The sequence below is a fragment of the Lissotriton helveticus genome, chromosome 3_1, assembly GCF_964261635.1.
Source record: "Lissotriton helveticus chromosome 3_1, aLisHel1.1, whole genome shotgun sequence".
NCBI lineage: Eukaryota > Metazoa > Chordata > Amphibia > Caudata > Salamandridae > Lissotriton > Lissotriton helveticus.
In genome coordinates this window covers 681728354-682881786 of record NC_136061.1, presented here as the reverse complement: position 1 = coordinate 682881786, position 1153433 = coordinate 681728354, and the positions used below count along the sequence as shown (strand labels likewise).

The 1153433-nt window shown below is 45.7% G+C and overlaps 1 long non-coding RNA gene across 1 annotated transcript; it reads right to left on the bottom strand.

Annotated features, from left to right (window-relative positions):
• Positions 1-210574: 210574 nt before the first annotated feature.
• LOC144824713 (uncharacterized) lies at positions 210575-853853 on the bottom strand. Its single transcript, XR_013609075.1, has 4 exons — positions 853716-853853; positions 754754-754833; positions 210793-210840; positions 210575-210683 (listed from the first exon to the last, which is right to left on the bottom strand). It is a non-coding gene; the product is annotated as an uncharacterized LOC144824713 (long non-coding RNA).
• Positions 853854-1153433: the final 299580 nt, after the last annotated feature.

Here is a 1153433-nt window from a genome sequence, read left to right as displayed (position 1 = left end):
TTTAAGAAAAAACTCAACGGACCGTAATTTGGGGGTTGAGGATTATCGATTTGCTAAGGAGACATATGTGAATAGTTCAAAACAAAGAGCAACACACAGTGAAGCTCTTCTGCACACGTGCATGGAGGAGAGACAACTGGTAAAATCAGGGCTTACATGGGATGTAGTAGGTTCGTACCTCATGGATCCTACCGGTGTGTTGATCTGTAGTCACACACTAGATTGGGATTAGAGGAACTAGCATCAGGGAAAGTTACGCATACAAGGTTTACCTCGTGGTTGTTGTCCATCAGAGATATACTCACTACACCAAGACCAAACATCCGCTTCTGGCACCTGGTATGCTCCAGGTCCAGGACCCCGTGGATAGCTGTATCCCATGCTGGATGCATTTAAAAGGCAGTCACAGAGCTAAATGGCGTCCGCGTCCCCGCGTCTATCGTGGTGATGCGATAATGCGGTTACATGGAGACGTCGGCGATCACCACGTGATGCGCGGTGACGTCCGTGTGTCTCCTAGGCAACCCAGTAAACTTACTCACCCAATGTCGGTGTGTATGCAAGCTTTATTGAGAGCGCCGGAACACAACAACTTGTGACCAACGTCCACAAATAAACAGGGGCAGTTTAATTGTTTTAGACAGAGTGTGACCTTTAGAGTTGGTATTTGGATCCCTGTATAGTCGGTCAGGCCACCTGTGATTGTTTTGAATAACTCATGTAAGATATGCTGAATGGTTTTCGAAGGTGTACCGATGGAAAAAGGGTGTGCACCCTCGCAACCTTTAAGAGTACATGTCAGTGGTGTTACAGTATATGTGCCCTTACTTATTCACCGTAGTGGGTCTACTCGCGTGTTTTATTTGAACTGACCTGTTTAACATATCTTACTTGCGTTTAATGGAATTCCAAGGGATGTTGTCGTTCAACTCTTGCTTGTGAGTTGAAAGTCTCTATATCCAGCGTTGATCTTTTTCAAAGAGTAGCTTCTGTGTGTTTGCACTGGGTATGATCTGTTCCACAATCGTCCTCCGCGTAATTCTAGCCCCTTTATTGGACCAGAGGAAGCTAGTTATGTCACTTTGTATATCCTTTAATGCTTTCAAGCTAAATAATAAAGGAATTGCATCAAAAATAAAGGTGAATTTTGGCAAAATTGACATTTTAACCAGGTTGGAACGACCAAAAATTGACAGTGGGAGACTATCCCATGATCTTAATAAGGTTCCTTTCTTTTTCCTTTTTAACTCAAGGTTAACCTGGGCCAATCTGTTAATGTCATGTGTGATTTGTATACCTAGGTATCTTATTTGCTGTTTAAGTAATGGGATACTAGATTGCCACTATCAAGACATAATTTACGTTTTTTGTGAGTTAATTGAATACGCGGAGATCTTCCAAAAATCCATCAAAGCTACTCCAACTTTGGCAGGATGGTTGGACTTTCCCCTGTAAAAATCATCAAATCATCAGCATAGGGGGCAAGTTTTTTCACCCATCCCTCATATTTGAACGGAGCGAAGATTTCACTAGCCCTAATGTTGCAGGCCAATGGTTCAATGTAAAGATTGAAAAGTAGTGGGGAAAGAGGACATCCCTGTCTAGTTCCTCACTCCAGCCTGACTAAAGTAGTTACATTTCCATTAACTACTATCCTTGCTGTGGGGGTTTAATAGATGTTACTAATGGCCTTTAGAAATGTGTCTCCTAGCCCGAAAGAGTGAGATATGGGGCGTAGACAGGGCCAGATCACCCTATCAAAGGCTTTGGCCGCATCAAATGCAAAGATAGTAAGAGGAATCTTGTTGCCTGAAGCGATCTGAACTTCAGTGTATGCAAACTTTAGTGAGAGCGCTGAAACACATCAACTTGTGACCAACGTCCACAAATAAATCGGGGCAGTTTGATTGTTTTAGACAGAGTGTGACCCTTAGAGTTGGTATTTGGATCCCTGTATAGTCGGTCAGGCAACCTGTGATTTTTTTTTAATAACTCATGTAAGATATGGTGAATGGTTTTCGAAAGTGTGTCGATGGAAAAAGGGTGTGCACTCTGGCAACCTTTAGGAGTACATGTCAGTGGTGTTACAGTCTAGTCTAACCCTTGCTGTCAATGCTGATCACCTGTCCTGAGGTGCCTAGAATCAACTATTCTACCTGTTGAGAGGGGGAGTCAGCCTACCAACCCTGCAGGAGGAATGACTGTCCATGAAGAGCAATGTGCAGCATGAGCTTGGTGTGATGGGTCTGCATAAGTAGAGGACTACAGAGAGCCATCGGAGCGGGCTCCAGCCTGTCCTCTTTCATTCAGACCCAAAATAATGAAGATGCATTGGAATGACCAATGCCGGATGGCCTGAACCACTAAGCCAGAAGTAGCCAACTGTGGCGTGGCCTGAGCTTGTGCATCCAAGCTGTAACAACATAGCATCACCTGAGCTGCTGTACCTGAAGTACACAACTTCAGGGTGACCTCCGCCGCTATGCTCAAAGTTACCTACCTAAGACCATGACGTGACCTAAGCAATGGTTTCCCACCCTGTAGGTGACGCCCACCCACTGATCTTGACCTGCATTGCCCCAGGAGGGCTGCACCTCACCTGTCTTGACCAGTGGAGACCCTGTGCCCTCCTGAGTCATGTGAATGGCCTGAAGCAGCAGACATGATTGTGGAGGAGGCCCAACAAGGACTACTAGCATGCAGAAGCAGGTGAGCTGCACAGTAATAAAGAAGCGGGACAGTTGCTTGCACATCAGCTCAATCTACCGACTCGTATACACATTGTGTGAGAGCCAGTGACAGAAATTAACAGACTATGCAATGTTCAAAGAGGGCTGGGGTAAAACTGTGCTTGTGCCAATTCTTGCTACATATTGCCCATAGAGGACATCCACCAGAGCTAACGGAAAGGAACTGGGGGCTCTAGCAGGGAGGGGAAGCCAACATATGCTAGCAACAGAACTTTTTTTTAGAGTTTGGAGGACAGGATGCTCAGTTAAAACATAGTGGCTATCTTGCCGGGTGTATTTGAAAGGCTGTAGGCTATTATACACTTGCAATACTGCAGAAGGGATTAACGCCAACATTGGGATTAGTATCCCATCTGCCAAACTCTAACTAAGTCAGTCTCTATGTTGCATTATGTATGCATCTGGATGGGATGTTTGACATTACAACGCATGCTTTTACATCGCATGCCTTTACAACGCAAGTATTACAACGCAGTCCATTACAACACATAGTGCTTTGGGGTGCTGGATAGTGAATAGTTTAATTTACTATTCCAACTCCAATCCCCGTGGACACTAGGGAAGGTTATTGGATAGTACGGTCCTAGGTGATCTGAACTTCCATCTGGAAGACAAGAGCCAGAGCGACACTCTTGCCTTGCTTTCGGACATGGATCTATTGGGGCTCAGACAACTGGTGGCCTCACCCACACATGTGGCAGGACACACATTAGATGGTATATTCTCTAATGTTAAGGGCCTTCAGGTCTCCGATATTTTGCCAATGACTTGGACTGATCACTATGCCATCTTCATTATTATGAGAGTCTCTGCCACGGAGTATAAAAAATGTAAAACTCATGCCCATATCCCCTCAAAGCCTGGAAGAATATTAATCAGTTAAAGCTGATAAATCAGCTAGACAGAACGCGACCAGTGATTTCACCCGATCCAAACATGGCAATATCACAGTTTCACGACTGGGTTGGCCATGCTACCAGTCTTTTGGTTCCCACAAAGTCTATATCTAAAAACCGAGCCAGGCCTACAGCATTGTGGTACACAGAAGAATTAAAAAAGCAAAAACAACACAGTAGGAACTATGAAAGGCAGTGGAGAAAAACATATGACGCTGCAAGTAGAAAGCGATATAAAGACTCACTCGCCGTTTATAAAGGAATGATAGCAACAGCTAAAAAGTCTTTTTATTCTGCCCAGATTGAGCAAGCTCAACATTCCAGTAAAAAACTATACGAAATAACTAAGATATTGTCAGGCAACCTCCCCGACCTCATCCCACCCCCATCTCAAACAATGTGCGATGAGCTTGCTAGCTTCTTTTTCTCCAAAGTAGATGACATTTATCAGACTTTTACGTCCAAGTCCACCATAACTAACCTCACACTTTCCAATAAACATACCACCCTTTTTGACAGCTTCAATCCTTTAACCGACGACCAAGTAAAAACCATTGTTACCTCAATTAAAACAGGATCTGCATTAGATCCCTGCCCTTTATCTGTGCTTCTTCCTGTTGTGGATGTCTTAATACCAATAATTACTCATGTATCCAACTCCATCTTAAGTTCAGGAACTTATCCCACTGTTTTAAAAAAGACACTCCTGAAACCCCTCTTAAAGAAACCTGGCCTTGAAAAAAGCGAATTGAAGAATTACAGGCCCATAGCCAGTCTCCCCTTCATAGCAAAAGTGGTTGAAAAGGCTATGAATTCACAACTGTCGGAGTACATCGAGAATCACAGACTGCTTGATGACACACAGTTCAGATTCCAAAAATATCATGGGACCGAAACCGCCTTAATTAAATCGGCAGACGATGTGCGAGCAATTCGAGACCAGGGTGGGACAGCACTCCTGGTATTGCTGGATTTGTCCGCGGCCTTCGACACGGTCGATCATAAGATCCTGATCGACCGTGCCGGTAAAATGGGCATTGGACAAACGGCAATAAAATTGCTTGCCTCATTCCTCAAGGACAGAACCCAGGCTGTCGCCTTGGGGACATACCAATCTGCTCAGCTGTCTCTGCCGTGTGGAGTTCCTCAAGGCTCATCCCTAAGTCCGACACTATTTAATATCTATGTGTCGGACCTTGCTAGTGTCATCAAAAGCCATGGGATGAGCCTAACTTCATATGCAGATGACACGCAATTGGTATTAGCCATTAAAGGCGATGGTCTGGAGGTGGCCCAACGCTTTCAAGATGGAATGCTGGCCATAGAAGAGTGGATGGCGATAAACAGCCTAAAACTCAACTCGGAAAAAACCGAGGTGGTCATTTTCGGACCACTCCAACCACCTTGGTCCTCAGTCTGGTGGCCATCTACTCTCGGAGCACCCCCGACACCAGTAGCTAAGGTCAGAAATTTAGGAGTCACTTTTGACGATGGTCTCATTTTTATGGACCATGCGAATAAAGTGGCATCAACAGCTCACTACAAGCTACGCATGATCAGGAAAATAAGTCTGTTTCTACCAGCAGCCACCACTAAAACTCTGGTTAGCTCCCTGGTCCTTTCGGCACTTGATTACTGCAATGGTTTATTTTTAAACACTCAGGTCAGGGTTCTAAAAAAGCTGCAGTCGATACAAAATGCTGCAGCACGTCTACTTTCGGGACTTCCAAAATTTACAGCCATATCAGGAACAATAAAAGAACTACATTGGTTGACCATCCAGAATAGGATTAAATTCAAATCCTTATGTTTAGTGTATAAGTCCTTAAACAATAAAGGTCCCCAATTTTTAAAGGACCAGTTGGTTCGATATCTCCCCCCTAGACAGCTCCGGTCCTCTAATCTCAAAAAACTAACGATCCCTCGGTCCAAAACAGTATCTTGGGGCGACCGTCGTTTTTTGACAGCTGCACCTAAACTATGGAACACCTTGCCGCAAGATATTAGACTAAGCCCGTCCCTCCTGCAGTTTCGCAAGAAACTAAAGACCTGGTTGTTTAACCAATAGTTGTTCCTCTAAATTACTTTGGACACCGCAAGCCGTACTGAACAACAATCATGCAAATATTCCAGCGCCAAGACGCCCGCGGGTATAAGATGCGCTTTACAAATGCCAAACATAAACATAAACATAAACATTAACCTATTCCCTATCCTAGAGCGCCCCCCAGAGCAATGCGCTGTAATAGTTTGCGTTGTAATGGTTGCGTTGTAAAGGCTCTGCGATGTAAAAGTTGCGTTTTAAAGGTTGTTTACCATCTGGATGTAGTATTTTGTTCTATTGTGCATTAAAGTACATTTCTTCTTGAAATTCAGGCACCTGGTTGAGCAATCCTTAATTATCCAAATGTGTATTTGTTGAGTGCTGAGTTCAAACACCTCACAGTACTACCGGAGAAGCATGTAACTGCTTACTATTGCTTCCACTAAGAGTCAATTGCTGAAGGGTGTATAATTGTCTCAGTTTCTAACCCGCAAGGAATTAAATTGTACTCTCTTAAAAAAGAATCTGCTGCGCCGTGAAGCTGTAATATAGTCACTGTTGTTGCTGAAGTATAATGCCGTGGACTGAAGTTTGAAAAAAAAACTCGAGGTCCCCGCCTTTCAGCAGCTTGACCTAATGCATCCACCCCACAAACCTGTGTTTGACCTCATGGCCTCAGGGTACTATCCTGTCAAGTCCACTCAGTTTCTAATCCTTCTGAGGTCAATAAATTGTGTACCACTGAGTTGGATAAGAATGAACACCTGTTTTTTTTTAGAGCAAAGGTGTCCAAAGAGTTATACATGCTCTTTGCCCTGATGTACAGTTTTCCCTCTGCGGCCGTCAGGAAGACCTCATCATTCTATTCAGAAAAAAAGACCCCCAGTCCATGTAGATAACTCCCAGGGTATCAAGGATATTAGTGTTTTGTTTCTTAAGGACAAAATTACGCTTTGGGAGTATATTGTTGAGAAACAAAAAAGTTTCCTGAGCTGCCACTTGATGTATGGCTGCCTCTCTACAAAGTTACGGTACAAAAGGGGGTGGTGATGGACGGAGCATCCGAACCAATCAAACACTCACACCCTGTCAAAAGATCTAGGTTTAATCCATCACCGTACTTTAGCCCACTCTGCCACCCCAGTTCAGACATGGCTATATGCAAATCAGTCTGACCCTGTGCCTCATGGGACCAGTCCAGCCCGAACTGCCAAGCCATGCCTTCCCTGGACCGGAAACAAGCTACCGAGGACTGGTTTCTGGCATTACAGCCGTCTTCAGCCCGGCTTGCTTGAATCCAGTGGCAAAGTGAGCAAGGGACTCACGTCTGAGCATACCCTGCCACAGTTATGGCGGCCAAAAGCGGTACAAAAGGGGGTGGTGATGGACGGAGCTTCCGAACCAATCAAACACTCACACCCAGTCAAAAGATCTGGGTTTAATCCATAACCGTTCTTTAGCCCACTCTGCCACCCCAGTTCAGACATGGCTATATGCAAATCAGTGTGACCCTGTGCCTCATGGGAACAGTCCAGCCCAAACTTCCAAGCCAAGCCTTCCCTGGACCGGAAAAAGCTACAGAGGACCGGTTTCTGGCATTACAGCCGTCTTCAGCCCGGCTTGCTTGAATCCAGTGGCAATGTAAACAAGGGACTCACGTCTGAGCATACCCTGCCACACTTATGGCGGCCAAAAGCAATACAAAGGGGGTGGTGATGGACGGAGCATCCGAACCAATCAAACACTCACACCCAGTCAAAAGATCTGGGTTTAATCCATCACCGTTCTTTAGCCCACTCTGCCACCCCAGTTCAGACATGGCTATATGCAAATCAGTCTGACCCTGTGCCTCATGGGAACAGTCCAGCCCGAACTGCCAAGCCATGCCTTCCCTGGACCGGAAACAAGCTACCGAGGATTGGTTTCTGGCATTACAGCCGTCTTCAGCCCCGCTTGCTTGAATCCAGTGGCAAAGTGAGTAAGGGACTCACGTCTGAGCATACCCTGCCACACTTAAGCGGTACAAAAGGGGGTGGTGATGGACAAAGTTACAGCGCCTTCAGAGGAGCTGCTTGGTGCAGCTCCTTTGAAGGTGCAGGGATCCCTGCCAGGGGACCCCACTTCCTCCGGCCCCCTTCTGCATTTACCATCATCAAAATTGGAATAAAAACCTGGGGCCTCATTTATGAGGCTATGTGTCACTTTTATGCCGCCGGTGCGTCACTTTTTGTGATGCACCAGTGGCCTAAAAAATGCGCCTTGTTGCGCCATATTTTCAAAGTGACGCATCTAGGTAGATACGTCACTTTGTAAACCCCTGTGCCACATTATACCTGCGCCAGGTATAATATATGCAAGGGGGGTGTTTTGACGCAAGAAAGGGTCATGGAAGTGACCCAGTGAAATCTATAAGATTTCACTGCGCCATTTCTTGGCCGCTAATGAGTCAAAATCTTAAGCCTGCTTCATGGCAGGCATAAGACTGACACAGGCACTAACAACATGGGACTTACCCATGTGAAAGTACACATTGCAGGAGTTGCGTCACTTTTGTGATACACTCCAACAATGCGTCACTTTTGAGCCTACAGATACGTCAGAAATACTGACATATCTGTAACTCCTTGTGTCATGACGCATCATAATATAAATATGACGCATCAATCACGACACAAGGAGTGTGCACTGAGAAGTGACACATCTTTGCTTTCACGCAGGGATGTGTCATTTCTCATAAATGAGGCCCCTGGTTTCTGACACTCACCTGCACCATCCTTTCTCCAGTTCCTCCGCCTCCCCAGCCAAAATATTTTTAAAAAAATGCTTGGCCTCTTGCCACCCATCCTCTGTACCCTCTGCATCTATCCTACCTCTGCACACCACCAAAATTGAAAAAAGAAGCCTGAGAAGCAGAGTGACCAAATGTGAAATGTTGTTATCTGAGACATCAGGAATTGAAACAGCAAGCAATGGGTACTGTCTTCGGCCCAAATGTTATATTGTATTGTATTTGGTATTTTTGAAGTCCTACAGGATGACTATCTGGGCCCAGATTTCCTGTGAGTTTGCGTCGTGGTTGGTTGTGTCACATTTGTGGCTCAGCGCCGATGCAAAATCCATGCCTAAGCTGAAGATGTAGACAAACTGTATTGAGGGGACTTTTATGGTGTGGGGAAGGGAGTGAGAGGGTTGAGTCTGGTGTATTGTTAAAAGCTGTCCCTAAAGAAAGCTGTGTGAGTATTGGACATGATTCACATGTTTGCATTAAAAATAATCAGATTTTCCAGCACAGCAGGAGAGTGAAGCTTTGTTTAAGCAAAGCAGGTAAACATTTTAATGGGATCATTGCCAGCTGCAGAAATGCTTCTGGATTGTGAAAAAGACCAATCCTGCTGCTCACATGGCATCGCATATTAACAATTTGCATGTTTTTTTGTTGCCACCCTCCACTGCAGATGGATATTTGTAATCATTACTGTGGATTTGCAGCATTGGAATAAGCTGCCCACTCGACAGTGAAAATACTTTTACTTGCCTTTTTCACCTGTTAGATGCATTCCATTGCTTTATCTAGTTGGGAAAAAAAGCTGTGAAACCCGATTTTCCGCTTAAGAGTATTCGAAATGAGTGATTTCTTTCGGCTTTTCTATTCTCCGTCTTCCTCTTTTTCTGCCTCTCACCATGGGCTGAAGTGACAAGCTGTGGCTGGGACAAGTGAGAAGACAGGAGCTGTGCTTTCAGTTTCTGTCCTTGCAATAAAATAACGCTTGTGAATGCGTTGCTGTCGCAAGCCCAACTTTCACAATGCATTCTAATTTGCAGACATGAAAAGAATCTTTCAATAAACTTTTCCCCTGTTGCTTCTTGTTTCAAGTTTACAAAGGGAATGGCACGAAACATATATAAAACTTTAGGAAACATTGTCATCTTCAGGACATTGGACCTTCCTACTATTGACAGATGCAATGAATCCATTCTTTTAAGCTCAACCCCCATCGAATTCAGCACTGGAGTAAAATTATCTCTAATAATAAGCTCGGGTGAGGCATTGATCCTTATTCCTAGATAAATTGCCGAGCTAACATAACTGGAATTGGATTCAGCCAAGTTATCCTGGGAACAGATCACTTGAGTTTTACCCTCATTTAGCTTATATCCTGAAAACCTCCCATATATTTGGTAATTCCAACCAATGCCTGTAAGGCTGATTGAGCTTCCACCGTGGTAACTGCCAAGTCATCCGCATAAGCGAGAATTTTGGTTTCAAATCCATGACTGGCTTTATCGCTATATCACCAAGTATCCGCTGTATCAATGGATCAATACACAATGCGAACAAGATGGGTGAGCAGGGGCAACCCTGTCGTGTCCCCCTTGTTATATGTATTTTTTCTAAGCTTTCACCCATCAATTGTATTTTGGCAACATGGTCAGAATACATTGCTTTTATAGCAGTCTGGAATCTTGCCCCGAACCCTCCTTGCTTCCAGCATCCCCCACAGATATTCCCACCTGACACGATCAAATGCTTTCTCTGCGTCGAGGAGGATCATTGCCATCCCTCCCTCCCCAGCAGCATGGACATCAAACAGAGATATTACACGTCTGATATGATCAGTAGTCCTCCGGCACGGGACAAAGCCATGCTGCCAGGGTGAGACCAGACCCCCAATGATCCTCCCCAGACGTTTTGCCAGGATTTTTGCGTAGATCTTATTATCCGCATTTATAAGGGAAATGGGTCTGTAGGAGCCAGGGTTTTCTTTCGGTTTCCCCTTTTTATGAAAGACCACTATGTTTGTCTCTGTCCATGTTTCCGGTATTTTACCCATATTGATTATCCCATTAAATAAATCTAGAAGCCTTGGAGCTATCTCCTCCAACACACACTTATATACTTCTAACGGGAGTCCGTGAGGCCCTGATGCTTTCCAAGGAGCCACTTCATGTAGTGCTTCTAAAATTTCAGCCATAGATATATCTTTTTCCAGAATTTCCCTCTCCTCTTGATCTAATTGAATACCTTCCTCCCCCAACACTTCCCGTGGTATTTCTAGGACTACATCTTCCTGATATAGGTTTTGATAATAGTTTTTAAAAACCTTCAGGATATCCTGGGGCTCGTCATAAACCCGGCCCTGTTCTTGAACACTAGATATTACATTTCTAGCAGTGGCCTGTCTAATGTGTAATGCAAGTTCCCTTCCAGCCTGCTCCCCCGTCTCATATAATCGGCTTCTGTTTACTTGATATTCAGAGGCAGCCTTTTTAGCCTTTTGATTATGAATTTCTGCTTTTATGGAATTTACTTTTAACAGGTTTTCTTTCCCCTTCTTTACCCTGCATGATATCCTTCCCGTGTTGTTTCTTTGCTTCTATCAATTGGCGTAGGAGCAGCTGCCTCTCTGAGGAGTTTATTTTCCTTGAATGAGCAACAAAACTAATAACCTCCCCCCGAAATGCCACCTTGTAGGCGTCCCACACAGAATTTCTTGATGCACTGAATCGATTTGCATCAAAGTACCTCTGCGTCCATTTTTTGATGTGTTCAACAAAGATACTATCTACTATTAGCTTTCTTTCGAAAGTCCAGGTCCTATATCTCCTATCTGGCATTATGCATTCATGGGTTAGAATCAACGGGTTATGGTCCGACAAAATTTTTGGCAGTTTTCGTATCTTCACCTTACTTAATTCTGTGCTTGATATCATAAAATAGTCCAATTTAGTGTATTTTTGAAATGGACAAGAGTAATAAGTGAATCCGGGATTGTCGGGCTCCTTATTTCCCCACACATCTATTAACCCCAAAGATTGCATCAATGAGGAAAGGGCTCGAAATACCCTAGGCTTCCTACCTGAATATACATTCCTATTTACAAAATCTGCTGAAATATTCAAGTCCCCGCATAACACTATTGGGGCGGACCAGCCAACCAGTTCTTTTTCTAGAAATTCAAAAACCTCAGGGTCATCCTGATTAGACCCATATACCCCACAAATGGTAATACCTATACCCATTTCGATCACTACCCATCTCCCTAATGTATCGGCCCTGAAGCGCTTTATTCCCCCTAATCCTCCCTTTCCTAAGATAGCCACCCCCCTTACTGTGGAAGTCTGCGATGTACACAAAAAATCTCATACCCCCTATTATTCAACAGGTGCTTTTTACCCCATGGCAGATGCGTTTCCTGCAAACACAGGACATCTATCTGCTCTGTCTTAACAAATACGGCCAACCTGCCCCTCTTTTTCCAATCGTTTAACCCCCTAATATTCAGAGAGCATATACTAAGTTTTGTCATTTTTCTGTGTGTATATTTCCTTCTTTTTTAACCGATAAGAGTGGATATCACAACCAGGTTCCATTCTTAAAAAACAATACACAACCGTAAATAGAATTGTTTTATGCCATAGAGTCTCTTTTTTGCATTTTCTCCCCCCCCACCATACCCCCTCTATCCTTCCCCTGACCTTTGAAGATCCCCGCCACCCCGCCACCCCTCTGCCCGTCCCCCACTCTTCCCCCTTTCCCTGACCCCTGCACCCTTCTTCGTGAGGCACTCAGACCTTGGTCTGTGCATATGACGCGTGCAGTAGTCGCAGTGAGGACATCCCACAAACTCCTATTGATACCTCCGGACCCCCCTTAACACATTACATCGAACAAGACCCCTAAATCAGTGACTAAACACAAAAACAAGAAAAACCAAAAATAAGATAAGAAAGAGAAACCAAAGGAACAAAAAAAGGAGAAACAGAGAGAGAATCAGTACGTAGATCTAATCAGACTCTTCTCCCCCTTCCTAGGGTAGAGAAAAAAACAAACATCTGTAGTAATTGACTCCAGGCTGGTTGAGGTATTTCATGAAGATTTATTGTAAGATGTTAAGTATCCTGGAATAAGCCCCACTAGGAGCAGCCAGCAGGCAGCTCAGCCCCATCATAACTGTGGCTTATCTTCAATCAGCACCCAACATTCCATGGTGCATCACAGTACAGAGGCATTCCACTAGAAGGCATGAAGTAGATAAAGGCATGCATAGGAATATGCAATAGGTAGAATACAACATACCTCCTTTTCTTCCAAAACAAAACAATGAACAAAGGAGTATAGAAACTAAAAGAAGGAGAAAGCGTACCGATCAATACCCGCTGACACATCCACTGGTCAGACAGATGTGGCAGAAGGCACCGCACAGTATGAGACGTAGAAAATACAAAAACAAAAAAAAACAATGAATAAAGATTAGAAACATTCTTTTTCTAGAAATACTTACAATGAAGAATACATAGAGTGAGGTAATAAGACTACATACTACCCTGAAGACATAGTAATTAAAAATATAATGTAAACACTTTGAATAACGGGCAAATACAATTCAGCAAGAAATGTAGTGAGTAATTAATAATGAAACACTCATATTAACACGACCTCGTGAAAGGTCACATATTGAAAACTTGAGGAGTGTAACTTTACAAATTAGTGAAGATTACCAATGCCAAATTTAGTGGTAATACCTTTGAAAAATTTAGAGGGATAAACCCCATATCGAAAATTTAAAAGGTTAACATTGAAAATATTGAAATTGATGAGAGGCGGTAAAAACATTTTACAACCTCAAGAAGGTCACATTTTGAAAAACCTAGAAAAATTTAGAAAATTGAACGATTGAAACTGACCATTTGAAAATACGTGAGTACGTCGATAAGTAGAACACGATTACTCAATAGGTAGAATACAACATAATCCCATCCTCGTCGCCATCAAAATGTAGTAATTGACTCCAGGCTGGTTGAGGTATTTCATGAAGATTTATTGTAAGATGTTAAGTATCCTGGAATAAGCCCCACTAGGAGCAGCCAGCAGGCAGCTCAGCCCCATCATAACTGTGGCTTATCTTCAATCAGCACCCAACATTCCATGGTGCATCACAGTACAGAGGCATTCCACTATAAGGCATGAAGTAGATAAAGGCATGCATAGGAATATGCAATAGGTAGAATACAACATATTCTTATCTACCCAGAGTGTCCAGGTATTCTTGCGCTTTCACTTCCGAGGAAAAGTACAGTGTCCGCCCTTCGTTTATTATCTTGAGTTGCGCTGGGTTTATGAGATATACTTGGACTTTTTTAGCCTGAAAAGGTTGAATCAGCTGTCTCAATCTCCAGCGCCTCTCCACTGTCGTATGGCAATAGTCGGGCGGACAAAGAACGTAAACCCATCACTCGACCTTTTTGCATCCGGTCTTGCTTTTTCCGCTATAGCTTGTCGCAAGATAAAATTCCCCAGAAAAATCAAGATTGCCCTGGGTTTGTCACCTTCCCTTGTATTGTTGTGTGCTTTAAACAGCGGTCTGTGCGCCCTCTGGACTTCTCCCGCCCAGTTCCAGCCTGTAAATTCCGGGAAGGCAGATTCAAGTAACTTGATCATAAAGGCTCTGGCGTCCCCCCCCCCTCTGCTCCCTCGGGGACTCCAGGCACCCTTAAATTGTTCCTTCTAAGCCTGTTTTCCATGTCCTCCAGTTACCACTGGATATCAGTGACCTGGGCACTTTGAGACTCCACTTTACTGATCGCCGCCGCCGCCTCTGACTCTGTTGCAACAATTCTCTCCTCGAGGTTCGAGACCCTGTCCCCCACATTAGTACAGGCTTTGGATAATTTCAGCACAACACCCTGCATTTTTCTCATTGCCGCCTGTGATTTGCGGCTATCCTGGTGAGTCTCCTCCCTGTGGGCTAATATCGCCTGATGGATTACTTCCAGGAGCGGGGGTTGGTTTATTGAGGTTTCCACGTTAGGGATGCCCTGGAGTGGCATTGCGGAGGAGTGATCCCAGCTTAGATCTTGTTGAGACTGCCCCTTCTTTTATGATGATATTTTGTGTCTTATGGCTGTCCCCGGGGGTGCTTGTTCAGGATCGCTCTCCGTCTCCCAATTACTGTCTCCCGATAATGAGCTTCTCTCCTCATCTTCGGACTAATCTGCTCCATCAGAGACGGAGAAAAAGCATTCACTGGGGTCTTTGTCCAGAGTCTCCCCACTGCTCAGACCATCCAGGTTTCCCTCATCAGTCGTAGGGGCCATAGCTAACCCTTCCCTGCTAAGTGAAGCTCCGTCTCCCAAGCTTACTCCATTAGTTGTTGCTGCCGCTGACTCTGCTGTCGGGGGGGGGTGTAGAGATGGCATTCGCCTGGGTATGATGCTGGGTATGGGTTGCGCTCTGATCAGGTCTTATTTCAGCTCGCATTTCACTTCCTGGTAGGGAGCCCTGTGACACTCCTACACTTAGTTCCGGCCCCAGCTCCAATATCTCATCGGGCGTCCCCCCCACTTCAGTCTCAGCCTCCACCCTTAGCCTGGCTCCCCTCTCCTTACCGGTTCGGGTTAGGAGGTCAGCAATTGACGTTGTTGCCTTTCGGGTCCTTACAGCGTTTTGCTTCAGCTTCGGCTCTGATGGAGGTGGAGGTGTCCGTACCTTTCGCGTAGTCACCACCTTGCCTGATTCCGCATCCTCCATCTCTGCTTTCTTCCGGGCTGCCGCTTTCACCCCAGTCAGCGTTTTCGGCGCCATAGCTTCCCTACTCCGCTCCGCCAGCACACACTGCCTGAAGCCGAGACTCCGCCTCCGCCTCCAGCCTCAAGCCGCGCTCGTCACTCTGGACAGGGCAGCTCCGACCACTATTCTCCACCGCAGACCGGACTTTGCTGAGTACGGCGTCTTCACACAGATCAGCACACAGGTACACGAAATTGACATCAATACTGGTTGTAGTCCGACCTTTCTCTTACCTGAAAAAATCAGATTTTCGGTCATTGCATCAGTTTGGGAAGGTGGCGAAAATCCCTGCCCTCACTGCTAGTGCTGCATCGACCGCCACTACGCGGCCGCCATCTTGCCCCATCACGTTTAGTGTAACCTTGTGAGCACACATTGTTTTGTCATTGTTTTGTTTATGTATTGGACTTTGTAGCATGTTGTCTGTCTTGCAAAGAATAATTTAAATAACAAAAAACGTTTTTATTTTTGAAAGAATTTTTGTGTGGGTACCTTGCTTTTTGTCTTTTGACTGCACATCTTTGACATTTAGAAAGAGGATATGCCGTTTCCTTTACAATTTTATCCCTGAACCATTGTGGTTGGTATACAATGTAAGGTGAAAGCCCTCATGGGCCATTAGCTCATGTGTCCATATAAAGGAATACCATAATTTACTGATGAGATATGGGCCACCCCTTTGACAGAACTTTAATAATGAGATTGTGCAAACTGGGAATATCTGCGTACTTTGATTGAGACAACAGGAATTGATGGCAGAATGGGCCAACTACAATTTCCATAAGTGTCACCGTGTCGCTGGAAGCATCTGGTCTCTCTCTGAGCAACATGGCTTGCAGCCTGGCCCACTGAGCAGGTCCATGATATTAACAGCAGCAACCTGGGCTATTTCAGCAGGATTAAGGGATGTATGTAAATTGGCAGTACTCCCTTAAAGGACTCCAGCAGAGTGTCCTGTGCTATCAGTCAATAGGACAGTTGAATCTCTAGTCTAAGACTGTTTATGGGTTCTTCACAGGAGAACTAATCTGTGTTATAGTTCCTGCACCAGTATTAAAACACTGTTATAACCTTTGGCACTGTATTTATAGCAGCCTTTTCACAGATAAGTCACAATTTATCATTTAAGCACTCTTTCACCTGTGCTTCAACTAACTATCTAGTGTGCACCTAGTGCTTCGTCAGCACTTCGTGATCACAAACGCATCCTTGTTTGTCAATGCACCAGATTATCGGTGTAGACCTTACAGTTAAAAGTGTTTCAAGAACTTTTATGCTGTACTTCCTCTAAGAACTGATGTTTTTTAACCAATGTATTTGGAAATAGATGGTCTGAAATTAGTATGAAATGCAGCAAATAACTTTTACATTATTGGAGCTACGACAGGTTCATACCCGCACAGCTACTGCACACTGCTAGTAGATGCGGGTCTAGACCGACTCTGACATCTTATTGTTTTTTTACTTATGTTCATGCTGTGCTCTTTTTACTGTTTTTATAAAGTTTTTACATGTGTGGGTTGATGTTTGTGTGGTAGTGAGAGTCAAGGGTGAGCATCCGTGGTGCTGCAACAAGCCCATCAAAAGACACTTAAGTTTGTGCCCTTATCTATTCAGTTCTGTTCAGGCTTGGGAATCATGTTGGTCTTTTGTGCTTTAAATATCAATTCAACGCTGTTCATTAATGACTGGCTAAATGTGATTGTTGTCTTTAGAACTAAGTTTTCCCAAGTTTTCAAGAATGGTATGGGCTTCACATTTAGGAAGGGAGTTACCTGGTAAAATTAAAAGGACGTTCTGGCCAAATATCTTCATCTGGCAGATCTAGATATGAAGCTCCTTTATGCAAAGGATAATCAAAGTCACTTAAACGTATAAGTCTCCTGTCTGTTACGCTGAAGTTCATAAGCGTGACATATGTTAATTCCATCTCTAGTTTGTTTTAATGCTGTTTGACACACCTTGTAAATAGAGCAAAATGTCTTACCTAACAAACTCTCGGTTGATTAGGAGAACAGTACTTGCTTACTTGGATAAAGGCATCCTCCAGCCTCTAGACATTCTGAGCAGTCAATCTTTCAGGTCTCACCCTCAAATATAACTCGGACATCACTATGAGATGGTCAGGAATAAGATTATCTAATAGGAGGCGATAGACCCATGACCCTAATCACTAAAAATGGCTGCTCAAAAATAAATTTGAACAAATCAATGCACAGTGCATCCTGCTCATAAACATGAGATTCATGACACTATTGTTAACAATCCCCTAGCTGTCCTTATGTTGATAGAAACTTAATGGTTGACACTTCCAGACCAGGTATTCTTTTTGCTACACCAGCGTTCCCACATTATTAAAAGAGCAATCAAACCAGGGATCAAGGCAGTAATTTATCTCTAGAATCAATCAGGTGACTACTTAGTATTACTATAGTATTAAATTATTGAAGTATTATTTTTTCACTCACCAAAGGTCACAAACACATTTCGAAAGGTGGGTAATAGAAGTATGCTCACCCCTGACAGCACCTAACTCTAAAGTGCTAGGTTGATAGGTTGAAGAAGGTGGGGAGGGTATTGGGTTCCGTGTTAAAGTGGATACAGTCCTTTACATCAGACCAGAGAACTAGAGTTGTCTAATGACAGAATAGCAAACACAGTCTTTGTACATTGCGCTTTGGCTCTTGTCTGTCTTCACCTCCTTTAACGGATATGTTAAACAAATAACTGTTAGAAGACATGCTGATGGATGAATAAAAATTGGCTGAGATTAACTCCTGCAAAAATAGATTTTTTTTATCATGGGGTGGAGCACTAGACACAGAGTTACTTGTGTCAAAAGATCCAATTTTTTATTTGGATTTTCAAGTTAAGTAGTGTCTGGGAATCCAGAGGGCTCTATTTTATTAATGAGTATCCATGGATGCTGAAGGGAATAACATCATCAGATCCTCCAACCAGCATCTAAAGATGCTCCTAAAGATCAGGTATTTAACATTGCAACAAGATAGATCCACTGCTGCTGGTGCAGTGATTGAATCAAACATTGATTACAATGTTCACATTGTTAAGTTGCAAGTGCTGCAAAATGCTTCACTATGGGCTGTCTTTGATTTAATAAAGCAACCGCACATCTCTTCTGGGGGCCCAGCAGCAGCGGCCAGTGCAGGTAAGCATGGTGGGGTGGGGCGGGGGGATGTTGACAGATGATGGAATAGGCAAATAAAAAAAATATTTACATTCTATTTTGACGTCTGTCGATATCCCCCTCGCCCCGCCTACCCGCTGAGCTTATCTACACTGGCCACTGCTGGAGTCCTGAAATGTGCCTCGCTGCTGTTAGTGGCCATAATTCAGGTTAAGGTTTACCGCACAAGGACATTTGAAGCTGAGCTTTAATCTATATTGCCCCTTTAGGTCACTGAGATCAGAGGGCAAAAAGTGGTCTTTCCCTCAAACTTGTTAGAAGAAAAGTGGGAGGTAAATTATTTCCACGCAAACCAAGAAACTAATAGAATGCACTGCCTGAGCAACTAAAATGGCAATAGGAGCTACTACAATGCCAGAAAGGATTCAATTCAAAACTCTTTAGAGAAGTATATGTTTTTATTTTATTTCACAAACGTGATGCACGTGAGACATATGAGCTATACATACATTTATAGATGATCACAATTACTCCTTGTTTTCTGCTTTTCAAAGAACTGTACTTGCCGTATACCTCATGTCTTAGAGCTCATGAATGCATTTGGGATCAATTGGACTTTGATGTTCATCCCTGCATGGATTCAAAATGGGTAAGTAAGGTTAGTGCTAAGTTCAAGAGTCTCCTGGTAATAAACAAAAGGATACTTGAAAGGACCTCGTGGACCTTTTCCCTTCTTAACTTTTTCATAGGAAGCAAACCTATGGAGCACTTTTTTTTCTAAGGTGACACTATTATTGCAGGATGGTGCCACATTTCCAAAAAGTAGCACCATGCGAGTGTTTTACAGCGATAACAGTCATTTCGTGCAGCAGGCTCATTATACTTGAACTTGGTAGATATACACTTTGGGGGGGGCTCGGCTTGCACCCAGCGACAATGGCGGCTCCTCCGTGACTCCCCTGTGACGGCGGGACCTGGAACGGAACGGGCAGCGCCTTACCGCCTTCACGGAGCCTCTAGTGTGCGGGCAGTGATGTGGGAAACTGCATAGCCTTTGAGGACACCAATTTCAAGAGGTTCCTTTGCCTGCAAGCAGTTTTTGCAGCTGTTGTTCACTGCGGCGTAGCTCCGGTGAGTGGCTGCCGCCATTTTGCGCATTTGTGCCGCTGACGCAGTCATTCTCCTAGCGACTTTCATAATGCCATAAAGTGCCCCCAAACACAAAGAAAGCTGACAAACAGAGTATTCTCATCTCTGCAGAGACTTTGCTATGAGGTAGATACTGCCTATTGAGACACTACTCAGGAGAACTTATTCTCCACACTATAGCCGCCATTTTGTGACCTGCTGTTCACTCACCTTCTGCATTCATGGTGATTTTTATTCCAGCACTCTACCTCATATCTGCTGCTTATCCACATCAGCTGGATGGTCTTATTCACACAATTGGGTGTTCTCTGTGATGTTCTACTGGATTACATTTCGTCGCAACTAATTCCCTGATGCTCTGCATTCTCTGCTTGACTTCTTTTTTTTTTTGGACCATTCTCACGTTACCTGGGGATCTCAAATGATGAGAGCCTGTATGTTGATATTTTGTTGAATATTTTACATATTATATTATACTGTATGTGACTGCCATTTATTGACTCTATCTGCTTATGATTTAGTTTCATAGTACTTTGTTGTGCCATATCCTATTTTTCTGTATTGCTGTTCTATTCCTCTTAGAATTCAGGGTTGTTTATCTAACAGCAAGGTTCCATAGTCGATATATTTCCAAGCGTTCATATTTTTCCTGAAAGGATATTTGAAATAGTATTATATTAATGTATTAACATATCTGATTGTCTAATGTTTGAATTGGTAACCTTCTGAACCATATTTTTGCTAATGCATATGCGTTCTGCTTTTGCGTATGCCCCTCGTACTATTTTGCTCACATGATTGTTCTCCATTTCCTTTTATCGCTTCACGATACTTGGTGTACTATATTGCTATGATACATTGTTCAAGCTTATGGGAAAGTTGTCCAAACTCTCTTCCTTGCCTCAACCTCCACTTCGTAGATTTTTGATTCGCACTAGCTTTCGCTTTGACTGCTTATCCATGGAGACTTCGGACTCTTCACCTAAGGGTGCCACATCGCCTCCTACTTCTTATAGTTCAGTTGTCACCAAGGCTTCTACGAAACGCTTGAAAAAGGACCCTCCTTCTCCACCTAAACAGACATCCTCAGTTACAATGGACTTACTACTTGATGAGATTAGAGCATTGAAACCATTCATTGAGGAAACTAAATCTACGCTTCAGATGCTCTCGCATAAATGGTCCACTATAGATCAACGTGTCACTGTATTGGAAAGAAATGTTGATTCTATCTCTTCTTCCACCTTCAAAGTGGAGTCTATTTCCTCACAAGTTTCTGTACTTCACAAACAGATTGACAATTTGGAAAATAGAAATAGACGAAACAACCTTCGCATTTATGGCCTTCCTGAGAACACGGAGGGGTGAGATCCGCCCACATTCTTCAAATCATTTCTTCCAACTCTTCTTAAACTACCTGAGGGCACTACTTTAAACATCCAGAGAGCGCATCGCCTAGGACCTCCGTCACGTTCAACGTCATCCTCTTCCTCTACTAACAAACCGAGAGGAGTGATTTTGTACTTCCTTGAGTATACTGATTTATTGATGGTTCTCTCAGCTGCCAGAGCGATGAATCGCATAATATGGTCAGGCAAATCTCTATTTTTCTCTCAGGATTACGCTAAGGCAACTGCTGACCGAGGCAAAGAGTTCCTGTCCTTGAGGCCGCAGCTACCCTCCATCAATGCAAAATATGGCCTTTTCCACCCATGCTTATTCACGGTGACTATCAACAATAGAACCACAACTTACGAAGATCCAATCTAATTAAAGAGTTTTCTCTATTCCTTTCATGCTGATACCATGGACCCTGCTTCAGCGGGAAACTCCCTTTAGACAGTAGAATCTATGAACTGAGAGTTCTTTTTTCATGTGGCTTTGCTTTGTTGATGAAGCTTTTCTTCTATCTGGTTTATATTCTGCAGTTAATATTTTAAGGTTCAATAGTCTATGCTGTTACTCTTCTTCACTATGATTCTTAACTTGCATTTTTTTTTCACAGGTTGTATTTCGTGCTCCCTTCATCCCTCCATTTTTGAAGTTTGCTCGTTCATTCCGTCCTCCTTCCTGCCTTCCCCTGTGGGTCCTGGACGTGTCATTGTTCAGTGTGGCCTTCCATCCCTCCATTCCTTGCATGTTATGGAGTTTATGTAAGTTCCCTTTATCTTTTCTCCACTTTTTACTTAATACTATTTTTCATCTTCTTTTCTTCTTTCATTTTCTACTTGATGTCTTTGCTCATTCATCCATCTCTCTTTGCTTCCTCACTTCTTGTCGTAATACGTCTCTCCATCTATCTTTCTTCATTCCTTGTTCTTCTCTCCTCCTTTCTCTTTCTTGTTTCATATTCAGTTGGTTGGATGTTCAATATAACTCATTTATTTTTAAAATGTTGCATATGTTGGAATGTATTCTTTTGTTATAAATATCTCCTATGCCCTTAAAAGTTATTTCATGGAATTTCAGAGGTTTACATTCGCCTATTAAACGCCAGAGAGTTTTGACACATTTGGCTAAATTAGACGCAGACATTGCATGCATACAAGAAACTCACTTAACAGATGAGGAATCTGCTAAACTGAAGAGAGGATGTGTGGGAGAGGTTTTGTTCTCTTCAGGGGATGGTAAACGCAATGGAATCGCTATTCTTATTCGTAAATCCCTGTCTGTTAAGATTCTCTCTCACAGTCAAGATCAGTTAGGAAGATGGGTATTTGTTAACTTTATGGTGGATAATGTACCAGTTTCCTTATTGAATGTCTATGCTCCTACAGTTGGCGACCCTTCTTTCTGGACTTCTCTCTCTAAACAAATCACACAATGCTACGATGACAATTTCATTCTTGCTGATGACTGCAATGACGTCTTTGACCCCTTTTTGGATCGCAACTCAACGACCCCATTTTCACCTCATAGATCCCAAAGATCCTTTGTACACACCATAAAACAACACAAATTTGTTGATGCATGGAGACTTTGCAACCCTTTGAAATTTCCTTGTATTCACTAACACATCATACTCAATCCCGCATCGATTATATTTTTGTTTCTCATAATATCTCTCAATCATTGACCCGATCGGATATTGGCGCCATTTTGAATTCAGATCATGCACCTGTTACTATAACCCTTGATGTTCTTCATACGCCTACCTCCCATCGTAAATGGCGTTTCAACAATGCTCTCCTTCTAGACCCTGCCTTCTGTTCCTCTTTTACTTCCTTTTTTACAGAATACTTCATTCTTAATCAGTCAGAAGAATTGTCATATCATACAATTTGGGATGCTTTTAATGCCTCAGCTAGAGACTTTATTATTCGCTTTGTCTCTAATAAACGTAAAGTAGCGCGCCAAAAAACCAATGATCCTCTTACTAAAATGTAACATTTAGAGCATTCCTATCATTCCTCTAAATCAAAGGACTGCTTATCAGAACTTCTAAAAATCAAATTTCAATTTAATCAGAACACCACCAATAACGCATCTATTTACTAAAATCGAGTGCAAAATGTTATGGTGCCCAAAATAAAGCTGGCAAATTACTCGCTAATTACCTAAAAACCAAACAAAATCAGCTTCTTATAGAATCTAAATATTGCTCTGATAATTCATTAAAATTTAAAGACGATGATATCTTGAACAAATTCCTTCACTTCTATAAAACACTTTATACTTCTGAATCTTCGCCGTCCGAGCATTCTATCTCTCAATGCTTTTTTAACATTCACTTCCCTTCCGAATCTCCTCCAGATCTGTCCTCTCAAGAACTAGATATTACTCAGAAAGAACTCCATACAGCTCTTAACTTTCTTAAAAAGGATAAAGCACCAGGACCAGATGGTTCACGGTTGCATTTTTTAATCATTTTGCTTCTTTGGTGCTCCCCAGATTACATACCCTTGTTCTTTCCTTTTTGAAATCTGAGGGCTCCACTGGTTCCTTTTCAGATGCCCTTATTTGCTTGATCCCCAAGGAAGGCAAGGATACCCAACATTGGAAGAATTATAGACCCATTTCTCTAGTTAATGTGGATTTCCAAAGCTCTGGCACTGCACTTGGAAGTTCAACTACCAGAACTGTTAGGGTTTGAACAGTCTGGCTTTGTAAAGGGAAGGCTTATTAGCGATAACACTCGTCTATTCTTTGATATCCTCTCCAAAACTCCTCGCCTGTCTCAACCTGTAGCCGCCATTGCCTTGGATGCAGAAAAGGCATTTGACAGGGTCGAATGACCTTATCTGTTTAGTGCACTTAGATGGTTCGGTTTTGGCCCCAAAATTATTTCTTTGATTTCTATCCTATATTCTCACCCAAAAGCCGCTGTCACTGCTAATGGGGGTAAGTCCTCCTACTTTCATCTTGCACGAGGACTTAGGCAGGGATGCCCTCTTTCCCCTTTCCTTTTCAATATTGCCCTGGAACCTTTCTTACTTAGGATCCGCCAAAACACAGACATCCATGGCTTTTCTTTCCAAGATTCCACCATTAAAATGTTCTTCTATTCTTATCAAATCCCCAAATTTCCTTACCAGCTTTTCTAACTGAGGTTGACTCTTTTGCCTCGGTATCTGGTTACAAATTAAATAAAGATAAGTGTGAGATCCTCTCTTTGACAAAGTATACGTTTAGTGCTGATTTCACTATATCTGGTTTTTCCTGGAGTCCCCAATCCATTAAATATTTAGGATTACATTTTTCCTCCTCTATTAAGGAAACAGTGTCAAGATGTATGGATAAATGTATTGATCGGTTATCTTCCTTGACGGCAAAATGGCACCCTTTGTATCTCTCCTGATGTGGTCATTTAGATACAATTAAAATGATGCTCTCTCCCATTGTTTTATACACACTTTCTAATATTCCAGTACCGATCCCCCTCAATTTAAAAAAAAAAATTAACTCTATGCTATAAGCTTTTCTTTGGGGTAACAAAAATCTTGCATGCCTCTTCGTTGACTGATTCGCCCTAAAATGGAGGGTGGGACGAACTTCCCAGACTTTCCTCTTTATCACAAATCTTTTTTGTTGGTCCAATATTCACGCTGGCTTTTGGATTCACGTACCAATGGCCCTCTTTGGGCTAAACTTGAGCATTCTTTTCTTTCCCCCTTTTCCTTCCATGAATATTTATCTTTTACTCGTAAGCCACAATCTGTCTCCACCCCTATCCTTAAATATACATCGACACTTATCCCTGCTCCTTCCTTCGTGTCCTTTTTTGAACTTCCTATTTGGCATATTTTAATTAATAACAAACCCTTTTTTTGGAAATCCTGGTATTCCCGAGGACTTATCTGGGTTCATCAACTATATTGTCAAAATTCACTTATGCCCTTTGTACAAGCAAGCGCTGCTTTTGGTCTTCCCTTTTCATTTCATGTCAAATACTCAACCTTGATACAGGCCATTCAATCTGCTCACACACAATATATATTGCCCCACCCAGACACACTTTCTGTTCTCCCGCACGTTGACACTTTACGCACCCTATTACTTTGTGGCTCTAAGGCTTCTCCTATTTATAAGTGGTTGCACTCCCCATCCCTTTCACGAGAAAAAACTAAAATAGAATTATCCTGGGAGAAGGATCTGGATATCTAATCGACTGTTGATTTTTGGAATCAAATATGGCTTAGAATTAGGAAATCTTCTAGGGCTGCTAATACAATGCAAACTCTCTTCTTCATATATAATAGACTCCTACTCACTCCTTCCAGTCTGCATGCATATTATTCCACAGTTGCACACACTTGCTGGTCTTGCTCACTCTCCAATGCTGACCTTCTTCACTTGTTGTTTACATGCAAATTGATTCACCATTTTTGGGAAGAGGTTTGGACACAAATTAACTCTATTTTTCAATTCAAGCATCCCTTTTCTATTTTACATATTTTTTAAGGTAGCTTATCCACAATTTGGGAACATGCTCCCATGAATGTAAAGATTATTGATTTACTGTTGGAAGTGGCTTTCCAACAAATCACCACAAATTGGAAAGATTTCACTAAGCTGTCATATCAGGCTTGGTGGTATGCTATCTGCTATAATCATAGATTAGATACTACTTTTGTATATCCACAGCATTTAGCACCCAAACGATTAGATCTATGGGAACCGGTTATATTTTTCATTGATGCTAGTGCCAGGCGATCTTCCTCATCTACACCTCTACAAAAAGAAGTACCTAAACCTCCATGACTTCCTTGTATGTTTTTTATCTATTTCTTTTTGTACTTTTTATTGCAATATAATGTTTTCTTTGCTTTGTAACATTCTCTTTTTCATATTTTGGTATGATTCATGATGCAATTGTTCTACCTCTTTTAGTTACTGTTAGAATACTTTTTTACTCATTTCATGCATTCCTCTCTAACTGATATATTATATACGTTTTTAATATTTTTCTTGTTTTTATACTATTGTATACCAATGTGTTATTTCATCTTAATAAATATTTTTCTGAACTAATGATATACACTTTGGGGCCAATTATGATGTCGTTCGGAAACTGTTCTGACCGAATCAGTCTCAGAATCATTTCCAAGTGAATCAGGTTCTGTGAGTCCGAACGACCGATTATGATGCTTCCCAACATCGTTCGGTTGGACTTGCATTGACTTCAATGGGAGCCTGTGTGCCGAACGAGAACAAAGGCTCCCATTGAAAAAAGGGGGGATTGGACGAAACCTTGCACCCTGTGGCTGGTACCCCATGGTGCCTGCCACATTGTGCATGGTTGGATAGAGGGATCCCTTGGATACCCCTATGGGCCCCAACCGGATGTCCCAGGGTGAAGGGGACCTGCAACGGGCTCCCAAAGACAGATTCTGACAGCCGTTTCATGTCAGGCAGACCAATCGGAACGGCTGTCCGAATCGGTCATCATAATCGCTTGCTCGGAAACCGTGTCCATAAAGCTGTATGATTTGGCTTCGAAAGACTCGGCCTGTCCGAATGCCTTTCGGAACCAATTCGGACAGCCCAAACGGTTTCCAGGAATATTAATCGGTTGGTTGGAAATGTGTACGATTCAATCGTAAATACGGGTTCCAAATCGGATTTTGAGATACTGAGTCGCATTCAGAGCCTTTCCCAACGACATCGTAATCAGCCCCTTAGTTGTTATATTGATTGTGACGTTTTACAGGTGCATACAATTTCTGTGGCTATGATTTGTCTAAAATGTATTAATGCCAGCTCATTGGTTTCTTATGGTTGCATTACTTGTTTGCTTCCGCTAGGTTGTCAAATAGCTACATTTTCACCTCTGCAAAACTGTAGTGATTCTGGCACATTTGTTTAGCTTTGGTTAGAATACATGTAGTACTTTGGACTACCGACCATAAAATCACTTGATGGGCAAATATAGGGGCAGATTTATTAATGTTTTTCTAAATGCAGCACACCAACCAATGTTGATGTGCTGCACTGTTCAAGAGGAAGCACAAGAGGAAGAAAGTAGCATAGAGACATATTGATTACAAACTTAGGGCCTCATTTACAAAGCCAATACGAATCTTGTGCTTCACTTTTTTTGACGCACTGTCAGTGTAGTGTGCCTACCCATATTTACAAGGCCGCCTGCTTGACTTTTTATGGCCTTGTAAATAAGGACCCCTTTCACGCATTACTCTGTGTGAAAGGGACATTTCATGGGTGTTGCTGTGGGTGTTTCCACTCAACAACTAAGGAACCTGCACGTTCCCAAATTTACAAAGTTTTGTAAACCGGGGAAATGCGTCAGAATTGAGGCGTAGGAGTGGCATAACAAGAAGAAATACTTTTATTTCTCCTAAATTTTTCCTCTTTCTATGCATGCTGCAGCAGCACAGTAGAAAGAGGAAAATGCCATCAATGATTGTTTTTGTGCAGGAAGGTGTCCCTTCTTGTAAAAAAACAATCATCCCCACCACACACGCACCCTTGCAACATGAAACCACGGTGCCTGCTCTGGCACATGGCAGCCAATTGTGCACCAGTGAAGGAGAAAGCACACGGATGTGTCATATTATTGTTAAAACAATGCATTCCTGTGCATTTAAAATGATGCAGTATGGCGCAGCAAAATGGCTTGCGGCACCATCGTTATTTTGTTTGTAGATGAGGTCCATAGTATATACCCCTGGAAAGAATGAAGCAGTTACTTTTACGTGGCATTGATTTGTACAAATCATACATTTATTGCAATGTTTCATACATCATTTTTGCCTGTCTAAGCCCTGTAAATATAAGGTTTTATTATTACCAAACTCCATGGTGTTTAGTTTCCAATCTCAGAAGAATGGGAAGTTAAGTTGACTTTGCCGATTTTCGAACCTATAACCAACACGTCATAACAGAAGCCTACAGCAAGCGCTCAACTGGCAGAACTATCTTTTTGGCGGATTTCGAAATCATAGAAGACTGAAAAGTCTTGTTTGAAGAAAGTTGAAACATAAATGAACTGAAAAGTAAAGATTCAAGAATGTCAATATTCCTGGGGTTTGGGAGTGCACAGCATACAGATAGTCCTACCTGGCTTCCCTGACCAAACGTACTGTGAATGTGATTAGCTGCTGGGAATAAAAAAAAACAGACCATGAGTCTAGATTTGACAGTTTTGACTTTTCCTAGGAAAAAGTACATGCTCAGAATGGCTCTTGGCTGCTAAAGAGATGCTTACAGAAAAAGACAGCTTCTCAGTCCTCTGCTCATGAGAGGAGCGCTCCTGCAGACTGCAAAGCACAGAGATGAGGGAAGGCAAGTCCATACATTTCGAAGCTGAAGTCATGCACACACATCCGCCCTCACATGAAGGAGAGGATATTTTTACTTGGACTGATTCTGAGAATGGTTTGTGTTGCATCTGATGAGACAGCAAAGAATATTCACAGAGCTCTTAGTTCAGACATGCCACATATGCAATGTGTAATGTACAAGTGTGTATTTTATTATAATTGTCGTATATGCCATTGTGAATCGTGTATTGGAATGCATGCCCTAAAATCTGAAAGATATATGAAATTCATAAATAGTGGTCAGGTAAGCGTTTGTTCCTAAGCTATCATGCGGGTAGTTTAAGCAATTATCAAGTACTGGATACTAAAAAGGTCTGTAGAGTCTCCTTCTTAATTGACTACATAAAGGACTACCCCCACCAACCTCCTTAGCCATGGTGCCACCCTGCACAGAAAGTACATGAAAGGTTTCAAGTGTATCCTTGGAAGGATGCCACTTCGAGAAAAAAACACAAAGGAACACCCTCCATGGCAGTCAAGTAGCTCTTGATAGGAGAAGATTAATAGTGAAATGATTAGCAAAACCCCAAACCCCTGCTATGACATCCCAGGGGGAGAAAGATATAAGACTGAGAAGGCAGATCCCTGTATGTGTTCCAACTGCTAGAAGCAAGAATGGAGGGACAAAAACTGAACAAAGAGTCAAAGAATGCAAACAGCAGCGGTCCCTGCAGGTAAGCTTGGTGGGGCGGGGGGGTATATTGACAGACGACGGAATAGGATTTATTTATTTATTTAATTTTCTCTATTCTGTCATCTGTCGACTTCCCCCTGTCACTCGCACCGCCCCACCCCACCCCACGGCCCAACTGCGCTTACCTGCACGGACCACCGCTGAATACAAAATAAGTCAGGGATCTAATGTGGTGTGACACATTTCCCTCTCTTGATTGTCTCCTTCATATAGGATTCAAACAGCCCCTGAAATCACAGGAAAAGACGCGACTTCATTTTGAATTCAGAACCTTGGATAATATCCTTTTGACAGATCCTCTTCATGGAAAGGGCTGACTATAAGGTTTCTACGTGCCCCTTTTCTAGAAACCATGGGGTTGATTTAGAAAGAAAGAAGAAGCCCACGTTTGACATTCTTTATGCTGAGTTCTGCAATCCTGCTAACTGCCCATTATGGTTGGCTTTGGAAGTAGCTTGTCAGATACCATGATGGGTGACATCCAACAAAGTCTTGTCAGGCAGCATGCTGCTAGCTCTTTCCTCTTCTGAACATATGAGTCTCTGTTAAGCTCTCGGTACTGATCTCAGCATTGCGCTCAGCACAGATGCAACATGAATATGTTGTGAATTGCAGATTTAGGACACATGCTGAGTATACTGTTTCTTTCAAAGCACCATTCATGTCTTCTGGGGAGAAAAATACATTAATACAAATGACACCCCTTCCTAGCTATAGCCTAAGAAATGGTAATGGATGGTGCATTTTCCACACTTTTTAAATTACATTTCTTGACAAAACTATTTGCTTACTAGTTAACTGTCAAGGGTTGTGTATGAAGTGCATTGCTAGCCTACTTTTTTAATTTGATGTCAGAAAGAAATACTAATAATGAATACATAGTCAGGCAGAATCCGGATATTTTGACCATCTTGTGGTACCACAATGCTTTTTGACTGTATTCATATTTCGGTAAGATGCAGCAAGACTTCTGGGCTACCTCAATCTGATGATTTCCTGTTTCAGATTGTCTCATAAGCAGGACATTCTGGACAGGAAATCATGGAGTGAGAATGAGATTGGTGCTGTAATGGGTATTTCCTTGCTACCCTTAGAAGGCCTGCAGGACCACCTGGATGAAGCTACAGCTGCTGGTCACCACTTCGACACAGGTGCACCCGGAAGACTTTGGGAATCTGAGGAACTAACCATTTTAAGGGACCCCAGTTATGCCTAAGATTATGCTTCCCGGGGTATTAGAGATTACTCAGATGTCCCAAAATTAAAGGGTGATGGGACACAAATTCTTCTCCTGGGGGTGTCACACAGTTCATGAGATTTTCTCATCAGCCTGCACCATGTGTGGCAGGGTAGAGGAACCCTGTGTCTCACCTTCAGCTATTGAGAAGAGGACAGCTGCTGCCACCATCTTTGCGCCAGTGGGCTACATCACCAACCTTCCTCACTGCCTGCTTATGCTGACATCTGGCCAGTGACTAAAGAAGAAAAGGAGAGATGTAAAAAAGAATAGTTCTTTTTTCTCTGCTGCCAATTTTTCAGACAATGTCCAAGTCTTTTGAGAAATACAAAAGCCCAGGGTGAACCCGGGCCATCGCTAAACCCATGGTAGGTACAATTTATCGAAAAACAGTTTACTGCTGATAAGGGACATTTCTCATTTATAGGGATCTAGCTATTCCGACAGGACCACTACAATCCATGGTTTTGGTTGACAGTGGCACTACTAGGTGCTTCATGGATCAGAGGCTCCACAGCAAGAACCGCATTCTTGTACAGAGAAAAGAATGGCTGGAAGCAATTGAATACAAGGATAGGACATCATTAACATCTGCTGATGTACCGTGCACGACGTTGGAAGTGATTATGCCAACTGAAAAGGGTCATGCATAATCGGACATTTATGACTGATTGATGTTCCTGCATTTACCATGATATTAAGCCTGACATAACTAAGTTTTATGGTCCTCAAATCTACTGGACGAATACACCCATTTCCTTTGCATCTGAACATCCAACAAAGTCTCTTGATTATTTATTCCTTGTTTTGGACTCCACGCCACACAACCCTTAAGGTGTTTTGATAAGTCAAAGCAAAATTCAAAGAATTAGAGACCGGAAGCCTACTACCAATCTTCCATTGATATGTTCACTAAAAAAGTGATCAATGGACTACTTTTGCACTGGACATATGATTCCACAATTGATCTCATCCCTAAAACTGTGATTTCTCAAGGTAAGAAATACCCCCTCATGATGAAGAAAGAACAAGCTCTGAAAGAGTATTTGGAAGAAAACCTAAAGAGGGATTTATAAGACATTTAGGCCTCGTCATCACAGGCTCCTAACTTTTTCATCTACAATCATGTTGAAACATAAAAACCCTGCATCAACTATAGAGAATTGAAGCTTGTTACCATTAGGAACTATGATCGGTTCAGTGACTAAGGGCCTGATTTCGATGCGGTTAGGAAAGCATTCCCACCTAGGGCCTGATTCTGATGCGGTTAGGAAGTCCTCCTAATGGCATTTGCTCCTTCCAAATCAGATCGGGACCTTGTCTTGCCGACCCAGGGCCCACTTATGATGCGGTTTGGAACATTTGCTCCCTTTGAAGTCAATGACTCTCCCGATCCGAGTGGGTCGGAAACCATTTCCAAACCGATTCGGTCGGGAAGCTTTCCAACCGGCATCAGAATCAAGCCCTAAATATCGAGGGACATAATATAGAATGCCCAAAATAACGACTCTAAAATATCGAAGTACGGAATATAGAATCCCTATCTACAAACAGGTAAGTACTAAAATATCAAATCCAAAATATAGGATGCTAAAATATAGTTAACTAAAATATCACATTTTTTAAATGTATTAAAAATAATATAAAAGTAATTAAATATTAAAAACAATTAAATAAAACATACTTAAAATAATGTAAAACAGCTTAAAATGTAAAAATAATAAACGTAATATAAAAAAAGTAGAGATTTTGTTGTATAGTGAGAGCGTAAAAATTACTATTCTCACTCCAGTGAGTGCAACAGTAGGGAAAACGTTAGATAGCGTAGAGGTAAAAATTACTATTTCCACTCCAAAGAGTGCAACAGTAGGGAAAGCATTAGATAGCGGGAGGGTAAAAATTACTATTCCCACTCCAGTCAGTGCAACAGTAGGGAAAGCGTTGGATAGCGTATGGGTAAAAATTACAATTCCCACTCGAGTGAGTGCAACAGTAGGGAAAGCGTTGGATAGCGTAGGGGTAAACATTACTAAGCAAAACCAAAGGTGGTGATGGACAGAGCGTTGACAATCCAAGCACTCACCCCCAGTCAACTGATCTGGGTTTAATCCATCACCGTTCTTTAACCCACTCTGCCACCCCAGTTCAGACATGGCCATATGCAAATCAGTCTGGCTCTGTGCCTCATGGGAACAGTCCAGCACGAACTGCCAAGCCATGCCTTCCCTGGACCAGAAACAAGCTTCCGAGGACCAGTTTCTGGCATTGCAGCCGTCTTCAGCCCGGCTTGCTTGAATCCAGGGGCAAAGTGAGCAAGGGACTCACGTCTGAGCATACCCTGCCAACTTATGGCGAACAAAGCAAAACCAAAGGTGGTGATGGACGGAGCGTTGACAATACAAGCACTCACCCCCAGTTAACTGATCTGGGTTTAATCCATCACCGTTCTTTAGCCCACTCTGCCACCCCAGTTCAGACAGGGCCATATGCAAATCAGTCTGACCCTGTGCCTCATGGGAGCAGTCCAGCCCGAACTGCCAAGCCATGCCTTCCCTGGACCGGAAACAAGCTTCCCAGGACCGGTTTCTGGCATTGCAGCCGTCTTCAGCCCGGCTTGCTTGAATCCAGTGGCAAAGTGAGCAAGGGACTCACGCCTGAGCATACCCTGCCAACTTATGGCGAACAAAGCAAAACCAAAGGTGGTGATGGACGGAGCGTTGACAATACAAGCATTCACCCCCAGGCAACTGATCTGGGTTTAATCCATCACCGTTCTTTAGCCCACTCTGCCACCCCAGTTCAGACATGGCAATATGCAAATCAGTCTGACCCGGTGCCTCATGGGAACAGTCCAGCCCGAACTGCCAAGCCATGCCTTCCCTGGACCGGAAACAAGCTTCCGAGGACCGGTTTCTGGCATTGCAGCCGTCTTCAGCCCGGCTTGCTTGTAAAAATTACTATTCCCACTCCAGTGAGTGCAACAGTAGGGAAAACGTTGGATAGCGTAGGGGTTAAAATTACTATTCCCACTCCAAAGAGTGCAACAGTAGGGAAAGCGTTGGATAGCGGGAGGGTAAAAATTACTATTCCTACTCCAGAGAGTGCAACAGTAGGGAAAGCATTGGATAGCGGGAGGGTAAAAATTACTATTACCACTCCAGTGAGTGCAACAGTAGGGAAAACATTGGATAGCGTAGGGGTAAAAATTACTATTCCCACTCCTGAGAGTGCAACAGTAGGGAAAGTATTGATTTAATATTAGAAGAAGATTAAATTATTTATCAATACCAATAAAAAAAGTATTAAATATAATCACCAATTAATAAAAATGAATTACCAATTAAAAAAATTACTTACCAATTAATAAAAATTAATTACCAATTAATAATTAATTATGAATTAATTATCAATACATATAAATAAAAATAAAAATGTACTTTATTACAATTACATTATTTCCCACCCTCTTCCCCTATAAACCCACAACCCGCTCCAAGTAACAAGTAATACAATTAACATGATTATCAATTAATAAAAAAACGTATTTTCTAACTACTAAAATTAATTGCCAATTAATAAAAAATATTTACCAATTAATAAAAATTAATTACCAATTAATAATTAATTATCAATCAATTAATCATCAATACATAGAAATAAAAATAAATATTAACTTTAATACAATTAGTTTACTTCCCACCCAAATTCCCTATAAACCCACAACCTGCTCCAAATAAATAATACAATTAACATAATTATCAATTAATAAATTAATACAAATTAATTACCAATTAATAACAATTAATTAATAATTAATTATCCATCAATTAATTATCAATATATATAAATAAAAATGTATATTTAATTTACTATAATTAAATTACTTCCCACCCTATTCCCCTATAAACCCACAACCCGCCACGGAATTAAATTACGCAAAAATGAAATTACATAACATTCATTACTTTAAAAAAATTAAACATACATTACAAAATTAATACATAATTTTAACACATATACAACCATACATAACATTAAAAACAATCGATGATATGGAAATCGATATTTTAAATTTGATATTATGGAAATCGATATTTCCTACCCCAAATTCGATATTCTGACTAACCATATTTTGGTAATTCGATATTCTGTCCTATCTATATTTTGGAGTCGATATTCTGTCCTGTTTATATTTTGGATTCTATATTTTGGTCATTCACCACTGTGATCCACAACCATTAATATCAGTTTTGCTGGATCAATTTACGACAGCAAAAGTTTTCACCATGCTCAATTTAAGCAGAGCTATAATCTGGTCTTTATCAAAGAGGGAGTTGAGAGGAGTACAGTGTTCAACTCTACATATGACTAATGAGGGGGGGGGATGCACTGCCTAATAATCTAATTGTTCTCTCTAATTTATTAATCAATGGTTTGTAACGAAGGATGCGTACCCACTGCCTGGCGTGACCCTGCAGGCTATAATCAATATTATTATGACAGGAAAAAATCACTGCTTGTGGGTAGCACTGTTCCTGTGGCAACAATGCCAAAAGTATTATAACAAATCTTCAATTCAATCTAAAGCACTTTATAACATTATTTTGACCAACAAATGTTTTTTACTTCTATCCGTGTTCACTTCACATCATTAGAAATTATGTTCATACATGGAATTATAATGCAAACCGTGTGTAAACATTGTACTTTAGTGGATTACAACCCCACCCATTTTTTTCAGAAAACCATTTACAATATGCAACATCTGTTGTAAACATAAAGATATCAGTTGCAAATTTTAGCAGACATGTAGAAAATTAGCCCAATGCATTTCGGGACATGGGTGGTTCCTTCGTCAGAGGAACATCTGTGAACAAACAGATAAATACACTTTTGTTATGTACTTTTAAACAGAGGAAACTGCCTCAACAACAAAAAATACATTTGTGCAACAGGGAATTATTTTTTAGTGATGCCACATCCAACGTGTGACCTAATCATATTCATGTGCTCACACGACGTGAAAGACCATCAATGAAAACCTTAATACCAGTGCCTCACACGAGAAATGCCGTGTTACACAAAGTGCAAATGTGAATCCATGAAACAGTGTGCTGCTCATACTATATCAAATGTGAAATATAGTGATGTTAACCGAAACAAGGTGGCGAGAGTTCTATTAGAATGGTGCAGCATCGTGGTTCACCTGCTGTTTAATGGAGCATTAGGCTCCGTCCTAATCGGGTCCAATTCTTAACTGGCGCGAGCAATTATTCTGTAAATCAAAAAACTCTAATTTAAACTGTGTCTGTGCACCACAGTTATTTCCGATGGCAATCTGATTACTACGCCCAATTGACTGGTACATCGATGGGATTTTCGGGAGCACCGGCGTACGCCAACATCTTTATGGCAAAATTTGAAAATGATAATATACTCCACAACCCAGATTGGACCACGGGTATTGCTCAGTATACACATTATATAGATGACATATTCTTACTCTGGACAAAACCACGACAACAACTAGAAAATCTCATCGATCAAATTAACACCAGGGATCCTAGGATCAAGTTCACCCACACGATCAGCGGCAGCCTTGGATCTGCGGACCCCTCCTCACACAGGACGACGCTGCCCTTCTTTCCACTCCAGCGATACGGAGGGTGGGTGCTTTGTTAATAGGCAGCAAACATAAGATCGCTGCGACTGCCTTCTCCGTACTGCCTGACCTTATCATGGCAGCCATTTCAGTCAGCGTGGATGTAATTTACTGGGACCTTACTTACCCGCACTAAATAACGTTAACTATTCTGAAATCCCGGACCTGATTTACTGAGGGAAGTCACTCAGTCAACCCTAGCATGCCCTACACAACTAGGTGCCTTCATGTGGAATAATGGGACTGGAGCTCCCAAAATGGCGGCGGGACGCTGGTGGAGCTCCTGCTATACTGGGCTCGCTGCCGGCACCACCGACCCATGCCTGTCTGCCCGCGAAACGTATCTTCTCTTGCTCCGATCGCACTGATGGTGGTGGAGTTTTACAAATCAATCAGGAAACTCACACAATTTGATGTGCAAAGGTGCTGGGGGAACTGCTGGAGAAGCGCAGTCTCCACCCAGCACAAAGAGCAAAGTCCCACTCCGCGTTCCATGGATTCCCCGCACACACTGCCTCAGTCCCGTCAGCCTGGCGTCCAACCCGCCACCCAACAACAGCGGCTCCCCCTGCCCGCTCTGAAGCGGAGCCTGGGCTCCACGCGCCCCCGGGGGCCAGAGCACACCAGGGATTTATGGTTCTCCCGGACCTGCAGGATCACCATGCAGCCCCTGCCGAGAAAGGTGAGCCCTGGCCGCGCTCCCCGGCCGCCCCACGTCTGCAGCAGCCCCCGCAATTCTGGGCTAGTAGAGAGGGCCCGTGCGGAGCGGCCCTCGGGGCACACACACCCCTCCGCAAAACAAAGCAGCGATGCCGTGAAAACACCAGATGCAGGCAGCAGACCTGCAGCCACATTCAAATGAAAGCAACTATTCCACGGACTCTCCTGGACTTCTTTGCTTTTTCTTTTGTCCTGGCCGCTATTTTGCTGCTGCTCTCGACCACTTTTCTCTGGACTCTGACCCGCCATCTCATCCATTCCCTCGTCCTTTAACCCTTTTCCCTCATTTCCCCCTTGGCGATCCTCAAATGTGTCTTCCCTTTTCTGATTTGCCTTTTCTCCATATCCTTGTATCCCTCCCACTCTCCCTTGGTGCTGTGACTGCATCCCCCCTCTGACCCCACTTAATGGAACTCTGCTTTTCTGTATATAGAGATAACTCTAATCACTAGTATATGCAGTAGACCTTTGCACTCTCTACCATTCCTATGTGACTCTTAGAGTATATCCATCCGTAACACTTCCCTATGTATATAGAGCTAACTCTAATCACTAGTATATGTAGTAGAACTTTGTATTCTCTACCATTCCTATGTGACTCTTAAAGAATATCCATTCGTATCCCTTTCCTATGTATATAGAGATAACTCTACATCACTAGTATATGCAGTAGACCTTTGTACTCTCTACCATTCCTATGTGACTCTCAGAGTATATCTATTCGTATCCCTTCCCTATGTATATAGAGATAACTCTAATCACTAGTATATGCAGTATACCTTTGTACTCTCCGACATTCCTATGTGACTCTTAGAGTATATCCATTTGTATCTCTTCCTTGAGTGACTCTACTATTTGTACATCTGCAATTTCACTTTCTGTTTGTATCACTTCCTTACTTATGTGACTTTGCATCTTGTACATTTGCAATTTTTTCTGTTTGTATCTTTTATGTAACGCATGTAATCCTAAGTCCTTATGTTTTGCAACTGGTTCTTGTGTAAAGCGCTCTGACACCTTCGGGTAAAGTTTGCACTATATAAAATCGCATTAAATAAAAATAAAAAATTTGAAAGAGGCTACCCAGAAGAAATCCTCCAAAGGAACCTAGATAGAATGTCAGATAAAGATCGCATGTCATTATTCACAAAACCCCGACCGACTCAATCTAAAACTCCAACATATGTGTCAAGATAATCCACAAGCTCCAAACAGATACAACAAATCATAAGGAAGAGATGGGAGTTACTCGATGAGGAAGCAGATTTCAAGGGGCTATTTCATGATAAGCCATCTTTCGGATATACTCGAGGAAGAAACCTTCAGGAGTTGATTTCGACACCTAAAGTAAAGTCTCAAGAAAAATATAAAGGCACTGGCTGCTGTCAAAACTGCATCTACTGCAATAATATTATAGTGAGCCAATATTTAACTCATCCTCACTCAGGGAAAACATTAAACTTCATCATTCAGCTGACTGCAATACATCAAACATAATCTACTGTTTAAAATGCCCGTGCGGCTTGGCTTACGTCCGGAAAACAGAACGCAAGTTTAAGATAAGAATGATAGAGCACAAGAGTACCATTCGCACTCACAATAAAACTTCCAGCATAGCCACACTCTGGCATGATGCTAAGCACACCATTTCAGAAATACGGAGTCAGGTAGTCGAGGTAGTAAAACTTTTAGATGGTGTTGACAACCACAAGAGATTATTGCAGAGGTAGGTCTATTGGGTAGAATTCCTTAGTACATCATTTCCCAAAGGGTTAAATGATCGGGTTAATTACGGTTGCTTCTTGTAATGTTTTTCAGTAATGTAATTCCTTGAGGATTTCATAGGATTGCATCTATTTTATACGACATTTATTATTCTATGATACACAAGCTATTATATTGTACTGTCACTGTTTAATGCAATGGGTCTTAACAGATATTGTGCAGTATGGGAATAACAGCTGACGTATGTCTACAGTATGATTTTTGTGATTTATATTCAATGATTCACTGTTGCTCACATTTCTCTCCCTTTTTAAAAAATGTTTGGTCCACATGCCATTGATTTGCACTGTCACGATATAGTTTATTTATTTATTTAAAGCCATTTGTAAAGCGCCTGGTTACTCAGAGAACAGAGTGTGATGCGGTCACGGTTTTTTCACCATCACACATTATTGACATACTCACTGTGCGAAACCACTCCGTCCGAGCCGGATCCGGGGTGTTTTCCGACCGAGCTGGACTCCTGCAGTACGACCGAGCGAGTACGATGCGCCCGCATGCTGTCGGACTCGTTTCGGTCGGACACCCATAGAGGTCAATGGGAGCCGATCGTACGACGCATTCATGGGCTCCCATTGACTGAATGGGTACGTTGTGGACAAGTGCGCCCACTACGGTGGGTACGCTTTGGTGCCATTTGCACCATTCATGCCTGTGTTGGGGAGACCCATGGGTCTCCGTCCTGTGTGCGAGTCATAAGGCTGCGGGTAACAGGGGGTCCGATGCGGACCCCCAAAGCCCAACTCCCGGAGCTATTCCGAGTCGGAAACTCCGACTCGATCCGGGCTGTCCGAATCGAGCATCGTACTGACTCGGTCAGAATTCACCTCCATTGCGTGCCACTTCGACGTCGGTACCCGTGTACGAACCGGATGGAAATTCAGCCTCCGAATCCGATCCGCTAATGCCGAACCCGATTTGGTGCCCTTCCGACCGAGATCGGAATCGGCCCCTGAGCATATGCACTATAACACTTTCTCTACATATTTTTTTGTCCATACATATGGTTCAAACGTTCTGACTATACAGGGACGCTGTTACGAGTCCTCTTTCAGTATCTAATACCACCAGTCCTATTTTTATCTCCAACTCAAGTCGTGCGTTCACTCCAAGCTTCAGAGTGGATTTTCATTGGGTGGTACGGCACCCTCGCGTTTATTGCGGGTAAGCAGATTACTCGGTATATAGACAGAATTGGAGTTCATAATTATTATATGTGAATTGGTTTTAAAACTGTGTGCATTATTGCCTTCACAGTTTTCAGCGGTATACCTTCAAACTCGTAAACTCCACATATACATAGTACTCGGTAAGTGACGGTTTGGTCACAAACAGGCACAATTCTGGTGGTTAGTTGTATGTATTTCATGAGGTTTCTGCTCCTGTGACTGGAGTTTATAAGCGATACCGGCTCACAAAAGAGTGGGATATCTACCCTTGGTAAGAGTTTCTACATATCACTGTTTTTTCAGAATTTTTGGAATGCACAGACACAGTTTAAATAGGAGTTTTCGGATTTACAGAATAATCACTCGCGCCAGTTAAGAATTGGACCCGATTAGGACGGAGCCTAATGCTCCATTAAACAGCAGGTGAGCCACGATGCTGCACCATTGTAATAGAACTCTCGGCACCTTGTTTCGGTTAACATCACTATATTTCACATTTGACATTAGTATGAGCAGCACACCATTTCACGGATTCACATTTGCACCTTGTGTAACACTAAACAAAAATAGGGTGGGAGACCCAATATTCCCTTTCCGGGTTCGGGCAAATATACAGCAAACAAATACCTGCAAGGGTTTTATTCGTTATCTTCTCAGAATTCAGAGTTGAGATTTATCTAATTTTTTCTGATCCAACGTAATTTGGAACCTGCACAATTACTCTTGAGAATTACAACTATTTGTCAAATTATTATTTCACTGACAAATGTGTAAATTAAAACAAAAGGCAACGCGGGAAGGTTTGTATCCAAAGAATTTATATTTTATATTTTTGTATTTAGAAAAGGGCAAAGATCATACAGATTCAATCATAAAAACAAATGAACCAAGGGATATCGACTTATCCTAATGAACATTTGAGTAACACAAGTCCAATCAAAATTAATAAAAAATGAACACTCCTATTTAAATAATAGAGGGGAACAAGTACAAAAATAATTAAAAGTGTAGAGATGGACTTGACAGTCATTCTCAAGAGTAATTGTGCAGATTCCAAATTACGTTGGATCAGAAAAAATGAGAGAAATCTCAACTCTGAATTCTGAGAAGATAACGAATAAAACCCTTGTGTAACACTGCATTTCTTGTGTGAGGCACTGGTATTAAGGTTTTCATTGATGGTCTTTCACGTTGTGTGAGCACATGCATATGATTAGGTCACACGTTGGATGTGGAACCACTAAAAAATAATTCCCTGTTGCACTATTTTCTTTTTTTTGTTGTTGGGGCAGTTTCCTCTATTTAAATGTACACAACAAAAGTGTATTTATTAGTTTGTTCACAGATGTGCCCCTAACAAAGGGACCACCCATGTCCCGAAATGCATTGGGCTAATTTTCTACATGTCTGCTAAAATTTGCAAATGATATCTTTATGTTTACAACAGATGTTGCATATTGTAAATGGTTTTGTGAAAAAATGGGTGGAGTTGTAATCCACTAAAGTACAATGTTTACACACGGTTTGCATTATAATTCCATGTATGAACATAATTTCTAATGCTGTGAAGTGAACACAGATAGATGTAAAAAAACATTTGTTGGTCAAAATGTTGTTATAAAGTTCTTTAGACTGAATTGAATATTTGTTATAATACTTTTGGCATTGTTGCCACAGGAACAGTGCTACCCACAAGCAGGGATTTTTTCCTGTCGTAATACTGTCAACACTACATATGGACATTTTAGGTACCTGATCATTACGTTTTGCCATAGCAAGTCACCAGCTGCATTCCAACACTGTGTGAATAATATTTTTTTTCTGGATATTTCAGAGCACTTTCTTGTCAGATATTTAAATGACATTTTATTTTTTTCTGATTCCCTGTAAGAACACTTGCAACATGGGAAGGAGGCTTTACAATGGTTTAGAAACAATGCATTATATACCAACTGGAGAAATGTTGCTGTGACAATTCTAAAATCTCAGCATCTGGAGTTTAGGTGGTCTGAAAAGAAGTGAAAGCTGCATTTGAATGGCCTCATCCGCAGATTGAAAAGAACATCTAAAATGTGTTAGGTTTTGTACATTTTTGGAATATATCAAATACCTTTTAACTGTTGTCCTTCCAGTAAATCAGCTATCTAAGAAAGGAATGCACTTTGTTTAGGAAAGAGGGCAAGAAAAGGCTTTTCAATTTCTTAAAGATGTTTTTACATGTGATCCCTTTCTCAGAGATCCAGATTGTGCTAGACAATTCATTGTGGAAACTGATACTTTAGCATTTGCGATTGAAGCCTATCCTTTCTCAAAGACACCCACTCATAGATGAATTACATTCCGTAGCCTATTACTCAAGAACATTAAAACCTACAGAAGGAAATTCCACGATCTAAGGTTGTGAACGTTTGGCCATTAAAAAAGCTTGTATTCAGTAGAAGCACTGTCTGGGGTCTGTGCACACATGATTGCTAAGCTCACCACACATAACAAGCATTTTGAGAGTCAATGAAATGCTCTAATGCTGACATGCCCAGTGGACATAAATCTGCTCTCGGCTTAGGAAATCACTTATCAACCAGCAAAAAAATGGAAATGCTGCTGCCTTATCACAGCATGTGAATGGAGATGAGTGTCACATGTCTAATCCTTCAATATTGGCAATTCAATCTAGATAGAAGTATGATGCTAAAAGGTTATTGGAAAATACAGAAACAATAATCTAGGGTGAGTAGGGAAGAATGGTTAGAAGAAGACCCTCACTACAAAGAGCTTCAGGATGGAATGTTACTACACAAAGACAGTACATTCATAGTACGTTCTACAACAGATTCCTCTCCATGTGCCATGATACTCTTGTGAGGGTCTTCTTAGCCTTAGAAAGACAACAGAACTGGTAGAACACATGTTCTGATGGGAATTAACAAAATAATTGAGCAGTATATTTAGAAATGTATGGTGTGCTCAATTTAAAGCTTTTCATTGAAAACGAATGGGCTTGTTTCAGTCCCTCCCGGTTCCTGGCCATTCAAAACTACAGTGCAAGTAGTGGAAGAAACTACTGTCCCACTGCAATTATAGGTAGGTGTTATGCTAGGGAGGAATGCTCTAGGCTTTGAGGTGGAATTGCAGGTCTATATGTGCCATGGACAGCAGCAGAGCAGAATCTTATAAAGGTATCCTTTAGATGGAATGTATGTTTTCTATCTCAAGGCTCTGTGTGCCTGTCTGCTGGGGATCATCTATGTTGCCGTCTGTGAGAAATGGGGTTGCTGCTTGAGGATGAGAAATCCTCTTCAAAGAGCAATTTCAATCCTTGTCAGGGTGAGGCACAAGCAGACCCCAAATTATGCTGTGCTCAACCCTCTGGTAGCATGGTACACAACAGTCAGGCTTAACTTAGAGTCAATGTGTAAAGCAATTATGCAGCACTTCAAACGGTAATGAAGTGAAAGCATAACACAAGAAAAATCCAACACCAGTAGAACCAGAGATGCAATTTTAAAGATTTAAGGGAAAACAATACCAAAAAGCCCAAAACATCCCTCACAGCCATCTGGTTGTGCAAGACCAGGAGAAAGTATAAAGTTCAGGCAGACCACAATGGAGCATTGGTCGGATACAGATACAGTCCCGCTGAAAAATTACCTTTGCCGTGGAGGGGGCCATGAGGAGCAGAGGAGCGTCTTGGACTGTGGTTGCTATAACATGGAGATCCTGGTGGTGTCACGAGCTGGCAGGCCGGAGCTTCGTGGTGGTGTTCCCGCAAGCGGTTAATGCTGTATCATGAAAGATTGGGTTGATGGAGCATCGCATTGCCGATCTATGTGAGCGACATTGTTTTGGTGCCAATGGGCCCATTCACAAGGAGCAGAAGAACATCAATTCAGCCTCTCTGAGGCCACAGCAATGGTCCAGGACCTGGGGGCACCACTTGGGGGTCACGGGCTGGCTCTAGCTGGATCTGGGTTCAGGTTCAAGTCGTTGCGAGCCTGCCAACACTGTGGCTTTAACAGGAGGCCAGCATAATAGCCCTTGGAGTCACTCAAGGAGTACTGGGTGATGCTGCAGGTCCAATGCCTTTGACTAAGGCAGGAGGGCTCCAGGCAGCAGTTCAGCAAGGCAGCAGTCCAGCAAGGCAGTGGTCCAGCAGGGCAACATTCTAGCAGATTTGCAGTACTTTCAGTAGCACAGCAGTCCTTGTTCCTGGCAGTGTATCCACAGAACCAGAAGTATACTGAAAAGTTGGTGTCTAAGGTCCAATATTTATACCTGGGTCTTCCTGTGAAGTGGACGAACCGTCTAGAGTTTCCCTTTTGAAGTGCACAGGTTTCCTGCCTCACCTGGCTCAATACTAACTACAGGGGGTATGTAGCCCTTTGAGTTGGGGCAGGACACAGACTATTCAAGTGTAAGTAGGACTATGCCCAGTTCCACCCTCCCTTCCTGCCAGTGATTGCCCAACCAGGCACACCTCAGCTCTGTGTTTCTGTCTAGGAGGAATACCGAAAGCCCAACTGTCAGCTACACCTAGTCATGTGATCCAGAGACAGGCTGAAGGCACCAAATGACCAAGGCAGAAAAATGCCACCTTTTTAAAAGTGGCATTTTTCAAATGGTAAATTTAAATTCCGACTTTGCCATATTAGAGGATTTTTCATTACAATTGCAAGGACACAAAACATGAACTGGTTACCTGCTACCATTTTAAGGAAATTATCACTTATTAAATGTAATAAGGTAACTAGAGGAGGAGTGTGGCTCAATGGTTAGAGATACAAAAGGGGGTGGTGATGGACGGTGCATCTGAACCAATAAAACACTCACACCCAATCAATCAATCAATCAATCAATCAAGACATTTATATAGCGCACTACTCACCCGTAGGGTCTCAAGGCGCTAGGAGGGGGGGTGCCGTTACTGCTCGAACAGCCAGGTCTTGAGCTTCTTCCTGAAGGCGAGGTGGTCTTGGGTCAGGCGCAGGTCGGTCGGGAGGGAGTTCCAGGTCTTGGCGGCCAGGTAGGAGAAGGACCTTCCTCCTGTTGTCGCTCTTCGGATGCGTGGGACATCGGCGAGGGTGTGGCTGGTTGATCTGAGGTGGCGCTTGGGAGCGTAGAAGTTGATTCGGTTGTTGAGGTAGCTCGGGCCTTGGTCGTGTAGGGCTTTGTGTGTGTGGGTGAGGAGACGGAAGGTGATTCTTTTCCTGACGGGGAGCCAGTGCAGGTCTCTCAGGTGTCCGGAGATGTGGCTGTTTCGTGGGAGGTCGAGGATGAGTCTGGCTGAGGCGTTCTGTATCCGCTGGAGTCTCTTCTGGAGCTTGGCGGTGGTTCCGGCGTAGAGGGCGTTGCCGTAGTCCAGTCGGCTGGTGACGAGGGCCTGGGTGACGGTCTTCCTGGTCTCGGTGGGGATCCACCAGAAGATCTTCCGTAGCATGCGTAGGATGTTGAAGCATGATGAGGAGACGGCGTTGACTTGTCTGGTCATGGAGAGTGAGGAGTCCAGGATGAAGCCCAGGTTGCGTGCGTGGTCCGTTGGTTTGGGTGCGGTGCCCAGGGCGGGGGGCCACCAGGAGTCGTCCCAGGCGGAGGGCGAGGAGCCCAGGATGAGGACCTCCGTCTTGTCTGAGTTCAGTTTCAGGCGGCTGGTCGTCATCCACTCGGCTACATCTCTCATCCCTTCGTGCAGGTTGGTTCTGGCGGCGGCGGGGTCATTGGTCAGGGAGAGGATCAGCTGGGTGTCGTCGGCGTAGGAGATTATGTTGAGGTTGTGTTTGCGTGCGATGGCCGCGAGGGGGCTCATGTAGACGTTGAAGAGGGTGGGGCTCAGTGAGGATCCTTGAGGGACGCCGCAGATGACTTCGGTGGAATCTGACTTGGACGGTGGTAGGCGGACTCTCTGTGTTCTTCCTTCGAGGAAGGAGGTGATCCATTCCAGTGCCTTCTCCTGGATTCCGATGTTGCAGAGGCGCTGTACTAGGGTGCGGTGGCAGACAGTGTCGAACGCCGCGGAGAGGTCTAGGAGGATGAGGGCCGCTGTTTCTCCGTTGTCCATCAGGGTTCGGATGTCATCGGTGGCAGCGATGAGGGCGGTCTCGGTGCTGTGGTTGGCTCGGAAGCCAGACTGTGAGGGGTCGAGGGATCCATTCGTCTCGAGGAAGGCGGCCAGCTGTTTGTTGACGGTCTTCTCGATGACTTTGGCCGGGAACGGGAGGAGCGAGATGGGACGGTAGTTCTTGAGTTCGGTGGGGTCCGCTGTAGGTTTCTTCAGTAGAGCGCTGAGTTCCGCGTGTTTCCAGCTCTCCGGGACGGTGGCGGTGTCGAAGGAGGTGTTGATGATGTCCCGCAGGTGGGGTGCGATGACAGTGTCGGCCTTGTTGAAGATGTGGTGAGGGCAGGGGTCGGTTGGAGATCCGGAGTGGATGGAGTTCATAGTGCGGATGGTGTCTTCGGTGCTGATCGGAATCCAGGCGCGGAGGGTGGTGGTGGGTGGCGTTGCTGTGGTCGTGGCGTGCGTTGGTTGGATGCTGAAACTGTTGTGTATGTCCGCGATCTTGTTGTGGAAGAATGAGGCGAGGGAGTTGCAGAGGTCTTGCGACGGGGTGATGTCGTTGTTTCCGGCGTTGGGGTTGGAGAGCTCCTTTACTATGTTGAAGAGTTCCTTGCAGTTGTGTGCGTTGTTGTCTAGCCGGTCCTTGTAGGCATTTTTCTTGGTGGCGCGGATCAGTTGGTGGTGTTTCCGGGTGGCGAGCTTGAGGTTGGTCATGTTGTCCATTGTTGGTTCCCTTCTCCACACTTTCTCGAGGGCTCGGCAGTTCTTCTTGGAGCTCTTGAGTTCGTCGGTGAACCATGGGGCTTTTCTGCTGCCGGGTCTGCTGGGCGGGGTCCTCAGAGGGGCGAGTTCGCCCGCGCAGTTGCTGATCCACTTAGTGAGGTTGTCGGCGGCCTGGCTGGGGTTCGTTGAGCCGGCGGGAGGGTGCTGGCTCAGGGAGGTGGCGAGCTGGTCGGCTGTGATCTTGTTCCAGCTTCTTCGGGCAACCTGTTGCTGGTGGTGGTGGATCGTCGTTCTTTTGAAGGTGAAGTGGACGCAGCTGTGGTCCGTCCAGTGGAGTCCTGTGGCGTGGCTGAAGGCGATGTCTTTGCTGGATGAGAAGACGGCGTCGAGTGTGTGTCCGGCGAGGTGGGTGGGGGTGGTCACCAGCTGCTTGAGTCCGAGGTTGGCGAGGTTGTCGAGCAGGGTGCTGGTGCTGCGGTCGCTGTTGTTCTCCAGGTGGAAGTTGAGGTCCCCCAGGAGGATGTAGTCGGCGGAGGGGAGGGCATGCGGGCTGATGAAGTCGGCGATGTCTTCGCTGAATCGTGTGCATGGTCCTGGGGGTCGGTAGATCAGGGTGCCTCTGAGGGTTGTTCTGGGGTCCGTGTGGATCTGGAAGTGCAGGTGTTCGGCGGTGGTTAGGGTGTCGTCGGTGTTGGTCGTGATGCGGATGGTGTCTCTGTGGATGATGGCGATGCCTCCTCCCGTCTGGTTGGCGGTGCGGTCCCTCCGTGTGATCTTGTAGCCCTCTGGGATGGCGATGGCGATGTCGGGCGCTGAGGAGGCATTCATCCAGGTCTCAGTGAGGAAGGCGACGTCAGGGGCTGTGGTGTCGAGGAGGTTCCAGAGTTCGATGGCGTGTATGTGGACGGAGCGGGTGTTGAGCAGGATGCACTTGAGGTGGTTGCTGCTGGTGTTCGGCTTGGCGGGTGGTGGTGCAGGGTAGGTCCGGATGCAGGTGAACTTGCAGGCGTGGCAGCTGAAGGGTCCGTGGGTGTGCTTCGGGGTGGCTCGGTGACATACCGGGATGCCGCCGGTGTTGAGTGCGAGGAGGTCGGCGGCGTTGTAGGTTCGTCGGGTCGGCTTCCGTCGGTGGGGGCCAGGGGTCCTGGCCCTGGGCGCGGTCCAGGCGCGGACGGGCGCAGACGGGCTTACCTTTGGCGCGCCTTCGGCGCACAATCGGCGCGCCCGCTGCGCGTCAACGCTGCGCGTTCGCACGGTCGCCATATATGGCGAAGTGCGCGGGTGGGCGGAGCAGCTGGGAGGCGGGAGCGGGGAGGGAACAGAAGGAAAAAAGGGGTGGGGTCAGCGGTGGTGGCGGGAAGCGGGGAGCGGGGAGGGACGACGGAGGGCGGCAACAGGCAGGAAAGAAACAGGAAATACAGCGGGAGAAACAACAATTATAACAAATACAATTCTACTCAGTAAATACAGTAAATACACCAGGGGCACAGGGAGAAGAGCGCTGATCACGGACCACGCCGCTCGAAGGAGGGGGCGTGGTCACGAGGCGGCAGTCGGGCAGCAAGGCACAATGGAAGGGGAAGCACACGCAGCAGCTGGTGGCCGTGCGGCGCGGGAGCGTCCTAGGACTAGGACACACTCACCTGCGTCGCACGGTCGCCATATATGGCGAAGTGCGCGGGTGGGCGGAACAGCTGGGAGGCGGGAGCGGGGAGGGAACAGAAGGAAAAAAGGGGTGGGGTCAGCGGTGGTGGCGGGAAGCGGGGAGCGGGGAGGGACGACGGAGGGCGGCAACAGGCAGGAAAGAAACAGGAAATACAACGGGAGAAACAACAATTATAACAAATACAATTCTACTCAGTAAATACAGTAAATACACCAGGGGCACAGGGAGAAGAGCGCTGATCATGGACCACGCCGCTCGAAGGAGGGGGCGTGGTCACGAGGCGGCAGTCGGGCAGCAAGGCACAATGGAAGGGGAAGCACACGCAGCAGCTGGTGGCCGTGCGGCGCGGGAGCGTCCTAGGACTTTGACACCAGTCAAAAGATCTGGGTTTGATCCATCACCGTTATATAGCCCACTCTGCCACCCCAGTTCAGACATGGCTATATGCAAATCAGTCTGACCCTGTGCCTCATGGGAACAGTCCAGCCCGAACTGCCAAGCCATGCCTTCCCTGGACCGGAAACAAGCTTCCGAGGACCGGTTTCTGGCATTCCAGCCGTCTTCAGCCCGGCTTGCTTGAATCCAGTGGCAAAGTGAGCAAGGGACTCACGTCTGAGCATACCCTGCCACACTTATGGCGGCCAAAGCGGTACAAGTATATTGTACCCATATGGAACAATGGATCCCAGAATTTTTAAGTTTCAACATGGGTAGCGCCCCGCTAGAGGTGGTATGGGATTCATTAAAGGCAGGGATAAGGGGGAAACCCTTAGATTTTCTATCCAAAATAACAAAGAAGCCAAACAAAACTTAAAAGACCTAGAGGAGAATCTGGCCAGAAAAGAAGAAGATCTAATTAGATTACTTCAAGGGGGGAACAACATTGAAGAGGCAATTAGAGATGTAGCGATAGCAAAAAACTTAATATTTGAAATATTCACCCGTAAAGCAATCATCAAAGCTACTGCAAACAGGGAAAAAATCTATGAATGGAGCGAACAGATAGGGCACCAATTAGCTGTTAGTGTAACAGAACAAAATTCTAAAAATACGATCAAATCTATAAGAGACCCCGTTCTCGGCCTAACTCATGATACAAACGATATTAGGGACGCCTTTAGGAGATATTATGCAGAGCTTTATTCTGAAACAGATATTAAACAAGATAAAATCGACGAGTATCTAATTTCGGATATAAGGCCCTACCTATCCAAAGCAGATGAGGGACTTTTCGCTGAAACTCCAGACTGGATAGAAATTCTACTGTCCATACGCAGTCTTCCATCTGGTAAGGCATCAGGCCTAGACGGTATTCCCGTGGACTTTTATGTTAGATTCAGTAGCCCACTCAAAGTCATTCTAACCCAGTTGTTTACCCAGGTCTTCATGAATGGAAATCCTCCGGCTTCTTGGGCATGTGCAAAAATTATAGTGTTCCCCAAAAAAAATAAAGATCCTACGGAACTAGGCACATACCGTCCTATTACCCTAATTAATAACGACTCCAAAATATATTCCAAACTGTTAGCAAGTAGATTGGCACCTCTAATTCACAAAATTGTATCTGTTAGACAACACGGGTTCGTCCCTGGAAGATCAACCACAGACCACGTCTTTGACATTGCCGAGGTAGCAGGAGACCCTATGGGCCTAATTTTATTAGATGCTGAAAAAGCATTCGATAGGGTCTCCTGGCAATATCTATGGTCGGTTATGGCAAAGAGTGGGATCGGGGATCATTTTATTCAAGCAGTACAGAAAATGTATATTGCTCCCGAAGCGGTCGTTATGATTAATGGGGTAACATCAGACATCATCAAAGTGACGAGAGGTACAAGACAAGGGTGTCCTTGTTCCCCTCTACTCTTCGCCATTTACATTGATCCCTTTATCGCAAAGCTAGAAATGAATCCGTCCATACTACCCATTAAGACATCGAATGATGAAACTAAAACTCTAGCCTTTGCAGATGACATTGCTATTGTTACATCTGATCCAATCACAACAGTAAGGATAATGGAGGAAGAAGCTAAAAAGTTCGGGGAGATTTCGGGATACAAATTAAATCAAACTAAAACCCAGATTGTAATAAATAATAACATCAGTTTGGATGATGCAAGAGTTACTGATAATGCATTATATCTTGGCATTAATATCACATCCGATCTGAACAAATTAGTGGCCCTCAACCTAGACCCTTTAGTGAAACAGACTAATAAAACATTATTGAGACTTCACAACCTACATTTAACAATAATCGGAAGATGCAATCTCATTAAAATGTTTTTTTGCCTAAATTTTTGTACTTCTTCCGGGCAATTTGTCTTAACTTTGACCTAACACTCTTCAATCAAATAGACAATATGCTATCTCGCTTCGTCTGGGGCTACGGAAAAACACGAAGAGCCTATAAACATATCACACACTCAAGGGATAGAGGTGGCCTAGCCCTCCCTAATATTAAATTTTATTGGTGGGCTACAACCATCAAATACAGTTGTTTACTGCTAACCCCCAAACAAGACTCAATGCCCATCAGCTCGACTCCAACTCCACAGGAACTAATTTTGGGTAATAACGCCAATAACCACCTTTGGAAATTATCCTATGAATGTCATCTAAAAAAAGAACGATTTAAAACACTTAAGGGTATCTATACAGTCTGGAATATGGTTCGGAAACATCTGGGGATCGGCAGATTTTCATTTTATACTCCAATAGAAAACAACACCAATCTGCCCGAAATTTTTATGGATTCCTGTATGCAACGATGGGTTAGGTTAGGAATATCGCAATTCGGATCATTTTATGATTCAACGGGTTTTTGTTCATTTGAATCGCTAAAAAGAAATACGGGCTGAAGTCGCATGACTTTTTTAAGTTTTTGCAATCAAGAGATTTTATTCTCAAAAAGGGGGGATCTAATGGTTGTTTCAAAAAAATTCCCACAATTAACACTGTGGTCAGCTCCGCCAGTGTAAAAAATGGAGACATTTATAAAGACCTAGTTGCTGTACTACCAGACGATGTCGATAAACATGCAAATATCTGGCAAAACAAGATCAATATCACAGAGGATTTAGCCCACAAAGCACTCGAACTATCCAGCACTGCTTTATTGTCGACCAAGCTACAAGCTCAGTTCTATAAAACTTTTTTCGACCTTTATTATACTCCCGAAAAAATTTCAAAATGGGGGGAAGGGAAGGGGACTCTCTGTCCCAGATGCAATCGACCTAAAGTCGATCTGATACATATGTTGGCTACATGTCATACTTTAGATAATATTAAACGAGAAGTTTCCAACTTCCTATCTGAAATATTCGATGTCGATATAGAGATTAGCACAGCAGAAATCATGTTAGGAGTAGACCAAGTTAGTAGACCCATTGCCATGCAGGGACTCATATATATTGCTATGGCAGTCTTAAGAATCTGTTTGACTTCCGCATGGCTGGATCAATATCCACCAACATTTCAACAGTGTCGGATGCGTTTTTTAGCTACATATAATCTTGAAATTGCCATTTATAGCCGGAAAGGTATAGGAAAAAAATAACGGGATTAAAAATTTGGGACCCAGTTAGATTATGGCTATTGAGCCCAGCTTAGATCAATACGGTTGAGACGCATCAAGTGTTTTGGAATGAAACAATGTATTTCTTTTTGCTTTTTGTTTTTTTATTCCTTATCCTTCGAAGTCTGTATATTCCTTTTTTTATATATATATATATATATATATATTTTTTTTTTTTTTTTTTTAATTCTGTATAATTTTTTTATTCTTTTACTGCTTTATCTGTACCGGGCGGCAGGGGGGGGGGGAGGGAGGGGTAATTGTGATGTAAAAATAAAAAGTTAAAAATCTCAATAAAAATTTGTTTAAAAAAAAAAGACACAGTCCCTAACACAGTGAAGCAGACATTTCCTTTTCTGATACAAAGTAGCAGTCATCAAGATGGTGATGTCAGCATCGATGATATTCTAATGAATTGTTGACCTTTTCTTCATTTGGTATAGTTGCACCACCACAAACTAGAAGATTTTTACCATGCTCTCCAACTCCCACAATGATTTCCAGGTTCATCAATCTTGAGAAATACAAATGTCCAATGGGCACTGTGCTCCTGTCCTGAAGCTTCTGCCAACAGAAGGAGGTTCCTAAGGTCAGCATGGTCCCCAGGCAATAGGAAAGATTAAGGTACTCTGTCCTATTTCATTTTTCATGTTCCTGTAGGTGAGGGCTATGCTGATCTAGTCTCCAAATTTTCAAGGCTAAAATTAAGAAAGTGAAGAGGTTTTTGGTAACAATAACATTGGGGTGATGAAGCTTCACGTACAGGTAAGTTTATTCCCAAAAGCAAAGTACAACCAGCAGGGCAGCCTGAGACACATCAACTGCCCACATTCAAAACAATCCATTCTAAATTCTACGTTCATATAACCACCCAGTGCTCCCCATTCCAAACCCCCCAACCACAGTCGGAATAGCTAATCCCAACACATCTTCCCCTTACATAAAATATAGAAAAATATAGAAAAACAAATTCAGTAATTTCGGCCGTTACCGACCGGTATTGGGCCACCTACATCTGGCCCCTAGTTGGCAATGTACCTTCCCTTAAATGGAAATATAATTTCCGGTCGAAGGGTTTTGTTATAATATCCCAGTATTGCTCAAGACAGGGGAAAGATTTAAATTCCATGAATGTGCCTGTTAATGATGATGAGTGGCTGCGATATGTATTGCAGAACACCATTTTCCAATTTTTTGCCTTTAGAGCTTCTTTAGAGGGAAAGGACGCATTAGCAGGATCTGCCCATAGTACACTCATGCCCATGAATTCGAGAAAGATCTTAATTTTCCGAAGCCATTTGATTCTATGTTGGCTATCTGTCAGAATTACGTCCAGGAAGCCTGATGCATAATGTTTTAGTTCCTTTGTGGACCAAAGCCTCCGCCAATATAAAAGTGGGTGAAGTCTAGCCAGGTCCACTACGGTACGCGTACGGTAAGAGCATGGTAAGAGTTCAGTACACGCGCCTTCCTGTGCACGAGCTGCATGCTGATTGGCTGTCAAGTGTCTGTCAACACTCCTAACCAGAAATTGTTGGCAGCCACCTTGTGCCTCGGTAGACTGAGGCACAAGAAAGCAGAAAAACAAACGTTTAGAACTCAAAAAGGGGGCAGGGTAGAAGCACCCTGACCCCCTAGGCCTGCTCAGGGGGTCCCGCAAGGACCCCCAAGGCGCCCCCCCCAAAAAATGTTGGGACAAAAATCGCAGGGTAGTTCCTGAGAAAATCAAAAGTAGAAAATTATATATATCTATGCGCGCGTACCATACTCTTATCGTGCTCTTACCGTACGCGTACGGTAAGAGCACGGTAAGAGTATGGTACGCGCGCCTTTCCGAGCACGAGGTGCGTGCTGATTGGCTGTCAACTGTCTGTCAACACTCCTAACCATAAATTGTTGGCAGCCATCTTGTGCCTCGGTAGACTGAGGCAAAAGAAAGCAGTAAAACAAACGTTTAGAACTCAAAAAGGGGGCAGGGTAGAAGCACCCTGACCCCCTAGGCCTGCTCAGGGGGTCCCACAAAGACCCCCAAGGCCCTCCCCCCAATTTTTTTTTTTTACAAAAATCGCGGGCTACGAGTACGGTACGCATGCCTTCCCGAGCACGAGGTGCATACTGATTGGCTGTCAACTGTCTGTCAACACTCCTAACCAGAAATTGTTGGCAGCCATCTTGTGCCTCGGTAGACTGAGGCACAAGAAAGCAGAAAAGAAAAAGTTTAGAACTCAAAAAGAGGGCAGGGTAGAAGCACCCTGACCCCCTAGGCCTGCTCAGGGGGTCCCACAAGGACCCCCAAGGCCCCCCCCAATTTATTTTTTTGACAAAAATCACGAGGTACGCGTACCGTACGCATACGGTACACGCACCTTCCCGAGCGCGAGGTGCATGCTGATTGGCTGTCAACTGTCTGTCAACACTCCTAACCAGAAATTGTTGGCAGCCATCTTGTGCCTCGGTAGACTGAGGCTCAAGAAAGCAGAAAAACAAATGTTTAGAACTCAGAAAGGGGGCAGGGTAGAAGCACCCTAACCCCCTAGGCCTGCTCAGGTGGTCCCACACCGACCCCCAAGGCCCCAATTTTGTTTCATAAAACCTGGTCTGCTTTTTTTCAAATTACCCCTCCGGGGGACCAAATCCCGGGGGCATAGTGAAAAAGAAGTGTGGGGGGGCCCAACCCCCCCCACATTGCCCCGGGAACCGCCACCCCCAGGGCAAAGCAACGCAGCCCCCTGACGCATACTGGAGGTTCCAAGGGGAATTGGTTCCCCCTCTGTAAATGCCCCGGGGGGCTGCGTTGCAGAGAGGTGTAAAAAGGGGCGTGGCCTCATTACACCTCTCTGCAATGCAGTCCCCTGGGGCATACTGGAGGTTCCTGGTGGGCTAGTTGGCCCCCATGAACCCCGAGTATGCAAGGGGAATTGGTTCCCCCTCTGCAAACGCGCCCGGGGGCTGCGTTGCAGAGAGGTGTAAAAAGGGGCGTGGTCTCATTACAACTCTCTGCAATGCAGTCCCCTGGCGCATACTGGAGATTCCTGGTGGGCTAGTTGGCCCCCAGGGACCCCCAGTATGTAAGGGGACTTAATCCCCCATTTTAGAACACTCTATAGGGCACGTTAGCACAGTGGTGAAGGTAGGGGGTAGGGCTTGAGGTGATGTGAGTGCAAACATGCCTTGAGGCACGTTTTAAGTTGGGGAATTAATTCCTGTTCAATCCAGAGGTCCCCTAAGGGGCAAATAGTCCAACAGGAGTCTCCAGTAAGCGCCACGCAGAGTGTTGTAAAAAGGTGGCATGCCCTTTTAACACCTCTCTGCAACACAGCTGCCTGGCGCATAGTGGAGGTACCTGGCGTGCTAGTTGGCTTACAGGGGACCTCAGGATTGAAGAGGAATTAATTCCCCAATCTAGCTCACTACTATTCCTGAAAAGTAAATTTAACTGTACTTACCAGTAACTTGAATTTCCTTCCATAGAATATCATTGCCTGCTATATAAAATATATATAAATAAAAAAAATATATATTACAATTTAAATATTTTTTTAAACTTTTTTTTCAATTTATATTAAAAATATGTAATGTAATTTAAAAAATAAAATATCTAAAAATAAATAGTTTAAAATAATGTAGTAAATCGGTATAAAAAAATATAACAATTGGGGGCATGGCCAAGATGGCGGTGGAGTGAGACGTGTTTTTGAGTCCCTCCGGTGCCACGCGACATACAGCTTTGTTTAGCACCCTCTTGGGGCTCCAGATTTCCGTGCCTCGCACTGCATGAGATCCTGAGACTGCCTGGAGGTGCCGGGAGGTCCCGTTCTACCCACTGGGACGTTGCATGGTGAAGATCAGCGGTGCGGCCTGCTTGGCGGCAATTGCGGGACGGGCCTGTGCTGCGGCGCAGCCTGGAGTTGGTATAGGCCCCGGCGCAGTGACTACCCGAGCCGGTGAGGACGGCGGAACCTGGAACCTGTTGCCAGACGTAGCCTGCCTGGCGCCCTGATGATCGGCGACTAGATAGCCTGGAGGTGAGACTACAGTGACCCCGCCGCCTGGGAGGAGCTGGGGCAGCAAGCAGGCGACCCAGCTGCCGAGACTCGGCTACACTGGCAAATCGAGGCCGGGGCTCCTGGGCCTGTGTAGGCCCCGAATGGAAGTAGCGTCCGTACCTCCAGGCAACTGATGCTGGGCTAGCGCCGGCTCTCCTGGCGGGGGGGAAGAGATGTTGGTGGCCCGCGGCACTACAGGTGCGCACACAGCACTTGACCCCGGATTTGTGAGCGCTGAGCCTGCACCGCGCTCAGGAAGGCGTCTGAGGACTTCCCGGCCTAGTGGAGCTGGCTCTGGGAGTAAAGGGGGCTCATCTGGCCATCGGACGGACGTCTGCGGAAGGGGAGGTGGCCAATCACTTACCCTCATGCTCTGGGGGTGCGTCTAAAGGAACTGTGCAGGGCAGCCCGAGGCAGGAGCGGCCTGGAGAGCTCTGGTAGTAGGCAGTCTGGTGGTCCGCCACGTGGTTCGGTCTAGCACTGCTCGCGCGGGGTTTATCATCTGGGGAGAACAGCAGTGGTAAACTTGACGCCCGGTGGAGCCCGACCTGGACCCTGACAAGCGAACCGGGGTGGTGAGCACGGAACACCCCTAACCAGTCGTGAGGCAAATAGCGGGCCGCATTTTCGGCGGTCGGTAAAGGGCCACCCCGGGAGAAAGCGGGGGCATTGGACGGACGTAGTGACCCTCCCCAAGAAATAGCTTTGGGGTGCGTGCGGGCAGTCATGGCATCCAACAGGACGAAAAAGGATAAACCTGGGAAGGATGGGATCCCGAAAGGAGCAGCGCAGCCCGCCTCGCCTATCCCCGACAAATCCCCAAAAAAGGGTGAAAATGAAGAACCCGCGACCAAGGCCTTTATGATTGAACTTTTCGCGGCCATTAAAGAAGACATATCGGAGCTGCACTCACAACTGGCCTCGGACCTGCGAGAAGTGAGGAGAGATGTGGACGGTGTGGGGGAACGGGTCGCGACGCTAGAAGAACACGACGTGGGAACAGCAGAGGACATTCACCGTCTTCAACAAGATGTGATTCGCCTGACGGAGCAAAACCTTGACCTGCAGGCCCATACCGAGGACTTGGAGAATAGGTCTCGCCGCAATAATATCCGCATTCGCTCAGTGCCCTGGAAAGGAGAGGGGGCGGACTTGAGGGAGTACGTCAAGGCACTATTCAAGCACATCCTTATTTATTTATTTATTTATTTATTTATTTATTTATGCATGTTGTATAGCGCGCAGCTACCCCAACGGGGTGTCCCGGCGCTGGTGCTTAGAATACTAGGTCTAGTCCAGAAGGGTTTAGCAGAAGAGAAATGTTTTAAGCGCTTTACGGAAAGGTAACTCCTCCTGGATTTTACGAAGGGAGATAGGAAGTTTGTTCCATTGAGAAGAGGCACACACCTGGAAAGTTCTGCCCCCAGAGCGAACTTTTTAAAATCTGGGTGTGGTCAGCAATAACTTAGAATTGGAATGAAGGTTTCTAACATTGCAATAGGGATGGAGACAGGACGAAAGATAAGCAGATCCGCGTCCTTTTATTGCCCGATGGGCCAGAGTCAACACTTTAAACTCTGCCCTTTTATGGGTCGGCAGCCAGTTCAGCCTCCGCCGGTAAGGTGAAATATGTTCTCGGGGAGAGATGCCACAGACTAGCCGAACAGCGGCATTCTGAACTATTTGTAGTCTATGGCTCAGGCCCGAAGTGCGTCCGAGATAGATGCCGTTAGCATAGTCCAGGTGAGAAGTAATTAAGGCTTGGACTATTGTTTTCCTAGTGTTGCTGGGAAGATAGTTTTCTTTTAAATTATTTTTATTATCAGCACATAATGAAGAGTCAAACATAAACAGTACAAATATACCAACACTATCTATACATAGAGCTATACAGAAAGGCATAAAATAGAAACTAAAAAGGAAATAAATTAAAGAGTATACAAGAGAATTCATACAATAGGAAGAAAAAAAGATAGTGTCCCTGCAAAGAAAATTTTTACATAAAGTTGCTCCATGTTTTCTCAAATTTAAGAAGAGATCTGGTACCCCTTATTCGAGCTAACCCAGCTTCCATATTGTGGGTTTCATTAACCAAAAACCACCATTGCATAATCTGTGGCGGCTGTGGCGATATCCAAGCCCGAGCTACTATGAGTTTAGCACAGGATAGCAAAATAGTGACTAAAGCTTTTTGGGGTAAGGTAGTACTGTGTATATCTAAAAGTATGGCAGTGGCTGACAGTACCGGTGGTCTTGCCAATTTAAATTTCAAAACTTTATCCAAATTGAACCAAAAGTCTTTCAGTTGAGGGCAAGAAAATAGCATATGTTCTATATTTGCGCCACAGTATCGCTTTTAGGGCATTTGGTACGATCTGTATGTAGTGGATTTGAAGACCATTTAAGAATCACTTCCGGGGTATGATATAGTAAACAAGAAGTTTTGAACTGTTGCAAACGAAGGCTAGCTAAGTGGACCAGCCTGTTTATATTAGAGAGGGAGTGTGAGATCTTATCCGGATAGACCGTAGTACCAAGTTTAGAACTCCATTTCTCCGCTAATTTGGAGCAATCTTGTTTTACATAAGAATTTAGACAGTTATAGCCAGTGCTTATTACTGATTTAATTTTAGATGAGTAAAGGCAATCCCAAATATCAGACTCTGAGACAATTAAGATTTTAATCCGACGTATCAGAAAGTCGTGAATCTGAATATATTAAAACCTCGTAGACTCTGTCAGATGGTACAGATGTTTTAATGTCTCAAAATCTAAAAAGCCATTAGTACCATACATATCCCCTAAGGTTGATATATCATGTGTTGCCCAAACACTAGCCCTGCTGTCATTAAATATCCCCGGAAGTCCTGGGTTGTCCCATAGCTTCAATTTTGAGTGATAAAAGGAAGTTTTACAGAAGGACATCATACCAAACCAAATCTTAGCAATGTCTCGGGCTGTCTTAAATTTCACTCTTTTGTAAAAATTTGGGTCGTTCAGTCGGAGCAGAAACATTCTTGCATCTGATTTCAACATTATAGTATGAAAGAAAAAATGATTAAGCTCGGGATTAAGTAAGGAACGAAGACGTCCTATAAAAGTTGCCCAAAAATAAAGTTTAAAGTCTGGGAAGCAAAGGCCTCCCATATCAGTAGATCCTTTTAGTGAAGATAAGCTTTCCTGTAACCCCAGATAAAGCTGCTAAATATTCCGTCTAGCTTTTTAAACAAAATATTATTCAGTGCCAAAGGAATAGAACGGAAGAGATAAAGAAATTTCGGCAGTATTTTCATCTTAATTAGATTAATTCTACTTATAATATTTAGTGGTAGTTTATGCCATTTTTTAAAAAGCTGCTTAGTTGATTTGACCAGCACATCATAGTTAATGGGAATTATCAGCCTGATTCATCAAGCTAAATTGCACTTGCAAAGGGCAAGATTCTCAGAATCTTGCCTTTTGCGAGTGCAATTTTTGCATTTGGGATTCATCATCCCAAATGCAAAATTTGCTATTAAAGAATTCCCACATTTGCGAAGAATTGCATTTAAGGAATCTCTATTTGAGATTCCTTAAATGCAATTCATGAATCATTTTAAAATTGCGAAATTGCAATTTTGGGCCGCTATTTACCGAGAGGTCAGACCTCGTGGTAAATAGCAAAAACTTAGAAAAATGCATTTAAATGCATTTTTCTAAGTTGCATGTTACACACACACATGTCCTTTGGACATGTGTGTGCGCAACACCAATGTAGATTACATTTCAGGGGTGCTACAGGGTGTCCTTTGGACACCCCTGCACCCTTGAAGTCGCATCCTTATTTGCGATTAGCTAATTGCTAATCGCCTGTAGGCCCATCGGAATGAATGGGGAGTTATTCCTTATTTGCGATTAGCAATTAGCTAATCGCAAATAAGGAACATGTAGGAATCGCAATATTTTTTGCAATTCCTACATGAATCCCGTTTTGCAAGTCCTTAATAGCGATTCCTTATGAATCGCTATTAGGGGCTCGCAAAACGGGAGAATGATGAATCTGGCTGTATATCACTAATCTTGGATGAAATTTTAACCCCCAAATAATTAGCTGCACTACAGACCCCCTTAGTTCCCCCCGATAATTTATAATTAACCACTATCTGAGTTTTATTCGCATTTAATTTGTAGCCAGAGACATTGCCAAATTTTTCCGCTTCAACTATTACACCCTCTAGTGCTGTTGTAACATTTGAAGAGTATACCGCGATGTCGTCCGCGTAAGCGGTAATTTTCAAACAGTGGGGTCCGAAACTAAATGGGATTATCTTGGGCTGAGCCAGGAGCGCAGATAGAAATGGCTCCATAGAGATTGAGAAAAGCAGAGGAGATAACAGGCACCCCTGGCGGGTGCCACGTGCGATGGAAAAAGCAGAGGATAACAGACCTGAGTAACTGATTTTAGCCATGGGTTTGTCATATAAGGCCCCGATCCAGCTGACTATGTTGCCCCTGAGACCAATGAAAGATAGCACAGTCCAGAGATAATCCCACCCCACTCGGTCAAAAGCCTTTTCGGCGTCTAATAAGATCATGCCGAGTGGGGAGTCCTCAGTTTCGGCAATGTCAAAGGCTGTGACAGCTGTATTGATATGAGTTGTTGTATCTCTGCCCAATACGAAACCGTGCTGTTGTTCACTAACAATCCCAGGGATAATTAGGGCCAGTCTATTTGCCAGCACTTTGGCGAAAACCTTAGCGTCAGAATTAATCAAAGATATTGGCCTGTACGACCCACATTCCTCTGGCGGCTTATCTTTTTTAAAAAAGAAAATAATTTTCATTATGTTCCAAGAGCTCGGGGCTTTCCCAGTTAACCCAATATGCTGTGTTACAAGGAGAAAAAGAGAGATTATTTCCTCAATACAAATTTTATATATTTCCAAAGGGATTGAGTCCTCCCCTGAAGCTTTCCCTGTTGGCAGAGAAATAATTGCGTGTCTCAGTTCCTGCTCGGTAATATTATCCGAAAGGTCTTCCAAGCCAGGTAAATTAGATTTCCCATTGATGTTACTTTCTAGGTATTTTAATATATCAGATGTGAGGGGTTGATTCTCCGGAGTGTAAAGAGTATTATAGTAATCTCTGAATTGAGTCAGAATCTGTACCGGTTGATTATATATAATTTGATTTGGGCCTTTAATACTTTTGATACGAGACTGAGCTCTGTCATCTGCTACTTTATAGGCCAGTAGTTTACCGATCTTATCCTCTCCTTCATAGCACTGAATTTTGGTCTTAAGCATTTTGGCGCAATTTTTTTCCATTAAGGTAGTTTTAAGATTAGATTTAAGTGATCCTAGTTTTAGTTCTATTTCTAGAATGTTGGTAGATCGTAGACAGAGTGCCTTAACCAATAGGATTTCAGATTCCCTAATATCTGCTATTAATTTGGTATTATCATTCCGACGTTCAGAGTTTTGTTTAAGAATATATTGTTGCGCATGGCCTCTAATACTGGCCTTACATGTATCCCAGACACATATATGGGAGGCAGTATGAAGATTTATTTTGATGAACTCAGACAAATGGAGTTTAAGTTGGGAGATATAAGCTGTGTCTGTCAATAGATAGCGAGGGAAAAGAAAACCGTCTAATACTATTTTGGCCCTCGTTATATCTATAGGTTAGTAAAATGGGATTGTGACACCCGGGGACAAATTTCCATAGAGCTGTTCTGAATAATTTGATCTGTTGCCCAAGCCATATCTATCCGGGTACACAGTTTGTGGGGAGCAGAATAGAACGTGTGACCAGGGATATCAGGATAAAGAGAGCGCCATACATCCTTAACATTGTGTACCCTGCTTAAATCCAAAATAGCAGCCCTAACTTTGTGCATACGTTGAAAAGTCCCCGGTCTAGTAGTATCCTGCTTATAATCAATAATGCAATTAAAATCCCCATCATGATTAATTCCCCCTCCCAGCCCAGTAATTCCACATTTAATTCATCAAAAACAAAAGCTTCATCTCTGTTAGAGCCATAGATTCCACATAGTACATATTTACAATTACCAATACAGACTTGAGCAATCACCCATCAACCCAATTTATCGGTGCCAGATCTGATCATTTCGATTCTTGATCTTTTTTCCTTTAATATGGCAACCTCCCTTAGAGAAACCGTTTGAGAAGAACAGACTATAACCTCATAGCCCAGCTGATTAAGTAATTTTCTGTCTTTATACGATATGTGTGTCTCAGATAGAAAAATTAGCTGAGGATTATAAAGTCTTAGTTCTTCAGATATAAGTCTTCTTTTATTCTTATTATTTAGGCCGGCTACATTCCACGCTAAACATTTTAATGTATGCATTTTTGTAAATAATCTAAATCAACTTTGCCGTACTGTATGTTATAGAACAATGAAAATAGACAGAAAAAACAATTTTGCAGCACTTTCCAGTTTAAGCATTTATCATAATGTGCTGAATTTTTTGATATTTTACCCCTTCCCCTGCCTCCCACCCCTCGGAGAACCTGGGCCGGCCCCCCACCCGCTTTCTCCCTCAGCCCAGGACCAGAGGGAGCCCCTTCCTTGTCTGCCGCCGTTCAAAGGGAAGCACAGAACACAGTAGCACCGGGGCTATCGGACCACCCCCTCTCTCTTTTTTATTTCCTTTTTATTTATTTTTTCCCCCCTTTTTCCCTCTTCCCTTCTTTTCTTTCCATTATTTCCCCCTTTCTGTTTTTCTCCCTCCCTTTTTCACCCACTTATCTTTAGCCCAACAATTAGCTCAGATTTGATAGCATTTTCTGCGCTTCTTTTTCATCCGAGAAATAATAGGTATGAGCACCTTTAATGATTTTGAGGCGGGCAGGCTCCTGCAAAAACGCTTGCGCCCCAATAGCTTTGAAGGGGTCTATAAACTTTTTTAGTCTCCATCTCATATCCATTGTATGTTTGCTCAAATCTGAGCGAACAAATATAGACATATTCTCATATTTTATAGGAGAATTGGGACGTGCTTTAAGAGCTACTGCCTCCCTCAAAAGAAAATTCCCAAAATAAATTATAAAAGGTCTAGGGTATTTACTGTCTCTTTTCTTCTGGAATGGGGGGAGACGGTGGGCTCTCTGAACCTGAGAGTCCCAATCCCAGTCAGCTAGATCAGGTAAAATTTTGCTTAGTAATGCCACCACATATCCCCTAGCATCTGACCCCTCCAAATCCTCCGGTACACCAAAAAGTCTTAGATTTGATTGACGTTGGCGGTTTTCCAAGTCCTCGACCTTCATCTGTAGTGCCAGAATCTGGCTCTCATGGTCCTTTAGTGAAGTCTCGGTGTGGGCTGAGCATTCTTCAATGCCAACTACTCTCTGTTGTAGGTCTTCAATATCCTGAGTTATCCCGCCTAATTTAGAAGTCATTTCAGTCAGTGATTTCTGAAGTTTGGTGTTATCCCCACGTAGTTGCAAAAAATGTTCTTGCGCCTCAGCACGATGACTATGTAAGATAACCTCAAATGGGGACATCTCAGGACAATTTTCCTCAGTGCCGTCTGGAATGATATTACAGGAAGAGTCGGAAGGTAAACATGTAGATGTGTCAAGGCCATGGCAAGATGGTTCAAGGCTTACAGGGGAGATTGCCATTGCAGAGATAGTGGTTGAACATGTCAGATTCGGGGGCTGGGCAGAGTCAGAGTCCTGATCTAGTACTGGTGCCGTCACAGAATGAGCTTGGGGTGAAGGGTAAGTGCCTAACTGTTTTTCCTGAGATTCATCTGCAGAAAGAGCCGACCCTGAGAGTCGAAGAGTAATATTTTTCACTAGTCCCTTAGCCTGGATCCATTTTCTAAGGGGGCTATTATCCAGATTAAGATTTTTTTTCGTAGTTGAGGCAAGATTAATTAAGGATAAACCTTCTGCTGGTGTTCTTTTCCCTTTTTTATTCTTATTCTTGGACTTGTTTTTCTTTTGTTTAGCTTTGTCCCTTCGGTCCGCCATAAATTTGGCTATTTCTGCAGCATTTCCGCCCCTTGTCTCAAGCTCTTCTCCCTCTTCATACTCAGACTCCTCAGTAGAGCAGTCTCCCTCAACCTCAGCTTCAACCTCGTAATCCTGAACCAAAGCCCCCTCAGAAGGTAACACCATCTCTTTTGTTGAGCTAGCAATGCTTTTCACCATGGTAGTTGCAGGGGATTAATTGAGTCCATATCCGACTCCTTAGACCCCCGACAAGCAGCTACCTCTTTAACGTTAGCTGAAAGCATATTCTGCTCCTGAGGAAAAGATTCTACAGCATCTACTGGCATTGAGGCACCTTGTTGAGCCAGTGTGCTAGATGCATCATTTTTGTCAGGAGAGGTAATTTCCTCTGACCCCATATGCTCCTTTTCAATGTCATTTTTCTTTCCAGGGTCTAAGGGTGCCCCCCGGCTCTGATCTGTAATAAGACCTGGGTTGATAGTTACTTCCTTGCTAAATTTAGTTGGGGTTGGGGTTACTTTGGAAGAAGTGTTATTGTCAACTATCAGCATAAGAGGGTGTAGTACCTGTTTGCTTGGCGCTGCGCCCCTCACTGGTGATTTTGCTGCTTCCACCGGCAAACATTTTTGTACCGTCAGCGTAGTTGTTCCAGCTGTTGTTGCAGTCAAAACGATAGCTCGCCCTGGCGATGTTATACCTTGATCAATTACTGCAGCTTTAGTTGCTCGAGTAGACCTGGGCACGTTTTTTGGAGCCATCCTCTCCACCGCTCCACCGGCCACCAGAGGTTCGAGTCCAGAGGGGAAGATTGATGAAAGAAAAGAACCTCAGTTTTTCCTGCTTTCAATCTCAGGATGTTGTTATCCATCCAGTGCGCAATATCACGGAGGCAGTCTTTCAGAGGATCAAATGTAGTCAGGGTGGGGTCATCATATGTGAACAACAACTGAATGTCATCAGCATACGATGCCACTTTTATTCCTGACTGGGCAATTAACTCGGCCAGAGGAGAGAAGTACACATTGAATAAAAGAGGACTCAGTAAGGAGCCTTGGGGAACGCCCCATCTGAGCAGGTGAGAGGTGGAAGTGTAAGGTGGAGTAAACACTGCTTGTGTACAGTTGGACAGAAAAGAAGAGATCCAGCTAAGAGCCTTACCCTGGATGCCTATTGACCGGAGGCGGTTCAGCAGGACAGGGTGAGAGATAGTGTTGAATGCTGCAGAAAGATCCAACAGCACCAACACCGCCCTTGCACCCCTGTCGAGCGTCCAGCGTACCAAATCGGCCATTCCTATCAGGGCCGACTCGGTGCTGTACCCGGGTCTGAATCCATGTTGGGAATCATGAAGTAGTCCATTAGATTCTATGGATCCGGCAAGTTGCTGGTGTACCAGCTTTTCAAGAATCTTGGCCGGAGCAGAAAGTAGAGAAATAGGCCTGTAATTGGCCAGGTTCTCTGGATCAGCGTTGGCCTTTTTCAAGATGGGGATCAGACGAGCGTGTTTCCAGGAATCCGGGTAAATCCCGGTGCGAAGAGAGTCATTCCAGATGCCATTAAGATGGGGGTTGAGAAGTGGAGCAAGGACTTTATATTGCTTAGCCGGCCAGGGATCACTAGGCGATCCAGACTTGCAATTGAGGAGCTCTAAGAGAGAACGGTCTTCCGAGATCTCCTCAAATTTAGAGAAGATAGAAGATGGAAACTGAGAAACAGATGGTGTTTCCCCAGTTCCACTGCTGTCAGTAGTGGGGAAGGAGTCATAGATGGATGCTATTTTCTCCTCAAAGTAATCAGAAAGTTGATTACAAAGAGACTGCGACACTGGGGATCGGCGATAAAGAGCCTGTGGGTCTGTGAATGTTTTGACCGTGTTAAAAATCTCCCTAAAGGAGCCTTGTGCCTTATTGATCTTATCAGCAAGGTAGCTCCGTTTATGATTTATGATCTTTTTCCGATAATCTTTGAGGGCAGCTTTGTATAATGATTTACTATCCGCTGAATAGGACTGTCTCCAACCACGTTCCAAAAGTTTACATGTAGATTTACATTTGCGCAGTTCATCAGATTACCAGGGCGCGGCGGGAGCTGAACCGTAGGTCTTATTGGCCGAAGAGGGGCAATGGAATCGATGGCCTTGGATACCCAGTTGTTTAAAATGACCAAGCGTGAGTCCAGATGTGACGCTCCTGGAGGATCAGCAGAGGAAAGATGATTGAATACACTGTCTGGGGAAATCTTACTCCAGTTTCTGCCATACTCCTTAGCCCGGATCCTAGGCCTATCCTGTTGGTTCAGGAGGATAGAGAAGGGAATGAAGTAATGATCGGACCAGATCACCGGACTAGGTCCCCCGATTATAATATCCATAAGATTGGAACAAATAAGGTCCAAAGTATAACCGGCCTTATGAGTGGGGGAGGTGATTCGCTGATTAAGTCCGCAATCAGACATGGTGGATATAAAGTTGTTTCTTATCATATCAGAAGTATCCTCCACATGGAGGTTTAAATCTCCAAGCAAGGAGAAATTTGCATAGCGGGAGCTAGCTTGAAGTACAAAATCTAAGAAATTAGGTAAGAGCAAGAAGGAGGAAGACATCCAGACCATACGAATGGACCGAGTGCACCGTGTTGGATTGCCGCGAGGACCCCAAGCGCCACCCCCCGACATTCTGGTGTGTGTCCATGATTTCCAGCTGAAGGAAAGGATCCTTAGGAAAGCTCGAGATCTGGCTCCCCTCAAATTCCGGGAACATCGCCCCCTGTTGTATCAGGATTTAGCGGCTTCTACACTGCAAAAGTGCAGGGATTTTAAGCCCGTTACCACATACCTGCAGGAGCAAAAAGTGTCCTATTCCTGGGGGCACCCCTTCCGTCTCATCTTCCGTTGGCAAAACAAGTTGGTTCAGGTGCGTTTGTTGGAGGTGGCAATGGATCTCCTGGGCTTGGAGCGCCAGGACCCGGCATCCAGAGACAGCGGCTCAACTGGCAGGTGAAGACGGCGCTCCGCAGAGTGGCAGAGAGTGGGCAAGCCCAGGCAGGGGGGGACAGGACCTGACGGCAAGGATGCAAGAGCGGGGTGCAGCGGTAGCTTCTGTGGCCCAGGTCACTGACGCAGCAACAGATCACGGTGAGGTGGCCTCATGAAACCGAGAGGGCCATCTGCAGGCGCCGGAGGGGGCCACCACTATGAGGTAACACTTGTGCTTTCTCTCCATGATCGAGAGGGTGCTCGACGACACGAACTGGAAGAAAAGTGACTAGTGCCATGTCCCCTTGTCCTTAAGACTTCTCATTTATTTTTTGTTCTGTGTACTGTGTTTTTCTTCTAGGGGTGTTGGAGGGGTGGGAGGGGTGGGTTAGGGTGGGTAGTGGTGGTAGCAGGGGCAAGCTCATAGATCGGCCTCAGGGGTGCTCACGAGCGGGGTGGGTTGGCGGAGGGGAGGGGGGAGTTCGGGGCGGGGAGGTCTTGTGCAGCGGGTTAGTCCTGACATGAGTGGGTGGTTGCATGCTACACTCAGGTCCTGGCGGGGAGCTGGGGATGGGAGAATCGTTAACGCGGGCGCTCACCTTGGTGGGCTGGGACAGACGACCTTTGCGGAGCTGTGTCGCAGGACCTTCCAATGCTGCCTCTAACCTTAGGAACATGGAATGTTAAAGGGCTGAATTCTCCCCAGAAGCGCCTAAGGATCTGGAAATATATCATTGATCATTATCTAGATATAGTGGGCCTTCAGGAGACTCATCCGACTAAAACGGAGGACTGACGCCTTAAGCACAAAAGGTTCCCATTATTCTATAGATCCTCCACCTCCACAAAACAGAGGGGGGTGGCCCTAATGTTCCGCTCGACCCTACAATTCCAAACCCTGGGTGTGCAGAGTGATAGGGAGGGTCGCTGGATCATGGTTAAGGGCCTCTTGCGGGGTAAACTCTGCACATTTCTTGTACTGTACGCACCTAACACTGGGCAAAATGCCTTTCTACATACCCTGCTGAGGACCGTGGTTGATTTTGTGAGGGGCCGCTGATCGTTATGGGGGACTTTAATTTGGTGTGGCAAAAAGATCTAGATAGCACGCACTTACAGAGGTCAGACATGGGCACGTTCTCCCCCGAAACGCAACAACAGATTTCTGACTTGGGCCTTTTTGATGCTTGCCGCTTCCTATATCCCCAATCCAGAGATTTCACCTTCTTCTCCCACGTCCACCGCTCCTATTTCCAAATTGACCACTTCTTCCTGAGCCAGTCCCTTCGGGGGGATCTACGGGAGGCCAAGAACTTCCCACTATCTGTTTCTGATCATAGCCTACTCGCAGTTGGTCTCCAGTGGGGTGTGAAGAGTAAGGATAGTTCCAGATGGTATTTCCCAGCTTCCCTGGTTCGGGACAAACCCTCTTGTACCAAACTGAGAGGCCTTATCACCGAGTTTTTCGCACTCAATGATCCAGGAGACACCTCGGTCTTCACCACTTGGGATGCCTTCAAGGCGTGCCTTCGTGGGCATTGCATAGCACTGAACGCTGCTCCTAATCGGCAGGGCGGTCGGGAGCGAGAGCAACTAGAGGAGGAGCTCTCCTCCTTAGAAAAGGCGCATAAGGAAAACCCCTCCAGATTGGGACTAAGGCAGCTAACGGCCGTCAGAGGCAAACTCCGAGCCCACTATAATAATAGGGCCGAATATACCCTGCTAAAACTGCGGCGCCTCTCTTACTCCCAGGGCAACAAGGTGGGAAGACACCTTGCCAGGCAGCTACGGGACAAGAGGGTGCGGGAGTACGTAGGGGGAATTCAAGATGCACAGGGAGGAGTGACGCATCAGGACGAGGCAAAGGCTGAACTCTTTGGGGCTTTCTACAAGACCCTTTATACAGGGGATCACCTAGACGCTACCGCTCAAGCCGAATACCTACAAGGACTAACACTGCCCCAGGTCTCAGCAGAATGGAATGAGGCACTCTCTGCCTCCTTCTCTAGGGAAGACGTGCTGGCTGCCTTTAAAGCTCTAAATCCCGCACAGCTCCGGGGGCTGATGGGTATACGGCCATCTTCTATAAAACTTTCGCCTCTGAACTATGCCCATATCTAGTCCAGCTGTTTAACGGCATGGCGGAAGAGGGCGAGACCTCCCGCACAATGGCAGAGGCACTTATCCAGCATTCCCAAACCCAGTAAAGACCCTAGTAACTGCGCTTCCTATAGGCCGATTGCCCTCCTGAATCTAGATGCGAAGCTCTACTCCTCCATCATCGCCCAGCGGCTCAATGACCTGATGCCGGCTCTCATAGATCCCGATCAATCAGGATTCATCAAAGGGCGCCAGACCCATGATAACACAAGGCGGGTGGTACACCTAATTGAGAAAGCCAATAAGTTTAAAATTCCAGCGATTCTAGTGGGCCTGGATGCCGAGAAGGCGTTCGACAGGGTGGACTGGGGATTCCTGTTCCGCACGCTGGCCGCCTTCGGCTTCTCATCCAAATTTATAACCATGATTCGGGTGAATTACCTCTCCCCCCGATCCCGAGTAGCAGTGAATGGTCAGTTATCCCCCTTTTTTGAGCACTCCAGGGGCACAAGGCAGGGATGTCCTCTGTCGGCGCTGCTTTTTGCCCTTAGCATTGAACCACTGGCAATAGCGGTGAGGGCCAACCCCGACATCCGTGGACTGCCGTTCACTGGGGAGTCCCACAAGATTACCCTCTTTGCAGACAATGTACTCCTCTCCCTCTCTGAACCAGCCCACTCTCTTCCCTATGTGCAAGCCACACTGGAGTGCTATGAAGCGGTGGCGGGGTTCAAAATTAACTACGACAAATCTTATGTCCTCAACCTCACGATTCCCCAGTCGGAACTTCCCCATCTTAAGTCGTTAACTCCTCTGTTGTGGACAGATTCCTCTATTCAATACCTGGGGATCCACCTGACCCCCACGCTGGGGAATCTGTACTCTGCTAACTTCTCTCCACTCCATGCTAAGATCCAGTCCGACTTGGCCCGATGGAAACCCATGTTCATTTCCTGGCTAGGGAGGATCCACGCAATTAAAATGACCCTCCTCCCCAAGCTCCTATACCTGTTCCAGGCCCTTCCTATAGATCTTGACGGAGAATTCTTCAGGCGAGTGAAGTCCATGATGCTGCGTTTCGTCTGGCAGAGAGGCCGGGCGCGCTTCTCCTTCGCCGTCTTACGCAAACCAAGGAAAGAGGGAGGCGTGGGGCTACCTGACATTCATTTGTATTATAAAGCTGCACAACTCCATATACTAGTTGAGTGGTCACAACAAGAATCAGAAAAACACTGGCTTCATATGGATAGGAGCGTGGCTGGGAGAACGATTTGAGACTTGGTGTGGCGGCCCAAGTGCGATTGATCTAAGAATGCATATGTCAGTACCCCCACTAGCACCACCCTGAAAGTTTGGGACTCTGTCTCTACAGATGACAGGTGGACCACCTTCCCCTCCCCCTTCACGCCCATACACTTCAACCCCGCCTTCCCCCCAGCCTCACTCGAGGGCCCCTTCAGGGCTTGGAAGGAAGGAGGTTGCCTAGCACTCACACACCTATTCCACAATTCTGACCCGCTCACCTTTGAAAACTGTAGGAGGGATTACGGGGTGTTGGAGGGTGAGCGATATCATCACGCTCAGCTGCTGCACTGGGCGCTCTCCCCTCAGGTGAGGAAGGCGGCAACTCCTCCCCTCACGAAGTTCGAGGCCTTCTTCACCATGACTTCTTCTATGAAAGGGGCCATCACTTTCATCTATGGGCTCCTCCTTACCATTGCAATTTCCCCTAGGCCCCAGTATATGAATATGTGGGAAGGGATCCTCCAACAGGGCATCTCCGACGCCGAGTGGACTCACCTATGATCCGATATTGCCAAGTTTAATCACTCGGTGGAGCTTAGGGAGGCACATATGAAGACCATGATGGTCTGGTACCTACTCCCCGCCAAGCTGAAACTGATTTTCACGGGTGCCTCCGATAGATGTTGGAGGGGATGCGGGCTCTTAGGGGACTTCCAGCACATTTGGTGGGACTGTCCCATTATCCGGCCGTTCTGGGAAGAAATTCTAGCCCAAATTAAGGAAATGCTGGGATACCCTATTCCTACTTCGATGGCTTCCACTCTGTTGGGTCTCGGTGATCCTGATCTCGAACACCAGACCAGGGCGGACAAGAGGATCATGTGGCTTAGCATTGGCGCGGCCAAAATTACTCTGGCTGCAGCGTGGAAGAAGAAAGAGACTCCGGCCTCCTCGCTTTGGCACTCGAGGCTTTGGAAGTTGCTCAGTATGGAAAGGATGGTGGATATCTTTCTAGAGGATTTTAAGAATTTTGAATTTCGCTGGGGCCCGCTGGTCGCATTCCTCTCCAAGGGCCTGCCATCCACGGTTTATCCACCTAGCATTCAAGCTCTCCACTTGTTTCAACTCTGAATCCCTGCCGCTACACGTCAGGTTCCCTGTCCTGGGCTTATTGCTACCACCACTGGGGAGGTGGGTGGGGGGGGGTGGGGAGGGGGTAGGGGGGTTATGCTTGTTTCTTTGTTCGTTATGACATCTCTCTTAATGCTCCATTATAGTAATGCATGCTAAGCCACATGACTGCAGAAGGGTCTATTAGCACTACTGCAAGCTGTTTGTGATCCACTTTCCGGGAGGTCTAGCCGTTTGAATGCATTGTTATGATTCTGTACAACCAAGACTTTTAGCTGGCCTCTTCCTCCATTGCATACCGTATGATGGTTCACATGTTGGCTGATTGGCACTTCCTAGGACACTACGCTAAGTGTAAGGGACTTGATCACGGGGACCCTTCACCAGTCTATCGTGTTGTCTTCAGGCAACTGCTCTGGCTACCCCCTGTGTGGGAGGAAGTGCGGGATTGTCGCATGTTTATTTCTTCTGTTTTTTATTAAACTATCAATAAAAATACTTTTGACAAAAAATATAACAATTAATACATTTAATAATTATCATTTACAAAACCTTTGAAATTCACTGAAAAAACCATAGGTTTCACACACGTTATAGTTAGGAATTAGCATTTAAAAAACCTTGCAAATTCATTGAAAAAAACCATAGGTTTCACACATGTTATAGTTAGCTGGACATTTCACTCATACAAAACCTGTGAAATTCCGCCATTATAGTTAGTTCAGCTAACTATAACTCGCGCGCCCGAATGCACTGCTGATGACGTCACATATTACATCACTCATGACATAGCCATTGACATCGCTCATGACATCACTGGTGGCATCTCAAATGACATCACTGATGACATCATCCTTGTGAAAGAGTGGCAGACCTCCTCTCAGCGTAATATAACCTTTGATACACACATTCAAAAATAGAAACTAAAATTTTCAACAAAATGGGGATACCAATACCAGTTACAACAACCTATTCAGTAATTCCACCATCTATATACACATCCACTCATTCACTAACAGTTCTATATAGTCACTCATACATGTACTCACTCATCATATGTACTGATACACCTATACATCCTGTTACACACCGACAGTCATCCATAGAGTTACTCACACACATACTCACACATGCAAATAAACATCTATTTATTTGCATATACAGCCATACACACACTACCACACTTACTTCTACAGAAACTTACACATACTCCCTTAAACAGTCACTTATAGAAACACATACTTATTTAAACAGGAACTCTACCAATCTCTCACTCTCACATATACCCACTTATATACATCAATACTCACATATACTAGATTAAAACATATGTAGTTACTCATAAAGATACAATTGAGACAGTCATTCACTCAGTAGCACACCCATACACACACTCATCTACCCATACAGTCATGCACACATGCTGTCTTCAAAACACATACAAACAGTGAGTCAGTCATTCATGCATCTATGAGCTAAGTAATACCCCCCACCAAACCATACAGACACTCATACTGATACTCAAAAAAACAACCAATAACCCATATACACACTCATGTAGCTACTCACCAACCCATGCAGCCACTTATACACAAAGTGAGACACTGATACATATATTTAAATATTTAAACATTACTCGCTAATGTATGTATTCACTAAGATACACTTAATAAGTCAGTTAACCAATCAATTTTACAATAAAAAACATCCATTAAGACACTTATTTACCCATTTATTCTTCCATCGACCTTTAGATATACATATATAAAAAATATTTATTTTTCAGAAAGACACACATTCACTGGATGATGTCATCATTCATGTCATCAGGGATGTCATTTGAGATGTCATCAGTGATGTCATGAGTGATGTCACTGACTATGTCATGAGTGATGTAATATGTGACGTCATCAGCAGTGCATTGCGGGCGAGCGAGTTATAGTTAGCTGAACTAACTATAACGGGGGAATTTCAAAGGTTTTGTATGAGTGAAATGTCCAGCTAAATATAACATGTGTGAAACCTATGTTTTTTTCAATGAATATATATATACGCTAAGTAATACCCCCCACCAAACCATACAGACACTCATACTGATACTCAAAAAAACAACTAATAACCCATATACACACTCATGTAGCTACTCACCAACCCATGCAGCCACTTATACACAAAGTGAGACACTGATACATATATTTAAATATTTAAACATTACTCGCTAATATATGTATTCACTAGGATACACTTAATAAGTCAGTTAACCAATCAATTTTACAAAAAAAATCATCCATTTAGACACTTATTTACCCATTTATTCTTCCATCGACCTTTAGATATACATATATAAAAAATATTTATTTTTCAGAAAGACACACATTCACTGGATGATGTCATCATTGATGGCATCAGGGATGTCATTTGAGATGTCATCAGTGATGTCATGAGTGATGTCACTGACTATGTAATATGTGACGTCATCAGCAGTGCATGGCGGGCACGCGAGTTATAGTTAGCTGAACTAACTATAACGGGGAAATTTCAAAGGTTTTGTTTGAGTGAAATGTCCAGCTCACTATAACATGTGTGAAACCTATGTTTTTTCACTCCAGTGAGTGCAACAGTAGGGAAAGTGTTGGATAGCGAAGATGTAAAAATGACTATTCCCACTCCACTGAGTGCAACAGTAGGGAAATTGTTGGATAGCGGAGGGGTACAAATTACTATTCCCACTCAGTGAGTGCAACATTGGGGAAACTGTTGGATAGCACAAGTGTAAAGTTGACTATTCCCACTCCAGGGAATGCAACAGTAGGGAAAGTGTTGGCTAGCAGAGGTGTAGAAATTACTATTCCCATTCCAGTGAATTCAACAGTAGGGAAAATGTTGGATGGCGCAAGGGCACAAATTACTTTTCCCACTCCAGTGAGTGCAACAGTAGGGAAACTGTTGGATAGCAGAGGGGTAAAAATTAATATTTATTTTATAAAAAAATAAAAAATAATTTTCAAAAAAATTACTGTATTTAATAGAAAATAATTATAATCGAAAGCATTAATTGTATATTAAAATTATTATTTTTTATTTCCTAACCTATAACACCACACAACAACACACATCTACATTTCTAAAACAGTGTACCTCCATAATTAACATAATTAATTAACAAATGAAAAAAAGGTATTAATTAAACAAACTAATTAAAACAGTTAAAAATTAATTTACTGACCAAGCATTACCCCTATAATACCAAAATCCACTCAAAAAATAAAAGTAAACAATTACCACAACTATTTATCAGTTAATGAATGAATAATATTGAGCAAGTAATTATTAATTAATAAATGCTAAAATAATTTCCAGTCTCTACCCCAATCAACACCACCACACACACCTCAAAATCATTACACAATTTCCATAACTAATTAAATTATTATCAATTAACAACGTAATAATTGATTTACAATCATTTACTTCCCACCATTTACCACTTTAAACCTCACAACTCACATCTCAGATGAATTACTCCATTGCCATATTTAATTTTTATTTACTTAACTACCATTAATTAACAATTAATTATTAATTAATTTTAAATAAATTACTTCCCACCCTAGAAACCCCAGAAACCATTCCTAAATAATTACACAATTAACATAATTGATTACCAATTAATTAATAAATATTAATTAACAACCGACAAATAATCATTAATAAATTAATTCCACCAATTAACTCTATAAATTATAAATTAAATAAATATGAATATATAAAAGGTATCATTAAATGTATTAAAAATAAATCACTTCCCACCCTATTCCCCTCTAAACCCATAACCCAATCCTAAACAAAATAACAAAATTAACATAATTAACAAGTAATAAATAATACAATTTAACAACGAATTAATAATTAATTAATCATAAATAATTCGCACAATTGACACTATGAAATCTGAATTAAATGAATAATAATAAGTAATAACATTTAATTAATTTTTTTTAATTAAATTACTTTAAATCAGTGTGCCAGGCCCACTATAAATCCACAACCCGCTACAGAACTAAATGCAAGATTTAATTAACATAAAATTAATCACTACGAAAAATGTAACACATATATTAAAAACAAAAGCAATACTTACACAAAAAAATAGACCACATACTTTCGAAATACATACTAAAATACATAACAGTAATTTAACCCCTTCGACGCTCATGACGAGCCCAGCTCGTCATGGAGTTTCCATTGACTTCAATGGAAATTACATTCAAAGCCATAAAACACCTTAGCATCCAAGTGGTTAAACATTGATATTTTAAACAATATTGTCGATATTAAGCTTGGGCGTAAAATCCGTTCCGCTCGCGGATTTTGCGGATTTTCGGCAAATTCGCAATCCGCCAACTCTCGCGAACTTGCCGAAAATTCGTAAAATCCGTGCGAAGCGGATTTTTTGCTTGGTCGCACTTGCATACTAGAATACTATACAATTTCGCGGGAGTAAACACTTGCGAACACGTAGATGCGGCGGGCAGCGACAATCTCGCAATTGCGAGATTGCAAAATTTGCAATTTCGCACAAGAAATCCACCAGCAGGCAGCATAAACCTTGAAAATTATGATTTTTATCAGAATAACTCCTCAGGTTGGCATTTGCCTGCACTTTTTCTTTGCAAGGAGTCCATTTTGGGGGTGGGGGGGTGGGAGGAAGGAAGTGCCCCACAGTCTCCAACTTCCTGTTCCTGTCCAGCAGGCTCCTCCCAGTGCTTTCTTCATGTGCTGGTCACTTTGATTTGGATCTTGACCTGGAAGGGTTACTTTTTGTGAATGCTGCTGGATATTTGGATTTTTGCAAAACTGAAAGCACTCAGCAGGTGCAAAAGTTCAATCTTATCATTAGTAACCTTTCCCTGTAGTGCTTCCTGAGGGGCCCCTTCAGAGTTCATTTGCCTACTTGCAACTATTCTATGACCCTGCTCTGACCCTCACAGCAGGCTCAGAGAATAGCTACAAGTATACAGCAAAGGTCCTGTTAAAAAAATTACACTGCAACAGAAAGCAATTACAGACAAAACTGAAAGCACTCAGCAGGTGCAAAAGTTCAATCTTATCATTAGTAACCATTCCCTGTAGTGCTTCCTGAGGGGCCCCTTCAGAGTTCAGTTGCCTACTTGCAACTATTCTATGACCCTGCTCTGACCCTCACAGCAGGCTCAGAGAATAGCTACAAGTAGGCAACAAAGGTCCTGTGAAAAAAATTGCACTGCAACAGAAAGCAAATTACAGATAAGGAAACAGGTGCCAGCCAGACTGGAAGTTTAAATTCAGTGACACATTAATCAACCCCAAATTAATTCATGTCAGTTGAAGCAGGGCAGGTGTGCTTGCTTTTTTTCACCCCCATAATCCACAGTGATAAACAAACCATAGGGTGGCAGTGATGTACCAGAGGGTGGCATGGCTGTACCAGAGGGTGGCAGTGGTGAAACAGAGGGTGCTGTGAACCTGTGATGATGAACCAGACGTAGAAACAACATAGTCGCGGCCGTTGTGAGCCGACAAGTAAGTTCGCAATTGCGAACTGGTACACAACCCTCGCGAACTGGCAGAAACCCTTGCAAACACAAAAAAAAAAAATCCGCAAATTCGCGAGAGTTCGCGGATTTTGCGGATTGCGAATCCGTAAATACGCAAGTTCGCGGATTGCCAATTCGCAAAATCCGCCCATGCTTAGTCGATATTCCTGTGTCACGACGCCAGGAGTGGCTCGGCTTTGCGGGTTCTATGTCGCTTGGCATTGGACCTGGTGTCACCTTTGGTGTGCAGTGGTGAGCTCTGCGTTGCACTGCGTAGGAATCGGTGAAACCTTCAGTTAGGCAGGGAGAAGTGCACTCTGACCAAAGAGAGGGTCTGGGACCTTGATGACAACAGTTGGGGAGTGAGGACTCACAGAAGCCAGCAGATGCGACCAGGTCAGGTTCAGTTGGGTCTAGTCAGCTGGGAAGTAGGAAAGGCCTCTGGATCCCTTGGAGTCATGTCTGGTGTTCTGGATTCAAGACAAGCAAGTCCAGTCTTCCTTCAGGCTTCAGATAGCAAGGCAGTCCTTGTGAGTCTTCACAGGACCAGGAGTATTCTGATTTCAGGTTCTGGAGATGCCACTCTTATGCCCAATGCAATCTTGTGGGTGTAGGATCCCCCTTGTCTGACTCTAAAGCTGGTTCTTGTCAATTCATGCCTCTCCTCTAGGTTTGGCCCCAAGCTGGCTAGTGAAAAAAAGGGCAGGCTAGGCCTGGTGTGAGCTGCATCTGCCAATGACTGAATAGGCTTCTTCTGAAATCAGGAAGGTCTGGGTATAGCCCCAGTCTACTCTTTGAAGTGCCATCATAGCAGGGGCACAGATCCTCCTCAGCCATTCTGTCAGGGAGGCCTTCACCACGTCATACCCAGGCTCTCTATCCACTCTCTGGGAGGAAAGAATATCACACAGTAGGAGAGCCATTACCAGTCGTGACCCTGGACACTGCAGGCAGGCACATTTGGCTTAGGCAGAAAAATGTCAACTTTCTAAAAATTGCATTTTCAAAATAGTAATGTAAAGTCCAACTTGTCCATTAGGTTGTATTTTAAATGTATATGTCAATGAATCCTTGAACCATTTTTCTACCTTAGCTCAATTTAAAGATATGCATGATAAGGAGTTACAATGTAACTCCTATGGGAAAGCCAGACTTGCTATAGTTAAAAATGACTTTGGAGGATTCTCACTGTCAGTACACATGCAACTTAAGAACAGAAGTCCGACTTTTTACTCCCAAAAATGCACAAACCACAACATCCAACCCCTGTAAGGCCCATCACATCTGTTCTGGATTCTTTACCTGAACCCCTTCTTTAGACTTCTGGTTGCAAATTTTCATTGATACTTATAGACACAAAACATGTTTTGAACATTTTAAAGAAGGGCCTTTTCATGCAGAGAAGAATAACGAGCTTAATTTCAATGTTGAATCACTGTGCCATAGTATTCCACAGGATGTAACCTTAAAGACAGCAAATGCTTTAGCAAATTACTTTAAATCAGTGTGCCAGGCCCACTATAAATCCACAACCCGCTACAGAACTAAACGCAAGATTTAATTAACATAAAATGAATCACTACGAAAAATGTAACACGTATATTAAAAACAAAAGCTATACTTATACAAAAAAAAACACATACTTTCGAAATACATACTAAAATTCATAACAGTAATTTAAACATTGATATTTTAAACAATATTGTCGATATTCCTGTGTCACGACGCCAGGAGTGGCGCGGCTTTGCGGTCTATGTCGCTTGGCATTGGATCTGGTGTCACCTTTGGTGTGCAGTGGTGAGCTCTGCGTTGCACTGCGTAGGAACCGGTGAAACCTCCAGTTAGGCAGGGAGAAGTGCACTCTGACCCAAGAGAGGGTCTGGGACCTTGATGACAGCAGTTTGGGGGGCGAGGACTCACAGAAGCCAGCAGATGAGACCAGGTCAGGTTCAGTTGGGTCTGGTCAGCTGGGAAGTAGAAAAGGCCTCTGGATCCCTTGGAGTCATGTCTGGTGTTCTGGATTCAAGACAAGCAAGTCCAGTCTTCCTTCAGGCTTCAGATAGCAAGACAGCCCTTGTGAGTCTTCACAGGACCAGGGGTATTCTGATTTCAGGTTCTGGAGATGCCACTTTTATGCCCAATGCCATCTTGTGGGTGGAGGATCCCCCTTGTCTGACTCTAAAGCTGGTTCTTGTCAATTCATGCCTCTCCTCTAGGTTTGGCCCCAGGCTGGCTAGTGAAAAAAGGGCAGGCTATGCCTGGTGTGAGCTGCATCTGCCAGTGACTGAATAGGCTTCTTCTGAAATCAGGAAGGTCTGGGTATAGCCCCAGTCTACTCTTTGAAGTTCCAATCAGATCAGGGGCACAGATCCTCCTCAGCCATTCTGTCATGAAGGCCTTCACCACTTCATAGCCAGGCTCTCTATCCACTCTCTGGGAGGAATGAATATCACACAGTAGGAGAGCCATTAACAGTCGTGACCCTGGACACTGCAGGGTGGCACATTTGGCTTAGGCAAGAAAATGTCAACTTTTTAAAAATTGCATTTTCAAAATAGTAATGTAAAGTCTAACTTGTCCATTAGGTTGGATTTTAAATGTATATGTCAATGAATCCTTGAACCATTTTTCTACCTTATCTCAATTTAAAGTTATGCATGATAAGGAGTTACAATGTAACTCCTATGGGAAAGCCAGCCTTGCTATAGTTAAAAATGACTTTGGAGGATTCTCACTGTCAGTACACATGCAACTTAAGAACAGAAGTCCGACTTTTTACTCCCAAAAATGTACAAACCACAACATCCAACCCCTGTAAGGCCCATCACATCTGTTCTGGGTTCTTTACCTGAACCCCTTCTTTAGACTTCTGGTTGCAAATTTTCATTGATACTTATAGACACAAAACATGGTTTGAACATTTTAAAGAAGGACCTTTTCATACAGAGAAGAATAACAAGCTGAATTTCAATGTTGAATTACTGTGCATCAGTATTCCACAGGATGTAACCTTAAAGACAGCAAATGCTTTAGTAAATTACTTTAAATCAGTGTGCCAGGCCCACTATAAATCCACAACCCGCTACAGAACTAAACGCAAGATTTAATTAACATAAAATTAATCACTACGAAAAATGTAACACATATATTAAAAACAAAAGCAATATTTATACAAAAAAATAGACCACATACTTTCGAAATACATACTAAAATACATAACAGTCATTTAAACATTGATATTTTAAACAATATTGTCGATATTCCTGTGTCACGATATTTCCAACTCGATATTTGTGTATGTAGATACTTAAAACTTGATCTACTGTCTGTGCACCATTTCCCTGCTCACTTTACTCTGACACTTTTTAGAAAATGTTGAAAGCCCTTTGGCAACAATTCCAGGCAACTTGACACTGACCCAACCACCAACCTTGACCACCAACCGCTACCTTGGATTCTTGGCCACATATATTCTTTGTGCAGCCTCATGCCTCTTCTTAACATGTGCTGTTTCTCATCTAACACCTCCAACCTATTCATCCATGGATTCACCAATTTAGTTGCAGTCAACCTTCCCTTAAGCAAACCAAAGGGTGAAATCCCAGGAACTGCATTTGGAGTCGTGCGTATTGCCCACAACAAATCTTACATTTCCCTAATCCAATCTAAACTATTTGTTAAAGACAATTGAAAACTATATTTAATGATTCTGTTGTACCTCTGCACAAGCCCATTACTCCTTGGGTGATACAATAAAGTAGTCACATGCTTTACACCCCATTGACTCATGAATTTCCTAAAGTCATCTGATGTAAATTGTACTCCATTGGCAGTCACCAACTCAGTCAGCACACCGTCCCCCTCAAGAACAGCACATGCAAAAACTTTACAAACTCTGTTGTATTAACTGCAGTCACAAACTCCACTTCCGGCCATTGTGAATAATAATCCATTGGCACAATGCCATACCTACTACTGTCCTTGAGCATGTTCATAGGACCAATGACATTCATGCTTAGTTTAATGTTATGTTATGTTATCTGACATGTAGCGTGCAAGGATACTCGAGAGTGTCCTGGCGCGAAAGCCAGTTAGAAGGAGACAGAAGGGCATGTGCCGAGGCTGGATGTTAATTAAAAAGCAAGGTTTTAAACTGCATTTTGAATAGCCTAAGGTCTTGGGGGTTTGGCAGCTCGTAAGGAAGGGCATTCCAGGCTTTGGCCGCCTTGAATGAAAGGGAACTGTCCCTTGTTCTAGGAAGGTGGTAGCGAGGGACAACAGCGAGGCATTGCCCGGCTGAACATAGGTGTCTGTGAGGTACATAGAAATCAAAACGTCTCCTGAGATACAGGGTCCCGGATCTGTATAGGGTGGCAAGGGTAAGAGCCTTAAACAGGAAACGCTGTCCCACCGGAGCCAATGCAAATCCCAGAGATGTTGCTTTGTACTCGACCTACAAGAGATGCCCAGCAGCACTCTTGCTGCCGCACTCTGGATGGTCTGTAACTTTTTCAGCTGATAACCACGAAGACCGATGTTTAAAGGCATTGGTGTAGTCTAAGCGTGATAGAATGAGGGTGTGGGTCACCATTTCCTTTGCAGATCTTGGCAGCAATGGCAGGAATTTTCTAAGTAATTGGAGTGTTCCAAAGCACATGCCAGCCAGTTTTTTTTATTTGCTGTGAGAATCTGAGGTCCTCACTACACTAGAACCCCAGATGCTTCACTGGACTCCCCGTTGACTTAGGCATGGGGTAACCCTCTTGCCAAAGGTCATCCCTGAAATGTGGAGGGAAGGACCCATAGAGGAGTACCTCAGACTTGTCCTCATTGCATTTGAGTTGGGCCTTCTCTAGCCATTTAAAAACTTCTGAAAGACAGTGTCAGGGCTCATATCGTTTTCCTTCCACGTAAAGAGGAGCTGGGTATCATCAGCGTAAGCTATGATCTTTGCACCCAGCTCCTTGGCCAGATAGATTAACGGCGTGACGTATACATTGAAGAGAAGGGGGATCAAAGATGAACCTAGGGGGACACCCGTGGTCACTTTTCTTGGTGTTGAAGAGAATGGGGGCTGCCATACCTGCTGTGTTCTGATCTCTAAAAAGGATTCAATCCAATCCCACACAAAGCCAGAGATTCCAATATTGGAGAGACGGGCCAAGAGTTGGCGATGAGGCACCGTGTCGAAGGCGACAGAGAGGTCCACTAAAATCAGAGCCGCTCTGCCACCTGACTCTAGGCATTCTCTAATAGCCTCCGACACCTCGACCAGAGCCGTCTTGGTGCTATATGAGGCCCTGAATCCTGACTGGGCTGGGTGGAGGGCACCAGAAGTCTCAACAAACTTAGAGAGCATTTTGTGAACTGCCTTCTCACACACCTTCGCCACAGCAGGGAGAAGTGACATAGGTCGGTAGCTGGCGAAAGAAACGGGGTTTAAGGAAGGTTTTTTTAGCAGGAGGAGTAGTTTCGCCTGTTTCCACTCCGGTGGAACCGTAGCAGTTTGAAGCAATAAATTGATGATATTATTCACTTCAGGGTTAACTACCTCTGCCACCACTGCTAAAAGCCTAGCTAAGCAAGTATCAGCTGGGGAACCTGATTTAAGGGATTTAAGAATGGCCAGTGTGTCCAACAGAGGAATGGGTGGGAAAGCTATCAGGCAAGTGTGGGTCTGGGGCAGTCCGGAGAGGGCGATCCACCTGCACTTGGATACCAGACCCAAAGCTGTCCTGGATCATTTGGATCTTCTCTATAAACTGGAAAGCTCTGGCACCAAGAAGTAGAGGCATCCAGGCATTGCACTGGATCTACCAGGCATACCCAACAAAGCTCTCGCTGTGTCGTTCTGAACAATCTGCCTGCTTTTTTAGCTGATACGCTGGGAGACCAATGTACAAGGCATTAGCGTAATCTAGCCTTGACAAAATGAGTGCACGGGTCACCATCTCCTTAGATATGTTAGGCAAAAGAGGCAGGAACTTCTTTAAACATTTCCGTGTGCCAAAACACACACCTGACAACTTGGTAATCTGGGGGAGTAATTTCAAATCCTCACCAAACCAAACCCCCAGATTTTTTACCGGACACCCCGAGGAACTGGGCCAGATGTCCTCCCTCAAATGCGGGGGAAGGAACCGTAAATGAGCACCTCTTACTTCTCATTGCATTTCAATTGGGCCTTTGCTAGCCAATTAAAGACTTCAGAAAGGCAATTTTTATCAATTGTCAGAGAGGAGTCAGTTTTGTTCCACGTGAAGAGGAGCTGGGTAACATCAGCATACGCTATGATTTTAGCACCCAGCTCCTCTGCCAGGTAGACCATTCCGGTGTCGGCGGCAGGGTAGGTGTAATTTCCTGGTGCGATTCTTTCGCCGGACCCAATTGGTGTCTTTTTACCGCCGACCACTGTTGCATACAATGTTGCATACAGTTTAGGTCTACTATGAAAACAATGGGGTATGTAGTTTTCCACTTACCTACCTGTGTAGATAGTATGACATCTTGATCCTGAAGAAGTGTCTAGATCTTTAATGACTGTAGCGACACGAAACATGTTGATCATCTGAGAGTAGGTACCTTACAACAAGGCACATCGCGACTAGGTTTGGCCCCTCTCCACCTTTTTAAACTAGGCAGTTTACCTACGGAATAAATATTTGGATAGGACTAACTGACCTATTTTAATTCACCTTTTCCACATCTACACTCACTAGACCTCTCACCCCCACTGCACCCACCGGCAGGAACAAAAGATCCACGATAAAGAGCCCCGGTTCTGGGTGCCCATCAGGTATTGCAGCGCCAACCTGACAAGGGGCAGGCTCAAATGATGAAGCATGACACCTAGCTTGCTGGGTGTGTGAGAGCCCTAGTTCCGAAAGGAGGAATCCCCTTCCTCCTCCTTCTTGCACACAACTCAAAACCTTCCCTCCCTTGTGAGACCCCTCTACCGGTTCCTTTTGCCTGTTTTTCAATTCTTGAGAGGAACTTAATACCATTCTCTACAAGGTAGACCAAGGGTGTCATGTAAATATTAAACAAAAGGGGGCTCATTGTAGAGCCCTGAGGGACTCCCGTATTTAGACTTCTAGGCCTAGAAGAGAAAGGATGCAACCATACTTGCTGTGATCTATTGGCTAAAAAGGATTCAATCCACTTCCATACCTGCCCCAAAATGCCGCTATGAGACAAACGTGCCACAAGTTGTTGATGAGGCACAGCAGAGAGATCTGAAAGCACTAACACTGCTCTGCTGCCGGCATCCAGACCCTCTCTAATAGCCTCCGCCATCTCAACCAAGGGCGTCTTGGTGCTGTGGGAGGCCCTAAAACCCGATTGAGCGGGCTGGAGGGCACCAGAAGTCTCAACAAACTCCGAGAGCTGCTTAAAGGCGACCTTCTCACACACCTTCGCCACAGCCGGGAGGAGTGAGATTGGGCGATAGCTAATCGGGGTGGTAAGATTAAGTGTGGCCCTTTTTCAGCCAGGGAAGGAGTTTTGCCTGTTTCCACTCCGGTGGAATCGTAGCAGTCAGGAGGGACATATTAACAATTTTGTTAACTTCTGAGTTGACTAATTCCGCAACTGCAGCCAGTAGCCTTGTACGGCAGGGGTCAGTAGGAGAGCCTGATTTTAACGATTTAAGAGTAGTCAGGGTGTCGGGGTGTCAGACAGCAGAACGGAAAAGAATGTAGCCAGAGAAGGGTGCACTGAGCCCGGTGCACCGGCTATATGATGGAAATTAAGGTGGCTGGATAGTTCAAGAAAATTGGATTAAAAAATGGTCGGACCAGGTGGTTCCTGAACAGCTAGAGGAAAGTTGGAGCAGACTACATCTAAAGTATGCCCCCTTCTATGTGATGGGGAGTTAACCCATTGGGTCAGTTGAGCAAGATTCAAGGAGTCGCTCAGTTCCCTTGTGACGGTTGCCTCCACACGATCCAAATGGGTATTGAGGTCCCCTAAAAGTAAGAAATTCGAATATTGCAGAGCTCTTGCCACAATAGCTTTGTCTAAGGCTTTCAAAAAGGCGCCAGAAGGGTCATGGGGACGATAGATTAAGGTAGCCCCCAGCAAAAAAAGCTGGAATATGGTCCAAGTTTTCCCCCTCCCCGATGTCGTGGACCTCTACTTGCATAAAAACTCAGGTTTCTCTGAACACTACCGCAACCACTCCTCCTCTACCTGTTTTGCGGTCTACCCTTGCTATTTTATACCCCACAGGGATGGCCAGAGCAATAGCTGGTGCAGAAAATTTGTTGAACCATGTCTCTGATATGAATAATATATCACCATGGACCAGGCATTAATTAGGGCAGCTCGTATACCCAGGGAGTTCTGAGAGGCAGTAGGGTCGCAATAGGCAGGAATGATAGAACCCAAGGCTTGCCTAAAACAGTAGTTACACTGCTGGCATGTGTTGGAAATGTTGTCCAAGGCGACCCATTCATGCCCACATTTACTCATATGGGAGCCAATAGTCATAATTACTGCACGGCTCAAAGTTAGTCGGTCATTCGGCAGCTCTGGCAAAAAACGGGCAGCATGACTGGCGCTGGCTTATCGCGGGACGCTGACGGGCGCAGACAGGCTAACCTTAGGTGCACCTGCGGCGCGTTTGCGCATTGCGCATAATTTATGTAGGAATGCCCCCGACAACTAGAGCACGCCCGCAGAAAAATGGCGGCCTAGATTGTCCCTCCGGGATTCCCTGAGATGTGTGGTATGTGGAGGAAGGTGAGCGTTCCTTTTTAGTTTAAAAAAAAGTTCAAATTTATTAACAGAGTAAGTTTAAAAACAAAATAGCAGCACAGTGAAGCTTCTAAAACAATTGTCTCACACACTCCAAGCCAAGAGAAGCAGCGTACTGACACCACCTCGCTCCTTATGGCGCTGGCGTCCGTGCAGTGCGCATAATTTTTGTAGGAATGCGCCCCCGACAACTAGAGGGCAGCCTCAGAAAAATGGCAGCCTAGATTGTTCCACCGGGATTCCCTGAGATGCGTGGTGCATGGAAGAAGGTGAGCGTTCATTTTTAGTTTTAAAAAAGTACAAATTCAAATTCATTAACAGAGTAAGTTTAAAAACAAAATAGCAGCACGGTGAAGCTTTAAAACAATTGTCTCACACACTCCAAGCCAAGAGAAGCAGCGTACTAACACCACCTCGCTCCTTAATCCACCATTTGTCCGGGACCAATACTGCTACACAGGACTTGGCACAGTCAAACGAGACTTATCACTTATTGCACAGGCCACACAATCCCTTACCTAATGCTTCACCTCTCTATCTATGCCTGGCCATAAAAATGTGTCCCTGGTCCTTCTCTTCATCGCTCATTCCTACATGCCCCTCATGTGCTAATTTTAATACCCTTGGACGGACTCCTTGAGATGCCACCAAAAAACCTTAACTGAGTCATCTACAATCCCCTTGGGCCAACCTTTGTTCAAACATGATATGAGCTCTTGCAATACCTTGTCCTGCCTTACCGCTTGTCTCCACTCCTCCTCATCTATGCAGCCCACTTTGTCTGCTGAACTACATGTACCAACATAAAAATCATCATCATTGGCCTCTTCCGCATTGTCATGTGCAACAAAAGGCAATTGTGACACACAATCCGCAAATATATTTTGATCCCCTGGAATGTACTCAAATTTGAACTGGAACTCTTGCAACCTGTAATGCCACATGGTAAATCTGGTAGTTGCTTTGCAAGCTCCCTTGGTGGTGAATAGGTTGAGCAAGGGTTTATGGTTCATACATAGGGTAAACTCCAGACCCCATAAACACTTTCTAAAGTGGTCCATCCCCCCCAACAACATGCTAACGCTTCCCTCTCAATCACTGAATTTTGTTCTCTCAACTCCATGAAGGGCATGTGAGGCAAATGCCATGTTTCATCTTTCTCATCCTGTCATTGCATTAACACTGCTCCTAGTCTGTATGACTAGCATCCATAACTATGATGCAGGGAAGGGTTTGAGAGGAATCGAGTCAGCAACCTCCTTCATAATCAAATTAAACTCCTTGTTGACATCCTCACCCCACACAAACCTTTCACTTTTCAGCACATTTGGGCAAAAAACGCACATAAAACTCTAGCATGCCAAAAAAAGAACAAAACTGATCTTTATTCTGTGGCGCAGGAATACCTTAATGGCCTTCACTGAATTTTCCTTCGCTCCACCCCTTTAGCAGACAATTTATGTCCCAAATATTCCACACTGCCCACCACAAATTGGAATTTGGTTGGTTTCGAAGTCATCCCTCTTTCTTTCAGAATAGACAACAGCAAGGCTGAGTTTTTGTCATGTGATGCTTCATCTGGTCTGAAAATCAATACATTATCCGGAAAACACCTAACTTTAGCAATGCCTGTAACATGGCTTCAATTACTCACTGGAACATTAAGGATGCTGAAACTGTGACAAAAGGCATACATTTAAACTTGTAAGACCTCAATAGGTGACAAAAGAGGTTACATGACGGGAATCCCGATGTAATGAGATTTGATGATAGGCGCAGGACACATTCAATGTCGGAAAATCTTTTCCCCCTTCAGAGTGGTCATCATGTCAGTAATGTTTAGTAGAGGATGTCTATCAACCCATATCCTCTCATTTAAATCTGTCAGGTCAATACACATCCTCAACGTCTCATTTCCTTTCCTGGACAAAACAACCAGAGACAGCCACTGCGAGCTCTCTTTCAGTTCAAGTGCACCTTGGTCACATAAGTTTTTAATTTGTTTGCTAAACTCCTCCCTCATGGCATCACTGAGGTTTCTTGATGTCAGTTTCACACACGAGACACCTCAACCATTGTATTTGTCATCTTGTCCTCTATCTGCCGCTCTCTATCGACCTTGAATACTACGCTATCCTCATTAGAAATGCTTTGACATGTCAGGTCTTGACTGCACCCTAATATGTTCACAGTCTTTGTAAGCTTAGATTCTTTAACCAAATCAGTTTCAAAGGATTTGGGTGATGACTGCCAAGTTAGCACTATATAAAAAGAGATTGATTCAGCAACTGGCACGTTGAAAGAATTTCACTGGCTTCCAGTGAAGGAAAGATGCATTTTAAGTCTCTTTGCATAATGCATAGAGCACTAAATGGCTAGGGACCTAGGTATTTACAACAGAAGGTTGGTTACTATAAACCCACACAAACCTTGAGGTCATCCTCTGCTCACCTGGTTTGTGTACCCTCTTTTAAAAAAGGCATAAGTTGGAGGCAGGGCTTTCCTAGTCAAACCGGCTTAACTGTGGAATACTCTACCACTCTCTCTAAGAACCTATTCTAATACGCTCAGTTTCAGGAGAAACTTAAAAACCTGGCTCTTCCCCCAGTAATGGCATTACATTGAGTTTTCCTCTGTGGCTACTCACAGAACCTCTTCTATAATGATAAGTTTCTGGCACAATGATGCCCTTTGGGTGATAGTTGTAGTCTATGAATGATTAATAATTATAATAATAATATAAATATTATTCCTCGATGGAGCTGACAAGGGGGTCAAAAGTTATGAGTTGTCAAACAGGCAAACATTTAGCTAGCTCATTTGTCACTTATATTAGCTCATATCAATCATAGTGGTTCACATTGCATCTACAGTGGTTTCATTACGAAACTACCGTTTCACACATGTTTTATTGCTTTGCTTGCACTATTCTGGTTGGCATATAGTAACATTGCTTTAAGGAATCAATATGTTGGCTGATGCATAAGTGGAAAATTGGTAAACATATTGGTTGAGGTACATAATATATTGAATCACACTCATAATGTGGTGGATGGGTGGAAAGCACTCAGATTTACATGCATACCAGAATAGTTTGCAAAAGTAACACAATGGTAACATAAGGCACTGTCTTTAAAATAATGTTTAAATAATAACTGTTTTAAATTCTGCTTAATCACATTTCAAATGAGTTAACTAACAGATTTTAAATTATAAAACGTTTCTTTTAAAAACGTAATATTGCCCTTGTGATCAGATAATAAGTAAACAAACTAATAAATGGAATCGAAATCGAGTAAACAAGGCATTTCTCTCTGGATGCTATCAGCAATTGCTTCACAGGAAGTGATTTCTTCCTGGACATGAAGACATTCAGGCTCCTTCTTCCAGGGACCATGTCACACCTGACATTGTCTCTAGACCGCCAAAACTGCTGACTCAAAATATAGTGTGGAGTGAGCAACCAATAAATGAAGCACAACACACATTTAAACTAAGGTTTTGCTTTTGATTACCCTGTGTTGTTGGGAAAAATAGTATGCAGCGGGCATACCTAAAAAAAATAGTCACCTATATGTTGTACACACTAATCAGAAGGTGATGCTTAGAAAACAGTCTATTTATACAAACACATATACTGTGCTTGCAAAACAATTTATTTGTAGAAACCAAATAATTATGAATCTCTACCAGACATTTATGAATGCAAATCAGTACAGTAAACATGCAAAACCAGTAGGTAATGCACAAGAACCAGATCATCATGCATACATGCACCATGTAACTGCAAAGAAAAGGGGCCCCTGGTACTAATGTGAAGTTCACCTAGATAGGGAAATAGATATTGTAAATAATCTAGGGCAACATCAAAACAATGAAAATATCAGAACATGTCAAATTAAAATAGTGACACTAGTGTTTAGAAAAATACAAAACAATTTATTCAAGATTCATAATTCAGATTAGGTATAAAAACATGATGACCATACTCAAACACTGCCGGAAAAATCTGGCTAAAGCACACCAATTTTGCAAGCGATGTTATCACTTACATAGTAGACGCTCCAGTCTACGTGACCAGTGATTGAGATATCTGCACCATTCAAAGACTGAACGCACCCAGCATACGTTGAGAGATCGGGTGGATCAGCAGCTCGTCCACCCTGCCAGATTCATCATTCGTAAGTCTGAAGGTCTAGATGTTATAAAGAACTTCTACCTTCTACTGTTAATACAATACGTTTGCAACACATATCACTATTTTTGAAAGAAGTATATACATTACCCGTGCCCTGCTGGCCCCATTTTAAGTTGAGGCGTCTAACATCGCTTGTAAAATTGGTGTGCTTTAGCCAGATTTTTCCGGCAGTGTTTGAGTCTGGTGACCTCAGCGAATTTATTGTCAGTTGAATTCATAGGAACGGAACGCCAAAAAAATAAGGAGCAAACATTGACAACCTGGCTGACTGAAGAGGGCGCTCAGCATATTATGAACTCTAAGGCTCAATTTGAAGCTTGGGGAATTAAACTGCTAAAGCCAACGATGCCACGCTATCCGGCCCTCTAAATAGCAATCTTAACCCCAACAAGAGCAACGGACAAAGGTAAAAAGAAACCTCGCCGAACAACCAAACACTCCTCAAAGGTGCATTAGGCAGCAGCCTAATGACGCAGAATGACCAGGCTATGGAACGGACAGGGCTAAGGACAACTGGGGCTGGCTGCCAGGAGTGCTAAATTCGAATTCATGCCATTGACCAATGGAAAAGAAACTAGCAGTTCAAGACTTGAGCAACATACAAATTCTCTCATGGAACATCGCCGGGACAGAAAAATGGCTGGAGAACGGGTCCCCTTTAAACAAATGGGACAAATATGAAATAATAGCATTGCAGGAAACCTGGGCACTAAAAGATCTCCCCTTTACAAATTACATACACTATACAGTCCCAGCCATCAAAACCAAAACTTATGGTCGGCCAAAAGGGGACCTGGCAGTCTACATATCAACAGAGTTAGAAATTGACACCGAACAGATGGCCTCAGTAGGACCTAATATCCAACTGATCAAATTAACATCTGGGTCTGTGAGTAGAACAAAAACCGTCCTGCTGATAAACACGTACGCACATCCCTTGGTTAGGAAAAAATCGGCCCACAACAAACAACTAATTGCAATTATTACAAATATCAGGAGCACCTTTCCCTTATGGGATTTGATACTCACAGGGGACTTTAATTCCAACTTAATCCATACCCCGGATAAAGACGATCTTCTAGCATGGGACAACATATTTTGGAAGGTTCCACAACAATACCAGCTAACGAGGCCAAAAGTGGATCACGTAGGCCAAAGTTTGGTAAATGCCCTAGAGTTTCTTGGTCTAAGAGTAATAAATGGCAGAACTCCAGACGATTTTCCACCTAAACGCACATTCCATGGGGGAAAGACAAGATCAAGACTGGACTATACAGCCATCTCAGTATCATTGATGCCATTCCTCTCCCACTTCTCGATAGAGTTTACAACCAGGAGCGATCACTCATATCAGCTTATTCACTTCAGGTTAAAAATTATCAAAAATCAGGCAAATGTAACAGTTGAAGGAAACATACATACGGTTGACCTAAAACGCCTAAAATGGTCAAATGACACAATTGAAATACTACAGTCAAAAATAAAAAAGAAGATAACTGCAAGCGAAGTTGAGGCCCAGACTAAAATTCAAGCTTGGGAAAATTTCACGGCGGACTTAACTACATTAATGTCATCTGGACAAAAGCAGACAAACAATTATGGCCAAATAAAAGACCCGGGTAAAACAACAATGGCAGGGCTGCGAGCCTTGAAATGCAAACTCAAAAAATCAAAAGGAGGCTAGAAAGAACAGTCCCTGATACAGCGGCCTGGGATAGGGTAAGGCAGCTAAGGAAACGCTATAAAAAAGAGCTCTGGGAAGATAAAACAAAGAACAATGACAAATTCTGGGCTGAACTTCTCTGTAGCTCTAAAAAATCCAATTCAAAACAGTTTTGGTAATCATAAATAAATTGGATAGACCAGCGAACGTATTATCGTCAAACATACAAGAATCCGAGTGGGTGGAATTTTTAACCACGAAGTTTATAGAAACAACTACCCAGGAAACATCTGTAGGAAACACCAATGCTCCAGCAGAGGGAAAAGGCAAGCCCAAAAGGGTCACCAAAACAACCAGCTCAGAAGAAGCCATAACGCCTGCGCCTGTAGGAAACATCCAAGGAACTTCTGTAGGAAACACCCATGCTCCAGCAGAGGGAAAAGGCAAGCCCAAAGGGGTCACCGAAACAACAGGCTCAGAAGAAGCCATAACTAATCATAAGAAAGGGCAAATGGACGTTGGGACAAAGCTAACGGAGGAAAATGCTTCCCCGATATCAGCGACAAGCTATTCGTCCCTCTCAAGTGAAGGAGTTAGACGCATAATCAAGAAAGGCCGAAAAGACGGTACACCCGGCCCCAACAGAATCCCTCAAGCAATCTTCAAACATGACACCTCGTTTTGGGGTAATCACCTTTTTAACCTATATCAAGAAATAAAGCGCCTAAATAATATACCAGTAAATTGGCAAGGTTCGATTCTGACCCCTATATTTAAAGGGGGAGAAAGATCAAACCGAGCACACTACAGGTTGATAGCACTGCTCGACGTAGAGGCCAAATACTATGCCACTCTGGTGTTAGAAGAGCTCAAGGCTTGGTCTAATAATCTCAACATTATCCTGGCCAACCAGACAGGCTTCAGGCAAGGTTTAGGGACTACAACGAATATTTTAGGTCTATCACTAATTGCAAACAAGTGTAAGCAGAGGAAACTACATCTCTACCTCTGCTTTATAGACCTAAAAGCAGCTTTTGATAGTGTTGATCGTCACCTCCTGTGGAAAAAGCTGCGAGCATGGGACATTCCTGAAAGACTATTAAAAGGCATACTGCTATTTTATTCGAACACATGGTTAAGAATAAAGATAGGTGATGGGTCCAGATTATCAAGGAAGCTGACAACGACTAGAGGCCTCAAACAAGGGTGTGTTCTGGCCCCCCACCTTTTTAATCTGTTTTTGTCTGACCTTTCTCAAAGGCTGGACTGTATCAACTCCCATCCACCGAAACTAGGTAAATGGAGTCTTTCTCATCTTGCTTACGCCGATGATGTGGTGTTAATGAGCCAAACAAAGATCGGCCTCCAAAGAAGTCTAAATGAAATGTCAGTTTATATTTCTGAAAACAAACTTGAAATAAACACATCCAAGACTAGAACAATGGTGATTGGGAGCCAACAGAGAAGTAATCAGACAATCTGGCTTAATAGCAAACAACTAGAGGAGGTAAAAAAATACAAGTACCTAGGTCTCTATTTTGATAACTCAAGAAACCTCACGGAGCAAAAAAGATACATGACTCAGAGAACAAGTGCCCTCGTACTTGCCTTCAGCTTACTGGCTAAAACGTTGAAGGGTCCTTCATATAAACTGCTGCTCGCTGTAATGAAGGCAAAAATCCTGCCAACCCTAACATACGCCAGCGCTGCCTTTCATGGCGAAGATGGAGAGGTCTTAAATCAATTAATAGTTTCCATCTACAAAAAAGTATATCAGACACAAAGGTCGGCCTCCCCAGCCCAGGTTCGCCTTGAATTCGGCCTAATAAATGAAGACATAGGCAGAATGTATGCGACAGTGAAAATTTGGTATCGCTTGAAACAAAATGTAGCTACATCAGAAATTAACAAAGCCCTTTGGACCGAAGTAAACGAGGACAAAACCTCTCTTTTTAATCAATACCTATGCAAATCCCTTTCAAATACATGTACAACAGAATTATGGAATAAAAACCTGCCGTATCAATCCTTTAAACAAGCTATAAATAAAGTTTAAAAAATTCATTCATCTCAATTGGACAAAAACATCTTTGGATCAAGGTCGCACGCTTGGATGGTGATAAACAACTATAAGACCCTCGCTCCAGCGTCATATTTGAGCGAAACATTCTCAATTAACGTAAAAAAGCAACTTATGGCATTACTCTTTGGGACACTACCATCTTTGGCCGACCAGCCTGCTTGGGTGCACACAGGCCCTAAATCATGTCGGCTGTGCAACCTCTACAAAGAAGATTTTATCCACGTAATTTGCACATGGAAGAAACTGTATAATGAAAGAGTTATCCTCCTAAAATCAAGCTTTAATGAAAGAGGCATCACGTCCTGTAGAGCTGCAATAATGGCATGCCTAAACCCTTCAGACCCTCCATTGAATGGTAGACTGATTAAATTCCTCAAAGCATTTACAAAGCTGTGCTAAAAGGGTCGGAAACTTGGCAAAGGAGGAAAAAAGACAAACCCATTGCACTGAATTTTAACAATGAATTTTAGAAGCATTAAGAAGTGATGAAATTATGTATTGTCTAATTCTTTTTTAACTTGCTTTGCATAACATTGGTCTTGCTCTCTTTTTCTACTTTCTTGTTTTAAATTGTTATGGTTTTAATTAACTAAACAATAAACATGTGTTCACTTACTTAAAAAACAGAGTCTGGTACCTGTTTTAACACTCATCCAACAATTTCATTTGTTGAAATACTTACCACATTGAGCACAACATTCAGTGTTGGAACTCCTTAGGAAGGCAGTGTTTTGCCGAAACGCGCATAGAGACAACTTGGAAACCACCCTAATAATCATGTGTTCATTAGATTTTTTACTATATCCTCTTTGGCTTCTCTATGAATTGCATTATCATTAAACAGATTATATATATTGATATGAGTATTAGATTGTAGTGTGAATGTGTGATGGATGTATGTAGTTAGGATGTTGCATAAATCATGGTCTCGGTAGGGTTGTATCCATCATGTTTTTTATACCTAAACAAAATTATGAATCTTGAATAAATTTCTCTGTATTTTTCTAAACACTATTGTCACTATTTTTTTTACATGTTCTGATATTTTTATTGTTTTGAAGTTACCCTAGATTATTTACAATATGCATGCACCATGTAATTCTTTCAAACAATGTGTTGTAAATTTAAACCAATCTATTTCACATACATAACCAGTTCATCACAGAAAGAAGGAAACATTATGTCAGCCAGTACATTGTACATCTTACCAATGTGGTACTTATGCAACCAGGGTTGTTATGCCTATGAACCAGTACATCATGCATACAAACCAGCAAGTAATGCTTTAAAAAATATGTTGTACATTACAACCAATATATGACATGTACAAGCCAATTCACATAGAAGAGTTAACCAATATATAATTATCCAAACCATGCAATGATGTGTGTTTACAAGTATGTTATGAATACAAACAATATACTAATTTTTCAAATCAATAAGTAGCATATTTCAACGACTATTTTATCCACACAAACCAGTACATTCTGAAAGTTAGCCACTATAGTATATACATGAACCTGCACATTAAAGATTTTCACCCATGCTCTGCTCTTGCAAAGCAATATGATATGCATGGGAATCAGTGTATTTTGCACACAACCAGTTAGGGGAAACTAAAGCATTGTGCTTTTCACAGCTGTCTGGGTCAATGTGTTATGCATGCACAGCAGTAGGATATGTATTAAAAAAACAATAGTAGCATTTGTACCAATTTATTATATGAGAAAACTGATAAATTAGTTGAAGAATTTGGATTATTGTTTGAAGGGGGTGAGAACCTTCTAAAAATAATCACAATGCTTGTCAGAGTGAACCGCAGAAGTCACTAAATAAAACATGTGCTTAACCATGTGTTAGTTTGGCACAAGAGCAGTCAAGTTTAACTTAGAAGAAAACTATAACGTATTCATACCACACTCAAACAATAATTAAGTAAAACACAAACAAGAAAGATACCAAACCTACTTAGAAATATAGAGTACATTTTAATAAACAAAATGACACCAAAGCATCAAAACTCCAATCAGCAGAACTCGAGTTTTTAGGTAAACATAGTACCAAAAGGAGCGAAGCACCAACGGTGGACTGGGATGAAGTGATAAATTGAGGCCGATTGCGAGCGAGCATGGGCTGGATACAGGATCAGGTTCATCCAGCTGGACCTTTTACCTTGTGACTTTGATGTGAGGACTGTGCAGCGCGGATCTGCGGGGCTCAGTGTCACTCTACATTGCTCCCTATTGGATTCAGTGAGACTTTCTGTTGAGAGCTGCACTAGTCTGAGAGCATCGGATTCAGTGGAACTTTTACTGAGGAACTGTGTGGTACATTTTCACAGGGCTCTGCATCACTCTGTGATGGGTCTGATGATGCTTTCACTCAGGAGTGGCGCGGCTTTGCGGGTTCTATGTCGCTTGGCATTGGACCTTTGGTGTGCAGTGGTGAGCTCTGCGTTGCACTGCGTAGGAACCGGTGAAACCTTCAGTTAGGCAGGTAGAAGTGCACTTTGACCCAAGAGAGGGTCTGGGACCTTGATGACAGCAGTTGGGGGGTGAGGACTCACAGAAGCCAGCAGATGCGACCAGGTCAGGTTCAGTTGGGTCTGGTCAGCTGGGAAGTAGGAAAGGCCTCTGCATCCCTTGGAGTCATGTCTGGTGTTCTGGATTCAAGACAAGCAAGTCCAGTCTTCCTTCAGGCTTCAGATAGCAAGGCAGTCCTTGTGAGTCTTCACAGGACCCGGAGTATTCTGATTTCAGGTTCTGGAGATGCCACGTTTATGCCCAATGCCATCTTGTGGGTGTAGGTTCCCCTTGTCTGACTCTAAAGCTGGTTCTTGTCAATTCATGCCTCTCCTCTAGGTTTGGCCCCAGGCTGGCTAGTGAAACAAAGGGCAGGCTAGGCCTGGTGTGAGCTGCATCTGCCAGTGACTGAATAGCTTTCTTCTGAAATCAGGAAGGTCTGGGTATAGCCCCAGTCTACTCTTTGAAGTGCCATCAGAGCAGGGGCACATATCCTCCGCGGCAATTCTGTCAGGAAGGCCTTCACCACTTCATACCCAGGCTCTCTATCCACTCTCTGGGAGGAATGAATATCACACAGTAGGAGAGCCATTAACAGTTGTGACCCTGGACATTAGCAGGCAGGCACATTTGGCTTAGGCAAGAAAATGTCAGCTTTCTAAAAATTGCATTTTCAAAATAGTAATGTAAAGTCCAACTTGTCCATTAGGTTGGATTTTAAATGTATATGTCAATGAATCCTTGAACCATTTTTCTACCTAATCTCAATTTAAAGTTATGCATGATAAGGAGTTACAATGTAACTCCTATGGGAAAGCCAGCCTTGCTATAGTTAAAAATGACTTTGGAGGATTCTCACTGTCAGTACACATGCAACTTAAGAACCGAAGTCCGACTTTTTCCTCCCAAAAATGCACAAACCACAACATCCAACCCCTGAAAGGCCCATCACATCTGTTCTGGGTTCTTTACCTGGACCCCTTCTTTAGACTTCTGGTTGCAAATTTTCATTGATACTTATAGACACAAAACATGTTTTGAACATTTTAAAGAAGGACCTTTTCATGCAGAGAAGAATAACGAACTTAATTTCAATGTTGAATCACTGTGCATCAGTATTCACAGGATGTAACCTTAAAGACAGCAAATGCTTTTGTACAAGAACAACCATGATTTTTAGATGGAAAAAGGTTCTCTGTGCATGTTAAAATGCGTCCATCACGATTGTTATCTCGCCTTTTGCTTTTCCATATCTATTCAAAGGATGAGGGTTGAGAAGAGCGGGTACTACCTATCCTATACATGATTTAGTGGTGTTTGCTTTGTTAGAATATTTATATTTGTGGGGTTCTGTTAATATCCCTGTGAAATTTACTTTTTTATTACTTCTTCCCTACTCCACTTGATAGGGGCAGTCAGGATATGAAATGTTTTTTTTGCAATTTATGGTCATAGTGGTTATGACTGTATACAGCTTATCGAGGTCTGTTTGTTTTTTAGTTCACATGGATAAAATTACTTTTTGGGAATCAGATTTAAGATCTTTGTCTGAATTTAGAGATGGGGTAATTGAAAGGAGTCTTATCTGGATTATAATTTGTGATTTTTCTGGAGGTAATGAACTCTATTATATTTTTGACACATCAATAAATTTAGGAATGTGGTAAATATTGGTTTGACTCTAAATATTATATTTATCATATTGTGGAAGGTAATTTTCACTATTACCAGCATTTTATTTGTGTATTTGTTTTTAAATGTTATAGGGATTTTCTTTTCTGGACCTAGGATTGGATTTTGCAAAATTGAAAGGAATTACAATCATACAATATATATGCATTGCTGAGTTATTCACATTGATGTTATTAAATGTAGATTGCCCTCATTTTGGTTTTTATGATGAGATGAAATTGTATGCTCGTCACTTATTTCTTATTATATTGTTTTATTTGAATTAATGTATTGCTTTCTTGAGTGATTCTTCTGATGTTTATGCAATGGATACATGAATTCAACAATAAAAAAAATTCCAAAAACAATTGTAAGATACCAAGTTAAAACTACAAATAATCTTTAGATATTGCGTCTTATACATGAGTTGTGGATATTTTACTGTATAAACCAAATTATTCTTATGTTTTTATGTTGTTTCAGCCTTGAGAAAACAATAGTAGTCGGAAAACATGTGTTGGCTGGTGTTTTGTGTTATATAACTGGGACGAATCAATTGCTTTTTGAAGATATCATGACTTTGATTTTTTTATGTGTGATGTTAACCAAATCATTTTGACGTTAAATGGAATCAACCATTGATGAATTGGAGATAATATATATATATATTGATAATCCTGTATAATGACAATAAGTTTTTCTTTTGTCATTCCGAAAACCTGCATTCAAACTTTTCCTTGAGGGACCTCCTTTTAAGTTGTTTGCGAAACACAGCAGTGTATTTCTCATGTAAAGAGCTATATTGGGAATATATGTTCCTTCTACGATTCACGCTTGTGGCTGTGCAAGATGTGAATTCCACAGCTCAAAGCGCTTTAAAGTGTGCACACTACAAAGGGCTCCCGTGATGACAGCAGAAAAGTTTATTAACTACTGTAAATAAACTCAAAGGGGCAGATTTACAATAACTGGAGCATCCCCAGGGATGCGCCAGTTATTGTGCGCCACAGCTCCGCCACCCATGGTGCAAGGAAGGGCAGATGCGTGACGCATCTTTTGGCTTACGGGCGGCGCACTGCTGGAGTCGCGTCGCAAGCGTGACGCAACTCCTGCAATGCACAGGGGCCACCCATACATTACATGGTGCGTCACTCCTTATGCCTGCTTCAAGCAGGCGTAAGGAATTGACGTAGCAGCTTTGGGAAAGTGACTCAGTGAAATCTTGTAGATTTCACTGAGTCACTTTCCAGGGGCGTTTCTGCGACGGAACGCCCCCCCCCGTGCACCGGAACGCCTACATGAAACCTGACGCAGGTTTCATGTGGCGCAGGGCCTTACACCGTGACGCATCTCCATAGATGGAAAAGCCACCGTGGAAAAGCATGATTCCGCATGCATCCTAATATGGCTGGCGGTGTCTTGCAGGCACCGCCACCATATTTGCCAGCATACACCGCGGATCAGCGGCGGACGGACTTGCCGTCTGCCGCTGATCCCCCCGCCATCCTAATCTGGCGGTGGGTGTTTTCTGTCACCCCGGCGGTGAATCTGAATCCTCCGGGCCGGCGGTGGCTTCCGCCGGCCCGGAGGATGCGGATTCACCGCCATCCTAATCGGCTCCCCAGGGTCGAAACACAGGGAAGAGAGAGTCAAGGTGTTTTCTTGTGGCATCTTCAAGGATCAGGAAGGGCCTTGGGCCAGAACCTCTGCCTTATGCACTGCTTTCCGTTCCTCCTTACCCCTTCACTTCACCCCTCATCTTAAAGCTAACAACTTCCACACAAAGAATTACATTCATTTTTCAACTACACATTTACAGGATTTTTCTAATCACTAGTGACCGAACTTGAGAGAAGGCAACCAAAAAGTTAGGGAATTTGCACGAATTTGAGGAAGAGTGAATGAATGCTTTAGAGAGTTTGTCAGAGAGAGCAAGACAGAGTGAGAAAGTGTAGAGGAAAATGAGAAATATTGAGGGAATGAGAGACAGAATGAAAGGTTGTGTGAAAGTAAAGGTGCGTGTAACTCTGTTGGAGCTTGAATGACGGTGTGAATGCGAACAAGGATAGACAAGTAACGGGATGAGGAAGAGGGGAACCTGAAAGAGTGAGAAACTGAGTCTTGGGAGAAGGAAAAGTTATACAGAGGGATGGTAGATTCTGCAGACAGGAGGGAGGGGAAAAGGTGTGAAACTGAAAGGAAAAAGGGATGCAATAAATTACAAAGATGGAGGCAAACCATTGGAATCCCTGTGGCAGAATACATGATATGTATGACTCTGTAAATGAAGGGCGAATGTTCAATAACAAGCACTCAAAGGATCGCCACTGGATAATATTCTGTGGCACAGTACTTGATAGGGATCAGAAACTGATGGGCTGGGATTTCTTAGAACACTACCTGAAAGGTAAAAAGTCAGCTATAGCCCAGTACAGTAAATTTAGGCACAGTATCTCTGATTGTCATCCCCATTACATTATTTGATACATTATCAGTAAATAGTTCACTGCAATCCTGTCTGACAACATTAACAGAAACACAAAAGTTCAGATTTCATTATATTGTGCCAAAGTAGCTGATGGGACAGAAAAGTACATGATGTGAGAAGTTTTCTGTGTAGTTTCTTTGAACAACAGAGTACTAGCACAGGATATCCAATTCACAAGTTTCTGCCCTGATAATTCTGAAGGAAATATGGTCCTGTCACATGCCCCCTGAAAGATAAATTGCAACACGTGGTAAATGTAATGGCCACTGTATCTCCTGCCAGAGGATGGAACATGGATATTATTTCTACTGCCAAATGGGTACTAATGGTAAATATTAGCATTGTCATTCTTCAGATAAATATTGACTCACTGGTGCCACAAACTGAAGGAACCAAATATTATACTAATGGACTATACTCACCAATAGCCCATATATCTCATGCATAAATAATGAGTCAGTCGGCAATGGAGAAGGTTCAATCGTTTATTCCATAATACAAACCCTGATAGGGGAGCCTCAGTCTGCACGACCCTCAGAGGTGCACAGAGGAGACTGACTTCATACAAGCAATACAAGCATATATACGTTTCACGCATAGCGCGATGTCACCCTAGAAGGAAAGATACAGCTTGTCAAGGGGCCAACAGGAAGACCCATATAAGGCACAATTGATTGCTAGTAGCTCGGCCTAAGCTATTCCGGGGGCAGGTCAGTAAGGTGCCTCCCTTTCTATCTGAAGCTCGGGGAGGACAAGAACAGGTTCTACTAGAATGTACGCATCCCACTGAAGGGGCAGGTGTGACCTTGAGTTTCCCTGAGCTACAAACTAACGAGTGGAGCAGACAGCTAGGTCTGCCATCTTGGTTTCGTGCAGAAAGCCTAATCAAGTGATTTCGGGTAAATAGTACTAGAAACAGAGAAGCGAAAGAACATGGCTCTGGTCTCATCAATAGGCTTGAGCGAGCAGGGAGTGAATCGTTCCTAACTATAATAATACAATGTGAATAATGCAATGCTAACGTGCGGTTATAAGGTTATATTGTATATACTAGGCCAACAACATGTATTTATTGTATTTATATCCCATCAGTCGGCCCTTTTGGCCTATTATAGCCAATATAACGGTTTATTCTACAAACACTCCCTCATCAATCTGCATCAGATCTGACACCTCCTTCTGAGTCATTTGTTTGACGGCTTTTGCTTGTCGTGAGACGTTCAAGGCAGACGTTATTCTAGCTGCACAGAAAGAACAACAAGCTGGGCCGCAATGGAGACATAGGCAGCAAGTAAATATTACTCCAAAGGCTCCAGCCAGAATCATAAATATCTTCCAACCCCAAGTAGCCAAGAGACCCCAAAACCAGCTACTAAGGGACCAGGCACCATTCTCCACATGTGCTTCGCTGGCTAATCGATGTCGTTTCTGTATTGCAAGATAAATGGAAGGGGCCGAATCAGGAATGAACACGCAGCAAGAACTGCCGATCACCCGGCAGGCTCCACCCCTATCTGCGAGGATGACGTCAAGAACCATTCGGTTCTGAAGCGAAACAAGCCTCGTCGCCTGAAGCTCAACAGTAATGTTGGTCAGGATCCCAGTTGTGGTCTGAACCACATTTTCCACTATTCTTGACAAACGTCTTATACTACGGCTATTGAAAATAGGTCCCCAAAAGAGGGTAAGACCTTGGGAAAAATCCTCAAATTATTTCAAGGAGGTGTCTGTCTGATCGGTACCCTCAGTATCAAAACTCCTAATGCTTCGATTAGCTGCCACCTCTCTCCGAACCAATTGATGTGTCCTGTGGTAATCAGGAGGGGCAATATAAACTGGAGGGTAAAGGAATGAGAGGTAGCAACGCCCTGCCCATCCCCTTGGGAGCCAAGTATACGCGTTCTCACCACACACAAAGTACACATCGGGAGGAGTAATCATAGTAGGAGTACTGTATGTCTGCAAGGTGTAAGTGTAATTACATTTACTTTTCCCTACCTTAACATGACCTCGTCCCTGTATGCAAAAGGGGGAGGTAGTATTAATAATAGGGATCGGAAAGGCTTTGCCATTAGTGACATTTCGTTCTTTAAAATGCTGAAAATACATGGTATAGTTGAAAAGTTCAAAATCCTGCATTTCCTCTTGTAACCAAGTCACATTTTTATAATCAGTATATACATTCATGCAAGCATTTGGATCCAAAGATCCCTCTCCTCCATTTCCCTCGGCATCAAATCCTTGATGCTATTCTATATACTTCGAAATGGCCTCATAATCCCTTTCAGTATATATCTTAGGTTCAGCTACATAGTGAGAATACATCAATGACAGCAATTGGAACCATGCTTCACAGCTAGCTAAGTAAGATAATGGTAGGGAAATGAACAATTCCTGCTGGTGCATTACTGATGGAAGTAACCCACAAACCCAATAATTCCTTTTGTTTGTGGTACTGTGGGTCTGATGTAACATTTCAATAAAAGCATTCTTCGCATAAGTTTCTCTATGTCGAGCCTTATGGGGAGGTAGGGAATAAAAGAGGTGTTCCTCCGGGGCAGCGGTAGTTCCTAACAGTTTCTGTACCGGGTGGTGGGATTCTAAATACGCAAATACACACATCAAAATTACTGTGATTATAACAATAAAAGCAACGAATGCCACCTTCACTCTGGTGGGCCATCCGGAAAACAAATGCATGTTATCAACGTATCGTCGAGGGGCAAGTGGTCGTTCATCCTCCATCACAAATCGGGCAAAAGGAAACATGGTCTCTATAAGTCCAAATCTAACTCGGTCCCTCTCTATAAGTCCAAATCTAATCTTTGTATCCACAAAGCACGCACACCACCAGAGGGTTCTTCTTCCCACTAAGGGATCTTCTCCCTGTGTCCGTTAGAGCCTCACAGGTAGACTCCTATCGTTCATCAAAAGAACCAACTTGTATATTCCAGTAGTACGACCGCGGCCCTTAACTCAGTCTTTCTCCATGAACAGAGCTATTTAACACAATGTTCCAAGCTCTCAACGGGTTCAGTCCAGTGTCTCGCTTAGTACCCCAGTAGCGCTATCCGATATTCCTCAACTCAGGTCTCTGTCTAGCTCCTACCATTGGGAGCTGGGGTACCGCGCTGTTTTCGGGGCCGCAGGTCGTATTTACAACGGCCAGGTTGTTCCTGGTCAGAAAACAATTCTGCTGCAAGGGTATCTGATGCATTCAAAACTTGTGGTGCCCTAGGAATAACAGACTCTACTGGTCGAGCGGTCGCACTTTCCACGGTGGGCAACACCTCACTTGGTTGCCCTATTTCTTGGCAATCTGACAAGGGCACAAAGCTTTGATTCCGCTCTCCTTCCTGACTCAGAATTCCTTCTCGATTCCTGAGATCAAATGGCAAGGGCAGCGGGAGACGTTTCAAATGGCTAATGTGGATCCAGTGTTTTCTTCCATGCACTTTCACTGCCGTTCTGGTCACCAAGATGATTTGATAGGGCTCCGACCACCTCGGCTCCAGACTCGATTTCCGTTGAAAATTCCTCACCATCACCCACTGGCCGGGCTCCAAGCGATGTCCAGGACCCTCTGGTAGCGGCTGCAGTGTGTCCGATACCTGTTGATGAATAGAGCGCAGATCTTTAGTTAAAGCGTACAGATAATCTGTCATCAATGGGTAATCAATATCCCTAAAGGATCGGGGTCTGGGGACTCCCCACACGTTGGCGGGCCGACCAAAGATCACATCATAAGGAGACAATCCAGTTCTAGTATGGGGTTGTTCTTAAGGACAGTAAGGCCAATGGGAGGGCATCAGGCCACTTTAATCCAGTACTTTCACAGATCTTGGCCATTTTCAATTTTAATGTTCCGTTATATTTTTCAACCAATCCAGCTGACTGAGGATGCCTAGCGGTGTGGAACTTTTGCTTGATCTGCAACCCTTCACACACACTCTGGACTAGCAAGGCATTAAAATGAGGCTCGTTGTCAGACCAAATAATGCGGGGCAAACAATACCGGGGTAGATATTCCTTAATCAGGGCTTTTGCAGTAGCAACTGCAGTGGCTTCCTTGGTGGGGTAGGTGTCAACCCATTTACTGAAAGCACATACCACCACCAATACGTACTTTAGGTTATTCACTCTTTCCATTTGTATATAATCAATTTGTATCACCTCAAAAGGCAAGGATGGCGGGGCAAACCTTCCACTTAAAACAGCTTCCCTACGTCCTGGATTATATCGTAAACACACCGGGCAATATTTCACTATGTGTGCTGCAGTTTTGGAAATATTTGGGTTGTTCCATACTGGGTCTAGCACAGCGCAAATACCTTTCGCGCCTATGTGGGCCGGGCCATGGACCATTGTCACTACAGCATATACCAGTGCATTGGGCAGTAACCATCGCTGTTTCTCAGAGAGATCTATCCAACAATCATTCTTATCTAGTTTCCCTACTTCCTGTTCCCATCTCTGTACTTCATCTAGTGTGGCTTCTTTCTGTAATTCTTTCACACTTTCAATAGTATTGTCAAACAAAGATGTTTCTGCTACCCATCGGGCCGATGTACTAGGGAACATGGTATTCGTTCTAGTCTGGGTCGTTTCCTTTGCTACTGAATCAGCAAACGCATTTCCTTTTCCGGTGGAATCAACAACTTTCTTGTGGGCGCTACACTTAATAATGGCCACTTTCTCTGGTAACGTTAGGGCAAATAACAATCGATCAATCAAAAGACCATGCTGAATTTTCTGACCATGTGTAGTGAAAAAGCCCCTCTCCCTCCACAGCCTCCCAAAGCTATGGGCCACGCCAAAGGCGTACTGGCTGTCTGTAAAAATGTTCACCCTCAATCCTTCACTCAAGTCACATGCTCTTAACAAGGCTATTAGTTCAGCTGCTTGAGCCGAGTGATGAGAAATCCTTGCTGTTTCCACCACAGTCATTAGTGTCATAATTGCATAGGCAGCTGTCGCAGTGCCATCTGGTAACTTAAAACAAGAGCCATCCACATACAACTCCCCCTGGGGGTCAGATAAAGGGGTGTTAGAGAGATCTACGCGCCCCTTTGTTTCCTCTTCTGTTCTGAATATACAGTCATGGACATCATCCTTTACATTATTCGAAGGAAGGGGCAGCAATGTGGCTGGGTTCAAAGTGGCACATCTTTTAATCGTGATATGGGATGCAAACAGAGTCAGTTCATATCCTGTTAATCTGGCACTCGTAAGGTGCTGGGTCTTAGTTCTATTCAAAAGAATATCCACAGCATGCGGTACCATGACTGTGAGATCCGTATTCAGGACTATTCCCTCTGATTGCCGGATGGTCATCGCTACTGCAGCAGTGGCCCTCAGGCAACTCGGGAGGGCTCGAGCAACAATATCCAGGACTGATGAAAAGAAAGCACAAGGTCTCTGCTTTCCGCCAAAACACTGTGTTAACACTAAAAGTGAGCAACCGTCCACCTCGTGCACATAAAGTGAAAAAGGCTTCCGGTAATCTGGAGTACCTAAAACAGGTGCAGAACAAAGAACAGACTTTAAAGAATCAAAGGCTTCTTGACATTCATCCGTCCAGGGTAGGGGTTCATGCACATCTTTGGTTGTCAGATACAACAAGGGTTTAGAGAGGAGTGAATAGTTAGGAATCCACTGGCGACAGTAAGAGGTAATGCCAAGAAAAGCACGAACATCACGTTGAGTACGAGGAACAGACATGTTAGTAATTACAGATATTCGCTCCGGGGTCAATCGCCTCCCAGCTTTCGACAGTAACTGGCCAAGGTAGGTCACTTCCTGTCGACAATACTGAAATTTAGAAAGGGACACTTTTTTCCATTTGTGTGCCAAATGATTCAGCAATTTAACTGTGGCCTCCTTACAACCTTCTTCTGTATCGGAGGCCACTAGGATATCATCTACATACTGGATGATTGAGTTTCCTGGGGGCAGAATTAATACATCAAGAACAGTCTTTAAAGCTTGGCTATAAATACTAGGACTCTCCGTATAGCCTTGAGGTGCGCGTGTAAATCTAAAGCTTCGGCCAGCTAATGAGAATCCGAAGACATGTCTGCTATCAGGATGAATTGGAATGCTAAAGAATGCGTTCTTCAAATCTATTACCGAAAAATACTGAGCCGTAGGGGGAATCATTGTTAAGATGGCAGTAATGTCAGGCATCACCGGATATTGCGGGACTACAATTTTGTTCACCTCTCTAAGGTCAATCACAAAACGATATGTATCTTTATAATCCGGGGCACCATCAATTGGGATTTTCTTCAAGATCGGCAAAATCGGACTGTTACAGACATTGGCAGCTGTCTCTTCTACCACCCCCCTTTTATTAAGGTCTCGAATATTGAGCAGCAAGGCCTGTTCACCTTCTGGTGAAATTTTATACTGAGGAATGCGAGGCAGCTGGGCATTAGTTTTCAAGGTTATTGACACGGGAGCTATTCTTAACAGGCCAACATCAGTGTCTCCCGTGGCCCATAACGTAGAAGGGACAGTAGAGAATTCAGGAGGGAGGTTCTCGTTTTTAGCGAAATACTGAGTTGCATTTAAAGGGGGTTTTTGCATTGTCAAGTAGACACCATCAGGGGAACAATAAATTCGCGCATTTAACCTTTTCAGGATGGCCAGTCCCAAAAGGTTCTCTCCTCAATTGGAGGTCAAAAGAAAAGGCGATTGTATTGAAATGGGACCCACAGTGAAAGGCAGAGGCTTAGATACGGGGCTTACCACAGGTATTCCAGAGAATCCCACTGAGACATTATTTTGGCCAGACAGAGCAGCCCCTGGGACCAACGTATGGGCAACCGAACTATTCATTGCCCCAGTATCCAATAGAAATGTTCTTGTTGCTCCTACAGTTCTCCTTTAACATAAGGTCCCTCTTGGTCGACTGGTACTGTAATGTGGCCCCCGCTCTGTCCTTGGCTATCTCATGCATAATCCTGCCCGTCATACCCATCATCCCTGTAAGTCTCATTATAATACTGTCGATTTTGAGGATTATCAAAATAATTCTTCCGAGAGTCCTCATGTTGCATTTCTTCCCGTCGCATACTGTTTCGATCTATATTTCCTCGACCTCTTCCTCGTCCTCTAATAGGGCCATTTCTAGCTAACAACAGAGGGCAATCTGCCCTCCAGTGTCCTTCTTGCTTGCAATATGAAGATTGATTTATGCCAATGTTCGGGGGACCTCCCCTACCTCTTCTCATCACTGCACCCCTCTGGAATGAACCACGTACTCCCCGTCCAGCATTCTGTCCTCTACTAACTTGTTTGTATAAGACTCTAGTTTTTAAGTACTTAGTCTTTTTCTCTGACTCTTCTTTACTTTCATTTTCCCGATGTTCATAATATTGGGCCATACTGAGAATCACGGACGGAGCAGCGGTAGTCCACGTACTCTCTGCTGCTTGGAGACGGGACATCACTTCGGGGAGCAGATTTGTAACAAACCTATTGACAAACAATCGTACTCCACCCTCCGTAGACAGGTCTTGCCCACTAAAATCTATAAAGACTTTCTCAAACCTAGTAAAGAAATCCGATACACTTTCATCCTTCTTCTGCTTGCAAGCCGTCAATTTGACCCAATCAACTTTCCTGGGAGGTAGGAGGGTTTGCATATAGGTAACACTTTTAGCTGCTACCGCCAATACCTAATCTCTAGGTTTTTCCCCAGGTTTGCGCTCCTTGTACCATGCTTTCAATTGCTTCCATGTCCCTTCTTAATTCGGGGACAAGGTCAGTATCATTTATTTGTCTCCAAATGTCTACCGGGATCAAAAGACCAAAGAACAGCTCGATATCAGGGATTGTCATAATAGCAGAATTGGCGGCCTCAGTCAGTTCCTTGTAGTAGGCCGTGGGATTTTTACGAGGATCAGGGAGCTGAGCTTTTAAAGTGAGGACCTCGCTTCGTTTCCAAGGGGTATAAACCCATTGTTCCTGAAGTCGAGCATCCACACGAGCCCTAGTTACCACATTATTGGCATCTTTTAATTCTGGTAATTCAGGATAAAAGAGGGGGTGCACCTCTCTCATGGGGTGCTGTGCTCCCCAATCAGCACACTTTCGGTGCATTCGTTCACGATAATGTACTAGAGTTTCTACATTCTGATACACCTCATCAGCCTGTAATTGGAATTTATGAGCTCGATCTCTGATATCACGCAGTATCTGAGGAGGAAATCCTTCCTCGAAACACTGTTCCCATAGTGAAATCAATCGAATCGCCATGTTCTCCAAAGCCAGTTGCTGTGCAACCGGTTCAAAATCTTTCATGGTAATCCAAATGTCTTCCAAGGTTTAAATAGCATTTCGCATCCACTGGGATGCTTGAATTACTATAGCCTTTCTTTCTTCCGCACCCAACAGCGACCTCGTATATACTCGCTGATCGCTTAGATCAGACCTAAGGCGCTTGGGCGTGGTATCCAGGCAAGACATATGTCGTGGATCTATGACAGTCTGAATTGGAGGGGAGAGAAATACGGGGTGCGAAGGGGAAGGAACGGCTGCGTCCGGCTGTAAGGATATCAAGGGTAAGGTAGTCTGTCTGAGAGTGGGAGGGGGAAGTAACGCACTCCGTACTGACCCGTCAGCAGGGGCTGTGGCAACCGTTCCCGCCGGCGCTCTAACAGCCGTTGCTGCTCCAGGTTGGTCCGCCCGTACCAAAGGTACGGCGGGGTATAAGCCCTGAGGGGCATAAGGAGGAGGTGGTCTAGCTTCTAATAAATCCTCTAATTCGTCTCCAGTATCAGGTCGGGCTACATAACTTTTGTCCGTTTCTAAACGGAACTGCCTATCCATTTGTACAATATTTTCCTCCACGTTTGCTTTATCATAAGGTACAGCTTTCTGCGTAACTGTCTGTCCTGATTTAAGCTTTCTTAATTTCTCTTCCCTTATCCGTCTTCATTTTGCCTCCTTCAACCATAGGTTCAACGAGTCAAACATCGACTGGTGGCTTTTCTTCAGAAATAGCTTATTCTGGATGTAATTGATCTTTTTCTCATCAAACGACCCCGTTAGAGGCCATTGCAAATCAGAATTGTCTTTGGTATATTTATGCCAGAGCGTGTTAAATAAAATCGGTGTGAGACCGTGTTTCACATACATATCAAAACTGGGACTGCCTTCGGGAGGGGCAGGCTGTCTTTCTTCCAGCCTTGCACTTCGCCGACAGCAGCACCCAAAACATATTTTACTAAAACAAGGCATACTTAATTCTACTCACATACTCCAAAACCCATTCACAATCGGACGCGTCCTTCTCACCACTCACACTCTCGTACTCTTCTACAATAAAGTGCTGTAAAGTGTCGCAAGGCTGTTTTTAATTCTATGCAAATGACGTCTTCAAAATACGAACAGAGCCAGTCGACTCCTGTTCGGGGAATCGATTCAAAAGAATTCTAGACCAACAAAATTCAACCAAAAGGGAACAGTCACCAGACTGTTCTGAGATCACCTTATAGGCGAGCCACGAACCCTTTTACAGGCCATCCCATGGTCCTGTTCTGGTTGGGCCGGGCATCTGGGCACGCAGCTCCAGAACCCTAGCTTACCCAGTTGCTCCCAGGGTTTTCCCGAAGAGGATTCGGCCGAGCAAGTAACTACGTACTCCGCTAAGGCATCAGGTGTGGTCTCAAGTTTTCACCAAACAAGTCCGTGAGGTATCCACCCACACAGCCCCTTCGCCGCATCGGCAGACCCCCAGATTCCCTTGTGGTCCGGCTTACCCGGCCACCTTCAAAAGCAGTTAACTGCTACCAAGTAAACACTTCTTCCAAATATTTCTTATCCAATACAATCAGAATTCACTCACCTGGTGCACTCAGGTCGATTGCGAGTTCTCCACTGCCGACTCCTAAACAGACCGGCAGTCTGTTCTTTTCTCTCGGGTTAAGCCCGTAGGACTCCGGCGTAGGGTCTTCAGCAGCTGGGAGGGTTACTGGGCTCGAGAGTGGAAATACTTGTTTTCGTACCACAAACGGGTGTCTCAAATCAGGATCCTCTTTCTATCCACCCACTCGGCCAGAACTCCTCTCTGTCCCTCTTACTCCTGTTTACAGGAGGGGACGACCCTATCACGGAGTCCCGGCGTAGTCGCCAACTGAAGGAACCGAATATTATACTAATGGACTATACTCACCAATAGCCCATATATCTCATGCATAAATAATGAGTCATTCGGCATGGAGAAGGTTCAATCGTTTATTCCATAATACAAACCCTGACAGGGGAGCCTCAGTCTGCACGACCCTCAGAGGTGCACAGAGGAGACTGACTTCATACAAGTAATACAAGCATATATACGTTTCACACATAGCGCAATGTCACCCTAGAAGGAAGATACAGCTTGTCAAGGTGCCAACAGGAACACCCATATAAGGCACAATTGATTGCCAGTAGCTCGGCCTAAGCTATTCCGGGGGCAGGTCAGTAAGGTGCCTCCCTTTCTATCTGAAGCTCCTGGAGGACAAGAACAGGCTCTACTAGAATGTGCGCATCCCACTGAAAGGGCAGGTGTGACCTTGAGTTTCCCTGAGCTACAAACTAACAAGTGGGCAGACAGGTCTGCCATCATGGTTTCGTGCAGAAAGCCTAATCACGTGATTTCGGGGAAATAGTACTAGAAACAGAGAAGCAAAAGAACATTGCTCCGGTCACATCAATAGGCTTGAGCGAGCAGGGAGTGAATAGTTCCTAACTATAATAATACAATGTGAATAATGCAATGCTAACGTGCGGTCATAAGGTTATATTGTATATACTAGGCCAACAACATGTATTTATTGTATTTATATCCCATCAAAACATGTTCTGATGTGCCTCTGAGGAGTGTATGGGTCTGAGCCGTATACTGCTCTAATGCATAGCAGGGTATGTTAAACCCAGAATGTATGAAATGGGAATATGCATTTATTTTGAGCTACAGATAATTAATACTTGATTACAGGAGCAGAGCAATAATTATATTATCATGAACTGTAATTCAGAACTTTTTCTAAAAGATGTGAAGTTTTAGCCAGTTTAGTAGGCATCAATGGTTAAAATGAATATATTAAATCATTTTTTTAAATATTTTTATTTTTCATTTTTATGCATAAAACAAAGAAGGCAATACAGTCACGCACAACATGCGCCATTGTCCACATATATCTGTTTATAGTAAACAATGTTACATTAAATTGTATAGTGCAAGCCTTAAGATACACAGACACATTGTCGGTAAAGAATGGTAGACATAAAGCATGGCAATGCCTGCCTTGTACAGATTGAGTCTATATTAAATCTTTTTTGAATGAATTATGGAGGGTTCCCTTCCAAGTCCACCAAATAGCTGCAGCATGCTTGTCCAAATGAATCAGTTGTCACTCAGCCAAGTACCATCAGAACATAAACAGGTCACAGACACACAGGGAGAACATCAATTAAGGGAACACTGTAGGAGCATAAACCAACATGGTGGGTCTATAAATCACACACCTTACCATATGTTTTCTGAAGTAAATCAGTGTGCTTGAGTTGTGTACCAATAGTTTACCTATTCATTAACATATCAACGAAACGTTAATGTACACCAACCAATGTATTCCGTGGAAACTGATTTAACTTGTGTGAACCAGTGCAGTATGCAAAATGGCACATTCAATATGTTTCATACTTAAATCAATGTACTTGCTGTGCAATTCACTATCATTGATATAAACCAATACACCTGTGAGGTAATTGAATGTTGCATCTCATAAATAAAGGTAGTGAGGAGAACAGAGACAGAATCCAACCAACAGGAAAATTAGGAACTGGTGATTGAGACAGAAACAAAGGCGGCACGTTGATTGAGATATTGGCTGCCAGTGGGAGACATGGAGGGGATTTGAAAACACAGGGCCTGATGTGGAGTTTTCCATACAGGGTACTCTGCCACCTTGGGAGTTGCTTCTGTAAATCATAGGAGTTTGCTGAGCGGCTGCATGAAACATGGCGGCAGCTAAGCAAACATTCAATGCCTCCAGAGAAGCAGCCATGGAGCAGCTCCTCTGAAGGCAGAACGATACAGCATGCTGCAGCCCACCCGGGACAAGGAGGAAATTACCTCTGCTGCCCTTGTGGACAGTGAGTGCCTACCAGTCCAAAACTCAGGACCAAAGTCTGCACATTAAAGGATAGGAGATGAACTGAACAGACCCGTTTCTGCCTGTACAGTTCACACAGCTGAACATCTATCTTCAGAAGGAGGCTCCAGACAGGTGCCTATCATAAAATGCATGCATTGGAGCCAAGCACTTTCATGGGCTATTTTCCCGGAATTAGCAGTTTCCTGTTTCAGGCTCCCTTGACTGCACTGGGTCTTCAGAGGCCTGGCTGCTGTAATAGACAGAGGCAGGCAGGGGCGCGCGAGGCCAGGCCGCTTCCATCTTGGAAGACTTCGCTCATGCATAATTCAGCGTGCATGCCAACTGCCTTCAGTGCGTTTCATTGCTGCAGTCTGGCATGAATGGCTGGAGTGATGCTCAGCTATGCGTGCAGAGCAGGGCTGGGGCCCTAGCAGTCCGAGGCAGAAATAAAAAAATGCAACTGTATGACTGGAGATGTTACAATAAACCTCGTGGTTTATTTCTTCGCCTCAGTCTGGGTCTCCTTTGTGCCTCTCCAATCCCGTTCCATTTCATAATATCTTGATTTCCTGTAATAAAAGGTAAATATGTTTTATTTATTTTTCTTTAAGAGAGGTACCTAGTGTTTGTTCGCATTGCCCTAGCTCTGGCTATTTTCTGCAGCATTCTCCTAATGTGATTGCGTTCGGACATAGGCACAAGAGTGGGATTGTTGCCAATCTTATGCTGTCACTGCTATTATTAAATAACACTCTGAAAATCCTGAGGTGACAATCCACTTCCTACCATAGGCCACGGTGTCACCAGAGCTTTGAGAGGGATGAGAAAATGATGGGGTCTCTACAAGGTCCAAATAACTAGAAATACTTTTCAAGCGGCGGTTTCCTAGATAATTATGAGCCTGGCCGAAAATATCCAAAGTGGAATTCTATGCTTGATACAGTGTGCCAGCTGACCAGGGCACGGGTGCTATCTATTCTGTTAGTGCATTCAAATATATAACTCAACAATGACCACATACACCTAAAACAAAGCAGATCTATTGGCTTTGCCTATGCTTGTTTTCAGTGATATTTTATTTGGTTTCAGATAAACTCCCTTTGTTCCCCCCACATTACTTTCCTGTTCTGTCTCTTTCTCTGCATTAGTCATGTATGCCCTCCACCCCCCCCCCCCGCATATGTCTCTTTCTGTTGCTGTCTTGTCACTCTCTAGCTCTACGTGTGCGTCCTTTCATCTTCTCCACTCCACCTACTCCTCTCACTTTCTCATTCACCGTCTCTCGTGCTCTCGCTCTCTCGCACACACACACACACACACACACACACACACACACACACAAACACAGAGATGCACACGCGTTGTATTTTATTTTAATTCGGCACTTGCAATATTTCGACAGCTGTGTACCTCCTTCACAACTTCATATGTAATTGCACTTACAGTTGGCCCTTGTGTGGCCATTGCTCTGTGTGCTTTTCTTAGAGGCCAAAGATTGGGTGGACATGCAGTTTGCACCCCTTTATGATACAGTGGCAGGCACTGTGAGAAACGTGCACTGCTTACAGTCTCAACTCTGGAACTAAACATCTGGGAAAATTAAATACTCCAACCAAACACAGACACAATTATCAGGAAACATGAAGCAAAACATGTTAACAGGCACTGTATCACTGATTTTAATGACCTTAACGGTTCTTGCATACATTCTCGAAAAAGAAACAGCTTCTTTGCTGGTAAAGTTAAAGACATGATCATAGATTCCGATGAGACCCATTTTAATGTCTGTTTTTAATTACTGCCAGTACTGAGCACTGGTAGGACCCACCTCACTTAAAGCCCTGGGTACAACCACACTATGACCTTCCAGCTAGTTATTTAATGTATATAGCTTTAAGTCCTTCGATTTGCGTCTACCTGCTCGTTGTTATAGAATCTGACCCACACACATTTTGTCTTAAATTGATTTTATTTATTGTAATTATATTTATATAGCACGTCTACCCTTGACGAGGCGTCGAATGCCTTTCATGGTCTGCCTTCATCATGGTAAAGAGCTTTTTAGTATAAATGGCGTGGTATGTGTTAAATAAAACTCCAAAACAAATAAATACACTTGTATATGAATTTGTGTCTCCTGGGTCCCACTATCACTGCACCTGCTGCATAATTGATAGCTACACCTAGGCTACTGCTTGCAATCATTTAGTGATTATGAATGATAAGTAGTGTATACCTCCAGCCACCCACATTTATCAATGTGTTGTGCTGCATTGCCGTTTTTGTTTTGTATTGTGATTTGTGTGCTTTTTACTGATTGACTTTAATTTCCGCTGGAAATATAGTTGCATATTTTGAGATATATTACAGTGTTGTACTGATACAGAAAATCACAACTCTAGCTTAACATTCAAATCTTTGCCACTGTGATGACAGCGTTGTATTTTCTTTGGGGCCCGATTTAGGTGGTATGGGAGGAACACCATAAGCAGGCACCTCTCTCGCGGTTCCCCCACTCAATTTAGAGGTGTAGATGGCTGGGTTAGCATCACCAGAACCTCCCCTGGCTCTACCATTTGTAACAACAGACCCAGCCGCCCACCAGCCACAGGATTGCTGGCTCAAAGTGATAGCTACTTGACCCTACCGAGGGTGAGGTAACTGTCACTGATTTGTTTCCTTCTTAAGATAGCCATGCAGGACTTGGGGAACAAGAGAAGGAAAAATGCCAAATTACATCGGTGCAGGGAAAACTCCCTGCTCGCCAATTGTTTTTGTTTAAAGAAAACAGATTCCCACCAAGGGGGTTTATTATCTCTAAAATAACAAAATGTTTGCTCGTCAGTATGTCAAGCCTTCAGTTCTCTGAAAGAAGCTGCCACAGTAGTGGCTTCCTCCACCAAGCAGGCAAGAATCTCAAAATAGAGCAGCCCAATGATTGTTGCTAGATTCTATATGCCCTTGTCAGTCTCAACTAGGGCTGGACAAAAGTTTGACTATTTTCCATACATAATACAATATATTTTACAAAATACTGATAATTTAGGCAAAGTTCAATAATGAGCAGTAATTTGAATGAAACTGAATATAATTAGGGCTTAATGCTTTTTTTACTGGTCATCTTGCAGTGAGTGCATTGTAATGCAAAACCTGCAAAATCTCACTGAACCACTTTCACCTGCCACAGAACAAAGAAAGATTCAGAAAAGGGGGTGGTGATGAACAGGGTGCCTGAATTAAGCAGACCACTCTTACCCAGTCCAAAGATCAGGGCTTGATCCATCACCGTTTTTTAGCTCACTGCACCATCCCAGCTCACAACTTGGCTATATGCAAATTAGTCTGTTCCTGTCCCAGTGCATGATGGGAACAGTGCAAACCAAACTACCAAGCCAATTCTTGTACTGGGAAGGAAACAAGCTTCCGGGGACCAGTTTCTGCCATTTCAGGCGTCGTCGGCCCGGCTTGCTTGAATCCTGATGGTGCAATGAGCAAGGGACTCACATCTGAGTATACCCTTCCACGCTTATGGTGGAAAAATTATTCAGATAAGGGGGTGGTGATGAACAGGGTGCCTGAATTAAGCAGACCACTCTTACCCAGTCCAAAGATCAGGGCTTGATCCATCACCGTTTTTTAGCATGATGGGAACAGGGCAAACCAAACTACCCCCGGAAGCTTGTTTCCTTTCCAGTGAAGAATTGGCTTGGTAGTTTGGTCTGCCCTGTTCCCATGATGCACTGGGCCAGGGACAGACTAATTTGCATATAGCCAGGTTCTGAACTGGGATGGTGCAGTGAGCTAAAAAACGGTGATGGATCAAGCCCTGATCTGTTGACTGGGTAGGAGTGTTCTGATTAACTCAGATACTCTGTCCATCACCACCACCTTTTTGTAATTATTTTGGCCACCACGAGTGTGGAAGGGTATGCTCAGACATGAGTCCCTTGCTCATTGCACCATCAGGATTCAAGCAAGCCGGGCCGAAGACGGCTGTAATGCCAGAAACCGGTCCCCGGAAGCTTGTTTCCTTTCCAGTGAAGAATTGGCTTGGTAGTTTGGTCTGCCCTGTTCCCATGATGCACTGGGCCAGGGACAGACTAATTTGCATATAGCCAGGTTCTGAACTGGGATGGTGCAGTGAGCTAAAAAACGGTGATGGATCAAGCCCTGATCTGTTGACTGGGTAGGAGTGTTCTGATTAACTCAGATACTCTGTCCGTCACCACCACCTTTTTGTAATTATTTTGGCCACCACGAGTGTGGAAGGGTATGCTCAGACATGAGTCCCTTGCTCATTGCATCATCAGGATTCAAGCAAGCCGGGCCGAAGACGGGTGTAATGCCAGAAACCGGTCCCCGGAAGCTTGTTTCCTTTCCAGTGAAGAATTGGCTTGGTAGTTTGGTCTGCCCTGTTCCCATGATGCACTGGGCCAGGGACAGACTAATTTGCATATAGCCAGGTTCTGAACTAGGATGGTGCAGTGAGCTAAAAAACGGTGATGGATCAAGCCCTGATCTGTTGACTGGGTAGGAGTGTTCTGACTAACTCAGATAGTCTGTCCATCACCACCACCTTTTTGTAATTATTTTGGCCACCACGAGTGTGGAAGGGTATGCTCAGACATGAGTCCCTTGCTCATTGCACCATCAGGATTCAAGCAAGCCGGGCCGAAGACGGCTGTAATGCCAGAAACCGGTCCCTGGAAGCTTGTTTCCTTTCCAGTGAAGAATTGGCTTGGTAGTTTGGTCTGCCCTGTTCCCATGATGCACTGGGCCAGGGACAGACTAATTTGCATATAGCCAGGTTCTGAACTGGGATGGTGCAGTGAGCTAAAAAACGGTGATGGATCAAGCCCTGATCTGTTGACTGGGTAGGAGTGTTCTGATTAACTCAGATACTCTGTCCATCACCACCACCTTTTTGTAATTACAGAACAAAGAAAGGCAGGTGGCAGCCAATAAACTGCCACAAAGAAGTAAACTTCCTGCATCATAGGTGGTTCTGCACAGAATCAGTTTTGTTGCAGAAGCGGCCCATCATTAAGAGCGGAGGAGCTCTGCCCCTTCACATTTTTCTGACTCATGAAGAATGTGTGTCAAGCTGAGCAAAGGTCCATCTGACAGGCACCCATCATGTTTGGGTCAGTCATCAACGCACTCTACATGTGCTATATTTGAAGGACCATGACCACCGGAGCTGAAATTTGCCAGGCTGAAGATTTCACAGCCTGGTGGGCATGTTCTCCTCAGCCCTGCAAAGTCTTCTATGAGCCTCACCCTCTCCCCTCATGACGAGGGCTAGCCCTCATCACAGCCACCGACGACTTCAGGACCCTGATGGACAACGGAGAAACAGCCGCCCTCATCCTCCTGGACCTCTCGGCAGCCTTCGATACCGTATGCCATCGCACCCTAATAACCCACCTCTTCAACACTGGGATCCAAGGAAAGGCCCTGGACTGGATCACCTCGTTCCTCTCTGACAGAACCCAGAGAGTCCGCCTCCCTTCCGTTCAGAGGCCACCAAGATCATCTGCGGTGTACCCCAGGGCTCCTCGCTCAGCCCAACCCTCTTCAAAATCTACATGAGCCCCCTCGCCGCCATCGCACGCAAACACAACATCATCTCCTACGCCGACGACACCCAGCTGATACTCTCCCTCACCAAAGACCCAGCCACTGCCAAAACCAACCTCCAGAAAGGTATGAAAGACGTCGCAGAATGGATGAAACTCAGTCGCCTGAAGTTGAACCAGACAAGACGGAGGTCCTCATCCTCGGACAATCCCCTTCCGCCTGGGACGACTCCTGGTGGCCCATAGCACTGGGTTCCGCGCCAACACCCGCGGACCACGCACGCAACCTGGGATTCATCCTGGACTCGCCCTCGCCACCATCCCACGGATTCGTAGAACCACCACCGGAGGAAGATCATTCTCCTACCTAGCAGCAAAAACATGGAACTCCCTCCCCTCACACCTACAAACGACCCAGGACCATCTCACTTTCAGGAAACACCTCAAGACCTGGCTCTTCGAGCAGTAGCAGCATCCCCCCCTTCAGCACCTTGAGACCCTCACGGGTGAGTAGCGTGCTCTATAAATGTTCTTGATTGATTGAGTGTCACAAACATGGGTGCTTCAGTTTTAAGCTCTGAAGTGCCCAAGGCAGAGTGTCCGTCAGTGACACTCATCAGAGAGGTTGTGGGGTTTACAACTCTCACTGTTCCCATTCTGTGATGAGTTAATGAAGGTCCTCCTGTCATTGGAAGATTGACCAACGAGAGGAGGCGGTGAAATCATTCTTCAGTCCCTTCCTTCAGGAAACAAGAGACTTCCCTCCTGTCACCCACGATACAGCCCAATACGTTTTTTTTTCTAATGTTGGGTGCACGGGTGTATGTATAAACGTTTGTGTGTTTGCGCATGCAGGCATTTACATTTACATTTACATTTACATATACCGTGAATGGGTGTGCGTGTGCCTGAGATGGGTATGAGTGTGTGTGTGTGTGTGTGCGTGTGTGTGTCAGCTTCACACCAATGGGGAAAAAACACACAAACAGCATACAATCTATTTAAAAAAGTTTGTTTCTTTTGCATGCCAGAGGAATTCATTTGGACAGTTTTTATTGCCAATGTTGTGCTGAATACAGATTGAGAAACGGGCAAATTGAGTCCATGTATACAACTTTGCTAGTGCATGTGCCCATGACACCTCTTCGTGTTCACACTGCCTGCAAGGCATTTTTTGCTTTCTCCTGGAGGTAAAAACTGCCTGGAAGAAGCATAAACAGAAGAAACACATAAATTACAAAAATGCAATAATTTCTTAACTGAGTGGAACCTTATTCATCTGGAAGTGCCCGGGTCCAGAGCATGCGTGCGGTGGGAAAGGGTTAACGTTTCATGTGGAGCCCTGGAGAAGCCGTGCAGAACTGCTTCAGCCTCCTCTCGTGGGTATTCTGCTGCACACTCTGCCAGAACTAATTTCACGCTTTTAAAGGCACTTGTACTACAAAAGGAATATGTAATGAGCCGCCGTGAGATACGATTGTTTGCCGCTTGCGCGGAAAGACCTGTAGCTCTTCAGCACTTATTAAAAATCATTTCTCAATTAGGCCCACCACCGATGCCTTAAAGGAGACACCCAGACTGCACCGCTCTCACGCACGTCTTGTTAGCTGAGAGCTTTTGGCGCATGTCTAGCATTCGGTCTTCGCCTCATTAAAATGAAAGTCGAAATCACCAAAATGCCAAGGGTAGCGGAAGTGACGTCATGCATCATTTGACCTCTCAGCGACAAAATCGATTTTACCCATCTCCTACCTATAGATTCCTAACCAATAGCTTCTTATTTCCTTGTAATGATCTAAAACATTGCACGGTTTAGAAAATAAAGAATGAAAGGAATCGTGTTTACCTTCTGTTCCTGCAAGTCCCTCATGACTACTGAGACTAGTGGTACTGGGTGCAGTACCAGGGGTGCCAAAGATATGCCCACTGAAGTAACTGCCACCCCTAAACGAGATCCAAGCTTCATAACTTCACTACTTTCCCCCTCCATTCTAGGAAGCTGGTGTGGCTTGAGGAAAAGAAAAAAACACTGAAAAGATTCCTGGCACATACATACCCACCCCTAGCACATGTCAGAGCTTGTGTAGGTATGGCTGCTGTCAGAGGTTCTACCTGACACGGGGGGGGGGGGGGCTGCAGCACTGGAGCTGTCAGGGCAGTCCACACTCTGAGAGACACATTCTATTCCTTCAGCCTGTATGGCAGTAAACACACCACTCCACAGGTAATGTCGAAAGGAAGCAATGACAGGCCCACTTCAACATTCACAGGCTGCTCCTAACCTGGACAGTGGCAGTGCTCATTACAGGAAGGTCAGAGACAGCACTGAGGGTTTTTTTAGGGCATCGTGGGTGGGAATTAGCAGTTTAATTGAAATAAGTTTCTCAGAACATGGACTGGGGAACAGCTGCAGGTCTTGGGATTCTTAATCTAGGGTGACATTAAACTCTCCCTAATATAAAATGTTATTTTACTCTTCATGAATACTCATCAATAAATTAAGACAAGGCTTCTATTCTACAAAGATCATGTTTTTCTGACATTATTAGAATCATTGGAATGATTGTTAATTTTGAATTCGGACTGAATTTGATCATATAGAGGAAAAAAACATACTATCAGATATGATAAATATTGAACATTACATTGGTATTGTTGTATGGATGTGAGGCTGTCTGCAGTTTTAAATGTCGTCCTTCATTTTATGTAGTTTTGCGTCTTTATTTTAGTATTTCGTGTATTAGGTTTTAAAGAAGTTATGCACATAATACAATATATTGATTTTTTATTTAGTAGCCTGCTGGCCGATTAATAGTAATCATGTACTTTATATGTATGTTTAGTTGTTTAAAGGTGCTGTCTATACATTATAGAGAAATGTGTACAAAAGAGGCTTGGATGATGTCCTGAGTGATGTCATGAGTGATGTCATTTGAGATGTCATCAGTGATGTCATAAATGATGTCATAGAACATGTAATGAGTTATGTAATATATGAGGCCAGAAGCAGTGCATGACATGGGTGCAAGTTAGAGTTAGCTCTGTTAACTATAACTGGTGAATTTGTGGGTTTTTTTGTGCAAAAAAATTATGTTGTCATGGACCTCGTCACCTAAATATAATGCTACTTTACCCTTTGTTTTTTTCAGTGAATTTCTAGGTATTTTTATTACAAAGTAATATTTTATTACCATAAGTAAAGTTAACCGCCTCTCCCCCCCGCCGCACACAGCCTTTGGCCCTGCATGGCAGGGAGTTTTCTGCAGTGCCTACCTGCAGGCCAGGCCCTGAGGCAAACACCCCACAGGCAGCAAACCCCACACTGTACAACGCCCATGCCCATGCACAGCAGGAGGTGGCAGCAGGTGTCTGGCGTGTGGCAAAGCCCTGATGTTCACCCACCAAGAGGGAGCCAACCCCCCCTGGAGGCTTGGCCTTTCTTCACATGTGTTGTGGGGTTGGCCGCAGGGCCTGGCTTTCACCTAGGCCTTGAATCCATCTCCCCGCGGACAGAGGCATCCAACCTGACCCCACGCATTGCCTTTGCTTGTATGTGGCATGTGGTTAGCCACGGGCCTGTGATTTGAAAATGCTGCAGCCAGATGGAAGCAAACACATTTTCCTCTGACCACGACTGTACAGGCGGGGAACACACAGTGTCCCGGGGGTGGGCTCCCCAGAGCACAGCAAATGAGCCGGCCCCAGGGATGGGGTCCCCAGGTCATCAAATGCTCAGGGAAGGGGACAATGCGCCTCCTCCTTTTTTTAAGTTACTGCCCTGGGGGATGAGGTCCCTAGGACCTTTTAAAGACTGGGGCTGGAGATCGTGGTGAGTGGGCTGCTGCCTGATATCACCATTTACTGCATTTTTAAAACGGCGATTGGTATGATTGTTGCACAGTTTTATAACTTTTAAGCCTAACCCGTATTTATTTTTAATTTGCCCGCTTTTAACTTTCTTTGAATTTGCCTATTTGCACTTGCCTTTTTGCACAGCATCACCACTGTCTCCCGCCTTGGTCCACCGAAGCTACTCGCTGATTGAGTGTAGGGCGTGGCTGACAGCACGCAGGTTACTGGCAGGGCACTTCCGGAAGAGGAGGGGACGGAGTAGTCCTTCCGCTCGCTCTCCTACTTCAGACCGATGTGCCAGCATGTGAGCCCCTGGCGCACCAAAGGCATGGCTGAGGAAAGCCCGTCTGCGTCCGGCCGTGCCCGGCCGGGACCAGGGGCCAGAACACCTGGTCCTCCCATGAAAGACTCTAAGGTCCCTCTATCATTCTCAAGGAACTCTGGAGTTAACCAGATATGCTCCCTGCAAGCAAACATCGTGCATAGTAGCATCCCCTTCTCCTGCGCTACCTGCAAATGGTGTAGTCTAGCATGGGCCGAGAGGTCGCATATAGAAGTAGATGACCGGGTGAAAATTAATTGCATCTACTTCAATGCTAGGTCAGTCCCTAAACATTCCTGCGAGATATGGGACACCAGTAATGAGGCAGAACCTGACCTGGTCTTCATTACCGAAACCTGGTTGGATGAGATCGCAAACGCTTTACCCCCGGATGATAAAATATTAAGGCAAGGGAGAAAGGGTGGCGACCTAGTTATTCTTTTTAAAGATTGCCTCAATTGTCTCCCCATTACAGTAGCCCTGCAGGGAGAACATGAGCTTCTACCATTCCAAGTGGCTAAATGGAACTACATCATCATGGGGGGGCTGTGATGTATAATCCCCTGGTTACCATCCAGAATTTAGCACTAAGCTACTTACACAGTTACTTCCCATTTGCCTAAACTACAAAGATTTCATGGTGATTGGGGACTTTAATGTCCACTTTGATAAATGCAATGATAAGGTGGCAACCCACCTGGATAACGATATGCAGATCCTCCAACTCAAACAATGGGTCAAGGGGCCCACACACAATGCAGGGCATACACTGGATCTACTATACACTAACATTGATTCTACCACGATTGAAGAGAATAAACCCGTGACATGGACTGATCACTCACTAATTACCTTCTCATTTACCCAATCTGTGACATCAGTAAAGGCCTCCAATCCTGTGCACGGGGTATGCAGAGTCTAGAAATCAGTCACCCCCGAAACATTTCAGCGCCATTTCACCTCTAACAATTTAGAGGCTTTGGGAACTCTCCCCACCAACAGGTGTGTAGTGAACCTCAAATTAGAGATTACCAAGACACTAGACCAATGCGCACCCAAACTTAAGGCTAAATCCAAAAAAAGGAAATGGGTCTGAAAAGTGGTACACTTCCGAACTTAAGGCACTGAAAAAAAAGTGCAAAATATGGGAGCACAAATGGAGAATGTCCATATCAGACACTGACAACTCAACATACAAAGCAGAACTCAGGAGTTACAAATACTCAATCAAGAAAGCAAAGAGGACATATATTGTGCAACGAATAAATGAGAACAGCAACTCGGTAAAAGAGCTTTATAAAATAATACAAGAGTTATGTTAACCGGCTTGCATGTCTAAAACCCTGCACCCAACAGCAGAATGCTGTGAAATGATCAGTGAATTCTTCTCGGACAAAATAAGTACAATCTACTCATCATTTAGTACTAACTCCCCAGCAGATCCCTCTGATTGGGAAAACACGCACCCTCTTCCCGACGCCCCGTACAGCTGGGCATTTTCGCCCCCTTTACAGAAGAGGAAGTCGCTAAGGCAATGGGGGAAGTTAAATCAGGATCTCCTCTTGAACCCTGCCCACATTTCATCTTTGCGCAGATCATACCCACCCTGAGCCCATACATTACGCAGCTATTGAACCAACCTCTGGAGACAGAAGTTTTCCCAGAGAGGTGGAAACTGGCCACAGTGACCCCCCTATTGAAGAAGGTTGGTTCAGAGGTTACCAACCCAGCTAACTATAGGCCGATCTCACAACTTCCCTACCTTTCCAAAGTCATGGAGAAATTGGTGAACAGACAGTTGTCCAACTACCTAGAAACAAATGAAATGTGGACCCCTTTTAAACGGCCTTTAGGGCCACCAACACCGCAGAGGCAACTCTCCTAGCCATCTTAGACAATGTTAGAGCATTGTTGGACCAGGGAAATGCAGTTGCCCTGATCCTATTGGACCAGTCGGTAGCGTTCGACACGGTCTCCCACTAGCTTCTACTGGAAAATTTACATGAAAAAGGGATACATCCAAAAGCCTTTCAATGGGTCAGTTTGTTTCTGAGGAACAGAACCCAAACTGTGCAATTAGGTGCCTTTTCCTCAAAGCCAAAAACCCTAAGCTGTGATGTCCCGCAGGGCGCATCCCTTAGCCCCACTCTTTTCAATGCCTATGTTTCAACCCTGTCAAAAGTTGGCATGAAGTGGGGCTTCAGCTTGTGCTCGTATGTGGATGACATGCAACTAACCATAGCCAGTGGACATAGGCACGATGACACCAGGGCCAAACTCAACAATTGCCTCACGGAAATGGCAACCTAGATGTCGGACCACTGCTTAAAGCTCAACACAGAGAAATCCGAAATCCTGCTCCTCGGCGGAGCCAGCCATATCTGGGAGGCATCTTGGTGGCCACACTGACTGGGAGATGCCCCAGCACCTAAGCAGTGCGCAGACAATTTGGGGGTACTCATTGATAACACCCTATCCATGCGGGATCATGTGCGTAGACTATGTGGAAAAAGCTTTGCTACATTGAAGCTTTTAAAATGGCTGTTTCCCTGGATCCCACTGGAAAGCAGGAGAACAGCCACACAGGCTCTACTCGTCAGCAGGCTGGATTATGGAAACGCACTTCTTGTTGGCATACCAGACTATCTCTCCAAACACCTACAGGTAGTACAAAATGCAGCGGCCAAAATGCAACAAGGACAGATACAGTTCAGCAACCTTATGTCTGAGACAACTTCTCTGGCTGCCCATGCACCAAAGAGCACAATTTAAGCTCTTAGGACATACATACAGGGTACTCCATCACACTGGTCCCAGGATTCTTCAGAATAAATTAAAATTCTACACACCTCCTAAGTGCCTCAGGTCATACTAGCAGGTGCTAGCTGAGACCAGGGCAGTTGGAGGGACCTTTTCATACCTTGCAGCGCTCCATTGAAACAAGCTTCCACTGAAATTACGGCTGATCAAAGACTACACTGCATTCAGGAAAAAACTAGAAACCCACTTATTCCTCAAAGACTGATGACATCTACCATAACAGCACTGACCACCACGTGCCCACTACTTCAGCGCCGTGATATCCCTATGGGATGAATTCTGCGCTTTATAAATATACTAGCAGCCCGTCCCGACGTTGTCCGGGTATGAAATAGAATGTGTGTAATGTGTGTATTTGGCAAGGGCAATTTATTTTAAAATCTCGCGGTAGACAACATTTTTTGTTTCATTAGAATAGGGATGGAGAAGGCCCAGATGCAGCCCTGGTTGATGTTAGCAGGCGCGTGTAATTGGTGTAGTGATCCGCCGCCTGAGCCCGGCTACAGCCCTGGTTGATGTTAGCAGGCGCGTGTAATGTCGTTGAATGAGAAAGTTATCAGCCGCGGGTAAATCCGTTTAATAAGAGAGTTGAGTGACAGCGAGTAGGAGAGGCTGCAGTAATTGTCCACGCAGACATGCTCATTTGCGTGTTCCTCCGCATTAGGCCCAGATGCAGGCCTGTTTGATGTTAGCAGGCGCGTGTTCCCCCGCTTGAGGCCCAGCTGCAGCCCTGGTTGATGTTATCAGGCGCGTGTAATTAGTGTACTGATGCACTGCCTGAGCCTGATGGTAGCAGGCGCGTGTAATTTCGTTGAATGAGAGAGTTCAGTAACAGTGGCAGGAGAGGCTGCAGTAATGTTACTTACCAGGCCTCCAGGTGAACGCGTTTGTCACGCCCCCAGCACACGGCCAGAGCAGACGATCTTCTGATTAATGTACGACCCACATGGCATGAAGGGCGGAACATTGTACATGCCCCCAGTGTTTCTGACACCCCCAGCGAGCCCCTTGATGCGGCGCAATTGCGTTCACATGGCATGAAGGCCGGACACACGCCCCCAGCGTTTCTCACGCCCCCAGCGTGTCACGCCCCTAGCGTGCCCCTTGATGCTGCGCAGCAACATAATTGGCGCTTGTTTGTACGACTCACATGGCATGAAGGGCGAACACACGCCCCCAGCATTTGTCACGCCCCCAGCGTTTGTCACGCCCCCAGCACACGCCCACAGCCCATGATGTGATGGCCGTCCACACGCCCCCAGCGTTAGTCACGCCCCCAGCCCACGCCCACAGCACAACGCAGACATGCCCACAAGGGACTACTTTGCTGGCACGGTTCTTTTACCTTTTAAATGTATGGAGGAGTTGGCCTAACGGCTAAGGCGCTCGACCTCGGACCTGGGGATCTGGGTTAATTTCCTAGTGAAAGATGCATTATTGACTTGGTATGGTTTGACCCCTGAACTGTATAGACAGAGGTTCAGTAGTTGCAAGAAGATAGAGAACAGTACCTGTGTGGAATATGTCACTTTCTTTTGCAGAGCATTGGATGGTTGGGTAAAGGGCAGCAAAGTTAATGATTTTCAGGGACTCTTCGAGTTGATTGCACGGGAGCACTTGTCCAGAAAATGTTTTCCAGAACTGCGCCAGCATCTGATTGATAGTAGGCTGACTAACCCTAGGAAGCTTGCTGAAGAGGCGGACCGCTGGGTGAGCACCCATGTCCACAAGGGTCACATGGGAGACTCAGCCAAAGGTGGGCAGGGTCCCCAGCAGAAGAGTGGGGGGGACAAGGGTAAACAGAGGGAGTTCCAGAAAGGGCCCCAAAGTAATTCCCAAGGGAACCAAGGGAAAGGCTCTCAGCCTCCCCCTGAGAGAAAGCCAGGGGTCCAACAGATAATCCTGTTCCCAGGGGACCCCTGAGGTATTACAAGTGTGGGGACCTGGGTCATAAGGTGAATGATCCACGGTACCCCCAGTTTGGAAAAGCAGCACCCCCTGGCTCTCCACCCCGGAGAATGGCGAGTGTAACCTTTGGGGAGGAGATTGGTGTTCAAGGTGGGTGGGGACCCGCAGAGATGTCCCTTGCCTCTTTAGGAGACTGTGAGGTAGTCCCTGTGATCCAATTGCCCAACAACACTAAGAAATATGGGCAGTGGGTGACCATCAATGGCCATAAGGTGGAGGCTCTTAGAGACACAGTAGCCAGTGTGACAGCTGTCAAGTGTCACCTGGTGTCTCAAGAGCAGATTGTCCCTCATGCATGTTGCCGAGTTGTTGCCGCTGACAGCACAGAGAGCCATTGTCCAATGGCTCAGGTTCCCTTTGAGTGGGGGGGTCTCTGGTACTCTTCAGGTAGCTGTGAGGCTCACCTTGGGGAAAGGTAGAGCGGACTACTCACTTGGAGATATTGGGTCTGCCTGACTGGGCGTGTGTGACCACGCGGTAAATGGTAGCCCTTAGGGGTGCTCAAGAGGACCTGGAGCCTGAGAGGGAGGCCCAGGGACCTGCCTTAGAGAGAAGAGGGAGGTGGCGTGGGAAACCGGCCCCCAAAGTTCCCATGGTCCCGGAGGAGGTAGACCCTGAGGGGGATGTCCTGGAGCCTACAGGGGAACAGTTAGCTGAACTGGGGGACCTGCCTGAGCTGACCCATTGGCAGCAGGAAGGAGGACCCTCCAGGGACGAATTATACAAGGATCAGAAAGAATGCCCTTCTCTTGAGGGTTTGCGGCAACAGGCTGCAAGCCAAACAGCAGGTGATCAGTCTGGATCACATTGGATATATTGGGAGAATGGTCTCTTGTATAGTGAGCCTAAGGTTGCTGAGCCTGGGTCAGCCCATGTGCTGGTGGTACCCCAGCGCTTCAGAGCCTTCCTACTGGGGCTGGCTCATGATGTGCCATTGGCAGGACATTTGGGGCAGGACAAGACCTTTGAGAGGCTTGTCACCCACTTTCATTGACCCCAAATGTGCAAGAGTTCAGATACTCATTGCAGGACATGTCAGACTTGCCAGGCAAGTGGAAAGAGTGGGAGGAAGCAGAAGGCTCCTCTCCAGCCATTCCCTGTGGTCAGCACCCCCTTTGAGTGGGTGGGTATTGACATTGTGGGGCAACTGGACCCCAAGACAGCCATGGGCAACAGGTTCATCCTGGTCTTGGTGCACCATGCCACCTGGTACCCGGGAGCCATACCTCTGAGGACAGTGACGGCCCCGTGGTGGGACGAGCACTGATGGAAATGTTCTCCCGAGTGGGAATCCCTAGAGAGGTCGTGTCTGACCGGGGGACCAACTTCATTGCCAAGTATATGAAGTCCCTGTGGCAGGAGTTATGTTATGTTATAGAGGCTTATATAGCGCTCAGCTGCCCCAGCAAAGGGGCGTCCCGGCGCTTCCAACAACAGAGAGATAGGACTGATTGCAGCAGCGGAAAGCTCAACATAGCAGTGGCAGAATAAACTATATTAGAGGAAAGAGGTACGTTTTAATAGCCTTCCTAAAATCAAGCAGAGTGCGGTGTAACGTACAAGTTCACCACTCCTTACCAACCCCAAGGAAATGGGTTGGTTGAGAGATTCAACCAAACCCTGAAAGGCATGGTTATGGGTCTTGAGGAACCTATGAGGCTTAAGTGGAACGTCCTCTTACCATGCCTGTTGTTTGCATACCGTGAGGTGCCACAGAAATCTCTAGGGTTCAGTCCCTTTGAGCTTCTCTATGGTCACCAAGTGAGAGGACCTCTGAGTCTGGTCAAGGAAGGTTGGGAGTAATCTCCCAGGAAACCTCCCCAGGATCTATATACCTACATGCTGGCCTCCAGAAACCAGACTAGGCATTTCAGACAACTCACAGAGGCGAATCTGGAAGCCAGCCAGGAGGAGATGTAGCGGTGGTACTCTGGGAGAGTTTCAGCCTGGTCGGAAAATGAGGGTCATGGCCCCAGTGGAGCCCTGCGTGCTCCAGGACAAGTGTACCGGACCATTTGAGGTTGTGTAGTGCAAACGTCCAGTTACCTACTTGGTGGACTTGCGGTCTCCCTGGAACCCCTTGCGGGTCCTGCATGTCAACCACCAGAAGCCCCACTTGGAGAGGTCCGAAGTGGGCATGCTCCTAGCGACAGATGCTGGAATGGAAAGAAGAGACAGAGCCTCTTCCTGAACTCCTACCTGCAACAGAGCAAGATGGGTCAGTGGTTGGTGTGAACCTCTCTTCCACCCTGATCTCTGAGCAAACAGGATGACTGCCGCCAGTTGCTGTGACAGTTTTCTGATCTGTTCTCCCTGGTTCCTGGTGTCACTGATTGGTTCGTCCATGATGTAGACAATGGGGATAGTCTTCCTGTGAAGCACAAAACTTATAGGGTGACTGACAGGGTGAGAGCTTGCATCAAAGAGGAGGTCTCAAAGATGCTTGTGTTAGGGGTGATTGAGTCCACTAACAGTCCTTGGGCCAGCCCAGTGGTCTTGGTCCTAAAGGCTGCCGCGCCGGGTGCCACACCAGAACTCCGGTGCTGTGTGGACTAGCAAGGACTCAATTCAGTCACGAGGACTGACACGCACCCCATCCCCAGAGCTGATGAGTGAATCATCAAAAATTATTAAATTAAAGAAGGGGAAGGCATCCCTTAAGGATAAGAACCCTCACTCACCCGAAGGGGACATGCTTCATCATTTGGGTCCTCCTTACCAAATGCTGAAAGCCTAGTCAACATTGGGAGCTACTACTTCGAGAGACAATTTAAGGAAGGAGCTCAGAGATGTTTTGAAGTAGTAAGGAATAGGATGGTAAGCCCAAAAGTGAGCTGGGGTCTAGTGAGGTATGCAGCGCTGTGTGAGATACAAGTGGTGACGTTAAAACTATCTAGGTAAAATCACAAAAACATCTCTTGAGAGTCCTTTCACCCCCTTTTTTACTATTTAGTCCAGTAACCAATTAGTCTGATACTGTCAAACTTATGGTTATGCTGATTTTTTGCATGCATCTTTCAATCAATGGTCTAACACTCGGTCAGTTTGGGGGCAGGCTATCCCAGACCTCTTCTTTCAGTGATGTATGTACTGTCATAGGTGTACTTAGCAAGACACCTATATTTGTTGAACACCTAAAAGCGGGTGGTTTTTGTGTTTAACATACTTTTGTAGATATTTACACACTCATTTTTCCCGCAGTGCGGGGCCTCCTTCCAGAGCAGTCTGCCAGGTAGAGGTGAGGCAGGACTATCCTACATGTGAGGGTAAGTCCGTGATATTAGTCACAAATGGCTCAATACTTATGTTTACAAATACAGTAAATGCGATCTCAGCATAGTGTACATGGTTTATATGTCTCTCTCCTGTTCTACCACATGTGTTTCTTCACTTATAGATACCTGGGTATGACCTGACTGATAAATACAAGCAGGAATACCGGTTTTGTATAATTTAACTTTATTTTCACTTTAAATATTGTTTTCACTCATTAGTGCAGCAGCATTATCACAGAAGTTATCTGGTCCTGAAGAAAGCCGTGGATACACGGGTAGTGATCTAGAGGCTGAAACATGTCGACCACTTAGTGACAGTGGTTTTAAATCTATACCACTGTGCTGTTCTCTTTTTAACCCTGTCAGGTATTACACACCATTAAAACATGTTTTTGTGATTTTACCTAGATAGTTTTAACGTCACCACTTGTATCTCACACAGCGCTGCATACCTCACTAGACCCCAGCTCACTTTTGGGCTTACCATCCTATTCCTTACTACTTCAAAACATCTCTGAGCTCCTTCCTTAAATTGTCTCTCGAAGTAGTAGCTCCCAATGTTGACTAGGCTTTCAGCATTTGGTAAGGAGGACCCAAATGATGAAGCATGTTACCTTCCGGTGAGTGAGGCTTCTTATCCTTAAGGGATGCCTTCCCCTTCTTTAATTTAATAATTTTTGATGATTCACTAGTGGCTCACTTTGAGAGTCATACTAATGATGCTTTCTGACGCATTTGTAGACTTTAGATATACTTGTTGTTGTTGAATATGTACTAGGGAATGTATATCTAGGGTCTTTAAATTTTCCCTATCGACCCCCAATCTACGGTAGTGTGATAGTTGCAGTCTGGTACTGCCATGCTGACTGGGCAAGTGCACCCACTTGTCTGTACCTAAACCTTCCCTTTTCTTCATATCAGACACCCCTGTGGTAGGCCCAAGTGCAGGGTGCATTATAAGTATAAGGCAGGACAAGCCCTGATGTGTGTGGCATGTCCTAATAGTGAAATACAGCCATTTTCGTTTTTCACTATTGCAAGGTTACCTATTCCCCATAGGCCAGAATGGGCAGTTAGATTATTACATTTTATAATCCTAACTGACTCAGGGAACATGGTAGAAATTCGAGTTTAGTATGCCTGAACCTGAATGATAAAATACATCTTTTATTGAAGTTGATTTTAACTTTCTGTGTTTCAAAATACCACTTTTCGAAAGTAGGTATTTTCTTGTCTAACTATCCAAGCCTGCCTCTGCTAGGTTTTGTATTCCTTGTCTGGAGTTTGAGTGACAGGGGCTGGGGGATTCCAGGAGACAGGGTGAGTCAACACAGTGGTGAATGGAGAGATCTACATGCATCTGGAACCTGAATAGGGCTGTGCCTTCACTCCACAATGCTGGCTCCATCTCCTGTGGTGCGTCTGATGTCTCTACCCTGCACTGTGAAAGGAAAGAAGGAATCATGTAGACAGACTGCTCCAGGTCTGACCAGAACTGGTTTGGACTAGGCAAGGGCATCTCTGCCTACAGAGAACAAAGAGAAACTGTATAAAAGAGGGGTCCAAAACCCCAGAGAATTAGATCACTTTTGGGACAACAAGAAGAAACCCTTGCTGAGAAGAGGAACCAGAAGAAACTGAGGAGAGACTATCCCTAAGCTGAAGTGCTGCTTGGGGGATTGGCCTGCAGTGGTTGCCTGACTGCCAAAGGAGAGAGGAACTTTGTGTGTACTTTCATCAACTTGTGTAAGGATGTCCAAGGGCTTGGAACAGAGTTTGCCTCCTGCTGAAGCCTCAGGGACAATAGACTTCACCCACCAGCTCCCCAGCAGTTCTCCTGAAGTGCCTGCGATTGTGTTGGACTTTTTGAGGACTTGCGTGTCGCAAGGAACTGGAAGCGCGACTCAAGAACAGGAAGCATGTCGCCGAACTGCTGCTGCCGCTTCATAACATGAAGCCCCTTGCAGGAGAAGAGGATCGACGTCGCATCAGACACCTCCGCATCTCCGAGAAGCGTGTCGCAGGGCCTCTCACGGCTCATCGCCGGAGAAGAGGATCGACATCGCAGCAGACACCGCCGCATCACTGAAAAAAGTGTCCCAGGGCCTGTTGCGGCTCGCATCGTGTGAAGCATCCCGCATCGCCAGAGAAGAGAATCGACGTAGCAGCAGACGTCGCCGCATCACCGGAAAGCGTGTCGCATCAAGGAGAAAGTGCCATCTTTATTTCTTTGCACCGGATCTTCAACACATCACCATCCTTGCATGTAAGGGACTACCACATCACCTTTACTGCAACACTTTTGTTGCCCTGCGTGTCGCATCTTAAGGTACATTGACTCAAAGTGTTACATTTTAAGATCTGAAGAGAGCTAAGCTAATTCTACCATCTTAAGTAGAGTATTGTGGATTATTGTCATTTGTGGTCTTGTGTTAAATCTATATAAAGAATACTTATTTCTAATATACAACTGTGTGGTGTCCATCTGTAGTGTTGTCACTGGATTACTGTATGTGGTCACAAATGCTTTACACACTGCCTCTGAGATAAGTCTGTCTGCTCGTGCCAAGCTACCAAGGGGGGGAGCTGGTATTATTTTAGGAGCATACCCTCTTACCCTGACAAGTACCTACCTGTGCCAACTAGAGACCCCCCCAAATCTAACAAATATAGAACACGTACTACTTATGAACCGACATTAGAATACTTAAATGGATAAGCAGGCACAGGGAAAACCTTTGTTATCACTGCTTATTTCCATAAAATTACTAGCTCTAATTTATCTTGTGTAGTTACTGCTGCTACTAGCTTACCAGTGCATAACATCAAAGGAATTATCATACATCGTCTACTCTTACTACCTGTGGATTATAAAAAATAAGCTGGAATACTCAAAACTGGAAACTGATAGATGCCAAGAACTTGGAAGAGTACTTAAAAAAAGAAAGTTCCATGATGGCTACTACGATATGACCAGATCGAATAGCACTCGCTACAATGCGTACCAATACGATGCGTACCATTACAACGCAAGTACGCGTTGTCAATTACAATGAGATACCATAACAATGCAAACTTTTACATGCGTGGTAAAGGTATAGTTGGGGTAAAAGTTTCTAAGGTAAGTAACAGTCCTCTCACTACATTTACACTACCTAGCACGACCCCCCAACAGTACCCTAAACCCTATAACACTACCCTTACACTACACAAACACCACACCACCCTAAACACTAAAACACTATCCCCAGCCCCCTACACTACACAAATACCACTACACTACCCTAAACCCTAAAACACTACTCCAAGGACGACCCCGACACTACACGAACATCACTACATAACCCTAAACCCTAAAACACTACCCCCAGCATGGCCCTCCGAACCCCAGTACTGCCCCTACACTAAAACACTACCCAGCATGACCCCCTACACTACCCTAAACCCTAAAACACTACCCTACACCACACAAACACCTCAACACTACCCTAACCCTAAAACACTACCCCCAGCATGACCCCCTATACTACACAAACAACACTACACTACCCTAAACCCTAAAACACTACCAAAGGCACGACCCCCTCCACTACACAAACACCACTGCACTACCCAAAACCCTAAAACACTTTCCCCACACAACTCCCCCGACCTCCAGTATTGTCCCTACACTAAAACACTACCCAGCATGACCCACCTACACTACCCAACACCGTAAAACACTTCCATACACTACACAAACACCACAACACTACCCTAAACCCTAAAACACTACCCCCAGCCCCCTACACTATACATACACCACTACACTGCCCTAAACGCAAAAACACTACCCCCAGCACGACCCCCCGACCCCAGTCCTGTCCCTACACTAAAACACTACCAAGCACGACCCCCTTAAACTACCCTAAACCCTAAAACACTACCCTACACTACACAAGCACCACAACACTACCCTAACCCTAAAACACTACCCCCAGCATGACACCAAACACTACACAAACACCACTACACTGCCCTAAACCCTAAACGACTAGCCCCAGGACAACCCCCCAACCCCCAGTACTGTCCCTACACTAAAACTCTACCCAGCACGACCCCTTACACTACCCTAAACCCTAAAACACTACCCTACACTACACAAACACCACAACACTACCCTAACCCCTAAAACACTACCCCCAGCACGACCCCTACACTATACAAACACCACTACACTACCCCAAACCCTAAAACACTACCCCCAGCACGATCCCCGCATGACCCCCAGTCCTGTCCCTACACTAAAACGCTACCCAGCATGACACCCCTACACTACCCTAAACCCTAAAACACTACCCTACACTACAAAAACACCACAACACTACCCTGATCCCTAAAACACTACCACCAGCATGACCCCCTACGCTACACAATCGCCACTACATTAACCTAACCCCTAAAACTCTACCCCCCGCACGACCCTCAACCCCCCTAAACCCTAAAAAAGAACCCCACCCCATGCCCAATACCCCTTACCTTTCTCTCCTCATGGTTCCTCTCTCCTCCTGCTTCCTGCTTCACATTGTCTCAGAGGGGCGGTGCACGTCATTATGAGGTAAACAGCCTGTGTTTCCTTTCAACGGCGTCGATCGTCTAAATTGTGTTAGAATGCATGGTCATTTACCATACATACCTTAAGGCATACGTGGTAAATGACCAGGCGTTCTAAAAAAATGCGTAGTAATGACTTAGCGATGTACAACTCATACGTGATAATGCATGCGTTGTAATGGTATCGCAAAGTAAAAAAATCATTGCAATGGCTGTTTACAGATCATATCATCTTGAACTGCAAATGTTTTAAAAAATGATATAGTAGTATAACAGGAATGGTAGTTTTGTCTGAAGGAAAACAGTGATGGATTGACCTACTATTATGTTTATTAAATACAATTAGATACCACTGTAATAATCTACATTGATACAATGAAGCAATCATTAGGCAAATGCTTAACTTACCTCACAATTACTATTTATCTCTATATAAATTACAATTTAGTATTACAAATATCTGAATAAAATATGGTTAATATGGGTAGAAACTCTTTATCTTTTGAGATTTTTAGTCAGTTCTGAAAATAACATTTTTAACAATTATTTACAAGGGCCACATAACCAACCAAAACAATAGTCTCAACAGAAAACAGGAGAACAACAGAAGCAATAAAAAATCATATTGGGCAGAGCACTGATGAGCCATGATAAGTTCACAACGAATAGTCATATTTCTCTCTTCTGCAACAATGACAGTATGAGAGAGGGGAGGGTATGGTATGTCCCTGTATAGCCACATTGCTCTATAATGTCTTGATTGGGCCTCAGAAGATTTATTGGCACCATGGTACTAGGAGCAGGTGCTGGTGGATGGACAAATGCAGCGGGTATTGGTGGAGGGGCTGATGGAGCAGAATAATTAGGTGTGATTGGAAGAACAGAAGCAGCAGGTACTGATGGAGGTGCTGATGAAGCAGAAGAAGGCGAAGGTTTTGCAGTAACTGCAGAATTGTCCACTGTCAATGTTCCTGCTTCTGCCTTTTCTATCTCCTTCTGCCTTGTGGTAAGAGGAACTCGTAGAATTTGACTCTACAGAATTCCGGAGAGTTACATAAAAACTCTATGAGATTCCACAGAGTTCCGCCAATGGGTGGAAAATATGCCGGTTGCACTGTAATTAGTGTGAACGACACTAGCGTGTGGCCATTCAACTTGATTTTGCTGCCACTTGAGAAGAAAATCTACTTGAGCCGCATCAAATCTACCAGCAGCCACAAGTGAACGCCCCAGCTAGAAAATCGCGCTTGGGGACTCCAAAATCTTGCTCGTCATCTTGCATTTCTGCAGGCAATTGGGGGAATCTGGCTTGAACTCTGTGTTACAAGAGTAACATCGAGTCGCCAAATTCCACCAATTCACTGGTGGAATAAAACATTCTATATACCCATACTTCTGGCGTCTTCTTTCCACAAGCAGCAACCTGGTGGAATGAAATGCCTGCAGCTGTTTTCTCATTCCTGTGGTACCGAATGAGTATTGTATCATATTCCCACAGGAAATACCTTGATTTCTTGGGTTCCAGGTAACAAGTTTTCCCTCTAGGTGGCAATGTAAAAAAATCCCATATAATGGATTCTTTTAACGTCTTCCTCTGCTCCACCTCTGCTTATTTCACTTGTAATAGCACAGGATCATCTTTTTCAGCCTTTGCTGTTCTTCAAAAGTTTAAAGGTTGCTTCAGAACAAAAGATATTCATTCTGAAAAAGAACACAACCTTCTTCTTTGACATTATTAAACTAAATGGGCTAAGGGGTACACACCTCCTGTTTCCTACAATCGACAGAGTTCTAAGCCATGAGCATGTTTTTTTACAAAAGCAAACGTACCTCAGTAGTGTCTCAATACCATCATGGTACCTGTATAGTTCACAAACACAACCTACAGTTACAATACTAACATATAAAATATTTAAAAAAACATAACTAGCCTTAAAACCCTGAATCCATCTTTTAAATTAAAAATATTTCTTTGGTGTAAGTATAATTTAAAAAAATTCCAGAGGTGCTGCGGTACTTTCGAAGAAGCACACGTGAAAACAGAACAAACACGCGGACGACGCTGATGACATAGAGAACTTTAACCTTTCTCGGAAGTACTGTGGTAACCAAAAACAAAAGTTGATAAGAATTAATGCTATAATAAATAACATTTTATGATTAGAAACATATTATTTACAAAAGTAAATCATGCAAATTTATTTAAAAAAGCAAAGGTTTAAGATTAGTTATAGTTAAGGGTGGGTGGAATTAGCAGAGTTTGATACTGCAGAATCACGTGGAATTACATTAAAATTCCACCAGATTCTGTGTAATTCCACAATGGATTGACGTTGGTATTTGGGACTTTTTTCAAGACTGGTCACAGTTCATTTGCTTATTGCATTTGGGCGTTAAATTGGTACTAATTAAGGTGAACTCTTTTGTCAGACACTGTTACCAGGTGAATGTGAGAAGGTGGCCTGATATATGCTGTACCCTAATTAAAGTGGGCACCCTGTACCAGTCCACATGACCCTTATGATGTATGAGGTCAAAGATAACCTTATTGAAAGCTATCCTAGTGGTAGCTATAGAGAGCAGCCTTCAGGCTTAATCTTGAAGGAATGTAAAGCAGCTAGTTTTACCAGAATATCAGTTCCTAAATGACTAAATGAAAGGAGAACCACACTGTGTTGGTATAAAAATGTATATTTATTAATATAACACTCTCTACTAGTCTCTAAACGAGACTAGGGCACAAAGCACACAATACTAAATCAATAGAACATTTGTAAATTGCAAAATACATGGCGGACTCCAGGGGGAGACCGAACCATATACTAATAAAATGGTATAACAACAATAACTTGACTAGACACAGTGCCTAGAGCACGTAGAATCGCTCGGACCCCAAGGAACCACCCAGAGGAGTGACACAGGGAGCCCACAGAGGACGAGTACTGTGAGAAAACACAGACGCGTGCTCTGTACAATTCTATGGGAAAGTAGCAGTTGGAAAATTACAAGTTAAGCACACTTCTAAGAGGACTTCGAGCAAACCCTTTGGAGCATAGGAGGTTCTAAGGCTAATCCACCACTGAGTACCAAACTACCTGTGTTACCTATCCCAGAGCCAGGTGCAGAGGGGTCAAGAGGTGTCTGTTAGACCTGGCACCTTGGCGTGAGTCTCCCTTCCACTTTTTGCTGATGTGCCTCAGATGTTTTGCTTGTGTTCACTGCTCAGGGTACTGCGCCACGGCCAATCTGTGCCGCAGTGCAAGTGCTCCCAATGTAAACTGTGCCTATAATTGAGTTCCATGATTGGTTCAGTGGATTTACTGTCAGTCCCCACTAAAGTGCACCCGGAGTGCCAGGGCTTGTAAATACCACTACTGCTAGTGGGCCTGCAGCGCTGGTTGCGCCACCCACAGAAGCAGCCTTTTAAAATATGTCTAAGGTCTGCCATTGCAGAACCTGCGTGCAGTCTGGTACTGTCATGCTGGCTGGGCAAGTGCACACACTTGCCAGCCTCTAAACCTTCCCTGTACTTCATATTAGTCACCCCTATGGTAGGCCCAAGGGCAGGGTGCATTGTAAGAGTACGGTAAGACATGCCCTGATGTGTGTGGCATGTCCTAATAGTGAATTACAGCCAATTTAGTTTTTCACTACTGTAAGGCTACCTGTTCTCATAGGCCAAGATGGGCTGCTGGAATTATTACACCCTATAATCCCAGCTGGCTCAGGGAACAAGGTAGAAGGTCAAGTTTAGTATGCCTGAACTCAGAATAATACAATTATTTTAGTAAAGTTTATTTTAATATCCTGTATTTGCAAATGCTACTTTTAGAAAGTTAGCATTTGCTTTCCTAACCATTTCAGCCCACCTCTGCTAGGATGTGTATCTGCTGTCTGGGTTGTGTGAGTGACAGGGCTGCGGGATGACAGGTGGTGAATGCAAGGATTACACCTAGGTGGGTGGTGGGAGTGCCCCTGGACTCTGAATAGGGCTGTGCTCTGCCACCACAATGCTGGCTCCACCTCCTGGGAGCCACTGATGACTCAGCCCGACACCTGGCCCAGGAAGAGGGAAGACTGTCAACAAGGTGATCCTGGCTGTACTTGTCTCCTCAATGCCGGCTCCACCTCCTGCAGAGCGTCTGCAGCCCTGTCCCACACACTGAAAGCAGAAGGCAGAGTCGGCACAACAAAGTGCTCAGGGGCTGAAAGGAACTATGCAAAGGCCCCCCTGGCCTGCCAGGACACAAGAAATGTTGTATAAAAGAAGGAGCCCTGCTCCCAAGAAACCAGATCCTGTTTTCCCACAACGAACCTGTGCCCAACCAGGAGGCCCTAAGAAGAAGCTGAAGGACTGATCTGCTGTTTGCCTTGCTGAGGAAGGAGAGGAGAAGACCAAGAAGGACTTTGCTTTATTGTGCTGAGAACTATCTCCAAGGGCTTGTCTGAGCTTGCCCCCTGAACAGAACCCCAGGACTAGTGGGTTCTTTGTGCCTTGGCTCGTCTGCAACTGAGCCACTGAGCCGTGTGTTTCCTCCCGGGGAGGCAAGACGGTGCCCCCCTTGCCCCCTCCTAGAGCCGTGACACTCGGGAGCGGCCCGCCCTTCTGCCCGTTGAGAGCCTCGCTCTGCCAAGAGCCGCTCTCTGCCCCTCGGGTCAGGCCGCCTGCTCCTCTGCCACTGCGTTCGTCATTGGAGTGCTTCGAGTGCTTTCTTCCCCCCTCCCGCCGGAATCCTGGTCTCCTGAGCGAACTCTGAAAGCCTGGACGGCCGCCCGTGCGCTGCGAATGCAGCCGGCCGCCCCGCTGTGCCCTCTGACCTGTGGAGAGGCCGCGCCGCACTACAGAGGAATCCGCCCCCAGTACCAACCGTACCGGAGGCCCCCGTGCCGCGCCCCGTCATCAGGGAACCGCCCGCTCTTTTAAAGATCCCAAAGTACGTCAGTGCTACGAAGCGCACTGCCCCCCCATTACGCGTCCGCCTGCTAGAGAGAGTCGGCATCGAACGGACGATGCGCACACAGGTACGAGGCTGCACACCACGGGCTCGGTGCCCACAACGTTTTCTTTCCCCGTAAGACTTGTGCGCCTCACGTACCTGATACACCCCTGTCGGCCCACCTGGACCGCTGACAGAGTGCGGTACGCTCCCCGCCTGCAGAGTCCCCCTTCGCCTCGGAAAGTGTACCGCGAGAAGCGTGGGAGTCAGCAGGACTTCGCTTCCCGGCCCGTACGCCGCGTAGAAGAGCGCTCCGAGGCGCACAGCTGTATGGTCCGTGCCTCAGAGCCTGGAAATCAGGCTCAGAGGGTCAAAGAACTGTCCTAATGAAACTTGCAACTAAAAAGAACACTTGCCATTGTTTGATACTGGTGGCCCAAGCTAAGAAACGTTATAGAAGGTCTTGTAAGGAATTGCCTGCATATATATATATTTTACATAAAGTACGTACTTTCATAAAAATACCGCCTGGTGTCCATTTGTAGGGGGAATCAGTGTGTTTTACTGTGAAAGGCTACAAATGCTTAACTAACTTATCTCTCCTGAGTTTAGCCTTGACTGCTTGCGCCACGCAACCTGAAGGGTGAGCAGGGGTTATTCTGAGGGGATAATTCGCACCCTTATTAGAGGAGAGGGTCCCTATTTGTCACAAGTGTATACCTGTGCCAACCAGAGACCCCCAATTCTAACAGTGTCGGAAACCTTCGCCGTTTTCAATGGGGAACTGCAAGGAATTCCTTCTGCCAGGAGGGCTAAGAATGTCCGGTGTAATCCAAGCCTGGATTCGAGGTGAGAGGAACCTGAAAGCAGAGGGGACAGAGTCTGGGAAATGTCAAGGATGTCATAAACCAACAGTGGAGGGAGGGTCAAGGGGATATAGAGTTAAAAAACCCATGCCTGGTTCAAATCCCCAGCTACACTACATGTACAACACAAAAGAACACAGGGGGTCTAAATGCCAGATAGTCTGACAGGGCTGCCAAAACGGACTAACACAGTCACAGGGGTGCCTAAGTCACCTGAGGACAGCATCAGAGATAAGGGTGAATGACCAAATGTGAGGGAAAACAACAGACACTATAAAGACACCAAGACCATATCAAAGAGTGGCTGACAAAATCCACACCATCAGGTAAAGGGTTACCATCAAACAGACTCGATGATCAGTCATATTATCTGGCCCACCCAGGTGTGAGTTGGCTAATCCCCTGATCATTGGGATAAGGACGCCACACCAGCAGTTGTTGGTCTTGGATTTGGTCCACCAATCGATACGGGATGCCGTCTAATAACTGATCTTCGATGGTGTGTAGTGAAATTACAGTGCAACAGAAGACAAAAGTGGTGAGTTAAAATAGGATGATGTGTCCTCCATATATAAATTATATTCCTTAGCCGAACAACATCCCCTAATTAAAAACCAGAACAGTGCAAAAGAAGACAGCAACAAATTTCTGTCTAAAGAGGGGCCAACATGTTTCTGCCTAGCGGGCAACCTGTCCCATGGCTTTCAGCAGGGCCTCTGTTCTATGAATAGTTGCACGTATGATTTGCAAAAATAGTGACTGAACTAAAACATACCAAAAAGTGAAATAATAAAGGTTGGAAAACTATACAACCTGTACCAACCTAAGTACACATATCCTCCATGTCAATTGGACCGATTATTTCTAAGGAGAGAATATGTAGTGGTTGGTGTCACAATCACAGTATCTATCATTTCTCTAATCACAGTGGTGTCACCCTAAAATCATTAACTACAAATAAACCAATTTTGCTCACCCGTCTTGACAGGGGAAAGGACCTCACCTCACCTGGACCATGCTCAGGTTCTACGAGGCCCCGCACTATGGATAAAAGAAGCAGAACAGAGAGTGAAGACACCGTGAAGCTATTACATACGTAGTCCAAAATGTGTCTAGCAAATCCCTCCATTATACCTGTCCACTTTTTCCACTTATAACAAAAAGAGATTCTTATCACCTGATAAAAATGAGACCCCAGTCTCCAGGTATCCCCCTATTAGTGTGGTATTCCTCATCCCCGTATCTCTTAGAGGATGGGATTACCCTTAATCATATTTAGTTACCTATAGATGTTGTTTTTTGCCAAGGGAACAAAGTGTCTCTCATCAACTTCTATATATTCAAACTACTCTCAATTCAAATCCAGATATAAATTCAAGATCTCTAGCCCACTTCGAGTAATGTCTACTCCAACAGTTCTAACTAAATTCGTGGGGAATGTCTTAGCCCATAAGATTCAGCTAACTAGTAAAATCAGAGCAAACCCTTGCCTTACCTATCCATCGGTACCGCAAGCTCTCTTCTGAGTCTTGGGGGAGGTACCGCCTGGGGGAGGCAGGGCATTCTTATTGGGAACCTCAATTGGGGACTACTTTCACTCGGCCGATGTTATCTGCGCGAAATTTCGCTCTCGCATCAATTTAAAATTATATTTTATCATAGCAAGAAAAGCGCCCACCTTGAGACAGCTTTATCGTATTCCTCAACGATTTGCCAGCTGTATATAACCTTAGAAGGTTCCACGGCAATCATCCCTAAACGCCTGCACCTCGCTCGCGAGATCTCGCAAGACGGACTACAACATGACGTCATGCTGTCCATGTTTGTAGTTCCGCCGCGGGATTCGGTGATAAATACCTCGAAAAAACATTTTTCATCTGTTACCATTGGAACAATACAGGGGAATAAGCTTAGTGTCCCCAATCAATTCAAATTAATGCGCTATAAAATCCTTGTTCTTTTCTCAGGGCCTAATAAATTCCTCAGTTACGAGGCTAGGTGAAAAAAGTGTTTTCAAAGAACGACAAAGTGACGTCATTACGTCCATCTTGGTAGTCCTTTGGGTCATTTCATTCCTGGAGGTGTCAGCTGTAGTGTCAGGATATGCTGGTTGGAAACGATAGTACCATTTATTATACTCATACTGCTTCACTGTTCCCAAACTGGCTATGTTCCAATTATTAAAAAGATGTTACTAGGAAAATAAGTCTCCTGGTCCCTAGATAATTTGCATCATGTCCAAATTACACTGAGCATGTATCTAGTGTCTTATATTGGGTGTGATCCCTCCTCATGTATTAACAACCCAATGTAAATGTGTGGTATTTCAGTCTGTATCATACCCGCATGCTTTATCATTCAATGGGGGATGTCTCCAAACCAAAGACCATACTCATGGATGAATAAAGTTTCTGCTGTAGCGGCTAATAACATAGCCTCCGAGTGTGATCTATGTGTAGGCCCAGGACTATAATGAGGTCCATGGAATATCATCATTTAATCCCTCTGAATCTGAGCAGAGTGTATATATCCGTTTCTGTTCCTTTAGAAACAGATACCTGGATACATCACTTGTATGCAAGGGTATGAAAGGTTTTTCTAGGACTGTCCACTGGAAGTCCGGTTCACTATGTTGTTTCTCTAGGAAGTGTCTTGTGAGCTAAGTCATTGATTTTTTGCATCGAAATGAGCTCTTATGCTCCACCATGCGCCATAGCAGGAGCACATGGCTCCCAGAACTGGTTTGAGCTGGACTATGCACAGTGACAACAAATGTGCCCCCAGCGGAGACTTTCTAACACTCCCAGAGACACCCACCCAGCCCCAATCCACTAAACCCTACACTAAAGCATGGTCCAGGTGAGTTGAGGTCCTTTCCCCAGTCAAGACGGGTGAGCAAAATTGGTTTATTTGTAGTTAATGATTTTAGGGTGACACCACTGTGATTAGAGGAAGATTCTGTGGACCCTCTTAGGGGAGGGGCAGGACAGAGGGGTGGCTACACCCATGTCCTTTGTCCAGTTTCGCTCCATAGCAGGAGCACATGGCTCCCAGAACTGGTTTGAGCTGGGCTATGCACAGGGACAACAAATGTGCCCCCAGCGGAGACTTTCTAACACTCACTCACTCAGAGTACACCCACTAAGCCCCAATACACTAAACCCTGTCTGGGAGGTGGTCACACCTCCCTGTGACAGGATGCCTATTGTCTTGCCTTCCTCTGCTCGAGCTTGGCTCTGCAGCGGGAGAGCAGAATCGTGTCTGTGTCCATTTTGTGCTGGTCAGGTCGAGAAAGCACGTACCGGGTATAGGGGTGACCCACATATGTCCTTTTGGAAGGGTGGGATCATTCCTCCCACACCAATTACTGGTGTGGAGGTATGATTCCAAGTTGTTTGACACCAAACACGGCATGTTTCTAAGCATCCGTTTTAAGGTTAACATTTACCGCAGGGTTATAATGCACTTAAACATTTATGTCTGGCTGCATCACAGACAAACCCGGAGAATGGTCTCCGAAGGCTGCAGAGGGGCTTTGCTCATGCAGGGGCACCCTCTCACATAAAACCCGGCATCCTGCCTTCAGGACTGTTAAGGCCTGCCATAGCATAGGGGTGACTAATAGGTATTTAAGTGTAGTGATTTAAATAGATATAGTGAACCTATATCTTAAGTAAGTGATGCAAGCACCAGCTTACACAGTCTGCTGTAGCAGGCTGGATGTGTCAATTTGGATGGCCTCTCAGGGGTGGCATAATACATGCTTCAGTCCCTGGGAGGCCTCTGAGGGACCTATGCCGTGGGTACTTGGGGTACCATATGCTAGGGACTGATAACAGTACCCCAGAATCCAATCTGGAGTGTACCTAAAGTACATGCATATCAATTTAAGGGAGAAAGCAGATAGAATGGGGTCCTGGATAGCAGGATCCAAGTCAGACTAGTCCAAAAACAGTGTGACATCTGCAAACAGTGGGGGCAACCATAAGAAGCAGATACTACTTTCCTACAGTGAAAACAATTACAAAATAATTAAAAAATACTATCATAAAATGTGTCCCTTTATGCGCATAATTTGAGTTTCCTGCCACATAATTTAGTCAACCTTGCTGCATAATCCTCTGATGCATAATTCGCACCTGACCTACTGTTGTTAATGCCCAGCTCTTGACTGTTTGTCCGTCCCAGCCTTCAGGGCCGTCAATCAAACTTGTAGCACGCGAGTGCTACCAATGACGGCCCTGGGCGACATTTAATGCTCTATTTTGGCCGAGCCAGCCCTGCCCCTGCGATGAGAGCGAAGTAGCAGTGACGCGTCACGCACGTCACCACTACGCTCTCTCGCGCTCATTCTGGCCTGGGGTTGTCAGTGGCAGAGCTGCTCTCTGGGGATTTGCTGGCTCTAGAGACTGGTCTGGCTGCTGATTAATTGAAGGAAGGTTCGAACCAACCACCCCTGCGTGCCATAGAGACCCTGGAGCAAGTCACGAATGAGGTAAGAGGAAAGTTTTCAGAGGGGTGGGGGATATTTAGAGAGTGACAGCATAGCTACCAACAGGGCTTTTGGTGGGATGAAAAAACTAGGAGGGGTCTCTTAAAGGGGAGTGGCGGATTTAATTAAGGGCGTGGCTTTAAAACACTTACGCTAAAAATCTGTGTTTAGCATAGTGTGCCGCCTGACTTGTATTTTGCTGTTTCTGTCATTGCATCTAGAAATGTGATACAAGTAACATCATACCTACAACCAGGCCTGGTTCTACCGCATCTACATTTTAAAGTTCTGAGTGGGGACATGTGGGTGGGAGAGCAAAGGAGAGAGGGAGAGAGAGAGAGAAAGAGAGGGGAGAGAAAGAGAGGGGGAGAGAGAAAGAGAGAAAGAGCGAGAGAGAGGGAGAGAGAGAAAGAGAAAGGGAGAGGGAGAAAAAAGAGAGAGAGAGGGGGCGAGAGAGAGAAAGAGAGAGAGCGAGAGAGAGAGAAAGAGGGGAGAGAGTGAGAGATAGAGCAAGAGGGAGAGAGAAAGAGAGAGAGTGAAAGAGAGAGCAAGAGAGAGAGTGAATGTGGTACTGCAAGGCTGAGAGTAAGTTTAATATTGACTGGACATTAAAAGATGAAGTGAGTGGGGAAGAGAGAGTGTCAAACAAGGATTTAAGTGGGTCGGGACTTCGCACCGACAGAAATTAGAAAGAGCAACTGGAACGGGTTCTTTTTCAGGCTCTATATGCAGTGGCGTAGCTACAGGGGGGGGCGGCACTATTTTGCGGGCAGCGGCCGCACGGCACTGGTGGCCCGTTGCAGCGACCTTTATAAGTTATTTGGGGACACTCACTGTCTGACACTTTACATTAGTGTCAGTCAGTGTTTCTAGTCCCCAAATAAATTATAAAGGCCGCCGCAATGGGCCACCAGTCAATCAGAGTACAACCCAGGCCTGACGTCACCAGATCGAGACATGAGTGACACCTGCTGGGTGGGGCCTGCCCTCAGGCGGCCTGTCACCCCACCCACTCCCTATTATGCCACTGACACCTCTTGGCTGCCACCTGGGACACTATGCGCCGAGCATCACACCTGGGCATTTAGTATCAAATTGGCGCCCTCTGCTAGAGTGGGACCCGAATGCTGGCGCCAGTCTATCAGGTCACGTGAACAGACTCAGACAATGTTGCACCATTTGGACTCAGCATGAGGTAGGCACCACCAGGGCCGGCCTAAGGCATCTGCAAGCTGTGCACCTGCACAGGGCCGCCAACCCCAGGGGCCGCCACGCCAATATATATCCTTAGATACATATTTGCGTGGCGGCCCCTGGCAGGGATTTGGCGGCCTCGGGCCCCCTACCTACACTCCCTGCTCAGGGCCTCCGTGAGCCTAGAGCCGGCCCTGGCACCACCGTCATGTGTTGTTTTTTTCAAAATTTCCTGCCAATGGACCTGGCCCCCAGGAGCGGCCCGTGCTGCCGGCGGAAGTTTGATTGTCCTCCCTCCCTGACCTTGACACCTTCAGGGCAGCCACGGCAGCAGGATGGTGTAGCACAGAGTTGACACACACTATAAGCTTGGCTTTCCTCGAAGTGCAGGGCAGGGGCCTCCTTTTCCCAAAGTTTTCAGTTGGTTTGAGTTGTAGGATAGGAAACATTTTTCTTCTAATAGAGTCGCGTTTGTTTCAGCCTTTGTGGTGCAGGGTCCCGCATATGCAGCACGTCAGGCTTCCCTCTGGATACTGCCTGAGCCTGCTTTGCCCAAAATGCCATGGGGTGCGTGTTGCTGTCTGCCGCCGCTGTTTTACATTCACCCTTGGATTTTTCAAATTACAGGCAGGCTTTGCAACCATAAAACGTTTATATTTCATTAGAAATGTTTGGAGCACTGCAAATACGTTTGGAATAGTAAATTTGCTAACACAGTAAACCAGCATGGAGTCCAGTGCATATGTTTAACTGTATGTACATTCTCTTTGGTGAACTTCTAGTTTAATTTAACAAGTTCATCAGAGATTCAGTAAATTATTTTTTGACCGAATGCCCAACTTTAATTTTGAAACACCTTTTGTCAGTGAACAAAGCACTCTATTTAAGGATATCTGCTCCTTATTTCTTCTCATGCTTACTGTTCTACAGCCCGCTATTAGAAGCCTTGTTCTAGAAGGGAACAGTATAATGCATATTCTCACAGTCCCTTTGTAAGCTTTTATATATCGGGATGTTATCGTAACAAAACTGAGCAATAGACTTTGTTTTATTGCTTTACCAATGCCTGTTCACTGCTGATATTGACTTTGCCACTGATTGCAGAAATGTGGCAAAGCCAATAGCAGCAGGTGGTAATCTAGGAATGTTATTTAGTATAACTTCCAAGATGGCTGTCACGTTATATCTTTATGCAACATGATGGCCATCCTGGAACTGTATAACAATAAGTACACAATATAACATGCTTACACTATTCCGAGATGCCCGCCCTCCATTATTGGCTAAGGAAAAGCCATCAGTTGCAGCAGTGGACGACGGATCAGGTGGCAGGTGATCTGGGTGGGCCGAGGAATAAGGAGGTGGTATAGGAGGGACAGACAGACATCTAGTGGTAGCGTTGCTCTGTGTTGGAAGAATGAAAGGTAAGGCAGAAAGAGGGGAGAATAGAGCGATAAGAGGAAGTGTATGGATTATATATGAGCTATACTTCACCCTCGGCAGCCAAGATCTCCAGCTGTCCTTTACTTAGGCAGCTCATCTCTGTGCATCAGCAGCGGGCAGCTACTGGCAGTGGCTGCAGGGCTGGGCAGGGTAAGTGCAGGAGGCCTTCCAACTCTTGTGACTCATCTATATCCTGTATGCAGTGCTTACTTTATGCAGATGATTGGTATAGAGGGAACTCATTGTTGGGGGCCTGAAAATGAGTAACATATCTGGTTACCACATTATCAGGACAATACCTGCCTTAATAATGTCCAGAGGGCTTATGAAACATTCATATGGGAGTGGGACTAGAATTTCCTTGAGTCAGAGAAGGTAATAACCAAGAGAAACTGGATTGGGAACACCCAGTGTTGCTCGAACAATTTTCAGAGTGGTGTCACTGAACTCACAATGTTGCACATATATCCTTAAAGCATGGTGTGTTTGTGCACTGTCATTTATAGACAGCACAATCTCATTTGAAGGGGTCACTTAACTTGCAAAGACACACAGTTTTACATATAAAACTAATATAGTGCACCAATGGTATGTGGAAATCTGGTGTCAATCAAACAAACTGGATTTGCATAGCGCTACCTATCTATCACCTGTGAGGGTATCTAGGGGCTGGGGGTGGGGCGGTGCTGTTGATGAGAGACCTTAATCGAATAACCATGTTTTTACGCCCTTCCTGAAATCCTGCAGGGTGGAAGTCTGTGTTCTCCTTTGTACTGCCACTCACTGGTATATTTGCAACTGTGTAGCCTAGAACTGTGTAAAGTATGTGCATGTAACTTAAATGATCGAGGTAACTATTAGCGGTGATACTACGTGTCTCTGGGTCCTTTTTCCCCAGCACCCCTCCCCCAGGGGTGGCAATCTGAGGGATAGTCCCGGGTGCCACAAGCTCAAGCTACGCCTCTGTCTTTAAGTGATTCATAGTTAATATGGTGCCCATGCTCAGCTGTTAGCCGTGTCTGTGCACCAAAAGAGGATTTTAGACATGTATGAGTTTGCCTTTGCCCTCTTTTTTATACTGCTCTTGTAGATGCAGCATAACCTCCTCAATTTAATTTCAATGTTGGTGGCCATACCTCCTGATGAACTACCACCTCTATTATTTTGCTTTCTGGTAGTGGCCCTGTTTCGAGCTATGGAGTAAGCTGGTGTATTAGCCTTTATATATGTATGGTTCTGGCTTGAAACCTTCTATTTCTTTTCTCCTCTCAGCCTATTTTCTTTAAAGGAGTCTGCTTCAACTCCTGCAAGGGCTTAATTCCCTTGAGCTGCAGTGCTAGGGAGTATGAGTAGGAACTGTTTTTTCTTCTAAAATGGAAGGATGATGATGGGTTTACAGCCAGATCAAGCCTTAGCTTTTTCGTCTTTCAGCTGCACCCGCTAAACGCTTGCTGCCATCTTCACTGAGGAGAACCCCAGAATGACATGGGGTCCGAAACGCGTTGGCTCATGCTAATGGGTTAAGTGATTTTGGGTGTGCCACAAGGGAATGTTCTTGATTTAATTTTCCTTTTTTAGACAACACCCTTCCCAATTCAACATACCCTTACCTTTGAACACATGCAGGACTTTAGGCTGAAGCTTCAGTCCACGAATAATTAAATATCTGCCTAGTAGTAGTTCAAGCCAGGGCTGGTCGCTCTGTTCACATTGTATATTTTGTATGTTAATTGTAAATGTGTCTAAATGTATTTCATTGTGTTGTTCACTATTTAATCTATGTATGATGCTTTGAATATTACACCATATGATTTTGTTTATGTGTCAAAACAAGTGTTGTCCGACATATGACATGAAAAGAATGTTAGGACAAAAGTGAAATAAATCACACCTACTTTGGAAGTGCCATCCAAGGTTTTATTTCAATATTCATTTACTACGAATGGTCTATCTGGACAGTATTTTTTTTTAACACTAGTTGTGAGGTCAAGTCCAGGTAGTATAAGGACACAAACCTGTTTTGCTAAACAAGCCATCTTCACTACTGCGTGATGCAATGCTTTATAATTCACTTGAGGGTCTAAATGGGAAGGAGTCCATTTTCTTCTCGAGTTAGCCTGCCTTCACCTTGTGTCATACATCACTGCCATGGGAGCAGCTTCCTACTGGGGGTTGGTCTACATCTTCCTAAAAAGCCTCATGTCGGTCTTCTTGTGGATATACAGTTGCCTGGGAGCAGCTAGATCTATGGCATCTCCACACTAACTACAGTTCGAAGAAAAAACAACCTACCTAGTAAATTAATTGAAGCAAAATATCTCATCAATAATTTCAAAATGCAATAAGTAGCAATTAAGCCCAGTGATTCAGTATAAACAACAAATCACAAAGCAATTTTTGACACATAAATGTACACATTATATTTATTCAAAATATTCAATATTTCTTATGGTACATTCATAATAAGGTATATGCAATATATTTTCAAATACCAACACAACAATTTCAGTACTGATAACAATGTATATTCACCCTGGAGATACCCAAGCTCAGACCCCCTAACAAAACAGTCAGATTATCAATCACGCTACATACATAACATTAAAATTGCATAGATCAATCATCCATCAACATACAACACAAATTCAATAAAATCAAGCAATATTTATATATGTAAAACAACATGAACCAAAATCAGAATCCCCTAATCTGCACACTCACAGCCACTTTTCAGATACATATTATACTTTGAAATACGTTTATTTCGGACTCCAGGTACATAAAAGTACAGTACAAACAAACATGATTTAAATAGCAACAAATGTTAAAAAGTCTGTACACATATTACAAGTTTGCATAAAATTTCCCAGTAGAATAAAAAGCATACAATTATCAAAATTGAAAGTACGAACATTTTCAACTTAAAATAGATAAAAGAAAAAGGAAACTAAGCTGAGGAAAGGAGTTTCCTACGCAAAATCCACATAGCACTTAAATATTTAGCAAGAAGAATAGCAAAAGTTGGTGAACAATCATACCTCAGAATCTGTAGAGCCACCACATGGTTTCGGTGACTTATGCACCTACAAATAGGAGCCAGCCATAACTTGTGCAGCCGGGCATAAGAGGGACAAGCAAAAAGAACGTGTGGAACAGTCTCCACTGGGACTGACAAGCAGGACAGGAATCAGTGACCTGGCCCAACCAATTTTTTGTAAATGCTCTTAGCGGCAAGGTGACCACCCTGAATTGAAAATGGAATTTACTATCACAAGGCATAGTCACAAAGTCCCAAAATGACTCATAGATGTTTTGGAGCTTAATATTTAGAGATATTTGTGTTAGGGCAGGAAGATTTGTTCGTGCAGCTACTTTAGCCTCAACCACTGTCCAATATAACTTTTTTAGGTTGGTTTTAGTAGGAAAAGATATGGGAGCTGCCTGGGTCCAAAGTTCAGGTGCCCCTATGAATTCTAATGTCAATTTCCCCCTGATATTACAGACTCACTCAGACCCCCGCCCAACTCACTACCATCCAGCCCTTACAATCTGTAATAGACAATCCCTGCCTATTACCTTGCTTTCCCGCCAACTTCAGATTGGCTGTAAAGTCTCCGACCGTGGCGCACAATACCGCCACCATCCCAGTTATAGTGGGCATAAATAGATCCCATGTTACTACTGACTCGCCCAGACCGCTTGCTCAATTCACCACCATCCAGATGCTACACCTGGCTAAAGACACCCCTTCCTCCTTATCTTGCTTGGTCATCAACTGCAGATCAGCAGCTCAACACGCTACTGTTATCGCGGAAACCCTACTCAGTAAGGAAATTGATATTACATTACTCACAGAAACCTGGCTCATTGACCACTCAAATGCCATACTTGATTTACTTACCCCACCGGGCTACTCCATCATAAAACAGGATAGACAGGAAAAAATTGTTGGAGGTCTAGCCATAATACACAAAGGTGAAATCCATCTATCCTTACTAATTAATACTGAATACTCGACCTTTGAATACCTCGGCGTTGAAATGTAAAGGTAATAGCTTCACACTTATTAAATTCCACACCATCTACCACCCCCCTGAAAATCGCACCATTGTCGCTGAAGAGTTATCAGACTTACTAATTCAGTTCTCCTTAACAGACACAAAGGACGTATTCCTGGGAGACTTTAATCTGTACTGGAACAATGCTGGAGACCCCACAGTCAGGTGCCTCATGAACCTTCTAGAAATGAACGACATTAATCATCTCTGCAATAAACCAACTCATACCAAAGGCGCTACACTTGACGCGATTATCACCAAAAATCAATGGTCTCCCTTAGAGACATCTTACCTATAGACTGGTCGGATCACTTGCTCATACTGATACCCCCATTAAACCACTCTTAAACTCTTCAGTGAAACCTAAGCAATGGTCCAGAAACATCAGACAAGTCCCTCTTAAGGACCCTGAAGCCAAGATCTGTAAACAACTTCCACAGCACCCTTCCTCGCATAACGTAAAAGACCTGACCTCACACTTAAACACTGCTATAACTGAAGCTCTCGACCTAGTGGCACCTCTAAAGTTAAAACACCAAAGATCAATTCAATCAAAATCTTGGTTTAACTTGGATCTCAACAACGATAGAAGACATCTTAGGCAAGCTGAAAGGACCTGGAAACAAAACCCATGGTCAATACATCTTACGCTACTCAGAACTGCAAGGATGACATATAAGAAGCACATCTTCAGAGAAAAACCCACCTTCTTCCGCAAACAACTCAACTGCACTAAAAATAGGCCCAGAGAACTATTTGACATTGTCAAGCGACAAAAAACCTCTTCCACCTCACATGAAATCATAGCCTCTAAGGAACATTGTGAAGAAATTGCCAGTTTCTTCACAGACAAAATAATGAAAATTGATCAATCTTTCCTTCCAGTCACACCCCACCACCCTTACGGACACTCCACACACTACCTCATTCTCTTTCCTGGACCTCGCCAAATGAAAATATGGCTCCTAATGGTGCTAGCGGCAACCTGTTCAACATCAAATTGAAAAATAATGCAAATTGGTCTGTCTTCCAGCCCATGACTGAACTGGAGGTTTTTAATATCATTGCAAAACTAAAACCCACTTCTCATGCCACGGATCCCCTCCCTGCTAAAATAGTACTCAACCTTAACCACATTATCGCCCTGTGTTGGACAGAAATCATTAACTCTTCTCTAGCCTCGGGCTGTGTACCTGATTCCCTTCAACTAGGGCAAATCACTCCCATTCCCAAGAATCACAGGGCTGATGCCAATGATCTCAACAACCTCAGACCTATCTCCAAACTCCCATTTCTAGCCAAAACTATGGGAAAATGTGTCTTACTCAACCGACATATGGAGGTTTCCAACTTACTTGACTCCTTCCAATCAGGCTTCAGGAAAGGATGTAGCAATGAAACTGCTATGCTTCATATCACATATGTCATCCATAGATCCTTAGACGATGGTGATGCATGCAGGCTTATCCTTCTTGACTTATCAGTGGCCTTTGACACTGTGAACCACGCAGCCTTACTGGAATCCTTGAGTATCCGTGCCGGTATAAATGGCATTGTTTTAAAATGGTTCACTTCTTACCTCCAACACCGATCTCAACAAATCAAAATCAAGTTTTGCCTCTCGAAACCCACACCAGTCTCTCTTGGAGTCCCCGAGGGATCAATCCCCATCACTGTTCAATCTCTTCATGGAGCACCTTCTTATAATCCTGAAGCAAACTGAAATCAAATTCCACCTCTATGCAGATGACACACAACTATACTTCAAAATTAAATCCCCCAATGACATCCATCATCTCAGTGTCACACTAGGTAATATCTAATCGTGGTTTAACACTAACCATGTAAAATTAAATCCCACCAAAACAGAAATTATCCCGTTCTCCCCTAAAAGTATACAATCAAAGAAAACCCAAGGTCACAGGTTTTGAGACCTAGTCAAAGGGAATGGCTCCTAATCAGTGTGATCAGGAAGACCTTGAAAGAAAGAAAAATTTCTTTCTTGAGTCACCTCACTCACCAGGGTTTCCCCACGGTGACATGATTCATCATTGGAGCCATCCCAGTTCTCTATGAACTGGGGTGTGCTGCGACTTGCGAAATTAAGTAGGAGCACTTTTAGTGGAAGACTATGTGTGGTGCGGTGTGTGTTGGAGTGGACAGAAAGAGATTTAAAAATACCTTGCTAGTGGGCTTAAATACTTTATTCTTGCTTCTAGGATTGGTATATCTAAAAGGGGGTGAAACACTGGGAAACCTAACTGTAATGCGGAGGAGATCAGTGTATGATCAACATATTTCAAACCTACCCCTAGCTCTTCATCAGGACCACACAGGGACCAGCCCTGTGTTTGCCACTCCTAATAAACCTCAATAGAGAAATAAAGATAGTGAAAAATATAATGATAATAAAGAAAACGCTGCTACTAATAAAGCATGCGTGGTTTATACATACATACGATGCCTATGTCACGTAGTATATCTGAAATGGTAAAAAAGAAAGCTTGTTAGAGAACAAAACCCCCTCTCAATCGAGTGGGGGGTAAACCTTATATGCTTCCATGCTGGCGTGCTCCATATGTGTGGTTTGCTCCATAATGGTGCGTGCAGGCGTCCAGGATGAGCGTGATTGTACCTAGAAGGTATAAAACATGCCTGTCCGACGTGCTGTGTGAGCATATACATACACATTAAAACAACTCAAGTGGTGACACACAAATGACATTCACACAACATAAACAGGTAAAAAAGGTATTGTCGGCGTAATTTAGATCATTACTTATTTTTTTGCGAGGATGCGCTTCATGGACTCGGGGGGGGGGGGCGGTGTCTCCCTATGAAAAAATCCTGCCAAATATGAGAGGAGAAGGTGAGAGACCTGTGGAAGTTATCAACCTCATTGAGGGTAAACTTTTTCATAATAACTACTCGACCATAAGGCATACCCCGCATGTGGTTACAACACCTACTTGACCAAATGCCTACCGCACCAATGTCCAAAATACGTAACAAACTGTGCCATGAAACAACGTTTATGTTTCAAATTAATCTATTTGCATTTATTCTGATTGAAAATCACTACCCATAAGGCATGAGGACCAATATGTGTACTTGTAAATATTATATAACATAACTTTTGCCTATCAATGCCCACCGCACTAATGTCCCGAAATACTCAACAAATACTGCCATGAAATCACGTTTCTGTTGCAATTTAATCTATTTCCAATTATTCTGAATAAAATTCACAGCGTATAAGGCAGGAGAACCAATATGTATATATGTAATTACTATATAACCTAAGGATACCGCGGAGCCCACCTGCGTATCCTACGAACATGGCTGCCACCCTTTGCCATCAGAGGCGGCCATTTTTAAACACGTCACCCGCAGTCTAGTCTTTATCGACTGACACGCTTGAAATGCGGAAGCATTATATTCAATGCCCCGCCAGAGACAGGCTAATATGCAGTCCGGCGGGGAGAGGTTTAGGTGCCCAGACGCTGCGTTCCCAATATTGAAGTAAGTGCATTTGCTTCCACAGGTCTCTACCTTAAGGTCGTGAGCCAGCCTTACCTTCATTATTATAAGAGCCCGTTTTTACCACAATTGTTTTGCTTCCAATTCCGGAATGCGCTAATATCTTTCACCTTCTCCACTCATATTTGGCAGGATTTTTTCATAGGGAGACACCGCCCACCCCCCCCCCTCCGAGTCCATAAAGCGCAACCTCGTAAAAAATTAAGTAATGATCTAAATTATGACGACAATACCTTTTTTACCTGTTTATGTTGTGTGAATGTCATTTGTGTGTCACCACTTGAGTTGTTTTTGATGTGTATGTATATGCTCACACAGCACGTCGGACAGGCATGTTTTATACCTTCTAGGTACAATCACGCTCATCCTGTACGCCTGCACGCACCATTATGGAGCAAACCACACATATGGAGCACGCCAGCATGGAAGCATATAAGGTTTACCCCCCACTCGATTGAGAGGGGGTTTTGTTCTCTAACAAGCTTTCTTTTTTACCATTTCAGATATACTACGTGACATAGGCATCGAATGTATGTATAACCCACGCATGCTTTATTAGAAGCAGTGTTTTCTTTATTATCATTATTTTTTCACTCTCTTTATTTCCCTATTGAGGTTTATTAGGAGTGGCAAACACAGGGCTGGTCCCTGTGTGGTCCTGATGAAGAGCTAGGGGTAGGCTCGAAACATGTTGATCATACACTGAACTCCTACGCATTACAGTTAGGTTTCCCAGTGTTTCACCCCCTTTTAAATATACCTACCTAGGAGCAAGAATAAAGTAGTTAAGCCCACTAGCAAGGTATTTTTAAATCACTTTCCATCCACTCCAACACGCACCGCACCACACATAGTCTTCCACTAAAAGTGCTCCTACGTAATTTTGCAAGTCGCAGCACGCCCCAGTTCGTAGAGAACTGGGATGGTCCCAATGATGAAGCATGTCACCGTGGGGAAACCCTGGTGAGTTAGGAGACTCAAGAAAGAAATTGTTCTTTCTTTCAAGGTCTTCCTGATCACACTGATTAGGAGCCATTCCCTTTGACTAGGTCTCAAAACCCGTGACCTTAGGTTTTCTTTGATTGTATACTTAAGGAGGGCGACCTAGTCTTTTACCCTCTACCTCCCCCTTCCTTGTGTACGCCCCTAAAAGTAATCACCTTCCTATCAAAGACTGGATCAATGACCTGACGGCTCTAAACTGTACTCCCACTCTCTCCAATTCAGCTAAATCCTTAGGTTTCACACTGGATAAAGACTTGTCAATGAAAGGATACATCAGAAACTCAGCCAGAGGAGCAATGTACACACTTAAACACCTTAAAAAAATCAAACCATTCATTCCCTCGGATGACTTCAAATGGGTCTTTCAATCTCTGGTCCTCTGAAAACTTGTCTACGGGATTGCTATCGTCACAGGGACCCTGAAATCGCACCTTGCTCCTCTCAGATCTGTACTAAACATAGCAGCCAGACTCATAACAGACATTGAACGATTTGAGCACATAATACCTGCACTCAAGACCCTCAAATGGCTTCCTATAGAAGGAAAATGCAATTTCAAGACCGCCTGTATCACCTACAAAGCCATTCACTTGCACACCCCTGAATACTTAGACAACAAACTCATTAAATCAGGAAGAACCCGAGCATTGAGAAGCTCCAACATACTTCTTCTTGTTCCTCCCAAACCAAAAAAGAAATCTACCCAGGCCCGATCTTTCTCAGGTAACGCTACCAGCATATGGAACTCCCTACTGAAGGACTTACGATGCAACCCTTCCTTCTCTGGCTTCAAAAGGGACCTTAAACGCATGCTCCTCAAGAAATTCTGGAACACTTGATCAATTCTCGACCTTGGTTCTATCAGTCTCTCTATTTGACCCGTTAAACAGATGGCTGTTGATTTCTGTTTTTGCCCCCTTCTTAACTTGAATGTTTGCTCTTCTATTGGACTCTTAAGTGAAGTGGCGACTTGCCATTAAGCATTAACCGCCTTCAGGGCCTGACAGCCTTCAGTGTACATAGTGTATTCCACCTGCATTGCCTATTTTTTTCCAAGTGTATTTCATGCTGTTTGTACATTAGCTAAGATTCTTTCGTATGTCATTAACTAAGTGTATTGTTTATTCCCTGGCTCCTGATTATGTAAAGCGCTTTGATACTCCCAGGTCTAGCTAGTGCTATATAAAACTTTTGATAACTAAATACATAAATACATTTTAATATGTTTAAACCAAGGGACGGATACCGAATGGCCAGCAACAATAACATCATGCAGAGCTAAAGTGTAATGCAGGAGTTCTGGAGTAGACCGTAGCCTCCTCCAGTACAGCAATGGACAAAGTCTGGCTTTGCCCTTGATGTTCTGTAGGCCAATGTCCATAAATAGAGGTATCAAGGAGTACTAGATGGAAGAACAGTCATATTCTGTAAAGAACTTATTTTCCTCTGAAGTGGGTATGGCAATATTGGAATGGCCCCATATTTCAGCCCCATATAGAGCTGAACCTAAGGCCCTTGCTTCAAATACATGAATAACAGACTGAATAAGTTTACAATGAGAGGCTTCATATTCTTTGAGAATATCAAGCAGCATTTATATATATGAAACAACATAGACCAAAACAAGAATCCCTAATCTGTGTACTAACAGACCCTTTTCAGATACATATTATACAGAAACCATGAATTCCATATTATATAATGGATCGCTCAATTCTTGAATGATTGAATTATTCAGATGTTCTGTTCCTTGTATTCCAATCCAAGGTAAGCGCGAAATGCGTTTCAGTGTAGACCCAAAATATTGGTCGCACCTTCCTCAGGGCGCAAGATCAATAAAAATCAAACTCGATCATAAGCACCTCCAACCAAGATTCATGACCAGAAGCGTTTGTTTTATATATATATGCAAATATATCTCCAGAGTCCTTTGTGTCTCAGTAAATGGCGATACAATTCAGCATATGGCTGGTCAAGTATGAAGGTAAATCCCCTACTATCTGAGTGAAGCCAGGATGACTGAACTACTCTACTTTATTCTAGAGTTGGTGGCCTTGGGACAACGGTCTGCTGGAATGACAGCATCCCAGAGTAAATCCTCTCCACATTGACTAGTTGTTTGGGTGTCTACAGTATTTTTATGCATTAAAAGTATCATCAAACTCTTTCTTTGAACCAAAGCTACTATTGTGGCCTCAAGCCTGTACTTTTTCTTTTGATGTCGAGGGCTTGCTATCCAATGCTGATCATCAACTCACTCTTCCTTCTGAGGTTAGGTCTGCCCTTGTTGGTTTCCTTTTCCGTCTTCCATTCACATTCCCCTTTTGGATCCAATGCTGTGAAGGTTTGCCTCCTCCAATATCGGTCTTCTATCCAGGGTGCTCATTGGTCTTTTGGGAGATGTTAAACTAGCAAATGATTTCACATCAATGGTTATTTGCTTGATGTTGGAAATTAGGTTTCTGGTTGAGGGGGTTAAACACTACTCAACCAGAATTCACAACTTTTGTTAAGGTGAAGCACAAGCTAAACCCAAATTAACCTCTGCTTAACCCTCTGTTAGATTGACACAAAAACAGTCAGGCTTAGCTTAGAGGCAATGTATAAAGTATTTATGCAGCACACTAACATTAATGACTTGAAAACGCAACACAAGAAAATACCCACATCAATTTAGAAAAATAGAGTAAGATTTTAATATATTATTTGAGATCAAAACGACAAAAATCCAGTCACTAAAACCAGAGATGTGCAATTTGAAAGTTTAAGTGAAACTGGTAACTAGTAGCACAAAGCTCCAAATTAGGTCATTTGGTTGCACCAAACTGGGACAAAGGGTCTGATTTAGGAATTGCGAGACTCCTGTATCCAAGTCCTCTGCCTAGATGACAGCATACCGCCTGCCATATTTACATCAACAGATTATTTCCCGTTTTGTAAGCAGCGCACTGTCGTCTAGGCGGCAGACTCCTTTGCTGGCTGACAGTAGTCCGTTGCCATCAAGTTGGCTGGCTTGTGCTGAGCCAATTTAGATGTCTCCATTGTGCTAGCATTGTCCTATCAGTGGTTTGCTGATCGTGAGAAATGGGGGTCTCTAGTTGGCAGAGGTAGATACCTTTGTCCAAATAGGGACCCTTGCTTCTAGTCAGGGTAAGGGGGATACACACTTTAGATAACTCCTGCTCACCCCCTGGGTAGCTTGGCCCGAGCAGACAAACTTATCCCAAAGGCAATGTGTAAAGTATTTGTACTCAAAACACACAGTAATACATGATAACACCACAAGTGGACAACACACCAGTTTAGGAAAAATAAAGTATCTTTATCTAAACTTCAACAAGACCAAAACAACAAAACTCCAACATACATATAATAAGAATATGACTTTAAAAAGATTTCAAACAACTTGGTCCATTGAACGAAAACAATGGCTGATTGATTTCTTACAAAGTACCTGAAGATGCGTCAAAATTCACAAGTCCAAACAGCCGCAGAGAAAGGAAGCATTGGAAAACACAGCGATGCGTCAGTGCCTGAGTCCCTGAGGAGGCGAGGCAACAGTTCTACTATACACCAGAGAAGTGATGCTTCGAATCCGGACTGTAGGGGCAAGTGAGGTACCAAAATCCAAGACGATTCTGGTCTGTGGGTGATGTGTGGAAAAACTTGGTGCACAGGTACGATGCGTGACACACCGGAGGTGATGCATCGCTTTGCGAGGCTTCGGCCCGTCTGGTGTCGGTGCTGGGGTCTCTGTGGCAAACCTTTGTGTCACTCGGCGGGATTTGGCGAGGATTCGCATCATCCGGCGTCGGTTCCGAGACACTTTGCACGGCTTTGCAATGCCTCGCTATGTTCTTGCAGAGATTAGCTGCAAAACCTACCTCTGAGGCCCTGTAACTGGAAGGAGGCACCTCAGGCAAGGGTAGGACTTACAGATGGCAGAGTCCAGCAGCACCAGCAGATTTGCAGGAAGTCTTTTGTGTCTCTGAGACTTCTTAACAGGAGGCATGAACACCCAAGCCCTTGGAGAAACTTCACAAGCAGTATCTACAGCAAAGTCCATTTCTTTGTCCTTTGCTTGGCAGAAGTAGCAAATGTAGCCCAATCCAAAGAGCACACAGCAAAGGGGCAGTACTCCTCCTAACAGCTCTTCTCCTTGACAAAGGCTCCTCTTGATTCCAGAAGTAATCTAATGTTCTAGGTTTTTAGGTCCAATACTTATACACCAAAATGTCTTTGTTTTCTTTGTGCAAGGGTCTCTGAGCCTGGTCGAAACCAGGCTTGTCCTCACTGGTGCAGTATGACCACAGGGGGTGGAGACAGCATTGTGCAAGGAAGACAGGCCCTATTCAGGTTAAAGGAAATCTCCTCCTACTACTCTAAATGCAGCCCAACCCCATTCAGCTCAGCTCTGAGTCATCCAGGAAGGGCCAGGCATACCTCAATCCCCCCAGTGGCTGTCTACAGTGAATGCACATCCCCAGCCCCTGTCACTCCAAAACCAGATAGTCAATACACAAACAGGCAGAGGCACACAGATTGTTTAAAAATGAAAATGCCTACTTTCTAAAAGTGGCATTTTCAAACACACAATTTAAGAAACATCTTTACTAAGAGATGTGTTATGAAATTCTGAGTTCAGAGAGCTTAAACTTTATGTCTCTATCTTGTCCCAATGAGAAGTCATACTTGTAAGATGTTACTACGCATTTCCCATTCTATCCTATGGGGCAAGATAGCCTTTCAATAACGAAAAACGAAATTGGCAGTATTATTTATTTATTTATTTATTTTGGAATTTTATAAAGCGCTTAGTTACGCTCACCGGCGTGTCCCTGCGCTAAGATTGCTTTAGTAAGAGAGGGAAAGTGAGGGAGGAGGAGCTAGGGCAGTGCTAGGCGGAACAGATGTGTTTTGAGGGCTCTGCGGAATTTGGGCTCAGAGGGTTCCAGGCGTAATTCAATCGGCAATAAGTTCCAATTCTTGGCGGCAAGAAAACGGAACGATCTTCCCCTCATGCGGGCTCTGCGGATTTTGGGGACAGTGACCAAGCCAGTGTCGGAGGATCTAAGCATCCGCTCTGGTCTGTAGAGGGTAATAAGACCGTTCAAAGGGGCGGGTGCTTTGCCTCCTAGGATACGTGGCATACGCAGAGGGCTTTGTATTTAATCCTTTCACAGATTGGTAGCCAGTGGAGAGATTTTAAGGCCGCTTTGGAGGAGGTACGTCTCGGGAGCCTTAGCACCAACCTGGCCGCTGCATTCTGCAGCACCTGGAGACGGTTGATACTGCTGACCGTACTACCCAGGTACAGGAGATTAGCATAATCCAGTCTTGATGTTACCAAGGCATGCACGAGGGTCTGTCTGTCTCCAACAGGGAGCATATCAAGGACCTTACGCAGGGTTTTGAGTACTCCAAAACACATTCCCACTACCCGATTGATCTGGGGCGTAAACGATAAATCGGCGTCAAACAAAACCCCCAGATTTTTGGCCTGTTGACCTGGCATAGGTGTAGGGCCCAAGCAGTCTGGCCACCATGCTGAGGACCACACAGATGGACTCCTCCCCACCACGAGCACCTCAGTCTTGGAGCCATTCAACTTCAGGCAGTTGTTAGACATCCAGGAGGCTAGCTCCTGCATGCAAGCACTGAAGTTGGCAGCTGCGGTGCCGGGCGCCCGTGATAGGGAGATGGCCAGCTGCATGTCGTCAGCATAAGATACAAGTTGGATATCGTATCTCTCCACAATAGTGGCTACAGGAGAAGCATACAGGTTAAACAGGGTGGGGCTAAGGGCAGAGCCCTGGGGAACCCCTTGGTCGAGATGGAATAGCTTGGAGTAGCATTCACCCTGTCTGACCTGGAAGCCTCTTTCCATCATAAAGGATTGTAGCCATCTAAGTGCCCTCCCGTTGATTCCTCCCTTATTGAGACACTGTAGCAAGATGGAGTGTGCTACAGTGTCAAAGGCGGCACTAAGGTCAAGTAAGATGAGTGCCATGGTTTGACCCTCATCAACTCCTTGCCTGATGGTCTCGGTGGCCATAAGCAGCGCAGACTCTGTGGAGTGGCGAGGACGGAATCCAAACTGCGTAGGGTGGAGAAGATTGGAATCATCCACAAAGGTCATAATTTGAGAGTTGACCACCTTTTCTGCCACCTTGGCCATATAAGGAAGAAGGGAAATGGGTCTCATTTTGTCCAACCTGTCCCAGCTAAGGTTAGCTTTTTTTTGGAGCGGGAGTACAATAGCTTGCTTCCATTTTTTTGGTACAGTGCAGGTCTTAAAGGAGATGTCAAGAACATCTCTGATATAAGGTTCTAAAGTTTCAATGCTTCGACCAAGAAGTTTCGGCGATGCTGGATCACAGGGAGATCCGGACTTGATCGAGCGACAAATCCGCTGCAGCTCATTAGGCGATGGAATCACAAAATTGCATAATCTATTAGTGCCTGCATCTAAGTTAGGAGGTTCCCTGAACTCAGTTGCCTTTTCCTTCCCCCCTGCAAAAGCAGAATAGATGTTAGCCACTTTATCTGAGAAGTAGGTAGCAATACGATTGCAGGACTCAACTGAGCACAGTGAGGGATCGACAGAGGAGCTACACATGGAAATTTCCTTATAGATTTTAAATAGCTCCTTAGTGGAGTTTTGGGCTTCTCCAATCCTGTCTGAAAAGTGCTTGGTTTTGGTGCGTCTAATGAGAATGTGATATTCCCTGCGTCTGCCTTTGTATTTCAGTTTAGCTTGGTCTAGATAGGCAACCCTCCATTGTCGTTCTAATTTCTTGCATCCCGCTTTAACTAAGCGGAGTTCCTCTTTAAACCAAGGGGCCGATTTCTGCTGTCTGCTATAGGGTTTTTTTTGACAGAGTGGCGCGGTAGCGTCCAGGGCCATAGTTATGCGCTCATCAAGTCTATCAGATGCAGTAACCGCATCTTCCCCACCTGGTCTGCCACCTATAGTAAGGGCTGAATCAAATTTCTCTTGGGAGAATGTAGTCCATTTCCGACTAAGGTATTTGTTACAACGGGGTTTGTGTGTGTTTATAGCTGGGACGGATAATGTAAATGGAACTACAAAATGATCGGACCAGACCACAGGGATAGGAGAATGAATATTTACACCATCCCAGTTGGCAAATATTGGATCCAACAAGTGGCCTTTTGAGTGGGTGGGGGGCTTTGGATTCAGTGGATAATTGAAGGGAAGAAAGTTGCTGATAGAAATCGGTGACTGCTTTATCAGCTAGATTATCTAGGTGGATATTGAGATCGCCTAGAAGCAAGAACTTATCTCTGCGTAGGGCAGTTTCTGTGATACCGTCAATCAGACGAGTAGTGAACTGGGTCGAGGGACCCGGGGGACGGTAGATTAGTAAGCCGTTCACCGTATTCCCCGTGTTAACTTTAATAGTGAGGTTCCTATCTCGCCTTCAGCTATGGGGAAGGGATCAAGTTGGCATGTCAATGGTTGTTTAAAGATGACAGCTATCCCCCCACCTCTTCCCTCAATCCTGTCCAGATGGGCCAGTCTCTACTCCGTAGGGAGAGAGGCGACTATATCTGGGCCAGAATTGGAATCCAACCAGGTTTCTGTGAGGAACAATAGGTCGAGTTTCATATCTAATAATAGATCATGAATATCCAGGCTGTGCTTCCTCATGGATCTGGTGTTAAGTAGCCCACATAAGAGCCTGGTATGCTCCTCTCTGGGAGGGGGTCTGGTCTGCCACGTATAATGGCAGACTTTGCAGCTGTTAGTTTCCTCTACATTAAGACTGTGAAAACAGCCTTTAGCCAGACCGGGACGCATGTCACGTAGTTGCTGGGAAGTCCAACATAGTCTAGCTTTGAAATGACCAGGGGGACTGGCCTCTGTCCCCGGCCGTGCGCAGGCGCAGACGGGCTTGCCTTTGGCGCGCCGCCGGCGCACCCGCTGCGCGGACGGGAGGGTGTCATCTTTTTATAGAGTGGGAGGCGGGTGGGAAGCGTCCAACTACTGGACCGCAGCCCTACTCCTTCCCCCAATATGGCGACCCTTGAAGCCTGCCGGCGTCAGCCCCAACATCGGCTGCACCGGTCCGGAATGGAGACAAGGGGCCTCGGAACAACGTGAATCTTGCCCCGAGGGGACTGAAGTGCAGGTAAGTAAAAAAGCGCTATTAAAATATTTTACACTTTTAAAAATATTTTCTGTCTTTTAAAATATTTCTGTCCACAATCTAGTCAAGTACTGCCCGTAAGCAAAAGGGAAAGTGAAGAGGAACCCCCGGCTTCCGCCTCAGGGGTGAAAAAAGCAATTCTGAAGCCTGCCTCTAGCACCGGGATTAAATACCTGGTCTGGTCGGGCGGGCGGGAAGCGTCCAACTACTGGACCGCAGCCCTACTCCTTCCCCCAATATGGCGACCCTCGAAGCCTGCCGGCGTCAGCCCCAACATCGGCTGCACCGGTCCGGAATGGAGACAAGGGGCCTCGGAACAACGTGAATCTTGTCCCGAGGGGACTGAAGTGCAGGTAAGTAAAAAAGCACTATTAAAATATTTTACACTTTTTAAAATATTTTCTGTCTTTTAAAATATTTCTGTCCACAATCTAGTCAAGTACTGCCCGTAAGCAAAAGGGAAAGTGAAGAGGAACCCCCGGCTTCCGCCTCAGGGGTGAAAAAAGCAATACTATCAGGACATGTCACACACACCAGTACATGTCCTACCTTTCACATACACTGCACCCTGCCCATGAGGGTACCTTGGGACTTCTAGAGTGGTGTCTTACATGTAAGAAATGGGAAGGTTAGGGCTTGGCAAGTGGGTGCACTTGCCAAGTCGACAAGGCAGTTCACAACTACGCACAGACACTGCACTGGCCGGTCTGAGATACCTTTTCAGGGCTACTCATGTGGTTGGCACAATAAGTGCTGCAGGCCCACAAGTAGCATTTGATTTAAAGGCCATGGCACACTCAGGATTACCAGTAAATCAAATATGCCAATCATGGTTAATCAATTATGTTCACAGTTTACACAGAGAGCATATGCACTTAAGCGATGATTAGCAGTGGTAAAGTGCCCAGCGTCCTATTGCCAACAACAACAGGTCAGAAAAAAATAAGAGGAAGAAGCAAAAAGTTTGGGGATAACCCTGCAAAAAGAGACAAATCCAACACTCACGAGTGAGTCCTTGTTGGAGTGGAGAAGGTAAGTACTACTGATTGTGTCAATACACATATATGCTGTATTTGCTTCTAAAATATATGTAGGTAATGTGCAATGCTTAGTTTCTTTCATATTGCATTGCACACAAACAGCACACACACTATTGAATGCACACCCACAGTCACCACAAGCACAACACCCAAAACCACCACAACAACATACATTTTTTTAAGTGTCAAATTGGTGAATTCATTTTACCTTGATAAGTTGTAAAATGTATACTAATGCATTTCCTATATAAAAAATGCATGTAAGAGCAATGTATAAATGCACAAGACTAAAGCGATTATCAGCATACTAGTCATAGTAAGACAAGTGTAAAAGAAGCTTAGTTTAGATCCCGCCTTCAACTGAGTTGATTAGCATCATGGTCATGTAGTAGCATCAAATTGAGGACCTGGATAAAGGGTTTCGAGACAGAAACGGAAGTGGGAAACAGAAACAAAGGTAATTGTCTACCTCATTTCCACCCACTTAAAATAGGAGTGATCCCTACCACAGTTTTCTCGACGGAAAGGCACATCATGGTTGGCCCGGAGGTAACCTTGGCTGGACTCTCACCGACAGCCGCTTTTGCCGTTGACGCTGTCGTCACAGGTGAAAATTCCTGGCAGAGTCGGTGGCACTTGGGGTATATTTTGTCCATAGACCCGCTAACTTCTAAATAGAGCGAGTGGACCGTCAAGTAGGAGGGTGGTGAAACCGTCGGAAAAGTGACACTAGGACCAGATCTGCCAAGATCTAAAGCAGGCCCAGAGTCATAAGTACTGGTTGAGTGTGAGGGGGCACGGGCCAAATACAGGGGCCATGTTAGGGCCCATGAACAAAATCCTGATCTGCGGAATGTAGTGAGATCCTACGTTGAGGATGTGTCACGCAGCAAAAGTTCTGAGGAGGTGAGGGGTTATGATGCAGCATCCCGCACCATTGTCCAGAATGCAGTCAATGAGGGGCTTGTGATGTGGAGTCCTGCATCAAAGATGCTTTGTGCATCGGAAATTCTAAGGAGACTGTGGACTGCAATACGAGGTCCGCAGTCAAGGATGCATCACACTGCAGCAATTCTGATGCTTTTGCGGGGAGATGAATTGCGCTGCATCATTTCGGCTCACAGGACCAAAGTTGGGCTGGCAGAGCAGCTTCAAGCCCACTTCCAAGGGTCCAGGACTGGGGTGGCACCATGTGAGGATAGGACTTGCAGCAGGTAGAATCTAGGAACTAGGTTCGAGGTGGATGGAGCCTTTTCTGCCCCTGAGGCTCTGATCAAGAGGCCAGCCAGCTAGCCCTTGGAGTCACTCTGGTGGACCTGAGTTCAAGATGCAGGTTGAGTCCTTTCACTCAGGTTGCATGGCAGCCGGGCAGAAGGGTAGCAGTCCTTCTTGCAGAGCAGCACAACTGTCCTTTTGAGTCTTTCACAGGTTCAGAGGTGTACTGAAGAGTTTGGTCTGAGGGTCCAATACTTATGCCTGGTGCCTTCTTTGAAGCAGAAGAAGTTTTTAGAGAATTCCCTTTGAAGGCCTCAAAGTTTACTGCCTCCCCTGCCCTGCCCTGGCTCCATGCTGGCTGCATGAACAATGCAGAGGTGACAAGTCCTTTGTACGAAAGCATGGCACAACCTACACAGTTGCAAGTGGGGCTTTGCCCAGCTCCACCCATACCCTGCCAGTTGATGACCCATCCAGGCACACCTAATCCCTCTATTATGTGGCTATTTGGGACGTAAAAATAAAGTCCAACTGCCAACTACTCATAGTCATGTGACTTAGGAACAAGCTGCAGGCACCAAATAGGACAGGAAAATGCCAACTTTGTAAAAGTCAATAGACAAAAATAGTAGACACGTGCCTTACGCGCCCACCAGTCGCACTGCTAAATGCTGGGGTTATTCCTCACACTAAACAAATGTATATGTAAAACACTTGCTCAATCCACAAAGTAAACCGATATCTTTAACAGTTTTATCAAAGCTTATACCAAAATGAATCCAAGAATACACGGTCACGTCGAGGACAGCATTATTCCACAGTTGCTTTTTATTTTATGTTTTTCAAATGCCTTCCGTGTGCCCATTCGGGCTTCAACGCCTTTGTCAGGGGTAACTGAAAAAGACATGATAGAAAGACTTCTAAACCAACTGCTGAATATGAACTATTTTCAATGATGCAAATAGACCTCACAGTTAATTGTAAGCCATCCTCCCCACCACCCCCAAGGAACTAGGGGTGGGCGGACATTTCCGTTCCACCCACGAAATGTGCGGAGATTTGCCCCTTCCGCCTTCCGCAAAGAAGGAGGAAAAACGAGGCAAATCTCCGGACATTCGGGGGCGGAACGGAAGTGGCTGCCCGCCCGCATTATTAAATTATATGTAAAAGCCTAAAATTAAAGTTAAATAAAACTTACCTTACTGCGCAGGCTCCCACATATGCGCAGTTTGCAGATGAAGCCACGATGGGCAAGGAATGCGGCCGCAGTAAGGTAAGTTTTATTTAACTTTAATTTTAGGCCTTTACATATAATTTAATAAGGCGGCCGGGAGGCGGGCGGCCGGGAGGCGGGCGGCGGGCGGGCAACGCGTAATGAAAATATCGCAGAGAGGCACGAAGATTGGTTCAATCTCCGTGCCTCTCGCGATAGTCCCTTACGCGACTTCCACCCACCCCTACATAGAACCATGCTTGTATCAACATAATCAAAATGCCCCTTCACCTACTGTCTTAAAAGCTAAATAATTTCTAGAATACTTTATCTGCTCAAAACTCAACTCATTCGTTAATGAATTCTAATATCGGAACCCCTTCCATTTAGTGCACACAAAACCTTTAGTGAATGTAATGTTGAAACTCTTCCAAGCCACCTCCCTGTTTCCCGACCGAATACCTGTTGTGGGCCTGAACATTTTAAGTACCCAAAATAAAAACCAGTGGAAACTACCTCGAAAGTCACAGACCGCAGCCTAAACTCGTCCTCCTAGCTCTCTCCAACTGCCAGAAATGCGAATTCTCTCACCTTGACATTGCATATCTAGGCTCTACTCACATGAAGGCTATTTAGTAATCACCAATCAGTAATGTGCAATCTTGAGCCCGTGACCCAGTCCCGATTTGAGCAAAAACCTTAGTGAATTTATGATCCTACCACTCGGTATGAAATGTGCATACTCTAAAGCAAAAATAAGGTAAAACGAGGATGAGCTGGATGCCGCCCTGGGAGAGTTGAATACTGGCAAGGCTCCCGGCCCTAATGGATTCCCCAGCGAATTCTTCAAAAAATTCCATCTGCAAATCGGGACCCACTATAGGGCGGTGGAGGAGGAGGCTAGGGAACGGGACTGCTTATCCCCCGGACTGGAGACATGCTGAGGTGGTGGTGTTCCACAAGCCTGGTCGGCTCCCGGACCAACATGCCTCGTACCGCCCAATCTCCCTACTTAACGTGGAGGCTAAGGTGTTGGCCAAGGCGTTGGCTAATAGGTTATTGCCGTATATTGCAGAACTCATACACCCTGACCAGGCGGGCTTTATGCCCCAAAGGGCGACACGGCATAATATCAGGAGGGCCCATGTGGCGGTGGCAGCGGCCCGGTCTGAGGGGGTGCAGGCGGCCCTTTTCCTGGCCGACATGTACAGGGCGTTTGATTCGTTGAGCTGGACATACTTGTTCTCGCTCCTGCCCCGGCTGAACTTTGGATCCCACTTTATGTCATACGTGAGATTGCTCTACACTGATTTGACGGCCTCGGTCAGAGTAGCGGGGGTCTCGTCCTCGAGATTCGCCATCGGGAGGGGTACCAGGCAGGGCTGCCCCCTCTCGCCGTACCTGTTTGCCTTGGCAATGGAGCCATTGGCTGCATGGGTAAGTATAGATGCACAGATGAAGGGGTTTGAATGGGGGCACGGTCCGTCAGATAGAATAGCATTATACACGGACGATGTCCTGTTCTTTTTAACGGATCTTAATAGGTCAGGGCCCCGCATCCTGCGTATTCTGAAGATCTTTGGCGAGACATTAGGACTGTACATGAACCCACGTAAATCAACACTCTGGGTGCTGTGGAGTGGCCCGGCAGTGGGGGACTGGGCCTCAGCGCTACAGGTAGCAGTCGGGGGCATAAAATATCTGGGGGTGTTCCTGTCAGAGATCCCCGAGGTATCATGGGAGCAGAACGTGGCGCCGGTCTGAGAGCGGACTCGGGTGGATATTAAAACATGGTCCCGTATGCCCCTGACTATATATGGCAGATCGGCCATTTTTAAAATGGTGGCCCTGCCTCGGTTACTTTACCAGCTGCAAACTCACCCCTATCATGTCTCACCTCACTGGTTCAAACAGGTGGATTCCTCTTTAGGTCAATTCTTGTGGGCGGGCGGCTCGGTCAGGGTGGCGTTGCGTACATGCTTTCGGTCTACGTATTGTGGTGTCCTGGCGACCTCGGATGTCCTCTCCTACTATCAAGCCTCGCATCTCCTAGTATTGAATGAATGGTGGTATGGGGACAGGGGGGACCCAGACTATGCCCGGGAGCGGTTCCTGATGGCTCCTCAAACATTACACACTATTCTATATATGGCACAGAGGCGTAGAGCACTGCCACCGGTTACACAGGTAGTGTTCGACATTTGGAGACAGGCCCTGCGGCGAATGGGGTGGTGGCAGACTCTGACTGCAGAAACTCCCCTCTGGCGTAACGGCCGCCTTCCTGGCCTAGCGACACTGCAGGGCTTTACAGGGTGGGACGACATAGGGATCTCCAAATTGGTGGATGTCATGTCGGGAACGTCACTTAAGTCGTTCCAGGAACTGAGTGCAGAATATGATATGCCCCGCACCCAATTTTTCAGATACTTACAGTTCCGCCACGCTCTTACCCCCTACCTGGAGGGGTTAACCTCCCTCCCCGAGTTTAGTCCATTAGAAGCTAGGGTTTTCATGGGAGAGATAGAGACAAAGAAAATATCATGTATATACCAGTCCCTAATCATACACTGCTCTTCCACATTGCAAAAGCTGAGGGAGACTTGGGAGGAAGACATTGGAGTACTGGAGGAGGAGGACTGGAGTGAGGCTCTCACAAGTCCTAGAGGCGCTGCCATTTCAGTCCGCCTTTGGCTTATCCAATTTAAATACCTGCATAGGGTGTACTTTACTAGGCGGAGGCTGTGGCGGGCGGGCCTTATTGCATCTCCGGAATATACTAGATGTGGTCGGGAGGAGGGGACATTCCTGCACACGGTGTGGAGTTGCAACCAATTAGACAGGTTCTGGAGCGGGGTGTGGAACGGTTTGGATGAGGCCCTGGGGTGGCTGCTCCCACGTACACCACAATTAGGCCTATTGCATGTGATGGAGGGGGTGTGGGGTAACTTGTACAAGAGGCATTTACTGCTGCTGGGGCTCTCAGTGGCCAAAAGAGATATAGCCGTAGTGGCATGGAAGAGAGGACTGGACTTTTATATGGGGATGGAGAAGCCGATCTTTCTTGCCCGGGGATGCCCACGTAAGCACTATAAAATTTGGAAGCGTTGGGCCAATTACAGGGGTCTATGGCTCGAACCTCCGCCTGAACAGGACCCAATACTGGACATTTAAGGGCGCTGGGGCCATGGATGTGCGTGTGCTGCTCGCCGAAAAGTTACCAACCGTGCGTGGGGGGGAAGGATCCGGGAGGGGGGGAGGGGCATTCGGGGGGGGGGAGGGAGGGTTGTTTATTGCATTACTTATGTTCTCTTGTTACCTATGTAAAATATCAATGACGGATGGCGATGTCACTTATGCATACATTTGGCTGGCAGATATCTCTGGGGTACGGAGCTCTGTGATTGGTTTGTGATCTGTCAATAAAATCTGTTTTTATAAAAAAAAATAAGGTAAAACAAACAATATTCCATCCCACCCAAAAAATCTGTGCCAAATCTTGTTTTACCAATCTCACCCACCCACACATCAAACCCTACAATTTCGCCAGTGATTTTACGAAATGAATACATATAAATATGTATTTCGAAGTATAACCATTCCTACTGCTGCGTGAATGTCATAAAAAATTCATCTTAAATGCAAAAAATAAGAGCGTATAACAGGCTTTAGATGTCCAACATGGCAAACATCTATCTGTCCTTTCAATAAGTTATACATAGTCACATGATCTTCATTTTGAATGAATCGCTGTTCTCCTGCTGCCTTCAAGGTGACATCGTATTCATTGCCGTTACATTTTCCATATTTTGTTTGATTTAATCATCCACAGGGTGCAAACTTTGCGTGGGACAGAATATTTGCAAAGCATCATGTTGTTTATACTTTGTAAAAGTGGCATTTTAAAACGAGAACTTAAAATCTGACTTTACCAGTAAAAAGGATTTCAATTAGAATTTCTCAGACACCAAAAATGACATTTTTACCTGTTCCATAATCAAACTTTAGCACTTATTAAATGTAATAGGGCAACACAATGTTATCCTATGGGAGAGGTGGGACTTGTAGAAGTGAAAAACGCATTTAGGAGCTTTTTTACTATCAGGGCATGTACAACTTAAAAGTATATGTCAAACCTTTCAAATACACTGCACCCTGTCCTCTGGGCTGCATAGGGTCTACCGGAGGGGTGGCTTAGGTGTATTGAAGGAAGAGATTTGGGCCTGGCAGGAGGTTTATCTTGCCAGCTCAAAATGGAAGTTTACAACTGCGCACACAGGCTGCATTGGCAGGCCTGAGACATGTTTAAAAGTGATACTTAAGTGGGTGGCACAATAAATGGTGCAGGGCCACTAGTAGCTTTTAATTTACATGTCTTGGGTACATGTAGTACCACTTTACTAGGAACTTATAATTAAAATAAATGTGTCAATTGGGTGTAATTCAATTTAACAATGTTTAGTGAGTGAGCAAACGCACTGGTTAGCAGTGGTAAAGTGCGCAAAGTTTTAGAAGCCAACAAAACAGGTCTAAAAAGCAGGAAGTTCAAGGCAAAAGGTTTCAGGATGACCCTGCAGAAAGCACCAAGTCCAACATACCCCCCTCTTACCAAAAACCTCCTATCTAGCCCCTCAACTCTGGAACCAACTACCCTTGGACATACGACTCTGCGCTAATTTCCTGAGCTTTAGGAAAAAACTCAAAACCTCACTCTTTTAAACACCCAGTGCCTCACCTGCGTACATCCTCAGCGCAGAGATACTCCATGTGGGGTGATTCAGGCGTAAATAAAAAACAGGGTAGACTAAATAATACCTTGATAGGCTTCCCTGTTTACGTGATAGAACATGGACAAAGGCCATGTTATGCAGGGGCACTTGTCACTTGTATGCCTTTTCTTAACTCAGGTAGATCCAGCTGTATACACTCTCCTGATCCACTAAACCGACCCATGGGGAACCCTAGTCCTCTCTTGTGGACCCCATCTGTGCATTACTCCAGATTTACCAAGCCATGCAGGGCTATGCAAGGTGGCCTTGTATGGCTTGATAAATTTCAGTATGGGTTTTGCATCAAGCTACGCCCCCTTGCGTGGCGCAAGTGTAATGTAGAACCTTTGATAAATATGCCCCCATGCCTTAGTCCTTAATAGGTCTCCTCAGGCGCAGAATAAACCCACTGCATTTCATTTCTGAGAAAATAAAACGCACATCTTTTTTTTGCATTTGAAATGTTTGATGCGCCACCGCAGATCGGAGCACATCGACTATTTTAAAACGGTAGTCTGTGTTTGCTGAATCAACGATGGGTTTCTCTTTTATAAATTGTTACATCTGAATATTTTTTTAAAGTATAAACCTACCTCACAAATCGATCATCGATCAATATTTAAATATGGATGCGCACACAGGGAATGCAACCACCTCCACTCATCAGATATGGACGCTGAATTGTCTTGGAAGCTAGGGTAGCGGTTGTTTGATATTACGGACCTTAAATAAATCTGCAAAACAGAATCCAACGAAGCAAATACTGAATGTACAACTATGCTCACGGCACCCTACACAATTTCACTTTTTTACGCTCGGTTTTGCGAAATATTAGTGAATTGCATTTAAAAGCTGTTATTTCTCAACAGACATCTTACATAGACTTTGAGAAACTTGCCTTTATATTGTTTGGTACTACTGCCGAGACAGTTTTTAAAGGGTGAACGTTTTTTAAGCTTTATAGTTTTCTGTTTGATAAAATACATTTATGATAATAACTTTTTATATAGCGTAATATTGCACTTCTCCCATTTCTAAGCGATGTAAATAACATCATTATTACCCACAAAATAGTTAATTGTTAACTATTTTGCTACTTTTGTTGTATTGTAAAGCTAAGTAAACTAAACAATAAACACTTCAGAATGACTAAAATATCTAATGAGTTTCCAATGCTCACGGAACGGACAAACCCAGAGAGAAGGGGAGAGAGGACATCCTGGGAGGCTAACTAATTAGCATATTGGAAAGCCGCGGTATTGATCAGGAGCCACTTCGCGGTTCTATTGAAAACACTTTTTCACCTGTGCACTTTTTCAGATCACACTTTGGCTTCAGAATTAGCGAGGCAAAATATGTATTGTTCTTCCGTCGGGTGCTAGATCAGCAAAGCGTGAGGAATCGATGTGCGCCTCACAGTTGTCCTGCCACAGCAATGGCCGCCATGACTCTGAGAGTGACTGCAGCCTTACCCGCGGTGACGCCATCGCAGGCTCCATCAGACACCTGATGGAGAGGGCTGGTGACGCCTGCCTCGCGGACAACGCCGGAGAGGAGCCAGCAGGGAGTGCAGCCCTGATTTATTGCATGGCTGTCCCAGGCTGTTTGTTATCTGTGTCCAGAAGGTGGAGAGGAAATGTGTTGTCACTCTCGGTTTCTGAGAGCATCGATCACATTTCAAAGAGGGCAGGTGCTCGCGGGAGCTGGATCGGGCACTTCAGGAGATCAATTGAAGAATAGTTATGCCATGTCATGCTGGCTGAGTCAGTTTCTCAGCATTAGCTCGTGGCAGCTGGTGTACCTAAGGCCTGCCGTGAAAAACGGACAGTGCGTGACAGTGAAGAGATGGGACACAAACTCAGGGGCAGATCTACGAAGAAGTGCCGCAGCATGGCACCGCAAGCCCTTTGTTTGCGCCACGCTGCGGCACTTCCGAAGCACAGGGATGCGACATATTTACAAGAATATGTTGCATCTCTGTGCTTCCCCCTGCTCTGGCGCACAAACTGCAGCCATGCGCTGGTGCAGGCACCCTTGCACCATGGTGCAAGGATGCCTGCGTCGTGGGGAGATTGTTTTTGAACAGGAAGGGGCACCTTCCTGCACAAAAACAATCACTACTGGCATTTTCCTCCTTCAATGCGTACTGTAGACTGCAGCACGCATTGAAAGAGGAAAAAACGAGGAGAAATTAAAAACGTTTCTCCTCATTGCGCCTTGCTACGCCACCTCTAGGGTGGCGTAGAATTTACACACATCTCCAGATTTGCGATTTCTCGTAAATGTGGAGATGTGTCTGGTTCCATGGGTGTTGCGTGGGAACACCCACAGCAACACCCATGGAATGCCCCTTCAATGCAAAGTGCTGCGTCTGAAGGGGACATATTTACAAGGAGAGGAAAAGCCAGGAAAAGCCACGCAGGGTGGCTTTTCCTCTCCTTGTAAATATGGAGGAGCCCCATATGCCAACAGTACGTCACAAAAAGCGAAAAGTGACGTACTGGTGGCGCAAGGGGCTTGTAAATCTGCCCCTCTGTGCCTTCAGCCTCCCACCCTGAAAGCCTTGAATACAGCAACACTCCAAACTGGCTGGCAGGCAGGATAGGAGGGAGAGAGTGGCTAGAGAGGACAGAGGGCCCATGCACAATCACACCTCGTCTCCAGTCGTTTGAAAATAAATGCAGACCAAAAGTTCTCTTATGTGCTCTACAAAACTACCAAATGCCAGGTTCTCGCCCTAATTCCATACTTAACTAGTAAAAATGGTTCATAAACACTGAGTATTTCGAAATTTATTTTTTGGACTGGGAAAAGATTCCAAAGTGCCACTGTGCCACTTCTCTGTTTCAGTTTGATATCTTCTCAAACCAGTGCGACATTAAATATTGTTTCAGGTAATCGTTTACATGTTTTTCAACAATTATTACGTGTTCTTTACTGCCCGCACAGTGTAGATAGGGAAAACGGCAAGGGGTTGTATATACCACCACGAAAGACCAAGAGAAACATTAAAGAGCATCACCAGGAACAGTGTTAATCACAACGAGATCTGTGAAAAGAATAAAAATAATTTTTTAAGCAAAAAATCGGACCATAGATTTTGGTAGCATAGGGGAAGCAGCAAAGAACACTTACTGCGATTGTTGGAGTCAAACGATCACCAAAGAGTGATAAAATACGCAAATAAACCCAGCATCTCCTATACTGCAAAACACAATATTTTTCCAGAAGTCAAAAATAGTGAAGTGAATAATTACACATGAGGTAGGAATTCATGTAAGTATGTAATAAAATGTACGCTTTGCTTTGGAGCTAGTAGTTTTCTAAAGCATGGAAAGGGAGTAATGGCTCAAAAGAGTTGCAGGTAGTTAGAAGAACCCAGATGAATCTCACTTACTATTAAGATATTAAGAGCCATGCATTGAGCAACTGCAGTAAGTCCGTTACCAGGTAGAGTGGAGTAAGGACCAGACTGCATAAGGACCAATGCCGTACAGACAAGAGTAATGCAGAGTTAATGCAGCAGCACTTCAAGAGATAGGCTGATAACTGTTGTCCACTGAAACATCTCCCGGGAGAGCAGAGTGGAAAAGTGATCTGGACTAGGGATGATTAATTCTTGAGTTCATTTGGAGAAGGCATTCTTCTACTAAGGCGTTCTACTACGATCTGAGACATAATTTGGAATTATTTTGGAATGTCTGTAAAGATTTACTAATTGTTTTGATGAAGACAAACAAGTGACATGAATCTTGAATACATGTGTCAATACATCTATAATTAGATCTAAAGCGAGGGAATGGGAGATGCATACATAAGTTTACTGCTTGATTCACACAAAACGGTAGCCACGTAATTTCATAAGACAAATTCACCAGTCAAAGATGGCAGCACTAATTAAGCAGTAATGTAGTTGTCCTGATCTCTGGAGATTGCAGAAGGGAGTTTATTCAGAGAGGCGGGAGGGAGTATATGGGCAATGTGGCGTATCATGGCGAGCAGCCTATCTTCTGTCGGGTTGATTCTCTGCGATGCGCTGTTTAATTGAGATGACAAACTGCTTGGAGATTTTTTCATTCTCAGCCATGAAAATGCAGTGGAAAAAAACACACAATTTGTGCATAGACGTTTTTAAAATATTAACATACCCAGCCCAAGATGAAAATATAGACAAATGTTGTAATTGTGTACTGAAACGTTTTTTTTCTTTTTTTTTCTCAGAACTTAACGTGAGCGTATTGACTCCCAGGGTTACTTCCTTTTCAAGGAGGTGAAATATGCATTGTCTAAGACGTTTTTTCTAAACAATGAGCCATGAATGCCAATGTTTCCTACTCTCTCCTTAATGTCATATTTTCTTAGAATAATGCCTAGCCCGTAGTGCATTTTTAAACGTCTGCAAGTTGATGTCATAACAAGACATGAAATGATGTGGACCGGTACTACCAATGTACCATTCTCCCATCTTCGAATTCCTTGCCTGGTACCACTCGCCTCTTTCTTCGTTGTCATGATTTTGCCCCTCCAACCTTTTACTTTTTTCTCCAAACAACCGCATTGTCTCCCATCTCGTCTCCTTCCAAATGAACTCTTATTTCAACCTTCATTCGCCCTTTATTCCCACTCGACCTTCTTTTCTCGCTCATTTTGTTCGCCTTGCTCTCACCTCCGCTCTGTCCCTCTCGTGATCTCAGCTCAATGCCTTCACACCAACAGCTTCTCTCACTTTTTATCCTTCTTCTTTCTCTCCTTTACATCCACAGTTCTTCTCCATCCCTCTCTTAGTTCCTCTCTTTTCTCTTGCTCTCCCCCAGCTGACCTCATCTCACTCCCCCTTCCCATTTTCAAACCTTCTTTTTATCGCTCCAGTCAGACGCCTCTACCCACTCCCCTTCCAATGGCTCTCTTTCCTCCACTCTCTTCTGTCCTGACTCCTGTCGCTCTATCCTTCTCAGATAATCTTGCAATAAGTCAAGCTATCATTGCATTTAGTTCACCACGAGGCCTCTGGTAATGGTATACATACATACAGCAGCGCTTTCAGCTACCTATCCGAGGAGATGTACAGGCCCGACTGGATTACAGAAGGCCAACTCAGCCATCCGTCTGAAACTTCTGTACCATTACATTTGGCAATTGCAACACGTTAGTTACAGCGCCTGGGAACGGCTAAAAGTGAGGTATGAGGCTCGCTTTACGAAGTTACTGTTGCTATTCTACAACAGGGCTTTAAGTGGGATGGAAAAACTGGGGGGTCTCTCAAAGGGGCGAAGCCAATGTAATAGAGGGCATGGCTTAAAACACGTAAGCTAAAACTCAGTGCTTAGCATAGTAGTGTGCCACCCGACTTGTATTTTGCTGTTTCTGTCATTGCATCCAAATATATGATACAACACGTAACATTAGGCCTACAACAAGCCATGATTATTGGCTTTGTCAATGGTTGTTAGTTGCATAAGCTAAATAGGCAGAAACTATGTCATATATATAAATGAGAAATAGCTTCCACTTAAGCCCTGCTGACACCCCAATGTTGCTGCTCCTAAGTTACAAAAAGAGAAGGGAAATCCAGAGAGAAAATGACTCTCTTCAAAGGATTCCCCTTTCCCTACAACACTCGCATGACCTCATGCCCTAACCTCCACTAGGGAGAAGTGAGCAGTGTGAGCATGCGCACATGGATGTGCCTGCTGTCACTGCAGTCGGGGGAAAACGGACCGCCTGTGCCAGGGCACAAAACAGAACCCGAAAGAGACCCGTTTCGAGGCCCCCTTTAAAATAAAAAAACTGCCGGTGCTCAACACCGGTGAGACCCAGCTCACTTAAAGCCTGGTCTACACACATCATAGAGAGTGCAACCATTGCAAAACATACCCGTGTTCGTTTGCTCGTAGAATTTCTGCACTCGTTAACACCTCACAATGTTACAATATATGACACTACTATAGGTAAATGGCAGTGGGTCTAACAGGACTTTCCCACTGTGGAAAGAGACCATATGACTTCATATCAGTAAGGGACAGCATGTTACAGTCTAGAGTTTCCATTTACACATCACTGTAATGTACAGGATAAGTTCTATATGTCAACATTTGTTGGCATGTGACGCCCTCACTAGAAAGGTTCAATGATTACTTTTTGCTCGATTTGCACTTCAAGTCATACTAGGTTTATAATTTTTCAATCCGAAGACTGGAGTTGCACCAGATTGCTGAATTGCATATACATATCTTATGTGATCGTGTTTTTTGTGGGCCTCCACTTTAATAAAAAAAAGTAAATTAATGCATTTCGCGGGCCCTTCATTCTTGCTTAATTTTAATATTTTCTTTTAGTGTGGGAAAATGCAGCCAGCGTTTGAAGCTTGCAGCCCCATTGCCTGGCCTACGGCCAATATTGCAAAGGTGGAAGCGAACATATTGCATGCCCAGTTCTCTCTAGGACCCTGGGCCCCTGCTCCATGCGAGGGTGTCTGGAGTGGGACAGCTAGAGATGCCAAGTGTCACAGGCCTGCCAGCTGAGCCTCGCTTGCCCGCGGGGTTTCCACTCACTCACAGGCCTTCGAGGGGTTTCCTTTCTGCTTGCCAAGCTGTGATTTTCAAAACATAAGGACGGAAGTATGGTGAAGGGATGCCAAAGGAGCACCTGGGTGAGTTGGCACGGGGTACAGGTTTGTGAAAAATGAGGCAGCGGCAAAGGGGAAAATTGAATGCTGACGATGAAGCACTGATATGCTGCAATGGCGCAGCAGCCAAAACAACATGGCTTTTGTCCGGTTGCAGGTAAACATCCTTAGGAACTATCCTAAAATTATAACCCAATGCATAGTAAATCAGCCATGGAGCTTAGATGTGGAGACGCACCAGCCTGCAGGAAAGTTGGGGGAAACTCTTTAAATGTGGTTAGGCTGTGGAAAAGTCACACCACACAGGGACAAATCTGCCCTAGCCATGCCCAGTCAGATTTTCATGAGCAGTATTTTATCACAAAAGTCCTCCAGGGACTGGCTCTGCCCCGCTCTACCATCTTTGTGTTTGTCAATGGCTTGCTGTGAAGTCTGCAGAAATCCTTCCAGGACTTTATGGATCATGCGAAAGGAGATGTGTTGTTTCCGATCTGCCACTATTTAGGAAACTCAGAATTACTTATATTAAAGCATATATCAGTTCATTTAAATAAATAAATATGTCAACAAATCCTGAAGCCCCCAACATCATTCATGGCTTCACATGAGGGAGTAATATAGGCGCACTCTGAATTGTTTCTCTTATTCGTTCAAGAGTGCCGGAACCGGAAATAGATACTTAAGTCTTGAGGAAATGAACTTCAGAGCGCTGAGTCCTAAATGCAGGCCGAGCTTCAATTGACTGATTCATGGAAAAATCCCTGTTAAAAAAAGTGATAAAACAATTTCAAGAATACTTGACACGACAGACACTGTTGCATAACGCACAAAGGGGGATATTCTCAAGAACGTGTGATAACCATTGCAAAATTAACTTAACGCAACTTTTAACAACTTAGTCTATCGCGGGAAAATAATGCTGTGTTAACTAAGTATTCACAACACGGAGGCACCATGCGATAGGCCCCCGACAACGGGTCAAATGTCTGCGATAAAGTCAAAGTGAAGCCTCATAAATGCAAAACACGAACGTAAAAAATGTTGCGGATGAGGCCAATCGGGATACAAAAAGCAGCAAAAGCAGCGGCAGGCCTGCGACTCCCATGCGTCTGGTGGGAAAATGCACTATAAAAGCAACCAAAAAAACACACCAAAAACAATTCAAAGTGCGTAGCAACATGGATGCACCCTGACTGAGTGCAGAGGTGAGCGTGAACCCCTTAAGCCCCTCAGACCACCAGCAAGGAACAACAGGGTCGGGAAGCCAAGGAAAAGAGGGAGAGGAAGACGAGGTGCAGTCCGCAGGAAAACCAGATCAGCGTCACAGAGGTGACAGAACACCACCATCAACTGACCCACAATTGGACTACCGAGAATGGAGTCAGAGTCTCGAGGAGGTTAATTGGAGGAGGCCAAGAGGCACAGGCATGATGTGAAAACCAAACCAAGGACAAACCACTCGCCAACAGGAAGGCAGAAACGGCGACAGGAGTCCTGCGCCACAGGAGGAGCTGAAGGAAACCGAGGTCACAGTCATAAGTGTGGAGACGGTGCAAGGAGCTGGGAGTCTGGACACAGCTCGAGAGGACCTGACACAACATCAACAGGGCAAGTAACGACCAGGGACTGGGGGAACGGAGGGCGATGGGCACAATGGCACACATGCACTATGGTGTGTAGCACGCTGCACACCCACAATGATCCTGAATCATGTCCCAGATCCCAGTGGCACACTGCAGCCACACACATAGCAAGAACAGCACATCCATATTGACGACAATGTGGTGCAATGTGCAACCCCGACACTGCAGAACAGAGGACACAACTCGCTCCGTATATGGCCAGAAACAGGCGAACTACATATAACAGAGCAGGAAACTGTGAGATGGGAATGTACGCATACAACCTCACATCTGACATGTAGTCCAAATGTCCACTGTCCACCCTCAAAATCCAGCACCTCTCAAACAGTCCCTATGTACATTGCCATATAGTCTGCATGTAAACAAGAACAATGCCCCAACTTACATGTCAATACAATGTCAACATGCATCTCCTCTTCACACTGCAGAGGGACAAAAACACCTCCAGCAGAGCAGACCAGACAACTCATCAGTGATGCTAGAGCGGACCACCACACTTTCAACACCAACGCCGTACAACAGCATATGGATATCCCAGACAACCCACTTCCAGGACCAGGGCAGCCAAGCTACATAGAGGAGACCCCAGCCCCTGCACAGACCACACAGCAGGAAGCACCCGCAAGCACGGCTGGCAAACAACACTTCACTGAGGCACACATGCCATCCCAATGCCAGGTGCCAGAATGCCAAAAGGAGATGGCCGAACAGGTGCGGGTGGGGTCCGAACCCATGGAAGACTAACTAGATCACATACGTGGGTGTCTAATACCCTTCAGGGACAACCTACACCTCACAAAGGAGACTGCTACTGAGACACATGCATATGCACATTTCCAGTACAGAACCATGCCCAGAGGCACGCAATTATCATTCACACACCCACGTTGGCTCTATGTATGATGGCCCAGCCCACCTGAACAGTGAACACCATTAAAACAGAAACTGAAAACACCAGCATAACAGAGGCAACTGCTGAGCAACATGGAGGTAGCCAGAGCAAGTACCGAGGTCACCCAATATGCAAACAGAAATGTCCGTAAGTTGCAGTGCACTGAGGTTGGGGTATTTGAGCTGGGCGCGCTCATGTGTACAAATTGTCTAGGATTGTGTCACTTCTGGATATACCTGATGCAGCTGCAGTGGGGTGTGTTACAGCTGGATCATCTTCCTCATCTTCCTCATCATCGTCCCAGGTCTCCCACACTGCCTGAGGTGACATTGCTGTGCAACCTCTCCACAGCACAAAACTCAATCAGTTTGGGTTGTGGTGCACTGAGTCAAGGGCACCTGGAGTGCTGAGCAGGGTATCTGGCAGACAGGTGTGAGCAACTCCGTTAGTCTGCCAGTACAACTGTTTCGACTCTGGCAGATGGTGGTTGGAGGTGGTCCTGGCGATGGTGGTGTGTGCCTCCTGCAGTGATACGACGTCCGGGCCGGTCAGGACTCAATTTGATGTGTGAGCCCTGGTGAACCGCAGTTGATGCCGGAGGCAGCGGACAGCGTGGGTCACAGACACATGGCGTCGATGACCCCAAGGCCATCGTCTCAGAGGCCATCCAATATCTCAGAAGACAGGGTCCCTGACTTGAGCTGCACAGAGTTAGTGGCCCAGGATGTACTGCGCCGGCACAGGCACACCGCCACGGGATGGTGACTTTCGGTCCACTGAGGTAGGGGCCGCGTGGACTGAGTGGGTCCTCGATGATGTCCAAGGGAAATGTGGCGGAAGGTTGCGGGGGACAGTGGAAGTTGTCCTCCAGGGCATGATGCAGAGGGAAGTAGCCGTCCCGAAGCAGCAAATGGAGGAGTGGAATGCTACAGCCTCGTCTCCACCACCAATTTGGTATCAGCTACATGAGGATGAGGACTACCCCTAGTCCATAGACTCAAACGCCACCAAAGTTCAACCAGAGAGTGTCCATGAATGTTGGGGAACAGACTTAGTGGCACAGGGGCTGAGAGGGGATACAGTCTGCGATGATGCCGGTACAATGATATAGACTCCGCCATTGCTAAATCAAGACTCAGTCCCAAATGTCTGACCTACTCGACCGCAGTGTAGGCCTGAGGCACTGGTCATCAGGGGCCCACAGCCACGTGTCGTTGGCTCGCGATGGACAGTTAGTGACACCAGGGTAGTTGTTGGTAGTGTTCGATCCCCTCCGTAACGATGATCCTTTTTTCACCCTGACTACAACGCGTCATCCTCTTACACCTCTCCTTGCGTGTATTGATATGTACCCTGCCATTGAAAAATCAATGCTCAGGTCCAATTGCGTGACCTACTTGAGCGCAGCGTAGGCCGAAGGCAGTACTCCGCGTGGGCCCACAGACATGTGTGGTTGTAATGCTATGCACAGACTTGGTGGCACCACATCGAAGGGAGTATAGTGACATCAAATCTGCCATAAGTAATGTTCTCTGCCATAGTGTAATCAAGATTCAGTTCCAAATGTGTGACCTACTAGTCCGCTGTGTATACCGGTAGAGTACGTAAACCAGAAAGTAGTACTGCAGGCCTTGCTCGTAGAGGCCGTGATGGTCGTAGTAGTTTTCCTGGGTCACGTGCTTCAGGCTTGGAGCTTGCACCGGCACGTGGTGGGCCCTCTGCGACACACGCAGGTGTTGGCAGGTGTGCAGTGAGGCCTGGGAGCACAGGGGTGGGCAAGTCGGGTTCGGAAACCAGTGGCCCAGGGTGCAGCAGGCACACAGGATCGCAGGCAACACCGCTGATTGCGGTAGCCTCGTGGTGGGGTGAGAGGCGCCGCCCTGGCAGCGACGTTGGGCATTCCGGTAGAGGACCATGCCCAGAGTTAAGTGCCTTTTATTTACACCCCTACTCTGGCCTGGTGTGACGAGGTTGCATCCACTGTCCACTACACTCCAAAAACCAGCGCTGTATGTCGACATGGATATGTGTGTGGTCTGCATACTGCAGTCTGGCCATCACATCCACGCCACACTTGGCATTGTGTACATTCTCATTCATCTTTCACTTGCCTCCTTCGCACATGCCTGGTCCCCACCTTTCCCCACAATCTGCTATTGTGTGGTTGAGGTGCCATGACGTTGATGGCTTATGTGCATGGCTGGCCCAGGTTCCCACAGTGAGTTGTGCTGTTGTGTCTGGTGGGTGGGCATGTTGTTTGGCATATTGTATGTGAGTTTGTAACATGTGCATTCCCATTGATGTGTGTTGCATGATTGTGGAATTGATGTGTGTGGTGTGTTCATTTGGTACTTGCCAACGAGCAGTACATTTCTGTAAGTACCATTCTGGTAGCGCTGGTTGATGATGGACTGTCGGAAGATGTAGGAATCATGCACACTGCCTGGGTGGTTGGTGTCGACGTTGGTGGAGCTTCCCGGGTGGTCCACTATTGCCTGCACATTGATAGAACATGTGTGCTTTCTGTTGCAGTTACTGTGTGCAGTGTTGCCAGGGGGCACAAGTAGGACATGTGTGCAGTCACTTGCCCCTCACACGTGCCGGAGGCCAGTAATGGCGTAGACGCCTTGCTTGGTCTCCAGCTGTTCCTGTGCAGTGTGGGGAAAGTATAGATAGTGGGGTACCAAGCTGACGATGTCACCCATGACCGTTGTGTGGAACTTGTATTGGGCTGGCTATGAAACTCCTCCTTCTCTGGCGGTTGTTGGTTGGAGGGTACCAGTGGCTCACACGTGCAGCATGTCCAGCAGCTTTGTCCGAGGTGGGATGTTGGTTGTCCGCTGTGTTGGTACCGTCAGCCAGTGGGCGATGGTGGTCAGGGTGCGGAGGATGGTTGTCCCTTTGAACCTGTAGTGGGCAATGGCATTCTCTGGTGTTGGGCCTGTGAGGTTGGTGCCTTTTCTGAGGGTGGCTGTCTTTGTCTGCGCTGCCTTACTGTTGGTCCGGGTGGGCTGTGGTTCTGGGGGTGGTGGCGGTGGGTGTTGTTGCCCTCTTGGCTGTCCGGCCTGCATGCTCAGAGGCTCCATGGCTTCTGTTGCCCTTCAGGTGTGGCTCTGGCCTTGGCTCCCTTTTCTGGTGCAGGCTGTGGTCGGACTTTACACCAGGTCAGAGCAGGTGTTAATTTCATGCAGCTAACGTGCCTTATCACATGTTTCGTGATCTTCTCGCCGATCTGGCTGGTCGTTGAGAATGTTGCAGAGTGGTGGTGTTGCATCTTTTTACACAGGAACACCTACTCTGCATCTCATTAGCGATAGTTGCGGGGGTCATCTGTGGCAATGTTTTTTGTGGCTGCTATCGCAGGTTAACTGGTGATATGGGCTGTTATCACCAGCTTGTGAATGGGGAGATACATTTATTGTGACTTTGGCTGCGATAAAGTGCCGATAACTCGGCGATAGCTCCTTGAGAACATGCCCCAGAGTATTCAGACCCTCGTGGGGAAAAGAAACAGCGGCATGTAATAGACTGGCCTTCTCACCACACAAGCTTTGCAATTATGTAAAGTTTTGAAAACAACTAAACTTAGTGGAAAGCAATGTGATTGCATCACGTGCTGCTAATAAGAATGTTCTCATCTGAAAGGGATACGAATAATTAATTGTAGTAAGGTCCGATTGGATGAACAGCACAACATCCTCCTTCTCTACTTTGCTGCAAGGTTTGCAAAAGCACCCCAGCATCCCCAGTGGATAAAAGTGGGGCCTTTAAGAGGCACTGAACAACCTCTCTTTGGAATCAGCAATGTGAAAGTTGTGCAGTGCAGTACAACAGGTACAGGGTTGATGTGAAGCAGCATTTGCCGGAGGCACCCCTGGATGGCAAGATGTGTTTGAGAAGGGCTTGAAATTAGTGCTAAATTGCTAGACCTTTATGACAGGAGCAGGACAGAAAGCAGCCTCTGGGACCTGGTAGGAAACACTGTCAAGTATGACTAGAGCTTGAGGGGAGCATGAAAAAAAGGAGAAAGATCTGTAATTTCTTAGGCAGAAGCTGTAAGATGTGATTGTAAACTGCAAGAGCTTCCTAAAGATTTCCCGCCCTTGTTAGTCTTCACATGAGATCTCATCTTGAGCTTCAGAAGGGGTTCTGCAACAAGCTTTTTCAGTGTAGTTCTTAAGTGGTAATAACAGGCAAAAGACCTGTTAGACCTGTGTCCCGAACCATTGACTCCTTAAAGCTATATACAATCTCTTACTCTTAACCACCCCTGAAACTTAAATACCCCTTAATACCCTGTATACGTAGCTGTCCCATAACCTTAAATACCCCTTACTAATCCATTACTTTTCCCATCCAGCTGATCCGCGCCGCCAAGAAAACAGCATTCAAGGACCGGCTGGACAACAACGCACACAACTGCAAGGAACTCTTCAACACCGTGAAAGAGCTCTCCAACCCCAGCGCCGGAAACAACGACATCACCCCATCGCAAGACCTCTGCAACTCCCTCGCTTCATACTTCCACAACAAGATCGCGGACATACACAACAGCTTCAACAACCAACCAACGCACACCATGACCGAGCAACCACCCCCCACCACCACCCTCCACGCCTGGACCCCGATCAGCACCGAAGACACCATCCGCACGATGAACTCCATCCACTCCGGATCACCAACCGACCCCTGCCCTCACCACGTCTTCAACAAGGCCGACGCTGTCATCGCACCCCACCTGCGAGACATCATCAACACATCCTTCGACACCACCATCTTCCCTGAGAGCTGGAAACACGCCGAACTCAGCGCTCTACTCAAGAAACCAACAGCGGACCCCACCGACCTCAAGAATTACCGCCCCATCTCGCTCCTCCCGTTTCCAGCCAAAGTCATCGAGAAGACCGTCAACAAGCAGATGGCCGCCTTCCTCGAGACGAACGGATCCCTCGACCCCTCACAGTCCGGCTTCCGAGCCAACCACAGCACCGAGACCGCCCTCATCGCCGCCACCGATGACATCCGAGCCCTGATGGACAATGGAGAAACAGCGGCCCTCATCCTCCTAGACCTCTCCGCGGCATTCGACACGGTCTGCCACCGCACCCTAGTACGGCGCCTCAGCAACATCGGAATCCAGGACAAGGCGCTGGAATGGATCATCTCCTTCCTCGACGGAAGAACACAGAGAGTCCGCCTACCACCGTACAAGTCAGAGGCCTCCAAAGTCATCTGCGGCGTCCCCCAAGGATCATCTCTGAGCCCCACCCTCTTCAACGTCTACATGAGCCCCCTCGCGGCCATCGTACGCAAACACAACCTCAGCATAATCTCCTACGCCGACGACACCCAGCTGATCCTCTCCCTGACCAACGACCCCGCCGCCGCCAGAGCCAACCTACACGAAGGGATGAAAGAGGTAGCCGAGTGGATGACGACCAGCCGCCTGAAACTGAACTCGGACAAGACGGAGGTCCTCATCCTGGGCTCCTCACCCTCCGCCTGGGACGACTCCTGGTGGCCTCCCGCCCTGGGCACCGCACCCAAACCGACAGACCATGCACGCAACCTGGGCTTCATCCTGGACCCCTCCCTCTCCATGACCAGGCAAGTCAACAACGTCTCCTCGGCGTGCTTCAACATCCTACGCATGCTACGGAAGATCTTCTGGTGGATCCCCACCGAGACCAGGAAGACCGTCACCCAGGCCCTCGTCACCAGCCGACTGGACTACGGCAACGCCCTCTACGCCGGTACCACCGCCAAGCTCCAGAAGAGACTCCAGCGGATCCAGAACGCCTCAGCCAGACTCATCCTCGACATCCCGCGAACCAGCCACATCTCCGGACATCTGAGAGACCTTCACTGGCTCCCCGTCAACAAAAGAATCACCTTCCGCCTCCTCACCCACGCACACAAAGCCCTACACGACCAAGGCCCGAGCTACCTCAACAGCCGAGTCAACTTCTACGCTCCCAAACGCCACCTCCGATCAGCCAACCACGCCCTCGCCGCCGTCCCCCGCATCCGAAAAACGACTACAGGAGGAAGGTCCTTCTCCTACCTGGCCGCCAAGACCTGGAACTCCCTCCCGACCGACCTGCGCCTGACCCAAGACCACCTCTCCTTCAGGAAGAAGCTGAAGACCTGGCTGTTCGAGCAGTAGCGGCACCCCCCCCCCCAGCGCCTTGAGACCCTACGGGTATGTAGCGCGCTTTATAAGTGTCACTGATTGATTGATTGATTAAGGGGCATATTATCAAGGGGGTTTATCTCCGCTTTTTTGGCTTTAAAAGCCAAGAAAGCGGAGATAAAATTATCTCCCTATTACCTAGCTGTCGCTAACACCAGTTAGCGACAGCTAGTAGGAGATAGCGACCATCCTGGGCCCCACTTTGCATGTCAGTGATATTTATCACTAATGACATGCAAAGTGGGCGTGCCAAGATGTTAGCGACTGGAAACAGTCGCTAACATCGCTATCTCCTATTACCAATTTATGGAGATATTCGCGCTAAGCGCGAATATCTCCAAAAGCTAACACCTGCCCTGGGCAGTTCTTAGCCATGTTATCCAATGGAAGGTGGATAACATGGCTAAGAGCATTAGCTCGGTAATGCATGAATATCGCTGACTTTTCAGCGATATTCATGCATTGCGGCCGATTTTTATCGCATTTGCGATAAACCTTGGTAATACCAAGGTTTATTTGCGATAAAAATCACCACAGCTCAGCGGTAATTTTTTTTCTCTAACCAAGCAATAGCGATAATTATCGCTATTGCTTGGTAATATGCCCCTAAAACCCTTAAAAACACTATACCATCCCCTATCCTTGGGTAACGGTCTTTACAACATGGGCAGAGACATGTGTGCCGTTTCCCTGCAAGCTCAACCACGCATGCCTTAACCACACATATGGGTGGTTAAGGCAGTGCTCGGTCTAGATGTTGGGATGTGCGTGCCCAGGAACAGGAAGGACTGGGAGAGGATGCAGTGAGGTAAGTGGGGCTCGGTTTTAAGGCTGTGGGGGTTAGTTTTTAGGGTTGAGGAGGTTGAGGTTATTTTTCGGACTCCGGAGTGGGTTGGGGTAGTTTTTAGGGCTTGGAGGGGGGATTGGGGTCGTGTTTAGGGCTTGGGGGGTCGGGGTAGTGTTTTGGGCTCAGAGGGGTCGGGGTAGTGTTTAGGGTTGGCGGGACTGGGTAGTTTTATGGGATGGGGTCAGGGTAGTGTTTATGGCTTGAGGGGTGGGGTAATGTTTAGGGCTTGGGGGAGGGTCGGGAAGAGTTTAGGGTTCAGGGTAATGTTTAGGGCTCGAGGTGGAATAGAGTGTGATCTTTATGACACCAAAGTACACACAAAAGAAGGGATGAGGGTACGGACTCACCTACCCCTACCCTGAACCCCCTGTCAAAACTCAGTACACTAGAAGGAGGAGGGAGTAATAAAATATGTTTATATTTTGTGATGGCATGTGCTGTGTGTGCTAATGCTGCCCTCCCTCACACAAGTGTGTGACATGCTTCATGAGAGGGCTGCTTACAAAACACCCTGGCGTAGCCACGTATGGGGTGGAGCAATAGGGTGTGGGAAGACAATACAACACAAAAAGAAACAATTGATTTCACAGTGGCTGGGAACGACGGTAGTGAAAGTGCAGTGTAAAAACTAGCTTGGAAGTGTTGCTGTGCCTAAGACTTTATTCCTGGACCGTCTGGTCAGGGTTAAAAACATGAAGGATGGTGGTGATTGGGAGATACTATGAGCTCCTAACACTCATCCTTTACTGCCAGGTGGTCAACATTTTTCGGCCGTATGTGTATGCACCACATGTAGGGTCACAACAGCCGAAAAACTGTGATTTAAGCATCAGTTATCGTCCGGTACCGCCCTTGTCATCATCTGGGCCTCCTCACACCAAGAAGAGTATTCTTGTAGCCACTTACTGAGTGTGAAGTGGGTACCCTAGTGTGTAGAAAGTGTTCAGGAAGGTAACCGTATACTGATAACTGCAAAGCAGTGCGTAAAAAACAATTATGGTGACAAGTGCGTGACTAAGTGTGAACTCTAAAATTGGAGAACCGGGAGGAAAAAGGTTTATTAGGTACCTCACATGTTTCCAATGTTTAACAAGCATTGAAAATGCAATAGGTCTCGCAATAGAAGAGTTTGACATTTTTCGTTTTGCATATGGATGAGTGGCGTTGCGTGGATGAGTGGCGTTGCGTGGATGAGTGGCGTTGCGTGGGTGAGTGGCGTTGCGTGGGTGAGTGGCGTTGCATGGGTGAGCGGCGTTGCGTGGGTGAGCGGCGTTGCGTGGGTGAGCGGCGTTGCGTGGGTGAGCGGCGTTGCGTGGATGAGCGGCGTTGCGTGGATGAGCGGCGTTGCGTGGGTGAGTGGCGTTGCGTGGGTGAGTGGCGTTGCGTGGGTGAGTGGCGTTGCGTGGGTGAGTGGCGTTGCGTGTGTGTGTGGCGTTGCGTGTGTGTGGCGTTGCGTGTGTGTGTGGCGTTGCGTGTGTGTGTGGCGTTGCGTGGGTGAGTGGCGTTGCGTGGGTGAGTGGCGTTGCGTGGGTGAGTGGCGTTGCGTGGGTGAGTGGCGTTGCGTGGGTGAGTGGCGTTGCGTGGGTGAGTGGCGTTGCGTGGGTGAGTGGCGTTGCGTGTGTGAGTGGCGTTGCGTGTGTGAGTGGCGTTGCGTGTGTGAGTGGCGTTGCGTGTGTGAGTGGCGTTGCGTGTGTGAGTGGCGTTGCGTGTGTGTGTGGCGTTGCGTGTGTGTGTGGCGTTGCGTGTGTGTGTGGCGTTGCGTGTGTGTGTGGCGTTGCGTGGCTGAGTGGCGTTGCGTGGTGAGTGGCGTTGCGTGGGTGAGTGGCGTTGCGTGGGTGAGTGGCGTTGCGTGGGTGAGTGGCGTTGCGTGGGTGAGTGGCGTTGCGTGGGTGAGTGGCGTTGCGTGGGTGAGTGGCGTTGCGTGGGTGAGTGGCGTTGCATGTGTGAGTGGCGTTGCATGTGTGAGTGGCGTTGCATGTGTGAGTGGCGTTGCGTGTGTGAGTGGCGTTGCGTGTGTGAGTGGCGTTGCGTGTGTGTGTGGCGTTGCGTGTGTGAGTGGCGTTGCGTGTGTGAGTGGCGTTGCGTGTGTGAGTGGCGTTGCGTGGCTGAGTGGCGTTGCGTGGCTGAGTGGCGTTGCGTGGCTGAGTGGCGTTGCGTGGCTGAGTGGCGTTGCGTGGCTGAGTGGCGTTGCGTGGCTGAGTGGCGTTGCGTGGCTGAGTGGCGTTGCGTGGTTGAGTGGCGTTGCGTGTGTGAGTGGCGTTGCGTGGTTGAGTGGCGTTGCATGTGTGAGTGGCGTTGCATGTGTGAGTGGCGTTGCATGTGTGTGTGGCGTTGCGTGTGTGTGTGGCGTTGCGTGTGGCGTTGCGTGTGTGTGTGGCGTTGCGTGTGTGAGTGGCGTTGCGTGTGTGAGTGGCGTTGCGTGTGTGAGTGGCGTTGCGTTGTTGAGTGGCGTTGCGTGTGTGAGTGGCGTTGCGTGTGTGAGTGGTGTTGCGTGTGTGAGTGGCGTTGCGTGTGTGAGTGGCGTTGCGTGTGTGAGTGGCGTTGCATGTGTGAGTGGCGTTGCATGTGTGAGTGGCGTTGCATGTGTGAGTGGCGTTGCATGTGTGAGTGGCGTTGCATGTGTGAGTGGCGTTGCGTGTGTGTGTGGCGTTGCGTGTGTGTGTGGCGTTGCGTGTGTGTGTGGCGTTGCGTGTGTGTGTGGCGTTGCGTGTGTGTGTGGCGTTGCGTGTGTGTGTGGCGTTGCGTGTGTGTGTGGCGTTGCGTGTGTGAGTGGCGTTGCGTGTGTGAGTGGCGTTGCGTGTGTGAGTGGCGTTGCGTGGCTGAGTGGCGTTGCGTGGCTGAGTGGCGTTGCGTGGCTGAGTGGCGTTGCGTGGGTGAGTGGCGTTGCGTGGCTGAGTGGCGTTGCGTGGGTGAGTGGCGTTGCGTGGTTGAGTGGCGTTGCGTGTGTGAGTGGCGTTGCGTGTGTGAGTGGCGTTGCATGGTTGAGTGGTGTTGCATGTGTGAGTGGCGTTGCATGTGTGAGTGGCGTTGCATGTGTGAGTGGCGTTGCATGTGTGTGTGGCGTTGCGTGTGTGTGTGGCGTTGCGTGTGTGGCGTTGCGTGTGTGAGTGGCGTTGCGTGTGTGAGTGGCGTTGCGTGTGTGAGTGGCGTTGCGTGTGTGAGTGAGTGGTGTTGCGTGGGTGAGTGGCGTTGCGTGGGTGAGTGGCGTTGCGTGGGTGAGTGGCGTTGCGTGGGTGAGTGGCGTTGCATGGGTGAGTGGCGTTGCGTGGGTGAGTGAATGGTTAGCTGTTGCTTATGCGACGTATAGCACTTAATACTAAAGTAGGCAGACCTTCTTAGCCTTTGTGAGAATAATAGCAAAATAAAAATAAAAACCAGATCAAGTCAAGGACGCAAACGGCACCATGCTATTGTTTATTTACTCAGATGATATGCATAAAAATGTAACTTGTGAGCACGTTTCTCTAACTCTCCAATAATCCCATTACAACACTTTGTACAAATGAGATTGGGACTCATCCTTCCGAAGTCGAGAAAAATGTGCAACGCTGTGTTGAAGTTAATTTTTTTAATTAACAAAATGCAAATAATGTGGAGAGATTTCAAGTGATTCAGGAATGGGGGCCCTTGTAAAGAGAAAGTACGGCCGGCCTGGGCAGTGATAGGGGAGGAGGGAGGAGAAATGCGAGTCACGGCAGCAGCAGCCTTTGATGTGCCTGCCGGCCGGCCGTGAATAATTAGGGGGTGAGAAATGCGCTCGGAGGGCTGCCTTTGATGTGGTAATGCGAGGCAGGCAGGCAGGCGGCTGGTGGCATTGTGCACGCGCTTTTTAGGGCTTGCGCAAGCGCAATGACCTAAAAAGCACATGCACTTGAAGGAATCGCCAGTGGAATCGCCAGTGGATAAACACTGGATAAGCCCCTATAGAGCTTCGCCAGCTATGCGCTGAAGCGCATCAGCAGGCGAGCCCTAAAAACCAGTGCATATGTATAGTAGGTTTAACAAATAGCTACTATATATATCATAAGGTCAACATGTTTCTGCAGTCAATTGACCCATAAAGGTGTCAGCTGCTTTCATCAGGACCGTGTCTCGCTACTGCTTGAAGAATAAGAATAAAATGGAATATATTTACTTAACGTGTTACAGGTGTCCGTTGGACTTCCTTGGGTAAGTAAACTTCCTCCTAGGTTCAACTGATAGGTAGGAGGAAAATGCTACGCCTCACCTGGCTGCGGCTCAGGTAGGTAGAGCACCGCCCTGACCGTCGGTACTCCAAGCGTCCCTCTGTGCCGACTTTGCAGTTATCAGTATACGGTTACCTTCCTGAACACTTTCTACACACTAGGGTACCCACTTCACACTCAGTAAGTGGCTACAAGAATACTCTCCTTGGTGTGAGGAGGCCCAGATGATGACAAGGGCGGTACCGGATGATAACTGATGGGTACTTTCAAAACATGGAAGTATCTTGTTGTGCTTAAATCACATTTTTTCAGTTTCACAACCACATCTAGAATAGAGTCACACATCAGACACTGTTTAATGGATCATTCTGTCTAGACCCACAGTTACTTTTTGTTGTTCATACTGTCTTTCTTTGGGGGACGTATCTGTGCTCGGTCTTTAAAATATTTCCCCTGGGACCCTCTTTCTAAACGGTTTTGTGTTATGGGTCACAACAGCCTTCATCCGGACTCTACCTGTCCCAGTGTTCTGATGCGCTCACCTCCAATTGAGATAAGAGGGTATCGAAAAGCCAAACCAGTTCTTTTCCGTGACAAGGAATATCCTCTAGCAAGTAGTGGTAATACAAGTTTACCCCTATTTCGAATTAGAACTAGCGGCGGGCAAGGAGAGACCCCCTAAAGTCACACTTACTCCAAGGGTGGTGCTCCTCCGACGTTGCTCGCCTCCATCTGCCATGTAGAATTCTGAGCTAGTTTTAACCCACACTACACTGCACTTTCACTACCTCTGTTCCCAGCCACTGTGAAATCAATTGTTTCTTTTTGTGCTGTATTGTCTTCCCCCACCCTATTGCTGCACCCCGTGTGTGGCTACGCGGGAGTGTTTTGTAAGCAGCCTATGTGAAGCATGTCACACACTTGTGTGAGTGAGGACAGTATTAGCACATACAGCACAAGCCATCACAAAATATACCCAGATCCCTTTACCAGTCATGCCTTTGCCATGAAATTGCGTGGAAAAGGCATGTGTGGTAATTGAATGCGTTGTTCAGATGCATTCGATGTTGAGGGCCACATAACAGAGGTGCGCGTGGTTTAGCCATGTGTGCCTAAGTCATTCAACCCATATCGTGTCCCTTACCTGAATCATAAAACCCCCTTACAAACTGGTATCAACCCTGAACCCTAAAAACCCAACATTAACGTCTTCCTTTACCCATGTCTAATCCCTAAAAAACATAAAAAACATTTCTACCCATGATCCTCACTCTACCTTGAACACTAAAAACCCCTAGCTAACCGGTCCCCTTACTCATCCCTGAACCCTAAAAACCAATACCAACATCTTCCCTTATGCATCCCTGATTCCTAAAAGCTCTAAAAAAAAAACGTAACACCTTTACCCATCTCTATACTAACCCTGGGCAAAGCACTACGCTAACCTCGCATAGTTTGCGAAGTTTCCGCTACTTCTCACTACGCAAACTGTATGTAGCACAGTGCAAGCACGCGTAGCATAGTGATGGGTCAGAGAAGTAGGTATGTGTGAGGACACAGTAGAAAGTGTGAAAATGATTCAAGAAGAAGCGACTGAAAAGGAATTAAGTAAGTGGAGAGAGAGTACGGGAATGTTGGACACGACAGGGTGTTGGACGGAATTATCAGAACACCAACGTTGGTTGTTACCAGATGCCTATGTACTGCCTGTAGTTACTATGGCGCATGGCCCAGCTCATATCAGTGCGAAAGGAATATGTAAGCTTCTGGCTCCAGTATGGCAGAATGAAGGTATTCCTAAATGTGCGGAGAATGTGGTAAAGCATTGTATTGTTTGTTTAATGCATAATCCAGGAAAGGGAACACCAACTCCAGCAGGTCATTTTGCTCCCCCTACGTATCCTTTTGAGGTTTTACAAATAGATTACATCCATATGGAACGTTCCAATAACCTCAAGTATGTTCTAGTGGTGGTCTGGGCTTTTTCCAGATGGATAGAGGCCTACCCCCTAAAGGATAATACTGCCTTGTCCACTGCTAAAGTCCTCTTGAAGGAATTCTTCCCAAGGTTTCGTTTGCCGCACATTGTCTGGAGTGACAATGGAAGTGAATTTGTGAGTCAAATTATGCAGAAGGTGCGTGCGGGTCTTGGGATTAGGCAGAAATTCCATGCGGCAAACCATCCTCAGTCAGCGGGTTTGGTAGAGTGCTATAATGGCCCTCTCAAGCTCAAATTAGCGAAGATTCAGGCCAGCACGGGCCTTGCTTGGCCCGACGCCTTACCTTTGGCACTTCTCTCTACGAGAACAACTGTACATTCTCGTTTAGGACTTAGTCCTTATGAGGTCATTTTTGGACGCCCAGCCAATGTTTGGGGAGTCCCTCGACCTAAAAAGTACTCTGATATTCCATACCCATTGTTGGTTGATTACTTACATGACCTTACCACTAAATTACGTGTTATTCATCAACAGGTTCAAAACGCTTTGCCGGAGGCTTCCTCAGATCCAGGTCATTCCATTCGACCTGGCGACTACGTCTGCGTAACAAATTTCCAGAGGAAGAAGAATCTGGAACCTCGTTGGGGGCCGCCGCGACAAGTGCTTCTTGTCACCTGTACAGCAGTTAACGTCGCTGGGAAGAAAAACTGGGTCCAAGGCGTGCACTGTAAGAGGGTACCCTTGCCTTTACCTTATGATCAGTGGGTCCAAGAAGGCGTAGGTGATAGTGAGAGCGAAAAAGTACCCCGATTTGTACCTTTCAGTAGTGCACGCCTGGACTGGACAAATTCTGAGAAAGAAGATGACGACGTGCTGCAAGAAGCTGTACCACCACATTTGAGATTGGACACGACTAACCCAGAGACTTTGTTTCGAGACCAAACAATACCTGGCAAGACACGGTACAACCTAAGACCCAGGTTGCCGAAAGACAATTGAACTTTGTTTTCTTTTCCTTTGATTACTCTTTTTGAAAGACATTTCCTTTTCACTATCCTTCAAGTTGCAGGGTCACGGTATGAGTGGCTGTGACCTGAGTAGTGACCTAGGTCAGCAGGACTTGCAGTGTCATAGGACGGCTAATAACCACAACTAAGTGATCCACGAAGATTACCGTGAGCAACGCCTTTTTTAGAGAATGGATAATAAAGTGGAAGGGAATGATAAAAAAGCTGCAGTGCAATTGAATTACAAAAAAATTATTGTTTAATAGATGTGACGTAGCATTGTGTATTTTAGTATGTTTATGTATTCTATTAGCTTGTGTGGGATGGATTGTCCACACTATGCAGCAAGCACCTGCTCCAACTCTTGTTCCTTTGCCTTTTTCTACTAACTCTCCGCATAAGTTCTATACACTCCCAGACCATGAACAAATTAGGAGAACAGAATATTTCAACAATTCATTCATCCAGTTGTTACATCAGCATCAACTGGTAGTTAATACCACTGACAGTTGGGTTTGTGGGCTTATGCCCCATAACGCCGAGAAAGGGATGCCATATTTAGTTCTCTCCATTTTCCTATGAAGGTTCTGCTTGGGCTTATTTGGCTATGTTTTCCAATGCATATCAGAACCAACTTCGATATCCTCCTGGTGATATATATACTGGTGGATCAGATTATAGTCATAGTCCTTTGATAAAGGGAATAGTGACTATGGCTATTATAGTCATAGTCCTTTGATAAAGGGAATAGTGACTATGGCTAAAATTGCCGATATTAGTAAGAAACGAGCATATGATGGTTGGAATGTGACTCGTTACATTACTAGCCTCACTGACAAGGCTAGACAAAGAAGATCCTTACCAATTTGGACTGTACCTCATAAAGGTAACCTATGTTTGCAAGTAAATGGTCAGAATAATAAGAATACACAGGAAAAGAGTGTTTGTTCCCATACCTATGTCTATTCCCCCTTGATTTCTTCTCCGTTGGTACCATCTCAAGGTACATATTTTGTTTGTCATGATAGAGCCTATACATGGCTTCCCACTTATTTTTCAGGAACATGCTATATAGCTTTTCTCCTTCCCCCTACATACACTGCTCCTTCAGGACATCACTGAAGAAGATATGGTAGAGGGGTTATTGATTCTGGAGACACAGCTGGACAGGAGGGAGGAGACTTTATTAAAGGGTTTCTTCCCTTTTGGGGCCGAATGGCCAATAGCAGAAACATCAGACAGCTAGTTCGTGTTGTTGAGGCTACGATAAATGTGACTTCCGGAGCCTTGAGTAACTTGACGGCTGAACTTCAGGCGGATCATCTTATGACTTTGCAAAACCGAATGGTTTTAGACATTGTCCTTGCAGATAGAGGAGGAGTTTGTAAATTGATTGGGTCTAGTTGCTGCATTTACATTCCTGATAATGCCCCTACAGTATACCAAGCCATTTCTAAGTTACACGTATATATATATATATATATATATATATATATATATATATATATATATATATATATATATATATATATATATATATATATATATATACATATATATAGCCACACAATTCAACCCATCCGGTCGAAAGAACGGCAAGCACTCCGATGTTCAGATGTCAAAATCAATTTATTTTCAAACCCCCTTCACCCCCGACAGACGCGTTTCGCTAAAAAGCTTCTTCAGTGTCAGTTTTTGCAAACATACGATCGCCATTTTAAACCCACCGCGCTGTTTCGTTTAATCAACATAGAAGATGTTTAATTACAATGAAGATGGCGGCCATCTTGTAGTGTAGTATTACATCGATTCCACGTTGGTTAAAATGGCGAAAATAAAGTGCTTAAGTGCTAAATTAAAATCGTTGACAACAACAAACATTTCATTATTATTTTGCACACTCAGTTAATCATGTATTACACAATATAAAGTTCCATATATATATATATATATATATATTCAATGAAAAAACCATAGGTTTCAGGCCTTATAAAGTTAGGAATTAGCATTAAAAAAAACTTGCAAATTCACTGAAAAAACCATAGGTTTCAGGCCTTATATAGTTAGGAATTAGCATATAAAAAACCATAGAAATTCTATGAAAAAACCATAGGTTTCAGGCCTTATATAGTTAGGAGTTAGCATTTAAAAAACCTTAGAAATTCACTCAATAAACTATAAGTTTTAGGGGTGTTATAGTTAGCTGGACATTTCACTCATACAAAAACATTGAAATTGCTCCTATATAGTTAGTTGGACTAACTATATTTCGCGCACCCGCAATCCACTGCTGATGATGTCACATATTACATCATTCATGACATGGTCACAAGATGGCTGCCCACAATTTCTGTTTTAGAGTGTTGACAGACAGTGGCAGCCAATCAGCATGCAGCTCATGCACGTAGGGGTACACGCACGTACGCGTACGGTACGCGTACGGGTAAGCTTATGGGTAAGCTTAGGGTGAGCTCATATAGATATATATGTGTTTTTGAAGTTAATTTTCATAAAAACCACTGGAGCAATTTTCACCAAATATAGCAAAGGCACTTCTGCGTACCAGTCCCTACAATTTTGCCAAGTTTGGTGTAATTCCGTTCAGCGGTTCGGGCTGTAGACTTGTCAGAACGTCCTATGGAAATTAACATGGGGAAAACATGTTTTGGGACCCCCCTTTTTTCTCAGCCCCCACTTCACGAATCCCCCCGAAACTTTCAGGGAAGGAGCGCAGCGGAGCTCGCCAAAAGTTTGGGAAATTAAACGCAAATTCCTCAACCGGCGCCAAAGTTATTCCCAATAGAATGTTGCGGATTTCCTATGGTAGCTAGGTCCTAACTATATATACCTACTGGCTATCGCCAGCAGGATATATATATATATATATATATATATATATTCACTGAAAAAACCATAGGTTATAGACCATATATAGTTAGGAATTAGCATTTAAAAAACCTTATTTTACTCACACAAAACCATTGAAATTCCATATATAGTTAGTTGCACTAACTATATATCGCGCACCCGCAATCCACTGCTGATGATGTCACATATTACATCATTCATGACATGGTCAGTGACATCACTGATGACATCACTGATAACAACATCCAGTGATTTTTTGTTTCTATAAAGTTTAAATATGTCTTACATATTGAAGAATGAGTGGATGTGTAAGTGTCTGGACGAAGGATTTAGTAGGTGCATGACTGACTGTATGAGTGAGTGATTAAATGTGTCTCACTGAGTGCATGGGTTAGTGACTAAACTGTCTTAATTTGTGCATCATTATGTCTGTTGTTCTGTAAACTGCTGCATGTGTTGATCAGTAGCTATATGAGTAACTATATGGGTTATTGATTGATTGCCCAAGTATTTGTATGGGAGACTGAGTGTGTGTGTGGCTAGCTGGGAGGTGTGTGACTCTGTGCAGATCAATCTGTACTTGTATCAATGATTGTATAAGAAGGTAAGTATGTGTTAGTATATGTTTGAAAATGTAAGGTGCTCTATGTTTAACTGTATAGACAAGAAAATGGAAGTCTCATTGATTCTTCTCAGGACTGACTAGGTGTGTGAGTAACTCCATGGATGAGTGGCAGACTGTGAGTGTCTGTATAGGTGTATGAGTGCATATGATAGTGTTGTAAAGATGAGTGATTGTATGTATGAATGATTGTATGGGTGAATGAGTGAAGGTGTGTGTAGACGTAGCAATCAGTGAGTGCGTATGTAGTAACTAGCATTGGTGTGTCAATGGTTTCAAAAATTATACTCTTTTTAACACTGGGTGAAACAGAGGTTATATTAAAATGTGAGGAGATGCATTGTATTGTCACATGAATGATATCATCAGTGATGTGGTCATTGATGTCAAATGAGATGTCATCAGTGATGTCATCAGTGATGTCATTTGAGATGTCATCAGTGATGTCATCAGTGATGTCACTGACCATGTCATGAATGATGTAATTTGTGACATCATCAGCAGTGGATTGCGGGTGCGCGATATATAGTTAGTGCAACTAACTATATATGGAATTTCAATGGTTTTGTGTGAGTAAAATAAGGTTTTTTAAATGCTAATTCCTAACTATATATGGTCTATAACCTATGGTTTTTTCAGTGAATTTCAATGGTTTTTTAATAGCAAATATCATAAGCTGTCGAATGTCAAGTACGTGGTAAGTAAAAACATTTTCGTGTTTATGCACACTGATCTGCTTTGAATGCTGCCCCCACCCCTCATTTCTATTAGGAGTACTCTCTCTTTGCAGATAGTGAAGGGTAGTTAACGCAGCCCTTTGCCCCCTTTGTAATCCGTCGTGCCTGCTTCTCTCTCCATTTGATTGATTGTTCTCTTTGGTTCATTCTCTATTTACAAACAAGCACAGAGTCGCAATACTCTGTTTAGTCTTTGCAGATAGCGAAAAATCGTGTAAAAAAACAAAAGGAATCGAACAAAATCAGTAGGCCACTAATGGGATCTCTTTTTGACCTCGCTAAAATAGAAACATTAGGAACAACCTGTTGAAAATAGCAATGCGTATGTACATAAGCGGCGTTCATTTGTGTTCACAGTACCCCTTGTTGATTGTTTGAATCGAGCATTGAATTGTTCGAAGTTGGTTCTCTTAAGGATCTTCTCTGCCTGCAAACGAGGAAGAATAGGAATATTCTCTCTCCCTTTGCAGATAGTGAAGGGTAGGTAACGCAAGCCTTTAACACGTCGTACCTATTTCATTCCTCATTGATTGATTGATTGTCCGAACATTGACTGTTTGGGAATTAGTTCTTTTTGGAGGTATTCCCTGTTTGCAAATAAACGTAGGAAAATCTTTGCAAGTAGTGAAAGGGTACGTAATGCGGACCTTTCTCCCCCGTTGTAATCTGTCATGCCTATCTACTCCCCACTGATTGATGCACCTGTTTCACCCGGACCATTTACTAGAGATACGTTATCTGGCCCGACCAGAGAGCACCCCTAGTGAAAAGGACATATGCAATAATAACGAAGTGATCACTGTATCCTGTTAACAGAAACTTTAGCATGAAACAACCTGGAAAGAAAAGAATAGGAAAACGAAAATCAGTAGGCCACTGATGAACATGAACTTTTATTAAACAACGAACAAAGAAACGATAACATAACGTAATGATAAAACCTATTAATGTCCTAGAAACAAGAAAACGTTAAAATATGCCAGTGGTGAGAGACCAGAAAAACAGTAAGAGAAACCAAATCACCCCTCGCTGTCCCACCGCCTGCCACGCCAAAAAAAGTCGATAGACTAGGGAAAATGCAAGTCAGTAGAACATCCGCCCCCACTCTGGAAACTTCCAAGGTGGGGCAGGGTTGCGGCTACGCCCAGCCGGGAGCAGCCCATATAAGGCAGGTCCTGCTGCCACGCCTCGGCCAGGAGATCCTAACGTAGGGTGTAGCCGGAGGAGAGGCCGAGGCCAGCGGGACCCGGCCAGGGGATTGCCTTTACAACGCTGAACAGTTGCAGGGGGGGGGAATGTCTCCTCGACCCTCCCCTCTCTCTCCCAGTCCGGCCGCGGTGGCCCTTGAGAGTTGCAGGTAGTCCCGCCACATGCTCTTCCGGTCCGGCCACCAACGGTCGGGGGGCCGAGGACGACGGGATCCGGCTGCAGCCGATAAACCAAGAAACCCGTTCATGGGGCCAGAGCCAGGGGCGTCCGGCCGACATCTACCGGAAGCCCGGCCCGAAGACGGACGGGACAGTTCTTCTTTCTTGAATAATGGCTGCGACAACACTGGAGGGGGATTTCTTGCACATGCCTCCGACCCCCCCCCCCTCGTCCTCATCGCCTGGTCCGGCCATAACAAATCTCAAGCGAGACGCCGTGGGGTGCACTGGGAGGGAGAGACGGTGCGAACAGGCCTCTCCCGCCTCCCCAGGTGGAGGCTTCCCAGCTGCACCCTCAGCGCTCCAGGCGCCCGGAAAAGGGTTCTTCCACTGTGGCCATGCTGCAACGTCTCGCCCGGCAGGGTGGAGCCCGTCCGCTCATTTGACCCCGCGATCGCCAGTAGCTACCGAACTCTCAAAATGGCGGTCGACCTGGCAAGAGCGGGCCCAGCATAAAGAAATGGCCCGGTCACTGCTTGACTCCACCACCGTAGTCCTCCACGACCTTGAAGATTCTAGAGGAGCCGCGGGAGTCTCCGACCCCCGATGGGGAATGACTGCCATGATCGCCCGTGGAGTGACGAAACTGTATCCGCGGGACGTCGGCGCTCCCATGCTGGCGCCAGCCTCACTTTGAATTACTAGAATCCTGCAGACCTCAGTTCCGGTGAAAGCACAGTGTGACCCGGTAGGAAAAATTGTTGCACCCCCTCCCCTTTTTCACTGATAGTTCAAACCACCGATCCTTTCCTTTGCCCTTTTAACAGAACTTTGGACTGCCTCCCCCTCTTTTACATTTTCTAGAGAAAACAAAACATTAACCACTACATTAGCATAGCAGTTGACACCAGAACTGTTTTCAAATTTAAAACCAACAACATCTTCAACAAAATCCTTTTTGTTTCTGCTGTGACCCTGCTACAGCACAGGCATTGTCCCCAGCAGTAATTCTGCCATGCCGGTAAGAATAGCTGTGGTGCCTACTGGACTCACTCACCCCCGCGGCGCCCCACGCCGTTATTTGCTGGGCGGCAACTTACTAGACATCACTTTCGTGCCATCTAGATTTCAGCGCGTTCTGCTGCCTTGTAACTATTCGCACAACAGACCGCTACTGACAAGAATATTTCATTATTGGTGCTGTCAATTTCAATAAATCTATTGGATAATTCAAAAGAAATTGCCACGGTCTCTTCGTTGTTTAAATGTTTTTACTGTTTTTGTTTTGTTGTATATATTTATATGTTATTAAAGTTTTATATTCCTACTACTTTGTTGGAGTGCTATATATTTTTAATGTGACACATAATTGTAAAAACTTTGATGTACAAAGAGTCATCCCTGGAATCTTCCGCTTCAGGCTCGGTCCCCTCCCCAATCACAATACAGGATGGTTTTCAGATAGTAGGAACGCGTGTGGTGTGACGGATCTCATCGGGTGTGGGCCTTGATCTACTATAACTCCTTTGAAGAGGGGTGATTCTTTACAGCTGGGGCCATAAACTACATCTGCAGGGCTAGCTGATAGCCTGGACAATCGGACACAGAGGAAGAGGAGTGTCAGAGGGTGCGGTAGTGAATAGGGCGAAAGGGAGGTGTCGGGCGGGCACAGAGTGTGATTTTCAGGGAAGAGCAGCGCAGATGGGGGGAGGTTTATTGCCCATGCATAAGACAGAGAGCGGGGGTGACCAGTGCCTGGGGAAGATGCTTGCGAGGGTGAGGAGCCATGCTACGAATCGACAGCGTGCAGAGAGTGGGTCTGGTCAAGACATCTAAAATGGCTGCCGTGCACCACAAAAGTGTGGCATTTCAAAAAAGGCAAGATGGCGCAAACAATGTTTTTCAACACTTCCTCATTTCCTTCGAATCGAACGTTAACAGACGTTGGGGCATATTACCAAAGTTAAGCGATATTTATCGCTAACGATGCTTACCAACGAATTTTTTACCGCTAAGCATCGTCAGAAATTATCGAAGATAAACCTTGCTATTATCAAGGTTTATCGCAAATGCGATAATAAACGGCCGCAATGCATCAATATCGCTAAAAACTCAGCGATATTCATGCATTACCGAGCTAATGCTCTTAGCCATGTTATCCACCTCCCATTGGATAACATGGCTAAGAACTGCTCAGGGCAGGTGTTACTTTTTGGAGATATTCGCGCTTAGCGCGAATATCTCCAAAAGGAGATAGATATCTTGCATGTTGTAATGCAAGTTATTGTGGTATATGGAACTCATACCATAATCTCTCAGGAAAGCAGAAACTGATCCTTTTGGGACCGCCTAAAAAGGCCTAGGGGGTGAGGAGTACTCTACTTTGCCCCCTTTTCACGTTCCGAACTATTTTATTTTACTCTCTTCTGTAATTACACAAAATAGCAGCGATAAGATGCATCGGAGACACAGTGAGAGAAAGGAGGCCGGAGATGAAGAAGAGATGTCAAATACACATTGGAGATAATATAGTGGCAGAAGGGAAGTAAATATGAGTAAACTTACCATGTAACATAAAAATGTTGCACTCTATACTATAAGTCTCATTTTATACTACAATCACTTCGCTACAACCTCATAAATTAAAAATAAAAATGAATAATGTCTCAAACAATTTTTGATTTCTAAATATAAATTTATTCTTCAGAATTTTCTAAATTTGAAAGAATTAGTAACATGTCCTCATCAGCAATGTCCTCATGAAAAGTCTGCAATGATGATTCTTGTAACTCTATGGTCTCCAAACATTCGATAAATTCGCCATCAAGAGATTGATCAAAAAAATCATTCAAGTCATCTCCTCCTTGTGACAATATTTCATTATTGGTGCTGTCAATGTCAATCAATGTAGTGGAATCATTCAAGTCATCTCCTCGTGACAATATTTCATTATTGGTGCTCTCAATTTCAATCAATGTAGTGGAATCATTCAAGTCATCTCCTCCTTGTGACAATATTTCATTATTGGTGCTGTCCATTTCAATCAATCTAATGGAATCATACAAGTCATCTCCTCCTTGTGACAATATTTCATTATTGGTGCTCTCAATTTCAATCAATGTAGTGGAATCATTCAAGTCATCTCCTTGTGCCAATATTTCATTATTGGTGCTGTCCATTTCAATCAATCTAATGGAATCATACAAGTCATCTCCTCCTTGTGACAATATTTCATTATTGGTGCTCTCAATTTCAATCAATGTAGTGGACAATTCAAAAGAAATTGCCACGGTCTCTTCATTGTGAGCCTATTTATTTTGAAATTGCTTGCTGTAAATTGCAGAAAAAAATAATCACTTTCATTTATCGTTTTTAGTAATACATAATATAAAACTAACTTTATCAAGTATTTAGTAGACAGGACGGACTGCAAATAAATAACAGAAAACATTTTTCAAATTATCTTCAAGTGTACAACATAGTTCCCCTTACAAATTAACAACTCACCTTTTTAAAAGTAGGAGAAGTGTTAGTACTGTGTAAATCAAACACCAGAAATTCACCACCAAAAATTCCTCACAAATGTACCTCAGACAGTAGTATCACAAAATGGCTGTGGTTTCCTCTCATTTGAAATATATACATAACCAATTTACTTTCATCACACACAAATACAAAACCAAAGTAACATTTTAATTGGTTCTAAATTTCAACACTTTCAAATGTGTTTTCCCCATGCAATTTTCCATAGGACATTTACATACGTCTACAGCCTGAATGGCTGAACGGAATTACACCAAACTTGGCAAAATGGTACATCAAACCTAAGAGGTCAGGAAGGATCTACTATGCCCCCTTATGGTCATTTCCCCCTTCGCTTTGGCCTCCTCTTGTCTCTCAATCCTACCGAGAGACAAGATGGCGGCCGCTACGGACTGTTTGGAATGTTGACAGACGCCGGAGAACCAATCAGCTTCGCAAAGCTCCGTAACGCGAAAAGTACGCGAAGCGGAGCGCTGTTACAGATATATATCTTTTTTTGAACGTTAATTTCTCAAAATCCACTGGAGCACATATATTGAGACCTAGCAAAGGCACATCGGGCTACCAGTCCCTAATATTTTGCCAAGTTTCGTGCAAATCCATTCAGCCGTTCGATTATTATTATTTTTTTTTTTTTTGCCCCGCGGGGCCCTTTTAAAACCTCCACATCAAACGTAGGGGGTCAGCGAGGATCTACTATTCCCCCTTATGGTCATTTGCCCCTTCGCTTTGGTCTCCTCTTGTCTCTCGATCCTACCGAGAGACAAGATGGCGGCCGCTACGGACTGTTTGGAATGTTGACAGACGCCGGAGAACCAATCAGCTTCGCTTCACAAAGCTCCGTTGCGCGAAAAGTACGCGTCCTGGAGCGCTGCCCGGTCCGCTGTTACAGATATATATCTTTTTTTAAACGTTAATTTCTCAAAATCCACTGTAGCACATATATTGAGACCTACAAAAGGCACATCGGGCTACCAGTCCCTACAATTTTGCCAAGTTTCGTGCAAATCCATTCAGCCGTTCGGGCTAAAAGTGAGGCCAACCGCCCTATGGAAAACTCAATGTTAAAAACACGTTTTGGGACCCCCCTTTTTTCTCAGCCCCCCCTTGACGAACCCCCCCCAAATTTTCAAGGGCTGCTCAGAAACAAAATGTGCCATTTTCCTGAAAATTTCAGCCAATTCCGTCCACAAACGCCAAAGTTATTAGACATAGAATTTTCAAAAAACCCATAGAGAAAAAATCCTAACTATATATACCTACTGGCGACCGCCAGTAGGTAATATATATATATATATGATTCAATGTGTGTCCACTAGCAAGGACACACTCTACAACAGTTGATTCCTCCAAATCTTTAAGAACATCCAGCATTTCTCCATTCTGATCTCTTCTTAATGCCTAACACGTTTCGGAGCAGGCTTACTCCTTAATCATAGACTGTTTCTGAAAATGCGCAGAATTCCCCAAACACCTTTAATTTTACTGATTACATCATTTCCCTCTCGCAGGTGGGTATAAATATCAGGCATGCTGGATCTTGTAGATTTTGGTAACATTCTTTCCCTTCGGTGGGTTCTGATGCCAAGTCATTTGTTTTACACACATTTTAAAACCCTCCAGTGGGCCTCAGAAAAGAAAAATGCCAGTATAATTCCATAACTGTTGTCCCACAATAAGGTGTGCATAGTTCATACCTCTGCGGCCCCATATTAAATCCATGTGTGGTGCTGTCTGCCACTGGCTTTTGTTCCTGCGCAGGTGCACCAACAGCCTGTGATCAAGGAGCGAGGCAGCTCCGAAACGCGTTAGGCAACTCACTATCTGGATGCCAGTGCCGGTTTGCCTCAATAAAGAATTAAGTGGGAGGACCTTGTGTATTTTTTTTATAGGTTTTATATAGCGCTAGCTAGACTAAAAGGTATAAAAGCACTTACATATAATGCAAGATCATTTAAATGAAGTACATGAATAAATACAGACAGAGAAAATCATTAGGCCGTAAAGGTAGCTCTATTATGTGGACATATGAACAGCATGAGTTAATAGACTACATGACATCATAGACAGCTGAAACAACAAATTGACCATCGCAACTTGCCATGTCAGATAGGTGTGAGCTTTTGGAACATCACTCAGTCTGAGTGGGTGTTAAAGTATTTGTTGAGCAGTAGGTATTTAAGGTCTTGTTTGAAGCAGTAAAATGAGGGGCTGCAACAGAGGTCTCTAGAGAGTGAGTTCCTGATTTTGGGTGAATTTCCCAATTGTCTAGGAGGATTTCTTTTTCAGTTTGGAAAGTATGAGAAGAAGTGAGATGGACCTTCTCAGAGATCTGGCTCTTCCTGCTTTTGAAAGTTTGGTATCCAGATAGTTGGGGATATGTGTGCGTAGGGTTTATAGGTGATGCAAGCAGTTTTGTAGATACATCTTCCTTCGAAGGAAAGCCAATTGAGGGTCTTGAGGGCTGGTGTGGTGTGCTCAAACCGTGTAAAATCTGTTAGGAGCCGGGCCACAATTCTTAGAACTGATCTTAAGCGGAAAGGTGAATTTTAAGAGTTCCTGTCAAGATGGCGTTACCATAATCCGGTTTTGAAAGGACCAGAGATTGCACTACCATCTTAAAATCAGCTGGTTGAATAAAAGGTTTGACTTTCTTGAGGTGTTTTGACGTGTAAAGCATTCCTTTGCTAAGTTTTTGATGTGGTCCTTCATTGGTATGTTTTTGTCCAGGGTGATGCCCAAGTACTTTACGGAGTTGGACAGTGTGAGGGAACAATTTATGGAGTCCAAATTCTTGAGCCAGTCTTGGATTGGTAGAGGATTGTTTTTAGGGGAGAAAAGTAGTAGTTCAGTTTTGTTGGGGGTTCATCTTTAAGTGGTTGTTGTTAAGCCAAGTTTGTATCTTGATTAGTGTGCCCTTCAGATGTAGGATGTTACTGGGAAATTTAATTTTGTAGGAGGGTAGTTGAGTGTCATCGACATATAGGTGATATTTCACCCCTGCTTAGTTCAGGATAACAGTAAGCGGTTCCATGAAGAGATTGAAAAGGGATGGGGAGAGAATTGATCCTTGGCGTACACCATGAGGAAATAGTGTGGATTTCAAGAGACAGTTGTTGATTTTTATTTATTGCGAGCAATGTTGCAGTTAAGATGTGAACCATCTTAGGACTGTGCCATTGATACCAGTGTGGCTCTTGAGGCTCTCGCATAATGCTGGGTGATTTATGGTATCAAAAGACGCATATAAGTCAAGTAGGATTAGGAGGCATGCGTCACCTTCATCTAAGGATTTGCAAATGTCATCCAAGATATTGAGCATAGCAGTTTCAGTGCTACAGCCTATCCTGAACCGAGATGGGAAGTTGTCATGAAGGTTGAATTCAGCAACATGTCGATTAAGTCGTAGTAGGAAGCACTTCTCCATTGTTTTGGCTAGGAACAGGAGGTTAGTGATAGGCCTGAGGTCATTAGGGTCGGCCTCTGGTTTTTGGAGTATGGGTGTTATTTGACCTAGTTGGAGGGAGTTGGGTATACAGCCTGAGGAGAGAGGTGGGTAGATGATTTTAGTCCAGAACGGGTTAATGATATTGTTGAGGTTTTGTACTATTGTGGATGGGAGGGATCAGTAGTGTGGGATGTGGGCTTCAAGTTCACAATTATATTAAAGACTTCCCTTTCTGTTATAGGTTTATAGTCAGACCAATTAGCTTTCTTTTTTAGTTGAAGGAGATCAAAGTTGAAATTTATTTTTATAGGGGTCATTGGGTCATTGGTGCCGTCGAGGGAAGTGAGTCAGAGGGGAAGATTAGTAGAGTTGTCAGATTTGTGACTTGGATAAGAGATTGCTCAATTTTTGCGACTTTATCAGTGAAGAAGTAGGCGATTTCTTCACAGCATTCATTGGTGGCTGTTGTTTTGTGTGGAGAGGTAAGGGTAGTTTGTCGTTAAATGATGTTAAAGAGCTCCCTGGGTCTGTTCTTAGTCAGGTCAAGTTGGTTGCGAAAGAAAGTGGCTTTTTCTCTAGAGATGTATTTCTTATAGGAAAGCCATGCAGCTCTTAGGAGTGAGAGGTACATTGCAGAGGGATACTGTCTCCATGTCCTTTCTGACTGTCTGAAAGGTCTCCTCTCGTTGTTAAGATCTGAGTTGAACCAGGATTTTTCTTGGATTTTTCTAGATTGTTTAAGTTTGAGCGGTGCCACTTGGACAAGAACATTAATCACCGCTGTATTATAGTGGGCGGCAAGGTCATGAACTGCATGAATGGGAGGATGATGATGTAGGTGGGCACAGATCCTGGTCTCCAGTTCCGTTAATGGTATTTGTTTGATTTTCCAGGCACAGTGCTTAGGTTTATTGGATGGGGCTGGGTGGGATCTGAGGTGGGTCTCGATATTAAAAAGTATGAGATGTTGGTCTGACCAGTCAATTGATGTGATGGATCGTAGTGAGACAAGATCATTTTTGGTGATATTTGCATCTAGAGTGGCGCCTTTAATATGGGTTGGCTCATTGTAGAGTTGTTTGAGGTTGTTTATTTCAAGAATGTTTGTAAGGCTACTGACTGCTGTGGCTTCTGAGGTGTTCCAGTCAATATTGAAGTGCCCCAAAAACAAGTCATTTGAGTCAGTTAAGGAGAACCGTGTTACTAGTAAGCCTGGGCGGAGATCGCGGAGTTGCGCTATGCACAACTCCGCGAAGTGGCAAAAGAACTCTGCTGTGCTACGCGGAGCTCCGCAAGTGGCAGAGTTCCATAGAAAATGCTGTTCAAGGTGATTGCACAGTGCGGATGCTTGCAGCGTAAGCAGTTACTTCTTTCCCTTTTCTGCTGCTTGAGTAGATATTTACTCGAGCGGCAGCTTTCTCAATGCGACTAGCAGTTTCTCATCGCGAGCGGTCGCGAGCATACGCGACCAATCGCAATGAGAAACCTGACCACCCCGTGTTCAGAAATCTCACAGGAATGTTTATTTTCCACGCTTGCGCTCGCCAATTTGATGTTGACGATCGCAAATGAGGAAAAATCTCACAGGAGGTTGATTTTCCTTGCTCGATGTCGCTAACTTGACGTTGACGATCGCGAGGGAGGAAAAAAACTTCGCTACACGAAGCAAAGTTTTTCGGAACTCCGTGAGCTCCGCGTAACGCGGAGTTCGGGAAATTCCGCAAACTCCACGAGCGGAGCGTAGTTCACCGCCCAGGGTTAGTTACCAGGTCAGTTATTTCTTCTGAGAAGAGGGTGCGATCACTAGGTGGGTAGTTGTTGGTGTGATGTTTGATAAGAGAGGGCCTTTGACTGTAAGGTCTACTCCTTGGAATTCGAAGGTTGAGTATTTTGAGGTTATTAAGGTGGAAAGATGGATTCCATCTTTGTGAACGATTGCTAGTCCACCACCTTTTTGTCATGATTTCCGGGACCGGGAGCAGCAAACTACCATGATGGCCGCTGGCCTGGAACATGCATGTGCGGGGACAGGTCAGCCAAATTAAAGCCCGGCCTCTCCCAAGCAGCAGTGCTTTGCGTTCTAGTGTTGTGCAGTGTTTAGTTCCGCTTACCCGTTCACTTCCGGGTCATCGCGCTCCTTGCCTTGGGTCCAGCCTTGGTGCTGCGTTTCTCTAGTCAGGTCGTCTTTCCTTGGTGTGCCTCGGCCCTCATTCCTGTTTCCTGAAAAGACAAGAAAGACAAACAAGACAAATCAGGATTATCGTTTCATACAGTAACAGCGCCTATGCGCTGACATGTTATTTAATTATTTATTGTTCATTTCACTTGCCTGATCCTGTGCTCTCGGCGCTGTGGGGATCCGCTCCATCTTCGGACACTAAAGAAAGAAAAGACAGTTATTTACCTGAGCATACGGTTTATTTATTTTGCAAAATATAAGTTTTTGAAGTCAGTTACTTGGGGATTTTCCACGAGCTATACTTGGTGAATAGGTAGGCACATATACAGATTCTTACCTATTGTGTCAGCTCCTTCACTTACATCACCTCATTGTTTTTTCTAGCACCGGACACAAGCTCTAAACTCTGTGATTATCTAACTACCCAGTTTAATGAAGAAGGGATTATAAGGTAGGGAAAAGAAAGATAACAAGAATAGTATATGTTTCTGTTTTCTAATTTGTGTACTGATTCTCTCCTGTCAACAGCCTCTTGCATTATCCTGACAAATTCAGTGTTGTCTGTGTTACGACGGGGAATTTCTCCCCCTTTTTTCCTTGTTTTGTTTCCCTTCTTCCCTGAGTTACCCTTGCCACCTTAATTGTGTCCGGTGCAATAGGTGATTTGGAGAAGTGGTGGACCTTACTTCAAATCCATGACATTCATGCGGAAACATAGGTGAGATTCTTACACTTTTCTCCTTGGTCTGTCATGTTTAATGATGGTGTGGTCAGGTGGTGCGAGCATGAGGGTCGATTGTTCGTTAAGCAGGATACGGTATGAATGCGTTGTCTATTTTTTCATCAAGTATAGATTTGGCAATTTCTGTGGTGTTTTTAATTGCTGATCTGCAGTTGAGGAGCATGCAAGTTAAAGAGCTGGGACTATTGTTTGAGGAATGTAGTGTCTGAATAGCGGTGTATTGAACAGGTGGTCTAGGCGAGGTGATCATTCAAGGGATTCTATTTGTGCCCACGGTTACTGGAATCGTGGAAGGAGGCTTGTAGACCATTTTCTGGTTCAGTGTGATGTAAGATTCACTGAGAGCATCAGCTTCCAGAGCAGATATGTGGCTGAGATCTCGGTGGGGTCTGTGGGATGGGCATCTCAAGTAATCGAGGTCCAGTGGGCGTGTTGGCTGACAATTGGAGAGCCTGTAAGCGGAGACAACTTCTCCATGCCATGAGTGTGATAGTGGGTACACTTGGCCTGGATAGAGAGGTCCTTCCTTATGTGCGAGATGTCTTTAGCTAGGGAATCAAATTGTTCTTCTAGTTGGTTCAGGAACTGGGTAAGTGTGTCAGTGAGGTTTCCAGCTCTGAAAGTGTGCGGAAAACTGGCAGGTCTCATGTTTAAGGAAGGTGAGTCAGCTTTGCTATAGGGGAGGCCAGTGTCATTGAGGTTGGAAAGACAGACAGTTTGTGTGGGCTGAGGAGGGTCAATATTATGAGAGAGGGTTGTGCCTGTAGGGGATTCAGTGGTGGATGATCTTGAATTGGGGCTGGCGTCATCTGTCTCTGGTGTGTGTCAGCGAGTTTTGTTACTCTGGGTTCGTTTGTTAAGGTAGGTGCGATTAAAGTTAGTGAAGACTTGTCGAACACAAGAGTCAAGGGAGAAGCAAGGTTGCTTAGCTTGTCAAAGGGTGCAACATAGGTGCATAGCGAGTCAGTGGAGGCAAGAAGGTGAGAAAAATTGGGGTTGGTGGTCGGAGGTAATGGGGAGAGGCGAGTGTGGGGTGCATTGCCAAGTTGTGTTAATGAAGTGAGAAGTGACAGGAAGTGTTGGTTAGATGGCCAGATGATGGTCTGTAGCTTGTATAAGTATGTTCCCTGTCCTGAAAATAGAAATTGAGATTTTACCTCTAAAGGTAAGGGAGGGGAAAGTGGCGAATTAAGTTCCACAGAGAATTTTGGTTGATTTAGTATTTTGTAGGTGGAGAAGGAAGATGTTTCTCCACTTTTCAGGGCATTTTGAGTAGAAGACGAAGTCAGTTTTCTTGTTGCCATTGCTCACACTGTGGTGGGTATCAGCCATTAGTGTTTTCGAAAGTTGTTTAAGTAGTCTGTGTTTGAAATTCTTTTTTGCATTATTAGAGTGATTTTTAGGATAGCTGATGCTCCATGAGTTGGGGCAATATCTCTTGAGTGTAGAGTTGAGGGGTTTCTGGAGGAATATTGGGGCTGATTACGATGTCAGTGCGATCGCCACGGACAGTTTGTCAGAGGCAATCCCACCGACATCCAGCAGAGCAGTCAGACCACCACATTATGGTGAGGTCAGTCCAACTGCATCGGTCGGAGAGACTGTTTCTAACAGGCTCAAGGAACCTGTTAGACTATTGGGCGGATTGTAATCCCTACAATAGGGACAGTGCCTGCTCAGGCACCGCCAAATGGATTACAATGTCCCTTTCCGACAGCCTTTCCCTGGCAGTTCGACCGCCATAGAAAGGCTGTCAAAAAGGGACTTTGGGGTCCCCTAGCATGGCCTCTGTCCACCCTGGGCCTCCGCTATGAGGCCTGCCAAACATCCATGCCCCGTGTGCCAGGCACTGTGTGGTGCCTGGCACACAGTGCAGGGATGTTTGAAAACATGCCTTTTAACATTGGGGCTTGTGATGCTGCCTTTTACCGGGACTTGTGTGTGTGTGTGTCAGCACAAGTCTCAATGGCAAGAGGCATGTTTTCGACTGCCTACCGGGCGATTCGATCGTAATTTGGTGGGGGGACCACCAACTACCTGTCGGCTGATCCCATTCCCGCAATGATGGTCGTCGGAAGCTCGTCCGACTGCTATTGTAATCAGCCTCTTAGTAAGAGATGTTTATAGTCTTGTAACAGTTGTGCAGCAAGTTTAAGAGAGGTAAGGATGAGTCAAAAATTGAAGACTGGTAAAGGTGCTGTGAAGGAGTATTGCTTCACAGTGAGCAATAAGTTTAACTAATTTGAATCCGAGGGGCACTTCCATAGTGATTATAGCTTACGTGTTTGTCAACAAGAGTTAAGTAGCTTTCGAAATATACCACTTTGCTATCCTAATAGCTCTCAATAACACAATATAAATATAGATGACTACCAATAATGTGGACACGTTTAAATATGGGAGATACAGGCAGAACATACGGTATTCCTATTGAGACTAGGTCCTAGCTTAAACTACCTGCTGGCGGTGACTTCCAGTGGGTAATATAGATATATCTGTACATACATACATACATACATACACAGTGGGGTGATTTAAGAACAAGTATTATGACCTCTATGCATATGCTTACAATGATGATTTAAGGTACATTTTAAATATTTTCTATAGGGCCCAACTTATTTTGGCACAATAGCTTTCACACGGAGAGATGTGAATCCAAGTGTATCTACACTATATATATATTTCGATGTGCGTCTCATATATTCAAAGCCGTATCCCCACTAGAACTCTTCAGGAGGACTCCACCATTCACGTGATTATTGTATGTATAGCACATGAAAGTGTGTGCTAGTATGCTAGTATATTGTACCTGAGTTAATACCTGTCTTGAAAGCCACAGGATATGGGACCTTTGCTACCCATATTATACATTGGGATCCAGGTACAGAACATAGCCAGGTATCCCAGATGGAGCCAATAACACCTCTGAAACATGTCGACCAGTGGGATGTGAGAACAATAGTTATCTTATACATCTCTGTATTCCCTTTGCTTTTAATATCGCTTTAGAATTCATTAATAAAAATAATGTTTGGGCCATCTTTAGGGATTTTTACCTCTCACATTGGTTCCCCGCTAAAACCAATTGGAGGTACAGTAACCTTCAAAAAAAGATAAACTAAGGTGACCGTGGGTCCCTAAGACTGTTCGATGGATGAGGCAAACCCAATGATGAAGTTTGTCACCTAGTTGGTGGTGAGGGTCTTTTTTTTAAATTTCTATTAACCTTTATGAAATCTACATGAGACATTAGAGTACCCATTTATTCAGGGACATTCTCTGGCAGAACCCTTATGCCCTGTTTGCCTATTTCTGATTATTGAGGCATCTTTTTTGCCAGTAAAGCTCACACTTTCCCTCTAAAGCATTACATCTCTGTCGAGTTGCCTGGCGCGCCCTCCTGCTGGCAAATCTAACCATTTTCCTCTGATGATCCTCTCATATATTACAAAGGCATATGACATATAATTTACTGGGCCACTAGTGCATTTGGTGCCTCACAATTATTGTTTTTAGTCCCCAACAAACGCCTACTGCCAAACCCCATCCTCCACAACCGGCTATGGGTGTCATCATTTGCCCTATTCAGAGTTATTGATAAAAATGCATACATTTTTTTCTTAAAAAGCAGCACTCTGTTCCCCTTTTGAAGGGGCGGGTTGAATTGTTTGGAGGGCGCATCTTCTTTTATTGTAGTTGATGTCTGCCATCCTGGCGAATCAATATTTCATCGCGCGGGGCCGCGTTTTTGATGCCAAGCCTGCTTTGCGGCTCTGCCAGCCCGGCTTTGTACGGCATCTCTGTCAGTCAGTATGTAAATGAAGCCAAGCGCAGATAGCTTTGTGTTGCTTAATGTTCAGTTGATAAAAATTAATGTGGTGTGAAATGAGCATTTTATCTGGCTGCAGATACAGTGATGGAGGTAATTAGATCGACAGAGGAAATGTTATTGAACATCAGGGCCCTCTTTCCAAAGGCTGCGATGGGGCGGGGAGGAGGGGTGGCGGGGGTTTCCACGTGTTTCTCAGAAGGTGTCGGGCAGGGCGATATGATGGGCCTGGAGCAGACATGGAAATGCTGAGATAGCGCTGAGTCACTGGCTCTCGTGGCACGCAGGGGAAAACCCGCCATCTTAAACCTATGCGGGGTTTCATGGCTTCCTTGCAGCTCAGTTAAAAGCAGACAGTTCAAAGATTATTCTTTCGTGGATTCATTCCGTATACCTGCGAAATGAGACCTTTTATATATATATTTTTTTGGAAAATATCGTAAAGTAACGCTGTTTCGTCCGTTCTCCGTGCTCTCCCGCTTTCGAATAAATGTTGTTTTCTATCGTTTCTGCTCTTTTCAGTAGTTGTCTTATTGCTATAACAATGCTCAGCGTTATCCAGACTAAACTCATACACAAGAAGCAAAGAGGAAAATATTCTTCAATCTAAAACAGAAGAAGACAGAAAAACAAGCATTTGCAATGGCGCAATAGGTCTCAAGTTTTTGTTCGAGTTAGAGCTATTGGCGTTTTAATGTAAATGTTTTTTAGTTATGTGTTTTGGAGTGGAGTGGATGTACGTGATGGCAATTGTATGTTTTGTAATTAATGTAAAATGAAGCACATTGATGGTTGGCTCTGGTGGATGGGAAATGTCAGCCACTATGTGGGCCAGAGCAGTCAACACATGTTCCAAAGTGGGATTGATAAATGAGTTATACAACTGGGTGGGAATAGCACAATGTATTAATTTGAAAAAGCCATTAAACGCGGCAATGATGAACACAACTCTGATCTATACAAATGGTGCAATGTAGAAAAACATGACCAGAACAATGCAGCCTGAAAAGACCGGCCTATTACTTCCCACATCACTGAATCGGAGCAACATATCACCTTAAGATAGACCATGGTATACATGTTTTAAAAACATACCCCAAACACACTATGGCTACACTGCCAAATAAGAAACTTTCAAACACGGGGTTTGTTTTTCTGATGTCACTCAGCACGTTGCAGCTTTCAATACACAAAAGACATTAAAAAAATAATTGATCTGATAATATAATGGCGGTAAAAAAAAAGCAGCAGCTTGCAAAACAGCAGTAACTACAACCCGGCTGGCCACAGAATAACAGATGTGTCAAAACTCCGCCTAGCCAATATTTGGTAGTTGTTGGCTAATGATGCCAAAGCAGTTAAAGACAAAAAATACCCAGTGATATAACATTACATTGTGATGGAATGCTGTTGGGTGTCAGAACAGTCACCTGTCATTTTAGCACAGAGAAGACGAGAGACGACACTGCAATACATACTTGCTTAGGCTAGCTATATCAACACAATAGCTTTAAAGATGCCAGTAATATTTGGCAGGTGGACAATGAATCAAAGTGTATTGAACAAAAGATGGTGACTACAAGCAAAGGATGGTGATGCCATACCAGCGACTGGAACAAGTGGTCATCGGAGATAGTGTTTGTGAAGCAGAGGCGCAACTAGAGCCAAATTTCGAGGGGGGCTAAGAAATTTTTTGGGCGGGGGGCTGAACCTTTAATCAGTAGGCAGAGTGGAGCTGCAGGGCCTCCAACAAGGGGCGAAACAACAGCAAGACCTAATTAACATTCAAATGGTCTTTTAAAGACCTGTGAAACGTTCGGGTGTGGCTGTGTGTGTGTGCCCGGGATCTGTCTCAACCCGAGCTGCCACACACGACGGGGGGCTGAAGCCCGGTGAGTCCAATGGGTGTTGCGCGCCTGTTGTGAAGCCAGGCCACAGTGCTGAGACTAGAAAAAACTAATAGTGAATGCAGCAGGGCAAGGCAATACTAGAATGGTTGCATGTTATTACAAGGAGCACAAGCGGCTGAGTTATGTGTTAACAGTAACTGTAAACAGTGAAAGGTGCTGGTACTCACACGAACATATCAAAAGATTAACAAATTGTTCCAAGAGGGGAACTGCACAGTTCTTAACGTAAAGCCATTCTTGAAAGGGAAGCCTTCGTTAAGTTGTGCAGCTGAAAAATATAACAACCAACTTGATACAAGTAGCTAGAGCCTTCATACACAAAGGTGTTTGCTTGTACCATATTTCACAACTAAATAGATTATTTACAAAGACAAAGTTAATGCTTGAAAAAACAGTACAAGGCGAGGCTATCTGATGTCGGTATATAGGACAGGAAAGTGGGACAATGCATTAATGCTCAACACTACTTGGACATGGGAATGGGCAAATATAATCTGGGGATTCACATCACCCTCTGACTCCAGTCAGTCACCTGGTAGAAGCAGAGAAAAGGGGGCATGAGAAGTGACTCATGAAAGAACTCTCGCAGACAATGAAGAAAGAGCCGACATAGGACACCAGCTGCTATGCTGTAAAGAAACACATGGGTGGCAGGAGACAGGATGAAGGCAGATTGTTCCACATGGCCCGCTCTCACCATGACGGCAGCTGTAGATGTGTCTCTGCTCCTAAGGCAGGAAAGGAAAGACAGGGCAGCTGCGCAAGGGAAGATGGGAGGCAATGCGCACCGGAAGCCTCGCATTCGTGCGGGAGTGGAAATTGAAAGCAGAATCAATCAATCAATCAATCAGACATTTATAGAGCGCACTACTCACCCATAAGGGTCTCAAGGTGCTGAGGGTGGGGGGCTGCTACTGCTCGAATAGCCAGGTCTTGAGAAGTCTCCTGAAGGTCAGCAGGTCCTGGGTCTGTCGCAGGTGGATGGGGATGGTGTTCCATGTATTGGCGGTGAGGTGAGAGAAGGATCTGCCATCGGTGGTTGTTCGGTGGATGCGTGGAATGGTGGCGAGGGCGAGGTCAGCAGAGCGAAGCTGGCGGTTAGGAGTGTAGAAGGTGGGTTGTTTGTTGAGGTATGCTGGTCCGGCGTCGTGGAGTGCTTTGTGAACGTGGGTGAGGAGCTCAAAGGTGATCCTCTTGTTGACGGGGAGACAGTGAAGGTATCTCAGGTGGGCGGTGATGCGGCTGTGTCGGGGGATGTCGAGGATGAGGCATGCAGAGGCTCTCTGTATGCGTTGGAGTCTCTTCTGAAGTTTGGCCGTGGTTCCTGCGTAGAGGGCATTGCCATAGTCCAGCCTGCTGGTGATAAGTGCCTGGGTGACAGTCCTTCTGGTTCCGGTGGGGATCCATCTGTAGATCTTGCGAAGCATGCAGAGGTTGTTGAAGCAGGAGGAGGAGACGGCGTTGACTTGCTGGGTCATTGACAGTGATGACTCCAAGATGAACCCCAGATTGCGTGCCTGGTCAGTGGAGTCGTCCCAAACGGAGGGGGTGGAGCAGAGATGATGACCTCCGTCTTTTCTGAGTTCAGTTTCACGCGACTGTTCTTCATTCATTCGGCGACGGCCTTCATTTATTTGTGGTAGTTGGTTTTGGCGGTGTCTTTGGTGAGGGAGAGGATCAGCTGGGTGTCATCGACGTATGAGAAGATGTTGAGGTTGTGTGATCGGACAATATTGGCGAGTGGTGGCATGTAGACATAGAAGAGGGTCGAGCTGAGAGATGACCCCTAGGGTACGCCGCAGGTGTTCTTTGTGGCTTAGGATCGGAATGAAGGGAGGTGGACTCTCTGGGTTCTTTCGGTGAGGAAGGAGGTGATCCAATCCAGGGCCTTGTCGCAGATTCCTGAGGTGTGGAGGCATGTACGTATAGTTTGGTGGCAGACGGTGTTGAAGGCGGCCGAGAGGTCGAGGAAGATGAGGGCCACAGTTCCGCCATTGTCCAGCAGGGTCCTGTTGTCGTCGGTGGCGACGATTAGGGTGGTTTTGGTGCAGTGGTTGCTGAGGAATCCGGACTGGGGCGAGTCCAAGATATTGTTGTCTGTGAGGAATCGAGTCAGTTGTCTGTTGACGATCTTCTCGATGACTTTCACCGGGGATGGTAGCAGGGAGATGGGCCGGAAGTTCTTGAGGCCCTTAGGATCTGCCTTGGGTTTCTTGAGTAGGGCGTTAATCTCTGCGGTGTTGGTGGCTGTTGGGGGGTCTGCGTGTTGAAGCTGTTGTGGATGTCTATGATCTGGCGGTGGAAGAAAGTGACTAGGGAGTTACAGAGGTCTTGTGACGGCGGGATGTCATTGGAGCTGGGGTTGGCGAGTTCCTTCACGATGTTGAAGAGCTCTTTGCCGTTGTGTGCATTGTTGTCGATGCGTTCCTTGAAGGAGGTCCTTTTGGCGGTTTGAATGACTTGGTGGAGCCTGCGGCTGGCATTCTTAAGGGCTGTGTGGTTGTCTGTTGTTTGCTCGAGGCGCCATTTCTTCTCGAGTCTTCGGCAGGTCTGCTTGGATGTCCCGAGGTCGGCAGTGAACCAGATGGCCTTTTTGTCGGTATGTCTGGTTGGGGGTTTCTTAATTGGGGCGAGAGTGTTGACGCAGTCATCGATCCATTGCCTGAGGTTGCGGGCGGCTGTGTCAGTGTGGTTGGTTGGTGGTTCTCGGGCGAGGGTGTTGATTAGCTGGTCTTCGGTGACCCTGTACCAGCTACGGTGGTGGTATTCGTTGCGGGTGGTTGTGTGCGGTATTTTTCTCGAAGATGTGCAGTGGATGCAGCGGTGGTCAGTCCAGTGGAGAATAGGATAAAAAAGTTGAAAATACTATGAACACGATAGTGCAGCAACATGTATTAAGTAAACAAAATAAGTGAACACACACCTAAACATTCCAGACCTTAACGGTATAAATAATCAACAGTGTAATCCACAGGCTCCACTAACTTCATTGGGCCACACTCTTTTAAAAAAAAAAGATAAGGTAAAATGAATGATTTCAACATCTGAGGCAAGCTGCATATGTGCAGAATGTGCGCTGTGAGCACAGTGGTGGCCGGCAGAGGTAAGAGCATTGGGCAGTGCGGGGTGGGCGTCAGAGAAATCGACGTACAACGGGATAAGTTAAATTAAATTTAAAAAGAAAACATTTACCTTGCACACGCCACATTGCCAATGGGACGTGAAAATCTGCATGGAATCCTGCGATAGGCGTGATACTCAGGGACCATGCTTAAAGAAACCTAGCTCAAGCATGGGTCACTGACAGAGAGTGCCTCGGTTGCTGGAGCCTGGTGGCACCCCTAATCATAACATGACGGTTTGAGGATCATTTTGGGGTTGCTTCGCTGGCAGTGGAGTGGGGAGCTGACCAAGAGGCAGAGTGGACTTTTCTCACTGAGTGGACCCTTGACGAGCAATATAGACCTGTCCTGCAGGCACAATGGGAAAGGAGACACATACTATACACATGTAGGCCAACAAGACAGTGAATTAAACCCATACGTTGCACCCGGAGGAGGGCTGACGGTCTGAGGGTCCAGCGGGGGGGGGGAGGGGTGAGCGACATATGGCCTGTCTCCAACCATGGAAGATTTGATGTCTGAAATTAAGGGCTTACAGGTGGAAATGATGGTGAAATTAGAGTTTGTGGCAATAGAAGTCAACCTCATGAGAGCCGATTTTTGGAAAGTAAGTGGGTTACCAATGTGGAGGAGAATGTAACGGAACTACAAGAAGAAGTGGGGGGGTGAAGGAGATGGTATCGACTCTCTGAAAAATAGCTGAGTGCCTGAAGGAACAACTTGAGGGGTAGATCATGCTGGAAAACCTGTGATTTATTGGGTTCCTGGAGAAGGCGTAGAGGCAATCTACAGAACTCTTTCTAGAAGAAATTATCGTTAACACACTGCATCCTAAACATCTGTCTAAATTCTTTACTATTGAATGAGTACAATGAGCACTGGCTCACTGCAGCAGCTTAGGATGGCTCCCAGGGCCCCTATAAGACATATGTTTAATTTTGGGGCTGAGATGCCATTCTGCAACATGTCAAGGTATGGGGTCCACCCCATTTCGACAGCAGGAACATTGTCATTTTTTCTGACTATACCAAAAAAGACTACATGTATATAACGAATACATGTCTGTTAAAAAAAGACTTTTTGACCTCAACTTGAAATATAGCTTTATGTATCTCACCCCACACACCCGCACTCATCTAACAGCTGTTCTCAAAAAGATCTCCACTAAAGTGACCCTTTGGGGGATCCGTAGGGCATTGCAGCACCGGCCCGATGAGGAGCAAAAGCCCGATGATGAAGCATGACATCCTTCGGGGTGTGTGAGGGCAACATGAAACAAGAATTGTCCTTCCCCCTGCAGAGTGGGTTCTAGACCTAGATTTACCCTCTTGCTTATTCCTCTAGTCCTTTCACTTCTCATGCTGGTGAGTAGGTGACTTTTTTGCACCCCCACCGACAGAACAGTGACCCTCTTTTTTGGTTTGGAGAGAATCTACATGCCTGCAGAGATGGAACTTTCGATCAGCCAGCCTCAACGGACCTTGGCAATCCAGACAAATCGTGGTCTGTCCTGATGGCACCCTCATGGACATGGACATGGTTCTGGACACAAGGGAATAATTCTTGTGACTGAGAAGTGATCCTGGATCCTGCAGTGTCAGTACTGGTGTGGGGACGCCTTAGCTCTGCATCAGAACTGCAAAAGTACTTATGGAGGTTTTGGGAGATGAAATCTCAATGGTCTGCTGTTGGGGCCTTGGAGGTCAAACTGAGCCTATCTGCCTGAACTGTTTGTGTCTTAAATTATGTAATAAATGCCACAAAGAATGTCTCAATAGTTTAAATCCTGGTAAGAGAGATAGGAAAACTGTAAAATATGTTAATAATATGCCTTACATACACTATGCTGGTGGGGGAAGGTGTGAGGTCCACCGTCTATGGGTAGAGGTTTGAGTGCCTGTTCGGCTTTTCAGATGGCACTTCTCTTGCAAAGTACATTATAGTTGCAATAGGGTTTTTTTCTCTTGCATGAGGGACTATAGCGGTGGATGCTATGTCCTAGCCTGCTAGTTGCAGCATTTGGTAATTGGGATGTGCTGCCTGTGGGGGGCAGTACGTTGTGAGTAATTTGTATTGTCGCTTGTTTACTGTTCTATGGAAAGCTGAACTGCTTGTGCACAAATCTGTACATGTTGAAGTTGCACCAGTCACTCTCTCAGCAAGTTGCCTGGTGGGAAGGCAAGTGGGACAGGATGAGGGTTGTACAGAACATAAAGTATGATGCCTGCTAACATGGGGAAACTATTGTCATGGAATGTCAGAGGTTCGGGCCAGGTGGATAAAAGACGCTGAGTGTACACCTATTTGAAAAGGTATGGAATCTCTATCACCTTCCTACAGGAAACGCACATCTGGAGGGACTGTATAGCACACCTATGAAATAGATGGTAGGGACAACTCTACACCACTTTCTACTCTGGCTTGCAAGGGCGCAGTGATCTGGGTAGCCCCAGGGGTTCGTTTTTGGTACAAGGGACATAATAAAGTAGACACACAGGGTAGATTTGTGATCCTACTTGTGGTGTTAGTTGGGGGGATATTTGCTTGTTGAATGGTCCTGCAACTAACACGGACTGGCCTGATGTTTATGGCCAAGTAATAGCAACCGCAATTAAGTACCTTGCTGCAAAGCTTATTATTGCTGGCAATTTCAATCACGTCATGAATAGTGCCATTAACCGGGATCCCCCTAGACGTAACAATAAGCCTGCCTTGACAGGGTATTGGACATCACTCGGAAGCAAGGGTCTTCAAACTGGTGGGTGGGCCCCCCTAGAAGGGCCTGAGATGTTCCCACGGGGGGTGCCAGGCTCTTGCCAAAACAAGCATTATGCTGATAACTTTACTCTTTAAGAGGAAATAATGAGCATCAGTACTCCTCTTTGTAATGGGCCATCACTAACATCTTTTGTCAATATCCTAGCTGGGAGTATTTGTCAAAAGGGAAGGGACATCAAATATTCTTCAAAACCCCCACCCCATTTCTAATAATTGGACTGTGGATACTTTTACACTTTAGTAAGTCCTGCCTGACCACAATAGTGTACTTGACAATCATGTATTTAATTGCATTTAAAACTGTGACTGAACTTAACTACAAAGTTTAAATATGTGTAGACATATTTAAACATTGGCAATTTAATAGAATTGGTGGACTTTTGGACAGAGTGAGACACCTAGGAGAAATACTCATGTTATACACTTGCTTCTGGGACCTATGTGTTGGCTTACTGTTACATTTCTACAGACTGAAATCAGGGTGTGCTGGAGGTGCCATTAGCCCAATATCTGTCATGATGGAGTGAAATGATTTCGGGCACGGCAGAAGGACGATAGGTCCAAGGAGGATCTAGACCGGCATTTCCGGTCTCTTTCTCTGCATGGTGACCGAAGGAAGCTTTGTACAGCAAATAGCCTGTCAAAGCGAGAGGGAATCCCCCTCTACCACATAAACGCACCTTAGGGAGTGCGACACATAGTAAAAGACAAAAAACAATCACTTTAATTTAGTAATCTTATTTTATTACACCTTATTCACACTTGGTCCTGAGGAAAGCCAGTTATAATACAAAAGGCCTGGCTGAAACATGTAGACCACACAGGACGCCATAATTTACACTCCATCACGTCCGTCTGCCTTTTTAGTAGCTAACAGGGGCCCAGTAATTAAAGTTTACCTATTTACCCTCGGGTACTGGGACCCTCTGTATAGCTTTTTAATTTTCTTTAATTTTCACTTTCTCACTCACTACACTGCACACTCAGCAAAGATACCAGCTCCGCAGTAATCTGGCGTTGAAGCACACCCGGGACACATTCGGTGTCACTGTGGTGGGCCCGATGATGAAGCATGCCACCAACCAGGTTGGTGGGTGAGGGCTTCATGAACAAACCAATGGTTTGCTGGCACGTGTACTTCATTGAGTCTCTCCCCTCCCCCTTACCCTATAAGTAGCTAGTCCTGTTTTGATATTTACATACTTACAAGTTTGGCCATCCATCGGACAGCAGAACCCGTGATGGCAATCCCTGGACTGCCAGACTTGTGGCCCGTCCGCCATATTACACATACGGTGGTAGGACCAGCACAAAGGCATGGGGTCATGGATTCCGCAGTGGTAGAGCAGAGGAGGCCCTAATATATATATATATATATATATATATATATATTGCATCAGCTTCTTCTTCCCACGATTCTCATAGATAAAGACACGGCACAGCAACAGATAGCTTCTCCACTATTTTATTTACACACCGTGTGCAAAGCAAAGTGCATCAAATGGACGGTCTACGCGTTTCGGCTTCCTGCCTTCAACTGGACCATAGAGTCCCTTGGTCTAGACCTGATTTAAATACAGTGCTGTGTATAAGTACCCTCTACCATTTCCATGGTCATCTAGACCTTCAACCCTGCACATTCTATTCTTGGCTAGCACATACTTATTGCCATTTTGTGAGTATTTACAATTATCGTGAAGTACGAGTTTAAACCTTTACCATAATCAAAAATAAAGTATTTACAATCTCACAATTATCTGCTTGTTCTGATTCTTCTCTATGTATAGTAAACTAATTCATTTCAGTAAAGTACTCATTTTTAAATTATATAACAGGGAAGGTGAATTCCAAATTCATTGTTGTTGTAAACTTCCCAAATATTTAACCAAAATAGAAATAAAATTAGAAAAGGTTTCCTAAATGTATATATAACATTCCAAATTGTAATCAATATTAGATCTTCTATTTACAATTATATACATTTTTAAGTAATTCTCAACCCTTGGCCAATCTCGCTTGATTCTTAGGATATATGAAAACATAATATCTGTAAAGTACTATATCAAACCGTTCTTTATCCCTTATTTCAGTTAATTATTACTTTTTACCTTCCCCAATTGTGTCCTATACCTCGAAAAAGAAGAAGAATTTTTTGAGATTCGTTAAACTTATACTGGCTTCTAATATGTGCTATATCCAACATCAGACACATCATTATATACATTATATACATTAATCCACACAGTTCTATAGTGAAGGATTCCAGTCCCGTACTTTCATCAGTTTGTATCTATGTAATTCTACAGATGTACATGTAATTCGGCATCCAGATTATGCCCAAACGGCACCTCAGTTCCCATACTCAATATCATCCTAGATTCCAGTCGTCTTAATTGTACAGTTTGGTCACCGCCCCTCTCAGAGATTTTGCACAGCTTGATCCCTGAGTATTTCAATAGGGCGGGGTTGCTCTGATGATATTTAGCAAAATGTGTGGCCATCGGGTAGCATGGGTCCTTGTTCTTAATGGCCCTTAGATGTTGGAGTATTCTTAATTTTAGTTTGTTCACAGTGCTCCCGATATAAAACTTGCTACAAGGGCACTGTAGCCTGTAGACCACACACTTTGAGTCACATGTAATGTGGTCCTGAATTATTTCCGTTTTGCCGTTTTGCAATTTGTAATTTTTGATGTTTGTTCCGTGCTCACAGGCCTTGCATTTGTGACATCTCCAAAACCCTGGTGTTGTCAACCACGCCTGTTTCCTCTCTTCCCGTAGTTCCAAATGACTTTGTGTTAAAATGTCCCTTAGGGAAGAGGTCTTCCGATATGTGATACTTGGATGTTTTGTCAAGGTCTCTTTTAATGTATCGTCCAAGAGTAGGACTTGCCAATGTTTCTGAAGGGCTTTTTTCATGATGGTACTCTGATCATTAAAGTCCATAATGAGTCTGGTTACCTCCATCCCTTGACTTATCTCATGTTCCTGATTGATCTTAGGCCTCTTGTTTTTTGGAGTTAATAGATCAGTCCTGTCTTTTAGATGCATCCTATTTCGTGCAGTAGAAATTACTTCCTCAGGGTATCCCCTTTCTAGAAATCTTACGCTCATTTTGTCAATTTCTTCTGTTAAATCTTCCTGTATGGAACAATTTCTCTTCGCTCTCAACATTTGGCCATATGGAATACTCCATTTTAGTCTCATGGGGTGTCCACTATTTGCATGTAGAATGCTATTACATGCAGTCGGTTTTCTGTGGATTTTGGAGCAAAGTTTATTATTTTTCACAGAAATTTCCACATCTAGGAAGATCAAGGAGTGAGGACTGATTGTTGAAGTGAATCTCAAGTTGTATTTATTATTGTCTAGAGATCCAACAAAAGTTCCCAGCGAGTTCTTTTTTCCTTCCCAAATGACAAACAAGTCGTCTATGAAACGACACCAAAGCCTAATTTTTGGCCCCTCTGGATTCTCTTGATCTCTTGTTATCACTTCACTTTCCCAAGCCCCCATCAAAAGATTTGCATAAGTGGGTGCAAATGATGTCCCCATAGCAGTCCCCTGTTTCTGGAGGTATGTCCCCCCCAAAAACAGAAAAACATTATGGGTCAAACAATAGCGGAGCATGTCAAGTAACATAGTTGTATGTTCAAGTAAGTTCACAGAGCGCGCTTCCAGTGCTTTCCTTACCACCCCAATACCGTCCTCGTGGCGGATTGAGGTGTAGAGCGATGCACCATCAATGGTTGCCATTAGATAAGTTGGTCTCCATTCACATGTGGAAATTTTTTGTAAAAAGTCCATTGTATCCCTTAGAAAAGAAGGTAAGTTTGTTACATAGTTCATAAGAAAAATGTCTATAAACCTTGATGTTGCTTCCAAAAGTGATCCTATCGAACTCACAATCGGTCTCCCTGGTGGACATTCAAGTGACTTATGAACTTTTGGTAAAAAGTATATGGTTGCCATGATTGGGTTGTCTGTTTTCCGGTAGCTATACTCGTCAAAATCCAATAGACCCCTGTCTTTCCAGTTCAATAACATGGAGTGATACTCCCATGTCCATTCTTCCATGGGATTTTTTGTCAATTTTTCATAGTGTTCTTGAACTTTTAATTGTCTATTTGCTTCCTCAATATAACTTGAGACATTTTGTATTACGAGGTTGCCCCCTTTATCCGATGATTTAATAATTATCGATGTATAATTTTTCAATTCGGTCATGGCTTTATACTCTTTTGGAGAGAGATTTTGTTTTTTCATTTGCCCATTTTTTACAGATCGGCAATTTTAGTTATTTCCTCGACCATCAGTTCTTGAAATAAATCCACTTTATTACCTGGTGGAAGTTGCGGGCAAAATTTTGAGTTTCTTTTCAACCCGCTATTGCCTCCTCGGTTTGTCGCTATTCCGAGAGTCTTACAAAAGTCGATTTCCATTCCTGGAGATATTGTGTTGTCCTCTTGGCTGGTTGAGGGGACTTCTTTAATTGACGCAAGTGTTATCATTGCTGCTAAATCCTTCTGTGCAACAGTAAATGTTGTTTCACTTATTTTGGGACCATTTGATTTTTTGTTGCTGCGGTCTTTTTCTGCAAAATATTTTTTCAATTTTACTTTTCGGCAGAATTTGTAGAGATCAATGCGTGCGTTGGGTACATTTATGGATTTTGTTGGGCAACAAGAAAGACCTCTATTTAAGAGCTTCAATTGTATATCCGATAATTGTTTATTAGATAAGTTTATTACTATATTGTTGGATATTGTCATTTTCTTTTTCATAGCTACTTTTGCTTTCCTTTGCCTCGCTTTGCTTTTACTTCTTTTTCCACCCCTTCTGGTTTTTTGGTTTGTTGGGGGTTTCTTCGGTGGATGTTGTTCCCTTCCCCAAGCATTGGATCTGCCTCTTCCTCTTTGTCGCGTGACCATATGTGCTAGCTTTATCTCCCCCCGAAAATCCAGCGGTGTGGTGGTGGATTCTCCTTCAATGGAGCTCACTTCTGAGCTGTCGACCTCCTCCGTCGGCTCATTGGCTCTATCCATATTTTTGTCCATAGCAACATGACTTCTTAGGGTGTCATAATGACGTGCGAATGTGTAAATCCGTCCGTTCATATAATCCAACCTGGTGAATTTATTGGCCTTTCTCTTCTCCACTTCCATCTCATGTTTTGCCACCTTCTTTTCCATGTTTTCAATTGCCTCTTTACTTTCTTCCGATGTTGGAATATCTGCGAGTTCTAATTCTAATGCCGTTATTGTGCTTGTAATCTTTTCTAATTTCCTCTCGGCATGAATGATCAAAGTTCTCATTAACTTGAAGGAGCATTCATTTGTATCTGTTTGCCATAGTTTGATCAAGTCCGCATCCAAGTCATTTAAAGTTGGCATTATAAGAATCCTTAGACCTCGCGGGATCCTCTTATATTCAATATACTTTTCTAGAGATGTTTTTCCCACCATTTGTTAATTTCTTGGATTCACTGTATTTGCAGTTCTCTAACTATGTTCACCATTGTTCTTTCCTTTGTTCTTTCTCCTCCATCCCCTTTGGCATCAGTGGTCATTGTAGGGGGGTTATCGTCATTTAGTAGCTCGCTCGCCCTTAGTTGGCGATTCCTAGATTTATCTGCCATTTCTTGAACTGTGCAGGGTTGATTTATTTAATTTCTTGTTGATACACTCTTTCTATCGCCAGGTGTGTGTTTTTGCTATAATTCTTCAAGGATAGTCAGCTCTCTCATAGCCAAAGTATGCTGAATCCAAGAACGTGTCTGTTGCTCCTTACTGAACACCGTGTGTTCATTTAGTTTCCAGTTATGCTGCACGTCCCCTTTAAGGAATGTTCATCCTTGCCGATGACGTATTCTCTCGGCTTCCTTTCCGGGTGACTTGCTAATCTTCTCCCGCTTGGCGCGGGTGCAGCCAGGTTTGTGAAATGAAAGGTGAGCGTTTTCTTGATTTAAGGCGGATTTAGTTCTCCTACGCTTATTTGCACGCTACACCCCGGCTTCGCTTTCAAGGGTTCGCTTGCCGATGGGAGGATGTCCCCTCACCCCACCCGAACGCTGCCTCCGCCGCGCTACAGAATGGAATGAAATTGACACACACCCCACCGGTTCACTCACCCCTGGGTCCGTCGCCTTCACAATCTCCCGCGAATTCCTTTTCTTACTGCGAATCTTCCCGCAGCATATTTTCACGGGGGTTCCCGGCTTGCAGCAGAGGCGTCGGTCGTTTCTCCCAAATTGAAACTCACTGGATTACAGTCCTTTCACGACCTTTCACGACCGCTTCACCTCTTTCTGGAGTGCCTGTGTTGCGCGTTCCAGTGCACACGCCAAATTTTGCATCAGCTTCTTCTTCCCACGATTCTCGTAGATAAAGACACGGCACAGCAACAGATAGCTTCTCCACTATTTTATTTACACACCGTGTGCAAAGCAAAGTGCATCAAATGGACGGTCTACGCGTTTCGGCTTCCTGCCTTCAACTGGACCATAGAGTCCCTTGGTCTAGACCTGATTTAAATACAGTGCTGTGTATAAGTACCCTCTACCATTTCCATGGTCATCTAGACCTTCAACCCTACACAGTCTATTCTTGGCTAGCACATACTTATTGCCATTTTGTGAGTATTTACAATTATCGTGAAGTACGAGTTTAAACCTTTACCATAATCAAAAATAAAGTATTTACAATCTCACAATTATCTGCTTGTTTTGATTCTTCTCTATGTATAGTAAACTAATTCATTTCAGTAAAGTACTCATTTTTAAATTATATAACAGGGAAGGTGAATTCCAAATTCATTGTTGTTGTAAACTTCCCAAATATTTAACCAAAATAGAAATAAAATTAGAAAAGGTTTCCTAAATGTATATATAACATTCCAAATTGTAATCAATATTTTTCCGGCCAGTCCAAGGTCGGGGGTCCGCACCACTGCCATAAGGGGGTGGACTGTTGCTTCCACGATACCGGAGAGCAATACAGTTTTGCAGGTATCGAAAGAGAACACGAGTGATAACAACTGGGGGCTCATTAGAGCTTTGGCAAAGGACTACAACTCCGCTAAGGAAGTAGAACCAATCTGTGGGGAAATGGCAGCACTACAAATCCCAGGTGGCCCATCTTTGGGCGTGATATCATACAAGCATGAGACTTTGTGTGCACGCGTCAATCTACTTAATATGCCCGTGATCAAGGGGAAGGATCCCCGAAACGCGATGGGCTTCGGAGCGTCCATTTGTACCTGCTTGTGTTTTAAGAATAAAGGATCCTGTGGGAGACTGCGGGACCCGCCTGCAATCGAGTGCGGTTCCGTTTGTTGGACAAACCTGAGCGTGTATTTTTCCGGCCTGTCCAAGGTCGGGTGGAGAACCGGGCCTTATTGTCCGAGCGGCGCAGGGCACGCCTGTAATCTCCGGGTTCACTTGCCTTGTCAGACAGAGACACAAGACACTCTGTTAGGTGTAGAAAATCAGGTTTATTAGCTGCAGCTTAGCACAGTTATCCAAGAAGTACAGAAGGTAGATTCTTAGGAGACTGCCACTTAATTCGGTGGTGCACACTCTTTTATAATGCACATATTTACAATGTCTATTCCCAAAACATACAGAACTGGCGAATAGGAAAAGTTTGAAAACAAGCTATCGAGTATCTTGAATACGCCCTTCCTTCAGACCCCGTGTTCTCTCCTCCCCTCAAGTTAATCAATGCTAGTGCATGTAATTCATTTTGCAGGTGGCAGGACGTATTTGCGTATTTCAAAGGATAGTTGTGTAATAGGAGAATACAAGGGAAGAATGGCGAAGGCCAGTCAAATAAGATAGAGTGAAGGAAGAATGGTGGGACCCAAACAGTCAACTAAAACAAGGGATCAATCAGTCTAGACATGGATTAACAAACTCGGCCAGACCCTGACATCGGTTTCATAAAGAAGGACAAGGGGTTACTTTTTAACAGAAGGGACGCATAGCATCTGGGAAAGCAAAAACACTCCGTTCGCCGTGCTGCCTGAGTAAAGGCAACACAAAATGGCGGCTGTCACAAAATGGCAGCTGAGTACGAAGCGAAGTCGAAAATCACAGAACCTCAGACCCTCCTTTTGCCATTACTCAGACAAAACACAAAGGACTCAAGTTAGTCTGAGTCAATGTCAATGGTCATGAGGTCATTAAGCTGTTGCTGCAACATTATCTTAATGTTCTCTGTTTTCTGTGGCACAAAGACCACAGATGGCGAGGCCACACTGCAAACAGAGACAACAAGAGAAAATGATGGCTAAAATCATCCCAAGGAAAGTTAACACTTTCCATCCCCAAGTAGACAGTAGTCCCCAAAACCATCCCATCACAGACCAATCTCCTTGTTCTGATGAATAGACTCAGAAATCACGTGTAACTTAGAAATGGCTTGGTATACTGTAGAGGCATTATCAGGAATATAAATGCAGCAACTAGACCCAATCAATTTACAGACTACTCCTCTATCCGCAAGGACAATGTCTAAAACCATTCGGTTTTGCAAAGTCATAAGACGATCCTCCTGAAGTTCCGCTGTCAGGTTACTCAAGGCTCCGGAAGTCACATTTATTGTAGCCTCGACAACGCGAACTAGCTGTCTAATGTTTCTGCTATTGGCCATTGGGCCCCAGAAAGGAAGAAACCTTTTGATAAAGTCTCCTCCCTCTTGTCCAGCTGTGTCTTTAGAATCAAGACCCCTCTACCATATCTCTTTCTATGATGACCCGAAGGAGCAGTGTATGTAGGTGGAAGAAGGAAAGCCACATAACATGTTCCTGAAAAATAGGCGGGAAGCCATGTATAGGCTCTATCATGACAAACAAAATATGTACATTGAGATGGTACCAGTGTTGAAGAAATCAAGGGTGAATAGATGTATGTATGGGAACAAACACTCTTTTCCTGTTTATTCTTATTATTCTGACCATTTATTTGCAGACATAAGTTACCTTTATGAGGTATGGTCCAGATTGGTAAAGATCTTCTTTGTCTAGCCTTATCAGTGAGGCTAGTAATGTAACGAGTCACATTCCAACCATCATATGCTCGTTTCTCATCAACGGGAATTTTACCAATGTCGGCAATTTTAGCCATAGTTACTATTCCCTTTATCAAAGGACTATGACTATAATCTGCTCCACCAGTATATATATCACCAGGAGGATACCGAAGTTGATTCTGATATGGATTGGAAAACATAGCCAAATAAGCCCAAGCGGAACCTTCGTAGGAAAACGGGAGAACTAAATATGGCATTCCTTTCTCAGCATTATGGGGCATAAGCCCACAAACCCAACAGTCAGTAGTGTTGACTACCAGTTGATGCTGATGCAACAACTGGATGAACGAATTGTTGAAGTATTCTGTTCTCCTAATTTGCTCATGATCTGGGAGTGTGTGGAACTTGTGTGGGGAGAGAGTAGTAATAGAAAGAGGTAATGAAACAGAAATTGGAGCAGGTGCTTGCTGCATAGTGTGGACAACCCAACCCACACAAGCTAATAACATACATAAACATACTAAAATACACAATGCTAAGCCACATCGACTAAACAATAATTTCTTATACTTAATTTTCATTGTAACTTTCTTATCATTCCCTTCCACTTTATTATCCATTCTCTAAGGCGTTGCTCACGGTAATCTTCCTGGATCACTTAGTTTTGGTTATTAGCCGTCCTATGACACTGCAAGTCCTGCAGACCTATGTCACTACTCAGGTCACAGCCTAAGACTCCTACCGTGACCCTGCAACTTGATGGATAGTGAAAAAGGGAAATGTCCCAAAGGAAAGAAAACAAAGTTCAATTGTCTTTTGGCAACCTAGGTCTTAGGTTGTACCGTGTCTTGCCAGGTATCGTTTGGTCTCGAAACAAAGTCTCTAGATTCGTTGTGTCTAGTCTCAAATGTGTTGGTACAGCTTCCTGTAACACGTCGTCATCTTCTTTCTCAGAACTTGTCCAGTCCAGGCGTGCACTACTGAAAGGTACAAATCGGGGTACTTTTTCACTCTCACAGTCACCTACGCCTTCTTGGACCCACTGGTTGTAAGGTAAAGGCAAGGGTACCCTCTTAAAGTGCCCGCCGTGGACCCAATTTTTTTTCCCGACGACCTTCACTGCTGTACGGGTCACAAGAAGCACTTGTCGCGGCGGTCCCCAACGAGGTTCCAAGTTCTTTTTCCTCTGGAAGTTCTTTAAGCATACGAAGTCAACAGGTTGAATGGAATGGCCTGGATCTGAGGATGCCTCCGGCAAAGCATTTTGAACCTGTTGATGAATAACACGCAATTTAGTGGTGAGGTCATGCAAGTAATCAACCAAAAATGGGTATGGAATATCAGAATATATCTTAGGTCGAGGTACTCCCCAGACATTGGCTGGGCGTCCAAAAACGACCTCATAAGGACTAAGTCCCAAACGAGAATGTACAGTTGTTCTCGTAATGAGGAGTGCCAAAGGCAAGGCATCGGGCCAAGCAAGGCCCGTGCTGGCCTGAATCTTTGCTAATTTTTTGAGCTTGAGAGTGCCATTATAGCAATCCACCAAACCCGCTGACTGAGGGTGATTTGCCACATGGAATTTCTGCCTATACCAAGACCCGCACACACCTTCTGCATAATTTGACCCACAAATTCACTTCCATTGTCACTCCAGACAATGTGCGGCAAACCAAACCTCGGGAAGAATTCCTTCAAGAGGACTTTGGCCGTGAACAAGGCAGTATTATCCTTTAGGGGGTAGGCCTCTATTCATCTGGAAAAGGCACAGACCACCACCAGAACATACTTGAGGTTATTGGAACGTTCCATATGAATATAATCAATTTGTAATACCTCAAAAGGATACGTAGGGGGAGCAAAATGGCCTGCCGGAGTTGGGGTTCCCTTTCCTGGATTATGCATCAGACAAACAATACAATGCTTTACCACATTCTCCGCACATTTAGGAATACCTTCATTCTGCCATACTGGAGCCAGAAACTTACATATTCCTTTCGCACTGATATGAGCTGGACCATGCGCCATAGTAACTACAGGCAATACATAGGCGTCTGGTAACAGCCAACGTTGGTGTTCTGATAGTTCCGTCCAACACCCTGTCGCGTCCAACATTCCCGTACTCTCTCTCCACTTACTCAATTCCTTCTCAGTTGCTTCTTCTTGAATCATTTTCACACTTTCCACTGTGTCCTTACACATTCCTGGTTCTCTGACCCATCTTGCAGGGCCTGCAACGTACATACGACTCTTAACATCTTTCGCTGTTTCCTTCGCTACCTCGTCTGCAAAAGCATTCCCATGACCCACATCATCAGTGATCATTTTATGTGCACTGCACTTCACAATTGCTATTTGAATAGGTAAGGCAAGTGATTCAAGAAGGTCAGTTACCAACTGACCATGCTGTATTTTAGTCCCATGGGAAGTAAAGAATCCTCTTTCCTTACACAAACGACCGAAGCTATGAGCCACGCCAAAGGCGTATTGGCTATCGGTGTAAACAGTCACTCTTTTTCCTTTTGCCAACACACACACTCTCGTCAATGCAATCAACTCAGCTGCTTGTGCTGAATTCTGTGTAATGCGTGCAGTTTCTACTACTGTATGCAAAGTGGTAACAGCATAAGCTGCAGTCATATCGCCATTAGGAAGCTTGAAACACAACCCATCTACCCATAGGATCCCATCCGGGACCACAAGTGGTGTGTCTTTCAAATCTATTCTACCTTTCGTTTCTTCCTCTGTACGAAGAAAACAATCATGCTGTTCCTGTGTAGCTTTCTCTTCTGTGATAGGTAACAATGTTGCCGGATTTAAAACATTGCATCGCTTGATATGTATGTGACTAGCTAAAAGCATCAACTCATACCCAGACAAACGAGCACTCGTCCTGTTCAAGAGAGTATCCACAGCATGTGGTACCATAACAACAAGAGTGTGATCCAATACCAATCCAGCAGATTGACTAATAGAGATCGCTGCTGCTGCTGTTGCTCTGAGACAACTAGGCAATGCCTTGGCTACTGGATCCAATGTAGCCGAAAAATAGGCGCATGGCCTGTTTGTCTCCAAATTGTTGCGTTAACACTGACAATGCACAACCTTCTCGTTCATGCACATAGAGTGTGAAAGGCTTACTATAATCTGGAGTACCCAACACAGGAGCAGAACACAAGGCAGTACGTAAATCAGAAAAACTCTTCTGACATTCGTCAGTCCAAGGAAGAGGTTGGGGTGTATCTTTCAGGGTAAGTGCCAACAGAGGTCTAGCCAACAAAGAAAAATTCGGAATCCACTGTCTACAATAAGAGGGAATGCCCAAAAAGGCACGCACCTCCTTTTGTGTGGATGGTACAGACATTCGTGCGATTGCATGAATACGTTCTGGGGTCAATCGCCTTCCCTCCTTCGACAAGAGATGACCTAAATAGGTAACCTCTTGGCTGCAATATTGTAACTTAGAAGGTGACACCTTATGATGTAAATCAGACAAATGACGTAAAAGCGAAACAGTCGCATCTTTACAAACATCCTCTGAGTCAGCAGCCACTAACAAATCATCTACAAACTGAATAAGAGTAGCACCTGGAGGCAAAGAAAAAGCGTCAAGCTGAGATTTCAAAGCTTGGCTATAAATGGAGGGACTCTCACAATAGCCTTGAGGTGCACGTCGAAATCGAAAACTTCGGCCTCCGAGAGAGAAGCCAAAGAGATCCCTACTTTCTTCAGCAATAGGAATGCTAAAGAAAGCATTTTTAAGATCAATAACTGAAAACCAAACCGCCGAAGCAGGTATCATTGTGAGCAAAGCAGTAATATCAGGGACAACAGGAAACTGAGGGACAACAATTTTGTTGACCTCTCGAAGATCAATCACAAAACGGTATACAGGAGGCTTAGAAGGATCAGTACTTTTAAGAACAGGCAGAACAGGACTATTGCAAATATTTCCTCTTGTTTCTTCAACAACACCCTTCTGAACTAAATCATAAACAATAGCCAGCAGACCTCTTTCGCCATCGTTAGAAATCTTATACTGAGGAATACGTAGCAATTGAACATCAGGTTTGACAGAAATCACGTACGGTGGGATTTTGAGCAAACCAACATCATTCGGACCCATGGCCCAAAGCGTAGCAGGAAGTGAACGCAATTCAAGTGGTAGTTGATCCTTAGACAAATACATAGGAGAAATCAATTTATCACCCAAAGTAAGATGTACACCAAAAGGGGAACAGTACAGCGTTGCATGTAGACGTTTCAATAAATCCAAACCCAACAAATTCTCACCGCAACCAGTCGTTAAAAGAAGCGGGGCTTCCAAATCATAAGGACCAATGGAGATGGGCAAAGGACAAGAAACCGGGTTACGAACTGGGGCGCCAGAAAATCCTACAGAAACATTCGTTAAGCCAGACAAAAGTGCCCCAGGGAGTTTGGAGTGAATGATAGAACTTCTCATCGCACCAGTATCCAAAAGAAATGGCTCTGAAACACCCAATGCAACAACGTTAACATAAGGCCCACTCTGATCCACTGGAACTGATACCACTCCCATGCTTTGTCCATGGCTGTCCTAGCTAGTATGAAAATCCTGACTTTCACTTTCAGTACAATAATCGTCATTGTAATATTGTGCAGACTGAGAATTCTGCTGATCAAAATAATTCATAGTATTCTGAAGGGGAAAAGAACTCTGGGGTATATTATCAAGGGGTTTATCTCCGCTTTTTTGGCTTTAAAAGCCATGAAAGCGGAGATAAAATTATCTCCCTATTACCAAGCTGTCGCTAACACCAGTTAGTGACAGCTAATAGGAGATAGCGACCATCTTGGGCCCCGCTTTGCATGTCAGTGATATTTATCACTAATGACATGCAAAGTGGGCGTGCCAAGATGTTAGCGACTGGAAACAGTCGCTAACATCGCTATCTCCTATTACCAACTTTTGGAGATATTCGCGCTAAGCGCGAATATCTCCAAAAGCTAACACCTGCCCTGAGCAGTTCTTCACCATGTTATCCAATGGGAGGTGGATAACATGGCTAAGAGCATTTGCTCGATAATGCATGAATATCGCGGACTTTTCAGCGATATTCATGCATTGCGGCCGTTTTTTATCGCATTTGCGATAAACCTTGCTAATAGCAAGGTTTATCTGCGATAAAAATCGCCGATGTGCGGCGATAATTTTTGTCTCTAAACAAGTTAGAGACAAAAATTATCGCTAGTTGTTGGTAATATACCCCTCTGTCCCTGAGACAACGCACCTCGCCCTCTACCCCTAGGCGTTGACTGAAAACCACCACGGCCTCGAGGCCCTGATAGTCCACCATTACGCTGCAATAAAACTGGACAACTACTCTTGAAATGACCTTCCTCTTTACAATAGGCACATTGATTAGGACCCAACAAAGGTCGCGGAACAAAAGGTGCAGGTTTCTGTAACAATCTTTAAAACTGTGGAGGCTGTTGCAACTGACGCTGAGCAGAACGAGGGGGATAAGCTTGTTGCAAAAGAACCTTCGTTTTTAACTCTTTAGTCTTTTTCTCCACTTTATTCTTTTCTTCCTTATCCCTATTCTCGTAGTACTGAGCAGTGGTTAATATCTGTGAAGACGATGAAACGGCCCACGAACTCTCAGAGTCTTTCAATTTATGCGATAATTCTGGAAGTAAATTAAATAAAAATGTATCCACAAATAATCACTGTCCACCCTCAGTACTCATATCTTGACCACTGTGGTCTATGAACGTCTCCTCAAAACGAGTAAAGAAATTGGAGACACTCTCATCTTTCTTCTGTTTACACGCAGCTAACTTATCCCAGTTAACACGTAAAGCAGGCATCATTGTTTTCATTAAGGCAATGATCCGACCGGGCAATTCTGTAATCAAAGCATCGGGTTTAGCACCACCTACTTGTGCTGAATCTGCGGCAGTTATGGCAGCCCACGCACCACCTAAAGCTTGATCATGGTCCTCCTTACGAATCTGAGCCCATAATGCTTGCGGGACTACATTTCCCATCAGCAAATCAATATCTGTCAAATTCATGACACACGCATCAACAGTCTGAGACAGCTCTTTATAATACCCAGCAGAATTCTTACGAGGGTCCGGTAAAGACTGTTTAAGCGCCAAAACTTCAGATCGTTTCCAGGGGACATGTACCCATATGCGCTGAAAATAAGCAGGGACACCTGGAACATTGCCTGCCTGTGGAACCGCATCTCTCCATATTGGAGGAACTTCTCTTATAGAATAATGTTTCATTTTTGGACTAACTGCAGGATCGTGTTCAAGAGAAGCCTGAGAAGAGAATAAAGACCGGAAAGTGACCAGTGTTCTTACAGCTTTTTCAACCTCAGAACCCACAATAAGTCCTTTATCAAACGTAGCCTGTACGTCTAACAGCCCTTGGGGATCAAGATCAATTCCATATCTTCCCAACCTTTAACAAGGGTGTCACACATGACATTAAAAACATATCTCTGTCTGGGCTCATCCCACTGGGAAAAGGTGCTCATGATATCAGGCACACTATACTGTGGACCACTCGTGATCCATTTACGAGCAAGATTATCCAACACAGTTCGTTCGTCCGTACCTGGAAATTGACTACGAGATTGTCTTCGAGACAAAACAGGAGTCAATCAATCAATCAATCATAACATTTGTATAGCGCGCTACTCACCCGGAGGGGTCTCAAGGCGCTTGGGGGATGGGCCGCTACTGCTCGAACAGCCAGGTCTTGAGTTGTTTTCTGAAGGCGAGGTGGTCCTGGGTCAGCCGAAGGTGGATGGGGAGGGAGTTCCATGTCTTGGCCGCCAGGTAGGAGAAGGATCTGCCTCCGGCGGTGGCTCTTCGGATGCGTGGTACGAGGGCGAGGGCGAGGCTAGCGGACCGTAGTTGGTGGGTGGGCGTGTGTAAGGTCAGGCGGTCGTTGAGGTACTTGGGGCCCAGGTCGTGGAGAGACTTGTGTGCGTGGGTTAGGAGCCTGAACGTGATCCTCTTGTTGACGGGGAGCCAGTGCAGGTTCCTCAGGTGGCCGGAGATGTGGCTGCGTCGAGGGATGTCCAGGATGAGTCGGGCGGAGGGGTTCTGGATGCGTTGTAGTCTTTTCTGTAGCTTGGCTGTGGTTCCGGCATAGAGGGTGTTTCCGTAGTCCAGCCGGCTGGTGACGAGGGCCTGGGTGACCGTCTTCCTGGTTTCGATCGGGATCCATCGGAAGATCTTGCCGAGCATGCGGAGGGTGTGAAAGCATGAAGAGGAGACGGCGTGGACTTGTCTGGTCATCGAGAGGGAGGAGTCCAGGATGAAGCCCAGGTTGCGTGCGTGGTCTTTCGGCTTGGGGGCGGTGCCCAGGGCTGGGGGCCACCAGGAGTCGTCCCAGGCGGAGGGTGATGGTCCAAGGATGAGGACTTCCGTCTTGTTTGAGTTCAGTTTCAAGCGGCTGTTCTTCATCCACTCGGTGACGTTTTTCATCCCTTCGTGGAGGCTGGTTCTGGCGGTGTCGGGGTCTCTGGTGAGGGAGAGGATCAGATGGGTGTCGTCGGCGTAGGAGAGGATGTTGAGGTTGTGTTGGCGTGCGATGGCTGCGAGAGGTCTCATGTAGACGTTAAAGAGGGTGGGGCTGAGTGAAGATCCTTGCGGGACGCCGCAGATGACTTCGGTGGCCTCGGAGCGAAACGGGGGGAGGCGGACTCTCTGTGTTCTTCCAGCGAGGAACGAGATGATCCACTTCAATGCCTTCTCTTGGATGCCGGTGTTGCTGAGGCGTTGGACTAGGGTGCGGTGGCAGGCCGTGTCAAACGCGGCGGAGAGGTCCAGGAGGACGAGTGCCGCTGTTTCCCCGTTGTCGAGAAGGGCTCGGATGTCGTCGGTGGCTGCGATGAGGGCGGTCTCAGTGCTGTGGTTGCCTCTGAAGCCAGACTGCGAGGGGTCGAGGGATCCATTCGTCTCGAGGAAGGCGGCAAGCTGTCTGTTGGCGATCTTCTCGATTACTTTGGCAGGAAAAGGGAGGAGCGAGATGGGGCGGAAGTTTTTGAGGTCGGTGGGGTCCGCTGTTGGTTTCTTCAGTAGGGCGCTGAGCTCGGCGTGCTTCCAGCTCTCCGGGAAGGTGGCGGTGTCGAAGGATGTGTTGATGACGTCTCGGAGTTGGGGTGCAATGGTAGAGTCGGCCTTGTTGAAGACGTGGTGGGGGCAGGGGGCAGTCGGAGATCCGACAGTGGATGGTGTTCATCATGCGGGCTGTGTCTTCGGTGGTCACTGCGGTCCAGGTGCGGAGGGTGGCGGTGGGGTGCATTGGTTCGACGGTTGGGTGCGAGGAAGGTGCGCTGAAGCTGTTGTGGATGTCGGCAATCTTGCGGTGGAAAAATGAGGCGAGGGAGTCGCAGAGAACTTCTGACGGGGTGATGTCGTTGTTGCCGGTGCTGGGGTTGGAGAACTCCTTGACGATGCTGAAGAGTTCCTTGCTGTCGGGGCGTTGTTATCCAGTCGATCCTTCAGTGATTTCTTCCTGGTGGTGCGGATGAGCTGGTGGTGCTTGCGGGTCGCGTGTTTGAAGGCGGTCATGTTGTCAGTGGTCCGGTCGAGGAGCCAGGCTTTCTCGAGGGTGCGGCAGGTCTTCTTGGAGTCCTTGAGTTCGTCGGTGAACCAGGGGGCCTTCTTGCTTCTGGGTCTGCTGGGAGGGTTCTTTAGTGGTGCGAGGTCGTCGGCACAGGCGGTCAGCCACTGTGTGAAGTTGCGGGCTGCTTCGTTGGGGTCCGGTGTGCTGGCAGGTGGGTTCTGGCTGAGGGAGGTGGTGAGCTGGTCGGCGGTGATCTTGCTCCAGCTACTGTGAGGAACCTGTTGCGGGTGGTGGTGGGTAGTGGTTTTTCTGAAGCTGAAGTGGACGCAGCTGTGGTCGGTCCAGTGAAGTCCGGTGGAGTGGCTGAAGGTGATGTCAGGTAAAAGATCCAAAGAGAGGGGAGAAAAGGCCAGAGACAGTATTGACCAACCGTCTTCGAGCTGTAGGGGAATCTGACAGTAGGACGGGAGACAATGTATTAGGCAGAGTAGAAGGGGGGCTAACAGTTATAAGAGGAACCGAGGATGGAGACTGAGGCATAGAAGTCCTATGAACGGGAATCGGTGGCAAAGGAGGCGGGAATACTGGGAGAGGCAATTGCGGAAGGACCCGGAACCACTGGTTGTTGTAATGGGGGTGCATTAGCACCTAGTACATAAGGTGGAGGAAATCTCAACAAATGAGACATTAAAGGATCTTCATCAAGATCTTTATTCTGTGGGGAAGTAGGCAATACAGGATAACATCTATCTATTGCCATACGATGCTGTCTGTCTGAGAATTCAATCATTTTATCAGTCTCATCATTCCTAAGCTGCTGGGCAGCCTGTAAAATCGTCATATCTTGTGCTTTCCTATCTCTTTTTGCCTGTTTAATTTCTTTCTGATTGGCTTCTTTACGCCATAGGCGGAAAGAGTCAAACATTGCCGGCTGGGCTTTTCTCTTAAATAAAATTGCTTCTAAGTTGTCTAATATGTCAGGCTCAAAGCTACCATTTTGTGGCCACTGCACAACACCATCTTTCTTCGTATATCGGATCCATGTTTCATTAAAAATAATAGGACCAAGGCCATGTTTCGAATAGAGCTCAAGTGGGAGTTCCAATCGGAGGAATCGGACAAGAGTCCTCTAGCCGGGAATCCCTAGTACAATTAAAACAGCAACATTTCCTAAACTTACTAAGCCCAGGCATTTCGTAACGAACTGGACTGTTCACAAACTTCAAGGGGTTACAACAATGATCACAGCACAAACGTACTTACCCCTTGGCTTCGACTAATGCATGAGTCGAATAATAAAAACAAAACAAAAGAGTGGGCGCTACCCACGAATACTTAACTAAGCATTTTTTTACACCAACAGATGTCCGTCTAACGTCTTGCGATACCAATCATCACCAGAGGGCCAAGGCAGGGCGACAGTCAGGGCAGCAGTCGTCTGCAGCCGTCGGAAAGGAGTAGCCACGCTGCAAAAGACCTTTGGTCCACTTCGACATACAGGGGTCGCTTGACGTCGTTCGCGAATCCTCCAGAATTTTCTTGCGAGGCTCCTCACGCCCTTCGGGCTGAACCGCTACCACTGAAGTAGCCCTGCGTTGGGCGCCAGTTGGAGAACCGGGCCTTATGGGCTGAGCGGCGCAGGGCACGCCTGTAATCTCAGGGTTCACCTGCCTTGTCAGACAGAGACACAAGACACTCTGTTAGGCGTAGAAAATCTGGTTTATTAGCTGCAGCTAAGCACAGTTATCCAAGAAGTACAGAAGGTAGATTCTTAGGAGATTGCCACTTAATTCCGTGGCGCACAATCTTTTATAATGCACATATTTACAACGTCTACTCCCAAAACATACAGAACTGGCGAATAGGAAAAGTTTGAAAACAAGCTATCGAGTATCTTGAATGCGCCCTTCCTTCAGACCCCGTGTTCTCTCCTCCCCTCAAGTTAATCAATGCTAGTGCATGTAATTGAATTTGCAGGTGGCAGGACTTATTTGCGTGTTTCAAAGGATAGTTGTGTAATAGGAGAATACAAGGGAAGAATGGCGAAGGCTGAGTCAAATGAGATAGAGTGAAGGAAGAATGGTGGGACCCAAACAGTCAACTAAACCAAGGGATCAATCAGTCTAGACATGGATTAACAAACTCTGCCAGACCCTGACATCAGTTTCATAAACAAGGACAAGGGGTTACTTTTTAACAGAAGGGACGCATAGCAGCTGGGAAAGCAAAAACACTCCGTTCGCCGTGCTGCCTGAGTAAAGGCAACACAAAATGGCGGCTGTCACAAAATGGCGGCTGAGTACGAAGCAAAGTCGAAAATCACAGAACATCACGGGGGACCGCACCACTGCCATAAGGGGGCAGACTGTTGCTTCCACGATACCGGGGAGCAATATAGTTTTGCAGATATCGAAAGAGAACACGAGTGGTAACAACTGGAGGCTCATTAGTGCTTTGGAAAAGGACTACAACTACGCTGAGAAGTAGAACCCATCTGTGGGGAAATGGCAGCACTACAAATCTCAGGCGGCCCATCTGTGGGCGTGATATCATAAAAGCATGAGACTTTGTGTGCACGCGTCAATCTACTTAATATGCCCGTGATCAAGGGGAAGGATCCCCGAAACGCATTGGGCTTCGGCGCGCCCATTTGTACCTGCTTGTGTTTTAAGAATAAAGGATCCAGTGGGAGACTGCGGGACCCGCCTGCAAACGAGAGCGGTTCCATTTGTAGGACAAACCTGAGCGTGTATTTTTCCTGTCTGTCCAAGGGCAGGGGACCTCACCACTGCCATAAGGGGGCGGACTGTTGCTTCCACGATACCAGGGAGCAATACAGTTTTGCAGGTATCGAAAGAGAACACGAGTGGTAACAACTGGCGGCTCATTAGAGCTTTGGCAAAGGACTACAGCTCCGCTGAGGAAGGAGAACCCACGTGTGGGGAAATGGCAGCACTACAAATCCCAGGGGGCCCATCTGTGGGCGTGATATCATAAAAGCATGAGACTTTATGTGCACGCGTCAATCTACTTAGTATGCTCGTGATCAAGGGGAAGGATCCCCGAAACGCGTCGGGCCTTGGCGTGTCCATTTGTACCTGCTTGTGTTTTAAGAATAAAGGATCCTGTGGGAGACTGCGGGACCCGCCTGCAATTGATTGTGGTTCCGTTTATTAGACAAACCTGAGCGTGTGTGTGTGTATATATATATATATATATATATATATATATATATATATATATACATACATATATAAATATACATATATGAAGCTTCCGTGGCGTTCTCCTTCCTAGTGACGTGGCTCTCCACGCAGCGGGTGCTACAGTTCACGAGGACGGACTTGTGCAACTTTTTCAGATACGGCCCAAGGACGATACTGGGCACTCGCGGGCATTCAAATTAAGATTTATTGATGATATGTAAATGCAACCACTACTGACCAACCCGTTTCGGCCACCTGGCCTTCATCAATATGGTGGTAGGATACAAACTTGTGCTTGATCAAGTAGCGTGCCGGGTATGCCCCACGTGGGTCCAATGCTCACTGTACCACTGGATTCAAGCTAGCCTGGCTGATGAGGGCTGAAACTCGAAACTGGTCCCTGGATGTTTGTTTCAGGGAGGACGTGGCTTGGCAGTTCGGGCTGGACTGTACCCATTTCGATCATGATTTATTGCTCCCTTTTTTCCATTTTTACAGATTTTTACAGATAAATAAAGTTAGAAAACATTCATTTTCTTGTCTGTATTTATTTTTAAATATGGATAAAAACTGAAATTGAGTTGCTTTTTAAGTAATTTTCAATACTGTCTGCTATGGCTGCCAGGCCAATAGATGTGTTAATTGACTGGTAACGGGGTTAAAAAAGAAAGCATTTTTAGTAAAGAGGCTTTAACCGCAGTAGATAAGCACAAGGTTGATACTGAAATTTACATATTTTCATAAAAGGGCACTTACTTATGTTCTGCGGGTGTTCACAGCATTGAAACCTGGCAGACATTCAAGCATGAGTGCATATTTATCGGTTAAATAAATGTGAAAATGTACTAATTTCAGCTTTATTTTTCCACAAAATCCAAAAGAAATATGGATAAATTTAGTTAAATTAGCAAAAAATAAATATGGATAAATACAAACGGAAATAGCAACAAAAAAAAATACCCTAAAACTGGGATCCCTAATCATGATCAAGACTGATTTGCATATGACTGGGTCTAAACTGGGGTGGCTTGGTAAGCAAAAGAACAATGGATTTAACCCAAATCTCCTGACTCGGGGTGAATGTTTTGATTTGTTCTGCTTTCCGTACATCCTTTGTGTGTCTTTTGCTTTCTCTCCCTAAGTGCGCTGGGAAAGCCCAGACGTGGGTCCCGGGCTCACTGTGCCACTGGATTCAGTATTACAAACGAACCACTCTTTCAATCTTTATCATTGTGTTAGAGGACTGTTGACTCATTTAGTATACTTACCTGTGGTCGTTTTGTACAAACTGAAACATTTTTTATATGTCACCAACTGTCACTACCCCCTTTTTTTAGGTTCTAGTTCACTTGGGACACTGAGCACACTGTCTGTCTGTTTTTATGATGCAAATAGAAAAGACTTGATAAAAGTACCTCTGGTAATCCATGGTGTGTATAACCTTGATTCTTTCTTTGCCATTCTATTCCCATGAATATATGCCATTGAGCATTTCAATTACCATTTATTATACACATGGTCCACAGGAACCATTGTTCCCTGTTACGCTGCATTCAATATAGCATGGCTGATGAGTGGTGAAATCCTGAAACCAGCCCCGTCCCAGGATGCTTGGAACTGGTCCAGGGAAGACCTAGCTTGGCAGATCAGGCTGGACTGTTCCCATGAGGGACAGGGTCAAGACTGATTTGCATATGGCTGGGTCTAAACTGGAATGAAGAACAATGGATTTAACCCAGATCTCTTGACTGGGTATGAATGTTTTGATTTTCTCCGCATTCATGTCTTTTGATCAAGTATGTAGGTAGCTTACATATATATTTATAGATGATTGTAAGCTGTGCATTTAAGTAGTTTTGCTGTTTATGGGTCTGTAGTTCATGGGAATTAAGAGAGGTTGATTTACAAAGAGGCTTGGTGTGCACTGTCTTGAAGTCTATTAATTATTATTGCTCTACAGAGGCATTAAGGATGTTTAGGAATAAGAAAGTAGAAAAGGGCATTCTGACTCTTTCTGGTAAGAGAAGGAATGGGACATCTGGGGATCCTACAGTCTTTGAGTAGAAAGCTACAGAAAAATTGAAGGGGTGATAGGCAGAAAGGAGTGTAATGCAGGCTGTGGAAACTAGCACGTTAAAAAACAGGATTTTATCTTGTTCCAAATCACTGTGTGCAGCAGGATCTTGTGTGTTTGCTGCTACTAACTGGGAATGATTTGAAGGTATTTAGTTTATCAATAGGTCAGATAACTGAATAATAATTGTGATGTGAGTGTATCATTATGCACTCAAAGGGCTTTCTCATTTCTTGAACTAATGTCTAAACTAATATTTTGGTACATGGGATAGACAGAATTATGTTGCAGTAATGCACTTTTCTTGCTTTTAAGAATGGGGCTCTCACGTATCTGTAGAGACAGTCCTTTTCTTTAAGGCTTTTCTGCAATGATCTTTCCTAGGCTTGTGATTGGATCTTTACATCGTTCTACTTTTCCACAGAGATTTCATTTCAATTCTACATCTGCAATAGTTTATTAGGGAGGCAGTTACATCAAACGTTTGGATGAACCACTAAGCAAGAGTCTAATAGCTGCCTGAGTGTAAAAAGAAGTTGAATTTTCTTGGGAATATGTGACTTAGGTTAACTATTAACATGGGTTAATCAATGGAGGTGCAGGACTTCAAGACATTGAAGGGCTTCCAGGAAGGTTTGTATATCTCAATACTGAGAATTGTTTATTATTCCCTACAAATTCTCCTGTACTTTTGGTACACGTGTATGTGGTCTGTAGGACCAAAATCAGCAGAGAACCAAGACTCAGTTATGGAAAGGAAGTCCAAATCTGTTGGCATAAAGAGATCATATATTATATCTCTCTCTCTCTCTGAAGAGTTAGAATGTATGCTAATTAGCAAATATTTAGCTCTGTGGGGATGCTTCCTGGTGATTTAAAACGTGTATAGAGATCCGTATGGAATTTGCATGAGTTTGTGCATTGTTAAAGCTGTGGGAGATAGGTTAGAGGAAGAGGTTGCTTGAATGTGCTATCCCACATTGTTCAAGGATTTGATTTGAAGAATATATTTAGCTTTGATAGAGGTATCATTTAGAAGGGAAAGGATGGATACTAGATTATGTGTTAACAGTAACTGGTCCCAGAGTGGAAAGGATTGATAATGTAGTGAAAGTATCATCCTTTAAAGATGTAGAAGGCATAATTTTGGTTTCTGTTCATGGGGGATGAGACTTCTGTATTGGAAAGGAGTAATTGTGAGTATTGATGATTTTCTATTAAACATGGTTAATGTGTTGGGAAGTGTGCAAGAAGTGGGATGCTAGGAGGGGTTGCGAGAGGCAATGTGACAACTTGTGGCATGTGAGTTGGAAGATTGGGTGGCCTGAGGTATACTATTTCCCAGCGCTATTGAGGAGAGAACAGTTACAAACTATAGAGATTGTGGGCAGGAGTAAAAGATCGGAGTGCAAAAATGAGCCCTGCATTGGTTGGGTGAAGTTGAGATTTGGATATGAGTGATGTGGCACAAGCAGGATCTTCTCGATACAATGTATGTGCTGAGTTTGTTTCTAAAATTGATTGCAATGGCTTTTAAAATTAAGATCATGGATCAGATTTTCTGAAGGGTTTCTGAGTGAGAATGGCATTTGAGAGTGTAATGGAGTTATATTTTGGAAAGGGTGTTAACTTGTATTTTTATGGTGTGTGTCAAAACCCCTTTCACAGGGCCACGGGGCAAATAGGGATTACGGGACCCAATAGTGGAGGTTCTGGTATTTTACTCCTGCTATTCCAGGCCAGTCTTACTATGGGCCCTGATTAACTTCCCCAAGGTCCATCCCTTCATCACTTGACACTCAGAGGTAGCGCAGGTCTGCATACGCTCAGAACTCAAAATACCTACAGGTACCCCAATACATTGATTGTCCTGTCCAGTGCTTACTTTGCATAATAAAGCAGTGTTTATTATACAAGGAAGCACCACACAGTAAATGAACATCACCTTCTCCTCTCAAGGGTAATGCCCAAGCTAGGAACAGAGCCATGTCCCTCTCTGTGGACCCTCTCCCACCCTTTTGCCTCCACACTAGTCGCTGTGTCTCTGGTGGATTTTTGAAGGTGACCCCAGGTGTGGCCTGCATTAATGGTGCACATCAAAGTCTGATTTTGGCTTTGAAAGTTTAGCTCCCTGGGCAGTAAACTGTGATCTTGTGCACTTTTTATAAAGGCCTGTCACCCTGCATCAGTCTTACCCAACTATGGCCCCATGCCCCAAAAACAAGCAGACCTCACCACTTCCTCCTGGAGTCAGTAGGCCGGTGTGCTGGGACAGTTGCAGATGGCATTAGCTTTCGGTGGCAGCTGCTTCTTTTTTGTGGTTCTTGCCAGTAAGGTGGTGAAGCAGCTGCAACGCTGCAGGGCGACTTCTGGTCTTGCTCTCGAGTTCCTCCGTGGATGCGGGTACTTCTTTGACGTGAACAATTCGGATTCGGCGGTCCGGGCGCAGATGACAGTTTCAATTAGGTCAGATTATCTGGGTGACAGTCCCGACAGTCTCAGTGGCAATTGCCCCAACAGTCTCAGTGGCAACGGTCTCAGTATCTCCTCCAGGTATATGGCTTTGGCCACAATAAGATTAGTGACACCGTTCAATGGCCCGCAACTTTACAGCAGCCCTAACAGGGTTTACTGACTTCCACCAGAAGGTATACAGTTCTGTTGCAATTCCGGTCCCACTCTGCTCACTAGAATCCACTCGCCAGGCTGGGCCTCACTCCTTACAGGCTCTCTCCTCCTCCTCATAGGGCACACTGGTCTTGTCAAGCAGGCAGAAGGCTGGTATGCCAGCCACAGGTCAAGTGTTTTTTGCACACTGGGTAATAGCGGCTCACCTAGCTAAGAGACTGGCACACCTTGTCCCAGTCCTGGTAGCAGCAGCTTGAAATCTTCATGACCAGTTTCCTGATGAGCAGTGCTATGAACAAACTTCTCAGACTCACAGCTTTATAGTCCAAATCCAGACACATATGTGGTTTAGTGTCTGAGCCTTTGAAATTCTGGTTGTTGGTGTCAACTCCTTTGCAGTGCTCTCTCTTCTACAATGCCCTTTGTCAAAGGGACAGTCTGACACTGCAGGACTTCTCCCATCTGATTGACCCACAACAGAGGCCAAGGGAGAAACTGACGATTACTCCTGGTTGTTATCCTCCACTGAAATATGCCTGATAAAGGTTAGAAGTCCATAGTCTTTGTCTTCGTCACAATTCTCCACCAAACTTTGCCTTGACAATGAGTTCAGCCCCCACGGACGACTAATCCTTCATGAAATAGAAGAGACCTTTGATGTGCATAGAGGATACACTGCTCCCATCTCCTCCAGGGTTTGTGTTCTCATCCCAGCCCTCAGAAATCTCAGCAGTGCACATCTCTTGTTTGGGTGTTGCAGTCCTCACCTCTACAATCCTCTTCAGGTGCTAGACTTCCAAAATGGAACCCACAGGCTGCCATGTTTTGTACCGCACAAAGGCAGCTCATGTATCCCTGCACACATACGCAAGTCTCACACAATCCATGCAGGCCAAGTGTGAAGGAAGTACACAGCCACGGAACTTTACATGAATGAGTCAGTAGTCCTCACTCCAGTAACACAGGTACAAAAATCCTGTTTATACAGGTAAAAATGCCTGTTCACACTAATGATTACTACTGAACACAAATGAGTATGCTGCCAACAACATCCGTGAGGTAGCTTGGAGTGCCCCGCTTGGTCTGACCAAAGTGCATCGCCAGTAAGACCATTGGTACACTTGATAAAAATGCAGTGCAGTGCTTACATAGCTAGTATAAAAATTACTGATAAAAACATTCAATATGTACCATTGTTATATAACAGTAAAATCAAGAGTTCTGAAATTGTGCAATACAGTATTACAAGGCTGCAAAAATATTAGTTAATGCAGCCTACATAGCTAGTATAACAAGCATTTACAATGCAATGGTTTCGCCTTTGGAAAAGTTAGAGCTATTGGCATTGTAAATGACAAAATTTGTATTTATGTGTTGGTTTTTAAAACAGATAAATAAATGGCATTGTCATTTACATTGCCATTAGCTTAATCTCTGCAGTCACTCTGCACTCCCTAGCACTCCCTAGTCACTCTGCACTCCCTAGCACTCCCTAGCACTCTGCACTCCCTAGCACTCCCTAGCACTCTGCACTCCCTAGCACTCCCTAGTCACTCTGCACTCCCTAGTCACTCTGCACTCCCTAGCACTCCCTAGCACTCTGCACTCCCTAGCACTCCCTAGTACTCCCTAGTCACTCTGCACTCCCTAGCACTCTGCACTCCCTAGCACTCCCTAGTCACTCTGCACTCCCTAGTCACTCTGCACTCCCTAGCTCTCCCTAGCACCCTGCAGTCACTCTGCACTCCCTAGCACTCCCTAGTCACTCTGTACTCCCTAGCACTCCCTAGTCACTCTGCACTCCCTAGCACTTCCTAGTCACTCTCCACTCCCTAGCACTCCCTAGCCACTCTGCACTCCCTAGCACTCGAAGCCACTCTGCACTCCCTAGCACTCTGCAGTCACTCTGCACTCCCTAGCACTCTGCAGTCACTCTGCAGTCATTCTGCACTCCCTAGTACTCCCTAGTCACTCTGCACTCCCTAGTACTCCCTAGTCACTCTGCACTCCCTAGCACTCTGCACTCCGAGCATTCCCTAGCACTCCCTAGTCACTCTGCACTCCCTAGTCACTCTGCACTCCCTAGTCACTCTGCAGTCACTCTGCACTCCCTAGCACTCCCTAGCACTCTGCAGTCACTCTGCACTCCCTAGCAATCTGCAGTCACTCTGCACTCCCTAGTCACTCTGCACTCCCTAGCACTCCCTAGCACTCCCTAGTCACTCTGCACTCCCTAGCACTCTGCACTCCCTCGCACTCTGCACTCCCTAGCACTCCCTAGTCACTCTGCACTCCCTAACACTCTGCAAACATCAACATTGCTTTTTTGGATTCTCCATCCTTATTTTCATATTTCATCTATAAAATAAATACATAAAGTCCTTCGATATACTCCTACAAGTACTCAAATAATAATCAATGTTATATGGCCCTGAACACATGTATTGATTTGGATCTGACATCAAACTTGGGAACAACTGAGATTATTTTGACAATCCAACTGCAATTTATGGGCCATTATGCAGAAGTGTTATTTAAAATGATCCCGACTGAGACTATCTATAGTGATTTGTTTGTTAAACTGATAAGTCTGTTTTCAAGCAATGCCTGTAAAAATGTGGTGGGTAAAGTCTGTCGTACGTGTATGATACTTCAATAGAAATTTCATAATCTGATTTCCATTCATATCGTAAATTAAAAAACACCGAAGGTACACTAAGATAATAACTGCACCTCATTGTCTCCTGTTGAAAAAAGAAAAAAGATAAAATTGCTCTATGACAGTCAGATCTCCTCTACTTTACAAATTTTGTTCATCAAAGTTGTCAAGAAATAGAATCTGAGGATGCAGTTTTAGGAAACATAACCTCCTCCACGTTGTACCGTATTTGAAGCTTATATGCAAGTTGCACCGTCCACCACAAGAGCCATCCTGTGCCGACTGGATCAAGCATCTCATTCCGCATAATATGTGTTACTATATATATATATGTTTTGCAACCAGTTTAATTTGTCACTTATTTTTACTACTACATTTTTCTTCAAATACTAAGACCGCAATTATATCAGCCCAACTGGCACATGTAAAGCGTCATCGTAAACCATCTGTATCCTGTTTCACATACAATAAGCTGAGCAATAAATCATTGAACTCTACAATCCGTGCATCGTGCCCTCATGTATACAATATCCATATAATAATACCTCCCCATCTCAAATGTTTCAACATTGCATATAAAAAAGCACACTTCTCTACGCCTATTTACCTGTAGAAATCAACGTGTGGCTAGTCCATATAACAGACAACATCGGGTGAGCGCTGCAGTAACGGGTTGGAGACGGGCATGGCCTTGGACATGGAAAGGCCGCCGTACTCCATTTTCTTTGGGACTGCCATGCATTTCGTGGCCAGCAACAGGCAGAACGGCTACAGAACAGGCAGGCTGCCGGGCCCCCACCTAACCAGGCGCCCAGCAACTCTCTAATCACGGAGGGAGCACCAATACCACACATTGGACGTGTCAGACCGGGGACCCGGATGGACCGTCCGTGGTGTGCATATAGTGGTAACACCCTGCCCACGATAGTGCACACTGGCATAAGGGGCCCTGGAGCTTAACACTGGATTCCCCCCTTCACCATATACATGCAACGGAGACCTGAGACGGCATAGGGCATATTGTGGGCCTATTTAAAGCATGGGGAACATTTTTAGTAAGTTATAACGTTGCGGTCTGGATGGAGCGCACGGACACACGAACAGCGGGAGGGGGGGCAGGAACGGGCACTGGGACAGCGGGAGGGGGGGCAGGAACGGGCACAGGGACAGCGGGAGGGGGGGCAGGAACGGGCACAGGGACAGCGGGAGGGGGGAGGGAACGGACAGCGGGACATCGCGCAACCCACCCCTGCAAAGGACACTTACGAAATGGCGAAATCAAAGCTTTACAACAAAAAAAAAAAACACACGCCCACAGCCGCATGACGTGAGAAAAGGGGCAGGATGAGAAAAACATCGCAGGAACGCCCACGAATCGCCTCGGACCGTGACGGATAGATCTCACTTCCAATGGCTAGCCTCCATTTATGGAGCTAGCCAATAGAAGTGAGAGGCGTGACCAAGCCACATACTCTTCTCAAAAGTTTTCGCCTGCGCCGAAAAGCTGCGCGGCGCAGCTTTCGACGAGGCGAAACCTAAAAATGACTGATAAAAACATTCAATATGTACTATTGTTATTTAACAGTTAAATCAAGAGTTCTGAAATTGTGCAATACAGTATTACGAGGCTGCAATAATATTAGTTAATGCAGCCTACAGTGTACTTAATTTGTATATGCCAATAAAGCCAAGCAGCCACATGGCGAAATGCAAAATGTACATATAAGTCAGGAGGAGGCTCCTAGTGCATAAAAGGAGAAGAAGGAATTTTTCCATGATAGGGGGTTCTTTTTTGAGTTATAGCAATTAAAATGAAAAAAGACAGCGTTCAATTGGCGAGTCAAGTTCTTCTTTATCCGCCTATTGCTAAAGTTGATGGTGCACTCTTGTGGTATTATTCATTTTTTGTTCCGCCAGAGTGAGGAATTTGACCACTCTGCAATTAAGTTGTATGGCCCCCAGATCAAAGCATGCGAGCAACACTTGCCTCCTAGTGCAGGTTCCTATGTGCTTGAGTGGGGTCTTTAGCAGTTGTATCCTCTCTTGCTGCAGCACCGTGCATTTACACATTTTATGCAGAATGTCTCCTGGTTCTATATCACACAGACTACAAGTGCTTTGTGGTAATACCCCCTGCCATGGTGGAAAGTTCTTGGTGCTCGGAAGAATGCCCAGAAAATGCTTTAGAAACTTTATTTTGAGAAATTTAGGGTAACCCTGATTTAAATATTTTTGAGGTGCAGGTGTTTTGTAAGAATTTAGGGTCTTCCAGACATGGGATCTAGCCGAAAACAGAGCCTTGTCCTCCAGCAATGAGATTTTTTTACAGACTTCCAGACCAATTTTTTGACATTGTGTGTTGGAACTGATGTGTTCCAGAGATCGATGAGCTTTGTAATTTTAAGAGATTCTTGTAGGTAGCGTCTGCCAGGAGAAGTTTCCCTGTGCTGGAGTTCTTGCCATAGAAGCTGGTTTAGAGTGTTTCAGGCAGAGGATCTGACCTTATTCCAGCAGATGATATAGGCTCCATGCCTAGCCAAAGATTGTTTTAATAAGCCAAACTCCAGCCTTGTTTGAGCTGGTGAAGTGTAGTTCGGGAGGCTGAACATAGTTCTATATGCCATAACTAGGGTGTTGTCCAGTTGTTTAGAGTCTCTCTCCTGCAATGCTTTGCTGCCATAGGTTATCGTGGGGAGTAACTTAGCATGTGCTACCTTCAGGAGAGGGCATAGCGAAGGCCCCATCAATTTTGATGTCAGGTTTTTCAGCATTATTGCCACAACCAAACCTCTCCTTCTGATTTCTTCTTTCTGGTGAGCGAAGGACCCACCTTGTCAATGATTACACCTAGATAATTGTAATCAGTGGTAGGTTTGAGTTGGATACCTCCCAGGTGCCACCTCTTCTGCCGTCTTTTTTTGCTATTCACTGTCATCGTCCTTGTTTTCTTAAAGTTGATTTTTAGGTTATTCTCTATGACATATTTCTGCCTTTCGTCAAGCAGATGTTGAAGATCAACATATGTGTGGCTAAGCAGCACAACATCATCAGCATACAGAGGGCATCAACATGAGACAGGCTTAGGTCATAGCACACATGCATGGTCTCTGCCCACCTCGAACCAAAATCATTCAGATATCCATGCAACTGGGGCACTAAGTGCAGAGGAGAGGATCCATCACCATGCAGGGGACTTTTAAGTATTGTGTGTGCGAACTTCACCTAGTTTGCTTTTGCTTAAGTACGTGAAATTATGATAAAATTGAGCACATTTATGCATAATTTCTTGAAATGCAAATCTATCATTTAACACTATATTTTAGAACGAAATGCATCCTCATCAATTTTTGGCATGAGCATGCCTTTAAACAGCATAACATACAACAGCCACTCATGTTATTCCCATATGTTTGTGGAACATTTTTGCTGTGAATTGTGCCAATCACAGTAATTTTGTCACCGCAAATGGTGCATAATTCTGAAAAAATTGTGTAATTACATCATTTTGGGAATTTCCCTCAAAAAGCATAATGCGAAATTCCAGAAAGTATACGAATTATGCTGGTGTAGTTTAAACTTCTGCAAACACAAGGAGATGATGGATGGAGTGCTGAAACTTTTCAAACACTCACCCCCAGTCCCAGGTCTGGGTTGAATCTATAATCATTCTTTAGCTCACTTTGCCACCCCAAGTTCAGACATAGCTATATGCAAATCAGTCTTGGCCCTGTGCCTCATGGGAACAGTCCAGCCCTAACTGCCAGGCCATGTCTTCCCTGGACTGGAAACAGGCATCCTGGGACCAGTTTCGGAGTAACAGCCCTCATCAGCCAGGCTAGCTTGAATCCAGTGGCAAAATGAGCAAGGGACCCATGTCTGGGCATACCCTGCCATCTTAGGGCGAACAAAGCAAATACAAAGAGATGATTGACGGAGTGCTGAAACTTTTCAAACACTCACCCCCAGTCACAGATCTGGGTTGAATCCATCATCATTCTTTAGCTCACTTTGCCACCCCAGTTCAGGCACAGCTAGATGCAAAACAGTCTTGACTCTGTGACTCATGAGAATAGTCCAGTCCGATCCCTGGATCGGAAAAAAGCATCCTGGGACTGGAATGTTTCAGTCTCAGTTCTTTGAAGGGTGGGGGTAGTACACTAGTTTATAGTGCTGTTGTGTTGATGTGGATGAAGTGCCTTGAAATATGCTTTACATATCCTTCTGACTCCCCACTCACCATATCAGCTGGGCCAGAGCCTGCATTCTTCCATTCAGGGCTTCTTCGTGTTTGAGTACTACTGCTAGAATAATATTATTTCATAGACCGAGTTGCTTTTTACTTTCTCTGACTTATTGATTGATGTTACGTGGTGTTATGTTAGAGGGCCAGCTCTTTCTGGTGCACTTCCTGAATCTCTATCCATTATCCATTTTCCCTTTCTCATTATGAAATGTCACTAACTCGTGGGGGACCCACGTCGACTATACTGGTACCGGCTGGACACCGTGGCCTATTGTCATACTTTAAGCGGCTCCTCTGTGTATCTCTTAGCACGGCTCCTGTGTGAAGTTGCAAAGTCTTCTGCGACGTTGCATAAAAGTTTTTGTAACTTCTTAAAGTACCAAGGTTGCATAGTTAAAAAAACAAACGGTTGAGGGTGACAGAAATAGCCCTTTGGCAGGTCTAGCTACAGCTGCTACTCAAGATCAGTAATTCGGGGGTGGCACAAGACAGCTGGCAAGCCATAGCTGTGTTTGCCTGCTGACACCCAGGAATGAAGGATATCTTTAACAGTGACCTGTAAATAAAGTCCTCTTCCTTGTAACCCCAGCCACTCCCTCCAATCTCCATGCACCATTTCAATGAGTGGTTTTCTGCCTGAAGATGTCCCACCCTTAGTACTGTGTGTGACATCCTGAGGCAGGACCTTGTCAATTACTGTGGGCTGTGCGAGTTAAACTTCACGATGAACATTTTTTCTTTTCCGATTGAGGGACACTGCACCGGGGCTCCTGGTCGCCCACGGCGTGGCCTAAGCAAGAGGCGAGGGCTGAAATCTTCGTCGAGCGGTCAGAGCCGTGGCTGAGCCCGCTTCTCCGGGCCGCGCAGTGGGAGGATAAATGGATGGCTTTAGTGCTAGCGATCAGCTCCATTTAATTCACTGAGCTGTCCGTGACTGGCTTCATGCAGCTCGCTCTATTGGTAAACACGCTGTGAGGAGCACAGCGACTGATCACTCAAATAAATGGCCTGCTCGCGCCAGAGTGCATCCACGGAGCTAGCAGGCATCCCCAGACACCGCATTACTCATCTCTGGAGCAGCCGATGATGTGCTAACAGTTTAACAATCTGTGTCTCTTGGTAATAGGGATTGAGCTGCCGAGGAGAGAGGTTCCACTTGTTTATTTAAGCATTAACCCTTCGAGCAGTGTGGCTGGTTTCTGTGTGAGCGAGTCCAATCGACTGCCCGCCACGTGCCTCTTGTGGTGACAGGCTGCGCGTGCACGCTTCTCTCAGAAGACCAGCATGTCCGCGGTTTGTAGTCTTAAACAGGGACAGTCCACGCGTAGTCCCTCCGATGGGTCCAGCTCCACTAAATTAAAGCAGAGGGCTCAACCAATTCTGAACACTCAAAGCGCAGGGCTCCATTCTAACCACTGACCACTCACTACTTTGCTTCCCCTAGATTACACTTACCAATATTAGTAGTTTTAAGTGGAGTCCTGTGTTTTCCTGCGGTTGCTTTGTGTCTGTGTCCCCTCAGTAAACATTGGCCCCTCTTCTATCCTTATGAATCCTAATAACTGACTAACCTATCCACCACTCAAATGACTTTCATATTTCACTATACTAATTCAACACTAATCCTTTATGGGTTCCGGAGTAGCGTGCTTCTCGCTGAAAAAGTGCTTCGACGCCTCGTCAGGGGTATATAAAGTGCTATATAAATACAATTACAATACAATACAATACTTTTCAAGGCGTGGGGGCCCCTCAAGTTTTGTTACGCCACTGGTCTGCACTAATGAAATGCGGTGGGGAATGTGGCAGCTGGAAAGCTCTAGTGTAAGTGGAATGGAGGTGTTGGACAGGGTAACAGCGAGTCAAGGGATCTTATTCTTTCGGATTACAGAACAAAGCAAAGAACACGTTTTTTGATAAGCTTGTGAGAAATGTTCTTCAACCTTTGGAATGGCCTTTTGCATAGTAACGCCGCTTTTGGGCGTCAAGACGTGTGAAAAGTGGTTCTGGACAAGATAGTGTATTTAGAGAATAGGCTCTGATTACATGGGAACCACATGGGGAAGGTATTTATTGCACCCGTAAATAATAACACCTCGTGGCACCCCCAATTCTGAGATTTCCTTTTTCAAAAATGAGTCACAAGATGCAGAATTTACCTTGCATTTTCCTTCTGGTAAATATCGGTGGGATTGACCTGGAAAAATTCACTAGTACAAAAATCTGGAGAGAGGATAAGTCATTAGCATGCAACTTAGAGTTCTTACCCCTGCACAAAGAGCAGTTTCCACAGGAAGCGGAACTTCACCTCCTACTTGGAATCAAGAACTATAGCCAGATTTATGAAAGTGCAATGCACCAATATGACGTCCTGTGCTGGCTTCACATGGAGAGGGCAGGAATGTAAACACAAGGAGACAACAACACCCACAACAGCAAGGAACTCTTCAGCATTATCAAAGAGCTCTCCAACCTCAGCGCCGGAAACAACGACATCACACCCTCGCAAGACCTCTGCGACTCACTCGCCTCCTTCTTCCACCGCAAGATCGCCGACATACACAACAGCTTCGGCGCACCGACCACGCACCCAACCACCGAACCAACGCCCCCCACCACCACCCTACGCAACTGGACCCCGGTCAGCACCGAAGACACCACCCGCACGATGAACACCATCCACTCCGGATCCCCAACCAACCCCTGCCCCCACCAGGTCTTCAACAAGGCCGCCTCCATCATCGCACCCCAACTCCGTGACATCATCAACATCTCCATTAACACCGCCACCTTCCCGGAGAGTTTGAAGCATGCCGAGCTCAGCGCCCTCCTGAAGAAACCGGTATATGAAGAGGGGTCCCAGATGGAACAACATAAAACACACAGATTCAAAATTTAAAGGAATAACATAGTATGTGGTCTCATCAACATTTGAACATGGAGTTCCACACTAGACATATATACATTATCATGTATTTATTCATGTATTAAAACAATCCTATCCTGTTAATTGCTGGCACAGTCACAAATGATCCGTTTGCTAACAGGTAGGAACAGATAACGGTGTGTCAAATGTTGATGAGACCACATACTATGTTATTCCTCTATGACTAATTTAACCTATTTTGCACAATTTTCCTTTCCTCACCCCCCTCTCCACGCTTTTTTGTTCTGGGCTTGTCATGAAATGCTTTAAACTGTATTATTGTGAAAGACATGGTAATTCATTTTCAAATGAGGATGTATATTAAATAACATTCTCCGAAGTTTATATTGATGAGGTATTTTTGTCATTGTTCAAATTTTGAATCTGTGTGTTTTATGTTGTTCCATCTGGGACCCCTCTTCATATACCATTGACTACCCAGGTCCCAGTACTAGTGGGTTGACCCATATATTGTAACATCTCCTGAAGAAACCGACAGCAGACCCCACCGACCTCAAGAACTTCCGCCCCATCTCGCTCCTCCCTTTTCCTGCCAAAGTCATTGAGAAGACCGTCAACAAACAGCTCGCCGCCTTCCTTGAGACAAACGGATCCCTCGACCCCTCACAGTCCGGTTTCCGAGCCAACCACAGCACCGAGACCGCCCTCATCGCAGCCACCGACGACATCAGATCCCTGCTAGACAACGGGGAAACAGCTGCCCTCATCCTCCTGGACCTCTCTGCAGCGTTCGACACAGTCTGCCACCATACCCTAATACAGCGCCTCAGCAACATCGGAATCCAAGAGAAAGCACTGGAATGGATCATCTCGTTCCTCGGCGGAAGAACCCAGAGAGTCCGCCTCCCCCCGTTCAGATCCGGGGCCACCGAAGTCATCTGCGGCGTGCCACAAGGATCCTCGCTCAGCCCCACCCTCTTCAACGTCTACATGAGCCCCTCGCAGACATCGCACGCAAACACAACCTTAACATCATCTCCTACGCCGATGACACCCAGCTGATCCTCTCCCTCACCAACGACCCTGCCACCGCCAGAGCCGACCTACACGGGAGAATGAAGGACGTCGCCGAATGGATGAAGAACAGCCGCCTGAAGCTGAACTCAGACAAGACGGAAGTCCTCATCCTGGGATCATCCCCCTCCACCTGGGACGAATCCTGGTGGCCCCCTGCACTGGGCACCACCCCCAATCCAAAGGACCATGCACGAAACCTGGGCTTCATCCTGGACTCCTCCCTCTCAATGGCCAGACAAGTCAATGCCGTCTCGTCATCCTGTTTCAACACCCTGCGCATGCTCCGAAAGATCTTCCGATGGATCCCCACCGAAACCAGGAAGACGGTCACCCAGGCACTCGTCACCAGCCGATTGGACTACGGGAACACCCACTACGCGGGAACCACTGCCAAACTACAGAAAAGACTCCAGCACATACAGAACGCCTCCGCACGTCTCGTCCTGAACATCCCCCGCCACAACCACATCTCCGCCCACCTGAGAGACCTGCACTGGCTCCCCGTCAGCAAAAGGATCACGTTCAGACTCCTCATCCACGCACACAAGGCTCTCCACGACCTGGGCCCCAAGTACATCAACAACCACCTCACCTTCTACACGCCCACCCGCCAGCTACGATCGACCAGCCTCGCCCTCGCCACCGTACCACGCATTCGCAGAACCACCGCCGGAGGAAGATCCTTCTCCTTCCTAGCGGCCAAGACATGGAACTCCCTCCCCATCCACCTAAGGCTGACCCAGGACCATCTCTCCTTCAGGAAGCAACTCAAGACCTGGCTTTTTGAGCAGTAACGGACCCCTCCCCCCCAGCACCTTGAGACCCTACCGGGTGAGTAGCGCGCTATATAAATTGTTTGATTGATTGATTGATTGATGGATGGAGTGTTGAAACTTTTCAGATACTCACAGATCTGGGTTTAATCCATCATCGTTCTTTAGCTCACTTTGCCACCTCATTTCAGACCCAGCCATATGCAAATCAATCTTGACCCTGTTCCTCATGAGTTGCTTGTTTGTTTGTTGAGTCTGCATTTATTCACATTGTCACACCATTGTACTCGTCCAAGAAAGCCAGCCAGGTCAACATGACCTGTCTCACATTCTTGTTGGTCGTTATTCTGTACTGGGACTTATTCACCCCCCTCTTTGTGGCCAATATAATGTGCCTGCTGGATGCTCTTTCTGGGGCCACTACTTTGCATGCAACATTTAGGTGTCCCAGTATCTGCTGCACTTTTCTTAGCTCACATTTCTTACTACTGGTAAACGTGTGCTGTAACACTCTCAATTTTCCTGATTGTCTGCAGTCAACTCTGACATCAATGCCATAGAGTGCAATTCATTCCCCAAGAGCATCAGCGTTGTTGCTGGTCCTTCTGCCTATCCTGGTTGTAGGAAATTGGGCTACTGGTTGAGCGGGGTGAAACTCTACTCAAGCAGCAACCACAATTATAAGGGTAAAACACAAGCAGACCCCAGTACCACAAATGCCATCAAGGTGATGTGGCCAATTCCACCCCTTGGATCAGATGTCTGTCCCCAAACCAAGGTAAATTCTGACCATAAGTACAGCAACCAACAGATTCAGCTGTTATTGTCAAGAGCCAGGCCACGGACAATCCGTTGCCAGGTGGAAGGTCCATATAGGGACAATGGGTAGGCCTATCTCCCAGCTATGGAGCTGGTAAGGAGTACCCTATGGGCTCCTTAGGGTTCTCTGACCTCCGAGGTTTCTCAGAGTGGGGGGCAAAAACCCCGGTTGTTAGGTACCCTGCTTCCACTCTACCTCCCACTAGTTCTGAGATGGTGGCCAGAGACTGGCTTCCCAGCCCTTGGTCTGCATCCTGAGGATGAACAGGGGTGAGTCCTCCCTCACCCTGCCCCCCACTTCTGGGCTCCTGTATCCTCTACTTGGGAGTGGTACCCCCAGTAATCCACGATTTCAGGGCACCCAGAGCAGCCACCCCTCCCAGCTCTCCTGACGCTGGTGGCAATTAATTTCCCAGAATGCAGTCTATGGGCATCTGGCGACTAATATGACCCTCCTGTAGGTCACCTACCCACCCCATTCCAGGGATACCAGGGGGTGGAAAAAGCCCTGCCCTTGGTCCTGAGTTACCCTATACACTTATCCGGTGAACTGTTCTGGGGAAACCAACATTTCCACTACCATGGTCTGGCTGGCTCTAGTGTCCTTGAGAGCAGCGACATGCATCACATTCACTTCAACCTGGTGAAAGTGACGATACCCTCAAGAACCACCAGTTTGCCCTCTGAATCTACCTCCCAGCTAAGGCTACATTTGGTACTCCTGTAGAGGTCCTAACAATGGGTGGTTTGCTAGGACAAACAGAGTCCCCCCTGATTGTGTCCTAGCTGGGTACACTCAAAGCAGAAGGATTTGAAACAAGGTGACCTGGACCACAGCTGACCAGAACCTCACCCATATTTCCCAGTTGGGGCTTGGGAACCCTTCCCCCCTAACTTACTCTGGCACTTGTCTGGTTCACTTTTAACCACCTTGTCACTCTGCTGGGGGAATCTGAACCGACTTTCTTGGGCAACTCCCAGGTACTTCCTTGAACACTCTGCAACTGATCCAGAGCATTGCCTCCTTTGCAAGCTCTCTGGGATCAGTGAGCTTGCTGTCAACCAGGTGTTGGCCCAGCGCTACAAAACATGTATTGAGCACGCGCTCACTCCTGCTGGTGTAATCAAGAAAATCCATCAAAGACTGGTGCTGCATCTTTTGGCTAACCCTGAATCTAATGTGATACTTCTCTGGGGTGAGTCCAAACTTGGTAACAAGGATGGTTTTCATTTGAGTGTACTTCATCTGGCCTCCCACACCAGTGTAAAAAAGGTATCCCTCCCAATGTAGGCATATATTTCCACAGTGATGCCCCACAAAACTCTTCTGGGACACTGTGAATCTCGAGGGCCTCCTCATAGGAAGAAAACCACATGTCAGTGTCATCCCCTACCACACAGCTGGGTAGCAGATTTTCAGATTCTGTATGTATGCTGCCGCCATTGTTACTGGGCATGGTTGTTTAGCTCTGATATCCATCTCTCTGCAACTTAGCTCATGGGCCATTCTACTTTCTTCAATGGCCAGGCTTTTTTCTGCCAAGACTCTTTCTGCCTAAGCTTTCTTTACCTTTATCTTGAGCATGGCCATCTGCAGTCTAACTCCCTTTCAGCCTTCCTGTTTGCCAGTATCTCTGGGGACAGACTTTGTGAAGAAACACAGCTCTCCTCTCTGGCTGGGATTTCCAGCTCAGAAGACAAGTGATCACTCTCCCCTGAGCGCTGCATCTCAGGGCATGCATCCAAGCCCTGCATCTGTTCCTCCATACCATTCTCCTCATCCCCATCCTCTGTTGCTGTTAGCAACTGGTGAGCATCCACCCAGGCCCTCAGAGCTTTCTAAAGCTCCAACTTCTTAGTTCCTTTCTTAGTTGGATAACTCCTTTTCTTACTGAACTGCTTGAGCTCTACCAGAGTGTAGTTCCCTAGGTTGATGAATTTGCATTCAATTTCTGCAGGTATAGTTACAGACAGGTGGAATGACAATGAATTTGGAAAAAGGGTCTATCAAGAAGAATTAAATAAAAAAACTTGTATTGGTATCAACTTATTTATCTGGAATATTTAGTGTAACACAAAATTACTGTATGTCACTGCATAAACACAAGTCCAAATCCCTATGCCACCACTGTAGGAAATTGCGCAACTGCTGTGAGGGGGTGAAACCGTACTCAAGCAGGTAACACAATTTTTGTCAGGGTGAAACACAATCCCAAATTGACCTGCACTTAACCTTCTGGTAGCTTGGCACAAAGCAGTCAGGCTACTCCACAAACACTTATATATGCCATCCTGACAACATCCATTTATTTAAATAGGTCCTCACTACTCTCGGATGGTTTTCACAATAGATACTGGCATAGACTATAAACAGGGCAGTCTAGTTGTCAATAATAGATGGTACCCTTGGCCTCTTTCTCAATTCTCTCTCCTCTGTCTTAGATTCATCCTTGCTTCATGTCTCTGTGTAAGAGATAAAAAAAATGTGAATATACTCACTAACGCAGATTTTTTCTTTGGAGATTTTCAATCAATCAATCAATCAGTCCATATATAGAGCGCGCTACTCACCAGAAAGGGTCTCAAGGCGCTGAAGGGAGAGGGGGGGCGCTACTGCTCGAATAGCCAGGTCTTGAGGTGTTTCCTGAAGGTGAGATGGCCCTGGATTAGTCATAGGTGTGCGGGGAGGGTGTTCCATGTCTTGGCAGCCAGGTAGGAGAACGATCTTCCTCCGGTGGTGGCTCGGCGAATCCGTGGGATGGTTGCGAGGGCGAGGCTGGCGGAGCGTAGCTGGCGGGTAGGAGAGTAGAACGAGCGGCGGTTGTTGAGGTATTCAGGGCCCATGTCGTGGAGCATTTTGTGTGCGTGGGTGAGGAGCCTGAACGTGATCCTCTTGCTGACTGGGAGCCAGTGTAGGTTTCTCAGGTGGGCCGATATGTGGCTGTGGCGAGGGATGTCGAGAATGAGTCGTGCGGAAGCGTTTTGTATGCGCTGAAGTTTGGCTGTGGTTCCTGCGTAGAGGGCGTTCCCGTAGTCCAGTCGGCTGGTGACGAGGGCCTGCGTGACCGTCTTTCTGGTTTCTGTGGGGATCCACCGGACGATCTTTCAGAGCATGCGCAGAGTGTTGAAGCATGAGGATGAAATGGCAATGACTTGTTTAGTCATCGTGAGTGAGGAGTCCAGGATGAATCCCAGGTTGCGTGAGTGGTCCGTGGGTGACGGTGCGGTGCCCAGCGCTGTGGGCCACCAGGAGTCGTCCCAGGCGAATGGGGATTGTCCGAGATTGAGGACCTCCGTTTTGTATGAGTTCAGTTTCCGCCGATTGAGCTTCATCCATTCCGCTACGTCTTTCATTCCTTCCTGGAGGTTGGTTTTGGCGGTGGTTGGGTCTTTGGTGAGGGAGAGTATCAGCTGGGTGTCATCGGCGTAGGAGATGATGTTGAGGTTGTGTTTGCGTGTGATGGAGGCGAGGGGGCTCATGTAGATATTGAAGAGGGTTGGGCTGAGCGAGGAGCCTTGGGGTACGCCGCAGATGATCTCGGTGGCCCTGGAGCGGAACTGCGGGAGGCGGACTCTCTGGGTTCTGTTGGTGAGGAACGAGGTGATCCAGTCCAGCGCTTTTCCTTGGATCCCAGTGTTGTAGAGGCGGGTTTTTAGGGTTCGGTGGCAGACGGTATCAAAGGCGGCTGAGAGGTCTAGGAGGGTGAGGGCGGTTGTCTCCCCGTTGTCCATCAGGGTCCTGATGTCGTCAGTGACTGCTATGAGGGCTGTCTCGGTGCTGTGGTTGGCTCTAAATCCAGACTGGGATGGGTCAAGCGAGTCGTTTGCCTCGAGGAATGCAGTCTGCTGTTTATTGACGGTCTTCTCGATGACTGTGGCCGGGAGGTCTTTAGGGTCAGCTGTGGGTTTTTTCAGAAGGGCGTTGATCTCTGCGTGCTTCTAGCTCTCTGGGAAGGTGGCTGAAGCGAAGGAGTTGTTTATGACGCTCCGGAGTTGGCGTGCGATGATGGCGTCTGCTTTGTTGTAGATGTTGTGGGGGCATGGGTCAGAGAGAGAGCCGGAGTGGATGGTGTTCATGACGTGGGTGGTGTCTTCTGTGCTGATGGGGGTCTAGTCGCTTAGGGTGGTGGTGGGGGTCGTTGGTTTGGTGACTGGAGGAGGAGTCTGGGCGTCAAAGCTGTTGTGTATATCTGCGATCTTGCGGTAGAAGAACGTGGTGAGGGAGTTGCAAAGGTCTTGTGAAGGTGTGATGTCATTGTTGCTGGCATTGGGGTTGGAGAGCTCCTTTACGATGCTGAAGAGTTCCTTGCTGTTGTGGGTGTTGTTGTCCAGCCGCTCTTTGAACGATGTCCTTTTGGTGGTGCGGATAAGCTGTTGTGTCGAGGAGGTCCCAGAGTTTGATGGCGTGTTTGTGGACGGAGCGGGTGTTGAGGAGGATGCACTTGAGGTTGTTGTTGTTGTTGTTGCTGGGTTTGACGGGCGGGGTGTAGGTTGGGAGGCAGGTGAATTTGCAGGCTTAGCAGGTGAAGGGTCCGTGGGTTCGCTTCGGGGTGGCTCGGTAGCAGGCGGGTGGTCGTCCGGTGTTGAGTGCGTGGAGGGTGGTGGTGTTGTATCTCAGTCGGGAACCCTGGCTCTGGCGTGGGCCAGGGGTTCCGGCGCTGGGCGAGGTCCAGGCGCGGACGGACGCAGACGAACTTGCCTTTGGCGCGGCGCACCCGCTGCGCGACCTCCATATGAGGGCCTGTGGGAGGGAGGAGCAGCTGGGAGGCGGGAGCGGGGCGGCGAATGCGACAGCGGGGGGGCGGGGATGCAGGGACGCAGCGGCAGAAGGGACACAGAATGCAAAACGGAGCAAGGGGGCACAGAGGGCACAACAGTGGGGGTAAAATCAGTACAAAAAATGGGCAAACAAGTGCAAACAGGGAAAGAAACCAGAGGAGGCAAGGACTCACTCCAGAGTCACAGGCAGCGGCAGGAGGAGGCAACAGAATCAGCTGGGGCAGGCATCACAGGAGGACCGTGTGGCGGCTGGGGGGGGGCGACCTGCCTGAGGACAGGGTCAAAGGTCACTCCCTTCACTGCCGCCCGGCCTCCATATGAGGGCCTGTGGGAGGGAGGAGCAGCTGAGATGGCACAGCGGGGGCGGGGCCGCAGGGACGCAGCGGCAGAAGGGACACAGAATGCAAAACGGAGCAAGGGGGCACAGAGGGCACAACAGTGGGGGTAAAATCAGTACAAAAAGGCAGGCAAACAAGTGCAAACAGGGAAAGAAACCAGAGGAGGCAAGGACTCACTCAAGAGTCACAGGCAGCGGCAGGAGGAGGCAACAGAATCAGCTGGGGTAGGCATCACAGGAGGACCGTGTGGCGGCTGGGGGGGGGCGACCTGCCTGAGGACAGGGTCAAAGGTCACTCCCTTCACTGCCGCCCGGCCTCCATATGAGGGCCTGTGGGAGGGAGGAGCAGCTGGGATGGCACAGCGGGGGCGGGGCCGCAGGGACGCAGCGGCAGAAGGGACACAGAATGCAAAACAGGGCAAGGGGGCACAGAGGGCACAACAGTGGGGGTAAAAACAGTACAAAAAGGCAGGCAAACAAGTGCAAATAGGGAAAGAAACCAGAGGAGGCAAGGACTCACGCAAGAGTCACAGGCAGCGGCAGGAGCGAGGCGACAGAATCAGCGGGGGCAGGCATCACAGGAGGACTGTGTGGCGGCTGGGGGGGTGACCTGCCTGAGGACAGGGTCAACAAATGATCCATCAGAGGGGCTTCTACCCCCAGGTACGGGAGGTGCATGAACCCCATTGTGCCCTGTTTTTCAATCTCTGCCACTCATTCTCTGTTGTTACCATTCCACCTTCTTTGTCATGTAGGCACTGGTCCTCACAGAGCCTGTCATTTCTTCTTGCTCTGCAATTTTCTTTTCCATTACCTATGTCTTACCATCCTGCCCTTGACATCCCTCCTCCTTTGCTTCTGTCCTTTTGCCTTCGAGTTCGACACTTCCTTTCAAACTTCTGAAACTCACTCTCATCCCTCATCCCCTCCTCTATCTTACGCTCTGTTATGGTATTCCCAAACCACACTCTTAATTACTCCAGGCTCTCCCCGAATCACCCCACATGCTTGCATGATCACTGTTGGTGTCCTCACCTTGCACATGGGAAAAACTCATCATCCTTATCAGTTTGATGTTTGTATGGTACCTCTTTGAACCCACCCTCTTGACAGTTGCCTCTTCTCTCACCCTGTCTGTCTTCCTATCAGTGCAGGCTGTCACTTACTGTCCTTCCTTTTCTTCTGTTACCCTCTATTCCTCTTCTCATATGATCTCTTGGTCTCTCCACACCACAGATATCATCCTTCGTGCCTGCTCACGTGCGTTTCCTGAGGTCGGCTCTTCGCCCTCCCTCCTCCATGCTCTCATCATGTGACCAGGACCCCCATAGCAACTGATTAGTTCCATTCCCTTCACTAGTCAACCCTTCAGTTGTATCATAGCCCCAACATTTCCTAGCCATGCACCTGGACTTTTACACCTAGGCCCTCTCATAGTCTCTGCTTGAGGTGCCTTTCACCCTATGGACTGACGTGCTCCCTCAGTCTGTCACTTATTGAAGCAAGGGATGGCAACCATCCTCAGTTGCAGTGGCTGAGCCATTGCCTCCCATATCACCTCATCACCTGGCCTTGGATTGGCATACACAGTCAATCTCATGCTCCTCTGCACCTGTATTCTGGTGCTCCTTTGGGCGCAGTCACTGACTAAGGTGCCAGCACCACCTTCGTCCCCCTTCTCACCTCGCAACTGCTGCCTGGCTACTCTCTGTTCTGCGCCTTCTGATCTGCTGTCCGCTTTCACTCTTGGCAACTTGCCCCTGTTCCTCCTAACATCTGGCCTCTGGAGTTGCAGATCTCTCCATTCATATTCTTCCTGGAGGCCGACTCCCTCTGGATCCCAACATTCTTGGGATCCAGAATGCACTTGTTCTGCACCCAAAACAAGATGCACTTGTTTTGGGTGTTGGTTACGTTCCCTAATATATGAAAGTTGCCGAAGACTGAAGAGAAAGAAAGTTGGCGAGAACCTGCCAATCGCTATTTAGTGATTCTTACGTGAGGCACTTCCTATAGACACACTTAAAAAAAAATCCTCTTATATGTAGGATTCACTGCGATGCATGGGACCGGTATTAAAATACACATAATGGGGTGGTTTATAGATAAGCACTAGAACCTCCTCCACTAGAAAGTGAGAACTGGGGGACCCAAAAAGAATCTAGTTAATTTGTGATGCGTAACAAGGGTTTCATTTGTGTTGGTGGCTGCCAACATCACCTACTTCACATCCTCCCATGAGCCCCTTCCAATGACCCTGCATGTTGAGGACAGCTTCCATCTAGGCCTAGGTAAAGTTCTAATAATGCCAGAGTAATCAGAGTAATGTTGTGAATATATCTAGGACCATAATTAGATATCCCCGATTCATGCCCTTATGTGGTTATAACAAAGCATATCCTTATAAAGGCATAGGAATCATGCCCATATCTAGTCATAGCCCATGCAGTCCAAATACGGCAAGGCTACTCCCATAGACTCCTAGAAAGTACAACGCGTTCTTTAAACAAACCAAGCCTCCAGCAGCCCGGGAATTCCCCCTGCTTTTGTTTTGATTTGCACAAGAACTCCTGGAGTCCAGAAAGAACTATTAGTTCTTAGTGACGTCTTATGTCCAACCTTACGTCAAACACGGCACCTTTCAGGTATAAATATACCAACGTTGCCTTAAGCAAACACACGGTGGTTTGGAGCAGAGCGGCTATCTACTTGCCCGACGCCCAGCTCATGCGAGAGCCGAAGGAAGCCGACCCCCCCTTGACGGACTGAGAGAGACGCTTTCTTTTCTCTTGCCGAGAAATCCAGCTCCGGTGTTTCCAGTCACCCTTGCGGGATGCTGGGAGATCGAGTCCTGAGACACGAGATACAAGACCTCCTTCATTCTAGAACCAAGGTACGGAGCTGACTAAACCCTAAAGAGAATTCTTGATTCAGATTTTTGGCAAAAACCTACTTAACTTAAACTGCAACTTACTTACTCCTTCCCACGTATTAGGCTTGAGTCAGGTACACCGGGGTAGGCATATATTAGAAGCACCAGTTGAGTACGTTAGTCAATGTTTTTATGTATGAGACAATTGAGACCAGGGTTTTTAGTTGAGGGAAATACTGTATGGATAGGTGAGGGTGCAAATAGGTGAGGGGATAAAGGCCCAAAACCCCTCCAAACATGTGTGTCGAGACACACCCTAGGTACGTAAAGATAGACCTATACTTTGGCGACTCCTCAGGGCTGTAGTCGATGAGTATCTAGCCACAGGTCGCTGTGCCGGTGATAATTCCAACCCGGCCCCGCTCAAGACCAGGTACAATTAGTGTAGACGTCCGGACGAGTGGTCCAGTCAGACTCTATGCTCGGTGTGATAGGCGAACTTGAGAGTACGTTATGTGATGGTTCCAGTCGACTTCTATAGGGAAATGACTGGGGAAAGTAGAAGCATCCACTATATCAATAGTTAAGGTTGGCAAAGGTTCATCAGTGGGATTTCCGGCCGTTTCCCGGGTCCGCACCGGAACCACGGCAGGAGCACTCGTCCTGCTTTCCTTCTCCCGCGAAACGACCAGGAATCCCACTGATGAACCTTTACCAACCTTAACTATTGATATAGTGGATGCTTCTACTTTCCCCAGTCATTTCGCTACAGAAGTCGACTGGAACCATCATATAACGTACTCTCAAGTTCGCCTATCACACCGAGCATAGAGTCTGACTCGACCACTCATCCGGACGTCTACACTAATTGTACCTGGTCTTGAGCGGGGCCGGGTTGAAATTATCACCGGCACAGCGACCTGTGGCTAGATACTCATCGACTACAGCCCTGAGGAGTCGCCAAAGTATTGTAACTGCTTGGCGACGAAACACGTGTCGGCTGGCTATCCATAACAATTAAAGAGGAACCATACTACCATTCGTCCTCTTTCTTCGACAAATGTGGATACTTGAACTTTTAAATGTCCATTGAGACATAATTTCTGTACTTTTTCCATTTGGTTTGCAATAGGTCTATCTTTAAATGTTTTTATGTATGTATATATTTTATCCATTTTAAAGTATCATATGGCTAAGAAACCATATCAATGCTTTTACAGTATTATTTCATAATACTTCTTTTACTGTACGCACTTTAATTCATGATAAGTATTGCAATTGTGGCAATTCATTTCTCTTGCATGAGAAAGAAGACTGCTCAATATATAACACCTTTTATTGAAAAACGCCCATCTCTCTATTTCTCTGCACTCTGGTGAAACTAAGTACGCATGATTGACTGAGTGAAATAGTGGTCTATTGTTTTCACACGACTCCAGAGATATACTCTTTATTCTGAGGGAGCAAAGTTGTCATGTTTATGCGGTTGTCAGAAGCTAATCCCTTCTTGTCTAAATCAGGAGAGTTAACTCTTTCCTGAACATTCGAGAAAGTTTCTAGTGACCTCTGAGCTAGCTGGCAAAACTAATTAAGTCTAATATAGTCAGTAGAGACCTAGATGACCTCAGTCCTACGTCTACACTGCTGTTTATATTATTCCAATGTGCAGAGCCTATTGGGAATATAGGAACTACACTACAGTAACTTCGGTAATTTCGCAATACTCTTGTGACGCGAAATTACTGAAAATCACGCGATTTTGCGTGCTTGCATAATTTAGAGTAATTTGGGCCAAAACGTTCCTATGCAAGAGCACAGAAACAAAGAGTGAGTGGCTGCTGACTGCTGCTGTTCGTGTTCTGTTGCATTTAGCACTATTTTCTTAGCACAAAATGCATCCTCAGGTCACTTCCGACACAAAGATGCATTTTATGGTAAGAGAAATAGGCCTAAATGCAGGGTTACAATTATTGCATAATTCTGTATAAGCTTAAATTTTGCTGGAATTTCATATAAATACACTGCAGCAAATAATGTGAGTTTCACCCACCCTTACTGCAAGGGCCCACAGTATCAGAGCTCCTATTCATTAATTGCCTCTTATCTTCTAGAGAATTCACCAGAGAGATGTTGTATATTTAATAATATACCTGAAAAGTATTGCAGTAGCTTTATGCTACAAGGAGATAGTGGTTCACCCTACAAGCCAGGAACTGTGCCTTCCTGGGCTGAGGGATGTAGTATATGGAAACCAAATTATTTGTTTTTGCTGATACCAATTCTCCCCCTCCTCCACCCCCCCAACACACATTATCATTGGTGGTATAGAAAGGCTCAGAGAGACTCCATTGAGTGTGGACCAGTTTCATTCTTCATCGATTTCTCCTTAACCCCTGGTTTCTAAACCCATCGCTACTGCTAGGCTGGCATAGCGACTTAGGGAATTTGTGAGCTGCTGCTTTCACTCCTGGGGCTCTTCAAAGTAATGACACAGTTACTGGGAGAAGGACCAATGGACAGCATTTTATTTTGCTTGGTGCTCTAAAAATCTTTGTATCAGAGATGGGCAGGGCAACTCTGCTTGTTATCCTTCTAAGCTGAATTTAAGCAATATCTTTGAGTTGTGTAACAATAAAACCCGTGATCTCAGCAAAGAGTTTGTTCATTTGTACAACATGTTATGAATAAATGATTCACATATTACAAAGGATTGTACAATGTTCTTATCCCAGATATTGCGGTGCTGACAGTACAAAACACTAAAGGCAAAAATGTCTTTTGACAGCTGCCCCTTTCCGCTATCTGTGTACCCCAACAAAGAATGCTTCTTTTATACTATGCAGGAGAAATCAATAAATAAAAGGTGATGGGAGGAATGCTTGTAAAGTGACTACATATCACTACCAATCTCCTCCCCTTGAGAACATGTTATACTCCACGGCCACCGTGGAGAGCAGCTCGCTTGCGCATCCCTTCTTGCATGGGACCTATGGGCTCCGAGCGCTGGACTACTCCCTCCCAAAAGGTTGCGGATGTTGCATTGGCAGCAGCAGGAGAAGATGTGTTGCACATACCTCTGGGCCATTAAGTTAGAGAAGAGCCCTATGTACTTCACAGTTTGTATTTTTGGCAAATGGAGATTTGGGGAAAGAAGGGGGTTTAAGTCTCTTGCTTAGCTATAAGGACATCTAATGTTTGGAGGTCCGTATGGCAAGGCCTGTCTTGTTATAGGAAGTAGCATTTATTAATATGAAGCATGCTAATGCAAGATGGCTGTAATGTGTTTCCAGGTCATGCTTGGGATTGTCAGCACTAGCTTACTTATAAAGGGACATTTTGTATTCGTCAGTGTGTCACAACACTTCAATGATTCCATCTTCATCTCGTCGAACAACCTTTGCACTCCAGTCCCTTGTTTCTTGATTACATGTAACATTGGGCTTGTTTTTGCTTTTCCTTGTTTTTTTTCTCAATGTATAGTTTGCTTTTGTTGATAGTTTTTTTTATTCCTTCTACTTTTTCATCTCTTCGGTACCATATTCCAATCTTAACTCCCTCTCTTCTGAGCTTCTTTTGGGTACCATTCCCTACCATCTCCTTTAATTCCTTGAGTTATTTTGGAGGACAGCATTGAGACTGCTGGAGAAGGTCATCTCCAAAATCCTTGCTCCAGAATCCAGGGTAAGATATAAGAAGTGGGACCTGCCATTAGTAGGTTTTCATGCCAAAGTTTATTAGAATCTAGTAATACTAGTACTAACATGGTGCAAATGAAGGATTTTAGTGCTGCTGTACCTACAATAAGTCAATAACTTAAGGCTTTGTCTGAGGAAAATGCCACTTTACTACTGTGGCCTCTCGGGCTCCTGTTATCTTAGCTGTCCCCATAAGCCTGGTCAGGAGGATCTAAATATGATGGGTGCCTGTGGGGTCCTTAAATACTTGTAGGGTTCAGTTCACCTTTAGCCCACATTAGTTTAGCATAGGTAAATCTAAGCTGGAATATGCAATAAGTAACCTAGCTGTAAATGCTTTGACTTCAGCCATTCCTTTTGTGACAGAAAGTGATCACATTTTGGATAACTGTGCTGTTTTTAAACAGAGCTTTAAGACTGTGTTTGTTCGTTCTCACACAGTCTATAAACACTGAAGAGGCCTTACTTCATTTTTTTACCAAAGCTCACTTAACATGTTTACTTATGTAACCTGCTTTAAGCAAATTGATTTATAATAGGGTTGGTCAGTAAAGGCTCTGGCCCTAATTACGATGCCGGTTGCACAAGCGTCTGACTGGAATCATTTCGGAATGGAAACTGAGCCACAAGCAGTCGGCAGTTCCACTCGATGAATTTGGATGCGACCGCCGATGAGGTGGTCGTAAATATCCATTTACCTAATGTGGCTTGTGCACAACCCGCATTAGGAAAAAGAATGTTTGCACACATCCATGCACCGTGCCACACATGCAAGAATGTTTGGGTGGGTATCACAGATGCCCCCCGGGCCTCTTAAAGGGCAGCCGCGTGTGCCGCATAGGGACCGGGGCCCTGCTAGTGGCCCCCAAAGTACGTTTCAGTCTGCCTTTCTGTAGTGGTCGGACTACCACAGAAAGGCAGACCGAAAGGTACATTGTAATCCTTATGGCAGTGACTGAGAAGGCTGCGCCCTTATTGTAGGGATTACATTTCAACCGCTGGGCCGACAGGCTCGGAACAACAGTGGTCGGTCACTCTGCATGTTGTCTCTGCAGGGGCAGATGTCGGTTGGATCACAACCGATAGGCCGATGGTTGTGATCCAACTGACATCGTAATCAGCCCCATAGTTTCCTTGACTTTGATGAGGTTTGAAAAAGGAGGTAAAGGATGAGTTGACCAGAGTATACAGACTAGAGCCTTTGCAACAATTATGGATATAGCTCTACAAATTGAACATTGATTACATAAACAAAGGGCTGGCAAATAAAAAGGACAGCCTTCATGGCCTCAGGTGGCAGGGTCTCAAATTCCTAAGACTCCTGAAGCCATTCCGATATATCCAGACAAACCAAAGCAACTAGGCGCGATACAGGGTCCTATTTCTGAAGAAGAAAGTAATAGAAGACGAGATCACAGGCTTTGTATGTATTATGTTAAGAAGGGCCACATGGTTTTCTCCTGTCCATTGTGTCCCAAAGAGATAGAGAAATTCCAGCACCCTCCTCTAAGAAGATAGGGGAGTGCAAGTACTTCTTATCTACACTCTTCTATTGCCAACAATATGCCCAATTTGCATCCTTCTTCTCTGCTGTTGCTTCATATGGGCCTCTCTTTGTCTTTAGTCAGTAACATGTCTGTCCTGATCATGGAACTACTGGGTTGTTTATGGAAAAGATTTTGACCATAAATAATAATATACCTACAGTTTCAAAAGGACATGCTGATATTGCATATGCGTTGGATGATCTTTTTAAGTGCAGGACCCTATAGTGAGAGACTAGTTTCACTACCAGTATCCATTGAAAGACTTGTTCAATTATTTTTTGACCTTATTGCTTTGCCTTATTATCCAGTAATCTTTGGCATTTCGTGGTTGTTTAGAAACAATCCATATATTAACCAGACCACGGTTCTCCAAAGTCGGTCCTGGAGGGCCAGATCCATGCCAGATTTTTAGCACATCCCCATTTAGATAAATATAGTTATCTTACAAATCTGGCATGGATTCGGCCCTCCAGGACCGACTTTGGAGAATGCTGACCTAGACCATAAAGACCTTAGTTTTGTCTGCATGCAATCTGCTCAGTACTGGGAATCTGGTCCATACTCACCTGTGTATAATAGCATTCACACCATGCCCGAACTTATCTCCTCAGTGACACACATTTCTACTAGACATTGGTAATTTTTATACGAAATGTTTCAAAATGTTATCACAGTGAACTGAGCGTATTACTAGGTTGATAAGGAAGGGGAGTTTATTTTCTTGGGATTAAAAAGCGAATCCCTCTTTTATTGGCTAAAGGAAGCTTTTGTTATGGACCCAGTTTTGCATCACTCTTAGCCACCTCTTCTTACTATAGTGAAACCGGACACTTCCAAACAGCCATTGCAACAGTTCTTTGGCTTAAACAGAATAATGACCAATTAGAACAATCAGTCAACTATTCTACTTTAGAGAATGAGTTACTTGTTAGGAAAGAAGTCTTTATAGAGTGGCAACATTTGTTAGTGAGGGCCAGGCATTGAGTAGAAGTACGTACAGAGCATAAGAATCTTCAAATCCTTCAGAATATACAATGTAGGAGCAGCAGGCAGAGTAAATGGGCGTAACTCTGATCCCAGTTTGACATTCATAGATCCTACATTCGAGCGTCTCCAAATATTCTAACATGCTATCACTGTGCTATCTTGAAGAGGAAGCAACCGTCCTTTCAACCCATTGTTTTTTGATGGGAGTTGAATCTTTTCTTGGTAGAGTAAGAGAGGCACATCTTGCATTACAAAGATCACCGCATTTTTGCACAACAAGACCCAGATGAAGTTATAGTTACTTATGGGCTTTATTTTATGCCCAAGAAATAATTGAGGTTATCTAATTCTGAATTACAACACAGATCATTAGGTTGTATGATGTTCCACCTGTTTCAGGAAATTGTGGTATGAAAAATACATTGTTGGTGGCAGTCTTTAAATAGTGGCATAAGGCGTGATGTAGGTTCCTGTTCCATTTATGCACAAACAAAAAGAACAATGTGAAATTGCCTAAGTTATGCAAATTACGCAATTAGGACCTAATTTGGATCTGAAACTCCAAAACCCTATTAAAATATTTGGCACCAGATTATGAGTTAGCTTTAAAAAAGCTACATCTTAATAGGCTAACTCATTATGAAACTAGAGTCAATGAGGAAAAACGTAATACCAGTGTGGTCTGTCCACAAAAGCAGAAATGGCACTTGAGCATCTGCAGAGTCTTCCAAGGAAATCAGAAGGGGCAAGGTGTATGCAAAAAGTGGTCACAAATACTTTCTGTGAATGGAAAAGTACTTTTGAACCAAAATATCTACTAATAGGTCACACAACATTCAATCGCGTAGTAGGTCACAATCCAACTTGCCTCATCAATATTCATAAGGTAGGTCACAAACAGCGACTCACTACGAATAAATGCCACCAAAGAGATGGTGGCTTGCTGGCGTTAGTGTCTGTGATTGCATTTAACTAAAGAACCTTTTTTTAAAAAAAAAATTATAATCAGCCCATTTCCTTAAAGAAGATGGGTCTGCATTAAGAAAGAAAATATTTTTTTTATGTTGTTTTTTTTTTACATTAGCTCCTTCGCCGCAGGGGTAATTCCCCCACGGGGCGGGGGCGGAGGGGGTGGGCCGCAGCGCCGCGGTGCTTGTGACAAGCCCAGCTCGTCATGAGGGACAGTGGAGCTGTGCTCATGACGAGCTGGACTCATTATGACTCCGCTCACTGATTGATTCTCCCGCACAGGCGGGGAATCAATTGCGCCTGGGAGTGCCACGGCCGTTATGACGAGCCCAGCTTGTCATGAGCACAGCTCCACTGTGCCTCATGAAGAGCTAGGCTCGTCATAAACATGGATGTGGTTAGTCAAGAGAAAGGCTTCCCAAGTGGACTTTTCCCCTTTTGTGAATGTGTTGACACCTCAAATCGGGAGCTGGGAACTTTTCAATGAGTTGTGACCAGATTTTGGTTGCAAAACATTGATACACAGCATAACTAATCATTATTTAAAAGGGATGCCCTAAACACGCCCCTTCGAAATAGCAATTCTTAATGTATTTCTAAAATCAATTTGGTGATTAAGTAACATGTTTCTGAGCCAGAAAATGGGTGTAGCACATTTATCGGTCGCAACCCCTGTGATATACAGAATCACAGGCTCTGCAACCACTTGTGCATCAGTTCCTAGGTATCATAAGTGTCTAAATGTTTGCAGTGGGGCACTTATTTGGTCAGGAAGATTCTCGGTGAATAAATGTTGGTTGTACCGCAGGATTACTTTCTTACTCCATCCATGTGTCTTACAACACCGGGAGACTTGCCTTTCATTTAGAATGTCTTTAAAAAGTCAACAACGTTGCCTTTAAAATGATCGCTCTAGTCCTTTTACCAAATAGGTGACAGATTCATTTGCAAATCCTTTCAAGTCCATAAAGGACCTGGCAACAAAGTTATGTTAACCTGGTTCATTTCTATAACAGCCTGAACTCTTTTGCTGCTTGTAATGAATCATTAAGAAAGATGAGTCTCCCTCGTATGCTTTTATTTGGAGTCCAAATTTTGAGGTACCATGCAGAGTCTTTTGAGGAGATGCAAATGAACTGTTTTTAGGGCCAGGCTCCGCATCCTCAGGGTTACCTTTCTGCTTTGATAAGGATGCATATGTGCATGGGATCTTTGTCTAAAGGGGACACCACTGTGTTATCACCTAAAACCGCCCCACATTACAAGTGATTCTACTCCCCAAGTGTCCCCTGAGGGTATGCTGCACTCAGAGTAAGCACCCTCAGTGATGATGTCTGTGAGCTGTCACAAGGGTATTCACAGACATCAGTCCCTGCACACACTGGGAAGCTCCCATGGAAGCAGGCTGTAAAGACAGTAACACTGCTAACTGAATAAAAGGCAGATACAATTAGATTATCTAAGGATTTGGAAGGCACCTTTAATTCTCCCATGAGGATATGTGTACCTGTCTCGGCTGGTGCATTACCCCTAATGTTTACACGTTTTACTTCAAAGCAAGGATCAGTCTGCAGAAGGTTAGATAAATAAGAGTACAGTGGGCTTGGATTCATCCTGAGTCAAGATCCTGTGAGTTTGTGTCAGAATGCATTAATCTTGCTATTCGGATCCAATAGAAACAATGGGGTCGATTAGGATCGCGGACGGACTTGAGTCCGTCCGCGACCCCTGAGGAGGAGGGAACGTCCGCATGGGCTGCGGCGTTCCCTCCGATCAAATTAGGATGTGACCGCCAGTGTGGCGGTCACATCCTCCATCTCTAACATTGCGGCGGGTGCAGCTTCAAGCTGCATCCGCCGCAATGTAAAAAATCCATGCACAGCATTTGCGTGCACAAAGCGGCAGGCACCGCGCGGTGCCTGCTGCATTGTGCACGCAAATGCAGGGGGGTACCATAGGTACCCCCCATGTGCACCCCCCACCCCACCTTCACCCAGGGGGCCCGCAACGGGCCCCCGAAGTGAAGGTCCGTATGCTTTTCCACGGCGGTAAAGTCGCCGCGGAAAAGCATATATTTTCAGACATCCTAATATGCCTGGCGGTGTCTGATAGACACCGCCAGACATGTTAGTGCTTTTCCGCCGCGGTCGCCTTCCGACCGCGGCGGAAAAGCGGCGGACAGATTATCAGACCCACCAGCCATCCTAATTTGGCGGTGGGTCTTTGGAGTCTCCGCCGCGGTTTTTCCGCATCCTCCAGGCCGGCGGACACTTCCGCCGGCCCGGAGGATGCGGAAAAACCGCCATCCTAATCGACCCCAGAGTGTGCGTCCACACTTCTCCAAAGTTGCCAATCTTACACTGCCAGTATGTTTGTTCCAAGGAAAAGAAAGGGAGAAAGATAGACACAGGAGCCACTCATCTGTAAGGACATTGGTCCATTCAGCAGGGATTTGGGTCTTGGTTACAGATAAACATAAAGGCCCTTATGCAGGTGGATTTTGGGTAGAGCAGTGCAACAAGTCATCTTGCTACGCTGCCCTATGCGCAAAGTGCAAAGGCAGGAATGCACCGTATTTATGCAATTCAGTGTATTCCTGTCCTTTTTCCCTGCACTGGCTCTGTTTCAGGTAGCTAGCACCATCCGAGGCACCTCTGTACCAAGGTGCAAGGGTCCCTGTGTTGGCAGAAGGATTGCTTTTAAGCAGGAAGGAGAACCTTCCTGCACAGAAACAATCTTAAGAGGCGTTTACCTCTTTCAGCAAACATAGATTAAATAACGAGGAGAAACAAATACATTTCACCTCATTATGCCTCACCGCGGGAGGTGTAAGGATTTAGCGCTAACCCAGGCTTTCAAGCTCTTGTAAATCTGGGGCAGCATAAAAAATCAAAGGTGTTGCATGGGAAAACCCACTACAATGCCCATGGAACACTTCCCGAGCGCAGAGTAAGGCAAGGCAGCGATATGCACTATCTTGCCTTACTCAATATTTATGAAGCCAATCAAAACCATGCATAGTGGCTTAGCATGGCTGCACAGATATGATTTTGTAATCTGCACCGCCAGAGCGTCACAAAAAGTGACACTCCGGCGGCGCAGGCAGTTCATAAATAAACCCCTGAATTATCAGGTGAGTGTAAACAGAGAAGTTACTAAAGATACCATTTAGCATTGAGCATTTCTTATCTCCTAGGCGAGTTGAGGCCCATACTACCTTACGGACTAGAATACAGGAATAGAACCCCAGGATGCCAGGAGTTACTTTATACCCTGATTAAGAAGGAATAAAGAAAACAACATGCCTACAACAAAAACCCTCTTGCGTGCTTGACAGCACAACCTCCCTCCCAACTCCCGATCCCCTGGAAAAAATTCCATCTACCTGAGAGGTAGTTGGATGGCTTGGTCTATTCAGATGTTTAGCATGGAACTTTCTAATCAACATGGGCCCATGTAGAAAGCAAGCAGGCTCCCATGAGCATTATGAAATATCATAACCCTTCCAGGTAACGAGACATTGTAGCTCAATCAATCTATTAGTGATCTTATAAAGCATGACTACTCATCCGTGAGGGTCTCAAGGCGCTCAGTGGGGGTGGTGAGGAGGGGGGATCTGTGGGTTCGGTCAAAGAGGCAGGTCTTGAAGTCCTTCCTGAATTGAGGCAGCAATGGTTATTGCCTGAGATGCAAAGGCAGAGAGTTCTGGGTCTTCGCAGTGAGGTAGGGAAGGACCTTCCTCCAGCCTTGGTCTTTTGGATCCATGGGACAATGTCTCACCCTACAGTGAAGAAGGGATAAATCTCATGATGGGTGACCTGTGTACCAGGGGCATAACAAAGGCTCCTGCTAACCCTTCACTGCAGAGGGGTCCAACCCTTTAAGGGCCGCCCCCTTTTAAGCCAAAAGCCTACTAATATCTTTGAGCTATGTCAGTATCTGGGGGCCCTCACCACATTTTGTATTACATCACTGCCATCTTCTGTAGTTTAGGAGGTGGACTTTCTGCAACAGCTCCCACAGACTTCACACAATATACATATACTGCCGGATAAATTCACCACTTACCAGGTACTTTCAGCTTGATTGCTATAGCTCCGACTAGCTTTACAATCTGGAAGAGACCCACAAATTAAGGAGCAAGTGTGGGCTTTGTGCTTGTTAATAGCAAAAAAGTAATAGAAAGCCATACCCTTCCAACACCTTAATAATAGGGTTTGCTTGTCTCTGTATATCTGCTGATCTTTTATAGGCTATCTCAGCAACCACAAGATGTCTCTTCATTGATTGTCTGATTTTTCAAATGTTCTGGAGTACATGAGATACAGGCGTGACCTGCGAAGGGGCAGTACTATGATGTAGCATATATGAATGGAACTTTGTAGAAAAGGAGTGAAATGCCAATAGATCTGTGCAAACAATTGTTTTAGACACATTCTGTCAAAGGAACCAACTTATCTGTTGGGCAGATGGTCCATTAAAAAAACTTCTAAGGTTAACAGTTTGATTAAGTCTCTCCCTTATTGTCCAGGTAGCTAGAAATGATAACTAATAGACCTAATGTACAGTACCAGTCTGTTTCATCCACTTAGTCAAAAAAGGAGTCACAAACTGAGAGCCACAATTTCTTAATAATCATAACACAAAGCACATGTATGTTTGTTTGTATGTATGTATGTATGTATCTATTTATCTATCTATGTATATGGTATTTCTGTAGTACTTAAAAGGCAGTGGAATACTGTACATTGTCAACGACGTCCATAAAGTCAGTCAGATATGGCTGGGTTGTGACTGGTTAATAGATTGTGATGTAGTAGTCTTTAAGGAGGTGAGTCCTCAACTCTTTCCCAACTTGGGGCAGCATTTGGGTGGCTTGATGGCTTTGGGGATGTTGTTTCGGGTGATTGGTCCATAGATGCAGATGGACTGCTGCCTTGGTTTATATTCACACTTCTTAGTCTGCAGTCATATGGTGTCCTGGCTGCAAGTGTGCAAGTACCACCAGAGATGGCTAGGTTGGCGGCAAGATAAGCAGGTGTGCTGCTTGTGATGGCTTTGTGAATAATGCAGCTGGTTTTGAAGATGGTGTGGTGGCCATAAGGGGCGCTAATGGAGTCTAAAAAGGTTTTCTAGAAATATGTTTGACATGTCTAATGCTGGGCAACTTGTAGTAAGTTATGAAATGTCACCAATTTGTGAAGTAATCAATATGAAGGTTTTAAAGCGCTGTATTGAAGTCCATTGAAATCATGGCCTAGGGCTCTTGTGGAGTAGGGTGAAGTTGCCCATCATAACAAACAAAGGTACCCCCCTAGATTAATACTTTTAGGCCTGAGCAAAGGAGGGAAATAATACTATGGAGAAAAAGACACCCATTATACCTTTATTTCTTCTCATGTGCCTACCAAGTGCTGTTTGGTTCTGTTCTCCAAATGAAATTGTAATACATATACAACGTTTTTTTATACAAAACCAAGTTTATTCAGGTTTTTAAAAATATCTCATGTTTGTCAATCTCAAACAACACATATCTCTGCAGAGTTTACAAGTACATTTTATCAATTCTTTCCATGTACTTTGCAGTAACCATTATATCACAAATAGAAGCTTGGTTTTGTAATTTCTATAAAAACATAAATGCAAAAATGATGTATGCAGAATAATCCCCCACATCAAATCCACTCACTCAGACATTCATTCAAAATTAGACACTACCATACTCAACATTCTTACCAAATCCCAGCACATACATTATACAAACAACAATGCAAAAACAAATAGAATTTTTGTATCCACTGAGGTGTTGTGAGCCGGGATTACTTTTACAGAAATGATCAACGCACATTTCGGTGAGGACATAAGATTCGACCAACCACCTTCTTCAGGACCACACAACAATGCAATAGCTCCCAAAGGTAGTAATATGGGTGAAATTAACATTTCAAAAACCCAGCTACATATTAACGGCAATGTGTCTAAGACATTTGTAGTACATGAGACATTGCCTCACCACTGCTTTAGTAAATTTTCACTCAAAACTGCGTTCAGTCGGGGTTGTAAAGCACCAGATTTCTCAAATAAATTCTTTCTTGGGTCAAAATAACATATATATAAATGTCATCAATCACAGAGTTCAGATCACTTATTTAGGCTCTTGGTTCTAGTACAAGACATACTCCAATATATTAACTTTGACCTCGCTCTCTTTGACTGGAAATCCATATGTATGTTGGAGATTGAAGTAGGGTATGGTTGCAACCGATCTGCTGGTCTCATATGGCAATAGTAAAGTTATTTCTAGCCTGAGAAAGCCTAGGCCACCATAAGTAATGGGTTATCTAGTCTTTCGTCTTGAGTTACCAGGGTGCCCTACCACTGGAGACTGATGGCACCAACTCAGAATTTGTCTGTGAAAATTGCTTCCTCCTTTGTTGTTAAAGTATATATTCTTCCATGAAGCATTGTAGCTTTTGGAATTAGGTGAATAGAACAATCCGACTCTCGAGGAGTAGGTAATGCAGCCATCCCTTTTTTCTGATCATATCAGAAAAATCCCTATAGGCTGCCATAACATTACTTTTCTGTTGGTGTTACTTCTACCTGAACGATCCCACACTGGCTGAAGTTAAGTGTTAAATGCTAAATATACCTTGCATTGTTTCTTATCTTTCATCGATCTCAAGTAACTTTTCTTCTAACAGTATGTTGAAAAAAAAATGGATGGTTTGTGTAATCTCAATCACAAGGTTTCTACGAGTATTGAGAAATCTGGGGCATCAATGATGTCAAACTGGCTCTTTTCAAAATGTCCAGTCTCGGTGATCATAAATAAGGGTTCAGTTTCCCATTTCACCAGTCCAGACTCTAATGTTGACATTTTACTTTTTCAGGCTTCCACTTGCTGAGTACAAGCATATCATATTTCTCTGGATATGTTTGATCCACAAAGCACCCAGGGGCCCTTGCATCAAGTAAAGCTATTATCTTCACAGGAGCTAGTAGCAACAGAATTATTACTTGGGAATAAAAGTGAATTTTGCACATGACAGATGTGTAATTGGTAGATTGGCTCATTTTATGTCGGTCAGCTACAAAAGAGGCTGTCCATATCCCACCTTCTTGGAGCATTGCTGCACAAAATGACCATATTATCTGCAATAAAGACAAAGACAAGCCTTTTTCAGCCATTCCTTCTCTACCTTTGATAAGGGTCCTATTGCACCTACCTTTTGCATGGGTCCTTTGTATGAAGAAAGTGGTCCACTATGGGTGGGAGTGTAATAAACCACATCTAGGCAGCACGCATTTTGTTGAGTTTCAACCTATAACGTTAGATCAATGTGGGTGGTGGGTAGATGAACCACATACGAGTATTCAGTCAGATCATTTGAAATGCCAACGTTTTTTCAGAAGTCCTGAAAGACTGTCTTTTAACTTCTCAGAACTTGACTCTTGTCATAAGATCATTCTGATTGGCTGCTGGCCAGCAAATTAAAATAACATGAGCAGATAATTAAAAAATTGTTTTTATACTTCTTTGTATTGGTTTTTATAAACATCAGAAAGTGATAATATTGCCATGTAGCAGTGCTGCACGAACATCAAACCTCTCTAAGTCAGCAATGTTTGTTGGGTTGGTGTGCGCCCCTCGATTTTAACCCAATATGGAAAAATCTGTTGGGCCATCCATCCAGATCGCCCACACTTTGCGATGTTTCCTTCGCCATACACAGGATTCATGCAGCAGTCTTTCTGCGGCTGCACAATAGACCATTCCATGTGTCTATTCCACTATGGTGAGTGTTAGCTCTGATCGCCCGAGCATGCGATGTCTATTTTGGCAATGACAGATCCAGTGGTCACAAACTATCTTGTATAACGACTCCCTCCCCATTCGTCCAACAGCTCCAGTAAACTCAATTTAGGTTTGGGTGTTATGGTCCTATCCACCAGTTGAGATAGGGTGTTACATTTGGCCTTCCAGTATTAATCAATGACTTGGCATTTCTAAATTGTGTGGAAAAAGGTCCCCCAGGGGGTGAGTACTGGAGCATTGTTTTTACTGTGTTCTACATTTACAATAAATCGAAAATGTATTTACTATAATATTTAATTTCAAAACATTTTTACTAATTTGTTTTCAAGATATATAAACTTTGTTACTTTTCCTTATACTTTACCACACAGACATTCCAGAGTTGGGGAGGACTTCTCCCAATAAAAATGTATAGGGAAAATGAAAACAGTTTAGTAAACTTTATAATAAATTAGTAAAAATATGTGTTTGTTAAGTAATAATGTACATTGGTTTTATATATTTCTTTTAAATGTAGAACGAAATAAAAAAATGCCATAGAAATATTAACTTGATTTCTTAACTAAACCATTAATTAACTTAAATACATTAAATTAAAATATTTATTCTGAAGTTTAATTAAAATAAATTTGCACATAAAGTAAAAAGGATATGTTTGCATTATGTATTACAATTATTAAAAGTGTTGCATAGAATTAATTATAAGTAATGTAATTATATTTTAATAAAAACAGTTACACTAATTCATAAATTAAAATCATGTTAATAATTATGTTTTTAAATATATTTTTAACAATAAATTGTATTTATTTATATTGTAAACTATTATAAATAATTTCATTCAATTTCTGTTGTTCCTTATGGAACATTATTTGAAGTCTCTGTCGCCATTATTTTGCATGGGAGGGTGTTGCGTTTTCACTGGTTGGCATTGTGGAGTGATGAACTTACTACTGTTTCTTTTTGGCAAGAGTAATGTATAATTGTTTTGGCTCCCTTTTTAGGTCGAGCCAAGCCAGTGCATACGCTGTCTTTTCAAGACATGCTGTATTCACTCTGTGGGCTTACAGCCCACCTATTCCCTTTTTATTTGTTCCTTCGATTGCTGTTCTAAAATGCTTGCTTGCTCATGGTTATTTCTTCCTCTTTGTCCCTCCTTTTTGTGTTTGGTTTCCTCCCACAGAGCAACCCCCATATACTGTTAACATTACGCTTGTGTGTTTATGTGTTGATTAGGGGGACTATTTTTTCTTTGATTCCTGTTTGTGTCACTGTGTGTTCATTTTTGTGGTTCAGCTTCGGAGACCATCACTTAATCTCCCCGTCCCGTTCAAATACCAAAATGAAATGTCAGATGCTTCAGCCACTGTTTCCATACTTGCCAAAAGTGGGGGTGCGCTTTACATGAGCGCTAGCCACAATGTCAGAATAATTTTGGGGGGCATTTTTATAGAGACAAACTCAACTGGCCCAAAGGTATTGAAGCACTTTTGTTTTTAGGTGGGCGGAGATTAAGTGATGCCAAATGCCGTCCATGTTTATACATTATTTCCCCTCAACCTGACAAATGGGAGCATTTTATTGTTGTTGCTATGGCCAATGCTCCTATCCTCAGAAGACTGCAACAGAGGGTGTGCTGGTAAACCGATGTTGCGAGCTGTGTTTTGTGGAAAACTTTGGAGAAGGGTGCCTTTGAATAGAGGCCTGAGAGAGGAGGGATGTGAACTGTGCACCACTGGAAAGTACTTCACTGTTTTTTTCATAGGCTGTTCAATACTCTAGTGATGCAGTCACACACAGAATGTTAATGCGCTGTTGGCATGCATCGAGACACTAGTCTTTCTGTCTTTGTGTTAAAAAGCCTTGGAATCAGTCCATAAATGTTTCCTGAGGCAAGCATGTATTCCTGAATCACACTGCATGACCCAGTGTGAGGTAATTGTATAGCTCTTTAATCCCTGGTGGTACAGTAACCAGGATAATGTGTTACATGTCTAAACACTGATAGGGCCTCAGTGGGGTTGGAAACGTGTAAGTCTACCCTTTTGGGTACGTTTACACCCTGATTTTTTCAATAACCACCAGTAGTAAAGCTAGTCAAAGTCTAAGAATAAATTACACACCTAAATTAGTCACAAGTGTAAGTTACCTTTGTGAATAGCCCAGATCTCGTTAGAGTAGTTTTGTGTATAAGTGGAACTGATGTGCATTTGGCAAACCTTTGGCATGTAGCTGTTAGTCATAGAATAATGTTAGACACCCCTATTACCGTCACAAGAGTTGTTTCAGCTGGGATGCAGCACTAGTCAGTGCACCAATGTTTAGCTGACCACATATTTGAATAACAATTGATAGTAACATGAAGAGAACAACATCTCACTGTGACCGTGCGATTTTAGTAGCAGTAGAGCTGATTTGCAAAACTCAGTGAGGTCCATTATTTGGTGTTGGGACGTGTAGAGAAATAGGGAGTATTCTCTCTATATAGTACAATAGTACAGTGTGTGCACACTGTCCTAAGGGTGACACTGTATGCTTTTCTCTCCCTTTTTTAAAATAATCATTGATAAAGCCAACTATTTTCTGCAACATAAACATTTCAGTATTGAAAAACGCACACACAGGAATAAAGGTAGAATGGGTGATTGGGGTAGAGACATGACAGAGAAGTGTGAGTGTTTCTTTTGGGGTTATGGGGTAATTTCACTACAGCCTACATTAGATATTTGTAATGTACAAGGGACATTTGCTGCTAGACCACTATCATGGATCCACAAATCAAAACATGAAAAAAATATTCAAAGTGCTTTGTGCTTGTGTTCTACTTAGTTCTCAGCACAAATTCCTGAGTGCAGTGGATAGAGATTAATGGGCTAAGGACCCTGTTATAGATATGTGCATGCAGCCTGTGAATCACTAATAGGAATCCTGGCATATCTACTCGGCTTTTCATCCGTCCAAGGTACATATATATAGTAATTCCGGGTGAAAGGGGCACCAAAATGTTTTGCTCCGGGAGCCACCCAACCTTTTGACAGCACTCGACACTCCTTATTCAATCTCTTACAGCGTTTCTTAACTTTCCCTTTAATAAGCAGGTCGCAATTTCAGTCTGGCATGGCAACTATTAAATAGTCGAATATGTTTATGAATGCACCGGCTTCTCTGGAAGTATGTAATATCTGAAATGTCTCTTAGGCAGTAAGGGATACTTGCGATGTGCTATTATGTACCCTTTGCATTTGTTTAGAATGGATAACCCTAGCCAAGGTTCACCTGCATTTGCCTAACCTGGGAGCCATATGTCCTAATGTAAGCAAGGAATATGAGCTACATATCCTCCAGTTTGATACTAAAAACTGCAAGAATTTGGGTGCAGTTAGCCATTCTGACTACTGGTCCCAGGTGCCACTGAAACTGCTGGACTATTCACAGTTACGTGACTGTTGACCGGTTTCCAAAACATCGTTAAAAACTTCCCAAAGTGTGTGTAGGAAAAGTTTGTGAACTTAGCCAACTCCTAATTCCATATGTCTACTATGTGTGTCTGACATTACAGACTGGGTGCTTTTTCAATTGTTTGACGTCACAACAGACAGTCCCGCAGACTGTGTGCTTTTTCAATTGTGTGACGTCACAACAGGCGAGCCCGCAGACTGTGTGCTTTTTCAATTGTGTGACGTCACAACAGGCGAGCCCGCAGACTGTGTGCTTTTTCAATTGTGTGACGTTACAACAGGCGAGCCCGCAGACTTGGTGCCTTTTTAATGTCAAAGATCTTTGAAGTATCTTGCTGTTACAAGTTTTATGTCCTGCACGTTAAAACGGTGTTATATTTTCTAATAAGTGGTTGTTATGTGCAGTACTTAACATATTTATTGGAACACATTTCGATTCCAAATGCTTGAACTGTGAGTATCACTCTTTCTGCGGATTCATACATTGCTTTCCTTATTGATGTTGTATTCCCTTCCTCTACTTTGCTTTGTCTTAAAGAACAAGAGGTTTTACAAGGTATAAAAGGCATCTTTATTTTGTTGTGGTGACCTGTGGATTTGACTTTTGTGTCCCCGTCTCAGTGGTTATTGATTTATTTAATGAGCACCTGTAACACCTACACGCACCTTGCATTGCTTTAAAGTTTAAACAGCTAATGGAAGGTGGAAAGATGGTCTAGCAGGGTGGGCAGTGGTAGAAGTCGGGGGAATAGAGGAATCCACAGAGAAGCAAACACAAATAACAGGCCATGTAGATGCCTGGTAGACCTAGAAAAAGCGCATGCAAGAAGGAGAAGAGATAGGCTGAAAGTCCCTTTATGAAGATGTACCTTCTTACATGTGATATATCGTATGACAGAAATGTTGCATACACTCCGTCCACCTAGGCACTGCATCGCAAAAGTAAGTGTGTATGTGGTATTAAGAATAGTAAATATATATTTAGCACGATTGATGTAGTAGTAGGCGATGCAGTGAACACAATATTTTTTAACATCGTTATTGTCAGCCACAATATGGTGACATACATATTTTCCTGAATTAATAAAATGTGAACTCCCTTATCAGTGGCGTAAAGCAGGCCCCTCTTGGGTTGGTGAGGGGGGGCACAACCCTTTAAGGGAGCCCTATTTAGCCCAGGGCCAATGGATATCTGTGAGATATGGGACACTCAGGGCCCCTCACCACATCCTACAAGGGGGCCCCATCTTGTTGGCTTACATCAGAGCTTCTCGGTGTTAGCAGCACAGAGTTCTCCATAGTTTAGCCACACGTATACAAGGATCACACTATAGTAAAATGAAAGTCCTTTCAGCCTGAAGTGGTATGAAGGATCCCCGCTACTGGGGCCTGGCGGTCGCCTTACCCATCAGGTAAATGTTCCCTTGGAGGTGCGCATGACCTGTGAGATGTCCCCCCTTCCGTTTAGCATGAAGGACCCCTTGGGACGGCAATGGTCGCAGCCAGTGAGCGCGTAGCATTGAGACCGCGGCTGAATCACCTTCCCTCCATGGAAGGACATGAGCGCTGGCTTCGGAACAGCGGAATGAGGCAGAGCGAAGGAGACATTTGCAATAATGTAATAAAAAAAGTCATGTCATAATGAAGCCGCGCGGCTAGGCCAGACAATAGCGCTGAGATCGATGAGGTGTGACAGTTCTTCTATGCTTGTAATTTCCAGCCCAGAGGGGGTTGACATCCCCGGAGCACAGTCCTCTCATTGTGTTTATTAAATTAAAGCCTATGTGAGTTTACAACAACATTCTGTTCATTAATACAAGGAGGACCGAGCTCCTCCTGGGCACGTACAAGCCCAGAGCCCTCCCTGGCCGGGCGCGGGGAGGGATCCTGCCGCGCGCGGCACACGGGAGCACGAGGAGCCTGCAGGCTAGAGACGAAACAAAAGAATACATTAATTGTTTGTGAAACCAAGTTTGTGATTTCAGAAAGCAAATCAAGCCATTTTTCATTAATAAGAGGTTTTTGCAAAGGCAACATTTTCCATTGCTTTTTGTGGTGATTTGTATCTCCTTGAGCAGTGTTTTTCATAATTATATTCTTCTGGGATTTAATATAATGACATTTAAAATGAGGCATTGAAATCCTCTGCCACCCCCACCCCCCACTCCCCACTCCCTTGTGTTCATTAATAGGCCAAGCCTCCCTCTGTCACCTAGCCAATCAGCGTAAAGAACTTCTTAAAGATGTCCTTTCACTCCTGCACCGCACACAGAATATTTCCATCAGGCTGACAGTGGTGATATTTTGCATCTACTAGTGCAACAGCCTCTGCACCAGCCTCCTCAACAAATATATTACTAAACTCCAACGAGTCATTGAATCACTACAGTTACATTTCATATGCACTACAGTTCCCCCGGCTCTGAGTGACAAGAAAGAGCTAATTTCAAATCCCTATGCCTCCTCCACAAAGCACTGCATGGGCAGTCATCGGACTATATGCAGAAATTCAGGCAATCTTGTATCTAACCTTCTGTGTTGACTCCTTCTATACCTGGACCCAGTCTGGTTAAATTCCCTGGCCACCTCACTGAGTCATCTATCTGTAGTATCCGTCTATCTTGTGCTATAGCTTGTTGTGTGCTTATTGGTATAATACCTTGACCTTTAGCTTCTTGACCACTCAAAAATGATTCAAAGTGCTGTAACTGTGATGTTGATCATCAAATATGACATATATTCAGAAACACAGATTGCCAAATATAGAGATAAGTAATAAAACATGGGCCATTTTAGCGATTGCGATTTCTTTGTGAATCGCAATTAGGAAATCGCAGTTCCTATTGCATGAACTCCATTGAGTTTCATTTAGTTATTTCTAATGGGGGGTCGCCATCGCCCTACCTCATGAATATTAATGAAGTAGGTTGCGTTTTGCGACCCATTAGGAATTGCTGGCATCAAGCGGATGGTGGGATGTGAGGTCCGTATATCAGGGTGTTTGTGATTGTGTTTTTTTTTTTTACAAAAGCAATCTTTTTATTTTTTTTTAAGCAGCTCATTTTCTTTAAAAGAAAATTAGATGCATTTAAAAAAAGAAAACTAAACTTTAAAGTTTTATTTTTTAGAAGTAGGCAGTGGTCCATGGGATCATTGCCTGCTCTTAAAAAGTATCTGTTTAAACATTCACAAAGGGGAAAGGGTCCGATGTGGACCCTTTCCCATTTGTAAATGGTTCCCACCACCCTTGAGTTGCTGGTAATAAATAAATGTTCCTATATACCACACGCTTCGGTATTAGAAAGGGACGCCCTAAACACGCCCCTTCCAAACAGTAGTGGAGGGGTTGCACGGGAAAGGGGCGTCATATTTGAAAAAACAAATACATTTTAAACCTACCTTTTCGCCAGGTCTCGCGTCTACTCTGCTCCTGCTCTCCTACTCTCCTGCCTCCGACAGGGATGGGAGCAGAGGCAGGCAGTCAGGCTCCCTCCCCTAAGCCAATCACAACCGTGCATGCATCGATTTGATTGGTCAGGAGCGCCGTGATACAGCACTCAGCCAGGGGCTCGAGGGGTGGGCATGTTCTCCATGCAGGCTGCAATGAAGGGCAAAGTGCGCAAGACTGGTTTGGGCGGCCTGAGAGGGCTGACCAAACAGTCTTTGCGCACTCAGGAGTGGGCAAACCACTCCTCCCCTGCTCTGAGAGCAGAGCAGCCCCGCCCAACCGCCTGCCCACAAAGCCCGCATAAAATGGTAATAACCAAAAGTTATTACCATTTTATGATTTGGCTTCTCGCACTGCGAGAAAGCAGTGGGGCGACGCTCCTCTGCCATAGTGGAGGAGACGCCCCTGCTTCTAAATACCGAATCGCAAATCCAAATTGCGATTCGGTAACAGATTACAAAATCGTAATTTGGCTTCTGCACATTTAAAAAAACTTTTTTTGCAGTTGCAAATGGTTCTGCGAATCGAGCCATTTACAACCTAAAAATAGGTTTTGTACATATGGCCCCATGTTCTCTCAACCAACATTTGATGATGATGGGAGAATAAAACCTATATAAACCGTATGTTTGTAATATATTTTGATATCCATCACTTCTTTTCCCAATGGAAACCCCACCATAAATTGTCAATCAGGACTTTAATTAGGTATGTTAATTTGGTAAATAGCTTAATAAAATGAAAGTGTAGGGCACTATGGTTGGTTAACTCTAGATGAAGGCAGGCAAGGGAGTGCTGTGACCACCATTGTAGCCGTTGACCTCCCGCTCTTTCCACCCATATGAGTATAATTGAAGAGCGACCAAGCTCTTGCTGGGAAAGCCACTCGCTACAGTCGGCTAAGGTTTCTGTGCCCCAGTGTCCGACGTGTGATGGAGGAACCAAGCTAACGTTTCTCTGCCTCTGTGTCAGAGGCATGAAGGAGGAACCTAGCTCCTGCTAGTCAAGACACTGGTTGTAGTCGGCTAGGGTTCTGTTCCTCCATGTCAGAGGCATGACATGGGGTGCGATTTCTAGATTTGGGGTATAGAGAGGACAGGCTGTTGCTTCAGCCTATACGAGGTTTCTGGAGTAAAATGTGTCTCAGTAAAGCCACATTCGTGAATGCAATAACAGTGGAGAAGTTCATGAGCATCAAGTGTGGTGATCATTGTCTGAAGCTTGCACCACATGTACCAAAGAATCTTCAATGTCTGATACCTTCTCTGTCAGTCATCACGACCTCATCACTCATCAACCACCTCTGAAGTTGCTGGCATGTTAAGGGTTTGATGGAACATTGCAAATACTGATGGTGCACCAGGGTGCGGAGAACCTCCTCACACTAATAACAGTGAGATGGGTACACTGCCCTGTAAGAGCTCAGTCCAAATAAACAGCAGTCTTATGTCATGCCAACTCATCTACATGCAACTGAATGAGTCAATTATTAGTGACGCTGGATCTGGATTGAGGACAAGCCTAGTACATCGCAAAGAAAAGTAATCTTCTACTGTGGAAAGCTTTGACACACTTGCAGGCGTTTAATCCTCTATCTCTGTACGTTTGCCAGTTTAGCTGAGGACTGCCTCACCAAGGGTCAACCACTGTTTCTTAGCTGGCACTCAGTGTCCACCTATCCCTGCTGAGAGCACATGGTGGTGGTGCAAGGGGCTGGTCTAGCTGCTTACCTGCCTTCTTGACCACCCATGACAAAAAAAGAGACTAGGCGCTTCAACCTATGGGGCGGACTTGTCTCGATTGGGAAGACGCCAGTGCATGAACTGGTGGAGAGCCGACTCATGCAGGGTGCCCATGAAACATGGCGAATAGACATTTGCAAGGAAAACGAACCAACCAAAGACGGCATTGTTTTGGATCCTTTCCTTTCTTTGACTCTTGAGCTTGGATACTCTGGACGTGAGTGTCTCACCTTCCGGTCTAAATTACATTTTTAAATTCCAGACCGCATTCCTTTCCCATAGATTCCTTGGTCTCATGTTTCCTCTTTCCCAAAATCATACTCTTTATGAAAGTATCTGTTTAAGTCAATTGTGTCTGCATTTTTTTATCAGATGGTGTTTCTTTCAAATGTTTTTATCTCCTATATCCTTCAAAAAGAGGGTTGACCTTAGTTACAATTGCTTTTTTGATTTTTTTTGTTAAGGTCTTTTAAATCTGATACAAATGCAAATTTGCAGACTATATCTTGCTCAGAGTTTGGCTGCCAGGCTGGTGGATGATTTAGGATCTCAAGACACTCTTCCACCCTCATTACATTTGCACCTCTGGTAGGAGTCTTCCACATTTCCTGAACTTGTTTCATTGTGTCAGTCGGGTTGCCCTGCAAAAAAGGGCCTCTCAAAATTGATTTTACTAATATGCCGTCCCTGTGTGCCATCTGAGAACTTGAGCGTCCTCGAATAGGACACTAGATATTTGCGTCTCCATCCCTTTCCCCCAACATCAATTACACGGAAAGAACAAACTCCGAGTCTATGACTATGTGGGAGTATTTATAGAGGGCACTGTTACTCCAGGGAGTGTCCTGGCGCTAAAAGTTGAAGGGTAACAGCGGGGAAGGAGGGGTTATGGGCATGATTCTAACCTACCACGCAAGCACTCTGCAAGCCCATTTAAATATAAATGCACTACACTGCTCCAATGTCTAGGCCTCAGATCTTGCTCCGAGCACCTACTTGAGCCGGATGTATACACACTCATCTTGACATCCCAGAGTCACAGTTTACTCTCTTAGCAAACAGTCTAGAGCCGTGGGGCTGAACGCTGTACATTCAGAACACTGATGTATTCAAGAAAAGTGATAGACAGAATGCTCAAATTCGGTATGCAACTGAATAGAAAGAGGAAAAACTGAATAGAAAGAGGAAAAACCCTGCCAGGGTTGATTTCAAGGTCCCTCAGGGGGATCCTTACATTCAAACAAGAGGTGACAAAGTTTACATATCAAAGCTGACACTTCATCACACAGAGTCCGTACACCTTTTTTATGGAAAAGTATATGATTTATTCGTCATTTGTTAGATTAAAGTTTATATAGAAAAATCCATATAGGTATTTAGAAAAAATATAAATAAACAAGTGATTTAGAGTCTAATATAGTACATGTCATGATTGGCATTGAGCAACATGCATTTATCCAGGTCCCACACACTCCCACAGTCATCCACTAAAAATACTCTCACTCACAACCTCATTCACTGCAATAATTATACATTCATACATAGAAAATTATAAAGGTACATGGCAGCCTGCAGGGAAAAATGTCTAATAGCTGCTAGAGCTAAGGTTATAACATGGAGGCAAAACAATGTGGACAAGATGGTAAAACAAAAACTACACTGGGGCCATGGAGAAGTGTGGCTCACTGGTTAGAGGAGGCAGACCTGGAAGCAGAGGTCAGCCCGGGACCAGGGTTAAATTCCCGGCTCGGCGGGGTCTTGAGTCCTAAAATGTCCATGGACTCGACAATTCTCGCTCCGGTGCCTACTCGATTCACGGGTTCACACTCTGCGACTCTGGGCAATAGCTTGCTTAATCTCCACAACGGCCCCTCGCGGCGGGATGCCTGGCTTTCACCTTGCGGATACCCTGCCGGGGCTATCTCACAGGGGAATACCAGGACGGGTTCCCTAAGCAAGCGCTTAGAAACCGCTTGGTGATTTGCGCTATATAAATTCCTGTACATTTACATCCATGTGGGTCACGCCAACGCGCGTTTCGATGCAGGGCCTATTTAGGCTGCACCTTCATCAGGGCGAGGAGGACCGGGGGTGGGGACATGTACACTGTGAATGAAGAAAGTTTTTTTTTAAATATATTACATTCATAGATGACAATATATCTCCAACACAATACTTTCAAATATTCATAAATATTCAAATATTCAAATATTCATAAAGCATTTCTCATCATGGATATAACTTCTAAATAGCGAATTATGTACAATAAGAGTTTAAACGTTTTTCACATGGTTTGTGCAATAAAGTAACTCAAAGGGGCCGATTCCGATCCTGGAAAAACGCTGTACAAATCGTGGTATGGAGCATTTTCCCCATACAACTCGTACTTGTAAGGAGGCCCCTACAACCTAGGAAGTATGATCCGTACAAATAGACACACTCCATACAAACTGTAAAAAATACCATACAACTCGTATTTACAAGCAATTCCGATTTGGATTGCTCTGTACACGACGTTGCCATGTATTCCCGGTAGCAGTTTACAACGCGGCAAGTACGATTTGTACAAACGGCACTCCGTACGGCTTTTTTTTTACAAGAGCCAAAAAGTGCCAGAAACACCTTGTATGCCCCGAAAACAGTACGAGACAGACCCCCTCGCGTACGCATCGTACACCCCATGAATACAGGGGTACGGTGCGTATGTACGGTGCGTACGGATGACACGGAAAGTGGGGTATGGTGCGTACATATGCAATGAAGGGGTACTGGTCGTGTACGCACCGTACAAGCACCGTACCCCAAAATTGCGTATATACCCCAAAATCGCGTACATACAGACCGTACCCCAAAATCGCGTATGTACTCCAAAATCGCATACGTACGCACCGTACCCCAAAATCGCGTACGTACGCACTGTACCCCAAAATCACATATGTACCCCAAAATCGCGTATGTACGCACCGTACCCCAAAATCGCGTATGTACGCACCATACCCCAAAATCGTGTATGTACACACCATACCCCAAAATCACATAAGTACGGTGCGTCCATGCGCGATGTTGGGGTACGCACCATACACACGCCTCGCATGTGGGGGGACCCCTGTACACCTCATACCCCTATACGACCCGTACCCCGGTATGAGTCATACCCTCAGAACGAGTCATACCAGGGTGCGAGGCGTATAGGGGTTCGCTTTGTTGCCCGGTACGAGTCATTCCCCATATACAGGCCATTTTCCATACAAATCGTATGCTGACAACCCAGTACGAATCATACTTGACGGGTTGGACAGCCTTTTTACAAATTGTATGGTCTTTTTTACAAGTCCGTGTCGTACAGTTTTTCCCGATCCGATTTGTAAGGATCGGGCCGATCTGTATGTATTTTTCCCGTACGAATCGTACTACACGGGTTGGAAGGGACTTTTACAATTTGTATGGAAAAAAATACAAATCCTATTTGTATGGAAAATAAAAATCCAGGATCAGAATCGGCCCCCAAGTGTGTGTCACAGCTCTGATAGGCTAACGTCACTCAATACATATAGGTTCTCCCTCGCGGGGAGAAATCTTAAGATGGGGCCAGCGCATACCAAATGGTATGCTGGCCAGGGCAGAGAGCAGTGTGTTCATAAGTATTCATTCAAACATTCACTCAGGTTGGTAGCTAGATCTCTGCGGTTGAAGAGCAGGGGGCAATTTCATCACAGTCCCTAAAAAGGGGAAAATATGGTGATAAGAGGAGGCACAGGGGAGCATACCGTATAGGTTCGGGTCTTCCCGTGTTATAATCACATAACAGACTTACCACTTTTCACACTATGGAGGGGTAGCGCGATAAGGACAAGATTTCCAGGAGTCACTGATCGGGCCTTCTGTGGAAATGGAGGAAATGTGATATATTCAAACCATAAATGGGGGATACATAAGAGGAGGGTAGAGGGAGAGACAGGGCCAGGGATATCTTATGGATGGTATAAATGTACCTGGGGATAACGGTGCAGGTTTTCATTGGTCCAGCTACTAGGTTTTTGGGCGGTTCCGATTTCCAGGGACCCGTGTGATGAGGTGTCCTAGATATAGCAAAGTAAGAGTACGGGTCATGGGTCAAAATAATACAATTCACATCAATAGGGACAACAATGGCATCTGTTCAACTAATTTAATAACAACTACTGGCTCAGGTAGTTGTAACTTTTTCGGACGTTACAGAGCATAGGGGGCCCAGAAGAGTGAGAGTACCTGAAAAGATATGGATGACGATATCCCAGAGATAAAATTTCAGAGAGGTTCTAATTTCAAATGGGGCTCTGGTTCAGTCCCGTGAGATCATTCAGGTTTAGAACGGCCGTCCCCTGCAAGAGAGATAAATGGGCATTTTAGATAGATATGCACCGGTAGAGCAAGATCAGGGTTATATTGCAGTTTACTATCTATGGGGGCCATTCTTGCTCGTACTAGGACAGACGTCAAGGTGACCATCTAATGTTTTTAGGGGCAATACATGGGGTCTCGGTAATGGTGAGGAATGGCCAAGACTTAGCCCATGGTGAACAAATCAGGTACTGTAGGACTCACAAAGTTTTATGGGCCCGGATCTCTTATCTCGAGAGTTCAGATTCAGTGACGTCTCGAGTAGATTAGATCTTCTAACGTGTCGGCGCCGGACTAGTTCCCCATCAGGGGTGGGATAGGAGACCACTCGGGAAGGAAACACACGGGATGGTCCTGTAGGGAATGAATATATATTAAAATCCAAGGTGACAAGGGGTAGGGTTTAACGGCATACTGCAATGGTGAGCCGATTGGGTGCAGGGGAATCTCTTACCTCGGATGAGCAAGGAGTGTGAAGTCTCTGAGGCATCAAATCTTCTCAGGGATGGGATACGAGCCGGATCTGGGGATAGTCCTGCCAGAGGTGAATGGGTATTAAATTAGCAGAGCTAAAGAGATCGGTCTGCATAGTCAGTATAGACACGTCGCTACATAACATGTGGCGTTCTAATTACCTGGATCATGGGCGATGGCGCGGACCGCGACGCGGCGTCCTCTCTGGATGGAGGAAGAGCAGAGGGACTGTGTTATTAGGGGGGTCTTATAAGGTGCATCCATAACCGATATCAGGTGCGCAGGGGGGCATCGAGAGCGCAGATGGACTTGGGTCATCTAACTGGTACGGTGGCGGCCATTTTAGAGAGAGTAGGATGAAGGAAGGGGAAAAAGAGACACGGGATAGAGATCAAGGCAGCGGCCATCTTGGAACGGGTAGTATATCGGGAAATCGCAAATATGGAGACATAGGACAACAATTTCAGCGTTTCTAATTTAGAAAAGAACAAAATGGGCAGAAATTTGTGCTCTGGCGGGTCTCACAGAAGGGCATTGTGCAAATTCGGTATGCAGTCATAATATCGAGTAAAAAATATAGAATGGGCAAAATATCGAGTTAAAAATATAGAATGGGCAAAATATCGAATGGACAGAATATAGACTACAAAAATATCGAATAGAATAGCAGTAATATCGAATCCAAAATATAGAATGGACAAAATATCGAATGGACAGAATATAGACAACAAAAATATCGATGGCCAGAATATAGACAACAAAAATATCTAATTTTAGGTAAGTAACTTAATATTTATATCTGTTAAAAGTGTATTTTTATTTTATAATTTATTTTATTTAATTAATTTTATGGTATTTAATTTTTGTGTAATATAATTCTGGAGCGGCTTGTGGGTTTATAGGGGAATAGGGTGGGAAGTAATTTAATTATAATTAATTAAATATTTAAATTTATTTATTGGTATTTATTTTGAATTAATTGTTAATTCATTTTTAATTGGTAATTAAATAAAATATAATAGGTAATAAATTTGTATTAATTAATTAATTGATAATTATGTTCATTTTATTAATTTATTTTCTGTAGCGGGTTGTGGGTTTATAGGGGAATTGGGTGGGAAGTAATTTGATTGTAATTAATTAAAAAAAAAAATTTAATAATTGGTATTTTTTTGAATTGTTAATTCGTTTTCAATTGTTAATTAATTAATTAAATGTTATTGGTAATTAAATTGTATTAATAGGTAATTATTTTTTAGTAATTAATTTTTTAATTATTTTTAATTGATTAATTATTATAATATATTAAATTGGTAATTCATTTTAATTAATTTGTAATTGGTATTAATATTTAATTTATTTTTAATTATATATGAAGTATTTACTTTCCCTACTGTTGCTCTCCTTTGAGTGGGAATAGTAATTTTTACCCTCCCGCTATGCAATGCTTTCCCTACTGTTGCCCGCCCTGGAGTGGGTATAGTAATTTTTACCTCTACGCTACCCAACGCTTTCCCTACTGTTGCACTCACTGGAGTGGAAATAGTAATTTTTACCCCTACGCTATCCAACGCTTTCCCTACTGTTGCACTCTTTGGAGTGGGACTAGTAATTTTTACCCTCCAGCTATCCAATGCTTTCCCTACTGTTGCCCTCCCTGGACTGGGAATAGTAATTTTTACCCCAACGCTATCCAACGCTTACCCTACTGTTGCACTCCCTGGAGTGGGAATAGGGATTTTTACCCCTACGCTATCCAACACTTTTCCTACTGTTGCACTCTCTGGAGTGGGAATAGTAATTTTTACCCCTACGCTATTCAATGCTTTCCCTACTGTTGCACTCTCTGGAGTGGGACTAGTAATATTTACCCCTACGCTATCCAATCCTTTCTGTACTGTTGCACTCTCTGGAGTGGGAATAGTAATTTTTACCTTCTCCCTATCCAATGCTTTTCGTACTGTTGCACTCACTGGAGTCGGAATAGTAATTTTTACCCCTACGCTATCCAACGCTTTCCCTACTGTTGCACTCTTTGGAGTGGGAATAGTAATTTTTACACTCCCGCTATCCAACGCTTTCCTTACTGTTGCCCTCCCTGGAGTGGGAATAGTAAGTTTTACCCCTACGCTATCCAATGCTTTCCCTACTGTTGCATTCACTGGAGTGGGGAGTGGGAATAGTAATTTTTACACTCCCGCTATCCAACGCTTTCCCTACTGTTGCCCTCCCTGGAGTGGTAATAGTAATTTTTACCCCTATGCTATCCAACGTTTTCCCTACTGTTGCACTCCCTGGAGTGGGAATAGTAATTTTTACCTTCCCGCTATCCAACGCTTTCTCTACTGTTGCACTCACTGGAGTGGGAATAGTAATTTTTATCCCTACGCTATCCAACGCTTTCCCTACTATTGCACTCTTTGGAGTGGGAATAGTAATTTTTACCTTCCCGCTATCCAACTCTTTCCCTAGTGTTGCAATCACTGGAGTGGGAATAGTAATTTTTACCCCTACGCTATCCAACGCTTTCTCTACTGTTGTACTCAGTGGAGTGGTAATAGTAAATGTTACTGTCCTGCTAACCTACGGTAAAAATATTGTACATTTATTATTAATATTATGTGTATATATATGTATGTATTTAAAAATTAAATTGTATGTTTATTTATTTTTAACTTAAATTCATTATTTATCAATTTTAAGGTTATTTAAGTATTTTAAGTATGTTTAAGTTAATTATATTTAATATTTTATTATTTTGCAATTACTTTTAAGACATTTAAAAAATTAGATATTTTGACCATCTATATTTTTTACAACAATATTTTTGATTCAATATTTTTGCACTTCTATGTTTGGAGATAGGAGTACGATATTTTTGTATTCTATATTTTTTACTCGATATTTTGATACATCGATATTTGTGTTATCGATATTATGTCAGTGATCCCTCAAATTCATCTCAGCCACTGGTAATTACTTGGGGCCGTATCACAATCTGTTGGTATTTTGCACAACATGCTCTTATTAGGCTCATGTTCATCAGTCCGGTATAACTTGGTTCCAATGGCACAGTGTGCACGGGACCTAAGTCTGGGCATACCTTCCCACTTCGGGCGTCACACTGAAGGACAACAAAACAATAGATGGAATTCTTGACTTAATCTCTGTCCCTGGGGATTACTTGATGCCACATCCTAGTCCATCATCATTGTGCACAGCATGCTACCTACATTTTGTCTAATATGTAAATTAGTCTTGGCCCTGCTCCATTGAGAACATTCCAGTATGGATTGCCAGGCTAGCTGCTGCCTGAACATGATCACTAGTAACCCAAGTCCCAGTTTCACTCTTATTTAGGCTCATCAGTCTGGTTTTACTGGCACAGTGTCCATGGGACCCACGTCAGTGGATACCGGCCATTCGGAATAACCCACAGTACTAAGACATCATATCAGTTGTTTACTCTGCAAAAACTTTGCTAGGATGGGTGTCAGTAGAATTTAATTGAAGTATTTTGACAGATGAAGAACTGCACAGTATAAAGGATGAAAAGAAGGGGGGTAGAGGCCTTGTTTAACTGCTTCTTTTCCATCAGCAAATTGGGACAGTTAGTTTAAGGACAAACCATGGACATGCAGCCATTCAGTCATCAAATGGTAAAGACTACAGGATACAGTCAGGTTGGATTTATCACAGGTAAGCAATTAATTGGTTGTGTCGGCAGAAATGTGAGGGGCTGCGCCATTTAGAGTTAGAGCACAACAACCACAGCAAGATGAATTCACAATTGTCATTGAGGTAAGGGTATGGTAAAGGAGACATAAACAGCTTGATTTGGATCAGGAGAATGTTACCTGGCACCAGTTCAGTATGGTCAGTATGGCTGCATAGCAGAATACAGAGGGGTAAGAGGAAGTAGTCTGTAATATACAGAGACTGGAAAGAAATGAATATGGTGGTAAAGGGAATCTGTACCAATACAAGAAATCAAAAATGCATTTTAATTGCAAAATTAAGCATAGCATGCTAGTCTACTTTTGGCAAAATCCGGATCGCTTATTGAATTTGGCTAGAGATAGGTATGACCGTTGATGGTGTAAATTTAAGGCTATTTGTATAAAGTAGCCTGAAAATGCTGGGATTTGATACACTTGGTTTCTTTTACTTTGGTTGTTACATGTAACCTCGTTTATGGAGTAAGTTTACAGCTCTTTGCAAAAGACAGCCTGAAAAGAGCTGGGATTGGATAAGCTTGTCTTGTTTTACTTTGTGACCGCATCCAGCTTGCATTGACATCCACTCATAGTTGCAGAAAGCACTGCACACTTTTACTGTATGTGAACAAGGCTTTCCACGTGCATGTTGCTTGTCTCTGTGTGCTTTTCCAGTTAAAAAAAATGAACGAAATAGAAGCTTTCTGCATGGTGTCTGTTGATAAAATCACAATTGTATTAATTTGCCTGATCTGGACGAAGCCATGTTCAGGATGTTTTTGCTGTTCAATTTCCAAGGGTCTTTGGCTAGGCTCGAAGAAGATTAGCAATGCATGCTCTGAACATGTTATCTTTTGTTAAGTTCTTTCATTTCTTTCATTTCCTATGAATAGAAAACATATTAGTATGCAAGCAGGTGTTTAGTAAATGTAACTGATGTATCTTGTGTATTTGAACAGTCATTGGTTAATTCACCTGTATCTTTTTTTAATCCAGCCCTTTTATGTAATTTCACACCATGATGCTTGCGTGGGATTTCTTCCTACAACCTTCAGTTAGCTTAGGAAGGCTGTCATTGTGTCTCCTCACCTGCAAAATACTAAGGACTCAAATGTATAATTGTTGCCTCATGCTCATGGCCCTTTAATGCATCAATTCAAGTTGGAAGGACGTCGGCTAACTTGATTCGTTTGCCAAGTACACGACACTGCAATGGGGAAATCATCTGACGCAGACGAGGTCCTCTTTCTGACCAGTAACCTGTGGCTAGCAAATCCAGACCTATCATGAATCCAGTTGCATGTTCAAGATTTAGGGGCAGGCTCAGTTCAGAAATCAATAGCAGTGCATTGTAGCTTGGTGGAAGTCTCGATTTCCTGTCGCTATATAGACCCATTAACTCTCTGTAAAGAGCAGCTCGCTTTATGTTGCTCACACGATTGCCCCGCTGTAATTGTAGCAATCTTAAGCTGTAGAACTGGGAAGTTGTGGCTGCAGTGTAGAAATATCCGGCTGTCAGCCATCAACAATAACAACACATCAATGATGTGGAGATACAAAAACGTGCTTGGATGTAGACTAAAAGCCTGCTACTAGAACAAGCATTTGCAATGCAATAGGTCTCGCATTATGAAAGTTTGAGCTATTGGTCTTGTAAATGACAATTTTTTTATTTATGTGTTGATTTTGAAAATAGCTAAATTAATAGCTTTGTCATTTTCAATGCCAATAGTTATAACTTTCGCACATGTGACGACTATAGCATTTGTAATGCAACATGTTTTGTATTTACGTGACTTAGATGTATTGATATTACAAATAGCAACGGCTTTTAATTTTTTTAAATAATTAATACTTAAATAAAAGTGATTGTAATTTATATTGGCAATAGCTTAAACTTTTGTAAATAACGTTTGTGAAGATTATGTTCAGTGTATTTTATTGTGATGAAAATCCAAGAACAGAAGTGAAATAACATCTTTTTGTGACATTTGTAATAAAGCTTGAAACATTGAGAGAACATAATTGAACCAGTTGTTGTTGAATGGTTGCACAGATTGATGCTGTGGTGGTGCCGAGTGATGCTGTGGTGGTGCCGAGTGATGCTGTGGTGGTGCCGAGTGATGCTGTGGTGGTGCCGAGTGATGCTGTGGTGGTGCTGAGTGATGCTGCTGCTGAGTTCTCTCTGCAACTGCACTCTGCACTCTGCACTCTGAATCTGCACTCTGAATCTGCACTCTGAATCTGCACTCTGCACTCTGCACTCTGAATCTGCACTCTGAATCTGCACTCTGAATCTGCACTCTGCACTCTGAATCTGCACTCTGAATCTGCACTCTGAATCTGCACTCTGCACTCTGAATCTGAACACTGAATCTGCACTCTGCACTCTGAATCGGCACTCTGCACTCTGAATCTGCACTCTGAATCTGCACTCTGAATCTGCACTCTGAATCTGCACTCTGAATCTGCACTCTGCACTCTGAATCTGCACTCTGAATCTGCACTCTGCACTCCGAATCTGCACTCTGAATCTGCACTCTGCACTCTGAATCTGCACTTTGAATCTGCACTCTGCACTCTGAATCTGCACTCTGCACTCTGAATCTGCACTCTGCACTCTGAATCTGCACTCTGAATCTGCACTCTGAATCTGCACTCTGAATCTGCACTCTGCACTCTGAATCTGCACTCTGAATCTGCACTCTGAATCTGCACTCTGAATCTGCACTCTGCACTCTGAATCTGCACTCTGAATCTGCACTCTGCACTCTGAATCTGAACTCTGAATCTGCACTCTGCACTCTGAATCTGCACTCTGCACTCTGAATCTGCACTCTGAATCTGCACTCTGAATCTGCACTCTGAATCTGCACTCTGAATCTGCACTCTGAATCTGCACTCTGAATCTGCACTCTGAATCTGCACTCTGCACTCTGAATCTGCACTCTGAATCTGCACTCTGCACTCTGAATCTGCACTTTGAATCTGCACTCTGCACTCTGAATCTGCACTCTGCACTCTGAATCTGCACTCTGCACTCTGAATCTGCACTCTGCACTCTGAATCTGCACTCTGAATCTGCACTCTGAATCTGCACTCTGAATCTGCACTCTGAATCTGCACTCTGCACTCTGAATCTGCACTCTGAATCTGCACTCTGAATCTGCACTCTGAATCTGCACTCTGCACTCTGAATCTGCACTCTGAATCTGCACTCTGCACTCTGAATCTGCACTCTGCACTCTGAATCTGCACTCTGAATCTGCACTCTGCACTCTGAATCTGCACTCTGAATCTGCACTCTGCACTCTGAATCTGAACTCTGAATCTGCACTCTGCACTCTGAATCTGCACTCTGCACTCTGAATCTGCACTCTGCACTCTGAATCTGCAGTCTGAATCTGCACTCTGAATCTGCAGTCTGAATCTGCACTCTGCACTCTGAATCTGCACTCTGCACTCTGAATCTGCACTCTGCACTCTGAATCTGAATCTGCACTCTGAATCTGCACTCTGAATCTGCACTCTGCACTCTGAATCTGCACTCTGAATCTGTACTCTGAATCTGCACTCTGCACTCTGAATCTGCACTCTGAATCTGCACTCTGCACTCTGAATCTGCACTCTGCACTCTGAATCTGCACTCTGAATCTGCACTCTGCACTCTGAATCTGCACTCTGAATCTGCACTCTGCACTCTGAATCTGCACTCTGAATCTGCACTCTGCACTCTGAATCTGCACTCTGCACTCTGCACTCTGAATCTGCACTCTGCACTCTGAATCTGCACTCTGAATCTGCACTCTGAATCTGCACTCTGCACTCTGAATCTGCACTCTGCACTCTGAATCTGCACTCTGCACTCTGAATCTGCACTCTGAATCTGCACTCTGAATCTGCACTCTGCACTCTGAATCTGCACTCTGCACTCTGAATCTGCACTCTGCACTCTGAATCTGCACTCTGAATCTGCACTCTGAATCTGCACTCTGAATCTGCACTCTGCACTCTGAATCTGCACTCTGAATCTGCACTCTGCACTCTGAATCTGCACTCTGAATCTGCACTCTGAATCTGCACTCTGCACTCTGAATCTGCACTCCGCACTCTGAATCTGCACTCTGCACTCTGAATCTGCACTCTAAATCTGCACTCTGCACTCTGAATCTGCACTCTGCACTCTGAATCTGCACTCTGAACTCCGAATCTGCACTCTGCACTCTGAATCTGCACTCTGCACTCTGAATCTGCACTCTGAATCTGCACTCTGCACTCTGCACTCTGAATCTGCACTCTGAATCTGCACTCTGCACTCTGAATCTGCACTCTGCACTCTGAATCTGCACTCTGCACTCTGAATCTGCACTCTGAATCTGCACTCTGCACTCTGAATCTGCACTCTGAATATGCACTCTGAATATGCACACTGCACTCTGAAACTGCACTCTGCACTCTGAATCTGCACTCTGAATCTGCACTCTGAATCTGCACTCTGAATCTGCACTCTGCACTCTGAATCTGCACTCTGAATCTGCACTCTGCACTCTGAATCTGCACTCTGCACTCTGAATCTGCACTCTGAATCTGCACTCTGCACTCTGAATCTGCACTCTGAATCTGCACTCTGCACTCTGAATCTGCACTCTGAATCTGCACTCTGCACTCTGAATCTGCACTCTGAATCTGCACTCTGCACTCTGAATCTGCACTCTGCACTCTGAATCTGCACTCTGCACTCTGAATCTGCACTCTGAATCTGCACTCTGAATCTGCACTCTGCACTCTGAATCTGCACTCTGAATCTGCACTCTGCACTCTGAATCTGCACTCTGAATCTGCACTCTGCACTCTGAATCTGCACTCTGCACTCTGAATCTGCACTCTGAATCTGCACTCTGCACTCTGAATCTGCACTCTGCACTCTGAATCTGCACTCTGCACTCTGAATCTGCACTCTGCACTCTGAATCTGCACTCTGCACTCTGATTCTGCACTCTGCACTCTGAATCTGCACTCTGAATCTGCACTCTGAATCTGCACTCTGCACTCTGAATCTGCACTCTGAATCTGCACTCTGAATCTGCACTCTGAATCTGCACTCTGCACTCTGAATCTGCACTCTGAATCTGCACTCTGCACTCTGAATCTGCACTCTGAATCTGCACTCTGCACTCTGAATCTGCACTCTGCACTCTGAATCTGCACTCTGCACTCTGAATCTGCACTCTGAATCTGCACTCTGCACTCTGAATCTGCACTCTGCACTCTGAATCTGCACTCTGCACTCTGAATCTGCACTCTGCACTCTGAATCTGCACTCTGAATCTGCACTCTGAATCTGCACTCTGCACTCTGAATCTGCACTCTGAATCTGCACTCTGAATCTGCACTCTGAATCTGCACTCTGAATCTGCACTCTGCACTCTGAATCTGCACTCTGAATCTGCACTTGGAATCTGCACTCTGCACTCTGAATCTGCACTCTGCACTCTGAATCTGCACTCTGAATCTGCACTCTGCACTCTGAATCTGCACTCTGAATCTGCACTCTGCACTCTGAATCTGCACTCTGAATCTGCACTCTGCACTCTGAATCTGCACTCTGAATCTGCACTCTGAATCTGCACTCTGAATCTGCACTCTGCACTCTGAATCTGCACTCTGAATCTGCACTCTGAATCTGAACTCTGCACTCTGAATCTGCACTCTGCACTCTGAATCTGCACTCTGCACTCTGAATCTGCACTCTGAATCTGCACTCTGCACTCTGAATCTGCACTCTGAATCTGCACTCTGCACTCTGAATCTGCACTCTGCACTCTGAATCTGCACTCTGAATCTGCACTCTGCACTCTGAATCTGCACTCTGCACTCTGAATCTGCACTCTGCACTCTGAATCTGCACTCTGAATCTGCACTCTGAATCTGCACTCTGAATCTGCACTCTGAATCTGCACTCTGCACTCTGAATCTGCACTCTGAATCTGCACTCTGCACTCTGAATCTGCACTCTGACTCTGCACTCTGACTCTGCACTCTGCACTCTGCACTCTGCACTCTGCACTCTGCACTCTGAATCTGCATCTGCACTCTGAATCTGCACTCTGAATCTGCATCTGCACTCTGAATCTGCACTCTGAATCTGCACTCTGCACTCTGAATCTGCACTCTGCACTCTGAATCTGCACTCTGAATCTGCACTCTGAATCTGCACTCTGACTCTGCACTCTGACTCTGCACTCTGCACTCTGAATCTGCATCTGCACTCTGAATCTGCATCTGCACTCTGAATCTGCACTCTGAATCTGCACTCTGAATCTGCACTCTGCACTCTGAATCTGCACTCTGCACTCTGCACTCTGCACTCTGCACTCTGAAATCTGCACTCTGCACTCTGCACTCTGCACTCTGCACTCTGAATCTGCACTCTGAATCTGCACTCTGCACTCTGCACTCTGAATCTGCACTCTGCACTCTGAATCTGCACTCTACACTCTGAATCTGCACTCTGCACTCTGAATCTGCACTCTGAATCTGCACTCTGCACTCTGAATCTGCACTCTGCACTCTGAATCTGCACTCTGCAGTCTGAATCTGCACTCTGAATCTGCAGTCTGAATCTGCACTCTGCAGTCTGAATCTGCACTCTGCACTCTGAATCTGCACTCTGCACTCTGAATCTGCACTCTGAATCTGCACTCTGAATCTGCACTCTGCACTCTGAATCTGCACTCTGAATCTGCACTCTGCACTCTGAATCTGCACTCTGAATCTGCACTCTGCACTCTGAATCTGCACTCTGCACTCTGAATCTGCACTCTGAAATTGCACTCTGCACTCTGAATCTGCACTCTGAATCTGCACTCTGAATCTGCACTCTGCACTCTGAATCTGCACTCTGCACTCTGAATCTGCACTCTGCACTCTGAATCTGCACTCTGACTCTGCACTCTGCACTCTGAATCTGCACTCTGCACTCTGAATCTGCACTCTGAATCTGCACTCTGAATCTGCACTCTGCACTCTGAATCTGCACTCTGCACTCTGAATCTGCACTCTGAATCTGCACTCTGCACTCTGAATCTGCACTCTGCGATCTGAATCTGCACTCTGAATCTGCACTCTGAATCTGCACTCTGAATCTGCACTCTGAATCTGCACTCTGCACTCTGAATCTGCACTCTGCACTCTGAATCTGCACTCTGAATCTGCACTCTGAATCTGCACTCTGTACTCTGAATCTGCACTCTGCACTCTGAATCTGCACTCTGCACTCTGAATCTGCACTCTGAATCTGCACTCTGCACTCTGAATCTGCACTCTGAATCTGCACTCTGCACTCTGAATCTGCACTCTGCACTCTGAATCTGCACTCTGAATCTGCACTCTGCACTCTGAATCTGCACTCTGCACTCTGAATCTGCACTCTGCACTCTGAATCTGCACTCTGAATCTGCACTCTGAATCTGCACTCTGACTCTGCACTCTGACTCTGCACTCTGCACTCTGACTCTGCACTCTGCACTCTGAATCTGCATCTGCACTCTGAATCTGCATCTGCATCTGCACTCTGAATCTGCATCTGCACTCTGAATCTGCACTCTGCACTCTGAATCTGCACTCTGAATCTGCACTCTGAATCTGCACTCTGCACTCTGAAGCTGCACTCTGCACTCTGCACTCTGCACGCTGCACTCTGCACGCTGCACTCTGCACGCTGCACTCTGCACGCTGAATCTGCACTCTGAATCTGCACTCTGCACTCTGAATCTGCACTCTGCACTCTGAATCTGCACTCTGCACTCTGAATCTGCACTCTGAATCTGCACTCTGAATCTGCACTCTTACTCTGCACTCTGACTCTGCACTCTGCACTCTGACTCTGCACTCTGCACTCTGAATCTACATCTGCACTCTGAATCTGCATCTGCATCTGCACTCTGAATCTGCATCTGCACTCTGAATCTGCACTCTGAATCTGCACTCTGCACTCTGAATCTGCACTCTGAATCTGCACTCTGAATCTGCACTCTGAATCTGCACTCTGCACTCTGAATCTGCACTCTGCACTCTGCACTCTGAACGCTGCACTCTGCACGCTGCACTCTGCACGCTGAATCTGCACTCTGAATCTGCACTCTGCACTCTGCACTCTGAATCTGCACTCTGCACTCTGAATCTGCACTCTGCACTCTGCACTCTGAATCTGCACTCTGCACTCTGCACTCTGAATCTGAACTCTACACTCTGAATCTGCACTCTGCACTCTGAATCTGCACTCTGAATCTGCACTCTGCACTCTGCACTCTGAATCTGCACTCTGCACTCTGAATCTGCACTCTGCACTCTGAATCTGCACTCTGCACTCTGAATCTGCACTCTGAATCTGCACTCTGAATCTGCACTCTGCACTCTGAATCTGCACTCTGCACTCTGAATCTGCACTCTGAATCTGCACTCTGAATCTGCACTCTGAATCTGCACTCTGCACTCTGAATCTGCACTCTGAATCTGCACTCTGCACTCTGAATCTGCACTCTGCACTCTGAATCTGCACTCTGCACTCTGAATCTGCACTCTACACTCTGAATCTGCACTCTGCACTCTGAATCTGCGCTCTGAATCTGCACTCTGCACTCTGAATCTGCACTCTGCACTCTGAATCTGCACTCTGCAGTCTGAATCTGCACTCTGAATCTGCAGTCTGAATCTGCACTCTGCACTCTGAATCTGCACTCTGCACTCTGAATCTGCACTCTGAATCTGCACTCTGAATCTGCACTCTGAATCTGCACTCTGAATCTGCACTCTGCACTCTGAATCTGCACTCTGAATCTGCACTCTGAATCTGCACTCTGCACTCTGAATCTGCACTCTGCACTCTGAATCTGCACTCTGCACTCTGAATCTGCACTCTAAATCTGCACTCTGCACTCTGAATCTGCACTCTGCACTCTGAATCTGCACTCTGCACTCTGAATCTGCACTCTGCACTCTGAATCTGCACTCTGAATCTGCACTCTGCACTCTGAATCTGCACTCTGCACTCTGAATCTGCACTCTGCACTCTGAATCTGCACTCTGCACTCTGAATCTGCACTCTGAATCTGCACTCTGCACTCTGAATCTGCACTCTGAATCTGCACTCTGCACTCTGAATCTGCACTCTGCACTCTGAATCTGCACTCTGAATCTGCACTCTGCACTCTGAATCTGCACTCTGAATCTGCACTCTGAATCTGCACTCTGCACTCTGAATCTGCACTCTGCACTCTGAATCTGCACTCTGAATCTGCACTCTGCACTCTGAATCTGCACTCTGCACTCTGAATCTGCACTCTGCACTCTGAATCTGCACTCTGCAGTCTGAATCTGCACTCTGAATCTGCAGTCTGAATCTGCACTCTGCACTCTGAATCTGCACTCTGAATCTGCACTCTGAATCTGCACTCTGAATCTGCACTCTGCACTCTGAATCTGCACTCTGAATCTGCACTCTGAATCTGCACTCTGCACTCTGAATCTGCACTCTGAATCTGCACTCTGAATCTGCACTCTGAATCTGCACTCTGCACTCTGAATCTGCACTCTGCACTCTGAACCTGCACTCTGCACTCTGAATCTGCACTCTGCACTCTGAATCTGCACTCTGCACTCTGAATCTGCACTCTGCACTCTGAATCTGCACTCTGGATCTGCACTCTGCACTCTGAATCTGCACTCTGCTCTCTGAATCTGCACTCTGCACTCTGAATCTGCACTCTGAATCTGCACTCTGAATCTGCACTCTGCACTCTGAATCTGCACTCTGAATCTGCACTCTGAATCTTGCTCTCTGCACTGAATCTGCACTCTGAATCTGCACTCTGAATCTGCACTCTGAATCTGCACTCTGCACTCTGAATCTGCACTCTGCACTCTGAATCTGCACTCTGCACTCTGAATCTGCACTCTGCACTCTGAATCTGCACTCTGAATCTGCACTCTGCACTCTGCACTCTGCACTCTGAATCTGCACTCTGCACTCTGCACTCTGACTCTGCACTCTGCACTCTGAATCTGCACTCTGCACTCTGAATCTGCACTCTGCACTCTGAATCTGCACTCTGAATCTGCACTCTGCACTCTGAATCTGCACTCTGCACTCTGAATCTGCACTCTGAATCTGCACTCTGAATCTGCACTCTGCACTCTGAATCTGCACTCTGCACTCTGCACTCTGAATCTGCACTCTGCACTCTGAATTTGCACTCTGAATCTGCAATCTGAATCTGCACTCTGCACTCTGCACTCTGAATCTGCACTCTGCACTCTGCACTCTGAATCTGCACTCTGAATCTGCACTCTGCACTCTGAATCTGCACTCTGAATCTGCACTCTGAATCTGCACTCTGAATCTGCACTCTGCACTCTGAATCTGCACTCTGAATCTGCACTCTGCACTCTGAATCTGCACTTTGAATCTGCACTCTGCACTCTGAATCTGCACTCTGCACTCTGAATCTGCACTCTGCACTCTGAATCTGCACTCTGCACTCTGAATCTGCACTCTGAATCTGCACTCTGAATCTGCACTCTGAATCTGCACTCTGCACTCTGAATCTGCACTCTGAATCTGCACTCTGCACTCTGAATCTGCACTCTGCACTCTGAATCTGCACTCTGAATCTGCACTCTGCACTCTGAATCTGCACTCTGAATCTGCACTCTGCACTCTGAATCTGAACTCTGAATCTGCACTCTGCACTCTGAATCTGCACTCTGCACTCTGAATCTGCACTCTGCACTCTGAATCTGCAGTCTGAATCTGCACTCTGAATCTGCAGTCTGAATCTGCACTCTGCACTCTGAATCTGCACTCTGCACTCTGAATCTGAATCTGCACTCTGAATCTGCACTCTGAATCTGCACTCTGCACTCTGAATCTGCACTCTGAATCTGTACTCTGAATCTGCACTCTGCACTCTGAATCTGCACTCTGAATCTGCATGCACTCTGCACTCTGAATCTGCACTCTGCACTCTGAATCTGCACTCTGAATCTGCGCTCTGAATCTGCACTCTGAATCTGCACTCTGCACTCTGAATATGCACTCTGAATCTGCACTCTGCACTCTGAATCTGCACTCTGCACTCTGCACTCTGAATCTGCACTCTGCACTCTGAATCTGCACTCTGAATCTGCACTCTGAATCTGCACTCTGCACTCTGAATCTGCACTCTGCACTCTGAATCTGCACTCTGCACTCTGAATCTGCACTCTGAATCTGCACTCTGAATCTGCACTCTGAATCTGCACTCTGCACTCTGAATCTGCACTCTGCACTCTGAATCTGCACTCTGCACTCTGAATCTGCACTCTGAATCTGCACTCTGAATCTGCACTCTGAATCTGCACTCTGCACTCTGAATCTGCACTCTGAATCTGCACTCTGCACTCTGAATCTGCACTCTGAATCTGCACTCTGCACTCTGAATCTGCACTCCGCACTCTGAATCTGCACTCTGAACTCCGAATCTGCACTCTGCACTCTGAATCTGCACTCTGCACTCTGAATCTGCACTCTGAATCTGCACTCTGCACTCTGAATCTGCACTCTGAATCTGCACTCTGCACTCTGAATCTGCACTCTGCACTCTGAATCTGCACTCTGCACTCTGAATCTGCACTCTGAATCTGCACTCTGCACTCTGAATCTGCACTCTGAATATGCACTCTGAATATGCACACTGCACTCTGAAACTGCACTCTGCACTCTGAATCTGCACTCTGAATCTGCACTCTGAATCTGCACTCTGCACTCTGAATCTGCACTCTGAATCTGCACTCTGCACTCTGAATCTGCACTCTGCACTCTGAATCTGCACTCTGAATCTGCACTCTGCACTCTGAATCTGCACTCTGAATCTGCACTCTGCACTCTGAATCTGCACTCTGAATCTGCACTCTGCACTCTGAATCTGCACTCTGAATCTGCACTCAGCACTCTGAATCTGCACTCTGCACTCTGAATCTGCACTCTGAATCTGCACTCTGAATCTGCACTCTGCACTCTGAATCTGCACTCTGAATCTGCACTCTGCACTCTGAATCTGCACTCTGAATCTGCACTCTGCACTCTGAATCTGCACTCTGCACTCTGAATCTGCACTCTGAATCTGCACTCTGCACTCTGAATCTGCACTCTGAATCTGCACTCTGCACTCTGAATCTGCACTCTGCACTCTGAATCTGCACTCTGCACTCTGAATCTGCAGTCTGAATCTGCACTCTGCACTCTGAATCTGCACTTTGCACTCTGAATCTGCACTCTGCACTCTGAATCTGAATCTGCACTCTGAATCTGCACTCTGAATCTGCACTCTGCACTCTGAATCTGCACTCTGAATCTGTACTCTGAATCTGCACTCTGCACTCTGAATCTGCACTCTGAATCTGCACTCTGCACTCTGCACTCTGCACTCTGAATCTGCACTCTGCACTCTGCACTCTGACTCTGCACTCTGCACTCTGAATCTGCACTCTGCACTCTGAATCTGCACTCTGCACTCTGAATCTGCACTCTGAATCTGCACTCTGAATCTGCACTCTGCACTCTGAATCTGCACTCTGCACTCTGAATCTGCACTCTGAATCTGCACTCTGAATCTGCACTCTGCACTCTGAATCTGCACTCTGCACTCTGCACTCTGAATCTGCACTCTGCACTCTGAATTTGCACTCTGAATCTGCACTCTGAATCTGCACTCTGCACTCTGCACTCTGAATCTGCACTCTGCACTCTGCACTCTGAATCTGCACTCTGAATCTGCACTCTGCACTCTGAATCTGCACTCTGAATCTGCACTCTGAATCTGCACTCTGAATCTGCACTCTGAATCTGCACTCTGCACTCTGAATCTGCACTCTGAATCTGCACTCTGCACTCTGAATCTGCACTTTGAATCTGCACTCTGCACTCTGAATCTGCACTCTGCACTCTGAATCTGCACTCTGCACTCTGAATCTGCACTCTGCGCTCTGAATCTGCACTCTGAATCTGCACTCTGAATCTGCACTCTGAATCTGCACTCTGAATCTGCACTCTGCACTCTGAATCTGCACTCTGAATCTGCACTCTGCACTCTGAATCTGCACTCTGCACTCTGCACTCTGAACGCTGCACTCTGCACTCTGCACGCTGCACTCTGCACGCTGAATCTGCACTCTGAATCTGCACTCTGCACTCTGCACTCTGAATCTGCACTCTGCACTCTGAATCTGCACTCTGCACTCTGCACTCTGAATCTGCACTCTGCACTCTGCACTCTGAATCTGAACTCTACACTCTGAATCTGCACTCTGCACTCTGAATCTGCACTCTGAATCTGCACTCTGCACTCTGCACTCTGAATCTGCACTCTGCACTCTGAATCTGCACTCTGCACTCTGAATCTGCACTCTGCACTCTGAATCTGCACTCTGAATCTGCACTCTGAATCTGCACTCTGCACTCTGAATCTGCACTCTGCACTCTGAATCTGCACTCTGAATCTGCACTCTGAATCTGCACTCTGAATCTGCACTCTGCACTCTGAATCTGCACTCTGAATCTGCACTCTGCACTCTGAATCTGCACTCTGCACTCTGAATCTGCACTCTGCACTCTGAATCTGCACTCTGCACTCTGAATCTGCACTCTACACTCTGAATCTGCACTCTGCACTCTGAATCTGCGCTCTGAATCTGCACTCTGCACTCTGAATCTGCACTCTGCACTCTGAATCTGCACTCTGCAGTCTGAATCTGCACTCTGAATCTGCAGTCTGAATCTGCACTCTGCACTCTGAATCTGCACTCTGCACTCTGAATCTGCACTCTGAATCTGCACTCTGAATCTGCACTCTGAATCTGCACTCTGAATCTGCACTCTGCACTCTGAATCTGCACTCTGAATCTGCACTCTGAATCTGCACTCTGCACTCTGAATCTGCACTCTGCACTCTGAATCTGCACTCTGCACTCTGAATCTGCACTCTAAATCTGCACTCTGCACTCTGAATCTGCACTCTGCACTCTGAATCTGCACTCTGCACTCTGAATCTGCACTCTGCACTCTGAATCTGCACTCTGAATCTGCACTCTGCACTCTGAATCTGCACTCTGAATCTGCACTCTGCACTCTGAATCTGCACTCTGCACTCTGAATCTGCACTCTGAATCTGCACTCTGCACTCTGAATCTGCACTCTGAATCTGCACTCTGCACTCTGAATCTGCACTCTGCACTCTGAATCTGCACTCTGAATCTGCACTCTGCACTCTGAATCTGCACTCTGAATCTGCACTCTGCACTCTGAATCTGCACTCTGCACTCTGAATCTGCACTCTGAATCTGCACTCTGCACTCTGAATCTGCACTCTGCACTCTGAATCTGCACTCTGCACTCTGAATCTGCACTCTGCAGTCTGAATCTGCACTCTGAATCTGCAGTCTGAATCTGCACTCTGCACTCTGAATCTGCACTCTGAATCTGCACTCTGAATCTGCACTCTGAATCTGCACTCTGAATCTGCACTCTGCACTCTGAATCTGCACTCTGAATCTGCACTCTGAATCTGCACTCTGCACTCTGAATCTGCACTCTGAATCTGCACTCTGAATCTGCACTCTGAATCTGCACTCTGCACTCTGAATCTGCACTCTGCACTCTGAACCTGCACTCTGCACTCTGAATCTGCACTCTGCACTCTGAATCTGCACTCTGCACTCTGAATCTGCACTCTGCACTCTGAATCTGCACTCTGGATCTGCACTCTGCACTCTGAATCTGCACTCTGCTCTCTGAATCTGCACTCTGCACTCTGAATCTGCACTCTGAATCTGCACTCTGAATCTGCACTCTGCACTCTGAATCTGCACTCTGAATCTGCACTCTGAATCTTGCTCTCTGCACTGAATCTGCACTCTGAATCTGCACTCTGAATCTGCACTCTGAATCTGCACTCTGCACTCTGAATCTGCACTCTGCACTCTGAATCTGCACTCTGCACTCTGAATCTGCACTCTGAATCTGCACTCTGCACTCTGCACTCTGCACTCTGAATCTGCACTCTGCACTCTGCACTCTGACTCTGCACTCTGCACTCTGAATCTGCACTCTGCACTCTGAATCTGCACTCTGAATCTGCACTCTGCACTCTGAATCTGCACTCTGAATCTGCACTCTGCACTCTGAATCTGAACTCTGAATCTGCACTCTGCACTCTGAATCTGCACTCTGCACTCTGAATCTGCACTCTGCACTCTGAATCTGCAGTCTGAATCTGCACTCTGAATCTGCAGTCTGAATCTGCACTCTGCACTCTGAATCTGCACTCTGCACTCTGAATCTGCACTCTGCACTCTGAATCTGAATCTGCACTCTGAATCTGCACTCTGAATCTGCACTCTGCACTCTGAATCTGCACTCTGAATCTGTACTCTGAATCTGCACTCTGCACTCTGAATCTGCACTCTGAATCTGCATGCACTCTGCACTCTGAATCTGCACTCTGCACTCTGAATCTGCACTCTGAATCTGCGCTCTGAATCTGCACTCTGAATCTGCACTCTGCACTCTGAATATGCACTCTGAATCTGCACTCTGCACTCTGAATCTGCACTCTGCACTCTGCACTCTGAATCTGCACTCTGCACTCTGAATCTGCACTCTGAATCTGCACTCTGAATCTGCACTCTGCACTCTGAATCTGCACTCTGCACTCTGAATCTGCACTCTGCACTCTGAATCTGCACTCTGAATCTGCACTCTGAATCTGCACTCTGAATCTGCACTCTGCACTCTGAATCTGCACTCTGCACTCTGAATCTGCACTCTGCACTCTGAATCTGCACTCTGAATCTGCACTCTGAATCTGCACTCTGAATCTGCACTCTGCACTCTGAATCTGCACTCTGAATCTGCACTCTGCACTCTGAATCTGCACTCCGCACTCTGAATCTGCACTCTGAACTCCGAATCTGCACTCTGCACTCTGAATCTGCACTCTGCACTCTGAATCTGCACTCTGAATCTGCACTCTGCACTCTGAATCTGCACTCTGAATCTGCACTCTGCACTCTGAATCTGCACTCTGCACTCTGAATCTGCACTCTGCACTCTGAATCTGCACTCTGAATCTGCACTCTGCACTCTGAATCTGCACTCTGAATATGCACTCTGAATATGCACACTGCACTCTGAAACTGCACTCTGCACTCTGAATCTGCACTCTGAATCTGCACTCTGAATCTGCACTCTGCACTCTGAATCTGCACTCTGAATCTGCACTCTGCACTCTGAATCTGCACTCTGCACTCTGAATCTGCACTCTGAATCTGCACTCTGCACTCTGAATCTGCACTCTGAATCTGCACTCTGCACTCTGAATCTGCACTCTGAATCTGCACTCTGCACTCTGAATCTGCACTCTGAATCTGCACTCAGCACTCTGAATCTGCACTCTGCACTCTGAATCTGCACTCTGAATCTGCACTCTGAATCTGCACTCTGCACTCTGAATCTGCACTCTGAATCTGCACTCTGCACTCTGAATCTGCACTCTGAATCTGCACTCTGCACTCTGAATCTGCACTCTGCACTCTGAATCTGCACTCTGAATCTGCACTCTGCACTCTGAATCTGCACTCTGAATCTGCACTCTGCACTCTGAATCTGCACTCTGCACTCTGAATCTGCACTCTGCACTCTGAATCTGCAGTCTGAATCTGCACTCTGAATCTGCACTCTGCACTCTGAATCTGCACTCTGCACTCTGAATCTGCACTCTGCACTCTGAATCTGCAGTCTGAATCTGCACTCTGCACTCTGAATCTGCACTTTGCACTCTGAATCTGCACTCTGCACTCTGAATCTGAATCTGCACTCTGAATCTGCACTCTGAATCTGCACTCTGCACTCTGAATCTGCACTCTGAATCTGTACTCTGAATCTGCACTCTGCACTCTGAATCTGCACTCTGAATCTGCACTCTGCACTCTGCACTCTGCACTCTGAATCTGCACTCTGCACTCTGCACTCTGACTCTGCACTCTGCACTCTGAATCTGCACTCTGCACTCTGAATCTGCACTCTGCACTCTGAATCTGCACTCTGAATCTGCACTCTGCACTCTGAATCTGCACTCTGCACTCTGAATCTGCACTCTGAATCTGCACTCTGAATCTGCACTCTGCACTCTGAATCTGCACTCTGCACTCTGCACTCTGAATCTGCACTCTGCACTCTGAATTTGCACTCTGAATCTGCACTCTGAATCTGCACTCTGCACTCTGCACTCTGAATCTGCACTCTGCACTCTGCACTCTGAATCTGCACTCTGAATCTGCACTCTGCACTCTGAATCTGCACTCTGAATCTGCACTCTGCACTCTGAATCTGCACTTTGAATCTGCACTCTGCACTCTGAATCTGCACTCTGCACTCTGAATCTGCACTCTGCACTCTGAATCTGCACTCTGCGCTCTGAATCTGCACTCTGAATCTGCACTCTGAATCTGCACTCTGAATCTGCACTCTGCGCTCTGAATCTGCACTCTGAATCTGCACTCTGAATCTGCACTCTGAATCTGCACTCTGAATCTGCACTCTGCACTCTGAATCTGCACTCTGAATCTGCACTCTGCACTCTGAATCTGCACTCTGCACTCTGCACTCTGAACGCTGCACTCTGCACTCTGCACGCTGCACTCTGCACGCTGAATCTGCACTCTGAATCTGCACTCTGCACTCTGCACTCTGAATCTGCACTCTGCACTCTGAATCTGCACTCTGCACTCTGCACTCTGAATCTGCACTCTGCACTCTGCACTCTGAATCTGAACTCTACACTCTGAATCTGCACTCTGCACTCTGAATCTGCACTCTGAATCTGCACTCTGCACTCTGCACTCTGAATCTGCACTCTGCACTCTGAATCTGCACTCTGCACTCTGAATCTGCACTCTGCACTCTGAATCTGCACTCTGAATCTGCACTCTGAATCTGCACTCTGCACTCTGAATCTGCACTCTGAATCTGCACTCTGAATCTGCACTCTGAATCTGCACTCTGCACTCTGAATCTGCACTCTGAATCTGCACTCTGCACTCTGAATCTGCACTCTGCACTCTGAATCTGCACTCTGCACTCTGAATCTGCACTCTGCACTCTGAATCTGCACTCTACACTCTGAATCTGCACTCTGCACTCTGAATCTGCGCTCTGAATCTGCACTCTGCACTCTGAATCTGCACTCTGCACTCTGAATCTGCACTCTGCAGTCTGAATCTGCACTCTGAATCTGCAGTCTGAATCTGCACTCTGCACTCTGAATCTGCACTCTGCACTCTGAATCTGCACTCTGAATCTGCACTCTGAATCTGCACTCTGAATCTGCACTCTGAATCTGCACTCTGCACTCTGAATCTGCACTCTGAATCTGCACTCTGAATCTGCACTCTGCACTCTGAATCTGCACTCTGCACTCTGAATCTGCACTCTGCACTCTGAATCTGCACTCTAAATCTGCACTCTGCACTCTGAATCTGCACTCTGCACTCTGAATCTGCACTCTGCACTCTGAATCTGCACTCTGCACTCTGAATCTGCACTCTGAATCTGCACTCTGCACTCTGAATCTGCACTCTGAATCTGCACTCTGCACTCTGAATCTGCACTCTGCACTCTGAATCTGCACTCTGAATCTGCACTCTGCACTCTGAATCTGCACTCTGAATCTGCACTCTGCACTCTGAATCTGCACTCTGCACTCTGAATCTGCACTCTGAATCTGCACTCTGCACTCTGAATCTGCACTCTGAATCTGCACTCTGCACTCTGAATCTGCACTCTGCACTCTGAATCTGCACTCTGAATCTGCACTCTGCACTCTGAATCTGCACTCTGCACTCTGAATCTGCACTCTGCACTCTGAATCTGCACTCTGCAGTCTGAATCTGCACTCTGAATCTGCAGTCTGAATCTGCACTCTGCACTCTGAATCTGCACTCTGAATCTGCACTCTGAATCTGCACTCTGAATCTGCACTCTGAATCTGCACTCTGCACTCTGAATCTGCACTCTGAATCTGCACTCTGAATCTGCACTCTGCACTCTGAATCTGCACTCTGAATCTGCACTCTGAATCTGCACTCTGAATCTGCACTCTGCACTCTGAATCTGCACTCTGCACTCTGAACCTGCACTCTGCACTCTGAATCTGCACTCTGCACTCTGAATCTGCACTCTGCACTCTGAATCTGCACTCTGCACTCTGAATCTGCACTCTGGATCTGCACTCTGCACTCTGAATCTGCACTCTGCTCTCTGAATCTGCACTCTGCACTCTGAATCTGCACTCTGAATCTGCACTCTGAATCTGCACTCTGCACTCTGAATCTGCACTCTGAATCTGCACTCTGAATCTTGCTCTCTGCACTGAATCTGCACTCTGAATCTGCACTCTGAATCTGCACTCTGAATCTGCACTCTGCACTCTGAATCTGCACTCTGCACTCTGAATCTGCACTCTGCACTCTGAATCTGCACTCTGAATCTGCACTCTGCACTCTGCACTCTGCACTCTGAATCTGCACTCTGCACTCTGCACTCTGACTCTGCACTCTGCACTCTGAATCTGCACTCTGCACTCTGAATCTGCACTCTGCACTCTGAATCTGCACTCTGAATCTGCACTCTGAATCTGCACTCTGCACTCTGAATCTGCACTCTGCACTCTGAATCTGCACTCTGAATCTGCACTCTGAATCTGCACTCTGCACTCTGAATCTGCACTCTGCACTCTGCACTCTGAATCTGCACTCTGCACTCTGAATTTGCACTCTGAATCTGCACTCTGAATCTGCACTCTGCACTCTGCACTCTGAATCTGCACTCTGCACTCTACACTCTGAATCTGCACTCTGAATCTGCACTCTGCACTCTGAATCTGCACTCTGAATCTGCACTCTGAATCTGCACTCTGCACTCTGAATCTGCACTCTGAATCTGCACTCTGCACTCTGAATCTGCACTTTGAATCTGCACTCTGCACTCTGAATCTGCACTCTGCACTCTGAATCTGCACTCTGCACTCTGAATCTGCACTCTGCACTCTGAATCTGCACTCTGAATCTGCACTCTGAATCTGCACTCTGAATCTGCACTCTGCACTCTGAATCTGCACTCTGAATCTGCACTCTGCACTCTGAATCTGCACTCTGCACTCTGAATCTGCACTCTGAATCTGCACTCTGCACTCTGAATCTGCACTCTGAATCTGCACTCTGCACTCTGAATCTGAACTCTGAATCTGCACTCTGCACTCTGAATCTGCACTCTGCACTCTGAATCTGAACTCTGCACTCTGAATCTGCAGTCTGAATCTGCACTCTGAATCTGCAGTCTGAATCTGCACTCTGCACTCTGAATCTGCACTCTGCACTCTGAATCTGCACTCTGCACTCTGAATCTGAATCTGCACTCTGAATCTGCACTCTGAATCTGCACTCTGCACTCTGAATCTGCACTCTGAATCTGTACTCTGAATCTGCACTCTGCACTCTGAATCTGCACTCTGAATCTGCATGCACTCTGCACTCTGAATCTGCACTCTGCACTCTGAATCTGCACTCTGAATCTGCACTCTGAATCTGCACTCTGAATCTGCACTCTGCACTCTGAATATGCACTCTGAATCTGCACTCTGCACTCTGAATCTGCACTCTGCACTCTGCACTCTGAATCTGCACTCTGCACTCTGAATCTGCACTCTGAATCTGCACTCTGCACTCTGAATCTGCACTCTGCACTCTGAATCTGCACTCTGCACTCTGAATCTGCACTCTGAATCTGCACTCTGAATCTGCACTCTGAATCTGCACTCTGCACTCTGAATCTGCACTCTGCACTCTGAATCTGCACTCTGCACTCTGAATCTGCACTCTGAATCTGCACTCTGAATCTGCACTCTGAATCTGCACTCTGCACTCTGAATCTGCACTCTGAATCTGCACTCTGCACTCTGAATCTGCACTCTGAATCTGCACTCTGCACTCTGAATCTGCACTCCGCACTCTGAATCTGCACTCTGCACTCTGAATCTGCACTCTAAATCTGCACTCTGCACTCTGAATCTGCACTCTGCACTCTGAATCTGCACTCTGAACTCCGAATCTGCACTCTGCACTCTGAATCTGCACTCTGCACTCTGAATCTGCACTCTGAATCTGCACTCTGCACTCTGAATCTGCACTCTGCACTCTGAATCTGCACTCTGCACTCTGAATCTGCACTCTGAATCTGCACTCTGCACTCTGAATCTGCACTCTGAATATGCACTCTGAATATGCACACTGCACTCTGAAACTGCACTCTGCACTCTGAATCTGCACTCTGAATCTGCACTCTGAATCTGCACTCTGCACTCTGAATCTGCACTCTGAATCTGCACTCTGCACTCTGAATCTGCACTCTGCACTCTGAATCTGCACTCTGAATCTGCACTCTGCACTCTGAATCTGCACTCTGAATCTGCACTCTGCACTCTGAATCTGCACTCTGAATCTGCACTCTGCACTCTGAATCTGCACTCTGAATCTGCACTCTGCACTCTGAATCTGCACTCTGAATCTGCACTCTGAATCTGCACTCTGCACTCTGAATCTGCACTCTGAATCTGCACTCTGCACTCTGAATCTGCACTCTGAATCTGCACTCTGCACTCTGAATCTGCACTCTGCACTCTGAATCTGCACTCTGAATCTGCACTCAGCACTCTGAATCTGCACTCTGCACTCTGAATCTGCACTCTGAATCTGCACTCTGAATCTGCACTCTGCACTCTGAATCTGCACTCTGAATCTGCACTCTGCACTCTGAATCTGCACTCTGAATCTGCACTCTGCACTCTGAATCTGCACTCTGCACTCTGAATCTGCACTCTGAATCTGCACTCTGCACTCTGAATCTGCACTCTGAATCTGCACTCTGCACTCTGAATCTGCACTCTGCACTCTGAATCTGCACTCTGCACTCTGAATCTGCAGTCTGAATCTGCACTCTGAATCTGCACTCTGCACTCTGAATCTGCACTCTGCACTCTGAATCTGCACTCTGCACTCTGAATCTGCAGTCTGAATCTGCACTCTGCACTCTGAATCTGCACTTTGCACTCTGAATCTGCACTCTGCACTCTGAATCTGAATCTGCACTCTGAATCTGCACTCTGAATCTGCACTCTGCACTCTGAATCTGCACTCTGAATCTGTACTCTGAATCTGCACTCTGCACTCTGAATCTGCACTCTGAATCTGCACTCTGCACTCTGCACTCTGCACTCTGAATCTGCACTCTGCACTCTGCACTCTGACTCTGCACTCTGCACTCTGAATCTGCACTCTGCACTCTGAATCTGCACTCTGCACTCTGAATCTGCACTCTGAATCTGCACTCTGCACTCTGAATCTGCACTCTGCACTCTGAATCTGCACTCTGAATCTGCACTCTGAATCTGCACTCTGCACTCTGAATCTGCACTCTGCACTCTGCACTCTGAATCTGCACTCTGCACTCTGAATTTGCACTCTGAATCTGCACTCTGAATCTGCACTCTGCACTCTGCACTCTGAATCTGCACTCTGCACTCTGCACTCTGAATCTGCACTCTGAATCTGCACTCTGCACTCTGAATCTGCACTCTGAATCTGCACTCTGCACTCTGAATCTGCACTTTGAATCTGCACTCTGCACTCTGAATCTGCACTCTGCACTCTGAATCTGCACTCTGCACTCTGAATCTGCACTCTGCGCTCTGAATCTGCACTCTGAATCTGCACTCTGAATCTGCACTCTGAATCTGCACTCTGCGCTCTGAATCTGCACTCTGAATCTGCACTCTGAATCTGCACTCTGAATCTGCACTCTGAATCTGCACTCTGCACTCTGAATCTGCACTCTGAATCTGCACTCTGCACTCTGAATCTGCACTCTGCACTCTGCACTCTGAACGCTGCACTCTGCACTCTGCACGCTGCACTCTGCACGCTGAATCTGCACTCTGAATCTGCACTCTGCACTCTGCACTCTGAATCTGCACTCTGCACTCTGAATCTGCACTCTGCACTCTGCACTCTGAATCTGCACTCTGCACTCTGCACTCTGAATCTGAACTCTACACTCTGAATCTGCACTCTGCACTCTGAATCTGCACTCTGAATCTGCACTCTGCACTCTGCACTCTGAATCTGCACTCTGCACTCTGAATCTGCACTCTGCACTCTGAATCTGCACTCTGCACTCTGAATCTGCACTCTGAATCTGCACTCTGAATCTGCACTCTGCACTCTGAATCTGCACTCTGAATCTGCACTCTGAATCTGCACTCTGAATCTGCACTCTGCACTCTGAATCTGCACTCTGAATCTGCACTCTGCACTCTGAATCTGCACTCTGCACTCTGAATCTGCACTCTGCACTCTGAATCTGCACTCTGCACTCTGAATCTGCACTCTACACTCTGAATCTGCACTCTGCACTCTGAATCTGCGCTCTGAATCTGCACTCTGCACTCTGAATCTGCACTCTGCACTCTGAATCTGCACTCTGCAGTCTGAATCTGCACTCTGAATCTGCAGTCTGAATCTGCACTCTGCACTCTGAATCTGCACTCTGCACTCTGAATCTGCACTCTGAATCTGCACTCTGAATCTGCACTCTGAATCTGCACTCTGAATCTGCACTCTGCACTCTGAATCTGCACTCTGAATCTGCACTCTGAATCTGCACTCTGCACTCTGAATCTGCACTCTGCACTCTGAATCTGCACTCTGCACTCTGAATCTGCACTCTAAATCTGCACTCTGCACTCTGAATCTGCACTCTGCACTCTGAATCTGCACTCTGCACTCTGAATCTGCACTCTGCACTCTGAATCTGCACTCTGAATCTGCACTCTGCACTCTGAATCTGCACTCTGAATCTGCACTCTGCACTCTGAATCTGCACTCTGCACTCTGAATCTGCACTCTGAATCTGCACTCTGCACTCTGAATCTGCACTCTGAATCTGCACTCTGCACTCTGAATCTGCACTCTGCACTCTGAATCTGCACTCTGAATCTGCACTCTGCACTCTGAATCTGCACTCTGAATCTGCACTCTGCACTCTGAATCTGCACTCTGCACTCTGAATCTGCACTCTGAATCTGCACTCTGCACTCTGAATCTGCACTCTGCACTCTGAATCTGCACTCTGCACTCTGAATCTGCACTCTGCAGTCTGAATCTGCACTCTGAATCTGCAGTCTGAATCTGCACTCTGCACTCTGAATCTGCACTCTGAATCTGCACTCTGAATCTGCACTCTGAATCTGCACTCTGAATCTGCACTCTGCACTCTGAATCTGCACTCTGAATCTGCACTCTGAATCTGCACTCTGCACTCTGAATCTGCACTCTGAATCTGCACTCTGAATCTGCACTCTGAATCTGCACTCTGCACTCTGAATCTGCACTCTGCACTCTGAACCTGCACTCTGCACTCTGAATCTGCACTCTGCACTCTGAATCTGCACTCTGCACTCTGAATCTGCACTCTGCACTCTGAATCTGCACTCTGGATCTGCACTCTGCACTCTGAATCTGCACTCTGCTCTCTGAATCTGCACTCTGCACTCTGAATCTGCACTCTGAATCTGCACTCTGAATCTGCACTCTGCACTCTGAATCTGCACTCTGAATCTGCACTCTGAATCTTGCTCTCTGCACTGAATCTGCACTCTGAATCTGCACTCTGAATCTGCACTCTGAATCTGCACTCTGCACTCTGAATCTGCACTCTGCACTCTGAATCTGCACTCTGCACTCTGAATCTGCACTCTGAATCTGCACTCTGCACTCTGCACTCTGCACTCTGAATCTGCACTCTGCACTCTGCACTCTGACTCTGCACTCTGCACTCTGAATCTGCACTCTGCACTCTGAATCTGCACTCTGCACTCTGAATCTGCACTCTGAATCTGCACTCTGAATCTGCACTCTGCACTCTGAATCTGCACTCTGCACTCTGAATCTGCACTCTGAATCTGCACTCTGAATCTGCACTCTGCACTCTGAATCTGCACTCTGCACTCTGCACTCTGAATCTGCACTCTGCACTCTGAATTTGCACTCTGAATCTGCACTCTGAATCTGCACTCTGCACTCTGCACTCTGAATCTGCACTCTGCACTCTACACTCTGAATCTGCACTCTGAATCTGCACTCTGCACTCTGAATCTGCACTCTGAATCTGCACTCTGAATCTGCACTCTGCACTCTGAATCTGCACTCTGAATCTGCACTCTGCACTCTGAATCTGCACTTTGAATCTGCACTCTGCACTCTGAATCTGCACTCTGCACTCTGAATCTGCACTCTGCACTCTGAATCTGCACTCTGCACTCTGAATCTGCACTCTGAATCTGCACTCTGAATCTGCACTCTGAATCTGCACTCTGCACTCTGAATCTGCACTCTGAATCTGCACTCTGCACTCTGAATCTGCACTCTGCACTCTGAATCTGCACTCTGAATCTGCACTCTGCACTCTGAATCTGCACTCTGAATCTGCACTCTGCACTCTGAATCTGAACTCTGAATCTGCACTCTGCACTCTGAATCTGCACTCTGCACTCTGAATCTGAACTCTGCACTCTGAATCTGCAGTCTGAATCTGCACTCTGAATCTGCAGTCTGAATCTGCACTCTGCACTCTGAATCTGCACTCTGCACTCTGAATCTGCACTCTGCACTCTGAATCTGAATCTGCACTCTGAATCTGCACTCTGAATCTGCACTCTGCACTCTGAATCTGCACTCTGAATCTGTACTCTGAATCTGCACTCTGCACTCTGAATCTGCACTCTGAATCTGCATGCACTCTGCACTCTGAATCTGCACTCTGCACTCTGAATCTGCACTCTGAATCTGCACTCTGAATCTGCACTCTGAATCTGCACTCTGCACTCTGAATATGCACTCTGAATCTGCACTCTGCACTCTGAATCTGCACTCTGCACTCTGCACTCTGAATCTGCACTCTGCACTCTGAATCTGCACTCTGAATCTGCACTCTGCACTCTGAATCTGCACTCTGCACTCTGAATCTGCACTCTGCACTCTGAATCTGCACTCTGAATCTGCACTCTGAATCTGCACTCTGAATCTGCACTCTGCACTCTGAATCTGCACTCTGCACTCTGAATCTGCACTCTGCACTCTGAATCTGCACTCTGAATCTGCACTCTGAATCTGCACTCTGAATCTGCACTCTGCACTCTGAATCTGCACTCTGAATCTGCACTCTGCACTCTGAATCTGCACTCTGAATCTGCACTCTGCACTCTGAATCTGCACTCCGCACTCTGAATCTGCACTCTGCACTCTGAATCTGCACTCTAAATCTGCACTCTGCACTCTGAATCTGCACTCTGCACTCTGAATCTGCACTCTGAACTCCGAATCTGCACTCTGCACTCTGAATCTGCACTCTGCACTCTGAATCTGCACTCTGAATCTGCACTCTGCACTCTGAATCTGCACTCTGCACTCTGAATCTGCACTCTGCACTCTGAATCTGCACTCTGAATCTGCACTCTGCACTCTGAATCTGCACTCTGAATATGCACTCTGAATATGCACACTGCACTCTGAAACTGCACTCTGCACTCTGAATCTGCACTCTGAATCTGCACTCTGAATCTGCACTCTGCACTCTGAATCTGCACTCTGAATCTGCACTCTGCACTCTGAATCTGCACTCTGCACTCTGAATCTGCACTCTGAATCTGCACTCTGCACTCTGAATCTGCACTCTGAATCTGCACTCTGCACTCTGAATCTGCACTCTGAATCTGCACTCTGCACTCTGAATCTGCACTCTGAATCTGCACTCTGCACTCTGAATCTGCACTCTGAATCTGCACTCTGAATCTGCACTCTGCACTCTGAATCTGCACTCTGAATCTGCACTCTGCACTCTGAATCTGCACTCTGAATCTGCACTCTGCACTCTGAATCTGCACTCTGCACTCTGAATCTGCACTCTGAATCTGCACTCTGCACTCTGAATCTGCACTCTGCACTCTGAATCTGCACTCTGCACTCTGAATCTGCACTCTGCACTCTGAATCTGCAGTCTGAATCTGCACTCTGCACTCTGAATCTGCACTCTGCACTCTGAATCTGCACTCTGCACTCTGAATCTGAATCTGCACTCTGAATCTGCACTCTGAATCTGCACTCTGCACTCTGAATCTGCACTCTGAATCTGTACTCTGAATCTGCACTCTGCACTCTGAATCTGCACTCTGAATCTGCACTCTGCACTCTGCACTCTGCACTCTGAATCTGCACTCTGCACTCTGCACTCTGACTCTGCACTCTGCACTCTGAATCTGCACTCTGCACTCTGAATCTGCACTCTGCACTCTGAATCTGCACTCTGAATCTGCACTCTGAATCTGCACTCTGCACTCTGAATCTGCACTCTGCACTCTGAATCTGCACTCTGAATCTGCACTCTGAATCTGCACTCTGCACTCTGAATCTGCACTCTGCACTCTGCACTCTGAATCTGCACTCTGCACTCTGAATTTGCACTCTGAATCTGCACTCTGAATCTGCACTCTGCACTCTGCACTCTGAATCTGCACTCTGCACTCTGCACTCTGAATCTGCACTCTGAATCTGCACTCTGCACTCTGAATCTGCACTCTGAATCTGCACTCTGAATCTGCACTCTGAATCTGCACTCTGAATCTGCACTCTGCACTCTGAATCTGCACTCTGAATCTGCACTCTGCACTCTGAATCTGCACTTTGAATCTGCACTCTGCACTCTGAATCTGCACTCTGCACTCTGAATCTGCACTCTGCACTCTGAATCTGCACTCTGCACTCTGAATCTGCACTCTGAATCTGCACTCTGAATCTGCACTCTGAATCTGCACTCTGAATCTGCACTCTGCACTCTGAATCTGCACTCTGAATCTGCACTCTGCACTCTGAATCTGCACTCTGCACTCTGAATCTGCACTCTGAATCTGCACTCTGCACTCTGAATCTGCACTCTGAATCTGCACTCTGCACTCTGAATCTGAACTCTGAATCTGCACTCTGCACTCTGAATCTGCACTCTGCACTCTGAATCTGCACTCTGCACTCTGAATCTGCAGTCTGAATCTGCACTCTGAATCTGCAGTCTGAATCTGCACTCTGCACTCTGAATCTGCACTCTGCACTCTGAATCTGCACTCTGCACTCTGAATCTGAATCTGCACTCTGAATCTGCACTCTGAATCTGCACTCTGCACTCTGAATCTGCACTCTGAATCTGTACTCTGAATCTGCACTCTGCACTCTGAATCTGCACTCTGAATCTGCATGCACTCTGCACTCTGAATCTGCACTCTGCACTCTGAATCTGCACTCTGAATCTGCACTCTGAATCTGCACTCTGAATATGCACTCTGAATCTGCACTCTGCACTCTGAATCTGCACTCTGCACTCTGCACTCTGAATCTGCACTCTGCACTCTGAATCTGCACTCTGAATCTGCACTCTGCACTCTGAATCTGCACTCTGCACTCTGAATCTGCACTCTGAATCTGCACTCTGAATCTGCACTCTGAATCTGCACTCTGCACTCTGAATCTGCACTCTGCACTCTGAATCTGCACTCTGCACTCTGAATCTGCACTCTGAATCTGCACTCTGAATCTGCACTCTGAATCTGCACTCTGCACTCTGAATCTGCACTCTGAATCTGCACTCTGCACTCTGAATCTGCACTCTGAATCTGCACTCTGCACTCTGAATCTGCACTCCGCACTCTGAATCTGCACTCTGCACTCTGAATCTGCACTCTAAATCTGCACTCTACACTCTGAATCTGCACTCTGCACTCTGAATCTGCACTCTGAACTCCGAATCTGCACTCTGCACTCTGAATCTGCACTCTGCACTCTGAATCTGCACTCTGAATCTGCACTCTGCACTCTGCACTCTGAATCTGCACTCTGAATCTGCACTCTGCACTCTGAATCTGCACTCTGCACTCTGAATCTGCACTCTGCACTCTGAATCTGCACTCTGAATCTGCAATCTGCACTCTGAATCTGCACTCTGAATATGCACACTGCACTCTGAAACTGCACTCTGCACTCTGAATCTGCACTCTGAATCTGCACTCTGAATCTGCACTCTGAATCTGCACTCTGCACTCTGAATCTGCACTCTGAATCTGCACTCTGCACTCTGAATCTGCACTCTGCACTCTGAATCTGCACTCTGAATCTGCACTCTGCACTCTGAATCTGCACTCTGAATCTGCACTCTGCACTCTGAATCTGCACTCTGAATCTGCACTCTGCACTCTGAATCTGCACTCTGAATCTGCACTCTGAATCTGCACTCTGCACTCTGAATCTGCACTCTGAATCTGCACTCTGAATCTGCACTCTGCACTCTGAATCTGCACTCTGCACTCTGAATCTGCACTCTGAATCTGCACTCTGCACTCTGAATCTGCACTCTGCACTCTGAATCTGCACTCTGCACTCTGAATCTGCACTCTGAATCTGCACTCTGCACTCTGAATCTGCACTCTGCACTCTGAATCTGCACTCTGCACTCTGAATCTGCACTCTGAATCTGCACTCTGCACTCTGAATCTGCACTCTGCACTCTGAATCTGCACTCTGCACTCTGATTCTGCACTCTGCACTCTGAATCTGCACTCTGAATCTGCACTCTGCACTCTGAATCTGCACTCTGAATCTGCACTCTGAATCTGCACTCTGAATCTGCACTCTGCACTCTGAATCTGCACTCTGAATCTGCACTCTGCACTCTGAATCTGCACTCTGAATCTGCACTCTGCACTCTGAATCTGCACTCTGCACTCTGAATCTGCACTCTGCACTCTGAATCTGCACTCTGAATCTGCACTCTGCACTCTGAATCTGCACTCTGCACTCTGAATCTGCACTCTGCACTCTGAATCTGCACTCTGCACTCTGAATCTGCACTCTGAATCTGCACTCTGCACTCTGAATCTGCACTCTGAATCTGCACTCTGAATCTGCACTCTGCACTCTGAATCTGCACTCTGCACTCTGAATCTGCACTCTGAATCTGCACTCTGAATCTGCACTCTGAATCTGCACTCTGCACTCTGAATCTGCACTCTGAATCTGCACTCTGCACTCTGAATCTGCACTCTGCACTCTGAATCTGCACTCTGAATCTGCACTCTGCACTCTGAATCTGCACTCTGAATCTGCACTCTGCACTCTGAATCTGCACTCTGAATCTGCACTCTGCACTCTGAATCTGCACTCTGAATCTGCACTCTGAATCTGCACTCTGAATCTGCACTCTGCACTCTGAATCTGCACTCTGAATATGCACTCTGAATCTGCACTCTGCACTCTGAATCTGCACTCTGCACTCTGAATCTGCACTCTGAATCTGCACTCTGCACTCTGAATCTGCACTCTGAATCTGCACTCTGCACTCTGAATCTGCACTCTGAATCTGCACTCTGCACTCTGAATCTGCACTCTGCACTCTGAATCTGCACTCTGAATCTGCACTCTGCACTCTGAATCTGCACTCTGCACTCTGAATCTGCACTCTGCACTCTGAATCTGCACTCTGAATCTGCACTCTGAATCTGCACTCTGAATCTGCACTCTGAATCTGCACTCTGCATCTGCACTCTGAATCTGCACTCTGCACTCTGAATCTGCACTCTGACTCTGCACTCTGACTCTGCACTCTGCACTCTGCACTCTGCACTCTGCACTCTGCACTCTGCACTCTGAATCTGCATCTGCACTCTGAATCTGCACTCTGAATCTGCATCTGCACTCTGAATCTGCACTCTGCACTCTGAATCTGCACTCTGCACTCTGAATCTGCACTCTGAATCTGCACTCTGACTCTGCACTCTGACTCTGCACTCTGCACTCTGAATCTGCATCTGCACTCTGAATCTGCATCTGCACTCTGAATCTGCACTCTGAATCTGCACTCTGAATCTGCACTCTGCACTCTGAATCTGCACTCTGCACTCTGCACTCTGCACTCTGAAATCTGCACTCTGCACTCTGCACTCTGCACTCTGCACTCTGCACTCTGAATCTGCACTCTGCACTCTGAATCTGCACTCTGTACTCTGCACTCTGAATCTGCACTCTGCACTCTGAATCTGCACTCTACACTCTGAATCTGCACTCTGCACTCTGAATCTGCACTCTGAATCTGCACTCTGCACTCTGAATCTGCACTCTGCGCTCTGAATCTGCACTCTGCAGTCTGAATCTGCACTCTGAATCTGCAGTCTGAATCTGCACTCTGCAGTCTGAATCTGCACTCTGCACTCTGAATCTGCACTCTGCACTCTGAATCTGCACTCTGAATCTGCACTCTGAATCTGCACTCTGCACTCTGAATCTGCACTCTGAATCTGCACTCTGCACTCTGAATCTGCACTCTGAATCTGCACTCTGCACTCTGAATCTGCACTCTGCACTCTGAATCTGCACTCTGCACTCTGAATCTGCACTCTGAATCTGCACTCTGAATCTGCACTCTGCACTCTGAATCTGCACTCTGCACTCTGAATCTGCACTCTGACTCTGCACTCTGCACTCTGAATCTGCACTCTGCACTCTGAATCTGCACTCTGAATCTGCACTCTGAATCTGCACTCTGAATCTGCACTCTGCACTCTGAATCTGCACTCTGCACTCTGAATCTGCACTCTGCACTCTGAATCTGCACTCTGAATCTGCACTCTGAATCTGCACTCTGAATCTGCACTCTGAATCTGCACTCTGAATCTGCACTCTGAATCTGCACTCTGCACTCTGAATCTGCACTCTGCACTCTGAATCTGCACTCTGAATCTGCACTCTGAATCTGCACTCTGTACTCTGAATCTGCACTCTGCACTCTGAATCTGCACTCTGCACTCTGAATCTGCACTCTGAATCTGCACTCTGCACTCTGAATCTGCACTCTGAATCTGCACTCTGCACTCTGAATCTGCACTCTGCACTCTGAATCTGCACTCTGAATCTGCACTCTGCACTCTGAATCTGCACTCTGCACTCTGAATCTGCACTCTGCACTCTGAATCTGCACTCTGAATCTGCACTCTGAATCTGCACTCTGACTCTGCACTCTGACTCTGCACTCTGACTCTGCACTCTGCACTCTGAATCTGCATCTGCACTCTGAATCTGCATCTGCATCTGCACTCTGAATCTGCATCTGCACTCTGAATCTGCACTCTGCACTCTGAATCTGCACTCTGAATCTGCACTCTGAATCTGCACTCTGCACTCTGAATCTGCACTCTGCACTCTGCACTCTGCACGCTGCACTCTGCACGCTGCACTCTGCATGCTGAATCTGCACTCTGAATCTGCACTCTGCACTCTGAATCTGCACTCTGCACTCTGAATCTGCACTCTGCACTCTGAATCTGCACTCTGAATCTGCACTCTGCACTCTGAATCTGCACTCTGCACTCTGAATCTGCACTCTGAATCTGCACTCTGCACTCTGAATCTGCACTCTGAATCTGCACTCTGCACTCTGAATCTGCACTCTGAATCTGCACTCTGCACTCTGAATCTGCACTCTGAATCTGCACTCTGCACTCTGAATCTGCACTCTGAATCTGCACTCTGAATCTGCACTCTGAATCTGCACTCTGCACTCTGAATCTGCACTCTGAATCTGCACTCTGAATCTGAACTCTGCACTCTGAATCTGCACTCTGCACTCTGAATCTGCACTCTGCACTCTGAATCTGCACTCTGCACTCTGAATCTGCACTCTGAATCTGCACTCTGCACTCTGAATCTGCACTCTGAATCTGCACTCTGCACTCTGAATCTGCACTCTGCACTCTGAATCTGCACTCTGAATCTGCCCTCTGCACTCTGAATCTGCACTCTGCACTCTGAATCTGCACTCTGCACTCTGAATCTGCACTCTGAATCTGCACTCTGAATCTGCACTCTGAATCTGCACTCTGAATCTGCACTCTGCACTCTGAATCTGCACTCTGAATCTGCACTCTGCACTCTGAATCTGCACTCTGACTCTGCACTCTGACTCTGCCTCTGCACTCTGCACTCTGCACTCTGCACTCTGCACTCTGCACTCTGAATCTGCATCTGCACTCTGAATCTGCACTCTGAATCTGCATCTGCACTCTGAATCTGCACTCTGAATCTGCACTCTGCACTCTGAATCTGCACTCTGCACTCTGAATCTGCACTCTGAATCTGCACTCTGACTCTGCACTCTGCCTCTGCACTCTGCACTCTGAATCTGCATCTGCACTCTGAATCTGCATCTGCACTCTGAATCTGCACTCTGAATCTGCACTCTGAATCTGCACTCTGCACTCTGAATCTGCACTCTGCACTCTGCACTCTGCACTCTGAAATCTGCACTCTGCACTCTGCACTCTGCACTCTGCACTCTGCACTCTGAATCTGCACTCTGCACTCTGAATCTGCACTCTGCACTCTGCACTCTGAATCTGCACTCTGCACTCTGAATCTGCACTCTACACTCTGAATCTGCACTCTGCACTCTGAATCTGCACTCTGAATCTGCACTCTGCACTCTGAATCTGCACTCTGCACTCTGAATCTGCACTCTGCAGTCTGAATCTGCACTCTGAATCTGCAGTCTGAATCTGCACTCTGCAGTCTGAATCTGCACTCTGCACTCTGAATCTGCACTCTGCACTCTGAATCTGCACTCTGAATCTGCACTCTGAATCTGCACTCTGCACTCTGAATCTGCACTCTGAATCTGCACTCTGCACTCTGAATCTGCACTCTGAATCTGCACTCTGCACTCTGAATCTGCACTCTGCACTCTGAATCTGCACTCTGAATCTGCACTCTGCACTCTGAATCTGCACTCTGAATCTGCACTCTGCACTCTGAATCTGCACTCTGCACTCTGAATCTGCACTCTGCACTCTGAATCTGCACTCTGACTCTGCACTCTGCACTCTGAATCTGCACTCTGCACTCTGAATCTGCACTCTGAATCTGCACTCTGAATCTGCACTCTGAATCTGCACTCTGAATCTGCACTCTGCACTCTGAATCTGCACTCTGCACTCTGAATCTGCACTCTGAATCTGCACTCTGCACTCTGAATCTGCACTCTGCACTCTGAATCTGCACTCTGAATCTGCACTCTGAATCTGCACTCTGAATCTGCACTCTGAATCTGCACTCTGCACTCTGAATCTGCACTCTGCACTCTGAATCTGCACTCTGAATCTGCACTCTGAATCTGCACTCTGTACTCTGAATCTGCACTCTGCACTCTGAATCTGCACTCTGCACTCTGAATCTGCACTCTGAATCTGCACTCTGCACTCTGAATCTGCACTCTGAATCTGCACTCTGCACTCTGAATCTGCACTCTGCACTCTGAATCTGCACTCTGAATCTGCACTCTGCACTCTGAATCTGCACTCTGCACTCTGAATCTGCACTCTGCACTCTGAATCTGCACTCTGAATCTGCACTCTGAATCTGCACTCTGACTCTGCACTCTGACTCTGCACTCTGCACTCTGACTCTGCACTCTGCACTCTGAATCTGCATCTGCACTCTGAATCTGCATCTGCATCTGCACTCTGAATCTGCATCTGCACTCTGAATCTGCACTCTGCACTCTGAATCTGCACTCTGAATCTGCACTCTGAATCTGCACTCTGCACTCTGCACTCTGCACGCTGCACTCTGCACGCTGCACTCTGCACGCTGCACTCTGCACGCTGAATCTGCACTCTGAATCTGCACTCTGCACTCTGAATCTGCACTCTGCACTCTGAATCTGCACTCTGCACTCTGAATCTGCACTCTGAATCTGCACTCTGAATCTGCACTCTTACTCTGCACTCTGACTCTGCACTCTGCACTCTGACTCTGCACTCTGCACTCTGAATCTACATCTGCACTCTGAATCTGCATCTGCATCTGCACTCTGAATCTGCATCTGCACTCTGAATCTGCACTCTGAATCTGCACTCTGCACTCTGAATCTGCACTCTGAATCTGCACTCTGAATCTGCACTCTGAATCTGCACTCTGCACTCTGAATCTGCACTCTGCACTCTGCACTCTGAACGCTGCACTCTGCACTCTGCACGCTGCACTCTGCACGCTGAATCTGCACTCTGAATCTGCACTCTGCACTCTGAATCTGCACTCTGCACTCTGAATCTGCACTCTGCACTCTGCACTCTGAATCTGCACTCTGCACTCTGAATCTGAACTCTACACTCTGAATCTGCACTCTGCACTCTGAATCTGCACTCTGAATCTGCACTCTGCACTCTGCACTCTGAATCTGCACTCTGCACTCTGAATCTGCACTCTGCACTCTGAATCTGCACTCTGCACTCTGAATCTGCACTCTGAATCTGCACTCTGAATCTGCACTCTGCACTCTGAATCTGCACTCTGCACTCTGAATCTGCACTCTGAATCTGCACTCTGAATCTGCACTCTGAATCTGCACTCTGCACTCTGAATCTGCACTCTGAATCTGCACTCTGCACTCTGAATCTGCACTCTGCACTCTGAATCTGCACTCTGCACTCTGAATCTGCACTCTACACTCTGAATCTGCACTCTGCACTCTGAATCTGCGCTCTGAATCTGCACTCTGCACTCTGAATCTGCACTCTGCACTCTGAATCTGCAATCTGCAGTCTGAATCTGCACTTTGAATCTGCAGTCTGAATCTGCACTCTGCACTCTGAATCTGCACTCTGCACTCTGAATCTGCACTCTGAATCTGCACTCTGAATCTGCACTCTGAATCTGCACTCTGAATCTGCACTCTGCACTCTGAATCTGCACTCTGAATCTGCACTCTGAATCTGCACTCTGCACTCTGAATCTGCACTCTGAATCTGCACTCTGCACTCTGAATCTGCACTCTAAATCTGCACTCTGCACTCTGAATCTGCACTCTGCACTCTGAATCTGCACTCTGCACTCTGAATCTGCACTCTGCACTCTGAATCTGCACTCTGAATCTGCACTCTGCACTCTGAATCTGCACTCTGCACTCTGAATCTGCACTCTGCACTCTGAATCTGCACTCTGCACTCTGAATCTGCACTCTGAATCTGCACTCTGCACTCTGAATCTGCACTCTGAATCTGCACTCTGCACTCTGAATCTGCACTCTGCACTCTGAATCTGCACTCTGCACTCTGAATCTGCACTCTGAATCTGCACTCTGCACTCTGAATCTGCACTCTGAATCTGCACTCTGCACTCTGAATCTGCACTCTGCACTCTGCACTCTGAATCTGCACTCTGAATCTGCACTCTGCACTCTGAATCTGCACTCTGAATCTGCACTCTGAATCTGCACTCTGCACTCTGAATCTGCACTCTGCACTCTGAATCTGCACTCTGAATCTGCACTCTGCACTCTGAATCTGCACTCTGCACTCTGAATCTGCACTCTGCACTCTTGTTAGACGGGGACCCTGAGGGTCGGCCGGATACCGAGGGAGAGATCCCCGAGGGGGACCGTCTCCGGCGATCGTACAGACAAGTACCCTCCCTTCCCACAAACAGGCACCACACCAATTCGAGTTCAAGGCTGCTCTCTGAATCTGCACTCTGCACTCTGAATCTGCACTCTGAATCTGCACTCTGAATCTGCACTCTGCACTCTGAATCTGCACTCTGAATCTGCACTCTGAATCTGCACTCTGCACTGAATCTGCACTCTGAATCTGCACTCTGAATCTGCACTCTGAATCTGCACTCTGCACTCTGAATCTGCACTCTGCACTCTGAATCTGCACTCTGCACTCTGAATCTGCACTCTGAATCTGCACTCTGCACTCTGCACTCTGCACTCTGAATCTGCACTCTGCACTCTGCACTCTGAATCTGCACTCTGAATCTGCACTCTGCACTCTGAATCTGCACTCTGCACTCTGAATAATCTGCACTCTGCACTCTGAATCTGCACTCTGAATCTGCACTCTGAATCTGCACTCTGCACTCTGAATCTGCACTCTGCACTCTGAATCTGCACTCTGAATCTGCACTCTGAATCTGCACTCTGAATCTGCACTCTGCACTCTGAATCTGCACTCTGCACTCTGCACTCTGAATCTGCACTCTGCACTCTGAATTTGCACTCTGAATCTGCACTCTGAATCTGCACTCTGCACTCTGAATCTGCACTCTGAATCTGCACTCTGAATCTGCACTCTGCACTCTGAATCTGCACTCTGCACTCTGAATCTGCACTCTGAATCTGCACTCTGAATCTGCACTCTGAATCTGCACTCTGCACTCTGAATCTGCACTCTGCACTCTGCACTCTGAATCTGCACTCTGCACTCTGAATTTGCACTCTGAATCTGCACTCTGAATCTGCACTCTGCACTCTGCACTCTGAATCTGCACTCTGCACTCTGCACTCTGAATCTGCACTCTGAATCTGCACTCTGCACTCTGAATCTGCACTCTGAATCTGCACTCTGAATCTGCACTCTGAATCTGCACTCTGAATCTGCACTCTGCACTCTGAATCTGCACTCTGAATCTGCACTCTGCACTCTGAATCTGCACTTTGAATCTGCACTCTGCACTCTGAATCTGCACTCTGCACTCTGAATCTGCACTCTGCACTCTGAATCTGCACTCTGCACTCTGAATCTGCACTCTGAATCTGCACTCTGAATCTGCACTCTGCACTCTGAATCTGCACTCTGAATCTGCACTCTGAATCTGCACTCTGAATCTGCACTCTGCACTCTGAATCTGCACTCTGAATCTGCACTCTGCACTCTGAATCTGCACTCTGCACTCTGAATCTGCACTCTGAATCTGCACTCTGCACTCTGAATCTGCACTCTGAATCTGCACTCAGCACTCTGAATCTGAACTCTGAATCTGCACTCTGCACTCTGAATCTGCACTCTGCACTCTGAATCTGCACTCTGCACTCTGAATCTGCAGTCTGAATCTGCACTCTGAATCTGCAGTCTGAATCTACACTCTGCACTCTGAATCTGCACTCTGCACTCTGAATCTGCACTCTGCACTCTGAATCTGAATCTGCACTCTGAATCTGCACTCTGAATCTGCACTCTGCACTCTGAATCTGCACTCTGAATCTGTACTCTGAATCTGCACTCTGCACTCTGAATCTGCACTCTGAATCTGCACTCTGCACTCTGAATCTGCACTCTGCACTCTGAATCTGCACTCTGAATCTGCACTCTGCACTCTGAATCTGCACTCTGAATCTGCACTCTGCACTCTGAATATGCACTCTGAATCTGCACTCTGCACTCTGAATCTGCACTCTGCACTCTGCACTCTGAATCTGCACTCTGCACTCTGAATCTGCACTCTGAATCTGCACTCTGAATCTGCACTCTGCACTCTGAATCTGCCCTCTGCACTCTGAATCTGCACTCTGCACTCTGAATCTGCACTCTGAATCTGCACTCTGAATCTGCACTCTGAATCTGCACTCTGCACTCTGAATCTGCACTCTGCACCCTGAATCTGCACTCTGCACTCTGAATCTGCACTCTGAATCTGCACTCTGAATCTGCACTCTGAATCTGCACTCTGCACTCTGAATCTGCACTCTGAATCTGCACTCTGCACTCTGAATCTGCACTCTGAATCTGCACTCTGAATCTGCACTCGGCACTCTGAATCTGCACTCCGCACTCTGAATCTGCACTCTGCACTCTGAATCTGCACTCTAAATCTGCACTCTGCACTCTGAATCTGCACTCTGCACTCTGAATCTGCACTCTGAACTCCGAATCTGCACTCTGCACTCTGAATCTGCACTCTGCACTCTGAATCTGCACTCTGAATCTGCACTCTGCACTCTGCACTCTGAATCTGCACTCTGAATCTGCACTCTGCACTCTGAATCTGCACTCTGCACTCTGAATCTGCACTCTGCACTCTGAATCTGCACTCTGAATCTGCACTCTGCACTCTGAATCTGCACTCTGAATATGCACTCTGAATATGCACACTGCACTCTGAAACTGCACTCTGCACTCTGAATCTGCACTCTGAATCTGCACTCTGAATCTGCACTCTGCACTCTGAATCTGCACTCTGCACTCTGAATCTGCACTCTGAATCTGCACTCTGCACTCTGAATCTGCACTCTGAATCTGCACTCTGCACTCTGAATCTGCACTCTGAATCTGCACTCTGCACTCTGAATCTGCACTCTGAATCTGCACTCTGCACTCTGAATCTGCACTCTGCACTCTGAATCTGCACTCTGAATCTGCACTCTGAATCTGCACTCTGCACTCTGAATCTGCACTCTGAATCTGCACTCTGCACTCTGAATCTGCACTCTGAATCTGCACTCTGCACTCTGAATCTGCACTCTGCACTCTGAATCTGCACTCTGCACTCTGAATCTGCACTCTGCACTCTGAATCTGCACTCTAAATCTGCACTCTGCACTCTGAATCTGCACTCTGCACTCTGAATCTGCACTCTGAATCTGCACTCTGCACTCTGAATCTGCACTCTGCACTCTGAATCTGCACTCTGCACTCTGATTCTGCACTCTGCACTCTGAATCTGCACTCTGAATCTGCACTCTGAATCTGCACTCTGCACTCTGAATCTGCACTCTGAATCTGCACTCTGAATCTGCACTCTGCACTCTGAATCTGCACTCTGAATCTGCACTCTGCACTCTGAATCTGCACTCTGAATCTGCACTCTGCACTCTGAATCTGCACTCTGCACTCTGAATCTGCACTCTGCACTCTGAATCTGCACTCTGAATCTGCACTCTGCACTCTGAATCTGCACTCTGCACTCTGAATCTGCACTCTGCACTCTGAATCTGCACTCTGAATCTGCACTCTGCACTCTGAATCTGCACTCTGAATCTGCACTCTGAATCTGCACTCTGCACTCTGAATCTGCACTCTGCACTCTGAATCTGCACTCTGAATCTGCACTCTGAATCTGCACTCTGAATCTGCACTCTGAATCTGCACTCTGAACTCTGAATCTGCACTCTGAATCTGCACTCTGCACTCTGAATCTGCACTCTACACTCTGAATCTGCACTCTGAATCTGCACTCTGCACTCTGAATCTGCACTCTGAATCTGCACTCTGCACTCTGAATCTGCACTCTGAATCTGCACTCTGCACTCTGAATCTGCACTCTGAATCTGCACTCTGAATCTGCACTCTGAATCTGCACTCTGCACTCTGAATCTGCACTCTGAATCTGCACTCTGAATCTGCACTCTGCACTCTGAATCTGCACTCTGCACTCTGAATCTGCACTCTGAATCTGCACTCTGCACTCTGAATCTGCACTCTGAATCTGCACTCTGCACTCTGAATCTGCACTCTGCACTCTGAATCTGCACTCTGCACTCTGAATCTGCACTCTGAATCTGCACTCTGCACTCTGAATCTGCACTCTGCACTCTGAATCTGCACTCTGAATCTGCACTCTGAATCTGCACTCTGAATCTGCACTCTGAATCTGCACTCTGCACTCTGAATCTGCACTCTGAATCTGCACTCTGCACTCTGAATCTGCACTCTGACTCTGCACTCTGACTCTGCACTCTGCACTCTGCACTCTGCACTCTGCACTCTGAATCTGCATCTGCACTCTGAATCTGCACTCTGAATCTGCATCTGCACTCTGAATCTGCACTCTGCACTCTGAATCTGCACTCTGCACTCTGAATCTGCACTCTGAATCTGCACTCTGAATCTGAACTCTGACTCTGCACTCTGACTCTGCACTCTGCACTCTGAATCTGCATCTGCACTCTGAATCTGCATCTGCACTCTGAATCTGCACTCTGAATCTGCACTCTGAATCTGCACTCTGCACTCTGAATCTGCACTCTGCACTCTGCACTCTGCACTCTGAAATCTGCACTCTGCACTCTGCACTCTGCACTCTGCACTCTGAATCTGCACTCTGCACTCTGAATCTGCACTCTGCACTCTGCACTCTGAATCTGCACTCTGCACTCTGAATCTGCACTCTACACTCTGAATCTGCACTCTGCACTCTGAATCTGCACTCTGAATCTGCACTCTGCACTCTGAATCTGCACTCTGCGCTCTGAATCTGCACTCTGCAGTCTGAATCTGCACTCTGAATCTGCAGTCTGAATCTGCACTCTGCAGTCTGAATCTGCACTCTGCACTCTGAATCTGCACTCTGCACTCTGAATCTGCACTCTGAATCTGCACTCTGAATCTGCACTCTGCACTCTGAATCTGCACTCTGAATCTGCACTCTGCACTCTGAATCTGCACTCTGAATCTGCACTCTGCACTCTGAATCTGCACTCTGCACTCTGAATCTGCACTCTGAATCTGCACTCTGCACTCTGAATCTGCACTCTGAATCTGCACTCTGCACTCTGAATCTGCACTCTGCACTCTGAATCTGCACTCTGACTCTGCACTCTGCACTCTGAATCTGCACTCTGCACTCTGAATCTGCACTCTGAATCTGCACTCTGAATCTGCACTCTGAATCTGCACTCTGAATCTGCACTCTGCACTCTGAATCTGCACTCTGCACTCTGAATCTGCACTCTGAATCTGCACTCTGCACTCTGAATCTGCACTCTGCACTCTGAATCTGCACTCTGAATCTGCACTCTGAATCTGCACTCTGAATCTGCACTCTGAATCTGCACTCTGCACTCTGAATCTGCACTCTGCACTCTGAATCTGCACTCTGAATCTGCACTCTGAATCTGCACTCTGTACTCTGAATCTGCACTCTGCACTCTGAATCTGCACTCTGCACTCTGAATCTGCACTCTGAATCTGCACTCTGCACTCTGAATCTGCACTCTGAATCTGCACTCTGCACTCTGAATCTGCACTCTGCACTCTGAATCTGCACTCTGAATCTGCACTCTGCACTCTGAATCTGCACTCTGCACTCTGAATCTGCACTCTGCACTCTGAATCTGCACTCTGAATCTGCACTCTGACTCTGCACTCTGACTCTGCACTCTGCACTCTGACTCTGCACTCTGCACTCTGAATCTGCATCTGCACTCTGAATCTGCATCTGCATCTGCACTCTGAATCTGCATCTGCACTCTGAATCTGCACTCTGCACTCTGAATCTGCACTCTGAATCTGCACTCTGAATCTGCACTCTGCACTCTGAATCTGCACTCTGCACTCTGCACTCTGCACGCTGCACTCTGCACGCTGCACTCTGCACGCTGCACTCTGCACGCTGAATCTGCACTCTGAATCTGCACTCTGCACTCTGAATCTGCACTCTGCACTCTGAATCTGCACTCTGCACTCTGAATCTGCACTCTGAATCTGCACTCTGAATCTGCACTCTTACTCTGCACTCTGACTGCACTCTGCACTCTGACTCTGCACTCTGCACTCTGAATCTACATCTGCACTCTGAATCTGCATCTGCATCTGCACTCTGAATCTGCATCTGCACTCTGAATCTGCACTCTGAATCTGCACTCTGCACTCTGAATCTGCACTCTGAATCTGCACTCTGAATCTGCACTCTGCACTCTGAATCTGCACTCTGAATCTGCACTCTGCACTCTGAATCTGCACTCTGAATCTGCACTCTGCACTCTGAATCTGCACTCTGCACTCTGAATCTGCACTCTGCACTCTGAATCTGCACTCTGCACTCTGAATCTGCACTCTGAATCTGCACTCTGCACTCTGAATCTGCACTCTGCACTCTGCACTCTGAATCTGCACTCTGAATCTGCACTCTGCACTCTGAATCTGCACTCTGAATCTGCACTCTGAATCTGCACTCTGCACTCTGAATCTGCACTCTGCACTCTGAATCTGCACTCTGAATCTGCACTCTGCACTCTGCACTCTGAATCTGCACTCTGAATCTGCACTCTGCACTCATGTTAGACGGGGACCCTGAGGGTCGGCCGGATACCGAGGGAGAGATCCCCGAGGGGGACCGTCTCCGGCGATCGTACAGACAAGTACCCTCCCTTCCCACAAACAGGCACCACACCAATTCGAGTTCAAGGCTGCTCTCTGAATCTGCACTCTGCACTCTGAATCTGCACTCTGAATCTGCACTCTGAATCTGCACTCTGCACTCTGAATCTGCACTCTGAATCTGCACTCTGAATCTGCACTCTGCACTGAATCTGCACTCTGAATCTGCACTCTGAATCTGCACTCTGAATCTGCACTCTGCACTCTGAATCTGCACTCTGCACTCTGAATCTGCACTCTGCACTCTGAATCTGCACTCTGAATCTGCACTCTGCACTCTGCACTCTGCACTCTGAATCTGCACTCTGCACTCTGCACTCTGAATCTGCACTCTGAATCTGCACTCTGCACTCTGAATCTGCACTCTGCACTCTGAATAATCTGCACTCTGCACTCTGAATCTGCACTCTGAATCTGCACTCTGAATCTGCACTCTGCACTCTGAATCTGCACTCTGCACTCTGAATCTGCACTCTGAATCTGCACTCTGAATCTGCACTCTGAATCTGCACTCTGCACTCTGAATCTGCACTCTGCACTCTGCACTCTGAATCTGCACTCTGCACTCTGAATTTGCACTCTGAATCTGCACTCTGAATCTGCACTCTGCACTCTGAATCTGCACTCTGAATCTGCACTCTGAATCTGCACTCTGCACTCTGAATCTGCACTCTGCACTCTGAATCTGCACTCTGAATCTGCACTCTGAATCTGCACTCTGAATCTGCACTCTGCACTCTGAATCTGCACTCTGCACTCTGCACTCTGAATCTGCACTCTGCACTCTGAATTTGCACTCTGAATCTGCACTCTGAATCTGCACTCTGCACTCTGCACTCTGAATCTGCACTCTGCACTCTGCACTCTGAATCTGCACTCTGAATCTGCACTCTGCACTCTGAATCTGCACTCTGAATCTGCACTCTGAATCTGCACTCTGAATCTGCACTCTGCACTCTGAATCTGCACTCTGAATCTGCACTCTGCACTCTGAATCTGCACTTTGAATCTGCACTCTGCACTCTGAATCTGCACTCTGCACTCTGAATCTGCACTCTGCACTCTGAATCTGCACTCTGCACTCTGAATCTGCACTCTGAATCTGCACTCTGAATCTGCACTCTGCACTCTGAATCTGCACTCTGAATCTGCACTCTGAATCTGCACTCTGAATCTGCACTCTGCACTCTGAATCTGCACTCTGAATCTGCACTCTGCACTCTGAATCTGCACTCTGCACTCTGAATCTGCACTCTGAATCTGCACTCTGCACTCTGAATCTGCACTCTGAATCTGCACTCAGCACTCTGAATCTGAACTCTGAATCTGCACTCTGCACTCTGAATCTGCACTCTGCACTCTGAATCTGCACTCTGCACTCTGAATCTGCAGTCTGAATCTGCACTCTGAATCTGCAGTCTGAATCTACACTCTGCACTCTGAATCTGCACTCTGCACTCTGAATCTGCACTCTTCACTCTGAATCTGAATCTGCACTCTGAATCTGCACTCTGAATCTGCACTCTGCACTCTGAATCTGCACTCTGAATCTGTACTCTGAATCTGCACTCTGCACTCTGAATCTGCACTCTGAATCTGCACTCTGCACTCTGAATCTGCACTCTGCACTCTGAATCTGCACTCTGAATCTGCACTCTGCACTCTGAATCTGCACTCTGAATCTGCACTCTGCACTCTGAATATGCACTCTGAATCTGCACTCTGCACTCTGAATCTGCACTCTGCACTCTGCACTCTGAATCTGCACTCTGCACTCTGAATCTGCACTCTGAATCTGCACTCTGAATCTGCACTCTGCACTCTGAATCTGCCCTCTGCACTCTGAATCTGCACTCTGCACTCTGAATCTGCACTCTGAATCTGCACTCTGAATCTGCACTCTGAATCTGCACTCTGCACTCTGAATCTGCACTCTGCACCCTGAATCTGCACTCTGCACTCTGAATCTGCACTCTGAATCTGCACTCTGAATCTGCACTCTGAATCTGCACTCTGCACTCTGAATCTGCACTCTGAATCTGCACTCTGCACTCTGAATCTGCACTCTGAATCTGCACTCTGAATCTGCACTCGGCACTCTGAATCTGCACTCCGCACTCTGAATCTGCACTCTGCACTCTGAATCTGCACTCTAAATCTGCACTCTGCACTCTGAATCTGCACTCTGCACTCTGAATCTGCACTCTGAACTCCGAATCTGCACTCTGCACTCTGAATCTGCACTCTGCACTCTGAATCTGCACTCTGAATCTGCACTCTGCACTCTGCACTCTGAATCTGCACTCTGAATCTGCACTCTGCACTCTGAATCTGCACTCTGCACTCTGAATCTGCACTCTGCACTCTGAATCTGCACTCTGAATCTGCACTCTGCACTCTGAATCTGCACTCTGAATATGCACTCTGAATATGCACACTGCACTCTGAAACTGCACTCTGCACTCTGAATCTGCACTCTGAATCTGCACTCTGAATCTGCACTCTGAATCTGCACTCTGCACTCTGAATCTGCACTCTGCACTCTGAATCTGCACTCTGAATCTGCACTCTGCACTCTGAATCTGCACTCTGAATCTGCACTCTGCACTCTGAATCTGCACTCTGAATCTGCACTCTGCACTCTGAATCTGCACTCTGAATCTGCACTCTGCACTCTGAATCTGCACTCTGCACTCTGAATCTGCACTCTGAATCTGCACTCTGAATCTGCACTCTGCACTCTGAATCTGCACTCTGAATCTGCACTCTGCACTCTGAATCTGCACTCTGAATCTGCACTCTGCACTCTGAATCTGCACTCTGCACTCTGAATCTGCACTCTGAATCTGCACTCTGCACTCTGAATCTGCACTCTGCACTCTGAATCTGCACTCTGCACTCTGAATCTGCACTCTAAATCTGCACTCTGCACTCTGAATCTGCACTCTAAATCTGCACTCTGCACTCTGAATCTGCACTCTGCACTCTGAATCTGCACTCTGAATCTGCACTCTGCACTCTGAATCTGCACTCTGCACTCTGAATCTGCACTCTGCACTCTGATTCTGCACTCTGCACTCTGAATCTGCACTCTGAATCTGCACTCTGAATCTGCACTCTGCACTCTGAATCTGCACTCTGAATCTGCACTCTGAATCTGCACTCTGCACTCTGAATCTGCACTCTGAATCTGCACTCTGCACTCTGAATCTGCACTCTGAATCTGCACTCTGCACTCTGAATCTGCACTCTGCACTCTGAATCTGCACTCTGCACTCTGAATCTGCACTCTGAATCTGCACTCTGCACTCTGAATCTGCACTCTGCACTCTGAATCTGCACTCTGCACTCTGAATCTGCACTCTGAATCTGCACTCTGCACTCTGAATCTGCACTCTGAATCTGCACTCTGAATCTGCACTCTGCACTCTGAATCTGCACTCTGCACTCTGAATCTGCACTCTGAATCTGCACTCTGAATCTGCACTCTGAATCTGCACTCTGAATCTGCACTCTGAACTCTGAATCTGCACTCTGAATCTGCACTCTGCACTCTGAATCTGCACTCTACACTCTGAATCTGCACTCTGAATCTGCACTCTGCACTCTGAATCTGCACTCTGAATCTGCACTCTGCACTCTGAATCTGCACTCTGAATCTGCACTCTGCACTCTGAATCTGCACTCTGAATCTGCACTCTGAATCTGCACTCTGAATCTGCACTCTGCACTCTGAATCTGCACTCTGAATCTGCACTCTGAATCTGCACTCTGCACTCTGAATCTGCACTCTGCACTCTGAATCTGCACTCTGAATCTGCACTCTGCACTCTGAATCTGCACTCTGAATCTGCACTCTGCACTCTGAATCTGCACTCTGAATCTGCACTCTGCACTCTGAATCTGCACTCTGCACTCTGAATCTGCACTCTGAATCTGCACTCTGCACTCTGAATCTGCACTCTGCACTCTGAATCTGCACTCTGAATCTGCACTCTGAATCTGCACTCTGAATCTGCACTCTGAATCTGCACTCTGCACTCTGAATCTGCACTCTGAATCTGCACTCTGCACTCTGAATCTGCACTCTGACTCTGCACTCTGACTCTGCACTCTGCACTCTGCACTCTGCACTCTGCACTCTGAATCTGCATCTGCACTCTGAATCTGCACTCTGAATCTGCATCTGCACTCTGAATCTGCACTCTGCACTCTGAATCTGCACTCTGAATCTGCACTCTGAATCTGCACTCTGACTCTGCACTCTGACTCTGCACTCTGCACTCTGAATCTGCATCTGCACTCTGAATCTGCATCTGCACTCTGAATCTGCACTCTGAATCTGCACTCTGAATCTGCACTCTGCACTCTGAATCTGCACTCTGCACTCTGCACTCTGCACTCTGAAATCTGCACTCTGCACTCTGCACTCTGCACTCTGAATCTGCACTCTGCACTCTGAATCTGCACTCTGCACTCTGCACTCTGAATCTGCACTCTGCACTCTGAATCTGCACTCTACACTCTGAATCTGCACTCTGCACTCTGAATCTGCACTCTGAATCTGCACTCTGCACTCTGAATCTGCACTCTGCGCTCTGAATCTGCACTCTGCAGTCTGAATCTGCACTCTGAATCTGCAGTCTGAATCTGCACTCTGCAGTCTGAATCTGCACTCTGCACTCTGAATCTGCACTCTGCACTCTGAATCTGCACTCTGAATCTGCACTCTGAATCTGCACTCTGCACTCTGAATCTGCACTCTGAATCTGCACTCTGCACTCTGAATCTGCACTCTGAATCTGCACTCTGCACTCTGAATCTGCACTCTGCACTCTGAATCTGCACTCTGAATCTGCACTCTGCACTCTGAATCTGCACTCTGAATCTGCACTCTGCACTCTGAATCTGCACTCTGCACTCTGAATCTGCACTCTGACTCTGCACTCTGCACTCTGAATCTGCACTCTGCACTCTGAATCTGCACTCTGAATCTGCACTCTGAATCTGCACTCTGAATCTGCACTCTGCACTCTGAATCTGCACTCTGCACTCTGAATCTGCACTCTGAATCTGCACTCTGCACTCTGAATCTGCACTCTGCACTCTGAATCTGCACTCTGAATCTGCACTCTGAATCTGCACTCTGAATCTGCACTCTGAATCTGCACTCTGAATCTGCACTCTGCACTCTGAATCTGCACTCTGCACTCTGAATCTGCACTCTGAATCTGCACTCTGAATCTGCACTCTGTACTCTGAATCTGCACTCTGCACTCTGAATCTGCACTCTGCACTCTGAATCTGCACTCTGAATCTGCACTCTGCACTCTGAATCTGCACTCTGAATCTGCACTCTGCACTCTGAATCTGCACTCTGCACTCTGAATCTGCACTCTGAATCTGCACTCTGCACTCTGAATCTGCACTCTGCACTCTGAATCTGCACTCTGCACTCTGAATCTGCACTCTGAATCTGCACTCTGACTCTGCACTCTGACTCTGCACTCTGCACTCTGACTCTGCACTCTGCACTCTGAATCTGCATCTGCACTCTGAATCTGCATCTGCATCTGCACTCTGAATCTGCATCTGCACTCTGAATCTGCACTCTGCACTCTGAATCTGCACTCTGAATCTGCACTCTGAATCTGCACTCTGCACTCTGAATCTGCACTCTGCACTCTGCACTCTGCACGCTGCACTCTGCACGCTGCACTCTGCACGCTGCACTCTGCACGCTGAATCTGCACTCTGAATCTGCACTCTGCACTCTGAATCTGCACTCTGCACTCTGAATCTGCACTCTGCACTCTGAATCTGCACTCTGAATCTGCACTCTGAATCTGCACTCTTACTCTGCACTCTGACTCTGCACTCTGCACTCTGACTCTGCACTCTGCACTCTGAATCTACATCTGCACTCTGAATCTGCATCTGCATCTGCACTCTGAATCTGCATCTGCACTCTGAATCTGCACTCTGAATCTGCACTCTGCACTCTGAATCTGCACTCTGAATCTGCACTCTGAATCTGCACTCTGAATCTGCACTCTGCACTCTGAATCTGCACTCTGCACTCTGCACTCTGAACGCTGCACTCTGCACTCTGCACGCTGCACTCTGCACGCTGAATCTGCACTCTGAATCTGCACTCTGCACTCTGCACTCTGAATCTGCACTCTGCACTCTGAATCTGCACTCTGCACTCTGCACTCTGAATCTGCACTCTGCACTCTGCACTCTGAATCTGAACTCTACACTCTGAATCTGCACTCTGCACTCTGAATCTGCACTCTGAATCTGCACTCTGCACTCTGCACTCTGAATCTGCACTCTGCACTCTGCACTCTGAATCTGCACTCTGCACTCTGCACTCTGAATCTGCACTCTGAATCTGCACTCTGAATCTGCACTCTGCACTCTGAATCTGCACTCTGCACTCTGAATCTGCACTCTGAATCTGCACTCTGAATCTGCACTCTGAATCTGCACTCTGCACTCTGAATCTGCACTCTGAATCTGCACTCTGCACTCTGAATCTGCACTCTGCTCTCTGAATCTGCACTCTGCACTCTGAATCTGCACTCTGCTCTCTGAATCTGCACTCTACACTCTGAATATGCACTCTGCACTCTGAATCTGCGCTCTGAATCTGCACTCTGCACTCTGAATCTGCACTCTGCACTCTGAATCTGCACTCTGCAGTCTGAATCTGCACTCTGAATCTGCAGTCTGAATCTGCACTCTGCACTCTGAATCTGCACTCTGCACTCTGAATCTGCACTCTGAATCTGCACTCTGAATCTGCACTCTGAATCTGCACTCTGAATCTGCACTCTGCACTCTGAATCTGCACTCTGAATCTGCACTCTGCACTCTGAATCTGCACTCTGCACTCTGAATCTGCACTCTGCACTCTGAATCTGCACTCTAAATCTGCACTCTGCACTCTGAATCTGCACTCTGCACTCTGAATCTGCACTCTGCACTCTGAATCTGCACTCTGCACTCTGAATCTGCACTCTGAATCTGCACTCTGCACTCTGAATATGCACTCTGCACTCTGAATCTGCACTCTGCACTCTGAATCTGCACTCTGCACTCTGAATCTGCACTCTGAATCTGCACTCTGCACTCTGAATCTGCACTCTGAATCTGCACTCTGCACTCTGAATCTGCACTCTGCACTCTGCACTCTGAATCTGCACTCTGAATCTGCACTCTGCACTCTGAATCTGCACTCTGAATCTGCACTCTGAATCTGCACTCTGCACTCTGAATCTGCACTCTGCACTCTGAATCTGCACTCTGAATCTGCACTCTGCACTCTGAATCTGCACTCTGCACTCTGAATCTGCACTCTGCACTCTGAATCTGCACTCTGCAGTCTGAATCTGCACTCTGAATCTGCAGTCTGAATCTGCACTCTGCACTCTGAATCTGCACTCTGAATCTGCACTCTGAATCTGCACTCTGAATCTGCACTCTGAATCTGCACTCTGAATCTGCACTCTGCACTCTGAATCTGCACTCTGAATCTGCACTCTGAATCTGCACTCTGCACTCTGAATCTGCACTCTGAATCTGCACTCTGAATCTGCACTCTGCACTCTGAATCTGCACTCTGCACTCTGAACCTGCACTCTGCACTCTGAATCTGCACTCTGCACTCTGAATCTGCACTCTGCACTCTGAATCTGCACTCTGCACTCTGAATCTGCACTCTGAATCTGCACTCTGCACTCTGAATCTGCACTCTGCTCTCTGAATCTGCACTCTGCACTCTGAATCTGCACTCTGAATCTGCACTCTGAATCTGCACTCTGCACTCTGAATCTGCACTCTGAATCTGCACTCTGAATCTGCACTCTGAATCTGCACTCTGCACTGAATCTGCACTCTGAATCTGCACTCTGAATCTGCACTCTGCACTCTGAATCTGCACTCTGCACTCTGAATCTGCACTCTGCACTCTGAATCTGCACTCTGAATCTGCACTCTGCACTCTGAATCTGCACTCTGCACTCTGACTCTGCACTCTGCACTCTGAATCTGCACTCTGCACTCTGAATCTGCACTCTGCACTCTGAATCTGCACTCTGAATCTGCACTCTGAATCTGCACTCTGCACTCTGAATCTGCACTCTGCACTCTGAATCTGCACTCTGAATCTGCACTCTGAATCTGCACTCTGAATCTGCACTCTGCACTCTGAATCTGCACTCTGCACTCTGCACTCTGAATCTGCACTCTGCACTCTGAATTTGCACTCTGAATCTGCACTCTGAATCTGCACTCTGCACTCTGCACTCTGAATCTGCACTCTGCACTCTGCACTCTGAATCTGCACTCTGAATCTGCACTCTGCACTCTGAATCTGCACTCTGCACTTTGAATCTGCACTCTGCACTCGGAATCTGCACTCTACACTTTGAATCTGCACTCTGCACTCGGAATCTGCACTCTGCACTCTAAATCTGCACTCTGCACTCTGAATCTGCACTCTGAATCTGCACTCTGAATCTGCACTCTGAATCTGCACTCTGCACTCTGCACTCTGCACTCTGAATCTGCACTCTGCACTCAGAATCTGCACTCTGAATCTGCAGTCTGAATCTGCACTCTGCACTCTGAATCTGCACTCTGCACTCTGAATCTGCACTCTGCACTCTGAATCTGCACTCTGAATCTGCACTCTGAATCTGCTCTCTGCACTCTGAATCTGCACTCTGAATCTGCACTCTGAATCTGCACTCTGCTCTCTAAATCTGCACTCTGAGTCTGCACTCAGCACTCTGAATCTGCACTCTGCACTCTGAATCTGCACTCTGAATCTGCACTCTGCACTCTGAATCTGCACTCTGAATCTGCACTCTGAATCTGCACTCTGCACTCTGCACTCTGAATCTGCACTCTGCACTCTGAATCTGCACTCTGAATCTGCACTCTGCACTCTGAATCTGCACTCTGAATCTGCACTCTGAATCTGCACTCTGCACTCTGAATCTGCACTCTGAATCTGCACTCTGCACTCTGAATCTGCACTCTGAATCTGCACTCTGAATCTGCACTCTGCACTCTGAATCTGCACTCTGCACTCTGAATCTGCACTCTGCACTCTGAATCTGCACTCTAAATCTGCACTCTGCACTCTGAATCTGCACTCTGCACTCTGAATCTGCACTCTGCACTCTAAATCTGCACTCTGCACTCTGAATCTGCACTCTGAATCTGCACTCTGCACTCTGAATCTGCACTCTGCACTCTGAATCTGCACTCTGCACTCTGAATCTGCACTCTGCACTCTGAATCTGCACTCTGAATCTGCACTCTGCACTCTGAATCTGCACTCTGAATCTGCACTCTGCACTCTGAATCTGCACTCTGCACTCTGCACTCTGAATCTGCACTCTGAATCTGCACTCTGCACTCTGAATCTGCACTCTGAATCTGCACTCTGAATCTGCACTCTGCACTCTGAATCTGCACTCTGCACTCTGAATCTGCACTCTGAATCTGCACTCTGCACTCTGAATCTGCACTCTGCACTCTGAATCTGCACTCTGCACTCTGAATCTGCACTCTGCAGTCTGAATCTGCACTCTGAATCTGCAGTCTGAATCTGCACTCTGCACTCTGAATCTGCACTCTGAATCTGCACTCTGAATCTGCACTCTGAATCTGCACTCTGAATCTGCACTCTGCACTCTGAATCTGCACTCTGAATCTGCACTCTGAATCTGCACTCTGCACTCTGAATCTGCACTCTGAATCTGCACTCTGAATCTGCACTCTGAATCTGCACTCTGCACTCTGAATCTGCACTCTGCACTCTGAACCTGCACTCTGCACTCTGAATCTGCACTCTGCACTCTGAATCTGCACTCTGCACTCTGAATCTGCACTCTGCACTCTGAATCTGCACTCTGAATCTGCACTCTGCACTCTGAATCTGCACTCTGCTCTCTGAATCTGCACTCTGCACTCTGAATCTGCACTCTGAATCTGCACTCTGAATCTGCACTCTGCACTCTGAATCTGCACTCTGAATCTGCACTCTGAATCTGCACTCTGAATCTGCACTCTGCACTGAATCTGCACTCTGAATCTGCACTCTGAATCTGCACTCTGCACTCTGAATCTGCACTCTGCACTCTGAATCTGCACTCTGCACTCTGAATCTGCACTCTGAATCTGCACTCTGCACTCTGAATCTGCACTCTGCACTCTGCACTCTGACTCTGCACTCTGCACTCTGAATCTGCACTCTGCACTCTGAATCTGCACTCTGCACTCTGAATCTGCACTCTGAATCTGCACTCTGAATCTGCACTCTGCACTCTGAATCTGCACTCTGAATCTGCACTCTGAATCTGCACTCTGAATCTGCACTCTGCACTCTGAATCTGCACTCTGCACTCTGCACTCTGAATCTGCACTTTGCACTCTGAATTTGCACTCTGAATCTGCACTCTGAATCTGCACTCTGCACTCTGCACTCTGAATCTGCACTCTGCACTCTGCACTCTGAATCTGCACTCTGAATCTGCACTCTGCACTCTGAATCTGCACTCTGCACTTTGAATCTGCACTCTGCACTCGGAATCTGCACTCTACACTTTGAATCTGCACTCTGCACTCGGAATCTGCACTCTGCACTCTGAATCTGCACTCTGCACTCTGAATCTGCACTCTGAATCTGCACTCTGAATCTGCACTCTGAATCTGCACTCTGCACTCTGCACTCTGCACTCTGAATCTGCACTCTGCACTCAGAATCTGCACTCTGAATCTGCAGTCTGAATCTGCACTCTGCACTCTGAATCTGCACTCTGCACTCTGAATCTGCACTCTGCACTCTGAATCTGCACTCTGAATCTGCTCTCTGCACTCTGAATCTGCACTCTGAATCTGCACTCTGAATCTGCACTCTGCTCTCTAAATCTGCACTCTGAGTCTGCACTCAGCACTCTGAATCTGCACTCTGCACTCTGAATCTGCACTCTGAATCTGCACTCTGCACTCTGAATCTGCACTCTGAATCTGCACTCTGAATCTGCACTCTGCACTCTGCACTCTGAATCTGCACTCTGCACTCTGAATCTGCACTCTGAATCTGCACTCTGCACTCTGAATCTGCACTCTGAATCTGCACTCTGAATCTGCACTCTGCACTCTGGATCTGCACTCTGAATCTGCACTCTGCACTCTGAATCTGCACTCTGCACTCTGAATCTGCACTCTGCAGTCTGAATCTGCACTCTGAATCTGCACTCTGAATCTGCATTCTGCACTCTGAATCTGCACTCTGCACTCTGAATCTGCACTCTGCACTCTGAATCTGCACTCTAAATCTGCACTCTGCACTCTGAATCTGCACTCTGCACTCTGAATCTGCACTCTGCACTCTGAATCTGCACTCTGCACTCTGAATCTGCACTCTGAATCTGCACTCTGCACTCTGAATCTGCACTCTGCACTCTGAATCTGCACTCTGCACTCTGAATCTGCACTCTGAATCTGCACACTGCACTCTGAATCTGCACTCTGAATCTGCACTCTGCACTCTGAATCTGCACTCGGCACTCTGCACTCTGAATCTGCACTCTGAATCTGCACTCTGAATCTGCACTCTGAATCTGCACTCTGAATCTGCACTCTGAATCTGCACTCTGCACTCTGAATCTGCACTCTGCACTCTGAATCTGCACTCTGAATCTGCACTCTGCACTCTGAATCTGCACTCTGAATCTGCACTCTGCACTCTGAATCTGCACTCTGAATCTGCACTCTGCACTCTGAATCTGCACTCTGCACTCTGAATCTGCACTCTGCAGTCTGAATCTGCACTCTGAATCTGCAGTCTGAATCTGCACTCTGCACTCTGAATCTGCACTCTGAATCTGCACTCTGAATCTGCACTCTGAATCTGCACTCTGAATCTGCACTCTGAATCTGCACTCTGCACTCTGAATCTGCACTCTGAATCTGCACTCTGAATCTGCACTCTGCACTCTGAATCTGCACTCTGAATCTGCACTCTGAATCTGCACTCTGAATCTGCACTCTGCACTCTGAATCTGCACTCTGCACTCTGAACCTGCACTCTGCACTCTGAATCTGCACTCTGCACTCTGAATCTGCACTCTGAATCTACACTCTGCACTCTGAATCTGCACTCTGCACTCTGAATCTGCACTCTGAATCTGCACTCTGCACTCTGAATCTGCACTCTGCTCTCTGAATCTGCACTCTGCACTCTGAATCTGCACTCTGAATCTGCACTCTGCACTCTGAATCTGCACTCTGAATCTGCACTCTGAATCTGCACTCTGAATCTGCACTCTGCACTGAATCTGCACTCTGAATCTGCACTCTGCACTCTGAATCTGCACTCTGCACTCTGAATCTGCACTCTGCACTCTGAATCTGCACTCTGAATCTGCACTCTGCACTCTGCACTCTGAATCTGCACTCTGCACTCTGCACTCTGCACTCTGACTCTGCACTCTGCACTCTGAATCTGCACTCTGCACTCTGCACTCTGAATCTGCACTCTGCACTCTGAATCTGCACTCTGAATCTGCACTCTGAATCTGCACTCTGCACTCTGAATCTGCACTCTGCACTCTGAATCTGCACTCTGAATCTGCACTCTGCACTCTGAATCTGCACTCTGCACTCTGAATCTGCACTCTGCACTCTGCACTCTGAATTTGCACTCTGAATCTGCACTCTGAATCTGCACTCTGCACTCTGCACTCTGAATCTGCACTCTGCACTCTGAATCTGCACTCTGCACTCTGAATCTGCACTCTGAATCTGCACTCTGCACTCTGAATCTGCACTCTGAATCTGCACTCTGCACTCTGAATCTGCACTCTGAATCTGCACTCTGAATCTGCACTCTGCACTCTGAATCTGCACTCCGCACTCTGAATCTGCACTCTGCACTCTGAATCTGCACTCTAAATCTGCACTCTGCACTCCGAATCTGCACTCTGCACTCTGAATCTGCACTCTGAACTCCGAATCTGCACTCTGCATTCTGAATCTGCACTCTGCACTCTGAATCTGCACTCTGAATCTGCACTCTGCACTCTGAATCTGCACTCTGAATCTGCACTCTGAATCTGCACTCTGCACTCTGAATCTGCACTCTGCACTCTGAATCTGCACTCTGAATCTGCACTCTGCACTCTGAATCTGCACTCTGAATCTGCACTCTGCACTCTGAATCTGCACTCTGCACTCTGAATCTGCACTCTGCACTCTGAATCTGCACTCTGCAGTCTGAATCTGCACTCTGAATCTGCAGTCTGAATCTGCACTCTGCACTCTGAATCTGCACTCTGAATCTGCACTCTGAATCTGCACTCTGAATCTGCACTCTGAATCTGCACTCTGAATCTGCACTCTGCACTCTGAATCTGCACTCTGAATCTGCACTCTGAATCTGCACTCTGCACTCTGAATCTGCACTCTGAATCTGCACTCTGAATCTGCACTCTGAATCTGCACTCTGCACTCTGAATCTGCACTCTGCACTCTGAACCTGCACTCTGCACTCTGAATCTGCACTCTGCACTCTGAATCTGCACTCTGAATCTACACTCTGCACTCTGAATCTGCACTCTGCACTCTGAATCTGCACTCTGAATCTGCACTCTGCACTCTGAATCTGCACTCTGCTCTCTGAATCTGCACTCTGCACTCTGAATCTGCACTCTGAATCTGCACTCTGCACTCTGAATCTGCACTCTGAATCTGCACTCTGAATCTGCACTCTGAATCTGCACTCTGCACTGAATCTGCACTCTGAATCTGCACTCTGAATCTGCACTCTGCACTCTGAATCTGCACTCTGCACTCTGAATCTGCACTCTGCACTCTGAATCTGCACTCTGAATCTGCACTCTGCACTCTGCACTCTGAATCTGCACTCTGCACTCTGCACTCTGCACTCTGACTCTGCACTCTGCACTCTGAATCTGCACTCTGCACTCTGCACTCTGAATCTGCACTCTGCACTCTGAATCTGCACTCTGAATCTGCACTCTGCACTCTGAATCTGCACTCTGCACTCTGAATCTGCACTCTGAATCTGCACTCTGCACTCTGAATCTGCACTCTGCACTCTGAATCTGCACTCTGCACTCTGCACTCTGAATTTGCACTCTGAATCTGCACTCTGAATCTGCACTCTGCACTCTGCACTCTGAATCTGCACTCTGCACTCTGAATCTGCACTCTGCACTCTGAATCTGCACTCTGAATCTGCACTCTGCACTCTGAATCTGCACTCTGAATCTGCACTCTGCACTCTGAATCTGCACTCTGAATCTGCACTCTGAATCTGCACTCTGCACTCTGAATCTGCACTCCGCACTCTGAATCTGCACTCTGCACTCTGAATCTGCACTCTAAATCTGCACTCTGCACTCCGAATCTGCACTCTGCACTCTGAATCTGCACTCTGAACTCCGAATCTGCACTCTGCACTCTGAATCTGCACTCTGCACTCTGAATCTGCACTCTGAATCTGCACTCTGCACTCTGCACTCTGAATCTGCACTCTGAATCTGCACTCTGCACTCTGAATCTGCACTCTGCACTCTGAATCTGCACTCTGAATCTGCACTCTGCACTCTGAATCTGCACTCTGAATATGCACTCTGAATATGCACACTGCACTCTGAAACTGCACTCTGCACTCTGAATCTGCACTCTGAATCTGCACTCTGAATCTGCACTCTGAATCTGCACTCTGCACTCTGAATCTGCACTCTGAATCTGCACTCTGCACTCTGAATCTGCACTCTGAATCTGCACTCTGCACTCTGAATCTGCACTCTGCACTCTGAATCTGCACTCTGAATCTGCACTCTGCACTCTGAATCTGCACTCTGAATCTGCACTCTGCACTCTGAATCTGCACTCTGCACTCTGAATCTGCACTCTGCACTCTGAATCTGCACTCTGAATCTGCACTCTGAATCTGCACTCTGCACTCTGAATCTGCACTCTGAATCTGCACTCTGCACTCTGAATCTGCACTCTGAATCTGCACTCTGCACTCTGAATCTGCACTCTGCACTCTGAATCTGCACTCTGAATCTGCACTCTGCACTCTGAATCTGCACTCTGCACTCTGAATCTGCACTCTGAATCTGCACTCTGCACTCTGAATCTGCACTCTGAATCTGCACTCTGCACTCTGAATCTGCACTCTGCACTCTGAATCTGCACTTCTGAATCTGCACTCTGCACTCTGAATCTGCACTCTGCACTCTGATTCTGCACTCTGCACTCTGAATCTGCACTCTGAATCTGCACTCTGAATCTGCACTCTGCACTCTGAATCTGCACTCTGAATCTGCACTCTGAATCTGCACTCTGCACTCTGAATCTGCACTCTGAATCTGCACTCTGCACTCTGAATCTGCACTCTGAATCTGCACTCTGCACTCTGAATCTGCACTCTGCACTCTGAATCTGCACTCTGAATCTGCACTCTGCACTCTGAATCTGCACTCTGCACTCTGAATCTGCACTCTGCACTCTGAATCTGCACTCTGAATCTGCACTCTGCACTCTGAATCTGCACTCTGAATCTGCACTCTGCACTCTGAATCTGCACTCTGCACTCTGAATCTGCACTCTGAATCTGCACTCTGAATCTGCACTCTGAATCTGCACTCTGAATCTGCACTCTGCACTCTGAATCTGCACTCTGAATCTGCACTCTGAATCTGCACTCTGCACTCTGAATCTGCACTCTGCACTCTGAATCTGCACTCTGAATCTGCACTCTGCACTCTGAATCTGCACTCTGCACTCTGAATCTGCACTCTGAATCTGCACTCTGAATCTGCACTCTGCACTCTGAATCTGCACTCTGAATCTGCACTCTGAATCTGAACTCTGCACTCTGAATCTGCACTCTGCACTCTGAATCTGCACTCTGGACTCTGAATCTGCACTCTGAATCTGCACTCTGCACTCTGAATCTGCACTCTGAATCTGCACTCTGCACTCTGAATCTGCACTCTGAATCTGCACTCTGCACTCTGAATCTGCACTCTGCGCTCTGAATCTGCACTCTGAATCTGCACTCTGCACTCTGAATCTGCACTCTGCACTCTGAATCTGCACTCTGCACTCTGAATCTGCACTCTGAATCTGCACTCTGAATCTGCACTCTGAATCTGCACTCTGAATCTGCACTCTGCACTCTGAATCTGCACTCTGAATCTGCACTCTGCACTCTGACTCTGCACTCTGACTCTGCACTCTGCACTCTGCACTCTGCACTCTGCACTCTGCACTCTGAATCTGCATCTGCACTCTGAATCTGCACTCTGAATCTGCATCTGCACTCTGAATCTGCACTCTGCACTCTGAATCTGCACTCTGCACTCTGAATCTGCACTCTGCACTCTGAATCTGCACTCTGAATCTGCACTCTGAATCTGCACTCTGAATCTGCATCTGCACTCTGAATCTGCACTCTGAATCTGCATCTGCACTCTGAATCTGCACTCTGAATCTGCACTCTGAATCTGCACTCTGCACTCTGAATCTGCACTCTGAATCTGCACTCTGCACTCTGCACTCTGCACTCTGAAATCTGCACTCTGCACTCTGCACTCTGCACTCTGCACTCTGAATCTGCACTCTGCACTCTGAATCTGCACTCTGCACTCTGAATCTGCACTCTGCACTCTGAATCTGCACTCTACACTCTGAATCTGCACTCTGCACTCTGAATCTGCACTCTGAATCTGCACTCTGCACTCTGAATCTGCACTCTGCACTCTGAATCTGCACTCTGCAGTCTGAATCTGCACTCTGAATCTGCAGTCTGAATCTGCACTCTGCAGTCTGAATCTGCACTCTGCACTCTGAATCTGCACTCTGAATCTGCACTCTGAATCTGCACTCTGAATCTGCACTCTGCACTCTGAATCTGCACTCTGAATCTGCACTCTGCACTCTGAATCTGCACTCTGAATCTGCACTCTGCACTCTGAATCTGCACTCTGCACTCTGAATCTGCACTCTGAATCTGCACTCTGCACTCTGAATCTGCACTCTGAATCTGCACTCTGCACTCTGAATCTGCACTCTGCACTCTGAATCTGCACTCTGCACTCTGAATCTGCACTCTGACTCTGCACTCTGCACTCTGAATCTGCACTCTGCACTCTGAATCTGCACTCTGAATCTGCACTCTGAATCTGCACTCTGAATCTGCACTCTGCATTCTGAATCTGCACTCTGCACTCTGAATCTGCACTCTGAATCTGCACTCTGCACTCTGAATCTGCACTCTGCACTCTGAATCTGCACTCTGAATCTGCACTCTGAATCTGCACTCTGAATCTGCACTCTGAATCTGCACTCTGCACTCTGAATCTGCACTCTGCACTCTGAATCTGCACTCTGAATCTGCACTCTGAATCTGCACTCTGTACTCTGAATCTGCACTCTGCACTCTGAATCTGCACTCTGCACTCTGAATCTGCACTCTGAATCTGCACTCTGCACTCTGCACTCTGCACTCTGAAATCTGCACTCTGCACTCTGCACTCTGCACTCTGCACTCTGCACTCTGAATCTGCACTCTGAATCTGCACTCTGCACTCTGCACTCTGAATCTGCACTCTGCACTCTGAATCTGCACTCTACACTCTGAATCTGCACTCTGCACTCTGAATCTGCACTCTGAATCTGCACTCTGCACTCTGAATCTGCACTCTGCACTCTGAATCTGCACTCTGCAGTCTGAATCTGCACTCTGAATCTGCAGTCTGAATCTGCACTCTGCAGTCTGAATCTGCACTCTGCACTCTGAATCTGCACTCTGAATCTGCACTCTGAATCTGCACTCTGAATCTGCACTCTGCACTCTGAATCTGCACTCTGAATCTGCACTCTGCACTCTGAATCTGCACTCTGAATCTGCACTCTGAATCTGCACTCTGCACTCTGAATCTGCACTCTGAATCTGCACTCTGCACTCTGAATCTGCACTCTGAATCTGCACTCTGCACTCTGAATCTGCACTCTGCACTCTGAATCTGCACTCTGCACTCTGAATCTGCACTCTGACTCTGCACTCTGCACTCTGAATCTGCACTCTGCACTCTGAATCTGCACTCTGAATCTGCACTCTGAATCTGCACTCTGCACTCTGAATCTGCACTCGGCACTCTGCACTCTGAATCTGCACTCTGAATCTGCACTCTGCACTCTGAATCTGCACTCTGAATCTGCACTCTGAATCTGCACTCTGCACTCTGAATCTGCACTCTGCACTCTGAATCTGCACTCTGAATCTGCACTCTGCACTCTGAATCTGCACTCTGAATCTGCACTCTGCACTCTGAATCTGCACTCTGAATCTGCACTCTGCACTCTGAATCTGCACTCTGCACTCTGAATCTGCACTCTGCAGTCTGAATCTGCACTCTGAATCTGCAGTCTGAATCTGCACTCTGCACTCTGAATCTGCACTCTGAATCTGCACTCTGAATCTGCACTCTGAATCTGCACTCTGAATCTGCACTCTGCACTCTGAATCTGCACTCTGAATCTGCACTCTGAATCTGCACTCTGCACTCTGAATCTGCACTCTGAATCTGCACTCTGAATCTGCACTCTGAATCTGCACTCTGCACTCTGAATCTGCACTCTGCACTCTGAACCTGCACTCTGCACTCTGAATCTGCACTCTGCACTCTGAATCTGCACTCTGAATCTACACTCTGCACTCTGAATCTGCACTCTGCACTCTGAATCTGCACTCTGAATCTGCACTCTGCACTCTGAATCTGCACTCTGCTCTCTGAATCTGCACTCTGCACTCTGAATCTGCACTCTGAATCTGCACTCTGCACTCTGAATCTGCACTCTGAATCTGCACTCTGAATCTGCACTCTGAATCTGCACTCTGCACTGAATCTGCACTCTGAATCTGCACTCTGAATCTGCACTCTGCACTCTGAATCTGCACTCTGCACTCTGAATCTGCACTCTGCACTCTGAATCTGCACTCTGAATCTGCACTCTGCACTCTGCACTCTGAATCTGCACTCTGCACTCTGCACTCTGCACTCTGACTCTGCACTCTGCACTCTGAATCTGCACTCTGCACTCTGCACTCTGAATCTGCACTCTGCACTCTGAATCTGCACTCTGAATCTGCACTCTGAATCTGCACTCTGCACTCTGAATCTGCACTCTGCACTCTGAATCTGCACTCTGAATCTGCACTCTGCACTCTGAATCTGCACTCTGCACTCTGAATCTGCACTCTGCACTCTGCACTCTGAATTTGCACTCTGAATCTGCACTCTGAATCTGCACTCTGCACTCTGCACTCTGAATCTGCACTCTGCACTCTGAATCTGCACTCTGCACTCTGAATCTGCACTCTGAATCTGCACTCTGCACTCTGAATCTGCACTCTGAATCTGCACTCTTCACTCTGAATCTGCACTCTGAATCTGCACTCTGAATCTGCACTCTGCACTCTGAATCTGCACTCCGCACTCTGAATCTGCACTCTGCACTCTGAATCTGCACTCTAAATCTGCACTCTGCACTCCGAATCTGCACTCTGCACTCTGAATCTGCACTCTGAACTCCGAATCTGCACTCTGCACTCTGAATCTGCACTCTGCACTCTGAATCTGCACTCTGAATCTGCACTCTGCACTCTGCACTCTGAATCTGCACTCTGAATCTGCACTCTGCACTCTGAATCTGCACTCTGCACTCTGAATCTGCACTCTGAATCTGCACTCTGCACTCTGAATCTGCACTCTGAATATGCACTCTGAATATGCACACTGCACTCTGAAACTGCACTCTGCACTCTGAATCTGCACTCTGAATCTGCACTCTGAATCTGCACTCTGAATCTGCACTCTGCACTCTGAATCTGCACTCTGAATCTGCACTCTGCACTCTGAATCTGCACTCTGAATCTGCACTCTGCACTCTGAATCTGCACTCTGCACTCTGAATCTGCACTCTGAATCTGCACTCTGCACTCTGAATCTGCACTCTGAATCTGCACTCTGCACTCTGAATCTGCACTCTGCACTCTGAATCTGCACTCTGCACTCTGAATCTGCACTCTGAATCTGCACTCTGAATCTGCACTCTGCACTCTGAATCTGCACTCTGAATCTGCACTCTGCACTCTGAATCTGCACTCTGAATCTGCACTCTGCACTCTGAATCTGCACTCTGCACTCTGAATCTGCACTCTGAATCTGCACTCTGCACTCTGAATCTGCACTCTGCACTCTGAATCTGCACTCTGAATCTGCACTCTGCACTCTGAATCTGCACTCTGAATCTGCACTCTGCACTCTGAATCTGCACTCTGCACTCTGAATCTGCACTCTGAATCTGCACTCTGCACTCTGAATCTGCACTCTGCACTCTGAATCTGCACTCTGAATCTGCACTCTGCACTCTGAATCTGCACTCTGCACTCTGAATCTGCACTCTGCACTCTGAATCTGCACTCTGAATCTGCACTCTGCTCTCTGAATCTGCACTCTGCACTCTGAATCTGCACTCTGCACTCTGATTCTGCACTCTGCACTCTGAATCTGCACTCTGAATCTGCACTCTGAATCTGCACTCTGCACTCTGAATCTGCACTCTGAATCTGCACTCTGAATCTGCACTCTGAATCTGCACTCTGCACTCTGAATCTGCACTCTGAATCTGCACTCTGCACTCTGAATCTGCACTCTGCACTCTGAATCTGCACTCTGAATCTGCACTCTGCACTCTGAATCTGCACTCTGCACTCTGAATCTGCACTCTGCACTCTGAATCTGCACTCTGAATCTGCACTCTGCACTCTGAATCTGCACTCTGAATCTGCACTCTGCACTCTGAATCTGCACTCTGCACTCTGAATCTGCACTCTGAATCTGCACTCTGAATCTGCACTCTGAATCTGCACTCTGCACTCTGAATCTGCACTCTGCACTCTGAATCTGCACTCTGAATCTGCACTCTGCACTCTGAATCTGCACTCTGAATCTGCACTCTGCACTCTGAATCTGCACTCTGAATCTGCACTCTGCACTCTGAATCTGCACTCTGCACTCTGAATCTGCACTCTGAATCTGCACTCTGAATCTGCACTCTGCACTCTGAATCTGCACTCTGAATCTGCACTCTGAATCTGAACTCTGCACTCTGAATCTGCACTCTGCACTCTGAATCTGCACTCTGGACTCTGAATCTGCACTCTGAATCTGCACTCTGCACTCTGAATCTGCACTCTGAATCTGCACTCTGCACTCTGAATCTGCACTCTGAATCTGCACTCTGCACTCTGAATCTGCACTCTGCGCTCTGAATCTGCACTCTGAATCTGCACTCTGCACTCTGAATCTGCACTCTGCACTCTGAATCTGCACTCTGCACTCTGAATCTGCACTCTGAATCTGCACTCTGAATCTGCACTCTGAATCTGCACTCTGAATCTGCACTCTGAATCTGTACTCTGCACTCTGAATCTGCACTCTGAATCTGCACTCTGCACTCTGAATCTGCACTCTGACTCTGCACTCTGACTCTGCACTCTGCACTCTGCACTCTGCACTCTGCACTCTGCACTCTGAATCTGCATCTGCACTCTGAATCTGCACTCTGAATCTGCATCTGCACTCTGAATCTGCACTCTGCACTCTGAATCTGCACTCTGCACTCTGAATCTGCACTCTGCACTCTGAATCTGCACTCTGAATCTGCACTCTGAATCTGCACTCTGACTCTGCACTCTGACTCTGCACTCTGCACTCTGAATCTGCATCTGCACTCTGAATCTGCACTCTGAATCTGCATCTGCACTCTGAATCTGCACTCTGAATCTGCACTCTGAATCTGCACTCTGCACTCTGAATCTGCACTCTGAATCTGCACTCTGCACTCTGCACTCTGCACTCTGAAATCTGCACTCTGCACTCTGCACTCTGCACTCTGCACTCTGCACTCTGAATCTGCACTCTGCACTCTGAATCTGCACTCTGCACTCTGAATCTGCACTCTATACTCTGAATCTGCACTCTGCACTCTGAATCTGCACTCTGAATCTGCACTCTGCACTCTGAATCTGCACTCTGCACTCTGAATCTGCACTCTGCAGTCTGAATCTGCACTCTGAATCGGCAGTCTGAATCTGCACTCTGCAGTCTGAATCTGCACTCTGCACTCTGAATCTGCACTCTGAATCTGCACTCTGCACTCTGCACTCTGCACTCTGAAATCTGCACTCTGCACTCTGCACTCTGCACTCTGCACTCTGCACTCTGAATCTGCACTCTGAATCTGCACTCTGCACTCTGCACTCTGAATCTGCACTCTGCACTCTGAATCTGCACTCTACACTCTGAATCTGCACTCTGCACTCTGAATCTGCACTCTGAATCTGCACTCTGCACTCTGAATCTGCACTCTGCACTCTGAATCTGCACTCTGCAGTCTGAATCTGCACTCTGAATCTGCAGTCTGAATCTGCACTCTGCAGTCTGAATCTGCACTCTGCACTCTGAATCTGCACTCTGAATCTGCACTCTGAATCTGCACTCTGAATCTGCACTCTGCACTCTGAATCTGCACTCTGAATCTGCACTCTGCACTCTGAATCTGCACTCTGAATCTGCACTCTGAATCTGCACTCTGCACTCTGAATCTGCACTCTGAATCTGCACTCTGCACTCTGAATCTGCACTCTGAATCTGCACTCTGCACTCTGAATCTGCACTCTGCACTCTGAATCTGCACTCTGCACTCTGAATCTGCACTCTGACTCTGCACTCTGCACTCTGAATCTGCACTCTGCACTCTGAATCTGCACTCTGAATCTGCACTCTGAATCTGCACTCTGCACTCTGAATCTGCACTCGGCACTCTGCACTCTGAATCTGCACTCTGAATCTGCACTCTGCACTCTGAATCTGCACTCTGAATCTGCACTCTGAATCTGCACTCTGCACTCTGAATCTGCACTCTGCACTCTGAATCTGCACTCTGAATCTGCACTCTGCACTCTGAATCTGCACTCTGAATCTGCACTCTGCACTCTGAATCTGCACTCTGAATCTGCACTCTGCACTCTGAATCTGCACTCTGCACTCTGAATCTGCACTCTGCAGTCTGAATCTGCACTCTGAATCTGCAGTCTGAATCTGCACTCTGCACTCTGAATCTGCACTCTGAATCTGCACTCTGAATCTGCACTCTGAATCTGCACTCTGAATCTGCACTCTGCACTCTGAATCTGCACTCTGAATCTGCACTCTGAATCTGCACTCTGCACTCTGAATCTGCACTCTGAATCTGCACTCTGAATCTGCACTCTGAATCTGCACTCTGCACTCTGAATCTGCACTCTGCACTCTGAACCTGCACTCTGCACTCTGAATCTGCACTCTGCACTCTGAATCTGCACTCTGAATCTACACTCTGCACTCTGAATCTGCACTCTGCACTCTGAATCTGCACTCTGAATCTGCACTCTGCACTCTGAATCTGCACTCTGCTCTCTGAATCTGCACTCTGCACTCTGAATCTGCACTCTGAATCTGCACTCTGCACTCTGAATCTGCACTCTGAATCTGCACTCTGAATCTGCACTCTGAATCTGCACTCTGCACTGAATCTGCACTCTGAATCTGCACTCTGAATCTGCACTCTGCACACTGAATCTGCACTCTGCACTCTGAATCTGCACTCTGCACTCTGAATCTGCACTCTGAATCTGCACTCTGCACTCTGCACTCTGAATCTGCACTCTGCACTCTGCACTCTGCACTCTGACTCTGCACTCTGCACTCTGAATCTGCACTCTGCACTCTGCACTCTGAATCTGCACTCTGCACTCTGAATCTGCACTCTGAATCTGCACTCTGAATCTGCACTCTGCACTCTGAATCTGCACTCTGCACTCTGAATCTGCACTCTGAATCTGCACTCTGCACTCTGAATCTGCACTCTGCACTCTGAATCTGCACTCTGCACTCTGCACTCTGAATTTGCACTCTGAATCTGCACTCTGAATCTGCACTCTGCACTCTGCACTCTGAATCTGCACTCTGCACTCTGAATCTGCACTCTGCACTCTGAATCTGCACTCTGAATCTGCACTCTGCACTCTGAATCTGCACTCTGAATCTGCACTCTTCACTCTGAATCTGCACTCTGAATCTGCACTCTGAATCTGCACTCTGCACTCTGAATCTGCACTCCGCACTCTGAATCTGCACTCTGCACTCTGAATCTGCACTCTAAATCTGCACTCTGCACTCCGAATCTGCACTCTGCACTCTGAATCTGCACTCTGAACTCCGAATCTGCACTCTGCACTCTGAATCTGCACTCTGCACTCTGAATCTGCACTCTGAATCTGCACTCTGCACTCTGCACTCTGAATCTGCACTCTGAATCTGCACTCTGCACTCTGAATCTGCACTCTGCACTCTGAATCTGCACTCTGAATCTGCACTCTGCACTCTGAATCTGCACTCTGAATATGCACTCTGAATATGCACACTGCACTCTGAAACTGCACTCTGCACTCTGAATCTGCACTCTGAATCTGCACTCTGAATCTGCACTCTGAATCTGCACTCTGCACTCTGAATCTGCACTCTGAATCTGCACTCTGCACTCTGAATCTGCACTCTGAATCTGCACTCTGCACTCTGAATCTGCACTCTGCACTCTGAATCTGCACTCTGAATCTGCACTCTGCACTCTGAATCTGCACTCTGAATCTGCACTCTGCACTCTGAATCTGCACTCTGCACTCTGAATCTGCACTCTGCACTCTGAATCTGCACTCTGAATCTGCACTCTGAATCTGCACTCTGCACTCTGAATCTGCACTCTGAATCTGCACTCTGCACTCTGAATCTGCACTCTGAATCTGCACTCTGCACTCTGAATCTGCACTCTGCACTCTGAATCTGCACTCTGAATCTGCACTCTGCACTCTGAATCTGCACTCTGCACTCTGAATCTGCACTCTGAATCTGCACTCTGCACTCTGAATCTGCACTCTGAATCTGCACTCTGCACTCTGAATCTGCACTCTGCACTCTGAATCTGCACTCTGAATCTGCACTCTGCACTCTGAATCTGCACTCTGCACTCTGAATCTGCACTCTGAATCTGCACTCTGCACTCTGAATCTGCACTCTGCACTCTGAATCTGCACTCTGCACTCTGAATCTGCACTCTGAATCTGCACTCTGCTCTCTGAATCTGCACTCTGCACTCTGAATCTGCACTCTGCACTCTGATTCTGCACTCTGCACTCTGAATCTGCACTCTGAATCTGCACTCTGAATCTGCACTCTGCACTCTGAATCTGCACTCTGAATCTGCACTCTGAATCTGCACTCTGAATCTGCACTCTGCACTCTGAATCTGCACTCTGAATCTGCACTCTGCACTCTGAATCTGCACTCTGCACTCTGAATCTGCACTCTGAATCTGCACTCTGCACTCTGAATCTGCACTCTGCACTCTGAATCTGCACTCTGCACTCTGAATCTGCACTCTGAATCTGCACTCTGCACTCTGAATCTGCACTCTGAATCTGCACTCTGCACTCTGAATCTGCACTCTGCACTCTGAATCTGCACTCTGAATCTGCACTCTGAATCTGCACTCTGAATCTGCACTCTGAATCTGCACTCTGAATCTGCACTCTGAATCTGCACTCTGCACTCTGAATCTGCACTCTGCACTCTGAATCTGCACTCTGAATCTGCACTCTGCACTCTGAATCTGCACTCTGAATCTGCACTCTGCACTCTGAATCTGCACTCTGAATCTGCACTCTGCACTCTGAATCTGCACTCTGCACTCTGAATCTGCACTCTGAATCTGCACTCTGAATCTGCACTCTGCACTCTGAATCTGCACTCTGAATCTGCACTCTGAATCTGAACTCTGCACTCTGAATCTGCACTCTGCACTCTGAATCTGCACTCTGGACTCTGAATCTGCACTCTGAATCTGCACTCTGCACTCTGAATCTGCACTCTGAATCTGCACTCTGCACTCTGAATCTGCACTCTGAATCTGCACTCTGCACTCTGAATCTGCACTCTGCGCTCTGAATCTGCACTCTGAATCTGCACTCTGCACTCTGAATCTGCACTCTGCACTCTGAATCTGCACTCTGCACTCTGAATCTGCACTCTGAATCTGCACTCTGAATCTGCACTCTGAATCTGCACTCTGAATCTGTACTCTGCACTCTGAATCTGCACTCTGAATCTGCACTCTGCACTCTGAATCTGCACTCTGACTCTGCACTCTGACTCTGCACTCTGCACTCTGCACTCTGCACTCTGCACTCTGCACTCTGAATCTGCATCTGCACTCTGAATCTGCACTCTGAATCTGCATCTGCACTCTGAATCTGCACTCTGCACTCTGAATCTGCACTCTGCACTCTGAATCTGCACTCTGCACTCTGAATCTGCACTCTGAATCTGCACTCTGAATCTGCACTCTGACTCTGCACTCTGACTCTGCACTCTGCACTCTGAATCTGCATCTGCACTCTGAATCTGCACTCTGAATCTGCATCTGCACTCTGAATCTGCACTCTGAATCTGCACTCTGAATCTGCACTCTGCACTCTGAATCTGCACTCTGAATCTGCACTCTGCACTCTGCACTCTGCACTCTGAAATCTGCACTCTGCACTCTGCACTCTGCACTCTGCACTCTGCACTCTGAATCTGCACTCTGCACTCTGAATCTGCACTCTGCACTCTGAATCTGCACTCTGCACTCTGAATCTGCACTCTATACTCTGAATCTGCACTCTGCACTCTGAATCTGCACTCTGAATCTGCACTCTGCACTCTGAATCTGCACTCTGCACTCTGAATCTGCACTCTGCAGTCTGAATCTGCACTCTGAATCTGCAGTCTGAATCTGCACTCTGCAGTCTGAATCTGCACTCTGCACTCTGAATCTGCACTCTGAATCTGCACTCTGAATCTGCACTCTGAATCTGCACTCTGCACTCTGAATCTGCACTCTGAATCTGCACTCTGCACTCTGAATCTGCACTCTGAATCTGCACTCTGCACTCTGAATCTGCACTCTGCACTCTGAATCTGCACTCTGAATCTGCACTCTGCACTCTGAATCTGCACTCTGAATCTGCACTCTGCACTCTGAATCTGCACTCTGCACTCTGAATCTGCACTCTGCACTCTGAATCTGCACTCTGACTCTGCACTCTGCACTCTGAATCTGCACTCTGCACTCTGAATCTGCACTCTGAATCTGCACTCTGAATCTGCACTCTGAATCTGCACTCTGCATTCTGAATCTGCACTCTGCACTCTGAATCTGCACTCTGAATCTGCACTCTGCACTCTGAATCTGCACTCTGCACTCTGAATCTGCACTCTGAATCTGCACTCTGAATCTGCACTCTGAATCTGCACTCTGAATCTGCACTCTGCACTCTGAATCTGCACTCTGCACTCTGAATCTGCACTCTGAATCTGCACTCTGAATCTGCACTCTGTACTCTGAATCTGCACTCTGCACTCTGAATCTGCACTCTGCACTCTGAATCTGCACTCTGAATCTGCACTCTGCACTCTGCACTCTGCACTCTGAAATCTGCACTCTGCACTCTGCACTCTGCACTCTGCACTCTGAATCTGCACTCTGAATCTGCACTCTGCACTCTGCACTCTGAATCTGCACTCTGCACTCTGAATCTGCACTCTACACTCTGAATCTGCACTCTGCACTCTGAATCTGCACTCTGAATCTGCACTCTGCACTCTGAATCTGCACTCTGCACTCTGAATCTGCACTCTGCAGTCTGAATCTGCACTCTGAATCTGCAGTCTGAATCTGCACTCTGCAGTCTGAATCTGCACTCTGAATCTGCACTCTGAATCTGCACTCTGAATCTGCACTCTGCACTCTGAATCTGCACTCTGAATCTGCACTCTGCACTCTGAATCTGCACTCTGAATCTGCACTCTGAATCTGCACTCTGCACTCTGAATCTGCACTCTGAATCTGCACTCTGCACTCTGAATCTGCACTCTGAATCTGCACTCTGCACTCTGAATCTGCACTCTGCACTCTGAATCTGCACTCTGCACTCTGAATCTGCACTCTGACTCTGCACTCTGCACTCTGAATCTGCACTCTGCACTCTGAATCTGCACTCTGAATCTGCACTCTGAATCTGCACTCTGAATCTGCACTCTGCATTCTGAATCTGCACTCTGCACTCTGAATCTGCACTCTGAATCTGCACTCTGCACTCTGAATCTGCACTCTGCACTCTGAATCTGCACTCTGAATCTGCACTCTGAATCTGCACTCTGAATCTGCACTCTGCACTCTGAATCTGCACTCTGCACTCTGAATCTGCACTCTGAATCTGCACTCTGAATCTGCACTCTGTACTCTGAATCTGCACTCTGCACTCTGAATCTGCACTCTGCACTCTGAATCTGCACTCTGAATCTGCACTCTGCACTCTGAATCTGCACTCTGAATCTGCACTCTGCACTCTGAATCTGCACTCTGCACTCTGAATCTGCACTCTGAATCTGCACTCTGCACTCTGAATCTGCACTCTGCACTCTGAATCTGCACTCTTGTTAGACGGGGACCTGGAGGGTCGGCCGAGCACAGTGATCGCACAGACAGGTAACTTCCCCCCCACAGATGGACACCACACAAAGATCAGGGTAACACCTTTTATAGGCACTTCTGGTAGTAGAGTGGTACGATACAAGGCGATCAGGACACGATGATCCTCTCAATTCTAGTCTCTAGTAAGGGAAGGGGGTAGCGGGACAGTCTTGGTACCCACGGGTACGGGGGTGTAACGGTGATAGCTCACAATCCTCGAGCTCGGTGTTCGGATGGGTCAGACCGCGGCAGCGCCGGCAGGTCCCGAAGAGGTCGTAGGTGGCAATGGGCCGCGGCAGCGCCAGCAGGTCCCAACGCGGATGAAGGTTACAACGGGCCGCGGCAGCGCCAGCAGGTCCCACGAGAATGCAGGTTGCAACGGGCCGCGGCAGCGCCAGCAGGTCCCACGAGGAGGAAGGTTACAACGGGCCGCGGCAGCGCCAGCAGGTCTCACGAGGATGAAGGTTGCAGAGGGCCGAGGCAGCGCCAGCAGGTCCCACGAGGATGAAGGTTGCAGAGGGCCGCGGCAGCGCCAGCAGGCAGGACAATAGTTCACAAGGCAGGGCTGTGGCAGCGCCAGCAGTCCGTCAAGGATGAGTTCGTCGCGGTGTCTCTCGACTCCAGGATACAACTGCCTTCCTGTCCTGGGGCGGCCTCAGTTATAGGTCTGGCGCCCTTTGATGTCCGGACCCTCGCTCTTGGAGGTCGGGAGGTCTGGGATGAGGGAGTCCAGACACCCAGCAGGGGGGTGGAGCCAGCGCCCGAGGAGGCTGGGGGTGCTCGGCACCTGGCGGGGGAGAGCCATCGACACTTCTTACTCCCATTGACCTGCCAAGTGGTCCGTTCACCTCCTGGGTGGAGGGTGGTGCCGGGATGTCGGGGCCTGGCCAGGCCCAGGGTTGGGGTCGGGCTGAGGCCGCGCGGCCGCGTGGTGCCGGGTCCAAGATGGCGGCTGGGCCGGGCAATGGTGCTGACGGTGGCCCGGGCCCTGTCCTGCGGGGAGGGAGGGAGCCCTTCATGTGGCCTGTCCAACATGCGTCCCCCCCAGCTGAAGGCGGGGAGAGTCACCCATCTTCTTGGGGACTTTCCTCGTCGAGGCGGAAAAAGCGGGACAGGCCATCCGCGTTGGCGTGGTCTTGGCCAGGGCGATGCTCCACAGTGAAGTCCATCCCCTGCAGGGAGATGGACCATCGCAATAGTTTGGGGTTCTCCCCCCGCATCTGCATGAGCCATTGCAGGGGCCGATGATCTGTCTGTACCCGGAAATGGGTTCCGAAGAGGTACGGCCGGAGCTTCTTGAGGGCCCATACCACTGCGAAGGCCTCTCGCTCAATGGTGCTCCAGCGCTGTTCTCGGGGCAGTAGGCGTCTGCTGATGAAGGCCACGGGTTGGTCCACTCCTTCGGGATTCAGTTGGGAGAGGACGGCCCCAATACCATGGTCGGAGGCATCGGTCTGCACGATGAACTCGCGGCTGTAGTCGGGGGCCTGGAGCACCGGAGCGGTGCACATGGCGGCCTTCAGCGCCTCGAAGGCCGCGTGACAGTCGGGAGTCCAGTTGACTCGTTTTGGGTTGTTCTTAGACGTGAGTTCCGTGAGGGGCCCCACAATGCTGCCATAGTCCCTCACAAACCGCCGGTAGTATCCGGTGAGCCCCAGGAAGGCTCGGACCTCTGTTTGTGTTTCGGGGGGTTGCCAAGACTGGATGGCAGCTACCTTGAGTTGGAGGGGGGCCACCAGACCGCTCCCCACTTGGTGTCCGAGGTAGGTCACGGACCCCTGGCCGATTTGGCACTTGCTGGCCTTTATGGTGAGGCCGGCCTGTTGGAGGGCCTGCAGGACCGCTCGGAGGTGGTGGAGGTGGTCTGCCCAGTGGCGGCTGTATACCGCGATGTCGTCCAGGTAGGCGGCGCTGAATTCTTCGAGGCCCGCCAATACCTGGTTCACCAGTCTTTGAAAGGTGGCTGGAGCGTTCTTCATGCCGAAGGGCATCACTCTGAAATGGTAGTGCCCGTCCGGGGTGGAGAAAGCGGAACGTTCTTGGGCCCTGGGGGTGAGGCCGATCTGCCAGTAGCCCGCTGTCAGGTCAAAGATGCTTAGGTAGCGGGCTGCCCCCATGCGGTCGACTAGTTCATCTGCTCGGGGGATAGGGTGAGCGTCGGTTCGGGTGACCGCGTTCAGCCCCCGATAGTCGATGCAGAAGCGGAGCTCCGGCGTGGTGCCCGGTGCCGCGGCCTTGGGGACCAGGACGACCGGGCTGGCCCAGGGACTGTCCGAAGGCTCGATGACCCCGAGGGCGAGCATCTTGGAGACTTCTTCTTGGATGCATGTACGTACCCGATCCGGTACTCGGTACGCCCGGTGTCGGACAGGAGGACTGTCCCCCGTGTCCACGTCGTGCAGGCACCAGGAGGTGACTCCGGGTGCGAGGGAGAACAGGTTTGCGAACGGCAGCAGGAGGGCCCGGCAATCTTGACGCTGCTCTGGGGTCAGGGCCTCGGAGAGTCGGACCCCGTCCACCGAGCCATCTCTTTCCCGAGTCCTCAGTAGGTCAGGGAGGGGCTCGGAGTCTCCTTCTGTGCCACTGTCGGTCGCCATCAGCAGGCTGAGCTCTGAGCGCATGAAGTGGGGTTTGAGCCTGTTGGCGTGGAGGACCCGAAGGGGGTTCCGGGGGGACTCCAGGTCGATGAGATAGGTGACGGGACCCCTGCACTCGACCACCTTGAAGGGCCCCGTCCATTTGTCTTGCAAGGCACACGGTTCGATGGGGGACATCACCCATACCTGCTGACCCGGTTCAAACTCGATGGAGGAGGCATGTTGGTCGTACCACTTCTTCATGTCCTCTTGACTGGCCTCCAGATTGGCTTTAGCGATCTCCCTGAATTTCCGGGTCTGATTTCGGAGGGTCAGGAGGTATTTGTAGACGTCCGGAGGGGTCTTTAGGGGGGCCATTTCCCATTCCTCCTTCACTAGGCTGAGAGGCCCGCGAACGGGGTGTCCGTACAGGAGTTCGAAGGGGCTGAAGCCGAGGGACTTCTGGGGGACTTCTCGGTAGGCGAAGAGGAGGCACGGTAGTAGCACGTCCCACTGGCGGCGTAGGGGTTCTTCCAGCCCCATGATCATCCCCTTGAGGGTGCGGTTGAACCGCTCGACCAGTCCGTTCCCCTGGGGGTGATAGGGGGTGGTGAAGCGGTAAGTGACTCCGCACTGCTGCCAGAGGGATTTCATATACTTTGAAATAAAGTTCGTACCCCTGTCGCTGACGACTTCCCGGGGGAAGCCCACTCGAGAGAAGATCCCCATCAAGGCTCGACCCACTACTGGGGCTGTTATAGTACGAAGGGGGACCGCCTCAGGATAGCGGGTGGCGTGGTCCACCAGGACCAGGATGAAGCGATGCCCCTGTGCTGTCCGGGGGTCCAGGGGCCCCACAATGTCTATTCCCACCCTTTCGAACGGGGTGGTCACCACGGGGAATGGTTGTAGGGGTGCCTTGAGTTTGCGGCCGCTCTTCCCGCTGGCCTGGCAGGTCGGGCAGGACCGGCAATGGTTGGAGACGTCATTTCTCATTTTGGGCCAAAAAAAGTGAGTCACCAGGCGGTGGTAGGTCTTGTCTTGGCCCAGGTGCCCGGCCAGGGGGACATCATGGGCTAGGTTCAACAGGAAGTCTCTGAAGTGAAGGGGCACCACCAGCACTCGTCCGGCCCCCAGTTCTGCGATTTTCTGCTCGCTGTACAAGAGATCATTGTCCCAATAAACCCAGTGGGCCCCGGTGGTGTCTCCTTGGCTCTGGGCGAGCGCTTGCTGTCGCAATCCCTCGAGGGAGGGGCAGGTCTTTTGCTCCTGCCGGAATTGTTCCTGGGTGGGCCCCCCTTCTTGACGCCACTGAGCCAGGTCGGGAAGCTCGGGGGGCTGTGTGGACCCCTCTGTGGTGGGGTCCGGGTGGTCGGTCTGGAGGAAGTCTTCTTCTGGAGTGATCGAGGGCGGAGGTGCTGCCCATTCTGGTTCTTCTGGTCTAGGGATGGTGCGGGTGGCCATGGACCGGGTGGTTACGCACGCCCAGTCTGGGAGACCCAACATCCCCAGATGCTCTCTTCTTTCCACAGCGGCCCACGGGGAGCTCTCGAGATCGTTCCCCAGGAGGCAGTCCACGGGGGCATCGTCGCGGACAGTTACTTTCAGCATGCCGGACACTCCTCCCCATTCGAAGGGGACGCAGGCCATCCGACACAGGCTCTCGGAGTTATCTGCCGATCGGACGGGGCAAAGTACGTTTGGTAGGATTTGTTCTGGGGTCACCAGGTGACAACGGACGCCCGTCACACTGGCCCCGGTGTCACGCAGGGCCTCGGCCTTGCGCCCATTGATGCTCACCCATTGGCTGTACATCCGAGTGTTGGCGGGCAGAGGAGTCCGCGGGACCATGTCTCTTCCTCCCAGGCATGCCAGGGTCATGGCGGCGGGTTCCCACTCAAACTGCTCCGACTCATAGGTCTCCGTGTCTTCGGAGACTTGTTCTTCTCCCAGGGCGGCGGCCGCCATCTGGCGGAGCCCGGGGACCTGGTTCTTCGGGCAGGTCGGGTCACTGGCATAGTGGCCGACTCGCTGGCATCGATGACACGTCACGTTAGCTCGGAACCCCGGGCGCATCGGGGGGTTTCCCCGGCCGGCTGGGGCCGGGGTGGCGTTAGTGGGCGCGGCCGGGACGGCGTCTCGGCCCCGGCCCGGGCCTCCTCCTCCTCCTCGGGGACGATGATGACCTTGGTTGGTTCTGTTCTGCTCATTCGGCCCACTCCGGGCCACTCGGGTGCTCTCCCACCGGTCAGCCTCGGTGGCGAGCTGCCGGGGTTCAGTCAATTTACTGTCGAGGAGGTGCTGCCTGAGCTCGACGAAGCAGTTGTTGGAGAGGTGCTCCCACACAATGAGATTGAAGAGTTGTTCGTAAGTGGTTACGTTGTTACCCTTGATCCACCCCTCGAAGGCTCGGCTGAAATAGTTCACGTATTCCAACCACGTCGTACCTGGGATCCGGGTGCAGTTGCGGAACCTCTGGCGGTACATTTCGGGTGTAAGCCCATATCGATTGAGGAGGGCGGCCTTCATGTGGTCATAGGACGTCATTTGATGGTCCGGAAGCTGCAGCAGGGCATCACGACCCTCGTTGACGAATCTCCCCCATAGACCGGCTCCCCAGTCACTTCGAGCGACCCGGTGGGCGGTCATGGCAATCTCATAGGCCTTGAACCACTGCTGTATGTCGTCGTTCCGGTGATATTCTCGGACCACATCCTTGGGGATGTGGACCTTCTGCTCGGTAGGACCCGGGGAGTGCGGTTGCTCGGGCACCCCTAGGTTTTTGTTCAGTTTGCGTATTTCTATCTCCGCTAGTTTGCACTCGTGCTCGTATGCCAGTCTTTTTTCTTCGAGGTCTCTCTGTCTCTGTTTTTCCTCTCGCTCTTCTCTGAGCCGTAAGTGTTCTAAGTTTATTTTTTGTTCCGCCAGTTTCAATTCTCCGTCTAATCTGAGTCGTGCCAAGTCTAACTCGTGTAATCTATTCTTTTCCCGCTCTTGGATCTCTTCACGGGAAGGGCCTGTTCTCCGTTCTTCCGTCCGGGTGGTGTTGACTTCCGGGGCTGCGGGGTCGCGGGGGGTTGCGGTATTTGTCTCTGTCCAGGCCTCTAGGGCGTTTTTGAAGTCTTCTTTTGTGCTTAGCCCGGTGGTAGCAATGCCTAAGTCCATGTAAAATTGTTTGAGCTCTCGGTGGTTGTATTCTTCCAGCTTTTCCATCTGGAACTTCTCCGCCGATCCGCTCTCTTTGGTCGTCATTGTGGTTTTAGTCGTAGGGTGAGTTACTGTCTGTACGGTACGCGTTGGTTCGGATCGCGCCGCTAGCCACCAATGTTAGACGGGGACCTGGAGGGTCGGCCGAGCACAGTGATCGCACAGACAGGTAACTTCCCCCCCACAGATGGACACCACACAAAGATCAGGGTAACACCTTTTATAGGCACTTCTGGTAGTAGAGTGGTACGATACAAGGCGATCAGGACACGATGATCCTCTCAATTCTAGTCTCTAGTAAGGGAAGGGGGTAGCGGGACAGTCTTGGTACCCACGGGTACGGGGGTGTAACGGTGATAGCTCACAATCCTCGAGCTCGGTGTTCGGATGGGTCAGACCGCGGCAGCGCCGGCAGGTCCTGAAGAGGTCGTAGGTGGCAACGGGCCGCGGCAGCGCCAGCAGGTCCCAACGCGGATGAAGGTTACAACGGGCCGCGGCAGCGCCAGCAGGTCCCATGAGAATGCAGGTTGCAACGGGCCGCGGCAGCGCCAGCAGGTCCCACGAGGAGGAAGGTTACAACGGGCCGCGGCAGCGCCAGCAGGTCCCACGAGGATGAAGGTTGCAGAGGGCCGCGGCAGCGCCAGCAGGTCCCACGAGGATGAAGGTTGCAGAGGGCCGCGGCAGCGCCAGCAGGCAGGACAATAGTTCACAAGGCAGGGCTGTGGCAGCGCCAGCAGTCCGTCAAGGATGAGTTCGTCGCGGTGTCTCTCGACTCCAGGATACAACTGCCTTCCTGTCCTGGGGCGGCCTCAGTTATAGGTCTGGCGCCCTTTGATGTCCGGACCCTCGCTCTTGGAGGTCGGGAGGTCTGGGATGAGGGAGTCCAGACACCCAGCAGGGGGGTGGAGCCAGCGCCCGAGGAGGCTGGGGGTGCTCGGCACCTGGCGGGGGAGAGCCATCGACACTTCTTACTCCCATTGACCTGCCAAGTGGTCCGTTCACCTCCTGGGTGGAGGGTGGTGCCGGGATGTCGGGGCCTGGCCAGGCCCAGGGTTGGGGTCGGGCTGAGGCCGCGCGGCCGCGTGGTGCCGGGTCCAAGATGGCGGCTGGGCCGGGCAATGGTGCTGACGGTGGCCCGGGCCCTGTCCTGCGGGGAGGGAGCGAGCCCTTCATGTGGCCAGTCCAACAACTCTGCACTCTGAATCTGCACTCTGAATCTGCACTCTGAATCTGCACTCTGACTCTGCACTCTGACTCTGCACTCTGCACTCTGACTCTGCACTCTGCACTCTGAATCTGCATCTGCACTCTGAATCTGCATCTGCATCTGCACTCTGAATCTGCATCTGCACTCTGAATCTGCATCTGCACTCTGAATCTGCACTCTGCACTCTGAATCTGCACTCTGAATCTGCACTCTGAATCTGCACTCTGCACTCTGAATCTGCACTCTTCACTCTGCACTCTGCATGCTGCACTCTGCACGCTGCACTCTGCACGCTGCACTCTGCACGCTGAATCTGCACTCTGAATCTGCACTCTGCACTCTGAATCTGCACTCTGCACTCTGAATCTGCACTCTGCACTCTGAATCTGCACTCTGAATCTGCACTCTGAATCTGCACTCTTACTCTGCACTCTGACTCTGCACTCTGCACTCTGACTCTGCACTCTGCACTCTGAATCTACATCTGCATTCTGAATCTGCATCTGCATCTGCACTCTGAATCTGCATCTGCACTCTGAATCTGCACTCTGAATCTGCACTCTGCACTCTGAATCTGCACTCTGAATCTGCACTCTGAATCTGCTCTCTGAATCTGCACTCTGCACTCTGCACTCTGCACACTGCACTCTGCACTCTGCACGCTGCACTCTGCACGCTGAATCTGCACTCTGAATCTGCACTCTGCACTCTGCACTCTGAATCTGCACTCTGCACTCTGAATCTGCACTCTGCACTCTGCACTCTGAATCTGCACTCTGCACTCTGCACTCTGAATCTGAACTCTACACTCTGAATCTGCACTCTGCACTCTGAATCTGCACTCTGAATCTGCACTCTGCACTCTGCACTCTGAATCTGCACTCTGCACTCTGCACTCTGAATCTGCACTCTGCACTCTGCACTCTGAATCTGCACTCTGCACTCTGAATCTGCACTCTGCACTCTGAATCTGCACTCTGAATCTGCACTCTGAATCTGCACTCTGCACTCTGAATCTGCACTCTGCACTCTGAATCTGCACTCTGAATCTGCACTCTGAATCTGCACTCGGAATCTGCACTCTGCACTCTGAATCTGCACTCTGCACTCTGAATCTGCACTCTGCACTCTGAATCTGCACTCTGCACTCTGAATCTGCACTCTACACTCTGAATCTGCACTCTGCACTCTGAATCTGCACTCTGAATCTGCACTCTGCACTCTGAATCTGCACTCTGCACTCTGAATCTGCACTCTGCAGTCTGAATCTGCACTCTGAATCTGCAGTCTGAATCTGCACTCTGCACTCTGAATCTGCACTCTGCACTCTGAATCTGCACTCTGAATCTGCACTCTGAAACTGCACTCTGAATCTGCACTCTGAATCTGCACTCTGCACTCTGAATCTGCACTCTGAATCTGCACTCTGAATCTGCACTCTGCACTCTGAATCTGCACTCTGCACTCTGAATCTGCACTCTGCACTCTTAATCTGCACTCTAAATCTGCACTCTGCACTCTGAATCTGCACTCTGCACTCTGAATCTGCACTCTGCACTCTGAATCTGCACTCTGCACTCTGAATCTGCACTCTGCACTCTGAATCTGCACTCTGCACTCTGAATCTGCACTCTGCACTCTGAATCTGCACTCTGAATCTGCACTCTGCACTCTGAATCTGCACTCTGAATCTGCACTCTGCACTCTGAATCTGCACTCTGCACTCTGCACTCTGAATCTGCACTCTGAATCTGCACTCTGCACTCTGAATCTGCACTCTGAATCTGCACTCTGAATCTGCACTCTGCACTCTGAATCTGCACTCTGCACTCTGAATCTGCACTCTGAATCTGCACTCTGCACTCTGAATCTGCACTCTGCACTCTGAATCTGCACTCTGCACTCTGAATCTGCACTCTGCAGTCTGAATCTGCACTCTGAATCTGCAGTCTGAATCTGCACTCTGCACTCTGAATCTGCACTCTGAATCTGCACTCTGAATCTGCACTCTGAATCTGCACTCTGAATCTGCACTCTGAATCTGCACTCTGCACTCTGAATCTGCACTCTGAATCTGCACTCTGAATCTGCACTCTGCACTCTGAATCTGCACTCTGAATCTGCACTCTGAATCTGCACTCTGAATCTGCACTCTGAACTCTGAATCTGCACTCTGCACTCTGAACCTGCACTCTGCACTCTGAATCTGCACTCTGCACTCTGAATCTGCACTCTGCACTCTGAATCTGCACTCTGCAATCTGAATCTGCACTCTGAATCTGCACTCTGCACTCTGAATCTGCACTCTGCTCTCTGAATCTGCACTCTGCACTCTGAATCTGCACTCTGAATCTGCACTCTGCACTCTGAATCTGCACTCTGAATCTGCACTCTGAATCTGCACTCTGAATCTGCACTCTGCACTGAATCTGCACTCTGAATCTGCACTCTGAATCTGCACTCTGCACTCTGAATCTGCACTCTGCACTCTGCACTCTGCACTCTGAATCTGCACTCTGCACTCTGACTCTGCACTCTGCACTCTGAATCTGCACTCTGCACTCTGAATCTGCACTCTGCACTCTGAATCTGCACTCTGAATCTGCACTCTGAATCTGCACTCTGCACTCTGAATCTGCACTCTGCACTCTGAATCTGCACTCTGAATCTGCACTCTGAATCTGCACTCTGAATCTGCACTCTGCACTCTGAATCTGCACTCTGCACTCTGCACTCTGAATCTGCACTCTGCACTCTGAATTTGCACTCTGAATCTGCACTCTGAATCTGCACTCTGCACTCTGCACTCTGAATCTGCACTCTGCACTCTGCACTCTGAATCTGCACTCTGAATCTGCACTCTGCACTCTGAATCTGCACTCTGCACTTTGAATCTGCACTCTGCACTCGGAATCTGCACTCTACACTTTGAATCTGCACTCTGCACTCGGAATCTGCACTCTGCACTCTGAATCTGCACTCTGCACTCTGAATCTGCACTCTGAATCTGCACTCTGAATCTGCACTCTGCACTCTGCACTCTGCACTCTGCACTCTGCACTCTGAATCTGCACTCTGAATCTGCACTCTGAATCTGCACTCTGACTCTGCACTCCGACTCTGCACTCTGCACTCTGACTCTGCACTCTGCACTCTGAATCTGCATCTGCACTCTGAATCTGCATCTGCATCTGCACTCTGAATCTGCATCTGCACTCTGAATCTGCACTCTGCACTCTGAATCTGCACTCTGAATCTGCACTCTGAATCTGCACTCTGCACTCTGAATCTGCACTCTGCACTCTGCACTCTGCACGCTGCACTCTGCACGATGCACTCTGCACGCTGCACTCTTCACGCTGAATCTCCACTCTGAATCTGCACTCTGCACTCTGAATCTGCACTCTGCACTCTGAATCTGCACTCTGCACTCTGAATCTGCACTCTGAATCTGCACTCTGAATCTGCACTCTTACTCTGCACTCTGACTCTGCACTCTGCACTCTGACTCTGCACTCTGCACTCTGAATCTACATCTGCACTCTGAATCTGCATCTGCATCTGCACTCTGAATCTGCATCTGCACTCTGAATCTGCACTCTGAATCTGCACTCTGCACTCTGAATCTGCACTCTGAATCTGCACTCTGAATCTGCTCTCTGAATCTGCACTCTGCACTCTGCACTCTGCACGCTGCACTCTGCACTCTGCACGCTGCACTCTGCACGCTGAATCTGCACTCTGAATCTGCACTCTGCACTCTGCACTCTGAATCTGCACTCTGCACTCTGAATCTGCACTCTGCACTCTGCACTCTGAATCTGCACTCTGCACTCTGCACTCTGAATCTGCACTCTGCACTCTGAATCTGCACTCTGCACTCTGAATCTGCACTCTGCACTCTGAATCTGCACTCTGAATCTGCACTCTGAATCTGCACTCTGCACTCTGAATCTGCACTCTGCACTCTGAATCTGCACTCTGAATCTGCACTCTGAATCTGCACTCTGAATCTGCACTCTGCACTCTGAATCTGCACTCTGAATCTGCACTCTGCACTCTGAATCTGCACTCTGCACTCTGAATCTGCACTCTGCACTCTGAATCTGCACTCTACACTCTGAATCTGCACTCTGCACTCTGAATCTGCACTCTGAATCTGCACTCTGCACTCTGAATCTGCACTCTGCACTCTGAATCTGCACTCTGCAGTCTGAATCTGCACTCTGAATCTGCAGTCTGAATCTGCACTCTGCACTCTGAATCTGCACTCTGCACTCTGAATCTGCACTCTGAATCTGCACTCTGAATCTGCACTCTGAATCTGCACTCTGAATCTGCACTCTGCACTCTGAATCTGCACTCTGAATCTGCACTCTGAATCTGCACTCTGCACTCTGAATCTGCACTCTGCACTCTGAATCTGCACTCTGCACTCTTAATCTGCACTCTAAATCTGCACTCTGCACTCTGAATCTGCACTCTGCACTCTGAATCTGCACTCTGCACTCTGAATCTGCACTCTGCACTCTGAATCTGCACTCTGCACTCTGAATCTGCACTCTGAATCTGCACTCTGCACTCTGAATCTGCACTCTGCACTCTGAATCTGCACTCTGCACTCTGAATCTGCACTCTGAATCTGCACTCTGCACTCTGAATCTGCACTCTGAATCTGCACTCTGCACTCTGAATCTGCACTCTGCACTCTGCACTCTGAATCTGCACTCTGAATCTGCACTCTGCACTCTGAATCTGCACTCTGAATCTGCACTCTGAATCTGCACTCTGCACTCTGAATCTGCACTCTGCACTCTGAATCTGCACTCTGAATCTGCACTCTGCACTCTGAATCTGCACTCTGCACTCTGAATCTGCACTCTGCACTCTGAATCTGCACTCTGCAGTCTGAATCGGCACTCTGAATCTGCAGTCTGAATCTGCACTCTGCACTCTGAATCTGCACTCTGAATCTGCACTCTGAATCTGCACTCTGAATCTGCACTCTGAATCTGCACTCTGAATCTGCACTCTGCACTCTGAATCTGCACTCTGAATCTGCACTCTGAATCTGCACTCTGCACTCTGAATCTGCACTCTGAATCTGCACTCTGAATCTGCACTCTGAATCTGCACTCTGCACTCTGAATCTGCACTCTGCACTCTGAACCTGCACTCTGCACTCTGAATCTGCACTCTGCACTCTGAATCTGCACTCTGCACTCTGAATCTGCACTCTGCAATCTGAATCTGCACTCTGAATCTGCACTCTGCACTCTGAATCTGCACTCTGCTCTCTGAATCTGCACTCTGCACTCTGAATCTGCACTCTGAATCTGCACTCTGAATCTGCACTCTGCACTCTGAATCTGCACTCTGAATCTGCACTCTGAATCTGCACTCTGCACTGAATCTGCACTCTGAATCTGCACTCTGCACTCTGAATCTGCACTCTGCACTCTGCACTCTGCACTCTGAATCTGCACTCTGCACTCTGACTCTGCACTCTGCACTCTGAATCTGCACTCTGCACTCTGAATCTGCACTCTGCACTCTGAATCTGCACTCTGAATCTGCACTCTGCACTCTGAATCTGCACTCTGCACTCTGAATCTGCACTCTGAATCTGCACTCTGAATCTGCACTCTGAATCTGCACTCTGCACTCTGAATCTGCACTCTGCACTCTGAATCTGCACTCTGCACTCTGAATTTGCACTCTGAATCTGCACTCTGAATCTGCACTCTGCACTCTGCACTCTGAATCTGCACTCTGCACTCTGCACTCTGAATCTGCACTCTGAATCTGCACTCTGCACTCTGAATCTGCACTCTGCACTTTGAATCTGCACTCTGCACTCGGAATCTGCACTCTACACTTTGAATCTGCACTCTGCACTCGGAATCTGCACTCTGCACTCTGAATCTGCACTCTGCACTCTGAATCTGCACTCTGAATCTGCACTCTGAATCTGCACTCTGCACTCTGCACTCTGCACTCTGCACTCTGAATCTGCACTCTGCACTCAGAATCTGCACTCTGAATCTGCAGTCTGAATCTGCACTCTGCACTCTGAATCTGCACTCTGCACTCTGAATCTGCACTCTGCACTCTGAATCTGCACTCTGAATCTACACTCTGAATCTGCACTCTGCACTCTGAATCTGCACTCTGAATCTGCACTCTGAATCTGCACTCTGCTCTCTAAATCTGCACTCTGAGTCTGCACTCAGCACTCTGAATCTGCACTCTGCACTCTGAATCTGCACTCTGAATCTGCACTCTGCACTCTGAATCTGCACTCTGAATCTGCACTCTGAATCTGCACTCTGCACTCTGAATCTGCACTCTGCACTCTGAATCTGCACTCTGCACTCTGAATCTGCACTCTGAATCTGCACTCTGCACTCTGAATCTGCACTCTGAATCTGCACTCTGCACTCTGAATCTGCACTCTGAATCTGCACTCTGCACTCTGAATCTGCACTCTGCACTCTGAATCTGCACTCTGCTCTCTGAATCTGCACTCTGCACTCTGAATCTGCACTCTGCACTCTGAATCTGCACTCTGAATCTGCACTCTGCACTCTGAATCTGCACTCTGCACTCTGAATCTGCACTCTGAATCTGCACTCTGAATCTGCACTCTGAATCTGCACTCTGCACTCTGAATCTGCACTCCGAATCTGCACTCTGCACTCTGAATCTGCACTCTGCACTTTGAATCTGCACTCTGCACTCGGAATCTGCACTCTACACTTTGAATCTGCACTCTGCACTCGGAATCTGCACTCTGCACTCTGAATCTGCACTCTGCACTCTGAATCTGCACTCTGAATCTGCACTCTGAATCTGCACTCTGAATCTGCACTCCGCACTCTGCACTCTGCACTCTGAATCTGCACTCTGCACTCAGAATCTGCACTCTGAATCTGCAGTCTGAATCTGCACTCTGCACTCTGAATCTGCACTCTGCACTCTGAATCTGCACTCTGCACTCTGAATCTGCACTCTGAATCTGCACTCTGAATCTGCTCTCTGCACTCTGAATCTGCACTCTGAATCTGCACTCTGCTCTCTAAATCTGCACTCTGAGTCTGCACTCAGCACTCTGAATCTGCACTCTGCACTCTGAATCTGCACTCTGAATCTGCACTCTGCACTCTGAATCTGCACTCTGAATCTGCACTCTGAATCTGCACTCTGCACTCTGAATCTGCACTCTGCACTCTGAATCTGCACTCTGCACTCTGAATCTGCACTCTGAATCTGCACTCTGCACTCTGAATCTGCACTCTGAATCTGCACTCTGAATCTGCACTCTGAATCTGCACTCTGCACTCTGAATCTGCACTCTGCACTCTGAATCTGCACTCTGCTCTCTGAATCTGCACTCTGCACTCTGAATCTGCACTCTGCACTCTGAATCTGCACTCTGAATCTGCACTCTGCACTCTGAATCTGCACTCTGCACTCTGAATCTGCACTATGCACTCTGAATCTGCACTCTGAATCTGCACTCTGAATCTGCACTCTGCACTCTGAATCTGCACTCTACACTCTGAATCTGCACTCTGCACTCTGAATCTGCACTCTGAATCTGCACTCTGCACTCTGAATCTGCACTCTAAATCTGCACTCTGAATCTGCACTCTGCACTCTGAATCTGCACTCTGAATCTGCACTCTGAATCTGCACTCTGCTCTCTGAATCTGCACTCTGAGTCTGCACTCTGCACTCTGAATCTGCACTCTGCACTCTGAATCTGCACTCTGAATCTGCACTCTGCACTCTGAATCTGCACTCTGAATCTGCACTCTGAATCTGCACTCTGCACTCTGAATCTGCACTCTGAATCTGCACTCTGCACTCTGAATCTGCACTCTGAATCTGCACTCTGAATCTGCACTCTGCACTCTGAATCTGCACTCTGAATCTGCACTCTGAATCTGCACTCTGCACTCTGAATCTGCACTCTGAATCTGCACTCTGAATCTGCACTCTGCACTCTGAATCTGCACTCTGCACTCTGAACCTGCACTCTGCACTCTGAATCTGCACTCTGCACTCAGAATCTGCACTCTGAATCTGCACTCTGCACTCTGAATCTGCACTCTGCACTCTGAAACTGTACTCTGAATCTGCACTCTGAATCTGCACTCTGAATCTGCACTCTGCACTCTGAATCTGCACTCTGAATCTGCACTCTGCACTCTGAATCTGCACTCTGCACTCTGAATCTGCACTCTGCACTCTGAATCTGCACTCTACACTCTGAATCTGCACTCTGCACTCTGAATCTGCACTCTGAATCTGCACTCTGCACTCTGAATCTGCACTCTGCACTCTGAATCTGCACTCTGCAGTCTGAATCTGCACTCTGAATCTGCAGTCTGAATCTGCACTCTGCACTCTGAATCTGCACTCTGCACTCTGAATCTGCACTCTGAATCTGCACTCTGAATCTGCACTCTGAATCTGCACTCTGCACTCTGAATCTGCACTCTGAATCTGCACTCTGAATCTGCACTCTGCACTCTGAATCTGCACTCTGCACTCTGAATCTGCACTCTGCACTCTGAATCTGCACTCTAAATCTGCACTCTGCACTCTGAATCTGCACTTTGCACTCTGAATCTGCACTCTGCACTCTGAATCTGCACTCTGCACTCTGAATCTGCACTCTGAATCTGCACTCTGCACTCTGAATCTGCACTCTGCACTCTGAATCTGCACTCTGCACTCTGAATCTGCACTCTGAATCTGCACTCTGCACTCTGAATCTGCACTCTGAATCTGCACTCTGCACTCTGAATCTGCACTCGGCACTCTGCACTCTGAATCTGCACTCTGAATCTGCACTCTGCACTCTGAATCTGCACTCTGAATCTGCACTCTGAATCTGCACTCTGCACTCTGAATCTGCACTCTGCACTCTGAATCTGCACTCTGAATCTGCACTCTGCACTCTGAATCTGCACTCTGAATCTGCACTCTGCACTCTGAATCTGCACTCTGAATCTGCACTCTGCACTCTGAATCTGCACTCTGCACTCTGAATCTGCACTCTGCAGTCTGAATCTGCACTCTGAATCTGCAGTCTGAATCTGCACTCTGCACTCTGAATCTGCACTCTGAATCTGCACTCTGAATCTGCACTCTGAATCTGCACTCTGAATCTGCACTCTGCACTCTGAATCTGCACTCTGAATCTGCACTCTGAATCTGCACTCTGCACTCTGAATCTGCACTCTGAATCTGCACTCTGAATCTGCACTCTGAATCTGCACTCTGCACTCTGAATCTGCACTTGCACTCTGAACCTGCACTCTGCACTCTGAATCTGCACTCTGCACTCTGAATCTGCACTCTGAATCTGCACTCTGCACTCTGAATCTGCACTCTGCACTCTGAATCTGCACTCTGAATCTGCACTCTGCACTCTGAATCTGCACTCTGCTCTCTGAATCTGCACTCTGCACTCTGAATCTGCACTCTGAATCTGCACTCTGCACTCCGAATCTGCACTCTGAATCTGCACTCTGAATCTGCACTCTGAATCTGCACTCTGCACTGAATCTGCACTCTGAATCTGCACTCTGAATCTGCACTCTGCACTCTGAATCTGCACTCTGCACTCTGAATCTGCACTCTGCACTCTGAATCTGCACTCTGAATCTGCACTCTGCACTCTGAATCTGCACTCTGCACTCTGACTCTGCACTCTGCACTCTGAATCTGCACTCTGCACTCTGCACTCTGCACTCTGCACTCTGCACTCTGAATCTGCACTCTGAATCTGCACTCTGAATCTGCACTCTGCACTCTGAATCTGCACTCTGCACTCTGAATCTGCACTCTGAATCTGCACTCTGAATCTGCACTCTGAATCTGCACTCTGCACTCTGAATCTGCACTCTGCACTCTGAATCTGCACTCTGCACTCTGCACTCTGAATTTGCACTCTGAATCTGCACTCTGAATCTGCACTCTGCACTCTGCACTCTGAATCTGCACTCTGCACTCTGAATCTGCACTCTGCACTCTGAATCTGCACTCTGAATCTGCACTCTGAATCTGCACTCTGCACTCTGAATCTGCACTCTGAATCTGCACTCTGCACTCTGAATCTGCACTCTGAATCTGCACTCTGAATCTGCACTCTGCACTCTGAATCTGCACTCCGCACTCTGAATCTGCACTCTGCACTCTGAATCTGCACTCTAAATCTGCACTCTGCACTCCGAATCTGCACTCTGCACTCTGAATCTGCACTCTGAACTCCGAATCTGCACTCTGCACTCTGAATCTGCACTCTGCACTCTGAATCTGCACTCTGAATCTGCACTCTGCACTCTGAATCTGCACTCTGAATCTGCACTCTGCACTCTGAATCTGCACTCTGCACTCTGAATCTGCACTCTGAATCTGCACTCTGCACTCTGAATCTGCACTCTGAATATGCACTCTGAATATGCACACTGCACTCTGAAACTGCACTCTGCACTCTGAATCTGCACTCTGAATCTGCACTCTGAATCTGCACTCTGAATCTGCACTCTGCACTCTGAATCTGCACTCTGAATCTGCACTCTGCACTCTGAATCTGCACTCTGCACTCTGAATCTGCACTCTGAATCTGCACTCTGCACTCTGAATCTGCACTCTGCACTCTGAATCTGCACTCTGCACTCTGAATCTGCACTCTGAATCTGCACTCTGCACTCTGAATCTGCACTCTGAATCTGCACTCTGCACTCTGAATCGGCACTCTGCACTCTGAATCTGCACTCTGCACTCTGAATCTGCACTCTGAATCTGCACTCTGAATCTGCACTCTGCACTCTGAATCTGCACTCTGAATCTGCACTCTGCACTCTGAATCTGCACTCTGAATCTGCACTCTGCACTCTGAATCTGCACTCTGCACTCTGAATCTGCACTCTGAATCTGCACTCTGCACTCTGAATCTGCACTCTGCACTCTGAATCTGCACTCTGCACTCTGAATCTGCACTCTGAATCTGCACTCTGCACTCTGAATCTGCACTCTGCACTCTGAATCTGCACTCTGCACTCTGAATCTGCACTCTGAATCTGCACTCTGCTCTCTGAATCTGCACTCTGCACTCTGAATCTGCACTCTGCACTCTGATTCTGCACTCTGCACTCTGAATCTGCACTCTGAATCTGCACTCTGAATCTGCACTCTGCACTCTGAATCTGCACTCTGAATCTGCACTCTGAATCTGCACTCTGCACTCTGAATCTGCACTCTGAATCTGCACTCTGCACTCTGAATCTGCACTCTGAATCTGCACTCTGCACTCTGAATCTGCACTCTGCACTCTGAATCTGCACTCTGAATCTGCACTCTGCACTCTGAATCTGCACTCTGCACTCTGAATCTGCACTCTGCACTCTGAATCTGCACTCTGAATCTGCACTCTGCACTCTGAATCTGCACTCTGAATCTGCACTCTGCACTCTGAATCTGCACTCTGAATCTGCACTCTGAATCTGCACTCTGAATCTGCACTCTGAATCTGCACTCTGAATCTGCACTCTGCACTCTGAATCTGCACTCTGCACTCTGAATCTGCACTCTGAATCTGCACTCTGCACTCTGAATCTGCACTCTGCACTCTGAATCTGCACTCTGAATCTGCACTCTGCACTCTGAATCTGCACTCTGCACTCTGAATCTGCACTCTGCACTCTGAATCTGCACTCTGAATCTGCACTCTGAATCTGCACTCTGAATCTGCACTCTGCACTCTGAATCTGCACTCTGAATCTGCACTCTGCACTCTGAATCTGCACTCTGCACTTTGAATCTGCACTCTGCACTCGGAATCTGCACTCTACACTTTGAATCTGCACTCTGCACTCGGAATCTGCACTCTGCACTCTGAATCTGCACTCTGCACTCTGAATCTGCACTCTGCACTCTGAATCTGCACTCTGAATCTGCACTCTGCACTCTGAATCTGCACTCTGCACTCTGAATCTGCACTCTGAATCTGCACTCTGCACTCTGAATCTGCACTCTGCACTCTGAATCTGCACTCTGCACTCTGAATCTGCACTCTGAATCTGCACTCTGAATCTGCACTCTGAATCTGCACTCTGCACTCTGAATCTGCACTCTGAATCTGCACTCTGCACTCTGAATCTGCACTCTGCACTTTGAATCTGCACTCTGCACTCAGAATCTGCACTCTACACTTTGAATCTGCACTCTGCACTCGGAATCTGCACTCTGCACTCTGAATCTGCACTCTGCACTCTGAATCTGCACTCTGAATCTGCACTCTGAATCTGCACTCTGAATCTGCACTCCGCACTCTGCACTCTGCACTCTGCACTCTGAATCTGCACTCTGCACTCAGAATCTGCACTCTGAATCTGCAGTCTGAATCTGCACTCTGCACTCTGAATCTGCACTCTGCACTCTGAATCTGCACTCTGCACTCTGAATCTGCACTCTGAATCTGCACTCTGAATCTGCTCTCTGCACTCTGAATCTGCACTCTGAATCTGCACTCTGAATCTGCACTCTGCTCTCTAAATCTGCACTCTGAGTCTGCACTCAGCACTCTGAATCTGCACTCTGCACTCTGAATCTGCACTCTGAATCTGCACTCTGCACTCTGAATCTGCACTCTGAATCTGCACTCTGCACTCTGAATCTGCACTCTGCACTCTGAATCTGCACTCTGAATCTGCACTCTGCACTCTGAATCTGCACTCTGCACTCTGAATCTGCACTCTGCACTCTGAATCTGCACTCTGAATCTGCACTCTGCACTCTGAATCTGCACTCTGAATCTGCACTCTGCACTCTGAATCTGCACTCTGCACTCTGAATCTGCACTCTGCTCTCTGAATCTGCACTCTGCACTCTGAATCTGCACTCTGCACTCTGAATCTGCACTCTGAATCTGCACTCTGCACTCTGAATCTGCACTCTGCACTCTGAATCTGCACTATGCACTCTGAATCTGCACTCTGAATCTGCACTCTGAATCTGCACTCTGCACTCTGAATCTGCACTCTACACTCTGAATCTGCACTCTGCACTCTGAATCTGCACTCTGAATCTGCACTCTGCACTCTGAATCTGCACTCTAAATCTGCACTCTGAATCTGCACTCTGCACTCTGAATCTGCACTCTGAATCTGCACTCTGAATCTGCACTCTGCTCTCTGAATCTTCACTCTGAGTCTGCACCCTGCACTCTGAATCTGCACTCTGCACTCTGAATCTGCACTCTGAATCTGCACTCTGCACTCTGAATCTGCACTCTGAATCTGCACTCTGAATCTGCACTCTGCACTCTGAATCTGCACTCTGAATCTGCACTCTGCACTCTGAATCTGCACTCTGAATCTGCACTCTGAATCTGCACTCTGCACTCTGAATCTGCACTCTGAATCTGCACTCTGAATCTGCACTCTGAATCTGCACTCTGAATCTGCACTCTGCACTCTGAATCTGCACTCTGCACTCTGAACCTGCACTCTGCACTCTGAATCTGCACTCTGCACTCAGAATCTGCACTCTGAATCTGCACTCTGCACTCTGAATCTGCACTCTGCACTCTGAAACTGTACTCTGAATCTGCACTCTGAATCTGCACTCTGCACTCTGAATCTGCACTCTGAATCTGCACTCTGCACTCTGAATCTGCACTCTGCACTCTGAATCTGCACTCTGCACTCTGAATCTGCACTCTACACTCTGAATTTGCACTCTGCACTCTGAATCTGCACTCTGAATCTGCACTCTGCACTCTGAATCTGCACTCTGCACTCTGAATCTGCACTCTGAATCTGCACTCTGAATCTGCACTCTGAATCTGCACTCTGAATCTGCACTCTGCACTCTGAATCTGCACTCTGAATCTGCACTCTGAATCTGCACTCTGCACTCTGAATCTGCACTCTGCACTCTGAATCTGCACTCTGCACTCTGAATCTGCACTCTAAATCTGCACTCTGCACTCTGAATCTGCACTCTGCACTCTGAATCTGCACTCTGCACTCTGAATCTGCACTCTGCACTCTGAATCTGCACTCTGAATCTGCACTCTGCACTCTGAATCTGCACTCTGCACTCTGAATCTGCACTCTGCACTCTGAATCTGCACTCTGAATCTGCACTCTGCACTCTGAATCTGCACTCGGCACTCTGCACTCTGAATCTGCACTCTGAATCTGCACTCTGCACTCTGAATCTGCACTCTGAATCTGCACTCTGCACTCTGAATCTGCACTCTGCACTCTGAATCTGCACTCTGAATCTGCACTCTGCACTCTGAATCTGCACTCTGAATCTGCACTCTGCACTCTGAATCTGCACTCTGAATCTGCACTCTGCACTCTGAATCTGCACTCTGCACTCTGAATCTGCACTCTGCAGTCTGAATCTGCACTCTGAATCTGCAGTCTGAATCTGCACTCTGCACTCTGAATCTGCACTCTGAATCTGCACTCTGAATCTGCACTCTGAATCTGCACTCTGAATCTGCACTCTGAATCTGCACTCTGCACTCTGAATCTGCACTCTGAATCTGCACTCTGAATCTGCACTCTGCACTCTGAATCTGCACTCTGAATCTGCACTCTGAATCTGCACTCTGCACTCTGAATCTGCACTCTGCACTCTGAACCTGCACTCTGCACTCTGAATCTGCACTCTGCACTCTGAATCTGCACTCTGCACTCTGAATCTGCACTCTGCACTCTGAATCTGCACTCTGAATCTGCACTCTGCACTCTGAATCTGCACTCTGCTCTCTGAATCTGCACTCTGCACTCTGAATCTGCACTCTGAATCTGCACTCTGCACTCTGAATCTGCACTCTGAATCTGCACTCTGAATCTGCACTCTGAATCTGCACTCTGCACTGAATCTGCACTCTGAATCTGCACTCTGAATCTGCACTCTGCACTCTGAATCTGCACTCTGCACTCTGAATCTGCACTCTGCACTCTGAATCTGCACTCTGAATCTGCACTCTGCACTCTGCACTCTGAATCTGCACTCTGCACTCTGCACTCTGCACTCTGACTCTGCACTCTGCACTCTGAATCTGCACTCTGCACTCTGCACTCTGAATCTGCACTCTGCACTCTGAATCTGCACTCTGAATCTGCACTCTGCACTCTGCACTCTGAATCTGCACTCTGCACTCTGAATCTGCACTCTGAATCTGCACTCTGAATCTGCACTCTGAATCTGCACTCTGCACTCTGAATCTGCACTCTGCACTCTGAATCTGCACTCTGCACTCTGCACTCTGAATTTGCACTCTGAATCTGCACTCTGAATCTGCACTCTGCACTCTGCACTCTGAATCTGCACTCTGAATCTGCACTCTGCACTCTGCACTCTGAATCTGCACTCTGAATCTGCACTCTGAATCTGCACTCTGCACTCTGAATCTGCACTCTGAATCTGCACTCTGCACTCTGAATCTGCACTCTGAATCTGCACTCTGAATCTGCACTCTGCACTCTGAATCTGCACTCCGCACTCTGAATCTGCACTCTGCACTCTGAATCTGCACTCTAAATCTGCACTCTGCACTCCGAATCTGCACTCTGCACTCTGAATCTGCACTCTGAACTCCGAATCTGCACTCTGCACTCTGAATCTGCACTCTGCACTCTGAATCTGCACTCTGAATCTGCACTCTGCACTCTGCACTCTGAATCTGCACTCTGAATCTGCACTCTGCACTCTGAATCTGCACTCTGCACTCTGAATCTGCACTCTGAATCTGCACTCTGCACTCTGAATCTGCACTCTGAATATGCACTCTGAATATGCACACTGCACTCTGAAACTGCACTCTGCACTCTGAATCTGCACTCTGAATCTGCACTCTGAATCTGCACTCTGAATCTGCACTCTGCACTCTGAATCTGCACTCTGAATCTGCACTCTGCACTCTGAATCTGCACTCTGCACTCTGAATCTGCACTCTGAATCTGCACTCTGCACTCTGAATCTGCACTCTGCACTCTGAATCTGCACTCTGCACTCTGAATCTGCACTCTGAATCTGCACTCTGAATCTGCACTCTGAATCTGCACTCTGCACTCTGAATCGGCACTCTGCACTCTGAATCTGCACTCTGCACTCTGAATCTGCACTCTGCACTCTGCACTCTGAATTTGCACTCTGAATCTGCACTCTGAATCTGCACTCTGCACTCTGCACTCTGAATCTGCACTCTGCACTCTGAATCTGCACTCTGCACTCTGAATCTGCACTCTGAATCTTTATTTATTTATTTATAGCATTTGTAGAGCGCTTCTGCAACCCTACGGGCATCCTGGCGCTGTGTATATATTGCTGAAAATACTGTGCATCAGAGGAGGGGGATAGTATAAAGTTCTGGTGAGATTAAACTTTGGGGAAGAGCCATGTTTTCACCTTTTTACGGAAAGCCATCAGTTCGTCTGTTTTCCTGATGTCGATAGGCAATTTGTTCCACAGATGGGCTGCGGCTATGCTGAAAGCTCTGCCACCATAAGTGGCTTTCCTGATCCTGGGTATGCTTATCAGGTTGGAGGATGAGGAACGGAGGGACCGTGTGGGTATATACCATTTGAATTTCTTTTGAAGTGGTCGGGGGCCCATTCCGTGTACTGCCCTGAAGACAATGCAGAGGGATTTAAAGCAGATCCTTTGATGTACAGGTAGCCAGTGAAGATCGGCTAGAGCGAGGGTGGTAGAGGATCTTCGCTCTCGGGAGAGTGCCAGCTTCGCTGCTGCCGCCTGGATGCTTTGCAATCTGGAGATCAAATAGGTCGGGGATTCCAGAAGCAGAGCATTACAGTAATCCAGGCGGCTGAGAATGGTGCTCCTAACTATGGTGGTTCTGACCTGCGCTGGTAAGAGGGGTAGCAGCTTTCGCAGTCCTCTCATTAAAGCAAAGCAGCTACTCATCTGCTTGTTGACATTGGTCTCTAAGCTTAGACAGTCGTTAAAGCTGACTCCGAGATTTTTCACTGATTTCACTGGGGCTAATGACTCCCCCAGGTCCAAGGGCCAGAAATCGGTGGGTAGACTTCTGGTAATTCTGCCAACTGCGCAGTGCATTATTTCCGTTTTATCACTATTAAATTGTAGTGAGTTCTGGTTTAGCCAGAGTGTCATTTCTGCCATACAGGTATGGAAAGCCGTGAGTGAGTTGGCCTGGGCACCATCAAGGGAAATCATCAGCTGCGTGTCGTCCGCATAGTTGATCACGCTAATACCGTGGGCCTTGATAATGCCCAACAGGGGTTGCATATATATATTAAAAAGTATCGGACTGATTGCGGACCCTTGTGGGACGCCATGTGGGACTTTAACAAATTCCGACTGATATGGGGGGATGGCTGCTGCCTGCCATCTGTCTTTTAAATAGGAGTGAAACCAATCGAGCGCCACTCCGCCGATTCCAATATTTTTTAGTCTTGTCAGCAGGATGTCGTGGCTCACCGTATCGAAAGCGGCGGACAGGTCCAGCAGAATCAGGATTGCTGATTCCCCCCTGTCCGCCCTCATTCGCAGGTCATCCAGAACTGTCAGCAGAGCTGACTCGGTTCCGTGAGCTGGTCTGAAACCGAATTGCTCCTCTTCCAGGATGTTGTTGGTTTCTAGGAAGAGGGCAAGGGATCTGCTGACCCACCGCTCTATGATCTTTATAGGGTATGGCAGGAGCGATATAGGACGGTAGTTTTTTTTGCAGTTCGGGTCTAGATTAGGTTTCTTTAATAGGGGGGTAACAACCGCCAATTTCCATTCTTTTGGTACTGTGCCAGAAATGAGGGATTGATTGCAAAGCTGTTGCAATACTGGGAAAAGGTCATCCCTGAACTCCTTTACTATTTTGTGAGGCAAAGGGTCCAGAGGGGACCCTGAGGTTGTATTAAGAGCAGTTTTTGTGAAGTCTTGTTCTGTAAGGACTTTAAAATGTTCTAAGGTAGCCTTTGGGTTGGGTCGTCCTGCGTTGTCTTCGCTCTTCTCCCTATTCTCGGGGTTACTAATATCCTGCTCAGAGGAGATGGAAGCACCCTTCATTCCCTCAATGATTTTAGTGATTTTTTCCTGAAAGAAGGAAGCTAAGTCATCGCATAATTCTTGTGAGGGCTTAATTTGACTGTTCGCACAATCCGGATTGGATAACTCTCTGATTATCCTGAAAGTGTCACGGGACTTATTAGAGCTGTGGAGTAGTAAGTCGGCGAAATAGTTTGCTTTGGCTGCGATGATATCTTTTTTATATCTTACAATGGTTTGTCTCCATATCAGTTTCTCCGGCTCCGAGTAATTTTTTCTCCACATCCTTTCGGCGTTTTTACAGGCTCTTTTCAGTGCCTTCAGGTTATCCGTGTACCAGGGCGCGGAGGGTCTTCCTCTTTTCCTGATTACTTTCAGGGGTACAGTATCGTCGAGCTTTTTAGTTACTTCTTTACACAACGTGAGATAGTTAGTGGTGATGTCGTTCTCTGGGTTGAACGAATTCCCAATGTGATGGAGATTGAACTTTCCTTTCTCTTTTCTTTTTAGCAGGCCTTTCCAATCGCGTCCAGTAAAGGATCTGCTCTGTGTATTAGTAGGTCCTGTATTAGTCAAGGTGTGAATGTTGAAAAGTAGGAGGTGATGGTCTGACCAGTCTACTGGGAGCGTTGTTCTCATTGTAATAAGATCCTCTGCAGCAAATATTAGATCCAGTGTATTTCCCTGTTTATGTGTGGGGGTAGTTATCCACTGTTTCAGCCCTAAGTTTTCCCAAGAGTGGGTGATATTGTGGAAGGCCGTGTGTAGTTGGTCATTATCCCAAAGATTGAAATCTCCTAGTACCAATAGTTTGCTGTGTGAGATTGATATGTTGTCGATGACGGCAATCAATTCCTGCTGTTGTGTTGCGTTGATATGTCCCGGAGTCCTATAGCAGATTAGGCTCGTGAGGCAGTGGCCTGAGTCATGTCTGATCGATATCCCAAGTATTTCAGCACATGAAACCGTGTCGACATCTAAGGTAGCAATATTTAGCTCCTCTTTAAAGATGATCCCTGTTCCTCCTCCTCGTCCTATGGTCCTAGGTTTATGAATGATCTTGTATCCTGGCGGGCAGGCCGGCTCTAGCTCTAATTCCATTCCTGCAGCCGTCCATGTCTCAGTCAGAAATAAAATGTCCAAATGGTTGGACTCGACCAAAAGCTGTATTTCAGTGGCGTGTTTCGGCAGAGACCTGACGTTTAATAGTCCACTGACTAATTCTCCCTTAATGGTCTGTTTGGGGACGGCGTGTGTTGGCAAGAAGTGCCTATATCCTGTGTTCTGATCAGGGTTCGAATGTAAAACTAGTGGGAGGGGATTGATATGAGGCAGGCGCCCTAGGCAGTTGGGACATAGACTATTGGTCTCGGACTCAAAGTGGGGACTTAGACGAGGGCAGTTAGCTCTGCCCGCCAAAGGGTTTAGTAGCATGAGTGTTTCTCTACTGTATCTGTTTGCCTTGTGGAGCGGGAGAGCTCGGGCAGGTGGGGATGCCCTGGGCCCGGTCTCGGCGCGGACGAGCGCAGACGAGCTTGCCTTAAGCGCGCCTTCGGCGCGCAATCGTCGCGCCCGCTGCGCTCGTCCGCTGCGCTTCCTGTAAGGGCACATCTTACATAGGGATGAGGTGGGGAGTGAAAAGGGGCGTGGCTACGGTTGGTGGGCGTGGCTTTCTGTTCCGGCCAATTGTGCCTCAGCAATACAAACAAACCCCCGCCCTCGGCAGCGTTTTTTCGCTGTGCGAGGAGTAAGGTACAGTGCTCAAACTTTTAAAATCAGAAATAAACACACAAAGTCTAAAATAGTGCTAGGGGTCCCTTCTCCCGGCTGTGCCTCAGGAGATTCAGCAGCAAGGACGCAGCGCTCGTGTTCAGCGCGCGTTTTGGCGAAAAAGGGGCGTGGCTACGGTTGGTGGGCGTGGCTTTCTGTTCCGGCCAATTGTGCCTCAGCAATACAAACAAACCCCCGCCCTCGGCAGCGTTTTTTCGCTGTGCGAGGAGTAAGGTACAGTGCTCAAACTTTTAAAATCAGAAATAAACACACAAAGTCTAAAATAGTGCTAGGGGTCCCTTCTCCCGGCTGTGCCTCAGGAGATTCAGCAGCAGGACGCAGCGCTCGTGTTCAGCGCGCGTTTTGGCGAAAAAGGGGCGTGGCTACGGTTGGTGGGCGTGGCTTTCTGTTCCGGCCAATTGTGCCTCAGCAATACAAACAAACCCCCGCCCTCGGCAGCGTTTTTTCGCTGTGCGAGGAGTAAGGTACAGTGCTCAAACTTTTAAAATCAGAAATAAACACACAAAGTCTAAAATAGTGCTAGGGGTCCCTTCTCCCGGCTGTGCCTCAGGAGATTCAGCAGCAAGGACGCAGCGCTCGTGTTCAGCGCGCGTTTTGGCGAAAAAGGGGCGTGGCTACGGTTGGTGGGCGTGGCTTTCTGTTCCGGCCAATTGTGCCTCAGCAATACAAACAAACCCCCGCCCTCGGCAGCGTTTTTTCGCTGTGCGAGGAGTAAGGTACAGTGCTCAAACTTTTAAAATCAGAAATAAACACACAAAGTCTAAAATAGTGCTAGGGGTCCCTTCTCCCGGCTGTGCCTCAGGAGATTCAGCAGCAAGGACGCAGCGCTCGTGTTCAGCGCGCGTTTTGACGAAAAAGGGGCGTGGCTACGGTTGGTGGGCGTGGCTTTCTGTTCCGGCCAATTGTGCCTCAGCAATACAAACAAACCCCCGCCCTCGGCAGCGTTTTTTCGCTGTGCGAGGAGTAAGGTACAGTGCTCAAACTTTTAAAATCAGAAATAAACACACAAAGTCTAAAATAGTGCTAGGGGTCCCTTCTCCCGGCTGTGCCTCAGGAGATTCAGCAGCAGGACGCAGCGCTCGTGTTCAGCGCGCGTTTTGGCGAAAAAGGGGCGTGGCTACGGTTGGTGGGCGTGGCTTTCTGTTCCGGCCAATTGTGCCTCAGCAATACAAACAAACCCCCGCCCTCGGCAGCGTTTTTTCGCTGTGCGAGGAGTAAGGTACAGTGCTCAAACTTTTAAAACCAGAAATAAACACACAAAGTCTAAAATAGTGCTAGGGGTCCCTTCTCCCGGCTGTGCCTCAGGAGATTCAGCAGCAAGGACGCAGCGCTCGTGTTCAGCGCGCGTTTTGGCGAAAAAGGGGCGTGGCTACGGTTGGTGGGCGTGGCTTTCTGTTCCGGCCAATTGTGCCTCAGCAATACAAACAAACCCCCGCCCTCGGCAGCGTTTTTTCGCTGTGCGAGGAGTAAGGTACAGTGCTCAAACTTTTAAAATCAGAAATAAACACACAAAGTCTAAAATAGTGCTAGGGGTCCCTTCTCCCGGCTGTGCCTCAGGAGATTCAGCAGCAAGCAATCTGCACTCTGAATCTGCACTCTGCACTCTGAATCTGCACTCTGAATCTGCACTCTGCACTCTGAATCTGCACTCTGAATCTGCACTCTGAATCTGCACTCTGCACTCTGAATCTGCACTCCGCACTCTGAATCTGCACTCTGCACTCTGAATCTGCACTCTAAATCTGCACTCTGCACTCCGAATCTGCACTCTGCACTCTGAATCTGCACTCTGAACTCCGAATCTGCACTCTGCACTCTGAATCTGCACTCTGAATCTGCACTCTGCACTCTGCACTCTGAATCTGCACTCTGAATCTGCACTCTGCACTCTGAATCTGCACTCTGCACTCTGAATCTGCACTCTGAATCTGCACTCTGCACTCTGAATCTGCACTCTGAATATGCACTCTGAATATGCACACTGCACTCTGAAACTGCACTCTGCACTCTGAATCTGCACTCTGAATCTGCACTCTGAATCTGCACTCTGAATCTGCACTCTGCACTCTGAATCTGCACTCTGAATCTGCACTCTGCACTCTGAATCTGCACTCTGCACTCTGAATCTGCACTCTGAATCTGCACTCTGCACTCTGAATCTGCACTCTGCACTCTGAATCTGCACTCTGCACTCTGAATCTGCACTCTGAATCTGCACTCTGCACTCTGAATCTGCACTCTGAATCTGCACTCTGCACTCTGAATCGGCACTCTGCACTCTGAATCTGCACACTGCACTCTGAATCTGCACTCTGAATCTGCACTCTGAATCTGCACTCTGCACTCTGAATCTGCACTCTGAATCTGCACTCTGCACTCTGAATCTGCACTCTGAATCTGCACTCTGCACTCTGAATCTGCACTCTGCACTCTGAATCTGCACTCTGAATCTGCACTCTGCACTCTGAATCTGCACTCTGCACTCTGAATCTGCACTCTGAATCTGCACTCTGCACTCTGAATCTGCACTCTGCACTCTGAATCTGCACTCTGCACTCTGAATCTGCACTCTGAATCTGCACTCTGCTCTCTGAATCTGCACTCTGCACTCTGAATCTGCACTCTGCACTCTGATTCTGCACTCTGCACTCTGAATCTGCACTCTGAATCTGCACTCTGAATCTGCACTCTGCACTCTGAATCTGCACTCTGAATCTGCACTCTGAATCTGCACTCTGAATCTGCACTCTGCACTCTGAATCTGCACTCTGAATCTGCACTCTGCACTCTGAATCTGCACTCTGAATGTGCACTCTGCACTCTGAATCTGCACTCTGCACTCTGAATCTGCACTCTGAATCTGCACTCTGCACTCTGAATCTGCACTCTGCACTCTGAATCTGCACTCTGCACTCTGAATCTGCACTCTGAATCTGCACTCTGCACTCTGAATCTGCACTCTGAATCTGCACTCTGCACTCTGAATCTGCACTCTGCACTCTGAATCTGCACTCTGAATCTGCACTCTGAATCTGCACTCTGAATCTGCACTCTGAATCTGCACTCTGAATCTGCACTCTGCACTCTGAATCTGCACTCTGCACTCTGAATCTGCACTCTGAATCTGCACTCTGCACTCTGAATCTGCACTCTGAATCTGCACTCTGCACTCTGAATCTGCACTCTGAATCTGCACTCTGCACTCTGAATCTGCACTCTGCACTCTGAATCTGCACTCTGAATCTGCACTCTGAATCTGCACTCTGCACTCTGAATCTGCACTCTGAATCTGCACTCTGAATCTGAACTCTGCACTCTGAATCTGCACTCTGCACTCTGAATCTGCACTCTGCACTCTGAATCTGCACTCTGAATCTGCACTCTGCACTCTGAATCTGCACTCTGAATCTGCACTCTGCACTCTGAATCTGCACTCTGAATCTGCACTCTGCACTCTGAATCTGCACTCTGCGCTCTGAATCTGCACTCTGAATCTGCACTCTGCACTCTGAATCTGCACTCTGACTCTGCACTCTGCACTCTGAATCTGCACTCTGAATCTGCACTCTGAATCTGCACTCTGAATCTGCACTCTGCACTCTGAATCTGCACTCTGAATCTGTACTCTGCACTCTGAATCTGCACTCTGAATCTGCACTCTGCACTCTGAATCTGCACTCTGACTCTGCACTCTGACTCTGCACTCTGCACTCTGCACTCTGCACTCTGCACTCTGCACTCTGAATCTGCATCTGCACTCTGAATCTGCACTCTGAATCTGCATCTGCACTCTGAATCTGCACTCTGCACTCTGAATCTGCACTCTGCACTCTGAATCTGCACTCTGCACTCTGAATCTGCACTCTGAATCTGCACTCTGAATCTGCACTCTGACTCTGCACTCTGACTCTGCACTCTGCACTCTGAATCTGCATCTGCACTCTGAATCTGCACTCTGAATCTGCATCTGCACTCTGAATCTGCACTCTGAATCTGCACTCTGAATCTGCACTCTGCACTCTGAATCTGCACTCCGAATCTGCACTCTGCACTCTGCACTCTGCACTCTGAAATCTGCACTCTGCACTCTGCACTCTGCACTCTGAATCTGCACTCTGCACTCTGAATCTGCACTCTGCACTCTGCACTCTGAATCTGCACTCTGCACTCTGAATCTGCACTCTACACTCTGAATCTGCACTCTGCATCTGCACTCTGAATCTGCACTCTGCACTCTGAATCTGCACTCTGCACTCTGAATCTGCACTCTGCAGTCTGAATCTGCACTCTGAATCTGCAGTCTGAATCTGCACTCTGCACTCTGAATCTGCACTCTGAATCTGCACTCTGAATCTGCACTCTGAATCTGCACTCTGCACTCTGAATCTGCACTCTGAATCTGCACTCTGCACTCTGAATCTGCACTCTGAATCTGCACTCTGCACTCTGAATCTGCACTCTGCACTCTGAATCTGCACTCTGAATCTGCACTCTGCACTCTGAATCTGCACTCTGAATCTGCACTCTGAATCTGCACTCTGCACTCTGAATCTGCACTCTGCACTCTGAATCTGCACTCTGCACTCTGAATCTGCACTCTGACTCTGCACTCTGCACTCTGAATCTGCACTCTGCACTCTGAATCTGCACTCTGAATCTGCACTCTGAATCTGCACTCTGAATCTGCACTCTGCATTCTGAATCTGCACTCTGCACTCTGAATCTGCACTCTGAATCTGCACTCTGCACTCTGAATCTGCACTCTGCACTCTGAATCTGCACTCTGCACTCTGAATCTGCACTCTGAATCTGCACTCTGAATCTGCACTCTGCACTCTGAATCTGCACTCTGAATCTGCACTCTGAATCTGCACTCTGAATCTGCACTCTGAATCTGCACTCTGCACTCTGAATCTGCACTCTGCACTCTGAATCTGCACTCTGAATCTGCACTCTGAATCTGCACTCTGTACTCTGAATCTGCACTCTGCACTCTGAATCTGCACTCTGCACTCTGAATCTGCACTCTGAATCTGCACTCTGCACTCTGAATCTGCACTCTGAATCTGCACTCTGCACTCTGAATCTGCACTCTGCACTCTGAATCTGCACTCTGAATCTGCACTCTGCACTCTGAATCTGCACTCTGCACTCTGAATCTGCACTCTTGTTAGACGGGGACCTGGAGGGTCGGCCGGGCACAGTGATCGCACAGACAGGTAACTTCCCCCCCACAGATGGACACCACACAAAGATCAGGGTAACACCTTTTATAGGCACTTCTGGTAGTAGAGTGGTACGATACAAGGCGATCAGGACACGATGATCCTCTCAATTCTAGTCTCTAGTAAGGGAAGGGGGTAGCGGGACAGTCTTGGTACCCACGGGTACGGGGGTGTAACGGTGATAGCTCACAATCCTCGAGCTCGGTGTTCGGATGGGTCAGACCGCGGCAGCGCCGGCAGGTCCCGAAGAGGTCGTAGGTGGCAACGGGCCGCGGCAGCGCCAGCAGGTCCCAACGCGGATGAAGGTTACAACGGGCCGCGGCAGCGCCAGCAGGTCCCACGAGAATGCAGGTTGCAACGGGCCGCGGCAGCGCCAGCAGGTCCCACGAGGATGAAGGTTGCAGAGGGCCGCGGCAGCGCCAGCAGGTCCCACGAGGATGAAGGTTGCAGAGGGCCGCGGCAGCGCCAGCAGGCAGGACAATAGTTCACAAGGCAGGGCTGTGGCAGCGCCAGCAGTCCGTCAAGGATGAGTTCGTCGCGGTGTCTCTCGACTCCAGGATACAACTGCCTTCCTGTCCTGGGGCGGCCTCAGTTATAGGTCTGGCGCCCTTTGATGTCCGGACCCTCGCTCTTGGAGGTCGGGAGGTCTGGGATGAGGGAGTCCAGACACCCAGCAGGGGGGTGGAGCCAGCGCCCGAGGAGGCTGGGGGTGCTCGGCACCTGGCGGGGGAGAGCCATCGACACTTCTTACTCCCATTGACCTGCCAAGTGGTCCGTTCACCTCCTGGGTGGAGGGTGGTGCCGGGATGTCGGGGCCTGGCCAGGCCCAGGGTTGGGGTCGGGCTGAGGCCGCGCGGCCGCGTGGTGCCGGGTCCAAGATGGCGGCTGGGCCGGGCAATGGTGCTGACGGTGGCCCGGGCCCTGTCCTGCGGGGAGGGAGGGAGCCCTTCATGTGGCCTGTCCAACATGCGTCCCCCCCAGCTGAAGGCGGGGAGAGTCACCCATCTTCTTGGGGACTTTCCTCGTCGAGGCGGAAAAAGCGGGACAGGCCATCCGCGTTGGCGTGGTCTTGGCCAGGGCGATGCTCCACAGTGAAGTCCATCCCCTGCAGGGAGATGGACCATCGCAATAGTTTGGGGTTCTCCCCCCGCATCTGCATGAGCCATTGCAGGGGCCGATGATCTGTCTGTACCCGGAAATGGGTTCCGAAGAGGTACGGCCGGAGCTTCTTGAGGGCCCATACCACTGCGAAGGCCTCTCGCTCAATGGTGCTCCAGCGCTGTTCTCGGGGCAGTAGGCGTCTGCTGATGAAGGCCACGGGTTGGTCCACTCCTTCGGGATTCAGTTGGGAGAGGACGGCCCCAATACCATGGTCGGAGGCATCGGTCTGCACGATGAACTCGCGGCTGTAGTCGGGGGCCTGGAGCACCGGAGCGGTGCACATGGCGGCCTTCAGCGCCTCGAAGGCCGCGTGACAGTCGGGAGTCCAGTTGACTCGTTTTGGGTTGTTCTTAGACGTGAGTTCCGTGAGGGGCCCCACAATGCTGCCATAGTCCCTCACAAACCGCCGGTAGTATCCGGTGAGCCCCAGGAAGGCTCGGACCTCTGTTTGTGTTTCGGGGGGTTGCCAAGACTGGATGGCAGCTACCTTGAGTTGGAGGGGGGCCACCAGACCGCTCCCCACTTGGTGTCCGAGGTAGGTCACGGACCCCTGGCCGATTTGGCACTTGCTGGCCTTTATGGTGAGGCCGGCCTGTTGGAGGGCCTGCAGGACCGCTCGGAGGTGGTGGAGGTGGTCTGCCCAGTGGCGGCTGTATACCGCGATGTCGTCCAGGTAGGCGGCGCTGAATTCTTCGAGGCCCGCCAATACCTGGTTCACCAGTCTTTGAAAGGTGGCTGGAGCGTTCTTCATGCCGAAGGGCATCACTCTGAAATGGTAGTGCCCGTCCGGGGTGGAGAAAACGGAACGTTCTTGGGCCCTGGGGGTGAGGCCGATCTGCCAGTAGCCCGCTGTCAGGTCAAAGATGCTTAGGTAGCGGGCTGCCCCCATGCGGTCGACTAGTTCATCTGCTCGGGGGATAGGGTGAGCGTCGGTTCGGGTGACCGCGTTCAGCCCCCGATAGTCGATGCAGAAGCGGAGCTCCGGCGTGGTGCCCGGTGCCGCGGCCTTGGGGACCAGGACGACCGGGCTGGCCCAGGGACTGTCCGAAGGCTCGATGACCCCGAGGGCGAGCATCTTGGAGACTTCTTCTTGGATGCATGTACGTACCCGATCCGGTACTCGGTACGCCCGGTGTCGGACAGGAGGACTGTCCCCCGTGTCCACGTCGTGCAGGCACCAGGAGGTGACTCCGGGTGCGAGGGAGAACAGGTTTGCGAACGGCAGCAGGAGGGCCCGGCAATCTTGACGCTGCTCTGGGGTCAGGGCCTCGGAGAGTCGGACCCCGTCCACCGAGCCATCTCTTTCCCGAGTCCTCAGTAGGTCAGGGAGGGGCTCGGAGTCTCCTTCTGTGCCACTGTCGGTCGCCATCAGCAGGCTGAGCTCTGAGCGCATGAAGTGGGGTTTGAGCCTGTTGGCGTGGAGGACCCGAAGGGGGTTCCGGGGGGACTCCAGGTCGATGAGATAGGTGACGGGACCCCTGCGCTCGACCACCTTGAAGGGCCCCGTCCATTTGTCTTGCAAGGCACACGGTTCGATGGGGGACATCACCCATACCTGCTGACCCGGTTCAAACTCGATGGAGGAGGCATGTTGGTCGTACCACTTCTTCATGTCCTCTTGACTGGCCTCCAGATTGGCTTTAGCGATCTCCCTGAATTTCCGGGTCTGATTTCGGAGGGTCAGGAGGTATTTGTAGACGTCCGGAGGGGTCTTTAGGGGGGCCATTTCCCATTCCTCCTTCACTAGGCTGAGAGGCCCGCGAACGGGGTCTCCGTACAGAAGTTCGAAGGGGCTGAAGCCGAGGGACTTCTGGGGGACTTCTCGGTAGGCGAAGAGGAGGCACGGTAGTAGCACGTCCCACTGGCGGGCTAGGGGTTCTTCCAGCCCCATGATCATCCCCTTGAGGGTGCGGTTGAACCGCTCGACCAGTCCGTTCCCCTGGGGGTGATAGGGGGTGGTGAAGCAGTAAGTGACTCCGCACTGCTGCCAGAGGGATTTCATATACTTTGAAATAAAGTTCGTACCCCTGTCGCTGACGACTTCCCGGGGGAAGCCCACTCGAGAGAAGATCCCCATCAAGGCTCGACCCACTACTGGGGCTGTTATAGTACGAAGGGGGACCGCCTCAGGATAGCGGGTGGCGTGGTCCACCAGGACCAGGATGAAGCGATGCCCCTGTGCTGTCCGGGGGTCCAGGGGCCCCACAATGTCTATTCCCACCCTTTCGAACGGGGTGGTCACCACGGGGAATGGTTGTAGGGGTGCCTTGAGTTTGCGGCCGCTCTTCCCGCTGGCCTGGCAGGTCGGGCAGGACCGGCAATGGTTGGAGACGTCATTTCTCATTTTGGGCCAAAAAAAGTGAGTCACCAGGCGGTGGTAGGTCTTGTCTTGGCCCAGGTGCCCGGCCAGGGGGACATCATGGGCTAGGTTCAACAGGAAGTCTCTGAAGTGAAGGGGCACCACCAGCACTCGTCCGGACCCCAGTTCTGCGATTTTCTGCTCGCTGTACAAGAGATCATTGTCCCAATAAACCCAGTGGGCCCCGGTGGTGTCTCCTTGGCTCTGGGCGAGCGCTTGCTGTCGCAATCCCTCGAGGGAGGGGCAGGTCTTTTGCTCCTGCCGGAATTGTTCCTGGGTGGGCCCCCCTTCTTGACGCCACTGAGCCAGGTCGGGAAGCTCGGGGGGCTGTGTGGACCCCTCTGTGGTGGGGTCCGGGTGGTCGGTCTGGAGGAAGTCTTCTTCTGGAGTGATCGAGGGCGGAGGTGCTGCCCATTCTGGTTCTTCTGGTCTAGGGATGGTGCGGGTGGCCATGGACCGGGTGGTTACGCACGCCCAGTCCGGGAGACCCAACATCCCCAGATGCTCTCTTCTTTCCACAGCGGCCCACGGAGAGCTCTCGAGATCGTTCCCCAGGAGGCAGTCCACGGGGGCATCGTCGCGGACAGTTACTTTCAGCATGCCGGACACTCCTCCCCATTCGAAGGGGACGCAGGCCATCCGACACAGGCTCTCCGAGTTATCTGCCGATCGGACGGGGCAAAGTACGTTTGGTAGGATTTGTTCTGGGGTCACCAGGTGACAACGGACGGCCGTCACACTGGCCCCGGTGTCACGCAGGGCCTCGGCCTTGCGCCCATTGATGCTCACCCATTGGCTGTACTTCCGAGTGTTGGCGGGCAGGGGAGTCCGCGGGACCATGTCTCTTCCTCCCAGGCATGCCAGGGTCATGGCGGCGGGTTCCCACTCGAACTGCTCCGACTCATAGGTCTCCGTGTCTTCAGAGACTTGTTCTTCTCCCAGGGCGGCGGCCGCCATCTGGCGGAGCCCGGGGACCTGGTTCTTCGGGCAGGTCGGGTCACTGGCATAGTGGCCGACTCGCTGGCATCGATGACACGTCACGTTAGCTCGGAACCCCGGGCGCATCGGGGGGTTTCCCCGGCCGGCTGGGGCCGGGGTGGCGTTAGTGGGCGCGGCCGGGACGGCGTCTCGGCCCCGGCCCGGGCCTCCTCCTCCTCCTCGGGGACGATGATGACCTTGGTTGGTTCTGTTCTGCTCATTCGGCCCACTCCGGGCCACTCGGGTGCTCTCCCACCGGTCAGCCTCGGTGGCGAGCTGCCGGGGTTCAGTCAATTTACTGTCGAGGAGGTGCTGCCTGAGCTCGACGAAGCAGTTGTTGGAGAGGTGCTCCCACACAATGAGATTGAAGAGTTGTTCGTAAGTGGTTACGTTGTTACCCTTGATCCACCCCTCGAAGGCTCGGCTGGTATAGTTCACGTATTCCAACCACGTCGTACCTGGGATCCGGGTGCAGTTGCGGAACCTCTGGCGGTACATTTCGGGTGTAAGCCCATATCGATTGAGGAGGGCGGCCTTCATGTGGTCATAGGACGTCATTTGATGGTCCGGAAGCTGCAGCAGGGCATCACGACCCTCGTTGACGAATCTCCCCCATAGACCGGCTCCCCAGTCACTTCGAGCGACCCGGTGGGCGGTCATGGCAATCTCATAGGCCTTGAACCACTGCTGTATGTCGTCGTTCCGGTGATATTCTCGGACCACATCCTTGGGGATGTGGACCTTCTGCTCGGTAGGACCCGGGGAGTGCGGTTGCTCGGGCACCCCTAGGTTTTTGTTCAGTTTGCGTATTTCTATCTCTGCTAGTTTGCACTCGTGCTCGTATGCCAGTCTTTTTTCTTCGAGGTCTCTCTGTCTCTGTTTTTCCTCTCGCTCTTCTCTGAGCCGTAAGTGTTCTAAGTTTATTTTTTGTTCCGCCAGTTTCAATTCTCCGTCTAATCTGAGTCGTGCCAAGTCTAACTCGTGTAATCTATTCTTTTCCCGCTCTTGGATCTCTTCACGGGAAGGGCCTGTTCTCCGTTCTTCCGTCCGGGTGGTGTTGACTTCCGGGGCTGCGGGGTCACGGGGGGTTGCGGTATTTGTCTCTGTCCAGGCCTCTAGGGCGTTTTTGAAGTCTTCTTTTGTGCTTAGCCCGGTGGTAGCAATGCCTAAGTCCATGCAAAATTGTTTGAGCTCTCGGTGGTTGTATTCTTCCAGCTTTTCCATCTGGAACTTCTCCGCCGATCCGCTCTCTTTGGTCGTCATTGTGGTTTTAGTCGTAGGGTGAGTTACTGTCTGTACGGTACGCGTTGGTTCGGATCGCGCCGCTAGCCACCAATGTTAGACGGGGACCTGGAGGGTCGGCCGAGCACAGTGATCGCACAGACAGGTAACTTGACTTCCCCCCCACAGATGGACACCACACAAAGATCAGGGTAACACCTTTTATAGGCACTTCTGGTAGTAGAGTGGTACGATACAAGGCGATCAGGACACGATGATCCTCTCAATTCTAGTCTCTAGTAAGGGAAGGGGGTAGCGGGACAGTCTTGGTACCCACGGGTACGGGGGTGTAACGGTGATAGCTCACAATCCTCGAGCTCGGTGTTCGGATGGGTCAGACCGCGGCAGAGCCGGCAGGTCCCGAAGAGGTCGTAGGTGGCAACGGGCCGCGGCAGCGCCAGCAGGTCCCAACGCGGATGAAGGTTACAACGGGCCGCGGCAGCGCCAGCAGGTCCCACGAGAATGCAGGTTGCAACGGGCCGCGGCAGCGCCAGCAGGTCCCACGAGGAGGAAGGTTACAACGGGCCGCGGCAGCGCCAGCAGGTCCCACGAGGATGAAGGTTGCAGAGGGCCGCGGCAGCGCCAGCAGGTCCCACGAGGATGAAGGTTGCAGAGGTCACAAGGCAGGGCTGTGGCAGCGCCAGCAGTCCGTCAAGGATGAGTTCGTCGCGGTGTCTCTCGACTCAAGGATACAACTGCCTTCCTGTCCTGGGGCGGCCTCAGTTATAGGTCTGGCGCCCTTTGATGTCCGGACCCTCGCTCTTGGAGGTCGGGAGGTCTGGGATGAGGGAGTCCAGACACCCAGCAGGGGGGTGGAGCCAGCGCCCGAGGAGGCTGGGGGTGCTCGGCACCTGGCGGGGGAGAGCCATCGACACTTCTTACTCCCATTGACCTGCCAAGTGGTCCGTTCACCTCCTGGGTGGAGGGTGGTGCCGGGATGTCGGGGCCTGGCCAGGCCCAGGGTTGGGGTCGGGCTGAGGCCGCGCGGCCGCGTGGTGCCGGGTCCAAGATGGCGGCTGGGCCTGGCATTGGTGCTGACGGTGGCCCGGGCCCTGTCCTGCGGGGAGGGAGCGAGCCCTTCATGTGGCCTGTCCAACAACTCTGCACTCTGAATCTGCACTCTGAATCTGCACTCTGAATCTGCACTCTGACTCTGCACTCTGACTCTGCACTCTGCACTCTGACTCTGCACTCTGCACTCTGAATCTGCATCTGCATCTGCACTCTGAATCTGCATCTGCATCTGCACTCTGAATCTGCATCTGCACTCTGAATCTGCACTCTGCACTCTGAATCTGCACTCTGAATCTGCACTCTGAATCTGCACTCTGCACTCTGAATCTGCACTCTGCACTCTGCACTCTGCATGCTGCACTCTGCACGCTGCACTCTGCACGCTGCACTCTGCACGCTGAATCTGCACTCTGAATCTGCACTCTGCACTCTGAATCTGCACTCTGCACTCTGAATCTGCACTCTGCACTCTGAATCTGCACTCTGAATCTGCACTCTGAATCTGCACTCTTACTCTGCACTCTGACTCTGCACTCTGCACTCTGACTCTGCACTCTGCACTCTGAATCTACATCTGCACTCTGAATCTGCATCTGCATCTGCACTCTGAATCTGCATCTGCACTCTGAATCTGCACTCTGAATCTGCACTCTGCACTCTGAATCTGCACTCTGAATCTGCACTCTGAATCTGCACTCTGAATCTGCACTCTGCACTCTGCACTCTGCACGCTGCACTCTGCACTCTGCACGCTGCACTCTGCACGCTGAATCTGCACTCTGAATCTGCACTCTGCACTCTGCACTCTGAATCTGCACTCTGCACTCTGAATCTGCACTCTGCACTCTGCACTCTGAATCTGCACTCTGCACTCTGCACTCTGAATCTGAACTCTCCACTCTGAATCTGCACTCTGCACTCTGAATCTGCACTCTGAATCTGCACTCTGCACTCTGCACTCTGAATCTGCACTCTGCACTCTGCACTCTGAATCTGCACTCTGCACTCTGAATCTGCACTCTGCACTCTGAATCTGCACTCTGAATCTGCACTCTGAATCTGCACTCTGCACTCTGAATCTGCACTCTGAATCTGCACTCTGAATCTGCACTCTGAATCTGCACTCTGCACTCTGAATCTGCACTCTGAATCTGCACTCTGCACTCTGAATCTGCACTCTGCACTCTGAATCTGCACTTTGCACTCTGAATCTGCACTCTACACTCTGAATCTGCACTCTGCACTCTGAATCTGCACTCTGAATCTGCACTCTGTACTCTGAATCTGCACTCTGCACTCTGAATCTGCACTCTGCAGTCTGAATCTGCACTCTGAATCTGCAGTCTGAATCTGCACTCTGCACTCTGAATCTGCACTCTGCACTCTGAATCTGCACTCTGAATCTGCACTCTGAATCTGCACTCTGAATCTGCACTCTGAATCTGCACTCTGCACTCTGAATCTGCACTCTTAAATCTGCACTCTGCACTCTGAATCTGCACTCTGCACTCTGAATCTGCACTCTGCACTCTGAATCTGCACTCTAAATCTGCACTCTGCACTCTGAATCTGCACTCTGCACTCTGAATCTGCACTCTGCACTCTGAATCTGCACTCTGCACTCTGAATCTGCACTCTGCACTCTGAATCTGCACTCTGCACTCTGAATCTGCACTCTGAATCTGCACTCTGCACTCTGAATCTGCACTCTGCACTCTGAATCTGCACTCTGCACTCTGAATCTGCACTCTGAATCTGCACTCTGCACTCTGAATCTGCACTCTGAATCTGCACTCTGCACTCTGAATCTGCACTCTGCACTCTGCACTCTGAATCTGCACTCTGAATCTGCACTCTGCACTCTGAATCTGCACTCTGAATCTGCACTCTGAATCTGCACTCTGCACTCTGAATCTGCACTCTGCACTCTGAATCTGCACTCTGCACTCTGAATCTGCACTCTGCACTCTGAATCTGCACTCTGCACTCTGAATCTGCACTCTGCAGTCTGAATCTGCACTCTGAATCTGCAGTCTGAATCTGCACTCTGCACTCTGAATCTGCACTCTGAATCTGCACTCTGAATCTGCACTCTGAATCTGCACTCTGCACTCTGAATCTGCACTCTGAATCTGCACTCTGAATCTGCACTCTGCACTCTGAATCTGCACTCTGAATCTGCACTCTGAATCTGCACTCTGAATCTGCACTCTGCACTCTGAATCTGCACTCTGCACTCTGAACCTGCACTCTGCACTCTGAATCTGCACTCTGCACTCTGAATCTGCACTCTGCACTCTGAATCTGCACTCTGCACTCTGAATCTGCACTCTGCTCTCTGAATCTGCACTCTGCACTCTGAATCTGCACTCTGAATCTGCACTCTGAATCTGCACTCTGCACTCTGAATCTGCACTCTGAATCTGCACTCTGAATCTGCACTCTGCACTGAATCTGCACTCTGAATCTGCACTCTGAATCTGCACTCTGCACTCTGAATCTGCACTCTGCACTCTGAATCTGCACTCTGCACTCTGAATCTGCACTCTGAATCTGCACTCTGCACTCTGCACTCTGCACTCTGAATCTGCACTCTGCACTCTGACTCTGCACTCTGCACTCTGAATCTGCACTCTGCACTCTGAATCTGCACTCTGCACTCTGAATCTGCACTCTGAATCTGCACTCTGAATCTGCACTCTGCACTCTGAATCTGCACTCTGCACTCTGAATCTGCACTCTGAATCTGCACTCTGAATCTGCACTCTGAATCTGCACTCTGCACTCTGAATCTGCACTCTGCACTCTGAATCTGCACTCTGCACTCTGAATTTGCACTCTGAATCTGCACTCTGAATCTGCACTCTGCACTCTGAATCTGCACTCTGCACTCTGCACTCTGAATCTGCACTCTGAATCTGCACTCTGCACTCTGAATCTGCACTCTGCACTTTGAATCTGCACTCTGCACTCGGAATCTGCACTCTACACTTTGAATCTGCACTCTGCACTCGGAATCTGCACTCTGCACTCTGAATCTGCACTCTGCACTCTGAATCTGCACTCTGAATCTGCACTCTGAATCTGCACTCTGCACTCTGCACTCTGCACTCTGAATCTGCACTCTGCACTCAGAATCTGCACTCTGAATCTGCAGTCTGAATCTGCACTCTGCACTCTGAATCTGCACTCTGCACTCTGAATCTGCACTCTGCACTCTGAATCTGCACTCTGAATCTGCACTCTGAATCTGCACTCTGCACTCTGAATCTGCACTCTGAATCTGCACTCTGAATCTGCACTCTGCTCTCTAAATCTGCACTCTGAGTCTGCACTCAGCACTCTGAATCTGCACTCTGCACTCTGAATCTGCACTCTGAATCTGCACTCTGCACTCTGAATCTGCACTCTGAATCTGCACTCTGAATCTGCACTATGCACTCTGAATCTGCACTCTGCACTCTGAATCTGCACTCTGCACTCTGAATCTGCACTCTGAATCTGCACTCTGCACTCTGAATCTGCACTCTGAATCTGCACTCTGAATCTGCACTCTGCACTCTGAATCTGCACTCTGAATCTGCACTCTGCACTCTGAATCTGCACTCTGCACTCTGAATCTGCACTCTGCTCTCTGAATCTGCACTCTGCACTCTGAATCTGCACTCTGCACTCTGAATCTGCACTCTGAATCTGCACTCTGCACTCTGAATCTGCACTCTGCACTCTGAATCTGCACTCTGCACTCTGAATCTGCACTCTGAATCTGCACTCTGAATCTGCACTCTGCACTCTGAATCTGCACTCTACACTCTGAATCTGCACTCTGCACTCTGAATCTGCACTCTGAATCTGCACTCTGCACTCTGAATCTGCACTCTAAATCTGCACTCTGAATCTGCACTCTGCACTCTGAATCTGCACTCTGAATCTGCACTCTGAATCTGCACTCTGCTCTCTGAATCTGCACTCTGAGTCTGCACTCTGCACTCTGAATCTGCACTCTGCACTCTGAATCTGCACTCTGAATCTGCACTCTGCACTCTGAATCTGCACTCTGAATCTGCACTCTGAATCTGCACTCTGCACTCTGAATCTGCACTCTGAATCTGCACTCTGCACTCTGAATCTGCACTCTGAATCTGCACTCTGCACTCTGAATCTGCACTCTGAATCTGCACTCTGAATCTGCACTCTGCACTCTGAATCTGCACTCTGAATCTGCACTCTGAATCTGCACTCTGAATCTGCACTCTGCACTCTGAATCTGCACTCTGCACTCTGAACCTGCACTCTGCACTCTGAATCTGCACTCTGCACTCAGAATCTGCACTCTGAATCTGCACTCTGCACTCTGAATCTGCACTCTGCACTCTGAATCTGCACTCTGCACTCTGAATCTGCACTCTGAATCTGCACTCTGAATCTGCACTCTGAATCTGCACTCTGCACTCTGAATCTGCACTCTGAATCTGCACTCTGCACTCTGAATCTGCACTCTGCACTCTGAATCTGCACTCTACACTCTGAATCTGCACTCTGCACTCTGAATCTGCACTCTGAATCTGCACTCTGCACTCTGAATCTGCACTCTGCACTCTGAATCTGCACTCTGCAGTCTGAATCTGCACTCTGAATCTGCAGTCTGAATCTGCACTCTGCACTCTGAATCTGCACTCTGCACTCTGAATCTGCACTCTGAATCTGCACTCTGAATCTGCACTCTGCACTCTGAATCTGCACTCTGAATCTGCACTCTGAATCTGCACTCTGCACTCTGAATCTGCACTCTGCACTCTGAATCTGCACTCTAAATCTGCACTCTGCACTCTGAATCTGCACTCTGCACTCTGAATCTGCACTCTGCACTCTGAATCTGCACTCTGCACTCTGAATCTGCACTCTGAATCTGCACTCTGCACTCTGAATCTGCACTCTGCACTCTGAATCTGCACTCTGCTCTCTGAATCTGCACTCTGCACTCTGAATCTGCACTCTGAATCTGCACTCTGCACTCTGAATCTGCACTCTGAATCTGCACTCTGCACTCTGAATCTGCACTCGGCACTCTGCACTCTGAATCTGCACTCTGAATCTGCACTCTGCACTCTGAATCTGCACTCTGAATCTGCACTCTGAATCTGCACTCTGCACTCTGAATCTGCACTCTGCACTCTGAATCTGCACTCTGAATCTGCACTCTGCACATTGAATCTGCACTCTGCACTCTGAATCTGCACTCTGCAGTCTGAATCTGCACTCTGAATCTGCAGTCTGAATCTGCACTCTGCACTCTGAATCTGCACTCTGAATCTGCACTCTGAATCTGCACTCTGAATCTGCACTCTGAATCTGCACTCTGCACTCTGAATCTGCACTCTGAATCTGCACTCTGAATCTGCACTCTGCACTCTGAATCTGCACTCTGAATCTGCACTCTGAATCTGCACTCTGAATCTGCACTCTGCACTCTGAATCTGCACTCTGCACTCTGAACCTGCACTCTGCACTCTGAATCTGCACTCTGCACTCTGAATCTGCACTCTGAATCTGCACTCTGCACTCTGAATCTGCACTCTGCACTCTGAATCTGCACTCTGAATCTGCACTCTGCACTCTGAATCTGCACTCTGCTCTCTGAATCTGCACTCTGCACTCTGAATCTGCACTCTGAATCTGCACTCTGCACTCTGAATCTGCACTCTGAATCTGCACTCTGAATCTGCACTCTGCACTGAATCTGCACTCTGAATCTGCACTCTGAATCTGCACTCTGCACTCTGAATCTGCACTCTGCACTCTGAATCTGCACTCTGCACTCTGAATCTGCACTCTGCACTCTGCACTCTGAATCTGCACTCTGCACTCTGCACTCTGCACTCTGACTCTGCACTCTGCACTCTGAATCTGCACTCTGCACTCTGCACTCTGAATCTGCACTCTGCACTCTGAATCTGCACTCTGAATCTGCACTCTGCACTCTGAATCTGCACTCTGCACTCTGAATCTGCACTCTGAATCTGCACTCTGAATCTGCACTCTGAATCTGCACTCTGAATCTGCACTCTGCACTCTGAATCTGCACTCTGCACTCTGAATCTGCACTCTGCACTCTGCACTCTGAATTTGCACTCTGAATCTGCACTCTGAATCTGCACTCTGCACTCTGCACTCTGAATCTGCACTCTGCACTCTGAATCTGCACTCTGCACTCTGAATCTGCACTCTGAATCTGCACTCTGAATCTGCACTCTGAATCTGCACTCTGCACTCTGAATCTGCACTCTGAATCTGCACTCTGAATCTGCACTCTGAATCTGCACTCTGCACTCTGAATCTGCACTCTGCACTCTGAACCTGCACTCTGCACTCTGAATCTGCACTCTGCACTCTGAATCTGCACTCTGCACTCTGAATCTGCACTCTGAATCTGCACTCTGCACTCTGAATCTGCACTCTGCTCTCTGAATCTGCACTCTGCACTCTGAATCTGCACTCTGAATCTGCACTCTAAATCTGCACTCTGCACTCTGAATCTGCACTCTGAATCTGCACTCTGAATCTGCACTCTGCACTGAATCTGCACTCTGAATCTGCACTCTGAATCTGCACTCTGCACTCTGAATCTGCACTCTGCACTCTGAATCTGCACTCTGCACTCTGAATCTGCACTCTGAATCTGCACTCTGCACTCTGCACTCTGCACTCTGAATCTGCACTCTGCACTCTGACTCTGCACTCTGCACTCTGAATCTGCACTCTGCACTCTGAATCTGCACTCTGCACTCTGAATCTGCACTCTGAATCTGCACTCTGAATCTGCACTCTGCACTCTGAATCTGCACTCTGCACTCTGAATCTGCACTCTGAATCTGCACTCTGAATCTGCACTCTGAATCTGCACTCTGCACTCTGAATCTGCACTCTGCACTCTGCACTCTGAATCTGCACTCTGCACTCTGAATTTGCACTCTGAATCTGCACTCTGAATCTGCACTCTGCACTCTGCACTCTGAATCTGCACTCTGCACTCTGAATCTGCACTCTGAATCTGCACTCTGCACTTTGAATCTGCACTCTGCACTCGGAATCTGCACTCTACACTTTGAATCTGCACTCTGCACTCGGAATCTGCACTCTGCACTCTGAATCTGCACTCTGCACTCTGAATCTGCACTCTGAATCTGCACTCTGAATCTGCACTCTGCACTCTGCACTCTGCACTCTGAATCTGCACTCTGCACTCAGAATCTGCACTCTGAATCTGCAGTCTGAATCTGCACTCTGCACTCTGAATCTGCACTCTGCACTCTGCACTCTGAATCTGCACTCTGAATCTGCACTCTGAATCTGCACTCTGCACTCTGAATCTGCACTCTGAATCTGCACTCTGAATCTGCACTCTGCTCTCTAAATCTGCACTCTGAGTCTGCACTCAGCACTCTGAATCTGCACTCTGCACTCTGAATCTGCACTCTGAATCTGCACTCTGCACTCTGAATCTGCACTCTGAATCTGCACTCTGAATCTGCACTCTGAATCTGCACTCTGCACTCTGAATCTGCACTCTGCACTCTGAATCTGCACTCTGAATCTGCACTCTGCACTCTGAATCTGCACTCTGAATCTGCACTCTGAATCTGCACTCTGCACTCTGAATCTGCACTCTGCACTCTGAATCTGCACTCTGCTCTCTGAATCTGCACTCTGCACTCTGAATCTGCACTCTGCACTCTGAATCTGCACTCTGAATCTGCACTCTGCACTCTGAATCTGCACTCTGCACTCTGAATCTGCACTCTGCACTCTGAATCTGCACTCTGAATCTGCACTCTGAATCTGCACTCTGAATCTGCACTCTGCACTCTGAATCTGCACTCTACACTCTGAATCTGCACTCTGCACTCTGAATCTGCACTCTGAATCTGCACTCTGCACTCTGAATCTGCACTCTAAATCTGCACTCTGAATCTGCACTCTGCACTCTGAATCTGCACTCTGAATCTGCACTCTGAATCTGCACTCTGCTCTCTGAATCTGCACTCTGAGTCTGCACTCTGCACTCTGAATCTGCACTCTGCACTCTGAATCTGCACTCTGAATCTGCACTCTGCACTCTGAATCTGCACTCTGAATCTGCACTCTGAATCTGCACTCTGCACTCTGAATCTGCACTCTGAATCTGCACTCTGCACTCTGAATCTGCACTCTGAATCTGCACTCTGAATCTGCACTCTGAATCTGCACTCTGAATCTGCACTCTGCACTCTGAATCTGCACTCTGAATCTGCACTCTGAATCTGCACTCTGAATCTGCACTCTGCACTCTGAATCTGCACTCTGCACTCTGAACCTGCACTCTGCACTCTGAATCTGCACTCTGCACTCAGAATCTGCACTCTGAATCTGCACTCTGCACTCTGAATCTGCACTCTGCACTCTGAATCTGCACTCTGAATCTGCACTCTGAATCTGCACTCTGAATCTGCACTCTGCACTCTGAACCTGCACTCTGAATCTGCACTCTGCACTCTGAATCTGCACTCTGCACTCTGAATCTGCACTCTGCACTCTGAATCTGCACTCTACACTCTGAATCTGCACTCTGCACTCTGAATCTGCACTCTGAATCTGCACTCTGCACTCTGAATCTGCACTCTGCACTCTGAATCTGCACTCTGCAGTCTGAATCTGCACTCTGAATCTGCAGTCTGAATCTGCACTCTGCACTCTGAATCTGCACTCTGCACTCTGAATCTGCACTCTGAATCTGCACTCTGAATCTGCACTCTGAATCTGCACTCTGCACTCTGAATCTGCACTCTGAATCTGCACTCTGAATCTGCACTCTGCACTCTGAATCTGCACTCTGCACTCTGAATCTGCACTCTAAATCTGCACTCTGCACTCTGAATCTGCACTCTGCACTCTGAATCTGCACTCTGCACTCTGAATCTGCACTCTGCACTCTGAATCTGCACTCTGAATCTGCACTCTGCACTCTGCATCTGCACTCTGCACTCTGAATCTGCACTCTGCTCTCTGAATCTGCACTCTGCACTCTGAATCTGCACTCTGAATCTGCACTCTGCACTCTGAATCTGCACTCGGCACTCTGCACTCTGAATCTGCACTCTGAATCTGCACTCTGCACTCTGAATCTGCACTCTGAATCTGCACTCTGAATCTGCACTCTGCACTCTGAATCTGCACTCTGCACTCTGAATCTGCACTCTGAATCTGCACTCTGCACTCTGAATCTGCACTCTGCAGTCTGAATCTGCACTCTGAATCTGCAGTCTGAATCTGCACTCTGCACTCTGAATCTGCACTCTGAATCTGCACTCTGAATCTGCACTCTGAATCTGCACTCTGAATCTGCACTCTGAATCTGCACTCTGCACTCTGAATCTGCACTCTGAATCTGCACTCTGAATCTGCACTCTGCACTCTGAATCTGCACTCTGAATCTGCACTCTGAATCTGCACTCTGAATCTGCACTCTGCACTCTGAATCTGCACTCTGCACTCTGAACCTGCACTCTGCACTCTGAATCTGCACTCTGCACTCTGAATCTGCACTCTGAATCTGCACTCTGCACTCTGAATCTGCACTCTGCACTCTGAATCTGCACTCTGAATCTGCACTCTGCACTCTGAATCTGCACTCTGCTCTCTGAATCTGCACTCTGCACTCTGAATCTGCACTCTGAATCTGCACTCTGCACTCTGAATCTGCACTCTGAATCTGCACTCTGAATCTGCACTCTGCACTGAATCTGCACTCTGAATCTGCACTCTGAATCTGCACTCTGCACTCTGAATCTGCACTCTGCACTCTGAATCTGCACTCTGCACTCTGCACTCTGAATCTGCACTCTGCACTCTGCACTCTGCACTCTGACTCTGCACTCTGCACTCTGAATCTGCACTCTGCACTCTGCACTCTGAATCTGCACTCTGCACTCTGAATCTGCACTCTGAATCTGCACTCTGCACTCTGAATCTGCACTCTGCACTCTGAATCTGCACTCTGAATCTGCACTCTGAATCTGCACTCTGAATCTGCACTCTGAATCTGCACTCTGCACTCTGAATCTGCACTCTGCACTCTGAATCTGCACTCTGCACTCTGAATTTGCACTCTGAATCTGCACTCTGAATCTGCACTCTGCACTCTGCACTCTGAATCTGCACTCTGCACTCTGAATCTGCACTCTGCACTCTGAATCTGCACTCTGAATCTGCACTCTGCACTCTGAATCTGCACTCTGCACTCTAAATCTGCACTCTGCACTCTAAATCTGCACTCTGCACTCTGACTCTGCACTCTGAATCTGCACTCTGCACTCTGAATCTGCACTCTGAATCTGCACTCTGCACTCTGAATCTGCACTCTGCACTCTGAATCTGCACTCTGCACTCTGAATCTGCACTCTGAATCTGCACTCTGAATCTGCACTCTGAATCTGCACTCTGCACTCTGAATCTGCACTCTACACTCTGAATCTGCACTCTGCACTCTGAATCTGCACTCTGAATCTGCACTCTGCACTCTGAATCTGCACTCTAAACCTGCACTCTGAATCTGCACTCTGCACTCTGAATCTGCACTCTGAATCTGCACTCTGAATCTGCACTCTGCTCTCTGAATCTGCACTCTGAGTCTGCACTCTGCACTCTGAATCTGCACTCTGCACTCTGAATCTGCACTCTGAATCTGCACTCGGCACTCTGAATCTGCACTCTGAATCTGCACTCTGAATCTGCACTCTGCACTCTGAATCTGCACTCTGAATCTGCACTCTGCACTCTGAATCTGCACTCTGAATCTGCACTCTGAATCTGCACTCTGCACTCTGAATCTGCACTCTGAATCTGCACTCTGCACTCTGAATCTGCACTCTAAATCTGCACTCTGCACTCTGAATCTGCACTCTGCACTCTGAATCTGCACTCTGCACTCTGAATCTGCACTCTAAATCTGCACTCTGCACTCTGAATCTGCACTCTGCACTCTGAATCTGCACTCTGCACTCTGAATCTGCACTCTGCACTCTGAATCTGCACTCTGCACTCTGAATCTGCACTCTGAATCTGCACTCTGCACTCTGAATCTGCACTCTGCACTCTGAATCTGCACTCTGCACTCTGAATCTGCACTCTGAATCTGCACTCTGCACTCTGAATCTGCACTCTGAATCTGCACTCTGCACTCTGAATCTGCACTCTGCACTCTGCACTCTGAATCTGCACTCTGAATCTGCACTCTGCACTCTGAATCTGCACTCTGAATCTGCACTCTGAATCTGCACTCTGAATCTGCACTCTGCACTCTGAATCTGCACTCTGAATCTGCACTCTGCACTCTGAATCTGCACTCTGCACTCTGAATCTGCACTCTGAATCTGCACTCTGCACTCTGAATCTGCACTCTGAATCTGCACTCTGCACTCTGAATCTGCACTCTGCACTCTGAATCTGCACTCTGCACTCTGAATCTGCACTCTGAATCTGCACTCTGAATCTGCACTCTGAATCTGCACTCTGCACTCTGAATCTGCACTCTGAATCTGCACTCTGAATCTGCACTCTGAATCTGCACTCTGAATCTGACTCTGCACTCTGAATCTGCACTCTGAATCTGCACTCTGAATCTGCACTCTGCACTCTGAATCTGCACTCTGAATCTGCACTCTGAATCTGCATTCTGAATCTGCACTCTGCACTCTGAATCTGCACTCTGCACTCTGAATCTGCACTCTGCACTCTGAATCTGCACTCTGCACTCTGAATCTGCACTCTGCACTCTGAATCTGCACTCTGAATCTGCACTCTGCACTCTGAATCTGCACTCTGCTCTCTGAATCTGCACTCTGCACTCTGAATCTGCACTCTGAATCTGCACTCTGCACTCTGAATCTGCCCTCTGAATCTGCACTCTGAATCTGCACTCTGAATCTGCACTCGGCACTCTGAATCTGCACTCTGAATCTGCACTCTGAATCTGCACTCTGCACTCTGAATCTGCACTCTGAATCTGCACTCTGCACTCTGAATCTGCACTCTGAATCTGCACTCTGAATCTGCACTCTGCACTCTGAATCTGCACTCTGAATCTGCACTCTGCACTCTGCACTCTGAATCTGCACTCTAAATCTGCACTCTGCACTCTGAATCTGCACTCTGCACTCTGCACTCTGAATCTGCACTCTAAATCTGCACTCTGCACTCTGAATCTGCACTCTGAATCTGCACTCTGCACTCTGAATCTGCACTCTGCACTCTGCACTCTGAATCTGCACTCTGCACTCTGCACTCTGCACTCTGACTCTGCACTCTGCACTCTGAATCTGCACTCTGCACTCTGCACTCTGAATCTGCACTCTGCACTCTGAATCTGCACTCTGAATCTGCACTCTGAATCTGCACTCTGCACTCTGAATCTGCACTCTGCACTCTGAATCTGCACTCTGAATCTGCACTCTGAATCTGCACTCTGCACTCTGAATCTGCACTCTGCACTCTGAATCTGCACTCTGCACTCTGCACTCTGAATTTGCACTCTGAATCTGCACTCTGAATCTGCACTCTGCACTCTGCACTCTGAATCTGCACTCTGCACTCTGAATCTGCACTCTGCACTCTGAATCTGCACTCTGAATCTGCACTCTGCACTCTGAATCTGCACTCTGCACTCTAAATCTGCACTCTGCACTCTGAATCTGCACTCTGCACTCTGACTCTGCACTCTGAATCTGCACTCTGCACTCTGAATCTGCACTCTGAATCTGCACTCTGCACTCTGAATCTGCACTCTGCACTCTGAATCTGCACTCTGCACTCTGAATCTGCACTCTGAATCTGCACTCTGAATCTGCACTCTGAATCTGCACTCTGCACTCTGAATCTGCACTCTACACTCTGAATCTGCACTCTGCACTCTGAATCTGCACTCTGAATCTGCACTCTGCACTCTGAATCTGCACTCTAAATCTGCACTCTGAATCTGCACTCTGCACTCTGAATCTGCACTCTGAATCTGAACTCTGAATCTGCACTCTGCTCTCTGAATCTGCACTCTGAGTCTGCACTCTGCACTCTGAATCTGCACTCTGCACTCTGAATCTGCACTCTGAATCTGCACTCGGCACTCTGAATCTGCACTCTGAATCTGCACTCTGAATCTGCACTCTGAATCTGCACTCTGAATCTGCACTCTGCACTCTGAATCTGCACTCTGAATCTGCACTCTGAATCTGCACTCTGCACTCTGAATCTGCACTCTGAATCTGCACTCTGCACTCTGCACTCTGAATCTGCACTCTAAATCTGCACTCTGCACTCTGAATCTGCACTCTGCACTCTGAATCTGCACTCTGCACTCTGAATCTGCACTCTAAATCTGCACTCTGCACTCTGAATCTGCACTCTGCACTCTGAATCTGCACTCTGCACTCTGAATCTGCACTCTGCACTCTGAATCTGCACTCTGAATCTGCACTCTGCACTCTGAATCTGCACTCTGCACTCTGAATCTGCACTCTGCACTCTGAATCTGCACTCTGCACTCTGAATCTGCACTCTGAATCTGCACTCTGCACTCAGAATCTGCACTCTGCACTCTGCACTCTGAATCTGCACTCTGAATCTGCACTCTGCACTCTGAATCTGCACTCTGAATCTGCACTCTGAATCTGCACTCTGCACTCTGAATCTGCACTCTGCACTCTGAATCTGCACTCTGAATCTGCACTCTGCACTCTGAATCTGCACTCTGCACTCTGAATCTGCACTCTGAATCTGCACTCTGCACTCTGAATCTGCACTCTGAATCTGCACTCTGCACTCTGAATCTGCACTCTGCACTCTGAATCTGCACTCTGCACTCTGAATCTGCACTCTGAATCTGCACTCTGAATCTGCACTCTGCACTCTGAATCTGCACTCTGAATCTGCACTCTGAATCTGCACTCTGAATCTGCACTCTGAATCTGACTCTGCACTCTGAATCTGCACTCTGAATCTGCACTCTGAATCTGCACTCTGCACTCTGAATCTGCACTCTGAATCTGCACTCTGAATCTGCATTCTGAATCTGCACTCTGCACTCTGAATCTGCACTCTGCACTCTGAATCTGCACTCTGCAGTCTGAATCTGCACTCTGAATCTGCAGTCTGAATCTGCAGTCTGAATCTGCACTCTGCACTCTGAATCTGCACTCTGAATCTGCACTCTGCACTCTGAATCTGCACTCTGAATCTGCACTCTGAATCTGCACTCTGCACTCTGAATCTGCACTCCGAATCTGCACTCTGCACTCTGCACTCTGCACTCTGAAATCTGCACTCTGCACTCTGCACTCTGCACTCTGAATCTGCACTCTGCACTCTGAATCTGCACTCTGCACTCTGAATCTGCACTCTACACTCTGAATCTGCACTCTGCATCTGCACTCTGAATCTGCACTCTGCACTCTGAATCTGCACTCTGCACTCTGAATCTGCACTCTGCAGTCTGAATCTGCACTCTGAATCTGCAGTCTGAATCTGCACTCTGCACTCTGAATCTGCACTCTGAATCTGCACTCTGAATCTGCACTCTGAATCTGCACTCTGCACTCTGAATCTGCACTCTGAATCTGCACTCTGCACTCTGAATCTGCACTCTGAATCTGCACTCTGCACTCTGAATCTGCACTCTGCACTCTGAATCTGCACTCTGAATCTGCACTCTGCACTCTGAATCTGCACTCTGAATCTGCACTCTGAATCTGCACTCTGCACTCTGAATCTGCACTCTGCACTCTGAATCTGCACTCTGCACTCTGAATCTGCACTCTGACTCTGCACTCTGCACTCTGAATCTGCACTCTGCACTCTGAATCTGCACTCTGAATCTGCACTCTGAATCTGCACTCTGAATCTGCACTCTGAATCTGCACTCTGCATTCTGAATCTGCACTCTGCACTCTGAATCTGCACTCTGAATCTGCACTCTGCACTCTGAATCTGCACTCTGCACTCTGAATCTGCACTCTGAATCTGCACTCTGAATCTGCACTCTGCACTCTGAATCTGCACTCTGCACTCTGAATCTGCACTCTGAATCTGCACTCTGAATCTGCACTCTGTACTCTGAATCTGCACTCTGCACTCTGAATCTGCACTCTGCACTCTGAATGTGCACTCTGAATCTGCACTCTGCACTCTGAATCTGCACTCTGCACTCTGAATCCGCACTCTGCACTCTGAATCTGCACTCTGAATCTGCACTCTGCACTCTGAATTTGCACTCTGCACTCTGAATCTGCACTCTTGTTAGACGGGGACCTGGAGGGTCGGCCGAGCACAGTGATGGCACAGACAGGTAACTTCCCCCCCACAGATGGACACCACACAAAGATCAGGGTAACACCTTTTATAGGCACTTCTGGTAGTAGAGTGGTACGATACAAGGCGATCAGGACACGATGATCCTCTCAATTCTAGTCTCTAGTAAGGGAAGGGGGTAGCGGGACAGTCTTGGTACCCACGGGTACGGGGGTGTAACGGTGATAGCTCACAATCCTCGAGCTCGGTGTTCGGATGGGTCAGACCGCGGCAGCGCCGGCAGGTCCCGAAGAGGTCGTAGGTGGCAACGGGCCGCGGCAGCGCCAGCAGGTCCCAACGCGGATGAAGGTTACAACGGGCCGCGGCAGCGCCAGCAGGTCCCACGAGAATGCAGGTTGCAACGGGCCGCGGCAGCGCCAGCAGGTCCCACGAGGAGGAAGGTTACAACGGGCCGCGGCAGCGCCAGCAGGTCCCACGAGGATGAAGGTTGCAGAGGGCCGCGGCAGCGCCAGCAGGTCCCACGAGGATGAAGGTTGCAGAGGGCCGCGGCAGCGCCAGCAGGCAGGACAATAGTTCACAAGGCAGGGCTGTGCCAGCGCCAGCAGTCCGTCAAGGATGAGTTCGTCGCGGTGTCTCTCGACTCCAGGATACAACTGCCTTCCTGTCCTGGGGCGGCCTCAGTTATAGGTCTGGCGCCCTTTGATGTCCGGACCCTCGCTCTTGGAGGTCGGGAGGTCTGGGATGAGGGAGTCCAGACACCCAGCAGGGGGGTGGAGCCAGCGCCCGAGGAGGCTGGGGGTGCTCGGCACCTGGCGGGGGAGAGCCATCGACACTTCTTACTCCCATTGACCTGCCAAGTGGTCCGTTCACCTCCTGGGTGGAGGGTGGTGCCGGGATGTCGGGGCCTGGCCAGGCCCAGGGTTGGGGTCGGGCTGAGGCCGCGCGGCCGCGTGGTGCCGGGTCCAAGATGGCGGCTGGGCCGGGCAATGGTGCTGACGGTGGCCCGGGCCCTGTCCTGCGGGGAGGGAGGGAGCCCTTCATGTGGCCTGTCCAACATGCGTCCCCCCCAGCTGAAGGCGGGGAGAGTCACCCATCTTCTTGGGGACTTTCCTCGTCGAGGCGGAAAAAGCGGGACAGGCCATCCGCGTTGGCGTGGTCTTGGCCAGGGCGATGCTCCACAGTGAAGTCCATCCCCTGCAGGGAGATGGACCATCGCAATAGTTTGGGGTTCTCCCCCCGCATCTGCATGAGCCATTGCAGGGGCCGATGATCTGTCTGTACCCGGAAATGGGTTCCGAAGAGGTACGGCCGGAGCTTCTTGAGGGCCCATACCACTGCGAAGGCCTCTCGCTCAATGGTGCTCCAGCGCTGTTCTCGGGGCAGTAGGCGTCTGCTGATGAAGGCCACGGGTTGGTCCACTCCTTCGGGATTCAGTTGGGAGAGGACGGCCCCAATACCATGGTCGGAGGCATCGGTCTGCACGATGAACTCGCGGCTGTAGTCGGGGGCCTGGAGCACCGGAGCGGTGCACATGGCGGCCTTCAGCGCCTCGAAGGCCGCGTGACAGTCGGGAGTCCAGTTGACTCGTTTTGGGTTGTTCTTAGACGTGAGTTCCGTGAGGGGCCCCACAATGCTGCCATAGTCCCTCACAAACCGCCGGTAGTATCCGGTGAGCCCCAGGAAGGCTCGGACCTCTGTTTGTGTTTCGGGGGGTTGCCAAGACTGGATGGCAGCTACCTTGAGTTGGAGGGGGGCCACCAGACCGCTCCCCACTTGGTGTCCGAGGTAGGTCACGGACCCCTGGCCGATTTGGCACTTGCTGGCCTTTATGGTGAGGCCGGCCTGTTGGAGGGCCTGCAGGACCGCTCGGAGGTGGTGGAGGTGGTCTGCCCAGTGGCGGCTGTATACCGCGATGTCGTCCAGGTAGGCGGCGCTGAATTCTTCGAGGCCCGCCAATACCTGGTTCACCAGTCTTTGAAAGGTGGCTGGAGCGTTCTTCATGCCGAAGGGCATCACTCTGAAATGGTAGTGCCCGTCCGGGGTGGAGAAAGCGGAACGTTCTTGGGCCCTGGGGGTGAGGCCGATCTGCCAGTAGCCCGCTGTCAGGTCAAAGATGCTTAGGTAGCGGGCTGCCCCCATGCGGTCGACTAGTTCATCTGCTCGGGGGATAGGGTGAGCGTCGGTTCGGGTGACCGCGTTCAGCCCCCGATAGTCGATGCAGAAGCGGAGCTCCGGCGTGGTGCCCGGTGCCGCGGCCTTGGGGACCAGGACGACCGGGCTGGCCCAGGGACTGTCCGAAGGCTCGATGACCCCGAGGGCGAGCATCTTGGAGACTTCTTCTTGGATGCATGTACGTACCCGATCCGGTACTCGGTACGCCCGGTGTCGGACAGGAGGACTGTCCCCCGTGTCCACGTCGTGCAGGCACCAGGAGGTGACTCCGGGTGCGAGGGAGAACAGGTTTGCGAACGGCAGCAGGAGGGCCCGGCAATCTTGACGCTGCTCTGGGGTCAGGGCCTCGGAGAGTCGGACCCCGTCCACCGAGCCATCTCTTTCCCGAGTCCTCAGTAGGTCAGGGAGGGGCTCGGAGTCTCCTTCTGTGCCACTGTCGGTCGCCTTCAGCAGGCTGAGCTCTGAGCGCATGAAGTGGGGTTTGAGCCTGTTGGCGTGGAGGACCCGAAGGGGGTTCCGGGGGGACTCCAGGTCGATGAGATAGGTGACGGGACCCCTGCGCTCGACCACCTTGAAGGGCCCCGTCCATTTGTCTTGCAAGGCACACGGTTCGATGGGGGACATCACCCATACCTGCTGACCCGGTTCAAACTCGATGGAGGAGGCATGTTGGTCGTACCACTTCTTCATGTCCTCTTGACTGGCCTCCAGATTGGCTTTAGCGATCTCCCTGAATTTCCGGGTCTGATTTCGGAGGGTCAGGAGGTATTTGTAGACGTCCGGAGGGGTCTTTAGGGGGGCCATTTCCCATTCCTCCTTCACTAGGCTGAGAGGCCCGCGAACGGGGTGTCCGTACAGAAGTTCGAAGGGGCTGAAGCCGAGGGACTTCTGGGGGACTTCTCGGTAGGCGAAGAGGAGGCACGGTAGTAGCACGTCCCACTGGCGGCGTAGGGGTTCTTCCAGCCCCATGATCATCCCCTTGAGGGTGCGGTTGAACCGCTCGACCAGTCCGTTCCCCTGGGGGTGATAGGGGGTGGTGAAGCAGTAAGTGACTCCGCACTGCTGCCAGAGGGATTTCATATACTTTGAAATAAAGTTCGTACCCCTGTCGCTGACGACTTCCCGGGGGAAGCCCACTCGAGAGAAGATCCCCATCAAGGCTCGACCCACTACTGGGGCTGTTATAGTACGAAGGGGGACCGCCTCAGGATAGCGGGTGGCGTGGTCCACCAGGACCAGGATGAAGCGATGCCCCTGTGCTGTCCGGGGGTCCAGGGGCCCCACAATGTCTATTCCCACCCTTTCGAACGGGGTGGTCACCACGGGGAATGGTTGTAGGGGTGCCTTGAATTTGCGGCCGCTCTTCCCGCTGGCCTGGCAGGTCGGGCAGGACCGGCAATGGTTGGAGACGTCATTTCTCATTTTGGGCCAAAAAAAGTGAGTCACCAGGCGGTGGTAGGTCTTGTCTTGGCCCAGGTGCCCGGCCAGGCGGACATCATGGGCTAGGTTCAACAGGAAGTCTCTGAAGTGAAGGGGCACCACCAGCACTCGTCCGGACCCCAGTTCTGCGATTTTCTGCTCGCTGTACAAGAGATCATTGTCCCAATAAACCCAGTGGGCCCCGGTGGTGTCTCCTTGGCTCTGGGCGAGCGCTTGCTGTCGCAATCCCTCGAGGGAGGGGCAGGTCTTTTGCTCCTGCCGGAATTGTTCCTGGGTGGGCCCCCCTTCTTGACGCCACTGAGCCAGGTCGGGAAGCTCGGGGGGCTGTGTGGACCCCTCTGTGGTGGGGTCCGGGTGGTCGGTCTGGAGGAAGTCTTCTTCTGGAGTGATCGAGGGCGGAGGTGCTGCCCATTCTGGTTCTTCTGGTCTAGGGATGGTGCGGGTGGCCATGGACCGGGTGGTTACGCACGCCCAGTCCGGGAGACCCAACATCCCCAGATGCTCTCTTCTTTCCACAGCGGCCCACGGGGAGCTCTCGAGATCGTTCCCCAGGAGGCAGTCCACGGGGGCATCGTCGCGGACAGTTACTTTCAGCATGCCGGACACTCCTCCCCATTCGAAGGGGACGCAGGCCATCCGACACAGGCTCTCCGAGTTATCTGCCGATCGGACGGGGCAAAGTACGTTTGGTAGGATTTGCTCTGGGGTCACCAGGTGACAACGGACGGCCGTCACACTGGCCCCGGTGTCACGCAGGGCCTCGGCCTTGCGCCCATTGATGCTCACCCATTGGCTGTACTTCCGAGTGTTGGCGGGCAGGGGAGTCCGCGGGACCATGTCTCTTCCTCCCAGGCATGCCAGGGTCATGGCGGCGGGTTCCCACTCGAACTGCTCCGACTCATAGGTCTCCGTGTCTTCAGAGACTTGTTCTTCTCCCAGGGCGGCGGCCGCCATCTGGCGGAGCCCGGGGACCTGGTTCTTCGGGCAGGTCGGGTCACTGGCATAGTGGCCGACTCGCTGGCATCGATGACACGTCACGTTAGCTCGGAACCCCGGGCGCATCGGGGGGTTTCCCCGGCCGGCTGGGGCCGGGGTGGCGTTAGTGGGCGCGGCCGGGACGGCGTCTCGGCCCCGGCCCGGGCCTCCTCCTCCTCCTCGGGGACGATGATGACCTTGGTTGGTTCTGTTCTGCTCATTCGGCCCACTCCGGGCCACTCGGGTGCTCTCCCACCGGTCAGCCTCGGTGGCGAGCTGCCGGGGTTCAGTCAATTTACTGTCGAGGAGGTGCTGCCTGAGCTCGACGAAGCAGTTGTTGGAGAGGTGCTCCCACACAATGAGATTGAAGAGTTGTTCGTAAGTGGTTACGTTGTTACCCTTGATCCACCCCTCGAAGGCTCGGCTGAAATAGTTCACGTATTCCAACCACGTCGTACCTGGGATCCGGGTGCAGTTGCGGAACCTCTGGCGGTACATTTCGGGTGTAAGCCCATATCGATTGAGGAGGGCGGCCTTCATGTGGTCATAGGACGTCATTTGATGGTCCGGAAGCTGCAGCAGGGCATCACGACCCTCGTTGACGAATCTCCCCCATAGACCGGCTCCCCAGTCACTTCGAGCGACCCGGTGGGCGGTCATGGCAATCTCATAGGCCTTGAACCACTGCTGTATGTCGTCGTTCCGGTGATATTCTCGGACCACATCCTTGGGGATGTGGACCTTCTGCTCGGTAGGACCCGGGGAGTGCGGTTGCTCGGGCACCCCTAGGTTTTTGTTCAGTTTGCGTATTTCTATCTCTGCTAGTTTGCACTCGTGCTCGTATGCCAGTCTTTTTTCTTCGAGGTCTCTCTGTCTCTGTTTTTCCTCTCGCTCTTCTCTGAGCCGTAAGTGTTCTAAGTTTATTTTTTGTTCCGCCAGTTTCAATTCTCCGTCTAATCTGAGTCGTGCCAAGTCTAACTCGTGTAATCTATTCTTTTCCCGCTCTTGGATCTCTTCACGGGAAGGGCCTGTTCTCCGTTCTTCCGTCCGGGTGGTGTTGACTTCCGGGGCTGCGGGGTCACGGGGGGGTTGCGGTATTTGTCTCTGTCCAGGCCTCTAGGGCGTTTTTGAAGTCTTCTTTTGTGCTTAGCCCGGTGGTAGCAATGCCTAAGTCCATGCAAAATTGTTTGAGCTCTCGGTGGTTGTATTCTTCCAGCTTTTCCATCTGGAACTTCTCCGCCGATCCGCTCTCTTTGGTCGTCATTGTGGTTTTAGTCGTAGGGTGAGTTACTGTCTGTACGGTACGCGTTGGTTCGGATCGCGCCGCTAGCCACCAATGTTAGACGGGGACCTGGAGGGTCGGCCGAGCACAGTGATCGCACAGACAGGTAACTTCCCCCCCACAGATGGACACCACACAAAGATCAGGGTAACACCTTTTATAGGCACTTCTGGTAGTAGAGTGGTACGATACAAGGCGATCAGGACACGATGATCCTCTCAATTCTAGTCTCTAGTAAGGGAAGGGGGTAGCGGGACAGTCTTGGTACCCACGGGTACGGGGGTGTAACGGTGATAGCTCACAATCCTGGAGCTCGGTGTTCGGATGGGTCAGACCGCGGCAGAGCCGGCAGGTCCCGAAGAGGTTGTAGGTGGCAACGGGCCGCGGCAGCGCCAGCAGGTCCCAACGCGGATGAAGGTTACAACGGGCCGCGGCAGCGCCAGCAGGTCCCACGAGAATGCAGGTTGCAACGGGCCGCGGCAGCGCCAGCAGGTCCCACGAGGAGGAAGGTTACAACGGGCCGCGGCAGCGCCAGCAGGTCCCACGAGGATGAAGGTTGCAGAGGGCCGCGGCAGCGCCAGCAGGTCCCACGAGGATGAAGGTTGCAGAGGGCCGCGGCAGCGCCAGCAGGCAGGACAATAGTTCACAAGGCAGGGCTGTGGCAGCGCCAGCAGTCCGTCAAGGATGAGTTCGTCGCGGTGTCTCTCGACTCCAGGATACAACTGCCTTCCTGTCCTGGGGCGGCCTCAGTTATAGGTCTGGCGCCCTTTGATGTCCGGACCCTCGCTCTTGGAGGTCGGGAGGTCTGGGATGAGGGAGTCCAGACACCCAGCAGGGGGGTGGAGCCAGCGCCCGAGGAGGCTGGGGGTGCTCGGCACCTGGCGGGGGAGAGCCATCGACACTTCTTACTCCCATTGACCTGCCAAGTGGTCCGTTCACCTCCTGGGTGGAGGGTGGTGCCGGGATGTCGGGGCCTGGCCAGGCCCAGGGTTGGGGTCGGGCTGAGGCCGCGCGGCCGCGTGGTGCCGGGTCCAAGATGGCGGCTGGGCCTGGCATTGGTGCTGACGGTGGCCCGGGCCCTGTCCTGCGGGGAGGGAGCGAGCCCTTCATGTGGCCTGTCCAACAACTCTGCACTCTGAATCTGCACTCTGAATCTGCACTCTGAATCTGCACTCTGACTCTGCACTCTGACTCTGCACTCTGCACTCTGACTCTGCACTCTGCACTCTGAATCTGCATCTGCACTCTGAATCTGCATCTGCACTCTGAATCTGCACTCTGCACTCTGAATCTGCACTCTGAATCTGCACTCTGAATCTGCACTCTGCACTCTGAATCTGCACTCTGCACTCTGCACTCTGCACGCTGCACTCTGCACGCTGCACTCTGCACGCTGCACTCTGCACGCTGAATCTGCACTCTGAATCTGCACTCTGCACTCTGAATCTGCACTCTGCACTCTGAATCTGCACTCTGAATCTGCACTCTGAATCTGCACTCTTACTCTGCACTCTGACTCTGCACTCTGCACTCTGACTCTGCACTCTGCACTCTGAATCTACATCTGCACTCTGAATCTGCATCTGCATCTGCACTCTGAATCTGCATCTGCACTCTGAATCTGCACTCTGAATCTGCACTCTGCACTCTGAATCTGCACTCTGAATCTGCACTCTGAATCTGCACTCTGAATCTGCACTCTGCACTCTGCACTCTGCACGCTGCACTCTGCACTCTGCACGCTGCACTCTGCACGCTGAATCTGCACTCTGAATCTGCACTCTGCACTCTGCACTCTGAATCTGCACTCTGCACTCTGAATCTGCACTCTGCACTCTGCACTCTGAATCTGCACTCTGCACTCTGCACTCTGAATCTGAACTCTACACTCTGAATCTGCACTCTGCACTCTGAATCTGCACTCTGCACTCTGCACTCTGAATCTGCACTCTGCACTCTGCACTCTGAATCTGCACTCTGCACTCTGAATCTGCACTCTGCACTCTGAATCTGCACTCTGAATCTGCACTCTGAATCTGCACTCTGCACTCTGAATCTGCACTCTGCACTCTGAATCTGCACTCTGAATCTGCACTCTGAATCTGCACTCTGAATCTGCACTCTGCACTCTGAATCTGCACTCTGAATCTGCACTCTGCACTCTGAATCTGCACTCTGCACTCTGAATCTGCACTCTGCACTCTGAATCTGCACTTTGCACTCTGAATCTGCACTCTACACTCTGAATCTGCACTCTGCACTCTGAATCTGCACTCTGAATCTGCACTCTGCACTCTGAATCTGCACTCTGCACTCTGAATCTGCACTCTGCAGTCTGAATCTGCACTCTGAATCTGCAGTCTGAATCTGCACTCTGCACTCTGAATCTGCACTCTGCACTCTGAATCTGCACTCTGAATCTGCACTCTGAATCTGCACTCTGAATCTGCACTCTGAATCTGCACTCTGCACTCTGAATCTGCACTCTGAATCTGCACTCTGCACTCTGAATCTGCACTCTGCACTCTGAATCTGCACTCTGCACTCTGAATCTGCACTCTAAATCTGCACTCTGCACTCTGAATCTGCACTCTGCACTCTGAATCTGCACTCTGCACTCTGAATCTGCACTCTGCACTCTGAATCTGCACTCTGCACTCTGAATCTGCACTCTGAATCTGCACTCTGCACTCTGAATCTGCACTCTGCACTCTGAATCTGCATTCTGCACTCTGAATCTGCACTCTGAATCTGCACTCTGCACTCTGAATCTGCACTCTGAATCTGCACTCTGCACTCTGAATCTGCACTCTGCACTCTGAATCTGCACTCTGAATCTGCACTCTGCACTCTGAATCTGCACTCTGAATCTGCACTCTGAATCTGCACTCTGCACTCTGAATCTGCACTCTGCACTCTGAATCTGCACTCTGAATCTGCACTCTGCACTCTGAATCTGCACTCTGCACTCTGAATCTGCACTCTGCAGTCTGAATCTGCAGTCTGAATCTGCAGTCTGAATCTGCACTCTGCACTCTGAATCTGCACTCTGAATCTGCACTCTGAATCTGCACTCTGAATCTGCACTCTGAATCTGCACTCTGCACTCTGAATCTGCACTCTGAATCTGCACTCTGAATCTGCACTCTGCACTCTGAATCTGCACTCTGAATCTGCACTCTGAATCTGCACTCTGAATCTGCACTCTGCACTCTGAATCTGCACTCTGCACTCTGAACCTGCACTCTGCACTCTGAATCTGCACTCTGCACTCTGAATCTGCACTCTGCACTCTGAATCTGCACTCTGCACTCTGAATCTGCACTCTGCTCTCTGAATCTGCACTCTGCACTCTGAATCTGCACTCTGAATCTGCACTCTGCACTCTGAATCTGCACTCTGAATCTGCACTCTGAATCTGCACTCTGCACTGAATCTGCACTCTGAATCTGCACTCTGAATCTGCACTCTGCACTCTTAATCTGCACTCTGCACTCTGAATCTGCACTCTGAATCTGCACTCTGCACTCTGCACTCTGCACTCTGAATCTGCACTCTGCACTCTGACTCTGCACTCTGCACTCTGAATCTGCACTCTGCACTCTGAATCTGCACTCTGCACTCTGAATCTGCACTCTGAATCTGCACTCTGAATCTGCACTCTGCACTCTGAATCTGCACTCTGCACTCTGAATCTGCACTCTGAATCTGCACTCTGAATCTGCACTCTGAATCTGCACTCTGCACTCTGAATCTGCACTCTGCACTCTGCACTCTGAATCTGCACTCTGCACTCTGAATTTGCACTCTGAATCTGCACTCTGAATCTGCACTCTGCACTCTGCACTCTGAATCTGCACTCTGCACTCTGCACTCTGAATCTGCACTCTGAATCTGCACTCTGCACTCTGAATCTGCACTCTGCACTTTGAATCTGCACTCTGCACTCGGAATCTGCACTCTACACTTTGAATCTGCACTCTGCACTCGGAATCTGCACTCTGAATCTGCACTCTGCACTCTGAATCTGCACTCTGAATCTGCACTCTGAATCTGCACTCTGAATCTGCACTCTGCACTCTGCACTCTGCACTCTGCACTCTGAATCTGCACTCTGCACTCAGAATCTGCACTCTGAATCTGCAGTCTGAATCTGCACTCTGCACTCTGAATCTGCACTCTGCACTCTGAATCTGCACTCTGCACTCTGAATCTGCACTCTGAATCTGCACTCTGAATCTGCACTCTGCACTCTGAATCTGCACTCTGAATCTGCACTCTGAATCTGCACTCTGCTCTCTAAATCTGCACTCTGAGTCTGCACTCAGCACTCTGAATCTGCACTCTGCACTCTGAATCTGCACTCTGAATCTGCACTCTGCACTCTGAATCTGCACTCTGAATCTGCACTCTGAATCTGCACTCTGCACTCTGAATCTGCACTCTGCACTCTGAATCTGCACTCTGAATCTGCACTCTGCACTCTGAATCTGCACTCTGAATCTGCACTCTGAATCTGCACTCTGCACTCTGAATCTGCACTCTGAATCTGCACTCTGCACTCTGAATCTGCACTCTGCACTCTGAATCTGCACTCTGCTCTCTGAATCTGCACTCTGCACTCCGAATCTGCACTCTGCACTCTGAATCTGCACTCTGAATCTGCACTCTGCACTCTGAATCTGCACTCTGCACTCTGAATCTGCACTCTGCACTCTGAATCTGCACTCTGAATCTGCACTCTGAATCTGCACTCTGAATCTGCACTCTGCACTCTGAATCTGCACTCTACACTCTGAATCTGCACTCTGCACTCTGAATCTGCACTCTGAATCTGCACTCTGCACTCTGAATCTGCACTCAAATCTGCACTCTGAATCTGCACTCTGCACTCTGAATCTGCACTCTGAATCTGCACTCTGAATCTGCACTCTGCTCTCTGAATCTGCACTCTGAGTCTGCACTCTGCACTCTGAATCTGCACTCTGCACTCTGAATCTGCACTCTGAATCTGCACTCTGCACTCTGAATCTGCACTCTGAATCTGCACTCTGAATCTGCACTCTGCACTCTGAATCTGCACTCTGAATCTGCACTCTGCACTCTGAATCTGCACTCTGAATCTGCACTCTGAATCTGCACTCTGAATCTGCACTCTGCACTCTGAATCTGCACTCTGAATCTGCACTCTGAATCTGCACTCTGAATCTGCACTCTGCACTCTGAATCTGCACTCTGCACTCTGAACCTGCACTCTGCACTCTGAATCTGCACTCTGCACTCAGAATCTGCACTCTGAATCTGCACTCTGCACTCTGAATCTGCACTCTGCACTCTGAATCTGCACTCTGAATCTGCACTCTGAATCTGCACTCTGAATCTGCACTCTGCACTCTGAATCTGCACTCTGAATCTGCACTCTGCACTCTGAATCTGCACTCTGCACTCTGAATCTGCACTCTGCACTCTGAATCTGCACTCTACACTCTGAATCTGCACTCTGCACTCTGAATCTGCACTCTGAATCTGCACTCTGCACTCTGAATCTGCACTCTGCACTCTGAATCTGCACTCTGCAGTCTGAATCTGCACTCTGAATCTGCAGTCTGAATCTGCACTCTGCACTCTGAATCTGCACTCTGCACTCTGAATCTGCACTCTGAATCTGCACTCTGAATCTGCACTCTGAATCTGCACTCTGCACTCTGAATCTGCACTCTGAATCTGCACTCTGAATCTGCACTCTGCACTCTGAATCTGCACTCTGCACTCTGAATCTGCACTCTAAATCTGCACTCTGCACTCTGAATCTGCACTCTGCACTCTGAATCTGCACTCTGCACTCTGAATCTGCACTCTGCACTCTGAATCTGCACTCTGCACTCTGAATCTGCACTCTGCACTCTGAATCTGCACTCTGCTCTCTGAATCTGCACTCTGCACTCTGAATCTGCACTCTGAATCTGCACTCTGCACTCTGAATCTGCACTCTGAATCTGCACTCTGCACTCTGAATCTGCACTCGGCACTCTGCACTCTGAATCTGCACTCTGAATCTGCACTCTGCACTCTGAATCTGCACTCTGAATCTGCACTCTGAATCTGCACTCTGCACTCTGAATCTGCACTCTGCACTCTGAATCTGCACTCTGAATCTGCACTCTGCACTCTGAATCTGCACTCTGCACTCTGAATCTGCACTCTGCAGTCTGAATCTGCACTCTGAATCTGCAGTCTGAATCTGCACTCTGCACTCTGAATCTGCACTCTGAATCTGCACTCTGAATCTGCACTCTGAATCTGCACTCTGAATCTGCACTCTGCACTCTGAATCTGCACTCTGAATCTGCACTCTGAATCTGCACTCTGCACTCTGAATCTGCACTCTGAATCTGCACTCTGAATCTGCACTCTGAATCTGCACTCTGCACTCTGAATCTGCACTCTGCACTCTGAACCTGCACTCTGCACTCTGAATCTGCACTCTGCACTCTGAATCTGCACTCTGAATCTGCACTCTGCACTCTGAATCTGCACTCTGCACTCTGAATCTGCACTCTGAATCTGCACTCTGCACTCTGAATCTGCACTCTGCTCTCTGAATCTGCACTCTGCACTCTGAATCTGCACTCTGAATCTGCACTCTGCACTCTGAATCTGCACTCTGAATCTGCACTCTGAATCTGCACTCTGAATCTGCACTCTGCACTGAATCTGCACTCTGAATCTGCACTCTGAATCTGCACTCTGCACTCTGAATCTGCACTCTGCACTCTGAATCTGCACTCTGCACTCTGAATCTGCACTCTGCACTCTGCACTCTGAATCTGCACTCTGCACTCTGCACTCTGCACTCTGCACTCTGACTCTGCACTCTGCTCTCTGAATCTGCACTCTGCACTCTGAATCTGCACTCTGCACTCTGAATCTGCACTCTGAATCTGCACTCTGAATCTGCACTCTGCACTCTGAATCTGCACTTTGCACTCTGAATCTGCACTCTGAATCTGCACTCTGAATCTGCACTCTGAATCTGCACTCTGCACTCTGAATCTGCACTCTGCACTCTGAATCTGCACTCTGCACTCTGCACTCTGAATTTGCACTCTGAATCTGCACTCTGAATCTGCACTCTGCACTCTGCACTCTGAATCTGCACTCTGCACTCTGAATCTGCACTCTGCACTCTGAATCTGCACTCTGAATCTGCACTCTGCACTCTGAATCTGCACTCTGCACTCTAAATCTGCACTCTGCACTCTGAATCTGCACTCTGCACTCTGACTCTGCACTCTGAATCTGCACTCTGCACTCTGAATCTGCACTCTGAATCTGCACTCTGCACTCTGAATCTGCACTCTGCACTCTGAATCTGCACTCTGCACTCTGAATCTGCACTCTGAATCTGCACTCTGAATCTGCACTCTGAATCTGCACTCTGCACTCTGAATCTGCACTCTACACTCTGAATCTGCACTCTGCACTCTGAATCTGCACTCTGAATCTGCACTCTGCACTCTGAATCTGCACTCTAAATCTGCACTCTGAATCTGCACTCTGCACTCTGAATCTGCACTCTGAATCTGCACTCTGAATCTGCACTCTGCTCTCTGAATCTGCACTCTGAGTCTGCACTCTGCACTCTGAATCTGCACTCTGCACTCTGAATCTGCACTCTGAATCTGCACTCTGAATCTGCACTCTGCACTCTGAATCTGCACTTTGCACTCTGAATCTGCACTCTGAATCTGCACTCTGAATCTGCACTCTGAATCTGCACTCTGCACTCTGAATCTGCACTCTGCACTCTGAATCTGCACTCTGCACTCTGCACTCTGAATTTGCACTCTGAATCTGCACTCTGAATCTGCACTCTGCACTCTGCACTCTGAATCTGCACTCTGCACTCTGAATCTGCACTCTGCACTCTGAATCTGCACTCTGAATCTGCACTCTGCACTCTGAATCTGCACTCTGCACTCTAAATCTGCACTCTGCACTCTGAATCTGCACTCTGCACTCTGACTCTGCACTCTGAATCTGCACTCTGCACTCTGAATCTGCACTCTGAATCTGCACTGTGCACTCTGAATCTGCACTCTGCACTCTGAATCTGCACTCTGCACTCTGAATCTGCACTCTGAATCTGCACTCTGAATCTGCACTCTGAATCTGCACTCTGCACTCTGAATCTGCACTCTACACTCTGAATCTGCACTCTGCACTCTGAATCTGCACTCTGAATCTGCACTCTGCACTCTGAATCTGCACTCTAAATCTGCACTCTGAATCTGCACTCTGCACTCTGAATCTGCACTCTGAATCTGCACTCTGAATCTGCACTCTGCTCTCTGAATCTGCACTCTGAGTCTGCACTCTGCACTCTGAATCTGCACTCTGCACTCTGAATCTGCACTCTGAATCTGCACTCGGCACTCTGAATCTGCACTCTGAATCTGCACTCTGAATCTGCACTCTGCACTCTGAATCTGCACTCTGAATCTGCACTCTGCACTCTGAATCTGCACTCTGAATCTGCACTCTGAATCTGCACTCTGCACTCTGAATCTGCACTCTGAATCTGCACTCTGCACTCTGCACTCTGAATCTGCACTCTAAATCTGCACTCTGCACTCTGAATCTGCACTCTGCACTCTGAATCTGCACTCTGCACTCTGAATCTGCACTCTAAATCTGCACTCTGCACTCTGAATCTGCACTCTGCACTCTGAATCTGCACTCTGCACTCTGAATCTGCACTCTGCACTCTGAATCTGCACTCTGCACTCTGAATCTGCACTCTGAATCTGCACTCTGCACTCTGAATCTGCACTCTGCACTCTGAATCTGCACTCTGCACTCTGAATCTGCACTCTGAATCTGCACTCTGCACTCTGAATCTGCACTCTGAATCTGCACTCTGCACTCTGAATCTGCACTCTGCACTCTGCACTCTGAATCTGCACTCTGAATCTGCACTCTGCACTCTGAATCTGCACTCTGAATCTGCACTCTGAATCTGCACTCTGCACTCTGAATCTGCACTCTGCACTCTGAATCTGCACTCTGAATCTGCACTCTGCACTCTGAATCTGCACTCTGAATCTGCACTCTGCACTCTGAATCTGCACTCTGAATCTGCACTCTGCACTCTGCACTCTGAATCTGCACTCTGCACTCTGAATCTGCACTCTGCACTCTGAATCTGCACTCTGAATCTGCACTCTGAATCTGCACTCTGAATCTGCACTCTGCACTCTGAATCTGCACTCTGAATCTGCACTCTGAATCTGCACTCTGAATCTGCACTCTGAATCTGACTCTGCACTCTGAATCTGCACTCTGAATCTGCACTCTGCACTCTGAATCTGCACTCTGAATCTGCACTCTGAATCTGCATTCTGAATCTGCACTCTGCACTCTGAATCTGCACTCTGCACTCTGAATCTGCACTCTGCACTCTGAATCTGCACTCTGCACTCTGAATCTGCACTCTGAATCTGCACTCTGCACTCTGAATCTGCACTCTGCACTCTGAATCTGCACTCTGAATCTGCACTCTGCACTCTGAATCTGCACTCTGCTCTCTGAATCTGCACTCTGCACTCTGAATCTGCACTCTGAATCTGCACTCTGCACTCTGAATCTGCACTCTGAATCTGCACTCTGAATCTGCACTCTGAATCTGCACTCTGAATCTGCACTCGGCACTCTGAATCTGCACTCTGAATCTGCACTCTGAATCTGCACTCTGCACTCTGAATCTGCACTCTGAATCTGCACTCTGCACTCTGAATCTGCACTCTGAATCTGCACTCTGAATCTGCACTCTGCACTCTGAATCTGCACTCTGAATCTGCACTCTGCACTCTGCACTCTGAATCTGCACTCTAAATCTGCACTCTGCACTCTGAATCTGCACTCTGCACTCTGAATCTGCACTCTGCACTCTGAATCTGCACTCTAAATCTGCACTCTGCACTCTGAATCTGCACTCTGCACTCTGAATCTGCACTCTGCACTCTGAATCTGCACTCTGAATCTGCACTCTGCACTCTGAATCTGCACTCTGCACTCTGCACTCTGAATCTGCACTCTGCACTCTGCACTCTGCACTCTGACTCTGCACTCTGCACTCTGAATCTGCACTCTGCACTCTGCACTCTGAATCTGCACTCTGCACTCTGAATCTGCACTCTGAATCTGCACTCTGAATCTGCACTCTGCACTCTGAATCTGCACTCTGCACTCTGAATCTGCACTCTGAATCTGCACTCTGAATCTGCACTCTGAATCTGCACTCTGCACTCTGAATCTGCACTCTGCACTCTGAATCTGCACTCTGCACTCTGCACTCTGAATTTGCACTCTGAATCTGCACTCTGAATCTGCACTCTGCACTCTGCACTCTGAATCTGCACTCTGCACTCTGAATCTGCACTCTGCACTCTGAATCTGCACTCTGAATCTGCACTCTGCACTCTGAATCTGCACTCTGCACTCTAAATCTGCACTCTGCACTCTGAATCTGCACTCTGCACTCTGACTCTGCACTCTGAATCTGCACTCTGCACTCTGCACTCTGAATCTGCACTCTGAATCTGCACTCTGCACTCTGAATCTGCACTCTGCACTCTGAATCTGCACTCTGCACTCTGAATCTGCACTCTGAATCTGCACTCTGAATCTGCACTCTGAATCTGCACTCTGCACTCTGAATCTGCACTCTACACTCTGAATCTGCACTCTGCACTCTGAATCTGCACTCTGAATCTGCACTCTGCACTCTGAATCTGCACTCTAAATCTGCACTCTGAATCTGCACTCTGCACTCTGAATCTGCACTCTGAATCTGAACTCTGAATCTGCACTCTGCTCTCTGAATCTGCACTCTGAGTCTGCACTCTGCACTCTGAATCTGCACTCTGCACTCTGAATCTGCACTCTGAATCTGCACTCGGCACTCTGAATCTGCACTCTGAATCTGCACTCTGAATCTGCACTCTGCACTCTGAATCTGCACTCTGAATCTGCACTCTGAATCTGCACTCTGCACTCTGAATCTGCACTCTGAATCTGCACTCTGCACTCTGCACTCTGAATCTGCACTCTAAATCTGCACTCTGCACTCTGAATCTGCACTCTGCACTCTGAATCTGCACTCTGCACTCTGAATCTGCACTCTAAATCTGCACTCTGCACTCTGAATCTGCACTCTGCACTCTGAATCTGCACTCTGCACTCTGAATCTGCACTCTGCACTCTGAATCTGCACTCTGAATCTGCACTCTGCACTCTGAATCTGCACTCTGCACTCTGAATCTGCACTCTGCACTCTGAATCTGCACTCTGAATCTGCACTCTGCACTCTGAATCTGCACTCTGAATCTGCACTCTGCACTCTGAATCTGCACTCTGCACTCTGCACTCTGAATCTGCACTCTGAATCTGCACTCTGCACTCTGAATCTGCACTCTGAATCTGCACTCTGAATCTGCACTCTGCACTCTGAATCTGCACTCTGCACTCTGAATCTGCACTCTGAATCTGCACTCTGCACTCTGAATCTGCACTCTGCACTCTGAATCTGCACTCTGAATCTGCACTCTGCACTCTGAATCTGCACTCTGAATCTGCACTCTGAATCTGCACTCTGAATCTGCACTCTGAATCTGACTCTGCACTCTGAATCTGCACTCTGAATCTGCACTCTGAATCTGCACTCTGCACTCTGAATCTGCACTCTGAATCTGCACTCTGAATCTGCATTCTGAATCTGCACTCTGCACTCTGAATCTGCACTCTGCACTCTGAATCTGCACTCTGAATCTGCACTCTGAATCTGCACTCTGAATCTGCACTCTGCACTCTGAATCTGCACTCTGAATCTGCACTCCGAATCTGCACTCTGAATCTGCACTCTGAATCTGACTCTGCACTCTGAATCTGCACTCTGAATCTGCACTCTGCACTCTGAATCTGCACTCTGAATCTGCACTCTGAATCTGCATTCTGAATCTGCACTCTGCACTCTGAATCTGCACTCTGCACTCTGAATCTGCACTCTGCACTCTGAATCTGCACTCTGCACTCTGAATCTGCACTCTGAATCTGCACTCTGCACTCTGAATCTGCACTCTGCACTCTGAATCTGCACTCTGAATCTGCACTCTGCACTCTGAATCTGCACTCTGCTCTCTGAATCTGCACTCTGCACTCTGAATCTGCACTCTGAATCTGCACTCTGCACTCTGAATCTGCACTCTGAATCTGCACTCTGAATCTGCACTCTGAATCTGCACTCTGAATCTGCACTCGGCACTCTGAATCTGCACTCTGAATCTGCACTCTGAATCTGCACTCTGCACTCTGAATCTGCACTCTGAATCTGCACTCTGCACTCTGAATCTGCACTCTGAATCTGCACTCTGAATCTGCACTCTGCACTCTGAATCTGCACTCTGAATCTGCACTCTGCACTCTGCACTCTGAATCTGCACTCTAAATCTGCACTCTGCACTCTGAATCTGCACTCTGCACTCTGAATCTGCACTCTGCACTCTGAATCTGCACTCTAAATCTGCACTCTGCACTCTGAATCTGCACTCTGCACTCTGAATCTGCACTCTGCACTCTGAATCTGCACTCTGAATCTGCACTCTGCACTCTGAATCTGCACTCTGCACTCTGCACTCTGAATCTGCACTCTGCACTCTGCACTCTGCACTCTGACTCTGCACTCTGCACTCTGAATCTGCACTCTGCACTCTGCACTCTGAATCTGCACTCTGCACTCTGAATCTGCACTCTGAATCTGCACTCTGAATCTGCACTCTGCACTCTGAATCTGCACTCTGCACTCTGAATCTGCACTCTGAATCTGCACTCTGAATCTGCACTCTGAATCTGCACTCTGCACTCTGAATCTGCACTCTGCACTCTGCACTCTGAATTTGCACTCTGAATCTGCACTCTGAATCTGCACTCTGCACTCTGCACTCTGAATCTGCACTCTGCACTCTGAATCTGCACTCTGCACTCTGAATCTGCACTCTGAATCTGCACTCTGCACTCTGAATCTGCACTCTGCACTCTAAATCTGCACTCTGCACTCTGAATCTGCACTCTGCACTCTGACTCTGCACTCTGAATCTGCACTCTGCACTCTGCACTCTGAATCTGCACTCTGAATCTGCACTCTGCACTCTGAATCTGCACTCTGCACTCTGAATCTGCACTCTGCACTCTGAATCTGCACTCTGAATCTGCACTCTGAATCTGCACTCTGAATCTGCACTCTGCACTCTGAATCTGCACTCTACACTCTGAATCTGCACTCTGCACTCTGAATCTGCACTCTGAATCTGCACTCTGCACTCTGAATCTGCACTCTAAATCTGCACTCTGAATCTGCACTCTGCACTCTGAATCTGCACTCTGAATCTGAACTCTGAATCTGCACTCTGCTCTCTGAATCTGCACTCTGAGTCTGCACTCTGCACTCTGAATCTGCACTCTGCACTCTGAATCTGCACTCTGAATCTGCACTCGGCACTCTGAATCTGCACTCTGAATCTGCACTCTGAATCTGCACTCTGCACTCTGAATCTGCACTCTGAATCTGCACTCTGAATCTGCACTCTGCACTCTGAATCTGCACTCTGAATCTGCACTCTGCACTCTGCACTCTGAATCTGCACTCTAAATCTGCACTCTGCACTCTGAATCTGCACTCTGCACTCTGAATCTGCACTCTGCACTCTGAATCTGCACTCTAAATCTGCACTCTGCACTCTGAATCTGCACTCTGCACTCTGAATCTGCACTCTGCACTCTGAATCTGCACTCTGCACTCTGAATCTGCACTCTGAATCTGCACTCTGCACTCTGAATCTGCACTCTGCACTCTGAATCTGCACTCTGCACTCTGAATCTGCACTCTGAATCTGCACTCTGCACTCTGAATCTGCACTCTGAATCTGCACTCTGCACTCTGAATCTGCACTCTGCACTCTGCACTCTGAATCTGCACTCTGAATCTGCACTCTGCACTCTGAATCTGCACTCTGAATCTGCACTCTGAATCTGCACTCTGCACTCTGAATCTGCACTCTGCACTCTGAATCTGCACTCTGAATCTGCACTCTGCACTCTGAATCTGCACTCTGCACTCTGAATCTGCACTCTGAATCTGCACTCTGCACTCTGAATCTGCACTCTGAATCTGCACTCTGAATCTGCACTCTGAATCTGCACTCTGAATCTGACTCTGCACTCTGAATCTGCACTCTGAATCTGCACTCTGAATCTGCACTCTGCACTCTGAATCTGCACTCTGAATCTGCACTCTGAATCTGCATTCTGAATCTGCACTCTGCACTCTGAATCTGCACTCTGCACTCTGAATCTGCACTCTGCACTCTGAATCTGCACTCTGCACTCTGAATCTGCACTCTGAATCTGCACTCTGCACTCTGAATCTGCACTCTGCACTCTGAATCTGCACTCTGAATCTGCACTCTGCACTCTGAATCTGCACTCTGCTCTCTGAATCTGCACTCTGCACTCTGAATCTGCACTCTGAATCTGCACTCTGCACTCTGAATCTGCACTCTGAATCTGCACTCTGAATCTGCACTCTGAATCTGCACTCTGAATCTGCACTCTGCACTGAATCTGCACTCTGAATCTGCACTCTGAATCTGCACTCTGCACTCTGAATCTGCACTCTGCACTCTGAATCTGCACTCCGAATCTGCACTCTGCACTCTGCACTCTGCACTCTGAATCTGCACTCTGCACTCTGCACTCTGACTCTGCACTCTGCACTCTGAATCTGCACTCTGCACTCCGCACTCTGAATCTGCACTCTGAATCTGCACTCTGAATCTGCACTCTGCACTCTGAATCTGCACTCTGCACTCTGAATCTGCACTCTGAATCTGCACTCTGAATCTGCACTCTGAATCTGCACTCTGCACTCTGAATCTGCACTCTGCACTCTGCACTCTGAATCTGCACTCTGCACTCTGCACTCTGAATTTGCACTCTGAATCTGCACTCTGAATCTGCACTCTGCACTCTGCACTCTGAATCTGCACTCTGCACTCTGCACTCTGAATCTGCACTCTGAATCTGCACTCTGCACTCTGAATCTGCACTCTGCACTTTGAATCTGCACTCTGCACTCGGAATCTGCACTCTGCACTTTGAATCTGCACTTTGAATCTGCACTCTGCACTCTGAATCTGCACTCTGCACTCTGAATCTGCACTCTGAATCTGCACTCTGAATCTGCACTCTGAATCTGCACTCTGCACTCTGCACTCTGCACTCTGCACTCTGAATCTGCACTCTGCACTCAGAATCTGCACTCTGAATCTGCACTCTGCACTCTGAATCTGCACTCTGCACTCTGAATCTGCACTCTGAATCTGCACTCTGAATCTGCACTCTGCACTCTGAATCTGCACTCTGAATCTGCACTCTGAATCTGCACTCTGCTCTCTAAATCTGCACTCTGAGTCTGCACTCTGCACTCTGAATCTGCACTCTGCACTCTGAATCTGCACTCTGAATCTGCACTCTGCACTCTGAATCTGCACTCTGAATCTGCACTCTGCACTCTGAATCTGCACTCTGCACTCTGAATCTGCACTCTGCACTCTGAATCTGCACTCTGAATCTGCACTCTGCACTCTGAATCTGCACTCTGAATCTGCACTCTGAATCTGCACTCTGCACTCTGAATCTGCACTCTGCACTCTGAATCTGCACTCTGCACTCTGAATCTGCACTCTGAATCTGCACTCTGCACTCTGAATCTGCACTCTGCACTCTGAATCTGCACTCTGCACTCTGAATCTGCACTCTGAATCTGCACTCTGCACTCTGAATCTGCACTCTGAATCTGCACTCTGCACTCTGAATCTGCACTCTGCACTCTGAATCTGCACTCTGAATCTGCACTCTGAATCTGCACTCTGAATCTGCACTCTGCACTCTGAATCTGCACTCTACACTCTGAATCTGCACTCTGCACTCTGAATCTGCACTCTGAATCTGCACTCTGCACTCTGAATCTGCACTCTAAATCTGCACTCTGAATCTGCACTCTGCACTCTGAATCTGCACTCTGAATCTGCACTCTGAATCTGCACTCTGCTCTCTGAATCTGCACTCTGAATTTGCACTCTGCACTCTGAATCTGCACTCTAAATCTGCACTCTGCACTCTGAATCTGCACTCTGCACTCTGAATCTGCACTCTGCACTCTGAATCTGCACTCTGCACTCTGAATCTGCACTCTGAATCTGCACTCTGCACTCTGAATCTGCACTCTGCACTCTGAACCTGCACTCTGAATCTGCACTCCGCACTCTGAATATGCACTCTGAATCTGCACTCTGCACTCTGAACCTGCACTTGGCACTCTGAATCTGCACTCTGAATCTGCACTCTGCACTCTGCACTCTGAATCTGCACTCTAAATCTGCACTCTGCACTCTGAATCTGCACTCTGCACTCTGAATCTGCACTCTGCACTCTGAATCTGCACTCTAAATCTGCACTCTGCACTCTGAATCTGCACTCTGCACTCTGAATCTGCACTCTGCACTCTGAATCTGCACTCTGCACTCTGAATCTGCACTCTGAATCTGCACTCTGCACTCTGAATCTGCACTCTGCACTCTGAATCTGCACTCTGCACTCTGAATCTGCACTCTGCACTCTGAATCTGCACTCTGCACTCTGAATCTGCACTCTGAATCTGCACTCTGCACTCTGAATCTGCACTCTGCACTCTGCACTCTGAATCTGCACTCTGAATCTGCACTCTGCACTCTGAATCTGCACTCTGAATCTGCACTCTGAATCTGCACTCTGCACTCTGAATCTGCACTCTGCACTCTGAATCTGCACTCTGAATCTGCACTCTGCACTCTGAATCTGCACTCTGCACTCTGAATCCGCACTCTGAATCTGCACTCTGAATCTGCACTCTGAATCTGCACTCTGAATCTGCACTCTGCACTCTGAATCTGCACTCTGAATCTGCACTCTGAATCTGCACTCTGAATCTGCACTCTGAATCTGACTCTGCACTCTGAATCTGCACTCTGAATCTGCACTCTGCACTCTGAATCTGCACTCTGCACTCTGAATCTGCACTCTGAATCTGCACTCTGCACTCTGAATCTGCACTCTGCTCACTGAATCTGCACTCTGCACTCTGAATCTGCACTCTGAATCTGCACTCTGCACTCTGAATCTGCACTCTGAATCTGCACTCTGAATCTGCACTCTGAATCTGCACTCTGCACTGAATCTGCACTCTGAATCTGCACTCTGAATCTGCACTCTGCACTCTGAATCTGCACTCTGCACTCTGAATCTGCACTCTGCACTCTGCACTCTGAATCTGCACTCTGCACTCTGAATCTGCACTCTGCACTCTGAATCTGCACTCTGAATCTGCACTCTGCACTCTGCACTCTGACTCTGCACTCTGCACTCTGAATCTGCACTCTGCACTCTGCACTCTGAATCTGCACTCTGAATCTGCACTCTGAATCTGCACTCTGAATCTGCACTCTGCACTCTGAATCTGCACTCTGCACTCTGAATCTGCACTCTGAATCTGCACTCTGAATCTGCACTCTGAATCTGCACTCTGCACTCTGAATCTGCACTCTGCACTCTGAATCTGCACTCTGCACTCTGCACTCTGAATTTGCACTCTGAATCTGCACTCTGAATCTGCACTCTGCACTCTGCACTCTGAATCTGCACTCTGCACTCTGCACTCTGCACTCTGAATCTGCACTCTGCACTCTGAATCTGCACTCTGAATCTGCACTCTGCACTCTGAATCTGCACTCTGCACTCTGAATCTGCACTCTGAATCTGCACTCTGCACTCTGAATCTGCACTCTGAATCTGCACTCTGCACTCTGAATCTGCACTCTGCACTCTGAATATGCACTCTGCACTCTGAATCTGCACTCTGAATCTGCACTCTGAATCTGCACTCTGAATCTGCACTCTGCACTCTGAATCTGCACTCTGAATCTGCACTCTGAATCTGCACTCTGAATCTGCACTCTGAATCTGACTCTGCACTCTGAATCTGCACTCTGAATCTGCACTCTGCACTCTGAATCTGCACTCTGCACTCTGAATCTGCACTCTGAATCTGCACTCTGCACTCTGAATCTGCACTCTGCTCTCTGAATCTGCACTCTGCACTCTGAATCTGCACTCTGAATCTGCACTCTGCACTCTGAATCTGCACTCTGAATCTGCACTCTGAATCTGCACTCTGAATCTGCACTCTGAATCTGCACTCTGCACTGAATCTGCACTCTGAATCTGCACTCTGAATCTGCACTCTGCACTCTGAATCTGCACTCTGCACTCTGAATCTGCACTCTGCACTCTGAATCTGCTCTCTGAATCTGCACTCTGCACTCTGCACTCTGAATCTACACTCTGCACTCTGCACTCTGCACTCTGCACTCTGACTCTGCACTCTGCACTCTGAATCTGCACTCTGCACTCTGCACTCTGAATCTGCACTCTGAATCTGCACTCTGAATCTGCACTCTGAATCTGCACTCTGCACTCTGAATCTGCACTCTGCACTCTGAATCTGCACTCTGAATCTGCACTCTGAATCTGCACTCTGAATCTGCACTCTGCACTCTGAATCTGTACTCTGCACTCTGAATCTGCACTCTGCACTCTGCACTCTGAATTTGCACTCTGAATCTGCACTCTGAATCTGCACTCTGCACTCTGCACTCTGAATCTGCACTCTGCACTCTGCACTCTGAATCTGCACTCTGAATCTGCACTCTGCACTCTGAATCTGCACTCTGCACTTTGAATCTGCACTCTGCACTCGGAATCTGCACTCTGCACTTTGAATCTGCACTCTGCACTCGGAATCTGCACTCTGCACTCTGAATCTGCACTCTGCACTCTGAATCTGCACTCTGAATCTGCACTCTGAATCTGCACTCTGAATCTGCACTCTGCACTCTGCACTCTGCACTCTGAATCTGCACTCTGCACTCAGAATCTGCACTCTGAATCTGCAGTCTGAATCTGCACTCTGCACTCTGAATCTGCACTCTGCACTCTGAATCTGCACTCTGCACTCTGAATCTGCACTCTGAATCTGCACTCTGAATCTGCACTCTGCACTCTGAATCTGCACTCTGAATCTGCACTCTGAATCTGCACTCTGCTCTCTAAATCTGCACTCTGAGTCTGCACTCTGCACTCTGAATCTGCACTCTGCACTCTGAATCTGCACTCTGAATCTGCACTCTGCACTCTGAATCTGCACTCTGAATCTGCACTCTGCACTCTGAATCTGCACTCTGCACTCTGAATCTGCACTCTGCACTCTGAATCTGCACTCTGAATCTGCACTCTGAATCTGCACTCTGCACTCTGAATCTGCACTCTGAATCTGCACTCTGAATCTGCACTCTGCACTCTGAATCTGCACTCTGCACTCTGAATCTGCACTCTGCACTCTGAATCTGCACTCTGAATCTGCACTCTGCACTCTGAATCTGCACTCTGCACTCTGAATCTGCACTCTGCACTCTGAATCTGCACTCTGAATCTGCACTCTGCACTCTGAATCTGCACTCTGCACTCTGAATCTGCACTCTGAATCTGCACTCTGAATCTGCACTCTGAATCTGCACTCTGCACTCTGAATCTGCACTCTACACTCTGAATCTGCACTCTGCACTCTGAATCTGCACTCTGCACTCTGAATCTGCACTCTAAATCTGCACTCTGAATCTGCACTCTGCACTCTGAATCTGCACTCTGAATCTGCACTCTGAATCTGCACTCTGCTCTCTGAATCTGCACTCTGAATCTGCACTCTGCACTCTGAATCTGCACTCTAAATCTGCACTCTGCACTCTGAATCTGCACTCTGCACTCTGAATCTGCACTCTGCACTCTGAATCTGCACTCTGCACTCTGAATCTGCACTCTGAATCTGCACTCTGCACTCTGAATCTGCACTCTGCACTCTGAATCTGCACTCTGCACTCTGACTCTGCACTCTGAATCTGCACTCTGCACTCTGAATCTGCACTCTGCACTCTGAATCTGCACTCTGCACTCTGAATCTGCACTCTGAATCTGCACTCTGCACTCTGAATCTGCACTCTGAATCTGCACTCTGCACTCTGAACCTGCACTCGGCACTCTGCACTCTGAATCTGCACTCTGAATCTGCACTCTGAATCTGCACTATGCACTCTGAATCTGCACTCTGAATCTGCACTCTGCACTCTGAATCTGCACTCTGAATCTGCACTCTGAATCTGCACTCTGCACTCTGAATCTGCACTCTGAATCTGCACTCTGCACTCTGAATCTGCACTCTGCACTCTGAATCTGCACTCTGCAGTCTGAATCTGCACTCTGAATCTGCAGTCTGAATCTGCACTCTGCACTCTGAATCTGCACTCTGAATCTGCACTCTGAATCTGCACTCTGAATCTGCACTCTGAATCTGCACTCTGAATCTGCACTCTGAATCTGCACTCTGCACTCCGAATCTGCACTCTGCACTCTGAACCTGCACTCTGCACTCTGAATCTGCACTCTGCACTCTGAATCTGCACTCTGCACTCTGAATCTGCACTCTGAATCTGCACTCTGCACTCTGAATCTGCACTCTGCTCTCTGAATCTGCACTCTGCACTCTGAATCTGCACTCTGAATCTGCACTCTGAATCTGCACTCTGCACTCTGAATCTGCACTCTGAATCTGCACTCTGAATCTGCACTCTGAATCTGCACTCTGAATCTGCACTCTGAATCTGCACTCTGCACTGAATCTGCACTCTGAATCTGCACTCTGAATCTGCACTCTGAACTCTGAATCTGCACTCTGCACTCTGAATCTGCACTCTGCACTCTGAATCTGCACTCTGAATCTGCACTCTGCACTCTGCACTCTGCACTCTGAATCTGCACTCTGCACTCTGCACTCTGCACTCTGACTCTGCACTCTGCACTCTGAATCTGCACTCTGCACTCTGCACTCTGAATCTGCACTCTGCACTCTGAATCTGCACTCTGAATCTGCACTCTGAATCTGCACTCTGCACTCTGAATCTGCACTCTGCACTCTGAATCTGCACTCTGCACTCTGAATCTGCACTCTGAATCTGCACTCTGAATCTGCACTCTGAATCTGCACTCTGCACTCTGAATCTGCACTCTGCACTCTGCACTCTGAATCTGCACTCTGCGCTCTGCACTCTGAATTTGCACTCTGAATCTGCACTCTGAATCTGCACTCTGCACTCTGAATCTGCACTCTGCACTCTGAATCTGCACTCTGCACTCTGAATCTGCACTCTGCACTCTGAATCTGCACTCTGAATCTGCACTCTGCACTCTGAATCTGCACTCTGAATCTGCACTCTGCACTCTGAATCTGCACTCTGCACTCTGAATCTGCACTCTGCACTCTGAATCTGCACTCTGCACTCTGAATCTGCACTCTGCACTCTGAATCTGCACTCTGAGTCTGCACTCTGAATCTGCACTCTGCACTCTGAATCTGCACTCTGAATCTGCACTCTGCACTCTGAATCTGCACTCTAAATCTGCACTCTGAATCTGCACTCTGCACTCTGAATCTGCACTCTGAATCTGCACTCTGAATCTGCACTCTGCTCTCTGAATCTGCACTCTGAGTCTGCACTCTGCACTCTGAATCTGCACTCTGCACTCTGAATCTGCAGTCTGAATCTGCACTCGGCACTCTGAATCTGCACTCTGAATCTGCACTCTGAATCTGCACTCTGCACTCTGAATCTGCACTCTGAATCTGCACTCTGCACTCTGAATCTGCACTCTGAATCTGCACTCTGAATCTGCACTCTGCACTCTGAATCTGCACTCTGAATCTGCACTCTGCACTCTGCACTCTGAATCTGCACTCTAAATCTGCACTCTGCACTCTGAATCTGCACTCTGCACTCTGAATCTGCACTCTGCACTCTGAATCTGCACTCTAAATCTGCACTCTGCACTCTGAATCTGCACTCTGCACTCTGAATCTGCACTCTGCACTCTGTACTCTGAATCTGCACTCTGAATCTGCACTCTGCACTCTGAATCTGCACTCTGAATCTGCACTCTGCACTCTGAATCTGCACTCTGAATCTGCACTCTGCACTCTGAATCTGCACTCTGCACTCTGAATCTGCACTCTGAATCTGCACTCTGCACTCTGAATCTGCACTCTGAATCTGCACTCTGCACTCTGAATCTGCACTCTGCACTCTGAATCTGCACTCTGCACTCTGAATCTGCACTCTGAATCTGCACTCTGAATCTGCACTCTGCACTCTGAATCTGCACTCTGAATCTGCACTCTGAATCTGCACTCTGAATCTGCACTCTGAATCTGCACTCTGCACTCTGAATCTGCACTCTGAATCTGCACTCTGAATCTGCACTCTGCACTCTGAATCTGCACTCTGAATCTGCACTCTGAATCTGCATTCTGAATCTGCACTCTGCACTCTGTATCTGCACTCTGCACTCTGAATCTGCACTCTGCACTCTGAATCTGCACTCTGCACTCTGAATCTGCACTCTGAATCTGCACTCTGCACTCTGAATCTGCACTCTGCACTCTGAATCTGCACTCTGAATCTGCACTCTGCACTCTGAATCTGCACTCTGAATCTGCACTCTGAATCTGCACTCTGAATCTGCACTCTGCACTGAATCTGCACTCTGAATCTGCACTCTGAATCTGCACTCTGCACTCTGAATGTGCACTCTGCACTCTGAATCTGCACTCTGAATCTGCACTCTGCACTCTGCACTCTGAATCTGCACTCTGCACTCTGCACTCTGCACTCTGCACTCTGACTCTGCAATCTGCACTCTGAATCTGAACTCTGCACTCTGCACTCTGAATCTGCACTCTGAATCTGCACTCTGAATCTGCACTCTGCACTCTGAATCTGCACTCTGCACTCTGAATCTGCACTCTGAATCTGCACTCTGAATCTGCACTCTGAATCTGCACTCTGCACTCTGAATCTGCACTCTGCACTCTGCACTCTGAATCTGCACTCTGCACTCTGCACTCTGAATTTGCACTCTGAGTCTGCACTCTGAATCTGCACTCTGCACTCTGCACTCTGAATCTGCACTCTGCACTCTGCACTCTGAATCTGCACCCTGAATCTGCACTCTGCACTCTGAATCTGCACTCTGCACTTTGAATCTGCACTCTGCACTCGGAATCTGCACTCTGCACTTTGAATCTGCACTCTGCACTCGGAATCTGCACTCTGCACTCTGAATCTGCACTCTGCACTCTGAATCTGCACTCTGAATCTGCACTCTGAATCTGCACTCTGAATCTGCACTCTGCACTCTGCACTCTGCACTCTGCACTCTGAATCTGCACTCTGCACTCAGAATCTGCACTCTGAATCTGCAGTCTGAATCTGCACTCTGCACTCTGAATCTGCACTCTGCACTCTGAATCTGCACTCTGCACTCTGAATCTGCACTCTGAATCTGCACTCTGAATCTGCACTCTGCACTCTGAATCTGCACTCTGAATCTGCACTCTGCTCTCTAAATCTGCACTCTGAGTCTGCACTCTGCACTCTGAATCTGCACTCTGCACTCTGAATCTGCACTCTGAATCTGCACTCTGCACTCTGAATCTGCACTCTGCACTCTGAATCTGCACTCTGCACTCTGAATCTGCACTCTGCACTTTGAATCTGCACTCTGAATCTGCACTCTGCACTCTGAATCTGCACTCTGAATCTGCACTCTGAATCTGCACTCTGCACTCTGAATCTGCACTCTGAATCTGCACTCTGAATCTGCACTCTGCACTCTGAATCTGCACTCTGCACTTTGAATCTGCACTCTGCACTCTGAATCTGCACTCTGCACTCTGAATCTGCACTCTGAATCTGCACTCTGCACTCTGAATCTGCACTCTGAATCTGCACTCTGCACTCTGAATCTGCACTCTGCACTCTGAATCTGCACTCTGCACTCTGAATCTGCACTCTGCACTCTGAATCTGCACTCTACACTCTGAATCTGCACTCTGCACTCTGAATCTGCACTCTGAATCTGCACTCTGCACTCTGAATCTGCACTCTAAATCTGCACTCTGAATCTGCACTCTGCACTCTGAATCTGCACTCTGAATCTGCACTCTGAATCTGCACTCTGCTCTCTGAATCTGCACTCTGAGTCTGCACTCTGCACTCTGAATCTGCACTCTGCACTCTGAATCTGCACTCTGAATCTGCACTCTGCACTCTGAATCTGCACTCTGAATCTGCACTCTGAATCTGCACTCTGCACTCTGAATCTGCACTCTGAATCTGCACTCTGCACTCTGAATCTGCACTCTGAATCTGCACTCTGAATCTGCACTCTGCACTCTGAATCTGCACTCTGAATCTGCACTCTGCACTCTGCACTCTGAATCTGCACTCTAAATCTGCACTCTGCACTCTGAATCTGCACTCTGCACTCTGAATCTGCACTCTAAATCTGCACTTTGCACTCTGAATCTGCACTCTGCACTCTGAAAATGCACTCTGCACTCTGAATCTGCACTCTGCACTCTGAATCTGCACTCTGCACTCTGAATCTGCACTCTGAATCTGCACTCTGCACTCTGAATCTGCACTCTGCACTCTGAATCTGCACTCTGCACTCTGAATCTGCACTCTGCACTCTGAATCTGCACTCTAAATCTGCACTCTGCACTCTGAATCTGCACTCTGAATCTGCACTCTGCACTCTGAATCTGCACTCTGCACTCTGCACTCTGAATCTGCACTCTGAATCTGCACTCTGAATCTGCACTCTGCACTCTGAATCTGCACGCTGCACTCTGAATCTGCACTCTGAATCTGCACTCTGCACTCTGAATCTGCACTCTGCACTCTGAATCTGCACTCTGAATCTGCACTCTGCACTCTGAATCTGCACTCTGCACTCTGAATCTGCACTCTGAATCTGCACTCTGAATCTGCACTCTGCACTCTGAATCTGCACTCTGAATCTGCACTCTGCACTCTGAATCTGCACTCTGAATCTGCACTCTGAATCTGCACTCTGAATCTGCACTTTGCACTCTGAATCTGCACTCTGAATCTGCACTCTGAATCTGCACTCTGCACTCTGAATCTGCACTCTGAATCTGCACTCTGAATCTGCACTCTGAATCTGCACTCTGCACTCTGAATCTGCACTCTGCACTCTGAATCTGCACTCTGCACTCTGAATCTGCAATCTGAATCTGCACTCTGCACTCTGAATCTGCACTCTGCACTCTGAATCTGCACTCTGAATCTGCACTCTGCACTCTGAATCTGCACTCTGCACTCTGACGCTGCACTCTGCACTCTGAATCTGCACTCTGCACTCTGAATCGGCACTCTGAATCTGCACTCTGAATCTGCACTCTGCACTCTGAATCTGCACTCTGAATCTGCACTCTGAATCTGCACTCTAAATCTGCACTCTGCACTGAATCTGCACTCTGAATCTGCACTCTGAATCTGCACTCTGCACTCTGAATCTGCACTCTGCACTCTGAATCTGCACTCTGCACTCTGAATCTGCACTCTGAATCTGCACTCTGCACTCTGCACTCTGCACTCTGAATCTGCACTCTGCACTCTGCACTCTGCACTCTGACTCTGCACTCTGCACTCTGAATCTGCACTCTGCACTCTGCACTCTAAATCTGCACTCTGCACTCTGAATCTGCACTCTGAATCTGCACTCTGCACTCTGAATCTGCACTCTGCACTCTGAATCTGCACTCTGAATCTGCACTCTGAATCTGCACTCTGCACTCTGAATCTGCACTCTGAATCTGCACTCTGCTCTCTAAATCTGCACTCTGAGTCTGCACTCTGCACTCTGAATCTGCACTCTGCACTCTGAATCTGCACTCTGAATCTGCACTCTGCACTCTGAATCTGCACTCTGAATCTGCACTCTGCACTCTGAATCTGCACTCTGCACTCTGAATCTGCACTCTGCACTTTGAATCTGCACTCTGAATCTGCACTCTGCACTCTGAATCTGCACTCTGAATCTGCACTCTGAATCTGCACTCTGCACTCTGAATCTGCACTCTGAATCTGCACTCTGAATCTGCACTCTGCACTCTGAATCTGCACTCTGCACTTTGAATCTGCACTCTGCACTCTGAATCTGCACTCTGCACTCTGAATCTGCACTCTGAATCTGCACTCTGCACTCTGAATCTGCACTCTGCACTCTGAATCTGCACTCTGCACTCTGAATCTGCACTCTGAATCTGCACTCTGCACTCTGAATCTGCACTCTGCACTTTGAATCTGCACTCTGCACTCTGAATCTGCACTCTGCACTCTGAATCTGCACTCTGAATCTGCACTCTGCACTCTGAATCTGTACTCTGCACTCTGAATCTGCACTCTGCACTCTGCACTCTGAATTTGCACTCTGAATCTGCACTCTGAATCTGCACTCTGCACTCTGCACTCTGAATCTGCACTCTGCACTCTGCACTCTGAATCTGCACTCTGAATCTGCACTCTGCACTCTGAATCTGCACTCTGCACTTTGAATCTGCACTCTGCACTCGGAATCTGCACTCTGCACTTTGAATCTGCACTCTGCACTCGGAATCTGCACTCTGCACTCTGAATCTGCACTCTGCACTCTGAATCTGCACTCTGAATCTGCACTCTGAATCTGCACTCTGAATCTGCACTCTGCACTCTGCACTCTGCACTCTGAATCTGCACTCTGCACTCAGAATCTGCACTCTGAATCTGCAGTCTGAATCTGCACTCTGCACTCTGAATCTGCACTCTGCACTCTGAATCTGCACTCTGCACTCTGAATCTGCACTCTGAATCTGCACTCTGAATCTGCACTCTGCACTCTGAATCTGCACTCTGAATCTGCACTCTGAATCTGCACTCTGCTCTCTAAATCTGCACTCTGAGTCTGCACTCTGCACTCTGAATCTGCACTCTGCACTCTGAATCTGCACTCTGAATCTGCACTCTGCACTCTGAATCTGCACTCTGCACTCTGAATCTGCACTCTGCACTCTGAATCTGCACTCTGCACTCTGAATCTGCACTCTGAATCTGCACTCTGAATCTGCACTCTGAATCTGCACTCTGCACTCTGAATCTGCACTCTGCACTCTGAATCTGCACTCTGAATCTGCACTCTGAATCTGCACTCTGAATCTGCACTCTGCACTCTGAATCTGCACTCTGCACTCTGAATCTGCACTCTGCACTCTGCACTCTGAATTTGCACTCTGAATCTGCACTCTGCACTCTGCACTCTGAATCTGCACTCTGCACTCTGCACTCTGCACTCTGAATCTGCACTCTGCACTCTGAATCTGCACTCTGAATCTGCACTCTGCACTCTGAATCTGCACTCTGCACTCTGAATCTGCACTCTGAATCTGCACTCTGCACTCTGAATCTGCACTCTGAATCTGCACTCTGCACTCTGAATCTGCACTCTGCACTCTGAATATGCACTCTGCACTCTGAATCTGCACTCTGAATCTGCACTCTGAATCTGCACTCTGAATCTGCACTCTGCACTCTGAATCTGCACTCTGAATCTGCACTCTGAATCTGCACTCTGAATCTGCACTCTGAATCTGACTCTGCACTCTGAATCTGCACTCTGAATCTGCACTCTGCACTCTGAATCTGCACTCTGCACTCTGAATCTGCACTCTGAATCTGCACTCTGCACTCTGAATCTGCACTCTGCTCTCTGAATCTGCACTCTGCACTCTGAATCTGCACTCTGAATCTGCACTCTGCACTCTGAATCTGCACTCTGAATCTGCACTCTGAATCTGCACTCTGAATCTGCACTCTGAATCTGCACTCTGCACTGAATCTGCACTCTGAATCTGCACTCTGAATCTGCACTCTGCACTCTGAATCTGCACTCTGCACTCTGAATCTGCACTCTGCACTCTGAATCTGCTCTCTGAATCTGCACTCTGCACTCTGCACTCTGAATCTACACTCTGCACTCTGCACTCTGCACTCTGCACTCTGACTCTGCACTCTGCACTCTGAATCTGCACTCTGCACTCTGCACTCTGAATCTGCACTCTGAATCTGCACTCTGAATCTGCACTCTGAATCTGCACTCTGCACTCTGAATCTGCACTCTGCACTCTGAATCTGCACTCTGAATCTGCACTCTGAATCTGCACTCTGAATCTGCACTCTGCACTCTGAATCTGTACTCTGCACTCTGAATCTGCACTCTGCACTCTGCACTCTGAATTTGCACTCTGAATCTGCACTCTGAATCTGCACTCTGCACTCTGCACTCTGAATCTGCACTCTGCACTCTGCACTCTGAATCTGCACTCTGAATCTGCACTCTGCACTCTGAATCTGCACTCTGCACTTTGAATCTGCACTCTGCACTCGGAATCTGCACTCTGCACTTTGAATCTGCACTCTGCACTCGGAATCTGCACTCTGCACTCTGAATCTGCACTCTGCACTCTGAATCTGCACTCTGAATCTGCACTCTGAATCTGCACTCTGAATCTGCACTCTGCACTCTGCACTCTGCACTCTGAATCTGCACTCTGCACTCAGAATCTGCACTCTGAATCTGCAGTCTGAATCTGCACTCTGCACTCTGAATCTGCACTCTGCACTCTGAATCTGCACTCTGCACTCTGAATCTGCACTCTGAATCTGCACTCTGAATCTGCACTCTGCACTCTGAATCTGCACTCTGAATCTGCACTCTGAATCTGCACTCTGCTCTCTAAATCTGCACTCTGAGTCTGCACTCTGCACTCTGAATCTGCACTCTGCACTCTGAATCTGCACTCTGAATCTGCACTCTGCACTCTGAATCTGCACTCTGAATCTGCACTCTGCACTCTGAATCTGCACTCTGCACTCTGAATCTGCACTCTGCACTCTGAATCTGCACTCTGAATCTGCACTCTGAATCTGCACTCTGCACTCTGAATCTGCACTCTGAATCTGCACTCTGAATCTGCACTCTGCACTCTGAATCTGCACTCTGCACTCTGAATCTGCACTCTGCACTCTGAATCTGCACTCTGAATCTGCACTCTGCACTCTGAATCTGCACTCTGCACTCTGAATCTGCACTCTGCACTCTGAATCTGCACTCTGAATCTGCACTCTGCACTCTGAATCTGCACTCTGCACTCTGAATCTGCACTCTGAATCTGCACTCTGAATCTGCACTCTGAATCTGCACTCTGCACTCTGAATCTGCACTCTACACTCTGAATCTGCACTCTGCACTCTGAATCTGCACTCTGCACTCTGAATCTGCACTCTAAATCTGCACTCTGAATCTGCACTCTGCACTCTGAATCTGCACTCTGAATCTGCACTCTGAATCTGCACTCTGCTCTCTGAATCTGCACTCTGAATCTGCACTCTGCACTCTGAATCTGCACTCTAAATCTGCACTCTGCACTCTGAATCTGCACTCTGCACTCTGAATCTGCACTCTGCACTCTGAATCTGCACTCTGCACTCTGAATCTGCACTCTGAATCTGCACTCTGCACTCTGAATCTGCACTCTGCACTCTGAATCTGCACTCTGCACTCTGACTCTGCACTCTGAATCTGCACTCTGCACTCTGAATCTGCACTCTGCACTCTGAATCTGCACTCTGCACTCTGAATCTGCACTCTGAATCTGCACTCTGCACTCTGAATCTGCACTCTGCACTCTGAATCTGCACTCTGAATCTGCACTCTGCACTCTGAATCTGCACTCTGAATCTGCACTCTGCACTCTGAATCTGCACTCTGCACTCTGAATATGCACTCTGCACTCTGAATCTGCACTCTGAATCTGCACTCTGAATCTGCACTCTGAATCTGCACTCTGCACTCTGAATCTGCACTCTGAATCTGCACTCTGAATCTGCACTCTGAATCTGCACTCTGAATCTGACTCTGCACTCTGAATCTGCACTCTGAATCTGCACTCTGCACTCTGAATCTGCACTCTGCACTCTGAATCTGCACTCTGAATCTGCACTCTGCACTCTGAATCTGCACTCTGCTCTCTGAATCTGCACTCTGCACTCTGAATCTGCACTCTGAATCTGCACTCTGCACTCTGAATCTGCACTCTGAATCTGCACTCTGAATCTGCACTCTGAATCTGCACTCTGAATCTGCACTCTGAATCTGCACTCTGAATCTGCACTCTGAATCTGCACTCTGCACTGAATCTGCACTCTGAATCTGCACTCTGAATCTGCACTCTGCACTCTGAATCTGCACTCTGCACTCTGAATCTGCACTCTGCACTCTGAATCTGCTCTCTGAATCTGCACTCTGCACTCTGCACTCTGAATCTACACTCTGCACTCTGCACTCTGCACTCTGCACTCTGACTCTGCACTCTGCACTCTGAATCTGCACTCTGCACTCTGCACTCTGAATCTGCACTCTGAATCTGCACTCTGAATCTGCACTCTGAATCTGCACTCTGCACTCTGAATCTGCACTCTGCACTCTGAATCTGCACTCTGAATCTGCACTCTGAATCTGCACTCTGAATCTGCACTCTGCACTCTGAATCTGTACTCTGCACTCTGAATCTGCACTCTGCACTCTGCACTCTGAATTTGCACTCTGAATCTGCACTCTGAATCTGCACTCTGCACTCTGCACTCTGAATCTGCACTCTGCACTCTGCACTCTGAATCTGCACTCTGAATCTGCACTCTGCACTCTGAATCTGCACTCTGCACTTTGAATCTGCACTCTGCACTCGGAATCTGCACTCTGCACTTTGAATCTGCACTCTGCACTCGGAATCTGCACTCTGCACTCTGAATCTGCACTCTGCACTCTGAATCTGCACTCTGAATCTGCACTCTGAATCTGCACTCTGAATCTGCACTCTGCACTCTGCACTCTGCACTCTGAATCTGCACTCTGCACTCAGAATCTGCACTCTGAATCTGCAGTCTGAATCTGCACTCTGCACTCTGAATCTGCACTCTGCACTCTGAATCTGCACTCTGCACTCTGAATCTGCACTCTGAATCTGCACTCTGAATCTGCACTCTGCACTCTGAATCTGCACTCTGAATCTGCACTCTGAATCTGCACTCTGCTCTCTAAATCTGCACTCTGAGTCTGCACTCTGCACTCTGAATCTGCACTCTGCACTCTGAATCTGCACTCTGAATCTGCACTCTGCACTCTGAATCTGCACTCTGAATCTGCACTCTGCACTCTGAATCTGCACTCTGCACTCTGAATCTGCACTCTGCACTCTGAATCTGCACTCTGAATCTGCACTCTGAATCTGCACTCTGCACTCTGAATCTGCACTCTGAATCTGCACTCTGAATCTGCACTCTGCACTCTGAATCTGCACTCTGCACTCTGAATCTGCACTCTGCACTCTGAATCTGCACTCTGAATCTGCACTCTGCACTCTGAATCTGCACTCTGCACTCTGAATCTGCACTCTGCACTCTGAATCTGCACTCTGAATCTGCACTCTGCACTCTGAATCTGCACTCTGCACTCTGAATCTGCACTCTGAATCTGCACTCTGAATCTGCACTCTGAATCTGCACTCTGCACTCTGAATCTGCACTCTACACTCTGAATCTGCACTCTGCACTCTGAATCTGCACTCTGCACTCTGAATCTGCACTCTAAATCTGCACTCTGAATCTGCACTCTGCACTCTGAATCTGCACTCTGAATCTGCACTCTGAATCTGCACTCTGCTCTCTGAATCTGCACTCTGAATCTGCACTCTGCACTCTGAATCTGCACTCTAAATCTGCACTCTGCACTCTGAATCTGCACTCTGCACTCTGAATCTGCACTCTGCACTCTGAATCTGCACTCTGCACTCTGAATCTGCACTCTGAATCTGCACTCTGCACTCTGAATCTGCACTCTGCACTCTGAATCTGCACTCTGCACTCTGACTCTGCACTCTGAATCTGCACTCTGCACTCTGAATCTGCACTCTGCACTCTGAATCTGCACTCTGCACTCTGAATCTGCACTCTGAATCTGCACTCTGCACTCTGAATCTGCACTCTGAATCTGCACTCTGCACTCTGAACCTGCACTCGGCACTCTGCACTCTGAATCTGCACTCTGAATCTGCACTCTGAATCTGCACTCTGAATCTGCACTATGCACTCTGAATCTGCACTCTGAATCTGCACTCTGCACTCTGAATCTGCACTCTGAATCTGCACTCTGAATCTGCACTCTGCACTCTGAATCTGCACTCTGAATCTGCACTCTGCACTCTGAATCTGCACTCTGCACTCTGAATCTGCACTCTGCAGTCTGAATCTGCACTCTGAATCTGCAGTCTGAATCTGCACTCTGCACTCTGAATCTGCACTCTGAATCTGCACTCTGAATCTGCACTCTGAATCTGCACTCTGAATCTGCACTCTGCACTCTGAATCTGCACTCTGAATCTGCACTCTGAATCTGCACTCTGAATCTGCACTCTGAATCTGCACTCTGCACTCCGAATCTGCACTCTGCACTCTGAACCTGCACTCTGCACTCTGAATCTGCACTCTGCACTCTGAATCTGCACTCTGCACTCTGAATCTGCACTCTGCACTCTGAATCTGCACTCTGCTCTCTGAATCTGCACTCTGCACTCTGAATCTGCACTCTGAATCTGCACTCTGAATCTGCACTCTGCACTCTGAATCTGCACTCTGAATCTGCACTCTGAATCTGCACTCTGAATCTGCACTCTGAATCTGCACTCTGCACTGAATCTGCACTCTGAATCTGCACTCTGAATCTGCACTCTGAACTCTGAATCTGCACTCTGCACTCTGAATCTGCACTCTGCACTCTGAATCTGCACTCTGAATCTGCACTCTGCACTCTGCACTCTGCACTCTGAATCTGCACTCTGCACTCTGCACTCTGCACTCTGACTCTGCACTCTGCACTCTGAATCTGCACTCTGCACTCTGCACTCTGAATCTGCACTCTGCACTCTGAATCTGCACTCTGAATCTGCACTCTGAATCTGCACTCTGCACTCTGAATCTGCACTCTGCACTCTGAATCTGCACTCTGCACTCTGAATCTGCACTCTGAATCTGCACTCTGAATCTGCACTCTGAATCTGCACTCTGCACTCTGAATCTGCACTCTGCACTCTGCACTCTGAATCTGCACTCTGCGCTCTGCACTCTGAATTTGCACTCTGAATCTGCACTCTGAATCTGCACTCTGCACTCTGAATCTGCACTCTGCACTCTGAATCTGCACTCTGCACTCTGAATCTGCACTCTGCACTCTGAATCTGCACTCTGAATCTGCACTCTGCACTCTGAATCTGCACTCTGAATCTGCACTCTGCACTCTGAATCTGCACTCTGCACTCTGAATCTGCACTCTGCACTCTGAATCTGCACTCTGAGTCTGCACTCTGAATCTGCACTCTGCACTCTGAATCTGCACTCTACACTCTGAATCTGCACTCTGCACTCTGAATCTGCACTCTGAATCTGCACTCTGCACTCTGAATCTGCACTCTAAATCTGCACTCTGAATCTGCACTCTGCACTCTGAATCTGCACTCTGAATCTGCACTCTGAATCTGCACTCTGCTCTCTGAATCTGCACTCTGAGTCTGCACTCTGCACTCTGAATCTGCACTCTGCACTCTGAATCTGCAGTCTGAATCTGCACTCGGCACTCTGAATCTGCACTCTGAATCTGCACTCTGAATCTGCACTCTGCACTCTGAATCTGCACTCTGAATCTGCACTCTGCACTCTGAATCTGCACTCTGAATCTGCACTCTGAATCTGCACTCTGCACTCTGAATCTGCACTCTGAATCTGCACTCTGCACTCTGCACTCTGAATCTGCACTCTAAATCTGCACTCTGCACTCTGAATCTGCACTCTGCACTCTGAATCTGCACTCTGCACTCTGAATCTGCACTCTAAATCTGCACTCTGCACTCTGAATCTGCACTCTGCACTCTGAATCTGCACTCTGCACTCTGCACTCTGAATCTGCACTCTGAATCTGCACTCTGCACTCTGAATCTGCACTCTGAATCTGCACTCTGCACTCTGAATCTGCACTCTGAATCTGCACTCTGCACTCTGAATCTGCACTCTGCACTCTGAATCTGCACTCTGAATCTGCACTCTGCACTCTGAATCTGCACTCTGAATCTGCACTCTGCACTCTGAATCTGCACTCTGCACTCTGAATCTGCACTCTGCACTCTGAATCTGCACTCTGAATCTGCACTCTGAATCTGCACTCTGAATCTGCACTCTGCACTCTGAATCTGCACTCTGAATCTGCACTCTGAATCTGCACTCTGAATCTGCACTCTGCACTCTGAATCTGCACTCTGAATCTGCACTCTGAATCTGCACTCTGCACTCTGAATCTGCACTCTGAATCTGCACTCTGAATCTGCATTCTGAATCTGCACTCTGCACTCTGTATCTGCACTCTGCACTCTGAATCTGCACTCTGCACTCTGAATCTGCACTCTGCACTCTGAATCTGCACTCTGAATCTGCACTCTGCACTCTGAATCTGCACTCTGCACTCTGAATCTGCACTCTGAATCTGCACTCTGCACTCTGAATCTGCACTCTGAATCTGCACTCTGAATCTGCACTCTGAATCTGCACTCTGAATCTGCACTCTGCACTGAATCTGCACTCTGAATCTGCACTCTGAATCTGCACTCTGCACTCTGAATGTGCACTCTGCACTCTGAATCTGCACTCTGAATCTGCACTCTGCACTCTGCACTCTGAATCTGCACTCTGCACTCTGCACTCTGCACTCTGCACTCTGACTCTGCACTCTGCACTCTGAATCTGAACTCTGCACTCTGCACTCTGAATCTGCACTCTGAATCTGCACTCTGAATCTGCACTCTGCACTCTGAATCTGCACTCTGCACTCTGAATCTGCACTCTGAATCTGCACTCTGAATCTGCACTCTGAATCTGCACTCTGCACTCTGAATCTGCACTCTGCACTCTGCACTCTGAATCTGCACTCTGCACTCTGCACTCTGAATTTGCACTCTGAGTCTGCACTCTGAATCTGCACTCTGCACTCTGCACTCTGAATCTGCACTCTGCACTCTGCACTCTGAATCTGCACCCTGAATCTGCACTCTGCACTCTGAATCTGCACTCTGCACTTTGAATCTGCACTCTGCACTCGGAATCTGCACTCTGCACTTTGAATCTGCACTCTGCACTCGGAATCTGCACTCTGCACTCTGAATCTGCACTCTGCACTCTGAATCTGCACTCTGAATCTGCACTCTGAATCTGCACTCTGAATCTGCACTCTGCACTCTGCACTCTGCACTCTGCACTCTGAATCTGCACTCTGCACTCAGAATCTGCACTCTGAATCTGCAGTCTGAATCTGCACTCTGCACTCTGAATCTGCACTCTGCACTCTGAATCTGCACTCTGCACTCTGAATCTGCACTCTGAATCTGCACTCTGAATCTGCACTCTGCACTCTGAATCTGCACTCTGAATCTGCACTCTGCTCTCTAAATCTGCACTCTGAGTCTGCACTCTGCACTCTGAATCTGCACTCTGCACTCTGAATCTGCACTCTGAATCTGCACTCTGCACTCTGAATCTGCACTCTGAATCTGCACTCTGCACTCTGAATCTGCACTCTGCACTCTGAATCTGCACTCTGCACTTTGAATCTGCACTCTGAATCTGCACTCTGCACTCTGAATCTGCACTCTGAATCTGCACTCTGAATCTGCACTCTGCACTCTGAATCTGCACTCTGAATCTGCACTCTGCACTCTGAATCTGCACTCTGCACTTTGAATCTGCACTCTGCACTCTGAATCTGCACTCTGCACTCTGAATCTGCACTCTGAATCTGCACTCTGCACTCTGAATCTGCACTCTGAATCTGCACTCTGCACTCTGAATCTGCACTCTGCACTCTGAATCTGCACTCTGCACTCTGAATCTGCACTCTGCACTCTGAATCTGCACTCTACACTCTGAATCTGCACTCTGCACTCTGAATCTGCACTCTGAATCTGCACTCTGCACTCTGAATCTGCACTCTAAATCTGCACTCTGAATCTGCACTCTGCACTCTGAATCTGCACTCTGAATCAGCACTCTGAATCTGCACTCTGCTCTCTGAATCTGCACTCTGAGTCTGCACTCTGCACTCTGAATCTGCACTCTGCACTCTGAATCTGCACTCTGAATCTGCACTCTGCACTCTGAATCTGCACTCTGAATCTGCACTCTGAATCTGCACTCTGCACTCTGAATCTGCACTCTGAATCTGCACTCTGCACTCTGAATCTGCACTCTGAATCTGCACTCTGAATCTGCACTCTGCACTCTGAATCTGCACTCTGAATCTGCACTCTGCACTCTGCACTCTGAATCTGCACTCTAAATCTGCACTCTGCACTCTGAATCTGCACTCTGCACTCTGAATCTGCACTCTAAATCTGCACTTTGCACTCTGAATCTGCACTCTGCACTCTGAAAATGCACTCTGCACTCTGAATCTGCACTCTGCACTCTGAATCTGCACTCTGCACTCTGAATCTGCACTCTGAATCTGCACTCTGCACTCTGAATCTGCACTCTGCACTCTGAATCTGCACTCTGCACTCTGAATCTGCACTCTGCACTCTGAATCTGCACTCTAAATCTGCACTCTGCACTCTGAATCTGCACTCTGAATCTGCACTCTGCACTCTGAATCTGCACTCTGCACTCTGCACTCTGAATCTGCACTCTGAATCTGCACTCTGAATCTGCACTCTGCACTCTGAATCTGCACGCTGCACTCTGAATCTGCACTCTGAATCTGCACTCTGCACTCTGAATCTGCACTCTGCACTCTGAATCTGCACTCTGAATCTGCACTCTGCACTCTGAATCTGCACTCTGCACTCTGAATCTGCACTCTGAATCTGCACTCTGAATCTGCACTCTGCACTCTGAATCTGCACTCTGAATCTGCACTCTGCACTCTGAATCTGCACTCTGAATCTGCACTCTGAATCTGCACTCTGAATCTGCACTTTGCACTCTGAATCTGCACTCTGAATCTGCACTCTGAATCTGCACTCTGCACTCTGAATCTGCACTCTGAATCTGCACTCTGAATCTGCACTCTGAATCTGCACTCTGCACTCTGAATCTGCACTCTGCACTCTGAATCTGCACTCTGCACTCTGAATCTGCACTCTGAATCTGCACTCTGCACTCTGAATCTGCACTCTGCACTCTGAATCTGCACTCTGAATCTGCACTCTGCACTCTGAATCTGCACTCTGCACTCTGACGCTGCACTCTGCACTCTGAATCTGCACTCTGCACTCTGAATCGGCACTCTGAATCTGCACTCTGAATCTGCACTCTGCACTCTGAATCTGCACTCTGAATCTGCACTCTGAATCTGCACTCTGAATCTGCACTCTGCACTGAATCTGCACTCTGAATCTGCACTCTGAATCTGCACTCTGCACTCTGAATCTGCACTCTGCACTCTGAATCTGCACTCTGCACTCTGAATCTGCACTCTGAATCTGCACTCTGCACTCTGCACTCTGCACTCTGAATCTGCACTCTGCACTCTGCACTCTGCACTCTGACTCTGCACTCTGCACTCTGAATCTGCACTCTGCACTCTGCACTCTAAATCTGCACTCTGCACTCTGAATCTGCACTCTGAATCTGCACTCTGCACTCTGAATCTGCACTCTGCACTCTGAATCTGCACTCTGAATCTGCACTCTGAATCTGCACTCTGCACTCTGAATCTGCACTCTGAATCTGCACTCTGCTCTCTAAATCTGCACTCTGAGTCTGCACTCTGCACTCTGAATCTGCACTCTGCACTCTGAATCTGCACTCTGAATCTGCACTCTGCACTCTGAATCTGCACTCTGAATCTGCACTCTGCACTCTGAATCTGCACTCTGCACTCTGAATCTGCACTCTGCACTTTGAATCTGCACTCTGAATCTGCACTCTGCACTCTGAATCTGCACTCTGAATCTGCACTCTGAATCTGCACTCTGCACTCTGAATCTGCACTCTGAATCTGCACTCTGAATCTGCACTCTGCACTCTGAATCTGCACTCTGCACTTTGAATCTGCACTCTGCACTCTGAATCTGCACTCTGCACTCTGAATCTGCACTCTGAATCTGCACTCTGCACTCTGAATCTGCACTCTGCACTCTGAATCTGCACTCTGCACTCTGAATCTGCACTCTGAATCTGCACTCTGCACTCTGAATCTGCACTCTGCACTTTGAATCTGCACTCTGCACTCTGAATCTGCACTCTGCACTCTGAATCTGCACTCTGAATCTGCACTCTGCACTCTGAATCTGTACTCTGCACTCTGAATCTGCACTCTGCACTCTGCACTCTGAATTTGCACTCTGAATCTGCACTCTGAATCTGCACTCTGCACTCTGCACTCTGAATCTGCACTCTGCACTCTGCACTCTGAATCTGCACTCTGAATCTGCACTCTGCACTCTGAATCTGCACTCTGCACTTTGAATCTGCACTCTGCACTCGGAATCTGCACTCTGCACTTTGAATCTGCACTCTGCACTCGGAATCTGCACTCTGCACTCTGAATCTGCACTCTGCACTCTGAATCTGCACTCTGAATCTGCACTCTGAATCTGCACTCTGAATCTGCACTCTGCACTCTGCACTCTGCACTCTGAATCTGCACTCTGCACTCAGAATCTGCACTCTGAATCTGCAGTCTGAATCTGCACTCTGCACTCTGAATCTGCACTCTGCACTCTGAATCTGCACTCTGCACTCTGAATCTGCACTCTGAATCTGCCCTCTGAATCTGCACTCTGCACTCTGAATCTGCACTCTGAATCTGCACTCTGAATCTGCACTCTGCTCTCTAAATCTGCACTCTGAGTCTGCACTCTGCACTCTGAATCTGCACTCTGCACTCTGAATCTGCACTCTGAATCTGCACTCTGCACTCTGAATCTGCACTCTGCACTCTGAATCTGCACTCTGCACTCTGAATCTGCACTCTACACTCTGAATCTGCACTCTGCACTCTGAATCTGCACTCTGAATCTGCACTCTGCACTCTGAATCTGCACTCTAAATCTGCACTCTGAATCTGCACTCTGCACTCTGAATCTGCACTCTGAATCTGCACTCTGAATCTGCACTCTGCTCTCTAAATCTGCACTCTGAGTCTGCACTCTGCACTCTGAATCTGCACTCTGCACTCTGAATCTGCACTCTGAATCTGCACTCTGCACTCTGAATCTGCACTCTGAATCTGCACTCTGCACTCTGAATCTGCACTCTGCACTCTGAATCTGCACTCTGCACTTTGAATCTGCACTCTGAATCTGCACTCTGCACTCTGAATCTGCACTCTGAATCTGCACTCTGAATCTGCACTCTGCACTCTGAATCTGCACTCTGAATCTGCACTCTGAATCTGCACTCTGCACTCTGAATCTGCACTCTGCACTTTGAATCTGCACTCTGCACTCTGAATCTGCACTCTGCACTCTGAATCTGCACTCTGAATCTGCACTCTGCACTCTGAATCTGCACTCTGCACTCTGAATCTGCACTCTGCACTCTGAATCTGCACTCTGAATCTGCACTCTGCACTCTGAATCTGCACTCTGCACTTTGAATCTGCACTCTGCACTCTGAATCTGCACTCTGCACTCTGAATCTGCACTCTGAATCTGCACTCTGCACTCTGAATCTGTACTCTGCACTCTGAATCTGCACTCTGCACTCTGCACTCTGAATTTGCACTCTGAATCTGCACTCTGAATCTGCACTCTGCACTCTGCACTCTGAATCTGCACTCTGCACTCTGCACTCTGAATCTGCACTCTGAATCTGCACTCTGCACTCTGAATCTGCACTCTGCACTTTGAATCTGCACTCTGCACTCGGAATCTGCACTCTGCACTTTGAATCTGCACTCTGCACTCGGAATCTGCACTCTGCACTCTGAATCTGCACTCTGCACTCTGAATCTGCACTCTGAATCTGCACTCTGAATCTGCACTCTGAATCTGCACTCTGCACTCTGCACTCTGCACTCTGAATCTGCACTCTGCACTCAGAATCTGCACTCTGAATCTGCAGTCTGAATCTGCACTCTGCACTCTGAATCTGCACTCTGCACTCTGAATCTGCACTCTGCACTCTGAATCTGCACTCTGAATCTGCACTCTGAATCTGCACTCTGAATCTGCACTCTGCACTCTGAATCTGCACTCTGAATCTGCACTCTGAATCTGCACTCTGCTCTCTAAATCTGCACTCTGAGTCTGCACTCTGCACTCTGAATCTGCACTCTGCACTCTGAATCTGCACTCTGAATCTGCACTCTGCACTCTGAATCTGCACTCTGAATCTGCACTCTGCACTCTGAATCTGCACTCTGCACTCTGAATCTGCACTCTGCACTCTGAATCTGCACTCTGCACTCTGAATCTGCACTCTGAATCTGCACTCTGCACTCTGAATCTGCACTCTGAATCTGCACTCTGAATCTGCACTCTGCACTCTGAATCTGCACTCTGCACTCTGAATCTGCACTCTGCACTCTGAATCTGCACTCTGAATCTGCACTCTGCACTCTGAATCTGCACTCTGCACTCTGAATCTGCACTCTGCACTCTGAATCTGCACTCTGCACTCTGAATCTGCACTCTGAATCTGCACTCTGCACTCTGAATCTGCACTCTGAATCTGCACTCTGCACTCTGAATCTGCACTCTGCACTCTGAATCTGCACTCTGAATCTGCACTCTGAATCTGCACTCTGAATCTGCACTCTGCACTCTGAATCTGCACTCTACACTCTGAATCTGCACTCTGCACTCTGAATCTGCACTCTGCACTCTGAATCTGCACTCTAAATCTGCACTCTGAATCTGCACTCTGCACTCTGAATCTGCACTCTGAATCTGCACTCTGAATCTGCACTCTGCTCTCTGAATCTGCACTCTGAATCTGCACTCTGCACTCTGAATCTGCACTCTAAATCTGCACTCTGCACTCTGAATCTGCACTCTGCACTCTGAATCTGCACTCTGCACTCTGAATCTGCACTCTGCACTCTGAATCTGCACTCTGAATCTGCACTCTGCACTCTGAATCTGCACTCTGCACTCTGAATCTGCACTCTGCACTCTGACTCTGCACTCTGAATCTGCACTCTGCACTCTGAATCTGCACTCTGCACTCTGAATCTGCACTCTGCACTCTGAATCTGCACTCTGAATCTGCACTCTGCACTCTGAATCTGCACTCTGCACTCTGAACCTGCACTCGGCACTCTGCACTCTGAATCTGCACTCTGAATCTGCACTCTGAATCTGCACTATGCACTCTGAATCTGCACTCTGAATCTGCACTCTGCACTCTGAATCTGCACTCTGAATCTGCACTCTGAATCTGCACTCTGCACTCTGAATCTGCACTCTGAATCTGCACTCTGCACTCTGAATCTGCACTCTGCACTCTGAATCTGCACTCTGCAGTCTGAATCTGCACTCTGAATCTGCAGTCTGAATCTGCACTCTGCACTCTGAATCTGCACTCTGAATCTGCACTCTGAATCTGCACTCTGAATCTGCACTCTGAATCTGCACTCTGCACTCTGAATATGCACTCTGAATCTGCACTCTGAATCTGCACTCTGAATCTGCACTCTGCACTCTGAATCTGCACTCTGCACTCTGAACCTGCACTCTGCACTCTGAATCTGCACTCTGCACTCTGAATCTGCACTCTGCACTCTGAATCTGCACTCTGCACTCTGAATCTGCACTCTGCACTCTGAATCTGCACTCTGAATCTGCACTCTGCACTCTGAATCTGCACTCTGCACTCTGCACTCTGAATCTGCACTCTGAATCTGCACTCTGCACTCTGAATCTGCACTCTGAATCTGCACTCTGAATCTGCACTCTGCACTCTGAATCTGCACTCTGCACTCTGAATCTGCACTCTGAATCTGCACTCTGCACTCTGAATCTGCACTCTGCACTCTGAATCCGCACTCTGAATCTGCACTCTGAATCTGCACTCTGAATCTGCACTCTGCACTCTGAATCTGCACTCTGAATCTGCACTCTGCACTCTGAATCTGCACTCTGCACTCTGAATCTGCACTCTGCACTTTGAATCTGCACTCTGAATCTGCACTCTGCACTCTGAATCTGCACTCTGAATCTGCACTCTGATTCTGCACTCTGCACTCTGAATCTGCACTCTGAATCTGCACTCTGAATCTGCACTCTGCACTCTGAATCTGCACTCTGCACTTTGAATCTGCACTCTGCACTCTGAATCTGCACTCTGCACTCTGAATCTGCACTCTGAATCTGCACTCTGCACTCTGAATCTGCACTCTGCACTCTGAATCTGCACTCTGCACTCTGAATCTGCACTCTGAATCTGCACTCTGCACTCTGAATCTGCACTCTGCACTTTGAATCTGCACTCTGCACTCTGAATCTGCACTCTGCACTCTGAATCTGCACTCTGAATCTGCACTCTGCACTCTGAATCTGTACTCTGCACTCTGAATCTGCACTCTGCACTCTGCACTCTGAATTTGCACTCTGAATCTGCACTCTGAATCTGCACTCTGCACTCTGCACTCTGAATCTGCACTCTGCACTCTGCACTCTGAATCTGCACTCTGAATCTGCACTCTGCACTCTGAATCTGCACTCTGCACTTTGAATCTGCACTCTGCACTCGGAATCTGCACTCTGCACTTTGAATCTGCACTCTGCACTCGGAATCTGCACTCTGCACTCTGAATCTGCACTCTGCACTCTGAATCTGCACTCTGAATCTGCACTCTGAATCTGCACTCTGCACTCTGCACTCTGCACTCTGCACTCTGAATCTGCACTCTGCACTCAGAATCTGCACTCTGAATCTGCAGTCTGAATCTGCACTCTGCACTCTGAATCTGCACTCTGCACTCTGAATCTGCACTCTGCACTCTGAATCTGCACTCTGAATCTGCACTCTGAATCTGCACTCTGAATCTGCACTCTGCACTCTGAATCTGCACTCTGAATCTGCACTCTGAATCTGCACTCTGCTCTCTAAATCTGCACTCTGAGTCTGCACTCTGCACTCTGAATCTGCACTCTGCACTCTGAATCTGCACTCTGAATCTGCACTCTGCACTCTGAATCTGCACTCTGAATCTGCACTCTGCACTCTGAATCTGCACTCTGCACTCTGAATCTGCACTCTGCACTCTGAATCTGCACTCTGCACTCTGAATCTGCACTCTGAATCTGCACTCTGAATCTGCACTCTGCACTCTGAATCTGCACTCTGAATCTGCACTCTGAATCTGCACTCTGCACTCTGAATCTGCACTCTGCACTCTGAATCTGCACTCTGCACTCTGAATCTGCACTCTGAATCTGCACTCTGCACTCTGAATCTGCACTCTGCACTCTGAATCTGCACTCTGCACTCTGAATCTGCACTCTGCACTCTGAATCTGCACTCTGAATCTGCACTCTGCACTCTGAATCTGCACTCTGAATCTGCACTCTGCACTCTGAATCTGCACTCTGCACTCTGAATCTGCACTCTGAATCTGCACTCTGAATCTGCACTCTGAATCTGCACTCTGCACTCTGAATCTGCACTCTACACTCTGAATCTGCACTCTGCACTCTGAATCTGCACTCTGCACTCTGAATCTGCACTCTGCACTCTGAACCTGCACTCGGCACTCTGCACTCTGAATCTGCACTCTGAATCTGCACTCTGAATCTGCACTATGCACTCTGAATCTGCACTCTGAATCTGCACTCTGCACTCTGAATCTGCACTCTGAATCTGCACTCTGAATCTGCACTCTGCACTCTGAATCTGCACTCTGAATCTGCACTCTGCACTCTGAATCTGCACTCTGCACTCTGAATCTGCACTCTGCAGTCTGAATCTGCACTCTGAATCTGCAGTCTGAATCTGCACTCTGCACTCTGAATCTGCACTCTGAATCTGCACTCTGAATCTGCACTCTGAATCTGCACTCTGAATCTGCACTCTGCACTCTGAATATGCACTCTGAATCTGCACTCTGAATCTGCACTCTGAATCTGCACTCTGCACTCTGAATCTGCACTCTGCACTCTGAACCTGCACTCTGCACTCTGAATCTGCACTCTGCACTCTGAATCTGCACTCTGCACTCTGAATCTGCACTCTGCACTCTGAATCTGCACTCTGCACTCTGAATCTGCACTCTGAATCTGCACTCTGCACTCTGAATCTGCACTCTGCACTCTGCACTCTGAATCTGCACTCTGAATCTGCACTCTGCACTCTGAATCTGCACTCTGAATCTGCACTCTGAATCTGCACTCTGCACTCTGAATCTGCACTCTGCACTCTGAATCTGCACTCTGAATCTGCACTCTGCACTCTGAATCTGCACTCTGCACTCTGAATCCGCACTCTGAATCTGCACTCTGAATCTGCACTCTGAATCTGCACTCTGCACTCTGAATCTGCACTCTGAATCTGCACTCTGCACTCTGAATCTGCACTCTGCACTCTGAATCTGCACTCTGCACTTTGAATCTGCACTCTGAATCTGCACTCTGCACTCTGAATCTGCACTCTGAATCTGCACTCTGAATCTGCACTCTGCACTCTGAATCTGCACTCTGAATCTGCACTCTGAATCTGCACTCTGCACTCTGAATCTGCACTCTGCACTTTGAATCTGCACTCTGCACTCTGAATCTGCACTCTGCACTCTGAATCTGCACTCTGAATCTGCACTCTGCACTCTGAATCTGCACTCTGCACTCTGAATCTGCACTCTGCACTCTGAATCTGCACTCTGAATCTGCACTCTGCACTCTGAATCTGCACTCTGCACTTTGAATCTGCACTCTGCACTCTGAATCTGCACTCTGCACTCTGAATCTGCACTCTGAATCTGCACTCTGCACTCTGAATCTGTACTCTGCACTCTGAATCTGCACTCTGCACTCTGCACTCTGAATTTGCACTCTGAATCTGCACTCTGAATCTGCACTCTGCACTCTGCACTCTGAATCTGCACTCTGCACTCTGCACTCTGAATCTGCACTCTGAATCTGCACTCTGCACTCTGAATCTGCACTCTGCACTTTGAATCTGCACTCTGCACTCGGAATCTGCACTCTGCACTTTGAATCTGCACTCTGCACTCGGAATCTGCACTCTGCACTCTGAATCTGCACTCTGCACTCTGAATCTGCACTCTGAATCTGCACTCTGAATCTGCACTCTGCACTCTGCACTCTGCACTCTGCACTCTGAATCTGCACTCTGCACTCAGAATCTGCACTCTGAATCTGCAGTCTGAATCTGCACTCTGCACTCTGAATCTGCACTCTGCACTCTGAATCTGCACTCTGCACTCTGAATCTGCACTCTGAATCTGCACTCTGAATCTGCACTCTGAATCTGCACTCTGCACTCTGAATCTGCACTCTGAATCTGCACTCTGAATCTGCACTCTGCTCTCTAAATCTGCACTCTGAGTCTGCACTCTGCACTCTGAATCTGCACTCTGCACTCTGAATCTGCACTCTGAATCTGCACTCTGCACTCTGAATCTGCACTCTGAATCTGCACTCTGCACTCTGAATCTGCACTCTGCACTCTGAATCTGCACTCTGCACTCTGAATCTGCACTCTGCACTCTGAATCTGCACTCTGAATCTGCACTCTGAATCTGCACTCTGCACTCTGAATCTGCACTCTGCATCTGCACTCTGAATCTGCACTCTGCACTCTGAATCTGCACTCTGCACTCTGAATCTGCACTCTGCACTCTGAATCTGCACTCTGAATCTGCACTCTGCACTCTGAATCTGCACTCTGCACTCTGAATCTGCACTCTGCACTCTGAATCTGCACTCTGCACTCTGAATCTGCACTCTGAATCTGCACTCTGCACTCTGAATCTGCACTCTGAATCTGCACTCTGCACTCTGAATCTGCACTCTGCACTCTGAATCTGCACTCTGAATCTGCACTCTGAATCTGCACTCTGAATCTGCACTCTGCACTCTGAATCTGCACTCTACACTCTGAATCTGCACTCTGCACTCTGAATCTGCACTCTGCACTCTGAATCTGCACTCTAAATCTGCACTCTGAATCTGCACTCTGCACTCTGAATCTGCACTCTGAATCTGCACTCTGAATCTGCACTCTGCTCTCTGAATCTGCACTCTGAATCTGCACTCTGCACTCTGAATCTGCACTCTAAATCTGCACTCTGCACTCTGAATCTGCACTCTGCACTCTGAATCTGCACTCTGCACTCTGAATCTGCACTCTGCACTCTGAATCTGCACTCTGAATCTGCACTCTGCACTCTGAATCTGCACTCTGCACTCTGAATCTGCACTCTGCACTCTGACTCTGCACTCTGAATCTGCACTCTGCACTCTGAATCTGCACTCTGCACTCTGAATCTGCACTCTGCACTCTGAATCTGCACTCTGAATCTGCACTCTGCACTCTGAATCTGCACTCTGCACTCTGAACCTGCACTCGGCACTCTGCACTCTGAATCTGCACTCTGAATCTGCACTCTGAATCTGCACTCTGAATCTGCACTATGCACTCTGAATCTGCACTCTGAATCTGCACTCTGCACTCTGAATCTGCACTCTGAATCTGCACTCTGAATCTGCACTCTGCACTCTGAATCTGCACTCTGAATCTGCACTCTGCACTCTGAATCTGCACTCTGCACTCTGAATCTGCACTCTGCAGTCTGAATCTGCACTCTGAATCTGCAGTCTGAATCTGCACTCTGCACTCTGAATCTGCACTCTGAATCTGCACTCTGAATCTGCACTCTGAATCTGCACTCTGAATCTGCACTCTGCACTCTGAATATGCACTCCGAATCTGCACTCTGAATCTGCACTCTGAATCTGCACTCTGCACTCTGAATCTGCACTCTGCACTCTGAACCTGCACTCTGCACTCTGAATCTGCACTCTGCACTCTGAATCTGCACTCTGCACTCTGAATCTGCACTCTGCACTCTGAATCTGCACTCTGAATCTGCACTCTGCACTCTGAATCTGCACTCTGCTCTCTGAATCTGCACTCTGCACTCTGAATCTGCACTCTGAATCTGCACTCTGAATCTGCACTCTGAATCTGCACTCTGAATCTGCACTCTGCACTCTGAATCTGCACTCTGCACTCTGAATCTGCACTCTGAATCTGCACTCTGAATCTGCACTCTGAATCTGCACTCTGCACTCTGAATCTGCACTCTACACTCTGAATCTGCACTCTGCACTCTGAATCTGCACTCTGCACTCTGAATCTGCACTCTAAATCTGCACTCTGAATCTGCACTCTGCACTCTGAATCTGCACTCTGAATCTGCACTCTGAATCTGCACTCTGCTCTCTGAATCTGCACTCTGAATCTGCACTCTGCACTCTGAATCTGCACTCTAAATCTGCACTCTGCACTCTGAATCTGCACTCTGCACTCTGAATCTGCACTCTGCACTCTGAATCTGCACTCTGCACTCTGAATCTGTACTCTGAATCTGCACTCTGCACTCTGAATCTGCACTCTGCACTCTGAATCTGCACTCTGCACTCTGACTCTGCACTCTGAATCTGCACTCTGCACTCTGAATCTGCACTCTGCACTCTGAATCTGCACTCTGCACTCTGAATCTGCACTCTGAATCTGCACTCTGCACTCTGAATCTGCACTCTGCACTCTGAACCTGCACTCGGCACTCTGCACTCTGAATCTGCACTCTGAATCTGCACTCTGAATCTGCACTCTGAATCTGCACTATGCACTCTGAATCTGCACTCTGAATCTGCACTCTGCACTCTGAATCTGCACTCTGAATCTGCACTCTGAATCTGCACTCTGCACTCTGAATCTGCACTCTGAATCTGCACTCTGCACTCTGAATCTGCACTCTGCACTCTGAATCTGCACTCTGCAGTCTGAATCTGCACTCTGAATCTGCAGTCTGAATCTGCACTCTGCACTCTGAATCTGCACTCTGAATCTGCACTCTGAATCTGCACTCTGAATCTGCACTCTGCACTCTGAATATGCACTCTGAATCTGCACTCTGAATCTGCACTCTGAATCTGCACTCTGCACTCTGAATCTGCACTCTGCACTCTGAACCTGCACTCTGCACTCTGAATCTGCACTCTGCACTCTGAATCTGCACTCTGCACTCTGAATCTGCACTCTGCACTCTGAATCTGCACTCTGCACTCTGAATCTGCACTCTGAATCTGCACTCTGCACTCTGAATCTGCACTCTGCACTCTGCACTCTGAATCTGCACTCTGAATCTGCACTCTGCACTCTGAATCTGCACTCTGAATCTGCACTCTGAATCTGCACTCTGCACTCTGAATCTGCACTCTGCACTCTGAATCTGCACTCTGAATCTGCACTCTGCACTCTGAATCTGCACTCTGCACTCTGAATCCGCACTCTGAATCTGCACTCTGAATCTGCACTCTGAATCTGCACTCTGCACTCTGAATCTGCACTCTGAATCTGCACTCTGCACTCTGAATCTGCACTCTGCACTCTGAATCTGCACTCTGCACTTTGAATCTGCACTCTGAATCTGCACTCTGCACTCTGAATCTGCACTCTGAATCTGCACTCTGAATCTGCACTCTGCACTCTGAATCTGCACTCTGAATCTGCACTCTGAATCTGCACTCTGCACTCTGAATCTGCACTCTGCACTTTGAATCTGCACTCTGCACTCTGAATCTGCACTCTGCACTCTGAATCTGCACTCTGAATCTGCACTCTGCACTCTGAATCTGCACTCTGCACTCTGAATCTGCACTCTGCACTCTGAATCTGCACTCTGAATCTGCACTCTGCACTCTGAATCTGCACTCTGCACTTTGAATCTGCACTCTGCACTCTGAATCTGCACTCTGCACTCTGAATCTGCACTCTGAATCTGCACTCTGCACTCTGAATCTGTACTCTGCACTCTGAATCTGCACTCTGCACTCTGCACTCTGAATTTGCACTCTGAATCTGCACTCTGAATCTGCACTCTGCACTCTGCACTCTGAATCTGCACTCTGCACTCTGCACTCTGAATCTGCACTCTGAATCTGCACTCTGCACTCTGAATCTGCACTCTGCACTTTGAATCTGCACTCTGCACTCGGAATCTGCACTCTGCACTTTGAATCTGCACTCTGCACTCGGAATCTGCACTCTGCACTCTGAATCTGCACTCTGCACTCTGAATCTGCACTCTGAATCTGCACTCTGAATCTGCACTCTGAATCTGCACTCTGCACTCTGCACTCTGCACTCTGAATCTGCACTCTGCACTCAGAATCTGCACTCTGAATCTGCAGTCTGAATCTGCACTCTGCACTCTGAATCTGCACTCTGCACTCTGAATCTGCACTCTGCACTCTGAATCTGCACTCTGAATCTGCACTCTGAATCTGCACTCTGAATCTGCACTCTGCACTCTGAATCTGCACTCTGAATCTGCACTCTGAATCTGCACTCTGCTCTCTAAATCTGCACTCTGAGTCTGCACTCTGCACTCTGAATCTGCACTCTGCACTCTGAATCTGCACTCTGAATCTGCACTCTGCACTCTGAATCTGCACTCTGAATCTGCACTCTGCACTCTGAATCTGCACTCTGCACTCTGAATCTGCACTCTGCACTCTGAATCTGCACTCTGCACTCTGAATCTGCACTCTGAATCTGCACTCTGAATCTGCACTCTGCACTCTGAATCTGCACTCTGAATCTGCACTCTGAATCTGCACTCTGCACTCTGAATCTGCACTCTGCACTCTGAATCTGCACTCTGCACTCTGAATCTGCACTCTGAATCTGCACTCTGCACTCTGAATCTGCACTCTGCACTCTGAATCTGCACTCTGCACTCTGAATCTGCACTCTGCACTCTGAATCTGCACTCTGAATCTGCACTCTGCACTCTGAATCTGCACTCTGAATCTGCACTCTGCACTCTGAATCTGCACTCTGCACTCTGAATCTGCACTCTGAATCTGCACTCTGAATCTGCACTCTGAATCTGCACTCTGCACTCTGAATCTGCACTCTACACTCTGAATCTGCACTCTGCACTCTGAATCTGCACTCTGCACTCTGAATCTGCACTCTAAATCTGCACTCTGAATCTGCACTCTGCACTCTGAATCTGCACTCTGAATCTGCACTCTGAATCTGCACTCTGCTCTCTGAATCTGCACTCTGAATCTGCACTCTGCACTCTGAATCTGCACTCTAAATCTGCACTCTGCACTCTGAATCTGCACTCTGCACTCTGAATCTGCACTCTGCACTCTGAATCTGCACTCTGCACTCTGAATCTGCACTCTGAATCTGCACTCTGCACTCTGAATCTGCACTCTGCACTCTGAATCTGCACTCTGCACTCTGACTCTGCACTCTGAATCTGCACTCTGCACTCTGAATCTGCACTCTGCACTCTGAATCTGCACTCTGCACTCTGAATCTGCACTCTGAATCTGCACTCTGCACTCTGAATCTGCACTCTGCACTCTGAACCTGCACTCGGCACTCTGCACTCTGAATCTGCACTCTGAATCTGCACTCTGAATCTGCACTCTGAATCTGCACTATGCACTCTGAATCTGCACTCTGAATCTGCACTCTGCACTCTGAATCTGCACTCTGAATCTGCACTCTGAATCTGCACTCTGCACTCTGAATCTGCACTCTGAATCTGCACTCTGCACTCTGAATCTGCACTCTGCACTCTGAATCTGCACTCTGCAGTCTGAATCTGCACTCTGAATCTGCAGTCTGAATCTGCACTCTGCACTCTGAATCTGCACTCTGAATCTGCACTCTGAATCTGCACTCTGAATCTGCACTCTGAATCTGCACTCTGCACTCTGAATATGCACTCTGAATCTGCACTCTGAATCTGCACTCTGAATCTGCACTCTGCACTCTGAATCTGCACTCTGCACTCTGAACCTGCACTCTGCACTCTGAATCTGCACTCTGCACTCTGAATCTGCACTCTGCACTCTGAATCTGCACTCTGCACTCTGAATCTGCACTCTGAATCTGCACTCTGCACTCTGAATCTGCACTCTGCTCTCTGAATCTGCACTCTGCACTCTGAATCTGCACTCTGAATCTGCACTCTGAATCTGCACTCTGAATCTGCACTCTGAATCTGCACTCTGAATCTGCACTCTGAATCTGCACTCTGCACTGAATCTGCACTCTGAATCTGCACTCTGAATCTGCACTCTGAACTCTGAATCTGCACTCTGCACTCTGAATCTGCACTCTGCACTCTGAATCTGCACTCTGAATCTGCACTCTGCACTCTGCACTCTGCACTCTGAATCTGCACTCTGCACTCTGCACTCTGCACTCTGCACTCTGAATCTGCACTCTGCACTCTGAATCTGCACTCTGAATCTGCACTCTGAATCTGCACTCTGCACTCTGAATCTGCACTCTGCACTCTGAATCTGCACTCTGCACTCTGAATCTGCACTCTGAATCTGCACTCTGAATCTGCACTCTGAATCTGCACTCTGCACTCTGAATCTGCACTCTGCACTCTGCACTCTGAATCTGCACTCTGCGCTCTGCACTCTGAATTTGCACTCTGAATCTGCACTCTGAATCTGCACTCTGCACTCTGAATCTGCACTCTGCACTCTGAATCTGCACTCTGCACTCTGAATCTGCACTCTGCACTCTGAATCTGCACTCTGCACTCTGAATCTGCACTCTGCACTCTGAATCTGCACTCTGAATCTGCACTCTGCACTCTGAATCTGCACTCTGAATCTGCACTCTGCACTCTGAATCTGCACTCTGCACTCTGAATCTGCACTCTGCACTCTGAATCTGCACTCTGAATCTGCACTCTGAATCTGCACTCTGCACTCTGAATCTGCACTCTACACTCTGAATCTGCACTCTGCACTCTGAATCTGCACTCTGAATCTGCACTCTGCACTCTGAATCTGCACTCTAAATCTGCACTCTGAATCTGCACTCTGCACTCTGAATCTGCACTCTGAATCTGCACTCTGAATCTGCACTCTGCTCTCTGAATCTGCACTCTGAGTCTGCACTCTGCACTCTGAATCTGCACTCTGCACTCTGAATCTGCACTCTGAATCTGCACTCGGCACTCTGAATCTGCACTCTGAATCTGCACTCTGAATCTGCACTCTGCACTCTGAATCTGCACTCTGCACTCTGAATCTGCACTCTGAATCTGCACTCTGCACTCTGAATCTGCACTCTGAATCTGCACTCTGCACGCTGCACTCTGAATCTGCACTCTAAATCTGCACTCTGCACTCTGAATCTGCACTCTGCACTCTGAATCTGCACTCTGCACTCTGAATCTGCACTCTAAATCTGCACTCTGCACTCTGAATCTGCACTCTGCACTCTGAATCTGCACTCTGCACTCTGCACTCTGAATCTGCACTCTGAATCTGCACTCTGCACTCTGAATCTGCACTCTGAATCTGCACTCTGCACTCTGAATCTGCACTCTGAATCTGCACTCTGCACTCTGAATCTGCACTCTGAATCTGCACTCTGCACTCTGAATCTGCACTCTGCACTCTGAATCTGCACTCTGAATCTGCACTCTGCACTCTGAATCTGCACTCTGAATCTGCACTCTGCACTCTGAATCTGCACTCTGCACTCTGAATCTGCACTCTGCACTCTGAATCTGCACTCTGAATCTGCACTCTGAATCTGCACTCTGCACTCTGAATCTGCACTCTGAATCTGCACTCTGAATCTGCACTCTGAATCTGCACTCTGAATCTGCACTCTGCACTCTGAATCTGCACTCTGAATCTGCACTCTGAATCTGCACTCTGCACTCTGAATCTGCACTCTGAATCTGCACTCTGAATCTGCATTCTGAATCTGCACTCTGCACTCTGTATCTGCACTCTGCACTCTGAATCTGCACTCTGCACTCTGAATCTGCACTCTGCACTCTGAATCTGCACTCTGAATCTGCACTCTGCACTCTGAATCTGCACTCTGCACTCTGAATCTGCACTCTGAATCTGCACTCTGCACTCTGAATCTGCACTCTGAATCTGCACTCTGAATCTGCACTCTGAATCTGCACTCTGCACTGAATCTGCACTCTGAATCTGCACTCTGAATCTGCACTCTGCACTCTGAATGTGCACTCTGCACTCTGAATCTGCACTCTGAATCTGCACTCTGCACTCTGCACTCTGAATCTGCACTCTGCACTCTGCACTCTGCACTCTGCACTCTGACTCTGCACTCTGCACTCTGAATCTGAACTCTGCACTCTGCACTCTGAATCTGCACTCTGAATCTGCACTCTGAATCTGCACTCTGCACTCTGAATCTGCACTCTGCACTCTGAATCTGCACTCTGAATCTGCACTCTGAATCTGCACTCTGAATCTGCACTCTGCACTCTGAATCTGCACTCTGCACTCTGAATCTGCACTCTGCACTCTGCACTCTGAATTTGCACTCTGAGTCTGCACTCTGAATCTGCACTCTGCACTCTGCACTCTGAATCTGCACTCTGCACTCTGCACTCTGAATCTGCACTCTGAATCTGCACTCTGCACTCTGAATCTGCACTCTGCACTTTGAATCTGCACTCTGCACTCGGAATCTGCACTCTGCACTTTGAATCTGCACTCTGCACTCGGAATCTGCACTCTGCACTCTGAATCTGCACTCTGCACTCTGAATCTGCACTCTGAATCTGCACTCTGAATCTGCACTCTGAATCTGCACTCTGCACTCTGCACTCTGCACTCTGCACTCTGCACTCTGAATCTGCACTCTGCACTCAGAATCTGCACTCTGAATCTGCAGTCTGAATCTGCACTCTGCACTCTGAATCTGCACTCTGCACTCTGAATCTGCACTCTGCACTCTGAATCTGCACTCTGCACTCTGAATCTGCACTCTGAATCTACACTCTGCACTCTGAATCTGCACTCTGAATCTGCACTCTGCTCTCTAAATCTGCACTCTGAGTCTGCACTCTGCACTCTGAATCTGCACTCTGCACTCTGAATCTGCACTCTGAATCTGCACTCTGCACTCTGAATCTGCACTCTGAATCTGCACTCTGCACTCTGAATCTGCACTCTGCACTCTGAATCTGCACTCTGCAGTTTGAATCTGCACTCTGAATCTGCACTCTGCACTCTGAATCTGCACTCTGAATCTGCACTCTGAATCTGCACTCTGCACTCTGAATCTGCACTCTGAATCTGCACTCTGCACTCTGAATCTGCACTCTGCACTTTGAATCTGCACTCTGCACTCTGAATCTGCACTCTGCACTCTGAATCTGCACTCTGAATCTGCACTCTGCACTCTGAATCTGCACTCTGCACTCTGAATCTGCACTCTGCACTCTGAATCTGCACTCTGAATCTGCACTCTGCACTCTGAATCTGCACTCTGAATCTGCACTCTGCACTCTGAATCTGCACTCTGCACTCTGAATCTGCACTCTGCACTCTGAATCTGCACTCTGCACTCTGAATCTGCACTCTACACTCTGAATCTGCACTCTGCACTCTGAATCTGCACTCTGAATCTGCACTCTGCACTCTGAATCTGCACTCTAAATCTGCACTCTGAATCTGCACTCTGCACTCTGAATCTGCACTCTGAATCTGCACTCTGAATCTGCACTCTGCTCTCTGAATCTGCACTCTGAGTCTGCACTCTGCACTCTGAATCTGCACTCTGCACTCTGAATCTGCACTCTGAATCTGCACTCTGCACTCTGAATCTGCACTCTGAATCTGCACTCTGAATCTGCACTCTGCACTCTGAATCTGCACTCTGAATCTGCACTCTGCACTCTGAATCTGCACTCTGAATCTGCACTCTGAATCTGCACTCTGCACTCTGAATCTGCACTCTGAATCTGCACTCTGCACTCTGCACTCTGAATCTGCACTCTAAATCTGCACTCTGCACTCTGAATCTGCACTCTGCACTCTGAATCTGCACTCTAAATCTGCACTTTGCACTCTGAATCTGCACTCTGCACTCTGAAAATGCACTCTGCACTCTGAATCTGCACTCTGCACTCTGAATCTGCACTCTGCACTCTGAATCTGCACTCTGAATCTGCACTCTGCACTCTGAATCTGCACTCTGCACTCTGAATCTGCACTCTGCACTCTGAATCTGCACTCTAAATCTGCACTCTGCACTCTGAATCTGCACTCTGAATCTGCACTCTGCACTCTGAATCTGCACTCTGCACTCTGCACTCTGAATCTGCACTCTGAATCTGCACTCTGAATCTGCACTCTGCACTCTGAATCTGCACGCTGCACTCTGAATCTGCACTCTGAATCTGCACTCTGCACTCTGAATCTGCACTCTGCACTCTGAATCTGCACTCTGAATCTGCACTCTGCACTCTGAATCTGCACTCTGCACTCTGAATCTGCACTCTGAATCTGCACTCTGAATCTGCACTCTGCACTCTGAATCTGCACTCTGAATCTGCACTCTGCACTCTGAATCTGCACTCTGAATCTGCACTCTGAATCTGCACTCTGAATCTGCACTTTGCACTCTGAATCTGCACTCTGAATCTGCACTCTGAATCTGCACTCTGCACTCTGAATCTGCACTCTGAATCTGCACTCTGAATCTGCACTCTGAATCTGGACTCTGCACTCTGAATCTGCACTCTGCACTCTGAATCTGCACTCTGCACTCTGAATCTGCACTCTGAATCTGCACTCTGCACTCTGAATCTGCACTCTGCACTCTGAATCGGCACTCTGAATCTGCACTCTGAATCTGCACTCTGCACTCTGAATCTGCACTCTGAATCTGCACTCTGAATCTGCACTCTGAATCTGCACTCTGAATCTGCACTCTGCACTGAATCTGCACTCTGAATCTGCACTCTGAATCTGCACTCTGCACTCTGAATCTGCACTCTGCACTCTGAATCTGCACTCTGCACTCTGAATCTGCACTCTGAATCTGCACTCTGCACTCTGCACTCTGCACTCTGAATCTGCACTCTGCACTCTGCACTCTGCACTCTGACTCTGCACTCTGCACTCTGAATCTGCACTCTGCACTCTGCACTCTGAATCTGCACTCTGCACTCTGAATCTGCACTCTGAATCTGCACTCTGAATCTGCACTCTGCACTCTGAATCTGCACTCTGCACTCTGAATCTGCACTCTGAATCTGCACTCTGAATCTGCACTCTGAATCTGCACTCTGCACTCTGAATCTGCACTCTGAATCTGCACTCTGCTCTCTAAATCTGCACTCTGAGTCTGCACTCTGCACTCTGAATCTGCACTCTGCACTCTGAATCTGCACTCTGAATCTGCACTCTGCACTCTGAATCTGCACTCTGAATCTGCACTCTGCACTCTGAATCTGCACTCTGCACTTTGAATCTGCACTCTGAATCTGCACTCTGCACTCTGAATCTGCACTCTGAATCTGCACTCTGAATCTGCACTCTGCACTCTGAATCTGCACTCTGAATCTGCACTCTGAATCTGCACTCTGCACGCTGAATCTGCACTCTGCACTTTGAATCTGCACTCTGCACTCTGAATCTGCACTCTGCACTCTGAATCTGCACTCTGAATCTGCACTCTGCACTCTGAATCTGCACTCTGCACTCTGAATCTGCACTCTGCACTCTGAATCTGCACTCTGAATCTGCACTCTGCACTCTGAATCTGCACTCTGAATCTGCACTCTGCACTCTGAATCTGCACTCTGCACTCTGAATCTGCACTCTGAATCTGCACTCTGCACTCTGAATCTGCACTCTACACTCTGAATCTGCACTCTGCACTCTGAATCTGCACTCTGAATCTGCACTCTGCACTCTGAATCTGCACTCTAAATCTGCACTCTGAATCTGCACTCTGCACTCTGAATCTGCACTCTGAATCTGCACTCTGAATCTGCACTCTGCTCTCTGAATCTGCACTCTGAGTCTGCACTCTGCACTCTGAATCTGCACTCTGCACTCTGAATCTGCACTCTGAATCTGCATTCTGCACTCTGAATCTGCACTCTGAATCTGCACTCTGAATCTGCACTCTGCACTCTGAATCTGCACTCTGAATCTGCACTCTGCACTCTGAATCTGCACTCTGAATCTGCACTCTGAATCTGCACTCTGCACTCTGAATCTGCACTCTGAATCTGCACTCTGCACTCTGCACTCTGAATCTGCACTCTAAATCTGCACTCTGCACTCTGAATCTGCACTCTGCACTCTGAATCTGCACTCTAAATCTGCACTTTGCACTCTGAATCTGCACTCTGCACTCTGAAAATGCACTCTGCACTCTGAATCTGCACTCTGCACTCTGAATCTGCACTCTGCACTCTGAATCTGCACTCTGAATCTGCACTCTGCACTCTGAATCTGCACTCTGCACTCTGAATCTGCACTCTGCACTCTGAATCTGCACTCTGCACTCTGAATCTGCACTCTAAATCTGCACTCTGCACTCTGAATCTGCACTCTGAATCTGCACTCTGCACTCTGAATCTGCACTCTGCACTCTGCACTCTGAATCTGCACTCTGAATCTGCACTCTGAATCTGCACTCTGCACTCTGAATCTGCACGCTGCACTCTGAATCTGCACTCTGAATCTGCACTCTGCACTCTGAATCTGCACTCTGCACTCTGAATCTGCACTCTGAATCTGCACTCTGCACTCTGAATCTGCACTCTGCACTCTGAATCTGCACTCTGAATCTGAATCTGCACTCTGCACTCTGAATCTGCACTCTGAATCTGCACTCTGCACTCTGAATCTGCACTCTGAATCTGCACTCTGAATCTGCACTCTGAATCTGCACTTTGCACTCTGAATCTGCACTCTGAATCTGCACTCTGAATCTGCACTCTGCACTCTGAATCTGCACTCTGAATCTGCACTCTGAATCTGCACTCTGAATCTGCACTCTGCACTCTGAATCTGCACTCTGCACTCTGAATCTGCACTCTGCACTCTGAATCTGCACTCTGAATCTGCACTCTGCACTCTGAATCTGCACTCTGCACTCTGAATCTGCACTCTGAATCTGCACTCTGCACTCTGAATCTGCACTCTGCACTCTGACGCTGCACTCTGCACTCTGAATCTGCACTCTGCACTCTGAATCGGCACTCTGAATCTGCACTCTGAATCTGCACTCTGCACTCTGAATCTGCACTCTGAATCTGCACTCTGAATCTGCACTCTGAATCTGCACTCTGAATCTGCACTCTGCACTGAATCTGCACTCTGAATCTGCACTCTGAATCTGCACTCTGCACTCTGAATCTGCACTCTGCACTCTGAATCTGCACTCTGAATCTGCACTCTGCACTCTGCACTCTGCACTCTGAATCTGCACTCTGCACTCTGCACTCTGCACTCTGACTCTGCACTCTGCACTCTGAATCTGCACTCTGCACTCTGCACTCTGAATCTGCACTCTGCACTCTGAATCTGCACTCTGAATCTGCACTCTGAATCTGCACTCTGCACTCTGAATCTGCACTCTGCACTCTGAATCTGCACTCTGAATCTGCACTCTGAATCTGCACTCTGAATCTGCACTCTGAATCTGCACTCTGCACTCTGAATCTGCACTCTGCACTCTGCACTCTGAATCTGCACTCTGCACTCTGAATCTGCACTCTGAATCTGCACTCTGAATCTGCACTCTGCACTCTGCACTCTGAATCTGCACTCTGCACTCTGCACTCTGAATCTGCACTCTGAATCTGCACTCTGCACTCTGAATCTGCACTCTGCACTTTGAATCTGCACTCTGCACTCGGAATCTGCACTCTGCACTTTGAATCTGCACTCTGCACTCGGAATCTGCACTCTGCACTCTGAATCTGCACTCTGCACTCTGAATCTGCACTCTGAATCTGCACTCTGAATCTGCACTCTGAATCTGCACTCTGCACTCTGCACTCTGCACTCTGCACTCTGCACTCTGCACTCTGAATCTGCACTCTGCACTCTGAATCTGCACTCTGCACTCTGCACTCTGCACTCTGCACTCTGAATCTGCACTCTGAATCTGCACTCTGAATCTGCACTCTGCACTCTGAATCTGCACTCTGAATCTGCACTCTGCACTCTGAATCTGCACTCTGCACTCTGAATCTGCACTCTGCACTCTGCACTCTGAATCTGCACTCTGAATCTGCACTCTGCACTCTGAATCTGCACTCTGCACTTTGAATCTGCACTCTGCACTCTGAATCTGCACTCTGCACTTTGAATCTGCACTCTGCACTCTGAATCTGCACTCTGAATCTGCACTCTGCGCTCTGAATCTGCACTCTGAATCTGCACTCTGAATCTGCACTCTGCACTCTGAATCTGCACTCTGCACTCTGAATCTGCACTCTGAATCTGCACTCTGAATCTGCACTCTGAACTCTGAATCTGCACTCTGAATCTGCACTCTGCACTCTGAATCTGCACTCTGCACTCTGAATCTGCACTCTGCACTCTGAATCTGCACTCTGCACTCTGAATCTGCGCTCTGCACTCTGAATCTGCGCTCTGCACTCTGAATCTGCACTCTGCACTCACAATCTGCACTCTGCACTCACAATCTGCACTCACAATCTGCACTCACAATCTGCACTCACAATCTGCACTCTGAATCTGCACTCTGAATCTGCACTCTGCATGCTACATATGGTATGTTATGCTTACATACATTCCATATATTATCCATGTATATGCCACATTTAGTTAAGAATATGTGTTCTGTTTAGTTACATTACTTTGTTTGTATACCCTTTTATGCTGCTCTAAAGTTATTTCAATGGGTGAAATGCGGAGCCTGGGTAGCAGGAAGGAGAAGATAAGAGAGTGCATCGAGTGCGGACTTGTGAGCAAGCGCCTTTCAGGATGCTACTTCAAGGCACGTAGACAGGGTCGTAATACCCAATGATACTCGTAAAGGTAGCTACAAAAAATGGCGTTAGGTTGTGCACACACCCTGCAAAGATGCGTGTAGCGCCTGAAGTCACAAGTTGAACCTGGTGTTGTTCGCTACAATAGACGATAGTTATCAGTGATGTTTGTTCCACCATGAAACGAAAGTTGGCTGCCGAGAGTAACAAGGCAGTGCTGGGAGGGGGGCTGCACACCAACTGAAGTGCTCTGGTTGCACGGCCTGTGGCCGTGTGAAGTGATAAGCCTTTGAAGTATGTAAAGGCTGTGTTTGCGGGGAGAGAGAGGGGAGGTGCTGGTGTGGGAGGAGTGCTGCTACGGCCTGGGGGAAGCTGGCTGGGGAGGGGGAGGAGAAATGAATGTAAGGCTGTGGGGAACAGAGTTTATGGCCCAAAAGCGCTTGCCTGTGGCCACGTGAACTTCAAGAAAACCGCAAGGAACGAAGCCCTTGGTTTGACGAGGATTTCGAGCACTTGAATTCTCGCTCCTCAATGCGCAATGCGCTTGCGCGCATTGTAGGTCACGAGACCTAAAAATGACACAATTATCATGTATGAAAGCTGTGCTGGGTTTGTTCAAACTTAATATTGTACAGTGAGTGTTTACCTCTAATGTAGTGAGTTTGATCTCTCGAGAGATGTATCTGCTGCAGCGGAACCAATTAAAAATATTTCTAAAGTGGATGGAAATTATTTGTACACGTGTCCTATCCTAGAAATAGGCTTCAAATCTGATGGACACAAAGTAGCACCACCATTTTTTTGTCACTGAAGTGATATGACTCGTGACAAAAACAGCGGTGGTGGTCAGTCTATCCCGCCTTGAAAGAAATGTCCTCCGGACAGATTGGATAGAAATCGGATATCAAGTTTGGTTGAAGTGTGGAGGTTTCAAGGGTTTAGTAGGAGGCTAACTTATTGCACCGTTGCCATTTTATAGGTAGTATTTTACTGATTTGTATCTGCTAATTTAAAGAGAAATACCCATGATTATATTAATAGAAAAGAGATTTCAGCCGGGCAGAAGCCAAAGCTGAAGGTACCTGAATTTTCAAAAAGAGCATTCTCGTTTAGACTGTGATGGAGTCAAGCGAAAACTATCATGTAATGCATGGAATCTTTTGCAATTTACAATTGTTGGAGGTTGCTATTTTACGTCATTTTTGGCTCCGCCCCGTTTATTCTTTTTTCATCTAATTTTCTTTTTTTTTCCTTGTGAGGCTGGTTTGAACAGACAATTAGTTATGGTAAATGTGAAACGGATGTGTGCTGTGGTTTTGACCAATTTTCTGCTCAAACGAGTCTCCTGACTGTATCTCGGGTGATTTTTGTATGCAAGGTATGCTATAATGTGCAGTTTTCACGCCCACAAGTAAAATATATTTTGTGCAACAGGTGTCATTTTTAATTGCCTTAATCTCTATTATGGCATTTCTACAAATTGAATGAAAACTGTTGGAGCCTCGTCAGGTCCCACAACCCAGGATGCACAGCGTAAGGAACATGAACATTCAATAAAGTCAAACAGTAATGTCTATTTTCTTGTCATTGGATTACTCATGCACATGGAGGGAGTGCATTACAGGGTGGCACGCTCAACATATTGCTTCAGCAAGTAAAATAGGAAATAATCTTATTAATTTGAGTGTATTCTAAAATTCTTTCGATGTATATTTATACCAACTGCCCACACCTCTTTTCAAAGACTATAACAGACTCCTTTGTAAATAATACTCCTGAACCCGCTATCTCATTTATTGAATCCCACCATCTGCATAAACTTACATACCCCTACTAATGATCACACCTTAGTCCTATTAATTCCATCTTCCAACAAAAAGAAACACATGTAACTGGATGGAATAGTTTCCTTGAGAGCATTAGATTAATTCATGTAACAGTTTATAACCGATAAACACTGGCTAACCACTAACATTGGGTTCCCGGAGCAGAGTGCTGCCCAGCGTAAAGTCCTCAATGCCTCGTCAGGGGTAGTAGCGGGTAAAAAACAGGGGAGTAATTCAGTTTAGGACAAGATAGAGGCCGGAATTCTAATACATTTGAAAAAAGAAAATTACCTCTGACACCATAAATCAAAAATCCAAAATTCTTCCCAAAAGATTTTTTTATTATCCTTGGGTTATATTCATTTATATTGTCTTACTCTTTTTCATTTGTTTTACAAAAACCTTCAGTCCTGTCACGAGACAAGCTAGAAGGTGGCCCACTTGCCTTCTCTTTATATATATATATATATATATATATATATATATATATATATATATATATATATTACCTACTGACGTTTGCCAGTAGGTATATATAGTTAGGATTTTTTCTCTATGGGATTTTTGAAAATTCTATGTCGAATAACTTTGGCGTTTGAGGACGGAATTGGCTGAAATTTTCAGGGAAATGGCACATTTTGTTTCTGAGCAGCCCCTGAAAATTTGGGGGGGTTTCGTCAAGGGGGGGCCGAGAAAAAAGGGGGGTCCCAAAACGCATTTTTCCCATGCAATTTTCCATAGGGCGGTTGGCCTCACTTTTAGCTCGAACGGCTGAATGGATTTCCACGAAACTTGGCAAAATTGTAGGGACTGGTAGCCCGATGTGCCTTTGCTAGGTCTCAATATATGTGTTCCAGTCGATTTTGAGAAATTAACGTTAAAAAAAATATATATATCTGTAAGCGCACTCCGGGCAGCACCCCGGTTCGCGTACCTGACGCGTAACGGAACTTCGCGAAGCGAAGCTGATTGGCTCTCTGGTGTCTGTCAACATTCTAAACAGTCCGGAGCGGCCGCCATCTTGTCTCTCGGTAGGATCGAGAGACAAGATGCGGTGAAAAACGAAGGGGGAAATGAAGGAAAGGGGGCAAGGTAGACCCCTCCTGACCCCCTAGGATTGATGAGGGGGATATTAAAGTGCCCCGCGGGGCAAAAAAAATTTTGGGCGATTTTTCGCCATAGAGGCGCGTCCCGGTACGCGAACCGGGCAGCTAACTGGCAGCGTAACGGGAGTCCGCCATCTTGTGTTTTTGGAGCGTCCGGTTCGCGTACCGGGTAGCGTCCCGATAAGCGTAACAAGAGAAACAGTAAAAAAAATGAAATTAATGGAATAGATTATCAAGAAAACTTTGAAAAATTGTAGGGACTGTTTGTTTGATGTGCCTTTGCAAGGCCTCAAGATATGTGCACGTGTGGATTTTGTCTAATTAAGGTTAAAAAAAATACATATATCTGTAAGCGTGCTCCGGCGCGCTTACGTTACGGGTTTTGTTTGCGCTGCAGAGCCGATACGTCACGGTTATGCGACGCGTCATGAGGCGTCTCACGTGGCTACGTGATACGTCAGGTAATAAAGAATATATTTTACAGATATAGATATTAGCTTTTAAAAAACCATTGAAATTCACTGAAAAAACCATAGGTTATAGACCATATATAGTTAGGAATTAGCATTTACAAAACCTTGAAAATTCACTGAAAAAACCATAGGTTATAGACCATATATAGTTAGGAATTAGCATTTATAAAACCTTATTTTACTCACACAAAACCATTGAAATTCCATATATAGTTAGTTGCACTAACTATATATCGCGCACCCGCAATCCACTGCGGATGATGTCACATATTACATCATTCATGACATGGTCAGTGACATCACTGATGACATCACTGATGACATCTCAAATGACATCACTGATGACATCACTGATGACATCTCAAATGACATCACTGATGACATCACTGATAACAACATCCAGTGACTGTATGTTTCTGTAAAGTTAAAATATGTCTTGCATATTGAAGAATGAGTGGATTTATAAGTGTCTGGATGAAGGATTTAGTAGGTGCATGACTGACTGTATGAGTGAGTGATTAAATGTGTCTCACTGAGTGCATGGGTTAGTGACTAAACTGTCTTAATTTGTGCATCATTATATCTTTTGTTCTGTAAACTGCTGCATGTGTTGATCAGTAGCTATATGAGTAACTATATGGGTTATTGATTGGTTGCCCATGTATTTGTATGGGAGACTGAGTGTGTGTGTGGGTGTCTGGGAGGTGTATGACTCTGTGCATAGATGTGTGAGCAGTTGATTCACTAGATGTATGGGTTCAAAAGTGCATGTGGAAACAGCTGTATGGGCGGTTGACTGTGTGCATGAGTGTATTGGTGAGTGAATGGATATCTCAGTGCTACATGTCAAAGTAAGTACATATGTAAAACACAGTACATGTGAGAGTTGACATATATAAATAACTGTGCATAAGAGCCAGTGAATGTGTGAGTGGCTGTATGGATCATTGTGAACTTGTATCCGGGATTGTATAAGAGAGTAAATATGTGTTAGTATGTGTTTGAATAAGTAAGGTGTGTATAACTGTATAGTTGAGAAAATGTAGGTGTGATTGATTCTTTGCATGACTGACTAGGTGTGTGTGTAACTTCATGGATGAGTGACAGTCTGTGAGTGTCTGTTTACACTGAGTGTATCTAAGGTTATATTAGAGTCTGAAGAAGTTCATCGTATTATCACATGAATGATGTCATCAGTGATGTGATCAGTAATGTCAAATGAGATGTCATCAGTGATGTCATTTGAGATGTCATCAGTGATGTCATCAGTGATGTCACTGACCATGTCATGAATGATGTAATATGTGACATCATCAGCAGTGGATTGCGGGTGCGCGATACATAGTTAGTGCAACTAACTATATATGGAATTTCAATGGTTTTGTGTGAGTAAAATAAGGTTTTGTAAGTGCTAATTCCTAACTATATATGGTCTATAACCTATGGTTTTTTCAGTGAATTTTCAAGGTTTTGTAAATGCTAATTCCTAACTATATATGGTCTATAACCTATGTTTTTTTCAGTGAATATATATATATATTCACAGAAAAAACCATAGGTTATAGACCATATATAGTTAGGAATTAGCATTTACAAAACCTTGAAAATTCACTGAAAAAACCATAGGTTATAGACCATATATAGTTAGGAATTAGCATTTAGAAAACCTTATTTTACTCACACAAAACCATTGAAATTCCATATATAGTTAGTTGCACTAACTATATATCGTGCACCCGCAATCCACTGCTGATGATGTCACATATTACATCATTCATGACATGGTCAGTGGCATCACTGATGACATCACTGATGACATCTCAAATGACATCACTGATGACATCACTGATGACATCTCAAATGACATCACTGATGACATCATGACACACCAATACCAGTTACTACATACGCACTCACTGATTCCTACGTCTACACACACATTCACTCATTCACCCATACAATCACTCATACATACAGTCACTCATTATTACAACACTATCATATGCACTCATACACCTATGCAGACAGTCACACACTGCCACTCATCCATGGAGTTACTCACACACCAAGTCAGTCCTGTAAAGAATCAATCACACTTCCATTTCTTCATCTATACAGTTAAACACAGAACACCATACTTCAGTGACATCACTGATGACATCACTAATGACATCTGAAATGACATCACTGATGACATCTCAAATGACATCACTGATGACATCATGACACACCAATACCAGTTACTACATACGCACTCACTGATTCGTACGTCTACACACACATTCACTCATTCACCCATACAATTACTCATACATACAGTCAGTTATTATTAGAACACTATCATATGCACTCATACACCTAGTCAGTCCTGTGAAGAATCAATCACACTTCGATTTCCTCATCTATAGTTAAACACAGAACACCATACTTTTCACACATATACTAACACATACTTACTCTCTTATACAATCACTGATACAAGTACACATTGATATGCACAGAGTCACACACCTCCCAGCCAGCCACACACACACTCAGTCTTCCATACATCCACTCATTCTTCAATATGTAAAACGTATTTAAACTTTACAAAAACACACAGACACTAGATGATGTCATCAGTGATGTCATTTGAGATGTCATCAGTGATGTCATCAGTGATGTCACTGACCATGTCATGAATGATGTAATATGTGACATCATCAGCAGTGGATTGCGGGTGCGCGATATATAGTTAGTGCAACTAACTATATATGGAATTTCAATGGTTTTGTGTGAGTAAAATAAGGTTTTCTAAATGCTACTTCCTAACTATATATGGTCTATAACCTATGGTTTTTTCAGTGAATTTTCAAGGTTTTGTAAATGCTAATTCCTAACTATATATGGTCTATAACCTATGGTTTTTTCTGTGAATTTCATTGGTTTTTTAACAGCTAATATCTGTAGCTGTAAAATGTATTCTTCTTTAAATCCAAAAATATATTTTATATGTTTATGAATAATTTTTTTTTAAATATTTTTTTTTCTTCGTTCCCGCTTCGCGAATCGGGAAGCTTCCCGTTAGCTGACCTTGATGCCGCGAAATAGACCGCGAGCCGGTAAACGTTTCTTTACCGCAAGTGCCGCGTTAGAAAACAACATCGTGACGCCTCCCGTCCGCATGACGTTTCACGTTCTCGCGTGATACGTCATATGACGTGCTACGTTAGCGAACTGGTACGCGAAGCGAGTCGCAAAGCGCAGGTTTCTGGAAGCAAACCGGGAGGCCCTGCAAAGCGCTTAACGTAAACACAGCAAGTCATGTGACTTGGTAATAACACTTTTCATTGGTTCATTTCACTTTTGGTTTCCTAATGATGTAAGACTAGGTCATATAATCTAAAATGAACACTTTTGATTGGTTGAGAACTCTTGTTTTTCCCAAATGATGAAAATCCCTCCTTCTTTCCTCACTCTGACTTTCATCATTGTGAGAGAAAGACCCTTTGTGATCACTGAGCAATGGCTTCTTTAGTAGCTTCAGCTGGTGCTTCCCCACCACCTCCAGCACATCCAAGGAAGAGTGGACCACCTGCTCAAGTTATAATTCAACAAGAAGAGGAAGAAGAGGAACAGGACGACGAGCACGAAGAGAGGCAGTTTTTGCCTGAGCAGCCCAGGACGTCTCACCGGAAAGAAAACTTCATTTGGCAATTTTTTAAAATTCCCAAAGGTCAGAAAAAAGTAAATGCAAGATACGTAACTTGCCTTATATGTCAAGATAGACTGTCCAGAGGAACCGAGAAAAAATACAGTTTCGGAAACTACACAATGCATCGCCATATGACTAGGTGGCATCCTAACAACTACAGTGCTGCACAGTTTCGGAACGACCTAGATAATCTCCCTATTATGGCCAGAAGATCTGTTGTACCGGAAGTAACGGGACCAGAGGGCAGGGAGATGGTGCCAAATATACAAATGAGATTTGGTGAAGTAAAACACATCTGCGTATTTTGCGATGGATTCATTTGCTACGGAGAAAGAAGCATCACTCTGATCAACAGAGCTATTGACTATCATATGCAAGTTTGTACGAAACGCCCAAAATAATAAATACTTCTTTTTTTGTTTTGTTGCTCCTGTTGAGCCCTTTACAATGAATCGTTTTCATTGCCCCCTCCAAGAAAAACCCAAAAAAATATAAAACTGTTCAGAAAAATTCAAAAAAAGTAAAAAAATGTTCCGAAAAATAATAAAAAAAATATAAAACAACAAAAACAATAAAAAAAAAAGTTCTTTTCAGAACTACCTCCCCGTTATTAAAAAATTGGTACAATATTTGGAACTGTGCCAACCTCTATTTCTCTTAGTTCGCTTCCCAGTTCGCTCGCCGGTACGCGAACCGGAAGCGAACCAAAAACAGTAAGTATAAGGGAAGGAAACAGACACTTATGTTAAAAGAAAGACAGCTATAGGGGAGTAAACTAGAGATACTATTACCCGTAATCCACTGCTGATGATGTCACATATTACATCATTCATGACATGCTCAGTGACATCATCAGCAGAGGATTGCGGGTTTTTTGGCAACGTGCCTTATCCACGGTTTAATAACGCTGCCTTTTGCTTTATATAAGTTTTCAAATTGTATGAAATATATACCAATAGGTCGTTATGAACCTTTAGGTAGTGCTTTTCTTCATGAGGTCTGGTCGCTTCCATACACATACAGATGTTTCAAAGATGATCAAGAAGTTTATCTGAATGGAGAGGAATGCACTGAGACGCCAGATCATTCACTAATGTGTAGGCACATACAGTTACACGGTTCATGCAACAAACACCGACCAAATATGGCTTGCGTGTTGCAAGGCACGCCAGTTCCTGCTATCATCCCCACGTTCAAGTTGTTGGAAAATGGTAGTTATTTGATGCTCAATAATGAAGAGTTAATTAAAAGTATTCCTTTTATCGTAACAGTAAGTGAACGGGTTATTTGCTGCAGAAATGTTCTATTTCCTCCCACACATGAACATAGGGAGTTTTCAATCTGGCCACAAATACCAACCTTGGGACAGATTTCAACGGCATGGCAAGAATAAGAGCTCTTTTGTCTCAGAGAGAGGTGGCCTTGAGTTCGGCCCGTGAAACTTTCGTGCTTCACATAGCGAACACCCGTACAGAGGTGCAGACCCTTTTCAATTCAGATTTGCCTTTCAATTTCAGCAAGATGGTTCCGACTATCTTTAACGCATCCTCCACAAAGACCCTGGCGCACTTTTTTAAAGTTGTTACCAGTGGTCTCGTGACTTCATTTGAGAAAATCTTTGGAGTCATCCCTGCTTCCTTTCATTCTATTTTCTCCACTCTGGTTCGTGGATTGGCATTTTTACTTGCATTACCAGCGGACGCTCTTGTGCTTTTTTACATTTTTAAATATGGATGTCCCTCCTATGCAACCTCCCACCCTGCAGCTGCTGACACTGTTCCGCAATCGCATGCTAGAATATTATGGCACAATGCCGTTGGCGATATTAAGCACGGCATATAGATTATCTTTTCGATTCTCCTACTTCACCTGTGTCCAGCCTGTATTTCACTGCCTGACCTGTGATTTCGATTGGGCCATTGATTTGTGTCTCTGCGGACCGGTTTCTCCTGACGTCGACTTTAATCAGCTGATGACTCCTATCATTACTCACGAGTTGGTTTGTCCTGGCGAAAGGATTATGGCTGTGGCATTGATGCATGGACTACTTGGTCCCTGGAATTTACTGGCGGCAGCACAGTCTTTCTTGGAACAGAGCTTTCTTGAAAACCCACCGAGCTGTCCTCTGATGGTGATAGAGGATCCGGTAATGGGAGACCACGTATGTTCTTTTCCGCTTTTAAATTGGATGGCTGAACTGTTTTCGGATGAAGACGGTGACTTCCTATTGGAGGCTGTTGCAGCTTATTTTGCATACACAGTTATGTCATAGACCTTTTTCATGTTTGATATGCTGAGTACTAGCATTTCATTGACAATTCATTGACTTATTTGTCAAGTTTTTATTATTTACCTTGCCTATTGGCTTAAGACTCGATAAAGTACTTGGCTGTTTTATTTTTCTTTAGCATTAGATTTTCCTAGTTTTTAATGCTTTACCTTGCGGACCGTCCACATATAAACTTGCAATCTGCTCTCATGAGATGGCACTTCTATTATCTTATTCAGTTCGTTTCCGGATCATGGGGAGGTGTCATCTAGGTCCTGGATATCTTTACACCGTGTTAAGTTAGCATGGGCTCATTACCGGTTTAAACGCCATTTTTCCTTTTTTGCAACTTCTGCACACGACACTTAGTTGTTGCTTTAGCTTTCCACCTAGTAGTTCATCGTGGTTTACATGAGAATAATATGTTATTGCTCTACTATCTGCTTTGCTTGTTAAACTATATCTGTACAGCGAGTGCTAAAGTTTTAAGAACAACACGATACAGAATTGTTATGAGGTCTGATCTCCACGACTTCATACTCATAACATAAGTGCAACTTCTGCCAATTCTGGGCATGAGGCGGGTTTTATATTGCTTTGCCGAACACACATACACAACAGTTGATGCGGTTCACATGAAGAGAGAGCTGGTGTATGCTGATGTGATTCCTTCAAATCTAAGACACTAAAGTATGGGCACGCCCTAAACCAACACAAAGAGACCTTCTTAGCAAATAATATAATATGTGTATTAGGGAGGGTGAGATATAAGCAGCCGCGGGCCGTGGAGGGAGTTACGGTGAGGCAGGGAGGCGGGGAGGGGGAGAAGCAGGGTGGAGCCCTCTCTACCTTGCCCCTCCCCCTCCCCGCCTCCCTGCCCCACCGTAACTCCCTCCACGGCCCGCGGCTGCTTATAAGTGTTGCTAACTCTTATTCATTTACAGCATGTTAACATACTGTCACCATTCGCTTTTTAAGTACTAGTAACTATGCTGGTAATTTTGCTACTGATAATATGTGTACTTGTATTCTCCACCCTGCTTCTCCCCCTCCCCGCCTCCCTGCCTCACCGTAACTCCCTCCACGGCCCGCGGCTGCTTATAAGTGTTGCTAACTCTTATTCATTTACAGCATGTTAACATACTATCACCATTCGCTTTTTATGTACTAGTAACTATGCTGGTAATTTTGCTACTGATAATATGTGTACTTGTATTATCTAAGATACTACGCCTGAGAAGACGGCATTAGTAAATAAACATTTCAAATACACATGTGTTCTTCTTAACTCCATGTTCTGGTTTCTAAGAAATATATAACGACCGACTGTTCATGAGTTCCACGTATCCTGAGGTACTATAAGTTCATATTCTGGATTGTCTAAACATTGAGAGTTTGTTATATCCAATGTGACACTGTACCTAGCTTGCTAAGGAGTTTTTGATTACTAACGTGAGTTTTGGGACACCCTAATTCGCCGAGGTTCCAATCCTCTGTCCACAGTTCTGTGTGAGAACAGAAACCCTGCGACAGGGGCACCCCCGACCCTTGCTGGAGCTTCATCACACTTGCGATACAACTCCAGCAATGCGCCACCTTTACGGCACAGATACATCACGCATCTGTGCTGTTTTTGCCCCATGATGCGCCGCATTGTAAATGCAGCACACCATAGGTGACGGAACAGCGGCACAGAATGACTAACACATCCCTGGTGATGCGCCAGTCATCATAAATGTATCCCTATGCTTCTTATCTTGTTAGAGATGAACCGCCATATGTATCATCAAAGTTTTTGCATTTCCTAAATAGCGAACTTTAAGGAATAAATAGCGATTCTTTACCATTCCTAGTTTGCGATTAGCTATTTGCTAATTACAAATTACCCATTCATTTCCTTCATTTCCATAGGGCGGTTTGACTCACTTTTAGCTCGAACGGCTGAATGGATTTCCACGAAACTTGGCAAAATTGTAGGGACTGGTAGCCCGATGTGCCTTTGCTATGTCTCAAGATATATGCTCCAGTGGTTTTTACGAAAATTAACTTTGAAAAATATATATTGGGCTACATTGGCCTATATATATGTTGGAGCCCAAATGTAGCCCAATGTAGCCCAATGAAGCCCAATGTAGCCCAATGTAGCCCAAAGATGGCCGCCAGACACACAAAAAAACAAATGTAGCCCAAATATCAGCCAGATGTAGCCCAACTATAGCCCAGTGACAGAATGACCAATCAGCTTCGCAAACCTCCGTTACGCGAAGCGGAGCGCTGTTACAGATATATATCTTTTTTTGAACGTTAATTTCTCAAAATCCACTGGAGCACATATATTGAGACCTAGCGAAGGCACATCGGGCTACCAGTCCCTACAATTTTGCCAAGTTTCGTGGAAATCCATTCAGCCGTTCGAGCTAAAAGTGAGTCCAACCGCCCTATGGAAATGAAGGAAATGAATGGGTAATTTGTAATTAGCAAATAGCTCATCGCAAACTAGGAATGGTAAAGAATCGCTATTTATTCCTTAAAGTTCGCTATTTAGGAAATGCAAAAAACTTTGATGATACATATGGCGGTTCATCTCTAACAAGATAAGAAGCATAGGGATAGATTTATGATGACTGGCGCATCACCAGGGATGTGTTAGTCATTCTGTGCCGCTGTTCCGTCACCTATGGTGTGCTGCATTTACAATGCGGCGCATCATGGGGCAAAAACAGCACAGATGCGTGATGTATCTGTGCCGTAAAGGTGGCGCATTGCTGGAGTTGTATCGCAAGTGTGATGAAGCTCCAGCAAGGGTCGGGGGTGCCCCTGTCGCAGGGTTTCTGTTCTCACACAGAACTGTGGACAGAGGATTGGAACCTCGGCGAATTAGGGTGTCCCAAAACTCACCTTAGTAATCAAAAACCCCTTAGCAAGCTAGGTACAGTGTCACATTGGATATAACAAACTCTCAATGTGTAGACAATCCAGAATATGAACTTATAGTACCTCAGGATACGTGGAACTCATGAACAGTCGGTCGTTATATATTTCTTAGAAACCAGAACATGGAGTTAAGAAGAACACATGTGTATTTGAAATGTTTATTTACTAATGCCGTCTTCTCAGGCGTAGTATCTTAGATAATACAAGTACACATATTATCAGTAGCAAAATTACCAGCATAGTTACTAGTACATAAAAAGCGAATGGTGACAGTATGTTAACATGCTGTAAATGAATAAGAGTTAGCAACACTTATAAGCAGCCGCGGGCCGTGGAGGGAGTTACGGTGGGGCAGGGAGGCGGGGAGGGGGAGGGGCAGGGTGGAGAGGGCTCCACCCTGCCCCTCCCCCTCCCCGCCTCCCTGCCCCACCGTAACTCCCTCCACGGCCCGCGGCTGCTTATATCTCACCCTCCCTAATACACATATTATATTATTCGCTAAGAAGGTCTCTTTGTGTTGGTTTAGGGCGTGCCCATACTTTAGTGTCTTAGATTTGAAGGAATCACATCAGCATACACCAGCTCTCTCTTCATGTGAACCGCATCAACTGTTGTGTATGTGTGTTCGGCAAAGCAATATAAAACCCGCCTCATGCCCAGAATTGGCAGAAGTTGCACTTATGTTATGAGTATGAAGTCGTGGAGATCAGACCTCATAACAATTCTGTATCGTGTTGTTCTTGAAACTTCAGCACTCGCTGTACAGATATAGTTTAACAAGCAAAGCAGATAGTAGAGCAATAACATATTATTCTCATGTAAACCACGATGAACTACTAGGTTGAAAGCTAAAGCAACAACTAAGTGTCGTGTGCAGAAGTTGCAAAAAAGGAAAAATGGCGTTTAAACCGGTAATGAGCCCATGCTAACTTAACACGGTGTAAAGATATCCAGGACCTAGATGACACCTCCCCATGATCCGGAAACGAACTGAATAAGATAATAGAAGTGCCATCTCATGAGAGCAGATTGCAAGTTTATATGTGGACGGTCCGCAAGGTAAAGCATTAAAAACTAGGAAAATTTTATGCTAAAGAAAAATAAAACAGCCAAGTACTTTATCGAGTCTTAAGCCAATAGGCAAGCTAAATAATAAAAACTTGACAAATAAGTCAATGAATTGTCAATGAAATGCTAGTACTCAGCATATCAAACATGAAAAAGGTCTATGACATAAATGTGTATGCAAAATAAGCTGCAACAGCCTCCAATAGGAAGTCACCGTCTTCATCCGAAAAGAGTTCAGCCATCCAATTTAAAAGCGGAAAAGAACATACGTGCTCTCCCAGCACCGGATCCTCTATCACCATCAGAGAACAGCTCGGTGGGTTTTCAAGAAAGCTCTGTTCCAAGAAAGACTGTGTTGCCGCCAGTAAATTCCAGGGACCAATTAGTCCATGCATCAATGCCACAGCCATAATCCTTTCGCCAGGACAAACCAACTCGTGAGTAATGATAGGAGTCATCAGCTGATTAAAGTCGACATCAGGAGAAACCGGTCCGCAGAGACACAAATCAATGGCCCAATCGAAATCACAGGTCAGGCAGTGAAATACAGGCTGGACACAGGTGAAGTAGGAGAATCGAAAAGATAATCCATATGCCGTGCTTAATATCGCCAACGGCATTGTGCCATAATATTCTAGCATGCGATTGCGGAACAGTGTCAGCAGCTGCAGGGCGGGAGCTTGCACAGGAGGGACATCCATATTTAAAAATGTAAAAAAGCACAAGAGCGTCCGCTGGTAATGCAAGTAAAAATGGGAATCCACGAAGCAGAGTGGAAAAAATAGAATGAAAGAAAGCAGGGATGACTCCAAAGATTTTCTCAAATGAAGTCACGAGACCACTGGTAACAACTTTAAAAAAGTGCGCCAGGGCCTTTGTGGAGGACGCGTTAAAGATAGTCCGAACCATCTTGCTGAAATGGAAAGGCAAATCTGTATTGAAAAGGGTCTGCACCTCTGTACGGGTGTTCGCTATGTGAAGCACGAAAGTTTCACGGGCCGAACTCAAGGCCACCTCTCTCTGAGACAAAAGAGCTCTTATTCTTGCCATGCCGTTGAAATCTGCTCCCAAGGTTGGTATTTGTGGCGAGATTGAAAACTCCCTATGTTCATGTGTGGGAGGAAATAGAACATTTCTGCAGCAAATAACCCGTTCACTTACTGTTACGATAAAAGGAATACTTTTAATTAACCCAGAACAATCTTCATTATTGAGCATCAAATAACTAACATTTTCCAACAACTTGAACGTGGGGATGATAGCAGGAACTGGCGTGCCTTGCAACACGCAAGCCATATTTGGTCGGTGTTTGTTGCATGAACCGTGTAACTGTATGTGCCTACACATTAGTAAATGATGTGGCGTCTCAGTGCATTCCTCTCCATTCAGATAAACTTCTTGATCATCTTTGAAACATCTGTATGTGTATGGAAGCGACCAGACCTCATGAAGAAAAGCACTACCTAAAGGTTCATAACGACCTATTGGTATATATTTCATACAATTTGAAAACTTATATAAAGCAAAAGGCAGCGTTATTAAACCGTGGATAAGGCACGTTGCCAAAAAACCCGCAATCCTCTGCTGATGATGTCACTGAGCATGTCATGAATGATGTAATATGTGACATCATCAGCAGTGGATTACGGGTAATAGTATCTCTAGTTTACTCCCTTATAGCTGTCTTTCTTTTAACATAAGTGTCTGTTTCCTTCCCTTATACTTACTGTTCTTTTTAAAAAAAAAGATTTTTGGTTCACTTCCGGTTCGCGTACCGGCGAGCGAACTGGGAAGCGAAGTACGAGAAATAGAGGTTGGCACAGTTCCAAATATTGTACCAATTTTTTAATAACGGGGAGGTAGTTCTGAAAAGAACTTTTTTTTTATTGTTTTTGTTGTTTTATATTTTTTTTATTATTTTTCTGAACATTTTTTTACTTTTTTTGAATTTTTCTGAACAGTTTTATATTTTTTGGGGTTTTTCTTGGAGGGGGCAATGAAAACGATTCATTGTAAAGGGCTCAACAGGAGCAACAAAACAAAAAAAAAAGTATTTATTATTTTGGGCGTTTCGTACAAACTTGCATATGATAGTCAATAGCTCTGTTGATCAGAGTGATGCTTCTTTCTCCGTAGCAAATGAATCCATTGCAATGTACGCAGACGTGTTTTACTTCACCAAATCTCATTTGTATATTTGGCACCATCTCCCTGCCCTCTGGTCCCGTTACTTCCGGTACAACAGATCTTCTGGCCATAATAGGGAGATTATCTAGGTCGTTCCGAAACTGTGCAGCACTGTAGTTGTTAGGATGCCACCTAGTCATATGGCGATGCATTGTGTAGTTTCCGAAACTGTATTTTTTCTCGGTCCCTCTGGACAGTCTATCTTGACATATAAGGCAAGTTACGTATCTTGCATTTACTTTTTTCTGACCTTTGGGAATTTTAAAAAATTGCCAAATGAAGTTTTCTTTCCGGTGAGACGTCCTGGGCTCCTCAGGCAAAAACTGCCTCTCTTCCTGCTCGTCGTCCTGTTCCTCTTCTTCCTCTTCTTGTTGAATTATAACTTGAGCAGGTGGTCCACTCTTCCTTGGATGTGGTGGAGGTGGTGGGGAAGCACCAGCTGAAGCTACTAAAGAAGCCATTGCTCACTGGTAACAAAGGGTCTTTCTCTCACAATGATGAAAGTCAGAGTGAGGAAAGAAGGAGGGATTTTCATCATTTGGGAAAAACAAGAGTTCTCAACCAATGAAAAGTGTTCATTTTAGATTATATGACCTAGTCTTACATCATTAGGAAACCAAAAGTGAAATGAACCAATGAAAAGTGTTATTACCAAGTCACATGACCTGCTGTGTTTACGTTAAGCGCTTTGCAGGGCCTCCCGGTTTGCTTCCAGAAACCTGCGCTTTGCGACTCGCTTCGCGTACCAGTTCACTAACGTAGCACGTCATATGACGTATCACGCGACAACGTGAAACGTCATGCGGACGGGAGGCGTCACGATGTTGTTTTCTAACGCGGCAGTTGCGGTAAAGAAACGTTTACCGGCTCGCGGTCTATTTCGCGGCATCAAGGTCAGCTAACGGGAAGCTTCCCGATTCGCGAAGCGGGAACGAAGAAAAAAAAATATTTTAAAAAAAAATTATTCATAAACATATAAAATATATTTTTGGATTTAAAGAAGAATACATTTTACAGCTACAGATATTAGCTGTTAAAAAACCAATGAAATTCACTGAAAAAACCATAGGTTATAGACCATATATAGTTAGGAATTAGCATTTACAAAACCTTGAAAATTCACTGAAAAAACCATAGGTTATAGACCATATATAGTTAGGAATTAGCATTTACAAAACCTTATTTTACTCACACAAAACCATTGAAATTCCATATATAGTTAGTTGCACTAACTATATATCGCGCACCCGCAATCCACTGCTGATGATGTCACATATTACATCATTCATGACATGGTCAGTGACATCACTGATGACATCACTGATGACATCTCAAATGACATCACTGATGACATCACTGATGACATCTCATTTGACATCAATGACCACATCACTGATGATATCATTCATGTGACAATACAATGCATCTCCTCACATTTTAATATAACCTCTGTTTCACCCAGTGTTAAATACAGAGTATAATTTTTGAAACCATTGACACACCAATACTAGTTACTACATACGCACTCACTGATTCCTATGTCTACACACACATTCACTCATTCACCCATACAATCATTCATACATACAATCACTCATCTTTACAACACTATCATATGCACTCATACACCTATACAGACACTCACAGTCTGCCACTCATCCATGGAGTTACTCACACACCTAGTCAGTCCTGTAAAGAATCAATGACACTTCCATTTTCTTGTCTATACAGTTAAACATAGAGCACCTTACATTTTCAAACATATACTAACACATACTTACCTTCTTATACAATCATTGATACAAGTACACATTGATCTGCACAGAGTCACACACCTCCCAGCCAGCCACACACACACTCAGTCTCCCATACAAATACTTGGACAATCAATCAGTAACCCATATAGTTAATCATATAGCTACTGATCAACACATGCAGCAGTTTACAGAACAACAGACATAATGATGCACAAATTAAGACAGTTTAGTCACTAACCCATGCACTCAGTGAGACACATTTAATCACTCACTCATACATTCAGTCATGCACCTACTAAATCCTTTGTCCAGACACTTATACTTCCACTCATTCTTCAATATGTAAGACACATTTTAACTTTACAGAAACATACAGTCACTGGATGTTGTCATCAGTGATGTCATCAGTGATGTCATCAGTGATGTCATTTGAGATGTCATCAGTGATGTCATCAGTGATGTCACTGACCATGTCATGAATGATGTAATATGTGACATCATCAGCAGTGGATTGCGGGTGCGCGATATATAGTTAGTGCAACTAACTATATATGGAATTTCAATGGTTTTGTGTGAGTAAAATAAGGTTTTGTAAATGCTAATTCCTAACTATATATGGTCTATAACCTATGGTTTTTTCAGTGAATTTTCAAGGTTTTGTAAATGCTAATTCCTAACTATATATGGTCTATAACCTATGTTTTTTTCAGTGAATATATATATATATATATGTATATATGTATATTCACTGAAAAAACCATAGGTTTGACACCAGTTATAGTTAGCTGGAAATTTTACTGATATAAAACCAATGAAATTCCACGTTATAGTTAGTTGGACTCACTATAACTTGCGCGTGTAATGCACTGCTGATGACGTCACATATTACATCACTCATGACATCACTGATGACACCATCCAGTGAATGTGTGTCTTTCTGAAAAATAAATATGTGTTATATATGTATATATTATTGAATATCTTAGTGAATACATATATTAGTGAGTAATGTTTAAATATTTAAATATATGTATTAGTGTTTCACTTTGTGTATAAGTGGCTGCATGGGTTGATGAGTAGGTACATGTGTATGTATATAGGTGATTAGATGTTTTTCTTAGTATCAGTATGAGTGTTTCCATGCTTTGGTGGGAGTATTACTTAGTACATAGATGCAAGAATGACTGAGTCTCTGTTTGTATGTGTTTTGAAGACAGCATATGTGCAGGACTGTATGGGTGGATTCGTGTGCATATGTCTGTGTTAGTGAGTGAATGACTGTCTTATTAGTGTCTTTATCAGTAACTACATATGTTTTAATGTAGTATATGTGAATATTGATGTATATAAGTGACTATATGTGAGAGTGAGGGATTCTAAAAGTTTCTGTTTAAATTAGTATGTGTTTCTAGAAGTGATTTTTTAAGAGAGTAAGTATGTGTAAGTTTCCTTAGAAGTAAAGTGGTAGTGTGTGTATATTTGTTTATGCAAATAAATGTATGTTCAATAGTTTATTTGCATGTGTGAGTATGTGTGTGAATAACTTTTGGATGACTGTCGGTGTGTAACAGGATGTGTAGGTGTATCACTACATATGATTAGTGAATATATGTATGAGTGACTATATAGAACTGTTGGTGAATTAGTGCATGTGTATATACATGGTGGAATTATTGAATTGGTTGTTGTAACTGGTATGGGTATCTCCATTTTTTTGAACATTTTAGTTTCTATTTTTGAATATGCGTTTCAAGGGTTAGATTACAGTGAAAGGAGGTCTGTCACTGTGTCACAAGGATGGTGTCATCAGTGATGTCATGAGTGATGTAATATGTGACGTCATCAGCAGTGCATTACACGCGCAAGTTATAGTGAGTCCAACTTACTATAACGTGGAATTTCATTGGTTTTATATCAGTAAAATTTCCAGCTAACTATAACTGGTGTCAAACCTATGTTTTTTTCAGTGAATTTCATAGGTTTTGTAAATGCTACTTCCTAACTATAACGTGTGTAAAACCTATGGTTTTTTCAGTGAATTTCATAGGTTTTTAAAATGCTAATTCAGAAATATCTCATGTATACAACCTATACTTTTGTCAATAAAGTTCTGGCAATATTTTTTTCAGAAACAAGCCGTTTTCTTCACTGTTCAAGTTGCATAGAGACTCCTTGTAAAGCGATACAGAATTAGAAAGTCTGTACCTTGCCTTTTTTTCAACGCATTAAAATTTGCCTGTAAATTAAAATAGCCTTTCTAAACTTTCGTGCACGACCCGCTGTGCGCACTCTCGGCAACTGTTCTCAATAAAATGGATAGCACATTTGCAGGCTTTCGTGCGCGACCGACTGCGCGCACCCGCCTATATATTTCGTGAAAACTTTGCAATCTGAACTTATTGAATTTCTTCATAGACCCATCAAAGAACTTATAATACGTCAAAGACACTAAACCTAGGCTTCTTTTTTAATATTATGAAAATTTTCATTAAATGGAGCCGAATGTCTTTTTAAACTTTCGTGTGTGACCGAATGTACACACCTTGGTATTTTAAAAAAAAATATAAAAGGTTTTATACTTTAACAATTGTATGCTTGAATCGAGCTCACAAGATATATTAAATCCGGATATGTTTGGATTTACTCCTTTTCACGTTTTGAAACTTCGCTGAATTAGACCGCTACTTCCAAATGGCGTACGTGACCAGATACTATCACCGCGTACACGTCCTGAGACGCGCATGTGAAGTCATGTGACTTGAAAACAACACTTCCAATTGGTTCTTAGTAGTTTCTATTCTGCAATTTACACGGAGGACTCCACCCACTCCTCTCACTATCTTTTCTACTCTCAAAAGAGAACAACGTTCAACACCCTTCGGAAGACTTTGCTGAAATGGCTGCCGCCCCGCATTCATCTTCCGAATCTGAAGGAAATGAGCGACTACCTTTAAAAAGAAAAAAGGAATCTTTTATTTGGCAATTTTTCACTTATCCTGAAGAACAAAAGAAAGTGAATGCGTCAAAAGTTACCTGCACGATATGCAATTCGGTTCTCTCAAGAGGAAATCCAAGAAAAAAATATTCCTTTTCCATACATACCATGGTGCGGCATGTCAAACAAGTGCACCCTGTGGAATTTGCACAGGCATCGACAAGAGCCCTGGCCACGCTATTACCATCAGAGGTGGCCAGCACATCTTCTGGTGGACGACCTGTATCACCATCGAGTGCTGTGATGGACTTGAGACCATATCTTGCAAAGGTGCACATGAAATGCAACGAGTGTGGAGAAATTCTTCTGTACGGAGAGCAGAGCCTCATTCTTACTAAACTAAAAATTGAGAGTCATAAATGCCCCGAGAAAAGATAAATTTCTTCATTTCATTTTGATCCAGTGTCACACATGAAAATGTTGTTGCAAGTTTAAAAAATCAAAAACAACATAACACTTGTTTTAAAAAAAAAAAAAAAAAAGTTCTTTTCAGAACTAACTCATTCTACCAAAAAGAGCTCCAGGAGCATATTATAAAGGGGGTTTATCTCCGCTTTTTTGGCTTTCGTTCGTGCGCGACCGTGTGCGCGCTCCCGCCTATATATTTCGTGAAAACTTTGCAATTGCAACTTATTAAATTTCTTCATAGACCCATCAAAGAACTTATACTACGTCAAAGACACTAAACCTAGGCTTCTTTTTTATTATTATGAAAATTTACATTAAATGGAGCCGAATGTCTTTTTAAACTTTCGTGCGTGACCGAATGTACACACCTTGCTATTTTAAAAAAAAATATAAAAGGTTTTATACTTTAACAATTGTATGCTTGAATCGAGCTCAGAAGATATATTAAATCCGGATGTGTTTGGATTTACTCCTTTACACGTTTTGAAACTTAGCTGAATTAGACCGCTACTTCCAAATGGCATACGTGACCAGATACTGTCACCGCCTACACGTCCCGAGACGCGCATGTGAAGTCATGTGACTCAAAAACAACACTTCCAATTGGTTCTTAGTAGTTTCTATTCTGCAATTTACACGGAGGACTCCACCCACTTCCCTCACATCTCTACCCTGTTATCTGCAATTGTGAACATCAAAAGGAGCTGCGCTACGCCCCTGTAACAGGCCTCACTCCCACTGCTGCAAAGGCTTGGCAGTCCTCCAGATGCACAGGAACAGCCCCTCCGATCCATTGAAGTTCTCTGTCGTGAGAGGCCTCACTCCCACTGCTGCAACGGCTTGGCAGTCCTCCAGATGCACAGGAACAGCCCCTCCGATCCATTGAAGTTCTGTGTCGGTCTCAATACCACTTACGAAATGAAAATAAGCACTGAAGAATATTTATGCTGTAGCAGGAGGAGTACTACATGCTTGCAGAATGCATTCTATTACCTATAAAAAAGTGAAACACCCACGCTACAATCATATAGAATACTTCCTCTAAAGAAGCCTGTGAATAACTTTCGAACATCAGGTTAACCTTTTTTTACTCTGTCATCATTGTTAAAGATAAGTATTTACAATACTATATTAAACAATGCCATGATTTTTCCTTTTTAATTTTAAAAATCTTGCAATCTTTCACAAACCCAATACTCATGGCTTCTTTTTCGTGACAAAAATCTTGCAATATTACATACCTACATAGAATAACAGAAAAAACATAAAACTACAAAGGCCAAACAGTCTACTAAACGCGGATTTGTAACCTATGGGGCAGATTCATGTTAACTACTTCATACCCAGATATGCACCAGTTAATGTGCACCACAGTATGCTAGTGCTCCGTTACCCATGGTGTGCCACATTTGAAATGTGGCGCACCATGGTACAAAAACACCATACATGCGTAACACATCTGTGCTCAAAAACTAATACATTGCTAGAGTTACATCGCAACTGTGATGCAGCTCCAGCAAGGCTCACCAATGCACTATATTCACAATGCTACGTCAATACCTACGCCTGCTTCAAGCACATGCACAGTTTTGAAACAGCATGGGCCTGAAAGTCACTGAGTGAAATATCATACATTACAGTCAGCCACTTTCAATACGCATTCCTTCAGAGGAACACTTACCGGTTATTAGAGGTAGATCGTCCGACTCCACCGGAGGAGACCCCTAATAAAAAAGACATATATAAAATGCGGACTAGCCACTGTATCGTGCTAGCAAACTTTAACTTAAAAATCGTTAGAAAAAACCAAAGGAATCGAGCAAAATTAGTAGGCCACTGATAAGATCTCTTTTTCACCTCCCTAAAATAGAAACGTTAGGAACAACCCCTCATGAGAAATATGAAACTAGTGAGAGAAACCGAGCTCGACGCCATGATGACTGCAAGATAGCTCGGCTCCACCGCCCACCCCGCCCAATATAACGACAAACCGTATACAAATATTATAAATAAATACAACACACCAGCAAAGTAACAGGGTAAAACTTTTTATTAAATAACTATTTACATGGCAGCCTGCTGCAACATCGATCCAAATGCATGACACTGTTCCTGTCAAGGTAGCATAGCTGGCGGCCTAGGGGTGGAGGACCGTTGTGCAAATACCCCGGGGAAGACTCTGCATATGCTTGGTCCCTGAGATTCTTCGATGTCACTGCCTTCCATAAATGTCATAAGTCCTGGATGTTGGGTGCCATAGTTCAGGGTTTCACCTAAAGACACGTCCTGCGGTGCCCTGGTCCAACCATCACATATACCTGCGCCAGGAGACGGCGTGGGGTGCACTGGAAGGGAGAGGCGGTGCGAACGAGCCTCCCCCACCTCCCCAGGTGGAGGTTTCTCAGCTACACCCCTAAAGACATGTCCTGCGGTGCCCTGGTCCAACCATCACATATACCTGCGCCAGGAGACGGCGTGGGGTGCACTGGAAGGGAGAGGCGGCGCGAACGAGCCTCCCCCACCTCCCCAGGTGGAGGTTTCTCAGCTGCACCCCAGCACTTCACTCGACATAGGCGGCCGGCTCCCAGGGTCCGGCGGAACTTTTAGCCTTTTGGTGACTCTTCCATTCTGGACCTTGTCCCACAATCCGTTTGACCTGAAGACACGTCCTGCGGTGCCCTGGTCCAACCATCACATATACCTGCGCCAGGAGACGGCGTGGGGTGCACTGGAAGGGAGAGGCGGTGCGAACGAGCCTCCCCCACCTCCCCAGGTGGAGGTTTCTCAGCTGCACCCCAGCGCTTCACTCGACAAGCTGAGTTGCGCCCGCTCCTGCGGCACAGTGCCTCGCTCGGCCAGCTGAATTACGCTTGCTCTTGCTATTACAGCGTCTCACCCGCCATCCGGCTGAATTGCACCCACTCTTCCGGTACAGCGACAGGCGGCTGCCACGGAGCTCAGGAAATGGCGGTCGGCTCCACAGACTTGGGCCTGGCCTGCAAGGATGGCTCTGGACAACCCTGGAACTCGGACGCTTGACTGCTACGGCATGGGCCCCATTCCCAAAAGCGTCCCCTCAGCCTTGAAGATACTACAAGAGTCACCGGGGCCCCCGACTCCCGCAGACTTCCGGTGGGCAGCTTCTGCCATGATTGCTCGCAGAATGGCCACGACGTAGCCACGGGGTGCTCTCATGCTGACGCCAGCTTCAGTCTGAAACATCCAGAAACACTGTAGTATCGCGTTGTCGCGTAATGCGTCATATGACGCGCCGCGTTAGCGCATCCGGTGCGCGAAGCACAGCTTCCCGGAAGCGATCCGGGGCGCGGCGCGAAGCGCGGAACATAAGCATAACAGGTCATGTGACTTGTTAATAAAACTTTTCATTGGTTCATTTCACTTTTGGTTTCCTAATGATGTAAGGCTAGGTCATGTGACCTAAAAGTAACACTTTTCATTGGTTTAGAACTAAACCACACCTCCTCAGGTGGTGGTTGAGCAAGAGGTGCCCCCCCTCCCCACCTTCATGTTGCCTGATTCGGCCAGCTCAATCGATCGAGCATGAGACTCTGTTGTGATCTGAAGAACAGCTGCCTGCGGTGCCTCACAGAACCGCTTAATGAAGGCCCCCGAGGGGCGGTGTGGTGGCGCGGACTGGGAGGGACCGCTTATCTCCTACCCCGTCCCCAAGTCTCTCTTGGCCAGCTGAGTTCCGATCACTCTTGCGGCCTACGACATGGAGAGGCCGGGGCGTTGACTAGGCGGAGCCTCCGGCCACAACCACAGCGCCAACGATCGCTGCTGACGGAGGGGAGCCTTGCCGGTGAGAGCCACTGATCAAAAGAACCGCTGCCTGCGATGCCTACCTGAACAGCTTAACGGAGGCCCCCGAGGGACGGTGTGGTAGCGCGGACTGGGATGGGGCGCTTGGCTCCTGCGCCCTCCCCAAGTCTCGCTCGGCCAGCTGAGTTTCGCCCACTCTTGCGGCCTACGACATGGAGAGGCCGGGGCGTTATGGATCAGTATGAGCAAATTGATCTCAGTCTTGTTGCCCTGGTGTGGCCTGAGATCGCCCCCGACATAAGTGGCCGGCTCCCGAGGTCCGGCGGAACTTTTAGCCTTTGGGTGACTCTTGTCTTCTGGACCTTGTCCCACAATCCGTTTGACCTGAACACGCGTCCTGCGGTGCCCTCGCAATGAGGCCTGGTCCCTGAATGTGTGCAGGGGGACGGTATTGATTGGATCAAGATGGCGGCTTCACACAAAGCTGACTCAAGTGTTGCTGCTGATGCTATGCAGACAAAAACTGGTTTTCAGTTTGTACATTCTTCAGGCTTTTTCTTCATAAATGTAACAATATGAGACTCACTAGGAGAACGGCCGTTTATCTTTCCTTTCAAAATGCTGCCAACAATATTTTCTGAATGGAAGACACCATCTGAGATCGCCCCCGACATAGGCGGCCGGCCCCCGGGGTCCGGCGGGACTTTTAGCCTTTTGGTGACTCTTGTCTTCTGGACCTTGTCCCACAATCCGTTTGACCTGAAGACACGTCCTGCGGTGCCCTCGCAATGCGGCCTGGTCCCTGAATGTGTGCAGGGGGACGGTATTGATTGGATCAAGATGGCGGCTTCACACAAAGCTGACTCAAGTGTTGCTGCTGATGCTATGCAGACAAAAACTGGTTTTCAGTTTGTACATTCTTCAGGCTTTCTCTTCATAAATGTAACAATATGAGACTCACTAGGAGAACAGCCGTTTATCTTTCCTTTCAAAATGCTGCCAACAATATTTTCTGAATGGAAGACACCATCTGAGATCGCCCCCGACATAGGCGGCCGGCCCCCGGGGTCCGACGGGACTTTTAGCCTTTTGGTGACTCTTGTCTTCTGGACCTTGTCCCACAATCCGTTTGACCTGAAGACACGTCCTGCGGTGCCCTCGCAATGCGGCCTGGTCCCTGAATGTGTGCAGGGGGACGGTATTGATTGGATCAAGATGGCGGCTTCACACAAAGCTGACTCAAGTGTTGCTGCTGATGCTATGCAGACAAAAACTGGTTTTCAGTTTGTACATTCTTCAGGCTTTTTCTTCATAAATGTAACAATATGAGACTCACTAGGAGAACGGCCGTTTATCTTTCCTTTCAAAATGCTGCCAACAATATTTTCTGAATGGAAGACACCATCTTGTAGCATAAAGGGCTGCGTCAAGAGTGGTATTGCCCAGAATCTCTTGTTTTCTAGTGCTCGTAATGACGAAGCCAGAACTGCCGAAAGGGATTCTGGTCCTGCCGCTACTTATTGGACACATTGAACTATACTCTGGTCCTGCCTGACCTCGACCAAAATGGCGCCAGTATGGGAGCGAATTGCAACTCCTTATGACGTTCTAGTTACTTAGCCTTGACGTTATGGGGGATGTATGCGGTCTTTATGCACATTGCGGGCGGGGAAGGGTACTGACTAGGAATACGGACAACCCTATTGATGTCGATTTTTCATTATTGATTATTGTATTAATAAAGCTTCGAAATAATGTTACCCATGATACTCGCCCATGGTATGCGTATTGACGATTTTATTGTAACTGATCCTGTTATACTTTCAATTAAAAAATCAACCTTCACTGATCCTGCAACCGTTTGTCACGTTTAGTTTTTTCAATTAAATGGCTCGCTTGTTACATACTCCTATACCCCTGGCTTTTGAAAGACACCATCTTGTAGAATAAAAGGCTACGTCAAGGATGGTATTGCCCAGAATGTCTTGTTTTCTAGTGCTCGTAATAACGAAGCCAGAACTGCCTTGGTATATTCCAATATATGCCAAAGACAGAAATGGAATTAGTCCAATCAACATTGTGCACAAATTGAGAAAGCAAGGAGACATGTTAATAAATCTGTTTCTGCTTTCCTCAGAGATTATAGCATGGGTTCTATTTACCACAACAACTTGCGTTACCACATGCAAGACATCTATAGGACAGATGGTGTTCATTTCACGGATGAGGGAAACAGAATCTTCCTCTGCAACATCAGACTCTGCATCGGTACTTACTTATAAATGCAGAAAAAACTCAATTAACACAAGGGCTCTTTTCAGAGCCACCTTATATCAAAGCACTCAAACTTCTGATTTATCTCCATTTTCACACTTGTAAATAGGTGTGCGCGCCCGGGTGCGTGCACCCCGCAACTTTTTTTTTTTTAAATATATATATTTTCGCGTTTAAGGGCCTTACTGCACACCCTGAGAGAACCTATGCAGCAAAACAATCTCTACCTTCTCCCCTTTCCATGTTCCAACCCTTTGAAATGACAATATATTTACTCGCAGTGACCAAATGGCGGTCAACACTTCCTGATTTCCTTCGAATCGAACGTTAACAGACGTCACGCAGCAAAAAAAAAATTCCGCTCGCGCGCAGCCGCTTGAGTACGCGCACCCATCCGCGCTTACAGATATATAATTGACTTTAACTTTAATTTTCTCATCAACTACTGAACGGATTTACACCATTCCAAAAAAAGCGGAATCTGCGAGCCGGACTCTACTTTTTTGCCAAATTTCTTATAAATCCATTCAGCCGTTCGACCTGTAGCCATGTCTAAACGTCCTATGGAAAATAACATGGAGAAAACACGTTTTGGGACCCCCCTTTTATCTCAGCCCCCACTTCACCAATCCCCCCCAAACTTTCAGGGAAGGAGCACAGCGGACCGAGCCATCTTCTTTGAGAAATTCGCAAAGATTCATCCACCAGGGCCAAAGTTAATCCAAATAGAATGTTGAGGATTTCCTATGGAAACTAGGTCCTAACTATAACTACCTACTGGCGACCGCCAGTAGGTAATATATATATATATTACCAAGGGCGGAGCGATCTACAAATGTGGCAGTGAATGAACTTTCATTTTTTATTAACAGGCACTCGACCATCCTCCAGAGTACCACGCTGGGCGCTGACGAAGCTACACAGCGGAAATGCATACGCCCGGAGTGCCGTCCAACTTTGCAATAAAGAAAGCCTTCATACTGTTCCCCGTTGTGGCCTCTGCCTTTCTTCCAGGAGGGTTTCTTTGGACATTGACAATTGCCAGCCAGCGGCAATTTACAGAGGCCCCTGCATGCAAGTTGGCCTGATCCATACTGGCGTTCTTTCTTGCCCTGGCGAGAAACTTTTCTCTTCAAGTTATTGAAACAGATCAGGCCCACCCCAGCCAACAGGGAAAAACACAGCGGTGTTGGAGTTATCAACTCCGCATTGGGAGAGACGCACTGTCGGACTTACCCCCGTGAAATTGATCCCTGATGTCGAAGGTTGTGCAGTTGGGGACCCGAGGAGGCTGTACGTTGCAGGGGACACGGCAACAGTGAGAGAAGTGATCGAGTGCTACTTTGTGGGTCGCGCTACCATCTGGCTGCCCTTTCCTAGTTTAACACTGCATGCTGGGAGATGAAGTGCTTTGCACTCTTGAGACACTGTGATTGGTGCTGTCAGGCATCACCAAGGGCGGAGCGATCTACAAATGTGGCAGTGAATGAACTTTCATTTTTTATTAACAGGCACTCGACCATCCTCCAGAGTACCACGCTGGGCGCTGACGAAGCTACACAGCGGAAATGCATACGCCCGGAGTGCCGTCCAACTTTGCAATAAAGAAAGCCTTCATACTGTTCCCCGTTGTGGCCTCTGCCTTTCTTCCAGGAGGGTTTCTTTGGACATTGACAATTGCCAGCCAGCGGCAATTTACAGAGGCCCCTGCATGCAAGTTGGCCTGATCCATACTGGCGTTCTTTCTTGCCCTGGCGAGAAACTTTTCTCTTCAAGTTATTGAAACAGATCAGGCCCACCCCAGCCAACAGGGAAAAACACAGCGGTGTCGGAGTTATCAACTCCGCATTGGGAGAGACGCACTGTCGGACTTACCCCCGTGAAATTGATCCCTGATGTCGAAGGTTGTGCAGTTGGGGACCCGAGGAGGCTGTACGTTGCAGGGGACACGGCAACAGTGAGAGAAGTGATCGAGTGCTACTTTGTGGGTCACGCTACCATCTGGCTGCCCTTTCCTAGTTTAACACTGCATGCTGGGAGATGAAGTGCTTTGCACTCTTGAGACACTGTGATTGGTGCTGTCAGGCATCACCAAGGGCGGAGCGATCTACAAATGTGGCAGTGAATGAACTTTCATTTTTTATTAACAGGCACTCGACCATCCTCCAGAGTACCACGCTGGGCGCTGACGAAGCTACACAGCGGAAATGCATACGCCCGGAGTGCCGTCCAACTTTGCAATAAAGAAAGCCTTCATACTGTTCCCCGTTGTGGCCTCTGCCTTTCTTCCAGGAGGGTTTCTTTGGACATTGACAATTGCCAGCCAGCGGCAATTTACAGAGGCCCCTGCATGCAAGTTGGCCTGATCCATACTGGCGTTCTTTCTTGCCCTGGCGAGAAACTTTTCTCTTCAAGTTATTGAAACAGATCAGGCCCACCCCAGCCAACAGGGAAAAACACAGCGGTGTCGGAGTTATCAACTCCGCATTGGGAGAGACGCACTGTCGGACTTACCCCCGTGAAATTGATCCCTGATGTCGAAGGTTGTGCAGTTGGGGACCCGAGGAGGCTGTACGTTGCAGGGGACACGGCAACAGTGAGAGAAGTGATCGAGTGCTACTTTGTGGGTCGCGCTACCATCTGGCTGCCCTTTCCTAGTTTAACACTGCATGCTGGGAGATGAAGTGCTTTGCACTCTTGAGACACTGTGATTGGTGCTGTCAGGCATCACCAAGGGCGGAGCGATCTACAAATGTGGCAGTGAATGAACTTTCATTTTTTATTAACAGGCACTCGACCATCCTCCAGAGTACCACGCTGGGCGCTGACGAAGCTACACAGCGGAAATGCATACGCCCGGAGTGCCGTCCAACTTTGCAATAAAGAAAGCCTTCATACTGTTCCCCGTTGTGGCCTCTGCCTTTCTTCCAGGAGGGTTTCTTTGGACATTGACAATTGCCAGCCAGCGGCAATTTACAGAGGCCCCTGCATGCAAGTTGGCCTGATCCATACTGGCGTTCTTTCTTGCCCTGGCGAGAAACTTTTCTCTTCAAGTTATTGAAACAGATCAGGCCCACCCCAGCCAACAGGGAAAAACACAGCGGTGTCGGAGTTATCAACTCCGCATTGGGAGAGACGCACTGTCGGACTTACCCCCGTGAAATTGATCCCTGATGTCGAAGGTTGTGCAGTTGGGGACCCGAGGAGGCTGTACGTTGCAGGGGACACGGCAACAGTGAGAGAAGTGATCGAGTGCTACTTTGTGGGTCGCGCTACCATCTGGCTGCCCTTTCCTAGTTTAACACTGCATGCTGGGAGATGAAGTGCTTTGCACTCTTGAGACACTGTGATTGGTGCTGTCAGGCATCACCAAGGGCGGAGCGATCTACAAATGTGGCAGTGAATGAACTTTCATTTTTTATTAACAGGCACTCGACCATCCTCCAGAGTACCACGCTGGGCGCTGACGAAGCTACACAGCGGAAATGCATACGCCCGGAGTGCCGTCCAACTTTGCAATAAAGAAAGCCTTCATACTGTTCCCCGTTGTGGCCTCTGCCTTTCTTCCAGGAGGGTTTCTTTGGACATTGACAATTGCCAGCCAGCGGCAATTTACAGAGGCCCCTGCATGCAAGTTGGCCTGATCCATACTGGCGTTCTTTCTTGCCCTGGCGAGAAACTTTTCTCTTCAAGTTATTGAAACAGATCAGGCCCACCCCAGCCAACAGGGAAAAACACAGCGGTGTCGGAGTTATCAACTCCGCATTGGGAGAGACGCACTGTCGGACTTACCCCCGTGAAATTGATCCCTGATGTCGAAGGTTGTGCAGTTGGGGACCCGAGGAGGCTGTACGTTGCAGGGGACACGGCAACAGTGAGAGAAGTGATCGAGTGCTACTTTGTGGGTCGCGCTACCATCTGGCTGCCCTTTCCTAGTTTAACACTGCATGCTGGGAGATGAAGTGCTTTGCACTCTTGAGACACTGTGATTGGTGCTGTCAGGCATCACCAAGGGCGGAGCGATCTACAAATGTGGCAGTGAATGAACTTTCATTTTTTATTAACAGGCACTCGACCATCCTCCAGAGTACCACGCTGGGCGCTGACGAAGCTACACAGCGGAAATGCATACGCCCGGAGTGCCGTCCAACTTTGCAATAAAGAAAGCCTTCATACTGTTCCCCGTTGTGGCCTCTGCCTTTCTTCCAGGAGGGTTTCTTTGGACATTGACAATTGCCAGCCAGCGGCAATTTACAGAGGCCCCTGCATGCAAGTTGGCCTGATCCATACTGGCGTTCTTTCTTGCCCTGGCGAGAAACTTTTCTCTTCAAGTTATTGAAACAGATCAGGCCCACCCCAGCCAACAGGGAAAAACACAGCGGTGTCGGAGTTATCAACTCCGCATTGGGAGAGACGCACTGTCGGACTTACCCCCGTGAAATTGATCCCTGATGTCGAAGGTTGTGCAGTTGGGGACCCGAGGAGGCTGTACGTTGCAGGGGACACGGCAACAGTGAGAGAAGTGATCGAGTGCTACTTTGTGGGTCGCGCTACCATCTGGCTGCCCTTTCCTAGTTTAACACTGCATGCTGGGAGATGAAGTGCTTTGCACTCTTGAGACACTGTGATTGGTGCTGTCAGGCATCACCAAGGGCGGAGCGATCTACAAATGTGGCAGTGAATGAACTTTCATTTTTTATTAACAGGCACTCGACCATCCTCCAGAGTACCACGCTGGGCGCTGACGAAGCTACACAGCGGAAATGCATACGCCCGGAGTGCCGTCCAACTTTGCAATAAAGAAAGCCTTCATACTGTTCCCCGTTGTGGCCTCTGCCTTTCTTCCAGGAGGGTTTCTTTGGACATTGACAATTGCCAGCCAGCGGCAATTTACAGAGGCCCCTGCATGCAAGTTGGCCTGATCCATACTGGCGTTCTTTCTTGCCCTGGCGAGAAACTTTTCTCTTCAAGTTATTGAAACAGATCAGGCCCACCCCAGCCAACAGGGAAAAACACAGCGGTGTCGGAGTTATCAACTCCGCATTGGGAGAGACGCACTGTCGGACTTACCCCCGTGAAATTGATCCCTGATGTCGAAGGTTGTGCAGTTGGGGACCCGAGGAGGCTGTACGTTGCAGGGGACACGGCAACAGTGAGAGAAGTGATCGAGTGCTACTTTGTGGGTCGCGCTACCATCTGGCTGCCCTTTCCTAGTTTAACACTGCATGCTGGGAGATGAAGTGCTTTGCACTCTTGAGACACTGTGATTGGTGCTGTCAGGCATCACCAAGGGCGGAGCGATCTACAAATGTGGCAGTGAATGAACTTTCATTTTTTATTAACAGGCACTCGACCATCCTCCAGAGTACCACGCTGGGCGCTGACGAAGCTACACAGCGGAAATGCATACGCCCGGAGTGCCGTCCAACTTTGCAATAAAGAAAGCCTTCATACTGTTCCCCGTTGTGGCCTCTGCCTTTCTTCCAGGAGGGTTTCTTTGGACATTGACAATTGCCAGCCAGCGGCAATTTACAGAGGCCCCTGCATGCAAGTTGGCCTGATCCATACTGGCGTTCTTTCTTGCCCTGGCAAGAAACTTTTCTCTTCAAGTTATTGAAACAGATCAGGCCCACCCCAGCCAACAGGGAAAAACACAGCGGTGTCGGAGTTATCAACTCCGCATTGGGAGAGACGCACTGTCGGACTTACCCCCGTGAAATTGATCCCTGATGTCGAAGGTTGTGCAGTTGGGGACCCGAGGAGGCTGTACGTTGCAGGGGACACGGCAACAGTGAGAGAAGTGATCGAGTGCTACTTTGTGGGTCGCGCTACCATCTGGCTGCCCTTTCCTAGTTTAACACTGCATGCTGGGAGATGAAGTGCTTTGCACTCTTGAGACACTGTGATTGGTGCTGTCAGGCATCACCAAGGGCGGAGCGATCTACAAATGTGGCAGTGAATGAACTTTCATTTTTTATTAACAGGCACTCGACCATCCTCCAGAGTACCACGCTGGGCGCTGACGAAGCTACACAGCGGAAATGCATACGCCCGGAGTGCCGTCCAACTTTGCAATAAAGAAAGCCTTCATACTGTTCCCCGTTGTGGCCTCTGCCTTTCTTCCAGGAGGGTTTCTTTGGACATTGACAATTGCCAGCCAGCGGCAATTTACAGAGGCCCCTGCATGCAAGTTGGCCTGATCCATACTGGCGTTCTTTCTTGCCCTGGCGAGAAACTTTTCTCTTCAAGTTATTGAAACAGATCAGGCCCACCCCAGCCAACAGGGAAAAACACAGCGGTGTCGGAGTTATCAACTCCGCATTGGGAGAGACGCACTGTCGGACTTACCCCCGTGAAATTGATCCCTGATGTCGAAGGTTGTGCAGTTGGGGACCCGAGGAGGCTGTACGTTGCAGGGGACACGGCAACAGTGAGAGAAGTGATCGAGTGCTACTTTGTGGGTCGCGCTACCATCTGGCTGCCCTTTCCTAGTTTAACACTGCATGCTGGGAGATGAAGTGCTTTGCACTCTTGAGACACTGTGATTGGTGCTGTCAGGCATCACCAAGGGCGGAGCGATCTACAAATGTGGCAGTGAATGAACTTTCATTTTTTATTAACAGGCACTCGACCATCCTCCAGAGTACCACGCTGGGCGCTGACGAAGCTACACAGCGGAAATGCATACGCCCGGAGTGCCGTCCAACTTTGCAATAAAGAAAGCCTTCATACTGTTCCCCGTTGTGGCCTCTGCCTTTCTTCCAGGAGGGTTTCTTTGGACATTGACAATTGCCAGCCAGCGGCAATTTACAGAGGCCCCTGCATGCAAGTTGGCCTGATCCATACTGGCGTTCTTTCTTGCCCTGGCGAGAAACTTTTCTCTTCAAGTTATTGAAACAGATCAGGCCCACCCCAGCCAACAGGGAAAAACACAGCGGTGTCGGAGTTATCAACTCCGCATTGGGAGAGACGCACTGTCGGACTTACCCCCGTGAAATTGATCCCTGATGTCGAAGGTTGTGCAGTTGGGGACCCGAGGAGGCTGTACGTTGCAGGGGACACGGCAACAGTGAGAGAAGTGATCGAGTGCTACTTTGTGGGTCGCGCTACCATCTGGCTGCCCTTTCCTAGTTTAACACTGCATGCTGGGAGATGAAGTGCTTTGCACTCTTGAGACACTGTGATTGGTGCTGTCAGGCATCACCAAGGGCGGAGCGATCTACAAATGTGGCAGTGAATGAACTTTCATTTTTTATTAACAGGCACTCGACCATCCTCCAGAGTACCACGCTGGGCGCTGACGAAGCTACACAGCGGAAATGCATACGCCCGGAGTGCCGTCCAACTTTGCAATAAAGAAAGCCTTCATACTGTTCCCCGTTGTGGCCTCTGCCTTTCTTCCAGGACGGTTTCTTTGGACATTGACAATTGCCAGCCAGCGGCAATTTACAGAGGCCCCTGCATGCAAGTTGGCCTGATCCATACTGGCGTTCTTTCTTGCCCTGGCGAGAAACTTTTCTCTTCAAGTTATTGAAACAGATCAGGCCCACCCCAGCCAACAGGGAAAAACACAGCGGTGTCGGAGTTATCAACTCCGCATTGGGAGAGACGCACTGTCGGACTTACCCCCGTGAAATTGATCCCTGATGTCGAAGGTTGTGCAGTTGGGGACCCGAGGAGGCTGTACGTTGCAGGGGACACGGCAACAGTGAGAGAAGTGATCGAGTGCTACTTTGTGGGTCGCGCTACCATCTGGCTGCCCTTTCCTAGTTTAACACTGCATGCTGGGAGATGAAGTGCTTTGCACTCTTGAGACACTGTGATTGGTGCTGTCAGGCATCACCAAGGGCGGAGCGATCTACAAATGTGGCAGTGAATGAACTTTCATTTTTTATTAACAGGCACTCGACCATCCTCCAGAGTACCACGCTGGGCGCTGACGAAGCTACACAGCGGAAATGCATACGCCCGGAGTGCCGTCCAACTTTGCAATAAAGAAAGCCTTCATACTGTTCCCCGTTGTGGCCTCTGCCTTTCTTCCAGGAGGGTTTCTTTGGACATTGACAATTGCCAGCCAGCGGCAATTTACAGAGGCCCCTGCATGCAAGTTGGCCTGATCCATACTGGCGTTCTTTCTTGCCCTGGCGAGAAACTTTTCTCTTCAAGTTATTGAAACAGATCAGGCCCACCCCAGCCAACAGGGAAAAACACAGCGGTGTCGGAGTTATCAACTCCGCATTGGGAGAGACGCACTGTCGGACTTACCCCCGTGAAATTGATCCCTGATGTCGAAGGTTGTGCAGTTGGGGACCCGAGGAGGCTGTACGTTGCAGGGGACACGGCAACAGTGAGAGAAGTGATCGAGTGCTACTTTGTGGGTCGCGCTACCATCTGGCTGCCCTTTCCTAGTTTAACACTGCATGCTGGGAGATGAAGTGCTTTGCACTCTTGAGACACTGTGATTGGTGCTGTCAGGCATCACCAAGGGCGGAGCGATCTACAAATGTGGCAGTGAATGAACTTTCATTTTTTATTAACAGGCACTCGACCATCCTCCAGAGTACCACGCTGGGCGCTGACGAAGCTACACAGCGGAAATGCATACGCCCGGAGTGCCGTCCAACTTTGCAATAAAGAAAGCCTTCATACTGTTCCCCGTTGTGGCCTCTGCCTTTCTTCCAGGAGGGTTTCTTTGGATATATATATATATATATATATATATATATATATATATATATATATATATATATATATTTATATATATATATATATATATATATATATATATATATATATACACAAATCAAAGACAGAGAAGCTTTTTCCAGAATAAATTGTGCTCACAATTATATACAGTGCAATCAAGGAAACTTAAACATACAGTGCTTTTTTCAGTGAAGAATATATATCGCAAACATACTGTTGCCTGAAAATGAAACTAAAGTACATATAACATCCTAAAAGTTTCATCAGGCAAAATGTAGTCCTACTCAATTCTGTCGCAGTGGAATAAAGTCAAGGTAGGTTGTTACTTTCCCGTCCTCAACCTAAAATACTTTTTTAACCAAGGGAGAGGTCAAGGATGGTAGTCAGAACTCAAGGATAGAGCCCTCTGTCATGGTTTCTATTTTGTCCAATTTCGGGACCTAGCTTAGGCTTGGTTCTGGATTGGAGCCTCTCTACGGATAGAAGCAACACGTTTCGACCTTCTGAGTGGCACGTCTTTATAGGAAGGTCTTCATCAAGGGTAGTGGATTTTCAAAATAGGACTTGTGTACCTGAGTGAATTAAAAACATGAAATGGAAACTATCGTGATTATCAGTGTCATGTGAACTATTTTACAAGTGTGAGTCTATTCTATAATGGGAACAAACACATACCATATATGCATCTTGGGGACTCAAAATGTTGAATTCTTTTGTCTTTGTTCGCCTCAAAAATGGCATGGGCTGGTAAAAGCAAATGACCATTTATTAGCTTAACAGGAAGAGTCCTGTTCTTGATTGTATTAGCGATTAGGTGGTGCTCCTTAAATGTGAGTTAATCCGAGTGTTGTTGTGGTATGGGAGAGCCAGTTATAGTGGCATGTTTTACTGTGACTGTCAAAGGGGTGTTTTTCTGTGAGCAGTGTCTCTTTTACATGCTATTGAGCCAGTGAAGTTCCTGGTTTTTACAGGGGCCAACAAGGGGATAATGTGAGTCTGTGCAGTGTCTCTCATTTGTGCCTGCTTGTTAGCATGAATCTGGATTAAACAGTGTGTATTTTCAATTGTAGGGCACCAGGCTATCATTCAAGTGCTGCATGCACTGTGCGCGGTGGTTTTAAACAAATGGAGTACCTTAACACGTACTTTCCTGGGGTTCAGTGAGTCATTCGAGCAACCGCCAGCCTTCACTTCCTTCGGTAAATGGTCCGGTGCTCCGACAACGATGTTGTGGTGCAGCCGACTGCTGTGCGTCTTCGTTCATCTCCAAATCCAAGGTTTGGTTTCTCTGCTCATTTGTTTAACTTCCAAACGCCTGGTCAGTCTTCTTTTTCTAGTACTTCCCAGCATCGGGCCGTAGTTTCGCTTCCACTTCCGCCGCCCGGCCTCAAGTTGCCTGACCTTGTCACACTACCGACCATGCTTTTTCGAGTTCCTGTTGTCACATGGAATCGATGGCAGGTTCAGTATTGCTATTAGATGTGAAACATATTTATGGTTTTTGTTTTTAAATGGATACACATATAAATTTAAATATAAACCGGCTGCTCTTGTGTGAGGGCTGTTTCACCTCAAGTATTGCTCCCATACATTATTTTAAACATGAGACATTTAATCAAAGTGTAGTGCAATAGAGGGGCACCATCCGCCCAGAGATTTCAGCTTTCTATTGTTTTGCACATGATCCTGAATTAGCTGTTAACTGTTGCTTCAGGATGCATGATGACATTTTGTGCCTCCTTGGTCAGGAAGAGGGGTGTAGGTGCACCAGGCTTTCATAATCCATGGCTGATCTTACTCATCTTATTAAGTCCATTATCAAATGTATTTAAATACATGATGGTTTTTGCCTCAAATCTTGAGAGGAGGGTGTAAATATTGTTGACCGTTACATGCTTCAAAATGGTCCATTTTAATTCTTCGGGGCAATGATGGTTTTCTAAACAATGTGGAACTATTGGTGCATTTGAGATGCCACACCTAATTCTGGAGCGATGTTGCGTTATTCGTTTTTTGATTGCCTGAGTGGCCATCTATGCAGTATATAATTGCAAGGCACCATTGGTGAAAACCATTTCTCGAGTTTTCACCAATGGAACTACTGACGTTACCACCCATCAAAGGGCATGAAAGATGCAGGAATTGTTTGTCATGCGCAAGCACTACAGAAGGCTCCATATTTACATATAGCAAGAAGATTGTAAATCATGAGGAGTTTACAAACTACAATACCCACAATGTTATATACTGCATAGTTTGTCCTTGCCCAAAAGCATACATTGGTAAGACCACCCAGGCAATCAAAAAATGAATAACGCAACATCGCTCCAGAATAAGATGTGGCATCACAAGTGCACCAATAGTTTCATATTGTTTAGAATACCATCATGGCCCGAATAAATAAAATGGACCATTTTGAAGCATGTAACAGGCAACAACATAGACACCCTCCTCTCAAGATTTGAGGCAAAAACCATCATGTATTTAAATACATTTGATAATGGGATTAAGGAGATGAGTGAGATCAGCCATGGATTATGAAAGCCTGGTGCACCTACACCACTCTTCCTGACCAAGGAGGCACAAAATGTCATCATGCATCCTGAAGCAACAACTAACAGCTAATTCAGGATCCTGTGCAAAACAATAGAAAGCTGAAATCTCTGGGCGGATTGTGCCCCTCTATTTCACTACACTTTGATTAAATGTCTCATGTTTAAAATAATGTATGGGAGCAATACTTGAGGTGAAACAGCCCTCACACAAGAGCAGCCGGTTTATATTTATATTTATATTTGTATCCATTTAAAAACAAAAACCATAAATATGTTTCACGTCTAATAGCAGTATCGAACCTGCCATCGATTCCATGTGGCTACAGGAACTCGAAAAAACATGGCCGGAAGTGTGACAAGGTCAGGCAAATTGAGGCCAGGCGGCGGAAGCGAAACTACGGCCCGATGCTGGAAAGTACTAGAAAAAGAAGACAGACCCAGGCATTTGGAAGTTAAACAAACGACTAGAGAAACCAAACCTTGGATTTGGAGACGAACGAAGACGCAGAGCAGTCGACTGCACCACAACGTCATTGTCAGAGCACCGGACCGTTTACCGCAAGAAGTAAAGGCTGGCGGTTGCTCGAATGACTCACTGCACCCCAGGAAATGACATGTCAAGGTACTCCGTTTGTTTAAAACCACCACGCACAGTGCATGCAGCACTTGACTGATAGCCTGGTGCCCTACAATTGAAACTACTCACTGTTTAAACCAGATTCACGATAACAAGCAGGCACAAACGAGAGACACCACACAGACTCAAATTACCCCCTTTTTGGCCCCAGTAAAAACCGGGAACATCACTGTCTCGATAGCATGTAAAAGAGACACTGCTCACAGAAAAACACCCCTTTGACAGTCACAGTAAAACCTGCCACTATAACTGGCTCTCCCATCCCACAACAACACTCGGATTAACTCACTTTTAAGGAGCGCCACCTAATCACTAATACAATCAAGAACAGGACTCTTCCTGTTAAGCTAATATATAGTCATTTGTTTTTTTTAGCCCATGCCATTTTTGAGGCGAACAAAGACAAAAGAATTCAACCTTTTGAATCCCCAAGATGCATATATGGTATGTGTTTGTTCCCATTATAGAATAGACTCACACTTGTAAATAGTTCAGATGACACTGATAATCACAATAGTTTCCATTTCATGTTTTTAATTCACTGAGGTACACAAGTCCTATTTTCAAAACCCACTACCCCTGATGAAGACCTTCATATGAAGATGTGCCATGCAGAAGGTCGAAACGCATTGGTTCTATCCGTAGAGAGGCTCCAATCCAGAACCAAGCCTAAGCTAGGTCCCGAATTTGGACAAAATAGTACCCATGACAGAGGGCTCTATCCTTGAGTTCTGACTACCATCCTTGACCTCTCCCCTGGTTTAAAAAGTATTTTAGGTTGAGGACGGGAAAGTAACAACCTACCTTGACTTTATTCCACTGCGACAGAATTGAGAAGGACTACCTTTTGCCTGATGAAACTTTTAGGATGTTATATGTACTTTAGATTCGTTGTCAGGCAGGCAACAGTGTGTTTGCGATATATATTCTTCACTGAAAAATGCACTGTATGTTTAAGGTTCCTTGATTGCACTGTATATAATTGTGAGCACAATTGTTTCTGGAAAAAGTTTCTCCATCTTTGATTTGTATATAAAAAGAGAATGCAAGTGGGCCACGTTCTAACTTGTCTCATGACAGGATTGAAGGTTTTTGTAAAACAAATGAAAAGGAGTAAGACTATATAAATGAATATAACCCAAGGATAATTAAAAAAATGTTTGGGAAGAATTTTAGTTTTTTGATTTATGGTGTCAGAGTTCATTTGCTTTTTTCACATCATCAGGGGTAGTAAGCGCTACATAAATACAATTGCAATACTATGCAGTACAATAAAAATTTCTTGTTTTGAGGATATGTGCCAGAGTTTTTTTACTTGCTAAGAGAGCAGATTCTATGTCAGTCTGTCTATTGTTTTATACTTGGAGTTTTCCTTAGGGGTGGGAGGAATTGGCGGATTTTCATGCTGCGAAATTCTGTGGAATTACAGTTAAATTCCACGGAATTCTGCCAAGGGACAGAGTGGGCACTGTAGTGTGTAGTGCATACCTCTCGATACCCTTACACAGTTAGGTAAGGGCACCGAGGGGTATGCACTTCAGTGCATACCCCTCAGTGCCCTTACATAAGTATGTATGTGTGAGGGCACCACAGGGTATGCACTGTACTGCTGTGCAGTTCATATCCCTTGGCGCACTTACAATATATGTAAGGGCACCAAGGGGTATCCACCCTGGTGCATGCCCCTTGGTTATGTTACATAATTATGTAAGGGCACAGAGGGGTTGCAGTGCAGTGCACTGCAGGGAATACTTCTAGGTGTACTTACTTAAGTATGTTAGGGTACCGAGGGATATGCAGTGCATTTCAGTGCACACCCCTCTGCATCCTTTCATGAATATGTAAAGGGGAGGGGTATGCACTGCTGTGCAGTAGTCTTTAAACAGAGCTGGAAAAGGGAACAGTCCCTCTATGTTTAAAACCCACTGCAGATTAAACTTTATCTACAGTGTTTTTTAAACATGGAGGGACTGCTCCCTTTTCCAACTTTGTTAAAAAATTAAAACAACTGCAGATTAATTATGCCGGCGGAGTCGCAAAATGTAATAAGTAATTCAATTTTACAAGAGTAACGCAAAAGTACCAAATTCCTTTAATTCCGCTGGCAGATATAATTATTCCACCCATGCCTAGTTTTCCTGCCTTTCTGACTGATTTATACTTAGCTTTTTCTGAGTTCAAGGAGGAGGAGTTTATGTCAGTTCTCTTTCTGAACTGTACTGTTTTTGCTTAATGTTATGCTCCTAAATTTGATTTGGAATAAACCTTTAGGGTTTTGACTTACATTTTCTCTTGTAAAGATTTAATTTCAGTGGTATAGGCTAAGTCTTATGGAAACTCATACAGCCATGATTTTAAACATTAGCTCCCTTAATTGTTTTTATTAGAGTGTCAACACACGGAATCTTTTCAAGTGGTGGTGAGGTTCAAGGACCAGTGGTGGGGGGGGGGGTCAAGCCTATATCCTATAGAAACTATTACTCATTTAAGCAGGCAGACATGTATTGTGTTGTTTTGATTTTTCTTTGATACTAAAACTTATTCTGAGAAGGACCGGACAAAGTTAGTGCAAATGTGTCTTATTCCCAAACCTTTATTAAAGAGAAGCTCATTATGGAAATAGAGCATCCTGTTCCTGTTTCTCATTTAGAATGGCCATTGAATTCACAATTAAACTACTTCTCAGATCACTTCTTTACTTACACTGAAACTTTAATGAGAACATCATTGGAAAGGGAAGAAAATTCAGCTTCCCAAGTTTGCCAAAAGCAAGCAAGAAAGTAAACAGCATTGTAAAAGCCAATAGGTCTGGCTTTAGTCTGCTAACAGATGTTAGCCCATTAGAGCGAGAAAAATGGAACGGGCCGGCAGAAAGATTCATAGTAGTAAGGTAGTCCCTTGTGCAGTAAAGTGTAAGCACATGAATCAAGCCAAGACTGGATTGACAAAGTCTCCAGCCAATAGCTGTGGTCAGGCTAGTTGATGAAAGCCAGTAGTTGAAAGGGGTACATCCAAAGCCCACTCCGTGAGCCTGATCGTAAGTGGCCAGTTAAAGTGTAATCCCTGCACAAATACATGTCTGGACAGAGATCACAACTGTTAGAAATGGGGGTCTCTAGTTGGCAGAGGTAGGTACCTTTGTCCAAATAGGGACCCTTGCTTCTAGTCATGGTACGGGGATATACTCCTAAAATAACCCCTGCTCACCCTCTTGGTAGAGTGGCACAAGCAGACAGGCTTATCTCAGAGGCAGTGTGTAAAGCATTTGTGAACACATACAGTAACACAGTGAAAACACTACAAACGGACACCACACCAGTTTAGAAAAATAATTAATCTTTATTTAAACCAAAACAAGAACAAACAACCAAAATCCACAATACAGTATCAAAAGTATCCTTAAAAACAGGTTATTCACTCAAATCAAGCTTCTAGCAACAAATAACTCCACCTGGAGTTGTAACAAGGTCGTGACAGATGAAAATCCTAAACAGGCTCACAAAGAACAGTACCTTGGAATTGATTAAATCAAAGATGGTGCACGGCGTCGGGAGGTGATGCTTCGTTGGCTCCTGCAGCGTCAGTTCCTTACGATCCCAGGGGAGGTGATGCCTCTGTTCCTTACTGCAGTGCAGGAGAGGTGAGACGTCGGTTCCTTACTGTGTCAGGAAGGTGACGGCATGAATGGCTGTGAGGCGTCGGTTCCTTACGACCGTGAGATGTCAATGGATTTGGGTGTCACCCATGTCGAGGATCGCCTCCGCGTTGATGAAGCACCGCTTCGGTGAAGTCAGTAAAGTCGGGGCTGCAGTGCGTCGTGGACGTCATGAGCAGTGTCCTCAGCTCAGGTGCGGGCAGCTGCCTTGTGGACGCTTCGGAGTCGATGCGACGTGGCGTCGGCAAGCGTCACCTATGTTGCGAGTCGGGGCAGTGCGTTGTACTCTTCCCCAGCGGTACTCACAGCTTTAGTGCAGGTTACGGCGTTGCTCGCTGGCATCAGTGTTGCAAGTTCCTTCTGTAGCAGTTGAAACAGCAGTTCCAGATGCAGGGAGGCAGAAGGTATGAAGTCTTTGTGTCCCTGAGACTTCAGAACAGCACGGGGGCAGTATTCCTCCTCCGCTTATCCAGAACTTCTCTTTGGCAAAGGTTTCTCTTGAGTTCCACAGAAGTGATCTAAAAGTCTGGCGTCTGGGCCCCAATATTTATACCACAAAATCCTTTGTTCTCTGAAGGCAGAGAGTGTCTGTACCCAGCCAAAACCAGTTCTGTTTTCACTGATGCAGCTTCCTGGCAGGAGTTGGAGATAGCATTGTTGTAGGCAGACCAGGCCCATTCTGGTGAAAAGGAAATCTCCTCCCCCTACTCTAAATGCAGCCTAGGTCCATTCACTCCAGCCCTGACTCATCAGACTTCTGGAGCCACTGCCCCTGCCATCCAAAAGCCAGACATGCAATACACAAACCTAGCAGAGGCACACTGGATAGTTAGGCAAGAAAACACCTACTTTCTAAAAGGGATATTTTCAAACTCAGAATGTAAAAATCACCCTCACTCAAAGATGCACTTTAACATTATGAGTTCAGGCATACTAAATTTTACTTATCTATCTTGTTCCCAGGATCAGTTATGTTTATAAGCTGTTATAAACAAACTCTCCATTCAGTTCTATGGTAACAGATAGCCTTGCAATACTGAAAATGGAAATTGGGAGTATTTCACTATCAGGACATGCCATAAATATCAGGGCATGTCCTACCATTCACAGACAATGCACCCTGCCCACATGGGTACCTTGGGCCTACCTTAGGGGTGACTAATATGTAGAAGAGGGAAGGTTTAGGGACTGGACAGTGTGTGCACATGCAAAGTCGACAAGGCATTCCCAGACTTGCCACAGGCTCTGCAATGACAGGCCTGGGTCACATTTTACAAGCTGGTTCTGTGGGCGACACAATCAGTGCTGCAAGCCCACCAGCAGCATTTGATTTACAAGCCCTGGGCTGACATAGTACACTGTACTAGGGTCTGACAAGTAAATCAAATAAACCAATCATGGAAATATTAATACATTACAATAATTTACAAAGGCAGCACCTGCACTTTGGCACTGAACAGCAGTGGCAAAGTGCCCAAAGCATCCAGACCAGCAAAAATGGAGTCAAATACCAGGCAAAACACAAGAGGTAAAGACAAAAAAATGGAAGGGAGACCCATGCCAATGGTGCCAGGTCTAACAACAACTATAACTGATGCACTGTTTATCACACCTGTTAATTACCGGGTGCAATAAAGTTTGCACCTCTGTTAAATTTTGACAGGTGACGCCGCTGGAATTAAACTGGGAAGGAAGGCACGGTATTTTACCCAGTTATTCGAATTTTGGTGCAGTAAGTACGTAATCTGTGTGTTATTCCCAAAACAATAGAATAGGCAATGATTATCAGGTCTGATAAATTCTGAACACCTCAATATCAGGCTTTATTGGGTATAATAATTATTGCATCCAACATTAGCCAAATTTAATCCGGCCCTTTATATATTGTTAAACTCAGACCTAAAAATGACATGAGAAACACATAATTAACAGCCAATATTGTGGCAAGACATAGCCAGGTATGCAGCCAAGTTAATGTTACCCTCATTCTTTCCTCAAAGGAGGCAAAAACACGCATTACATCCATCTTTGAGATTAAAAAGGGGCAAGATGTATTTGTAATAAATATCAGAAAGCTTAATAAATATTCAAAGGCATGTTTTCATTAGCACTCCCTTATTATTTATGTTACCAGCAAATTATTCTTCTGTTGACAGTGCCTTCAAAACAAAATTAAGTTGCCTTTCCATTCGGTGTGTTCCTTGGAGGACAATGCTAGGCAAAAACAAGAGCTGATGCACATCTGAGAGCCAACCCCACACCCTATAGCAATGTAGGGTTATTTGCCATGCAGAAAGGTGAGAAGCTAAAGCACATGCCCTCCTTGTGTCTCGATCCTTCCACCTCAACCCTGGAGGAATACCAGAGAATGAAATTATGTCATTGGTTCTTTGGTGTTATTAATGCTGTGATTACTATGGAACACCCTTTTAGCAATTGTACATGATAAATATCTAATCGTTCCTCCCCATGAACAATTTCAAGTTGATAGCAAACATGGTAGTCATGTCAACAAGTCTCATCTATGCCCCTGGCATGAAAACACTTAGGGTACATTTACAATGATTTGGCGTGGGGCAGCGCCGCAAGTATTTTTGCTTCAATGCCCTATGCCAAATTAAAAGGGCAGGACTGCACCATATTTTCTTGTCCTTTCCGCTGGCGCACAATATGGTGATTAGCACCAATGCAGGCATCCTTGCACCACAGTGTCTGCGTTGTTGGCAGGATTGTTTTTGTGCAGGAAGCCATAAACTTCCTGCACAAAAACAATCCATGGAGGCATTTTTGTCCTTCTCTGTGTGCTGCAGAAAGAAGAAAAAACGAGAAGAAATAAACATATTTCTCCTTGTTACACCTTCCCTGGGGAGACATACAGTTTTGCTGCAGTCCCAGGTTTACAGATCCTTGTAAATCTGAAAATGCATCAAAACCCATATGTGTTGAGTTGGAACACCTATCGCAACGCCAATGGGACGGCTCCCTGATGCAGTGTAAGGCAAAACTGCAACTTGCACTGCATCGCCTTACACCATATCCCCTCGCAACCATTGTCAGGAACCGTAGACTCAACATCGTCTCTTACGCCGACGACACCCAGCTGATCCTCTCCCGCACCAACAAACCCAACATCGCCAAACACAATTTCCAGGCATGAAAGCTGTCGCCACCTGGATGAAAAACATCTGCTTGAAACTCAACTCAGAAAAGACAGAAAGTCCTCATCCTCGACTCCACCTCCTCTGCATTGAACAACTCATAGTGGCCCTCTGTCTTCGGCAATCCCCCCTACCCTGACAGATCATGCACAAAACCTCTGCATCATACTAGACTCATCGCTCATAATGAACAACCAGATCAACCCAGTATCCTTGACCTGCTACAACACCCTCTGCATGCTTCGAAAGACTTTCCAATGGATCCCAACGGAATCCAGAAATATTGTCACACACGCACTCATCAGCAGCAGATTGGACTGCAGCAACGCTCTCTAGTCTGGAATCAACAAGAAACTCCTTCACAAACTACGGACTGTCCTGAACGCCAAAGCCAGACTGATCCCAACATCCCCCATCGCAGTCACATCACCCAACACCTCTGCAATCTCCACTGGCTTCCAGTCCAAAGAAGAATAACCTTCAAACTCCTCACTCACGCATACAAGGTCCTTCACAACACCGGACCCGCATACCTGAATAGCTACCTCTCCTTCCATGCACCGAAAAGACACCTCCGATAAGCACAGCTCTCTCTGGCCACTGTCCCACGTATCAACAAGACCTGAATGGGAGGAATGTCCTTCTCCTACCTCGCTGCCAAAACCTAGAACATGTTCCACCTCCGGAAATCTCCCACATTTCCTCCGAGATCAGGAAGGACCTCAAGACCTGGCTCTTCGGATGACGCCAGCACTCGACGGAGCTGCCACCCCTCCCCCTAGTGCCTTGAGACCCTCACGAGTGAGTAGTTGTGCTTTACCAACCCTGATCAATTGATTGAGTGATTGAGGTCATGAAAAGCCACACAAAGGGGCTTTGCAGGGCCTCGTAGATACAGGTCTGCATTCTGCGCCGCTGGAGCATTATAAAAATGTATGCTCCTGTGGAACAAGGGGCTTATAAATAAGCCCCCAAATTATTAAGAAGTGCACTGAATTAAGTGGTTAGGAGGAAGGAAAAAAAACACAGGAGCTTCCCATGTCATGTGGGTGTCAGGTCAGGGCCAGAGCACGGGAGGAAAAAGTTTGAAGTCAAGGTTTCAAACATGCTCCGGTGGTCCTGCTTAGATATGATCTCACCAATCTTGGGTACAACCTCCACTCCTGGGGCCCGCCCTCCCTGAATCTGAAAGTTACTCACCCCATCTACCTTCTCCCATTGCCAGAGTTACAGGTACTGAATGAGATTTCCAGATGGAGGGTGCAGGTAGGCCAAACACCTCTACCATTGTCACAGAGTCAGTGCTCTGAGGGGACCTACACCAAACCGACTTTGGACGAAGTTCTCTGCTCCATAATCAGGGTACGCAATCCCAAATACCTTGTATACACCCAGGCTGAGGCTCTCAGTAATCTGATTAGGAAATGACATAGCATCATATCCATCATTGGAATTGAAAAGGGACCCAATTTATTCTTGACCAATATCTAAAAGCATTATATATTTAATATTATTATATTGTTACTTTTTTTGTTGATAGATTCCACAACACACATTTAAAATTGCCCTTCCATTCTGTTCAATGGGTAACAATACTAGGGAATCGGCTGATGAATGAATGAATGAAAAGGTTTTTGTATAGCGCGACGTTCACTCCAAGGAGCATTTTGGCACTTAGCGGGAAAGTCAGGGACAGCTGGTGGTGTTAACAGGGGAGGCGGAGACTGAGCGGGAAGCTTTAAATTAGAGCTAGCGCTAGGTAGTCAGGGGTAGCAAAGATCCATGTTTTGAGGAGCTTCCTAAAGGTAAGTTCCGTATGTGTGTGCCTTAGCTGGGTGGGTAGGCCAGCCCAGGCTTTTGTCCCTAGTACTGCCATAGTTTTCCCACCCCGTGTTTTTAGTTTGAAATTGGGGACAGTTAGCAGGTTCTTTGATGTGGAACGCAAAGTGCATCTGGTATTGTAAGGTTTAATTTTGGATCTAAGATATTCTGGTCCGGTTTCGCTTATGGCTTTGTAAGTGATGGTCAGGATTTTAAAGAGAATCCTTTTATGAACCAGTAGCCAGCAAGTGCTTTGAGTGCCACAGCTGAGGGAGAGTCCCTAGGGAGCTTGAGTACCAGTCTCACCGCAGCGTTCTGGACCACCTGTAATCTTTTCACAACCACCTTTTTTGTACCTGCATAAAGGCTGTTGCAGTGGTCCAGACGAGATAAGATTAGGGCCAATGCAACCGTCTTTCTGGCAGGCAATGGGAGTAGGTCAAAATATTTCTGGAGGGTTTTATAATTTGGAAGCATATGCCTGCGATGGGAAGTGCTTACTTGTGGAAAGATAGAGTGGCGTCAAATTTTATTTCTAGATTTTTGTCTATATCTACTGTTGTGGGTGGGGAATCAGAGTCAGAGGGCCACCATTGGGTAGGTCTGAAAACGTTGGACTTTTCAAACAGCATAATTTCTGTTTTGAAACTATTGCATTTCAGATGGTTTAGTTTCATTCAGTTCATTACTGCAGTGAGACAGTGGTGGAACTTGTTTTTCACAGCTGTGGAGTTTCGGTCTAGAGTGAGGATCAACTGGGTGTCATCAGCATATGCAATAGATTCAATGTCGAAAGTAGCTATCAGAGAGAGAACAGGTGTCATGTAAAGATTGAAAAGTGTAGGGCTCAGGGATGAGCCCTGGGATACACCTGATGACAGCCACTTCTCTCCCGATCGGTAGCTACTCAATGTTACGATCTGATGTCTTTTCTCTAGGAAAGATGTGATCCAGGCCAGCGCCTTGTCTGTTAACCCGCTGTGTTCCAATCTGTCTCTCAGGATGTCATGAGAGACATTATCGAATGCCGCCGATAGGTCCAACAGAATCATCACTGCCTCTAAAACTTTAGGGTATCGGTGGTGTGAAGCAGTACTGATGCAGTTGAATGGCCTGGTCTGAAACCTGATTGTTTGGGATGCAGGGTATTGGTTTCTTGCAGGAAGTCATTAAGTTGGCCATTGACTAGTTTCTCCGCGATTTTACTAAGGCATGGTAATAGTGAAATAGGCCTGAGGTTGGAGAGAATGGTGGGGTCGGGAAGTTTCTTTTTTTTGGAGTGGCTTTACAGCAGAGTTTTTCCAAATATCAGGGATTTTTGCTAGGCTAAAAGTGGCATTAATGATCTGATTGATGACAGGATTTACTGTATCTACCAATGCATGTAGGATTTTCGGAGGGCATGGGTTGAACGGTGAGCCTGACTTATAGGAAAGAACGGCCTGCCTGGATTGGTCTAGATTTATTTCCTTGAAACGTGAAATTTCCTTGATGGGATGCACATTCCTGAACCGCCCCCTCCCCCATCCTCAGGTAATGATGGGTTCCTCACCCTGCAGCGAGTTCAGAGTCTAAAACCTCATGCCTCACTCATGTTTTCATCCTTCAACCCCACCCCTGAACAAAAAGCACCAAATGAAAACATGCAATGAGTTCTTTGCTAGTATTCATTTTGTAGTTACTCGTGAAAAACATTTTAGTTGTTGTTTATCATCAAGATTTTATTGTGAAATAAAATCTCTGTACACACAAGTGGAAGTCTGAAATGGTTCACACAATCCTGTTTAAGTCAGGTCTTATTATAAAGAAGGAATAATGGCCTGTTAATCACAGAGCAAATCTACCAGAGTTTCTCCCAGCACTGGTCAGTGGAGCAAGCATGGGCATAGCTTAAATACTGAGATTTGAGGAGTGTGGCTCTAAACTTTTCCAACTAAAAAAGCTGTGAGCCGCAAGGTGAATGGGTGAGATCACCAAGGTTTGCGATGGACTGTTCCCATGACGAGCAGGGTCAGTACTGATCTACTTTAGGTGGGCGTTGTGGATGGATAGATGGATAGATAGACAGACAGAAGGACGGGCTGAAGAGCAGTCAGAGATAGATAGATAGATAGATAGATAGATAGATAGATAGATAGATAGATAGATAGATAGATAGATAGATAGATAGATAGATAGATAGATAGATAGATAGATAGATAGATAGATAGATAGATAGATAGATAGATAGATAGATATGGCTGCTACACATATTGCACATACCAAAGAGTATAAAGGAGAAAGGGGCTTTTGATTGAAGTAAAAGGTCATTAACTCATTAAAATATTTACGCTTGAAATGCACCTTATTGTTTTAAATAGATATTATTTACAAAATGTCTCTCTGCATTGCCTTAATCATCGTTTGTCACCAGTAGATTAATTTTCTGAGATGGGCTCTTCGCCTTGCTCAATTCTTTAATGGCCTGTTTGATATATTTCAGGAAGCGTGCTGTCAATTGGCAAGAGACCCCATTCAGGCAGCCCACTGCAGCCTCATTACAAGATCTATCTAAAATGTGATAGATCTAATGCAGCCAATATTTCCTGAGTGTGAGCAGTTTTTTGCAAATGCAAGTGTGTCTTAATGTTTCCCGAGTCGCCACGCAAATCCTGCACTGCTGGTCTTTCTAGAGTGGCACAGTGGGCAAAAAAAGATGGGTTCGAAAATTGCCTCGACTGCTTGCCAATCATTTGACTATTTGAAAGCATTCCTCCCATCAAATTTTGGGCGTTTCAGTGGGCCGTGCAAAATTCATGTAATTTTCTTTTGTGTAAGAACATGCAATTGTGCAGAAATATGTGAAATGCAATTGTGTGAAATCTAAATCTGTCATTTTACGCTCTATTTTAGTGTGAAGGGCATCCTCGGGTCAATTTTTGACATAAGGTCACATTTTGCACCATCCTCTATATTAGGAGCATAGAGGGAAAACAAAGGACCCAGGTTACCCTCCACTCAAAGTATTCTCAACAACAAAACCTAGTCCTGATTATCAGAGGAACTCGCTTTTAACATCACCTGTCTGCTATTGTGTGGAGATATATTTGATCTGCAACACAAATTACATTGATAGACAGAGTGTGCCTCTCTTCTGCTTATTAAAAAATCATATGTGCCTGTGTCTGCGTGTGTTACTATCTACCATGCATTGCACTTGGTGTTTTAGAAAAATGTGTGTGAGGAAGGAAGGAACCTCACGGGAGCAACCACCGGGGAAATGCTGACTGGTACTCGTCAGTTTGTTCCACTTATCATCATTGGTTCCTTCCAACCTTTCACTAAAATGATGTGAAAAAGTGTAAGTGATTCAAGAGAACTCAAATGTGATCCTAATTGCTTACATCTATATTCACCCACCCCCTAAGTTTAGAGAACCGCTATTCGATACTCTAACCAGCTAAAAATGGGTTAGATACCATTAGCTAAATGATATTCTTTATTCGTTGATGGGTATCTACTCCTATTAAAACCTACACACTCCTGTTGAGCTTCATTTTAACCTATAAGAAGCCAACATGTTTTGTTGCCTGTCTGACTTGTTCGGCAACTTCTTCACAGATAGGGGTTTTACCACACACACTACTGTGATTTTCAGCACTCAAGCCTGTAAAAACAGACACAGACACAACATTAAAAACACAGAGTGACACTGATTGGCTAATGCCCAAGTCTCTGCTTCTTATAATGTTTACCAGTTGTTTCATGGACATTTCTAAATTACCTGTGATTAGCCACTCTCCGGCATACCTGTGGCCACCGGTGTGCAGTACTTCAAATTGTGGGTGTCCACATATATTGCTAGCGGTCGCTGTACGTCGACCTATAATGTTATATACATTACATTGCATTATATTGCATGTGTTGACCTTAATTTCTCTGTCTCACCTATGTCTGGTATGTGACTCTTACTTGATACTGCTACCCCGATTAACATATTTAAAGTGACTACTATCTCCATTTTTTCATGGGTGTTATGCCAAACTCAGCCTGCTCTTCTATCAGCCAAATCCCCCGTCAATCCCTGTTAAAAACTGCGGCGATATCGGCTGTAGCTTGTCCGTACATTAAATCAATCTCTGACATGCTGTTCGCTGTAGCGACGCTGCTAGTTCAACCGCTACGTATGATCTAATTTAAAAGCACACCGTTCCCCCTCCATAACTGTCCCCTCTTACGGGCACCTTCAATAGGCTGCTGCTCTACCGGGCTCCCGTTCCGCTAGACTATGCCCACAAGTTTGTTTATAAAGCGAGTGTTCAACCCGCAAATGTTTGGGGCGTGTCGCCGTCATTACGTGTATGTAACTATCACGTGATGTTACCGCGTGGCGGACATCTTTAAGTGGTAAAACGCTGTCTTGTATTCAAATACAGGCTGTTTCCACTTACAAAATTCACATAGTGTTTGCCTGCGGTTATTTTATATTTTATATTTATACCTCCCTTTAAGCACATTAAGTCCGAAACTCGGTGTACATACTATTCGTGTTGTAGTCACATGATCTTATTCTGTGGCGGCCATCTTAGCTAGGGACCGGACTTCATAATATTATAGGCTCCTATGTATTATGCCAAGATTAGTGCCAGTCATATGCCCATACTGGATATTAACCCAGGAAGACTTTATTATTATCCTTGGGATGGTGGAAAAGGAATGCCCTACATGTCTGTGCTGAGTTGGAAGTTTTCAAAGTAGCCTGTACCCGCTATGCAGGATGTAAGGTGCAGTCACGGGCCACTAACCCTCTTTATCCAGTGGTCCAGCTGAGCTCCATAACTGGGGGTACAGAGAACATGTTTTCTCTAAACTAACATGTAATATTTGTCATAGAGAACCCCTCAGGACTGACACCAAATCAGAGTTCATGGTATTAAGGTCCCTAAATGTGATGTGATCATCTGTGTGTGATAACTTTATTCCATTCGATCACATCATTCAGGCCCCTCTTATCTGCCTGTTCCTGATAGATCCAGCCGGGCTTCCTTAGAAATCAATCTGTTTTCAATGTTTGCTGGATCACCCCAGACTTTTTCAAGAACAACCCATCGAATCTCTCTGTAATTGTGTTTGTATTCTTGGTAATGTTCAACCAGTCGTGTTGTCAATCTGCTGGCCTTGATGGTACTTATATGTTCCTGTATGCGGATCTTGATTTTCCTCGTTGTGAGGCCAATGTAATTCAAGCCACTTGGGCACGTCAAACGATCAATCACATTGGCTGTGTTGCAATTGGTGAATTTATTGAGATGCCACATTTTTCCATTCACCAATTGCACACTTTTTGTTCGTTCCGTCAATTTGCATACTGAACAACCACCACACGGGTAGTGTCCTGCTAATGTGTCCAGTGACTTTACCCCTTTGTTTTGTATGAGAATGTACCAACCTGTCCCTAAGGTTTTGTGATCTTTTGATTGCAAACCTAGGGGTGGGCATCCTGAAGGTGTTGGTACTAAGCAGGTGCCAGTGCTTCTTGATTATTCGGGGAATTTTTGTTGATAATGGGTCGAATGTTGTGTCCACCGGTAGACACTCTCCACGTTCCTTGCTGTTTCTCTCCAATAATGCCTCGCTTGGTGTGTTTAGTGCTCTCTTCCAGGCTGTCTTCAGTTTCTTTCTGGGATAGGCACGATGTCCTAGTTGCTCCACTAGTTCATTCGCTTGTTCCACATACTTTTCCATAGTACTACAATTCCTCCAATATCGGAGAAATTGACTTACCGGTAAATTATCCAGGAGGGCTCGTTGGTGGAATGATTCATAGTGGGGCAAGGAATTCTTTTCCGTCGGTTTCTGATGGGCATTTGTTCTTAATCGATGGTTCTGTGCGACTATATCCAGATCCAGGTATACTGCTGTGTCCCTACTAACCTGCCAGGTGAATTTGAGGCATTGGTCTAAGTTGTTAAGCCATACAAAGAAATTGTTTAGCTCTGTTTCGGTTCCTGTCCATATACAAAGGACATCGTCAATAAATCGCCTCCAGAGACCAATGTTCTTCTGGAAGGGATTTGACGGGTGGTTGATGTAGTGTGTCTCTAACTGTCCGACATATATACAGGCTAAACTGGGGGCAAATGTAGCCCCCATAGAAGTTCCAGATACCTGTAGGTACAATTGATCTTTATACTGGAAGTAATTAGGAGTGAGGGCCAACTCCACACATTGGAGGACAAAGGATTGAGGTGTGTCGTAGAACCACTCGCATCCCGCCAGTGCCCGCGCTGCTGCCACCAGCATGGCCTCCTGGGGTATGCTAGTGTATGGCGACTCTATGTCGATCGTTACCAGGAATTGTTGGTTTGGGTCACACTCTAATGTTCCCAAGATGTTCAATATGTCAGTCGTTTCCTGCAGGTAAGAGGGTAGATTTATAACACACTCTCTGAGGAAAAGATCGGAAAACTGAGACAGGGGTTCCAGTACTGACTGGATCCCGAAACTATGGGGCGGCCCGGAGGTGGAAATTGGGCCTTATGGATCATCGGCACAATATAGAACGCTGGGGTTCTTGGCTTGGAATTAATCAACAAATCAATTTCTTTGGCCGTGATCCATTTCATCTCTTTGGCCCCTGTCACTAGTTCAGTTATGAGAGCAAGAAGGTCTTCTGTAGGATCTCAAGCTAGAGGTTGATAATTCTGGCGTGATCCCAAGGGTTGCATTACTTCTGCCTCATAGTCTGTTGTATTCATTATGACAACCGCCCCACCTTTATCGGCTGGTTTGATTGTCAATGAGCCATTGTTTTCAAGTGATTTTATTGCCAACCACTCAGCTTTGCTCATGTTGCAGCAGTTCCGTTTATGTTCCGCTTGTTCCAGTTGTTCAATCTCATAGAGAACTTTCTCTTCGGACACTGAGACTTCTGGGTCAACCAAGTTAGCGGGTGGGCAAAACGTGGATGGACGATGTAAATTCGAATTGAACACTGAAGGGGGATCTACTGGTTTGTCAGCAAAGAACTTTTTTTATTTGATTTTCCTCAGTGTTTCGAAAAATTCACTTCTACACTTGAAGCTATCGCGTACAGGTGTGGGCACAAACCCCAGCCCTTTGTTTAGAACTTGGTGCTCCTCTTGTGTTAGGGTGTGATCAGACAAGTTAACCACTATGTCATTCCTCTGTGTGGTTAAAACTGTGGTGGTTTTGGACCCCTGCTCCGAGTGACCCTGGGGGAGTAGGTCTACCATGTGGGGTTCTGCCTGGTTCGGCCCCACCCTCTCTGTGTCTGTGTTTGACCACCCCCTCTTCTGCGGTCTGCCTGGTGCTGGCATAAAAAAGACCTGAATAGGGCTCCCAAGTCCTCGTCTGATCTGTCCTGATGATTAAACCTCACCCTTCCTTGAATCGAGGTGAGGGGTTGAGCGCTGAGGTCTTCGTCCTTGCTGCTGGTGTTGTCGAATGTCCAATTTAGAGGTGTCCTCCTGCCCTGACATCGCCCACCTCTCTGGCCTGCTGGTTGGTATGTTTGTTCAGGTCTAGATTGATAGCATTTGTCTTCCGTGTATGGAAATGCCCACTCATGAGTGTATCTCTCCAAATTGCGTTTCAGGCCATTGATTTAATGATTGACCATGTAAGTCTTAATATTCTCCTAAATCACTCTGGATCCTAGCGAGTTGTTCCCTAGTATCTGTGATGGTAGTATCAATCCTGATGGCCTCCTCCAAGTCCAGAATCTCCTTAAGGAGTTCCTCACTGAGCCGTTTGGCCGTATTAATAATGAGGATAAGCCAGTCCCGGGTGCACTTATTGGCGATGTAACTCCAGTCCACACGGAACCTCCTATCCTCAAGAAAGATTTTTGGCTCAAAACCTATCAAAAGACTGGCTCGTGATGCCCCTGCCCAAAGGTACTCAGTCATGAGCGCCACATGGAGGGCAACCCTGATTTGCCGCTTTTAAGGTTGCTGAGTTTGTCCCACTCTTCCCGTGCTGTTGTAGTCCCTATCAGGGGTGCATCTCGGAGGAGGGGCGGGACTGCAAGGATAGAAGCTATTTGATCCTCAGTAAAAGCCAGGCAGTTCCTATCCATAATATGGACCAATGTCTAATTAAACAACTGTGTGGGCTGTGTCAAAACACTGTGTTCTCTGAGCACTGTGACTGTCTAGTGGGTAAAAAAAACGTGTTTGTATTTAGCTCTCACGGCTAGTCCGCCGTTCTCAGCAATCCTCTCAATTAGGAGCATAGAGGGAAAACAAAGGACCCAGGTTGCCCTCCACTCAAAGTCTTCTCAACAACAAAACCTGGTCCAGATTATCAGAGGAACTCGCTTTTAACATCACCTGTCTGCTACTGTGTGGAGATATGTTGAATCTGCAACACAAATTACATTGATAGACAGAGTGTGCCTCTCTTTTGCTTACTAAAAAATCCTATGTGCCTGTGTCTGCGTGTGTTACTATCTACCATACATTGCACTTGGTGTTGTAGAAAAATGTGTGTGGGGAAGGAAGGAACCTCACGGGAGCAACCACCGGGGAACTGCTGACTGGTACTCGTCAGTTTGTTCCACTTATCATCATTGGTTCCTTCCAACCTTTAACTAAAATGATGTGAAAAAGTGTAAGTGATTTAAGAGAACTCAAATGTGATCCTAATTGCTTACATCTATATTCATCCACCCCCTAAGTTTAGAGAACCGCTATTCGATACTCTAACCAGCTAAAAATGGGTTAGATACCACGAGCTAAATGATATTCTTTATTCGTTGCTGGGTATCTACTCGTATTAAAACCTACACACTCCTGTTGAGCTTTGTTGTAATTTGTGTTGCAGATTAAATATATCTCCACATTTTGCACCAAACAAGTGCTCCAAACAAAAGCACAGCGAACAACAGCCACTCCCTTTCTGTTTTGCCTGTGGGTTCACAGTACATTTTTGCAAGGAATGTCACGTTCTGTGTAAAAATTTTTTACAGCAAATGCCATTTAATTAAACAAAATGGCAAAATGGCATAATTTTGGGAATTTCACAAGCATAGAGAGACGCTCAGAAATTATGTGAATTACACCGGTTTAATGTAAGTCCCACCCAGGCCTAGCGTTTGATTGCCAGTAGTTAGCCTGAAAAACTCAGTCTGGCACACCTTCCCAACCCTACTACTGCCAATATTTGTAATTTCCAAAAAGTAGTACATTTTCATCCATTCAAGGAGTACTTACATGAGTGCAGATTTGCTACTTTTTTGGTAGAACAGTCACTATATTTATGTGGGTTCCCAAAGTTAAAACCACTAAGTGAAATAAAGACGGCAAGGAAAAATCAACACAAACATCAAGCCCAACTCATAGCCTCCCCATATCCAACTATTAAGCCAAAAAGGCATTGATGTTATGCAATTTTTAAAGTGGCAGTTGACAACAGTTTTACCTCATGTGCATCTATGCAGATGTTTATGAGAGCTTGGATATGTAAATGTAAATGTAATGTAAATGTGCTGGACTTGTAAAGCGCACAGCTGCCCGTGAGCGTCCCGGCGCTTGCTTAGGGAACCCGTCCTGGTATTCCCCTGTGAGAAACCCCGGCAGGGTGTCCACAAGGTGAAAGCCAGGCATCCCGCTGCGAGGGGCCGTAGTGGAGATTAAGCAAGCTATTGCCCAGAGTCGCAGAGTGTGACCCCGTGAGTTGAGTAGGTACCAGAGCGAGAATTGTCAAGTCCGTGGAATTTTTGAGCCCGAGACCCGCTGAGGCGGGGAATCGAACCCTGGTCCATGGTCGATCTCAGCTTCCGGGTCTGCCGCCTCTAACCACTGAGCCACGCTTCTCCATATCATGCAGCTTGTGAGTATTGAGTGGGTTCTTAGGATCCGGCCACCTCCCTGCCTGTCTTCCCTGCCCCACCAGAGCTTTCCTGATGAGAATATGTGATAGATAGTCCACTGCCCGACCTTAGCAAGGAAGCTCAGAGCAAATGACTATGCCCTGGAATAATTTACCACCCTCCACTGCCCATGGAGTTTCTCCTTGAACAAAATGAATTGATTCTAGTGAAAATATATTATTTCTAACTTTTTAGCTAAAAAAACACCCTGAAAGCAGAGAAGGCACCATGAGATTTTGGTTCTAAAAAAGCCATAATTGACTCTGGCGTGGTGGAGCACCAGACTTCCATAACCCGTCCAGGAACTCTATCATTAATTCATAATGTTTTCTGATTTCCTGCACCCTACGATGAGCTAAAGGGCCAGAAGTATTATTTAACACATCTGGTATATGTGTTGCCTTTAATGTCCCCTTACAACATCAAGAGTTTAAGAAGTTTCAGTGCCCACAATTTATGGCTTCCGTCACATACTTGTTGTCTGACCAGAAAATAACACTCCTATCGCTGAATTGGGCTGACGGGATAAAGACCGCCACAGCAAAGGGGAAGAGTTCTAGGAAGGCAATGTTGTTTTTACCAGTTTTGAAAAAAAATTCCTTAAGTCACCCACTGCTGCCCCAAGTTGGCCCCAAAATCAATTCTTCCACTCGGTGCACCGACCCATCACTTGGTACAAAGAAACCACACCTCATCCTCCAGTAATCTCGGACCTCCGCAGTAAGTCATGTGTGGTGGATCTTCACTTACAATGCTTCCATTGCTTGTGTTATTGACCTATTGAAAAGGCGGCCCATTCGGATAATCCTGAGAAAAAAATTCACGTTGTCAATCAAAACTCCAGTTTATGTAAAAATTATTTCTTCACCACCAGGCATGTCTCAATTGACTTTAATTGAACCTGGAATTTCTCACAAGGCAGCATACACACCCTGCCTGGAGGATTATTCTCAGTCCCTAGGAAGACAATGGTGGTGGCTAAGGGTGCAAGGCTGATGAAACTCTATGGGGATGACATGCATTTGTCGAGGGCTGGTACTTCCAATAAGTGGAACTCATCCAGATAATGTGTAATGTCAGCAGCAAGAGTCTGCACTCAAGTGTGGAGGGAGAATCCCTAGGCAAGCCAATAAATCCACTCGCCTGTGCTGCACAATCAAGAGAGTGTGGAGGGCCAAGTTAAAATGCAAAGTGCGAGAAGGAAAACAGGGTATGCCAAAAGATCGCAGACGAGGAAAACAAAGATGGTTCCACACATCACGTTGGTGCCAGATCCAGGCAGGAGTACAGGAGGAAAAAGACTGAGGTCAAGACCTTTCTGACCTTCAATACATACCTCCCCTGCAATCAAGTCCATCCATGAAGTCACCACTCCAAGGGCCCTGCCTTGCTGGAGCCACAATGGAGCAATAGACAGAGCCACAATCGTTCAATGCAACTTTCCTTGGGAGTGTGCACATAGACCCCATACTCCTACCTTGTACACCTAATCAGAAAACTATGGTGCACCAGCCTCGTGCATAAGCAGATGCTCCCACAGGACCAACGTATCGCTGGATTGCTGAACTCACTGCCAATCAGATCCATGTGACTGAATTGGTGCATTCGTAAATAACACCTCCGGCTCTTCTTTTGTGTGGCTTTCAGTCATTTGTGAGCAAAATCCATTACTATCTGGTATCTGCTTTTTAGGTTTCGACTACAGAATGTATGCGCTGTCAGCAAAAGCTATTGTTTATTTAAAGAAAGATTAAAAATGGGCTTAGACCCAGCCCATTACTTACCAATGCTTTCCAAAGGTTTGCTTCCACGTCAGTCTTGTTTTCTTGCTTCTTACTAATTACACCTTCTGCTTCTGCCGGCTGCTCAGCTTCTCCTGCATTCTTCCTAGGGTTTCTTTTCCTACCGTTGAGCATGGACCTAGCACAGCTTCCTCTTTGCGGCTAGAGCCCTTCCGCTGGCTGTGTGCTGCTCCAGGTACTTTTTTTTAACGTTTGGCCATGCATTCTATAAGAGTGCATCCACTATAAGGTCCCCCCACCCTCGACCCTCGCTCTTCTTCCTCCTACCGTCCTAGCAGCACACTTGTGTTGCTCCCCCACCCTTCTCCAACTGCCTGTTGTTTGTTTACCCCATGCCCTCTCCCACGGTCCATTGCTAGTCCCCCCCACCCTTACAATCCTCCCGCTGTCCATGGTTCCCCCACTCCACCCTCGCTGCCTGCTGTTTTGACATCCCATGTTTTGCTTGCACCACACTCCTGTGCTATTTTTACATAAGTCGCACAGCATAACTGACCGCTGTGCAACATAGCTTAAAGAAAAAAGTGATATGACATGGTCCCGCTGACCATGTCACAGCACTTAAAATAAAAAATGTAAGGCATTTTACACAGCAGCCTAGTCTAAACAACAGTGACCAATCCAATAGATCTCGCATAAGCAAAACCTATTGCCTTTGCCAAAGCTTGTTAGTCTTTGGGAGATGAATAGTAGGCATCAGTCCAGTAGTTAATGGGCACGTGTGCCCCTAAATAAAGATGATATGACTTCTGAAGCACTTGTTTTTGTCACTTTCAGACTTTGATTGTTCAACAATGTGAGGAATCCTGTGCAGTCTGTTGAGTGGTCCTTTTTGGAACTACTCTATAAATAGTGGGATTACAATAGGAGGTCAAACTATATCATGGTTTTGGCTAAAAGCGGATACAGGTAAAACCATTCCTCACGAAAATCTGCAGAATTTGGAACTTTCAAGTTTGTGATGTCAGACGGAGTTTTGCTACAATGACCAACTTCTTAGATGGGGATTTTCCCGCTCACAGATCTCTAACTGGACTGGTTTCAATCCTCTGGGTGTCCCATCACTAAATGTAAGTACATCCTGCAGCTAAAGAAATTCACAGAATGCATTCCCGGCTTGGTCCAGTTCAGGCTCATGAAGGGGGGATTTGGAACATGGAGCACTGATGCAGTTACCTTAAACCAGGAGGTTTAAGGTCATTTCCAAAAGGGCGGGATGAGAGGTGGGTGATTAAGGGAGAAGCCTGGTCTAAGTAGTCACAAGCCGAATGGCTGTCTAGCAGTACTTGTTCTCCTGCTGACACACAAAGCAGCGGGACCTATCCCCACTGAAGGTGCCCCTTTTCTTTAAAAATATATTGTTGCAAACCACTACGTCTGGTGCCCAGTGTGTTGCACCTAAAAACAGTCAGACAACACTCAGGCAACAGTTAGCTGACAGGCAACCACTACGGTGAAGCAAACAGACTATATGACATGATGCCTCAGAATGGTTTTCAGATAAGCTGAAACTAGCCAAATTGAAACTATGTCGCTGTGAACGCAAATGGAAGTACAATTACCTACCCAAAACCAAGGATATTTATGTAAAAAACCATAAAGAGTATATATTGCTCATTAGGCAAGCAAAATCTATTTTTTTCTCATACAAAATTCTGGACTCCATCAGTAAGTCAAAAGAGATATTTAGAATCGTCACAGAGCTCTCTAATCTTGACAGGATTAACCCTACCCACTCAAAACCTTTGTGATTCACTCAATCCATTTTTAATTAATTAAATTGAGATCACCAAAAAGAACATTCCCCTAGCCCCCATCTCAATATAATGTCACCTGAAGATAGAAACCCATTCACACTCTCACCTTTCCTGATATCAGAAGGGTAACTTTATTAACCTGCTGACTAAAGTAAAATTGGGCTCCCCTAATGATACCTGCCCTCCAAGTGTCTTAAAAACTATGTTTACTCTCTTCCCTGATCTAGCGATTTCCTTCCTCAATTTGTCTCTCATTCAAGGAAATGTTCCCAGCTCCCTTAAAGAGGCAATAGTGATGCCTCTACAAAAGAAAGCAGGTGAGGGCCCACTCGAAATCAAAAAAACTACCGTCCCATTTGCCTACTTCCCTACTTAGCAAAAATACTAGAAGCACATATTGCCTGCTGTTTCTTAGGGGATTCAAACTTTATTAACCCCTGCCAAGCAGGCTTCCGCCCGGCTCATTTCAAAGAAGCCGTCTTCTTCTCGGTCGTGGATGACATGCGGTAGGAGGTGGACAGAGGTTTCACTCAAAGTCTTGTCCTCCTTAACCACTTAGCGGTCTTTGACATGGTTGACCATGATCCTCTGGTGAACCATGTCAGGACTACAGGGCTGCAGGGCTATGCAATCAAATAGATCACTTCCTTTCTAAAAAAATAGATCACAATTGGTCCAACTTACACCCTTCAGTTCATCTAAAGTTCAATTGCATTGTGGGGTACCACAAGGTTCGTCTCTTTCTCCACACCTTTTTAATCTATACAACCACCCCTGGTGCACACTCTGAAAAAAATGAAGGTTAGCATATGTAACTATGCAGATTATATACAACTTCTTGTTAAAAATTATGATACCCCGGAATCTATGAAGTTCTTCCAAAACACAATGTAAGTTCATCCGGGACTGGATGAACAGGAAGCATTTAAAGCAAAACTCTGCTAAAACTGGATAGTTATCACCAACAAAAGCTTGATCCTTGGAGTCCTTCTTTCACGCCCTCTGCGAAGGGTACTTCCCTCTCACTCAAGTCGGTAAAGAGCCTTGGGGTCCTTATTGACGAGGAACTCTCCCTTAAACCTTAACCGGGATCTATGATCTCATCCTGATTCATACAACTCCGCAGAAATAAGAAAATACAACAATTTTCACTGTGGAGGCACTGGTCTAAGTCATAATTGCACTGGGTATATCAATAGATTATGCTAATTCTCTCTATCTCGGCCTCCCCTATTGCCTCATTCTCAGGCTCCAAATGGTCCAGAACCAGGCTGCATGACTGATTTTCCAACTTCCCAGATAATGTCACAGCTCCCCAGTGATGAAAAAACTCCACTAGCTCCCGGTTACATAGAGATCTACTTTTAGAACATGCTGTATCATAATTAAATCCTGTAACATGAAAAGCCCAGCCTTCACAAAACCTCAAATCCAAAAGTACAATCCTTAATCGCAATCTAAGATCGACCCATATATAAACTATTTATCGATCCCTCAATTCATAAAGAACAGGACAGGCAGATTCAGATTTTCAGTCATTGTCCCCCGCATCTGGAACTCCCTGCCCTGGAAATTAAGATAGTCCCCAATTATAGAAAATTTAGACAGCTTTTTAAAACAAGCATTGGCATAGCCAATAGGTCTCGCCTTTGGAACCTTATAAGTGTTTAGTTATCCACCACAATATCCTTGGTGCAACAACATCAGGTGCTTCATGGCTAAACACTTATAAGGTCCCAAAAGCAAGACCTATTGGCTATGCCAATGCTTGTTTTGAGTGAGTGGCACGTACAGGTATGCCACTGTGAGTTAGAGATGCTGCGAGTGCTTTTACAGGAGCCCCTGTGACATTGCGCCTCTTCAAAATGTATCATGGGTCTGGTGTAATACCTCTAGACCCTATTCCCGTCTTCTTGCACCCAAAGCATCCTTAAATGTCCTGAGACTCCCTTATGGGATGTGATATGTCTGCGCAATACAAATATCCAGACTAGACTAGACTAGACTGACACCCCTATTACCACTGCCCTCCAGTGACACTTGACCCGACACGGGTGGAGGTGGTGGACATGGCAGTGGTGGTAGATGTGGTGGTGGTGGACATGGTGGTGGATGTGGTGGTGATGGACGTGGTGGTGGTGAATGTGGTGGTGAATGTGGTGGTGGACATGGTGGTGGACGTGGTGGTGGTGGTGGATGTGGTGGTGGTAAATGTGTTTGTGGTGGTGGATGTGGTAGTGGTGGTGGATGTGGTGGAGGTGGTGAATATGGTGGTGGACTTAGTGGTAGTGGATGTAGTGGTGGTGATGGTGGACGTGATGGTGGTGGATGTGGTGGTGGTGAACATGGTGGTGGTGGTGGACATGGTGGTGGACGTGGTGGTGGTGGACGTGGTGGTGGGGGTGGATGTGGTGGTGGTGGATGTGGTGGTGGACGTGGTGGTGGTGGACATGGTGGAGGTGGACATGGTGGTGGTGGACATGGTGGTGGTGGTGGACGTGGTGGTGTACATGGTGGAGGTGGACATGGTGGTGGATGTGGTGGTGGAGGATGTGGTGGATGTGGGGGTGGTGGATGTGGTGGTGGTGGTGTTGGATGCGGTGGATGTGGTGATGGTGGTGGTGGATGTGGTGGTGATAGTGGACGTGGACGTGATGGTGGTGGACGTGATGGTGAATGTGGGGGTGGTGGAGGTGGTGGTGGACATGGTGGTGGACGTGGTGGACATGGTAGAGGTGGACGTAGTGGTGGTGGACGTGGTGGAGGAAGTGGTGATGGACGTGGTGGTGTTGGATGTGGTGGTGGTGGACATGGCGGTGGTGGACATGGTGGTGGTGGACGTGGTTGTGGTGGGCATTGTGGTGGTGGTGGACGTGGTGGTGGACATGTTGGTGGACATGGTGGTGGATGTGGTGGTTTTGGACGTAGTGGTGGACATGGTAGTGGACGTGGTGGTGGACATGGTGGTGGTGGTGGAAGTGGTGTTGGTGGAGGTGGTGGTGGACATGGTGGTGGATGTGGTGGTGGTGGACATGGTGGTCGTGGACATGGTGGTGGTGGATGAGATGGTGGATGTGGTGGTGGTGGATGTGGTGGTGGACATGGTGGTGGATGTGGTGGTGGACGTGGTGGTGGATGTGGTGGTGGTGGACGTGGTGGACGTGGTGGACATGGTGGTTGTAGATGTGGTGGATGTGGTGGTGGTGGATGTAGTGTTGGTGGTGGATGTGGTGGTGGACGTGGTAGTGGTGGTGGACATGGTGGTGGTGGACATGTTGGTGATGGACTTGGTGGTGGTGGACTTGGTGGTGGTAAACTTGGTGGTGGTGGACTTGGTGGTGGTGGACGTGGTTCTGGTGGTGGTGGTGGACATGGTTGTGGTGGATGTGGTGGTGGTGGACATGGTGGATGTGGTGGGGGTGGTGGACATGGTGGTGGATGTGGTGGTGGTGAAAATGGTGGTGGTGGTGGACATGTTGATGGTGGGCATGGTGGTGGTGGATGGGGTGTTGGTGGACGTGGTGGATGTGGTGGTGATGGATTTGGTAGTGGTGGATGACACAGTGGCAGAGGTGGTGGACATGGTGGTGAGGGACATGGCAGTGGATGTGGTGGTAGTGGATGTGGTAGTGGTAGATGTGGTGGTGGATGTGGTGGTGGTGGACATGGTGGATGTGGTGGCGGTGGACATGGTGGTGGACATGGTGGTGGTAGACATGGTGGTGGTGGACATGGTGGTGGTGGACATGGTGGTGGTGGACATGGTGGTGGTGGAGATGGTGGTGGTGGTGGACGTGGTGGACATGGTGGTGGACGTGGTGGTGGACATGATGGTGGTGCTGGTGGACTAGGTGGTGGTGGATGTGGTGGTGGACGTGGTGGTGGTGGACATGTAGGGGGAAGTGGTGGATGTGGTGGCGGTGGATGTGGTGGTGGACGTGGTGGTGGACATGGTGATGGTGGATGTGGTGGTGGTGGTGGATGTGGTGGTGGTCGTGCAGGTATGCAACTGTGAGGTAGAGATGCTGCAAGTGCTTTACAGGAGCCCCTGTGACATTGCACCTCTTCAAAATGTATCTTGTGTCTGGTGTAATACTTCTAGCCCCTATTCCCGTCTTCTCGCACCGAATGCATCCTTAAATGTCCCATGTACAGCTGGGGTTGACACTCCTATTGCCCCTGCCCTCCAGTGACACTTAACCCGTCACAGGTGGTGGTAGTGGACATGGTGGTGGTGGTGGACGTGGTGGTGGTGGACATGGTGGTGGACGTGGTGGTGGTGGACATGGTGATGGATGTGATGGTGGATGTGGTGGTGGTGGTGGTGGACGTGGTGGTGGATAAGGTGGTGGACGTGGTGGTGGTGATAAACATGGTGGTGATGGTGGACATAGTGGTGGTGGACGTGGTAGTGGTGGTGGATGTGGTGGAGGTGGTGAATGTGGTGGTGGTGGTGGATGTGGTGGTGGTGTTGGATATTGTGGTGGTGGTGGATGTGGTGGTGGTGGATGTGGTGGTGGTGGACATGGTGGTGGCGGTGGACATAGTGGGGGATGTTGTGGTGGTGGTGTACGTTGTGGTGGTGGTGGATGTGGTGTTGGTGGACGTGGTGGTGGATGTGGTGGTGGACATGGTGGTGGTGGATAAGGTGGTTGGTGGACATGGTGGTGGTGGACATGGTGGTATTGGTGTACATGGTGGTGGTGGACATGGTGGTAGTGGATGTGGTGGTGAAGGTTGTGGTGGATGTGGTGTTGGTGGTGGTGTTGGATGTGGTGGTGGATGTGATGGTGGACATGGTGGTGGTGGTGGATATGGTGGTGGTGGTGGTGGATATGGTGGTGGTGGTGGATATGGTGGTGGTGGACATGGTGGTAGTGGACGTGGTGGTGGTGGACGTGGTGGTGGTGGATGTGAGGGTGGTGGACATGGTGGTGGATGTGGTGGTGGACATGGTGGTGGTGGACGTGGTGGTTGGTGGACATGGTGGTGGTGGACATGGTGGTGGTGGTGTACATGGTGGTGGTGGACATGGTGGTAGTGGATGGGGTGGTGAAGGTTGTGGTGGATGTGGTGGTGGTGGTGGTGTTGGATGTGGTGGTGGATGTGATGGTGGACATGGTGGTGGATATGCTGGTGGTGGTGGATATGGTGGTGGTGGACATGGTGGTAGTGGACGTGGTGGTGGTGGACGTGGTGGTGGTGGATGTGAGGGTGGTGGAGGTGGTGGTAGGTGGACATGCTGGTGGACATGGTGGTGGTGGACATGGTGGAGGTGGACGTGGTGGATGTGTTGGTGGACGTGGTGGAGGTTGATGTAAATGTAAATGTAAATGTACAGGAATTTATATAGCGCAAATCACCAAGCGGTTTCTAAGCGCTTGCTTAGGGAACCCATCCTGGTATTCCCCTGTGAGATAACCCCGGCAGGGTATCTGCAAGGTGAAAGCCAGGCATCCCGACGCGAGGGGCCGTTGTGGAGATTAAGCAAGCTATTGCCCAGAGTCGCAGAGTGTGAACCCGTGAATCGAGTAGGCACCGGAGCGAGAATTGTCGAGTCCATGGACATTTTAGGACTCAAGACCCCGCCGAGCCGGGAATTGAACCCTGGTCCCGGGCTGACCTCTGCTTCCAGGTCTGCCTCCTCTAACCAGTGAGCCACACTTCTCCATAGATGTGGTGGATATGGTGGTGGTGGACATGGTGCTGGTGGACGTGGTGGACATTGTGGTGGACATGGTGGTGGATGTGGTGGTGGTGGTGGACATGCTGGTGGTGGAAGTGTTGGTGGTAGATGTGGAGGTGGTGGACATGGTTGTGGTGGTGACGGATGTGGACTTGGTGGACGTGGTTGTGGTGGACGTGGTTGTGGTGGTGGTGAATGTGGTGGACTTGGTGGTGGTGGTGGACATGGTGGATGTGGTGGTGGTGGTGGACATGGTGATGGACGTGATGGTGGCGGTGGTGGACATAGTGGTGATGTATGTGTTGGTGGTGGACATGGTGGTGGTGGACATGGTGGTGGTGGTGGTGGTGGTGGTGGTGGACATGGTGGACATGGTTGTGATGAACGTGGTGGTGGTGGTGATGGTGGATGTGGTGGACGTGGTGATGGATGTGGTGGTGGTGGATGTGGTTGTGGTGGATGTGGTGGTGGTGGTGGACATGGTCATGGATGTGGTGGTGGATGTCATGGTGGTGGACGTGGTGGTGGTGGATGTGGTGATGGACGTGGTGGTGGACATGGTGGTGGTGATGGACATGGTGGTGGTGGATGTGTTGGTGATGGTGGACGTGGTGGTGGTGGATGTGTTGGTGGTGGTGGAAATGGTAGTGGTGGTGGATGTGGTAGAGGCGGTGAATGTGGTGGTGGTGGTGGACGTGGTGGTGGATGTGGTGGTGGTGGTGGGTGTGGTGGTGGATGGACCCCCTCCAGAGGAGAGCAAATCCTCAGTCATTGGGCAGAACTTTGACCCCATATCTGAAGATGCCCTTCTCAAGTGCATCCTCGAAACAAAGTCCTCCAACCATTCTCTGGACCTCATCCTCAGTGCCATTGCCATTGACTTCTATACCCGTTTCCTTTCCTATTGGAGCACTCTGGTCTACCTCTCCCTCTGTCAAGGCTCCCTTCCTGTCTCCTTCAAAACTGGGCAGGTCACCCCTCTGCTTAAAAAACCCACTGCTGATGCGAATGACCTCAACAACTTCCGCCCCATCACTAACCTACCCTTTCTTGTGAAGATCACAGAAAGATGTGTAACGAAACAACTCTCTTCTCATATCAAGGACAATGATCTTCTTGACAATTGTCAGTCCGGCTTCATCCAAAACTGCAGCACTGAAACAGCCCTACTGCAAGTGGTTGATGACACGCTGAGGATACTCGATTCAGGGGGGTCCTGTCTTCTAATTCTCCTTGACCTTTTTGCAGCCTTTGACACTGTCAATCACAACACCCTCCTCAACACTCTTCAACAGAGAATGGGCATGGAGGGCACTGTGCTCAAATGGTTTGCTTCCTTCCTCTCAGATAGATCCCAAATAATCAAAATAGCGAACAGTCTTTCATCTCCTGTGGCGGTAGGTCAAGGTGTTCCTCAAGGCTCTATACTTGCACCCACATTGTTCAATCTATATTTAGAACCACTGGGAAATCTCCTAAGTCAATCCGGGATCCACTATCATCTCTATGCAGATGACACTCAAATCTAACTCAAGGTTGCCTCCACTCACGATTTCTCCATCCTAAGCTCTACTCACGACTCCATTCAAAACTTGATGCCAACTCATCAACTGATTCTGAATCCCTCCAAAACTGAATTCCTCCTCCTCTCCTCCTCACTATCTCCTCCCCCGGTTCAATCATGGATGGATCAGATGAATCTACTTAACAATAAACCCATCATTGTCGACAGCGCAAAATCCCTTGGTGTCATACTCGACAAAAAACTCAATCTAATCCCCCACATCAATTCCATTGCAAAGTCTGCTCGATACCAACTGCGCCTTCTTTGGGGAATTCGTCGCTTTTTCCCGGAGCAGGACCTTAAAACCCTGGTGCAATCGCTGGTCCTCTCCAGACTGGACTACTGCAATTCTCTTCTTACTGGCCTCCCCAAATCCCACTTATCCCCCCTTAGATCTGTTCTCCATTCAGCAGCTCGTTTCACTTATGGGGCCAAAAGAAGCGTCCACATCACACCGATGTTATCCACCCTCCGCTGGCTTTCCATCGAGGCTAGAGCTATCTACAAGACTACCTGTATCACCCACAAAGCCTTGCACTCCTCCTCTCCTTGCCACCTGGCGAATAAATTGAAACTCTCTGGAGGCTCTAGACCATCACGTAATGCGAAAAATCTACTGCTTGAACCTCCCACTTTCAAGAAGGAAAGATCAATGGCCAAATCCTTTTCAGGCAACGCGGTGAGAATCTGGAACTCACTTCCGCCTCAGCTCCAGACCACCACCTCCTCCCAAGCCCTCAAAACGGACCTCAAAGTTCTCCTCCTCCAAAGACACCTCCAAATGTAATTCACGCCCTCTCCATTATCTGAAGGAAGACCTCCCATTACTGAAAACTCTATTCTCCATGACTATGGAAGTGCCTTCCCAGTGTGTTTTTGTGGTTGGAGTGTTTGCCATTTATTGCAGTATTATCCTTGTACCTGTGTTTAGTACTCTTTTGTAACATGCAAACGCCACTTTTCCCTTGTAACACACTGTTTGCTACCTCTCACATGTTGTTTGCCTTTGATACTTGCACAAGTGCCACCATTGCCTACGTAACGTTTGTTCTTGTGCCTGAGTGTCTAGCATATATTGCAGTATTTTACCTCTAATTGTACTTTGTTTTCTCTTGTAACCTGCACACTTGTCACTTTTTCCTCCTGTAATGCACTGTTTGCTACCTCATGTATTTTGTTTGCTCACAATTGTCACTTTTACCTCATGTAACTTAACGTCTGCTTTTGTAAGTTGTTCACCTGTAATTTTCTGTTCCTATTGTGCAGTGCTCTGACGCCTTTGGGTAAAGTCCGCGCTATATAAAAAAGCATACATAAAATAAATAAAATAAGTAGTGGTGGTGACATGGTGGTGGTGGTGGACATGGCGGTGGTGGATGTGGTGGTGGTGGACTTGGTGGTGGATGTGGTGGTGGTGGATGCGGTGGTGGTGGATGCGGTGGTGGTGGATGTGGTGGTGGTGGACGTGGTGGTGGTGGACATGGTGGTGTTGGACATGGTGGTGGTGGATGTGGTGGTGGGGGTGGTGGAGGTAGTGGTGGACATGGTGGTGGATGTGGTGGTGGTGGACATGGTGGTGGTGGATGTGATGGTGGTGGATGTGGTGGACGTGGTGGTAGCGGACGTGGTGGTGGTGGAGGTGGGGATGGTGGACGTGGGGGTGGTGGAAGTGGTGGTCGGGGTGGTGGTGGTGGACATGGTGGTAGTGGACATGGTGGTGGAGGATGTGGTGGTGGAGGATGTGGTGGTGGTGGATGTGATGGTGGTGGACGTGGTGATGGATGTGGTGGTAGTGGATGTGTTGGTGGTGGACATGGTGGTGGTGGACATGGTGGTGGACGTGGGGGTGGTGGATGTGGTGGTGGACATGGTGGTGCATGTGGTGGTGGACGTGGTGGTGCTGGACAAGGTGGATGTGGTGGTGGTGGATATGGTGGTGGTGGACATGGTGGTGATGGATGTGTTGGTGGTGGTGGACATTGTGGTGGTGGTGGTGGACGTGGTGGTTTTGGTGGGCATGGTGGTAGTGGTGGACGTGGTGGTGGATGTGATGTAGTGTACGTAGTGGTGGACATGGTGGTGGACGTGCTGGTGGACGTGGTGTTGATGGTGGCGGAAGTGGTGGTGGTGGTGGTGGACATGGTGGTGGTGGACGTGGTGGTGGTGGTGGTGGACATGGTGGTGGTGGATGTGATGGTGGTGGATTTGGTGGTGGACATGGTGGTGGATGTGGTGGTGGATGTGGTGGTGGTGGACGTAGTGGTGGATGTGGTGGTGGTGGACATGGTGGTGGTGGATGTGATGGTGGACGTGGTGGTGGATTTGGTGGTGGATATGGTGGTGGATGTGGTGGTGGATGTGGTGGTGGATGTGATGGTGGTAGACGTTGTGGTGGTGGACATGGTGGTGGTGGTGCATGGGGTGGTGGTGGTGGATGTGGTGGTGGTGGATGTGGTGGTGGTGGATTTGATGGTGGACGTGGTGGTGGTGGACGTGGTGGTGGATGTGGTGGTGTTGATGGACGTGGTGGTGGACGTGGTGGTGGTGGACGTGGTGGTGGATGTGGTATTGGTGGACATGGTGGTGGTGGACGTGGTGGTAGTAATGGTGGTGGTGAATGTGGTGGTGGTAGTCAGGGTGTTGGTGGAGGTGTATTTGGTGGTGGTGGATGTGGTGGTGGTGGACGTGGTGGTGGTGGAGGTGGACATGGTGGTGGTGGTGGAGGACATGGTGGTGGATGTTGTGGTGTGGTGGACGTGGTGGTGGTGGACGTGGTGGTGGTGGACCAGGTGGTGGTGGATGTGGTGGTGGATGTGGTGGTGGTGGACATGGTGGTGGATGTGGTGGTGATGGACGTGTTGGACGTGGTGGTGTTGGATGTGGTGGTGGACATGGTGGTGGTGGATGTGGTGGTGGTAGATGTGGTGGTGGTGGATGTGGTGGTGGTGGACGTGGTGGTGGACGCGGTGGTGGTGGACAAGGTGGTAGTTGTGGTGCATGTGGTGGTGGTGGTGGACGTGGTGGTAGTGGATGTGGTGGTGGTGGTTGTGGTGGTGGACGTGGTGGATGTGGTGGTGGACATGGTGGTAGTGGTGGTGGACATGGTGTTGGTGGACGTGGTGGTGGTGCATGTGGTGGTGGTGGATGTGGTGGTGGTTGACATGGTAGTGGGGGTGGACATGGTGGTGGTGGACATGGTGGTGGTGGACGTGGTGGTGGTGGACGTGGTGGTGCACGTGGTGGTGGTGGACATGGTGGTGTTGGACATGGTGGTGGATGTGGTGGTGGTGGACATGGTGGTGGTGAACATGGTGGTGGTGGATGTGGTGGTGGTGGACATGGTGGTGAACATGGTGGTGGTGGATGTGGTGGTGGTGGACATGGTGGTGGTGAACATGGCAGTGGTGGATGTGGTGGTGGTGGACATGGTGGTGGTGGTGGACATTGTGGTTGTGGTGGACGTGGTGGTGGTGGATGTGGTGGTGGTGGACCAGGTGGTGGTGGTGGATGTGGTGGACATGGTGGTAGACGTGGTGGAATTGATGGTTCTGGATGAGGTGGCGGACGTGGTGGTGGTGGATGTGGTGGTAGACATGGTGGTGGTGGATATGGTTGTGGTGGATGTGGTGGTGGTAGATGTGGTGGTGGTGGACGAGGTGGTGTACGTGATGGTGGTGGATGTGGTGGTGGTAGATGCAGTGGTGGTGGTGGATGTGGTGGTGGTGGACGTGGTGGTGGACATGGTGGTGGTGGACGTGGTGCATGTGGTGGTGGTGGTGGACGTGGTGGTGGTACATGTGGTGGTGGTGGATGTGGTGGATGTGGTGGTGGTCGTGGATGTGGTGGTGGTGGATGTGGTGGTGGATGTGGTGGTGGATGTGGTGGTGGTGGACATGGTGGTGGTGGACGTGATGGTGGTGGTGGTGGTGGTGGACGAGGTAGTGGTGGACGTGGTGATGGATGTGGTGGACGTGGTGGTGATGGTGGACGTGGTGGTAGTAGTGGTGGTGGATGTGGTGTTGGATGATTATTGGGTAGGAGGGTGCTGGCAGAATGCAGAAAGAGAGGAGGATCTCGATGGGGTACATGGGAGAGCAGAAACAGGCTGAATATTAGAAACAAGCTACGGCATTGCTCTGGATTATGTTTTGGCAGTGGGAAGGGTGTTTTGTGCAGAAAAGCATTACGGTGCTCTAGTAAATAAATAAATAAAACAAGCGCTGTACGTGAAAGTGTAAGCGACAGCATTTGGAGCTGAAAGTGCATGAGGTGCTTAATGAGCCATGACAAGGGAGGAAAGCTGCACTCGCTCCTAGGCCTAGGCAGAAAGTAGGCAGGACATGCACCCGCCTTTGGCCAATGGTGTGCTGTCTTTCTTAGAAAGACGCATACAAAGGCCAATAGCGGGTGAAGAAAACAAAAGCACACGCACGAGTGTGTGTTCCAAAGTTTAAAGCCCTTACATAATGTCTCGCAAAGCAGCGCATGTGGGCTGGCTCAGGCGAGACCTAAAAAGGCTCTTCAAGCAAGCTTACAATTAACATCTTTGAGCTGCTGCTTGCATTGGGTTACCTCAGCTCCAATCAACCGTTTTGTGTATGTGCTCTCGATAAATGTTAAAAAATTTCATAAAGAAAATAATGCCTCGGGATAGATAACCACAATTAGATTGAAGAGATCATTAAATTATCCCTTCCGGTACTGATTAGTCACAAGAAAAAGCTATATCTTATTTCCATCAGAAACCAAAGGCAATTCTAAGCAGTTACACATGCTCATCTTTTTTCTACATATATATACCAACATATACACTACAACAATATATATATATATATATATATATATATATATATATATATATATATATATATATATATATATATATATATATATATATATATATATATATATATATATATATATATATATAATATTTACATTTAGACAAACAAACAAGCATACGTTTTATTTCCTTATATCTCGTGGCCCTATTTTAATCAAAAAAAGGATGCTTCTAAAAGTATTTTGCTACAAGCATTTCTTGGGACAGAAGATCATCCTACACAAAGGAGCAAAGGAGGTTAATTGCTTCAACCTCTATTTTGTATAGTACTCCTAACACATTATCCAACTTATTTAATTTTTTACGGGTGTCTTCAAATTGGATGTCGGCGCGTTTCAGCCATATGATTCTCGGGCCTCATCAGGACTAGGGCAGTTCGCAAGTTTTCAAAAATCCACCAATGTTCATCTTATTCTAAAGTCAAGTGTTTCCTTATTTTTTTTACTTCGAGGAGCCAGCGTGTATAACGCATACCGACTACTGCCACCTCTCTTCTGTAGTATGTTCTTGCTGGGGCGAGAACGTCTATTTCAAAATCCTCCCTTACTGCCACGCTTATCCAGTCGTGTTACCAGCCATCGCAATGCCGCATCCAAAACGTGGTGGCAGTAGTCGGTATGTGTTATACACGCTGGCTCCTCGAAGTATAAAAATAAGGAAACACTTAACCTCCTTTGCTCCTTTGTGCAGGGTGATCTTCTGTCCCAAGGAATGCTTGTTCCAAAATACTTTTAGAAGCATCCTTTTTTTGATTAAAATAGGGCCACGAGATATAAGGAAACAAAACGTATGTTTGTTTGTTTGTCTAAATGTAAATATTGTATATATATATATATATATATATATATATATATACATATATATATATGTTGTTGTAATGTATATGTTTGTATATATATATGTAGAAAAAAGAGGAAAGTTTATCTACATTTACTTTGAAAAATTGCAAAATAAACAAAAAAAAGTTGTTTTCAAAAGATGAGCACTTGTAACTGCTTAGAATTGCCTTTGGTTTCTGATGGAAATAAGATCTAGATTTTTCTTGTGACTAATCAGTACCGGAAGGGATAATTTAATGATCTCTTCAATCTAGTTTGTGGTTATCTATCCCGAGGCATTATTTTCTTAATTTAATTTTGTAATTTACCCAGATGCCGGAGGGTTACTAGGGTTGACCCCTGTTTAAAGAGCTCTATAAATGTTAAGCACATACCATACCAAGCAGCAAATTAACACAACCAAGTTTTCATGCTGACCTGTGCTGCGAAAGGCAGAGCAAAACTGGGTAAAAGTATCGGACCTTGTTAAAAATTACTCCTAGACGTGCTGTGATGTCCACTTAATTGCGTTATATGTTATTTTATTGCCATTAATATTAGTAATAATATTAATATTAATAACTGCTTTTTATATAGCACTTCATGCCACACATCTTCCTTTTCTAAATGCAATAGAGAGCAGGAGCTACTTTTGACCCACTTGTCTGAGTTTGCTAACATCAGAAGAATGGAAGGGTGAACCTGCCGTGGAAAATGACAAAATGTATATGTACATAAGCGGCGTTCATTTGTGTTCACCCTCGCCACTGTTGAAGGTAAAGAAAGTCACGAAACAGTGGCCCCGCCATCTTGTTCCCTTTTAGGCTCCATCACGAACATAGATAGTAGCCATCTTTGTGTCATGACCTCCCTGCCCATCGCCGATAGCCATCACCTCTCTCTCACTCTCTCTCTCTCTATCTCCAGCCCCGCAAGCACCCCGCGCCCCGACAGCCCCCGGTCTCTCCTGTTCGGGCCATAAACGCACCGCTAAACACGACCTTGTCTCTTTCATCCTACTCATAGAACGGGCCCTTTAGGTAACCTCTTCCTCCCTGCCCGATTGCCCGGCCTGATCCCAGGCCATCACCGAGCCCAACAGATGCAGTTTATTGCTTCCTACAGTAGGACCTCGCCTCACATCAGAGGAGCGGTGATTAATCAAGGCCTTCACACCCCTAGACCTGACCGACACCCCCGCATCCCTCCCAGGAACACCCTTCCTCCACCCTTCCTCTCTTCTGATGGCCCCCCCCGGCTACACCTGGCCTCTCGACCCAGTCCCACATCATAAAACTAGGTCTCGTGGATGTACCCCTCCGGCCCCGCATAGCGAAACATGATCTTATCGCCCGCCCAACCTTAGATCTGACCACCCCCTCCTGCCCTTGTGCCCTGTTGGAATGTCCGGCTGCAGATTACAATCACATGTCACATTTGGGAGGGGAAAACAACATCAGAGCGGTCAGTATGGGAATGGGCCTGGAGCTGGGGTCCCAAACATGCCCTTTTTGTACTTCAAAGTGTCTTTATTGCAATAAGGAATGTTTGTACATCATAAACCTGTGTATAAAAGACTGAGCCGTAGAGAAACTTGTTAGAGCACCTCGAGAAGATACCCTGTTGTCTGATTTGACGTGTTCTGTTCCGTCGGAAATAAACTCCTGTTTCCTGCCTTCCAGTCTCCAGCGCCTGCCTCTTTATTTGGGTAATCGTGAGTTGGGTGAGAAGCGGCTAACGCCGGGCAAACCTAGAAAAGGGGTTAACGACCTGATCTGCCTGAACCCTTTTTCCACAATTGGCGTCCCAAACGTGGGGCCCATCAGCGACTCGTGGATCCAGTGAGAGAGGTCCCAACGACAGAGTGAACGACTGCAACGATCGGGAAGAGCTCCTGCCCGATAGACCCTTGTCTGGCAGCCGATCATCCGAACTTCACCGGTTCCGAACAGACCTCTCTCGAGTGATCAACGGTCCTGACTGGAAACCATCAGGAGTGCCACAGCAATTACGGAGAATAGAGGACGATCGGGCGCTGGAAACGGAAGACGAGAAACCGTCCATACGGTCCGGGTAAGGTCGTGAAAACACGACAAATTGCGAATTGATTGTTTGATTGTCATTGGAAAATACTAGTATTACGCATTTTGATTGTTTTGTCCTGAGAGATTCTCTGTCTACAAACGGGGAAGGATAGGAGTATTCTCCCTTTGCAGATAGTGAAGGGTGGGTAGCGCAGGCTTTTGCCCCCGTTGTAACCCGTCGCGCCTACTTCCCTCTCAATTTGATTGATTGTTATCCAAGCATTTATTGTTTTGGAATTGGTTCTTTTTGGATCATTCTCTATTTGCAAACAAGCACAGGGCCGCCATACTCTGTTTAGTCTTTGCAGATAGTGAAGGATAGGTAACACAGGCTTTTGCCCCCGTTGTAATCCGTCGTGCCTATTTTTATCCCCCACTGATTGATTGTTTGACCGGACCTTGATCGTTCGGAATTGGTTCTTGGAAAGGATCTTCTCTGCCTACAAACAGAGAGGAACAGGAAGATCTCTCTCTTTGCAGATAGTGAAGGGTAGGTAGCGCAGGCTTTTGCCCCCGTTGTAACCCGTCGCGCCTATTTTATTCCTCATTTGATTGATTGATTGTTTGTCCGAACTTGACTGTTTGGAATTGGTTCTCTCTTTGGGTATTCCCTATTTGCGAATACTGTAGAATAGAAATATTCTACCTAGTCTCCGCAAAGTTGTGAAGGATAGGTAGTGCTGACTTTTGTCCCCGTTGTAACCCGTCATGCCTATCTCCCCCCCATTTCTCAGTAGTTGGTTCAGCCCGTACCATTTATTAAAGGTAGACCATCTGGCTCCACCGGAGGACACCCCTAATAAAAAGGACATATATAAAGAAAATGCGGATTAGCCGCGGTATCGTGCTAGCAAATAAAGGGACATAAGAATCATTAGGAAAAACAAAAGGAATCGAGTAAAGTCAGTAGGCCACTGATGAGATCTCTTTTCAACCTTACTGAAATGGAAACATTAGGAACAACCCCTCAGGAAGTATGAAACTAGTGAGGAAAGCCGAACTCAACGCCATGATGACTGCGAGACAGCTCGGCTCCACCGACCACCCCGCCCAATTAACGACAAACCCTAGGCAAATATTAGAAATATACAACACTATAGCAAAGTAACAGGTTAAAACGTTTTTATTTTGAACAAAAATATATTAAACAACTATTTACACAGCAAACGGCTGCAACGACAAACCCACAATGCATTTCGCCGTCTGCTTGACGCCGTTCCTGTCCCTCCTTCCCCAAAGTAGCAATGTCGGGCTACTTTGGGCTACTTTCTAGTAGGTTTTTGGGCGTCAGAAAGTCTACAAAAGCCGTCGGCGGCGGCGTGGGGTGGAGAACCATTACGCGAATAGTCCGGAGACGACACCACGCGCCAAGGCCTGTCCCCGGGATGAACCAAGGGACCCGTTCCTGGGGCCGTGGCAAAGAACGGCCGGTCGCCGAAGGCATGGGCCCGACCCGAAATGAACTGGTCCTCCCATTCCCTTCTTCTCCCGGCGCCTTGCAGGCCACGGGGGGGGAATGTCTTGCATATGCTTCCGACCCCCCCCCCTCTTCTTCATCGCCTGGTACGGCCATAACAAATGTCAGCGAGACGCCGTGGGGTGCACTGGGAGGGAGAGGCGGCGCGGACGAGCCTCTCCCGCCTCCCCAGGTGGAGACCCCTCAGCTGCACCCCCAACGCTCCACGCACCCGGCAAAGGGTTTGTCCACTCTTGCAGTATAGGGACGCTCCACACACCCAGCAGGGTCTCGTCCACTGTGGCGGTGCTACGACGCCTCTACCAACAGGCTGGAGTCCGTCTGCTCATTTGACCCAGTGACTGCCGGTAGCTGCAGAACTCCTAAAAATGGCGGTCGACCTTGCAGGAACGAACCTGGCGTGCAAGGATGGCCTGGTCGCTGGCCAACTAGAAAAACGAGTCCTCGGTTCAGAAACGTTCTCCTGAGCTTTGAAGATTCTACGAGAGTTGCGGAGGGTCCTCGACCTCCACGGGCCCCCAACCGCCTCCGATGGGAAGTGACTGCCATGATCACCCGCAGAACGACCAAGACGTAACCACAAGACGTCGGCGCCCTCATGCTGGCGCCAGCCTCAGTTTTGAATGACCCAAGATACTGCAGACTACCGATTTGATCAGTTCCGGTGGAACATCAGTACGACCCGGTAGGGAAGATTGTTGCCCCTCCCTTTTCTTTGATTGATGGTTCATGTCACCGGTCCCTTCTGTTGCCCCTTAATGCAACTTCTGGACTGCCGAAAAGAAGTTCTGGCCCAACCACGAGTTGGTAGAGACAGTTTGACTATACTCGGAGCCGCCTGACCCCACCCAAAATGGCGCCGGTACAAACGAAACTCACAATTCCCCGTTGTGTTCTGGATGCTCAGACTTGATATCGTGAGATATGTATGCAGTTTGAAGCACATGGCGGGAGGGGATGAGTATTGCTCGAACATTCGGACAGTGAATTTGATATTAAGTTCTGACGCATCATTGATTACAGTATTATTGAAAGTTCGAATCTTTTTGACACTGATGGTACTTACCCACAATGAATTTTCGATATGATTTTATTGCACTTATCGTACCTTGATGAAATAATACAACCACTGACTCAGTTATGTTTTCCGCAGATAAATATGCCCTCATGTATAGTTCCAGTCTGCTCCGTGGCTGGCCCACGTGGTTGTAGGCCTGCATTTGTACGTCAACATTTTTAAAATAAAGATTTTGTGACAAACAAATAGTCGTAAGCTTTTGGATTGGTAAGTTTTGAATACATAGCCCTTGTTTCCGATCTACGCAAAATATAGGCGAAATAAAGCAAGTCGATTACTGAAAGGTTAAAAAGCAAAGTACCTAGGAATATTGAAAATGTGAACGATCCAAGTTGTTGCGTGTGTTTTTTTACTTTTGTGCAACCTAAGGCAATCGATAAAGGTCCCGATGTTCTGTTTTACTTTGTATGCCACATATCTCAGGGAAATTGTTTCAGATGCCCCTAAACCAGACCCGGTACCACTATAGACCACCCCGACTCCTCGAAGAAGAACACGAGTTCACCCACTTTACCCTGATTGCCCTTTTGTTTCGACCCCCCCACACACAAGATCCGCAATACCACACGTGGGCGATCTATGCAATGAGCAGTCCATAAATGATTATGCCTCCCGCACCACCAGTCCCACGGGGCTTAAACGCCGAGATGGAAGGGACTGCACCCCGCGGAGATAGGTCGAAATACGTAGTAAGTAAAAAGCCTTTTGGGTTTATGCGCGCGAATGTGTCTTTAAACGCCGCCCCCACCCCTTCTTCTTCCCCTTCTTTCTGCAGGTCGCATCAGAACATCGACTAAAGTGTGGAGAAGACCTAAGCAACGAGGATTTGGGTGATATGAATGCATGTGTGTATGACCGAATGTGTGTAACTCGACTGGATATACGTTGCACGCGTTGACCTGATAAGAGAGATGTCTTTGTACGACTTGAGTGATGATTGGACGGCCGATGGAATGGGGAAAAAGGGGGTCTGAACATAGCACCTGTACACGATGAACAGACATAGATATAACGCACCCTTACTTAGAAACGACCATCTCTCTAATAATGCAACCAAGAATGACGTGCACCTACGAGTAGATTCTTACGCCATGAAACTCGAAGTTGCCCATTGTTCCCCCAACTAACACCCTCCGTTGCCTTGGCCTGGATACCCGTCCGCTAAAAATGATTCAAAGATCCCACCGTAAGTACTAGCCCGACCAGGATAGTTCCCGAACAATTGACGAAAGTATAAGTATTTGCAACAGAGACGAACAGCAAAAGACAGCCAGGCGAATTAAATAGGAAACTAAGGATGCGCAGCATGCAGGAGGAAATGTCCTTGGCCAAGTACTGTTCTATGTTTTGTCTTGAATTCTGTATGTAAATGCATGTACCCCCCCCTCGCCTGAATTCATGTGTACGTGGTATATAGATTTACGTTGTCCCTCAGTCTGTGTTTCTATATAACATGGCCCCTACTGTTTTGTGTTTTGTGCGCATCAAAATGGCCTATTATTGTACACGTTTCTCTCTCTCGTCCTTTCCCTTCATGTTGTACGTGTACCGAATAGTTCATTTAAAATGCGAACGACCCCTGCTCCCTCTTCCTCTGTGTGGTAATGTTGTGCCCCGCCGGCACGAGCCTAATTGGTTTTTCGAACACAAAGGTGATCGACAAAATTGCCAGAAACTAAAACGATTGTAATTTGCCATGTTACTACCTCTCCTTTTCTGTAAAAATGACAGAACTCGAATTGGCTATAAGGAAAGGACAGGTAAGACGACTGATGTCCCCCTAATCTGGCCCTTTTTATAGGAGGACTATACGTCAGTGGCCTTCTGCTCTCAGCTCGTTAGAAACACAATCTCCTAGGCCCAGATTGCCCCACCCCTCCGCACCCAAGTACGGATGTCCAAAACGTCCCCGTTCCTCCCGCTTGACCCCAGCTCCGTAAACTCGAGGTATAACTGATGACCCTGCTTAACTGTTGCTCCCCGAGAAAAGAGTGTTTAGCCTCTACCCCTCTCTCATGATGATAAAAGACTGCCAGGGCTAGGGTCTGAAAGCCACATGCGACATGAATGAACGCCAAATAGACCTAGTTCAAAATCAGTAGACACGCCTGTATACATACTCCACTGTGATAACTTCTGACCGTGACCGATGAAACGTACCCCCAGCTACCTAGATCTGGGACGGAATTGAAATGTATAAATGCCTTCTCTTGCCAGTTCGCTAAAACCTGTTTTGTACCCATTCAAGGATACACAGCCACCGGAGGAGAGGGGCTGGACGTGACGCACAGCCTGGCCACAGATCGTGAGGCGCGTGTGACCTCGACCTAAGATGGAGCCGCAGAGCAATGGGACGCGGGACGATGCACCACTCTCAAACGCAGAAAACGAAGGAATGGAAGGCTGCCTTGAAGCCCTCTGCTTGTTGTCCCACGCATGCCAGAAGTCCCCGCCCCTTTGAGCCCGATTGATGGACCTGCCTGCGCATCACCCTTTTGCTCCCCTGGTCCGTCTCAAAGATCCGGTCCCACTCCGCCCTCTCCTCCCCCGATTATCCGACAAAACCCCTTCTATCCTTTCCACGTGGATTTTGACTCCGAGACAGAAATGCAGGTGCCCAGCATAAGGCACCCTTAAGAGAGATTAGCTAGGAAACAGGACTGTGGCCTAACGGCAAAGGACAGATCACACCCTGCGACGTGTAAAGAAGGACCCGAGCTGGACCTATAGCTCCACCGCCGGTGCTCAACAGCGCCAACGGAAGAAAACGAACTACCAGAACCTACCAGTGATGACTCGCTACTAATAAAGACACTGTGGCGAAGAACTTTCTACACCCCTTGACTAATTGCTTGTATTGGACTAAATTCCTCCCTCAATCACTTTTGCCTGTAAAATGTTTCATCGGTCACTTTTAAGTACGACAAATGTAAATTTATATGTATTCCACCTCGTATGTTGCATCAACTACACACGGTTATATGTAAGTCTACCAATATTGACAAACGCTATTTCATTGACTAAACACGACTATATGTATGATAAACACGGAGATGATCTAGCTTATGTAAAAAGCGGCGACTGTGGAAAATGACAAAATGTATATGTACATAAGTGGCGTTCATTTGTGTTCACCCTCGCCACTGTTGAAGGTAAAGAAAGTCACGAAACAGTGGCCCCGCCATCTTGTTCCCTTTTAGGCTCCATCACGAACATAGATAGTAGCCATCTTTGTGGCATGACCTCCCTGCCCATCGCCGATAGCCATCACCTCTCTCTCACTCTCTCTCTCTCTCTCTCTCTCCAGCCCCGCAAGCACCCCGCGCCCCGACAGCCCCCGGTCTCTCCTGTTCGGGCCATAAACGCACCGCTAAACACGACCTTGTCTATTTCATCCTACTCATAGAACGGGCCCTTTTGGTAACCTCTTCCTCCCTGCCCGATTGCCCGGCCTGATCCCAGGCCATCACCTAGCCCAACAGATGCAGTTTATTGCTTCCTACAGTAGGACCTCGCCTCACATCAGAGGAGCGGTGATTAATCAAGGCCTTCACACTCATAGACCTGACCGACACCCCCGCATCCCTCCCAGGAACACCCTTCCTCCACCCTTCCTCTCTTCTGATGGCCCCCCCCGGCTACACCTGGCCTCTCGACCCAGTCCCACATCATAAAACTAGGTCTCATGGATGTACCCCTCCGGCCCGCATAGCGAAACATGATCTTATCGCCCGCCCAACCTTAGATCTGACCACCCCCTCCTGCCCTCGTGCCCTGTTGGAATGTCCGGCTGCAGATTACAATCACATGTCACATTTGGGAGGGGAAAACAGCATCAGAGCGGTCAGTATGGGAATGGGCCTGGAGCTGGGTCCCAAACATGCCCTTTTTGTACTTCAAAGTGTCTTTATTGCAATAAGGAATGTTTGTACATCATAAACCTGTGTATAAAAGACTGAGCCATAGAGAAACTTGTTAGAGCACCTCGAGAAGATACCCTGTTGTCTGATTTGACGTGTTCTGTTCCGTCGGAAATAAACTCCTGTTACCTGCCTTCCAGTCTCCAGCGCCTGCCTCTTTATTTGGGTAATCGTGAGTTGGGTGAGAAGCGGGGCAAACCTAGAAAAGGGGTAAACGACCTGATCTGCCTGAACCCTTTTTCCACAATCCTGCCTTTATTAATGTACTGAATACATCTTTGATATTTTGTATTTGAGTTGAGCCTGCAAAATATATGCTGTGATCAAAACAATTGTGCCTTGGTCCCTCCAATACTCTCCAACTGAAGGAGCTTCAAAGGCTTGGCAGAGCACATATTTATTGTCAGCGTTGGAAGTTTCACGATTGACGTTACATGGTTAAAATTTAGATACCATAAGCAGGAGGTGCAGAGATGAGATCACGAAAGAAACAGCAAAACTGAGATTGAGTGTTCCTCAGTGATATCTAAACATTGAGCTCAGCACCTTGGTGTTTTACCTCCCCTGCAACATTTTCAAAAATCACTACTCGGGTGCCACGTCAAAATCTTCCTGTTAATGCATCATCATAACATAATTAAAAGATGGCTACTGCATCAACAATCTCCCTTTTGTACTCTGCCCAGCCCTCAACAATGTCGATATATTTTATACACATTAACTCAATCAGTTGCTGTCCTTCACACTCTTCTGTTTCCTTCAACTCAAGGAACAAATGTATGGCGTTGTCTTTTGTAGCATATGAAAGACATAGTGAAGCCCTGGCACAAGGAAATCTTCAACCTATAATGAAAACAAGTAAACCACCACCCACCCTAACTGATAAAAACATGATTGGGGCTTCATTATTAAATCCATTTGCGAGTGGAAAAACCCACCCCTGAGGATGGAAGCGCCATTCTGGAGGTTTTGACAAATGTACTAACATTGAATGCTTGACAGGTTGCACATAAACGGCAATACTGTTGAGCCTTAGAATTGAAATGAGGACCAAACCAATGAGTGCTGATGTATCATTCCATCCTTGCTTATGGGCATGATCCCATGATATATATGAGAAAGATTAGCCAATTTGTTTGGCCATCCTTATGCAGATGATATGCAACTTCTTTTTCCAAATGATGACACCCCGGAATCTACGACATTCACATTCTGTCCTGATGTAAGAGGTACCCATACTTTTTCCACCCTATCTTCTCACTGTCAAGTGCTTGCTCCCACTGGACAGCAAGATTATGCAAGATCAGTGAGCATGAGGGAACAGGGTTGATAGGTGTAAAGAGGGCGATGCTGAGATGAAGTGAAAGGATTTAATTCTTAGTTACTGAATCAGCAAATACATTGACACTGGAGCAAGTTATTATATTTACTTCTTTTAGGTGTTTCAAAGCATCAAGCACGTTTTGTATAGATAGGTGTCATTTTTCATCTGTATATCTGAATCCGCATCTTTGTGATCAGAGGGTAGCAAATTCATGCATCAGACCAAACACATACTCGGAATAAATGAAAATGCTGAAATTCTCATTATCCTGGAAGTAAGCTCCAGTTCACCTCTACCTTAGTCGGTGTGTCAACAGTTTCTATCATTATTTCTAAGGCAAGACCCGTCAACATACACACTACATCACAGTTCATGAATGGAGTATCTCTAAGGTCAGTCCAAGCTTCAGCAAGAAGGGCAGTGGTTATCAAACACATATTGGATTCTCTATCTTGGGAGGTGGGAAGTAATGACGAAGAATTCAACAGAGGACATCTAACAAGTGTGATAAGTTAAATTTCATACACGAACAGTCTTGGCATTGACAAGTGATGTGCTTTAGTATTAAGAAAAAATGCACCACCAAATAAGGAAAGGGCACCATATGTAAACATGGAGGCAAGCCAGCAGCAACAGGATCCAAAGCAGAGGATTATAAGCAATGGTTTTCTTTCGGGACTGTGTATTTTGTTAAAACCTCTTGAGAGAAGTCCTCTCTTTCATAATAATGCAAGGATTTAAATAAGCAGGTACACCTAAAGGTGGGCATGATGACAAAGCAGTTCTTTAAAGAAACATGAACAATTGCTATGTCCTGGATGAAGATAAAAGGCTCAAGGATATCTTACTTTAGGACTCCTAAATGCCTTCAGTGAATACCAAAAGTCTTAAAGTTAGGATTTTTCTCAGTTTAGGAGTCGTAAAATTAGTCATTTTTTCATTTTTTACTGAGCAGTCGCGAACAAGGTCCTGAAGAAAGCAGCAGGATACCTGGGAGGATCCGTAATTTAGTCTGCAGAAACATGTTGACCGCTTACAAGGTTTAGTGGCTATTTGTTAAAACCACTAGCATCGCACGCTTATTTACATTGGGAATAGTAAGGTGTGTATTAAAGTTTTTTGTCCATTCTATTACCCAATTTTATCTGTTCACATCACAGTTCACACCCTTTTCACTCTACACAGGCACTGCTCTTGAGTTGTCCATCCTTACCCTGACATATGAGAACAACAAAAGGTTTCCATTTTTTTCATCACTACTGGTTCGAAACCTACCTTCCCGGTGTGAAGGAAACCCAAATGATGAACAGGGCGCCCAGGATCGACAGCTGATGGGTATTTTTCCACACAGGAAAGATACTCACCCGTGACGTAGTTTAAGTCTACCTTTAGATTTCAGACACATATTTGAGCCAACTAAATTGATAGACCCACTGCTACTTTCTGTTGTGAAAGACTGGACATGGGGCTGCAATGCCGAAATGATGTCCAGCTTGGAAGAAGAAGACCCTTACCCTCAGCAAAAATGGCCTTTGGGACTCCATCTGTCACCCAGGACTAGGATGGGTTGTTCCAAGGCCAACCCGTACCAGATTTCCAAACGTCACCCTTAGTGTCCTAGGGGGTTGTATTCAAGCTCCCAGGTGAAGTTTTTAAGTTGTACAAGCACTCTTGAAGCTTGTAATTCTGTATATGGGTTCTAGAGTGTGGCGATCTCTGATTGGTTCTAAAGCCTACAGTGGCAGCAATGTGAAGGTAGAAATAAGACTATGGTATACATGTTATTATACATAATGCTTTATTGACAATGTTGATAATTAACAATGCAAGCTTTTATATTACAATGGATACTATTGAATGTTGGGACTAGTCCCATTGATTTCAACAATGGATTATAAGATGTTTCTGCCTTTTCTACTGTGGTGACACCTTGACAAAGCCAGCTGGCCTGCCTGATTGATAATGACACCCCCGTATATTGTGATATTGTACCTTGTATAGTTGGGGGTGGGGTATTGTGGTTACGGGTTCAGGGCTTACTGGGGTGTCAACTGTTCTAAGAGTGTCACCAAAGGTATTACCCTCTACCTGTTTGTGGATATTTGTAACTCAATGTGTAGTATTTAGTGATATGTTAGTAATAAAGTACTTTTCATTTTTATCAGAAACAGCAATGACTGGACAATGATTTATCAAGTGTTATTGTTGAATACCATTGAGTTGGGGTACTGGTCACACCATTTCCCATGTGTAGGCCTTGGATTTTTCAGACTTGCAACAGTGAAACAGTGAAGTGCTACAATGGGGTACTTGGTTCTCCGTAAGGAGAAAGTTCCAGACTTTTTACTTGTGAAGGACCCACATCCTCCGCAACAAATAACCCTTTTTTTTATGGAGATCCATCATAAGAAAAAGAAATGCAAAATATACCTATGATATACTATATACCAGCACCTAAATGCATATTCAAAACAAGTTTGATACCAGTCTAAAATCCAAAACATACAAGTCAACCTTGAATTACGCACTTCATTAATTTAGAAAGAAAAATTGAATATCAAAAGAGCAATCTGCATTTTTACCCTACCCAGGGATTTCTGCCATGAATCGACTCCAAATGTTTTTTTTAATTTTGTAGTCTCCCCAGCGAAGAGCATGCAACTATTTATCTCTTACTTATTTCATGTCTCCACCCACTCACCCATAGAGGGAATCAGCTGAGTCCTCCACCTTTGAAGCAATGAGGATCTAGCATCACCATTATAACACAAGCAACCCATGACTGGGTTCACCCTGATTGTGGGTGTACAGTCAGGAATATTTTTTTTCCAGTGGCACAGTGAGAACATGACCCATGTCTGGGAATACCCATAGCAATTTAGGTTGTTACATTAAAGAAACAAAGGGTGATGAGAGGAATACTTGTGATAAGTCTAGCCACTGACAAATGCTTGGGCTAGCATTCCAGCCCATCTTTCTTTTGCCCACCATGCCACCTCAGTTTGGTCCCCGCCATATGCAAATCAGTGTGGACCATGCTCCAATTGCAACAGTACAGCTTGAACTGCCAGGCAATGTCCTCCCTGAACCAGAACACGAGCAACCCAAGACTGGTTAAAATATATTTGTATTTCCTATAGAATAACACTGAACACATTTTTCCTACAGGGGAGGGGTTTCATTTCTTTATCACTTCCGAACCCTACATTTGATGTTCGTTTTTGTGGCAGTATTCTAATTACAATGTTGACTTCTTGTCGACATTTATTTGGAATGTTTTATGTATTTATACCGTAAAAAATATTTTGGATAGTTGTTGCACACATAGCACATGCATTTTCTCGAGGATAATCTTGTTGCTAGCAAGAATAAACCATGGAATCCTCGCAGAAACCAGTTAAGCTTTGTGGGTCAGAGTCTTTAATACTAGTGGAAGTTCACCCGGAGATTCCTTCAAGACTGTGGCTTTTGATATTCCCAAGACGAGCTTTCCGATCCCTCCATACGAATCAGGGCAGTAGTGAAATGAGGGTTAACTTTTCTGACTGAAGCCCATAAATTCAGTATCCTAAGAGTAATAAGTAATCTGCACAGGTCCGGGTACCCTGGGCAGCTCTGTCGCACAGGTAGCATCATAATGATAGTGATAATCTATGGCTAATTTGAGCTTGAGCGACCATTAGTGCCAAATTGAGCAGCACAAAGGAAAATTCGAACAGCACCCCCAACCATTTAAGAATGTATGGCAGCAATGTGGAGTACTTGAGAAACACCTCAAAACAACATGAACAGCCTACATCTTTCAGCCAAACTATATGAAAAATGTGTTGTAAAGTAACTTATTTAACTAATTTTCAAAAGAAACATTCTTTTGGGGAAGAACTGCCCCAATTTCTGGTAGAACCCCTTAGGCCCAAACTTTATGCTCAGTAAAATGTGGGTCTGGTGCATATTGTTACTTTTGGTTGACAGCACAAATGTGCATGCATTAAGTAGTATGCATGCCCAAATTCATGTAGTTTCTGAAACCGAGCTAGCATTACTTTTAATACTGCAGAGAGTACTCTGTCACTAATTGGTGGGCACACTAGTTATGACTTAGAGTTCATGAACAGAGACATGATAATTGCTAATTTATTGTCCTAGTAGTTAAAACCCAAGCTGCTAAGATGATGTGTACCCCAATCTGTGCATTAAGGCACTTCAAAATGAGGCATCTGAAATCATTGTCATTGACTGAAAATATTTTTGTAAGGAATGACATCATTCTGTCGTGGTCTCCAGCCGTGTACCCTATGACATTGTCATTTGGTGTCACAGCGCCTATGCTTCTCCTGTAAAAGTGATGCACTAAATTGGCCTATTTAACTTTTTAGGAAGACCATGGTAAGTTGCTGTAGGAAATGTACCAGAGGTGTAGACGCTTTGGCAAATGTGGGATGCAGTGTATATTATATCACCTGCATGTATGCCAAATTCTATGGCTCCAGAAAAAGCCATTATGTCCTGGCTGGTTATACGCAAACATGTGAGCACGTTTGTGCACACTTGTGCAGTCTAAGTGTGTGAAACTGCAGAACTAGACAGAAAGAGTAAATGCCTCTCTCGCCCAGGGGATCCTTCCAGAATGTCTAAAAACAGGTCAAGTAATACCGATCATCAAAAAACCTACAGTGGACCCAGCTGACCCACATAACTATCGGCCAGTGACCAACATCCCACTCCTTGCCAAATTAATAGAGAAATGTGTTCAGAAACAGCTGAGCCAACACATTGACAATTTCTCACAATTAGATGACTGCCAATCGGGATTTAGAACAGGTCACAGCACGGAAACGGCATTCCTACACATTGTCGATGATGCACTACAAGCACTAGATCAAAACCGATCTTGCCTACTCATCCTCCTAGACCTATCATCTGCATTTGATACAGTTAACCATGAAAAATGATTGAACAGACTCCAGGACAGGATGGGAATATCCGTTACAGTGCTGAAATGGTTTGAATCCTTCCTACAGAATAGAAGTCAGAGATTCCTGGTCAACCAATCACTTTCACCGGCTTGTCCAAATGCAGTAGGAGTACCTCAAGGATCGACATTATCTCCATCACTGTTTAACTTGTACATCAAACCCCTTACAGAAATTCTGCAAAACTCCAAAATATCCTACCACATGTATGCGGATGACATACATCAAGATGGCGTCCCTGGAAGACATCATCTTAATGAATGAAGCCCTCAAAATGACACTAAAATAGCTATCTATCAATCATCTGGAGCTAAACGCGCTTAAAACTCAATTCTTACTTATATCGCCTAAAAAGAACCAAGCAGAAGTGAAGGAATGGTCAAAAATGATAACAGCAGTAAACTGCACCCCCACTCTAGTAGACTCGGCGAAATCACTTGGAATCACACTGGATGAGAACCTAGACATGAAAGCCAACATCAAAGCAATGGCAAAAAACGCCTGTTTTCATCTGAACTACTTAAGAAAAATGAAATCAATTTTAACTGAATCGGATCTAAAACTAGCGGTGCAATCTCTGGTTATATCGAGGATAGAATACGGGTGTACAACGCTAACAGGTCTGCCAAAAATTTCTACAGAACCATTGAAAGCATGCCTTAATGCAGCAGCAAGACTTATCACTGGAACGAGGAAATTTGACCGTATCTCCCCGCACCTGAAGGTGTTGGATTGGCTACCTTACGAAGCTAGAATACAACTAAAAATGGCATGTATTTCCCACAAAGCTATTCATCACAACACACCTAGATACCTTGACCAGAAAATTGAAATATCGGGAGGAAACAGACCTGCCAGGAGTGCCAAGGATCTGTTGCTGAGACCACCAATTTTCAAGATGAAAAAAACCTACGATAGAGCGTTTTCAGGAGTGGCCCCCAGAATCTGGAACTCTCTCCCTCCGAGCATTAGAAAAATTACAAACACTGCAACATTCAAGAGGGAAACTAAGATCTTTCTCATGAGTAAGTTCCTTCCATAGACAAGACAATCCATCACCTAAACCCTGACTTAAAGGGTACTAAATTTATAACTATAGGGGAAGTTTATAGGAAATCACCAGCTCTATGCTGATACCAGAGGCTGACACGATACTGACCCTGGATATGAATAGTTTAGAGGACAAAGGAAAAGTCGCTGAACCCATAACCCCTAACCTACCTCAGATCATTGTATTCTATTGTATCGTACATTATAGAAAGACGTGTCTGTAATCTTATTTCTTGTTGTGTTAAGCGCTCTGATACCTATGGGTCTTGTTCGCGCTATAGAAAACTTTAATAAATAAATTAAAAAATTAAAAAATTAAAAATACTGTCAAGCTCAGCCTGGCATCTGCGCCCAGGCAGCCTGTTACAGACGAGATCCTTTAGGGATTGGTGCTGCCTGAATAGACCTTATAATGTGAGTGGTAATTCATAGTGTACATCTATAGTACCTATTGAAGGGCTGTGTGCTCACTGCATTATACATTATGGGTGAAATCTGCCCCATCACACAGTGTTGCCATAGTTAGGCCTACAGAGAAATATTATTTTAGATTAAACATGCATACCAAGCATGCAGATCCTGTGTCACATTTCTGATGTCATTAGAAAAATCATCAAGTTTCCTGGCTTGACCATAATCAGATCCCAGGCCTTTGTCCCCCATAATGGGCCAAGGTTATTACTCTGCTGGCCAGAAGGAGTATCAAAGACCTCCACATACAATAGATCCATTGAGAGTGCTTGGCCCAGCTCCTGGGAAAGGAAAGGTTTGGGAGGAAATCTGCATGGGTGAATTAACACTCCACACTGCACCTGCCTGAGCAGGCCCCAGCCTACAGAAGCAAAGGAGGAAGGCATCTGGATCCAAACACAGGAGAGTTCCCCTTTTAAATTTTGATGTGAAGGGATCAGACAGCTGGTCATTCGGGGGTGGAGATGAGATTTAGGAAAGTTATTTTCAAAGACCACTTGAAGTCGCCATTTTTAAATGTCTCAGAATGCTATGTAAGATGGTTAGCAATGCAGTGGTAAAGCAATGATGTAGCACCCTAGGATTTGGCATATGTGCGTACCCTCCAAACTCTTCCACCTACATTTAAAAACCTCTGTACAAGGGAAAGACAATTGAGATGGCACTGGACATGGGGCTGCAATGCCGAAATGATGCCCAGTTGGAAGGAAGAAGACCCTGACCGTCGGCAAAAATGGCCTTTGGGACTCTATCTGTCACCCAGGACTAGGATGGGTTGTTCCAAGGCCAACTCGTACCAGATTTCCAAATGTCACTCCTAATATCCTAGAGGGTTGTATTCAAGCTCCCAGGAGAAGTTTTGAAGTTGTACAAGCACTCCTGCAGCCTGTAATTCAGTATATGGGCTCTACAGTGTGGCGATCTCTAATTGGTTCTAAAACCTACAGTGGCAGCAATGTGAAGGTACAAATAAGACTAAGGTATACATGTTATTATACATGATGCTTTATTGACAAAGTTGATGATTAACAATGCAAGATTTTATATTACAATTGATGCTACTGAATTTTGGGACTAGTCCTATTGATTTCAACAATGTATTATACCATGATGCTGCTTTTTCTACTGTGGTGACACCTTGATAAAGCCAGTTGGCCTGCCTTATTGATAATGACACCCCCTTATTTTGTGATATTGTACCTAGTATCGTTGGGGGGGGTGGGGTATTGTGGTTAGGGGTTCAGGGCTTACTGGGGGTGTGAACTGTTCTGAGAGTGTCACCAAAGTAATTACCATGTACCTGTTTGTGGATATTTGTAACTCATTGTGTAGTATTTAGTGATATGTGTGTAATAAAGTACTTTTCATTTTTATCAAAAAAACCAATGACTGGACAATGATTTATCAAGTGTTATTGTTGCATATCATTGAGCTGGGCTACTGGTCACACCACTTCCCCTGTGTAGGCCTTAGACTAGGATTTCCAACAGTGAAACAGTGAAGTGCTAGAATGGAGTACTTGGTTCCCCGTAAAGAGAAAGTTTCAGACTTTTTACTTGTGAAGCACTCACATCCTCCGCAACAAATAACCCTTTTTTTTATGGAGATCCATCATAAGAAAAAGAAATGCAAAATCTACCTATGTTATACTATACACCAGCACCTAAATGCATGTTCAGAACAAATTTGATAGAAGTCTTAAATCCAAAACAAACAAGTCAGCATTGAATTATGCAGTTCACTAATTTAGAAAGAAAAAATGGAATATCAAACGAACGATCTGCATTTTTACCCTACCCAAGGATTTCTGCCATGATTTGACTCCAAATGGTATTGAATTTTGTAGTCTCCCCAGCGAACAGCATACAGCAACTCTTTATAACTTACTTGTTTCATTTTACCACCCACTCACCCATAGAGGGAATCAGCTGAGTCCTCCACCTTGGAAGTAATAAGGATCTAGCATCAACATTACAACATACAATAGTTTTTTTTAATCTGGGGATAATCGAACAGCAGGATCATAACCTAGTACCACCAACCACATAATGGGAACAAGTTATATTTGCCAAGCTCCTTCCAAAAAAGCACAACATCTCTCTCCAGAATTCTTTGATGGCAGTGCACTGCCCAACTACAAGGGATCAATTTGCAGCAGCACCTGAACTACATCTAAAACAGCTACTTGAACATGAAGGGTTTATTTGGGCCAAAGACTGTGAGGTTCTTTAGAGCAGCAATTTTGTATATAATCGCATTCTCTGTCATTGGCCACTATCAAGACCTTAAAATCTAATTTATTAATTTAATCCCACATCTTCCTTGTTAATTTGAGCCCTTACTATTTTCCCATTTAGTATTACGTCCCAGCACAGGTCAAGGCCCCTGCCGAAGGCAAGCAATCTTTTCCATTCTCCTGGTTGTTTAAGATCTGGGGCTTCAAGCGCATTCATTACAAAATTTTGGATATCACAAATCTGTCCAATCTCCAAAGTCCTACATTTACTGTCCAGATCTCAATAGGAGCCTAGCAGCCCAAAATTCCCTTTGACTGATTCTTTGATTTCAGGCAAACTCTTCCACCTTTCTTGAACCATGAAATTAGCCACCTTACGAAACTCTACTATCTCCCATTTTCGGAATGTGTTTGGGTCCATCCTAGCTCCTGAGTACCAATTCAATTCTGACAGGGTGTAGCCGCATTAATGTATGGGATTGCATATCACCTATAAAGATCCTTGCGTTTCTTAAAAAACATCAAGCTCTTTTAGCAGACTCTCTTAGGTGATTTTGGGCCACATGTAGCAAAAACGAATTTCGCAAATCTCTAATTGCGATTCTTTGCGAATCACAATTAGAGAATCGCAAAATTCAATATATGTAGGATTTGCTAACAATTTTGCGATCCTACATATTCCTTATTTGCTAATCGCAAATTGAGATTCGCAAATAAGGAATACCTTCCCATTCATTCCTACAGGCTAGGAGGCCCAAAGGAATGGATGGGAAGACATTCTCAATTTGCGATTATCAATTAGAGAATCTCAAATTGAGAATGCAATTTCAAGGTTACAAGGGTGCCAAAAGGACACCCTGTAGCACCCCTGGAATGTGCATGTGTGCAAATGTGGCACATATACATGTCCTAAGGGCATGTATGTGTGCCACATGGCACCTTTAAAAAATCCAAAAACTGCCTTTTTAAAGGAAATCGCATTTTACCACCAACTTGAAGTTGGTGGTAATTTGCAATTCTTTAAGGCAATATCGCAATTTGCGATGCCTTCTAGCATAGCATTTAGAGAATTGCAAATTGTGATTCTCCAAATGCTTGCGCAAAATAAGGAATCACAATTTTTGCGATTCCTTATTTTGAGAATAGGTTTAAACTTACCTACATAGCACAAAGCTAAATTGCAATCGCAAATGCGAATTTCAGCGTTTGTGAACGCAATTTAGCTTGAGACATATGGCCCTTTGTCAATTTTAGAACATCCCTGATTTCATATTCTGTTAAAAGCAATCCCATAAGACTGCTCTTAACAGTTCGACCATATCCAAGTTTCCTATTAAATCTGGACATGTAATGTGCAAAATTAGCAAAATAATAACCCCTCAAATCTGGAAGGGCCCAGTGCTCGCCTAGCAGTTTTATTCTGCCGGATAAAAGATGCAAAAAGAGACTCCACTTTTCTAAGAAACGATGGGGCATATTATCAAGGGGGTTTATCTCCGCTTTTTTGGCTTTAAAAGCCAAGAAAGCGGAGATAAAATTATCTCCCTATTACCTAAATGTCGCTAACACCAGTTAGCGACAGCTAGTAGGAGATAGCGATCATCTTGGGCCCCACTTTGCATTTCAGTGATATTTATCACTAATGACATGCAAAGTGGGCGTGCCAAGATGTTAGCGACTGGAAACAGTCGCTAACATAGCTATCTCCTATTACCAACTTTTGGAGATATTCGCGCTAAGCGCGAATATCTCCAAAAGCTAACACAAGCAGTTCTTAGCCATGTTATCCAATGGGAGGTGAATAACATGACTAAGAGCATTAGCTCGGTAATGGATGAATATCGCTGACTTTTCAGCGATATTCATGCATTGCGGCCGTTTTTTATCGCATTTGCGATAAACCTTGGTAATACCAAGGTTTATCTGCGATAAAAATCGCCGCAGCTTAGCGGTAAAATTTGTCTCTAACCAAGCAATAGCGATAATTATCGCTATTGCTTGGTAATATGCCCCGATGTTTCTGAGACACATGGTATAGCTGAAAAAAGAAAATTAAACAGGGGACGAACCATTGTTTTATTCGAGGCAACCCTCCCTAAAATGGTAAGGGGAAGCGAGTTCCATTGTGCAAACACAGCTTTAACTTTGAAAAGTAGTGGGGCAAAATTAAGCCTAAGACTGTATAAGTCTTCAGTCTTTGATGACTATCTAATACCAAGATACATTTTAGATGTTTACACAGGAGGAGGCTATATCTGAGAGCAATATATCAGGCTCACAATTACAAAGAATGACTGTAGTGTAATTCTTATTAGTCTTATAGTCCCCTAACACCTGGTGCAAAGATAAGACCTTAAAAGCTTTTTCCTGTGAATACTTGTTAGCACCAGGAAGCAGCATTATGCCATCCTCATACAATTTTGTCTTCCCCATCTGTAGTAGAGGAGGGTAAATATCCCTGATTTTCCTAATTACAATTGTTAAAGGCTCGATAAATAAAACAAATAGAACTGACGACAGGGGACAACCCTGCCAAGTGCCAGGCCAAACTTTTAGTTTACCCACTCTGGCTGCATTACCTACAATCTTTGCTTCACCAATCTCATACATCTCATATGTCAACCTTGTGAACTGGGAGGGTACCCAAGACTTTTCTAGATTACAGAAAAGCGTCTCCCAGACCACGAGGTCAAAGTCCTTCTGCGCATCAAAGCTATGGCAGGGTTATTATTAAAAGAGAGGAAATCCAGCAGCTCAGCCAAATAATGTGTGTTGGTCCCTAACTGTTGTCCAGCAATAAAACCGTTCTGGTCCTGATGTAATAATTTCACCGCTATGCAATTAAATCTATTGGCTAACAATTTCTTTATGATCCTATAAGCTGAATTTAATAGTGTAATCAGGCGATATAAGCTTGGCTCTTCTCCATCCTTTCCTTTTTTATAAAAACTAACCACATTCCCCATATAACACTAAGCAGGTAGAGGGATGCCCTCCAGCATGGAATTAGTAACCAACAGTTGATACCCCACTGAAATGTCCAGGAATTCAGCAGCAAAACTGTCTGGGCCACATACCTTACAGCTTGGAAGGCCTCTAACCACCTCGACCAGCTCTTCATTCTAAAACTGTTGAGCAATACTTTCCGCATATTCCTCGGTAAGAGTGGGAATATCAACCACTAAGGCTCCCTTATTGATAACTTGATTATGGCTAAAAATTTGCCTAGAGTGTTCATGCAGCTTTCCCTTTACCTTACAACAAACCCTAGAAATTGGGCACTTCAAAGGCATAGCTCCTGTTACTCGCAGCTAGCTTCTTCTGGGCCTGCCCGTGCCAGAAACGGTCCAGTAAAAGTTACTCTCCTCGTACACTTTCTCCCTCTAGCCTCAATTTGATGCAAAGCACTTACTGGCAGATGCATCAAGCAAAATACCTCCCGGTAAAATTGCGAATTGGTAAAACAGGCCGATACCGAATGAAAAACCTGGAAATGCAATGCATCAACCCAAAACCCTTAAAAAATAAAGAATCGCTAAATACCTCCGGCGGTAAAATACCGAATCGCATAATAGTGAATCGGTAATACCAAGAGAGAAACCAGCCTCCGGAAATACCGAATCGCTAATAAAGAATCGCAACGAAATGCATCAAAACTCGCAAATACCGAAAATGCTCAAAATCGCTATTTTGCATGAGCAAAATAAGGGGAATCACAAACTGGAGTAATAGTTATTGGAAGGTAGAAAAAAAATCCAACACAGGTGCAGCCAATCAGAAACCCCTCAAATATGCCTCTGGAGACCCTGTAGGTCTTCCAAAATGGCTGCCCCCCTATGTGCTTGTTAGGAGGAGAAGAATCAACGCCTTTGCACAGTGCAGGAGGATGATCCAGGACAGAGTCTTCAGGGTGCGCATCACATTGCTGGGCAAGACAAAGGAACAGATCTATGACAAGTACAGGCTCAACAGGGCCATGATCATGCGCCTCATTGCCGACCTTGAACCACTACTGCAGCACCAGACTCGTAGGACCAACGCCATCCCAGCCCATGTCCAGGTCCTATGCAGCCTGCACATGCTGGCGTCAGGAAGCTTCCAGGGGGTCATAGCAGAAGCTGGAGGCGTGTCGCAAAGCACATTATCACGCTTCTTCCACAATTTCCTAGATGCCATGCTGACATTGATACATCACCACATCACCTTCCCCACAACCCCACAGCAGTTGAACCGCACCAAACAGGAGTTCTACCAGGTGGCACAATTCCCCCATGTGATAGGGTGTGTGGACTGCACCCATTTCCCCATCTGTCCCCCCTCAGCCAACGAATACATCTACCGCAACCGGAAGTCATACCATTCCATCAACGTCCAGGTTGTGTGCAATGCCAAGCACATCATTACAGACATCGTATCACAATTCCCAGGAAGCACACACGATGCATACATATTCAGACACAGTGGCATCCACAGGCGCCTGATCAACGGGGAATTTGGAGAGGGTCACCTACTCGGTACATACAAATGCCTCCAAATGAACACAATCCTCACATATGTAAATGTATCCATGCAACTAACCCTTTGCTCCCCTCCCTGCAGGTGACAGCGCCTACGCCATGCGTGAATATCTCCTCACTCCCTACCTCAACCCTGCAACACCTCAGGAGCAGCGCTACAACGCAGCACATATCAGTACCAGGAATGTGGTAGAGCGAACCTTTGGCATCCTCAAGAGTCGCTTCCGATACTACACAAGACAGGAGGTGCCTTGCAGTATGACCCAGTTACCTGCTGCCGGATAATAGCAGTCTGCGCCATGCTGCACAACATTGCCACACGAAGGGGGCTACCAATAGAGGTTGACGGAGAGGACGACTTACGGGCACAGCAACCCCCCCAACACCAACAGGCACACGTGCCAAATACAGCTGAGGGACAAAGGAGCCAACACAACATGTTTATGTTTGCAATTGTTTAATGCACATGAGTACCTGTCAGGTGCATAAGTATGAGACGCCAACATGACGCAGAATCAAAGAAACGAAAGAAACATGTCCGTTGTCATCACGGGTGTAACATGTTGCTGTATAGTTGGCCCATGGTTACGTCACCATGGCCAGGGAGCCAATGGATCATGGCTATTTGCGCCTGCCCCGTACCCCCAGCCTCCTGTCCCGTGACTCGGCCACATCTCCGTGATGTGTTTCTGTGGCTGTGGTGCTGGCGTGCACTGTGCCTCCTCTCGCTGGCCTCCGGCACAGAGACGCTGCTCACGCTTGAGGCAGCCTCACTCCCCTCCTCCCCTCCCAAACTGCTGGCACTGAAAGTCCCAGACTGCAGATGCTCCACTGCAGTGGTCACTCTCTCCAGGGACTTTGCGACATCCCCGCAATAATGGCCCAAATCTCCCTGCAGGGACACAGATCTGCGTGACAGCACAGCTGTGCTGTTGCACAGCTTAGTGATGGCTCTATTGGTGGCCTTAGTACGGACCATGTTCTGCCGATGCCTACGGCGCTCGCTCTGTTGGCCTGCAATTACAGCACGTGTGAGTTCCTGCAGGCTCAGTTTGATGTCTCTGTTGCCCTCGCAAACGGCTGAGGTCATCGAGCGCATTGCTCTGTCATGGTGCCAATTTTGTTTGTCAGTTTCCCTATGTTGATGTTAATAGCACCCATGTGTCTCCCCTGCAGGCGCTGGACACGCAGCATCCATGTCTCCACCACTCTGTATCTGTGTGCTGGATCATCTGCTCTCTCAACAGCTCTACCTAGGGGTCTGGCCCGCTGCCTGACTCGGACACGTGCTGCTGCTTGGGTGGTTGGAGCACCGACTGGCTGTCGTGGGACAATTGTGTCAGCTGGCCTCTGCTCTGACTCCTGCAGGGAGGGGACATTTGCCCTGCGGCTCTGTGTAGTTGGCGGCGGTGGTGGTGGTGGCGGTGTTGTCCGCCGTGGTGGTGGTGGTGGTGATGTCCGCCGTGGTGGTGGTGGCAGTGTTGTCCGCCGTGGTGGTGGTGGTGATGTCCGCCGTGGTGGTGGTGGTGATGTCCACCGTGGTGGTGGTGGCGGTGATGGTGGTGATGGTTGTGTTGTGGGTTCAGGTCCCTGCGGGGTCTCAACATCTGTCACCACTGGTGTCTCTGAGATGACGAGGCGTCTGCTGTCATCTGAGTCGAGGGGTGATGCATCTGTATGTGAAACAGTGCATAGTTATTATTTTGCCATGATGTATCTGTCGTGCATAATTTCAACTACATATAGGAGATTTTGCACTGACATATGTCCATGTGCAGCTGGTTTCATTTCTATTACATCAGGGGTCAGACATGCACTCATTCATGATATGACTACAACTCCCATGATGCACTACTCTGGTGAGGGGATATGCATTAGGCACAGCTACATATGCACTGTGATTGGCCTGGGGGGATGGGCATAGGTGGACAAAATGCTGCATATCTGCGCTGGCATGCATCTTACCTTCTCCTCCTGCTGCTGCACCGGATGTGTCCAATTGAGTGACCCCCACAACAGCTTCTGGCTCAATTGTAACCTCGACGAGGTCCTCAAGGGCTGTGTTTGGAGTCCCGTTGGATGTTCCCCCTCCTGTGCCAGCTGCATCCCTCACCCTTTCGGCAATCTCTCCTTTGCCCTCTTCCGGAGGTCATACCACTTCTTCTTTAAATGCTGCGGTGGGTGACTCCTACAGCATTGACTCTGTCTTTAATGCGCAGCCACAATTTGCGCTTCTCTGCCTCTGGAACTTTTTGGGACTGCCTCCCAAAAAGCCTGTTGTGTTTGCTGCTCACCCCCTCGATGAGCTGTTCGAGTTCCTTATCCGAAACTTTCGTTTTCTCTTCCTGGGTGCCTCCTTGTTCTAGGGTGCATCCTTCTCCATCCTGGTAGTCTGCTCTGAGTTTGTTTTGTATTCTCACTGTCACAATCCTCAGCTCCTGTGCTCTGCCTCCTCCTCTGAGCTCCTCAGGACACTGAATAAAGCATGGGCTGTGTTGCTTCCTGGTTGAGATGTCATCAGCCTGCTTCCGAAGACTCCAACCTTCCCCAAGCCCTGGTCCTTCTCGATCTGTCCGCTGCGTTTGACACGGTCGATCACTCCATCCTTCTCGACCGTGTCAGCGCAGCGGGCATTCGGGGCGCGGCCTTCTCCTGGCTAGCGTCCTTTCTTCGGGATAGGCACCAGGCGGTTCACCTCTCTGGTTTCTCTGCCCCCCCCCGTCCGGTCACCTGTGGTGTCCCCCAGGGTTCTTCTCTTTCCCCTCTTCTCTTTAATCTTTACATCTGTCCCCTTGTCACGTCTCTTCTTGAGCTGGGGGTCTCAGTGTATAACTACGCAGATGACCTCCAGCTCGTCTTTGATCTTTCTTCCTCTCCTGATTTCCTGATTCTCTCCCCAAGTTCAGTTCCACCTTAATTTTTATCTCCGAGTGGATGAGCGCTAACCACCTTAAGCTCAACCCCGATAAGACGGAACTTGTCCTCACGGGTGGTCGATCTAATCCCTGGTCCCCAGCACACTGGCCCCTGTCTTTTGGTCCCCCTCCCACACCTTCTTCCTCTGTTCGCGCCCTCGGCATCAAAGTCAGTTCTGACTTAACAATGCACAGTCAGATTAGTTCTGTTGTGTCTTCCTGCTTTTCATCCCTCCGTCTTATCCGGAAAATCTCGCGTTTTTTCACCACTGATGCACTTAAGACCATAGTCCTGGCTTTAGTCATTTCTCGACTCGACTATGGGAATGGCCTGTACGTGGGCATCCCCGCCTACGAGTCCCGACGCTTACAGGCCATTCAAAACCAAGCTGCTCGCCTCATTCTTTCCCTTCCTAAATTCTCTCACATTACTCCTGTTCTTAAATCCCTTCACTGGCTCCCTATCCGCTTCAGATCTCTCTTCAAATTAGCCTGCTTTGCCTTTCGAGCTCACTCCCGCTCTGCCCCTGTCTACATCTCCTCCCTAATTTCTCTATTCTGCACATCCCCCGTTTCCGCAAATCCAGAACTGGTGGCACTCGTCTCTCTGTTTTGGCCCCCCAGTTCTGGAATAGCCTTCCTCTTCACATTCGTTCCATCCCCATCTACACCCATTTCCGAAAGGCCCTCAAAACCTTTCTTTTCACCCAGGCTTTTCCTTCTTAGGCTCCCCAGATCCCCTCTGTGAGCCCTGACCAGGTCCCCAGCGCCAGGAAGCCGCTTGGCCGCAGTGCGCTTTATTAAATATTTTCATTTCATTTCATTTCATTTTTCCGATGCGACTTTTCTTTTTTAGCGGATTCGCTAATACCGAAATCGCAAATACCGATTCGGTATTTGCTACTTCGGTATTTGCTAATCTTTGAATTGGTGTCTCGCAAACGTGTTTACCGGATATTTAACGAATTTTAGCGATTCGGTATTAAATACCGAATCTGTTGATGCATCGCGGTATGCGACTCCTTATTAGCGATTCCTTATTTTTCGCTAATAAGGACTCGTTTTACCGATTTTTGATGCATATACCTATATATGTAATAGAGGTCGTCTGTTTTGCCGTCTCAAGCTCTCTTCTCTTTGCCTCGGAAGGTTGCCTCAAAAATGTATTACACTTACTGGGCGGCCTTTTCCAGGGTCTGCCTTTGCTAGCTGGCATTTCTTTTTTTTAACAATCTTTTTATTTTGAAACCAGCTCATCATAGAGTACATATACTAAAAGCACATTGCAGGTATACAAGTACAGCACAATTTGAGTGATACACAACTGGGAGGCTCCATCTCATCTTGTGGCACAACATTTTTTTTACTATACATTGGTGCTTGTTTCAGTAGCAGTATGTACTCCATCTCCCACCTAACTCAGGCCAGGTTTATCTGAGGCTAGCGCCCAGTGCCCTCACGTTTCCAGATACTCACCCTGGTACCTCTTCCAGGGGCCCCATATCTTCTCCCACTTTTTGGGACAGCCTCTACTTTGGTATATCACTTCCTCTTCCCTCTGGCACCAGTCCAGGTCAGCTGTCCACTCCGATACAGATGGGGGGGGGGAGGGGCCCCCCACCTGCTCACTATATTGCGCTTCGCTACACATGCTGCCATTGCCAGCCAAAAGTTATTATGTTTACGCCAGTCCTCTTCTCCCTGTATCATTAATAGCAACCACTTGGCATCCAGCGGCACTCCTACCGACAGGACTTCAGACATCACCTTCGTCACTCCCTGCCAGTAAGATTGAATTATGGGGCATTCCCACAAGATATGATAAAAGGAGCCCTCCTGTTTGAACCCTTTTGTGCATAATGATGACGTTACCGCCCCTTGCTTACATAGTAGCATGTGTGAGTAATAAGCCTGGTGTAGTATTTTTAGTTGTATCAGACAAAATCACGCTCGGATGACCATGTCTCGGGCCCTTGTAGGGCCTCCACCCAGTCCTCATCTTCAATGATTCCTATGCCATCTCTCCAGGCTCTTCTTTGGGGGCAAACGGGGTAAGGGGCATTATTCATTAACTTCTGATAAATCACCAATACGTCCCTGAACGGAATCAGGTCCGCAAGTGGGCTTTCCTCCAAGGGGGAGGCACCCAGCGGGCCTGCCCCCTCTTGAATATGGACTCAGAGGGCGTGACCTAGTTGATAATAGCGGAGTCTCTAGGTGGGTGACAAATCGTATTCTTAACCAAGTGTTTTGAAGGTCAGTAACGCTACCCCCCTCCAAACATCTCCAAGGTGCTCTATTCCTATCTTTGCCCACCGCTAAAACCATGGTAGGCCAGACATTTTACTTAGCCTGTCACTGTGCCATAGGGGTCATGGGGGTCAGGTTAGTCTGCCATCCCAAATAGCGATACGCCTCAATCCAGCATTTTATAACAGTCAAATTGTGTAGTGGTAAGCCCACCCTCCACAGTCACTCATAGAGGACAGTTTCACAGCTTCTTTTGTGCATCGCTACCTTATTGACCCTAAAGGCTGTTTCTCCCCTTTCCGAAGAAACCCAATCAGTGATTACTATGAGTTGGGAGGCCCAGTAGTATTTTTTATATCTGGAATTGCCAGGCACCCGTCATAAATCCCCTGTTGTAGCTTCCCAGAGTCATATGTGGCGTGTCCCCCTGCCATAATAAAATCCATAGTTCATGATCAATTTGTTTGTAACAGGTTGGAGGGACAGGATAGAGTGTCTTTTGAAGAGCATACAGGAAGCACGGTAAGCCTATCATCTTATATAACTCAGCCCTACTCGGTAGAGATACCTTAAGGTTGCGCCAGTGTGCCACATCTGTGTGGAGTCGGTCAAGTTGTGGGGTGAAGTTTCCCTGCAAAAACAATTGCTGATCCTGGTCACCCATATTTCAAGGTACTTAAATCCCTCAAGTTCGATTTGGGCCATGCAGCCCGTCGGCAGCCTAGGGGGTCCCAATAGGAGAAACACCACTGATTTGGCCCAGTTTATTCTGTAGCCAGAATAACTGGCAAAGAGCCAAAAGACATGGAGAATTCTTGCTATGGATCTGTATGGCCTGGAGACATATAACACTTTGTCATCAGCATACACGGATATACATTCCTCCCAGCTGCTCTGTGATGGAGTATCCCATATCAGCGGATCACATTGGATCCAACACACCAGCGGCTTCAGCGCTATGGCAACTATCAGGGGGGCAATGGACATCCCTGCCTGGTACCTCTCCGTAGGGGGAAGATCCTCAATAACACTCTGTTAACCCTCACTCTAGCCAAAGGGGCCCGATTTAGCAGCCTGACCTATTCACAGAATTGTGGGCTAAATTCCAGTCTGTCCAGGGTAGCAAAAAGATAAGACCATTCTATACTATCAACCACCATCAGGGCGTCCAACACCATTTATGCAGACCAAGGCGCTTGCAGCAAACCCATCATGTGTAGAACCCCATATAAACATCGGAGATTAAGCCAAGTGCTCCTTCATGGCATAAAGCCAGACTGATCAACATGAATAATAGAGGGAAGCACAGAGATAAGTCTAGTTGTGAGGGCCTTGACCAATACCTTTGCCTCCACATTTAGGAAAGAGAATGGTCTATAGGAGAGGCTCTCCTTTGTGGGCTCGCCTGCTTTGTGTATCACCACAATTGTGGCTATGCATTGATCTTTTGGTAAACAGCCAGGCTCGTTTGCCACTCGGACCATCGCCAGCATTGGCACCGCTATCTTGCCTGACATGCCCTTGAATACCTCAATAGGCAACCCATTGGGACCCGATGCTTTCCCGGATTGTAGGCTTCTGAGAGCCGATTCCACCTCCTCTACCGTAAGTTCCACATACAGAGCCTCCTTCGGTTCATCCGTCAGCATCAGCAGGGAGAAGTCCTGGAGGAACTACTCACAGCCCGATCCCGATCTAGTACTCACAGGTGTGTACAGGTCTTCATAATATGATGCAAATGTATCCACTTTTGCAGAATGCGTCGTCTGGAGAAGTCTAGTAGTTTCTTTGACCCCCACCACGCAGTATCACTCCTTATCCCTCTTCTGGACCCAGGCGAGCATCGTTGACGCTTTGTCCCCGGTGTCGTACAAACGGTGCTGAGTGGATAGTGTGTGTGATTGGGCTACATTTTTGGTTAGGGTACGCAGATCATGTTGGCGCCGCAACAGGCGATGTCGAAGGTCCACCCCCTTCTCGCTATCCATGGCTCAAGGGCAATAATTCCTCCCTCAGGGGCCTGGCCCTCTATCACTGCCTTCCTTTTTCCACCTATCAGTGCCCAAGCCTGTCCAAGGATCACTACTTTAAATGCTTCCCATAGGGTACATGGAGATGACTCAGATCCGTGATTCTCTTGGAAGTAGATGTCGGCTCCCAAGCTCAGTTGGTGTCTAAGCTCCTTATATACCATGGGTCTAGTATTGGGAACACAGCCGGTTTAAATGGAGGGCCCCTGACTCCGACACTTACCGGGGAGTGGTCAGAAATTTCTCGCACATGGTGCTGTGCTTCTTTAAATGTCCCAACATGAGTGTGGTGTGCGAAGAGGTAGTCTAGGCATGAAAAAGAGCCATTGGCAACTGAATATTATGTGTACTGCTTCAATTGAGGATTATGGATCCTCCAGAGATCCACCATACCCATTGCAGACATGAAGGCTAGGAGTGCCTTCCCCTCTGTGGGTCCACTCATAGTACCGAGCCTATCCAGGACAGGCTAAATCACAGCATTTATGTCATTCTCAGTAGGAAAGTTCCTGCAGGCAATGTCAGACGAAGAGCATTATGTTTTGGAAGGATTACGTTGTGGAGGTTGGGTGGGATATTCAGTGAGCATAAGTTAAAGTAGTGACCCACCCAAGTACCTGTTAGGGCCATGTAGCATCCCAGGTCATCCCACCAGTCCCTGGTCATTGTGAAGGGCAGGGAATTCCTAATCAGTATACCCCCCAGGAGTCTCTAGAGTACCTTGAGTGGGCCAGTAGTCTATACCCAAACCAGTCCAATGCCTTGTAGCGATTTCCTTTAAGGTGTGTTTCATGCAGCAGTACTCTATCTGGGGAGTGGCGTTTAATGTATTACTTCACCAAAGTGCTTTTGATTTTTGCTTAATCCATTAACATTGCACGTCCATACTGGTATGTGGGTCAGTCGCATTTCTCTCATAAATATATGTTTTGATCCCAGGTGGTCAGACACCCCTGTGCTGCATGTGATACGTGCACCGCCGCTATTTGAAACTTTTTGGTTGGATGAGCAACACTGTTCAACCTTTTAACAAATGTAAACAATCCCAAGAACTTCCTCCTTCATGTGTCCCTGCATAGTGAGTTGCAAGCCTACCGCTTCCCCAAGTTGCAAACTGCCTGCTTCCTGAACTTGTGCATGTAACAATGGGATGGCGCTACTGCCGCCAATGGCAACAAGTCGGATCATGATTAGTTATGTATCTCACACCCCTAGTACAGAATGTGTCCAGGTCTAGTGTCCCAATATGTCCCAGATGCCATCCTGGGCAATTCGAGCCAGGAGATACAGAGTGGTGATTACCCCTGAAGTCACAGCTTGAGCCCTCCCGTAGGAGCCACTACCCCTCCCCACCCTCTCATAAAAAATGGAAAGAAGATACCGGTCACATACCGGCGCAATAAGTTTTCACCCTGTGTCAGAGACAGTCTCCCAAGCTGGTGGGCCGGCAGAGGATTTATTGCTCTGCTGTTCAGGGTCCTTGTCTCTGGGAGCCGCGGCGTGTCCACAATTCCTTCAACGGCATGACACTTGCCAGCCCTCTAACCAGTCCCAAGCCTCTTCTGGTGTCATGAAGTGCAGTGACTTGCCATCTGCAACTAATCGGAGCATGGCTGGGTACAGCATCATGTATAAAATGTTTTTGTCTCTCAAGGCCTTCTTGAAGGAGTTGAAAGTCACCATTGTCTCTGTACCTGGAGGGAAAAATCCGGGAAGAATCTAATTGTTGAATTTTCATACTGCAAATCCCCTTTGGGTGCAGGAGGCCTGCAGGATTGCATCCTGGTCTCTATAGTTGAATATACATGTGATTAGTGTATGGAGGGGAGCAACCGGGTGCAGCGCCAAGGCACAGGGAGCATGTTCGATGAAGAAGTAATTAGAGAGTCTTTTGGGTCGAAGGGAATTAGGGATGAGGTCCTACAGGAAGAGATCTGCTGACTGTCCCTCCACCCCTTCGGGGACCCCGACCACGCTTATGTTGTTGTGTCTGGCGCTTCCTTCTGATCTTCCAGCCGGGCCATCGTTTCTGAGTTTTGTTTGGTGAGTTTGGCAGTCTGTACTACTAGACGTTTGGTCTTGGACTGCAGAGCCACAATTTACATTTTGGCGGCTGACACCTCGTCCGCCATGTTGCAAAAATCCGCACGCAGCAGATTCACCTCTTCGGTCACCGTATCTAGCTTCGGCTCAAGCGTGCCCTGAAGATCTTTTATCGCCCTCATAATGTCTCTCAGGGAAGGCTCCGCTATAGGTTTCCACGCATTCGTCTCCGCCGAGTCTTTGGGATCACCTCCCATCTCCACCAGTGGACCCATTGCGATCTTATATTTGTCTATCTGGTTAGACTGCCTGGGTTGAGGGCCCATGGTCTAAACCATCTTCACTGGGGCCCGGCACTCGAGGGGCCTCAGTCAACTGTGCTGGTTACTTTGGTAGAGCTCCCGTTTCAGACTCTAGAAGCTACACTTGAATCTACCTCCTCCTTCGTTGCCACTCGACCCTAGGATCTCAGGGTCCCGCCTCAGGAGCGGTCCCACACATACCCATTAGACAATACCCTGAGTTTCTCTGAGTGGGCTCACCCCTCCATGGTGCTTTGTGTGTGTCCCACTTGGCGTCACTGGCCTACTATCTCTGCCTGGCTGCCAGTATGAATACAGATGAAGGGTATCAATCACCGCAGGCTTATCTGTTACCACTGCCTGGCTGCCAGAGGCAGATGAAGAGTTCCAATCTCTGCAGCTCAGGCCTAGTACGCCACCACCCAGCGCACATGCAACTCCTTACTCCCTTCAGGGGCTCCTTACTTGATTCTGGCGATGGGGAGAGACCTCCCTAATGCTCCTGCCAGCGAGGCAGCCGGCGCACCTTCGTTCTCTGGGGAGGCCACTATCCATTGCTTTACCACCTGAAGTGGGGGTGGAACCAAAACCCAGGCCTCCACATCCCAGGGCCATTGTTTACTGGCCCTCACTGGTCTCAATCTTCTCCCTCCCTCGGCGTGGTCAGGCCACCGCAAAGGCCGGCCTATATCATTACCTGGGCTGCTGTAGTTTCCCTTAGCCACAGTGGCGCCGGCTTCACCAGGCCCCGCTGGCAGCCGTGCAGCCGATCTCCAGCCCCCTCCCTCCGGGCCCTTCCACCAGGCCACATCTCAGAGAGCCCACCCGGCCCCACCTCATTCACCACTGGACGATCTACCAGCCGGGGCTCGTGCTGTTGTCCGTGGCAGTGCTTCACCTGCTGCTGCTGGGAGGTCTGTTGGGCATCCCCTGAGACAGAGGCCCGGCCTTGGTCGCCACCATCTTGGTAATACCAGTGAGTCAGTCTCAAACATCGTCTCCAGCCATGTCAGAATGTCTGCCGGCAACTTTCGTGTTCCCTGGCACTGCGCACTACAATCCGAGGTGAAGGGGGTATAGATCTGGGCAGATATTTTCAGATATTTCTTGGCTATTCTCTGATGGGTATCAGAGCTCGTTCAGATCACGTCATCCTCGTCGAGTGATGGCCACACCCTCCACTTGTTGGCATTTCTTTTATTGGCCACATTTTTCGCTGTCAATAGCCCTCTTAAATAAGCTTTTAAAGTGTCCTACACCACAACACCACATTTTGTGGGGTCGAACCATAGTTCCATTAAAAAAATTATTTGAAGCTCTTCTTTGCATATCCAGACCCATCCCTCCTCCTGTAAATACTGTTTATTGAAAAACCCACCTCATCACTTGCAGATTCCCCTTTCCACAAAAATCTCCAGCTCAAGCATTGCATGGTCCGAGAATCGATTAGGGAGGGTCTGCTGACCCACAGAAGTCAGGGTTTTAGAGATGAAGAAAAAAATCAATCCTAGAGGAGCTTTGAAACCTTCCTGATAAACATGCAAATTCTTTTTTTACTGAAAAGGCATCCTTCCAGGGTTTGATTATGGAATGATTTTTTTAAAGTACTGCATGATATGCACAACCCTAAGATGTATCTGTCTTTTAATATTTACCGAATAATCTAATCTTGGATTTTGTAAAAAGTTAAAATACCACCAATAACAATCTCCCCTGGGACTTGCATTAATGATTGAAATAGCTCCTCGTGTAGTCTAGCATTATCTTCCATTGGGCATAAAAACTCATGAAAGTGAGCCACCTAGAAAAAAACGTACAATTAACCCAGCACCAGCAACCATGCACGTCGCTGACCAGTCCAGCTCTTTGGCATTCAATCTTTTGGCAAGGAAAACTGCTGTACCCAGGATGAAAAACAGACATTGCATTAGGGTCGCCGCTCTGGATGATTTACGAATCTTGGTCCATATTTTGTCCCACACTGAAATTGCCCAAGTAGTACCAAAATCTTGTTCCCACTGTCCCTCCACCCTGGATTTGGGTCTAATGGACTCGTGAACATGAAGATATTTGTAGAGTGTAGTAGCTTTGGGGGTAGTGCAAAGAAGAGAATGAAGTTGTGTAGCGCAGGCGGGGGAAGAGGAAGGCATCTGGGCTTGCATTAGCCGGGTATATGCAGCCAACACTGCTGTTTTAAGTAAAAGGTACTTGGGAGCAAAAGATGCGGGTAAATCAAAGGAAGAACGAAGAGTTGAGAAAGGCAAAAGGGGAGAGTGTGAGAATAATTGTGATATCCAAATTAATCCTCTTTGTCTCCAAGCCTTCCAGTAAAAGGGTTTGTTGTGAATTAGAAGATGCGCATTATGCCAAATTGTAGAGGAAAGGAAGTCAGCGATGGTATTAGGAGGAGGGGGCTTAGAGGAAAGAAGGAGCTTGGTGGAGAATTTATGAATGGGAGTGGGAATCGAGGAAGGTTTACGGGAAAACGATAGATATTCCGAAAAAGAGAAGGGGGAGAGTAAAAGACGCTCCACCCTAACCCAGAAAGGACAGGGAGAAAGAGGGTCCTGTAACCAAAAGGATGCTTGGCGTAGCAAAAAGGCTTTGCGGTAGGCTGGGAAGTCTGGGAAATTGACTCCACCTTCAGAGGCAGGATGAATCAGTCTAGCAAGGGACATCCGGGGTTTTTTGTTGTTCCATAAAAAGGAAGACAAGACCATGATAATTTTCTTTAAAGATGTGGAGGGAATAGGTACAAGAATATTGGAGATTGTATAGAGGACTATGGGGGACAACATCATCTTAATGGTGTCGAGGCGGCCCCACCAAGACAAATAAAGTGGGTGCCATCTGGTCACTAAATCCGTTATCTTTTTAATACATTTATTCAGGCAAAGGGAAACGGTGTCTGAAATGGAAGGGGTGATGTGAAGGCCTAAATACTTGATAGGCAAGGGGCTCCAAGTGAAATTAGAGGCACCGAAGTCAGGCGAAAAGGTGAATTTCATTAGGGGCAAGATCTCGCACTTATCATTGTTAAGTTTGTAGCCAGAAATGAGGGAAAAGCTACACACTTCCTTCAGGAAAGCAGGGACTGAAATTGTGGGGTTGGAAAGGAAGAGTAAAATATCGTCTGCATAAGCAGCAAGTTTAATGTGAACATTCGCGGTCTGAAAACCATGAATGTTAGGATTTTGACGTAATTTAGACAAAAAGGGTTCCAAAGCCAAATTGAAAAGAAAAGGGGAAAGGGGACATCCTTGGCGTACACCCCTACCAAGATCAAAAAAGGAGGAGACCTGACCGTTCACGCAAACTGCCGCACGTGGGCGTGAGTACAAAAGGGAGACCAAGGAGATAAGATGAGGGCCAAAGCCAAACCATTCGAGGGCATGGAAGAGGTAAGACCATTCGACCCTGTCAAACGCCTTTTCGGCATCTAGGGCGATCGCTGCCAGGGGGTGCTGTAGGCATGGGGATTTCGACAAAATGTTAAACAATAGTCTGGTATTGTCAGTGATAAATCAGCCCTTCACAAAACCGGACTGCTCTTCACCTAAAAGGTCGGGTAGCAAAGGGTCTAAGTGCACCGCTAACGACTTGGCAAATATTTTATAGTCGATATTCACTAGGGATATAGGTCTGTAGTTTTTACAATATTGAACATCTTTCCCATCTTTAGGTATCAAGCAAATGTGAGCGTCAGAAAAAGACCCAGAAGAACTTCCAAGGGCATTGAAAGTGTCTAGGAGAGAATGAAGTTTTGGGAGAAGTAGCTTGGAAAAATGGAGGTAAAATTCAACAGTGAAACCATCTGGCCCAGGGGCTTTGTTCAATTTGAGGTGTTGAAGTGCAGTAAGTAATTCCTTGTGAGAAATGTCCGATTCTAAATGAGAAAGTTTGATAGGGAAGTGTGCAGGTTTCTGGATGGTAGAGAAGAAATGTGCAAGAGAGTGTGGGGAGGGTTGAGTTTCAGAGGAATACAAAGTTTTATAGAAAAGGGAAAACTCAGTGATAATGTCGGCATCCTTGTGCTTGAGAACAGAGTCCGTGTCGTAAATAGATTCAATGTTCAACTTGTTATGTTTGACCTTTAGGTAGTTAGCAAGAATCTTCCCAGCTTTATTTCGTCCCCCATAGAACTTAGCACTAGATTTCAACAAATACAATGAGGCATCCTCCGTGGATTTCTTGTTAAACTTCATTTTGGCATTCACAAAAGCAGTCAAGCTGTCCTGTGAGTGCGAGGTGGAAGTAGGCGTGTTCCAGTCTCTTAGGAGATCTCTAGTGATGTTACGAGCAACATTACGCTTCTTTGCCACAAAATTAATAATAAAATCTCGTGCTGTAGCCTTAAAAGCATCCCAAATAGTGTGTTTTGGAATGGAGGAAGACTCATTGAGTAAGAAAAATTCATCAAAAAAGGCAGTAAAAGAAGAGGTAAATGTGGGATCTAGAAGAAGAGCACTGTTAAAGCGCCATCTCCTAGGTCCGGCGGATTTAGGGAGTATGTCTATGCTGATCAAAACAGGGGTGTGGTCCGAAAGTAAAATCGGACCAATTTCAGCAGTATTAAGAGTTTGGGCGATATGGTGAGAGACAAAAATGTAGTCAATCCGTGATTGGGAGTGGTGAGATGGAGAGTAAAAAATGAACTCCTTTAAAGTCGGATTACACAAACGCCATGCGTCAATAAGCTTATGATTGGAAATGGTTTGAGTGAAGAGCTTGTGGGATTTGTTAGGAATGTAGTGAGCAGCCGAGTTCCTATCAACAAAGGGATCTAAGGGATGGTTGCAGTCGCCAGCCAAGATGAAATTATCATCCGCAAGACGAGTAACATGTTGAGAGAATTCAGCCCAAAAAAGAGGCTCACCTACCGTAGGAGCGTAGACATTGAGAAGAGAGACTGGAACACCTCTGATAGATAACTTAACAAATGTCCATCTGCCATTATCATCGGATTCTTGAGAAATAATGGAGAGTGGAAGAGATTTTCGACATAAAATCGCTACACCATTACGCTTGCCATCGCCTTGTGAATAGAAAACCTCACCCACCCAACCCCTTTTAAGCTTTGCAGATTCAACATCAGAGAGGTGGGTTTCCTGCAAAAAAGCCACATCAACATTCAGTTTAGCTAAGTGGGACAAAATGTGTTGACGTTTGATGGGAGAATTAATACCCCTAACATTCCATGTAACTATGTTCAACGACATATTATACAAAGTAAGCCAGGAGAAACATAATAACAAAATTGACAGAATTGATGAGAAAATCCCAAGATGAAAAGTATGAATACAAAGAAAAGAGCAAATCCTGAAAAAAGAAAACTATCACATAGATACAAGTGGGGAAAAAGAAACATAAAGGGGAAAATGCTGAACAAAAGAAAGAACAAAAGGTAAGGACAAAAGGAAAACATACCTACGAGAGGAGAGAATGAGAAGGAGCTGGGGATGGATGGGACCACTCGGGTAAAGCAGCACATCCAACTTCAGCTAGGCAGGGAGCCGGGGAAACATCAGCAGACGAGAAAGGATTCCTGCAGAGATGAAGAAGGACAATAGAGGTTAGGATACAGACAGATGAATCAGAAATATAAACAACAGTGAACGTCAACAGGACTCAAAGAGAATCAAAAACAGAGAATGGAAATTTCTCAAACAGTGAAAACAAGCGAAATGCAACATCAAAGTAGCATCTGAACAGACTGCAACTCAGCCAGGGCAAGAGGACGAAGGCCCAGAGGAGTCCATGGTGGAAGTCTGGTGCGCATTGATGAAACTCTGTAGACGAACTGGGTCTTCATAGGTGGTCGTCTTGTTGTTATAGGTGACTCTGAACAAACAAGGATGGAAAAGGCCATATCTTGCTCCCATTGAACGAAGATCATTTCTCATACCCAAGAAGGCCTTATGTCGATTGGCAGTAGCCTTTGCATAATCATGGGCAAAAAACAAAGAGGATCCAGACCATGACACCTTTGGAGAAGATCTGGCAGCTGTCAAGACCTTCAGAAGATCCGTATATTCTAGAAAATAAAGAATAACACCTTTAGGTCTCTGCGAAGTGGAGGCAGAGGTAGAGGATCGGCCCAAGCGATGTGCACGTTGGATGTTGAGATTGGTGTCCTCTGGAAGGTGAAGCAGTTTGGGCAAGAACGATTTGAAAAAGGAAAGCGAGTCTGAGCCCTCAAGACCCTCCACCAGACCATAGATGCGTAGGTTGTTCCGCCTATTCCTGTTTTCCAACTCTTCCTCCTGTCGCTGAAGAGCAGATACCTGGGAGTTAAGATGGGAGACAGTGGAACATGTCTCCTGAAGAGATGTAACCGATTGCTCAACTGAAGATACCCTCGTTTCCATTAGTGACCAGTTGTCCGCTATAGCCTGAAGCTTGACATTAGTTTCCTCCATAAAGGGGCGCAGGGATCTAATTTCCTCCAAAAAAGGGCGGAAAGATCTAATTTCGTCTAGTAAAACCTCCAAGGAGACAGGTGTAGACTGTTTGGGTGAAGGAGGATCCTTTTTCAGTCTCTTAGTAGTAGATTTTCCCGGTACAGGGTGAGAGGGCTCCATTGCAATGTCTGAGCCTGCCGAAGAGAGAGAATCCTCTAACTTTGAAAAGGCAGAGAAGACTTTAGAGTTCTTAGCAAAAACAGTCTTTGTTGATTGAGGCAAACGTGACATAGACTTAAGTCTGCCCATATATTGCAGGTTATAGTGGCATAGTCAAACAATTTGTAAAAGAAAAATGCACGGAAGAGTGAAGGGTTGCCCAATAAGAATGGCAGCAGAAACACATAAAATGACTTGAAAAAAGGATGAAGCAAAACGTATCACTGAGAGGAAGCAGTTATTAGAAGATAAACCAAGCGTATGTGGCAGTCAGAGCAAACCTCATAATACAGCAACGACGAGGAGGACAAGATCCAGAACTTGCAGCTGGTGAAGCAGGAGCTAATAGAGAGCACATCCACATAAGGGGGTAGTTCACTGTATGCAAATGAAGTTGTCAAATGAGTGGGTTATAAGCTCCTTGAGAGCGAGAAGGACCAACCATCAGGCAGCCAGCACAGCAAAGTGAGAGAAAGAAGGGATCTGTGGAGACCACATCCCTCACAAATTGAAGAGAGCACGGCCTCAAAAATCCGTCTTAAATCACAATGTCCTCAGCAGGTCAAGAACAGCACCAGCTAGGAGGAGACAAGCAAGAAAAAAGCCTCCGTCGCCCAAAAATTCAAAGGTCATGCAGAAAGAGAACATTTGAGGTAGGACATGGTGATAGTTACAATGACTAAAAAGCAACAAGTAATCTTCTGCAATTATAGAGCGAAAGAGGAGTAGCTGAAGCTAGAAGGCATCATTAAAGTATAGTCTTAGGCCCATGTAACATTAGAAGAGCAGACGGACGAGCAAGCTGCTACAGATAATTGAGTCCGTCAGCCAGGGAGCAGACGAAAATGCGCACATAATATAAGGCACAAATTGGCGGCCGTCAAAATAACAGGACCGCTGGAGACACTGCGGCGTGTGACTGAGTCGCAAAGCATGTAGGAGGCCTCTGGAAGCTGTAGGATCCTCTGGTGGTGCTCAGGTAGTCTCCAATAAACATATGGTCAGATGAAGAAAAAATGCGGCAGCTCGCAAAGGAGCACAAAATGGCGGCCGCGATTACAGCGGCTCACAGAAACTCATTCCGGTGAAGTACCTCGCCTCCTGTAGCATTGAAGAGATCTGCCAACGTCTCAGAGTTGTCCGTAGGTGCTCCGTCGACAGAACATCGCCTCAGGGCAGGAAAAAGGAGTAAAAAAACGGGATTTCCCCGGCGTCGCAGCGGAGCCTCACACGGACGCCACCGTCACCTTCGGGCACCAAGCCACGCCCCCTAGCCTGCCCATTTCTTAAACATGGAGAATGTTTTTTTTTTTTCAAAATTTGTTTTTATTGCAGAATCTATGTGAATCGGTGACTAACACTCAGATATTACTAACATAAGACACATATAGTACCTCACCCCATTATCATGTGGACACACGGCCATTCAGCCCACATCCCGGAGGTCGGGCGGCGAATTTAATAGGGTGTCTTTGACTCGTCCCACATACATTTCTGAGCAATCAAAGAGCATTCCCCGCCTCTGCTTTTCCGTGAACTAAAAACAACTCCCCCCCACCCTCCTTAAACAGCAAGAAACACGTTTTAACCTTTCTGTCCAATTGTGAACCTAGAACCTTGTAGCAGCAGCCCCTTCCCCCCCGCTCCCCCTCTCGCCCTTACCACTAGCACACTACATTGTCCACGTGACAAGTCTCCCCTGCCCTATGACGGTCCATCAACACCAAAAATGATTTACCGCTTGTCAATGTCGAAGTCCTGTGTGCCCCGCTGGCCCCTCCCACCCCTGACACAGAAGCCCACCCTCACAACCCCCCATCCAGCCCGTGGTATTGTCTCCATTTGGACCACACTCTGCGGAATTTTTTGGGGCAGCCCCTTGCCCTATAGGTTACCCTTTCCGCTGCCATGTAGAGGTCGAGCCCTCTCCTCCATTCCTCAAGGGACGGTGAATCCGGCACCCCCCCAATACTTTGCGATGTCCCTTTTTGCCACCACCAATGCTAGGACCAGGAAAATAAGGAGGGGGCGCGTCAGATCTACTTCATTGGTCATGCCCAATAGCGCTATCTTAGGGTCTTGGAGGATAGGGACCTCTAAGACCTCCTCCAGCTCTTTGAATATATGGGTCCAATATGTTTGTATGACACTACAGGACCATACCGTGTGAAAGAAGTCTCCCACCTCGCTATGGCACCTGAGACACCCTGGGTCGTCTATTTTCCCCATTCTACACAGCCGTTGTCTGTCATAGTAAGTTCTATGTAGTATATTGAACTGAATCAAACGTAACCGGGATTTGATCGCAACCTCCCGCGGATGCATCAGAACCGTGTCCCAATCCAGATCCTCCATCGTACCCACATCTGCCTCCCAAGTAGCCCTCAACTTTACTAGATCACCCAACATATGGTTGGTTAGTGTTTTATATGTCAGGGAGACCGCCTTCTCTGTAATCTGTTCCTGAAGGAGCCGCCCTTCCAGGGGGGCATACTCAGGAATGTCTGTGGGTGTAATGTGCTGGGCATTCCATGCGTGGCGTAGTTGTAAATATTTAAAGTGTTGCGTGTTGTGGAGCCCATAGTCAGATTGAAGCACCCGGAATGATTTGAGCTCTCCCTTAGCTATTACGTCCCCTATAGTGGAGATGCCTATGTCGTCCCACCTCTGAAAGCCCCGTAGTTTGTGGAGTTCCAATAGCCACTGGCAGTGCCACAGTGGAGTCTGACGTGTAGGCCTTTTATCCCAACCCATGCGACGGTTAGCCTTCGTCCAGGCAGCTATCGTCAGGGCTGTCGCCGGGAGGAGTGCAGTACTACGAGAGGGTCCATAGAGATACGATAGTAAGTGTTTGGATGCCAGTTTCGCTCTCTCCAGAGCGTACGTTGGGTGATCAGCTGGGGCATGGAGCCAGTCATTTATTGGTGTAAGATGTTCAGCCCAATAGTACGCCTCCAAATTGGGAAGCGAGATCCCCCCACTGTACTGATGCCTCTGGAGCGTCGACAGGGCTACTCTGGCATGCTTGCCTAGCCATAGGAAGGAGCGCATGTCTGCATGTATCCTACGAAAGACCGCTGCTGGAAACGGGTAGTATTCATTTTGCAGAGCATATAGGTATTTCGGCAGTGTGACCATTTTAAACATGGCCGCCCTTCCTAGGAGAGTCAACGGGAGCTGCCTCCACCGGTTCATATCCGCCTCCGCAGCCAGTATGATCCGTTCTACATTCTTCCTGAAGGAAAGAGGCTCGTCCGTGGTTATATAGATCCCGAGGTACTGGAAGCCCTCCGAAGTAGTCTGGAGGTCGGCAGGTATCGGACCCCAGTGGTTCCCGCCCCTCGGGTCGTAGAGGACCGATTTATGCCAGTTAATTTTGTGTCCCGCCATAGTGCCATATCGTTCTATTTCTCGGAATAGTTCCGGAATCGAGGCTTCCGGCTCGGTGACATAAAGCAGAACATCGTCTGCGTACAGTGAGATTTTTTCAGACTGCGGGTTCGTGGCATTGCTCCTAAAACCGGTTATTGCCATGTTTTGTCGCACCCTGGCTGCAAGCACCTCTATCGTCAGGGTGAACAAAAGGGGGGACAGGGGGCATCCTTGTCGAGTGCCTCTCTGGATCTGGAACTCACGTGACAGCGTCCCGTTGACTCGCACCCTGGCTTTCGGGGCCGTGTATAGGAGTCGCACCCATTGGATGAACTTTGCCCCAAAACCAAACCTACTTAGAACAGCAAAGAGGAAGGGCCAATGCACAGCGTTGAACGCCTTTTCAGCGTCGAGGGACAGGAACCAGTGAGGGTCGCTACGGCCTCTAACTTCCTGTAGCCAATTATGGGTTCGCCTGAGATTCAATTTAGTGGCTCTGTCAGGTAGGAAACCCGACTGGTCCATATGTATCAGATCCGTGATGACTGTCCTCAGGCGGACCGCCAAGATGGTGGCTAGGATCTACACCTCCGTGTTCAGGAGGGAGATGGGTCGGTACGAGGCGCATTCATCCCGCGGTCTGCCCTCCTTGTATATCGGGACAATGGTGGCCCTAGTCAGGTCTGGGGGGAGTGATCCTTGTCCAAGGGCGCCCGCAAAGAGACTCTTAAGGTGGCGCGTTAGCAGGTCCGCCGTGCGCTTGAAAAATTCTGCCGGGAAACCGTTGGGGCCCGGGGTTTTTCCTGGCCTCACTCTAGCGAGAGCCTCAGTAATGTCATCCACCGAGATGTCCGCCTCCAGGGCATCCATGTATTCGGGGGGCAGGGTCGGCAGGGGCGTTCCGTCGAGGTACCGGAGCGCCTCTTCTGGTGTTGCCAGATTTCGTGCCGCATAGAACGCCTCAAAATGTGTGGCGAAAGTTTCGGCGATCTCCGTGTCGGAATTAACCTGATCACCCCAAGTGGTTCTGACACTATCTATCCATCTCTCTGCCCTTTCTTTCTTGCTGAGCCAAGCCAGTAGCTTCCCTGACTTGTCTCCTACGTCGTATAACCTATGTAGCGTTGCGAGGGATTGGGTCTTCGCCTCGTCAGTCACCAGTTCCCTGTATTGTTTCTGTGTGTCCAGAAGCCTCCTGAGGGTCGCAGTGTCCGCCCTCGCCAGGTGGTCCCTTTCTCTCTCTAGGATGTCTCGTTCCAATGCGGCCACCTCTGCCTGACGTTTCCGTCTTTCCTCACCCCGCCTAGAGTTTATCCTATCCTTAAGTACCGGTTTCATGGCTTCCCACAAGGTTCACTAGAGTCGACCGTGCCCATGTTTTCGGCCAGGTACACATTAATGTCACCTCGTATGCCTCTAAGTATGTTCGTGTTCTGTAAGTCCCATGCCGCCAGGCGCCACGATCCAGGATTTCTCCCCGGGGTCTGTCCCACCCCAACTAATAGCGGAGAGTGGTCCGATATACCCCTGGCTCTGTATTCTGCCGTGTCGTCCGCCTTTAGGTATTGGCGAGACATAAAGACGTAATCCAGTCTCGAAAACACACCATGTGCCCCTGAGTAGTATGAGTACGCTTGTTGAGTTGGATGGAGCCACCGCCAGACGTCTGTGAGACCTATGGCTGCCATCTTGCTGTAGAGTGTAGTTTGGTGTCCACTCCTGGCTACCCCACCAGACCTGTCCCTGTCTGTATGCATGACATCGTTAAAATCCCCCCCCACTATTTGTATCGTATCAGAAGTTTCCAGGAGTATGTGTGTAAGCGCCGTGAGTGTACGGGGTTGTAGTTTGGGCGGAGCATATACCGAGACTAGCGTGAAGGTACGCCTGTTCCAGGTACCCTGCACTCCCGCGTATGTACCCTGGGGGTCTAGCCAAGTGCGTGTGACGCAGAATGGGGATGTTTTTTTAACAATGACTGCCACCCCTCTAGAGTCCGAAGTGTATCCCGCATGCGCTAACACCCTGTGCCTCCCCCGAGCGATAAAGGCGCACTGGTTGCCCTTGAGGTGCGTTTCCTGTAAAAAGGTGCAGTCTGGATCTACCCTTTTAATGTAGGCATTCACTAGACCTCTTTTGATTTTGGCTCCCAACCCATTGACATTCCACGTCAGGATGCTCAATCTCCTATCTCCCTCTTGTGGAGTGATTACAGTGTTCGCCATTGGTGCACATAGGATCCACCATCTCCCAACCCCCGATCTGTAAAGGTGCAGCGTGTGGGTAGCGCGTGCTGCTGTCTTCTTGCAATGTAAACGTGTTTCCCCCAACTTTCTTCCCCTTGAACTCCTTCCAAACAAACAAGATAACTCCCTGTCGTCGTCCCCTCCCCACCTCCCTCCCCTTCCAGTACTGTCCCTACGCAGGACATAACTTTCCGCAGGAGTAGGCCTGTCGCCCACCCACAAACTCCCTCCCCGTTAAGTACCCAGGGAATAAAGAGTCAAATAACTTTTGAACTAGTGTAACAAAGAAGCGTGTCAACTTGCGTGCTCTCCAGTCCTCTGGCCGGATGCCACTCCCATGACCCGTATCCATCTTTGTTCAGAGGACGTGGCTGATAGGAGGTGTCTGCTCCTCCCCGACTCTCAGTCAATGATCCATGGCCCTGTGATTCACGATTTAGAGTCCTGTGTCTCCGATTCCGGTGCGCTCAATTGTCCAGAAATGTCCTGTTACATCACACGGATCTCCTCCACAAGCGGGTGCGCGGATTGGCCTCCTCCCCCCAAATCCTCTTCTTCAGATGTGTGTCCTGTCAGATCTCCCTCCTCGCCGTTTTCCGATCTTGTGTGCGAACGCAACCTCGCGGACAGGAAGCCCGTCCCGGCCGTCCCGGCCGGCGAGGCCAAGCGTCCCCTGCGCGTGGGTCTCACATCCCTGCCATGGTACGGTGTCGCCTGGAATTGTCTCCTCGACTTCCTCACAATTCTCTGTCTTTGCGTCTTAGGAAGGTCCCATTGGGCTACACCATTTTGAGATCTCTCCGAGACGTCTCTGCTGACCCTGTCTCTGCTGTTCAGGATCGGGCGTTCCTCCAGCCATTGCCATGCATCGTCCGGGTGAGTGAAGAAAAGTGACTGGTCTTTATAGATCACCTTGAGCTTGGCAGGGAAAAGGAGCATATATGTGATCCGCAGATCTCTGAGTTTCGCTTTGACGGAGTCGAAAGCGCGGCGTTGTTTTTGCACCTCTTGGCTATAGTCCGGGAAGACCATTATATGAGCGTTTTCCAATCGTATCTCTCCCATCTTCCTCGCCTCCCTGAGGATGAGGTCCCTGTCCACGAAGTTAAGAAAACGCGCGATGACTGGTCGTGGCCGAGCTCCCTCCGGAGGTTTCGCCAGAAGAGCCCTGTGCGCTCTCTCAATGATGAAGCAGGGGGAGAATTGCACTGTAGGGAACGTCTCCATGAGCCATGTGCGCAGGAAGGACACCATGTCCATTTTCTCGATCCCTTCCCTAAAGCCTACGAAGCGAAGGTTGTTCCGTCGTGCTCTATTTTCGGCATCGTCCACCTTCCATAGCAGTTGGCGGTGAGACGCTTTCAGTTCCGCCATGTCCTTGCGCAGGGTGACGATAGAGTCCTCTGCCTCGCCTAGTCGCGTCTCAGCGGCACCAACCCTGTCCGAGAGGTTCCGAAAGTCCTGTCGCAGAAGTGTCACCTCAGAACACACCTCTCCTATTTTCACTTCCAGTGCCGCCCTCGATTCCTGAATATCTGTTCGGGACGCCTGGATGGCCTCCATTAGTAGCGCAGTGTCGGATCGCGTGCCAGACATCTCGCCTTGTCCCACTGCGGCCGTGCGCGGTGCCGTGAAGCTGTCCATTGTTCCCTGCTTGGGCACTTTAGGTAACCTGTCCCCCTTCCCCATGACTCACCAATACCGGAGGGATTGCCTGGCGGCTTCAAAAGCCCCAACAGTTGCTTGGCACACCCGACCACCTGGGAGCGTGTTTTCTGTGTCTCACCCCCCGAAGGGAGGTAGGCGTAGGGGGGGGTGCGGCAGAGGACAGAAGTCTCAGCTTGTGGCACTGGATCTCCGGGCCAACCGTCTCTGGCACGCTGCGGCCCGGAGGACTGGCCGCCTCAGGGTCTTCGGTCAGTAGTCCAATGTCAGAGTGCAGGAGCCAGACCGAGCACAGGGGCGGATAAGCCTGCCACTGCCCAGAGAGTCACAGTGGGATCCGGAGGGCCTCCCCTCATGCAAGACAGTAGACCAGTCAGGTGGCCCGGCCCGCGTCTCCGGTCGCTCTCACCCAGTGGCCCCCCAGGCGTCCTCTGCCCGTTTCTGGGACTCCCCCAGCGCTCCGGTCTGCTCCCCACTGGACCCGTCCCTCCTCAGCCGGTATCTGTAGGCGCCCCACAATGGTGCTCAGAGTCTGGTTTGGGCGGTAGCTGCCGGTGTTCCCACACTACCTGGTGCTGATGGCCGCCATATTGGTGAGGTCGTCGAGTCGCCCCGTCCGCCTGGGGGAACGACTTCCTCGATGTCTGTAGCCTCCCGGTGCCGCTCCGCTCCTTCTCGCCCCCGGCTCAGGGTCTTCGCGAGTCGAGCCCCCCTCGACGGGCTCCGGGACAGTTTCAGACCCACAGAGCCGGTGCCGCCGCCATGTTGGTAAAGGCGCGGGTCTCTCACCGGGGCTCCTGTCTCCCCTTGCTGCCCCGGCAGGGTCGGTTCTTCGCGTGCGCCCCCTCGGGCCGTCTGTGCAGCCGCGTCCCCATCCCGCAGGCCACCTGCCCGTCCAGGTACAGAGTTCCGATCGGCTCCGCTCGCGGCTCCTAGGTCACGCCGCCATCTTGCGGACCTCCGGGATACCAGGGGGATCACCGTCCGGCCGGCGTTGCTCCGGTCACAGCGGCAGGATTCGCCCTCCGGCGTGTTCCCCAGAGGCAGGGGTGTCAGGGGCACCTCCGATTTCGGTTTATGTGTAGTTTGGGTCGGTTAGTATGGCGGATCACAGGGCATCCAGCAGGAGCTCCGGAGAAGCACAACCTAGCTTGTCATGCTGCTGGCCACGCCTCAAACATGGAGAACGTTTAAAGCTTTCCTAGTGGTATATGAGTCTCGTTCAACAACACTACAGAGAGACTATCGTTCTCCACCCAGGCTTCTGTGGCATGCACCTTTTTTTATTGTTAATAATAAAAGAAACCACCTTCAGGACTTTCCTACAATTTGCAGCCTCCTTCCAATCCCTGGCGCTAAGTATGATTCATCAAAGTGAATGGTGTGTCTAAAGTGTCAAGTCCAAAAATCCCAAAGTGTGAAAGTGCCGGCCAAGTACTCAAAGTGCATCCAATCACTAAAGTGCAACCCATGATACCAACAGCCACTCTAAAACTCCATGTCTCCTCAGTAAGTGCTCTAGAACCTTTAATAAAGAGCAAAAGTGCATGACCAAAAAGTTCTAAAAGCCTCTTATCTTAACTCAACAATAATGTGTTCGACTATGAAGTACCCTTGCTCAGTTCAGTATTCTGTCTTGTCGAGGGGAAAGATTTTGAGAATCAGAAAAGTAAGATAGTCCCAAGGTAAAAAACTTTGGCCAATGTGACCCACCAGGCTTACCCATCCCCTGCCCCATTGGAGTTAGCATGGAATGATGCCCAGGGCCCAATCCACCTCTACGACTATCTTTGATTCTTGCTTTGCTGTTAGCTGCCGCTATTTGAGTTTAAACTTCCATATCACTATTTCCCAAATTTGTTTGGGAAGTTTATTGTGATGTGCTCTTAACTTTAATCTGTTTAGTACTGTTGTAAGCTCACACACATACCTCTGAGGAATTGTCTGGTACTTGTGCTAAGACTACCAGGGGTTAAGTAGTGTTTCTCCTTGAAATGTTTTGTAACCAAACCAGATTGTATGCGTCAAAAATTAATAACCCACTTTCTGACAGTGTATATATCGCCAAATCTGCTCGAGAAGATGGGAACCGTATTAATATTGTTTGTAACTTGTTCAGAGTCAGAAACTCTTCCTAATTGTCTCACAGCTTCCAGGGTCGGGATCGCAGCCTTCATGGCTCTGAGTCTGGTCACCTGCCTCTTGCACCGTTCTCCTCTAGTCCCGGTTGGGTTGTTCCCCCTGAGGCACGTCAGCTATTGCACCATTAAGTATTCACTGGATGGAAATTGGCTATAAATGACGGGTCCCTTGATCGGATCTCCCAGAGGAGACACAGACTGCCATGTGATGTGTGCTATAATTGCCATCTTTCTACTGCAGACATTAACATAAATACAGCCTGCAGCTACACTGAGCTAAGTGTGGCTATAACAGCAGCAAGAACACGATCAGAAACAGGGAAACTGAGCACGCAGAAAGATCCCAGCCTGCACTACAGAAACTGGCGTAAGGAGTACAGACAGCTGATCTCTTCTGCTGTGATGGGCCCGATGGAGCCGGACGTACCCTAGTGCCGTCTATTGATCACAGTAATGTACATGCTTCATAAATTCTCAGTACACCGAGGGCACCTCGTTTATCATCACACCTCAATGCTCTGCACTCCATATTAAGTACAGTGGACAAAAATATTCCTCTAAAACTAAAGTGGTGGGTGTCTACTTTGCCACAGGGGAAACGAATATCTACAAAACATGTTAGGCTCCTCACAAGGGTGAGCCTCAAAGAGTGTGAATGAAGTCAGTGATTGGTGAGTTCCAGTGAAGCTGCATTTTAAGTCCCAGCGCCATTAGATGTTGACTTTTAGTCTGAGCCCGTCACTGGAATCATTACAGTTTAAAAGTGTGCGTTACGAGTGAGAATTTCTGCCTCTATTTGCCTTTTGACTGAAACCTTCTGCAAAATGTACACAAAGGAGCATATGTACAAGGACTAAACGCCGCTGTAGCATCAATTTTTTGACGTTATGATGGCTATTTTTTAATTGCCTTATTTACAAGTTGCCGCTAATTGGAGTTAGCAGCACTTTTCCAGCAAAAGCGTGAATTTTAAAGATCGCCACTTCTGTTCGCGAGAGTTAACGAAAATGAGATGCAAGGTGAGCTTTATCTTGAAAAAACTGCTGCCAATCCCACATCGTGATATATACAAGGAATTCCTTGTATGGTGCAAACCCCTAAAAACTGCCTCTAAGTTCAGTTAAAGACAGTTTTTTTAAGACCAGAAACTAGCTGGTCTTAAAATTGGTGTAAACACTTGTGTCCACATATAAGATGTCTCGGTGCTGGGCAGCGCTGCAAAGAATATTGCTTTGCTGCCCTGTGCCAAAACAAAAGCTCATGAATGCACCCCACAATAAGATAGGGCGCAGTACTGGGACTCATTTATGAAATGTTTTGCATTGCTGCCACAAAACAACGTTGGCACACTTTTCACTGTGCCCTTCTTGCGACACAAAGGATGTGCTGTATGTACTGTATGGTGCTCCGTGTTACAAGGATTCACAGATATGTCAGTATTCCTGATGTATCTGTCGGCGCTAAAGTAACGCATTGCTGCAATTTTGTCGCATGCATGACGCAACTCCAGCAATGCATGGGGCAGCTTACACCGATGGCAATGCATCACCCTTATGCCTGACATGGGGCAGGCATAAGGTTTTGACGCAGTGGTGTCCTAGAATTGTCACAGTGAAATCTCATAGATTTCACTGCACTACTCCTATGAGGCTTTGTTGCGTGGGAACGCCCACAGTGCACACATCCTACCTGACGCAGGTATTATGTGGCATAGGGGTTCACAAGGTCACACTTATGCCTAGATGTGCGTCCCTTCATACAGAGTCTAGTTTGGCGTCCAGGGTGTCTGCTGTCACCTTCCCTGGTGGCAAGTGACCCCCAGATGCTCGGCCACTGACATGGAGTAGCTACCATGGTGTCGGTGCAGTTGGAGCTCCCCTCCAGCTGTGGCTGGAGGGGACAATGATGGCGGTAGTGTATGGTGGGCATGGTGAAGGCGTGATGAATACTATGATGGCCGATCCAGGAGAGTTTGGTGGTGTGGCTATAGTTGAAGTTCCCGCTGGCGGAGAAGACAGGGTTGAGCATGTGTCCGGATATGTGGGTTGATGCAGTGATTAGCTGCTTGAGTTCGATGCCAGCGGCTACAATTAAGTAGTGCTGTGGGGGGACTGGACAGTTGGGAGGCGGGAAACACGGGAAAGGACTCTGGAGGGGCACGGACGCAAGGGGGAAGCAGGGGTTGTAAATATATACATTTCTTAAACTTACCTCGAGTCCGGGTCCCGAATCTGTGCTGCAGCTCTCCTGAGTCTGCTTCCAGGAACAGGAAGCAGACTGCCAGGCTCCATCTCCTAAGTCAATCACAACACTGCAATGCAGCGTCGTGATTGTTCTTGAGTGCCGTGACAAGGCGTTCAGCCAGGGGCTTGAGGGGTGGGCATGTTCTCCATGCAGGCTGTAATGCAGCCTGCATTACGAACAGGGAAGTGCGCATGACTGCTTTGGGTGGCCTGAGAGGGCCGGGCAAACAGTCTTTGCGCACTTCAGTGGGCATACCAGTCCGCCCCTACACTACTCCATGAGCAGAGCAACATTCCCGTCCGCAAAGGACACGTGACATGAGAATATCAGAAAGTTATCATCATGTTATGTTTCCTCTAATTGCACTTCTTGAAAGCAGTGGGGAGACGCTCTTCCGCCATAGTGGATGAGCCGCCACTGGGAGGTCTTCACCCATAGGGGCTAGGCCTGCGCCCGACTCGCTCCCTGGGCCTCCTCCCCTATCCTTCCCACCTTCTCTCACCTGAACATTGAAATGGTGGGTCAATCTGCTGCACTTTCTCCAAAACTGTGACCCAGCCAGCAGGAGCCTAAGCCAGGCTGGATTTCTAAAGTTTGGGTACAGCAGTCGCCACCAAGTCTGTTGGGGAATCTCCCGATGCAGGTGATGCAAAAGGGTCCCTTTATGCATAAAGTTGCAGCTCTCCCGCCACACAAGTTTGGCGCAGCTCAGGGGCATCACCCTCCACAGCGTCCGGCCCGTGCATCATTCTCCAGCCTGTGATGCATAGGCAGGCCACCACTGGTAACACCCTACGTGCACCCCAGTGTAGTGGTGGTGCAAGGTGTGCGATGCAGACCTCCCTACGGTGGTGCACAGAGGCACCTCTACCATTCACAGCTCCAAGGGTCACCAGGCATTCTTCTCACACAGGGCAGCAACGAGTCTCCATGCGACTTGGCAACCTTCACCACCAGGTGAGGGCGATCGCCGACACTTCACTGGCTATCGCCACATCCCCGCACCTCCAAAGTACCTCCGCATCCCACTCTGGCTCCCAGACGCAGGCACAGTGAGGCCTCGGGACTGTACGCACTTTCAAGGTTTTGGCAGCCATGGTGTTGCAAGGAGGGCACTATGAAATGTGATGCATCACAGGTTTTCGACAGCAATCCGCCTCGTTACATATATGTAGCCCTGATTCTGCATTTCCTCTTTCCCTGAGACTCTGGCTGGTCATCCTGGCTGCTGGGGGGTGGGGGGAGGTTGTTGATCTGTGCTGCACATGTCCCTGGCTGCTCCATTCAGCATTCCATTGGTTTTTTTTTTGTTTTTTTTATTGGAGGTGGACTTATTGGCTATTTTTACCTCTAGAGGCAAAAAGGGTAACGTCCTGCTGACTAACATGAGTTTTTTGCCCACAAATTGGCATTTCGTCAGTTTTTGCCCGCTAACGTCTAATTTATATCACCTTCACGCTAGTGTTAGCGGCAGTTTTCCCCACGGCTACCTGAAACTATCGCAGTGTAGCAACTTATTGTAAGTACATCGCTAACGGGGTGACAGTTTCCGGCGATGGCCCACGTTAAGAATTGTGCCGCTAACTAATGCTAATGCAGGTTAGCAGCAGTTCTTGTAAATATACCCCATACTGTGTAATATTTCTTTTCTCCTACACATTTAATTCGGGGAAATCTTCACATTTAGTTGAGTAGCCTTGAAGTCCCGATTGATAACATGGAGTCTTAATTTAAAAGGCTCACAAGATAAATTTTGAACATATGCAGCCACCTCTATGAATAGTAACTTTTTAAAAGACTTTTCTGAGAGATATCTTGGTGGGTAGAATGGGAAGATTGAGAAAAAGGGTGAGAACTATTGCATCTCCTATAAGGGAATCATACATATTCTTTGTACTTACCTGATACCAAATACAACTGTTGTTGCACAGTCCCCGTTAAGACTTCCCAATACGTCCATGGGAAGGTTCTACAGAAGAAGTGAACCATTCTGGCACATATGTCCACATGAGTTAATGGGAGTCACAAGTTAAACCCCCTAGAATGAGCAATAATTGCCCAGGACTGGATTACCAGGTTCTTATAGGCAGGTTTCCCTGATTCTGGGAGGTTTACCGCTGCTATTTACCACCTGATCATAGAAGGTGTTTCCAAATCTGGTAATTTCAGATCTGGAAAAATCGGACCACCCAGTCCCAGGGTAACTCATACTGTGGGCCTATGTTTTGGATAAATATCATTAAAACTCATTTCAATTAGCACTCGGAACAACTACCTATGGTAAGTTGGGTGGAATTGTGCATTTTTAATTCTCTCACAAATAAAGGTAATTTTTTTTCAAATGTGGAAATTGTGTATAGTACGCAACATTTAATTGGCTCGTATCTTGTGTGAATTTGAAACAACAGCAATCCTCATGTTCAAAAGCCTTAATACATATTAGCAAAAGACTGATTAAGGACATTTCACTGTTCCTACAAGACATTTTCTGTTTCTTGTGGGACTGATTTTGAGTCCCTTGGCGTTTGATTGCATAAAACCTATCCAGCATCTTTATTATTACCAGTTTGGAGTTATCCCCGAAATCTTTTTATGCAGCATTCCTAGTTTTGAAGGTCAGTATGGAGAGTAACATGGTGCTGAGGGTTTTTACTGCAAGCTATAATCACACATTTTTATACCCGCCAACTCACACAGTCCAACGGTGTGACACACAACATCAGATCTCATTACAGTCTCCTTGTGAAGAGCTGATATCACTCTGTGGCAGGGAAAACAAGCTTAAAACCACTGTAAAAAGTGGTTTTCCAAGGCTTTGAACTGTGAAAACACCCCAGGACATCGGCTTCAGCAGCTTTTTTGGGGGGAGGAGGAGGAAGGGGTCCCATCCACCTGTGCCAATTTGGCAACATCTGGGCTACCCCAGAAGATAAAGCCCCACAAAAGCAACATGGCTTAAGCTTCCTGTTGCACCTTGAAAGTCAGGAGGGCTCATAGTCATTTGCAGAATAATGGCAGTGTTTCCCCCACCCCACCCAACCACCCTCTCACCAGTTATCCAAGGGCAGGAACAACACAGTGAGCCAGAATTGCTTCTCATGCCTCGTCCACTTTCCATAACAGTGAGGCCTCACAGCTGCTCCTGAGCAGCTCTGTCAAAAGTTCAAGCCTTGTCGTGAGAGGTGGAAATGTGAGTATAAAGGCCCAAAACAACTCAACATGTGAGAAGGGTGAGAAGGGTGGCCAGCACAGAACTCTCAAGTTTCCCTAGTCCATACGTGATTCGCTTATCCACTGCAGCATTTTTTTCCCTGGGGTTTGTAGCTTCTTACCCCATTAATGAATAAGAACGTTGGGGCAGATTTATGGTAACTGACGCATCCCCAGGGATGCGCCAGTTAATGTGCGCCACAGCTCCGCCACCCATGGTGTGCGGCGCACCATGGGGCAAAAACGGCACAGATGCGTGACGCATCTGTGCTGTAAAGGTGGCGCATTGCTGGAGTTGCGTCGCAAGCGCGCCGCAGCTCCAGCAAGGCTCGGGGGTGCCCTATCTGACCAATGCTGCATCAAGACCTACGCCTGCTTCAAGCAGGCGCAGGCTTTTGACGCAGCATTGGCCTGAAAGTGACTGAGTGAAATCTTATAGATTTCACTCAGCCACTTTTGCGAGGCGCACCTGCCCCGGAACGCCCACCCTGCGCCGGAACGCCCACAAGCGGCGCAGGGCTTTACAACATGACGCATCTGCCTAGATGCGTCACGTTGTAAATCGTTCGTAGGGATGCGCCACGTTTACGCCACCTTGCGTGACGCAACAGCGGCGTAAACGTGGCGCAAGGACCTCATAAATCTGCCCCTATGAGTCACAGAATAAAAAAAAAAATCCTGAGCTGGATGAGTTACTCAGCATGGACCTGGAACATTCGAGAGCCCTGCCAGCAAGGTCTTCCAGGGTTGGAGGGGGGAGTGCACCAAGGAGGGAAGGCAGGGGATTCGGGAGCCACTGCAAAGATCCTGGCTGAAGGACCACGTGGATGTCGATAGATTGGGATTTTCACTTGGATCTAGGCTACTTCTCCTGGTCCTTCCATAGCCGTGCCTAAAGGGCTGCACAGTTCCTGATATCTGCGCATGATCCCAACGATGTGGTGACTAGCATAGATGCCAAGGGACCAAAATATTGGGTCATGTTTTCACACTTTCAGTCAGTTCTTTGCTTCCTAACCAGCACTTTACAAGTAGCTTTCAAGCAGCCTGAGTTCTTGCATGAGTAGCTCACTACTTTAGGTTTATACTTTGCCGTCTTGCAGACGCCTTGTGTGCTGATCATCTACAGCTTCTGGCACAGAGGCATTGCTCTGCCTGGATTCCTCCTCTCTCTCTCAATGATGGGAACATTCTTGTCTATAAACCCTATTTATTACATTATAAATTCAAGACTAAATTTGCTACAATGCAAATTAAAACCAGGATCACATAAACTACTACCGCACATGTGTCTGTTTGTTTCCTCTATAATATTTTATTTGTATAAAAACATCTTACTGCGTGTAGCTAACACGTTGGCTCAATTAGATGGATGGGCTTACTAAGATATGCAGTGATCTGAAGGTCACCAGTTCAAATTCTAGCAAGGCTTACTCAGCGTTTCATCATTCCCAGGTCAGTAATTGAGTACCAAATGACTGCCAACAATATGATCTATTACTCGCAAAGTCTTAAATGGCAACAGTGCATTATGAACAGGGCTCCCGGTTTTCTGGTATTTATTTTTTCGACATTTCCGTCTGCATTTATCCATATTTATTTTTGGGTTATTTTTTCTCTATTTATCCATTTTTATTATGTTTTCTGTATAAATGAAGCTGCAATGGGTTTTTTTCCACATATATTTGACTGATAAGTGTATACTCGCATTTGAATGTCCAAAAGGTTTCAGCGGTATACAGGGCAATATCGTTATCTGACAACACTTGCATTGTAGAATAGCATAAACAACTGTAGATCAGCACTTAAGCTTAGTTAGGAAATCTTTTGTTGTTTTCCATTTTCCTTACCTCTCAATCTGTACACCCACTGACCTGGCACACATGATTGACAGTTGAAAAAATCATCCAAAGAAGCCCTATTTACCGTTTTAAAAATAAATACAGACAGGAGAATAAATAGTTTTCTGTTTGTATTTATCTGTAAAAATCAGTAAAAATGGAAAACTGGGAGCCCAAATTATGAAGCACCATAAAAAGCTATTGTTACTCTGCGGAAGGCCTTTTCTAAATAAATCACGCAGACAGCCCAAATCTTCCCTATTGTACTTATCAGCCATTGGCAGGAATGTCATGCGGTTATGATATTTGTGCATAGATATCAGGGTGTGTTCTGGCAAATATTGGAGCAGTGGAGCACCATAGGGCAACAACACTGGTCAAAACTTATCTGGATTTATTTTTAAATGATTTTACAGAGGGCTGCCCACTACAATCACCCCTCTCCTAAAGAATGTTTCATGAAATCTTTAGGAGAGTAGTGCATTTTAAAGCACATTTGACATAGATCAAAAGTAGATATAGTGTAATGACAAATCTGTAAGGAAGGGCACTAAAGTTCTGCTGTGTGGGGCAACATTCTTTATATTCCTTGTCAATTATTTTAAAATCGTATTGGTGGATACGACCCTTCTAAATATTTAACTACTTACTAACACCCTTTATTTTATATATCGGAACTCCCCACTTTAAAAATTCTGGGTTTGCCCTTAAAACTGGTGGTTGTTGCATGCTATAATCCAAAGAAAATATTACAACACATAGGGCCTTGTGTACAAGAAATGGCGCACATCTTCGCCAAGACAGCGATGTGTCACAATTTCTTGCACCCACGTCAAAAAACCTTACGACGCCATGGAGATGCCATATTTGCAATACGGGGCTCCATGGCGCAAGGTCCAAAGTATGCGTCAGAAATTTTGACTCATCTGTGGGTAGGATGCAGCAAGGCATCCGACCCAAAAGTGGCACATTGCTGTAGTTGGTCATAAGACTGATGCAACTACAGCAATGCATCAGAAATCAGAGGCAATGCATCGGTTTTGATTCATGCAAGTAGCCTCATGTGTGGGGACCAATGTAATAAAGTGTGTAAACTCACCTTAGCCTCCAGTACATTGGTCCTGGATGTCATGCATACAAGTGGATATAGTGTACTTATGTGTACCACTATGCCAATGTGTGTGTGTGAAATATTATATGGAAGTACATTGCGAGTGCATACAAGTCTGTGATGGTGTGTGATGTGATATTTACTGTGTTACCTACCTTATGTGTGCACCTACCTCTTGAAGGGATTTGACTTGATTGCAGATTTCACAGTTACAAGTCACTTCAGCTGGCCAGACACATATGCCACTGCCTATGCGTCATTCCTATGCCTGGGTTTTTCGCGGAGTAGGAATTTTGACTCATCTCAAGCTTAGCGGCCCACTTGCCAAAGATGCGTCACTTTTCCAAAATGTCATAAATACCAGAGGTTTTTAGGCGGGAACGCCTACCTTGCATACATGAAAGCTAGCATGAAGCAGTTGATTCCGACAACAGTAAAACGGACACAGGCCGACAAAAAGTGACGTATCTGCCTAGATGCGCCACTTTGTAAATATGGAACAAAGAAAGTGCCACCACTGCATAAAAGAAAAACGGTGCAGGGGTGGCGGAAGTTCCTCATAAATATGACCCAGTGTACCTATGTGTACCACTATGCCTACGTATGTGTGACATACTACTTGAAAGTACAATGTGAGTGCATACAAGTCTGTGAGGGTGTTTGATGTGATATTTACTGTGTAACCTACCCTATGTGTGTACTTACCTGTAATGGGGATATGAATTGATTGCAGATTTCACAGTTTCAATTCACTTCAGCTAGTCAGATACCTATGCCACAGCCAATACTTTATTCCTACGCCTGGGTTTTAGAGGCATTGGAATTTTAAAGCCTCTCAAGCTCAACGGTCCACTTCCCAAAGATGCGTCACTTTTGCAAAATGTCATAAATACCCCTGCATCGGTTTTAAGGGGAGTTTTAGGTGAAAGCGCCTACCTTGCATATATTTAAACTAATATGAGGCATCCGATTCCAACGAAGATAAAAACCGACGCAGGCCGATGAAATGTGACGCATCTGCCTAGATGCATCACATAATAAATATGGAGCAAAGAAAGAGCTGCCGCTGCGTCAAAAGAAAATTACACAGCGCATGTTCCTTGCATATATGTCCCAGTGTACCTATCTGTGCCACTATGCCTACATACATGTCACATATTAATTGAAAGTACAATGTGAGTGCACACAAGCCGTGATGGTGTGTGATGTGATATTTACTGTGTGCACTTACCTGTGAACTGATTGCAGATTTCACTGTTTCAAGTCACTCAAGGTGGTCAGATACCTATGCCACAGCAAGGTGTCATAACTACTCCTGAGTTTTTTGAGGCCTAGGAATTGTGACGCAACTCAAACTCAGCAGCCTGCTTACCGAAGATGCGTCACATTGTAAATATGGAGCCAAGTATGAATCGTTGCTGCCTCAAAAACATGGCATTATTTCAAAAAACAGTGGTCCCTAACAGGTAGCGAATAATAAAAATTCATATAGATCAAGATTGAAATCCATATAGTCTGTCCAGCCAGACAGGGTTTAATAACACAAATGTAGGTATAATCAATCAATTCAGTACAATATCAAAGTGGGACACAGCCTGTGTCCTACTACTGTACATGGACATTTGTGACATACATAGACAGGTGAGGCAAGCTTAGGCAGTCTGCATATATTCCAAGTTTAGCAGACGAATATTTACAGAGAATACACTGTTGTGATTTAGCAAATATTGAAATCAAACCATCCAGTGTAAGGTGTCGACGGCGTTTCGATCCCCTTAAATTATAGCGGGATCATCATCAGGACATTGGTCATTCATGCCTTTAAATTACACAATGGTACGCGGAACACATCTATGAAACAGTCCGCTTTATACGTTTTTTAACATGGACCGCAATTGCAGGTCTGCTTAAAGTGGGGATTCAAGTGTTGCCCCGGGGAATTGCCGCGATGGGATTCCGCTGCCAAATAGCCGATGCTCAAGTGGACCAAAAACATGGCATGACACAAGCGCCTTGTAAATATGCCCCAAAGTGTTTACAACTGAGAGTATCACACTAACAACCACTCGAACAGTGGCAAAATTGTAAATGTTATCCCACAGGTAAATTACTTCAAACTGTCAAGCATGAGTGATTCCTAAATAAATATAAATGTTCCCTAAAAATTACACACAAGGTGCCACAAAGGTTTCATGGTTGCTCATGTTAGAAAATGAAAGTAGGTGATTACCTTCCCTGAGACCTAACAGTGATGCAGCTAATGTAGCCCCATACAACCACAAAGGAGTTACGTTCTGTACTTGATTACATTACACAGACGTATGACTATAAAGTGTCACGCAAAATGACACTCAAAGAAAGGCACTGAAATGTGACACTTAGACAGCATATTGAAAACATGGAATTGTCACATGTAAGTAAACAGAAAATGTGGTAGAGCTCCTGGGGCTTCCAACAACGATGCCGAAGCCTAACACATCTGCATTGTTTGGGGAGAGGACAGCGGGGATGAGAGCAGCGCACCGTTAATGTTATTTCCTGCTTGTCCTGCTTTGCAATGGCCATAACCAGAGGCTTACAGCCAATGGCCAGGTGAGGTGGGGAAGATAAATTACCTGCTGCAAAGAAGCAGTTCTCCATTTGATAACTCTCTGCAAAGAGCCAATACAGTGGAGATCACCTGTTGCATGAAAGATCCAGAGGAGGATTGAAGAATTGCCAGCAAAGCCCAAAGACCAACAGGGGGTCAATGGGCTGCATCTGCAGGCACAAATCCCCCAGCCAGCTTCTCAGCCCAGCACGAATGCATGCCTAGGACAAAAGGCCTAGAACTTCACCAGTCCATCCAATGACTAGCACACGTGAGGGCTAAAGTCAGCCCTTACTCCTCCAAGTGAAATCAGCACCCAGGGTCCAGTATGTTGCCAGCCTGCCCTCCTAATAAATCAACTAGGAACAGGTACAAACCAATGCTTTGATTCACATTTTTCAGGCTCATTCTGCACAAAAAAGCAAAGTCCATTGTTTGCCATTGCAGCCCAAGCTCCATTTTAGGACATAGCCTAGAATTGAGACAAGGGCCACATTTCGGCATACACAAGAAATGTGGTTCAATAATTATGTTTAGTTCGATTCCTTTCTTATTATTTTGTGTTTTCATTTTATCTTTATTCAAGCATTTTATGTAGGCCTTTTGTGCTCAATTCTAGGCTTATTAGCTCAGGGATGTCAAACATCGGTCCAGGGTGGCCTGATCCCTGTCTGATTTTAAGGATTTTGATATAGCATACATACAATGAATCTAGCTGCAACTCAAATACATAGTCGGGGGTTATCCCAAGATCATGGCATGATTTCTGTCCTCCAGGACCTCTGATAGACACCCGTGGTTTAAATCAATTGAACACGTACACATTGAAGCACACAAAATAATGTTAAATGTTGGTGGTTGCATAATAGGTTTCAATTGTATCCATCTTAGAACTCACAGGTCTTTATTTTAACAACTTCAAGCGGATGAAAGGATGGATCATGCTTTTCAGGATTGGGTCACAAGACTTGAAGGTTGCAGACATTTCTCTGCAGCTTGTACACTGATTTGCCCAACAGTCTTGCTCAAATTAGAACCCGCAATTTACAGGCAATACGCGTTTATGCAGCACATACATTAATCAATTGAGCTATGTTTTGGAAATCTAAACTTGCATACAGCATGCTACACCCAGATCTCAGAAGTAGGTACTTTAGGTCATTGATCTATGTAACTGAGATTGAAACCCATTATCACCAAATTACGTACAGATTTCAGCAGCAGCAGCTACATAAACGCACTCAGCTATGCTATTGGCATTGGAACATGGGATTATATGCATCTTTCTATAGCATGCACAAGCACTCTTGATTGTAGGCAGAAGAAGAACCATGCCGATTTGTGGTAGGAGGGTGGACCCTGAAGTGTGAGTGAGTGTGCCTCACATGTTCCTGCTGTTTGAGCTGGTTGAGTATGCTGGGAATATGCTGGACATGGTGCAGAGAAGCACACCTGAAATATGGTGCTATGTTTAGAACTGGGCTTCCCACCATAGTGACTCTATGCCATTCCAGACTCTATAAAGAGGTCTTAAGGAATGACAGGACAGGTTAGTGGAAAGGTTATGTCTTGAAGAGATGTGGAAAGGCCAATTGACGTAGTGTGTGGTTGCCACCAGAGAAAGGGGGTCGCTGCACGGGCTCTAGCATAGAACCTCCATTGATGTAGTCCATTTGAAGACGAAAGAAATGGTGCTACCCATGATAAAGGCTCATTGACTAATCTTCAGTACCATTGATTGGGTACACTAACCTTATCTTAATCAGCGCCAAAATACCCAGGAGAGAACTTGTGCTTTATAAATACAGATTATGCACAATGTGCAGACATGGCCCAATCTAATTCTTGCATGTTATGAAAATGGACGATTTTAAGGTTGCTTCATGGCTTAGTGTGTGTTTTTATTTTGTGCTAATGTGTTCACTCAGTAGAGTCCTTTTGAACCGTATTCCGGGCTAAGCCTTCTCATGGAACCTAAGCCAGAAAACGAGATTTCTTTCTACATGCATCATTCCAAATGTTCTGTAGATTTTCATATTCCCATAACTAACTTGTTTTCATTTGTGCTTCGTGGTGGATGCACGTTTTGTACTGGTTCTAATCTCAAAACCACCTCTGTTGTGAATCATTTAGACAGGAGGAATTTCATAGCATCTCTCTCTTTTCGTCCTTATATTCTGAGATTCTGCTCTAACTCTTTCCTTTTGATGGTGCACTTGATTTCTGATTTCTGAAATAATCAAAGTCCAGATGGTTGGGCCCAGGTATATAAATACCTTGTGCAAGATTTTGAGGCTGCGACTAAGTATTATGGGGCTTAGATATGAGAGCCCTGCCTCACTTTTGGACCATCTAAATTGGGACATTTGTGAGGAAGGGCTCTTGTAAAGATTTATGAAGCCACACAAAGGGAAGCATCCATTACAACGCAGTCTTTACAATGACCTACATTTACAACGCAACTGTTACAACGCAACTGCCTTTACATCGCATGCCATTACAATGCATGTCACTACAAGGCAAGCTATTACAAAACATGCCATTACAATGAATGTCATTACAACACATAAGGTAAGTAATGGAGATTTTTTTAGGATTAAGGTGGGTATCGGTTAAGGGGGAACAAGGGAATAGTAATGTTTACCCCAATGCTATCCAACACTTTCCCTACTGTTGCACTCACTTGAGTGGGAATAGTCATTTTTACCCCTACACTATCCAACACTTAGTAATTTTTACCCCTACACTATCCAACACTTACCCTACTGTTGCCCTAAAAGTATTATGCGTTGTAATGTGAAGTGTGGCTCAGGGGTTAGAGGCAGCAGACCCGGAAGCTGAGATCGGTCCTGGACCAGGGTTCAATTCCCGCCTCGGCGGGTCTTGGGCTAAAAATTCCATGGACTCGATAATTCTCGCCCCGGTGCCTCCTCAACTCACGGGTTCACACTCTGCGACTCTGGGCAATAGCTTGCTTAATCTCCACAACAGCCCCTCGTGGCGGGATGCCTGACTTTCACCTTGTGGATACCCTGCTATCTCACAGGGGAATACCAGGAAGGGTTCCCTAAGCAAGCGCCGGGAAACCCACTGCGGGTAGCTGTGCGCTATATAAGCTCAACTACATTTACATTTACATGTAATGGTATGCGTTGTTATGAAATGCATTGCTATGGGAGTTTTTAAAAATGCATTGTAACGGCATGTGTTGTAAAAGCATGCAATGTAAAGGTAGTTGCAATGTAAAGACTGCATTGTAAATGCATGCGTTGTAATTGCATGCGTTGTAACGTCATATATTCCACGCAAAGCCACCCTGTGTGGTTTGAGTGGCCTCATAAATCATGAATAATTAGACGATTCTCAAATCGCTGCGTCGCCGTACTCTGTGCCTGGGAGGTGTCCCATGGGTATTGTGGAGAGAATAAGTTTATTTCGCCTCGTTTTTCCTCTTCCCACTTGTGCTGCAGAACACATGGATACAGGAAAATGCCTTGAAGGATTTTTTTTTTTTTTTTGCAGGAGGGCGTCCTTTCCTGCACAAAAACATTTCTGTCTGTAATAGAGGCACCCATGTGGCCTTAGTGCAAGGGTGCCTACATTGGCCCTAGGCTGGCAAAAGGGCTCCAACGCCGGCAGAAAGGACAGGAATGCACTGTATTTCTTAAACACAGTGCATTCCTGCTGTTTCACTTTGGCATAGGGCAGTGCAGCAAGGGGCTTTGCTGTGCTGCCCTACACCGAAATGCCAGAAATGAGGCCCTCAGTTTTCAAAGCTGGAGTGTTTCCAGACTTGACCAATATTACTGGCCCTAAAATGTTTAAAACGCTTCATTTACCACATATTTCTCCAAATTCAGCTCTCTGATACTAGCCAAGCAATGTTTTGGGAAATGTTATGATTGGGCAATGGGGACTCCTTTTTTGGTTCCCAAAACTATTTTTGTTCCCAATTAAAACTTGGCACTTGCTCATTTTTGCCCAAGTATGCAGCACAGCTGCCTTTAGTACTGTGCTTATGCACCGGACTAACAGTGCACTTTTCTACCCCTGAAATGTGCACGCTATGCAAAGGGCTCCCATGTGTGAAGAGTTGCACACCATGTCTGCAGGTTCTTAAGAACATTTTGAACAGTGGGACTTAAGTGGCATTTACAATAGCATGCTATGAGTTTCGAAACTCGGCTGCTGCCACATCCTGCCTGGGCTACCGGTGGCATCTCAGTCTGCCACAGACTGCTACTCACACTTTCTGTGGTCAGCCAATGAGCTTATCAAACCTCGACAAATAACCAAATCTAATGTGACAGAGGAAGGAATGCACGAAGAGAGGCTGAAGGGGTGGAAAGCAGTACTTCAGATGTAAGATGAAGGTATCAAGGTTTAGACATGGCTAACTCCGAATTCCTCTTTGCAGTTATGTGAGATGCAATGGGCCAAGACATACAAACAGGAATACAGGAAGCTAGAAAAGCTGAAAGAGTTTACATTCTTACCCTTTACTTCTGTCTGCATGTATTTCTCTCTTCCACTCACGCTCTCATTCCATGTCCTTTCGTCCTCATTTTCCGACTTCTCTATTTGCCATTTTTTCTTAATCTTTTGCTCTTCCTTTTATTTTGTATGACATCTTTCTCTGTTTTACTCTTCCATTGTCCTTGATACTTAAACATATCTTCTCTGTTTTACTCCATGGCTTCCTATGATTTATGATCTTTTGTTCTTCACACACTTGCTTGTTTTACTTTCCGTCACTTGCTTCTTTGTTTCTACTTTAATATCTTCCTTTTTCTATAAAATATCCGTTTTCTGTTTATTTGTTTCTTGCATTGTTTCCATTAAACCTCTGTCCTGCTGCTTTTTTGTGACTGTTTTTATGTCGATCTGTGTGTTTGTTCTCCTTTGCGATTATATTGGTTTCTATGTACTCTGCGTCCCTGCAACTTACTAGCTCCGTTTATCTATTTCACCCTTCTGTCTGTTATTGACTATATAATGCCTGACCTGACAGCACCTGAAGGCCTTTTCCCAACTTGTTTCATGCTGTCTCAGGTCACCTCACCACCCTCTCATCATACTCATTAGACGTTCTCTGAAATGAAATCACAACTGTCCTGTTACATCCCATCGACCTTTCACATGTCTCTCCATCCAGTCCAAGAGGAATTTTCAATCATCTCACCACTAATTGTGCAGCCTCTAGGGGACTCCAGTGGCTGTATTAGACAAAGGGCGCACTTTCCTTGTTTGTGCCATGGCGCACCTTTCAACGGGTGCACTGGACGCAAACAGGGAGAGTGTGCCCTATTATGCTGAATGCGCTGCCTTCAGGGCAGCCACAAATTTATGCTGCCCTGCGGGCAGTACATTCAATTGAACTGCGGTGTAGCTGCTTTAATAAGCAGCTCCATGGTTCACTGTGTAAGTGGCATACATTTGCAGATTGTCGTTAGGGTAGAGAGATCCCATTGCAGGCATGTGCAGTGAGTGACAGCACACGTCTGCAGTGGGATGTATGGGGGTCAAGAAGGCAGCACTCACCTTTCTGAGGTGCACTGTCAATGCATCTCGTCAAGGTTGCTTTGCCTTTGCACCCAAATTCATAATATGGCGAGCGCACAGAGGCAAAGAGATTCTCTCATTTGTGTGGGGCCTTGCCCCCATGAAAATGAGGGAACATCTGCTCTAGATAGAACCAGTGCTACATGTGTGCCACAGCTATCAGTATTACAGAAGAGGACACACAAGTGTCTGCCACCCCTTTTGAAATATCAAAGAGCCCTGGGGGCACACAAAGTGGGTGCATAAGCCGTTTGTACTCCCAGGGCACTTTGTGTAATACAGCCCCTTGTGGCACTTTTACCAGCTCCTGTTTCTCATAGAGCATGAAGTATATTGAACGGGTAGTTATATACATTACTCTCATTACCCTGTTCTGAAGGGTACTGTCCGGGTTGTTATTGGGAAGACATCAACCATTCCCTATTCAGTGGTATTCTTTTATGGTTGTGTGTCTACACCCTCAAATTCCTGGCTTATGGTTGCTTGAAGCTACTTGACAACATTCCAGAGGCTCCTTCGAACTGTCCATCCCACTCTGCATATTTGAGTATAGAGCAAATCTTTATAAACTCACCCATGATGGCACCATTCATTTCTAGCACACTTTTTATGTATTGTACTGTCTCTGTGATGCTTTGCCTCTTTATTGTTGTTTCTTACATTTTCTCTATATCTGTCTGCCATTTCTCCTTTCCTTATATTGGCCTCGTTTTCTATCACCCCTGCTTCATATGTTTGTAGATCACCTTCGTCTGTTTGTTTATTTCCTCTTTACTTTTTATTTTTATCACTTGGCTTTCATCTTCTGGTCTTTCGAGCACTCTTTGTCTCAGCTAGACTCGAACATAGGGATTTTCAGAACAGCATACACTCTCTTCTATCACACCACCTTCTTAGATCTTTCAGCCTTAGTGTAGTCTTTTCCCCATACTTTTGCTTTACCCCTCCATTGTTGGTTGATCTCTTTTTGTTGGCCTTAGGATTCTGTGCCCTTTACCACGGCCAACCACTACTAAAGTGTGCGTGCTCACTCAGTAAAACATTGCGAAATTACCTTATACCAAATTGGCACGTTTCATTTATTTGTAAGGCCCTAGTTAAGTCTTACTGCTCATACCTAGGACTTGTAAATTAAATGCTGTTAGTGGATCTGCAGCACTTATTTTGCCACTCACTTAACTAGCCCTCTAAACATGTCTCATGTCTACAATTGCAACCTTTGTGTGCAGTTAATACTGCCAATTCAAGCTGGCAAAAGGAACCTTTAGCCAGACCTAAATTGATAGATATGAGTCACCCCAAAGGTAGGCCCTAAACAGCCACTGGGCAGGGTTCAGTGTATTTAATAAGTTGAGCATGTATTTTTAACTTTAACTTGCCCTGGTAGTAAAAACGTCTTACATTTGTTTGCCACTACTGCATAGCTTACGTCTCTCATAAGGCAACATCGGTTACCTTATTAAATGTAATAAGTCATAACTTTCATTTGGGAGCAGGTGGGAATGTTGAGTTTGGTGTCTAAAGTATTGTTATTTAAAACCCTTTTTGATGGGGAATTGCGATTTGAAATCACAATTCTGATGCTGCCACTCTTAGAAAGTTTCAACACAAAATGATGATGACCGGAATGGTGAACATTGCCAAATTTTCACCCCAGTACAGAGACTTGGGTTTAAATCCATAGCTTTTTTTGCTCACCATGCCATTCCAGTCTTGACCTTGCTCCCCATAGGAACAGTCCAGCCCTAAATGCTAGGCCAGGTCCTCCCTGGTCAGGAAACAAGCATCATGGAACCGGTTTCATATCAGCCAGGCTAGCTTGAATCCAGTGGCATAGTGAGTGCGGGACCCACTTCTGGGCATACCCTTGCCACTTAGGGCAACCATAGCAACACAAAAAGAAGATGGGTGGAATGCTGAACATTGTCAAACATTCACCCCAGTACAGAGAGCTGGGCCTCAATCCATAGGGCCTCATTTACAATATTTTGACCCTGACAGCACAGCAAGCCTTCCTGTGGCGCTGCCATGCATGAAAAGAAAAGGGAAGGGATGCATTGTTTCTAGAAGATATGGCACAATCCTGTCCTTTTCCCCTGCCCTGGCGCACAATGGGCTGCCTAAATTCAATTCTTCAATTATTGAAATAAAATCCCTTGCCGGCATATTTCCCTAAAATACACTTTTTGCCCAAGCCCGCAAGGGTTTATTGGGTCGCTCACCCTTTTTCAGATGTGCCAATGCAGGCACGCTTGCACCACAGTGCGAGGGTGTCTCTGCTGTAGGGGAGATTGTTTTTCAGCTGGAAGGGACACAAGAGATGTTTTCGTCTTTCTATGTGTGCTCCAGAATGTAGCACACATAGAAAAAGGGAAAACAAGGAGATATAAAGGTATTTCTACTTGCTACTCCTCCCTTATGCCTCCCCAGGAATCGTACGCATTCCCAGGTTTATAAAACCTTGTAAATCTGGGAATGCTTCGGGTTCAATGGATGTTGCGTGGGAACAACCACAGCAACACCCATGTAGCTCCCCCTTTTCATGCAGAGTAATGCATGAAAATTGACCATATTTACCATGTCATGAAAAGCCACGCTGGATGGCTTTACGTGGACTTGTAAATATGACAGGCACACTGCGCTGCAGGTGCGTCAACAAATAGTGACGCACTGGTAGCACAATGGGTTTGTAAGTAAGCCCCATAGTTTTTTTCTCATCATGGCATCCCAGTTTGGACCCAGCCATATGCAAATCAATCTTGACCCTGCTCCCTATGGAAACAATCTAGCCCGGACTGCCATGCCAAGTTCTCCCTGGACTGGAAACAAGCATCCTGGGTCCAGGTATCACGCGCATCAGCCAGGCTTGCTAGATGGATTGGGATGCAACCCAAGTAATTACCAGTGGCTGAGATTAATTAAACCATTCTATCTATCACTATTCTGTATACATATTGTGTCACCTTCAGTAGACAGGTATGGATCCTGTACACACTGTGTCACTGAACCAAGCTGTACCTAGCTGATGAGCCTATAACTAGGGTGAAACAGGTCTGGGGTTGCTTATGTTCTGGTTCAGTAAGGCCATGGCTTAGCAGTTAGGGTTGGGCGGTTTCTGTTTGAGCAGAGTCAAGATGGATTTCCATATAGCTGGATCCAAACTGAGGTGGCATGGAGACCAACATGAAGATGGATTGGGATGCAGCCTGAGTAATTACCAGTGGCTGAGATTAATTCAAGCATTTCATCCATCACTGTTTTGTATACTTATTGTGTCGCCCAAAGGAAGGCGGGTATACTTAGATGTGGGTCCCGTGCACACTGTGTCCCTGGTACTAAGCTGTACCTAGCTGATGGGCCCATAACTAGGGCAACATTGGTCCTAGGTTGCTTGTGTTTCGGTTCAGGGAGTATGGGCTTGGCAGTTCAGGCTGGAGATGTTGGAGCAGGATCAAGACTGATTTGCACTTAGCTGGGTCCAAACTGAGCTGGAATGATGTGCAAATTAACGATGGATTGGGATGCGGGCATACCATCCATCACTGTTTTCTATACTTATTGTAATGGGATGGCTATGCCAAGATGTGGGTCCCATGCACCCTGTGTCACTGAAACCAAGCTGTAGCCAGTAGATGAGCCCATAACTAGGGCAAAACTGGTCCTGGGTTGCTTGTGTTCTGGTTCAGGGAGGACCTGGAATAGCAGTTTGGGCTGAACTGTTTCTATTGGAAGAGGTTCAAGGCTGATCTGTATATTGCTGGGCCCAAACTGAGGTTGCATGGTGTGCTAAATAACAATGGATTGGGATGCGGCCCAGGTAATTAACAGGGGCTGAGATTAATTCAAGCATTCCATCCATCACTGTTTTCAATACTTTTAGAAAGTATACATTTTCTTTTCCTAACCATTTGGTGCCTACAGCCTGTATCTTAGGTCAGCTGGGAAGAAGTTTGTCTTTTGGTATTGCTCCCAGACAGTGAGACAAAGAAGAAACCTTCATCAAGCCCCTATTGCATCCAATGCTAATAAATGTATTTGACATATGGATGACTCAGGTCCCCCTCATCACATTCTGAAGGGGAAGGGCCCCATCATCGTGCGCTATGCCACAAAATCGGTCCCTTGGCCAGGGCAAAACTAGATACAGGGTTTTTTGACCAGAGACAAGTTTAGGTTTTTATGCTTCTTTGGGGGGCTATGGGCAGCTAAGGAAGGTTTCAAGAAACATTTCCCTACTTACAAACATGGAGCAGAAGAAAGCACCAGGTTCTTTGGTTTGTAATGTACCCTGGGCCTTTACCTGTTAATAGTGCTGAAGTGCAAGAACTTAATTAGGTCTGGCATTAGGCAAGACCTTTTGATTTTACTAAAATATGTATAATATACTTACATATAGGGGCTTTAAGCCACCACCCTTCAACAATTGGTCTGTTGCTGTGTCATTCACATTTTGCTTCCACTCACTACAGCACTACTTTATCTGACTGTTGATATTTCGCAGCATGCCGGATTGTGTCCATTTGAAACTGTTTAGTATTGAGTCATCCTTGTTTTACTTTCTTTGTCTCTTCCTTCCTTCCTTCTTTCTCTTTGTTTGTTTCTTTCTTCCTTTCTTTCTCTTTCTATCTTTCTTGTCTTCTTTACTTCTCTTCCTCTGTAGTTTTTTCTTTATCTTTACTTCTTTCTGTCCTTTGTTCTTTCATTTCGTCTCTCATTCCTTTTCTTTCTTTTTTCCTTTCTTTCTTTCTTTCTCTCTCCTTTTATTTGTTCTTTCCTTCTGTCTTTCTTTCTCTTTCCTCCTTGCTTCCTTTCTTTCTTTCTTCCTTCCTTTCTTTCTTTCTTTCTTTCTGATAAAGGACAGAAGAAGGGAAGCCGTAGTTCAAGATAACCTACAATTTTCTGCTCAGGTCGTAATTCACATAGACAGCACTGCCGTTTGTCTAGATTGGTTCCTATCACTCTAGCTAAACCACTCACCATGTTCATCTGTTTCACTTTCTTTCTTATTTAATGTCTCGCAGCTGCTGGCTATGTTTCATTATCACAGTTCACTTGTGCAACGCAGCACCCCCCTACTGAGTCAGCGTTAGTCCCTCACCTCCATTTTTCGCTCAGTTTCGTTCTTGCTTATCTTCTGGCCCTTGCCCGCTGAAGAGTGGGAAGTGGCTGTCGAGAGTCATGGTTAAATTGAGTCTGGTGTATGCATTTTTGGAGCCCATTGCAAAATATTTCTAATTACAACACAGGCTTTTTACAAGGCCCTGGTGAACTTTACATTACGCTGGCATAATTTTGGTAAATTCATGTTAAACTTTTTGTTCAATATTCTCAAAATGATACTATTACGTCATATTGCATATTTTGCATGAAGTTTGTGGCAAAAATGTAGTACCACACAGGAAAAGCACGAACAATCAGAATGTGAGAGGCTGCTGTTGCAGTGGCCGCTCCCAGTAACAAAGGATGGTGAGGTGGGTTGTGGAAGCACGGGGGTGGGCGATCAAGCGTGGGAGGACACGGGATGGGTTAATAATTTTTTTAAGTTATTTGACAACGCCGGCTGCCTCAAGCGTTGCATAGTTCCTGCTGGCCTCTACCTGGGTCCCAGCAGCCCCTGGGGCAGAATCTCAGCCAATCCCTGTGCTGCAGAGTAGCACAGGGATTGGTCTGAGTAAGCTGAGAAGACACCCTGCTCCAACCTGGGAGTCTGTGGGGGTTTCTCCAGACCGGATGCTGAATGCGAAACCTAAGCACGCATGTGTGTTTTGGTCGGCCTGAGGCAGCCAGCCAAACACAAATGAGCACTTAGGGAGTGCACAAGCACTCCGCCTCCACCTGCCCATGCCCTGCCCCTACATGCACAACGTTTTATTTTTCGTTTGCTGGCTTTGCCCCAGACAGTGGGGTGACGCTCCTCTGCCACTGTTGAGGAGCCGCGACTGTGCTATTGGCGATACTTTGAATTTTTTAACACCAAATACATCCTCGTGTCCAAATGCAAGGTTTGAATGTTGTGTATTTCCAGATAATTCTGTATATTTTTTCACAAATTTTGTGTAAATACGCAAGAGCAAATTGCTTGAATTTTGTTTCCCGTACTTTGTTGCCATTTTCGGAGTCTGATACCTCTTGTGGCCTTTTGTGGTGGTACAGTAAGGCAGATACACGCATTGGTTTTTAATCATGCATATAAGCACTCTAGCACAGGGCACTCCAATGTATTGCTCTCGATCTACTGGTAAGTCGCCGGTACCCTAGGAGTAGTTCCTGAAGCATAGCCCAGGACAGTACATATTTTGGAGGGTCAGCCATTCTCAAAAAGGCAGCACAATACATCTCTGTATCCTTGGAGTGGCTTCCAGCCAAACTAATAGCAGGGTGGCATGCTTCTGCACAAATACACACTCTGAATGACTGCAGTACCTGCAGCATGACCACCTGTCTCCACTTTCAGTTTATCAAAGCCAAGTGCAGATTGGTCACTTGAAAGCCCCACTCTATCAGTCATACAATGCATGTGAAACTGGTTCAGTAAAGAAGTGCCAGCAGTAGCTATACTGGAGGCACTAGAACGTTTACAAATTGTTAATTTCACATCTACGTACTTTAAAGATATATACTGGGGGCCTTATTTACAAACCCATTGGGACGCCGGTGCATCACTTTTTTGGATGCACCAGCGGCGCAGTGTGCTTGCCCTTATTTACAAGGCCACATGAAGCCACTCTGCCTGGATTTTTATGGCCTTGTAAATAAGGCCCCGTTTTATGCATTACTCTGTGTGAAAGGGACATTCTGTAGGTGTTGCTGTGGCTGTTGCCAAGTAGCATCCCAGATTTACAAGGCTTTGTAACCCTGGGAATGCGTCAGATTCCTGTGCCTCCCCATGGGAGGTGTAAGGGAGGGGCAACAAGTAGAAATACCTTTATTTATCCTATTTATTTTACTTTTTATGTGTGCTGCAGGAACACATAGAAGGATTAGTTACTTACCTGTAATCCTAGTTCTCTTCCAGGGGTATCCTCATCAAAGTCATGAGCATTAGAATATTCCCACCCATGCGCGGGACCCCGGAAACACTAAATTATATGTGACTCACATATATATAACCATATATATATAACCATATATATTGCCGCTCTCCACTCCAAAGTAGATTGTCATCCACAGGAATAAAGCACTCGCGGGGGCCGTTTGAATCAGTTTATTGCGAAACAAACACAGCAACCAGCAAACAGACGCGTTTCGGTCGTAACCTTCTTCTATGTTTACCGAAGCATCACACAAATCATTATTTAACCAGTGTGCATGGAAATCAACAAAGGACAATCAATGACTCAGATGGAGTAAAAAGCATGAACGCCATCATGACATGCCTATGACATCGTGTTACAATATAGATGTCAATGGATTATCATGTAGTGCTTAATAAATAAAAAGCATCCACAGGTCCATCGATGACAATCACTCACTCGTGATATAGTCAATCAAGCCCACAAATGGGCATAACCACAGGAACAAAAGTGTACCAGACTTCCAGATGCACATCCTTAGGCAATAAAACAACATTCATTGAAGCGTGTACATTATAGATATCTTATAATCAATCCTCCATATTCTAGGGAAAGCAAATATACAGAAATTGGACTACTAATGAATAGATCTAATAACATTGTCGACATACTCAGTTCGCATTTCAATATTAGGAGACAAAGTTGATAAACTGAATGGGAATAAATCCCTCAGTCCAATTGCATTCTATACAGACAGAAAATGATTCACCTAAATGGACTGCAAGTTCTTCATGCATGTTCAGTCCCCCAGGCACCTTTGTTTGTAAGTCAATGATATACCTTGACTCTAGTCTGCGGGGCTTAGTGAGTCTATCACCCCCCTGGGATTGTTGGGGACATGATCCAGGCCAAAATAGCCCCGAAGATCCCTGTTGCCATGGTGCACTTGGTTAAAATGACGTGCAACAGGATATGTCTCATTAAATTTTGCGATAGCTCGCATGTGTTCCAGTATCCTTATTTTCATGGGGTGAACAGTACTCCCTACATACCGTAGGCCGCAGGGACAGTAGAGACAGTAGACACTGTAAGCTGTGGTGCAGGTGAGAAACTTGTTGATCTTCCTCCGCAGACCTACCTTTGGAATATCATAGGTAAGAACCCTTTTGCTCGATTTGCAGGCCTTACATTTCCCGCAAGGGAAAAAACCTTGCATCACACCAAATGGGGATTTAGGAATATCTGTCAGATGGCTCTGAACCAACTCATTTTTTATAGATCTTGCCTTCCTAAACGTGATTAATGGATTGGAAGGAAGATCTGCAGCCAACCACTCATCAGTCTTTAAGATATGCCAGCTTCTCCTCAATGTTTTTTTGAGAAAAGAGGCATTTTTAGAATAGATGGTAATAAACCGAAAGCTGTTACTAGAACTCTGGTTGGTTTTCTTGTCCTTCTTCTTAAACAAGTTCTCCCGCTTGATGGTATGAGCTCTTTCATAGGCATTGGCAAGAATGCCCGGGCTATACCCCCTGACTTTAAAGCGTTCGATACTTTCTTTGGCTGCAATTTGAAACTCCTCATCATCAGTGCAATTGCGTTTAATCCTCAGGAGTCCCCCATAGGGGATGCTCCAAATAAGATTAGGGGGATGACTGCTGTTGGCTACCAGTACAGAATTGCCAGCGGTCACCTTGCGGAATAACCTACTTTTAAGTTCTCCAAACTCAATGTAGATATTCACATCTAGATAATTGACAGATGTCTCACTCACTTCACCTGAGAATTCAAGGTTGACCTTATTCTGATTGAGTATCTCAATGTATTCCCTGGCTGATTCGGGGGTACCGTTCCAGACGATGAATAAATCATCGATAAAACAATGCCAACTCATCACTTTCTCAGACCAGGAAGCATTAATGGCCCCCCAGGCCACCTGCTCCTCCCACCAGCCAACGAACAAGTTCGCGTAGCTGGGGGCGAAGCAGGTGCCCATTGCCGTGCCCGACAATTGTTTGTATAATTGGGACTGAAAGAGAAAGATGTTGTTAGATAAACAGAAATAAGCAAATTCTAGTATCATAGCACTGTGTAAAGTGAATTTCAAAGATCGTTGGTCCAAAAAGTATTTCATGGCTTCCAGGCCATCATCATGTTTTATCGATGTAATGCCTTGTAATGTCTAATACCATCATCGTGTAGCCTTCCTTCCATTCCAAGAATGACAATTTCTCCAAAAAGTCTGTAGTGTCTCGTATATAGGACTTCAATGTTTGTACAAAAGGCAACAGAAAGAAATCAACATAAATCGACAAATGTTCTGTTAGACTCCCTTGTGATGCCACAATAGTTCTTCCGGTGGTGATTCTTTATTTGTATGCACCTTGGGTAGGTGATAAAAGTGGGGATGGTTCGATTTAAACGTATGAGAAACAGAAACTCATCCATCGCCAGTAAACCTTTGGTATGCCATTTGGTTATCATCAGCTGATACTCCTCAATACTTAATGAATATTCCTTGTTAGTAATGGGTAGATAAGTTTCTATGTTGGTCAGTTGGCGATGAGCTTCCTGGTTGTAACTTGATTTGCTCTGTAGAACGATATTCCCGCCCTTATCTGCAGGCTTGAAAATGATTCCTTTATCTTGGCTCAGGTTTTTTAGTGCAAGCTGTTGTTCCTTCGAAAAGTTGTTATTCTCCGTCTTGGTATGTTTTTGTTTCCCTCTGAACCGTGTCAAATCTTTTATCACGGCTTCAGAGAAGACGTCAATAGCATCGTTGGCTAGTTGTGGATTGAATTGTGAAACGGGTTTGAACGATGTATTTCCTCCAATTTGTTCAATACCCATGATTGCCAATTGTTGAGACCTATTGATGGAGGTCAAGGTGATGCCTTGATCATCATTTCTCAGATCTTCCAACACCATAATAGCATTCAGATCTCTGCCGACCAACGGATCGGTTTCTGAAGTCATGATATTTTTCTTCCTTTGTACGCCAGATTGTGCCTTGGTCTTGAAGAATTTATGAAGTTTGAGTTTACGGACAAATCTATACAGATCGATCCGAGTTTGCGTAAATTCCAAATTATGTTGAGGGCAAAAGTTAAGTCGCAGTTTCAGCACTGATTCTTCAGTCTCCGTTAATTTCTTGTCCGTCAGATTGATGATGGTAAGATTTTCCTCCATCACTGCCGTTTCCTGTTGTAGTTTTTCTTGCTTCTTGTAATGGGTGGCAAAATGTTGGCCCCCGCGGCTCCTCTGCCCCCTCCTTGTTTTCCTCGTGAGGAAGATCAACAAGTTTCTCACCTGCACCACACCTTACAGTGTCTACTGTCTCTACTATCCCTGCGGCCTACGGTATGTAGGGAGTACTGTTCACCCCATGAAAATAAGGATACTGGAACACATGCGAGCTATTGCAAAATTTGATGAGACATATCCTGTTGCACGTCATTTTAACCAAGTGCACCATCGCAACAGGGACCTTCTGGGCTATTTTGGCCTGGATCATGTCCCCAACAATCCCAGGGGGGGTGATAGACTCACTAAGCTCCGCAGACTAGAGTCAAGGTATATCATTGACTTACAAACAAAGGTGCCTGGGGGACTGAACATGCATGAAGAACTTGCAGTCCATTTAGGTGAATAATTTTCTGTCTGTATAGAATGCAATTGGACTGAGGGATTTGTTCCCATTCAGTTTATTATCAACTTTGTCTCCTAATATTGAAATGCGAACTGAGTATGTCGACAATGTTATTAGATCTATTCATTAGTAGTCCAATTTCTGTATATTTGCTTTCCCTAGAATATGGAGGATTGATTATAAGATATCTATAATGTACACGCTTCAATGAATGTTGTTTTATTGCATGGGGATGTGCATCTGGAAGTCTGGAACACTTTTGTTCCTGTGGTTATGCCCATTTGTGGGCTTGATTGACTATATCACGAGTGAGTGATTATCATCGATGGACCTGTGGATGCTTTTTATTTATTAAGCACTACACGATAATCCATTGACATCTATATTGTAACACGATGTTATAGGCATGTCAAGATGGCGTTCATGCTTTTTACTCCATCTGAGTCATTGATTGTCCTTTGTTGATTTCCATGCACACTGGTTAAATAATGATTTGTGTGATGCTTCGGTAAACATAGAAGAAGGTTACGACCGAAACGCGTCTGTTTGCTGGTTGCTGTGTTAGTTTCGCAATAAACTGATTCAAACGGCCCCCGCGAGTGCTTTATTCCTGTGGATGACAATCTACTTTGGAGTGGAGAGCGGCAATTGATATGCGAGTGCACCCTCGCACAGTCAGCACCCGTCTGAGAGTGTCGCGCACTGGTGTGTGGTGAGCGGCAAATAACCATATATATATATATAAAAATAAGCAATTGCAGCCTAATAAACATCAGAGCTGAGTATGCAGTAAAGAATTTCCGCCATACATGAAATAAATGCATTACAAACATGAGAAACAACAACAAAGCTTGTTTAGAAACTGTTTTAATGCTCAGAAAACAGTAGAAATTCTCAGAATACACTGGAAGCATAGAAAGCTCCCAGGCTGCATTGCAAATACCCAGTCTAAAAAGACTGAACAGCTAACCTGTAGCTGCATAGCAGTAAACTGACACTGTGCCTTTAAGGCACTCCTGACCCTCAGCTTCCCATCATGCCTCAGGGGAGACAGTTAGGTCAGTTGTTCTTTGCAGAGACTGAATAAACCATGGAGCATAGGCTAACAATATCTCCAAACAAATAGCAATCCTTTGCCCGGGGAGGCCGGAGGGTTGCTTATGACTTTGATGAGGATACCCCTGGAAGAGAACTAGGATTACAGGTAAGTAACTAATCCTTCTCTTCCAGGGGATCCTCATCAACAGTCATAAGCATCAGAATAGAATAGCGAGCCTCACCTCATCTCCCTGCGGGCAAAGGAAAATACATGAAAAAACATGATAAGAACACTCGGGCAAAAAACCCAAGGTAGGATAGAGCCCTATCCAAACAGATGCCTCAAAGAGGCCTGGCCTACTTGAGCATCAGCCCTGGAATCAGATTCTAGGCAGTAGTGCCTCGTAAAGGTATGAACTGATTTCCAGGTCGCAGTCTTGCAAATTTCAGACATAGGGACGTAATGCAAGAAAGCCACTGTGGCCGCTTTCCCCCTGGTGGAATGCGCTTTGGGAGGTAAAGGTAAGGGCCTTTTCACCAGCTGGTAAGCCAAGGTGATACAGGATACAATCCATCTAGAAATGGATCTTTTCGCTGCAGGAAACCCTGTTCTCATGGCACCATAGTTGACAAATAACTGGTCTGTCTTTCTTATACCTTTAGTACTACTAAGGTAAAATGTAAGTACCCTCCTGAGGTCTAGAGAGTGAATAGCCTGCTCATCTGGTGATGCAGGATTAGGAAAGAAAGACGGTAAGGAAATGGACTGATTGAAGTGGAAATCAGACATCACCTTAGGGAGAAGAGAAGGATGGCCCCTCAGCACTACTCTGTTGTGATGGAACACAGTGTAAGGCTCATTGGTGCACAGTGCCTGGATCTCGCTGACTCTGCGAGCAGAAGTAATGGCAACCAGAAAGGCGGCCTTACAGGATAAATGTTGCAGGGAGGCCCAATGTATTGGTTCAAATGGGGGACCCATCAGTTTGGACAATAGCAAATTAAGCTCCCAAGGAGGAGAAGGGGTTCGAACAGGGAGGTAAACTTTCTTTAACCCCTGCAAGAAGTCCTTAACCACTTCCATCTGGAAAAAAGAAGGCTGCGTAGGAGACTTCCTATAGGCCGTAATGGCAGACAAATGCACTCTGATGGAAGCATACTTAAGACCAGATCTAGCTAAGTGTAGGAGGTAAGGGAGAATAACATCCTCCTGGTCCTTGGTCGGATCCAGGTGACGTTCCCTACACCAAAGGAAAAACCTCTTCCACTTAAACGCATAAGACCTCCTTGTGGAGGGTCTTTTGGCTTCTTTTAAAATATGCATACAATCAGGAGGCAGATTCAAATGTCCGTATTGGAGGACCTCAGGAGCCATGCTGTTAAGTTCAGGGAGGGAAGGTTGGGATGAAGAATCCCCCCCCCATCTTGGACAGAAGGTCCGGCCTGCTGGGCAACCTCCTGTGTGGAAGTACCGACAGATGAAGAAGGTCCGGGTACCACCACTGTCGTGGCCAATCCGGAGCTACTAGGATCATGGTCATGTCTGATCTGAGGAGCTTGGGCACCACCTTCGGGATCAGGGACAGAGGAGGAAAAGCGTAAGCAAAGGTCCCTGACCAGTCCATCAAAAGTGCATTCCCTCGTGTCCCTGGACGATGGAATCTGGACGCAAAGGCATGGCATTTTGTGTTTATGTCGTCTGCGAAAAGGTCTATTTCCGGACGACCCCACCGATGGAAGAGGTCTGCCACCACCTCGTCATGCAGCACCCAGTCTGGCTGGTCTTCGAAGTGCCTGCTGAGTGCATCTGCTTTGATGTTTAGCTCGCCTTGCAGGTGCACTGCTACTACTCTGAGGTTCCGGGCGAGAAGCCAGTGCCAGATCGCCTGTGACTCCAGGGAGAGAGGACACGACCGGGTTCCACCCTGCTTGTTCAGGTAGAACATGGTTGTCGTGTTGTCGGTCTGGACCAGCACCGAATCCGAGTCTATGGCAGGCAGAAAAGCCTTCAGAGCCAGATGTACCGCTCGAAGCTCGAGCATGTTTATGTGGTAGGACTGCTCTTTGGTCGACCACCGTCCCTGTATCTGGAGGCACCCCATGTGTGCCCCCCCCCCAGCCTTGGAGAGACGCGTCAGTCACTATGGACTGTACAGGGAGGGGCTGATGAAAAGGAACTCCCACCATCAGATTGCGCTGTTGAGTCCACCATGAGATGGAGGATTTCGCCGCCTGGGAGAGAGATATTCGATCCTCCCATCGACCTGTAGCCTGATCCCACTGGTCCTCTAGAGATTGTTGCAAGGGACGCATCTACAGCCTGGCGTGGGAGATGAGGAAAATGCACGACGCCATGGATCCCAGCAGAGATGCCACCTGCCGGACCGTCGGGCGCTGTACCTGGAGCAGAAGCTTGCATTTCTGTTGTATTGAGGACAGTCTCTCCTCCGAAGGATACGCTCTCCCCACGCTTGTGTCCAGAACGGAGCCAAGATAGTGGATGCTTTGAGTGGGAGCCTGCACTGACTTGTCCTTGTTGACATGGAGGCCAAGCTTGTGCAGATGCCGAAGGCAGGTCTGAAAGTCGTGACTCACTTGCTGCGGAGATGGACCTTTCAGCAGCCAGTCGTCCAGATATGGGTAGACGAAGAGACCTTTTTTGTGTAGGAAAGCTGCCACCACCGTCATGCACTTGGTGAAGACTCTCGGCGCTGACTTGAGGCCGAAGGGCAGAACCTTGTATTGGTAGTGTTTGTGGCCGACTACAAACCTCAGGTACTTGCAGTGGTGTTTTGAGATGGCTATGTGGAAGTACGCATCTTGGAGGTCCACCGAACACATCCAATCGTCGACTTGAAGATGTGGACATATTTCGTGAAGGGCCAACATGCAAAACTTCACCTTGACTATAAACTTGTTTAGAAGTCGAAGGTCCAGAATAGGTCGAAACTTGCCCTCCTGATCTTTTTTGGGGACAGGAAAGTACCTGGAGTAAACTCCTCTTCCTCTTTGCGAGGGCGGAACCTCTTCTATCGCCTGCTTTTGAAGAAGAGCTCTCACCTCTTTTCGAAGCAAAGGCAACTGATGAGGCCGTGACTTTTTCGGCGGAATGTCCTGCGTGCGCGCACGGAAACGAAGTGCGTATCCATTCCTCAGTATATTCAGCACCCAAAGATCTTTTGTGATGCTGACCCACTCTGCTAGATGTTGAGATACGCTTCCTCCCACTGGAGTGGGTAACTGTGGCAGAGGAAGACACTGTAGAAATATCAATATAGGACTAGCTAGGTTGTGTTAGTGAGACTCAGGAGGTACATCTGTGGGCAAACCATAAGGTTTGGTCATGAAGCCCTCACACACCAACCTAGTTGGTGTCATGCTTCATCATCGGGCCCACCACAGTGACACCGAATGTGTCCCGGGTGTGCTGCGACTCCAGATTACTGAGGAGCTGGTATGCTTACTGAGTGTGCAGTGAGTGGTGAGTATGAACGTGAAAAGTTAAAAGCTATACAGGTGGTCCCAGTTCCCGAGGGTGAAAGGTAAATTTTAATATCTGGGCCCCTGTTAGCAAGATAAAAAGGCTTGTGGACGATGTGGAGTGTATTAAGAGCTCCTACGTCCTTTGTGGTCTACATGTTTCAGCCAGGCCTTTTGGTTAAAACTGGCTTTCCTCAGGACCAATGAGTATGTGTGGGTGAAAGTAAACTATATTAAGTGACTTGGTGTGTGGTAAAAAGTGTCGCACTCGCTAAGGTGCTGTACGTGTTAGAGGGGGATTCCCTCTGCTTTACTGTACATTAAACACAAAGACATTACAGACATACAAGGGAGAACCAGTGAGAATGGTATTTTAGATAACACAACTTATTGCCGACTTCTAGTGTGCGTGAGCGACCTAGAGCGGCAGATAACGTGGCCATGAGCGTTTTTCATGGCTGTGGTGAAATATGGCGGTAAAGTTTTAAAACGCAGTGGCGGTGGTGGGCTACACAGCGAAACGAGCATAGCGTGAGGTACAGGTAAGTATGGTACATAATTCCTCACACTTGCTACTTGCTGTTAAAGCCTCATGGGTCACTTGGCAGGGAGGGGAAGAAGACCCTAGACATTGTAAAAGGCAAGAGTTTAGGATTGAACCTGTGGAGAGAAGATGCTGCTTACCCAGAGCGTCGTGAAGATACCACATGTTTACTCACGGTAATTCCGATCAGCGTGCTCCTGCGACCTATCGTCCTGCTCCAGTGTCCCGAGTGAGATTGCATGGCTCAGGCACGGGCTTAAGTAGCTTGTTCTATTGGTTGCACCTGGAGCTGAGAGAGGAGGGTGCGGTCGCGCTGGCCTTTAGTGCGCGTGTGTAAGGAATCAGTGCTAGTCGCGTCGCGCATGCGCGAGGGTCAGTGCGGTGCAATATTGCGCATGCGCGTACTGCAGACGTGTTCACACTGCGCTTGCGCATTTGAGATGTTACAGAAAAATGGCCATGGGACCAAATAATGATGCCCAGTGGTGGGTGAATAAAACGATAAAAAGCAACTATCAAGGGGAGTCAATAAAGTTAAAGTTAAAAAGGCAACTACAGAGATGGGACAGACCACGAGTCTGAGAGTGAACAAGAATACAGTCTTTTTTACTGCATATATGCAGACAGGGGGTGGTTATTTGGATAATGCATTCCACGGGATGGAATCATTAAGCCCCTCTATGTGGGTTGAAAGGCGGTAGATCCAGCGTTGCTCTTTGGAGAGCAGGGTTTTCTCATTGCAGTTTGATAGTGCGAATTGTTCGATGACTGTCCATGAGAAGTCATTTGGGGTGTGATTTTGGGTGAGGAAATGTTGAGTCAGTTTGCTGATGTTTTTTCACAGCGCATTGTGCTTCTATGTTCAGTCATCCTAGTTCTGACTTTCCTGGTGGTCATGCCGATGTACCTCAAGCCACATCGACATGTGATCAGGTATATTAAGTTGGGTGAATTGCAGTTGGTAAATTGTTGTTGTGTCCAGGTTTTTCTGTTTTCCAGGGATAATGTCTTGGAAGGGGAGGTGAGGTGGCAGACGCTGCAATTGTAACACGGTTGGTGGCCTGTTTTTTCGGGTAGTCCCCATGCATTAAGGATTGTGTGGCCTGTTTGTTGTTTCTTTCTGGGTCTGGTGGATACCAGTTGGTCTTTGAGATTTTGTGCTCTTTTGTAGGCAAACCGTGGGGGATCCCAATTTCTGGTGCCCGAATTGATGATCTTCCAGTTCTTGCGGATTATGTTTGAGACCTGGTTTGAGGCGGTATTGTAGGTGGTGACACATGTCACTGTGGGCGTTTCTTGTGGTTTGACAAATGTTTCTAGAAGAGCCTCTCTGTTCTGGTTGCGTGCTCTTTTGCAAGATTTGGAAATGATTCTGGATGGGTAACCCCGGTCTTCCAGCATGTGGACCAAGGCTTTTGACTGGTGTTTGAAATCCTGGAGGTTGAACAGACGAACATCGAAGCCCCCACGAACCCCTACTCAACTAACATCACAATCTGGCGTCGATATATCGACGTCATTTTCATTGTCTGGGAAGGCAATGAGGAAACACTGAAAGACTTCCTCACATGGATCAATAACCTTGACCCTTTCCTCAAGTTCACTTGCACCAGCAGCTCAACTGAACTAGCCTTTCTAGACCTCAATATAAGACCTGATCAGGGAGGTCTGACCACAATCACCCACTACAAACCGACGTCAAGGAACTCATTACTGCGTTTTGACAGTTTCCACCCCAGACCCCTGAGGGAGAACTTACCGTTTCTGCGTATACGACGGAACTGCAGCAACCTCCAGGATTTCAAACACCAGTCAAAAGCCTTGAGGCTTTAACAGCAAGTAGCAAGTGTGAGGAATTATGTACCATACTTACCTGTACCTCACGCTATGCTCGTTTCGCTGTGTAGCCCACCACCGCCACTGCGTTTTAAAACTTTACCGCCATATTTCACCACAGCCATGAAAAACGCTCATGGCCACGTTATCTGCCGCTCTAGGTCGCTCACGCACACTAGAAGTCGGCAATAAGTTGTGTTATCTAAAATACCATTCTCACTGGTTCTCCCTTGTATGTCTGTAATGTCTTTGTGTTTAATGTACAGTAAAGCAGAGGGAATCCCCCTCTAACACGTACAGCACCTTAGCGAGTGCGACACTTTTTACCACACACCAAGTCACTTAATATAGTTTACTTTCACCCACACATACTCATTGGTCCTGAGGAAAGCCAGTTTTAACCAAAAGGCCTGGCTGAAACATGTAGACCACAAAGGACGTAGGAGCTCTTAATACACTCCACATCGTCCACAAGCCTTTTTATCTTGCTAACAGGGGCCCAGATATTAAAATTTACCTTTCACCCTCGGGAACTGGGACCACCTGTATAGCTTTTAACTTTTCACGTTCATACTCACCACTCACTGCACACTCAGTAAGCATACCAGCTCCTCAGTAATCTGGAGTCGCAGCACACCCGGGACACATTCGGTGTCACTGTGGTGGGCCCGATGATGAAGCATGACACCAACTAGGTTGGTGTGTGAGGGCTTCATGACCAAACCTTATGGTTTGCCCACAGATGTACCTCCTGAGTCTCACTAACACAACCTAGCTAGTCCTATATTGATATTTCTACATATAACCAGGGGACCCGGACTAGCTTACCTAGTCCTCTCTCTCCCTTTTGATTTGCTGACTAGAGGAAGACACTGTTCATGATTTGCCACCTCTAGTCGTGGGAGAGGACTGCTGCTGACCACCTCTACCTCGGTTAGACTTCCCTCCTCGAAACTGAGGTTTGTTCTGGGTCTTGCCTTGGGACCACTGAAGGGTTCGAACCCTCTGCTGAGGCTCCTTTAAGCATGGGCGGATCTAGCGGATCTCGCGTACGCGAATTTGCGGATTTACAATCCGCGAAGATACGCGAACTCTCGCGGATTTGCGGATTTTCCCGTTTTTTGTGTTGGCGCGCGTTCGCGACGATTTTGGGACAATTTCGCAATTGCGAACTTACTTTTCGGCTCGCAACGGCCGCGACTATGTTGTTTCTACGTCTGGTTTATCATCACAGGTTCACAGCACCCTCTGTTTCACCACTGCCACCCTCTGGGACACCCATGCCACCCTCTGGTACATCCTCACTGCCACCCATTAGGTTTGTTTATCACTGTAGTTTATGGGGGGTGAAAAAAGCAAGCACACCTCCCCTACTTCAACTGCCATGAATTAATTTGGGGTTGATTAATGTGTCAGTTATTTAGAAAGTTCCAGTCTGGCTGGCACCTGCTTCCTTCCTTATCTGTAATTTGCTTTCTGTTGCAGTGAATTTTTTTTTCACAGGACCTTTATGGTCTACTTGTAGCTATTCTATGAGCCTGCTGTTTGGGTCATAGCAGGGTCATAGAATAGTTGCAAACTCTGGAGGGGCCCCTCAGGAAGCACTACAGTGAATGTTACAAATGTTAAGTTTGAACTTTTGCACCTGCTCATTGCTTTCAGTTTAGGAAAAATCGTTTTTTCTGCAATTTCGCGCGTTTTTTGGGGCGCGAATCCGTGCGAGATCGATTTCGGAAGCCGCGAATGCTTGCGAATACACAAATTTTTTTTTTTGCGACGTGTATGTTCGCGTGATTTTGTGCGTGTTCGCGAGGCGCATGTAGCTATACGTTTGCCAAGTTACCCTAGCGGTCGTACACGGGCGCGGCCATCTTGTTTGCGTGACGTAATTCCGTTTCCGGCCGCTATGTGTAATCTCGCAAAGTGTGCTGCTCGCTAGTACAATTTCGCGCGTGCTCGCGAGGAAAATCTCGCGCGAACTTACCCACGCGGTCGGGAACGGGCGCGGCCATCTTGTTTCTCATTCATTGCTATGGTTCTGGGCATGCTTTCTGTATCCTCTCTGAATCTCTGCCATCCTTTTCTTGTTTGAAGTTTATTTGATCTATTTTACTTATTAATCTATCCCTCTATTTTTCTAGCTCTATATTTTTGTGTTTTCTGCTGCTTTTAGTTACTTTTAAACTCTTTTCTTTTCTTCTTCACTATTCTATTTCTTCTTTATCATTTAACCTTATTTCTGCCCAGACCATGGTAAAGGGAGCCGGGAAGCACCCTGAGAAGGGGAAGGGTCCCGCACCCCGTGACCGGCTCCCGTGCGGGCGTTTGAGGGGGGAGCAAGTGGTGCCACGGGAGATCTTTAGCGCGGAGGAGGTGGCCGCACTCATCTTCCACGTCCAGCGCCGCCTCCCCAAGACGATCCTGGGAGGCGGCAAGATCGCAACCGGCTATGGCATCCGGGAGCGCCGGAAGCGGTGGGAGAAGGTGTGCCGGGCCATGTTTAAGCTCTCTGGGGTCCGGCGCACATATAACCAGGCCACCCACCGCTGGACAGATGTCATGGACCGGGAGCGGGACTTGCTGGACGCGCTCGGCGTAGAGGTCCCCGGGCTTGGTGAGTAGTAGTAGCTATTCATCACTACTCTGTTTTATCCGGCTCTGTCATTTGCAAATCTTTGTTCTTTACCAAGAGCAATAATGCTGCCGATTACATTGTAGGTAAATTATATTTTAAAATCTTCTATGCATTTCAGGTGCACTGCTCTCCTTCTCAGTAGCCTTGCTTGCTACTATGCTTATTTGTTTTGTATTTTGTGTTCATTTCATTGGCCTGAGAAATTATGTATGAGTGTAGTGTAAAGATAAGAACTGCGTAATGCTAGACACTAAGGGTCATATTTTCAATTACCGGCGCATCCCTGCAAAGTAACAGGGGTGCGGCAGTAATTGTGTGCCATGCCACCACCACCCATTGGCCCAAAATGTCACAGAAGCCTTACGCATCTGTGCCGTAAAGGCGGCGCATTGCTGGAGTTGCGTGCCAACGATGGCGCAGCTCCAGCAATGCTCTGGGGTACCCTATCTCCCCAATGCTGCATCAAGCCGTACGTCGGCTTCAAGCGCGCAGGGTTTGAGTCATGCATCATTGTCCTAAAAGTGACTGATTGACATCTTGTAGATTTCCCTCAGCCACTTTTAGGATTCGTTCCTGCGCAGGTACGCCCTCCCTTGCGCCGGAACGCCCCCTGATGGCGCAGGGCTTTACAACGTGATGCATATATACGCCGCACCAACACCATGGCGAGTCTTTTGTTCTGCCGCTGCGTCACAAAAGTCATGCAACAATGGAGGAAAATGAGCCGCAAGGGACTTCTAAATCAGCCCCAACAGACTGAAGTCCAGTCCTTCCTTTAGACACATGGCTATAAGAAGAAATAGTGGCGGTGGTCGGTGGATTGATAGTTTGAGTATTCACTGATCTGCAAGCAGGATGGACTTTGTCTGTCACTTCACGTGCTGCGGACTGCTGCCTGCCAGGCCTAGGCAAACCTCTTTAGTAGTCTGTTTATTGAGTTACATAGGAACTTTCTAAGTCAACGGTCCGCAAATCAGGCAATACGAATAACGTAGTATACCACATGAGATAGATCCCGTGGAATAGTTGTCTATCTATTTGCTATTTCTCCAAAATATTTTGTTATTGTTCTTTTGAAATGTTTGATTTGGTTGACAAATCTCATCCATGTTTTCTGGTCTTTCTTTCTTTCATGTTGTACATCAGCTTCCCCCAAGGGCAAGAGGACACAGGAGGAGGGTGCTGTTCAGGAGGATGCAGGCCAGGATCGGGCAGGCGAGGGCTCCTTTGCTGGCCCCAGTAAGTTTAAATTTTAGTAAAGAGTACCTATTTTTTCCTAGCGTTCCTCATTCGATTTTTTCTAAATCGTCTTTGATCTTCTTGTAGACTGGATATAAATTCTTATCCTGCCTCGAATATGACTCCATGTGGTATTACTAGATTATTCTTATTAGTCTGTCTGTGTAGCTAACTAAGATTGGACATTTGGCAATTCCATTGTACTCCCATTCTATTCAGCAATAGCTCTATGCACTGTCTCCTTACTGACTAGATAGTGTGGCAGAGTCATTTAGCTCCCGAAGTCACCGATGATTGATCCCCAATGATCTCTAGATTATCGTACGCAGGACAAGAGTACGGAGTCACAGTCAAGAAGTGTCAGAGGCACTCATGCTTGCAAAAATTCCAAAACCTTTAGCTCATCCACTCTAGTCTGGAGGACCAAAAACCACAGAGTCTATTTAAGTTTAAAAGCTTTATTAAAAGTAAACACATTTATTAAAATCTACTTTGTCATAAAACTATTTAACTGAAAACGGAAAAGTGCTTAGTGCTGACGATTAATTGGACACATTTCTTGTGGTCGAGCCGAGCTCTCACCTGGTTTGAACTTGATCCTGGTCGTGTTCTTAGGAGTCAAGCTTCTGTCTGTTAGGAGAAAAAGTGGTGCGTGTTAAAAATAAAAAGCAAGCATTCATCAGTTGTGCATAAAAGTGCAGCAAGACAACAGCCTTCCCTGGAAAAAGGGACATTTTTACTTTAGAGTAGACAGTCACAAATTATTACATTGTATTCTGTTTTTTTAACATTTCTTTATTACTCCTAGACCAAATATTATATAGTAGTGAGTGGTGTATTCTAACATTCTTAAATGTACTTTGTAGGTGGAACATCTGGTGACGGGGCCAGCGCGGAGGTGGCGGTGTTGGGCGAGGACTCGGAGGACTCTGGGGAGGAGGCGGTGCAAGAGCCGGTGGACGGTCCTGTGGGGGTTCGCACGGTGGTGGCGGGAACAGGTAAGCTATATATTCCTTACTTATTGAGATTGAAGACTGCATAGTGTGCTTTCTGCACGGGTGTATTACAAATCAACCAGGTAGTAGCCTCCTCGAAATGTACTTCGACTTAGCTGTGAAGTTTTTGGTGAGAAGAATCCCAATAAGTTCTTAGATGAACGTGATGGATGGGATGAACGAAAAGCGAAAGAAGGGTGTAAGTAAGTGGGACGCGAAATTGTATGATGGCTGGCAAAGAAGAACGATATGTGTTTGCTTGGCCCCCGAGGTGGCTGGGAAGGAAAGAATATGGTATGGTGCATGGCTGGGCCAATGATGAAGCAAGGATGGGTGGAAGGACAGCAGCCTGGGTGGATGAAACAGAAACTGTATGTGTGCGTATACTTTGAATGAATGGATGCCTGGAGCATGGTATTCTCTGACTCTTAGATAGCACATGTGTATCTAGAGAGAGTAGATGGTCGCTGGATGAACTAAGTGTTACCTTGAAGAGCATGTACCACCGCACCCGCACGTCCGTTCCAGTGTAGGGAAGGCAAGGAAAAGAAATTGTAAATGTGTCCAATACTACCATGAATAGTAGCAGTACTTTGTATTGCAACTGCAAGCACAGCATATATCTGGTTATTACGGTGGACACTCCGTACCTCTCTTAATAACTTTAGTTTAGTTGTAGTACGTCATTCATGTGTGGGTGTATCACTGTTCACTCAATATTAAGCAAAGCACCTAAAGTCATCCCATATGTCATCAAATACGTCCCATGTGAAGTGATAGATAATCAAATTATTTAGCTTCTTCATTTTCCTTTTCTAGTACTCATTTGCACTGTAGGGTGAAAGGTAAATTAATTAAGCAGTAGCCCTTGTAACAGAGTATTCTCAGTGCCACCCGTAATAGAAAAGTAATAGCTTCACCACCTGCATGTACTGGACCGGTACAGTAACGCAAGTCTGTCTCACTCATCATGGTGTGCAACTGTTTTTCTCGGGTGCAAGTTCACTGTGCTGCCATTCTGCCGGCTTGCATAAGATAACGTACCAATTTTCCTAAACAAGAGAGAAGAAGAAGAAGAAGACTGGTGTACTGTCATAGTCGACTGTAATGGAAGTCCATAGTGGTCGTAGAATTTGTTCATTAAACTACCACTAATGTTAGAGCAAGGATGCAGAAGTGGGAGGTTACATAGATACTGTCCTCAATAGTTATGTACTGTGCTTTCAATTTGCTACATGTACTGTGACCCAACTTTCAGCTCAATCACTTTGTGTTATTAATGCTACGGAGCATTGGTTACAGACTATGTCTTTCTTTCTTCATATAGTTGCTCCTTCCAAATCGACATCACGGAGGGAGCAGGCTCGAATGGCCCGACAACGGAGGCTGGATGCCACTGTCGCCGAATATCGGCGGCTGGTGGCCCTGGAGGAGGAGGAGGACACGCAGTCGACCGGTGCAACAACAACATCCTCGACTGGGACAGCTGCATCCTCCTCCGTGACCCCACGGGACGCCAGCATGCGCAGTGCTCCAGCGGGACCGAGCCGGGCTAACAAAGCCAATCGCCACCGCCAAGCAACAGAAAGACCAGCTGCCCCCCACAGGAGCTGCAAGGCACGCCAATGCCGCCTAGGAGTCCGAATGTCCTACCTGGAGCAGGAGGTCCAGAACTATAAGAACTTGGTGGAGGGCCTCCGCTTCGAGCTGCCACCCTCCGCAAGGAGTATGATGCCCATGCCGCAAAATGCACCAGCACCCTCCAGTAGTGGAGTGTCCCTTGCCCTTTTTTTAGAGACTTTTGGGGGGTGGGATTTGGGAGTTGGGTTCTTTTTGGGACTTTTCAAAGACAATCGTTGGGGTTAGGGAGGGTCTTGAGGGAGATTATTTTGTTAGGGCTACATAAATATACATTTTTAAACTTTATCTGACCATACCTGTTTTTTACTGCTTTTCATTCTGGTGGGTGGGGGACGGGGGTGTAACAGTAAGTTTGTTTTCCTGAACAGTCGTAGGACTTTAGTAGTACTACCGTCAATCTCTCGTCCAGTCCTAAATAATACTCCATTATACTACCTCCCACCAAACGCTTATCTTACCTGTAATTTGTGTTAGAAATTAGGGCTAGGCCCAGGGCTGGCTCCACGTGAAATGGGGATTAACGTTGACAATCCTGGGCGGGTGAAATTTCCTCATTGCGGTGGTACTAGTGGTGTGACACAGTGGCAGTTGCATGCCTATGGAAAAAAAGAAAACGAAACCTGGTTTGTCCTTACTGTAGCATTACAACGGTTACGGTACGATCGAGAATATAGCAGGTGACAGTACACTAGAACAGTGCCATAATGTAGCCTAACAAATGGTAAAGTATTTGCTTGCAAGTATAACTAGTACTTGCGTTGAATTTATTTGACATTGGCTCCTACTACTAGAAGATATAGTACTGGAGCTGAGTAAGTCTAGAAGATATCCTCGTATTCCTTCACCAGCCTGTTGCTATGACCTTATCTTCCCCAGCAAGTGTGTGGAATTATTGATGTCATTTTAGTCAGACATCAAGCAAAACAACACAGCCCGGGGGAAGAGGGTTAGGGTTTGGAAAATGGATGGGAATGGGGGTTTCTTTTTGGGTAGGTTTTGTTGAGAGAAGAAAAAAAAGCACAGCCTGGACAAACAATAATTGAAGATAAAGAAATCTTTGGGTACAAACTAAAGCTAAGCACATGCAGTCACACTCATAGAAGAAAACAATGGATACTGTATCTGTATTCTGTATGTTGTTGGAGTTGTCCTGTTGAATTTGGTAAGTAAGTTGCATGCAGCAAACAATTCCTCTTATTAGCGGCACTCCTCCATTCCAGCTGACGCTTCGTCCATCAATGTTGGTGACCACTGACAGAAGACACCCTGTCCACTGCCTGCCTGGCGGATGTTGACTGAAACCCGGCCTGTAATTATTGAACGGAAAACAGGAATTGCTATTACAATACCACTGATAAATAAATAAAAGGTATGCACGCTGTGTGGTGCAAAAAGTCACACTTTGATTTCCCGAATAGACAGTAGAATATTTTTGAAATTGCGTGCTCTGTCTGAGTCACCTTTTTAAGGATAAATAAGTATGGCCAAAATATTATAGCGGATCTTTCCCCTCAAGGTAGGTGTACTGTAAACTGTGTTTTAGAACAAAATTTGACCTTCCCAGCAATGCTCCCACCAAGACCCTTACTAAAGCCAGTCGCAAAAATGTAGAAGACCCCCAATCAGATCTCCAAAAACGATGCCTAGCAGAAAAATGGAGACAAAACGTACTTTGAAAGTAACAGTAGGCCCAAATACAGACCGTGGATTGTATTCAAACCACTTGCAAGCAAGCAAAAGTATCCATAGCCAGCATCGCTCCAACAGTGCTCTAAAACCCCAGAACTGCGTTGCAATAGAACACCCCGAAACACATGCAATCCTGCTGCTAGGGCTAACCCTAATGAACCCTAACTTACAAAAAGTGCCAAAACTGGTGTTTCCTTATGGATTTTGTCCAAAACACTTCTATCCGGTATTAGACCTTCCCAGGAATGCCCCAGGCAAGACCCGCCAACCCACCCGCAAAAAACCACGCGACAACACCCCCAAACAGCGAAAAAGCTAAATCTCATACTTACAATATCTCTCTGCCTTCGGTCCAAACGCGCTGTGCAGCTACTACCAGCTAGGTCATCATCAATCATCATAACTCCTGTTTTCCACCACGGATTTCCTGAAAAGCAAATGCAATCAAGATTAGACTGTCGCAGCAGTGCTTCGACAGAGACCCCGGCCGCAACCCACCCACGAACAGCAGGAAGCCCCCCAAAACGCTACATTGAGCAAGATGTCAGAAGAAATAGCAAAAAAAAGGCTTTTCCTTAAGGATTTTGTCCAAAACACTTCTATCCGGCATTAGACCTTCCCAGGAATGCCCCAGGAATGCCCCAGCCAAGACCCGCCAACCCACCCGCAAAAAACCACGCGACAACACCCCCAAACAGCGAAAAAGCTAAATCTCATACTTACAATATCTCTCGGCCTTCGGTCCAAACGCGCTGTGCAGCTAGGTCATCATCAATCATCATAACTCCTGTTTTCCACCACGGATTTCCTGAAAAGCAAATGCAATCAAGATTAGACTGTCGCAGCAGTGCTTCGACAGAGACCCCGGCCGCAACCCACCCACAAACAGCAGGAAGCCCCCCAAAACGCTACATTGAGCAAGATGTCAGAAGAAATAGCAAAAAAAAGGCTTTTCCTTAAGGATTTTGTCCAAAACACTTCTATCCGGCATTAGACCTTCCCAGGAATGCCCCAGGAATGCCCCAGCCAAGACCCGCCAACCCACCCGCAAAAAACCACGTGACAACACCCCCAAACAGCGAAAAAGCTAAATCTCATACTTACAATATCTCTCGGCCTTCGGTCCAAACGCGCTGTGCAGCTAGGTCATCATCAATCATCATAACTCCTGTTTTCCACCACGGATTTCCTGAAAAGCAAATGCAATCAAGATTAGACTGTCGCAGCAGTGCTCCCAGACCCCAAAACTCACCCACAAACACCCGGAACCCCGCCAAAGAGCACCTCAAAGGCAAGCAAGTCAGCAAAAACGGCAAGAAATTTCCACCTCATATTTGGTCCAAAACACTTTTATCCATTATTAGAGCTTCACAGCAATGGGCCCAAATCCGTCAACTCACCCGCAAAGAAGTAGAACACCCCCACAAGTGCTGAGTCTTTCTTCATTGGGCGTAATCCAGCACTCTGCTTTGAGGGAAATCGCAGTCTGGAGGAGGAGGATAGAGGAGCATGTTCTTCAGAACTTGTGAACCTGAGGAATGTAGACTGCGGCACCTTCAAATCAATAAGCAAACAAGTGAAGACAGTTCTGCTGATGGTCTTGTTTTTGGGATTAGGTGATTAAAGTTTGAATTAAATTAACTGTGCAAAACAAAGAAAGAGAGACACACAGGAATACAAGTGAATAAGGACGAAAAAGAAAGTTATTGATTCATTGTCTCATTTTCAGGGCTCGGTGTCAGGGAATAAGAAGAAGATTTCGTCATCATACTCTGCGAATTCAGGCAGGATGAGGTCAGTGCCACCGAACAGAGAACAAATCCCCTCATCTACGTTGCCGTCCTCCTCGTCTTCATGCGGCGTGCTTTCTCGTACTTTGTAATCTGGTGGTATGAGGTGCTGATTCATCTTGATCATTGTCAGCCGCTCCACATTTTGGGGCGAGAGGCGGCTCCGTTTGGGAGTTACAATGCCACCAGCAGCACTGAAAACACGTTCAGAAGACACACTTGCGAGTGGGCAAGACAAATAGTTTATAGCCAGGTTGGAGAGCTCTGGCCACAATTGTTTTTTCCCATGCCAATACTGCAATGGCTCATCATTAAGAAAGACCTCTGTTGAGTCATTCAGATAGTCCTGCACCATCGACTCAAGGTCATCAACGGTTCCTCCACTTTGCTTACTTTTTGCTGTGCCTGTGACATTCTTTCGAGAACCATACCCCATCAAACTTAGCCAATCCTCCTCCGCAGCCACTGTTAGTGTTGTCATTGTGTGTGGTGCAGATGATCCACTTGCCGGTGTCTTTAACGGCTGAGAGGTCACTTGTGCCCCAGCCACAGGTGCAGAAGTGGATTCTTGTGACTGGGGATGGCCTGCTGATGCTGATGCTGATGTACTGTCTTCTCCTTCAATAACCTGCCGTTCTTTTTCAAACCTGTTGGCTGACCAGGCTAACCAATGTTTGTACTTTTGAACATCTGCATCAGCAAAAGGAAAGAATGCTTCGCCTGCCAGCGCCTTTTTGTAGCGTGGATCCAGAATAGTAGCACAAATGTAATGCTGTTCTGACTTGATCTTTTGAAGACGTTCATCACCACGTAGGCGCTCTAATAATTTCTCAGACAAAATAAAATGGTCTTTTTTTTTTCATCTTTTTCAAACTCAGAAGACACCGCCATCAGTTGGTGCTCCAGCATGCACAACAATGGGATAGCTTTTCCCAAATTACAGTCCTCCTGGCTGACTGCACGCGTGAAGAACTCAAAAGGACGAAGCATGTCTGTCAGGCTTTTAACTATGTCCCATTGCGCCGCACCCATCCGCATGTCCTCCTTCTGAGATGTACCCTCTGTGAAGAAATAGTGATCGAGTACCGTATACTGCTCATACAGACGCTCAAGCATGTAGAAGGTTGAGTTCCAACGTGTTGCCACCTCCTGGATGAGTGCTTTCACTGGTATTCGACTTTGAAGTAGCAGCCTCCTCAGATGCTTCCGGGCCTTAAAAGAATGGCTGAAATGGTTGCACATTTTGCGGCAGGTGGCCATTACCGCGAACGCTGCACTGTCTCTATCACTCAAGAATTTTTGAACTACCAGGTTGATACAGTGCGCCAAACACGGCACTCTAAAATAGCGACCCAGCGCCATGGCCTTAACTACATTGGCGCCATTATCCGTGGAAACATAACCAATCTGGCGTTTTTTTGGGGATAGCATTTTCAAGACCTTTTTGTCAAACTCGTCCAAAATGTTTTGGGATGTGTGACTTTTCTCCAAGCCAAACATGGCTAGTGTTGCATGTTTCCGAGCAGCTTTGAAAACTTTGTCCGGGTCAACACCTGCGTTTAGCTTTGCTTTAACACCTGAAAAAGAGACCCAGTGTGCAGTGATGCACATGTAATCAGCACCTGCGCCACTGGTCCACATGTCTGTTGTCAGATGTATTGTGTGAACAGCACTCTTCTGCAAAGCTGCCCCAATCGCCTCCAGCACATCTTTATGTAGTGCTGGAACCGCAACTCTGGCAAAATAGAACCGGCTAGGAACCTTCCATTTAGGGCAGAGCGTTGCCACTAATTCTAGAAAACCTACCGCTTCTACAAAAGAAAAAGGGAGAAGGTCCACAGCTAGCATTTTAGCCAGCTTAGTGTTATACAGACGCGTCAGTGGGTGGTTGCGTTCATATGGCACGTCTGAAGTAAGCATTGTTCTAATGTTGCCCTGGACCAAGCATTTACGGGCTGATAATGACTTCGTTGACCCAATTTTGCTCGCTGGTGAACTTTTGTGCGTTGGTGTCTCACTCGCTCCAACACTCTTAGTGTGCCTCACATTGGGTGTGCTGCTGACAGGGGTACTGGGTGTAAGGGAAGTGTTTGACACGTCTTCTTCCTCCTCGTCATCATCAGATGCAACATCAACGTTTCCTTGAATTCGGCCTTTCTTGATCGCATCTAGGTGCGCAAACCATTGGACAGTGTGCTGTCTCCTAAGATGACCTCTCTGGCCTCCGGTACCATAGTTGGTACCTGGCTTACCACGACTAACTGCAAGCTTACAAAGGGTACAAATGGCAAACTTTGGATTTTTTTGACAAACAGTAAAGAAGTCCCAAACTGGGGACTTGAAGTGTCTGTGGGACCTGGAGGAGGCGGCGATACTGGTGGTGGTGGTCATGAAGCTAATGCCAGATGAAGTGGAGGATCTGGATTGCCCAACTTTTGTACGTTGTGCACTTTCACCGCCACTAATTAAGGTCGAGGTGGATGGAGGTCTCTTCTTGCCAGAAAGAAATATGGAAGCGGGACGAGTTGGTGTACTACTTAACTCCAATGATTGTGGTGTTTCCACTGCCTCCTCATCGACAACATCATCATCATCACGCTCAGCAGCTCTTCGGGCTAGGGTCAAAATGTCTGTTTGCTGCATGCCCGCTGGGGCTGCAGTGACCTTTATGATGACTGGGTCGTCGTTGGCAGAGTCTTCATCAGCAGCAGTATCCGCCACTTCTTGTTGAGCCTCATCACACTCCATAACTCTGAGACTTTGGACGAGCTTCCTTTTACGCTTAGCTACCTTTGTCGGATCATGGTGTGCCTCACTCTCAGACGGCAGTGGTGCTGGTTCCCAAGTTTGATCCGTATCATCAGAAGGAGGTGTGCTTGAAGAAGATGTAGACACCACCCTTGATCTCTTCCTTGCTAGGGGTGTGGAAGACAATGAAGGATCATCAGGAGGAGTGGCTTCCTCAAATGATACCTCGCCTTGATTGTCGATTTCCTGATGTGCCCCTACTTCGGGAGGAACAACTATTGTGGGCACTTGTGACCCTCCATGCACCTCTGCTTGCGCATCTCCTTGCGCTGCCTCTCCTTCCACATGTACTTGGGCTTGTACTTGCACATGTGATTGTTGTTGCGGCTGTGGTTGTTCAACACTCGTCAGATGAGCTACAACAACCTGTGTTGATTGAGGGACATTGCTGCTGCTTTCTTGCGATGAGCCAACATCACTGGTCGATGGTGATTGAAGAACTATACTGGCTGCCTCTGCAGCACTCAAGGGCTTAGACTTAAGTTGGTGTGGTGGTGGCACTGAGCCCAATGGAGCGGGGGTGCTGCTGCCAGCTTGGTCCCCAGCAGATCCCGCTGCTGCTGCAGGCATACTTTTTTTTTTACTCCCAAAAAAAGGGGCGGGTGGCACACCAGTCTCCTTGGTAACTTGCTTCTTCTGCTCCTTACTGGCACCTTTCTTGCTAGAGGAGCTACGGGTTACTTTTTTTGGGGCCATCTTCTTCAGAGCAGGTCAGAACAGCAGGCAGCAGTTGCACGAGTTGCAGAGTTGTCTGTGTCCAGACGTGACGTCGCGTGACGTTATGCTGCACACACACACCGCTGCAGGACTTCTTCCTGGCACTGGTGGTTCTCTTGAGTCTTGTGCACCTAAAAGCAATGGAAGACAGAGGAACATCAGTTCAGTTATACACCCCAAAAAATCGACAAAACACAGAAAAATGAGCACAACCCCATGCCATCCATGATGTTTATATTGAAGACACCCCACAGAAAGACTAGGGCCATGCAAGTATGCAACACTCACTACCCCTGGGCATAATGGATGAAAAGTAGGCAAAATAAGTGCAGGCCTCAGACACTGCCTCTCTTCAAAATGGCCCCTTACACCCCAAGCACATGTTGCCTGTACCAGCCAGGACTCAAGATGGCCACCACCACCACCCACATGGCCACAGTCCACATCAACAGTACACCCCCAAAAAACAGAAAACCAGCCAGAAATCACCACAATCCAATGCCATCCATGATGTTTACATTAAAGAGAGTGAGACCACACTACAGGCACACTCAGTCCATGCACCACTACCCCTTGGCAAAAGGCCCCACCAGCAGCCCCAAAAAAACGACAAAAAACAATAAAATCAGCACAATCCCAGCCCATCCATGGCCTCAATGGTGTTTAAATTCAAGAAGACACCCCTCAGAAACACTAGGCCCATGCAACACTCACTACCCCTGGGCATAATGGATGAAAAGTAGGCAAAATAAGTGCAGGCCTCAGACACTGCCTCTCTTCAAAATGGCCCCTTACACCCCAAGCACATGTTGCCTGTACCAGCCAGGACTCATGATGGCCACCACCACCACCCACATGGCCACAGTCCACATCAACAGTACACCCCCAAAAAACAGAAAACCAGCCAGAAATCACCACAATCCAATGCCATCCATGATGTTTACATTAAAGAGAGTGAGACCACACTACAGGCACACTCAGTCCATGCACCACTACCCCTTGGCAAAAGGCCCCACCAGCAGCCCCAAAAAAACGACAAAAAACAATAAAATCAGCACAATCCCAGCCCATCCATGGCCTCAATGGTGTTTAAATTCAAGAAGACACCCCTCAGAAACACTAGGCCCATGCAACACTCACTACCCCTGGGCATAATGGATGAAAAGTAGGCAAAATAAGTGCAGGCCTCAGACACTGCCTCTCTTCAAAATGGCCCTTTACACCCCAAGCACATGTTGCCTGTACCAGCCAGGACTCAAGATGGCCACCACCACCACCCACATGGCCACAGTCCACATCAACAGTACACCCCCAAAAAACAGAAAACCAGCCAGAAATCATCACAATCCAATGCCATCCATGATGTTTACATTAAAGAGAGTGAGACCACACTACAGGCACACTCAGTCCATGCACCACTACCCCTTGGCAAAAGGCCCCACCAGCAGCCCCAAAAAAACGACAAAAAACAATAAAATCAGCACAATTCCAGCCCATCCATGGCCTCAATGGTGTTTAAATTCAAGAAGACACCCCTCAGAAACACTAGGCCCATGCAACACTCACTACCCCTGGGCATAATGGATGAAAAGTAGGCAAAATAAGTGCAGGCCTCAGACACTGCCTCTCTTCAAAATGGCCCCTTACACCCCAAGCACATGTTGCCTGTACCAGCCAGGACTCAAGATGGCCACCACCACCACCCACATGGCCACAGTCCACATCAACAGTACACCCCCAAAAAACAGAAAACCAGCCAGAAATCACCACAATCCAATGCCATCCATGATGTTTACATTAAAGAGAGTGAGACCACACTACAGGCACACTCAGTCCATGCACCACTACCCCTTGGCAAAAGGCCCCACCAGCAGCCCCAAAAAAACGACAAAAAACAATAAAATCAGCACAATCCCAGCCCATCCATGGCCTCAATGGTGTTTAAATTCAAGAAGACACCCCTCAGAAACACTAGGCCCATGCAACACTGACTACCCCTGGGCATAATGGATGAAAAGTAGGCAAAATAAGTGCAGGCCTCAGACACTGCCTCTCTTCAAAATGGCCCCTTACACCCCAAGCACATGTTGCCTGTACCAGCCAGGACTCAAGATGGCCACCACCACCACCCACATGGCCACAGTCCACATCAACAGTACACCCCCAAAAAACAGAAAACAAGCCAGAAATCACCACAATCCAATGCCATCCATGATGTTTACATTAAAGAGAGTGAGACCACACTACAGGCACACTCAGTCCATGCACCACTACCCCTTGGCAAAAGGCCCCACCAGCAGCCCCAAAAAAACGACAAAAAACAATAAAATCAGCACAATCCCAGCCCATCCATGGCCTCAATGGTGTTTAAATTCAACAAAACAGTTGTATCATGCACCCCTAACCAACCCTGGTCCTACTGGATACTGTGGCTACCAACAATATAATTTATTTAATGTTCTGAAAAAGTTCCAAAATTGTACTTGCAGCAACTGTAATGCCCCAAACAAACTTACTTGTGAAAGTTGATTTCTAATCCAAAAGTGATCCAAAGACAGTCACAAAGGCCTCAAATCCAAATATCCAGCAGCACCCACAAAAAGTAATCCTTCCAGCTCCAGATCCAAATGAAAGTGACCAGGAGATGGACAAAGCACTGGGAGGAGCCTGCTGGACAGGAACAGGAAGTTGGAGACTGTGGGGCACTTCCTTCCTCCCCCCCCCAAAAATTGACTCCTTGCAAAAAAAAAGGCCATGCAAATGTCAACCTGAGGAGTGATTCTGATAAAAATCATAATTTTCTGAAGGTTTATCCTGTTTGCTGGTGATTTTCTTGTGCAGAATTGCAAAATCTCTATTTCGCGAGTGCGAGATTGTTCCTTTCGGCCGCAACTACGTGTTCGCAATTGCGAACTCTCGCGAGGTATGCTGTGCAAGGTGGCAAGCCGCGATTACGTATTCGCGGGCGCCAAACTCCCGCGGGATCACGCAGCAAGATCCAAAATGGCGCGGCACTCGCTAAATATGATCGAGAAAAACAACTCGGCAAACGCTTAATGACGGAAAGTGAACGCCGTGCACCACGCCGCGCGCCGCAACCAAGCAAAAAATCCGCCGCGAGCGGATTCACGGATTTTCGACAAATTCGCGAGAGTTCACGGATTGCGAATTTGCCGAAAATCCGAAAAATCCGCGATCGGAGCGGATTTTACGCCCATGCTTAGGCTCCTTGCGTCGGTTAGATTTGTAGCGACGCTTGAATTCTTTCTTCTTCTCTAGACCAACCGCTTTGACAGTATCTAACTCTGTTTTCATCCTTGTCATCTCTTCTTCTGCCTGAGCACCGAAGAGAGAGGAGCCAGAGAAAGGGAGGTTGAGAATCCTCTTCTGGGCATCAGGCTTCAGGCCTGTGAGTCTTAACCAGGCTGACCTCTTGGCGCATACTCCATGCGTGTAGGAATGTGCGCAGAGCACCGCATCATCCGCCGCCGTTCTAATCACCTGATTAGCCACCAGGGAACCCTCCGTGACAATCTCATCGAAATCCTTTTGATCCTCTTTGGGGAGCTTGGTTTTAAAACGCTCCAAAGAGTCCCAGAGCGCTCTGTCATAACGGCCAAGCAACGCAGCCGCACTGGAAACCTTGAGAGAGGAAGCAGCATATGTACAGGCTCTACGACGCCAGGAGTCTTGGGATCTGCTCTCTTTTTCAGGCGGCACAGAAGAGGAAGTTGATACCGCATTTGTCTTTTTGGCAGCCGCCACAATCACAGAGTCTGCAGGTGGATCCGTCCTGACAAAGACTGGATCCGATGAAGCCGGTTTGTACTTTTTGAGAAGACGCGCTGGCACTGCTTTTATGGTTGCTGGCATCAGAAAAGTGTCCATGACGGGGTCCAAGAACCCCGGAACCAACGGAAGCAGAGGTCGAGATGCCGTTTTCTGGTGGAGCATCTCGAAAATCACCGTAGTCGTGACTTGCGGGATTGACATCTCGATATTGAGTTTCTTGGCACCTCTCTGCAGGACATCATGGTAGGTATTGATGTCATCTATAGGAGAGACCCTGAAAATTGGGCTGTCCGATAGTGTGGGGGAGTAATCCCTCTTGGAGGAGCGGGTAGAGGAAGTAGAGGAGGTAGATGGTGTTCTTCTTCTCCGCCGATGTTCCTTGTGTCTCCGCTCCTGCGACCTTCCGACGCGTTCCTCCCGTCTCGGAGAACGCGATCTCACATCCCTTCTCTCAGGAGATTTGTGCCTGGGGGGAATTTCCCTGTCTGCCTCCTCAACCAGTCTCTGAAGTGGTGATCGATGCACAGAGCTGGCATACTCCTGCATGCATTTTGTAGCGCCAGAGTCCCGCCAGTGGCTCAAAGGCAGTTGCCATCTTGGGGATAATCTAGCAGCCGTCTGGGCCTCCTTGGATTTTGAGGGAGACCTTTGGGTGCGAGCAGCCACTTCCGGAGAGGCAGATTTGCTTCTGGCAGAGTGAGAAGACGAGTGGCGTGAGGCTGACTCCGTTACTAGCACCACAGAACCATCCCTCAACATCGCCGAGGCATTTCTCGACGTCGAGCGTGCTCTCGACGACGATGTATGCAGTCGATGGTCCTGCCGTCTGCTCGACGTTGAACGCCGCCTCGACGGCGACCTGCGGCAAGCTGGAGAATGCTCTCTCGACATCGAACGGCATCTGTCCGTCAATGTCGAATGCCTCCTGGATGTCGAAGGCTTCTGAGCAGGCCGTGGAGGGGTTCTTCTATCCCTCGACGCCGAGCATCACCGAGACGACGCTGGAGACCCATGTCTCGACGCCGTTCGCCGCTGATGTGGCGACGGCGGAGGGGTCCGTGCACTTGACGTCAATCGCTGTTGGGACTGCGATGATAGAAGAGAGTCTGCCCTCGACAGAGGGACTTTACTCCTCGACGCCGATCGTCGTCGAGATGACGATGGCGGAGGGCTCCTGTTCCTCGACGCCATCCTCGAGGGGTGATACTCCTCGACGCCGATCGTCGCCGGGTTGACGACGGCGGAGGGTCTCTGGCCCTCGACACCGATCGTCGCCGGGTTGACGACGGCGGAGGGTCTCTGGACCTCGACGCCGATCGTCGTCGGGTTGACGACGGCGGAGGGTTCCTGGTCCTCGACACTGATCGCCGCCGGGTTTACGACAGCGGAGGAGACTTGTCCGTCGACGCCGATCGTCGCCGAGTTGACGATGGCGGAGGATCCAGGATCTGCGACGTCGACGACGTACCTTTTTTCGACGGCGGGCCCGCCGTCGACGGTCTTTTCTTCGATAAATGTCCCTCCTGAAGGTCTTTTCTCAGCGCCGAGCCCGAAGCTGAGATAGAGGGACGCGAGGACTTGTGCCTAGAAGTGGATCTAGGCCTTTTGGATCCCTTCTTCACAGGGGACCTACCTCTAGATTTTCCTGCCAGACCAGAAAGGCGAATCCTCGCCCTTTCTTTCAAAGTTCTACTGGTAAGGGTCTGGCAAAGAGGACAGGTCTTGGGATCATGATCCTCAGGAAGACAGAGAATACAGACCGCATGAGCGTCTGACTTGGCCTTCTTTTTCCCACAAGAAGGGCAGGAGTCAAAAAGAGAGGGCATTTAAAAGCTAAAAAACGACAGCTACTGACTTCTAAAGTCAAAAGACGTCAAAGTAAGTAATAAAAGTTGTGAAAAAGAATGAATTTTCTGAGAGAAATCAGAAAATAAGTGGAGCAGTGTTGCCAGGATCCTTCTAGAAGGAGCCGGAAAGAACAACTGACCTAACTGTCTCCCCTGAGGCATGATGGGAAGCTGGGGGTCAGGAGTGCCTTAAAGGCACAGTGTCAGTTTTCTGCTATGCAGCTACAGGTTAGCTGTTCAGTCTTTTTAGACTGGGTATTTGCAATGCAGCCTGGGAGCTTTCTATGCTTCCAGTGTTTTCTGAGAATTTCTACTGTTTTCTGAGCATTAAAACAGTTTCTAAACAAGCTTTGTTGTTGTTTCTCATGTTTCTAATGCATTTCTTTCATGTATGGTGGAAATTCTTTACTGCATATTCAGCTTTGATGTTTATTAGGCTGCAATTGCTTATTTATATATATCTATATATATATATATCTATATATATATATACATATATATATATAGATATATATATATATATATCTCTCTCTATATATATATATATATATATGGTTATCCAACTCCAACGTTTGGCGCGAAGCATAAGTGGCCGCTTGCAGCGGCGGGCCAGGACGGGAGCGCCACTCCCTACGAATTCACAGCACACGTTCTCCAGTCTCACAAGAACGACGTCCAGGCCAGCTTAGTTTTCAAAAAACCGGTGTTTATTCACAGCCCACTCAACGTTTCGGGAACCACTTCCCTTGCTCACGAGTGGGCAAGGGAAGTGGTTCCCGAAACGTTGAGTGGGCTGTGAATAAACACCGGTTTTTTGAAAACTAAGCTGGCCTGGACGTCGTTCTTGTGAGACTGGAGAACGTGTGCTGTGAATATATATGGTTATATGTATATAGTTATATATATGTGGGGCACATATAATTTAGTGTTTCCGGGGTCCCGCGCATGGGCGGGAATATTCTAATGCTTATGACTATTGATGAGGATCCCCTGGAAGAGAGAGAGGAAAATACCTCTTGCAATTGTTTTTGTGCAGGAAGGTGTCCCTTCCTGCACAAGAATAATCACCCCTGCAATGCAGACACCTTTGCTCCATGGTGCAAGCGTGTCTGTGTTGGCGTACAGCAGCCTATAATGTGCTGGGGAATAGGACAGGAATGCGCTGTATCTTGTAGATACGACGCATTTCTGTCCTTTTCTTTTGACACATGACAGTGCAACAGGAAGGGTTGCTGCACTGCCGTGTGTCAAAATATAAAGGATGCCCAAAACCTCTATATATTCATCTTGACCATATAGTGGTAGTGCATATTCTGGAGTCAATATTGTTGCAGCGCCATATAAAAAGATCAATATTGTGGTATAACATTGTTCGAATTCTCGAGGTACATCGTTTTTTATAGCAGCATAGGGTGTTCCTTGGTCTTGCTCTGTGTGATCCTATGCTACGCTCTCTTCCATCGTGTGAGGGTGAATCCTCTGATTCATATCCCAACAGCTTGCTTGAAGAGGATTGTAGGCTGCCAATACCTAAAGTAAAAATATTGAGGTGCTCCAGTTACATAACAGTGAGGAGCTTCCAAACTCGAGATAAAACTATCATGCCATGCCCAATGTTTCTGGGGTGCCCAGGAAGACAAAGAACATTTAAACGGAAAGGAAAATCAAAAGTGTGCATAAAGAAGGAGGGATTCAGTAGGGGAACTGAGGTTGTCTGAATCTAATTGCAAGACATTCTTGGTCCACATGGTAATAGCACACGTTATGCTGCTACTGCCTGTCAGAAAGCCTCACCCCTCTACGCAACCCTTCAGATCTGAAAGATGGCAAATAGACACTGTGACGACACATATTGCACCTTACTAAATCACAAACAAGCAGAAAGAGCACAATGCCGCGCTTGCCTCTCCAAGACTCTACTCTCTGCATCTGACTGCACCGCCTTGTGATTTCCCAATGGGACAGCTTCATCCCTTTGCTTTTTACCAGTGTGAGCCCTTTAAGAGTCAGGCAGCATTTTGCTTGCTTGCGTAGGATATGTTCTGTACTATTCATTTTCTAATGAAATTTCTCAACTGATTTTGATTAAATGCGTGACGGATGATTCTAAGCATCGTCTTTTAAATTATTAGATCTGCATGACGAAGTCAGATCTGCTGCCTTTCACTATTTCGGCCACTTTGTAAAATGCACCATTTTCAACGTAATTTAATTTGTGAGTGTAAAATTAAAGGCAAGTCTCGCTGTAGAGTGAAAGCAAACGGGCTGCGTGCATGCAGATGAGCGCCGCTGCCTCCTCTAGAAGGCTGCATGTGAACACTGGACACGAGAGGGGCCGAGTGGGCCTCGGGGGGTGTGGGGGGGGAGGGGTAGGGGGGCTTGTCCTCGCTACAGTGCCTAATGCAGATGGTAAAGAACATAGCTAAAGATTGCTTCTCTGAACTCTGACTAGGAGAAGACCACACCACTCTCCTACCAGAGTCCTGCTCCTCCCCATCTGTTGCTCCTACTCCACATCCTGTCCCACCAAACAAGGTCTTCTCCTGTCTTTGTTGGCCGCTTAGACACTCAACACTACCACGCCCCAGCTCTGTTTCGCCTTCACTGGCTGCACGTGTGACCGCGTTTGACACTAAAATCCAAGCCTTTTGGTTCCAACTGAGGGAATAGTCTGGGCCTCCTTCTTCTCTCATCGAGATTCCATCGGTGTGGCCCCATTCCCCAGGTTGGATCGTCCTCAGAGCTCTACTTGAAGTCCACAGATTCCTAAAAAAGACAGTGGGCCACAGGCTAGTCTTTGTATAAGCGGCACACTATGGGACAGGTTGCCATGATGGCTCCGGTTCCCTCATCACCTTAGCTTCAGGGCACATTTGAGGATACTGCTATTCTATTTTAAGTTCAGTGAAACAGTGTCCCATGGTCTTTGTTAGGGTGAAGCGATGTGCAGCATCAGCATCATAATACCCTTAGCATAACACGGAGGCCGATGCATAAAGCATTGTTAAATTCGCTAGAAGGTTCAGTCACATGATGGTCCCATGGCTTCATGGCTCCCTTGCTGATGCACTTAAGGGTAAAACTCCATCTCCATAAGATGCGAAGGTAATGCATTGCGCTGCTTGCTGTGTACTCTGCAGGCTGACATGGCACAAGCCAGCAACTGGTGAAGGGACGCCCCTCCCCCCACACTGTCAGCATCACCTACTCTTCTGGCACACACGCATGCAGCAATGGCCAGGAAAGGACATAAATGGCACTGACTCCATGAATGATCACCATGCAGGAGCTGGGTAAAATGATAAATACATGTTTGCATTGGGGATGAGTGTGTAGAACAACATGTAGCGGAATGTGTTGCTTTGATGCTGTTGCAAACTGGACTTGGCCCATCACGTGCATATTGTGTACTCATGGGTCATTGCGGATAGTTTCACCTACATGCACAGCTTATGATATTGGTATATGCATTTCTGCCCTCTATGGGAAGATGGGCAGAGGTCTCCACACCTGATAAGCTATGGACTTCCATAGATTTGAGGTTTCCTACCATCACCCTTTGCAGTTCTGTGAATAGGACCTGCTGGGAGGGACCTCCATGTGTCCTACAGGCTTTGTGCATATTTGTTGCAACATTTTTTCTTGGTGCAGTTTTTCAGGTTGTGCCATGGTTTGTGCAACTTATCTATTTCCTGGTGTGTAACCTTCGCAAAGCACTGCGGTTTGTTTGGATCCTTGTCCAAACTATTTATTTATTTATTTGATGAGTTTTATATAGCGCTGGCTAGACCCGGAGGTATCAGCGCTTTACATGAGGTTCGACATCGTTACACAGTTACATAAGTTACAGGTTAGCTCTGTTGCTAGAAAACATTTAAAGAGCATAGAAGACAAGATAAAAGGAGCAAAGAATGGTAAAGGTAAAAGGGAGGGAGGGAGATAAGGCGGAGAGACTTAAGAGAGTCTGCCCAAAGTCCGGCTGGGTAGGTGACGGCTGAGGGGGAAGTCCACAGCCCATCTCCTCTATAGCTATCAAGGTAGCTCCACCGAGCGTTGGTCAAAATGCTAGGTCTCAACAGTTTGTGGCAAGTTCATGTAATCTATGCTTTGAAGGGTGAGTCGAAAGGGGGAAGCTCGAGATCAATGTCCGAGGTCCGGCTGGGTAGGTGACGGCCATAGCGATGAGCCGGAGCCAATCTCCTCTATAGCTGTAGATGCAGCTCCACCGGAAATCGGCTATGCTACTCAGGCTCTGCCGGGTTGGAGTGTGGATCCTGATGTGATTGAAGGACTCGGGATCGGAAACGGGTAAATGGAGAAGAATTTGAGAAATGGGTCTCACCTAGGCAGACTCTGCTTTTGAAGACCAAACTCTAGGCCCAGTTGAGCTTTGGAGGAAAAGTTTGGTAAACAGAAGGTTGATCAACAGATTTTGGTTGTTAAATGGTCTAGCAGCTCCCTCAAGACTTCACCCCCATACAATAAAGCATGGATCAATTTGGCCCTGAGGATTTTTAGCAGGGGAACAAATGTCGAGCCTTTCAATGCTTTTGACAAGATTGCAAAGGCAAAGTAAACTGATACAGCTTTGGCCTTCATTTGTAGCTTGCTATAGTTAAAGGAAGCCCTATTTTCGACAGTAATCCCAAAGTATTTATACTCATTTTATTTGCAAGGGGCTTCCCATTTATACTCCAAACTTATGTTTTTTGAAATCTTTTTATTAACTGTCAGCACTTTGGTTTTCTTCAAGTTGATGTCCAGCCTATTTGCGGAGCTAAAGACTTGCAGTTTATTTAATAGTCTTTGAAGCCTTATCCTGCTCTTGATCATGAGTAATAGGTCATCGGCGTAGGGGAGGCTGGAGATCAGTTTTCCCCCCAGTTTGGGTGGATGCACATTTACCTTATCCAGTTTTTTCACCAGATCAACAATAAACAAGTCAAGGCAAAGGTGAGCCAAGACGCAGCTCGCTTCAGACGCGCTGACATGTAGATTTTCATTGACAGCGTGCTTTCATTGTTGAATTTCATGTGTAACCGTGTTTATCTGCACAGTGTTTGTATTGCATTCAGGAACTTTTGCGGAGTGCTTCATTTGACCAGTTTCTGCCACAGGATATCTCTTGGCCCGCAGTCAAATGCTGCTTTAAAATCAACAAAGCATGTGCAAAGTACCATTTTGGACTGGAAGGTGTTTTCCATGCACATTGTGAGTGCCATGAGGTTTGACAGGGCGCCAGACCCAGTACAAAAACCTGTCTGGGTCCATGGGACAATTTCCTTATCACTTGCCCATGCTTGTGAACTTGAAGGGCTATAAGGCAATAATTTCCTTGATTGCTTCCATCACCTCCCGTATAATTGGGATGTGTGATTGACCTCCTCCATGAAGCCAGAACTTCACTCGAACTTAGAACCGCCTCATGCACAGTGCATAGATTGCTTGTCCAAAAATCAGGGATTGCTTTGAAGAAGGCCTGGGGAAAACTGTTTGGCCCTGCTGTCCCATTTACCTTAACTTTTACAATAACATTCAACAGTTGTTCTTTTTCGATCATAGGACAATTATTCTCCGTGATGTATACAACTTCCTTAGCTGGTAACAGCAGTTCTGCTAAGAGGATATTTGTGTCTGCCGTTTCGGGTGGGATCTGACTGTTATTGGAATTTGTGGATGTCCTTCAGGTCATCTAGGCCACTTAGTACCCTCAGAATGTTACCACTATTTAAAATGTCATGCTTGCCTTTAACTTGTACTCCAGTTGAAGGAGTTACTTGGTAATGTTTGAATCAAGCTCTGTGGCTGGGCTCTTTTCTGAACACAGCCGAGGTCTAGCTTCTTGTTGTAATCACCGATACTTGGTGCCTTTAAGAGACAGCCACGCATGCCAGGAATGTTAGAAGACTCCGTGGTGAGAAGTCTATGTTGAGACAGTTGGAGTCTCTGAGCTGAGCTTGCATGCTGTCAACGTTGGTGGTGTTGAGTTCAGGACAACAAACGACATAAATCACTTCTGGATTGGCATGTCAATACATGTGTGCCCTGGAGGTTCTAAAGCATGCTGGATCATTTTGTTTATCTTCAAGGAGCATGCATGGACAGTCTATGTGCACTAATTTGTTTATTCCTCCATTATGTCCCACTTGCTCCCCAATATTTTGGGGACCGTCCTTGGATATTGCAGTAAAGTTAATTGGGAAATACTGATGTCCCTAGTTCTATGATTTTCCCATTATGTGGATGGGTCTACAACAAATCGTTCAATACATACCGTTTATAACGGCTGGGGTCTCCTTAATTGTGTGACTTGAATCCATGCAGTCGACTTGCACGACTGTTTGTTTGTCTACCTGTGGATGATCATGGGGATTTATTGGAGCTGCGCTTATAATAATGTTTGTAGTATGCATCTCGAAAGTTCCTCTATCTAACGTCTAATGTCTGGCTTTATTTTTCTGAAAATATGAAGCACCTCCAGCGGGGATTGTATTTTGCCAGAGGAACAGCTGTTAGCTAATTTCTTCTTGTACATTTTCTTGCAGGCTCTCTTGATCTCTGGTTATTTTGTCACTTTTCAGTAGGGTTCACCTGTACCAAGTGTATTTTGTCCTGATCAATTTCGGCCATAGAGGAAGATACAGTGCGCCAAGGATGTTTTGTTGATTTGTGACCAGTGGTTTCATTTTGGTTGCCATGTAGGTCATGTGGTATTTTTCTTGAGTTCCAGCTTCCAATACTGGGAATGCCAGGCTAGTCGGGGACGTTCTGGGCATACTGCCCTGTTTTTTTCTTAGTACCATTTCATTGATTTGGTGATAAATGTCTACAATTACATAATAGGAGAATTTGACCCGCTGACATATATTGACCAGGGCTAACTGTGCTGTACCCTTTGCGTAGGTCCGTTTGTGCGGTGGGGGTCACTTCCAGTGATAGGGGGCACAACACAGCATCCTGTGAGGGAGCAGCCCCTCCCCCGCCCCCCCCCACTTCCTATAACATTTGCCGGTATTGGAGGGTAGTTAAAACTCACACCTTTCTTTAGTTCGATCATCATCTCATTAGGAGCCTGCAGTAAAATCTCAATTTATCCACGACGGGCGAACAAGGGCAGCTAATATAGTGAAAATCCTGTACCGACTGGATTCTGGTAATGAGCGTGTTTAGTTCTTCCAGATTTGTGTATATGCTAGAGACAAACAAAAACAGGGTTTTTATGAGGTCCACCTGTATGTCTAGTTTTGTTGAGTGGTAATTTAATGCTTTGACTTCTGCTTGCAAGATGTTCAACAGGATGTCCCAGCTGCCTGGTGCTCTAGGTGTTTCAGGACCATTTTTGTTGTGTTTCCAGTGATGGCTCCTCAGCAAAGGCGGAGGAGTGTCACCCCACTGCTTTTAAGCAGTGTAACTAAAGGAAAAATAAAATGATAATAAAGGAATGTTATTATCATTTATTTGTTCCTGCTGCCTTGCGGCTGGGGCAGGGCTGCTCTGCTCTCAGAGCAGGGCAGGGGAGAAGAGATTTGCCAACCCCAAGTACGCATGGCTGCTTGGCCGGCCCTAAGGGGCCGGCGAAAAAGTCATGCACACTTTGCATATTCTCCACGCATGCTGCATTAGAGCCTGCATGGAGAACATGCCCAGCCCCCATTCCCTGGCTGAATACTGAACCACAGCTCCATTGAAGCATTGAGATTGGTCAGGGGAGCCTGGCAGTTGCCTGGTTCCTGTTCTGGCTGAGTCCTGACGCAGGGAAGAGACTGGAGAGATGCGATGGCGACAAGGTAAATTATTTTTTTTCTACATTCTCCCCTCCCTCAGCCTTGCCACCCCCAATCCTTGCCGGCTGCTACTGTGTGTGTTCTCATTTAACTCACAAATCGCAATGGGTTCACAGGAAAATTCACTGGACAGTGTCCTCATGGCTGCATTTACATTTAAAATGGACCTGGTCTGTAATGCCTCATTCAGGAGGTCATAATTGCAAGCACAGCAAAGAACAGTTTCTCTTCCCATGCTTGGACCTGTGCACCTTCTTGCCAGACATCGTGCAGATAATCGTGGAAGTGTGGGTAGATGATAAAATTAATATAGCTGATTGGTTCCCAAGCTTGAAATCATAACAAACGGTGGGGTCAATGCTCCGATGACTACGTGTACCTGCATGCCCAGCTAATAATTACCTGACAAACTTGGTGAGGAATGTGGATCACTGATGATCTGACCACTTGGGGGTTATTCTGCTGGGCCAGGGTAATTGATGAACTTGTTTCCCACCTCATAGATTTGCAAAGCTAATGAATCTGTTGCCATGCCATCCAGCGTGAGCACTTCTAACTGCTTAATTTCCTGTATCCCTGTGATGGGCTCCATCTGTGTTTTGAAAGAGCCAAAGGATATGGGAGGTGATTGTATAGCCCCTGCTCTTGATAGCCACTGGTGAGCCAACCTTGGCTTAGATAGACTAGATTTAACATTGTTCATTACAATGGCAGGTTTTGGAGTTTTCACGGCTTTATAACAGCAGCTGTAGTAGCTCTGCAGGCCTTGTTTCTCCCTGAGCAAATTTCCCAGCATACCTCTGGGGACCTATATGAAGCTGAGTAATGGTGGTACTACCCCATGAGGGGGCAAATCCATCTCTCTTCCACTTATGAACTGCTGTACTGTCCCACTACACCGCTGGCCTTCAAGTGAGTGAGAGCTATCCTAGAGGCAATCCTGTAAGCTATCCTGTGTGAGCTGCTGTGTTCCACAGTGATCGAAAACTCTACACAGAGTCAAGTGGAGGAGCAGTTACGGTGTTCCTCTCCTCTTGCTCTGCCTGCTACTGCTTCAGGGTATGTCAGCGTACAAAGTTGTGCATATCGTTGCTAGTCCTAGTAGTTCTTTACCAATGATCCAGCACAAAATGATTGAGTAAAAAATCAAAGTAGGAGGGGTGACAACCACTTGGTTCTGCATGTCAATTTGAAATGACCACTGATAATTTGTAGCTCAGACAAACCGAAGACAATAAGGATGCAGAGTCTCCTAAATATGCAGACATAACTCTAGTTAGACAGTAAATAGTAAGAATATCAAGTGAGCAAAGTTTTGAAAAAGTAAAATTTGATTTAAACGAAATACTAGACTTGGGTATCCACTGTGGAACCTATAACATGCCAACCTCTCATCTGTTTATGAGATCTATGTAATTGTGACCCTGAGGTACTTAAAACTGTAGAAGTGTGGGTGTGACAAGCAGTAATCCAACTCTCAGTAGTACACTGAAAGATCATGTATGAGAGAAAATTTAACTACAATGGACTGTACGTAGACTTCCATTGGCCAAGTGCAAATATTGGAGGCCAGCATGGAGATTAGTCAGGGTAAAATAGGTTACTCATAAAGGAACAGTAATGTTGCCTTTAGGATACTGGTGAGTGGTACCATAAGATGCAGTCACTGACATGATCAGGTGGTCTGGAAGGGATGGCAGAAATGAATGTGTAGGCCCTTTGTCATAGTACAAAATACACATTCACAATGGTCATGGATATATATATGTGAGCAAGGCGAGTTGTACGCTGAAACGCGATGGGTTTCTTTTGGATTCAACATGCTGGAATGAATTTAAATAAAGAATCCTATTTTGCAACTGAATCGGAGTAGCGATTTCGTTTTGAAGAGGAGTGCATCGGCGTATTTGTATATGCTTGGTGGAAAAGTATTTTGGACAGGGAAACCTCTGACCCTGTGATGCACCGCTGTCTTAGTGTCCCGGCGTTTTCGGAGGACGTGATACGGATATATATATATATATATATATATATATATATATATATATATATATATATATATATATATATATATATATATATATATATATATATATATATATATATATTCAGAAGTACCAGATTCTCAAAGTGAAAGGACCACCAGGAAGATTCTTTTGGAAAACACCCCTAAGGCAACGAAGGAACCTAACCGAAGGCCAGAAACTAGAGCAACTAAAGCCAAAGAGGGCAATTTGAGTGAAGGTAAAAATGACATGAGTAGCACTGAAAGGTTCTCGGGAAAGGAATCCAACAAAACTAAGGGGGGTAAAAAAACAGACAAAATCCAGGAACAGAAGATGGAAAGAGAAACTGATATGGTAAAGGAGAGAGCAAAAGAGAAAAATAAAAACCAGAAAAAAAAAATAAGGGGTACGAAGATGAGATGGACAAAGATAGTGAGAACCTGCTGGAGAAAAAAGCAAGGAGATTACAGACGATAAAGAACTTGAAAGCAACTGCTAAGGGCACTGGGCAGCAATTAGAATCTCAGCCAGGGATCTCAAATATATTTAGCCCTATCCCTAAAGATAATCAAGAGAAAATAATAAATAAGCAGCACAACAACCCGCCGATTCCAGAAGACAAAAGGAATCAGAATGATCAGCAAGATCCACAAAGACAAAGTATGGGTTATACTTTCAATACAAACAAGGTTAAAAAAATTGCAGGAGTTGGCACTGAACTAACGAAGGAAATAGTGCTTGAAAAGTCCTGTGCAAAATTAAGCACCCTTACAGGAAGAGAACCTCCGCCCCCACCATTAAATCAAAATCCGAGGATCAAAAGTCTCCCAACGGAAACACAGACATCCTCCCCAAAAAAGGAGCTGCTTTTAGAATCTGAAACATCAAGTGGAGATTCTGGCTCAGATATCTACGAGACTGGTGTGTCTATTTCTAGTGCAACAAGCAGCTCAAACGAGGAGGAGGATAAAGAGGAGGAAGGAGAGGATGTCGAGGTTGGTGAGAGGAGCGCAGCATACCAATTATCAACAACAATCTTGGAGGCCTCGAACACTACAGTCTTGGGAGTGCCTCGGGCATTCATCCAAGATGTTTACTCCAAAGGGGGGGGGAAAAAAAGATGACTGGGGAAAAAGAAGAATAAGACATAGAAGGCACCGTCAATCAACCGGCGAAGAGACCACAGACCCCGCAGGCAACTTAGAGCATGGCAAACATAGGAATAGCCGACCAAGGGAACCAAGAGAACAAAGAGAACCAAGAGAACGACAACGTCATCGGGAGCCGCAAAAAAGCAGTCCACTGCCAAAGGAAAAGGGTTCTGACATGATAAACATAAGGGAGCCCTCCTTAAGCGAAGTTCTAAATTCAATCAAGCATTTCCACAAAGACGTTAAGAAGGACAGCAACAGGAATCATGATGCTATCCAGGAACTCCGAGGAGTTGTGGAAAAAGTAGACCAAACATGCTCGGAAATATCCAACAGAATGGCCTCTGTAGAGTCGCGCACTGAAAACTTAGAATCTGACTTTAGTAAACTTCAGAAACAAGGGGCAGAACATGAAGGAGTAATCATGGACTTGATGCAAAAAGTGGAAGACTTAGAGAACAGAAGCAGGAGGAATAATCTTCATTTCCTAGGCATTCGCGAAGGAGTTGAGGGGGACGGCCCGAGGGGATATATGATTAACTTGGTAAAGACAGCCTTTCCGGAGCTTGAAGGTTGGGATATGAACACAGAACTTCAACGAGCACATCGTTTCCCCCTGGCACTCCCAAAACGCAGCCAGAAACCAGCGCAGTATCCTAGAGCAATGCTGGTTTACATAGGGAACTTTAGGCTAAGAGAAGCCATCTATGACATTGCAAGGCCTTCAAGGAAGAAGGAATTCAAGGACTTTTCTTTCTTTGTGCGCCCAGATTTTGCTCACATGACTGTAGAACGCTGATGGAGGATGAGGCAGTTGATTACTCCTTTCGAGCAAAAGGGTGCAAAGATATTTCTCCAAAACCCAGCAAGACTAAAAATAATCTATAAAAGCACCACTAAAACCTTTACTAGTGAAGTGCAGGCAGAAGCTTATTTGAATGAAATTGGGGGGAATACTATTCAGGAAGCTGGCAAATAGCAAAAGTCCTGAAAAATGTTTTTTTTTGACGGAACAAATAAATAGCAACAACTTAAAACGCAGGACATAATTTCCACATGTCAGTAAAATAAGTAATTATTGATTAGAATCATTATTGTAAGTCAGAGGCTCTACTTATATTGTAAGGCAGAGATTTTTTTTTCCTAAGTGATGTAGGGAATGCATCTATATGATCCTGGGCATCTATATGGTCCTCTGACACGGACTACCCTAACTGACAACCACACCTGTGAACATGTACCCAGGGTGTCTCTATGGGGAGGGGGAGGTGGGTGGGGGGAGCACAGTGAGGGTAGGGCACAAGGTGTGGGTAAGGAGGAGACAGTAGGGGTGGGAGGGGAAGGGAGGGGGAAGGACAGAAATGTTGCACAAGGATATGATGTTTGGAAATCGGAACTACAAGTTTGGGTAGGGAAAATAACACAGGATATACAGCAAAGTATAGGTAAAATAGACAACTATCAGCTTAGGGATGAAAGCAACAAAGTTATATAGCATGTAGAATAGCCTCGATAAATGTATGTGGGCTCAATGAACAAAAAAAGAGGCTTAAGGTAGCAGCACTACTCAGAACACTGCACGTTGATTTGGTTTGTTTGCAAGAGACCCATATAGAGGGCACCAACGCACACCGGTTGGGCCAATTAGGGTTCGAAGTTATGGCAAAATCAAATCAAGGGACCAAAACTAGAGGGGTGGCTGTGCTGGGCAGGAGTAGGGACACAATTATAAGGAGGAAGAAAGAAGATCAATGGGGGAGGTGGGTGCTGACCGAGATAGCCTTTAAGGGGGAGACGTTCACCTTAGTTACAATATATGGATCTACAGAGGACGACCCAGATGTATTTCAGTATCTGGATGGGGAATTAGCACAATGGCCTGAGCCAATTGTATGTTGCGGCGATTTCAATCTGCATGACCCAACCAGTTCATTCTTGCAGTTGGACTCACAATATCGAGGCAGGAAAAGGAAGGTGTATAGGGCACTGTCTGATATGGCGACCCACAACTCATTGGAAGATCCTTGGGTAAAATGGCATCCAAATTTAGATGGTAGCACGTTCTTCTCAGCACCTCATCAGGTGCTGTTCAGACTTGATTACTTCTTAATCTCAAACAGATTAATCGGTGAATCAAAAATTGAAAAACAACCCCAAATTATATCTGATCATAGCCCATTGGTTTTGACAATAAAATTATGGAACTTCAATAAAAAAGAGGTGGAATGGACTTTTGAAAGGTCGTTGCTGCAAGATAGTGGATATCGGGAGTACATGACAAAATGGATCAAGGATTTCTGGGATATAAATAGAGGGACAGCACCCCTAGGGATAGTTTGGGATGCCTTTAAGGCTGCTGTTAGAGGGGAGACGTTAAGCTTTGTATTGTCCGCACAAAAAAAAGAGAAACAGAAGATAGAAGAAATACGGCTAAATCTATTAAGGGCTGAAGAAGAACTAGTAGTAGCTATTCAACAACAGGACGCGATAGAACAAAACATACTTAAACTAATATCGCTGAGAGCAGACGCCCTGGAAGGAGTTGCCCAAAAAATGGCTGAGAAATACATGGTGAACAGGGAGAACGCACATGAGCTCAGTGAAAGGGTGGGACATATCTTAGCCGTGCGGACTAGGCAGAGAGTAGCAGCAGCAGACGTTAAAGAAATAGCTGATACACAAGGAAATTTGGTAACAGAGCTAGGACAGGTAAGGGAGGTTTTTAAACAGTTCTACACAGATCTCTACTCCTCAGACATAACAGCAAGCATGGAAGAGTTAGAAACATATCTGAGCGAGGCGCCTCCCTCGGTACTCTCCGCAATTGAAAAGGAGGAGTTAGATGCTGGACTCCGGGTAGAGGAACTAGTTACTGCTCTTGGCAGTTTACCCTCAGGGAAGGCAGCAGGGCCGGACCAGATCCCGGTGGAATTTTTTAAAACATTTCAAACAGTGATCATAGGGGACATGTTTAACATCATGGTAATGGCACAAAAGGGTGAACCTGTCCCTGAGTCCTAGGGTGCAGCCAACATAATCGTAATACCAAAAAAAGGTAAACCAATAACCGAACCAGGTTCGTACCGCCCAATTACGCTGTTGAACGCTGATGTCAAGGTTTACTCAAAGATATTAGCTAAAAGATTAGCACGGGTGGTTGAGGGTTTAGTCAGTCCCTCCCAGCATGGGTTCATCCCAGGTAAAGGAACCACACAGCACGTTAGGAAGCTCATTACCATGTTTGATGCAGCAGGTGCCCTAGGAGACCCAATGGCAGCGCTGTTTCTAGATGCAGAGAAAGCATTTGATAGGGTCTCCTGGGGATACCTATGGTCAGCCATGAGGTGGAATGGAATTGGGGAGGGCTTCATCAAGGCCATACAGACCTTGTATATCAATCCAATGGCTAAGATTAGGGTCAATAGGGGATACTCGGCAGCAGTCAAGATATGCAGAGGGACTAGACAGGGTTGTCCGTCATCCCCCCTGTTGTTTGCATTATACCTGGATCCCTATCTGCGCAGGCTGGAACAGAATCCACAGATTGCTCCGATGAATATAAACGGCTGTGCAATAAAAACTCTTGCATATGCGGATGACGTCGCTATTTTGACACCCAACCCCTCCACTGCCATTAGGGAGATTGATGCAGAGGCGGAACGCTTCGGTCAAATCTCGGGATACAAATTGAACAAACCCAAGACACAGATTGTTGAAAATAGATATTCAGGGTGTAATGACGCTAGGGTAGTTGGCTCAGCCATGTACTTGGGGGTGGCTATATAAGCAAACCTGGATAGGGTGGTAGAGATAAACATGGCTCCTCTGATGACAAGAGTAAAAATAGATCTAACAAGGATGAATAACTTACACCTATCACTGATGGGCTGCACTAACGTTATTAAGATGCTGATTCTCCACAAATTTCTTTATTTTTTTAGATCGATTCCTTTATTCTTTGAGAATAGTTGGTTTAATACACTAGAGACATTATGCAACAGATTCATTTGGGCCCATGGAAAGACGCGTAGGGCATATAAATATATGACGCTCCCAAGGGAAAGGGGGGGTGGGGAGCACCGGACTTCAGGTTATACTATATGGCAGCTGCCCTACAGTACATGCAAGGGTTAATAGGAGGAAATGGTCTGGATGAAAGAGTAAATAACCTGTCTACGAAAGTATATGCTGTGGTTTTAGGGACAGATGCGGGAAACTGCTTTTTAAACTGTATTGATTATGGCTACTTTAAAAGAACAAGGTTCAAGACAGTGTCCACTGCTGTTAAGATATGGATTGCTTTTTTGAAAAGAAGTAAAATTGGGAAGTATAATAGATACACTAGACTCTATAGAAACAGGTCATTTCCTCAAGCAATCTTTGCAGATGAAGCAATGTTCGAATGGGCAAACAGTGGGATTATCCAGATTGGGGACTTATTTGATACAGAGGGGATGGTAAAGTTTGCAGATTTAAGAACTAAATATGGTATTAATAATAAAGGTTTTTTGAAGTATCTCCAGGTCAGGAGTATTTTTAATGATAAAGCAGGGGGGTCAGTGGGAGTAGGCAAGAATGAGATACTGGAAAAAATCAGACTTTTGGGGGATCGTACCATTAGGTCTTTTTATGCCTGTTTGGTTAAAGGGAAAAATGATGACTTAGGAAAGGTGGGCAATAAATGGGCTGAAAAACTTAGCGTGGAAGCAGGGTGGTTTAAGAAATCATTGGACCTGGGCCGTACTATACTGTGCTCATCCTCCATGCAGTCACAACACTATAAAACTCTGTATTCATTATATCATACCCCTGCCAAGATAGCCAAATGGGGAGGGATTATGGGTATAAATTGTCCCCGATGCAACGCTAGTGAAGCAGATAGTATTCACATGTTTGCTACATGCCCTCAACTACATATGCTAATAAGGGATATCGAGGGTTTTCTAGATAGATCCCTGGGGATTCAAATTAATCTTAGCCCAGCTAGAATAACTTTAGGTCTGGGTTTGGAAGGGGCTGACACACAACAGGAATTTCTGTTTGTGGCAATGTCAGTATACAGATTGACCTTAGCAAGGGCTTGGTTTGACAAAAATCCACCGGCATTGCAAACCTGGCTGGCTAATCTCTTGAATGCATATAATATGGAGAAGAATATTTATGCACGAAAAGGAAAAAGGGGAAGGACATTAGGCCTAAGAATATGGCACCCAATAAGTAGTTGGAAGGAAGGATTTGGGTCCTAGGTAGACCCAAGAAGGGCTTAAGGTTTAATTGTGGTTAAGTAAAAAATTATAAACACTGTCTGTGGAAATGTATAATGAAAAGCTTGTATATATTGTAAAATAGTTTATTTAGTTATGAAGCATGAAGTATTAATGCTGAAAACTGTAAAATGTATAAAGTATGTGCAACATGGAAAATAATAAATATATTTAAATAAAAAGAAAAAAAAAGGAAAACACCAGGTTTATTCACGGCTTGCTAGTGGCAGGTATACAGGTAAACCACTCCGAAAGTTCGTGCTGCCAGACGCGTTTCGGGAGAAACCAACTCCCTTCTTCTGTGGCGCTGTGTGCTTGGCACAAGAACTAACTGCCTTTGTTAATTGCCACTCCCCTGGGCGGGGACGCTGCCACTCCTGTGGCATCTTGGGCGTTGTAGTGTTCCCGAGTGGGTGCAAAGTTCATGTACTTGCGGCACAAAAATAAAATCCCAAGTGGGTGGAAAGGGTGACCTGAGCCTTGTCACGCTGCTTTGTTGCCGTGAAAAAGTGTTCGCGTGAGCACTTACTGGAATCGTGCTCTCGCGTCTTCCATCCGCTGACATCAAACACCCAGTGGTGCGGACTCGGATCCAATAAATGGGGGGCCACATTCGCGACCGGGACGGCCGCTAAAACATTCAGAAGTACCAGATTCCCAAAGTGAAAGGACTACCAGGAAGATTTTTGGGGAAAACACCAGGTTTATTCACGGCTTGCTAGTGGCAGGTATACAGGTAAACCACTCCGAAAGTTCGTGCTGCCAGACGCGTTTCGGGAGAAACCAACTCCCTTCTTCTGTGGCGCTGTGTGCTTGGCACAAGAACTAACTGCCTTTGTTAATTGCCACGCCCCTGGGCGGGGACGCTGCCACTCCTGCGGCATCTTGGGCGTTGTAGTTTTCCCGAGTGGGTGCAAAGTTCATGTACTTGTGGCACAAAAATAAAATCACAAGTGGGTGGAAAGGGTGACCTGAGCATTGTCACGCTGCTTTGTTGCCGTGAAAAAGTGTTCGCGTGAGCACTTACTGGAATCGTGCTCTCGCGTCTTCCATCCGCTGACATCAAACACCCAGTGGTGCTGACTCGGATCCAATAAATGGGGGGCCACCTTCGCGATGTTTTAGCGGCCGTCAGCACCACTGGGTGTTTGATGTCAGCGGATGGAAGACGCGAGAGCACGATTCCAGTAAGTGCTCACGCGAACACTTTTTCACGGCAACAATGCAGCGTGACAAGGCTCAGGTCACCCTTTCCACCCACTTGGGATTTTATTTTTGTGCCACAAGTACATGAACTTTGCACCCACTCGGGAAAACTACAACGCCCAAGATGCCGCAGGAGTGGCAGCGTCCCCGCCCAGGGGCGTGGCAATTAACAAAGGCAGTTAGTTCTTGTTCCAAGCACACAGTGCCACAGAAGAAGGGAGTTGGTTTCTCCCGAAACGCGTCTGGCAGCACGAACTTTCGGAGTGGTTTACCTGTATACCTGCCACTAGCAAGCCGTGAATAAACCTGGTGTTTTCCAAAAGAATCTTCCTGGTGGTCCTTTCACTTTGGGAATCTGGTACTTCTGAATATGAATATATATATATATATATATGTATATATATATATATATATATATATATATATATATATATATATATATATATATATATATACATATATATATATATACATATATATATATATATATATAGATATATATATATATATATATATATATATATATATATATATATATATATATATATATATATATATATATGTGTGTGTATATTTTAGCTAATGAAGCTGCAAATCAACCCTTCGAATTTCATAACTCCACTGGAAGGAAGCAAGTGGCACAGCTTAAAAATAATCATTTTTATTGGACACTACGTAGGGACCCACAGGGCCCCCGCAATCCCTGCCAGCTCCTCAACCAGCACCAATCCGGGGATCTAGTGGCTACTGTCCATAGTTTTACCGTAGATGCCCCAGTGCCACTTGGGGTACCCATGACATGTAAACCACAGGAGTCTCATCTACATCAGCTCATTCCTTTAAATTTCAGAGTGATCCATCAATTAGGAGCAGAGAAAAAGAGGGAGTTTCAAGTGCATTTTCCCGAAACAATTTTCTATAGGAAAATTAGACACAGCTACAGCTAAAACAGCTGAACAGAATTACACCAGATTTTACAGAAAGACAGATCTTTGTCCAGAAGTATGCTTTTTGTGATCTGGTGCAAATCAATTTGGGCGTTTTTGGACTTGTGTACTCAGTCCCTTGTCCATCAAAAATATACTATTGTCCTAAGCCTTTTGAATGCCCAATGGACCCCATTTCCCCAGGGCCAATTTCTATCTAGGCAATTGGACATATGGTCCCCCACCCAAGCCTTAAGTAGGCCCCAAAGACCAAGCCCCGCAGGCCCAATATCTCTATTTATCGGGTGGGGGCTCTATGGCCTTTCTTCCTGAGCCTTTAGAAGGCCCCAGGGACCCCATCCCCATGGATACCATCTTAATTTAAGGGAAGTAGGGTGTACAGTCCCACTCTCTGACCCACAAGGCTCCCGAAGAGCCAATGTACCAGAGGCCCTCCCCCCATTGACTTGTTCCCTGCCCAGGAGACTGCAGCCCAGGAATATACACTTTATACCTGCCTGCACACTGGAAAGGGCACCGCCAAGCATTTGTTTAATGTTATGGAGGGCTGCAAGGAGCAAAGCAGCCCTCCAGCAACATTAAAAAAAAACACAGTATGCCTCCTTGGTCATTCAATCCATGACCTCAGGAGAGCTTATTATTTTTAAAGCACTCCGACCTGCTGGTATATGCTCCTCAGCTGGAGTGTGGGGATCCTTTGTGGTTGTTTCTATAGCTGCCTTTCGTGGCTAAAAAATTATTTTTTTAGGCTCAACAACATGTTTATGAGTATGTTTTTTTAAAATGCTTTAATTAAAATATTTTGAGACAATAAGTATTACTGATCATTGCAATATATGACAGAGTAACAGGCCTACCTATTTCGGAGTTGGAATTACTTTCTCTAAGAGGCAAGAGCCATAGCTGTTCTGACTACATCCTGAGTTTTAGTGGTGGGACCAGTTCACAAGACAGATCAACCGGGCACTTGAATTATTTTAACATCTTTGTACAGTTCTGGCTCATGGCTCCAGGCTTGTCTTAATCACCTGGAGGCAATCCTGCCCTTCAGATAGTCTTTCTTGAAATAGATGGCACAGCTAAAAAATCTACCAAATCTCTGTTCATTGAATGAGGATCACTGGTCAGTGCCGGTCGCTCCTCCCGCCCCATCGCTGACGCTGCCCTCCTGAGATAAGTACTGAGGCTGCATTCATTTGGTATTGAGGCTGCATTCATTTTGTATCATCGTCCTCCGTGCCCCTGCTGCCATTGTTGTGCAGTGGCTGACCGCCTGCGCCGACGACCTCGCGCCACTAAAGAACCCTCCCAGCAGACCCAGTAGCAAGAAGGCATCCTGGTTCACCGACGACCTCAAGGACTCCAAGAAGACCTGCCGCACCCTCGAGAAAGCCTGGCTCCTCGACCGGACCACCGACAACATGACCGCCCTCAAACACGCTACCCGCAAGCACCACCAGCTCATCCGCACCACCAAGAAGAAATTCCTGAAGGAACGACAGGACAACAACACCCACGACAGCAAAGAGCTCTTCACCATCGTCAAGGAGTTCTCGAACCCCAGCACCGGCACCAACGACATCACGCCGTCACAAGACCTCTGCGACTCCCTCGCCTCGTTCTTCCACCGCAAGATTGCCGACATCCACAACAGCTTCGGCGCACCGCCCACGCACCCAACCGTCAAACCAACGCCCCCCACCGCCACCCTTCGCACCTGGACCACGGTGACCACCGAAGACACAGCCCGCACGATGAACACCATCCTCTCCGGATCACCGACCGACCCCTGCCCACACCACGTCTTCAACAAGGCCGACTCCACCATCGCACCCCATCTCCGGAACATCATCAACGCCTCCTTCAACACCGCCACCTTCCCGGAGAGCTGGAAGCATGCCGAGCTCAGCGCCCTCCTGAAGAAACCCACAGCGGACCCCACCGACCTCAAAAACTTCCGCCCCATCTCGCTCCTCCCTTTTCCTGCCAAAGTCATCGAGAAGATCGTCAACAGACAGCTGACCGCCTTCCTCGAGGCGAACGGATCCCTCGACCCCTCACAGTCCGGCTTCAGAACCAACCACAGCACCGAGACCGCCCTCATTGCAGCCACCGACGACATCCGGACCCTGCTCGACAAGGGGGGAACAGTGGCCCTCATCCTCCTGGACCGCTCCGCTGCGTTCGACACGGTCTGCCACCGCACCCTAGTCCAGCGCCTCAGCAACATCGGCATCCAAGAGAAGGCACTGGAGTGGATCATCTCGTTCCTCGCCGGAAGAACAGAAAGAGTCCGCCTCCCCCCGTTTTGCTCCGAGGCCACCGAAGTCATCTGCGGAGACCCGCAAGGATCTTAACTCAGCCCCACCCTCTTCAACGTCTACATGAAACCTCTCGCAGCCATCGCACGCCAGCACAACCTCAACATCATCTCTTACGCTGACGACACCCAGCTGATCCTCTCCCTCACCAGAGACCCCGACACCGCCAGAACCTGCCTACACGAAGGGATGAAAGACGTCGCCGAGTGGATGAAGGACAGCCGCCTGAAACTGAACTCGGACAAGACGGAAGTCCTCATCCTGGGATCTTCGCCCTCCGCCTGGGACGACTCCTGGTGGCCCCCAGCCCTGGGCACCGCACCCAAGCCAACCGACCACGCACGCAACCTGGGCTTCATCCTGGACTCCTCCCTCTCGATGACCAGACAAGTCAACGCCGTCTCCTCATCGTGCTTCAACACCCTGCGCATGCTTCGCAAGATCTTCCGCTGGATTCCGACCGAGACCAGGAAGACTGTCACCCAGGCACTCGTCACCAGCCGACTGGACTACGGAAACGCCCTCTACGCCGGAACCACAGCCAAGCTGCAGAAAAGACTCCAGCGCATCCAGAACGCCTCCGCCCGACTCATCCTGGATGTCCCCCGACGCAGCCACATCTCCAGCCACCTGAGGAACCTGCACTGGCTCCCCGTCGACAAGAGGATCACGTTCCGGCTCCTCACCCACGCACACAAGTCTCTCCACGACCTGGGCCCCAAATACCTCAACGACCGCCTGACCTTTTACACGCCCACCCGCCAGCTACGGTCCACCAGCCTCACCCTCGCAGCCGTACCACGCATCCGAAGAGCCACCGCCGGAGGAAGATCCTTCTCTTACCTGGCTGCCAAGACTTGGAACTCTCTCCCCATCCACCTTCGGCTGACCCAGGACCATCTCGCCTTCAGGAAACAACTCAAGACCTGGTTGTTCGAGCAGTAGCATACCCCCTCCCCCCAAGCGCCTTGAGACCCTCCCGGGTGAGTAGTGCGCTATACAAATGGCTTGATTGATTGATTGATTGATTGTGGATTATTTGGAGGCTGCATTCATTTTGTATCATCGTCCTCCGTGCCCCTGCTGCCATTGTTGTGTATTGTGGATTATTTGGAGGCTGCATTCATTTTGTATCATCTTCCTCCGTGCCCCTGCTGCTATTGTTGTGCCTGCTTTTGCCCCTATTAATATTGTGCCTACTTTAGTTTCGTTTACGTCGCGATCCCCGCCGCTGCTCCCCCGCGGCCCCACCCCCGGTCCCTCCAGCATCACCGATCCCCTCCCCACTCGCCACCCCGCTCCCGCCTCCCAGCTGCTCCTCCCTCGCACCGCCCCCTTCACTCTCCACTAATGGCAGAATGGCAAACGCGCAGCATTCTCGCACAGCGGGAGCGCCCTATGCGCGCCGAAGGCACGCCAAAGGTAAGCCCGTCTACGCCCGTCCGCGCCTGGCCCACGACCAGCGCCAGACCCCCTGGTCCCCGCAAAGACCTTCCCATCCGCCGAACCTACGACGCCGCAACCCTCACTGCATTCAACACCGGCCGTCTCATCGACTGTCACCGAGCCTCCCCAGGAAGTACCCATGGACCCTTCACCTGCCAATTCTGCAAGTTCTGTTGCGTCAGGAACCACGCTCCAATCACTAACGCCAAACTGAACTCCAACAACAACCACCTGAAGTGCATCCTGCTCAACACCCGCTCGGTCCACAGACACGCCATTGAACTATGGAACCTACTCGACACCACAGCGCCGGACGTCGCCTTCCTCACGGAAACCTGGATGAACGCCTCATCAGTACCCGACATGGCCATAGCCATCCCGGACGGATACAAGATCATCCGAAGAGACCGCATAAACCAAACAGGAGGAGGCATCGCCATCGTCCACAAGAACACCATCCGCATCTCGACCTACTCCGACGACACCCCCATAGCCACCGAACACCTCCACTTCCAAATACAAACCGACCCCAAGACCACACTCAGAGGCACCCTCATATACAGACCCCCAGGACCCCGCACACAATTCAGTGAAGACTTAGCTGACTTTGTCAGTCCACACGCCCTCCCCTCCGAGGACTACATTCTCCTTGGGGACCTCAACTTCCACCTGGAAAATAACAATGACAACAACACCACCACCCTGCTGGACAACCTCGCCAATCTTGGACTCAAACAACTGGTGAACACCCCCACCCACTATGCCGGTCACACGCTCGACCCAATCTTCTCCTCCAGCAAGCACATCTCCTTTAATTACGTCACAGGACTCCACTGGACAGACCACAGCTGCGTCCACTTTAGCTTCAGAAAGACCACGACTCACCACCACCCGCAACAAGTGCCCCGCAGAAACTGGAACAAAACTACCACCGACCAGCTCACCACATCTCTGAACCAAAACCCCCCCGCCATATCAACTGACCCAAATCAAGCAGCCATCAATCTCGCAAAGTGGATCACCCACTGCGCTGATGAACTAGAACCCTTGAAAAACCATCCCAACAAGACAGGAAGCAAAAAAGCCTCCTGGTTCAACGACGACCTCAAAAACTCCAAAAAGAAATGCCGCACCCTCGAGAAAGCCTGGCGAAGAAACCCAACCACAGACAACATGACCGCCCTCAAGAACACCTCCCGCAAACACCACCAGCTGATCCGTACCACCAAGAAATCAGCATTCAAGGATGGACTAGACAACAACACCCATAACAGCAAGGAACTCTTTAGCATTGACAAAGAGCTCACCAATCCCAGCGCCGGCAACAACGACATCACTCCCTCCCAAGACCTCTGCGACTCTCTAGCCTCGTTCTTCCACAGCAAGATAGCAGACATACACAACAGCTTCGGCGACCAGTCCACTCCCCCCATCACTGAACCGAAGCCCCCCACCAACACCCTCTGCACCTGGACCCCGATCAGCACTGAAGACACCATCCGCTTGATGAACTCCATCTACTCCGGATCTCCAACCGACCCATGCCCCCATCACATCTTCAACAAGGCGGACTCCGTCATCGCACCCCAACTCCGGGACATCATCCCCTGCTCCGTCGACACCGCTACCTTCCCGGAAAGATGGAAACATGCCGAACTCAGCGCCCTCCTGAAGAAACCTACAGCTGACCCCACCAAACTTAAGAACTACAGCTCCATCTCGCTCCTCCCGTTCCCCGCCAAAGTCATAGAGAAGACCATCAACAGTCAGCTCGCTGCCTTCCTTGAATCAAACAATTCCCTCGACCCTTCACAGTCCGGCTTCCGAGCCAACCACAGCACCGAGACCACCCTCATCGCAGCCACAGACGACATCCGGACTCTACTCGACAACGGTGAAACAGCGGCCCTCATCCTCCTGTACCTCTCCGCAGCATTCGACACGGTCTGCCACCGCACCCTTGTAGAACGCCTCAGGAACGTCGGGATACAGGATAAGGCATTGGCTTGGATCATCTCGTTCCGCGCCGGAAGAAGCCAGTGAGTCCGCCTCCCCCCTTTCAGATCAGAGGCCACCGAAGTCACATGCGGCGTTCCACAAGGATCATCGCTCAGCCCCACCCTCTTCAATGTCTACATGAGCCCCCTCGCATCCATCGCACGACAACACAACCTCAACATCATCTCCTACGCAGACGACACCCAGCTGATCCTCTCCCTCACCAAAGACCCAACCACCGCCAAAACCAGCCTACACGAAGGGATGAAAGACGTAGCCGAATGGATGAAGAATAGCCGCCTAAAACTGAACTCAGACAAGACGGAAGTCCTCATCCTAGGCTCATCCCCCTCTGCCTGGGACGACTCATGGTGGCCCCCGGCCCTAGGCAGCGCACCCAAACCAACGGACCATGCTCGCAACTTGGGATTCATCCTAGACTCCTCCCTCTCGATGACCAGACAAGTCAACGCCGTCTCTTCATCATGTTTCAACATCCTACGCATGCTCCGAAAGATCTTCCGATGGATCCCCACCGAAACAAGAAGACAGTCAACCAAGCACTTGTCACCAGCCGTCTGGACTACGGAAACACCCTTTACGCCGGAACCACAGCCAAATTGCAGAAAAGACTTCAACGTATCCAGAACGCCTCCGCTAGACTCATCCTAGACATACCCCGTCACAACCATATATCCGGTCACCTAAGAGACCTGCACTGGCTCCCCGTCAACAAAATAATCACGTTCCGTCTCCTCACCCACGCACACAAGGCACTCCACGACCTAGGTCCCAGATACCTCAACACACGCCTGACCTTCTACACCCCCCACCGCCATCTTCGATCGTCCAACCAAGCCCTCGCCACGATTCCACGCATCCGAAGAGCAACCATGGGAGGAAAATCCTTCACTTACCTGGCAGCCAAGACCTGGAACTCCCTCCCCACCCACCTCCGTCTCACACAGAACCACCTCTCCTTCAGAAAGCAACTCAAAACCTGGCTGGTCGATCAGTAGCGAACTCATCCCCCTTAAGCGCCTTGAGACCCCCTGGGTGAGTAGCGCGCTATACAAATGTTTGACTTGACTTGACTTGACTTGCTATCATGTCCAAAAACGCATACACTTAAAAGTAATGTCAATATGAATGGTTGATGCTGATATTACTTTGAGAGGTTGAGGCATAGTTGGCAATTTATCTGTACCTATGCGTTGGTACTTGTGTCCCCTGAAAGTATGTTTGGGGCTGTTTAGTTTGGTGTGAACCTCGGTCCTTTTTCATCTTTGATGCTTCTGAAGTGAAGTTTCCATCTGAATTACAACTGTGTTATTCTCCTGCTACCATCACCGGCGTCATCGTCGCCTTAAGGCGATAGAACCCTTATAGTTTAAGAGAAGTTTGATGGCAGAGGGACAGTTTTCATTATGGTATTTGTTAGCGTTGGGGGCTGTTCAATCGTGTGAATTTCTCTGGCGATGGGTATTGTACTCACACCAAAAGTAATGCTATCAGTTTGTGTGCCAAAGTCTGTGAGTACGTTGGGTCATATTAGACTCAGAGGTAAATCAATCCAGGTATCCACTTTGTCAGGCAGCAGGGCTTCCTGATTGTTCAGCATTTGCACTGTCCATTTCTCTGTACTTCTCTGCCATTTTGGTCCTCTGGCAAACATAATGGCAGGTTGGTCTAAGTTGCCTTTACAGTCACATTTCCTTGCATATTGGTCAATGTTATGTGCATTCAACTGGCTTGAGGGAGGGGGTCTGCTACTGCTTCGTCAAGACCTTGCTCTACTGTTGGCCAGTAGCTCAGCTTTGTCCAACATAAAAAGTATGTACCATCTTTGCCTGTTGCAAGTTCCTTTATGATGCACTGTCAGTTTCGTATTTTTTTTATATATATATTCATTGTATAATATTTAGGCCTGGGCAAAGCGCTACGCTCGCGTAGTTTGCAAAATTTGCGCTACTTCGCACTACGCGAACTTCACGTAGCACAGTGCAAACACGCTTATCGTAGTGGAGCGTAGTGCAGCAGTCATTTTTTGCTTGCTCGCCGTCCTCAACGTCAAGTTGGCGACCGCAAGCAAGCAAAATGACATCCCGGCGAGACTTTTTCCTCCATCAACATCAAGTTGCTGATCGCAAGCGTGGAAAATAAACTTCCCGGCGAGATTCTCAACGCGGGGAGGTCAGGATTCTCATTGCGAGTGGCCGAGAATGCTCGCGACCGCTCGCGATGAGAAAGTACCAGTCCGCGTTGAGAAAGCTGTCGCTCGAGTAAAAATCTACTCGAGCAGCAGAAAACTACAGCTCGCACTGTGCAAGATGCCGTTTTCAATGATTGCACAGTGCCGGATGCTTGTCCGAACTGTGCAATCATTGAAAACAGCATCTTACACAGTGCGAACATGCTTCTACGCAGTTTGCGTAGTGCTACTCGTAGCTCGTGTAGTGCGAAGTGCACTTTGCGTAGCTTCGCGAAGCGCTACTACGCAAACTACGTCCAGCCCTAATATTTCTGCTGCTCTACAGGCATTTAGACTGTTTGTTTCGTCGTAATAATATAAATGAACATGTAAATGAACAGTAAAACACAGCTATTACTAGAGTGAGTGACAAAATGTATGTGGGTGCATTTTCACAGAGATGCCCGCCTCGGTGGCGGTGCCTCCATACGACTGGAGGAGTGTCACCCCCCGTCCCCACATTGCTGCTACAAAGCTTAAAAAAGTGATAAAAATGATTTTAATACCATTTTACTTTTTCAGATTTCTGCCAAATGGCTACCCTACTATGGCCAAACCGACATGCGCAGTTCAAAATCTCCAACTCCGCTGTCTTAGTCAGCAGGCTTGAATAGCAGGCACAAGGCTATAGTGCCTTTTGGAACACTGAGGCAGCCTGCTCTAGCCAATCCAGACACTGCACTGAGCAGCAACTGGATTGGATAAGGTGCAGTTTGCCTTCCTACATCACCTCGGAGGAGGAGGAGTCAGAGCAACAGACTGGAGAGTGTGAGGACGTAATGCAAGGTAAGTGAAACCTTTATGCATTTTGCCTTCCCGACTCACAGTGTGATTGATGGTGAGTGTTTGTGTGGTTGTGTTTATGATTGTGACTGTATGTGTGTGTGTTTATGAGCTTGCCTGTCTGCCCCTCCATTTATTAATGTCGCCAACCACAGCTGTGCCTGATGCATCGCAATTCTTTTCTCTGTAAATTCTACTCTGCTCACTGATGAGTGTTATCTTTTCTCCATTTCTGTTGTAGTGTTTGTTTTTCAACAGAATTAACTCTAGCTTACATTAAAACATGAGGGAGACAGAGACAAAGAGAGTTCGAGGTGCATGAGGAGGAGCTTTGTTGATTAGAGAAGCCCAGTGTGTTCCACATGTCTGGAGGAGAGATTCCTGGACACTAACAGCCCCCAATCACCTTCACTAGCAATCCTTACCCGCTTCCGTAACTTCCAGAAGCCCGTTGTTTTAGCTTGCATATCGCTAACCGTATTTATGTACTGCCTGGATTCATTCTTTGCCTTGATCAGTTTTTGATCAGTTTTTGATCATCTCGCTTTCTTCCAGAAGATACCCCCAGGTTCTATCTAGCACATCAAAGACCTATAGTACTTAACATATTATAAGAACAGCAGAGTCATCTTTGCATATCAATGTAGAGATCATGGGAATTGAATGCCTTGGCCATATCTGGATTGTTTTAATTGTGCATGAGTGCTCTCGCTCGCCGCCATTCACGCAGTCATTTCTTAAAGACTTGGGTACATAATAAAGTACAGTTTTTGCTGATAATTTAATATATTTGTCGGTGTAGCTGCCTACAAGTGTCTCCTATTGATCATAGAGCTGTAGATGAAAAGCACTGGAGAAATGTATGATCCATGCACAGTGTGAAGGCTCTGACACCACTTATTTATTGTATTTAACTAAGTATTTTTTTTTTTGTAGAACTTCTGTAACACTTTAAGGCTATAGCACTTTCAAAATTAAAGAAATGGTGCAATAAATGATGCATTTATTACAACAACAGAGGATGCATCAGCAAAGAGGGGAAAGAAGTAAAAGAGGTTTGAAGGTGAGAACGATAAATGAAAACTAAAACCATTTAGCAGCAAAGTTTAGTTAATAAAGTTGTATTTTTCTGTTAAATCTGTCATTTAAGAAAAAGGCAGAAAAATGCGAGAATGCGGTGGTGGTGTGCCCCAACACAGACAACATGGTACAAAAGGGGGTGGTGATGGATGGAGAATCTGAACCAATCAAACACTCACACCCAGTCAACAGATCTGGGTTTAATCCATCACCGTTCTTTAGCCCACTCTGCCACCCCAGTTCAGACATGGCCATATGCAACTCAGTCTGACCCTGTGCCTCATGGGAACAGTCCAGCCCCAACTGCCAAGCCATGCCTTCCCTGGACCGGAAACAAGCTTCCGAGGACCGGTTTCTGGCATTTCAGCCGTCTTCAGCCCGGCTTGCTTGAATCCAGTGGCAAAGTGAGCAAGGGACTCACGTCTGAGCATACCCTGCCAACTTATGGCGAACAAAATGGTACAAAAGGGGGTGATGATGGACGGAGAATCTGAACCAATCAAACACTCACACCGAGTCAACAGATCTGGGTTTAATCCATCACCATTCTTTAGCCCACTCTGCCACCCCAGTTCAGACATGGCAATATGCAAATCAGTCAGACCCTGTGCCTCATGGGAACAGTCCAGCCTGAACTGCCAAGCCATGCCTTCCCTGGACCGGAAACAAGCTTCCGAGGACCGGTTTCTGGCATTTCAGCCGTCTTCAGCTCGGCTTGCTTGAATCCAGTGGCAAAGTCAGCAAGGGACTCACGTCTGAGCATACCCTGCCAACTTATGGTGAACAAAATGGTACAAAAGGGGGTGGTGATGGACGGGGAATCTGAACTAATCAAATACTCACACCCAGTCAACAGATCTGGGTTTAATCCATCACTGTTCTTTAGCCCACTCTGCCACCCCAGTTCAGACATGGCCATATGCAAATAAGTCTGACCCTGTGCCTCATGGGAACAGTCCAGTCCGAACTGCCAAGCCATGCCTTCCCTGGACCGGAAACAAGCTTCCGAGGACCAGTTTCTGGCATTTCAGCCGTCTTCAGCCCGGCTTGCTTGAATCGAGTGGCAAAGTGAGCAAGGGACTCGCGTCTGAGCATACCCTGCCAACTTATGGCAAACAAAATGATACAAAAGGGGGTGGTGATGGACGGAGAATCTGAACCAATCAAACACTCACACCCAGTCAACAGATCTGGGTTTAATCCATCACCGTTCTTTAGCCCACTCTGCCACCCAGTTCAGACATTGCCATATGCAAATCAGTCTGACCCTGTGCCTCATGGGAACAGTCCAGCCCAAACTGTCAAGCCATGCCTTCCCTGGACCGGAAACAAGCTTCCGAGGACCGGTTTCTGGCATTTCAGCCGTCTTCAGCCCGGCTTGCTTGAATCCAGTGGCAAAGTGAGCATGCGACTCATGTCTGAGCATACCCTGCCAACTTATGGCTAACAAAATTGTACAAAAGGGGGTGGTGATGGACGGAGAATCTGAACCAATCAAACACTCACACCCAGTCAACAGATCTGGGTGTAATCCATCACCGTTCTTTAGCCCACTCAGCCACCCCAGTTCAGACATGGCCATATGCAAATCAGTCTGACCCTGTGCCTCATGGGATCTGGGTTTACTCCATCACCGTTCTTCAGCCCACTCTGCCACCCCAGTTCAGACATGGTCATATGCAAGTCAGTCTGACCCTGTGCCTCAAAAGATCTGGGTTTAATCCATCACCGTTCTTCAGCCCACTCTGGCACCCCAGTTCAGACATGGCCATATGCAAATCAGTCTGACCCTGTGCCTCATGGGAACAGTTTCATGAGGCACAGGGTCAGACTGATTTGCATATGGCCATGTCTGAACTGGGGTGGCAGAGTGGGCTGAAGAACGGTGATGGCTTAAACCCAGATCTTTTGACTGGGTGTGAGTGTTTGATTGGTTCAGATGCTCCGTCCATCACCACCCCCTTTTGTACCGCCAAAACAGACAACAGCCAGATGCATTAAAGTCACAGTCCTGATCTGCAGAACAATAATCGGGCTACTGAAGATGATGAGCATAGTGTGATGGAAAAGTCAGAATAGGGCATTCCGTGATTCTGCTACATGAAGAGTTAAGAAAACACTTCAGTAGCACCCAAAAGCAGAAAGCTCTTGATTAACAATACAGTTTGGATGCTAGCACACCTGGGGTCCATAGAGATACTGATATATGCAGATCTGAACCCACCTGGGGTCCATAGAGATGCTGATATATGCAGATCTGTACCCAGCCAACCACAACAGTGACCCAAAGACGAGTGCAGCATGAGCAAAACCAGACGCCAGAATGATAGTGGAAGGCCTTAGGAGACGCCCCAGATGGTCTTCCACAGCAAGTCTTTAAGCCATCACAACAGGTGGTGCAGGACAAAGGCTAAGGCCTTGGTGGCAACTGATGGGCATATTTACAAGCCCTTATCTCCAGAGGAACGTCATTTTTTTTGATGTTCCTGTGGCAATATGGGCTTTGCCTTATTTACAAGGCAGTGTTATGCCACTTATTGTGGCTTAATGCTGCCTTGTAAATAGGGGTCCCTTTCACGCTAATACTTTGCATGAAAGGGGTGGGCAATGGGTGTTGCTGTGGGCGTTCTGCCGCAATACCCATTGATTTTGACGCTGTCCCATATTTACAAGGGTGGCGTAAATATGGGGCAGCACCAAACTTGGGACATAAAAAAACCTCGTCGTAACATGGTGCAATGAGGAGAAATGGTTTATTTCTTCTTTTTTTTATGCTTCTATGTGTGCTGCATTGTGCAGCATGCATAAAAACAGCAAAACGTCATGCATGATTGTTTAGTTGCAGGAAGGTGTCCCTTACTGCACATAAACAATCATTTTAAAAATGACGAGTTGCAACTTCTATGTGTGCGGCACATAGCAGCACACATAGCAGTGACAAATCGTCATTTAAGATTATTTATGCTCAGAAAGGGACACCTTCCTGCACATAAACATTCTCTATGCACTATGGTGCAAGGTTGCCTGCGTTGGTGCTAGGCAGTTGTAATTAGCGTCAGCGCAGAGGGAAATGCAGGGCTGCACCGTATTGTTGTAAATATGGTGCAGCCCTGCATTTCAAAAGTGGCGGAGCTTGACTTTAAGCCAAGAAAGAAGGCTAACACAGCTCTCCGTCACTTTTCTTGTAAATATGCCCCTGAGTCCCTTAGCTCCAGTCTATGGTCCTGGAAGCATGACACAAATTTTGACTGCTTATCACTTTAAATCATCAGAAGTGATGATTCATATATTTCTTGCCTAGATACTTCCCATTATATTTCATATATCCTTTTATCCAAGTGCATGTTCCAACATTTACAAATACATATCACTTACTTTTGTTGGATATTTGTTTCAGTCTAATGTAATAATTCAGCTTGCACGAATATATTGTGTATTTTGTGGCTCAGAATTATCTGATAGCTAGGTTGGCAAGCATGTTATTTTATGTTTTGATAGTTCAACAGTTGTTTAGCTAACTAGTCAACAATATTTCACCTGGTTTAAAATTGGTTTAAAACCCTTTAATACATGTAATTCAAATGGTCAATTATCTTTTCATAAAAGCATAAGTAGATGAAACTGCATTAAGGCTCATATATTGATTTTGGTATTTAAAAACATTCAACAAGCTGAAAGGAGTATTTATGCTGCATATACACAAATTCGAGACAAGAGAGACCCTACTCACATGGAACCAGGGTGATTTAAGTCTAAAACAGAAACAATGGTTCCTGTGGTGTAATTTAACAATTTCTTATAATGTATGCACAATCGCAATAAATAGGGTTACGTGGATATCAGAAGGAAAAAAAACATATACACCTCTAGTTCTGTTTAAATTGTTATTTAAGAATGAATAAGTATATAGTATTTTACAAAAGTAAAACAATAGGGCGTAGTGTCCCCAGTGAACATGTAACCTAAAACATTAGTGACATTTGTGTGTTATATACAATTGGTTTCCAATATTGTCTTAAGTCGACCATCACAAATAGTAACAAATTAAGAACAGCGTAAAATAATGGGTGCTGGTTGATGGTTTGCTCAAATTTCTGTTGACTGTGTTTCGACCCCTTATGCAGTGTAGGGTCTCTTCAGGACCTAGTGATGTAGGGACATCTAAAATTGAGAGACAGGGAGACTATCAATGTGTGACCATGATGGTGGCAACATTACTGGAATTGGAGCTCATGGAGAATGGCCTTTACCCGAGGATTTTGTTGTACAGAGTGTGTGAAGCGTGAAACCCAGGAAGTGAGAGGGAAAAGAGATATACTAAGAACTAGAAGGGTTGTGCAGTTCCTTTCAGGATGTGTGAGAAAGACAGGTCTTTCTTTGTGATGCCCTCACACACCCAGAGAGGTGTCATGCTTCATCATCGGCATTTGCCCCTCGTAAGGCCGGCGCTGCAATGCCTGACATGCTCCCGAAACCAGGGCTCTTTGCTGGGGATCTTTTGAAGAAGAGGCAATAAGGTGCGTGCGGGTGTGGGGGCTAGGTAGTGCACAAGGGGGTGAAATAGTTAAAACAGGTCTGGAGCAATCTTATTGAATCAAATTTTAATAAACGAGGTAGCTCTAGCCTAATTAAAAACTGTGTGTGTGCCCCTGTGTGGAAAATAATGTTCCTCAAGGGTCAATATATGTGTGAATGGTCAACATGTTTCATGCCTTGCTTGCCCCTAAAGGGTCAATTGGCACTTCATCAGGACCAGTAAAATGTGATAAAGTGCACTACCACCTGGTATTCAGTATAGTGACAAATTACCAGAGGTGGTAGGAATGCCCTAGTATGCGTGTACGGGTGAGTTCTGTAGACCTGTGGGGAAAAGGGGGGACAAGAGGGGTAAGAACAAATTAAAAGAAAGGTGTCAAAGCATTGGCCTGTGTAAGCGACATGTGTTGCCCCTGGTGGCAACACAGCATGATACCACAACTTTTCATGGATACATTTTAGTAAATCAATTACATCTGGCAGGTTCGCCAATGGGTGCGGCTGGTCAGTGAATTAATTAAAAGCAATCTTCATCACATATGGCAGGTTTATGGAAACCGCCAGAAGGGACATATGTTGCCCATGGTGGCAACACAGCATGATACCACAACTTTTCGAGGATACATTTTAGTAAATCAATTACATCTAGCAAGTTCTCTTCAGGACCCAGTGATGTAGGGACATCTAAAATTAAGAGACAGGGAGACTTTCAATGTGTGACCATGATGGTGGCAACATTACTAGAATTGGAGCTCAGGGAGAATGGCCTTTACCTAAGGATTTTGTTGTACAGCCTGTGTGGAGCATGAAACCCAGGAAGTAAGAGGGAAAAGAGATATACTCACATGGAACCCAGCCATGTACTGTGCATGTGAGAAGGGAAAATAAGAGATAAAGTTATGAAGTAATTCTTGAATCGAGTGGGGTGTGTACATAAGTCATGGCACAAGTTTGTTGTAGAACTTACCCCAACATGAGGGGAGGAGGTTGACAACGAGGAGAATAATGGCACCAAATATGATGATGAGTGGCTTGTATATTACGTGGGTACACAACGATCCGTGTACTCCTTGATGATCTCTGTGAAAGAGTAATGGTTGTAAACGGTATGCGATATCATGTCGGTGCCTATCGAGGGTGTGAATAACAATATTCTTACCCGAATTGACAATAATAAACCACGAAGTATAATTGCTTCGAATGCCTGTGAGTTGAATTAATCAAACAGACTGAGTGATCCAAAGGTCTAAAATGGAAGACATACGGAAGAGAGGGTAAGTAGTGCATGACAAGCTAAAGTGGCCTGTTATCTCTATGAAAGAGAAACTGGCTCTTGCCTGTTGTTCAGAGTGTGTCAGAGATCAAGGCGCGTAGGGCCACTACGCACACGTGTAGAACCGTGTTCTGACCATCTACACTGGTAGCATGACCGCACGCTTGGGATCACGTTGCCGTTAAGTACTCTACCTTTTCGTCGTGATGAGGGAACGTGGCAGACATCACTGTGGATCTAATGCGGTTGCCTGCCATCGATAAGGAAAGAGAGGAAAGACCAGTAGAGGAAAAGGATAGAAAGTACAGAAAGAGAAAGGAATGAAGAAAAGATGAAACAGCGGAGTGTATTGGAAGGCTTATAATTATTACTAAGTGTTGTAGCAAGGCGCTGCGGGTGTCTTAGTTTTAGTGAAAAGATGCGCACTATGTACTTAAGGTGAAAAGTGTATATAATGCAACACGGGTACCTATTACTCAGCGTCAGGCGCAAAGTTTCCGCATATGTAAAACTATTGCTTGGAGAAGCAATTAATATAGTTATGAATACACTTTGCAAGAGATAATAAACATCACATTATTACTTTTTCAGTTATACTGTTTGATGTAACTGAGGTTCTGTAATTCTCGAGCCTGACTCCATTTTGTTTTGCCCTCACGTAGGCCTGTGAAAGAGGCCCGGCGAACAAGTGGCCTGGCCTTCTGAGTTCATGTATACATTAACTCGGTTTCTTTCGACTCTGAAAGAACTGCAGAGAAACTGACCTCTTCACCTGAAACTGACCTCGCAAAGCCAATTTCCCTTGGTTTGATCCTTGTCTAAGATTGCCACTTAATGTTCAGGACCTCGTTAACCTTTAGTTTCCTTGCACATGTTTTATCTTGTTCAGCATCTATTACTGTTTCCTTTATGTTCTGACATTACATGGGTTGTGCTTTTCAATTATAAATTTGTCCGGCTTGCAAAGATTGAATTTGGGACATTCCTAATAAATATCAAGTGCTGCTAGCAACGAGGACCACTGTGAAAGTCTTCAGGAAAAAGAGTTGGGTGCATGCCACCCACACGAAAAGGATACCTCTGCCCTTACCGTATGATCAGTGGGTCCGGGAAGGTGTTGCTGATTCTGAGACTGAAAATGTCCCGAGATTTGTGCCTTTTAGTGATGCTCGTTTGAAATGGACTCAGTCGGAACGTGCGGATGATGAAATTTTGCAAGAAGCTGTGCCGCCGCATTTGAGACTGGGCACTACGCATCCGGAGATTCTTTTTCAGGATCAAACTGTGCCGAATAAAGAACATTATAGTTTAAGGCCAAGGTCTAAAAAAGGACAAATAAAGTAATATTTTTTTGTGTATTGTGCTCTCTCAGACAAGAGACTATTTTTCTTTTTGCTTTTTCGAACCACCATCTGGGGTCAGCTGCAGGGTCGTGGTATAAGACTTAAGGGCTGAACCGCGAATTGACGAAAGGTCTGTGGTTCTAGGTTGTCTAGGACGCCTGGACGCACACTTGAGTGAAGAAGGAAAATTGCAGCGAGCAGCATGTTAGAGGATGGAGTCTTTTGTACCTGAGAGAGATGTTGAGAAAATAGACCTTAAAATGAAATTCTGTACATTGATATGTAGCAAATGTTTTATAATATCATGTTTTTTAATGTTTTTAAGTATTACAATAGCTTATAAGGGATGGATTGTCTATGCTACTCAACAGACGTTTGCACCCACTTCCCAACCTATGCTTTCTTACACTACTGTTTCTTTGCATCAGTTCTATATGTTGCCTGAACATGAACAGACAAGGAGGTCAGAATTTGTCAACAACTCATTCATACAGTTGTTGCAGCAGCATCAGTTAGTAGTGAATACCACTAACTGTTGGGTTTGTGGTCTTATGCCGCATACGACCGATAAGGGTATGCCATATTTGGTTTTGCCTTTTTCTTTTAATGGGTCTGTGTGGCCTTTACAGACTATGTTTATCTATGCAATTGAGATACGCCCTTCACGTTCCCTTAAGGATAACTCCAGCAATAGTGCCTTGATTAAGGGAATAGTAGATATGATCCGAGATATCGATGCACATAATGCTATCCCCAAGGATGAGATGCAGGCTTACGTTGGTTGGAATTTGACCGGATATAGTACCAGCTTGACTGAGAAGGAGAGACGAAAAACGGTCTCCCCCGATTTTGATTGTGCCCCATCAAGGTTATTTTTATTTGCAAGGCACTGGTCGAAATCCGAAAGCTCAGCTAGGTAAGAGTGTGTGTGTTCACACCTATGTCTATTCGTCCCAGACTTCTCCACAGTTCGTACCAGCTGAAGGCACATATTTTGTTTGTCACGACAGAGCCTATACATGGTTGCCAACTGATTTTTCAGGAACATGTTATGTTGCGTTTTTGCTTCCCCCTACATATACTACAGCTCCGGACTATCATAGAACGAGATATGGTAGAGGGGTCTTCGATAAGGAAGATACTGCAGGACAAGAAGCACGAGATTTCTTCAAGGGTTTCCTGCCCTTCTTGGGTCCTATGATCAATAGTGGGCATATTCGACAGCTTGTCCGCGTTGTTGAAGCTACTATTAACGAGACAGCAGGTGCTCTTAGTAATGTTACAGCTGAGCTTTAAGCGGACCGCCTTATGACGTTGCAAAATCGTATGGTTTTAGACGTCATACTTGCAGATCGAGGTGGAGTATGCAAATTGATCAGATCTAGTTGTTGCATTTACGTACCAGATAATGCTCCCACAGTGTACCAAGCCATCTCTAGGTTACATAAGATCTCTGAGTCTATCCATGTAGACAAAGGAGACTGGTCATTGACGGGATGGTTTTGGGAATTGCTGTCTAAATGGGGATGGAAGATTTTGACATTCCTTGGTATTGTTTTGGCCATCCTTTTCTCTTGTTGTCTTTGCATCCAGTGTGGTCCCGCCATTCGTAGTCTTTGTGCTACTATGTGCGTTAGGAGACCTGTCCAGAGAGAAGTAGAGAATAATAGGATGATGCTACAGCAACACTTAGATGACCTAATGAAGATTGATATGGACCTAGATTCAGATTAACATGAGTTTAGGTTATTGCCTACGTAATGGCAAAAGGAGGGGCTGAGGTTCTGTAATTCTCGAGCCTGACTCCATTTTGTGTTGCCCTCACGTAGGCCTGTGAAAGAGGCCCGGCGAACAAGTGGCCTGGCCTTCTGAGTTCATGTATACATTAACTCTGTTTCTTTCGACTCTGAAAGAATTGTAGAGAAACTGACCTCTTCACCTGAAACTGACCTCGCAAAGCCAATTTCCCTTGGTTTGATCCTTGTCTAAGATTGCCACTTAATGTTCAGGACCTCGTTAACCTTTAGTTTCCTTGCACATGTTTTATCTTGTTCAGCATCTATTACTGTTTCCTTTATGTTCTGACATTACATGGGTTGTGCTTTTCAATTATAAATTTGTCCGGCTTGCAAAGATTGAATTTGGGACATTCCTAATAATGAACTTTTGGGTTGGGTTACTGTAAATTGGGTTTTTGTTAATGTGGTACTCTGTTAGGAAATGTGCCCTATTGGTTAGAATTTTGCGCAGTGGGTGTACATTTATAATGAGAATATGGTGTATAAAAGGAGATGTCTTGCCTTAGTAATTTGAACAGTCTCCTAGGAATATACATTGTGATGTATTGTTAGGATTTCTGTTACTAGCTGCAGCTAATTGGTCTCTGATGACACCCAGCAGTATTCCGTGTCTCTGTATACCAAGACAGGTGGAACTCAAAGATATCAGGTGTGTCCCTGGCACCGCTGGGTTCTGACCCGGTTCTTCATAACAATAGCGAGTAGCGGTTATGGAACATAATATAATCAAATTCATGCAGGTGAATTGAAGTTGGCGCCCACATATGACAGTCCTAGTATATGAATATAGCTTAGTAATAGGAACCAGATATACATAACTAGTGAGCAATCAGATACAAATGCGGGTGGATTGGGGTAGGCGACCACATTTGACAATCATAATCTACGAATAAATAGGGAACAGCTATACAAGAGTGGTGAGCAAGCCAAAGGTCTAAGAGAAGAGCTGCAGTATGTGTCATTTAGTAATTGGCCACAATTTACATAACAGTTAAGTATACATGATGGTAAAGAGAGCATAATTTATAACAAGTTAATGAGATCAGATATGATCACTAAAGAACTTGGGGTCAGATAGGGGTCACTGACGAACTTGTGCGGAGGACATGGAGTCCAGTGTGACTGATTTAGTTGTCAATACATGTAAAGAATGAAAATACAGGGCAGTTTATATGCACCTATATTTAGTCAACATGCATTCTATCTGTAAGCACGTTTAGTTTGTCAATGAAAACACAAATTCCCACCACTCCTCAGCAGAATTCAGTCCATGGGTTATGGAATCGATCCTTTCAATGCATCGGCATTCTAGTCGTTGTAAGATCTGTGTGAGATCGCCTCCTCTTACTAGGCTAGTAGCTTTGTGTATGACCTGCCATTTTATATCATCTGCTGTATGATTTTTTTCGGCAAAGTGGCATACTAGAGGAGCATTTGCTACGGAGCATCTAATGCGACTGCGGTGCTGTCCAATGCTTGCCTCGATTGGTTGTTGAGTTTGTCCGAAATATGGTAAATTACAGGGACACCATAGACAATATACCACATTGCGAGTGTTGCAGTTAGAAAATAATTCTAACGTTTCACATCTGCTTGCTCAAATGTGCTTGTGTCAAAAGTATATGCACAAGATACATAGTTACCACATTTGAAATGTCCTTTCAATTCTGGTAGACCCCGGGCTGATTCTAATGTCATGGGTCTCCGCATGTTGTTTTCTGTGGATGAGTGTATTAAATGATCTTTCACATTTTTGCCCCGTTTAAAAGCAAACATTGGGGTCTCTATCGTGGGATCAATATTTTTTATCAGATCCCAATTTTTTGCAATCAATGTGCTGACTTTGTTAGTATGTACTCCAAACGTGGGAACACAAATGAGTCTATCAATCAAAGTTTTTTCTTTTGTGATTAGCAACTCTTCTCTAGGTCAAAACCAGGCTCATTTGAGTGATTTTTTTTAGCAATCTGTTGGGATACCCGCTCGCCAAAAGTTTTGATTTCAATACTTCGGCCTCAATCATGTAATCTTCCTTACTGGAACAATTCCTACGTAACAGAAGAAATTGGCCCAAGGTTAGGCCATCTCGTAGTGCCCGAGAGTTATGACTTTTGTACGCTAGAAGTGTGTCCCTCTCTGTCGGCTTCCTGTGAAGGCATGTATATAAGGTACCATTGTCATGTTGGATATTCACGTCTAGAAAAGCTATAGTTGACATGTATTGTGGACATGAAGGTGAGGTATTTCTGGGTGTTAGTGAATTCCAAGACTTTGTGGTATATCTTGTCATTGCCAAACCAAATTAAAAAATATCATCTATATACCTTTTCCAACACTTGAAGTTGGAACAGTAGTTGTTTATGATGTCAAGGGCATATGTTTGTTCAATATGATCCATGCAAATATTCGCCAGGTTTGTGTTAAAACGGTACCCATACTAGTCCCAGAGCATTGTTGATAATAACTACCATCTGAGACAAAGTATTTGAACTGTAGTGTAATTTGTAACAGAGAAATATTAAAAGAGGTGGGAACTTGAATGGGTCTAGCTCTGGTTTCTAGTGGTTTCTCTACTATCAAAATGCTTTCTTCTTGAGGTTTATTTGTATACAGCGATGAGATGTCTAAGGTGGCCAACCAATCTGTTTCAATATTGTAGGGCATGCCATCTACCAAGTTAATTATAAACATGCTATTCCTTACATAAGAGTCTTCTGTAGGGACAAATTCCTTGATAAAGAAATCCATGTACTTCCCAATCGGTACAAAAACCGAACAATATCCGGATAGAATTGGGTGTCCCCGGGGATTTGTGGTGCTTTCGTGGATCTTTGGGAGTGTGTATAGAACATGGGCTCTTGGGTTTTCAGCATTCAAAAATTCTAATTCTTTTTTGCTGATATAGCCTTGATCTTCTGTTGTGACTTTCAAAATGTCCTTTCTAATATCTGCCAATGGATTCGTACTCAAATTTGTATAGTGTCTCTCCTCATTCATTTGTTTGCGCAACTCTGTGTCATAATCTTTGCGGTCTTGGACAACGATGCCCCCTCCCTTGTTGGTGAGTTTTAAGATTATGGTTTTGTCATTTTTTAAGGACTGTAGTGCCCTGCATTCTTCTAGGGTAATGTTGTATGGTATGAAGCATTTGTTTTGTTTTTAAATTGTCTAGTTCTCCTAGTACTAATTTCTCAAATGTTATTAGCTCTGGTGGCATCGTAGAGTTAGTGGGATGAAAGATGGAAGATGGTCTCAGACAAGTGATAGAGTCATGTTGTATGGGTTACCGATCTTTAAAGAACAATCGTAATTGTATTTTTCAAAAAAATTGAAAGAGTTCAGTTTTCAAATTGAAGAAATTGGTACGCTCAGTAATTACATACGACAATCCTTTACTCAAAGATATTTCAGCTGAGGACAGTATGTGTTGCAAGAGATTAAAGATAGGGATCACATCTCTGCCTTGAGTACCCTGGTCTAATACGGTTGAGGGCCCAATTGAATAATGCTTTCTCCTTGTCTGGCGTTCCCCTGGGTACTGGTACCATGTCTTTGCTTTGGCCTTGCCACCTCTTTCTAAAAAATGTTGACCTGGGTGGTTATCTGAACGGCTTGGGCCGGGCTGTGCATCTGAGTCTGATGACCCCTCCCCCGATGACTCTGAAAAAGTAATGGGTTGGTTTCTCCGGAATCTACCCCAGGTGTTCTGTCTGTTCTGTGTTCCTACAGTGCTATAGTAGTCTTCTCTCAGATGTGTTTCTTTTGAGTAGTGTTTTATGTCCTTAGTGACTTTGTCTGACTTTTTCTTAAGTTCAAAGGTATTGAACTCATCAATTGTTTTATTTAATTTGTCTAGTAGTGTTTTGGCTTCTGCTACTCCGTCACCTCCTAAGAGTTATTTCTCTAGTTCTTCTATTTCTTTTAGTTCAGCTTTTGCATGCTATACTGCAGTCTCTACACCTAGCACCATCCAATGCTGTGAACAGGTGGTAGAGATGTGGCTAAAGTTTCCCTTGAATTTGGGATCTTCTCAGAAGATGCCAGGAACGTACCTTACTTGCAGCCCCTGAGGAATGATCTCTGTCCTCAGGTACTTGGTTAGCATTCATGCATGAAGCTCAGTTCTAGCATGCTTTTTCTTTGCTTTCCTCAATTTTTCAAGCAATTATTGTTTTGGAACTCACACATTTATTTGGTTGAGTGGAGAACAAGGATGGACCACTTCCTGGGTTTCACGCTCCACACGTGCTGTACAAATAAATCCTCAGATAAAGGCCATTCTCCATATGCTCCAATTGCAGTAATGTTGCCACCATCATGGCCACACATTGATAGTCTCCATGTCTCATAATTTTAGATGTCCCTACATCACTAGGTCCTGAAGAGACCCTACACTGCAAAACGGGTCGAAACACAGTCGACAGAAATTTGAGCGAACCTTCAACTAGCGCCCATTATTTTACGCTGTTCTTCATTTGTTATTATTTGTACTGGTCGACTTAAGGCAATATTGAAAAACAATTATATATAACACAAAAATGTCACTAATGTTTTAGGTTCCATGTTCACTGGGGACACCACACACTATTGTTTTACTTTTGTAAAATACTGTTTACTTCTTCATTCATAAATAACACTTGAATCAGAACTACAGGAATATATGGCTTTTTCTCCTTCTGATATCCACATAACCCGTTTTATTGCGATTGTGCATACACTATCAGAAATTTTTATATTACACCACAGTAACCATTGTTTCTGTCTTAGGCATATACAGAAAGGACAGGGGGAGAGGAATCTTCTCTTTCGGAGAGAAGGGGTACAGATGAATGCTATAAATATTGAGGGACAAAGGAAGACACATCAAGCTTACAAACAAACTTTACTTGTGGAGCTGGGGGGGAGAAAGAGAGATATCTAGTGATTGTTTTTGTCCAGGACGCTGTCTCTTCCTGCACAAAAACGATCAACCCTACAACACAGACACTCATGCACCATGGCACAAGGGTGCCTGAGCTGGCGCATGGCAGCCCATTGTGCGCCAGGCAGGGGAATAGGACAGAAATGCGGCGTATGTTGTAGCTAAAGCGCATTTCTGCCCTTTTCTTTTAACACACAGCAGTGCAGCAGTAAGGCTTACTATGCTGCTGTGTATCAAAATATAGTAAATGAGGCCCTAGGTACGCAGCCACAAGCTGTACCTATTTTAGACATTTTTAAAAACATTCCATACATCACTATCGCTGGTAGCACTCTAAATTCAGCCTAAGAACCAGTAAGTCCCAGTGCTTAATTTGAGCCGGTGGTTGCCGGTTTTTAGGACCGCCACTTATTTTTGCCTCATCAGATATTTAGAGAGAGCAATAGAGGGAAAAACATGCAAAAGGGAAAGAAGGAGGAAGAGCAAGACTTAAAAACTGTTACAAAGAGAAAGGCAGGAGCCTACAAGAATGAGATAGAGAGGCAGGGAGTGTCTGGCAGTGGATTAAAGAGGCTTTGAATATGCAGCCTTCATCTTTGGTGAGTGGACTGAACCGGCCTTTTGAACAGAGCTATTGTCATCGGCACTCATTCTTTTTTTTAACCTAAGCACTGGTTACTGTCTACCCCTCAGTCCCCATTCCCCCCACCACACACACATATATTAAAAGCAAATGCATCAATAAACCATATTGTCTATCCCGTGTCTTGTCTGCATCTTTAATCTGGTCGCCTTTTGTTGTTTTTTATTCCCATCATTGGAACGAGTATAGTTGTGATTTGACAGTTCGATCCTTTTACTCCATGCATAACTATAAAAGCTTCCTCTAGAGAGCAGCCCATGGAACATCTAGTGCACTGAGACTTTTGGCCTGTGACAAAGGTTCGTCAAATCTAGCCGACAAACCATATGAAAAGCAAAGCTATAAGCCCCAGAGTGGAATGCGCTAGTCTTTAAATGAAAGCCAGGGCTGCTGACAGAAAGTATCGCACATTATATGAATGTGTGTGCTGTGCTGCACATGACGAGTTTTTTGTAAAAAAAACTCTTTGAGGCGTGCAGGGCTAATACATTAAGCCTGTGAAGTTTATTCCTGCATCGTGGTGACCTTCCGTGCCCCTGTTGTGTATATATATACACAGCCCTTCATATATTTTCCTTCATCAATGACCCGCACGATTGATTTTGCACGACATTTCATGTGCATTTCACGTATAACGTCTGGCACGCCGCCGGAAGCCGCTCTACCCCAGCCCCCCAGCCCGAGTCTCGTGTCACCCTACACACTTTAAAATATTCTTTGTATCCCCCGGCTCTTTTCCCGGGCGGGACCGTTTTGTTTCCGGGAGTGCTATTTGTCAGAACCGTTTCGTGCACTTTTATGCTCCTCGAGGATTATGACATCCAGATATTTCTTAATTTCCTTTGGAAATTCTCGAGTCTCTTGCCTTATTAATGTTAGGACAGAGAGGGTTTATTGCCAGAGGCACGCGGCGGTGAGCGTCTCGCGGAGAGCGGCTCTCCCCAGCGAGGGGAGCTAAATTAGTTCGGAGGTCCTCTCACGCGCGATGGCTGTAATGAGACACCGGGCCCTCTTCATTAATAACGCGCGGGTCTCTGGGCCTTGCTGTTTCCTTATTAGCTCTCGAAATGTCGGGGAGTATCATTATGCTAATGAACTGCCACAGTCACTGTTTTTTTTATTAGTGTCTCAGTTCTTAATCTCTTGGGTATAAAGAAAGTCCCATCCTATCGACCCAATGTTCTCGAACATTCCCTGGTCTGCACAGTCTTCTTGTCAGTGTGAAGTTATGCTAGGGTAGCCGTGTGAGGCCTCTAGTTCCATTTTTCCCCCCTCTGGTAGGCACATTCTGGGATCGCTGTTGGATGGGCCTACTTGGTGCATCACAACAGAGCCGTCCATCAGGGAACCTAGAGGTGCTTTTGGGCTGGACACACAAACTGTAGTGTCTGGTTCAACAGGATTGGTGAGGATCACCCGTGATGATAGTATCTTGTACATTTTAATAAATGGGCCCCAGCTTGACTGCCAACGCTCAGCCGCAGTGTCACCCTGTTTCATACGGCACCCTATTTAAAGTTATGAGAGCTGCTTGCCACTATTGGATTGCCACTACCCTACCCTTAACAGTCCTGCCCCACAGCGGATCCTCAACCCGCACAAGTGTGTGCACTTTGCGCCACAAACATCATACCTGCCTGGAGAGTATTGTATTGCAACATTTATATAGCGATTTATCTCCCTATGTGGGGCACTGAAGCGATTGCCTACACGGTTGGCATACTACACCGTGTAGGTTGTGTGATTGGAAGGGTGCTGTCTTTATCTTCCGCTGTGGGAATTGTTTCCATGTCGTAAATTATGACCACCGAAGGGTGGTTATAGTGTTATGGACACAGTACTTAGTAGTGTGATGGATGAAGACGTGTGAGAGACAGGCGCACAGTTTATGGTTGTTAGTACACTGGCAACTGGCGCTACTGTGCAGATTCCGTTTTGTTATTTCTTATTTTCATAGTCAACTTAGCTGGTTACTGCAATGGTTGGCCATTCTGAGATATCTTGTTTAAAGTTTATGGCCCTGCAGGAAGGCATGGATCAGAGATCTGCTGGGATGGACGTTGTTACTATCAACCCATCTGACTGAAATTTATTGCTGAAATTACGACTTAGGATACAGTTAAAATGTTATCATACTACTACTATCAGAGAGAGACACTTGGCACTTTGGGCCAGCTAAGTTTAACATTGCCTGCGTTGAATCGAGAAACATGACTCGACTTTTCTGAGGCGAAGTTTACCAGCTTCACCCAACTACATGAATGAGTTATAGCCTTGGCCCAGCTGTCATTGACAGACTAGGAATTGGAACGGAAGTGCCATAAGAGATGTCACGATAGTTCTTTGATATTGTGCCCCCTAAATCGTTGATAGAAAGTGCAAGCCGATGAGGAAACTGGATCTAATGGGAGTAGTCAATTTCATAATTGTTTAGTAATTTTCCTCTCTTGGTGATAAAGGAGCAGGCCAAGCTTTGTGTTAAGCGAAGTGCAATATTATAAGATGATACACATAGAGGTAGATAATGTAACAAAGAAGATTTTTCCTAGTAACTAACTTTGCTTTCCAATCCATTGGCTCCCACTCTGAACATCATTCTTTTACCTTAAAGAAAATGGGACCGCAGCGGAAACCATCAACTTTTATCAAACATGCTCCCAAGCAGGTTGTCATAGGTACGGTTCTATGGAACGCAATACTAGGCAACGGCCTATGGCGCTATCTATATAGGCGTTTCATACTGCACGTTCAAGCAGCAAATGTGCATTTGACTGGAGTCAATTATCCTACCATTGCATTCTTGTAGAGGCCTATAGATCAGTGAAGATACGGACAAGTTACATCAATCACCACTGATAAATGTGTTCTTTGCCATCATGAAGAAGTTTTGTATAAATTGCGGTCGATAGGAGTCACGATAATCAAAGCATCTTTTCCAAGTCTGAAAGCACCAATAATGTCCAAACGACAAAGTGATGTGAACATACTTTTAAGCAGTATGAGAGATCGAGTCTGCCCAACAAGCTTTCTTCCTCTTTTACTTTCTTTACCTCTTGGAGCTCCTTTCGGGCCCAGACCTCTATGTTTCTAGATTACACTGGAAAGGGAGGCCCAATGTTCTCTATACATAATCCTGAATTATCAATGATTATATAATAATAGTGATTGGCAACATGAGAGAATGGAAATCAGCCCCAAAATCTCCTATCCATATAATGAAAGTAATTGATTATAAAACTGACCACACCTTGTTCTTAAGTGAAAAAGCAGTATAGTAACAATTGACAATACTTTAATACTTATTAGAGAGCAACAAACAAAAACTCACTTTAGGAAAAAAAACAGCTTCATTCAGTCTCTGTTTGAGGAACAGGCCGGATTATATGCCTGAGGGAATCATTGGTATAAGCTTTTACCATTATTATTTTAATGCATATTTGAGAAGATTTTCAGGCGATTCAGCCAATCACGGGATTTGGGTGGCTCAGTTTGGGTGAAAAAAACTGTTCATCTGGTGTTCTTGGGTTTAAATGTAGTATGGGACCCACTACAGATCATCAAGTACACCCCTTAATCAGACACACTAAAGTGAATCACTCTACATAATAAATAGAGCGAATTCCTCACTGGTTCTAAAGGGAACAGTGCCTTGTGGTAATTTCAGGAACAATCAGTAATGAGTAGAGCACAATACCCGTGGCCCTGCAGGGGAATCTCGTTGGGTGTATTGACACAACTCCTGCAGTTTGGCTACCTATTAGTTCAGCCTGTGACTCCTCAAATAGGTTGGTGTTCATCGCACTCCTCCTGGATTACAATGCCACTATCCATTTCTGTCCTTGGTAGCGCTGGGTTGGTTTGCCTTCAGGCCGGACCTTCAGCAATTGATGATCATTAGGGGCTGCTCTGTCCAGCATGAGGTGAGTCCTGAACAGAGTGGAGAGATTTCAGTGCTGGGTCTGGCTCAACTGATGTGTTCACACTTGACAACACTAGGTTAATGAGGGAAACCACAATACAGGTGAGTAGCAGCAGCACCCGCATCAGTAGAGAGAAGTCTGTGCTAGGGACGCTGTGTTTTCAATCACTCAGTGCTTAAGTTGGGCTAGTACTTCGCTGTCAATGCCGGCACTTATGACAGTCTGCCACATGGTGGCACTACTTGTCTGATTTAGAAGTGAGCACAACAACAGTTATTTATTAAAGCAACATACTTTAAAAATGACCAATACCTGCAGCCCTAGCCATTCCTATACCTTTGGGGGCCAAGAGTAGTCTGAACTGTCAAACTTGTAGGAGTGCAATAATAGTTATGTTGGTACTGTCATTGGTAACGCTGGCAGAAGAAATGGGTGGAGCAAGCTGCAGTGGCCTCCTGACGAGTTCCTGTCACTTATATATATTTTTTTACAAATTAGCATGGAAATCGTTGTGATGCTGCGGCTGGGAGCCTTCTTTGAACCCAGTCAAACAATCCTGCCAGCCAAAAGAGTTCAGTGCCTACTACATGTCTTAGTGGCATTAGCACAGTTTGGGGCCTAAATTAAATAATATGGTTCACAGTTTTAATGTTCATCACTTACAGGGCTAAGCCCCATCCCCAAGGCGGTCTTTCCTTCTTGAGGCGATGGGTCTTGCTCACCATATTGTGATTCAAAGGGCTATTTCGGCATCACTAGCAGATTTCAAACACAATTCCAAGTTCAGTTAATGATGAGAGTTTTAATAATTTTTAAAAGCTTTATTCTCATTAAGAGATTACTATTTGTCTTTATATTCTTTTTCGTTATTCATATTAGTCAATAAATCTTTAGTATGATTACAGAAATCTCATAAAAGTTTTGGTTAGAATCAAATAGACAAATGAATGCAACAAGTGCATTCCATAAAGGATTAAACCGTTTTCTAAAAGTTCAAACCAGAATTTCAGAGTTAGTAGGACCCATGAGGAGTTCAAGTCCAATGGAAAAGAGTGAGATTAAAAAGAGCATAAAGCTCAAGGCCAGTTTCAAGCAGCAGAACTTCCCATAAAGGGCACTTCATGAAACTCAACCAAGTCAGTGAACCTACAGTAGCAGTAGCAATATGTAAAAATATAGCCTCAAAAGTAAAGTAGATGAAAAGAAGTAGGAGTAGCCACAACTGTCAGCCTAGGATAAAGGAATGAGTCGGGGAAGTATCCAGAGAAGCATTGAAATTAACTAGAAACAAGCATTAACATAAAAGAAATGAATACATGTTGCAGATATTGTAGAAAGTTTCCTTCTCTGTGGATCAATCAATGGGCAGCACTCGTTGGTAAGCAGGTTCAGTTCTTCCTTTCCCATGAAAATACATGCTGATAGTAAAGCCTTATCACAAGTTAGCTACAAGCATTCTTACATAGTTAAGTTCTGAAATCATAAGCCTCAGCTCCCATTGGCATTGATCGCAGGTTGGCCTTCTAAAATAATTGTTTAACTCAGTACACAGTGAACTATGCTAAAAACAAAAAACACATTATCTTTGCAAAAATATTGTTCAGTAATGCATTTCATTAATAAGAACAAGAAATATTGGGTCTGATTCACAAAAGTGTACTGAGATGAAAGTCTAACTTTACGACTTTTTGTATTCTCAAAGGGCATTTACTACTGGTAAATGCCCTCTGTGAATACCAAAAGCCGAACTTTACAATGTTTGCTATTCACAAAGGGCATTTACAAGTAGTAAATGCCCATTGTGAATACCAAAATTCATAAAGTTAGACTTTCGTCTCATTTTACCTTTGCGAATCGGGCCCATAGTTTTGAATGTGCAACTATTCTATTCAGGCATTATGTGAAATAGGGTGGGAATCTGAAGTTTTAATCATTACAAACAATATGTAGTTTTTTAAGACAATACATTTGATTAAAACCGGAATGTTCTGCAGTTATGACAAACATTTCTAAGCATGTCACATCAAGGTCAGACTTTTAAATTATATTGTGCACAGTTCAGCAATATTAGGTTCACTTCTAGTTAAAAAAAACTTGCTTCTTAGTATTTCTATGGCCTATACACATAGCTATGACTGCCTATTGCAGTTTTGCACATTTAAAGTGTGTATCATTGCTTTGAATTTTACGGTAATCATTGCACATTTTTAACTGTTAATTTAAACAATTTGCATTTTAATTAGTTGATCCTATCAGTGGTGAGTACAGTGGCTGGTACAATCTCTTCTTCTTGATGGTTTCAACTGTGGATGGGGGTTGCTAATATCTAGCAGCCAGAGGCCTCTCAGTGCTAGAGGCTTGCACTGGAACCCACACCTGGTTGAGTTTCAAAGTACATTTTCCTTCAAGTGTTATGGCAGTTGACCACTCTGCTTGGGCAGGCTAGGGACACCAGGCATCAGTTGTTGTACAAAAATCAAGTTCACTCTTGGTGTCTCAGCACCAGGTTGGAGTTGTCTCACTTAAGGTTTTTCACAAGCCAGTCTCCTGCAGAGTAGCATCATCTTAGTGCAGAGTAGCATCATCTTTGTGCAAAACCACTCCCAGCCCCCTGATGAGCAGTCAGTCAGTTCTGTCCCTCTCCCCTGAAAGATTTGTTGAGTTTTCCCCAGAGTAATGGTCCTGAAACTGGCAAGGGAAGCTGGTGATGGATAGTCAAACACCAGTGATCTAAGGAATCTCGTTTACATGCAATACGAGGTCTGATCCAGTTAAGGCCCATGGGAGTTGGGTCAATGGCAACAATAAAGAATGGTAAACCCCCACTAGCCACAGATATCAAATAATTATTTAGATAACACATGGCCCTTTTTCGGTGACTGCTTGAGAGCTGTGATTATTCCAAATCCCCAAGCATAGGCTTAGGGAATTAGAATAACTGCAACCCTCAGAGTGACAACATGAACTGTACGTATATACAGGTGCATAGAACAGGCCTCTGCAGCCACTGCAGTGGAGGGGGCCCCAACCCTTCATGGGACCCCACCCCCCACCATTCAGAGGAGCCCCATTGCCCCCAAAGCCAATGAAAACTTGTGGGACATGGGAGATTCAGGGGGGCCCTGTTGACATTTTGCCCTGGGGTCCCTGCATATTAAAAAAAAAGGTACTCAGTCATGGACCATACTTTTGGGTAATGTTGAACGTTCTACTGCTCAAAAAGGCACAACTACAACCATACTTCAAATACTTTCTTGTTTGATAAACAGGCCTGATGGATATGTTGGACATTGTACGTTGAAACCTAATAATATATATGATATTTTGACTGTTCATACTGTGATATATGTGTTTGCGTGTTAGCAATGGCATTGGAAAGTGAACAAGTAATGTAATTAAGCAATTAAAATAAGTTCTGTGTATTATCTAATTAGCTGTTTGATTTCTGTGGCTAGTGGGTGATGTGCCTTGTAATCTCATAGCCACTTTTGGTGTGGGACACCAGGCTTCTGGTCAAGAAGTCTTGGCACACCTTGGAAGTTTCTGTCCTGTCTTCATATCGAAGTTGATACTGCTTTTGGGTATTTGTGACTGGCTCTAAACAGTCCTCTACTTTTGTTATTTCCATGCAGACTGGTGCAGCCATAGTCTTCATCACAAGTGTGAGCAAGAAGGCAAGGAGAAACTGTGAGTTTCCTCTTTGGAGAAACCTAAAACAACAGGTCAAATGCAAGGGAGTTAGCCGCAGCTACTTAACCTGTTTACATACTGGAGGTAGGCTCTCCCAAGGAACAATGGGCCAGGACAGGGGGAAACTCCCTAGTTTTACTTCAAACAGCAACCTCAATCCTTGTCAAACCTAAATTAATCTGTGCTCAACCGACAGGTAGCTTGGCACAGAGCAGTTTGACTCAGAGACATTAGGTAAAGTATTTGTGCAACACTTCAAACAGTAATAAAGTCCCTCACCAAGAAAGAAAAATAGACTAAGTGTCAATAAATTAACCCTGGGCGAAGCACTACGCTACGCTCGCGGAGTTTTCGCAACTTCGCACTACGCGAGCTGCACGTAGCACAGTGCGAACATGCGTAGTGCAGCGTAGCGTAGTGCAGCGGTCATTTCTTGTTTGTTCGCGGTCCTGAACGTCATGTTCGCGACCGCGAGCAAGCAAAATGATATCCCGGCGAGATTCTCAACGCGAGGAGGTCAGGTTTCTCATTGTGAGTCGTTGCGCATGCTCGCGACCGCTCTCAATGAGAAACTACCTGTTCGCGTTGAGAAAGCTGCCGCTCGAGTAATAATCTACTCGAGCAGCAGAAAACTATAGCTCGCACTGTGCAAGATGCCGTTTTCAATGCTTGCACAGTGCCGGATGCTTGTCCGCACTGTGCAATCATTGAAAACGCATCTTGCACAGTGCGAACATGCTACTACGCAGCTCGCGTAGTGCTACGTGAAGTTCGCGTAGTGCGAAGTGCACTTCGCGTAGCTTCGCGTAGCGCTACTTCGCGAACTACGCCCACCCTTACAATAAATGAAACAAGACCAAAAAGACAATAATCCTATTAGCAGAACCAGAAATTATCCATTTTAAAGTGAGTTTTCAGTGAAAATAGCGCCAAAAGCACAAAGTGCCAACTGTGGATGTCTGTTTGCATCATACTGGGACAAAGTCACAAGTTCAGGCTCATCATGATGAAGTGTGGGCCAGCTACAGGGATCCAGTTAGGCCCACTGAACAAGAGTACCGTATATCCTGGTTGCGGAGTGCTGCAATGTCCCATGTCAAGGATGAGTTGCACAGCTGAGGGGATGTGAGGTCCAGTTCAGAGATGCGTCATGCAGTGTCGGTCCTGGGAAGCTGCAAGGCTGCGATGCAATATCCCACATTGTCGTCACGGGGGAGCAGTCGACGAGGGGGCTTGTGCTGCATACTTCTACATCGAGGCTGTATCGCACACCGGCTCATCTGAAACAGTTGTGGGGCATGTGATGTAGAATCCTGCGTTGTCGTCAAGGATGCTCTCTATGAGGGGCTTTCGATGTGAAGGCCTGTATCAGGGATGCATCACACAGCAACGGTTCCGGAGAGGCTGTGGGCTCTGGAAGCTATACTTAGTCCTTGCAACAGGGAATTATGCGCAGCAGAGGCAATGCATCTGTTCTGCTTGGGGTTGTGCCATGCAACAGAGGAGTTGTGTTGGTTCTGCTGGGTCCACAGATGGGAGAGCACCTTCAGGTCTACTTTAAAGGGTCCAGGATAGGTGTGGCACCATTTGGCAGGATAAGCCTCACAGTTGCAAAGTCCAGGTGCTGGTTACAAGAGACTAGCCCTTGGAGTCACTCTGGTGGCCCTGGGTACAGGTTGCGGATCCAGTCCATCTCACCCGGGCATGAGGGCAGCGCAGCACAGCAGAAGTCCAGCATGGTGGAAGTTGTTTCACCAGCCGAGCAGTCCTTCTTCCTGGCAGAGTCTTCCATAGGTCCAGAACTGTACTGAAGAGTTGGTGTCTGAGGTCCAATATTTATACCGAGGTCCAATATTTATACTGAGTTCCAATATTTATACCTGGTGCCATCTTTGAAGTGGGAGAAGCATCTACAGAATTCCCTTTGAAGTGCACAGGGTTCCTGCCTCCTTTGCCCTAGCTCCATTCTAAATACAGGGAGTATGCAGCCTTTTGTGTGAAGGCAGGACACAGCCTAGTCAGGTGTAAGTGAGGCTGTGCCCAGCTCTGCCCCCTAACCTCCAGTTATGGCCCATCTAGGCACACCTAATCTCTCTAGTGTGTGTGGCTGTCTGAAAGGACTATACAAAGCTCAACTGCTAGCCGCACCTAATCATGTGACCCAGAGGCAAGCTGCAGGCACTAAAAGGCTAAAGCAGGAAAATTTCAACTTTCTAAAAATGGCATTTTAAAAATAGCAATCTGACATTCAACTTTACCATAAAAGAGAATTTATCATGAAAAAAAAATCACACATGAACTGTTTACATCTTCCCATTTGGAAGTTATCCTATTTAAATGAAATAAGGCAACCCCAATGTTATCCTTTGGGAGAGGTAGGCCTTGCGATAGTGAAAAACAAATTTGGGTTTTCACCATCAGGACGTGTCAAATTTTAAAATACGTCCTATTTTTTAAATACATTGCATCCTGCCCTGTCGGCTCTTTAGGGCCTAACCTAGGGGTGACTTATCTGTATTAAAAAGGACAGTTTGGGTCTGGCAAAATGTTTATTTTTCCATTTTGAAGTGGTAGTTTAAAACTGCACACACAGGCTGCAATAGCAGGCCTGAGATATGTTTAAAGGTTTGCTCATGTGGGCGGTACAATCAGTGTTGCAGGCCCTCAAGTAGCAATTAATTTACGGGCCCTGGGCACAAGTATTACCACTTTACTGGTGACTTAAAAGTAAATTAAATATGCTAAATGGGGAGAAAATAATGTCACCATGATTTAAGGAGTGAAAAATTAAATTCAATTAAACAAAGGGTGTGTATGCCGAGGCGTCTTAACACTGGAGCTGTCATAACCTGAGCAGAAGAGGTGAACAGAAGTTAAAAGTTGGGCACAAACAGCCATGTTTTCAGCACCTTTCTGAACAGTTGTCTGTTGGTTTGGCTTCTTAGAGTTAAAGGCAGAGTGTTCCAAAGTTTGGGGGCCAAATGAAAGAAGCTTCTGCCACCCCATTTTACGATCTTCACCCGGGAATGACCAGCAAAAAGGCAGTCGATGATCTGAAGTTGCGCTGTGGGGCATGCCATCTAATGCGATTATTGAGATAGACAGGTCCTACCCCGTAAAGGGCCTTGTGAACAATGCACAAGGACTTGAATTAAACCCTCGCCTGGGCCAGCAACCAATGCAGCTCTCGAATCCCTTTGGACACCGAGCTGAATTTGGGTATTTTATGTAGTAATCGTGCTGCTGCATTTTGCAGTGATGAAGCTTGCGTACAACAAATAAATAATAAATCCGTATTTGTAAAGTGTAAACTACTCCCCCTTATGGGTCTCAAAGCGCTGGGGGCCGTCGTAAATTAAGTGAGATATTGCCCAGAGTCACATGTTGCTGAGCTGCTGCCGAGGCAGGGGATTGAACCGTGAACCCTGTGCTCCGAAGTCAGCTGCCCTGGCAGCTACACCACACCTCTCCACTGTGTATGGTCCTTTTGTTTGCACCTAGATAAAGGGCATTACAGTAATCAATCTTTGACAACACCAGGTCCCCAATTACTGTTTTCCTTAGATCCATCGGAATAAAAGGTGCGATTTTTCTCAAGATCTTCAGGGTGTAAAAGCAAGATGATGTATTATGATTGACGTGGTTAGATAAGGATAGTTGATCATCAAGAACACCTAGACTTTTTACCTTCCTTAGTGGAGAAGTGGCAGGGTCCGGCCCTCCTGGCCACCAGGCTGTCTTTCAGAGGGCGGAGTTTTTACCAAATAGTAGCACCTCAGTTTTATCAGTGTTCAGTTATCACACACCCATCTGATTATGTGGGGCTCCACTTTAGCACTGTTTAAAAGTGGTAAAGTACACAGAGTCCAAAGGCCAACAAAAATGAAATCAGAAAAATATGGAGGAGTAAAGCAAAAAGCTTGCAGAAAGACCACCCTAAGACTGACAGGTCTAAAAGATATCACTACAGAATAGCCAAAACTGAATGGAACCCAAGGTGGCCAAAGGCATGTGTCATACACCCTTCACATGCACCCTGTATGTACAAAAGTGGAATACACTCTCAAAACATCCATGCATAGGATCTGGTTGTAGTGGACTGGCAGAGCAATATAAAACACAGGAGAAAATGGAAGACTACTCTCTTATATAAACGACAGGTAAAAAGGCCTGCACTGCTACTATATTCATTTTGCTGATCCCACTGTCAGTACTCTACAGCCTCATGAGGCTACTATAGCCACTCTCTTAAAAAGGAAGGAGCACATGGCCTTCAGACCACAGAGCCCCACTCTGGGTCTATCTACATATCACTAAAGCCCTGCGCACACATGCATGATTGTCATGTATGCTGAGGGGGAAGTTTACTATGGAGAACTAAAGGCATGGATAGATACAGGGGACTTTTGTCCCTCGCAAAAACATGCCTGTTAGTTTCAGGGCACACCCTGACAATTTCACAGCCCCCAGGGCAAATTTATAGTTTGTGAGTTTACTTAACAGCTCCAGGACAAATACCAAGGATGAGGGGTAATGTAATGTAGGCAGTTCTATCACATATTATGGTTCCTACGTGAATCTGTTATGCTCATGGGGGCAAATGAGTGTCGACTTGGTCCATTTGGAGGACTGGTTCATTTGTGAATCATGGTGTCAATCTCACAAATATTTTAGACACTGTCAGGACTTTCTGTGACATATCTATCTGTTGTTCTTGTTTTCTTAACAATGCTCCTTCAAACCGCAAAAATAAATTATTTTTTCAATTGAGTTTCAAATATGGTAAAAGAAAACATTGGCTTATTGTACAACAAACATTGTCAAAATAAATAAAACTGACTTGAATGTGCTAACGTAAATAAGGGCATGCACAGATGCGGCACTTTAGAGCTAGAAGTATTGGCTTTGCCAAAATGGAGAAAAAGTAGCAAAAAATAATTGCTTTCTGCATAGTTTACATATAGGAGATAAATTACTGAATGCGAAAACCGGCGTGGTGATTGAGTGGACTCTTCAGATACAAAATAGTTCCTTATGCATTCAAATGGAAGCACTTAAAAAAGTAACTATCACCAATAGCATGAGGTGAGAGAGGAATAGTCCTCCAGATGGAGCAAAAGTTCACTCTTCATATATTTTATAGAGTTGGTCACAATAGGTAACTAACACAGTGCTATCAAGCTAGATCTAATAAAAACATGAAAGCTGACACTTCTCAGCGTGCTATACTTTAAAAGAGATGCTGTATCTAGAAACTACCTGGATATCTTGTCCTACATATCAACCTCCTGAATGTTCTTTGGCTAAATGAGACTTTGATGACCTAATACTCTGGGGGAAGATGTTTTCTTTCACTTAGTTTCTCAGCTCCCCAGACTCTGACATCTCCTCATTAAGGCCCTGATTATGAAACATGAAGAGCAGAATTACCTTATGGAATCCACTCTGCCTGATCAACTCTGCTTGATCATGAGTCGATTGGTAGTCACGTATTTGGTTTTCCTGGGCGTTGGCATGCCAGACTTAATTTTTCCAGATAGTAATTTACCCGACTAAAATTGCATAAGACTTTGGCTATCTTAGCAGCCAAGCCAAGACACCCATTTTTTTTGCAGGGGTTAGCATTTAGTGCCACGCCTCCCCAGTCAGGCCTTCTCTGCTCCTTACCTTCCCCCACACACACAATCTCCAACTCCACAACACAGAGGTGTCTTCATACATTTTCTACTTCCTCAAAGCAGGTGGTAAATGTATGTGTTAAATCCCATGCAATTGGCAATTCTGAGTGCAAATTCAGTTCCACATGGTAATTCCCGATTCATTTGTTTCATGCGGTCCAACTGGTAACTGCGGGGTGCTGCTGGTGTGGTGTTACTGCATGCTAACTTACGTTTTGCATGCAGATTTACAGCCCCACCAGTAGTGTGTAACTTTTAATCAGGGCCTAAGTGCTCTATTCTGCTCGTGAAAGTTTTCACAAATGAGAAGGGTATTTCCCTACATCTGCTACTGTGAGAACCGGCCTTTGCAGCGCACCTAGTTTGTGGCATAGGGTGTTTTTTGGAAGGTGGGCAAAGGATTGTAATGAAAACAAAACCCTGGAAATTCCATGTTTTGAAGCTACAAGTGTGTAGTAATTGACTCCAGGCTGGTTGAGGTATTTCATGAAGATTTATTGTAAGATGTTAAGTATCCTGGAATAAGCCCCACCAGGAGCAGGCAGCATTCAGCTCAGCCCCATCATAACTGTGCTTATCTTCAACCAGCACCCAACATTCCGTAGTGCATCACAGTGCAGAGACATTCCACAAGAAGGGCATTAAGTGGGTTAAGGCATACATGGGAATATGCAATAGGTAGAATACAACATACCTCCTTTTCTTCCAAAACAAAACAATTAACAGAGGAGCATTGAAACTAAATTAAATATAATGTAAAACAACTTGACTTTAAGAGTACAAAACTCATAGTGATACAGAGAAGGAAATGAATAAACAATATAAATTGACCCATTCCTTTCCTGTAAACAACGATGTAAAATAGCAAGACTAGATAAGCGAGAACTCATATAATAGACTAGAAACTAGATTGAATCGCAATCCCACCAAGTGAATACTGCAAAATTGATATTAAGACTTTTGAGAATGTACAAACTGGAAAAGCTTGAGCAAAAGAAAAAAAACTTGACAAACATTCCCAACTAGTCATACATTGAAATGTGCAATTATAGATAGAGAAAATGGCACAAATAGAAATTGAAAACATCGAGGAGTTGAACTTTGCAATACCTCGTGAAAATGCTAGGCTAATTGAAAAGTGTTGCACAAATAGAAAATAGAGGATAAAGGCTTGCAAAAGTATGAGAGGGATGAAGGCATTAAACAGTATGTAATAGCACTTTTGAAAATGTATAAGTTTGAGAATGTGCAAACCTGGAAAACTTCAAGCAGAGGTCACCTGACATGCACAAATCAAAAAATATAAAGGATTGAGTAAAGTGCAACCTGGACAACCTCAAGTAGAAATAAACCATTGAATTTGAACAAAATTACACATATGCAACCTTGTAAAAAAACAATTTGAGAAAATATTTGACTTGAAAAATTAAAGTCAAGTCCAGGCATGCATGTAAATAAAAAAAACAAAAATAACAGTAGAACAATTTACAGTAACATTTGAAACTATAAATTAGCAAATAATAGCATTTTGAAATTAAGAAGTATACCACCACACTGCACATAGTCAAGCATTGAAGTCCAAGGTAGATACAGTTAACAAGAACATCATGGCAGGAAAACAAAACTTTGCCGGTGTGGAAGAACATGAGGTAAACACCCTGGCTTGTAAAGCATGTCCTAGACACACTGTCAGACACGTGAGATATTTTTTTTTTTTTTTTTTTTTAAAGGCACATGAAGAGACATAGAGTAAATGTTGAGGCAAAATTAATTCTAGGGAGTCAAAGTCGTGCTCATGTAAACACGCCTTTAATTCTAGGGAGTCAAAGTCGTGCTCATGTAAACATGCATGACCAGTGGATTAGACATGCACCATAACGACATAGAAGAAAACAAGGCACGTAAAATATTTCCTTGGATTAGGGCTAGAAACACGAGATAGAACTCGTGTTCAACACTGCCATTATTTGAAAAAAACTTTATTGAGGGTGAACATCTTGAATGAGAAAGAGGACCAAAATCTTGATGTGAAGCGCCAATACTGAGATGGCGACACATATCGAACCTTTGTGTCGGGTGGCTGTAAGGTCAATCACACACCAAAACCTCTTAAAATTGACTCACTGCAGCAATTGTGCTTGAAATGAAACATCTGCGTCGTAAAAGTTCATGGCTCTGTCTACCCACTGTATAAAATATGTCTACAAATAGAGTTGTCACCCTCCCAGGCACCTTTAAAGTACAAGTTAAGGTGCATGCCCCCAACGTGTCTTTAATCTAGTTTATCTTTTTTAATTTAATTTAATTTAAAGGAGTTTGTAAAGCGCCTGGTGACGCCTCCCGGCGTGTCCCCGCGCTGTGGAGCGAGCATATTAGAAGGACAGAGAGAGCACAATCACAAAGTAAAGAGGCAAGTTTTCAACTTCTTTCTAAAAGAGGGCTCATTAATCTCTAGCCTGATATCCAGAGGCAGGAGGTTCCAGTGCCTAGCCGCTAAAGTGCGGAATGATCTACCTCCCATTCTAGCTTTTTTGGGGCAGGCAGTTCTGAGCAGACCCATTCCTTTGGATCTGAGTGGTCTATTGGGTTCATACATGTCCTATGTCAAAACTTGGAGCACTGGTTGATAGACGGGAGGAGGTACTGCAAAATGGGAAGAATAGTAGATTCTTGAGGCACTGTAAAAGTAACTGGTAGGCAGGTACAATGGATGTGTGCAGGAGTACTTCGAAACATGCTTGCCCTCACCAAAGGCACAGCACATCCTCGTCGCCATCAAAATGTAGTAATTGACTCCAGGCTGGTTGAGGTATTTCATGAAGATTTATTGTAAGATGTTAAGTATCCTGGAATAAGCCCCACCAGGAGCAGCCAGCATTCAGCTCAGCCCCATCATAACTGTGCTTATCTTCAACCAGCACCCAACATTCCGTAGTGCATCACAGTGCAGAGACATTCCACAAGAAGGGCATTAAGTGGGTTAAGGCATACATGGGAATATACTACAGGGTCCTCTCAACCCGGAGAGGACAACTCCGAGCACAACTTCAGGAGACCAATAGGTCTTGTAGTTTAAATCCAAAAGTTCATCACAAAGTATAAAAAGGAACAGTATTCCAAATGTTCATATTTGAGTTTTTATTGCCACGTAGGTTTAATTCACCAATACGTTGATTAGAAACCATAGAATCAAATCCATATCATCTTGTTCTCATGATATTTACACATCCCATCCCGATGCATTTCGGGCGTAGCCCTTCCTCAGGGGAATACTCTACAAAAAAACAATCCAAATAAGCCATATTTCAAATGCAATTCAAAGTAACCAATCGTCTAATATCCAATCTGCATGCAAATATATCTATATCTATATCTCATAGTGATAGTGGGTAAATAGCGGGAGCCCAATGTCCCAAAATAAACATGTGAAAACGACAAACAATGTCATCATGAAATCAAGGAGTTGAATAAACAAATGTACAAAACCACGTGGTGGTGTTCGTCATACTTTTCAAAAACGTGAACATGTAGTAAAGCCAGAACCGTGAACCTAATAAATAGCAAACCGAAGTGTACAGCAGACCAATGTACCAATGAAGTAATACACCCATCTTTAAAAGACCATATAACCCAAAGCGTGTTGATTTATCACCGTGACAAAAGTGAAGAAAGTGTTCTCACGAAGCGGAATCACCGCGACGCGAGAAAGAGCGAGTGAAGTCTCCGAACGCGGAATAACCGCGGAATGGGTCCCAAGAAGGATAACTTACTTGGAAAAGTGTGAATTAGATTCCCATTTAGACGCGGGAGCCGAGAAGGACAGGTGTAGCGGACCGTTAATCCCAACCCTGCAAGCCGAGTGTGCATAGATATAAACAAAATACTAACGGTCATAAAAATAAAAAACGGACTCACCGTCCCAATGTGTAGAGAATTACCTATATCTAACATGGTGTAAGTACCACCGTATAACGACTACAATGACAGATTGCACAAAATACGTTCTCACAATTAATACATTGCGTATATGAACATAAAATTCATAAATTATGGTGGAAAAAAATGTATAAAAAAGTGTGAGTGTGAACAGTGTGTCAAACATAGATTACAAATAGCATAAAAATTCCATCCGGTCATTCAAACCATCGGGCACCATCGTGGACATTAGACGGATCCAAAAGTTCTCTCGTTTCAGAAGAGTGTTCTTATTATTGTGTGTCACTTTAACTTGTTCTAGAATGAGAAATTTCAGTTGTGCCACACTGTGTCTTTGTTCGTGAAAATGATTCGCCACACTGGATTTTTGGTTATGAGTGCGGATATTGCTTTTGTGTTCCAAAATGCGAACACGTATTTTACGTTCTGTGTGACCGATGTAACATTTGCCACACGGGCATTTCAACATGTAAATTACGTTTGCGCTGTTGTAGGTGGCATTAACACGTAATTTAATTGTGTGTCCTTTCATGGGGTGTCTTGTGGTATTCCCAGTTATGCAGTTATTACAATTACTACAATTGTAGCAGGGTTTGAGCCCTGAGTAAGTTGTCATACTGCTGGTAGGCTGTGGTTGACTGAGGATCTCCTTAAGATTTCTGCCTCGGGTGAAAGCAAACATGGGTGGTTGATTAAACAGGCCATTGAAATCAGGTTCGATTGCCAAAATGGGCCAGTGTTTTCGAATGATGTGCTGAAACTTATTGGAAATCTTAGAAAACTTGGAAACTACGACCATCCGGTCGGACTGTTCTCTGGGTTTCACTTTTAGGAGTTCATTCCTGCTGATTCTGTTCGTTCTTTCCACAGCTAGATCCAAAATGGGGATGGGATATCCCCTAGCTTTTAGTCTCTCCAATGCGATTTTCATTTGTTTGGTACTTTCATTTTCATTGGATACGATTCTTTTGATGCGTAGAAGTTGCGCATAGGGTAGATTGTTCTTTAGACCTAACCGGTGAAAGCTAGTGTAGTGCAGGGTGGAATTCCTGTCAGTGGGTTTTCGAAAGATAGTGGTTTGCCATGAATCTCGTTCTCTAGAGATTTCCACATCCAAATAATGGATGCATGTTTTGCTGTATTCCCACGTAAAACGAATTCTTTCGTTGAAAGTGTTCCATATCTCAAGGAAAGACACTAGATCATCAATAGTACCACTCCATAATAGGAATATATCGTCTATGTAGCGTAGAAACAATTTACCATGTTGAAGCCAGTTGTTGTGACATAAAATATGATTCTCTTCAAATGCTCTCATGTACAGGTTAGCATAGCAAGGAGCCGCCGAATTTCCCATGGCCGTGCCATTGAGTTGGAGGATCCATTTGTCCAATACAGTGAAATAACTATGATAGAGGGTGAAGATTGTTAATTGCATAAGAAAAAGTTTCAAATCGGAATCCAAGTCAGAAGATGTTAAAATATGTTCGATGGCTTCTATGCCTCCATCATGGGGGATGGAGGTGTATAGTGAACATACGTCCACCGTACACATGATGAGTTCAGTGTTTCTCAAATCGTTCATAGCAGTTTCAATTTTCTGCAAGAAATCAGTGGTATCGCGAACATGTGACCTTGTCTCAAGTACAAATGGTTGTAAATATCGATCGAGGAATCTCCCCGTGTTCTGATGGATGCTCCCTCTGGTGGACACAATTGGCCGAAATGGAGGATTCGTAGGATGCTTGTGCATCTTCGGCAACATGTATAACACAGGTGGTTTAGGGTTTGTAGGTATCAAGAATCTTCTGGTTCTGTCATTGATAGTACCATTTTCAAAGGTAGTGGTGATCAGCTGTGTCAATTTTTTAGTGAACTCCATGGTAGGATCACAATCCAAAAAGTCGTATGTATTCGAATCGTTGATATGTGCTTCAACCTGTTGTTCGTAGAAGCTAGTGTCCATGATGACTAATGCACCACCTTTATCTGCGTTCTGGCAAGTGATTGAAGGGTTGCAAGCAAGTTCTCTGAGTATGCTCTTTTCTTTTTTAGATAGATTACCACGTTTCATGGGTTGTTGAAAAGGAAGTTTACCAATCTCTTGTTTCACCAGATTCTCAAAGGAGTCTATAATTTTGTGGCTTTGAGGTGCCATGAAAGTACTGTGTGGTCTAAGACCTCGGAGCATATCTTCTTGAAGAGTGTCAGTGGGGCAGATATTTTTGAAGTAATGACGAAGACGTATATTACGAATGAGTTTGAACATACTAACTTCAAGTTCTAAAGTGTTAGAGTTAGTCGTAGGTACATAAGATTGTCCTTTCTGTAAGGTGTAATAACTGCATAACTGGGAATACCACAAGACACCCCATGAAAGGACACACAATTAAATTACGTGTTAATGCCACCTGCAACAGCGCAAACGTAATTTACATGTTGAAATGCCCGTGTGGCAAATGTTACATCGGTCACACAGAACGTAAAATACGTGTTCGCATTTTGGAACACAAAAGCAATATCCGCACTCATAACCAAAAATCCAGTGTGGCGAATCATTTTCACGAACAAAGACACAGTGTGGCACAACTGAAATTTCTCATTCTAGAACAAGTTAAAGTGACACACAATAATAAGAACACTCTTCTGAAACGAGAGAACTTTTGGATCCGTCTAATGTCCACGATGGTGCCCGATGGTTTGAATGACCGGATGGAATTTTTATGCTATTTGTAATCTATGTTTGACACACTGTTCACACTCACACTTTTTTATACATTTTTTCCACCATAATTTATGAATTTTATGTTCATATACGCAATGTATTAATTGTGAGAACGTATTTTGTGCAATCTGTCATTGTAGTCGTTATACGGTGGTACTTACACCATGTTAGGTATAGGTAATTCTCTACACATTGGGACGGTGAGTCCGTTTTTTATTTTTATGACCGTTAGTATTTTGTTTATATCTATGCACACTCGGCTTGCAGGGTTGGGATTAACGGTCCGCTACACCTGTCCTTCTCGGCTCCCGCGTCTAAATGGGAATCTAATTCACACTTTTCCAAGTAAGTTATCCTTCTTGGGACCCATTCCGCGGTTATTCCGCGTTCGGAGACTTCACTCGCTCTTTCTCGCGTCGCGGTGATTCCGCTTCGTGAGAACACTTTCTTCACTTTTGTCACGGTGATAAATCAACACGCTTTGGGTTATATGGTCTTTTAAAAATGGGTGTATTACTTCATTGGTACATTGGTCTGCTGTACACTTCGGTTTGCTATTTATTAGGTTCACGGTTCTGGCTTTACTACATGTTCACGTTTTTGAAAAGTATGACGAACACCACCACGTGGTTTTGTACATTTGTTTATTCAACTCCTTGATTTCATGATGACATTGTTTGTCGTTTTCACATGTTTATTTTGGGACATTGGGCTCCCGCTATTTACCCACTATCACTATGAGATATAGATATAGATATATTTGCATGCAGATTGGATATTAGACGATTGGTTACTTTGAATTGCATTTGAAATATGGCTTATTTGGATTGTTTTTTTGTAGAGTATTCCCCTGAGGAAGGGCTACGCCCGAAATGCATCGGGATGGGATGTGTAAATATCATGAGAACAAGATGATATGGATTTGATTCTATGGTTTCTAATCAACATATTGGTGAATTAAACCTACGTGGCAATAAAAACTCAAATATGAACATTTGGAATACTGTTCCTTTTTATACTTTGTGATGAACTTTTGGATTTAAACTACAAGACCTATTGGTCTCCTGAAGTTGTGCTCGGAGTTGTCCTCTCCGGGTTGAGAGGACCCTGTAGTAGTTCCTAGGATTTTGCACTGCTCGGCCAGGCAGTGTTTTACTCCAGCAGCACACTACAAATATTACTTTGGATTATCTGAGACTATTAAAGCTGTGCGAGTTCCCCCTCTTTATCAATTGATACATGGGAATATGCAATAGGTAGAATACAACAAAGTGAAATGAATAAACCTGTATGAAAAGATGCCTAATCTAAATGACTGTTCAGGTACCTGGGGCTTAACTGGAGGTTTCATCTGCCATGGTTACTACGGCTGTAGTGAGAAACAATGAGCTTCATGTAGTCTTCGAACCCCACCGATAAGGCAGTCGCCTGCCCTCATCTCACACACGAGTTAAGACGGAACTTTTCAATGCCGTCTTATCTCTTCACCAAAATCACAAGAGCAGGTGCTGTGACATCAACATGCCTTTTGACCCATCAGCGACTCTACAGGAAGTGACATCACAGAGCCGCGGCTCCGCGAAAATGGTGCGTTATAGTTTTCTTAAACAATATTTAAAAAGCTCGAGTTTTGGGCACTTAATAAACAGACATTGACAAACGGCATAATCTACTGAAACTAGCAAACAGTTTGTTTTTAAAACATAGAGTATTCTCACAGTGTCGCCGGCACTGCCAAGTTACTCAGGTCCATGCATAACTATCTACTACTGTCAAGGTTTTACCTTTGCATTCTGGGATTTGTGGTCTTATGTATGCAGTATAGAACAAAGACTACGAGTTCCAGAATGCAAATAAAAAACCTGGAACGGAGCAGCTAGTCACAAATGGGCCCCGTGAACTTGCCAGCTGGCTGCAGAAGTGGGTAAATGTAAATGTAAATGTAGTTGAGCTTATATAGCGCACAGCTACCCGCAGTGGGTTTCCCGGCGCTTGCTTAGGGAACCCTTCCTGGTATTCCCCTGTGAGATAGCAGGGTATCCACAAGGTGAAAGTCAGGCATCCCGCCGCGAGGGGCCGTTGTGGAGATTAAGCAAGCTATTGCCCAGAGTCGCAGAGTGTGAACTCGTGAGTCGAGGAGGCACCGGGGCAAGAATTGTAAACAAACCTCACCAACTGAGTAACATCAAGAATCCATCAATGGCTTTAGAAATATTTATAAAAGTGTGTTGGAAAACGTGGGCCATTTGTGTTCATTACAAGTATCTGTTATTTTTGCATTTTTTGTATATGTTTTGTCTCTTTGATTGTGCATGTATTATTATGAAGTATACCATAAAAATGTTAATATGAACTTAGAACGTTAAAATAAATTGCTGTTGAGCATGACTTCCCTTGGAATCCATTAGCACGAATAAGGGATGCAAATAACTATTAAACACTTCAGTAATGCCCAGGGGGTTTGGGTGGGGTAATTTCTTTTTCACTGCTATGTTGTCAGCTAGGTGAAATGGCTGCTTCCCATGTTTCCTCTACATCGCTAATGACTTCAGAAAACTGGATAATGTGGTGAAGTGGTGTATGTTGATCCACTGCTGACCTGTCTTCTGTTGCCATCCCTTGGATCACCACTGGCCCATTGGCGAAATGCAGCACAATTACAAAGAGGAAGTAACAATGAGTAATAAGACATTTCTGCTAGTTACGCCAGCCATGGGTAGGTGCACCAATGATTACAAGTCTTTGCGTGAAACTACATGGGTGGATGCACAGGAAGGCCCATGCGTCATCCATGTAATGTTTACCTGACACAAGGTGTCGCTACGCAGCACTGCATGCTGCAAAAAGCCAGGCAAAGCACACCACTCAGGCTTTATGTGGCTTTGTAAAAATCCCCAAAGAGACTTTTGTTAGGGGGGCAGCACCAAATCTTAGAAATCGGAGCCCAGATTTGTAGAATTTATGAAACTTTCTAAAAAGTCTTCATGAAAAAGACAGCAAACTAATTTTTAACAACTGATTACTATTTTAGCCCTGTGGGACTCGAGGTGAGCTTTTGTGTAAGCCCATGCTTTTTTATTTTGCCGTTTGAAACGTCTACATTTCTTTTAATGATTAAATTGCTAATTGTGATGACTTTAACTAACTTTACAATAAAATTATCATTATTATTATCATTTGGTGTAAGAAATTGTAGTATTAGTTGAGGGGGGTTTAGAACACCCCTTAAATAATAATCACAATCCTTGTCAGGTTGAACCACTATTGTCACTAAATAAACCTGTGCTTAACCCATTGTGCCCGGCACAAAGCTGTAAGGCTCAATTTAGAGGCAATGTGTGAACTATTTGTGCAGTACTCAAACTGTAATGAAGTAAAAACACAACACAAGAAGATTTGCAAACCAATTTTGAAAAATAGAGTACATTTTATGAAATAAAATTATACTAAAATGACAAAAATCCAATAAGTAGAACCGAAGAAATGAATTTTTAAAGATTGAACCCCAACTGTGATTTGATGACGGTGGGTAGCTAAAGAGCAGGGTCCTGGTGCGGTAATCGACAAAAGCAGGAAAACTCCACAGGGTGAAATCTAAAGGCTGTGCCCAGGGATACCACATAGTCGACAGGTTGCACCTCAGGATCGGTCCAGATGAAACTGTCTATGTTCAGACTTAGAAACTTTTTCAGAAGTCAGATCTCCTTCAGTGGGGCAAACCTACAAGCTCAGGCCAACTGGAGTCAGAAGCAGTAACACCAGCCAAGGCTATTGGACCTGGGGGAACCACTTGAGGGTTAGGACTCACTCAAACAGAGGCCAGCAGTAGGGTCCAGGGGAACTCCAGCTGGTACTAATTGGCTGGGCATTTGCCGGAAAAGGGCCTCTGGAAGCTTGTTGTGTCATTGTAACTCAAACAGGAGGTCAGCCAATTGCCTCCCAGAGTCTCATCTGCAGTCCAGGGCTCAAGGCAAGCAGATCCAGTCTTCCTTCACGGTCTCAAACAACAAGGAAGTCCTTTTGATTCTTAATAGGTTCAGTAGTGTTCTGAGGAGTATACTGGGAGTGCACCATTTATACCCAGTGCCAGCCTGTGGGTGGGGAACACTCTTGGCCACTTCCTAGTCAATAGGGTAAAGGTACCACATGGTGACCCTACTCACGTTTGCAATGCATCCTGTCTGTTGTAGTGTAAACTATCCCACAGTGCCTCTCTCTACATTAATGCAACATGGTAGAAACCTTTCTTCCCATGGTCAGAGCTCCCTGTGTCCACCCAGACGTGTGGCTATGGTAACGGGAAAACCCTCTCTTTTGGTTACCCCAAACCAGTTCGGAGGCAGCTCCCCCTTCCAGTTCGATTTGGATCCAAGCAAGCAGCCAAGCTAGACAAGGGGGAGGCAGGCCTAGGTTTGAGCTATATGACAGCACAGGCACACCTTGAAGCCCAGAATTCGGCTAGGCACATCCCCTGGCTATCCTGCTCAAAAAAGAAAAACACATTTTCACACCCAATCCCTTTGTCTGCTATCTGGCAGCAATCCACATCTCACCACAGGGGAGCCATCAGCAGTCAGGTAACACTAGACACTGGCAGAAAGTCCACTTTTGGTTTAGACAGTAAAATGACACACAGTGTCATTTAAAATAGTAATATAAAATCCAACTTGGCCATTAAGATGGATTTTAAATTACTATTAAAATGAGCACTTGGGGCATTTTTCCAGCTGCATCCAAACTCGAAATAAACACTGTAGGTTGGTGTTTTCCTATGGGAGAGCCATCTTTTCCACAGTGAGAAAATACATTGCAGGTTTTTCACTGCCTGGGCATGTAAAACATGAAATATGCATGCCCTAATATGTAAATGCCATGCACATTGGCTGGGAGTCTTGGCTTTGTCACACTTGTGGTGCTTCAGTCGGCAAGAGATATTTTAACTTACAGGTCCTTGATACCCCTGGTACCACAGACTAGGGACTTATAAGTAAGTTAACTCATGCCAATTGTGGGTGAACAAATCAGACATAAACCTTTTAAGGTTAAGGACACTGGGACTGGGGGATGGTTAGCAGACCTCGGTGTATCTTCAGATTTGAAAAAAACAACTGCATCAGTACAAAACTTGGGGATAATCATGCACAAAGAGCCATTTCCTTACAGTAATGTAGGTAATGTTTTATTCACGTGTCCTTTCAGTCAACAGAATGTTCAGCCAGGTATATAATATAGTTGATTGCACAATTCAAGAACCCTTTCCGGTATATGAAAATTGAAGGAGTTCCAGGTAATAAGAGCAATGCAAGAAACCTGGAAGGTTCTGACTCCCAGAGATAAAAAAAAAATAACCAATCATTGTGATTTCTTCTCAGAGCTGCAGTAAATAAAATATACCCAGCGCTAAAGGTATAGATTTTATTCAGTACTTAAGACAAATCATAATCTTGGAATTTACAACTAGCTTTAGTGCAGCCATAATCACAGCATACAGCCAGTTTTCACTTTGAAGCTGTCATCCTTAATATAGATTCACAATTATCCTCTACTTTGGATTGCACATTGCAATGAGATCCTAAAACAGAGCTAATCTGAGAGCTCTTATGATGCATCTCAATTTAGACCTGAACCATGCACAGACATGCAAGCACCAAGATACTAAGAGTGTTTCAACTGCATCATTCACTGCTGTCCAAGAGATGTTCTAGAAATGAGACATCCTAAGAGATCTGAAAAGACAACTGTAGCCTAATGTATGATTTGTAATTTATAGCTATGCAAGTGCTAAGATTCTATAGAGCTAATTTTGAGCTACATTAACCCCTTCACTGCGGCGGCTATTCCGCCGCAGTGCTAAGGGGGCGGAAGAGCGGCGGGCGCATGCTGGTGACGGAACCGCTCCGTCACCAGCGTCGGTTGCGCTGTGCTTATGACGGAGCGGTTCCGTCATGGCCCGCCCCGCTCAATAGAACGCTCAGCGCAGGCGCGGAATCCGCGCCACGCAGGCGTGCCGGGCGGGCCATGAAGGAACCGCTCCGTCATCAGCACAGCGCGACCGCGGCTGATGACGGAGCGGTTCCGTCATCAGCAGGGGAGGGGTTAAGAACTGATCTTCGTGTGATAAGCACCAGACTCTCACGCTGCAGCGATGTCCCAGCACTGAGACGACTTGAGAGCTTTTAAAATACCCTTCTGGCTTGGCTTGGGACATGCTCTGAGATTCTGGTATTAAGGCACCGCCATTGTTCTTGTAATGCCACAATTGACTGACCTGCAAGATGCACGGTACCAATAACAGAAACATTTGCACGACTCCCATGATGACGCTCGCTCAGCTTGCCCCCCACATTCATATTTCAGTACTAAAGCAGTCATAGTGCATCTCGTTTTTATCACGCAGCATGCACGGATATTCACAGGGTTTAACCTGAACTGGTATCACAGTACAGTACTGGAAGCGGAGGTTAAGAAGGCAATCGAACAGTGAAGATCTGCGTTGTGCATGGATGTTCGAGTACAGTACTGGAAGCATGGGATAAAACAGTAATAGCCTGGTGAAGCCTGTGCAGTGCACTGATATCCCAGTACCATAATGGAAGCATAGGGTAAGATGGTACTAGCAAAGTGAAGGATAGCACCGTGCACTGATATCCTAGTGCAGTACTGGAAGCACAGGGAAGACCTGTGTCATACCCTGATATCCCAGTTCAGCACTTGAAGTATAGGATAGGATGATGATAACGCAGTGAAGGCATGCACAGTGCACTGATATCACAATACAGCCCTGAAAGCACAAGATAAGACAGTAATACCACATTGAAGGCATGCACGGCGCACTGATATCTCAATTCAGTACTGAAATCATAGGATAAGATGGTAATAGCACAGTGAATACCTGCATCCTGCACTGATATTCCAATACCGTACTGGAAGAATAGGCTAAGACGGTGTTAGCACAGTGACAATGATCTTTGCAATGGGAAACATCCTTTACAACACAACTTTTACCACGCAGTGCCTTTATGACGCAACTTTTACAACGCAAACCATTACAACGCATTGCGCTGGGGGGCGCTCTAGGATAGGGAATAGGTTTAATTTACTATCCAACACCTTCCCTACTATCCACGGGGACTGGAGTTGGAATAGTAAATTAAACTATTCACTATCCAGCGCCCCAAAGCACTATGCGTTGTAAAGGCATGCATTGTAAAAACAGCGTTGTAAAGGCATGCGTGGTAAAAGCATGCGTTGTAATGTCATACATCCCTTTGCAACCAGTGGGATACAAGTTTGATCCCAGTCAGATTGATTAAGGACCGAAGTGTGTCTGCCGCAAAGACCTGTGTGTCACAAGTAGGTCAGAGAATCTGAATAAGGCCGGTTAAAGTGTTAGTACTCCTGCCCCTATAGACATGGGCATAGCCTGCCATGCACACACCTAATCCCAGTAGAACCTCCCCATGGTGGTAGGGATGAGGCCATCTACATAGATCTTCAAGAAACCTCCAAAACCGCTAAAAAATCAAAGGTAAATTTGCAAAATCAGTACATGTGAATATTGTATTAACATCTGTTTCCAGTCTAGAAGGCAGGACTGGGGAGTCTTCAATAGCTTACCTCCTTCTCTCACTATCAGTACTAAATACCAATGAGCGCTCCCTGCCCCATACCCTGGGCTGCTATATATCATTAACGATCAGTAAATGCCGGTACAAAAAGCAGTCGCCCGTTGTCTGACTTGCCCCAGCTTCCCTGTGGTCTATCTGACTAGTCTCTATTTAGTTTCCCTCCATCTCTTTCATCGCTCGTTGCTGTGGGTTTCGGGGTGTATCCAGGCATAGAGGAGTCTGCACTCTCTGGTGGCGCTACTGTTGTGGCGCTGTGGCAGGGTAGCACTTTTCAGAGGTGCTGCCTATGGTGTCCAGGGCCTGGCCTGGGGCAGTGGGTGTCCATGCTTCTCTGCCATGGTACCAGTGATGACAACACACATGCCTAGTGTACAGCAAGAGCAGGAAGTGGGAGGAGGCCGAGTCTCCAGTGCAAAATGCAACACCCGGCAACAGCAGCCGAAGAGGTAGCTCAGCGTATTAAGCCATAAGAGATTCATTATTTAGAACCTGAATTGGAGAGGAAACTGAAGCAGGTTTCACATTAGACAATTCAACAATTATGTTGATGCAGTAAACGCAGGTACAGCCTTTTCTGGCTTTGTGGTGTCCATCTTTACTTTACCTGATAACCTCACATGACTTTTTGAAGTTAAAGGACAGTGTTTTGAATGTCTGGTGAAAATGGCTGTGAGAAAATAGAGAGATTATTATTGTACTTACCACAGCCTTTGTACTTGATTTTGTCACGCGCCAGTCCACCATCTATGGTGTGAGATGTCCCTTTCTGCTTCCAAAGCGTCAGCACTGCACCCCAGTCTTGACTACGCCACTGTCTCTCAAATGCTGTCCTCTATATACTCTCAGCCTCTCCCACAGTCCACTGGCAGGCATTCTAGTCTTTCATCTGTGCCCCTGCATCGCAGATATGTCTCTGTGACCCAAACAGTGTCTCCTCATCTGCCTTGGAGGGGAGTGGGACCTTTGTTCTTTCTATGTGCGGGCCTTGATTTCTGAACCTTTCTCATCTATTACTCATCAATGGATGAATGCTCCCTAGGATGCACACATACATCAGGGGGGCAAGCACACTGCTTGTCATACAGATCTTGTGACTTCTCCCTTGGAAAAGAGGAATTGACCCTTCCGAGGGAATCTGATATGGGAGTGATGTTTTCCTGGGCATCAAACACCCTGTCCTCAGGCAGGCAGCAACCACACCTTCCTAAAGTGAGGCCATGCTGTGGTGTAGTGCTCGATTATCGACCCAAAACCAGGACCTTTGGCCTATCATGATGTTTCCTCCGACACCCATTGAGGCGTGCTGTTCATATTGGGGCACAACAAGCTTCAACCAAAGGAATAGAGACAGTAATATCGGTCTACTATTAATCCCCATGTGGGAGCATCTTGGACAGACAGTGGCAGGGCCCAGACCACCATTTGCTAACCCACCATGGTAGTCTTGATGTGGTAGAAAGGACTAGCTGTAAGTAGTTGTTTCTCAATCCCGGAGTCTCTGAATCTAAAAATGGGATAGTCTCATGCGATTGGAGATAGCGGGACAAGTACTCTCCAGAGGACTGGACTTTATTGGTCCAGAAGCCTAGTGATTTCTTGGCCTCCACTTGGAGCCACCAAGGATACGCTGCAGCTTTTAGTAACCTGCAGACCACTTCAGACGGTTGTCCAATCACTAATACTCTCCAGATTGGACTATGGAAACGCTATTCTTGCCGGAACTCCTAAAGTCCACCTAGCCCCAATCAAGTCGGTCCTCAATCTCGTGGCTAGGCTTATCTCTGATTGCAAGAGGTTTGATCACAGGCAGATCCCTTTACAATAATGTGTGCATTACACATAAAGCCTTGCATCTTCAAACCCCACTGTATCTCTCACAAAAACTCCATAAAGAGGGCTGTGCCAGAGAATTGAGGAGCACTAATTCTCTCCTGCTGATACCTCCCTTGGTTAATAAGCAGGCAACTCAATCTTGCCCTTTCTCCGGATACCCCCTACTATCTGGAACTCACTCCCCAATGATCTTCGTTGCAACCCCTCCTACTTTAGCTTCAAAAAAGGCCTCAAACAACATCTACTTCAGAAATTCTGGGGTCCTTAATCCTTACATGGTTTTTCAACCCGCCAATAAGAGTGCCACACTCCCCTCCACATTCTACTCTAAAAACGTCCTCAAACCTCTCCTCCACACATATACTCCCACCCTCCTTCTATTAACTTTCATTCAACCTCCACCTACTCCCACATGTGATGTACCTCCTTGGCTCCGCCCTACCCCCATACCTTTCCCACCCATCCTCCCTTGCCACCTACACTTGCTCAATTCCCCAAATCATAGTGTTGTACTTCCTGTACTTTTGATCTTCTTGTCCATGTATTTATTGTTCTTTGAATTCTGATTATATTGTCTTCTATACCCTTTTCCTTTTTGTATGAATATAATACCATAATGTGTTTCAGTTTTCAAACCTCTGTAAAGCGCTCTGATACCTCTGGGTCTAGCCAGCGTTATATAAAACTGTTTAAATAAATAAATTAAATAAATAAACAGTCACATTGACTCCCTGTACATCTTTTCACTCAGACTAGCCCATTCAGTATTTGGCTCAGTCCTCCATGATTTTAGCTATCTTCCACCCCGCCATGTAGTTGTGGTGTTGGAAATCTGCATGTGTTTTCTCCAGGCTGAACAACCCAGACCAATATCTTCAGAATCATATTGGAATGTGATTAGTTGAATATGTGATGAGGGTAGTCACTGGAGAGCTGGGTCAGACACAGGAGATGGATGGGGTTTCTTTAATGGAGATAAACTGGAATTTAGCTTGAAATCTCCTCCACGTCTGTTTTATTATACTTCAATAAGGAGAATTGACAGTAGTGTCATGCATCCTCTTTCACTTTCAAGGCCAATTCTTCAGATGCCCTGGCACCGTATACTTGCACCTAGCATCTACTAATTTGCCACTCTCTAATGGTAGGAGCCTTACACTAAAGTCATGGTGATCTGTGTACAGTGAGCTATAGGTGTTACCATTGCCTTGTACTTTTTATGAGAATCCTCCCAGAATGCCTTGGTGAAACAAGCACTGGCAAAGCCAATAGGTCTGGCCTATGCAAGAGCTAGCGGCTTTGCCAATGTGTTTTAGCCATGTTGTACACCTGCGTTCCTGCTGTTCAGTATGGCTAAAAGTTAGTGGCATAGAGGAGAGTCATGTGGAATATCATAGAGTGGAATGGAGAAGAGTGGAGTAGTGTGTTGGAGAGTGGAGTGGCAGAGTGTTGTGGATTGAAGTCGCATAGTGTGGAGTCGCGTAGAGTTGCATACACTGGAGTGGCATAGAGTAAAGTGGACTGGTGGAGAGTGCATAAGCATAGAGTGTTGCAGAGTATGGTGGCATTGAGTGCAGTGCAGAATTCAGTGACATACAATGCAGTATCGTAGAATGCAGTGGTGTAGATTAGAGTGGTGCATAGTAGAGTTCAGTGCGGTGGAGTAGAATGGCGCAAGGTTGAGTGGCGCAGAATGCAGTGTAGAGTGGCACAGAGTGGAGTAGCCCAGGGTAAAGGTGCGCAAAGTAGAGTGGCGCAGAGTAGAGTGGCACAGAGTAGAGTGGTGCAGAGTGCAGTGGCATAGAGTGCAGTGGCATAGAGAAGAGTGGCCCTGAGTGGTGCAGAGTGGAGTGGTATAGAGTTGAGTGATGCAGAGGGCAGTGGCGCAGAGTAGAGTTGAGTGGCATAAAGTATAGTGGCATAGCGTAGAGTGGTGCAAAGTAGAATATAACACCACAGAGTGCAGTGGGATAGACTGGAGTGCTGTAGAGGGGAGTGGCGTAGAGTGGAGTAGAGTAGAGTGTTGTAGTGCAGAATAGAGTAGCATAGAAGTTCCCTGGCAGAGAGTGCAGTGTTGCAGAGTAGAGTGTCGGAGTGTCAGAGTGCCATGGTGTAGAGTGGAGGAGAGTGGCATAGAAAGCAGTGGTGTAGAGAGCAGTGACCTAGAGTACAGTGATGCAGAGTAGAGTGCAGTGGCATAGAGTGCAGTTGTGTAGAGTGCATTGGCTTAGCGTGCAGTGGCATAGAGTGAAGGGGCAGAGTGGAGTATAGTGGAGCCAAGTGCAGTTGCATACAGTAGATTGTTTCAGAGTAGAGTGAAGTGGCGTAGAGTCGAGTGGTGCAGGGTAGAGTGCAGTTGCGTAGAGTGTCATAGAGTATAATGGGGTAGATTAAAGTGGTGTAGAGTGCCGTGGCTTAGAGTGCAGAGGTACAGAGTAGATTAGAGTGGCGTGCAGTGGTTTGGCATAGGGTGCAGGGGTACAGAGTTGAGTGTTACAGAGTAAAATGTATTGGCATAGATTATATTGGCAAAGAGTGCAGTGGCGTAGAGTGCAGTGTTGGAGAGTGGATAGAGTACAGTGCCGTAGGGCGGAGTTGTTACGAGTAGATTGGTATGGTCTAGACTGGAGTGGTGTATAGTGCAGTGGCAATGAGTGCAGTGGTGTAGAGTAGAATGGCAAAGACTGCGTTGGCATAGAGTAGAGTGGTACAGGGTAGAGTAGAGAGGCATAGTGTGAAGTGGCAAAAGTGCAGTGGCCTAGAGTGAAGTTGTGCAACGTGCAGAGGTGAGGAGTGGTGCAGAGTAGAGTGGAGGGGTGTAGAGGGGAGTATGCATGGTATGGTAGCACACTGCCATTACAGGCAACACTGTTACAAGCACAATTGTCACTAAGCCTTATATAACGCGACGTTGCTTTTGTAACATGCTGACTAGTAAGTGTTCCTCATGTATCACTACTGTTCCTATTGATAAGCGCTCTGACACCTTCGGGGAAAGTCCGCGCTATATAAACAACGCATTAAATCAATCAAGAAAACGGGAAGGGGCATACTCCTTTGAAGTTAGGGACATGTCCATACTTAACTCGTTCCCCGCCTAGCTGAGCCCCGTCTGTAGTGATGAAGGGAGTAATCAGGACACCAGCCCCGAAGCATCTGTCCAGAACGATCACTCAGCACCGGGTCAAAAGTGAGCGGGCCACTGAAAGGTGTGATCGCTCCTCAGAAAGCAAACACCAGCGATAGCCCGCGTGCTGTTCTCTAATAAAGTGGCGCTCCGGTTCTCACCAGCGTACCAGGAAGGGGTGGCGCTGGGAGCATCGCCAGCCACATCTGTTGCGACCTGCATCGCCAGGATGCCCCACCTTGCCCGACGGGCGGAGGGGAGGGATGCCCAACCGGAGGAGAAGGCCCCCTGCGAGGGCCTCGGGGAGCCGCAAGTGTGTTGGAACTAGGAGTGCTCGCGGCTTCCCCACGTGGCCAACAGATTGTGACCCTGCGCAAATCACAGTTTGCCACTAACTGCAAAAGCGACAAAGCAAAATTGCACGTTTTCACCGCAGCGTGAAACCCTGCTATCCTCAGGTGAACTTAGAGACTATGTACTCTGTAAATAAGTAACCACAGCTCGTGGTGCAAGGGACAAGTGGAAGCCCTCTGCAGAAACAGGTCAGGTTTCTTGCACTGCTAACTGGTTATTGGAGTAGATTATTAATCTTTAGTGATAGGTCACCTATTACACTACTATTTGTGCAGCGTTCCCGTCACACACTAAAACCCGATGCCCCCAACCAGAGTGCCAGGCCGTGGCTCGCGAGCTAGCCGGCACTCCAGGGCCCACGCCACCCAGGGCACCAGTGTTCGCTGTGGAGGATGGGGGGGGGTTGGAGTGTTGGTTTGGGCACGACTAACCTCACTTCCAACTCCGGGCCAGCGCTATGGGGGACCGGAGAAATATAATCGCAGGGTCATTAGATAGTGACAACCCCATCTCACCCGCCCAGAACCGCCAAGCCGTCTGGGTGTGCAACAGCTGGATGGCTGCAGTGGGGGACACATCTACTGCCCCGAAAAACTAAAGAGATTCCGTGAGGCCGTGCTGAGGAGATCGTCAAGACGCTAGCGAGAGAAAACAAATGGAGTTTTTCCCCGGCCACCCGCAAATGCGTCGGCAGATCATCTAATCTGCACACGAATCGAAAGGGGGGCGATTCAGCGTTGTAAAACATGCCAAGTCGAGATCCGATCCCCGCTAGGCCAGCGCCGGAGCAGGCGCCCAGCCCTCGAGGCTACACAGTAGCGTTCTGATGTCGCACCCGGGAGGGGACCCTGCAAGAGGGTGGCGAGAGGAGTTAGAAAAAGCTCCTTCGTTTGTGGACAATGCTGCGTGGTGAGATGCCTTGTGGCATAAGCCCACCCCCCCCTGAACTACCCCCGTCTCAATCCAACACCACAACACTGCGGGGCCGGACCTTAGAAATAGCTTCTGGGACGGGGTCCCACACGGGCCATGGCCAGCGTGGTGGGACCCAAATAGGTGTTGGCGCCTGGGGTTGCACTCACTCCAAAACAGTGTCGGGCCGCACGGCCAGGCAGGAGGAGGGCGACTGTCCTTAACGACGTCCAGGAAAAAAGAGGGCATTCCGATGGCGGCACAGGTAATTATACCCTCCCACCCCCCCCCCCCATCCCCCACTGGAAGTGATGTCACCCGGGGACCCCACAGGTCACCAACACTAGACTGCAGCTGAGTCTGTGCCATTGTGTGGCACTAAGGGTGGCCGCCCTCTTAGGTGGCCCGGGGCAGCCTGGCAGAGGCAGCCTGCGGGGACAGCCCGAGCCCTCAGGCGGGTAAAGGATTGTCCCCCTAAACTAGCTGCGCCAGCAGGGCCTTTGTTCAATTTTTCTTGGACAGAGACAAGGCTGAGCAGAGTCTATAACCTGAGGCTTTCTCTCGCATTAATTTCTAGTCAAAGCCCCGTTGTCCAACATACAAAGAAATCCCAACATGAAAGCTACCTAAAAATGGCGCTGTCTCCCTTGCTGCTGGCTTTACTTTGACCAGACGCTCAGTTGCAGTGTTTTCTAAATGCCGTCATATGAGTCACAGCCAGGAGATTACGCTACTAGAGCAGAGGCCTCTTTCGGCTTTCGCTGCCTCTCTTGAAGTTGCCGTCTCTTCTCGTAACCTGTCTTTCTCCTCCCGTCATGGAGTGTGTTGTGACGCAGACACATCGCGTGAGGTGGCGCCCGCCACTCTGTTTACCTTTGCACCCTGTAATGCAAGCCGTTCTGCGCAATCCTCTGCAGTGCGTGCAAGGCTTTACCTTTCTATTCTTCACCAAAGATGACACGAAACGAAAGGAAACTTGCCGATTCCGTTTCAGCGTTTTGGGCAGAGTGTTGGTGGTTCGCACCTCGGTGTCAATAGATGACCTGTGGGTTAACGTCTCAAAAAACAAACCGAAAAAAGTTCCCTTCAGTAACATTCTCATCAATCACAAATGCAGTTTCGATTCTAAATAAAGTTGTCTTCTGATGTATCTCAGGTAAATTGTTCCTAAGCCAGACAACACTTCCAGACTGCAAATGCCTTACTATTGAAAGCTGTGTTAACTCACCACACCGGTGGGCGAAGTTCATCGTTGACCATGTATGTGCTGCCATTCTGATTTAAGTCAACAAAAGGCATTGTGATTCACACAAAGACCGATACAGTCGAACTGTTGAATTGCTTCTTTAAACTGTTTCATCACAGCCCCGCGTGCGAACGTGCAACACAGCTTAGGGGCGGGGGCCTGTTCTTCTTGAGGAATATTATGAAATAAAAGTCGGTGCTCCACATATATGATGGACTCATTTCTGTAGGTTACAGATATAATGCAAACTAAATCTACAGAGCAAACACCAGGGAACATATAAGATATGACTCTCAGCATCATTTACTTGAAAAATTATCCTGTGGGATACTCAGTTTGCTTTTACAAAAAAAAAAAATATATATATATATATATATATGTTGGATGTTTCTAAGGAAGCGGAAGTGTTTGTTCATATATATATATATATATATATATATATATATATACGCTCCCTGTTCCCACTGAAGGTCAAGGCACTCACGGGTGGGTGCGGTATGCGGTAGTGGGTGCCCGCAACAACACGACGCTCAGCTCCAGAGAATCTCCCTCCAAAGAACCGCACTCGTGGAACCAAAAGTTTTCGGTGCTCACACCAGTATCATTTATTTACAGAGCTAACAGACGCGTTTCAGCATCAAGCCTTCGTCAGTGTTAGTTGCGCTTTGCACGTTATGCTGGGTATTAATGCAGTTACATTTTACTAGACATAGTTGATGGACTGGATGTTATGCTAATGGGCGCCATCTTTGAGCATGCAAAATACATCATTGAATCCATTTCTTTGTTTTGGATCGCGCTCGCTCAGCGTAAGCAAAGTGAAGTAAGATATCGCTGTGTATCGACATAGCTCCCCGCGTCACAACATTGCGGGGAGGATAAGGGAGTGCGAAGCCTCGCAACTCCTATTCTCACTAGCACCAGTCCATTGGCAAATCCCTTTGTCAGTTACATACAAATAAAGCGTTTTTTGTGCATATTACTATTTACATACTCTACATATTCTACAGCCAGAACGATCAGTTCTACACATTATTTCATATATTTCCATCTCACATTCCCTCTCTAATTTTCAATCTTCAATTACATTCTCAGCTGTCACCCTCCCCATCGCTGTTCTTACATACCTTACGGTTATATACAACTATACCAATTGATTAGGTTGGATTACATAAATAAGTAAAATAGAACCATATGGAGGGCGGAGCCCCATGAGATAGTATGAAGGGACAAAAGAAAAAGAAAAAAGAAGAAAAGAGGGAAAAAGGAGAGAAAAGAAAAGAAAAGAGCGCCTAGTAGAACAAACCAAAACAGTCCAACCACAATAAATCAAATCATTTTCTCAGCGAGTAGTTCATTTCTGGGCACAGTCATCTTTTTAATTCAGTGCATCTATCATAGTCCTAGATATTGCCAACACCCAGCGACTCTGGGACCGGTAGACAGTTCTATGGATTTCATCTCATCTGTGGTTATTTTCCTAGATGGACAGCCAGTTCCTCCCCGCTATTTAGTCCCCGTGGCGCCTTTGTCATCAGTTTTATAATGTACCTGGATTCCAGGCGTCTCAGCTTCTTGAGTCTATCTCCTCCTCTCATACTTTCAGGCACAAAATCTAGGCCGAAGTATTGCAATTTACTTCTGTCCCTTCCATGTATCTGATCAAAATGTCTTGCGACGGGGTAAGATGGGTCTGCTTTGTCAATCGCCCTGAGGTGTTCCGGGACTCTGATCTTTAATTGGTGAATTGTGCTCCCTATATATTTCAGGCCGCACGGGCAGACCAGACAATATACAGCATAGTTAGTGCTGCATGTCATACATTTTTTGATCGACTTAGAAATACCTGCGCCTGGAATCTCATACCTTCGGACCCTCTTACTCCCCATACAGGCTTTGCATTTACCGCAGGGGTAAAAAAAAACATTTCTGCTATTTTACCTGTTTTGTGGGTAACTTTTTCGAAATGGCTTCTCACTAATGAGTCTTTCAGCGATCTCGCCTTCCGATAAGTGACTAAGGGTTTAGCTGGAATATCGTCCTTTAGTATGGGATCAGTCTTTAGAATATGCCAGTTTTTATGCAATATTCTCTTCAGGTGGTTGAACTCACTGGTGTAAGGTGTTATCAGCCGAAATTTCCCCTCATTACTGGATGGTTTTTTAGCAGGACTTGGCTTAAGTAGATCCTCCCTTTTGATCTTCCTCACTTTTTTCTGTGTTTTGGATAGAGAGGAAGGGTCATGTCCTCTTTTACAAAATCTCTCCACACAACCCTCCGCTGCCTGTTCAAAATCTTCTTCTCTGCTACTATTCCTTTTCACCCTCAACAATTCCCCATAAGGCATACTCTGTATCAGTCTGGTGGGGTGGTTGCTGTCAGCTCCACAAACACCCTCAGGTCCAGATAGTCAGCTGTTATTGGACTAACTGTTCCCGAGAAGTGCAGGTTACAATTGTTGTTGTTCAGGACCTCGATATATTGATGAGCCCTCTCCATCGTCCCCTGCCACACGATGAAGAGGTCATCAATATATCGGTACCATCTCACCACCCTGCCTGCCTCCTGTTCCCCGATCTGGAGCGCCATGGGCACCCGCTCCTCCCACCAGCCCACGAACAAGTTCGCATAGCTGGGGGTAAAGCAGGTGCCCATCGCGGTCCCAGATAACTGTGTATATAGTTGGTCATCAAACAGGAAGATGCAGAAGCAGAATTCAATAAATTCCAGCAGCATGCAATTGTGTAATGCAAATCTAGCAGGTCTCTTATTCAGGAAATGCTCAACCGCTACTAGACCCAACTCGTGCCTTATATTGGTATAGAGGCTTGTTATGTCCAGTACCATTATTAGGCACGAAAATGTTCAGATCACTTTAGACAGTGCAGGCACCCCTCGAGGCAGTATTATTATTTCATGCGCATGACCAGACCCAAAGAAACTCTTACAGCTTCACCCTTGAATCAAGAATTTGAGCGTGAAGAGAGGAGCATCCATAGGAAAGAGAGGTGGCAGCCAATCCCCACTGACGGCCAAAGAAGGGACCCTCCACATAGACTGGTGCCTGGTAGTGGGACAGGCAGTGTATGAAGGTCTGATGGGGACTGTGGATGGACAGATTTGGACTCAGATAAAAGTAGTCTGGAGAAACGATAAAATGTAGGAGCATCCCTCCAGTTGAACCGTTGTAAATTGGGTAAATCGAACTCTAAAAATATAAACATAGAATAAAGTGTATGGCATTGATGGTTAAATGTACTGAACATGCCCTGGGTGGGGGCGATACTCAATTAAAGGGAAACATGTCATATGAAAAAAGGCATCACGAAAGTTGAATCTGATTTCGTCTGACTGTATTGAAAATGTCAAACTCTTAATAAAAAAGTAAACATTGATAACTTTCTTAAGGTCACGCCATTCATCCTTTAAATATATTACTACATTTGAGCAAATGTAAAGTCTCTCTGTCATAGAGAGGGAGACACCTGGAGATAAAAAATTGGTCAAAGTCACACAATTTAGTAGTTGTAATTTAAAGTAAATTTTCATGGCTTCGTTATTGATAAAATATTCCCAGTAATATAGTTTTGTCACAGAACTGGACCATAGAAACGTACATTTAGGGACCATTTTTTTTTACTGAAATGTTGTAAGTATGGCCTATCTCAGTCCTGCTGCTTTATTCCAACCCCAGGACTTCTGGAACACTTCAAAAGGTTCCACACGTTACTTCATCCCAATTGCACCACCATCAGTCCATTATTTAGCACCACACACTGGTTAACCCCAAAGCACGGTGACTCCTTAATTCGGAGGTACCACTGTGTAGACCATGGGTACTCACAAACTTTCTCTCGGGGGCCAAATTTACAGTGTGGTTTGTGGCCGAGGGCCGCACCAGTGGGGGCGGGGTCAGAGGGGAGGGGGCGGGGCTAAAACAAAAAGAAAACTTGTGACCATGAGGTTGCACACATGTCCCTGCAGCAGATGCCTTCATCCACTGAGCCACCAGACCCAGCATACATACATCTCTCTCTCCCTCCTGCCCTCCCTCTCCATCTCTCTCTCTCCCTCCTGTCCTCCCTCTCCTTCCTGCCCTCCCTCTCCCTCCTGCCCTCCCTCCTGCCCTCTCTCTCCCTCCTGCCCTCTCTCTCCCTCCTGCCCTCCCTCTCCCTCCTGCCCTCCCTGTCCCTCCTGCCCTCTCTCTCCCTCCCTCTCCCTCCTGCCCTCCCTCTCCCTCCTGCCCTCCCTCTCCCGCCCTCCTGCTCTCTCTCTCCCTCTCTCTCTCCCTCCTGCCCTCCATCCTGCCCTCTCTCTACCTCCTGCCCTCCCTCCTGCCCTATCTCTCCCTTCCTCTCCCTCCTGCCCTCCCTCTCCCTCCTGCCCTCCCTCTTGCCCTCTCTCTCCCTCCTGCCCTCTCTCGCCCTCTCTCTCCCTCCTGCCCTCCCTCTCCCTCCTGCCCTCCCTCCTGCCCTCTCTCTCCCTCCTGCCCTCCCTCTCACTCCTGCCCTCTCTCTCCCTCCTGCCCTCCCTCTCCCTCTTGCCCTCCCTCTCCCTCCTGTCCTCTCTCTCCCTCCTGCCCTCCCTCTCCATCCTGCCCTCCCTCTCCCTCCTGCCCTCCCTCTCCCTCCTGCCCTCCCTCCTGCCCTCTCTCTCCCTCTTGCCCTCAATCCTGCCCTCTCTCTCCCTCCTGCCCTCCCTCTCCCGCCCTCCCTCCCTCCTGCCCTCTCTCTCCCTCTCTCTCTCCCTCCTGCCCTCCCTCCTGCCCTCTCTCTCCCTCTCCCTCTCTCTCCCTCTCCCTCCTGCCCTCTCTCTCCCTCCTGTCCTCCCTCTCTCTCTCCTGCCCTCCATCCAGCCCTCCCTCTCTCTCCCTCCTGCCCTCTCTCTCCCTCCTGCCCTCCCTGTCCCTCCTGCCCTCCCTGTCCCTCCTGCCCTCCCTCCTGCCCTCTCTCTCCCTCCTGCCCTCCCTCTCACTCCTGCCCTCTCTCTCCCTCCTGCCCTCCCTCTCCCTCTTGCCCTCCCTCTCCCTCCTGTCCTCTCTCTCCCTCCTGCCCTCCCTCTCCCTCCTGCCCTCCCTCTCCCTCCTGTCCTCCCTCTCCCTCCTGCCCTCCCTCCTGCCCTCTCTCTCCCTCTTGCCCTCAATCCTGCCCTCTCTCTCCCTCCTGCCCTCCCTCTCCCGCCCTCCCTCCCTCCTGCCCTCTCTCTCCCTCTCTCTCTCCCTCCTGCCCTCCCTCCTGCCCTCTCTCTCCCTCTCCCTCTCTCTCCCTCTCCCTCCTGCCCTCTCTCTCCCTCCTGTCCTCCCTCTCTCTCTCCTGCCCTCCATCCTGCCCTCCCTCTCTCTCCCTCCTGCCCTCCCTCTCCCTCCTGCCCTCCCTGTCCCTCCTGCCCTCCTATCCCTCCTGCCCTCCATCTCCCTCCCTCCTGCCCTCCCTCTCTCCCTCCTGCCCTCCCTCTCCATCTCTCTTTCCATCCAGCTCTCCCTCCCCCTCTGTCATCTCACTGTGTGTGTCTGTCTGTGTCAGCCTTCAGCCCGGGCTGATACAGCTTCCTCAACGCACACACAGAAAGATCCCTATCTGGCAAGAAGTTTCTCAGACTAAAATGCAGTTTGCGCGCGCCCTTCTGATAATTACAGGAGTGTCCACACGACTGTGAGTGAATGGACACCGCATCAGGGTGATTAAGGGGGGGTGGGGGGCAAAGAGACAGCCGTCCATCAGTCGCACCAAAGTACTTAGCAGGTCGTTAAAAGACCATTTACATATTATTGAGGCTTTGCTGTAGTGCCCCTGCATCTCCACTCTGACAAACATCTCGCCCGGCTCCACAGAGCAGAGGCGCTAAGGGGTGAAATACAACAAAGCCTCTGCTCTGTGGGGGCCGGGGGAGCGGTGATTATCAAGGTCTCCGAGCCCAGCCAACACTAATAAATAATTTTTTTAAGCACAGGTACGATTGTCTCGAAGGTCCGCGGGCCGCCAAGGAAGGCTTGCCGGGCCGCATCCGGCCCGCGGGCCGTACTATGAGTACCCCTGGTGTAGACTGTAGAGTAACACTCTGCAGACCTCTGAGAATGGGTCAGGTGGACTCATTAAAAGTTGAATCTTTCAAGATATATATATATATATTGTCTCCTTGGTGTAGGCAAGGCTGCTGTAAGTTACAACAGGACTATACCCTAAAAGACAGCCACGCCAACCTTTTTTTGTAGCAGCCTTCTGTCGCAGACCTCTTCAAGGGCTAAATCAATGCCACACTAAACCCATATGCCCTTCTACCCTACACAATTTGAGACGGTAACAGGCACATTTGATCAGTTTATCCTCTGTCTGTAGGGCGTTTCTGTCACTTCAGGCTCAAATGTCTCAACAAGACGTCAAGGGGGACCTCAGCAGGCTTCTGGGACAACCTCTGAAATGTGCACGTCCTCTTTGGACAGTGTCTGCTTTTCATACGTCTGTAACGGGCAAAGAAAAGGATGTCTATACTTGTGTTCAGACTTACATGTTTCTTTCTAAACCCCATCTTCACAGTTTACTGCTGCTATTTTTATTTGATTTTGACAATGATGTTACTTTAGTTGTAAATAAAAAAATAAAATAATATATGAGACTTATGGGATTAGACCCCTATATGGCAAATATACAAACTTACTCGTTACACAGCGAGGCTGCTAGGTTTGAGGCAAAGAGTTTTGTAGCAAGTGGCTTGCGCCCCTGAGCCTCGGTGCATCTGCATCATTGGTAGTGACTTACTATCCCTGGTGGTAAAGCCGGCCAATAAAATGTTTTCATCATCATCATCATTTAGTCTTAATTGCGATTCTTCATCATAAAAGACAGTGGATAACAAATTATTACATATTTCATCCATAAAAAGAGTACACCAAAGTTATAAAAATCTAAAACTTACAGATATTACACCAACACAATTAATCAATAGGTACATATATGTTTACAATTTTAAAACCAGTTCTTAAAAAGATTAAATATATAAACCAGCATAAAGACTTTGGACATCTGTTAGTGTCATAGAAATGTTTTCTATATGGCCTAGTGTCTTTGAAAAGTCAGAACGGGTTGGTGGCTTAAGTATTTCCTCATTCCATAAACCTCAATTTTTCATAATGGCTCTATCATCTCCCAAAACAGACCAAGCTTCCCTTGTTATAAACTAGCACTGCCTCCCAACACCTGGCCCCTCCTCTCTTCCCAGAATGCAGCGCAACATGAAATATCCTCCCAGGGCTGTGTGGAGTTTATCTTGGAGCACAGGTAAATAAATCAGAGCGTGGACAAGTTGGGTCACCCACGTCTTCAACGGCAAATCTATCTTCGAAAGCAATATAATCCTCATCTGCATGCCTTAATTATCCGTCTACTATTTGTGTATCCCACTCCGTCTTTGTGAAGGGAACCCAGCGGGGGGAGCACCGTGAAAATCCGCGAAGTCAAACAATGGGGCGGGAAGGACTGCCTTGCTTTGTTTTGTGTTTATTTTTTCTTTGTTTCCGTACCGGTCCTTTCTGATAGATCACCTTTACAGTTCACAATGTGTGCTTTTGCCAGTACTGGTGTATGTTCGAAGGTGTGAAGTTCTTTTGCTGCAACTACAGTAAAGCTCCGTTGTATGGAAAACTTTGCAAAGTCTGCGAATTTCGTCGCTTTGCACATTAGCAAAACAATCATGATTTTTGCAACAAATTTGTGTGTGTGTATCGTTATTTAACAGTAAAAAATGGTTCCGCATAACTTCCCACAGAACAGTGTTCATCTCCTGCTGATTACCATTGTTCGTTGAATAGATCGGCAGAAGGGGTACCAGCAGGGAACATTCCTGCATACTTGTAACGGTTGTGCATAGAAAAGATCCACAAAGGGTAAACTTACATAGGTAAGGCATTCCTGTATCTCCATCTTCGTTGGATTTAAGTCCAGTGAAATTCATCTCGCTTTGTACTGAGAATTTTCTAACAATGCAAAGAAAAGTTTTGCACAGGCAAAGATAAGAAAATGAAATTAGCAAATTTCACAAAGTAAGAACAGTTTAAACATAGCCAAAGGAAGAACAAATTTGTACACTGTAGTAGCCGAACACGTTTTTCCAACATGACCACATCAAATTAGATGAAAGTTTGGCATCAGGATTAAAATCTATTATTGGCATCTTCTGGGTTTCGAGTCATTACTGTTGTTTACCCAGTATGGAATGCTCTCATTTCATTTTAAATATGAACACAGTGAATTGTAGAAACATGTCTTGCCAACCACAAACCTGGAAGAACAAAGTATATTTCTTTACTGAATGTAATTATTTAGTTTTACAGGATGTTTTATATATGTTGATGTTTAACACAGTGCCAACTGTGTAGAAAGAGTTGCATGAGGCAGCCACACAAAATGGAAGGAAAAGAAAGGAGGAACTTTAGGTTGATTTGGTACCCTTACATGTTCTGGAATGGCTGACAGGGAATGCCATTGGTGCTTCTCTCAGATTCCCACTCATGAATCAAATCCCAATTGCCTATTAGTGGAAGGAGCTTATAGGACAGAGATTCAAATGTATCATCAAAATACCGGGTTGGGGAGGGAGGGGGAAGGTGGGAGGGAGCGCATTGGTGCAACTGGCCCAAAGTTTTTGGGAGTCACCAAAATGAACAGGGGAGTCCAGATTAGTCTTGGTCTGAGAAATGCTTGCATCCTGGGAGGTCAGCTCTCATCAGAATGCATTAGTTCTAGAACTAATACATTTATCCAAGTAACAGATAGGGCAATCAAATAATCAAAGCTATTTCACAGCTTACCAGACGAACAACCGTTCCCAATCACACTCTCTTTACTAATTTGGAGGAATGTAACTAGGCCTGCTTGAAATCTGTGTATCCTGGGTGACAGAGGGTGACATTTGAGTGCAAGTATAGGATCTGCATGGGGTAGAAACTTTAATTGAGACTCTATCTGAACTTTGAGAAGAGTTTGACCATCTGGTTGTACCATTCACTTCTTATGGTGGATGCCCACATGGCTGAACATCTGTTTGTATGATGCATTTCAACAAGAGATGGATAAGACTTTCTGCTTACACTCAATAGGCTAACTGAGTATGGAGTAACAACCCAGGCCGGAGGCTAGAGCTTGGGCCCTTTGGCCCTTGGGCCCTAGGGGCAGGCTGGAGCTCTGACTTGGGTTCAGAGAATTTCTTCCCAGAGGTGTCCAGCAGTCCCTGCCATGCTTCTAGAAGTATGCAAGGGCTACCCTGCTCTAGAAGTTGGAGGCCCAGTCTGGAGGGTTGCTGCTTTGAGCTAGCTGATAGGGCCTCACAAAGATCTGACTGGGTCTGCTTAGAGATTTAAATACTGCCAAGGCTTGGGCCCTCTCCAGTGAATGGACCTCTCACCAAGATTTGTCAGAGCTTTCTGCTCTATCCAAAGAGGGTAACTATGTGGATTTGGGTGTATTTTTTGGTTTTGTTGTTTGGCCTTACCATGTAATACTCTCGCAAAACTGCCTTGTCCAGTCAGGCACATTTGTAAAACCTTAAGCTCAACCCTGGGAAGCTATGGCTTTGAGTAGCAATGCTTAAACAATTAAACTAGTGTAAAGCATTTGGCAGTGCCAAACAATGAAAGAAGAAAGTCCCACAACAACAAAGAAATTCAAAACCAATTTATAAATACAATTATATTTTAATTAATTTTTAGAGTTCAAGATGAGCAAAATCCACCAAGGGGTTCTGAAGATACAGATTTCTAAGGAAAACGTAAATCTCAGTTTAACGAGAAACAAGCAGTGGTAACCGTAAAGCTTGTAAAGATTTGAAAAGTTTATGAGAGTTGAGTTCCACTACTCTAGCTAAATCCAACAGGGAGAAGTTTGGGGGCCAGTAAGGAATATTTGTACAGTTACCTGGCCACCAAAGCACATTCCACTTTAGTTACAAACTTTACAGTAAAACCGCGATAGACTTCAAAAGAATGGTCCTGAGGAAGTGGAAGATGCTCAAGGATGCTCTGGGTGCTGTGCATGCAACGGAGGTACCTTTGCAGTAATTCCACTGTCCATGGGACAGGTGGGGCAACTTTGGCCACACAGGGCGGGGTCTCTCGAAGTTCTCTTCAAGACAGTGAAAGGCCAGCTGAGGCTGGACTATAGGTCTCCATACACACTGGTCACAGCAATATCCTTTGGTGTAAGTTGGAATCCCTCTTGGGTGACCAATTTTGACTACGCCAACACTCCTGGGTCCGGCTGACTCTGGTGCAACTTTTAGCCATTGAGGATTGGTCTCTTGAGGTGCCTAGCAGCAGTCAGTGGAGATTCTTCTGAATTGGCTACTGACTTGCTGAGTTGGGCTACTTCAGCTTTGATGGCCCTGTTACTGGTTCCAGAGGCTCAGCCGAAGGACCCTTGGAGTCACTTCTTTGGTCTGGGGCACAACTTTCCCCTGAGCCAGGAGCCACAGGCACTGTCCCCTCTTTACTAGATCAAGGTGCAGCAGGTGCAGTCCAGCAGATGGTGCAGCATTTCTTTGTCTAGTCCAGGGGTAAACAGGGCAGTACTTCTTTGGTCCTTGTTCCAGTTCCGATGTGATCTGATGTCCAGGGTGCCATATTTATTCCCAGAAAGTGCCCTGAGGGGACGATACAGCCACTAGCCAATGGGCTACCAGGCCCTCTCCCTCTTGGTGGCAACTTTCTGGCTTTGTGTGGTACCTGGCAAATTCAGACTGCCTTATTCTGCGCACTTTCAACATGTCGGGATCCTTCCTCATATGTTAGGAGCTTGGTAGCCCACCCTAGAAGTGTGGCTATCTGTGGGCTACAGGCCCATGGGAAAACCAGTTTGGGCACTGGTTTTCCCGTCTCTGTCCCTGCCACCAACCTGTCTATCTGAACAAAGGGCAGCCACTCAGGGAGCCCCTCAGGAGTTTGTTCGCTATTTGCTCACCAAAGCCGGCTTCACCTTCAAGTCTTGCCTTTTGGGCTAACACCCTGAATGGCTTCCTGTGAAGGGAAGGTGACACCTCACCTTATAGCAGGCTACTATTGTTTCTAAGCTGAGAATCATTCACAGTACTCTCCAATAGGGTAGATAGCTGTGTTGTTGCCAGTAACTGTGTGAGGCCACTGGATAAACTGGGTCACAGAGTGGCAAGTCTCTAATAGTTGAATTTCATTAATAGTGACATTAAATTTGATTTTACTATCACTCCGGGTTTAATGCCACAATTAATTTGATACTTTAGAGTACCCATCTGAGTAATTCCATTCAGAAGTTAGCTGGGCTGAGGGGTCAGCCAGCAAACCAGTGTTAGCTAATGGGCTACTAACTCTTCCACAGCAAAGCAACAATTTGGAAGGGTTCTGTTAAGAAATATATAAAAAAAACATGTCCTACTTAATAATTAAATGCCCCAAGTGTGGCCGGGCTGCACGTAAGCAGTTTTGAACAACAGCACATACAGAACCAAAACAACCCCTTCCTCACAAGAATGAGATTTTGGCGTCATTACGATCTGGGAAGATACTCAGGAAGCGTTACAGGAGTTCCTGAAATGGATAAACACGAGAGATGAATGTCTGAGATTCACATGCTCATCAGACAAGAAACAACTAGACTTTCTGGATGTCACAATCTACATGGAGAGTGGCACCTTACAAACGAAAACATTCTACAAACCTACAGCAAAAAATAGTATACTTTCCTACAACAGCTTTCACCCTTATGTGCCCTTATGGCTTATGTCCTCGAGCATCGCAACTTACCTCCGCAGCTATAGGTTTTCTTCAGCTGCCCTCCTGGCCTGAGCCTGTAGCCGGTTTACAATTTTGCCTTTCTCCATTGCTTTGCATTGGGCCTCAGATGTGGGGTTGGCACCCTGCACCCGGCCGCTGGAGGTGTAGTGTTGGTACTGCTTTGGGCCCCGTCCAGTGCTTGCTTCAACCCATGGAGACTGCCTCCATCACGCCACTTCTACTTACCTGTATGTAGCCTCCGACCGAGTGCTTCCAATCCTCATTGATTTGTATTGGGCGCTCGACCTCGAACTTGCACCCTGCCCCTGGCTGCTCCTGTGCTGCTGGTTGTGCACTGTTGGTGCTAAACAGAACCTTGCTCAATACTGACCTTAACGTCCGATGACTGGTATTGTAAGTTGATGTTATCCCTATGTATGCTGAATATTTTCTTCCTCCCTTAGGTTAACATTGAAAATACTGAAAATTGCAGGTTCCATTATTGAAACTTAAAAATATTTCTATTGAAAAACGTATTTACCTATGGCAAAGTTCTGTGGTTCTACAAAGCAAACATAACCAAGTATTATTTTTAAAAATTGGGCTGGAATTTATTCATTGAGTGTGTCTCTCATTTCTTGCCACTGTGTGTACAGCAGATGCTTAACACTAGCCTCTGATAAGCCTATCTGCTTGCCCACACTACCACAAAAGAGAGCATTTGTATTATCTGCTTTCCCCTCTGTAAAGCCTCTGGGGATCCACTGGACTCTGTGAACACGATATCTCTTTTTGGTATAGTATATAGAGAACCAGCATCCTTCAGTACATATGCCAATCAAACAGGAATCTTGCCATCTTAGCTTTCACATTATATGTTTAATTAATTCCCTTTTTAACTTGCTTCTTTTTTCTTTTTTTTCCAAATACCTTGGCACTTGTTTTATTTCTCTTGACCTTTTCATATGGTATTAGGACATTTTGTGCAATTCCAATACAGTACACCAAAGGTGAGGGCATCAGTGCCATTCATTCATTCCTTTCTTTTTCTTAATGCACCTGTTTCTCTAAGTTTTTGGGGATTTTATGCATACTCATGCAGATATAAAGGCCTTTGCAGTCTCTATATAATCTCCAAAATTCTTGCACTTCTTTTTTAGGGCCGCATTTATGGGGTTTTGGCAGAGCGCAGTGCAGCAAGTCACCTTGCTGCGCTGTCCTATATAAAAAAAAAGGGCAGAAATGCACCATATTTATCCAATATGTTGCATTCCTGTCCTTTACCCCTGTGCTGGCACCATTTTCACAGCCTAGCACCAACACAGGCACCCTTGCACCAGGGTGGAAGGGTGCCTATGTTGTTGGCAGAATTGTTTTGCGCAGGAAGGAGCATCTTCCTGCACAAAGACAATCCTGGAAGGCTTTTTCCTCTTTCCATCAATGCTGCAGAATGCATCACACGTGAAAAGACGAAAATTGAAGAGGAATAAAGTTATTCCTCCATGTTGCACCTCCACTGGGGAGGTGTGAGGTTTTTGCACATCCCTAGGTTTACATAGTTTTGTGAATCTGGAGAAGCGTCAAAATCCATGGGTGCTGCATGGGAACACCCAGTGCAACGCCCATTGAACGCCTCCCTAGTGCAGAGTAAGGCAACATAGCATTTTGCGCTGCCTTGCCTTACTCCATACCTATGAGGCCATTCAAAGCCATGCAGATTTGCGTGACTTCATAAATATGATTTTGCAGTTGGCGCCCCCGGAGCATTACAAAAAGTGACACTCCGCAGCGCCAGGGGCTTGTAAAAATGCCCCAAAGTCTCTCAATAGCATCTCCACAGGTATTGTTCAGGAGGTGTCTCTTCACACCCATTTGCTCCACTCATCCTTGCGACCTGCCACATTTATTGGAGGCCGCAAACTCCCTAAACCTCCCCGCCTCTCTAACCAGTCAACTTTCCTCTCTCTCTGAAGCAGGTCCCTTTTCTTCTTACATTGAGGGAAAATAGTTCTCCAGCTTTTACTTATGCCAGTTGATGAACACTGAGGGCTGAATTATTGGATAAAGAACTCCAAGGTCAGGGGCTGCTAGCAGAGGCACAGAGTGGCCCCCAACTGACACCCATCAACACCATGTGTGGAGCCCAGTTGGCTCAGAGCCAGGGCCGGACTGGTCATAGCGGGCGCCGGTCATTTTCTCAGTGGGCTGGTAGGGTGGGAGTCGGTTTTGGACTGGTGGGGGCTGTTTTTTTTTAGCGGGGTCGATTTTGCTGCAATATCGCCCCCCTGTAACAAAAGCAGCAGGGGCCGGTCCAACTCAATTGCCAGTGCTGCTTTACGTTCCCAGTCTGGGCCTTCTCAGAGCCACCATTGTTCTAGACACCATCAACCCCTCCCAAACCTGCAGCCATTCTGCTCCCATTTAGGCTATGCTCAAAAGAGGCAGTACATACCATCAAGGGAGCGATATTCGGCACATACAGTTTTTACCCCGAAAAATCCTGTCAAAGTGTGTTATTCCCATTCTCTGTGGAATAACTTGGAAATGCTATTTACGACCACCTGGGATGCTGCACCTAAAACCAGCCAATTTGTAATCAGGCCTCTCTGTTTACCAGACCAGTCAATAAACACTGTCCCCACCAAAGGTGCGAGCTGCCTTACCTAGGTATGCAGGCCTTCTACAATGACAATTTCTAACTTGAATATATGCAAAACAATTATCTGAAAAGAGTGATTAGTTGTTTTTACCTTCTTCCTAATGAATGCCTTTCGAGAGCCTCGAGAAGGCTGAACCCTCTGCTTTCTATGTTTTCACTGATAGCAGCTCCAGTAGCTCCCTTCCAAGCTTCTTTGTCCAAGACAAAGTTAGGAGGCATTCAGCAGCAGTGGGAGCCGAAAATAACAACATGTTGTGGCACCTGGCCGACAATTAGCGCCATTGATGTCCGTTCACAGTTTCGCCTCATCCGTTATAATTGGGGATATGACAGCCTCCTAAGTGTCATTTTCCAAACTCATTAGGCAATGTCTTTCTCCAGCACAAAAAAGAAACATTTAACGAGTCTATAGTGCCCCTCCTGATGGAGGAATCACCTTGGAGGTGTGGGAGAGGAAGATGGCGCGTAAACTGCCGATACCACAGAAAAGAGCTGAGGCGGCGACAATGTGGCATTCATTACCTGAGTTCGGCTGTCAGAAAATGCAAAGCTGCCTAGAAGCAGAGATATTCAAACGAGAGACTGAACTAAAGTTCCTGTGAGAAGTTGAGGGGCCGCATTTGGAAGAACCGTCGTTTTTTTATTAATTATGCAGATTGAAAGTGCTCGATGGATAAAACATACCAACACCGTTCAAAGGCGAACAGAGTAGCATAACTAAGTTCAGATTCCAGATGGGGAACACCTGCACGGACACACGACTAACATTTGCAGCCACAGCTACACATTTCCTCGTATGAGAGGATATGCTAGTGAAGCAATTTCAGTTTTCGAAATGCTGCCCTTGTATGTGGAAAGACCGAAAAACTGCATATTGTGTTCGATTTAATTATGTTTGCGTAAAAAGTTCAGTCACCCGAACAGCTAGTTTTTCCACCTTTTTCTGTCCCGGAGGATAGCCTTCATCCTACAGAACAGAGGACCTAACAAATACTTTTGTTTCATTTTTGTAGAAAAAACTCTGATTACTGCGTTCTTCTGACAGGAGTGCAGTAGTTTTTTTTTAACTCGGGAAATCATGAGAACAGCAACAGAACCTGGAACCAAGAGAGGGGCTAGAGCATGGGTACTCACAAACTTTTTGCGGGGGTCAAAATTACAGTGTGGTTTGTGGCCGAGGGCCGCACCGGTAGGGGTGGGGTCAGTTGGGGCAGGGGCAGTGGTGGTGGGGGGAGGCGGAGGGGGAGGCGGCAGGGCTAGAGTAAAAAAAAAAACCTGTTTCAAAACATTAGACAATGCCACACTGCTGTATTTCAAAAGCAGATGTAATTACAAAGAGCACATTTTGATAATACATTTTTACTAGTAGACAGTAGCAATCTTAAGAGGCATTGTATAGCTTCATACGCACTCTGATCCCAATTCCATCACAGTCTCTCTCTCTCAGTCAGTATCTCTCTGTCAGCCAATCTCTCTATCTGTTCGTCAGTCTCTCTCAGTCAGTCTCTCTCTCAGTCAGTCAGTCTCTCTCTCTGTTAGTCTCTCTCAGTCAGTCTCTCTCTCAGTCAGTCTCTCTCGTTATCAGTCTCTCTCTCGGTCAGTCAGTCTCTCTCTGTCAGTCTCTCTCTGTCAGTCAGTCTCTGTCAGTCAGTCAGTCTCTGTCTGTCGGTCAGTCAGTCTCTCTTTATCAGCCAGTCGGTCAGTCAGTCTCTCTCTCAGCCAGTCAGTCTCTCCCTGTCAGTCTCAGTCTGTCAGTCAGTCTCTCTCTCTCAGTCAGTATCTCTCAGTCAGTCTCTCTCTGTCAGTCTCTCTCTTTCAGTCTGTCAGTCTCTCTCAGTCAGTCAGTCAGTCAGTCTCTCTCTCTGCCAGTCTCTCTCTCAGTCAGTCTCTCAGTCAGTCTCTCTGTCAGTTCCTCTCTGAGTTATTCTCTCTGCCAGTCTCTCTCTCTGTCTCTCTCAGTCCGTCTCTCTCTCTCTCTCTGTCAGTCGTTCTTTCTCTCTCTGTCGGTGCGGCGAGTCAGAAAGGCACCTCGGAGGACCACGGTGCAGATGCAGAGGTTAGGTGAATCGCAGCGGCCCCGCGCTGGACATGACACCATCCTCCGAGGTGCCTTTCTGACTCGCCGCACCGGCTGAGGAGACACTCCAACTACAGGGAGGTCTTCAAACAACACTACTGGAGAATCTCGAGGTAGTGTTCTTTCCCAGTGGTAGTTAGCAATTAGCAGCACCACAAAGTGTAGACAGATTTTCACTTCCAAGGTCCTGATGAATTGCCACGGTATTTCATAGCCACAAGGCAAGAAACATGTTGACCACAGACAGATGAGCAAAGCTTCAACTGAACCCTCACATCAGGGGAGCTGCCACTCTTCACACATTTTAATAAGGTGGATAACCAACCTGAATAAAATTATCCTTTGTAATATCCAACCTTTTTTTAAAATGCACTCACTACACTCCACTGTATCTACACTTTCACAGGCCACACACCCCCACTTCATCAAACGGCAAAGGAACAAAAAATCTCCGACAAAAAGCCCCTTCGCGGGTGCCCGTTGGGTATTGCAGCGCCGACCCAACGAGGAGCAGGTCCAGATGATGAAGCATGACACCTAGCTTGCTGGGTGTGTGAGGGCCCTAGTTCCGCAAAAGCGGGATCCCCTGTGATTCCCGACCACTCCTAGTATCACTCTATCACCACCATCGTTCTCTGATAGATGGTACACACCTACTGCTCAGGCTCCACTAATAGAGGAACAGCATCCACTTTTGATATTACACGACAAAAGTGCTGTCACCCATATTTCATGCAGTCCAAGCTCCATGGAAATCTACTTGCCCTGCTCCGCTCTTCTTCCTGCATATCAGTGCAGGATGCAGGTCTTCACTGTGCTATGATCATCTTAATCTTTGTTTCCAGTACAGTACTGGAACATCATGCAGGATGCAGCTTCACTATGATATCAACATCTTAACCTATGCTTCCAGTACTCTACTGGGGATATCAGTGCACAGTGCAGTTCTTCACTGTGTTATTACCATCTCATCCTATCCTTACAGTACTGTACTGAGATATCAGTACACAATGTATGTCTTCACTGTGCTATTTGTGGCCATGAGTGTTTTTGGTGCTCATGGTTGGATGAGGTGGATCAGGCAAATGCAGACTGTGTAATGGAAGTAATGTTAGGTAAACCTTGTGTTGTGAATCACATGACTGTTGAACTCCCATGTGGATCAAAGCAGAAGCAAGGGATAGATTTTTCAGATCCTTTTTGTGTTCATATGAAGAGAGAAGTAAACAACATTGTAGTTACTGACAACTTTACCCAGTGGCCGGAACAGAAGGTGGAAGAAACTGCTACATCTAATGCTGTCATTAACTTCTTGGAAATATTGTTTGCAAGAGAGGTTTTACTAAGAACTAAGTAATGCATAATGGTAAACAATTTACCAGTGCAAAGTTTGATCAACATCTTTCCAGATGAGGTGTGGTACATAAGAGGATTGCAGGTTACCAATCGAATAATTGACGCCTTAACCGTGCCGGTTTTTCCGCCGCGGTGCAGGCGTTCTAAGAGGTGGGCGGGGCTTCGTCGGCCATTGGCTGACGGCAGCACTGGGGAGGGAGTGCTCCTGTCGGCCTTTGGCCGACGGGAGCACGGAAGGGGTTAAAGAAGCTGTCCAACATACAGTGAATGGAGGAATTTGTTGCCGTAAAACTTTGCAGGGTATGCCAAAAACTAGTATGACCACTCCCAGCTCGATAATGGGTTTATCCCCAGTATGAAATGTTGAAAGGATGGAAAAAGGTTCACATCTTGTGCCACGGTCATTGGAGTAATTGGTTCTTCGAAGGGCACAATTTATTTTAAAGCAAGACAGAAAATTAATCAATTTTTAAATAAAGTTGGAGCATTACATGAAACGTAGAACAGGGAGAGTATCTTGGAAGGTAACTAGTGTGGGGGATTTAGTTCAAGTTGATCTCCCCAGTAAGCAAGGGAAATCACAACTAGCTTGGCCTGATCTCATTAGAGTCACACAAGTCGTACATTTAACTGGTGGAGTTGAAGGAGAAGCTATGTGGAATTTAAGAAGTGTTTCTATGTACTAAGGACAGAGTGATCTAGGAGTCGTATCACCCGGATAATATGATGTGATTGTACCATCAGTGCATGTATCAAGGATGGCGCTTTTGATCCTGTGTGTAAAAAAGGTTTGATTCCAGGTGACACTCAGTGTTGAGTGGGGATGGTATTTGTATTTTACATCAAGGATGGGAAGGCATTGATGGTGGGGGTTTAAGGCGTAGCAATAGAAACAGTTTGGTGCCTGGAAGATGTAAGGATTTTTTGCTGTCTTGAAGCTGTTGTGTTATATTTCCGTTTGTTTTTCACTGGCTATCCTTACCTGTGCTTCCACACACTTCCACCAATTAAGACACTTGCGTTTTCTTATTTCATTCATGAATAACCAATTCCAGGTTTCTCGTGTAGTGGTTGTAGCTTTTCCTATACGTTTATACATTCGGATCTACTTGTATATAATCGGTAACAGATTGCAAAGAAACAACTGGGGCTGGATGACTTCCTTAAGCAAAGGGCCATACAAAAGCAAATGAGCCTTCTTGTGTCACATTAGGTACACGAGGAGCTCTCGAATTCCCCAGGTCCAAGCGTGAGGGGCTGACCTAGCCCAGTTGGTATCTGCCGCCCTGGCTATTATGTTACAACATGTAGGACAACAAGCACCAGATGCAATGAAAAAACACCCCCGACTGGATGAACTGCTCGCTCATAGACCTGGGAAGCATGAGAGAACTCGAGGAAATGAAGCATGATGGGTAAATCTCTCCCTGAGCAGTAGCCGGGCCCTGCCGGCGCTGCTTGGCGTCCTTCCTCCCAGGTTATTGCATTATTTCCTCTCGCAGTGCAAGGTCATCGCAGATGATGGGGCGGATTCCCAGCAGTGCTCCACTGACCCACTTCGGAGTCAATCCCTTGATGTCACTGAAGGAGACCGCGGGCGGAGGGAGGGGGAGGGAGGTTTACAAGAACTTGGTTGATTCCCGCCACTGTTTGCCTGCTCCTCACTGCAAATTAATTTGATGCTATTATGTAAGAGCCCTCATCCTCCCTAATCACATTCCAGACCCGAGGAGCCCGGGAATAGCTCGAGGAAAGTTTCTGAGCTGCAGCTAAACTGGGGGAGGGGAATGTTGTTGAGGGCCTGTACAGTGCCTTCCACAAGTCCTTTTAAATACAATCTGGTTCTGTCACTGCTTTTATTTCACTTATTAGTCGCTCGGGTTATTACATTTTACCTACAAAAATATATATTTTCTTAAGAGTTTTGCCCAAAAAATGAAAAGCATGTCAGGTAGAAAAAATAGGCCTGTGTGATTTTTTTCCACGTGAATGGCACATAGTTGTAATCCTAAATCTAAGAAAATTATTATTTCAGGCAAACTACCTTGTTTTCAGATTTATTTTTTAAAATTGCCTTTCTGTCACTGGTGAATATTCAGTGAAGGTCAAACGTGACCACGGCCAGCGACCTGTGATAAATAAACGTAGTTATTTGAAGCTTCGCACTAACTGTTTCCTTCTGTGAATTGTTAATGCCGACCCAAATGCAGACACGGGGCCTCTCTAGAGATGTGCCGTCATCGACGTTGGAAACAGAAGAAGTATCACCCCATTTGCATTTACGGCTACCTGGAACTAAGCAGCAGCTTCTCGGGTGAAGAACCGGCCAAAAGCCGTGTCCCTTGTCTAGAATGTTGGTTGAAAGTTTAGGCACAGAGGCCAAAGATTGTCCGGGCATGGAACCCAACTGCCCATTTCTCCTTTCAGTGACACCTTCATAACCCAAAGCTCTTGCATGTCGATGGAATCAGCTTTTCATTTCTTGACTAATATGGATCTATGGAATCGTGTTGGATTTTAGTTTTCCTTACTTTCAATAAAACATCTGTGATGGACAGGAGCACATTAGCCACAGCACCCCCACGCAAGCATGCTTAAAGCACTCAACAGACCAGATACAAGGTCATGGTGCTTGCAGTTAGGGGACCTTCAGACTGAAGCAACCTCTCATCAGAATGTGTCCCTAGTCTCAGGCAGGTCACTTACTTATAAACCTGGCTGGTTGGGACCTTTTTGTGGTCGACGTAGAGCGATTCAGAGGTTAGAAAGGAGCGAGTATCCCTTTGCTATCAACTAACCCTTCACGCATGGTGCTCACCCTGCTCACTTGAACTGTCTAAATACTCAATTTTCATGGCCTTTCCATGTATAAACAGTGTCTTAAAGCCAGTCAGTCAGTCAAATTTGCTTAATTCGAGGTAAAAACTCATAAAAGCATGATACATTTAAAACCATTAAATCCACAATAACAAGTTTAAAACATATTTACAACCTCAAAAAATTTAAAAGGATAAAGCATTGTGACTTCAATAATATTAAAATTCATCAATAAAACCTCAAAATTCATATGGTTATAGAGCCAATACCAGCCCAAAAAAACAGGGTCAAAGTATTCACTTTAGCTGGTTCGAAGGACAAGGAAGGCCTAGATTAATCTCGTCAAGCCTGCTATCGTGCAAGAGATTTCCGTCTAATAGCCCATGCCCAACCCAGAAATTTAGCAACTGCCACAGAGATAGTTGGCAAGGGACTAGTGCAAATAATTCTTAGAGCCACATCACTCTCTCTCGTGCCGAGCTGTTTGCACATATCCCTCAACCAGACACGTCGAGGGATTGAGTAGGCCCCACACACAAAAAGTAAGTGGGCGATGATCTCAGTGCAGCTATTACAGGCTGGGCAGACATGAGAATTACCTTCTGCCCATCTTCCAGTTAGCGATCTAATTGGAAGAGACCCCACTCTAAGTTGGAAGTAGAGCTTCCTATCCTGAGGCTTAGTTATGATGTCCCAATAGGGCTCCAGGAATGGGGAAGCTTTTACCTCCAAAAAGCGTCCCTCCTAAGAGGAGGGATCTGCGTCATTCCAGTTCCGGCGTTCTACCATTTCCTAATACCTTGTTTTTATTGTATCTTTGGCAGGAAACTGGGCCTGTTCTGGTTTCTCCCACAACTCCTTCATGCCCATAGTCCCCAATGTTCTGCACAAATCCCCTAACCAACCTATTTTGTGAAATTTATCGCAGCTGATTACATCCAGGAAGCCCCTTGCGTAATGGGCGAGTTCAGGAGTGACCCACATACTCCGCCAATATAAAATGGGTCGTAGCCTAGCCATATCTGAAATGGCTTTCCTGCCTAGCTCGCAACGCAGAGGTTTCATGGGTGTACTATTTGGGAGGCCGATGAGGTTTCGAAGGAATTTGTTTTCGGCGAGCGTTGGTGGTGCCAGATTGTCACAGCCCCAGAGCTCTGCGCCATAAAGCGTCTTAAAGCACTCTCCAAGGGCCAAAGGGTTTGTTAGCGCTTTATAAAACAAGGAAACAATCCAACACCAAACCTATAAAAGAACAGACTTATTCACAAGATTGTAAAACTGCGCTAGAACTGATCAGTCATTGACTAACTTTTCAATATATATATATATATATATATATATCTATATATATATATATATATATTACCTACTGGCGGTCGCCAGTAGGTATATATAGTTAGGATTTTTTCTCTATGGGTTTTTTGAAAATTCTATGTCTAATAACTTTGGCGTTTGTGGACGGAATTGGCTGAAATTTTCAGGAAAATTGCACATTTTGTTTCTGAGCAGCCCTTGAAAATTTGGGGGGGGTTCGTCCAGTGGGGGCCGAGAAAAAAGGGGGGTCCCAAAACGTGTTTTTAACATTGAGTTTTCCATAGGGCGGTTGGCCTCACTTTTAGCCCGAACGGCTGAATGGATTTGCACGAAACTTGGCAAAATTGTAGGGACTGGTAGCCCGATGTGCCTTTTGTAGGTCTCAATATATGTGCTCCAGTGGATTTTGAGAAATTAACGTTTAAAAAAAGATATATATCTGTAACAGCGGACCGGGCAGCGCACTGGTTCGCGGACTTTTCGCGCAACGGAGCTTTGTGAAGCGAAGCTGATTGGTTCTCCGGCGTCTGTCAACATTCCAAACAGTCCGTAGCGGCCGCCATCTTGTCTCTCGGTAGGATCGAGAGACAAGAGGAGGTCAAAACAAAGGGGGAAATAACTATAAGGGGGCATAGTAGATCCTCGCTGACCCCCTAGGTTTGATGTGGAGGTTTTAAAAGGGCCCCGCGGGGCAAAAAAAAATAATAATAATAATAATTGAACGGCTGAATGGATTTGCACGAAACTTGGCAAAATATTAGGGACTGGTAGCCCGATGTGCCTTTGCTAGGTCTCAATATATGTGCTCCAGTGGATTTTGAGAAATTAACGTTCAAAAAAAGATATATATCTGTAACAGCGCTCCGCTTCGCGTAACGGAGGTTTGCGAAGCTGATTGGTCATTCTGTCACTGGGCTATAGTTGGGCTACATCTGGCTGATATTTGGGCTACATTTGTTTTTTTGTGTGTCTGGCGGCCATCTTTGGGCTACATTGGGCTACATTGGGCTTCATTGGGCTACATTCGGCTAATTAGCAAATAGCTCATCGCAAACTAGGAATGGTAAAGAATCGCTATTTATTCCTTAAAGTTCGCTATTTAGGAAATGCAAATAACTTTGATGATACATATGGCGGTTCATCTCTAACAAGATAAGAAGCATAGGGATACATTTATGATGACTGGCGCATCACCAGGGATGTGTTAGTCATTCTGTGCCGCTGTTCCGTCACCTATGGTGTGCTGCATTTACAATGCGGCGCATCATGGGGCAAAAACAGCACAGATGCGTGATGTATCTGTGCCGTAAAGGTGGCGCATTGCTGGAGTTGTATCGCAAGTGTGATGAAGCTCCAGCAAGGGTCGGGGGTGCCCCTGTCGCAGGGTTTCTGTTCTCACACAGAACTGTGGACAGAGGATTGGAACCTCGGCGAATGCATTGCTGGAGTTGTATCGCAAGTGTGATGAAGCTCCAGCAAGGGTCGGGGGTGCCCCTGTCGCAGGGTTTCTGTTCTCACACAGAACTGTGGACAGAGGATTGGAACCTCGGCGAATTAGGGTGTCCCAAAACTCACGTTAGTAATCAAAAACTCCTTAGCAAGCTAGGTACAGTGTCACATTGGATATAACAAACTCTCAATGTTTAGACAATCCAGAATATGAACTTATAGTACCTCAGGATACGTGGAACTCATGAACAGTCGGTCGTTATAGATTTCTTAGAAACCAGAACATGGAGTTAAGAAGAACAGATGTGTATTTGAAATGTTTATTTACTAATGCCGTCTTCTCAGGCGTAGTACCGTAGATAATAAAAGTACACATATTATCAGTAGCAAAATTACCAGCATAGTTACTAGTACATAAAAAGTGAATGGTGATAGTATGTTAACATGCTGTAAATGAATAAGAGTTAGCAACACTTATAAGCAGCCGCGGGCCGTGGAGGGAGTTACGGTGAGGCAGGGAGGCGGGGAGGGGGAGAAGCAGGGTGGAGAATAGAAGTACACATATTATCAGTAGCAAAATTACCAGCATAGTTACTAGTACATAAAAAGCGAATGGTGACAGTATGTTAACATGCTGTAAATGAATAAGAGTTAGCAACACTTATAAGCAGCCGCGGGCCGTGGAGGGAGTTACGGTGGGGCAGGGAGGCGGGGAGGGGGAGGGGCAAGGTAGAGAGGGCTCCACCCTGCTTCTCCCCCTCCCCGCCTCCCTGCCCCATCGTAACTCCCTCCACGGCCCGCGGCTGCTTATATCTCACCCTCCCTAATACACATATTATATTATTTGCTAAGAAGGTCTCTTTGTGTTGGTTTAGGGCGTGCCCATACTTTAGTGTCTTAGATTTGAAGGAATCACATCAGCATACACCAGCTCTCTCTTCATGTGAACCGCATCAACTGTTGTGTATGTGTGTTCGGCAAAGCAATATAAAACCCGCCTCATGCCCAGAATTGGCAGAAGTTGCACTTATGTTATGAGTATGAAGTCGTGGAGATCAGACCTCATAACAATTCTGTATCGTGTTGTTCTTGAAACTTTAGCACTCGCTGTACAGATATAGTTTAACAAGTAAAGCAGATAGTAGACCAATAACATATTATTCTCATGTAAACCACGATGAACTACTAGGTGGAAAGCTAAAGCAACAACTAAGTGTCGTGTGCAGAAGTTGCAAAAAAGGAAAAATGGCGTTTAAACCGGTAATGAGCCCATGCTAACTTAACACGGTGTAAAGATATCCAGGACCTAGATGACACCTCCTCATGATCCGGAAACGAACTGAATAAGATAATAGAAGTGCCATCTCATGAGAGCAGATTGCAAGTTTATATGTGGACGGTCCGCAAGGTAAAGCATTAAAAACTAGGAAAATTTAATGCTAAAGAAAAATAAAACAGCCAAGTACTTTATCGAGTCTTAAGCCAATAGGCAAGGTAAATAATAAAAACTTGACAAATAAGTTAATGAATTGTCAATGAAATGCTAGTACTCAGCATATCAAACATGAAAAAGGTCTATGACATAACTGTGTATGCAAAATAAGCTGCAACAGCCTCCAATAGGAAGTCACCGTCTTCATCCGAAAACAGTTCAGCCATCCAATTTAAAAGCGGAAAAGAACATACGTGCTCTCCCAGCACCGGATCCTCTATCACCATCAGAGGACAGCTCGGTGGGTTTTCAAGAAAGCTCTGTTCCAAGAAAGACTGTGCTGCCGCCAGTAAATTCCAGGGACCAAGTAGTCCATGCATCAATGCCACAGCCATAATCCTTTCGCCAGGACAAACCAACTCGTGAGTAATGATAGGAGTCATCAGCTGATTAAAGTCGACGTCAGGAGAAACCGGTCCGCAGAGACACAAATCAATGGCCCAATCGAAATCACAGGTCAGGCAGTGAAATACAGGCTGGACACAGGTGAAGTAGGAGAACCGAAAAGATAATCCATATGCCGTGCTTAATATCGCCAACGGCATTGTGCCATAATATTCTAGCATGCGATTGCGGAACAGTGTCAGCAGCTGCAGGGTCGGAGGTTGCATAGGAGGGACATCCATATTTAAAAATGTAAAAAAGCACAAGAGCGTCCGCTGGTAATGCAAGTAAAAATGCCTATCTACGAACCAGAGTGCAGAAAATACAATGAAAGGAAGCAGGGATGACTCCAAAGATTTTCTCAAATGAAGTCACGAGACCACTGGTAACAACTTTAAAAAAGTGTGCCAGGGACTTTGTGGAGGATGCGTTAAAGATAGTCGGAAACATGTTGCTGAAATTGAAAGGCAAATCTTAATTGAAAAGGGTGTGCACCTCTGTATGGGTGTTCGCTATGTGAAGTACGAAAGTTTCACGGGCCGAACTCAAGGCCACCTCTCCCTGAGACAAAAGAGCTCTTATTCTTGCCATGCCGTTGAAACGTGTCCCAAGGTTGGTATTTGTGGCCAGATTGAAAACTCCCTATGTTCATGTGTGGGAGGAAATAGAACATTTCTGCAGCAAATAACCCGTTCACTTACTGTTACGATAAAAGGAATACTTTTAATTAACTCAGAACAATCTTCATTATTGAGCATCAAATAACTACCATTTTCCAACAACTTGAACGTGGGGATGATAGCAGGAACTGGCGTGCCTTGCAACACGCAAGCCATATTTGGTCGGTGTTTGTTGCATGAACCGTGTAACTGTATGTGCCTACACATTAGTGAATGATCTGGCGTCTCAGTGCATTCCTCTCCATTCAGATAAACTTCTTGATCATCTTTGAAACATCTGTATGTGTATGGAAGCGACCAGACCTCATGAAGAAAAGCACTACCTAAAGGTTCATAACGACCTATTGGTATATATTTCATACAATTTGAAAACTTATATAAAGCAAAAGGCAGCGTTATTAAACCGTGGATAAGGCATGTTGCCAAAAAACCCGCAATCCTCTGCTGATGATGTCACTGAGCATGTCATGAATGATGTAATATGTGACATCATCAGCAGTGGATTACGGGTAATGGTATCTCTAGTTTACTCCCTTATAGCTGTGTTTCTTTTAACATAAGTGTCTGTTTCCTTCCCTTATACTTACTGTTTTTGGTTCGCTTCCGGTTCGCGTACCGGCGAGCGAACTAGGAAGCGAACTAAGAGAAATAGAGGTTGGCACAGTTCCAAATATTGTACCAATTTTTTAATAACGGGGAGGTAGTTCTGAAAATAACTTTTTTTTTTTTTTTTCTGAACATTTTTTTACTGATTTTGAATTTTTCGGAACAGTTTTATATTTTTTGGGGTTTTTCTTGGAGGGGGCAATGAAAACGATTCATTGTAAAGGGCTCAACAGGAGCAACAAAACAAAAAAAAGAAGTATTTATTATTTTGGGCGTTTCGGACAAACTTGCATATGATAGTCAATAGCTCTGTTGATCAGAGTGATGCTTTTTTCTCCGTAGGAAATGAATCCATCGCAAAATGCGCAGATGTGTTTTACATCACCAAATCTCATTTGTATATTTGGCACCATCTCCCTGCCCTCTGGTCCCGTTACTTCCGGTACAACAGATCTTCTGGCCATAATAGGGAGATTATCTAGGTCGTTCCGAAACTGTGCAGCACTGTAGTTGTTAGGATGCCACCTAGTCATATGGCGATGCATTGTGTAGTTTCCGAAACTGTATTTTTTGTCGGTCCCTCTGGACAGTCTATTTTGACATATAAGGCAAGTTACGTATCTTGCATTTACTTTTTTCTGACCTTTGGGAATTTTAAAAAATTGCCAAATGAAGTTTTCTTTCCGGTGAGACGTCTTGGGCTGCTCAGGCAAAAACTGCCTCTCTTCGTGCTCGTCCTCCTGTTCCTCTTCTTCTTCTTCTTGTTGAATTACAACTTGAGCAGGTGGTCCACTCTTCCTTGGATGTGGTGGAGGTGGTGGGGAAGCACCAGCTGAAGCTACTAAAGAAGCCATTGCTCAGTGATCACAAAGGGTCTTTCTCTCACAATGATGAAAGTCAGAGTGAGGAAAGAAGGAGGGATTTTCATCATTTGGGAAAAACAAGAGTTCTCAACCAATCAAAAGTGTTCATTTTAGATTATATGACCTAGTCTTACATCATTAGGAAACCAAAAGTGAAATGAACCAATGAAAAGTGTTATTACCAAGTCACATGACTTGCTGTGTTTACGTTAAGCGCTTTGCAGGGCCTCCCGGTTTGCTTCCAGAAACCTGCGCTTTGCGACTCGCTTCGCGTACCAGTTCGCTAACGTAGCACGTCATATGACGTATCACGCGACAACGTGAAACGTCATGCGGACGGGAGGCGTCACGATGTTGTTTTCTAACGCGGCACTTGCGGTAAAGAAACGTTTACCGGCTCGCGGTCTATTTCGCGGCATCAAGGTCAGCTAACGGGAAGCTTCCCGATTCGCGAAGCGGGAACGAAGAAAAAAAAATATTTAAAAAAAAAATTATTCATAAACATATAAAATATATTTTTGGATTTAAAGAAGAATACATTTTACAGCTACAGATATTAGCTGTTAAAAAACCAATGAAATTCACAGAAAAAACCATAGGTTATAGACCATATATAGTTAGGAATTAGCATTTACAAAACCTTGAAAATTCACTGAAAAAACCATAGGTTATAGACCATATATAGTTAGGAATTAGCATTTAGAAAACCTTATTTTACTCACACAAAACCATTGAAATTCCATATATAGTTAGTTGCACTAACTATATATCGCGCACCCGCAATCCACTGCTGATGATGTCACATATTACATCATTCATGACATGGTCAGTGACATCACTGATGACATCACTGCTGACATCTCAAATTACATCACGGATGACATCACTGATGACAACATCCAGTGACTGTGTGTTTCTGTAAAGTTAAAATATGTCTTACATATTGAAGAATGAGTGGAAGTATAAGTGTCTGGACGAAGGATTTAGTAGGTGCATGACTGAATGTATGAGTGAGTGATTAAATGTGTCTCACTGAGTGCATGGGTTAGTGACTAAACTGTCTTAATTTGTGCATCATTATGTCTGTTGTTCTGTAAACTGCAGCATGTGTTGATCAGTAGCTATATGAGTAACTATATGGGTTATTGATTGATTGCCCAAGTATTTGCATGGGAGACTGAGTGTGTGTGTGGCTGGCTGGGAGGTGTGTGACTCTGTGCAGATCAATGTGTACTTGTATCAATGATTGTATAAGAGACTAAGTATGTGTTAGTATATGGTTGAAAACGTAAGGTGCTCTATGTTTAACTGTATAGATTAGAAAATGGAAGTGTGATTGATTCTTTACAGGACTGACTAGGTGTGTGAGTAACTCCATGGATGAGTGGCAGAGTGTGAGTGTCTGTATAGGTGTATGAGTGCATATGATAGTGTTGTAAAGATGATTGATTGTATGTATGAATGATTGTATGGGTGAATGAGTGAATGTGTGTGTAGACGTAGGAATCAGTGAGTGGGTATGTAGTAACTAGTATTGGTGTGTCAATGGTTTCAAAAATTATACTCTGTATTTAACACTGAGTGTAACAGAGGTTATATTAAAATGTGAGGAGATGCATTGTATTGTCACATGAATGATATCATCAGTGATGTGGTCATTGATGTCAAATGAGATATCATCAGTGATGTCATCCGTGATGTCATTTGAGATGTCATCAGTGATGTCATCAGTGATGTCACTGACCATGTCATGAATGATGTAATATGTGACATCATCAGCAGTGGATTGCGGGTGCGCGATATATAGTTAGTGCAACTAACTATATATGGAATTTCAATGGTTTTGTGTGAGTAAAATAAGGTTTTCTAAATGCTAATTCCTAACTATATATGGTCTATAACCTATGGTTTTTTCAGTGAATATATATATATATATATATATATCTATAGATATATATATATATATATATATATATATATATCTATAGATATATATATATATATATATATTACCTACTGGCGGCCGCCAGTAGGTAGTTATAGTTAGGATTGATTTCCATAGGAAATCCGCAACATTCTATTGGGAATAACTTTGGCGCCGGTGGACGAATCTTCGCAAATTTCTCAAAGAAGATGGCCCTCTCCGCTCTGCTCCTTCCCTGAAAGTTTGGGGGGATTCGTCAAGCGGGGGCCGAGATAAAAGGGGGGTCCCAAAACGTGTTTTCCCCATGTTAATTTCCATAGGGCGGTTGGACTCACTTTTAGCCCGAACGGCTGAATGGATTTCCACAAAACTTGGCAAAATTGTAGGGACTGGTAGCCCAATGTGCCTTTGCTATGTCTCAAGATATGTGCTCCAGTGGATTTTGAGTAATTTAGGTTCAAAAATATATATATATCTGGGCGGAGCCTAACCACACATCTGATCTGATTGGCTGTCAGCACTTCATCCAAGAAGTGTTGGCAGCCATCTTGGGACCAATATACATAATAGCACCTCATTAAAAAGCATTGTAGTTAATAGAGGGTTTTAGGACTTTAGTTACATTATAAATCATTTGTTGATGGTACCATACTCATTTTAGGAATTGTGGTGTGTTCTAAGGTGATTTTACCATGTGAAAAAGCCTTCTGCTGTGATATCATGAATCATGTTTGAAAGAAAACTAATATCTCATGATTTTCCCACAGTAGTTTGGAAGGGGGATCTATAAGCTAAACTGAAAGCATATTTTCTGTAAATTCACATTATCTTTCTCAGTCATGTGAGAATGAAGTCTGACATTCTCAGTAAAACATGTACATCCAACAAGGACAGAGACTGTCAGTTGATTCCTTTGTGTTCTACTGCAGCCTCCTAGAGTGTTCTAAAGAACAACTAGAGTGCTAACAGTCCTACTTATTACAAAGGTATAGCACACCTGAAGCCATCGTGATGGGAATAAAGTGGTAACTCTTAAAACATTTAATTTAAAAAGGAACAAAATGAGGGGGTATATTATGCCATAGAAAGTATTATTAGTGCTGCAAAAAGAAAAATGAGGGCCCATTTTGAGTGACTTCTCAAATTCTCTTCTATTTCATTAAAAAATTCTGACATGCAGTCTCCCAAGATGGCCACCAGAGACAAAAGAGCCCAAATCAAGCCCAAATATCACCCAGATGTAGCCCAAGTATAGCCCAATGACAGAATGTCCCAGAGTGTTCTAAAGAACAACTAGAGCGCTAACAGTCCTACTTATTACAAAGGTAGGGCACACCTGAAGCCATCTTAATTGGAATAAAGTGGTAACTCTTAAAACATTTAATTTAAAAAGGAACAAAATGAGGGGGTATATTTTGCCATAGAAAGTATGATTAGTGCTGCAGAAAGAAAAATTAGGGCACATTTTGAGTGACTTCTCAAATCCTCTTCAATTTCATTAAAAAATTCTGACATACAGTCTCCCAAGATGGCCACCAGAGACAAAAGACCCTAAATGTAGCCCAAATATCACCCAGATGTAGCCCAAGTATAGCCCAATGACAGAATGTCCCAGAGTGTTCTAAAGAACAACTAGAGCGCTAACAGTCTTACTTATGACAAAAGTATGGCACACCAGAAGCCATCTTGTTTGGAATGAAATGGTAAGTCTGAAAACATTTAATTTAAAAAGGAACAAAATGAGGGGGTTCATTTTGCCATAGAAAGTATGATTAGTGCTTCAGAAAGAAAAATTAGGGATCATTTTGAGTCACTTCCCAAATCCTCTTCTATTTCATTAAAGAAATTCTGACATGCAGACTGAAACATGCACTTTGAATACCAGCAGCAGACTTCCCTGGTGAGCAGTAGCTTTACTACAGTGATCTAATGAGCAACTAGAGTGCTAACATTCAGAATTTATGGCAAATGTGTGACACATCTGAATGCCTTCTTGATGGAACCAAAGTAAACAAGCATTGAAAATGCAATAGATTCCGCCCTCGTTTAAGTTAAAGCCATTCTGTTTGTAATGAGTTGGCTTTTTAGCTTTGCTTTTATTAGTGTTTTTTAAACTTTCATGTAAATAACATGCATCTGTATGCATATATGTATATGTATGCATGCATTTATATTTGTATTTATATAGATATACAGATTATATATGTTTATATATGTATGTATATATATATATATATATATACATACACATACATATATATAAATGCATATGCATATATATATGTGTATATGTGTGCGTGTAGAGAGAGGAAGAGGTGTAGAGGTAGAGAGGTAGGGGTAGAGAGGTAGCGGTAGAGAGGTAGAGACTAGTAGAGAGAGAAGTAGAGAGAGGTAGAGAGTAGAGAGTGAGTAATAGAGAGTAGAGAGTGAGTAGTAGAGACTAGTAGAGAGCAGTAGAGAGAGTAGCAGAGAGTGAGTAGTAGAGAGTAGTAGAGTGAATAGTAGAGTGAGTAGTAGAGAGTAGTAGAGAGTGAGTAGTAGAGAGTGAGTAGTAGGGAGTAGTAGAGAGTAAGTAGTAGAGTGAGTAGTAGAGAGCAGTAGAGAGCGAGTAGTAGAGAGTGAGTAGTAGAGAGTGAGTAGTAGAGAGTAGTAGAGAGTGAGAGAGAATAGTAGAGAGTAGTAGAGAGTGAGTAATAGAGTGAGTAGTAGAGACTAGTAGAGAGAGAGTAGTAGAGAGTGAGTAATAGAGAGTAGTAGAGAGTGAGTAGTAGAGTGAGTAGTAGAGAGTGAGTAGTAGAGAGAGAGTAGTAGAGAGTGAGTAGTAGAGAGTAGTAGAGAGTGAGAAGTAGAGAGTGAGTAGTAGAGAGTAGTAGAGAGTGAGTAATAAAGAGTGAGTAGTAGAGAGAGAGTAGTAGAGAGTGAGTAGTAGAGAGTAGTAGATAGTGAGTAGTAGGGAGTGAGTAGTAGAGAGAGAGTAGTAGAGAGTAGTAGAGTAGTAGAGAATGAGTAGTAGAGAGTGAGTATTGAGAGTAGTGGAGTAGGAGAGAGTAAGTAGTAGAGAGTAGTGGAGAATATTCCAAAGTTTGGCACAGCACCACTTGCACAATAAGTCCAATCAAATCATATCACTAGACTCCTTATTGAAGCGCTGAATCTTGGTGTATATTCAAATGCTTTTATTTTCCTTAAGTTTATGTACCACAGCCAGCCGAAACGTTTCGTTCTGTACAACAGAACTTCTTCAGGGCGTTCTTATTTCCTTCAAGTTATGTCGGTATCCTGTTGTCATATAACTAGATATTTCTTCCAAATGTTAGACGAGACGTAAGTACATTCTTTTTCAAAGTGACTAGGTATCAATTTTACCCACACAATTCGGGCAGACTTGAGTAAATTATAGCATCCTCAAAGTCAGTCTTTCAAAAATTCCAAAGTATAGGACATGATAATCCAAATCCAAATGTTTCTCAAGAAAAGTCATTTTCAATCGTTCGGAATATCGGTGTTTGGGCAGATATGACCCAGGGACCCCCAGTATGCAAGGGGAATTAGTCCCCCCTCTGCAAACGCGCCAGTGGCCTGCGTTCCAGAGAGGTGTAAAAAGGGGCATAGCCTCATTACACCTCTGTGCAATGTAGCCCCTGGCGCATACTGGAGGTTCCAGGTGGGCTAGTTGGCCCCCAGGGACCCCTAGTTTGCAAGGGGAATTAGTTCCCCCTCTTCAAACATGCACGGGGGCTGCGTTGCAGAGAGGTGTAAAAAAGGGTGTGGCCTCATTACACCTCTCTGCAATGCAGCCCCCTGGCGCATACTGGAGGCTCCTGGTGGGCTAGTTGGCCCCCAGGGACCCCCAGTATGCAAGGGGAATTAGTTCCCCCTCTGCAAACGCGGCAGGGGGCTGCGTTGCAGAGAGGTGTAACAAGGGGCATAGCCTCATTACACCTCTGCAATGCAGCCCCCTGGCGCATACTGGAGGTTCCAGGTGGGCTAGTTGGCCCCCAGGGGCCCCCAGTATGCAAGGGGAATTTGTTCCCCCTCTTCAAACATGCACGGGGGCTGCGTTGCAGAGAGGTGTAAAAAGGGGCGTGGCTTCATTACACCTCTCTGCAATGCAGTCCCCTGGCGCATACTGGAGATTCCTGGTGGGCTTTCAGGTCTTATATAGTTAGGAATTAGCATTTAAAAAACCTATGAAATTCACTGAAAAAACCATAGGTTTCACACCAGTTATAGTTAGGAATTAGCATTTAAAAAACCTATTAAATTCACTGAAAAAACCATAGGTTTGACACCAGTTATAGTTAGCTGGAAATTTTACTGACATAAAACCATTGAAATTCCCACGTTATAGTTAGTTGGACTCACTATAACTTGCACGCCTGCAATGCACTGCTGATGACGTCACATATTACATTACTCATGACATGGTCAGTGACATCACTCATGACATCACTGATGACACCATCCTTGTGACAGAGTGACAGACCTCCTTTCAGTGTAATGTAACCCTTGCAACACATATTCAAAAATAGAAACTAAAATTTTCAAAAAAATTGAGATGCCCATAGCAGTTACAACAACCAATTCAGTAATACCACCATCTATATACACATCCACTCATTCACCAACAGTTCTATATAGTCACTCATACATATATTCACTCATCATATGTAGTGAAACACCTATACATCCTGTTACACACCGACAGTCATCCAAAAGTTACTCACACACATAATCACACATGCATATAAACTATTGAACATCCATTTATTTGCATATACAGCTATACACACACTACCACCTTACTTCTAAGGAAACTTACACATACTTACTCTCTTAAACAATCACTTATAGAAACACATACTTATTTAAACAATAACTCTTTCAATCTCTCACTCTCACATATACTCACTTATATACATCAATACTCACATATACTAGATTAAAACATATGTAGTTACTGATAAAGACACTAGTGAGACAGTCATTCACTCCCCTCCCTTCTCTCCTATCTACACTTGCGCTTTGCACTTTGTTGGGTCGCTGATTTTAAAAAGTGTATATATTTTATGTGTTCCGATTTTAATACCACATTGGTGCATTTACCTTGAAGGCGAGATTTACATCGCCGGAGGGTCCCTGCACGTCTCTCCCCACCGGATCAGCCGATATTGGCGCTGACGCCGGCACAGAGAGGGACAGCCGCCATCTTGGGACAGGCAGGGGAGCGGTCCAGTTCTGGCCGCCTCCCACCCTCCTCATGTATATAAACAATGGGACTTCCCGTCCGCGCAGCGGACGGGCGCAGCGGGCGCGCCGATGGCGCGCCAAAGGCGCGCCTAAGGCAAGCCCGTCTGCGCCCGTCCGCGCCTGGCCCGTGCCTAGTGCCGGTCCCCCTGCCCGTTCCGTAGGGGCTTCTAACATTATTTGGTCCAAAATAGCACTACTACAACTGCGCCCTAGGGCATGTTCCCTGATTCCTTTATGCTGCCCCAGACAATTAGAGGATTCCTCGTTTAAATGCCCATTATGTGCTTTTAGTCTGCGACCAGCTAGGAAACGTTTTACCCAAAACGGTAATATAAGTAAGCGTCATACTCTAGCCCCAACGCTTAAAACTGCGCTGCTTAACTGTCGTTCCCTGCCACGCCATGCTGGTGAGATCTGGTCATCCCTTACTGCAGACGCATGGGATGTACTGTTTCTCACTGAGACGTGGCTGAAGGATTCCTCGAACCCCGATATTCTTTTGGCCACGCCTCCTGATTACCTCTTCAAAGGTTGTCATCGTGAGGGTGGCCAAATGGGTGGGGGTATTGCTATTATTGCTAAGACACATTTCAAATTGACGACTACCAAACTTGGTAATATTGGTAAAATTGAAGCCATGCACTTTACTCTGGCAGATTCCGCGGCTGTTATTTTAGCTGGGATTTTAGTATACAATCCACCTACTGCCTCGTCTGGCTCTCTTATGTCGCTTGTACATTTGATTGCTGACCTGTCCCTTAAACACTCGAATTTTATTGTACTTGGTGATTTCAATTTACACGTGGATGATCCTTTATGTTCTCCGGCTAACCAGTTTCTGGATGCTTTGAGGGGTCTAAATCTCCCTCAACTAGTTCAGGGCCCCACGCATAAAGCAGGCCATACTTTGGATTTGGTCTTCTCAGGGCACCTGGACATCCTGCTTCACCCACCTCTCCCTCTTACCTGGTCGGACCACTATCTCGTGCCTTTTGATCTTCCCCTTATCTTGGCGCCCTTACCTACTGTACTCAATAAGGAGGTCAGGAGAAAATGGCATAAAGTAACCTGTGCCACCCTGAGTCCTCTTCTGCCTAATGGCCAGGCACCCTCGTCCGGTAACACTGTTGATGAAAGGGTGTCCGAATTCAATGCAACCTTGCTGAGCGCCATAGATATCATTGCGCCCCTCCAATCCATCACGTCTGCTAGATCTCGTCCTTCGTCACCCTGGTTCTCCCAGACGCTTAGGGAGGAGAAGAGCCGTTGTAAAAAACTTGAACGTCTATGGCGAAAAAACTATGATCCAGAGGCCAAAGTTGTTTATAAATCCGCTCTGAGAAAGTTTCTCTCCTTAAAACGGTCAACTATGAGAGATTTTTTTGTCCTCCAAATCGAGAAATCTAGGAATTCCTCCAAATCCCTTTTTAAAATTGTGAAGGACTTTTCGCATCCTGCGGCTTTATCTTCTCAGATCCCGGCCAGCCAGGTACTGTGTAATGGTCTCTCCGAATACTTTCAGGAGAAGATCGTGACCATCAGGTCCTCCTTCCCCGCAGAGGGTATCTCTCCAGTCCCTAGTGAGATAGATGGGGACATCCCTCTCCTCGAATCTTTTAAGGAGATGACTATTGAGTCTTCTCAGAGATTAATTACACAGTGCAAATCTGGCTCTCCTCTTGATCTGATTCCGGCTACTATGATGGGTATTCTTGCCCCTATACTGATTGAGCCCCTCCTTGATATCTGGAATTGTTCTCTGGGTTCAGGCCAGTTCCCCTCCATATGGAAGGAGGCCATGCTGGTCCCGATCCTTAAAAAGGCGAATTCAGATCCTAGCCTCTTCTCAAACTACCGGCCCATTTCCCTTCTCCCCCAGTCAGCTAAGATCTTGGAGAAAGCAGTTCAACTGCAATTGGCTGAATTTCTGGAGACTAATCTGCTTCTCCATGACTCTCAGTCGGGATTCAGAGCAGGCTTCAGTACGGAGACAGCTCTCCTTGAAGTCTCCGAAACTGTCAGAGAGTGTGTGGATAGGGGCGAGGAGGCCATGTTGGTCCTCCTCGACCTATCCGCCGCCTTTGATACGGTTTCCCACACAATCTTATTGGATCGCCTGTGCCAGTTGGGCATAGGAGGCACTGTGTTGACCTGGATCAGTTCCTTTTTGAAGGATCGTTCTCAGAGGGTCTTTCTGAAGCCTTTTACTTCGACTGAGAAACCTCTTCTTTGTGGTGTCCCCCAGGGCTCGGCCCTGAGCCCTTTATTATTTAATGTGTATCTTGCCCCTCTGGCCAAGGTGGTGGAATCTTGGGGAGTCAGAGTGATCTCCTATGCTGATGATACCCAGCTGATGTTTTCTTTTAGGGATCACTCTGACACCTCTTTTGCCAACTTTCGTCAGTGTTTAAATAACATCTGCAATTGGATGACCACCAACCACCTTAGGCTTAATACTGATAAAACGGAGGTTATGTTTTTTAATCAGAAAACTCCTATTCCATCCAGCCTGTGGTGGCCAGTGGTCCTTGACCCCCCCCCGATACCAGCTATTACAGTTCGCAATCTGGGCTTCCTGTTTGATAATACCCTTTCTTGTGCTCCTCACATTACTAAGACTACATCTGCCTGTTTTGCGAAATTGGGTATGATTAAAAAGATTTTGCCTTACCTCCCATTGAATGCTCGTAGAACGGTGGTTCAGTCACTGATCACGTCTCACTTAGACTATGCGAACAGTCTCTACGCAGGTGCCCCTCTATACCAGATTGAACGTCTGCAAATCGTGCAGAATGCCGCTGTCAGATTGATTGGCAATATTCCGTTTTGACAATCTGTAGCACCCTATCGTAAACAACTGCATTGGCTCCCTATTACTAAACGGATCCACTTTAAGATACTGATTCTTGCTTTTCGAGCCTTGAACAATCTTGGCCCAGGCTATCTGAAAAAACGTCTTGTTCTATCACACTCTGTGAGATCCTTACGATCCAATAGTTTACGTCTCTTGGTTGTCCCACGCTTCCGCCTTTCTAGAGTAGGCGGTAGAGCTTTTGGAGTAGCAGCAGCTAGACTGTGGAACAACCTCCCCTTGGAGCTAAGATTTGTCCCCACTGAATCCATCTTTCGCCGCAAACTAAAGACTTGGCTGTTCTCTTCTTGATTCTCTCCTCCTTCTCAGGGCTCATTAGTTGTTAGCGCCGGGACACCCCCTCGGGGGTAGCCGTGCGCTCTATAAAATTCAAAAATAATAAATAATAATAATAATTCACTCACTAACACACACATATACACACTCATCCACCCATACAGTCCTGCACATATGCTGTCTTCAAAACACATACAAACAGTGAGTCAGTCATTGATGCATCTATGTGCTAAGTAACACCCCCACCAAACCATACAGACACTCATACTGATACTAAAAAAAACATCTAATAACCCATATACACACACATGTAGATACTCACCAACCCATGCAGCCACTTATACACAAAGTGAAACACTGATACAAACATTTAAATATTTAAACAATACTCGCTAATATATGTATTCACTAAGATACACTTAATAAGCCAGTTAACCAATCAATTTTTTTTTAAAAATCATCCATTAAGACACTTATTTAAACATTTATTCTTCCATCACCTTAACATATACATATATAAAACATATTTATTTTTCAGAAAGACACACATTCACTGGATGGTGTCATCAGTGATGTCATGAGTGATGTCCCTGACCATGTCATGAGTGATGTAATATGTGACGTCATCAGCAGTGCATTGCAGGCGCGCAAGTTATAGTGAGTCCAACTAACTATAACGTGGGAATTTCAATGGTTTTATGTCAGTAAAATTTCCAGCTAACTATAACTGGTGTCAAGCCTATGGTTTTTTCAGTGAATTTAATAGGTTTTTTAAATGCTAATTCCTAGCTATAACTGGTGTGAAACCTATGGTTTTTTCAGTGAATTATATATATATTTATAGATTTATTTATTTTTTCAACCAAAGGCACGGCACTACAGACTCGGGTATTTTCGCTCAGTTTATTTAGACAAGGAGCTCGAACCAACGCGTTTCAGCCTACATCGGCTTTGATCACGGTAAGTGAGCCATTTTTTATGTTTATTATATATCTCATTTCTGCCCGTAGGTGGCATTATGGGATACGTAGTTCATTAACATCATATATACACATATATACATATTTCTAGTGTCAGACGATTCACTGCCAGTGTTTTTTTGCTTTTCAAGTATATGGTTACGCTTTGCAGATTTTATAGCACACATTTGACATGGTATAGTACCTAATTCAAAGTGCATGATGGCAGACATTATATCACATCATTGTTTTAACCCTTGCACAGCATTCTAGGGTATGTAGTACAGCCCCTTTCAACTTCAGCACAAGAAAATTTTGTTATTTCACAAGTAATTGATTTTTTCACATGAGATTCATGTTGCCTCCTTTTTGGGTGTAGTACCTCAAGTGCTCTAAAATGGCAAGTTCATGTTCATTCTTTTGTTGGTAATGTCTTTTATGGTTTTAATCACATTATTTTTAACTTCTAAAGTTCAAAGGCCGCTAGAATTTCATTTAAAGCATTCCCAGTGTAGTACCCAATCCAAGTCTATATCTATGGTTGATGCCATTTTGATTTTTCAACCTTTTTCTATTTTCTCATTATAGTTTTTCAGTTACTCCTCCAGATGGACATAGAGTTCCTCATCGTTATTGATTCCTCTCGGCGATTTAGTTTTCAGCCTTATGATAAACTGTGACTCAGTCTGTCTTAACTTCTTCCGTCTGTCTCCTCCACGTTCATCAAGTTTCACCAAGTAAATGCCGTAGTATGACATTGCCATCCAGTTGCTTTTTTGACACATTGCCATGTGTTTAGCGGTAGCATAGGACATGTCCTTGTTCTTCACTGCCCTAATGTGTTCTAGGATCCTCTTTTTTAGCATACACGTTGTGCTGCCAATGTATTGCATTTTACACTTACATTCAATAATATACACCACATGTGTCGAAGTGCAAGTTATCTTCTCTTCTATTGGTATTATTTTTCCATTTGGTTCTTCATAGGTATTTTTGTTCAGTCCTATCTTGCAGGCTTTACAGGCATTACATTTCTTAAAGCCTTTTTGTTTACTCATGAGCCAATTGTCTTTTCCTTTTTGTATTTCTCTGAAGTGGCTTTTTACCAATTGGTCTCGTAGTGATTCTGTCCTTCTGTAGCTTATCTTGGGACCATCTCCTATCAATTTCCCAATGTCTGGATCCCCAGATATCAGATGCCAGTATTTTCTTATTTCGGTCGCAATTATCCCACCTTCTTTACTGTACGTTGTTATGAATCTCGATGGTTCTTGTTTTTCTTGTGATATTTTAACACTTAGATTCAAGATTTCTGTTCTTGACCTCTTCATAGCTCGTTTCTTACTTTTTTCCAAGATTCTCTCGTTATATCCTCTTGCCTTTAGTCTGGAAATAGTTTCATTTATTTTATCCTCTGCATCTGTTTCCTTAGAACAATTCTGCTTCATGCGAATACACTCCCCATAAGGTATGCTTGAAATTAATGTTTGAGGATGGAAACTGGTTCCACGTAATATACTGTTGGTTGATGTCTTTTTTCGGAAGAGAGTTGAGTGAATCTTTTTGTCCTCAATGTAAACTTTCACATCTAGAAAGTCTATTTCCTTTTGCTTATTGCCTTTGTAAATTCCAAACCAACTTCATTATGGCAGAGTTTTGAATAGTAAAGATTGAAATCATGCAGAGTTCCACTCCAGATTAAAAACAAGTCATCAACATAACGGGACCCATAGGATTATTCTCTCCAGATCCCTTTGATTTACTGGGTCCCAAGCAATCGTCTTCTCCCACCAGCCCATTGGGAGGTTGGCTTATCTTTCCTCGAGAATGCATCACGTGATCCAGAACATGCTCTTTTCTATTTATACTTTTATCACTAGATGTTGAGGGAGCCTTTGCTCCCCATGGTTGCTCCTTTACTGCTCAGGCCTACGCGAAGCATTGTGAAGTCATTGACATTCGACCTGCTTCTGTGGACAGGAATAATTCTAGGGATTAATCCTCATAAATCCTAGGATGGTGGAATCAGGGGACCTAGACTGATATCTGTCTCTAAGGGCTGCTTCAGCAGGACACCCTTTATCCAGTCTTGGGCTTTCACTGTGCAACTCAAAGATTTGGGAGTTGCAATCTTGGTTCATTTCAAATGCAGAAATTGGTCAAACATACCCAATAAATGTTTTGTACAGAGATAGACAACCATTGAATACACTGTTTGGGAGATTTACTCTCTGGGTTCTTGGAAGTCAGGGATTACTGAATAATATCAATGGTGAGAATTGTCATTTATGTCTGGTGTCCCATGACTTAATGCTTTGAAAGTGGAAAAACAAGGTTCTTTCTTTGCATAGAGGGAAAGCAGTCAAACATACTTCAGGAGATTTGAACTCAGATGCTGCATGAAAAAAAGCAATTGCCCTCAATGATTTAAATTTTCAGTCGAAGTGATATCCTATAAAAAAATAGCCATTTTATTTACATAAGGGAAAGTAGGGCAATTAAAATTAGGAACACAACACTCAGAAGCTTCTTCTCTCCGGTTCTGAGATATTACCCCAACACAGAAGTCTTATGCATTGAACTGAAGCTCAGTATAGAAATAAAATAAAAATAACTCTCTCGGTGTGATCAATGTTATCATAAACAGAAGGGTGCATGCTTCTGGCATGTTGTACTGTAGAGTAAGTTTGCAATTTGCAACCAATGGTACATAGGTGTCACACAGCCTCCTACACTGTACCAAACATAGGGGCCGATTAGGATTGCGGTGAATGGCTTCCGCCGGCCCGGAGGATGCGGATTCACCGCTGCGGTGCCTACAAAGACCCCCCGCCAGATTAGGATGGCTGGTGGGTCATCGACGGACGGGAAGACAGTCCGCCGCTCTTCCGACCATGGCGGAAAAGCTCTAATATGGTGGCGGTGTTTAACAGACACCGCCAGCCATATTAGTATGGGGCAGAAAACATGCTTTTCCGTGGCGACTTTTCCGCCGTGGAAAAGCATGTGGTCTTTGGTGTTTGGGGGCCCGCTGTGGGCCCCCAGGGTGTTGGGGGTGGGGTGTGCACATGGGGGGTACCTATGGTACCCTCCAGCATTTACATGCACAAAGCAGCAGGCACCGCGCGGTGCCTGCCGCTTTGTGCATGTAAATGTAAAGCATGCGTTTTTAACCTTGCGGCGGGTGCTGCTTCAAGCAGCACCCGCCGCAAGGTTAAAGGTTAAAGATACGGGATGTGACCGCCAGGGTGGCGGTCACATTCTAATTGCACCGGAGGGACCGCTGCTGCCCCAGAGGATGGTCCCTCCACCTCGGGGTGGTGGACGGACGCAGGTCCGTCCGCCATCCTATTAGGCCCCATATTATGGCATGATTTGAGGTTCTGTGATTCTCGAACCGGACTCCATTTTGTTTGAGTTGTTCGTGACGCCATTTTGCCGTGTAGGTAACCAAACAAACAAAGTTGCATGGGCTTTGTTGTTCATGTATGCATTAACTAGGCCTTTTCTGACTTGTGAGTGAACTGCAAAGACGCTGACCCCGTCACCTGAAACTGACCCTTTGCGAAGGCAATTTCTCTAGCTGATCGTTGTCTGAGATTGCCAATCAATGTTCAGGAGATCGTTAACTTTAGTTTCCTTGCACATATCTTATTCTATTCAGCATCTGAACTGTTCCTTTCTTACAACTTTTCATTACATGGGTAGTGCTTTCAATTAGGGGTTTGTCCGGCTTGTGGAAATCGAATTTGGAACATTCCTAATAATTAACTTGTGGGTTGGTACGATGTAAATTGAGCTTTTTGGAATGTGATAATGTGTGGGAAAATGTATTTCATTCGTCAGTATTTTTCGCAGTGGGTGTGCATTTATAATGAGTAAAATGTGGATAAAAAGTGATGCCTTGCTCTACGAAAATTGAGCAGTTTCCTGAGTTGTACACCGTGTTGTATTGCTGGGATTACTGTTACTAGCTTCAGCTAATAAATTTGATCTCTGACACCACCCAGAAGTATTCCGTGTCTCTGTATACCAAGACAGGTGAATCCGAAGACTTTGGGCGTGCCACTGGCGTCGCTGGGTTCTAAAAACCCAGTTCTTCAGATTGCCATTTTGACTTCTCATCTCACCAGTTACTGAGGAGTGCTGCAACAACTCACAATTGTCACTTAAACATCCACCACCTTGTATCAACAGGCTTCTCTTCCAGATCAAAAGGTGATGTTTCCGGATGCACACTGGTCTTTTCCCAAACACAAAAGAATCTCGGTGTCCAGTTAATGAGGCTACCAGGGACTCAGTAGGTATCCAGGGTACAAGAGGCAGTTTAATGATATATTTATTTGTGCAATTCCTTTTCACTATGCCAGTGGTTCTTAACATTTTGACTTTTGTGTATATTCACACAATCATTACTGGAACCCTGGGACCCTGCATTGAATCACTATTGGAATCCAGGGACCACCACTGTGTCATTACTGGAAGCCGGGCCGCCCAGTATAAGTATTTTTGATGAGTTGAAAAGCAAAATAATACACAAAAAATACAGAAGCTAGCATTCATCAAACAAATGCACTAACGATGAACTATTCTACTCAATTTACAAACAAAAATAAAAAATAAAAATCTTAATTGTAAGGAGACGGTATAAGCTTTTCAAAATTCAACGAAAGGCACTCATCATCCATACTATATTCTGTTTGATGCACAAGCCCTGGTGCTGTATGAACCTAATTTTTAAACTCAAATTTCAGATTCCTTCACAAAACGTTTTAAACTTTTCAATATTCAATTTTGCTTCTTTATTTATGTACAACTTACTAATCTGTTATTATTATTTAATTTTCTAAACAGTCGTGAGCCACCTGAGTAGGTTTGGCAGACCCCCAATGGTATACAAGTTAAGAACCACTGCTCTATGACATAGTGTGTAACAAAATTTAAGGGGATGGCATAGTCAATGCTTTTAGGATCTCAAATGGCTACTGAAAAGATCATTAATAATCAAATCCAAAAGAAAATTGAAGAAACCAAACATGTTTGTACATAATAAACACATGAAAAGAATAATGTTTAAGCTGACTCAGTAGTTTAAAAGATAACTGTATCTTTCCTCTGGAAATGGGTCCGGATCCCCGGAGGTTGAATGCCAGATTAAGTGCACGGGATCCTAATTTCCTACTGCAGATAGATATCAATGGACTACTTTTGCAAGCACAAATCACTGTCTACCAGCCAAGAAGCCCCAGGCAGATCTCACTGCAGAGAAGAGAGGAAGCAACAACAACGTTCAAGCAGCAAAGTGCCAGAAATGGCCACTCAGTAAAAATGACTGCTCAGAGAACCACCACACGTCTATGCTGTGAACAAATGGCAATCGTCTCCAAATTCATCCACAGGAGCCCCAACCAAAGATACAACACTAGGTTAGAAGAGGGTCTTTCTATTATGAATGCTCAGCTGATATAAGGTCACGTTCTTTCTCCAGCAACCATTGCAGCAGCAAGTCAAGCACTGAAGACTTGCTCCATTGGAAACCTGCACAGAGACACTCTCAGAGCACCACAGCTGAAGGGCAGTGAGGTGGGAGTTGCACAGAACAGACGAGCACCAGGCCAGAGTTGAAGGAAAGGCAGTGCCCAGGCCTCCGCAGAGAGGGCTGGATGTGCTAAGACCATAAACCAAGTCACAGGAAGAGGACAAGAGAGCAGACTGCATTGTAGGAGCAAACCTATCCACTTCTGCTCCAGCCTCATATGCATGTGGCACAATAGAAATGACAAATATGAAAACATGAATTGCTTCAATTTCTCTTTGCAGACAATGTGGAGGTTGATTCATTTTATTTGCCTTCGAGGGAGGCCAGTTTCAAGTGTAACTGGCCTCAATTATCTTTGTTAAATGTTGAGGGTCTATGGTACAGGAAATTGGCCAGCACCCAGTGTATGTAATTGTAATTACACTGAGGCCAGGCCCGGACTGACTACTAATGATGCCGAGCTGGGGGCTGATTTCGTTCATGGAGACCTGCGTGTGCTTCGAAATAATTAAAGCAAAACTAATTTCGTTCAGCACACGCAGGTCCCCATCAACGAAATCAGCCCCCAGCTCAGCAGCATTCCAAAATGTCCTGTAGCCAGTCCGGCCCAGACTGGGGTTTATTTACAAGCCCCTTGCGCCACCCGGACGTCACTTTTCCCACGTTAAAAATGACACATAGGTGGCGCAAGAAGCTTGTAAATATGCCTCACTGTATGTAGCTTGCAGACACCACAATTCATAAGACCATGTGTCAAAATTGGTCATTGAATGAGATGATGTTCTGTTGGTGAAGAAGCGGCAAAATCAAAAGCATCCATTAGACTCACCTGACTGCTAATAGAAACTGGAAAAATGAAATTTAGGGTAAGGGTTCAACAGTGAATTCAAAACATGATATCCTTATTATTTACGGGCTACAGAGGTGGTGCTGATAGTTCCATAAACATGAAGACCAGCTCTAGCCAAAGGAATACTACCCTCAGGGCTATGGACAAGATGAATCAGTGCTGTGTCCCTGGGCTGTAATGAGCTGAGACAGGTTACCACATGCCATTGTTGCAGGCTCCCCATGCTCACAGTCCTGGATTAACTCTATTAAACCACAACCCTCTGGTCATAATAATATCTTTCTAGTCAGCTTGGCCAAGTGGGCTGGAGGGTCCTCATGGCTTATACGTGTCATTGTTACATGAGAGGGCCTTCACAGAGGCCTCACTTTGTTGTGCATTGTTCCTTCTCTCCTTGTAAGGGGCTCGTAAGCACATCATCCAGGACGGATTGCAGCATCATGTTTTTTAAGATACAAGGACTGGACTGGACGGTGAAGAAAACGTTGACACTCAAAGTTCTGCTCGTGTTAGACATCCATTTAGACTGGTGCAGAGTTTCTTCTGAAAGTCTTATAGAAGTACTAGTTACTGAATCCAGGAGAGTCGTCATAATTGCCCTTTGTCAAGAATGGCACTAGATCAATCAAAGTCTTAGCTTTCTTTACATTTAAAGTCTGCTTCAGCCCTGTCACAGTGCATTTCTATGGTCTTCCTGGGCTTTCATGTGGCAGGAGAGAGGCGCCCATCAAAAGGTCATTGGGTGGTTCAGGGAAAGGGCAACAAGGTAGTGTTCTCTTGTGCAAGACAGCACCCACTACAACACAGCAAAGCGGTGAGCCGGATGGTTCTCGATTACTGTTGCAGGGCAGCTGTTCTGTCAAAATACATTTTACTATCCACAATACATCTGAGTCCCCGAGGACGTGTCCAGGAGATCACAGATTGCAGGTTGATAAATCTATAAGAAAGATAAGGGCATGGACAACCTGGAAGCGAAGCAATAATGTATGCAGGATACACAGTTCACCCTGCAGCTATGAGGAATGCAACAATTGTTATAGGGTGTGTTGGCAGACCGAAAACCAGGCAGGGTGACAGTTAAAAAAAGGCCTTCTACCCTGAGCTGTAATCTGCTGCTACCCATTGTGAGTCTCTCCATATTCTGGTATGTGTGGATAGGAGCGTTCCTCTACTATGAGTCTGAGTGCACCCCATGGCCAATAGAACCTTGGTCTCTATTGGTAACAATTCTGGAAAAGGTTTGGAGGATGTTGCACAAATATTGCTTTAAAAAATATTGGGAGACATAAATATTGGAACTAAAATATTGTTGTTCCCAAATATTGTGCTGCACAAATATCGTTGGCAAGAATGTCATTTTTGGGGGTCAGCAACATCTTTGAAAATAATATTGATGTTTTCAATGTCAATTTCACAATTATAGTGGTTAGCAATATAGTTTTTTTTTCATTATTCTAATGTCTTTTGGTTGATATGTTAATTTTTAGTGCTACTTCTGTTTATATAAATGTTATTAGAACATTGGAATGTTGGGAGCTCCATTGAAAACAATGGAGTGCTCTGGGCTTATAATGGCTGGTATAAACCTGGAGCTCCAACATTCCAATGTTTCTTTGTTCACAGCTCTGGCTGTGAACAAAGGCTTCAGGGACCCTGAGGGGATTCCAATCCCCTCACTCTCCCAAAAGGCTTTGTTTTTTTGTTAGAACATTCTGTCCTCTAGTGACAGAATGTTCTAATAGCCTTATAGCCCTTCATAGCTGGGCTATACCGCTATTAAAGTCCCTCTCCCTTGTTAAAGGCCCTCGCCTTCGGCTCGGGGCCTTTAACGCTGGAGAGGGCCTTTAATAGCCGGTATAGCCCTCTACGGCGGGCTATAAGGCTATATTAATAGTTTTGAAAATGTAGCTTGTAATTCTAAGTGACTTAGAACTTTCAATGGATTTTTAATATAAATTTAGGGTGTTGTAGTGGGGTTTAGGGTTTGTAGGGGGATAGAGTGGGAAGTTAATTCTCTAATAGAAAATTAAGAATTACTTAATAAATTGTGTTCAATCAAATGATTGATTTTTATTACGTAATTTATATGATACTAATTTATTTTCTTTATATGATATGTGTGGGCAGTTAGGTATTTAGGGGATAGGGTGGGAAGATAATTAAGTAATAATTAATGAACATTTAATTAATCACTGTTAATTAATTCTTTAATTGCTTTTAAACTATGCAATTTATGGAAAACGTATTTATATTACTGCTAGTTTAGTTTCAAGCTGCTAGGCTTATAGGGGTGTAGGGTGGGAAGTTAATTAAGTATTAATGAATTGACTATTAATTATTATTCATAAATGTATTATTTAACTCAATTTTAAATATGTAAATTGTGGAATACTTCTATAATTTCATTTTATTTTAGTTGCGGGATGCTAGGTTTGTAGGGGTCTAGGGTGGTAAGTTAATTAAGAAATGACTAAGTATTAATTATAAATTGTTAACTAATTATTTAATTTATTTTACATTTGTAAGTAATGGAATAGTTATTTTTAGTTATATTTTAGATGTGGACTGCTAGGTTTGTAGGTGTATACAGTGGGACTTAATTTACAATTATATAACAATGATTAATTCATTGATAATGAGTTTTTTTATTGAATATCAATTATGTGAATTGATTGTTATTAATATATATATATATATATTTATGTTAATAATTTTTTATTAATACAAGTTTAATACTTTTTCTACATTCTTGGGATTAGTTATATATGTAATGTGTTTAAAGTGAAGTATTTTCCCAAATATTACTCAGACTCCAATAGAGATAGTAAAATTAACTGCTTCGCAAAACAACACTTTCATTACTGTTGCGCTGTTTAGAGCAGGAATAGTAAATTTCACCCCTTTGAAATCCAACACTGTCCCTAATGTTGCAAAGACTGGATTGAGAATAGTACATTTTACACATCAAAGTCCAACACTTTCTGAAGTGGGAATAGTTAATTTCACGCCTCCAAAATCTAATGCTTTCCTTACTGTTGGGCAGACTGGAGTGGGAATAGTACATTTCCAGGGGTGGCTCCTCCACTATGGCAGAGGAACGTCCCCCACTGCTTTCAAGTAGAGCAGAAGCAAAAACATAAATTGATAATATCTTTCCGTTATTATCATTTTATATTTGGCTGCTTTGCGGGAGGGCGGGTATGTGGGGCTGCTATGCTCTGTGAGCAGGGCAGTGGAGGAGTGTTTTGCCCACTCCTAAAAGTGCGCAGTGACCGTTTGGTCGGCCCTCTCGGGCCGCCCAAACCCAGTCATGTGCACTTTCCCACTTCTCCATTCGTAGTACTACCTTTACAGTCTTACAAAATATTACATTGGAAAATAAATGTTCATATATACATATATATATATATATATATATATATATATATATATATATATATATATATATATTGAGGTAATGCTCACATGCCCTCAGCCCATCTACATGTCTTATACTTGTATATAATGTCGAAATGTCTAATGTTAGAAGAACCATCGTTTCAGGATCCCAACATATGTCATGGATACATTTCAAAAAATCAGTTGAGTCCTTCAAATAAGAGGGGAGTGATCTGACAATAGGGTTCAAGAAATAGTCAATATATTGCGATGCATTCTCAAATAGGCTTCCACATGAAAAGATGAAGGGCCTCCCTGGTGGAATAGTGGAGTTTTTATGGATTTTCGGTAACATGTAAAAGACTGGAACCACTGGATTGTCTAGTTGTATGAACTTGTGCTCATCCCAACTGAGTAGTCCATTTTCTTTCCAGTGGTCCAGTCTTATATGAAATTCCACTGCCACATTTTCATATTCCTTGGGGCTTATTCTCCTATAGCAACTACAGTCTTGCAATTGACTGAGTGCCTCCTTCTTATATTGTTCTTTCCCCCAGAGAACCACATTACCTCCTTTATCCGAAGGTTTCACTAGAAGTCCATCTTCCATCTGTAATTTGTTCACTGTTTTGTGGAAAAGTGCCTTTTTTGGATTCATTTTATATTTCCTTTGATTATCCTGGAAATACAATTTTTTTTAAATCTCTTGTTATATTCTCCCCAAACAGGTCCACATTATCTTTGATAGTTTGAGGGAGAAACTTTGAGGGAGCTCTAAACGGTGTATGATCGCTTGCCTGTAAATCATTTTCTTGTTCAATATTGTCATCCCTCTCCGATTGGGCGGTATCATCCATAAGTACCATCATATCCGTAAGCGCCGGTATGTCATTCACATTGAGGAAAGTTGTAGGGGTATCTGATATAGTTTCAACATCCGACTGCTGGGTATTAGTTCTTCCGGCATGTAACTTTGTCAATTTTAATTTTCTAATATACCGATAAAGGTCCATCCTACTATTTGGATAGTTAAATTTGTTCGTATCGCAGTAGGATATATATATATATATATATATATATATATATATACATATATATATATGTATATATATATATATAAGAAAAACCAAACAGGAAGCTTCTACTGGAGCACTGGGACCCTTCGAAGAGTGGCGTACACCCCGTTGAAGCGTGCCAGTATTTAGTAATCCAAACAAAAGTCAATCCTCGTACACTCTCAGCTATGAAACAGGCAACCAATAGTCTTGTTTTCTGATTTAATTCACACAACGCGTTTCGGCGTGTAAAAGTGCACGTCAATACAGTCACTGATAAAGTTTCACGAGCAGTATCAGACATAGACAGAGGACAATGTTACTTCACAGTATCCTAGTAATGGCAGACATCTTGTAATGGTGAATCTGAGCTAAAGCCACAACTTTAAATTTAAACCCACTCTAACACGGGATCAATGTTCCATCTCACAATGTTTAAGTCTATATGTCTATAAATAACAATGTAACTGTAATGCTACAAGACTGGTGCACGTGGTACGTTCGTCCCTACCCCCTGTACAATAAATACAAGCAGATTGTGCTGGGCAGATATAAAGTGTGGCTTACACATTAACTGCCAAATAATTTGTGAACCGTATGCTAAGTATCCCGGTCTGCGCTGCAGATGGGACGAAAATATGTGTCACCTACTGAACCTAACACTGTTTGGTAAGTGCATGAGTACTCAAAGTTATATTCCTCACAAAATTAATGATAATTATAATAATGAAAGGCTGTGGTAGCACGACCTATGGTTGGTATACAAAATATGTAACTGAAATTCATACTTGGCAAGTGCCTGAAAAACACATAGCATACCTACAAACAATGAATATAGGTGATCGCGAAGCTATGTTTGGAATATAGATGTCATTTGAGATGTCATAAGTGATGTCATCAGTGATGTCATTTGAGATGTCATCAGTGATGTCATCAGTGATGTCACTGACCATGTCATGAATGATGTAATATGTGACATCATCAGCAGTGGATTGCGGGCGCGCGAGTTATAGTGAGTCCAACTAACTATAAGGTGGGAATTTCAATGCTTTTGTATGAGTAAAATGTTCAGCTAACTATAACTGGTGTGAATGCTATGGTTTTTTCAGTGAATTTCAAAGGTTTTCTAAATGCTAATTCCTAACTATAACGAGTGTGAAACCTATGTTTTTTTCAGTGAATTTGAAAGGTTTTTTAAATGCTAATTCCTAACTATAATGAGTGTGAAACCTATGTTTTTTTCCGTGAATTTCATAGTTTTTTTTAAAGTTAATTCCTTTGTATATCGACTTTGTTACCTACGATTTTTTTTTTCATTAGCTGTTTTTTATAACTATTAATTATAATTATTTTTTTTTAAATTATTTGTTCACTGTATTTTTCTTTTTTTTTTATCATTTTCTCTTGGTGCGCTCAGGGTGCGCGCACCGGTAAGCTCTCCCGAGAGCGCAGCAAGAGCGCTATATCTGCGTTCGTAAAAAAAAATATGTAAGAAAACTAAATAATAATACAAGACATTCAGTACCATACTTATAAAAGCAGTATTTTTGATTTACGAAATGAAAATGATTTTGCATTTCCGTAAAGCTACCAAAACGTCACTCAGGCGCGCCGCGTAAGCGCCCCCGGAAGCGCCTACATTTGCGCCGCGTAAGCACCCCCAGAAGCGCTCCGGTACGCGCAGCGTAAGCGTGTCAAGTCATGTGACCTTAAAATAACACTTTTCATTGGTTGCTAACAGTTTTTTTTTACAAAGAATGAAATCCCCACCCATTTCCTTCACTTCTTCTTTCACTTTTGTGACTGCAAGACCTGTCTTTTTCCTGCTTAATCTTTTTTGGATTATCATGGCTGCCAGAGCATCCAGCAGCAGTGATCACTCTGATGGATTCATAGATGAAGAGCCTCCTCAGCCGAAGGTGAAAGAACATTTCATTTTGAAATTTTTTGATGTACCTGAGGGACGTAAGAAAGTAAATGCTCCAAAGGTGGAGTGTAAGATCTGCCATACTGTACTTTCCCGAGGAGACCCCACAAGGAAGTACAGTTTGGGTAATTCTACCATGATTCGCCACATCCAGAGAAGGCATCTCCAGAACTATGCCCGGGAGAGTGTCAGGGCTCTGGCACGAGAGGCTCCAAGAGATGGTGCCTCTACTTCAACTGGAGGAGCAATTGCATCGGTGAGGGGTCGACCAGAGCAGCTGATCCCTAATATTCAGCCTTCTGTTAATGAAGCCACAATTAAATGCAGACAATGTGATCAACGACTTTGTTATGGGGAACAAAGTGTTATGCTCATGGTTCGAGCAATAGAGAACCACCGCTGCCGTCCCCAGCCCTAATTTTGATAATTTTTTTTTGCTCCTGTTGAGCAGTTTCCCATTCCCTGTTTTTGTTTTTGTTAAAAAAAGGAAAAAAGAAGAAAAAAAAAGTTTTTTTCAGAACTACCTCCAATTCTCATCAAAGAGCTGTATTCTTAAAAAAATGAAAAAGAGTAACAGAAGTGGAGTGCAGTGAGAGAGGAGAGAAAAATGAGTGCAAAAGCAAAGAAAGGGACGAGAGGGGAAGGGAAGTGAAGTAGGAGGTGAAAGAAGGTGTGTGTGGGGAAGGAGAGTGAGGAGAAGGAGAGTGAACATGGGGAATGAGGATAAGTGAAGAAAATTTAGTAAAGGAACGGGGTGTGGAAGGGTAAAAAAGAGCAGTGATGTTTAGGATAGAGTGGAGATACAGACTGGATAAAGACAAGTGAGTGTGAGACAAGGTGAGTAAGGCAGTGAAGAGACAGAGAAAGTGAAAGAAAAAGTGAGAGTAGAAGACTGAAGGCTTTATTTATGAGGCCATGCGTCACTTTTACGCCGCCGGTGCGTCACTTTTTGTGAGGCACCAGTGGTGTAAAAAATGCACCTTGTTGAGTCATATTTACAAAGTGACGCATCTAGGTAGATGCGTCACTTTGTAAACCTCTGCACCACATTATACCTGCGCCAGGTGTAAAGTATGCAAAGGGGGCGTATTGACGCAAGGAAGGGTCGTAGAAGTGACGCAGTGAAATCTATGAGATTTCACTGCGCCACGTTTAGGACGCCATTGCGTCAAAATCTTGCGCCTGCCTCACAGCAGGCGTAAGACTGACGCAGGCCCTTTCACATGGGGCTTGCCCCATGTGAAAGGATGCATTGCTGGAGTTGCGTCACTTTTGTGACACACTCCAGCAATGTATCACTTTTGCGCTTACAGATACGTCAGAAATACTGACGTATCTGTAACTCCTTGCGAGAGTGGAGATACAGACTGGATAAAGACAAGTGAGTGTGAGACAACGTGAGTAAGGAAGTGAAGACACAGAGAAAGTGAAAGAAAAAGTGAGAGTAGAAGACTGAAGGCTTCATTTATGAGGCCATGCGTCACTTGTACGCCGCCGGTGCGTCACTTTTTGTGACGCACCAGTGGTGTAAAAAATGCACCTTGTTGAGTCATATTTACAAAGTGACGCATCTAGGTAGATGCGTCACTTTGTAAACCCCTGCGCCACATTATACCTGCGCCAGGTGTAATGTATGCAAAGGGGGCGTATTGACACAAGGAAGGGTCGTAGAAGTGACGTAGTGAAATCTATGAGATTTCACTGCGTCACTTTTAGGATGCCATTGCGACGCAGGCCCTTTCAAATGGGGCTGGCCCCATGTGAAAGGATGCATTGCTGGAGTTGCGTCACTTTTGTGACACACTCCAGCAATGCATCACTTTTGCGCTTCCAGATACGTCAGAAATACTGACGTATCTGTAACTCCTTGCGACATAATGCGTCATACATTACATATGACGCATCAGGAATGTCGCAAGGAGAGCGCACTGAGAAGTGATGCGTCGCTGCTTTCACGCAGCAATCCGTCATTTCTCATAAATGAGGCCCTGAGTGGGAGAGGAAAGAAACATAAGTGAGGGAGTGTGGCTGTGTTATAGGGAGTGAGTGTGATAGAAGAGGAGTGACAGACTAAGGGGTCAGAGAGAATGAGGCTAACAGAGAGAGAATGAGGTAAGAGGAGTGTAGAAGTAAGAGGACAGAGGGAGTTAGAGAAGGAATTAGTGAAGTGGAGTAAGGACAGTAAGGGAAGGGAAAACAGTGAAAGAGCAAAGAATGGGAAAAGAGAGGAAGAAAAGAATAATGGCATAGATTCTTTCTCATTTCAGACCCATATTCTTGTACCTAACCGATTAAAATTGTTCCCACATAAATTCAAAACCAAACTGCACATTTTAATTGGTTGTACATTTCAAGACTTTGAAACTCACATAACATCCACCCATCCCCCCAGTGCTCATTCACCAAGTAACCATGGTAACTCCCTCTTAAACTAGCACACAGTTCACAAGTTCATCATACTATGTTGCAAAAAAATCCATCAAGGTTGCTTGACCTCTCAATCTACTAGCTAATGAAATGCAATGTTTCTTTAAATGACTTCTTACAAAAAAAAGCATGCAGCCTAATTTTCAGTGGAGATTTTTAAGAAAGCACCAATCATTTCTGGTTTTTCAACTGCACTGATTCCCAAGCACTTTTTTTCATAATCAAACTGCCATTTCATTTCCACAATTCATCTGACTAGAAGCACATCTACCTTCAGCATGCAAAAAGTCTGGTTTGTGGGTCATAGCTATGTCCACTGGAGTCAAAAATACGCAGCTAACAGAGGTATTTACAACCTTGATTTACCAAATGTGGACATTGTATGGATTGGACAGAGAGGATTGAGAAGTCACCAATTGATACCATTGGTAAAATCCTTTATGCATTTACCACACCCTGACCGTATAATTGTGCACTGTGGTGGCAATGACTTGTGCAATTTGACTGGGGTAGGTCTGGAAATGCTTTTAAAGGACATCTTTGGGCAATTGATGTCACTTTTTCCAAAAACTGCCTTGGTATTTTCTAATATATGCCAAAGGCAAAAATGGAACTGGTCCAACCGATTTTGTCCACAGATTGAAAAAGCAAGGAAACATGTAAATAAATCTGTTTCTGCTTACCTCAGAGACTATGGTATGGGTTCCATTTACCACAACAACTTGCATTACAACATGCAAGACATCTATAGGAGAGATGGTGTGCATTTTTACAGATGAGGGGAATAGAGTTTTCCTCTTGAATATAAGACTCTGCATTGGTACCTACTTGTGGGTACAAAAAACACCCACATAACACAACAGCTTTCAGAGCTACCCTACCTCTAAGCACTCTAAATTATTTTTTTACTATGATTTTTTACACTGTTTTTCCCTGTGGTGCGCTCAGGGTGCGCGTACCGGAGCGCGCACCTGGGAACGCACCCAGCGCTTACCCCGCGAATTAAAAAAAAAAAAAAAAGGTTTTTTGTCCTTCAGGGTCCTTCTAGGCCCCCCTCAGAAAACCTAGGGGGTAAGGGGGTGTCTACTCTGCCCCCTTTTAATTATTTCCCCCTTTATTTTCACCTCTTGTGTCTTCTCGATTCTACCGAGACACAAGATGGCGGACTCTCCGGACTGTTTAGAATGTTGACAGAGACCCGATAGCCAATCAGCTTTCCGCTCGCGCACTCCCGTAGCGCGCCGGGTGGGCTCCCCGGTACGCGCACCTGTGAGCGCTCGGAGAGCGCCTATAGATATATATATGTATTTTTTAAGTTAATTTTCAAAAAAAACACTGGAGCAATTTTCACCAAATATAGCAAAGGCACATCTGCATACCAGTCCCTACAATTTTGCCAAGTTTGACGTAATTCCGTTCAGCGGTTCGGGCTGTAGACTTGTCAGACCGTCCTATACATATATAGTATTACATATTTGTGGAATATATTTAATTTACATTATATTACATTTTTATATTAACATATTTAACATTTACTACTTTAAACTCTATATTAAAATAATTTATATTTTTGTTTTTTGTGAATGATATTAGAGTCAACTACATGTTTTTTCCAGTATTTTTATACTTACAATTATAAGTATAAGAGCACTATATTTTAGTAAATTATATTTTTGACACAATATTTTTGTCAACGATAATGTTTACCATGCTATTGTGCCAGTGATCCCCTTTAGAGAACTCACAGATTTTCATTTGTCAGGGTGAAAATGGCATCAAAAACAAAGTCAAACAGGGAAAAGGTAGCATGTCGGTCTTTGCCTTACAAGTTCTTTTATCCTAATACTGGCACCTTGCTCACTTTGCCACTGGATTCAAGCAAGCTGGGCTGAAGACGGCTGGAATGCCAGAAACCGGTCCTCGGAAGCTTGTTTCCGGTCCAGGGAAGGCATGGCTTGGCAGTTCGGGCTGGACTGTTCCCATGAGGCACAGGGTCAGACTGATTTGCATATAGCCATGTCTGAACTGGGGTGGCAGAGTGGGCTAAAGAACGGTGATGGATCAAACCCAGATCTTTTGACTGGGTGTGAGTGTTTGATTGGTTCTGATGCTCCATCCATCACTACCCCCTTTTGTACCTCTATAGCTAAGCCAGGCACCCATCTATTCTCCAGATTCAAGAGAATCTGAAAAACTCAATCCACTGACTTTATTGTCATAGAAAATGTAAGAGGTATCAGTGCTATGCGTTTTCACATGGCCTTCAAAAACTGAAACGGGAAAGACTTCTCTGTGAAAGAAAGAGTCAGTGCCTTCCCCTGGTAACTTAGGCAATGGTATGATGGTGAATTTAGAGCATTTTCTCCTAAGAACATGTTTCAAACAGAGTTAATGGAAGAACATGAATGTGCAGTGTTGTGGTTGTGGGGGTGACACTTGATCCACAAAACCAACGTTCTAATCACGTCACCAATTTATCATGAATATGAGATTCAGAGAAAGTCACATTATCTCCTGTGTCCCAGGTCTTTAATGTAGGAAGAATACACAACAGTTGTCAAATGACATCACAGGGAAGGCTAGTGGTGCTTCAAAGTTCAAGTCTAAGCTCTGTCCCCAAAAGATGGCTTACTTCTGCTGACCATATCCCCTTCAGACTATGCACTCTCCACTGGCCATGCCCTGTCTGGAATATGCTACGGTCTATGTCCACAGCCTTCTCAGAATAAATATAATCATTGCAATGGCAGCAGTGTGCTCTACTTAGCACCCCTTCCTGAGATAGGAAGCTAGTGGATATTTTGTAAACCATACAACCATCGCTGTGGAAAATGTGTGTTGCGAGATAATTTGGGGGTTGAGTCTCACCAGTCAACTCTCCAGATTTCCAGAGAGTCCAAAAGGCGCCAATGGTCCTGGGGATGAGTGACCAAAGGATGATTGTCTCTTCCTAGTTCATCTCAATATTTTAGGTTTTGAATAATACCAAACTGCTCCCCATAGAATGCCATAAATTGATGGACAAGGAGAGGTTAGCATCAAAAGAGTGCTCTGACTTTTCCTAAGTCCAGTATGTGAGGGACTTCCTCTAAGGAGAGCACTGCATCTGCTGCTGTTGCCTTAGGGACATGAAGACTGAATGATCAAGATTTCTTTCTTCATTGCCATTGTAGTCAAATCCAAGTGATATCACAGATTTTAGGGTCAAAGAAGGAATCTAAGGAAAACACTCTGTTGTGTGTCTCTATAGGCCTTGAATGGATATGTCTTCTGCCTTGTCTATGGTTGACATGCCCATTAGTGCATGCATAGTATTTACTTTGTTTGCTACGTTAAAAACATAAAACTACTTGTCAGACCTGATATCTTCGGCGTGGGAATCCCCTAAACTTTTTGCCTTCACCCCTCCTGTTTGCTGAATTCATTTTTGTTGTCTTTAGAACTCTGTGCACTTTATCACTGTTACCCAGTGCTAAAGTGCTTGTGCTCTCTTGTTCAAACATGTTAAAATTGGCCTAGACCAAACTGGTTTATTTAATTTACTTGTGAGCCCCTAGTAAATGTTACTACATGAAATTATGGACTATAAATAAAATGCTACTAGCGGGCATGCAGTATTTATTGTGCCACCCACTAAAGAAGCACTTTCAAATATGTCTCAGGCTTGCCTCTGCAGCCTTTAGCGCAGTTTTTAACTGCCATTTCGACCAGGCAAAATGAACTTTTTGCCATGCCTTTAACTTCCTCCTTAAAACTTATAAGTCACCCCTAAGGTAAGGCCTAACCACCCAGAGGTCAGGGTGCATGGTATTTCAAAAGTAGGACATGTGAGTTTAAGTTTTACATGCCCTGGCACTGGAAAACTCCTAAAGTCGTTTTTTACTGTTGTACGGCCTAGCTCTCCCATTGACTAACAGTGTGATACCTTATTACATTTAATAAGTGCTAACTTTGGATTGGAAGCAGATGGAGATATGCTGTTTATACGCAAATCAGCAGAACCCTGTGCAGGTAAGAGACCTGTGACGGTGGGGCCAGTTTGGGGCGGGGGGGGCTCGATAGACGATGATGAGGGAAAATTAATTATCTATTTAATTTTCCCTCGTAGTCATCTGTCGAATTCCTTCTCCAACCCATCCCTCCTGCCTCACTGCTCTTACCTGCACAGGCCAATGCTGGCTCAAATGGATTGTAATTCAAAATCCTCTTTAATGCTAAAGTTGGAGTTTAAGTTAGAACTCCCTGAAAATGCTGCTCCCAATCAATTGTGCATTCTATTCTATTAGTGTCCTTCGTAACTAGACTGTGAATGGCTGCAATGTTGGGCTTTGTGTATTGCTTCTAGACAGTAACATGAAGGGGGCTTGGGAGTGGACAGGATGTTCCTTCCTGGTAGGGTGACTTGGGAGGGGCTGTAACCAGCCCCACATACACCTCAAAGGACTTTGCTTCCTGCGCACAAATAGGAAATTGACACCAGGTCTGACCTGCCTTTTGTCACCTCCATTCAGTTTTGGACCCTTGACAGGGAAAAGGGAAGAACTTTCCATAACCAGATGTGGGGTTATAACAGGGAGTAACTTCATATAAAGTCTGGCAATAGGTATAAATATTGGACCTGCAGAGCCACTCATCAGAACACTCATGGGCCTGTGGAAGATTCAGAAGAAGGGCTGCTCCCGGAAGGACTGCCTAGCTTTCGGAAGAAGGAACATTAGACTTGTTGACTTCATCCCAGTTTACACAGAGTGATTCCCAGGGAGATAGTTGGCTGGCCTCCTATTTGAGCTACCAGGATATCAAAAGCTTCCAGGCCCTGCCTTGCAACTGCCCAGCTGACCATCACCAACTGGACATGCCTGATCCCTGTTGCTGCTCCAGGAGGTGTACCACAGGTCCTGGACTATTGGTAGGCATTAGAAAGAACTGCTCCATGCCTAAGTGAAGGTTCCAACAGAAATGTCATGAAGCTACGTAGAGCCCTGTAGAGCCATGAAGCTCTGAACCGAAGGCTTCACCAGAACCAATACTGAGCACCGCAAAGCCTCGTCACATAGCTGAAAGCCTCCTCTGAACCAACACAGAGTGAAACCTCACAAAACAATGCCGCATAGACCTCCCATTAAAGACAACTCCCAGTGGGCCAAACTTTGTCCTATGGCCAGCCTCTACTCCATTGCCGTTGAACTGAACTTGTGAATTTGTCCCAGTCCAGTGTGGCCAGGTACGCACAGTTGGCACTTAGTATCTCCTGTTTTCACGTTGTAAGTGTTTGTGTGCTGCATAAATACTTTACAGGTTGCCTCCAAGTTAAGCCTGACTGCTTTTGTGCCAAGCTATCAAAGGGTTAAGCACAGGTTAATTTAGTAACTTTTGTGTTTCACCCTGACATGGGTTGTGGTTGTTGCTTGAGTAGGGCTTCCACCCCTCTCAACAAAAGAACCCAATTTCTTACATCACACACACATACACCAGAGTTGCGGCTGCTGCAAATATTCAGTGGCGGGGAAGTGGGAGATTAATAAGAAATAAAAAAACAGCTTACTTTATGCTGCCGGCTGCCTCACGCCTCAGTGCTCCTCTGCTCAACTAGTGCTCCTGGCAGTCCCTAAGACAGACTCCGCATCCAATCCATACGTTGATGTCATGGTGTGAGAGCAGCACCGGTATTGGCCTGAGCAGCCTAGTTTAAGGCTTGCTCAGGCACAGGGAGTCTGAAACATTTCTCCACCCAGCTGTAGAACACAGCTGGCTTGGAGAAACCTAACTGTGCATGTCTGTTTAGCCGGCCGTCCAAACATATATGTGCATTGACAGTGTCCACCATCCCTCCTCCCTGCCATGGTCTGGCCCGTCCCTCCCTACACACGCATGGCTTAGCAAGTCACTTAAAAAATAAAATGATAAAATTGTTTTAATATCATTTTATTTTTTAACTGGTGGCTTTGAGCAGACGGGCAACACTCCTCCACCATTACGGAGGAGCAGCCGCTGATACACACTCTCAGGTAAGGTCTGTCCACGCACACCCCACACTACATAAATAGATGTAGACCTGATGCCCGAAAAGCATCAATAAAGGTGTTTTCTCCAGCCTTTTGTGATTGTTGTGCATCTCCTGCAGGAGGCCAATGCAGGATCGCTGTTTACAGCAGTGGCACCAGCAATGGGGTGTTGTGGGGGGGGGTCGTGCGGGGAGGAATGAAAAAAATTAATTTACCCCATTTCTGCCCCTGCTCTCCTGCCTCCGACTCCATGAACAGGAAGCAGACAGCCAGGCACCCTCCCCTAAGCCAATCACAATGCTGCAGCTTTGTGATTGGTCTGAGCGGCGCTCAGCCAGAGGCTGGTGGGGTGGGAATGTTCTCCATGCAGGCTGTAATGCAGCCTGAATATAGAACGAGGAAAGTGCACATGACCGGTTTGGGCGGCCCAAGAGGGCTGACCAAGCAGTCATTGCACACTTATGAGTGGGCAAACCACTCTTCCCCTGCTCCCAGAGCAGAGGAGCCCCGCCCACCCGTAAGGTAGCAGGGCACAAAACATAAAATGACAATAACACTAAGTTTTTATAATTTGATGTTTCTACTTGTCACTGCTTAAAAGCATGGTGGGACGCTCCTCTGCCAAAGGGAAAGGGGCCGCCACCGGGTGACCAGGCAGGTCATCTGGACTTGTCCTCATTTTAATTAATTGAAACATTTACTCTAGAAATGGTCACTTTTGCTTGAAGCGGTTAACCGTTTCAAGGCAGGCCGCTGTTCTGTGTTTCTCTCTGATGTGTAAAGACGATGAAGGGGTGAGGGGCCTGGTCCCTCAAATCTCGCAGCAAAACAGGAAACCGAGGCCTTGAAGCCAGCAAATTCATCAGACAGGCTCGAAGGGTAATCGGAGCAAAGCATTTTAAACTTTAACAAGTGAGAGGAGAAAAAGGCTGCCGCTGTTTTAAACATTCATGGACGGTTGGCAAGTCTGTATCAATTATAAAGTAAAATAAAAAAAAAAGTCAGCACTAGAAAGAAAAGCCGTTCTCTCTTGTTTTCCTAGAAACGGCATGCTCAGCCTGCAGCCCTCAGATGTGGCGCAGACGACGGGGTTTTATCTCGCGCTTTGACGTGCGGCTGCAAGAGCACACTTTGTTGATCACGGGGGCTTGCGGGAGCGGCTGATAATAACGCCCTCTGCTCTGACTCCCCGACTGAAGCAGCGCCGCGGAATCACCGCTTCAAGGGGGCTCAGCCGCGCCTGCCGTGCTCGCCGCGCATTTACATGTCTGCGCAGAACAGAACTATTTGCCGTGTTTTGATCCGTAAACAAATCACGCCACACTTCTCATCAAAGCTTACCGTGAAGGGACAAGGAGCTCTCGGATACTGTATGCAAGTGCCGATCTCAAGAAGATGCACGTTATTTAAGAGTTCAGCATCAGGACTTGCCTGGCCATTCTGGACTTGGGCGTTTTCCCCGTGGGGCTGGGGCCATGCGGCTGCTTTCAGAGCAGGGAGGGCTGCCATGACCCTGGGGCCCCATTCTTGTCGGGGACACACTGAAATGTGGGGCTAATGTCAACATTTTTGCCAGGGCTTATATATTTTTTCGAGAGGGATACTGCTCTAAATTTGACCCCCGACTTTGAAATTAAGAACAATTTAGATTTTACCGACCTATGCTTTTCTTTTTAGGTTTCGACTGCAAAAAGCTGCGCAAGCAGCTTTTGCGCAGGAGAAATCTTATGAGAACTGTAGTGTGGCTTTGGTTCGGCCCTCGTCATTGATTGGCTGGCTCCGTAAACGGAGCCTTGCCATTGGACGAGGGGCCTGTCCGTCAATGCCGGACCAGACACGGGGGCGTTCCCGAGATTCTTTTCCTTTTGCCGACGTCACGCGACGCCGGGAACGCCCCCGAGTCTGGTCCGGCATTGCCGGCACTACTGCGTCTCTTCTCCCCCGTTTCCCGCCCCGTGACTGGCCGGCCGGCCAATCCTAGCGCGGCCGGCCGGAAGTGCCCGCCCCCCGCAGCCCGGGGGAAGAAGGAAGACGGCAAGCAGTATGGCGGCGCCCGCGGGGCTCCCGTGGCCTGGAGGGAACCGCCGCCGTCGACGTTGCCGGTCTCCCATGCAGAAGAGGGAGACCAGAGAAGTGCCAGAGAGATTTTCGACGTTGCCGGTCTCCCATGCCGAAGAGGGAGACCGGAGAAGTGCCGCCGTCGCAAGGTGCAGGTGAGTCGATTGGTTTTTTTGTATTTTTTTTTCCCCTCCTCTCTTCCCCTGCCTTCCTGCCCCAACCTCTCTCCCCCTGTCTCCTACCTTCACTCGTCATGTCCTCCCCGCCTTCCTCGTCTCCGGCCGGGCTCCCGGCTGCTGCTCTGGAGGCCTGAGAGGTGGAGCCCTGTCCGGGGAGTTCCCTGCACCGGCATGTACGTGCAGACACGAGCCGGGCCTCGGGGGTCTGCTGGTGTGCAGAGTGCAGAGTGGAGCTTCAGAGTGAATTGGGAATGTTCACTGCGGGACAACTTAAACCCACAATGTATCAGCCAGGCGCAGGCCAACTGAGTAAAATATGCATATAGAACTGTAATAAGGCTGGCCTGCAAAATATTAGGAAGCCAATGGCCACGCATGGCTCCCCCTCGGCTAATTTGCGGGGAACAGATTGTAATAGCTGAGGCTTTCCGCTGATTATCTTATCCAGGATCAATATTGCTAAAATCCAACCAGAAGCTAAACAAAGTCAGTTTCCCTTCATTGCACTGGGCCTTCTTCTGAGTAACAGATGGCTGGATGGGAATGGCTGCCTCGCAAGCGCTGTCCGTACTTGGTTAGTTAACTAGTTGGTGTTTGTGAACTATACAGATGGAGGGAAATTAATGTTAGAATTGCAATTTAGTAGCGGACACGAGCAGCATTTTCTCAGTGTCTGTCACGGTACATTCTTGGATTGGATGTGGGACCAGTGAATACAGCGCTGCAGTGTTTCGACACAGCCGTAACCAATGTTGCGGCAAATGGAGGTGAATTGAGGTTCTCGCCTTCTCTTCTTTTGGCGGGTGTGGGTGTGCACTGAAAGTGACCAGCGTTGATATACCCTTTCACTTGTGTTTAACAGAGGGCTTTGGTGAATTTCAGTATCTGTGGATGTGAGCACCGGCTGTGTTGCTGGGTTTCTCTGTTCCTGGGTGATTTATGACCGAGGTGCACATTTCGGGGCTGTAAAATATGCACACAGGACGCTAATTGCCGCAATCGCTCTTAAAGTGTTGTTAGTGGGGTTTACAGTGAGTGCTCCCTGCTATTTTAAGGCATTATGCGATCCCGCTTGCGGGGGTAACCAGAGCTCGCCCCGGATACTAGGCATTCAGTTCTCGGTGGTGGAAGTTTGGGTCGGCCAGGCAGCTGTGGAAAAGGTTGAAATGTTTTTAAGGCTGATGTAAGACACTGCACCCTGTGGCTGGGTCCCGTGACGACAGGATGTTCGTCCGGGCCCTGTTGGGGGGGATGGGTGTGTGTATATCTCCGAGCCTCGTGGCCACGGTTTGTGCCCTGACCCGTGGGGAGCAAGCTGTTTAGTGGGCAGTATGAAAGAATTTAGTGGGCAGGCGAATGGTAATATGAGTGTGGGTCCACTTGTGCAGGGGCAAGGCATTCGTGCTTGGGACCTGAACGTGCTGGTTATCTTTGTGACCGGCTCTTGAAAAGCAGTGTGTGAATGGGGGGTGTGGACGCAATACCATGGTGCCTGGTTCCGTACACATAGAACCAGGCTGGCCCTTCGAGGCCCTAATGTACATGTGCCCTAGCCGACCATGGGGTGTATCACTGACATGAGGTAGCATGCGTGGGCCTGTGAGAGCGTGGTGCTTATGTGAGCGTAGGTTTATTTGTGCCTGGACCGTGCCTCAAATGCATGCGCTATTGGTATTGTAAATGACAATGCCATTTATTTATCTGTTTTCAAAACCAACACATAAATAAAAATGTTGTCATTTACAATGCCAATAGCTCCAACTTTTGCAAAGGCGAAACCGTTGCATTGTAAATGCTTGTTTACAGAAGGCAAACAGCTCCCCTTCAATAGAAGGTATGTCTGGCTTCAGCTATGCCGGGCAGAAGTTTTGCAACTTTATGCAGAGTGGAATTTTGGAAGCTGCACCCATATTCTGCCATGCATAAAACTGTTTAACTGCTCGTGCTATTTTCTATCATCTTGTGCATCTCTGCCCCCTAAAAACATTGGTGCTGATAATTGCACATTTATTAAATGGAAAAGTGAATAAATAATTCTATGCTTGTTTAGTGCTTGCCAAGCGTAGGTTAGGCAACTACAGACAAAAGAAGCATTTTTAACTTGGTGGATAATGAAGTCAATTTATTCCTTATCAAATCTTTGTGTACCTTCACTCCCATTCCCAAGTGGTGGATGATGAGGAAGTAACTTTCGAAAACCCAAAAATTCAACAAGAAAAAAACTTATAAACGATCCTTCTCAGGTATGGCACCCAGGATATGGAATGCCCTTCCACCGGAAACAAAACTAAACCCCTCCACCTCCTAATTCAAATTGGAAGTAAAAGGCATCCTTATCCAAAACTCACGTAAAGCCAGTCCCAGTTGTCTGTAAGGACATCCATACCCTTTATCAATCCTGTCAACCTATTCTTTATATCTGTCATTACCATGCTTCGTCTGTTCACCCTGGCTTTGCACCTTACTTCCTTTCTTTTTGTATGCTCAGTGATGTTTTTATTTGACATGCTTATCAATATTGTATTACCATGAATCATCAGGCCGCTCCTGTTTTACATCTTTTGATTTGATTTTGTTTGCGGCGCTTTCTGCTGCTATGCACTATGAACCTGGCATATCTTTAATGTATGATTTAACTACACTCTTTGACTGTAAAGCGCTCTGATACCCGCAAGGGTCTTGTTCGCACTCTATAAAACTTTCTAAATAAAAAAATAAATAAAAATAAATAAAATATAACTTGACTTGGGAATGATGCAAGTTAAATTTATTATTGGCAAGAAGAGAGCCCCACATTAAAATAATGTAATAAATACAAAATAAAGAGAGAGTTTTCCTAAGAAGTGGACGGGGGCATTCTGTTTGATGACCATGCATCTTGAGTGTTGATAGGACATTGATCTTTTTAAGATAGACGTTTTCTACCATCACATCCCATTATTTGAGCCTACAATCTCTCCATCCAAGTAATGGGATTTCTGTCAGCCCCAGGTCCATGCCCTCAGTCGTAGTCACAACAGTTCCTGCTTCCCACCTTGATGTCGTACATCCCAGGTATTCCCAATGCTAGGTCCTCCGTTTGGCACCTGCAATCCAACCCCCACACTCAGGCCCTACTTCCATGCATCGGGCCCTCTGTCCTTGCTGTATAGCCCTCTATCCCCTCAGGCCCTCTTGCAGCCCAGGACCATTACATGCATCCCAGCCTGAAGACTAATATCCCACTGCCTGGCCTTCGCTGCAAGATCTGTATCTCGTCTGAACACCCATCCACCAACTCAGCCCCAGCACTCCTTACAACGTAACGCAACACAACATAACACAACACCAACACACAACATAAAATAACACCACACATAACATAAAACAACACATAACATGAAATAAAACAATGCATAAAACACCACAAAACAACACATGAAATAGCCCAGCACAACACATAACATAACATAAAACATAACATAAAGTAACATAACCAAACACAGCATAACACAACACATAACATAATGTTAAAAACCTTAGCTTTTGGCTTGAAATGGGGCCTTACCATGGCAATGTGAAGCAAGGCAATGACTCCTGTCAGTTTATTTCTAATGAGAATTCAGAAGAAACTCTCCCTTTTAGTCCTTCACATTTGAAATCTCTAGTGGCGACTGAAGCCAATAACTCCAGATTGGGTTATGCCAATGCAAGGTGTCCAGGTCTCACATCCTTTTCAGGCTGTAAATTGCAAGGGATTCAGAACAGGGCAGTGAGGTTCGTTCACAACCTGCGGAAATAGATCAGGATTTCTGAGGCCCTGTACTCACTTACTGGTAAAAGGGAAATTCAATTCAATGTGTTGCTTGTTTCTGTCATACATTTTTTTATGAGTGCGTGTGATTTCCCTCCAGAATGTGTTACCCAGACACTCCCCTAAATTCTCGCTTAGAGCCAGGTCTCTGCAATTGCTCTCAGCTGCATATCTTGCAAGAGCTAATACAAGTGGTCGAACTTGTTTTCTACACCAACTAACTGAAACTCTTTTCATCTTTACCTTTGTCAGCTTAAACACTGCCAATTATTTAGAAAGGCACTTAAGACCTATCAGCCTGATTCATGAAGGTAAATGCGCTCGCAAAAGGGCCAGATTCTCAGAATCTGGCCCTTTGCGAGTGCAATTTTTGCATTTGGGATTCATCATCCCAAATGCAAAAATCGCTAATAAAGAATTAGCAAATATGCGAGGATTAGCATTTAAGGAATCTCTATTAGAGATTCCTTAAATGCTATTCATGACACATTTAAAAATTGCGAATTAGCAATTTTGGGCCGCTATTTACCGAGAGGTCAGACCTCTCGGTAAATAGCAAAAACTTAGAAAAATGCTTTTAAAAGCATTTTTCTAAGTTGCATGTTGCACACACACATGTCCTTTGGACATGTGTGTGCGCAACACCTGTTTCAATTAGCATTTCAGGGGTGCTACAGGGTGTCCTTTGGACACCCCTGGCACCCTTAAAATCGCTATCTTATTTGCGAGTAGCAAATTGCTACTCGCAAATAAGGGATACTCCACATTCATTCCTATGGGCCTTTTGGCCCATAGGAATGAATGGGGAGTTATTCCTTATTTGCGAGTAGCAATTTGCTACTCGCAAATAGAGAATATGTAGGAATCGCTATTTATTTAGCAATTCCTACATGAATACCGTTTTGCGAGTCCTCAATAGCGTTTCGCTATGAATCGCTATTAGAGACTCGCAAAACGGTACCTTGATGAATCAGGCTGTATATGTTCTGCTGAGTCCTTTTTATACTCACCTACGAGCTCTAACACTGTTACATGATTTATAAGAACCTCACATGTAGCATAAAATAACATCAAATTGACAAATTAAAGGCTTAAGAGAATTGTTTGTCAATTTTAAGAATACAAGGAGTTATTAGCAGAGGAAAATCCAAATGTAAAAGGCATGGTTAATGTATGAGCCATCACCTGATGTACATTATCCTTGGGATCCTAGGGAGAGCCGAATCCATGGCCAAACACGGTTATCATAAGCCAATTCCACTGCTATTGGCAAGGAGGGGAGACTGCGACCTTGCCCTTCGTGTGACCTTCAGCCACACAGCTTTGTTGAGTGATGTACTCAGTGCTCCCAGGCATCAGTGGTGTAGACAAATTCATTTCTAGCAGGGTTTAGGGATGTGAATCAGCTTGATGAGCACAAACTGGGCTGCAGACCCACCAACCAAGCTTGGCATTATCAAGGGCCTGCAGGGCTCAACGAACAATGCTTCCCATTGGTGTCATTTGCTAGGACATTTTATTGATTAAGAGGCCAAATAGCCTTACACACTTCATTCCAAATTATAGGCCAACAATACATGACCACTGTATTCAATGGTGACAAAATGTTATATTTACAAGTTAATAGATGATAAATATACAACACACGATGAATGCCCAGGACAGAGTGTCCCCAGTGTCAAAGCCATTACAAGACAAATACAAAATTCAACAGATGAATAAAGGCTGATATAGAAGTAAAAACAGTATAGGATTCCTGAAATATTCAACAATTTAATGACAAAAAGACCATTGATTATTTGTTACTTTAAGCATGTTGATGATGTTTTGACCCCTGAAACAGAGTACTGGGGTCTCAACATGGCTTAGAAAATGGGGGGTGGGGGAGTGGTGCTGAAAGTCTCTTCCAGATAAGGGCTATAAGAAAGAAAGCAAAAAGTCCATTATGAACAGTCGCGCATGGACACCCTTGAGTGTTGGATGGAAAAATGATATTGCTTACTCAGAGTAAGTTAACACTTGCGGAAGGCAGGAAGTTAAAGGTTTACAGTTCTAGGATGTAAAGTTAATTCAGGAGGTAGAGTATAAGTATAGTGACAGGCAGTCCAGTTGGGGGAATTGGGGTGGACAGTTAGGGGTGGAGGTGGGACGGGTGGGAGGTGATTATTTTTCTGTAGTGAGGATGATAGTTTTGTAAGGCATTTGCTTTGGGTAACATAAATGTTGTGATGTGCACCTGCCTCATTAAAGCGACCTTTTCCACACAACAAGTAATCAGTCGTCTGTATGCTTGGCCGTCTCGTCCAAAGTGTGTGAGTAGAAACAAAACTAAACCAGTCCAATGCATGAGAGCTATTTTTTTTAACTGACACAATACAGTTAAAACGCAACCCCAGTATAAGCTGGAGACGTGGGGGTGTTGTTTGTGTGCGAATGCATGCATTCGTGCAGCCATTTATCAGAAAGTCTTTAGTTTCCTCACCCCACACGCCAATGACCTTACCAATACAAGAGAACAGCACGGGACAAATACACCCACTTCACACATCCTCCCAGCCCCATTTAGGTCACCGTAGAAGAAACTTACCACAACTAGACCACTGAATTCATCGAAGAGCAGCCTATGCAGAGAAAACAGAACTCCTGAGGTAGGGCACAGAAACAAGTTATTATTATCCTTTTTGCTTATGATTCATTCGTTTATGAGCAGAACTCAAGTAATTATTCTACAAAAAATGATCATGACATATACCTGTAGCATGCATCCAGAACCTCATAAAAGGCTTCCCACATAACTCAATGAGCAAGGGCTGCCACCGAGGGAAGGCAAGAAAGCAGACTTCTGCATCCTTAACAACCAGAGAATTGAGTACTGTTATTAGAGTGGGTATTGTGCAACTATAGGTAGAAACCTACATTTACAATATAGTTAAATATATCTTATTCTGATTCAGAGCTGTGAATATTGTCGATATCTGAGCCACTATGATCCACCCAACAAACCCACCAGGACCAGATTATGACACAGGTTGGAGGAAACTACATCTGAGTTAGTCCTGTCTGGGGCAATTACTGCTATGCGCAAAACACGAAGACTGAATTTTACCAAGACTGTTGGAAAGCCTCACCAACATTTGCTGATCTGTTTTGATTGAATGGAAAATAATAAAGCATTAACAACTTTGCAATGTGTCACAGAGCAACACCACATTCTACCCAGATCCAAAAAACATCACACGATGCGTAATTCGTATTGTGACACATTCAAATAGTGTTGCACAAAAGGCAAAGAACCAAGGGGGTATTTCAGCAGCAGCATTGCTGAGGAGAGCAGCAAGGAGCAGGGGGAGGGGCCCGGAAGTCAAAAGCCACCTGTCAGGAAGTGTAAAATGAAGCTGAATGAGGAAGATGTGAAGATATTGACTTCCGAGGTCACGAGAATAAAGGATCAGCTTTTTGTCATTAAAGCTCCAACCATTCAAGAAGGCCACCTGGTGGTCACGTGGCCTTGACGAGATGAATGCAGTTACACCAACATGCAGAACTGTTGAAGAGTTTAGTAAAGGTGGCATGGGGACCAATGAATTGGATGGACGAAAATTGCCTGAAGTTAAATGCATCAAAAACCGAGGTCATCATCTTCGGCAACAAACCCTCCCTCTGGACGCCAGATTGGTGGCCACCAGATTTGGATGCGTTACCTACTCCCTCTAGTAAAGTAAAGTAAAGGATCTAGATATTACCATAGACAAGGATCTCAAATTTAAAGCACAAATCAGCAACATTACTGCTGCTTCCTTCTGTTCTATAAGGCTTATCAATCAAATTATAAAATATATACCGGCTGAACTGCTGAAAACAGTTACCTTGGCAATGGTCATCAGATGGATTGACTACTGCAACAGCCTTTTTCTCACCCTCAATTCAGGATTGGTGAATAGGCTCCAGATTATACAAAATGCGGCAACTCGTCTCCATTTTAAAATCCCAAAAACTGTATCTGCAAGAGAAGCTTTAAAACAACTGCATTGGCTACCAGTTAGACAGAGATGTAAGTTTAAAGCTCTCTGCCTAGCTTTCGAATCACTGCACGGTTTGGGACCAGCACAGTTTAGGAACAAACTGAAGTGGTACATTCCAAGCAGGACCTTACGGTCAGGGCTGGCCAAGAACATGGTAGTCACCCCTTTTAAGAAAGCCAACTGGGGAGGTAGGAGCTTTCTCAGAGCAACAGCACAGCTTTGGAATGACTTACCAATCACTTTAAAAACAACCCCTACCCTGCTGAGCATGAAAAAAGCCTAAAAACTTGGCTATTTACACAAACTGTATAAAATAGGAAAAAATGTCTCTCCTGCTATGCTTCCAGTACTGGTTGTTCCTTCTGTCTTATTTGTTTTTTGTTTCGATAGCGCCAAGACGCCTTTGGGCAATAGTTGCGCTCTATAAATTTTACTTACATTACAAGAACAGCTACAATGATGGTTTGCGACAAGGGCTTTGTTTACTCATGTGACTGATGTGCGAGTAAATGGCCAGCATATTACAAGAAGCAAAAAAAAAAATGTATGTCTCATCCTTATTATGCCAACCGCATGACTATGAAAATAGGCGTGCAGGTCCGCAAGGCACCGTGAAGTACAGTGACAGCCCAAACACTACCCGGATCCAGGGGTATAGAACACATCGCAAACAGAGGTTAGCCGTGGGAGATTGTTAAATAACAACACGGGAAGTGTGGGCAGGATTTCCAGGATTTATTCAGGTGAAAGATCCACCCATGGCTGGAGCCGTCCAGCTGCAGAGAATACACCACCAACAGTGGCATTGCTAAGGTTCTCAGTAACGGAGCTGCCACGCTCGAGAATGCGGGCAGAATACAAAGATAAACATTGCCATCACGAGTCTCGTGAGCGCACGCGACTCGTGATGAAACCAATACATTGTATAAAAAATTACATTGCACTTACAACATCTTCCCCCTTAGGGAGAAATGAAAGAACATTACATACAAGCATTGGTGAGGTGCAACTGTTAGATTGCATAAATAAATTGAATAAGCACAATAGGATTGTCATACCAAAGCGAAATCTCGTAACCTACAAGAAATTTGTTTAAGGCTTGTAGACCTTTTAAGGCATGCTTCAGATGACACGTTGTGATCAATGGCTTGTGATTGAGTTGCATGTGCGGTAATTGGTGCAGAAATAGAGTTGGAGCTAGACTTTTTTACATGAGGTAAGTCAAACCAATCACAATGATCATTTTCTATGGCAAAGTGCCTATTCAAAACACCAGCCTGAGGAGAAGATACTTTAACAAAGGCCCTCTTGTTCCACCACCCTTTGTTGTCAAGAAGAGCGGAACCCTTGCTCACTTGTATTTCTAAGCTTAGCGAAGAGAATTTGGAAATGCCTTTGGCCACTTTTCTAGGGTTCTTGACGAGGACCCAGTCCCCTTTTTGCAAAGGTTGGTCAATGGAATGTTTCCCAGAATCCAATTGTGCTTTCATAGTAAATTGTTTGGCCTTTACCTGTTCTTGCAATAAAGTGGCATCAAGACTGTAATTGGAATTTTTCTTATTTTTCTCAAGCAACCAGCTGGGATTGGAATGCGAGTGTAATCCTCTTTTCCTGAGAAGAGTGAAAGGTGCAATGCCGGTAGTAGAGTGTTTAGTAGTGTTGCATGCCCACACCTTGTCGTGTATAAAAGCCAAAGGGTCTTGTCTGGTAGAGAATGCAGTTTGTATTCCTTCCTTTATGATTCAATTGCCTGATTCTACCAAACCATTGGAGGAAGGCGAATACAACGCAACCTTGATGTGGGAAACGTCATGCATTTGGAGGAAGGAACACATTTTTTGTGAGACAAAATGCGTTCCTTTGTCAGTCACAATGATTTTTGGAAAACCTTCAACATCAAATATGGTTTTCAGAAAATTGATGGCATTTTCTGTTGATGCTCCATTACAGAAGCCATAGTAATGCCACTTAGTGTAGTAGTCAACTAGTAAAATCAAATATTTATTTTCACTTGGTAACATATCATCGCGACCTGAAAAGTTTAATCCCACTTTATCCCATGGGCTCTCGGGAAGAGGAACAGGATGGAGTGGGGTGGAAAGAGTTTTCCAGTGTTTGTCTGATATTAAGCAGGTATTCTGTACAATTATCAATAATTTTTCTGACTTGTGCATCTAAAGATGACCACCAATGGAACTGTTTAATGCGTTGGCATGTCTTGGTGGGAAACGTCATTTACAATGCGTTTGTTACATCGCGATGCCGTTACATCGCGGTTTTTAGAACGCAAGTCGTTACAACGACTTGCGCTGGATGGCGCTCTAGGACAAGGAATAGTATAATTTACTATCCAACACCTTCACTACTGTATGTAGACTGGAGTTGGAATAGTAAATTATACTACTCCTAAGTCCAGCGCCCTCCAACGCAAGTCGATGTAACGACTTGCGCTGTAAAAACCGCGATGTAATGGCATGCGATGTATTAGCATGCGTTGTAATGTCATACAACCGTCTTCCTAATGCCCAAGTGACCTTGATGTGCTGAATGGATGATTGAATGGCGCAAGGATTCAGGTGAAAAAACAAGTCATGGCGTAAAATCATGTCATTGACTAAGGAAAGTTCATCAGATACATTGGCAAAAGTTCGTAATTCATGTGATAAAACTCTACGTTATGGCCATTTATTTACAATAAAACCCTTGACCTTTGAAAGTGTGACATCGTTAAGATAAGCTGTATTCCATTCATCTTCAGCAATGGGAAAGCATTCAGCAATAGTATCGGCAACTGCGACTACACACTCAACATCATCATCGATTTCAGATGTTTCGTTTAATGACATCCTCGACAAACAGTCCGCCCTGAAATTTTTACCACCAGGAATGTGTTTTATGATGAAATGGAACTCATTGAATTTTGAGAGTAGGCAAACTAGTCTGGTGGAGGCCTTATTGGAAGTGCTACTAGAGAACATGTGCATGAGTGAGTTGTGGTCGGGGAATATCTCAAATTCCCACCCCAAATGTATGTTCTGAACTTGTGAATGGCCCAAACGCAAGCTAGGGCACCACGTACAATGGTACTCTACCTAGTTTCAGCAGACTGAAGTGCTCTGGAGGAAAAGGCCACAGTGTGTTCCTTGCCTGCTACCCATTGACTTAACACAGTACCTAAGCCAGAACGACTAGCATCAACACTAATGAACAACTTGAACCCGTCTAAGAATGGGTGTAAGGCTGGAGAGTCTTCGATTCGTTTTTTTACTTGTTAAAAAAAATGTGTAGTTCATCCAACCATGCAAATTTTGCCCCCTTTCTTAAAAGAGCTTGTAACGGTTCCATGATTTGTGCGTAGCCCTTCACAAATCTAGCATAATATCCTGCTAGCCCGAGGAATGACGTAAGGAATCTTTATCATTGGGATGTGTGGCATCCCTAATGCTCTTTATGAGAGAAAACTTTGGTTTTATGTCATTGGGTGATAGTGTGTGCCTACATAATCTAACTCTTGCACTGCAAATTTGCATTTGTCGTGTCTGACAGTCATTCCAGCCTACTCTTAACACTTTGTAAAGAACATTGTCATGTTCTGTAATGTTACTTGCAAATACAAGGATGTCGTCCGGGTTCGCTTGTACACCAGGAATGTCTTTGAGCCGAGCATCGATGATTTTATGGAAAACACTAGCCGCAGAGGCTAATCCAAATGGCAATCTCAAATATTTGTAAGCCCCGAACAGGGTTACAAAAGTAGTTAATCCTGGGAATTTGAGAGAGAGAGAGGAATCTGATGGTAAGCAGGTTTGAGGTCTAACAAGGAAAAATGCTTGGCCCCACCTAGATTGGCTAAGAGATCATGAATTTTGGGTAAAGGGTGACAATCTAAAATTATGTTATTGTTAAAAGAGCGCAAGTTGGCACATAGCCTAACCTCACCATTTTATTTGCGTACCAAAACTATGGGTGAAATCCATTTGGAGGAGTTGCATGGTGTAATGATCCCCTCACCACATAGGTTTTTAAAGACCTTCTTTAACTCATCTCTAGCACTCAAAGCTAGGCATCGTACCTTGTGAAAAATGGGTTGTGCATTTGCTTTGAGACGTATTTCATGTTTAAAACCTTAATACATTGTCAACCTTATTCTGGAAAACATTGGGAAACTGAGTAAGTGAGTTTTCAACATTGTAATTACAAACAGAGAGATTGGCAACATCGATATGTTCATGTTCATGGTAGCTATAGTAGTCATGTGGAACATCTCCTAAGGTGACTGGTTGACTTGAAACGGGTTTGAGAAGTAAGCTCATTTTAGCTAAATGAAACCAACTTAAAATGTTTCTCTCCTTGAGGGCAGCACAGATTTCAGTGTAAGTGCGTCTACTCATAAAATTCAATTCTGGAATTGAAGTATCCTAACATCTCAATGTCTTTTTCCCCATAAGCCTTAGGGTAAATGTCTGATTTGATGAGGGATACATGTCCATCCCAGTGTGCGTGAAATTCTGTGTCTGAGAGGGTGGTAATAGGAGAACCTGAGTCAGCTTTGACTTGTAAAGCGACTGTGCCAACTAGTAATTCACACCATGGTCCTTTAACTTTGCAAAGGTCAACTGAGTAACACTCAATGGATAATAAAACATCATTGAGTCGATCAGAGCAGGATTCTATATTTTCTTTGTATTCAATGTTGTTGACCCTGGTAAACTTTTTACCACTTCTGCATATAGCTTGGAAATGTCCTATCTTTTTGCAAGATGAACATCTTTTGCCAGAGGCAGGGCAATTAGGGAAAATGCCAATATGATCCTTTGACCCGCATCTGTAGCAAATGGTAGGTTTTTTGAAGGATTGTCTAGTAGATTTGTTGTTTAGATGAACTGAACAAGAGGAAGAAGGTTCATCCAATGTATGAATATTAAATTGTAAAGAACTTTCCTGTAACATTTTCGAAGAAATGGTTGCTCTTTCAATGCTTTTGGCGATATCTATAGCTTCTGGTAGAGAGGGATTTTTGCAGCTTAATAATCGTTCTTGTATTTTTTGAGAAAACCATGAGAAAATAAATGTATCTCTAACACAAGAATCTGTGCTTGCACCGAATTTGCATGTAGATGCTAAAATTCTAAGTTGGGCAATATAATCTTCCACGCTTACCTCTAAACTCTGCTTCCATTTGAAGAAGTTGTGGCATTCTAATGCAATGCTGGGTTTGTCAGAGTATTGTTTATTTAGGTGTGCAAGAGCCTCTTGACATGTGTCCCAATTGTCACCAGAACCACTGGGTGCAAGAAACATGGGAAGATTTTCAAAGACCTGTTGTGCAGAAATACCGAGGCAACCATATAAGGTAGCAACTTTGTGAGGTGGTGAATACTTCACAGCATGAATTGCTACAAGATAGTTCTTAAAACCTTTCAGCCATTGTAGCCATCTCAGTACAGATTTACCTGGAGTTTGGAGAAAAGGAGCTGGTGTTTGAAATTGTTGAGCTGAGGCCATAATAGATGACTGTGTTGCACAAATCCGGTCAGCAAGAGGAGCTGGAACGAGTTTGAGTGCCCAACAATATTATATTGTTTGTCGCTGTAACACAATGTAAATATGAAGACACAATAATGTACGAATTTAAACAACTGTGAAATAGCTGTGAAATATGCAGTAATAAGAGGACAGGCTAAGCGTGCCTATAGCTGTGATGAAGAGTAATGAGTTTCCTCAACTTTCAAAATGGCAGCCTGACGCTGTTGTCAAGGAGATGGTTGTACGTCACTTTCGCTGGGCAATGGGCTTGTTTTGCAGCTTGTTTGAATCGTCCGCGCATTCTATGTGAGGATAGCAGAGGCACGTGCATTTGATTTAAAGGACCCGCTGTAGAGCACAAGCGTTCAAAGGAGTCTATCTGCTGTGCAGCAATGAAAGTAAGCCAAAAGTAAATAAAATGTGTCCAACCGTAATTCTGATGACTTTGAGATCGCTGAAAGCGGGTGCAGGCTCACAACGAGAAGGGCAGTAAGTTGCTCCTTTGAAGAGGAAGTGGAGTTGGCCTCATCTGAAACTTGATAAGGCAGGAGGTAGGATCTTGGCGGTGGGTGAAGAAGAAGTTCCCGCTCGTCACCAAGTTGTTAAATAACAACGCGGGAACCGTGGGCCTGGTTTCCAGGATTTATTCAGGTGAAAGATGCACCCACGACCAGAGCCGTCCAGCTGCAGAGTATGCAACACCAACAGTGGCGTTGTTAAGTTTCTCAGCAAGGGAGCGGCCAGGCTCGAGATTGTGGGCAGAATACAAAGATAAACATTGCCATTCCAAGTCTCGTGAGTGCACGCGACTCGTGATGAAACCAATATTATGTAAAAAAAACATTACGTTGCACTTACAACAGAGATCAATTATAATCACATAATTCAAAACAAATCAAAAGTGGAAGGAATCCTTTACAATTGGAAAAGGCTGGACCCAATCATTTGATATGAAAGTATTGTTTGTGTAAACAATTCAATCAAAAGTCCATTTTATGACAAGTGCTCTGTGTTTATGTGATCACACAGTGAGTAAAAACATTGAAAAACTGTGTGCAATACAGAAGACAATGAAACAATATTTCGAATTCAAATATATGATGAATTCTTAGGTGAGGGATCAAACAGTTCATCAAGGTTCTGTTCATATTGGCTTAGTCGTCAATGACGTTTCCACCTTGTCTCAATAGAGGGTCATCATCCGGAGTAGGAAAAGAAAGGTATGATGCAAGAGCAATTCACATATGAGGTAATATAAGATTCAATTAGAATGCAAAATAAGGATAACGCAATATCATTGTTGCTCTAAATAAAGTAGCCAGGGTCCCTACAAAATTCGTAGATTCTACTCACACAGCTTCTCACATAGGGACTTGCAGGTTATGTCACTTGCAGAGCTTCAAGCTACATGCATTTGAGTTATAACCATAGTTCACATATAAGCCATATGCTTTTATTTAGTCAGTATTCCTATATTAATGATCCGTGCATAAAAATCAAAGGGTGTGTGTGTGTAAGGGAGATGCCAGACCCTTTTTACATAGTGCACACAGGCATGTGATGTCACACATTATTTGACTAGCATTACTCATACAACTTAACTTTACCTCAACATCAACGTGACTTACACAGCACTAACATGGATGTAGGTACATTTACAGTTAGAAATAAATGTTGCCTAAGCATCATGCCTAAAAACCCTTTCATAACTCAAAATAGCTGGTAGTACATCTAAATACCATCCAAAAATCGTATTCATCCCATGATGTAGTACTATCAATGTTGCATTACAATGCCAAGTGTTTCTATGCTTATTGCCAATTACCTTTTTAATATACCACATACCCATGCAGGAATCCTAGACTTCTTTAGACAAATAACAGTCACATAAGTGCAGCACCATTATTATGATGTCCATTGTGTTTCACCACTTCAGCTTTTCGATTCTGCACTTCATGACCAAATGCAGTCTCTTCTGGTAAGAGGAGCCCACGCAGTAGGAATCTGATAACACTCTCCATCAATGCCCAGTAATGATGAGGACACAAGCATGCTCCTGTTCAAGGACATGGCATAGGACTCCAATACACAGCAGCCAAACAACATCCAAAGGGGCCTCACTATGACTGTCAAGCCTAATCTACAGTGCAGTCAATGCCTGGCCATTTACCTCACCAGAAAGAGGATGGTCTGCAAACCTTCAAGCTGGACCTCTTCAGCACACAGCAGAACATCTCATTGGTTATGATGAAAGGCCTTTTTCCCCTTCGCAGTGATCTCTCAGCAATCACCTTAAACCTTCTGAGGAAGGATGTCAAAGCCTTGCTGTCAAACCCACAAGGTGTGGACGATTCCTCTTGTGAGACTGTCAATGTCAACGGCCTCCCCAGATGCATTGGGAACACTTTGGATTATTGATGTCCCTCTAGCACAGTTGGCAGTGGAGGAATCGATCCATGAGAGTCTCCAGCTGGCTTTACCCTAACATGAACTACTGAATGAAACTTCCATTTTTCTGGTTTATGTAATTCCACCGCTACTGCTCCCACCCTCATTTCTATCTTGAAAGAACCCACATATCTTGTAGTAAAAGTAGGATGTAAACCTGGAATGACCAAATGTTTAGTGGAAAATCAAACCTTATTCTCCTTATGGTGTACAGGTGCCTGATCTTTGATGGGTGGTAAACCTCTGGAAATAAGCTTTTGCTATTTACAGATTTCCAACTGCAGACTTTTAGATGGACACCAATGACGCTATAAATGGACTCTAAAAAAAAGATCTGCTATTAAAAAGGAGGAAAGCCATACTCTGTGGTGCTGTCCATAAGTACAGTAAAATGAGGAAATGCCTGAGGATGCATTTAATGATTTGTTGTAGGAAACCTCTGTTAGAGGTATCCAATCTACACATACACTTTGATGCTCCATAATGAAACAACACAAGCATTGCTCACCATGTGCAGGTGGGCTTTGTGCCAGGACGCTCTTCCTCCAATCATCTATACACTCTATCTCACATGCTTTGGCAGGCCAGGGACGACCCTGGACACTGAGAAAACGTTACAAAGGTTCGAGTGGGACTATCTCTTCAGAATTATGAAACTTATGTGCATTGGGAAAAACCTTCTAAATTTAACTAAAACATGTATTCTAAACCAGACAGTGTCCGCCACTTGTGGAGATTACAAATAACCATTCTTTCTCATTCACCGGGAGAACAGACAAGGATGCCCTTTGTCTCCACTCGTATTCCTTTTTACATTAGAACCTGTGTCTATTTCCCTCTGATGCACCAACCAGATTGAGGGTATCAGAACATCAGCCTGGAGAGCTCAAGGTGTTTTATTACATGGGTATTATCCTGCTAACACTATTGAACCCCCGAAAGTCCGTACTACGGCCCCTCGCGGCGGGATGCCTGGCTTTCACCTTGTGGACACCCTGCCGGGGTTTCTCACAGGGGAATACCAGGACGGGTTCCCTAAGCAAGCGCCGGGACGCTTACGGGCAGCTGTGCGCTTTACAAGTCCAATACATTTACATTTACATTACCAGTGCTGCTTTGGTATATAGACTCCTTAGTGTCATTCTACGGCTATAATGTCCATTGGTCTAAATGTGAGGCTCTCCCCCAGACACCCGTTAGTACAAAAGCTTCTCCGGGAGAAATAACTTTTAGGTGGCTAACTTTTAAATTTAAATACCTTGGCATCTAAATTAACCTGGGCCGGCAAAATGTGATCCTTAACTTCTCCCTTTACTGACCGCTGTGAAGACAGATCGCCTGCGATGGTCGATTCTCAATCTCTCTTTCTGGGGTAGGACTCAAATCATTAAAATAAAGTTGACACCTAGGTTTCATTACCTGTTTGGCATGATTCCCCTGCAGTTACCGATGTCCCTCTTAGCAGAATCACAATGATTGATCTCAGGGTTTGTGAGGCTGGAGAAAACCCGCGATTGAAGGGGCCTAAGCAGTAAGCTGCTACGGAGAAGGGAGGACTTAACCTGCTGTTCATGGCTACCAATTAGCCTCTGCCAACTACCTATTGTCCATGGGCAGAGCAACCCCACCATGGGTTTTACTTGAACGTCACTTCTTCTTCAATCTTCTGAACCCAAATCACTTTGCAAAACCAGCTAGCCATTGTCATCTTTTGGCTGCAGAGACGCTAGTGGTTAAAGCATCAGGTCTTATGCAAGGGCAAGATAAACCAGCATGCACAACAAGTATAAATATGCTACCAAATGAAAATGTATATAAATTATATAAAGGGCAACCTAAACAGGTTGTAAGTCACTATAGCGAGGTCAGTTGTATCTACCTGCACATCTATTGACTTCACGGTCGCGATTTCCAGCTCTTAGTCTAGATACCGGTACATTTGAGAAGGGGTCCCAGTACACATTTATTAAAAATAGGAAAACTGTCGGTACAGGAGTTTAAGAGAGCATAAACAAAGTCAAAAATCAATTGGGTACACTGTTATTTAATCACAATGTGCCTATAACTTCAATTTAGCAAAGAACATTACATCATTTATTCAGCATTTGTGACCCGACAGGTGAGGGGGAAGGGACAACGGAGGGTGTCGGTGAATTTACGTGCAAGGAAGGGTAAAGGAGTACAGTGCCGGTCATGTGACCCTTATGAAAAGAAAATACTAATAGCTGGCTTCAACATAGAGCCAAAAATAAATGCAACAAATGTCCACAATTTCTACAAGGCCATGCTTAAAAAGCCTGCTTGAGCATCATCTGATTCTGGCGTTTGTTTATGCTCTCTTAAACTCCTGTACTGACTGTTTTCCTGTTTTTAATAAATGTGTACTGGGATCCCTTCTCGAATGTGCCGTTATAAGGTTATACACCCAGGTCCCAGCGACACCAATTGGGTATACCCTTCTCTGTAACATAGTCTAGATAAGCATATGTAAGGAAGTGAAAATGTACTATTCGATCTCCACACCAAATTGCCTTGACTATATTGTAGCAGTTGATATTGTTGAGAAGATATGTGTGCAGGATGATATTAAATTTATATTATAGTCCCACCCCCCTGAATGTCACTGATCCCAACATCACCTCCAAACTTGGGCAAAACACCAAGCATAGTTGATTTTATTCACTAGAACATTAAAAAATATAACTATCTTAGTCAAAGGTTTAGGAAGGGAAAGAAGGAAACGTATTTAACTATATGAAGGCTAAGAATGGGTAACATCACAAAACTTTGTTTGCGTTATAAAAACTTTGCAAAACACCTAAAAATAGTAATACATATCACATGTGGCAAACGAGAGGCCGGCTAAATCTCAAATATTTCGAAGCCCATGCACACAAACGGTAAACAGCGTTTACAACGAAACTTTTACAATGCACTACCATTACAACGCGGTCATTACAACGCAAACCATTACAACGCATTGCGCTGGGGGGCGCTCTAGGATAAGGAATAGCTTAATTTACTATCCAATAACCTTCCCTAGTGTCCACGGGGACTGGAGTTGGAATAGTAAATTAAACTATTCACTATCCAGCACCCAAAAGCGCTATGCGTTGTAATGGTATGCGATGTAAAAACCGCGTTGTAAAAGCAGGCGTTGTAATAGCCTGCGTTGTAACATCATACATCCACACAAACTACCCCGACAACAAGATGAAGCCAGTTTAGTGATGTGATAAAACAAAACAACAAAGTGGCCTTCCTGGAACTACTACATCAGAAAGAGGCTTAGGGCTAGATGTAGGTAATTCATATTTACCGACTCTTAAATACCGAATTTTAACGATTCAGTATTTAAGAGTCGGTAAATATGAAGGGGGGAGATGTAGGTATTACAGAATCTATAAATACCGAATCTTTAAGATTCGGTATTTACCGATTCTGTAAATACCGAATCGGTATTGCCCATTGATTCCTATGGGCCTTGAAGCCCATAGGAATCAATGGGCAATACCGATTCTGTAATTACAGAATCGGTAAATACCGATTTTAGCAAGGGTGCAGGGGGTGTCACTTTGACACCCTCTAGCACCCCAAAGACAGGCATGTTTGCCATGTGGCACACAGACATGCCCTTAGGGCATGTCTGTCTGTCACATGGCTAGGTGTGCATGCACACATGTGCATGCACACCTGGAATCGGTATTTTACCACCCAATTGGTTTGGTTGGTAAAATACCGATTCTGTAAGGCCTTAGGGACTCTGAAGAGTCCCACCTACATCTGGAAGGTACCGAATCGGTAAAAATACCGATTCGGTATTTTACAGATTCTGTAAATTTACCGATTCGGTAAATTTACAGAATCTGTAAAATCTGGCCCCCTACATCTCAAGATGTCAAATACCGGTCGGAAACGGCCGAATTTGGCCGTTTCCGACCGGTATTTGCCACCTACATCGGGCCCTAGGACTCTTGAGATAAAATGCCACCAGCTCCGGTGCACAATACATAAAGGCGGGACATCACAAAGCTACAACCTGAGTGACTTCTGGAAGGTTTGCAATACATATGTCACCTCACACAGACATTCTGAAATACCTACAATTCTTTGACTCTAAAGTAAAGGAGGGTACCACATATCATTTAAAACACCTCACAACAGTACACCTAGGGGGATATTTACCATGAAATGGCACAATTTAGCATATTTTAAAAACGCATAGATACGCGGTATATACAAGAGTACGGCACACACCTGTGTATTTTCTTGCGCTGGTGCTAGAACCTTTCAGATTAAATCCTGTATCGCAAGCTGAGACATTTTACCCGCCCCTCATGGAGTACCACAGGGCTCCATCCTGAGCCCGTTGTTTTTTAACTTGTATCTTAGACCACTAGCTGACCTGGCTGACGGCCTAGGCCTGTCTTTGATGACCTACGCTGACGACTCACAAATCATTTTCTCCCTCTCTGAGGCAAACCCGTTAGCCCCCTCCCTACTCAAAACCGGACTCCAGGAAATATTCAACTGGATGACCTCCAACCAGTTGAAATTAAATGGAGACAAAACCGAGGTACTCCTACTGGGAAAAAACAAGGAACTTTGGAACCCCTCCCACAGGCCGTCCGAGCTGGGTAATATTGCCCTGCCAGCTACGCAGGTAAGAAACATAGGGGTTATTATAGACAACACTTTGTCTATGAAACAGCAGGCAAACAAAATCGCAGGACTCTGCTTCACTATAATAAAATGGTTAAAAAAATTTATTTGGATGCTGCCCCCTGTCACGCAAAAAAACGTAGTCAACGCACTAGTAACATCGCGTATTGACTACGGAAATATCCTCTACCTTGGCTCCAACTTAGCAGTAATCAAGCGACTTCAAACAATTCAAAACTCTGCCGCAAGACTCTTGTGCAGGATCCCAAGGTCTGAAAGAGTGTCAAGACACCTGAACGAATTACATTGGCTCAGGGTAGAACATCGGATCAGCTTTAAAACCCTGAGCTACATGTTCAAAATTAAAAACAAAACGGCTCCCTCCTAACTACAAGCTCTAGCATTTCCCTACCTGCTAACAAGAAACCTCCGCTCCCACACAGCATCGAACTTTGCCGTCCCCAGATTTAAATTACAAAGAACTGGCGGGAGATCTTTCTCTGTCAAAGGACCAATCTTATGGAACGCACTACCTCTCCATATCAGAAAAGAGGAAAGCTACACCAAATTCCGGAAACACGTAAAAACCTGGCTGTTCAGAAATAACTGCGCTAAATAAACCAACTCAGCATTTTTCTTTGAACAACTCAATGTCAAAGGCGCCGGGAAACCCTTGTTGGGTAGCTGAGCGCCATACAAATGCAAAAAATAAATAAATAAATAAATAAACACAGACACCCTTGCGACATAGTGCAAGAGTGCCAGCATTGCAGGGATGATTCCCTGCAATGCAGGCACCCTTGCACCATGGTGTAAGGGTGTCTGTGTTGCCGGGAATGATTGTTTATTTGCAAGAAGGGACACCTTCATGCACATAAACAATCTTTAAAAGCCATTTGCTCTTTCTATGTGTGCTGCAAAACGCAGCACACATAGAAAGAGCAAAAACAAAGAGAAATAAAAGCATTTCTACTTGTTGCATCACTCTAACGCCTGCTATTCAGTGGAGTTCGTATTTGGCGCTGCCTCAGATTTACAGATCTTGTAAATCTGGGGCAGTGTCAAAAAGCAATGTGTGTTGCGATGGAAGCCCACAGCAACACCGATTGCACTCCCCTTTAATGCAGATATCTGCGTGAAAGGGAACAATAATTAGAAAGTAAAGTTAAACCGCGCAAAGTGGCTTAACGCTGCTTTGTAAATATGGGGTAGGGCATTGCTCCACCGGAGCATTGGGAAAAGTGATGCTCTGGTGGCGCAATCCCCTTGTAAATATGCCCCCTAGAGTTGGAAGTATTTTCCACTCCAAGCAACTGCCTGACCAGCTACACTGAACCCAGCAAGATCTTGGCTGCAAGCAAGTTGTAGCATTGAAACCAAACTGTTCCAGCACATTCATGCAAGGAGTCCTTCCTCAAGTACTGGATTTAGGCACTTAACCATGGACAATACCCTGAAAGTCCCATTTGCGCAAGGAACATTCCTGAATGCAGTACACCAACCAGAGAATACCCTAACCAAAGAAAAGCCATACTGTTCCACCAAAACAGAAAACCATCATTGAAATGATATACTCCAGTGCATTGAAAAAATATATATATAACGTGAGACAATACATTTACTACTCCTAAACTGAGAAAAATCCTAACTTTAAGACTTTTGGTATTCACAGAAGTAGTAAAGTTAGGACTCCTAACTTTAGGACTCCTAAATGCCTTCTGTGAATATCGAAAGTCTTAAAGTTAGAATTTTTCTCAATTTAGGAGTAGTAAAGTTAAGACTCCTAACTTTAGGACTCCTAAACTGAGAAAAATTCTAACTTTAAGACTTTCGGCATTCATAGAAGGCATTTAGGAGTCCTTAGGACTCCTAACTTCTGTGAAAACCGAAATGAGTAAGTGCCTTCTATGAATACCAAAATGAGTAAGTGCACTTCTGTGAATACCAAAATGAGTAAGTGCACTTCTGTGAATACCAAAATGGTAGTAAGTTTAGGATTTTGTCTTAAGTTAGTTCTGTGAATCGGGCCCTAAGAGTCGTCACACGGAAGGGCGCTGTAGCATTACTTTAGTTTTCTACGGTGATGACTGAGTTACATGTGCTTCATCAATAAGGCAACGCAGTGCATTCTGTATGAAATACATGTAGCTAGGGACTCTGCAATAAAATGAGACAAAGGGGGGGAGATAGTCCTTCCTCTAGGACTAGGTATATGATGACACTCAGAAGCAAAGTAATTATTTGCAGAAGTGTCTGAAATGTATATCTCGTATATCGTTAGTGGTGTGCGGATTTGCATGGCCTGGGTGTGAGTATGAGTTACGGTTGTGGGAGTAATGTAGTGTATGCAAATCTACAGATATAGGTGGCTTACTTGATGAGGCTGAACAGGTAATTCCCTCACTTCTTCATCCTTAATTGATGATGCCTGAGCAGTGGGACATTCCACCACCCAGGAACTGGAGATAAAAGTTGAAGTTGAAATGACTTATAAAGCGCTCGATCACCAAGCGGTTTCATGGCGCTGTGAGTTGACAGGGGGGCAGAGGGAGCACCAACAAGAGGGTTATTACAGTGGGGAAGCTTGGGTGAAAAGATACGTTTTAAGGGCTTTGCGGAAGTCCAGATAGATTGTCATGGACCTGATAGGAGGAGGAAGAGTGTTCCAAAAACGAGGGGCAAGGAAGAAGAACCTCATGCCACCCAACTTAGTCCTCCGGAAGCGGGGGACATTAAGAAGGGCCAGAGTAGAGGAGCGAAGGGTGCGGGTTGGGACATAGGGGGAGATCATGGCATTGATGAAAACTGGAGCTGAGCCGGCAAGGGCCATGAAGGTCAGGCAACCCATCTTAAATAAAGATCTCTGCAGGATGGGAAGCCAATGAAGGGATTTAAGCAAGGGAGTGATGTGATGGATGTATGACGTTACAACGCATACTTTTACCACGCACACCTTTACAACGCGGTTTTTACCACGCATACCTTTACAACGCATAGCGCTTAGAGGTGCTGGATAGTGGTAAGTATAATTTTCTATTCCAACTCCAGTCCCCGTGGACACTAGGGAAGGTGTTGGATAGAAAATTAAACTTATTCCCTATCCTAGAGCGCCCCCCAGCGCAATGCGTTGTTATGGTTTGTGTTGTAATGCCAGCGCTGTAATGGTATTGCGTGGCAAAAAATGCGTGGTAAAGGTTGTATACCTGATGCGATGAAACTTGGGGAGCCGATAGATGAGACGCGCAGCCTGGTTCTGTATGGATTGTAGACGCCGGAGTTCATAGGCCGGGATGCCTACATACAGACCATTTCCATAATCAAAGCGAGAGGTGACCATAGCCAGGATGATAAGTTTAAGGGCATCATGGGAAAAGAAACGGGAAATCTTTTGAATGACTCTGAGGGACAGGAAACAGGAAGAAACGACGGAGCTAATCTGGGGATGCATAGAAAGGTCGGGACTGATTTTAATGCCCAGGGCTTTGACAAAGGTGGAAGGCACCGGTGGGGGGCCAAGGGCGGATGGCCAAAAGGTGGGATTCCAAGGGTTGGAAGGGCCACAGGTGAGGACCAGCTCCGTCTTGTCCGGATTAAGTTTTAGATGATTGTAATTCATCCAGTCATAAATAAAGACAAGAGTAGTCTGGAACTTAAGGATGGAGTCAGGGGAAGAAGAGAGATTAAAGACAAGCTGGAGGTCGTTGACATAATTGAAAACGCCGACCTCCATGTTTTGCAGAGAAGCTATAAGAGGATGGATGTAGATATTAAATAGGAGGGGAGAGAGGGAAGACCCCTGGGGAACCCCACAGGAAACCGAACAAGAGGGGGCAGTAAAGCCGTCAAGTTGGACCGCCTGCGTCCGGCCTTGCAAAAAAGAGGCAAGCCAGGCTAATGCAGTCCCTCGAATGCCCGCTGCCTCAACACGGCCGAGTAAAATGGAATGGGGGACCGTGTCGAAAGCAGCGGACAAATCGAGGAGGACCAGGGCCTGAGGGATGTTGGTGTCGGCACTTCTCCTAAGCTCATCTAGGACAGAGAGTACCACGGATTCCGTTGAGTGGACTGGACGAAAAACGGCTTGATGGGAGGCCAGAAGATGGTTGTCCTCGATGAAAGCAGAGAGACAGGTGGTCACGTGGCTCTCGAGAATCTTACCCAGAAAGGGTAGCAAGGAGATTGGCCTGAAGTTAGCCAGTAGTGAAGGATCTGCCCCTGATTTTTTCAAAACGGGGATAACTGAGGCTGCTTTAAGGGGGGCTGGGACCATTCCCTGGGTGATGGAGGTGTTAAGGAGGGTTAAAGGAGGGTCGGGGCAGCTAGAGAATGCTTCCCTCAAAATATGAGCCGGACCGCAGTCAGATGGAGAGCCTGACTTAACCTTTTTAAGCAGAGTAAGAAAGGCCTCCTTGGCGATCAGGGGAAAATGATCAAGACAGGTGGACGTGGGGGGCAATGGGAGAGGAGAAAAGGAAGGGGAAGGCAGAGGTATGTTGCGCTTAATAGTAGCAATCTTCTCAATGAAATAACAATTGAGGGAATTGCAGAGAGATTGAGAGGAAGCGGGCTTAGGGTTGACTCTGTCGGATGCAGCTAGACTATGTACAATAGAAAAGATCTCCTTGGGCTTGTTTGCCGCAAGGAGAATTTTCTGGGAGAAGTATTCAGTTTTAACTAGCAGGATAGCTCTTTTATAGTCACAAAGAAGGACCAGATATTGAGCTTTAAGAGTAGGGCAATAGCTGCGCCCCCAGTGCCATTCCGCTTGTCTGAGTGCCAGTTTAAGGATTTTTAGATCGTTGGTGAACCACCTATTAGCCTCGTGGGAGCGGCATTTCCTAACAAGTTTGAGAGGGGCAATGGAAGCACAGGAGGCAGAGAGCCAGCTGTTGATGGCGGCCACCTGGAGGCCAAGTGGGACATCAGCCATACAAGGGGGCGAGACAGCCAGGGAAGAACAGCGAGTACCCATGTCTATATGATTCCAATTTCGAGTCCCGAGGTCAAGAGAAAAGGAAACCAAAAAGTGATCAGACCAGGGACAAGGGAGAACAGTGGGGGAAAGAATAGATAAATTAGCTGATCAAACCTGATCCAAGGTATGGCCGTGAGTATGAGTGGGGGAGCAGATATGAGAGGTGAAATTCAGAGATTGTAAAGTTTCAGAGAAATCTTTAGAGGTCTGATCCTCCTTAGGGTCACCGGGCCAGTAGTTAAAATCACCTAGAAGCAGAACGGAGGAGTTGTTGACCACCAAAGTGGCCAACAGCTCCTGAAGAGCTGGAATAAAGTGGGGCATGGCTTGGGGTGGACGATAGAAAAGCGCGCAAGTGAAGGGGACCGCAAGATTAACAGAGCGAATAACTAAGAAATCGGCTGCCTTGATAGGAGGGTAAGAGACGAGTTGAAATTGAAGGTGCAACTTCCCCTGTTTTCTAGTTTGCTGCCACAGGTAAAGGAGGCAATGTTCTTCTGGTTCCCTGGAGGGCACTGGAGCTGAAGGTAACCTTTTTATTCATTGAGGAGTTTTGTATAGCATGACGTGTTGTCCTTCAGTAACTGCAGAGATCTGACATATATAGCTTGCTTGTTGGAATGGGGGGAGGTGGGGGCTAGTGGATAACCATGCCCAAAATTTTTCAGCACTAGCCATAACCCATGATGGTATCAACTGAATGCAAATCTGAAGAAATCAGGTGATAGAAGTTTCCTGCAGTTTGAGTGCCAGTCTTTCCAAAACCAAAGTCCACCCCCTTTAGTTACTCCTAATCAGGATTGTTGGTTGATGCAGTGGGCAGATTTTTAGAGAAGGTCGCTGAAGTTGTTTAGTGCGGTGTTAGTTTCTGCAGTTACACTGGACATTTGCCCCATTACACTTTGTTCATGATGCATTTGAATCTTGAATTTGATTGTACCATCTACCGGAAGCGAGTGAAAGGTTTTAGAGGTGGGTTTGATACAGAGTTTATACCACAATCTGACTGCCTCGTTCAAAGGTTTTTTTTGCACCTGGAAATGAGTCTCTTCATAAGAGCAGTGTATACGATTTACAGTTACAGTAGGAGGTAAGACATGCAATGAAGAGTCTTGTCAGCTCGAATCTGTTGTCAAGGTGGAGGAGTATGAGAATTCTGGAGCAGAAATAACGGTCTATTCACACATGGACAGTCAGGTGTCAAAACGCATTTCCAGATTTCCTACTTTTGGCTGTAGAAATGATAGAGTTTCACGAATTATGTCTTCAAGTCCAAGAATAACTTCCTTGGCACCGTTCTTACCTAGGAAGTTCTCTTCCAGCCTGTGCGACACATGATCTAGGCACAGGGTATTCTCAAGATCATCTTCCAAGAGGAAGTGGATTTGCGCCTAACTGGTACACATGTGGAAGTTCTTCTGACACTTCAGAAAGAGATATGTCAGGGACTTTATTGAATGTTGAAAAACAAATACCTGAGGAGATGTCTTTGAGGATTGCCACATGAGAGAGGGAGTGAAGATGATTCAATTGATTTGATTTGGGATTTTTGGCTATGATCAGTGAAAATTGAATGGGCCCATTGCAGAGCGATTCCAGAGATATTTGCTGGGTTTTCATGCCTCAGACATATGGTGTTGTAGAATGCTGAGTGATCAAGGGGTCTGGGGTTTTTAATTTTTATCATCAGCAAAGGTCAGGAGAATCTCTTGCCTCATATTTACCACAGACACTTTAAATATCATGAAGTAGGGCATACGGAGACTTGGTTTGGTGACAATGCAGCCGCCATACTAGTGACCTTCTCCCCTTCTGTCCAGGACAAGACAGAGGGTAAGCAAAGGATAAGGGTTGTCTACACATCTGAAGTCATTTTCTGAGCTATTCATTACATGGCTTTCCCAACCTTTGGGTGCTTAGAGCCACAATTTACCTTCAATTCCAATTTACCTTCAATATCTTTAATCCAAGCAGCTCCTTCATTTCAGCAGTGATTTACAACTTGCAGTTATAACCCTGACTATCTGGATTACTTCCTTGAATTCATTCATCAACTTCAGACTAGCACCAATAGTATTATTATTATTGGAGACATCCACTTGTGATTGAATAGCTCAAGTGCTAGATTTCAGGAGATTTTCTGAACAACAAGCAGTCCCTCAGTTTCACCCAGGTGGCCCATCACATTCAGTCGGACATATATTATGCTTCATCTTCACAAAAAACGTAAAAGTTCCCTAGCCTGACAGCCCATCTACAGATATGGTCTGATGCTTGCCTCTTCACCAACCCCTCTAAACTAAGCTACAAACCAATCGTTCAAAGCAAAACTGTTCACCTTTCAATTGCCTCCAACTACTTCACAACTATAACCACAAAGGTATTTAAGTCATCTTTTTTGTTAAATCCATAACAAATTACCCTATTTACTAGTTGAGAACATCAGCTTTAAGCCGGGTTTTCATTTCAACAAAAAACCTTAATTCTCTGCTCAAGTCAAAAAGACTATTTCTTCGTGATTCTTTCAGCTTGTTTTGAAAAAATCTTTCCATAGTTACCCACTGACAGACTCTCATTATTTCGAGGCTTGACTATTGTAATAGCTTCTTTCTCAGACAGCCTAAACAGCTGCTCACCAAGTTACAAACACCCCAGAACTTGGCAATATGTTAGAAATGGGGTTCACTAGTTGGCAGAGGTAGGTGCCTTTGTCCATATTTGCACCCTTGCTTCTAGTCAGGGTAAAGAGGATACACACTTTATATAACCCCTGCTCACCCCCTGGGTAGTTTGGCACGAGCAGGCAGACTTATCCCAAAGGCAAAGTGTAAAGCATTTTTGCTCAAAACACACAGTAATACAGTGATAAAACCACAAATAGACACCACACCAGTTTAGGAAAATAAAGTATCTTTAGCTAAACTCAACAGGACCAAAATGACAAAAATCTAACATACAAGTAATAAGATATGACTTTGGAGCACTTATTGCAAAAATAAAGGTTGTACAAAACAAATCGCTCCACCTGGGGCTATTGTGACAGCAATAAATCCAAAGTACAGCGCCAACTGTGAGGAGCATGGCGTCGGGCAAGGAGTCACATGGACCCCCAAACAAACAGCACCTTCGCAACGAAGTCTATGATGATGCACGGGTGCCGAAGTCGATGCAAAGTCGGTGAGTTTGTGGAGTCAACCTCGGCGGTTATCGGCACCGGATAACAGGATGCAAGCGCTGGCTATGATGAGTTGGTGCGAGTGCTGGCGTTGGGCACGGCCGATAACACAGCTGTCGAAGGGCATCAGAGCTGCAGTGCAGGCTAGGCGGTGTGTTGTTCACTTCAAGAGCGGTGCCCCGGGCCTCGGTGCAGATGGCGGCGTCACAGCGGCATTACTAATGGCGTCAGAGACAGGTTTTCTAACTTCTTTCAAGTTACTTCCAACTCCCAACAGCAGGAGCAACCTCCAGAGGCCCAACACTGGAATAGGCACCTCCTGGCAGGTCAGAACTCTCAGCAATAGAGTTCATGGGAGCTCGGGGTGAAGTCTTTGTGACCGTGAGACTTCAGAACAGGAGGCCAGCGCACACAGGCCATTGAGATCTTCTTCAAGCAGTTTCAAAGCAAAGTTCCAGTCTTTGTCCTTTCCTTGGCAGAAGCAGCAGCTGCAGTCCAACCCCACACAGCACACAGCAAAGGGGCAGTACTCCTCCTCACAGCTCTTCAGCTTTTCTCCTTGGCAGAGTTTCCGCTTGAGTCTAAAAGTAATCTCAAGTTCTGGGGTTTTAGGTCTAATACTTATACCCCAAAATGTCTTTGTCCTCTTTGTGCAAGGGTCACTGAGCCCAGTCCAAACCAGTTCTATCCTCACATGCAGTATGTCCACAGGGGGTGGAGACAGCATTGTGCAAGGGAGAAAGGGCCTATTCAGGTGCAAGGAAATCTCCTCCCACTTCTCTAAATACAGCCAACATCTATTCAGCCCAACTCTGAGTCATCCAGGACGGGCCAGGAACACCTCAACTTCCCGCCCTCCCCCCACCAGTGGCTGTCTACAGGGAATGCACATCTCGAGACCCTGGCACTCCAAAACCAGACAGTTAATCCACAGACAGACAGAGGCACACAGAATGGTTAAATTAAAAAATACCTACTTTATAAAAGTGACATTTTCAAACACACAATTTAAAAACCATCTTTTCTAAAAGATGTGTTATTGAATTCGGAGTTCAGAGAGCCTAAACTTTATTTCTCAATCTTGTCCCAATGAGAAATTATACTTGTAAGATGTTACAAAGCATTTCCCCTTCTATTATATAGGGCAAGCTAGCCTTTCAATAGTAAAACACTAAGGGCCCCATTAGGATGGCGGGTGGACTTTGCCCGCCCGCTATCCTCACGGTACTAGGGACCGGCCGCCATGAGGGCGGGGGTCCCGTTGGCAGCATTAGGATGCGCCCGCCACAGTGGCGGGCGCATCCTGTATTCCCATCATTGTGGCGGGCGGTGCACTCTGCACCGCCCGCCACAATGCTGAAAATGCTTTGCAGCATTTACATGACGAAAGCGGCAGGCACCGCGCGGTGCCTGCCGCTTTCATTATGCAAATGCAAGGGGGTACCATAGGTACCCCCCTGTGTGCACCCCCCTACTGTGCTTCACTCTGGGGGCGCGCAGGGGGCCCCCAGAGTGAAGTCCGCCTGCCTTTCCGTGGCGGGAAAGGCATTGTCAGATGCCTATTCTAATATGGCTGGTGGTGTCTGATAGACACCGCCACCATGTTATCACTTATCCGCCCCGGCCGCCAGGCGACCGGGGCGGAAAACAGGCGGGCAGTGTTTCCCACCGCTGCGGTACCCTCCGCCATCGTAATATGGTGGGGGGAATGCAGGGAAGGATGTCGGGCGGATTGCCTCCGCCAGGGTGGCGGTGGCCACCGCCACCCTGGCGGAGGCAATCCGCCCGACATCCTAATGGGGCCCTAAATTGGCAGCATTTCACAATCAGGACATGTCACACACTCCAGTACATGGCTTACCTTTCACATACACTGCACCCTGCCCAGGGGGTTACCTTGGGCCTACTATAGGGGGTGTCTTACATGTAAGAAAAGGGAAGTTTGAGGCCTAGCAAGTAGGTGCACTTGCCAAGTCAACATGGCAGTTAACAAACTGTGCACAGCCACTGTAGTGGCAGGTCTGAGATACATTTTCAGCCTACTCATGTGGGTAGCACAATCAGTGCTACAGGCCCACTAGTAGCATTTGATTTTCAGGCCCTGGCACACCCAGTGCACTTTACTAGGAATTTACTAGTAAATCAAATATGCCAATCAGGGAGAACCAATTGTAACAACAATTTGCACAGACAGTATATGCACTTTAGCACTGATTAGCAGTGGTAAAGTGCTCAGAGTTCTATAACCAACAAAAACAAGTCAGGAAAAAATAGGAGGAAGAAGCAAAAAGTTTGGGGATAACCCTGAAAAAAGGACCAAGTCCAACACAATGCAGCTGATTTCCACCCTTAGGAGAGGGACGCATATTACTCCACATAGATGGTCTCTGCCTTGGCTCCCAGTTGAGAGTTTCAAAAATAACTTCCTTTTCATTGTCTCCACATCTGAAAGTATCCTTAAAATACCAAGTTTTAAAAATCTCACTGTGGGGGCTGTGCTTTTAGCCAGGAAGATTCTAAATTATGAAATGATCTCCTTTCGCCACGTAAAGACATTGACCTCCATCTTGCTTTTGGTAAAAAGCTCAAACCCCTTCTTTTTGTCTAATTCTACGTATTGATCTTATGGATTTGTTTAATTCTGACTTGTATTCTTCCATTTCTCATTATTAGAGAACTACTTTTTTTATTTTTCATCCAGTACTCTATCCAAGTGCATGTGTTTTCTCACTCCACCCTCATGGGATGCCTACCCCCCTCAAATACCCACCCTGTGCTCTCTGTTGCTCCCCACCCCACCCCTCTCCCACAGTCTGTCTGTAAAAGCACAGCAACAGTTATATCTTTCCACTGTATCACTAAATAGCAGCCTTTAAGGTTTGTTTTATTTCCTGCTGACACATATAGCACAAAACTCTGGTCTAGCCACACAAAGGCTTTCATATCATTGGAGGAGAGGTTAACTCCTGTGCTCACTCAGCTGGCTTTTGAAGCAGAAGCTGTAATTAGCAAAACTGAGAAGGGGATGCCTTTTGCAGGCTCATGAATCTGTTCCCGTGGATGCCGCGGAGTGCCAAAACGCGGGAACAAGCTTCAGTTTTGAATCTTGAGGAAAGTAAATTAGACTTTGGCAAGCATTTTCCTGTAAACTTCCTTCTTCTTTTTAAATTCTGTTCAGAGTTTCCTGAGTGATACATATTTGAAAAGTAAACTCTGCCATTTATAAAGATCGAAAATATTGAATTCCGTGTACAGTTTTGAGGTACCATAAAATATGTGTTTGGTTGTCCTCCAATATTTTAAAATGTGTTTTCTTCACATTTTTTAAACAAAGTTTTACAAAAAAGCATTCCAAAACCAATAGCTTGACGACACTTTTATTATGAAGAAGCAGCCTACTGGCTTTGCCACTGCTTCTTGGAAATGTGTGGCACATCTAGGTAGCTATGCCCTGGAGTAGTGCTACCTTCTGGAGAAAAACTGAAAATTGGTCACATTGTTTATCAAATGCCTCATGTCCAAAGCACTCAATAGAAGTTATAGCCTTTAACTCTCCCTTTGCCGCTCTGAGCTCACTCCTCTATTAGTGTTTTCACTTGGGCCTGTGCAAGAATGTAGAATGCATGCTGTCACAAATGGGGTTATTAATCTACAACAGGGCACCCATGTCAACACAGTAATTCCGCTCTGGGTAGATCTGACCACAGTCCTTTGAGAATCTCTGCTTAACCCTTGGTAGCCATTGCAGAAGCAGCAGGCAACCTCCAGAGAAGTGTGTGCCAAGTTCCAGCAGTACCAACCGTTTTAAAGTAAAGAAAACAATACAATAAAGCTCCCAAACCAAATAGAAAAATAAAAATAGATTTGTTTTTAATAAGCAACAAGCCACTAACTAAAATCATCAGAAGAGATTAAGGGGACACAGCTAAATGTTTTTTTTAAAGTTTTAAGGCAAAAAAGCACATGAAAATGTCAAGCACTTTGGAAAGAAAACAGTTCACCTTGGACTGGGACCTAGGCACAATTTCAGTCCGACAGCAATAGAGCAGAGTTCAGATACACTAAGCCGGTTGTCCTGGTCAAAGGACTACCTTTAGACTTGGTCTCCAATTGCTGGAAAAGCTTATTCCAGTAAGCACGGAAGTAGGAACAGGCTTCTAGGCCCCAGGTCTCTCTCCAGCCAGGGCTCCTGCAGGGGCCAGTCCTCTTTAGTCAGCTAGGCCTTCTTGGAGTCAGGCATCCTCCTGCTTTTTGTGTCCCTGAAGCAGGTAACAGGAGGCCAACCATGTGACCTTGGAGAGAAGTTCCCGTCCCTGGTTGCCAGAAGGATTCAGAGGTCCTTGAGGGAGCTCTCTTCTTCCAGGAGGTGCTAGGAGTTGGAAGTCAAGACCAGGGGTGGACGGAGCTGCCGTAGTGGTACTACGCGGAATTTCACTAAGTCACTAGAAAAGTCTGTGAAATTCCGTGGAGTTCCGTGGCCTGGCGGAGTGTCCCCCTGCCCTTCTCCCCACCCCCTGCCCCCGCTAAAGCCTTGGACCCCGCCCCCCTCCTGCTAAAGCCCCGGCCCCACCATCCCCCTTCTGCTAAAGCCCCGGCCCCACCATCCCCCCCACTAAAACCCCACCCCCGCGTAGTCTAAGTAAAGAAATAAGAATATTAAAAACTAAAGACTTACCTTCCTCCCAATTTGGTGTCCCCTCTGTCCTGCTCCTGCTGCTGGGCCTGGCTACAATCTTCTGCTGCTCCGGAAGAATTACAGGACGAACTTCAGTGCGCGTGACGTACTGTGTGAAGGCCTATAGGTCAGGCATGCCTTCATGCAGTATGTCAGGCGCTCTGCAGTTCTTCCTCTAATTCTCCTGGAGCAGTGGAAGAAGTGGAGCCAGGCCCAGCAGCAGGACAGAGGAGACACCGATTTGGGTGGCAGGTAAGTCTCCCTGCACCGGTGAACACCGCTCCGCTGCGCAGGCAGAGATTTGGGAAACTTCGCACTCCAAACGGAGTGCGGAGTTACTAAATCTCCGCAAACTTCGCTGGCGGAGCAGAGTTCACTGCCTGCCCTTAGTCAAGACTCTTCTTCTGTAGGGCCGCCTTCTTCAGATAGTGTTGTCCCAAGCACAGGAATGTTCTGCGGAGGACTAGTGAGGTGCCGGTGTTACGCTGTGCACTAGCCAGTGGCTGGAGGAATCCTAACAATCCGCCCAATTCTAATAATTTTCTTACAGTTCAGCCCCCAGCACTTGCAGCAGCTCTTCCTGTTTGCCTTACTGTAAAACTACCAAGAAGATCCTTTTTCAAAATGGCGGGATTCACCTGGCACCACACAGGCCAGTGTTCAGCTTCCTGGCCACCACCCAAACCGTCCGGATTAAAATTGATTTTCCCTCCTATTGTGCCTGGAGCCTAACTGTCCAGGAAAGTCTAGGGGATGAACATAACCAGCCCTCCTTGGCATCTCCAAGTCAAAATAGATAGAGCTAAAACGGCCCTATGTTCTGGCAACTGCTCCTGTCCAATCCTAGATAAATAATCAGTGTCAAGTGGTCAGGAGTTAACACCCATTGGCTTTTCTCTGAGTTAGAGTTGTTCTCTCTCCAAGCCAAAAATGCATTTTTGAGCTATGGAAGTGTGATAGGTGCCAGAACGGGTTTTCACTCCAACTATGACTGGGGACGAGCTGTCCAAGAGGGTCATGGGAATAAATAGAAGAAGCCCTCCCTGGCATTTCCATGTCAAAAGAGGTATCGCTAAGGCTGCCCTTTGTTCTGCTAGATATTCCTGTCCACACACAGATAACTAATCCCTGCTTAGTGGTTAGTAGATAACGGTATGCACCTGTTACAACGCATTCGTTACTCCGCACTACCATTACAACGCAACTTTTATAACGCATACCATTACAACGCATTGCGCTGGGGGGCGCTATAGGATAGGGAATGGTATAATTTACTATCCAACACCTTCCCTAGGGTCCACGGGGACTGGAGTTAGAATAGTAAATTATACTTACCACTATCCAGCACCCCAAAGCGCTATGCGTTGTAATGGTATGCGTTGTAATGGTCGCGTTGTAATGGTAGGTAGTTGTAACGGTATGCGGAGTAACGTCATACATCCATAGATAACACTCATTTGCCTTTTCTGGACCCCAATTGTCCTATTAGTCAGAGGTGTGAACTTATCTAGCCAATGATGTGTATTCCAGCTCTGAAGGTGTAATGAGGGCCAGAACTGGTATTAGGTCTATTCTGTGTCAAGCAGCTCAAAGTACATTTTCACAAAGCTATTTTTCTGCTTAAGCCATCAAAAATCTCATTTTAAAAACTAAGCAGGTAATAACTTTGAAACATTTTTCTAGCCCTTTCCTAATCGGAAATTAAAAATAAAGATTTTAATTCCACCTATACTTATTAGAGAAATATGTAGTGTACCCTATTTGTATTTATTAGCACCCTGCCTCTTGGACTTACAAGACAATTTTATGGGTGATTTATGAATATATAAAAATAGGAATTCCTGCATGGCAAATGCATATTTCCCTGCCATGTGCCACTGAAGTGCATTTAAACTGAGGTCTCGCCAGAGTGTAGCAGTGCCCCTGGCAGGAACGTATTTTTGTCATATATGTCACCCTAAGTTCCACGGGTGTGCGCAGATGTGGGTCCCTTGTGCACTGTGCATAAGACTCAAGTTATACCTCTCTCATGAGACCTAAGCAGGTAGAATCAGGTCTGGGGATGATTATAACATCATTTGGAGGGGGCCTAGCCTGGCAGCTTGGGACAAACTGTTCCTGTTGGAGCAAGACTAAGGCTGAGTTGAGTAAGGATGATCTCTGCCTAGAATGGCACAGAAGGCAACAAATGATTGTCTGGAATGAGCTGAGATTAATTCAAGCATTCCTTACATCACCTTGTGTTTTTGCAGTAGACGCCCTGAGTTTGACGGGTATGCCCAGACATGGGTCTCTGTGCTGACTATGCCATAGACCACAAGCTATACTTCACTGAAGATATCTAAGCAGGTCGAAACTGGTCTGGGGTTGCTTGTGGTACCATCTGGAGGGGACCTCACCTGTCGGTTTGGGATGTACTGCTCACATGATGAGCAGGGTCAGTAGTGATCTGCACGGGGAGGGCCTCAGTCTAGAGGGGCTTAGTGAGTAAAAGCCAATGGATCGACATGCGACCCAATCGCTTGCTAGTGGCTGAGATTAATTTAAGCATTCCCTCCATGCCTTGTTGTTGTTGTTGCAAATAGGGGCACTAACGGAACCATTTACAAGAGTCTAATAGGGAAGTTAAGTAGGTCAAATAGGGAGGGTCAATGACTTAGAGGGGAAGTACAGGCAATTTACTACTGTTTATCAGTGGTAAAGCACACAGGGTCCTGAAGCCAGCCAACATAGCGTCCAGAAAAAGGCAAAAAATCTGCGACAACCATGCAAAAAAGGCAAATTTGAGACACAATGCTTGCACAGTGGTGCAATAAGTTTAGTCTTTTTCTGTATTACACAAGAGTGAAGATGTGAAGTATGATACCTGCTCCGATTCCCAGAGCATTATGAGTAGATAAAATGTGTGGGTTTAACACAGGTGATAGGACAGTAGATTTCTCCGGATGTTTAAATTTCATAAATATATGTTTTGTACGCACTCCTATGATCTAGACTGCCACATGTCCAGGCCAGAGACGTCGCAACTAAAATATGGAGATATCTGCCCTTGCTGAAAGGAGATTACATGTCAGGGTGTCTCGATACCACATGGTGTGTTTGAAATTACGCGTGCACCGTCACAATGGAACTGGGAGAAGTATATTATTTAAGACAGGTATCATGTTTATGTTTTTTACAGTATAATTCGTTTGTACTTCAGAAGAAGGAAGAAAGGGTGCATTTGTATTTCATTTGCTGCAGCTTCTTTGGTGTATGTACATAAAATGTCGGTTGCACTAATGCAGTTATTAGACTCATCTGAGGTATCTAAATTTACGTTGAATTAATGCATACTTTTTTTGGTAGCCCTGAATGATATGGGAAACTCTATATGAGAAACTATAAGCAAACCCTTCTCAATGTTGGATGAAATAGTTAGTGAAGAGGCAGGTGGTATGCTATCTCTTGGCCGTCATGAGGGTTCGTTTTAAAACAGAAACACATGGTAAAGTTGGGAGTCGTAACCATGTTATATGTGCCAGGACATTGTGTACATTTGGTTTTTTTTTTTTATTATTTTTATTGAAATTTGAGTTGCAAGTTTAAACAGATCATAACATGTCCTTCCCTTATTCAAAGTATACATATACATTTTGTAAAAAAGAAATACGTTCAAAAAGAAATACAAGACATAGAGAATAGAAGAACGTAGATCCTCTTAAGTCATTACTCCAGCAATCCACTTTTGAATTGGTGCCCAAATTTTTATGCCAATTAATTTCCTTTTTCTTCCCTTGGTTGCATATATTGCCAGTTCAAGTTTGTATCTGGCTAAGAGACGACTCCTCCATGTAGAAAACGACGGCGGTTCTGGACTGATCCAATCCTGCGTGATGCAGGCGCGCAATTCAGACATCATAATAAATAATAAGTTAGCTTGTTCTAAATCCATTGAGTCTTTGGAGACACCAAATAATAGTAATTCAGGTGATATAGCAATAACTCTACAGAAAATGTTCTCAATAAAGTTCTGAATATCAGAGATTAACCTTGCAATTTTTGCACAAGAGTAAAACATATGTATTGTGTCAGCCCCTCTCATGTTACACCGATTACAATTAGTTCCCGCAATGGCCCCCCATTTCAGAACCTTAGCAGGTGTATAATAAAGATCACACAAAATCATATAATGTTGAGTAATAAGATAGAAGTAGCCATTTTAATCGAATCTTTTAAACATAGATCCTTTATTCCTAACTTTTCTTCCCATTTGCCACACAGATTATTAAAGTCATCCGGGAGGTAAGTCATTAAAATATTATAGTAATAGCCAATTTTTCTTTTATTGGTTAAGCTATCTATAAGCAGAATTGGGTTTCAGTCCTGCCTTACTACATTAGAGGGTGAATGTAAAAAGCTATGGATCTGTAAGTATTTAAAATAATCATGGGAAGGAATTTTGAAATTCTTTTGGAGTTCACCAAAAGAAAGTAACTAATCAAAATTATGTGTATATAGGTCAGAGAGAGAAAAAATCCCCTTAGTATTCCATTTTTTCATCGTTTGATCTCTGAATATTGAAGGGAAACAATGAATTGAATTTAATGGAGTGTATCTTGTGACTTTTCTGATACCAGCCACTTTTTTAATAATTCGCCAAGCTTTATACGCTGCCGTTAAAATCTTACATTTTGTTTTTTTATAGTAGCTTGGTTCTATTATTTTTAGCAAATGGTGATTAGCTTCAGTACCTAATACAAGTTCAAATATATTTGGATATAGTGCCAAAGAAGTAGGGGTTTTATTACCGACAATCAGCGGCGATATAAATTGAAGTACAGCTGCTAGATAGTAGAATAGAAAGTGTGGTACTGCCCAGCCCCCTCTATCTTTTGGTATAATCATCTTCTTATATGCTCGTCTAATGCCTCTATAGCCCCACAGAAATCTAACTGCGCTTCTTTCAATTTCTTGAAAAAAGCTTACGGGAAATTCTAGAGGAATTGTTCTAAATAAGTAAATAAATTTCGGCAGTATAAGCATCTTTAAGACATTATTTCTACCATGGAGAGACAGATGTAAATGATTTATTCTTTCCAAGGTTGACTTTGCCTTTTTAAGAATCGGGGTATAGTTTAGACTGGGAATTTTCGAAATAGGTGTAGTCAATTTGATTCCTAGATAGACTGCCTCAGATACTATATTTCTGATTGGCGGTGGATTTGGACCTATAAAAAGGACTTGAGTTTTGGACAAATTTAATTTATATCCAGAAAAAGACCCAAATGTCTCCGCTAATTCTTCAATCCTCAAAAAGGTTCTTTCAATATCCTTAGTAACCACTACCAAGTCATCTGCATAAGCAAGTGCTCTATATTCAGTACCTCCTAGCTGTAACGGTACTATACTCTCGTCCCTATTTAGCTGATTAAGAAAGATATCTATGTATATGGCAAAAAGAAGAGGGGAGGATGGGCATCCCTGACGTGTTCCTCGCTGTATAGGGAATAATGCAGACTTTGTAGAGCCTATTTTTATTGCTGATACTGGATTTTTATATAAAGCCTTAAATGCATTTATTATTCCTGATCCGAAACCTTTCATGGATAGTAAATCTCAAACGCTTTTTCAGCATCTAACAGGGTAATCCCTATTGGTGTATTAGAGGCCTCTGCCCAATCGATCATAGCTATGATTCTGCGTATAATGTCAGCCGTATCTCTGTTAGGAATAAATCCATGTTGCCAACGAGAAACAATTAGCGGTATTATATTTGATAGTCTTGTGGCAAGTATTTTCGAATATATTTTACTATCAGTGTTGATTAAAGATATTGGCCTATAAGAAGCTGGATTAACTGAATCTTTATCTTTTTTTAGGAACGTCATAATTATTGATGAAGCCCAAGATTCTGGTGGTACACCTTTTTGGGCCTCTAGAAACATTATAAGCAAATCACTCTTTATATAACTTCTAAAAGACTTATAAAATTCTAGCGGGATAAGGTCCGGACCAGTTGCTTTGCCTATTGCTAGTAGATTTATTGCATTTTCAATTTCTTCCCACTTAATCGCAGCATCCAACGCCAGCTTTTGATCATAAGCAAGGGAAGGTAGGAGATTTTCCATGGCAAAGTTTAAACATACATCAGACAAATACTGGTCATTCTCTTGTGTATAGAGTTTGAGATAAAATTTGTGAAAAACTTCCAAAATTTCCTCTTGTTTATTATGCATTTGTCCAGATTCGTCTTGAATTATATTAATAGTATTGTAAGTTTCTTTTTGTCTGATTCTTTTTGCCAACATTTTCCCTGTATTTTCACCAATTTCATAAATCTGGGTCTTATAACTCGCCATCTGTTGTGCTGATTTGTCTGCGAAGAATTCATAACAGATAGCTTTACTAATCGCTAGACTCGATTCTATATTTGATATTGGTTGTTGGCATGCGATTGCTGTTATTAGTTCCTTTTCCCAAAATAATACCTTCTCAAGTGCTTTTTTGTTCTTTTCACGCATAATTTTCTGTTTTTTTATAGTATAAGAGAGCGTCTCTCCCCTTATCCCTGATTTAAACGTATCCCAGACAATTTGCACAGAAGCAGTTCCTCTATTAAAATCAAAAAATTCTTTCATCCATATAGCCATCATGTCTATATATTCTGAATCAAATAGTAATTTACGATCAAAAGTCCAAAGCTTCGGTTGAATAATTGAATTATCAGTTTTGATTTCAATGAGTATTGGGTTATGGTCAGAAATTATGCGTGGAAATAACTCAAAATTTGTGTCATGAATAAACGATTTCCTAAGGAAAAAATAATCCAAACGCACAAACTTTTTATGTGGATGGGAAAAGAATGTAAACACAGGAGATGATGGTTTTTTTTCATAGACTGCATCGGCTAAACCATGGTCCAAAACCAATGACCGTAAAGACATAAATGACTTCTTTTTGACCCCCTGATAGCAAGATGCATCACAAATATCCTTATTAGAATCTAGATGAATATTAAAGTCACCACAAAGTATTAATGATGAAGACCAATTGGCTAGTTCCAAATTTAGAAGGTCCAGGATAGCTGGATCATCCACATTTGGAGCGTAAAGAGCACAGACAGTCCATAATATGTCATTGATTTTAAACTCTGATATTGCCCATCTACCATATTTATCTGCCTTATGACGAATTAGTATGCCCAAACCCTTCCTGAATAAAATAGCAACACCTTTTGTTGTTGAACCTTGAGACGTACATCCAGCTAACTGCATACCTAAATCTGTATATAGATGTCTATCCTTCCACATTATATGTGATTCCTGGATACACAATATATCATTTTTCATAGTCTGTAAGATTTGAGCGGCTATCCCCCTCTTCTTTCTATTATTCAAACCACATATATTCCAAGAGCAAACACGTAATTTTCCCATTTATAACAACATTTATTTCGCAGATGAGGTACCAGATTATGCAAAAAATGCCTATATACGATCAGATGAAATTTCAAACATTTCTCCCTAACAAAAAGCTTCGCAAAACATAGCAAAATAACTACACATAGTGAAATAATAAACGTTCTGTTTTTACTTGCAACTTCGTTTTTTTCCCCAGCCCTCCCCACACCCCCCTCTGGGCTCCCCCTGAGCCGCCCCCACCCTCCCCACCACTCAGTGCTATCAGGGCAGAGGGACATAATAGTCCCTCGTGTTGATGATGTGATGAGCGCTAGGTGGTTCTCATCGTGTGGTTCTATTCATAATTATTATACCCTCTTCATAATCATTTTAGAGCCGCTTATCGAAAGCATGTCTAGGAATTTCAAAAGAAAATCTAAGCAAATTTTATCATTCATTCGCTAAATCTTTTACTAGCCCTTACTAAGCCTGCTTTCCCCCTTTTTAACATATTAGTATGTATCAATATATACTACATTACTTTCTTATTGTACTCCTAAAAGAATAAACACAGATTAGAGCTGATAACCATATTAATTCAAAACTCAAAGTTCATAGTTCAAAAGTTCGTAATCCTCTCAGATAGACATCAAAAATTCCTTAGCTGCTACCTCGGAGGTAAAAAAAACGGAGCGTTCTTTATGAATCACTTTAAGTTTGGCCGGATTTAAAAGGAATGCTTGGGCTCCTTTTGCCTGGAATAAGGTAATAAGCTGTCTTAACTGCCATCTTAATTGCACAGTAGTATGACAGTAATCCGGTCGCAAAAAAATTCAATATCTCGAACCTTACGCTTTTTGTTAGGTCTTGCCAAATCATAAAGTGCTTCTCTGGCTAAGAAGTTATTCAATGAGATCAAAATAGCTCGTGGTTTAGAGGCAGAATCTTGCCTTACCCGGAACGGAAATCTGTGCGCCCTTTGGATTTCAGTCTCCCATTTCCATTGACTTAGCTCTGGGAAAGCAGCAGAGAAAAGTTCTATCATGAAATGGCGTGGATTTGAGTTTTCCTTCCCTTCCGGCACGCCCAGGACTCGGAGATTGTTGCGTCGTGATCTGTTTTCCAAATCCACTAGCTTCCAATTAATCTCTTCTTCAGACCCTCCATAGATTTTAATTGTGTACTATGCTGTGCCATAGAGTCTTCCATTTGTGAGATTCTATTTTCCGTCTCAGTAACTCTGACAATTGTGTCATTGGCAGTTTTCATTACTTTTCTCAAGTTATTTTGTAACTTTTTTACAGCTCCCTGGGTTCGGAGATTTTCGGTTTTGGTTTCTTCTCTATGATGTAGCATTACACGATATAGGACTTCCAATGTTATTTCAGGTATATCATCAGATGGGTTATGATAATCAGGAGTTACGGATGTCGGAAGTAAAGTAGACCTATTTTGTCCCCGCAATGTAGAATTAGATTTCTCTGCCTCATCTTCACCCCCCCATTCAGTTCTGTTTGGGGATTCCTCCGGATCTGAATCTAATTCTTCAGGGTCACTAAGCTCTTCTTGGCCTAGATCAGAATAAGATTTCTCTTGTCCCTGCAAAGATCCAATATCCTGTACCATCTCGTCTATACTGTCGGAGTCCAATGCTTGTGAAAGATCAGTCATGGAGTAAAAGTTGCCAGCTGAGTCTAAAGACTCTGCGTCATCACTTCGGATCTCTCCAGTGGTCATTGTCTTTTGTATCGATTCACAACTTTTACCACTGGATGCCCCCCCTTTAGCAGACCCTTCAATAGTACCCAGTTGTTTATCTAGAGCCTTCAAATTAATATCAGAATTAACAGTTTTTTCCTAAACATAACTGGAATTTTCGGTGTGGCACCTAGCCTACAACTCCCAGAATTCATCATGCTTGTGTTTGTATTTTCGACGGAAACTGTTGTAGATGCATTAGAGTTACTTGGTTGTAATTGTGACATAGTTTGAGGCACCCCCTCAGCCAGAGTTATAGCGGTCGACAAAGGTTCTATATTTAAACTCAGGGGGACATTCGTACTCACAGTAGTAGAAGCCTGAGAAGGGTCGTCTATTGAGGCAGATGACTGAGATGTATCCTGTGCCGCTGCAGTATCTGCTCTTGTTTTCGGCTTTTGCTGCCGTGAAAGCGCAGTCGGATTCTTCGGTGCCATAAGAGCTGGAAAGTTAACAGGAACCTCAGAGCTGTGAGAAGCCGATACAATGTATCCGTGTATTTGCTGTTGCTGTTGCTGTTGTAAGTGGTCCTTCCGTGTTTGGAGTCGGCGTGATCCCAAACGCCGTTTTTCAGCTCCGGTCTTATCTCAAGAAGACGGTAAAGATGTTAAAGGCAGGAGAGTCGGGCGCGCCAAAGCCAAACGGAGAGTTCGAATATGGCTTCCCCAAAGATCAAAGCGCATAGCCGAGGGTAGCCGAGCCAGGCAGTTGTATATGCACCTCCGCACCGCCGTCACCGTCACCGTCGCTGTATGCTTCTAGCCCTCCTACAGCCGTCGACAGCAAAACGTAAGTTGCTTGACAGAAATTATAATCTTGCACAAAAGTAATGACTTATACACTCTGTCAGCTCGAGTAGAGAGTCGGCATACAGCAGCACGGCAGTGAAACACACGAGAGCTCTGACCAGCGTCTCCTCACTCGGACTTGCAGTCCGCCATCTTGCCCCGGAAATGCACACTGCCACTCAGGACATTGTGTACATTTGAGAAAAATATTTGATGACCAGATTAAAAGGTGGACTTGAATTTGATTTCAGCAGTTTCTCTGGTTAAAGTACGACCATGCAATTACGTGTCATTATAGTAATTTGCTGAGTTTGTGTAGCTGGGGAGTGCGACTTTGTAAAGGTCCACGAAAATCTTTTGAAACTTTACGCACTTTAACATTTATACTGCATGACATTGGCCAATAATAGTGACTTTTGCACCAAGATATTTTGGATTGTGCAATGCTAACAATTATTCTGATATAAAGGCTTTACTTTCTTCTGCTGTCAGTGAGTGAAGAAAATGTAAACATTTCGGAGGAATACTTTTCTAAAATGAAATTATGATACAAATACAAAAATAGACTACATCGTCCTCAATGGGTCGTGGAAAATGTATTTCTTCAAATCCCAAGTGAAAAGAAAAATCTTTGCTTGAGGAACTAGAATCAAAGGAGGGATAATTTGCAAGGGGGGAAATCGTGACCGTTCAAAAACGTTTGGGTGAATGTGCAGACCTCCGGGGTAAATCAGCGATGAATGTCCAGAACCGCTATATTTTCTGTTTTTCGGAAATCACTTGTTTTCGTCTCTCTGTGGTAAGGTATAGAGAGATAAACATATACAAGTAATATATTTCTAAAGTAAAGTTCTGTCTATTTTTTTTAGAAATCGCGACTGTGGGTATTTACCATTGATCTCTTGTTCACAGCGACGGGTATACTATATAAAAAAAAACAGCCACCACTTACTTGCCTGCAAAGAACACTTGTTTTTTTATCTAGACCTGAAATGCCATGACAACCCAGTTCTAGAACTGTAAACATATTACAGGTACGAATGCATTTTGACATCCAACCATTTCATTTAGTATGTATCCTTTCTTATAGTTTATCAATTGATTCTGTTTGTTATCACAGCCCTTTTCACATCCCATAATAAAAAACACATATTTTCGCCAGTTTGCCTCTTTTGGAAAAGCGCAACAGAAACCTGAAAACCGTGGACAATACTACCGCTAAAGCACATGCGGAAATACGTGTAACAGAATGTCTTGCAAAACAATATAACTGACTACTGAAAGGCAAGATGAGAAATCATCCCCAAGGACTTCGCAATAGGAGGCATGAAAGATCTTATAATGCACATGTTTATAGAGATACATATAACCATATTTTCTATACAAAGGCATCTTTATAACTATACTGTCAAACAGTCCACAACTTTTCGATGTGAAATTCTAAACACGTTTCCGTTATTATTTAGTCTAATTAAATCTGTTCTTTTCATAAGTCACAGTTTATTAAGTTTTACCGCAGAGAGCTTGTTTTGTTTTTGCTGCCGGTGCAAAGGCGGGTTTCTGTGAAGAGCGAGGTTTCCTGTCACGCTCGCGGAGGTCCACCCTTGCGGCCCATTGTCACCGAGGCGATGTGGAACCACCGGCTTCCTGCACACCGACAACCTTCAGACTGTGACCGCGAGCGCTCGCTGCAAAACACTTGTATCGCCAACTCGGACCCGACTAGAACGAGGAGTGGCTGCGGATGCCTCTGGGTGGCAGCAGAACTGGGGGAAATCCAGTCGCTTGCAAAGGAGTTTAACGTCTGTGGGTCAAAGTCAGTCACGTGCCTCGTGGAGTAACGTTTGTTGGGGAAAGTTAGTCACATGCCAAGTAGGTTAACGTTTGATATGGCAGTTGTGGCTGGCCCAGTCCTGCTGGAATCCATGGGACATATTTACTAACATTCTATCACAATGCAGTGCTGCAACCAGGGTCGTAGCTTCGGGGAGGGGGGAATTGGGAGGGGACACCTCCCCCTACCCCAAATAAATGCATTATTGGCTTGAGAGTTGGATCTAGGGGCCCCAAGTCAGATCTTCTATGTCTTTGCTGTTTCTTCTCTTCGTTCTCCTTTATTAAAAAACGTTTTAACTGCTTTTTAGGTTTCAACTGCACATTGCTTGTGCTGTTCTTGAGAAATCTATTGTTTTTAATATAAACTTAAAAGGGACTTACATCCCACCTCGTTTCTTTCCTAGCTTCTCATTGGTTCCTGTGTGTGCCACTTACCTTTCCTCCATTCTAATGGCTGTAGTAGATTTTCCTCAATGCTTGTTCCTCGTCTGCTTCTCCTATCAGTTTCCCACCACGAAAAACTGTTAACAGCTGTTTTGGTGGAACTGTATTTTCATAAAGTTTTGCCTTTCACTCTTGCAGCATATTTATATAACAATTCATCACCTGGAGAAATTAAGTGATTTGCATAGAATCACAAGACGTTGTGCAGCGCTGCCGAGACTTGAACCTAGATCCCCAGGTCTCAAGTCAGAAGCTCTGCCCGCTGTGCCACATTCTCCCCACTCCAGTGTTTCCTGTCAGGTAGTTCTTTCCTTCTCCCAGATGATGATTGTTGAAAAACAGCTCTTTAATCATTACATAGGCGAATCCGATGCATTACCAATGCTTGTTTTTTGGCCCACCCTATGCAAATAAGTATTGAACCTGTTCCTTGTGGGAAAAGTGTATATCAAACCTTGGTCATCCCTCCATCCTTGTGCCTACTGTTTTTTAGTTGGGTAATTATGATTCACATCTCCTAAATCTCACGGACTAAGTTACGCCCCTGCCTGCAACCCGAATTCCTGTGTTGTGCTTGCTAAAAGGGAAAGAGCAAAACAGAGCCATATCGAGTAAGATATGGTGTTGTTTTCCTCTCTCCCTGCACCTACGCACTCTAGGCTGCCAAGTGTCGAAGCACACTACTTGTAATTACTGGGAAATGCGGTGGACTTTCTTTCAAACGTACAAACTATACTTTAATACTTGTCCTAATTTGTATGTGTGCAGTGTAGTACAACACACATGCAGAGTTAGAAAAATGTCCAGAGTTTTAAAACTTGATCCGCAGTCAGTTCTGCCTTGCATAGGCTTGGGTTTCTGGTGCAAACCCCTATTATCAATGTTAGTAGATAGGGATTTGCTTCAAAACCCATGGGTGGTTGCATTGGGATTCTCATAGATCACCCATGGAAACAACTTCTAACACAAGGTAGCATAGAACACTACTTTGCATTACTTTGGCCAGCTTTCCAATGCAAATCCTTATTTGTTTTGGAACGTATATACCTCTACGACACTCTGCTCTGGGTTTGTTACAAAGTAACACAAACTTGGCGCAAAGTGTTAGTAAATCTGAGGCTAAATCGGGTGGCAGTTATGGATTCCCAAAAGACCTGGGTGAGAGTCAGTGTCATGGCAGGCAGCTGCAATACCTTCCAGAAGTTTTAGTTTGTATGCAAAGATTGACTATTTATGCTCCAGCCCTGTCGCCTTTCCAGAGATGTTACTCTCTTGAGAAATGTCACCATCAAGAAGTCCTCTCTATACTAATCTAGAAGGGCCCATGCATCGTTCTTTTCAACAAACTTCTTTTATGTGTGACCAGTGCACTCACTCCTAGGATGTTAGTATCAAGCTGCATTGTTTGGTATGCGAAGCATCAATGACTAATGTACTAACATCGATGGATAATAATATCAAACCACAGCCGTAGAGCTGCACTCATCACTGTAGTCATATATCAGCAACCCATGTTCAACACCCAGGTGCATTGTGGGAGTCCTCTCTGCACTCCAATTCTAATGCATGACTTTAGGCTGTTTTTAGGCCACCGTGAGCTTTTTACCACCTCACTGAGTGCCGGGCTTCTTTTGTAATGAAATAAGCGCAAGGTCCAAGGTTTTTCCTAAGAGCCAGCCACTGGTAATGCCAAATAGTGGGGCTGCTGAATAGCAAGGGTGTTTGATTGTGATTCCAATTCATACCTCTTATTCACACCACCATACACTTCATATTTCTTTATTTTGCTCTTTTAACCTCTTTTTAATCACTGATTTCTCCCTTTGTTAGTTTTTTCCTATCTTTCTCTTACTCATTGCTTCTTTTTCTGCCTTTCTCACTTGCCTGTTTGGGTCAGAGTCTAATGATAAAAACAAATTCCTGCCCCTAAAACTGTGTACCGTTGCCCCATACCAGCAACCACTGGCACAAATTATGCAGTGCTCAGATGACTCTTCCTGTATCAAAATCAATGATTGTAAGGCAAGTTTTTCTTAGGACTAAAATTAGTTTGCGTTTTTCTGGTTTGGATACACCTTTCACATAATTCCATTCCCTATTTACTGGCTAAGTCTTCTTAAATATTTTTGCAGCTCTATGCCACTCTCCTTTTTGAAAAAACAAGGAGACATGCACAAACTAGCAATACACATCACAACAAAGCTGGTGTTAAAGGCTGTTCTTTCTCCTAGATCAATATGCACCCCAGATTTTAGCATATCAACTAGGGGAAGAAAATAAAGTGTTTTTTGTCCCAATATCTTGATGTATTTAACGTTCACTTCCATATAGATTAAAACCCACTCCAGCTTCAAAAAAACACATAGGTGTATAGGTGTACAGGAATACCCCTATTTTTCTATTAAGTGCTCCCGCATCTCAGTAGGTAGCAGCACGCCCCGGTCCGTAGAGGGCAGGGATGGACCCTATGAGGAAGCATGCCACCAAGGGGAGACCCGGGTGGGTGAGGGTTATTTGAAAGAAACAGCTATTCTTTCTTTTCAGTCCTAGCAAGAGGTGCGTTTTTTCCTTCTTTGGAAAACGGGACTCTCTTTTTGGTTATTTGGCAAATTCGTGGAGGACGAGTCCCTACTTCTCCCACCTCTACTCTCCCTCCTTGTGATTTTACATTGACTTATCCACAATTGGCATATATTTAATTTACTTATAAGTCCCTAGTACTGTGCACTACATGTGCCAGGTCCTGTATATTAAATGCTACTAGTGGGCCTGCAGCACTGATTGTGCCACACACTTGTTTCCCTTTAAACATGTCTCAGGCCTGCCAATGCAGAGCCAGTATGCGCAGTTTTAAACTGCCATGTCAACCTGCATTAGCGGCCAGCATGGCTCGCGGGTGGGGGGTCACACGGGGAGGGGCGTCATAATTAAGATAAAAAATTTAAAAACCTACTTTTCCGCCGTGTCCTGATTCTTCTCTGCTCCTGCCTTCCTGCCTCCGACAGGAACAGGAAGCAGGCAGCAAGGCTCCCTCCCCTAAGCCAATCACAATGCTGCATGCAGGTTTGTGATTGGTCTGGAGTGCCGTGACACAGCGCTCAGCCAGGGGCTAGAGGGGTGGGCATGTTCTCCATGCAGGCTGTAATGCAGCCTGCATTGAGAAAGGCAAAGTGCACATTACTGGTTTGGGTGGATCGAGAGGGCCAACAAACAGTCTTTGCACACTCAGGAGTGGGCAAAGCACTCCTCCACTGCCCGGACAGCAGAGCAGCCAATCCACCCTCCCACCCACTAAGCAAACATAAAATGGTAATAACTAAAAGTTATTACGATTTTATGTTTTGGCTTCCGGCACTGTGAGAAAGCAGTGGGGCGACGCTTCTCCGCCATAGCGGAGGAGCCACCCCTGTCGACCTGGCAAGTTAACCCACTTGGGAGGCCTAAACCTTCCTTTGTATTACACATAGGCCTTTCCTAAGGTAGGCCCTGGACAGCCCACAGGCAGTGTGCAGTGTATTTAAAAAGTAGGACATATACTTTTAAGTTTAACATGTCCTGGTAGTGAAATACTTTAAAATTAGTTTTTCACTACTGCAAGTCTATCTATCCCATAGTATAGTATTGAGGTTGTCTTATTAATTTTATAAGTGTAATTTCCAATTGTGAAGAGATGGGACCCCCACATTTGGTGTCTATAATCATATTTAAAACCACAATTCATGGTGAAGTTAGATTTTAAATTGCAATTCTGAAAATGGCCCTTTTAGAAAGTTGGTATTTTCTTACTGTAACCATTTGGTGTCTTCCACATGTTTCTCAATACATGCCTGGGGTGAGTGACAACTGGATTTGTGCATTCCGTCTAGACAGCCAAACACAAAGGGAGCTTAGGCGTTACTGATAGGCTATCCACATCCTGGTGGGCCATCCCAGGCAGGATAGGAGGGACAAGCAGACACTCCAACCTGAAAAGGGCTATGTCCTGTCCTCACACAAAGGGCTGCACACCCCCCTGTAGTGAGTGTGGTGTCAGGGCAGGAAAGGCAGGAACTTGGGCACTTCAAAGGCATCTCTTTGAAGCCTCCCCCACTTCAAAGGCCCACCTGGGTGTAAGTACTGGACCTCTGAAACCACCAACTCAAAACACTTCTGGAACTGAGGACATTCTACTTGTAAGAAGGACTGCTGTGCTGCTGGAGGAACTGCCACTCGGCTGGATTATTTTGTGTGCTGGCCTGCTACCCTCTTGGCTGGGGGTGAGAAGGACTGGACCTGCATCTCTACATCCCAGAACCTAAGTATCTCCAAGGACGTGTTGGCTTGCCTCCTGTTCTAAATTCTCAGAGATATCAAAGCCTTCTCCTCAACCTACAAACAGCACATGGGCATTGCTTGCCGCAAGTCCTGCTCTGCCAAATGGTGCCAACACAGTCCAGGGCCTTCGGAAGTGAGTATAAAGTGCAGCATCTGCCAGAACCCACCCATTTTCACTGCTGCGCCGATCGGAACCAATGTATTACCGCTGTTGCGGGAAGCAGATCGACACATCGCTCTTGGACCCACCGCATCTCCTTCTGAACCGCTGCATCACTGCCACTGGGTGGAGAAGATCAACGCATCACCCCTACAGCATAGAGAAAACCAACGCATCGCTATGAGAACCGTTGCATCTCTCACAGAACCGATGCATCACCCCGATTGCGTGGAGAAATATGGTGCATCACCCCAACCTGCATGGGGATAACTGACACATTGCTTGGTCTGCACCCGCATCTCGTTGTTTATGACCAGGAACAATGTACTATTGTTCAGTTGCTCTGCATGGGTCCTGCATCCAGCCCACACTCTATCGCGGTTGGCTTGACCTCTTGACTTTGTACCGGTCCAGCGCGACCAATTAAATCTTCAAGCACTTACTGCTTCTAAGTGCTATTTTTGTATTTAATATTTAACAATTCCTATCTTGGATTTTTATAGTTTTGGTCTTGTTTTATTTATAAAATTATTCATATTTCTCTAAACTGGTGTTGAGTCTTTTTGTGATGTTCTCACTGTGTTACTGTCTGATGTGTTGCACAAATACTTTACAAATTGCCTCTTAAGTTAAGCCTGACTGTGCATAGCTACCTAAGGATGAACACAGGTTAATTTATGGTGTGTTTGTGACCTACCCTGACTTGGATTGTGGTACCTGCTTGGACAGGGTGCCCGCCACTGACAACCAAAAACCTAATTTCTAACTTCTTTCCTATGTGTACAGAGCAGTGCCAATTCACACATGTTTGGTGGGCTAACATTAGGGGGCTCTCCCTAAGGCAAGGGGACATAGTTCATGTTTCTGTACAGGTCACCCTGCATGCTTCGTACTGCCTTATCATGACACTGACATTGGATGGAGAGACTCAACATAATGAAAAAAGGGTGCCACATGAGTCAGTTCCCAATTGCAGCTAACTATTAACAACGCATTTTGGAGTATATAAAGCAGTACCCCTGGAGTACTTTTTAACTTAATCTTATATGCCTTTGTGAATTGACATCAAAACTACTAAAATGGGATTAAATTGGAAATATTCAGACAGTACTCATTCTCTGCTAGTTCAAATGGAAAACACGGTGCCTCCTTTGCACTTTCGCTAATAGAAAGCTTACCGTTAGTGGGTTGAATCTTCAAAGGCATGTAACAGTACTTTTGTTGTACTACTTCCTGTACTCATAAATGCTTATGTGAATCGGACCCTCTTTGTTTATAGCAGGTGATGGCAACTGCATGGTTAGTAAGGCATTGGCTGTCGTAGGTGAATAACAAAACGTGAATGGAGGGCCCAAGGGATATTTAAAGACCAGCCTAGGTAGTATCCCTAGAATGAATTCAATGAACAACAAGAAAACCTAGGGGTCTCTGTAGGAAAGTAACATCTAAATTCCTATTTGCTTAACCCGACATCTAGCATAGTACATCTAATTGGAGTTAAGACTAGAAAGTTCTCCAAAATCACAAGAAACACAAACAACCTCAAAGCTGGGGCCACCAGTGATTGTAGATCAACAGAGCCTTTTGCAGGATTCCCATCAAAGACTTGTGATGATCAATGTTATCATTTGGTCATCCTTAGGGTCGTGTGTCTCTGGATCATTGAGACAAAGATCGTACCCTGTGGTGGATAAGGGTTGTGACCCGCAATCACTGTTGGACCATATGATGTTGATCTGATGGGTTCTGGTGCAGTGCAGAAAAGCAAGAATGTGGTGAATTAAAATAGGATAGAGAACCTAAAGAGGAAATTTTAAAAGGGAAGGTCTCTTCCTGTTAAAAACAAGAACAGCGCAATAACATAGCAGTTTTAACCAAATAGCTGCAAGGGGGCCAACATGTTTCAGCCTAATGGGAAAAAGGGGACCCAGGCTTTCTTCAGGGCCTCTGTTCTCAAAAAGTAAAGCTACTGCATATAGTGTGAATAAAGTGTCAAAACAAAATTCGTGAATAACATTTTATAACAGCAAAGGATATATATTTTCCGGCGTCTGTTGATTCTCCTCCGTGACACCTGGTGTATTAATTATCTCTACAACATAAAAAACACAGTGACCCCACTGTAAAGATTAAATGTGAAAAGATCACATGTCCAAAGTATTACACTGTACGGACATGATCTACTCACCCAGATTGTCCGGGGAACAGACCTCAAGTCTCCTGGACCTGGCTCAGGACTTGTGAGACCCCGCTCTATGGAAGTAAAACAACCTGACCTGAAATGCAGCAGAGAGAATATACAAGTCTATCCTGCTCTGTCTTGCATACACATGGCACAGGTTAACTCCCAGAGTATACAACCTAACATAGTCCAGTGACCAAGGATCAATACTCCAAGGCCCAAACCACTTCAACTCCAAAGAAACAGCTGTGATGTAAATCTGAATTAAACAGTCCGTAGTTGTATCTTAAAAGGAAAAAGCCCTTACAAACTATGTCCAGCAGTACAAATCCATTAGTAACACCCATTGGATGTTTAGCCAAATATTAGCAAGTCAGAAAACAGCTCTGTGGTAAACACAGGGTTTAACTTAGCAAGTGGCCTACCTGTCCGTCGTTGCCTCTGGCCGGCACTGAGTCAGGGGGAGGCAACGAACTGGACAGGTATAGCCCTTAAGACTGGTCAGGAACATACCTCACTGACCAATCAGCGTAGGTAGTACATTTGAAAAAACGACTCGTTTTTATATATTGATGGAATAAACATTAATAATGTTTGGCAATGCTTACTTTAGCCGCCTATGACAATCCTCTTCCATTCCAATAGTATACAGCAGAAGGAATGCAGAAGAAAAGAAACGAACAAACTCGGCAGGAAGCAGCGTCCTCTCGCGATAACCGCGGGACTACAAAATGACGTCATTGCACGCTCATGCGTAGTCCCAAGGGTTGCAGAGGCGCTACCCCATGAAATCTAGCATGACGAGTGTATAAAGATTATTCTGCTGCCCAACGAATGAGTGCCTGGTGCCCTAGAAAGGGAACCCCTGCACAAAGACTATAAACACGCTGTAAAAGAGCGCGTCCTCTTGCGATGCATGCGGAACTACAAAATGACGTCATGACATGGACGTTTGTAGTTCCGCCGGTCGCGGAGGCGCTATAGGATGGGGCACACCGTCTCCCAGAACCAAAGGCAATATGCTTATATAAGCACAAGTAGTGCAGTGGGAATATGTACACTTGCCCTAACGGTTCTTAAAGTGATTATTAAAAAAATATATAGCGATTGCATGTTAATTGAGGGAACGCAAAGTGCCTACACTTCTATGAAGAAAGTGGTTTGTGTAAATCAATAATCACCTTGGTACCAAAGAGTATCTAGAATATGGGAAGGGAGTCTCACAGACAATAGATACACCGGATGTGTATACTGAGTGGTTATAGTCAAATAATAAAAAGTGAATAGTCTATGGCAAGGGACTTATAGCACAGAAGGAACAGATGTAGATCACAGCAAAGGAAAAAGACACTACTCATGGAGTATCCCATGCTGAAACGGGCAAGCAGGCCTTGATGGTTATGAGACCTATATACGTTAAATGGCACAAAACTGTATATGGTACTCAACCTCTATTTTATACCCAAATCACCCAATAATTCTGTACATAATTCTTATAGTTCAGACCAGAGTCCACAGCGATATATTTGTTCCAGACGATATTACTGAAGGCTGAACCAGGGAATCTCATCGTTCAGTCCTCGAGTGTCTGTATGCAACTTATAGACCCATTTTTGTTCTTTTAGGAACAACAATCTTGATACGTCACTTATGTGGTTGGGAATGAAAGGTTTTTTAAGAACAGTCCAAGTGAAATCTGATTCTTCATGATTCATCTGTATAAAATGTTTAGTTAATTTGGAAACACTTTTCTTACACCGAAAGGTGCTTTTGTGTTCCAGCATCCAAGTGCGGACCTTTCTTGTAGTCATTCCGATATACCTCTCGTTACATGGGCAAGTCAGTTGATAAATGAGGTTAGTGCTGTTGCAATTCGTAAAATGTCTTAACTCCCACGGCCTGGTGGTACCAATGTCGATCCTGGTTGTCTTACATGTCTGTGAACAGACCGAGCATGCCCCACACGGGTGATGTCCGGTGACAGCCGGGAGGTCCCATAGTGTACCTATCTCTCTTCTAGGTGATTCCTTGGAGCGCGTATGTACTAATTGGTCACGTAAATTGCTTGACCGTTTGAAAGCAAATAAAGGATATTCGATTTTCTCATTAGTACAGTTCAAAATCCGCCAATGTCGTCTGATGGTATTTTGGACGCAATTGGACCTGCTGTTAAAAGTACTTACAAATGTAAGACGGTCCAGGGGGGGGTTTGCAGTCTTGGGCTCTAGAAGCGCATCTCGGTTGTTGTTGGTAGCACGTTTGAGAGAGCGCTTAATGAGTTTCTTGGGATAGTGTCTCTCTACCAATTGGTCAGACAGATTAGAAGCGTGATATGAAAAGGTCTCAAGGGTGGAGCAGTTTCGCCTCAACCGGAGAAACTGACCAAACAGTAAGTTGTCGCGCAAAGATTTAGGGTGCTGGCTTTCGTACAAAAGAGGTGAGTTCCTTGCCATGGGTTTGCGAAAGAGTTCATTTTCCAGACCAGTTGGAGTCACATAAATAGAGAGATCCAAGAAAGCAATCCTTTCTCTGCTTGTCTCGATGGTGAATCGCAGAAACCTATTCTGGGAATTCAACCACTCATGGAAGCGCAGGACTGAGTCTAGGTCCCCTCTCCATACCACCAGCACGTCATCTATGTAGCGTTTCCACCATACTATAGATGTAAAGAAGGGGTTAGATGTTGTTAACACTGATGACTGTTCAAACATGTGGACGTACAAATTCGCCAGGGAAGGAGCGAAAATGCTCCCCATGCTTGTGCCCGAGGTTTGGAGGTAGATAGTATCCTCAAACCTGAAGTAATTGTCTTTCATGGCAATAGTGGCTAAGGCCATTATGAAAGGGACCGGAGTTATGGAGTCAAGATCACGCCCTTCCAGGATGGACCTGATAGTATCCAAGGTCTCATCCTGGGGTATTGAGGTGTATAAGGATTCGACATCCATAGAGACCAATAAGTCTGTCTCCTGATGGTATTCTATAGTTGGTATAGCTCTTAAAACGTCCGTGGTGTCTTTCAGGTACGTCGGCATGGTGTGGACTATAGGTCTTAGGAAATGATCCACAAAAGCAGAGAGTGGCTCAAGTAGTGATCCCTGGCCGGAAATGATAGGTCTACCAGGCGGTGGCCTTTGGGGCTTATGCACCTTAGGCAAGGTGTAAAAATAGGGCATGGTGGGCTGTTGTGTCTGTAGAAACTGTGATTCTAAAGGAGTTATCCAGCCTTCTGCCAAGCCCTCTTCCACCAGAGTCTTGATCTCATTTGACAATCTGGTGGTGGGATCAGTCGCAAGTGGACAATAAGAACTAGTATTGCTCAGTTGTCTTAAGCATTCAGTCCTATAAGTATCCACTTCCTGTATCACGATGGAACCACCCTTGTCAGCGGGTTTTATGACTATCGAGGTGTCTTGAGTGAGGATTCTCAATGCTTGTTTCTCTATCCTTGAGAGGTTGCTATAACCACTCTTGTGGGAAGTCCAAATCTTTTCGATGTCATCTTTTACCGCCTACTCAAATGTAGCTACCTGCGGGGGCACCGCATGTGTAGGTGGAAGGAAGGTCGATTTAGATCTTAAGCCTGTATTAACATCTTTCTCAGAGTCATTATCATCATTGTTTTGGTTTTTGAAAAAGTAATGCAATCTCAGTTTTCGAAAGAACTGGGCTAGTTCTATTTGCAGTTTGAACGGATCCCCGTCCTCTGTGGTGACAAAACCCAGACCCTTGTTGAGAACAACTTCCTCAATTGCTGATAAAGCCCTGTTGCTCAGGTTAACTACCAGACTGGGGTGTGATGGCTCACTTATTCTTGGGCACTCCTCCTCGTGTGACTGCGGGTGCCCGCATGGGGTCCTGTCGAGTCTTCCCAGTGGACCTGTGCTTGTGCCTGTGCTTGTGCTTGTATGGGTCTTCTTTTCCCTCGAGAGCGTCGGGGACCAAACCCTAAAAAAGACTCGACAGGACACCATGCGGGCACCCGCATTACTTTTTCAAAAAACAAAACAATGATGATAATGACTCGGAGAAAGATGTCAATACTGGCTTAAGATCTAAATCGACCTTCCGCGTCCCAAGGAATCACCTAGAAGAGAGATAGGTACACTATGGGACCTCCCGGCTGTCACCGGACATCACCCGTGTGGGGCATGCTCGGTCTGTTCACAGACATGTAAGACAACCAGGATCGACATTGGTACCACCAGGCCATGGGAGTTAAGACATTTTACGAATTGCAACAGCACTAACCTCATTTATCAACTGACTTGCCCATGTAACGAGAGGTATATCAGAATGACTACAAGAAAGGTCCGCACTCGGATGCTGGAACACAAAAGCACCTTTCGGTGTAAGAAAAGTGTTTCCAAATTAACTAAACATTTTATACAGATGAATCATGAAGAATCAGATTTCACTTGGACTGTTCTTGAAAAACCTTTCATTCCCAACCACATAAGTGACGTATCAAGATTGTTGTTCCTAAAAGAACAAAAATGGGTCTATAAGTTGCATACAGACACTCGAGGACTGAACGATGAGATTCCCTGGTTCAGACTTCAGTAATATCGTCTGGAACAAATATATCGCTGTGGACTCTTGTCTGAACTATAAGAACTATGTACAGAATTATTGGGTGATTTGGGTATAAAATAGAGGTTGAGTACCATATACAGTTTTGTGCCATTTAACGTATATAGGTCTCATAACCATCACGGCCTGCTTGCCCGTTTCAGCATGGGATACTCCATGAGTGGTGTCTTTTTCCTTTGCTGTGATCTACATCTGTTCCTTCTGTGCTATAAGTCCCTTGCCATAGACTATTCACTTTTTATTATTTGACTATAACCACTCAGTATACACATCCGGTGTATCTATTATCTGTGAGACTCCCTTCCCATATTCTAGATACTCTTTGGTACCAAGGTGATTATTGATTTACACAAACCACTTTCTTCATAGAAGTGTAGGCACTTTGCTGTTCCTCAATTAACATGCAATCGCTATATATTTTTTTAATAATCACTTTAAAAACCGTTAGGGCAAGTGTACATATTCCCACTGCACTACTTGTGCTTATATAAGCATTTTTCCTTTGGTTCTGGGAGACGGTGTGCCCCATCCTATAGCACCTCCGAGACCGGCGGAACTACAAACGTCCATGTCATGACGTCATTTTGTAGTTCCGCATGCATCGCGAGAGGACGCGCTCTTTTACAGCTTGTTTATAGTCTTTGTGCAGGGGTTCCCTTTCTAGGGCGCCAGGCACTCATTCGTTGGGCAGCAGAATAATCTTTATACACTCGTCATGCTAGATTTCATGAGGTAGCGCCTTTGCAACCCTTGGGACTACGCATGAGCGTGCAATGACGTCATTTTGTAGTCCCGCGGTTATCGCGAGAGGACGCTGCTTCCTGCCGAGTTTGTTTGTTTGTTTCTTTTTTTCTGCATTCCTTCTGCTGTATACTATTGGAACTGAAGAGGATTGTCATAGGCTGCTAAAGTAAGCATTGCCAAACATTGTTAATGATTATTCCATCAATATATAAAAACGAGTCGTTTTTTCAAATGTACTACCTACGCTGATTGGTCAGTGAGGTATGTTCCTGACCAGTCTTATGGGCTATACCTGTCCAGTTCGTTGCCTCCCCCTGACTCAGTGCCGGCCAGAGGCAACGACGGACAGGTAGGCCACTTGCTAAGTTAAACCCTGTGTTTACCACAGAGCTGTTTTCTGACTAGCTAATATTTGGCTAAACATCCAATGGGTGTTACTAATGGATTTGTACTGCTGGACATAGTTTGTAAGGGCTTTTTCCTTTTAAGATACAACTACGGACTGTTTAATTCAGATTTACATCACAGCTGTTTCTTTGGAGTTGAAGTGGTTTGGGCCTTAGAGTATTGATCCTTGGTCACTGGACTATGTTAGGTTGTATAGTCTGGGAGTTAACTGCATAGTTAACCTGTGCCATGTGTATGCAAGACAGAGCAGGATAGACTTGTATATTCTCTCTGCTGCATTTAAGGTCAGGTTGTTTTACTTCCATAGAGCGGGGTCTCACAAGTCCTGAGCCAGGTCCAGGAGAGGTGAGGTCTGTTCCCCGGACAATCTGGGTGAGTAGATCATGTCCGTACAGTGTAATACTTTGGACATGTGATCTTTTCACATTTAATCTTTACAGTGGGGTCACTGTGTTTTTTATGTTGTAGAGATAAATAATACACCAGGTGTCACGGAGGAGAATCAACAGACGCCGGAAAATATATATCCTTTGCTGTTATAAAATGTTATTCACGAATTTCGTTTTGACACTTTATTCACGCTATATGCAGTAGCTTTACTTTTTGAGAACAGAGGCCCTGAAGAAAGCCTGTGTCCCTTTTTTCCCATTACGCTGAAACATGTTGGCCCCCTTGCAGCTATTTGGTTAAAACTGCTATGTTATTGCGCTGTTCTTGTTTTTAACAGGAAGAGACCTTCCCTATTAAAATTTCCTCTTTAGGTTCTCTATCCTATTTTAATTCACCACTTTCTTGCTTTTCTGCACTGCACCAGAACCCATCAGATCAACATCATATGGTCCAACAGTGATTGCGGGTCACAATCCTTATCCACCACAGGTTACGATCTTTGTCTCAATGATCCAGAGACACACGACCCTAAGGATGACCAAATGATAACATTGATCATCACAAGTCTTAGATGGGAATCCTGAAAAAGGCTCTGTTTATCTACAATCACTGGTGGCCCCATATTTGAGGTTGCTTGTGTTTCTTGTGATTTTGGAGAACTTTCTAGTCTTAACTCCAATTAGATGTACTATGCTAGATGACGGGTTAAGCAAATAGGAATTTAGATGTTAAATTCCTACAGAGACCCCTAGGTTTTCTTGTTGTTCATTGGCTGTCGTAGATCATACCTACCTACAGTGGATGGCGATCCATTAGCTTGATGATCACCACCATAGTCGAAAAAGCAGTTCAATAAAATCAATTGAATGACACTTTGCAAGACCTCAACCAGAATATTTCGACAAAAGAAATATACAAAAAGTCCTTTCTCTCAACTTAGGAAATATTGGCCCTTCTTGTGTGGTTGGAAGGGTTTGTACATCTTGCCTGAAATTATGTCAGGCTATTTTAGTATTCCTTCTTCAGATAAACTCTTTAATGGTATATTTTATTTACTGATTTTATGCCTTTTTTTCTCCAGTTTGTGAGTGTCTGTTTAAAAGTGTGTCTGTTAACCAGAAAGGACAATTGCTCTTTAATGCGGCCACATCACAACACCACACCACAAAGAATAATTATTATTTATCTATCGCCACTTGCTCTGCCTCCTTTGGTACAATCTAGTATTGCATCTGGTTGTGTTATTTATTGAAGCTGTTGGCTGTTGATATTTTGATTGTTTTCTGTATTTACTCTTAGATCTTCTGAGAGGGTTCAATTCAGAAAGCTATTTGGGCACCTAAGTAAAAAGGCAATACCTAGGGTCGAGGGAAGTTTAAACTTCACATACAAATTTGGTCGAAGTAAGGAAACTCTGCCTCTTCAAAGGCTGGCACAGTTTTACAACGCCATCTAGCTTTCACCGAGCCTAAGTTAAACCTGACTGCACCCCTGTTACCTGCCCTTATAATTGGGACTCACAGACATACAGAAATTGCCTGCATTGAGAAAGGCAAAGTGCACATTACTGGTTTGGGTGGATCGAGAGGGCCAACAAACAGTCTTTGCACACTCAGGAGTGGGCAAAGCACTCCTCCACTGCCCGGACAGCAGAGCAGCCAATCCACCCTCCCACCCACTAAGCAAGCATAAAATGGTAATAACTAAAAGTTATTACGATTTTATGTTTTGGCTTCCGGCACTGTGAGAAAGCAGTGGGGCGACGCTTCTCCGCCATAGCGGAGGAGCCACCCCTGTCGACCTGGCAAGTTAACCCACTTGGGAGGCCTAAACCTTCCTTTGTATTACACATAGGCCTTTCCTAAGGTAGGCCCTGGACAGCCCACAGGCAGTGTGCAGTGTATTTAAAAAGTAGGACATATACTTTTAAGTTTAACATGTCCTGGTAGTGAAATACTTTAAAATTAGTTTTTCACTACTGCAAGTCTATCTATCCCATAGTATAGTATTGAGGTTGTCTTATTAATTTTATAAGTGTAATTTCCAATTGTGAAGAGATGGGACCCCCACATTTGGTGTCTATAATCATATTTAAAACCACAATTCATGGTGAAGTTAGATTTTAAATTGCAATTCTGAAAATGGCCCTTTTAGAAAGTTGGTATTTTCTTACTGTAACCATTTGGTGTCTTCCACATGTTTCTCAATACATGCCTGGGGTGAGTGACAACTGGATTTGTGCATTCCGTCTAGACAGCCAAACACAAAGGGAGCTTAGGCGTTACTGATAGGCTATCCACATCCTGGTGGGCCATCCCAGGCAGGATAGGAGGGACAAGCAGACACTCCAACCTGAAAAGGGCTATGTCCTGTCCTCACACAAAGGGCTGCACACCCCCCTGTAGTGAGTGTGGTGTCAGGGCAGGAAAGGCAGGAACTTGGGCACTTCAAAGGCATCTCTTTGAAGCCTCCCCCACTTCAAAGGCCCACCTGGGTGTAAGTACTGGACCTCTGAAACCACCAACTCAAAACACTTCTGGAACTGAGGACATTCTACTTGTAAGAAGGACTGCTGTGCTGCTGGAGGAACTGCCACTCGGCTGGATTATTTTGTGTGCTGGCCTGCTACCCTCTTGGCTGGGGGTGAGAAGGACTGGACCTGCATCTCTACATCCCAGAACCTAAGTATCTCCAAGGACGTGTTGGCTTGCCTCCTGTTCTAAATTCTCAGAGATATCAAAGCCTTCTCCTCAACCTACAAACAGCACATGGGCATTGCTTGCCGCAAGTCCTGCTCTGCCAAATGGTGCCAACACAGTCCAGGGCCTTCGGAAGTGAGTATAAAGTGCAGCATCTGCCAGAACCCACCCATTTTCACTGCTGCGCCGATCGGAACCAATGTATTACCGCTGTTGCGGGAAGCAGATCGACACATCGCTCTTGGACCCACCGCATCTCCTTCTGAACCGCTGCATCACTGCCACTGGGTGGAGAAGATCAACGCATCACCCCTACAGCATAGAGAAAACCAACGCATCGCTATGAGAACCGTTGCATCTCTCACAGAACCGATGCATCACCCCGATTGCGTGGAGAAATATGGTGCATCACCCCAACCTGCATGGGGATAACTGACACATTGCTTGGTCTGCACCCGCATCTCGTTGTTTATGACCAGGAACAATGTACTATTGTTCAGTTGCTCTGCATGGGTCCTGCATCCAGCCCACACTCTATCGCGGTTGGCTTGACCTCTTGACTTTGTACCGGTCCAGCGCGACCAATTAAATCTTCAAGCACTTACTGCTTCTAAGTGCTATTTTTGTATTTAATATTTAACAATTCCTATCTTGGATTTTTATAGTTTTGGTCTTGTTTTATTTATAAAATTATTCATATTTCTCTAAACTGGTGTTGAGTCTTTTTGTGATGTTCTCACTGTGTTACTGTCTGATGTGTTGCACAAATACTTTACAAATTGCCTCTTAAGTTAAGCCTGACTGTGCATAGCTACCTAAGGATGAACACAGGTTAATTTATGGTGTGTTTGTGACCTACCCTGACTTGGATTGTGGTACCTGCTTGGACAGGGTGCCCGCCACTGACAACCAAAAACCTAATTTCTAACTTCTTTCCTATGTGTACAGAGCAGTGCCAATTCACACATGTTTGGTGGGCTAACATTAGGGGGCTCTCCCTAAGGCAAGGGGACATAGTTCATGTTTCTGTACAGGTCACCCTGCATGCTTCGTACTGCCTTATCATGACACTGACATTGGATGGAGAGACTCAACATAATGAAAAAAGGGTGCCACATGAGTCAGTTCCCAATTGCAGCTAACTATTAACAACGCATTTTGGAGTATATAAAGCAGTACCCCTGGAGTACTTTTTAACTTAATCTTATATGCCTTTGTGAATTGACATCAAAACTACTAAAATGGGATTAAATTGGAAATATTCAGACAGTACTCATTCTCTGCTAGTTCAAATGGAAAACACGGTGCCTCCTTTGCACTTTCGCTAATAGAAAGCTTACCGTTAGTGGGTTGAATCTTCAAAGGCATGTAACAGTACTTTTGTTGTACTACTTCCTGTACTCATAAATGCTTATGTGAATCGGACCCTCTTTGTTTATAGCAGGTGATGGCAACTGCATGGTTAGTAAGGCATTGGCTGTCGTAGGTGAATAACAAAACGTGAATGGAGGGCCCAAGGGATATTTAAAGACCAGCCTAGGTAGTATCCCTAGAATGAATTCAATGAACAACAAGAAAACCTAGGGGTCTCTGTAGGAAAGTAACATCTAAATTCCTATTTGCTTAACCCGACATCTAGCATAGTACATCTAATTGGAGTTAAGACTAGAAAGTTCTCCAAAATCACAAGAAACACAAACAACCTCAAAGCTGGGGCCACCAGTGATTGTAGATCAACAGAGCCTTTTGCAGGATTCCCATCAAAGACTTGTGATGATCAATGTTATCATTTGGTCATCCTTAGGGTCGTGTGTCTCTGGATCATTGAGACAAAGATCGTACCCTGTGGTGGATAAGGGTTGTGACCCGCAATCACTGTTGGACCATATGATGTTGATCTGATGGGTTCTGGTGCAGTGCAGAAAAGCAAGAATGTGGTGAATTAAAATAGGATAGAGAACCTAAAGAGGAAATTTTAAAAGGGAAGGTCTCTTCCTGTTAAAAACAAGAACAGCGCAATAACATAGCAGTTTTAACCAAATAGCTGCAAGGGGGCCAACATGTTTCAGCCTAATGGGAAAAAGGGGACCCAGGCTTTCTTCAGGGCCTCTGTTCTCAAAAAGTAAAGCTACTGCATATAGTGTGAATAAAGTGTCAAAACAAAATTCGTGAATAACATTTTATAACAGCAAAGGATATATATTTTCCGGCGTCTGTTGATTCTCCTCCGTGACACCTGGTGTATTAATTATCTCTACAACATAAAAAACACAGTGACCCCACTGTAAAGATTAAATGTGAAAAGATCACATGTCCAAAGTATTACACTGTACGGACATGATCTACTCACCCAGATTGTCCGGGGAACAGACCTCAAGTCTCCTGGACCTGGCTCAGGACTTGTGAGACCCCGCTCTATGGAAGTAAAACAACCTGACCTGAAATGCAGCAGAGAGAATATACAAGTCTATCCTGCTCTGTCTTGCATACACATGGCACAGGTTAACTCCCAGAGTATACAACCTAACATAGTCCAGTGACCAAGGATCAATACTCCAAGGCCCAAACCACTTCAACTCGAAAGAAACAGCTGTGATGTAAATCTGAATTAAACAGTCCGTAGTTGTATCTTAAAAGGAAAAAGCCCTTACAAACTATGTCCAGCAGTACAAATCCATTAGTAACACCCATTGGATGTTTAGCCAAATATTAGCAAGTCAGAAAACAGCTCTGTGGTAAACACAGGGTTTAACTTAGCAAGTGGCCTACCTGTCCGTCGTTGCCTCTGGCCGGCACTGAGTCAGGGGGAGGCAACGAACTGGACAGGTATAGCCCTTAAGACTGGTCAGGAACATACCTCACTGACCAATCAGCGTAGGTAGTACATTTGAAAAAACGACTCGTTTTTATATATTGATGGAATAAACATTAATAATGTTTGGCAATGCTTACTTTAGCCGCCTATGACAATCCTCTTCCATTCCAATAGTATACAGCAGAAGGAATGCAGAAGAAAAGAAACGAACAAACTCGGCAGGAAGCAGCGTCCTCTCGCGATAACCGCGGGACTACAAAATGACGTCATTGCACGCTCATGCGTAGTCCCAAGGGTTGCAGAGGCGCTACCTCATGAAATCTAGCATGACGAGTGTATAAAGATTATTCTGCTGCCCAACGAATGAGTGCCTGGTGCCCTAGAAAGGGAACCCCTGCACAAAGACTATAAACACGCTGTAAAAGAGCGCGTCCTCTTGCGATGCATGCGGAACTACAAAATGACGTCATGACATGGACGTTTGTAGTTCCGCCGGTCGCGGAGGCGCTATAGGATGGGGCACACCGTCTCCCAGAACCAAAGGCAATATGCTTATATAAGCACAAGTAGTGCAGTGGGAATATGTACACTTGCCCTAACGGTTCTTAAAGTGATTATTAAAAAAATATATAGCGATTGCATGTTAATTGAGGGAACGCAAAGTGCCTACACTTCTATGAAGAAAGTGGTTTGTGTAAATCAATAATCACCTTGGTACCAAAGAGTATCTAGAATATGGGAAGGGAGTCTCACAGACAATAGATACACCGGATGTGTATACTGAGTGGTTATAGTCAAATAATAAAAAGTGAATAGTCTATGGCAAGGGACTTATAGCACAGAAGGAACAGATGTAGATCACAGCAAAGGAAAAAGACACTACTCATGGAGTATCCCATGCTGAAACGGGCAAGCAGGCCTTGATGGTTATGAGACCTATATACGTTAAATGGCACAAAACTGTATATGGTACTCAACCTCTATTTTATACCCAAATCACCCAATAATTCTGTACATAATTCTTATAGTTCAGACCAGAGTCCACAGCGATATATTTGTTCCAGACGATATTACTGAAGGCTGAACCAGGGAATCTCATCGTTCAGTCCTCGAGTGTCTGTATGCAACTTATAGACCCATTTTTGTTCTTTTAGGAACAACAATCTTGATACGTCACTTATGTGGTTGGGAATGAAAGGTTTTTCAAGAACAGTCCAAGTGAAATCTGATTCTTCATGATTCATCTGTATAAAATGTTTAGTTAATTTGGAAACACTTTTCTTACACCGAAAGGTGCTTTTGTGTTCCAGCATCCAAGTGCGGACCTTTCTTGTAGTCATTCCGATATACCTCTCGTTACATGGGCAAGTCAGTTGATAAATGAGGTTAGTGCTGTTGCAATTCGTAAAATGTCTTAACTCCCACGGCCTGGTGGTACCAATGTCGATCCTGGTTGTCTTACATGTCTGTGAACAGACCGAGCATGCCCCACACGGGTGATGTCCGGTGACAGCCGGGAGGTCCCATAGTGTACCTATCTCTCTTCTAGGTGATTCCTTGGAGCGCGTATGTACTAATTGGTCACGTAAATTGCTTGACCGTTTGAAAGCAAATAAAGGATATTCGATTTTCTCATTAGTACAGTTCAAAATCCGCCAATGTCGTCTGATGGTATTTTGGACGCAATTGGACCTGCTGTTAAAAGTACTTACAAATGTAAGACGGTCCAGGGGGGGGTTTGCAGTCTTGGGCTCTAGAAGCGCATCTCGGTTGTTGTTGGTAGCACGTTTGAGAGAGCGCTTAATGAGTTTCTTGGGATAGTGTCTCTCTACCAATTGGTCAGACAGATTAGAAGCGTGATATGAAAAGGTCTCAAGGGTGGAGCAGTTTCGCCTCAACCGGAGAAACTGACCAAACAGTAAGTTGTCGCGCAAAGATTTAGGGTGCTGGCTTTCGTACAAAAGAGGTGAGTTCCTTGCCATGGGTTTGCGAAAGAGTTCATTTTCCAGACCAGTTGGAGTCACATAAATAGAGAGATCCAAGAAAGCAATCCTTTCTCTGCTTGTCTCGATGGTGAATCGCAGAAACCTATTCTGGGAGTTCAACCACTCATGGAAGCGCAGGACTGAGTCTAGGTCCCCTCTCCATACCACCAGCACGTCATCTATGTAGCGTTTCCACCATACTATAGATGTAAAGAAGGGGTTAGATGTTGTTAACACTGATGACTGTTCAAACATGTGGACGTACAAATTCGCCAGGGAAGGAGCGAAAATGCTCCCCATGCTTGTGCCCGAGGTTTGAGGTAGATAGTATCCTCAAACCTGAAGTAATTGTCTTTCATGGCAATAGTGGCTAAGGCCATTATGAAAGGGACCGGAGTTATGGAGTCAAGATCATGCCCTTCCAGGATGGACCTGATAGTATCCAAGGTCTCATCCTGGGGTATTGAGGTGTATAAGGATTCGACATCCATAGAGACCAATAAGTCTGTCTCCTGATGGTATTCTATAGTTGGTATAGCTCTTAAAACGTCCGTGGTGTCTTTCAGGTACGTCGGCATGGTGTGGACTATAGGTCTTAGGAAATGATCCACAAAAGCAGAGAGTGGCTCAAGTAGTGATCCCTGGCCGGAAATGATAGGTCTACCAGGCGGTGGCCTTTGGGGCTTATGCACCTTAGGCAAGGTGTAAAAATAGGGCATGGTGGGCTGTTGTGTCTGTAGAAACTGTGATTCTAAAGGAGTTATCCAGCCTTCTGCCAAGCCCTCTTCCACCAGAGTCTTGATCTCATTTGACAATCTGGTGGTGGGATCAGTCGCAAGTGGACAATAAGAACTAGTATTGCTCAGTTGTCTTAAGCATTCAGTCCTATAAGTATCCACTTCCTGTATCACGATGGAACCACCCTTGTCAGCGGGTTTTATGACTATCGAGGTGTCTTGAGTGAGGATTCTCAATGCTTGTTTCTCTATCCTTGAGAGGTTGCTATAACCACTCTTGTGGGAAGTCCAAATCTTTTCGATGTCATCTTTTACCGCCTACTCAAATGTAGCTACCTGCGGGGGCACCGCATGTGTAGGTGGAAGGAAGGTCGATTTAGATCTTAAGCCTGTATTAACATCTTTCTCAGAGTCATTATCATCATTGTTTTGGTTTTTGAAAAAGTAATGCAATCTCAATTTTCGAAAGAACTGGGCTAGTTCTATTTGCAGTTTGAACGGATCCCCGTCCTCTGTGGTGACAAAACCCAGACCCTTGTTGAGAACAACTTCCTCAATTGCTGATAAAGCCCTGTTGCTCAGGTTAAGTACCAGACTGGGGTGTGATGGCTCACTTATTCTTGGGCACTCCTCCTCGTGTGACTGCGGGTGCCCGCATGGGGTCCTGTCGAGTCTTCCCAGTGGACCTGTGCTTGTGCCTGTGCTTGTGCTTGTATGGGTCTTCTTTTCCCTCGAGAGCGTCGGGGACCAAACCCTAAAAAAGACTCGACAGGACACCATGCGGGCACCCGCATTACTTTTTCAAAAAACAAAACAATGATGATAATGACTCGGAGAAAGATGTCAATACTGGCTTAAGATCTAAATCGACCTTCCGCGTCCCAAGGAATCACCTAGAAGAGAGATAGGTACACTATGGGACCTCCCGGCTGTCACCGGACATCACCCGTGTGGGGCATGCTCGGTCTGTTCACAGACATGTAAGACAACCAGGATCGACATTGGTACCACCAGGCCATGGGAGTTAAGACATTTTACGAATTGCAACAGCACTAACCTCATTTATCAACTGACTTGCCCATGTAACGAGAGGTATATCAGAATGACTACAAGAAAGGTCCGCACTCGGATGCTGGAACACAAAAGCACCTTTCGGTGTAAGAAAAGTGTTTCCAAATTAACTAAACATTTTATACAGATGAATCATGAAGAATCAGATTTCACTTGGACTGTTCTTGAAAAACCTTTCATTCCCAACCACATAAGTGACGTATCAAGATTTCTGTTCCTAAAAGAACAAAAATGGGTCTATAAGTTGCATACAGACACTCGAGGACTGAACGATGAGATTCCCTGGTTCAGACTTCAGTAATATCGTCTGGAACAAATATATCGCTGTGGACTCTTGTCTGAACTATAAGAACTATGTACAGAATTATTGGGTGATTTGGGTATAAAATAGAGGTTGAGTACCATATACAGTTTTGTGCCATTTAACGTATATAGGTCTCATAACCATCACGGCCTGCTTGCCCGTTTCAGCATGGGATACTCCATGAGTGGTGTCTTTTTCCTTTGCTGTGATCTACATCTGTTCCTTCTGTGCTATAAGTCCCTTGCCATAGACTATTCACTTTTTATTATTTGACTATAACCACTCAGTATACACATCCGGTGTATCTATTATCTGTGAGACTCCCTTCCCATATTCTAGATACTCTTTGGTACCAAGGTGATTATTGATTTACACAAACCACTTTCTTCATAGAAGTGTAGGCACTTTGCTGTTCCTCAATTAACATGCAATCGCTATATATTTTTTTAATAATCACTTTAAAAACCGTTAGGGCAAGTGTACATATTCCCACTGCACTACTTGTGCTTATATAAGCATTTTTCCTTTGGTTCTGGGAGACGGTGTGCCCCATCCTATAGCACCTCCGAGACCGGCGGAACTACAAACGTCCATGTCATGACGTCATTTTGTAGTTCCGCATGCATCGCGAGAGGACGCGCTCTTTTACAGCTTGTTTATAGTCTTTGTGCAGGGGTTCCCTTTCTAGGGCGCCAGGCACTCATTCGTTGGGCAGCAGAATAATCTTTATACACTCGTCATGCTAGATTTCATGAGGTAGCGCCTTTGCAACCCTTGGGACTACGCATGAGCGTGCAATGACGTCATTTTGTAGTCCCGCGGTTATCGCGAGAGGACGCTGCTTCCTGCCGAGTTTGTTTGTTTGTTTGTTTCTTTTTTTCTGCATTCCTTCTGCTGTATACTATTGGAACTGAAGAGGATTGTCATAGGCTGCTAAAGTAAGCATTGCCAAACATTGTTAATGATTATTCCATCAATATATAAAAACGAGTCGTTTTTTCAAATGTACTACCTACGCTGATTGGTCAGTGAGGTATGTTCCTGACCAGTCTTATGGGCTATACCTGTCCAGTTCGTTGCCTCCCCCTGACTCAGTGCCGGCCAGAGGCAACGACGGACAGGTAGGCCACTTGCTAAGTTAAACCCTGTGTTTACCACAGAGCTGTTTTCTGACTAGCTAATATTTGGCTAAACATCCAATGGGTGTTACTAATGGATTTGTACTGCTGGACATAGTTTGTAAGGGCTTTTTCCTTTTAAGATACAACTACGGACTGTTTAATTCAGATTTACATCACAGCTGTTTCTTTGGAGTTGAAGTGGTTTGGGCCTTAGAGTATTGATCCTTGGTCACTGGACTATGTTAGGTTGTATAGTCTGGGAGTTAACTGCATAGTTAACCTGTGCCATGTGTATGCAAGACAGAGCAGGATAGACTTGTATATTCTCTCTGCTGCATTTAAGGTCAGGTTGTTTTACTTCCATAGAGCGGGGTCTCACAAGTCCTGAGCCAGGTCCAGGAGAGGTGAGGTCTGTTCCCCGGACAATCTGGGTGAGTAGATCATGTCCGTACAGTGTAATACTTTGGACATGTGATCTTTTCACATTTAATCTTTACAGTGGGGTCACTGTGTTTTTTATGTTGTAGAGATAAATAATACACCAGGTGTCACGGAGGAGAATCAACAGACGCCGGAAAATATATATCCTTTGCTGTTATAAAATGTTATTCACGAATTTCGTTTTGACACTTTATTCACGCTATATGCAGTAGCTTTACTTTTTGAGAACAGAGGCCCTGAAGAAAGCCTGTGTCCCTTTTTTCCCATTACGCTGAAACATGTTGGCCCCCTTGCAGCTATTTGGTTAAAACTGCTATGTTATTGCGCTGTTCTTGTTTTTAACAGGAAGAGACCTTCCCTATTAAAATTTCCTCTTTAGGTTCTCTATCCTATTTTAATTCACCACTTTCTTGCTTTTCTGCACTGCACCAGAACCCATCAGATCAACATCATATGGTCCAACAGTGATTGCGGGTCACAATCCTTATCCACCACAGGGTACGATCTTTGTCTCAATGATCCAGAGACACACGACCCTAAGGATGACCAAATGATAACATTGATCATCACAAGTCTTAGATGGGAATCCTGAAAAAGGCTCTGTTTATCTACAATCACTGGTGGCCCCATATTTGAGGTTGCTTGTGTTTCTTGTGATTTTGGAGAACTTTCTAGTCTTAACTCCAATTAGATGTACTATGCTAGATGACGGGTTAAGCAAATAGGAATTTAGATGTTAAATTCCTACAGAGACCCCTAGGTTTTCTTGTTGTTCATTGGCTGTCGTAGATCATACCTACCTACAGTGGATGGCGATCCATTAGCTTGATGATCACCACCATAGTCGAAAAAGCAGTTCAATAAAATCAATTGAATGACACTTTGCAAGACCTCAACCAGAATATTTCGACAAAAGAAATATACAAAAAGTCCTTTCTCTCAACTTAGGAAATATTGGCCCTTCTTGTGTGGTTGGAAGGGTTTGTACATCTTGCCTGAAATTATGTCAGGCTATTTTAGTATTCCTTCTTCAGATAAACTCTTCAATGGTATATTTTATTTACTGATTTTATGCCTTTTTTTCTCCAGTTTGTGAGTGTCTGTTTAAAAGTGTGTCTGTTAACCAGAAAGGACAATTGCTCTTTAATGCGGCCACATCACAACACCACACCACAAAGAATAATTATTATTTATCTATCGCCACTTGCTCTGCCTCCTTTGGTACAATCTAGTATTGCATCTGGTTGTGTTATTTATTGAAGCTGTTGGCTGTTGATATTTTGATTGTTTTCTGTATTTACTCTTAGATCTTCTGAGAGGGTTCAATTCAGAAAGCTATTTGGGCACCTAAGTAAAAAGGCAATACCTAGGGTCGAGGGAAGTTTAAACTTCACATACAAATTTGGTCGAAGTAAGGAAACTCTGCCTCTTCAAAGGCTGGCACAGTTTTACAACGCCATCTAGCTTTCACCGAGCCTAAGTTAAACCTGACTGCACCCCTGTTACCTGCCCTTATAATTGGGACTCACAGACACACAGAAATTCTGCTAGTGTTGCCGAATTTTCCTACGAGGAAACCTGATCACAAGGGTAGATTTGTGGTCTGCCTCTAAAAGCTACATAATAGAGGTGGAGGAGCCAATAAATTAAGAAGGAGAGCCGGTCCAGAGGCAAGCCAAGGGGCTGGCTGGGCTCTAAGAGCCCATGCAGGAGCCGATCCCTAAAATAGATGACATCTAAATCATGCAACAAATATCTGGAGAAAATATGATAGTCTCTTTAAAAAGTGAAAAAGGATCTACTTTAACATGCAGAATATTTTCACCTTAATACATCAGATTGTTTTTGCACAGTGCACATCCTGAACTCACATATTGGAAGCTGCTCTCATATATGATGCAAAAAACAACAGTTGGTGGACAGAATGCAGAACAATGTCATACAATCACCCCAGTACAGAGATCTGGGCCTAAATCCATCGTTTTTTTGCTCACCATGCAATTGCAGTTTGAACCCAGCCATATGCAAATCAGTCTTGACCCTGGGCCCAATGGGAACAGTCCAGCCCGAACTGCCAAGCCAGGTCCTCACTGGACTGGAAACAAGCATCCTAGGACCGGTTTCGGGCTTTCAGCCCTCATCAGCCAGGTTAGCTTGATTCCAGTGGCATTGTGAGCATGGGACTCACGTCTGAGCATACCCGTCCCACTCGGGGTGACCAATGCAAAAAACAACAGTTGATGGACAGAATGCAGAACAATGTCATACATTCACCTCAGTACAGAGATCTGGGACTAAATCCATAGTTTTTATGCTCACCATACCATTCCAGTTTGGACCCAGCCATATACAAATCCGTCTTGTGTCTGTGTCTGTTAACCAGAAAGGACAATTGCTTTTTAATGCGGCCACATCACAACACCACTCCACAAAGAATAATTATTATTCATCTATCGCCACTTGCTCTGCCTCCTATGGTACAATCTAGTGTTGCATCTGGTTGTGTTATTTATTGAAGCTGTTGGCTGTTGATATTTTGCTTGTTTTCTGTATTTACTCTCAGATCTTCTGAGAGGATTCAATTCAGAAAGGTATTTGGGCACCTAAGTAAAAATGCAATACCTAGGGTCGAGGGAAGTTTAAACTTCACATACAAATTTGGTCGAAGTAAGGAAACTCTGCCTCTTCACAGGCTGGCACAGTTTTACAACTCCATCTAGCTTTCACCGAGCCTAAGTTAAACCTGGCTGCCCCCCTGTTACCTGCCCTTACAATTGGGACTCACAGACACACGGAAATTCTGCTAGTGTTGCCAAATTTTCCTACGAGGAAACCTGATCACAAGGGTAGATTTGTGGTCTGCCCCTAAAATCTACATAATAGAGGTGGACGAGCCAACAAATTAAGAGGGAGAGCCGGTCCAGAGCCAAGCCAAGGGGCTGGCTGGGCTCTGAGAGCCCATGCAGGAGCCGATCCCTAAAATAGATGACATCTAAATCATGCAACAAATATCTCGAGAAAATATGATAGTCTCTTTAAAAAGTGAAAAAGTATCTGCTTTAACATGCAGAAGAATTTCACCGTAATACATCAGATTATTTTTGTACAGTGCACATCCTGAACGCACATATTGGAAGCTGCTCTCATATATGATGCAAAAAACAACAGTTGATGGACATAATGCAGAACAATGTCATACATTCACGCCAGTACAGAGATCTGGCCCTAAATCCACAGTTTTTTTGCTCACCATGCCATTCCAGTTTGGATCCAGCTATATGCAAATCAGTTTTGACCTTGTGCCCAATGGGAACAGTCCAGCCCGAACTGCCAAGCCAGGTCCTCCCTGGACTGGAAACAAGCATCCCAGGACCGGTTTCCGGCTTTCAGCCCTTATCAGTCACGTTAGCTTGATTTCAGTTGCATGGAGAGCACGGGACTCACGTCTGAGCATACCCGTCCGACTCGGGGTGACAAATGCAAAAAACAACAGTTGATGGACAGAATGCAGAACAATATCATACATTCACCCCAGTACAGCGATCTGGGCCAAATTCCGTTGTTTTTTTGCTCACCATGCAATTCCAGTTTGGAACCAGCCATATGCAAATCAGTCTTGACCCTGTGCCCAATGGGAACAGTCCAGCCCGAACTGCTAAGCCAGGTCCTCCCTGGACTGGCAACACGCATCCTAGGACAGGTTTCGGGCTTTCAGCCATCATCAGCCAGGTTAGCTTGATTCCAGTGGCATGGAGAGCACGGGACTCACGTCTGAGCATACCCGTCCCACTTGAGGTGACAAATGCAAAAAACAACAGTTGATGGACAGAAGGCAGAACAATGTCTTACATTCACCCCAGTGCAGAGATCTGGGCCTAAATCCATCGTTTTTGTTGCTCACCATGCCATTCCAGTTTGGAACCAGCCATATGCAAATCAGTCTTGACCCTGTGCCCAATGGGAACAGTCCAGCCCGAACTGCCAAGCCAGGTCCTCCCTGGACTGGAAACAAGCATCCTAGGACCGGTTTCGGGCTTTCAGCCGTCATCAGTCAGGTTATCTTGATTCCAGTGGCATGGAGAGCAGGAGACTCACGTCTGAGCATACCCGTCCGACTTGGGGTGACAAATGCAAAAAACAACAGTTGATGGACAGAATGCAGAACAATTTCATACATTCACCCCAGTCCAGAGATCTCGGCCTAAATCCATCGTTTTTATGCTCACCATGCCATTCCAGTTTGGACCCAGCCATATGCAAAACAGTCTTGACCCTGTGCCCAATGGGAACAGTCCAGCCCGAACTGCCATGCCAGGTCCTCCCTAGACTGGAAACAAGCATCCTAGGACCGGTTTCGGGCTTTCAGCCCTCATCAGCCAGGTTAGCTTGATTCCAGTGGCATGGAGGGCATGGGACTCACGTCTGAGCATACCTGTCCCACTCTGGGTGACAAATGCAAAAAACAACAGTTGATGGACAGAATGCAGAACAATGTCATACATTCACCCCAGTACAAAGATCTGGGCCTAAATCCATTGTTATTAAGCTCACCATGCCATTCCAGTTTGGACCCAGCCATATGCAAATCAGTCTTGTGTTTGTGTCTGTGTCTGTTAACCAGAAAGGACAATTGCTCTTTAATGTGGCCACATTACATCACCACACCACAAAGAATAATTATTATTCATCTATCGCCACTTGCTCTGCCTCCTTTGGTACAATCTAGTATTGCATCTGGTTGTGTTATTTATTGAAGCTGTTGGCTGTTGATATTTTGATTTTTTTCTGTATTTACTCTCAGATCTTCTGAGAGGGTTCAATTCAGAAAGGTATTTTGGCACCGAAGTAAAAATGCAATACCTAGGGTCGAGGGAAGTTTAAACTTCACATACAAATTTGGTCGAAGTAAGGAAACTCTGCCTCTTCAAAGGCTGGCACCGTTTTACAACTCCATCTAGCTTTCACCGAGCCTAAGTTAAACCTGGCTGCCCCCCTGTTACCTGCCCTTATAATTGAGACTCACAGAAATACAGAAATTCTGCTAGTGTTGCCGAATTGTCCTAAGAGGAAACCTGATCACAAGGATATATTTGTGGTCTGCCTCTAAAAGCTACATAATAGAGGTGGATGAGACAACAAATTAAGAGGGAGAGCCGGTCCAGAGCCAAGCCAAGGGGCTGGCTGGCCTCTAAGAGCCCATGCAGGAGCCGATCCCTAAAATGGATGACATCTAAATCATGCAACAAATATCTCTAGAAAATTTGATAGTCTCTTTAAAAAGTGAAAAAGAAATTGCTTTAACATGCAGAAACATTTCACCTTAATACATTAGATTATTTTTGCACAGTGCACATCCTGAACTCACATATTGGAAGCTGCTCTCATATATGATAACAAAGAACAAGTGTTTGCAATGCAAAAGGCCTCGCATTTGCGTGAGTTTAAGTTATTGGCATTGTAAATGATAATGCCTTTTATTTATGTTTTAAAAACCAAGACATAAATAAAAGGCATTGTCATTTACAATGCCAAGAGCACAAACTAGCTCAAACTGTTGCAAATGCGAGACCTATTGCATTGCTGTAACAGGAATGAAGCAATTAAAACACTCAGGTTTTTAAATTGTACATATGGGAACTATTTAGGAAAAAATGCAGACTCCAACCAGCAGCAACCCAGCTGGGGTCACAAAGAAATATGCCAGACTCTTGAATGACACAAATAGCAATCTGCGTTTATACCACTGCAAGGACACCATGCATTTAAAGGGAAACAGTGTGCTAATACTTCTCAACGAGCACCATCCGGTGACTGACAAACATATTACATGTTCATAATACTGTATCACAAGTGTGCCAACTGTTTTATCACTGATCATGCACCACACCATGACACCAATGTATTGTTATGCATTTCAACACAAGAACCAATGGCAATAGTCTCCTACTCAGCCTTTCTTTGTATGTAATGTGGGATACTTGTAAAGCGCACTGTTACTCTACCCGAGTGTCCTGGCGCTGTAGACCGCTGGGGAACCCGTCCTGGTTTTCCCTGTGAGATGGTCCCTTTCTGGGTATCTCCAGGGTGAAACCAGGCATCCCCGGCGTCTGTGGGGGGCCGTTGTAGAGATGAGGCAAGCTTAATGCCCAGAGTTACCGAGTGTGTTCCCTGGTTAGAGTAGGCACTGAGGCGAGAATTATCAAGTCCATTGACCCTGGTCCAAGACCCTGCCGCGTCGGGAATTGAACCCTGGTCCTAGGCCATTCTCTGCCTAAAGGTCTGCCGCCTCTAACCAGTGAGCCACACCTCTCCACACACCTTCGAAAAAGTTGCAGAAGCCCCTAACTGCACCGACTGTTACCCCCTTGGGCGTAAGAGCTGCCATCACCCGGCCCCTCTTTTTAATAACACCTATATGAACTCAAAAGGTCAATTCGCCTTTACTGCACCGCAAGATGGAGGGCTCTGCGGTATAGCTGCTGGGATCATGTCATATACATCACTATTTACCAAAACACTGGTGGTCTGATTCAGATCCCACCTTAAAGAGGATCCATTCAGATCACCAATCAGTAACTAACATTCATCAATTTGATCACCAATGTTCAATTATTCACTAACTACCTCTTTATAAGAAACACACGTGTATTTCCAACATGGCTGTCAACCTAAACAACTCAATGTTTACCATGTCAACAATGAAGGCCACTTACTCCTCTGGCTAGAAATGCACAAAATGCACCTGACCTCTGGACCAATCTTGCATTAAAGTTGCAAATACCATTTGGAAGACTTGGCAGGTGGATGAGGCCAACTCAGGTCTAAAATAAACATTTTAAAACCTCTCTTTGGATACCTCTTGAAAATACATATGGGTAACGTATCTCTCCCCGTGAAATACATCCCTGCTCTCCCTCCTTTCGCGATATCCATGACTTTAACAGCTAGAACCTCCTTTAGAGGACGCGTGTCAGGCATCGATACGATCACCAGAGTGAGAGGTCAGACAGCAGGCACTGTTTCACTTCAGGTCGCACTCGACCTAAGCCAGGCACTGATGTAGCTTAATTTACACACATGTATAAATAAATTCTAGGTATACAGGGAGCTCGATCTGTATAAAGGCATCATTGGAAATTCTAATGCACATCACTCCTTTTAAACCAAGGGCATGATACAACGATATCTCGGCACCCAGGACACGTGTCAGGTGCTACTCACTCTCTGGAAGCCGTCTTGGGTATTTAGTGGTAGGTATCGCTGCACTGACAGCATATCAGCCAAATAAATGACAAACACGGGTTGGTAAACAAATCTCATTACCCAAGAGAAAGAACTTAGAGTTACCCCTCAGCCCCTGCTCTACGTTATCTGACTCGCCCCCTCGCAATGTCCGGCATGTCCACGACCCTCTGCAACACCACCCTGCTACTAACCCGTGAGGCAACTGTGGTGCTGCGGGTTGCTGCCTTGCTTCCTCCAGGACATGCTGGGCTTCCGATGTCCCGTCAGGATTCCAACACCACCTCCTTTCACTGTGCACACAATCACCAGGTTCAAGGTAGCACAAGCTAGAGGGTGGGCTCCGGCTGTGGCTATGGGGGTGCGGGAGGAGCATTGAATGAAGAAGCTGAATTTGCAGGAAAACGAGGCATTGCCTTTAATGGTAATGAGTGGGCTTGACGGGTGGAAAGCAACGTTAAAAAAACAAGCTGTACGCTCGTAAAGTAATCAGTAAAAAAAATGAAGGAGTAACAGGTGGAAATTGACGGACAGAAAAACGAAGAGTGGAAAGCGACGCCAAATGAAGAAAAGAGATGCTGTGTACGTGCACATCTCCTGTCCGGGCAGGCACCGCAAGCAGGAGACAGGGAGGGAACAAAACATGCCTCCCTTCCAATGAAAAGCACGCATTTTGGACCCGTGCCAATCAGAAGCATGGGTGGAGATTCCACCCGATTCGGAAGCAAAACCAACGACAATAGATCTCGCAAGCGAGCAACGCATGCGCTGCACCGCTAGGCGAGACCTAAAAAGGAGGCTCTGTAAAATAAAATAGCTGGCTAGGACTACATCATTTTGTCAAAGGGGGATACCAGGATTAATCCTAAGATTTCTCTTTTTACATTATGCAATTCACCCACTAGATGGCTACTTATTTCTCTCCTTTTAACACCAAAGTCTTATGCTTTGATTTTAACTCTTGATACACTTTGGAAGTGCCTGGGGAAGGCCGAAACCACATTAAAGTGTGGCTTGTTTTGGGCTCAGGTGTACAATAGTATCTTGAGCTTAAGTCTCGAGCCAGAGCAAGGCTCGAGACTTAAGTGTCTTGCCCGAATGTATGACGGTATTCCACATGCGTTTAGGATACATGCATTCCAAACGCCATCTTTTGAATAAACACAGCTTTAGGATGCATTTGTTCAGTACGCAAGTTGTTTTACCAACTTGCCTAAGGGGGGTGCTGAATGTTGAAATAGTTTAATCTACCATTCCAACTCCAGCCGCGCAACAGTAAGGAAGGTGTTGGACTTTAAATCCAACACCATTCCACCAATGCGCCCCCCTTAAAATGAAGTCATTAAAATGAGTTGCGTGCTGAACGAATGTGTGCTAATGCTGCATTCATTCTTTTGCCGGCACTGTTTTGGCACAGCATGATTCCAGCTTCGTCCGAAAGGACGTTTCCCGTCTCATCCACCTCCACTACATAACGCTCCATGTGGGCACTACAAAGGTTTTGCAAAAAGGTTCTCATCTTGAAAACAGTCATCTGTGTACTACCGTTAGACTCAAACCCTATAAAACCAAGATCATGATAGAATGCAGCTACAATTGATCAGTATTCTGACCACAGTGAGTCCTGAATCCTAGGCCTAGTCTCAGGAAAGGAGAGAGCTGAACAGGCACGAGCACTGCCCAATTGATGCACCTGAATGACCAGTTGAATAAACTGAGTTGCACCACTGAAGCAATATAACAGATGAGTGTAGCGCATGCTTATAGTGTCCAAAAGTGGTCAATGTTAGGGTGTCAGGCCTCCAAATCTAAACTCAATATACCTTCCTGGGCCTGTGTGATGTACCAATAATGTCAGCAATAGTATGACATTATGATTAAGGTATAGAGAAAAGGGACCAATCACATGGGAAAATATTGGTAAACTGTGGCTCTCCACAATCTCTTAGTTATGTCTTAGAGAGAGAGTAAACCACTGATTGTGAAACATTTTAGCTAAGAAATCTGGAAAATGGTGACAAATTCGGAATAAAATGCAGTGTAAAATCAAGCATTTTTACACTTAGTCGAACACAAACTCATTTGTATTTGGTCCTTCACAGGGGTGTAGTTTCAGGGGGGGTGTATGGGGTGTTACAACCCCCTAATAAATGTATTTTCTGTTTAATAGTTGGGTACAGGTGCTTTCAGTCGTGTATGGTGAGGTGTCTGTTGGATTTCTCCTGCAATAATTAACCACTCCCAGAAAAAAATGTAAACACACACACACTCCCCCTCTCTGTTTTGAAAGTGTTAAAAAATGTTGGTCATTGTTACAAAATGTTATGTTTTTTCTCACTCGTCTCCCTTTCCATTGCCTTTCTGTCCTCTTTCATGCACCCTGCTTGTTGTATAATGTATTTTAACATTATATGCCAGTGTGATTGTTGGGAAATCTGAAGCTCACTGCCCCTCTCCCCCGTAATATTACTGACCAAGCTACACCCCTGGTCCTTCAACCAGAAACCCCCCTGAAGTAGGAATGCTACAAAATAACAGAATGTTTGCCAAGAGGTATAGTAGTCTCAACTCACAGCAGTGTTGCAAATCATACGAATACAGCAGTACTAGCTAACTATTCCACAGTTTGCTCTTCATGTGATCCTGCCTCACAAGTGAAAGTGTATTCTGCAACCTTTTCAAGCTAAATTACAGTCACCCCTTTTGGAGACCTGGAACTAGTAACATCATGCTTGCCAGCATAGATGCAAAAGTAAATCTTTATGACCCACTCAACAGACCAGATCTCCTGACAATCCTTCACATGCTGCTGCACCAGTACTTAATTTGAGCCGATGCTCAGCACCGGCACTTAATTGGTTTCCGGTGCCCGGCGCCGGCACCTAATTGTCAATACCATACTTGGAACAGTCTGCCACATGGTGGCGCTGCTCATCTAATTTAAAAATGAGCAGAACAATGGTTGTTTAGGAAAACAATATACATTAAAATTGCTAATACCTGCCTTCACAGCCATTCTTTTACCTTTGGGGACCTGAAATGTGTAAATGTAAATGTACAGGAATTTATATAGCGCAAATCACCGAGCGGTTTCTAAGCGCTTGCTTAGGGAACCCGTCCTGGTATTCCCCTGTGAGATAACCCCGGCAGGGTATCCGCAAGGTGAAAGCCAGGTATCCCGCCGCGAGGGGCCGTTGTGGAGATTAAGCAAGCTATTGCCCAGAGTCGCAGAGTGTGAACCCGTGAATCGAGTAGGCACTGGAGCGAGAATTGTCGAGTCCATGGACATTTTAGGACTCAAGACCCCGCCGAGCCGGGAATTGAATCCTGGTCCCGGGCTGACCTCTGCTTCCAGGTCTGCCTCCTCTACCCAGTGAGCCACACTTCTCCACTAATAATCTGAACTGTCACATTTACATGCAAGAAAGATGGTTAGTAGTTGTTATTGGCAGCGATGACAAGGGCGATGGGTGGTGCGAGCTGTAGTGGCCTCCTGGGCAGCGCCCTGGCACTTGATATTTTACAAATTAAGCACTGTAACTCTGGTAAATTAAAGTGATATTATCCAAGGATATATTTCTAATTGAACTCTGCAAGGAGAGAGGCAAACCAGGTTTGTTTTCGCTTTCGAGTGAACTTCAAGCTCAGGTTTTGGGCAAAAACTCCATCCGAATATTAAGTATTGATATAACCAATGTTCATCATATGGACGACAAAATCATTATACACACTTGCAAAATGTTAAAGTAAATTAACCTAGAAAAAGCTTGAGCATTACAAATAAAAATCCTAACGACACCTTTAAAGTTAGATATATCAAGAACAATCAAGCAGAGACCCCTGAACTTGCCTTTTATTCCCTAGTACAGAGGGCATGAAGCTGGTGATCATAGTGCTGCCGAGTCTGATTTTGTCCCATGGAAAATTATTATGTTAAATTGCCTTCTAAAAAGACAACACATTTTAAATGATCTAATTACAAGATAGATGAGTTGTGTTTGTTGAATTTGTTTTTTGAAACCCTGGAAGAAGAATGAGTAATTGGGTGGCTAAATGGGTGTTTTACCTCTTATATTGTGTAAACTTCAAGAAAAAATGTTTGACTCATTATTCTTACGTTATAGGTTGCACCCTTATTTTCCCTAAAAATGGGACATTTAGACCTCTGTCTCAGTTTAGCTAATGAATAAGTTTTGAACTTAATGATGAAATATGATCACTGCTATTTACCTGCTATGAAAGGTGTTATAAATCTCTTACTATACAGAGTAAACATTTTTAAGTGCCAATTCAAAAGCAAAGTTATAAATATCAATCTGAAATAAGGGACTAAGGGGAATATTCTCAAGAACGTGCGATAATCATCGCCAAAAGAGGTTAACGCAATGTTTCATATCGCCATCTATCGCGGTAAAATAACTCCATGTTAATGTCCTATTCGCATCATGGCGGTAACACGCAATAGTTTCCTGATAACGCGTCAAATGTCGCGATAAAGTCACTGGGACGGCGATAAAAATCCAAACCCGAACGTGAAAAAAGTTGCGATGGGCCCAACCGCAATAAAAAAATCAGCGATAATCTTTGCCAGGCCTGCAATTCACACCTTTTCAGGTGGGAAAAATCACTATAAAAGTAGAAAAAAACACAAAGAAAACCAAAACAACAGCGAAGCACAATGAAAGTAGCCGGAGCAAGTACAGAGGTCAACCAGAACGCCACAAGCCCCAGAGAGGACTAGCCTGGGACCTCGGGTTCAGGGAAGGGCAGGGAGAAGAAGAAGAGGAAGACGCAGTTCAGTCCACAGGAAAACAGGATCCTGATAACAGAGGTGATAGAACACCATCAACTACTGTTCGTCACCTCCACTGAAATGAAATGAAAAATTGCACTTATATAGCGCGTAACTACCCGGAGGCCTCGCAGCGCTGTGTCATTGTCAACAAAAAATAGAATATGGCAGTCCATCGCGGACAAGGTGAATGCAGTCAGAGTGCTGAGGAGGACAATGGAAGACGTCAAGAGGCGTTGGAATGATGTGAAGCGCAAAACCAAGCAGAAACTCGTCAAAAACCAGAAGGCAGCAATGCAGTCTGGAGGTGGGAGTCCAGCGCCACAGAAGGAGCTGGATTATATGGAGGAAATAGTGTCCTCCGTCATAAGTCTGGAGACGGTGGCAGGAGTTGGGTAATAGACACTGCTCAACATGACATGACACAACAGCAACAGGGTGATTAACAACCAGGGACTGGGGGCACAGGGGAGATGGGCACAATGGCACACATGCACAATTAAGTACAGCACAGTGCACACCCACAATGACTCTGGATCATGTCCCTGACCCTTGGCACACTGCAGCACACCTAGAAACAACAAGTAGGGACTCGTTGACTATGTCGCCAGAGGGGGCCCTTCCCACACTCCACCGATCTCACAACCAACCCATGCACAGGGCATGTCTGTGAGCAACACTGACAATGCAAGTGACACTGCATGACGAATAGCATTGCTGCAGGCAACATATCATGAAATGTTGCACACCATGACACTGAGGTGGTTGAGTGTGGACCACATCTGTAAAGGAGCAGGTCACACTCTGACACATCCACTTGCACAAACACCCCCTGACTTCAAAAACATATCTGCGGACAAACCATACCCCAGACTCCCAACTCTCACCAAGAGCCCAATGTACCCAAGTATGCAACATCTCAGCACTGTAAAAGCACAGAAGTCAAAGGCACACCGCATGAAATGGATAAGGGGCAGCAAAATCAGAGCTGCAGGGGCGACTCTCCCAAAATGCAGCACACACACATAACATTCAGAGCACATCAACATTGACAACAATGTGGTACAAACTGCAACACGTACACAACAGAACAGAGGACACAACTGGTGCCGCTTGTGTGTAGAAACTGTCCAATCACATTTGGCATAGCAGGGAAATATGAGTTGATAATGTACAAACACACATCTGTGATGTTGTCAAAATGTCCACTATCCCGCATCAAATAGGCAGTTCCTCCCAAACAGTCACAATGTACCCTGTCATGCAGTCTGTAGGTACACATGTACAATGTTTCAACATACATGAGAACACAATGTTAAACTGCATCTCCCCTTCACATTGCAGAGGGAGAATCAACACCCTCCTGCAGAGCAGACCCAATAACTCTTCATTGATGACGAAGAGGACCTCCCCAACTTCGACACTGATGCCCTCCAAGAGCTCATGGACACCCTCAGCACCCCACCTCCAGTAGCAGGGTAGCCCAGTCGCATTGAGGAGACCCCACCCCCTGCACAGACCACACAGCAGAAAGCACCCATCACCACAGCTGCCCCCCAGGACCCCCACTTACAACACATGGCCTTCCAACGCCGTGTGATGGGGTGCCAGGAGAAGATTGCTGAACAGGTGCTGGTGGGGTACGACTGTGCTTTTGCTGCGCTAAAGTGCTGATAACTCTGCGATAAGTCCTTGAGAATATGCCCCAAAAATGGAAGACCAAAAACTTTTTCAGTGAATTCAGTTTGCATTTAGATGATATTTCAATGTAATTGCAGTTGTTTTTGTGTAGTGTTTGTGCTCATTAAAAGTCATAAGCTGTGCATTGTAGGGGCGTAAGTTATTCTTAGCTCAGGTAACTATTACTGCAGAATTTCACTGGTTTGCATGAGTGAAATCTGAGCCTAACTATAACATCCCTGTAGCCTTTGTTTTTTTAAAATGAATTTCAATGGCTTTTTAATTCGCGGTCACGTTTGCAGAGTGGTGAGAAAAGGGGGCGTGGCCTTGGAGGACCTGTCAGCTATCCCGCTGTATGAGACTCACTGAAGGAATCAAGAGTTGTTGGTGGGCCCCAAGGGCGCTCAGCAGCCATGGGGACTTTATCCCCCTACCAGTAGTGTGCCAGCAGATGCATTTGCAGAGTGGTTGAGAAAGGGGGCGGGGCCTCTGACTAGCTCTGAGTAATCACACTGTGTGGTACTCACTGGAGGTAATAGGAGTGGTTCTTCGACAGCAACGACCCTCAGCATCTAAGGGGACTTTATTTCTCAAACAGAAGTGCACCAAGAGTCGTGTTTGCAGAGTGGTGGAGAGAGGGGTGTGGCCTCTGACCACCTCTCAGCAACCCCGCTCTGTGGGACTTACTAGAGGAAAAAGGAGGGGTTGTTCGCTCCCAAGGACCCTCAGCAGCTGAGGGGACTTAATCCCCCAAAGGTGCGTTTTCAGACGAATATAGAAATGGGAGTGGCCTCCAATGACATCTCAGCAATCCCACTGTGTGGGACTTATTGAATGTAACAAGAGGGGTTGTTGACTCCTTACGATCCTCATCAGCAAAGGGTACTTCATTACCCAACCAGTAGTGCAGCAGTAGGCGTGTTTGCTGAGTGGTGGAGAAAGGTGACGGGGCCTTCGAACACCTCTCAGCAATCCCCCTATGTGGGACCTACTGGAGGTAACAGAAGATGTTCTTGGCCTTCAAGGACCCCCAGCATCTAAGAGGACTTCATCACCCCAACCAGTAGTGTGCCTGGAGAAGCATTTGCAGAGTGGTGGTGAAAGGGGGCAAGGCCTCCGGCGAATTGCCGGGACTGGCTTTACTTTTTATTTTTTTTATATTATTACAGGAGAGGGGCCAATGGACCCCCTTCCCTGGATCGATTTCCAGCCATGGGACTGCATCCCTGGGCCAGGGCCTTTTTTTGTAAACTAGGGGAGGGGTGCCACTCCCTGAACGATTTTGCCCAGGGGATCCCATCTCCTGGTTCCTGACCATTTCGTTTTCTAAACAAGTGAAGGGGGTGTATGGCCCCCTTCCTGCGATGTTTTTGGCCCCAGGGACCCCCTCTCCCAGGGCTTCGCCTCTATTCTGGGTGCCCTGGCCGCACCCAGTAACATTTATTAGGGACTGTGGAGGAGCCTAAAGGTCCCTCCCTGCATTTTGCCTCCTGTGAAAGTCGGCATTGCTTTTCCAGAGAGGGAGCTGCTGAACATTCGGCTCTTTCTCTGTGAAAGCAATTGTGCTCCGTTTCTAGCATGGAAGAGCATTTTTAATGCTCTCTCCTGCTAGAAGTGGAGCATTTGCTATGGTTTTCTGGAAGCAGTAAAGCTCCCACCAAGCCACAGCAAACAGCTATGTCCCAGGAACGGTCATAAGGCATGGTCTTCCCCAGGGCTATCTATGGCCCTGAAGGGTCAGCCACGCAGCCCCCTCCTTTCAAATTTGTGGAGCCTGCCTCAGGGAGGTGGCGGTCACTGGGGCTGAGATAGGCCCAGGAGGGGGGCTCACAGCCCCCTCCCAATTATGTTAAAACAACATGGCCCAAGGGAGGTGGTGGTTCCCGGGCCGGGTGGTCTGTGAGGCCCCTCATAAAAATATAATAGCCCCTGGAGGTGGTTGTCTTTGAGGCAAGGAGGGGTCCAAGAAGCCCCCCAATTACTTAGTGACATGTGGCCCTGAGGAGGTGGTGGTCCCTGTGGCCTAGGGGCATCCGAGAGGCCCCCCATTTATAAATCAAAAAGCCTGTGCTCCCCACCCCTCCCTTATTAACAAAATTCCGTGGGACCTTGCTCACTGGGGGCCGATAATTAAGAAAGTGCTGGAACCGCAGATCCCGCCTTCATATTTTTCTAAAAATGTTTTTGGGCCCTGTGGGTCCCCACCCCCAAAGAGAGCTTGGGGGTCAGGGTATTTCTTCCCTGCCCCATTTTCTTTTTTTAATGTTTTATTCTGGGACTCGGCTGAAGCCAAGTAAAAAGATGGCTGTCAACACTTACTGGTTTGAAGTGTTGGCAGCCAATCAGATCTCAGAACAAGATAGGGAATGGTCGCGGATCCTTCGCATCCCTAAATACACAAATTGGATTTTCTTTAATATTTCAATAGCTAATGAACAGATTTACACCAAACCACAAAAGGAACTTCTTTGGACCAACATCTACCTTTTTGACAAATTTGGTGTAATTCCGTTTAGCAGTTCGGGCTGTAGCCTGTCTAAAGTTCCTATGGAAATGAACTTTGGGGAAATCCAATGTGAAAACCCCCCCTTTTTCTCGGCCACTGCTTGACGGATCACCACGACACTTTCAACACAGCAGCTGAAGTGAGCGTTATATTAGTTTGAAATTTTCACAAGGAATCGTCAAACGACACAAAGTTTATTGGCAAAACAAAGAACACTCTACCTAGGGAAACTAGGTCCTAACTATAACTACATACTAGGGACCGCCAGTAGGCAATATTCATATATACACACACACACACATATATATATATATATATATATAAATGTATATACACACACACACATCATATATATATATATATATATACACACACATATCTATACACACACACACAGACACACCCACACATATATAAATCACTGTAGTTAAAGTGAAGTTATGGTTAGGTTTAATTAATTGGTTATAGCACCATAACATATGTTATTAAAAAACCGCTGAGATTCACTTAAAAACTGCTAATATAAGTGAAGATATAGATACAAAACAATACTTAAAAAAACACTGAAATCCCCCAGTTATGGTTAGTCACTCACATGAGTTGCATATGGGCATATATGTATTTTGCTGTTTTCTCTGGCCGAGAAGTCTATTACGCAAATGTGTTATATTTAGTACTTTGGAGATCTTGGTACTGATTTTACATTTATTTAAGTTTAAGTGGCAGACACCTGTGACATTCAAATGTTGCTTTTTTGGTCTATCTAGAAGAGTTAGAATTTCAATATTTTCCCTACACACTACTACATTTTCTTAGATACATGTGTGGAGCATTTTATGTGACCCAACGCTTCTACCTTTCTTCTTATGGCTTCCTTTCTAACCTCTCGTCCCTGCGCTACACAACTTTTCATTTTCCAACCATTTCTATCAGCTTCAACCTCATTCATGCCACATGCTAAATCTGCCTCTCACCCCACTTATTCCTCCCTATTAGAGATCTTGAGGTCTCACGTAAGAGTTGATTGCTCATGGAACAGGACCACTCAACTTATGCACATGGGGCGCTGTAATGCAATGAATTGGTCATTGTGTTTATGGGTGTCACCTACAGAAAGTGTTTAGTTCTCTGGTGTCAAACTACCGATTGTGCACAATACCAATATTTAGATTGGACTTTGGGTCAGACTGTTGCTCACAAATGGCTTTTTTTTTTACTATTTATCTAATTTGTTTGTGTCTTATTTGATGGCGTTGCGTCCTATTCTTATGTTTGTCCCTTTCATAGAGCATAGCCTATTTACCATCATTTTGACTGGATAACTGTCCTATTCTGCCTAAAAACTGGAGTATTTGGTGAAAACATGTTTCACCTGCTACAGAAAACCGACATTTGTACCAGTGGTCATACCTGGAGGACTCTATCTTTGATAAAGAGTGACAGGTTTAATCATGGAAGTGAGTGTAGTAGCACTGACTTCTTCAATGTATGCCCAATTCCATTGGTGCCTACATGGACTCAATTGTGATAGCGATAGTCTGAATATCCTCTAGATATTTAGTAACAGGCCTCTTAGCGGGATTGGGTTTCAATAAATACAATTTGTGTATGGGGTGTATTTCTTTAAAGATTGATGTGCCTGGCCACCATCCTGTGTCATTGTCTGCAGAGGCTCGTGCTATGCCATTAGCTCGCGCGGCTGCTGCTTTGTCTGGTGCACAGCTTGCTTGTAGTACTCAAAGAATGATAAAGCCATCTGGCCCAGGGGAAGCCCTGACACTGCTCCGTTGAACGCAGCCTAATGCAGTATTTATGTTCTGCCTCCTATGCATGCCTGAGCGTGGATAAAGAAGACCTTTCTCACGGCTCTCAGTTGAACAAAGCAATTACTGCTGTTAACTGCTGTTCCCGCGCACAGAGGCCTATTTCACAGAGAGTGCACCGCTTTTGTCACAGCGCAATAAGGTAATGTCATCGCTCGCTTTGGTTTACATCTCATGCTACCAACACTGCCTGCTGTATTTACAAGGCACAGGCAGACAGAAGATGGCACGTTTATACATGCAGCGACTCGATACGTGTTGCAGCAAGAGGGGTAAAGGGAAGTCCTCCAAGGCGCCGTGCAGTGATCATCTGACACTTATGTGTGCCTTCAACGCATATGATGTCCTGATTCCAGAATGATTAGAGAAGACAGATTTTTAGGTCGAGCCTTCTAGACAACGCATGCACTGTCTGTTGTGAAGCATAGTGTGGGTTACCAAGAACATTGGAGCTGCTCTATGCTTACCCTTGATTGGCTTTCCTTGTCACTCGCATTTGCCTGCTTCAACTTTGTGTCATAACATGCCAATCTTTTGTTTGTCCCTCCCATGGACCATTGTCTCTTTAAAATCTTTTTACCTGGCGTTGCTGCTTCCACTGCTTTCTTTGCAAGCACTATTTTTATCTTTTGTGTGAGGCACATCATTAGAGTGCATGTATTTTCAAGCTTCCTCCCTCTTCTTTGCCTCTCCCCTGCACTCTGTTGCCTGATTGCTTCTCTCTGTTCCCTCTTACACACTCTGGTGTGCTTCTCTGCATTGCTTCCCCAACCAGCACTATTTGTGTTGCTTTTCCACAACCCCGTGTTGCTTTAGCTTCCGTCCTAGCTTCCCCACTTACCTTGCGCTCTCAGCATCACCGACTCAGCGCAAGGTAAGTGGTTTTAATTCTTTTTTGTTTTACGTTAACTCATCCCGTCGTATGTTGAGTTCTCGATCACCACCCAGCCCGCCCCATCCCCGCCTCACCGCCCTTAACAATGGAGGCCGCCACGGATTCTTTAGTTGGTTATATATTGAGAAGCCAATGATAAGGGCTGTACTTCTAATGCTCATTAGGAAACTTTTTGTCAGATGCCATAGGTCTGAAACATTTATTATGAAAAGCTACTAAAAAGGTAGTAAGCCTGACCATTTTATTGTGTAAAGGATTTGTTAATGTTAATAGGCCTTTACGGGCTGATTGCCATTACCCAGATATTTTGTTACATGGAGCGTAACAGATTAACTTAATAAGCAAGAATGTTGGTGTTGGGTAACTCCTCAGGCAAACCCTCACGGATGAAAGGTTAGTACTGTTGTAATCCTTGTTTGGCGTTCTAGTAGGCAAAGTTTATGGAACTGAGAAGCAGAAACGAAAATTTGCCGTGTGATAATCGTTGTCTGGCCCTTTTGACATGGGTTATCTATTGTTTTGCCAACTAGCAATGTGTACATATTTGTAATGTTATGACTATTCCTGATGCTTACCAGTTTATTTGCAATACACGATTCATCAATTTCTTATGGAGATGATCTAAGGAAAAAGGAAATAGACTTGATTAGCTCACTGGGAAATGTTGTGTCAGATGCCATTGGTCTGATCTGTTATTGCAAAAAGGTACACCAAAGTTAGTAGGCCTGGCTTGTGTAATGCATTTATTAAAGCCATTAGATCTTTAAGAGTGAATTATTTTACACTGTGTTTAAGGCTGTAAGCTGGTATTTTGTTCCATGGAACGTCACAGAGTAAGTTAGTAAGCAATAGCTATGGTGTTGGTTAATCTCTCAGTTAAATCCTTTGTTGATGAAAGTTTGTACTTTGGCAATCCCTGTCAGACCTTCTTAAATGGTTAGTAACTTTGTAGGAAGTTGAGCTACTGGCTGAGGAAGGGGGGTGAAACCCTACTCACGCAGCAACTACAATCTTTGTCAGGGTGGCACAAGCAAACCCCAAATTAACATATGCCTAACCTCCTGGGAGCTTCAAACAGTAAAAAAAGGGAAAACACAACACAAGAAAACTCCTACAACAATTTTGTAAAATAAAGTAGTTTGCTAAAATATTTGAAACCAAACCGACAAAAACCCAATCAGTAGAACCGAAGATATGCAATTTTAAAAGATTTCAGTGAAAACAGTACTTAGAAGCACAAAGAGCCAAACTGTGGTTATCAGGTCTCCCCTGACTGGGACAAAGTCACTAGTTCAGGCTGACCACAATGGAGTGTGGGCCGGATACAAGGACCAAGTTAGGGACCAAGTTAGACCCTCTGAACAAATTACTTTAAAACCATGAAATACTTTGTGTAGTTGCAGTCTCGATATTCTTTGGGGCTGCACTGCGAGGACCTTTTTTGAGATGCATTGTGCAATAGTGGCTCCGATGGCCTGCGATGTGAGGTACTATGGTGAGATACGATCTGCAGTGGTGGTTCCAAGGAGCCGTGGGGCAATGCATCGCATTGCATAGGGTCTGCTGGGTCCACAGCTGGGCTGGCAGAGCAACTTCAGGCCCACTTCCAAGGGTCTAGGACGTGGGGGGAGGGCAAGAGTCACAGCAGGCAGAGTCCAGGTGGTGGGTTCAAGGTGGTGGGAGCTTTTTCTGTCCCTGAGGCTCCGACCAGGCGGTCCACCAACTAGCCCGTGGAGTCAGTCTGGTGGTCCTGGGTTCAAGATAAAAGTCCACCTCCAGAGTTGCTTAGAATTTCCTGCCTCCCTGCCCTGACCTCATCTTCTCTGGGGTCCCCAAAGACTAATGTCAAACCCGTTGTAAATGTGCTCAGGCAGAGGCTTTGTGATATGAAAGTATGATAGGTGCCAGCTCTACTTTCCTATCAAGTCAGAAATGGCTCATCCATTCCCCTTTTGGCTTTCTGTCTGGGAGCAATGCACAACAACTAAACTACAATTCCATAGACCCAACCATGACATTCCTAAATGCTCCCAATTTAAACTTACCACTTACTAAATGTAATGAGGGAACCCAATGTTATCCTGTAGGAGAGGCAGGCCTAACAGTAGTGAAAAACATCTGTAAGAGAAAACTGAGATGTACATGTAAAACTGAGATGTACATTGTTTAAAATACACTGCACCCTGCCCTCTGGGCTGTGTAGGGCCTACCGTAGAGGTGACTTTCATGTATTAAAAAAGAAGATTTGGGACAGGTAAGTGTTAATCTTGCCAGGTTAAAATGGCAGTTTAAAATTGCGCACACAGGCTGCAATGTCAGGCCTAAGATGTGTTTAAAAGACTACGTAAGTGTGTGGCACAATCAGTGTTTCAGGCCCACTAGTAGCATTTAAGTCATAGACCCTGGATACATCTTGTACCCCTTTAGTAGGTACTTACAAATACATTAAATATGTTACTGGGTATAAGCCAATTTAAAAGTGAGAACGCAACGGGTAAGAACTCGTTAACAGTGGTAAAGTGTACAAAGTCCTAAAGCCAATATAAAAGAGATCAGCATAAATGGAGGAGTAAGACAAAATAACTGGAGGAAGGCCAGCCTAAGACTAACAAGTCTAAACAGAAAGCCAGCCTATTGCTATAAAACATAACAATGTCTACGTACATATTTATACAAACATAAAGCACTTATGGGGCAGCCCTTTTCTGTCTGTTCATATGACATTATGATTCTGCTTCTCCCCATGACAACATACTGTATGGTGCAATTGTTTGGCCCACTTTTGACATTGGCTATATTGCCCTGTGAGCAACAGCATTTGGCCTAATCACGTGCACACCTGCCTGAAAGTAAATGTGCTTAATTGTTTGGGCTGGCAACAAGTATTTTCGTTTTGTAGTTCTTCCTTTGATATGACCCCTTTAATTAAATTCATTCTCCTTTTTCTGAGCAGAGAAAACAACAACGTGGTTATGCGTATAGGGATTGAGGCGCCTAAATTAAGATTAGCACTAAATTAAGGTTGATTGAGATTAAGGTTCACGGTGCTTTAAGGTATGGAGAACCCCAAACTCCACAGGGTTAGAGAAAATGTCTCAAAATTGCAATTTCTACTCCCAAGCACACGTTAAAGTAAAACGGTTTCCCTATTAGTGATGTACGCTGTACACAGCGTTGACACATGGAATGAATGGGAACACTACGATTGGGAAACCAAGAGGAGTGAACATATTGGTGATTCATTTGGAGTGAAATACCAAAGGATTTGCGCTTACATTGCGACATCTTGATTCTTCAGAAACCCTGTGTGGGTCGGAATGAACACCGCATATACAAAGCTATACGTTCAGACACCATAGCCTTGAGGAAGTCGCGGTTTAACACCCGTATGCGATGAAACACGATGGCTGTTGCTGGAAAGAACTGATTAAAAGCGGGACAAAAGGAACCCCCTAAACAAAGAATTTGGTTTATTGTGTAATGTGTTATTGAATCACTGTATATACTCATCACTAATAGGGAAACCGTTTTACTTAAACATGTGCTTGGGAGTACAAATTGTCCTTTTTCTGAGCATCCTGAAGATCTCTAGACAGTCCTACAGGGCTGCTTACTTGACCCTCATTTCATCTGCAACGTGCTGCATCTTGTGCAGCCACTATTTCTAACCTGGCTAGTCATCTTGGAATGGTATTTTCTATAGTGTATTATTGTTTTACTGTTCTAAGATCACTACCATGTTTAGCAGCATTATCTTAGCCACCTTTGCTTAGTACAACAGTACTATATACTATTGCTTTTGAATATTGCTTTTGAGACAGATATTTACTGGGCAGTTACACTGAGCAGCTACTTTGGAATGGTACTGTGCAGTGTTTCATTGTTTTACTGCTCCAAAATGGTCAACATGTTGCTTCTAAATGTGGCACCAACATTGGTACTTTAACACTATGATACACTATGCAATATGACTGCTTATTACTATGTTTAACTTTATTTTTGTATTCTGGAACTGAATTTGAATCGGCCGACCCGGTCTAAGGAAGCACCGCCGCAGAAGTTAGAGGTGCCGCTGCTGGTCCGATGTATCAGCAGAGTTTGGACTGATTAGCATGAAATTCGAACGGGGAAGAGCTTTGCCTGCGCCCCTGTGATGTTTTAATATTAGGATGAAAGGACTGCCTGCAGCCCACTTGTGTTCTATTTTATGAACTATCACCCAGATGTAGCCCACATGTAGCCCAATGACAGAAGTGTGCAAAACACTTTTTTATTTTTTATTTTTTGTGTTTTTTTAGTTTTATATAGTGTAGACTTGTCAGGTATTGGAGTGCTTTACATGAGCATTGGTTACATCACACAACAAATTCCTTTTGGTTGTAGACATGGGGATATTAAGTGATTTGACCAGAATCACAGAATGTCGAGCTGAAGCAGAAACTCCAACCTGGTTCCCCAGTTGCAAAGTCTGCAGCTCTGGAAGTAAGACCACATCCTCTCCCCTAAGTGCAACATTTAATCAAGTGGTCAACTTGATAAAAAAAACATGAAGATAACAAATAATTTTAAAGTGCTTTGTCGCTTTTTGAAAACTCGAAAATATGTCCTCATTTTAGTGTTTTTAGAGCACTAACCATAATTTTGATAATAAGACCCTCTCATATATGTAATTTTTAAAGGAAATGCTCTAGGTATTACAGTTTTGATTACATCAAGATAACGTCAGGCGTTCCATACGTTTGTAATAAATATAGAATGTTAGCAATCTAGTTGTTCATTAGGATACTGTTCAGAGGCAGAGGCCAGGGGCAGGGACTCTGAAAATTCAAGGCAGGTAGGAGGGTGCAGAGGCAACACTTTGACCACACTGTGCAGGCAGGAAGGGCAGTGACAGCACAACAGACTATGAAGGGCAGTAGAAAGGGGCAGGGGCAACAAACCAACAATACAGGACTGGCAAGAGAGGCAGTGGCAATATAATAGACCATTGTGGGCAGAAGGAAGAGGCATTGGTGGTACAACCATACATTCCAACAGACCCGATTCAGCCAGGAAACGTCCAATGTGTTTAAGCCCAAATGGGCTTTATTTAATCTGTCTCCTGTCTGCAATCTCGTTTTTGTCAATGTAAGTCAAAGGGGAAAATCAATACCCCAGTTTTTTTTTCAAAATCTCCCTCTTACCAAGTTCAAAATGTTAGCAAGTATGGTACATTGGATCATGGAAGGCAGGAGAATTTGGGATAGGGACATGGACGTGGATAACAGAGGACAGGAGACACATGGAGAGGTGTACCAAACTGACCCGACAGGGCAGGCATCAGGGTTTGCAGCAGCACAATACACCACACAGGGCATGCGGGACGGGAGTGCAGCACAACAATCCATAGAAATCAATAGGGAGGGGACAGGACCATGCACATGGACAACAGAGAACAGAGGGGAAAGAGGCAATGGTAGCTAGCTGACCATAATGGACAAACAGGAGAGAAAGCTGCAGCATAACCGACCATAAAGGGAAGGAGGGACGGGTCAGGGGCATTACAATGAAACAGACAAGCCAGGAGGGAGGGAACAAGAGTCTGCACATGGAAACAGAGGGCTGGGGGCAAGGGGGCAGGGCAGAATCAGCAAGATGAACATGGAGGTCAGGCAGGATGGGCACTAGAAGCATCATGGAGAGCAACAGTGAGACTATAATGGCATACACACTGACCATGGAGGGAAGGTGGGAGGGGGTCAGGGGCAGCTAGCTGACCACACAGGGAAGGTGGGAGGGGGCGTGGCAGCACAGAAGACTATGCATGGCAAGCGGGATGGTTAGTGGCAGCACAATGGCTATGATGGGCAAAAAGGAGGGTGCAGGGGCATGCACAAAGGACCATGGAGGGTAGAAGGGAGGGTCAGGACCTGGACACAAACAAGAGAGTTCAGGGCAAGGGGCCTCACAACAGACCACGTGGGGCAGGCAGGAGGAACAGTTACAGCACAACAGACCAGGGAGGGCAGAAGGGTGTGGCAGTAAAATTGACCACTGAGGACAGGAGGAAGGGGATAGGGGCATGGAATGTAGACAAGCAGGGTGGAGGTGGCAGGGACAGGTTACAGTCATCTGACAATGCTAAGCAGGTGGGAGGGGAGTGGCAGCTCAACAGAACACTCAGAGTAGATAGGAGAGGCTGGTCCATGGAACATGGTGGGCAAAAAGGATGGAGCAGGGGCATGCACACAGGCATTGGAGGGCATGGGGAAGGAGAATATGGGCAGCAATCTAAGCAAGAGGCTAAGCAGGAGGTCAATGATGGGGCATAGAATTGGGCAATGTAGGGCAGGAGGAGTGGACTGGTACATCATGCTAAATGGAGGGCAGTGGCAGCACACCAGACCATGCATGGCAGGAGGGAGGAGGCTAGTCCATTGATTCAGACAACAGAGGATAGGGAGGAGGTAGATGAGGCAGCAAGCTAACTGTTCAGAGAAGCCGGGAAGGCCAGTGGCAGAACAACGGCCACACAGGGCTGTAATAAGGGAGCAGGGAAATGGACTTGGACAATGGATGACTAGGAGGAGGGAAGGCAGGAGCAGCAAGCTTGGGTGGGGGCAGCACAATGCCAGGCCCTGCTTCCAACCCCCTTCCATCCATTGTGATATGCATCTTACTTAATGTTAAAAAAAAAACTAGAAATTTTCTGAAAAAAACAAAGATTACAGGGACGGTATAGTTAGACTCAGATTTCACTCATACACAACCGGTGAAATTCAGCAGTTATAGTTACCTGAGCTAACTATAACTTACGCCCCCGCAATGTCCTGCTAATGACCTCAGACGTTACATCATTCATGACATGGTCAGTTACATCACTCATGACATCACTCAGGACATCTCAAATGAGCTGTGAATGGAACTATAATCGCTAGAACTTTATTTAGGGATAGTGTGTGTATATTAACACTCCTCTTTTTTTCTTTTCTTTCGTGTAAGAATCATTATAATAAGCAACGTGCTCAGATTAATATGGCCGACAACCTTTCACTTTAAAGTAATGTGTAGTCCATTGTTTATGTTGATGTTTACAATCCTAAGTATGTTTATTATGCATAAGTCATGTTGACGAACATACAGGTATGGCGGTCATGGGACAAGATATGCTGAAATGACATTGTGTGCATATTAACACTTGTTTTCTTTTCTTTATTGTATCAATTACTGAGTTTTCACATTGTGACCAGGCCTATATGGCTGCCAGCTTTTTGGATTAAAGTAATATGAAGTCCTTTGTTAATGTTGGCAACTGGAGGCATTTGTACATTTAAATAAGGATGCTACAATGACGTCTTGTATCGTTATCAAGGTTCGGACGAGCTGCAACGCGTGGATCACGTCCTTTGCAGATTAAATACTTCCAAACTACAACCTGAGTGCTGATTCCTTCCTCAGAGGAGTAAGAGGAGAATAAATACATGTATATAAAATTCACTGAAAAAAACACAAGTTTCAGGGACAATATAGTTAGAAATTAGCATTTAAAAAACCTCAGAAATTCACTGAAAAAACCACAGGTTTCATGGATGTCATAGTTAGTTGAACATTTCACTCGTACAAAACTGTAGTGTAGTTTCTATATTCCCAATAGGCTCGGCACATGTTTCTCTAGGTTCTATTCAGCTTCATACCTTAGAATGAAGGAGGTCTGGTATCTCTGTCTCGGGACTCGATTTCCCAACATCCCACAAGGGGAGTCAGAAGCACTGGAGCTGGATTTCTCAGCAGAGGAGGGCAGCTTCCTGATCAGTGTGTCAGCTGGAGAATTGGCTTCCTTCGGCACTTGCCGTAGCGAGCTGCGTCGAGCAAGTAGGTCATCGAACTGCTGTGAACCACCGTGCTTTGCCATAGCAAGTGAAGGTATATTTATACCTTGAAGGTGTTTAGGAATGCCATGTTTGATGTAAAGTCGGGCATATGAACGTCATGAATGAACCCCTAAGGAATAGATGTTCATTGTAAAACTAACTGAGTTCTTGGAGAAATCAATATTCAAGCAAGGGGAAGTCCCTATCGGCTTAAGCTGGTTTTCTAAGAAATCGTTGTGAAGTTTGGTGAACGGATGGAAGTAGCCATGCCTGTATTTGGGTTGCATGGGCTAAGCCTAAATAAGGGCTTGATTTCTATGCCTATATAAGGGCAATGTGAATTGTACCTAAATAAGGGCATAAATCCAGGAAATCCATTCGGAATCTAAAACGCCATACAACAAAACAAGAGAAATTTGGCCGTTATAGTTAGTTGTGCTAACTATAACTCGCGCCCCCGCAATGCACCGCTGATGACGTCACATATTACATCACTCATGACATGGTCAGTGACATCACTGATGACATCTCAAATGACATCACTGATCACATCATCCATGTGATCATCTGATGCACCTCCTCACACCCTAAAATACAGACTACCATTCTCGAAACCATAAACACACCAATACTATTACAGCTACAATATTCTTTCCACTAGGCATGCAGACCTCTAATCATCTATATAGCATTGATACAGTCTTTTAAATACTCAGTTAGTACCTATGCAGTCTAGGAATCCTTCTGTCTGTCCCATGCACTTGTCCATTCACCCATCCAGCACTATGTACGTATCCTATCACTCTGCCAATGCCTAAGCACTTATACATTTAGCATGCCCTCTCTTTGCAACACTGAAATTACTCCAGTTATTAGTCATATACTTGAGGAATGGCCTAGCCGCTAACCCAAGTACAAGTACAATGTTTTGTACACTATGCATGCAGACCTCTAACCAGCTACATACTACTGATACGCTCTTCTAAATACCCAGTTAGTACCTATGCAGTTTAGGAATCCTTCTGTCTGTCCCGTGCACTTCTCCATTCACCCATCCAGCACTATCTACGTATCCTATCACTCCACCAATACCTAAGCACTTATAAATTCGGCACGCACTTTCTTTGCAACACTGAAATTACTCCAGATATTAGTCGTATACTTAGGGAATGGCGTAGTCACTAACACAAGTGCAGGTACAATAGTTTGTACACTATGCATGCACACCTCTAACCAGCTATAAACTATTCATACACTCTTCTAAATACCCGGTTAGTACCTATGCAGTGTAAGAATCCTCCTATCTGTCCCATGCATTTCTCCAATCACCCATCCATCACTAATTACTTATCCTATTACTCCACCAATACCTAAGCACTTATAAATTCACTATACAATCTGTTTGTAATACTGTAATTATTCTAGTTACTATTCATGAACTTATGGAATGGCTTAGCTACTAACACAAGTACAGCTATATTATTTTGTGCACTATCCAAGCAGGCCTCTATCTAGCTACATACTATTGATACACTCTTGTGTAGGAATCGACCAGCCTGTCCCATGCTCTTCTTTATTCACTTATCTCCCATTATCTACTTATCCTATCACTCTTCCAATACGTAAGCACTTATAAATTAAGTGTTCACTCTGTTTGCAGCACTGTCATCATTCCAGTTACTAGTGGTATTCTTATAAAATGTCCTAGGCACCAACACAAGTCCCTGTCAGACCTTCTTAAATGGTTAGTAGCTTTGTAGGAAGTTGAGCTACTGGCTGAGGAAGGGGGGTGAAACCCTACTCACGCAGCAACTACAATCTTTGTCAGGGTGGCACAAGCAAACCCCAAATTAACATATGCCTAACCTCCTGGGAGCTTCAAACAGTAATAAAAGGGAAAACACAACACAAGAAAACTCCTACAACAATTTAGTAAAATAAAGTAGTTTGCTAAAATATTTGAAACCAAACCGACAAAAACCCAATCAGTAGAACCGAAGATATGCAATTTTAAAAGATTTCAGTGAAAACAGTACTTAGAAGCACAAAGAGCCAAACTGTGGTTATCGGGTCTCCCCTGACTGGGACAAAGTCACTAGTTCAGGCTGACCACAATGGAGTGTGGGCCGGATACAAGGACCAAGTTAGGGACCAAGTTAGACCCTCTGAACAAATTACTTTAAAACCATGAAATACTTTGTGTAGTTGCAGTCTCGATATTCTTTGGGGCTGCACTGCGAGGACCTTTTTTGAGATGCATTGTGCAATAGTGGCTCCGATGGCCTGCGATGTGAGGTACTATGGTGAGATACGATCTGCAGTGGTGGTTCCAAGGAGCCGTGGGGCAATGCATCGCATTGCATAGGGTCTGCTGGGTCCACAGCTGGGCTGGCAGAGCAACTTCAGGCCCACTTCCAAGGGTCTAGGACGTGGGGGGAGGGCAAGAGTCACAGCAGGCAGAGTCCAGGTGGTGGGTTCAAGGTGGTGGGAGCTTTTTCTGTCCCTGAGGCTCCGACCAGGCGGTCCGCCAACTAGCCCGTGGAGTCAGTCTGGTGGTCCTGGGTTCAAGATAAAAGTCCACCTCCAGAGTTGCTTAGAATTTCCTGCCTCCCTGCCCTGACCTCATCTTCTCTGGGGTCCCCAAAGACTAATGTCAAACCCGTTGTAAATGTGCTCAGGCAGAGGCTTTGTGATATGAAAGTATGATAGGTGCCAGCTCTACTTTCCTATCAAGTCAGAAATGGCTCATCCATTCCCCTTTTGGCTTTCTGTCTGGGAGCAATGCACAACAACTAAACTACAATTCCATAGACCCAACCATGACATTCCTAAATGCTCCCAATTTAAACTTACCACTTACTAAATGTAATGAGGGAACCCAATGTTATCCTGTAGGAGAGGCAGGCCTAACAGTAGTGAAAAACATCTGTAAGAGAAAACTGAGATGTACATGTAAAACTGAGATGTACATTGTTTAAAATACACTGCACCCTGCCCTCTGGGCTGTGTAGGGCCTACCGTAGAGGTGACTTTCATGTATTAAAAAAGAAGATTTGGGACAGGTAAGTGTTAATCTTGCCAGGTTAAAATGGCAGTTTAAAATTGCGCACACAGGCTGCAATGTCAGGCCTAAGATGTGTTTAAAAGACTACGTAAGTGTGTGGCACAATCAGTGTTTCAGGCCCACTAGTAGCATTTAAGTCATAGACCCTGGATACATCTTGTACTCCTTTAGTAGGTACTTACAAATACATTAAATATGTTACTGGGTATAAGCCAATTTAAAAGTGAGAACGCAACGGGTAAGAACTCGTTAACAGTGGTAAAGTGTACAAAGTCCTAAAGCCAATATAAAAGAGATCAGCATAAATGGAGGAGTAAGACAAAATAACTGGAGGAAGGCCAGCCTAAGACTAACAAGTCTAAACAGAAAGCCAGCCCATTGCTATAAAACATAACAATGTCTACGTACATATTTATACAAACATAAAGCACTTATGGGGCAGCCCTTTTCTGTCTGTTCATATGACATTATGATTCTGCTTCTCCCCAAGACAACATACTGTATGGTGCAATTGTTTGGCCCACTTTTGACATTGGCTATATTGCCCTGTGAGCAACAGCATTTGGCCTAATCACGTGCACACCTGCCTGAAAGTAAATGTGCTTAATTGTTTGGGCTGGCAACAAGTATTTTCGTTTTGTAGTTCTTCCTTTGATATGACCCCTTTAATTAAATTCATTCTCCTTTTTCTGAGCAGAGAAAACAACAACGTGGTTATGCGTATAGGGATTGAGGCGCCTAAATTAAGATTAGCACTAAATTAAGGTTGATTGAGATTAAGGTTCACGGTGCTTTAAGGTATGGAGAACCCCAAACTCCACAGGGTTAGAGAAAATGTCTCAAAATTGCAATTTCTACTCCCAAGCACACGTTAAAGTAAAACGGTTTCCCTATTAGTGATGTACGCTGTACACAGCGTTGACACATGGAATGAATGGGAACACTACGATTGGGAAACCAAGAGGAGTGAACATATTGGTGATTCATTTGGAGTGAAATACCAAAGGATTTGCGCTTACATTGCGACATCTTGATTCTTCAGAAACCCTGTGTGGGTCGGAATGAACACCGCATATACAAAGCTATACGTTCAGACACCATAGCCTTCAGGAAGTCGCGGTTTAACACCCGTATGCGATGAAACACGATGGCTGTTGCTGGAAAGAACTGATTAAAAGCGGGACAAAAGGAACCCCCTAAACAAAGAATTTGGTTTATTGTGTAATGTGTTATTGAATCACTGTATATACTCATCACTAATAGGGAAACCGTTTTACTTAAACATGTGCTTGGGAGTACAAATTGTCCTTTTTCTGAGCATCCTGAAGATCTCTAGACAGTCCTACAGGGCTGCTTACTTGACCCTCATTTCATCTGCAACGTGCTGCATCTTGTGCAGCCACTATTTCTAACCTGGCTAGTCATCTTGGAATGGTATTTTCTATAGTGTATTATTGTTTTACTGTTCTAAGATCACTACCATGTTTAGCAGCATTATCTTAGCCACCTTTGCTTAGTACAACAGTACTATATACTATTGCTTTTGAATATTGCTTTTGAGACAGATATTTACTGGGCAGTTACACTGAGCAGCTACTTTGGAATGGTACTGTGCAGTGTTTCATTGTTTTACTGCTCCAAAATGGTCAACATGTTGCTTCTAAATGTGGCACCAACATTGGTACTTTAACACTATGATACACTATGCAATATGACTGCTTATTACTATGTTTAACTTTATTTTTGTATTCTGGAACTGAATTTGAATCGGCCGACCCGGTCTAAGGAAGCACCGCCGCAGAAGTTAGCGGTGCCGCTGCTGGTCCGATGTATCAGCAGAGTTTGGACTGATTAGCATGAAATTCGAACGGGGAAGAGCTTTGCCTGCGCCCCTGTGATGTTTTAATATTAGGATGAAAGGACTGCCTGCAGCCCACTTGTGTTCTATTTTATGAACTATCACCCAGATGTAGCCCACATGTAGCCCAATGACAGAAGTGTGCAAAACACTTTTTTATTTTTTATTTTTTGTGTTTTTTTAGTTTTATATAGTGTAGACTTGTCAGGTATTGGAGTGCTTTACATGAGCATTGGTTACATCACACAACAAATTCCTTTTGGTTGTAGACATGGCGATATTAAGTGATTTGACCAGAATCACAGAATGTCGAGCTGAAGCAGAAACTCCAACCTGGTTCCCCAGTTGCAAAGTCTGCAGCTCTGGAAGTAAGACCACATCCTCTCCCCTAAGTGCAACATTTAATCAAGTGGTCAACTTGATAAAAAAAACATGAAGATAACAAATAATTTTAAAGTGCTTTGTCGCTTTTTGAAAACTCGAAAATATGTCCTCATTTTAGTGTTTTTAGAGCACTAACCATAATTTTGATAATAAGACCCTCTCATATATGTAATTTTTAAAGGAAATGCTCTAGGTATTACAGTTTTGATTACATCAAGATAACGTCAGGCGTTCCATACGTTTGTAATAAATATAGAATGTTAGCAATCTAGTTGTTCATTAGGATACTGTTCAGAGGCAGAGGCCAGGGGCAGGGACTCTGAAAATTCAAGGCAGGTAGGAGGGTGCAGAGGCAACACTTTGACCACACTGTGCAGGCAGGAAGGGCAGTGACAGCACAACAGACTATGAAGGGCAGTAGAAAGGGGCAGGGGCAACAAACCAACAATACAGGACTGGCAAGAGAGGCAGTGGCAATATAATAGACCATTGTGGGCAGAAGGAAGAGGCATTGGTGGTACAACCATACATTCCAACAGACCCGATTCAGCCAGGAAACGTCCAATGTGTTTAAGCCCAAATGGGCTTTATTTAATCTGTCTCCTGTCTGCAATCTCGTTTTTGTCAATGTAAGTCAAAGGGGAAAATCAATACCCCAGTTTTTTTTTTCAAAATCTCCCTCTTACCAAGTTCAAAATGTTAGCAAGTATGGTACATTGGATCATGGAAGGCAGGAGAATTTGGGATAGGGACATGGACGTGGATAACAGAGGACAGGAGACACATGGAGAGGTGTACCAAACTGACCCGACAGGGCAGGCATCAGGGTTTGCAGCAGCACAATACACCACACAGGGCATGCGGGACGGGAGTGCAGCACAACAATCCATAGAAATCAATAGGGAGGGGACAGGACCATGCACATGGACAACAGAGAACAGAGGGGAAAGAGGCAATGGTAGCTAGCTGACCATAATGGACAGACAGGAGAGAAAGCTGCAGCATAACCGACCATAAAGGGAAGGAGGGACGGATCAGGGGCATTACAATGAAACAGACAAGCCAGGAGAGAGGGAAGAAGAGTCTGCACATGGAAACAGAGGGCTGGGGGCAAGGGGGCAGGGCAGAATCAGCAAGATGACCATGGAGGTCAGGCAGGATGGGCACTAGAAGCATCATGGAGAGCAACAGTGAGACTATAATGGCATACACACTGACCATGGAGGGAAGGTGGGAGGGGGTCAGGGGCAGCTAGCTGACCACACAGGGAAGGTGGGAGGGGGCGTGGCAGCACAGAAGACTATGCATGGCAAGCGGGATGGTTAGTGGCAGCACAATGGCTATGATGGGCAAAAAGGAGGGTGCAGGGGCATGCACAAAGGACCATGGAGGGTAGAAGGGAGGGTCAGGACCTGGACACAAACAAGAGAGTTCAGGGCAAGGGGCCTCACAACAGACCACGTGGGGCAGGCAGGAGGAACCGTTACAGCACAACAGACCAGGGAGGGCAGAAGGGTGTGGCAGTAAAATTGACCATTGAGGACAGGAGGAAGGGGATAGGGGCATGGAATGTAGACAAGCAGGGTGGAGGTGGCAGGGACAGGTTACAGTCATCTGACAATGCTAAGCAGGTGGGAGGGGAGTGGCAGCTCAACAGAACACTCAGAGTAGATAGGAGAGGCTGGTCCATGGAACATGGTGGGCAAAAAGGATGGAGCAGGGGCATGCACACAGGCATTGGAGGGCATGGGGAAGGAGAATATGTGCAGCAATCTAAGCAAGAGGCTAAGCAGGAGGTCAATGATGGGGCATAGAATTGGGCAATGTAGGGCAGGAGGAGTGGACTGGTACATCATGCTAAATGGAGGGCAGTGGCAGCACACCAGACCATGCATGGCAGGAGGGAGGAGGCTAGTCCATGGATTCAGACAACAGAGGATAGGGAGGAGGTAGATGGGGCAGCAAGCTAACTGTTCAGAGAAGCCGGGAAGGCCAGTGGCAGAACAACGGCCACACAGGGCTGTAATAAGGGAGCAGGGAAATGGACTTGGACAATGGATGACTAGGAGGAGGGAAGGCAGGAGCAGCAAGCTTGGGTGGGGGCAGCACAATGCCAGGCCCTGCTTCCAACCCCCTTCCATCCATTGTGATATGCATCTTACTTAATGTTAAAAAAAAAACCTAGAAATTTTCTGAAAAAAACAAAGATTACAGGGACGGTATAGTTAGACTCAGATTTCACTCATACACAACCGGTGAAATTCAGCAGTTATAGTTACCTGAGCTAACTATAACTTACGCCCCCGCAATGTCCTGCTAATGACCTCAGACGTTACATCATTCATGACATGGTCAGTTACATCACTCATGACATCACTCAGGACATCTCAAATGAGCTGTGAATGGAACTATAATCGCTAGAACTTTATTTAGGGATAGTGTGTGTATATTAACACTCCTCTTTTTTTCTTTTCTTTCGTGTAAGAATCATTATAATAAGCAACGTGCTCAGATTAATATGGCCGACAGCCTTTCACTTTAAAGTAATGTGTAGTCCATTGTTTATGTTGATGTTTACAATCCTAAGTATGTTTATTATGCATAAGTCATGTTGACGAACATACAGGTATGGCGGTCATGGGACAAGATATGCTGAAATGCCATTGTGTGCATATTAACACTTGTTTTCTTTTCTTTATTGTATCAATTACTGAGTTTTCACATTGTGACCAGGCCTATATGGCTGCCAGCTTTTTGGATTAAAGTAATATGAAGTCATTTGTTAATGTTGGCAACTGGAGGCATTTGTACATTTAAATAAGGATGCTACAATGACGTCTTGTATCGTTATCAAGGTTCGGACGAGCTGCAACGCGTGGATCACGTCCTTTGCAGATTAAATACTTCCAAACTACAACCTGAGTGCTGATTCCTTCCTCAGAGGAGTAAGAGGAGAATAAATACATGTATATAAAATTCACTGAAAAAAACACAAGTTTCAGGGACAATATAGTTAGAAATTAGCATTTAAAAAACCTCAGAAATTCACTGAAAAAACCACAGGTTTCATGGATGTCATAGTTAGTTGAACATTTCACTCGTACAAAACTGTAGTGTAATTTCTATATTCCCAATAGGCTCGGCACATGTTTCTCTAGGTTCTATTCAGCTTCATACCTTAGAATGAAGGAGGTCTGGTATCTCTGTCTCGGGACTCGATTTCCCAACATCCCACAAGGGGAGTCAGAAGCACTGGAGCTGGATTTCTCAGCAGAGGAGGGCAGCTTCCTGATCAGTGTGTCAGCTGGAGAATTGGCTTCCTTCGGCACTTGCCGTAGCGAGCTGCGTCGAGCAAGTAGGTCATCGAACTGCTGTGAACCACCGTGCTTTGCCATAGCAAGTGAAGGTATATTTATACCTTGAAGGTGTTTAGGAATGCCATGTTTGATGTAAAGTCGGGCATATGAACGTCATGAATGAACCCCTAAGGAATAGATGTTCATTGTAAAACTAACTGAGTTCTTGGAGAAATCAATATTCAAGCAAGGGGAAGTCCCTATCGGCTTAAGCTGGTTTTCTAAGAAATCGTTGTGAAGTTTGGTGAACGGAGGGAAGTAGCCATGCCTGTATTTGGGTTGCATGGGCTAAGCCTAAATAAGGGCTTGATTTCTATGCCTATATAAGGGCAATGTGAATTGTACCTAAATAAGGGCATAAATCCAGGAAATCCATTCGGAATCTAAAACGCCATACAACAAAACAAGAGAAATTTGTCCGTTATAGTTAGTTGTGCTAACTATAACTCGCGCCCCCGCAATGCACCGCTGATGACGTCACATATTACATCACTCATGACATGGTCAGTGACATCACTGATGACATCTCAAATGACATCACTGATCACATCATCCATGTGATCATCTGATGCACCTCCTCACACCCTAAAATACAGACTACCATTCTCAAAACCATAAACACACCAATACTATTACAGCTACAATATTCTTTCCACTAGGCATGCAGACCTCTAATCATCTATATAGCATTGATACAGTCTTTTAAATACTCAGTTAGTACCTATGCAGTCTAGGAATCCTTCTGTCTGTCCCATGCACTTGTCCATTCACCCATCCAGCACTATGTACGTATCCTATCACTCTGCCAATGCCTAAGCACTTATACATTTAGCATGCCCTCTCTTTGCAACACTGAAATTACTCCAGTTATTAGTCATATACTTGAGGAATGGCCTAGCCGCTAACCCAAGTACAAGTACAATGTTTTGTACACTATGCATGCAGACCTCTAACCAGCTACATACTACTGATATGCTCTTCTAAATACCCAGTTAGTACCTATGCAGTTTAGGAATCCTTCTGTCTGTCCCGTGCACTTCTCCATTCACCCATCCAGCACTATCTACGTATCCTATCACTCCACCAATACCTAAGCACTTATAAATTCGGCACGCACTTTCTTTGCAACACTGAAATTACTCCAGTTATTATTCGTATACTTAGGGAATGGCGTAGTCACTAACACAAGTGCAGGTACAATATTTTGTACACTATGCATGCACACCTCTAACCAGCTATAAACTATTCATACACTCTTCTAAATACCCGGTTAGTACCTATGCAGTGTAAGAATCCTCCTATCTGTCCCATGCATTTCTCCAATCACCCATCCATCACTAATTACTTATCCTATTACTCCACCAATACCTAAGCACTTATAAATTCACTATACAATCTGTTTGTAATACTGTAATTATTCTAGTTACTATTCATGAACTTATGGAATGGCTTAGCTACTAACACAAGTACAGCTATATTATTTTGTGCACTATCCAAGCAGGCCTCTATCTAGCTACATACTATTGATACACTCTTGTGTAGGAATCGACCAGCCTGTCCCATGCTCTTCTTTATTCACTTATCTCCCATTATCTACTTATCCTATCACTCTTCCAATACGTAAGCACTTATAAATTAAGTGTTCACTCTGTTTGCAGCACTGTCATCATTCCAGTTACTAGTGGTATTCTTATAAAATGTCCTAGGCACCAACACAAGTACACATAAAATATTCTGTGCATAATCCCTACAAATCTCGAAGCAGATACATTATATTGTTCCACCCCATTAAATACTGAAATAGTACACATGCAGCGTAGGATACCTCCTGTCAGTCTCATGCAATTCTTCAATCACCCATCCAGCACTATGTTCTTATTGTATCAGTCTGCCAATACCTAAGCACTTATGGGGCAGATTTACAATCACCCTGCACCACCAGTACGTCACTTTTTGTAACGTAGTGATGGCACCAGGCACTCCTTCATATTTACAAGAAGAGGAAAAGCCACCCTGAGTGATTTTTCCTCTCCTTGTAAATACGACCCCTTCATACACAGAACTTTGCGTTGAAGGGGCGTTCCATAGGTGTTACTGTGGGTGTTCCCACGCAACACCCATAGAACAAGACACATCTCCAGATTTATGAGAAATCGTAAATCTGGAGATGTGTGTGAATGCTGTACCATCCTAGAGTTGGTGTAGCAGGCCTAAGGAGGAGAATTGTTTTCATTTCTCCTAATTTTTTCCTCTTTCACAGCATACATTGAAAGAGGAAAATGCCTTTACTGATTGTTTTTGAGCAGGAAGGTGTCCCTTCCTGCACAAAAACATTCTCCGCACGACACAGACATCCTTGCACCTTGCATATAAGTTTCTAACACTTCATGCAGTGTTGCTCGAGAAAGGCGAATTCTAGCCTAATGTCCATTGCAGGTGTTCCTGAGGACGCTCCAGACCTACTTGCCACAGAAGGTGAGGGGTTCAAAGCAGCTCGCCTCATTTACTCCTGAGCAAGTTTGAGAGGATGTGTGGTCTGGAGATCCTTGTACATAGAAGCAGTGTCACATGAGTATTTTTTTTCACTGCCTCTGGAAAGGACTTGGTCACAAATTTTGCACGTCACCTTTCTCGCTTTTTCTTTCTTCTCTCCAGGTGGAAAAATGAAGACTTTTCACACAACAGATTCCAGCCTCTGTGGACGTGGTGCCTCCTGCAAGAATTCTTCTTCAGAAGATACTTTCTCCTGCTGCTGTCCAGATGCCATTTTGTTTGATATTTTTTGAAAAACACCAAAAAAACAAGCAAAAAGGGTTCTTGTTGGAAAAGAGATGTCTCTCTAAAGATGCTCCAAAAAGAATGATTAAAATGGGTGGGGTCCTTCAATAGTTACAGTTGGAAATGTTATAAACCAATGAAATCTTTTTTTTTTAGGTCACATGGGACCCGCGCACTCTGCTCTCATGATGCACGCACCCGACGCGACTTTGCAAAAATATATTTAAAAATAATATACGTTTATTATAAGTACAAATATATTATTTTTATGAATATCTTAGATAATCTCTTGCCCTAATATGTATATTAAAGACACATAAATATCATTTTAGAACATAATTTTTTTTTGCGGGAGCCCCAGCACGTATATGACGTCATGCGGGACCCGCCACCGCGCAGGCATTGCGTACCGTAAAGCGCATGTGTCGCGAATGCACGGGAGCAGGAGTCACGGACTGGTCGCATACCAATCGCGCACATCATGTAATATTATATGTATATGATGTAACTGAAAAACACGCAGCCGTCGCACATCGTATGCAGATACTTCATGACATTTCTAAAACGGCAGCTAGAATCAACGCACCAACCGTGATGTGTACGCTTAGGGTGCGAGACTCCGAAAAAAAATTGGAATTTGTTTTGTTAAAGAAAATAATATAAATATATTAAAATAAAACAAAAATAATGATCAAAATTTCAGTTTGAAATTAAACATTTTTTTTGCAAATTTCAGAAAAATATATAATGTTATTTAATGAATAAAATATTTATAAATAAACAGTTAAAAAACTGTAGAAAATCAGTACAAAAAATTGGTATAACTACTATTATACTTAAAAATTAGCATTTAATACCCCTTCGAAATTCACTCAAAAAAACATAGGTTTCAGAGACGTTATAGTTAGAAATTAGAATTTAAAAAACCTTTGAAATTCACTGAAAAAAACATAGGTTTTAGAGACGTTATAGTTAGAAATTATCATTTCAATAACCTTAGAAATTCACAGAAAAAAAACACAATTTTCAGGGGTGTTATAGTTAGCTGGACATTTCACTTGTACAAAACCATAGAAATTCCTCCGTTATAGTTAGTTCTGCTAACTATAACTCGCACGCTTGCAATGCACTGCTGATGATGTCACATATTACATCATTCATGACATGGTCAGTGACATCACTGATGACATCACTGATGACATCTCAAATAACATCACTGATGACATCTCAAATGACGACCCATGTCACTCAAAGACAAGTAAGTCCACAGTTACCAACAGACACAACCTACTGGGACATGGCTGCAAAGAAAGGAGGGATTTTATAAATGTAATGCGTGTAGAGCATGCAAACACATCCAGAATGACAAAACTTTCAAGACATATGATGGTAGAGAACGCACAATCAAAACATTAATTACCTGTATGTGGTTTTTACTAAATTGTTCTTATTTAATAGCTCTATTGTGTTATTTTTTGAATACTTAATGTTAAGCTGTAATTGGAATCTTCTACATGTCATGTGGTTCTAAGCATGGGAAGGTTCTGCATATTGTCAGTTGTTGGTGACTCCTGCTTGCTGATGGATGAGATCTTTCTCTTGGAATAAACATCTTGGGTATGGCATCCATGTGTCCTGAATTCATTTACCAGGAATGCTTCACTGTACCACTGAATATGTAGTATATCAGTTGGAGTGCCCATGTGGGATGCGCTACATAGGGAGCACGAAACACCCTCTCAAGAAGCGCATGCTCGAACATCAGGTGGCCATAACAAATTTAGATTTTACGTATCTCGTTGCACGTCATTTCTACAATTCACACAACCGTGACAAGAATTTCCTCAACTTTTGTGGGATTGATAGAGTTTTCAAACATATACGGGATGGCGACATGGAAAAACATCTCAGAATTCTCGAATCAAAGTACATCCAGTGAATGTGTGTATTTTTAAAAAATAATTATGTGTTATATATGTACATGTAAAAGTTGATGGAAGAATACATTTTTTAATAAGTGTCTAAAGGGATGTTTTTTTTATTAAAAATTGATTGGTTCACTGGCTTATTAAGTGTATCTTAGTGAATACATATATTAGTGAGTAATGTTTAAATATTTAAATATATGTATTAGTGTTTCACTTTATGTATAAGTGGCTGCATGGTTTGGTGAGTAGCTACATGTGTAGGTATATGGGTTAGAAGTTTTTTTTGTTTTAGTATCTGCATGAGTATCTGTATGGTTTGGTGGGGGTATTACTTAGCACATAGATGCATGAATGACTGACTCTCTGTTTGTATGTGTTTTGAAAACAGCATATGTGCAGGACTGTATGGGTGGATGAGTGTGTATATGTGTGTGTTAGTGAGTGAATGACTGTGTCACTAGTGTGATTATCAGTAACTACATATGTTTTAATCTAGTATATGTGAATATTATTGTACATAAGTGAGTATATGTGATAGTAAGAGATTGTAAGAGTTCCTCTTTAAATAAGTATGTTTTTCTATAAGTGATTGTTTAAGAGAGTAAGTATGTGTAAGTGGTAGTGTGTGTATAGCTATATATGCAAATAAATGGATGTTCAATAGTTTACTTGCATGTGTGAGTATGTGTGAGAGTATCTTTGGGATGACTGTCGGTGTGTAACAGGATGTATAAGTGTATCACTACATATGATGAGTGAGTATATGTATGAGTGACTATATAGAACTGTTGGTGAATGAGTGGATGTGTATATAGATGGTGGAATTACTGAATTGGTTGTTGTAACTGGTATGGGTATCTCGATTTTTTTTAACATTTTTGTTTCTTTTTTTGAATATGTATTTCAAGGGTTACATTACAGTGAAAGGAGGTCTGTCACTCTGTCACAAGGACGGTGTCATCAGTGATGTCATGAGTGATGTCACAGACCATGTCATGAGTGATGTAATATGTGACGTCATCAGCAGTGCATTGCACGCGCAAGTTATAGTGAGTCCAACTAACTATAACGTGGGAATTTCAATGGTTTTATGCAAGTAAAATTTCCAGCTAACTATAACTGGTGTGAAACCTATGGTTTTTTCAGTGAATTTAATAGGTTTTTTTAAATGCTAATTCCTAACTGTAACTGGTGTGAAACCTATGGTTTTTTCAGTGAATTTCATCGGTTTTTTAATAGCAAATCTCTATAGGTATGAAATGTAATATTTTTTATAATGAATTTTATATTGTATAATTATGTAATACATTTTTTTTATGTTTATTTTTTTATTTTTTTGCCTCGGAGCGCTCCCGGGGCGCGTACCGATTCGCTCACCGGTTAGCGTATTGTTATGGCGCGCCCTGGGGCACGTACCGGGGAGCGTCCCGTTAGCGCCACTGCCGCAAACGAAAACATCATCGTGACGTATCGCGTATCCGCGACACCTTGCGTCATAAGACACGTATCGCGTAGCCGCGAGATGCGTCTTATGACGCACCGAGTAAGCGCTCCCGGAAGCGCCCGAGCATATACGATTGCGCAACGTATGCGCCCCGACCCGCTCACGCTACGTGCCCCGGGACGCGCCCCCAGGGCGCGTAGCGTAAGCGCGTCAAGCCATGTGACTTTAAAACAACACTTTTCATTGGTTCAGAAATTTTTTTTTCCTAATATTGAGAAACCCACCCATTTCTCTCACTATTGCTTTGTACTTGGAGAGAGCAAGGGGTGTTCTGTGCATTATCTGCTTCTCAAAGTTTCCTGATCTACAGCAATGGCTGCAAGGGAGTCATCCAGCAGTGATTCTGATGGTTTTTTGTCTGAGGACCCTCCTCGCCACAAAACAAAGGACCACTTCATTTGGAAGTTTTTTGACCTCCCTGAAGGAAAAAAGGTTAATGCTGCTAAGGTAACCTGCAAGATATGTGGCAGTATTTTATCCAGAGGCAATCCTAATAAGAAATATAGCTTTGGAAATGCCAATTTAATTAGGCATGTCCAGAGAATACACCCAAATAACTATGCCAGGGAGAGTGTGAGGGACCTGGCACGGAATTTACCAAGAGATGGCAGCAGCACCTCCACTGGTGGAGCAACACCTTCAAGAACACCACGTGGAAGAATGGTCCCTAACGTGCAGCCGGTGTTTGCAGGCATAAAATTTCTATGCGTGGACTGTGATGAACTGCTCTGTTATGGGAAGCAGAGCGTTGAACTCATTGCTATAAAGAGACAGGAAAACCGCTGCCCTCCCCGTCTCTAATTTTTCACAATTTTTTGCTCCTGTTGAGCAGTTTTGGAATCCCTGTTTTTGTTTTTCCCCAGAAAAAATCCCCAAAAAATATAAAATCGTTTAAAAAAAGTATAAAAAAATATAAAAAAAAAAGAAAAAAAAAAAGTTCTTTTCAGAACTACCTCTAATTTATAAAAAAAATGCTACATTTTTTAAAAACTCTGTCATTCTTTTTTCTCCATGGTACGCTCCCCGGTATGCTCCCTGGTGCGCGTACCGGGTGCTCCCCCGCGAAAATCGAATTTAAAAAAAAAAAATGTTTTGCCCCGCGGTGCCCTTTTATGTCCCCCACATCAAACCTAGGGGGCAGGGGGGTCTACCCTACCCCCTTTTAGTCATTTCCCCCTTTGTTTTTGCCACCTCTTGTGTCTCGATCCTACCGAGACACAAGATGGCGGCCCCTGCGGACTGTTTGGAATGTTGACAAGACACCCGAGAGCCAATCAGCTTTCCGCTGGCGAACTCCCGTAGCGCGCTGGCGCGCGCCCCGGTGCGCGTACCGGGGCGCGCCTAATGTTATATATATTTTTTTTAATCTAAATTACTCTAAATCCACTGGAGCACATATCTTGAGACATAGCAAAGGCACATCGGGCTACCAGTCCCTACAATTCTGCCAAGTATGGTGGAAATCCATTCAGCCGTTCGGGCTAAAAGTTAGTCCAACCGCCCTATGGAAATTAACATGGGGAAAACACGTTTTGGGACCCCCCTTTTATCTCGGCCTCCGCTTGACGAATCCCCCGAAACTTTCAGGGAAGGAGCAGAGTGGAGCGGGCCATCTTCTTTGAGAAATTCGCGAAGATTCGTCCACCGGCGCCAAAGTTATTCCCAATAGAATGTTGCGGATTTCCTATGGAAACTAGGTCCTAACTATAACTAGCTACTGGTGACCGCCAGTAGGTAAAATATATATATATATATATTCACTGAAAAAACCATAGGTTATAGACCATATATAGTTAGGAATTAGCATTTACAAAACCTTATTTTACTCACACAAAACCATTGAAATTCGCATATATAGTTAGTTGTACTAACTATATATCGCGCACCCGCAATCCACTGCTGATCATGTCACATATTACATCATTCATGACATGGTCAGTGACATCACTGATGACATCACTGATGACATCTCAAATGACATCACTGATGACATCACTGATGACATCTCAAATGACATCACTGATGACATTACTGAGCACATCACTGATGACATTATTCATGTGATAATACGATGAACCTCTTCAGACTCTAATATAACCTTAGATAAACTCAGTGTAAACAGACACTCACAGACAGTCACTCATCCATGGAGTTACTCACACACCTATTCAGTCATGCAAAGAATAAATCACACCTCCATTTTCTCAACTATACAGTTATACACACCTTACTTATTCAAACATATACTAACACATATTTACTCTCTTATACAATCCCTGATACAAGTTCACAATGATCCATACAGCCACTCACACATTCACTAGCTCTTATGCACAGTTATTTATATATGTCAACTCTCACATGTACTGTGTTTTACATATGTACTTACTTTGACATGTAGCACTGAGATATCCATTCACTCACCAATACACTCATGCACACAGTCAACCGCCCATACAGCTGTTTCCACATGCACTTTTGAACCCATACATCTAGTGAATCAACTGCTCACACATCTATGCACACATCAACTGCTCACACATCTATGCACAGAGTCATACACCTCCCAGCCACCCACACACACACTCAGTCTCCCATACAAATACTTGGGCAACCAATCAATAACCCATATAGTTACTCATATAGCTACTGATCAACACATGCAGCATTTTACAGAACAACAGACATAATGATGCACAAATTAAGACACTTTAGTCACTAACCCATGCACTCAGTGAGACACATTTAATCACTCACTCATACAGTCAGTCATGCACCTACTAAATCCTTCATCCAGACACTTATACATCCACTCATTCTTCAATATGTAAGACATATTTTAACTTTACAGAAATACACAGTCAATGGATGTTGTCATCAGTGATGTCATTTGAGATGTCATCAGTGATGTCATTTGAGATGTCATCAGTGATGTCATCAGTGATGTCACTGACCATGTCATGAATGATGTAATATGTGACATGATCAGCAGTGGATTGCGGGTGCGCGATATATAGTTAGTACAACTAACTATATATGCGAATTTCAATGGTTTTGTGTGAGTAAAATAAGGTTTTGTAAATGCTAATTCCTAACTATATATGGTCTATAACCTATGGTTTTTTCAGTGAATTTTCAAGGTTTTGTAAATGCTAATTCCTAACTATATATGGTCTATAACCTATGGTTTTTTCAGTGAATTTCAATGGTTTTTTAATAGCAAATATCAAAAGCTTTAAAATGTATTCTTCTTTAATTCGAAAAATATATTTTATATGTTTTTAATACAATTTTTTAATGTATTTTTTTTTATTATTTTTTTTTGTTTCGCTCCCGGTCCGCGAACCGGGTAGCTTCCCGTTAGCTCAATTTGGTGCCGCGAACCGGTAAACGTTCCGTTTGCGCAACTGCCGCGTTAGAAAACAACATCGTGACGCGTCGCGTAATCGCGACGTATGGCGTTCTCGCGTAATGCGTCTTATGACGCGCCGCGTTAGCGCACCCGGAAGTGCTCCGGAGCGCGAACCGAGGCGCGAAGCGCAGCGCCCCGGAAGCAATCCGGGGCGCGGCGCGCAGCGCGTAAAGTAAGCGTAACAGGTCATGTAACTTGTTATCAAAACTTTTCATTGGTTCATTTCACTTTTGGTTTCCTAATGATGTAAGGCTAGGTCATGTGACCTAAAAATAACACTTTTCATTGGTTTAAAACTATTTTTTTTCCAAAATGATGAAAGCCTACACCTTTTTTCTCACTCTGACTTTCAACTTTGTGAGAGGAAGACCTATTTTGCTTACTAAGAAATGGCTTCAGTAGTAGCTGCAGCTGGTGCACCCCCACCACCACCACCACCTCCTAGGAAGAGAGGACCACCTCCTCAGGTTATCCTTCAGCAAGAGGAGGAAGAAGAGGAAGAAGAGGAAGAGGATCAAGTGGAGAGGCACTTTTTGCCTGAAGAACCAAGGAGGTCCCATGTAAAAGAGGATTACATCTGGCAATTTTATTCATTTCTCCGGGGCCAAAAGAAAGTAAATGCCCGCTATGTTACTTGTCTTATCTGCAAAAAAGATTTGTCCAGAGGGACTGATAAGAAATATAGTTATGGCAATTTCACCATGCATCGCCACATGGAGAGGTGGCACCCTATTAATTATAGTGCTGCGCAGGTACGTCACCTGCAGGATAACCCCCCTCCGGTGGCCAGAACATCAAATGAAGAGGCAGTGACGGGACCAGAGGCGAGGGAGACGGTCTCAAATATCCAGCTGAAGTTTGGGAATGTGAAACAAGTGTGCGTTTATTGCGGCCAATTGATTTGCTACAGAGAAAGTAGCATAAATTTAATCAATGTTGCTATTGACAATCATAATTGTCCAAAACGCCCCAGAAAATAAATTATCTTTCTTTTTGTTGCTCCTGTTGAGCCCTTTATAATGAATCATTTTCGTTTCGTTTCCCCCCAAAAAAAACAAAAAATATATAAAACCGTTCAAAAAATACAAAAAAAGTAAAAAAAATTTCAGAAAAATAATAAAAAAAATATAAAACAACAAAAACAATAAAAAAAAAGTTCTTTTCAGAACTACCTCCCCTTTATAAAAAATTGCTAGAATGTTTAGCACTCTGGCAACCTCTATTTCTTTTGATTCGCTTCCCGGTTCGCGTCCCGGTGCGCGGAAGCGAAATAAAATTTAAAAAAAAAAAAAAAGGAAGAGTGAGTATAAGGGAAGGAAACAGAGAGTAATGTTAAAAGAAAGACAGCTAGAGGGAGTAACACAGAGATACTGTTTAATTCATCTATTTACCAAAGAAAAGATGTAAGAGGGTATAATTGAGAAACACAAAATAGATAAGGAAGTGAAAGAAAAAAAGGAGAGTAGAAGAATAATAAACAAGAGTTTCTTGGAGAATATGAGTGAATGTTCAAATTAAGAAGAAAAACAGTAAAGGATGTGGAATGAGAGGTAGGGATAGAACTGGACTAGTCAAGTCATAAGCTTTTATTCGATTTGAGAGATACAAATCATATAAGCAAAACAACTAAAAACAGTTCATTGCATATATAATAATTCTAAAAATTACTCAAAATGTATACAGGAGTAACTCATAAGGGACCCTATACTGGCATACACTGGACAACAATATATTATTAAAGAGATATAAACATACAAAACATAGCTAAAAAGTACTAAAAAGGGTCATGTAGTACAGACAGGAAAAAAAATATATATTTATCGCACCAGGTGCTTTTCCTGGCAGCTGTACATTAGGACTAAAAATCAAATATGGCTCGGGCAAACATAGAAAGGAAAAATAATTAAATAAATGTAAAAACGACCAAACGTTTGCATACTATAGGCATAATACGGCATACATAGGAACATTAATGTACAGACAGGAATATATAGAGTTATAACAGCACTATGCTCTTCCTGGCAGCTGTACATTTCAGGATAAAATTAGCAACAAAAAAGCAAATATCCACGTTCTCTAGAGAAGATAGTAATACTAGAGCGCTCTTTGTAGATCGGGTATTATATTTTAAAAAGATGGGTTTTAGGTACTTTACCCTTAAAAAGTGACAAAATTTACAGAAAAGTAAAAAATGACAGCAGCTCTGGCGTGAAGTGTTGTCGCACGGACAAGGAGTTTCTGATCTTGTTTTCAAATTTGGAAATGCCACAAGGTGATGTACAATACCCAATCTAACTCGGGTTAGCACAAATTGATGGGAAGGACGAGACACATTCGCAAGATAGGTTTGAAGCCCCGGGGGTAAGTTCAGTTCCTTATAGAACCTCACGGTGGCTAACTTACCATAAACCTTATCTCGCTCATTCTTTTTAAAGTTAATAAATGTTTGTTTGATTTCCTTTTTGGGGATTGCTACTGCCTGTTCGGGGTCTGAGAGAACATCAATTTCAAATAAAGTGTTATACCAGAAATGAATGTATTTCAACCACTGTATTCGTGATGAATAATCCAGTCCTATACAGTCAAGGATAATTTCTTGAGTGAATCGAGTCTCTGGCTTAGCCCAAATAGAACGCCACAATAAGAGTGGCCGAACGGCTGCTAAGTCAGAGATATACTCGATCCCAACCTCATCATGGATTAATTGTACAGAGGCAGAAGGGGGGACACATAGCAGTCTCTTTAAAAACTTGTTTTCGTCTTTTTGGAGCGAAGGGCCTTCGATATGTCCCCACACGCCCGTCCCATACAATGCTGAGGAAACACAACGGATATTATATATATTAATCATATCTGGGATACTTCTCGATCCAAGCTTTGATGCAAAACGGAATATGCCATTGGTGGAACGCAGCATCTTCAATCTGATGTTATCAAACTCCGGTGACCATGACCCGTCGTTAGCATATGTAATTCCCAAATAACAAAAAGATTTAACATGTGTCATTTTATTGCTATCCAAATAAAAATTATGCTTCGGTTTATTTACAGCCTGCCCGCACGACATTACATAGGTCTTAGAGTTATTCACACGGAGCCTCCTGTTTTGAATAAACACCAAGAAGCTATCAATTAGTCGCTGTAGCCCAAGCTGAGTACGGGATAAAAGAACGGCATCGTCCGCATATAATAAAATTGGGACAGGTTTACCTCCTATCAGGGGAGCATCTGCTGGAATATCAGCCAAGTTGCGATCGATACAAATAATAAAAAGAGAAAATAAAAGAGGGGCCAATACGCATCCTTGGCGAATTCCCCTAGACACTTTGAGGAACGGTGTACATTCGCCTAGGGTACCATAGCGAACCTTACAGGAGAGTTTCTCATAGAGTCTGGCCAGAAAGTGAACAATTTCCTTCGGTGCCCCCGACTCTAACAAAACCTCCCAAAGAATGGCATGATCAACTAAATCGAACGCGCTGCTTAAGTCAGCAAAACATAAAAAAAGATTGCCCTTTTTAACTACGGTATATTTGTTAAAAATGAGGTCCAGATTTATGCATTGCTCTAGAGTGCCCATGCCTTTCCTAAAGCCATATTGCACTTTAGTTAAAATATTCGAATCTGTTGCCCAGGTTTCAAGCCTTTTGAGCAGAATTCTGCTCATAACCTTTACCGAGGCATCCAGCAAAGAAATAGGACGGTAGTTGGAAGCCTCAGATTTGCTGCCTTTTTTAAATAAGGGGATAATAACTGATTGGCCCCAGGAGGGGGGGATGTTACCTTCTGCCGCACAGTTAAACGTCCTTACCAAGATAGGAGCCCACAAATTCGGTTCAGCTTTTAATAAATCGATGGGGACCCCATCGGGGCCCGGGGCTTTCCCCCCCTTACTTTTGGAGAGCCCATCATGACCCTCCTCCAGGGTTATTCCCAGGGGTAGAGGTATCCAAGATGAAACCTCGGTAGTTAATGCAATTAAGGGTATCCCTTCTGGGTTAAAAATACTATTAAAATGAGTGATCCATTCGTTACATGCAATGTGGGAAGTTAATACCGGAATGCCATCAGTATTTAAAAATGGACTGTTAATTATTTCCCAGTAAAGTTTACAGTTTTTGGTCTCCGCTGCTTCCTTTAATTTATCCCATGCTTCACTTTGTAAAACCTTTTTCCTGTTGAAAATTGCATTTTTATAGTTAAACCTTAATTGTTTTATTCCGTTACTGTCTCGGGGTTTAGCGCCTAATGCCTTCTTCAATTCCTGTAGGGCAATTGCACATGGTTTATCAAACCATCCACTCTTTGTTACTCTGGTTGAAGGGGGAGTCTTGGTAAAAATACCTTCTATAATGGTCTAATGGGTACTAAATCAGTGGAACAGGTTTCACCAATCACCGGAGGGGCACCTCGTCCCGGGAGGGTGACACAGATGCTGTTGTGGTCACTTAAACTTTCCTCTCTAATACACAAATTTATAAAGTCTCCTGTGCTAGAGAACAAGATGTGATCTATGAATGTCCCAGCATCCATCCCTATGAAGGTAGGACATATAATATTCAAACTGTTTTTGTTGCAACTTAACAGGTGTAGGTCGAATTTAACTAACAGTTTATTTAAGGTTGAGCCATAATGACAATGTGGGAAGTGAAGAAAATCCTCACTCTCTCCCACACTCCCCCAGTGATTAACCATCTCCATACCAAAGCCACAGGGATTCCCTTTTGATAGATGGCATGGCTGAAGGTTAAAATCCCCGGCCCATAGAATGTCCGCCCTTCTGTTGGAGAGGGCCAAAACCCTTGAAATTTCCTTTTCCAAGGCGAATAAAATATTCCCTCTGGAGGCATCAAAAATATTATTATAAAAATTTACCAGGACCAAGTCATTTCCCTTACTACATTCTACCATAACTACCTGGCTGTGGGTTCCCACAATCGTACTACTTCTGACTATACAATTATGTAGCTTATTGGACAGAAGTAACAAAAGGCCCCCCTTGGCCCTGCCTGAACACGATTTTGTGGCTTTAAGGCAGTGGGAAGAGTAACCTTCTATATCTATTTGCTCTTGGCACCAAGTTTCTTGGAGGAGGATTATATCGAATCCTTCCCCTATAAACTTGGGCCAAAAGGGGGTGTCTAACTTCGCTGCTATACCAGCAATATTCCAGGTAACGAGGGTAAGGCCGGTAGACTCGGTGGGACCATAGACAGCTTGCTCCATCTGGGTGGCACGGGGTATAGTTGGATTAACCTCCTGGGTACTCTCACCTATAATAGTTCTAGGGACAACAAGGGACACACATGCTTCAATGCTAGTACATAAAACACCTTTGCATGAATGCCCAGCTGCAGGACTACAAATAAGGGTTTGGACATTGCCCGAATTAGTTTTAGGGGGGGAAAAATCTGTAAGGCTGCTTTTCCATACAGGATCTTCCCATGTAACCACTTGTTCACTGAGGGGAACGTAACCCAAAGGGGGTACTGCTGGATCACTTTCGTGGGCAGGGTGCACACGTTCAACAGACGTTGACTGGCCAGAGGCGGACCGGCTTGATGATGGTAGGACAGAAAGTCAATCGACCATCTCAAGACAATCGAATCTGTTGCTAGTGTGGATACCCTGCCACCCGTCACCCATACGATGGCCGTTGTTGGGATACCAGGGGCGAGGTACCCAATCCCTATTCCTGCTCTTTTGGGTCAGCCAAGGACCTCCATAGTTCCATAATTGTTCTGGAGGTAAAACCCCGTTCGGAGGTTAGAAAAAGGAGAGACGATGTGTATCGATTCCCCCTTTCTTTTCCAGATCAGGCCACGAGCAGATATAATTCGCTGTGGATGCGTCTTCACAAGTAACAATGACGCAATCCCCCTGAATGCTCTTGGGACTCACCCCCACCCATGGTACTCTACGAACAGATGATATTCTGCTAGTGTTTGGGGGCTGTAATGGCCTATTAATGCTAAGCCATTGAAGGATTTTATTCTGGAGGGACCAGGAAGGTTCATCTGTTCCTACTGTTAATTCGGGTACTCCCGTTAGAATTACCGTAAATGGGGAGACCTCAGGTGACAGATGAACTGGGCGTTTAGGTCTAGGCCCCCTCTTACCCTCCGACGGGTTTGGTTTTTGGGGCTCCAGTGGTTTGATTTGGGATAACTGCGAAGACCCCTTAGATACAATATGGTTGGCACTTGTAGGTGGAACTATAGTGGGAAGAAGAGAAGGTTTATGCTGATTAGATAAAGATGACTGAGATGTGGGTTTGGCTATTGGCTTAGAATTATCACAATTATTTACAGCTTGTGGTCGGGGGGTTGATGACTCTTTTGTTAATGCTTGTACTGTGGACCCAACAGGTGGTCTAACTGGGTTAGCTGGCGTAATCCCAGGACTGTCCACTGCCAAGGCTCCCCCGGGATTAACAGACCCCGCCCTAGACTGGTTGGGTAATTTGGCAAGGAGTGTTGCAAGTTGCTTTTCGATTACCATGATACTCCGTTCCAGGGGTTGAAGATGGTATTTTAATAGTTCCCTGAATTTATCGAAAAGTTGTGGGGAGTCACAATCGATCAGAATAGGGCCACCCTCTTGAGCGTTGTTCATTGTAGGACGGTGTAAATTAGATAGAGCAGGTGGCGCAAGAATATTACTGGGAGGAGCTTTATTGGATGATGGTACAGTAGACCCATTATTTTTATTGGAATTGAGGTGGTGTTTAGGGTTGTTCCCCCTTTTATAAACAGCTGGCTTTTTTGAAACAGCACCTTCTCTAACCCCCTTGAGCTGAGAATCTTGTGCAGGATCTTCAGACAGGATCAGCTCAAGGTCCGGAGTATTCTCAAGATTCCCAGACGATTCCAATTCCGATGACAGATTGGTAGCTGATAAATCAACAGCACTTGGGATGGAATGAACTTGGGCTGTTGTACCAGGCTGTAATAGAATTGGAATAGGAGAGGCTGATGGAAGTGGGGTTAAGGCCGTTGCTATAAGGCCCAATGATGATCTCCGGGTGGTCGCAAGGTCCTGTGACACCCTACGTTCTAGCAGGGAGATGTTTTGGTTAATAGCCTCATTAGTTTTTGTAATAAACAAGTCAATGGGACCTGTAAACGAAACAGTTTTTTGAGCAGTCTTACTTCTGGAACCCCTGGTCATTGTTGTAATGGTTTGTAGGCTGGTTCCCAGGAATTCAAGTGACTACAGTCAGTACCTTATTAAGATGTGAACAATGTCAGGTATGAAGAAGAAGCCAAGGGAGGTGGCCCAGCCCAGCCTGGATCTGTCTGGAACGGGCTGAAACGGGCCCGCCCTTGGCCCGGGCTTCGCCCGGCGTCCCGCGAGACGGGGGTGACGCTCTATTTCAGCGCCTCCTGGCGCGCAAATGTAGGAATGCTGGGTCTTGTGGTCTATTGCCCTCCAACCGCGCTCCACTCGGCAACCCAAACTCCAAGATGACAGAGGAGTCGGGCGGCGGGAGGCGGGAGGGCTGGCACCCAGATTGATGGTCCTGGACAAGCAAGTGGACAGCAGATTATCAGGCAGCAAGGGCTTTCCACAACAGTAAGTTCCCCCCCTCGACCGGGGTGACGCTCTATTTCAGCGCCTCCTGGCGCGCAAATGTCGCGGCGTGCGCCGCTAGGAATGCTGGGTCTTGTGGTCTATTGCCCTCCAACCGCGCTCCACTCGGCAACCCAAACTCCAAGATGACAGAGGAGTCGGGCGGCGGGAGGCGGGAGGGCTGGCACCCAGATTGATGGTCCTGGGCAAGCAAGTGGACGGCAGATTATCAGGCAGCAAGGGCTTTCCACAACAGTAAGTTCCCCCCCTCGACCGGGGTGACGCTCTATTTCAGCGCCTCCTGGCGCGCAAATGTCGCGGCGTGCGCCGCTAGGAATGCTGGGTCTTGTGGTCTATTGCCCTCCAACTGCGCTCCACTCGGCAACCCAAACTCCAAGATGACAGAGGAGTCGGGCGGCGGGAGGCGGGAGGGCTGGCACCCAGATTGATGGTCCTGGACAAGCAAGTGGACGGCAGATTATCAGGCAGCAAGGGCTTTCCACAACAGTAAGTTCCCTGGACTGAACTAAAAGAACAACCCTGAGGGAAAGTGTTAAGAAAAGAGTGAGTGAAAGTAAATAGGAATAAAACAAAATGTATGACAGTGACTAAGGTTAAAACATGTGGAATAACAGAGAGAAAAAACAGAAAGCAGAAAAGCAGAAGTGAGAGAAAAGGAATAATTGAAACAGCAAAGAAATTTAAATAACATAGTGTGCTTGAACTACAGGGAGAAAGCATAATGAACAAGTAGTGAAAGAGTGATCAGTCAGAGACAGTAAGAGTAATAGAGACGGAGTGAGTGAACAGGAGTGAGGAACTATGAGAACAGAGGGACTGAGAAAAGGAGTGGAAGGAGTAGAGTAAGTAAGTAATAGAGAAAGGAATGAGGGAAGTAGCAAAGGCAGGAAACTGAGGGTTAAAGAAATGAAGCAGTGGAACTAATAGAAGTTAAATGTGATAGAAATGTAACGAAAAGAGTACAAAACACTTACCTTATAATTGTCGTTAACTTAGTCACTTGTTATTTTTATATTTTCAATCTGTGAAAGAAAGAACAAAAATTTGAAAAATATTAAAACATGTATTTAAAAATTAGAAAAGACAAGGGAAAAGATTGAAAATCATCCAATTTTACAAAGAAATAAAGTTAGAGATAAACATGCAGAAAAAAAGAGAAAGAAACGGTGATAGACAGTCAGAGACAAAAAGAAATTGTAATAGAGTAAATTACTAAGAGAAAAAAAGGAAGATACTTTCAGTGACAGAAAAGAAGGATAAAAGAGAAAACTAAATTGAAGTTGTGTAAGCTACTAAAAGAAAGTGAGTAAGGTAAACTATATAAGGAAAGGGTGAATAAGGAAAAGAGAGTGAGGGAGAGAGGAGACAGAGGAAGTGAAGGAAAGAGTGTCAGATACAGACTGAGTGAGGCAACAAAGAAAGATAAATGAGTGAGGGTGAGTTATACTAACTGATTGCACCAAAAAAGGAGAACCCAAAAATATTTAATTTAGAAAACAAAGGGAGGAAAGATGGAAAAGACAAGCGAAGCACAAGGTCTAAAAGCTGAAAAATGGTGCGAGGGAGAAAAGAAAAAATCAGAGTTGGATTAGGGAAACAAAGGTTGAAAGATAAGTGGAGTTAGATAGCAAGGGTGAAAGAGAATAAAACAAAAGGCAATGTGAGTATGTAAGGAGGATTGATAGAAGGTAGTAAAAGATGAGTGAGCATGAGATAAGACGAGTACAAATTAAAATTCACTATACAAAGTACAGAATTAATTATACATGTTAAATGGTTTATTTTTGCTGTTCTCAGAATATATCAAATTTCACTAAAAACAGTGAGTTGAAGGTATTCATCATATAACAGCGGGGAAAAAAAACACAATCAAAATGATTGTGTTTAAAAAAAAACATATAACATAACCAATCAGAAATCAGAACTCCTTAAAAGTAACTTACTTTCCATGACGTCAAAGGATGTCCTATGAACAGCTTATACTCTGTTGTGCTGTTATTATTTTCAGCCCGCCACTTTCTGAAAGAAAAGCTCCATCGTTTTGACAAATATGTTACATACAATAAATGACTTCTCGCTCTCTACCGCACTTCTCCTCAAGGCCAAATCGTGTAAGAGCCATTTATAACTCTTGGAATTCTTCTAAGCAAATCCCGTCATTTCCTTTTTCCGCAACTTTTAGAAAGAAAACGTTCAAGATCACTTTATCAATCCTGTACTAGTAATATCTCACCCTTCTTGCTCACTCATGTTCCACATTTCCTATGACACTGATACTGCTTACTATGAGGCACACTTACACTACCTCTATGACTACTACAATTATTTAATTCTCTACATCACTTTTAATCACAAAGCAATTTAAAACAGTACATAAAATTATATCAACTCCTAGAATCATTATAGGCCAGTTACCTACCCAAAATTCTCTCTTCTGAAAACAGAAAGTAAGAATATTTTTAAGTCAAAAGGCAACATTGTTTCATAGTCAAATGTGAATCATTTCTGAAACATCAGCTTTTTTTACATTTTAAATAAGCTGTGTAATAAGCGGATGTTGTCAAAGGACCATTATGTCATATAATAGCTGCAGTTACAAATGTTCTTCCTAAAATCAACGACTGTGTAGCCACAACATTTGTAATTAAAGTTGAAAACTTACTTTCATCAGGTTTATATAGTTGGAATTTTAAAATGACATTATAACCAAAAGTTTTTACAAATAATGTATACAGCATTGCAGACTTACATTACCTCTACTCCATGTTTTGATTGGCTGCTTGAATTAGCTTATTAAAAGAAACAGTTTTTCTGAACTCATTCAAAGTGCAGTTATTTTTCCATGACGTCAAGTGTTATGGTAAGAACACTGTTTGCTTTGGGAAATACTCTGTTGTCCTTTAACTAATCCGTGCCCACCACTTTCTGTAAGAAAACCTTCTTTTTTTTCAGGAACTACTTAAAACTCAAAAATAACTTTTTACTCTGTACTACACTTATCCTCAAGGCCAAATAGTGTAGGAGCCATTAGAACCTCTTGAAATTCCTCAGAGCAAATCCCGAGATTCTTTCCCTAAAATTTTGGTTGTAAAAACACCAGGTAAGAATTTTTAAGGTCAAAAGGCAATTTTTTTGGGAAAGTTAAAACAGAATCATTGCAGAATGACCAGCCGTTTCTAGACTTCAAATAAGCTGTGTAATGTCCTGATGTTGTTGAAGGACCGTCATGATATATAATTGCTGTAGTTACAAAAGTCCTTCCTGATATTGACAACTGCGAAGCCACAAAATTTTTTATTAAAGTTGTCAATTTTGTTCCATCAGGCCTGCATCGTTGGAACATTAAAATGACATACTGGCCATATGTTCGTATAAATAATGTGGACATCATTGCAGACTTACATTGGCTACACTCCATGTTGTGATCGGCTGCTTTTACTAGCTTATTAAAGGACACTGATTTACTGTCTGGCAAAGTTAAATATATAAATCTTTCTGAGTCTACACTAGTAGTACTTGATACCCTACAGTTCTCACAGTCATGCTGCCATTGATAAGAAAGGCCAAACAGATGATCTACATCTACACCTTCATCTTGCAATACATCAAGAATATATATTAAAAACTCCTGACAATCTTGCTGAATATTTTGAGAGAATTGCGTTTGACCTGAACATTTGTCTAACAGATTTCGAATTTCAGACACACTTTCTATTTTTGTTCTATCAGTGCTACATTTCTCCAACACAGAGTTCAGTAAACAGCAAAAACTTTGATCTGAATTGATCACAATCTGTTCTTTTAAAGTTTCTAGAGAAAACACAACATTAACCACTACATTAGCATAGCAGTTGACACCAGAACTATTTTCAAATTGAAAACCAACAACATCTTCAACAGAATCCATTTTCTTTCTGCTTATAATTTCGGGTTCATCGACTTTTCGTCTTTTTGCTACAACCTCCCTACTATTGGTCACATTTCTTCGTTTCCGGCCTACCACACGTTTCTCAAACAAAGGATATTGAGGCAAATGTGGCGCATACTCTCTTCTTAACCTATTGTATTCCTTAACACAATCTAGATCCGCACAAATGTTTGTGACATCACACTCAATCAAGTATAATCCCGATAAAGTTCTGACTCGTGACAATGCCACATATGCCATTCCCTCCTTGAACACAGAACTGCCAATATTCACCAATGCACTGTCTACACTTAAACCTTGCGATTTATGGATTGTCACCGCATATGCCAAGCAAACAGAAACTGCTTACGGCGAACATATAAGTCTTTTACAAGCAAAAATCTAGCAGAGCAACGACCAATTAACTGTACTTCCTCAATGCCATCAAATTTAATTTTTAAAAATTCAATTCCATCTCTATTTCTGTATTTCTCAAAATCAACAACATTACCCATTGATCCATTTACCAGACCTCTTTCAACATGTAAATTCCTTCTCAAAATGATACGGCAATTTAAGCACACATTCAGAGTCTTTTCAAAACCAGCAGTTTTAGATATAGTCTTCTCTAATGAATCCAATTTAGATTTCAAATTCTCAGACAAAATAATTGTTGCTCCCATATGCTCTATTCTGTCAATAGCTTCCAGTTTCACAATCTCTTGGTTTTCTAAATTCAACATTTTGTTGTTGAAGATGGCACATTCTGCAAGAGTTGGCATCAAACATATTCCAGATTTCTTCTCAGTAATTTTCCGAAAAATATTCTCTGGCAGAACGTCTTCTTCTGGATACAAATTTGACAGTAATCGTGCATGTAAAGCTTCTTTCCCATGCTCGGTCACTTTTCCGACTCTAACATCTTGTAGAATATTCTTATAATCTTCATCCTTCGCTTGACGCATATTTTCACGCAGTTCAGCATAATTAAAGTTTAACCATATATTAACGTTGCCAATGCTCCCTAGGCACTTCCTGGTATCTTCAGGTGTAAGTAGTTTAAACACTGGTTGTCCTTTCACTGGTGTCAGCTGCAGAAGATCACCGAAAACAATGATGTGTTTGCCACCAAATAACACATCATACTCTGTTTTAAGAACTTCCTGCATTCTCAAATGCACAAAGGCAAGCATGACATTGGAAACCATGCTTACTTCGTCAATGATAAGAAGTTTCATTTTCCTCAAGACTCTTGAAACTTCACAACAAGCATCTCCAGATAACTTGTGGTATTGTAATTTGTTATCATGCTCCACTGGCAGCATCAGTAGACGATGCAAAGTAATACCTTTAATGTTATGTGCTGCCAGTCCAGTTGGAGCAGTGACAACACAAGACAGCGATGACTCAGTCCTTTTCTGCAAATAACATGAAATTGCTTTAATGAGGAAACTTTTTCCAGTTCCTGCTTCTCCACTCACGTACAGTCGGACAGGCTTCAATGACGTACATGAGCACTCTTTCTTCTCATGACTTAATCCATGATCAATTTGGTTGGTAACTTCGTCATATATTTTCCTCTGCTCAACGTTGAGTTGTCTTTCCAAATCTTCTAAGTTAACCGCATCCTCCTGAGCATGTGCCATGGCTCTTTCCACTTCAATCATGGCAGTTGGTGCTTCATTTTCGATAACTGGTCCTCCTAGTGGATCCTGACTCAATGAAACAGAACTCTGACTGTCCTGAGAACTGTCTCTAGCAATCTCGGCTGCAATTGTTGCTTCCTGCTCGATTTCCGCATTCAACATTTCTAGATATTTTGGAAAAACAGGACATTCTATAGTCTCCTTGGCTGCATTGAAAGAGTCTTCGTAACAGAGGAAATCTCCAAGAAGTTCCTCTTCTGCACGCCAAGGCTTGAAAAGTTGCAAAAGAGCTAAATAGAAAAACTCTTTTCTTTCAGGAGATTCGCCACTCAATTTTCGATGATTTACCAATTGGCATTTTCTTTGCTTGACCAGACATCCCTCACTTCCAATTACAGCATACACTCCTTTATCAATATCTTCTTTGATGTTCCTCTTGAATATGTAATTTTGTAGAACCTCATACAGACAAACATTCTCGAGGTGACTGCTTCTATTTGGATAATATGTATCCAACATGTTGGTCTTCAAAATATCTGCACTGTTTGGCTCCTTCTCCGCCAAATACTCAATTTCCCGTACAGGTTTCAGAACTCGATTACGTGTTGCAGCAAGACCAAGACTCGCCCAAATGATACTCCTAGATTTGGCATAGAGACTTGCTGAAGATAACCGGTCAGAACATTTGTAAGCTCCGATTTCTCGATGCGACAACATCTTCAGACTGAAACTGTACAACTTCTTACTGAGGCACTTTTCATGGGAAATGTCCTCCCACATATCCTTCAATTCTGTCTTTTCTTTTTTTGTGATGTAAGATGTCACATACCGAGCCACAGCCATACAGTTATCAGCCACAAACTGTATATCCATGTTAGCATTCCACATGGACAAAATCACTGGGTTGTAGTCGTTGATGTACTTGGACTCTTCGTTTCTATTCAAATTGTATGTATTTTTGGGTGATTTCCTTGTCACATTATGTCGCAGTGAAGACATCAAACTGTTCACTCTTCCTTTAGCAATCACCGGTCGTGGAAAGGCGAAACGACATTTTGTGTAGAACTTGTCCTTGTTTCTGAATTTACGACGACAGTACTTTCCACAACGATGGCTTTGAAAGCGTAAAACTTGTTCTCTTAGGCTTTTGTCTTCCTTTGTCTTTGGAACAGCACATGTAGAATACTGTTCTATGAAACTCATCACTAAGTCATCCGGATCTGTTCCAAATTTGGGTGCATCTTTGATCCATAGTAGCATATGTAAATGAGGAGCACCTCTTGCTTGATACTCCTTTCTCCAGAAGAAATCCAATACCTCTCCAAGAGGTGGATTTTTCTTGTTCATGATGAAAGACATCATAGCTTCAAATCTATGATTGAAGTACCTGCATACATTCACTGGATCCAAAGAGCACAGTTCTCCGGGTGTCTTGAATTCAATATTTTCAATGTTTCCATTTGCCTCTCGTAGAAATTCAAGTAAGTCTTCCCAGCCATATTCGGCACAGCTGAGAGTGAGGAACCATGTGGGAGTTCCTAAGTTCCTCAGCATACATTTTAAATCTCCATGTCGACGGTACCAGTACTCATTAGTACCACGCTGACATGCCATGAGATTAATCAGGTGAGAATCCAAAATACTGTCTTGCACATTGACTTTATCCATAAAGTCCCTTGCTGAGATATTTTGCATCTGTATACCACTTTTCAAGATGTGGTTCACTGCATATGACAGTCCAGACAGATCGCTTTCAAACAGTAGATGAAACAAATAGGGAATGCATTGACGAAACCTAGGATCTTCTGCATACAATCGTAAAGTCCGGTATTCAGAAGCAGGAATTTGATCAGGTTGCTCATCATATCTTCCTCCTTGACCTGTTGGAAATAGTTGTGGGAAACACCGAGCTTCCAAACTTTCCTCCCAAACACTAATGGGACTCCCTTTGGCTTGTTTCATTTGAAACAACTCAAGAGCATTCCCCATGACTTCCTTGGAATGCAAAGGATGAACACTATAATGTTCATATATTTCTTCATTTTTAGAGGCTTCTACTTTCTCAATTTGTCCAGTTCACAAATCGCTGTCCTCTTCGTCACTTACTTCCTCTTCTGCAACATATACATTCTTGTAGTACTTATTGTTTTTCTTCAAATACAATGTTGCCTTTTTGACTTTCCTAACATCCACTAAATCTTGCCAGATTTTCTTACTCTTTGTCGGAACCCCATTAACTAAGATAACCAGAGGTTCCTCTTCCACTTTCTCTACTCCAATTGTATTAATGTTTTTCTTCAAATCTAGAGGCAAATAAACAACTCTTCCCTTTAATCCTCTCTGTAAATCTGATGGAGGCAATTTCCCTGTCTTTGGCTCCATTCGTACAATAGCCTGAAAGGGATGGACACTTTGAATCAAAATAGATTCATAAGTATTTAAATCCTTCAATTCAGAAGGAATGTCAACCAATTCCAGATTATTATGAACCGCTCTAGCAGGCATCTGGTTTTGATTTAATTTGTTACAACAATAAGTACACACACGTTGATCCGATCCCAAATCAAAACAATTTTCTACCATCAAGTATGTTGCGAAATCCTTCCATTCACTATTATTTTCCCTTTCACTTTTTGCATATAAATCCACTAACTTAGTCTGATTCTTATAATAAGTGCGTCGACAACACACACACAAGTGAAATTAGGCCTCTCACTTGATTTCACCTGAAACGTGGGAATTTCCTTCTGAAAATTATCTGTACTGGAAACCTGTACACTCTCTTCCACATTACCTTCTTCTTCTGGGTCAATTTCAACATTTTTCTCTTTACTTGCAAAGTAACAAAACTCAATTTCTTCACAAATATTCTTCACATCTACTTCAGAACCATGCAAAAGAGCAGTGCATAATTGTTTAAGCATAATTGCTGGACTCTTAGCATAATACAACATTCTAACTAATTTCCTCACTTTATTATGATGCACTGCTAGCATCCTGAAATGATGAAAAACACTCTGGCATACTCTCCTGGATAGACAAGCCAGTGAATGACCATGCAAACCTGTCACTTCTCTCACTCTGCAAGGATCTAATTCTTGCAACAACTTCATTTTCTGTTTTAAACTTTTCTTATTAAATGTCCGTACAAAATTACAAAGCAAATTGATGGAATCCTGTCGCACACTGCAAATACTACTACACTTCCAGGTGTACACTGGTCCCTTAGGACGTCTTCCTAAAACCTCATTACCTAACACCTCTTCTGCCTCTGTTAACACAAGTTTTTCTTTTTCAACCGGACAGCCATCTTTCACCTCATATGCTCGACCACTGGTCTAGCATATGAAAGAGTACGCAGAAGGTGAGCACTGTATGCAACAACTTTGACACTTACAGAAACCTCTGCTTCTCCATGCCCCCTACACTGTCCTAAATGTATACAGTTTAAACTGACGGTATCTTGTTGCAGATGAAGTGAGGCCTATCTTGCAACATGGTGCAACTTTTGCACCACTGCTGCGTCACAAAAGTGACGCAACAGCGGCGCAAAAGAGGCGCACGGCCATCATAAATCTGCCCCTAACATTTTAAATGATTGAATCAGGATGACGATAAGGTGTGGCCTATCCAGAGGTTTGTTTGAGGTGAGGCCTACTCAGGGTTGCAGATGAAATTTAGGCTTATTGAAGAGTACAGAGGAGATAATACATGTGCAGGCCTACCAATGAAGTGAGTCATGTCCACTGCACTCTTGAACAAAGGCCAGACCTCCTCTGTCTCCCTGGGAAGGCGTAAACCTCATCTGCACAATGTGATTCGTAATGTTAGGAAACACAGGTGATGTAATTAAAAAACGTGCAAATATTTTTGCTCATTTCACAATCACATCACCTGTGTTTCCTCAGCTTAGGTATCTCATTGTGCAGATGTAGTGTAGCATATCTAAGAGTACGCAGAAGATGAGGACTGTATGCAACAGAGCAATGTACATTACTCACCTCCCTTGACACTTACAGAAGCCTCAGTTTCTACATGCCTCCTACACAGTTCTAAATATATATCATTATCATCATAGTGACTATGAAACTCTTGCAGAACATATTGTGAAACCTTAATGACTGCAAGAAACGTGTTTTTAAACCGGCAAACAAGGAAAATTATTCTCACATATTCATGGTGGAAAGTGAAATATTTATTTAAAGAAGCAGACACCAATATGACCTTGTCATAAATGTGAAAAGCATTTCTTTTTAAAAAAAAAACGATTTTCTGGTCATAATTTGAAAACACAACACAGGTCCTATGTAGAAGCACACCCTGTCAGTACTTAAATTTGCCAAGCACACATGGGGGCATATTTACAAGGACCTTGCACCACGGGGAAATGACTTAAATTAAAATGGGGAAAATAACATCAAACTGACTCAAAGGCCTTCTAAATATGCCCCAGGCAGCCTATGAAACTCTAGTAGTACATATCAAGAAACCTAATTGACTTCAAAAAACGTTTTTAAACACATCAAAAAAACAAATTATTTTCTCACATTCATGAGGAAGTGACTTAAAATGCCCTAACACACATGAAAGCGTATTTTTAAGGCCCTTGCACCATTTTTGCGTCACTTTTAACATGGCTATGTAACTCAAAGAAACAAAGTCTAAATTTGCCAAGCACACATGGGGGCTTATTTACAAGGACTTTGCACCACGGGGAAATGTCTTAAATTAAAATGGGGAAAATAACATCAAAGTGACTCAAAGGCCTTGTAAATATGCCTCAAGCAGCCTATGAAACTCTAGCAGTACATATCAAGAAACCTAATTGATTTCAAAAAACTTTTTAAACACATCAAAAAAAACAATTCTTTTCCCACATTCATGAGGAAGTGACTTAAAATGCCCTAACACACATGAAAGCGTATTTTTAAAGCCCTTGCACCATTTTTGCGTCACTTTTAACATGGCTATGTAACTCAAAGAAACAAAGTCTAAATTTGCCAAGCACATATGGGGGCGTATTTACAAGGACTTTGCACCACGGGGAAATGTCTTAAATTAAAATGGGGAAAATAACATCAAAGTGACTCAAAGGCCTTGTAAATATGCCTCAAGCAGCCTATGAAACTCTAGCAGTACATATCAAGAAACCTAATTGATTTAAAAAAAAGTTTTTAAACACATCAAGTAAATCACTTATTTACCCACATTCATGGGGAAGTGACTTAAAATGCCCTAACACAGTGGTTCCCAAATTTTTGACTCCTGAGGACCCCCATTAAGTCACCACTGGAAGCCGGGGACCCCCAAGCAATTTGTATGAGTTAAATTTCAAACATTAAAACAGTAATTCGAAAAAAATACACACATGTGCACACAAAACAAATACTCAAAGTACTAAGGATTTTGGGGCCAGATGTACGACCATTTCATTTAGTGCCTCGCAATTGGCGACACATTGCGAGTGCCAAATTGCAAGTCGCTAAATGAAATGTACAACAGTGTGTTAAACACTGTTTTGGATTCCCATTGCGGTCGCAAATTGCGAGGTTCATTAATATTGATGAGCCTCTCGCAATTTGCGAGCCGATTGGGAATGCCAGCCCTCCCAGCGATGGTGACCTGCTGGGCTCTGCAGGCCACCATGTCTCGCACTGCTTTTAAATAAAGCAGTTTAAAAAAAAAATGCAGCCTGTTTACCATGCATTTAAAAAAAAAAAGAATGAAACGTTTTCGTTTCATTTTCTAAGGGCAGGCAGAGGTCCCTGACCTTAAAAAATAATTTTGCATGCATTTGCAAAGGGGAAGGCGTCCCCTGGGGACCCCTTCCCATTTGCGAATGCATTACCATCTACTTGAAGTAGGTGGTAATTGTGACTGTTTTGCGACCGCAAAACATTTGTACCTGGTTTTGAGACTCGCAATTTAAAGGGAATGCCCCTTCCAAATAGCAAGTTGCAAAACCTATTTAGAGAGTCGCAAAGAAATTGTGACTCGCGAAATAGGCTATGTACATGGCCCAATAGGTTTTTGCATGCGCAAACGGGTTCGCGAACCCGTTCGCACATATAAAAACAGATCGTACATCTGGCCCTTAGTGTTTTATATTGAAGTAATAGCCTCTCTGTCACATGTATTTAATTTGTTTTATAGCATCTCTCATACCATTTTAGGATGTCAGAGCACTTTACATCACACACATATAGAGACATTGAATCATACATGTAAATCAGTGTGTATATAAAATGTTTAAAGAGTGCTTGGTCTGGAAAAGCGCAAACTCAGGATTCAGAACATAACACAGTGGTTAGCATTGACTTTAACATTAAAAATTTATTTTTCCCCCTTTCCCTCCTTTTTTCCTCTTCCTTAATATATTACAGGTGTATATAATTTGTCACATATAGATTTATATTTATTATATTGTTTTGTAACCTATGAAATTGCCTATCTTTGAACTCCAATAAACAATTATGACACAAAAAAAAATAATATTTTCACCCAAATATATTATTTTAGCAGCATCAGGTTAATGAATAACTGGGACAAAATATAAGTTACTAACTGGTACTATGCAGTTTGCAAGCAGCTCTTTGATGACAGTTTATAGGTCCCTCTGCTAGATTACGATTGTCACTTATGAGTGCACATTAACAAAAGGAACTCTGTGACAAAAGCAGTAACCACAAACCTAGGCACATATAATACTGCTTTTTAAGATGCATGTTGCACGTTCTTTGCAGTAGGCACATTAACCCTCTGTGCTACATTAGTTAAATCAAAGCTGCCACTGAACAAAACTCTCCTTGCTCTCCAGCAGGTACATTAATCACTGGCATTCTCTTGACACTTTTATTGTTGCTGGAAAGCTGCTAATTATACAAGAAAGGTTTCTGTGCTTTTAAAACTGTTGCCTACGGACCCCCTGGGAATGTGTCACGGACCCCTGGGGGTCCGCGGACCACAGTTTGGGAAGCACTGCCCTAACACACATGAAAGCGTAATTTTTAAGGCCCTTCCACCACTTTTGCGTCACTTTTAACATGGCTATGAAACTCAAAGAAACTAAATCTATTTGTAAAACACTTGAGACAAAGCAACATTTTAAATGCACAACTTTCTTCATAAATTTATCCCTAAAGCATACTATTCCCTATCTAAATTAAATGAATCTTTTCTCACCTTAGCAAATACTTTTTGAGTTTCAAAACAGTGTCAGACACACATCAATTTTTCTTTAGCAGAGCAAAGGGTATGCACTCCAGAGGCTGCAACCAACAATGGCACAGAAATGCTGTAATTCATCACACATATCTCTCATGTCACCCAATCAAAACTCTTCCCTCACTTTTTTCAAATCAACACCCTTCTCCCCTCTGCCCTTTCTGCCTTTTTTCCGTAGCAACCACCTCCTGAAAGACCTCTCATGTTTACAAGTTCACACAACAATGTTTCAATTGAACTCTGAACTCTCAGTACACCTGCGTATCCAGTGCAATCTTTCATAAAATGATTTTTTCTTGACCATTCAAATTACATCTTTCAAAGAACTCATCCATGCACCCTAACTTTCTGTTTTCAGCAATCAAAATCCACCAATCACTGCTACTGATTCATTAGCACAGAAACTCCACAGTTTTTTTCATTACATACTCCTACTGTTTCAACTGCCATTTCATTACCACACTTCATCTGACTGCAGCAGAACCTCCTCTCACCATGTTTTCTGTCTGGATTGTTGGACATAGTTACATCCACTGGGCTCAAAGGTATGCTGATAACAGAAATTTACACAACCTCAATTTACAAAATGTGGAAATCAACTGGATTGGCCACAGAGGATTAAGATGTCACCAATTGATACCATTGGTGAAAACCTTTTTGCATTTGCCAAAACCTGACCTGTTAATTGTGCACTGTGGAGGAAATGACTTGGGCACTTTGACTGGGGTAGGTCTGGAAATGCTTTTAAAGGACACCTTTGAGCAATTGATGGCACTTTTTCCTCAAACTGCCTTGGTATATTCAAATATATGCCAAAGACAGAAATGGAGGTGGTCAAACGAATTTTGTCCACAAATTGAGAAATCGAGGAAGCATGTAAATAAGTCTGTTTCAGCTTACATGAGAGACCATGGAATGGGCTCCATCTACAACAATAACTTGCATTACTACATGCAAGATATCTACAGAGAAGATGGAGTTCACTTCTCAGATGAGGGGAACAGAGTTTTCATCCTGAATTTAAGACTATGTATTGGTACCTACTTATAAATACCTAAATCTACCACAGACCCAAAAGCTCTTCTCAGAGCTACCCTAACTATGATCACTATAAACAAATTTTAAGTATAACTTTTTTTTTACTAATTTTCACAATTTACGCTTTCCGGAGCGCTACCCGGTACGCGCACCGGACGCTAACCGCGCGAACATTTGAAAAAAATGGGGTTTTTTCGCACATATGGGCCTCCTCAGCCACCCTCAGAAAACCTAGGGGGTCAGGATACGTCTACCGTGCCCCCTTCTACCCATTCTGAACATTATTTGCCCTCCATCTTGTATCTCAATTCTATCGAAACACAAAATGGAGGACTCCCGTAACGTTGCCGGTTCGCGTACCGGGGCGCGCACCGGGAAGCGCTCGCTGAAAAAAGGTGGGAAAGTAATTCACAGAAAAACCACTGGAGACACTTTCACCAAATATAGATTAGCTCATACTACATACCAATCCCTACCATTTTCACAAATTTGATTGGAATTCCATTTAGCCATTTAGCCTGTAGACCTCTCTAAATACCCTGAGGTAAATTACTTCACAAAACACATCTGAAGTGTTGGAATTGACAACCAATTAAAATGTTACTTTCATTTTCTACTTTTTTACCTGACATTTGATTGGTTATGTACCTGAATATATATAAAGAAAGAGAGAGAAACACAGCCATTTTGACTACTACTTCCTGAAGTACATTGCAAGAGCATTTTCACTGACAACTTAAACTTTTTTTAAAAGGTAAGATGTTATTTTGAAAACTGAAGTATATTGTGCACTTTAAGTTAATATGGAAAACTTTTTCTGATAGTTATATACTATCCCTCTGTAATAGTTATAGATTTAGATAGACTTCCCTGTTATAGTTGTGGATGGATTTAGGCTTGTCTTGTATAATTATGAATTTACTTAGGTTTCATCACATACACTTTTTTATATTTCTACTTCCAGTCTGATACCATACACTGCCCAAAGATAAATTCACTGTTAAAAACTACCTATCTAAAATTAATCCCAACAGTGCCCTATCTCTACTGATATATATATATTTTTTATGCAAATTTCAGGCAAAATGGAAGGAGAACAAAAAGTGTCATTTGAAATTGTCCTTGCAGAGACCAATCAAGAAAACATTGAACCAAATGACATTGAATTCATGGATGAATCACAGGACCATGAACTACTACAATGTGTACAATCTGTAGATTTCCTCCTTCAAAATCAGGACATTTCAGACACTCATATGTTGCAAGTTATGTTCACTCAAAATAAGGACATTTCGGACACTCAAATGTTGGAAGTTATGTTCACTGAAAATTTGTTTTGGCCTCCTCTTGTCTCTCGATCCTACCGAGAGACAAGATGGCGGCCGCTCCGGACTGTTTAGAATGTTGACAGACACCGGAGAGCCAATCAGCTTCGCTTCGCGAAGTTCCGTTACGCGTCAGGTACGCGAACCGGGGCGCTAACCGGAGCGCTGTTACAGATATATATATTTTTTGGAACGTTAATTTCTCAAAATCCACTGGAGCACATATATTGAGACCTAGCAAAGGCACATCGGGCAAACAATATCTACAATTTTGCCAAGTTTCATGTAAATCCATTCAGCCGTTCAAGCTAAAAGTGAGTCCAACCGCCCTATGGAAAAATGAATGGGAAAAACGCGTTTTGAGACCCCCCTTTTTTCTCGGCCCCCCCTAGACGAAACCCCCCCAAATTTTCAGGGACTGCTCAGAAACAAAATGTGCCATTTTCCTGAATATTTCAGCCAATTCCGTCAACAAACGCCAAAGTTATTAGACATAGAATTTTCAAAAATCCCATAGAGAAAAAATCCTAACTATATATACCTACTGGCGACCGCCAGTAGGTAATATATATAAATATAAATATATATATATTATGCTACACACTCCTCCAGGAAAGTCTTTCCCTAGGACAACAGCACTCGCGGGGACAGGTTCAGAGATGTATTAGGAACCTTAGGCACAGACGCGTTTCGGCAACAGCCTTTGTCGACAAAGGCTGTTGCCGAATCATGTCTGTGCCTAAGGTTCCCGCGAGTGCCATTGTCCTTGGGAGAGACTTTCTTGGAGGAGTGTGGAGCATAATGGATTTGCGGGAGCACCCCCGCATGACTGGCACCCGTCCGCGAGTGCACTGAGCTGATGCGTGAGTGGAGCAGGCATATATATATATATATATATATATATATATATATATATATGTATATATGCTCCAATTGTGCCAAATCAATGAGCTGCACTCCACTTGAGCGTAAGGTTGACAACCTTTATTCAAGGTATAAATGCACTCCTGGCTGCAGATATCATTTAACAGTCACTCCTTGGCATTGCCTGATGCGTTTCAAAAGTCCTGTTTTTTTCTTCAGGGGCTGCTTCAGGAACAGATTGCGTGCGAATCGGGACTTCCTTCCTATTAATCAGGCTAAATTCCACAGCCCCAGATGGGCTGGTCCGATGACCAAGTGGAGCCTTATGGGAAATTAAGTCCTTTTGATAAAACCAATGATGGTAGCACTGTTTACTGTCTGCATTATTTCAAGCCCAGAGATGGGCCTCCGCAGCCAGACAAATCAAAAAACAAAGTTAGAGAAAGTTATATAAATCTTCTTCAATGTTCAACCCCTTTGGGGGTTTAGAATCAAGATTTAAAATGTACATGCTTTCCAGATATATATAGATAGATAGATAGATAGATAGATAGATAGGTAGATAGATAGATAGATAGATAGATAGATAGATAGATAGATAGATAGATAGATAGATAGATAGATAGATAGATAGATAGATAGATAGATAGATAGATAGATAGATAGATAGATAGATAGATAGATATAGATATATACATTTAAACATATTTCTATACAAACACACATACATATACATGTATGCATCTGTGTATATTCTTAAAATTAAATGAAAAAGGAGGGACTGGGGCTTGTAGAGGTCCAGCATACGTGCCCCTGCAGTGTACTTGTAATAATAATAATAATAATAATTTCTTTATTTAGATATATAAAAACATATCTTTAAAAGATTCTTCCAACACACTAAGTACAATTTTACAGATAAAAAAAAATTAGAAAAAACAAAATAAAATTATGGCCTTTCTTATCAGTGCTTACTGCGACGTATCAATTTAAAAATTAACACTCCAGGACAAAGCAGATGAGGTTAAAATACTTATCGTTCTACATAGTAATCAGCGAAGCCTTAGCCGCTTCCAATTTTTCTAAAATGCTGTAAACTTGCTGAACGAATTTGGCCAATTTTATATTTAAAAAGGTGTTCTCTAAAGACAGAGCAGCAATAAGGGCGTGCCTGCATGTCCGGACTCCCAACCTGTTCCATTCGGGCCTGACTAGGCATCTGCGTTGAAAAGTAAAGAGAGGGCATATGCAAAGCACGTGCAGAATGGTTTCATTTGCTGCCCCACACCCTCTGCACATTAGATCGTCCCGTTTTCGACGCCATGCTGGGAGATTTTGAAGGAAACGCCAGTCTCCCAATCTAAGGGCGATCAGACATCGCTTTAGATAATGAGAAAATGTTGCCGAAAGGTAGTTGGCCGGGGATAGTCGTTTGTAAGAGTTGGCTACTGCCCAAGCATGACTGCGTTTCGCAAGAAGGGTTTTGTCCATGATCAGGGATTTCAATCTTATACATTTTTTGATTGTATTTTTAAAGACAGTCTGGCTTGGATTAAGAGCCCAGAGATCCGCAGCAGACATTCGTTGAATGTGGTCATTTAGGAGGCGGCCAAATGATCCCCCCGGGTTGTTCACACTGATTTCCTTCCAAACTAGGAATTCCAGGGTACCTGCTTCTGCCTGTCTTAATTTGTGGATCAGCTTAAGATATGTGCCAACGTTGGAGGCTTCATAATTAATTAACCCCAACTCTAGTCTGACCTGTGCTGGCGAGGAGGAGCTCGGCAAGTGAAGCAATTTCTTGTAGAGTTTGGTTGTAAGTTTGTTTACGGTAATGTTCATTTTACCCTTGAAAATCTCTATGCCATACGAGAGTGTAGGGCCGATCTTTGCTCTAAGCACTTCCAGTAAGGGCAAGACAGTGGGGCCTGAGAGTCTCCCCGATAACTTAGCCAAGGATACCAATAAGGCCGTAGCCTTGGCTGCAATTGCAGTGTTCTGTTTAGTAAAACTGCCCCTGGAGTCAAGATGGACTCCTAAGTATTTGTAAGATTGGCAGATTGAAAGGCTTTCTTTATCTATCGACCAGCCTCCACCGCTGTAGCGTTTTTTGCCAAACGGGACAATCATAGTTTTTTTCATGTTAATTTCTAACTGGTTGTTAGCCGTATATTGCATTAAGGCATCAAGGAGTCTTTGTAGCCCCACTCTGGTGAGACTGAACAGTGCCAGGTCGTCGGCATATAAGAGATTGCATAATGCCGTACCTCCTACTTTGGGTGGGTGGCTGATTACCTTCTCTAGGGTGCTTGACAGGTCAGCAATGAATAGGTTGAAGAGGAGGGGGGCCAGCACGCATCCCTGTTTGACACCACGAAAGGTCGAGATTTTCCGGGAGAGATGCGAGCCAGACCCTAACTTCACTCGAACCCATGTGTTGGAATACAGCAGGATAATTGGATTCAGAATGTTGTCTGGGATTCCCCACTGCCTCATTTTTTGCCAGAGTGCTGCCCTGGGCACCCTATCAAATGCTGCTTTGAAATCAACAAAGCAGCAAAACATCGACCTGGAGCTTGAAAGAGCTTTGTCAATGATGGTGGAGATTGTCAGCAGGTTTGTCATTGTACCTGAGTTAGGAGCAAACCCTGTTTGATTCAAGGGAATCAGATTGTTATCCTTTGCCCATTGTCTAAGATCTTCCAGAATGAGGCCTGCAAAGTGCTTTGCCTCTATATCCAACAGGGCGATTAATCTGTAATTGTTCGGGTTGCCTCGTGCTCCAGCTTTATAAATAGGATGAATGATAGCCCCTCTCCAAGAGTCCGGAATTGTTTGAGAGCTCAAGGTGTGGTTAAAGAGGTTTGATAGCACCATAGACCAGAAGGGGACGTCGGACTTGAATAGCCTGTGTGGCAGGCCATTCGGGCCTGGTGCTCCATCTTGTCTCCCTTTTGTCAGTGCTTTGGCTACTCTTTCTTCAGACAGTTCATCAAGTGTGGTAAGCCAGTCGGGTGGGGTATTCGGTGCAACGCCCATGCCAGTGTCAAAAGCCCATGTTGATCCAGGGCGGCCAGGTGGTCTTGTGCCTGGAAATGTTTTGTTAGGTATGAAATCCAGTCTGCTTCCTGAATGTTCGCTGATCCAAACGATGTCATGTTTGGATCGGTGCGGTTGACAAGTGACCAGAATTTCCTTGAGTTCTTATGCTTGCTTTCCCATACCAGTTTGACCCAGAATTGCGATTCCTGGGCCCTTTTCTCTTGGGCGACTGCCCTCCTCAGTGTCTTTTGGGCGTGACGGTATGTAACGAGAAAGCTGCTGTTCCCTGGAAATTTTGATAACAACCTCAGTGCGTTGTTTCTCGTTCTTTTTAGATATTTTATAATGGGGAGGGCTGATGCTCCTACTCGTGGAGTACGATTTGGACCCTGCCTTATCACTGGGTAAGTACTGATCAGATGTGCGCATAACTGCGACCATGTTACTGTTGGGGAAGCCACTTGTTCTGGAACACACATGATAAAGTCCTTGCTTGTTCTTAAGATGCTCTGACAATTGAACTCACTCCATTTCAGGCGTTTTAAATTATCGGACTGTATTCCTTTGTAAGTAAATGGTGCCTTTTTATGGAGGGCAAAATTTGTAGTGAAAGAGATGGCCAACGGCCTATGGTCGCTTTCTGACCTAGGCAGAACGGAGAAGCTATCCAGATTAAACAGGAGTTCCGAATTGCAGATAGTAAAGTCCAAGTAGGACTTTTTTCTTCCATTTGACCAGGTCCAGTTTGGGGGGGAGTCGCTGGCCGATCTTCCATTCACCACCAGGTTACCTGCGTTGTAGAGTCTCATCACGGTGACCTCGCCTAAAATATTGGAAACTTGCACAGGAGGTTTGGATTGGGGGATAGCCTCAATGATGCTGGTCATGTTGGGTCCTTCTGAGTCTGCTGTGTTCCCCTGAAATAGGTTTGTATTAAAGTCCCCTGTGATAATGCGGTCCGTGTTGGGATATTCTGTGGGTATATCGTTCATAATTTCACAGAGTCTGGCCAGGTGGTCTTTTTTTGTGCGGGAGTTGGGGTTAATGTACACATTTATAAGCAAGAGTAATCGCTGTCTGCTCCGCAAGTTGATTTTGACCCCCAGTAGCCAGTCTTCTTTCAAGTAAAGTTGACTGAATTTGCCTTTTAAGTTGTTGGATATGTATGTGGACAGCCCGCCTTTGGGGTGGCCGAAGCGGCTGTCCCTAAGTGCTGGTTTCCGATATTCGGTAAATCCTTCTATAGGGCGGCCCACTAATTCCCAGATTTCCTGTAGGGCAATTGCCATATATTCCCCCAGGAAAGCCATGGTGTCTTCGTTTAAGGTTTTTTGGTGTAGGCCGCTAATATTCCATGAGCACAGTGAGAAGAGTGTCCCCCCTTTGCTATTATCCGCTTTGTGCTTGTCAAAATGAGGTATGCAGTTCCTGTGGAGAAATCGAGGTCTACCAGGAGGCAAGGTACAGGAGTGCTTCCTTAGGAGCAAGGGCCCACACACACCCTAAGTCATGCTTCATTGACAGCTCCTAGTCGGGCCGGTACTGCAATGCCCAACAGGCCCGCGGAGGCTTTTTCCGGAGTTATTTTCTTTTTCCCGATGTGAAGAGTGGGGTACGTTGGTGAAGTATTTGACTGAGTGACAGTATGTATCCTTGTGTGTATGGGTGCGTAAGTGGCTGTATGGATGTATAAGTGAGTTTTTGAGTAGCTGTGTGGGTGAGTGAGATGGTATGTGAGTGTCTGTATTGGTGAGTGAGTGATTGTGTAGTGGCTGTATGGGTGAGTGATTGGTGGTATGAGTGGCACTATGGGTGGGCTACTGGGTGTATAGTGACTGTATGGATAAGAGAGTAGGTGTCTGAATGACTGCATGAGTGAGTGGCTGGATGTGGCTGTATGGGTGAATGAGTGGCTGTTTGGTTAAGTGAGTTGGTATATGAGGGGCTTATTGAAGAGTCAGTGTCTATGTGAACGGCTGTATGGGTGAGTGAGTGGATGTCTGTGTGTGAATGGATATGTAAGTGGTTGTATGGGTGTGTGAGTGAGTGGGTAAGTGCTTACATAGGTAGGTGAGTGTCTGCGTTGAGAGTCTATGTGGGCGAGTGGGTGTGTCAGTGACTTCCGTAGGTAAATAAGTAAGTGTGTGAGTAGTATGAGTGAGTGTGTCGCTATGCGTCGGGTGTCTGTGGCTATGTACCTGGCTGTACAGCAGTGCTTAATTTGTAAAATATGAAGTGCAGGTGCTCACATTCTTCAATGAGGCCACACCCACTTCCTGAGCTCCGCCCACTCCCCTCAGTGGCCCCACCCACTTCTCTTTATTGGCAACACCCACATCCACAAGCCTCAACACATCGGAGTCACCTCCTCCCTTATTAAGTTCCGCAAGAAGATGAAGGGCTGGCTCTTCACAAAAGCAACTCAGGCACCTCACACCTACACACCTGCCCAAATCCCTGGAAACACTCCTGGGTGATTTGTGCGCTATATAAATCAATATAACATAATATAACAAATTGGAAGCCTACGACAAAAACTTAAAAGTGAACTCAAATTAGAGAAAGGTCATTTGAGGACTTGAGGCAGCTTTGCAAACAAAACAAATTGTGCTTGCACTGTGCTGTTTAAAAGAAAGAAAAGAATGAATGAAGGATTACATTAATGAAGGCAGTAACAAATCCAGGCAGGAAGAGGAGCACTGGAGTAAGGAAATACATAAATAATGGATGAAAGAAGGAGGAAATAGGAAAAGAATGTGAAATGAAGAAATGAAGGGATAGAGGGAGAAACACACCATGTATGTTTGTAAAGCACATATTCACTAGAGGGGGCCCCTTGACAGCAAATTAAAAATGTTGTTATCCAACTCAATTGCACTAATTTTATCTAAAGATGAAAGACTAAGTGGCCGCACCAAGATTACAATTTATGACCCTGAGATAGAACACAGATTCCTGGAGTAGATATAAACATACGTGCAAGAAGGAAAACATTTTAAAGGGAGAGTGAAGGAGGAGGAGAGGTCTAAAGGCAAAGATAGATGCAGTAGAAAATGTGAAGAGAAATGTGGAGCAGAGTTTGGGATTGCAAAATTGGAGTGGAACATGATGAGATGAAAAAGTTAAAAGAGGAGAAAGGCAAGGGAAGAAAAGCGAACAGTGGGGAGTGTGTGAGAGTAGAAGAGAAAGATGGAAAGGTGAACAATGAAAAGCATTTAATGAGGGAAGGTGGCGATTAAGAGAAAACGCATATGTAGGGCAGATAGTGAAGTAAGATTGGAGAGAAGTGAAGGTGTGAGGTGTGAAGGGGAGGAAGAAAAGCAGATACTGAGATAGAGCAAGCAAAGAGTACACCTCTGCTTTATTAAATATACAGTCATTATTTATGTAAAGTTGAGAGGTGACAGTAGTGTATCATTCTTGGCCTGTCTCATCAATGCACGGCAGTGTTGTCCAAGACACACAATAGCCATTCTTTAACTGTGTTAAGTTTTATGCCATAAAAAGATGTTTTGTTATGTCACAATAGGTATTCCTGATAAAACATAATAAAGTGTTACACCATTGGGATTAAGCCTTGATGGAGAACCACACTCTCATGCTTCAAACAAATAGTTCTATTACATGATAAGACTATAAGTCGCAAAATCCCACTGTCACCTATTTTCAAATGAAGTCAGACATTCAACTACATTCAGACAAGCTTCCACACATACTTTTTAACTAATAAAGCACAAAATTCAACTGAGTCTGCCGCATGTGCTATATATTAGATTGTAATTTATGATCAGCGAGTGACAAAACGACATCTGTGACAAAAAACAGAAACCCACTGAGCTATCCACATAATCTAGTTCTGTCATCTGCATGGTACATGTTCTACATTACCCCTCTGTGCTACAGTCAAAACTTCAACAAGACAAAACTCTGATCTCTCTCCAACAGGGACACAAGGCTGTAAGTATGCAGCAGGGGTTTACGGGACATGGGTCTTTGAAGGTGAAGAGAAGGTGTGGGGCGATAGATCTCAGCAGGCTTGTGGGGGTGGGGGGACGTACAGAGAGCCCAACACAGCCTAGCCCCTCTGATAGCACGTTTTGAATCAATGCTATTTTACTCCAGGTCAAAGCTGAGAAATTCCCTGTGTATACTCTCTCTGGTTAGGGGGCAATTGGAATAGCCTCCTAGTTTGAGTGGCCAAGTATGAGAAGGGCTATGCGGTCTCACGTGCAAACTCAAAGTATGGATACTCAGGGTCCAGTGCATGCTTTAATACAAAGCGATGGTGGGGAGGGGTGCTCTGAGAGTGAGGGAGGGAGCCAAGGGGTACTGCAACAGGAGTGAGCAAGTGTTGTTGCAGGGAGGGGCATTGTGATACAGAGGGGAAGGGGACTGTAGGCAGAGGGGCACTGAGCTACAGGCGAGAAATGCACTGTGGAGAGAGGGGCACTGGGATAGTGGGAGAAGGACATTGTGGAGAGAGGGGCACTGTCGAAGATTGCGGTAGGGCACAGTCAGAGTGGCACGGATGGGAGGTGTTTTTCAAGGGGCTTGTGGCTGCAATGGTGCCCATTGCAGAAGGGAGAGGATGGGTCTGATAGAGACGAGATGGTACTGGGACAGGTAGGAGCATGGTATTAATACACTGACTGGCAGGAACAAATATTTTCACTTTCGGACCACCCTCAGCTGCTTGCCGTATTTTGTTATTACCATACAAGGCCTTGTCTGGGCTCCTGAGGCAGGCAGCTACTGGGCAGTTTCCAGCGGGTGCCACTGTGCAGGAATTTATAGATGGCATCCTACGGCCAATCACTATTCTGTCACCTGTAGGATAACAGTTGTCTGTAAAATAACACACACATTACTCACCTAACCTTGCAGCTTTGGCTACACTGGAAAGCGCAGACTGCTGGGTAGCGCAGCTGAAATTATGCTCCCAGTTCATCGTTCGTGCAGTTTATACTGCGCATGACACAACACACCTGCCCTTCCCCCACCCTGAGGACCAGGCACTGGTGCGCGCCAAAGCAAGCACACTAGCAGCATGCACCAAATCTGAACGTACAGCTGCACAAGCCTCGCTCGTGGGGCTTTTTAATGGCCTGTGCACAGTGCTGGCTGTGCATGGGAGAAAAATTCAATAGAAACTGTAAACTTTGTACTTGTATAGCGCACTTATACCCTGAGGCCTCTAGGCGCTGTACGCATACCGCTGTGGAACCCCTCCTGGCTTTTCCCTGTGAGGTGTCCACTCCTGGGCACCCCCAAGGTGAAGCCAGACATCCCAGCGCTGTTGGGCAGTTGTGGAGATTAAGCAAGCTATTGCCCAGAGTTGCAGGGTGGGACCCATGATTAGATTAGGCACCGAGGCGAGAAATATCAGGTCCAAGGAAATTGAGCCCAAGACCCGCCGAGGTGGGGATTGAACCCTGGTCCCGGGCCAGACCTCTGCATCAGGGTCTACCGCTCTAACCATTGAGCCACACTTCTCCACGGGCCTGAGAAATAGGTGCCAGTGCTCAGCACCTGAAAGCACCTGCACAAATTAAGCATGTGCTGTACAGGTGAGTGACTGGTTGTATAAGTGGCTGTATGGGTGAGTGAATGATTGTGTGAGTGGCTGTACGAGTGATTGGGTATCTGAGTGTCTCTATGCAAGAGTGAGTGGGTGTGTTATTACTGTTATGGGTCTGTAAAGGGGTATGTGGGCACTTGTATGGGTGTGTGAGTGGGCGCATGAGAGGGTGTATGGAGTTATGAGTGGGTATGTGAGTGGTTCTATGGATAATGTCATTTGAGATGTCATCAGTGATTTCATCAGTGATGTCACTGACCATGTCATGAGTGATGTAATATTTGAGGTGATAAGCCGTGCATTGCTGGGGCATAAGTTATAGTTAGCTCAGGTAACTATATCTGCTGAATTTCAAAGGTTTGGCGAGTGAAATCTGAGCCTAACTATAATATCCCTGTAAATGTTGTTTTTTTAGTGCATTTCTACAGTTTTTTAAATTCTATTTCCTAACTATAATGGCCCGATAACCTTTTGTTTTTTAAGTGAATTTCTAAGGTTTTTCAAATTTAGTTTCCTAACTATAAAGTCCCTGAAACCTTTGGATATTTTTCAACTGAATTTCGAAGGTTTTTTAACTATGAGTTGCGTTGTAGAGTGGTGGAGAAAGGGCGCGGGGCCTCTGACCAGCTCACATGAATCCTGCTGTGTCGGACTTACTGGAGGCAGCAGGAGGACTTCTGAGCCCACAAGAACCCTCAGCATTCAAGAGGACTTCATCCCTCAACCAGTAGGGTGACAGGAGGAGTGTTTTCAGAGTGCTGGAGAAAGGGGCATGGCCTCCTAAGACCTCCCAGCAATTCCGCTGTGTGGGACTTACTGCTGGCAACAAAAGGGCTTGTTGGCCCCCGAGGACACTCTAGAGCCAAAGGGATGTCATCCCCAACCAGAAGTGTGCCAGGAGGCACGTTTTCAGAGTGGTGAAAAAGGGGGCGGGGCCTCTGAAGTCCTCTTAGCAATTGCACTCTGTGTGACTAACTGCAGGGAAACAGGAGGTCTTGCTGGCCCCGAAGGACCCTTTGGAGTCAAGGGAACTTCACCTCCCTACCAGCACAGAACCTGAAGGCACGTTTGCAGAGTGGTAGAGAAAGGGGGCATGGTCTCCAAAGACCTCTCAACAATCCCACTGTGTGGAACTGACTGGAGGCAACGGAAAGGGTACTTACCCACCAAGGACCCTCAGCATCCAAGGGGACTCTATACCTCAACCAGTTGTGCGCCAGGCGGCACATTTGCAGACTAGTGCAAAAAGGGGGCAGGGCCTCCTTCGACTTGCTGGTCCATGTATTTATTTATTTGTTTCCTTATTACATCAAGGGGGCTGTCTGGCCACCTTTCCCTGGGCTGATTTTGGCCTTGGGGCCCCCATCCTTCGGGCCAGGTTATTTTGAATGGGACAGGGGTGCCCCACTGATTTCAGCCCTGGGGACCCCATTCCCCAATGCCTGGCCTTTTGTGCTTTTTAATGTAAGGGGGGGTAAGTGGCTCCTTTTCTGGGCCGATCTTTGCCCTGGGGACAACATTCGCAGGCCTGGCCAGTTCTTTATTTTTTTTATTTTGAAACAGGTGAGTGGGGCTTCCCTGGGACAAAGCCTCCTCCCCGGGACACAACCTTTTAAAAAATATAATAATAACACTAGGTGAGGGGCCCCCCTCCCAAGGCTGATTTTTTCCCAGGGGACCCTTTACCTGGAGCTGAGCCATTTATAGATGGGAGGGGAACTGCGAAGCCCCCCTCTCTGGGCTGAATTGGGCCCCTGGGACCCCATTCCCCAGGGCTGGCCATCCAGAGTGTGTGCCACCAGGGCACCCACTCACCACTGAGACTGCAGGGGTGCCTCAAGTCCCACATGGTCCCTGACGGGTCCCTGTCTCCTATGGGAACCACCATTGCTTTGACACAGAGGAAGCTGTTAACATGTAGATCCCCCTGTGTCAAAGCATTTGTGATCGAGCTTTCAGCAATGCTCCCGCTTGTTAAAACTGAGCACAGTTTGCTATGGCATGGTGAGAGCGGTGAAGCATCACCAGGGCCATGTTTGGCAACAGGAGGGGGGCTCTATTTTTCATTTAGCCCCAGGGTGGTGGTGGTCCTTGGGGGCATGCAATGTACTCCCTTCATTATATTATTTGAGCGCAGGAGATGTGGCAGTCCCTGGTGCTGCGAAGAGGCTATGCTGGCCCCCCATATTACTATGTTAATGTCCCTGGGGAGGTGATGGTCCCTGGGGCTGGGGTGGTCCATATGGCCCCCTACATTTATTAGAATAAAGCCCTGGGGAGGTGGTGGTCCCCGGACCAGTGGGGGGGGGGGCATGTGGCCCCGGCAATAATTTATGTTTAAAACCTAATTTGACAAATGTCCCAAAAAATGTTAATTACTGGTGTTGATGGGATAGTTTGTCAAAGGTAATTAAACCAAAGTTTCTTCACTGGTGGAAAATCATACAATCAAAGATTTGCCACTTGCTCTATAATTTCCATAGCATCACCCCAATAGAGGACCCCTGAACACAAAAGGCCTCCCCCAGAAGGTGGGCCAGGCACTGCATTCCCAGAGTGTGAGCTTTGCACAGGAAGATTGTAACCAACAGGTAAGGTTTGTGCTAGAAGGATTATCCCAAGATGGCTGCCCTCTTTTATGAGAACATGCTCATGGCTATATTATACAGTGTACCCCAGGAGCGCAACTGTCATGTGTGCCCACTTTGTGTGACCCAGGGGCACAATGGGATTATAGAAGAGGCCATAGCCATTTTTGTATCCCCTTCTGTAATACTGATAGCTCTGGCGCCTTTGTAGCAACGGTGATATCCGAAGAGGGCAAACCCTCATTTGCATGGGTGTGTGGCCCCATGCATATGAGGGAATCACTTTGCCTATGTGCCTGGGCCGTGTAAGGGATGCAGACACATAGGCAAACATGCCCTTAGGCGGTGCACCGAAAGTGTGCCACAAAAAAGTGGTGCACTTTCAGTGCACTACCTAAAAGCACCCTCTGGAGGGGAGAATGTTGGTTCCATGGACGCCCCAGACATCAACCTGCAGGCGACTGCAGTCACTCACCGCACCCGACTGCATAGGGTATTTCTCATCCCACTTCACAGTGCAGCAGGTAAGCCACCTGCACTGTGAAACATGGAGCTGTTTTGAAGCAGCTGCTCCGTATTTCACTTGAAGGTGCTTCCCCGGCGGCAGCGCATTATTTGTAATATGGTGCCCTTTTGACGTTTGTGCCCGGTGCATGTTTCAAACGGTGTGCCAGGTGCAAACAGGGAAAGGGCATATGTACGGTACGTCCCCTGGAGATTGAACCATGAAGGTCCAATCCCAAAACACCATCAGATTATTATAAATACCATCTCTCAGGACATTGAGACCTATGATGGAGCAAGGATTCGCACGTACAGCGCCTTGCTTGAATTCATGAACCTCGAATAACGTTAATAATGTAACCAACATGTTTGTTTTACTAAATTTGCATATTTTCACTTTACACGGGGTGTCCCAGTGAAGCTTGCTTATGTGTTTACTAATAGTAATACGCTTGCAGATTAAAATGGCTGCTGCTACGCGGGAAGTTCTTCTGCGCATGCGTCGGTCATACCCATGTGATGTGACGTACTCGCAGTTCTGGTGGGAAACCTTTTTGCACTGGCGCATTAAAGCTAAAATGGCTGCTTTGTGTTCTCACATGTCTGAAGCTTGCAGCGATGCTTTTGCTATGCTGTTCGTTCTGCATTAATCCTAATGCTATAGTTATTATAAAGTAAGGGGAGTAGTATAGGGATTCATTGTGTACAGTGCATTCATTTTTTCAGTATTTTAAAACTGTTTCTATTTACTTTTCATGTATCGTAAACCTTGGGCATGAGGGACGGGAATACTCCATGTTGAACAGCCTTTCTGCGCATGACAGTCTTCTGCCAGAGGATGAACTCTGACATTGAACACGAGCCAACACAGAGGTCTAAGCCAAAATGCGTCTGGGAAGAAGCACCTTCACCTAGTAGAAGACGCTGATTTGTACTAAATGTATTACATTGTATAAATTGTTACATTCTCCATTGTTATGTGTAAGGAACATGTCATGGGAACCCAAAATTCGATGGGCAGGTATGAAAGATTCAAATGAGGGGCTTGAGAAAGTCAAATCCTAGGAGGTGTGACGACTTGTTCTTTCTTTTGTCCAATTGAAATTGGGGATCCTTACACTTGCAACATTTTGGGGGTGGAACACTGACCCGAAAACAGTATAACTAGCCTAGGTTAGTTAGAGAATTTGTCCGACTTGTCTGAATAGCTGACCTGTCACTGACCCAACGCACTCAATAGCTGATCGAGAAACAGAGGTGCTGCGGAGCACTCTGTCAGACAGACTCACAGACCCATTCGGGGTTTTGAAAACCTTAAGTGCTGGCGAAGCACTTTGCTGGGGAATTCGATAACCCAATCGGGGTTCTGACTGATAGCTGCAGAGAGGGTGTAGCGCAGGCGTTGCAACTGAACTGCGGGTGCTGGTCTTACCTTGGTGGTTCTGTCCTGATCCTAATCTGGTTTTCCTGTCCTGGGTTTCCATTCTGCACCTGCTGGCCTACTGGCGACTGTATTCCTTGGGGTTTCACCTGTCCTTAACTGACCCGTGGCCAGGGTTGATCTCCACACTGTTCTAGGTAAATGTAAATCTGTGCGGGAAATACACTTACGTCCTTTTCTTGCTTTCTGTAACTGCTAAAAGTCTTATTTTGCACATTGTTCCTTTTCTGTGCTGACCAATAATAAAGTTTACACTTTTTCTGTTTTATTAGCATGTTCCATTTTCTTCCCATCCTTTAAGGAAGTTGTGAAATACTGCTCATGAACTATAGATGTTCCCTTTCTTTACCCTCCTTTTAGCAGAGTTAAAGTGATTGCTCTGAATCATTTGCGTGTTCCATTTTTACCTTCCCTATAGCTACATGGTATCTTCAAATTCCTTTAGTACAAATTAAATTCTTTTGCCTCACCCACCTTCGAGGGGTATTCAAACTGTGACATTCTAGCATGTTCTTTATCTTTCTCGTCCTTTAGACACACCACACCAAGTCTAAATTCCTGAACATTTCTTACTAGCATGTTCCCTGTTCTTACCTTCCCTTTATACTTCTAAATGGTTGGCATAATCTATTTTCTGCATGGTTACACGATTTTCATGATCTTGGTTATTGATAGTTTGCTCATTATAAATCTAATGCTTTCTGAAAATAATGAAGACTAGATAAAGATTTTCAAACTTCCTGAGTCTGTGGTTATTATAAAGAGTGCAAATATTATAAATGTTATTGTATTTTGGTGACTGCTTATCTTTTTCAGCTAGCTGACTGATCTATTGTGATCATAGGTACCCTTAGTGACGAGGATTGGTAAGTCGGGTACATTGGAAATAAATAGGAATGAACTGGGTTACTGGTAGTAGTGTGTAGGTTACCCGATCAATAAATATGGTAAATTGAATTTATGGGCCCAAATGTGCATATGGTAAAAATTATAGTCGGGTGACCTGCGCGCTCTATCACCTATGCCAACAGAAACACCCCTGGAGATGGGCCCAGCACTGATTGAGATTCACCTCAGTACTTACCCCTCTTCACTCTATACCATCAAGCTGATCTACCACATTATTCCACTCTGCTATCAGGACCCATACCATACTGTATCCCCTCCTACACCTGCCTCTGACATTAATTTTATCCATATAATTTCCCTACTGCCAAGATTGATAGTCCCTCCATAGTAAAAAATAAATACTATATAATAATTTATGTAGCACACATCGTCAATTAGCTTGTCTCTAGTCATCTAATTATTATGTATTCACTTAATGGCTGCTACTCATTTTATCAACCTCAGAAGAATGCAAAGGTGTTTAGGTTTATTGTGGTGGTCTGTATGTCTCTATTAAGGCATTCAAACTATTGACCTACTGGTACTCTACATACACCTGATGACAAGGGCAAGACTTGATGGGCTAAGCTGTAAACCTTGAGACGGTGCTATTAAATTGTACAAATACTTTACACATTGTCTCTAAGTTAAGCCTGACTGCTCTGTGCCAAGCTACAAAGTGGTTGAGCACAAGTTAATTTGGGGTGTGTCTTACCCTGACAAGGATTGTAGTTTCTGCTTGACCAGTGCTCATATCCCAGTCAACCCAGAACCCAATTTCTTGCAGCATTCAATAGAGGATCCGTTTATGGAAATGTAATTTAATCTTAAATCTTAAAGAACTCCCATCAGTGAGGGAATAGCACCTTCCTTCCACAGAGGGAGTACAAATCGTTTTAGGTCTGGCGTTAGCAAAGACCTTTTGATGATGATATTACGTATAATATGGTTACTAATAGTGGCTACCAGCAAGCCGTCTTTATCAATGTGTCTTTTATTCTGTCATCTACATTTTGTTCCTCTGACTACAACATACAGCATGGCACAATGCCAAACCGGACACTGTGTAACTTCACTGTTTAGTGACAACATTTTTCCCTTTCACAAGAAGCACATTCATGCACAAAGCACTAGGAACATTAGCAATGTGTGCTTTTCGAGACCCAAAAATATTTTTGCTTTTAGCCAATGTTTTTTTTTTGACTGACGAGGGCCTGGTAGCTTACCCAAGAATAGAGTTTTTCAAACACTATGACAAAACAGAACAAGCATTGATAAAGCCAAGAGGGTGGCAGCCAACACCAGGCCTATTGGCTTTGGGCATTGAGACCATCATCCGTCGAAAGGCCTTGAGTTCTATTGTAAAAAGGTTGACCAAGAGGAAGTTGCATTTGGACTTATAAATGTGCGGCGTGCAATGGCAAGAAAAACACAATAGTCAAAAAAACAGTTTTATGTTTTCACTATTGGTTTTTTACTTTGCATCTCCATTCTTGGTGAGGCACCTGTAGCCAACATTTAATTGGACAGCATGAGGAGGTTGTGACTGGTATTTCCTAGTGTTCTATTTCTAAGAGAAAGCTCTGGTTTGTAGTATCCCTTTTTGCCATCCTTTAAAATGGCTCACATTTGTGTAATATTTTCCTTTTATTTATATTTGTGTGGAATCCCTGGATGTCTTGTGCTCTTTTTACAGTACTGTGAGGTAGCTTTGCCTGCAATCTCGCCTTATTTTAGCAAGGCAGGACATTTTGTATGCCAATTTCCATTGTTCTACTACTATTTCTAAGCTGTAGCTAGTATAATGTGTTCTTTGGAAAGTTGTGGCTGGTTTGGTATTTCCCCTTTATGTAGTACAGTGGGAAACTCTGACTGCCATTGCCTCCTTTCCTGTAACTGTGTTAAACTCTAGAATTTTCTCCTCACGTTCTACTACTGAAGGACTGGCCATCCTGTTGTTGGTCCTGCCTACAGATAAAGCTGACAATTGTTGAAAAAATCTATTGTGGACAATACCAAATCCTAGACCGTGCTTTGAGCCAGCCCATTGTTTACAATTGGTTAGAGTTCTTGTTAATCTCATGTGCTTCTTTCTTATTTGATGACTTTTCTTCCTCTTCTTGAATGTTTTCTTCCCGAGTATAGCTTCTTAGACATCCTTTTAATTAGATGAATTGTATCCTTCGACTCATCATATTCAGACACCTGTTTTTTAGATCTGTTGCGAGCCTGGACCTTTTGATTTTACAAACTCAGATATATAATATGCTTCTAAAGGCCTACATCAATTAGTTTGTTGTGTCATTCAACTATATATTATGTCAAGCATAGAGTAATGGGTCAGCCCGCTTCAGCCACAGGATAACTTCACTGTGATGATGGCATTCGGTCCTTTCACAGGGAACACAGCCCACTGTGGTTCCGTTTTCCACATACATTTGATTGCGTCAAACATGCCAAATAATTCATCACTTGCTCTATCATTTGCTCAAACACTCCAAAATGTACTAAAATTACTGCCCAATAAATGAAATGCAGCTCCACATTGATAACCTTCAGCTGTTGAATGCTCTAATTAGCTATTTATTTAATAATGATATTGCATGGGTTGTGTTAATATCTCCTTTTGATGGATGAGAGAATGGGCTTTGGACCGCAACAGGAAACAGAAATAGTCCATGCATACATGTAATTGCAACCTAATGGAAAAATCATTCTTTATTTTTATTTTTACTACATACAACAAAAATGGATGCTCCCACCACAAGCACAGGCCCCAAAGATGACATTATTTCAATAGTGAACACACATTTTAGAATCATAACAAATAACTTGCCTCGTGTTTTAACGTCCCAAGTCTTGAATCCAACGTGTGTGGGCAAGTGCAGGCAAGTACCATTTTTGGGTTTCGCCTGCCGAAGGCTGCGCTCTGCGCAGCTCTTCAGCGCAGGTGAAATCCTATGTCGTCAATAAGGACTCCTGGAACGTCCCCCGGCTCTCATTGGTTAGCTCCATAAATGGAGGCTAGCCATTGGGTGCCGGATCTGTCCATCAAGGCTGGACCAGATTCGGGGGCGTTCCGGAGATTTTTTCCCAGGGCGGAGTTACGTTTTTTGCCGTTCCCTCCCCTTTCACTGAAAGTGAATTCAGATGCGCTGTCCATTCCCGCCCCCTCCGTGTGCCTTTCCGCCCCCTTGCTGTCCTGTGCACGTTTCCCGCCGTCCGTGTCCTCTCCCGCCCCCTCCCGCCGTCCGTGTCCACTCCCGCCCCCTCCCGCCCCCTCCCGCCGTCCGTGTCCACTCCCGCCCCCTCCCGCCCCCTCCCGCCGTCCGTGTCCACTCCCGCCCCCTCCCGCCGTCCACTCCCGCCCCCTCCCGCCGTCCGTGTCCACTCCCGCCGAATATGCGAACTGCAGGTTTCACATTGAACTCCACGGAGGCACTCAACAAATGGACCTAGGCTGGAATAGGCAAGGGGTGTTGGTGCCCAAGCCACGGTCTGTATAAGAGGCAGCAGTTAGGACCCAGAAGAAAGCTTTCTGCCCTCTATCGGCTTCTCCCTTGGCATCATATTATCCAGGCAGATTCGCTCTGAAGCAAATGCATTGGTTTCGCGCGGCCAATCAGAATACTTCATGCTAAAAAAAAAAAAAAACACTCAGAATTATACGCCCCCTCCCGCCCCCTCCCGCCGTCCGTGTCCACTCCCGCCCCCTCCCGCCGTCCACTCCCGCCCCCTCCCGCCGTCCGTGTCCACTCCCGCCGAATATGCGAACTGCAGGTTTCACATTGAACTCCACGGAGGCACTCAACAAATGGACCTAGGCTGGAATAGGCAAGGGGTGTTGGTGCCCAAGCCACGGTCTGTATAAGAGGCAGCAGTTAGGACCCAGAAGAAAGCTTTCTGCAACAGGATGTACAAAGAAAAAGATTAGAGCGATCCAGTGGTAAGTTGTTGTTAGTTTAAAGTCGACGAGGCAGCCTGCTCCTAGGGTTCTAACAATACACTTCGAAAATCAACTAGTGAGGCACGGAATGCTGCTATGATTCTATGGTGGACTGGAATTCTCTTAGCTAGGAAGAACGATAGGTTGGTGCTACCCGATCTAGAGAGAAGCAGGTCATATTTGTGAGAAATGTCTGTTGGATAAGCATTGTATGTTGTCTAACGGGAGGTAGCTGTTAAAGCAGACGTGCTATTTCAAAACATTGCATTTACTTAAGACTAGCATTGGGCTATTTTCCTCTGCCTTTTAATGTTCGGCCCTCTGTTTTGCTATCCCTGTGTTTCAATAACAGATGCTGAGCTGCCGTCTCGTGAATTATATACAAGCACTAAGCTGATAATTTGAGTTTTTGTCTCAGCGGCAGGGCAGCTGGCCCAGCGTTAGGAGTTGGGCAGTCGTTGTGCATACGTGAGAAGTGATTGCTCCTATGTTTATCTCTCTTTGGTGGTGCTGACCCAGTGTATATAGGTGGAGTATTGCACTGTTTCCCTGCTGCAGGCCACATTGTTTTACCGACACATGCTTTCTTGTTATATCAGTGTATATTCAAGGTCAGATTGGGGTAGGAAATAGGCCTGGGCACTAAAATAAAGGTGGCCCATTTGGCGATTAGATGGCTAAAAAAAGTGCCCTAGGTTATCAAATCGGGGCAGTTTTGAACTTATAAAGATAGGTGTATATGTGTATTGCAAGGTATGGAACACTGCATGCATTTGTGCTTGCTGCAGGCTCAATTTTGTCCATGTAGTGATGTCAAACAACGTGATGCTGATCTTTAATTTTAGTGGGAGAAAATGTCTTTATACATTTGTGCCTTAGGCCTAGGTGATGGGTTGTCTGTGAGCTTAGTGTTAGACGATGATGCCATTGGGTACTAGGTGCCGGGCGCTGCTGCCCTTAGGTTTTAGTGTCAGATGTTGTGTTGATATGCCTGAATTTTATTGGCAGACTAGGTTCAGCCTGTTTTACCGGCGTGCATGATGCACTGCCATGCGGCCTCTTTCCGTGACAGTCCTTGTGCCACTGTCCTCGAGCTTTGTGTGACGCAGTGCGTTACTGCTTCTGAGTTTCACTATGAGGCACCTTACTCCCTCAGTCCCTCTGTCTTTTAGTGCGGCTCACTGTAGATTTCCGTTGGTTACAGTCGCCGCGAACTGCTTTGTGGTGCCTGGGTCACTCACTGTGCAGATATCCGTGGGCTTAGTGTCGTCAGGCTTTAGCTTGTACTCCCTGTATTTTAAATGTCTGTATTTTTGTAATGTGTCGCCTGTGCCTAAAGTCAGGCTGTGCTGCTTCTATTTCAGTGAGCACGCACTGTGCTGCGGTCTTTGCACTTCTATCTCGGGCGGCGTGCTGCTGCCTCAGTTTGGCGTGCTGCTGCTTCTGATTCTCAATGACATGAGTTGTCCTACTCCTGCCTCTATTTTACTGTCATGGCCTGCACTGTAGTCTCTGCCCCCGTGCGGCGGCTGACCTGCTGCTGCCGTCCCCAGCCCTCCTTCCTTCCTTCCTTCCTAATATTCCTTCCTAGTTGTACTTATTAGACCTTGTTCATCCATTCATACTCTCACCCACTAGTCCAGCAGCCCATCTATCCCCTCACTTTTCCATCTTTGCGCTCAGTCACTCACCCAGCACTAACTTGGCACGTGTTTAATCCCGGGGCCCTCAGGATTGCTGTTGGCAATCAAGCGAGTTGTAGTGTTTTCTGTATTTTGTTGCCAGTGGTAGTGTTTCCTCTATTTACGTGCAAGTGGTAGTGTTTTCTGTTCACAGTCAAATGGTAGGGTTTTCTGTTTAGCCGCAATTGGCAGTATTTATTTTGTTTACGTTCTGGTGGTTGTGTGTTTTCTGTTTTACATTCTGGTGGTTGTGTGTTTTCTGTTTTACATTCTGGTGGTTGTGTGTTTTCTGTTCACAATCAAGTGGTGTGTGTTCTGGTTAAATACAAGCTGTAGTGTGTGCTCTGTTTACGTATAAGTGGAAGTGTGCTGTATTAGCGTGTATGTTTTCTATTTGCATGCAAGGGGGGTGGTGTATTTTCTGTTTAAATTGGAGCGTTGGTGTTTTTTTTGTTTACTAGAATTGGTAGTGTCCTCCTCATATATTAGTAGTAGCGAGTTTTCTGTTTAGGTGGTAATGCAACTTTTTTTTTTGTTCATTTTTTTTTATATCGGGAACTTGACCCAAAAGCATTAAAGCCCTTTATATCGTATCAGATTTTTTTTTTTAAACCTGGGGAGCCGGGATGAGCTGGAAACAACCCACACCTTCAGTGTGAGAGACATTGTGTATGAGAGACAGCAGTGTCTGTAAGAAAGACAGCAGTGTGTGTGAGAGAGACAGCAGTGGGTGTGTTCAAGGCAGAGTCAGCAGTGTGAGAGACAGCAGTGTGAGACCTTTTATTTATGTTTTGGTTTTTGAAACATAAATAAAACGAATTATTTGCAATGTCAATAGCATAAACTTGCTTAAATACGTGACCTATTGCATTGAAAATGCAATACAAATCGCATTTGCGAGAGATTAAGCTATTGCCATTGTAAATGACAATGCCATTTATTTATCTGTTTTCAAAACCAACACATAAATAAAAAGTTTGTAATTCACAATGCCGATAGCTCAAACTTTTCCAAAGGCGAAACCGTTGCATTGTAAATGCTTGTTTTTCTTGGTTCTGTGGGAACACTCCGCTCGGTATTTCCCCTTCTTCTGAGATGTTTATCCCACCCTGACGTGGAGCGGATGTGGAGAATGTCAAGGCATTAATGAGGCTGCTCAGAGCCGGAGCTCCCCGCGCCTGTATTGATACTTCCGAAGGTAATAGGCAGAGCGCGAATCTGACAGGCAATTTCCAGGACGGCTTCATTACTGTAGCAGCGCGCACGTTTTTAAATAAGATGTACAAGGGGATGTGAAGTCATAATTACCTGGAGAGCGCCCCTGTCTTCAGTGCTCATGATGTCCTCTTCTTAATAGAATATTTATTTGCCACCCTCAGCTCAGAAATCATCATTACCGCTTTCCCTGGAAAACATGTAATTATACCTTGCATGCCTATTAGTATAGCATGCTCGCAGCTGGGTCGATGCACGTGACGTAGACCTGCTGGCGTGGTCAGTCACAGGCATGTACAATGCTGGAAAGAATTCGGCCCATAGGCGCACCATCCCCAGTTTACTGCCAGCTTCATGGATAAGGCTGTGGCTTGTGCCTGCCCAGAAAGTCATTCTTAGTCCTGAAACCAGCAAAGGCCAGTGTTGGGGGATGTCTCATATCTACGGCCAGACATACAAAGCCACTTTGTGATCAGAAACGCGCTGAGTCACAAACGCGCTGTCACCAAATCCCAGGGTTCGTCACCATAAAATTTATTTTAGGTATGTACTAAACCCACCAAACCCACTTTGCAAGTTGGAAAAGCCTCTCTGCCTTTTTACATGGGTTTAGCCACCCTTAATACATTTCAATTGGTCGAGGGTGTGAAGGGTCATTTGCTCCTAACTGTGACTCAGTATGACATGTATCATTACGGTTGTAATCCATTGATCAGTTACTGAAATCTAAAAGGAGGTGGTGGCTGATTCTTAAAGGGGAAGGTATCCCCACTGGACACCTTCTCCTTTGCGAAAGGTTTTGGGTGACCTCCGGTGGAACCATGCATGCTCCCTCAAAGGATTTCCAAGGAGGAAACTTTTACCTTTAAAACATCACCTGTTCCTTTCAAAAAGTTTCCCTTTGCGGAATGTAAACACCGGGAAGGGGGACTGCGTCCCTCTATATTTTGCCATTGATTAAGATATTCGCTCTGACACCCTCAGCAGTTGGGGATTTTGCAGTGCGACCTTTAGTACATAGGTAGTATCACAAAATCAGAGAGTTCACAAAAAGTAAATGCGCGACTTGCAACTACGTTTTTGCGACCAATCTCCCAGTACAGATGGTCCCAAGTGTGTTTTATGTAAGGCTTTCTCCGTTCCAGCTCCAGCCTAGCTTTGAAACCACTTTATTGCATGGATGCCAATTGATTTTGAGTAGCCAAGGGTAAGAGTTCACTTCACCCTCCCAGCAGATTGACGCCCTCTCACCCTCCCCTTCATTGTCCCCAACCCCTCACCCTACTGGCACTTCTACTGCGTGTGATGTCTCTCAAACCCAATCCTCCAAGTACCCTCCTCGCTAGCAACACTGTCTCATCCGGACACCTCAGCAGCATGCCCAGCCCGCCAAACCCTTTTTCTCTGATGATGTCTCTCCACCCACCACTAGGCACACCCCTCACCTCACTTCCTCCTTCCAGCATCCTCCTCCCGATATTCCTATTATTTGACGGTCCGTACCAATTTCACCTTCTCCAAACTGCCTTCCCCCCTTAGCCAGGACGTTATCTCATCTCCCTCCCCTCAAGACCCCTTACACCGATTATGACTCTATGCACTCCCTTTCTGACTAAACGGACCTCCCTTTGTTCACCAACCTGAGAATGCCTCTTCACCCCGACCTCCCAACCGACACACTCCACAAACTGCTCTCCCCGGACAACTCGGATCCTATTCTTCTCCCTACCACCATCTCTCCCTCAGTCCCTTTCACTCCTTTAACACTGACTCTCTCTAACATCGAAAGTTATCTTCTTACCTTGTTGTCCGAACTCTCTCAACTAAGGAAAGATCTTAACTCCCTCTCCTCTGAAATCCTCCTAAACCGCATGATCTCCCCAAGCCCTGACTCAGCAAACACCCCCAACCTTCAATAGTGGAGAACCTTCCCCCGCTGCAACTGTTCCCACAGGCCCCCGTGCCTCGAGCCATCTCTTCCCTTCAGACCTCCTCGACCTTTGTAATTCTTACCTCCCTAACTATCCAAGTGACCCTCCCACCCCCCACCTCCCTAACAATCCAATTGACCCTCCCAACCCCCATTCTACCATTCCCGTGATCCTGGGGACGAGCAGAATCCCTTCCACCCCCGTGTCCCCCAGACCCGCAACACAAGTTACCGCTATCCAATCATGCCCTCCCCCATAAACAACCCGAAACCCCTCACATGCATGCTGGTTAACTGCCACTCAGCTGTCCGGCATGCGACTGAAATAGCTGAAACCATCCTCAGCGAAGACATTGATATTTCCTTCCTTACGGAAACTTGGCTCAATGTCCACTCTACATCTATCCTTGACCTACTCTCCCCCCCCCCCTTCCCTGGATACTTCATATTCAGAAAAGATAGATTAGATAGAATTGGGGGTTGTCTAGACATCATGTTTAAAAAGGAACTTCAACTCTCACTTGTTAAGAACTCTGACCCTACCACCTTCGAATACCTCGGAGCAGAACTCAAAATCCAGGGCACCCCTCCTTTTTGCCTACACAATATCTAACATCCTCCTGACAAATCCCTTCCCTTCGCAGAGGAACTTTCCGACCTCCTCACCCATCCCTCACATTCAAACTCTAAAAATCTCTTCCTTGGAGACTTCAACCTCCACTGGAATGATAGCAAAGACTCTGCAGTTAATCTCCTTACGAATCTTCTGGAGATTAGTGACCTTAAACAAATTTGTCACTCTCCAACTCACAGCACGGGGGCCACTCTTGATGCCATCATCACGAGTAATGATTTGGACTCCCTTTCCAACATCATCCCCATCGACTGGTCCGCCAATCCCCTCATCCTCTTCACGATCATGATGGAGCAAGGTTTCGCACGTAAAGCGCCTTGCTTGGACTCAACCCTTTCAAAATAATAAGTAATGTATTAACCAACATGTTTTGTCTTATTAACAATGCAAAACACGACATTTCTAGTAAGCTGGAGAAGCTTGCCTATGTGCTTTTACTAACCGTAACTCGATTAACCCAAAATGGCCGGCGCAACGCGGGAACTTTTCTGCGCATGCGTCTGTCATACTCACGTGACATGACATACTTACTGCTTTGGTGGGAAAACTTTGCTTCTGCGCACTAGAACTAAAGGTGGCTGCTCTATGTTCTCATGCGCTAATGCTTGCATTGCTGCTTTTACTAAGTTGTTCATTCTGCATAATCCCTAATGCTGTAGTTAAAATAAAGTAACAGGAATACAGTAGAGATAAGTGGTGTACGGCCAGGAATTTTGGCAAGATGGCCGCTATGCTGCTGTAGAGAGTAGTCGCATCTACTCCTTCTCCTGACCCGCGGGATATGTAGCTGGAAGTTGGAAAAAGACATGCCGATCTTTTCAACCCCAAGCAGAGTTAATATAGCAGGTGGTACTACGGTGATACAGAAGTCCCTGGTGGCGCTCTTTGTCCTACTTGGGCGACATTGGAGGGAGGCTTGCAAGCGAGGTGTCAGTGCAGTTGCTGAGATGGCACATCGCACAGGAGCAGTCCCAAAGCTAACAAGCACTAACAAACGATCAGCCCTGACAAGCACTGGCTCTCAACCGAGTCAGCAACTCAAGAGAGGAGAGAAGGCAGAGAAAGCTGCCAAAGAAAAAGCGGGAGCCAGGACAACGGCGCAAGTAGGCACCCCCGGATCTAAAGGGCAGCAACAACAGAAGCGCACCCAAGCAGACAGCGGAGCTTCAAAACAAGCGATCAACGTACCAACCAAAGATCCGAGACAACCTACTGTTTCAGAGGCTTTTGCGGGCAAACCACCGCCGGTGATTATGGTTTCCGAGGCTCCTGACGAGACAGATGCGGTAACAAACGCCGAGGCAGCACTCAACGACCGCGAGGACGCAAGCACGGCGGTTGCTAGGCAGCAGGAACTCCAATCGTGCACGCCTCATGCGGGAGCCGCGCTGAGAGACGGAGACGCTGGAAGCGCTGGAAGCACTGAGAACGCTGAGAACGCCGACATTGACACGGACATTGACACAGGCGCAAACACAGAGCGCGGAGCTGACCAGGTGAGCAGGGGGATGTTAGAACAGACAGGGACAGGGCTTGGAGATCCGGTAAACTTTAACAATGCCCAAATGCTAGAAGCCCTAATGCAGGTTAATCTTGCTCCCACCCCTGGAGACCAAAATACGCTAATAGAGTCTTCCACCTGGGGAAGCATGAGAAGCGTTGAAAGTCGTGCATTGAAGGGGGTTAAAGCGGATAAAGGAAGGAGAGTGCGCTCCCCTGAAGGAGAGAAATTCTATTCTGTGACTGAAGGCTCTGGCTCTGACTCCTCCTTACTGGGCACAGAAGATGAGGACGGAATCACAGATTCCTCATTAGAGACAGAATCAGAGGGGTCACATACCGGTAATCACAGAAACAAAGAGACACAAAAGAAGAAAAGAAGAACTTTGATAAAACGAGATAGAGGCATAGACAGATCTGCATCAAGTACAAATAGGAAATTGCTCTGGGACTACGGTAATACCTCTAAGATGTACCAGGAAGAAGAAGGAATTGATAATTTCGCCGCAAATGCCAACCAAGACATTGCCGAACCTCCACCTCAAGCAACCTTAGATGGAATGTTTAATATGTTAAAGCAAATGCACATGGAGGCTAGGATAGAAAGTAGGAGAGCAAGACAAGACACTAAAAAAATACAAGCGAGTATCAGGAAAATGAATAAAAAATATGAAGAGGTGGAAGAAAGAGTGGTACAGGTTGAAGAAAGAACAGGCAGATTGGAGGATGAAGTTACAGACTGGCAGGCTTTCAGAATGGAGCAAGGGAAGGTGGTCGAGGACTTACAATGGAAACTAGAGGACTTTGAGAACCGCCAGCGGCGGAATGACCTGAGACTTCTTGGCCTGGAAGAAGGAGTGGAAGGGAAGGATCCTAGGGGGTTTGTGGTTAAACTACTGAAAGGTGCATACCCAGAGGCACAGTGGCAATGGGAATTAGAAGTCCAGAGGGCACACAGATTCCCACTGACGCAGAAAAAACCAAGAGGCGCTAGTCAGGATACCCTACCAAGGGCTATGCTAGTCTTTTTTGGGAACTTCCTGGCTAGGCAGGAAGTTATGGATTCTGCCAGGCCAGATAAAAAAAAGTCATTTGAAGGGGTTACATTCTTTGCTAGGCCCGATTTCTGCCATGCGACCGTCGAAAGGAGGTGGAAGCTCAGGCAGCTAATTACTCCGTTTCAGCGTCAGGGCTCTGAAGCATACCTGATGTTCCCAGCGAAGCTGAAAGTTATTACAAGGGGTCGTGTCAGAATGTTTTTTTCAGAGATAAAGGCAGGCGAATATCTTGCAGAAATCACGGAGAGTCAAAGGGGCGGGAAGAGTAGGGATATCGAGCCAGCGTAAGACGCATATTACAATACTGAAGAAGTATTGAATATGTTAGCACTATGGATAGCTTGGGCAGGAAAAGGAGGCGACACTACAGCAGTAAGCTGCCACACATAGGTCATGCTTGACCTATTTGCCTGTAGAATGGGTGGGGTAGGTAAAGGGAGGGGGGTTGACTGGGGGGCGGCGGGGGTGGAGGGGTGGTAAAGAAGTCAGGTTATGCACAGGACAAAACAAGAAGATACATAGAAATGAACAAGTGGCAGCATTTTCTAAGAGGAGGTCCTCTGGTAGTTCAATCATCAAGATAAGATGGCGTTAAGGTTTGCTACTATTAATATCTGCGGGCTAAACGATGGTGGGAAAAGACAGAAAGTAGCGGCTATGCTTAGACTATTAAAACTGGATGTAATATGCCTCCAGGAGACGCATGTGAGGGGAAAGGATAAATACCTTATGGATCAACTTGGTTTTGAAGTATTAGCATGTACACAACAAGATTTTAAAACAAAAGGGGTGGCGATTTTCGCTAAGAAAGGAGCTGTACAGGTAAAGAAAAAGAGGGAAGATGAGGAAGGTAGATGGGTTATAGTCGAAGGGGAAACAGCTGGGGGACGGTATACCATTGTCTCAGTATATGGCTCTAATGAGGATGAACCTGACATTTTCTAGACATTGAATTGGCACTGTGGGCAGAACCGGTGATATTTTGCGGGGATTTTAATGTCAATGGGCTGTCAGGGTTGGGTCTGTTGGGCGGGGGGATGCAGGGTGATCGTAAAAAAAAGAACGCGAAGGGCTATTGGTAATCTAATGTTTCACAATGCATTGGTAGATGTTTGGACAGTCAATAATCCCGCCGGAACGGGCAGCACCTTTTATTCCGCCCCCCATAGGGTAGTGGCCAGATTGGATTACTTTCTGGTTTCTAGTTCCCTAATACCAGGCACAAAAATAGAAAGACTTCCTCGTGTCTTTTCAGACCACAACCCCCTAATATTAACTATCCCTCAGAACACTAGTGCTGTGTATAAAGAGTATAATTGGACGTTCGAAAGAGGACTACTTAAGGAAGAGGAATACGTAAAAAGGACGAAGATATGGATTAGAGAATTCTGGGAAGTAAACAGAGGTACAGCTACCGCAGGGGTGGTCTGGGACACCTGTAAAGCCGGGATAAGAGGAGAAACAATGGCCTACACTTTTAACAGGTGTAAAAATGAAAAACTTGAATTAACTGGCAGACTGCATGATTTAATGGAGCTAGAACAACGGCTCATACAAGCGGCCACTACCCAAGAACCTTTAGATGAGATTTTATTGGAAATAGAACTGAAAAAAGCCGAGGCTAGCGAGAGTTTGGCAAACAAAGCGGCAAGCAATTATTTAATGAAAAAGGAAAAATGTTATGAATTTAACAAGAGGGTAGGTCATATGCTAGCAGTTCGCACCAGACAAAACATGGCAGCAGGAGAAATAAAAGAAATTAAGGATAAAGGGGGAAAAGTTGTGACTAAGACAGAGGAAGTGAGAGAAGTGTTTAGGGAATTCTATTCCAATTTATATGATCAAGATCTTGGAAATGTTGACACTGAGATAGAAAATTACTTAGCAGGAACCCCGCATGAGGAACTGACCGAGGAGAATAAGGAGATATTGGAGTTACCATTGACATTGGGGGAAGTGCAGAATGCAGTATCCAAACTCCCCTCAGGAAAGGCAGCAGGGCCAGACCAAATTCCGGCGTAATTTTACAGAATTTTCTGGGACACCCTGGGGAGTGATATGCTTGAAACCTTAAGACAAGCGCAGAGGGGGGGAAGCACTCCACAGTCTTGGGCCGGGGCAAACATTATAGTAATCTTGAAAAAAGGCAAACCACATTCGGATCCCGGGTCATGCAGACCAATAACACTCATGAATGCCGACGCAAAAATTTATTCCAAGGCGCTTTCACACAGATTAAGCAAGGTAATTGAGGGTTTAGTAGGTACAGCACAACATGGATTCATCCCCGGGAGAGGGACCACTTAACATACAAGGCAGATGGTTACCATACTGGATGCAGCGGGCACCACAGGAGACCCTGTCGCGGCTATTTTCTTGGATGCAGAGAAGGCCTTCGACAGGGTCTCCTGGAGGTATCTGTGGAGGGTTCTGGACTGGTTTGGTATAGGCGCAGGCTACATAAAGGCTATTCAAACATTATATTTAGAACCAATGGCTAAGGTGAGAATAAATAGAGGGTATACTCTGAAATACGCATAAGACGTGGTACACAACAGGGCTGCCCGTCTTCGCTATTATTGTTCGCGCTATATATTGATCCCCTCCTGCGCAAGCTGGAAGGGAATGCTAATATCCCCCTGATAAAATTACATGGTTTTGAATATAAAACACTTGCTTATGCAGACGATGTGGCGGTGGTCACCCCGGAACCGGAGCTAGCCATCATAGAAATAGAACAGGAGGCAGCTGCTTTTGGGATAGTTTCGGGCTATTCATTGAATAAAGGAAAGACGCAAATTATACAAAATAGATGGGTAAACTATCAGGACATAAGAGTAGCTTCTGAAGTTATGTACTTAGGTGTTAAAATTACAGCTGACCTAGATAAGCTAGTAGAAATTAATATGACTCCACTGTTGGCAAAAGTAAAAGCAAATACGGAAAGATTGAATAATCTGCATTTGACCTTGATGGGGCGTATTAATGTAATAAAAATGATAAAGTTCCCTAAATTTTTGTATTTGTTTAGGTCTATTCCGTTATTTTTTGACAGCATGTGGTTTAATAAATTAGAAGCAATCTTGAACAAATTTATTTGGGCCAAAGGAAAGACAAGGAGAGCTTATAGACACCTAACAGTATCTAGAGAAAAAGGCGGTTGGGGGGCGCCAGACTTTAGGCTCTATTACTGGGCTGCTGTATTACAGTACTGCCAGGGGCTGCTAGGTGGGGGAGGCACAGACTATACAGCGGAAGACAACCCAGGATGCACTAATGTCTATACTACATTATTGGGAGAAGGGGCAGTAAATGGGTTCCTAAATACAATCGACTTCAGTTATTTCAAACATACACGGTTTAAAACATTAAAGGCGGCCTATAGGGTCTGGAAAGGGGTTTCAAAAAAATTTGGCTTAGGAAGATATAATAATTATATACGACTATACACAAACTGCTCATTACCAAGGGACATTTTTGGAGATACTATGAGGGATTGGCATAACAAGGGTATAGTGAAAATAGGAAATTTGCTCGATAGCCAGGGGAATATGTTACAGTTTGGGGGGCTACAAGCAAACCACAGCTTTTACAAATATCTCCAAATCAGAAGCTTCTTAATGCAAAAACAGGGCGGCCTGGCGGGGTTGGGTCAATGCAGAGTCATGGATTATATTGAATTAGCTAAAAATTGCACAATAAGACAGCTGTACGCGGAATTGAAAGACATTAAAACTGATGAAAGGGGGAAATATGCACAAAAATGGATAGAAAAACTGGGGTCAGGGGTAGAAAGTTTTCAGCTATCTCTGGATCTGGGCAGAACAGTGCTATGCTCAGCTACTTTGCAATCACAACACTTTAAGACTGTGTTCTCACTATATCATACCCCAGCTAGAATCGCCCAGTGGGGTGGAACAACTGGAATAACATGCCCCCGCTGTGAATCAAACGAAGCAGACATTGTACACATGTTTTCAAAATGCCCTCAATTGTTCACCCTGAAAAAGGCTATTGAAGAGTTTTTCGAGGAATCACTTAAGGTTAAGATAAAGCTTACAGACGAATTAATTATGCTGGGAGTGGGGGATACGCCAGGTAATTTTCCAGTAGAATTTATGTTTGTCTCAATGGCGGTGTTTCGCATTTGTATAGCAAGAACCTGGCTGGACAAGGTTACCCCCCCCGTTCCAAGTATGGATCTCAAGACTTCTTTCTATATATAATCTGGAAAAGGCAATCTATGATAGGAAAGGAAGGAGAGCTAAGTTGCTAGGTAAAAGGATATGGCAGCCCATCACAAACTGGAAAAACAGTAGATTAAACCCAGGATAATTGAGGGATGGTTAATATCCCATTCTCTTTCTTATCTCGCTTCTTGTCTTACTTTGTTACCTATGTTTCCATGCACCAGAATATTAATTGTAAAAAGTGTAATATATGCATAACCACTTGTGTAATTACTGTATGCTGTAACATATACAGGAATATATGGAAAAACAATTCAAAATGTTTAATAAAAATATAAAAAAAAAAAAAAAAGAGAGATAAGTGGTGTACAGTGCATTCATTTACAAAAGTTTCTAAAACTGTTTCTCTTTGACTTTGCTATTAGCTCGTGTTCTGACCAATCGAGTATAATGATGTTCCATCTTGGGTCCTGAAACTGGGCATGCGCCGAATTCACCCGAGTCTACAAGCTATGGCATTGAATTCCTGCCAACTCTCGACTTGCTAGAAGATGTTCCTGGGAACTCGACCTCCTGAACCTCCAAGAGGATGTACAATTATACATTGTATTTACTATTGGAACATTTATTGCCGGGTGGAATAAAAGTGCATGGGAAAATAAAATATTGGGCGGGAACATTAATCTGAATATTGAAGAGCATGACCTCATAACTGGTATGGTGTGATGACCTCTCCTCGTCTTTGACCAATCAAATTGAGGGAATACACACATTTGCAACATTGGGGGGGTGGTACACTGCCCTGGAAAATGGTATATCTAAGGTAGGCTTAGCTAGTTAGATTGTCCGACTTGTCCAAATAGCTGACCTGTCACTGACCCAACGCACTCAATAGGCGTTCGAGAACAGAGGTGCTGGCGGAGCACTCTGTCAGAAGATCCGGGAGCAGAGGTGCTGGCGGAGCACTCTGTCAGAAGAATCCATAACCCAATCAGGGTCCTGGGAAGGAGTTTGATAACCCAATCAGGGTTCCTGAGGGAGAAGATTCGCTAACCCAATTGGGGTCCGACTGTTAGCTGCAGAGAGGGATGTGACGCTGGCGTTGCACTTTAGCAGTGGGTGCCGGTCCTGACCTGCGGTGGTCCTGTTTTGATCCAATTCGGTCCGTACTTATCCTGATTCTGGTCTGCACCTGTTCTATCCTGTTGGCACCTGCACTATCAGGGGGTCCTGTCCTTTATCCCAGCCCGTGGCCAGGGTTGGTCTTCACACCATTCTAGGTAAATATAAAGCTGCATTGGTATGTCATTGTGCTGTTTCCCTTTTCTTACCCTTCCTATAATTCAATGCTTAAAGAACGTTTCATGATACTTTCACATTATCTTGCTTTGATTTTATTCTTATTTGATCAAGCTCTGATTAATTTCGTATGGACTCTGACATTTAAAGAAAATAGTTAGATAAAGCGTTTAAATCTTTCCAAAGTCTGTGGTTATTTATGAGTGCAAATCTTTATTTACTGCCTATTTTCTTGCTAACTCCCTTGATCCCTTAGGACTCTAGGTACCGGTGGCAAGGATTGGTAAGGAAGGGTATAGGTCCTAAAAAATTAAAATCAATCACTGGTTAAGCGTAGGTTTACCTGTTCAAAATGTATACGTGTTTATGGGCCCAGGTGAGTATGGTAAAATATTAGTCAGGTGAACCCGCGCTCTATCAATCACCACTATGCCCCCCCCCTCCCCTCCTCGCCAAAAGCATCAAACACAAGAAATTGACCAGAAACCTTCATCTTATTCCCCCCGGCGAACTAGAAGCGAAACTCAAAGCCCAATTCCTGCTCACTCCCCTCTCCCAAAATGCTACCGTCCTCACCGAACACTATAATAAATCAATTACTGCGGTCTCAGACCAAGTGGCCCCTACCAAACTAAAAGCCAAAAGAAACATACCTTCCAAATCCTGGTTCAACTCTGATCTCAACAACGAAAGACGCTCTCTTAGACAGTCTGAAAGAACCTGGAAACAACACCCATCCCCCTCTCATCTAGCGCTCCTCCGATCTGCCAGGTTGAACTACAACAAACACATCCTCAATGAAAAGACCTCCTTCTTCCGCACACAACTTGATACGGCCAAAAATAGACCTAGAGGATTATTCAGCATCGTCAAAAGTCAAACAACCTCTGCCCCCCAAAAGCTGATGGCCTCAAATGAGAAATACGACAAAATTGCTAAATTCTTCTCTGACAAAATCACCAAAATAGATCAATCCTTCCTCTCAAATCCCCTCTCTTCCAACCCACTATTTTCTTATGACATTTCTCCTGAATCCCCATCCCTATCGAATCCACACCCAGTCCCTTCTATCTCTCATCTGTTACCTTCCCACCTGAATCCAACCCTTTTCTCCCCCAGCAACAGAAAAACAATGCCTCCTGGCATAACTTTCACCCTGACACAGAACACGAAGTCTATAACATCATCACTAAGCTAAAACCATCTTCTCACACCAAAGACCCACTGCCCTCTAACCTTGTCAAAGACCTAAAACATATTGCCCCAGTCTAAACCACCATTTTAAACTCCACCCTGGCCACGGGGTGTGTTCCCTCCTCCCTCCATTTGGGTCAAATCACACCCATCCCCAAAAATCCCAAAGCAGATCCCAATGACCCAAATAACCTCCGACCTATCCCTAACCTCCCCTTTCTCTCCAAAGCCCTCGAAAAATGCGCCCTGCTCCAACTAGGTAACAATGGCGAGTCTTGCCTACTCATTCTCCTTGACCTATCCGCCGCTTTTCACACAGTTACCCACACTGCCTTACTTAACACTCTTAAAGTTCACTTTGGCCACAATGGCCATGTCCTCAATTGGTTCACCTCCTTTCTCCAACACAGAACACAACAAATTAAAATAGAGAACTGCCTTTCCAACCCCACTCCAATCTCCCTCGGTATCCCCCAGGGATCCATTCTCTCTCCTGCTCTCTTCAACCTCTTCATGGAACCCCTCACCCTCATTATCAAACAAGCAGGAATCAATTACCCCCTCTATGAGGACGACACTCAACTTTACTATAAGAATAAATCCCGCTCTCATGTCCTACACCTAAATGACACCTTGAACAAGATCCAATAATGGTTCCACCACAATCATCTCAACCTCAACCCTAAAAAAAACGAAATCATTCTCATCCACCCTAAAAATAACCTACTCCCCATACAAGACTGTATATCCAACCTAATGCTCTCAACTGCTCTCTCACCACTTTCAACTCAGTTAAATCTCTAGGCATCACCATTGATAATAGCCTTGCCCTTACCTCCCACATAAAAACCTCAGCCAAACGAGCACTCTTCACTCTCAGTCATCTCAAGAAAATTAAACCCTTTATCCCGGCTGATGACTTCAAATCAGTTGTCCAATCGCTGGTCTTGTCGAGAATCGACTATGGTAACACTATCCTCGCTGGAACACCTAAAGTCCACCTTGCACCACTCAAATCAGTGCTCAACCTGGCTGCTAGACTTATCTCTGACTACAAATGTTTCAACCACATCTCCCCCACCCTTAAAACACTCAAATGGCTACCCATCGAAGGCAGGTCCACCTATAATATTGCATGTATCATGCACAAAGCCCTTCACCAAAACACCCCATGTTACCTCTCTGACAAACTCCACAAAGCGGGCTGCACCTGACCGAAGAGGAGGACCAATGCCCTCATTCTTATCCCCCTTCTGTTAAAGAAGAAATACACACAAACTCGCTCCTTCTCTGGAAACGTTCATTCCATCTGGAACTCCCTGCCGAAAGAACTACGCTTTAACCCTTCCTACTCAAATTGTAGCTCCTCAACGAATATTGGGGTCCATAATACCTACCTCTGACACTGTCTCCCACTCTGCGCCACAGTCAGGCTCCCCTCTATTGCCGTCCAATTCTCTCCCCTCCCCATTCTCCCTCCTTACTCCCCCCTCATGCTACTCTTTCCCCTCCCCCTAACCCCTCTCTCCCTGCCGCTATCATTACTTATGACATCTAGCCTTACGCACGGCCTCCCACTGATCTCCTATTCCCCTAACTCCTACTCTCTTTAGCCCCCTCCTTTATCTTTTCTTTTCACTTTCACCCAATCCACCTTAGCCTAATTACTCTCTACCTTCTTGAGTTTAAAATAGTTCCTTTGTAAATGGCATTTGTATTTATCTGCTTTCTTTGTTATATTGGTTCCATTGCAATGTTTTTGATCAAATATTTTGAGTACCGTACCTCCTCACACTCCTGTAAAGTGCTCTGATACCCCTGGGTCTGGCCAGTGCTATATAAAACCTTTAAAATGAATAAATAACTAAAATAAATAAGAGCTGCAGCCCTTATTTGCCCTTTCAGACGTCTGGCACAGCTGTTGCTACCCCGGTCTCACGATCATTACAGACAGAAAGAAAAGAGGATTTTAAAGGTCTAGTTTGCATTGTGCAGTTTCTACTACTTGCCCTTCCATTAGGCAGTCATCAGCAAATGGGAAGATGCTGAGAGACCAGGGCCCTCAGTGCTAGAGGCACTGAATATTCTGACACTTGCACAAAACCCCATGTTTGTTCAGGGATTGAATTTATATATTATGTGAATATGATTGCAACCCATTAATGATGGGGTGCAATAAAGCTTGCAAAGACTGCTAGATTTTGTCAGGCCAAATCTTTCAGAATATAACTTGGGAAAAATGTTTAGTAATGACCTGTTGTGTAATGTCCCAAAATCCACATGTTATTCCCCAATACAGGGGAACATGTGAAAGCTGCTATTTGCTTAGCCCTATGAATAGTGTGCTAAATATTGCACTATCTTCCGGGACGCTCAAAATGGGGGGGAAAGGTGTTAAACCTATGCGGGCAAGCATACTTTCCTTGTGCTCCCCAGAAGTTTGATGAACCAACACCCTTACTTTCCACTTCTTTATTTCTGTAATAGCTGTACCTTTTTGTTTTACTATAAACATATGTGACTATTATTCTCTAAAACTATTTGATAAACTCTGAATTCCTGCCAATTTGGCCATTGAGTGTTAGGTTTGTGGAATGTTGCCTGGGGACATACCCAGAACACATACACAAGAGTAACAGGTGGCCGTATTTTCTCCAGAACAGGACTTCGAGATGTAGGTTCCTCCCTGAAAATGACAGGGACAACTTTGAAACCAGCATGCTTGGAAATGTGCGGTACTTTCACATAGGTTACTTGCACTTTGGAGTAATGTACATACATACTTTTAATAATACACTCCTGAGTAACTTTACCACTTTTGGCTATTTACAAAATCTGAGTGTACAATTACTCACCGTGTAGAGTTACACATATCCACCCCCTGAAACAGAGGGTGGACCCAAGTTTACTGCTGTAAGTTATTACTGCCAAATAGAAACAGTAGGCAGTCAGTCCAGCACCACACATGGCTATCCACTGATACCTCAGCACCCTCTCATAGACAATAAAGGATGTAGGGGCTTAAAATAGAAATCAATAGGTAATATGTTAATTGAAATCAAATTATAAAAAATAGTAAAAAATATAAATCATTATAATTTAATGTTAAAATATATGAAACAAAAACATTTATTATATAATTGGACAATGTTTGCTTTAGGTGGGAATTTCTTTTTAATTTGAACTTCAGAAAAATACATTTTAAATATTATTCAAAATCAAGCTAATAGTGCTGTAGAATTTTTGTACTTTGTTCTACATTTAAAATAAAGGCATACAATTAATGTACATTAATATTTACATAAATGTATTTTTTGATAACTTTTTCCAAGTTTAATACACTTTTTTTTACTTTTCCCTCTTCCTTATAATACGGAGAGCTTTACCCTGACTGCGGAACGTCCCTGGGGTAAAGTATAGGGAAAAGTAACTCTAAATGACTTACCTTAAAAAAAAATATATATATATATATTTGTATCTTAAAGATTACAAGTTGTGCAATAAGCCCTGCCCCGTCATTGTAAAACCTGGCAAAATTGATTGCACCAAAAATGCCGAATAAAGAGCACAGGCACAGTTATAGTAGTGCATATCTGTTGTCATAAGCAGGCAATGCCAGCAGCAGAGAGATCCATAACTGCATTAATTTAAACATGGGGTTATGTTTGCAACAAGCCTACATGAACAGTCCTAGCGCTCAGGGCAATGTGTTGCTTTACAAGTTCAACTTGACATCTTGCTGCTCTGTTGGAGATTTCAGCCAGTAGTCTTCGAAATATAATTCTTCAATATTACCTTCAATTTAAACTTAGATGTACATTTTTACTTGCTGGTAATATTACATATACTCTGCTGTTTTAAGTGGGTGTAATTCTAAGGCTAAGCACTTCATTGTCCCACCTGAATAGTGTTAATGTACTGAGCATTCTGAAATTCACTTGACTTGTACGTAGACTGCAAGTTGAGTCTGGGCATCTCGTAATTCTTGGACACACCGTTTCCATGGCTCAATTTGAGAGGCCAGTCATGCTTCCCACGGTGGTATGCCACCATCTTACTCTACCTGTTAGAGTCGGAAGGGGCTTGTTTGCCAATCCAATTCTAAACACAGAAGTGTTGCATTATTCTCATTCCACTTTAGGGCAGTCTTCTAAGCTGCAGTGCAATCTGGGAAGTCTGATCACCTAGGAAATGAATGCACTAGGCATTCAATGAGACCGGGCAATACAATTGAAGAATGTGCATGACCAAGTCTGTAAAACTGCAGCACACTGGTTTCTATCACTGAGTGAGTGAGATGAAGGTAAGATCAATCAGGGCCTGATTATGACTTTTGGCAGTACGAGTGGACCACCACCACTGCGCCAAGAGACGTTGCGGCCCACCCACCAGATGACAGGCCATTTTGTGATCGGACGGGCAGCGTGGCAGTTCTCACGGCAGTGCCTCTTGCAAAGGCAGAGGTGCCTTTGAAAAAGGCACTCTAATGGGAGCGCCACATAGGTTCATGCATGGCATGGGGTGCATGCACACAGGGGGCACATGTTGTACCCCCTACATGCATCACTAGGCTGAGTGGGAAGAGGGTGCCCATAAGGGCCCCCTTTGTTTCAGCACCACCAGTCTTTTCATGGAGAAAAGACCCCCATGAAAATGCTGGCTGTCCTGAAACTTGAATTATGCATGGCGATGCCACAGTGGCACCACCGGCATCTTACAATGGCCCTGACTGACACTAAGCCAGCCGTACAATTACAGTCCAACTGCCTAACTTGTAATAGGGAGGTAGGACCGCTGGTTGCTGAACCGCCGCCAACATGCCACCATATGCCTGGCGGTCCTCGCCAGACTCGTAATTAACACCTTGCATACGTGGTGAATTTTCGCGCTGTGCGGGCGTTTTTAAAAGTGGGCGGGATTATGACGGCCCACGGCCGTCATCCGCACACACCGACTGTGACGCATGACGGCCGGGGGCCGTCATGAGCATGCAAGGGGTTAAGCCCTCATTGTCATAAATGGGACAATATGTGGATAATGTCTCTATTCCTGTGTTTTCATTTAACAACTTGTAACATTCTGGAATTTGTAAGCCCGTCTTTTTGAGTTGAATGAATTGGAATCAAGTGTATAGAAGGATCACTAGAATGTCGTAATTTGGAAATGTTAATTGAAGACAATGAGTATGTTAACCATGTCAATAAATGACAGATCCATGCACCAGGACCTGAATCAATTCAGACATATTATGTACAATTGTATGTGAAATGTATGCACAATTATCAAATGTTACTGCATATCATTTGTCCCTAAAGGTTCAGCCCTGTGAAGGTCATGAGGTCATTATACTAGTTATTTGGGTTCTCCACATTCCGAACAAACTCTTCTGTAGAAGAGGGGATTAATTGAGGTTATGAAATATGCCACTTGCTACTGAGAAAGAGATGTTTATGATATTTTGCTTAGAGGTTTACCAATAATATATGGGACAAAGTACCCCATGTTGTATATTTTAAGAATATTGCAAGTCACGAGGAGTTCCGTGACCAGATAGAGGAACAAGGCCAAAGTCTGAGTTCCTGTAAAAGGTTATAGAACTCTGAGGTGACTTGAAATATCCTTATGATGTTTGGCAAGGGGTTCTTTATTCTTTATAATGCATGGTCACATAATCACATTTCCCTCACATTTCTTGGTGTGTAGCTCCTTCATATCAAAGAGAGATCATGTTTGCAAATATGCAGAATAAAAGTAGAATATACAGGGCAAAATGAAACACATAAACAAGCTGTGAGATAGTTGTTGCAAAAAGATATTAGAAACAGTTTACAAGTCTTTTTTTTATAGCCTCAGTAGAAAGATGCAGAACAAATGTAACTTTTCTATAATTACCAAAGGAGTGCAAAATATGAACATACCGTCATAAATGCCTACTTTCTGATTGGCACTGTACAGCTAGAAAAGCAGCAGAAGAAACAAGAGCAACATTTTGTTTTGTACTTATACAGCTGCGTGACCTGACCTGCCTCTCTCCTTGGCTGCTGGCTCTGGAAGCAGGCATTCTGAAGTCAGGACTCAAGTCTCGTAAGTTATGACAGTTGAGCTTTCACTTCTTTTCTTTATAATCAGCAACTGGGTGCCTCCTAGTAGAGACGGTTTTTTATGTAGGGATTGTAGAATCCCATGTATATTATTGGTCTATCCCACCTATGTGTAATAAAAAACTAAGAGGCATAATTACAAGGAAACTGTTGGAGCATTGTGTTAAGCCAAAATTGCTAACGTCACACTCAGTTTCAAAATACAAGGATGCACCATATTTACAATAATATGGCACGCCTCTGCCTAGCACCAAAGCATGCACCCTTGCACCATAGTGCACGAGTGTCTGCGTTGCAGGGAATGGTCGTTCATGAGCAAGAAGGTGTCCTTTCCTGCACATACACAATCACTAATGGTGATTTGTAACTTCTATATGCGCTGCATTCTGCAGCACGTATAGAAGTTGCGACTCATCATTGATTAAAGATTGTTTATGTGCAGGAAGGGACACGTTCCTGCTCATAAACAATCACTAATGGTGATTTGTAACTTCTATATGCGCTGCATTCTGCAGCACGTATAGAAGTTGCGACTCATTATTGATTAATGATTGTTTATGTGCAGGAAAGGACACCTTCCTGCACATGAACAATCACTACTGACGAGTAGCTGTTTCTATGTGCAGCACACATGGATACAGCAAATACTAAAGTAAACTAATCATTTCTCCTCATTGCACCAGGTTAAGACCAGGTTTTCCCTGGTCTTATTTTTTGCGCTGCCCCATATTTATGCCGACTGTTGTGAATAGGAGGCAGTGTCAAAAGCAATGGGTGTTGCGGCGGAACGCCCACTGCAACACCCATTGCTCGCCCCTCACACGCTAAATGCTGCTTGAATGGGGCATTATTTACAAGGCAGAGTCAAGCCACATTATCAGCTAGATTCATCAAAGACCCGTTTTGCGAGTCTTTAATAGCAATTCATAAGGAATCGCTATTACGGACTTGCAAAACGGGATTCATGTAGGAATTGCAAAAAATATTGCGATTCCTACATCTTCCTTATTTGCGATTAGCTAATTGCTAATCGCAAATAAGGAATAACTTCCCATTCGTTCATAGGAATGAATGGGGAGTTATTCCTTATTTGCGATTAGCAATTTGCTAATCGCAAATAAGGATGCGATTTCAAGGGTGCCATGGGTGTCCAAAGGACACCCTGTAGCACCCCTGAAATGCAAATTTACACAGGTGTTGCGCACACACATGTCCAAAGGACATGTGTGTGTGTAACATGCAACTGAGAAAAATGCACTAAAGTGCTTTTTTCTTTTTTTTCACTATTTACCACGAAGTCTGACTTCGTGGTAAATAGCGTCCAAATATTGCGAATTCGCAATTTAAAATTGGTTAATGAATTGCATTTAAGGAATCTCAAGTAGAGATTCCTTAAATGCAATTCCTCGCAAATATGCGATTTCGCTATTACCGATTTTTGGATTTGGGATGATGAATCCCAAATACAAAAATTGCACTCGCAAAGGGCCAGATTCTGAGAATCTGGCCCTTTGTGAGCCGATTTTTCTTTCATGAATCTAGGTGTAAGTGGCTTAACGCTGTCTTGTAAATAAGGCAAAGGACTTAATGCCACCAGAACGGCTGAAAAAGTGACGTTCTGGTGGCGTTAACTCCTTGTAAATAAGGGTCAAATGGATTTTCTCTAGTATGTGAGAGGAACCAGGGACCAGTGATTGCTAGCTTGTTCTGAGAGGACCTCCACGATACTTGTTCTACAGCTGCACAATGCTCACCCTCTATGAAGTCATATGTGTGCTTTGCATAGACTTTAATCAGGGACACTCTGAGAAATAGACTCAATCTGCTGACATTGGAATTTCTGTTCAGATATTGCAGCTCATTTGTCGTTCATAGGCAGAGAACAAGACTTTGTGGAGTGCAGCACAAATATAAAGGATTTCACCACGTTGTTTTCCACTTCAACTGCATTCAGCCATATTTAGAATTATGGGACCTCTCGGAACTCCCCTTCTCACCCGCATCTCACCTTACCCTTTCTTTAGTGTGTACAAATTTCCCTCATCTCCTATTGCATCTCCAACCTCTTCCCTCACTGTTATTAAGTGAGAAATGTCAGCAAAATAAGAAGTTACGGCGGTGCATATGCTCTGCATAATCGTCAGCCTCCAAACGCAACTATAAATGGCTATATTTTATTTTATTTTAAATTAAAAATATATCCAGTGACGAAACCAAACAGTGCGTGATTGTTATCCCAGAAAAACAGGGCAAGATTTCTCGATTTAAAATCAAAGGGGCCTCCGAGCGGCTGAATGAGCTTTTGTTGTCTCATAGAGGACGAACACTCTCTCCCGTACACCATACGATATGTAAATATTTTGCTTGAATGGCACTTAGGTGAATCTTTTTGATCTGACTATGTGAGTGTTTTAACCAGAGTCCTCGGAACAAGCGGCGCTTGCATTGTAAAAGGACGGAGTCCGGCTCTAACGCAGAGCAGCACCAAAGCGGCCAGGTGCACTTGAGGACACATGGAGGCTTCGGAGGCAACGCACCTAGACGTCCCCATGGTCAAGGGAGACTGGCGACCTAGCACCCTGGCTTTCACCCTCACACCCTTGTGGTAGGGGTCCAGTAATGCATATTTTAAGCCGTGGCGCGTACAGGCATTCAAGGCTGGGGCGTGGTGCACTGAGAGGGGTGGCACCTGACCTCGGCTCTCGTCCGTTGGGGCTGTGTGTGAGGGTCGGACCCACCAGAGGGAAGGAGCGCCCATGAAGGGGCCTACTCAGAGCTCCAGCCAGCTACTGCCCTGGTACTTAGAGGGGACAGACACCTGTGTGAGGAGGCTTCCACCCCAGGGTCAGAAGGCCAGGAAGGTGTGTGCTCTGAGCTCCTACCACAGTCCTGAACCAGAGAGTCTGGGGTAGGGTAAGGGGAGGAACATGCCCTTGGCGCCCCGTAGATGGTGCAGTGTGTGTGACAGGCATTATAACCTCAGAGGACAGGAGGCCCGGATGACGCCTGCTCAGAGCAGCTTCAGCAACAAACAGACCTGGACACAAGGGGGTTACAGGGAAAGGGGGCACCTGCACCCCTGCGTGTGAGGCCTGGACCAATTTGAGAACAGGAAAAGCAAGGAAAGGGCCAACCGAAAGAACTAACTATAGCGCTGTGCACAAACAGAGCCTTGCAGCCAAAGGTGTGTGGGAGAAAAGTTCACCCCGTATTATGGAGCAGTCACTGGCCACTTAAGGTACAGGGCCAGCCCCTGCTCCACCTGGCTTTAACAGTGCCCCGTGGACAAAAAAATATATACCACACTGTCTGGGGAAGTTTGAACGCATTTGAGTATGTCAGGACATTATTCTTAATAGGCAGCCACCACTATAACGTCCTGGTCGGATTCATCCATCTGCCAATAACCACCACCTGCCTGCCTCCCTCTAAGCTCCCATCTGCCTGTGTCTCTACCCTCCCATCCACCTGCCTCCTCTAAGCTCCCATCCTGTTGCCTCCTCTAAGCTCCAACCAACCTGCCTCTAACTTGCTATCCACCTGCCTGTCTCCCAGCCTCCTGCCTGCATCAAAACTCCCATCCACCTGCCTGCGTCTAACCTCCCAGCCTGCTGCCTCCTCTAAGCTTCCATCCACCTGCCTGTCTCCCATTCTCCTGCCTCTTCTACCCTCCCACCCACTTGCCTGCCTTTAACCTACTATTCACCTGCCTGCCTGTAAGCTCCCATCCACCTGCCTGTCTCCCATCCACCCATTTACTATTTCTATACCACTCTCGACTCTGATTACCAACCCGCTGTTATTTTGTTTTTATTTATTTTATTTATTTGAATGTGCATGAACTGTGCGATGCTCTATTGCCTCAGCCTCTTTGTATAAGATTATTGTTATGTTATGTTATAGGGAATTTGTGGAGCGCCCCTACACCAAAGGTCTCTTGGTGCTGAATTGGAAACTACCCCAGCAGCAGTCTCTGTGGCTCTGTGCACAGTGGCGTCACTAGGGGAGTGCGGGGGGTGCGGACCGCACCGGGTGACACCAATTCATGGGGTGACACCAATCTGCACTGCAGCCTCGCCTATGCTCTCACCTTTACTGTCGCTCCCTGTGCAAGCGCTTGTTCCTCATGCTGTTCACACTCGCCAGCGTCTCGCAGGAGATCTGTAATGCTTGACGGCAATTTTCTTTGCTCACAAGGCAACTCTATAGCAGCCTAGATCATCTGAGGGTGCATGGTTTGCTATTTTTCAGTATCTTGCATAGTCTTCAGTTTTCCAGTGAACCAGTTCCAAATTTCAGCTGTCTCTTCACTACAGTGCCACCTGTTGCTCGCACTCTTGTTTATACAAATCCAGGGAAGACAGATGGAGTAAGAGAGAGGGAGACAGAGGGAGCTAGAGGGAGTAGGACAGAGAGAGAGGGAGACAGAGGGAGTAAGACAGAGAGAGAGGGAGACAGAGGGAGCTAGAGGGAGTAAGACAGAGAGAGAGGGAGCTAGAGGGAGTAAGACAGAGAGAGAGGGAGCTAGAGTGAGAAAGACAGAGAGAGAGGGAGCTAGAGGGAGTAAGACAGAGAGAGGGAGACAGAGGGAGTTAGAGGCAGTAAGACAGAGAGAGAGGGAGCTAGACAGAGAGAGGGAGCTAGAGGGAGTAAGATAGAGAGAAAGGGAGCTAGAGGAAGCAAGACAGAGAGAGAGGGAGCTAGAGGGAATAAGAGAGAGGGAGCAAGATAGAGAGAGAGGGGGCTAAAGGGAGTAAGACACAGAGAGAGAGGGAGACAGAGGGAGCTAGAGGGAGTAAGCCAGGGAGAGAGAGGGAGCTAGACAGAGAGAGAGGGAGCTAGAGGGAGTAAGACAGAGAGAGAGGGAGCTAGAGGGAGCTAGACAGAGAGAGGGGGCTAGAGGGAGTAAGACAGAGAGAGAGGGAGCTAGAGGGAGCTAGACAGAGAGAGGGAGCTATAGGGAGTAAGATAGAGAGAAAGGGAGCTAGAAGAAGCAAGATAGAGAGAGAGGGAGCTAGAGGGGATAAGAGAGAGGGAGCAAGACAGAAAGAGAGGGGGCTAGAGGGAGTAAAACACAGAGAGAGAGGGAGACAGAGGGAGCTAGAGGGAGTAAGACAGAGAGAGAGGGGGAGCTAGACAGAGAGAGAGGGAGCTAGAGGGAGTAAGACAGAGAGAGAGGGAGCTAGAGGGAGCTAGACAGAGAGAGGGAGCTAGAGGGAGTAAGACAGAGAGAGAGGGAGCTAGAGGGAGTTAGACAGAGAGAGGGAGCTAGAGGGAGTAAGACAGAGAGAGAGGGAGAGAGGGAGCTAGAGGGAGCAAGACAGAGAGAGAGGGAGCTAGACAGAGAGAGGGAGCTAGAGGGAGTAAGATAGAGAGAGATGGAGCTAGAAGGAGGAAGACAGAGAGAGGGAGTAAGAGAGAGAGAGGGAGCTAGAGGGAGGAAGACAGAGAGAGAGGGAGCTAGAGGGAGTACGACAGAGAGAGGGAGCTAGAGGGAGTAAGACAGAGAGAGAGGGAGCTAGAGGGAGTAAGACAGAGAGAGAGGGAGACAGAGGGAGCTAGAGGGGGCAAGAGAGAGGGAGCTAGAGGGAGCTAGACAGAGAGAGGGAGCTAGAGGGAGTAAGACAGAGAGAGAGGGAGCTAGAGAGAGTGAGACAGAGAGAGAGGGAGCTAGAGGGAGCTAGAGGGAGTAAGACAGCAAGAGAGGGAGCTAGACAGAGAGAGGGAGCTAGAGGGAGTAAGATAGAGAGAGAAGGAGCTAGAGGGAGCAAGACAAAGAGATGGAGCTAGAGGGACTAAGACGGAGAAAGAGGGAGCTAGAGGGAGTAAGACAGAGAGAGAGGGAGCTAGACAGAGCAAGACAGAGAGAGAGGGAGCTAGAGGGAGCAAGACAGAGAGGGAGCTAGAGGGAGTAAGTGAGAGGGAGCTAGAGGGAGTAAGACAGAGCGAGAGGGAGCTAGATAGAGTAAGACAGCGAGAGAGGGAGCTAGAGGGAGTAATACAGAGAGGGAGCTAGAGGGAGTAAGAGATAGGGAGCTAGAGGGAGCTAGAGGGAGTAAGACAGAGAGAGAGGGAGCTAGATAGAGTAAGACAGAGAGAGAGGGAGCTAGAGGGAGTAAGACAGAGAGGGAGACAGAGGGAGCTAGAGGGAGCAAGACAGGGACAGAGGGAGCTAGACAGAGAGAGGGAGCTAGAGGAATTAGGATAGAGAGAGAGGGAGCTAGAGGGAGGTAGACAGAGGGAGAGGGAGCCAGAGGGAGTACAAGAGAGAGAGAGAGGGAGCTAGAGGGAGCTAGACAGAGAGAGGGAGCTAGAGGGAGTAAGACAGAGAGAGAGGGAACTAGAGGGAGTAAGACAGAGAGAGGGAGACAGAGGGAGCTAGAGGGAGCAAGACAGAGTGAGAGGGAGCTAGAGGGAGTAAGACGGAGAAAGAGAGAGCTAGAGGGAGCAAGACAGAGAGAGAGGGGGCTAGAGGGAGTAAGAGAGAGAGAGGGAGCTACAGGGTGTACGAGAGAGGGGGCTAGAGGGAGTAAGACAGAGAGAGAGGAAACTAGAAGGAGTAAGACAGAGAGAGGGAGATAGAGGGAGCAAGACAGAGAGAGAGAGGGAGCTAGAGGGAGTAAAACAGAGAGAGGGAGCTAGAGGGAGCAAGACAGAGAGAGAGGGAGCTAGAGGGAGTAAGAGAGAGAGAGAGAGAGGGAGCTAGAGGGAGTAAGAGAAAGACCGGGAGCTAGAGGGAGTAAGAGAGAGAGAGCGGGAGCTAGAGGGAGTAAGACAGAGAGAGGGAGCTAGAGGGAGTAAGACAGATAGAGAGGGAGCTAGAGGGAGGAAGACAGAGAGAGAGGAAGACAGAGGGAGCTAGAGGGAGTAAGACAGAGAGAGGGAGCTAGAGGGAGTAAGACTGTACCTAGCGCCGTACATTTCCGACAGAGGTGGTCAATGCGGTAAGTCATGAGGGGGTGACACCATGAGTTACCCGCACCGGGTGACACCAACCCCAGTGACGCCACTGTCTGTGCACACACCCGGATAGACATGAGTGCGCATGGTGTACATATTATACAGAATATCTATAGATGAACAATACTTGTGGAGCTCAGCAGTGCCATCGAGGTAGCCTGTCTGCCACGTGGACAGGAATGACCTAGGAAGTGCAGAGAGCTTGGAAAATAGCAAGAGGGGCATTCAGAGCTACATGGCTCCTCCTGCGCCGCAGTGTTTCTTATGGCCCACCTGGCACACATCACGTCGGAGGATGGTGATGACGTTAAGATTATACCTGCCCTCCCCTATCCACTGCCTCCCCCCCCCCCCGAAAAATGTCTGCGGACCCCCATGCTGGAGGCCTGTGACTGGATGGAGATAATGCAGCCATTCACAGGAGGAGGCCAAGCATCCAAGAGCGATGCAATTGCGCGAGTGAAAGTTATTGCTGCTGAAACTTTACAGTATCAGGGTTAATTATAAGAATATTCTGTAGTATAATTAGTGCTCTTCCTACAGAGGATTATGGGTCCTTCCACACGCCCTCTTTGATTGCCTTCTTCCTATTTTAATTTCCTCCTTGTCCTTTTTGATTATCTACCCGCACACCCTGAGGGCACCAGAATGTAATACAATTACAATATTGCATTTTCACTTAGATGGTTTTTGCAACAGATTAACCCTAGCTTAGATCAGAGGCAGCGCCTGCAAGCTTCTCCTACTTTACGATAAAAACATTTTAAAAAAAACTCCACCGCCCTCCCCTAGCCTGCTCAGCAGATTCTCGAACAAATAATCAGAGAACGATAATATTATATGTACACAGGTCTTCTCAAAGCACGTCATCTGACTCGATTTCACCAGAGCTTCTAAAATGCCTCAATGAACTGCATAGACTGTTGTCTCATACGAAAATCGCACGTTTAAGGCCAGTCCACTCAACATCTCAAAATGTTGTTGTTGCTTTTTGTTGTGAATAAAAGGAGTACTTTTGGATTGGTTAAGAACAATCGTTTTTATTGAAGTGATTTTGGGCTTGCACAGTAATAAACCTCATGATATGTGGCAAGATTTTCTCCGACCTCCAGGAGGCAAGACGTTTACATTGAAAACACCTTTGGGAAGATAGTTTAGAATATTGGCACTCCCAAACATTTTCCCAGGGGCCACAAAGTATGGTCTGTGGTGTGTTTAAGGGCCGCATTGATGCCAGTGTGGTGGGAGCAGTGCTTTTCGGGGCTAGGGTGGGGGTAAACTGGGCATTGGGTAAGCAAAGTATATACATGGTGTGGTCAGTGAGTCATGGAGGTATCTTGAGGGTTTCATTCAATACCGCCTTTTAAATAAACCCCTAGTCTCTAGAAGAGTCATAGATTAGACAGTACTGTGTTATGCTGTGTCTAAATCGCCATCCCTCTACCACACCATGGGGGAAGCCTTCTCTACTTTTTGGGAGAGTCGAGTATAAAAAAAAGAAAGTAATGGAACTGCACAATGTGACACAAGAAACCTAACATCAGTCCTGGCTTCCCCACTTGACCAAATTGTGTGACCCTAAGCAATTGCCTCGCTTTTCTTCATTATAACAAGTAAAAACACCATGAAATATATTTGTTCTGGATGTGCACTGTGCAAATCCTTCTCTTGTGTTTGATTTAATAAAGTATAATGTTGCCCATGTATAAATCAACAAAGGCGTGACAACTCACTTACCTCTCAGCTCACTATTGGCATTGTTGTCAGGGCGAGGAGGCATGAATGTTTCTATGTTTATTTTAAAACGGATCGCTTTTAACAAATACTTCTCAATGCACTGATATATTTTGATGTACTAAAGTGAAACGCTTGTGCATGTACACGTTTGTTGCAAGAGGTCTTATAAAATGAGTGTTCATAAAGGTACGTGGTGCTGGTCCCTTTATTTAACATCTTTCTGAAAGTCAGTACTCTCTTAACTAAACAGCAGCCCAGTGTGGTGGTTAAGCAGGGGGCCCACATGTGAAGGTCAAGAAGTCTGCAAGAGGCCCGCGGGCCGTACGTTGAGTAGCGCTGGTTTAGATCATTTGATTGGCTGGAGACGTGCAGGTATTTTCTGAAAAGTCTCCAATCAGAACTTCAGATGTCACATGGCAATGAGGAGTTCCTGGTCTTAGAATCAATCATAGATACGTACCACATGTGTTCTGGGGTTTAACCAATGGACCCAAAACTGAGCACAAAGTACACCACTTAAGCACTCTACCTTCTGGGTAGCAAAGTCAAGTATTGCAAAGCTTATTAAGGGAAGTCATGCGGGTTAGAAAATCAAATCCTAATAGAACACTTAGTAATCAATTCATGAGTCACCTTCTAACCATTACTTCAGTTTCGAAAATGAAAAATTACAACAGCACACAGAACAATACTGTACACAATATCAGACAGCAGCAATTGTTGAAAGTTCCTGAATGGCTAACAGCGGTTCTAGTGAGACAACTCCCACAAGTACTCTCTGTAATACAAACAAAATGTTTGCTGAGGAATAATCCCCGGGGTTCAATGGCAGTTGATGCTGATTAAGGCCAACCCGGATTGAGTTATGGCCAGTACCCATTTTCTTTGCTCCTCCTGGTGACTTTCTGGTTGGCTGCCCAACTCCCAGTTCCAACTGGGAGCACAGTACCTTCTGTGTCAGCATTCAGTCTTTTGGGTACCAGACATTACCTGTGGTCATCTTAGATCAGTGGGATCAGACAGCCGCGGCCGGTAGTGGGAGTACCTGCCGGGCGGTGACGTGGGGAGGGGGAGGGTCAAGGTGGGGGTAGTAATGTATGGATTACGGACCTTAACAGGTCAGTAAACATATAAATAAATAAAATTAATTTCGTTGTGCGCACTGCATCGCATTTGGTGATGCAGTGCACGCAACAAAATTCGTTTTATAGTCTTTTTCTCTCGAGATGTGTAGCTTTCTTAGTTGTGGTAAGACATTCTTCAATGCACGGATGCTTATGGGTTGAGTGGAGCTGTGAATTAGACGAACCTCAGCTGCTTTACTGACCTCTCATATAATAGCATTGTCTTTGAGCAAGGGTTCCTCTATGAGCAATCAGTCAGCTTTCTCCCTCAAAGCAAGGTCCAGGAAGACCCCCACCTCCCCTGGAAGACTGGTCAAAGTCCGCATGTTACTGGTCTGAACATGACAAGGGTAGTTATTGGAGTTTCTCCAGCAATGGAGCTCAAAGTGTTTCTTTGTCAACACTGGTGTAGAGAGCCCAGATCCAGGAAAAGAAATATTGGCACACTGAGTGTGGGTCTCTGTCTCATCTTTATACAGAAGACACTGGATGTGAATTTCAAAAGCCAGCTGTAAGACTGGATGTGGGCAGTTCCGCCATTTTGCTTATTCAACTTAGACAGGTCGAGTCAAGGTCTCCAGTCAATAGAAACCCACAATAAAGGTAGAAAGGCCTTGGCAGGGTAGCTCTTCCAAAGAATGGTTGGCCTTGAAAGGACAGAGGACAACTAACTACAAAGGGTCTAGCTCTCTCTCTCTTATCTCTCTCTCTCTCCCTCTCTTAACAGTATTTAGTCTAACTAACTTCAAAGGGCTCCTGGAATGTTATGGGGGAGAGTCCTCTTTCTTAGGTATCACTTGAAACTGGCCTCCACAAAACCAATCTCACTGTGGCTGTAGCACATGTCAAACATGCTCCACACGCATCTGCTGCACACACAAGTAATGCATACTCAAGTAACACCCATGCTTCCAATATACAGGCAAATGATCTGGTTGTATGGGCGGGGCAGAACAATGTAATACTCAGGTGAGCCCAATAGGTGGCTCACTTAGGCATAGTCATAGGACCTTTAGCAGACACTGGAACATCCTGAAGAAAGACAAAAACATCTCGGACTACATAGGAGAACACCCCCAGATCACCTACAGGCGAGGCCGAACGCTGAAGAACAGACTAAGTCCCACAATACCTCGAAGCAGCACGGAGGACAATTGGTTGACCAAGCGTAATATTGGCTTCTACAAATGTGGGTTCTGCTCTATGTGCCGGTGGGCCAAACACAGAACTACTGAATTTCAAGACACCAAGGGAGTAACCTACTGCATCAGAACTAACATTAACTGCACCACACGCTATGTGGTCTACATAATTGAATGCAGATGCAAGAAAATTTACGTGGGGAGTACCATCCGCCCGTTAAAAGAGAGAATAGCGGAACATATAAGGGCGCTACACAAACAGGATCCTAGATATCCAGTGGCCCTACACGCAGCCGCGTGTGGCGATCAGTCTCTGGACAAACAAGTCTTGTTCTATGGGATTGACACTGTCCCCATTGGTGCACGAGGCGGCAACAGAGAACTCAAGCTAAGACGCCTAGAAGCAACATGGATTCTCCGCCTTCGTACTGTGACACAGGGGCTCAATTATGACCAGGAGATGCAATTCTTTCTAGGTGACTGATTCCCTGTGTACGTTTGCAACCCCTCTATACATTTCCTGCTTGCGTTTCTCTACATATTGTAATCTTGCCATTTCTGTAGGGAGCATTATAACGGACCTACTGTACTTTGTGCCGCCACTGCCCTGGCGGCAGTATCTCGCTTTGAAGTGTCCGTGAGACTTCTATTGGTTATGACACTATTATTTATCTCTGCATTTATGCAACACATGTATATTGATTTCATGCCACAAATGTTACTGCGATACTCATGTCACTTATTTCGTGTCAAAATGAATACGGAAAAACACCAATCTGCAGGCATTTCCAATTGACCATGTTATCATGTACTTTTTTGTGCCCCTTCTGATTCATTTGCATTATTTTGCATAATTAATTGGGACAAGATGTGTTGATTAGCTACCTTTTCACGTTTACATGTTGCCCTTATTAAGTAGATACGACCGTTGTGATGGTTTATGTGCTCCTCAAAATCATGTTAATATGTCACTAGTCACCTCTACACGTCGTGGATCGGATGCATGACCACCACTCTGCATGTTTATTATAATCTTTGATTACATTATCACTCTATTTTCGCAGAGACTATCTACTATAATTTTTTGTCTCAACGCGGGGCTCATCTACGCAAGAATTGGTATCTTATCTATTTTCCTCTTACTCCCAGATCATGGATATACTGGCTGTTAAACGGTCAAGCTCCATAGTATCTCGCCACGCGTAACATAACTAATGTCAAAATCTATACTGACATCCTTTGATACATGCCATTAGCTAGAATGGTTGTATTGATTTGCCCTGGCCCTTCTTACGAACAAGCTTCACGCTCCGTTCAAAACAAAAACCAAACCGGAGGCATTAGCGCTCTAGCTTTTTGCATACGGGCATTTTACCGAAAAGCTATAAATTCATTTCCGGGTCGGAATCACGTGTCCGCACCCGGAACCGCTGCGAGGAGTTACACATCCCGCTGACTGTGCCACCAGCAACACGCCGCAATCTCTGGTAAGCCCCCCTTTTTTCGCTGTATCTATCTCTTCTCTGTTGGGCTCCCTTGTACGGAGCACTCCAGTCCGATCCCTACGTTCGTAAAGACAAGACTGCCTAACCGGTCTTGTGCAAACGAGCTTACTGATGCTCGCTCTATCCTTTTCTTGTCCCTTACAGAACGCACGCATTTGTGCGATTACCAGCATCTTGGACCACCACTAAGAATTGTCCAACCCATATATTTAAGGACCAAAGTAAACAGAGGCTTCGCTTTCTTTCATTTGTGGCTCCGTTTTTACCGTATTGCCTGGAGCACCGTTCTGAAACATAGAGGTGAGAGCATCACTTTCACTTTTTCACTTTGAGATTCAATCGCCATGAGCGATTCTGTTACCTTAAACTGCGCCCCGTTCCTTATTTTGGGGCCTTGTTTTTACTCTATTTATGCGCCACCAGTGGGTCTCACAAATCCAATACTTTATTATATTTTACAAACAGCGTGCCCCAACTGCATCACTCTCGATTTTTGGAGCACCAATTACCAACAAGCAGTAACCTGGTCTCGAGCAGGGGCCGGGTTGGAAGTATCACCGGCTTAGCGGTGAGTTTTTCAAGTCTAAACATTATTTAAAAATCATTTGAGTTTGCGATAACATCTATGCATGGGACCTTAATTAAATGCACAGTGCTCCTCGCTATTATCATCTTTCAATTTCGATTGAGCCTGATACTTTGTCTTGCCATTTTTGTTCCCTCTTTCATTCTTCTTCCCCATAGACCTATGGTCCTTTTTTCATCGCGTTACAGGTAGGAAGTACCAAGCCTATTCGGTCGCACTTCCCACATCAATAACGTGCGCGTGCACTCTCAGACCATTTCCTTCCCCACCCCTCTGGTTTTACATTTTGAATTCACCCGCGCAGTGCTTTGCATGCCTCAGCAACACCATCGGAGGACTATCGATCCTCTTTTATCTAGAACCACCACAGTGGGCACCATCACCCATGTCATGATTATAGGATACTTACCTTCATCCACTCTCAATAGGGGACAACCCGGTCACCATAGGCACCTAACGACCGGCACCACCCACACCCGCACCTTTTCACGCGCCTGCATTCAATCACTCCTGACACTCGCCGTTACGTTTTTTTTCGTCTTCACCGTGTTTGGCACTGTGTGCTACCACCATAAATACCTGTTGGACTTACATCAAGTTATTATTACTACAACTTCACCTGCACTCTCACGCGCACCAAGATCTAGACCTAATCACTTGTTGCTATAAGAGAAACTTCATTTGTTGTGTGGACGATCTATTCCATTATGTATTTTGTATCTTCCCCAGCCCTGATGAGTCGTACAAGCATTGTGATCGCTTGACGACGAAACACGTGTCGGCTGGCCATCCATACAAATTAAAGAGGAACCGCACAACTTCGCTTCCCTCTTTTTTTGTTCTGAACTTGTTCATTTGTATTATAATATGCCCATTGAGACATCTCTTTCTGTACTGTATATTGGTGTGCATTGGGTAATTGTTTTGTACTTGTTAAACGTGTGCTCTGCACACTCTCTAGAGGGGTTTAGGGCCTTTGTCCCCTCACCTTTTTGCACCCAGACCTAACTTTTCCTCACACTTACGTAAGCTGTGCGCCCAGTATTTCCCTGAACTTTTAAAAAACCCGTCCCCCACAGTTTCAATCTCATTGCACAGGGGGGCAGCCGCTACGTATTGTCATCACTTCTTCTCTCAGGAGGATAGCACCTTCTATTCCTCACCATGAATCGCGACAAAGCTGCCGAAGAGCTTTTCGATAACCTGGCCAAAGGTATGTCCACACACAGAGCTACCTCAACAAATGTTCCTAACAGTACCAAAGAAGAGGGTCTGAGGGACAAATTTGTAAGATTGGAAAAACTCAAAAAACTAGAAAATTCCAAGTGGTGGGACGGCATCACTTTGAAGCAGTATGTCAGACTCAAGCGCATACCAAGAGGTTTGAGAGCACAGATCTTCCCCACCTATGACAATCTAGACCCTGATCTTTTAGGCAAATGGGAAGATGCTTTGACTAATAACTCCAATATCCTCATGGACATTCTCATTGAGAGCTCTGACCGCGAGGTCGCGAAATTTCAAGCCGAGATTGCCATTCTGGAGCAGGAGATCAAAGATCTGAATCGCCCAGAATCCACTGTAAAGAACTACACAACACTAGACGAGATTCTCCTTAAACATCAGAACGAGATAAAGAGTCGTAAAGCTAGACAATTGAAAAGGGATGAGGCTGATTACATGGACGGTAGAATTTTCACATACGACAGAAAATACGACCATATGATTAATAAATCTACACCTAAAAACAGAGACGGAGCAAATCTAACTGATGCCAGCTCTATCTCATCCAGCAGCACCTCACTAAGCACTATCAGCATTAGTGAAGATGAGTCGAACCGCACTGACAACGAAACTAATCCTTTTTTATGCGAGATCCAGCGGATAAGAAGGGGTATCCGCACACTAGAACCAAAACCCGCAGGGGTAGGAAGGGGCGCGGTAGAAGACTACCGGAAGAAACTCAGGTCAGGGAACCAACAACAGTAACCGACATACAGGAGGGGGAGGTTCAGGTCATTAATCTTTCATCTAAAATCCTCACCACTAACATGATCTCCCTTCTGAGCAAAGGCTTAAACTTCAATCCATTTTCGAATACTGATGTATGTAGACTTAAAATTGATTTGTTTAAGTTCACACGAAAACTGAAATTGAAAAAGCATTTCTCAAATAAAATCATGCTCAATAAAAACCCTACAAACATCCCTACTGAGTTTGAACCTGATATTTTAACCATTAATGATATCCAAGCAACACACCTCCTTCTCTCTCTCACGGATGTAGAACGATCTCCTCAAGACATGGACACCCTACTAGAGGAGCTTAATATAGAATCAGATTTCAGCATTGTCAGTGGGCTCAAATCAAAATCCAAATGGATCCCCACACTACCAGGAGGGAACTCCATAGATAACTTCCACAAAAGAGTTTTGGAGGACATTGATAAAATCGAACTGAAAGACACCAAACGAACCTTTAGATACAAAGACAATCTTACTCCAGGAGAACGAGTAGCCATGAACAGCCTCATCAAAGATCATGAGATCATCATTAGGGAAGCTGATAAGGGAGGGAATGTGGTCATTATGAATAAAAAGGACTATGACCAAGAAATTCTGAGTCAATTGCAGGACGACACGTGCTATCTGCTTTTGGACCATAATCCCATGGCACCACTCACAACACACATTAACCGATCTCTTATCACTTGGAAGGAGGGTGGCCTGATAAATGAAGACGAACTTCTGTACATGAAGGTCATCAAACCATCATACCCTTGGCTGTATACTCTTCCCAAGGTGCACAAAAATCAACCCTTCCCTCCCGGACGTCCCATCATTTCCGGAATTGGGGGCCCCACAGAAAGAATTGCGGAATATGTTGACCTGTTCCTGGGGCCTCTTGTACGTAACCAACCGTCCTTCATACAGGACACTAAACATATATTGAGTATTCTCTCTGATCTACAATGGCAATCTGGCAACTTTTTGGTCACCATGGATGTGGTAGCGCTGTACACCAGCATCAAACCAGATCTGGGACTCGAAGTCGTCACCAAAATACTACAGAAGCGTCCAGCCACCATGTGGCAACACACCAATATGCTCGTCTCCATGATGGACCTGATATTGAATAATAACTCGTTTATGTTCAACAATTCATGGTACAGACAGATAAAAGGAGTCGCCATGGGCTCAAAATTTTCCCCATCATTTGCCAATCTATTCATGGGCGCCCTTGAGAATGATCTTATATGGGGTCCCAAAGGAGCAACTTTCATTGACTCAATAGTATACTGGGGGCGCTATATAGATGATTGTCTCCTGATTTGGTCTGGCACACATGAACACCTAATGGATTTCTACAAGTATCTCAATAACAACACGTGGGATATGAGGTTCACCATGATGGCGAGTCTCACCAAGATTGAGTTCCTAGACCTAGAGATTTATGTCATGGACGACAAACTGAACAGCAGACTCTTCAGAAAAGATACTGCTTGCAATGCGATTCTGCACGCTGGCAGCGCTCACCCATCCCACCAGATCAGCAGCATTCCCTTTGGAGAATTCCTAAGAGCTCGCAGAAACTGCAGTAACGACCAAGATTTCAAGAATACTTTGGTTAGCATGCAGGAACGTTTTAAGAGAAGAGGCTACCCAGACAACGTACTGAATAAAGCGACATCTAGGATCATGAAAATTCAAAGACAAGACACTCTGAAAAAGAGACCCAACAAAAAGACAGAAGACCCTGGCACTATCCGCATGATTACTGATTTTAGTAACCAACACCAGGCACTGCGCAGGACCTTTAGCAGACACTGGAACATCCTGAAGAAAGACAAAAACATCTCGGACTACATAGGAGAACACCCCCAGATCACCTACAGGCGAGGCCGAACGCTGAAGAACAGACTAAGTCCCACAATACCTCGAAGCAGCACGGAGGACAATTGGTTGACCAAGCGTAATATTGGCTTCTACAAATGTGGGTTCGTCTCTATGTGCCGGTGGGCCAAACACAGAACTACTGAATTTCAAGACACCAAGGGAGTAACCTACTGCATCAGAACTAACATTAACTGCACCACACGCTATGTGGTCTACATAATTGAATGCAGATGCAAGAAAATTTACGTGGGGAGTACCATCCGCCCGTTAAAAGAGAGAATAGCGGAACATATAAGGGCGCTACACAAACAGGATCCTAGATATCCAGTGGCCCTACACGCAGCCGCGTGTGGCGATCAGTCTCTGGACAAACAAGTCTTGTTCTATGGGATTGACACTGTCCCCATTGGTGCACGAGGCGGCAACAGAGAACTCAAGCTAAGACGCCTAGAAGCAACATGGATTCTCCGCCTTCGTACTGTGACACAGGGGCTCAATTATGACCAGGAGATGCAATTCTTTCTAGGTGACTGATTCCCTGTGTACGTTTGCAACCCCTCTATACATTTCCTGCTTGCGTTTCTCTACATATTGTAATCTTGCCATTTCTGTAGGGAGCATTATAACGGACCTACTGTACTTTGTGCCGCCACTGCCCTGGCAGCAGTATCTCGCTTTGAAGTGTCCGTGAGACTTCTATTGGTTATGACACTATTATTTATCTCTGCATTTATGCAACACATGTATATTGATTTCATGCCACAAATGTTACTGCGATACTCATGTCACTTATTTCGTGTCAAAATGAATACGGAAAAACACCAATCTGCAGGCATTTCCAATTGACCATGTTATCATGTACTTTTTTGTGCCCCTTCTGATTCATTTGCATTATTTTGCATAATTAATTGGGACAAGATGTGTTGATTAGCTACCTTTTCACGTTTACATGTTGCCCTTATTAAGTAGATACGACCGATGTGATGGTTTATGTGCTCCTCAAAATCATGTTAATATGTCACTAGTCACCTCTACACGTCGTGGATCGGATGCATGACCACCACTCTGCATGTTTATTATAATCTTTGATTACATTATCACTCTATTTTCGCAGAGACTATCTACTATAATTTTTTGTCTCAACGCGGGGCTCATCTACGCAAGAATTGGTATCTTATCTATTTTCCTCTTACTCCCAGATCATGGATATACTGGCTGTTAAACGGTCAAGCTCCATAGTATCTCGCCACGCGTAACATAACTAATGTCAAAATCTATACTGACATCCTTTGATACATGCCATTAGCTAGAATGGTTGTATTGATTTGCCCTGGCCCTTCTTACGAACAAGCTTCACGCTCCGTTCAAAACAAAAACCAAACCGGAGGCATTAGCGCTCTAGCTTTTTGCATACGGGCATTTTACCGAAAAGCTATAAATTCATTTCCGGGTCGGAATCACGTGTCCGCACCCGGAACCGCTGCGAGGAGTTACACATCCCGCTGACTGTGCCACCAGCAACACGCCGCAATCTCTGGTAAGCCCCCCTTTTTTCGCTGTATCTATCTCTTCTCTGTTGGGCTCCCTTGTACGGAGCACTCCAGTCCGATCCCTACGTTCGTAAAGACAAGACTGCCTAACCGGTCTTGTGCAAACGAGCTTACTGATGCTCGCTCTATCCTTTTCTTGTCCCTTACAGAACGCACGCATTTGTGCGATTACCAGCATCTTGGACCACCACTAAGAATTGTCCAACCCATATATTTAAGGACCAAAGTAAACAGAGGCTTCGCTTTCTTTCATTTGTGGCTCCGTTTTTACCGTATTGCCTGGAGCACCGTTCTGAAACATAGAGGTGAGAGCATCACTTTCACTTTTTCACTTTGAGATTCAATCGCCATGAGCGATTCTGTTACCTTAAACTGCGCCCCGTTCCTTATTTTGGGGCCTTGTTTTTACTCTATTTATGCGCCACCAGTGGGTCTCACAAATCCAATACTTTATTATATTTTACAAACAGCGTGCCCCAACTGCATCACTCTCGATTTTTGGAGCACCAATTACCAACAAGCAGTAACCTGGTCTCGAGCAGGGGCCGGGTTGGAAGTATCACCGGCTTAGCGGTGAGTTTTTCAAGTCTAAACATTATTTAAAAATCATTTGAGTTTGCGATAACATCTATGCATGGGACCTTAATTAAATGCACAGTGCTCCTCGCTATTATCATCTTTCAATTTCGATTGAGCCTGATACTTTGTCTTGCCATTTTTGTTCCCTCTTTCATTCTTCTTCCCCATAGACCTATGGTCCTTTTTTCATCGCGTTACAGGTAGGAAGTACCAAGCCTATTCGGTCGCACTTCCCACATCAATAACGTGCGCGTGCACTCTCAGACCATTTCCTTCCCCACCCCTCTGGTTTTACATTTTGAATTCACCCGCGCAGTGCTTTGCATGCCTCAGCAACACCATCGGAGGACTATCGATCCTCTTTTATCTAGAACCACCACAGTGGGCACCATCACCCATGTCATGATTATAGGATACTTACCTTCATCCACTCTCAATAGGGGACAACCCGGTCACCATAGGCACCTAACGACCGGCACCACCCACACCCGCACCTTTTCACGCGCCTGCATTCAATCACTCCTGACACTCGCCGTTACGTTTTTTTTCGTCTTCACCGTGTTTGGCACTGTGTGCTACCACCATAAATACCTGTTGGACTTACATCAAGTTATTATTACTACAACTTCACCTGCACTCTCACGCGCACCAAGATCTAGACCTAATCACTTGTTGCTATAAGAGAAACTTCATTTGTTGTGTGGACGATCTATTCCATTATGTATTTTGTATCTTCCCCAGCCCTGATGAGTCGTACAAGCATTGTGATCGCTTGACGACGAAACACGTGTCGGCTGGCCATCCATACAAATTAAAGAGGAACCGCACAACTTCGCTTCCCTCTTTTTTTGTTCTGAACTTGTTCATTTGTATTATAATATGCCCATTGAGACATCTCTTTCTGTACTGTATATTGGTGTGCATTGGGTAATTGTTTTGTACTTGTTAAACGTGTGCTCTGCACACTCTCTAGAGGGGTTTAGGGCCTTTGTCCCCTCACCTTTTTGCACCCAGACCTAACTTTTCCTCACACTTACGTAAGCTGTGCGCCCAGTATTTCCCTGAACTTTTAAAAAACCCGTCCCCCACAGTTTCATAGTCATATATAAAGGCCTGTCTTACTGCTTGAAATAGTATTGCTCCCATCACTGACAATCCTCACACAGCCTGGTAAGGTGATTGAAGCCATTTTTGGACAAGAGGGAGCACCTGGTGTGCCCCTTGCAACCACAGAGCCCTGCTCTGGATGTCAAGTCAAGTGACAAAAAAGTGCCACCAGCATAAACATAGAAATGTCACATATGTACTGAGGCAAGGGTGAAAAGGCTGCAGCTTGCTACAGTTATATCAAGACATGACTGCATGCTGTCTAGAGCCACATGGGGCATATCTTCATCTCAACACCTCTTGATTTGATCATTGATTTGATATTTGGTATGTTTTGGAGAGATTTGGATTGTGACCTCTCTCAAAAGTTGAACTCCAAACTTACACAAACCCATTCATTCGGTTGTACATGTATATACTCTTCTAAGCTTGTAAATGCCTTAAAACTTGCGCTCACCTATGTAGGTCCACACATAACGACTCACATACATTTATATTGTCTCACACGCTCACAGTTAGGCATGCATTGAGATGCACTCTCTTCAACTAAAAAATAGCACACGTGTACAAACCATAACACACTCGGAGGAATTTCCTGCTTTTTATACTACCATTTTTTTTAAATAGGCCTTATAATAATTTTCATATAGAAACTTTTTGAAAACGACATTGTAATTTTATTGATGTGGACAAAATCACACTGGGAGATTTCTGTAAATTAAATTGGTGTGTCCTATTCTCTATGTTATTTTTCCTTTAGATAGTGATTCTTCCTCTTAAGTGTTGTGTGTTTTTTTTCATGAGTCCTGTTGTGTTATGTTAATTGCATTATAATCTGTATTTTCTCAGTGGTGTCTTTTGTCATATTTGTGAAAATATAATATGTTGGCATGGCAATGGCTGATGGATCTAGGCCAGTCACAGTCAGTGCCAAACTTTGACTGAGTTGCAGTGTGGGCCTTAAATGATCCTTAGTTGGGACATAGCCATGCTTTTAGATTTGTTTTGTGAAAAGGATTAATTGTTTGTGTATGTCCTGTGCTGTTATCGTCACAATGGTATGTATTGTTTGTATTTTGATTTGGTTTCTTTGTGTATTGGTTTTCAGCCCTAATAAAGTTCATATTGTCTTGGAACAAAACACGTTGGCTGAGCAGTACGTGTAATGAAGGATATTTGTCCAATGACAAAAAAGAAAAAACGAAGTTCAAATAAAGGTTTTCAAACAACAAAGACTGATAGGACTTCATTACCTGGCGCACCTCCATACACTTTATCGATTAAGGATCTGCAACCCAGAGGCACCCTACAACGGCAGGTGCGTGCTGGAGTGTTAATGCGCAGAACTTTGATATTAATGAAACTAGAGTGAGGTGCAGTTCATTAAGTCTGCAGTTGAGTTCTTTTTAGTACACTCAGAGGAATTACTGAAACAGACCTCACTTCAGCATTCATGTGCACAGTACACATTCCCCACCTAGTGACTATATGTTGGTGGAAGTGCTTAAAGCTTTATATTGTAAAGATCTTCACACATAGATGTAAGAAATTGGGTTAATGTTTCAGGGGGGTGAAACCCTTTTCAAGCAGCAACCACAATTATTTTCAGAGCAAAGTCACAACCTAAATTAACCTGAGCTCAATTCTCGGGTACCTTGGCACAGGGCAGTCAGCCTTAACTCCAAGACAATATATAAAGTATTTGTGCAGCACTTCAAAAAGTAACACAGTGAAAATACACCGCAAAACATAACAGCTGCATGAACCATTACACATTTTCCACATCATCATGGCCTACTGTTAAACATCCACCAATAATCCCCAATGTGGCATTCACATGTCTGAAACACATTTGTACACATCAACAATTTTGAAAATTGAATTTGCACTATATTAAGCAATCCAAGACATTTCATGTGAAATACTGCCATCTACGCTGTACAGTGCACAGCACACATTTTGGCAATATGCACAGTAATGCTCTACAAAGATTAGGGATTGCACAGGAAATAACATGTGAAGAGAGTCCATCAAATGTAAACCTATTAAGCCTCATTTGTAGTAGTGGTAATGCACTTAACAGTCACAATTACTGTATTTTCTCCCTCTAAAATGGCAGATGCCTGACCTCGCATGTAGGACATTTGGGATGACCGCTGCCGGCAGAAGTCAACCGCACGGTGGGCTGTTTCCGCCACTGCGGACAAGCCATAAGCTAACGTTGGTGACACTGATGATCGCAGTCTAATCGCTGTGTGTGTCTATGCTGATGACTGCATGTGTAGTGTACATGTATGCCACAGTCCTAAAAATAACTCACTTGCCTCCTGACACGAGTGCTATCAACATCTCTTCCACTTTAGCTTCTGTTTGCCACCTCTGGGAGCAACCATGCCAGGCCAAGCAGGTGAGAGGGCCTGTACCTTCTCTCTAGAGGTGCTGGAACCCCTGGTTGAAGATTTTCTTCCCTAGTATGGCCAGCTCTATGGCTCACCAGAGGATCATGTAACTATTTCAAATACAATTTTTCACTCTGCTCAACTTCTTGATTTTACTTCTCATAGACTGCAATTTGCCTTTGAGTCCCAGAATGTAATCAATCATATTGTGTTGTTTAGTGAAATGGAGTGGGCCCTACATAGGACAGCCATATAATGGACTATGAGTCACTGTACTTTGCAGAGTGAACATCAGCATAGTAATGTTGATAAATCCTACATTGTTCTTATGTTACATGGATAGATATATGCATGTGTACATGTCATGGTACCTTTCATGGTTTCACATATCAAATTATGGTACATGTGTGAAGACATGAATATACTTTACACCATGAGCAGTGGCTGTATACTCTTAAAAGCATTTCAGGATGAAGTTAGCCATATCTACTGTCACTCAGATCACTCAGCCCACATAGGGCATGGTAAAACTGTTGCCTGGGAGGTAGCTATACCTCACATGCCCCTTCAAAGAGCCACACAACGTTGTGGTCACATATTAAATGGGCAGAAGAGTCATTTTTTAATGTATTGATTTACTGGAAATCTGAGGTTCATGTGGGATCAGTATCTCAGCCTACAGAGAGCAAGGCCTGACAATGATTTGTGGTCAGTCTTAGCCATGGTCCAGACTAGGGCAGAGTTACTGTGGCAAGACAACTGGGGCACAGAGTAAGCACCCTGTACACCTGCAGATCCATGGATACTCCCAAAGTGTGTTTTCCTTACCACTAGATAGCTGTTACATAGACCATATTTGGAATGTTAACTGGCTACCACCCTGACCTGATACGTCTTTCCATTCATCCACATTGTCAATGTGTGGTGTTCACTTATGACACTACCCTTGCACACACAGGTCTGTTGTCACTTTTCCAGACGTCATGCTTCCACTCTACAGGCCTATTGCACATTTGAAACATGAACAGTGTAGATAGTTGGTTAGTTCTGAATAGAGTATTGAAATGCAAATCAACAGTGTTGTCAAATTAAATCCAATCGAACAACAGAAACAATGGCATGTTGATTTACATTTTTTTCACAAGCGAGAGTGGGAGGAATGCAAGGCATTTGCAACCTCTTGTTTACAGTCTTAACACAAATAAGCAACTGCTTCTCTCACAGTTTTCCAATGCTACTCTGTTTTCAATGAAAAGGGCGAATCTGATTTGAAAGTGCAGATCTCCCATATCTTTATCCGAGACAGTCAGGGTATCCAAAGATATTGGAGTAGACGCCTCACTCACTAATTGTGACATGCTTCATCATCAGCGCCTATCCACACCCGGGTGCACTACAAAACGGGTACAACTGAAAGATTATATTCAGTAGAACCCAATAACGTCACGCTTTTACATATACCCTAGGTACCCTCCAAATAAACAGAACGATTGGGTATACCTGGAAGTATTTTTAACACCACTATTCTGGATCTCTGCATGTCCAGTGCAGCTTTACCTAAGAACTCCCATTCCGAGTCTTCCCGGGTAGTATCATCTTACCCGGGTGTGGATAGACGCCGATGATGAAGCATGTCACGATAAGTGAGTGAGGCGTCTACTCCAATATTTTTGGATACCCTGACCGTCGCAGATTAAGCTAGGGGATATCTTCTCTTTCAAATCAGATTCGGCCTTTTTATTGAAAACAGAGTTCTGTTGGAAAACTCTGAGAGAAGCATATTGAATGTTATCCCTGGTGCAATGCAATATAGGCACAAATGGTATCCTGTGATGGCAGTACATACTACACAACCCTATTGTGACATAGTTAGATATCCCAACAAGTAGTTCACATGTCCACACATCCCCCATGCACAGTGCTCCTGGATCAGGGAACATGGCGGCGGCAGGCTAGCGGCTGCCGCGGAGCTCTCTACCCGAGCGCACCAGATTGACTGATAGGATGTCCCGGCAGAACCCCTCTGGTAAGAACTGGTAGCGCGAAGATTGCGTGCCACATTCTAGCGAAAAACGAGGGTTTGTCTTTTTGTATTTACATGCAACTAATGGAGGAGAAGAATTGAGGTGGTGGAAACTACCGGAGCAGCGGTTGGCGGCCGGCGCTAGGACCTTGAAGCAAGGTGATGGTTGCAGCAGGCGAGGGCTGCGAGGAAGCGGAGGAAGGGCGGATACAGGACGCGAGAGGTGAGGCTGTGAGAACGGCAAAAACAGCGAGAACGGCAAAAGCGGATCTGGGAAGCACAGCGGAGGTGCCTGCTACGAGCACGGGGATCTTTCCAGGACACCCCTGCCTATCTGAGATAATACAGTGCCGGCTGCTATCACTGCCTTTGAACAGGCAGTATCTCTTGACCTGGAAACCTACCAAGACCCGGTAATCTATCATAATTTCAGTACTGCGGAGTACCGTGCATTACAAACTTTACAAAATGATCAGAGCATCACGATCAAGCCAGCTGACAAGGGTGGCGGTCTTGTCATACAAAACACTACCGGTTATGACAAGGCCTGTCAATTACTACTGAATGATAAAAAGAATTATAAAGCACTGACATCAGATCCAACAGAGGACCTGAGAACACGAATCTCTAATCTGGTCACTAGAGCAGAAGAAGACGGACAAATTTCAAGGAATGAGGCAGCTTTTCTCAGTACCAATGAAAGCATAATTCCATACTTTTACACACTGCCCAAAACTCATAAAAATCGAATGCCCCCTCCTGGCCGTCCCATTGTTTCCGGGATTGGATCCTTACTGGAACCTTTATCGCGCTTTTGTGATTTTTACCTAAAGCCAATTGTACAGCACACCCCAACCTATCTTAAGGATACCAAAAGCCTTCTCCAGTCAATCCAGGATCTCGTCTTCCCTGAAAACATGGTGACACTGGTCACATTAGATATCGAGAGCCTCTATACGAGCATCCCACAGGACGATACCATCAAGGTCCTGGGGTCAGCTCTAGATTCCATTGAGTGGAACTACCAGGCTTCCAAAAATGTCATATTGGACTGCGCCACACTAGCCCTGAAAGAGAATTTTTTCTCTTACAAAGGTAACCTTTTTCTTCAATGTACTGGTACCTCGATGGGCAGTACTTTTGCCCCAAGTGTGGCAGGGTTGTATGTAGCGAATTTTGAAGCTAAACACATCTTACAACCCAACAATCCGTTTTCTAGTTCCATCTACTTCTGGAAACGCTATATCGACGACATCCTGATCATTTGGATTGGTGATGTTGAACAGCTTCAAGCTTTCTTCATCTGGGTCAACACCCGAGACAAAAACTTGAAATTTACTCATGCCAGCAGTAAATCTGAGGCCTCCTTCCTCGATGTAACAATCCAAGTCAAAGGTACGAGACTCATAACCAAGACATATCACAAACCTACTGCTAAAAATAACCTTCTTGAATACACAAGTTTCCACCCTCGTCCCCTAAAAGAAAATCTCCCGTATGGTCAGTACCTACGGTTGAGACGAAACTGTTCCGAATTACAGGATTTCAAAACCCAATCTGCTGATTTAACTTCCAAACTAAAGATGAGAGGCTATCCACAACCAATTCTGGCAAAAGGCTACAAAAGAGCACGGAATCAGCCGCGGGAAGTGCTTTTGGAGGAGAAGATCACCACCACGAGAGACACTCCACTGACATGTGTGACGACACATAGCACACTGTCAAACCTCATAAAAAAATCAATCAATAAGAACTGGAGAATTCTGTCCAGTACTAATAGGACTTGGGAAAAACCACTTTTTTCCTTCAAGAAGGGACGCAGTCTCAAAGATGCCTTGGTGCATACCCGACCAAAACAACAAACAACAACGACTCCAAGAAGCGTAACTGACATCTGGGGGTTACCAAGAGTGGTTGGTCATTACCCCTGCTCAAATTGCAGCGTCTGCCACCTGACAACACACTCTAAAACGTTAGAACTTGAACCCGGAAAAACCTGGATCCAAAGAGATCACACAAATTGTAACACTGAAAATGTGATCTATCTTATCACCTGCCCTTGCAAACTACGCTATGTGGGCATGACGAGTAGAAGAGTGAAACTTAGAATCTGTGAGCACCGGTCCAATGTAAGATGCAAAAAAACAACAACAAAAATGAGCAGGCACTTTCTTGAACTTAATCACACCCCAAATGATATGAATTGGACTATCATCGAACATTTGGACAGCGGCTATAATATCAATAACCGCCTCTTCGAGAAAGAACAACGATGGGTCTACAGACTGGGGACCCACCGGCTTGGGCTTAATGATGACATCCCATGGAATTCTGTGACTAGATGATTTGTGTCAGACAGTCAGACAACTGAGAACTGCTAGCACAGCGGTTTTAACCCCCTCTTTATTTAATCATAAGGAATACAAAGCCCCTCCTACTATCAGTTTGAGTAAATATCAGCCAAATCTAGCTCGTCGGCTGTCGTCGCAGTAATACCCTCCATTTGCCGCTGTGACCCCAATACGGAGGGCTGCCCTATTTTCTGACATCGTTAGGAATCCGGCATTGGCAAAGGGTTACCATGGCAACTTACACTAACGTTGCGCTTCCTGATCAGGTGACGACTTTGTCAAATGACGATGGCTCTCTCCATTTGGTTCACAATGCGGCAGTGCTAGCATACGATAGTGCTAGCCTCAACTACGGAGGTTTGTCCTATTTATTGACAACGATTTGAAACCTGCATCGGCACAGGGTTACCATGGCAACTTACACTAACGTTGCACTTCCTGATCAGGTGACGACTTCGTCAAATGACGATGGCTTTCTCTGATTGGTTCACAATGCGGCAGTGCTAGCACACGACCACGCCCACCCGGAAGTTGTTTTTCGGCAACTCTCCATTTTAACGCTCTCCCGGCCCCGCGCTTACATCTTCGGGGTCCGGTCGAGGGAAGACATAGGTGCCGAGCGGGTGCTGAACGTCGAGGGCGGGAGTAGAGATCGCCCATCTTTTACATTGTGACAATCGAGCTAAGTATTCCGCAAGCACTAAATGATTGATTGTACTGTTTCTCCTCTGTTTTGACATAATCGCAGGGTGTGCCAAATTACGTTCCCACCCCCCTCCTGAGACCCATGGTGCGAACTTTGAACACCAGAAAAGTGAGATGTGTTTATATTAAAAATTTGAACTTGCGAGCATGGCCGTGCCTGCATTTTAATTTGATAGATACAAGGTTCAATACCCCCTTTTGTTTTAATCTTCCGGAATTTTATTTAGCACGAATAGCACACAGCACTACCCATCGTGTATTATTTAAGAACCCAGGGACTGTGGTGGTGATAACTATACCGGTATTCTCATCACCCCTGCCTCTTGAATCACGCGTTGGAGCACTACCGATATACAGTGCCTAACATCATCACTGAATGTATGTTTTGTCATATCTGTATGTCTTGGCCTTTCTATTCACAGGTGCAGAAACGCTCAAGTTGGAAGCCTCCTAAACCAGGAGTTATTAGGTAGAACCAATTTTTCTCCCTAATTATTTTTGCACTTTTTCACGATTTTGTTATATTTTCACTTTCACGTCCCATGGTTGGGGTGGGCCTTAGCGCGTCCATTTCCACCAGGGTTTATCTCACTAAAGTCCTGATGAATGCCAGGTAAAATCACACCGTTTCATGGCTGAAACATGTCGACTGATACTTAAGAAATTCCCACTCTATTAACTGTGGACGCAATTTCCAGACACATAATTTTAAGTCTTTTCCTAGTGGTCATTCCAATAAAGTTATTATTTTGATACACTACGGACTGGTTTTAACCACTCAACACTCACTAGTTAACCTCTCTCCGCACAACACTGCCTGAACTCACTAACCCGCTCCGCAGTAGATCTGGCGTAGTAGCACACCGAAGAGACACTCAGTCTCTTTGGTGGGCCCAATGATGAAGCATGTCATCACTAGGTGGTGAGTGAGGGCTTTCTTCAAACCACTTGAACGCCTTAATTGAAGCCGTTGTCGTGCTCCCCATGTGTGGTCGTGCTTGAACTCATAGCATTTGACACTCTTCCATTGTTTATTTATCTGAGATAAGTGCCAATTTTAGACGCTGTGGAGGAGGAACTCAGGAGGGGGTTATTTGGAAGTGGGTTATTTTGCATCGTAAAAGAAGTGTGTTTCCATTGCAACACTATAGAGGACCTGTCTGCTGGGGGCATTTCTCAACTAGCAGGTACCTCGCTCCAGCTACTCCCGCTCCAGCTACTTCAGTTACTCTTGATAAGGGTGGGGTTCGTATGGAGGCAGCTCCACCTACAACAGAAATAGTAGCGCCAGTTCTGTTGAACCAGAGGGAAGGGAGCCCAGACACTGTGCCTGATACGGATATTTCCACACGAGTAGAACCGCATTCAGCTAAAGTTTCTAGAATCCCAGAGTGTAAGGGAAAAGACCGGGCAAACAGTAAGCAGGCTAAGGGTCGAGGGGAGGTAGTTAAGAATAGATACCAGCTGAGATCAAAACAAGAGCTAAAACGGCAGGGGGTTCTAGACTTAGCCAAACTCGGTGAGAAGGTGAGACCTTCTCCTTCAATCCCACACAAAAGTAAGAAGAAAACGAGTTCTAAGAAAGCTATTTGTAGTAAACCTCCTCAGCAGATCTCAACGCAAAAAAGTACTCCCTCTCTCAAAAGCTATTTCAAGGTGTTAGAGAAAATGAATTCTTTAGAAGAAGGAGCTAATATGGAAGATACCCGGCGGCCCGTTCAGAGTACGGCGCACCCTTCTTCACCTGGTCCAGTCTTGGTTAGCAGGTACTCCCCATTAGCTGAAACTCAAACAGAGGAAACTTCAGAAGACTCAGAGAGTCTCCAATCTCCGTCTGATGTCCATGCCCAAAGTCAGATACGCGAGACTGGGTGGTCAGTCTATTTCTGTCCAAACAGCGCGGCCTTGGAATGCCCTGCCGTTTTCTTTGCGATCATCAGCCACATTGACGGGATTCAAGAAAGGGTTAAAAACCCATCTTTTTTAACCTCAGTACCTAGTTCTCTTTCTCTTCTCTTGGATTGGCTCTGTTTAATGTTACATATCGCGCCAGGATACTCTGTAGTAGCAGAGCGCTCAATAAAATATTTTATAACATAGATAATGACACTCTAATAAGCTGTAACAGAATTAATAATCCCTCCGAGAATTTGCCCTCTCATCAAGACTCTTTGAATTTACAGACATCAGAGACAGCGGAAAATAGTCATATTGATAACCTCAAAAGTCAATCCACGGGGCGTGGCTTAGCGGGCGATCATGGCGGACGTGGCTGCCTAAGAGCTCCCGCCGGCCCGCCGTTTATCCTGGAATTATCCTGGCCCCTGAACCCCGCTAAGTGTACCGGTCCGAGTTGGTCGTGGCGGAAGACACTGGGAATCGTCCGGTGCCGGAGACAACGCACCGAGACCGTCTGCGGCAGTGGGGCGAGTGAGTGCGGCGAGCGGCCTGGTGCCCGCCGAACGAGCCGGGGCCTCAATTTTGGCACCCCTGACCGAAGGACCTGACCCGGAGCCGGCGCTGCCGCTCCCTGGCCGCGTTCCGGGGCTGCCTGCTGTCGGCGGCCCAAAGCGGAGTGCCCTGCCCATCCTCATATTGCCGGCGGTGGGGGCCTGGGCCGGTGGGGGGCCTCGGAGGGGCTGCGGCCTACCTGGCCTTGCCGGAGCCGGGGCCTCGAGTTTGGCGACCCCCGCCTGAGGTCATCCACGCTGGTGCTCAGACACTCTGCGGCTGCTGTCCACTGCACCCTTCGCCTTCCGGGGGCGCGGCGCCCCCCACCGCTGGCGGCGCATTACCCTCCACTGGGACTGGCGGCGGCGCTCCGCTGCCGGTGAGAGCTACATCCTTCATTTTTGTTGACTGGTGCTGTGGGGGCTGTTGCGAGGAGCGGTGCCGGAGGGGGACGCTGCAGACATCGGACATTTGACCAGTGCTTATCCTCCCAGGGCTTGGCTGGTCCTGCAGGTGGTGTGGACGCGGCGAAGGGACCGGAGCGGCAGGGGCGGCCTGGTGGCCCGAGCGCGGCCGGGACCTTGATTTTCACAGCCTGTGCAGGCCACGATCCGGGGCTGCCTGCTCCTGACGACCTACAGAGGGATCCCCTGCCCTTCCTCGCCATATTCGCGGTAGGGCCTGCGACTGGAGGGGGTGTCGGAAGATCCGCGGCCTACCTGGCCTTGGTGAAGCCGGGACCTCTAGTTTGGTGGTCCCCGCCCGGAGTCACCGGCCCGGATCCATTGCCCTGGTGAGTGGACACAGCGGGGCCCCCCGGGAACTGAGGGGTCAAACAGGCGCCTGGCCCGGAGAATTGCCCTATCCTGCTCCTGTGGTACCTGGGGCGGCGGTTGGAGAACTTTTGGCTTGAACTTGAGTGGCCCATATCTGCGCCGTGCCAGGAGTGCCGGTGGGCGCGAAGACGACTTCATACACCTTGGCGGGGCGGCATTGCCTGGGGTGTACCCGGTCTGTGGGCTGGTGGCGAGGGACTCGCGTGCGGCCTGGAGTGTTCAGGACGCCTCGGCCGGGGCCTAGTTGGTGGACTATCGCGAGAAGCGGCCCTGATACAGGTGCGTGTCACTGCTCTGCCGTCTGAGCGGCCGCCATGACGAGGGGCTCGGCCGCCACTAAGACAGGACCCATAGACAAGTTCACTGGCCATGGTGGAGGAGCCGGGGCGGCTGGTGGGGGTCATCCTGCTGGACCGGACAACGCGGCGTTGATGACGGCCATTACACAGTCCCGCGACATGCTGGATGCGAAAATTGGCGCGGTGGGGGCCGATGTGATGCTGCTGCGTCAAGATCTTCGCAATGCAGTCGCCCGCATTACTGAAACTGAGACCAGGGTCACGGCAGTGGAGGGAGATGTTGGTGCCCTTAAGAAGAAGATTGCCGACATGGAACAGATCCAACGGGGCCTGGCGCATCATGTGGAGGATGCCGAGGGGCGGGCGAGGCGGAACAACCTGCGCTTTGTTGGCTTTCCGGAGGACTGCGAGAATGGGCCTATGGACGCTTTTCTGACCCGGTGGCTGGAGAGCTGGCTACCACCGGACTCCCTGTCGCGGTGCTTCATAGTGGAGCGTGCCCACCGCGCCCTGACGCAGAAGCCACCGGCCGGGGAACGGCCTCGCCCGATCATCGCCAGGCTCCTCAACTTCCACGACAGGGACGTCATTCTCCGGGAAGCGAGGCTAAAGGACACCCTGCTGTACGACAATCATAAAATAATGATATTCCCGGACTATACCAAACTGGTCCACCAACAGAGGCACTCCTTCCTGGATGCCAAGGCCAAGCTGCGTGGCCTGAAAATTCAATACTCGCTGCTCTACCCGGCCCGCCTCCGGGTGATCTACAACTCCAAGACCCTCTTCTTTGATACGCCGGAGGCCGTCTTCAACTGGACCGATGAGACGGTCAGGATCCGACCTCACGTCCAACCGGGGCTGCACTCTGGATCGTCGCGTGGCTCGTCTCAAGACAGGAGCAACCCGCCTGGCAAAGGGAAACGTCATCGCAAGTCCCGCTCCCGGCGGAGGTCCCTGTCCCGGGACCCCCTTTTGGGGGACACACAGCCTGATACGGATCAATCTGATAGAGGCTCCTGATCGCCCTTCATGGGGACTGTCTGCTGGTTGCCTTCTCTATGTGACTATACCTGGCAGAGGCTGAGCTGTGGTCGGTGGGACACACATTGGCTGGTGCAGTATTGACCTCTTCTTGGCGAATACCGGGGCCTTCATGGTCTGTAACTTTCTTGTGGTGCTTTGCTTATGACTCTACTGTATGTTTGTTGGGGTTCGGGGCACGTACTTTGGGCTGCCTCCTCCTGTTGGGACTGGGGGGTGGTTCTGGGAGTGTGTCTGATTAGTTCGGGGGGGGACTAGTTGGGATCCATTGGTATGGCTGGCTTTAGGCGCTGTGTTCTGGGCCTGAAGTACCGTATACCGCGACAGATACTTCATTGTTCCTTGAGGTATGGGGGTGGGGGTGGGGGGAACTGGGGTGTTTGGTTGCCTGTGGGTTGGGTCGGGATTGGTGGGGTAGTGGGGTTTGGGGCTTCGGGGTTTGTGGGGTTTGGGGTTCTGGTTCTGGGGGGGCACGTGGTCTCTGTGTATTTTGCAACTGTGGGGTCTGGGGCATGGGCCGGGGGTCGGGGAGTGTGGGGCTGGGAGCATTGTGATCATGGTTGATGTTCCTCACTTAGCGCCCAATGGCGCTTCCATGCGTGTTCTTAGCTGGAATGTACGGGGACTATTGGACAAGATTAAACGGGGAGCGGTGCTTCGCTGGGCTAAGAGGGACTTGGCAGATGTGCTCCTTCTTCAAGAGACGCACATGCTAGGTACGAAAGCCCTGAGTTTGCAGCGCTTTGGCTTCCATCAAGTGTTCCATGCCGGATTTACCAGGGGCTCCAGGGGTGTGGCCATTCTTATTCATAGACGGCTGGCGTATGTACATGAGCGTCAGTGGCTCGACCCCCAGGGACGTTTTGTCTTTATACAGGGGAGGGTCGGTGTGGAGCCGGTTGTGTTTGGCTGTGTGTATGCCCCCCCCCCTTGCAATGGGCCTTAGCTGAACGTTTGTTTGCCTTATGGGCTGAGTTCCCCCGCTCCATGGCTGTGATTGGCGGAGACTGGAATGATGTGATGGATGTGGCTTTGGACCGGCAGAGGAGGCCTGGAGTGGCACTTGTGTCCTCCCCTACACGATTGGGGGCTATGGTTGATGGTCTGGGTTGGGTGGATGTGTGGAGACATCTACATGCAGAGCGGCGAGAGTACACCTTTGTCTCGGCTGTCCATGGCTCCCTGTCGCGTTTGGATTGTGTGTTTGTCCCGAGGGCTTTCCTTGACAGGGTGAAGGGGGCAGCGATTCGGCCTCGCGGGCTCTCTGATCATTCCCCTGTGGCAGTACAAATTGACTTGTGCAAAGCACGTTCCCCTTTCAGATGGCGAATGTCCGCGTGGCATCTGCAGCGCCCTGATTATACCCAGCATCTGCGTAGCGCGATCGCCCATTATTGGCAAGACAACCTTACCGGAGGGATAGATGCGGTGACAGTCTGGGAGGCTATGAAACCCACCCTGCGGGGCGTAGATATTGCTTGGTGTGCGTCTGCTCGCCGGACTCGGCTGGGAGGCATTGCTGCGGCCGCAGAGCGGGTGGAGGAACTCGAGGCTCGGCACAGCGTGGCGCCCGATGATATGGCACTGCGGCTCCTCCTACAGGCGCAACAGTCCTATTCCTCGATCCTGTTGGACGAGGCTCGTCAGGCGTGGTTGGCCACCCGTAGCAGGGTTTACCAGTGGGGCGACAAGTCTTGCACCATGCTCCATAGGCTGTGCCAACAGAACCTGCAGCCTCTTACACTGCCGGGCCTTGTTGATGGTGCAGGAGTGGCGATCACGGATCCGGCAACTCTTGCAACGAGTTTTGCGCGCTATTATGGGCACCAGTATGCCTCTCGGGAGACTCTCTCCCCTGCCATTATCGCGGATTATATTGCATCGGTTCCCCCATCTGCTGTCTCTGATGAGGTGCGCGAGGCCCTGGACCTTCCCCTGTCGGCTGAGGAGCTGGGTGATGCACTGGGTCAGTTAAATGTAGGCAAGGCGCCGGGGCCGAGCGGATTCCCCAGCGAATTTTATAAGAAGTTCCATCTACAGCTCGGGCCGCACTACTTGCGGGCTCTGGAACAGGCACGAGAGCATGGCCGCCTCCCACCGGACTGGCGTCATGCCGAAATAGTGGTGTTTTTGAAGCCAGGTAGGCCCCCTGATCGCCATGACTCCTATCGCCCCATATCCCTCATCAACTTCGAGGCCAAGCTCCTGGCAAAGGCGCTGGCAAACCGCTTACTTCCACACATTTCAGCCCTTGTCCACCCAGATCAGGCGGGTTTTATGCCGCGCAGGGCGACGAGACACAATATACGACGGGCGCAGGCCGCGATACAAGCGATTGAGTCTTCGGAGGACCCGGCGGCGCTCCTGCTGGCTGATATTGATAGTGCCTTCGATTCGGTCAGCTGGACCTTTCTTTTTGCTCTGTTGCCGCTGCTGAACCTTGGCCCGATCTTCCTTTCCTATGTCAGGCTGCTCTACACTGAGATCACGGCCTCGGTGCGTATCTCGGGGACGGCGTCGGCTCGTTTTCCAGTGTCCAGAGGCACGCGTCAGGGGTGTCCGCTCTCCCCTTACCTTTTCGCGCTGGCCATGGAGCCGCTGGCCGCCAGGGTGCGCCGCGATGAGCTCTACCGTGGCTTCGTCTGGGGCGCGGATCATTCAGACCGCATAGCTCTATACGCGGATGATGTGCTATTTTTCATGACTGACCTGCAGCGTACGGGTCCTCGTGTCCTGGAATTGATGCAGGAGTTTGGTCGGGCATCGGGGCTCTTCCTTAACCCGCGCAAATCGACCATGTGGGTGCTGGGGGGTGCCGCAGTGGCCTGCCCTTGGGCTGCATCCCTTCAGATGGCTGTGGAGGGTGTGAAGTACCTGGGTGTCTTCCTCTCTGCCTCGCCTGCAGTGGCATGGGACCGGAACATCCTGCCGGTATGGGATCGGGTCCAACTGGACGTCAAGACATGGACGCGCATGCCTCTTAATATCTACGGCCGGTCGGCCATCTTCAAGATGGTGGCTTTGCCCCGTCTATTATATCAACTGCAGAACCATCCCTTCCAGGTTGATCCGCAGTGGTTCCGTACTGTTAATTCTGTGCTGGGCCGGTTTCTGTGGGCTGGCGGTGCCGCCAGGGTAGCGCTGCGCACATGCTTCCTCTCTACCTACTGCGGCGGTTTGGCGGCCGCGGATATGTTGTCTTACTATCAGGCCTCCCATCTCCTTGTGCTTAACGAGTGGTGGTATGGGGACCGTAGTGATCCGGCTTATGCCCTTGAGCACTCACTGATGGGTGGCGCCTCCCTTCACACCCTGCTGTACTCGGCTCGGCGAAGGCGACTGCTTCCGCAAGTCACCCAAGTGGTCTTCGCTGTCTGGCGGCGGGCCCTGCACCGGGTGGGTTGGTGGGGTCGGCTTACAGCTGAAACCCCGTTGTGGCGCAATGGCCTGTTACCGGCACTGGCGTCTCTGTCCGGATTTGACGGCTGGGATGCAATTGGGATCTCGTCCCTAGGTCATGTCCTCTCGGGTACTACTCTAAAGTCCTTTCGGGATCTTAGCTCCGAATTTAGCATGCCCAAGACCCAGTTTTTCCGCTACCTTCAATTCCGCCACGCTCTTACTCCTAGCCTGGTGGGCCTGGAACAGCTCCCTGATTTTAGTCCTATCGAGGCTAAGCTGTTTATGGGAGACCTAGGTGACAAGAAGGTCTCGCAGATATATCGCTCTCTGGTCACCCACTGTTCCCCTTCACTCGCGGCGCTGAGAGCCTCTTGGGAGGGTGATGTTGGTCCATTGGATGATGACGACTGGCGTGAGGCCTTGGAATCTCCCCGTGGTGCTGCTATAGCCATCCGCCTTCGCTTCATCCAGTTCAAATACCTCCACCGGGCTTATTATACTAGACACCGCCTATGGCGGGCGGGCCTTGTTGCGACTCCGGAATGCCTGAGGTGTGGTTCTGAAGAGGGCACCCTGTTTCATACGGTATGGTCCTGTGAGAGACTGACTCGATTCTGGGCTGGGGTTTGGGACTGCCTGTCAGAGGTGTTGGGTTGGGACCTGCCCCGTACCCCCAGGCTGGGCCTTCTTCATGTTCTGGAGAACGTTGGGGGCAATATTTACAAACGCCATTTGCTGTTGCTGGGGCTGGTGGTGGCGAAGAGAGACCTGGCACAGGCCTGGAAGAGCGAGCGCGCCCCCCCAATCGGGGCTTGGAGGGCGGGCCTGGACTTCCTCATGGGACTAGAGCAGCCTGTTTTTGAAGCCCGGGGATGTCCCCGCAAACACTACAAAATCTGGAAACGGTGGGCGGAATACCGGGGCCTGCTCCTTGACCCCCCCGTGGACATTGATGATGCATTACAGCTGGATGTGGATCCCGCACTCTAGGCTACTGGCCGGCTCCACCTTTGTAGGTTATATCATGTTGCTAGACTGTGATCACGTGCTCTGGGTTAGGGTGGGATAAGGGGTGGGTAGCTGCGGGCGGGGCTGGTTGGTGTTTTTGGGGTTGGGTGGGTGGGGTCGTTCGCTGTCATTCACTATATAACGCTGGGTTCGATGCTGTACTAATGATGTGTCTCTTTCTATCTGTCGTTGACAGTCTCCTCCTGACTGTGGAGGGCTGTGTTGAGCTTTGCTTGAACTCATAATAAAATTGGCTATGAAAAAAAAAAAAGTCAATCCACCACAGCTCCTATAATTCATGTCGCGTCAGAAAAAGCCGCAGAGAAAGTTACCGGGTTGATCTCTACTCCCTCCCAGGAGTTTGATAAGATTGGCCTTCTGATTCATGCTCTAAGAAGCGACCTGTTGGAGAAGTTCGAGACTTCAGAAGCAAATCAGAAAAGACTACACAACAGGTTTGATTTACTAGAAACCAGATTAGAGGGAATAGAAGCGCGAACAGTTACCCTGGAAAAAAAGGTCTCCACCCTTTCAGATTTTACCACAGAAAACGGTGAGGTGTTAAATGTCTTAAAGAAACAGAATAAGACCTTAATGATGGACATGGAAAGACTTGAAACCCACTCGAGACGGAACAATCTCCGCATTTTAAAGATTCCTGAAGGTGAGGAAGTAGGGGATATAAAGGCTTTTGTCTGTAGACTCCTAAGGGAGGGGATACTGAAAGATCGTCCAGACATAGACCTTGAGGTGGAGATCCAGAGAGTTCATAGAGACCTCTTTAGAATACACCAAGATCGTAAAGGGCCCAGGAAAATATTGGTCTATTTCCAGACCTACACCGTTAAAGAGTTGATACTGAGTAGAGCTCTAGCAAGCACCTCTCTTCATTATCGGGCCAACCCATATCTGATCAGGTCTGACATAGGACGCAGAACAGCTCAGAGACAATGGGAACTGGGATCAAGAATGCCGGAGTTGAGATCATTGGGAGCAAAAGTACAGATGAAGTTTCCAGCCCTGCTTAAGATTATGTGGAATAATAAAACTTTCACCTGTAATTAGCCGGAAGAGGTAGATGAACTGTTACAGAAAATGAGGGAGTAGGCTAGGAAGCAGGTTAGTCAAGATATAATTTAGTGATGCGGAGATTTAGGATAAACATTAAAACTATACATTAAACTGCGCGATGTTTAAAAAATATATATATATATAGATATATATATTTACACACAATAATGGTGCTCACACATCACACATGAGGGTGAAAAAAAATGAAAAAAAAATCTGGGGGGAGAAAATAGGTAGTGAGAAGGGAAGAAGGGATGTGGTAAAACTACATTAATTTACACTAATTCACACTAATCTACTCTCTGAATAGCAGATCTAGCTAATAAAGCAAGGGACAAGTAGGTAGGTAGACAGGGCGCGGTAAGGTGGAGAGCTCCACAAGGGCAAGACAAACGCCCAAGATGAAGGGAGGGTTCCCTGGGGGAGGGAGTGGGGGGCAGGGGAGGGGGAAAAAAGAAAAAAGTCCTCATTTATGCACAGAAATTCTAAAACTAATATTTACAAACATAGACAAATACAGACTTATAAACATGTATATAGACATCCAGACAGCTCCCTAGTGATTAATTGGGTGAGTAAAATTTGGCCATGGCAGTGAACCCCCATATAAGTAGTAAGATTATTTCCTGGAACCTTAACGGAATAGGAAGCCTTAAGAAACAACAGAGAATATGTGATTTCCTAAAGAATCTTGAAGCCAGTATATACTTACTTCAGGAGACCCATCTTGAAGAAAAAGAGTGCAAAAAGGTGTTTGAGAAAAGGCATTGGGTAGAGGACATCCTATGCTCAAGGCAAAAGGGAATATCCAGAGGAGTTGCAATAATTATTAGAGCAAACAAGGGCATTAAAGTACAGAGATGGGACACAGACCAGACTGGGAGGTGGCTGGTAGCCGAACTTCTAATCACTAGCTCACCGTATACTTTTGCTGTATTTTATGGCCCGAATGAGGACAATAAAACTTTCTTGGGCAAACTTGAGAGGGTCTTAATCTCGAGTAGGGCACCTCTGATTCTTGGGGGGGACTTCAATCTGATTTTAGATATTCAATTGGATCGCACCTCTAGAGCAAAATACATTCTGCCTAAGAAATCCCTTTCTGTTCTTAAAAATATAATGAAAGAACATAACCTGTTGGATGCATGGAGAACAAAGAACGGCAACCTTGGAGAATACTCTTTTTTCAGTAAAAGATACAAACAATTCTCGAGAATTGACTTATTTTTGATAGATCACTCTTTGGAATCAGTCCTGACATCTGTTATTCATATTCCAGTGGGCCTTTCTGATCACTCAGTAGTACAACTTATCATTAATTTTGCAAATATTGCTACTGAACGAAGATGGACCCTAGATAGAACTATTCTCTTGGATGACAACATTGGAGTTAAAATCAGAAATGGCATAAGGGAATTTTTCTCATTTAATGTGGGCTTGGCACTTGAGCAGACTGTATGGGAATCATTTAAGTCCTTCCTAAGAGGTTTACTGGGATATTACATGAGGCTAAAAAGAAAAGAGATAAAAGACACAGAATCGAAGGAACTAGATTCTATTAAAAAGAAAGAGCAGGAGCTCCAGCACGCAGCCTTGGAGGAAAGGGGGAAGATTCCGGAATTAGAAAAGGAGCTTCAAAGATTACAGTTGAGTCTTAAAGTGAGAGCTGACAAACAGATTCACGACAGATGGGAGACTAGTAAATTAAAAAACTTTGAATATGGAGAGAGGTGCGGGGCACTCTTGGCGTGGAAGGCCAGAGCAGACAGAACCAGAAACAACATCGAGACTCTAAGCCAAAGGTCTTCTGGAGATCAACTAATCAAGGAAGAAGAGATCAGGGAGGAAGCAAGAGGATTCATGGAAGATCTATATCGGGAAAACATCAACGTTGGAATAGATGATCTGAAGAAGTGGTGGCATCAAAGGACTCTACCTCAATTGAATGAAGATGACAAAAAGACTCTGTTGGGAGACATCACTGAGGGGGAAATTAGAGTTCAGCTAAAAAAGATGAGAAAGAACAAAGCCCCAGGCCCCGATGGCCTGCCAACGGAGATCTACAAAAATAATGAAGAGGTGGTTATTCCACACCTATTGTCCCTTTTTAATAATATTTACCATCAAAGAGGAGATGTTCCATCTTCCTGGTTTGAAGCAACCATCACTTTAATAGCAAAACCAAACAAAGACCCAAAGAACATAGAGTCATACAGACCTATATCTCTCTTAAATTCGGACCTTAAAATATTCTCGGGGATTTTGGCTGAGAGACTATCCAAGGTTATCAACTCTGTTATTCACCCTGATCAAAGGGGTTTTATCCCAGGACGACAATTGAACGAGTTGACTTTTCAGGTCATCGGTGCAATCGATTATGCCGAAGCAAAGGGATTGCCACTCACCATCGTGGCAATAGACGCCGCGAAGGCCTTCGATCAAGTTAACTGGTTGTTTCTGTGGGACACCCTAACAAGGTTTGGCTTTCCACCACTCTTTACTCATGCTGTCAAAAATTTATACGGGCGTCCACGAGCTAAGGTTTTAGTTAACGGGGCCCTGTCAGATTGGTCTGAGATATCAAGAGGGACGAGGCAGGGTTGCCCCCTGTCTCCTCTCCTTTTTGACTTATATATTGAGCCCTTTGTGACAGTGATACGATCTGACCCAACAATTACTCCTTTTTTTATGGGTGGGCTGGAGTTAAAGACAGCATTGTATGCTGATGATCTGTTGCTATACACTACTAACCCTTTAGATGCTATCCCGAAGCTATTCAATTTAGCAGAGGAATTTGGAGCAATCTCAGGTTATGTTATTAACAAAAATAAAACAGATGTAATGAGTTGGAATAGCCCCGTGCCTATACCAGATACAAAAATAAAGATCAGATATTTAGGTATACATATCACTCAGAAACTACAAGATACTCCCAAAATATATTGGCAGATCGTGGTTAAAGAGATAACTAAACAGCGCCTTGAGACCCTCCGGGTGAGTAGTGCGCTATACAAATGCTCTGATTGATTGATTGATTGATAAACTTCTTCAGAGATGGACCAATCTCCCTCTCAGTATCTATGGAAGAGTCAATTTAATTAAAATGGTAGTATTACCCAAAGTGACTTTCCTATTCAATAGTATTCCACTAACATTTTGTAATAAAGACATTTCAAATCTCCAGGGAAAAACTGGCTCATTTATCTGGGCATCTAAGTCACCAAGAATAGCATGGAAGAAATTGAGGAGGGGGTTAAAAATAGAAGGATTAGCTCTCCCAGACTTGTTATTTTACTGTTATGCATTTCAGTTGAAAAACTTCAGACTCCTGGCTAATAAGTTAGACTCATCATCACATGGTCGTTTGTTTCAAGCTTTGTTATCTGACCTTCCTAAGGGTCTTGAATTTTTTTTGTTTAAATTTGGCGCCCAAATATTTTATAAAAAAGTCCGCCTTAAAATTCTACTATCAGCCTTAAAACTATGGCAAACAGCCTGCAAAATTTGGAAAATCCCTTGCTACAACTTTCTGGCACCAAATTGGGACTCCCCTGGAACACCTGAATGTTTACGCGATCGACTCTCCCTTCCCTTGAGAGAGGCTGGTTTAAAACGATGGGGAGATGTCCAGGTAAATCAAGAACTATTAGATCTATACATAATCTGACGGGAGGGTCACTTGCAAGGTTTAAATACTATCAAATTTCATCATGGTGGGGAAGCCAAAATTGGGTGTCAGAAACAGTGGGCTGCGAATTCCTAGAGCTAGTCAACAGACAAGAAGGGTGGAAGGGTGAGGTCTCAGCATGGTACAACTTATTAATTGGGGCAAAGGATAGGCAGGAGGAAGAGATCTCGAAACTGTGGGGGGATATAATAGGAGATGACCCGGAGAAACAATCAGAGGTTTGGTTAGACTCATTTGCAATATCTCAAAAAATAATAAAACCCACCAACCTCAGAAGAAATCATCTCTACACGGCACACAGGGTCTACTGGTCTCCCTCCAAGCTCGTTAAAATATCGGGAACACCATATTTCTGCCCCAGATGCAAAAATACAGAGGCAGACGATGTACACATTTTTGCAGACTGCATAAAGATTAAAAACTATTGGTCATCGGTCTGTATTTTTTTAGAAGAGGTATTGCTTAGATCAATCACGTGTAATTCCAGACTGATCCTTATGGGTTTGCTAGAGGAATATGATATCAGAGATAGTATCACCCAGTTTATATTCTATGTGATTGTTATCGCAAGGAGGGAGATCTGCAGAGAATGGAAATCCCCAACCCCCCGAGGTTTGCAGACTGCTTAAAAAATATTATGACTATTAGTAAAATAGACCTCTTGTGTGGAGGAGAGGAGGCGGAAAAGATTTGGGCCCCGCTGATAAGATGGTCGGACAGTTAGACAACAAACGTCCAATGATTATGCCAGGGGTTTGCGGTCCGGTCCTCCCCAAGACAAGGCACAGAGACATCGATCAGGGGAGTTGGACTGGTAGAGAACCTACCTCTGGGAGATCTCTTGAAAGCTGAACATAATAATAAAGTATTCCAGGGCGCACAGTTAGGTATTATGTTGGCAGAATTGAGAGTTTCCATCTAGAGTTATTCCATCTGGAGGCATATATGAGGACATAAAAAATCTTTTTTTTAAAAATAAAAAAATAAAAATAAAAAAAAACACTAGATAGCTGTTACATAGACCATATTTGGAATGTTAACTGGCTACCACCCTGACCTGATACGTCTTTCCATTCATCCACATTGTCAATGTGTTTATGACACTACCCTTGCACACACAGGTCTGTTGTCACTTTTCCAGACGTCATGCTTCCACTCTACAGGCCTATTGCACATTTGAAACATGAACAGTGTAGATAGTTGGTTAGTTCTGAATAGAGTATTGAAATGCAAATCAACAGTGTTGTCAAATTAAATCCAATCGAACAACAGAAACAATGGCATGTTGATTTACATTTTTTTCACAAGCGAGAGTGGGAGGAATGCAAGGCATTTGCAACCTCTTGTTTACAGTCTTAACACAAATAAGCAACTGCTTCTCTCACAGTTTTCCAATGCTACTCTGTTTTCAACGAAAAGGGCGAATCTGATTTGAAAGTGCAGATCTCCCCTATCTTTATCCGAGACAGTCAGGGTATCCAAAGATATTGGAGTAGACGCCTCACTCACTTATTGTGACATGCTTCATCATCAGCGCCTATCCACACCCGGGTGCACTACAAAACGGGTACAACTGAAAGATTATATTCAGTAGAACCCAATAACTTCACGCTTTTACATATACCCTAGGTACCCTCCAAATAAACAGAACGATTGGGTATACCTGGAAGTATTTTTAACACCACTATTCTGGATCTCTGCATGCCCAGTGCGGCTTTACCTAAGAACTCCCATTCCGAGTCTTCCCGGGTAGTATCATCTTACCCGGGTGTGGATAGGCGCCGATGATGAAGCATGTCACGATAAGTGAGTGAGGCGTCTACTCCAATATTTTTGGATACCCTGACCGTCGCAGATAAAGCTAGGGGATATCTTCTCTTTCAAATCAGATTCGGCCTTTTTATTGAAAACAGAGTTCTGTTGGAAAACTCTGAGAGAAGCATGTTGAATGTTATCCCTGGTGCAATGCAATATAGGCACAAATGGTATCCTGTGATGGCAGTACATACTACACAACCCTATTGTGACGTAGTTAGATATCCCAACAAGTAGTTCACATGTCCACACATCCCCCAGAGAGGAAGCTCTCAGGGACACACATGCCAGCCCTTTCAATGTGACCTTAGTGTAGATGTTGTGTATAATATGGTACTGGGCTCTGTGGACCATCTGCATCAAGTCAATGGACCTGACAGTGAAGGTGTCTATACCATCATGAACAAGTAGTTAATTCTTCAGAAGGTAAAAATGGTGTGTTGGGTGTCATGGTAACTCAAATCACATTCCATGTAAGATGGCCCTGGCCTACATAATGTTAGTAGGCTGGCTCAGTCAGTGTAAGTCAGGGTGTTGGTGAGTCAGCAGATGACTGCAAACATGTGTATTCATGCTTTAGTAGTGCTTAGCATGTGACATTTACAAATGTATGATGTTGACCCGTAATGAATAAGGTATAAATAAAACATATATCAATCATATAGATATCCTTAAACTTCCAATAACAATCTGTTTCTATATCTATTACATCTATGCAGGTCAATGCCCATCAGGGGAAAGCCATTTGGAGAGCCATTGCTATAAGGTACAGACCCTGAGGGTCTTCAACCGGCGTAACGTCCACTGCAGGACAAGTCGGAGGACCTGAGGTGCTGGACCCGGAAGATCGTGGAGGTTCAGCAGAGGAAGTCATCCATGGAAGGGGGACAACATGGAAGGGCATGCCCCATAACCTGACCCCACTAATGGCCCACATACTGGCAGTGCCCTACCTGGACCTTTATCGGCTGTTAAGGGCCCAATAGCAGTTAACCGGGGTGAGTCCTGGCCAGAGTCATACATTGCTCCTTTGCCAACTTTGTCTGTTACAGGCAGGCATTTACTTTGAAACTGAGATTGGTTGTGACCCATGTGCCACACACAAGATATGTAATTGATTATGTAGGTCTGGTAGTAAGTGCCTGCTGTTGTGCCTATTGTCTTTCTTACCAGAAACATAGCAGAATCCTTTCAGCATTAAATTTGTATTTTTGGAGCAGACACCTGGTTGAGTGAAGTGAGTGATCATCTCATGTTGTCAGGTGCTCTGGGTGACAAATATACCACACAGGCAACTTGTCTTACTTGTGTGAGGAGTCATGTTCCCTAACTTCTGTCTCTCATGTGTTGAGGGCCCTATTACATGTGACATGACATGGAGTGCACAGTACATACAGTGACCATACAACAGTTCCCTTTGGTAAGTACTGGTAATACAGTGAAATGAGTGTGCAAACATCACTGGTGCCATCTGCATTAGTGCCTAAATATTGACCACTGTGAATTTGCAAGTTGGTGGTTCATCTGCAATTGTGTTTCACAACACTCATTCACTGACTGGTGACATGCATAAGGGAGTGAAATGTAAAACTTTAGAGATAATATGTGAGTGTCTGCACTAATCCTTACAAGGCAATCTGAGTTTACAATATCAAAGAGTTCTGTGATGTGCCAACCCACTGGGACTCTAGTGATCCCACATCTTCATGTCATAGACATTCAGGTACACACAAAACCATCAATATGTGTATTGTCTTGTAGGTGTACGATCTATGAATGCAGTTATGACCTGTACCAAGCAGGAATTGGGATGTTCATATGGCTATATGAAGACCTGTGCTGTGTGAAATTAAAGTAACTGTCTCCTCAAAGTTTTCAGGCAATTTTATAAGTTGCATATGATACATAGCTAAACTACGTTTGTACAGCCTTCATTAGACTTTTCAGGAAGTGGACATATGATGTAATTCAGAGTCTAAAATCACATCAATGTGTAATGAGACTTTGCAATGTAGTGTAGTTCCTCTATTCCCAATAGGCTCTGCGCATAGGAATAATATATACTATAGATTTGACGGTGGACTGAGGTCGACTAGGTCTCTATCGAATATATTAGACTGAATTGTGAGTGCCAGCTAGCTCAGATGTTACTAGAAACTTTCTCGAATGAACAAGAGGGGATTCGTTTCTGACAACCTCATAAACATGACAACTTTGTTTCCCAAGAAAAGAAATATATATCTAGAGTCGTGGAAACAATAGATAGATATTTCACTCAGTCAATCGTGCATGCTTCATTCCACCAGAGGTGCAGAGAAATAGAGAGACGGGCGTTTTCAATAAAAGTATTTATTGAACAGTCTTCTTTCTCATGCAGAGGAAATGAACTGCTACAATCGTAATACTGGTTGCAAAGTACAATGCGTACAGTACGAAGAGTATTATAAAATAATACTGTAAAATCATGATATGGTTTCTAAACCATATCAAATAACATAGAATAATAATAATAATAATCATAAAAACATTTATAAAGCGCCTGAATATACTAGGACAGTGCGTCTCCGCGCTAGGATGCGTTCCAACCCAGAAAAATCAAGAGCAGACCACGGAGATGAGAGGGGGCAGTAGAAAAGAACCCTAAGTTAATGCTAATCTTCCAGAAATAGATGGGTCTTCAGTTTCTGCCAGAACCTGGTTTTCAACGGCTCCATCCGCAGTTCAATAGGAAGGTCATTCCACTGTTGGCTGGCCAGGAATCTAAAAGATCGCCCTCCCATCCGTTCTTTATATATGCGAGGTATCGTAAACTACATACTGCCCATGGATCTCAGGAGGCACCTAGGACGATAGATGGTTAACAACTTGTGACGGTAGACCGGACCCCTGCCATGTGCAATACAGTGACTAAAGCACATGGTCTTAAACCTAATGCGTTCCCTCATGGGGAGCCAGTGCAGGCGCTGAAGCGCACCTTTACCTGACGACCTCCTCGGCAGCTTCAGCACAAGCCTGGCCGCCGCATTTTGGACACATTGTAACTGGGTCAATCCCCTTTTACTGAGGCCACAGAGCAGGACATTCCCATAATCAAGATGGGTCGTAACCAGTGCGTGGACCAGAGTTTTCCTGTCTCTCATAGGTAGGAGATCCAGGATCTTCCGCAGGACCTTCAAAATGCCATAGCATCTCCCCACCATCTTACCTATGTGTTGGGAGTATGAGAGCTTGGAATCCAAGATAACACCCAAGTTCTTCACAGTTTCTGAGGGGATAGGTGTAGGACCCAGGTCAGTGGGCCACCAGCCTGATGACCAGATTGAAGGTGAGGAGCCAATCACAAGCAGTTCCGTCTTGTTGCCATTTAGGCGAAGACAGTTGCATTTCATCCAATTTGCCAGTGCCACAAGGCACTCCGTGAAATTGCCAGCTGTCTCAACTGGGTTATGGGATAGAGTGACCACCAGTTGCGTATCATCCGCATATGATATGATATCCACCCCATAAGATTCCACCATCCTGGCCAGGGGTTCCATGTAAAGATTGAACAATACAGGACTTAACATGGAACCCTGCGGGACCCCTTGATTTAAAATTTGGGGCGTGGATTTGAAGGGGGGGCAGTGTATTTGAAATTGTCTGCCCGCCAGGAAGGAGACCATCCATTCATGTGCCGGGCCGGCAACTCCCATTTCACTCAGACGGGCTAGCAATCTAGGGTGCGACACGGTATCAAATGCCGCACTTAGGTCCAGCAATATCAAGGCGGCCGTCTGTCCTTCGTCCACTTTCTGGCGAAGCAGTTCTGTGGAAAAAAGGAGGGCAGTTTCAGTCGAATACTTCGCCCTAAAGCCAGATTGGGAGGGGGGAAGAAGCTGGTTATCTTCCACATATTTAACCAACTGATTGGTAACCAGTTTGCCCACCACTTTGGCACAGAACGGCAGAAGAGAAATGGGCCTGAGATTGTCCAAGTTAGAAATGCTCAGGGTAGCCTTCTTTTTAATTGGAACAACCTGTGCGAGTTTCCATTCCTCCGGCACTAATCTTTCTTGGAAGGAAAGAAAAGCCAGGTTGCCTATATAACTCGATAAGAGGTGGGCATGATTCCTAAGAATCCTAGGGGGTGCCACATCCATAGGAGAACCTGACTGAATGCTCATGATTAACTTTATCAGTTCCTCCCTCGGGGGGACCGTAAATTCTTTAAGACATGCATTAGTAGATGGTCCTGTGCCAATATCCCTAGCCAATATTTCTTCAGATGTTCCCTGCTGAAAAGACACGTAAATCCGCTCCACCTTGTTTACAAAGTGATCAGCGATAGATTCGAATACATACATTAATAAATAAAGACTAAAAAGTACTCAACTGGTGCTTCTAAAATACGCCTACCCCAGTGTACCTAACATAGGTCTAGTACGAGGGAAGAAGTAAGTGAGGTGTAACTTAGTTTCAGTATTCTTTTGCCAAGAACCTATCCAAGAATTCTCTACGGGTGTAATCAGCTCCGTACCTTGGTTTAGAATGAAGGAGATCTGGTATCTCTCTCTCAGGACTCGATTTCCCAACAACCCGCAAGGGTAGCTTGGAAACACAGGAGCTGGATTTCTCGGCAAAAGAAAAGACAGCGTCTCTCAGTGCGACTGCTGGAGGGTCGGCTTCCTTCGGCACTTGCTGCGGCGAGCTGTGTCATGTAGGTAGATAGTCGAACTGCTCCAAACCACCGTGTGCTTGCCTGGGCAAATGTGGGCATATTTATACCTTGAAGGGGCCGAGTTTGACATAAGGTTGGACATAATAACGTCATCAAAGACTCAGTTCTTTGAAAACTCCATGAGTTCTTGGATAAATTAATATTCAAGCAAGGGGAAGTCCCTGTCTGCTGAAGGCGGGTTTTTCCAAGAAATCGTTGTGGATTTTCGGAACTAGTGGAAGTAGCCATGCCGTATTTGGACTGCATAGGCTAAGTCTAAATATGGTTATGATTTCTATACCTATATAAGGATAGGGTGATTTATACCTATATATGGGCATGAATCGGGAAAATTACACTAGGGTCCTAAATTCATATACAACAGCATGTGACATGACGTCTGCCACAAAACTAATTGATGGTTAATTGGTGTTTTACTTGACCTTCATGACATAATGATGTGTTATGATAGATAGATAGATCTGTTGGACTCTGGGCCTTGTGTGAGCATTTTGTACATCTCAAATTGCATCCAACCTATTAGGTTACACCTGTTTTACAATGGATCGATACAAGTGCCAAAGTATGCAAGGTGATCAAGTATTCTAGTACGGACATATGGATGGAGTGCAGCCAACCCAATTAATGCTTTTGGGCCCGTCTTGGGTTAGGACATGAGTGAACCCAACAGTAGCATGCATGCATGTGCTCACGCTAACTTCGAAGCATATAGTAGAGTTTACCATGAAGCTGGTGTGATATGTGGACTTTATCCATTTTTTCTGTTTATTTGTGATGGTCAGGTGTGGAAACGCTGTTTCAATAAACCCATGTTACATGCCATTTCAGAAACATCCAGGGCAAGTGAAGGAGAAGGGGCCAATGTTGATGGGAATGCAGCAGGTCACAGTGGTTCCGAGTGTGAGACATCAGACACCGAGGGACCTAGTGACCAGGAGGGTGTGAGGAGTGCCATGGAGGTCAGCAGCTCAAGCTCATCATCATACGAGTCATCCTCTGGTAGACACTCCAGAGTGGTGAGGACTCCACAGGGTCAGTACCACCTTCATCCCTGTCTGCCATCCCTAGTTGTATCGCCTCCCTCTCTGTTGTCCCCCAAACAGTTGGCCAGCCCTGCTACCCTAAGAGGGCAACATTCTCATTTGCTCCAGGCACCTCAGCCACTGCCCCTTGTGCTCCACTATTGAGCTCATGAGGACCATCTCTGTGAGTCAGAATGTAGTGCTGAAGGCCATCCAGGGTCTACCTGGAAGGCATTCACACTGCAATGTCTGGCCTACAGAGATCTTTTCAGGCTCTGGCTCCCTCCTTCATGGCAGCCTTCCTCCCATCCCAACCTTCCACCCCACCTTCTGCCTCTTTCCCATCCAAATCCCTATACCCATTCCTGTCCCAAGAACCTGCACACATATGAAAGCACACCCTTCAACACACACAAGCATCATACACAAGCACAAAACATATAAAAAAGAAACATTCAGCAGACACCAACCCCACCAGCCCCTGCAACAGACACAGACCCCTCCACACCTTCAACCATACACCCAGGCACCACAGCACCAGACACAGACCCCTCCACCCCCACAACCGTACCCCCAGGCACCACAGCAACAGTCACATACCTCTCCGCATCCACACCCATATTCCCAGGTATCACACCAACTGACACAGACCCCTGCACACCCACAAACATCCCCCCAGACACCACAGCAGCAAACATGTATCCCTCCACTCCCGCAACCATGCACCCAGGTACCAAAGGAAGAGAAACATACCCCTCCACAACACACAGCATGTCCACAGCGCACACAGGCAAAAAACCCAAAACACTCACAGTCACCCACACATCAGACATCCTTGAAAGACACAGTTCAGACAGCACACACAGCTCACACTTCCACTTCCTCTACCTCCAAAACCGAACTCCATCCCGAAAATCCTACGGATTCTTCCCATGAATATGTGTTGTTTGGCCTTGCACTTAGCCCTGTGACACCTGAGTCCACCCCTCCTAAAGTCTCAAAGACCCCTCCAAAAGCCCAAACCCATTCCTTCCACATCCCACTCCACCCCTGAGAAACCAGATGCCCACCCCACCCAGACCAAAACCAAAAATACTCCACTCAAAGGCCAACATATCCCTTTCACATCCCACTCCACCCCAAAGAAACAAGATCCCCACGCCACTGAAGCCATCCTAAAACCTAAGAAATTCTAGAAAACCCTTTCCATGACCCCCTGGAGTAAGCCTTTATGATTCAACCATAGTTATCACCAGAGAGTGAAGAACAGAAAGGGTGGGTCTGGTTAGCCAAATTTAAGCTCCAGTAGTTAAGATCTGGGGCACAAGTCGGCTTGACAACACCACTGTTGGTGTTATCGGTGCTCCCTAACTGTCCCAGGGCCTCGAAAAGCCCGACAATGACAGAGATGCTCACGGGCGCTCAGTGCAGCTCAAGAACCCATGTCATCATCACTGATATAAATGCATAAAACACATAGGGAAGCACACATCAGGCAAGAGAGTTTATAAGGGCCTGCTAGTTAGTGCTGCACGTTTTTAAAAGCACAAGCCACATGAGAGAAGATCAAAAGCAATGCGGGATCAGCAGAATCTCGAGTTACAGTATTAATATAGGAATGGTAATGCACTTACCATCGTGCATGTCTTTAAATAATGTACTGGCCAAAGTCCCTAAACACGGAATTCAAGGGAAATAAATGCATATATATAGGTTCAGAAACACTGGAGAGAGAGTATGGCAGCCTTGCTTGGATATATTGATATTTATTACAGTGTGCTTTGTTCAACTAGATTACTGTATTTATTTATATGAGAGATGCTATAATTTCTCAATTGTATAAAGTACTATGTAAATGTAATTTAGAGGCTCCTCTGCCTTTTAAAATAAACCTAAATTCCCTTTTTTACTCTGAGTTTACCCCGCTTGACCAAAAAAGGAAACATTTATCGAATGCATCTCTCGTCAAAGTGATAGTCAAAAACTTGCACGTCGCTCCCAAAGACATTTTGGGCCAGTCCTGTGAGGCGTCTATGAAGCACTGTAAACCTTATTGATCACAGCAAACCAATGGCGAGAAGGCCTCAAACCACACATTGCTAGACATTTGATCTGCGTTGTCTCCATTTTGAGTGCTATTGTTTATCAATGTTGTCACTGGGCCTCAGGTACAATTGCACTATGAATGGATGAGACTCTCTCTCCACACGTGATGCTCACACAATAGTAGGTGGAGCTCCAAGGCTTCCTCCAGGAGGTGGTAGAGGCTTTGAAACTCAGTCAGTAAGTACACTTAATAAACTGTATATAAAGTCAGAGCTATGTTTTCAAAAAGATATAGGTATTCTGTTCACAAATAGGACAGTAAGGGTCTGATTTAGAATTTGGCCACAATGGGTACTCTGTCACAAACAAAGGCGATGGAGTCCCCTGTCCTCACAACTTTGAGGGGCATATTTTCAAGACAGGCGATAAAATTATCGCCGTTTTAGCGGCAGAAAACTGCCGCTAAAACGGCGATAATGGGCTTGATAATATGCTCTATGGAATTCCAATTGAAGCCCATGTTAAATGTGAAGGACATCTACATGGGCTTCAATTGGAATTCCATAGAGCATATTATCAAGCCCATTATCTCCGTTTTAGCGGCAGTTTTCTGCCGCTAAAACGGCGATAATTTTATCGCCTGTCTTGATAATATGCCCCTGAGTCCACTCACCTCATTTAGAGACAGTGTCCATTGACAGACCCCCGGTGGCTCTGTAGATGGAAATCTTCGTCCAACTGCTGGGTAGAGTAGGGGGCCGTCGTAGGAAGGGCATTACACCGGCTAGCCGATTTAGGATGGACAAAGCAGTGTATTTTTTTATCTGTCCATCATCACCAGGTAAAACCTGGGGGTGAAGAGCAGAAAAAACACTAAGAATGACCCCTGCACTCTGGGAGAAATCCACCATGGTGTTGCGGTCATCAGTTTTTTTTTTTGTTTTTTTCAGAAATAAACTTCTGCTTACAAAGCTTAACATTTTGGTGAACGCACATCAAAACAGACACCAATCGTCCACCAAACTTTTTGTACTTTGAAGCGAACTGCTATGATGACAATTCCTTTTAACCCCTCCACTGCGCCACGTTCTATTGCGCGGGCGGGGCGGAACGTTCAGCAGACGTGCGCAGCACTACCGAGGTAGTGCACGCGACGTCCGCTGAACGTGCACCGCACTGAAGGGGTTAAAGTACAGAGATAATTGCTAGGCCAGACAGTAGTCTGTTAGGGTGTGGGAGGTAATGCCCTATACCAACTTGGTGGACATAGTGCTGCCTTCCAAAAGCTAAATTAGGCAATAATCACTAAAGTAAGAAAGAGCACACAAAATCAGAAGGCCTCGGCATTTAATTAGTTCAAACATGACTGCAAATTGAATTATAGAGCTTGGCCGGTAAACTTCTTTGACAAATAACAAGGGGTCCTATGCTCAACGTTATCTTACAAAGAAGAGTGTGGGGGTCATTTTTAGACTTTGCGATGTCTTGTTTTTTTCTATTATTTTTGATCCTACAGCTAGTGATGGCAACAGAGTTGCCAGTCAGAATGATACGTCAAATTGAGTATGGTACATTTGCAATGTCTGCACCAATCAGAGGGCTTGCATTTTTCAAAGACAGTCAAGGAAACAAAATCACCACAAAATCCAAAACTCAAAATGTCCCCACCCATATCAATACAATGTTTTAGGGTCAAAATAAGCACGTTTACAATGTGTTGGTGTATAGTTAATCGGCCACAGGTGATCCAATAGTCAGTGTCTACAAACGGAACACTGTTTAGGGGAGACTGAATATTATCTAAAATCTCAAATTCAAAGTTCAACTCAGTAGAGGCGTCATGCCACCTGCCCTTCATCTCCCTTCGAAGCTGTGTTATGTGGTGTGCAGTGGGTGGGGTGCCAGAATATCGTTGTCAGAATTCCATCTATCATAATTATCATGTCCTACATATAGTTTACAAAAATATTGACCCATTGTAGTTAATATTATAAAATCTGAACCTGAGGAGTCAACATCTTTATGAATGATATTCAGGACACAATATTTATGCCGCACAACATTTCTGTATACAATATTGCCACATTAACATTTGTGGTGTCCCAGCACTTGGCCTTAGCTAGCACTGCTGGCACGAGCGGAAGGATGAGTTACACTAAAGCCATCATTACGAGTGGTCTATTAAGTTCCAGTATATGTGGAAACCTCTGTTACTACTTGAAGCAGAATTCAACGTGTTGTGCCAAACACCAAAGCGTGCAATGTTTCTCAGCTAAATGTTGGCAGGTCAGACCTGTCGAAATACGCTAGAACTCAAATGGCAAGTAACGATCAGGAGATGCTGATTTTTGTGCAATATTTGCAAAATCTAAATGAAATGCCTCACTTTTCCGATGGAAACTAGGAATAGGTAAAAATGATTGCACCCGATAAATTCCAAACAACTCACTGTTGGATTTACATGGATCCAATAATTACCACTTCCGACAATGGGACTCATAATGAGGGCCTTAGAGTTATTAGAATTCAGAGTAGGGGTAAATAGGATTAAGTAGGTGTGAGCTGAAGCCAGTAGAAGAGTAAAGTAAGTAAGAGTAACAGTAGGCTTAGGCAGGGATAAATGTATTAATAAATAGCTGTAAGTTTAGTAGTGAGAAATGAAGTTAATAGTTATTATCAAGAGGAGTGCGTAGGAGTGTGTAACAGAAGGAGTAACTAGGAAGAAAAAAAGAAGAAGGAGAAATAGGAGTTAGTAGGAACAAGAGGAGGTGTAAGTAGGAGTGAAAGTAAGAGGGAGTAGGAGTAGTAGTAAATAGCAGTAAGTAAACATAGGAATAACTAGTAAAATCAGAACTAAGTAGCTGTAAGTAGGATTAAAATTATGCATTAAATGAGTAGGAGTAAGTATGGAGCAGGAGTAAGTAGAAATTAAGTAGAAGAAGGAGTAACTAGTAACATGAATAATACATAGGAGATATGTCACACTTCTCATTGTGCACAGTATTCCATTTCAAATGATAGTGCAGCCGAATATAATGAATGCTTTCAAAACAAGTGCAAGCTGTATAAATGTTTACACCACTTAGCACAAAGGTAGTATTTTTTATGGTACTAATAGTTGAAGTTCCAATTTCTAGCTTTAAAACTGCATCTCTACACATCATATGCGGTACTCACAAACATGCAGTTTGGGATGGGAAAGGCATATCACTAGTCCAGACTGGGAGTCATGAGCAATGCTGGGGGCCAGTGACTGGACTGTGTGTCATTACGCTGTTTCGGTGAACACTGTGGAATTAAGTTGGACTGAGAGTCTCTGTGCTTCACTGGGTTTATTTCAAGACTAGTGCTTTGGAAGATGTCGCTTGACCAAACGGGAGTGCTTGGTCAGTGTGACTGGAGCTTTTTGGTTCAAAGTGACAGTCACTGGGACAGGGTGAGGATCCAAGCTATGTTACTGGTAGTCAATGGGCCAGAATGAGAGACAAGAGCTGGAGTTCAATGGGCAGAACTCTCAGTCATTGGGCTGGACCTGAGTGGGACTGGTTGCTAGGTAAGGTTGCTGGTCACTGAGCTAGATCAGGACTTACTGGGCCGATCTGAGCAGCGCTAGGCTCTGCTGGAGGTGACTAGGTCAACGTCATCTAACACAGGCCTCCTTAGCTGGCACCATTATCCACCAAAGGGGTCAAGGACAGGTGTTCACTGTCCCAACACGCTGTTAATAATTGAAAGCAGGGCACTGGGTATCTGGTAACTCTTTCAGTCCTCTTTCACTCACGGGCGTTACTTGGTCAGTAAGACTGAGATGGGTGGGAGCTTCAGATTTCCCAACAATCATGCTGGTTAAAATACATTTATATGAGACACAGGGCAGGAGGGGGGACTTATGAAACAGTAGGAAGGGAGAGGAGTGCGGACTGAGAGGGGTACTTAAAACTCAATATTTTGTCAAATACCCATCTATTATCACCTTTAAACAGAGATGAGTATGTGTGTGTGTTTCTTTTGTCTGAATGTGTATGTCAAAATACCAAGAAAAATCTGAGAAACTACTCACCATACTGAAGAACTGGGGTTTCAAGACCCAGCGGCGCCAGGGACACGTCCGAAGTCTTCGGTTTCCCTTGCCTTGGTATACAGAGACACGGAATACTTTTAGGTGGCGTCAGAGTTCAAATTTATTAGCTGCAGCTAGTAGCAGTAATCCCAGCAATACAACACGGTGTACAACTCAAGAAACTGCTCCATTTTCATAGAGCAAGACATCATTATTTATACACCATATTCTCATTATAAATGCACACTCACTGCGACAAATTCTGACGAATAGAATACATTTTCCACACATTATCACATTCCAAAAAGCTCACTTTACATCGTACCATCCCATAAGTTAATTATTAGGACTGTCCCAAATTCAATCTTTGCAAGCCGGACAAATTTATAATTGAAAAGCACAACCCATGTAATGAAAAGTCGTAAGGAAAGAAACAATTCAGATGCTGATTAGGATAAGATATGTGCAAGGAAACTAAAGTTAACGATCTCCTGAACATTGATTGTCAATTTTAGACAACGATCAGCTAGAGAAAATGGGCTTTGCAAAGGGTCAGTTTCAGGTGACGGGGTCAGCGTCCTGCAGTTCACTCAGAGTCGAAAAGGGCCTGTTAATGCATACATGAACAATGAGGCCCATGCAACTTTGTTCGTTCGTTCAGCTTTACGGCCTACGTGAGGGCAACACTAAAATGGTGTCTACGAACAATTCAGACAAAATGGAGTCAGGCTCAAGAATCACAAAACCTCAGACCCTCCTTTTGCCATTACTTAGGCAATAACCTAAACTCACGTTAATCTGAATCCAGGTCTATATCTATTCTCATCAGGTCATCAAGGTGTTGCTGTAACATCATCTTATTATCCTTCACTTCTCTCTGGACTGATCTACTCACACAGATTGCAGCACAAAGGCCACAAATGGCGGGACCACACTGGATGCATAAGCAACACGAGAAAAGGATTGCTAAAGCCATACCAAGAAACATCAGAATCTTCCATCCCCATTTGGACAGCAGTTCCCAAAACCATTCTATCAATGACCAGTTCCCTTCGTCTACATGTATAGACTCATCAAACTTATGTAATTTCAAGATGGCTTGGTACACTGTTGGGGCATTATCTGGTATGAAAACACAGCAACTAGACCCGATCAATTTACATACCCCACCTCTATCTGCAAGTATATTATCTAAAACAAAGCGGTTCTGTAATGTCATAAGACGATCCACTTGAAGCTCAGCTGTAATATTGCTAAGAGCACCCGCAGTCTCATTTATAGTGGCCTCAACCACTCTCGTAAGCTGACGAACACTCCTGCTATTGGCCATAGGACCCCAAAAGGCCACGTAACCCTTAAAGAAGTCTCCAACTTCTTGTCCTGCAGTATCTTTCTCATCGATAACACCTCTACCATATCTTGTCTTATGGTAATTGAAAACAGCTGTGTATGTAGGGGGAAGCAAAAATTCCACATAACATGTGCCTGAGAAATCAGAAGGCAACCATGTATATGCTCTGTCGTGACAAACAAAATACGTGCCTTTACCTGGCACGAACGGTGGAGAAGTCTGAGACGAATACACATAAGTGTGATCACACACACTCCTACCAAGCTGAGCTCTCGGATTCTGACCATTACCTTGCAGACAAAAATTACCTCGGTGGGGGACAATCCAAATAGGGGGAGACCTTTTTTGTCTCTCCTTCTCAGTCAAACTAATGCTATATCCAGTTTTGTTCCAACCAATATATGCTCGTACCTCATCTTTAGGAATAGCATTATACGCATCAATATCGCTGATCATATCTACTATTCCCTTTATCAAGGCATTATTACTCTCATTATCTTTGACGGACCGTACTGGAGATGCTTCATTCGCGTAAATAAACATTGTTTGGAGTGCCCACACTGACCCATTAGGCGAAAAAGGCAAAACCAAATATGGCATTCCCTTATCTGTTGTATGTGGCATAAGACCACACACCCAACAATTTGTGGTATTTACAACTAGCTGATGCTGATGCAACAACTGTATGAACGAATTGTTTACAAATTCTGATCTTCGTGTCTGTTCATGTTCAGGCAACGTATGAAACTCATGTGGGGAAACAGTAGAAAAAGAAAGAGTAGGTTGGTAGGTAGATGCAAGCGTATGTTGTGTGGCATAAACAATCCAACCCACACATCCCAACGTAATATTCAAAAGCATTAGAAAACACAATATCAAAAAACATTTGCTACGAATCAATATACACATTTTCTTTTTAGAACCAATTTTCTTAACACTCCCATCAGATCTAAAAGACTCCATCCTCTAACGTGCTGCTCACGGCTATTACCTTCTTCACTTAAGTGTGCGTCAAGATCGTACTAACGACCATGAACCACAGACCTTATGTCAATACGCGGCTCACCCCTTAAGGCTGTACCGCGACCCTGCAGCTGAGTCCGGATGGTGACTGGAAAAAGAAAAAAAGCAAAAAAGTCTCTTGATCTGACATGGTGTAATTTACTATATAAAAAAATTCAGATTTTATTTGTCCATGAGAACAGTCTTTCTTGGTCTCAAATTGTAGCGTTCTTTACCAAGCACAGTTGGGTCTTTAAAAAGGAGCTCCGAATTCGTCGTGTCGAGCTTCAGATGTGGAGGCACAGCAGCTTGCAGAACATCATCATCCTCGCGTTCTGCCCGAGTCCATGTCAAATGAGCATCACTAAAAGGTACAAATCTAGGAATCCTTTCACATTCGGAATTGGCTATTCCATCCCTCACCCACTTATCATACGGTAATGGCAAAGGAACTTTTTTAGTATGGGTGGCATGCACCCAGTTTTTTTTACCAGCTACTCTAACAGCAGTTCTAGTGACCAATAACACCAAATGCGATCCAGTCCATCTCGGTTCCAAATTCTTGGATCGTTGAAAATTCTTGATTAGAATGTATTCTCCAGGTTGAATCATATGGCCTGGATCTGCAGTAGCTTTCGGCAAACTGTCATAGACCTGTTGGTGGAGAACACGTAATTTAGCAGTCAAGTCATGTAAGTAATCCACCAACATAGGGTACTCAATCTTGCTGTATTTTTTAGGACGAGGCACACCCCAAACATTCGCTGGACGACCAAAAACTATTTCGTATGGGCTAAGTCCCACACGAGAATGCACTGTCGTCCTTGTTGACAAAAGAGCCAACGGCAAGGCATCTGGCCATGTAAGACCAGTGCTCGCTTGTATCTTAGCTAGCTTCAGCTTCAGAGTGCCATTGTAGCACTCGACCAGACCAGCTGACTGGGGGTGATTCGCAGCATGAAATTTCTGCTTGATACCCAAACCAACACACACTTTCTTCATGATCTGACCCACAAATTCACTCCCATTGTCGCTCCATACAATTCTCGGCAAACCAAACCTAGGGAAGTACTCTTTGAGCAAAACCTTGGCTGTAGACAAGGCAGTATTATCCTTTAGGGGGTAGGCCTCTATCCATCTGGAAAAGGCACAAACAACCACAAGGACATACTTCAAATTATTGCATCTCTCCATGTGAATGTAATATAACTGTATCACTTCAAACGGATAAGTTGGAGGAGCAAAATGACCAGCTGGAGTTGGAGTTCCCTTTCCAGGATTATACTTCAGACAAATCATACAATGCTTCACCACATTCTCAGCACATTTAGGAATTCCAGCATTCTGCCATACTGGAGCCAACAACTTACATATTCCCTTTGAACTAATGTGAGCCATTCCATGAGCCATAGTAACCACTGGGAGCACATACGCATCAGGCAACAACCATCGCTGGTGTTCCGACAACTCAACCCAACAACCTGTCGAATCCAACATACCCGTACTCTCTCTCCACGTACTCAATTCTTTCTCCGTAGCTTCAGCCTGTATCAACTTCACACTTTCCACTGTGTTTTCACACATTCCACCTGCCATGACCAAATTAGCAGGGCCCGCAACATACATTCGGCTCCTCATATCTTTCGCTGTTTCTTTCGCAACTTCATCCGCAAACGCATTTCCTTGACCCACATCATCCACAACCTTTCTATGCGCACTGCACTTCACAATTGCAATCTGTTTTGGGAGAGTAAGTAATTCCAGAAGTTCATTCACTAATTGCCCATGCTGAATCTTCGTGCCATGAGAAGTAAAGAATCCTCTTTCTCTCCACAAACGTCCATAACAATGGGCAACACCAAACGCACACTGGCAATCAGTATAAACATTTACTCGCTTCCCTTCTGACAATACACATGCTCTCGTCAACGCTATTAACTCTGCTACTTACGCTGAATTCTTTGCAATTCGTGCTGTCTCGACAATCATATGCAAAGTTGTAACAGCATAAGCTGCAGTCGTCTCACCATTTGGAAGCTTAAAACACGAACCATCTACCCATAGGGTACCATCAACATTCGGAAGAGGAGTATCCTTTAAATCAACTCTAGCCTTTGTTTCCTCCTCTGTCCGAAGAAGACAATCATGTTGTTTTTGAGCATCCGTCTCTGTAGAGATCGGCAACAACGTAGCTGGATTCAACACATTACATCTTTTAATGTGTACATGGCTAGCCAAAAGAGTCAGCTCATAACCTGACAAACGTGCACTAGTAAGGTGCTGAGTCTTTGTCCTATTCAATAAAGTATCCACTGCATGTGGGACCATCACAATCAACGTGTTATCTAATAGCAAACCAGCAGACTGTCGGATAGAAACAGCCGCTGCCGCTGTAGCTCTCAGACAACTCGGCAATGCCCTAGCTACCGGAACTAACGTCGCTGAAAAATACGCACATGGACGCTACTTATCTCCGAATTGTTGTGTCAAAACTGACAACTCACAACCTTCTCTCTCGTGGACATACAATGTAAAAGGTTTACTGTAGTCCGGAGTACCCAACACCGGAGCAGAACACAATGCATCACGTAATTCAGAAAAACTTTTCTGACATTCATCAGACCAAGGGAGAGGATACGGAGTATCTTTAAGAGTCAGCGCCAAAAGAGGTTTCGCCAACAGAGAGAAATTTGGAATCCACTGACGACAATACGAAGTGATACCTAAGAAAGCACGCACTTCTCTCTGTGTGGATGGTACAGTCATTTGAGCAATCGCTTGAATTCGTTCTGGGGTCAACATTCTTCCCTCCGTCGACAAGAGAGAGAGGTAAGTAGGTTACTTCTTGTCGGCAATACTGTAACTTTGAAGGTGACACTTTATGATGAAGGTCAGACAAATATCGTAACAAAGAAAGAGTAGCCTTTTTACAGATCTCTTCGTCATCAGCAGTAATCAGTAGATCATCAACATACTGAATAAGAGTAGCACCAGAAGGCAATACAAAACCATCAAGCTGAGTTTTCAACGCCTGACTATAGATGGAGGGACTTTCACAATAACCTTGAGGAGCTCTCTTAAACCCGGAAGCTTCGGCCTCCTAAAGAGAAGCCGAAAATATCTCTACTTTCCTCGGCAATCGGAATACTGAAGAAAGCATTCTTCAAGTCAATAACAGAAAACCAGGCTGCAGAAGCAGGAATCAGAGTCAACAAAGCAGTGATATCAGGAACAACAGGAAACTGTGGCACGACAATCTTATTCACTTCTCGAAGGTCGATCACAAACCGATACACAGGTGGCTGAGAAGCATCAGTCCGCTTAAGGACAGGCAAAGCAGGACTGTTACACACATTACCTCTCGTTTCTTCAATTACACCCTTCTCAACCAAATCATAGACAATCGCTAGAAGAGCTCTCTCGCCATCGCTAGAGATTTTATATTGCGGAATACGAGGTAGCCTAGCATTCGACTTAAGGGTAACAACATAAGGTGGAATCTGCAAAAGACCAACATCATTGGGACCTGTAGCCCAAAGTGTATCAGGAAGCAAACGCAATTCCAGTGGAAGACAATCTTTAGACAAATACATCGGAAAAATCACTTTCTTACCCAAAGTAAGATGTACTCCCGAAGGAGAACAATGTAATGTCGCATACAATTTTTTCGGCAAGTCCAAACCCAACAAATTCTCATTACAACCAGTCGTCAGAATAAGGGGGGCTTCCAATTCACAAGGACCAATAGAAAGAGGCAAAGGACTAGAAACCGGATTACGAACTGGGGCGCCAGAAAATCCCACTGAAACATTGGTCAAGCCAGACAAAGGTGAGCCAGGAAGTTTAGAGTGCATGATAGAACTCTTTGTCGCACCAGTATCCAAAAGAAAAGGTTCTGCCACACCTAATGTAATCACTTCAACATAAGGTCCACTCTGGTCTACTGGAACTGACACTACTCCCTCTCTTTGCCCATGGCTGACCTAACTATCATTATAACCAACACTCTCACCTTCAACACAGTAATCCTCAACATAGTACTGTGCAGACTGACCACTCGGAACATTCTGTCTGTCAAAATAATTAGCAGAATTCTGAAGGGGAGAGGAACGCTCATTCTGGGGTAACACACCACGTCCCCTACCCCTAGGAGCTTGCTGGAAACCACCACGACCTCTCGGACCAGACATACCATTCGCACGCTGTAACAAAGCCGGGAAACTATCCTTGAAATGACCTTCCTCTCTGCAATAAGCACACTGATTAGGACCAGGAAAGAATCGCGGAGCATAAGGCTCAGGCTTCTGTAACAATCTCTGAAACTGTGGAGGTTGCTGAAACTGAGGCTGATTGGTACGAGGCGGATAAGCTTGCTGCAAAAGAACTTTCGTCTTTAAGTCTCTAGTCTTCTTCTCTACTTTATCCTTCTCATCTTTATCCCTATTCTCATAATATTGGGCAGTAGCCAATATCTGGGCCGACGAAGAAACAGCCCATGAACTCTCAGAATCCTTTAATTTATTACAAAGTTCGGGAAGCAAATTAATGACAAATTTGTCCACAAACAACCTTTGACCACCTTCAGTACTCATGTCCTGACCACTATGATCAATAAACGTCTCTTCAAACCTAGTGAAGAAATCAGACACACTCTCGTCTTTCTTTTGTTTGCATGCTGCTAACTTATCCCAATTCACTCGTAAAGGAGGCATTATAGTTTTCATCAAATTAATAATCCTACCTGGTAATTCTGCAACTAAAGGTTCAGGTTTAGTGCCTCCTACCTGCCGACCAACTGCAGCAACAATATTAGCCCACGTATCTCCTAACTCTGCCGCATGATTCTCATGACGAATCTTCGCCCACAAAGGTTGAGGGACTACATTACCCATCAACATGTCGATGTCAGCTAAATTCCTAATACACGCATCAACTGTCTGAGACAACTCTTTGTAATAACCAGCAGGATTTTTACGGGGATCAGGCAAGGTCTGCTTAAGAGCCAAGACCTCTGCTCTTTTCCAAGGGACATGTACCCATACGCGCTGGAAATGTGCCGGTATACCCTGAATACCCTGATTAACATCAGCAGCAACTGCCTCTCTCCATACAGGGGGAACTTCTCTCATGGGATACTGCTTCACTTTCCTCCTAACAGAGGAATCAGGTTCGTACAATGTCTGGGGCGGAAGTCTAGACCTAAAAGCAAGTATCGGCTCTACGGCGTCTGCAACATCAGACTCCACTATCGTCCCTTTAGCAAACTCTGACTGAACATCAAGCACTTCCTGCGGAATCGGACCCAACTCATTATCTTCCCATTCCTGACGAAGAAAAGGACACATTACATCAAAAACATACTTTTGCTTCGGCGGTTCCCACTGAAAGAAAACATCCATAACCGCTTGCAAATCGCACCTAGAAGCATTTAAAACCCATCTACGAGCCAATAGATCCAACACTGTCCGCTCCTCGAAACTAGGAAGCTGACTACGACTCTTACGTTCCGAAACAGGGGTCATATTCAGTGACCCAAAGAGTGGAGACAACAGATTAACAACAGTCTCAATCATTCGTTTTCGAGCAGAAGGAGACGAAGCAGACATAAGAACAGGAGAATAAGTATTTTGAGGCAAAAGAGGTGTAGGAACCAGAGCAATAGGAGTCGAAGATGCAGAAGTAGAAGGCAAAGGAGTTTGAAGCAAAGTTGGTAGCAAAGCTTGCGACCCTAGAGTGGGTTGCGCAGTAGGAGGCAAAACCATCTGTGGAGGACCAGGTGGCTGAACAACAGCAGGAGGTTGAACAACAAAGGGTGGAACAACCGGGGGTAATGGAGGCGCAGTAGCACCCTGCGCATAAGGGGGTGGCAATCTCAGTAAATGAGAAATCAAAGGATCTTTTTCAAGATCTTCAGTCACTTTTGGAGGAGAAAGTGGCAAGGCCGGATAACATTTATCGATGGCCGTGCAACGCTGTCTATCTAAAACTTCACTCACTCGATCTTCCTCATCTGACTTAAACTGCTTAGCAGCTTGGAGTACTGACATATCCTTATCTTTCCTATCGCTCTTTGCTTGCTTAATTTCTCGCTGTTTAGCTTCCCTACGCCAAAGGCGGAAAGAGTCAAACATTGCCGGCCGGGCTTTTTTCCTAAATAGCGCAACTTCCAGATTATCTAAAATATTCAATTTCAAAACTAACATATTGGGGCCATCGTAAAACACCATCTTTTTTGTGTAGCGGACCCATACTTCGTTATAAGTAATAGGGCCCACTCCGTGTTTTGAATAGAGCTCATAAGTTGGAGTTCCAACCGGAGGTATCGGACACAAATCCTCCAATCGGGAATCCCTATGACAACAACAAACAAACCAATTACCAAGTTTACCAAGACCAGGCATCTTGCTCACTAGTCTGGTTTCAAACTTCAAGGGGTATCAACTATCGATATACTCATAAATATACAAGCCCCTCGGCTTTGAATATTGCAATAACCAAATCAAAACCAAGAACCAAAACAAAGTCGTGGGAGCGACCCACTTATACTTAACCAAATATCTGTCACGCCACCAGAAGACCTTCTATCGTCTCGCTCTACAAGCATCAATCAGAGGGTCCAAGACAAGGCGACAGTCAGGGCAGCAGTCCTTTGTAGCCGTTGGAAAGCGGGAAGCCTCACAGAAAAAACCTTTGGTCCACGTCGACATGCAGGGGTCGATGAAGTGGCGGCCTTCCTCCAGAATTTCCTCACATGGCTCCTCACGATCCTCGGGCTTGGACCAGTACCTCTGAAGTCGCCCCACATTGGCCGCGCCAACTGTAGAACTGGGGTTTCAAGACCCAGCGGCGCCAGGGACACGCCCGAAGTCTTCGGGTTCCCTTGCCTTGGTATACAGAGACACGGAATACTTCTAGGTGGCGTCAGAGATCAAATTTATTAGCTGCAGCTAGTAGCAGTAATCCCAGCAATACAACACGGTGTGCAACTCAAGAAACTGCTTAATTTTCATAGAGCAAGACATCATTATGTATACACCATATTCTCATTATAAATTCACACCCACTGCGACAAATTCTGACGAATAGAATACATTTCCCACACATTATCACATTCCAAAAAGCTCACTTTACATCGTACCAACCCATAAGTTAATTATTAGGACTGTCCCAAATTCGATCTTTGCAAGCCAGACAAATTTATAATTGAAAAGCACAACCCATCTAATGAAAAGTCGTAAGGAAAGAAACAATTCAGATGCTGATTAGGATAAGATATGTGCAAGGAAACTAAAGTTAACGATCTCCTGAATATTGATTGGCAATTTCAGACAACGATCAGCTAGAGAAAATGGGCTTTGCAAAGGGTCAGTTTCAGGTGACGGGGTCAGCGTCCTGCAGTTCACTCAGAGTCGAAAAGGACCTGTTAATGCATACATGAACAATGAGGCCCATGCAACTTTGTTCGTTCGTTCACCTCTACGGCCTACGTGAGGGCAACACTAAAATGGTGTCTACGAACAATTCAGACAAAATAGAGTCAGGCTCAAGAATCACAGAACCTCAATACCCGACATAAATCACATGCACCTAACTATTTACTACAGAATACATTTATTAGATGGCTGTAACACCCCAAACACCCCCCTGAAGCTGTGCCCCTGCTTTCACTCTTCAAAAAATGATCAAGGTGGATCGTGAAAGACCCTAGCAGCCCTTCCATCATTTTTGGAAAAGCAACCATGTTGTCAGGGAACAATGTCGGTTGCTCTAGTACTTTTTGGCCTGGACCATTTTGTGACCCAGGTCACAGCTTTGTCAATCTCCTCTTAAGATTTTGGATGAGGGTGCTGGGTCTGATGTCTCAGGTATCCTTTAGGGTTAAGAAAGTCTGAGTCAACTGAGTGCTGGCCTGGCACACAGTTCACAATAGAGATGAACCCCAAAAAGTAAACCAATATATACATAAACATACACTATTAGACATTTACCTGGATAATCAGGAACTCACATTTATCAGTAAAAGGCAGGCAAATGCCCTAAAATGTTGTTAATGACAGCTGCAATGGTGGCTACTGTGTAACACCTGCAAGAAATTCTCAGATTAACGTAATACCTACACCAAGTTTCCCATACCTAGTTTACTAAATCATCCATATTTCCTGCATGAACTTCAGTTATAATAATTAGACATTGATGGACACCAAAGGTAGAGGCGCAACAACATGAAATACAACATTACAATACACAAAGTACAATCACATACTGACATCTATGGGGTAAGATGAAATGACTCCTAACTCTTACACATGGCTCCCGGTCAGCACCAGATGCACCATCACTCAAGCCCTCATCACTAGCCACTTGGACTACGGCAAAGCACTCTACATAGGAATTATCACTCACCTCCTGAAGAGACATATGACCATACAGAACTGAGCAGCCAGACTCATCTTTGACCTCCCCAAACAGACCCACATCACCCCACACCTCAAGAAACTCTGTTTGTTCCCCATACAAACGAGATATCAATTCAAGATGCTGACTCTTGCCTACAAAGCTTTGCACAACCAAGCACCAGCATACATCAACCACCGCCTGACCTTCCACCAAGCTTCCAACACCTGGGCTCTGCCTCTCTTTCCCTCACTCACACCCCCTGCATCTGCCAAAGCAACAGTGGAGGATGTACCTTCTCCTACCTCACAGCGAAGTCCTGGAACAGCCTTCCCCTCCACCTACAGACCTTACTCTCTCTCTAGGAATTCAGGAAGGGACTCAAGACCAGATGGTTCAACTGAATGAGCAGCATTGATCTCAGCGCTTGGATACCCTTGCGGGTGAGTAGCAGTGCTTTACAAATCCTGTTTGATTGACCACCACCCTGCACTCTTCAAAATGTTAAACATCTCTTCACACCCAGAATAAAAAGTTACAAAATCTAGAATTTCTGACATTTCATTCACACTAATTACATACGGGTGGAAAACAAGTATCATCATACTCTAGTATGTACGAATAGTGTGAGAAATTGGGTTACTGGTTGACTGAGGTGTGAGCCCTGGTCAAGCAGAAACCACAATACATTTCAGGGTAAGGCACAAGGAAATCCCAAATTAACCTGTGCTCAACCTCCTGGTAGCTTGGCACAGGGCAGCCAGGCTTAACCTAGAGAAAATGTGTAAAGTATTTGTGCAACATTTTAAATAGTTAAACAGTGAAAATACCACACAAAATGGTCCCACACCAAGTTAGAAAAATAGAACTGAATTTAATCAATAAAATAAGACCAAAAAGACAAACATCCAATTGGTAGAACAGAGTTATGAATACAGCATAAAATAGAGCCTAAAACATAAAGCAGCAATAGTGACTATATGGTTGTGCTGGACAGTGTGAACATCAGAAAGTCAGGCTGACCATGATGGAACCAGGGTCGGATACAGTCCCAGATTAGTCCAGCTAATGTTTTATTTTCTCATGCTTTGTGCCAAGAGTTCCGTTCATGTTGAAGAGGGTCGTCTGGGGCAAGGAGAGCATTCCAGGTGGTTGTAGCGTGGCTTGAAGAGCAGGCTGGGCATCACGGACATGCGAGCTGGAGCTTTATGCTGGTGGTCCACCGGTCCATGAGGCTGTCAATGCTGTTATGCAAAGAGATGGGCTGGCGGTGGCTCGCGCTCAACTTCGATACAAGTGGCTCAGTCTCATGTGAACAGACCAGTTCACACTTGCAAAAAGTCCAAAAGCTTGATTTAAGAGCATGAGAGCCAAACCAAGTGTCCAGGGCCTGAGAGACACCGCTTGGAGGTCAGGAACTCACTCCATCTGGGACCAAGAGCTGTTTGGACAGCATTTTATGTCCCTGAGGCTCAGATCAGGAGGCTAGCAGACTATCCCTTTTAGTCACTCTGGGGTACTGGGTTCAAGATGAGGTTGCAGGTCCAGTTCTTCTTTTACAGGCAAGATGGCAGTAGGTCAGCACCACAGGGCATTAGATCATTTTGAGCAGCAGTGCAGCAGAGGGGTAGTCTTTGTGGCAGCACAGCAGTCCTTCTTCCTGGCAGAGTATCCAGAGGTCCAGAAGAACCCAGACGATTTGGTGTCTGAGGTCCTTCTTTTATACACAGTTGTGCATTTGACGTGGGGTGAAGCTCCTAGAGGCATGTCTTTGAAGTTCACAGATGCCCTGTTTCTAGCCCTGTCTCCAAACTAACTACAGGGGGTACGCATCCATTTGGGTGGAGACAAGACACAGCCTATTAAATGTAAGCGGGCGGGTGCAGCTCCAAAGCGATGGCTCATCCAGTCACACCTGAGCTCCCCATTGCGTGTGGATGTTTAGAGGGAAAAATGAATTTAAGTGTTTTGCACTACCAGGACATGTACAACTTTAGAGTACATGTACTGCTTTTTAAACACATTGCACTATTCCCTCTGGACTATCCAGAGCCTACTCTAGGGATTACGTATCTGTATAAAAAGGGAGGTTTGCTTCTGGCAAATGGATTACTCTGCTAGGTCGGCATGGCAGTTCACAAACTGCACACATAAGCTGCAATTTAAGTCCGACACATGTTTAAAGGGCTACTTAAGTAGGTGGCACAACTGGTGCTGCAGATCCATTAGTTGGATTTAATTTACAGGCCCTGGACACATGTAATAGCACTTCACAAGGACATACAGGTAAATTAAATGTAACAATTGTGTATACACCAATCTTGCCATATTTTAAGGAGTGAGAACAAACACTGTAGAACTGGTTTTCTGTGGTAAAGTGCCCAGAGTTCTATAGCCAACGAACAAGAACAAGGATGACCCTGCAGAATGGGTCAAGTCAAACAACTAAGTTATATAATAAAATGCAAAGACCTTATGAACAAAATAAAAAGCTACCAATGATATCCTCAATTTTATACTCATTAAATGAATACCAATATATTCTTGACAAAAAACTATTTTGCCCTCAACATTTTTAATACAGTTACCTAGTCATATATCAATACAAACTTTTACACACTTAACGTATTCCCTCACTCTCATTCACATGTGTTACAAGTAGTAGCAGAAATGGGCCTGAAAGTTGAGTTAGTACACCTGTACAATTATGTGAAGGTAGCACCTTAACTTCGGCATTTCTAGTCTTTTTATGTTTTCTACTGTAACCACTAATGACGCCTGTACTTTCACACAAACATCAAGCTTACCTTCACATTAACCTATCTGGGAATTATCGGGTATCAGAGCACCTTACACGAGCACAAGTTGTGTTACCTGAGGACCCAATCATTTTGTTAGGCACGGAAGATAAAGTGATTTGCCAAGGATCACAGGCTGTTGTGCGTCCCTGCCGAGATTCGAACTCGGGGGCATATTAGCAAGAACCTCGTTAAAATTATCGCTGTTTTAGCGGCAGGAAACTGCCACTAAAACGGCGATAATGGGCTTGCTAAAATGCCTTATAGAATTCCAATAGAAGCCCAGGTTAGATGTGAAGGACATCTAACCTGGGCTCCTATTGGAATTCTATAACGCATATTAGCAGGCCCATTATCGCCATTTTAGCGGCAGTTTTCTGCCACTAATAAGATGATAATTTTAACGAGGTTCTTGCTAATATGCCCCGTGGTTCCCCAGATTAGAGATCCACCGCCCTAGCCAGTAGGCCAATTCCGCTCCTGGTACTTGCGTATTTAAATCGTAATGTCTTTCAAACCTGAGGACCCAATCATTTTGTTAGGCACTGGAGATAAAGTGATTTGCCAAGGATCACAGGCTGGTGTGCGTCCCTGCCGAGATTCGAACTCGGGGGCATATTAGCAAGAACCTCGTTAAAATTATCGCCGTTTTAGAGGCAGGAACTGTCACTAAAACTGCGATAATGGGCTTGCTAATATGCGTTATAGAATTCCAATAGAAGCCCAGGTTAGATGTGAAGGACATCTAACAAGTCTTTGGGATGGAATAGACCCACAAGTTAATTAAAAGCAGATTGGTTCGCTAAATCTCTGCTGGGAAGTCAGAGGAAGAAAACAAGTATTGGCAAAGCCAACTGGTCTTGCTTTGCCAATGTTGAGCGAGCAGCACAATCAGCTATGCGAGTGCCTAACTGGCAATGCTAAAAGTATAGAAAACAAAACAAAATTGTTGTTTACATACTTTAAAGCTGGCCATAGCTTTGCGTCGTCATCCGCGCTGCTGCAACATTAATGACACAGTGCACGGTGAATCACACATTGCAGTGGCCATCTTGAAAGTATAGAAAACAATATTCCCATTGTTTTCTATAATTTCAAAATGTCTTGTCACTGCTATTACCTTTGTAAAAGCAGCAGAGTTTAAAACCCTCAACCAGTGGCAAAGCCAATAGCAGCTACGACCATGGAGAGAAGCAACATTAGAATGTATAACATGACAACATCGAGGGCATCACAAGGTCACCATCTGGCGCCTGGCACGCAGCTAAGGAGCATTGGAAGGGGAAGCGACTGGTTAAGTAGAACATCTAGAGTGTCACCAAAGCCTCCATCCAGCCCCTTGCATGCTGAAGGGCAAGTCCTGGGAAGACGGGAAGAAGTCAATCTAAAGATCGCGGTTTAAAAACCAAGACATGCATTCCAATGGAGTGTGAAGTAATGCATTAAAAAGAAAAAGAAAAACAAAAAATGGGGAGAGGTGTTGGCCTAACGGCTAAGGCGCTCGACCTCGGACCTGGGGATGTGGGTTCGAGTCTCAGTAACGATGCCAAAACCTCCTGTAATTCTGGGCAAATCACTTAAACTCCCCGTGCCTAAAAATGAAAGTGTGTGTTCTCATGTAAAAACGTAACTTTTGCTATGTAAAGCGCTCTGATACCTGATTCGGTTCGGGTCTAGTTCGCGCTATATAAAACTCTACCAAAAAAATAAATAAATAAAAATGAGTTGCATGGCGTCGCTAGTGGAATGCTATACCATGGCCAGTCAAAAGGAGTGGTAATCAAGTATTGCTCCGGGAAGGGGGACAGACAAAGACGAATAATGAGGAAGGAACCAATATAAAGTGGGAACTGAGACTGACCATAGAGCAATATAATTGTTATGAAGAGTAGATTGTGTAATATTGTACGCAATGGTGTCTGCGACAGACAGCTGGAGCCGTCGGTCAGTGAACCTGCAGTGGTAATTACTCTCTGGTTAACACTGTACCTTCAGTTGCATAACAAGCCCGTCCCAGAGTCCCCGAAAGTTAAAGCGACAAGCAGCCTGCGCGTGCAGTCTTCACTTTTTCAAGCACTCCACTCGTGCTTGTGGCACGCCGCTGCACGCTCCCGCAAGGTGGATGCCACCACAAGCACGAGTGCAATGCTTAAAAAAGTGAAGAACGACTGCTAAAGGCCCTCCTATGCAGCGCATGTGCGCTGCATATGCGAGACCTAAAAACAACTTTTTCTTCAGAATCCATACCATATGTGGAATAGTTAAACTGTTCTGCATTCCCTGGCCATGTCCAGGTAACAGGCTCCTAAGAATGCTGGAAAAGCAAGTAAGGTGTGATTTAATGTACAAATTTCTTCTGTCAGGGAGAGTACCACGATCTGACCCCCCCCCCCCCCCCCAAGAGTTCTATATTTAAATACCTCTGCTGTAACCTGATATAATACAATTCTGCATAGCACCACTTACAGGACAGCATATAACGTGGTGTGTAATGACCACAATTTGATGCGATGCAGATTGAAGTGTGCATGTGGGAATAAACAACATAACCAAAGATTGCTGTTCTCAAGACCTGCCTCTACCTTTACTGCGTTTCTCGGGAACTTAAAATGTCTGCACATATTTTACAACAAGCCTCTCCCCTGTGGGTTGTATGACCACTTCTGATGGCACCCCATCAGTCAATATGTTGATAGCAAACCATTTACTTCTGAGATTCGAAGGCTTAGTGATGGAATTCCGTCTTGTGTGCATTGACGCTACATTGGATGTAGACAAGAAGTTCTTCTCGGGTTGGATGGATCGCAGCATCCTCCTCATGTATGTTGTACAACTATCTGGTGCCATACATGTCTCTAATAGTCATTGATGCGAAAATATCTGTGTCTTTCACTCAATCAAATGCTTTTAAACTGTGGCTAATCACCCGTAAGGGTCTCAAGGCACTGAAGGGGGTGAGGGGGAATGCTGCTGATCCGTCTAGGGACTGTGTTTCAGTCGAAGAGCCAGGTCCTGAGGTCCTTCCTGAATTGGGGGTCTTTATAACACTTGCACAAGCTGCATGAACTGCCTATTAATGTCATTCTTTTTTGTGTTTTGTTCAAGGGGCTCACCTACCTGTCTAGCAAACATACAACACACAAACCTCTGTAGTGAATTATTCACCCCCTCTCACCAGGATATATCAGCACACCTCCCAGAACACTGCCGGCACCCATCTTGTCCTACCTTTTCCTTTTCTATATTTTGCTTCTTCTTCAGCTCTGGCAACCAGGTGACTGCTAAAATCACGGCGTTCCTATTTTGGGGTAGTTGCTTCCCCAAGGGTGCTCTGCTCAGCAGACTATCACGGGTCTTCAACTCCTCTGTAATTAGAGCTGAAGATATGTTATTAACACCCTATTGGTATAAGTCTATATAATTATTTTATTCTGTGGAAAAATGAATTTACACCCGGCATATTGACACATATATTTTAAATGTCCACTCAGACATGCAAAGTTGTTGTGTTTTAGTGCTATAATTCACCATTCACAATGCTATAATACATTTATCTGAAAGCTATAGCCATTTAGTTGAGGCAAATGTACACCTTTACAGTTTTCCGAGCATCTTTCGGCAGCATCATACCTTTTTAATGGCCCATATTGCCAATCTGCAAAGCTACTGGGCTGTTCCTGCAACTAGGACCTAATTTGCATCTTCTTATGTATTTTAAAACTATGATCCAATTTATTTTCTGTCTTTATATGTGTTTAAAAGTCAGTAAAAATGGGAAAAGTGTAGCCTCTAATGTAAATAATGTATGAAAGCTTAAATTGCACGACTTGTAATTGTGTGCTATGTATGTAATGTTGAATGCACCTTTCCCTTCTATGGAATTACTGGGCGTGATAACCCTATAATCTGCCTACGTGGAGGCAACGCTCTGGTTGATGGGTTGGTGGTCAGTGACAAAACATTGTTCTGCTCTATCCGTCGCACAAACCCCCAGAACATGTAGATATGTGCACCCTCGTTATCAAATTCCTGATGGTCAGCCACTGGCACCTGTAGGATGCTTATATAAAGAGAGAAAGACTCCAGTCACTGAGCCCTACATCCGTGGGAACGTGTACCACTTCCCCTGGCATTAGAGGGCCGCGCCAAGTGCACGCTTTCGAATTTATGGGTTGAACTGCTGCTGGCAAATAATCATTCCCCTTATATTTACATGCTATGTGATAATCTTCGGTTATCTCCACTGTTTTCTCTACAGGTCTTCTACAATATAAATATTTGCTGCCATTTGACATGAGCTGGACCAGGGATGTCCAACACTGACTGGTCCATGGAAGCCAGAGCCGTCCATCGGAACCCTTGCTGCGATGTTTGCGTTTGTATCGCGCACGTCAGTGATAGGTTTGGTGTCCTAGTCTAGGATGTGATTTATGAATTTTGCTAGTTCTAGTGAGTCTGGGACTGACATGAGTGTCTGATCATGCCAGTTGAGGATACTTTAATGCATGAGTCTGACAGGCTCTGGAGGGGCTGGTTTTGCCTAACTGGATAGTAAGCATACATATGAGCATGCATGACATGCCGTGGCAGATGTGTGTCATGTTAGGCAGGAGGAAACGCTGACTAGTAGGCAAAAGTACAGTCAGCAGTCGTAGGGTGATGAGGTCTATACTGAGAACAACTTCTTTAAGGCTGTGCTTTGGCAGTGCAGCAGTGTAGTGGATACACAAAGTCTGGTGGAGGTGACCTTGGTGGAACTGAGAAGGGCAGGTCATTCAGGGCAGTTGAAAGGGGCAGAGAGGGTCATGAAATGTAAATGTTGTTTTGAGATTGATCATGTGACAGTGGTTTGGCTTTTACACCGTGGTGGACATGTACAAAATGGCATAAAGTGAAAAGCTGGTTATGCGTACGTACACTAGTGAGGTATTTAGCGTATTTGATTGTGTCAAATGTATTGAACATTTTGAAATATATTCAGTGCTGATGGAGAGCAAAGCATTGCCACCTGCATGGCTTTTCGTGCCGTATTTAATGCACAGCATTGTTCTGTGTCCATTTGGTTCTGGTGTATTGGCGATATTGGCTATTTAGATGTAGGAATGCTGGGCTCATGTGCATTAAATTTCAAGGCTGGGTGTATTGCTATATTTCAATAATTACATTAAATTCAATTAATGGTGCAGGCGTCTAGTCATTCTACTTGTTTTCGCGCCCTTCTTTGCAGGCTCTGTTGGGTGATGAGGTTGTGTACGTGTCATGTATGACATAATATGTAAGTGTTGTGAAAATATGTTCATGGGTTCAGTATTTGCAGAGCCGCTTTCTGCACCTGTTTGACCAAGAGCACTGCACGGTTGCATGAGATGGTGACTGTATGTGTAGTGTGCTCAGTTTTGTTGGGTGAGTTGGCTGTCGTTGATATAGGGCTGATATATTTTAATGCGATAAAGTAGAAACGTTTAGCCAGTTTCCATTTTACATTGTTTCCATTAGCTTATATTCAGGTGTTCGATATAATTGAGTGCAATGATGCATTAATGCCAATATCTATTTTTTGTGCCAGTCTGGTTGGCACTGCCAACCCTTATTGAGAGGCATGTCTGCACGTGGCAATCATGACATTTATTTCAGAAATGCCCTGACCTGGGGTTCACGTGCATGTCCCTCCAAGCTAGTCGGCTCATTGGCAGGCATGCCTCATGCATCATGTAATAAAAACGTGACCTGCAACTACAGGCAGAACCTGCTGGCCTTCGTTAGTTCATGACTGTCTGACTCAGCCATATAAAGTGTTCCCTAGGCGCCTGCAGACTATCACTGTTCGTCAGCCCGCCAGCCAGCCTGAGCACCCCTCTGTGGAAGTGGGTTTGGGAGATGGCTCATGGCTCTGCTGGAGTGGAAGAGGCTGGAATGATGCAGCACAGATTTGGAGTGCATACTACTAGTGAAAGTAATGCCATTTAAAACTTTGCTACGTTTGGGTGTAGTTCCACGCTGCCCATAATGCATGCAAGGCCTAAATCTGGCCAGGTCACCACATCCTCCATTGAGATCAGATCGGCTATAAGATCGCGAAGAATCAGGACAACCAACAATTTATGATGGGAGAAGTGTGGCGCAGTGGCCAGGGTGACTGACTCCTGAACGCAGGGCTCACGCTCGATTCCCACCTCCGGCGGCAGCTCGCTTAGCACCATGTGACCCTGCTCAATAGCTCACTTAACCTACCCGACGGCCCCCAGTGCCTGAGACCCTTAGGGGTGAGTAGTACGCACTTTACAAATACCAGATTTATATGGGCCGACATCAGAGCACTCCACTGTCTGGCCGATAAGTAATGTGAAATGTTGATCGGCATTCAGCACTCACGAGTCTAGAGCAACATGGCTCCTGGTGCAACACATAGGCACTGTAGAGTCAGCTGGTCTGTAGGGCAATCTGGCAGTGCTTGAAGGGATGGTTTTACAGGTCAGTTTGTGATTTGTTAGCTGTTCATGGCCCTGTTTCATGGCTAGGTGCGGAGATGTTTATTGTTGGTTTTCCTAATAATACCATATGTACTGTGCCTTTACAAGTTTAAAAGTGACCTGATTTGCAAATGTGGGCCACTTTTTAAGCTATCTGGTTTGTTAATTGGGGGTCACTTTTATTTTGGTGCCCGTGCCTATTTTTGGTCCCTGTTCGCCCCTGGTCACTGGGAATTCTGGCAGGGCTTTTGACAGTGCACATGAAGGCATATATGTTTCCACAAATATGGACTGATTTTTCAGAAAAGAACTAGGTGATTGGTCACTGACTCTGGTGGCCGAGAGCCCAAACTCTTCCCTAGGACTGCAATATGTATTTCAGCTCTAACAGTGAGTCCACTTTCAAAACAAAAAGTTGCTGTTTAAGAGGCAGCAGGATTTGGAGATCCCCTTCTCCAAACTTTAGAGCACCTCTTCTTACTAGGAGGCTCATCTCTGCATCTCAGATGAGCACATGCTGAAAGGCTTGGATTAGTAAAGTGCTTGGAATTGAATACAATAAGAATTGGCAAAGCCAAAAGGTCTGGAGTTTGGCACAGCATTTTGGCTTTGTCAATTCTTTTTTTTTTTATAAACAATTTTAATTGATAAAGAGAAAGAGAAGGTACAGTCCATTGTTAAAACAATATTTAGGTCCACAATAGAAACACATCAGATACAGCTCATAAAGTGCAAAATATACGCAATCCACCACCCCACTTCCCATCAGAAGTATGAGGAGCATAACAATTCGGCAGCAACCAGCATTCAGACAGATTATTATGCTCATTGGGGGTCCTCCCCCCTTGGGTACCTGTAATGGAGCGAGCATAACAATCACATCAGGGCCTGAGTGTGTCCACAAAGCCAGAGACTTGCAATATGAGGCGTCTATCTCGCTGCAATTCAATGGTAGGAGATACACATATGTTGCCTCAAAATTTATTTCACCTCCCCCACTTATGATCCCATTTGTTGGGGGCACCGTCTATGCTTAAAGATGTCTTTCTGTGTGATCATTGCCCTGTCCATGTCGATCACCCAGTCCCTCAGGCATGGGGACAGGGCCGGACTGAGAACCAAAATTGTCCCTGGCAAAGTGCTCGGCCGCCCCCCCCCCCCTCCCCACAGGGGGGGTTGTGGGTGCTGCCGAGCTCTTTGCCAGGGCCGGTTTTCGGCCGATTTTGTTACAGGGCCGATTTTGCAGCTATGCTGCAAAAACGGCCCTGTTACAAAAACGGCCCCCAGGGGCCCCAAACCAGCCCCCACCTGTGCGGCGCACCTGCCTGCTACGGCCAGTCCGGCCCTGCATGGGGTTGTTGCCACCCCCCATTTCTGCGCTATATTTCATTTTGCAATGGACCACCCCATTGAAGCCCAGGTCTGTTCTGCCTGAGTGCGATCTGTGGCATCCCACATGTTGAGGAGACAGAGCTGTGGGGTAGCCTTCAAAGATTTGCCAACACGCTCTCTCCATCTGCTTTGTGGTTTTTCCCCGATATATATTTGCATTTTGGGGCACTCCCACAGTATGAGAAAGAAAGTGCCCGGTAAGTTACAGCACCGGAGGCACAACGGGTCAGATCGTCTACCCATTTTGAACAGGGTGTGTGCGTCAAAATGTATGTGATGTAGGACTTTTAGTTGGACCAGGAGCAGTCACAGTGGGATGGCCACCTCACTAGGGGATGCCAGGGCGTCGCATCAGTCCTCATCCTCAATTACTCCCAGGGGAGGGATATGGCTTTTGTAGGCATAGGGTGGAGTAACAACCTATCCTCCAGTGGGGTGGATGCAGGCAGAGGGCAGTCTCTAGGTCAGGCGGCGCAATTGCATGACTGATCTGTACGTACCTGTAAGCCTCAGTCTGAGCTAATTGATATTTAGCCTACATGTCTTCGAATGTCACTAATTTACCTCTCACCCACATGTCCCCCACAAATGAAATCCCTATCAGGTCGTATCTGTCAAATCCAGGGCACTTACTAAGCTGACCCAACATGTCGGGCTCCCAGAGTGGAGTGGCCTTGGTGAGTGTGTTATTCCATCCCCATTTTTTGTTGACTCCATGCCAAATCTCTACTGCGTGTGCTGTGGGCCCTGTGAGGCATAGTTTGCAAGGGTTTGTGTAAAGTATTATATCCTCCCCGTCCCAGAAGCCAATGGTCGGTGTGAAAATTTGGGTCATCATGCTCACCGTGCGCCCACGTATTGATCGAGATCAGTTTAGAAGCTTGATAATATATCTTTATATCTGGCAATGCAATGCCTCCGTCATACCACCCCATTGTCAATTTATTAAAGGCAATACGTGGGGCACATTCATTTATTTATTTATTTATTTTAAGGTTTTATAGAGCGCGAACTTGACTTGTAAGGGTATCAGAGCGCTTTACATATTCATGGGGTAATACAGAGGCGGGTCATCGTAGGAGAGAAGTACATCAGGGAGGGTCGCGGGGTCATAAGGAAGGCAGGATATCACATAAGTATAGTACATTGGGATAGGGGAAAGCTGTACATCAGGGCAATATGAGGAGACAGAGTCATACAATAGGCAGGATATCAACAAGAGTCCTGTACAGGGTCGCCGAAATAGTCTCTCCGGTGGCTATGGAGCGGGATTATCCCAGGAATTTACCCATGAGAAAGGATTTTGCCTCTTTTTTGAAGCGTGCCAGGGAAGGGATTCTTCTGATATCAGGAGGGAGGGAGTTACATATTCTTGGTGCAGTCCCGGTGAAGGCCCGTTTGTGGGTTTTTATTTTCCTGAAGCGTGCAGGCCAGAGGAGGAGGGCATTGGTCGACCGTAGGTTTCTGCTACTCCAAATATCACAAGCATCTGTGCAAGGTACGCAGGGGAGTTAGTGTGAAGGGCCTTGTGCGTGATGCATGCCAGCATGAGGTGGATCCTAGCCTCTAAGGGAAGCCATTTCCAAGCGTTCAGGTGAGGAGTTATATGATCAAATTTCCTGGAGCCTGTAAGTAGTCTAGCGGCTGCGTTGAGGCATGCTTTTAAGGGAGCCAGCGAGGTCTTGGGTAAGCCGGAGAGGGTTGAGCATCCATATTCTTGTCTAGAGATAACTAGTGATTGGACTGCTAGTTTTAGGTCAGGAGCGTCAAGGAAGGGTTTCAGTTTCCATAGATAGCTCAGGTGGATTCTGGCAGATTTGGCCAATGCGTTGATGTGGTCTCGCATGTTCAGGTTGTAATCCAGGGTAAATCCCAGAGATTTGGCCAAGTCAACAATGGTTGGGGTACAGTTTAAGGCTGTGATGGCTTTAATCCAAGACTGGATCTCAGGGTTGCTCTTGGGTGGAGATATTAAAAGGAACTCGGGGGCATATTATCAAGCACGGGCAATACATTATCGCCGCTTTTAAAACGGCGATAATGGGCTTGATAATATGCTCTATAGAATTCCTATCGAAGCCCATGTTAGATGTGAAGACATCTAACATGGGCTTCGATAGGAATTCTATAGAGCATATTATCAAGCCCATTATCGCCGTTTTATCGGCAGTTTCTTGCCGATAATAGCAGCGATAATGTATCGCCTGTCCTTGATAATATGCCCCTAGGTTTTCTTAGCATTGAGTTTGAGTTGGTTGGAGGAGAGCCATCTGACTGTCACTTTCAGGGCTTCATTCAAGGTGAGGATCTCCTCCAGAGAGGAAATTTTTATATAGATCTGGGTGTCATCAGCGTACATGTGGAAGGAGATGTTTGCAGTGCGAAGGACTTCGGTAAGGGGTTCTAAGTAGAGATTGAAGAGGGTGCGGGATAACGTTGATCCTTGAGGGGACCACGGAGGGAGCGGACAAATCGCCATTGATAAGGAATCTCTGCAAACGGTTTTGAAGGTAGGAACTGAACCAGTCGAGGACTGTGCCATCTAATCTCATCCTCTGTTTGAGGCGTTCGAGTAGCATCGCATGGTTGACCGTGTCGAAGGCCGAGGATAGATCGAGGAGGATTAGGAGACAGATTTTGTCTTGTTCAAGGGCTTGAAGAGCGTCATCGACAATGTGGAGCATGGTGGTTTCAGTGCTATGTCCTTGTCGGAAGCTGGATTGGCAGTCGTCGAGTAGATGGAAGTTGTTGATGTGGTGAGTTAGTTGTAAATGTACACACTTTTCCAATACTTTGGCCAAGAGAGGAATGTTGGAAATTGGTCTAAAGTTGTCTGGGGAGGCTGGGTCCAATGATGTTTTTTTTAGAATGGGAAGGACTTGGCCAGCTTTCAGTGAGGCCGGAATAGATCCCTGCCGGAGAGAGGCTTTGATTATCGTAGTCCAGCTAGGAATGATGGATTTTGCAACGGCCGCGAGACAGTTTGAGGGGAGCGGGTCGTTGAAATGGTTATTAGGGTTCAGGGTGGAAAGGATTTTTTTCGACAGCGTCTTCATTGTAGTGTGTGAATTCGGACCAGTTTGCTAGATTCTTCGGTGAGGACCATGGTGGCAAGGAGAGAGGATTAGGAAGGTCAAGGGATGGAGGGGGGAGTGAGGCCGCCTTGAGTTCGATATCTAAAGTTTTGATTTTGGTTGCGAAATACGAGAAGTCCAAGTCCTCACAGTAGCTCACGAACGGTGGCCTTCACCCCGGTGACATAGGCATCAGGGATCATGTTGGGGGAGTTCTGCAGCACATATAGAAAGCACAGCAGCGCCAGCATTATAAAAAGGGTAGCCCTTCCCAGGAGAGTAAGGGGAAGAGACTTGCAGTGCTTGACATCAGAGCGAAGGCAGGTCAAGGGCTTGAGCAAGTTGGACTCATGAAATAAGACCGGGTCCGGGGTGATGAAGATACCAAGGTATTTGAAGCTTTGTGAGGCCACTGGTATGCTATACCACCTCGGGCTACGCGGTGGATCGCCCTATAGGACATTCATTTGTGACTTGGCCCAGTTAATCATGTAGCCAGAGTGGGCTCCAAACACACGGAAAATATGTAGGACTTGATTAAGAAACCGCATAGTAGAAGCAAGGTAAAGAAGGACATCGTCCGCACATAGGGAAATGTGATCCTTGTGGTCCTCGGTCCATTTCAGCCCTCTGATCATCGGATCTCCCCTGATCCAAACCGACAATGGTACTAGCACCAGCGCAAAGAGAAGAGGTGACAGGGGGCAACCCAGTCTAGTACCCTGTCATAGCGTCAAAGCTCCAGATACATGGTTATTGAGAATAGAGTAGTCTGACCCATTTGATAAACATGGGACCAAACCCCATCTGGGCCAATACTGCAAATAAAAACTCCCATTTCATGGTGTCAAAAGCCATTGCTGCATCTAGAGACAGCAGGACTGCATCCTCCTTAACAGTGTCTATTCTGCCCAGGACCGCGTTCAAACGGCGTAGGTTCAAAGCTGTGTTCCGTCCTGGCATAAACCCGGATTGGTTGGGATGTACCAACCCATTCAGGTACGGGAGAAGCCTGTTGGCCAATAGCTTTGCCAGAATTTTCGTCTCTACCCTGAGAAGGGAGATAGGACGGTAAGACTTGCGATCTGTTGCAGGTTTGCCTGGTTTCTATATAACCACAATAGAAGCCATCCTGACTTCAGGAGGTAAAACCCCGGTATCAAAACATTCAGTGTACATGTGTAATAGATGGGGAGAGAGCTTGGATGCCATTGGCTTAGAAAGTTCAATTGGGAGCCCATTGGGTTCCATGGCTTTGCCGGAGCGCAGATCTTGGATAGCTTTCTGGATTTCTGTGTCGGTGATGTCACCCTCAAGGGAGTCCCTATCTTGTGTGGACAGACAGGCGACCTTAATGGTCGACAAAAGTTTCGAAGCCATAGCAGACTGGGACGTCTCGGCCGAGTTGTACACCGACGAGAAATATGCGGCAAATGCATCAGTAATCTCCGGTGGGTCAGCGAGCAGTTCCCCATCTGCCCATGAAGTGAGTGTACCCACCTAGATGCTCTTTCCTTTCTCTCTAACCATGCCAAGAGCCTACCCGTATGTTCACCGTGTTTGTATATATTATGTCGGGTGGCAGTATGTCGGGCTTTGGCCGCTTCAGTCAGAAACTGCCTGTAATCAAGTCACACCATGTCTAGCAATTGTTGCGCCTCCGCATCCGGAGCCATCATCAGGGCCTTTTCTTTAGCGCGGTAGTCCTCCTCCAGCTCAATCACATGCCTAGTAAGTTCTTTCCTATGCCCCACCATAAGTGACAAAGCCATGCCTTTTATCACTGCGCCAAAAGCCCCCCAGAGCACGGACGGTGATGAAACCGACCCCATGTTTTCATCGAAATAGTAGTCAGCATCCTTAAGTAGTACCTTCCCTGGTGTGAGGCACCTTAAGAGCCCACAGGTGCATTGTAAGGGTAGAGCGGTGCCTTGGTTGCCACATGGTTAATGTCGTGATGATCGGGGAGTGATCCGACATTCCACGGGCCAGGCATCTGGAGGGCACGAAGAACTGGATATCTTGTGCAAGCGTGAACATATGGTCGATACGTGACTGGCTTTTGTGGGCACCCGAGTAATAAGTGAATTGTGTGGTAGTTGGATTGAGCCAGCACCACACATCTACCAGGCCCAGAGCAGAAGCAAACCCGGACAGCTGAGATCCCCCTTGGGGGTCACACCTGGGAGGGAGACGATCCCTAGAACCATCCATTGCCAAGTTAAAGTCACCGCCCAGCACCAGTTATCCTATTGGAAGATCCAGCAGGAGCACTCCGATATCCCGCAAGACAGGACGCTGAAGTCCAGGGGGGCATAAATGGACACAAGTTTGACTACCTGCCCTTCCCAAGAGTCCGACAGCGCAAAATATCTACCTTGGTCATCCGCCCAAGCCTTGTCCACAATGTACGGACATCCCCTACGGATGAGCACCCCTGCTCCAAGTGAACCCGAGGTGAACTCTGAGTGCCCGACCATACGGTAACCCCATCTTTTCAATGCCCCACAGGAATTGCCAATTTAGTGTGTCTCCTGAATAAGTACTCAGTCTGGTGCCTGACGCTTAATGTACTGCAGACCTAACCCCCGTTTAATCTTGTCCCCCAGGCCATTAAAGTTCCACATGAGTATATTTAGCACTAGGTGTGGTCCCATGAGTGTACTAGAGCTCGGGCAATGTCATGTCGAGGATCAAGTGACGGGCTCAGAAAGAAGCTTCTGCGGCCCTTTGGCCAGGGAGGTAGTCTAAAAATACCATGCACCGGGAACCGCCCGCAGAGGAGCAGATTCTATCTCAGAACCAGAAATTGTTGCCCCTGGTGGTGAAGACTGAAGCCGGTATTGCGAGTGGTGAGCCGGTGTGAGGTGGTGATGCAGCATAGACCCAGTGCACTCAACAGCGAGGGATATAGCAAGAAGCAAAATTGCACAAGTACCACAAACAAAAACACAAAACACACACCCCTGTCCCCCCATCCCAAAGCCCTCCCACCACCCTGCCTCCCTGCATGACGGGAAAACAACCACTCGCCACCCCCAACTTTCAGAGTGCCTGTCGCCTACTCTTAACAGTTGGGGAACGTGATACAGCCCCACTCCCTAGAGGAGCTAGGAAGAAGAACAATGACCACCCCGGCCAACCAACCCCCGAATAAATATTTTAAACAATGTCGCTGAGCCTGCAGCAATAATGTAGCAACAGAACCGACACTCCAGCATCAAGGTATCTGTCAATAGAAAACCAGTGTAAGCACAGTATACAACCAAGCAAGACAGAATAAGGAAGAGTCCATTCAAGTACAGTCTATGTCTATAGGTGATATGCTGAAGGGGCCCTCCACCTCTATCGGTAGATGCTTATACTTGCAGTTCCGAGTCAGTCACTCTTCCGGACTCAGAGTCAGCGATTCGTCCAACGATGATGACCCCTGCTGATTTCTTCATCTGCCAGGGCCCCCAGCACCACCCGTGGACCTGTGGGATCACTTGCCAAAAGTTCTCCAGCCCTCGAGCCAGCCCCATACGTCCTCCGGCTTAGTGAAGGACCAAAGTTTACCCTCTGACTCGATGCGTAGCTTGGCCGGAAACATCATTGCGTACTTGATGTGTTGATCTCTAAGAGCGTGCTTCACTTCCAGGAAGCTGCGCCGCTGTTTCTGGACCCGCAGGGTGAAATCGGGAAAGAAGGTTACCTTACTGTTGTTGATGAATATTGGTGGGGCTGCCCTCGCCGTCTGTAAAATAGCATCCCTGTCGTGGTAGTTAAACACCCTTGCCAGGAGAGGCCGGGCAGGCGCCCCAGGCCTAGGTCTGCCACCAGGAGCCCAATGTGCACGCACGGTTGAGAAAGACTTAGGTAGGCCCCATGGCTGAAGCTGCTGGAGAATCAATTCTTCCACAAAGAGGTCGGCCGCTTGCCCCTCCGCCCGCTCCGGCACGCCCAGGATTCGGACGTTATTGCGTTTCATGCAGCCTCCATAGTCATCATGCTGCAGGGTTAGTTTCTCTTGCGCATTCTGGAGCTCAGACACTTGACGCTTGAGGAGGTCGAAATCGGTTTTCAGTTCTGTAGTAGTTTCCTCGACAGCCCCAACACAGTCCGACATTGTCTTCATGTCTGCTCTAATCAGGGCTACCTCCGTGGCCACTGTGGCGATACTGGCTTCAAGGGAGGTAATTGTCATTATTGCAGATAAAATGTCCGGTAGCCTAGGCTCTGGTTGCTCCCCGGAGGGTTTTGGGTTTGACTTTTCCCTCTTGTGGCCCTTCTGCAAAGCAAATTTATCAAGATTGGCTTGCACAGCATTGCGACCGGTTCGGCCGGTCGCCATCTTGTTGGTGAGGGGGCCCAATCAGTAGAGGAAAAGAAAGGAGGGGAGAGACCAAACCTCACCAGCTACTCGCCGCCGCCTGCCCCGGGTGTCAACCCACATAGGCCTGTCGGTTTCCGCCGGATAGGCACTCCCCCCAGACTATATAGTTCCGGATACAGGCTGCACTGCGACAACCTAATGTTTCAGCTCAGAGTGGAGGGAAACACCATTGTTGGGTGCCAAAGTATAGGCAGCCCCGACCCTTACAGTGGAGACAGGATGCAAGTGAAGCTTCTTAGTTTCGCCCCCCCTACCGGGCGACCAAGCTTCCAACAGAAAGTAGGGACAAGTCCACAGGGGTTGTTGCTATGGCGTTATTTTCAATTCCCAATCATGGAGCGTCACAGCTTTTATGGGGCCCAGGTATATTGAGGTAAGTCCAGACTCACCGCTAATAGGCGAGCCTCACTGCTCCCCTTGGAGGTGCCTCTTTGTAAAAGGGACGGTCGTGCCAGAGTTCAGGCCGCGGGACGCCGCTGGACGCTACTAGCAGGCGTATCTGAAACTCGCGGCATGTAAATGTTATGTTATGTAAAGGTTCTTGTAAAGCGCAACTAACACCTAACGGTTTCTTGGCGCTGTGAGCAAAAAGGAGACAGAGAAGGAACTGTCAGGGCGGAAGAGAAAAGAGAGGAAGACCTAGTTGTGTGCTCTGCGGAACAGATGGGTTTTAAGAACAGATCTATAGTGAGTATAGGAAGTAGTGAGCCTGCATTCTAAAGGGAGGGCATTCCAGAAAGATGGAGCAAGAAACGAGAATCTAAGCCCTCCGTGTTTCTTGCGTTTGAAGACAGGTGTCTTGAGTAAGGCCAGATGAGAAGAACGGAGGTAGCGGGGAGTAGCATAATGGTGAAGTAGAGAGGAGATGAATGACGGACCAAGGCCGGCCAGGGCCTTGAAAATGGTGCAGCCTAATTTAAAATTACAGCGCTCGGCTACAGGGAGCCAGTGAAGTGTCTTTAACAGGGGGCGAACATGCTGATGCCTAGGCTGGCAGAAGATTAGCCGAGCAGCCTGGTTCTGAACCAGCTGCAATCGATTCAGCTGGTAGGCAGGGATACCAACATAGAGAGAGTTGGCATAATCTATTCTGGAGATTACCAAAGCCAGTAAGGTCAGGGTGAGGGCCTCTGTGGTGAGAAAGCGGGCAATTTTGCGGATTTTCCGCAAATGAAAGAAGCTGGAGGAGACCACAGCATTAATCTGGGGCTTCAACGAAAGATCATTACAAATGATCACCCCCAAACTTTTGGCTGAGTCAGCAGGGCGAGGGGGGAGACCAAGGCTGATGGGCCAGAAGTTGGGACTCCACGGGTTGGTTGCACCCCCGACAAGAACCAGTTCGGTCTTATCGGGGTTAAGTTTGAGATGGTTTGCCCCCATCCAGTTACTGATGTGACACAGCGTGGACTGGAAATTGTGGATGGATTGGGGCGAGGGATCGATGTCAAAGATCAACTGGATGTCATCTGCATAATTAAATGCAGTGACATTACTACCTCGTAAAGACCGGATGAGGGGGGTAAGGTACAAATTAAAAAGGAGGGGGGAAAGGGAGGAGCCCTGAGGGACGCCACATGTCAACCCAACTTTATCGGCAGCGAACTGGGAGAGCCGGACAGCCTGGTGGCGATTGCTCAAAAAAGAGCGAAAGCAATCAAGGGTAGATCCCTGGATGCCGGCCTCCCTGACACGGCCGACCAGAATATCATGGTCGACCGTGTCAAAGGCGACCGACATAACCAGGAGAACCAAGGCCTGGCTGATATTAAGGTCCGCTCCCCTCCGCAGTTCCTCCATCACTGAAAGAATGACCGCTTCAGTAGAGTGGGCGGGTCTGAAGCCGGCCTGTCGGGAATCGAGGAACTGCGTACGCTCGATGAATGAGCTCAAAAAGTTGGTGACATGGGCTTCAAGTATCTTACTAAGGTAGGGAATAGGGAAATGGGACGAAACTTACTCAAGAGGGACGGGTCAACATTAGGTTTATTAAGGATGGGCACCACTTCAGCAATTTTAAAAGAGCTGGGGACCAGGCCCGCTTTGAGTGAGTTATTCAGAAGTGACAGTGGGCGGAAAGGAAAAGCAGTGAAAGCGTCGCGCAAGACATGGGGGGGGCAGCAATCAGTGGGGGATCCGGAAGCAACCTTATTCAGCATAACTAAGAACTCGTCCTCCGAGATCAGGGGTATTTGAGTGATTTGCTGAGAATTAGAGATACAGGGGGTGGTAGCAAAAATGGCTGGGTCGGAGGGAGCGAGAGAGGAAATACTATTTTTAATGTTAACAATTTTATCAATAAAAAACTGATTAAGGGAGTCACAAAGTGCTCGAGAAGGGAGGGGTTTAATTGTGATCCTATCTGGGTGCGAGAGTTCCTCTACAATAGAGAAAATGTCTTTAGCTTTAGATGCTGAATCTAAGATCTTCTTAGAAAAGTATCCCGGAGATTGTTGGTCACGGAGAGAGGGAGACACGGACCGCGATGTGAGGGGGCAGGAGCTGAGGCGGCACCAGCACAGCCGAGAAAAGGATTACTGTCCGGCCCCAATCAGCACAACCTTTGGCCTACACACCACGCAGCGACCTCAGCGTCGATTTCCGTGTGCGCCCAGGGAGGAGTCGGGTGCGCACCGTGTCGCAGGAGCCTCCGCAACAGATCAAGACTCATCTCCCCTCGCAGGTGCCCCCGATAGCGGTGAAACCTTGCCCATGCGTGGGGCCGGGGATTGTCTGCAGCCAGGCGCAGAATCAGGAATTGGTGGCCGGGGCACACTGAATTTTATCGGATAATACGTCAGTGGTGCGACGGAGCACAGCTACCGTGCAGCCATTTCCCTCAGTAGTTGGCCACGCCCCCCAGCTTTGTCAATTCTTGATTTGTTTCAACATGGATTTTGTCAAACTTTATTGTTAGGGAAGCTATACAACACTCACTAATGTAAAAAGCACATTGGCTAAAAGCAAGAATTTTTTTTGGTCTCTAAAAGTACACACCATTGCCCGCATGAATGCCATCTACTCACGAACCCCCTCAGAACCATGCCCCCACTTCATATACAACTCTGGAAAAACCATAATCTCCTTGCACTCACCGCTATCATCAACACCTCCATAAACAGTGCCACCTTCCCATCTCACTGAAAAACTCAATGCCCTATTGAAGAAACCAAAACTGGACCCCCAATACCCTCAGCAGCTACAGACCCATCTTGCACCTGTCTCTTCAAGCTAAAGTCATGGAGAAAGCCATCAATGCCCAACTCACAGACCACCTAGAACTTTGTCATCTCCTAGACAGCTCTCAATCAGGCTTTCACACCAACCACAGCACAGAAACAGCCCTCAATGTTGCCACCGATAGCATCAGAAGCAGCTTGGACCCAAGAGAAATAGCCAAACTCATCCTCCTCAACCTCTCTGCAGCTTTCAATACAGTTTAGCACAAGTCACTCATCAGTAAACTTCAGTACGTGGTTGTTTGCAGACCCGCCCTCAATAGGATATCTTCCTTCCTTACAGACAGAACTCAGCAAGTTAGACTTGCCCCCTACATGTCAGAGCTCAAGAAACTCTTCTGCAGAGCCCCTCAAGGATCGTTGCTCTTCCCAGCATGCTTCTACATTGGCATGACATCTCTTGCGGACATCGTCAGAGCCCACGGCATCAACATAGTATCCTATGCCGATGACACTCAACTCATCCTCTCCATTACTGACTCAACCAGCACTGCCAAAGCAAACTTTGCCAACTGCATGAGCAAGATTGCTGCTTGGATGAAAAACAACTGTTTAGAGCTTAACACCGATAAAACCAAAGTCCTCATCTTCGACAACAACCACTACCCCTGGGACGCCTCTTGCTGTCCCTCCGAACTTTGCCCCTATCCATCCCTGCGAACCATGCCAAGAACCTCTGGATCATAAAGGATAACAACCTCTCCATGAGCAGACAGATCAACACCATCTACTCATTATACTTCCACATCCTGCGAATGCTACACAAGATTTTCAAGTGGATCTCACTGAACAGCTGGCATAAGATCACCCAGGCTCTTATCACAAGGAGACGTAATCACGGAAACACCATCTGCATCGGAATCCCAGTCTATATCCTACGCCAACTCAAAAGCACACAGAACACCGCCACCAAACCCATCCTGAACATCCCATGAAATAACCACATCTCTCCATACCTCAACAATCTTTACTGGCGCCAAGTCCAAGAAAGGTATAAATTCAAGCTACCCACCCACTCCTACAAACCTCTTCAAAGCACCGGTCCAGCTTACCTCGACAACTACCTCAACTTCTACCAACCCATCAGACACCTTTGATCTGCATCCCAGACAAGAGCAGACCTCCTTGGCATCAAGAAGCCCCGAGGCAGAAGACGGTCCTTCTCATACCTCACAGCCAAGACTTATAACGTCCTCCCGAAACATCTCAGACCTCTCCCTCCCTCATGGACTTCAGAGGTAAGTTCAACACATGGTTCTTCCAAACAAAACAGGCGAATCGCCTTCTCCCCTCCCCATCCTGTCCTACCCAGCACCTGGACACTCTCACTGTGATTAGCCGCACTCTATAAAAATTCACATAACATAATAATCCACATTTGTAAAGCGCACAATCACCCGTAAGGGTCTCTAGGCGCTGGGGGCCGTCGGGAAGATTAAGCGAGCTATTGCCCAGAGTCACATGGTGCTGGGCTAACCTGCCGCCGGAGCCGGGGATCGAACCGTGATCCCCAGATTCCAGCGTCAGTCGCCCTGGCCGCGGCGCCACACCTCTCCCTCCTGAAGTCCATGAGGGAGGGAGAGGTCTGAGATAAAAAATAACATACCACAACATAACATAACATAACATTAACCATTTCTTTGACAGCGCTGAGGCAGCTGGATACAAGAATTTCCACAGGGGTGCCACCGCCCAGGAGCATTTCCTTCTCACAGTCTTCTTTTTGGATGATTTGAATTCTTTCACTGTTGATTTCGGAAAATTAATTCTTTACTTTTCAACGCTAAATGTGAGTGCATGTCTTTTCCTGGTCTCTTCCTACTTGTTCCTCCTGACATATCAGCTCCTCCACCCCTGCATGCTCTCTATTTACTAACCTTCCTGGCCATCACTTACAATTTTTCTTATGTTTTTAACGGCCTGTGAGTTGCAAAAAGTTAAAAGATCCATTGCTTTCTTTTTTTGTGCAAGCATGCACTTACTATTTTGCCATCTGTCATGTTGGAATGGTAAATTAAAAATGCCAAAATGGTCGCCACTGCATCACAACACATCCATTTACATGGGCTGTGGAATGGCTTCATTTGCACGCAGGCATCATAACAGCCTGAGAGCGCTTCCTATCCCTCGTATATATCCTGCCTGTTTGAATGTCCACAGGCATGTGCGTGAAGCATGCAACGACCTCTATACAATACCATGGCCCCTGCCAAGATATGTACATGGAATGTGAGAGGCATACTTAGCCCCTCCCCCAGGTACCTTATTTATTCATATCGGAAATGTCACCACTTACAAATTACTCTCCTTCAGGAGACTCATGTAACTGAGGTAAATCACTTACGCATGAGATGGAGGGGGCAACTTTATGCCACAGGGTGCTATGCATATGTCAGGGGGACATTAATCTGGGTATGACCGGGCACCCCACTTCATATTGATGACTCTATCATTGACTCGGAGGGTCGATATGTCCTTGTTAAGGGTAGACTGGACAAACAGCAAGTAATTATTGCTTCAATTTACGCGCCTAATGTCGACCAGGCCTCATTTTTCAATACTCTGTCGACTTAACAAGCTGCTTGGCATGGGATCCCAATGAATCTGGGGGGAGATTATAACTGTGTCTTAGATGCATTCTTGGACCGCACCTTTCCCCCTCTGCCTGGGGCTCCCAAGACTGCAGCCATGAAGGCGCTGAGGGCATGGGCGACTCAGGGGCACTTGGTAGACATGTGAAAACACAGGAACCCATGGGGCAGAGAGTACTCCTTCTACTCTGGTGCCCACGGTTACATGTCCGCCTCGATCGGATATTGGCGACTGTTGATCTTCTACCAGTGATCGCGGAGCCCCAATATCTCGGGAGAACTCATTCTGATCACAACCGTCACAATTTACAATTTAATTGGAATAACGACACGCCCCCAATACCTAAATGGTGCCTACAGCCGGACTTGCTACTGGATGGGACATTTAGGGACACACAAGGCATGCCCATTACACAATACTTTGAAGTCAATAAGGGTACCGCTTCATCCTTGTTGGTAGAGTGGGACGCTTTCAAGACAGTAACCAGGGGACACTGCCTGGAAATGCAGGCTGGCATGCGTCGACAGCTTGAAAAAGACCTCACCACACTGGAGGGTGGGCTGGCGTCCCAGGAGACAGGAGAAGTGGAGGCCTTGAGCAGACGACTTGCGCGCAGCAGAGGGGAACACACTGCACTGTTGGAAAGGCTTAGGTGCCTGAATTACGTGGCACTCTCAGCATGCACACATAACTTGGGGGAAAAGGCTGGCAGGCTTCTAGCATAGCTGATCAGACAAGAAGACACTACCTCACCCTTTACCTCGCTTTGTTCCACATACAACACCATGATATACTCCGAACAGGATATACACCGGGAATTTGTATCCCACTAAAACATTCTATTCAAGTCGCATATCACAGCCACATCCGAGGACATAGGCAGTTAGGAGACATTAATCTACCACAACTCACGCCCAAGCAAAGAGATGAATTGGATGAACCCCTTGTACTAGAGGAAATCTGGGCGGGTATATGTTCATTGGCATTGGGAAAAAACCCTTGCCCCGACGGGCTACCAACGGAATTTTATAAAGCTTACTCGGATGCCCTGGCTCCACAATTATTAAAAGTTTACAACACCGCGTTAATAGACTACACTCTCACTGAATCACAAAATGAAGCACTTCTGGTCTCCCTCCCTAAGCCTGGTAGGGACCCGGAGGCACTGGGCTCATACACACCGCTGGCAATACTCAATACGGATTATAAGATCCTGGCATCCATTATAGCGGCCCTGCTGGCTCCATTGGTTCGGGCCTTGGTACATGTCGACCCAAATTTCGTTGTCCCTCCTCGAAGCACGGCTTTGAACATTCAGAGACTCTTCAGAGTTCAGCGATACGCAACTGACATATGGCCCAGACCCGGTTGTTTAGTACTAGATATTGAGAAGGCCTTTGGCTCTCTCGAGTGGCCATACCTATTAGAGGTGTTATGGAAATATGGCCTGGCCGATTCCTTCCTACAAATGGTCCGACTGTTATATACACAACCGTCTGTTAGAGTACGGACTGGACGACTGATCTCAGAGAGTGTTCGGGTGCACAGAGGTACCAGAAAGGGCTGCCCTTTGTCGCCTCCCCTCTTCTCACTAGCTATGGAGCTGCTGGTGGCACGACTGCAGGGTGAGGGAGTGGGCTGGGGCATCCAACTAGGGGACAACCTTCATGCAGTTTCTTTGTCTGCAGATAATCTGCTACTGTATCTGAGGGACATATATGATATTCCAGTCACTATTGCGGAGACTCTCTGCTCCTTTGCAGATGTCTCGGGTCTCCGGGTGAATTGGGCAAAGTCGGGATTGTACCCTTTCCGGGACGGAATCCCTGACCCCAATGTTTACATGAACGGTTTCCCTCTCCGTTGGCACCCATCCACATTTCGTTACCTAGGCATATTCATCTATAGGGTCCCTGACGATGTCCTGGAGGGTAATCTGACCAGAGTAATATCTGCCATCAAGGCACAGATCCAATTCTAGAAGACTCTCCCATTGAACGTAATGGGTAGCACTCACTAAGATGGTGGTGATGCCGAAACTATTATATTATTTTGCCAACCTCCCGGTTTATGTCCCAGTAGCGACCTTCTGACAGCTATTGCGACTACTCCGCGATCTTATTTGGAACAGGGGCCGACACCTGATGGTGCTCTTGAAACTCTATGCCCCTACTGAATATGGTAGACTGGCGGTCCCCAACCTGGAGTTGTACTACCTGGCGGCGCAACTGCAATGGGTGACGAAGTAGTTGGTGGGTGTTAATCTAGAGGATATGGCTACTACACAGCCCCCATGGTCCCAATTACAGATACATCACTTGTTTCATACCATTGCTAGGCTACCACGCCCAACACAAGCATGCCTTGCTCTGGCATATCGTTGTTTTAAAAGGAGCCTATATCTTACCAGGAGCACAACCCCTTATGCTCCGTCCATACCACTCTTAGGGTTGCAGAGAGGCAGGACGAGTGTCACCGGCCAGATGATGGAGTCCTGGCATGAGGCGGAATTGCACACCCTGGGTGACCTTTACATTGAGGGTGCTTTAATATCATTTGAAAGTCTAGCAGACGATGTTGGTCTACCCGCAGGCCAATTTTTACTCGACACTTCTATTCTGAGATCGCTTACTACAGCGTGTGGCAACGTCAATGCCGAACCAGAAACACACCTTCTATTACAGTATCTGCACGTTATAGGTAATGCCTACAATATCATTCACTGGCTGGTGAAAGCAATGCTGACGCATACCACACAACCACTGGCACAGCTTAGGGTGAAGTGGGAAGCAGACAGAGGCACCCCTTGGACAGACAACGAATGGGCCCGTATATTGGCCACCCCCACGAACAAATCACTTAATGCCAGATTCAGGCTTATACAAACATACTTTGTACATAGGCCATATCTTTTCCCTGATAAAATAAATACGTACTTTCATATGACTACTACATCATCATGCGGGGGGTATCATGCTGCTTGCAGGAGAATGCGGACTTGCTACATATGCTGTGGCTCTGCGCTCCTCTACAAACATATTGGAGAGAGATCATAATGGCGCCGGTGACAAGCACTGAAAGGATGCTACCACAGACATGGGAGGTAGGCATACTGGGCCTGTATTCTAGACCTAAGAAACACAGTCACATCTAGATTTATTGACCCGGGCCTAATTGTAGCTAAGAGATTATTCACTAAGCATTGGAAGCATGCATATCCACCGGTAACGGCCGGGTGGGGGAATTCTCTTTTAGTATGGGCTCAGGCTGAAAGTACGGCGCTGCACACGGAGGAGATAGCAGAGCTACATAAATACCCTATAGCCCAGATCTGGGAGGCCATTCTGACAAGTCAATCAGGTACAAGCGGGGACAGAGGGTGCAATTCCACACAGGAGGCTAGACGAATTGAGGGGGATGACCGGGGGACAGAGGCTGTATCTGAGTAACGCACCAGCAGCAAGTACACTGACACTCTCGATGATCCTACCAATGGGAGGTCTCACTAAAATGGTGTAGTTGCATTGAAGGCGATACTACTTCTCTAACACTTTAGTTGGGGCTTGGTGATGTGGCGATGACTTTTCCTGTTTGCTTAGTTTTTTGTTTAAAGATTAAAGTTACGAAAATAACAAATTATATCTGATTTTGCTGTAATTTTGCGCTTGCCTGCAAAGCTGAGTGCAGACAAGGATATGTGTGGTTAAGATGGGAGGAACTATTTCCTCTGTATAATGCGGACACTGCTACGCGTTCCCACAATTGGTGAGTCGAATTTGGACTCTGACCATTAGGCGTGCTAAGGATAAAGAATGTATTAGAAAACACAGTTGGCATATTCCCAAGTTGGCAATACGTGTCTGTCCCATGTATCACATGCACAGAAGTAGCCAGTTAACTTACATTCCCCCCTTTTTTTGCCATTTTTTTCTTTTTGTTTTAATTAGTCTTATTTGTAAACTGTCTACTTTACGAAATGCAAATAAAGATTTAAAAATAAATAAATGCATAACATAACATTGCCTTAGTATTCTCTAGCATTGAAAGAAACGACTTTGTGTGCAAGTGTGCTTCTTGTTAAAGAGCAGGATTTTGTCACTCACTGTGAAATTAGTGAATGGCTGTAGTGGGCCAACCAATTGTCCCATGCTATATTCTGTAGTGGGCAAAAGAAAAATGTGAGTGACATCACAACTGAAAATTGATAAAGAGGGCTTTCTGAAAGTGACTGTGAGTAAGCATATTTTATACATATTATTTTAGCGAAATCAAAAGGTCTTGGTTACTACCAGACCTAAAAATCTTGGTACTCAATACCTCAAAGTATCTATTGGCTACTGAGAACTGCAAGTGGTCATAAAAAGTGTTTTACCGATGCTGAGAGGTGCCTGTACTCACCCACTCAATGTAAAAAGATCTCCCTTTCAAATTAAACTTTACTCACTATCTGAGAGTGCCTTCCTGTTTAAAGCACTGGTTTGGTGTGAGGACTGTTCTTAAATCCCCCTCTTCATTCAGTGTGAGAGGCAAGGGCGTAATTCCACTGCACGAAAGCAGGATATGAAAACATAGCTTCCCACCACATTTGTAAGAATACCGTGTCAGCGCATCTGTAAGTCTCCCTGCCTTCACTGGTTCATGCCTCCCACCTCCTGGAATCAAATTGTGGAAAAGACCTATTCAACCCAACCTTGCCCAAAGGCAGGACTCTTTAAGGCGACTCCTAACAAGCCACCTTTTCAAAGGGTTTATGTCTTTTTTTTCTAGTGCTCTAAAGAACATGAAAGGCCTGTTTAAAAATTTAAAGGCTTGGTAAGTTCCAGCTCCGTGGAGCTGCCGAGGGAAGCCGCCTTTTGCAGCGGGAGAATTCCCCCGTCGCTGGCTCTTTAAATTAATTAAGATGTTTATGACAGCTGCTTGCACTTAATGGAATGCTCATAGACTGGGTCATTAATTATTGCTTTTTCTGTTGTGACTGTTGTTGCTTTTAACACAGCCTTCCGTGTGGGTCTTCCTCGGTGATCCCAGGATGGCGGAGCTGGGCCCGGTGGACAATTCAGTGGCTCCCACTCCTTGAAGGAAGCCCCCGTGTCCATCAGGGCGAAAGAAATCCTGAAGATAGTTCAGTGGTAGTAGTAATGGCCGTCTTCTCCCGTTTTATCTCCTATCCTTCGGCTTTGGCAGTCATCCCTTTCAGCTATAATCCGTCTTTTTCATTTCTGGAAAGCAGAAGAGAGGGGGCGGGGCGCAGGGGCCTGAATCCAGTCAGTCCTGCCTTTGAAGTGCGGCACTTGCCTTCAGCTCGGGGAAGTGGTCCAAGGTGTCTGCTAGAGCGGAGTTGGCTTCAATTATTTATCGTTTCCATTTGCCTGACTCTTTAGAAGAAAGAGGCTGCGTTTCCATCTTCCTGCGCAGGAGTAAATATTCCACGCTCACTTGTCCGCGGGAGAGGTGGGCGGGGGCCCGGGGGGGGGGGGGGGGGGGGCTTTCCATGGCCATAAAAGGGGCCTCTGCAGCCTCTCGGAGGGTCAGTTCCACTCAAGTTGAAGTATTTCTGGAGTGTTCAATGTGGATCATGTCAGATCTTTAGGATATTAGCATGAAATCAAGTTACATCCAATTAATCTAAATCAGAATTATTTACATAGTTGGTGAAAATTTGGCATAATTTCAGCCTACGTTGGACACCCCTGATCTTATATTGACTAGTGGTAAAGTACAGTCAGGTCAACTGGGGAGCTGGGAGGGTGGGCAGGAGAAATTAGGAAAGAGACAAATAAAAACACATCCCAAACACTGCCTGGCACAGGATCTTCTCAGTATTTCAATCCCAAATTTAAATCTCCTTTTAAATTCCCATCCTAAAAAAATTAATTTAAGAAAAAAACAAAATGGCAGCATCAACGTGACATATGTGCACACATTCCTGGTAATGCATGAATGCATTTAAGTCATCACGCTGAGGTCACCACAGAGTTATGACACTTATGTGTGCATGCATGATGACGTATTCATACGTGTGCATCATTGCATTGAAAATAAAAAGAAATAGACCTCTGCTAAAGAAAGCTTTAGCCTATTATTTCCAATACATAGCATATACCTAAAATAGGCTTTGGGTCAATTCCTTGCACATGATTGTATGGTGTTGTTGTCTTTCTCAACTCGCTGCTCCTGATTTGATGGCTTTGCTTCATATTCTTGTCTTTGTTCCGCCCAGGAGCATTTCCTTCTCACAGTCTTCTTTTTGGATGATTTGAATTCTTTCACTGTTGATTTCGGAAAATTAATTCTTTACTTTTCAACGCTAAATGTGAGTGCATGTCTTTTCCTTGTCTCTTCCTACTTGTTCCTCCTGACATATCAGCTCCTCCACCCCTGCATGCTCTCTATTTACTAACCTTCCTGGCCATCACTTACAATTTTTCTTATGTTTTTAACGGCCTGTGAGTTGCAAAAAGTTAAAAGATCCATTGCTTTCTTTTTTTGTGCAAGCATGCACTTACTATTTTGCCATCTGTCATGTTGGAATGGTAAATTAAAAATGCCAAAATGGCCGCCACTGCATCACAACACATCCATTTACATGGGCTGTGGAATGGCTTCATTTGCACGCAGGCATCATAACATTCTTCACAGTGCACACGTGTTCAACCTCATGCGCACACATTGGCAGCCGTCTTCATGTGGCTTTCCTTTAATAGGCAACCCATTACCCCCAGGTCCTTCCAGTCCTCGTCCCATTGATGACATATGGAGATAACCATATCGCAGACAGAAAAAAGAACAAAAGGAATGTTGGGACCCTCTATCCCTCCCCCACCCAACCGAGTACTTAACCAGTAATTACCAGGCATTCATTCTGTTCTTTTTATTGTCTGCTGACAGAATGGAACGAGTTTTGCTGGGCTGCTTCTGATGGGCGGGAGCGGTGGTGTCTTGAGGGCTGTCTTCTGGGATCCTGTCATGTACAGACAGTTGCTGTGTGGCACCCGGATTGCAGGGCTTGCCAGGAGACACAGGGATGCATGCGGAAGTCCGGAGCTTGTTGTCGGGTGTGTTTCTGTGTCTCTCTGAGGCTGGTGTTGGGACTCAATTGGGGTGCTTCCTCTTTGTTGTCCTTTGTCCTCCGGGCCGATTGTTTATTTATAAAGTTTGTTTTGTTGGGGGGTTTCATCCTTCGAGATTTGGGCTGGATCTCCCCGTGTCCCATTGCCCTTGTCACGGCTGGTATGCAAGGTGTGCTGTGGATGGTCAATGTTGGTGTTTTTCAGTGTGTGGCTCATCTCTGTTGGCCTTCGGGTTTGTCTTTCTCTCGATACTGCTTGTTTACATTGGATAAATTCCCAGGGTAGCGGATGGGGGTGTCGTCCATGGTGGGTGTTGTTTGTGGGCTGGGTCTTCCCTGGAGATCCGTTTTTGTCTTTGTGTTCCCCTGGTCTTGTGGACTTGGAGATCTGCCTCGGTCTGCCCAATATCCGCTCTGCTTTCTTGGATCCAGGTCCGCTTCAGTCTGTGGTGTCTGTCTTTTGGGGGTGACATTGCCTAACCTCAGTTTGAGACTTGTTCTTTGCCTCTTTTTCTGGTGGGGTTTTGTGCTCCGCTGTGGTCAGGCCACTGGCAGACTTGTGTCTTTTCTCATCCAGGTGGGGTGTCTGCTTCTGGCGGCTTTGGCCTACCTGGTGGTCTTCAGACTGCTGGGGGTCTGGTGCTCACCTGTACATCTTCTTTTCTGGGGCCGAGGTAGAGTTGTCTGTGGATTCATTAGGGGGTGTTTCCGGTTGCTTGGGACCCAGTTTTGCCTGTGTCTTTGGATTCCTTGGCTCAGGATCTCATTCTCTAGCTCATGGTGTGTTGGTAATCGTCCTGTGTCTGCACTTGTTGTAAGTGCTGGGTATTCTTACCATGGATCATTTGGTGTCTGCTGTAAACTTTTTGTGGCCTGGTTCTCCTCTAGGTCTTTTAGTGGCAGTGGAGAAATATGCAGTTTCTGGTGGCCTTGCACGTCCGGTTGGTGGGGGGATGCTCCTTGGTCGGTGCTTCCTCCCTTCCTGGTTTGTCTTTTTCGGACTTTATTTTTCCCTCTTTGTATGCATGTTCACCGGTTTTCTGTCCGCACTACATATGCGATCGTCTGGAATGTGGCTGTGTTGTCCATTTCTTGTCTGATCCTCTTGATATTTGCCTTGGCCCAGGGTGCGGGTCCCCTTCGATGTACTGTTGATGGCTGTTCCAGGTGCTTGCTTTGGCTTATTCCCAGGCCGGTGGCCCGTCTCCAGCTGTAGTGCATTCCCTCAGTGGCATGGCTTCCTCTTGTGTGGCTGTGTGGCATGGGGTGTCCTTTGCTGTGGTTGTGTGGCAGCGACATGGGCCCCCAGTTAGGCTTTTTTGTTCACCTTTCTCGTCTCCTGATTGTTTTGGGTGATGAAGTCATTTTTGATAGGGAGAATTGCAGGGCTGTGTGCTCCTACCTATTTTTCCTGTGATTCTTCCATTTGTTTCACTTTGGGTTCTGCTTTCTCTGTGGAGTCTTGGGTCTGTGTTATTTGGGAGGTCAGAAGGCCAGATTTCTGGCTTTGGTATGCTCCATATTTCATGAAGGGGATGAGGACAGGAAGGACCTGGGTGTAATGCCCTATTACTTACTGGTAATCTTCATCACTCCTGATCCCGTTGTCCTCCTCCCATTCATGATGCCCCTTCCTCCCTCCCAAACGGTCAAGCTTTCTGTTGGTGTCTTGGTAGTTCAGAACAAATGCTGGGTAAGTACTGGAAAAGTACACCTGGTGGAAGTGGGCAGAGGAGGGAGTGGGTCCCAGCGTGCCTATCGTTCTTTTTTCTGTCTGGGAGATGGTTATTTCCATTTTTCATAATGGGACGAGTAATGAAGATTACTGTAATTAAAAGTATGCATGTGCATACTTCCTGATGAATTGGCAGCCATTTTGGCATTTGCTAATGCCAATGCAAACAAGCATTGGCAAAGCCAACAGTTATGCATTTTACAGTGAACACCTAGTGCCGTTGCAAAGGTTTGTTTTTATTTTTGCCATTGCTGAAAAGCATCAACAAAAAGCATAGAAACCCGCAATTGGTCTGCATTTGCAGTGGGTATGCAAATGCTTGTTTTAAATTCTGGGAAGAAAATTCTGTTTCAGTGAGCGAGAAAATCTATTTTGGGCACTTAGTGGATTGATGTGGGAATTAACCCATTCAGAACACAGAGAGGGTAAACATTAAGAACATACCATTGAAAGACATTGCCATCCTTAAACACTATACCAACTGCTAGGAATGTCAGTGTTAACTGCATTAACTGCATATCAGCTGCTAACACTACCTGCCTGAAGCATAACATTAACTGCTAACACTGCCAGCCCTGAACCGTAAATCAGTAGCTAAGCATGCAGCCCTGAGCGGTACACAGACAGCTAACATTGGCAGCTCTGAAGAGCACATCAGCTACTAACACTGCCTTCTTTTAAGATAATACTTACTGCCAACACTGCCAGTCATGAACTGTATACCAAATGCAGCCCTGCCTACCTTGCTAACACTACCAACACCGCTGTTAACACTGGCAGTCCCAACCTGTATACCACCGGCTAACAGTGCCTAACTTAAACGTAACACCAATTAACCAACCGGGCACATGGGCCTAATAACATATCCGTGTCGACTTGATCTTTCAGGGGTGAGATATGTGCCTGAACTGCACACCAACTGAAATATATTTAGTGATAAAATAAAAGCATGGAATAGTGTGCACCCAAGATGAGTGACCATTGTTCTTTGCATGCCGCTACCCAACTGACTTCACCAGTCTCTATGGTTACTTATTCGAAAAGTGATGGCCCTAAGCTACAAACAGAGAGTTCTGCTCTATCAGTCACAAAGAAACCCAAAGCATGCAGACATAAGCACCCAAGGTATGAAATTCCTGATAGTCAGTGACTGGCATCCTGCAGGATGTCTATATAAAACAAGACGCTTACCAAAGCGATTCTGCACTAATTTGGGGAAGGACAATTTATGAGCTATATTAAAGCGCTGGCTGTGAAACGGGATGGGCACTCGCTTGTAAAGCAACTGGAGAGCAGCTTGAGCCGCGTGCTGAATTAGGCGACTGCGGGCGCATCTAGAGGCCAATAAAGAACAGCTATCTGGAATCTGCTAGCCTCGCCTGATGTTTGGGCGCGTGATGTATATCTGTAAAATCTGCAAAGATGCAAACAAGCTCCCTGCACTCGGTAGGCAGTAAGTAAATTGCTGTGGGAGCTGAGAGCTGGAATAGTTTAGCGGGCAATTTCTCTCTGTCTTTCATTCTGTTTGTCTGTGTTAAATTCCCCTCTGCCCTCATCCATTCTCAGATGCAGTTCCTGGCTTTGTCCATCCATCACGCCACACACTTTGTCAGTGCTGACTTCATCCTTGCGCTCACAATCACAGTTAGGCAATTCTGCAGCAACTTTGGGCGGGGGTCTCTTTTCCTTCCTCCTGGGCTTCCTTGTCCACTGATTTACGGAGGAGTGGGGGTAGGAGCAGGGTGCCACATCGCCTTCCCGGCTGCTGAGGCAAGCAAAAGCACCTGGACGACTCCGAATCCTGCTAACCACCCCTCCTGCCTTCTCCCTGCATGGAGCAGGCATGGGTGAGATGGCCCTGGGGCCTGTGCAAACAAGGGTACCGTGAGAAATGGGGTGATCATCAGAGGTTACACAAAAAGAGCGTGAGAACAGGAAATAGGGGCACCTGAAAAGTCAGGATAGGAATGCACAGGGAGGTCAGAAGGCATAACAAGTACAAACTTGTACATGCTGTATAAAAAACAGCAAACAAAGGGTTAACAAGTGGGAGGGGTGGGGGGAGTGCGGCCGAGTGTACACACAGCGATTCCCTTGAGGGAGTGAGCCTTGGGCACCATCTGTTTAAAATTTAATTACAACAGATGTTGCCAAAGCTTGCTCCGCAAGCAAATCGCCAACGTGCACACATTGCCATTGAAAGCAATGCAATGCGCGCACGTTTTTGGCACAAAAAACAATATGATTTCTAAAGGTCTCCTCCTATGCAGTGCATGCGTGCTGTGTAGGCGAGACCTCAAAAAAGACTCCAGTCACAGATCCCTACATTGGCGGGAACATGAGACGACTTGACCTGCTATTAGGGGACAGTGCCAAGTGCTAGTGATGGCACCTTGAGGATTACAAGGAAAGAGGGGCAGTTTCTTACTGATGATTAACCCCCCCAAGAGACAGCTTACACTCCGTTTATTCCATTTCCATATAACCTACATAAGTATCTTACTTTGCGGCTTGGGCTGCTTATTATAGCATAAAGACATAAAAATTATTGTTTCACTTCCCCATGAAAGATGTAGAATTACATATCTTTGCTTAGATAGCCTTACCCTGGAGAAGAGGTAAGAGCCGTCCTCAGAAGATCCTACTTCACAGCTGTCATAAAGGTAGCTCTATATGCTCCCTGTTGAAAAAGAACCCAGGGAGGAACACAGCCCTGGGAAGAAATTCCAGGACTGGAATTGAAGCTATCCATCCGGACATTTACCCAGGCCACGAGTCATCCCAAACAATTTAATAAAAGAGCACCTTTTACTCCAGCAACCTTGGAATTCGCTGTTATTAAAACCATGTTTGTTTTCTAAAAAAGAGTCTTTATAACTGTATATCAAAGTCCTAAACCTAAAGACGCAGGTGCTATAATGTAATCCACAGACTTTTATATGACGCAGAACAATTGTTGTTTAAGCGTAAGATTAGGGTTGTGATCAATCCTAGTTGTACCCAACGCAACAAGAACACCAAAGGTCAAGACAGGCATGTTTTATAATGGTTGTTTGCATCAAAATATTAGTATTTGTGATTTTGTTTTACAGAAATTGACCACTCAATACACTTTATTACTTAGCATTTTGAGTGGTAAGAAACTCAGGGGAGATTTAAGAAAAAGTCACGCAACGCAGCGCAGCCCCCGCGAATCTGCGCTCTGTTGTGCGACATGGAGGGACCAGGATAGAGCCATTTCTTCAGCGATATGGCTCTCTCCTCCCCTTTCCTTGTGCTGTCATTGATTACAGCTGCCCTGTGCCATGCACACAGCTTAGCGCTGCAGCGCTAAGGTGTGTGCATGAGTCCAGCATAAGTTTTGTACAGGAAGGGTCGTCTTCCTGTACAAAATACTATGCTCGACACAAGGAAAAGCTTTTCCCACTTTGTATGCGTGCTGCACAGTCGGAAAGGAAGGAGAAATGAAAGCAATTCTCCTTCCATGCGCCTAGTTGAAAAGGGCGCAGTTTTCTCATGCTAAACCCAATCTACTGTTTTTTTTAAATTGGGTTTAGCGTGAGAAACCTTGGGTGGTTGCATGGGAATGCCCATGCACCACCCTTGGTACGCCCCCATCGGGCAAAGTAACACGATGCAGCGCAATCTGTTGCTTCGCATTACTTTTACATTTTTTGCTTTATTTCCAGCGCTAAACAAGTTTATCGCTGGAAAGTAAATTACAAAATAAAAAATGTGCTTTGTTTTGCCTCACTTTTGTGACGCAAACGATGCAAAAGTTTAGTAGATCTCCCCCTCAGTTTCTACAGATTACAATTAGACTAAACGTTTACGTTTCAGTAGAAGAAAGAGTTAATCGTGCATTCCATCATAGCATGTTTCATATTTTGTCCTCAGCTAGTAAGGGGAGTTTTTCATGTACAGGTAAAATAATCTTTAGGCGGGGTAGTACTAGAGCTGCAAACACCCGCGCAATAAAGCAAAGTACTTTGAGAACAGCAAATCGCACTGAAAGTATGGTAAGAGAGCATTAGCAAAGTACAATCGAAATTCACCAAATAACGACGACGTGTTAACATTTTACAAAAGGAAGCAAAAGCGCCAAAGTATACAAATGCAACGTTTAAAAAGTGCTGTTGAGGCACAGGTCTATCGGGCGCTGGTAATGAAATAGTGCGCGCAGAAGTGGAAATATGAGGGGAGAGAAGATAATGGTTAGAGGGTTTCTCAGCGATTCAAAGCGCCCCTTTATTAGGTCTCGGCTAGTAACGCGTGAAGCGCGTTCTCGCCAGAGAACTATAGCTGTCGTCTCAGCCCACAAGCAGTAGGAATGTGGAGACAAGACCTAGCCGCGCGCGCAGCGTTGTCCCATAGGATAACGTTGCGCGCATGAACTTCTGCAGTTTTCAGCATAGCAGAAATATTCGGATCGCGTCGCGCGCTTCGTGAGCAGTTCCTTTGGAATCCAGGGGGGGTGTGCTGTTCACGAGGCGCGCGGCGCTGATAGTGCTGGCTGCAGTTAGGCAGAAATATTCGGATCGCGTTGCGCGCTTCGTGAGCAGTTCCTTTGGAATGCAGGGTGAGTGTGCTGTTCATGAGGCGCGCGGCGCTGATAGTGCTGGCTGCAGTTAGCATAGTGTGGCCCCTGATGTGTTTGTCCATCTAACCTCCTGTGGCAAAATGAAATAAAGGGGAGAGGACGGTAACTTTGAAATAATCTGACGGGCGATATTAGCGAGACCAGCATCCGTCGGGGGACACGCCGACCTAGGCCACCCATCGGGAAAACTATTTACGTAACCAATGAACTTTGGGCCATACTTGCTAAATTGCATTCAGTTATCGTATAGTCAACTCCGGGTGCGGGACAAAACTGGCCTAGTGATATCAGCGAAACAGGAACTGGGGCGTGTTCCAACACTGCTCACCCTCATCCCTATGCACACCCGCACCCAGTTCGCACCCACCGCCTCATCCCCGCGTGAAGCCTGCCCGCATGCCCTGCCGTTCGGAGCTCCCCCGCCCTTTCCACTACTGCCAATTCGCCCGCTCCAATGGCAGCCGTTCCGAACGTGGACCCCCTCTTTCCTCCTGCGCTGTCCTCCTCCTGCACCAGCATAGGCTTCCCCCCCTAGTTACGCCACACCCTCTGCCCCTGCGCTCCCCCTCCCGTATCCGCAACTCTGCACGAGCGTCTAGCCATTCGTCAGCTCACCCCCCCACCCCTATCCTTGCCCCCGCCACAGGATGCGCACCTCTCCACCCATCTCCTGCCCGCACTCCGGCATATTGCCATGTATCTAGTGCTGTAGCGTGCAACACATCACCGGCCATCCCAATTTATTCGAGAAATGTATTCCACTTTCCACCTTGACCCCTACCTCCCCCCGCTCGCGGCGCCGCCAAATGTCCATCCGGTGGTAACCATGCCCCCCTTTCACCTCCACCGCCCATGCCAACCCCAACGTCCCGCTCACGACGGCACTCTAAGTCAAACCCCTCCCTCCATCGCACCAACTGCACACACTTGTATATTAGGGCCTAGCTGCCCCCCCCTTTCCCCCCTCCGCGTTGTCCCTGTGTCCAACCCCCCCCCTCCGTCATCCGCTACGGGCTCACACAGTGATACAACTGGAACCGATAATTACTCGAACAACCTGAACAGGGAAAAGTGGACCATAATTCACCTGTCACAAGCACCCTGCCCACAGCCATGTAAAAGTCGCCTAAGTGCTACTGCCCACCGCTGCCTCTAAGCACCTGTGAGCAAATTAATCCCGCCATTATAATCATTGCCTCCACTTTGTCCTGAAAACAGGCGTATCCCTGCTCAGTCGACTGTTGCCCTTTACTCTCCGCGCGGATGTAGTCTAACTCCCTGCCAATCCTTCCTGCTCTCCAGTCCTTTGTCTGACCGGGCATCACTCGCTCCGGCCGCGACCCACTGTGCCCCCTGCCTAGCTACTCCTGTCACCCCGCCCCCTTCAAATCTGGCTATTACCGAATGACACCGATGAGAGGGAGTGATGCATACTGCAGCGGACGTAAATAACAGGAGTACCAAGGGGAGGACAACGGACTACTGACGGATAATGGGGAGTGATGCATACTTCTCCATGTTCACTCCTCCCTTCACCTCCCATCCCCGCCGCCCCCACCCCCTTTATTTGCCGCTACCGTCTGCCATCGATATTTGCTATACCACCCCCTCCCCACCTTACTTGCCGCGCGGGGTCCTTCCCCCCCCCTCGTTCCTCTGACCGTCGCCGAGCAGGACCCATGCTGATCTCTAGAGGGCGCCCCCCACCACCCCTTGAGCCTCACTCTCCTGCCTCCCAGCAACCTCCCCCCACTGCTGCCTCGTACCCTTCCCCCGCTCGTTCTCTCCTATAACCACTACAATGCAGCTCCCACCCACCCACCCCTACCCCCCCACCTCACCTCGCACTCTGTCGCGCTGCACCTCTTCTCCTGACAAAATTCCCCGGAGAAAGAGGTATGCTTAAAAAACAGAAGTAGCATATTTAAAAAGTAACTTTGATTGCCCTTTTAATATTATATACCTTTTTTAGGCTCCTTATCCAATTTAATTATTCCAACTATCCCCATGGATAAGTTATTAGACATTATATTGGCAATTGCCTTCAATCTGATCAGTTTAAACTGGAAATCTTCCAATAAGCTATCATACAAATTGTGGTGAGACTCTGTGATCTCTCATCATAAGTTAGATACTATGTATGCCACACAAAGCTCATCTATTCATAACGTGCAATTATTATGGGTACCACTTAGTACAAATCTTAGCATAATTGGTAGTGATAAACTAAATATTTTATCTATATCTTCTGAGAACGTTTGTCCTCCATAAAATGTATCTACAGCAACAGCTAACCATTCACAATGTTTACATACCAATTGCAAATTAAAAAAATTTTAATGCAAAGCATTGTCATTTACAATGCCATTAACTCAAACTTTAATGCTGCGAGACCTATTGCATTGCAAATGCTTGTTTATAATGTAACAGTGAGAAAAGTGACATGGACAACGGCCATCTTTAACAAGTCACAACTAGAACACAAATCTATACCATTTGGCTGGCCTAAGGATATTCACGAGTCATTTTTTCGACTTTTCAAAAATGTTGGCTAGAAAGCTGGTCTGTTATTTTTAACTGTGTGATGCTCAATAACTGCACCTCTCACAAGTATTGCATCCTCGGGTAGCTCTTCTTATGAAAGCGCGTTCTGTTGTTATTGAATATTTCGATTAAAGAGTGAATAAAAAGTAGAGTAAAGCGACATCCTGCAGATAAATGTGGAAGTGACCGCAGAACGGTACCTGAGTGGGGACTCCCGGGCACGTGCTGTGGACTGGTTGCTTAAGCGCGCGCTGCATAGTGTGGAGTGTGGGTCCATGTTGTGCATTCCCAGACCAGTGCTGTGTGAACAGCACGATTAGGTGGAAAGACTAAGGATTTTCCATCTCCCACGTTGAAGGACCGCTACATTCAAGCAGGGGTGCTTCAAAATGTGTCAGATTTAGGGTTGTCCGCAAAGGTGGAAAAGGTCTTGATAACAAATAGGCTGATATTAGTGGGTAGAAAACCGGCCCGCAACGCACATTGGGCTCAAAGTGTTACTGTTGAATATGTAATGAAATATGTTCTCTAGAATGCACAATTTTTGCAAATTTTTCCCAAAATTTCCTTGAGAGCACTCTCCCGAACCCACTCTTGTAGTTGTCAGGCTTGCTCACTACTCACTGTGCAGGGGCTGGTCTGACAACATTTTCCATGGCTGCTTTCAGTTCAAGGTCCGGCCCTAATGGCATATCAGGTTACACTGGACAGCTGCTCCACCACTACATTTAGATTAGACTGCTCACTCTGCCAGAGTGGATGCTGAAGTTCGGTCTGGCAACAGCTTGCCCTCCGTCTTTATTCCTCTTAAAAGTTGATTAATTTGCCAATCAATCACAGCCCTGCCAAGTGCCACGCATCAGGGGTCAGACTAATCCATTTTAGTGCTGGTGTCTGCATCACTGCACTAAAGTGCATTAGCCACACATTATAGCTCTCCTGACTTCATAAATGTTGGGAGAGGCACTGTAGGAATAATTAACAACATCAGCCTGTTGGCTCTTGGATTTTGTGTTTACGGCTACCTGTTCCAGACACCAGGCCCGGCTCCAGGAATTTTTAATTGGGTGGGCCAAGGGCGCATTTGGGTGGGCCACTGCGGGCTCGATTTGTCGCATATATGTCTAGGCAGGCCTGCTTCAGGGCCCTCCTTTACCTCTTCTTAGTCTTACAAGGCCCAGTAAAACTCACTCTTTTCCAAATCTCTTTTTACTGTTATCACTCACAAAAAGTGTTTTTTCTATGTAATGTTCCTTTGATGGGAAGAGCAGGTTTCTGAGGTGGGAGTATCAGGCAAGTGACACTTCTCGGGCTCCCTCTGTGCAAGACTTCAGTGAGAATCCCTCTTCATTACTACCGCCACCTGACCACGGACTCTTCAACGCACTCCTTTACAAGCTTGATTAGCCACTATTCCTCTCCAGTGCACCTTATCTCACAGATGACCGTGGGCCCCAGCCCCATACCAGCCACCATCTCCCGGTAAAAACATTAGTAAAATCACCTTCATACTTAAAACATTGAATAGAGCAATAAATATAATTAGCACGCACTTTAAAGTATGTTCCACAGTGGCCCTTATGGCCCGACTGCTAATTAAATAAACAAAAACAGAAAGGCCATGACAGGGCCGGCTTCAGCGCTGATGCAAAAGTCTTTTTTGGCGCTGCACCAAAAACCTCTTTCTCCAAAAATACCTTTACTACCACCTTCCAACAGTGTACCTCATCCATCCATGCCCCCCCTATTGACCTCTTCCTCGGATTCCCTCACTGCCACACGCCACAAGTGCCCCTCATCTCCCCATAGCCCCTCCCCTTTATGACCTCCTCCTCGGATTCCCTCACTGCCACCCTCCCCCCGTGCCCCTCGTCTCTCTGTAGCCCCTCCCCCTCATGACCTCCTCATCAGACTCCCTCAATACCACCATCCACCGGTGCCCCTCATCTCTCCCTAGCTCCCCCTCCACCCCATGACCTCCTCTTCGGATTCCCTCACTGCCACCCTCCACCAGCGCCCCTCATCTCTCTGGAGCCCATCCCCCTCATGACCTCCTCCTTAGACTCCCTCACTACCACCCTCTACCAGTGCCCTCATCTCTCCCTAGCTTCCCCCTCCACCCCATGACCTCTTCCTCGGATTCCCTCACTGTCATCCTCCAACAGTGCCCCTCATCGCTCCATAGCCCCTCCCACTACCTCCTCCTCGGATTCCCTCACTGGCACCCTCCACCAGCGCCCCTCATGTTTACGTATCCCCTCTCTCATATGCATTTAATTTGTTGTATAACGCTGCTCATATCAATGTAGTGTGTGTCAGTACTTTACACCACGCACACACTTACAGAGACAATGAATCATGCAAGTATGTAAATCAGTCTACAGGGAATGTCACATAAGCCAATGAGGATTACAAGGTGTAGGAATCATAGGTCATCCATTCTGGTGGGTAGTATATTTTAAGAGGGTTTGGTCTGGGGAAACACAACCTTAGGATTTAAAGAGTATTCCATGGGGGTCAGCTTTACTGATAAAAATGTATATCTGCCCAAACATACTCATTTTAGCAATATTAGAATAATGAAAAGACTAGGGAAGCTCTAACTATATCACAAATATCACAAAACAAAAAAGCGAAGTTCTAATTATACCATTCATGTTTGTTTGCAGCTCTTTGGTGGCAGTTCATTGTTCACTGCCTTTTGTTAGGATTGTAACTTCTGAAGTAACACAAGGATCTCTGTGACAAAGGCAGTAACCCACTGAGCTATCCACATAAAATACAGCGCGTCTGCATTTAAAAAATACTAACAGACAAACGATTTCTCTAAAGCAAGATCATTAATCACCAACTTTATCTGGGCATTGCCATTTTGTATTGTTTTATTGTTGACCAGCATCAGCTATGATGAAATAATAAAAACTGTTTAAATGAAGCACATACGAAGTATGTGTCCTGCTGGGCCTGTGCAGATTTTAAAAAGAATTTTTTTTGTAACACATTCTCTTACCTACTCCATTAGTCATACTTTGTGTCACAGCCTTATGTGATAAGCAGCTGCAGGGGTCAGGGGGTGACTAGGAATAAACAGACCACTTTTCCCCTGCGCTGCATAGAAAAAGAAATATCAAGCAGCAGGACAGTAGGCAAAGGTTACCAAAGGTTACCGTTGTCAAAGAAAGGATTTGTCCCCTTTCACCATGCAGAGATGAAGGGGTGAAAAAAGTAAACAAAGCTTAGTTAACATGTTAATGGTCTTTTAAAGACCTGTTAAGTAAGTTTGGTGCGGCTGCGATAATCTTAAACTGTCTGTGTGTGTGTGCGCCCGGGAAGCTGTCTCCCTGGGTTGACACGCACGACCAGTGCGTTGCACGCCTGCCTTCAAGCCCTCACTGCGAGGGCCAAGGCTCCTGTTTGGGTGGGCCAGGCTCATCTTTGGGTGGGCCGGGCCCACCCGGCCCACCCTCTAGAACCGGGCCTGCCAGACACTCCGATACATAATTACTTGTCATTCCGCAGCAGCGCGTTTTTTCTACAGTTTAGAAAATAAAATGAAATCTGTGGTGACTCCCGGCTACGCTGGGACATGTGGATCAGCAGCAGCGCGGCATTCACTACCAAGGAGAAATCCCCAGGAGAAAGACACCTCTCTCTGTCTGCCTGTTCAGAATCATTCATCGACTCACAAAGTATGGCCACTGCAAAAGTACAATCATGTGAGTCCCAAATCGGGTGGATGCACTGCTGGTGACTGATGCGTGTGTGTTAACACATGTTCTTACCTTGGTGTTCCAGGTAATTTAGCAGTTGCGGCTGCTACGGGGAAACACTAGGTGGGGGGGTAAAAATAAAAAAATAAAAATACTTACTGGCCGACCCGCCGGCCGCCGCCTCTCTTCCGTCATCTTCCTGGCTTCTGTTCGAACAAGAAGCAGGAATCACACAGGCACCCTGAAGCCAATCACAATGCTGCAATGAAGTGTTGTGATTGGTCTGAGCACCCTGGTTCGGCGCTCACATGGGGAATGTGACCTGGACATGATCTCCATCCTGGATGTAATGCAGACTGTGTGGAGAACATTTATGCGCACTTAGGAGGGTGCTAACACTCCTCCTCCCTGCGCTGCCCAGCACAGCACCACCACAACAAAAATCTGCCTCAGCACAGAAAAATTAAATTACAATAACATTGCGTTATTGTCAATTTCTTTATTTCTTTTTTGCTGTGCTGAAAGGCAGTGGGGCGACGCTCCTCCACCATAGCAAATTATACACTGAGCCCTTCTGTTTACAGTCTTTTTTTACTGATAAAGTGGAGGGCTGCACGAGCCAAGCAGAGCACACACTGCACAGGAGCTCTAAGGTACGGCCAGTGGCGGCCAACACAAAGATAAAGTGGTGCGGCGGGTGGAGAGGCTGCGGGGGGAGCACGGAAGGAGGAGCACGGGGATAATAACTTCAACAAAAAAAAAACTTACCTGAAGCTGCTGGCCACCTCCCATGTCGCGTCATGCCTCTTTGTTCTTTCTTGTCCCAGCAGACATTGGCACAGCATCACAGACTCCCAGTGCAATCCCTGCACTGCTCTCATGCTATGAGAGCAGTGCAGGGATTGGCCTGAGCGAGCTGGTTTGACGCTCCGCTCAGGACAGGGAGTCTGTGCGATTTCCCCAACCCGGCTGTTCAATACATCCCGGTTGGAGAGACCTCAAGTCAAGTCAAGTCAAGTCAAGTCAAATATTCTTGTAGAGCGCACTTATCACCGTAAGGTCTCAAGGCGGTTACAGCAAAACAAAACAGCAACCACCGACAGTAACTCCTGTACAGCAAACTATTTACTTAGGAAAGAGTCAGGTTTTGAGGTTTTTACGTAAGCATTTATGATCCACTATGGAAAGAAGGTGACAAGGCAATTTATTCCATAGCATGGGCGCAAGGTATGAAAACGAACGACAACCATTACGGCACATGGCTGAACCAAATATGATTTGGTGCCGGACCTTAATGATCTCTTTGGTATATACCATTGGAGTTTTTTTTGCTAAATACTTAGGACCGGTATTGTATATTGTCTTATGTGTAAGACTTAGGAATTTGAAATGGCTTCTTTGTCGCACTGGGAGCCAATGAAGATTTTTAAGGTTAGGGACAGAGGGAGACCTGTGGGGAAGGTCGAGAACCAGTCTGGCCGCCGTATTCTGAAGAGTCTGAAGCTTGGAAAGCAGATCTTCATTAAGTGCTGTGAACAGGGCATTTCTGTAATCAAGATGACTAATAACTAGACCCTGCACTAAAGGTTTCCTTGCTACAATGGGTAGCCACTTAAAGATTTTGAGGAGATTGCACATAATCCCATAGAAGACACCTAAGACCTGGTTGACATGAGTTTTCATAGACAAACAACAGTTGATTGTGATTCCTAGGTTGCGCACTGCTGACTTAGGAGAGAGACATGAGCCTAATTCCAAAGGCCACCAATCATGTGACCAGAATTCCGCTGCCTTGCCAAATAGAATAATTTCAATTTTGCTGCCATTCAATTGCAGCTTGTTTCTACTCATCCAGTTATTTATATCGATCATGCCACTTTTGAAGCGCGAACGTGTGCCAATGTAATCAGAACCACAGGTGATAAGCAGTTGGGTATCGTCGGCGTAAGACAGAGTTTCAAACCGTACGATCTGATGATACCAGCTAATGGTGTTAAATACAAATTAAACAGCATAGGGCTAAGGATAGAGCCCTGTGGGACCCCAACAGTAACTGGAAGACTGCATGAGACTAATGAGTCCACATGAACAGTAGTAAAACGGTCCGTTAGATAGCTCTCGAACCAGTCCAGAGCTTTCCCTCTGATACCCACCTCCCACAGTCGATGTTTCAAAATACTGTGGGAGATGGTATCGAATGCTGCGGACAAATCAAGGAGAACCAGAATGGCTGGTTCCCCTCTGTCCAATGTGAGCCTAATGCTGTCAACAATCTCAATGTCTGCAGTCTCCGTACCATGGGCAGCACTGAAACCAGACTGTGAGGGGTCCAGAAGACCGTGGTTCTTTATATAAGCAGTGAGCCGTTTGTTGACTAAGTGCTCTAATACCTTCCCAAAATTGGGTAGTAAGGAGATAGGGCGATAATGGACTAGTAGGGCGGGATCAGCTGCTGTTTTTTTAAGAATCGGCTTAACTTGCGTGTGTTTCCACCTAATCGGTATATTAGCTTGCTCTAGTGACATGTTGAAAATTTCAGTTAAAGAGTTAGCAAGTAACGGCGTAATCTTAGTGCAGGAGCGGGGAGAGAATAGGTCTGCTGGGGAACCGGATTTAATCTTACTTAAGCCTTAAAGTACTTCAGCAGTGGTTATGGGTTCAAATTCCATTAACCGTGGGGCATCATTGATTTCCGAAAAAGAGGATTTCATGGGTAATTTCCAGATTTGCTGTGATTGGCCAGAATCAATATGGGGTAAGGAGGAATAGATGGATTTGATGTTATTATCAAAAAATGCAGACACAGAGTCTACCCACTCTTGAGTGGGAACAAATAAAGACTGCTCAACCCGAGGGGATGTAAACTCTTTCAATATTTTATAGAGTCCCTTGCTCGAGTGGGCAGCATTGTTTATTCACTGAGTTAAGTAGATCTTTTGGCCAATTTAATATTTTTTATATAGTTCAGATGTAACTGTCTATAGTTCTTGTGGTCTTCCTCGGTTTTGGTTTTCCTCCATTGACGTTCACCTGTTCTACTGATTTGCTTATCGATTTAAGTGCGCATGTGTGTTTGCTGGCCTAAGACGGCTGACCAAACACACATGTACACTTAGAAGTGCAAAAACCAGTCCTCCTCCCTCCATGGCCTAGGCTCCCTACATATGCTGACTCAGCCAGCAGGTGAAAACAAAACGATGATAGAACATCGTTTTATTTTTCACATGCTGGCTCTGAGCCAGTAGAGTGATGCTCCTCCGCCACTGCAGAGGAACCGCCTCTGGGTACAGCGGGATGGGAGCTGTGAGGTCCCCTCTGCCCACAAAAGTTTAGGCACTTATTCAGCAGCTCTTAATACTCTCTTTATTATTGTCATTGATCTCTAGTTTTTAATAGGCTTTTTTGTCTTTCATTTAGAACTACTTTAAAAGTTGAAAACAGCATCTGTCTGGTGCCATTTTGGATAAGCACTAGCTCTGAAACGGACCTTCAGGGTGTAAATCATCAAGTTGGAGGCAATCTTTTTCTCACGGATAAGTCATGAAGTTGTAGAGGCCATCTGGGTTTCCAATGGGGAGAGGATGTGGTATTACGGATAAAGATGACTTTTGAAGTGCGGAACGAAGATGGGAGGCTGGGATTCTGTGCAAATCACTACATCTCCATGTAACAAAAAAAACTAAAGGGCATATTCTCAAGATGTATCGCCAAGTTATCAGCACTTTATCGCAGCCAAAGTCGCAAGAAATGTATTGCCCTGTTCACAAGCTGGTGCTAACAGTCTATATCACCAGTTTACCTGTGATAGCAGCTGCAAAAAACATTGCAACAGATGACCCTGACAACTAACACTAATGATATGCAGAGTAGGCATTCCCGTGCAAAAAACAACAACAACACAATGTCACAACATTCTCAACAATCAGCCAGATCTGCGATAAGATCACATAACAGGCGAAAAGGCACGTTAGCAGCAGGAATCTAACACCTGCTCCGACCTGGTGTAAAGTCAGACTACAACCTGCACCAGAAAAGGGAGCCCAGCCCAGAGTCACACCTGAAGAACAACACATACCATTGAGCCAACGACCATGCAACTCAGGCACCCAAGAGAGCCACAACATCCACTGCAACCACCCCCAGAAGACCCCCCCCCCCACCGGGCCCTACCCCGCATAACCCCCACCTCCGCGGGACCAAGAAATGGCACATCAACATCACAAAATCATGAACAAAATCATTTGCCTGATGCTGCACACTTACAACAATTAACATTCATGAGAGTATAGAAAAGCAGAATCATTCATTCACCATTGAAAGTCCAAACAAAATATTACAATCAAATTTGTCTCCAAACAACTATTTGGAAGAGTCATGGCGGGGCATCCCTAAACAATCTGCAAGTCACAGCCCACAAGACAAAATCCAAGATAAGAAGGTGTGTCAGCCACTCATCAAAGGACAGAAAGAGAGAGAAAGAGAGAGACTGAACAAGGAGCACAAGGCCTTTCGGGCCCTTGGTTCATTCATACATGTCAACTGCTGCGCGTATTTCGCAATTGGTACACCTTAAATCTAAGGCCTGGCATCAATGTCAGCGCAAAGGCCACATCACATTTCAGAAATGCAAGCAGTAATTAGATTAAAATTAGGTTTGAAAGTTCCTTTGTCTCAATACACATGACGGAAGGACAACCGAACCTCCGACCTTGGTCTTGAATGCAGCTGGCACCCCTGAGTGAGGTACCATACCAGACTCCGACGACTCCCATACCACGAACTGCGCTAATGAAAGACCAACATGTCCACATCCCACACACTTGTCCCTGCTTGAGGTACACCTGCAAGGGATGCCCTTGACAAATTGGTAAAAAGAAACCCATACATCCAAACGTTGCACACGCATACGACTCATTGCCCAGACCTGTGGCATATCGTCCACAGAGCTGCAGTCGGTCTGAGGATTGCCGGTGCTACGAGACCAACAAATGCAATGGCAGGCACATGCACCACCCCTGTCACATGGAACTGTACCGTGAACGAATGCTATATCTGTTACTGTCTGAGTTTCCGTCTTGCATACGTCACATGCGTCCAGCCCTGGTTCCACTGTCGTTCATTCACAATCGAGTGGCCCATGGAGGTCTGCCTATACAACACAATGGAAGCTGAACTGGATTGTGACTTGTCTGTGGGTGCCCTGTTGGCCCACGAACAGGAGTGCAACCAGGATACCCGTGCATCTGATGCCTTGATATGTGGCGTATGAGCTGGAAGGAGTGGATGGGAGATTGCACAAGTCCTCGTGTGCAGTGACCACATTCAAGGCGCTCCCCTTTTGGGCTGTGTGCAGATTGGTACAACTGTGTGGACGGAGCACATCTGTCTGGATCAGTTAATGGATTGGCTCTCCCTTGTGTTCCTTGAACTCGACAACGACATACTCTAGGAACAGATTGCCCATGAAGGCCTGCAGCCACAACTGATTGACATTCAGAGCACAGGTCCCCACACCTTGTTGCATCTTGGAGGACTTGTCACATATCCCAGAACAACAGTGGACGTCTGCATTCGCTCGGACTCAGAATTCATGTATATGCCCCTAAACATGTTGGTACACACCTGTGCAAGGTGATGCAGTCCCATGGGCGGAGCTGCACAGCATTGTTTGGCAACGCTCCTAAATCTGACATACTGCTGGAGGGAGAGTACACACATGGCAATGTAGCACGACATGTGACCTTGATGGACCATTTCATCTGCTCACTGTCAGCAGAGCACACAGTCAGCGCAGTCCGGTGGTACAGCACTATGCAGATCCCATGGGCTGTGAGTCGTGTCCCCTGACACAGGGCACTGAGCATACGCCAAACATCACATGACTCGTCCAGCAAGGCAAGGGTTGCTAAGACCGTTGCCATCCGTAATGATTTGTGTTCATTTTTGCCTCCCCATTTTTGGCACCTCGACATGTTCCCATGCTGCGTGTACGTGTCTTATGCATTTCTCTGCATATGGTAGCCCTTGCCTTGCCCCTACTGACACACACATGTTAATAAAGTCTACGCAAATTCACCAGTGTACAACTGTAATGAGTGTTGCTTAGTATGACACATCGTGTGCCTCAATGGGCATTGCCCGTACACACGAAGGGACAGGCTGCCGCATGTACATCTGGGTGAGTCCCTATTGGCAGCTCCACCTCTGTGAGCCAGACATTGTGGTTGGGATAGTTGCAGGTAGACCTGTGCTCTATGGTGTCTTTAGCAATGTGACTACGGTGTCCAACTTCTTGCCATGTGGATCAATGTGATCCATCAAAACAGGCTGTGTCCACACAGGTGTGTGTGAGTAGGTCAGGCAAAGAGATGTTCTGTTGCCACATGTGATGGGGGACAGTACTTCAGGCTTGTTACGAATTTTGACATTTCTACACACAGCCCTATTTGATACATGGACGTGGGGCTATGTTGTGCGGTTGCGAGATTGTTGTTTATGTGCAATGAGGCCACAGTTAGTTCACACCTTCACAGTCATCTAATTGGCCATGTGGGTCGGGGTTAAACATGCGCCTTGATGTCATTTACCAAGGTGTACCTTTTAGTGCAATCAATGTCCCTACATATATCCATACTTTTATACTTGAGTGAACATAGACATGACTTGACACATCTGCGTGATTGCAAATGTTTTATTCACATTCTGTAGGGAGTCGGAGCTGGAGCAGTACAAGGCCATGCGAGGCCCACATTACATGGTTCCCAGTGGTGGGCCAACCAGAGTCCTTTGGGGAATGAAAAGTGAATTGGATGAGGAAGAGTTCAGTCCGCAGCCGGATTGCTGTGTCATTGGTAATCACAGCAGATATGGCAGTCCATGTCGAGGTCCAGGTGAATGTCGCAGAGTGTTTGGGGGGACAGTGGAAGGTGTTTCTCCAGGGCTTGATGCAGATGGCTGAACCAGGCAGGAACAGGCCATATAGCGGGGACGGATGCTACTACCTCCTTCCTCACACAGTCATTACCATCCACATCTTACTCCATCTTACATATCTTAGGGGTGAACGTGGTAGGGCTGCATCACTGTGTGCCAATGTCACATCAGGGGGTGGAGATGTGTGTGTTGAAGTCCCTGCAGCAGTTATCTGGGACAGGCTCTGTGGCAGCAATGGCAAGATGAGGACCTGCAGGGCATGAAAGATCCCAGCTACATCTCACTACTGTTCAGCCATGGCAGCCATACTTTCAGCCTGCATTGGCTCCATGGTCTCCATTGTCCTCTGCATATGTGCCACCTCTGTGCTGTCATCCCTGGAGCCTGTCTGACTAGACAGTTCTTGTATCCGAGTGTTGGGCCCAATGAGGTCAGCTAAGGAGTGTTGGCGAGCATGGAGTGGACACTGGGTGTCTGTTAGGGATTGTAAGTGGTCCCTGATGGGACTTAGACACCCACGTATGGCATCTAGTTTGGCTGCTAGGATGTCAAAGCCCACCCACAGCTGATCAGCCATCCTCTCCTGGCACTCTGACACACGGCGTTGGAAAGCCATGTGTTGGTCGTGGGGGTCCTGTTAGCCAGCCGTGGTGGTGTGTGCTTCCTGCTGTGTGGTCTGTGCAGGGGGTGGGGTCACTTTGATGCAGCTAGGCTGCCCTGCTCCTGAAGGTGGGGTGGGGAGGCTGTCTACGATACGTTGGAGGGTGTTGATGCAGATGACCAGGGGGTCCTCTTCATCGTCACTGAAGAGATGTCTGCTCTGCAGGAGGTGTTCATTGTCCCTCTGCAATGTAAATGGGAAACAGTGTGTCCAATTGTATGTTGACACATCGTACATGTTCCCAGACAGACAGCATGACAATGTACATTGTGACTGTTTTGGAGCAGCTGGCTATTTGATGTGAGACAGTGGATATTTTGACTACCTGACGGATATGCAGTTGTACTTGTACATTATCATCTCACAGTTTCATACAATGCCAGATGTGATTGGCCAGTTTCTACGCACAAGCGGCGCCAGTTGTGTCCTTTGTCCTGTGGTGTAAGTGTTGCACCTTGTAACACATTGTCGACAATGTTGATGTGCTGTGATTGCGATGTGTGTGTGCTGCATTGTGGGTGAGTTTCCCCTGCAGCTCTGATGTAGCTGCCCCTTATCCCTTTGAGGCGGTGTGCCTTTGACGTGTGTGCTTTTCGGGTGCTGAGGTGTGGATGACTTGGGTCATTTGTGCTCTTGGACGGTTTTTGTACTCTTGTGCATTGTTTGTCTGCAGATGTGTTGTTGACGTCAGGGGTTGTATGTGCACGTAGATGTGTCAGAGTATGAACTGCTACGTTGAGGATGTGATCCTCAGTGTTGTGTTGTCACCATGTCCTGTATTTTGGCTGCAGTCATGCTATCGGTCATGCATTGTCAGTGTGGCTCACAGAGCTGCAACTTTGCTGGATTCAGCACATGAGCATAGGTAGGTTGTGTGATTGGTAATAGGGAGGAGGCCCCCTTTGTGCACATTGTGGACGGGGGCCTACTTGGTGTTTCTATGTGTGCTGCAGTGTGCCAAGTACATCAGGGACATGTTCCACATTAATTGTGGGTGTGCAGTGTGCTACACTTGATTGTGCATGTGTGCCATTGTGCCCATCTCCCTCCATCCCCCCAGTCCCTGGTCGTTACTCACCCTGTTGCTGTTGGGTCAGGTCATGTTGAGCTGTGTCTGGGCTCCTGACTCCTTGCACCGTCTCCACACTGATGACTGTGGCCACCATTTCCTCCAGCTCCTCCTGTGGCGCAGGACTCCCACCTCCAGTTGCCTCTGCTGCCTTCCTGTTGGCAGCGAGTTTCTGTTTGGTTTGGCGTTCACCTCATGCCAGCGCCTCTTGACCTCCTCCATTGACCTCTTCAACACTCCGACTGCATTCACGTTGTTGACGATGGACTGCCATATTTCCGTTTGTGTTGCCAATGTCGCAGTGGAGGTGACAAACATTTGTTGGTAGTGTCCTACCACCTCCCCGACGATGATCCGGTCTTCCTGCAGACTGAACCCCGTCTTCCTCTTCCTCTTCTCCCTGCCCTGCCCCGAACACGGAGTGACTGGCTGGTCCGCCATGAGGTTTGTGGGGTTTGAGTAGTCCTCTGCACTCGGTCCGGGTGCATCCATGGTGCTACGCAGTTTGATTTGGTTCTGGTGTGTTTTTTTTGTTGCTTTTATAGTGCATTTTCCCGCATGACGCATGGGAATTGCAGGCCTGTCGCTGGTTGTCATTGATATTTTTATTGCGATTTGGATATTCGCAGCTTTTTAGCATTTCGTATTTTTTCAGCATCGCGTTGGTTTTTACGCGGTAATTTGGCACATTGTCCTGCTGCTATTGCATGGCTTTGCAGGACTGGGAATAGCACGTTAAAACTGTGTTATTTTGTCGTGATAGACTGCGATGTGCAAAGTTGCATTAAGCTAATTTTGCAATGTTTATCGCACGTTCTTGAAAATATCCTCCTAAATTAATCTGATCATGATTAATCCAACTGGCGCTCACATAAAACTCTCTAATGTCCGTGGGCTGAGTTTGCGCTATATAAATCTTCAAAAATCTCAAATTTCAAATATTGTGTTGGTGATAAAGCATCTTGCTCCTGATGAGCACCCAACACTTCTCAGCCTTTCTACCAGAGGCAGAAAGTCAAAGTTATTCTTTAATACATTAGAGTGCTTCACTAAACACCCAACAGAGAAATGCTACACCTATGCATATTGAAAACTTGGCAGCCATGCGACCGATCAGTGGATTTTTAGAGCGCTACTTGTCACCCGTGGGGGTATCCAGGCACCAGAGGTGGCCGGTAACAGCACTCTTCCCTCCCTCCCCCCTATTGGCGGGGATAACAGCAGAACGCATGCGCAGTACCGTGCACGGTCTGCTATAGCGCGCTCCCCAGCCTGCTGCACGCCACGGTCTCCACTCTCCGACGAGCACGTCTGATGTAATTACTGACTCCAACACCGACAATGTTTGAAGAAGTATTTAGTGTTGCGCTTAATTTCCATATCGTTTTGATCCTGTTTATAGAGGGCTAAGGCTGCTCTTGGTTAGCTGACTCGCATCAAATGACATTTATTGATTTCAAATGCTTGCCTGGCTGCCTTTGTCACTTGTATTTAACTGAACAAATATAGTCGCGTAGTAACATAAGACCACGCAGGACTTCAGGCCCTTGCTCCCCTTCGCCCGGCTGATTCCTGACACTGGCGCCCAAAGGAGGACATGGCTGTTCTCCGCGGCATGGAGTAATGTATTTACAAGGTTAAACATGGCGCCTCTAAAAGATAAATTTGTTTGCAGTGCAACCCTCAAAGTATTTCTCAAATAAGGCCCTTATTGCGAGTATGACATAGTGGCATCTCCAGAGGAGAGTGTAATCTGAACCTAAAAGTATAAATCCGAAAACGGCAGACCCATTAAACAACACCCTTACCGGAAGTGGGAGGGACGTTTGGGGGCCGGCTGCCCACTTCCGGACCACACGGAGAGCTGACAACACTCTTCCCAACCATGCTACAGCCTCTTTCTAGAAGTTCTCCAGACCTCGCCTGTCCGCCCCCACCCACTAATACAGGGCACGAGTCGGGGTACCACGCGGGTGGACGGCATCCCCCCACTTATTTTCGAGGGTTTCCCAGGGTGGACGCCGTCCACCCTGCTCAATCAAAACGCCGTCCACCCTTTTCCATCAAAACCGCGTCCATCCTTGCCTGCTGCCTGACCTGCCTCCGCCTCCCACTCCAGACTTCCCTGCTCGAGACTCCACTGCCGGCCTCAGCTGCTGCCTGCCCTGCTCGAGACTCCTCTCCCGGCCTCAGCTGCTGCCTGCCCTGCTCGAGACTCCTCTCCCGGCCTCGCCTGCTGCCTGCTCGTAGATCGAGTGTGAAACTAAGTTATGCTAATAACATGTACGAAGCGATTAACATTATGGCCTTTAACTCGTCCCAATCAGGAACTACTCTGTTGCTCCGAAAATAAACAGTTTGAATGTTGAACTTGGCGGGGGTGGAGGAGGGAGGGGGGAGGAGGGGAGGGGTGCGATCACAAGGTAGAAAGAGCTAAACATTATTAAGACTGTGAGGAGAACAGGGCGACGTGGGAAAATAGGTCACCGCTGTCAAGCAATAGGGTAACTGTCTCAGATCTTGGAGATACAAATAGATGGGTGCATTGATCTTATGTGGTGCATAGCGCGTTCTTCTTGGGAGAGATCTCTCGGATAGAGTTGTTTTTAGGTCTTTCTGAAGTGAGTGTCAATTCTCTGCTAAGGGGTGCTTGCAGAATCCCCTGGCCTATTCTCTATGCAGCACATGGCTCTTGGTGCCAGCCCACCTGAGAACGTCCTAGTTCCATGAAGCCAGGGAAGGTGGAACTTTGGACTTCAAGTGGGGATGCACTTTGCTATGAGTAGGGCCAGGTTAGCCAGTCTCTTGTTACATCCTTAATGTGACAACCTTAAAGGCCTGGGTGGTCCTGTCGTACCATCTCTTAGTTGTGTACACCATGGACAGATAATGTTTGCATTAATCACAAAGACCAGGTGAAGTATTTTTTCGTGAAAAAAGGAAAGTGAAGTGTCATGGTTCGAGACACAAAGAAACATGTTTTCCCTTTTGTTTTGTGGCACTAAAGACGTGCTGTATAAGTGAACTGGTCGCCGGAAACCCACAGCTTAAGAAACATACTTCATGCACCCTCTAAGGGATCATGCTAAAAGTTTGTCTTTCTCGTGCAAGTAGTCTTATTTCATCATGTGATGGGAAAATATACAAACTTTACTTGATCCCAGTTCAAATTCGCATTCCAGTCCGAAGTGCAAAAGCCTGCGGGTGTACCGAAAACAAACTCTTGGGACGCTCACATTGTAATCGGACATAGTCTAGTCTCCACTAGACCAATAAAATACTAAGCACGAATGTTCTCATGAAACTATGTTACTCCAGATATGGGGGTAGAGCCAGCGCTAGGCATGGGCAGCGTGGGCGGCTGCACAGGGCCTCGCACTCAGCCCACCAGCATGGGGCCACGCACTGGTGATGTCTCCTGTTGTTTCCCTGGCTATCGATTACAAAGAAAGGTGTCGCCTGCAATTAAGGTCCATTGGAGGGGGCCCCCTCCCTGGGCCTCTCATGGATGGTGTCAGGAGGCATAGGGGAGGGAGACAGAGACGCTCCCTCAATTGCAAGGAGACCAATCACAGACACTGTGGGGGGCCCATTGTCCAGCATTTTGGCGCCCCCACAGTTTTAACTTTTAGACCACAATCAATTTTCACACCTATGAAGGTGTGAGAAATGCTTGTGGAGTAAAAGTTAAAACTGTGGGGGCGCCAAAATGCTGGACAATGGGGCCCCCACAGTGTCTGTGAAGGGTCTCCTTGCAAGGGGCCACTTATGTAAATTAAAGGGGGCCTTGCACGTGCGCTTTCAGCCCAGGGCCTCGCAAATCCTAGAACCGGCCCTGGGTAGAGGTTTGAAACCTTTAGCAGAACGCAAAGCTAGTGGGACACCTCAATGCTTAAATCAAGTGCAGCACAGGTATGTTCATAGAAAGACAGACCTAAAAAGGAAACGCTGAGATTTCCCTGAAAATCTGGGTTGCATCTATGCGCCACAACTGGCTTGTTTTGGTATGATCATACTACAGGCTACACCCATGACATCTCCTAGGCCAGAGGAAGTCACCTGGAGGGGCTGAGACAACTAGGCTCTTATTGGACTTGTGCACAATAGAGGGCAGTGTTAAAAACTGTGCAGTTCTATTCCCGAGGCTCATTATGCAATCTGCCTATTCGGGAGATGACCAAATAAATGTAGACAGTAGACAGTAAACACATTGTTTTCTGTCTGTATTTATCTGTAAACTGCTAATTCCTTCATACAGGGACCTTAAGTCACAGGCTTAAGTACCAAGCAGCTTCAATTGTTAAATCTTGCAATATATGCAAATGATAGATCTGCCTTACATGTGATGTCACTTCCTGTCGTGATGTCACTTCCTGTCGTGATGTCACTTCCTGTTGTGATGTCACTTCCTGTGACCATGCCTACCTTGGAGAGTCCCCCCCACTTCTTTTTTTAGGACTTATGCCCTGCACTAATATTAACAATCTGTTCAGAGCAGGTGGTAACAGAGTTGTCCTCGAAATCGGAGAGAAAGACTTAGTAATTTCAGGTCCCCTTGGTTATTCCTCATTCTGGTGACAAAACTCATGATGTCCTGATTTAGATGTGGGGATAACAGTTGGAATCAGAGCTTCTCGGCCTCTGGTATACCTACCTTCAGCTAAATCCTGCCAACTTGTAATGACGACCAAAGGGGCGCTTGACATGAACTAAACTGGTCGTTTTTTACACTGTGAAGGCAATACTATTTCTGCTATTAAGAGACAATGCCTGGTATTTTTATTTCATCAAATGTTATTGATTTAGCATACACCATAAACTGTTAGTATATTGCAGCTTCATTTATATATCACTTCATATCCTTAACAAGGCCCAAGAGCTCTTTCCAGTGGATGATTAGAGCTCTACTCCCTTTGTTATACTGAGATGTAAGAGTGTCGGTTTATAGTGAGGCCTATGAGGAGATATCAGTGATGCGGGGTACATGAGGCGCGAAGGCTTGTTCGAATGTGGTATCTCGTGCATGTAGCTGGGCTTCAGCTTAGACGTAAGCAAAACAGAATAAGGGATATAATTGCTCACACTTAAACTTACCATCAGTTCGACTTGGTTGATTCAGTGTATGTATGTATTTAATACGTTAGGACGCACCATAATCATAACTACTTCTAGGCACTAGGGACAATGCTAATCAAATCAATTCATATATTCTTGCAAACTTGCTTACAGATGCATATAGTGAATGGACATAGTATCCAGGTGCTAAAGAAGACACATTTTCTAAAACTCACCAATACAGCCCTATGATTGATATTCTCAGACACTGAGAGCCAGATGTTTGGAGCCAGAACTGAGAATCTCTTGTCTGCCTTCCGATAAAGCATTTGGTTGATTGACCTAACAGAATGTGCCAGCAAACAGTCAGTTATTTCTAGCCAAAGGTAAACTGGGGCTGATCCCTTAAGACATTCAACTACCAGATAGGCCACCACTTTAAGCTTAACACACTTGGCCAACAGCTGCCCAGGTAAAAGTCTGAAACCTATTTTGATGCTGCTAAACTTCCCTATATTAAGAGTGGGTCTTGCGTCCTGCTTTAATCCAGCAATCTGAAATTTGGAGCGGCTTCCCAGTATATCATTGGCATAATCTAATTCGGGATCCAGTTATGCTTTTTTGATGAATTTCATCAATCTAAGGAAGGCTTGATTTAATTGCCATGTGTAACAAAAAACTGACCCATCACGGGCTTCAACGTTGAGATTTGGGTGCTCACCATGTCCAAATTTGTTGCTGTTTTTACAAAGACAGTGGGTTCTCCAAGTAATTCAGGTGGCTGAAGCAGATTACATGATACCTGAAGCATCTTGCTTGTTTCCATTTAGAGGACCTCAGCTTTAGCTGCATTACTTTTCATGCCACTTTTAGTCATCCTAGAGGCAATCTTTTAGGATGTAGCAGCCATCCTATGGGTCTTTTCCAGCGGCGGCTGGCAAGTAAGCAGAGTGGCAGTGGTGGACAAATGTGTGTTTGGTGCGGGCATGTATGCAAGGTGAGTGTTGATTAAAAGAAATAAGCACTTACCTTGCTTGCTGCATGACGTCCGACCTCCTCATCGCTCCAGTCCTCTTCTGCTCGGTCTCCTCCAGGGTCCGCAGGTTCCAGCAAATTCCCCTCACCAATCCCGGTGCTGCTCCATGCTAGTAACCAGCCTGAGAGAAGCTCCAGGATTGGACGGAGCGGTCTCTCTCAGCGCTCTCAAGAGCGCTGGAGGCATATGCTTTCTCTTACCCTGCTGTGTAAGACAGCTGGGTTAGAGAGGTTTTAAAAGCAATTGTCTGGCTGGCAATTGCAAGACGGCCGGCCAAAGAGACATTAGCACTTTAAACCTAATTGCACAACCAGCCCACTACTCCTCCCTGCTGCTGCATTAGCACCACACCATCCGGACTCTCGGTTCAGGACGGGTGGATGAAAAATGAAATGGTAATACATTAGCGGGGGGGACATTTTTTTCAGTGGGGTGAGGCTCCTCCATTCTTATGGTCTTTTCTATGCTGTTAACTTGGAATATCATCTGGATATTAATGGGACTGAATGCCTCTTACACAGGAGTGCCAGCAAAATGGGACCATTGCAGTATATCGTACATCCCACCCTTACTTAAACTGATTGGAAGGGTTCAAGTCTGAAAATCTGCATGCGGCCTATTACAAAAACGACTCAAGCCACCTAATAATTGCATCCACTGTGGCAGCCTTTGCCCTGGACAATTCAAGCAGCAGGGTGCAGTTCACCCTGTAAAAGACCACAAAAGTGTTGAATCTCACTCATCAGTAGTCATTAGCACATCATCATTTACTGAACTAGAAACTCTCTCATTAGCCGATTGTAGCTTTTGTGGTATACATACCATTGATGACAATCCATATTTTGCTTAAAACAAAAAAAGGGCTTGAACCTAGGTGGCAACTACACTCTATACATTTTTTGTTTTTTTGCCATCTTTTGAGGGACAGCTAGTGTACGGTAATACTGGAAATTGTTTGACTCTTACTATGCATTTTTCTTAATTAATTAAGTCAACACTGGTTCCTTAAAATAATCTGGCTTCTCTCAGATTAGTAGCGATTGATCCACCATCCTTGTGATACACTGTACAGTAATTTAGTTAGGTACTAAACCTAGTAGTGCATCAAAATCTTAACTTGTGGCATTTATATTTTTTAGGAGATGATGTTGAATTTGAGGCATCATTGATATCCTTGAAAAACAAGAGAGGAGTGGGATGTTTTCCTAGATTTTTGGATTCAGTGCCAGCTCCTTGTATTGCATACATTTCAGTGAGCAGAAGTATATCTGAGACTACAACATAATGTTTTTATTAATGGGTCTCCTGTATTTTGTGTATGAAAAACATATTAAAGTCTTGGGTGAGACACTATAAAAAACACCCTGGTTTCACAAATACCTGTATAACTTGAGATAGATCTTAAGGTTTGTCATTTGCTTGATCAATATTTACAGTTGATATGGTATTTATGTTCAGTGACTATAGCTTTTTTAGGTCTCGCTTGAGCCAGCGCATGTGCTGAGCTGCGAGACATTTAGTTAGGGCTTTTAAAAGTGCTGCCACACGGCCTAGCACTTGCGTTCACGCGCGTGTGCACGCAGGCAGCCACCAGCTTTCAGCACCCCCTACTCCCCCTCCCGCCACAGAGTACATCTCGGGGCCCCGTGTCTTGCCTCGTCACTTTTTCACCCTCCCAGCGATCACTTTCAATTCCCTTCCCCTCCCCGCGATCACTTTCGCGGCCGCGCGATGGGCCGCTCACTTTCATTTTCACAGCTGCTGCTCCTGGCGCCATCTCATGGCCGCACGGCCGCATCACTTTTTCACCCTCCCCGCGATCACTTTCAATTCCCACATACATCTCTGAAAATGCAGAAAATTTGAGGCAGGTTATCCAAAGGTTGTGAGTAAATGTATGGTTAATGAAAATAAAATCTTGCAGAACTGCACCACTGCCTTTCAAATCTTCCTGTGAGGATTGCATTGCATCTTGGCACTTTACTGGTAGTCTGAAGCTCTCCTAGCACACCAAGAAAAATGCCACTGATATGCCTATGATCGTTTATAGCTACTGTTTAAAATTAATCAACTGTGACCAAATGATGTCAACGATTTCACCCTTATTCCAAAGCTATAATGCCATGTTGCCTCCAGCAGTTGTTTCACAATAGGATGGGGTCTACGAGGAGGGTGGAGATCGCAAAGAAATCAAGGAAAATGGAATAATAGTGTAAATACGATGAAGTAAACGAATTAAGCAGTTCACCAATTGCCATCAAATAGTAACAGGCCACGTGGGTCTTGATGTCTCGATATTATTGGATGTGGCTAGTGGGAAAATTGGCTTCTGTGAAAACCTGGGATTTGAATCCCGCAATCCCCATGTCTATGCAGTGTGATCCTAGGCAAATCATGTTTTCATCTCTGAGCTTCAGTCACTTCATCATCTTGCATACGCGCTTTAAGTCACAATGCCACGTGGGAATGCCATAGTAACGTTGCACGGTTGTGAATTTCACCACTTCCCAACTTGCACTCTCTGTATCATGGGGATTGTGCCAGACAGGCCGTGGGAGATTGGTGGTGTCCCTGCCTGTCCCATAGCAGACGTGTTGCCCTGAGCACCCGGGTGCACCTCGAGCACCCTAGGAAGGTGTGGTAGCCTTTCCCGCACCCTCCAGATGAAGATGTCCCTGGCTTCACCTGGCACACTCACCCTGATGAAAGCATTTACTTATCAGTGTGGAACTTTTCACTGGATGCCTCGAAGGTGCTGTGCTACCCGTGGAGTGGACTGAATACTCACAATCTGGTCTGTGGTGATGGAATTGGTATAGTGCCCTCCACCTCTCCCAGATCCTCTACCACTGCAGTCTTCCCAGTTCTCAGGTAAAGCCACTTCAATGCGCTATACTCAGATTATATCACCTCTGACAGACTTTGATTCATGTATGTTCTTCCTATCCAGCGGGTTTTAAACTTCCAACGTTCTCTCACTCTCGAGTACAGAACATGCAGCACCAGTGCAGGCTTCTTCTCAACCTTTCTCTCACATACAGGCACACCCTCATGAACACGCACTCTGGTGAGGAATAATGCCGGTTTCCCCCACACACACAGGTAGATAGTTGGATGGATAAGAGACAATTGTCTTAAATTAATTTCGGAGAAAACTATACTTTAAGGCAATAGAATCAAAGATTAGAACACTGCTCTGGAACAATGGTATAGCACTGACAAAACTCAAGAAAAATTGGTATGATGGGGGGAATGCCTTACTGGCAATTCAATATTATTACAGGGCATCTCAACTGATAGTGGTTAACCACTGGATGCATTGGACGGATACCGAACCTGCCTCTAGAATGGATAGGTATAGCATGTCCCCAGGGAATTACTTGAGAGCAATATACGGGGCGAAAATATGCTCCTGGTAGGACGCCAACTTCCTCGACAGTGACCTTGAGGCATATAGCCTCGAAGGAGCTGGGGAGTAATTACATGATAACGAAGGCCACTCCACTCTTAGAAACAGGACCGTTGGTGGTACTAGTGAGATTTCCAGGATTTGTGGAAAGGGAAGAAAAGTATTCCCTTCAAAGACCACCAAAAAGACTATGAGCTGAATGAGGGGGAAAGTTACAGATACCTCCAGGTCCGTAGTGTACTACAAAAAGCACTCCCTAAGGATGCTGAACTCTTGACCGCTACACCTTTAGAAGATGGGCTATTAGATGACTATATACCAAAAAAGGCAATATCTGTAATGTACAGGAAGATTTGAAATAATATACCCGAAAATATGGGCAAAATACATTTAAAATGGGTGGACGATGTGGGGGAAATGAATGACGAGAAATGGCGAGAAGTGTTGGTGCCCCCTCGAGAAGTGGCGATTCGCTCAAGGTTTAAATTAGTCCAGCTAAATGTCCTGCACAGAGTGTACTATACCAATGTGGCACTGGTTAAAATGGGTGTGCTGAACTCACCATTATGTCCTAGGTGCTGTAGACAGGAGGGAACATTTATACACCAATGGTGGGAATGTCCAGTGATTAAGCTTTACTGGGATAAAATAACGTAAAAAATGCAAGCTTTGTGTGGGAAGGAAGTGGAGGTATTACCCCGCTGGTGTTACCTTAATATACGGAATGCAAAAGACCTAACTGTGAAAGAAACAATATGGGTCTCCCTGGGATGTATGGTAAGAAAGCATAACATTGCAAGGGCATGGAGAGATGCGACCGGTCCGATATATCAAGACTCGGTGACAGACATGGACTGGTGTATGCAAGCTGAAAGAGCAGTCTACGAGGGTAGAGGCTGTCCACAAAAATGGTCTAAGAGCTGGGGGCATGGAACAAATACCGAGGCATGATTTGTATGCCAATGGCTGACCATGACCAATAGCTGGATTAAAAAAAATGAAGAATTGTTGTCCTTGTGTATTCGAACCTGTAACAACCTGCATAAAAGTATATTGACATCAACTGTTTATGTTTTATTTTGGTGTTTAATAAAAAGATTTACAAAAAAAGAAATTTGGAGAAATCTGAGGTCCTGTTGTTTGGGAAAGACAACTCCTTCTGGAATGCCTCCTGGTGGCCGCAACATCTGAGGCCCCTTCCCTCACCGGTCCAGAAAGTTAGGAGCTTGGGAGTAATCTTTGATCCAAAATTTAACATCTGTGGAACAGATTAATAAACTCACTTCCTCTTGCTTTTTCTTCCTAAAAACCATGAGAAAGGTTGTCCCACTCATTCCTTTTGAAATCCAGCAAACTGTAAAACACAGCATTTGTACTGTCCATGTTAGAATGCTGTAATGGCCTTTAAATGGAGATTCAGCAACATTTACCGAACAAATTACAAGTTTTACAGAATACAGGAGCTAGTCTCCTGATGAGAATTCCCAAACTCAATTCACTCTCTAAATCATTAAGAGAGCTACATTGGCTCCTGGTCAGAACGTGAGTAGTTTAAGGCACTCTGCATGGCTCATAAAGCCCTTCATGACACAGGCCCAGTTTACCTCAGGAAGAAATTTCAGTGGCATATACCTAGGACAGCTCTTCGATCATCTGCATCCAAAACTGTGGTAAATCCCAAGGTTTACAAAGCATCTTGAGGGTGGCAGAAGCTGTGTCTCTTCCACCTGTAAATTATGGAACAAGCTGCCTTGGCATCTTAAAAACCAGTCTAACCTCACTTATTTCAGGAAACTACTTAAAACCTGGCTTTTCTTGTCCACCCCCCTCCGACCCCCTATTAGTCCACTGTTGTATTAATTTTGCAGACGCTAGCGCCAAGACGCCTTTGGGCATTTGCATGCTTTATAAACAAAATCAATGTTCCATTGTGTTTTAAAGTATATATTTACCACCTGCAGTGAGCAGGTGGTATATGTATGCAGGAACCTTGGGCTGGGTGCAGGTGAGTAGATGGGTTTGGGAAGTAGGGGAGGGAAGGGTATTTTTTTTACTGGGAAAGTGATGCATGCAATTCTTCCATCAAATAAAGAACATAAAATGGAGAATAAATCTTGACTTCTATTGGAGCCAATACCTCGTGCAATGTTTCTGGCCACAGAATACCTCCCAAAAAATGTGGTTAAGTTCTCTCATAGCCGGAATAAACGGATGTGGAAAAATCAATCCACTTTGAATCTGGTGAAGCAAAATTCCATATGTTAATTTTACTCCACCTGACTCCGATCGGGGTCTTTCTCTCCAAGCTTCTGCTATAGCATTTAATTCCTGTCAATGTGGTTCTAAGCCTCACTAATGAGAACTTCCTTGCTGTTTTTTATTTTAATACTGGAATGATTTGCACACGTCAAATAGTAGTACACTAAGTCAGCAAACATGTTTATTTTGAAGAATAGCCATTTCCTGTTCTAACTGAGCACTACATGTACCATTTTAGCACTTGACCCTCAGGGCGGAGAATGCGAACAGGCTCACGTTTACTCATAGGGACATGGTGTAGATTAGAATTCAAAACTCAGTGAAGCTTGTGACAGCAATCAATACACCAGTGTACACACAGCAATTCAGCTTTCAAGAAAAGCAACTTACGTCTAACACACCTTACAATGAAGACAACAAATTTAGAGGAAACATATGTAGTACAAATTGGACAAGGTAACAATCACTGTGCTCGTAGACTAGCCGACATTAGCTGGTACTATTCCACATTGATTATATTTTGTAGCCGAATATAGTCAATGAAGGGTATGATCAATTTCCCTCCTTTGGAAATGACAAGAATGGCTTTCTTGAAGGCCACATGGATTCCCACGCACTTCTCCCAAAGTTAGCCTTGGACAGAATCTTAGTAGCATGTAAATTTAGTCCCCAAAAGTTCCCAGTCCGCCCCGCAATACTATACGCTAGCACTGTACCTTGCTTGTTCAGTTTGCAGCAGGGCAGCTCACTTCTGCTGACAGAGAGAGTGGGTTGCGTGGCTCCAGGAAGTGTATGTCCCCACAGACCACACTGAACAAAGGTATTGAGTCAGCTCCAGCTCAGTCGAAATAGCTGATGTATCTGGCCTCGAATCTAGTGTGCAGGAAAGTGCTCGCTTTTAGAGGTGGAGCCGCATGTACATAAAAGAGATTGAGGCCATACTCTGGCGGTGTCGGCCATACTCTGGGGTGCCATACTCTTGGGGTGCTGCTCAGGATCAGGTAGGTTTCCACTGGTGTTCCTACTCAGGCCCAAACACAAAGTCACCATCCAAACACAGTGATGAATCCCACCAGGTTGTAGTGGTGATCCAAAAGGGGTTTCTGACAAACGACCTAATGAATTATGCAATCTTGTTAAAATGCCAACCCTCTCTGCCTTCTATTGACTCAGTGGCGTAGCAAGGTCAGGTGGTACCCGGTGCGGAACATTTCTTGTCAAACCTGGCTTGGCAAAATGGCAAAAATATATGTTTAAAACACATACTTTTGCCATTTTGTCACCCTCCTCAGTGATGACACCTGGGGCGGCCCGCACCTACCACACCCCCCTTCTTACCCCACTGATGCGACATCCAACATGTGATTTCGATTCTTCGTATGCCATGCAGTTGCAGGCTCTTCTTTTTGTTACAGGGAAACTGCAGGATTCCAGTTGCAATCTCTACAAGCCACACCTCCTGGCCTTACTCCCAATCACGGCGGGCTATTTAGCCACTTGAGAGCACGGCTGTGCCACTGATGCTGCAGCGCCGAAGCTTTGTTACTTCAACATTTGGGCCACAAGTCACTTTGTTTTCCTTGTAGGCTGAGCTCCACCATCGTTTTGGGAGGGCCTGGCTCCCTGCACCACACTTGAAAGGATTCTACCCTATTTTAATCATTTTATGATTTTAATCGCTTAACACTTTTAATTTAGTCTGTTTTTATTTTCCAGTAGATTCCTGCTTCCAGGGAAGACTGGAGCTGAAATCAGGGGCTGCTGGACCCGAGTTGGTAAGCCCCAGTTTTAATTGCCCAATACTTTTGAAGGGCTTGTCTTGCCACGCTTTGCCATGTGCAAGCCTCGCCCTGGACCTGCCTCTTGACCTCACACCCAATAACAGCGGGTAATTTATCCACACCAAGAGCATGGCCACACCGCTGGCGTGCTGAAGGTGCCCCAAAGGCAAGCACGTCTGTGCCCGTCCATGCAAGGACCGCGCCCAGCGCCAGCCACGCTGCCGGTTTCATTTCCGATCCCTCTCCCACAATAAATTATACCCGGGACTCATTGCTTGCACTAAATCAGTCAGGTAAGGCCACTGGGTACCGCTGCTATGAACAATGACTCCCTGGGCACCTGCTCTGCCTGTGGGAGTACAGGGTCTATTACACAAAAGACGTATGTTCTCATTCCAAAAATAGCTGCTCCTTTTCCGCAAGACCACCCTAAGGTGCACCTTCGCTGCGCTGTGCGATTATAAATGCGAGCTCCCTGGTGAAACATTGTGTAGAGTTTAAGCTTTTCTCAGAATCATATCTTCCTGCAATTACTTCATCACAGAAACATGGTAAGATATTCTCTCGACCACCTCGTCTAGTTATTAGATCTTTTTTTTTAGACAGGACTGACCTGTAAGGGGAGGTGGCGACATTGCTATGATGCACAGACTGAAAACACAGCCCACTGCACACCACTCTCACCCCCGTTTTGTGAGGCACTTCCTTTCAGGGTAGAGACCTCCTCCACACAAAGTTTCAACGGTCTCTTGATTTACAGACCTCCTAGTCCTCAAATTATCTTTGCACAAGGAATCTGTTCTCTATTTGAATCAGATATATGCAACAACACCACTGTCCTGGGCGATTTCAATTTTCACTTCAAAGCCAAAGATGATTTAGACACAGCGGCCTTACTCGTCACGCTAGATTCCCTTGGTCTAGACCAGTGAATCATGGAACCCACACATCAGGCTGGACATACCCCTGATCGCACAGAAAAATTTCTCTAACTTGCACACTAAGTCAGCTGCTGAGATTAAATCCTGAGCATGGCACAAAATTAAAGATCCAGCCTTTTCCCAATGACTTACTAGTACACTGCCAAGCTTTGTTGAGGACGTAGAGACCATGGGAGAAAAATACTCAAACTGACAAGGCTCTGCTGGCACCATTTATCACCCAATGAAACACCGTCAGTCCACTGGGCCATGGTTCATGGACGAGACAAAGGCTGTAAAATAATCCTGTAGAAGACAGGAAAGACTGTGGAGATCCAGCTATAGTTAGAACAAAAAGATCATATACAAATGCTGCACGATGAAATGCAAGACAGCGATTCGTAGAGCTGAGATATACTACTTTACGATTAGAATTGAGGCAGCCAGAAACTCCTCAAAAGAGCTGTTTTCTCCAATAAAACAACTCACCTCCAACATGACTCCTACCCAGATAATTGGCAGCCAAAATCATTCTGCAATACTTTAGCTAATGCTTTTTGCCAGAAGGTTCTAGATGTTTATAATAACTTCAACACACAATATTCTTTTTCTTCACCCACACAAAATCTCATCCCTGGCTATGAACATAGTTTTACCGCTCTGCCATTTTTGCTCACCTACAACTCAGGAAGTCACTCGGCTGGTTACATTATCAAAGTTAAGCTCTCCACAAGACTCCTGCCATCCAAAAATGGCATCATTAGTTGCCACCATTCTTGGACCTTTTATAGCCAATATCTTCAACATGATGTGTCTCTCTGGAGTCTTTCCGTCTGCTTGTAAGAAGATATCAGTCCAACCTCTTTAAAAAAAGTCATCACTTGATCCATTAGATACCACCAGTTACTGACCAATTGCCCGCCTTTCCCTTCCAACTAAAATCCTTGAAAGGATGTTGAATAAACAGCTGATGGATCACATCCGTACAAACAATTGCCTTGATGACACCCAGTTCGGTTTTCGTTCTGAACACCATACTGAGCCCACTCTAATTAAGACCATTAACGAGATTCGAAAGAATCTTGATCATGGAGGCACGGCTGCACTCATTTTGCTGGGCTGGTCAGCAGCCTTTAACACAGTGAGTCACAGGCTGCTGATAGAGTGGTTTAGCACCACAGGGGTGACTGGATCAGCATGGGAATTGTTCCATTCCTTTTTGACAAGACGTGGCCAATCAGTGACGTTGGGTGGATTTTCCTCCCATGTTTTCTCCCTTCCGTGTGGGGTCCCTCAGGGTTCCCCACTCAGTCCCACGCCTTTTAACATCTATGTTACCTGGCTAGCTGATCTCATAAATTTCTTAGGCTTTTGCTTTACCTTCTATGCTGACGACACGCAAATTGTTGTTTGATTTTCCTCAGGTGATCAAACAGTTTCTAACAACTTCTGCAACTGCATGGAAAGGGTCAGTCACTGGATGGCAACTAATTGTCTCAGTTTTAATGCAGACAAAACCGAGGTGATGACATTCAGGACCCAGTCTCCCTTCTGGTCCTCTTCATGGTGGCCATCAGTTCTGGGGCTATCTCCCTCCCGGTCAAGATTATGGAAAACCTAGGCATCATGCTCAACAACAAACTGTCCTATATGAATCAGGCAAAGGCAGTTACGGTGGCCACTTTTACAATCTTTTTTTTTTCATAACAGTTTTTATTAAGAACAAACTACAGCATTGAAAGACATCATACAGACATCTTTGTTAGAGTTACACAAGATTTCAGCATTGTATCCCAACCTTCGGACCATTAGGATCACAGAGGACTACAATCTTCGGCAGCATCACACTTATTATGATGGTTACAACTGTGTACTCGGGTCACGACAGCAAGAAAACACGCTACAGGTTCCCTTGCAGGTACGCACTATCCTCGGCTGTCCTGGGCGGGGCCCATCAATGTCCCATCCTCCCCCCAACAATGGTTGTCTTTCCCTCCTTAGTTCCAGTTATGCAGATCTCACCTCTATATTTGTTCCAGTATCCCCACTTATGATCCCATTTTCGTGGACACCCTCTCCCTTTATACACGGCTTTTCCCACAATCATGGCATAATCCATGTCTTTTACCCAGTCCCGTAAGTGCGGTGTCATGTCTACCACCCATTTCTGGGTGATATTTTGTTTTTCTATGCTCCAGACAATTGTGGCCCACGACTGCTCTGCCTGTGAGAGGTCAGTTGCTTCCCAGGTGTTAAGGAGACATAGTGTGGGAGATGGTTGTATAGGTTTGTCGCAAGTCCTGACCAGTTGTCGGGTGATGTCTGTCCAGTATTGTTGTATGTGTGGGTAGTCCCAAAGGATGTGTATGAATGTGCCAGTCTGATTACATTGCCGAAGGCAGAGTGGATCAGGCCTCCTACCCAACCTGAATAACAATGTGGCGTCAAAATACCCCCTGTGGAGAATCTTGAGCTGGAACAGCCGTAGTCGCATTGGAATCGCCACCTCTCGGGGAGAGGCCAGTGCCTCTCTCCAATCCTCGTCGTCCCACTCCTCCAAGTCAACCTCCCAGCTCGACCGTAGTTTCAGCATTGAGTCGGTTCGGTTGTTTTCCAATTTCTCATACATGAGGGAGATAGCCTTGTGGTCCATTGGTCCTGTCCTCTAGCGGCGAGGAATCCGAAAGGGGGGTATCCTTCGGGAGGGCCGAATCAATGGCATGGAGATATCGAAAAGCCTCCGACGGTGCAAATTGGTATTTAATTTGAAGGTCCGTGAACGTTGCATTTTTCCCTTTTACCCACATGTCCCCCACCGTAGAAATCTCAATCATGTCCCATTTATCAAATCCTGCACACGTACTGAGGCGGCCTAAAATGTCCGCTTCCCACAGGGGGGTAGCCTTCGTCAGGCGTCCCTGCCAACCCAGCCTTCGCTGGACTCCATGCCACACTTCCACCGTAAGTGCCGTGGGGCCAGTCAGACATAGCTTTCGATAGTTTGTATACAATGCCCGATTGTAGCCCCCTTTACCCATTAGCCAATGGTCGGTGCGAAAGCTGGGGTCGTCGTGTTGTCCAAACACCCATCTGTTAATGGCTGTCAATTGCGAAGCCTGATAGTAAAGGCGCATGTCCGGCAAACCTATACCCCCGTCGTAACATCCCATAGTGAGCTTAGTTATGGCAATACACAGTGGTTTGTTCTCCCACAGCAATTCCCGCACTGCAGCTTCAATCTGCAAAAAATAAGAATTAGGAATTGGATTTGGGGTCATTTTGTTGGGCATAGAGAAATCGTACCAAGGGGAGCATTTTGAATAGAGACCCACGTCCCAGGAGAGTAAGGGGCAGTGCCGTATGTTACGTATGATCTGAACCGCTGTAGATGCCCCAGAAGATTTAGTTCGAAGAATAGTGCAGCATCAGGTGTAATAAAAATGCCCAAATATCGAAAGCCCTAGGTCGCGACTTGAATGTCGTATCCTCAAGGACTTTGTGGGGGGTCCCCCCAGAGTGCGTACATTTGGGATTTGGACAAGTTTATCTGGTACCCAGAGTGCGCCCCGAATATATGAAAAATGTGTAGCACCCGGCGTAAGAAGCTCGCTGGAGAGGCAAGATAAAGCAAAATATCAGCTGCATAGATCGATATGTGGTCCTCATGGTCTCTCGTCCATTTGATGCCTCTGATGCCCGGGTCTCCCCTAATCCAAACTGCTAGTGGCTCCAGCACCATGGCAAAAAGGAGCAGTGACAGCGGGCATCCTTGTCTTGTGCCACGACAGAGGAGGAAAGAAACGGAGCGATGGTTGTTCACCGAGACGTGTGCCATGAGTCGTGTATATAAGAGTCTGATCCACCCAATCAGCTTGGATCCAAACTCCATGCAGGCCAAAACAGCGAACATGTACTCCCAAGCAATAGTGTCAAACGCAATTTTGCCATCAAGCACAAGCAAAATCCCTTCCTCCTCGAGTGTTTCTATACGCCCCAGTGCACCATGTATACGACGCAGATTCCGTGCCGTATTCCGACCCGGCATGAATCCTGACTGGTCTGGATTAATCAGATCATTGAGATAAGGGAGTCATCGATTAGCCAACAGTTTGGCCGGAATTTTGGCTTCCACCGTAATCAGAGTTATTGGCCGGTACGATGTGCAATCTGCCGCTGGTTTACCGGGTTTGTGAATAACCACAATGGTGGCCGCACAAATGTCAGCCAGGAGAAGCCTAGATTCATAGGTTTCATTATATAGGTTAAGCAAATGGGCCACTAACTTCGCTGCTATGGGTTTGAGAAGTTTGACAGTAAGTCTGTAATGACCCATCGCTTTGCCAGCACAAATATCCTGAATTGCCTTCTGGATCTCATTTACAGATAAGTCCTCATCCAGTGCCTCTCTACCCTGCTGGGAGATACATACTACCTCTAAAGTGGGAGATCTGCAGCCATTGAAGCTTGTGAAGCTTGCGGAATTCCGTATATATTCTCATAATGGGTCGCAAAGGCGTCAGCTATGCCTTGCGGGATAGTGATCAGCTCGTTATTAGGCCCCTTTATTACTCGTACCCATCTCGCTGACTGTTCCCTACATTCCAGCCATGCAGTAGTTTACCTGTACGCTCACCCTGCTCATATATCTGATGACGAGTAGCCAGGGAACGCCTGGTGGCGTCCTCTAAGAGCAGTTGCCTATAGTCCTGCCTTTTAGTATTAAGACGGTGCTGAGTGTCAGGATCAGGCCCCTGAGAGGGGAAACATCCTTTACCACGCGGATTTTACTCCGCAAGGCTTTAACAACGTGTCCATTACAACACAAGTCGTAACCACGACTTGCGCTGGAGGGCGCTAGAGGATTAAGAATAGTATATGTATATGTATGACGCGTCGTACCGTCATACATCCCCCTGAGAGATGACCCCCTCTAGGTGCAAAATATCTGTTTCCAGTTCAACCACCCTTCGATTATGCTCGGCTCTGTGACCCACCATCAGAGATAGAGCCCTCCTTAATCGCTGCACCGTATGCACCCCAGAGTGTCACTGCCAACTTTACTAATCCCATATTTTCTTCAAAATAATAATCTGTGTCTTGTCGCAGGTTTTCTCTAATATGCGGGATCTTTAGTGCCCATGGCTGTATCATGATTGGGCCAGGCTGCCAGGCGCGTTGAGCTCGAGTAACCGTTAGGACAGGGAAGTGATCCGAAATTCCTTTCGCCAACCAGGCCGAATCAGTAAAATGATGTATGTCTTGGGCATGAGTGAACAAATAGTCAATCCGTGATTGGTTGTCATGCACACCTGATTGAAACATAAAGTGTGTGTTGAGGGGGTGCGACCATCGCCATATGTCCAGCATTCCTAGAGCATTGGTAAAATCACGGAGTTGTGAGCTGTGTGTCGGGTCACGTTTGGGCGGGGATCTGTCAGGTAGGCCGTCCATCGTCAAATTGAAGTCGCCTCCCATTACCAAGGATCCCACGGGCAGGTCCAACAATAACGCCCCCACATCCATCAGTGTTCGGCGTTGCAATCCAGGCGGGGCATATATGGAAATAATGTTAACGACTATACCCTCCCACGTACCAGTGCATGCTGCATATCTACCCTGTGGATCAGTCCAGGTGTTCTGTATCACGCAAGGGCTGCCTTTATGTAGGACCCTGTAGTGAAGCCTGAATATGTTACCATGTGGTACCCTTTCCTATTCAGGGCCATGCATGAATTCCCTATCAGGTGAGATTCTTGAAGCATTACTATATCAAGCGCATGACGATGGATATACTGTAACACAATGCCTCTTTCGATTTTATCTCCAACCCATTGACGTTCCAGGTAGTCAGTTTAATTCCTTGACCCCTCACCATTGGCATTGAGCAGTAGTACAATGAATACCACAAACAGCCCGTCTCATCCTGCAAGCCCAAATGCACCACTTTTAAAATGTTAAAGATGGTCAGGAAGATCCTACCATTTACTCCTCTTCACCTCTAAAAAACAGCAATTTCAGCATTCATTATATCTCAATTTGATTACTACAACAGTTGTACCTACAAGCCCACCAAAATGTTGTGAATATATAACAGATGTTTCAGAACACAGCAGCACACACACTCTGTCGGATCTCTACATAAAAGTCAGTTTCAGAAGGACTCAAGAAAGTACACTGGCATCCAGTCAGACAGAGGATCACCTTCAAAGCCCTCTGTCTGGTGCACAAGTCATTCCACCACCAATATTCCCTTTTCCTTAGGAATAGCTTTTCCTGGTACATCGCCATTAGAACACTACACTCAGCCTCCAGCAACTTGGTGGTGACTCTCAGGTTCAAACTTACAAAATAGGGAGGTACACGTTTTGTGGTTGGAGCTGCCAAGGCCCGGAACAACATGCCTCCTCATTTCAGATCCATACCCAGCCTCCTGGCCTTTAGAAAAGCACTGAAGACCTGGTTGTTTTCCTCTTTTTAGCATCCTTGGTGAATAATTTCTGACCTGTAGTCCCAACTGTAGTGAAGTTAGCAGGCTAGTGGTTGTGGGTGGAGCTTAGGGGGTGGACAGGAAGAGGAGGGAACCGACGAGGGAGAGGCAGTTAGAGCAGGGACAGGAGACAGTCTGGATGCAAGAGAATAAAGCTCCAGTATAAGTAATTAGCAGTGTCTGTGTTTATTGTAGCAGGATGCTACAACTGGCGACGAGGGTGGGATAGACAAGCCCACTGCCTGCTGACCCAGACTGAGACACCCTGTCCCCGGTGGTGCAGAAGAGAAAGAAGAAACGCTGCCGAAAATTGTGGGCTGCTGCTGCCCTGGGAGGAGAAGCCAGCAGCAGGCGACCCTGCCCCCCCCTCCTTCCTGAGGGAGCCGAGAGGGGCTGTGAATCCGAGCGCTGAAAGGCTCAAGAAAGAAAAAGCGGAGCGCGCTGACACGCGACCCCGCCAAAAGCGTGAGTTTTGGCAGTGCAGAGATCGGGAGCCTACTCCGACCCTGCTGCGCACCCTAAAGTGAAGGAAAAGTACCCCCAGCGTCGAGGACGACGTCCGCCACGACCGCCCAGCGAGAGCGACTGAGCGCCGGGAGGTCCGGGCCTGAAATCCCCGCCGACGGTGAAATCCTCACGCTTGATGCGTGTAAATCGGCAGGCCGCCGCGAAGGAAAAAGCGGGAACGTGCAGAGCGAGGCGGGAGCCCACCCCAACCTCATCTGGTTGCTGTTGTGGCCAAAGAAGGGTGATATCTGGAGCACGCTGCCCTGTGACTGCTGGCTGGTGAGTCTGGAGTGACTGAGCCAAGAGAGAGAAAGCCTCGTGTGTGACTGTACTGACGGCGGCCATCTTAGAGTCAGGCGCTCATCAGGACAGACCCCTTAGTTTTCAACGGGCGGCCATTTTGAAGTCAGGCACCAAGGAAAAGTAACAAGCATTGGCAAGGAAACAAGCATTGGCGCCTGGAAATAAACAAGCATTTATAAAGAAACAAGCATTGGTACCCAGAAATAAATAAGCATTGGCGAATAAACAAGCATTGGTACCCGAAAACAAACAAGCATTGGTACCTGAAAATAATCAAGCATTGGCAAAGAAACAAGCATTGACACCTGAAAGTAAACAAGCATTGGTGAGACCAAGTGAGAGTGACAAAGACACAAACAAACACTGCAACGATGTCCGATGACGATAGACCTCCGCCAGACGCCAAGCCTACGATTCCGAGTGGGTCACACCTGCGAGCACCCGAACCCCTCAAAGTGACCACTGGGGGAACCATGGGTCCCAAATGGCAAGAATGGCTCGAGGAATTCGAAGATTATATCGAAGGGTCAGAAGTGACTGAGGACAAAAAGAGGTTGATTGCCCTGCGTTGATTGGCGGGGCGGGAGATCGTCAAAATAATCAAAGACCTTCCTGCCGCAGAGGCGGACACATATGTCAAAGTGCGTGACGCATTGAACAAGAGGTTTCTTCACAAAAAGAACGTAGACTATGAACGTCACACATTTCACTCGGCTCGTCAAGGGAAGGAGGAACCAATGAGTGCTTTCATGATGCGACTGAGAAGACTAGCTAAGCATTGTGCATTTGATAATTTCTCAACGGATGCTGCAATTAAGTCGCAAATAATTGATGGGTGTCACTCCGACCAACTGAGGAGACGATTATTGAGAAATGAACATAGCCTTGATGACATAGAGGAGATGACACGAATATTTGATCAAGCAGAAGAATATGCAGCAGACATCGAAACGGGACACAAAGGAAGTCGCGAACAAGTGCGACACGTGCACGCCAAGAGTGAAAATCGAAGACGCTCGAGTGACAGACACTGGAGGGCACGTCCGTCATCACGTCGACAGCGATCAGGACATCAGCGGCGAGAACCGTGGAAGAAGGAAAGGAGATCAGAGAATGTGAGGAAGTGCTACCGTTGTGGGTATGATTACCCCCATGTAGACAGCTGTCCTGCCATGGGCCAAAGATGTCGGAAGTGTGGTCGAACGAATCACTTTGAAGTGATGTGTGGGGAATATAACAAGGAGAGACGAAGTGGTGCCACAAAGACAGCTCAGCCTGACTCACGAAGAAGTACCCAGAGAACGTCCCGATCTGGCTCCCGAAGACACCATGCCCGAGCTGTCCAAGACCAAACTGAACAGTCTTCGGGGTCGTCACACTCCAGCCGAGAGTCACGTTGGTCCAGGTGGGAAAGGAGGTCACCCTCCCAGGAGTCTAGATAGTCATCCAGAGACTCAACTTACACCATCGAATATCTGAACTTAGCCGCAGATCAAGACCAACTTAAGACATATCCCAGGCTGGACATCAAAGTTGGAAATCATGACACACAATTTGTATTAGACTCAGGTGCATCCCTGAACTATATTCCAGTCACTGAATATGAAAGAATGAAGCCGCGTCCTCCACTGACCTTTGCACCAGTCCGAGTCTTTACATGGATGGCTAAGAAGCCACTTCCTTGCCTCGGGAAGTTTTCAACGACCCTCCAAAATGAGGACACAACCATCCCAGCAGTAATCCATGTCATTAAGGGCCCGGAAGCGGACTGTCTGCTGAGCCTCCCGACAGCTGAACGCCTTCATCTAGTGGAAATACTTTTCAAGGTCAGCGGAAATCAAGATGTAACCCGCCAGTTTCCCAGACTATTTCAAGGACTAGGCAAGCTAAAGAATTGCCAAGTACGATTACACATTAATGAACAAATCAGACCTGTCGCTCAACACCCTCGACGGGTACCCTTTCATCTCCAAACCGCTGTAGAAGAAGAACTCCAGGACTTGCTAGCTGCTGATATCATCGAGCGCACTGAGGGTCCAACACCATGGGTGTCCCCAGTAGTTATCGTTCCCAAAAAGGGCACGGCCAACAAAGTCAGACTCTGTGCGGACATGCGCCTGCCCAACACTGCAATCGAAAGAGAGCGACACCCAGGGCCACACTTGAGTGACATGATCTCGGCCCTAAATGGAGCGAAAATATTTTCCAAGTTGGACTTAAATAAGGGGTACCACCAGTTAGAATTGGAGGCAAAGTCGAGATATATCACCATGTTTGCAACCCACCTGGGGTTGTTCAGATATAAGAGACTAAGCTTTGGGGTTTCCTCTGCAGCCGAAATATTCCAGGAAGCCATTCGGCAGGTCATTCAGAACATTCCCAATGCCTTCAACTATAGCGACGACATCCTTGTCTATGGTTCAGATCTGCGAGAACATGATATCGCACTCAATCGTGTTTGCCACGCACTACTAGAAGCAAACCTGACTCTCAACAAAGAGAAGTGCGAATTTCATCAGGACACACTAAAATTCTTTGGTCATATCTTCTCAGGCGCTGGCATGAAACCAGACCCTGATAAGATTGGGACTCTGAACAACACCAAGAGCCCCCAAGATGTCAGTGAGCTCAGGTCATTTCTCGGTATGGCCAGTTACTGCGCTCGCTATATCAGGGACTACGCCACAATCAGCCATCCCCTTCGCCTACTGACCAAACAAGGCCAGCCATTTGAGTGGACTCCCCAATGTGAGAAATCATTCAAGGAAATCAAGAAGGCGGTAGCCTCTGCGGATCACCTGTCCTATTTCAACCCAAAAAGAAAAACTGAAATTACCGTAGATGCCAGCCCCGTTGGTCTTGGTGCCATCTTGGCACAGTACGACAACGACTCAGATCCACGTCGAATAATCGCATATGCGAGTCGTAGCTTGACTGACCCGGAGCGGGCATACTCGCAGCCTGATAAAGAAAGTCTTGCCGTAGTGTGGGCTTGTGAAAATTTTCATGTCTTCATATATGGAAAACATTTCACTTTGATTACAGATCACCAGGCTCTTGTTACCATTTACGGAAACCCACGATCCAAGATGCCCCCAAGAATCGAAAGGTGGGGCCTACGACTACAGGAGTACACATTCACCATCATCCACAAGCCAGGAAAGTCAGAAAACCCGGCTGACTATATGTCTAGACACCCGGCCACATCATCAGTCTCTACATCGTCCATTGCGGAAGAGTACATACATTTTGTGACCGATCAGGCTCTTCCTCCCGCTATCCCAATGGACACCATCAGAGAAAGCACAGCACAAGACATCATCCTGCAGAAGGTCCTGCGCAGGATTCGACACAACAGATGGAGACATGATTCCCAGGATGAGGAGACTGATCCTGTCCTTAAACAAGAAATGCAGGCCTTCCGGCATGTGTGCAGTGAGCTGTCAGCCACCACGGATGGCATAATACTGCGAGACCAGAGAATCGTGATTCCCACTCAACTGCGACAAGGAGTTGTTGCCCTTGCCCACGAAGGACATAGGGGTATTGTGTCAACCAAACGCGCATTGAGAGAGCGAGTGTGGTTTCCGTATCTTGACCAAATAGTTGAAGCTACCTTGAAGGACTGTCATCTTTGTCAACTTATGAGCAAAAGTGACCCTCCGGCACCCCTAAACATGACCCCTCTACCACCTGGAGTGTGGCAAGAAATTGCTATTGATTTCTATGGACCCTTGGCATCGGGCAAGTATGTGCTGGCCATCATTGATGAACACTCTAGATACCCCATTGCGCGGTTTGTGTCATCTACAAATGCCGTAAGCACTCTCAAGGTATTAGACGAAGTCTTTGCGGCCTGGGGCGTTCCCTCCACGGTCAAGACAGACAACGGACCCCCATTTAATGGGAATGACTTTGCTGCATTTGCGAAACACCTGGATTTCCATCATCGTAAGATTACACCCCTCTGGCCACAGGCCAATGGAACAATTGAAAGATTCATGGCCACGCTCAAAAAGACTTTTCAACATGCAACAGCGGAAGGGAAAAATCTACAAGTCGCCCTCAACGAGGTCCTCCGAGCTTACCGGACAACTCCTCACACCACCACAGGAAAATGCCCAGCAACACTCATGCTGGGGCGTCCTATGAGGAATCGCATCCCAACGTGGGAAGGGGCCTTACGACCATCATTGTCACCCACTCAAGATCATCAAGAAATGATGAAGACAGACCAACGCCGGAAAGACAAAATGAAATCGTATGCAGATCACAGGAGAAGAGCGAGGTCACTCTCGTTACATGAAGGAGACCGAGTGTTTGTCAAGCAAGAACAACAGAAAAAGACCGACTGCTTATTCAAGGACGAACCGTTACTGGTCACGAAAAGGAAAGGAACTATGGTGACTGCTGAATCAGAACAGAGACAAATCACGAGAAACATCTCGCACTTCAAGAAATTGCCACACGATGCCACTGAGATCGCAATGAGTGAAATGGACACTCCCGGTTCGGAAGAACCACCTTCAGTCAGTCGTGAGAACACTGGTCCGATCAATGAAACACGGAGTGACACTAATCTGAGAACGAGGTCACCACGACCTCATCGTGACACACGCCCACCCAAAAGACTTATTGAAGAAATGGACTAAGAAGTCAGTATGTTATTTGTTTTGTTACGAAGGGGGGAGATGTAGTGAAGTTAGCAGGCTAGTGGTTGTGGGTGGAGCTTAGGGGGTGGACAGGAAGAGGAGGGAACCGACGAGGGAGAGGCAGTTAGAGTAGGGACAGGAGACAGTCTGGATGCAAGAGAATAAAGCTCCAGTATAAGTAATTACCAGTGTCTGTGTTTATTGTAGCAGGATGCTACACCAACCAGCGCCAAGATGCTTTTCATGGGTATACCAGTGCTCTATAAACATATTAACATAACATAACACTACGCTGTGACAGACACGTTATCTGCTGGGAATGCCTGAGGGGCCACGGGTCTGTAGGTCTCAACAATCAGGCTGGTCGTTCAGCTTCATCCCTGGGTGGCAGCAGACTGGAATCTGCTCCTCCTGCCTCAGCTCCTCACAGTACTCCTCTTCTAGGTTGCCTATTGCTCATGCAAGGGCACTTCCAGCATCCTCCCTCAACAGCCAGTAGGTTGTTACCCCCAAGGCAGTTCTAAGGCAGCTCCTCCTGGACGGTTGCAGAGTGCCTAGGTTCTAGTTTCTGAACCTATCGAATTGCATAGTTTAGTCCACTCTTGAGAACCTAACAGTTTCTTAATCACCCCTATTGTAAGGTCCACAACTTCTGGTAGAGAAATCTTAGCAGGCTGGCTGATAGCTTCTGTCCCATACTTACAGTAAGTTTGCAGACATACTTTGTGTATTTCACATGTAAAACACTGTGGTTTTGAGGTGGTTCTTTACCTTTTTGGATTCCTCTTGGACTGATCTAGCCATAAAAAGTAGTTGTGCAACATGGGTCATCCAGTGAGATTCTGAGTGCTTTGAGAGAGAGATCCTACAGTTGGTAGCCAGTGCACAACTTGGGTGACATTGATGTGTCAGCACAAGTTAAAACCTGTCTTGTGGTGGCATTCTGGATTAATGATAGCCTATGGAGAAGATACAAAGGGTCCCGATGTAGAGTTCATTAGCATAATTGTAATCAAGCTAAAATGACTCTGGGGTAATTGTGTCATTTACCCTCTAGGGTAATCCCAGCAAATGAAGCTCAGATTAATGTTTTCATGGTACAGACCTGCCTTGGGAAACTTGAAGTACCTGTGTTCAAAGGGAAAGGCTGAAGTCAGTGACGGTCCAAGATCCTGGAACCATGTTGTGGTATAGTTATAATTATACTAGAACCTGCAGGAGAGAATCTCTGACATATAGGAGCTAATCCTCAGGTGATTCTGCAGGATCCAATGGTCGACTAATGGGAGGCACTGAACAAGGGCACAAGTGTCCAAGTGTGAGGGGTTTTCCAGCTTTCGAATGATCTGTGTGTCATAGATGTGATTGTGTCAGATTAGGTTGAATTTTATTTATTTATTTATTTTATTTTGAAAGTTTTATAGAGCGCGAACTAGACCCTTTCAGATATCAGAGCGCTTTATAGGCAGTGATGAAAAATTATACAACAAAATAGAGAGAGGTCGAAACTAATATATGTGTACTTAATGTGCAAACATACAGCAAACAAATGAGGTAGATCAGATATGCGTAACGCATTGTGCAAAATAAACAAAGAGAAGAGTGCGGGTCGAGAGAGCATCTGTGCAACATAGGTTGTCTGTTTGCATCCATACACTAAAAGAACTACCAGCAGGGGTAGTGGAGAAGTCATGGAATCCTTAGGTGATGATCGTGTGAATTTTTCCATGAGAATCGCCTTTACTTCCTTTTTGAAACATGAAGTAGATGTGATAAGTCTGGTTTCTGGGGGTAGTGCGTTCCAGATCCTAGGAGCCATCCCTGGGAAGGAGCGTTTATAAGTTTTCATCTTATTGAATCTGAGAGGCTTCAGTAATATGTTTTCTGCACTCCTTGTGGATCTATTGCCCCCAGAGATAGTGAGTTTCTGAGAAAGATAGCTGGGTGTCTTATGGGGAATGGCTCTGCGAGTCATGCAGGCTATTTTTAGGTGAATTCTGGCTTCCCATGGTATCCAGTTCAAGGCTTTTAAGTCGGGGGAGAGGTGGGACCTTTTTTTCGAGCCGATGATGAGTCTGGCTGCAGCATTGATGGTGGCTCTTAGTGGTGCTGTTGATGCTTTGGGGAGGCCGCAAAGAGAGCCACTTCCATACTCAACCCTGGGGATAACTAGAGCTTGAACTGCTGTCTTGAAGTCATTTCTTGGTAGGAAGGGTTTCAGCTTCCTTAGGATATTAATCTGGAAATGTGCTCCCTTTTTTGCATTGCCAATGTGTTTATGCATGTTGAGGTTGCAGTCACGGCTTATACCCAACGATTTTGCTGAGTCAATGATTGTTGGTTGAACGTTGAATGCCGTGAGGTGTTTGAACCAGTCCTGGAGGAGGGCTATTTTGGAGGGCGGAGCTATAAGTAGGAATTCAGTTTTGAGTGCATTTAACTTGAGATGGTTCTCAGCTAGCCATGACTGGGTGTTCAGCAGCGTTTTGTTAAGTAGTTTGATGTCTTCTGGAGTATGAATCTTAAGGTACAGTTGTGCATCGTCTGCGTGCATGTGAAATTGGACGTTGGATGCTTGCAATAAGACAGTAAGAGGTTCCATAAATAGATTGAACAATGTCGGGGATAATGCGGACTCTTGTGGGACTCCCATAGTTACTGGTACGGATTTGGACAAAGAGTTATTGACCTTGAATTTTTGAGTCCGGTTTTGAAGAAAGGAGGTAAACCAATTGAGCACTGAGCCTGATAGGTGAATTGAGGCACTCATAGAGGCGGCAGGTATGTGTTAAAAAGCACACCGGTGATGATGGAGCCATGAGGCAGGGACAGAAAGGAGGAATGAGACTTTGCTGTTGTGTGTGCATCTTGGATCCACCATGCATCAGCGCCGCTACTAGACTGTAGTAACAATAAGCGCACAGGTTCGGTTATCATGCGCAATACCAAATCAGTTACCTCACAAGACACACGTTTCCGGAGTATGGGCAAGATACTACTTAAATTAATTAATTGGATAGCAAAAAAAAGTGTCTTACAAAAACGTATGATGGCGATAGGATGTGGGAACTGAATAAGAAACAGAGAATGTTTCTATTATGTAGTAGAGAGAAATTCCCGCCCTTAATGTCTTTAATCTTTCACTTGATTATCCATGGACTCTACTGGGGAAGGGAGACTTGAATCCGTAACATCTGCTAGCTGATGTGTGCATTATTAAATGCATGCTTAGAGGTGTCCAGGACTCAGCAGGTGCACGCTATGAGAGATGGTTATAAAATGATTACATACAATCGCCAGAACAAGGTAGGTGTTAGGCAGCTGCTATATTTAAATCTACTCCAAAAAGAACTGAACGCACTTTGTTTAGCTATAAAAGGAAACACAGAAGCATTACCGTTTAATATTGCATTGAATAAACATCTCATAATCAGAACTTAGATTACAGCCCCCCCACCCCAGTAAAACCTAAGAAGTTGTACTCAATCCTCTTGCCAGTACACCTACTGCCTGCACCATGGCTTCTGATCAAAGGTGATTTTAACATCTGGGTGGACTCTTCATTGTTTTGGATTGAAAAGGTCCTCTGGTTGGCCCTGGAGAGCATGTACCTCTGCTTTGAGTCCCCCATAACGAGCTTCTGCGGGTTACTGATTTTTGCCTCAGCACACACAACAACCACGTGTGTGTGCTGTGAACATGCTGCGATGCTGAATGAGACCCAGGTCTGGGCTTTGTGGTCTGGAGGGGCATACCATGTGCATTCATCATTTCTGAGTGTAACTATTGTCAACTTACCGGGCTGTAGAAGACTGACAGTGGGGGCAGCAAAAGGTGCCAATGGCAGGTTAGGACTTTTACCTCTCTCCTGCCAGGGAGAATCAGCTACTAACCTCTCCTGTCTTTTCAATTTGCCTGTCAGTCCCCAACAAACAGGTCCTTTACTCCATCCATCTGAGACATGGATGACCCGCGTGTGTAGTTTACACATTTGCAGTAGGAATGTGTTTGGAGCAAGTGCTTCATGTTACTGTGGTAACTCAGGAATCTCTGTTGATTTCCTAAAACAAGTGGTACACAGGATGAAGGATGGAGAGTGCCCCTGGTAGCAATGTGAACTTCAGGGCTGCTCTCCAGCATTCCTAAGGCTCTTTGTAGTGGACCAGACTCTAGGGTTTTAAAGATAGGAGACAAAGGGTTATTTTAAAGGGTAGGGAAAAAAACACTTAGCTGCCTCTTTACTCCCTAGAAGTGTTACAACCAAAAGTGTTCGGTGTTAGATAGGTTTGCGAGCCTCTCGGTCTGTTGTTCCTTCATTTTGGTTCTCCATCAGTGCTTAATTTGAGCCAGAGATTTGCGGTGCTAGGCACCGGCGCATAATTGTCAACACCGGCGCTAGTGAGAGTCTGCCACAAGATGGCACTGTCTAAAGAATTCAGACGGACAACAACAGTTAATTATAAATTCAATAGACAATAAAAAATGATTGTTACTTGCCTCCCATGCCATTCTTATAGCTTTGGGGGCCTGAAATAGTCCGAATTGTCAAACTTAGAGGGGTGTGATGGCAGCGCTGGCAAAGGCAATGTGTGGTGCAAGCTGCAGTGGCCTCTTGAGGAGGGCCCTGACACATATTTTTTTTACACATTTGCACTGTCAATAGCAGGAGACCACCAAGCTCCTAACAAATACCCAAAAGGCAGTAACTGTCTGAAAGTCTTCCCAGACCTGGGCCTGTGGACTACACAAATTCTGTAAACTTAGCTTAAGGTACAGGGCAAAAAACCATCAGTCAAGGTGTTAATATTTGTCATCAACCAAAATCTAGGGTCCCAGTGCAGTGGTGTCTGAGAATCTCTTCTGCGCTAGAGGGCCGGGGTTGCTGACTGCCATATCCCCTTTGCCTGTATCGGGAACAGCAACTAGGAGGAAGAGCTGCCTTTAGAGAAAGAACAAACTGACTGTTGAGGATGGGTTGCTGGAGGCCTTGTAGCACAAAGAGAGGCTCCCAGAAGAGGAGGACTGTGGAGCTGAGGCAAGGGGAGTGGAATCTAGCCTGTTGCAAACCAGGGAAGGATCTGCGCTGTAGGCAGTGTGATGAGCCCTGGAGACCCTGGTGTCTCTGTCGCAGGCCTAGAAGCCAAAGCGAATGTGATGGCTTACCATTCATGAGATTTGTGTCATGTGGCTTCCCTAAACTAGAAGAAAGCACCAACCTGTGACTTTTTAGCACATAAAGAAATGTTACTTCATTTCAGTGGTCACACCAAAAGAAGCCAAAGGACCTTGGAATTACATACAGATCACATAGCACAACAGAGGGGTATTTCATACTCCAAATTTCGTAGCATGCCCTGCATCGCAAAATGCGATGCAGCACGCTCTGCAAAATTCGTTTTATTAATTAAATTGTTTAATTACCTCCAATTATCCATATGCCGGTTTTTAGCACCTCCCACCCTGCCCCTCCCCCGCCCCGCCTCTCTGCCCCACCGCAACTCCCTCCACGGGCCGCTGCTGCTAAAATCCAACTAGCGTGTAATAAAAAATAGTGAGCAGCACAGCAAAACGATCACAGTCAATTGTCATTTCAACTGACCAGGGCACTTGCTAGAAAAAGATCAGTTGGAGCATAATGCTTAAAATACATAAAATTTAGACCTTTATATATATTTCTCTCAATGCAAGTCAATGGAACCTTATCACATGGCAGAAACGTGTTAGTTTCAGCAAAAAAGTATCTTGTGAGCAGACGCCAGGATATTCTCTCAAGGGAGATGCAAGAGATCCTTGTGGAGGTGATGTCATTCATAAATACAATACTGGGCTCATTATTCTCCTAAAACCACTCTTCCATTTGGACAGTTTGAAAGTGAAGTTGTGCTTCTTGGAAATGTGCAAATGTACAGTCTTCAAAAACATGGCTCTGTGGCCTACTTGAACCATGTAAATTAGCAATCAGGCTCAGAGTTAATGTATATTTTAAAACAATACAAACTGACATTCATATTTGATTATAAAATATTTCTTCATCCTTGTTTATGTTTATATAAAGAACAATACTGGGATAGTATAAATATATGAATGTGACATAGTTAGAAATACATGATTAGGTTTTCACAGAGTTGAGGGCCAGATCACGCCCAGTGCAAAATGCCAAACAAGAGTAAGAACTTACATTTCTGCAACTGGCAAAGGGGCCATTGCTGGAGGAAATTGGTTTCGCGAGACAGTAGGAATGGAACTGAACTAATGGGAACCCTCTAGAGGCAGGCAGGACTCTAAAAAGGGGAGGAAAGAGGACTAATATAAATGGCAGTGATAAAGGCAATAGGTGTTACCTTGTTGACTTATTGGCTTTGCCAGTGCTTTTGGCTGATGCTGTGCAGCATCAGCAACAAAAAATGGTGATAATGCCACTACATCATTTTGTAGTTGCATGTATGCATGATGACGTATTCCACGGGCATGTGTCACAGATAATGCACGTGCCTATGGAGTGGTGATGTAGACACCGTTGCCTTTCCTTTTATTCACCGATCCAAGATGGCAGATTGTACTTCAATCTGTAAATGAAAAGAATTATGTTTTATTTGCACAAAATTGCTTTCTTGAGTATTTTATGAACTGGCGACAACTGGCATCAGCTTGGCTGTCCAAAAAATGAAAATTGGAAAAAAATTATTCACATGACTGCAAGGGATAGGGGCAATGGGGGAGCGTGGGTGGATGACTATGGGTGTAAACAATGGGAGTTCCCAGGGAGGAGGTAGCAACATCGTTACATTAAAGCACGTATAGGAATGCAGAGTGGCCCAGCAGCAAATGGCATTAAAATGCAAACAATTTATTGAAATGTCTGCAAGAGATGGGGAAGCAATCTAGGAGCATGAAAGAGAAACAACAAAGAGGACAGATATTTGGGAGTGGTAAGGAGTACACTAGAGAGAGCAAGAAAACGCATGCAGTCACTAGCAGTGCATAAAGAAAACGATATAAAGCATTTTCCTAAATGAGAGTAGAGGATGGATACAAGTCAGCCAATCAAAAGGATGGTAAATAGACTATACTCCAGTGGACGAACGAACACAAGAAGAGTAAGGAAAGCCATTGAATCAGAAACAAGCAAATGAGAGTGACAGTAAAGTCAAGTAATAGTAAGTAATTAATGGGCTCCAGCCCCACTGCAAGTTTTTGATAGGTTCCATGTAGTAGGGTCCATTTGAGTGTGACCCTCATTCCTTAAATGTCTGTCCTGATATGTAGAATGTTGGAATGTAGTGTGGAGTGCAAGCGAGAAGATGGGGATAGTTGGAGGGAGAATGGAGCCCTGACAGAACGACCTGCTATTCCTGTAGCCTAGGGGCCAGATATGAAATAAAGAACTTACCTCAAACCTAAGTGGCTCCAGTATATTGGATGGAGACCCTGCCCTCCAGATTCAGCAGTGCACAACATGTCTTTCTCAGACAGACAGCTAAATGTTGTCTGCACACTAGAGATAAACAAGGATATTAATAACACTAGGTATCCCCTTGGAGCGGTCATCACCATGATTCTGAAAGACATAATAACTGTCAGCTCACACTCCAGTGGAATGACGGTATTGCTTTTCTTCAAAGATGAACGTTCTGATTATTCCAAACTCAACGGTCATGCAAAAACAAAAAAGGACTAAAACCAAACATCCTGATGTAATCCACACATAGATGGAAAGGCACATGTAAGACCTGTTATCCTTAGGCTGGTCTTTCCCTAAACCTTTTGCCTTTTACCTCCTGTTTTTGCGGATTCTTTATGTTGGCCTTAGGACTCTGAGCACTATACCACTGCTAACCTGTGCTAAAGTGCATGTGCTTCTCTTTTAAACATGATGACATTGGTGTATACCTGATTGGCATATTTGTTGTACTTATAAGTCTCTTGTAAAGTGGGATACCATATACTCATGGCATGTACTTCAAATGCTACTAGTGGGCTGCAGCACTGATTGTGCCATCCACAGAAGTAGCCGTCCAACCCTGACTCAAGCCTGCCACTGCAGTGCCGGTGTGTGCAGTTTACTGCCACTTTGACTTGGCATTTAAAACAAGCCTTAAACTTCCCTTTTATTACATATAAGTCACCCTTAAGGTAGGCCCTAAGTAACTCTACGGTCAGAGTGCTATGCAAGTAAAAGGTAGGACATGTATCTTTCTTTTTTGCATGTCCTGGTAATGACAAACAACCTATTTCGTGTTTTACTACTGTGAGGCCTACTCCTCTCAGAAGCTAGCATTAGGAATTCCTTAATACACCTTTAAGCTGTTATTCCTGATCAGAGAGGAGTGGCTTTTTCATGTTCCTTACTGGTTTAGTTGGAATTAACATTACTATTTTAGAAATTCCACTTTTAGAAAGTGGCACTTTCTGCTCTGTGTGCCTGACAGCCTGCCTCCAATACACGCCTGGGGTGGGTGACAGCTACTCTTTGTGCATTCCCTCTAGATAGCCACAACACAGGAAGGATAATTGTGTCTGAGTACCCATCGACTTACTTCTGCATTCTGATGGCCTTGCCTGGGCAGTAGGGAAGGGAGGGGCTAACACTGCACTTGATTAGGCTGTGTCTTGTACACCCACAGATAGCCTGGCAGACAGGACTGGGTAGAAAGGGGTCCTTGTGCACTCCAGAAGGCTGCATTGAAGTCACAACCCACATCAAATGCACTTTTGGGTCAAAGTACTCTGTCTCTGACCCCCTAAAATAAGACACTACTGGACTTGTAACTGAAGCTCTGCCTGAAGAACTGCTGTGATTCTTAAAGGCTTACCTTTTAGTGTGTATGTAGCTTATCCTGACTAGAGTGGTGGTTCCTGCCTCGCCTGGGTGCACACCTCAGCCAACGAGGAGTCCCATTTCTAACAGCACATTTGCTTTTTGCGTTACAGGCTTTGGACAGTCTTTGTTGTGACCCAATTGTTAGCTACAGGAGCAGTACCATACAATCATGACGCCAACTCGTAGAAGGGCTACATTTCTGTAGACAGTGAGCAAATTATTTGATAGTAAGAGCTGAGGAAACACCAACATGTATTGTAGTGAAAGAACAATTCAGCGCAGCTATCTTCAGGGTATCTCAATTCAATGTGTAGATCATTAATGTCAGGTGCCAATTTGTAAGCCATGTGCTGATGAAAACATGATCCGAACTCATTAAATAGAAGTCAGGCACTGATTGCTTTGGCTTCTGCATAGGGAAGATGTCCTTCGAGTGCTCCACGCCCACAGTGTTATACTCCGGATGGACACTAACAGTGATTGCCATCTTTGAGCAGGATGAAACTGTGCAAATCACACAACCATCCAGGTAAGTGGGATGAAACAGTAAGGACCTAGTACAAAAAAAGGTATGCAGGCTAATCCATAGAGTAGCAATGCCCCTGTGAATCTCCTGCAACTTGACATTAAAAACATGTATTGCATCTACAATGAGAGCAGAGTAGCTGTTATAACTTTCAATGTTCACTTCCAAAAGGTTAAATCATCTTCTTTTTTGCCTTAAGAGTGGACTCAAATCCCAATGATTTGATGGGTAGCTCCTGAAAGTTCTTGACATGACACACTATTCCTCTTAGTAAAGGCATTAAATCCAAATTCAGACGTTTTTCTCTAAATAGAAAAATCATGTGTATCTCTGCTTTTAGGTCTTTTATAATTCGATAATTTGATGTCAAGGTCTTGGTCCTGCAGACAGTAAAGGTGATCCCACAGTAACCGCTGTTCCTTAACTCTATTAAAAAATAGATGTTCCTTCGGATGTTGAGGTCTGGACCCTCCACAGGGCACTCCCTGCAAAAATATGAGCACACAATTATTAACACATACCATGTCACCACGTGTATGGCACAAATCATTTAGTATAACTAAGATAGAACTGTAAGCTTGTTACATTAGCAAACAGACTCAAAACTGTAATTCCTTGGAAATAAAGTTGGCTGACTGGCAGCCACCAATGATGTGAACTGTGTGCAGGCCATAATCAAAAAGTTTCACAACTCTCATCTCCAGATGATCCTCTACACCCTTATGAGCCTAATCCTCCATGCGCAGCAAACGCAGTAGGCTGCCTCTGCGCCATCACCTCAACTTCACCTTCACGGGGGGAAGGGCTTCAAGATCAGTCTTCAAACCCTTGTACATGTGTTGGTTCTCCAAATGAAAGACTGTGGTATTGGTTTCACCCTGAACCTTTCAGTAAGTTCACAGTGCGAGTTTCTCTCTGATCGAAACATGTAGATGCAGAGACACCAACTCCTTCCGACATGCATCGTAGGAGCAAGAGTCCATTTATTACCAGTGGTTTGACCATTGTGCAGCCTATTGCCATGTAAAAATGCAACTTTAGACATTTTCCAATTCACATTTATGCCTTTGTATACATGCTGTCAAAACTAAAAAAAAAAAATCCAACTTTAACATGGATTGACTGAGGACTCATATATTTGTAACATTATTTCTATAGACCTGCATGTACGACCCTTTCTAATGCAGGATGATGTAAGAATTCACGGTGCTTACAAGAGGAAGTATTTTTGGCAACACACAGGTTTGGTTTGTAGCTATTCACATTCATCACTAGTATTGATTTATTTATTTAATATTCTGTTAATTAAAACCATAACAATATTACAAACACTATTTTTTTAAAAAGAGCAAACCGAATAAAAGTTACATATCTCTAAAAACATCTTAAAATGTATGTAATTATAAAATATACTTCATGTTTTAGCATTGTTCATATTTAGCTTTTAGTGCTTGTTCGTGAGTACGTAAAAATCTAATCAGATTACAGTTCATTTTGGGGTCAGTGGAGTCCAGTTCTTTTATGATAGCTGTTCTGCACGACTTTATGCCTCTATCCACAAATGCTCACCGTAATATTGTGATTTGTGCTGTTTGCAGTATCTTGCAATGACATACAAGATGAATCAGATCTTCCTTTTTATAGACACAATGCCAGCAATTTTCATTTTCCTTAAATTTCCAATGAGGGGCTTCCGTAAGAGTGGGGAAATGTCCAAACCTTAATGTTATTAATTTCCTCTTTACATAAGTGGAGTAAGTGGAGTCCAAATAGGCTGCTTGTCTCAGTGTTTTATAAGTGTTGATCACTGTCCACGAATGACTTCTTGTTGAAAAAGGTCTTTATCAACCTGTAGCGAGTGGAACTTTGCAGCCTTGTTTAGTATTAATTTGAATGTTTGGTAGGAAATTTGTTTATTTCACAGCTCACTTGTGCAGATAGCCTTCATTGCATAATCAAAAAATGTGTATGCTGGCTAGTGTTTATCTTGTTCCATTTCCTGCCACAGAGATTTGCTAAGACTGTTTACCTCTATGTTTTGTTTTATTTGGTACCATACTTTAATGTATGTGTAAAGTCTGCCCAGTGTTTCATTCATGAGCCCGAACTCCAGACGCATCTGCGCTGGAGAAGCAGTTTTCGGGAGTTGAAGAACCTTTTTATAAATGCGCGCCATTAGTTTGTTTAGGGTTTCTGAGTCCTTCCCGTGCATTGCAGCACTGACGTATGATAGTGTTGGCAGTCCTTTGGCTGCAATTATTGTTAATAATGATTTCAAAAGACGGTCCCTCCAGTTTCTTTGTAAGTGCTTTAAGGGCGAATGTTAGTGCCCCTGCTTGCTGTGTCATATATTTTTTCTGATCGAGGAATTATAATTTATCGTCGATATAGAATCCCAAATATTTGTAGCACAATACTTTCTCCAGTGGATTGCCCTTTAATCTAATATGTTGAGCCGAGGCAGTTCGATTTGTAATAAGCATTGATTTAGTTTAAAAAAAATTTAATTCCAACTTATTTACCGACAGAAATTTGTAGAGTTTGTTTAGTAGTCTTGTCAAGAAAACCTTGGTCAAGCTTAAAAGAACGATATCATCTGCATAGGCAAGGTGCCATAATTGTAGTTTTCCCAGCTTCGTTGAGTGTGAGTTGATTTCATCTAGCTGACTTGAAAGGACTGAGATGAATAAATTAAAAAGGTGCTCGGCCAGTATGCACCCCTGCTTCAGACCCATGTTGGTATACACTTTTCTGGATATTCTAGCTCCATTCCCAAGCTTCATGCGGACCCAGGTATCTGTGTAAAACAATAGTAGACCCTTCAATATTCTATCTGGTATACCCCGGGCTTTTAATTTAGACCACATGAGTTTCCGATCTACGCTGTAAAAAGGAGCTTTCAAGTCGATATAACACAGATGAAGATCTTGTTTTCTTTTTTTGCATCTTTCAGGAATCAACGAGATTGACAGAATATTTGTAATATTTCCAATACCCTTCCTAAATCTGGTTTGATTTTTTGGTATTAGGTTATGTTCGCAAGACCAATCGGCTAGGTCTTTAAGGATTAATGAGGCAAAATATTTAGCTTCGACATCCTGTAAGGCAATTAGCATATAATTTTTGGGATTCGATCAGTCTCCTCCCTTGTAAATAGGGGTAATGATTGATCCCTGCCAACTTTCTGGGATTTGATTGTTAAGTTCTACATCAATGTAGAGTTTCCCTAGGATTGAGCTCCAATACTCTAAGTCATATTTAAAAGTTGCCTGGGGAATGCCATTAGGGCCGGGAGCACCATCGCTTCTGCCTTTCTTTATTATATTTGTTATTTCTTCTGTTGTGTACATTGATTGATTGGTCTGTGATTTCAATTCATTCTCTTTAGTCTGCTTCACGGTCAATAACTGGAAATTGACTATGTCGTGGAGTCGTTCTTCTTTAAATTTATCCCTGAGGAAGTTAACACACTGCTGCTCTTGTATATGCGACGTTAAGATATTTCGAAGTCTAGAAAAGTTGTTTATTGTCTGCCAAAATTTGTTAAGATTTGAGTGTCTTAAATTGTAAATTAGTTTCGACCAGAAACTCTTGGCTTTCTCCTTTTTAAATTCCCATATTCTTTTTTTGAATTGTATTCTCATTTGTTGAAATACTTTCCAGCATACGCCCTTGGATTTGTCCTGTCGCAATTTCCTTTGAGCTTTTCTTAGTTCTTTCTTTAGCATTTGCAGATCTTTTGGTAGATTTTTTGCCTGGTCATCTGTTTTGACCTCAATTTCTGAAACTTTCATCGTTTTTGCTAATTTATTTAGGAATTGCAACCAAGCTTGTATTCTGTTAATGGGTTCTGATGTTAGTTCGGCCAAGAGACCCTTTATTGTTAAAAACAGTTAGATTTTATTCGTATTCGTCCATTTCAAACGTTTTAAATTGATTGAGGTAATTTCACCCTCTGGAGCATAAGAAGGTTGATGTCTTGGTGTGTTTAGATTGAAGATGACGTGCTGTATTGAGTGATCACTCAAGGGGGTAAACTCTTTGTAGAAGCGAGCTAATGTTGGTAGTAAAGGAAGGGTTAAGAGTGTGAAGTCTAATGTTGAGTGCGCCCTTGGTACTTAGTTTGTTTTTTCTGGAGGGCGATCTTCGTCGTTTCTTCCATTAAGGAACCACATACCTTCGAATTCAATATCTGTGACTAGTTGCTGATCAATGCGGTCCATACGATAAGTCCTTGTATTTGCTGTGGCACACACCAAAATGAGTTATCTGCTGTTAGCATTTCGTCGTCGTCTGGCATGAATATCAAATTCGAGTTAAAATCGCCTGTTACTATTAAATTCCAGGTCGGCTCATCGTAGTGTAGTCTTGATATTGTTTTAATCAAAAGGGCCGGTTTCTCCTTTTTTATTTGAGCCTTTGGTTGTGTGTAGTAATTAATTAGCAGTCTTGTCTTACCTGTACTTAAGTTTTGATCTGAGAATTTTACGATTTGTATGCTCGGATCCGGAGATTTCAACTGTTCTGTTGATATTTTTAAGGCTGTTGATACATACATGGTCAATCATCCTACTGCCCAGCCATAGTACTTGCATTTTTCCGCAGCTACTGTATAATGGGCATAACCTGCTATCGGAATATCTTCCTGCGATCAAGTTTCTTGCAGGGCTATGATGTCACAATCTTCACACTCCTTAAGTGGGAGGCCTTCCTCAAGCAATCTCCTGGCTCCTGCTATATTACTAGATATCATGTGTATTGTATTTATTACAGAAGTGGGAACCATAGCTCCCTTACGTCAGACACTTTGATTGTTCAATATTCCGGGTAGCCAGTTCCATTGATCTTGGTTTAGGGCATTCTCCCCATTCATTGCTTTTATTATTGCCGTTATTGATACAAACGGGGTCTGGGCTGAATCACTCCTGCCTTTTGCATTATGTAGAATTGAATATACCTGTGCAGCAGGTTTCTTGTGATTCATCACTAATTCATGAATAAAGTTACCACCCTCTGAAGATTTACATATATGATAGCCATCTTGCACACTTGAGAGGTAGAAATATATGTTTAATCCATCTCTGGGTGTCATACTATCACTAAGGTAAGGCTCGACCCTGTCACAGCAGGTTTGGAGCTGGGTGGGACTGCAGTTCCAAGTTTTAATGTACACCTGCTGGAGTTCAGACAGGTCTGTGGGGCTCGGGTGGTTACACCATGTTTTACCACAGATTCGATTGACTCCCAGATTGTTGATGGCTAAGGTAGGATTGGCGCACTAGAACACTAAGGGATCTCGGGTCCCTTGAATTTCCCAGTCTTGTTTCGCGGAGTTGGACATCTTCAGTGTCACTCACTGGATATGTATCCAGATGAGTCAAGGCCCTGCTTTCATGGAGTAGAAAAGACATGTAAGACTTCACCTGGGACCTGGCACTGTTATGCGGTGCTGGTAGTTGTTGTCTCTGAACTGTACAGAGGCAGGAACTCAGGGCCGACTGACACGGCTCACAGATGGGGGGGGCGGGTCCGGCAGGCAGGGGGAACACAGGCTGCTTTAAAAAATAAATAATTAAAAATTACCTTGCCACCACTAGTTCCCACATCTTCTCTCCTGCTCACCTGTGTCCGACTCCAGGTCGGAACAGGAAGCAGGCAGCCAGGCTCCCCAACCCTAAGCCAATCACAACGCTCCAATGAAGCATTGTGATTGGTCTAATCCCAGTGACACTGCGCTCATGGGCATGTTCTCCATGCAGGCTGTAATGCAGCCTTCATGGAGAACAGGGGAGTGCGCATGACTGTTTTGGGTGGCCCAACAGGGCTGATCAAACAGTCATTGCGCACAGGAGTGTTCTACCACTCCTCTCCCGCAGCTCCGCCTTGCCCCCTCATGCACTACCGCAGCAGGAGGAAAAATGATAATAATATTCCGTTATTGTCATTTTATTTTTTCATTTCTGCTCTTGGCAGTGGGCATTGCTCTTCCACCTTAGTGGAGGAGCCGCCACTGTAGGAACTTGTTGCCTGTGTTATGATGTCTGCCAATTCCAGTGCCCCAGCTGGTATTTCTTTTTTTACTGAGGGGCACATTATCTGTTGCTAAGGAACAGCATACGTATTCCCCTAGTTCCAATGATCAGGAACCGTGAATATACTCCAGTGGAGACCACCAGTTCCTATCTCCGTACCCTATGACTCAGGGCAACTATCCCACCCTAGGTGAGGATTTCCCTTGCTAGGCACTTTTTTACCTTAGCGCCAAGAACCAAGCAATCTTCTGCCATTTTAGAGTTGCCACATTCTTTTTTGGGACTGACTGAGCTACTATTTCTTCCAGTGGTGCTTAGCTTTCCTAACAGACTTACCTGGCAACTGAGCGTTCTCCTCTGAAGCAATCAACACCAGGCACATAGAAGCACTGAGTAAACAAAATAATGGTGTATAATTTTAATAATGTCCATTGCATTCATCCTGGGCTGAATCTTCATCCTCCTAAAATATAGTTACTCTGCTCCTAACACATCTTAAGTTCCTGTTTAGTACAATAGCCTATTTTTGTGTTGATAAGTATTCTTTGCCTATTTGGAAGGTTTAATGCTGCCCTATTTCACCTGTCATCTTTTTCATCCATTTCTCTGCAACACTTAATTAAAAGGTTGAACGGAAACAATGCTTCTGCATGTCAGTGTTCTGCCTCCCTGTTTCCAGGTGAAAACTCCCATAATGTGGGTCATTAGTTTTTTTTTGTCCAAACCAGATTCTAGTTTTAGAGGTCTCTCTCAGAAAAAAACAAAAGTGCTAAAAAGCCCCCCATACTGCATTTCTTACCTACAAGGTGCATAGATGTGGCGTTGAGAATAGTAAATCTATACTTACCTATATGTACTTACCTCCTACATATGTTTGTCCTTGATATTTAAGCCTTTAGATTTTTCTCATGTTATATATTTCTACTCAAATCAAATCAAATCAAATCAATTAAGCTTTATTCGATTAAAAAAATATAAATCATAAAAGCATACAAATTATTCAGAACAGTCATAATAATTACATTCCACTAAAAATAGTTATTTACACGTTTAAAAGAAAACAACTTTTTACAGAGTTTAATATTTAGAGCGTGTTAAGTTAGCATTAAGTCAGCTAGGGGCTTCCCCTGTGTGGATTAATGTAAGGTAATCCACGCCAGATTCGGGGCAAAATCTAGAATTGATTTGAAGTCAGCATTTTATAACCATTTTATACATATACGTTTCTGGCCAAGTGATGGTTGCTCTCTGCTATTGATCTTGACGGGGAGAGGAAAAACGCCCTGGGATAAAAGTCATGTAATTGCCATGTAGATATGGGCCCATCTCCCAATTGGGGCTGCCAGGATTGTAAATAGGGGACGACACGTTCATTTCTAAATCTTACCAGGACAAGATCCTCTTTGGTATCCTTAGGGAGCGATCCCAGCCAACCCACCCTTCTGACACTTACTATCGAGCCGTCAATATGAGGTGGCAGGGGTCTATTTTTCGTTAGCCAAAAAACGACTTTGTTTCTTAAGTCGTGCTGTGTTTCAGATATTCCTTTCTTAAGTGGTGGGACACCCGAAATAACACATACAAAAGGGGCGGCTATTGGGGGTAGATTTATGTGGTCGCTTCTGCCAGGGATGATACCTTGGTTATCAGCTATCACATTATGAGGTGTTGGGCCTAAGGTCGACCTTACTTTAGGGTTGGGCCTCTGAGGTATAGTGGAGTGGCTAACTACGTTTACATTTTTTCGTGCTGTCCTATGTGCAACTATTGGTTTATTCCCACAGTTATTACTTTGAGTAGGTGATTCGTGCACCACAGTGGCAGCTCGAATAGGTTGCTGGCTGAGTTCTGCCATGTTCTTTATTAGTGACGTGCTGGCATTAATTGACATCTCAATTTCACTGAGCTTTTCTCCTAAACTATTTATTCTTACTATCAGTGGGGATATGATAGAAGTAACCAACCGTTCTATGACGTCCAGTAAAATTGCCTGGGAGGTAGGAGCAGGAAATTCCAGAGTTTTGTGTATCTTACCTGCTATTGGGGTTGATATATTAGTTGCTAGGGAACTTGGACACAATTTTCCTTGTTTGGCTTCACTCCCCATGCGTGTTAATCCGTGTTGCTTCCTTTTGGCGGGTGGGATGTTAAGGGGCCCTGTATGATTGCTGTTAAGTTTTACCAGTGGAGATGGAGAGAGGGCATCAGGTGTGTTAACATCTATCAGTAAAGGCGTAGTGGGCGGGGCATTAGGAATTGCTAAGGGACTGACCAGAACATGGAGTTGCTCGGTTACATAATCTGCTGCTACATACTGGGTTTTACAAAGATCATTCAGTTCTTCCAACAAGGTTGATCCATATGCTACCTCAGCTGTCTGTGTGACAGGGTGACTGCAAAGCACGCTATCTCTGGGCAAGCGTTGTTCTAAACTATCTAGTTCATGAGTGATAGGTAAGATTACCCTTTCTAGATAGCAATCCATGGGCCCCGTGACCTCGCTCCTCTGCGCGCCACAGCTCTTAGAGGCCATCTTACATGACATGAAGGTAGTAGATCAACAGTAAAGTCTCGAAGTAGGATCCGTAGCGAGGGTTTTTAGAGTGATCAAATGTTAATACGCATAATATCTATGTCAACATTTACCTTACAAACAAAACCAAGGGGACAGGCCCGGTCCGGTCTCCTCTGGCCTCTGAGGGCCACAGAGGGCCCGTCCTTTGCCCGGGCTTCGCCCGGCACACGTCCCGCGCACGTCCCGCGACGCGGGGCTGCTGATTGAATTTATGGCGCCTCCAGGCGCGGAAACGGGATCAGGCGGCTTCCTGCCGCAAAGGACACTGGGGGTCGTAGTCTCCCCCGCTCGGCGGCCGCGCCGGGATCTCACAGGCTGCGGCAGCGGGGGGAGACAGAAGCAGGAGCGGTCAGGTAGGAATGCTGGTCGCTGGTCAAAAGGGTCAGATTTCCCCCCAAGGCAGCCCGCTCCACTGGGGCTGCTGATTGAATTTATGGCGCCTCCAGGCGCGGAAACGGGATCAGGCGGCTTCCTGCCGCAAAGGACACTGGGGGTCGTAGTCTCCCCCGCTCGGCGGCCGCGCCGGGATCTCACAGGCTGCGGCAGCGGGGGGAGACAGAAGCAGGAGCGGTCAGGTAGGAATGCTGGTCGCTGGTCAAAAGGGTCAGATTTCCCCCCAAGGCAGCCCGCTCCACTGGGGCTGCTGATTGAATTTATGGCGCCTCCAGGCGCGGAAACGGGATCAGGCGGCTTCCTGCCGCAAAGGACACTGGGGGTCGTAGTCCCCCCTGCTCGGCGGCCGCGCCGGGATCTCACAGGCTGCGGCAGCGGGGGGAGACAGAAGCAGGAGCGGTCAGGTAGGAATGCTGGTCGCTGGTCAAAAGGGTCAGATTTCCCCCCCATTTTTCTACTCAATATTTTGACTTAAAACAAATGCCACTGATCATAGAGTATAAACGGTGTCTGTCTCCCCAGCTTTATTGCAAAATCTATTGCCCACCCTACCCTGCAAAATCTCTGGGACTCCTCGTCTCCACATCCTCTACAAGCAGTCTCTTCTTGCCACCTCTTCCCTACATGTGCGGGACAGATCTCGCTCCCCACTTCGCCTTCACTTTCCTAACCTATCCTTCTCTACCTTGTTTTTCACTGTCCAGTGTCTTCCCGCTCAACATTCTCTGCTTGCATTCCTCCCACACTACAGTACAGCACTCCATTGAATTCTAACCTGGTTTACACTACACACATCCAGATAGACAACAGCATTCAACGCCACATTTTACTCTAAGGATCCTACTCCGATCTGTACCATTTAAGGAGGAGCCCCTTCATAGAGTTTCATGGTCACCGTATGACTGCCTCTCTGTCGATCTTGTGTTTTCTTGTAGACGTTGGAATGTCAACTGCAAACAGCGCTAAAGATGACAAAATTCAACATCAAATTTGAGCTGCATGTGCAACTAAATCATAGTAAATTTACTGTACTAGTAAATATGTAATTACCCTGGAATACGGGGTAATATAAGAGGTGAACAGCTAGTGGTGTGGTCATTAACTTGTTCAGTTACATTTGTCTTGTTTTCTTGTAGGTTTGTCCTCTTGTTGCCGTTTGCTGAACAACAGAACAGCAGGGCTGCTCCAAACTGATCTTTCTGAGACTGCGGAACAGAGTGAAGATCCCTGATGATCAATGCTTGAAAATGAAATATAGAAGTGCAGAGTACCTGCTTGATGCTGAGAAGTGCCAGTTCTCGCTCATTAAACATTTTGAAGCAATGCTGAGAAGTGCAAATACTATCCTTTCCAAATTAAAGAAGTGCAGGTGCTGAGAACCTGCCCATTTAAATCACTGCTGCAGGATGAGATCTGGTCCAGTTATATGCATTAAGGGAAATACATAACTCCTGTGATGATGGCCCTGGGTAGAATAGGTGACTGGATAAGACTGGCGAAATAAAAGGAATCAAACTCTTGTGCAGAATGTATGTTATTGTATGTATTTCTCCCCGAAGGGGATCACAACGCGGTCGTTACAACGACCGCGTTGTGATTCCGCATACCATTACTCTGCAAGTCGGAACAACAACTTGCGGAGGGGGGGGTGCTGGATTTTGTTTGCCCTTGTGCATATTCCATTTGAAAGACAACAAATGGTCTCTCCTAGTTCCAGTTGCTGCCACATCTGCTTTTGGAGGACTTCTCAATGGCTAAGGGCCTTATTATGAATTTGGCGGTGCAGGACTGCACTGTCAAACCCATGTCTGAACCAGGGGCGGCTGGTGACATTTTACAGTGGTGAGGCGCAAACTGATTTTCAAGTGCGGGCCCCAGGCCACTCAGGCCGGCGGCGACCCCCCCGCCCCACCCACATACACAACACTCAAAGAAATATATTCACACACGCATACACACAAACACATCCATTCACAACACTCTCCACCAAACATTCATGCATACACGCACGCTCGCACCAAACACTTTAAAATAAAAGAAAAACACACACTCTTACCTTGCTCCCGGTCCGCGCCACCTCTGGGCTCTGCTCCCCACACGTCACAGGCTCACAGCGCCCCTGGCCAATCCTGGTGCCAGGGGCACAGGTACCTTCTCGCCCGCAGCACGCCCATTAGGGCTCCTGATGGGCATGCGCAACGCCGCAAAAACACAAGTGCGCATGCGTGGGCACGGGTAAAAAATTCACCCTCCGTCCCCACGCATGCGTACTTGTGTTTGCCGCCTGTACAATGTCAATCAATCAACATGACGCCTGCCCGGCGGTCTGACGTCATGTTGATTCATTGACATGATTGTCATGAGGGAGCTGCGGGCGGCGTCGGGCAGGGGGGCTACGCCCCCACGCCCCAATGGACGAACCGCGCCTGGTCTGAACATCCCGCCAGATTAGGAGATTTTCCCTGTCTGGCGGGCTGTTTTTTGGCGTTCCCACAGGCCACAGCGGTGCCTATACAATAGGCACCGCAATGGGAACGTCAAAATCAGTACCTGCACGGTATGTACTGCTGCAGTCCATGCTGTGCAGGTACTGGGCTACATGCACACAGGGGTCAACGTGGCGTGAGGCACCAAGTTTGTTTCCTTATTGCCACACTTTTCATGGCGGTCACACCGCCACAAAAAGTGTGGCGGTGGGGAAACTAGTAGTATGCTTGGCAGGCCGCAGCAGCCCCACCAAGCATATTGCAGCCTCAAGACCACTGTGCAACCACCAGGGAAAGGCAGTTCGCTGGCGGTTGCAGCAGTCACAGGGCAGCCCGACAGCCCTTGTCATTATAGGGAGGTCGGGAGACCGCCACCGTGAGTTTGGGCTCTAGGTGCTCATTTCTAGACGATTCCAGCTCTCCAGTATTAGTGGACATTAGTAGGTATTTGCTTTTACCAATAGGGGTTCCCTTGTACGTCTGACTGAACATATACAGTTCAGGGTCCTAAAACCCTATTATGCAACTTTGATCAGCACAAACCATTAGCAACTGGCAAACAGGATAGTTGTACTAGGGAATGCTTTTAAATAACAACGGGCCTCTACAAATTTCAAGCATGGCAGTGCAGAGGTCGGACAATCGCAACAGTTTTCGTTCCTAAGAATTGTTTTCGCCTTGAGATGGCAGAGTCCAAGGACTCCTAAAGAACACGGCAGAGCTGCAGAACTCTCCTGGAAAGTTCTAAGAGCGGGAGTCCCTCGGCTCATTCGGCGCACCAGCCATCGTGAGGAGATACAAGCACCAGGCCCCGGCTCTCCGCAGGTAAGTGGGAAGTACAAATTGTTTGTCATAGTCTCCTGTCAAGGAATGTAGTTCACAGCGCAGCAACCAGTTGATTAATTCTTCCGGCGTCCCTTGAATCTCCCTCTTGGGTTTTCCCCTTTCCTGAAATAAGTTTAGTGATTTAAGCAAGCCTCCCCCGGGAGCTGCTCACCGGAGTAACTTGAAGTGTGCAAGGCATGTTTGAGACTTTGCTTTTGCATAAACCTTCATTGCTCGTCTCTGGTTGATCAAGACAATGAAATAAGTGGTTTTTCCCCCAGGACGGTGCTCGGAAAATGGCAGGCTGGGATTTATCTAAAGTATTTTCAGCAATGAAAGTCAACTTCTTCATTAAAGTCTGAAAAGTTAGAAGAGTAGGAAGCGCTTCAAGAAGGGAGAAGGGCAGGCGCTCCTCTGCGGATTCGCGGAGGCCTGCAGGCCCCTGCGCTGTCAGCCTGCTCCTTTTAATATCAGGGCTGCGTTCACGGCAATAGCGTGATTTCTGCGAAAAGCCTGAAGTGTTTCTCGCCCCCCTCAGAGCCGTGCAGTGCGCTGGCAGTCACCGCTGTAAGGTGTGCGAAACCAGGCGCGGGGAAAATGCTGACACGTGGTAACTTTTTTATTTGACGCAAAAGCACTGCTAAGGTGAGGACAGGGATGAGTCTGAGTGTTTGATTTTATTGATCAAATATTGGTCATTATTAAGAATTCACTGGAGCCTGCATTTCATTCATGCTCAGTCCTGGAGGTTTTGAAAAGCGTTTCATGGTATGAGACGAGGAGGTGGAAGGGCCTTAGAGGGACAGAGTCTGGAGGGAGGGGGGGGGGTGAGGGACTGAGGGGAGAGAGCAATCAGGGCCAGGAGGGGTCGCACTTATGGCAAAGCAGTGTGGCTTCGTGCTGAGCGAAGCCCGAGTGACACTTGTATCCTTCCACCGGGAAACACAAATAACACGTTGGAGGCTTCCTGCAATATCCGGGGGAGGAGGGGGGGGGGGAGGGTGAAAGGGGGTGGGGGTTACAAAGCCCTTGATGGCCATCAGCTGCGCAGAGCCTCCACTCACCAGCTGGAAACCTCTCATTGTAGAGCAGGGGTCTCCAACCTTTTGTGTAGTGAGAGCTACTTCTGGTCAGTGAAAATCGTTGTGAGCTACTAAACCCCAAACAACTCGCGCATTTTTCCGAGCGACCTCCCCCGCCCAGTTTAATTGACGTTAAGCCTTCTTCTTCAGAGCCCATGGGCCCCATACTGTGGTTTCCACACAATAACACTGAAAGAAACAACTTTTTTCCCTTTTTTACATGTGCACTGCCTTCTGCAGCATAGTGAG